This window comes from Neopsephotus bourkii, unplaced genomic scaffold, assembly GCF_033783945.1.
Source record: "Neopsephotus bourkii isolate Nb327-2 ecotype Australia unplaced genomic scaffold, CSIRO-AGI_Nbou_v1 NB_1132, whole genome shotgun sequence".
NCBI lineage: Eukaryota > Metazoa > Chordata > Aves > Psittaciformes > Psittacidae > Neopsephotus > Neopsephotus bourkii.
In genome coordinates, this window is record NW_026901618.1 from 1,566,547 (window position 1) to 2,462,947 (window position 896,401).

Consider the following 896,401-nt stretch of genomic DNA (forward strand, 5'->3'; position numbering starts at 1 on the left):
TTAGCATAACCATCTCAGCAGAAAAGGATTAATTCTTCTTATAGTACCAAATCAGCTATTTATCACATTATCACTTAATAACTTCTGAGAATAAGGAGTTCAAACATTTCCTTCATATAGTCTTCCTTGCACAAAATACCTCTTTCACCCACCAAAAAACAAGCACAAAAAGAAACCACAAGAAACAAACAAACCAACCCTCAAAAGCCCCAACCAACTAATGAAACAAAACCACCCCTAAACAAAGCACAAATTTCCTTTCCCTGTGCTTTTAAAATGTATTTCACTAAAATTTGTACAAGAAATCAAGCAAGAAAGTCCCAAATAGTGGGAAAGCCTGTATTTGAGCAAATTGTGAGGACCTTCACCTACAATAGCGGCTAAATTTCCAATTTTAAATACTCGTAAGTGAAAGATGAGCAGTTTGGGATTAACAATGATATAAAAATGTAAAAGCTTAGTCAGAAAAGGGTAATGGAATTTTAACTGCTTTTATCGCATTAGCATATGGAAGTTCAAAGTTGTTGCAGCTAATGAGAATGCATTAGTGAGCTCAGATCCAGACTCTGTTCTCTTTGCTTAGCTGAAATACTGCCCTGACAGTCAACAGGTGCCTCTGGCTCAGGTACCTTGTTTGTATTGTGCTGCTAAAGAGTAACAAAATACTACACACCAGCTAGTTCAGAGCATTCCACAAGTGAAGATTGCACTTACGGCTCAAGATGGTAGTTTTCAAATTCAGACAACATTTTCAGAGAGCTACAAGTTCTAGACATTTCTACCTTGTATTTTTACACTTTAACAGCATAACAGTTTGTTACTGGGAATAACAATAATACTTATACAATGTAAATACTTACTATAAGAAGGTTTATGAATAAGATGATGCAAGATGCTAGGTTACTTACCTGTAAATCATTAACCTATATGGGAATTTAAATGAAGAATACAGTAAAAATATTTCTCAAGGAAAAGAGACATTAGCCATTAAAATTCTGACCATTGAATCAAGTGAACAAGAACAAGTTGCTATGGGAAGCTTTCATAGCACACTGGAATTTTCTAAGAGTACCATTAGTTCCTACCACCTTCTACTGCTGTAATCCTTGAAGGCAACTGCAAACAGAGCATGACTTCAATTTAGGAGACATCTGACAGACAAATTAAGCCAGAGCTAACTACTACCTTGATAATAAAAATATTACTTACTCAGCTTATGAATTTTGTGATACTAATAGTTACATGTGTTTCTTTATCATACTGAAAAGATCTGTGTTTCCCCTCGCCAATTTGTGTCATGCTCTAATGGTACTGCAGAAGAAAATTTGAATGCATACATGAAACAGGTAAGAAAAAAAAGTAAAAATAGCTCAATAAATAATGTGTAATTAACTTGATTCCATGTGTCAAAACTCAGGTAATACTCTAAGCTTTCTCTCCCCATCCCTGATTCCTTTCTAACCCAAACCCCATTCCCCTAAAAACTGTAATAAAAGGTTGTAAAAATACCATACATGGAATGGCAATGCTGTAGTGCCTTGAAGTTTATGCATTTTGTTGACTACATTCTCTTTCAGAACAGTGTTCCATTCATAAAAATGGCTATTCTGAAGCACAGTGTTTGCCACCAAATTAGTTCTGGCCAGACCTCTTTCTGTTCCCTTTCTTTTTCTCATTCACCCGCATATTCAGTCTCCTCGCAACATCAAACAAAATAAAAATATGACTTCTAAGAATCTTTTCAAGTCATTCGTAAAACTGAACAAAGCTTCAAACAAGTGGCTCTTTCTTTGGATGCATAGAATAAGCCCTACAGATATATTTCAAGTACACAAAAAGAAAAGTTTCCCAAACGCAAATAGAGGCTAACTTTTGTTTTAAATCTCAAAACCAGAGAAAGGACAAACTAGAAATGTCTGCAAAATATATTCATTTAAGCACAAACAACAGATGTTCCAATTTTAATGCAAACAATAAAAACACAAACCAATATAGTATTTCTATAAATATATATTATTTATATGTTATATATATTATAGAAATATATCTATCTAAATCTATAGGCATTAAGGGGACAATAAAAGAAACTTAGCTGAATTCAGTAGGCTTGTCATTGATTTTTACAATAAAAATACAAACCAATATAGTATTTCTATAAATATATATTATTTATATATGTTATATATATTATAGAAATATATTTATCTAAATCTATAGGCATTAAGGGGACAATAAAAGAAACTTAGCTGAATTCAGTAGGTTTGTCATTGATTTTTACAACCAAAAAACCCCAACTACTTAAGCTATAGATGATGAAGTTCAAACATCAATGTTTTACACTCTTAGCCTTTTTAAAGTACTTTCTTCCTAGGGCCTTAATTTTTCGTCTTCCAAAGCATCTGTTCTCTGCAAGGGTTCCCCGTTTGAACTAACACGGGTCCTGCGACATTAGAACTAAGAAAGACACATGTATCTGTGGTGATTAAAAGCACCCTTCAGCCCCGCGAGCCCCTGAGGAGCTTACTCTCACGGCTTGTACATTTCTAGCAGGGCTTTTCAGACAGAAGAAGGGGGTAACCGCCTACCGCTAACTCCCGCTCGGCTCCGGGCACCGCTAACCTGCGCCGCCCGCTCTCCTCTCGGCGCAACCATCAGCGCCAGTGAGCATGCCGGCCCCGCCGCCGCCGCCGCCACCTCAGCGAGGGCAGCACCGCCTCAGGGGAGGAGGCTACTCCCGCCCGGGCCTCGCACCCCTCACTGGCTTTCCCGCCAAACGCCGCCCCTGCAAGGCTGCGCTCGTCGTTCGGTGTTGACGGCTGAAGGAGCCAGGCTGCGCCTCCCCGTTGTGAGGGGAACAAGCGGCGGCAGGGACGTGCCCGGACCGGCTGTTGATGCCGGTGGCAGTCCCGGAGATTGTCAGCTCTTGAACCTCTTGAGCTTCACCTTCGCTGCCAGTTGGGTAAGGCAGTTGTTACATAGAAACATGTCTTCAGACCCTCTTCCACTGGCCCCCGAGTCAGCAAGGCCTGCCTAGCAAAACCCAGTTTTACGCCTCTTCCTCAAATCCTTCCTTCCCAAGCCTTTAGAAATCATTCTCGCAGTTTATTTGCTACTGCAATAGGAATAAAAATGCTCATACGTACTATGAAGTTCAAAAGAAAGATGTTCTCTTTTGCCACAATGTCTGTATGGTGTTTGTTCATCTTTATTCACAGCTTGGGTTATTGTGTGACCCGTATCTGTCCCTCATGCAGTACTGAACTTGAATGGGTTTTTCTGGACTAACAGTGGGAAATGTACCACTTTGGATAAGAAAATAAATGTGTTTGGTTTTGTTTTTGTTTTTTTTTATAAATTTTTAGCTTTCACTTACTCTTTGCTAATCATAAAATTATGTTTCTGCATTATAATTATTAACAAAACCCCTAACAAAGTAGTAAAGTATAAACACATCCCAATTTTTTTCCCTAAAAGGGACCTATATTTTGTGTGTGTGTTATCAAATCCTTTCTTTTACATCTTTCACGAAGAGGCCCTGCAACAACAGCTGGACCAAACAGAGCTATACCTGCCTGACTGACTCACCAAAATGATGGAGATTTTCCAGCATGTTCTGCTGTCTGTCAAGATAGCCAGGTAAAAATAAACCAGCCTAGTCAACTCATAAAGTTTAGCAGTTCTGGCAAGGAGTGTTTTTTTTGCATAGCCCAGATTTATCTCTCTGGAAGCCATGGTCTTCAGATAGGAAGATTCTGCTTTCCTACTCTAAGGGTGTTTGAAGGATTAATGGGGTGGCTTTCTGTTTTCCATAGGTCTGTGTATATGCTATTTCTCTCTGAAAGACTTTACTTCATTTGTGACAAATCCTGTTGTGAGGAGCCTTGATGAGTTGGTGAAACAATGTTGTAGAAATACCTTCAGTCTGATGTGTGTTTGCGGAAAAAGTATGATGTAACTTTGAAAACTACATTCAGTACTTCAGTTTGAGTCAAGTAACCTCAGAAAGAAATGAGTGACTCTTATAGAAGAATTTATGCTTAATGCAATACAGAAGGGTTAACCTATAAGTAAAACAGCAAATGCCCTTTGTATTTAAATGTTATTTGTGCTTCATCAACAGTCTAGAGAAATACATGGCCAAGGATTTTAATTGCATGTTTTAGTATCTAGTACTTCCAAGTTTTTACTGTAATGCAGTTTTGTGTCGTACCTTGACTGGTACAGGAGGATTACAAAGAGTGTAAAGACTGCCAAGGCATTACCTTTGGGCAGGTCAGGTTTTATGATCTTTGTGCTGCTTCTGTACAATGGCAAGTACAGGAAAGCTCTGAAGAGAACAACTATGCCTTATTTTTGCATTTGCAAGGATACGCACTGTATGAGGAGACAACAATACCTATTATTACTCACATTTACTTGAAGTTGAGTAACAATTTAAGGAATAGATGGGAATGTTTTAAAAAGCTTTTGCATCTGCCAAAGTGAATCTAACATTATGTTTTATAGCATGCTGATTTTTGTATCAAGTTAATTTTACTCTAATGTATAATAAACTTCTTGTCTCATTCTAATTATACATTATTTAAATCACACGTAATAGAAATAGTCAAGAGAATTCAACAGACTACAGGGAGTAAGCTGTTCTAGGCACAGACTTCTAATGCATCAGAGTTATTTAACTGTCTTCTGGGCCTTAACATTTCTGAATGTTTTATCTTACATTTACAGTTTTCTAGATAAAAATGCGATGTGGTGTGGTTTAATATAGCTGGTACTAAACAACCATATTTAATTGCTGATCAGTGTTTTTTCCATTACAGTATTTTTAACTTTTCTGTTTTGTAGTAAAACACGGTCTTTTCATACATCTGAAAAACAAGCTATGGAATCAGTTTCTTCAAGGGGCATACCTTTTTGGTGGGTTATCAAACTGGAATGCATTTAATACTGACAAGTTACTAGTCTCAGTGAAGGATACACCTTTTGACAAGGGATGTTCTAGCCCACATCCATTTGTTGTGTTGAATTATTTGTAAGAGTTGGAAAATATTTGGGATTTGGTTTTTGTGGGGTTTTCTTGTTCTGTTTTAAAAGTCCAGCATTCTGGTTCTGCAGGCTTATACTTGTGCCTGGCAATATATTTCATTGTATGTGCTTAACATGTGCTGGAACTAGGATGTCAAGCTGAAGTAGAGAGAAATGCCTTGCTAGTTAGATAATAATGCTCAGTAGCTTGCAAGATCTAAGCTGGACAGCTTGCAAAGAGCTATATATGACGGTGTTTTAAAAAACCTCAGCCAGTCTAATGGTGTATTTACTTACCTCTTTTTATTTCTGCAGTTGTTCAACAGAAACATATACCCATGTGCAGCCGCACTATGTATGTTTTTACACTTTAGCTTTTAATGTATACCCTGATCTAGTATTTTCTGTATAAATTGAGTGATAATAAATTAGTTTTCTCTCTTCAGAAATTAAAGTATGGGTTCTTTGGTTGCTTTATTTCCAGAAAAGATAACTGACAGCATTAACTGTTATCCACTTCAACACTTCAAAATAAAAAATTGAGCTCTCTACTATGGGAACAAATTCTGACATTAATTCTAATATTACTCTCTTTAAGCTGGTTTTAGATATATGATGTAAACCCACCCAGTTTTATAATATTGACCATTGCTTGGGGCTGTTTGGTTTTTTTTTAAACTGCTCTGCAGATCTGACCCAAATTGTGATTTTTAATGGAAAAAAAAAATTAAATACATGGATTAAAAAAATGTGATAATTAGTGTATGAATGCTATTCACAAAAATGGTGGACATATTTGATAGCCCAAATTTTTACATGCTTTTCTTCTGGATTTCCTAATGGCATTATTTCAAATCAATGCTATTTTCTGTAATAAACCCCCTATTCTGTAACTTAACAACATGCAAACACATTTTCATCTATGTCGTATTAGTTGTCACAGAGGTGTTAACTTGGAAATGGTGTTTTTTGGACTTTAAAGGACACTGCTTTGATAAGAAGGATTTTAAATACACCTGAAAACAGAACACTTAGCTACTTAAAAAAACCCTAAATTTTCTTTTTACTCTAACCTAAACTTCTGGTGAGTCTTAATGATGAAAACTTGAAAAAGATGGTTTGAGGTCTATGAAAACCATTAATGGAGATCTTGTGGGTTTGGTTTTTAAATGAGGTTCTTGTCCAAATAACAATTCCCTACCCGCAGCAGATGGTGAGGTCCTGTTTCCATTTGGCCTTTAAGCATTTAAGGAGTAAACAGTGCTACAATATTCTTCCATATATAGATCAACTTGGCATGCTACTACACTTCATTCCTCCAGCTTTGTGCCACAGTTGCAAAAGGCCCTCTGGGACTTAGCTGGGGAACCCTTAGAAAAATAAAAGCAAACTGCTTTAGGTTTGTTTGGTTGATTGGTTTTTGTTTGTCTGGTTTTTGGTTTTTAGCTGAAAATTCCTGTTAGTTTTAAATCAGTCTTGAACAGTACAGCCACTGTGCCCCGTAGGTCTGCATTTGGCTTGTTGAATCATCTTGATTTTACCCCTAAAACAGAGGACCTGAACTGTGATTTAGATATATTCTTGATTCACTTTTAAGTTGGTAGAGGGGGAAAAAAACGTTTTCTTCAAATAACGTTGTCACGCCAATGCAGCAACAGACCACTTCTGCCTTTCAGCTCTGCCTTTCCACTTACCTGCGCTTTTTGCAATTAAAAAAGAAAAGTATGAATGTGAAGTGTTACACTCTGGCTCGCCAGCTCTTCAAGCAGCTGGATAGTTTGGAGCATTAAAATGTCAAAAGCTGGCCGTTCTGTTCCGGAGCTGCGGCAGCTCCCGCTGCTGAGAAGCGCCTCTTGGCTGGGGGCAGCTCCTAGGAAAAGGCGCGGGTCTTAACTGCTTTATTGCGGTCTTCACTTGATCGGGGAGCGGAATTCGGTGCACCTCTGAAAGGCGAGGAGAAGGGCTCTTGCGCCGCCGTCTTCTGGCGGCGATGCCCGCCTGTGAAGCACCTGACGGGAAGACACCCATACCCTTACCAGGGCAGTGTGCTAGAGGCGGAAAGGCCGCCCTCCTATCAGCTCCCGTGGAGCCACCACCCTCGTGAGGATCCCCCCGCGGGAAGCAGGCGAATTCAGGCCGCTGCGGGGCAGCAGCAGAGGGAACCGGGCTTCCCGTGGAGCCCTGCTCGGCTCCCTCCTACTGGCATGCTGGGAGTCGTAGTCCGCCCGGTCAGAGCCGCCTCTCTGCTTCCGGGAGCAGCTAGCGGCCGTTGGAAGGGGAGCGGGACCGGACGGACCGAGGCTCGGGTCACGTGGGGTACGTGTTGACTTCCTCGACAGGCGGGGGGCGGGGCTCCGGGAGTTGCCGGCGGTGGCGGAGGGAGGTTGTGTGGTCGGGCTCCGCGGCGATGGGATCCCGAGGTGGCCCCGGTGGAGGCTGCGTCGGGCGGCGGTGCCTCTCCGCCGGGGTGACCGCACACCACTGACTCGCCCGGCCTGAGCGGGGCCTGGAGAGGTTTGTCCTGGCGCGGGGGACGGGCCGCGGGCGGGGCACGGGGGCTGCTGGGGACGCATCGGTGCCCGGCGTGTGGCCGCGGCCTTGCGGTCGGCCCCTCTCCCGAGGGGTGCTGGGGAGCTTCGTGCCCTGTTGCCCCGTGGAATAGGAGCGGTTCCCCTGGGGACAGGGCCGGTTCTGGCCGGTCTTCAGATTCTCAAAATAGAGGGATCAAGTTGGTAGTAGAGTGTAATATCCCTGCCTGTGCTCTGCAGGTGCATCATGGATAGGTTAAAGAGGGATCTCCCGTTGAGAGACGGGTACTGCTAGTGAGCTGGGAGTGGGCCTCAGGTAGGCAATAAAGCCAGTTAAAAAGCTACACCCCATTAAGCTGAAAAACCGGTTGAGTTTTTAGCGCAGCAATTTATGTGTTAGAACAGGGGAATCTGGCAAAGGAAATGAACAAAGTAGGATTATTTGCACAAGATGTGGAAACAGAAATATGATGAAATACTGGAGCAGACTGGAATACAGGTGTTGCAGGCTGTGTTGGTTTGCATAGAAGTACAGGTGTAGGGAGTACAGGTGAGTGTTGATGTAGTCTTAGGTGCTAGTAATACTCCAACTTTTCAGAATTTACAGCTTTAAAGCCTGGTGTTTCAACTGGTAAGGAAGTCACTCTGGTCTCCTTAAATAAGCCTGCTCCCCACCAGTTTACGGGAGAGTGTGGGTTGGGCTATAAACTGTTCCAGTGAGTGGTTTTAGGAGCTTTTGCATTTGTTGGGAAATTCTTTAGGTTTCCTGCTGTCCTGCACTGTGTGCGTGCGGTAACATCAGCATACTGGAAGCCAGGTCTGGAAGAAGCAGAGTAAGGGGAGGATTATTGTCATAACATATTGTTTGCACTGGGTGCCAAAGGTTAGGTGCTCTTCGGATACAAGAGTTTATTCAGATTACAGTTCACAAAAGGATAAAGTGAGCATGGGCAGAATACTGGTTAGGTTATGTTTTACAATGAAGATTAAATAGTGAAAAGGCCTTTAACACAGCAAAGGGGACAAAGTGATATTTTTGTGCAGCAAAAATGGGTAATAAAATAGAGATAATTTTATGATTGCCTAAATTTCAGCAAATACTCTGATTTGCTTTTCAGTATGTCTCTTTTTATATATGGCAGCATAAAGGTGGGGAGAGTGTGAAATTTACCAGATCAAGTACATGAACAGACTGTATTTAGTATAGTCAGAGTGCAGAAATAGAATAATTGCATCTCACAGTGTTGAAAAAAACTGTACATGAAGTTGCAAATACAGTAACATTTGTTCTCATGATACCACAAGATACCTTGAATTGAAGACTGTGATTTATATGACTGGAAAATGTTAAATGTGGGTTGTCCACTTATGAAAGTTACCCTGAAAAAAGTGCAGACCTGTCGCTGCATATGCTATCAGTGTCTGACTTCTAAAGAAGAGATTTTGAAAGAAATAAGTGGAAAGGTAGAAGGAAGTGGGATAAAATGCAGTGTGGACATACTTTTTGATACACATTTTAATTCTTTCACAGGTATTTTCTAAACAGAGGAAGTCCAGATGGGCAATATTCAGTAAAACAGTTGCAGTGGGTTCGAATTTGTTAAAATGGCGATGATGGGATTAATACAAGAATCGGGATAGTAACTAGCTTGGTGTAAGTCAATGGTGGGTTCTGCTGAGGGAACTTCCAGAGATTCTGTATGTTTGTGATTTATTCACAATTAGCTTTGCAGTTACTCTTACATTTTCATGACATGTTTATACTTTAATTGCATTAACTATTATTTACATGATTATATAATATTTTTATGTTGAGATCTTGGTGTATAAAATCATAAATGCTTCCAAAATTTGACAGGTTATCTGGGAAGAAGAAGTTTGAGAAGGGAAGTGAGGCATAAGTAACTTGGACACTCAGTCATCCACTTAGACTAGAACTTGTGTTCAAATATCCAGGTTTGCCTGAAATAATGAGATGTAGACCTGAATTGTAGAATAGCGTAGGTTAGGAAGGACCTGGAAAGATCATCTGGTCTAGTCTTTTGTGGGAAAGGAAGCCTAATGAGATTATCACTCTGTACAGTTGTGTCTTGAAAACATCCAGATGTTCTGGTAGGATGACCAAGGGCCATCAGCGTGAATCAGTTCAACTTGCCTTTTAAGAGCTGTAATAATATCTTATCACCAAACTTGTGAGCTTATTGAATATTAATTAATCTGACTGGGAGGAAACTGATGACTGAGGTAAGACCTACTGTTTGTTTTACAAAAGGAGGTTTAAAAATAACCCAAACCAAATTCCCTTTAGTTTTTGTAAATGGCAGTTCTTTACAAACATTTTGAAATGGGAAGGAATTAAGACCAAAAAAGTGTCTATTAAAATAATATTCAGTGTTAGCACATATGAGAACATATGGGTTTTTCCGCAACCTTTGAATATACTTACATTTGGTGCTAGAAAAGTTTAACAGCCAGGAGCCGTCTTGCTCCTGCTTGTGTTTCTTTGGCAATATTGCTTCTAATTAGTTTAGAGATTAAATTTAGTAGTTTAATAATCAGGATTGTATGGTGCTGAGAGGGCAATATTTGACTCCAACTTTTTTGTTCTCCCCCCACCCCTGGCCCTTCCTTTCCTTTTCTGGTAGTTATGAGGGAAACTGGTTGTTGTGACAGCATCCACAGACAGGCAGATGGACTACATTATGTTGAGGATGTGTAGGGTTTGCAGATTAGCAGCGAAGGTACTAGAGTATGAAATTGTTCAGATAAAGTAAAATTTATCAAGCACTGTTGTCATAAAATGTATTTCTTGTGAGAGTAGATCATTTATTGTAAAAAGCTTGAGATTGAAAAAATTGCCCATTATACCTAAATAGGTTTTGTTTGGCTCCTCTGGCTTACCCAGATGTTCACAATAAAAACCAGAAACTACTCACTGTAGTTCATCTGAGCTGAGAGGTAGTTACTTCACTTCCTGGAGGCAGCAAAATCAATGCTATCTGGAGGTCTGATTTAACTGATGTATTGAGGTGTTTCTGAAAGAGTATCAAGTATGCTGAAGCTGCAGGGGTGTGCCCTTATATGCCTGAACTTTCAGGGAGTGCTTTGGAGCTGTAGACTTTGCCCATAGGGAAGAATAAGATAGTTGGTTGACGTTCAAGGACTGCTTTTTCCGAGCTCAAGATCGGAGCATCCCGACACGTAGGAAGTCAAGGAAGAGGGTCAGGAGACCTGCGTGGCTAAATAGGGAATTGCTCGGTATGCTCAAGTGGAAGAGGAGAGTTTACAGGTCATGGAAGGAAGGGCTGGCCACTTGGGAAGAATATAAGGCTGCTGCTAGAGGATGTAGGAAAGCTGCTAGGATGGCTAAGGCCTCCTTGGAATTAAAGCTGGCGAGAGGGGTCAAGGACAGCAGAAAGAGCTTTTTCAAATACATGGCAGGTAAAACTAACACCAGAGGCAATGTAGGCCCGCTGATGAACGGGACGGGTGCCCTGGTGACAGAAGGTACAGAGATGGCAGAGTTACTGAATGCCTTCTTTGTCTCTGTCTACTCTGCCGGAGGCAGTCCTGAAGAGCCCTGTACCGCTGAGACCTCGGATGAAGATAGGTCAACGGAGCGGTCTGCCTTAGTCGATGAGGAATGGGTTAAAGACCAGTTGAGCAATCTGGATATCCATAAATCCATGGGTCCAGATGGGATGCACCCGCGGGTGCTGAGGGAACTGGCTGAGGTCATTGCTAGACCGCTCTCCATCATCTTTACCAAGTCTTGGGAAACGGGAGAGGTGCCTGAGGACTGGAGGAAAGCAAATGTCACTCCTGTCTTCAAAAAGGGCAAAAAGGAGGACCCGGGTAACTATATACCGGTTAGCCTTACCTCCATTCCTGGGAAAGTGATGGAACACCTTATCCTTGGTGCCATCTTAAGGCATATCAACGATAAGAGGGTTATGAGGGGCAGTCAACATGGCTTCACCAAGGGGAAGTCGTGCTTGACCAATCTCGTAGCCTTTTATGAGGAAATAACACGGTGGATGGATGATGGCAGAGCAGTGGATGTGGTCTACCTTGACTTCAGCAAAGCGTTTGACACGGTCTCCCACAGCATCCTTGCGGCTAAATTGAGGAAGTGTGGTCTGGATGATCAGGTAGTGAGGTGGACTGTGAACTGGCTGAAGGAGAGAAGCCAGAGAGTTGTAGTCTATGGGGCAGAGTCTAGTTGGAGGCCTGTATCTAATGGAGTGCCTCAAGGGTCGGTACTGGGACCAGTATTATTTAATATATTCATCAACGATTTAGATGAGGGAATTAAGTGTACTATCAGCAAGTTTGCTGATGACACTAAGCTGGGAGGGGTGGCCGACACGCCAGAAGGCTGTGCTGCCATCCAGAGAGACCTGGACAGGCTGGAGAGCTGGGCGGGGAATAACTTGGTGAAATATAACAAGGGAAAGTGTAGAGTCCTGCATCTGGGCAGGAACAACCCCAGTTTCCAGTATAGGCTGGGGAACGACCTGTTAGAGAGCAGTGTAGGGGAGAGGGACCTGGGGGTCCTGGTGGACGACAGGGTGACCATGAGCCGACACTGTGCCCTTGTGGCCAAGAAGGCCAATGGCATCCTGGGGTGTATTAGAAGGGGGGTGCTTAGTAGGTCGAGAGAGGTCCTCCTTCCCCTCTACTCTGCCCTGGTGAGACCTCATCTGGAATATTGTGTCCAGTTCTGGGCCCCTCAGTTTAAGAAGGGCAAGGACCTGCTGGAGAGAGTCCAGCGCAGGGCAATTAAGATGATTAAGGGAGTGGAGCATCTCCCTTATGAGGGAAGACTGAGGGAGCTGGGTCTCTATAGTTTGGAGAAGAGGGGTGACCTTATTAGTGTATATAAATATATAAAGGGGGAGTGTCACGAGGATGGAGCCAGGCTCTTCTCAGTGGCAAACAATGATAGGACAAGGGGTAATGGGTACAAATTGGAGCACAAGAGGTTCCACTTAAACCTGAGAAGAAACTTCTTCTCAGTGAGGGTGACAGAACACTGGAGCAGGCTGCCCAGGGAGGTTGTGGAATCTCCTTCTTTGGAGACATTCAAAACCCACCTGGACACGTTCCTGTGTAACCTTATCTAGGTGTTCCTGCTCCGGCAGGGGGATTGGACTAGATGATCTTTTGCGGTCCCTTCCAATCTCTAACATACTGTGATACTGTGATACTGTAATAAGCAGTGGCCAAAGCTAGCAGCTACTGAAATGTGGATGTGCTGATTTATTTATTTATTTTTGCTCTAGAAATGGAGGGAATATCTGTAAAAAGCCATGTTTCTCTCTGTAGAACAGACTCTTCACAGCTGGAATCAAAGAAACTGAGATTTCTGAGAGAGAGATGCGAAAAGATAGACTGGAAGACTTGCTTGGTTTATGTGTAATATACTCCATACACTGTGGAGTTTTGGATGCTGGCTGCAGGAATTCTGTCTTTTTCGTTGCTGTGCTGGAGTGTCTTACAAAAGTAAAACTTGTACAAAACTTTTACAAAAGTAAAACTTTTCTGAAATGAAGGTGAGGGCTTCAGTGCATTCATTCAGGATTCCTGTGGTTCAAAAGAATTTCTTGAACTTAATGGTTAATTTTTTTCTCTACATGCGTATATATACAATCTTCTATGTAAGGCAGTGTAAACAGTACAGAAATTATACTCTTCTTATTAGTACTGGAGATTGTTCATACTACCACCATGAAGTCAAACCCCTTAAATCTGGAAGGTAAACAAAGTAAAATGATTCACTCTCAGTAGCCTTCATAAAAAAAAAAAGGAAAATACTGTCTTGAAATTATTTGCATTTTTCATTTGGAAATACTTGGAAAACCATTCTAGTCTCTTTCAAGTCAAAAGATGGGGAAAATGGGGATCTGCTCAATACTGGGAAAAATTTAATGTAATCCTGCTTTTACTATTTCTCCCCCTGATCTGAGAATAAGATTAGCATTTCAAACTAGAGGAATCTGTGCAGTGGGTCTGATTGCTGTTAGAGCCTCTGCATTCTGTGTTCCTCTTACATACAATGTGTTTTATATTTAACTACCACCCATGGTGTTAATGACTAATATTTGTAAAGCTCTGTGAAGAGAAAGGCTCTATGTCTGTTTTCCCATTAGTAAGAAATGGGAAAACATTCTCAAGGTATTTAATACTTTAAATCAAAGCTGGTCTGTAAGCTACATTAAGCATTGATGAGCAATGAAAATGGTTTCTGGCAACACTTCTGTAGTATGTTAAAGAAAATGTAAGTGATACTATATATTCAAACTAATGCTTATAAACAGTGGAGATAATTACTCCTGTCAGAATAATGCTATATCCTGTCAACAGCATATTTGCTTGTTTGTATTTTTTCTCAAAAGCATAAATTATTTAATGCAAACACTAATACTGATACTAATTTAATGATCTTATTTTTAGAAGATTAAAGTCCTTTTAAATAGGCTCTTGCATATGCAGAGCAGTCTAATAAAAACTACAGATGTAACATGTTCCTTTGTCATGGGGAAAAGTTAGAGAGACCTTTTTGGGGATGGAATGTGTAATAAGTGGGATTGCAAATCTTGCTTTAAATAGGCCAAGGTGGACATCAGTTGTATTCATAGACATTAACTTGTCTGTATATTACTTTTAACATTTTAGTGGGAAATCTTTCACTGTTTATTCTTGTACAGAATCTCTTTTATTTCATTATTTCATTAATTACAACTCCAAAGTGATCAAATTTCAGTGCTTCAGAGTAACTGCTCAGGGGCATTTGCAGCAGTGCATAGGTGTGGCTTTGAGTGGGAGAAGCTAAACAAAATAAAGCACGGGCAGAGTCGTCTGTGCTTGGGCTTGGTGAGCCATCCTGCCAGTCCTTCTGGGACTGCCGGATTTGAAGAGTCGTAACTTTTGGAATAATCTATTCATGTGTGTGTCAGAAAGCATTTCTTGAGTTGTTGCTTACAGTTCATATTTATTAAATGATGTAATTTAATACTGGAGAAACTAAATTTTAATTTCTGTCCTTAAAGAGCAAAATCTAAGGCTACAGCTGCACTCAGGGATTTCTTATGGATGTAGCCCCATTTTGTAAGGCTTTGCCTTCTAAGGGTTTCTGTTTATTGCTTTAATATCATGAGAGAGCTTCTTCTGGAGAAAGTATTCGTGAACATGCTTTCTGGATTTGTTTTTTTCCTTTTCCTGACAGCAGAACAAAGAGCTGGGCAAACTGCATTTCACTATGACCTTTATAGAACTGCTGATCTTAGGCTGTTTAGCTGCCAGGTTTTATTCTTGTATGAGTTTATATCTTTTATTGGCCTTTTAATACTGGCTTAGCACGTACAGGAAAAGTAACTTTGCATTATTCTTCAGAAATAGTTCAGAAAGTCTTTTGTAGCATAAACTGGGTCTTGTTTGTTTGTTTTTTGGGTTGTGTTGATATAGTATGTATCAATATAATATATATATAGTTAGGTATATTTAGCAAAGATGCTATGATTTACCTAATGTGACTGTTTCCTCATGCTCATCTAATCTACACTGCAGTTAGTGGTGCATGTAACTTCTTTTGAGTCATTGTGCGCCTATCCAACACAGAAGTCTTAGCTCTTTTTTTCTTAGGAAATGTTTTATAGTTCTGTAGACTGAGATTGGAAACTTCCTGAAATATGCAATAAAAGGAATATTCAGTAAGCACAAGCAACAGAATGATGATTACTAATAGAGTTAACTGTTGAAGTTTTATCAACTCATACCTGAGATTTGTTAAATGCATTTTTTCTGTATTTTCCTCTTCTATAAATTTGTTAAAATTTTGCAGAGTTTTGGGGTTTGGTGTGGCTTTTTGGTTGTTTATTTTGTTTTTTGTTTTAATTTAACTGCGTGGGTTTGTAGAGTAACTTATGGCAAAGATGGGGAGCTATTTGGAATAAGATATGTGAAGGCTTTTCCTTTCAGATTGACTGACAACAGCGTTAGGAAATCTCTTAGAAATCATACTGGCTTGCTTATTTTGTAAAGAAAAGGTACTTTTGGTTTCAAGAGTAGTGCTCTTTTGCAAAAGTAGAAATGTCCTTTAGAAGGTAGTGGTAAATCTCAAAGTACCCACAGCTTTTTGCTTGCTGACTGTCTATGCTATAGCTTTTTGAAGTGATTTTATGCTAACCTTAGTCATGTAAATATTCTATTATTATATTCCTTTCATGTGATGCTCTAAAATTCTGAGTAAATTAGTGTTCAGTGGCATTTAAATTTCAATTTATGTAAATCTGTCCATTTATTAGGAAGTGATGTCTGTCTGATGTCTCAGTTTAGTTTCTGTGTTGCGCAGGATGACAGTGGTGATTTGAATTGTGTTTCTTGTAAAGCTGAAACAACTGCAGTTTTTGTGGTTGTGACACTGTAATATGGTGTATGGTTATCATTAATACTTTATGTTAACAGAGGTAATGAAAGATAAAGTGATTATTTTTTTTCCCCTTCTTGATGGGCTGTTGAGCTTCCACTACAGACAAGCATGCTTCATTACTTTTTTATTTCTTTTTAATAATTGGAGAGTTTAAAAATAGCATGATTCCTTCTGAATAACCCACTGCATTTTGAAAAATGTGTGTTACAAGCCCCTTTGATTATGTGAAATTATATTCTTATAAATAACATCCAGTCCTGTTTTAGAGAGTAGCATCAGAAAACCAGAGCTGAGTAATCCTGTAAACTGAGTTCTCTCAAAAAAAAAGCTAGTGTAACTAGCCCTCTTGGTAGGTGCAGGTTAACTGTGTACCAGAATTAATAGTACTTGTGTATGCTGCATCTTACTTGAAAGGTCTTGGAAGCTTATAAAGGTTGATATGGTTTAGTCAGCAAAATACAGAACAAACATGGTCTTGTCTCCTGGTGTTGTCTCCTGTTTTCCCTTATTGCCATCTCCTGGTGGAACTGGTGTGTGCGCAAGAAATAGGGAATGTATGATGCTGAAGTTTAGGAGCTGGAGGGAAGTGTGGGGATGAAGATGTATTTTATGTACAAGGTCACACAATCTGCAGCTTTCTTCTAGAGATAATGATAAGCTGTGACACTCTTTAATGACATTTGAGTCTAGTTCAGAGAAAAGGAGATGCGTTGACTTGAGAAGGCAAGCTCTCGGAATTCGATGAGATGGGTGACGACTCATAGGGCCCTTGGTACAATGTGGGAGGAAAAGCTGTTATGTTATGCTCATCTTAGAAGACAAAATCAGCAATTCTTTCAGTTAGTTAATGCAGTTTGGATGATGTAGTGCTTTTGGTCAAGGTCACCTTGTTCATGGAGCAGTGATACGCTTGCACTGAAAAGGAAACCTTTTTTTGCAAGGCGTTTTCTACTGAACTGTGAGGCAGAGCAACAGGCAAGGGAAGCGTAGGCTACCTCCTGTTTTGTTAGAATACATCAGTGTACAAGGCATCTGTTTGCCTTCTGAAGGCAACCAGTAAAAGGACTTCAGTTTTGTAGTTTTTCTTGTCTCTTTTCACTGTTGCAACTCCACTGCCATCTGTTTAGTATAAACGAGCTGTCACTGTTTTTTTCTCAAGTTGTCTTAACTGGGTTGGAGCAAATGGAGACAAATGTGGTAACCACACCGTTGTTCACCTATAGCTGTACTACAGCTCTTCATAGTGCTGCAGTCCATGTGGCTTTTCCAGTGCTAGCACAGTGAGGGAAGTTTGACCACATGAATAAGCTCCAGGGTAGTTGATCCCTTTACCTCTTAGTATTGCTAAACAAATGACTGTCTAGTTTGAATTTAAATAACAAATACGCAGTAGAGGTAGCAGTTGTGTTTGGGGTTGCAGCCAAACCTGGTACCTGTCTTTCCTGTGAAGTTGTGATCAGGGCAATTTTCTGTTGAAATAACTTTTTCCTACAATACAAACTGTCTTCATAGAATCACAGAATAGTTAGGGTTGGAAAGGACCTTAAGATCATCTAGTTCCAACCCCCCTGCTGTGGACAGGGGTGCCTCCCACGACACCATGTCTCCCAAGACTCTGTCCAGCCCAGCCTTGAACACTGCCAGGGATGGAGCATTCACCACTTCTCTGGGCAACACGTTCCAGTGCCTCACCACCCTTACAGTAAAGAACTTCTTCCTTATATCTAACCTGAACTTCCTGTTTAAGTCTAAACCCATTAGCCCTTGTCCTATCGCTACAGTCCCTGACGAAGAGCCCTTCTCCAACACTATACTAATTCCATTCATTACATAATTTCTGTTGGTTCATCAGGAACCTAAGGATTTTTTCAATGTGAAAAAAATGAAAATCTGCTTTTGGTAGAAGTAGCATCAGCAGTTTGTTTAAGGAGGGAGGGAAATGTTATCAGCTACTGTATAGCATGGGTTAATATTGCATGTAAATGACCCTAAGTAAGAATGACCTGTGGTTTTTTTAGTTTGATTGGTTTGGGTTTTTTTGGGATGGTTTGTTTTTAAATCAAACCCCTGTACTTGTTCCTGATAACTAGTAACATTAAGGAAAACGCTGTTGGGGGTTTTCCCTTAAGACCTGGGGTTCAGGAGAGTATATGGAGTTTTTTAAAGATGCTGTTTTCTTTCTGAACATTTTGCTGTGCTTTAATGACATGAGTTGTAACAGAAACTCAGTCTAATGGTTTACATTTGTCAGTCAGGTGGATTTGCCTTGTATTTTAGAGTAATACTTTTCTTATGGTCAGATTATTGTCAGTTTTCTCCATGCAGTCAAGAATTACTACCTCAACATGCCTCAAGCATATTCAGCAGGATATTTTCTACTGTGACCGAATAAAGAATAGCTACACATGCAGCCTCTTTGAGGGCTAATGCAAATATACCTTAAGATTCCATTTTGAAGCTTGGGAAAAGTATAAATACTTGCATTCAAGAATGAAGGAAATCTGGCACTTGTGCTCAGAACCACAGTACTTAGTCAGTTTCTTGCAACTGTGATCTCTTTTACTGCTCAGTGCTGGCTTGCGAAAACTCTAATAAGATATTTCTTTGGAGTTCAAGTGCTTGGTACCAGCCAAATTGTAGGATGGTGTTAAGTGTTAATACATGTGAATTTGGGGGTTCATAAATCTGATGCATACTCAAAATATTTTTATGAAGTAACAGTGAAAGATGCTGCTTTTCTAACCAGCGTATTTTCAGTGTATAAGAGGTTTCAGGAATTTTCCGCAAGATTAAGGTATTTCCTAATTCTTCAGTCATGTCACACTCAGACAGAAACACCCTGCAGTATTATTTGGAAGGTTTTCAGACTTAGGGCTCTTGATGGATTTGTCTCTGAAAGTTTTGCACTTTGTCTTTTTAACAGCTGTCATGGAGGAGTTGGTGGAGGATGACATCTGTATTTTGAACCATGAAAAAGCAGACAACACTCATAAGAGAGATGGGGAGATTCCTGTTTCATCTTACAGCGGAGATGAGTCTGTTGCCTCACACTTCGCACTTGTCACTGCATATGAAGATATCAAGAAACGACTTAAGGAGACGGAGAAGGAGAACTCCTCCTTAAAAAGAAGAGTGAGAATTCTAGAAGAGAAGGTAAAAAGAAGTCTGTTTACCAGCTTCTGCTAGCAACTGCTGGGTGGCTTTTTTTTGTTCCTGCCTGGAGCAGATGGTTAAGTACTTAAAGTAGGTACTTTTTCCAAGTTAAGTTCTGGTAAATTGTCTCATTTGCTTGACTGGAACATAGTTTGTTCCTCTGGTACTCTAGTTACATGATGCTGGGACTTTTGGGTCATACTGGGCATGTCTGTGATGCAGTGCAGAAGCGCCCTGCAAAGACATTAGCTTTGATTTGAAAAGACACATAGGGTGCATTGGATTGTTACTGTATTTCATCTGCCTCTTTATGATGTTTATAGAGGTGCCAAGTATACACATTGGTTGTTAAGAATGGTGCTGACTTGGATGTTAATAGTTACTTGTAAAATAGCTCTGCTTTGGTTTTTCTCAAATAATCTGAAAAAGTCTTTGCTTACGTTATGAGTTACTAAAAAATCTTCAGTATCCTCTGAATTTTCTGTATGTGGTGTCCTAGTATGCTCAAAACTCTTCTTCCAAAAGGCAGTTTGTATATGTCTAGAAAAATGGGATTTAGGGATTGTCATGTGACTTCTGATGGTTTTTAAATACAGCAGTGACCTAGTGAGCATTAAGTATGGTTAGAGACTGCAGAATTTGTAGACAGCCTATATTGCATTATTGTACTAAAAATTAAAATGTTCTTAGCTTAATGTTGCAGGCTGTGCTGTTGCAGTTCTCAGTATAACATACAAAACTACTTGCTTCTCATGTCTGTTAAACTTCTAGCTGCTTGGTTCCCGACTGGAAGAGGAATGCAGTTCAGTTGGACGTGAACAAGTAAATAAGGCATACCAAGCCTATCGAGAGGCCTGCATTGACAGAGATAATCTGAAAAGCAAGCTGGATAAAATGGTATACCTGTTTAAGGAGTGGCGTGCATGCATGGTATAAAAGTACTGCAGAGTTAATAGATGTTTACCGTAGAATGAATATTATTTGCTGAAAGTCTGTGCTGTTTGTTTTATCGCTCCTTTAGGTTTTAAAAGTACATGACTGTACTTTATGTAGGGATAACAGTTGTAAGTATCTCAGTTTTATTGCTGGGCTAGGTTAATGCTAAACACTCCAAAGAATATTATTTTTTTTTCTTAAAAAGTTGAATTGTCAGGATAGAAAAAAGCTTCACAAATGGTTTTGTCCCTTCTCCCTGAAAACAGGTGAAAGAATGTTCAGAATCCTTGAAAACCTTGAATGAACAGTTGCAGTCTAAAGAAGTAGAGCTGTTACAGCTAAGAACTGAAGTGGAAACTCAACAAGGTATGCGTTTGGTTACTTCATCTCAATCTGTACTGACTCGTCTTAATGGTGATGTTATGATCTTGCGGCATGAAGAGGTTTCACCTATATAGTGGCTTAGGTAAGAGGCATATATTGCAGTGAGCTACTCGAGAACATGTGTGTTTGTTCTAGTAAATGGTGACATGCATGCTAGATTATCACAGGCAAGGAGCTCCACAGTGAAGATCTGAGGCTGTTGTGTTCTTCCATTAATTGAGAAATATCTGAGATATTGAGTTGGTGTCTATATCGTGTGCTTGCCATTAACTGATTTTTGTACTTCTAGTGCCTTTTTATGCTGTTGTCTCCAGCGCATTCCTAAACTCAGAAAATAGATCACTTCTCTGCTGACAGCTTTACCAATTGCCCTGTTGGATAGACTGCAATTTCTTCAGAATGTACAGGATGATGTTTTTGTAGGGCAGGGGCTGGTTGATTGGTACATAGTGAGTTACATTACTTGAACTGAGCCTGAAATCTGGTTGTCTTGTTTGTCCTCTCTACAGTGATGAAAAATCTGAATTGTACTCAGTCCAACTGGGAAATAGAGAAGCTGAACAGTGACCTGAAAGTGCACAGTCTGGAGCAGGATCTAGAAAAGCTCAAGCAAGAGTATAACAGTCTCAGAAAGGAGTTGCAAAAATCCAAGCAGAAGGTACCTTATTTTTTAAGGAATTTTTGTATTAGTAGATTATTTTAAGTCTCATACTCAAGCAAAATAAAGGGCAAACAGAGAATAAAGGATATATCTGAGTGAAAGATAAACATCTTAGTAAAATTAACCTTAAATATCCTCATAGGCTGTCTTGTTTCTTGGAAATAGTAACAGGCTGCCTAGGGAAGTGGTCATGGCACCAAGTCTGTCAGGATGTAGGGAGTGTCTCTACAACGCTCTTAATCATTAGCTTTAGATAGTCCTGCAACGAGCAGGGAGTTGAACTCAATGATCGTTATGGGTCCCTTCCAACTCAAAATATCCTTTAAGTCTACATCTGTGAGATTTGCCAGCCATTTCCGTATAACAACAGAAAATAAAGCTTTATGATTTCTTTTTAGCAGCTGTTAACATCAAAGTTATTCTGTGTTAGCATTTGTCTTGGGCTGGACTATTCAGAAAGTGGGCAAAACCAGACAACAGAATCAACACCATGCTTACATTAAGAGATGTCATGAATTTTGTTTAAGCAGCTGTAGCACTTATTTTTAGAGTAGTAGTATGAAGTTTGTCAGGAAAGTACCACTTTTGGTGCACCTGCCATTCTTGGGCTAGTGTCTGTTTTGAGAGACTAATTGTGCAATGCAGGTGTTATTCGGATCTCAGAAATAAAATTAAGATGGCTTACCAGTAATAAAATGTATTAAGTTAAAGTCTGCTGCATGCTGACTGCTTTACATCTTACTTTGATGAAAGATGCAGTGACAATCTTTAGAAGTCTGCAGTCACATTGAAGTTACACAGTAAATTTGAAAGATGTAACTGTTACTGTTTGAAGTGGCAGACTTCAAAAAAGGTTCCTTTTGGTCATTATGCAGTCATGATTTTCTAATATTGATTGACACAGTGTTTGAGTGAGTCAGTTTTCAGGGTATGTAAGACTCACAGATAGAATCCATCATTCGTGGCCAGTATCTGCCTGCAAACAGGATTTGTTTTAATTTTGGAATGTTTCTTTGGCACATTTTCTTTTGGGCACATTTACATTATTAGAGAAATGTACTTCTGAAGTATCCTAATCACTGCTGTCTCCTGTGCCTTGCATCATGGAGTAGTCTAGAATATGGGAACTTTTATCACTTTCGGATGAGACTAAGATGCACCTGAACCTCTCCTGGGCTTTCAGGGATCAGACTAGACCTAGCCTCAAGTCCCTCTCCCCTGCTTCCCTAGCAGCATATACAGTTGTGTTGTTGGGGTATCAGCATTGGATGCATCTGCACTGATGTGCTGCTGTGAAGCGACTCTCCTAGCTTATGCGGACAGGTTTATGTGCATCGATTGCCTAATGCAAGGTTTAGTCTGTGTTTTTTCCACTAGGAGGAGATAAAGCACATTAACAGAAAGGCGTGTGAAGTGTTCTGTGAATTTCTATTACTGTTGTGTTTGTTTTCATTTGTGTCTAGAATTCTTTTAGGTGTTTTCAATAACTTGTAAATTCTGAAGGCATACTATAACTTGTATGCAGTTCTGGGGTCTTCATTAGCTCTACAGACTAGAGTAACAGCTATATAAATAATCGAAGATTGCATTGTGGGAGTGAATGCATCTGGAAAGAACAGACGAACATAGCTGTTGTAAGGAATGCTAGACCTGATGCTGTTTATATAATGCTTATGCCAGCAGCTTTTGTTACAAAGAACAAATACAAGGAATAGCTTCTCCCGGTAGACTTCTTTTTTTTTCTTTTTTTTTTTTTTTTTAGATACAGTTTCTTTTTGATCCTGGTAACTGTTTAATATAGGAAATTGAAAAGTATATAGTGCCTTTTGTAACTATGAAATTGAATCTTTCATGGCTGGTGGTGAGAAAGGCTTCAGGATGGGGAAAAACTGTCAGGTGCAATACAGAGATATGTGATCCATGGGAATGACAAGTCAGCATTGTTTCCCAGCTCATATTTTCATTACTACTTGCTTTAATGGCATCAGTTAACATTTTCAGATATTTCCTACCTTAGGCAAGTGTATTTCCTGTTGTTAGACATTCAGGTTTTGCGTTACAGTTGATGCAGTGTGTATATTGACAAGTTGCTTGAAATGCACATAGGCTATCATGAAGTCTCAAATTCATAACAGCTTTGGCTGAATGGAACACTAGCAGGAAGGGAGAATGAAAAGGGATATGAATGGGAACTTATCACAGGTGAAGGTCTAACAGAAACGACTAACAAAGCGAGCCAAATGTTTGATCTGTTAAACTCTCAACTTCAGTGAGGCTGCGTGTATGCACCATTTTAAAGTTGCTTTTCAGACTCAAGGGATAAATTATGTTCTGTCATAAAAGTAACTTGTAGAAGCAAATCTATACTGAAACAGTTTGGTTTAATTGAATGATTAAATTAATGCACAGGCAAAGAACAAGAGAAGATTGATTACTCTCTTCTTTTAATAGAAGTCAAAAGCCTTTCTCGATTCTTGCTTTTCAAAGACTTACAAATTCCAAGAGCTCAGCTATTTAAGAAGTAGAGTGAGTATGGCGAGTGGGTATGGTGGCTGTGCAACACTTCTATTTACGTAGTTTTAAGCATTTTTAAGCTAAATTCTTAGTAGAAGTCTTGATGTCCGTTTTGAAAACCACTGCAATGAAGTCTACTTTGAATTTCAGTATCAGCAAACTTGTTTCACTGCAGTATTTGCTGATAGAAGATCTAAAATCATATATTCATTCTGTCTCTGTCTTTCCTGCACTCTTGTTACACAGGACCAGGCCCAAAGTGAAAGTCCATTAAATGGAGACGTCCTTCAAAGGCAAGACATCCAAAGGTACGAAAATCAGGTGGCTTTCATGTTTTAGTTTACTGAGGGACAGTTATTTGAATAGATAAATATTCTTGCAGCCTGTTCAAATGTGTTATTTCAAATTTCATAACGTAATTTCAAGTCTAGGCATACTGATTTAGCAAGATCACTATAAATTTCTTTTTTTTGTTATGTTGGTAGTTCAGCGGATGATGATGATAAAAAAACATTTACATCTTCAGCTTGTACAGAAATGAAAGTTAAATTATCTTGGATTTAAACCCCAGCCTTTTAATAATTAGTTGACTTGAGGAGGTGGTAGATAAGCTTCCAAGTCTCATCCCAGCTGTAAAATACCTTCATTCTGCATATGGAGCAGTTTCTGTGTTTGTGTAGGTGATGGCTTCAAATCTTACTCAGGTGTTGGAAAGTACGGTCTTACTTAGTGCAGTGCAATAATATTTCTACTACAAGACATTTCAAAGGATTGTATATATATAGATATATAGATGTATATATATAGATATATATATATAGAGAGAGAGAGAGAGAGCAGCCAATATGTGGTCTATGCAAAAAGAAATAGCAATTTCCAGAAAAATGGTAAAATACTAGAAAGCATTTGTTCTCATTTTGCTGCCGTTCAAGTGATAATTGTGCTTAGGATATGAACTCCTGTATTATCTTTTCTTGAGTATGTGTTCCATATTAAAAGTAGGTATGTCCTTTAATTTTGGATGCAAAAGAACAATTCCTGGATGCACAAAAGTTCCCAAATATTCTGTCCTGCAGAAATTAAATACTGACTGCATGTCCTACACCCAGCTATGCCCGTTTGTGTACTTACACGAGTTTCCACAAGAGGGAAGAGTAGTCCTTCATAATGAAAGGCTGTTTAGCGCAATACCTTGTTGCTTACTTAGGTATTGGATTGGAAAGAGAATAAGTCACTGACAACAGAACAGTAGAGATATTTCTTTACATATGTTTTCTGGTGTAATGATAATAATATTGTATCCGCTATAGCCAAATTACACTTCACATTTCACCTTGAGTGGATAGCGAGCTCGCAAACACTTGTGGTTTCTGCTGCAGCTTCATAGGCAGTCTTACACACCTAGAAAAAGGTGTTACCTCAAGGTATAGAAATTACCTCTTTGATCTTCCAGAGCAGATTTATTCCACAAAGTGACATTCAGGTGGCAACCATCTGAATTAGCATACGTATAGTACAGTGTTTTTTGTAATAAGACATAAATAATGATTGTCTAATGTGTACTGTACTGAACGTGTAAGCACATCCAAAATCTGTGGGAAAATACTTGAAAAAAACCTCCTATGCAAGACATTTGTTGTAGGAAGCAATTCTGCTGTTCATGGGAGATGGAGGCATTTGCAGGTAGTTAACTTTCAAAGATACTATTTCACATTTGTTAGCAGCCTGCAAATCTGACTTTACATTCTTGGTTTGCAAATCTACTTTGCTGTAGATAGGCTATTGTGTTCCAGGTTTATACTGTATGTTAGAAGGCAGTACAGGATAAACTTCCAGGCATGTGGATTCCTTGGTTTTCAACTGCAAATTCCTGGAAAACTAGGCTTTGCAATGGGGTTCTACATCAGTGCCCATAAAACCAATTAAAATGGTATGTGTGATTTAAGTGGAATTCTGGTACCCGCATCCCTTTGCAAGATGCTTTTAAAAGCATTAAAGACACATTACAAAACTTAACTAGCACTTTCCTTCTGGTTGGTGGCAGATACTCAGCTGTGCTTCCATTTAACGCTTCTGTATTAAATATCAGACTGGTTTTGATGTAACTGAAGTTTGTTTGATCTTATTTTGGAGACCAAACCACATGAATAAATGAAGCAGGATAGCCACATCAACTTAACTGAAACATTGTCTCATGTATTCTGCTGTAAAAAAGCCACAGGTTTGGCTGAATTTCTGGAAGTATCAGTTCTGAAAATTTTAACGTTAGCTGTCAGAATTGCTGATTCCTGTCAATTTCCTCTGTTCTTTAACAGAGCTCTTGAATATGAATGTTTGCATTCTGGGGAAGTACATCAGTGCATAGAAGAAAGTTTAATTTCTTTGGTTTAAGAGAACTCTTCTAGAGTTTACTTGCAGAAAAGAATCATAGCTGTTTCTCAGACTGCTCTTGAACGACGACCTGTTAGAGAGCAGTGTAGGGGAGAGGGACCTGGGGTGGATGACAGGGTGACCATGAGCCGACACTGTGCCCTTGTGGCCAAGAAGGCCAATGGCATCCTGGGGTGTATTAGAAGGGGGGTGCTTAGTAGGTCGAGAGAGGTCCTCCTTCCCCTCTACTCTGCCCTGGTGAGACCTCATCTGGAATATTGTGTCCAGTTCTGGGCCCCTCAGTTTAAGAAGGACAGGGACCTGCTGGAGAGAGTCCAGCGCAGGGCAACTAAGATGATTAAGGGAGTGGAGCATCTCCCTTATGAGGAAAGCCTGAGGGAGCTGGGTCTCTATAGTTTGGAGGAGACTGAGGGGTGACCTTATTAGTGTATATAAATATATAAAGGGGGAGTGTCACGAGGATGGAGCCAAGCTCTTCTCAGTGGCAAACAATGATAGGACAAGGGGCAATGGGTACAAACTGGAACACAAGAGGTTCCACTTAAACTTGAGAAGAAACTTCTTCTCAGTGAGGGTGACAGAACACTGGAACAGGCTGCCCAGGGAGGTTTGTGGAGTCTCCTCTGGAGACATTCAAAACCCGCCTGGACATGTTCCTGTGTAAACTTATCTAGGTGTTCCTGCTCCAGCAGGGGGATTGGACTGGATGATCTTTTGAGGTCCCTTCCAGTGTGTAGCACACTGTGATACTGTGATATATCCAGGTCTGATGAATCTCATGCAGGAGTGATCCTAGATTTCTATTTTAGAGCGACAGAAATCTCTATATATGCATGTTTGAAAATAAAGTTGATATATGGCCTGAAATAGTTCTTAGTCATCTCAACACTAGCTTGAGATCCTGAACTGTTTTCAATTAAATGGCTTTTAGGTGAATATAGTGAGGAAGAAAGAAATACTCCGAAAGCTCTCATCCATGATATTTGTCCTCAATAAAGGTGTTTTGATAGGATGTTAAGCATTAAAACAAAACATTAAATCATTCATGTTTAAGTAACTGCATCCTTATGTCTTTGAACACTACATTAATTACTAGTCAAAATAAATGTGGTGTTTGGTGAGCCTTTGCTTGAAGTTTTGCCAAGAAGCATATGGTGATGGCTTTTTGATTTTTTTTTTTTGTTGTTTTGTTTTGTTCATGATTTCTTTTTACCAGCTATTAATCTGAAACTTCAGTGTTGGAACAGTGCTGCTAAATATGTTTCTCACATTATGGTGCTTATGGGAGAATGAATTGGGTCCTTATTTTTCATACTGTCTGCCAGGGCAGCTTATTAATATAAATTAGAGGACTTGAATCTGAAACAGTATGTTCTGTATTTTAGTTTGGTCTGTGTATGGGTGCTCAGTTTGGATCTTGGGTATCTTGTCTGAATTCACTGAACAAAGTGAGTGGTGTAAAGTCCCAAATAATGATTTTGTTTCAATACTTACAACTGTGATCAGTTAACATTCCTAGGAACATAACATATGGTGGCATGTGCAGTCATTTATTAGAAGCCATTCAGAGTTAATACTCTACCTTGGTTGCAGGCTAGTGTCCATTTAATTTATTTCTTTTAAAGTGTTCCTTTGAGATTAACTATCTTCTGATAAACTAGTAGTTTCCAATAGTGCAGTTGGCAAATCTGCATCATATTTGGGAACTGGAAATTATGATTATAATCTAGTATGCGAATACATTATATACTGTCATATACAACAGTCATCCCTCCATTTACGATGATCATCAGTACTGCTCAGTTAACTTTGAATTATGATACTCAAGCAAAATCTGTAGTGTATGTCTGGCAAAATCATTAACAGCTAATGCTGGATAAGCATTATTAACATGCTCTTAATAGGCATGAGGGTGTTTTAGAGGTGGCAGTTACTTAACTTCTTCCAAATGTTTGTTTTGAAAGCGTGCAACAAGCATACTGGGAACTGAAGAGGGAAATGTCCAATTTGCGCCTAGTGGCTGATGTGCAAGCTGAGGTCCTACGAACACTGAAAACAAACCCAGCAGCGACCAAGAAAGGCAAGTCAGTGTTTGCAGTCACAGACCTTACAGACCATTGATTCAGGCTGTACCATTTTTAAAAGAAACCAGCTATCATATCTTATCAGACTCTAATCAATTGAAGTTGATAAGCTAGACTGTATTATGGTTCCAGCCTACCCATTTTCTGCTTTTGCTTCTGTCTCATACTGGTTAACTTCACACATAAAGGTGTTGCTGATGTGCTTTTTCTTCAGTCCTGTATTCTGTTCCCCTTGTGGCTTTTTTCTCAGTCAAGTGTTGCTTATGTGCACAAGGCTGAGGTGTTAAGTTTACTTGTATTTGACCTTTTACCACAACTACTTCATATTAAGGTGGAAAAAATCTTTTTGCAAACACAGTCTTATTTTCCTAGTATAGAATATATAAAGTATTAATTTGGCAATATTTTAAAACCAGGCTTTAATAGACTGAAATTCCCTTATGGTTGGATATTTCTTTATGTTGGTGTTCACAAAAGCTCTCTTTTCTAGCAAAATGCTATAAAAAATGACGTTTTCTAGTGTCAAAATACTGAGGCTACAAACCTGCCTTATTTCTGCTGCTACATTGCAAATAATTGAGGGAAAAATAATTTCCACATAAAGTATGTATAATTGCTGTAAGCAGTTTATCAGATGGTTCTTCTATTTCATACCTATGTTTCTCTCAAGTCAAGTGCTTTATGAGAGAGTGTTCTTTCTGTGGTGGGGCCAGACTGTCAGTCTCACTGTTTATTGCAGTGTTTGTTTCCTTTGTTTTATGCTCACTGCAGAAAGATGGTGAACTTGGTTACAGTACATTAGTGACAGTCTCTGGTGCCCCTGTCCATTGCAAGATCAAGACATTTTGTTTCTAACCAGCTTTGACTAGGTGAGGTAATGATGGGATTCACCTCCAGGTGAATCACTGCCTTTGTGGCCAGCAGTGACTAATGATCACTCCCTGGTACTTGGCTGATAAACTATCAACACATTTTGTAGACTCGGTCATATTGTCCCCAGGTGAGTGTGTTTCCCTGCAGTTCCAAGACACATTTGTCAAATAACTTCAGCAGAGAAACTGGGAACTGAATGAGGTTTTAATCCTTACGCTTGTCAAGGTTTGATGTGATCACACAGTGTCTTTCTGTCTTTATTTTTAATTGGGAGTTGTCTGTCTTGCCACTGCCAAGTACTGATTTCTCTCTTGTCCTGCTTGGTCAACAGTCTGATTTTCTGCAGTTGTTAATGCAGTTACATCCACAGCTATAAAAGGCATTATTGATTGATTGGGAAACAGTAGAGTTTGGCTTTTTGCTCTGTAGGCTTTCTTTGTGATTTTTCACAAGTATGGAAGAGTGGGCAGGCCTGGCAGAAAATGAAAACAGGATTCAGTTTTTTCTGTGTATCTTGCTCATCAGCCACACTTAATGAATGCAATGCAGACATATCTGTGCTTATAGAAAAATACTGGCTTATGCAAAATATGGGTGGAATTGACTTAAAAAGTCCACTTCTTGTATCTGTAGTAGTATCTATTTTACCATACACAAATAGTTGCTACTGTTAGAGGTGCGTTAAGTCTGCAGCGCAAATGTATGAATTGCTGTGCGTGTGATGTTAACAGTACAATTAACATGCAGATTCTGTTTAGCTGTCATTTATGTATGGAGGCATTTTCAACAAATGTACCTCTGCCATTTTTTATGTTTTCAATCCATTTTCAGTGAATTTCATTTTTCTTGAACTTCTAAAGGGTTGTGCTTTAAGTAGTTACTGAATACGGTCCGAAAATACATAGCTTGAAAACCCTGACATCTCTGCTGTACTGCAGCACATTTGGAGAGGATGAAAAATGCATTGGATAATATCATTTTAAAATACTATTTTATCTTTTTCTGTTCAGCTGCCTCTACTGCACCAGTGCAATGTGTTGACTTGAACATTTCAAAGCTGAATTTGACATCTGGGGTGGTCTATAAAAAACTCTCACTGAATGACCAAGTACTCTGCAATGCTGTGTCTCCCCCTCTCCCAAGAGATGGACAGATCCCACCTGAAAGGGTGATTCTGCAAGCATGGACAGATGAGAAACCCATTCCAATGGATGGCAAAACGTTTCAGGAATACCATTCATATGGAAAGAGCTCTCTGGAAGATAATTCCTGGGTGTTCCCAAGTCCTCCAAAGCCTAATGAGAATGTGTTTTGGGAAATGAAAAATAGATCAACTTTGCTAAACTGTCCAGCAGATTACCTGGATCAGTGTAATCAAAACTGTCTGCACAAGAGTTAAAGAAGTTTTAGAATGAACCAAGGCATTTTTAGAATGGTTCTGAATAGGCACCTTAACACTTGAACTTTTAAAGGGGGAAAACAAACTGCCTGAAATGGTCTTTATTTTTTAGTTCTAGTTCTGAAACAGAAAGCCTTGTCTTCCTCTGCTGTAAATCAGGAACAAGTTCCTTGAAGTTAAAGCTGTGCTGGCATAATGTAAATAGAAAGAGAATGAGCGTGGGGCTTGGATAGTCTTGTACTGCAAGTGGCATATATTGGCAAAAGATGACACTGAGAAGTGAGTTCTTGGAATAAAACAGAATAATCCAGTTCTGTATTTGTTTGCTATTTGTATGTCATCAAGAAAATATTTGGTATCCTGTGTTAATCTTGTGGCAGCTCTGAGCTGATTTTTTTGACAGTGGTTTTATTTTCCAGAGTAAGATATAAAATGAGAATTGGATTTTCTCTCCCTCCTTCCTTTCAATTCACTTCCTGTTTTCTCTGGTTTAGAAATGCATTTTTTGTGTAATTTTTAACCAAGAAAGGTGAGATTTTTCTTCTTCAACATCTTGATTTATATTAGTGACAGATTAAAACCACTCCTAGGCTGTTCTGTTTAGACTGCACCATTTGGGGCTTTATTGTGAATTACAAAGGATTGTTAAGTAGTGCTGCTGCACACTGACTCCTGCTTTTCAGCCCATGTCCCTCTGTTTGGGCTGTAGGAAGGTGACTAATTCTGCACACCCGGTGCCTGCTACAGAACCACCTTGTTCATGGTACAGTCATCCTTATCATGCCTCCTTTATACAGCACGGGAACCAGGACTTTGTGTGGTGGTGAAGGCTACTAACCTGGTTTTTATTAAAGAAACAAAGCCTTAATTTAACAGGAGTAGGTGTTGCAGTGTTGTTGAAATACACAGTAAGTATTTTTGTGGTATCATCTTTAGTATGCCACTGAGAACTAGAGTTACATGAATTGAAACCGCCTGCTTAGACATTATGGGTGTCTAAATACTGATGTTCTTTTTCTCCTCCTGAGGCCAAGAGCTATTTTTAGGCAAATAGAATTTATGCCTTTCTTGAAAAGGAAACCTGTTCCGTTTCATATCTGGCTTATTACAGCATGGTTAAGTGAAATGTCTTGACTGCTCAACGCATTTGTATTAGATCCATGATGCTGAGCTTGTACTGGGCGGGAAGATACTTCATGCTCAGTGTGTTATTTACAGATGTGTGGTTGGCTGGGTGAAGTATTCAACCTCACAGGTCCAGTTTAAGTGTAATAAAAATTAATGTCATAGCTGTTTAGTAGCAAATTATCTTTAAATTGCTTGCAGATGCACAGGTAAGCTATGACTGCAGCACAGCCATAGTAACCATGGGCTGTAAAAGTGTCACTGAGGTGCTACATGACCTGTGTGGTTCCAGATGCTTTCTTCCCTGTGAGCAAAGTACGTCATATGAAGTCCATCATCTTCTCTTTCAGTTTGTCTCTCAAAGTTGAAAAAATGCCTTCCAGGTACCTTCTACTATATTAGTGTGCAGCATACATAAATCATGTTTCCCATTCACCAGATATTGTTTTTATCTTTCTATTATCTTGCTCATGTCGACGGGCTTGTCTGTGATTAATGGAAATGGTGTCATGCTGGAATTTATTCTGACCAATGAACACAGCTGACTCAGGGGAGTACAATCTCTTGGAAAGTAATAGAACAAAACCCAATATGCATAAAACAAATCCAAGTCACTAGGCTTGAGCTGACAGAACCAACTACCTGTGTAATAACAAAGCAGCAGAAACCATTTTTTATGTGGCTGCATAAAGCTATAAGGTATCTAGTTCTCATGTGGCTTACTTTTGGAGTTCCCCACGTCAACATTACAGAGGAGTCTTATTATGTATTATCTAACAGCCATCAACATGATTGATTAATACTTTGATTTGTGCAATGAAGGAATTCTACTGTGTAAGATTTGAAATAAATTTATTTTTGTTTGAAATTGGTTTCACTACAAATCTTTCTGTACCCGACCCAACAGTTTTTACTCAGTTTTAGTTTCTTGACTGTGTATAGATGTAATTCCAAATACAAGCAATTACATTTGAGATTCATCCTCTTCCATTCAGGAAAAAAAAACCCAAACATCCCCTGTAGATTGCTTCAGTGTATTCTGGGAAAAATAGGATGTTGAAAGCTGAAGAACTTCAGTTACCTTAAGCTACAGTGTGTGCCTCCGGTTTGACTACTTGTGTCTAAAGTCTCCTGGTCAGCCTGTGTGATAAGGAAACTTAATTTTAAGCTTGTGTGCGCAGTGTCTGAGAATTTGTTTTGCCTTTGACTCGGTTTATCTTCTGTGCTGCTTCCTGTGATGGAGGAGGGAGCAGCAATGTTTGCTGAGAAGGGACTTCAGAAGCGCTGCTGCCGGAGGGAGGAGGGCAGGCTGATGGTTGTAGGCAGGCTGTAGGCAGCATTTCCAATCCAATCACTCATTGCTGTGGCCAAGCTGTAACATTTGAAAAGGAAGTCCCCAGGTTTGAGGTCACTTGGGAGCTAGCTGGCTGCTGAAGCATCTGTTGGGCTGAAGCATACAATCAAATTCTGACTCAAGATGGAAAAGTCATTAAAATCCATGCCACTAGTGGCTTACACGGCTCTTTCCATTTTCAGAAGTGAAATCTTTTCATTATAATGACAGCAGATTACATGCAGAAGTAGCTGTAGTAAAGGAGTTCTGGTGGTTTGTGTGCACACATGCATTTGTTATATAAACCCATGAAACTGCATGAAGGACAGACCAAACTCCTCAAATACATTAAATGATGCCCACAATCCATTAACTTGAATGCACAACAGTTTAAAACTTCCCCCTGCACTGATCCGACAATTCTTAATTTAAGAAAGCACCATCAGTTAAATTCCATTTAACAGAAACAGAATACAACTTTGGGGGCAAGAGGGAATTGTTGTTTTACATGTTTAAGTGAGCATATAGTGAGCGAACACGTTTGGTGAGTTGGACTAACCTAATGACTTGTATGTAAACTTCCACTGTTTGGTTCATTTAAAATGTTTTGAAAAATCTCATCATTTTCAGTGTCCCTGCTGGTTTTGCAGGTTTACAACCGATGAGTTTCTGTGAACTAAGTGTACTGAAAAAAGCAAACTCCAGAATTAGCTGTGATGTGCCACCAAGTTTTTACAGCTGGAAAAACAGGAAAGCAGTGTGATACACACAGTTGGAGTTACAGTAAGACAACACTAACTGATGTAACACAGGTCCACGTCAGTACAATATGAACTACACTAGTGATGTGAAGCAGATTGTTATTTCAAAGTCAGCTTGCAGCAGACTTTGAGACTCCTGTGCTCAGACACAGGTGTTAGTACTGATATTATGACCTGGTGAAGGAAGAGTGAAAAGTGCCAGTACCTCACTGACTCACCTGCATTCTCTTCTGATCTTCAGCTCAGCCCTCCGAAGAACACTGGGCACAGAGTGGTAAGGTGTTTCCCTCTCGCTTTGTGTAGTTTGGATACAAAAGGCATGTGGGGTTTGGGTTTCTTTGGTTGTTTTTTGGTATTGTTGAGGTCATTTTTTAGGGGTTGGGATTTTGCCCCTTTCTTTAGGTGGAGCAGTGAGCTACTTGCAATTGTATCAACATAGGACAGTGGAAAAAAGTGTTCTACTACTGGCACTAAAGCTAAACCCTAATTTTAACTGAGTTGCATTTGAACCACCTAAACAAAAATCTGCTGTGGTAAATGTCATGTGAACTGAGGTCAGTGTCCATCACAATTCCTTTCATTATGTCTTAAGCTGGAAGAGACAATGTGGTTCAAACATCAAGGTACAGTAATAAAGTGGGAGAATGCAAGTGTTCAGGTATAGATGTTTGATACAGGGCAGAAGTATGAAAGAAATAACCAGATGTTCATTGTTACTGACTTTTAGCTAGATGGAACGGTTATTTTTCAACTGTATTTGACCATTTTTGGATCAGCAAAGTAAGCAGACGTCACAGGAATTACTTGAGGAGGAGTATGGCTGTACTAAATATGAGGCAGAGTGGGTTTCTGACTGACATTAGTCATCGGTGGTATCTCAGACCGCAGCTGTAAGGAGTTCCACGCTGCTTTGAAACCCCTGTGCATTACAAACTGCCACTCACTTTTCCTCTTGAGTTTTCATTTGGGCAAACCTTTTAAGTAAGTATACAGCACCTTTTTCTTCCTGCCTTTTCGGTCTTGCACTTGTAGGGGGCTTGTCTCAGGAGATTGAAGAGAGCTTTAATATGCTGGAAGAGTAGAGAAGCGAAAGCCATGGGTGTCTGGGGTGCTTGCCCAGCTCTCCCAAGCACTACGAAGGTGCTCCTGTGCTGCACAGTCTTGAGACACACACCCTGCAAGACTGCTGGGAGTCAAATCACTCTTACAGCTGTAAGACCTTACTACTGATGTTTCTTACATTGACTAGAATCTAGGGCTGGTTCCTGTTACCCCCAGTAGGAAGGAGAGGTTGCAGCCAGGACAAAAACAAAACTAAAAGCAATTTACTAGTATGTGTTTGTCACCTCACAGTACTCATTCATTCATTTGACCTTTAAATAGAAGATGTAAATGCAATTAAAATACAGAATAGGGCAGAAGACATTAAGGAAGTGAAGGGTGTGAAATGAGGAATTTGAAACTAGGGAACATTGCATCAAGGCCCTGAGTTTGTTACAGAGAAGCTGATCCCAGAGCCAGGAGCAAAGTCCAGCTGTGTGTGCCACAGTACACACAGGAGAAGCTGTGATAACCCAGTTCTTCCTTACACAGTGTAGGTAAAGAGAAATGAAGGGCTGACACCATAATTCAGCACATGAAACTTCAGAGCTTATCAGTGCTGATAATATGCATAATAAAAAGTTTTGGAGACTAGTGAAGCCATTTATGCATTTGAGAGTTCTAAAGTTCAGCAGGTTCAAGTACCAGTATAAAGAAGATCTTTTGTTATGCAAGTCCCTGTTTAGTTTCTGCAAGAAGCAATCTGCATCTTACACACTTGGGTTAGTTGCTTACTCACCTCTACCCATAATAATTTTGCAAATGTGGTCACTTGCCCACTCCTGAAGTGTGGAAGCTTAAACAATCATCATCATTGCGAAAGAGGAAAGCAGGGGAAGATGCTGCTCTCGGCGATTTGCCTTCTCCCTTCCTGGGCAAGGTTTAGGTCAGAAAGACTTTTCCCTTTAGTGTCACAACAGTCATTCTGGGCTGCACATGGGCACAGGACAGGCAGCTCTTCTGACACAGCAGTCTTAAAAATGAGTCACAGTGTAGGCAAAAGTGCTGTCAGGTTCTTGTATGATTCACAATTTTCATGAAAAAGATGAATCAAACTGGTACAAGAGGCTTTTCCGCATTTGCCACCATTCTCTTCTAGTAAGAGCATTCTCATACACCCTCAGCTTCAGATGACCAACGGACCAATTTTAATGCATACCCAATTAGTGATCAGTTAATACAACTTCACCCTGAGGTTTTGCTGTAGCATAGCTGGCCACACAGAACTAAACACAGGCTTCAAAGTCCAACAGCCATTTGTAAATAAGTAACAAAGCCTCGAGTCCAGGCAGACGAACAGAGTGCTGCGAGTTCCCCTGCAAGCTATGACAGCCTGCCTTAAGGATTTCATTACAGGGAATTAAAATATTGACTTTTAAGCTCAAAGATCACTTTATTCTCCATTCCTCTCATTTTGTGTATTTCAGTTAAATTCCACACAGAGGGTACAGATGACTTAAGTCCCTTTTAAATCAAAGTTGGATATGAAATTTTAAAAGTTAATTTTTTAGTTTTAACTATACATTTGAAGCGACCTTCTGCCTTTTTTTCTTAATTCCTGTTGCTCTGTATTCTTCTCTCTGCTTCAAATACTCTGTTTTGCATTCTTCATAGAATAATGGATCAGAATAGCTACAAGACAAATACATAATGCTGGTTTTCATCTTGGAATATGGAACAGATACTGTATGAATAACATTTGTAACTGATCTTCCTCTCACACCCAAAGGAAACTGGCCTGACTTCAGTGATAAAGTACCTTTTTTATTACGCACCTAGGTGTTAAGGTTACCTTTGTAAACTCTAAATACTGAGATACTGCATTCTCTCTTGAGGCATAATCCTTTTTAAGCCTCTAGAGTGAAGCCATGAAGAGGAAAGGTAGAAAAAGTGGAAGAGAGTTGGCATTTCAGTTCAGGGAAGTCATTTATTATTTGCATTTACCTTCCGCAGCACATTAATCTGCTGCAGAACACTGGCATTTGTCATGCACCCGAGCAACTACTGGGAACAGGTTCAAGTGTATGTCTTGAACAGTAGCCATGTAGCTCCTTGACCATTAAACTCGATTCATTTTTTTTCTCACAGCTTTGATTTCAAGTGGAGTTATCCAAGCACTAAGCATTTTTTTCAGTAGTATTCTGGTTGGGTGCTGTTGTTTTGGTTTTTAAAACCTTAATAAATTCTTCAGTTCTCACTGCAGTCAGGCCTGAACTCTTGCTTGGCTGCCTGAGTTTCTTCATCAGTTCCCAAACACCTGAGGATACCTGTCACTAGTTCAAAGACATTTAATCTTAACCTCTGGTTTAACAGGGCAGGACACACGTCCCACCAAACCCCAAACCGAGTCCTTTCTTTCCCCTCAGTCAAAAATCATAGAATCCCCAACCCTCTCCCTGGGAAACTCAAGGATCCCACATGCCAGCCTGCCGGCACTGGGGATAAATTAGGACTCTGGAAAGAGACATTTCAATCCATCACAGCATCAAGTTGCCCTCTCTAGTATGTGCCAATTTCCTCGCTGCTGCTGCAAGTGCTGTTCACAACAGCACAGCGTTTTCAGGACAGTGACTAAACTGAACTGTTCAAGAAGCAAAATCCAAACAAACTTACCCCACACAGGTAATGCAGCACGGTCAGCACAGTGCTGTGTGTTACCTGGGCTGAAAACCTGTGTCTGTCAGCATTTAAATCAAGGAAATCCACACCCATCACCATTTAAATCAAGAGTGTGCTTTATAGCCATAGGGCAGCTTTATTAAGGCAATGCAACTCCATCAGTTAGGGCTCTGACCTGCACAGTTTATAATGAAGCAAAGATACAATCTTCAGAAAATACACTTAAGTCACTAATCCCACATAACCCTTCAGAGAAGACTTAAGATTTCTACTCATTTCTAGATCAGTATAGGCCAGGCAACAACAACAAAAGAGAACAAAACCTCCTGAGGTACTTACTAGCCAACCAGACAGTCTTTCAGTGCCGTGTTCTCCCTCCGACACTTCACCACCATCAGAAAACCAGTTTCTTGACAGCACTTAGTAAATGCTAGGGAAAAAAAAAAGAAACCAAACCCCACCAAGTTAGAAAATGGCACTGGTAAAGAACTCCACCTGTGTGTGTACTCTTTCATATAAAAATCCACCTTCTTGTATCCTGGACACTACCAGTAAGACACTAAGGAGGAAGCTTCACACAGCCCCTAGGTGAGGGTCACCTGCTTGTCCTTGGCTGCATTAGGATTTTGCTAAAACAGTTTACAACTAGAAGTATCATTTGCTAAAAGTGTTCATTACAGTTTTAAGTGTCCTTCTGCAGTCAAAGTTACATACGTGCAAAGCTCTGCAAAGAACTGATGTCTTACCTACCTCAAACATTACTCAGGAACACTTAAAAGGTGCTTCGACACAGCACCTCACCTAACACCGCCATGTGTTACCTGAAAATGTATGACTGAAGTATGCCAAAAATGGGTTTAAATTAACCAGCTGATTACCATTTGGGAAGACACTGTGACCTGTGCTCAAAGGTGCACATTAACAACCCCACTTAGTTTCCAGGATCTTGTTTGGTATGTGTTTTAGCTTTAGACCTCAAGTCATCCAAATCCACATGCACGCTTTGAGGATACTCCTGGCTACCTGGAGTTCACTCTGAACAATACAAGAAATGTGTTACCAGGTTATCAAAATGTTTCTTTGGCTTTTAAAGGTGAATCTGACATTTCTTCTGTTCTTTCCTGGATGGTTGATATTGAATGTCCCCACATCAGCATCTTTAAAATCGTATCTCTGATCACATTCCTCAAAATGCCCTTTGTTTTACCTGGGGAAAACCTCAGAAGCCTTTGAAAGCTCATGGTTTGCATAGTGACCAGTTTGATTTCTGTTCTCTACAGGCACTTGTTTAAGTGCTGTGCTGGTTTGTACTAATCATCCCTTCAGGAAGCTGTGAAGTCAGAAGCGCCAGCAGGAGGTCCCTCTCACTCGTTAGCTCACCAGTCTGACTGGTTGAAGGTGCGATTTCCAGAGAGCAAAACCCGAACTGCAATTGCAAACATCCCATGGCTTCAGGAGGCCCTGCTTGCAGTATGTGGCCAAGCACTGCCCTGAAGTGATAAAACTGCTTCCAGCTCTCTAGCTTTAACCTTACTGACTCTTAACAACAGAGAGGAAGAACAGGAGCAGGTTAAAGGATACTGGGCATCCTCATATGAGCACACAAAACCTGATTATCCTGCTCTCCTCTCTTCTCCAGCACTTTAAAATCCCTCTGGCAGTCATGTAAGGAGTGAGGTACAAGACAGGTTTAGTTACAAATGTTTACCAGAAATGTTCTAGAGAATGTTGGTTTGTTTTTAATTAGGCTCTGTCTTGCTCACAACCCTTTCATGAAAAACATCTCACTGCTGAGCAGCACAAAGTGTTACTGTTACAAACTACTGGTGTGGAGAACAATCTCACAAAAAGTGCACAACAGTTCCTGAATAATCTCAAACCAAGAACTAATCTCCATCTCGGTAATCTTTACAATCACCACTCATTTCTCACTCAAGCAATACCTGCACAAAGCTTCAGGGTGCACAGCAAGACACCACAAAAGGAGCAGATACAGAGGATCTGATATAACCCCACTGTAGTTTAACACTTCAGCAGCTCTGAGCAGTGATTGCAACACTTGGGAACCCTCAAACACTCAAACCAACCTCCTTCATGATACCACAACATGATACAGAAAGTAGCTGCTCTTTCAGAGCAGAATGCATCTTTTAGAAATCTTGTGCATCCTCCAATCTTTAGCAAATGGCTTTCCATGACTTTACAAGACCATGACTAATACACTGTCTTCTTTCTCCTTGCAAGCAGCAGGCTACTGAAACAAAACCTTAGGCATCAGTGAAATCAGATGTAAATCTAGGCCAGCCTGCAAACTCGCTGCAGACTAACACAACAGAAAGAAATGTTTCAAACAAAGTTATCACCACTATTTACAAATACAAGCTGAATAAAAGGAGGGACAGAGCTCAACGTGAGTGAAAACGCCTTGTTAGAAAGGGGAAAAAAAAAGCTCATCCTTCACAAAATGAACCCTGATGAGGCTTTGCCAGGACAGCCACATATGTCCATCACTGAGTGCTCTGTGCACAGACAGGGCCAGATCCAGTACTGCGTCAGCAAGCTGCAGGTGCCTACCAGTTACCACGGAAACTGGCCACGGACCCCTCTCTTGTGACATCCTATCTGACACAGGTTAGCCCCACAGGCTCCTTGCCACGCCACAGGCTGTGTCCAAGGGGATGCACACTGAGCAAAGGGCTCTTCTCAAGGCTGCAGCTCAGAAATAGTTCACTGAGCAGTTCATTGCTGATTCGAGGCCAGGTTTCTTCTTCTTCCTCTCTCTCTCTCTCTCTCTCTCTCTCTCTAATAAAGCTTCATGCTTCTGTTGCAAGGCAAATCCAAAAGTTTTGGGCACAGTTTCTGAGCATTTTAAGTCTCGTTACTTTCACAGCATTACGGACACACAGAGAGATTCTACTTGCTGAAGCAAGCTAGCTATTTAGTACCTTCTCTAAATAAACCAAGTATGTACAGCCAGACAGTATCTTTGCCAAGACCAAGGTCTGTTTTCAACTGAACAGAAGCTGAACAACCGTATTTGAATACAGAGCAGTTCAGCTTTGCCAGTTCTCACACATAAAGCATATGTAAGTGATCTTTCTATGGAGGGAAGACCACTTCGCTGCTGATTTTCAGGGACAGTGACAGCTTTGTGGCTGAGGTCAGTGACAAGTGACCCCTCCATGGACTGACTCTTCAGCAGGGAGCAGCTCTGAGAAGCTGCTCACTTTGGTCCTTGGCACCTCTAGATCCCCAATGGCCCAGGATGCAAAAGCTGTATTCACTGGGTCTCTCCATCTCAACTTACATACCTGCGAAAGCAGGACATGGAGAACACAGAGAAACTCAGCTGCTTTTGCAGATCCTGGCACATGCAGGGTCACAGAACAAACTTTTAAAAAGAGCTTTTAAAAGCCTTCTAAAATTATTCTGACGCTGTCTGGAAATGCATCATTATTTTTTCTAAACATCCTATTCAGAGATTTTGTATAATTTTGTTCAGATACAGAATTACAGAAATCATGTTGGAGGTATCAAGAATTATTTTTGAATGTCAGATTATTAATTAGTATATTTGATGGTTGATTAAGAATTGCTTTAAGTTACAGAGCACTCTCTTATTAGAGCTTCTTTGATAATTAGCCAGAAGGTTGACAGAGTAAAGAACTGTTCACCAAGATCTTTACATAAATCTCTGCTGAAATATAATCATTATCTAAGAAGGATATTTTTCTTTAGGGTTTTTAATAGCCTTTTCCCTCAACTGTTTTGTGACTTTACTACAGGACAATATGGGAAGCAGATGGAAACTGAAGTGAAACTGGGCAGCAGTTCATTTATCTCAGAATGAAGACTGGACAGATGATTCTCCTGCCTATGCAAGCAGTCAGAGAGATGTGCAGTAATCAGCACACTAAAGTGTTGATTATCAGTTTTTAAAAGATCAAATACATTACCAGAGAGTTAGTTACACCAAAGTTGCATGGTATGGAGGGTGTCCACCAACAGATGTCCTGGTACATACACTTCTTAATTTAAAGACAAGAATATAAAAAGCTACGGTACTACTCATGTTCATCTCAGAACATAGTCAGAGGTTCAAGAAGTATTTGTTCTTATATGATGAAAATAAAAACTTGTAGGGCTTTGACTCAAAGGTACAAACCAACATCTGGCATAACACAGAGCCACAGCTCTGCTGCATAAAGATAATGATTTTCTTCCAAGCCATTAAAGAAGGCAAGGTTAAATTTAACACTCCTAACCTCAGTATCTGAAACCTACAAACAGTGGACAACAAAACCAAGGCACCATATTTAAAACACTATACAGCCTACAACCTCCCTCCACCCCAAGCAGAGGTAGGCTGGACTCAGACTGTGTTTGTAGGGAATTTTAAAAACTAACTCTTTTTTACTTTAAATACTTAAAAATATTAGATACTTCACTATCTCTTTCTGCAAACACAAAGGTCTCTCCATGTGCAAGCAAGAGAACTAAAGTGTTTGGTACTGACAACCAGCTGCACAGGAACTGTGTTGATAGAACAGTGCCAAGGGGTCCTTGTTATTCTCTTCAGTGTATGAACTGTAGGCAGTACCAAGACTACTTCTGAAAGTTCATTTTTTATGGGTTCAGATTACAACAATACTTGGCACTTTCATACCGATTCCTGTCGCAAAGTGCTGTGCAATTATAATATTAGAACTGTAGCTTTACCAGTCATAATTATGTATCTATTTTGCAGATGTTCTTGTACACAAAACAAATGAAATATTCCCCATTATCAAGATAAATTGATCCTCTCAGCTCTGGCTCCAGTTTATTTAAAGACTTTACAATTTTACTACTTAAGAGAAAGTCCTACAGAGGTGTTATCTCACCATTTATATTTTCTCAACACTTATGATACTGCTATCACACTCTTAAAATAAAAAAAAAACTTGTATCATGATCCGGACCAGGCTTGTTCTCTATTCCTGAGGTGGCTTTTTGCCTTTAAACAAAAGGACAAAAGGGAAATGGTTCTGTCCAACATTCAGGTAATTCCTTGAGCTCTGCGATTTGGTGGAGAAAAGATGCCCCAGTAACACTGGGGACTTGGGGGGGGGGGGGGTGATGGTGGAAGGAGGAGGAAATAGTTCTCCTTAAAATGTAAGCAACTACAAGATTTTTAGATCTACATGTGTTAGATGTATATAAATATTAAAGTGATACAGAACATAATGAGCAACATTTGATGGTGAAGTTGTTCCTCTTTTAATTTTGGTATTAAATTGTGATTTATTAGCTTGTTACTTCGTAGTTACTCAGTATGCACAGAACAGATCACTGGTGTATTTAATGAGCCAGAGGAAGTAGTAGGGTGCACGTGAAAAGCTTGTTTTACATTGTAGAGTGCAAGCTATTTGATATTTCTAACACAGTACAAAAGAAAGCTTCTCTGTAGATTGCTCATGGTTCAGTTAACATCACTGAATATCTAATACCTCCAACTCAATTAATTCTCACCTGATTAAGATCAGTCTGATATTCAAACTAAATCATCTCTCCAGTCAAGTAGAAATCAATATTTCTGATTTTACTTTTAAATTACAATAACAAATAAAATACATGCATAGTCAGTTAAGCCAGGAATATCTTTCCTATTCTAGTCTACTATGGCACGCATAACAGCTGATTAAAGAATTATTCTAATTTGAGCAACAATATATATAAGACAGATTAATTTGAATAGAGGGAGATGGCATGAAATAATTAAATGCATCTTATATAGGGCAAAGAAAAAATTGACACAAAATAACCTTGATTCTTTGAAGTGAACTTCTGCTATCAGATCAAACACTTTGTCTCCACAAGTATTCATTTGCTGTAACATAAAAATAATCATATACTTTCCCTTTTCCTGCCCATCACCACCCCAAAAAAGCTGCTACATTTCAGCTTCTGTAGCTCCAACATACTACTGAGGGTACCTGTATCTGTCCTTGGGCAGATGATCAATATGCAGCAGCACACAACACAGGACTGGGAAGGACGGACAATTCCAGGAATTTTAGGAAGGGGATATTCACGGTGTTAAAGATCTCTCCTTCTATGCAACTTTTTCCAGGGTGCACTCAGCACTGAACCCCAGGACAGTAGACCCTTACAGTGAAGAACTTCTTCCTTATATCTAATCTACATCTACCCTTTTTAATTTCAAGCCACTATCCCTTGCCCAGATAGCACAACTGCGATCTGCAGAGGGAGAATGTATCCACAAAACCCAAGAATTGTTTCTATAAACACATTTCCTTGGGGTAAAGAATACAAGTTATATCCTAGAAACAAATCTGAACACTTTGCTTTAGAGGACATATACAGATGACAAACTAACACACTGAATTAGACCAAGGGCCTGTTTGTCCTGTGTACCGTCTTTCTCAGAAGCAAGTAATAGCTGCTTCAGAAAGAGGTGCCAGAAAGTCTACGTTATGGAAGAACATTTTCTTCCTAACCCCTACCAACTGTGAGCTTAGCTTATATCTTGAAGCATAAAGTTGTCACCTGCCTCTCAAAACCCTTGCACAATGGGTCTTATCTGACAAGCCTCCAAGAGGAGAAGAGGAAGAAAGAGATAAAAACCAGCCCAATACCAAAAGGCACATGCTAGCCTGAATCTCCCCAGCACCTGTCAGCCCTTTCAGTTTAAGTCCTGCTGCAGTCCTACCTACTGCAGTTGTGGTTATCTGTGTCATACCATGGATGCCTTTTTCATTAGCAAGTTTTCAAAATCCTGCTGCAAAAATTAATTGGCCTCCAAGTATCCCTCGGCTGGATGTGGAGTAGGCCAAAGCAGCGGGGAGGAGAGCCACTGCACAGGTCAAAAATGTTTGGGGGTTGGTTGGTTTTTGGTTTCAGAACTATCCAGGTACTGGCTCTGTAAATGCCACTTGGAAGCAAGTCTTCAAAGTTTTCAAATCTAAACCGCATAGATATTACATGTCTCTGGGTTTGGTCAACTGCTCACACCTGGCAAGAGCATTTATTTTCTGACATTACAGCTTAGAGGGGCTTTTCAAAGGAATATAGGAAATCAATGGCTTATTTAAACTTGGTTTCAAAAGTTACCGGAAAAAATATGTGGGGTTTGTTGTTTTTTTTTATTCATTTATGGTGTTTGTTGGTTTTTTTTAGAAACCACAGTATCATACCAGTTCTGAACACTCCTGTAAGGCATGTACGGATTCTCCAGCATCACTTAGTTCCAAACAGAAGTTGCTGCTCAGCTGCTCGTAGACACAGAGAAGGCTGAGGTACTCAATGAGGTTTTTTGCCTCAGTCTTCAGCAACAAGAGCTTCAGCCACACTGCCCAAGCCACATAAGGTAAAGGCAATGACTGGAAGAATGCAGAACTATCCACTGCAGAAAAAAATCAAGTTTGAGATCATTTAAAGGAACCTGAAAGTACACAAGTCCATGGGACGTGCTGAGGTGCATGTGCAGGTCTTGAGGGAACTGGTGGATGAAGTTGCCAAGCCATTACCATATTTGAGAAATGCAGGAAAGCTCCTGCTGAGTGGAAAGGGGGAAATGTAGCCTCCATTTTTAAAAAGGGAAACAAAGGAAGACCCAGGGAGCTACAGGCTGGTCAGTCTCACTTCGGTGCCCAGCAGGATCATGGAGCAGGGTAAAGTAATTAAGAGTTAAAAAAGAGAGTTCTGAAAAAACATACACACACATGCAACCTCAAGGAGCTTCTCAGCTCTTAGTTCTGCTGCTTGGTCAGGGACAGGTCACCTCTCCTCATTCTCTGTTTCTGTATCCGTGCTGCACATGTGAGATCTGAGGCAAGTGACTTTTGGGGGGTGAGGCTTAGAAAGATTAATCTTTGTTTTCAGTATGATAAAGATTCCGAAGGCACACAATCCTCTTTGACTGGGGAAGCGTTCTCCCAAGTAATCCAGAGCTGGGAAAGATGTTTTTTAAAAAATGTACATCTTAAAATATCAGATGGTCCTTTCCTGATGAAATGCTGTGGTAGGCATTATTTGTAGTAATACGCATTTAGTCACAGAATTTTGACAGAACTTGGACTTCAACAGCAAACAGAGCTTTGGCACAGATGATGCAGAGGAATATCTGTCTGATAGCTTTAGCGTGGAGGGCACAAGCTTGACCTGATCTGATCTCCCATCCTGGATTTCCAGACTTGTCAACATTTTTTGTATGCGTGTGTATATACACATCTCTATAAATATATGCACACACACACATTTTTTGCCCCAAACACACAGAAATACAGTACACTGTCACATTTATGAAGCAAGTTCCAGCTCTTTCAGGGCTAAGGGACAAGACCGCCTGCCTCTGACTAAGCACAACACTCAACACAGCAGTACAAGGAGGGTTATGTTGTCAGAAGCCAGAAGAGAAATAGCAAAGGCATAACTATTATGTATAAGGCTTTACAGTGACTGTACGTTGTCAGGCAGGGCAGGTTTAGGTGCTAAAAGACAAAAATGTGCTGGGTTAGTCAAGTAGATTTGTTAAGAAGAGCAGAGCTCGTTTTCTTCCCACTGAAATTACGAAGAAAAAATAATATCCTTTTAAGCAAAGTAAGCACATTGCTGTGAAAGTTTCCTTGGGTAGATCATGATTTGTCTACTGAAGATCACAGTATCACAGTGTGTTAGAGATTGGAAGGGACCGCAAAAGATCATCTAGTCCAATCCCCCTGCCGGAGCAGGAGCACCTAGATAAGGTTACACAGGAATGTGTCCAGGCGGGTTTTGAATGTCTCCAAACAAGGAGATTCCACAACCTCCCTGGGCAGCCTGTTCCACTGTTCCGTCACCCTCACTGAGAAGAAGTTTCTTCTCAGGTTTAAGTGGAACCTCTTGTGCTCCAATTTGTACCCATTACCCCTTGTCCTTTCATTGTTTTAGGAATGTTCTGGTCAAGTACAAGCACTGCCTTCTATGTAAGGTTTCAGGTAAAGCACGCCCAGTGAGCACAGCCACCTAGCTGAACTGCACTGTTCCCAAACAACTGCTTCCTTTATAGCTGCCTTGATTTCATTTTCCTCCCACCCTGCAGTAAGTATCCCTGACATCAAGCGTTACTGTACGGGGTGCTGGAAGGGGCAGAACTGGAACAAATGCAAGTTCCCCCATGGCTACTGTCTGTCACTGCCTGCTTTTATATAAATAAATGCATCCAACTTCAGCTGCACAGAGAGCCCTTGCCGCTATGCATCCTCCTGCCTCCTCTGGGACCTGCCGAGCCACTCAAGGACAGTGAGAAGCTAGCATAACAGATGATCAAAAGAAACAACATCCCCCTCCCTGTGTCCCACAGTGACTGACTCCTCAGCTGAACTCCAAAGCTGAAGAGAAAAAAAGCGATTTATAGGAGACAGAATGGCAGAAATAGCAGTAACCTCCTTCTGCCACACGGTGGAGATAGAGCAGGTCATTTACGGACCTCTTGACGAGGCAATTACACAGATACTCCACCACACCAGCTCTTACAGTGTGCTGCTTCAGGGATAGCTTTTCCCACCTCAGTTCAATTTACCGTATTTCCAAAAGGATGATTTTAACTCCAAGTTCCAATACCGAAGTTGGAAGTAGCAGCAGTAGCTCCCCCTCCTCTGAACATCCTCTAAGCAAAAGTGAAACTGCCTTCAGGGATTCAGATGGGGAGTGGCAGTGGGATGGATCATACAGAATAGGATCAAAATTTCAGACCTTCTCATAGACATTAAACTGAAAAGATGATGACAAGGCTATTCAGAACAATGCAAGACTGGCAGGTTATTACATACAACCTTACTTGGAGCAGTTCTGTTGTGGACCAAAAGCTTGCCTAAAGGCAGCAATCAGCTGATGCTTCTAGACAGGAAAACGAAGTCCTAAAAATGATCAACCCCCTCTCCTCTAACCTGCCACGTCTTCTGTTCTGATGCACTGCTCCCATGAATCATTCTCTGACCAGCACACTGGGCATGGACATCAATCATCAGAGAAGGGAGAAGGCAGAACTGAGGACATACAGCTCTGCTGATAAAGTCACTGGTTTTGACAAGGAAGCATCAGGCTGAAGGCCTGATGTCATGCCCAAGCATACAGCACATACAACCAAGCCGATGCTTCTTTTATGTTACTACCTGTTGGAACCGAACAGTATCAGGCCAAAGCATTATACCTGTATAAGGGGGTGTAATAATAGACCTGATTCAATAGAATAATGAAGAAATGAGGCCATTTCTCCAAAGCAAAGGTTCTAATTTTGATGACAGTTCAATTAAATATTTGTTGACAGAGGGTTTACAAACAAGCCTCTGACAAATCCACAAAGCAAACCAAAATCCACCAGGAACTGGCAGCTATGAAAGTCCCTCAAAGAGGAAGAACTGTTCTTCAGTGTAAAGCTTAATGGACAAATGGCATAAAAATCTGTATAATGCCAAAGACTTCACTGGCACAAATCCAGACCTCGTTTGGTGTAACGAAGCCTTGGGGACAGCATTCTAACTTCTGACAGCTGACTATACTGTGTTCCCCAAGCTGTATTTGTACATGTACTGAGTACATGTATACATGTACTCAAGCTTGGCAGCAGGTGCTTGTTTAAGTGCGTCTACTCTGCCTGCTCCAAGTATCCTGTTTCTGATACAAAAAGATTTGAGAGTAATACAGTCTCAACACTTTTATAAAAGAAACAGCAAAAATAAACACATAAATGTGGTTTCCATATTTAGAAAAAAAAACCCTGCTCTTTAAAAAAAATATTTAGCGATTCTTCAAACAAGGGTTTATATATAATACATATATGAACAAGTATTAGCATGCATCTTCTAAAATACTACTGGCAACAGAGACATTAAAAGTTTAAATGAGGAAAAAATATATATGCATATGATACTTTGTACAAAATATCGTATGCTACGCAAACACAAGAGAACTGCTCCGGTATTGTCAACTGCTTTCTAAAGAAGGAAACAAAGTTTGCTTCTAACAAATTCAGCCACAGGGCTCAAGCTGCTGTAAGGCAAGATGTGACAGAAGACCCAGTGGCAGCTGAGGACACTAAGAATTCAAAGCATCATCCAGTGGCAAAGACATCAGCAGAAACTGAGGGTCTTAATGCTGCCATTACTGTGGTCTTCTCAGTAGCACCAGTACATCCCTGTCTAACTTTTGGTCTCTCACATCTGATTAGGACTGAAAGCTCTTTGGAGTGCAACCTGACTTCTACATAAGGATCTTTCCAGCTTATGACCTCTCAGTGCTGTGACTGCATGACAGCAAGTACACCAGTATACTTTAATTACAAGAGCACAACCTGGCTAAAAATCTTCCCTCCATTTTCTGGGTTCTGAACTAAATGAACTTCACCCACTGAATGCAGATGTACACATGCCTCCACCATCACAGATCTGTCAGTATGGAAGTTTTCCCAAAGACTTCTCTCACCTTTATTCTGAAAAAAAAAAACAACAAACCAACAACCAACCCAATCCACCCAAAAGCTAGCATATGCTGTATTAATGTAAAACCCCTAGAGGGCAACTCAGCTTCAATTTCAACCTGCATAAATATTCAGCTCTTTAACTAGTTTACAGATTATGTAAACTATTTCCTTCAACCTTGGCTGGTTTTTTTTTTCCCTCATTTAAAAAAAATGAATCCTTTTCATTCTCAAATCACACTACTGCTGCCTATTTAGTGTAAGCTAATCACCACTGCCCAACCAGAGACAGAGTTCTCAACCCAACAAAGCTCGAATGTGTGCAAAAGAGAACAATAAAGAAAACATATGCAAGGGCCTCGTTTAAACAAAGACAGAAAACAAGCATATGAATGTCTGAAATCACGCTCTTTGCATTAAAGACCTTTAACAATACATCTTGTTTATTATTCAGCTTAGTATTAATTTATTGCATGGCATCTGTTTTCTTATACAGCAGGCTGGTTGCAAGTCTCAGATTTAGGGATTTAAGTTTATACTGTTGGGATTATTTGCCTGTTTTCCTCTACATAGTATGATTTAAGCCTTATGTAAGTATTTGAGGACACACACGCAAAAAGTGATGAAACGAAAAAAGATGTCAAATTAGCCATGGAAGAGAGTTTCATTTATTCTTCAGTCTTCAACTGAAGCCCAGCTCTGCTGCTAGTGGTGAAAAGAGAACAACAGACAACCAGAAGCAATTTGTGCCATGAAAGTGAAAAACCTTCACTTAATTCCAAATGTTCCCCCCAGATTTTAAACTTGCTAACTCCAGTATCCGACTGAGCCTTGTTTGCAATGAAGCAGCAGGCATCAACTGCCTAGTGCCTGCTTTCCAGCCAATCTTGGTGGGAGTTGAAAGTCACTTCGTAACCTGCAAGTCCACATGGTCACAGGACATGCAGACATACTGATGTTTAACATTAGAGGAGGCACTAACAAATCACAGGACTCTCAAATGATGTGGAAGCAACCTGAGATAGGCAGGAAGAAAACAGCCCAAGGGAATCCTTCACAAATGCTCACAAAGCCCAAGGGTTTCTACGTGGCTTCTGCAGGAACTCAAATGCCCTAACAAAAATTCATAACATAGTCCTCCTTGCTTTATGCATACTAAGGCAATGCCACTTATATATTGACCATGATAGCTCTCTTCTAGATAGGATCTTATCCTCATTTACATGTGCAAACAGAGACTAAAAATGACTAGCAGTGGAATTCACTTTACGTAATTTTAGCTGCCCAAAATTTACATGTCTCACCTAAAGCTGATTCTGGGAGTACCTTGTTGTCCTTGACACAAAACTCAGAGACAGAGTGCAAGCTACTTCCAGAATGAAGTTAGGGCTCACCTAAGAGAATTAAACAGGATGACTGGTGTAGACTAGACATAACTTTCAGATGACTAGAACTGGGATGAAATGTCTCCCCCCTCCTACATGACTTAAGAAAAAAAATCATAAAGGAGGAGTTCAAGGAGCCTACCTAAGTCTCCAGAGCTAATGCTCCACTCACAAGGGTCCCCTCTCTGAACACTGCAGAACAGTATGAAGTAACTGCTGCCCCACTGGAGCTTTGAAAGACTGCAGAAGGGAGAAGAGGAGGACTAGACACTGTTTGTTATTCAGATTCAACCTCACTGACTGCTTGAAATAAATTGATCATTCTGACTTTTTGCCACAAGTTCAGCTAAGGCTTAGAGACTCGAGCGCTGGAGAACCATTAGTACAGAACTTGCCCAAGTTAAAAAGTTATGGTACGATCAGTTAGCCTGGACACACAAACCACTCATTACTATTGCATCTCTCTTTATGGATGCCCACAACACATGGTAGAACTTGAATTTCAGTACACCAACTTTGTAATCAAATTTAAGGTACTAACTGTATTACATTAGAAACTAGGCAATTCCACCTGCTTCACATAAAGCCGCTGTCAACACTGGTTCAATTTAGCCTTTATGTGAAATGTATTTAGGCAGACCTGAAATATGGTCATGCAAACACTAAATTACCTTCAAGTGCTTTTAACACACTCATAGAGGTGATCTCTTCCCCCTCATTCTTACAGTGGCTGAATTAGCTTTCACGCAAGTCAGGTCAGTGCAACTCAAGCACTAGGGCAAGGGAGGTCAGTAACATCAGCTCTGGAACAAACAGCACTTCTCTGAGACTGCTGCTTATGCCTCAGAATGAATAAACTTTTGTGAACTAAAAGCCTTGGGTAAGACCAGGAACCCAAACTAGGTTGCAGTAATAGAACTGCTGCCTGTGGAATGTTGCATTGTTTCCTAAGCTCAACTTGTTATCATCTAGAAGACAACTTCATTCTGTGGTCATGCCAATCCTGCAGTTTTCCACAGAGACAATAACGTATTTTTGCATTTTAAAATCCAACATGGAATCTTACCTTTCATTAACAGCAGCAATAATGGGATACTAATTAAATTCAGGTACGTAAATTAATGTTGGAATATGTAAGTTGTTATCTAGAAGAGAATGGAACTGCATATTTAACTTCTGCAAAAAATAAAAACAAATTCCTGCACTGATACTTAAACAGCAAGAGAAGAGAAGAGAACAGGAACAATTCATCTGAATTACTGGGCTGCTGGAAGAAATCAGCTAAAGCAAAAGTTGTCAGCTCTGTTAAACATCTTCCTTCTACAGAACTGCAGACATTTATTTATGGGGCTTGCAATTTACTAAGTGTTCTCTGCCCAACAACGAATGTTTCTCAAAAGTTTATGGTCAGTCAGTAACCATTATTTACATCAATATGATTGAAGAGTGAAGAGGGCAGATTCCCCAAGCAGTATTCTGTTTTAAAACAACTGCTGAAGTTTCACACTTAACGGATGAAGCGTACCAAAATGAACTTACACAATAGCCTTGCTGAAGCAAGAGGATTCTTTTCCACACAATTCTCACACCCCACAAAGGACTTCAACTTTCTCAAGCTGTTTTAAATGTATAAAATGAAAAAAAACCCAAACCATCACATATACATGCATATGCTTTTAATTTTCCAACTAAGTGTAAGATGAAGACACCTCTTATGAAAGGAAAGCTGAACTATTAGCACTATTACTCAATGGTAATGAAGCATCATTGGATGTAGATAATATATTTTAAATACAGGACACTGGATAGAAGTCACTGAAGACACCACAGAAACTCTAAGCTCTGTTAATATCTTCTTAAAGATTAATTGATTAATTACTAATTAATTCATATGTAAATCTTTTGTTATGTAACCATAAGCAGTATACAGGTTTTTATTTTCTTATTTTCTATATTCTATGGAAAGCAATAGTAAGTTTCTGTTTATTAACTAGACATATGTTGAAGCCTACACTAACATAACAACACTGAGCACTGCATGTAAACATTATGGCCTGGCAGAATTTTACCCTGAACTTCTAGGATGGGCATAGCCAGAAGGAATATTCCCATCTGAATCCTGACATGCTTGCCCTGCTGCACCGGGTCTCACTCAGCATGCCACATTTCTTTAACCATGTTGACTTTTGCTTTCAAGTATCCCCATCACTGACGTGATCTGCAATCAAGAAAGAAACAGAATGGATGTTTCCTGCACACCCAAACTTCATGTAAGCTGCACTGTTGAGGTAGGAAATGGGATGGCATGCAAGACAGGCACCATCTTCTCCTGGTCACTATTGTATAGCCATAACCAAGGTGGGTATTACAGACAAATTAATGCTTGTGCAAATCCTGTAATACATGTTTTTTTCTGTATTTGGGACCTCAAATTCTTCAGCAATGTTACTTTTGTTATGCTTCTTAAACAATTAACACAAGTATACTGTAGGTTGGAGAGTTCATGCACATTAAGAAGGAGCATTAAAAAAAGAACACTCAAAATACAAAGAAATAAGTGGTGGAAATCAGGACAGATGAGGAGTGACAAAGATTATTTACACTGGAAAAAATAGAGTACTTTTCATCACTGGCCTTATGAATTATTTTGACTGGTCTGTCAGATTCACTGTAGGAAATTACCACCCCAAAGGCAGAAGAAAAAGTAGTAATGGGCAGCAAAGTATAGTATTTGAAGTCATTCTTCTTTACTAGAGACCATTTTTTCAACCTGAAAGCACTAGTTCTCCCTAGTTAGTTCCTCTCTAAACATCATTTTTTACATTGTGACATTCTCATCTGGTTTTATTTCTTTATTTTCAATTTTCCATTCTCACAAAAACAACACTAGAATGTCAGGGTCCAACACCTTCCCTAAGCCACCTCAGAAATTCAGTGGTATAAAGAGCTTTCCAAGATGGTTAGCGAACAAGGCTTTTATTTTCCCTTTTTAGATAAAACAGATTGTCCTATTTCTTCCATTCAAAGTGCCACTTTTGGTCAGACCACTACTCGGAATCGCCTGAATGTCTGAGAATATAAATGACTTGATACACAAAGAAAAGTTAGTTTAGACATTTAAAAAAAAACCCAAACTAGAAAACAAAAAAAAAACTCACCATGCTTTCAACAGTAAAAAATAAGTATTGGAACAGCCTGTCTATAGAAGCTGCAACATAATTCAGGCTACAGGACAAACACAAGCATGCTAGATATGGCCACAAGATGAGGGCACAGAGAGTCTTCTAAAAGTCCTTTCCAGTCCTGCATTCCTCTTACGCTTGATTGATGGAAGTGATTTTCTAGAGCACTCAGGTTTGGCAGTGTTTCTATGGAACTGAAGCTAATACTATTAAAGCACAGTTAGAACAGCTAGACTGCGTCAAGAAGTTCCGCTTTCAACTCTTATGTGCTTGCACTTCCTATACATTTCCCACATTCAGAAGTCCTTTGTGCCAACATAAGCTGTGTCTCTGTGAAATGACTTTTAGAGGTCTGACAGTCTACAGCCACAGGTGGTATTACATCTCAAGCCACACCTCTGCAGTGCTTTTTCACCAGCTTCACATGTATCCCATTACAGCAAGCATATGTCGTATTTCTGCCACCAAGAAACAAAGCAATACCTGTATCAAGCCAGGTATGCAAGTGTAACAATGAGTTTATACACATAAGCAGACTGTATGATTTAGTGTTTCAAAAATAACTATTTAAATATCCTTACAATATGTTCCTGATCTGGAGGCTTAGAAGGTGTATTTAGTTTCTATTTTTAGAGGAAGGAATAGAAAAATTACTAGAAAATTCCTTGAAAGATTCTTGATCACAGACAGGAAGAAAGAAGTATATCAAGTGCAAGACATTGTGTGTGATAAAATGCATACAAGGAAATCCTGAACTTGATATCAGAAATTACAAAAAAAAAAAAAAAAAGGCATTTAGGCCTTATAAGAAACCTTTCATTAAATTCATTTTAGGAAAAAGGTATGAAGGCAGATCCTTTAATACCATAATTAAAGTCCTAAATTTCCCACAACTATTTCAACTCCTTCCCACTACAGTGGATAGCAAGAGAAGAATCTGCTCGCTCCGTCCAAGGGAAATTTTCATACACTATTCTTCTACAATATCATCTTCAAAATTCTTAATGTAAATTCCTTTCCTACTCATTATCCCACCAGGATGATTACCTTCCAGCCCTTATATGATTCCTTTCAAATCTTTACTATCATCCCTCTCAAATCAAGCACGCAGCAGCTAAATTGTTTTTCTTGTTCCCTGATCATCAATTTAAAGCCTCATCCTTACCTCCAAAGTTCTGTACACCTCTAGTATTCCCTGTCCATCCCCCTTCATATCCTCTGACGAGCTCTGTAGCTCTTGATGCCTAAACCAAAACACTTCTCACCTTCTGTCATATGCTTACACTTCAAATGAAGGCACCTACACTGATCATACGCAGCACACATTCTGGGTGCTCTTTATGCAAGTCTGTTAAAACTCAGAAGGATGACAACAGAGCACAAATGGTTTTTATGGTCTTTTATTACTGTAGCCTTAACTCCCAACTTAGGCATCAAACCTGTAAGTAGAACATTCTTCAGATTTCCCTACTCTTCCTATGCAACACCACAAAGACAACTATTGAAAAACAACTAGAATAGCAACAAAACAAAATTTGAGGGTGGGAAAGAGGAGGACTATTTTCTGTTGCCATTATTAAAAGGACCTGAACAATAACATACAAGAATGTTGTTTTATTCAGGAACAGGCAACATTGTTTCTACTTTTAAAAGTTGTGCATTGCCAGCATTGTTACCACAGAATCCATTAACTTCTGTATCAAAGAATAAGTGGGGGAGGGACAACTCAATTTAAGCGAAGCAATCTTTAGAGTTACTGTTCCACATGGAAAAAGTTGTTTAAAAGGTTTTCATCCCAAAAGAGGCTGAAAATTTGACATTTCATTAAACACACCCTGATGTTTCCGAACACCAAGCATGAAGAACACTCAGTCCACCACATCTTGTTGAAAAAGCGCTTATTTGCCAAACTGTATTTCAACTTTAACTTGCATTCTCCTATTGCCTAGTAAGGCCTGTGATTCCTGTCTGTTTTTTGTGACTGGCTCTGCTGAATCGTAATATTCCACACACAGATACAGAATCATAGAATCACAGAATAGTTAAGGTTGGAAATGACCTTAAGATCATCCAGTTCCAACCCCCCTGCCATGGGCAGGGATACCTCACACTAAACCATATCACCCAGGGCCTCGTTCAACCTGGCCTTGAACACCGCCAGGGATGGAGCATTCACAGCCTCCTTGGGCAACCTATTCCAGTGCCTCACCACCCTAACAGGAAACAATTTCCTCCTTATAGCTAATCTAAACTTCCCCTGTTTAAGTTTGAACCCATTACTCCTTGTCCTATCACTACAGTCCCTAATGAAGAGTCCCTCCCCAGCATCCCTATAGGCCACCTTCAGATACTGGAAGGCTGCTATGAGGTCTCCACACAGCCTTCTCTTCTCCAGGCTGAACAGCCCCAACTTCCTCAGCCGATCTTCATATGGGAGGTGCTCCAGTCCCCTGATCATCCTCATGGCCCTCCTCTGGACTTGTTCCAACAGTTCCATGCCCTTTTTAAGTTGAGGACACCAGAACTGCACACAATACTTCAAGTGAGGTCTCACGAGAGCAGAGTAGAGGGGCAGGATCACCTCCTTGGACCTGCTGGTCACGCTCCTTTTGATGCAGGCCAGGATACGGTTGGCTTTCTGGGCTGCGAGCGCACACTGAAGCTGGCTCATGTTCCTTTGCTCATTGACCAGCACCCCCAAGTCCTTCTCCACAGAGCTGCTCTGAATCTCTTCTCTGCCCAGCCTGTAGCTGTGTCTGGGATTGTTCCGACCCAGGTGTAGGACCTTGCACTTGGCATGGTTAAACTTCATGAGGTTGGCATCAGCCCACCTCACAAGCATGTCAAGGTCCCTCTGGATGGCATTCCTTCCCTCCAGCGTATCAACCCAACCACACAGCTTGGTGTCATTGGCAAACTTGCTGAGGGTGCACTCAATCCCACTGTCCATGTCAGCGACAAAGATGTAGAACAAGACCGGTCCCAACACTGATCCCTGAGGGACACCACTCATAACTGGTCTCCAGCCAGACATTGAGCCATTGACCACAACTCTTTCTGTGTGGCCAGCCAGCCAGTTCTTTATATCCACCGAGTGGTCCATTCATCAAATTGATGTCTCTCCAATTTAGAGACAAGGATGTCGTGTGGGACAGTGTTGAACGCTTTGCACAAGTCCAGGTAGATGACACCAACTGCTCTACCGCTGTCCATCAGTTCTGTAGCCCCATCATAGAAGGCCACCAAATTGGTCAGGCAGGATTTCCCCTTAGTGAAGCCATGCCGGCTGTCACCAAGCACCTTGTTGTTTTTCATGTGCCTTAGCATGCCTTCCAGGAGAATCTGCTCCAAGATTCTGCCAGGCACAGAGGTGAGACTGACTGGTCTGTAACTCCCCGGGTCATCCATTTTCCCCTTCTTGAAAATGGGGGTTATATTTCCCTTTTTCCAGTCGTCGGGAACTTCACCTGACTGCCATGATTTTTCAAATATGGTGGCCAGTGGCTTAGCAACTTCATGTGTACAAGCAACTTCGTATGTACAACAGTATAGCTCTCCAGTCTACAGGAACTAACGTAGATCAAAACTACAACTCTCATAATGCACTGTCTCATAAAAGCAAAGGATATTAGATAAAACTGCAATAGTATTCTGATTCCCATTTAGCTCAACTGGAATTAATATTTCCAATTGCTGTGATCTGGATGAGCAGTTTTCGTTGGCAAATACACTTGCCAACTTCATGTGTTTTCTAAAGAATGGTGGTCAGAAGTTTTCCCTATTACCTTACCCTCAATATCCTACATTCTTTACAAGGTCAATACACTGCTTGTAGGCTACTTCAAAGCTCACTATTTTTTGTATTTCTGAATACACAGTAGCTGCTTCTTGGCCAAACTGAGTTCTATTTTCCACTGCTGAACCTAATGGTATCTACACAACACATTCTGACTCCAACATCTGAAAAATAACCTATTTTCTGTGTGAAAATAACCCCAGGGTAATATTCATAATTCATATACAGTATAAATATTTATACACATGCAACAGGAATATAGCACAACCTCTTAAAAGTAATAGATTTACACAAAGTGCTAACTGTGTTACTGCTGAATGCAGTATCTAAGAGGGGTTTATAATCCAAAACTGCAAAGCAACTACTTAATACATCCTTACGGACATGCAGCTAAAATAACGTTAAGTTACCATAAGTCACATATGCTGCCATCAGCAATGCATTGCCATGTGCTACTATACCACAGTAATACAATACTGTATGTCATGGTTTAAACCCAGCTCGTAACTAGAGTACCACACAGGCAGTCGCTCACCAAAAGAATGTAAACCCCATGGGTAAAGAGCAGTTTAACAGCTAAAGTACAACATAACATTAGTACTACTAATAATGATATGGGAAATAACAAGTGGAGAGAGTGTAAAGCTAAAAGGGGAAAAGAAAAAAAAAAAAAAAACAGAAAAAAAACCCAACAGTACAACTGTTCACCACCTGATCGATACCCTGCCTGATCCCAGCAGTGATCTGGGCCTGCCGGGTGACTCCCCCAGTTTATATACTGGGCATGACGTGCTGTGGTATAGAATACCCCTTTGGCTAGTTTGGGTCAGGTGTTCTGTCTCTGCTCCCTTCTGGCTTGTTGAGCACCTCCTCACTGGCAAAGCATAAGACTGAAAAGTTCTTGATCAGGGTAAGTGCTACTGAGCAACAACTAAAACATCAGTGTGTTATCGGCATTGCTCTCAGACGGAAAACAAAACACAGCTCTGCACCAGCTACTAGGAAGAGAATTAACCCTATTCCAGACAAAACCAGGATACTGTAATATTCTAATACATAAACTACAGTATCTGCAGGTATCACCACCACCAATGGATAAAAAAACCAAAAACCTACAGACTCCTAAGTGTGCCCTCACTTGCCAGCAGTAAGAATGACTGACACAGAAAAATCAACATATGTCAACTGGGAAAGAAAACTATGAAAATCAGCAAATAGTGTATATAACATCTAGGAAAAGATACAAACCTCGTATTAGTAAGAGACTGCAACAGTATATAAAGTACTTCCATTCTGCAGATGTTGAAACACTATCAACCCACAGTCTGAAAGAAGTTTTCCTCCTAAAACTGAATCACCAAGTCAGCAGGGATATCACCTCAACAGAATAATCACCTCAAGAATCACCTCAATGAAATAATTGTATCTCATCATAAAAGCTGTAAAAGAAGCAATCTCATTGATCAACCTTCAGCAGTTAGCTTGGTCAGCACTTGGTCATGGATATTACTACCATGTACTACAATAATCCAAAACCATGCAATCATCCCCTATTTAAACCCGCATTTCCTCACATTGTGTAATTTATCTCTGCTATGTTAACATAATTATGCTGAACAGGGAACACAACTTTAAATTGAGAATCTTAACCAGAAAACAAATCTTAACTTGAGAAAAACAAATTGAAAGACTGGACAAAACACAGGTAGGTAACCTCCTGAGGTTGTCACCTATGGTGTCTAAACTACCAATATCACTTTAATATCCATACATGAAAATCTCTACCAGGTAAGAGAATCAAAATTAAGACAGTGCTTGTAGGATATGGCAACCTGGCTGAAATTGATATTCATTAGAGTACTCTTTGCATGAATAGGAGCATTTGGACTCTGTGGTCTTTATCAGAGCCCCAGCTGGTAATGGTTGAAGGTTAATGCCTTACCCCATTCTGTTCAATTTTCTGTTCTAATTAGTCCTCCAAATCTATAGCTGTGAGCACCAAGTGTCTGTGCTCAAAAGAAACTAATTAATGCTAGCAAATTAGATCAAGACCAAAGATCCAACAGCCAAACTCTTAAATGCTCCTTGTTAATAGGAAGTGTAGCTGTCAATAACTGCTGTTGGTGGCTATAATGAGGCCTCTTTCTTTCATTGAAAGTGATTTCATTTCTCTTTGTCCCTCTAAAAGCTGTTCCATTCCCTAATAAAAAAAACATAAAACCCCCACACAACTAAGTTACAGTGGTAAAGCTAGCAGTCTGACCCATTTCTTGTCATCAGCTGGGTTGAAATGACATTGAGGGGGGGAAGAAAAAAAAATAAATCAAATAGGCTGAGTTCCCTCCCTGAACATTTTCTTCAGAGTCCTAACACCAGAGAGAATACTTAAATTGCCATTACCAAGAAACACAATATGTTATATTTCTCCGTTATAAAACCTCATAAACTAGCAGTTAATGTTGTAAGTATCGCCAAAAAAATAAAGACCATGAGATCTAAGATCTCATTTCTTCAAACTGTAATTTACATATAGCTGTCCTCTCTGCTCAGTTTGTTGGAGCAAAGCTGAATATACCACAATCCCTCTAGAGATTGTATTAATTCACATAGTTAAATGTGATGAGAGTACGTGTTCACTGAAAATGTATAATAAAAGCTGTTGTGCACAAACAAGAACATCATATAGAAAATCAGCACCTTACCCTTGAGAAAGGTGCTGATAAAATACATAGTGCCTTATTATTAGTAATAAATACAGCTGTACACTATCAAAATATCTAAAATAATTTAAACAAATGACAACTGCCCAACATGTACAACAGTAATCTCATTAGCTTCATGCAGGGTCATATGGGGTCACACACAACATAACTATAATGTACTTTAATATTCAGATAATAAGCACAGCAACAGAGGGTAATATTTTTCTCGCCTTCTCCTCCTGAAGTTTTGTTGCTGGATTGAAACTCTATTCTCAAATTATCGTAGAATGGTTTTGGTTGGAAGGGACCTTAAAGATCATCTAGTTCCAACCCATGATGCAGCCCAGAATACAGGTGACTTCGTTGCAAGCACACTGCTGGCTCATGTTGAGCTCCTCATCAACCAACACTGCCAAGTCCTTTCCACGGCTGCTCTCACCCAATCCAGTCTCCCTCAGCCTCTAGTTGCACTTGGGATTGCCCTGACCCAGGTGTAGGACTTTTCATTTGGCCTTTTTGTATTTCATGAGGTTGGCATTGGCCACCTCTCCAGCATGTCAAGGTCCCTCTGGACGGCATTCCTTCGCCCCAGCGTATCAACCGAATCACACAGCTTGGTGTCATTGGCAAACTTGCTGAAGGTACATTAATCCCGCTGTCCATGCCGCTAACAAAGATGTTGAACAGGATCAGTCCCAACACCGACCCCTGAGGAATGCCACTCATCATTGGTCTCCACTTGGACATTGAGCCGTTGACCATAACTCTGAGTGAGACCATTCAGCCAACTCCTTATCCACCAAGTGGTCCATCTGTCTGATTACAGACACCTTCCTCTCATAAAAATGAAGTTGAAGGTAATAAGGCAGCTTTTTTGTTTTTCCATCCTCATAAGAGAAGGCTATTCCCGTCATAAAATCAATGATTCCTCCCATGTAACCTCTCAAGGCTTTCCATCAAACTCTGAACAATATGTACACAAGCACATGTAATCAATATCTGGTCACAGCAGCTCAGTTAAAAACATTACCAGGACCTGTCATGTTAACTCATTGATTCTACGAGTTACTTGATCTGTTCTATCAGTTCCTTGATCTTTTTTCTCTGGTGAATTAGAAGGTCACTGCATTCCCAGATACTCCTAAAATACATGTATTAAAAAAAAAAATAATTTAAGGACTATATTTTCACACTCAGTCAAAGCAGACAAGCAAAATTCAGCTATAAACTGATTTTCATTTGCTTCAAGAAAAAAAAGACTCATAAAAATTTTTAAGTGTGAGTTGTCATGTAATGTCCCACTATCAGTCTTAGCATCTTCCAGTGACAGCTTCAGAGTCATGACTGTAGGTACCAACAGGTTAATCATCCCCCCACAGCATTCAGCAAGGGCTTGCACCAATTAACAGAAGTTGGCCTGCAATACAAAGGGAAGTGAGCAATGCCACAGAGTAACATCAAGCTGGAATTTGCTAAGTGTTTCACACATTTCATTATCTGCATTTCTGATGAGAAAGTATACATAGTAAGACTTTTCTTTTTAAGAAGAAGGAATATCTAAAGATGTGCTTGAGCATTTAAATGTGCAGCATCACATGTAGTTCAATCAGAAATTTCTTTGGTTTTATGGGTCTTGATGTGTCAGGTGTAAGGGTCATGGTCTAGAGCAGGTGGCCCTTACGGGGACAGAGATAATGTCAGTGACAGGACTGTGGAGTAACTGCATGTTATCAAAACTCTTGGTGACACTGGTCATGCTCAAGTGTACAGAAGCCTGCAGTAGTGTTGCATCCCATCATTTTCACTAAGTATCAACATGAGCCCTGAGGAGGAGAGGGCTAATGGGGAAACTGGAGAATGGGAGGAGGGTGGCTGCTTGGAAATGTCCTTTTCCAGCTACACTTTCCAAACAATTTTTTAAAGCCTTGCCAAGTATCAAGAGTTTTTTCAGCAATGTCAATGCAGCTGCCTTAATTACACAGTTTCTATGGACAACAGAACCAATACAACTTTTTTTTCCCAGAGGTCCTCACCTCAGCACAGGTGGAAACAACCCCCATTTACCTGCCTCTCATAGGAAAACAAAAATAAAAAGGACAGAAGAACTTGTCATCTTGGCCAAATGCGTGCCTCCAACAAGCTTCAAATAAGAAATGGACACATTCTTATTTGCAGAGCCACAAACAGGATCAGGTCTTCAATCATCCAAATTGCTTCCCTTAGTTCACAGCCTTCCTAACAGCACAACCAGGCTGATGTGATCTATCCCTCTATTAACCCTGAAAAGTGTGTGAAAAGATCAGTTTCCTACTTGAGTCCCTGAGCCTTACAAATACAACAACAGATACACAAAACAGATACAACAAATGTAACACAAACCTATGATCTCATGACTGACCCACAACCTCTCAGATACCTGTTTCTGCTTTTTTATTTTCCAAGCCAAGTAACACAAAATCAAACTGAACTGAGTGTACAAACCTTAAAGCTTGGTATTTCTGTCCTCAGTAGTTCTTCTCTACCTAAACCCATCAAATTAAGTTTCAGATTCAGCAACTCTGAACAGCAGAGCATGTGCTCTTAAGAAATTAAATAAACTGTTCTGTAGATATGATTAAGATCAACGAAGCTCTGGCAGGGTTTCTTTTTAGTGAGTATCCATAGTTTCAGAAGAGAGAGGAGTCATGAATAGCACAGTGCAGCTAGATGAAATCACAGTTCTGATAAGCTAAGAAAAAACCTTTCTGATGAAAAATGCTAACTTCAGGTTCCTGAAATTTGCTATGATTTTGCTTCAAAGAAGTTTACTCAAATTTCAATTTTGTAACTGTAAATTACAGCCAAAACCTTAACAAATTTAAAGGAAAAAGAGCTCCCTGAAGAAATTATTTCATAAAAGCAATGGATCAGGCAATGGCAAATAAATGATTCTTTTAGCTGCTTCAGTTTGAAGGCAAGTATTTCTATACGCCAAGGACACACCAATAAAGAAATAGATGTGTTTAATATTATTTCACACAAACTCATGCTAAAGCCTATAAAATACAGTGAAAAGCCCCTGCATGACAATGTTGTTGGCCATTTTTTTGTTTGTTTGGCTTTTATGATACTCCTGTAATAGATCCTTGTAATAACTAATTTTTTTGATACTCCTGGAATAGCCCACAATTTCACATACATAATGTGCATGGATATTAACAAAATAAAGCATATTTACACAACGGTCATGGAAAATTGACTAGTGTTTCACAGAAAGCATGTTTCCCATCTTAAAATTACTAATATACCCATTTTCACTGAAAAAGTGCTTGAAAATGCTTAGAAAGAAATCATTCTTTGACTGAGATGCACTTGTCTTGAGAAACACGCAGCACACACAAGAACTGTAGTGAAACAACCTGAAAACAGTTCAAAGTAAAATCAAATAATCTAAATAAAATACTTAGTTGATCTTAAAAATGATCAGATGAACACATTTTCATGGTTATTTCATCCCTAAGCTACTCTGATATGCTAACAACCAAGCACAGCAATGGGTCACCCATTTAACTGCTCTAGGGTAGAAGGATCACCTCTTGAGTTAACAAAACCTTTATTTCTTATTTATTTTTTAACCCTTGGGGTTTCTTTTCCCTGGATGTCTCTTGAACACGTGCTGGACAGGCTGTCACTACTTGCATTATTAGCTCTGATAAGCGCACAGCTCTAGGTAGTATAGCTGCAGGCTAAGGTAACCGACTGCATACAGATGGACCTCTGCACTCACGCAGAGCACTACTGAAAGTATAGAGGCTCCCCATAGGGACACATATGAACATAGTGTGATCAAGTAAATTGTAAAGCTTCATTTCCTATATTACCAATGCATTTACCACAATTTCCTAAAGACAAAATGAAACAGAAGTATATTAACAAAGAGCTGTTCAACCAAAATTAAAGCACTGAGAGCAAGTTAAATGAGTAGCTGTGCCACTCAATGTAAACAGCACAATTCCATGCACGTGTACACTTCACAGCACACCAACCGGATTGCAGGAGTTTTGATTACTTAATTACACAGCTTACGTTCATAGCTTATAATTGTTTACAGCACAAAACCCACAGCCTATTTACTATGATTAATACCTATCTGTGTGCACTAACAAGACAATTTTCACAATGGATTTAAGAGATTATAAACTCTCCTGTTCACAAAACTGCTCAAGCTTATTTTCCTGTGGTTTGGTCTCTCCCCTGTATTCAGATTTAAAAGCTATACAAAAGTGTTCAACTTACACTACCACCTTCTTTTCTTTTTTTTTTTTTTATTAGGGGTATGAATGTGGATTTTGCTTGTCTATTTTATCATAAAAATTGCATCAGAAATATTCAATTTCCACTTCTAACTTCCACACCATTTGATCAAGGCTGTCTTACAGGTAGGTGACAGAGGGATAAGGGGAAATGGATGCATCTACAAGCCTCATTCTCCTAAAGATACACACGTAAACTCTACTCAGGAGAAGACAACAAAAGAGAGCATTTTTCTTTGAGACTTATGGAGGCAAAACTATGGAGAAGCTGCAAGGTAATGGTTCACAACTCATAGCTCAAGAATCTCCAATATTGGCTGCTGCCACTGAAAATTAAGATGCTGAAAACAAAGTCCTCATTTTACAGAGAGAAAGTTCAGAGGAAAAACACACACACACAAATCCTTTAATCTATTCCCAAATGAAATTATCCAACTGGCATGCTCTCAAAATATCTTTAACTACATCCTCTTTCAATGACTCACATTAATTGCTTTTCTTCTTCATTTCCTACTCCCCAACATATACAGAGTTCAAAGTAAAAATTACTCAACTATCATTCAAATGAAAGAAAAAGACGTATTTTAAATCCTTTTGGCAGCACTGGAAGTTACCTGTCATGTGATGCCACTTCCCTTTGGCAGATATTCCCAACTCTTTTCCCACTTACTCAATCTCAAAATTATTATAACACTACTCTTTTATGTCTTTTGGAGAACCCCTAAAGGCACCTGCTTGAAAATACACTGGTCCTCTTTAACTAGACTTGACTCTAAACCTAGTGACAAATCTCTAGAAGCCCCCTTTGAAGTTTCTTAGGTAATAGCAAAAGACAAAAAGCCACATACCATTAGGGAAACAATTATTCTTTCTCCATGGTAAAAACTGCTGAAACAGTGCCGGCAAAACAGTATGTAAGCAAACTAAAATGCACACCTTTGTCAGTACTGTTGGAAGATGCATAGAAGACACTGATGAAGACTTGAAGATACAAATATTAGAACGAGTTATACAATGTGGGAGGTTTGCTACACAGCTGCATGAAAGTAAAGAAGTTTCTAACTTCTCTCTGCTTGCGGTATTTGCATTTCAGTAATGAAACACATGAGGAACTTATCTTTTTGTGAGCCACCAACAGAGAGCTGTACCAGAGAAGATTTATTTTCCACAGGAAATTGCTTCTTTAATAAAAAACAATGTTTTATGGAAAAACTGTGCAAGTGTAGCCACTGATGGAACAGTTCTCTAACTAGAATAAGAAAGGGAATCCAGGCTAAGGTTACGAACAGCCCTGCACATGAAATTCCTTCACTCTATCACTTGTAGGTGAGCTATAACAGCAGAGTAGTCAGAGCCAGGAGTGCACAAAGTCCTACAGGATGACATCAATGCGGTTAACTTTATAGGAACAAACCTTTCAAATAGTAGTAGCTTTACCAGACTTTGAAATACATGGGGAGGGAGCACTAAAATCTCTTGCATCACACAGCACTTCCCAGGTTATCCTGTGGCAAAGTGCTTAAAAGAGTTGTCAAACTTTACACATTTCTCTTTTGCAAAGAGACAAAGCGTACCAAACTTGCTGACCTTTACATGATGAGAGGAGGCTGGGAGTAGTTTGATACCTAGCAGGTATTTCCAAAAATTAAACACGCTTAATGTGGCCCTTCAAGGTGAAGGTGACATTTCAACAATGATGTGAGAAAGTAAGTGCTTTGCAAAGAAATGCATGTATGAGAGAGCACATTGGAAACAGATGTTTGGAATTGTTCCTCTGTTGATGTGGGTTTGTATTTTTTTGTTGCTGAGCACAATGTGTGTCACCTACAAACATCTCTTATATCTGTACACTTTCAAAGGATAGTAGCAGAGTTTTCTATACTATTTAAAAATTCTCCGAATGAGAACTCCAGTAGGCTTTCAACCTATTTGTAAAAAACATACACATGCAACACCTCCCGAATAGTTTGGAAGAACAAGTGACTGACATCAGGGAAGATGGACATTTACCAGCTCAGTTTCAAGCAAAAACTTTGCAGAATTTGTGGATGGGATTGAAAAATGAGTATCATAATTTAGTAAGTGCAGGGAATGATGCACTGCTTCCACTGGGATCCACACATCTTTGTAAGGTATCTTTTTTTAGCTCTGACAGCCATTAAAAGCAAGTACCGAAATAAACTGAACTTTAAACCAGGCCTTTGAATTGTTGTACCATTACGTGTTAAACAATGAAGTATGTTCAGCAATATAGCACTAAATAAAAAGACTGTTACTAACACTTTCAGAGCAAAAAAGGTTTTTGTGCCATTGATAAAGAACAAAAATTATTATAAGTACTCTTTATTTCATCTTTATCACATCTTAATTTCTATTTTTGTCTTATAGTGTACATACCATACTAGTATGCGCATATAATTTATAAATAAATATACATACATTAGAATTGCATGCTCAGATATTTTTTATTGATGAGGTATGCAATTAAAGTTTAGAGCACAGATCCAGATGACAAGAGGCAAGTGCCCTTGACTGAAAGCATGACACTTGTATAGAATAATTCTGTGGCCTGATTTCCCTCCTCCCTCCCCATTCTTACATTCCTCTTATACCAACATTCTCAGCTAAGATGTGTGTAAGTAGGTCTATCTTTCTGGGACTTCAGAAAGTTTTCTTCCAGGAATATATGAACATTTGGGTGTCAAAAGTGATGATACCCAACTTTAAAGAGTTACTGTCCAGTACTCTTCAAAAGAAGATGACAACATAGAAAAGCAGATTGCATCATCCTATTTCAACATTTGTCTAATAAGTATGTTGTTTATGTGCATGTATAATTAAAATATTTGGGCAGGGAATGGATGCAGTTAGTTGGGAATATCCCCTAAATGAAGGCTCATGTGGCAATTCCATTCAAGTAAGTATCAAGTATAATGCACAGAAATACAGTAGTTCTTCTATTGCTCTGTCATCACATAGTCTGGACCAAGGTGTAGAAAGTTTTATATTAATCATACTAAATTCCACAGCTCTCGTGAACAAGTCATTGTGGAAAATACACAGCCAAAGCCAACATGACAGATTTGTATGTTTTACTACCGGTTTCACAGTGAACAGATAAGATACCGATCATCCATATTAATTCTCTGACTACTTGACTTCAAAAGCAAGGATTATATTCAGGGTACAAACATGAATACATGTGATTTCCCAATGAATATTTGACTCTTACCTTGCACTTGATTTGAACACCGTTCCTTGGCTCGGTCCCTCATTATTTGTGGAATCAAAACATCTTTTTCTACATGCCTCAGCTTAGAATTCTCTGCAACAGTGGGGAAAAAAAAAAAAACAAAAGGTTTTTTTTCTTATCTACACATCAGAGAAAGTCAATCTACAGCAACAGCACAGCATTGTTTACATAACATACACTAGTATACTAAAACAGGCAGCAGAAAATACCGTGGAAAGACAATACAGATCAAAAGGCAGGACAGTCCAAGATTTAAAATTGCTTAGATTAAAATATGAGCATTATTCTGAATAGTGCTGTTCTGCTTTACGTGCACAATGAACCAAAAATAAAGGAGAACATTCTGGCAACACATTCTAGTTTTTGCCTTACTAAACACAGGGTCTGCTTACAGACGGCACAGACGTTGAGAATTACTTTTATTTCCTGTTACTAGTATTTTTCTATGTATGTTATCTATACAAACTGGTTTTTTTACTCACTGTCACAAAGCTGAGAGTATTAGAGCACAGACTGAAATTTGTATTGCTATATTGAAGACTCCAGCTCTTAAAAAAAACCCTAAGAAGCCCCTTCAATGAAGGATCTAGGAGTTTTTTCATTAAGAAATTCAACCTTAAAAAGAATATATGCTGCTGCCTGTATTCTGCTCTTAAAAGCACAGATGCAGTTTACTTTCAGTTGTCTCAAAACAGAATTCGGTACTCTGGGTACAGCTGGTGATTTTGAATAGCTAAATAATACACACAAAAAAAATACTGCATTTCCAAATCCACTTTCTTCAAACCAAAGGAATGAGAATTTACCAAGCAAGGCTTTTTACTTCCTAGCTTCTGAGTTAAAAACCATTTGAAGGATATTTGTTCAGAAGTTTGTATAGTCCAACACAGTTATAACTAAATATGTGGCTTTCCTCCTTAAACACGATTTATTCATTCTTTGATGTTGATATTATGCTTCAGAATAGCATCAACTGTGATGCTGACATTATGAGAACTTTAGTGTCAGACACACTATTATTTTGAGTGACAATCATTTAATTTAAAAATTGCTTAAGAAATTAGAAGTGCAATGTACTGAAATTTAGGAAATAAGTAAAATTTAAGTTACCTACAAATTTCAAATACTATCTTTCAGAGCATCTTCAGTTACTTCTTGATCAAAAAGCAGAGACCGACACTTCTGTAGTCTTTTTCAAGTCATCATCATTTAAAGTTTACTAATGCTATGAGATTATTTTATGAGGTTACACAGTATTGAGTATGTGCTATTATTAGAGGAATCTGGCAACAAAACAAGGATTACAATGAGCAATATACACAATCTGAACTAAAAACATTTCTCCTCAAATATGTCTTACTTGGAATTTCTAAGGCAAAAGAAAGAAAACAAAGTGTCTTCTGTAAATACAACAAAAATACCAAACACAAATCGTTTATGACTTAGATTTGGTTTCATGCTCAGATTTTCAAGACTGAGATAATTACAATTAAATATCCTTCTTTTTAACTTGCTCCAGAGTATCAGTGTGATTATTGTGATGAGCGTTTATTATGTTACAGACAACAAAAAGCTGTTATAAAACTTTTAACCATGTTTTTTAAAAAGGACAAACCAGTTCAGTTGAACGGCATGGCAGGGAATAGCACCACCAAGCTATGTACATTCCTCAGTTCTTACTAACTCCAGTCACAGCACGATGGTACTGCGACAATCCTGCCCTCTCCCAGTCCCTATGAGGCTCTTTCCCCTCTCCCCATTCAGATGTGCTCTGCAGCCCTGTGGTAAACTGAAAAGGGAAGTTAATTTGATTTAGAGGGAAATACATTTATTGTCAGGCATTTTTTCAGGTAGATAAATGATCCATTTCACTATACAGCTGCGTAAATTGCCCATGAGAAGGAACTGCATGAGGCTAGGACAAGAAAGAAGACTGAACTGGCATGAGCACAAATGGATAAATTACAGGCTAACTGTCCCCCTCCCTTTTATTTTTGCTTTTAATTTGAATTGGTTATACTGGTGCTCAGAGTAGGCAGAAACTAAGCTTATCAATGAAAGTGGATACAGATAAGCAAGTGGCTTGCTAGCTGTCACCAACGGAAAGTTTTAACAGTCCCCCATTCATCGTCATCATATCATCACTATTACAACGCTTAACCACAGTGGGTGACCAGTTCAAGACAGAAAACTAACTCAAACACATGCAAAAAAAGTACTTCTCAGCTAGCTTACGTTTTGGAGTATCTAGATCTACTTATCAGGGTTCTAATAGTTACTTCATTTAACTTTTATACCTCAGCATACATGGAAGTGTACTGGTTAGCACAGAAGACTCTAGGTCCTTGGAAGGGCAGGTGGGCTTCCCCCAGTGCAGAGGTGGTGAGAAGCATCCAAGGTTCTCACAACAAAGCACAGGGGTCCAAGGTATAGATCAGCCAGCCGCTACTGACAAAGAGGAGAAGCAGACAGTAATGTAACCGAAGGCTAGCAAGAAAACAGGACAAGAGCATTCTCAGAAATTAAAAAAAAAAAAGAGAAGGCTTCACTCTGTTAGCTCAGAACAGTCAAAAAGGATTTTCATGTTTTATCTTAGCTTAAGTACCCAATTTTCTGTTTGATTATTCAAAAGGAAAGGGGCATTAGACTGATAACAAGAAGTAGCTGTACTGGTGTTAACACCAGCTCAACCAGAACCAGAGGGGTGCTCCAGGCAAACTCCCTCTTTTTAGTTACAAGTTGTCAAACCTGCACAGGCTGAGAATGCAGGAAGGAGAGGACACACCCAGACCACGGAGAGCGTCCAGTATGAGGAACCAGAAGAGAGCTACAACAGTAATCCAAAGGTCATTATTCAATGATATAAAGGAAACAGGAATAAAGACCACTACAGTTTTTAAAAGAAAGTTTGTTAATATCATTTTTTAAGCCATGAAAGGCACTCGCAATTCAAATCTTTTAGTGTATAGGACATAGTTTTAGGTGTCTCTTTGCAACAGTCTCTCCAAATAGCTCAAATACAGATGTTCAGCTTGGGCAGTACTGTTATCTACTCATGAGTTTCAATTCTAACATCTTTAGTATTTTAATGTTCTTCCTTTATTGCAAACTATATATTACATTACACTTACAGAGATTTTCATTCAAGGATAGTAAAACACTTGACTGAAGTTGGTATCCCTAGCATTTATACAAAATATTAAAGAAAAATAAGGTACAAATATAAACAATACCAGATGCCACCTAGTTTATGTGCAGACTAGCTGCATCTTTTATATCCATGTACAAGCACTTGCAACATCATCATCAGTCCAAGCTAATCAGTTATGCAGTAACATATATGGTAAGAACTTTCAAAGAAACAACACCTCAGAAGCAAGACTTCATCAAAAAACATGAGACAGCCACGATTCGAAACCACCAATTCCTTTTGCCTTTTTTCAACTATATTACAGTTTCCAGAATAAATACTTCTTCTCTTCCTTTGAAAGTTCACTGTTCTGCACTAATTCTTACTTGAATACCAGATTTGCTGCAGACTAGTCCCTAGAGAAGAATTTGCATTACAATAGACCTACTACTATTGTATCGTCAAATCATCAATAAAATTATCCTGCAACATGCAAGAAACAGCGTTTCCCCACAGTTCGCCTTGCTGCCGACATCGTCCATGCACTTTGCCTGATCTTCTGGGTAGGCTGTTTTAGATGATCACAGCCTCTGACCGCAAAGTGAACCCACAAGAACAGGTTACCTCTCAGCTTCCAGAGAGCCAGACGAATGTCAACAGCAGCTTTTCCTTCTCAGCCCGCCAGTCAAAACTCTGGCATGTTTGTTAGACTAACTTAATACTCTGAGATACTACCTTTACCTTACGTTCTATTGAAATTTCCTAATACCACCAACATTAAAAGGGACAGATGGATGAACACAACCCAACTGAGAGAAGTTTACAAAAAGCAGACTAAATACAATTAACAGTAAAACCGAAGTATTTTGTAAAAATACATTCAGAAGTTAAGCCAGAATTAAAACCAAATGCAAGCTTGCAGGTGTTACAGCATCTAAGTCAGCAGCTCCTTGAAAACGTAAATGAGGCCGCAGCCAAGGAATGTGTGTGGTAAAACTATTTCCTTAGAGATCAGCACATTACAGAATGCTGCTGCTCCTTGTGGGGACAAGGAACAGAGGACAGTATAAAGGACAGGTATCCAGCTTACAAGCTTGCAGTCGTTAGAAAAAAAGACAGAAGGGGAGAAAACTACAGAAAAGGGAATACCTCTGTGAATGAGAAACTGTTTTCCATACATCTTCAGCCCAGCGTAAAGAATTCAAGGAAGGAGAGGTTACAAAACTGGGAGATACTCCTATTCAGCAAAACACTAAGAACGCATCTAAGACTCGCTTTTTTTTGTCCCTACAAATAAAACCTGTGGGGTTTGGCAAATCTCAATGCTTGTAGCAGTTCTCTGGTTGCATACAATATGTACGGCATAAGACTACAATAGTAATAGTCTTTTGTGACTGATCAAAACCCTGAGCTGCAAAAGCTGTTTATTGCCACGGAAGTCCAAGAACCAGAGCAATCTAGATTAATTGTTTTCACAATTTCTGTAAAAATTACAAAAAACAAAAACAAAAACGAAAAAAACAGGAAATTAATATACCAATGGGAACGAGAGCATCACAGCAACGACAGCAGAACACAGCCAGAGCAGCCCAGAATATACATCAACTTCACTCCATATGGAAGCTGGGAAAGCAGATGATGAATACGCTCCTGGCTTCCTAGACTCTGACTGCAGGATTGAGGAAGGCCTTAAGACCAGGGTGCTACCTGTGCTGTAAGCAGCAGACCTTTTAAGAAGAGGAGAAGGCAACACAAAGCTCCTTTACAGTTCTAATAAAAGGGACTGTAGTGGCCTGTCATATTAATTAGAAGACTACTACAAAAAGGGGTTACTAAAACAAAAGCTTTCCTAGCAGAGTGTCCTAGAGGTCTTATTACCTCTCCTCTTCATTCAACAGTGGGTACCTGACTTACCCTTTTGTCAGTCCTGCTGGTAGTTTACAGCAGGACATAAGCAATTGTCCTGGGTTTAGCAGTAGCAGTCATTTTTCTCTTTCTTGGTAGCTGGTGCAGTGCTGTGTTTTGACTTTCGGGCTGGGAACAGAGCTGATAAAAATGATGTTTTGGTTTGGCCAAGGACTTTGTGAGCCTCATGCTCTGCCAGGGAGGAGGGAAGCCGGGAGGAAGCAGAGACAGGACACCTGACCCAAACTGACCAAAGAGGTATTCCATACCACAGCACATCATGCCCAGGATGTAACTGGGAGTTACCCAGAAGGACAGGGGGTCTTCGGGGTCAGACTCGTTGTTCAGTGGGTGGTATTGTAGTCTTTTCCCTTGCTATTATCTCTTATCATTGTTGTTAGTGGTGGTAGCGGTGCTGATTTGTGTTGTACATTGGTTGCTGGACTGGTCTTATCTCAGGCCGTGGGAGTTGCATTCTTTCGATTCTCCTCCCCATCCCTCTGGGAGCGGGGAGGGGGGGGGCAGCCCCTGGGGAGGGGGGGGCACGTGGGCCTCGACTGCTTCCAGCCCAGCACCACTCACTGGGAGTGAGTGTACAAGCTGTCTGGCTGGGGTTAAACCATAACAGTTCTTTTTGGCACCCAATGTGGGGCACAAAGGGGTTGAGATAACGACAGATCTGACCGGATTAATAGTCACTCGTCACAATGCTGATTTATTGGCTCTCAGAGTTCTTCCTCTTCATCTCACAGTTTCAGAATGTTGTAACTTACTTAGAGCCAGTATTTGCTGTGTTAGTGTTTATCAAGTGTGGGGCTTGGGCTAAGGTTCCTGTCTCACTGTACTTTATGGCAATGACTTGTAATACGCGCGGGCTCCAGCAGCAGGGCCGGACGGACGTGGCTGTGGACTGGTCCCTGGCCATCCGGCTGCTCCTCACCCTCCTGGCCCTCGCCCTCGCCTCCGTCTGCGTCAGGCTCTGGGGAGCCGAGGGGGGGCAGCTCCGGGAGCTGGCGGCTGCTGAAGCAGCCCGGGAGAGCGGCCCCGGGGACCAAGCGGGAGCGGGACCGGAGGCCGCAAGGGGACGGCTGCCGGTGGAGGAGGTCGGGGCGGTCGAGGAGCGGGAGGAGGCGGCTGCCGAGCAGCGGGAGAAGGCCGCGGAGGAGCCCAGCCCCACGGCCGAGCTCAGCCCCGCGACGGCCGAGAGCATTCCCCGGAAGCCGCCCGCTGAGCCCCAGGAGGACGCAGGAGACCCCGCAGCATTTCCCAGCAAGGCAGAGGAGGAAGAGCTGGACTCAGGAAAAGAGAAGCTGGTGGTGGGAGAGCCGGCAAGCACAGCAGCTACACCAGCCCCAGTGACAAGTACAGCAGCATCGTTTGAGAGTTCTGAAGGTTTTGGATGGCCTTTGGGTATCCTTGGGACCTGCCTGCTGACTGTGATGGGGATCAGCATGTTGGCACACACATAGACTGTGTTTTACCCACCACCATTTTGTCTGATCTCAAAAGTTAAGCAGAGTCAGATTTGGGTCTTGTCTGGGGTTAGACAACGATATGGGAGGACCAAGAGGTTTCCCCAGGGCTGGACAGCCATGAGTGGCAGGGTGTGTGGACAGTATGGGCAAGTATCTAGTCCACTGGGGCCCTCCAGTGCTTTGGAAACACTGGAGATGGAAGGCACCTCTATGGAGTCCCCAGCTACAAGTTGCAGAAACTGCTGAAGGGGACAGTGAATTATTTTGAGCCTGGTGGGCCCATGACCCTTAAGGCCATCAGAGCAGAGATGCAACACTGAGATGGACTCATGATCGAGGGGTGAACTTAGCAATGGACACTATTGCCCAGGTTATTCACAAGTGTGAACACTGCACATAGCCTCTTGTGCTCTGAAAGATTGTTACAAGAGATGGAGCCTGGCATCATGGACCAGATGGACTCAGCAGCTTTATAGGGACTGGTCCATGCATTATGATGAGAGTGCACTTAGATCAGAGTGATGGCATATTGAAAATGTGGGATCTGAGCATGACATGAGTGGTATGGAATAAGGGGTGGATAATGTCCTGGGTTCAGCAGTAGCAGTCATTTTTCTCTTTCTTGGTAGCTGGTGTAGTGCTGTGTTTTGACTTTCAGCTGGGAACAGAGCTGATAAAAATGATGTTTTAGTTTGGCCAAGGACTTTGTGAGCCTCATGCTCTGCCAGGGAGGAAGGGAAGCCGGGAGGAAGCAGAGACAGGACACCTGACACAAACTGAAAAAAGACGTATTCCATACCACAGCACATCATGCCCAGGGGGGAACTGGGAGTTACCCAGGACAGGGGGTCTGCCGGGTTGGACTCAGAGGGTGTGGTATTGTACTCTTTTCCCTCGCTATTATCTCTTATCATTGTTGTTAGTGGTGGTAGCGGTGGTGATTTGTGTTGTACATCGGTTGCTGGACTGTTCCTATCTCAGGCCGTGGGAGTTGCATTCTTTCGATTCTCCTCCCCATCCATCTGGGAGCGGGGAAGGGGGGGGCAGCCCCTGGGGAGGGGGAGGGGACGTGGGCCTCAATTGCTTCCAGCCCGGCACCACTCACTGGGAGTGAGTGCACAAGCCGTCTGGCTGGGGTTAAACCACGACAGCAATTTATCACTTCCATCTCTCTAATGACTTCAGGTAGCAGAGACACAGATTACACAGAAAAGTTGGGAAAAAGTTGAAAACCTGTCTACCCAGAAATTGACAGAAGGCTCAAACTTTTTGCATCAAGGAAGCAAGTCGAGTCCAGCAACAGTTTTTGAAACATGCATTTCTTGTTATCCAACCTGGATTTTCTTGGTTCAGTTTATTATGCACATTTAAAACTCTAATGTGTACTTTTAATACTATAGCTACTTCAGTAAGAATCACAGCACAGATGAAGAATAGAGAAAGTTTTAGTGAGTTTTAACATTTTCACTAGCAAGTATGTTTCTCTTGAAGTCCCAGTTATATAAACTTCTAGATATCACCTTACTAGCAAAGGTACCGTAGAAATTTCACTCGTTTGAAGAATACAAATTTAAAAATTAATACTCTTCAAAATGTAAACTTTTTTTAATAACTTTCATTATATTGGAACTTTTTTGTTTTAGTGCACCTTGCTATTTTTTTCCTGCATATTTTCATCAGCTGCCATCATAGAACCAACTAGGTTGGAAAAGATCAGCAAGTCCAACGGTTACCCCAGGTCAAAGATAAACAACCGTCAGTGGACAGATAGCTTAAGAAGCCAAAGCATCTTGGACAAGAAATAGAACTTGAGAAAGTATTAATGAAAACTTCAGGAGCAGAAATAGTAAGAGTTATTACAGTGAAAGGGAAGAGAAACAAGAAGATACATCCAGAATTCCCATTCTTGAACTCATACCACATTTAAATTAAAACCCCACCCTAAAGAAGTGTAAGACAGCTGTTTCCCTGGAAGGGAAGGAAGGTCTTGCCTTCATCTGTGATGAGTTCACTAAACTTGAGTTCAGCAGCCATTCTCTCATGCTGACCTCTGGTACAAACAACACTTGAAGTTAAGTTAGGCTTGGAGAATGAACAACAAGTTTATAGGTAAGCTATGTAAGTACATTAATTTGAGGGATTCAGTTATTTCTCATATCACTTGATAAAAAAATATTTCTATGCTGTAAATACTATTGTTTCATCCCAAAGTTTTTGTTTAAAACAACTGCCTGTCAGCTAATCGTAAAACTACACTGAAAAAGTACACTTTCATTAGTAACAGAAACAGCAGCACAGTGTTAATTTCATGCTTATTGGCAAACATTTCTTTCATCAATCACACTATTGGCTCTAGAAGCTAAAGTTTTTCAAAACCTATTTCAGATTTATTTTAGTGTACCTGGAACAGTGTTTTGGATAGGCAAAGATAATTATAACTTACTATTCCTCCAGGAAGATAATGCATACAACTCAAAATTTTTATCTCCTTTATTCTGCCCAGTTTAGCCACTTTATATTAAATAAAGTTACCAACCTTATGCTAAGTCATGTCAAATCATATGCATGTATGTGCAGTATAAAAACAATTATCAAAAAAGTGTGTCACTGAATACATTGGCAATTACTTAAAACTTACACTTGAGTACACTAAGTCACGTATTGGAACAAAATAATTCAGAGACAGACCCATTAAAATCTTGGGAGGAAAAAAAACACTTGTTTCTAAAATCGGGGGGGGTTTCCTACAACATTAATTTTATGTATTGTAATAAATTATTTTAGTACCAATCCTGCAGCCTGCGAGGGGGCTCCTGTGCCCTTGTTGCCAAGAGAATCACGGGGCCAAAGTAACAAACAGTTTCAGCATACTGCTTTGTAACCTCGGTCCTACAAAAAACATACAGGATCCTGCTAAAGGATTTCACCAGTCAGAAACATCCCATGTGAACTGGCCTGGTGGACCAGGACCAAACACCTTTATGCATATGTGAAATGCTAAGGAGTCTGGTAATTTCACCTGCACACAAGTGCTTGCATATGTACTATAGTCTAAGGTTTTAAGTTACTGAAGGACACCATAAAGTGACAAAAGTGTTATAATTCAAGTGAAACAACATTCATGCTATCCTGAACCCTGACTTAAAAGCAAAAGAGGCTGATCAGTGCAGCTTCTCTACAGAACAAACTTTTTTTCTTCTTTAAATGTATATGAATAAATTTTGATTTAAAAAGTTACAGATTTTGAGATCTTTCTATCTAATACTGATATCATTTTAAATTAAGATGGAGTACAGGGATGACAACACCAGAGAAAATTTCCAAAGCTTTAACTTCTCACCATTCTATCGTCACCTCAAAGTCAATTTTCACCTTTTTCACTGGCTGAATTTGTTATCTTACATTTTGCTTTTGGGGCTCATGTTCTTGCAGTACGGCAGTACTGGATTACAAGAATACTGACAAGCCTGTTTGCTAAAAATGAACAATGGCTATGCTACAGCAAGCCTGCAATATCTAGAAAGAAAAGGAAAAGCACACCAAAAGCAGCACACTTCTTTGTAATTACATGAGGATTGCAATGCTCATACAACTAGTGAGTAATAGGTTAAGGCCAAGCCTAAAGCTGCTTGTGAAGATTTTTGACACAAGGAGACTTTTTTACACTCTTGATCACACAGCAAAGCCAGTTACAGGGCCTGAAAATTAATTACAGATTGTGGCTTAATATTTACTATTGATAATAATGCATGTTCATTAACAACAAGCCTGAACTGTTGTTCAAGTATGACAAACCTGTGAGTTAGGAAAAGTTAGGGGTGTGCGCTACCTCTAAGGGAACACCCCAACCCACCTTAAATCCCTTCTTACAGCTATAGTTGAGGATTCCAGCAAAAGTCACAGAACACAAAGTCAGTAACAAATAGTGCCGTGGACTGGTCAAGCACTAAAATAGCACAGACAGCCTTTATTTTGCCATTTTAAAGATTCTGAATGCTTGACTTGGTAACTGATGTAAAATCCTCAACACAACTTTCTGTCACTTAAACAAAGACACCATGCAGCAATATTTCAGCAACCAAACAGACATTTTGGGCTTTTTTCTGAGATAGCAAAAATACATTAACAGCACAGATTCCTGTACAGAGGGTTCCACACTTCTAAGCAAAGCCCTAACTTTTGAGCACTTCTTGTCTCAATTCAGTTCCAAATGTACAACCCCTATTCCTCCTGTGCCTTTCTAACTCACAATGGATGTTGTCCAAGAATTCACTGCTTACTTCTACCTGGAGTAAGAAACAGAATGGCCCTGCAAAAAATCACAATCTACCTGGAGTATATAAACCAAAGAGACCGCATAAATAGAGTTCTACAGTGACCTCAAGAACTGTGCAGTAATTTGCACCAGAAATAAGAGATGAGTAACTTGTAAAATCTGAATGGAAAGAGTAAAATACCCAGATGAAGAAGGGGTGCAGGAAAATCTAAGAACAAGTGAAACCCCCAAACAATTACGAGGAGATGCTATCCACCTCCGATTTCCCACCACACCCAATAACACTAATCCGTGGCTCCAGCACTGCATACTCCTCTTTACTGATTTTCAGACCTGTGTGATAAGGCATAAACAAACACAATGTAAATCACAAATAAAATTTTAATTCAAAAAAGTCAAAAGTATTACCTAAAAGTTTAACTGAAAGCTGAAACTGTTCTTCCTTTTACTTATATATTTTTGTCCCATAAATTCAACATTGCTTTATCTCCCACTACTTCCTCCTGCCTTTTGAAGCCTTATTTTCATTCCTTTTAGTATATTCCTCTACCTCTGCCCTACTGCCCATGTCACTTTGACACAAGTCACAACCATTCTGCAAGCCCAATTCTCTCCTTCCACTGATAACGTACTGCTGTATCTAACAGCCCAGGTTTCAACATGACTTAAAAAACAGATATATTAAGTATCTTAGGAAAATTATGAAATCGGTCTTCAACCCCTCTGTTTTTAAGACCCCCCAAAATTTCCAGGATATGTACCAAAGCCAGTACTGTTTATTGAAGCTACTGTCAATAACCCTACTTCTTTACACATTTGTGGATCTTTGATTAGGAATCCAAACATCACCATCTGAAAATGACAGCTATAACCAAGTGCACAGTAAAAATAAAATGAGTTTTCTAGTAACCTGTAACTTCTACTACTGAAACAGCATCCTACAAGAGTTTGGAAGTGCTGCATACAAAAAACAAACTTCAGTGCTGGGCTGCAGCACATTCTTCTGAAGGATAACACAAACCAGTGTAATATAAAATTCTGTCAAGGGATTTATCTACCAATTTATTTTCTGGATGCAATCGCCTACTGACACAGCCACAGTTCTCTTTCAAACTATGGCTGTCAAAAAACTCCTCCCATAGAAATCATGACACAATTCACAGATTCTAAGTTCTGAGCTTCAGAGGACTCCTCAATATTTGCAGCCATGAGAATATTTGTGAACCAAGAAGCAGTTAACAATGATAATGTGAAGAACTACAGCACCCAGAGCATCTGAGTTAACACCTTGGTGATATGACTAGGGCAGCTCACACCTCTTGCAGATATTGTTTCAATTTCCCTATAACCTCACTTAGACATTTCCAGTTTTAGGTCACATTCTGAGGTTTTTAATAGAGCTGTAATGGCCAGCGACTGATGGAGGGGAAGGGGAGCAAAGGGGGTATAAACAAAAGATACTGATAACAAGGTAGAGCCAGTAAGCAATACCACTGCTCAGCAGATAAACCTCACTATTGGTGTCACGTATCATATACCCAAACCACAGCTAACCTAAACCACAGTACTACACAGGCAGTACTTCTACCACAGCTATTATACAACATGGATTAGGAGAGACATATAATGTCATTATAAACATAAATAAGCAACTCTGATGAACTTCAGTGTTTGGAGCCCTTCTTTGTGCTAAATAGTTTGAATAGTGTAATAATACACTATTCAAATACACCTTTTTCCAAAAGACAACTGGGAAGCAAAATTACACTACAGATGAACAACCACCACTTCAAATGCAGTGGTCAGTTTTATGACATTTTTCTTAATTTAAGCAGATCAACACTCAGGTGATACAATCATCAAAACCAGAACCTGATTACTCGGCAAATGGCTTATTTGCAGGGACTGCAGAGCCAGACTCAGGACAGGTTACCATTACAAATGAAAAGCTCTGCCTTGGCCAGCATCCTCTGGCTTTTGAAAAAGCAGCCACAGTCCACATGTACCAAGATGCACAGTCAGAGCTATGGCAGTTCATCCCTAGCTACAAGTGTCTTAACACCTTGTGTTAGCTGAAACACACCAGCACCTTGTTGGGTTCATTCTGCTAAGGGACTGGCCTTTGAACTATAATGTACCCAGCCAAATGCACCTGCATCAGGAACAGGGCACATGAGTATCACACAGGTGTAAGCACACAGGCTTAAATTCACTACGGGGATACACGGCTGTAACTCTCTGGACAAGAGCTTGACAGCACAAACTCAGGAGGACCGAATAACCTATTATGCTGTAACATATTAAATTAATGATACTGAATGGAGTGGGGAAATGGGCACTTCAGATGGGAGAGCCACGCTGCAGGCGCACCAAGGTAGGCTGCAAGAGTGGGCTAGCAAGAACCTCATGAAGTTCAACAAAAACATGTGCAAGGTGTTGCGCCTGGGTAAACAGAACCTGAGAATGCAGCATAAGCTGAGGTCTACCCGGCTGGGGAGCAGCTCTGTGGAAAGGGACCTGGGAGTCCTGCTGAACAAGAAACTCGGTATGAGTGAAGAGTGTGCATCTGCTGCAACGCAAGACAACAGGATGCTGGCCTACATGGACAAGAACATCACCAGCAGAGATACACAAGTCATTATTCCACTCTATGCTGTGCTTGTCAGGCTTTACCTAGAAGACAGATTACTCCTGCGGAGATTTCTGTTGGACACTGGAGTAAATTGTTCACGACGACAACAATCAGCCATTGGAACAATCTCCCCAGGGAACTGGTGGACTCCCCAACTTTAAAGGTTCGGCTGGACAGAGTGCTGAGACACCTACTCTAGGTCATGCTTTGCCTAGATCCCTGAGGTCCCTTCCAACCCAGTATTCTCTGCTTCTACGATAACCTTGGTAATTTACCTCTCTACTTGTTACACAGTGCAGGAGGCCTCAGCAGGCCGGGCTCCGCGGGCCCCTTAACGCCCCGGCGCTCAGGCAAGGCCGAGCGCCGCGACCCGCGTCTTGCCGCTGGAGGTCACGGCCTTGGCTGCGGGGAGAGAGGGAGGGAGGGCGCGGAGATGAATGCGCTGCTCGGAGGGTGGGCCGTGACCCTCGGAGCGGCCCTTTCCCGGCGCGGCAACCCAGGCGGCTCTCCTAGCTGGTTAGTGTGAAAGGGACAGCGGTAGGCGACGGGGATCACCCACAGAGAGCCGTGGCAAGGCGGGCTGAGGACAAAGAGGGAAAGAAGGGAGGAAAAAAGAGTGGGCGCGCCGTTGACCGCCGCCGCCACCCTGCCCAGCTGCACGTGCGAACCGGCAGCGCGTGCGGCAGCCGCCCCTACCTGCAGCGCCAGGGGGAGGCTCCATGTGCGGCTCCATACTACGGCAGCGGCTGCGCACGGCCCTATCCACCCGCCCGCTCCCAGCCGCGCAGGCGTGGCACAACCGAGCGCCACCTCTTCCCCTCTCTGGGCAGGCAAGGAGGAGGAAAAGCGCATGCGCTAGGGGCAGTGACTTAGGGGGCGAAGCAGCGAAGCGCGCAAGAGGGGTGCAAGCAGGTGTGTTAGAGGATGGTTTGTGTTGGAAGGAACCTTAAGCTCATCCAGTTCTTAACCCCCCGTCACGGGCAGGAGCACCTGCCACTAGAGCAGGTTGCTCCGAGCGCCGTCCAGCCTGGCCTTGAGCACTGCCAGGGATGGGGCAGCCACAGCTTCTCTGGGCAACCTGTGCCAGCACCTCACCGGCCTCCCAGTCGCGAGGGCACCCTTGGGGTGGAAGGTGAGAGTTACATTGGTGGGGATTTGTGTCAATGAGTTAGTTTGTGCTTTTTAAAAAGAGCTTCCCATTGTAGTGGCTGGGAAAGAGACATGACTACATTCCTGTGACAGATGTTAAGGTAATGGAGGAATTAGGAAATCTTGTATCCCATCAGAAACTCAGGAAAAGTACTACTACAGAAAGTTGTGGTAGATTACTCTAAACCTCAGTTACTTACAGCTTACATTTTTTTCTCTCTGTGCAGCTCAGCATCAGGGGTTTCAAGTATCTCCATTTGATACTGTGTCAATGTCCTGTAATTTTTCCCAAGCATTTTACATGTAAAAGAAGGACCTTGCCGTGTAAAACATAGAATCATTATGGAATTGTAGAATGGTTTGGGTTGGAAGGGACCTTAAAGCTCATCCAGTTCCACCCCCCTGCCAGGGCCAGGAACACCTTCCAGTAGAGCAGGTTGCTCCAAGCCCTGTGCAGCCTGACCTTGAACACTGCCAGGGATGGGGCAGCCACAGCTTCTCTGGGCACCCTGTGCCAGTGCCTCAGCACCCTCACAGGAGTTTCTTCCTAATGTCTCATCTAAATCTCCTTTCTGTCATCTTAAAGCCACCCCCCCTTGTTCTGTCACTAAATGCCCTTGTAAAACTCCATCTCCAGGTTTTTTGTAGGCCCCTTTTTGCATAATAAATGATAGCAATCAAAAGGTCAAACAGATGCTTTTAAGGTGCTATAGGGGTATGAATAGGGCTACTAGCTGCTTGGTTGTTAAAAAGATACAAGTTTTAAGGCAAAATTTGAAGAACAGCACAGTTGCTGTTGAAAAACTTATACAAATAAAGGGTTCTGTAGAAAGATACATGTTTTTGGACAGTGTGACTGAAAGTTTGATACTGTTAAAAATGGCTAATTTATCTCTGTGTGCTTTTGGTCTGCAGGCGTAAGCAGGCCTTGAGACATATGTGAAGTATAGTTTAATGGCAAAGGAGTAATTCTGGTGGTATCTTTCATTTATGAGTCTGTAGTATATTTAAGTACAGTGACTGGTCTTTCTTTAGTTACTAGTGGCATGAGTCAGGGCTACCCAATTCCAGAAACAAAACATTGAATATAAAACCTGTGAAAAATTACCATACGTTTAAAAACGTGAGAACCTGATTCCACAGAAATTAAGAGAAATGAAAAACAAGGAAACATAGCTGGGACTCAGAACTTACTTCAACCAATGCAGTATGGAATTTTCAAAGAGCCTACCCTCTTTTTCCTGTCGTCAACATTTTAGACTGAGAGTTGATATGGAAAATTAGTCTAAATATGGAAAATCTTCTAAATATAGCGTTTCCTGTGTTACCATGCATTGTTACCTCCTGTTCAGGGGAAAGGTAAGCTTTAAACATTACATTCTCAGGGAACTGGCAAGTCCAGGAGTCTTCCCCAAACACCTTGTAAGCCTTTGAAAGATAACAAGCAGTCTAGAAGAAAAATCAGTATAAGGAATTTTGATCACAATTACCATGTTATTTATTCTTAAAATGAATTTTCATCAAAGTTTCAAGTCCACCGTTTCCCCTCAGATTTACATTATTTTTCCCAGTATGAAAATCCAGTCTCTTTATTTGAAAATGGATTGTTTCAACTGGAGGCCACACAAAGAACTGACTTCTTCGTGCTGATATGTTCACAGAAATTAGTAGAGCGTGATGTCGGCAAAATCTTCCACACGAATGCTTTTGGCCTTACTGATCTAGAGCACTTCTGTTATAAACAATTAAGTGTCTTTATGCTTTTATTTATTTTTTTTAATCCACAAATTTTATCTCAGTCCTTAGATTAAAATGTTGATATCACCACTGGTTTCTGTAACTTTAACCTATAGCAATTCAGTTAATGTTTATACACTGATTTGAGGATTTTAATTGAACAGGGCTGTGAAAATGCAGCATATCAGTTTATTCGTGTTTGTTTCATTAGGGGGTTTTGGACTATGCCACTTTTGTGATGACTGTAAGAGAGTGTTCAAAAACATATCTATATATATACACCAGCCACTCTATGAAAAGCTATTATATCTATTGAGTGAGAAAATATAAGAAAACATTTGACACAAAAAGCAGGTTTCAGCATGAGAACCAAAAAGGAGAATGTAATGTGCATTTACAACAGTAAAATTATTTTATTTTTAAGGAAATAGTTTAATAATTTTTGCTGTTCTTAAGCTCTTGGCTACTTGTGTTTATATATGCCCTGTACAATCAGAACTGTGAAGATTTATTTAAGATGGAGCCCTTTGAACTTACATGTCAGCTTTATGTATTACTGTGTTAATTTGATGATTTTCAGGGACCTGATACTAGCCTAGACAATACTTAGCTTTGAAGTAGTATTTCTGTCCTTTGATGGAGACAATAAATACAAAATGAAAAGTCCAACAACTTTGTAAGTAAGTAATTGAAGTTGTAGTCTCCTGCTTCTCCTCCAGTAACAGAACTGAAAACAGGATACCAGAGAAAACAGAAATGGGATTTTTCTGCAGGTCTTATTTGCAGGCCTGGCAAGCAAGAATGAAGATTACGATGACCTGCAAGGGAGTAAGATACATCTTGGGGAAATAAAAAAATACAAAGGAACAAAAGAATAGAGCAGCTTTGTTCTGGAGATTTAAGGGGCAGAAATAGTTTTTGAGTGAGGGCGTGTGCAGATGAGGGTCTGATAATACTCTCATGCTATTTGAGGCTATTAGAAATTATTAGAATTTGTAAAGTACCAGAGAAAGTGTTATCTTGACAGATAAGTAAATGAAACTGTCATTATGTGGAGCAGGAATGGCATGTGACAGGAGGGCAGAAAATGTCCACAGAGGGCTTTAAATGAAGACAAATAGCCTGTATCTGACTTGGGGGTCAGTGCAGTGATCGCAGGAGGTTGGACAGTGGCTAACTCAGTGACACAAGAGAGCTACTTTTTTTACAGCTATTTGAATGAGTATAAGCAGAATGGTTTTCACAACCAGAGAAGAGGTTACTGTGTCAGAGATGTGAAGTGTTGAGGTATATCAAGAATTTTAGTAGCATAGATAAAAAAGCTAAATGCTTTGTAAATGCAAGTTCTGCATGCTTTTATATGCAGTCTAGATGTTATTAATATCATCAATCTATGCAGAGAGAAAATATAAATTTACTTACTTCATTAATGTGGAAGGGCGTCTTATGTGAACTTTGTCTTGTAGGAGCTTAAAGGTATGGTTTCATTAAAGGAAGTAAAAAAGTGCAAAGTGGGTCTTCCTTAAACATGAGGTCTAGCTTGCATCTTATCCCAGGAGGGAGTTTTGGAATGACATCTGGAGTATGTAATTTGTGTTTAGTCGCATATGAATCTTGCACAAGTTCTGTAGCCCTGTGAAGTTACGCTGAAACGTGTGGGGCTTTTTCTGGGTAGAACTTTGATACAAGTTAGTACCATGTGCTTCATCTAACTGGCATACTTATGCAAGAAATGTGTTTCACTGGGACATCTCCTGGGGCACTGATGTAAGACCAGTAGTGCTTAATACACACAATTGCTACTTAACAAGGCCTTAATGGGGCAGTGACCACTGCTTACTAGTATCTGTCTCTGGTTATACCATGCTGCTTATGTCATCTTGTCACAGTCTTTTGGAACTTGTCTATTGAAGGAAAGGTTCTCCCTACGTTTAAAATACAGGGTGTTCTAGTGAACTCTAGTGCTCTAGACGCAATTTCTGCACTGATTATTACAGTGGGGAAGATCTGGTAACTTCCCTTATAGTCTTGAAGGATGCTTGAGATAATGATTTTTTTATGTAGTGAAAAATACAGTCATAGCTGTTGTTGGATTGCAGTCATTTTTCTGTGTTTTTAAAATTCATATTGTCATTTGGTTAGTTAATTGCCCATTTGCAAAAGTGTGAATATACTTTCACACTTCAACCAGGACAGTGCTGACAATGAAACTATAGATAGCAGTAGAGATTCCACACCTTGTTCTTACCAAATAGAGAGCCTACCCCTCTGCACACAGGTGTGATTTGGGTGGGTTTTTTTAGCTCCAAACAATAGCCTTTGTCACAGAAGTTCAAAGGGATATTGTCAAATGGCACCTCTCCAGCATGTGTGCTGTTGACATTTTTGACCTTGCTTCCAGTAAAAGGCTGTGATTCTTTGGTAAGCTTACCCACTGAAATACAGTCAGTGTCACCCATAGGTGACAGATGTGGGGGAGCTTTAAATGAGGATTAACATTTAGAATCAAAGAAACATTTCCTTCTCCTCTTAAGGGGCATACTTTTACTTAAGCCACTGTAAAGTTGTTCACAGCCTTATTTGCAATTTCCAGCTGAGACTTTCACATGATTGAAGACATGTCTTCCGGAAGAGGGGAAAAATGGCGGAGTTTGTAGTGTCTTTTTGTTGTGCAAGTGGCAGTATTTTATGCTTATTCCCCCCCATAAAAACAAACCCATACATATGTCTGTTTTCTAAAGGTTCGAGGATCCAAGGTCTTCACAGCAGAATCTGCTCTTGCAGGACGAGGAAGCAATAGGATGTCGAAATATTTCTGTGCTTTTTGTTAATCTGTAATTCTACTTGTTCTAACAAGTGGATATTAGTAACATGCAGAACTCTGAACCTGCAGCCTGTCAAGTCTCACATAGTTAACATAAGTCTTCTGCAGTATGTTAACAGTGGAAGCACTAGTAGTGTTGCCTCGGCCTCTTTCTTGCTCTGGAAGAACTGCAGCTGGTGTGTCAGTCACTAAGTGACACGTGGCCAGTGGTCTGTCTCTTAATGCTTCACCAAGAATGAAACCTTTCCCATTGTGAGCCTGGCCTTTCCACTCATGTGTCAAGGGAGTTGGAAACATTCAATCAGGGTGGCTACCATAATTTGTTTGTTGTCTTTCTAGCAAGACATCATTGAAGGATGTCATCTGGGGAGCTGGCCATCTGCTCAAGTAGAAAAATTGCGTCAAATAATAATTGTTCGCCAGTCACTACTAGATCTGATTGGCAAAGTGAGAAATACTTCCCCTCTTTTTCTAAAGTTCTCACACAGCAGCACAATCTTTCACTGGCTTTTGTGTCCTTACAAATTCCTCTTTTATCTCAATGTATTCAGATGTACCCCAAAGTTACAGACTGTATACCAGATGTACATGACTTCAAGTGTCAAGATTTTTAAGTAGTAGTAGTTCAGTAATGTACAAGGAAGGGAAGGTCTACCACCAAAACGGTAAACATGGGTTTATCTTGCTCACAAGAACAATTATTCACACTATGGTCAGAATGCTTTCTTGGCTGAATCCATTCACAATTACAGGGTGACTGTCACTTGCGCTGAAGATTTTATTTAGAAACTTATTTCAGTCATTATCAAACTTTGGATTTTCGTTTTCCCTCTCTGCGGCCCTGTGTGCAGTCATAAATTTTCTTTCCATTCATGATTTTCTTAAAAAAGCTGCTGAGCCATTCTCTTGCTTTATCCTTTCTCATTTTTTTAAATGCCACAGAAAGAAGGGTAAGTCCCTGACGGTAGATGTTTAAAAGGAAATTGTTCAATGTGGCTTCTAAGCCACAGTAACCACTGTGTAGTGCTGTACTCCAGGGGTGTGAGCTGGCACTACAGCCCTCCTGCTGTCTTTCCATTTGTAAAGGTTCCCTGACCATTCTCTGGTCTAGCTTTAATTTGTTTGGGTTTTTCGTGCACAGTAGGGAACATCTCTGTGGAGGCAACCTCTGAAGTTCTAAGGTACATTCTAACACATTCCTTAACGTAGACAGGTGTTACAGCTCCATCCTTGATATCAGGAGTTATTACAAGTATAGTAAAAGAAACAGTATACTTTTAATAACTGCAAGATGCTACTGTAGTCAGTCCTGTTTGTAATCAAGTGCTAGTTCTGTTTGTAGATAGTCTTTTTGTGTAGTAAATCCCTGCTTAGAGCCACTAATCCTCTTAACTGCTGGTTGATTCCTTAAGAATCATTGTCTATTTCTTTAGTTGTGGAAAGGTTTGTTTCTTATAGGACTTGCCACCCTGTAATGTAGGATCACCATTCTGCCTTGAAGTTCAACTCTCTTCTTTCAGCTCTAAACCTCGGGAAGCCTTATACATGGCTTACATGACACAAAGAGCTCGAGCAGTTTGCCTGAAGTTGTGGAGGAATGTTGGTGGTAGAAATCTGAAGATAAAGCCTCTCAGTTTATAGTCCATTAAGATGACATGAGATCGTAACTCATAGTTCAGGAAATCAGTGCTAAGTACAATTCATGCTTTTACATTTGGTTTGGTGTAATTGGAAAGGTAAAATCTGAGTCATCAGGGCAGAAGACAAAGGTGATGAAGTGAAAGCTACTTGTTGGTGTATGTGGAGAAGGATTCAGAAATGAATGAGAAAAAAAATATCATTGCTGAATGTGATCCTGATACCTTCTAAAAAAATCTTTCTCTCAGGAGATGGCTTCTTCTTGTGTGAATCAAACTCTCAATATTTAGCTTACAGTAAATCCTCATAGCTATCATTATCCATGCTTACAGTAGGATAGTGTTACATAGTTATCTACAATATTTGCATATCTCCTTAGTTTACATTTTTGAGAAGTCTGTGGTTGGTTGTCTCCTTCTCCATAAAATATAAAAACCAATCTGAGATGCTGAGATTTATGTTCTTTAAAACTTGCAATAGTTAAATATACTCACCTACACTTTCGCTTGCTTCAGATTCAAACTTGACACTTAAAGACCGATAAACAGGATGTGAGTACAGAAAGATGCTTTTCCTACCACAGCAAATACGATCAAAACATGGGGTGTTTTTTTTAAAAGCTTCTTCCATCCCTTTAGTTTTTAGGTGCATGAGAGCTGATGCAACAATAATAATGCTGAACACTTAGCTTCTCCATATCCACCAGTCTGGAAAATTAAATCTGACTTTAAATTTAACACTGCTCTGCTAAGGAGCCTCGACTGACCAACAGTGATTCTGTGGTTTTACTTACTGAAACACAGATGTTATCAAGAGGTAGCATTGTCAGTCATAAAACTCTATAACCTGAAGATCAGTAAGGGGAAAAAATTCTTACATGCCTCTTTCTGTTCATCCATTGTTTTGGAAATCAACTTCTTAGTCACTAGTATCTTACCTATGTTGTGCAGTTAAGCACTTGTGTGTTTCTAAGTACAGGAGTGTTATTGTTGAAGGCAAGGAAATTACCATGTCACATATTTTTGAGCTGTGAATTCTCCTTGTATCTGCAAACAAATCTGATTTCTCTTCCTGTCTCCCTCTCTCATCTGCTGAGTATGGTTTTATAGCTGATGTACTTTCATCTACTGGAATTCATTTCAGGGTTAAGGGAGCACCAAATTCAGGGAAAGGAGATCTGATTTGAAAACTCAGTTCTCAACATGTAGTTCTCTGCAATACGAGTCTGGTGTGTTCCTGGTATGTTCCTAATTATCTACCTTACTGGGATATTTACATCCTTAAGTAATATAGGTTTTGTGCAATTCCAGTTCTGGTGGGGGTGCGGCAAAGGTTAGTTGCTGTTGACATGGTAAACCATAATATCATCTGTAGAATCCAGAGATATGTTTTGAACTGATTAATGTGACATGATGTAATACATAGAATCCAAATGAAAACTCACAAGTTTTATTCCATTGATTCCAGTTGTGTTTAGAAGGTCATAAGAACCTGATGACTTCTATGTTCAAGTTTTTATTCACAACTGAAAAGTGTAGGAAGATAATGAATGTATTAAAGATAATGTAATGAAGCTGGATACAAAGATGGATAGTCAGTGGAACCCCCTGGCAAAGTTACTAAAACAAATCATATTTGATTGTTAGATCTATAGGAAGTGCTAGACGGTTCTGAAACTTCAGTGACAATGGTACCAATTTGAAGTTAGGGGAAACTGGGTGTTGAATACAGGTACTATGATTCAGTGTTTCATAGTTAACCTCTTTGCTCTTCAATTAAGTGTTTAAAGTGGGTCCTATATTTTTCAACATTTCCCAACAAGCTGCAGTTTGGGATTATAAATTTTACAAAAATGTTTATATTATTTACCTGTCTCCAGCATTAGTCTGATCATTGCGCATTGTCAGTATCAGGGATTGGAATCTGTTTCTTCAGGCATTATCTGTGTATCTGCTCCATAAATATCATAGCATAAGCAATTGCACTGACACAACAGGCAGAATTGAATAAGGGCAAAAAGAGCAGGAAAACAAACGTCATATTTGGTATGAACGTATCTGCCGTATATCTGTTATCATTATACATATATAATATATGTTAAATGTAGTATATGTATGTATATAGGTATTTAATTCTCTTTCCTTTTTATCTTATAGATTTGGGAACGAGTGTAGCAGCAAAGAAGACAAAGATTGAACAGTGATGTGTAAAAGAAAGTTTAGGTTTAACTTTCTGTCATGTTTTTACATAGCTAGGGCTAAGTGTTAAATCAGCTCCAAAAAGCAGGGATTTTTGATCAGGCTATTTCAAATTCATTGGGTTTTGGTTTACCCCACTTTTTATAACACCTGTTATGTAATTTCAGTGACTAATTCACATTTTAGAGAAAGGACAGTCAGTTCTCTGAACTTTCAGTAAGGTTCATAACATCTCTGGGATTTCCCAGAACTTCTACAACAAAATTATGGGAGAACAAATTTGATATTTCTGGTAAGGCAAAAGCTAGAAACAAACAGAAAATTATTCTTTTAAAATTAACAAGTACATAAATTAGCATAGAGAAGTAGAAAAAAAAATAAAATGCCTATCCTCACAGTCTTTCTGTGCTTTACTTTGAATGGGAATTTGTAACTAAATCCACTGCAGAGGATAAATCAACTCTTTTTTCCTGAGCATCGTGTTCTACGACACAAACATGTAAATCTCCCTCAGTATCATAATTTGTATTCAGTTAAGTACCAAATTTTGATTGCAGAGTGTGATGAATCAATTCTCATGCTGGGATAAGCTGTAGAAAGGAGAAGCTGAAGTCTGAATTTCATCACTGTTTGATATGGAAGAGCAGATTATGAGTAACAGCAAGATTTTAACCCCTGTGTTCTAAAAAAGCATTGCATTTGGATGTCTTTTTCACTTGGCTATTCTCTGTACTGTTGCTGGCATCTATAGAAAGAAAAGTTCTGTTAGTTCCAAGGGTTCTTTCTCCCTGTTTAGAAAAGAAGTTTTTAAGATGGGGAAATTTTCATAGCTCGGTATTTATTTCCTTAGCTAGGAAATCTTAGCAAAATGAGAGAGCCAAGTCAGTTGGAGAAATGCACCTTCAGAGAATCAAGTTTTGATTTATTGTTTTTCAGTATGTTTTGTTGGGTTCTTAACAAGCTTACATCTTCTTGTTATGCCTCTTGATTTTTCATTCCAGACATACATACTGTAATTATAATATCTTAATGTTACATCTTTTGATCCCCTGCTATTTCATGCATAGAAAAGCATTTATTGTTCTTTAGCTTTTTATTGCAAGTGTGACATTTTGCCCCTTTGTAATGCAGAAAGATGACTTTTTTGTCAATTTTACCAGGACAAAAAGCAGTCTGTTGCAAACCTTTGTCTGCCGTATCTGGTAAATGGTATTCTTGTTATGGTTCCAATTCCAAATCCACTGATATGCCAGTTATACTGTCATCCAGTATTTATGAACTGGAGGATATAATTTCATTATTTCCAGAGTTCATCTCCACATTTGTCATATGAATTGTCTTTCTTGCCATTCCTTATTGCCCATGAAAGTTTTCCTTTACTTTTTTAAGTATCCAGGTCTTGTTGGTGAGCGGCACCTGATCTGTACCAGTATTGACAGATGTTCTAATGCACATGAGGCATGTGCTGAACTGGAATTTTTGCAGATGCACTTTTACAATCCCTTCATATTCATTTGCGTCTTGCTTAGCGCTTTACATGTGAACTTGCTTTTTACCATAAAAAGCAATCCATAACCTGGAATGTCGAGCCGTTAAAAATACTGCATGTGCATGGATGAAATGCATTTGCGCTTTTACAGCAGGGATGGTAGATATAAGTACTGTAACTGAAAGTAAATAAATGTCTTTTTAATTCAGCTCTCATTTCTTTGAATTGACTTGAAACTAAGCCTTGTTAGTTTTGTCTAATTGTTAGTAAAAAATTAGGGGAAATTTTGATATTTTTTAAGCTTGTGTATGGATTACCCAAGCAGGAATTTATATTAGTTTTAAAAATCAAAGCAGTTTGCTGTATCTTTACGTTTCTATAATGGTATGATGTATAAGAATGTCTCACATTTATTTCAGTTGTATTTTTCATTGTGGAAAACAGAGCTACTCATGTTGTTAGAGGCTTAGAATATAATCCTAACTAGGACCATCTGGAATAAGTGCAACCAAAACACCTCTAGGAAGGTGTAACCAGTTGTGGTAGTAGTTTAAGCTCCATCCATGTTCTTACCACATCTTCAACAAAGATAGAAATGTAAAGGCTTGTTCCAAAAAAAAAAAATAATCTATGGTATCTAGCTTTGTATCATTAAAAGATCATTTTGAACAATTTAGCATTACATGAAAATGACTGTCTAGGTGATGATTAGGACATCCATCTATTTAATGCAATTTACATTGAATTCTGTCTTGCATAGCCCAAGTTCTGCTTGAGCTGACACTCAGCTAGAGCATGTCAACTGCACAGATATAAGTCTTTTGATATGAGGGGGACGTATCTTGACCAATTTATTGGCTTTCTGTTCACCAAGGCATATTCTGCTTTGATCCTAAAAAATTCAAGATGTCTGTTTCAGGAAAGTTTTTTCCACCTAATTTCATTCCATTGGTATAGCAAAAATCCAGTGGTGTACTACCCACTTTCTGCAAATTCCAGCTATCAAATTCTAAATACCAGGTTAGGCTTCTGCAGGGTTCTAGCTGAGGAGCTCTAGTTTCTTGGCAGGGGTGACACTGAGTTTCCAGGGTCCAGGCCACAGAAGGTGCCTTAGAGAGAACTTCTGCTGGTGGTGAACCAGCAGTAGGAGGGTGGGAAGCAGCTGCAGTGAGCGATGCTAGCCAGCCTGCCTGCTGGAGGTACTGGGCTATGGCAGCACAGAGCCAGGCTGGGGGAAAGCTGCAGAATCTCAGCAGCTCGGTTCTTGCCAGGTTAGGGAATGTGTAACAGAGCAGCTGTTGGATATGCAGTGACAGTTACCGCGACCACCATGGCTTTGCTGGCTGACAGCATGTCTCCCAAAGGGGGGTAAAGCATGGGCTACTCTAATCAGATGTTCATTCAGAGAAAAATGAACTTTCTGTCATTTAGGTCCTTGTGGGTACTGCGAAGAGAACAAAAGATTACAGTCATTAAAAAAAGTCACTGACTGCTGACCTACCTGTCAATAAGCATTAAAGAAATGTGTTGCTACTGCTGAGAAACTATCAAATTTGCTTTAAAGAACAATGCTAATGTAAAATATGAAGTCATAATCAGTGTTGATTTGTAACAATCATGCTGGAAAACAATACTTGTTTTGGGGTTTATTGTGAAGGAGAAATTCTTCTCAACTTGCATTTAAAAGGGAGGAAATTTGCTGCTGAAATAGGGAGAGAAGAGAGGAAGGGAGAAGGTAGTTTTTCATTCTAGGCACAGTTTGGGTATATTCCTCACAGTTCACAACAGCAATTGGGCTCTGGAAATAAAACCTTAGAAAGGATGAACGTATTGTCAGAATAGTTGTTTTTTTTTAAAAAGGTGCATTCAGTTTGACTCAGGAAGGAGCTGCAGTCTGCAGTGAGGGCAGAGCAGCAAGCACCAGCATACTGCTAACTCACTGGAGTTAGAAACTGTTCTACTATAAAAAATGTATCTATAAAGCATCTTCAAGACCATGCTTAGAAGAAGACTATGCACTTGAATTCATATCCTGTTTCAGAAGAGAGAAGGAGCTTTGTGGCCTCAGTTCAGTTTTTACTGTGTTTGATGTACACCAGAAAAACCTTCCTAGCTCATCACACACTACCATAATTCTGTAAGTGCTCTGCTGTTCTGGCAAGGCGGTTTTGCCATTGACTTTTCTTAGCACTTTTTCATTTAGTTTCTATTATTCCCTTCAGACCACTTCTGACTTCTGCAGTAAAACAAACAAACAAACAAACAAACAAACAAGCACAACCCCAAAACCCCAAATCAAAAAAAACCTAATCAAAACAAAAAGCCCCAAAAGACTACACCAACCAAACTTGTATTGTATGTAAAATTGAATGATACATGCTTAAACCAATTGGGGTTTTTACTTCTGTCCAGTCCGTAGTTATGTATGAAACTTCTATGTTTTTCTTGTATTTTGGTGGTTAATTGGAAGGCCATATAGACATTTGGACCTTTGGGAGAGATACTTCCTGCTTTTCATTTGAAAGCAGGTCACTGCTCTTATTGATTTCTGGACTACCAGATATTCTATGTGTCAATGTCAAGTTTTAGGTCTCCTCTAGATTAGTATTGGTGATAAAGAATCCAGTATTTGGGTCATATGGGGGCACACCTAGATCACTTTACCATTAAAATTACCAGGGAACCAGAAGTGCTGTCCTGTTTTCAACTAACAAATCTCAGTGTTGTTCAAATGTATTTAGAAATCTCATTTGTATAATTGTTTGGTTGGGTTTTTGTTTGTTGTGGTTTTTTCTTTTGGTATTTCCAGAAAACTCAATAAAGGATTTCTTTTTTTCTTTTACTATCTTATACAAATTAGTCTTATTCCTGGAATGTTAATATTAGCATTAACCATTGTAGAGAAAAAAAAACGAGATTGAGAAAGGTTGAGTTATTTTCTTGCAAAAATGATGATAAATGATCACCAAAGCATCCAAGGGGAAATATATAAAAGCATTAAGGTGTGTAGGAATTAAATGGTGTTTTATTTAAGATTTGTATAAGCTGTCTGAGAAACAGAAAACTTTGAAGAATCTTGCCAAACTTTTAGCTTAGAAGTGTATGAATCTCTGTTCAAATCTGATTGTAAATGTTAAAATTAATTCTGACTCACATTTGAAAGCAAAGATCTTATTTTTTTTCATATAAATATTATTGGTATTTTCATACAGGCAAATTTATGGATAAAGCCTATAAAACTGAATGCCATTTTGCCTGGGAAAACTATCTTCTCCCTGTCAAGTAGCACTGGATATTTTGCAACATCCAGAAGTGCAGACCAAGAGCAGTATCTTTGAGGAGAGAATCTCAGAAGATTCAGATCCCTTAAAACTACGTTAACCTTGCCATTAAATTTAAGAATAAAAACTACAGAATGAAGTGGCTGTGTTTATTAATGCCACTCTTACCGGTTTTCCCCTCTTCACTTCCACTATCTGGAGACTGCAGCAGAAACCATGTGACCAGATAATTGCCTTTCAAATAACTTCTTAAATTAACCTTCCATCATTGAAAACATAAGCAAAACTGGGAGTACCTTAAGCAACCCCAGACGTTTCCAATTGCATGCATCCATTTGGTGGGACAGGCACATACTATTTCTTCTTACTGACTTACTGAGCTTGGCTTTGAATTGGCTGATTTTGGACTACACGAACAAAATTTCTCTACTTGTGTCATATCCGGTTACCTTGGCCCAGAGTTCACATTTCCCAGTAGAAATGGGATAAAGTTACCAATCAAGTACTTTGTAAGCTGTCTTTATGTGGTTGAATTGATTCTTTTGTCATGTTTGGCGCCTTTCTAAACTACTCGGGACCTCTGACAACATCATTGCCTTGGCAGGGTAAACTCTGCCCACCTTTAGTAGCTGTATTCTTTATATTCTTTCTTTTCTTCTTAAGCAGGGTCAGACTTATTTGCCTCATGCCTGTGACCTACAGTACCCAATGCTCTGTTCTTCACAGCCACAGGCTTTGAAAAGTGTCCCTAAATCTTCACTGTTCTTGATCCATGCAGCTGTCCTGAGGCAAGTTACTTAAAGGCAGATAACTGTTATTTCAGAGTTTTCTGAAAATCTGGATTGGAACATTCCAGACAGGCTTTTAAGATATTTTGCTTTTGTGCTATGTTGTCTTTTAACAATAGCTGCCCATTTTTTTTTTTTAATGTTATCTTTCTGATGCACCTGTTCCGTATTTGAGAAGGGTCCTGGGTTTAAACCATGACACCAAGGAATTGTCCATCTTCAGCAGAAAATACAAATCTGTATGCTTAACATTGTGAGTCTAGAGGATAAGAAAGAGAAAAGCAGAGGATGCATGTTCAGCAAGGAATGAAAACTGCAATAAATGCCTTACAAGTTCATCAGGATGTCACACAACTCTTGAGGTGAGTTAAAGGGCCACTACAAATCTGAAGAAATCATGTGGAGTCTGTACCCCAAGATTAATTACAATGGCCACACTGCTCTCGGTTTTGGTATGGCAACACAGATTTTTCCACCCATTCCACTACAGCAAGGCAGTGTATTAGCCCTTCTACTCAGTTGGAGGGAAGAGCAAAGATAATTGCTCACCTGATCCAAGCATTGGCATTTGTTTTTTTTTTGTAGGCTGGAACTGTTCCTGTTTATTGCTGAAATATCTTATTCTCTGAAAGCAGTGGTATGTTTAGAGGTTTGTTTGTGGTGTTGTTTTGTTGTTTGTTTTTTTTTAAAAACCCACCTCTAAACCCTGAAATCCAGTACCCCCACTAGGTATGTAAAGTTTACCAGCAATGAGTTGAAACTCTGGAACATGCCAAGGCCAGTGTATTGAGAAGTTGCAAAAACTAGTATTAAGTAGTGATGTGTGGACTTTACTATGGTGTTGTCAGTGCTTTTAAGACCTCCTCTTCACAGTTCAGCACCTCAGTGTGCTCTGCCAGAATGACCAGGCAACAACTCCATTTGTCCTGACAGTGTGTCCCCCTCTCCTCCTGTAGCGTCACTGTCAAAACCCAATATACATCAAGGAGAACAGGAATGTTTGTTCTTAGTTGCTGTGTCAGTCCACCAAACAAATAGGCAAAATGGAGAGAAGTGATTTCAGGACTTTCTGCTTCCCTGTGGAGAAAGGTAGTAAGTCACAGTGCTTTGGGAAGACATGCCAGGAGGCAGTGGGATAGCCTAAGGAATAAGGGTTGCCTGGGATAAATATTCAGATAAAGGTTTTGGGTTCTGCTTTCAAGCTTCTTAATTTAAACAAGAGCATCCTGTGTTGGTAAGGAGAGTGAACATTTCATGCACTCCATGAGTGAGTTTAAGCAGTAGCTCTCTGTCAGCATAAATGCACTGATAATTTTTGCTCGTTTAACCCTAATTTGGTGATAGTTTCAGTTTTACTGATTCTTACTCACTGAAAGATTTAAAGTGACGGAAGCCTTTCGTTATGAGAGTGTTGTGTAATCTCATCAGTCATTTTGTGTCTGCAGTGTAAGCTATAATTGAATTTTTAGTAATTTGAATTCTTTTTACTTAAATGGCCAAAGTAGCTGGGCTTCCTATCGAGTTTTAATTACAGATTGTTACAGAAATTAATCAGCTACATGAAGCCAATTAGCAAAGCTTGTGGAAAAAACTTTTGGCAAGAGGGCATCTTAGGACGTATTTTATGAGCTTGTGAAGACATTGGCAGAAAATAATGTTTGGCATTGTAAAGTCAGCAATATCTGAACCTCCCAGTTTGAATAAGCACACAAGATTTTCAAAGGTTTACCATTTCAGATGTCTGCATTTGAATGAGAGTGACTTTTTATGTTTAATACTTGTGTTATATGTATAACTGAACTTTGGAAAGTGTGTCCAAACTACAGGAGTAATGGTGGCTCTGTGAGGCTTGCTGAAACCATATAAACTCTGTGCCCTTCAGATAAGATCATTTCTCACCTAATTTTCTGAATATTTTCCTGTTTTCCTAAAATACTGAATATCCTGTGTCAAATTCTGGTCTTCAGTGCAACAGTAGCTCCCAGCTTTGCAACCAGTGACTAGTCATACAGTAAGCAGCCAAATTTGTTGCTGTGTGTTTGTTCTCCTGTTGCTGCTCCTTCATATTCTCCATGATTTGTTTGGCAGCACATTAGGAGGAAGTCTTACTTGGTGGTTCACTTAAAATAACAATGTACTTGAGTTTGTTGAGGAAATAACTACTACTTAAAATTTGAAGATCCTAACTGTCCCAAGATGAGTCCCCAACAGTTGGTTGCCTTGCACACTAATACCCAGTGGAAGAAGAACCTGTGCTACAGATAGTTACCACATCAGAAATAATTTAAAACTTCAAGAAAGAGGAAAATAAAAAGAAATGAAGCTTCAGACAAATTGGCAGGCTGGGCTGTGTAAATAAAATGGCCAACTAATTGTATTCCTTGGTGAATCCAGTCCAAATGGACCAGACAGGTTGAGTGCATAATAGAACACATGCACCACAGTTTGAAAATCTCTGGGAATACTGAGCTGTCTTGTGCCACCCCTGATGGAGCTGAAATTGTAGTGAACAGAATGCTGGGACCATGTTGTATTATCAGAGGACGTGGAACCACTTATTTGAACTAAACACTTAGTGCTGTCACGCTGGTGTGACAGAAAATGGCACTAAAGTACAGCTGAGTGGCTATTTTTGTCTGGATAAATACTCCAGTTTGTGAAGCTCTGCCTTCAGATCTGCTGAAGCACAAATGTAGAGTTCAAAATCAGATGTTAACAACTTCACTTTATGTTACCTCAGGAAGAAGCATCACTTCCTTTCCCCCCCCCCCTTTTTTTCCCTGTGCGCAATTCCAAATGTCTAACAAATTAAAGTAACAGGTTTCAGATTGTTCAAAGAGAATACTTAAGACTATGTTTCATCTTGTATTCCATAAAAGCATATTTGGTAGAAATTCACTTCTTACTTTATTTCAGTTAATCAGTTTCTGGTGCATGTAGTTTCCAGGTTAAAAGACGTCCCTTGTAAGAGATTTTCTTCTCTATGTAAGCATGACCATGCTTCCTTTATACAATTATCTGTACTGTGCTGGAGAACTGCTGGTATTTGCTTTTGTGTCCCCAAACTAACAGCAAAATATAGAAAAGGGAGGTTACAGATACAATGATTGGAGTCTTAGTGACTAAGCAGTCAGGCTTAGAATATAAATAGGAGTTCATAGTTTCCGTTAATGAACTAAAAGCCTAAATTTAATACTTGCTTAGTAATTCTTTGGGGTCTTTTTTCATTAAACTTGGTTAAAGTTGGCATTCAGGTAGACCAGGGGAAAATCCTACATTTAGGGTTCATGATTTCTCTGAAGCTTTTTCTGAAATGATTGAAGATGGCCCATTATCCCAAGACATGTTCATGGCACCTTGCAGCTGGGGAATGCTCTGTGGCAAGCTGAAGGGGATCATTGTGGGGCTGTTGTCTAGTGTTGAGGTGACGAGCTGATAAATAGTAGATAGATGGTAGAGATGTACTTCAGGCATATCTCAAGGTGCCCCGGGGGCATAGCTGTCTGGATACAAAACTACAGAGGGAGCCTCAATATATGGGCTACCTATATGGAAAGATGGTGCTTCTGTGCAGGAAAACTCCTGGCTTTCTTGTAGGGACTGTTTGAGTGGAAATATTTTGTTTGATCAATAATCAGAACTATAACGTTGAATTGCAATAATACACAGAACTTAGAGAAAGGACTCAATTATACTGCTTTGATTGTAGCTAATGGGTGTTCTTGTTAGGCTTGCGACTGAATCATGCAGCTGTTGCCTTGAAGCCAGGAGCACTGTGCCCTGGGAGAGCAATGGGAAAAGATGAAAAGGATGTTTTGCCTCTCTGGTCCCCTAAAGACAGTGCTGTCATACTTCCTGGAGATAAAGAGGAAGTGGTTTGGTCATTGAGGAGAAGTTCTCTCTTCCCCTTTGTTTTCTTTAGTTTCAGTTTTTCTTTACCTGAAACTGATCTGTCATATAAACAGTAGTATCCAAGATACCAAAGAGCTGAATATTGCTTTAAAAATACGGCTTATCCAAAACCTTTTACCATTACAATTTTAAGGATGTTTATAACCCTTTTTTAAACTCTTCATAATATTCATACTGATTCAAAAGTGTCGTTTCTGAAAAGTTAGGTCAAATCTTATTAAAAGGTAGAATATCTTCTAAAAAAATTGCTTCTGAATGAGGCATACATTGCACAGCCAGATTAAGCACGAATAACTCTGGGGAAGTTTTGACCTCTAGTAAGATGTCAGCTGACTTCTGGGAAATCTGCACATTCTCTGGTAAAAGGATTGACAAGCAGAAGCTAAATAGAATAAAAGTTTGAAATAAAGAGATTTTATACATTAACACATTGGAGATCTAAGATGGAAAGATTTTCTTTAGTTGTATTTTCCTGGTTTCACTGGAAATAGGATTAATAGCTAAGGCCAAGATCTGCCAAGTATCAAGTGTATTTGGTTAAATCCTCTATATATTTTACAATTTTAAAATTTATTAACTGGATATCTGCCACAATTCTTCACTACAACCATTCAGTGCAACACTGTTGGCTGTTCTAGTAGCTGAATAATGTACATGCACAGAGAAATACTGAGTACAGAGGTAACATCATAGTTGTTCATGGCATTGCTGAAAAAAAACCCAGGAAGCTGTGTGAAAGATAGGAAGGGAGCAAAGAGGAATTATGACGGAGAATCAAAACAGTTTGTGTCAATATTTTTTAATATTAAGTATTGGAAAAGTGTTTTAAAAGTAATATGCATATTTGACTTTGACAACGCCTGCTTTATAGCAGTAAATACCTTGATACATTTAGCTTATCAGAAAAAAGGATTGGTCCTCATTAAACGTGCAGTAGAATGTTGGGAGAAAATACATGATGGTTCATGCTGTAGCACCCATTAGAGAAATACATTATAAGATTAGAGGCTAGAAGCAAAAGCAAGATAAGTGAAAATAAGCAGCGTGATCCAGTGTTTAACAAGTCAGGTAATGAATTCAGTATCTGTCACTTTTCCAATCAAAATGTTCATTTTTCTTGCTGTATATCCTGTAGCTCAAACAGGAACCATAGTTGTCTTCTAGCTCAGAAAGTCAGCCACAGTATTCAGAATTAATCCTTCAAACTATGTACGTAAATATATGGAACTAGCAGAATATGTGTATAATCTATAATAGATTAATTACCCATCTAAGTCAGGAGACCTTGGCAACACTGGTGGAAATAGCAGTGAATCTGCAAGAATGCCTGACTCCTGGAAATGTGTAATTGTGCTCCTCAAATATGTAATTTTTCACTTTTCTACACTGTATTTTGGACACAATATTACTTCTTTAGTATTTAACATTTATCCAGGTTAATACAAAAGCTATTTATATTACAATCATAGCAGAAGTCCTGTTGTGCTGAGAGCGCTTGTTCTTGCCACAGTGTAAATACCATTACAGTTAGGATGGCCTGATATCCTTTAGCTTTCAGATATAGGAAGCCATAACAGTTTGAAATTATTCCTTGTTGGAGTCTGCTTTGAGGCTAACATTTTTTAAAAAGCAGCAAAACTAATAAAATTCATCTGTTTTCTGGGAAAAAAAAGGAAAAATATGTTGTTTTCACTGCATATTTGTTTGCTTAACTTCTGCTTTGCTGAGAAATCCTGTTGCCTTAATGTTTTCAAACAGCACTTTGCAATTTTCAGAGGTTTTACTCTGTGTGAATCTGTTCAAGATCAGTGACGTTTCAGTTGGTGCATATGTGTAGGGAATGTAGAATTTAAACAAATATGTCTTTGATTGAGTCTTATGATCAGGTCAGAAGGGAGTGGTCTGAGACTAAAGTATATACACTCCTAAAAAAGCAGATTGAAACAGCTGCCTCATTCAGTTGTGGCTTTCTTTGTCCTGACCTGTAGTTTGAATATCTATGTAGTAACTTTGTTTTTCATTTATTCTGGTAATACAGAATAGAAAACCTGTTTCTTTATAAGCAGAACCAAATGCTAGTGTTTTGAGACAATTGACTTGTAAATAGTTATTTCAGTTTTCGTTTTCATCTTTGAACAGCAGATAGACTCCTCTACTAGTCTACATGTTGTAACTAGTAATACTGACAGATACCATGTCAGAACTGCTGTATGTTCCTCAGGACAAACCCAAAGCAAGTATAAACTTCATTATGTATTGTGCTCTGTACACAGTTTTACATAGTTTTTCCACAGGCTAGATAGACATTTCCAAATGAGTTTTTTGAGATGATTCACCCTTGAATTGCATGACGCCAACTTAGAAAATTGACAGGAAGCAATTATTCAGATTCTTCTAAATTTTTAATTTTTAAAGCACATTGTTATGTATTTTTCTACTAGGTAGGGTAAAATGTCTTCCTGGCAATACTGGAATGCCCTGAGGATCCCCAAAAGCCTTTTAAAGAATATTTTATTTACTGTGAGGATTTGAGATAACCCTTTTAGGTATCTGCAAGGTTTGTAGCTTATGGTAAGAACAGATTGGCAGTGGATGCTTTCATCTCAGACTTTACTGCAAAAGGTTTACTGTGTATGGTTTCAGGCTACTTGCAATACTTTGAGCATAAAGAGTGCAATTGTAACATCACTGTTGATGACAGGGGAGCTAGTAAGCATGGCTGAGTCTGAGTCCTGTGGATGCTGATCCACCCAAACCCCAGAAGTATGTAAGTTCCTCCCTTCCTCCCTTCCTCCCTTCCTCCCTTCCCTTCCTTCCCTTTCCTTCCCTTTCCTTCCTGTCTTCCCTATGGCTCCCAACAATTGTGGTTTACATACTAAGTCCAAAGAAAGATGTGATGGGCAAAGCCTTACTATGCTGCTACTGGTTTGAAGAGGTGCCATCAATACAGTTTGTTTTCATCTTTTTGATATTTGATGGGACAAACAGAGCTTGTGGCAAAGCACTTTTTGTTCATTTGCAAACAAAAGTAAACTTGCTCTCATTTTATATCAAGAAGCAAATTTTCTTATGAGCATTGTCGTGGTTTAACCCACAGCCAGACAGCTTGTTACCCACTCCCCCCCTTTTTGCCCTCCCCCTACTCCTGGGGGAACGGAGAGGAGAATCAAAAAGAAATGCAACTCCCACGGGTTGAGATAAGAACAGTTTAGTAACTAAGGTATAACACAAATCACTACTGCTACCACCAATAATAGTAATGATAAAGGAAATAACAAGGGAAGAGAATACAACACCCCATCACCAGGTGACCGATAACTTGCCCCCCCCCAGCCCGATCAAGCACCAACCCATACCTCCTCCAACCCTGCAGTCCACCCAGTCCTTCCGGCTAACTCCCAGTTACATCCTGGGTATGACGTGCTGTGGTATGGAATACCTCTTTGGTCAGTTTGGGTCAGGTGTCCTGTCTCTGCTTCCTCCCGGCCTCCCCTCCTCTCTGGCAGAGCATGAGGCTCACAAAGTCCTTGGCCAAACCAAAACATCATTGTTTTTCAGCTCTGTTCCCAGCTGAAAGTCAAAACACAGCCCTGCACCAGCTACCAAGAAAGAGAAAAATGACTGCCACTGCTAAACCCAGGACATTATCCACCCCTTATTCCATACCATTCACGTCATGCTCAGATCCCACATTTTCAATATACCCTCACTCTTATCTAAGTGCACTCTCATCGTAGTGCATGGACCAGTCCCTATAAAGCTGCTGAGTCCATCTGGTCCATGATGCTAGGCTCCATCTCTTGTAACAGTCTTTCAGAGCAGGAGAGGCTGTGTGCGGTGTTCACAAACATGAATAACCTGGGCAGTAGTGTCCATTGTTAGGTCCACCCCTCGATCATGAGTCCATCTCTATGTTGCATCTCTGCTCTGTTGGCCTTAAGGGTCATGGGCCCACCAGGTTCAAAATAATTCATTGTCCTTCCATCTCCAATGTTTCCAAAGCACTGGAGGGGCCCAGTGGACTAGATACTTGCCCATACTGTCCCACACGCCCTGCCACTCATGGCTGTCCAGCCTTGGGGAAAACCTCTTGGTCCTCCCATATTGTTGTCTAACCCCAGACAAGACCCAAACCCGACTCTGCTTAAATTTTGGGATCAGACACAATGGTGGTGGGTAAAACACACTCTGCATGTGTGCCAACATAGTGAACACCATCACAATCAGCAGGCAGGTCCCAAGGGTACCCAAAGGCCATTCAAAACCTTCAGAACTCTCAAACGATGCTGCTGTACTTGTCACTGGGGCTGGTGTAGCTGCTGTGCTTGCCGGCTCTCCCACCACCAGCTTCTCTTTTCCTGAGTCCAGCTCTTCCTCCTCTGCCTTGCTGGGAAATGCTGCGGGGTCTCCTGCGTCCTCCTGGGGCTCGGCGGGCGGCTTCCGGGGAATGCTCTCGGCCGTCGCGGGGCTGGGCTCGGCCGCGGGGCTCGGCTCCGCTGCGGGGCTGGGCTCCTCCGCCGCCTTCTCCCGCTCCTCGCGCGCCCCGACCTCCTCCACCGGCAGCCGCTCCCTGCCGGCCTCCAGCCCCGCTCCCGCTTGGTCCCCGGGGCCGCTCTCCCGGGCCGCTTCAGCAGCCGCCGGCTCCCGGGGCCGCCCCCCCTCGGCTCCCCAGAGCCTCACGCAGACGGAGGCGAGGGCGAGGGCCAGGACGGTGAGGAGCAGCCGGACGGCCAGGGACCAGTCCACGGCCACGTCCGTCCCGCCCGTATTACAAGTCATTGCCATAAAGTACAGTGAGACAAGAACCTTAGCCCAAGCCCCACACTTGATAAACACTAACACAGCAAATACCGGCTCTAAGTAAGTTACAACATTCTGAAGCTCTGAGATCCAATAAATCATCATTGTGACGGTCAGATCTGTCGTTATCTCAACCCCTCGTGCCCCACGTTGGGCGCCAAAAAGAACTGTCGTGGTTTAACCCACAGCCAGACAGCTTGTTACCCACTCCCCCCCTTCTTGCCCTCCCCCTACTCCTGGGGGAACGGAGAGGAGAATCAAAAAGAAATGCAACTCCCACGGGTTGAGATAAGAACAGTTTAGTAACTAAGGTATAACACAAATCACTACTGCTACCACCAATAATAGTAATGATAAAGGAAATAACAAGGGAAGAGAATACAACACCCCATCACCAGGTGACCGATAACTTGCCCCCCCCAGCCCGATCAAGCACCGACCCATACCTCCTCCAACCCTGCAGTCCACCCAGTCCTTCCGGCTAACTCCCAGTTACATCCTGGGCATGACGTGCTGTGGTATGGAATACCTCTTTGGTCAGTTTGGGTCAGGTGTCCTGTCTCTGCTTCCTCCCGCCTCCCCTCCTCTCTGGCAGAGCATGAGGCTCACAAAGTCCTTGGCCAAACCAAAACATCATTGTTTTTCAGCTCTGTTCCCAGCTGAAAGTCAAAACACAGCCCTGCACCAGCTACCAAGAAAGAGAAAAATGACTGCCACTGCTAAACCCAGGACAGCATCCAACCCTTTGTAGCAGGGAAATCTCTCTGATGAAGAGATTGCATAAGAAATGGGATTGAATCTGGGTGTGCATGCCACTGGAAATGAAAAGGTTTTTAAGAAGATTGAGTTCCGGAGCAACCTCTTTAAAATATTAATGGAGAAAGCAAACTGGGTTGGTTTAAAGAGGACATTTCATCAGTTTGTGAACAGGAATACAGGCCCCAGCTGCCTTCAGCAGCAGGAGTCTGACATGAGTTGTAACATACGAAGATACTTTTGAGATTCCTATATTACCAGTTATTATAGTTCTAATTCTGCCTCATCTGTTTTATTCCAAATCTTCTGTTTTGGGGATCCCAGTTCATAGAATCATAGAATAGTTAGGGTTGGAAAGGACCTTAAGATCATCGAGTTCCAACCCCCTAGTTTAATTCTAACTGGGCCTTAGCTTTCCTAACCTGAGCTAACTAAATGGTTCACTCATAACATTTGTGATCCCTACTAAATACATTTTCACAAATGAACAAGTTCTGCACAGCAGGATCAAAGCAATTTCCTCAGGTCTGTCAGCAGTGAGCAGGTTTCTTTCTCTGCTTAACATGAAACCCCATAATAAAGGCGGTAGGCTGCAGTTTAAGAATTATTTGGCCAGGCAACAAAAACATAGCCATTTTGTTTAAATGGTATTCAGAACCATCAGTGATGCTTTTGCTTCTGGAATTTGAAGAAAGGTTTTATAAAAATTACGGGGTTTAAGTAACAATTTAATACCAATCTCTGTGAATGAGTAATGAAGTCAGAAGTTGATTCTGCCTAATTGAAGTATGGATTCATTCAGTTTAATCACAGGATGATATAAATGCTGTTTGAAAGGAACCTATGGAGGTCACCTCGTGCAGTCTCCTGGTTCAAGTGGGATGATTTTCAATGCTAGAGCAGGTCAGCTGTACTGTTGTGAAGTCTTGAAAACATCCAAGGACTGAGATATGCAGCTTCTCTTAGTAACCTGTTCCAGAGCTACACTGCTCTGCTAGTAAAGTCTTTCCTAAGATCTGTCATTAGCATTTTAAATAACACATGCATAAATACAAGTTAAGACTGAGAAAACATTATCTTAGGCTTTTTGTTTCTATCTGATTGCTTTAAAAAGTAAGAAGGAGTAATTTCCTTTGTGAAAATGGTCACTTGGCCTTAAAACACAAATTGCCACCAATAGGTAAGTTACCTACCAATGAAAAGGAGAAAATTAAAATTGCTTTATATTCAACATATTTAATCTGTGCCACATAATGCTAAATGAAATTTAATGGTGCAGTGTAACTGATTAGATTTTAAAAAACTTAATTGCGTCCATTTATGCTTATTCTGTCAGGATATAGATAAATTAACTTCACTCATATTATGTTCTTCTCAGTACACGAAGTAGAGATTTTTAATTTGCTCTCAGCCTAAGCAAAAATCAGGTTGGTTTTTTTTAATTATAACTTTTGAATAAGCTTTAGGAATAGCAATAACCAGCTGAATAAAGCATTCCTCTTCTTTAGCTGCAACATTTTCTCTTGGCTGTCTTACATGTACCATATGAGTCAGATTTAACAGAAAAAAATGGATGTGCAAGTTCTTTGACTGAGGCTATACAGCATATGATTGAAGTAAAGAACATCATCTGCTTTATTCACCAGGGGTTTTTATTATTATTATTTCTCTCTAGTCTTCTACTTTTCTGCTCCTCAAATAAGGCTAATTACAAAGGAAAAAAGTTGAAACTGGTGGAGAGAGATCCTTTAAAGCCATTCCTTTTGCAGAATGGAACAAAAGAAAGTACCAAGGGCATGGATAGGCCTTGATAAAAAGAAAAGAGAAAAACCACCTAATGAGGATGTTGAGATAAGTGCTTGTGAAGAAAACTGGCAAAAAAGGGCTTTTAGTCTAAAATCCATAAATAAGTGGGCATTAGGTGGGTACTAGAACATTTTTAACAAGAGAGGCCACCAAACTGTATCATCCTATGCAAAAGCTACAACCCTAAAAACTGTTCTTCTTAACAAGATAAGGGTTTTTCTCTTTGAAATATTAATTTGAAAAAGAAATACTTGAAATTTAAGGAGTATTATTCATGTCTGTGAATCCATTATAGAGGAAGACACCATCAGAGCTGCTTTAGGTATAATTATGAACACTGTAGACTTTCTAAAGGTCAAAGATCTTAAGCAGTATGAAAAAATTGTTCACAATATGTGATGGTTCAGACAGGATTTGACCTCCAATCTCTCTTTGGGTCTTCTAGGCTGTGCTAAAGAAGCAGCATGTACAGCGTCAACTAGAGTTTAAGAAGCAGATCATTTGCCCATCCTCCAAACCTATTTCTTAATACTCCTGAGTAATTGGACACTCAGACGTGCTTGGTATCCATAGATGTGCAGGTCAGGTGTTTGAGACTCAGTCTAATTACCAGAGAATGACTGCCAGCTAAGCATTGTCCATTTCAGCTCCCGGTGCTGCTCTTGTAACACACAAAGGAGAAAAACAAATCTGAAAGGGAGAGAAGATAAAAGGACAGAGAAAAATAAACTATAGGACCTGCTCCAAAGACTGTAGAAGTTAATGGAAAGTTCCATTAGCTTCAGTGAGGCTTAGACTAATCTCTCTTTTTAACAAGACTTGCAGTTCTTCATCCCATCATGCATTAGATCTCCTTTTACCCAGGTGCACCAGGAAGTTTGCATTTAGTACCAGGGATCTGATTTTTTAACATGTTCTGACAGGTTTATGAATCTGGTAATTATTTATTTTGGGTTTGTTTTTTTTCAGAAGGTTTTTGTCATAAGGAATTTGAAGGGCTTGGAGAAAAGATTGCAGTACAACAGCAGTAGTCGCCAATATATAATAATAATTTCCTGTAAATCCCTCAGGCCATAACTGAAGAAGTGATGCTTTCAGTACCCCTGGTGTGAATAATAAACACTTAGTCCCGATTTATGAACTGGTTCCTAAACATACGATACACTTTACACTGCTTCTTTCTTACTCAATTTTAGTGAAACTTCTGGCACATGTTCTGTGCCACAGATGGGCTAGCAAAATACACATGTATCTAGTGATCAGGTGTTTGAACTTGATTGCCAGCTAGCAGCTTTTGGTGCCATAGAGGATTCACCCACAGTGTCCTACACACAGGAGAGTAATCTTTTGGCACTAACTTTTCACAGCAGGCTACCTGTGTGGCTGATAGGCATTGGCCCTTTTATGTCACTTGGTGCAGCATTCCCCAAATTCTGTGCCAATGCTCAACAAATATAGCAGGATAATGCCAAATGGTTTGATATCTCTCCTGCAATGATTCAGGTTTATTTATTATAGTTTACACTTTGATTTACTGAATAGTGAAGCTGAATCAATAAGAATGTTGAGTGGGTTTCTTTTCATCTATGATTTCCTTGTATCAGGTTTTGTCCTAAACCATCACTCATAAAACTGACGGATTTTGAGTTTTTGATAGCACAGATATTATGATAGTATCTTCTGCATAAGGATTAATAAACTGGTACAACTGCAGAAGAGACAGTATGAGTAGTTTTGTGCTAGATTCAAGCTAGAGAGATTATTAATCTTTCCTTGTGAGACGGTCTTTTTTTTTTACTTTATATGGCACTCTCAGTATCAGTGAAACATCAGAAGTAATTCCATAATTAAATTCTGTTGATACTTGCTTAGAAAGCAAAATTATAATCCTTTTGTTTCACACATGAAAGATTGAGTTCAGTTCCTGAATAATGCAGTCACTCTTCAGAAGACACTTGAATTTTCTTTGTCACATTTTAAGACAAATATTTACTGACTGTAGCAGAGGAAATTTGTGTAAATGCTCTCTTTGAACATTTTTCTCATTTATTGTTGTGTTCATTTACCTAAATAACCACAATTCCTACAAATCACAAACTTCATAGAGTCAAATAGTCTCTTAAACATATTTTTTTGTATGCTCAGGTGAGATGGTCTTTCAGTCTCTAGTTGAGGAAAACCAGTGCTAAATCGCTTCAGACTCTAAAATTAGTAGGAGCAATTTCAGCAGAAAATACTGTCAAGCATATTCACGTTTGATGACTTTTTCCTAGATAAAGGCCAGCTCAGTAAAATATATAACTTATCTGGAAACTGAATATGGCAGATATGTACACAGTGAATGCACTGGATGTCACAATATAGTGAGCTAAAGGGTGCGTAAGGGAGATCTGAAGAAGAAAACAGCCACTAACATAGTCTGTTCAGTAACTAACATTCAAATATTAAAATAATTATTCTCAGCTCTGAACTTTTTCTAAGTGAAAAGATCTGCTTGTGTTTCCAGTTGGATTACTGGAATACATCTTAGTGACAGCATGATCCTACGCATTGCACATGATGTTTAGAAAACAGATTTTGCTGGTTAGTGTACCCAAAGTCCAGTATTTTGCGATAATATGCACTTTGCTATATCTTTCTACTTGCTGAAGACAAACACTCCTGCAATGATTGCAAACCTTTCTGTTAATTCTTGTTTTCACACATTTAGTACTGAAAAGGTAAAGACCAGAAAGCCTAATAAAAAGATACATTGAATTGGCTTTAAAGAAATATTTGGTTAGATGCAGTAATAAATATGTAGATAGAACATGGTGGCAGCAATGAGTGCATCTGTATGCTTGTCACACAGAGAAATTTCAAGCTTGTGATACAGATCTCCATTCTCCCCTATATCTAAATGGCAGCTGGAGCTGGTGCAGAATGCTAGTGCCTAGCATACACAGCCTTTTGTTCAGGTTTCCACCAGGAGGAAAAGCAAGGTCTGTAAAAGCTCCTGTTCCATAAAGGAGCCCCGTTCCTGTGCTGCCTTATTATCACCCCTGCCCCTGTCAGGAGTGCTGGACCCTCTCTGATATCTTTCTCTACTTACACTAAATATGGGGCAGCTGGTTCAGGAGGCACCAGGGGATGTTCCCTACCACAGAGAGAATTTTATGCTTTATACTGATTATGTGGCACAAAGTGGCCTTCTGTTATTAGGCAATCCAGACAGAAGATGTATTATTAGAGAGTAAAAATCTTATTATGAGATGGGAAGGGAAATTTTTTATTTTTATTAACCATTCATATAAGCAAACTGAAATATCATCATCTTTACCCAGGTCAAAAACAGAATGAGTTTATCAATTTTATAGCAGAAAAATGGCTTTCTTTTTTAATCAAAATGCCAAGTAATTTGTTCTGTAATTGGAAATGGACTCCTAAACACATAACAATACTTGTCAGATGTGTGTATGCAGTGAAGAAATTGGTCAAATGAAATGAGTAACTTCCAAAAATACTTCACTTCTGGAAACCGGTACATCTTCAGCTCTGTCACATAGCTTGTTTGTGCAGGGGATTCAGTCCTGACTGAGCCAGTCGAGAACTGATGGCCAGAGAGATGCTCACAGAGTGTTCTGGAAGACCATAAGGCATGTGAAGTGCACAAGAACCACTGCTGGAAAGGCCTCTCATTGCAGGGTGCAAATGCAGATGAACCCAACAAGCCTGTTAAAGTGAGTTCAATGCAACAGTTATCAATTGTGAATGAATGTGAAATGACATTGTAGACACAACTGGTTTTGGGAGCTTGAACCTAGCAACCAAGAGCACATGGGCATGCCCATAAAATGCTCCAAAAAGTGTGACATTAGTAGCCACCTTTTTCTTTCTGGTGATTTACAATGGTACACTGGAACAGAGTAATTTTATCCAGCCATAAAGAATATTTAAGTATATTGTGTGTTACAATAAAATTGTATTCAGAGATTAGTCTGCTTCATTCCACTTTTTCTTACTAAAATGATACAAATTTTACAGTTACCTGCAGGTTTGAGGACCATCCTTATCTAACATAAGCAGAATTTTTAGACATGAGTTTTGCGTTTTAGTTGGTGTTGAAGGAATGCAATAAATACTGCTTCAAATTATACCTTCAGCATAAACCTGCATTCAGATTGATAGCTAAAATAGAAATAGGAAAGCAAAAATGAAGGAACAAAGCTAAAACTGAGAATGGCAAGTGAAACAAAGAGGAAATCTGTGCAGCTTTCTTTCCACTGCTACTGCAGGGTTTTAATCATCATTGTGGTTCTGTGCCTCTGGAAGAAGTCGATTGTGATGAGGTACTCAGACCTGGGACTGCTTTAATTCTTTTAAATGACTGTGCTGCTAAATCAGCAAATAATTATGTGAGTAAATATTATTTCTGGAAACAAACTGTATCCATGTACACATGCTTTTGGAGCAAAGCTATTGCAGAGATCCAGCATTTGCGGTAAGTGAAACAGAAACAAGAGGCACAAAAACTGTTTTCTGAATGGCATTTGGCTTGAAGGTTCCAGGAGATATAGATGTTACGTATAGCAACTACATAATGAAAATGAATCTTCTAAGTACATAATGGTGTATTTGGCTACAGATACGAAAAATATTTCCAAAGGATATAGGCTATTTTTATTAGTGCACAAGTTTACACACATTATAGGGACAAAATATGCATATATTTATATACTATATGTTGCAATTGCAGTCAGTGAATCACCACGTAAATTAGGCCACTGTATTTAGCTGAACTTTTATGGTTTTGTTTGTACAACCAGAGGTTTGAGAAATTCATCCTCTTAGCATAGGAGATTTTCACTGACCATCCAAATATGGCTACTTTGAATACAGAATGATTTGCACCAGTTACGCAATATTGTAGGACAGAAAGTGAAAGAAATGCCCTGTTCAGTGGGTCTGAAGGACTTTCTGTTTTAAAATTTACCATGTACTAATTATGCATGACATTTCATGGAGTGAGAGTTGTCTGTAGCCTGTGGCAATGAGTTAGTGAAATGAGAGATCGCTGAAACAGGAAATAAAAATATGTGAGCATATCAAATTACAGAGGGATATTGGTATCCTAGGTGTATTTGCTAGTTTGGAAAGCTATGCTTGATATTGTGAAATTAAACCTCTGCATGCTGGTTTTAGATAGCAATATCACATCTCTTTAAAAATAACAATACTGAAGTAGTTAGGTGACAAAAAATATGGGATTCTCAACTTGCAGCATCACTACAAAGAGAAACAATAAATAAAGTATCTTCACTTAACCTATTCTGCAGCTAATAAAGGTGATGATGGAACTACTGAACTGCATTTGAAAACTAGAAAAAGCTTAGCAACCTCCTTCTCATTCAACAAAATAAGGAAAAAGCTTATTGAGGATTTATATGCTGTCTATAAATATTTGGTTTTTCCCCTTCTTTGGGAGAATATCTTTCTCTAGTAGTGCATTGAGATACAAAATTCAAAAGGAAATTCATCCTTCACACAGGAGAAGGAAAGATTCCCAACTTTCTTGTTAGCAGTTACTGTTTTAATTTAACAGTGCTCCATTTACAGTTGGTTGTTAGGTACTGTATTAGCTGTATTTTTACAGTATGTTTGGCTGTTCTTTTTATATCTTTTGATCTCGTGGAAAGAGAAGCTGTCTTGCTCACAGCCAAAGACAAGCTGTTGAAATGGCTGCCAGCAGAACTGTGGTGTTAAAAAAACCCACCCAAACACACACACAGAACCCCCTCCCCCAAAAAACCAAACCCAAAATAAACCCAAACCAACAGTCATCTTGCAAACTGGAAATAGTATAGCCAGTGGGAAGTCTTGTAACATGCCTCCTACCCTTCCCACTTGGGTACCTGTCTCCCTTCCCCTCAAGTGTGGGCTTTGTGATCATTGAAGCAGACTTTTTGCCAATAGTATCTGAAGAAGATCTCCTTCTAGCACCTCTGATATTTTCCGTCCTTTATTTGCTATGATCTCCATTGTCTTCTTTAGTGTAGGGGAATTTGGACAGGAATTTCTCAGTCTCAGGACTTACTGCTGCACGGTATCCTGGGCTGCATCAAAAGGAGCATAACCAGCGGGTCGAAGGAGATGATCCTGCCCCTCTGCTCTCATGAGACCTCACTTAGGACTGGTGTCCTCAACATGAAAAGAGCATGGAACTGTTGGAACAAGTCCAGAGGAGGCCCACAAGGATGATCAGGGGACTGGAGCACCTCCCATATGAAGACAGGCTGAGAAAGTTGGGGCTGTTCAGCCTGGAGAAGAGAAGGCTGCGTGGAGACCTCATAGCAGCCTTCCAGTATCTGAAGGGGGCCTATAGGGATGCTGGGGAGGAACTCTTCATTAGGGACTGTAGTGACAGGACAAGGGGTAACGGGTTAAAACTTAAACAGGGGAAGTTTAGATTGGATATAAGGAAGAAATTCTTTCCTGTTAGGGTGGTGAGGCACTGGAATGGGTTGCCCAGGGAGGTTGTGAATGCTCTATCCCTGGCAGTGCTCAAGGCCAGACTGAACAGAGCCATGGGTGGCATGGTTTAGTGTGAGGTATCCCTGACCATGGCAGGGGGGTTGGAGCTAGATCTTAAGGTTCTTTCCACCCTAAGTATTCTATGATTCTGTGACCCATCATAAGCCTGTGTAAACCTCCACATCTGTGCTGATATGCATTATTGCTAAGGATTTGCAGTCCTGCAGCCCATCTCAAGATTAAATCAGTTAGTACTGATCAAACTGAGTATGATGCTCAGTGGACTTAATACTCCAGTTTATCAAAATAAAAGAAGCAACCTTCCCAGGCAAAAATGGAAGGTGGGAATAGCAGTTTCTACAGTATGTGCAAACCGTGGCTATCAGCTAGAACATCACTGTCCATCTGCCTGCCTTACATTGCTGCCCCTGTTCAAGTTCTCTGGTTTCTGCTATCCATATTTAGTATTGCCAGAACTTCCATATTGACTGTTTTACAGAACGCTTTGAAATGTGTAGGAAAACACTAACAAATTATGTCCTTATTTTTTAGAATTTGTACCATATTCTAGCTCATAGTTCTCTTTTTTTTTAATGTAACTTAAAAAAAAAAAAGTGTTTGTTGCAATTTTTAATTATTTTAACAGTTTCCAAAGCAATTCACATTTTTTTTGCAAAAGTAGTATATATTGTACTGTGGTATTTATAAAGGTTCGCTACTGAGACCACATGCTTTACATAAACAATGAGTGCTTTTAATATCAATGACCAATAGTACTTTACACACACCTAACCTTTGCAGAGAGAGCTTTTACCATTGTATCCATGTGCCTTCCATCACTGTGTAAAGCAGTGCACAGACAACTAATGTCTGTCATGTTTGTTCTTGGATTTCAGACAGGCAACACTGTGTTTGGTAAATAGGCTTTATTTTGAAAAGGTTGTATCAGGAAGCTCTGAAGTATTAACTCTTAACTTGAATAGGCAGACGTGAGGTTTCTGATGATCTGTAGTTTCTCAATAAGTGGCGAAGTGAACAAATACCCCAAAATCTGCATCTTCCTTGCAGACAAGATTTTCCTGACTGTTGGAAGCTCTACTGAGCCAAGCATTAAATTGTTGTCAATCATCATCTTATCTGTGTGTATTAGGCCATCTTTCATATTGATACTCTGTGTCAGCAGCTGAGTGCCTCAGATTTTGATATTCAATGGCAAACCGGAACAAAAGGTAGCAGACAGGTTTGATGCAGCTGGGACGCAGTTCTTAGAGTATGCATGGCAGTGTTTTGTATCAGTTATGTCATGGTTTACAGTATTACTGTAGCAAACAACCACATGACAGGTGCAGTTTTGGAGGGCAGATCATGGTTTAGTGGGATGGAGAAGTTACCTAGCCAACTGAAGATACTGCTCAAAACACTGCTATGAGAAAAGTCAGTGTTAGCTTGCTAAACTACATACCAAGTTTGTCAACTGTAGAATGCAAGTCATGAATTATATAGTGGTACAGATAGTGGTTTTGTTATGATAGAAATACTTACAAAAATATGTCTCTAAAAAATCAATGTACTACAGAAGTTTTCCACTTCATCCTTAACTGAATTCCCCGGCTGAATGAGAGGAACTGTGGTAATGGAGGAAGTAGTAGTAAGACCAGCAAATGCTGCAATGGCTATAAAACCTTAATAAAAGGATATTTTTTTGAGATAATTTAGGCATATGCTGAAATTAACTGACAGCAAGCGGAAGTATTATTCTTAAAAATGAAAATCATGGTAAAACATGCTGGTGGTTCTTTAAAACAACAGCAAAAATCTCTCTCCCATCTTTAGCCAATATAAAAGAAAAGCAAATTTGAATAAAATGTGGATGGAAAAGTGATTACAGTTCAGGTCTTTATGCTGCATTCATCTCTATCACATGGAACTGTTACTGTGTTCTCTATTACATGTAATAAAAAAATGGATCCCAGTTCTAACTAGAAAACTATCTGTGCAGATTGTTTCTTGACAATGAAAAAGGTCAAATGACTCTTGCTTACCTAATCTTCCTAGTGCTTTATGTCTATAAGGACATGCATTATTTCACTCTTGTCATCTTCCTCTTCTGTCTCTGTTAATGTCTTCTTCTGGTCTTATCCTGCTGTGACTGAGCATTGCAAAGTTTTTCACGCCTCCATGCGCAAGTCCATCAACCAATTAGTTCTTAGAGCATGATACATATAGATGGCATGGCAATGGGTTCAGACCTAGGTCAGTGTACTCCAAGCTTTCAGTCAATATGAAAAAAAATATAGATCTACATTACCAGTTGTATCGATTTAGAGTGAGCTTTTCATTGTTGTTTCTTTTTTAAAGTTACTTCCAACTGTGATTACCACTGTTACTCTGATTTTTGTCTTGATATCCGGCAAAGAATTTCTCACCTTCACAAACACAGATTTTAAACAAGCACCTGAAGTGTATCAAAATATAGGTCTCATGTTGACTCTATATGTGTTCACTGTATACCTATCATTTAGAACATTTTTACATCTAATCAGCTTCTGTTTTCTTGTGAAAAAGTTTGAAGGACTTATTGGTGAGGACTTCTGTGATAAGTCTGACACAAATATACATCTTTCTTGTAAGCTAATACAGAACACAACGGGTAATGTATATTAATTAAAGTGTCAGGATGTCAAAGCCAAAATTGAAATAATCAGGGCTTAATTATTATTGATAGTATTGAATGAAGATGGAAACAAAGGTAACTAAAACAGTGAGACATCCTAAATTAGAATGAACCCACCTTGGCATTTTGATGAATGCAATGAATCATTGTACAAATATACTGAGGATTTGGGATCGAGCATCTCTCTGCAGAAAAAAGGGAAAAGGCTTTTCTGAAAAATATGGTGTGTGTTTTTCCTCCATTGCTATCTGCAATTTTAAGAGTTAAGAAAAAACTTCTCAGTTGGTTGCTTTGTCTTTGATTTTGTAGGAAAGAGGAAGATTATACTTCCATAATCTCTTTAATTTTATTTAGTATGTTGACACATAAATCTGTTTGGTTGTGATCTACCTTATCGTGTATTAACTTGATATTTCTTTCTTGTATAATTTCTGGTTTGTCGTTGTAACTAAAATGAGAAGTAGGCCTAGTAGTTCAAAGCAAATACAGCTTTATATTACTGTAAAGTTTGAGGTTGGAAAATGAGCTGGTACTAACTATTGTTAAAGCAACACAAAACTGGAAGCAGCTCCAGCTGCAGTCTGAATGGACATGAAGAGGTTTGTCTGCAATTAGAATGTACTACTTAGCTGGGAACTACTGTTGCTTTGTTCTCTTTCAATTCTCCTTTCTCCATTCTTCTGCTCTGAGGTAAATGAGATTACAAGCTCCCCTGTAACTGGAATATAGTGGTATCAAAGCTACCCAGAGTAGGTAAAAACATTTATTTATATTGTTGCTCTATTTTTGTCCATATAATAATGAGTCTCTAATGATGAAATCCATGCCCTACCATCATTAATTTTAGTGGAGTCAGAAGATTATCTCAGATTTAGAAACTTTTTGAAAATCTGCTTCCTGTTCTCAGTTGCATGTCTTTTTGTACAATCATTCTCTGGAATTAGGTATGATGAGTATTCTTGTGCTGTGACACAGTTCCTCTGAAGTTAAATCAAAGACTACAAGGATCTCCTTGCAGATGCTACATAGCTTAATGGGTTATATATGTATGTTTAAGGGGTTACATCTTTCGTTGTTGTTGTTCATAAGAAAAATGGTAGCAAAAATGCAAAGCTCACTGCGACGTGTAACTTTGAGTTCAGATTGCGATATATATGAAATCATCAGAGCCTTTCCTCATTCAGAGAATTTAAAAAATAACTTTCTAGTCCACACATAGATTTGATCCAAGAAGGAAGGTGAAGGTGCTGCTATGGTTCATGAGATTCTCTTGGTAAATCTGAATTTTAAACAAATGAAACATAATTAGGCTCCTACAGATCATTTCAAAATATCCTCAAGTCTCCAATGCATCCATATTTCTACAACAGCTGTGGTAAAGATGTCTGTACTGGAAAGAGCAAAACAAAACCCGCAACCCCTCTACCTCTAAGTGTGGAGAGTGGCATATCGTAACAAAGGCTGTGTGCCTACATGAAACCAAAAGTGAGCATCCACAATCAGATGCACAGCCAGCAGCTCAAAATACTTCTGGAAAGCCTTTTCAACTTATAATCACATTACCTTTATTACATATTGAACTGCTACTCTATGAGAGCTTCAGGTCAAAGATATAAAAGCTTGAAAACAATTTAAACTCTAAATGAATAATTAGTTCATACCAGGTTCAAACCTCAGTTCATGCCAGGTACACGCCATGAGTTAAAAGAGGAGGCTTACCAGGAATAATGAAAAAAAATCATCCCAAAATTTTCACATCTCAAAAATCAAACTGTCAAGATCAGCAGATTTCCACCATTTCTAGACAAAAAACCTCTGCTGCTTCTACATTCTTTGATGGAGGTTGAGCTACTATAACTCCCTATAATATACTCAATAAGTGTATTGTGTACAAAACACTTTTAAAAATAGTTCTGATACTATTAAAATAATGTTTTAGATATATTTTTCTACAGGAATGTTGATTATCAATGACTGAAATAGAATGAGTTTGGTAAAATACATGCTTTTTTCTGCAAATTAAAAAAAAAAAAAAAGGCTACCCAAGGTAAAATTCTGAATCATATTTAGGCATCCATAAATTATTTGGCATTGTAGAAGTAATGATTACTGTGTGCAAGGTGCATGGAAGCTGCTGGGTAATGAGCAGTATTGCCAGAGGGAGTAGTTCAGTATAAAATACAGGTCTATAACTTTAGACATGAATCAAATCTAAAAATAAAAGGTTTTGCTTTTCGTTTCTTCCTTCATTGTCAACTGCGTCCTTCTTTGCCAGAGTTCCCAAATTCACCTAACTGGATAGCTGATACCAGTCATCTCAAATCTGTGTAAATACAGACAATTACTTCTTTTCTTGACAAAAAGACCTGAATTTTGCCCAAGTATCTACAAAAGAAAGTAAGGAATCCTGGGCTAGGTAAGGTACCATTGTGGGAAAGATTGTTTAGAGACAGTCGCTAAAGCCTTATTTCTTTTCCTGTTTACTTTCCTTGAACTATTGACCTTGCAAAAATATTCAGCTTTCTGTGAGTTTTGGGTTTTTTTTGGAGTGGCTTTTGGTGCCTGAGCTTTGAAACATGTATGACCAGTCCCAGCTTATGCTGGATTTTCTAACTCGCTGTGCTGGAAAACACACCAACTTTGGGAAATCAAGCTAATGTTTCTCAGCTGTGCAGGAAAAGTGTGAACAGCTCTGTCAAATAAGCTATCCCCATCTCCTTTTTTTCGGGCAGCATCTTATACTCGAGCAGTCACTTCACATTTGCCATTTGAGCAGTTGTGATATAACTGCTGTTTTATTGCCTATAGGAGAGTTTCTGTGAGGAATCAGAAGCTGGTCTTTCAGCAACCCTAGCCAAAATAGGTTTTTGTCACAGGACTGTATTACTGGTGAATGAGTAAGGAGTCCTGACAGGATTACAAGTGAATATGAACACATAGCTCTGGCCTAAAGGTTGCTAATTGACCAAGCAGTAATACGAGGGGAAGTATTTTCCAGCCTTGGACCTCTTTACCCCCAGATAAGTATATTAAATGCTATCAGTTAACCCCTTGAGTGCAATGACCCAGTGCTGCCAGGGACATGCCTGCCTGGTATGACAGACCCTCAGGCTTCCTAATCGGTGGTGATATATAATGTACAGCCAAAGGTCCAGATGAGTTAAAGGTCTGTTCCTTTGTTGGATGAAAAGATGTCTCCAGGGATTTAATAAGTTAAACACCAAATTTTAAGTGCACAGCTACAGTGGCTTAAAAACACATGCAAAATACAAAGAAAAAGAGCAGTCAGGAAAGAAATAAGAACAATATAAAGTGAAAATAAAACCCCTCAGGAATTTTGCTTTGGAATTTAGTTGATGCTTGTTCTTTGTTTGATTTTGCTTTGTTTTGTTTTTGTTTTATTGGATTTTTACTGTTTTCTCCAGACAGTTTCCTGAAGAGTAAATGTGCTGATTTATCCACAGGTTAATTCCTTCCCATACTTATTCTCACATCATGGATATAGCTAAATTTCACTGGAAAATATCAAAGCTATTATGTCAAGTGGGGATAAATTTATTACTAATAAGTTAGAATTAATAAAAAAGCTTAGTTCTGTAAGAAATAGTCTCTATTTTTCTGTGGCATCTTTAATTTAATTTCCAGGCAGAGGCAGAATATTTCTGTCACCAAGATATTGTCTTCCAAATCAATGTTTTTCTGTGGTAAAAAGATATAAAGATCTATATCAACTTATGTGTGCAGAAGAAATCATTTAAGACTTCACTCTTGTTGTCTTAAAAATTTAAAGTCAAAATTGTCTGTTCTGGGAGGTAAGTACTGCCCTCCCAGTTAAGACTGGAATCTTCTTTGTTCTTACATCGCACAGGACTTCACCTCTTGTCTAATTTCACTGAAATTACTGGGGTTGGTTACTCATGTATTATGGTACCAGTCAGAAGATATATAAGTGGCAGGCTCAGCCATGTGGAAGCTGTAGTTATTTAACAAAGGTTTTGTCTTCAGTGTCGTAGAGGTATTTATCTATATTTTACAGTGTAATGGCTACTACTGTTGTTTTTGATGGGTATCCTACAAATAACATCTATTTGTCCACCAGAAACCATCTCAGTTGCCTTGAGGCACCTCACATTGTTGCTTTAATGGATGAAAAATTACATCTGCCTTTCATAATTTGCTTCAGGTTTTGTCTTAGTTTGGCATCGAGTCTGATCAACTTAGAAAGCAGTAACTCATCAGCTATGCTGTTGGCTCTTGGATATGAGATGTGTCACACAGGCTTAATCAAAACCAACATTCCCCATTGGAACTATTAACAGAGCCAAGTGCTGGTTCTTCAGGCCAGGCCAGAAAGCAGAGCTAGAAGGTGAAAGTTCTCCTTAGGTATGCAGTCAGTAGACTTTGCATGTGGTCTTTAAGCATGAGCTGGTATAATAATAGATGTAAATTGGCATTCAAAGAGGAGCAGTGAAAACTGTAGGGAAGAAAAGGGAGATACTTGAGCTGTGTGTTAAACAGCAGTGCACACCAGTAGTTCTATAGTATGGGAGGTTTTTTAACTTCTCATTTAAAAAAATCCTTCTTTCAAAGCACTATTCAGTTCTCATTTGACCACATGGCACTATATTAACCAAGGTTAGAACAGGCTGCTTCTCAGCCTGATTCTGTGCACCCACATTGTTTCCAGCATCCACTCTGGAAGACTGCAGCCTGAGCTGAAGCTTCCTACAAATATTAGCTGCCAATCTGACAGGTGATATTCTAGAAGAGGTGTCTCTGTCATGTGCCACCTGTGTACGCTTCAGACTTACATATGCTTAGACACAAACTAAACAGCAGCATGAACTTGAAATTTTCTCTGTGTGGACAGTTGAAAAATTTGCACTTACCCAAACCCTGGAGGAGCTATACTGCCCAGTTTCCTGCCTGTGATGTCTTTGGTTTCTTATAGCTCCATAAGAAGTTTTAGCCTGCCTAGAAACAACCGAGGAATCCACACTTGAGTACTTGCCAGCTGCAGGTCAGTTTCCACACTGCGTAATGTGTGCCCATCAAAATGCAGCACAGGTACCAAATAAAAACTGGGTATCCCAGTATCCCACCTACAGGTGAATAACTGTGGTGTGTTTCACTGTCTATTTTGTTTACAAGATCCTGCTTTACAAGTGCAAGTTGATGAGATACATGGTTCCCTGCCATATGGCTGTTTGTAGTCATTGGCTTGGAGACTTACTGACAATGGAAATGAATGATACCATAATATTAATATCCATATTAAACGTAACCTGAAACGTGTGCACCTTGTCTTCAGGCTGCTAATAATATGCGTATTAGTGCTGCATAGAAGTCACCATTTTAAATGTAACTGGTAGTGTGGGTATATCCTAGGAGGAATGAAAATATTCTCCTTTTGAAATCTCAGACTTTAAACAGAAGCAGTCCTAGGTTTGCCTCCCATACGCTGAGCTCCAGAGCAGCATTCTGCCTTCCCCAGTGTACATGTACGAGCAAGGTCCCTTTCTTCTATAAGGCATCAGAGCAGGCCAGTCGGAAGTCATACTTTTTATGTGGGTTTTAATTTCGTTTGGTTTCTGCATTATAATAAATTTAATCAGATTGTGGCCACTTGACCCCCAGGGGCTCAACTCTAATTTGTTCCTAATGCCTGATCATTGGTTACTAGATCTAGACATGAACCATTCCTGGCAGTGTTCTCTACACATTAGTTTAAGAAGCTATCATTTTTGTGTTCATCACCCTTGCCTTCATTCAGTCACACCTTTAAAGTTTCCCAGTTATACAAGAGGTAGAAATCCTCTACATCAAATTGCCCTTTGCTATGTATGCCATCTTTATCCCATCACATAGTACACATCATTCTGAACTCCCTCCTTTGTCCTGCTGGTTTGTGCCATTCCATGGGCTGGCAGAATTTGTGTACCTTGCTCTGACTGTAGAGCTCTTTGTCCATCACTCCTTTGAAATTTATTAGCACAAACTCACAAATGTACATCAAGAAATGCAGTAAACATAAAATTGATAAATATTCAGATCTGAATCTTACATAACTTTCAGCTTCATTTTCTGAGGAAACTAGACTTCCACAATTTCCCACAGCATATGTATATATATACACATATATACAAGAACCCTGAACCTATTGTACAGCTTCAACCAAATCTGACAGAGATGTCTCAAATTGTAAAGTTCATCAAGTTGACTGAAACAAAGCATGAGAGCAGTGTGATAGACCATGATCCACAAGACAAAGATTGCAACATAAATTCAACAAAGATTAGATCCTAGAGAATACACACAGGGGAAGCCATTTAGTAAGACCTGTCACAGAAGGAGCTTTAGTTACTGATAAAATACAAACCAAAGACAAACCAAGAGACATCAGTTCTACTTTTCATGAATTACCCGTTACTTTTTTTGTATAAGTAACATACCTTACTATTCTAAATAAAGCTGTGTGGGTGATCAGTAGAGTGTTATCCCCAGCTTTACTGGAGACTTCATTACAAAAAGTAGCTTAAAAGATGACCTAAAATGTGAAAGAGTAATTTATTTCATCTTCTTTTTTATCTTTCCTTGTCAAGAACATTGTATTAGAAGGAAATATTTGACTACTGGGTCCAGACCCTGTTAACCATGGAGATCACACTGTGTTATCCTTTTAAGCAACTGGCCAAGCTCCACATACAAAATAACTGTTTCTTGTCATGCATCTTGCTCTACTCTGGACACACTTTATGAATTACAAGGTCTAGCTGATGCAGTGAAAGAAACACCATTTAGGAAAGCAAAGCTGGAGTTACAGGAATACTTCCACAGCAAAAAAATTAAGAACTGTATACATAAAGGTAATGTGGAAAAATGGAAAATACAGTGGAGATTGCAAGAAGAAGGGAAGGAAAATATTCACAGTCACTGAAAACATAATATGATTAAACTACATTGCTCACTTGTTCCTAAATCCCTATACACATTATCAGAAGCCCAAATTTTTTAACTATTTCTTACTTCCATCTATTTTATGCTTGTGTCTCACAAGACACGTTTAATTTTTCTGGTATATTTATTGCTTCCCACACCAATTGTAATTAGCAAGCATAAAGTGCTTCCTTCTTTTGTTTTCTCATTGAGTTGAAGAAAAAAGATCCTGTTTCTCCTAGAACAGGCTCAGTTTGTTGACTTAGTGTTATTCCTAATTTATGAGTGTTAATGTATTTATTTTCTGATATAGTTTATAATAGGCATTAACTCAGTAATTTCCACCCACTGTAATTAATATGTCTGATTATGTAGTAAGAAGATACCTTTGTGACTCTACCACTTCAGTCACTGGGAAACCTTTCTTACTGTTCTCTTTTTCTCTTTTCAGATGTCACCCCTCTCTAAGTATAAATCTGTTAGAATCATTGATTTCATTACCTCTCCCATCTGACTGTTCTCTATTTCTCTGATTTTTTTTTTGACCAATTTGTCATCATTTTCCAGATTTCAGTAAGCACATTTCCAGGCATACACAACTGAAAGATGTGAAGCATTATATACTCTGGTTAGCTTGTATAGTTATGAGATTGCAGGAATTACCTGTTCCCTAGAACACAAAATAAATCAAATTCTCACAACAAAAATTAAAGTGATTCCAGAATCACTAGTTGTAGGTAGGAGGATAAAATAGCCCACATGAGAATATACAAAATAGAGTGAAACACTAAAATCTTGCCTAAAAGTTTTCAGAAGGCTTGTTAGTGGGTTTCATAACATAGAATAGAAACCAAAAGAAACCTGTGGGTTTCCCCCCTCCCTTGTCCTGTACAGAATGCAGAAGGGATTTCAAAATAATACGAACTCTGAAGATCAGACATTTTCAAACATGAAATGTGATTGCTGTAACCACCATGCCCCTCTAGATTATGAGCACAAAATCCAGAAATGAGGATGGGAATAGGTTTCAGAGAGACATTTTAGTTCTATCACTGGTACCTGTCCAGTTCACTGTGAGTTTGTTCAGATCTAAACAGCGGGGGGGGGGGGGGAGAGAGATCACAGAGGGAGCTGGTTTAAGTTTCTTAAGTATTAATATAAACAATACTACTCATATATATATATATATTTATATATATATATATATATAATTTTCCCATCATGTGGGGAAGTGTTTAGAAGATACCAATATCCTACCAAGCTTGAGGAACATTACAGTTGCTTTGGGCTGCTATTGAAGAATGTTTAAAAAGGTTATAAAAGCTATTCAAAAACACCACTTCAAACTTTAGTTTTCAGATAAAAACTATTAATTTGTGCAGTGAAATTGGTCTCAGCTCTACAAAGAAGTTCTGACAGTCTACCACTCTTAGGCCTGTTCATTCATTCGTTCCTCTGTTCAAAGCCAAACAAGAACAAAAAATAAACTCCAGGGCAAATCTTGAGGAGATGAAGAATTATTTTTATCACAAGGCCCAGTCTCTCAACCCTTTTCACATGTTTTGATTCTTAAACATGCAAGTACACCTAAAGGACTATCATTTGCAGGATTCACCAAATACCAGCATTTGTCTAACATCTTTTCCATGACTCGCAATTATCTGCGAAATGAATAAAAGTACATCAGCTGTATTAGCAATGCATTTCTTTCTCTTCCTTGAGCTTTATCAAGAGTTGTCATGCATTATAGTTTGGTGACAGTGCTAGCAAAAAGTGAAGACAGAACTGACCTGTCATAGCATTTTTGTGACCATGGGGCTCACACAAGCAGCTTGGCATCTGCCGGCACATCTTTAGCAAGTTGGCAGCCCCAGCGCCCTTTGCAGGTTGCAATCAAACCTGCCTTCTACAGCAGCCTCTTTCTGGCTGATTAAGTTTAATGTAATTTTAATTAAAAACCACAGTGTCAAAGGGTTTAGCTGCTCGAGAAATGAGCACAGATTGTGGCACAGTGGCAGCAGTCACTTGGAAAATGGAAATGCATCCTGACAATATTGTGTAGGGGCCAGATAAACAAAGCTGCAGCTACTGTACCTTGCAAAAAGTGGCGAGACCATCATTGCAAGGAACCTTATTCAAAAATAATGTATAGAGCAGCCCTGGTTCTTGTCTTGCAGCAATCTTAAAGTGCATCTCAGCAACTGAGTAAAAACTGCTGACTCTCAGCATCCCCATTTTTACATTTATTCAGTGGGATGTTTAAATGTAAATTTCAGATTTCAGTCCTTATTTATTTTGAACAGCAAAAGATTTGCTTCCTGCAATAGACTAATATAACTTTTCTCCTTAGGCTATAAGGAAAAAAATGACTAAAGATTTTACCAGTGCTGAAAGCAGGTTACATTTTAGTGAGGGTTTTTTCTGCTTTTATCTGCTTCCAGCTTTTCTCGTCCCTTGAAGCAGATCACAAGATTTTAATACTTTACATACTGCAGATACTGAGCAACATTTGGAGAATGACCAAAAAAGTCACTTCACTGACAGGAGGTTGCATCACATCTGCAAGATTTAATTTCACTATGTCCCAGTATATACAGAGATATTGTTAGTAATGGTTTCCCAAAGAAGTATCTCTGTAATATTTTATTTTCTCAGTTGCCAGATTTTTTCCTTTAGTAAAGAGAATTACTTCGGAGTTATTAAACACCCTTGTCTTGGCAGAAGTTGCTATTTTTTAAAGCTGTTCTTTGAACGCACATATTTGTGAAATGAAAGCTTGATCCAAAATCCACTGAGATCAGTGGAAAATCCCCAGTGACTTAGGCTTTGGATCAGATCCTGAGAAGTATACACACAAATAGGTAGGTATTGTGGTAATATTGTTTGCAGGAATTCCTTTCAGCAAGAAGCCTTTTTATTGTTTGTAAATGCTACTGATGCTCCGGGGCCAGAACCCCAGGAGAATTCCACCTAGTGACGTCAATTCTGTAGAGGAGAACTTCCTCTGTCCCCTTTTAGGTTTGTGGGACATTTTTGAACAGATGGAGCCTATATAGGTGGGACAGGTTCCATCTGAACAGAAGGGTCACAAATGCACCGACTGAGAGGATAGACAGAGCTATGGGGGAGAGTTTAAAGGAGCGGACGGGGGATGGGAAGTCTGCACAGCATCCAGCAGAGAGAAAGAAGCAGCTAAAATAAGCAGATGGGTAGACAAGGGGAAATAATATTAAGGATTGAATATGTAACACACCTACAGAAAAGGTTAAGAGAGAAAAACCAGAAGGCAGATCTTGTGTCGCAATCCAGTTGGGAGTCATAGAAAAGGCATGATAACCAACACACATAAGAGATCTGGCAAAGTCCATTTTTCAAAGCAGTAATATTCCAAGAGTAAGGCTGTCCTGAGCATCGTGGTGGATGCAGGTACTAGAATGTATTTACAGGCATGGAAATTGCTTTGCTACATAGGGACAAGCATGATAAAAAGCTCAATGAAGACTTGAATTAGGGCTCTAAACTAGAATTTGAAAGGTAAAGCACCTTGTACATGAATACATGAAAGTAGGCTGGAGTTTCTGCCTCTGAAGAGAACAGAAGCAGTGAGGGAGAAAAAACAAACATAAGGAAACCAAAATAACATCCCATCACAAAGTCTGAAATGGAGACCACCCTGGAAGAAATAACAATCCAGGGGATGAACAGAAAGAGATGACTGAGTAATAACCAAATTACATAGGAGGCACCCTGGAAGTTACAAATAAATAAAATACAATTGAACTTCATCAAAACAAAGAAATGTATCGCTTCCAGTTACAGTGAACCTGGATGTAGATGGAAAATACTTGAATGTGTCTCCATTTACCAGTGGGTTTAGATACTAATTTAAAAAGGACTTTCTCCCACCCTTAGCCTACCATCACTATTATCTAAATGAAAATTTAAATAAATATAAACCAGCTTTTTATTTTGCAGTGATTATGATGTGATGATAAGATCAACTTGCTAGTATAATTTCACCAAATGCAGCATTTCTTCCATAAAGCAGCTATAAATCACAGGCTGTTTCAAATTAGGAATTGTTACCATCCATTACACCTACTATTAGTTTATGAATAAATATGAAGTATTTTGTTTCTAAACAAAAGCTTTTAGCCCAAAACATTTATAACTTATAATTACAGATGATTCTGAATTGTGGAAATGTCAAACAAGTCCAAAGTTAATACCTGGTTTTATAACAGAGCAGAGTAAGACCCCAGAGCAGAGCACTGCCAAACAATCAAAAATAGTAAGATATCTCCCATTATTTGTAATGCACTGCTATGTACACAAGAACCTTCTCCTCATGGTTATCATCTCAGAAATCCTTAGGGTGCCAGAACCACTCAACTTTGCTTCTCAGTTCTCTCTGTGTTTGTGAACAAGGTTCTAAGGATATTCCATATAAAAACATGCAAGCGGTGCTTTTACGATCAGCAATGGAAGATGTTTCCCTGAAGCCTTTATATGTTTTCAGGAGAAGTCTGAACAGCTGCCTGGAGCCCATTTGAATCATATATGCAGTTCACTTCTACAACAAAACCTGACTGTGAATATAAAGGAAAATGCCCAAAGGGTTACACTACACAACAGGAGGATACACGCAGCATTTCACTGCTTTAATGCATGCATTAATCCTTTTATTTATGAATCAAGACTTAGATGTTGGTCTGTAATAGTACAAACAGCTAGTTAGATGTGATGAAGAAATGAACTAATTAATACTTTTGTAATAATAGCTATTTTAGAATTTATGAAGTGTTAAAAAATGTGATTTTCAAAGCATGCTGGAAAAAAAAACAACAAACTTCTATTACCTTGATAAGAATTCTGGGATTAAAAAAAAAAAAAGAAAGCAATCAATATCCTTCTTTTTCTGGTTGTGATGGCCAAAAATAAAAGGAAGACCAGGGGAACTATAGTCTCATTTCAGTGCTGTCGTGGGTTCAGCAGTAGCAGTCATTTTTCTCCTTCTTGGTAGCTGGTGCACCCACTCTCCCTATGATCTTATCAATAGCTTTCTAGAACATACGCCTCCTTAATCATCTTTCTGGTTCTTTACTGGATTTGCTCCTGCATGTCACAGAATCACAGCATGGCTGAGGTTGCAAGTGACTTCTGGAGATCACCTGATTCAACACTTCTGCTCAAGCAGGGTGTCCTGGGTTCAGCAGTAGCAGTCATTTTTCTCCTTAATAGCTGGTGCAGTGCTCTGGTTTTGACTTTCAGCCTGGGAACAGTGCTGATAACAGCGATGTTTTTAGTTGCTGCTCAGTAATGTTTAGTCTGTCCAAGGACTTTCTGAATCTCATGCTCTGCCAGGGAGGAGGGGAAGCCAGGAGGAAGCAGAGACAGGAAACCTGACCCAAACTAGCCAAAGGGGTAATGCATACCACAGCACGTCGTGCCCAGTATATAAACTGTGGCAGTTACCCAGAAGGGCTAGATCTCTGCTTGAGTTGGGCTGGGTATCAGTCAGCAAGTGGTGAGTGGTTGTATTCTCTTCCCTTGTTAGTTCCCTTATCATTATTATTATTGGTGGTAGCAGTAGTGATTTGTGTTGTACCTTAGTTACTGGACCGCTCTTATCTCAATCCATGGGAGTTGCATTCTTTTGATTCTCCTCCCCATCCGTATAGGAGCCAGGGGGGAAGGAAAGCGGGGGGAGTGAGAGAGAGACTGCGTGGTACTGAATTACTGGCCTGGCTTAAACCATGACAAGTGCCCAGCATGTTCGTGGAGCAGATCCTCCTGGAAACTATGCTAATGCACATGGAAAATAAGGGGGTGATTGGTGACACCAACATGGGTTCAGTAAGGGCAAATTGTGCCCGACAAATTCAGTGGCTGTCTATGGTAGGGTTACAGCCCAGTTGGTGGGTCAGGGAAGAGTGACTGACATTTTATACTGGGACTTGTGCAAGGTATTTGACACTGTCCTGTATGACATCCTTGTCTCTAAACTAGAGAGACATGGATTTGATAGATGGACAGCTCAGTGGATAAGGAATTGGCTGGATGGTCGCACTCTTTAAGGTATCTTCCAACCCAAAACATTCTATGAATCTGTGATTCCTAAGAGCAGGCTTGATGAGAATGGTTTTTTTTTCTTACATAAGAGATGTGTGAGTCAATTACCTTTTATGACGAGTATAGCAGTTTTCTCTGTTATGCTGTTTGCAAGTTGACATTGTATAACTCTGCTCCTATTTCAGTTATTTGAGAGGGGTTTTTTTAATTAGTTACACCGCCTTTTTTCCACCTTCTACAACCATAACAAAAAGTTGGTAGATCTAAAAAGTGTGGACTGTATACTATTTTTTTCAGCCCTTCTAAATTAAATTAAGTCCACTCAACATAGCAAAAGAGCCCTCGAGCATAATTCTACATATTACTTATTTGCAGTATTAAATATTCAGTATTTTTCCTTTTAAAAGCATATTATTTACAATTGTAATAAATTTCCATGCTAAATCAAATTTGGGGTTGCATTTAACCTTGTTTTTTTCCAGGTTGTCAAAACTAAGCTTTTCATACTCATCAGTCTTGTTGGTATATAGAACAACTGAGCTGATATGGAAGAAAATTAAGTAACCTTTTCCATCTATATTGAGCTTACATGCAAGTGTTCTTTTTATATGATATAGAAGAGTGAATAAATGGGTATGTTAGTCCAAGCAGTTGCATTAGTTCATTATACTCGTGAACATTCATTATTCTAAGGCACTGGCTGAGTCAGAATCATAACACTAAGACACTACAGAAGCAACACAGTATTGATTCCTAATTTTGAGTTATACTTTGCCTTTATTTATGTGCATAGTTGCCAATTTCAGTGAGGATATTACTCATCAGGTTAAAAAATTTCCTTCTGATTTCCCCTAATTATCTCTCAGATATCATACTAGTGACGCTTTTAGGAGCATTCAGTAGCATGCCAATTATCTTTGAAACAAAAGACTGCTAAACAAGTCTATACCTTGGTCATAATTCCGCTTATATTTGTTTCGGAATACAACATGTTGCAATACAGTGTTGCAGAATTACACTATCCAGTTAGAATGAGAAACTACCTTTTGCAGGGATATAGGCAATTTATTTTGAAGGTTTAATGTCTATCAGAGTAATTTAAGGATACAGCATAATATTCCCAGTTAACTCCCAAATTATCTCATTGCCAAATTTCATTTCCCAAATTCAAAGTGTATGAATAGAAGTAATCTTCAATGAAGCTTTCACACTGGAGTGGCTATGTATTTTCCCCTCTTCGAATTAAAGAAATCCTGCCACTGATCCAGTGAATCAAAAATTCTATTAGAATAACTAAATACTCATTAATCTGATTGTGGATTTACAACTCTGATGATACCAAGTTCCAGTTGTCAGGTTACAGCTGTGGCCAGGGCACTGCAGGCCAGCAAAGCAAGGGCTATATCGGCCAAGAGCCTATCCTAGAGCTCTCTGCAATGGAGCAGGGCAGACCCATAAATGATGTCTAGGTCCAACTAAGAGTTGAGACTGCCAAACAAGCTCATGTTGAAAAGGCAGGACTGAGGTTAAGCTCAAGCAATAAGTGAAGGCCCCAAGATGAACTCAAACAGAGCTCCTGGGCCACAGGTTAGAATGGAGGTCCCACCTGAGGGAAGTCAGGTCCATAAAGTCCTACTAGTGCCCTGACATGGTGAAGTGGACCTACGCACACATGTCACTGTGAAGCTCCCAGTTTCAGATGAGCTGAAATCTAACTAGATACAGGAGGCAGGTTCCCCTAAGCCCTTATTCAGCCCCATCTTTCTCTTGAGCAAGACTGCATTTGCTACTCAGGCCTCTCACCTATTTGTCTTGTTGTATCTACCCTGATAACTACACCATCAAGGTAGATGAGTACTTGTCCTGTCTTGTTGCTGCTGCTTACAAAGCTGGAGATTTATTAGGTAACAGTGGCTGGTGAAGACCATACGGTTTTGAAGGCAGCTGGAGAGCAACACTGGAAGCCTGAAGTGAGCAGGGGTGAGTGATGCATTATTGAAGTCTGGAATCTGTAAGGGACAGGCATGATGCCCAGTAAATGGGTAAGTTTCAGGATACAGTAAATGAAAATAGATGTTTCTGATCAAACATCATGCTAAGCAGGAAATTTATAGTTCTAAGAGACTGAAGTAGACTAAGGGCAGGGGAATTACCCTTAGATCATAAGAAATGGGAAAACAGTGCTGCTTACTAAAAACACTGGCATACAGATGCAACCCCATGTGATGTTTTAATACAATAATAATAATAATGAAGATAAACAGATACTTTAATGTCTTCGTAAATACATAAAGCCAAACCCTCATTGACAACTTCATACTCATTTTAACTTCCGGACCACAAAGATGTAGAGAGAATCAATTGCTATGTTGTTTTTATTTGGTGAATGGTTTTTTGCTAAGTTCTCCTTGTAAAGTAAAATAGCAACATTTGGAAGTGGAATACTCTTCATGAGTGTAATTTTATTATAGTAGCAAACAATATCAATACTGTATAAAATAAAGATGATCCCCTCTCTCCAAGGATATTATATTAGAATTTCAGTCTGTATTGGCCCTTATGCTATCTACTTCAATTTGTCCATCTCTTGCCGTGATCTCAATGTGCTCTGAAACTGCATCAGAGTATAACTGGTTACAAATTTCACACTTACCACTTTAGACAAGTGAAAGGTCAAGGGCTTACAACAGTAAAGTAGCTTCTTATCAGTACCACAAAGCACAGACAAGCATGGAAGTGACTGCAGGCCAGATCAGCTGTAATTTATACTAACTGTGTAAGTCCATCCAGATCCATCTCACTAACCCCTGACAGCAGAATATATATGCTTGAGCACTACTCGCTTCTCTTGCTTTCCATCTTCTCTGTGCAACACTGGAATCATTATACATGTACACTTACAGTTAGTGCCATCCTTTTATTTACAGAATAAACAAACATTAAGTATCTCTATCAGTGAAAAACCCTTACCTAGCAACTAGTTTAAGTCCTAAGGCAGAATTAAGACTTTAAAATAGCCAAGTAAGCAAAGGAAAAACAGGAGATGGAATTAGAAGTGGTCTAGCTTCTTCTTGAGAGCCCTCCTAGAGGGAAAACATGTAATGACATTCAATACATTCTGAAATCTGAAAAATAAGCATTGCTTTTAGTCTACTATGAGAAATGATACATGTTGTTGTGAATATTATAGAGTCATAGAATAGCTAGGGTTGGAAAGGACCTTAAGATCATCTAGTTCCAACCCCCCTGCTATAGGCAGCGACATCTCACACAAAACCATGCCAGCCAAGGCTCTGTCCAACCTGGCCTTGAACACTGCCAGGGATGAAGCATTCACAACATCCCTGAGCAACACATTCCAGTGCCTCAGCACCCTAACAGTAAAGAATTTCTTCCTTATATCCAATCTAAACTTCCCCCGTTTAAGTTTTAACCCATTACCCCTTGTCCTGTCACTACGGTCCCTAATGAAGAGTCCATCCCCAGCATCCCTCTAGGCCCCCTTCAGATACTGGAAGGCTGCTATGAGGTCTCCACGCAGCCTCCTCTTCTCCAGGCTGAACAGCCCCAACTTTCTCAGCCTATCTTCATACAGGAGGTGCTCCAGTCCCCTGATCATCCTCATGGCCCTCCTCTGGACTTGTTCCAACAGTTCCATGTCCTTTTGATGTTGAGGACACCAGAACTGCACACAATACTCCAAGTGAGGTCTCACAAGAGGAGAGTAAAGGGGTAGGATCACCTCCTTCGACCTGCTGGTCACGCTGCTTTTGCTTCAACATTCTTTTCAAGCAGAATATATATAACTTCCTCTAGGACAAGAAAATCATTGAGATTTCTTCAAGCATGATGTTTGCATAGGCTATGTCATAGTATCTTTGGACTATTGCAATACAAATCAATAATAATGAATCTTGCCCTCTTTTATGTCATCCAAGCTATCTGATGGAATATGGAAGATAATTACAATGTATTTCATACATAACTGAAATAGCTGCTGTAAATAGACATCCACAGAAGAAAAGAAGAAGCCATATCCAAAAGTGAATCATAATCAGCTCTCATGTGACACTGGTCTTTGAAACTCAAGGAGAACTGCATCTTTTCAGTATTACTGCCCATCTTTCACATCAAAATGGTGGCATAAATACATGTAGGAAAAATTCTCCCAAGAGAAAAAAAACAAGGATTTGCCTCAGGTTGTTGCTCCACTGAATGTGAGCTTAACTAGAATTCATATTGTGAAGTAATGTGACAGAAAAGTTTATTCTTTACCTCCCAGTGCATGCAGTAACTTCAAGCCAAACACCAACAAACAAATTGGCAGCTGGCATTTTATCCTGTGAGGCATTAGCCATCTGGTTCCACAAAATAAAATATTTATTTCCTTTGTCTTAAGAATCTAAGAGATTACCAAGACATGAACACATTAAGAATTTGCTTTCAGAATGTTGGGGCATCTTTTCCCTGGAATTTCATGAGGAGTATGTGTGCTCATTCTTATGTATTTGCCTCTGCTAAGACAGGAGTTCAGAATAAAAGTTGCCTTCAGAAATTCGCTTATGGTTTTAGATAATGGCTGCTATAGCAGAAGCCAAGCAGCACACTCACCTTTGTATAACACTACTTACATTGTGCTTTCTGTTACAGGGTTCCTTTCACTCCCTTCTCTAGAAGTACATTGGTTCCATCAGTTAGAATACCCAAAGGAATTTCTTTTTTTCCACAAAACTGTGTTGCTGATGGTTTCTACACTACTCCTGATGTCTCATAATAAAAGATTATTTAGAAAGTTTACTGTTGCCAATTTTGGCTTCAGCAACAAAATGGTTTGAAGATAGTACTGCTGTATCTATCCTTCGCATGACACTGTAATGGTTGAATACCCTAATATTGACAAGATATCTGAAATCTACCAAGAGCATTTAATATTTTTCTGTCCTGAACACACCATTTGCCTCAGAATATTTCACCACTAGATGATAAGTGATAAAGCTAAATCAAATCACCTAAAGTGAGACTTAAACCAGCAGCAAATTCTTCTCTGGTAAGATTTAGCAGTGCTCTGTTTTTGTACATCTTGCTCAGAGTGTTGGCTATGCACAGAAGGACATCAGTGGTAGCCTTGCTTTCTAACACCAAAGGCATTACCACAAAGCAAAGCAAGGGCTTCTTATAGTGCCTTTTCAGAGATTGTTGAAGTTAAAGGTTTAGCTGCTCAGGTCCATGCACATTATGCCCACAGACCCTGAAAAGTATTCAGAGACACTGCTGTTCTCTAAGGCTCTTATGCTTATTTGTGTGAAGTTATCTAATCCTAGCCAGGAAATTTTCTGCTAATGTGGATTATCGATCAACAAAAGCTTTCCACGGATTTTAGTGATGCAGAAGAATAATATAGGAGTTTAAGCTTACTAGTGAGCAACAGAACTGTGTATCTTTCCACATGTTGATGTGAGAAATCTAAAGAGTAAATCCAAACTCCAGTATTTTTACAAATAAGCTCCATGTAATTTATAGCTGTAGACTCCCAAAAACTTAATCTAATAGTTATCCCAAAATATACTGCAGGACAGGGTTGAGATTGTTGATTGCATAAGCTGTTCGGCTTGGTTTTGGTTTTTTACCTTATGCTAAACCTGGAGTTCTTTCAAATGAACTGCAGGTATGGAAGGGGCACGCACCATGTTTGGTCTTTGCTGTTCAGAGGTTATAAAACACTATGCATGTTCTCAGCTCCCCATTATGCTCACTGGGGAGACAGGATGCAGAACAAATCAAACTACTGTCTGTTTCTGTTGCCAGCACAGAAGCGCCACAAAACAGGAATGATGATGGATTGTAATTTACTCTACAAAATACCTTTTCCAGGTTAAGTGAGCTATTAACATTTTCCACAAAAACCACAAGGCATCCCTTTCCAAGGGGGAAACCCATCAAGTCTGCCAATATTAAAGTTCTTCAACTGGAAGACTACCACTTAACACAACATCGCAGAATAGAACAAGGCACTGCAGGAAGGGTGTAAGGCAGGAAAACTAGCTCTTAAATAGGAGCTTTCTAAAGTAAGAGATCAGCACACATTGAAGTTAGTCAGCAGTCTAAAACAGTAAGGAAAAGCTTGAACAGGAAACAGGTGATGTTTTTTAAAGTATTATCTGTTTAGCAGCTAAATTCAAAGTGCTGCCTCTGCTGTATTCATAGTACTTTAAGTACATGCTTATCTCCCAGTACCATGCATTAACCATTTTTACAGTTTTCATTAGGGTGTAGCAAGTGCCAAAGGATCCCTAAGGCACATGAAGCCAAGGGGAATAACCTAAGGGCTTCACTGGCAAGGGGCCACCCCACAGTACCTTGAGCAGGGCAGGTTCAGAGATAGTTGCCACATCCAACCAGGAGCTAAAATCACTTTGCAAGTTCATGGTGTTGAAGTAGGTCTGGGATCAAGCTAGAAAGTCAGTCTGCAGGTCAGAGACAGCTCCAGCAATTACCAGGTAGACCACAGGTCAAGCTGGGAAGGCAGTCCGTAGAGACCAGGGTCAACTGGACACATTGCCAGGCAAATGCATAACCACAAATGAGCTGCAAGCCACTACTTCTCCAGAATAATTTAGGAAAGAAGAGAAGGTGCAGGGCGGAGCTTAAGTAAAGCTCCATCTGTGGGTATGGGTGGAGACCCCAGTTGAGGCAGGTTGGGCCATTAAGGCCTATTAGTGCACACTCTGACTATTAGTGCACCCTGACTAAGTGATGTGTGCTACCTAAAATTTTACTACCTGCTGTTTTTTTCACATCTGCAAATACTGCTGATCCTTGTGTTAGGGTAGGAATATTTTAGCTGCCTTTGTTATGTCTGTGCTGTAAGTGCTTCTTAGTTAGATTCTGTTGGATGATAATTTAAAAAGTTAGTTTCTTTCACACAGGAAAGCTTTTCCTCAAAAAAAACCCTAAAATCTACATCTAAAATACTTTTTTTGTGTGCACTTATAAAGAACACCTAGGAATATAATGGTCTATTTCTTTGTCTGAATCACAGAATCATAGAACAGTTATGGTTGGAAAGGACCTTAAGGTCATCTAGTTTCAATTCCCCTGCCATGGGCAGGGACACCTCACACTAAACCATGTCACCCAAGGCTCTGTTCAACCTGGCCTTGAACATTGCCAGGGATGGCGCATTCACGATTAATAAAATGGTACAGATTGAAAGGATGGGATGAGAAATAGACATGACCAGACAGATGCAGTTTTAAGCCTTGGACTCAGACAGTAAGGGCAAGGATTTAACTGTCTAAATGCAGGTACTTTCCATTTGAGGTGCCCTAGAGTATCCAAGATATCCACACATATGATCTTTGCCAACAGGCTTTAAACCAGGTACGTCAGCCAATGGTGATGACAGCTTGCAGATAAGTGAGGGAACAGAAATAGGGGCAGTAAATACATGGGACAGGGCGACAGGAGCATGAGAGCCCTCAGGAAGGATAAGACAGGTTAAAAAAAGGTTTGCCATAAATATACAGAGTCTGGGAAGGAAAGAGGAGGAGCATCGTGCGTGGGTGCAGAGCTAAGACATCATAAGAACAACTGAGATGCAGCAGGAGCTCTGTATTGTAAAGAGTGTAAAGGCTCTTTAGGAAGAACAGGAAGGGAATTCTATGTGAAGGAGCATCCTCAATGTATGGAACTCTTTTGGAACAGAAGATAGGGTGACTGAGGGCTTGTGGGTCATGATCAGAGAAGAGGCTGGTAAGAGCAGTGTTGTGGTGGGAATCTACTACAAATAATGTGGTCAATATTAGGAAATGGATTAAGTCTTCTTTAAACAACTCAAGGAAGTCACCAGATCACTGACCCTGGTTCTTATGGATTACCACCCTAGCACTGGAAGATTCTGCTGAAAAGTTTCTGAAGATCTTGGTGGGCAGTAGGCTGAGCATACTGGAGTTTGTCACTTGTGTTTGCCACTTGTGAGGCTGGGTTAGGGTTAGGGTTAGGGTTAGGCATCTGGAATGCTGCCTTCAGTTTTGAGCTCCCCAGTACAAGGAAGATGCTGGTAAAATTGAGAAAGTCTAGCAGGGAGCTACCGGGATGGTCAGAAGGCTTGAACACATGCCCCATCAGGAGAACCTGAAGGAACTGTGCTTCTTTAGAGAGCAAGGTTATTTAGAGGAAGTGTGGGGAACCTAGTAGCAGCTTTCTGATGCCTAAGAGGAGGTTTCTAGGAAGACAGTTTCTTTACTAAGGAGCACAGTGGAAGAACGAGAGCCGTAAATTGAAACAGGGTAGGTTATAGCTGGAAATAAGGGGAAAAATGTTCCACTCTAAGGATAATTAAACATGAGAACTGGGGTCCGAAGAAAATACAGAATCTATCTTTGAAGGTTTTCATGACTCAGTTGGACAAAGCCTAGAGCAACTTCAGTGGATTGTGATGTTGACCCTCCTTTCAGCAGGGTGTTGGACTGGAGGCCTCTTGAGGTTACTTCCAGCTGGAATGATATGTGATTCTATTGCGTGTGGGACATACATGGTGTAGAAACCACAAGAGACTCTAGGTTTTCTGGAATGATAAATATGGACTGCAAGGAAAACACAAGGGTATGTCATAGGGATTTAAGGGCTTGTGTTTATGCAAATGAAAACCTGCTTGACTTTGCAAAGTGGCCAGGTGACACACTGATCCTCCTATCACAAGTGAAGTATATGCAGAGGGGTATATGCCTACCTTTTATTTTCCCATCTCTTTTTAGCTGTTTAATCATTTAAAATTAATTTCAGGGAGTTTATCATTATGGACTTTTGACCAGATGGAAACACTTTTCTGGTAACTCCTAACAAGTAAAATTCTCTTTCCAAAATGCCATTCAAACTAGGGGCCATGTTTCAAGGTTGGATCATCACATTTTCAAGTCCATGCTATAGCAGACACCACTGAGGCTAAAAATAGGGACAGGAGTAAAACAGACTTTAAAATGTTCAATCAAATAAGTAATAATCCATTGAAAACCAGTCTGACTTATGAAGTTATTGTGGACAACTCACAACAAAATCTTTACTCTGCTTTAATTTAAATGCTGATGGGCTTCTGTCATATGTCGCTATATTAAGGATGTGTCTGATAGAGCTGCCCTGCCACAGGTCTTGTCAAGGTTGTGATTTCATGTTCACATACCAATATATACCAGTGAGATGGGTTATTACTTCCAACTGATTTTTGTTATTTATGAAACTATAAGGTAGATAAAATGCAAAATTCTAACTTCAGCATCTTAATGCAGCTCAGAGCAGATTCAGGTTTTGTCTTCAATACCTGTATATATCATGGTGTAATGTTGCCTATTAATTAGAAGTGAGCAGAAGAAAAGGACAAATTTGCATAACCATTTCCATTCAAGTTATGGACTTTTAAATCATGTTGCTTGTGCCTATAGACTAATGAGTGCACCATTATGGAAGAGGCTTAGTAAGTCACTGCACTTGGGATGTCCAGGTTTTTGCTCGGCATATAATATTTTGAGAGCCATTTTTTTCAAGCATAGTGTAATAGGCTTTAACTTTGCTAAGCTTTTCTGCCAGGCCTCCAGTGCCCTGCTGTTCTATTATATTGAACTTGTAAGCAGGACGCTCTGCCAGGCTCACCCAGATTACTGCTGCAATAAGGGCCCTGCTGAGTGACTAGTGTCATGATAAGTGCTAGGGAGGGAGTTCACCATCTTGGCATACTGTTCTCATCTTATTAAATTCAGCTTTGTGGAAGCAGGGAGTCTGCCTCTCAGCCTCACTGGCTCTGGCTCAGTCCAACTGCTACTGTCAGACAATATGAAAATAGGAGCCACCACAGCTAATGGCAGGTGCTGCACCACCACAGCTGAGGAAAAAAAGAGGGATGATTTTTTTCTTTCTTTTTTCTTTTCCTTTTTTTCCTTTCTTTTTTTTTTTCTTTTTTAATAGGCACATGACTGGATTGATTTGAAAATATTTAGCTTTTCAATATTATTATAGTTCTCATATCCACAGACACTTGCTAAGCCACTGTTCTTTTTGAATATGTTTATTCTGTCCACTTTATATAGCACCCTTTGTTCTTTTTTACTTACATTCAGGAAATACAATGCAGCAAACAAGCCTTAGAACAGGTCTGATACCATCCAGATTTAGTAAAGGATGCTATTGTAAAGATCAAGTCCTGTCACACGTATTGAGGCAAAACTCCCTACCGGGTGGTGCCCAATGAGAATTTCCCAAATTCCAGTCTTGTGTTTGTACTGGGGGTGAAGCGAGTTGGCTGTTCAAGTGCCCCTGAACTCAGTGCACCTGCTTGACTAGATTTTAACTTTCTTTTTAAAGTCTAACCTTCAGTTTTGGGTGAAGGATCCAAAACCTTCCAAGAGCCCCAGCTGAGTGGAAGCTATACTGCTGAATGCAGCAGGAAAAGTGCAACATTTACAGAGAGGAGAGAGTGAATGGGGGGTGTGTGTGTGTGTGTGTGTGTGTTTGGGAGCCATCCTTATGGAGAGGAATTAAATAAACTCACTCATTTTGTGGTATGAATTTCCACAGTAGTAAAGTATGGCTTACTTCTGAATATCAGTTTCTGAAAGAAAGGGCTTGTGGAAGGATAGATGTATTGCTTCTACACTTGCTGGTGTCTGAGCATGTGTGGAGCCTTCCTTGACATCAGCAAATAAATTGTTTCTCGCTGTTCAACAATAAATGTTCAAGTAGCCCCATTATTGTCACTTCAGTGTTCTGTAAATTGGACACTGTCAACACATGCAGTGTAACCTTTCTGAAAGAAATATCGATGTGGTCCAGTTACAGAAGACATTGTATAGCAAAACCAAATTGGGATCAATAGAAAATCCAGATATTCAAATGCATTTATGGCAGGAGTTTCTAAGTCTGGCAGGTTGCAGATCAGCAGCACACTTGTTGGCCACATCAGTCTTCATAAGAGTGACAGGTTTGATTAGATTCTTAGAGACAGGCTGATTCAGAAATTCAGTCAAAATAAGATCTTTCTGCCAATTTGCAATATCACATTCACAATCCATTCCAGACTCATCAAAGGTAAGGAAAAAAGGACTTAATATTTTAATCCCCTCTGAGAAAATGAATAGGGAAATGATGTCTGCAAAAAGTGTGATTTTTTTTCTTGAAAAACAAGAGTGGAGAACTGTTAGTGAATATTGTGTGTCAGACCTTTCAAATCCCAGGCAATTGGCATGCAAGGCAATTACTGTCAATATTCAAGGGCAAGTGAAAGGAAATCTATTTGGTAAAGTGGTTTAGACAAGTCCAATTTGTTTATACTTGTTCTTCACTTCTGTATCACATTCATAAAGTTGTCATTTGTAAAGGTTTTTAAATGTTCCTTCAAAACACACATTTTTCTTTCTTTCTTTTTCCTTATCTTCCATAAGTCTTTCTTGTTATCCTGATTCATTGTGATAGTACTGGGGGTCAGAGGAATGGGAATTTTGCTCTGGTCACTGTGCAGTCCACACCAAGCAAACTGCCAAGGAAACCATGGTTAATTTATAAGAGGTTTCAATGATAACTTTTCTCTGCTTTTCCACCTCTTTCAGTATAGACTTGAAAAGTTTACTTGAAATTCAGAATGCTGCGGCTAATGAATGAATTACAGTGGAATGGTTGCTGGAAGTTGTCCAGGAGAAGTGTAACCAAGAGGTAAGGAGAGAAAGCTAACACTCTCAAGAGAAGGGTTTTGATTTTATGAAATTGCTTTTATTTTGTTTTGAGAAAGCACAGAGGTGTCAGGCTTAGATTTTTGCCACTGAATCCAGGCTTGGAATCAATAAAAGTGTGGTGGGCTAAATTTAGATTAGATTGTGGAATGATTCAGAAAATGCTTTATGATCAATGCATAGAATCTACTCCAGCTTACAGATGACACTTACCTCTAAGTGTTGTGCCTTCAAACATGTAATGAAGAAGGTGTCTGTTAATGCTAATCATACATATTTGATTTTCATACTGTAATTCAAGTGATTCAATAGGGAGTTTCTCCTTGGTCAAATTCTGAGCGATTAAATGGCCCTGGGATATGACCTTTCTTTGTGAGGGGGAACATCAACTCAGGATGTTTCAGATTTTCCTTCATTTCAACATAGAAAAAGAATGCCCCTGAGATATTCCAACTGAGCAGCAAAATTATAGCAAGATAGCAAAGCTGGAACCACTCTGTTCCATGGCAAATCTGGATATTGAAACTTAATTCCATCTTCAGTGATTTTGCAGCTGAAGAGTCTAGTGCTTTTAAATTGTGACAATCAGGTGATCAAAACATTCTGAATGAAGGTGGTCCTATAGAAACATATTCACACTTGTCTTCCATTCATCGCATAAGAACAACAGAATGCATTACCAAAGACAAGTGTACCCTACTATCACACTTCAGGCATCCTTTGTCCTGGTTAGCTGACAACTTCTTTTTCAAAAGGCTTTTGTCAAGTATAACAGAAAGATACATAAGCTATATAAGCCCAGGTATGCCTGTGGTATGTTGGGAAAAGGAGTCAACATTAAAAAATCTGAAACAATGGACTAAACATAGTTATTTTAATAAAGTCAAAATATTTGTGTTTGGTTTTATATGTATGTTTTTCTAACTATATGAAACCATCATTTTTGGAATATGACAGCCTGGAGATAAATATGCCCTTGCATTGGTCATAGTAGAAACACTGAATCATTATGGTAGCCTATGAGAGTGAAAGAGAAAACCAAACAGATCTATTTTCATTGAACATGTTGAATGAAATGTGAAGAATAAACAAACAGCACAGATGGTGAAACAGTTTAATTTTTAATACTCCTCCAGTGATAATCATTTCCAATATTTATAACAGCGTGATAGCAGCATATATTAAAACATGTTATTTTAGTCTTAAAAAAAAAAAAAACAAAACAGCTGAGCAATTCACAATTTTCAGCAAAGTCATATTTTAAAAAAATGGTTTTGGAATACAATCAGTTTAAATTTTCCTGCATGAATATTAAACAATCTATTCAAATGCTAAATTTTTGGCAGGGTCTTATTTCTGTCTACTGTGGATAACGTGTCTGGAAACTTACAGTTCTGTATGCTCATTTCTCTTTCTTTCTGAATTTGCTAAGTCCAGCAGTGCAAGTGTAGACCAGCAAAGCTAGAACTCTCAGTAACTCTCTTCACTGTTTTTCAGTATTCTCAGAAACAGAACACAAATTTTGGAGAGAATCCCATATGGCAGGTGCTGACATTAAGTAGAGACAGGAACAGGCTTCTTGTTAACATATTATCTACTCCTCACCTACCCCTGGTCTGTTACAAAACTCATTGACAATGAAAGCTAAATGAACTAACTGAAAACTAACTCAATACTGTTACAAATATTTCAGACAGCTGCATAAACCTTTCTACAGGCTTAAATGCAAACCAAGCAAAGAACCTCTGAAATCTTCTTTATGCCTAGCCACATTGGATATCATCCAAGCAACTATATTTTCTTTCCAGAGCAAATTTAAAGCATTCTTTGCAAAAGGTGGTGTCCTGGAGAGATGAACTGGGGAAACAGAAAGACAGATGGAGGAAATTAAATGAATCAGGTACTGCTGCATGCAGAAGGAAGTGAATGAGGAGCATAAGTAGTTGATATGACCTGAGAAGATCCGTATTGCTGTATCACAGACCCATTAATAAATTGTATGATTGAGTATTCTATACATAAACACTTGATCTAAATAGTCTCATCCAAAGTCACAAGAGACTCCGTCTCCTTAACCATGATCTCTGATTTCTTTCTCACATCTCGTTGAGGGGTACTGTGACTCCTAACTTGTTAAAGAGAGTGAAGATTGGAAGGAATATGTTAGTTTATCCAATGTAGAAGTGTGTGTAATGATATTTTAACACTTCTTCATGTTACTTTGATACCAAAATGACAGATACTGAGAAGCTGTCATTTAGGTCCCTAATTATGAGAAAAATATAGCTCTTACAAACATTGTTCTTGTGTTCAGTAGTCCCCTTCAGATTTGGAGAAACAAGCACACTTCCAGGTGTCCTGAAATACTGTCCTAATGCCCTACGATTCTAAAGATGACTGTGACTACTGTGGTATTGACAGGTTTATCAGGAATGTCATGGAGCCAGTTCTGTGGAGGTGAAGTTCTCTTGTCAGAAAAAATGGAATGGTTGATTGTGTCCCCATTAAGTGAATATAACATTTGTTGAGAGAATAGCCAATTTAAACTTGACAAAGAATTTGAGGAGGGAATCAGTAGAAATTTCTCACAAAATTTTAATTTTTTACCCCAGAAAAATAAATGTAGAAATTCTTTCTGCAGTGAGATTTTTGATTTATCATTTCCTCATTCATATTCCTCTTTCCCTCCTTTCTTTCCTGCTGGAAACAAAGAGAAGGAAGGAGAAAAGGGAAACTGGAAACCAGAAGCTCAAACAAATGAGAAAAGAGAAAAGCACTGTCAGTTTCCTACAACTACATAAACCTCCTTTTCAATTGTTTTACCCTTTTTTTCCATCAAATCCCAGTGTGCCTCTTGTTCTCCTAGTCTGAAAAGCCAAAGGGCTCTTTTGCACAAGATCAGAGACAGATATGTGGGCAGTGACTATGAAGAATATTTAGAAGTCCCCACAAAGCATCATTCAGATAAAGTTACCGATGATGCTGTTAGTTCATAGAGCTTTCTTTTTCATTTTCTCCTTTAACTTGAGGATGGAAGTTCCACATTACCTAGCTGGATAGTCATGTTGGATTCATCCTAATTCTGTAGCATTCTGCTATTACAGACGTGCTATGCCTCCTTGATATGCCTTAGCTTTCTTCTGAGGAAGCTAACATCCTGCTTTTCCATACTCCTTTTGGAAACTGTAACACTGTGTTAGTCACTGTCAGCCTTTTAAGTTTTGCTGGGTAGATATGAAACTGTAGTCTTAGCTTGCTTCTAGGCAGTAGGTACAGGGAGGAGGATGCTTAGTGTATGCTACCTTTAATGGGGAGGTACATATTGCACTCCAAGGTTTCCCAAACTGGTTAATGGCTGAAGGTGTTTTGGCTGACTGGTGCCCCAGCTGAGAGACCTTATAATGAGCCTGATTTTTGGAAAATAGCCTTTGAAACCAGGCCTTCAACGTGAAGCACTAGTTACTCTCAGATGCTTGACAATAAGCTGCCTTGTTTTCCTTCTTGATTTTTGCAGCCCTATTTTTGCAGCCCTTACTGTGGACCATCTCCAGTGACTATCACAAAGCCTGTCTATATTAAAAAAATTATCTATCTGGTACCTGTGATAGATTCACATCCTTTACATACCAGCCACAAGAGGGAGATGCGGAATACTCACTGAATAATAGGTTTTAGTCCACTGTTCCTGCTAGTTGCCAGTGTTATTGATAGCTTCTGTGATTTTTACCATCCGGCCACTTTTAGCACCAGGCTTTTTTTGCTGGAGATCATGGCTTGCAACAGTCTATTTTTAGATAGAGGCAACCTTTAGATGCCTCAGACGGAAATATTCTGTCAACTGAATTTGCCCCCCTTTTACTCTTTAATGGAACAGTTACAGTTGTTTAACGCTTTCAGAGAACAATGTGGCTATCTCAGCACAGGAAAAAGAATTGATGGTACTACATGATTTTTTCCCAATAAATGAATTCTAATTGGTACTTAGATTCTAATCATAGGAAACCTGTTTTATAGCAACAGTGCTGTGGTGGGCTATTTTAGGGGCAGAGTGGTGCGTACTGGAGAAAATTTGTACATGAGAGCAAGAGGAATAGACAATTGCTTTTGGGGACTGTGTAGATTAGTACATCATTGCATACTAACAAAGTGCTAATTGCTCCTTTTGACCACAGGCCCAGTTTATTGCGCTTTAGCACAAATGTGCCCTGTGCACTAAATTACAAAGCTAACACTGCATTATTTCTCGGTACAGCTTGCAAATTCTTGTAGGGCAGTATGCATTAGCCTTAATTGGCTGCAAAGAAAAAGGATGGCATAGAGGTACTCACTTGCAATTTAGAAAGAACAGCCCTGGTGCCAATTACTCAGGTAGCAAATGTTACATTCATTTTGTGATGACAGTGGTAAAATCAAACTATATACATATATTTATATTATTTTAGTATAATGTTTTAATATTGTATATAATAACTGCACAAGCAATAATTTATCTCTGCTTGGTTCGTTAGGTAAAAAACCAGCTGTGAACTGCTTTGAACAGGTTGTTGGTACTGATTATAGAGAAATTTTAGCTGATTTTATGGAAATAGTAGCTGTTTAGGAGACTTGTCAATTAGTAAATGACCATTTCATAATAACCATGTAGAGTAATGGCTCTTATATATCTTGGTTAGAATTGTACTCAGAAAGGTAGTTTTAGCGTGGTAAGGATGTTTAGGATGTTTTATTGTGGGCAGCACCTCATCTTTCTGCTCTTTCTCTAAAAGTCCAGAATTATTTATTATCAGATCCTTTCCACCCCTCAAAGAAGATAGAAAGAAGCATCACAACCGGATACATAAAAAGTCAGTAAGAGATTTCACTTGTTTGGAAAGACATAAATCTACAGGTGTTGCTCCCATTCTGCTGCACATCATGTAAACCTTTCTTGAACTAGCCTCTTGATTTTGTTGTTCCGCTAATAGGCAAATTTGAAGATCAGACTTCTTTTACATGTTTGCTTGGACCCTTCTCTCTTTTGCTACAGGGATTCTTCTAGGCTTGACACTTTCTTTAGATAAGCAGCCTGGCACTGAATTAATTTAATTTCTACTATAATTTAGTACTAGCTCTTCAAATTCTTCATTTGGGATTTGAAGACTGTGGTACTAGAAGCCCAACCTGAGACTTCAGGCATGCATTGTAGTATTTGACAGTAGGTCGTGTTTTACAGTATTTTAATCTGGAAAATGTATTTGTAAAGGGAGAAGAAAAGAGGCTATAGGGAATAATCCAGTGTTGTGAAAAGAATGGACTAAAATATTTTGTAGGTTTTCCTTTCACACATTGTTAAAACAATATGAATACAGAATAACACAAATTCCACTCTCTAGTCTGTCTTTTGAGATAAACAAGTTGATAAAAGAAAGTATAAAAAGCAACGGAAAAGGACAAGTATGTGTCACCATAAGGGCACTCTGTGTCACAAAGCAAGTATGCCTTAGTGCCAGCCAAAACAACCACCCACTCAAGGTACTGAAGGGTAGGCATGCTGTTATGACCCAGATTCAAATGGTGAGAGTAGGAGTGAGAAAGTGAAAGTGTTAATAATACTTCAAGCACAGAGCTAATAGGAGGGGAATTTCTGGGATTCCCCTTTCATTCCTATTCTCTCTCAAAAGAAAACTACAGAGTTCTCTCTGAAAGAAAAAGTCCCTTTGGCTTATCACCAAATGTTGAATTTTTAGACTGAATGATGTACAGCAGAACTGTATACCTGTCCTGACTGGAAATACCTGTATAGTAATGAAGAGAGAGAGATAAATTCAGAGGTTTAGAAAGTCTCAGAAGACTAAACTTTGACTAGTGTGGAAACAATTTTTGAGAATGGGAAAAAGATGGGTAATTTTAAATACTGACATACTTCTTTGTTTTGCTGCAGCTGACATAAATTTGAAGGACAGTAAATCTGTTACAGCCATCAACACCAAATCCAGCAGTCTGCCCAACCACATAGATTGCACAATGGCTTTGTTGGAGAGAATGGAGCATATGCTTACTATACTGCTGCAAAACCTTCTTTTTCTTACTCCTTCATGTGCCTAACTCAGTTCATTCTTACTAGAACAAGCATTTTTATGTTGCTGAAGTGTTTAATGTTTCATATTTTACAGAAGGATTAGGAAGCCTTCCAACTCTTTGTATCGTATTAACACTGAAATGGTGTTAAAACAAGAATTAACATTAGGAAATCCATCCATTTTACAGTGGTTGCTTTTTTAGTGATTAAGTTTAATCATTAAGAAATTAAAGTTTGATCAGACTCTAGCAGCTCCTATGTTTAATGATGCTCACAGACGCAAATTACCGGACCCTTTGCAAGTAGGTAACTCAAGTAGGTAGATTGTGTATTACAGACATAAGGATTGCAGCATCTCAAGCTGTCTGAAAATTTCTATGCCTCAGGAAGTCCTGTATTCAGTACATTTTCACATGCTAAGTGTAGGTCAGTAAAGATAATTGTATGGTAGTTCTGCCTTTAACTTGTTAAACTTGAAATGGGTTGCTGGCCTACCACTATCTCTTTCTGTTCATGTTTTCTTTCTTTGCTGTAGGCAACTTTTCAGTCAAAAAAAAAAAAAAAAAAAAGAGAGAGAATCACAGAATCATTGAATTATTTAGGTTGGAAAAGACCTTTAAGATCACTGAGTCCAACCACTGACCTAACGCTAACAAGTCCACCGCTAAACCACATCCGTAAGTGCCACATCTACACGTCTTTCAAATACCTTCAGGAATGGTGACTCAACCTCTTTCCTAAGCAGCCTGTTGCACTGTTTTACAACCCTTCTGATGAAGAAATATTTCCTAATATCCAGTCTAAACCTCCCCTGGCACAACTTGAGGCCATTTCCTCTTGTTCTGTCACTCGTTACGTAGGAAAAGAGACCATCACCCACCTCACTGTGGCTTCCTTTCAGGTAGTTGTAGAAAGCAACAAGGTCTCCCCTGAGCCTCCTTCTCTCCAGGCTAAACAATACCACTTCCCTCAGCTGTTTTTCATAGAACTTGTTCTCTAGACCCTTCACCAGCTTTGTTGCGCTTCTTTGGGCATGCTCCAGCACCTCAACGTCTTTCTTGTAGTGAGGGGCCCAGAACTGAACACAGGATTTGAGGCTTGGCCTCAAATACTTCATCCCCACAAATACAGGGGGATTATTCTTCCAATAGTCCTTCCCACACTATTCCTGACACAAGCTATGATGCTATTGGCCCTCTTGGCCACCTGAGCACAAGCTGGTTCGTGTTCAGTCGGATGTCTGCCGACATCCCCTGGTCCTTTTCTACCAAGCAGCTTTCCAGACACTCTTCCCCAAGCCTGTAGCGTTGCACGGGGTTGTTGTGACCTAAATGTGGGACCTGACACTTAGCCTTGTTGAACCTCATCCCATTGGCCTTGGCCCATTGGTCCAACCTGTCCAGATCACTCTTAGAGACTTCCTATCCTCCAGCAGATATACACTCTCACCCAACTTGGTGTCATCTGCAAACTTACTGAGGGTGCACTTGATCCCCCCCATCCAGATCACTGATAAAGGTCTTAAACAGAACTGGCCCCACACATTACTTGTGTCTGGCTGCCAACTGGATTTAACACCATTTGGGCCCAGCCATCAAATCCGGTTTTTTTACCCAGTGAAGATTATACCCATCCAAGCCATGAGCAGCCATTTTCTCCAGGAGAATGATGTGGGAAGCAATGTCAAACGCTTTACTACACTCCAGGTAAACAACACCTGCAGACTTCCTCTCATCCAATGAGTCACTTTCTCGCAGAAGGAGATCAGACTAGTAAAGCAGGACCTGCCTTTCGTAAAACCATGCTGACCAGATCTGGTTGTCCTGTATGTGCCATGTGATGACACTCAAGATTATCTAGTCCATAAGCTTCCCCAGCACAGGCTGACAGGCTTGTAGTTCCCTGGATAAACCTTTTAGCCCTTCTTGTAGGTGGGCATCACATTTGCTAACTTCCAGTCTACTGGGACCTCCCAGATTAGCCAAGAGTACTGATAAATGTTGGAAAGTGGCTCAGAATCATTGGACTGTTTATGTTGGAAAAGACCTTTAAGATCACTGAGTCCAACCATTAACCTAACACTGACAAGTCCACCGCTAAATCACGTCCCTAAGTGCTACATCTACATGTCTTTTAAATACAACTATTCTCCTAAACAGGCTGAAGTGTGCTCTCTGGAAGTCCAAAGTAGCAGTTCTGATAAACCCCCTCCTTACTTCTCTAAGAATTGAAAACTCTTTACCATTTCTTGATGGCTATGCCCAAGATATCCTCCACCCATCACATCACCCACAAGCTGGTCCCTGCTCACCAAAGAAGAAATGTCAGTATGTGGTTGCTTGCTTACAATATTTAGAATTACTTCAAAAAATATGACTTTTTTTCAAAATAGAATTTATTTATTTACATTATCAGTTGTGCTTTCAAAGAGACTCCCCTGAGGCAGAGCATAAATGAATTGGAAGTGGGGCTCAGCGGTGACTCATTAGCCTGTTCTGGCATTTGCAGGAGAGGGTGATGGAAGGTAGAGGAAGAAGAGATTATATCCTTTCGTGATGGCTCTTGTAAGGGCTTTTTCTCTCAGTGACTGAGTGCAGATATTGAAAGTCTTTCCTATCTCCCAAATGTCTGATGTCAACATCAGATGTCATCTTTAGCAGCAGCAGCAGCAGCCGCTGTGACAGTAAAAGGCAAACAGTGGAAGACATAGCCAAAATGTTGAAGTCCCTGCTTCCCTCCTCAGGGCTAACAAAGCACGCAGAGACCTACATTCTGAACTTGGGACACAGCTGTTAAAAGCACTTTAGTTTTCCAACCTGTGTGTCTGGAAAACTTTGTGATTGCAAGCGATTCGGACAAGTCTGGCTTTTGAAGCAAAGCAAAAGCTGGATTCTGAAAGTTTTAAAGTGTAACAACTGAGTCAGAATGGCAGAATTTCACACCTCTTATTTCAGATTTTCAAAAGAGGCAAAATAATGTGCCTGGTATTTTAACTCAGCTTTGTTTTTAATAAACTAAAATATATGACGATATAAAACTATATGGATGGAATTAAATGAAATATACAATATACCCCAGAAACTATAACAAATAGCATCTTCATAGAAATCTTCATTCTAAACGGCAGTTTGAAAAGTATTCACTTCACATAAGAGCTGTTTATTAGTCTCATCACATTTCCTGGTACAATGAAACTGTTAGTAAGATATGGTGGTATTGGAAAATACTGTATGACTGTGAAATGACTGAAAATGACTGCATGTGAGGACTGGAGTGAATTGCCTTACAGTAGGTTGTCATGCTGTTTCTTTTTCTTCTTTTTTTTTTCAACTGCCATCTGTGCTCCAGAATTCAGGTTTTCACTAAAGCAAAAATCAGCTGTAAGGATTTCAGTCTCATTCACATTAAAACCCCTTGGAATAACTGAGAAGCTGATTGTATAGTTACAAAGAAAAAATCCGAAATTCCATCCCCTTCTCTTCCAGCTTGTATATAATCCTCATCAGTTTAAAATTTGTGGACTTCTAGAGCTGTGTAGAGTCATATAGAGGCACAAAGAGAAACCAAATACCAAGTGTTGTAGTGAAGATCCTTTACCTTTCTGCAAGTTTGCAATTGCATCTTTGAGAGGTCAGAAGTATCCCATTAATCTCAATGCAGTATCAGATTGGAGAGCTAACACCAGTAACTTGACTATCAACTTCATTAACCATTTCATTTTTTATCAAAGTGAAGTGTATGAAGATTGGCACAGGTAGTTCTATGCAGTACACTTGAGCAGCTGGAGACATAAATTATCAGTAATCTGAATTGATAATTAAGACAAAATCTGAGAATTCCTGTGATAGCTTTTAAAAGATGTTTATTTTATATCCATTGGGTTGGGTTTGTAGGTGGATTTTTAGGAGCAGCGCTGCATTTTTCCCATCTTGTGTTTGCATCATTTTGAATTGCAGAAGAACTCAGGTGGAAAACAAAACTCACTGATAATAAGTTGATAACGTCATCCAATATGTAGAGGGAAAACAGTAGTGGGTCAGATGCTGGATTTGTACTTCACATGAAAGAGACCACCTGGTGGTGCTGGTATCAGGGTATCTCCAACTTGATCATGGCACTCAGTAAGTGATGCCATTATGAATTGTTTCAAGAATAACTATTGATTGAAAACCAAAATAATCAGTGAAGGATATTGTCTTCCCTCCTTTCCATGTTGGTATTTTCTGGGAGGTGGTTCTTTTTCATGCATTTTCATCAAAATTGTTTGTGTTTTGTTTGTTAATGTTTGTCATTGGTTTTCCATGCAAAAGCCTGGTTTTCTTACTGTTTCAGGAAGCTTTTAAAAATGATATTGACTAAAACAGGCTCAGTATAACTCCATGAAAATGACACTCTTTTTAATCTTCTGAAAATTCACATTCTGAAACTCTTTCCTCTTTCTGGATCACACCGTCCATTGGATCTCTCAAATAATTCCCTTCAGAAGGAGGGCAGGAGGGAATGTCTCCATTCAGAGTACTAACCAGGCATGACCTTTTTCAAGTTGTGAAAACTGAGATTCATGGAACCTGAATTAATGTTTACACAGGCCTTGAAAAGTATACTGTGTAGTATAATTGCTGAGCACAACATAATTGTTAATTATTTTGATGTGGCTTTGGGCAGCATAAAACCAACGGTGTGCTCACACTCTGCATCTGCAGGAAACACCAAAAATCACAGGATTAAACAAAAATACTCTATTGTATAGGCTAGTAAAAAGGCAAAAAATAGTGTGGGGAAGAAATCTTGGCATTCTTAAACACAACTCTGCTAAAATACCCATTTCAGAGGAGATATGTTATACATTGAAGTAAAATGTTTATCAGTAAACTTCATATTACCTGGCAAATGGGAAAAACCAGTTCTGCAAGCATTAGTTAAAGTGAAAGGATTCAAGGCAAGTTTATGGTTAGAAAATTGTTCAGAAGATTGTTTTTATTTTACTAATGCAACACAAAATGAAGCAACACTGGTAAAATGAAATAGAACTTTGGGAGCAGAAGAGCCGGTGGCAGGACCGAGTGGTGGTGTAGTTTGTGCATTTCCCAGGCAAATTCTTCAGAAACCAGTATAATTAGTGAGTAATGTTTCACTGAATTGGTCTCTTTAGAGTGTCGGTGGAAGGAGGCAAGAAGTTGCAGTGTGTGAGTGCCAGCTGCATGCTGCAGCTGCAGTTCTTCATGAGGTTGGGTCTAACTTCTTGCTGAATGAAGTCTGGAGAGATGACAGAAGCTTAAAGCTCCTGATCATCCTTGCTGACCAGCAACAGTGATGTCCTAGGGTTAAATGCTGATTCTCTGAAGTTGGTGTCAAAGCTCCAGCTGACTTCAGCAGGAGCCAGATTTCACCAGCTTTGCCCTTCTAAAAGTATGCACTGGGAGTGCATTTAGGCATAAATCGTGGTTTGTTGTGGCTTTGGCTGGGGAACATTCAATCAATGCAGAACTGTGCTTTTTACCTGGAATCAACACACATCTTGTGTCAGCTCCATGTGTAGTCTTTCAGTTTCCCTGCTATGTGTCTGTGACAGAACTCATGTGGTGTGAGAAAGTCACAGCTTGCTCTCCGGTAGGTCTCCCGTGTGGTTTGGTAATGGAAGGGGTTTACAGACCATACTCACAACTGTGCCATGGGAAGGAGTTGCAGGCTCTGTGCATTGTGGATGTAGACACAGTTTTGTTACTGCAGTTGCTTTCGTCTCCAAAGGGCTTTTTTTAAGGTTTCAGCTCATGAGTATGTGCAGGACAGAAAGAAGTGATATGAAATGATACTCAGAAAAGACACAAGTGCAAAATCAAATAGTAAATAAAAGCTATTTTCATATAGCTGGTGTAACTGAAAAAAAGCATGATTTCACAGTACAAAATCACAGTGGAATTGGCAAGCCTTGTATTAATGTGGTTTATATCACACAGAGAACTGTGCACCAGTAGAAAGTGAACAACTGAGTATTTTGAAAGGAATGGTACATGTTACTTACTTGCGGGATTCACGTTGGAGACATTTTTTCTGAAACTGGAGGTACTTTCATATGCAAAACTTCACCCACAACAAATGACTGGGAGCTAAGAAAGCAACCCCAGTGGGAAGACTGCTTGGTAAATGTTGAGCTGGCAGAGACATACTGATTTTAGAGAGAAAGCAGTTTGAATACATCTCATGTGACTAATGGGATACACTACACTCAGTCTCTCTGCTAAGTATAGCATGTGTGCAATGTAAACCCATGTTATTTTGCAAAGTTTGTATGCATCTGCGAGATATTTAGCAGCACATTTACAAAGCTGGCGGAAATCTCTTCAGCTAAATTGCATTTGTTATCTTGTAACTTTTCCCACTTTAAAGACTAGCACAAATCCAACACAGTGGTACAGCAATACGTGTATTCAGATGTTAATATGTAAGTTTACATTAGATCTGCTCATCTTTATACCATTTGAGGAAGCTTTGTGAGGATCTTTTTCTTAGCCTCAGTAATTATAGCTACTTACAACTGTTCTGTGTCATGGTAATACCCTTGCAGGTTGCTGCATTTACTGGAGGAACCAAGGAGGATAAGTAGCTAGAACACTGAATTTCTGACAGATTTAACTAGGTGTGATATTCAGGGGAGTTTTAGATCAATTTCTCTTGTTTTTAATGAATGGTGGGGCTTAGAATGTTCAACTGTTACACTAGGAATATTTATGTTTAAAACCCCCAACCTTAAATGTAGCTGTATTTCTTATGCAAAATGCTTAAATGTATGTGAACTCACAAATTATTCAGATCAAATAGCTATACAGCTTTAAGTAGTGCTGAGGTTATATATAGGATAAATGTGACCTGTATGCAACCTAATACTCAAGATAGATAAGAAGATATAGAACAAAAATGACTGATTGACCAATCCCAAGTAAAGAAATTGGAATTTAAGTGAAGAGTTAATAAGGAAACTAACAAAAATAAACTGTGCTTTAAATATGCTGATATGGAAAATTAAGTGCTACAAGAACAGACATTCTTTTATATTCCTTTGAGAAATATAAAAAGCAGAGGTAGTCAAACTCATATCACAGATTTGGAATATACATGTCAACTCTGGAAGATGTTCTGCATTTCCAGAGACAAAGGTTTAATGTAGTGATTAGAAAAATCTTAAAGTTCATTCTAGGCTTAAGTGGATGGTATTATTATTCATATCAAATTTCCTCAGGTATTTTAGAAATGTGATGAAAATAACCAAGTCTCCATGTGGAGAAATCCATCAGCCATATCAATATAGCAATGACAAAATGACTTTTAAATTAAAATAGAAAAAAAAAAAAAAAGACCTATTTGTATAAAACCCAAAATGTGTTGAAATAATTAAAAATAGCAAAATTGTTTAAAAAATCTTATTTAAACCATAAACTGTAGGTACTATTCTATATAACCAAGTACCTAGGTGCTTTTAAAAGAAGTAGACTACAGTGCATATGTTAGTTCAGTTACTGCTTAAAACCTGAAGTGTAAGTTAATGTGTTAGTTAAGTTGATTGTTAATGTTAAAGAAACAGAGGTCCTGCTTCTCTGTTGCCTCTTTTTGGTTCTTTCCTAGTGGATTCCTTTGGGATGTGATTGATACAATACCAGTCACAGGGAATCAATACTAGAAATGGCACAGTTCTAAGACAGTTGAATTGTAAGCCAAGAAAAAAGAAACACTAATTGGCCAAACACAGTAATTATAACTTTATCAGTTTGTTAGTCAGTATGTTACAAATGAAAGGAGTGCAAAAAAAGTCTGTTGTTTCTAGCTCCTGACTATATTGAAATACTGCTCCCATATGATAATGTTGAAATGGTTCTCTCTGCTATGTGTGGTGGCATTTTCATTTGATTTTGTTCATATTTCATATCAGATTCATCGTTCTGTGTTCCAGCTTTGATCAAAGGGAACTTACATCTAAGCATGTCTGTCTAGAGCTTAGTTGTCCAGGCCATGTTACCCTACCTGATGTACAAAACTGGCACAGAAAATAGTGGCAGAATGTAAGCGATGTTTAATTATTTCATGGATGGTACTTCTACCCTTGCTAAGAGATCTGTTACTTTTCATAAGTGGAAATTAGGTTAGCCTGACCTGATTTAATCTTAATAAATATATTCTTGCTGTTGCTTTTCTCCTTATTAGATCCTGGGCTTAAAAATATCTTAAGTGATTATTTGTTGGGCTGAGTTAGGCTGGCCAGCTTCAGGGTATGGGTGTGTGGTTATGTTACCAAAATAAGCTTGGACTGAGCTGTTTTCCTTCTTGCACATAATTTGCTTGTTCCTTTTCCTTGTGTGGCACTGTTGTCCATACAGCCACACAACAAGCAAAATTAAGGATTTGATCCAGCAGAATTAACCCATCTGGGAGAGGGAAATAGGGAGAGATTTTGGTTCCTTGATCTGGCTTATTGCACAGCTGCAAAAGTGCCTATACTAACAGTAGGGAGATGACCAAATGTGTGGGACAAAGTATGTCCTGCCCACTGACTACCTACACATATGTGGGGTTAAAATTATTATCAGCTTCTCTTTCTCCCTGCCCAAACCAATATGGTGGTTACCCGTTTCCAGTCTTTTAGAACCTCTTGCATACTTGAGGATGTAAAAAGTACTTGCTAATGCCTTCAAATTACTTTATCCAGTTCCCTATGAGCTCTAGGCCATAGTAAATTTCATCAGGTTAGAAACCTAAATTTCATCAATTTAAAAGCCACTAATTTACCAAAGTAACTTCTAACTTGTTCTTTCCTTTCCCTAGCGTGAGTAAGAACTTTACCTCACTGTGCTAGTTCTCAGATGATCACTGGTAACCTTCTGAGGCTGCAGTTTCATGTTTGTTGACAAAACAGTATTCTAGTCCCAGTTGCTCTGGTGTTTGTCATGGGACATCACCTTCCAAGTTGTGCTGGTACAAGTGGCTGGGAGTCAGTTTTGTGGATTAAATCAGGGAATTGATCCAATTTGAAAAAGTCATGTTTTATTAATTGTCTTTTTTAATCCAAATCCTTGAGGGGACAGCACACCAGTAAAAACAAGACAGGGACAGGGAATATCTTAAACTACTGACCACTTTCTATTGTGAAAACAAGCCCCTGCAAAGACTTAAGCAAAACAGCTTCAGACTTAACATGATTGCAGCCGAGATTAAAATCTGGCCTTGATGCGTCAACCATCTGTTTCCATCCCAAGAAAAGAGACTCAGCAGGACTATTTGTAATTCTGAGGACAGGATTCTGATTTCAGTCCTGTAGAAATATATCACAAATAACTCTACTGATGGGTTTGGAGTTATTTTCTTGTTTATCCCAGTGTATAATGCTTGGGAACCTACCCTCCAGAAAATTACAGAATGAAAGGCATGCTTTGGGACAGACCTGGATTTCAGCCTCTCCAGGTTTACACCATCATTAACACCAGTGGAGTGCTCAGGCTTCATACCAGTTTACCTCAGAATATAGCCTTTTTTAAATAAGTATGGAATGCATATAATTTTGTCTCAACTTCAGAGGAGTATACCTCACCACACTGCTGGCTTGGTAGTCCTAATTAAATGTGTCATTTTTTCACTTCTTGAATTTTGCCCATATTTGAAGTGACCTGCACTGGGACTGTATTAAATCTGTGAAGGAAAAACATGGATACCTCTATTTTTATTTCCTGCAAATCCAATTAAAAACATATTAAAAATAAATTAAAATGAAATTAGATTAATTTAAATTAAAACATTCATCACTTGTGGATCTCATCTTGCTGACCGTTGTTTGCTAGCAGTTACAGAAGAAGTTTTATTCTTAATAATATGGATAAGCATTTTGACTAGGTTGCTGAGTTTTCTGCTGTTCTTTTTTATCTGTTCCTATTACTTGTGTTTGGTACAGAGTGAATACATTGATTGATGTTACCACAGGTATAATTAAGTATGCACTTCGGTTTCTGGGTGAGAATTAAAATAACTGAGATCCAGTGTTTATAACACATACTGGAAGGAAATGTTATGTATCTGTTGACTTTATAGGTAAAACAATATAGCAGAACATCAGAGATGAAATGTCCTATTTTTTGTGTACATCTGCAGGCTTATGTTTGCACAAAAAGTGACACACCATTTGGAATGTCCTAAAGAAAATGTTGTCTTCTCGCCTGATTTGCATAACTCTTCGAACTTGCACATAGCATAGGACATATTTGCTCAGTATGTATTTGTTTTAGTAGTGTCTTCTTTTTTGTCGCACCATTCCCCCTTCTTGCCATGGTGCAGATTTACATATAAAGCCAATTTAATTAATATGTCACAGAAAGAACATCAGTTTTTTGTCAGTCTCTGCTCTAAAACCCAAATATTGTGGATATTTACAGATGTTCCTCTCTTTACATCTCCTCCTGTAGCATCAACAAGTCTTGCCACCTTCTCCTTCTGCATGACCACACAGGAACCACACAGGAACCACCTGTTTCCCTTGCAGGCTTAGCTTCAGTCTCTCTGCTTCTGTGACTTCAGCAAGCTTATCCTTCTTCAGCTTGCAAATTTACAGGCTTGATTCTCCACTCAGCCTGTAGAGGATTTCCTAAAAGGCACCATCAACAGAGCTGGCTTCTTCCTTCTTTATGGACCAAAGTGCATTCTAAACTAACTCCCTGCGTGTCACTCAAGGACTGATACTGCTTGGATCTCATTCATGGAAGCACATGTAACATCCCACAGTGCTGAAATAAGATACCACTGGTTGGTCCATTAATCCACAGCCAATTTGTGGTTGTGTTTTTTGTTGTTGTTAGGGTTTGTTTTATTTTTCTCAAATGCATCGTAGCACATTGTAAAGCACTACTGTTTTCAAGCTCCTTTTCCAGAATTTGTTGTGAATCGCGATTGTCACTTTTGCAGGTCATCCACTACAATCATAAGAAGAAAATGCAGGTATTGTATTTGGCATTCATTGGCATGTGTGATGTATGTATATTCTGCATATGTATATACATATGTATATGCATATATATATATGTATATTCTGCATTCTTTCTGACAGCTCCAGGGAATTTCTCAGTAGGTGTATGTGGACTAATAGGAAGATTTTGGTGTCATCACCATCTTATGAGTGTCTTTAGTGGCTATATATATGTGTATTCAGATGACATTCTGGTCATTAACCTTGAGTCAATGGTATGCTATGAAGGCTAATCACATACTGCATAAGTAAAACTGTGGGCAGCAGGTTGAGGAAAATGACTGTTCCTTACTATTTAATTCTGTGTGATAGTTTCTGGAAATCTATGTCCTATCTGAGGCACTGTGGTACAAGAAAAATATTGACATATGGCAGGGCTATGTTTTGGTATGATATGCATCTTACCGATGTATATGGGGAATCTTACCAATGTATACAAGTACCTGAAGGGAAGGTGCAAAAAGAACGGAACCAGGCTCTTTCCAGTACTAGGCCAGTGACAGGACAAGTGGCAATGGGCACCCATGGAAACACACGAGGGTCCCTCTGAACATTACTAATCATTTTTTTTGCTGTGAGTGTGACTGAGCACTGATACAGGATACTCATAGAGGTTGTGGTGTCTCCATTCTTGAGATATTCAAAAGTTATCTGGAGGTAGTTCTGGGCAAGCAGCTCTAGGTGGCCCTGTGTCATGGTTTAAGCCCTGCAGGCAACCCAGAACCACTCAGCAGCTCGCTCATTCCCCACCCCTTCCTCCACCGCGCTCCTGGACGGATGGGGAGGAGAATCGAAAAAATGTAACTCCCACGGGTTGAGATAAGAGCAGTCCAGTAACTAAGGTATAACACAAATCACTACTGCTACCACCAATAATGATAAGGGAAATAACAAGGGAAGAGAATACAACCGCTCACCACCTGCCGACTGATACCCAGCCCAACACAAGCAGAGATCTAGCCCTTCTGGGTAATTGCCTGCAGTTTATATACTGGGCATGACATGCTGTGGTATGGAATAAGCCTTTGGCTAGTTTGGGTCAGGTGAGATTCAGAAAGTCCTTGGTCAGACTAAACATTACTGAGCAGCAACTAAAAACATCGGTGTTATCAGCACTGTTCCCAGGCTGAAAGTAAAAACCACAGCACTGCACCAGATACTAAGGAGAAAAATTACTGCTACTGCTGAACACAGGACACCCTGCTTGAGCAGAAGTGTTGAATCAGGTGATCTTCAGAAGTCACTTGCAACCTCAGCCATGCTGTGATTCTGTGACATGCAGGAGCAAATCCAGTAAAGAACCAGAAAGATGATTAAGGAGGCGTATGTTCTAGAAGGCTAACAATAAGATCATAGGGAGGGTGGGAAACAGTGGAACAGGGGCTTAGACCAATTATGAAATCTCCATCCTTAATATTTGACATTATAATTATATATAATTTTGCTTTGTGTAAAAAAAGTTTCCAATTGCCACTTCAAAATTGCCACTAAATTTCCATTTCAGTGAATGCTCCCTTATTCTTGTACTGAGAACATGTTATCTATTATTGTGATTTTTTTTTTGTGTGTCCCCATTTGTTTGCTTTCTGTCTAAGACAAACACAGGAGTGTCTTTCAGTGTTTTTCTACTAATTTTTATTTCAGTTTATTCTTCTATCCCATTTTTGATAGTGGCATTTAAAACTGTGCAGTGTTGCAGATGACAAGTGGTCTATTAAGTTAACTGAATTACAATGCATAGATAGATATTTCTGTTCTATTACCATTATGTTTTGTGCATAGGCTAGTAACTGCTTACTCTTTCTACCGCCACCTCTTCATGAGTAATGGTCTTTTTGATCTATGTGCAGTGTTTGTTGAGTCTTTGAGACACAGCCAGTTTAGGACCCAGGACAGTGAGCAGTTCCAGTGATTTCCTTTAAAGTGTGCTGAAGAAATTTGCCAGCATTTGGTTTCATCTGCCATCATATTTTCTATTCACTCAACTTGCTTAAGGCCTCCAAAGTTTTTCACAGTTTCTCTGGTCTTGATCAACTTAAATAATTTTGGAATGTCAGCAGAACACTTTCCAGATAGTTGATAAACAACAGATGCCCAAGGATGGAACCTTGTGGCACACCATGAATAACTTCATGCCATAGCAACCATTTTTCTGTCTTTTTGTTTCTTATTATTTCACCATTTTTGATCTGTGCAACTGCTTTGTCTCCTCCTCTGCTTACTTAGCTTCTTTAGTTACTCTTTATAAAGGGTTTGGAAAAAGGAATTTTGAGACCTCCCTAAATTATGTCAGCCTTCACTTTTATGTACTATGCTACTGACTATCTCAAAGAATTTTAACAAATTAGCTCCTTTCAGACCTTATGGTATATAGATCCCATTATGTTCTAAGTATTTTATAGTCACCAGTGCAAATAATTTACCTGCTATTGAATGGAAACTATTGGTCTGCAATTCACAGGATGGCTGCATATACTTTTACATAACTGCTTGTGCAAATTCTGACCATCCTTCAGCCCTCAAGTATGATAGTGATCCTGCTCTCCCACTCGGGAAAGCGACATATTGTGTGTATAAATGTACTGTCTTTCAGTACTGTATGTTCGTATAAGCATACAGTACTACCACATTTAATGCAATGGACACAGCAGACCACTGAGACATAAGGTTATGATGCTGTGATTGCATGTGTTGTTACTAAACTTTTACTCTTTCCATTTGAATGTCAGTTTCCTCCATTTCCTTCCATATTATCTTCATAACAACTTTAGACTCTTGCAAACTACCTGTCTTAAGTTATTCAAGGTAGGATTTTACACACACAAATTTGCAGCTGAGTCCAATACATTCGTACACTTTGTTTTCCAAAATTCTTAAGCCCAGACAAATCTATCTGACCCGTTTCCTATTCTCTGCTTTTTCTGAGGTCCAGATTTCCTGCGTGTCTTTTTCAGCTTGTTAGTGTTAGATTCTGTAGCACTGATAATGTAATGTCTAGTCTATCTTAAGTACGGGGACTAATCTGGCTCTAAGGGAGCTTGATGTGCTGTATACCAACCAGGCTGTACTGACTTCAGTGCTGTTAGATTAGTCTATAGCACCAGATGGCCTTCTGTCTTTTTGGCATGCTCACAAAATGGCCAGTCTTACTCTGCTGCTCCTGGGATGGTATTTGCACATGGAGGATGATGACTGCACTCAGAAGCCTTTCCTTTTCTGCAAGGTCGGTTCACATTTAGAACAGTGTCCTGGATGCTCAGGTAGCACACACTGACCCAGTCTGCTTTTCTCAAATCAAGCAAGTATCCATCAGTACTACAGTGAAAGAATCTAACTTGACTTTTCTACTGTATCTGGAAGTGACGTTTTGATGCTTTCTGTTCTGGGCACACCCCTAGATATACTGGAGTTCAGAATGAGCAAAGATGTCAGGAACATGCAGTAAGCAAAACAAGGTAGTAAAACTGGGAAGACTTTGTTGCAGACAGCTGGGGATTGGTCACCTTTGCTGTAAGCAGTTAGCACAAGTTACAGCCATATTAGGCCTCTCTATTCCAAAGAAAAAAGTGAACTTAGCTCTGAAGAAGGCACTGCAATTACGTGTAATAATTATGGGCAGTAATGGTGGCATGTTGCACCTACATCTCTCTAAGCACAACAACATGTTCTTTTGCAAATTCTTGACATTTCTTCCTGTCCACCACACTAGGGAGAGATGATCTCCAGCAAGGAAGATAAATGGGCTAAAAAGGTGGAGATACAAGTCATGATAAGGAATTTGTAAAAATGTAGAAATCAGACTGCAAACTTTAGTTTCCCAGGAGGCAAGATCCTGAACTCTTGCACCTTGCCTCTTCAGTGACCCTTACCTCAGCAGTCCTTTTTCCAAAATGACCTCACACTCGTCTGGTCACCTTCTGTCGAACCAAAGTGAGAAAACAAGATGGCATTAGATCTATTAACACATTAGCTCAAGTGAAATGGAGAGATGAGGAGTCAAGGCCTTGTCATGTTCTGTGTTGAGCTGATGCAACAAGCTCTGCTGGGGCCCTGAGGTCTGGAGCAGTACTTGGCTAGGAACAGTTAAAACTTTATTGTCCCTACTTTTATGCACTGAGGCTGATATGGATCATTTTGTGCCTCCCACAGTATATGACAAGACAAATTACTTGCAGTGAGCTTCTCCTGCACAAGTGGTCAACACACATTTCATTACAGAGCCAGCAACTGGTATATCAAAAGTGAAGACCTGGTACTTCATTAATTCACTTTCCTTCATGCTTTTTCCAGCTGTTCTTTTTTCAGTATTTAGTCAAATATTTAGTCAAAGAAATCTCATTGCTGACTTTGACTGGCAAAGGATTCTTGATCTGCATGCACAGTATATTAGCAGGTGGCTCACCTTCATCTAAGTGTACAGTGTGTTAGTGGATGACTCTGCTTGTAAGCTTCCCCTCTCAATTTCTGAAAGATCTTGAGGAGTTTATGCCAAAAACAGCTTTCTTAACCTATCTTTTAAGTTTCCCTCTTTAAGCTTTTGAGGAAAAAGACTTTAAAAGAAAATCGTATTTTTAGAAACATATGCTTTTCATATCATATAGTGGTTCATTTGTCAGTTATCTGAGATAACTCAAATGCTTTTGGAAGCAAAACACTTAATCCTGAGGACTGTATAGGCAAATTTATCCATCATCATTCATGGGAATTTCAAAGTGCCCATAGGGTATTCAACACCCAAGTACGGGGAAGTAGCTGTTGAAATCACTCTTAAGACTTTCTTAAAAACTGATGTCTAGATGCAGCCAATGTCATCAGAACACTTGAGGGAAAGAGAAGGGAGACTGTGGTGTTCCACTGTTCTGAAAAGTTCACTGAGTTATTTTCCCTCTGTGGGGACAAAGGTGCTGAAATAGCTTTATTTTAGCAAGTGTTTCCTAGTTCATTTGAGCATTATTCCGTGGTGATTTTCTATAAATACTGCTGTTTACCTGCTCTTTCTTTCTTTTCTGGTGTATGTTTTGGGTTTTTTTGGGGGTGTGTGATAGATGTAAATTCAGTATAACCTGCAAATTCTTATCTTTCTAATGTACAAAAGCAGCTGTTTGAAGCTTATTTACATGACCTCAGCTTTTGCAGTATTCCTGGAGAGCACACAAAAAGAATTTGGAGCACTCTTCTGACCACATGATCTTCAAAAATGGCCAAAACCTCCTTGAGCTATGAAGGAGAACATCCACAAATGGAACTCCAGGCTACACAGAAAGGTAAACATTATTACCTTTAATATTACTGTATAATCCTTACCTGGATTATATGTTTTAATGTGGCTCTTTTTTTTCAACTGTGTAGAAATAGAAAGAGTCTTAGCTACAACAATCTGAAAACAAAAACTTACCGAAAATATCTATCTTTTGCAAAGATTATTTTTTAGTTACCACACTTCAACATATGCTTCATCCCAATTGCGGAAGGCAATTTACACAGTTGTAAGCAAGCAAGGACATTAGCATTTACTAGAGATTTTGATAGTGAGAGATAAGGGTTGGTACTATGAAGCAGGGATATTTCATGAAACTTATGTCCTGCATTATAACCACGAACAGTTACTCCCAGCAGTTGGGGTACTACACAGTAAGTGAAATAAAGACTTAGAAAAATTTACACTCAAAAGCTGTGAAATAAATTATTTATTCTTCTGACAGTCAAATTCTTCCTAGTGCAGGCTCCTTTTGACTGGCTGAAAGGAAAAGAGATCATGATACCTTTGCCTTCAAATCCCTCTGCTTAGCTAAAGCATAGCACTGAGTTGAGAGAACAATGTTTGCATGTTGCAAGATTATGGAAACCAAGTGCAATGGAAAAGTGCATGTTAACTGGGTGAGAGAGTAGATTCTGAACAATAAAGCACTGGTGTATGACAGTAGAAAACACAACACTGAAGTGGTATCATATCACATGGGCTTCTCTAGACAGAAAGACATTATAGGTTAGATAAAGTCAAACAGACAATGTTCTTTGATTGTTGTAGCCTCAGAGGGAGGTTGCTGGTAGAAGAGATTTTTCTGAAATACTGACAAGCTAAGTTATTGATTAATGCTATATATTCGCCTCTTCAGATAAACCCCCAGTTTTTCTTGCCTGGTAGTAAACAAAAAAATTTAAAAAAGCCATCTTACTCAAATTTAGCTAAATAAATATTTTTAAAACTAAATTAACAGAGTTCCTATGCCAAGATTTTCCCTTTTTTTTAACATTATGGCCAGCCAAGGATCACCATCAATAAGACAACTATCCCTATTTAGATCAATTGGCAAACATAAAACCCATCTGTGTGTTGCTTAACAGGTGCCATTTTAGATCCATAGGGAGAAAAGCAAGCTTTGTACAGATGGACAATCATTCATTGGACCCTTGCTAGCAGTAGAATATTTATTCAGCCACTGCCTGCCTACAGGCTCAATATTTGAAAGAGCCAGTAAAAAATGTTTCTGGTGGAATATTTTCATGAGAAACAAATAGGAAGAGGAAGCAGAGGAAATTCTGTTAAAAATTGTTGGCTTACATCCACTAACAGTCCTGTTTTGATCAAGAACTGCAAGTTCTGGCGAGTGTTCTGGGGAGTGACTTCTTGCTACCCATAGGTTTTAATTACTAAGAGAAATACTATTAAACTGTATGCATTTCATAGGAAGGAGGGGAGTTTCTTCTGCTGACAGCAGTTGTGTAAGTTGGAATGGAAACTGGCACCTCCCATCCACTATGCCAGACAGTGAAGGTCCTTTTAATCCACTTTGATCATCACTTCCTTTATTTTTTGTTTTACAGATAACAGAGAACAGGGAGGAAGTTATATGAAAATTTTAATTTAGATAAATAATGAAAATTTATGTGAAAGATGCCAGCATTTCAAAATGTGCTTTGCTAGGTCTGGTGAAAAACAGTCAGCCAGGCTGACTTGGTAGAGGAGAAGGGGAATGTCTTTTGCTGTGGAAAACACTACAGAAATTCTGTGAGTTACTGTGGGTATGCTGTCCATGTATTGAAGTGATCCTCTTTGTCTGCAGGCTCACAGAAATTATTGACTAATGTAGCTCGCAGTAGCAGTTTGATGGTTTTTCCATAGTCTATGCAGGAACATGGATATACATACATTTTACTCTCCTTGAGCTTAGCAAAGGCATCTCCATGTAAATGACAGTAAGTCTCCAATACGACAGGGCAGGCAGCACATTCTTGGAGTGAGACAGCTGAAGTGCTGAACCTGAAGCTGTGATTAGCACTACCTGCAGTTAGGTGAACGGTAATTCAACCCCTGTTGTTTACATGTTAAATAGAATCATAGAACGATAGAATGGTTAGGGTTGGAAAGGACCTTAAGCTTCCTTGAATTTAAGCAGTATATAGACTCACAAACCTAAAACCATTTGTTGCAAGATACCCTTGCAGAACTGCCAAGCGTAGTTACTGAGCTTCCTGACCATAGCTGATACCTTTTCTCTGACCACTACTTTTAACCTACATGAAAAAAAAGGAGTGAAAGATATAAGCACTATATGTTTGATGTTGCAAAGTGGCTTATGACACCCTGGTCAGGTACCAGGCCTTGCTGAACAGGGGACACATAACAAAATATTTATAGTATCTATTATTGCTCTCAGAAGTGTAATCATTGCTTCAGGTTGTCCCTCAAAACTTACAGGCTAAATTTTAAGATTAAAAAAACCTTTATGACAGCAGTTAAACTTCAACAAAAAAGCCAATTGTGGTGGACAAAATTGCCGTTTCTATTACTACTTTGATTAAAGTAAAAATATTACCAAATAAAATGACTTTTTATAAGATCTGAGGTAAAACAAAGAGACCAACCTTTGCCAATTTTGTATCATTTCCCTAGAATTATAGAATGGTTTGGGTTGGAAGGGACATTTAAAAATCATCTAATCCAATCCCCCTGCCATGGGCAGGGACACCTTTCACTAGACCCAGTTGGTCCAAGCCCTGTCCAACCTGGCCTTGAACACTGCCAGGGAAGGGGCAGCCACAGCTTCTCTGGGCAACCTCTGCCAGCGCCTCAGCACCCTCATAAACCACTTCTTATCTTATGTCCAATCTTATCGTACCCTCTAAGTTTAAAACTGTTGCCCCTTTTCCTACCACTGCAGGTCTTGGTAAAAATTGTCTCACTGTCTAACATAGATGGGCAAACTTTGCTTATGCTTATTCTGGGGTTTTAAAAAGGGTCATGATCAGAATTATAGCTACTTATATAGGTAGGGCTATTAAGAAGAGAATGTGAAGCAGATTTTCTTACAGGCCAGGAACTGAAAGAGAGGTGGAAAATAAGAAGCAGCCAGAAACGTTCATGTTACGTTTTAGAAAAAGAACTTCCATGAGTATCTGTAAAGTGCTTGACTGTGGCTCTCATGTTTCTGAAATTACCTGCTGGGATTTTCTAAGCCCTATGCATTCGTTGGTCAGATAGAGTGGGGGAAGTTGAAATCAGCACAAAATCAGCATCATAGCTACAACAGTTCAGTTTTGGTGGTGTTAGCCATTAGTTTTACTTATGTGCTGCTTTACAGCATTCTGATCTGCCAAGGATCATACCTACAATACAGAGAAAAGATAAAGATGAATATGTACAAAAAGAGATTTTCATGTAGCTTTATCTTCCTTGTTACAAGGGAGATTGTTGCTTCAGATCCACTTTAGGAAACACATGAACTCAAGAGGCTGCTGGTTAGTCTGAGCAGGTCATTGCAAAATGCCCTGTGACATCTTTGACATCAGCACCAGATACTTGGGCCTCCAGACAGCTCTGCTCTCATCTGCTTTTACTGGCTGCCTCTCCTGCTCAGACTCCTTCTTTGTGTCTTGGTGAAAGTCATTCAGCAGTCCTGCCTGCCTATTTCTTTGCTGTTTGACGGTCAGCCATACCCCACTATGCATGTGTTGGGGGAGGCCTTTCTCCTGCTCCCTGTTCCTGGCAGGTGTGAGAGAGCCTTGGTTTAGTAAATGTTCCTCTTAACCACCCACTTCTTTTTTCCAAGGCCTACTCTGCTTTCTTTTCCTTTGGAGACCATATGAGGCTTTCTCAGCATGCTCCATTGTATTTTATATCTAAGTTCACTTCTTATTTTGTATTATGAATTCATTTGTTTTCTTTGGGTTTGCTAAGTGCTTAGTCTGTGCATGGCTCATTAAGTTACTTCTAAACAGCTACAGCCAAACCTCAGCCAGAAGCCCCTGTTGAAGAAGTGGTATTTTTCTTGTTTGTTCTCTCTCCTCAAGGAAAGCAATTGTGTTCGCATAATTCATGTTCTAAGTTTATCCAATAAAAAATGAGATTCTTCAACTGGGATTTTTTTTTTGTACTCCAAGTGTGAAAATTAGATTTATCAGTTATTAACTTGTTTATTTTTTTAATGTATCTAGCTTTCTGTCACTGTTGATTTCACTATTTGCAAACTGGCTTTGTCATTTTATTGATAGCACTTGAGTGGAGAACTCTCTGATAATATATGCAAACTCACAGCTCTCAACAAGCTTTACAGCTCCATTAATGAGGGGATTAACAAGAGCACTGCAATGTATTTAACCTGCGGCACTAGCTCTGTTTCAATAAGACTTCAACAGCCTATTAAATGGAGTGGGGGCTCAATTAACCCAGACAAAGGCCACTCTACAGAACATGGCAGGGAGGACCACAGTTAGCATCTGCCTAAGCAGCTTGTTCTGAGCTGGAAATAAAGAGGGTGACATGTTCTCCCCCTGAGCTATGATATAACTGAAATGGTGATTCTAGTTCATCTGGGCTGACTGAATAGGTGACGGCATTGAAACCCACCACTATCTCGCCATATGACAGTTTGTAAAATCAGAGTGCACTCAACGGTCACCCCAGAGCCTCCTGCCTGATAGGACAGAAGTATTGTTCTGAGGTTGGTTGGTGAGAGCTTTTCTTAGCACAAGGTTGCAGTGCCGGCATGGTGTTATGTTTGGGCAGACAGGGAACATCGTGTCAGTAGATCTTTCAGGGAATGTTTTAACAATCTTCTGCTGAAGAGGGATTGGGCCTAGAGGTGTTACTGGTCTTAGTGTAATCTGTTGTTTCATTAGAGATTAATGTAGGAACTGAAAAGTGACATGTAAGCAGCCTGGGAGAGGAGCAGGATTGTTTTAAAATGTGAATTGTACAGGACCAGTATGCCTACATTTCTTACCAAATCCTTGGTTAAATTTCAAGAGTATGTTTTAGAAGGTGCTATTAATGCTTAAGGTTAAACTTGTGCTGGAAATGCTTTGCTGGGTAGAGATCTAATTCTTCCCTTGTTTTGGGGATGAGAAGAAAGGATTTTGCTTTTTCTGGGAAGAAATATCTGCAAAAATTAGCTGGTTTCTGGATACTGGCTGTTATTTTACTCACTAAGTCTAGCTTTAGATTTCACAATAGATTTTGTTACAAACCCCAGGTGTTTATGAAGAAATGTTCACTAATGAAAGAATGGCATTAAGGTATTATGGTGCCCTGGTGTAAGAACATAATGGCCATGTTGCAATTATTTGCAAGAAAATGGAAAATAATAGAAAATGACACCTTTTTCTATTAGAAAAAATAGAAAATAACAGCCATTTCTAGCTAACAACCAATTGAAAATACAACAAGCTTGTTACTGCTACAGACTGTGCTAGAGAAAAAAAAAAGATAGGGGACATCCATTTGTTCCTGGGTTAAATGCAAATTTTATCAGAAAACACACATCCCTTTTTCTTTTTTAATCCGTAGCACTCCTATAGCACAACTCTGCTCCAAAGTGTGACATGGTTTTCTTTCATTTCTTCCTTCCACTGAGGAATGCTGAGTGTTCATTAGAAATACACATGCACGTGAATGTACACCAAGCAGCAAGCCTTCTAGTGGCACATGCCATAATCTGGTGACAAAGGCCAATAAAAATACTTACATTATTAGCAGAATTAATTAAGGAGACAGGTCTACCAAAATAAGTTGGAGCAATTCTATGGGCTCTGTAGAGTGCATAGGTGAGTGGTAAGTCCGTGGCTTACCTGAAGGTAAATGTATATAAATGTTGAACAATCTAAAATGCATCTGTTGCTTATAGATACTAAGCATGTGATATATATAGTGGTAAGCATGCATACCAATTTTTCCCATGACCATTTATTCAGTGGTCTGTATAATTAGTTTTATGTGAGATTCAAGGACAAAGAAACATAAGAATCTTTCCTTTTTCTGCAAGTCACTTCCAGGTTTCTGACTCTTGTGAATTCTCAGGTCTCAAAAATCAAACAAAAGACAATTTTTGTATTTTTTTGTACCCCCTCCAGAGATAAATAAGAGGCACAAAAGAACAGAGACCCAATTACTTTTGCTTTCAGGTCAACTTTAAGTACATCTGATTATCATAGTAAGGACATGTGCTGCTAATTTTATACTTTTACATAGAGGTTAATTTTCTTTTCTTGGACCTGTAACCATATGCTATTACAGTTTGCAGATAAAATAGGTGAATTATCATAACAATGTATTGATTCCCAGCAGAGAAAAATAAAGGGAAGTTATTAAACGAACACTGGGTTTCTGTTGTGATGTATTTGCTTTGATTTTTTAAGTCTAACCTGAGGTTAATAGGGCATTATCACCTCTAATCACATCTAACTAGACATTCCTTGGTAGAATACATAAATTATTAAAAGTTCTAGGTGCAATGTTCTTTTCTTTATTAAGGAGGGAGGAAATTGGAAAAGATTATGTTGTCAAATAATTACGAATTACATCATGCCTTCATCACGTTATGTAGCTTCTGCAGATCTGTGTGTACTTTCTTAATGTTTATTTTGATTCCTTGAGTCTTTGTCAGAGAGAGGTCCCTGTTGTGCTGGGAATCATACAAGCATATAGAAATCAGGATATAGGATGAGCATATAGGAGCACATAGGATGTGGTGATGGTGTTAGTGATGGTCTAATGCAACGTGGAAGTTTTTGGTCTCCTTTTCCTGTCAGATGTATTGTTCCCAGTGACAGCAGACACAATTTGGGAACAGGATGCAACCCTAGCTACTCTCTGTGGTCCTTTCCTCTTGTATTTCCTCACCAACTACAACTGCTCGTTAAGGGATGACAGCAAGGGCATCCTTGCCTATGTATTTTAATGTCTGCTTAAAGACCTGTTGTCCATGTATTTATCCAGTTCTCTCTGAACCTGTTGACACATGCTGCCTCTGAAACCTCCTCTGTCAATAGATTCCAGAAGCTCATTCCTGTTTAAAAACAAAGTAAGTGCTTAAAATATCCTTCTTACATGGGTCTCTTTTTGTTGTGTGTTCCCTAGTTCAAACAGCCTGGGACTTGCTGAAGAAACACCTTGTCCATTGCCATTGTGAGCTTCTAAACCTGATATTCAGTCCTCACTCATCTGCTGCCCAACCTCAGGAGTCACAGCCCATTCAGTCTCTCACAAAGTTTAATTATATTAAAGGTTAATTATTTTGCTATTCTCCATACTTTCTCTAACTTTGTTCTGCCTTTTACAGATATGGAACTGGAAGTAGTACTTGAGTTCCACTGCTACAACAAAGTCTTGCCTATCGTGCATCCTTTTCTACTTAATTCTTGCCTTTTAAATAATGGTCATTGAATGATAAAAATGATTTAGGCAAAGTGATTTAATAGGGAAAAATAATGCTTAGTGCATATTGCCACTGCTAGTGATTTTTTTGTCAGTAGGAAAACATATGCAGTACATAAGTAGCACATAGATCTTTGATCCCTGTCAGTGCCATACTAGATTTGCTGGCTTGCAGCCAGGCCAAGTTAACTAGAATTCAATTAGCATTGTTAACACTTGCAAGCAGTTATTTTCTCTACTTTTATTGGCAACTGATTCCCCATGAGTTGAAGTGCACAAGAATGAAGATGTCTCTTTATTTTTCAGCTTAATACATGGCTTTCAGGAGAGGACAAAAATCAGTGTGGTATTGCAGGTTGATGTGTGAACAGACAATACATGAGTTTGTGTAGAACAAATCGTTATATTTCAGAATGTCATTAACATACAAATTGAATAAAGTCTAATTCATAGGAACAGTCACCAGGAAATCCATCAGATTCACTGCTAAGGAAAACTATAAACAGTGTTTAGCTTAAATTCTTACCAGGTGTCAGAGAACAAGGACACGTTGGAGTGTGGGCATTGGAATGAGGGGAAAAAACAGGATGAAAGCAAAATGGAGAACAATAGCTGAAAGGGAGTACACAAAAAACAGTCTGTGAAGATATATCTCACAGCCAAATTATTCCCAAAATCAAGAATTATATTTTGTGGAATCAAATTCCCTTATTTCTGGCCCTTCAGGTGAAAATTGTTTTCTACAAAGGATCACCAAACCTGGTGAGAGGTTAGATTGTGCAGCTTTCAGCTGTCACACTAAACCAGGAGTTCAGGAAGAGACTGGAAGGCATCTGAGCAAAGAAAATGAACATCTTTCTGGGATGCTTGGACAGCTGCCAGCTCACACATTAAGCTCTGTTTTCCAAATCAATTGTTCTGTTGTTTCAAGTGTAAATAGTCTTCATCCTCTGCCTGGACTTCTTGTTTTTCACAAAATGAAATTGCCAGCTTAAACATGTGGGTTTTTCTATAAACTCCTGATATTTGAGCATTTACTGTGGTATATAACTTTGTATAAGTCATGTAAATAGGAGACAAAATTGATATGTAAGCATTACAGAGATTCTCAAAGATGCTATTTGGTCATGGGTTTTGCTTCTCTTTTTTTCGTTTATTAAATGCTGTAGTTTACAATGAACATAACAGCTATTAAGTATTTGCTAACACTTAGAACACTGCAGTCTGTTTCAAGTCTAAATACTGCTAAATGTTGCTAAACCTACAGTGTTAATGTCTGTCCAGAATTAAAGTTATTAGCCAACATGAAATCTGTAATTATACCATTAATCTTTCATATCCTGAAAAATACTTGCAACAAATGCCAAACGTGGTATTAGGTGTGTGCCAGTAAAGCCTGACTAATGGATGGTTTTCAAGTGCTGTAAATTACTTTATGACTATTGAAAGGATACACATACGAGAAAATGTGTGAATGAGCTTGAATCTTTCCGCCAAATACAAAATACGAAATTGCTTTACTAAAACAGACCTACAGTTAGAGCACAACATCCTGTGTCTGACACCAGATGACACTAAGGTATCTCTTACCTCCATTGAAATAATTTAAAAAGCATTTAAAGTTTTGGGGGACCAAGTTTAGCATCTCTTCAAGATTTTTGAAATTTTGAAATTACGTGTCTGTATTCTTTTGATAGCTGTATAATAAAGTCCAATCCCCCATTGCACCTTCTTATGTTCTTCCTGCTTTGGCTTCCTGTGACAAGGTCCAGCTAGACCTTGTGTGGAAAATAAATTTCCTTGAGTGTTTTTAATTTTTACTATCTTCCTATGTAAATGAGTGTTCTTCTTTTCCTTGCAGAGTGGAACTTTCCTGAAATGTGCATTTTTTAATTATTTCCACTTTTATTTTTATCATTTCCTGATATCTCCAGTCACAAGGACCTGAATGTCAAATCGATAATGTAAATAGATTACCTGAGTACTTCTGAATATTGTCTCTCTGCATGTAAGGAGGGTGAATAGATCAGGTGAGTGTGACATGGATTTTGTCAATTAGCCTTGTAGTCACAGAGAGTTTGGGTCAATAGGAGTGAGAATGGTGATCACTGACCTTTGCTTTTGTGCTTTTATTTGAGTTGAAAGAACTGAGGTGGGAGAGGAATAAGAAATACGTTTTTCCTCTCAGCCTGATTAAACTATTTACAATCTTTTGTCCTCATTGAGTCTCTGTCCATTTTTTGTTCAGAAAGTTTTGAGTGTTTGAAAACATGCCAGTTCTGAGTGTTTATAAAAAGAGATGTGAGGTCTCGTGTACTTATGATCACATAAGTGATTTTAATTCTTTTAGCCACTCATCTATTGAATGTGAGAATGGATGCTAGTCTGTGTACGTTCAAATTATGGCCTTAATTAGGCTTTGGAGCGTTGAGCATAGTAACAATAAAAATGAATAGCTTTCTGCTAACAACTGTTTCAGGTGATCTGATGGAACAATGGTAAATTGATGCACTGGTTTATAATGTTTTCCACACATGTATCACAGAATCACAGACTAGTTTGGGTTGGAAGGGATCTTCAAAGTTCATCTGATCCAACCCCCCTGCAATGAGCAGGGACATCTTCAACTAGATCAGGTTGCCCAGAACCACATCCAGCCTGGCTTAGAATGTTTCCAGGAAAGGTGCATGACCACCTCTCTGAGCAACCTGTGCCAGTATTTTACCACCCTCTCTGTATAGGCAGGTACACATCTCTGTTAAGTCCATAAGTGGTAATGATCATTCTGTAATAGTTATTGTGCAGAGCAGCACAATAGGCCTGAGTCCCTTGGCCCCCTCTTCTCATGTGAGGATCTGGCACTGCCTTGTCATGGCGCAGTTACAGATAAGCCCTCCTTGCTGAAACCAGTCCTGACTCCATTAGTCTGAATCAAAGTCCTAAAGTGCTTTTAGTTTCACCCACTCAACTGCAAATTGACATTAGGGGAAAAGGAGCTGAGATGACTGAAAATGAGAGAAGGAAACATCTGTGATGAAACTGCAAGTCTCAGACTGTAGAGGGCAACTTGTTCATATTTGGTAGGTTTTAATTTATTTTGGATTAACAGGTTTGGACTATTACTCTCTATACTGCTGCACTCTCTGGTTTTCTATATAACAAGCCTCACCTGTGGTTTTCTATATAACAAGCCTCACCTGTGAGAAGTGGAATTTTGCTTCTTTCAAAAGGCTGTCCTATGGGTCAGACCTGTGAAAGGGTTTTATGAGCAAAATCTTAACACATCATTTTGAACTGAGAAAATACAGCTGCTACTTCTGTAATTTTAGATATATTTCCTAGACTGCTATAACAGGATTTTGTGGTAACTGCTATGAAGGTAGTTTGCATATATAATGCTACCTCCAATTATTTCTTTCTGGGGAAGATGGATATGTCCATCTACGCTGGTCCCAAAGTCCCTGCTCAGCCCATCTGGAACTGCTAACTGCCAGTGTAATTTTGAGTGAAATGTCAGAGAGTTAACTTGCAAGTTCTTGAATATGAGTAGTCCTAGGTTTTCCTTTCCTTTTTTTGCTTATACAGGTATATCATCACCCCTTTTTACCAAGGAACATCTGCACCTATAAACATCTCATCAAGTTGGAGGTATCAGTGATGTCAGTGGAAAGACCAGTAATAAGTTTAATAGTTTGTTTAAAGATCTGTGAGGGAACTTCGTATTAGTTTTCACCTCATGTTAATATAGAGATTTTTTTGGTTTGTAAGACATTGCATTCATCCCTATGGACAGCTCTTCAGAATCTGATACAATAGAGAAGGCTTGTACTCTAAACAGCCTCCACTTTGTGCTCAAGCTTTTAGTTGAACATATATCTCTGAAGATGAAATGATGCTTTGCTCTGTCTGCCTTTTACTAACCTCAGTCCTTTCACTCAGTTTTAAACAAAGGAAGAAAGGACTTTTCTAGATACTCTTTAATCAGAAGCGTTAACTGCAGCACCATTTCTGCTAAGGAGAAATTGTAGTATTCCTTCGGCTCAACAGGGAAAAATAGCAATTATACAGTAAACAAGTTACTTTTTTTTCTTTTTGTGTTTGTGACAGTAGCAGTGACTGGACCATCATGATCCTGAAAACACTGAAATAATGGCCACAACAGTAGTTTTCAAACCCTTTTAGCCTTATGGGGTGGGGAAATGCAGATGTTCTTTCTTTGTCATCAAGGGAAAAAGAGACTGACACTTCATAACGTTAAGACAAGACTGTCAGACTCCGCTGGAAATAATGAAGCTTGACAGTTCCTGAGTTAATACTGCAAGTACCAATCCTGTAAATTTCAATTAGTCCTGACAGCAGTAGGGCTTAACATGATGTTTATGTGAAGTGGTATGTTGGTAGCTTTCTTTCACACTTATAAGGAAAAGGATCTCTTTCTCCTTTCTCTCTGTCTTGCACACACAGAAAGCAGGGTTCTGCCTTGATCATATTTATTTACTGAGATATCATGAATATCGTTAAGTGTCTCAGACTGTCTCTGTGGACAGCCTTAGGACTCCGGCTATTCAGAACATATCTATCAGGCTTGGGTGCCTAAAACTTGCTACAAAATATTCAAATCTTATCATCTAAAATTCTCTCAAAATGATCCGCCACTTGATCTCTGTGGAGTTCTGGTGATGGCAATACATCAACCAGAGGTCCATGTCCTGTGTAAACCTGATTCTGGTGTAGTCCTACTGCTGCCTTACCCCTGGGAAATGCAACTTTTACCAGGAGTAGCTTTGCCAGCGGGCCTAACAATGCTTTGTCCCTCCAGTCCCTTCCCCTGTGCTAAGAACCAGCCCAAGACTTCTGTCTGTGTGATACATGATCACAGCCGTGCACACGCTTGGTTTAGATCACTGTTGATGTCCACCCTAGCTTCTATCAGAAAAACTTTTGTTTTTTGCTACATTTTGTATCAGTTCCCAGGATAAAATAAGCTTTTACAGGCAAGTAGTATTTTTTAACTGTGTGCTAGCACTCTTGCTGACACTAGCAATGCTGCAGTAAAATCACACCTCTAACCAACTCTGTGCTACATACTGTTTTACCAGCAAAAGTTTCTAGTGCAGTCCTGCTGTCATGTAGTCCTCCATGTCAGTTCAGTGCTAAATATAGGTGTTATGTGTGAAAAGTTTGGCCTACCTGCCATGCTTAAGAGTAGTCAGTAATAAGCCTCAACTGAGCCAAGGTTCCCCTAGCAAAGTGCAAACTTGTTACCAACAAAAACAAATCACATCTATGTTTGAGATGAGCACAGATATTGTTTTTTTAAACAATAAGCAAATGTGACACATAAAACTGTGGGACAAATAACACATAGATGAGCTTAGAAGGCATGGATCAGTGTACGTCCATTGGTAGCTTCCCTATTAGCTGTCAGGACAGACATTTTGTGTGTGTGATGACGGAGAACCCAGCCTTGCCAGAACAGACTTCCCTTTGCTCCCATTGAGACTAGTGGGAAATGAAGGTGTGGAGTACATTGAACAAAAGAAAAGTACATCTGGGGCTGAGTTCTCTCTTAACAATAAAAGACAGTAAAAAAATGTAAGTTAAAGATCCATATTAAAGATAGCAAGAGCATGGAAAGGGCACCTATTTTTTTTAAGTTATATAACACCACTGAGGTTGGCCCATCAGCACCCTTTCCACCCTGTCCCAGCAATGGTGGTCTTCTGATCCCATGCTGCAGTGAACCAACATGCTGAAACAACAGAACATTGTGCAGCAAAATAATTGATATTTCAGTGCTGATATTGTGAATCAAATTAGCTCCAGATCTGCTGCCACAAAGTGGGAGGTTAAGGCTGGAACAGGTGATATGGGGTGGGTATGTACTGGCTGTGGTAGAGCAAGGGGGAAGCAGATGTCCCCCTTTAGGTGATGCCAAGTTATTAGAGCATCTCAGATGTAAGTTTTGGCCATATTTTCAGCCATCTTTTTTTAATTTTAATTCTGCTCAAATTCTGTTTCAACACATGATCTTATCAGTCACAAAGCCACAGATGTACGCATAATTTTTATAATACAATATACCTCAGCTGTATTCTGGGTATTCCTGCTTTTCCATGGATCTTGGGCACCAAACGCAATTGTCACTGGAAAGATATTTGAGTTGTTCAACAACTTGGATTTTTATTTAACGAAAAAGCTTGCCATTTTAGAATGGTTTCTGCATGGATGTAAGATAATCAGAATGACATACTGAAATTTAAGGAACAAATTCTGAAAAGTCACAAATGTGAAAAAGTGGGAAATTTACATTTTGGATTGGAAATGAAGTGATCTGATGTTAAAATAGAAACTAAATTTAAAGCTGACAGAGCATTTTCTCATTTCAAAGGAAAGGAGGGAAAAATAGTCAAAATCACCACTTGCCTGTGGAAACTGTGAACAAAAAACATCTAATGTGAAAAAAAATCAAATAGCTTAAATATTGCTGTACCTATTCATTATGGCATTCTGTGTATGCATTAATTTATCCTATAGTTTGTCTGTCTTGTATCCTTCCTCTTCCCACCTACCTTATTCCTTGTTAGGTGATTTACTTAACACTTTGCAAGTGCCTCTCCTTGAATATGCATATTCAGTTTACCAGAGCTTCTCAGAACAGGTTTCCACAGGAGAGGAAGTCTTTTTCTTCCTAGCCACACTTTATACAAACAGCAAACCTCAGTACTTGTCTCAAGAGTTCAGAGAGTCAGACAGCAAAGGTGAAGGACCTGTTTTTTTGACTTGTCTAGCAAATGTGCTGATTCACTGCCATTACTTACTTCAGAGCATTACTTCCTCTTCAGAAGTAAGAAAACAGAAGTTCCTCACTGGCAATAAGAATAGAGGGTGGTTTTCCTTGCTGTTTGGTTGGTTATTCCTACTGCCCTGCAGAATTGCTACTACAGTTGAATTTGTTTTAAGAATCAAATTTTCACAAGTATGCAGTATGGTTACAGCTTTGCTCTTCTGAATTACTGAAGATCTGTAATTAGATTCAGTGGGACAAAATTGAACCAACAATGGGAACACTGCAAGATTCAATCCTTTTGTACTTTCACTGTTGTTTTCCTGTGTTTCTCCTCCCACCCCCATTGCTGCAGACTGCTTGCAGGAAGAGAACCGTCAGGCAGTGAAGTCTTGTTATAGTGTGAGGGGAGTGTTAAACTCAGAAAGAAATATCCCTCTCTTTGCTTTCACCACTCTGAATGTATTTTGCTTTTCCAGCCTCTCTTGCACCAGCACTGTACTGCTTTGCAGTGCCACTGGTTTTGCATTACATGTTTGTGCTTTAGCCCCCATTTATGGCAAGACACAATGCTTGGTAAAGTAACTTATATAGATTCCTGACTCAGTGAAGCTTAATCTTCCACCATTTGATTCCAGAGAATCTAGTGGGGCGTCTTGTAGGAAAGCAAAAAGCTCTGTTGCTTTCTCAAGAGTTTTTGACATGTTTTAACTTTAGACATTACTGTGGTGTCACCCAATTCAAAACTTTGGTACTTGCAGACATTTGCATAGTAGTTCATTGTCTCGTTTCCTTTTTTGGTTTGGTTTTTTTTCCCCCCTCTGTAACTCATTTTCATCTTTTTTTGCACATTGAAGGCAAAGGAATAAAGATAAATAAAAAGCTAGCATGATGGACATTGATCACAGGTTTTACACTGCAGCATCGGTTTGCTTTTAATGCGAGGATACTTCTGTATTAAAAGAAATGGATGGTAGCTCACAGACCACATATACCCTCTTCCCAAATAATCTCAGGTTCTTCATAGTACTTCTGTAGTCAGCCCCATGAGCTGTCCTTTTGTCTGTGTGACTCACAGTTAGGGGGTCCCCTCAGCTTAAGCACAGGAAGAGCAGACACTTAACAGTGCTGCTTTGAGAACGCAATGCATTGCAAAATATGCATGCATCTGCTTAGCTTGCCACAGAACGACTTTGAAGGACAGGGCTTCTTGGATCAAAAGCGGGTTTTGTTGTTTTGTAGAATCAATTTGTGTATTAATAACATATTATCCATGTGTAGGCTGAGGGCTTCATTTTGGGTGAATTTCAGGACTGAAAGTGGGACATGCCAGGCTACAGGATTTCTGTAGCTCATGGTTCTTCTCAGAGCTACAGTTCATGAGCAGCTTTGAGAAACCAGTCACAGTTTCCACATCTGGGCATACAAAAACATAGGCATCAAAAATTAGAGATCACTTACGAAAACGTGAACCTTGACAATGCCGTGTTTTTCAGTGAGCTGTCAGAGACAACTGGAAAAACACTGTTTAAACACTGAAAAAGAAATCAAACCTTTACCGAGCCACAGAAGCTACTAAAGGGATTTGCTTATCATAACCAGACAAGCATTTAAGATGAAAATTGGTTGCATTTTCTGTTAGTGATGGCCTTTGCTAAGGAACAAAAATTGAAAGTAGCATAACTTGAAAGCAGTGAAGCTATTAGGAAGAGAGGATATGGGGGAAGGATTGAGGCCTTTTGAGAGGTGGACTGTAATGGATTTATTTAAGGTGATTTAAGATGCTATAGACCCAAACACCAATTCTGCTCTTTGGCTGAGTTTGTATCTCCATTTGTAGGTAACAGAAAGGCGCTCTTGCTTGTACATCAGCTGTCTTGGGCCTCAGTTCAGCAGATGAGTGTCAGCCCACCTCTTCTGGTAAGACAGCAAATGGGAAAGAATAGGGGAAGATTGAGAGACAGGCGAGAGGTGTGAACGAAAGTAATTTAAATTACTGTTCTACTTCTCTCAGAAAAGAAACAGAACAATTTTGTGCTGTGAAGATGAAGACAAATGTGTGCTTAGTAATTTTATTTCGGCATTCAGTGTCAATATTCTTCAAAGTGTAAATGAGCAGTTTAACAGAGAGAATTAAATGAAAGACCAAGTCATATAACAGGGTGTTATTCTTTCACTTCAGCACAATATGGTTTAAAGATAGGTGAGTCAGTCCCACACAGATCCACTGGAGTGTTATCAACCTATACTGGTAAGGAAACAAGTTGGTGATGATTTCTCTTGCATTCCATAACTGCCAACCTCATAGAAAGGAGCAAGTAGTGTGATTGGGAAGTAGGGCAGTTGTTGCAGTGACTATCAGCCCTGGTTCTGGCCCTTATGGCTGTAGAAGCATGGCAAGAGTCTCACCAGGACTGTAAACTGTCACAGAAACAGTTCTGCAAGAGAGCATCCAAACCAAGTCAAGTGGTAGGAGCTTTATCTCCTGAAACATATGGTTCATTATCTGCTCACTGAGTTTTGGTGGAAGTTTTACTGGAGTTGGGAAGGTGGGAACTAGCTTCTTGAGCACAGTCTTGTTTGAGGAACACACCAAGCTTCACATCGCTGCAAAAATCCTAGTAAACTTTGATTGACTCTGGTGATACTTGTCACTTGGGAATCTTGCAGGATTAAGGTCAGTAATTTTTTTATTAAGACTTGTCTATCTTTACCTTGAGTTCTGTTTTCACTGCAATGCAAGGTATGATGAAGTGGCAGGACTGTGAATATTTCACCTTTATTTCATGGTGGTCAAGTAGAACAGAGAAGGGGACAAAGCGGACAAAGAAGGGGACCTACAGAGACATTGTGTAGGAGAAACTACTTGTGGTAAGGTTTTCCTAGTTAGGTATTTGCTTAGGGTGGAATATCTTCTGTTACCCATTTTTCTCATTGATTTGAGCTTACAAAATGTGTTCATAATTGGAGCTTTTTCTTTCCCCTTTCCTTTCCTTTTTCTTTTTCTTTTCAGTGAGTAAATGTTTGGTAGAAAGATGACTAGACAGATTTTGCAACAACCTTCTGTATTGTTACTTCACACTGTGCTGATTTGGTTGGAACTGGTCATCTCCTGCCACATATTAATTATAGTACTTTTCAGTGTGATGCTGGAGCCACAGACAACTGCCACAATAGTTAGACCTCCCTTGCTCTTTCCTCACTACTTCTCTTAGTCCGTGTTCCTTCCCTTATTCTAGCTGTAGCAGTCATCAGCTCTCTCATGAGCCAATTTAATTCACTGAAATGATAGAAAACTGTCCTTTTCTTTTTTCCCCTATCTTTTTTTTCTTTTTCCATGTTAGTGATTTAGACTGGCTCACATCAGACTTGATGGGGTGTGCAGAATAGGTGGTACAGAGACATACCTGTCTTGTAAAACCAGTCCCTAAAAGTGTGTCCTCCTATAGATATCACTGAAGTTCTCTGGATTATTTAAAGGGGGTGAGAGTGTCTGAGTGTCTGACAGTCAACCTTCCTTTCATCTCAGGAAGAGTTAATGGCATTTTGTCAACCTTGCTATGCCTTAAGAGGCTCCAAATAAGCATCCATTCTATCCTCCTTTGATCTCCTGACCTAAGAGAAATGTAGTGCCAAAATGAAAGTAAAATAAAGGGACTTGTGTTGATGTTTCTAATGTTAAAATGGCAACATTAACCATCTTGTAAGAGGTCAGTGCCCACTTCTGGCAATAACCGGTTGTTAGATCACTTGGACAGAGAAGTTATCACTGCATACATGCAGAGAAACATCTGTGGCTTGTCAACATGTCTCAGACACTGGAGTTTCACAGCACATGCGGAATAGAGTGATCTGAGCATGGAGAGTATGCGTGAGAGTGTCAGGGTCCACGCATGCATGCAGCAAGACTGATTCATGGAAAGCCAAGTGAATCCAGAAAAGTGTTAGTCTTAATGAGCTATTCAACAGAGCTTGCATAGTAGGTCTCTGCTGGATGTGGTCATCACTCTGGCCATGATAGATGTTGGCACGTATGCATGAGTTCATTTAGTCAATGCAAGCTTCAGTACTTGTTATCAACATTCAGGATTAGTGTTACTCTTCAGTATAGGCAAAATCTTAGTTATCCTCCTATCTCAAGAGATGGTTAGATGCAGCTAGTGAGGAGGTTGGAGAAGTTAAATGAAGCATGTTTTTCTGGCATGGGGACAGGTAGATGATGTGGCTTGTTGGTAAAATGATCAAATGTTCTTTAAGGAATCATTTTTTAAAAAGTAAGTGAAAGTTCCCAGGGGAAGAACACATCTAGCTATTCACTGAGGAACAATAAGAGGCAGTAGGGTGCCTATTTTGTTATACAGCTGTTGACCACAACAAAAATTTAGGAATTATTTCTCTGCCAGTAGTCTGTAGAGACAGACTGAAGGAGGAAGAGCTGAGAATGGGTGGGAAAGTCATGACATGGAATTTCACATTGCTGTGAAAGCCAGGCTTCACTTTATCCTGTACAAAGAACAGAGGAAAAGGAACATCCAGAATGGCGGAGGATGGTTACAAAGCTCATAACCCCTTCTCTGAATTACTGTCTCAAAACCCAATAGCTAAAACCTTGCAAGCTGTGAAAACAGATGAACCTTGGTCCTTTCTCAGGCTGAGAATTTTTTTTGAGCATCTTTATATGAAAGTTGTGCAAATATCTCTAAGTTTCAGAAGCAAATAACTCAAGGAAAATGATTTGTCTATGCAAGTTAAATAAAAATGCCAGTTGTTTGGCAGAAGTTTGCTCCACCTACAATGCCAGTAGTCCCATCCACAAATGCCTGACAGTTTGTGTCCTGATCTGTGAGTCCTGTTTCCACACTGCAAACATGTTGATGCAAAAGTTTCTCCTGACACTATTCAGTCCTGCTTATTCCAGTCTGTGCTGCATTGAAGAGACATTTTCCAGCACCTGTGTTCTCACTGGTGCCTTCAGCAAAGCCCTGCGCATGAACCATTAGAAATACATGCTGACCTTAACAAAGAAGGAGCCAACATACTTCACTCATAAAACTCAGGGAGCAATCAGATGGCATCTCAGTGACATTCATCACAGCTGCTGGCAACAGCCTTTAATTCATCTGGTATTTACCAGGGTGAAATGCCCTGTAGCTATATCATGTTTGTTGGTGTTAGATGAACCCAGCTCATCGCCTGCTCACTAAAGTTCAGGATTTAACACCAATCCATAGTTTAGAGGCAGTTCATCTCCTGCAGAAAATACTTGTCTCATCTTTGTCCTTTATTCTATCTTCTGTTCTCTGAAGTTTGTTTTCTAAACTCTCCTCTGCTCACCTCCAACATGTAATTCAGTACCTTTGGCTGTGTTTGAGAGCTATGTCACATTCTGGCACAAGTCGGGGATGCAGCATTAGTAACATAATTAAGCCCGGTGATAACAGGAAAATTTTCTAGTTTTCACTGTTAGGAGTTAAAAATATTCAAGATGTGAAAAATATGTGTTCTCCAGGCTGAACACTTCAGTGGTGTGGCTGTAGCATCCTTTTAAAGTGATGTACAGGAATGGGAGCTAGTTAAGAACAATAGCCCCGATAATGAATAGTTTTATGTCACATGCTCATTGACTGCCGAGTCTTTAGAGAAAATAATTTGGCTTGTTTCAGTGTGATTCTGATCCAAAGAAATCAGTGAAAGCTAATGCAGTCACTGGGGGCTACAGTAAATCTAGTGGGTATTAAATACAATCCTACAGGATTGCCTCCACTGAGATTAACTGGGAGACCTACACAAGTAATCTTCTTGACCTAGGAAAGAAGAATAGAGACACAATAACTGTGAAGAAAAAACAAGGAGGAAGTTATGGATCTTTCATCAATGATGCTAAAGGCAGAAGAGAATCCAGAGATGGATCAGTTATTCTGGGCTATCTAAAAAGTTAAAAATAGTTAAGTACATTTTTATGGTTCCCGGCACTCAATAACATGAGTGAAGGTCCCCACATCATTAGATTTCAAGTAATAGTAAATCTTGAGACCTTTTTAGGGCAATGGCAAGACTTGTTTTCTGTTTTAGACTTTTTTGTCACAGTGTTGAAGGGTGGAAATGTTCTCTTTTTATTTTTTTTATTATATTTTTTTTCAGATAAAAGAACATTGAGGTCCCCAGATGATCACTTGACACTGGGAATTTGATATATAGATGGAACACCAGGTACAGTGAGATTTGTGTTAAATCCATAACAGGTAGTACAAATGAACATTGTTAAAATAGTAGAATTACTTTTGGTAAAGTGCCAAGGGACTAAAAGGGGGTAAAGAGAAGACTCAAATATATCTTTGAACTGACAATGACGCTTAAAGTTGTTGAATGAATTGTATTTCATAGAACTGGCTTTCTAAAAATCATTCTTAACTTACTATTCCTAATTTACTGTCATAAATTTAGCCCTTTTACCACTTATGAATTGACAGCAAATTTTATGTTCTCAGTCCTGTTAACTTTTAGTAAGCATTTGCTGTGCTGTTCAGCTAAGCACGTTCCTTCTGATGATGGAGTCTTGAACCTAACTCCACATTGACATCTCAAATATATCTTGTGACTGATTCAGTATGAAAGTGTTTGAGGGAATCTGAGAGTCTTGATCATTAAAGGAAGGGTTCAGAGCTGAAAGCTATGGTCTTCAAATATCTTAATGAAAGGTGCCTGACTACCAGAACATCTTAGAAACATTTACCTCTTGAAAGTGGAGAGCTGTGTTTAAAACCTGAAGGAATAATTCACGTTCTTCTTGCTTGAGAAAAATGCCTACAAAGGAAATAGAGATGTGACTGCAGAATGAGTTAGTGTATGTATTATGCTAGCTTCCGTTTCACTTGCTCAGAAAGGCTCAAAGAAAACGTGTCTGCTTCAGTGCATATTGTCAGCTTCACTGCTACTGAATACTCTGCTGTTTAGTGGAGCTGTCTGCTCGTGGTGCAGTTATTTCCAGCATAGATATATAACCATTTTTTAGCAGCCTTGGTACAAAGGATGCATTTCTGTGTTCATCAGCATTGAGCAGTAACCTGAGAGTTCACTACTTAGTTAAATAAGGGGTACCCCAGACCCTGTGTAATTCTTTGTGGCCACTCACTTGGAGTGTGTTGAGGCTAAGAGAACTCCAGTTAGTCAATCTTTGTATACAGCAATATAAGCAAGGCCAGGATAAGCAGTTTATAAACTGCTACCCCACGTGACATAGATACTTAGCTGAATGGAACTGTCATTATCAGTAAAACTCCCGTGGTGTAAATGGCTCCTCATATAGTGCTAAAGGCTGAGATTGATGCCCCCAAGGTGAGTCATTTGTCATGGGTAAAAGTGTTGTTAGCTTTGCCTTCCTATCTGTCCACTGGAAATCAGGATGCAGATCACAACAGGGCTTGCTCCTTAGCCTAACTCGCACCTTGGTGTGTTAACCTAAAGCAAAACCAAGGGTGCATTACATAAATATTACAGCACTATTTTAAGTGGCAGTGCAAATTTCAAGGTGGGCTGTGACCACTGACAGGAGAGGCAGGTGGCCAATGGGGTGCAATAGCTGACCCACTGGAGATGGGGACAAAACTGTTTGGTCCTCCGCCCTTTGGATGGAGCACTCTTCCTCCACCAGGGTTCTCCAAACCCAGGTCATTCAACACGTCCTGTTGTAGGCAAACTTTCTGCATCTATGGATTATGGATATGCAGTATGGATGTATTATAGATATGCATCTATGGACTACATCCATGTAGTCCCCTGTGTGACACACAAAAAAATTCAAACTGATTTGAGTCATTAGGTATGACTACTTAACATAGTGAATGTAGCACAGTTAAAGCAGTTAACTTTGCTACTATCAAACCTCTACTGGATGTGTGTTGACACTTCCCACACTCCAGGACTGAGAGTTTATTACTCTGATTTCTTCTCGGCCTCGCTGTTCTAAAATGACCCTTTTAAACCTGATTGGTGCTGCATAAAACAGTATTGAAAGTAACATGGGTTTGAAATGCGCACACATTTGTTCTCATCTGTGTATGATAGGTTAACTCAGGATGAGAAACCTTCTTAAAATTTCTTTAAGTTCACACATAAGAAGCATATGAAAAACATGTATCTAGGACCTATGGTGTTTCCTACACAATGGATAGCATGTATGGATATTCTGAAAGCATCACATTAATGAGGGGATGTGAATGCAGTGAAAGATGCCATTGTTTTCATAGAAATTTACTGTGGGTAAAATTATGAGTGAAACAAGAAAAAAACCCCTAAATGTCAGAAGACCTGCCTGGAGTTTTTGAAGCTGTATTTGACATTTAAACCAGATTTGGTGATGCAGTTTCATTTTCAGGACACAGCGTGTCAGGAGTTGTGTAGGTGGTTCATTAAAGGATCATATTAAGATCCACTTCACAATGGTCCTGCTACATCTTTGTGTGGAGAGGTAAATTGTGGGGGTTGCAGTTCCAAGAGTTCTGTAGCATCTATTAGTTTGAAGGACATTGCAAGGGATATTAACAAAAAAAGATAATAATTAACTATGTGATTCTTATTGTGATAGTCATAAAAATGATTCCACGTTGAGATGCATTGAAACACAGCATTTGCCAGTAATTGCTTCTTTTTCAGCATTTTTCAACTTGACTGTTGTAATTAGTTTTGAGTTTTCTTGGTTTTGCTTCTTGTTATTTTAATTTATTTCTTGTTATTTAATTTATTTCTTGTTATTTTAATTTTGTTATTCTTATCACACCAAGTGATGTTCTTTTTTCTGTAGTAAGGAGGACAATTCTATCATCTCTCAGTTTCCTGAATCATTAGGTAAAGAATTTGATGAATATTTTTGAACCTGTAGAAAACAGAATTACTTTGTAATTGTAGCTGAAGAGTATAAAGTAGCTGCATTCACACAGAATAAGTTTCAAAAATTAACTCCACTGGCAATTACTCTAAATAGTACAGCATACAGAAATATGGATCACACGTCCTGCCTCAACTCGTGTTTGCATCATTTTACACTTTCTAATGACAACAAAATAATCATCTATCAGTGAGTTCCCTCTTAATTTTCTATTCTAAACTTTCACATGGATTTTTCTCTTCATTCAGCTTCCTTATCTTTTTGCTGATCCCAGGTTCACTTGCTGCTTACCTTGTCTTCAGTAACTTTGATTATAATAGCAGGGACAATGACACAGTCAGTTTTGCCTAATATTTAATAATACGGGTTATTGTTAATACTATCTATTAGCATTATAAAGTAATATGTTGTACAATTAATTATTGTCACTAGAAATGCAGACAAAGGTCTCTGTTTCTTTGTCTGTGCAGAGGGCCAAGTGGTCTTAGGCATTTCTACATAAGAGCCTTTATTTCTCTGTAAAGGCAGATAGACATACAGGGTGGGGGGTGGGTGAGTGTAACCTTCCCTAAGTTCTCATAACATGAAGTGGCACAATGTCTTGAGCTTACATGTAAAGCTATGCTCCAACTGTGGTTTGAGGAAATTCAAAGCTAAGAGTTTTAGCCTCTTCTTCAGGAAAATCGCAACCCCCAAATACCCTGGAGGGCTTCAGAATGTGGAACCCCAGGAGCCTCAGGGAAATGGGGGAAAAGTAGACCAACATTGATAAACATGACCAAAAAGCAAGCTGAGCAAAACCCAGTCAGTCTATTAAGAATATGAGTTCTTCCATAGACACCAGTCTGTGCATCTAGTCATTGTTATAGTTCAGAAAAGCTGTCAATCCCTTCAGGTGCACCCACAGATCCAATGGTCAGGGAGGTTTCCCTTCCGTCTGTCTACTCGGGTGCAAAACATTCAACCATGCCAGCCCCCATTTCAATATGCAGCCACCAGTCCAGCTTGGCAGCACACATCCTGCCACAGCTGGCCCTGGGAGGTCAGCTCTGGGAGTCGCTGAGCAGGTAGTGCTGTCGCTTCTGCCACATCAGCTCTGATCTAGTCTGATTCAGCCTGCTGCTACAGAGTCACTTGAGGGGATCCTTGTGGGGTTACCAAAGCAAAAGCACTTTTTGTTTCTAGGATGAATATTTCTGTTTTGGACAGAAAGGATCTCTCTTTTCCTCATGTGGGATTTGGAGCAAAGACCACTGCCAGCTGTACCACCTGCTGGATGGAGACGCTGGAGGGTATCATCTCCCCAAATCCCTTTTTGTGCAATTCTGCTTACAGTCTGGTATAATATATATATACACACCAGATGTCTTCCCACAAAACAACGAAATACTGGGTGTAACTATGGAAAAGCAATATTTTACTTCATACAAAGATGGTTGGCCAGATCATTCCCTTACTGAGGAAGCACTCTTTTTAACACAGGTGTGGAACATGAATAAATTTTGCCCAAATGCCAGGCACATGATGTCTCCTGTGTTCTTGCAAGATATCCTGCATTTCTTCTCACTGTGCTGGAATGCTGAGCAGCATCAACAGCAGCACACAGCTACCATGGCAAAAATGATTCAACAGAGCTGAAGCTAACACACTGCAGCTGCTTCCCAATATCAAACCTTAGATATCTATAGATTAAATTATCAATGGCCTAAATTTCCTGAATTTTGGTGCAGACTTCACCCTGGGGAGTGCATCTGATGTTGTGCGCTTTCCAGTGGCAGACAGAAAAGGTTGTGGGGGCAGACCTATTAAAAAGTCATTTGCAAAAGCAGATTTCCAAGCTTTCTCATTCCAATTGTAATTCTGTTAAAATATCAGGGCAGAGGAATTGGATTTGGTCATTCTGTTGTGTTTTTTGTTCGGTGGTAAAGATGTTGTAATTTTTTACTTGACTTCAAAGTTTGTTTTTCCCAGAAGGATATGCCTCCAAGGATGGATATTGCCTTTGAGCTAGATTTTGCAGTTGTCATTGGCTGAGTTCTTGATTACAGAGATCAGGAATGGCTCAGACACTTACCTGTGAAGTGCAGGGTGGAGGGAGAGGTAAATGTTTCTTCCCTTGGCCTATCTTGTGCAGGACAGGGAGGGGTTTGTTTGCCTAATCAGTTTGTGATCCAAGTGTTTGTTTTGCAAAGGAGTATATGGTTTCCTTGGATTCCCAAGCCTAAGGCAATGCTGCTGGGAAACATGTAATTGGGGTCCATTCTTGATATTCATAAAGTAGACATAGACTTTTTCTTTTTATGAGCAAAGCCAGTCATGCAGCAAAGCAAAAGTATGCCAGAAATAGGTGTTTTATTTATAACTCAGTGCATTAAAAATCAACCAACCAAAACCTATTATAGTCCAGTCCAACCTTTGTTTTATGTCACCATGTTATACTTGCTCTTCTCAAGATGACAGTCCTGGGATCTTGATGTCGAGCTGTGGAAGAGTGATTTCCAGACAGAGCATCTGGCTCCTTGTATGAGTCCTGAGGCAGTCAGTTGTGTTGGTGGCCATGGAGTTGCCTCTGGCTCTGACATGTGGTTGTGTGAGTTGCTTGATGGGGCTCTGTGGTAGCTCTGTCCTTCTGAATGCTGCTTTGCTTTGACTTTTCAATCAGTTTGCACTTTGTAATTGTTTTTGTAGTGACCATTCCCTTTAGGACATATTGTCCTTCCCTCCAAGCCTTTTCTGTTCCTACAGATGGATGCAGCAAGAGCAATACTGTAAACAGCAGACTCAGCCTGCTGAGGGGCACAGCTTTCTCCCTGTGCTGTGTTCCTGAGCTTGTCTGCTAGAATTGCTTTGGATTTTCCTTCACTTTGTAACTTAAAGCACAATTCTTATAGCTGCTTTGTAACTGAGGAACTTTGAGAAATTGCACATAGGACAAGGATATGGATGTTGAAGGCATGGTTTGGGGTTTTTCTGTGGAAGTAAAGCAAGAAAGATTTTAAGGATTTGACTCCTAACAAGGCTTTAATCGCTAGCAAGGCCAGAGGAAGAAAATGCTCTGTGGGTGCTGCATGCCCTGACTTCTGCTGATCCAGTGTGGAAGCGGTACACAGCACAGTGCAGATCTAAACCCCTCTTTTCTCAGGGGTGGATACTGCAGATAGATCTACACTGGCACAGTACTAATCACAGGCCTTCCTTTTAGTAACTGACATAAAACAGTTTTATTTGCTAATTAGATTAATGTTGACAATTTATCTCTCCCTTATTGGCAGTCCCTAGACTGCCCCAAGAACACACACTTTAATCCCCTTCCCCATCCAGACTGAGCCATTACCATAGATCAGAGCCATTAAAGCTGCAAGTGCACAAGGAGGGTATGTAACTCAATTACTGGAAAGAAGGCTATGCCCAGCTGTAACTGATGTGGAAATTGGGTACGGCTACTGTAAACCACTGTGGAATTATCCAAGCTGGCATTAAACAAGCAGAGGGCAAATTAGCCCTGCACTGAGTTGCGTGCTGCTGTGCTTACACAGCTACTGGTGCCTGAGTTAACATGTTTAAATGCAGCACAGCTATCTCTACATAACCCTGCATTTTGCTTGTAGTTAAGTCCAGTGGGAGACCAAAGAATAGGAACTGCTTAAAATAACTTGTCTGCGTTTCTGCAAGTTTAGTATCTTCTCTCAAGGCCTGAGAGCTTATTCTGAAGCAGGGGAAAGTCCTACTCGCTATTAACCAGCCCTGACTTGTGTCATTGAGGCCACTGCTCTCTTGGAGCTGGAGCCGAGCAGTGCTTCATTTGTGCTCCATATAGGGCACACTGTTGTTGCAAGTCCTGTATTTTTCTTTGTTAGATGCTATGCAACACTGCCCCATGAGTAGTGGCATGGGACCCAGGAAGAAGCAAGAATTTCTCAGTCTTCATGCAGTTCCATTCAGTAAGGCTGGTACATGCGGAAAGAGCACAAGAGGTGTGCAAGAGGTAGCAAGAGGAAGTCAGGTTAGAGACGCAGAAGAGAAAAAAGGTTTAGAAAAGGGTTTTTTTAAGGCAAAAGACCAAAATAAAACATTGTAGTAGATGTTTTTAACACCAAGAAAGTAGATGACTGAGACACTCATTTTCCCCAAAGGAATGTGCATCCCTTTGTATAATGTGCAGCCTTGATGTCTCTTTTTGGCAGTAAGACAGAGATGTAGGAAATGGGGTTGTTTTGAATTATACCCCAAACACTGAAAGTTGGATCCTCCAATTAGATGTAAACTGGCACAGCTTGTTTGGCAGAAGTCACAACTAATGTTAGAAGTCTCTTAATAGCCAAGCTTCTTGCCCTGCTGTAACTATAGGGTTTTCCCTTCTGCTCCTTTCTCAAAAATTGATTCTTCAAAAATAGTTGTAAAAGGCAAAATATAGAAGAAGAACTAATGACCTTTCTGTACAGTAATATTTTCTGGCAAGTGGCTTGAAGCTTAGGTACACAAAGACTTTATCAAGCAGCTACTTCGGGCTGGACTTGAAAAATGTATTTTGCAAACGTACACAGATTCTTTGTCAAATGCTTCATTTTCATACCATTTTTGACTGAGCAGAGAAAAAGCATCTTTCAGGGGCTGGCTTGCTCATCTGGGGTCAGTGGGAAAGAATGGAACAGATATTTTTTATAATTATTTATGTCTGCTTTCATAACACTGTTCCTTGAGTGTCAGACGACCTCGGGGGCCCTTGGCCACCCTCCTCCATGTGTTGGTCAGCAGTAATGATTCATCCCTTGAAAGACATGGTGCAACTCTTAAATCCATGTAGGTTTCACTCCCTCCCCATGTCATCAATCTTCTTTTGGTATGCTCTAACCAAATCACCAAGGATGTGGCATTTAAGACTTGAGGATATCTGGAGGACAGCATTTCTTCAGATCTCATTAGGTCTTGGATGCTGTTTTCAATGGAAACAGTGTTTGCAACATATTGCAACTTTTTTTTGATCCTACATCACCACTCTTCAAAAAAATGCCACAGAGATGCACTCTGCCTGTCACACAGTCTCTTGACTCCCCTCTTCTATAATTCTTATTAATAGTTTGATAACTCTAGTGGCCCCAGTCATTGTGCTAGGTGCTGCACAAACCTTTAGGGCTTATCTAGAAAAGATTTTACATTCCTAGTTTAAATGGTTTGGCTGGTTGACTGATAATGTAACAATATGCTAGGCTGGAAAAATCACTGATCTTCATTCCAGGATTGGAGTGTTATTGGCTCTCCTTACTGTAAGTGCTCCAGAAATGATTGTGTTCTGGCAGAAAAAAATTGCAGTGTCTAACTATTTCAAATATATTGGGAACAACCAAGCTTAGCTAAAAATGTAATCTAATCTGCCAATCTAACTATACCTTCCAAGAACTGATAAGGTTTAAAGTCTAAGGCCACAGTTAAGGGTCCTCTTGCAAGGCTACCTTACAACATCATGTAGTATAGGGCATCACCAACCCATGTCTTCATTCAAACCCTGTGCAGAATTTAAATAAGCAGTTGCACTAACACTCCTGTTTCACAATGCTAGCAAAGCCAGGTTCATTAGAGGAACCTCCATCCACAGTAACCGCTGAAAATGCTACAGCTATAGCTTCAAGAGAACATCTCGCTGTCATTGGGATAGACAGGATCAGAAACAGCCGCAGAAAGATGGGTGGTTTCATCTTTGGTTTTTGGCTGCGGTTGCTCCGACTAGTAATTGATATGTTCCAAGCAGCTAAAGTAGTTCACCTGTGAAGGGAGAAAAAACTGCTTCCTGAACATTCACTGGTGAGTGGCACCTGCCTGCAACAGTGGAAGTGAAGAAGGTAGGATTTTAGGCCTTTTATCCACTATTATGAAGTGGTAATAAGTCAAACTCTGGATGAGCACATCAGATTGGTTTATATATGCTTCTATAGCTAGAACTGTAAATACAGTAAACTACAGTCTGTTTTATACTGCTTGGAGCAGATAAATACACTGCCTATGGTTATCATTTTCCAGCTGCTCTATAGGAAAACAGGGCCAGACAGTAATACCACCAAGGGGCTGACCTATAACAAGGACCTCTTGAGAATTTTCCATCAAGCTCCCATCTTTTCACTGATGGTGTTTAGGTTGGTTTGCATTGTATGAAGATCTCTCAAAACCTGTCTTTTCTACAGGGCAGAATGTCTTGTTCTCAGTTCCCAGTTCTTGGCAAAGTCAGCACAGTGGCAACTAACTGTTGGAGATTGTATCTTGAGGAGAACCAGTCTGGGGAAAGAGGTCAATACTGGAAGGGAATGGGTAGATGAAGAGGGTGAATGTTTGCAAGGAAGACTGAGATTGACACGAAAATGCTTCCTTTTCTGAGATCTGGAGATAATGTTGCGTTTGGTTGAGCTGGAGGTGCTTTTAATATCATGAGGCCTACTGGTTTGAAAGGTCAGCAAGCCTGAAACAGTGCTGTCTGATTCAGTGTCGTGCTTCAACGTGGCTTTACAAAGTTGAAGTTCTATATGCTATCCTCATTCTTTTCTGACTGCACTGCAATTTGGCTCCGTTATGCAGAGCACTGCAGATGAGGACACATAGTCTCCCATTTTTAGGGCACAGCAGTAGAAAATTAGAAGAAATATACCACTAGAGGGCATCTACACATTCTCACGACTGTAATGTAAACCCGTTCACAACTGCAAGAGTGGAGCATTTACAGCTAAGTTAGAAGGTACAGAGCCTGCTCTATATAATTTATTTTTTTCTTACTAAACACAACCAGCTGCTTCATGTCCTCAAAAGAAGAACACACTGAGATGTATTAATGAGCAAAGCTTAAGATGGTATATCAAAACCTGAAGGTGACCAAGGTATACAGTCTGAGAAAAACCATATTGCATTAAAAAACTGATGTTTGCTTATTTTCACTGTGGAGCAAATGGGTTGAGAGAGAGAAAATGGCCTTTGAGAGAGAAAGGGAGGAACTAGGCTTGCCCAGGTCCCCCATGAATACACCTAGAATTCATCTATATAGAGATGTTGAGATAAGTCAGGAAAGCATTCTCACTCTCTAATACAGTGGCATTTTCCCTGTTATGCTTTAGTTCTTCCTGAGAACTTAAGAATTACATCATTTACGTATTTTAATTTAAGCTTTGTTGATTTGCCTTTCCTTTTCCAAGTACTGCATGCAACTGTGGCTAGGTTTTATGGACCCCGGGGAGATCATTTGGTAGCTGCAGAGCTGTCTCTGAGCCACACTGCAGCAGGAGAACCTGGACACAAGTGGCAGGAGGTTAGTTGGACACAACAGGTCAGTGTGGCTACAGATTTACCCACCTTGTTTTCCCTTGTATGTAGACCTCCTCTCCTCTCTTGAGAGTGGGTCCCGCACAGGGCACCCTAGTTCTCCTCTTCAGTGCTGCCATCTCCAGAGAGAAAAGAAAGGGTTTTATTTCAAGTTTAAAATAAAACTCAAATATTCTCCATTTGGCAGATATGATTTCAAGCTACAGATGATCGAGCCCTTCCTGTCCAGACCTCCCCAGGCTTGCCTTCTGCAGCTAAGGGACAATACAGTCCTGTAATAACACAGGCTAAGCCTCCTCTCTCCACCCTTTCTGAGCAGAGATCTTCAGACGTGCCATGCTGTGCCAGATCCTTTTCAGTGGTTTTGTGATGTGAACTAGTATGTGCTGGAGATGCTGAGCTGAGACATGAACTCGTTTCACAGAGGGCTCGACCTGAATTCCCTGAAGTGAGAGTCTAGTCCTTTTACTCACTGAGCTCCCCTCCTTTTGCCGTTAATCAAATCCTAAATCCTCTGAAGTGAAAAAATGCACATTTTGTTTTCAATGACTTGCTGAAGCTGAATGCTTCTCACAACAAGCAAGGCCTATGAAACCAGCATTTATTAAGGATGAGTGATTTCTCACACTTACTCTGTTTCTATCCAAGACTGCCAACTTGGTCCACCTGGGTTTCAGAACTGAGATATCACATTTCCCACTTCTCATGCCTTCTCTATACTTGCCCTGCATTATTTATTATGGCACTGAGTGCTCCTGGGGTTCGCTGTCAGGCAGGGTCAGGCTCCTTTGGGCTCACCTCTGCTGCAGCAGCGTTGGAGGGCTGCTGCACCAGCCAGTTTATTGAGCATGCTGGTCCTGCAGCTGGTGCTGCAAATGGAAGCTTAAAAGCCACCCAATGGAGAAGCTCAGAGGAAACTGGAGTCAAAGCAGCAGTGAGGACCTGAGGCTTTTGAGTCCTCAGGAAGATAAGGAGTTTAATTGATGACTCCCTTGGAGCTTGTTTTGGCTATTGATTCTTTCAGGGCAGGCAAGGGTGCAATATTCCTGATGGCAGTAACACCCTTAATGACTGAGTTGATCAAATCATGTCCTCCATTTGGGCCTTTCTTGCCAGGTTCCGGAATGCTACTCATAAAAGGGTTTCAGTAATTTTTCACTTGAGGGGTTCCCCAAACTGGCTCAATGGTGGGGGGGGGGGGAGGAATGCTATTTTAGCTGTAAAGATTTTGCCATTTCTAAACTGATAATTGGGCACCCCCTGCAAATCATTCCAAATCAAACATGTATATGGTTAACTAAGGCTCTAATTTGGAATTGTGTTGTACCATCCTTTGTCCCGGTGAAAATGAGAGTTTAGTGGCAAGGCCTGTATGGACACTTTCCCCTGCATGTGCAATATTTCTATGGCTGGCTGAGATCGAAGAAAAAGGTAAACAAGCATTTATGACTTGGGAAAATAAGCTCTAGAAAAGAATACAGAGCTGATAATTTTCACAGTGTTTGTTTCAGAATAGTCCTTAGAGATACGCAGTGTAGCCCTAAGGAGTATAAGCTGCTCCATGAAAGCTGCTCTTCGGATGAGGTCTTACACTACTGCTAGCAACAAAAGAAGATGGAGACATGTGGTTCATCCTTGGGCTGCAGAACAGAGGCAGACACTTCCCAGAGCTTACAAGGCATGTTTAATATTTTAAAGTTCTGGGTCTCTTCTTTACTTAAAAAGTTACACTTTTAAAACTGTTTCTAGTCAAATGCACTGCAGCACTGGGAGCTGGAGGGAGTTTTATTATTATTATTTGAAGCCTATATCATTTATCAAAACATGCTGCATGAAAACAGCTGGATGTCATGTTTTAGTCTTCATAACTGAACATTTAGACTGTCTATTTCCATCAAATTTGTGATTTAACAGTGCAGCAGTGGATGGATCTAGGACAGTCTCTGAATTGCATATTTCTGCACTAGCCATCTGCAAAGTAGGAAGAAAAAGGAATGACAGGCTGCTGGCAGAAAAATACAATGATACTACAATAGATGTACACTGCAGTTCATTTGATGGACAGCAGTGCCTTCTCCCATAGAAAATGGCTGGGATTTATGTGGATGAGTTCCTTGTGAAATGTGCATAGGAATGCAAATATTCTCTTATCAGACATGGTGGGTGCCATTCTGTTTTCTTCTGGTCACTTACTAATATTAGAAGTGACAAACTATGAAACCAGAGTTGCAGGAAAGGCATTGTATGCTTGCAAAAATGTTGAGCCTATATGGGTCCAACCTGCAGCCTTTCCTCCTGCAAAGCTTCCTGGAGCCCTGAGTGTGTCTGTGTGCATGCCCACATACGTGGGCTCCCAGTTGCTACAAATGGCTCAGTCCCTTTTCTCCGGGATCTGTCAGAACGGGAGTCTGTACAATGTTCAGTGTTCAGCTCTGCGCTTGACTGAGAGCTTGAGAAGTTAAAAGCTTTCAGAAGAGTCTCAAAAAAAACAACAACATATACACATAAGTGAAAACACATGAGAGATGAGAAAAAGAGAAATAATGCAGCATGTAGTAACATTTGGAAGCTTTCTTTTTAGCAGTATCAGAGTCTCAGCAAGAAAGGGACCCCTGTAATCCACAGGGCCTCTGTCAGAAACACAACAACAGCTGAACAGTGCATGAGAGCTGAGGCTTCAGGGAAAACCTTTATGAAAAATAAAAGGAAGGGAAAGAGGCAAACAAAAAAAAATCAGCATTTTTTTTTAAAGCTCTGTATAGATGCAATGACAATTTGATGAGTCCTTCTGCTTTTTTTGTTTTCATACAAATTGATAGCCTGCTCTTGGGAAAGGTCTACAGTGTGCTTCTAAGCATCTTATTGTCTGCTTGAAGTTACCAGCTGGCAGGAAAAGCAGCACTGTGTAAAAAGGAAGAGGCGTTTGGCAATGTGGGGAATTAAGTGTGCTGGTGGCACACAGGCTCAGACTAAGGACCACAGGCAAGTTCACATTGTCAAGCAAAGTTGCAGTGGAATCAGTGTAGCACCCATACCAAGCACTCAAAACACACTCAGTTTGCCTCCCAGAGTCATGAGGCTATTATAATACTGGGTGGCTTTTTTGGGCAATGATGTACTGTTGTGATTTGCTTTCTGTTTTTTCTAACTGCTGTGGGTTGTGTTCTCACGGTTTGCCCTGCAACCACGGGGATGCTTTTTGTATTTTTTACATGAAAGCTGTTCCTTCAGCTTCTTCAAGAAGAAAATTGAGAGTGTGGCCTTTAAGAAAATGATCAAATGTGACAAGTGTTGCAGCAAAGTCACAAACACTGAAACCATTTTTATTATGGCGATTTGACTGCTTGTGGATAAGACTCTATTGCACTTTCGTTTTGCTTGCTTTCTAAGACCTTCTGTATATAAACCTTTCTTTCCTCTGTCATATCAGCTCATCTGATCCCAGAGAAGGCAGCTAGACCAGCCAGAGATGGTGTAACTAGTGCTTGACTTACTGCCTGTCAGTATGGGAATGGATTTGCTGCAGCATTAATGTGAATGAACATCTGAGCTTATGCTGTTGTAGGGGGTGAGCAGTCACAGTGCAAAACCACACACAGGCACTGTGCATAGCAAGGGCTTCTGAGGACTTGTCCCCTGAAATTTATGAGTGTGGTAAACTGAAGTGCTCTGTGATCCTATTCTACTCTGTTGTGAAGGAATTTATCTTTCCTTCCTATCTCATCACAGAGAGCTTCAGAAGATGTCTGAGGGCTGGTGGCCACATTGAGTGGTTTCATGTTCACAATCACTGCACATGAGGGTGTTAAGAGACCCATCACTGATGGTTTCAATGGGGACTTCACACCAAGGAGGCTGGACTGATCTACCCCAGGTGTAACGTGATAGTAGCTTTCTAGGTGGGGGTGGCGACATGCCATATTAGAGAGTGTGAATTAATTCTGCAGCTGCGTGCCTGGAAAAAGTGCTGCTGACCATATTTTACATTTTATTTATGCACCTTCTCTGTCGGGGTTACTGCTTAAGCAGCAGAATAGTGGGAGATTCATAGAAAAATCCTTGGTTGATTGGACTTGGAAGAGCACTTTGAACCTGACTGTACAATGAAGTACCCTCATTTGTGTGGTTTAGTCCAGAGCACGTTGGGTCTGAACCTCTATTGTTCTGAAACAAATATGGTTATTTACGTCTATCATAAGTAAATGAAGGAGGGTGTAAGACAGGATTGCTGTCATGTGGTAGCATTTCAAACCCATAGGTGTGACTGTACAAGATGCAGGACAAGGAAAAGCCAGGCTGGTTCTTACTAGGTCCGAGCCATAACTTTTGTCAAGACTTTGAGCTTATCTACCCTTTAAAACATTAATTGCTAGAAGAATAGAATAAAGCCCTCAATGCAAACTGAGCCTATATTAGCAAGAGTTCCTGTACAAAACAGCCTTTTTTTAAGAGTTCAGTCTTACACATGGAACAGTAAGAAAGATTTTCGTCCAGGGGCCTGAGTGATGACCCATCCTGATCAATTAAAATCATTTGAGGCCATTAATTAATATGCTACTTGTTTTCTCCTATAAGCACACTAGATGTTGGGAATGTGGGGTGTGACTGGCAGTTTTCTAATACAGAAGATAGATAAAGCCTAGATAATGTTTGTAGGAGAGTTCTTTTGTGGTTGTAGCTGCCCACATTAAATGAAATAAGCTATGATGGTAAAAGATTGGGAGTTCTGCCCTTTTGTTTCCCAGCTTTTTTACCAACATGGGTTTTTCAACACTGAGCCAGCACAACTACACCAGCAAAGTCTTTCAGTGGAACCCAAATGCGATTGCTTAGCCTGTGTAGAAAAAGCATCAGAGAAAGGCTTGCAATCTTTTGATAAGTAGTACAGCAGTCTGAAAGTTCACAAGGTGAGAAGCACTTCTCACCAAGCATATACACTGCAAACTGTATTTAGAAATAACATTTTTAATTAAAACCAGCATTTCTGATCCTGTTGGCAGTAGCTATGGGGCATAAGTGAAGATATCTTTTCTGACAGGAGATGTTTTGGATCTTGATGCAAGAGACTGCAAACCAGTCTCAAGCCTACTTGAATAATCAGATTAAGAACTTCCCTTCTTAGGCACACATTTCTGAAGTGGCACGTGCAGGTCTGGCACACAGCACTCATTGCTGATAACAGAGCCGACATCAAGGGCTTTCCTATGTTGTGGAAATTTGTAAAGATGCAAATACAGACCCTTTGTGTAGATCCTGGTGTGGTTTCACAAGATGCTGTTTTTGGTGGCACAACCAGTTTTAGAAGTTCCAGTCCCTTCTGTTTCCCATAGCCTGTTCCTGTCTTCTTACTTCAGTTATCCCTCTGCTGTGCTGCCACACTCCTTTAGGATCCAGGTGAAAAACAAACCAAACACTTATATTTTTAGTCGGGATGATTTTACTGATCTACTTTGCAGCACAGCCTCCTAAACAGTGATAAGATGTGTGATAGGTGGTGAACTGCAGCAGGAAGGTGGCAATGTGTCATTAGGAGTGGGGTTGGATGTGGGTGGGATCATCTTCCACCAGCTTTGCGTTGGAGGCAGGGTCTTGTGCAACTGCTCAGTATTGGGGAAAGCCTGTCATTGCAAACCCTGCCATGATCTTCTTGACATGGGCTTGCAATCCTGGCCCTGGAAACTACTGCACAGGGGTGCCTTGCTTAGCCATCCCCATCTGCAAACACATTTTACTCAATCAGAGAAACTGGACGTTAGATCCCTTGCTCCTTTATGCTCTGAATTCAAGAACCCACAGGCTGCTAGACCTTCTGCCAAACTCGCAGTATCACTTCCAGTGGAAGCAATGGTGCTTCTGCTATGGCCACCGCTGGGTCACTGCTGCCTCCCAGGGTTACACCCCAGCTTCAGGTATTGCCTATGTTGAAGTTACTACACAAATCCTCACACTGAAAAATGTGGGATCTGAAACAGTTACTCATGCATGTAGACACAGATGAGCCCATGGCTGGGACTTCTGTCTCTGGTAGTGACTGATGGAAAGTAAGGGACCAGGAAAGGCATCACTGCGCCAGCCACTGATGCATGTGGCTCAGCATCTTCCCATGTTCCAGGGAGATTTTCATAGGAGGCAGAAGGCTATTTCTCTGGCACAATGCAATACCAGAAGGAGGGACACTTCTAGTCATTCTAACCCCAGCCATTCACCCCACATGGCTCCCCAAATGCCCCAGCCAGTGTAGGGAAGGCAGCAGCAGCAGGGTCAGGCAGCTCCACCAGCACCATTGGGCAAACATGCATGTTATGGCCTTGCCAGGCTTCAGCCCTTGGCCGCCACCACAGCCTCTGATGAGAGAAGCTTTGTTTGCTCACCTTCCCTGACCACTTGGATGCTCACTTGGTGGCTTTCACTGCCCTGGTACCCAAGTACCTGGAAGCAGGCATGGTGCCTCTGGCCTGCTCCCTAGACAAAGGCCACCCAGGTCTCCCCATGCCTCAACCAGGAAGCTCCAGAAGAAAAAGGCAAAATACATCCTTGCCAATGAGACTGCAGCTTAGTTTATGCTGATGGATTGTTTCATCACTTGTGGTGCCACATAACAAAGTAAAAACTAAAGGGCAGGCTGAGTGCGGTAAGTAAAGGTGGTAAAGTAGGATCTTGCTCATTGCACTTGCTTCCTCATTGATCTTAGTGCATCTTGTCTTGGCAAAACTAAAGAAAACCACAATGCTGAGCAGCTCTGAACAAGGTACCAGTGTTTTGCTTGTACAGAGATTTTAATCTCTGATAGGACCTGTAGCATTAGGAGAGGATAATGGAAATGGTCCCCATTTTAAAGAAAGGAAGGTTTGGTTCTTCTTTCATGTCTCACCCCAGCACAGCCACCAGTGGAACAACTGGATTCGCTGTTCTTGTTTAGTATCTCCATCTTTACTAAGAATTTATCTTGTTTCTGTTGCTGTAGAGATGGGTTTATTCCATTCAGCTTCCTAATTCGAAAAAGCTACAACAGTCACAGAGAAACCTGAAATTTTCTTTATTCCTTTGGAGTGTGTCTCCATAAATCATCCTGGTTAAAAAGCCATTTGCCACTTCCTGCTACGTTCTCTCAGTTAATAAAATGCGTTAACCTTAGTGCCTCAGGCCAAAAAAGATGAACTTTATGGATCATGCTTTATCTACTTCAAGGCACCAAAAATGGGTATTTCTGCATAAATATGTTTGCTTAAACCTAGTTCACACTAAGGAGCAACTGAAGAAACAGTTAAAATATTTTTGATTGCCATTTGATGATTTCAACCAGTTACTCACAAATAATCAGCAAAGGAGGATATTCAGTTAAAAGTCACAACATTTTGAAAATACATAAGCAGACATATTCCCACCCACACACATAAATACAGACACATATTTACAAACTTAGGAGGAGGTTTCCCTTGGCATTTTTAAGCCTTTCACATTCACCTTTTCTAGCTATCCTTGCAAAAGGAAGAAACATTAATTAACTGAAAAGAGTAAAATAGGACCAAAATCTCCATTTAATCACAAGACCTGAGAAATCACTACTTAATAAATAACCAATAATACTACAGCTATGATAAAACTGTAAGGCTTGGCAAATCTGGTAATACAAATAATTTTTACAATTTCATTTTGAAAGGCAATCAGGACAGACCTAATTTGTGCTGGATGCTATCCAATTATAGAAGAGGGCTGTTGCTGCTTTTAAAGATTCTCCTACAAGAGATAGAAAATGCTATCTTTGGCATCATTTAAAGAAAAGTGGACGTTCTCTATTAGCTAAAGAAAGGCAGTCCAGGGTACAGACAAGATTTTTCTTTCAGTTGTACACTAGCACATAAGGCAAAGTGAAAATTAATGTAGGTTCTCCTGACAGGATTAAACAAGTACCTTTTTTACAGCACTAGACTCATTTTATCCCTGAACTATTAACCAAAATAAGTGACAGGGAACAATAAAATAATTCATCTCGGTTTAGGATCCTAATGCACACCCATGGTCAGCAGCACCATAAGTTCTTCGTTTCATCAGCATTCATGTTTAAATGGTTTAATGCTGCCTCTGATTGCCAAGTGCTAAAATATGAATCTTCACACTTCTTAGTCACTGATGTAACTAAACTGTGACTTCGGCATCAGAGAGTTTCCTTGGAGTAATGCAAGCTGGGGCCACAAAAACATCTGAGTCACGATTTCCAGGGTAATTCAAGCCCACCTCATCAAAACTGAACAAACTCCCACATTCTCCCTCTTTGTCTCAGCAACACCCCTCGGCAGCTCCCTTCAGTGGTAGCTGAAGGTGGTTGACACCTCGATTTGGGGTATTTTGACAGCATGAAAATTACTCACTGCTCCTATCACTTCTGACAGCATCAACACTGGCTTCCATCATGGTGTTAAAATACATGTTTTCCTTAGGTAAGCATGCTCCTCTTAACTGAACATCCTCAACCAGTGGATGGATATACAGGTGAATGGGAATGCGAGCAAGTACACTTTTGCTTCAGGTCCTGTGCTTGCTAGCTGCAAACACTTTGGGTCTAAAACTTTACCTTAGGTGATGTAAAAAGGGCCATAGCTACATCCTCAGCCAGAATATTTTAGAAGCAAGGGGCTGTAAATAAGAAAAAATTGAAGCTATAAATCAGTGGACCAAAAATATTGTCTCTGATGTCAGAGTAATGAGCTAACCACTCATTTTCTCCCAGTAATAGGGAAAAAAATGAGGGAATACTTCATCACATCAAAACAAACAAGCAAAACGTCCATCATCTTTCTTCCACAGTCTTCAAAATTAGCCAAAAATAAAAAATAAATAAACCTGTGAAGTTGAAGAAAATAGCTTTTCTTCCTTTTCTCTTGCTTTAATTTTCCTAATTCTCAGCTTCTGGAGTCTTCTACAATTGCTTGGGCTAGACAGATGGTCATCTAGTTGACTTTGTGACAGGTTTTTCTTTGCCTTAGAGGTCAAAATAGAAAATGGCAAGGAGGGAGGACACAGTGAAGGTGTGAGGACATGGATGTTGTCCTTTCAAAGGCCTGTCAAACCTCATAGCTGGCTTGCAACATGTTCTTAGCTGTGCACACTTTCTTCAGCAAACCCTTCTTGTGGAACAGCTGTTGTTAGCAGCAGCTGGGACTGGCACCTCATTGTCCTGCCAGGCAGAAGGAGAAACTGTAGTGCAGAACTGCCACAGAGGCACACCACCTCTGCCCCAGGAGTCATGACCAAGCATTTCCCCTCTCCTTCCAGTCAACTACATCAAGTTGTTTGAGGAGGTACCCACCCAGATGCCTTCACTGGGCCTACTACTGGTAGTTTTCCTTTGGGAAGGCAGACTGGAAGTGTTCACTGTCTGACTGACATTCTTGCATTCAGCTTCTGTTTCTTGGCAGGGCTGTGGCTCCAGCCCAACAAATTGAATTCCTATCTGCAGGAAAATTAGAGAGGAAAATGCTTTTGAAATACCTTCTCTTCTCAACCAAAGATATATAACTGTCATTAGCAATTGTAAAACTATTCACTGTCTACATTACCTCAATTATTCTTGTTTCTTCCTTCCCCCTCCCCTCCCCACTTGTCATATGAAATACATCTACTTACAAAAAGAAAATGAGCCTAATCTCTCCCACTTTCTGTCTGGCAAGTCAGGCACAGTACAATTATATTAGTACCAAACCTGCCCAAATAATTGTGCACTGCTGGTTCTTAGTATTTTCACCAGAGCCTGAACATTAATTCTGTGTTTTCAGGAATTAACCAATATTCCAACTCTCCTGGAGACCTTTCTGAAGGATTTAGTCCCAGTACTATTGTTTTCATTTGAGTCTTGCAGGATGGGTGACTGTAGAGAGAAATAACATTAGGGTTAGATGACAGAGGAAATCTTTGCGCTGAAAATGTAACAGAGTTGTCTGTATCTGACAAAGGTACAATCTTGATTACTTCAATTAGACCATATATGTGTACAGAGATCTGTTTTCATAATGTTAAACATAAGATAAGGACCAAAGGCTTCAGCAAAAGTTCCTCTAGGAGCAATTTCAAAGGATACAGGTAAGCCTCTGAATCACCTGGTCTTTTGCTTGCACAAAACAGGGAGTCTTTTATTGAGGCCTTCAGTGATCTAAATAAATCAGTATAAGCTCATTTTCTTCCTCTCTAAGGACAGCATTTAAGGCCTTTTATGGTACTCACCTGCTTGCTTCAAGTCAGTCAATTAATTTTAATTGAAACAAAATCCCAAACAACAGCACACCAAAGGCAAGAATTATTCTGGGAGATATCCTTAACATTTTCCACTTACACAGTGTGTGGGCAAAGGACACCAGTAAATATTTTTTACTAATGCTCAACAAAATATATGCCTAACAGCAAAGCATTTATTTCTCTGTGAGGGCTAGCCATACACCAGAATTGTCCTTTATTAATGTGTTTTTATTAATGGCAAATTGTCCAACAAATAGATTAACAGCACAATTAAACTGATTGCATAACTGAAAGAAGGTCTGTTGTACTTAGGCTGCAAATGAAGTTATTCAGAACCTTCTGTGGACTTCAAGTGGGACACCAACAAGAAGTGGTGCATGAGAACACCTGGAGGACACTGTGCTTTACTTTAAAAGGGGCTGGACATCTGCCTCTCAGAGTAGTATGAGGTGATCTCATGGGAAAAAAGAAGGAGTCTTTGTCCCTCTGAAACTTTCCTCATGTATAGCACTGTGGAATTGCATGATAAGATAAGTCTGCTTTCTGTGCTGCTGGTGGAAAACAAGTTAGGCTGATGCTTGTGTACAGCAGTCCCTTCGGGTGGGACTACACCATTGTTTTCTGCTCAGCCTCCTGCTCCTTTTAGAGTTACTTGCATTTAAATGGTTCTAACTTGGCTTTGAAGTTAATATTTCTTTGAGGGGAATGAAGTGATGTACTTATGTCTTCAATTGTTTGTTTGGTGCCGGTTGTTTGCAAGACTGGCTTAGCGAGGAAGTGGAATTCAGGGAGTTTTACATTGGCACTAATAACCCGCAGCACGTCTACAGCCTCCACTGTCTTCAAAGTCGTGCAAATACGAGCCGATCAATCACACTGATGAGTACCTGATAGGCCATAGTTTTGAAAAGAAAGCGTTTTGTTCTGTACAAAACCCCCAAAACAACGGTAATGAAGAACTATTAAAAACACACTATCCATTTACACCCCCACTGTCTGAATAGATTGGAGCTTCAAATAACTTGTAGCCAAAATCTAAGGTGCATAAAATGGTGATTGAAGGAGTGTTTTTCCCTCTCCCCGTACCTCCAATGTCAGAATATTTTTCTCTTTGTCTTTTTATTTCCTAGCATTTGAAAATTCGGAGGGTGTAAAGAAAAAACACCAGCCCAGGAATTCAACTTCTTATCCACCTGGCTGTTAAGGTAATCACTGGTAAAATGCACTTTTGTTTCGGGAGGAGAGCCAGACTGGGCTGGAACAATAGCAGTGTGTATAAACTTTCCCCATTCACCTCAAAGGGCTTTGGTTCTAACACCTCATTAAGACAGTTTAAATGCTGTTTTGTTGTTGATTATCATATCAGAAACCTGTACCTAACATATTTAATTAGGCTACAAGCCCTGGCATGCCTTCATGGAGGAGTAGGTTTCAAAGGTAAGCTTTTAGATAAATACTGGAATCACAGGTCAAGTGCTCTTTAAGGCTGGTGGTCCACAGCTGGATTTAGCCATGCTTGTAGTCTTTATCTCTTTTCTACTGGGTTGTTTTTTTTTCGTACTTGTTACATAGATCTAATTTTGGTTTATCTCATGTTGAATTTGTACCCCCATAATGCTTGTCATTGGGATCACAGCAGTACCCCTGTAAGGAATATTAGTTAATATTTTCATGCAATTAAATGTGATAATTTTGACTAGTGAATTTCTTCTTCTATCTTTCCTTCTGAAGACTCATTTCTATAGGTACTGTTGACATCTTCCTCTGCATCTTCTTAGTGTGATTTTGGCTCAGTTAAAATGAGGCTTTATTGGCACACAAGCTACCCAAGTATCACCAAAGTGTTAGGGAGAAAATAATCCTGCTACTCTGAGCATGAACTGATAGCAAGTGGCACAAAGTTGGGGAGTTCAGCCCTAGTCGGTCCCCAGCTCTGGGGATTTGCTAGGACCAGTCTGAAACAGCTCCCTGTGAGTACTGAACTTTGCCAAGTAGTCCTGGGATCTAAGGTGGAGAGGGGAAAAGATGTGTTGAGCAAGGAAAGTGCCAGGCCCTTAACACCTGCTCTGTAGCTGCGCTGTGAATTCCTGCGCTGTGAATTCCTTGGATTGCAGTCAGATACCATCAACATCAGTGTGTAACAAATGCCTAGGTAGACAGTTTAGGAGACTGAAATTCATTAGTTGCCTTTAAATAACCAGATGGACAGATAAGATCTCTTACAATTCCCGCTTACTTTGCTTGTCCCAGAAGTGCTCTCTTTCTGGGTAGCTTGTCCATCTGCATTTCTACAGAACAACACATCTAAGCTAGCATCTGGATGCTGTCTGAGAAACTGAATATGATAATACTAGCTTTTTACCAAAACAGCTTGCCCTTTTCACTGCTTGCATCTCCAAATTGTTTAGTTTGCATTCAAATAGGTGTAGTGCATTACCTCTACCTGCAAATGGCACTTTGCTTAAATTCAAGCATAGCCCCTCTGGCTCAGAGAGTCCCTGCACTTCACATTGCTGGGGAAAGGATGTTTGTTTTGTGATGTTTATACACTGCCTTAGGTAACCACCACTGGAGCCAGGACAGTGGGCTCAGTGGACTTGGGTCTGAGTTGGTAAGACCATTCTTACTTTTTGTGTCAGGGTGACTATCTCAGGTGAACAGTCGCATCCTGCAGCCGCTGAGCTTGGTTACATTTGGCTAAGGCCAATCTGACCATGCCAACTCCTGCGTGTTTGAAACAATGGTGTGTAGCACAGCTTCCTGGGGTTGTGCTCCAGCATGAGCTTTTCCCCATCTACGTGTACTGTGGCCACCTGTTGTTAGCACTGGCTAGTTTATCTAGCGTAAACAGAAAGTAATTCTATTCAATCTAATTGTCAGCTTGTCTGTTGGCTCTGCTAACACAGAAACCAAATAGCATCAGTTACTAAGAATATTTTTAGGGGAGAGAAGTAGAAAGGGGAAGAGTGAAGCAGATATATGAGTTTATATACAGGGACCACTAATCCCTCTGACACTGTACACAGACTAAGTTTCAAATACAAATGATCTTGTATGTAGCTGTATATACAGTGGAAGATTGCTTCTTGATTGGGTTATCCCATTTTCCTCTTCCCATAAGGAAAATGTCAAACAAACCCCAAAGAAAATCTGCTAATAGGCTAGCTATTGTTGTGGTGTTGTAGTCATATTTTCCATTTTTTCCAGCTCACAGTGACTGACCATGGGCTGGAGTTTTAAGCAATCAAGCACACAGGCATCCACAGGCACAGCTGTGAAAGCTTTTAAGACGTGCCACTGACATAACTCCCCTTTGAACTGAGTAATGAGGTAACTGGATTGCTGAAATGAGCTTAGCTGAAGTGCATTCTTTTGTTTTCCTACTTGAAAACATTCCTTCAGGCTCACCTCCATATACAGTGCAGTCTCTGCACTGTAAGGTGTATTTTTACCTGCTGGACGTACAAAGTAAAGCAGTTCAGTGACAGCAGTTTATAGCAAGCATAAAGCAAATGGAAAAAGGCCCAGACAAGCCAATAAACTTGTTTTCTTTAGCTAGTTGCTGTCATATAGGTTGGAATTCACCTACAACAGCAGTTGTTAAGGAATAATCCAGGAGGTTTTTTTTTTTTATTACTTGCATATGTTTTTCACTTAACCCCAATGACCTTGAAAGAAAGTAAGTTAAAAAGAATGAGCACTTTGAAATAAGAGTTTCATGTATGAGGGATTTTAGGACTGAAGTATGGTAAAACCATGCTTAGACTAGTTCCTAGTCATGAACACTTAAGGTACAATTTTCCAGTCCTTACTCATGCTGGGGAGCGTCTCAGTGAGTAACATCTTATTTGACTAGAAGGGGTCCTTTAGGTGATTCAGTATTCATCCGTATGACTAAGAATTACAGTCAGGTCCCTAAACACTGAGGAAAGGATCTAGTATGCTTTAGATTTCAGTTGTGTGCACAACCTTCCTTGAACTAAAGATCAAAATCACTAGTCCTGCAATGGGAAAAGTTTCCACTGTGTAAGTGATCTTTAAGGAATCACTTCTGTCTTGGGGAATTGCCATTCCCCATTCTTAAACTAATTTGGTAAGAAAAGCTGTTTCAGGAACGTTCAGACTATCACATTAGTTTATAATCTAATAACAAAGCAGGAAAAGCATGAATGTATAAAGCAGAGAAAAGGGATTTAAGATGTATCTTTTATGGTGTAGAATATAATCAAGAAGTAGGTGATCATGATCATATGGTTTGTTGAGGGTAGGGGTACAATCTGGGGAGGAGAAATATCTTTACACCTTACTTTTAAAGTTATGATTTCTTGTAAAAGAGAGGGAACGACTAAATTAGCAAAGAAATAAAAGAGAAACTAAACTGAGCAACAAGAGGGGGAGAAACAAGATGGGAAGTGGTTATAACATTCAACAAAGACCAGCTCAGAAGATCTGGGTTCACATTCTTGATATCCCAGAGGTTTCTTTTCTTTGGACAAGTCACATCTTTGTACTTCAGTTGTCTCCTTATGCAAAAGAGTGGAAGATTTCATTTGGACTGAAGTCTCTTTACCTATGTGTACTAGTTACACATAACACAATTACTTTATAAATAATACATCCTAACATCTTTAGAGAGATTTGATCAACTTGTACGTGCTTTTGTAGAATTCTGGCAATAGATCTGCTTTTGATCATCCAGTAATAGCTTGATGGTTTGATTCTCCCAAGCTCTCAGTACAAAGTCTCTCATGAAAATGGAGAACTTCCATAGAAAGGGATCTGTCCTGAAATAGATGGGGAAACACAGGAGGTGGTGTAATTACAAACTGATCAGTAAATATATACAGTTTTTGCAATGGATGGCTCATTTATGCTTATGCACTCCTCAGATCAGTTCTTTCTAGATACAAATACAAGCCTTATCATTGTAAGAGCTGTAGCTTAGCCTTACACCTGTCAAGGTATAAAAAGGACAAGTAACACCCTTCCTTAAGGAACAGGTGGAAGTGGAGTGCAGCTTGCATTCAAACTCAGATTACCTGGGAAATTGACATAAAACCAGGAACAGAGCCTAGCTTTCCCCGTCTTTCCTTCCAAAGCATTACTTTGCTTGATCACTTTTTTTGCCTCACTTTACATTTGGCTTACTTAACTTTAGACAAAAGATTAAAAAGCTTAGTTGCAGTAAGGACCCCCTGGGAATGATAGGAGTCATTTCTCGTAACATCTAAATCATCAGCACTGGAGGAACATGTACCTCTCCAGTGAACATGCAAAGAGCCTCAGTTTGATGCCTGAAATTGTGTGAGTACTTTGCTATACCATTTAATATATCATTGCATAATCTTTTTTTACTCAGAAACATTCTTTGCCATACAGTACTGATATTAAATGCCATACTCTTGCCTTAGACATCGATGGTATTATTTCCTTTTTGATAGTTTAGATCATTGTTATATTATTTGGTAAATCCCAGCTAAAAGACATTCTGAACTCAGCTTCTGGACAACTGAAGGAAAAGACCTTGAAATTTTTTTTTTTACACTCCCCACCACCATGAATCCTAAAATATTCTGTTACAGGCTAGGAATTATAAATGTGTTGTTGATTGTGTGAAGCTGCTTTAAAATTCATTCAACATTAACAAAAATAGCGTGGCAGGGAAAACATAACAGTGAGAAAGAGAGGATTTTATCTGACATTGCCATCATGAGGAGGGGAAAAATAAAGAAATGAAGCTGTGTTCTGTACACTGTCTCACACCTCTGTGGTATTCTATAGAGCTCTCTTGGTTTCAAGGTAACCTAGTGTTGATAATTCTCATTTCTTGTTTGTTTTTCTTACAATGGTTTTAACTAAACTACAGTCTACCTGCTATCAAAAGCATTTAGTTTCATTTTCACTTTGTAGCATTTTGAACTAAGTGTCAAAAATGGTTCTTGAATCACTGTGGGTACACATGAATCGCTTTCAGTGGCATGTGACCACCAAAAGAAAGAAAAAAACCCAGGTCTGATAATATTATATCTTAGTGTAGCCCTTGATGTAATGTTCGTCTTCCACCAGACTGGTTCCATCGTTGTGCAAGATCCCTATTCAAAATAAAATAAGGCATTAGCTCTCTAAGGAAATAATTACATTAATTAGGGACTCTCCTTGTAAGTGGAGAAAAGTAGTGATGAGGGAGACCTAAAATATTTTAAGTTTGTTTATTGGAAAGGTGAACTGTGTAAGGGAAAGCAGAAGAGTGAAAATTAGGCAGTACTCAGTATACTTGCCATATGTTTCTAATAAGAGTAATTTTAGGTGTTACCTAAGACTAGAGTAAAATTGTGCTAGCAAAATAGCACAATTCCAACACAGTTCCATTTTCATGTTTAATACACAGAAATTTCTCTTATTAAACAGATTTTTCTAACAAATACTGATGATCAGAACAGTATCCAGTAAGACAGCATATCATTTCTATGTTAATACTACAGAACAAGAGGCGGGCTAAAAAATCTTAGCTTCAATGATTTTTTTACTATTCTTAATCCTTTCAGTCAACGCCACTTCATGCAGCCTATAATTTTATTTCAACAGAGGCTAAAAAGAACTAGCTCTTTGAATGCCTCTTTGATACTGCATCTTTAAGTGCATCCTTAACAGAAGTAATTTACTGGTAATACTAACTGAGAACCCTTTTCCAGATTCTAGTTAATATGTATAAACGATAGGCTTTTCATTTATATGTGTAATCTCCCAGTTTTCCCAAGTGTAGCTTCCTAGTGGCACTAACCATGGGCTGCTGTGACCTTAATCTAGCAGTGGGCTCAACTTTGTTCATATATGAGCAATCACACTACAAAAGGCCAGACAAACAATTTAATTCTCCTTGGTATTGCAAGGGACCTGTTTGGTCCTGTGGGGCCCGTCCCAAGCTCCCTGGCCCTGCAGGAACCTGGTTTGCTCTGCTCTGGGAGACTTCTCTAGCAAACTGCTGGAAAACATGCCTGGTGTTGACTCACAGGGAAAAATCGTAGGAAGGTGCTGGAGGACTGTTAGCATTTCAGTGGGCTACCAGGCAGCTTTGCTGCAAAGTGAACAGGTTGCTAACTCAAGTGGGGAAAGCAAAAGCAAGCTTTATGCTCTTGAGTGTCATGGCTAGCGGGAAACACCAGACCGTAGCTAAGCTCATGTCACAGGTGTCTATGCATTGATGGCGACAAGTAAAAAGATTCAGTGACTGAAAAGGAAAGCCAAGTACATTTACTCTAGAAATAAGATGCAGTGTTTGGTTGAATTGTGAAGAGGATAAACTATTAGTGGAACCCACCAGCATCAGCTGTGGACTTCCAGTTTCTTGGTGTCTTCATTCCAAGTACAAATGTCTCTTTAGAAGATTTAGTTAGTCAAATGAATGTTCCTGGACTCAATTTAGGTGTAGCACTGTGAGACTCTGAGCAATGTTATACAGAAAGTAAATTTGTGTGATATGGTAGCCTTAAAATCAATAAATAATCTATTTCAAATACTTGTCAGCTGGATGAATAGCCTCATGCCATCTTTTTCAAAGTGTAGGACTATATGTAGACAGGTGTAAACCATTTTGGTTACACCTGTGTTAAAAAATTTCATGAATACATTTGTTTCAGCATGGGATTTGGCCCATGCCCCTCTGCAGCTTTGCCACAGCTGAGTCTAATCTACTGCACTGAGACTTGAAATGATGGAACCACTCTGGCTGGAAAAAGAATGAGATTTATTATGATCCTGTTTGTGTAGTTGTGACTATTTGAAGACCCTATGAATATTAGGGTAGATGTGGGAATCCACATTTAATCTATTTGTGTGTCAAGCGTATTACAATTTGCTGTGACAGTGTACAGACCTATTCTTGGTGGTTTTGCTCATAATGATGCCTGGGAATTACCTTCTCCTTCAACAGGGGCATGTCTATAACCTGGGGCATCACAGTATACACAGCTGTATGCAGACCCACATCCCCATAGGCACTGTATTTCTCAGGATGCTGTGTATCTGGCCTTTGCTATCCTATTGGCAGATTTGGAACTATAGTCTATCTCTGAGAAAGAAACTTTACCGATCAAAATACTTCAGTTTCATCTGCACTATGGTCTTCAACACAAATGGTGTGTAATGACAAATAAGGGTTGGGTACTTAAGCTAGGCAGTGAGAAATGGGCAAACTTTGTTTCCAGAGAATAGCTCAAAGTAAAAGTGAAAGTACACTGTTTATTTTGGCTGCAGCGCTTCCCACTGATGTGCCTTGAGGAGCTTATGGTACAGGCCCTTAAAGCAAGCTGAGAACTTGCATTTGTAACTTCTTAATCATCTTATTCTTCCTGTTCTCTACAACACAAAGTGTGAGTTGTTCTTATTTTATTATCTTTCTTGTGCTTTCTAAAGAAAGCAAACTCCTGGCAAAGGCCATGGAGATGGAAAATTACAATAATCAAGCCTGGAGAAGACAAAAGTGTGAATAAGACTTTCAGCAGAAGTGCAACTGAGACAGTGTTGAATATAGGGCAATATAATGAAAGTGTTAATAAGCAGATTTACAAAGACAGGAAATGTGAGAAACAAAGGTAAGCTCAGGATCAAGAAGGGCAGATGGATTTCTTTCTTCATACAAAAAAAGATATCAAAGACTTAAAATCATGAACATAACACTTAATAACTTTTCCACAGTGGCCATCACTAAGGTGAAATGGAAAAGAGAAGTTACAATAATGATAATAATATTGATTCTGTCAACAAGGCAAGCAGATCTGCGTAATTTAATTTACAGCTAATGGATATATAGCTGCTTGTAATAGAAAATGCTGAAGACTTTAGAGCAATGGAAGAGTACGTAGTTTCACCAAGCCAGAAGATCTTCATGAAAATTTAGTGTCCACAAACTGGCATCCTGTGATACGAGGCATTTTCTAAAAAAATTCTTGATGAGCTATTTTTTGTCTGGATTTTAAAATGATGATGTATTTTCTGATCTGTTTACACTGCTTCAAGTCTCAGTGAAGCTGCTGCAGCATCTAATAGTGTAACCAGGGGCACTCTGCACCTTCAGCAACAGGGACATCAAAGCCATCCCTACTTCCAACACCTCATTGCTACTCCCATGCTGTTCTTGGGATTGTCCTGGTATGGCTTTGAGCACAGGAACACAATTACCTGGAAGAGGAACTGTACCCAGTACAGTCAATACAGCTTTTTGCTTTATTTATTTATTTATTTTTTTCCCCTTGAGAGGTCAGTTTTCCCATCTGGTTTATCACATTGCCACATGAACAGTATGTCAGGTCAGGTGGTTAAGGAGAGTTATGGAGTTGTATTTCTGAGCTTCTAGACTTCACCTAAAGCAATTACTTCTCCTAGACACATCTGGCATTTCTAGTGGGTGTTTGTTGTAGAGCCTTTTGTACAGTCCCCTACAGCATCCTTTTCTCTAAACTAATCACACACAGGTTTGATGGCTGGACTGTTGAGGAACTGGTTAAATGGTCACATCCAGAAGGTAGTGGTTAATGGCTCAGTGTCTAAGTGGAGATCAGTGACAAGTGGAGTCCCCCAGGGGTCTGTACTGGGACCAATACTGTTAAATGTCTTCATCGATGACATGGACAGTGGGATTGAGTGCACCCTAGTAAGTTTGAAGACGGCACGAAGCTGAGTGGTGCAGTTGACACACCTGAGAGACACAATCCAGAGAGATTTGCATCAGCTCAAGAAGTGGGCCTGTGAGAACACCATGAGGTTTAACACGGCAAGCACGCCTGGGTTGGGGCAATGCCTGATATTAATACAGGCTGGGGGATGAAAGGATTGAGAGCAGCCTGCAAAGGACTGGAGGGTACTGGTAGATAAAAAGCTGGATATGACCCAGCAGTGTGCAGTTGCAGCCCAGAAAGTCAACTGTATCTTGGGGCTATGTTAAAATAAGCATGGCCAGCAGGTTGAGGGAGGTAATTATGCTGCTTTGCTTTGCTCTGCTCTGGTGAGACCCAACATGGTGTACTTCATCCAGCTCTGGAGCCCTCCACGTGGGAAAGACACAGACCTGCTGGAGATGGTCCAGAGGAGGGACACAAAAATGACCAGAGGCGTGGAGCGTCTCTTCTATAAGGAAAGGCTGAGAGAGCTGGGGCTGTTCAACCTGGAGAAGAGAATCATGGAATAGTTAAGAGTTGGAAAAGACCTGAAGATCATGTAGTTTCAACCTCCTGCCATGGACAGGGACACCTTACCCTAGATCATGTCGCTCAAGGCTGTGTCCAATCTGGCCTTGAACACTGCCAGGGATGGAGCATGTATCACTTCTTTGGGCAACCTGTTCCAAGTGCTTCACCACCCTCACAGTAAAGAACTTCTTCCTTATATCTAACCTGAACTTCTCCTGTTTAAGTTTGAACCCATTGCCCCTTGTCCTGTCACTACAGTCCCTGAGGAAGAGTCTCTCTTACTTGTAGGCCTCCTTCAGATACTGTAAGGCTGCTATGAGATCTCCACGCAGCCTTCTTTTCTCCAAGCTAAACAGCCTCAATTTCCTCAGCCTGTCTTTGTCTGGGAGATGCTGCAGCCCCTTGATTGTCCTCGTGGCCCTCCTCTGGACTTGGGGGCATTAGGGAGACCTTATTGCAGCCTTTCAGTAGGGGCTTATAAGAAAAATGGGGACAAACACTTTAGCAGAGCCTGTTACAATAGGACAAGGGGTAATGGTTTTAAACTAAAGGGAGATTTACACGAGGGTGGTAAAACACTGGCACAGGTTGCTGACAGAGATGGTAGATGCCCCATCCCTGGAGATGTTCAAGGTCAGTTCAGGTGAGCAATCTGATCTAGTTGAAGATGTCCCTGCTCATTGCAGGGAGGGTGGATTAGATGACCTTTAAAGGTTTCTTGCAACCCAAAGTATTCTATGACTCTCTGTTTAAGCATTTACCCAGGAATATGATTTTGATCAACTAGCTGCAGTGCCATCAGTATATTAAGGCTGAAAAAAGCTGATGTGCTTTAATAGGCTAAAATGGTCCTTCAGAAGCTAGTTTGTAAGTGGATCAGATGGCTGTATTTTGAGATCAGCAAACATAAGAGTGTGCTATTGCAAACAAAACTGGCCCTAGCTATGCAAGTTAAATTTGCTGCCCAATGCCTGTCATCATTCTTGGAGAAGAATCTGTTCCCTGGGGGTCCTTTTAACTGTGGTTATGATGTGGCAATCAAATTGCACTAATTAGTTAGGACATGAAACACCCCTGGGATACCGCAGGTTTCCTTTAACAGAGGGATTGTATGGGGGAAAAGGAGGATTTAGAAGACTGCCATTGCAAAATTAAGTTATATGGTATTGGAGATTTGTTACCCTCTGATTTTCTCCTTTCAAGGTTGGGATGTTAGCAGTCACATTTTCCTATTTTTAATACATTTTTCTCTCCCTTGTTGCTGTGTGAAGCCACATGAATGGTGGGCAAAGCTGACGGAGCGGCTGGGGTGGGGGAACTTGAAATTGACGGTACATGAAGTGCTGCCAGATGCACGGCACGCACAAATGGAAACCTTTCTTCTAACAGTCTCCCCTGCTGAGGCTAATATTCAGTATTACCTTTTATTGCTATGAATAAAGACTTGCCTGATAGAAAGTGGGCTTCAACTTTTCACAACACTTTCAAGCCTGGCAAGTCCTTTGACCTTAGTGCAAGGTATCAACCCAGATAAAACCTAAACAGGGCTGCGCAGAGCCTCCCAAGATCCTCATACTGAACAAGACTTCCAAGTTCAGAAAAGGGAGTTATAGCTCAGAAAGGGACAAATGAGGAGCATTATTCTACTACAGCCCCAGGTGCCCCTTGCACTTTCTGCCTACCCAAGCAAGGAGGCACAGCCAGTTCCTGAGGTCCCACAACTGCAGTATATCGGAGGAAGAATGAGTGTGGTTGAACAGACTAAGAATGAGATAAACCTCCAGTGGTATTGTCATTATCGGATTATATTTGAGTTTAACCATGATGCTAGAGCCCATAGAGGACAAGCTCAGAGAATCGATCCCTTTTAAAAGTGGCAAGGTGAGCCCAGTACCTCACTGGGGTCAGAGCAAGGTGGACAGCACCATTTCCCACAGGCTCCCCTCAAAATGTTGCAGCTCAAGACCCGGCTCCATACCCATCCAAACCATATCTGATTTCTAGTATCCTTGCCACATTTTCCTGACTGAGGGACAGAAGGCACTTACTGTGCTACCTGCAGTCTTCTGTCCTTTCCAAGTTCCAAGCTGCAGCAGTCCCACAGTCCCCTTGCTGCATGTGGACATGTAAGTTTTCCTAGAAAACAAGTTAATGTATAAATGGGCATTTTCTGACCCCTTAGGTTGGATTTTCAGTAACTATGTCTTAATTTTAGAATGACCATGACAAATAAGTATCATCTGTGACAGCTACTTGAGAAGAAATAAACGAGAGGGCAAGCTCTAAGCTTCCTTACGGAGGTCTCCCTTCTGAAGCCTCCCTCCCTAGCCATAAAAACAACCCCAGTTTGGTAACCAGGACTTTGTAGCTGGTCCTGACATTGTACAAATATCTGAATACAAGGCAACAGTGTATTTTTTTGGTATGGTTTGTACCTGTACCACTGACATAACACCTGCCACTTCTTTCTGTCTAAATTGGCCTCCATGAGTTTCCCATCGGTCGATCAGTTATTTCTATGCTGCAGTTGTGGAATATGTACTCTGAGCCACCTGGCAAATAGAAATGCCATTTCCTGTTGAGTTTAGCTCAGCTATGATAAGTATGACCACAAAAATTACTGCATTCTACATCAAAATAGAAACATTGAGTTTCCTATCTAACCCACAGAAGCCAGGAAGTTCATAACCTATTATAGGTTAGATCATAAAAACATAAAAAAGGGGATTTAAAAAAAGAGGCACTACATATACCAGCATCTGAATGTCACGACAGAATTTCAGTCAAATTGTATTAAAAGTAATTGAAGAAGATATATTAACAGAGGTTGGAGGAGAGAGGCAGGAGGAAGGATACCTGATAGCCATCCTAAAACCGTGGAATGGTTTGGGGTGGAAAAGACCTTAAAGCTCATCCAGTTCCAACCCCCTGCCACAGGCAGGGACACCTTCCATTAGACCAGCTTGCTCCAAGCCCTGTCCAAGCTGGCCTTGAACACTGCCAGGGATGGGGCAGCCACAGCTTCTCTGGGCAACCTGTTCCAGCACCTCAGCACCCTCACAGGGAAGAGTTTCTGCATAATATCTAATCTAAATCTACCCTCTTTCAGTTTAAAGCCATTCTCTCTTGTCCTGTTGCTACTTGCTTTTATGAAGAGCAACACCTTTGTCAGGAGATCTCTGAAATCTGTCACAGGTTTGATGCTGGGGGGATTGTAGGGGCAAACTCTCTGGAAGCCACAGGGTAGTCAGAGTGCTTTGTTTGCTAAACTCTTAACGAGGCATGTTCAACACTTAGCTCCCACTTCTGTCTGTTATTTGTTTGGTTTTGACATTTTGTTGTTACAAGAGCTTAAAGAATTTTTTTCCATCTTTCCAATTCTTTCTGTATGCCTGTTGACAGTCTTTGGTGCATACACATTTCCATTGTTTTCTCTGTTTAACCACTTAGTCAGATTTGCCCATTTGTTTGCGGTTGTTCAACTGGCAACAAAAGATATAATTTTAATTTCATCTTTTTTAACATAGGAAAATGTGATGCAAAACCACAAACATTATTAGGGGGGATTCAGGAACAGGTGCAGTAAATAGGGCTGCTGGTTAATTTGGTTTTTGAAATGACCTGCACTTTATCTCTGTTCTTGAAGTGTTGCTTTAGAGTATGAACAACCAGGAAGGCACTAAGTGCTTTCCACTCCCTAATTATAAATGGGGAAAGAGCAAAGCTCACCAGAGCTGAGCTGAAAAAGTATGAGGAAGGGGAAAAAAGGAAAAGACAGCCTCTGCCCCTTCTTTCCAGTGTAGGTGGAGATTTCCATGGGGGCAGCCCTTCCAGCTGAGTGCCTCCCACTGGTTTCTGTGGGAGTGCTGACTAGTCTCTGGGCTGACTCTGTAGGCATTGCTGTTTGTGTGTTTTGGGGTGGGACAGGGCTTGAAGACAGCTATCAGTGCTGTTAGAGCTAGTACTAGGCAAATATGTTAGGAATAAAACTGTCCCTCCAACCTATGCAAGTTGGTTGACCCTGCTATGAGAGACAGCCTTGACTGGCACCTCTCTTGGCTGATGCAGCGTCTGATCTGCCTGTCAAAAAGGAGCAGGTCACCATCACATGGAGCCCCTCCATGCAAGGCTCTGAAGAAAGCAATGAATTCATATCAGTGTCCCCAGTGACAACTGAAGTATCTCCAGTGACACTGAGGTTGCAGGAAGGCAATGAGTATCTTGCCCAGAGATATTCTGCAAAAGCGAGACCCGTGCTTTGGGACAGCAGCAGAGACACACAGCATATTGAAAACTGTGACCAATTTATTGTAGGAAGATGACAGAACTGGCAGGATGACTTTGAGCGTGCCCTGAATTGTCTTCCTTTTGTTTGCTGGTTCTCAGACTGTGCAGAGCTCAGACAGGCCAGGGCGTAATGTCTCTGGTGTCAGCGTGAATTCTCAGCCATGCCAAGCTCTCCATACAGATAATGCTCAGGGGAGAGCACCTTTAATATATTTTATACATTATATGCATGTGTTTGGGTGTGTTTGCCTTTGTGCATGTATGTTAGGCATAAATGAATTCAATACAAATTTAGGGGAACTTCTAGTAACACACATCCCATATAATGTAGCTAAGCGTGTTAGGTAAATATTGTGGGTAAAATGCCCATATGCCAAATTTTGTTGCATTGGACTTGCACATGTTGGAATAAAACCACATGTGCAACCACATCCATTAGCTAATGCATGATACTTAAGCAACTGATCTTTGAGTGAGAGTGCCGTCTGTGTGCCTACAAGTGTAAGATGCAAAGCAAAGAGGGAATAAGCTGCAGAGGTACCAGGGGCGTACACAGTCATAGGTTCCTCTTTTTAACCTCAGTAACCTCTTTTCTCCCACTCATAGCTCGCATACCTCCACCCTCACCCTGGCAGCCAATGAGTATGTGAAATGAAAACCATGTTGGTTACTTACATGGTTCATGATGACTAATGGAGACTTGTTGAATAAACTAGTGGGCTTTTTTTTTTTCTACTGGTGGTAAAAGTAAATTAAGACTTACTCATAATCTACAAACAGGGACTGCTTGAAATTAATGTTGCAGAAATGAAATTTATGTGAATGTGTGAGCCAAAATGAAAATTATCATTTGTAATCACTTTTAATAAGCAGAATTTAAATCTAAATGGCTGTAAAACAGGTTAAGTTAGATGAGGGACCAGTTGCAATGTGGGTGACTAGTTCTTGGAATGGGAGTAAGCAGAGAGAAATGGACAAACTGGAGAAGAAAAGAGTTCATCAACAAAAAAATCATTAAAAAATCAGTAAAGAAATTACACAGAGAAATACAGTGCTTTTTGCTATGCTACAGACATTCTGGCTGGGCTGTTTAATTAGCATGGGTGAATATGCATCTGCTTGATTTGCTTTTTTTTTTTTTCCAAAACCCTGAGCTTGTTATCAAGTGACATGATTTTAGGATGTAGAGCTTTAGAAGTGCCACATTTGTGAGACTTATGATAATCTGTGCAGGCTGACAGTGCTTAAAGTCAGCACGCATTGATTATGATATGTAGATGTTAATAGACAAAAATGCTCATTTCAAACTTTAGGTTTTTTATCAGAGTACTTATATTTGCATTTGTCTCTAAAACAGTGCTTAGATTCCTGGGAAATTATAGTAATGTGAACATTTCTTCTAGCTCCTCATAATCAAGTGAAAATGTGTCCCTCATTTGGTAAACCCATATTACAGGGGCCATTAGCTGTGTTCCTTGAAGTCCTATAAATGTTGATGAACTGTTGCTTACTGATGGAACATTTCAATTTAAAGCCTTTCTGTGGTGGGCTTCCTCATGGTGTGGAAGTGGATATGTTGATGTATGCAGAGAAAACCTTTCTTCTGGTGTTTCCTGCCTCTCTCACAGCAACATCTTACAGAAATTGTGTTCTCTTCTTTGGTCTTCATGTGCTGCTTAGAAGCTTTGAGGGATTAGGTTAGCCTTTTGGAGAAGTCCTCAAGTGCCCCAGTACTCAGCCAGACTAACCTTAACCCCCTAATCCTATCATCCCTGGCCACCACATCTTCATATTTAGGTGTGAGAAGAGCAGTGCTTTTGCTATTAAGTCAAAAAGTTGTGCTTCTGTTTTTTTTTTTTTTTGGGGGGGGCGTAAGAAAAAGAGGTGCTGCAGGGCAGTTTATGGCAGTAGCTTACAGTGAATAACTGTCAGTAATTGCATGGACGTACAGCATCCAACTGAAGAGCTTTCGTGGTCAAATTGGTGTTGAATAGAAAGTGATCTCAGGTTCCATCCTACCCCTGGGGAGCACAGTGCTGCCTTTAGCTGTGTGCTCTTCCACTCCTGGAGCTCAGAGTCACATTTTTGCTGGGGTGATCTGGAAACGCTCAGTGTTTCTGGCAACCAGGCGGTGACAGCGAGGGGCAAGGGACTTGCTGACTCATTTCTGGGTGCCAGGTGCTAACACAGTTTCACATCCAGCTCAGGCGTCATCCCTTCCCAAGGAAGGAGGAGGTGCACAGGCTGGAGCTGGTACTGGAGGGGTTAGACTGCAGTGGGAAGAGGCACTGGACTCTTGGCAAGAAGGCTGGTGGTAGATACAGTTTTGGCATAGCCAGCGTGGTCTGCAAGCATGGATGGGCTCCATACGTGCTAGACAAAAGGGCTGGCGGGTAGCCAGAGGCTCTTCGAAGCAGCAGAGTGTGCTTGTCCTTAGGGGTGAGTGTCCTTGGCACAGGGTTGGAGGGGCCCTGCCATTGTCAGCCTCCTCTTGATTGCCCTGTGGGCCTGGAGGGGGATCTGTTGTGTGTTTTGTTTGTCGTCTTTTGTTTGCAATTTGAAGCAATCCGGCAGAGTTTAATTGTGCTGTTTGTTTCTGACAGCCCTAGCAGAGCATCCTCTGTTGTTCATCAGCTTTGCTAGTGTGCGTGGGAACCTGCAGAGGAAGGCGATCTGGCCATGGGTCCCTTTGCCGAGCACATCCAAAGACCAGCAGTGTCTGGACTTGATGGGAGTTGTGTGTTTGGTGGCCTTGGCCACGCTGTCTGCCAAAATGCGGCTCTGCAGCTGGGGCTTGCTCTTTCCCCCCAGCCACCTTGTTGTGTGGTCATTAGGGAAGGGCAGGGGAGGACCCTGCCAGCCCTGCAGATGAGTTCCAGTTGCCCCAGGAGCTGTGAGGGTGGCAGAGGAGCAGCAGACCAGGGAGGCTGCAGCTCACCACCCCAGCATTGCCACCAAACTCATGAGACCTGCCCATGGCAGGGGGGCTGGAACTAGATGACCTTATAGTCCGTTCCAGCCCTGACCATTCTATGATTCTATACCATGAAATCACAGCTGGGGTAGTTGAAGCTGAGACCCAGCTCTGGGTCACCTGTCAGGGCTGAGCCTTTACAGCAGACTACACATCCCGGGGTTTACATACTCCTGCTGGGAGAAACTTTAAGGAAGAAAAGGAGAAAGCCAACACTTGCATATAGCTGAAATGGTGTGCACTGGTGCCCTGGGCCTGCTGTGGGACCACATCATCCTGTTGTGTGCCCATGGGGAGCTCCAGCCCTGCCTAAAATGTGAGGGGTTCTGAGGTCACCACTGATGGCCTAAAACTACATCTTCTGAACATCACCTCATCACTGACTAGGAGAAAAGCCACTGGGCACCACGTGGTTGAAAGCTCACATTGGATTTGCAATCAGGCAGTTCAGTTGTAGGGACTGGTCCTGGCTGTATCAGTTGGCAGATATTCCTATCTTGGGCTCGTGGGAAGTGTGCTCACATGCAAGAGGGTCGAAATCAGTCACATCCTGAGAAGTATGAGCTGCTTTCCAGTTTGCAAGCAGCAGGGTCCCTTTTGTGGTTTGCACTTCTCTGATTAGTTTTAAAAACATTTTGATATGCTGCCAGTTGAAAGAGATGTGGTTTCTGACAGCTTTTTTTAACACCAGGATTTTGAACATATTGTTGTGTAAATGGTTTACATTTCAGGTTAATGATTTCCCTCCCTTCCCCCTCTTTCACCTTGGTTTTGCCTTGCCTGCATGGCACAGAACAGTACAGCTCTGCCGTGCACCAACTGCTGTGGCTTTTACTCTCTATGAAAAGCATGAGAAGCATTGCTGACCAACCAGTCAAAGGGGCTCTTGGGTACCACTCTCTTAATGTACGTGTCTGGTGCTGTTCAGGTCATCTGGTTGCAAAGACCACGTTTAAACTGGATACCCATCATTCTCAGCACTTAGAAATATCTTTTGAACTTCATTTTCCTGCCATTGAGCTCAATACTTCTTGTTTTTCCTTTGTGCTAATCTCCAGCCCATTAAGATTAACTGTGAAGATCTGAGCTACATGATCTTTCTGTGTCACTGCTATAGGATACATTAAGATGACTTTCAGTTTTCCATATTTTCTCATTGCCTCTTTCTCTGGAGAAAGGCTGAGGATGCTCTGTTATTACTTAAAAGCATGTTTTATGGTGATCTATGTCACCTTAAAGTGTTAAGACTGATGCATTTCTAAGGAAAATATCCCTTCTCCAGAGTGTTAATCTAGCATTAAACATATATAAGTATTAAAAGTAAAAACATGGTAGACTGTAGACTTTCTAATCAAGATCTTGTTTTGCAGGGATTGGGTGTCTCCCTTCACCTGTGCCTCCTGTGATGAATGATAAATTTTTTCTAGTCTCAGGGTTTAGAGATGTTAGAATGTTTAGAGTGTTTTGAATGCTGTTAACCTGCACTCCAGTATTGCATTCTATTTTGTCATAACTCAGTGATCAGGCTGTTGTGTGAACACAGTAAGTATGTGTTTATATTACTGATCCAACTTTATTGCATGCAGTCCTGAGGACGTGTTCTTTTTCGCATGAGTTTGAAAGGGAAACAGGCAAATGCACAACATATAAACCCATCTGGGGCTATTAAAAAGAAAGCCCCATCTTCTGGCTTACAAATTCCCTGAACTTCAGATCCTTGGGAGAATAGTCCCAGGAAATACCACTGCATGCTTTTCCTCTTCTCATGCACTTTTCTAACTGTCTGTGATATTGGCTAAATACACTCTAACCCACGACAGGCTTTTTAATGTTCTCATGTCAATTCTTATTCACAAAAGAATCATTAAGCCTTTGGCTTGTGTGAGTATCTGCTTCCATTCATTTCTCAGTGATCCTGTACTTTGAAAGAATCCAAGATGTGAGGCCAAATAGCCTTTTTTCTTTTTTTCTTTTCTTTCTTTACATGCAGAAAGCCAAAATATATAGAAGTGGTAATAAAGTGGAATGGATCTGGGGGAAAAAACATGAGATGCTATTGCTGATAATCTTCTGTTCTGGCTGATGCAACAAAATCTAAGTGCTTTAAATCTACTTCAAAAATCTGTGGAGGTTTTTGTTGCTAATTTTGTTGTGGAAAAAGTCAAATTTCTGGCAAGGCCTGTCTTCTAACTGGTCAGAGACAAAACAAGAAGCAGTGTTCTGAACTTCATTGTCTCTATGAGAACGTGGCAAACTGGTTTGGAAACTTTCAAAGTTTAGGAATATTAAAAATCTACTTTGGTTTAGACTCCTTTAGGCCAGGGATCAATTTAAATTAAAAAGACTGACAATGGGGTTTTTTTAGTGGCTTAATTCTGCTTCCACATCTGTTCGGGTCATGTTCTGAATCTTCTGGAAGCTGAAATCACTTTCAAACTAATTTTTTTCTGTGGTTTCAATTCTGGTTTAAGCACACATTAAAAAAAAAAAAAAAAAAGACACCAAACCCCCAATTTTGTGAGTTTTCCTCAATATATGGGCTTCATATTGACTGGTATAGTTTTCATGTTGTGTTTCTGTTTTTCAAGGAGTCCTTTACTGGTTTCACTGCCGTTTGACTCTGAAAGCTTCTGCAGTTAGTTTCTAGCCCAGAGTTTTGAATAATCCAGATTCTAGTTTAATGCTAGTCCTGCTGTCCTTTCAGTCTGTCATCATGATTCATTTTCCTGGATATGCTTTCTGAGCATCCTTGTATCTTTGATGAGGGACTGGTGATTGAAGATATCCATAACTCTGAAGAGCTTTTGCAATGCCATTAAAGCTTTGCTTTCTTTTGAAAACTTCACTTTAATACAAAAGCAACCTTTTGAAACATAACTGAGGAAACATCTACTAAGCAGCTCAATGTGGAGAAGTCATGGGACCTGGAAAGTTGGCTTCTGAAATAACTAAATGCTTACTATTGTGGAAACCCATCACTGTGCTTGATGTCATCAGAAAGTGCTTTATTTTGTAAGAGAGCGCAGAGCTTGAGAGGGGAAGGTGGGAATGAACCAAGAAGAATGTTTGTGACCTACCCAGGGAAGTGTGAGCCAGAGTAGAGCGCAATGAGAATTATATTAAAGAGGAAGGAAGGCTGAAATCTGTCCTTCTGTTTCCCCTCCATTACTAGTCTTTTTCGATTACTACTCCTTTACAGATGTAAAGTTCTTATAAGTTTCAGAATCTTCTATAAAGCAATATATTCCTACTGGTTATTGCTGAATAACGAAAGAAAAGGAACAAGACAAGCTTTCTCAAATCTAAGTTTACACCCACTCTTAACCTTTTAACTGAAACCAGTAACATAACCTGTGAAACATCCTGCTGTATGAACATCCTTCCATGCCACCCCACACACATTGCTGGGGTACTTCAGTTTCTGAACTCTGCAGGTAATTTTGTCCAGTCTTCAAAAGCTTCAGCTCTGTGCTGAGCTTGGGGTTAGAGATCAAATTCAGAAATTAGTCCAGAGTGGCTGAGAGGCATCTAAAGTGGGGCAAGTTCAGCTGTCTGGTTTCTTCTGAAGGAGCAAATTACAGCAGCATTAGACTCATTGCACTTCATGTTCACTGGCATGGATTTAGGATGGACCTCTTCAGCCATTACCTGCAAATTCAGTTGTTTTTCTCAATGCTTCATCAACACATATCTTCAGTGTTGCAGAAACTGGTTTAGCATCAGAGAAGTAAGGTTTCCCCATAACCACTAGTTCCCCTTACATTAAAATGGTACATCAGGACCATATTAATTTGCAGAAGCTTCTAATATCTGTTTGAACTAGTGCACATTTTTCAGGTATGTTCTTGATTTAAAGCTTTAAGGAGAAACAATGAGTATGTTTTCAGTTCATTACCTTCTCTGTTGTAAAGATTGTGTGCCTGGACTGAATTAAAGCCACCAATTTTGCCTATTGCCTGGGAAAAAAAAAAGCAAAACCAAACCTGACTTAAATGTCCCTTCTCCCAGTCTTTCACTAAGGGTTTCTACCTCCTCAGTTAACACATGGGTTGAAGCAGGATTTGGCACAACCAAGGCAGCAGAAACTGCTGCTGCAGCAGTGGGATTTGTCTCCACTAGCCCATCTGGGGCTGGAGTGGAAACCTCCATGGATAGGTCTGATTTAGACCTCATGCTCCACCTCCAACTCTAGCCAGGGGATAGAGGGGAGAACATGTCCAGAGGGCTCTAAAACTGCGATACATTTGCAAGTGAAGCATACTGTGGAAGTGGACATTGCTAATCCAGTCTTGCTCAGTGAGTATTTTCCAAAAGCACCTTCCTTTAGCTGTAGCATCGTGTCATGTGTTTGCAAACTAAATTAAAGAGCCCTCTGCTACTAAAAATCTAGTTGACAAGGTGCTCAACCTGCTGGAGTGTATTGAGTATAATAAGGTTAATTTGCACAGCTAAAGTAATATGCCTCCTTGCTGAGACTCAGGTCAGAATACAGGCTTTAAAAGTTTTTTAGTGACTCCAGTCGAGGAGAGGAAATAATATTTGCAGTGCAACGTGAATTAATATCATTTGCAAATGAGATCTTCCTGATATATTCACCTATAAAAAACAAGACTCCTCTCTGGCATGATAAAAACTTCCAGGTTTAGACCAAGGTTCAGAGCAACTGAGAGAAGACCTGGCTGCATAGGTGTGTTGGAACCAGCTGCTGATCTACATGTCACATCTGTCTCTAGACCCTGGCAATTTCTATTGGATTTTGCTTTCCTTTTCCCTAGGTGCATCCTTGTAACAAAACGGCTTGAAAGAGCTGTGAAATAACTTCTATTAAAAGTAAATAGAGCATAACATAGCATCAGTTTCAGGATGTCTTTTCTTAAACATGAACCACCTAAAGTAGTACCATCAGTCTAGAGTTTAGCTTTGCTGTGGCCTTATTCCAGCTTACCAGTGCCAATGGGTGATGAATTTGCCTTTCATAGTCTCTTCATTTACTTAGGGCCAGGCTTCTGTGCCTCTTGGGCTTTAGCTATGCCACTGGAGTTTAGAAGCACAGTCATGACAAAATAGCCTTAAACCAGTGCTGTTGTGGTGACCCAGGTGCCTCTGAGATGTAGCAGTTGGTATCCTCACCTAAGGCAAAATAAAGGGAAACCTGCCTTCTACCAACATAAATGCTTAAGGCAAAGCTTTTATCTTAAAGCAGAGATAAAAGTAAAAAAACATTCCCAGTAACATCTCCCTGGAGAAGCTGTCTGTGTCTATTGAGGCTCAGGGGCTGCAGCTGTCAGGCAGAGACCAAGGAAAGCACCTGAGCTGGAACACCTAGGCTGCCTCATGTCTGCTGGGGGCTGTCAGACTGCTTTAGCTGTGTTAGTAACACATTATAGTTTAAAGCTACTCGCTTGTGCTTTTAAAATGCCATATCTGAAATCCTCTGCACACTCACTGGAAGCAGCCTCTGTGGTTTCAATAGACAATAGTTATGCCAGATTTTGAGATGACCATATTCCATCTCTGTATCTGTACTTTTGTCATTGCTGCTGCTCTTCAGTGCTCCTGGGACTGTACACAGAAGAGGTAGAGGGGAGAAAGTGACAGCAGTATTTCACCAGGACATGCAAAAACAGTCAAGTGCATCTCAAGAAATATTTATCCTATTATCCAAGACAATGTGAGATTTGCAGACAACGCTAAGTCCATGGAAAAGGTATTAAATACACAATTCCTCAAAACGACTAGAATCAGTAAAGATGAGGCACAGATGACAGAGCTCTATGTAGGTGTCCGATGGATGTGAACCAAGCTGTGCAGACCAGGAAGTTATGGGGAGGGAGTCCAAATGGAGCTTCTTGACATTGCTTACTAGCCCAGTAAGGTAGTGTCCTGAATGGTGTTAGCCTTCGCATCCCTCTTCCATATCTTTTTCATGAGAGGATAAATTGTTTAGAATGGTACAAAAGCCACAACTGTGCTTCTGCAGTGGGCTTGAAAAGACAAGGATGGATGTTTTCAGGTGTGCCAACCCAGCAGTGGTCTCTCCTCGCCAATGTTCCTGAGTAATGATACAGTCTGCCTTATCCACTCCAATATTAATAAATGATGGATCACTGCAAACAGTAAAAAAAGTACAGAAACAAACCCAGATATACCTTAAAGTGGGCTCAATTTTTTTTTTCTGTTATTAGGTCTAATTGATTATTCTCAGCACAAAAATGCAACGTGCCTTTGCATAAAAAACTCAGTTAAATCTGTGGTTGTGACCATGGGTTTCCAAGAACACAGAGAAATGTATTCCGTGCAGTTAACTTTTCAAACAATGGGAGAGGCACTTCCCAAAAGAAAAGTCTCAGCATCATCATGGCCTAATTCCTCTGATTCCTATAAGAAATCTGTAAAAAGCAATAGCAGTTAGGAAGCTGATTGAATCTGATATGCCTTCAGGATAAGCCTGAGGCCACTGATGACTTGATTAAGTGGCTCCATCACTGTACATCAGTGGTGTTTGGACAATATATTTTGCTTTACCTTTTGAGTCATGCCTAAGCTGATTTTGTGATACCCTCTCACAATGTAGACAGTGGGGAGCCTGAGAAACTTTGAGAGACCTTCCAGCCCTGTCCTTCATTCCACTTTTCTGTAGAGGCATCTAATGGCCACTTTACCTCCCCTGGTACAAGCCATGGTTTGTGGATGAACCTTGAAGCCATTCCCTTTTTAACTCTGGAAAAGCTTTAGAAGGGTTAGGAGATAAGGAGAACTCAAGAATGAAGCTATTACACGTGTATATATAGCAATTAAAACCTTCCAGTTGTGTAAGTATGTAAAGCAGACTTTCTTGAGAAACCTCAGTATTCATACTTCACCTAATGAGCAGAAATATGTTCAGTTTGCCATTTCCCTCAACATTCCATTGAATGTTCCCATACAAAAAACAGGAGGGTGGTATTTCCCCTCACGTGCACAGAGGGATGTGAGAGCCTCCAGGCCTCCTAAGAGCCTCAGGTGTCTGCACTCAAGCCCTTATTTCAGCAGAAGAAAATGATGGCAAAAGCAATCCCTTTACTGAGTAAGTAAAAACTCGACACTTACTCTGCAGAATGCTAAACATAGGGGAAGTCACTGGTGCTTCAGACTTCTAGGGTATGCAAAAATCATGTCTAGCAACCTTCAGAACAGAAGTGTAGCAGCTATTTTGGGTTGGGAACATTATACTGCTGTTGGTTTTGTGTGGTGCAAACAGGTATCCATATCCTGAGAAAGAATTCGTTCAGAAGGTATTTATTTTTTACTGTGAGAACCTTTAAACATGCAGTGTTTACTTACCCTTTTAAATTTCATGTCTTCTTCCTAGCTAAAAACTGTCCATGTGATATTGTCATTTAGCACTTCCAACAGTGTTGGTAATACAGTACATCTGTCCTGAACAGGATTGTAATTTGCTTTCACACCTCAGTCACCTCTTAAATCTTTAACAATAACAAAATCAGAGACTGTGGACAGAATACAAATGTATTCATATTTTCTAACCATTCAAGATGTTTCGGGGCTTCCTAAAATCCCAGCATGAGAGCAAGACCCCTGTCAAGAGATAAGGCACCCATTTTGAATTAATTGTGATCTAATCAAATCTGATTTGATCTGGTCTAATGTAATCTTGCCTCTGTCCAACCAGTAAGACTTTGTTATGCTAACCGCAGACATGATGCTCACACAATGGCTTAGGAAGTTACTCCCTACTTTAGCCATGTGTCTTTTGATAGCTTTTTGTGCTGGTTAGTCCTCAATTTCTGGTTTCAGCGATTACACCATGGAAAGGTAGGCAGATTGCTTTAACAGTGCTATGAAGAAGTTGACTTCATATCTAGAAGCAGCAGGTTTGGTTCTTTTAGGTGATTCGCTCCTCTGCAGAGAGCAAAAGTAATTTTAACGGTAGTGATTAGACTGGTGTAAGGAAAATAGAAAGGAGGAGGCAGTACCTGTTACTAGCTTAAATGGTAGTCAGAAAAACAGCGGATAAGCTTTTGGGCATGTCTTTTATTTTCAATTATTTTTTAAGCCTGTTATTGCCAGATGTCATAATTGGTCTAGTAAAAATGACAACTCCGCTATGCATAACTATCTTCGCTCACAGTAGCTGTGGCTGTTGTATTCTTCAGTGATTTCTCCATTTCCTCATCTCTGAAGAGTTACCAAGTCACTGGGAGATATGTTAAGTCACTGGAGGTGTATGACAAACCTGCAGGGCCACCGTCTTCATTGTCAAAGTGGAGCAGGCTCTGGTTATATGCCATGTGGACACCATGACATGTACCACTCGTACGGTGCAAGGCTGCTGGAGGCATCCTGAAGACCTGCATTTTCCACTAGCCTTCCACTTGGCTGTGGTGAAGGACAGAAACAGCTTGCTTATCACCATTTCAGCTGATTTATAGCTAAGCATATGTGTAAATGCTTTTCCGTAACGTTCTTTGGGAAGACAGTCAACTGACTGTCATTCAGCTGAGCCTATAAATACCAAACCCTTCTGTGCAATAACCTAAGTGAAGATCTTCAGTGCATGTTGCACTCTGTGCAGACACCTTGTCTGTGTCCGAGTCAAAATACAGTGGCAGGGAAAATCCCTGGGAGGGGAACTCAGTCATCTGTGCTGGTACCTGATCCAAGCAGGCAGCAGCCCTCCCAGTGGGTTGCAGGCAGTGCTTGGTAACCAGCGTGGGCTGTTCCCAGTGACCAGACCGGAGGCAGCCACATGGTTTTGGAAGAGAAGAGAGGCCGGTAGCATAGATGCAGGCCTGGTCTCAGTGGCCAAGAGCAGTCCCTGGCAGGTTTAATTTAAAGTTGTACAGGTGCAGGTTTAACTTAAAGCTGTACAGGTACAGCTTTAAGGCTGAAATGTCTTGGGTTGACAGTGGGATGGTGAATAGTTTCTCATGCCAAATACTGATGGGTATTTAATATACACTTTGGGCACATGCTGTGACCAGGGAAGATTGCCTACTGATGTTGTGTGAGTGCTCCTGATTCCCGCAGTGCTGTGGTGTGGTAAGAGCATGACAGAGGAGACTCACAAGTGTAAAGTGCTTTAAGATCACACTCCAGCAACTCTCACCAAAAAAATACTCTTGATTAGAAGTGTGATTTTTTTTTTTTTTGGAGAGAATTTCTGTACTACCAAAACCCCTTTGTGTATGCAGTTACACTGAGGGAAAAGTAAAAGCTTTGACCAGCATAACTTGCTTAGTTTGGGGTATGTGTGTAAGCTGCACTGTTAAAAGCCTGGTGCTGTAGGCAGAAGCAGCTCTTCACGTGGGGGGCATAGGTACACTGGCCAATGTTGCCTGGGTTTCTTCTTCCAGCATAGTTTTATCCACTGGTTTGCAGGACTACTGAATTTTCCATTATAAGGCATTTTTGCATGAATTTCCATGCGTGACTGTAAGGAGTTATCTGTTCCCAAAGCGGTGTCAGTCTCAGTGGCCCTCCCTGACAACCCAGAGATGGGTATGGTCTCAACGCAGGGAGGTGTTGAGGACTGCCGCCTGCCTCCCCATCCCTCAGCTCATGACCACTGCCACTTGGCCACATGGCAGCATCCATCTTCCCTGGGCAGATAGGATCAAATCCCTCACTAGGTTTTTCCCAGGGGGTTATTTACTCTCAGTTTGCCTTGCAGCAAAATTGTATTGCTTAATTTTTCACTCTGAACTCAGGTATAACAGTAATTCTGAGATCAGGCTGGAGTGAAGAACACAGTAAACAAAATTAAGAGTTTTTTTATTAAATAAATAAGGGCCTATGACCTGATTTCTGAGCTACAAGATTGACTTAGAATAATGGTGTGAATTACTGACTTGGTTAAGTCATTTCATTTAGCATTTTCCACATAATCTTAGCTGCAAAAAAAACCCCTCATTATGCTGAATTTTCAATTATTTTATTTCACCAAGGAACAACCTTTTCACCCATGCTAGATGCTGATGGAAATTCTGGTGTAGGTGTTTCTTGGAAGTGCTGGTAACATGCTACACCCTCTGAGGCAGACCAAAGCTCCATCCAGGCCACTTTCCCTTCTTCCCAGCAGCAGATGCCTAGCGAAAGGATATGAGACCAAGGAAAGCCTGTATTGATCCTTTCCCAGAGGACTTCCTCAATCTCAGCAAACTGTGTTTCAGTCCCATCCCTAAGCCCAGTGCAGTACCTTGGTATTTGTTTTGGGATGGGTATAGTGCTGCTCAGAAATGGTCCAAAAATTGGATCAGAGTCTCTTTTTATAATATGCAAACTAGAAACACTTTTGAAAGTTTAAACATTTTTTTTTAATCCCAGTAAGGCAGTTTGCTGCTTTGAGCCATAGCATAGCCAAATCCTTCCTGATTTATTTACATTCTAGTTGGACTTTAGAGTTCAGTATATGTAAAGGTTTGCTGTGAGACCATTTCCAGGGAGATGTGTGGTTAAGAGCTATTCCCTATCCCACATGTAAGAATGTTTATCTGTCTCTCTTCCTAATACACTGCTGTAAGTTGAGGGAAGAAAAACTGCAGAAAAGAAGTAGGAAGGGAAGGAGGAAATAAGGGAATAGGCTAGAGACAGGAGAAGAAAACGGAGAGAAGAAGCAGATCTTAAGGATAGCTAAGAGTAGTTATATAGAGTAGCGAAGTAGAAGTAAAGGTAAAATTACTTTCATCTAAGTGCTAGGGCACAGTTTGTCCTTACCTCTACGTGTGGGGTTCTGCTGAAAGGTAAGGTCTCTTTTCTGCAACCTGTCCCACATGAATGCACTAGATGGGGTCCCCAGCAGCCACAGGATTGATAGATCCCCTGCACAGGGTAAATGGGGCAGGAGTTTTGGCTCAGCTTAGTTTCCAGCATCAAGCTGCGTCTTAGATGTTTAGAGACAAGTCAAAGCCAAATACCTCAGAGCGTTTCTGCAGACAGTGGAGAGCAATCACGTTTCTCATGATGGGGTGAAACTTCACCTCTCTCCCATGGCTATGAAGAAAGCTTAGAAGTCTCACTAAAATACCTAACATCAAATAGATGAATCCTCCTCCTTCTCCATGGAAATCCTGTGTGCAATGGAAGACCTCCTTCTGGAAGTATACTGTATGTAGTATAAGAAAAAGGCAAATCAAGAGAGACATGATAACTAATACTATATTCAGTTATGGATTACATAGGGTTTACTATGCAAGCATCGTGATTCTGTTTATGTAAATATCTCTGGTATCAGCAATTGAAACTCAAACATATCTGGTATGAAGCACATGGGGCATAAAACTCTTCTGTAAGCAAATTTGTCAGTGTTTAGATCCTGCATCAATGATGCTGTAGGACTACCAATAGGTAGGTGGTTCCAGGAAGAAATATAACCAGGCCATTCTATTTCCCATTTCCAAAAGGGCAAGCTGATACCCCAGTGCCAATACACCACTGCTCATAAGCAGGCAAATATCTACTGCACATGCAGAAGACAGGGCACAGCGGGAAACTGCAGTGCTGGCACATAGTGGATTGCATGTCAGCCTCATCTCAGTGGGCTTTGCAAGTCCATCAAGGACAGAGATAAGAAGTGAGAGGATTTTGCCTCCTACTGAGAGAGGAAAATACAGCTACGCAAAATGCTTTTCTCCTCTGCAGTAGACATGTTGCATGAAAAAAAAGAGACAGTTACCTTCCCCATGTGAAATGTAACTGAACACTTCAGAGAAGACCAGTTGGAAGGATTCGGGCAGAATTCTTTTTTTCTAAATGCTCTCTGTGTGAGAGATAACAATTGGTCTATGTCCAGCTCACAGAAAGACACTCATTGCCTTGGAGAATTCACAGTCTTACAGCAGCACAAGAAGCTCTGAATGGAAACCTGGGTACACCTATCAGTCAAAAATGGTGGGGCATTTCTGCTCAGTGGTCTAGCTGCCTACTCACCTATGGGTTGGAAATGAAATTGTTGCTCTTTGCTGTAGTTTTGTGGGAATGCAGCTCATCAAAGCAGAGAGTTAAGGATGGTAAAGGTGAATTCTGAGGGTTTAATTAACCTGGTCACACTCATATGGAATGAAAGGCATGAGTTACAAGACCGAGGGCAGGCAGTGACATGCCTGTCGTGTGGTGGTCTCAGATCTGGTCTGAATGTGTCTCTGGTATTTAATGTGGCTTAACTGTGCCCCTGTGCTGGGTATGGGAGGGAAGATGATTCTTGAATAACAGCCATCGCCTTTATATAAAACTCTGGCCATGGAATCTGTCAATGAAATTGCAAATTAGAGAAGGCATAGCTACAGCCCTATTCTGGAGAAGGCTGCATGTCCACGTGGTTGCAAACAGGTCATGTAGAGCACTAAATGAGCTGCACAAGCTCCTGCAAGTTAAGGCTGCAGCACTGCAAAGCCAACAAGCTGTGCTTGCTTTTACCTCTCCTGGTCATGAAGCTCCTAAGCTCTGATTCTTCTGCTTTTGCACTCTGTGTAGTCATTAACATGCCTTCCAAGAGTTTGGTTAGTGGGTGTAAAATACTACCAATTAGTAAGGCAACACTTTACCACCACTTCACACCACTGTAAAATGAGAATGTAGGCTATGGAGCAGCAAAACGCCTAGCCCCAAGTATTCACTTATTAGAGAATCAGTCGCTGGATGAATGGGAAATAACAAGGGCAAATCCATCTGTTCTAGAATTATACAGGTTGGTTGTCAGTTTAATGGAAAAGGAGAGCAATAGAATAGAAAAATAATTAAATAAATATGTAGTGCCAGTGGATTTGGAGCAGGGAGTGAATTTTACTTCCCATTTTCCTGCCTCTATGTGAAACTTCAAGCAACACTCTGCTCTAATGTGTTTAAAATAATTTGTATAAATATATAATATATGCATGTACAAATGGGTGGGTATGTAGGTAGTGTAAATAGATATCTGGAGATTACACTGTTCTCAATATGTTTTCCAGAGTAATTCTGTTTGGAAGAAAAACTAATTTGCCCTTTCATGTGGATTCTCACGCTCTTTGCATGTGTCTTGCCTGTGGAAGGTAGGTACTTTATATTTTTTCCTTTGTTTAGTGTGGCTTTGAGTAATGGTGATTTTTTTTAGGTCTGCTTTGCCGTGGGCCCTGAAAACACTAATAAAAAATACTGTGGCAGTTGCTTCCATGTGGCTTGCCAAAGGGGTGTTAAGAAATTTTCCTGGTTGTTCTGTATGTGTGAGCTGCAAAGAGGTGATAAATTGCTGAAGGAAATTAAAGGGGGAGGCGTTGAAGCTAAAGTTTTGTACTCTTACAATTCAGGCAGTCTTGGTTCACAAGCTGCTGGTTGTGTTGGAAATCAAAAGGTTAGTCACTCTCTCTGATTTACCCAGAGACAGATTAATAGATAAAAACATCACACAGCCTCTAGTGTGCTCTGTGCTTGGCTTGCTCAGGTTCTGGAAAAAGAAACCATGATATATCAGAGAGGAGCAGCTAAAGTGGTTATCTTAGTCCTTTGCACAAGCAGCCATTCCTAATCATGTAGATTTCCACAGACCAGGGCTCTGCACTGCATCCCCCTTGCTCAGTGTGGAAGCATCCAACACCAGGGCCGATCAGCCATTGGCTGTTCCTGTGTCACAGGCTGGTGTCAAAGGCACTTGGGTATAAACTCAGTTGTTTCTTGGATTCTTCCGAGACCATTTAGCAGCTGGCTTCTCTCAATAATCAATGCTTTGCTGTGAGTGGGGAAGTTGTGGCTGCCAGTGATGGTCACAGCTCAGTTCCTCTGCCTTGCCTCTGCTGGCCTCTGTGCACCCATCCTTTCCTTTTTCAGTTATGCATTCATCTGTGCTGCTCTTCTGTGGGACCACATGAAAACATTTTCTTCTTTTTCTGCTATCCTTCCTGCAAGTCCCAAGCTGTTGCCATTTTCCCTTCAGCATCATCAGCTGAACAGCAGTAACGCTGGGTCTTAGAGTTTGTGCCCAAACATTTTGCAGTGCCTCTCAAAGGAACGGAAGTCTTGTGGTCTCTGGGTTGCAGATGGGGATGCCAAGGTGGTGGGCAGTGCCAGGAGCAACCACACATCATTCAGCAACAGGTGAGGAAGCCTGGTCAAGCTGAGCAATGGCTTAGAGTAATGTGTGACTGCACTGCTAGCCAGGACCTTCAGTCGTTGCTACATTTTCTTGCTTTAAACTGGCCGGAAGCTTGCTCCAAACCCAGCTGTGGCACTTGGCTGAGAGATAGCGGCTTGGAGAGCTGCCTGCAGCCATGTGCAAAGTCTCACAGGCTGCTGCTGCCCTGCTCTGGTGCTCTGGGTAGCTCCTTGGCCACAGCAGCTCTAGGTGGAGACCAGCATCTGCACCCACAGTTCAGAGACTGGCCCTTTTAAGCAAGCTGGTTTTCTCTGCCCTCAGTGGCTGTAACCAGGGAGCTGATGAGGTGCACACCAGCATCTTGCTGCCTGCTTTTGGGGTCGGGGCAGAAAGGCAGAGGCACTAACACCTCCAACTTTCAGCATGCCATAATTCCCAGCAGTCCAGCTTACGTATGTCGTCCTGGTCTTGCTGCAGCTGTCAAGACCAAAGAGGAGAGTGGAATGTGCTTGCCAAGATCAGATGGATGTAGTGATGCAAAGGGGTGAGGGTTTCCCAGGCCAATAGTTAAACTGAAGCTGCAGTGTTGATGTCCCAAGTCTACCGCTTTCTTATGAGACTATCACTGCTTGAAATAACTATACTTTTTGTTTGTGTGTGAGGCTGTGAAAAGGCACATGTGCACTAACACGTATCTGTGATGAGGCTGAAGTGAGACATAAATGCTCACCTTCCTAAAGACATGTGTGAGGCTTAGGCACTGGTTCACCTGTATGCAGCCTGACGTGGTGTATGTCCATCTTGTCAACAAATGCTCCTGAGCAGGAGGATACCAGACACTTCGGGTCAGGTCCAGCGCATGGCAGTACAAAAGCACGTACAACCCCGCTGCAGAAAGGGTGCATGAAGAAGGAAGGGGATTGCATCAGGCTTTTTTCTGTTGTATACCTTGGCCCCATGAAACACCCCACAGTGTTACTGCCTGTTGAGGAGTGGGATGAAGACCCTGTGCAGTGGGTTGTGATGTCCAGCAGATCAGGAATGACCCATGCAGAGGTAAGGTACCATTGCAGAAGCAGGCATCTTCCATCTCTCCAGTAAACAGGAATTAAAATGAAGGGGAATCACCCTTTAACCTGTCTGCCCCAAACCACTTTTCTAAAATAAATATTGCCATTTGATGAAGAAAAGCACTTTATTAAGCTCACAAAGCTATTCAAAGCAGCAGTGGCAAAGCATCAAAACTGAAAGTAACAGCATGCTGCCCTCAGATTGCATCGTTTACTGTTGACTTTCTGAACCATGGGCCCCTGTGAAATACCAGCTGTGTGAACCTGGTGGAAAAGGGTAGGAACTACTGTGAGCATAGATGGTGACGCACTGCTGCACCTGCTGCACTAGCACTGGACACAGTCATGGACCATCTCGAAGAGTGTGGGAAGAAATGTCCAATCATGCAATATGAAGAGTGAAAACTTAAGATGTCCAATTGGATGATACCAGCTCGACCAGTGTGAGTTGTAAGTACATGTGGTAACCAGTCCACTGACAAGCCAGAGGTCACATTTGCTCACAACAAGATTTATCCAACAGTTTTAAGTAACAAACCAATATATTCAACATTAAGTTATTCCTTAATAGAAAAAAGTGAAGTTTTGTTTTCTTAATAATGTACCACAAATTTTGCCCTCTGCCCCTACACAATGCAGTGTAAACTCACTTGTAATTTGTGCTGGAGGGGGAAAGTCAGCTCTGTGTTTCAACTTCGTTGTAAATTTATGCTTGAAATGCTTTCCTTGCATTGATCCCAGCTTTGTTATGCATTAGTAAACACATTCATGACACAGACATTAATCCAGAGTGAGTTTACAGTGATTTATTATATTAGATACTAAAAAACAATCATGAGACCATGATTTGATAGTGTTATCTCAACACCTTGTGTAGAGATGCAAGAATGATTTGGTGACATATCATCCTTGACACATGACACATAGAGACCATGCTTCAATCAACACGCCATGCCTCCAGGCAGCGTGGTGTTACAGCCTCTGCAGGGGAATGCCACTGCCTGCGAAACCTTCTCTCTTGCAACCAGTGGTGATGGCAGAGCTATGGAGACTGCGAAGCAAGAAACAAAGCTTGGTATTCAAGAATTAAATGCACTGAAATATAACAAGTTTCCTGCATGATTAATAATGTTTCATTATTTGCAGACATGTCTAAGCAAGTCAGAACTTGCTTTTCTTTTAATTATTTATTCTGCAAATAAATTCAGGACTGATAATCCTAGTAGTTCCACTGGCACTAGGTCTGGACACAAACCCATCATAATTTGTGTCATTTCATTTTGATTCTGCCTTAAATGTTTAATTAAATTCTAGTTCTCCTGATTTAGTTGAGCATGGTGCGCCCGTGCAACGTACCTCAGAAGATGTGATGGTAATGTGCAAATACCAATGGGATGGTGTTGTAATCAGTAAAATTATGCAGGTATGAATAAAGCTAGAACATTATAATTTGTTTAGAAGTGGAGTCAGTATGTGTTTTCATAAACAGTAGTTCAATCTGGTTTTGCTGCAAGCAAGATCCGGCCTTAGGCGTCCATAGGCAAAGAAACAGCAGGTTTCATCACTGTCCCACAACTGATGTCTGTCTTCCAAGAGGAAGCAGAGGTTGATAAACCTTTCCTGGTGGTAAGTGCTACTGGTTGTAATGAAGCAGCTGAGCAGAAAATAGTGGTGGAGGTGCTTCTTCACACAAAGGACACTCCATGCTCAAGCTCCTTTTTCAATTTTTGAGAAATTCATGTATTTTAGTGATGTGGATGTGTCTGTTGTGTGAAAGTAACATCTGACTTTTGGCTATACCAGTGGTAACGAAGGGTTACAGAAATGATGAAACTCAAAAATACAAACACAAATATATGGCCTACAGCCCACCCACTGGGCGTTTCTAATTGTCAGGTGAATGGATGAGAACTGTTGTGATAAATGTCATGTATCTTGTGGGTGGTTACACAACAGTGATGAGGAAAAAGGGGAACCACAGAAAGGAGAAAGCTGGGGCTGCCTGTCAGTGCTTGGGAAAATAACAAGCCTTTCATTAGATATGGCTTTTAAAATGTTATTTGGAATTTAAAAGAAGGCATGGTTGCTCCTGAAAATACTGGGGTTTGATGCATTGCTGGTGTGTATCGGTTTGCTACCAGGGCTTTGCACACAGTGACGCTCAGGCTGTGTGGCAAACAGGCAAGAGACACGTAAAGGTTGGACAAGCAGGAAGGTGCTCCCATGCTCAGCCCATGCAGGTCACTGCTGGCAAAATAGCTTCTGTCCTTACAGGCAGATGCGGGCTTCCATTCACAGTCTGTGACATTTAATTGCCAAAATAAAAATCATATATATATATATATATATGTATGTAACTGCTAGATTACTCAAAATATCATTGACTATGGCCAGGAATATTAAAATAAGGCAGGCTCAATAGCAATTTAATTTTCCAGATTGCAGATTGTGGTGACAAAGTTTTGCCCACAGTTCCCACTTCTTCTAACGCCTCCACATAAAGGCAGACAACAACAAAGCCCCTACATCACCCAAGAGGGACTTGCAGGAGCTAACAGGTTCTCAAGGATTTATGGTGCAGTAGGCAGACACCAGAGTTTGCAGAAGCAGCATTGATCCTGTTAGAAGAGTTATCTTAGGACTTGAGTCCTACCTTGTTGTTCACTTTACTAAGAAAACCCTATTTCCACATGACAATTTCAAGGAAACCTCTCCTAATGTCTCCTCTAATGTTTCTTGCTAAATCAGGGTGGCAAAAACCACCTTGTGTCATGACATCAGCATCAGCCACAGCTTTGCATGTGTGTGCGGGTTTTGATTAGACATGGTGACTGTAGTAAACAACAGCAATTTTGCTAATGCCGTGCTACTGTGCACATGATATGGAAGTTGAAGTGGGAGTTACCATGGGATGTCATAGGAAATTTGCAGTGTCAAGGGTAGTAAATGCTCACTTTTCAAAGCCTCATGTACTTGGGGAACTTTCACTGGTTTAACTTAAAACAAGTTTCATACTGGAGAAAACTGTACAATTATGTGGTTTCATTTAAACACTGTTTATTTTAATGTCACCTCTCGGGAGGGTTGTTTTTTAGTTTTCTTTACCAAAATAAGTGAAACAAAGTGAAAGGTGTGGGCCTGCAAGCACTGCACTTGAAGCCCTGGCACAGGTACTGGGGCCCTTGATTTCCAGAGATGTGGGGGTTTTTTGTTTATGCCTGTCAGTCAGTGTGGTCAGAGGTGAGTCCCAGACACACCATAACATCACAGTGTGAGGGATTTGTGCTCAGGAGCCAGTGCTGTGGCCAGTGAGAGAGGAAGAGCCCAGAGCAGAAGAGTTCACTTAGCTACACCGAACTCCTAAGGTTTTCAAAAGCTTTTAGTCAAAGATTCCAACTGTTTATCTCTGACTTGGGCATCTTAAATGAAGTCTCCTCATATTTGTATGTAATCTGTTCATTTTCCTTTTTGCATAGTTCTTGGCCATGAAGTTCGGGCTCTGTGATATTGTATTGCCGAGCCTCTGTGTGAAGAATGTACTGCACTTAGAAGGTGTAGATACTTGTGAGGAAAGCCATTGAATGCTTCCCTTGTGTGTGGTGATTTTTTTCCATGTCCAGTTTTGTCTTAGTTGTATTTTCATCATTTCACATGTAAGAAGATAAATTAATGGATGTGTAAAACATCACACAGTGAAGGTAAAGCCAACAGCTGAAGTAAGGACTTCTACCCCAAGCAGAGTTTTGTCCTTCCAAGCTTTGAGCCTGTATTAGAACCAGTTTTTGTAATGTAAATTTTAAAAGTACTTGCAGTAGCATTGTACAGCTTTGTTAATACATTTAGACTCGTTCTACAATACACACAATAATTGCTTTTCAGTAAGGGAAGATTCAAAAAAGTAAGACCTTTGATTGATGACAGGTTTTAAAAAGTAAAAGCTGGCCTCTTTCTTGAAGGAGAGAAAAGGCCATGAAACAGGTATCTTTACTCAGTGAAAGAAGATTTTTAGCTTCTAAATATGCAGAGACATTATATCAACGATTGCAAATGTGTGCTGGTGATGCATCCAGCAACACTTAATTATCAGTTCTATGAGAAAATTAGGTGAGAAAATTGCTTGTCTTTTTATATTTTTTTTATTTATTTATAAAAGAACCCGAAGACAACAACAGTTCTCTCACTATAGCATGTTAGACATAGGCAGCTTGTCTGTCTTAGTCTTCTCCCTTGGCGATACAGATTGATAAATTCCTGCAGTATATATAATTTAATTTGTGTTACTCTTTTGCAAAGTCTTTTCTGACATTTTGAAGGAAACTGGTTTTATAGAGATAAAGCAGTCTCATATTTTATAATGTCTTAGTTTAGAAACATTTGAGATATAGGGGCAAGAAAACTATTTTGTCCAATAAATTGACCTCCTTTGCAATGTGCGAGAGGGACTCTGTTGTGTGGGGCAAAAGATAAGTCAAGGGAAGGTGTAAAGCAGGAAAACAAATCATTCCTTGAACATTAGGATAACAAATAAACCATCATGGACTAAACTAGTTTCTATTTTGTCTCTGGGAACACAGGGCACTGGTGCACATGTGTCATCAGGACCCAGCATAGCTGCTACAGAGGAATACAACAAGCAAAATCTTGGAGCAAAAACTCTTGCTGCATGTGTATTACAGAAGGTGAAAAAAAACAAAAGGTGATGATGAGTGGGAGCAAGCACTAGGTCTCAGCAGTCAGCAAATTTTCTATCCAGTATTTCCTACACCAGTGGCAGCTGCTTGTTTGCCAGTGGTAAGGGGAGAGTGCCTTTGGAAGTGTGTGGCATTTCAAGGAAAGCAGATTATGGACAACATCTTTTAAGAGTAAGTTTGGCTGTTCCTTGTGTAAAATAATAGTAGTAATGCCTAGACAGGATTATAGTGTTCCCAGGGTGGAGAGTAAGGAAGTTGTTCAGAAAATTAGTTGGTACATCAATTAGATGTATTTTAATTTGTCCTTGATTTCCTCAGACACCAAAACATTAAGAGCATATCTGAAAGAGGAGGGGAACAAATCTGGCAAGGGAGGAAATATAAAAGTGCAGCAGTTTTCCTTCCCAGCAGCCTTCCTTCTGGGGTGCTTGGGTGGGTTCACTGATCAGCCAAAGCTGTTATTCCTCCCACTAATTATCTGGTGACCCACCCAGAAGCATCCTTTTGAGCCTGCTCCAACGATGTTGGCAGCATTTCCCCTTCATGTGCTCTGCTGCTTACCTGCTCTGGCAGCAGTATGGTGTAGGCTCCGCTTTCTCCACCTCAGGGCCATGCGAGTTTGCCTTCAGCTCATGGAGACATTCATGAGTGATCAGTGTATGTGCTGAGAGGTTGGGGTGTGCAGGGGAGGGAAAGGTGGTGGCATGAGTCTGTCCTCAGTATGGCACTGAAGCCAGACCCACTTGGGCAGCAAGCTGGTGCTTCTTATGCAGCATCCCAACACATGAGGACAACTATGGCCAGGAAAGGAAGGGGTTGGTGGGCAGTTAGGAAGGGCAATCTTGTGGTACAACAAGGTTGATCCATGCTCTTTAGATTTGTATTTTTCCTCATTGTTTGTTAATAAACAATCAAGCAAGGGTCTAGCTGGCTGTAGGGATTGGTACCAGTTCCTGTACTTAGTGTGCTCAGCCAGTTTCTGTATTTTCTAGGAGTGTACATGCCATTGCAGCCAAGAAAATCATGCTCTCCTAGGACTCAGAACTAGCAGTGTCTAATAAAAGGCTTGATGAAGAGCGATTTCTGCAATATTTATTTTCCCCTGGGATATTAAGCATTGTATACCACAGCACGCATGGCATGGCTGCCTGTCCATGGGAACACTGAATCCAGCCCCTGATTCAGCAAAGTACTGTAAATGGTGTTTAGTTGTGATAAATGGGACCTAAGTGCAGGTCTAAAGCTGGGCATGAACCAGCTGCACAGATCACCGTCTGGGCCCTTGGACAGCAGGAGGCATGAACAGTGCATGTGCAGAGACACCCAGATCGGATAAAGGTGAATGCAGGACATGCTGCAAGTTAGAGCAAAAGCACATAGTGCTGGAACTAAAACAGAAAATAGAGGGTTTGTGCTAAATTTGAAAGGCAAAAACTTCTCTCTTCATCCAAGGCTCTGTTGGGTGGAGCAGGAAGCAGAGTGAGGGCAGACTTCTGGATGTTATTGCTGACTGCTACAGGCTGTTGTGAGACTTTGTATATGCTCCCAGTTCCGATCTGTAATGCAAAGTTGTACTTGCTAAAATGATAAAACTGACTGGCTCTGCAGGAACTTTGGCTGATAGACACAGAAACTACCTGGGTTCTGTTCTGTAACTCATGGCAAATTGTAACTACACTTCTTAAAGTCATTCAGTGGAAGAAGTAAATGCATGAATTAATAAAAGAAAACCTGAACACATTTTAAGTTAGTTTTTAATGTAACAGCCTTTACAACATTGGGACCTACCCCAGCATTTGTTGTTCTTCCAGAATTATTTTTCTTGCTAAAATAACATACACATGAAGTGTAAGTAGGAAGAAGAGGGGAGATTGTGTTCCCTCTCTCCCCTGTCATACTTGGAGCCAGCAGCTGAGATTCAAATGCAAATGTCAGTACTCTCTAACTCTCCAGGAACTTCTGAGTCTTGGTGTCTTACACCTATGTGACAACTTAAGTGAAATTAAAAATCAAAGAGATTTCCCCTGGTGTGATGTATTGCTTGTTACAAGTGAGGATATCATAATTGGAGCCAGACATGTAAAACCAACAAATGTGCTTCAGAACCCATTTGAATGCCAACATGCCTCTCTTCTGTGTGAATTTGATGGATCTGGGGGGCTGATATGCCCCAGCTCTCACCCTGATGCTGCAGTGGCTCCTAAGTAGAGTGAGAGGCAGATCCTGGGTGCAGGTGCCCACTTCAAGGGTGCTGTGCAATCTCCTTGTCACATCTTGTCTGACTGGAGCTGTGTGATGTGACAGGTCAAGGTCTCGACTGCAGCTGCCAGTCTGTGCACTTTAAAGCTTTGGCTCCCCCCCCCTCCCCCCCCCCCCCCCTTTTCCCTCCCCAGACATCCCCTAAGCATGACCACCCAAAGTAGCCACGGTGGTAATAAATGGGAAGAAAAAAAGACCTTTGGTAACTTTTTTCTAGCAAACCTAGGATGGGACATTCAAAGCCAGTAGCAACATTACTAGAAACACAGATGAGGTTTCATGACAGAGAAAAAAACTCTTTTATCTCTTTATATGTGCTCTTCATTTTTGCTTTTCCTCAGCAAATCAAATCACAGACTGGTCTTGAAGAGTACATCACAGCTGGAGAGTCATAGCATTCAGGTTTTTTGCTATATGTGAAATGTAAAAGCCACTTTAAAAATCTAATTTATGGCATAGAAAATATACTGTACTTCTGCTGACTTGATTTAATCACAGGAATTGTGTGTGCGTATGAGAGAGAGGACAATAAAAAAAAAAAGACTGATACTGTTTGTGAAAGAGCTTGATGGGAAAAAACTTGATGGGAAGAGCTCCGACAAGTTTGCTAACTTCCATAAAGTAGTAAATTTTCAGCTTTACTTGACCTAGGATGCATTTTTTCTTCATTACAAAGAAAAAGTGGTTGAGGAGGAAAAATTCTCTGTGCAGACAGATTGGGGTTTTTTTCCATGTTTCACAAAATTAAAAAATGAAGCATTTGACATGGGGATGGCAATTTTAAATATAGAGATGCTATGGTGGACTAACATAGACCCATGATTTGGTGGATTCAAACCTCATTAAACACTTTTTATATAGGTACATATGTGTGCACATTGCTGGATCAGTCCAAAGGTCCATCCATTCTCTCTTTGGCAGCAGCATACACACCACACTGCAAGCAAGGAGTGCTTCGAGGACTCCCTGTGTTGCATGAATGTGTTTGGCAGCCCCATCTGGGTGTATTTCACCTGGGCTGTTCCAAGCCATTTCCCACCTCCCCAGCAATTTATCTCAGAGCATTATCACCATTTTTGCAATTATCACACTTACCATTGTCTTTCCACAAGTGATCAGTGAGGCAGCTGAGAGCTTTACACAGTGTAAAATGTTTTAACATAAATATTGTTTTTCTTGGCTATTAAATTTTGTGACTGCTTCTTTTCTGTTTTCTATCAAGCTCTCACTGTTACTACCCCAGCGTCTCCGCGTCATTACTCATGAATTTCAGGAGAGCCGGTGCGGGAAGGCTCCATGTACAAACACAACCCCCCTTTCTATTTCCAGATGGTAACTCCTGTATTAGCAACTGCTTATAGATTGTTGTTCCATTACTGTTAATTATTAATTTATTTTTTTTTTAATTGTAGGAGCTGTACGTCTGTTTTGCAGAGAGAAATCAAGCTTTAGAAATGTGTGCTTTGTGCAGGAGCCTTTACTCTCAGCCAGTGCTGCAAGGTTTATTTTTCAGATCTCACAGGAAGAAGGTATTGGTGCTGGGATCGTCCAATTCCATGAGAACAGCCCCATTCAAAAGGACATAGTGGATTGCCTGTTAATCCAGCGGCTAAAACAAGTAAGCAAAGGCTAATGTCTCTTTACTAGTCTAATTAACAACGATTACTTGTCTAAAGATAAGGTATTTCCAGTTAAAACACCTCCTTCAACTCCAGATCAGCTGAGAATAGCTGAAATTAGTTTTTAAGGTAGGGTCAAAGACCAGGATTTTAGGGGTTTGAAGTTTTTGAACTGAGTAGATCAACACGTATCTCCCGGGGGAGAATCCACATCTAAGTGAAAACAGGGAGGCTAGGATTTCCATCTGCATGGAAGTGGATTGTTTGGGGGGCTTTAAACAAACGACTTAATGAGGTGGCACTGGCACACCCATCTGTCCTCTCTGGCATATATGAAGTCCAATGCATTGCCCATTTTAGTGTTGCTAGCAGAGGCATGAAACTGGAATAAAACAAGGCTTTATAGACTTTGAAGTTAGCTGGTATTTTACAAATGTATGCAGCCAGGGGAAGAAGCATCACTTAGGAAATGAGTGGAAATGTGCATGGAAGAGAACAAAGAGTAGGGCAAGACTGAAAACTCTGTGCTGCTCAGAGCAGGGTGCTGGTGCAAGTTTTCTTCCAGGCAGCAGTGGGGTCCTTCTGCAGACCCTGATGCTGGCAGCTCTGGTCAGAGGGGATTGCCTGGGCTGGTCCTTTGAGGATCTCCAGTGAGCAGCACTGCTGAGGGAAGACTTATTTTAGAAAAGCATAAATCCTCACTCTGAGTTGAATTTTCCTTGTTGCAAACAGCAGCTAGGTCCCATGGCACCCCTCCATCCCCAGGACACGGCAACCGAGAAATGACTGCTCCACTGCGCAACCCAGCCTGGCTTGTCAGACTGCCAAGTGAGCTACACATAGCTGGGGAGGGTTTCGGTGGGCAAAGACTGTGTAGCCCTCTGCTGCAGGTGTACCAAGAAGTTTGCACACTGCCTGAAGGTCTGTAGGAACTCAATATGGTGGCTTTATCTGTAATCGTCTTTGTCCTGCAGGGCAAGGAAATGAGAAACTTGGCTTCTCCAGAATGCTGCCCAGCCTCCACACCCTGCTCTGGTGTTGATCTCAAGGCTCAAGGTCCACAAATGCTTGTACCTTCTGCAACAGATGTATCTGGAGATATTTCTCCAAGAGGTGATCTTGAACCCAGGGCAGAGTTCCTACTGACCTGCATACCTATGGACCAAGCAGAGCAGGGACAAGGACCATAACTCTTCTACCCTGCTCTTGTGCTGATTCTGGTTTATTGGCTTGCAAAGAGCCCAAAGTAGTGGTTGAGGGCTTACTCCACTTTTTAACAGGGATTTAGGTTCAGACCTTTGAAAGTCCTGAGGCCCCTAGCTCTCATCAGCTTAGGATCTGGATAAAATGTTTTTTGAAGTTTGATGCTGGGTCACTTTGTGGATTTATGTGCTCTGTTATCCTGCTGTCATCCTCCTGTTATCCTCAGTAGTGCTGTTCATGGTGTGTTGGCTGCCTCACAGGTCAGGAAAGAGGCAATGACATGATACAGCCCCTTTGTGGTGCCAAGATCAGAGCTTGCAGTACCACAAGCCACTTGTCTTGCAGAGGTGAGGGGAGTGCACAGGCTTATGCTGGTACACTGGAGCCTGTAACAACCCATCTATAACTTCACCTGGTCTCTAAAGTAGTCCTTATTTAAAAAGAAAATATAACTCTGCTCCTGTTTCATTGACCCTTGTGTGCAGGGATGGGTAGCTCACTCTCGGTTGATTGAGTCCGGCAGACAACCGCATGAGGGCATGGGTTCTGCATATTTCAGTGCAGCATCTTTGGCTTGACCAAAGTCTGTGTTAGGCCACTGAGAACTGTCTGTATCTCTCATCCTGGGGAAAACCACCCCCCAGGGTGGCTCAATTTTATCTGGGAGCATGTGGCCCTAAGAAGCCATTTTTGGAATCAAGACCCCGAGGCCTTTATAACCTTTTGTGACCAAATTTTTCTTCACTGTAAACAACTACAGAAAATGGAACCCCAGAAGTTTCTTGGCCTTTTGTCCACCTCTGCTTAGAAAAACACCTACAATGTTTTGGCTCCTTTTTTCCCAGTTGTATTAGGCAAAGCCACAGCTAAATAACCACGAGTAAAAGGGTTATGTGGATAAAAAATAAAAGGATACAGTTAGGTGGCCACTTCTTTCCCTCACCACTGGCTTGGTCTTTAGAGCAATCTCAGCTTGAATTTACTCCCTGGATGCAAATCCTGGGGGTTGTGCTGGGGATTAGATGACCTGTTTTCATGTACAGAACTGATTTTACAGGCAGAGGAGCATTCGATGCATATGTATGGCAAAAGGAAAGGAGCCCTTTTTTCCACTTTCTGGTTTCAAGTTTGGCTTGACCATTGTCTGATGCTGTTCAGTGAAAGCGTGGTGCTGGGCAGGGAGGCAGCAGCCGAATACTCTAACAAGTGGCTTGTTAGTGAGGAATGTCCTGCAGTAAGTACAGAGCAGCCTTGTCACTTCTCAGCCAATCCTCCCAGGACAATAAGGAAGGAGGACAAAGTGAGTGCAGCCCTCCTGGGCCTCCCCTTAAGAGTTTAAAAGCAAAATATTGATTTTGAGTTACCCTGCTTCAACTCAGCTTCACTCTCCTGGTATTTTTATTCCCTTGTAGATTTCTGACTCCATTCGTTTTTTAAAGAAATCACTGGTGAAATTGTGGAGTGTCCATGTAACATTCCTGAGCCTAGAAATATGGTCAATTGACACCTTGAAGGTTTCCAGGCAACTCTAACCATTTGTGACATCTTTAGCTGCATCCCAAGTATGTTCAAAACAGATGAAGTGAATGAATTGATTTTAGCTGTATAAAACCCTTGACAAAAATCTCTTTGTGGCCATCCAGTTAGTCTCTTGATGATTTGTAGAGTATTTACTTATGCCATGAACTTGATCCTCCCCACCTCTGTGCTTGTTTTTCAGCTAGCTTTGCTGTGGGTTCCCTGCTCCTGAATGCACTGCAGTCGCCTTCCCCAGAGCCAAACAATGCTGCACCTACAGCCACAAGCTGTCAGGTCAGATGTGGGCATTATATATGTCATAATGTACCATATGAACAGCACTCGATGGCACCAAGACAAAAAGAGGCAACTTTATTAGGTATTTTAAATTGTTGCAACGCCCAATTTGCTCAATCAAATCAGCAGATTTGCGCAACCTGATTCAAAGCCCCAGCAAAGCTACAGGATTCTTCAACTTGCTTAACAACATAGGGGATAGAATGACACAGCAAAAACCTTTCCCTTTGTCCCCAGAAAAGACCTGAACGTTTGCATGTGATGTGACCTCCAGTAGGCCAGGAATAAATTAAGTGCAGAATCTCAACTCCTGTAATAGAATCATCTGACATTTCTGTGTGTGGTCCAAAGAAATTCTTTTGAATACATATGGTCCTTTCACTGTACCCTATTTTGGATCAAGTTCCATGGTGTTAACAAGCAGGTAGATAAATTGTTGATAGGCTTGATTGGTTTGGGTCTTTTTAAGCATGCTGCTGGGTGTTTTTAACCCCAGGCTTGCCAAAGTACAAAGCACAGTAACTACACATGATAAGTAATGTCAGTGCTCAACATTTGGTGTCTCAGCTCCCCTTGACAAAAGTGGTAGCCTGAATTAGAGACAGGAGGCTGCTAGATTAGATGCACCTCTGGAGTGCTTGTAATGGCAGGTCCTTCAAGAGGTCCATGATATCTTGATTAACTAGAGAAAGACATTTGAATCTAGGAAAAACATCAAACACTTCTGCTGGCCCTAAGAGTGTGCAGTGGGCCATGAGCAGGACAAAGGTCTGGCTTTGGCAAAGCATTTAACGCATTTGGAAGAGTTATGCCATAAAGAATTATATGTGGGGTCCTTGGTTGGCTAAACTTGTAATAACCACCTAATGCCTCTAGCCTGGATTCTGTGCAACACAAGCCATAGGATTTCTTTAGTCACTCCAGCATCAAGCCCAACTTTTTTTGTTGAGCAAGAATGTTTTCGAAGGAAAGCATCAAATCTGAAGGAAGAGTGGCAAAGTGTTTGATAAGCTGATCTTCTTGTCTGAAAACATAAAATTATAAAGCGAATCAAAAAAAGAGTACTAAAGGTGCTTCTCTAAAGTATCTTTTATTAGAGGAAATAAGGTGATCCAAATGATCTCTGCCATCAACAGAACGATGTCCTGTTCCCTTGCCCTCATTCCTACTCTTCTCCACATGCCCAGTCTGCCCCTCAGACCCTGCTGTGCTTCAACTCAGTAGAATATTAACAGACTAAATCACGATTATCATGTGAACAGCCGCAGGAAAATAACATGGCTGATTCCCCATCAGCTGAGTGAATTAAAGTGAAGGGCCATGTGAACACCAAAATCAGCCATCAGTCTGTGGGGGAAAGGAAGGCTGTGAGCAGGGAAAGGGAGAAGCGGGGGTAGCAGGAATGGGGATCACCACTTGAAACAATAGGCTGAGAAAGTTGGGGCTGTTCAGCCTGGAGAAGAGAAGGCTGCGTGGACACCTCATAGCAGCCTTCCAGTATCGGAAGGGGGCCTATAGGGATGCTGGGGAGGGACTCTTCATTAGGGACTGTAGTGACAGGACAAGGGGTAACGGGTTAAAACTTAAACAGGGAAAGTTTAGATTGGATATAAGGAGGAAATTCTTTCCTGTTAGGGTGGTGAGGCACTGGAATGGGTTGCCCAGGGAGGTTGTGAATGCTCCATCCCTGGAAGTGTTCAAGGCCAGTTTGGACGAGGCCTTGGGTGATAGGGTTTAGAGCAAGGTGTCCCTGCCCATGGCAGGTGGGTTGGAACTTGATGTTCTTAAGGTCCTTTCCAGCCCTAACTATTCTATGATCAGCTTCTTTGGGGACCTTGGTTTGGGGGAAAAAAATGCTACTTGTGTAATTTCTAGAAACTCATTGGAACCTATATGTTGTACAAGTGGTAGTACTAATATGAAAAGGCTCCCTCCTTGTCTGCTGCATGTGGCATCCATATTAGTTTCCTAATTGTACACAAGTAGGCAAGACCCTGGGGTCTTCATCCTGCAGATGGGTGGCTGCAGTTGAGACCCAGCATGGAGAAAGAGCTGCTGGAGGGTTTGCTCTGCTCACAGTGATAGCACGCTGCCCTGTATGTATGGCTGTCCAGGGGACATGTAAGCTGTGTGCCAGCCCAGCCCATGAGGAACAGGAGAAGGAGCCTCTCCAGATGCATTGGGAGTAAGTAGAACAGCAGCCATCCATATAGACACAGGATCTGATTTACTCTTCGTTGAGGAGGTGAGACCAGATTCCCACTGGCATGACAGTACCGATTTAGGTTTTGAGGACCTGGCACCAGTTCTGGTCATGGATGAGCTTTAGCTGATAGCAAGCTACCACTGCAACATGGAAGTAAAGTGTGCAGGGCTGCTGTAGGTGGGGATGGAGGAAGGGAGAGTCCTTGAAAACTTGTGGGTTCATCCTGCTGCCTGCCCCATCACTTATTGCTTTGTCTTCAGGGCTGAGGGGTGCATCATCGTGCCCTGGGTTTCTAGCTGCTCTCTGGTGCTTGTGTGGCTTCCTGTGGAGCTGCTCTGAATTGTGCTTGTTGGGAGCTGCTGCACCAGCCAGCAGCATGCTGAAGTGACATCTGAGATATCTTGGCTTTTGCAGCATATGTTTCTTTTAGAACGCTGTGATCATGTCAGCAAACACAGCCATCCACACGTCAGCAAACACAACCCTAGCCTCCTGCTGAAACTGCAGCATGCCCATGCTGACCACCCCAGCACAAGCAGCAGCATTTTTCCAGCTGCTCACATCTGTGTTTCAGGACAGTCCCAGGAAGCCCAGCTCTCTCCTTGGCCTTGGGTGGGCAGGCCAGGGCTCCACTATGGGGCTTCCAGCAGCTGAACTGAAGGAAAAGTAATCTCATCTTAGTGCTGTGGGGCTTCTCGGGTCTGGGAACAGGCATATTTAATCTGGAGGGCTTCTGGGGTGGGCAGGGGGGTAGGATTTGCTTTCAAGCTGTGTCAATTAACTTCTGAGGCTTTTCTTCCCCTGAGCCAGCTGAAGTGAGCTCAGCGGCTGCTGCCTCCTACCCCTTAGCTGGTACCTGTGGGGAGAAGGATGAGGACACGGGAGATGGAGCCCAGGGATGCTTCCTCCCCATTTGCCTGTGCAGAGGAGCTCCCCCAACACACCTGTGAGGGTGAGAGGAGGCTGAAGAGCAGCTGATTCTGTTTGTTGGATTTCTGGTAGAGCATCTGCTTGGGAATGGTGGAGCATTTTGCTCTTGGATTCCTGCCCTGCTTCAGGGCAAGGATAAGCTGGGGGAAGCTGCAAACAAAAGGCAGGCAGAGGGAAACAGGCTGGTACTGCCTACTGACACTTTTGGTTTTGAGGATTTCAGAGCCATAGCCTGTGTGCAGGCAGCTCACATGCTCTCACACAGGCTCAGACCTGATGGACAGGGTGAAGAGGGCAGGTGGGGTGCAGGTTCTCACAAGGACATCTGCACAGCAATACAGCCTGGGCCCTGGGTGATGCTCTCCTCTGCCCTGGTTACGGATGCAGTGGTCGCTCCGGGAGGTTTCTTATTTGGGTTTTGTTTTTCCCCTCAGCCCTGAGGCATCCATGCCTTTGTACCCACCCTGCCCTCCTGTCTCACGAGGAGATTTGAGTAATGAGCAACTGGAGCAGCCACCATGCTCCCCCATGGGATGGAGTGCCCCAGAGACAGGAGGTGAAGTTGCTGAAAGATGCCAGTGCCTGGCCAAACAGGGAACTGGCCAAAAAAAGGGAAAAGGTAAGAGTTAGGTCATGCCTATGGCAAAGATAAGGACTTAAGGAAGCTGCAGAAAAACCATTTATCAGCTACACTACACGTGCCCTGCCTACAAAGATACCGATCTCTCCTGGGGCTCTGAAGTCTGAATGTGAAAAAAAACTTGACAAAGTAATTTCAGAGCTGCCTGTGGTTTTCCTAGTCAGGCACTACCATGGTCAGCCACCCAAGCCATCGCTCTGCAAACATGGTAGATTCCCAGAAGCATTTATTCTAAAAAGAAAAATGTTATTTCAAGCCTCCAACTTAAATATACAGGACTTCAGATGGGAGAAGTGTTAATTTGAATTTGCACAGACAATATCACAGCCTGTAGGGGCTAAGAAGGTAGGAAAATAAAACTTGGGTTTTTTTTCCTTGTAAGTAAATTGCATGATCAAGTTTAAAAAAATAAATGCTGCAGTCTAGCTACCATCACTGGCACCACGTCTGAAAGCCATCTATAGATGTAGATGGAATGTTTAGTAAGATTTATCCCTGTTTCATTGATAAGAAGGTATATTTGGTAGCCAAGCCAGGTTAAGTTAGCCAAACTCAACATAAGACTATTTCTGTGCTTGTCCGCTGGGATGTAACATAATAATTTTCTAATATTATGCATATTCAACTCCAGAGTGTCAGCACTGGTGGTATACCCCTCCTGACATTGCCTGTGCAAGAAGAGACACAATAACAGCAGCAAAGGACAGATACGTAGGTGCTCAGGTTTAGCACAGTAGCGGACTTTGGCCCAGGCTGTGCTTTCTGAAGATGTTAGACGTGAGTTGCTCCCAGCCCAGGCACCATCTGCTCTGCTTTTTCCTCCAGTGGAAGTTTGAAGCGTTAAGACCATAAAAAGCTGTTGTATACCCTGTACACCAGTGCTGGGTGCAGGAAACCACTGTTAGATAAACCAGCGCCCAGTACCTCCCTGGATATGGAGTACTGAGAGCCTAATGGGGCAGTTCCTGGGTACCAGTATCTGTGGGGTGATGTTAGGATCTGTTTCAGCACGCAGCTGCCCTGGCTGTCCCTGTGCAATGGGGGACACACGTAAGGTGCATCTCATGGTGCAGCAGGATGCATATGCAGAGCACGCCTAGAGAAGTGGGTTTGAGCCTGGGTAATGGGAAGGACCAAAGCTGGTGCAAGGCTGCTCAAGGCAACAGCAAGGATGCCTATACCACAGACTTGCCCAGGCTGAAAAATAAGAAACAGGAAAGGTGTAGCTGGGACACTGGGAGAGAAGATCCCGAGGGCTGTGGATGGACAGAGGCATAGTGAAGGGGCTTTGTGAGGAAACACAGGATCTAAACTTACAGGAAACATTTCAGCCCCAGTGAATCTCTGCCTACTTCATGGAAGTCACAAGAGCTGTTCTCATCGGTATTGAGAAATATGATGGGGGAAGCCTTGACATAATTTTTTCGTTTAGTCCCTGGTTTATTTTCCTGTGAATGGCATTAACTGTCCAGCCTACAAAGTTGATGTAATTGTGAAACTTTTCTTGAGCTGTCACAATTCAGATGCCTCTTTGTGTGCTTTAAAGCAGATTGCCTCGACAGCAGCTCCTCTATGCCTAATACTTCTACATAACCTTTTTTTATAGCAAAATTTCTTTAAGAATTTTTTTAGTGGTTCTTGTTACAAACATCACTTCCACCTCTCATTATTTTATAACTGTTTCCAAGCTCTGTAAAATCAGAATTTCCAGAACTAACAGGCTATGGTAAGTCAAGTACTGAATCAAAATTTAATAGACATTGCTGTGCCCCTCTCCTTAGGAGATTGTTCACCTCTGCCTTTCAGGGGCTCTCTATAGCAGAAGGTGGGCACATTTTCTAATTGACAGACCATTAAATATTCTCTATGGAAACTGCAACCTCCTTAAAAAAAAAGTAATTGCTACTGGAGCTCCTGCAGTTTTATAGAAGATACTTCCTAATTAAGTGTACTTTTCATCATCAAGTTTTGGAGGTGTATTACATATATTAGCTGAAAACTACTGATGTTTTCTAAGATAGGCTTTGCAGTAAGTCTTTCACATAGACCTGTCACTAGATGAATCAATAGACTGAGGCATATTTCAGCTGAGTAACACTGTTTAGGGTCCACATCTCTGCAGAGAAATAAGAAGTCTCTGACAGAGTCTCCTACTTATTTGGAAGGAGAGGATGTGTAATGGGAAACAAATTAAAAGACAACTTTGAGCCTTTGCTCACAGTCCGGCTACTGAAGTTTCAAGGCTGTGTTTTCAGTTAGGTGTGCTTTAGCAGTCATATGGGTTTGTGGGGTCACCTCACTCCTTTCCCATGTGTTCTGTCCCATGTAGCACAGTGTATAACCCCAAAGACAACCACGTGGGAAGCTGGGCTATAGGTGTTGATTTTATGAGCTGATTTAGGTTTCTAGCTGACAAGGAGATCCAGCAGTGGTCGGACCAGCCTAGCTGAACTGGTCACAACTGGGATTTAGGAGTGATGGAAAGGGTAATGCCCCAAAGCAAAACCCTGTAAACCTGCAGTGGCCTGAACTGCTTTACGTTAGTCAACCATAGTAAACTATTATCCTAGGTCTTAGCCATATCAGATACACCAGATTACACTTCAGCAGGAGAGCCAGAAAGTGCAGCTAGACTTGGTCTGCCACTGCCTATGACAGCTCTGAACTGGCAGGCTGCATTTTATGCAAGTTGGTATAGAGAAAGGCAGGCAGCTGAGAGCTGGATCAGAGAGGTGTAACTGCCTCTGTCCTGGGTGTTTGAGATCAAATCTGTAGAGAGAAACCAGCGCTGGCTGCTTTAACTCTTTAATAGCTGCTCTGTTCAGAGATGGGAGGGCTGATGGTGTTACTATCCCTGCCCCTGCTGTATACACCGCTGTGCTGTGGTCAGACCAGATGCCACACTGCCAGAGCTGAGAGTGAGGCACCTTCACAAAAATCATCATCGATGTCTGTATGCCTTGAAGTGCCACAGCTGGTCAGGAGCTGAAAGCACAGCAGGCCAAGGTCCAATGCATCTGGGTTTCAGATTCTTAGTACCAAACCAGAAGCACTGTGGCCACAGGCCTCAGATTGCTGCTCAGTACACCCACACCAAGCTCAGAAGTCTTCAAAACACAGTGACAGGTTGGCTGTGCACCAGCAGCCCTGACACTGAACTAGGTGCTGGGTACACCTCTGCTGGGTGTGTGGACCAGTTTGACAGAAATGTGACCACATGCCTGAGCCTAAACTGGGTCAGCTGAGCACCGCTGGGTGCTCCAACAGTGCATGTGCCCCAGCCCTGGGTGCTACAGGCAGGCAAGTAGCAAGCAGCACCCTGGCCAGCGTGCCCTGGGGAGGGTTCAGCGGGGTGCCTGTGAAACCAGCAGAGGAAGTTTCTACCCCACAGCTCTGGTTTTGTTCTAGTAACCCTGCTTGTGGCCTCCATTGTGCTGAGGCAGCTGTTGGTAAGACCGCACGCTGAACCTGTTCACTCAGTAATCAGGGTTAAAAACACACTATTTTGGGAGGGGGCAATTATTCATTAGAACTACCCCCAAGGCTTGATTTACAACAGAGTCTTCCAAATGTTCGTACAGGCAGACCTGAGGGGCAAAGACCTGAGCCATAGGAGGGGGCAAGCAACCACCAGGGAACAGAAGGCTCCATGGTCTGGTTTTGTCAATAAAGACAGGCCCTTTCACCTCTTCTTGCAATAGTTGCTCTACACTTGGCACACTCCACTTGGACCACGGGCCTTTCATGTGATGCAGGACCTTGCTTTTGTATGTACTTCGTCTTCTTTGTCTGAGCTCCGTGCACCACTTTGACTCCTTCCTCCCATGGGAGAGGATTGTGTTTGTTTTGCATATTGCATTCTCTCTGACACAGATTTCTTGCATGCAGATCAAGAAGTTGAGAGGAAGACAAGGTAATGAATATGCTAAGGATGCAAAAGAGGTATATTGTTATGGTTACCTTACAGTGCATTTAAAGCAGACAACAATCAAATACGAACATTGCAGGACCAAAACACATCAGTTCTGCATCAAAATATATGAGAAAAAGGATGTGCTGTTGCAGGATTTAAAGTTCTACTGAAAATACATGATTGTGGCTTAAAATCTGCACTGAAAATAAGTGACTGTGATCTGTACATTGTTTAGGAAAAGAAGAAATTATTTTCCATATTTTTAACATTTCTGCCTCATTGAGATTCCTTCCTTAGGATGCTGAGAAAGGTGTTACATGGTCAGATGAAAGGACACAGGAGGGTAAAAATTTCAACATAAAACTGCAGGAAAGCTTAGACAAAGGTAGTGTTTAATGATTCTGTCAAGTCAGTAAGTAGAGGCATAGTCATAGGGGTTCATCCATTTGGTCAGCACGAGATTTTCACATTTATCACTGCCCAGCCTTGAACATCAAGTATGTGACTCTATCCCATTTTTTATTCATCACTGCACCCCTGGGTTACAGTTCAGCTGGAGTATTTTCCCAGTTCCAAAAGAAATGATGGGCAGAGGTTTATCTCAGTATGTCCCCCTATAAATAATGAGATGGCCACAATCAGAGGTGCACTTGCTATCCTGCCCTTGTTCTGGCTGAAGGTTTTCCTGCATCACCAAGACACAGGAGCAAGTGGGAACGGGGCTCATCTGTGAAGCAACCTTGGTGGTGAAAAACAGCCTGGGGGAGGTAAGGAAGAGTCAGGCTTATAACTGGGCTGCTGTGGGAGATGGGCAGCAACCTGCAGGGCTCATGCAGATTGGTACACTAATGCAGGCAAACAGGGCTAAGGAAAATGGCTGTGGATTTAGGCAGAAGGTGAGGACTGCTTCTGTTCACCTCAGAGCCTAAACTCCTCCACATAACCACAAGCTTGCTGATTTGATGTAGCTCTGGATGTCATCACTTTTTCTTCCATCTTTTCCCTAGTGTGCCGCCTTTTCTGTTGTCTCTGCCATTCAGGATTTCTGAAGAAAAAGGAAAGAAAGGCTGTTAAAAATAACCCCAAATTGCAGCTTCCATTTTGAGCTTTCTCTGGTATCAGCGGCAGAGTGATTCTCTTGTACAGCACAACATGTCTCGCCAAGAAACCCAATTCCCCATTGTAATGTGATAGATAGGTGTTTTAGAAATACTTCTCAATTCATTAAAATGAATTAATACAATCTTTAAAATCACTTAAAAAGCAATTAAATCAAATGGAAACTACAAGATGTAGCAGCCTGGCCCTCTCTTCCTTTCAACCTTTCAGAGGAGGGTAAGGTACAGATTACTGCTTTCTCTTTTCTTTTTAATCTTTCCCTCAGCACACTCCTGGTCTATGAAGCCAAGTCTCTTTGTGCATTTTGTAACCAAATTCATTGTTTTTTTTTCCTAGGTTATTCCTATCACATCAAAACTGATGGTAAAGCTGCACTTTAGCGGGAGTTTTGCCTGAGTAAAAAACTTAAAAGAGTTTTGGCCACCCTGTGTTGAGGGAGAGCATGTGGTTTTGTGTGGTGTCCGCATGTACTTGATACACATACATATATATATTTGTATATATGAAAATCTGTGAAAGTGCATAATTTCTTGGCTCTCATCCTAACCTTTGTGCAACTGGGTCCTGGGATCTGGATATTCAGTGTACTGAGCAGCACTTTTTAATGAAGAGGTGTTTTCTCCCTTGGAGCTGTCATTCTCTGCCACATCACCGACTCCTTCAGACAGAAAAATAATTGGCCACTTTCTCCGAGCATGGAATCAGAGAGCCCCAGGGACAGGAGGAGTACTCAGTGAGCCAGGCCAGCACTCACAGTGGTGCCCACTAGTGTTCCCCAGACCTGTCCTGACCTCTGGGGCATCACCCAACCCAAAGCATTTGAACCAGGTCTGCTAGATGGTGCCATGAAATGTGACAGGCAAGACCCAAAACCCCAGAAGGAGAAAAGTGAAACAAATGGGACAGTTATTTCCAGAGCTGTCCTGCTATTAGATGGAAATGAAAGCTTGCTTTGCTTGGTTTCTTTTTTTCTGAAACCTGTGTAATTGCTGCCTGGAAGAATGGTTTTCCACATTTGCAGTAGGCTTTTTTATTGTTTTTCTTCAAAGGTGGACTTTTAGCAGCATTTATTCTACTCAGGAGCTCCTAACCTCCACCTGTCATCAAGTACTCCCCAAAGTAGTTGCTAGCATTCAGAAATAGGCAATACAGTACAAATTCATCCTTTAGGGCCTTCCACCTACTACACCACCTGTAGAAAAGCAATGAAATAAATAGTCAAGGCAGTCCTCAAGCCCCAGGTGAGAGCCCTTGCCTGGCAGGATTGTGCCATTATCCCATGCCAAACAAGTGCTCAAATGCAAATACCACATCGCTTACCCTCTTCTGCAAAGTAACTTACTCTGGGTCCAGCTCTGCCACTTGCAAATCGCAGCCCACTGCCCTGACCACTCTTCTTACAATAGTAATAATACAATCAGGCACATGATCCTGCAATGCTGTGATCCTGGAATGTCCTCCCCCTTTTCCCAAGGGCTGGTGACTGAAGGAAGCGTGGCTCGTGCCCTGCTCAGGCAGATGGCAGCCAGGTGCTGGTTGCCATCTGCCCCATGCATGGAAGGCTCCTGCTCTTATAACTGCTTCAACCAAAAGAAAGCCATGTCTTTCACCTTGCTGTGACACCTCACCGTCTGACCACCTAGCTCCCACTCACTCTCAAGTGTCATTTAGGAGAAAAGGCTGGACAGTGAACTGGAGCAGCAAGGGTAGGAATTCCTCCCAGGAGTTAAGGAGGGGAATCCTGCAGGTCCCAGGCTGTCCCCTGCAACCAGACTGCTGCCAGGGGCAAGGGCTTAGGAAGATGACCATGGCACAGAGGGGCAGTGCCCCAGGATCTCTATCATCATGCTGGCGCTCTGTATTTTACCTGCTCCATTCCACATCTGTCAAACCTTATGCCTTAAGATGTATGTAAGGGAAATTAGACGGTGGGATAGGGGCTGAATAAGGTGTAAACTAGGCAAAAATGTTGCCACAGTAGTATTATGTTTACCTAGGCCTCACCACGTGTGGACATCAGGGTCTGACTGCCCACCCCAAACCCCTTGCTACTTTTAATGGCTCATACTAAAGGCTGTTGTATTTTAATTTAGATCAACACCTAAAACAAAAGATCAGAAGACACTTTTGTTTTTTCCACATCGTTTTCGTATTCATTACATCCATTACTTTCCTGCCCTCAAGTCCATAGCTGTGGACAACAGGCAAACCAGTAACTGCTTGAAACGCCAAGAGGAGACAGGAAAGAACACAGTCAAAAACCAGACAGAATATGCATTTGTAAGATGGTTTAAAGTTGTCTGTGACGTTGCTCATTTGTCTGTTCTCATCTGCAAAGCTCAAACTCTTCTAGATAAAATTTTCCCTCACTAATGTTCTAAGAATCAACATAACCACGTGTGCTATTAAAAAACGGTGATCATACTTCACTCACTGAACTTAACTGAAGTGGTGCACGGATCCTTTCACCTTGTCCTTGTGTCACAGAGAAGCAAATTATCGTTGCAAAGCAGCTATCGAGAAAACAATCGAGACGGACAGTTCTGCAGGGCTGATAGTAACGGGACAACTTCCTGCCCGAAGTGAGGGGCACCTCACCGGGGTGTCCGCGGCCGTTTCCTCCTCAGCTAACGTTTTTCTGCTGGAAAGGGATATGGATGGGTTGGGGTTTTTTTTTTTATGCCCCCTCCCGGGCTCCGCAGGTGCAGGCACCTTTGAAAGGGCCGCTCCTGAAAACAGGTTTCCGAGCCGGGATTCACGTGGAAAGGTGAGTCCCCATCGCTCCGATTATTTTCTAACGACTCTGCTCGCCTTTGCCTTTGGTCTTGCTGCTGCCCAGATGGGTAATTTTGGAGCTATTTGCGTGCATAAACTTGTTTTGAAGGCTCGGAGATCTGCGAGCTCGGGTACTTAAAATCGGTTAGTGGGGATTAACAACTGAATGGGAAGCCCTAAGCACCTCGACATGGGATCCCATGCGACACCGGGACTTCAAAGAGCCCGTCGTTAATCCGGCTGGATTGCCCGTCACCGCCTCGCTCTGGGGTTGGAATTGGAATGGGGATGGAATTAAGGATGGAGATGGAGCTAGCAATGGGGATGCCTTCTAGCCCCGTCCCCGGCTGGGCACAGAGCAGCCCGCTGCCGGCAGCGCTGCTTCCAGCATGGATTTACTCGGAGGGTGGCGGTTTCTTTGGGCCCTCGCCGCGGTTGACGCGGGGGACGAGGGATGCCCGGCCTTTGGAAGATTTAGCAGCGATGTTCGGAAAATGATGCAAAAAGCGGGGTGGGAGGCAGTATGGGGCCGGTATCTCCCCCACCCGCAGCCTGCAACCCCCTGAGGGGCAGCGGCTGCGGCGCTGCTCGCGCCACTGCTCCGCACCACCGACCGCTCCGTCCCGGCCCCGCAGCCGGGGAGGGGCCATGGGGAGCGGTGCGAGGCTGGATCTGGCCCCGCCATAGATCTCCTGGTCCCCCGCGGCTCACCCTCCCCTGGGCTGTCTCCCGCCTGGTCCTTGCCCCAGCACCTCTCTCCTTCCCCGGCTGGAAGGAAAGGTGCCTGCTCCATCCCGCCGCTGGGAAGCGGGGCGAGCAGCCAGCGAACCCGAGCACTCTGAGGGAAGGGAAGCCTACAGCTATGTTCTCACCTTCCCGGGGAGTACATGTTGTCCCCGTTCTCCTTTCTGCTTATTTGTATAGCAGGCGCACCCTTCAAGGTAGTTATTTGGTATGTGTTTCCCTGCTAGGCCTTGCAGTTTGTTTGCGGTCACAAACGGTATCAGGTGAAATTCTTCATTATTTCTGCAATTACACTGTAGCCCACTGCTACGGGCTTTTCCAGCCCCTTGAGATTTTTTCCCCTTTTCCCACTGCAAGCCTCATACTGCACACACACAGAGCAGACAAAACCCCAAAACCTCCAAAAGCATTATTTCTCAGCTATTATGTTATCAGCAGGAAAAGTTTCATAGCTCTGACATCATAAGCCCTGAGCAGCATGAAGTTTATCAGGGCCTTCGCATGATGAAATTGTACTTTTTAAAGTGTTAGAACAAAAAAGCACAGCATCATTTTATGGGATTCAAGCTGCTAATTTTAATTGCTGTGATTTAAACAGTGCAGTGGAATCCAGGCTCTCTTGACAGTCATGTCTGATACAAAGCAGGGCAAGCAAGCCAAAATTAGCTGTTTAAAACTGTCAGATTTGTAAATACAAATAGGATCAAACTGACTGGATCTGTGGCCATCACACCCATGTCATGGATCCTGTTATGTTCTCTGCCAAATGACTGTCAGGCTGTTGATGAGCATGAAACTATAAGCAAGTAAGTGATTTTGCCGTAAAACCAGGAAAAATAGTGCTAGGTATCCCTTATTAAACTTAATCACAGGGTGAAAAAGCAAGCATTTAAAAAGAGCTGTTTAGAGATCACTACACATGGATAATCATAGAACCATAGAATCATTTGGTTGGAAAAGGCCTTTAAGATCATCAGGTCCAGCCATTAACCTCAAACTCTCAAGCCCACCACTAAAACATGTCCCCAGGTGCCACATCTACACACCTTTTTGATACCTCCGGTGATGGGGCCTCCACCACTTTGCTGGGCAGCCTGGACAACCCTTTTGGTGAAGAAATGTTTCCAAGTATCCTGTCTAAACCTCCCCTCATTCAACTTGAGGCCATTTTCTCTTGTCCTATCACTTGTTACTTGGAAAAAGAGACCAGCCACCTCCTCTCTCCATCCTCCTTTCAGATAGTTGGAGAGAGCGATAAGGTCTCCCCTGAGCTTTCTCTTCTCCAGGCTAAATCCCTCTGAGGTCCCTCAGCCATTCCTCATCACACTTGTGCTCCAGGCCCTTCACCAGCTTCAATTGTTCTCCTCTGGACCTGCTCCAGCACCTCAATGTCCCTCTTGTAGTGAGTGGCCCAGAACTGAACACAGGATTCGAGGTGCTGCCTCACCAGTGCCCAATACAGGGGGATGATCACTGCCCTGGCCCTGCTGGCCACACTATTGTTGATATAAGCCAAGGTGCTGTTCACCTTCTTGGCTGCCTGGGAACAAGCTTGCCCATGTTCAGCTCTGTCAATAAGCACCCCCATGTCTTTTTCCACCGAGCAGCTTTCCAGCCACTCTTCCCCAAGCCTGGAGGATTGTGTGGAGTTGTTGTGGGCCAAGTACAGAACTTGACACTGCCTTGTTGAACCTCACACCACTGGCCACAGCCCATCGATCCAGCCTGCTCAGATCCCTCTGCAGAGCCTCCCTATGTTTCAGCAGACCAACACTCCTGCCCAACTTGGTGTTGAGGGTGCACTTGATCCCCTTGTCCAGATCACTGATGAAGGTATTAAACAGAACTGGTGCCGATACTGAGCCCTGGGGAACACCAGTTGTAACTGGCCGTCAACTGGATTTAACTCCACCCACCACCATTCTGGTCACAGCCATCCAGCTAGCTTTTTACCCATGAAAGAGTACACCCATCCACGCCATGAGCCATATTTCAAAATATGAAATGTTACTCATATTGCATATGTGTATGAGTACTTATATACTCATATGCTTGGGTTTGTGATCCTAATTCCAATCTCTTAACTTCCTTAAGTTTTGGAAATATGGAGGAAGGAAAAGTTACCTGGAAGCTAAAGTCAAGAGTTTTCCCATCTCCCTTCTTTAGGTTTCCCAAATATTTATCAAAATAACAAAGCTTCCACTTTACAAAACCTTACACTTTCTCAAACACACCTTTTCTCCTTTCTTTAGTCAATAGGGTACCATAGGCCCATTGACAAAAAGTTGTTGTGTGGTCTTACTTAGTAAGATTATCCATTGTCAAAAATTCGTTCCAAGCACTGAATATGTTCATCCTTGTCTGTGCTTGTACTACTGTATTTTACTGATTAGGATCAGACCTTGACTAGTTTTTAGTAACTGCTGCATTTCCCTTCAATTTAAAATCACAGCTAAAGATAATGATTTTGTAAGTGTTATTTTTCTTCGAAGGAGGAGAAAGGAAGTGCCCAATAATGGCTGCTTTGAATACCACTTTCCTGTTAAATATTGAGTTTCTTCCAGCTCTTGATTCACTGACCTGTGTCTATTCTTTCTGCTTCATATACCTCAGCTAGAAAAGGCTATTCTTTACTTTCTTATTTTTATAAATTGCCACTATACTAAGGGGCTTATACATACAGATGTCCATTTTTTTAATGTATAGGGCTGTATGCTGCCTTCTTTAATTGGTTTTGCTAGCTAAGAAAGTGTTTGAATTCATTACCAAATGGTGATTGAATTCATTACCAAATGGTGAAACTGCAGTTAATGGGGCACCTCCCCAGTTAATACTAAATATGATAGTTGTTTGGTTCTGTAGGGCTGTTGACTTCTTCTATTTAAGTCCATCTATACCTGCTTCAACAACAGATGTCTCTATTTTTTTAACCCTTTGTGATTCGAATTTGTACAACCTCAAAGTAGATTTTAAACCTGTACTTGTATCCAGGAATGCATACATCTGCACACTGAAATCCCACCTGGCATAATCTGAAACGGACTGACAGTCTTTGCAGCTTTAGCAGACCTCCCTTTCATCAGAAAATAAAAAGCATTTTCAATTAATTCAGTCTCCTGACATCCCCACTAAAGAGATGACTGTTGTCTGTATTTGCCAGATGAAGCAACCTGAGCACTGGAAGAGTGTAGCTGACTCCTTGATAAAAACAGCCCCTGAAGTTAAGCAACAAGCTGAAATGCCAAGCCATGAACAGGAATATTAATACCTCCCTGATTTTTCCGAGCATCGACAGCCATAAAAAGAAAGTGCTCACTATGATCGGCCTTATCTGGAAAACCTCAGCTTTAGTGAATTAAAAAGTAACATTTAAAAACTGGTGGAAGAGTGGAAGTCCCATGAATGCCTTGAAAAGTAGAAAAGTATCCTCCTTCATTTGCTGATCCAGATACTCGGTGTGGAGTTGGAGGTTGGGGGGGGGGGCCCCCGAGGAAGCCAGGCTGAATGACTGGAGAAACAGAAAACGTGCAAAATCCCAGCCTAAACTTGGCATAAAAATGAACGTCTTGGAGCCCTCTGGGAACCAGATGCTGTCAAACTGGAGGGGACATCCAGAAACTGGCAACTCGTTTTTAAGCAAAACCAGACAATGGAAAAAATTACCTCAGAAACTGAACACTATACTCAGAAATACCTGTCAATGCTGCCATGGGAACAGCAGGACTTCAGGAGAGGGAGAGTGACAGAACAGTGTGGCAGATGATTCTGATAACCAAAAATGTTAAGGTGTCCATACAGACCCAGTGGCGTGTGCTTAAATATCCATATTTACAATTCTATGATTCTATGATAAAGGACACATATTACTATAAATGGTGGTATGGATTTCCATATACATGTCGATACAGGTCTACAACAGCCTGATAAATTTTACAGTTCCCAATTCGTTTTCCCCTCTCAGGCTGTACTGAGCAGGGTACTTCAGTTGAATAGGTTCAGTCTCACAAGTCCAAGCAATCTGTTGAAGCAGGGGGCTGTTTTCCAGTATGCTGACTTCTGATGAAAGAGAAAAGGGCTCAATCCCAGCCCAAACGCAAAGGATTAAATACCTCAGTGCAGTGTGTCTCCACTGTAACTTGGGCTGCAGAAAATCAGCTCTTCTAGAGCAGCTTTCTTAGAGTGAGAGACGCCCCTAATTTGAACAAACCCCAGGAGAATATCTGAATAAAGCCCAACAAAACACGATAATCCGTAACCCTTCAAAGACCTATATTTTCTTTCAACATTCTTACTGTGGGTTGGGGGTTACTTTAGGAAATTAATGAACCTAACGTGCTCCTTTCTGTTTCACCAGTCTCTACTGTTTCTGCAGTGTTCTCTCTAAGGTAATATCTAAAGGGTTGTGGGACCCATATTGAAATCTTCGGTCCCACACAACACTGAGAAATCCTGCAGCTCGCTACGGCGAGGTTCCCTGGCCGGACCCAAGGAGGTCCGGGACAAGGAGCAATGATGGAGCCAGCTTGCAGGAGGCAGGGGGAAGCAATCCCACCGTTGCCTCCCCTACCAGAAGGGAGGGGAGATTTGCGGGCTTCGGGAATGACAAGCACTGAGTCCCAAGAATTTGGTTGGTGGCTGCGGTGGTGACTTTAATTTGCGGGATTACAGTTCTTCTCGCACACACAGAGTGAGTGAACAAGCTCCTGGGTTACACGCAGCTCTCCCAAGCCCTTGCACAGAGCAAAAACGCTGCAGGTCTTCGGGAAGCCTTTGCCCGACGAGACTCCCGACAGGGCAGTACCGGCCTCCCCTTCCACCGCCGCCGGGGCCCGGGAGCAGCGGGTGCGCGACAGGGACCGAGGCCAGGCGGCTGCTCGCCCGAGCCGAGTTGGAAATGACCCCGAATCGGGAGGGAGCTGGATGAATCATTCAGTCGTTAGGGAGACCCTTAATACAGGCTTTATTTCGAATTCTTTGGAAAGTGCTCCCTTTCCCGGGAGTTTTCCTGACCCCCACCCGGGGACCCTTCAATCCACAGGGAAGCTAAGTGACAGCGAAAGCTTTTCTGCCTGTTAAACACGAGGTTAGCAGAGTTTTGGAGGAAAAACCCCGCAGTAGCTTTGACCTAAAAGGCACCTGTCCTGCAAGAGTGTTTTAAATTATGGGACACTTCCAGTGTATAAAATATCGTAAAATTAATTCTCTTAAACCCTATGCAGTACCTTTGTTATCTCTCTGCCGTAGCACAGGAAAGGCAGAGCCCAAGGGAGCGAGCTGCCGGAGCGGGAGGGGGCGCGGATGGCAGGATGATTCTCGTTTGGTTTTTCCCTGAAAGCAGGGTTGCTCGGCCGGGCTCCGCTGCCCTCCTCGCCCAGCGGTAAGTGGCAAACCCCATGCCAAGAGGAGTCCGTGAAAAGAGCAGCAGCGCGCAGCGGCCGCTTCGCTTCATGCCGGAGCGCCTGGCTTCTCCGACACATTTTGGTTGTCTTACTTGGTCGGTTGAGATCAACTCAAACATTGGGCCAAATGTTACCCCGAAGAGAATGGGTGTTTAGGGCTGCCGGTGGTATTTCGATGCAAGCTGTGATCAGACTCCCTCCAGTGTGGCCGCATCCGGAGGTGGGCACAGCGGCAGCTGGTTCTTCCGTCTCTCTCTGCTTCTATCGGGGGTAGGAACTGAGCCCCCAAAATCCCTGAGCCGCCGGTGCCTGTCCCCTGCCTCTTTAGACACCCACCGCCACCGTGCTAGCACCCAAAGGGCTCAAGAGCCGCGTCCCGCCCCCTCCTCCTGCGCCCCTGCCCCGGCGCTGGCGGCCGCCGTCAATTGTCCACGATTTCTTTCAGTTGCCCCGGTGCGGCGGGAGCGAGCGGGGCCGGCAGCGGAGCTGCTCCAGCCCGGCCCGGTCCTTCCTTCAGACAACGAAATCCTGCCCGCCCGGCGAGCCTGGTTCGAGATTTAGCCGTGAGGAAGAGGCAGGTTTTTGCCGTGGTCTCTGCGAGGGGGGCTGGCGGCGAGCGGAGGGCGAGGGGCTGCGGATAGCCGCAAATAGTTCGGGAAGGCTCTGTCCGCTCCTCAAAATCGCACGGGCACCTACACCTTATCGAGCGCTGTCCTCTTACCCTCTGGGGCAAAAGGCTCTTTTGAGAGAAAGCGCCAAACAGATCTGGCCCTGAATTACAATTCTGCCTTCCTGGTGGGAGATGCCGAAAGGAAACGCGGGTTGCGAGAAACCGACTACCGAGTTCCTGAAAACCGAAAACGCGACCCAAGCCCGCAGCTTCCCACAAGAGTGTCCCCGATAAGGTGGAACGTGAACCCCCCACCATAACGATGATGCCCGGGAAGCGGAGAGGGGGTAAGGCGGCTGCTGGGCACAACTGTTTGATCGGCGAGGGGATGGCAGGAGCTAGTGCCACTCGCCCTGTCCCGGCACATCGCCGCCCTCCGTCCCTGTCATATGCCGGTGCTGGCATCAGCTCTGCTCTCCATTTTCCCTTTCGCTCCTGTCCCTCTCTCCCAGTCTCGATCCTCTGCCCCCTCCGTGCCCCTCCGAGCGGCTGCGCGCCCGGGAGGACGGTGCCACCTCGGCGAGATGTCTTTTTTTGGGGGGAAGGGAATTCGGTCCCTCCGCTGCGGCCACCGCGGGGTGTGCGGGCGGGTGCCCTCTCTCCGAGCAGAGCGGAACAGGCCGGAGCCCCTCCGGTAGCCGGCCGCGGGTAGAGGGGCCGCAGAGGGAGGGCACACACAGAGTCACAGGTGACTTGTTCCAATTAGTAGCTGTCTAATTAAATTAGTGTCACACAGCCCAGCCAATGGGCCGGCAGGGGTGGAGGGCGGCAAGGAGACAGCCCGGCGCAAGCCCCTCCCCGACGGTCCGAGAAGCCCGGCGCGTCGGTATAAATTGGCTCGGCGGAGCCCTGCCACGGTGTTGCGCGGCCGCGGGTCGGGGTTAGGGTCTGTGTCGGTACCGGATCATAGAGTGCTCTTCACCGGACTGCCCACCGAGGATGCAGCTGGGCGAGCCGCTGCTGGCGGCGGCAGCGGCGACCCTGCCGGGAGCTCCCTTCTACCCGCTGGAGGGCAGCGGGCGCGGCGGTGGGACTGGAGCTGGGACCGGGGCAGGCGGTGCGTCCCGCGGCCCTCCCCGGCCGGGCTCGCCACAACGACTCGACATGGACAAGACGCCCAAGAAGTTCGGATCGGCCACCGCCATGCTGGGCGAGGCGGATGCGGGCGAGCCGCCCTTCGCAGCCCCGAAGCCGGACGGCCGCAAGGCCACCCCCTGCGGGGAGGAGGAGCTGCCCCCTGCCGCCGCCGGCCCCCGCTATCCCATGGACAGTCTCAGCCCCGAGCGCTACTACCTGCAGTCTCCCGGGCCTCCCGGGGCCGAGCTAGGGGGGCCCTGCGCCCTCTTTCCCTACCCGCCGGCGGCGCAGCACGGCGCCGTTTACCAGCCGCCCGGAGGGCCGCGCTACCCCTACGGCTCGGTATTGTCTCCGGGCGGTTTCGCCGGCACCGTCTGCCCTCCCGGCGGCCGGGCGCAATTCGGCGGAGGCAGCGGGTATCAGTACGGGCAGCCGGCGGCCGGCACACCACTGTACGGGCCTTACTCGGCAGCGTCGGGCTCCTGCGGCGGGCTTGGGGCGCTGGGGGTGCCGGCCGCCGGCCCCGGGCTGCGGGCGCAGGTTTTCCTCTGCAACCGCCCCCTTTGGCTTAAGTTCCACCGGCACCAGACGGAGATGATCATCACCAAGCAGGGCCGGTAAGTGCTCAGCGGGTGGGTCGTAAACGGGGGGATGGCTGGTGATCTGTGCTGGGGAGCGCTTGCCCGTTCCCCTGGGGAGGAGATGCCTACGGCCTGAGGATGCCTGGGGGTCGGCTGGGCTTTGTGCTGATCTCCTAGGTGCCGATAAGGCTGGGGCACTCCGCCGCCGCCTGCAGCTGCACTCAAAGCTTGCTCCCTTTCCCCGGCCCACCTCACATGCCGTGCGCTTTTCCTTTCCTCTCCAGGAGGATGTTTCCTTTCCTGAGCTTTAATATCACCGGCCTCAACCCCACGGCCCACTATAACGTCTTTGTGGAGGTGGTGTTGGCGGACCCCAACCACTGGCGTTTCCAGGGGGGCAAGTGGGTTACCTGCGGCAAAGCTGACAACAACATGCAAGGTAGGCGCTGGTTCTCCACGGGTGAGCTTCACCAAAAGGGCTCCCGTTTCGCCCCTCTCTGTAAGCTCTTCCCCATCCCGGAATCCTGCTGCGGGAAGAGTTGTGCTTTTAAAGGCTCCGTGCCGCTGTGGGGTGAGGCTGTGCGGGAGAAGCGGCTTTGGAGGAGCCGAGGTTCTACCGCCCAGGCGCTCAGAACAGCGGCTGTGCCCGGCCGGAGCTTTACGGTCTTGGCTTGTTTTCCCCAGGCAACAAGGTGTACGTGCACCCCGAGTCGCCCAACACCGGGGCTCACTGGATGAGACAGGAAATCTCTTTTGGGAAGCTGAAGCTAACGAACAACAAAGGTGCTAACAACAACAACGCACAGGTATATGGGCTGCAGGGGGGAGACCGGCTGGAGGGGATCTTGGCGACTCTTGGGGATACCTGACTTTCCGGGGTTTACAGTATTTGATCGGGCTGCTAGATCGCTGCTCTTGTGAGTTGTACCCTTCTAGAAATGAATCCTACATCTTGCTTTATTTTTTTGCTTCTTAGGACAATTAGAATGATCAGAAATAGATGTGTGAATCTCTTTGGTTTCAGCCAATACATCTATCTCTGGAATTGCTCAAAAAGTGGGAGTGTTCTTGATGGTCCCTGATTTCCCTCATTCACAGATTTTAGCATATTAGTAACCTAGTTAAATGGGGCTAAACGCTGTGAATAATCTCCTCTCGGTAACAGTTAAAATTACTCAATTACCAATTCAGAACTTGGAAGAAAATGTTAGGCTATAAAATCTTAGACCTACTTTGTCTAAAGATCTTGTGTCTTCCGTGGTTCCTTTTAGATGATAGTACTGCAATCTCTACACAAGTACCAGCCTCGGCTTCACATTGTGGAAGTGACTGAAGACGGTGTTGAAGATGTGAATGATTCCTCAAAGACTCAAACATTTATTTTTCCTGAAACACAGTTCATAGCAGTTACAGCGTATCAAAACACTGATGTAAGCATGGATATATAAAATGACAATTAAGCATGCATTTGTCTCGAATTCAACATCTTGTCTTAATATATTTTGCTTTCACTTTTAGATTACACAGCTCAAAATCGACCATAATCCCTTTGCAAAAGGCTTCAGAGACAACTATGACTCGTAAGTATATTTCTGTCTTCTCTTGCAATTGCCTCTGCCTGTAAGGCATGATTCTGGCCCAAAATGCACAAGGAAGAGTTTTTCTTTAGATGCTACTTGAGTTAAGAGTAACAATACTACTTCTGGCAGCTTTGCTAACTTTTCTGTTTTCAAAAATGTTAAATGTCTAAACCAATAGCCTGTTTGAATAGTTTCTTATTTTATCTTGATGACCTGTCTTCTGGCAGGCTTCTGAATTTTGCTAGGAATCTTGGCCTGCAGATTGGCAGTAGTGTACCGTATATCTTCATAGCTTTTCAAAATTGTTGGTAGTGAAGGTGCTTGATGCTCGCTTCCTAGCATCAAATGGCCTTTGGAAACCTGGGTCTGTACATCTACAAGTACTGTTTCTGGGAGAAAGCTGCTGCACCTCATTTAAAATGTGTTTGCTTGTATATGCTTGTAGCAGTAATACTAGAAATCTTATATGGTCTAGGAAAACCAAACAACTGAATTGGATAGGCAACTGTTCATAAAATGAACAGCCATCCAGATAAATGTAGCTGTAATAAATAACTTCGTGCTTGTCTTTTGCTGTCATACTGGAATCATAAAGAACAATGCTCAGTGTTTCTCTTTTATGTTGTAGCATGTACACAGCTTCAGAAAATGACAGATTAACTCCATCTCCCACGGATTCTCCTAGATCCCACCAGATTGTCCCTGGTGCCCGCTACAGTGTGCAACCATTCTTCCAAGAACAGTTTGTCAACAACCTGCCCCCAGCCAGGTTTTACAATGGTGAGAGAACAGTCCCTCAGGCAAATGGCTTGCTCTCCCCACAGCAGAATGAAGAGGTGGCCAGCCCTCAGCGGTGGTTTGTTACACCCGTACAGCAGCCCAGTGCCAACAAGTTGGACATGAACTCCTATGAGACAGAGTATTCTTCTAGCACCTTGCTCCCTTACAGCATTAAATCCCTTCCCCTTCAGACATCCCATGCTTTGGGGTACTACCCTGACCCAACATTTCCATCCATGGCAGGCTGGGGGAGCAGGGGATCTTACCAGCGAAAAATGACAACAGGGTTATCCTGGACCTCCAGAACAAGTCCTCCAGGCTTCTCTGAAGACCAGCTTTCCAAGGAGAAGGTAAAAGAAGAACTCGGCTCATCTTGGATAGAGACTCCACCTTCCATAAAGTCTCTAGATTCAAATGATTCTGGAGTCTACACTGGTGCTTGTAAGAGAAGGCGACTCTCCCCTAGCACTTCCAGCAATGAAAATTCCCCTACTATGAAATGTGAGGACATTAATGCTGAGGACTATAACAAAGACACTTCAAAAGGCATGGGCTACTATGCATTCTATACTAGTTCTTAAAGCATCCTTTTATTCCAATTGGCCAAATTGGTGGTTGGTTTTTTTTCAGGGTGGCCTTGGGTTTGTTTTTCTTTTGCATTACAATGGTAGAAAAGACTCTTGCCTTCCACCTTGAATTGTGTGCAATTCTAAAGAAGGTGCCAAAGCTTTTTGATTTACTGCAGGTAACAAAGTAGGGAAAGAGTGACCTATGGTAGAATTCTTCCCCTGTTTTAGAAGAAACACATGCAGAAGCTGTAAGCAGAAGCCTAGATTTTTACTATGTGGTTTATTTATTGGAGACACTAAAGTGTACTGTTTGGCTCAGCTCAGAGGCCCGATCAAATCTATGCACTCCTGAGTGAGGAAATAGGGAGATAGTGTCCCACATTTAATTTTCTTCCCTGCCTGTCCCTCTCATAAAAGGGGGTTTGGGTACAGGGAACTGCACAAATGCTATGTTCTGCTTTAGACTGAGCTGGCTTCTTCAATCCCTGTCTGCAGCACAGTTGGCTGAGCTGGAATTTAGCTCAGCAAAGGCTTGCTTTATCAGAAGGTGACCAAAATAAGGCTTGCTTGCCAGGCAGGTTTTTAACTTAAAGGTCTTGTTGCTAGTGATGGGGTTACAATGAAAGAATCTGACTTTTTCCTTAGTTTAGAACTTGCATTAAGAAAAAAGCCTCCATCCCCAAAGCCTAACCTTTATCGAGGTGGCCAAAAATAGTGTACAGTTGTTTTGTCTAGGTACACTGTAGAATATTGTGGAATAATGTATAAATAGTTGATCAATAGCTGTTTAGTCAGAAGGGCCCCCAGTGGTGCTTTGAATTTCAAAATGCATTTTTTGGTTAATCAAACCTAGCTATGAAGTGTTGCAAAGAACATGGAGATTTCTATTTATGTGTCTGTAAAGTGACTTTTTCAGCTGCCTTGTACAAAACTGGAAGTGATGTAACTTAACCTACTCTTCTTGCATATAGTTTCAGCTGGTTAAAACCAATATGCTCTAGAGCACTGGCACACAAACTTCCCTCAACAAAGCATCCTCGTGTTTTCCTTTTCTACGTATATAGTAGTAATTTTTAATAAATGTGGTTGGTGCCAGGGATAGCAGTGAGGGTGGCTGCCTGCCTCTTTGCTTCTGCTGGGTGTCCCAGCCTGGGGGGAAGGTTGGGAGCATAGTGCCTGATTTGTTTCTAAATCTAGCCATCCCTTGCAATGCCCCTCTTATTGTGGTCTGATCTAGTTCTGCTGTGTATCCCCCTTAAGCTTTGAGCTCCCAGGTTCGTTCGAAGTCCAACCGTGCCTCTTTTCCCCTGCCACCCCCACTGCCCTGCTAGGCTGTGGGTGAGATGTGAGCTCAACCCTCGCCCCGGGGAGCGCCCTGTGAGCTCTGCTCGCCTCCCCCCGCTGCAGCGGGGCCGGCCCCATCGTTTCCCGGAACCGGGTCAGAAATGCCCCTGCCCCGCTTATCTTGGGAGAAAGCCCCTCCCGGCAGCGCGATTGAATGCGGGCTCCCGCGGCAGCGGGACCTTTCGTGAGGATATGCAGGCAGTAAAGGGATTAAACTGTTAGCGATGCGCGGCTGCAAACAAAATAAACCAGGGGCTCAGACCGGCGCCCTCCCGGGAGGAGATAACGCGATCAGGAGGTGCTGGTACGGCCCCGGGAGGCTCTTCCTCATCTCCGGGGCGGAGAGTGGTGGATTTCCGAGGAGCTTTCTATTATTTCTTCTCTTTGGCTACAAGACTCCGGCTCTGCAAGCGACACAAGCTGGTGTCCCGGCAGCTTTCACACTGGCCCAAGAGCCACATCAATCGGAGGGTAGAAGGGGATTCGCGATGATTTTTAAGCGACTGTAGGGACGGGATATTTGTTTCCTGTAATGGGATATCCCCTCCCTCTACAGCCCCCTGGCAAGGCGGGTTGAGGTGGCATGCCGGCAGCAAACACTGATTACACAGCTCCTCGGAGCACAATTCCGCTGCGGTGTGTTATTAAAAGCTGTATATTTTTGCACCGCGCGGTTAAAAAAGGAACTTAATACTTGTGAAAAGTCCTCACACTGTTTAATAGAAACGTAAATGCCTGGCTGGCCCCAATTAACACCTTGTGATTATAATGCATTCCTAAAATGGGGTGTCAGACGCCAAATTGTGAATCGAGGTATCTAATTAATCTTCGTAGGATGACACTGATAAACAACTCTATATTTAAATAAAGATCAAGGATCTGAATGCTTCTTATTTGTTTACATTAACGGAAGATAAAGTTAACTACCCTCGCACTTCGCTTCGTAATGCGATTTACCGACCCAAACAGCAGGCTCTGGGTGGAGAACCCCGCCTCCCCTCGGCGGGCTTTTTATCGTGGGTTTGGAGGGATAGGAGACCCGAAGGTGACTGCCCCTTCTTCCACAGCCCCGGCACCCGCGGGCGAGTGCCGGGAAACAGTGTGAGGCACCGCGCCCGCAGGCTTCATCCTGCCCTTTCAGTAGCTCTCGTAAGATGTGTGAGGCTTTGCACAACAGCTGGAAGGGGACGGCGGAAAAGAGGGGTCTAAGAGAGAAAACACATACACAAACAAATAGAAATCGTTATTTACACCACTGTGGTGCTGTACAGCGAGAGGTGAACTGTAAACTCGCCCGGTGAGGCTGCATAAACCTACTTTAAGGAAAATACGGATCCCGTTTCGGCTTCGCTCTGTGCGGGCAGAGGTGTCGCCGGGTCTGTCCACCCCGGGGCCTCCGCTCCTCCTTTCACGCACAGCGGGGCCCGTGAAATAGGGTGACACCGGTGTAACACTCCGAGGTCGTTCCGCGACTTAACAGTTCTCGGGAGTATTTCCCCATTGAGACCGAGCGGTTCGGTGCTCTGCGTGGAGGGCTCCTGTTTGATTTTAACAATTGGGCGCCCGGCGGGGCAATAAAGGCAGCAGAGACGTGGGATTGAGACCATTCCTCGCCAAAGACTGGGGTTTTGGGGCCGTTTTTCGTTAAAGCACACCTGGCACCTCACCGCCTCTCCCGCCTGTCCTCTTCGCAGCGGCACATAGGGATCAACCATCTGAGAGGTTTCTTTTTCCCTCAACGAAACTTCGTCCCTTGCTGCTCGCCTCAAACTGCATCACCGGTGCTTCACACCTGGGCGGGAAAACGAAACGACCCTGAAACGCTGCTTCTTCCGACAGTATCACCCCAACCCCCTCAGGAGAAGGGACTACGTCCCCAGCGCGGCGGCCTCAGCGCTCCGGAAAGAAAGGAGCTGGTATTTTCCGAGTATGTTTTCGAGTAACGTTGATGGGGTTTTATTCTCGGTCCTAATTTTCTGCTACTACGTTGGTTCCTCAAAGCCACCTTTTCATCACCTGCTCGCTTGTTTCCACCTCCCATTTAGGGGAGCGCGGCGTTAACAGGGGGGGACGAACGGGGGTTGTTCCCTGTGAACGGTTATTTTTACAGCCCCCCTCAGCTACTACCTTTGCCTTGGGGTCTCCTTAGCGCGGAACAGGCCCCGGATGGTACCTCCTGTGGTACCGCTGTACCTCAGAAATGCCTCTTCCCGCCGGGATTATTGGCTAAGGGGCTGCGGGGCACCGCCTCTGGGAAGAAAATGGAGTGAGGGGGTTGAGACGAGGGAGATGAGGCGCTTCGGCACTTCCCTCACCCCCATCCACCCCATAGAATTGGGGTTTGCTGTCCCCGGTGCATTATTGTTGTTGTTATTATTTTTACTCGCACACTTTTTTTTGTACACACAAACCCAATTCCTCATTCTCTTGAGGCATCCAGAGCCCACTCCTCCCCTTATAAAAATCTCCATAGCCCTGTTCATAATAATATGAGTATGGCTAATACAAATATTACCATACTCCTTATTAGAAAGGGTTTAATGCTTGCTGGATAACACAAATATGTAATCCAAGGGAGAATGACATTAGGCTGAAAATGCAGAGTACAAAATATGATTTGAATAAAATGATACGGTGGCATCTTATATTTCCTTTAGGGAGTACTATACTCCGAGCTGTCACAACTGATTGTGTAAATAGACGAGACTGAGGGATGTGATCCTAATCATATTGATGAAACATTCATCTGAAAGACCGAATGCAACCAGAAGGGACTCACTAGGAATACAATTATATCCTAATCTGGGGAGGAAGAATCCTCTGCAGGCTTCCTCTAACCTGCCATCCTCTCCCCCATTTTCATTTGGAAGTCCCATAAAATGCAGGAGGGGAGGAAGAAATAAAAGAGAGATGGAGTGCTGGGTGGTTTGCCTGCTTGAAGAATGACATTAACACAGGGAGTGCTGGGCGAGAAGGAGGTAAATCTGCTTCCTGACCTTGCAGATAATAAAAAAAAGAGGCCTGACTTTGCTCGCAGGGGTAGCTACCTGCCTGCAGAGGGTTTCCAACTGTGAGTGGTGTTCATCGGGTGCAGGAGACTTTGACCATCAGCTCAGTCCCAGGCTTGTGAGCAAAATTTAGTCTTCTGTCTTTTGTGTGTCATTCAGTTTACATCTGCAACAGGGAGCTGATTTCTTGTGCTGAGAATATTCGTTAGCAAAGGACTTCTTTCTCACCACCCCACTCCCCTAGCTACTGCTACAATGAGACTAACCTTTTCTGATCATTGTCCCTCAAAAGATAGCCTGAGAAGACAGATAGGACAAGGCACCCATTGTGGTTCATGTAACAGTACTAAAACCAGGCTGACTGCTTTTCGTCACTCCTTGCTTTTGGGGAAGGCATCAAACGGGTGCATTTTCCTAATATGCCACCTTTTTGGCTTATACAGTGACTAAAATGATTCTAGTTATGAATACTTGAATGAACATAATGATGTTTTAAGCTTAAAAACAACCTTTTTCATCCTGACACTGTTAAAAGTTAGGCTTCCTTTCAGTGTTTAAGATCCAATAGCTTTTTCAAAGTAGCCAGTCATTTATCAGCAAGCTCAGGCAAAGAGCAAGGCTAGTTCTTTCTGCCTGGAGTGTTTTCCATTGAAAGAAATGTCCCAAAGACAACGTTTAATTCTCTTTTAGTGGGGCATGATACCTGTAAATGAGGAAAGGATGCATGGAGTGGGATCTGTACAGGAGCTCTATATAAGTCCATATTCCACTGAAGTATGAGCTCTGCAGTTTTATGGTTTACAGAATAATTCTTATGGTGGAAGTAGGCACTACCAAAGTGACTGTAATGTAAAGCAGCATCATTTTAGTTGTTTTGGGGATGAAAATCCATGTTAAGTTTCTTCTGTCATTGTAGTTCTGTTAATGATCCCTGGTTTGCTTACAGCATGGTTAGGTTTTTGTAGTGTAGACAGGGCGCTAATTGTTAAACTTCATGCAACAGTTATAATCCTGTTTGTCCATAAAACAGGACAGTCTTCATAAATTGCTTGGCATAGCGGCAAATTTCCTTGGAGGAAGAAAATGACGTTTCTTTGGGAACTAGCTAGTTTGTAATGTATTAGCCCTTGCTTGTTCTTAGTGATAAATTCTCAATAGCAGCATTACTACTTTCCTCTCCTTACTTCCTATGCCAAGTAAGCACATAAGAACATCACATTCTTGCCCTAATGAAGGCATAATTTGGGCAAGGAGAGCTCTTAAACTGATGTTTCAAAGGACATGTTGACACAAAGACTTTTTCAGGAGCCATTCACAATTGCAGATAAATTTTATCCTCTTTCTTAATACAGGACAGACAAACTCTTACCTGTGTAGCCTAGTATCCACTGATGCATCAAGTAGCTTATTTTCCATTAGCTTTATGGTTTATGTCTCAAGATTATTGTTAATCCAGCTCTTTGTTACTTCTTTCAGCAAAGGCAGGATTCTGCTCTGCTGCCTTTTCATTGTAACTCTTTTGCAGGATCATTTGGGAAGGAAGTTTAGATTAATTTCTTGGTTTTGGGTGTAAAAGCCTTTGATCCAGAAGGAAAAAATGGCAAAATCTGTGACATTTGATGGTTTTGATTTTAGTCACAGAGAGAGTTCATAAAGTTTATGCCAGCAATGATGTGAATAGCAGGTAAATCTGCATTGTAAAGCTTTGTTTCAAACATCTGATACATTTCTCTACCTGATCTGCTTAAATTATATGTGCATAATAAACTCTGGAAATAGAGGTTGTCAGGATGCACCAGTGAGGAAGGGTAGTGGCTTGGAAGTGGAGGATCAGATTATTTTTCAGTCAGATCAACTCACTAATTCAGTTCACTGTGCAGCAGCAGAAATGTTTGTGCTGGCACTGAGCTGAAAGAGCAGAGCAGACTACAGGAATGAAAGACTTGCATATTCTTGCCAGGGGTGATGGTGATTTCCTTCACCAGTTTAAGCAGCAGTACTGGTGTTATAGGTCCTCTGTCCCCCCTGAATAACTGTACGTGACAGCTAATGCCTGGATGGTGAAGTTGGTACCCGAAGATGTGGCCAGTTTAGGTACCAGTCTTCCAGAGCATTTAAGGAATTTGGTATAAATGCTCTGGTGAGGGACTTTCTGATCTGGTAGAGAAGCCACAGTGGTACAGCCACAGTATTTAGGTAGCTGTGGAAGTACAGTGAAATGTAGATTTATAGCACTTCTCATACCCCACCACAACTGTCCATGGGCATACTCTTGCTCCACAGTTTGCTTTGTAGCTCCCTGCCTATGGTTAGGTCTAGTGCTTTCCTGATTTCAACCATGGGAATAGAAAGCCATTCCCATAGGTATTGGAAAACACAAGATTACTGGTTTTGCTCTGCTACGAAAGGCTTAATTATTGCATAGTATAACAGAGCACATGTAATAGCCTGAATGTGGTTTCTGCTGCCAAAAATAGTGATTGTGATGTAAGTTCAGTTCTTATTTCTGACATTCCCACTACATGAGACTCCTTAGGGAGATGCAGTTCCCCTGGAAATGGCTTGAAATACTAGGAGTACCAAAGCAATTGCTTTGATAATCAACTGCAGGAGGGATGCACATTTAGAGTCATTTAAAGGAACAAGGGATGTGTTTGACTTTAGTACAATACATAAAAAAGAAACAGACAGAAATTATTGGGGTATTTCACGGGAGAGTTAGAAAAACAGACACCACAAACACTGATGGAATTGCTCTGAACTGTGAGGTGATGATTAATTTCTGTGGGTGTTTTCCGTAAGTGGCTAAGGTAGCTGCCCATGTCTCCCTACTCTGAGTTGTACTGAGTCTCTGTAGGGACCCAAGGAGAACACAAGATGAGAGGCAATGCCCTTTTGGTGTTTTCTCAACCTACCCAGGGACTGGAGATTAAAAAGAAAACACGGATCCCTTTTCCTGTTCACTGGGTATTCTTCAAACTGGGAGTCACAAGAGCAAACAAGGCAAATTGTGTTCCTCCACCCTGTTCACTTCAATCAGATTTGATCTGCATAATTCCCCACTCTGGTATTAATATTGTTAGGCTGAGAATTGCTAATGGCCGCCCATAACGTTTAAAAGGTCACCGAAGCCTAGAGTGAAAACACTCTATAGAAAGACTCAAAGATTGGCCATAACCACGCCTAAAAAAAAATCCTGATGGAGGCTTAAGTGGATTAACTGATTCTTTTGTCTTTAGCTGAAAACAGCTAACGTTTTCATTCTCCTCTATTATAACAGCTGCAGAGGTTAATAGCTAAACCAAAGCATCTCAAGTCTTCTTGCATATCTTTATTGAAGAGGAAATGTGAAGCTATGGGAGAGGGGGTTGAGCTGATTTAAGGGTCCAGTACTGCTGAGAAAAGAGAAAGGTTCTTATCTATTCCGCCTTAGTCTTCCGTTTTTATGCTTGATTTATGGGTTCAATTCTTACCTTGTACCATATGTGGGGCTCATCAAACCCCTCTGTGAGATGGTTTATTTCACAGACTTGGCAGAAAACACATCCAGAAGAAAAGGATAGTTGCATTCTGCTGGGTCCACTAGTTGATTTGGCTAAATTTAACAGGCAACAAGAGTTGGAAACAGTGCAAAGGAGAAGGCAGGATTACCTGCTCAGGATTGGTGGAGAAGGGAGTTGTAAGCAACCCCTCAGGGACTGTAGGAAGAGAGGGCAGGATCTGACTTTTGGTGTAACCTTATGATGACTTAATTTGTGACATCGTGAATTGTGAAATTGCAGGTTTGTCAAAGAGATAAAACTCTCTCCTTCTGATTAAATGGTGTTTCCCCAGACTTGTTGAAATAAGTGCTTCATCACTGCTTTTTTGTTCCCTTTTGAGTGTCCAGAAAGGCCAAGAAAAGAGTAGCAAAGTCATTCACCATGTCATGGCTTTAGGAATTATGGGGTGATCACATAGGAAGAGGTGACTGAGAACACAGTAATGCAGATACCACTGGGGGTGTGTAACCTTTCTTGTGTAGGCTGGTGATCTTGCCATATAGTCATGACAACCAAATTTAATCCTGCAATGAATAATGTGCTTCTTAGGGTAGGGTTGCTGGGGCTAATTTGGGAACAAGGAGGTGATGCTCATTAACAGTTCCTGGCTCAGGTTCTGGAAGACTATTCCTTTTTGGCAAAGAAGGCTTGCTCAAGGAATCCACAGGAATGCGTTGTAATTGTGTCATTTGCTCAGGGAAGTGTAGAGTTGGGTATATTTCACTGACAGTAAACTACATTAAATAAATACCTTTGATGCTTCTGCTTTCTTCTCCAAATAAGAAGTAAACATTCAGTCAATCAAAATATACCTTGTGAGAAAACCTCTCTTTTATCAATGGGAGGAAGCTACATTTGGAGAAGGCTGCTATTCAGTGTGTGAGTGACAGGCTGTGCTATGAAGAGTAATTTGAGAAACTAGAAGGTGACTATTACTGACTGGTTGATTGTAGCCAGTTTAAATGGCTTGCAAAAATTTTCCTCTCATTTTGAAAAGATGATCCTTGGGTTCAGCAAGTGACACACGGCTGTGGCTCTATCTGGATAGGTTTACAGCGACTATAGGTGTATCTGTAACTACATATGTATTCCCCAGGCATAGGTGAAAGTTGTATCTGTGTTACATTTCTGATGGATGCTCTGAAGATCTGTATGGATCAGGACAGACAGCAGTCAAGAAAAATGTTGCTCCTAAGAGTTTATAACCTGCTACCAAATTCAGCACTGAAATCGGGGCCAGAAACTCAGCTAAACCAGGCTAAACACGGAAGTTTCCAATGAGAACCTCAGTAAAACAAACAGTTATAAACAGTCACGAGCTAGAGGCAAAATTATATCATGTTTAAGTTCATTAGAGCCAGCAGAGGAGTTCTTTTTGGAGAAAAGGGAAGGAAGCACACTGTCTTCATTGTAGTGCTTGCAGAAATGAGCAAATCTTCAAAGTATCTCATATATCTGATGACAGGAGCTGAGACTAAGAGACTAAGCCCCCTCCTGCTTATATCTTCAATATACTTCCTTCCTATATTTGAACTTAGGAGTAAGGAGCTTACTGTTCATCCATGCTAGCCTTCCACCACGCTTGCTAGACTTCCTGCATGCAGGAATGGGCTGTCTTGTGCTTTAAAGAGGTTGTCCTTGAAGACCAGCTGGTTCTCACAGGCTTTCCCTTTACCTTCCACAGCAGTCTTCCATGACATTCTACCAAGAATACCCCTGAACAAGTTGAATTCTGTTCTCCTGAAGTGCGCGCTTGTAATTGTACTATTTGTCTTTCTCATTTATCTCAGAATTTTAATCTCCACAGCCCTTCACATCCCATACTACTTTGTAAGAAGCCCAGAAGACTTGTCAGTCACATGTATAAATAAATTATCATCAGGAAGGACTAGAAATCTGGATTGTCTGTGCCCTCCCTGCACATATCAGAGTGGTTCTTTTCCCCAGTGAATACTGGTGGGGACTAGAGCTGGAGCTCCGCTCATGGAGCTTCTTCTGGCTTTAAAATGAAGGCTTTTATTTCCCTTTCTTGATCAGAAAGTCAGTAGCAGGCATTCAGCACAAAGTCACCCATGTTGGATTGTTCTTTGATGCTTACTCATAAGGTCTTGACTGCCTCATCACTTGTTCCAAGCAAAGCAGTCTGTGTTGCAGTCAATCATTTGCATAGATTGAAACCATCCATATTCCTCACCTCCCCAGTCTGTTGTTTCTCAAGAGCCTGTATCCATCCATTGCAGCAATCCAGCCATGTATGCTATCCCACTTTGATTCCTTAACCCCTTAATTGCCACCAAGCAATTTCTTTTTCCATGGTTGTTTTCAGACCTCAGTTAATTTCTTCAGGTTCTTCTGGTATCTAGAGAGCTGCTGCCTTCTCATTCCTTTTTTCCCCTGAGTGCCCACTCTGCTTTCAGCAGTATGTTTCTTGCTCTCATCTCCTTCATCTTCTCTCAGTGAGAGACTAAATGCACTTTAGTATCTCATGGCAGTAGTTGTGTTGTAGTTTAGGAGCTGATACTCTTAGCAGCCCTTATGTATATTAAACTATCCAGCTTTGTGCCTTCAGGGAAGCCTGCCTGAGGTGCCAGCCCTGAGCATCACACCACTTCAAGTTCCCATGTTGTGATGCTTGCTTTCTGAAGGCAGTGGCAGGTGGAACTGGTCTTCATATTGCTTGGAAGTGGGGTCTTGCATAAATAACCTCTAGCTTGGGGTGCTGGTATTCCCAAGGATGCTTTTGCAGTCATGGTTGACTGGTGTGGGACTTAGTTGTGTCTGCTCAGCAGCAGCCTGCACATGGATTCAGGCTGAATTGACAGGTTTGAAGTTGATGGGACACATCTAGCAGAAAAAGGAAGACCTGACTCTGGTGGATATACAAGAGAAAACTTGGAGGCCTGGACCAGTTTTGGATGGCACACGCATTATTAAGTACTGGGAGCAGAAAAGGCATAGGAAAGTACAGTGTAAAGGTCTGAGCTGACTGAGGAAGGTCAGGTGCAGAGCAGGGTGAAGATGTGATCCCCATCAAACAAAGCCTGTGATAGCAGAAGTTTCAGTGAAGTGCATCTATAGGAGCTGACTCAGTGGTTCCTGTGTCTGCTTTCCACTGTGCTTTCTATTTAATATTCTGATACTTTTGAATGTTTCCAACCAAAATAAACAATGCTCTGTTCATTTCTAGTGCAATCCTGAAAGTCCGTTGTGGTTTTCTGTGGATCAGACAAAATCATTGAGCTGCTGAACTCTGAAGGTGGTCCACGCTTCTCTCAGTTCTGGTTCTGGTCACGTAGCTCCCCTGCCTGAGCTCCTGATGAAAATGTTTAACTTAAATCCCTAAGGCAGACTCTGGGTCTGAAAAAAAGAACTGACTGCAGCACAAATCAAGTGGTCAGCACTTCCCAGGGAAAAGCCCCTGAGCCATTTAAATGCCAAATCAGAGCTTTTCTGTTGTTTTTTCCACAAAATGAGGTTCCATTTCTGCAGCATGAAGCCCAGCACAGTCACGTCAGTGTGAAGGAGCTGCATATGGATTGTCTTTGTTAATGCAGGGCCTTGGTCCCTGTTATGTATCATTTGTGTATGTTTGCTCAGAATTTGACTTCCCTTCAATGTTTCAGCTGAAAGCTGCCAGACCCATCAAGAGCCACTTCATCTGTACATGGTGTTTCTCACTGCTGAATAGGTTCTAGCTTGCTTCATGTTGAATTCTACCCTGTGACCTGCTGATGATAAATTGTGTAGCTGTAGCTGTTCCTGATTTATAAGAATTATCATGTCACTTAAAACAGGACATCCCCATGTGGCGGAAGCTTTCAGGTCACACACTTGAGGGAGATGTCTTTCAGTTTCCAGCTTCAATGCAAGAACTCCAACAGGGTTTACAGACCTGTTTTCTGGAGTTGTGACTCCAGCACTTCTGATTGTAAATGTAATTCTTAAAACATGCCACATTGGTTGCAGTAATGGTTATGAATCATCTACCATACTCCTGAACATGCAAAAGATCATCCCATCATCCCTGGAAGTGTTCAAAAACCATGTAGATGAGGCCCTCAGTTACATGGTTTAGTGGTGCTCTCAGCAGTCCTGGGGTAATAGTGGGCCTTGATGATCCAAAGAGTCTTTTCAACCTAGCTGATCCTATGATTCTATATACATGAAGCATAATGACTTAGCATTCAATCATTCAGATGCAATCTGGTAAAGGCAAATAAAGGGCTGTGGGTAAGAGAAAGACACAGACACTCTGGAGATACAAGTAGGAAAATGTTTCCTGCAGAAGTAGGATACTGGCTGGAATTGGAGACTTTTTGAAGACAGGGTGCCTTCCAGATGGATAGAAGAGACACTGTCACAAAAGCCCAGATATGGCAGCCTGCATGCTGAGTAGCACCTACCACTATAAGGAGTGTCACTGAATACTATTTATTCCTGCATCCCTATTGAAGTTAGGATATGTTGAATTAGTAGCAAAATTGTAGTTCTTTAAAATGGATCTGAAGAGAGAGGTATGGTCCAATGCTGCACTGTCTTTGAGAGCTTGTTATTTTGAGGGGATTTAGGATGCTTTGTTTTGGCAGTTTGTTATTTTGTTTCAGGTGCGTGGGATGGTTGGGGAAAGAAAAACATGATTATTTTCCTTACAAATCTAATAAGAAAAGGATTAGCCTTGAAGAAGAGAAGAATCTGCTTCTTTAGATTTAAGATGCTACCTTATTTATAAAAAAAAAAAAAATAGTTTTCATGTGTTATATTACATAGCAGCCCCCCAAAAAGATGCCTCTCTTTTGCCTGGGGTTAGTAACTCCTGAGATTTCCTAAGTCAGGCTAGTACATTAACACCTTAGATTTAGGTAGCGCACGGCTACAAGCAAATGTCTTTTGATGATAGAAGCAAATCAGCCACTGCTTTTGTATGTCACAAGGGATTATTCTATTTTAGTGCTATGCCCTTTGGCTTTATAAATGCACCTGTAGTGCTCCTGTGGTTAGTGCAAAGAATCTTGGTAGAATTAATTTGCTATAGTTGTTTTGGCTCTGTAAATGCTAGATGCTAGAACTGGCTATACACAAACAGCTTTTCAAACTTTACATGTATTATTTGCAGCAGTTCATAGACAGGGAAAGCTTCTGTTCTTTAATGCTAACACTGAGTTCAGCAATGTACTTTTTGATTCACAAAAGGTGATTTTTGCAGAAGCAGGAGGAATTCATGGCTGTGTCTGGGCATAGGAAGTTGGGAGACAAATTCATGGAAATCTAAATATGAATTACCAGACACATGTTTCAGCTGTGCCTTTGCGAATCTGAACAAGTCTCATCCATTTTTGTGTCATCTGCTACGTTATTTTCTTATTGAAATAACTGCCTCTGAGAGCTCAGGGTGTTTATGTGGCACTGTCATCATCTAGTAGCAAGCTATTAACTGATATTTTGGGAACAGAGAGACTGGTCTACCAAATATTGTGGCAAATAATTCACTTTGACTCTTTTGAGGAGATGGGGGCACTTAATGTCTGTAACATCAAGAGGATTTCTTAAATAAAAAATTGTACTTAGTTTTGAAAGTTTCATGGTTGGGGTTTTTTAATTATTTGATTTTGACATGGCATCAGGATGGTATAATGTGACCTGATGTTAGGTGAAGTGTGCTGGAACACTCACTGTGTTTGCTGTAGTCCAACAGAAGACAAAAAACCCAGGAAAGCGAAGTAAAGAGAACAGGAAAGAAAGAGGCTGTGACTTGTAGTAAGACTTGGTGGCTTTCTAGTAATCTTTCCGTTATAGAAAAGCAGCTTCAGCATATGAATATGTTAGATGTTCTGAGACTTGGCAAATTTTAACCAGTATCAGTTACTTAAGGTTTTTAGCCACCTTTTTCATCTCAGTCTTCTAGGAGAAGTCTGTATAAAATAGCCTTACCTAAGACAGGGTGTTGGGTTTGGGGTTTGTGGTGGGGTTTTTTATTGGTATAGGGATTGGAAAAAGTGTATCAGAAAGAAAAGGAGATACAAGATGTTAAAAGCAGGAAAATACTTGGAAGTGTGTGCTTCAGATGTGTTAGCATTTAGATGAAGGTGGTAGGGAGGTAGACTGGAGGCCTAGACTGGTTTGTTGGATCATCTCTCAGGATCAGTATGGCATAGTTCCTATGTGTCAAGGTGAATCATAGGAACATAGTGTTCATATGGCAAAAGTCCATCTGTTCAGTGTGTTGTCTCAAGAGCAGGCAATAGCAGAGGATAAGAATGCGTTACTGATTGAGAGCTTCTAGCAATCAGCCTTAAGGATTTCCTGAGCTACTTCTGGACTTCATTTATGTTGTTTAATTCTTTAAATAAAACTTATTCTGTGTAGGAACCCCATAAATTCTGTAGTTTGAAGTTGCAATGGTTTGATTGCAGCTTTCTCCACTGGAAATCTCCACCTATGTTGCTGAGATTTATCGTTTTTACATCATTTCTATTAATCATCAGTGCCAAAGTAAAAGCACTCCAAAAGTACAAGTAGGATTTGCTCATGCTCTTATCATTAGGTGTACCAGGAATAGCCCCATCTGAGACTGATCTTAAATTTGACTTTCATCTTCAAATGATGAAGAAATAAATTTCTTTTTGCTACATAGCCTTCATGTCCACCTAGTACTTGAATCAGAACATAATTGTACGCATCAGACTTCTCTTACTTTGTTTCTAGAGCTTCAACCTCAGGTACTTTGGGGTACTAAACTAGGACATGAGTATTTCACCTTTTTGCTATTTGTTATTCATAATTATAAAAGTAATTGAAAATATTAAGTGGGAAGCCTAAAGCTAGGTAACAGACAGGTATCTTGTGTTGGGGTAGCCTGATATTTTTTACTATATTGTGCTTATTACTCATAACTGAATTAGTGTGAATTGTGAAACCTCTGATCCTGAAGGCAGGACATTTGTTTGGAAGCATAAACATGCTTGAAGATTTACAAGTGGACAGATACATTAAGAAGGTTTTATTAATACGCTTCATCTCAAATTGCCATTACCTCCTTTCCAGTTGTCCCGTGAATATCCAGGAGGTTTGTTTGCCAGTATAATCTAAATATTTTTATTTTTACAAGCACAGGTTTTTACTTTCAACAGCATGAACTGGGATTTAGGTTTTTTAGAAGTTTATGGTAGTTTTTGTGGGCATGAAGGTAACCATACCTATAAAACCTTGCTCAAATTTGGAACGGGGATAAACTCTGCAAGGTATATTTTACCCCAGAGCACACGTCTCTGTAAGGTGTATCAGTGCAACAAACCAGCACATACTGCGGTGTTTGCTGCCGGCCTGCTTGAGAAAATAAGGACTCCTAACTCGAGAGTTGTTACAAAGCTGTTTGCGTAGATGGAGAGGCTGCTGGGCTGAGGCACTCTACCTGGATGTGTGTGGCTGCAGTGCCCTCTTGTGCGAGTGAGCGCTGGTGAGCAGCGGCTGATGCGGAAAGGTCTCTCCAAAACTCCTGACTGCCAGAGAAGGAAGGAAACTGAAGACAGACAAAATCCTCTTCCTGCTATAGCCTTTTGCAGCTGTGTCTTGCTCACCAGCAGTTGTTTGTGATATGATGCAAATGTAAGGACAGCCTTTGGGCTTTTACCGTGTAAAATGCGCTCTGTATTCTGCTCGTATTTTGGCATTAGCTGGGAAATGAGCTCTTACTGCTTCTGTTATGGTGATGCCTACAGGAGGTGTCATGGAGAGCAGCACATAGAGAGCACTTCTGCTAGGTGCTGTCTCCACACTCAGAGGTAGCCTTTTCTGTGCTGTGAAGCTTAAACTAAGTAACCAAACCTGATTATTCCTGCAAGATGAATAAAGACAGAAGTTTCCTCCTCTCCCCACCCCAAAGTTGTCATCTGCACTTCATCTGCCTCTGAAATTAGAAATTGAATTAATATGTCTTGATTGGAAAGGAGAAAACTTCAAGGGAAGAAAGGGCACAGTGATCAGAACTAAGTGAGCAGGACAGACCCAGGAGGGTTTTGACACATTATCATTTGAAAATGGCAAAGCAAGAATCTGCTGTGACCACAGTGTTTCAAGATTACTGTAAGAAAAACACCTGCCTATGCAAATAAGTCTAACCATGACATAGAAAATTCAGGGGATGTGTCCCACTCATTTGATCAAATGCCTTTTGATAATTCTAAAATTACAGCTACCCTTTTGAGGGTATAATTCATGACAAATCTGTAGGGAGTGTAAGTGACAGCTAAGTAAGAATATTGTCCTTGCATTACCAAGACTTAAAGTGTGTAAGCAGGAATGTCATTGCACTAAAAATGGAAAAATCCAAACCTAGTTCCTCAATACAGGCTATTGAACTGTTGTCCTGGGTTCAGCATCAGCATTTTTCTTCTTCTTAGTAGCTGGTGCAGTGCTGTGGTTTTGACTTTCAGCCTGGGAACAGTGCTGATAACAGCGATGTTTTTAGTTGGTGCTCAGTAATGTTTAGTCTGACCAAGGACTTTGTGAGTCTCATGCTCTGCCAGGGAGAAGGGGAAGCCGGGAGGAAGCAGAGACAGGAAACCTGACCCAAATTGACCAAAGAGGTATTCCATACCACAGCACGTCATGCCCAGTATATAAACTGGGAACAGTTACCCAGAAGAGTTAGATCACTGCTTGGGTTGGACTGGGTATCGATCAGTGGGTGGTGAGCAGTTGTATTCTCTTCCCTTGTTATTTCCCTTATCATTATTATTATTGGTGGCAGCAGCAGTGATTTGTGTTATACCTTAGTTACTAAACTGTTCCTATCTCAACCCGTGGGAGTTACATTCTTTGATTCTCCTCTCCATCCCTCTGGGAGGGGGGGGGAGGAAGGGGAGGAAGGGGGCGGGGAGTGCGCAAGCAGCTGCGTGGCTGAGTTGCTGACTGGGCTTAAACCACAACAACTGTATAAACCTACAAAAAGGAAGGACTTTGCGCAGCTTCTTCCAAGTGTTAGGTACTTCGACTTCAGTTGAAGTCAAAAGGTAGAAGGAACACACAGTATTTCTGCAGTCAGTGAAGAAGGAGATGTGCGGGGGTTTTGTTGTGTTGTTTTTTGGGGTTTGAGTGGGTTTTGTTTTATTTTTTCAGTGTTGTTCTCTGATCAGTGTGTAGATTCAGAAACCCATTTTGGTCCCATTTTAATCATTCTTTTGCTGTAGTAAACTGAGAATTCCACCCTAACTTGATTTGCTTGAAATTCACAGAGGAGAAGCTGGAGAGAGAAACAAAAATGAGGGGAGAGCTGGAACAATGAAGCAAACTGAACTGAGCTAAACAGAAGAGAGCAGAGAAACAGGGAAGGAGGGGAAGGATGGTGCCCTGACTGGAAAAGAGATGCAGTGTGCCAGAGGACCTGTATGAAAGTAAGTGGGAGCAGAATTTAGCTATTAAAATGCTGTCATCCTGCACCTGCCTTCCAGTCCTATTGGCATGTCCCATTGCATTCTTCAGTCTGTCCTTACTGCTTTTTACTGGTCCATCTTACCAGGCACTAGCCTTGCACATACCATCACCAGCCTCTAGCTACGGCAATGTGAGATTCAGCTGGGGTTGTGGAAACACTTTATCTTCTCACATACTGAAGTAGGCAATTCTTATAGGTTAGAGGTCTGTGGAAGAGAGGAAGTCAGTATACCATAGAACTAGCTCATTCACTGATCTACTTTGGTTAAATACAGATAGGCTTTGTTTACTAGCCAAATGCAAGACCTTTACACATTGTAAAAATGTATTTGTTAAGTTCCATACCTACTGGATTATACTTCTTCCAGCTTAAGTATACTGCTTATAGAAACACTAGATACTGGCCAAGCCTCTGCCTGCTAAGGGTTGTCCTGAAGACCAGACTTACTTATTTGAGCAATACAAATGCGTAAGGTATGACTTAGCTCTGATACTCCTGAGATGGTGCTTAGACTGCAACACCTTCCCACAGAGTGCATCACAGGAGGTTTAACACTGCAATATATACTTTCATCTTTTTGCAGATGAATGAGGCACTTCCATGTATTTCTTGCTGCAGCCCTTTCTTCGAGGCATGCGGTTGTAAATTTACTTATAACGCTTTTTTCAGATATTTAGTCATTTCTGAGGTATTTGCCACTCAGCAGGTGAGCTTTTATATGTTGGAGAAGTTTTCAGGTTTCAATATAAAATTGATGAACCTATATATATAAAATGAACCTATGTATAAAACTGATGAAAATATATAAATTATAGGTTCATCAGGGCCTACATAGACACAAGGATTCTTAGCTGCTGCTGAAATCAGGGCACAATAGAGTGCAGCAGCTGGAAGCATTTGCTCTTCAGAAAAGCAAAATCATCAACCATGTTGTCCATTGTGCTTCTCATGATGGACACTGGCTCCAGTTGGAATGGGAATGAGCTCAGCAGGATCGTGAACCTCCTGCCCCACACAGAAGGAAAACACAGAGAATCTGTTGCTCCCAGAAAGGCAATGGCTCCATACTTTTACCTAGCTGCCAGGGATGCCTTGGACTAAGCTATCACCCTGAGCACCTTGCAGCTCAGTGAGAATGCAGCTTGTAGAGCAGTCAGCTCCAGAGGGACCTTATCAGGGAGTCAGTGGACACCTTTGCCTACAAAGAAGGCTCATTCCAGCTGACATAAAACCATGATTGAATAATGACATAGCTGCAGGTACTGCTCAGAGAGGGGAACTAACAATCAATCCGCAGAGAGATGCAGAGTGAATATAGGCACCCTGTGAAGCATTCTAAAAGCACGTTTGATTGGCTAAGATCAATTGATGTTTCAAGTCCCACCTACCCCACTGGAGTACCATGTTGAGGCATCACATTTATGTGAAAGTTGTCTGCAAATATGGTTGAACACAGTTTTGAAGGTTCTGGGACATGTGCAGTGATTGTGTCTACAGTCTTTCAATGAACCCGGTCTCTGCACCTGGCTACAACTATTTACTGCATGAAGTCCACAAAGAAAGCAAAATCCATAATGTAAGTGGGCCTGGAGTTCGTAGCTTGGTACAAACATTTTTCAAGATCATGCTGTTGATTTCTGTTAGCAACATGCCCAGGTTACTCAAGGATAGGATCCAGAGGATTTAAGAATGGGCCACAAGTTAGCTCTAAACTGAGAGGGGGTGGCTGCTGGAAGAAGTAGGGCTTTTCTTTTGCAATAAATGAATGGTACCTACAGACTTTACAGAATACTCAACATCTGCCGCTTTGCTTGATTTCAGTAGGTCAGGGAGCAAACACTGGTGACTCTCATGTATCTGGACTAGGTGGTCCTTTATTTGCAAGGAGATTGAGTTTTAATAAGATTAAACAAAGTTTAACAAGAGCCTAACATATGTTGATCTTGATGTATGTGAATAGAGGATGAATGCTGGAGCTGTTCAAATAGGTTTTGTTTTAAAGGCAAAACGGAATTGAAAATAAGCAGAAGTGGAAGAACAAGGCAGCAATGGTAAATGTGACTTTCACAGGTTATGGAAGATGAAAATATTAGAGGAAGATGAATATTCCTAGAGGTGTGGTGCACATGTGCAGCTAGTGCGGAATTTCATGAGGAAAGGAAGATACAGACGTTTTTATCAGGTCAGTGCTTCCTGCAGACTTTTGACTGCACCAGCATTTAACTTCTTGCATAGACTTGAGTCTATGCAGAATCAATAATGTTCTGTTGGTAGATGAGGTATTTGGACATTGTTCTGTATGTTCTGTTAGGAGTTTGAAAAATAAGCTCATTGGCATTCAAAGAAAGAGAACATGTAATGTAAAGAAGCACTGTTTGTGTACAAAATATACCAAAGGTATCCCTTTCAAATTACACTGGGATTCTTCCTTTTATTTACCATTTCTAGTACTTCCAGCAGAGGGCAGTTTTGTGTCACAAAACCTATTTGTTCCTTTTGTGAGAATCCTATGTGACGTTCACCAGCCGTGTTCAATCCTCGTTAGAAAAAAACAGTCTTCTTTTGTAGTAGTTTTCCTTGGAAATTACACTACTCGTTTTGTTTGTTTTTTTTTTTTTGTGTGTTTTTTTTGTGTGTTCTTTTTGTTGTTTGTTTGTTTGTTTGTTTGTTTGTTTTTGTTTGATTAAAATAAACCCTGGATGGAATGCTATTGGTAACCTTGAAGCTCCCTAAAAGTCTACCCCCCAGATACATTCCTCTTCCTTTCTACAATTGCTGTAAAATTGCTGTTGGTTCATTTCTCCCAGTGCATTTCTTTCCTGTTTCTATCGTATTGGAATATCTAAGATGTTTTCAACATTGGATTCTTGTGAAGACATCCAACTGATGCACTGACTGTTGCAGAGACATGGAAAGGTAGTAGTGTTCTTTTAAAACTGGGTAGCATGAAATACTGTCGTACCAGCAAAATGCAAATATAATTAAGGCCTTGAGGCTAAAAATGGTAAAAAATTTATAATCCTGGCATGCAAAACACTGAGGAGAAAAATCAGGTGGTTACATCACAGTAACAAGCCCCAGCAGGGTTAACCACATGCCCGTGTTTGCGTAATTCTTCTCAATGCCATTTTGGTTTCAAAGTGACATGTTGTGGCAGTGCCAGAACAGGACGTTCTGAAGCAAAAGAGGCAAATGCTTTTCTAATTCATGTGTCATGCCCAGGAACCCTGTTCTTCCTGCTACATCTAGTTCACCTTGTGTTGCTTCTGTGCGAATCAACAGAAGTTTGAGCCCACCAGTGGATGCACCACCTTTTGCTTCTGCTTCCTTAGTGTCCCATCACTGCTTATTTTGTTTTCCATATGGCTTTGAGCCTTGGATTTTACTCTTTTTCTTTTTTTTTTTTCAGCTGTCACTTTTCATCCTGTGGCCCTAAATGACATTGTGATGAAAACACACATACTTTGCAGGCATTTATACCCATTAACAGTGTTGATGTTCACTTTACTATCTGCTATTTAAATACACATTGATGCTTTTTAAAAAAAATGCATTGTTTTTCATGCACTATGCTTTAGATTTGTGCAATATTAAAAAGTATGGACTAACACAGTAGCACTGTACTCATCATTACAATCTAATGTTCTGACAATCACTGTACAATATTACAAGTATGGTCTACTGCCAAAAAGTTGTGCACGGCTGCATTATGAGCTTGTATTCAAGTGTTATCCAGAATAGTGCCTCTTCCTCACCTTCAAGCTGGTTTTGTAGTTTCATGTTGTCTGTTCTTAATGGGATGGCAGGCAGCATTTTCCTTTGCATTTGGAAATGAGTTCTCACTCCCCCCATTCTAAACATGATTACTAAGTTTACTGTCTGGATGATTCGGTAGTATCCAAAGAGAGACTGAATTTCATGAAGTCAAGAAGCATAGCCTTCAGTTAACTGATGAAATGTTAACAGGACTCTTAACAGCCTCCAGCATATAACTGACGTGGCCAATATTGAACCCAGGTCTCCAGAGGTGGAAGAGTAGAAAAACTGGCCCTGGGGGCAGATACCTCTTTTAACTCCCATCACATTTCTAATAGTTACTAGGGCAGAATAACGCTTCCTGACCTTTGGGTTGTCCCATTGCCACAACATAATCTAGCTGTGCAAGCTTTGCAAAGGTCACTGAAAGATAAAAATATATCCTGTTGTGATCCATACCCTCAAACTCAAAGGAAAAGAAATAACTTAATAAATGTAGTGACATTTGCACTATAGGGCACATTGCAAAGATCATGAACCATTATTCTGCACTAGCAATAATGTCACCGTTTGATTCTTGCCCAGTGGTTACTATATGACATTTGTGCTCACAGGGAAATTCCTGTGAATATCAGTAACTTAAAATATATTGCCTCAAGGTCCTATCGCTCTCCCACTGAAGTCAATGGAAGCTTTGTCATTTGCTTACCAGTAACGGGGAGTAGGACTGACCCAGCATTGCTCATTATTAATATTGGGATAGTTTATAGTGGGTTTGGTGTTGTGGTTTAGTGGTTGTTTTTTCCATTAAAAAGTATTTGTTCATTGCTCCCCTGATGAAACATGTTTCTTAAAAGATTCTAACAGGTCATGTTATGGTATGTACGAGAATTGCCACAGCTGTATTTGTCAAAGACAGATTATATGATGTGTCTTTCTTTTTTTTTTTTGGAGGGGGGAAGTAAACGCTAATACTCCTTGCTGCTTGTGCAATGGTTTATGACTTGTGAGATAGATGTTACCTACTATTTCTTCATGACATTCTTTATGTGACAGGTAAATAGCTGTTTCCTTTATTTCTCAAAGAAATGGATTAATTCAGTATTTTCTGACAGAGGTGACTGGAATTGTATAACTGATTCTACAGAATTCTTAATAATAATGAAGGCCTGAGTTTTGCAGGGGTGGAAGTTCTGGGTTTGTCTGTTAGACCCTGATTCTTATGCTGGTTATTTGCAATGCCATGGAGGTGATCATTTTTTAAGGTAAAGTACATCAGCCTTGATCAACCTCTATGACATTATGACTGAGCTCTTGAGAGGAGGAGCTGGAGGGTTTGTATACAACTGCAATCCATGCTTGCATTGGCCCTGCCTAGAAACGCAATTTAGCAATCAATGTTTAATGTACCTCTGATAATATTTGCAAGTCTGAGAAGGACTCCACCCCTCCTCATATGTTAAGGAGAAACCTGTCTGATGAAAAGGAAGCATGTGAAAGCTCAGACAATGGCAGGATCGCTTTATTCATTGTTTTGGGTAAGATGGTGCCTGCCTCCAGTCTGGCTTCACTGTGGAGAAGAAAAATGTTTTCTTCCCCAGTTGTCTTTGGTATGTGGCTGTATCAGAGCAAACACCAGTTCTGAGGGAAGTGCATAAGGCTGCTATTTCTTAAGAGTTGTGGTGACTAAAATTGTCCCCAGCTGCAAGGGATCACTCATGTTTACAGTCTGAGGAAGAAGGAAGCAGGTATCAGACAGTGTGCCGCCTCCTGCTTTGTTCTTCACACATGTGCTACCGTCATGCTTGCGATGGGGGAAGGTTCCCAGTGTAGTGGGTTGTGCAGGAAGAAGAGAGGCCCGTGTTGATCAGGTGCATCATCAGACTTTGTTGAACGTGGGAACTCAGTAGGTGGCACCTAGTGGCAAAAGAGCTATAGCCCTCTTTGAGACTGTGATCTACTAAGCTCACTTCTGCTGCCATGCTAGCCTGTGTCTGTGTCTTGAACACGAAGTTTAACCCTGGCTTCAGACAAGTGTGAATGGGAACCACTCATCTGAGCCAATGTACCCGGTGCATGAGACTGAGCAAATTCATTACTAAAGGACTAACATTTAAGGTGTGCTCCACAGAGCTGGGGGGAAAGACAGGGTCTGCTTCTGAGACAGCTAGCAACTAAACAGATGGGTCTGATACTATCCTTATTTTCCTTGCTCCTTGTCTGAGCCAGGAGAAGAGATAGGCTTGCAAAGTCTGCGAGCAGCTGAGTACAATTTTTCCTGTGGGTGGTAGTATTTAGAAAGTGTCCCGCCTTGCTGCTTTCAGATTGCTATCACCCTCCCCTGATGGGATTAGGAGCCTGGCTTCACAGGCATTGTCTGATCCAGCTGGCTTCCATAGGGATGAGGTGGGTAGTGGTGAGAAAACAGGATGGATGATGACTTTGTAGCTGTGCAAATAATCTTTGCTTGGGGGAGGGGAATGGGGGCAAGACGTGGGGGCAGAGTAAAAAGTTGTAATTCTCACCCATAGCAGGAATTCCTTTAAATGCTTGAAGGAAATGATCAGGGAGCAGACATCAGTCATGCTGTTGTGACTCACAGTTATGTTTTCAGACAGCATACCCCTCTAACCTTGTGCTGCCTGTAGCACTGCTGTCCCAGTTTATTTCTGTAGAAAGTTATCACAAGAATTTTCCTCTTAAAAAACACAATTAAATAATTAGTGTTGCAATACATGAAGTTTTGAAATGTGTTGGAATCACTGAGACAATTAACTCTGATTTTTTTAGGAAAATAAAAAGTAACAACACTTAAGTTATTATGACCTGGATGATTTGAAGTGCTCCTATGGGCCCTTTAGTTCTTTAAAGAGTCTGCCCTTGCCCCTAGATAATCTTACACAGGATTCCTTCAAACAGAGATAAAGTACAGTCTGATGGTCCAATGAATTGTTAACTGGCTTGCTCTTCTTTCTAGCTTTGGAAGAAAGACCTGCAGAGGGGAAACTGAGCATCAGTGGGATCCACAAAAGAGTGGGAATAGATGGAAGAGTGGTCTGTGAGGTACCAAGCTGTGTGTATTTTCTTCTGAATCCACTTGCTAACTTTGATGCTAGCATGCTGTTTGAGAGTACTGAGGGACAGGCAGCTGCTCCTTTCCAAGCTTCTTTTATATAGCAGAGCCTGGAGGTGAAAGGCTGGTATAACTTTGCAGTATCCTCATGAAAGTTGCTGTGGAGACTAATTCTGCTACAGGTACTTTAGAAAGCTTGACTTAGCATGTTTTCAGCAGCAGCCACAAATACTTTCAGTTCTGGGTCCAGAGTTTTAAGGATCAGCTTAGTCAGCAAGGGAAACTCAGTCTTCTCATTTGATAGCCTTTAATTAGACATGCATGCATATATAAATGCATAGATTATCTACTACCTCCTACTGCAAATGTCTCACTGAAATTAATGAGGTTATTCAAAGAGTAAACTATGAGTAATAATGAATAAGGTTAATACTCAGCATGACTAATAGTGGTAAGAGGGAAGAGTCTTAATGACTTAGGCAAGGAGGGTCTGTTGGGAGCCAGCATCTGATTTGCATGAACAATTCCTTTTCAGAGTGGTGAAGCTGTTTCTCGCTTAGTGCTAATCATCCAATTACAGTCCCCATTTTATCAAAGACTCATGATCTTTGTCTTCATGCCTTTCTGTTAGATGTGTGGCAGAAAATGAGTCATGCCCAGGCAGCTGGTCTTCTGATCCTTTTTCTGTTTGATTTTAGTGTAGTTTTTTCAACAACTTTTTATTTAGAGATCATGTTTCAAAAAGCCTGTGAGAAAGCTCTTCACAAGAGCATTTTTTTTTTTTTTTAAGTGGGAGAGAGCGTGAGATGAGGAACTGGTTAAGCAATAAGAAAAAAGCAGAATGAGATCATATTTCGAAACAGTTAACGGTTCCTGGTGCAGTGCCTTGGAGTCTATCTGAGGCTGAGCCATATTGTTATACATTGGTGTGTATGAAGGGTCTGGAAGGGCAGAAAAATGGATTTAAAATTAACAGAGAAAAGCAGCATTCTTGACAGTTGTTAGAAGAACAAACTGAAATAGTGATATGGGGTGCTAGATGTCCAGCTCTCCATAGACATTACTGAATTTTTGAAGTCACTAAACAAACATGCATGTGTATTATTGTAGAGACACGCAGTAGAATAAAATCTGCTGCCATTCTATCACTTCTTGCTATAATTGCAAGATTCTGAGGACAGACCTGCAGTGTAAATTAAGTTGGGATGGGGAACAAGCAAATTAATATTCCTCTTCAAATAAAAAATTATCTGAATTCCTTCAGAATGAATACTGAGGTGTGAATCTTTTTTGTTAGTCCCAAAAAATCAAGCCAGTTCCTCTCTAGTTCTTATTTTCAGTTCTTGCCACTACCTTGCCATCTGTGGTAGCCTCTACTTTTCTCCCAACAGAATTTCAGTAGTTTCATGCTTCTAATAAAAAAATCTGTGAAATGTTAACAACTTAATAATTTAGAGAGATCCTTGGTCAGGATGGACTTAGGAAAACAAGGACAAGAAGTCTGGAAAAGAGGCTAGGCTATATAATTCCAGGGTTCATCCTAATGTATAATTTAGATTCTGATATGCTACCCAGTTTAACAAGCTCTATCACTAGAATAGTAAGTTCAACCAAATAGGTGTATCAGATCATGACCATTGAAAACCAGGTAGCTTCAAGCTGCCTTAATTGAAAATGTTGTCTCAGCAACTTGTGATGCAGGTCTGGACCAGAGTAATATGTAATAATCTAATCTATTAAATGTCTTCTGTTGGTTAAGAAAAAATATATGGGTCAAGGTCTAAAAGGATTAGTTCCATTAGAGAATCTCTTTCAGATGCTATTAATGTGTAATTAAACCTCAGATCAGAGTAGCCTATTATGGCCACATCAAAAGCTAGAGTCAACTTTCTGTCAGCAGTTGTTTTGCAATGTGAATAAATGCTCACCAGAGACTTATCTTGAAGTCGCTCAATCCATTTTAATACTACTTTTATATCCTACCTGACTCCAAGTTTTCAGATGCTGTAGGCTAGTGTAAAATAAAATCTATTCTGCCTATCCTAGAGGAGAGTATTACTCTATATGTTCTTGAGAAGCTGGATCATAAGCAGCATCTAAGAAATGTAATTCTTAAAATAATTCAATTCTTGTTTGTACTCTTCTCTTTACAGTCTTGGTCTAAAGACAACTGGGCCCCATCTCTTTAAATGCAGTTGTCAGCTGCCTGCTAGATTGGTCACTGCAATATTGCCTGTTGTGGGCCAGAAGGTAGGAGTTTTAAGGTGATGTGGATACTGGGGTTCAGTTAGTTGTCACAGCATGCTTTGTGCATGAATTTGATGAACACGACTGCTCCTTTTCTGTTTGGTGGATTAGATGAATAGGCTACTAAGATGTGTTCCTCACAGAGGAAGACTCAATAGGGCTGCTTGTTGCATGATGCAATGAAGGTTAGGTAGAGGGGCATTACAACACTGATGGATGGCTTTGATTGATGGAACTTCTATTACTGAGCATGCAAGAATGGAAACCCTTTTTCTAAGGGCTTTCAGAAGGCATGTCAAAATAACAGGAATGTTACTGTTATTTATGTGCAGATGGTGTCGGGTCTCTGGTGTTGATTAAATAAGTAACATCTCACAAAGCCGGCAGTTCTATCAAGTGTTTGTAAATGTGAGCAAGATCAAGAGCTTTCAACAATGCATCAAAACTGAATCCAGATCTCTGGAATATAAACTTTATATAGGGTGTGAATTTTTATGTATCACACAGATTCACTATGAACACTCCGGTCTTACCATTGGTATGGTGAATGCACTGTGACTTTGAAGAATCACAGAATCCCAAGGGTTGGAAGGGACCTCAAGAGATCATCTGGTCCAACCCCCTGCAAGAGCAGGGTAACCTAGAGTACTTGTGGTAAGATGCAGTTTGGTGTTTCTTCTGGAATCTTCTGTAAGTTTTAAAGCAAACCCTTAAACTGAGCAAAGCCTGTGTAAGTGCATGTCAGTCAGCAGCAAACTAAATTATCTTTTAACCATTTGAATAAATTATGGGGGGAGTTGTTTGCTTTTTATCTTGTTTTATTTACCTTGTTTTATATTGATAAACTATTGAAATGGATTCAGGAATCTCCATTGCAAAAGAATAATGTGCAATTAACTTTTATACGTGACAGCTGTTAATTGCATCCTTCCCCCTCACAAAGGAGATAATTCTGTGTGGTGTAGCTTTGTTGGTATCTCCTAGGCTGGCTCTCTGTTGTATCCTCTAAATGAGCAATACCTCAAACAGAAGAGGTTCCCAATACCTTTGGAATTACTTATCCACTGTGTTGGAAACTTTGAAGAAATGTTTCTTATTGTGTATCCTTCTTTGTCTATTATTTTGAAAGAAATAAGTTGCCACCAGCCAGCGAGAATCACCACTGCACTCTTCAAGAAACAGCTGCTAGGAGTTTGACGTAGAAATGAGGCAAAGGCAAGAAGATGAAAAAAATCCCCTCAAAGCGGGTGGGAAGGAAAGAGAGCTTTTAGGAGGTAGAACTTCTGGTTTTGCTTTTTGCAAGTACCTTATTAAAAAATTGACTTCATTTTTTCTGCAGGGAGGTTCTGCTAGGGAAGCGGTTATGGTGGACCATCCTGTCAAGGTATCTTGTTAGGGCCTGGCCATGTGTTTCAGATTTGCTCTCATGTTATATTGGTGCTGATTATTATGCCAGTGGAGTTTTGCTGCTGACTTAATTGTGAACAAGCAATATTCTAACTCCTTAATGCTTTACAAAACTCTATGTGATAGGTAAGAATTTCCAGTTGCTCTCTAGAGAATGTGCTCTTCATAAAACACTGCTCATCAAATCCTGAGGCATTTATTTTCATTTTTATTTCACCATTAGAGTTAAATTAATGTTTTGCAGATTCAGTATTCTGTAATGCCAGTAGTCCACACAAACATATAGACTCTTAACAACTGGATAAATACATTCTGGACTGTGTCTACCCACAACAGTTTTCTCACAATTACAGTGCTTGCACAACATTGTTACATGGCTTTCTTGCACTGACTGTCATCACATTCTTCAAACTAGGAAGAAAAACAAATCACTGCAAATAAATTTGAACAGTTGGCAGTGAAGAAGCTGGAATGTACAAAATAACTCAAGTGAAGACTATTGCAGTGACTGCTGACTGCCAGTTGTTCATTGAAAATGGACAGATTGGTTCAGGCAAACACACCAACCAGGATTAAAGCTAGACAAGAACTGGAAATAAACCCACTTTAATTTGAGGCTCAACCATGTTTGGTGTTTGTCCATTTTCTTTTAATTTTCCGCCCACTTTCTTGCTTGCTGTCCATTTCTCTATGTATTTGCATCAGTTTCCGAGTTCTTGCTTGAGACAAGAAGTGGAACTACCAAAATAATCTGGCAAGATGTAGTATTTCAAACATGAATTAGTTCAACCTAATCAGTTCACAGTATTCATCCCCACCTAACATGGTTATATGGGGATGGCTCTATGTGCTTGAGAGAGATGATGTGAGGGTGGCTACCTAACTATTAGTGCAAGTGAGAAAAAAGTCTTCAAAATGTGGAAAAATAAGGTTAGGCTTTATGGATTTATTCTAAGGAGGGATTGATGCAAGACAGGCTCAGGAAGTCAGATATTTTAAGTTTTTGTTTGAGAATGTTTTTAAACATACTGCTTGCCAAGTTACTTGCTTTGGCAATGGGGATGGCTTGAGTAGCTCCTGTTTTCAGTCTCTGTTCCTGTATTCGTTCCTTTTCCCACCCTACTCCTGTGCCCTTACAAGTGCTGCTACTGCTGTTTGTGGGGCAGAGTTATGGGGAGGATCAGAAGACTGATCTGTCTGGAAAATTCCCTGTCTGAAAATAGTTATGTGTCATTTGGGTCAGGTCCTGGTGTGTTTTACTGTGTGGCTCTGATGCAATTGTCCCACCATTGGTAAGGGGTGGTGAAGGACCAGGGATAAGCAGACAATGACCATGCGGAAGTAGTGTAAACTGCTGCTACCAAATTTCTGTGTTATAATAATCTGAAGGACGTGACCACAAGGGAGGTGGTTGGCAGTATATTGCTCAGGGACTTTGCAATAGGCTCCCTGTGTACAGTATGGAAATACTGTGAAGAAATGGGTTTGTGTGTGTTTGCTAGACAGCTACCTACATGATGGGTAACTTGCCTCCTTGGCTCTGATTTCACAGGAGGAGAGAGGTCTGGAAGGGCCTCAAACTTGCATCCACCTGGCAAGGATAAAGGTATTACACAAGCGTTTGCTTTAGTGCTGTTCTTATCTTTGACCATTTGGAGCAGAAATGACTGCATCTGAATTCTGCATGGGCATGTGCTGAGACAAACGCATGCAACACTGGCTGATAAGTAAGCAGCAGATCACTGGAGCAGAGACTTAAGATAGTTGCTGTGGTCTTCTTAAGGTAACATCTTTCTGGACATTGTGACTAAGAGAAATGCAAGCAATCATTAATTGTGGCTTGAGGGAAATACCTGTCTGAACTGCTCAGAATCATTCCATCCTTTACATTTTGATTTTAGGTAGAAATTTAAACTTCCAGAACACTTCCTTCACTAAGATTAGACTATTTTCCATATTTTGCCCTTCCCCCCTTCCCTTCCCCATAAGTCTCAAAAGGAAAACAAGTATATCTTCTTGTTTTCCTTTGGCCTTCCCTTCTTCATTAACATCTTCCTCTTTCGCTCTTTATTTCCCCTACATATTTCAAGAATGGGGATAGTTTAAATGGGGAATTTTAAGAACCTGGATATATTTTTCAGGTATGGTTAACTTTCTTTGTGTTGTTCTGCTGGTGGACACATGTCATCCAGAACCACTATCTGCATTACAAATATATCTGCAGTAATTATGCCTCTGCAGGCCAGACAAGCCATAACCTTTTTGTTGTAGCATAAAATGGTTTCTGAAATCTTTGTACCAAAGTCATTAATAAAAGAGAGGGAGGAGATCACAGGGGGTGAATTTTTTTATTCCACTAAATTAACAACTGGATTTGCTATAGCAAGTTGGAGAAAGCTGCTCTTTCGTTCTGACTTCATTGATGCTGTAGGTACAGCATGAAAACTCTGCAACTGACTAATGGCTTTACTTGGGTGATTAATGCCTATTATCCACTTTACTTCAGAGTTTGATACTTGCTAAACTGATTTTAATACCTTGAAATATGCTGAAATCACCTCAGTTTCTTACAAAATTACTTCTTGTGAATAGGATGGTGCTAAGGCAGGTTGGAACATGCAGTAGGTGATAGCATTAGGGAATGGGCCTACAAAGAAAACAAAACCAACCTTCAATCTATTGTACATTGAAGGCATAGCATGATTTTGGAGCTAGCAGCTTCCAGATACAGTGATGCTGTGTCTTTCCTCCCCCCCCATACCTTGCATTGCTTGTTGAACAGAAACACTGTTGCAGGCAGGGGCCTTACCTGTAATTCATTATGGGCTCATGAGACATGCATGAAGGTGGAAAGCTATCAAATCCTAGTTAGATACATAGCTCCTCTTCAAGCAAATAAGGAAGGAGATGCCTAAATGTATTGGGAATTAGTGTGTGCACATGGCCTGATGCTGTCATGTATCAAGATTTGTGATGCTGTAGCAGTTTTGCAATTCCAAATGCGTTATATTGATGGTTATTTTATATCAATATTAGCATGTCTGGCTGTTATGTTGTGCTCCTTCTGTAATACTGAACTTCTCCTTTCCCTGTCCCATCTGTCATGTTTCTCTTCTCAACCACGATCTGTTACTTGCACAGCCTCTGTTCTCCAAGGAGGCCACGTTCCTCTTTTCACTTGCCCTCTCCTCAACTTCATATGGGAACAGCTTCCTCTTTCTCTAGAAAGCCTCAGAACAGAGTCGCTGTGTTCCCAGTGAAAGGAAGTTAGCTTTTGCCAGAGGGATCATTCCCCAAGAGATTTGAGGAGTGTTAGCATTACCTTTGCCTTATGAACCTGTACTGAGGACATTTGCCGGCTTCCTACTCCTCTCAAGGGTCTTGAGGTTAGTGGTAGAAAGCAAAAGATCCCCAGCTGGTGTCCTGTAGGACAGATACTGCTTCTTATCAGGGCTGACTGACCCAAGGTACTGTTAATGTGACTTTATTCCATTCTCTAAGTTAATCTCAGAACTAGCTCGGATTCAAAGTCCTTCTAAATCATGCTGTGTATCTGTAACCCTAGAGCCTAGCTCTGCAGACCAGTAAAAGGTGCCTTTTGGAGAAAAGCTGCACTGTTTCCCTGTTACACATTGGTTGTTGAGGCACACAGACTGCCTTATTCTGTCTCACTAGGGAAATCGATAGCTGAGCTGTGAATTGAACTAAATCTGAGTCTCAGCCTCTGCGAGAGTATCCTTCCTGACCTTGCAAAAGGGTCAGGAAGCATATAAGCAATAGGGACTTCATATAAGCAACAGGGACTTTGCTTCAGATGTCTGACAGGCCCTTCTTTCAAGACAGCATGGGTGGCTTAAGCACGTTAATTTACAAGTAAAATTGAGGATAGGCACTGCTGGGAACAGTTAAGTGGTGTGGGCAGCCTGTCCAGACAGTGCTGTGCAATCTCTCATTGCCCTTGGGGCTACAGGCTTGGGTTTCATTCTTTTTCCCATGCCTCTTCAGCCCCAGTACATTGCCAACATGTGCTTGGTAACCTGGAGAACTACACTCCACTTGCTGCTCTCAGCAGAGGAAGGCAAAACTGCAGGCTAGGCTGCTCTGCTCTGGAGGCTCGTAACAGTGAAATGAATGATGTGAGTGTAATGGCTGCTGCTTGTCAGGAGCATGAGGGAAAAGTACAGGGCATGTGGCAAAGTGCCGTGTATGGCAGTGCTCAGATGTGGACTGAATCAGCTATGTGTGTGCTCAGGTGCTTAACAACTGTATGAATGTGATGACCTTGAGTCCTGTGGTCTCTGCTAGTAGTCTGAAAGCCAAATACGGTTCAAGCAACTTGAGGAATATGTCTCTGCAAATTCTGGCATGTCTTGGCCTTTCTTCTTGTGCCAAGCTGAGGCTCCAATCATCTACATGATGCTCCCAGCACAAATTCACCCTTTTAACCTCTTAACACACCTTGTATATGTGCGTGCACATCCTCACGCTCTAAGGTGAAAGGGAGCCAGGGATGGCAAGCACTTTTGGAGAGGATAAGTAAGTACAAGTTGGATGAATCTCTACGTCTGAAGTTCAAGCAGGCAAATTGAGTAACTGCAGAAGGAGGAATACTTTAATACTCTGCGAGCAAGCTATGCAGGAAACTTCCTATAACCTGCAGGATAGAAGGTAAAATCAGCTCACAAAACTTTAGCAGGTTTCTAAGTTTGTAACCAAATAATTTATATGCCTTGGCCTTATTTCCAAGAGAGGGGGAATGGGAAGAAAAAGACTTGGGATAGCCCTAAAAATCTTAGTTTTGACTCTAATGTTAACTCGCTATTGTGTCAGTAAGTTTTTTAGCTCTTGGGTCACTCTCCATCTTCCTTTTCTTCTCCCCCCTCTTTACTCTTCTGTTTCCCCCACTGAAAACTTGAGCCTGGCCCAGGCCTCTTTGCAAGGATTATGGTTAGAATAACCCATACTGCCTCAAGTATTTTTGACCAGGGTTGTCTTGTCGAGAAGCTAATCCATGTGGATGCAATGGTAATGTGAAATCCACTACTGGCTGTTTAAACCTGTGGGACATGAGGTTAGGCATGTTCTGTGAGAGCTCCACACCTTTAACCACCAGGTAACTGAGTCATGTCCTCATGTAATATATAAGGACATTTTCATTTGTTTCTTGCAGTCCTGGATCAGGGCTAAAGCCTATGATCTCTTGTCCCTCTTCCCACAGCCAACCCTGGCCCACAAGTTCATGACTTGCTAGTCACAGCATGGTCAATACCTAAAGGTTTGGTTGGCATAGGCATGTTGCTTTTTTTCTTTTTAGCTGCATTACTCTGTTCACAAAAATATTACCTCAGTTGCAGTTACACCACAGAAAGAGAGTCTAGCTGTCATTCTCTGCCCTCCCAGCCATACATTAAGTGCATGTGTTTGTGGTAAGTAGCAGAGCAAAAAAGACATCATCTGAGTATCAAAACACCTGTGTTGGGAGGGCTGTTGAAGCAATGCTTATATCCCAGCACTGTGTTCCTAATAATAAGTTTAGGTCATTTTATAGTCTGAAGTCTTCCCTAGCTGGAAGACAAGTCAGAAGAGCTTCTAGCAGAGAACAAAGGAGTGTAGCATTGTACTAATAATCATAGCCTTGTGATGAATGTTAGCTTTGTGACTTGGACAGCTGTAGCTTACAGAAGCTGCCTGGGTGTTTGGAGCTGGCAAAGTGATGTTCTTACAGTTACTCATACAAGACTAAAAGCAATGAAGTTCTCTCTCAAGCCTGTCTGCTGCTGGCTGTGATAATTACTGTCCCTTGAGTAGCAAAGGAGATGTAACAGGATTGGCCACAAATAATTTTTAAAAGGGCCACTTAGAACTGGATAATTTCCTTAGAAAATGTCATTCTTATCTTATGGCTTGAGGAGTTCTATCCAAAGTGCTATACAATGAAAAGCTTCCTAAAGACTTCCACAACCGAGGCATTAGCCCAGTCCTATTCATAGAACCATATGTCTGCTGAAAAGGTAGCAAAAGTCCATTCTGCAGTGAGCTCTCCCACAACAGGCAGGAGTTACTGAGCCTTTCAAAGGCAATGATGCTTTCAGGCTTTGTGTACCTCCTATCCCCACAAATGACCCTATAGTTTACTAGGGTACTTAGAAGAAAGTGTTTCAAATAGCCCATTTTCCTGAGCTAAGAGTGCTAACAGTTTGCCTGACAATTTGGCTGTAGTAATTTCTCCTGCTTTTTTTTTTTTTTTTTTCCCATGCCAGTTTCCCAAGAATTGTTAATTTCAGCTAATTCCCTCCTGGGAATGTGGGAGTGAGATACTATGTTTGTTTTCCTGTGCTGAATCCTTCATGAATGGTTTTGCCCCAAAAACTCAGTGCAGGGAAGGGAAATGTAGAAAAAGCCTATCAAACAAAGGAAGAAGGGAAATAAAAGGGAAGGAGTGGTGAATTAAAAGAGCTTTTAAAAGATGGAGAACAATGAAAAGGATATCATTCACTTGCTATGAATAGCTAACATTTTTCAATTATTTACCTTATTTACAATTGTGTGAATTATGATAGAAAATAGTACTTTAATTATTTGTTGAACTTGGCAGTCTTGTAGCAGGAAAAATATTAGTGTCTGTAGCCTATAAATCAAGAACTTCTGAATCTATAGTGTAGGCTGCATTTCAGGATGGTTGGTGTGAAGTGAATTCTCCATTTTTAATAGAAGGGATAATCTTTGCTGTATTTCTTGTCCACAGGAAATCCAGATGGCCAACTCTGATAGCAGCTTACAAAAGAGCAGGTTAATTTTAGAATGTCTTTATGTCAGATTAATGTGTTTAGTGTTGGGATATATGGGAATTGTACCCTCCCAGCTATATCCTTAAGGCTCTATAAGGACCAGTAGTTCTCCAGAGTGTGAGAGAGCATGTCTTGTAGTGCTGGAAAATGAACAAGAGTGCAGGTGCTACGTGTCATGAAATTGTCCTGAAAAAAAGTATCCCAGCTTTGCCTTGCCACCCAGAGGATATTTGTAAACGAAGATGAAAGGTTCTATAAAGCAACTGTCCATTTCAATCCTGGGTTCCCAAGAACAGCCTTATTGCGCTTGCTGAACATCACTTCGTTTTCAAAGCATTTCACTGAGGACTTCAGCATCAAGGAGGAGTTCAGGTGAACTAAGCCCAGTTCATCATGGCCTCCTCCATCACACAAACCCTGTCTCCTTTAGAGTTAAAGGAAGAGATTACAAATGTGTGTGAGAAGAGGAGGATGTGAGATAACCTAATCTCGGGATTTTTACTCCAGAGGAAACCTTCCTGTTTCGGAGCTAACTATTCGTGCGGTTTCAGCCAGTAGAGGGAGATGTTACACACGCGTAAATCACACGCGCTGCATCAGGTCTGCCCTCCTTAAAGGGGGCACCAGGGCCAGCCCAGCACACGTAAATGGAAGGGTTCATATTTCCCGCCTATATCCCATAGTTGCTTTAGTATGTTTTCCAAAGCTGTTTCCTTCTAGAAGAAACTGAAAGCTTGCTGAAGGAAATTATGTAAAATGAAATTGTTCTAAGCATACACTGAAAGAAGCAAGAGTTCATTCATTTATTCAAGCAAATAAGTGCTCAGGCATAATAGGTATCAGTGTATACCATTTACAATGGCATATAAATGTTTTCAGGTGCCTGTTATATTACTCTTAAGAGCTATTCCGATAACACTGGAATTGGCATTATGAAGTAATGATCAAAAGTGGTAGCAATGAGCTGCAGGGAGTGCATGGAACAGGTAACAAGTGTTATAATATTAGTGCTATATAATAGTGTCAGAGCTAGTTCTGTGATGCTCTAGCAGTCTGCTTCTCCACACACACCCACTATCAGGGCACTTAGGATTGTAAAAGTTTTATTATAGTTTATTATGTTTCTTTAATTGTAAGTAAATGCCATTAACTATTGCAATAGGAAAAAGGGAAGTGAGAATAGGGGGAAAACGTTTTGGACCTAATAGTTCTTGGTTTTGTAGTGGGATTGAGCTGTGGCAACATGGAAGGTGAGTTGGCATGGATGGTGGCTGCTTTCCTCTCAGATGCCTGTGTATATGAGGACACAAGCGTGTTGCTTAACATACACTGTGGAAGAAGGAGCTGCTCTCCATCATGACACTTCTTGGGAAATCTTGTATTTCTCCTTGTGTTGAGCAATGGGATTCCGGGTCAGAGGGATGAGTTGAGTATTTGAGCTGATACGGTTACAGATTACACCTCTCTTCATGCTAAACAAGATTTCTCGGGAGGCAGGTGGGCAGGGCTGCTTCAGCGCATGTTACCTGTATTAGTTCACTTTTCGACAAGTTTGACAGGCCATCAAACCTCCATGGGAGTTATGTTTGCTTCAAGCATGGCTGATGTAACGGCTGACTAGTTGAACTTCCTTTTCTTTGTTTATTGTAAGAGTAGATTACTTTTATATTAAGAGACTGTAGACCCAAATGTCTTGTCTCTCTTATGACCACTTACAGTTTCTTTGGGATCATACTTTGAAGCATAGATACTATTCTGTTGCAGATGTATGCTTGATTTTGGCATGTTCCATTCATGCACAGCATCTCATAACTGTCTTATCCAAAGGGGAAAAAAAGAAACCTAAAAAGGTCAGATACTGCCTCAGGCTTTACTTTAACAACGCCCTCCTATTGATGTGCCTGAATAAAGGCTGCAGGATATGACCTTGATATCTTCTACTTTAAATGTCTGTATTGAATGTATGAAGTATTCTTTGTGTATAATTTATTCCTCTTTGCTATTTTAGAGCCTATGCTTTGTTCTTTAGATTACTTTTGATTCAGATTTCGTACTGTAACATTCTCATGGCAGGAAATGTCTGTATATGGAAATCTTGCAGCTAGATTTCAGTAATTCCCACACAGCCTGTCAGTCCTATGCAGTCACTATGTATACTCTGTCCTCATGTTGGCAAGAGAATTCAGTTGTGTTCCTACAATGGGATAGGATTTAAAGCTTTTAGTTGCTTTTGTTTCTGGTGGAAATGATGGCTTCTGGCCATTCGAGTTGAGAGTGACATGGCCTCTTACACAGGACTTTTACCTGTGTTAGGGAACTGATCAAGCTTGATTTTTAAGCAGAAATTCCTACTTGATACAAAAGAGGCTTTAGGTCTTGATCTTTCCCCCTGCCTCCCCCCTCAGCAGCTCAAACTCTAATTTACACTTTTAAAGGACTTGGTGAACACTGAGGAAAACTTCAGTGCCACCAGAGAGATTCAATTGCTTTCTGACTATCTCCCTGCCTCTGTGGCAGACACCAATCAAACACTGGTGCAAGCCAAACAACCTCTTACTATCATGATAGCACAGTTCCAATGGGGATTATTGCTTCTAGTATTTATTACAAAATTCCATGTCAATGAGAGGTGAAGGTACTTGAGACAACTGGAGTTTAGACCTTTCTGAGAGGGTCAATACTGTCTCGCATCACTCATGTTTAAAAGGAAAGCTATAAGGTTTCGTGAATTATCACCTTTTTGGCTGTGATATATTAGACCCCTGCAATCAGTTCACTACTTTTTTCATGAAGTTCAAGATTATCATGACATTGTTGTATTACTAGCCCAATCTGTCCTTGTTCTTTATATCCTTTATCCACCACTTACTCTTTACAGGCTTCTTTGCTAACTGCTGTCTTTGGTCATATTTGCCTTGTGGAGTCACTGGAGAACTGGTCTAGACTCTTTCAATTGTTTTTGCTCATGCTCTATGTCTGTGAAGAACAACCTAGTCTCATGTCCAAGTAGCACTCCTGTTTTTTTTTCAAGTTTCACTTGAAATTTACTTCAAAGTCATAGGTTTTCATTCGGCAAAGCTGCCTATAATCATCTCATCAGCTACAGATACCAGCAATGCCTCAATAACTTTATTTATTTGCTTTTATTGTGTATGATAGTTAGATATGTTTGTTTATTAGATTCTTGGAACAGTGATGACATCTGTTCTTATGACCCATGTAAAATTTGTGATGATCTATAAATGATGTATGAGAAAAAACCAACTCTGAAGTCAGCAGAGCAGAGATTTTCTTTGTTTACTACTTAAGTCCCAAGATAACAGCACTCATTATGTGGAAGGACATAATGTGCTAAATTGTGGAGTTATCCAATTTAAACCAAAACAATCTGTCATGTACTTTGACCATCTTGCCTGTATTTTCACCTTTAATCTTTCTTTGTTAGGGGTACTGCTTGCACAGATCCAGTTTTAGATACATGTGTTGTACTGACCTTAACAGGGATGTTTAGATATGGTAAACTATTCTACATAATCCTAAAATATTATAAATGCATTGAGTTCTCTTTTTCCCAGAATTGTGTCATTTGTACTCTTGGCAACTAATGGAGACTGGATATAAATTAGCTAGAAAGTAGCCCATTATATAGCATGTGCTAACAAATAAAACAACCCTCTCAACCTCAATTCTTAATGTTTCCAAAATAGTTTTACACAAAATTATCCCATTTCTTCTGGCCATGGCTAATGTCTATTGCTTACAGCTGTGGAGTGCTTCATTGCCTCCCATTGTAAAATGGTAAAAGTGGGGCCAAGTGATTTTTCCTCTGCAGGTTATTAGCAGGAACAGGAGCAGAACTTGGGTCTGTCTGCTTTTCCCACTCTGATGCTTCCTTTAGACACAGGTATTATTCCTAAAAGTTGCTGAATATTTATTTTTTAGAGTAATTTGGGAGACTGCATTTGACTTGGTCATAGAAAAACTATTTAACAAGTGGGAATAATTTTCATTGTTTTTCATAAGTTGTCAGGGCACAGAGAGAATTAATGGCCATGCCCAGCCTTCCCAAGGGGCTTCTCCCCACCTTGCCCAGCACCCCATTACAGCCCAGCCTGGGGCTGCTCCAGTGATGCTGCAGCAGGTTCAGTATCCAGCTCCCCATAGCCCTCCGCTGCCCAGCAATGAGCCTTATGGCACCTTGACACAAGTCATGGGGAGTTGATGCATTTTCAGGTCTGCTTCAGCATGACAATTCCTTTTCTCCAGCAGTGGTCAGTATGGGATGCTGTAGGGGAAGGCACAGTGTGCCTTTAATTAGTATGTGTAAGATAATAAAGGAGCTGCCTCCTTGTTGCAATGCAATCTCGAAATACTAAGCCTCCAAGCACATAGTTAGTTGCCCTTCCCCTTTGAAAATGTGGTTACTGTAACTCTGGTTTATAAACCTGTAAACCCTAATTTGTAGCTTCAGTTACACTGACTGTTAGGTTTGGCTGGAATGCTTATATTCTGTATAACAGCTTCCTTATCAGCTCCAAATTTATCTTGCAGTTTGCTTCAGTGTTTTCTTGGCTCTTTAGTTATGAGGTAATGGAAGTTTCCACTTTACCTATTTATTTTTTTTATAAACCACCTAACGTATTACGTACTTGTGTCACCTTGCCCCATTCGCCTTTCTCAGAAATCAACTTTAACAAGGGAGCCAAGATCCTGTCTAATCCAGATCTGCAAAACAAGGCAGTAAGATGTGAAAATGTAGATATAGCAAGGCAGGTGCCCAGTTCCCCTGTGTCAGTGGAATTACATGCTGAAATATCTCATATGAAGCCTGGCACTGAGCAAGCCATTTCAATGTCTTCAGTCTTTAAAATCAGGCATGATACTCAGTGCTCCTGATGCTGTGCCACAGCTGGAAGCCTGTCTCTATCAGTCTGGGTTGCACTCTCACCTGGTATCTCTTGATAAGAGAGCTGCTTTGCTGCAGCTGAACTAGCTGCCAGCTCTTGATTGAGCTGCAGTAATTGACCACGTCATGCAACTGCCTCATTTCAAAGAAATCATGTTGGCTGAGACCTGTGACAAACAGATTTTAGCAGTGTAATGCCCCATCTTTGCTTTCTTAAATAAGAGTGTAAAGGCCCTACGGTTAACAGTTCTTAACATTTGTCTTAGTGCATTTAAAAGCAGTGAGCTTGACTTTTCTTTCTATGCACATTGTGGAATGATGAACATGCTGTTCAAGGATGTGGAATATGGCAAAATGCTGATCTACTGGGTGCTAGCAAAGGGAGCTTAAGAGCGTGAATGAAGATAATTCTTCAGGTAAAAGCAGGGCCTGGTAAAGTTAAACATCCCCCCTGATGATTTCAGGTGCTGTTACACGCAAGCACTAATAATGCCTTCTACTGAATTGCTCTGTTTCCTCTCTATTATTGTATACAGAAGTAAACAAGAATCACATACCACACCTTCCTATTCTGGCAGATGGACCTATTCTTCCGTTGTCTTTGATGTTAGCTCACTTTTCTGTTCTTTATATCTTTGTTTTCCAGTTTCCCTTTTCAGTCTTCCCTGCTTGTTTTTTTCTTTGTCATTTTTTATTTGTGTTTTCATGGGCCAGACACTCTAAGAGCTCAAGATAAACATTTGAGAGGATTGCTATCTGGGCAAGGCAAACCTTCTGTGGCCAGGAAAAACATTTTAGCTGTATGAAACTATTGTGGCTGAAACCATAGAACTATCAGTGACATTGTAGTGAAGGAATCACAAGGATAATACACACTATTAGATATATTAAATGCCAGGAAACGTAAATGAGCTATCTTTGTTGGAAGGTTAATTCAGGTTCTTGCTAATGTGACACCTCTGCTATGCAGCGATGGACTACAGAGACTTTTTAACAGCTCCAGGACTTTGGACTGCCTTGTGTGGTCATTCTGGAGTTCCTGTATGTTATCCTAAGCTTTCTTGGCAATGCAGTCCCTGCTGTTCTGTACTTGATATCCATTTCAAAGTTGTTAGCTCAGGGGTGTTTTACACCTATCAAAGTCCTGGAGCTGCCTCTGCTTAGTAAAGCGCTCAGTCTTATTCCCAGGTCACAAGCCACTGCCATTAAAAACTGTTGTGTTGGGTAGCCTCTACCTCCTCCTCTCTCCTGTACTGACGGTTGTATTGATTTCAGCAGCTGAAACAAGTCTCCTTTTTGAGTTGGACCTGTGCCTTGACACTGACTGAAAGTAGGCCACAGCCAGAAATCAAATATGTGCCATGCTGGAAATAGTTAATTCCAGTGAACTTGTGGTCTATGACAACCTTTACTTGTGTTCAGGCAAGTTCTCCAACAATAGTTTTCAGATAAATTCAGCTCTCTGCAGCTATATCAAGAATTGCAGGATGTAACCCACTTCCCTGCTGTTGGGTAGGGCATGGATGTGGCTGCTTCCACTTGCCTTGAGGCCGATTCAGTGATCTGCAGAATAAAAAGGAAGGAACTGCTTTTATATGCTATTCTTATGAAAAGACTAAATTCTGTTAGCTGTGCATCTCAGTATTATTCCATGGCTTTTATCTGTCCACTTGCTTAAATAGGCCCACCAGTATCTTCTCTCTAATAAGCTCCCATCCATGAAAAAGTTAGAAGTCCAAATTGCTGAAACATGGTCTTTGTTCAAAGGAAGCCTGCAATGCAAATATGTCTATTGTCCTATGACAGTATAATCTTAGCAAACAGCGCACTGACAGTATATAATAAAGATGTGTACAGGGCTCTTCTTACTGTCTTTTTTGTTATGTAAAAAGAGTGATGAAAATTAAACCCAATTTTTAGTTGATAATCACCCCATGAACAAGTATTTACTGATCATCCCTTCTTAAAAGATATTTTTCGTTTCCAGACAACTTTGAAATAAAACACAAGCAGTGAGGACTTTCTCGCATTATTTTCATCAAAGTAAAAATCCAAAAATGTTGAAGGCATCAAGAGTTACTACTGGTAAAATCACCGGTGAGAATAATTCACCAGGTCTATGCTAACACCTCTGAATTTCTTCAGGTGAGAAAAGCAGAAGGAAAAGATAACCACATAGCTTAAAGATAGCTTGTCCACACACAGGTCCTGCCTCTTTGAAGGAAGTGCTACCCATTTTACTGTGCCATTAAGGTACAGAACAGCTGGCCCTTGGGGCCACAGCTCCTGACAGCAAAGCTCGTACAGCTCCTTCTAGCCCACCTCAGCAAAACAAGCTCTAAATGCAGAACTGAACTTCTTCTATTGACGTCTGAGCAGAGTACGGCTATGCCAGGAAGGATTAATTGTAGTTACACATCATCTTGGATCGTTTCACCTCCGTGCCATTGCCTTGCAGTCAGTTCTGCATCGGTGCCCTGCTACTTTCAAAGGAGGAGATGGTGGCTGTGATGCATCTGAAACGCTGCTGTCATCACCTCAGCCATGCCTGTCGTGTCTTACTGCCTTGCTGTACAGGATGGATAGTGAACCCTATAAGAGTTTTTTGCCTCATGCTTTGTGCTCTGCTATGCTCCCCCTTTTAGAACTGATGTGCTAGAGGAGTACTGTGAGAGCTGCACATGCCACTTCCTTTTATACAATGCTGAAGTATTAACCTGAAAGTGGTTGTTGATATTATTTTCCCATGCCAAATCTAAAGGTATTCTGCTGTAAAACACTTTCCTGGGGGGGCTATTTCAGTTCCAATTGTTCCATAACTGTAAAACCTTTAGGTTGACTCTACAGGGGCTGGAATGTGAACATGAATTTTGGAGCAAGAAAATTCCAGAGAGGAAAATGTAAGAAATAACATATGGTGTCCAGAGCACTTTCCTGTCATGTTTTCGTTAATGAATTAAGCCTTAGGATGTGAATTTCAGCCCCACTTTACAACTTTATCCCTATGATTTCTAAACTTCTTTTTTTTTATTTTCCCTCACTTCCTTTGAAAATGTCAGTTATGGGGTAAGCAGTGTGTGGAATGTTTAAAAGGAAATCTGCTAGGTTTCCAGAATGCAGAGTGTAAGGTGTCTAAGTCTCAGACTTGAAGTCTCTGGTTGGATATAGATATTGTGAATCACTGATGGAAACTCAGCCACAGAATTTGATTAATGTGCCTGGAATCACCGACCATACTTGTATCCGTCAGTGATATACGCCATAGAATCAGCTAGGTTGGAAAAGGCCCTCAAGGTTATCAAGTCCAACTGTTCCCCGAGCACTGCTAAGTGCCATGTCTCTTAAATGTCAATCCTGTGCTTTGGCCATGGCATCATCCAATCTTCATTCTAGTGATTAAACTTTAAAACAGTACAGCATACAGAATCCAAGCTTATTTTAAATCCTCTATAGACAATTTCTTTTTTGTGGTGTGGCTTAGGTGTGTTTTAGGATCCAGTGAATTGCATCATTCCCTAAAAAAAAAAGAAAAAAAAGAAAAGTTTAAAACCATTAAGCAAACCAAAATCACGTCTGAATGACTCCTAACAGAGACAGAGAAGAGGAGAGGCATTGCATATGGGGCTGGCCTTCAAAGACTGTGGACATATGTATTCATTTGGCTGGGAGTTTGGAAAATACCAGTGTGGTGTAAAAGCCTGTAAAAGCTTGTGGGTTTTTTTTATTATTCTTGCCTTGTATGTTTTCACTGTCAATGAAAATACCATTTCTGTGATTCAGTTTCTCTGAATTACGTGAAAAGGCCACAGGTGCCAAATTTGAGTTGCTTTTTATTGCCACCTTATATCCAGAAGCAGTGTGAAGATGGTGTAGGTACTAGGGTAGCAACAGCAGTGCTTGTGACACAAGGGAGCATCTGCTTGCTAGGAAGACTTCACAGCTGGTGTTCACAGAAAGGAAAGTTTCAGGCATGGGCAAATGGGACTGAGCAGACTGATGGACTGAAACTTCTCTGTAGCACAGGAAACTCCTGGTTTCATTCTCTTTTTTTTTCTTTTTTTTCTTATGCTCTGTGCTAAACCCCAAATCTGTGAGTGCCGATGCACATACTTAACTTTACTACTGTAAATAATTCCATTCAACTCAATAGGGTTATTCATAGTAAAGCTGAGCATGTGTGTTCAATGTCTGCAGGATCAGACACCACATAAGCTGGCTGCTGCACCATTTAGGGCTGGTAATTCCATCCCTCAGGCCCTGGTGTCCTTGTATGGAATGATTTCATTTTATACAGACTTTGCTTCATTTTCCATGTGTCAGCCCTCAGCACATGTGCCATTAGCACATACCAGTGCTGAATACTCTTGCCTTAGGTATTCCATGAAAAGAATGCAACTTGAAAGTGAATGCAAATTCAAAGTCAGTTCCTGCCCAGTCTGCTGTCCTGTTCAAAAGCATTCAGAATACTTTAATACTGAAAACAACAATTATGACTTATGGCAAAGAAAAGGCCTGCCTGCTTTATGTTCAGTTATTTTCTTCCCTTTCCCTTTTCCCCTTTTCCCTTTTTCTTTTCACTGATTTGTAACATGTAAACTGACAGAAACCACAGCAAAGGTTTGGGATATGCAAATACAGTGAAAAGCAGCCCGCCTCCCAAGGAACTTGCAGTCAAGTAGCAAGTTGTGACAGCCTGAGAGAAGGCACACATTTGCCTGGATTTGGCCAAAAGGAATTGAATGAAAGCACAGCATGGAGAAGGGGAAGCTTTAGGAAGTGTCAGGGGATTAAAGCTTGAGCTTTGCATAAGGGTTAGACATGAAGAAAAAATAGAGTGATATAAAATGGGGTTGGAAGGGACCCGGGCAGTTACTCATTGCTGTCCCAATTGCTTTCAGCTGTAATCTTTGAGGGCTCAGAGTTCCCTCCAGTTTTGTCATTGCTTGCAGATGTAGTAAGTTTCTACCAGCTTCCAAATTACAGATGCATATACTGACCAGCTGGGGCCTTAGAGCAGTGTTCTGCATAACACATGTTGATACATTTGGAAAATTTCTTATTGACAACTCATCATTCCGAATACATTTTTCTCATGTTGTTTTGCATCTGTCTTGTGATGTTGGCGTGACTTGCCATTGAGATTGTTACATGAAACAGCATCAAAAGCTTAGCATAACATTGATGCCTCATAAATGCACTGGGTTTTAGGCTTGCCTTAAAAGATATTACATTGAACTGAAGTGACTAGTTATTAGCAAATCCCTGCTGATGAGTCCTTATCTTTGAGGTGCTTATGTAACAGTTGAAAGTTTTGTTCTGTTGTCTTTCCAAAAACTGAAATGTTAGGGTAAGTGCTCTGTCATTTCTAGGATCCTCTGTTCTCTGTTTCTACAGATAAGCACTATACTCACCCTTTGCTGTTTATCAAAAGCCTCATCCTTACTTCTCAGCTTCTCAAAGATAATTGTGCATGGTTCTGAAATAGCTGCAGGCAGATCCTAAAAATATTCTGGGGCAAACTTCACCAGGTTCAAGTCCAACCTGTAGTCTGTTCTCTTTCTTTCCTTGCTCAAATTACGTCTGCTTTGTTGGCTATATTCTGCCTAATCCCAAATGATTAAATGTGTCTGCTAAACAGATTAGTGGCCTGTAGTGTCACTGTAAAGGGTTTATCTTCCTGCTGAGTGTAGGTAGTAAGTCAGTCAACAATATGCTGAACTGAGAGGCCAAGAAATTGTAGGAGATCTTAGAAGTCACAGTAAGCAGAGAATACTGAGTAGAGAAGAAGTGATAGTGGAAGAGTTTAAAGGTGGGTGATGTCGTGAAGGAAGTGTTTTGCCAAGGTTATTCTGCCAGTGGAGCAAATCTGCAGTTCTAAAGACAACAGAATGAATGATTACAACATCTGTTGTAGCACATGGTTAAACATTGATGTCTTTGAGCACAGTGGTGTCTTAGAGAGTTTATTTGCTATGGAAAAAAGGTGGACACTTAAGTGTATCCTGGATGCAAGCATCTGTAGAGAAGGCTGTGTCACTAATCCCTGTTATTGGCTTGAGACACTGAGGCCAGTTCATGAGTGACAGACTGACTTCCACCTGTGCTTCTGACCAGCTCAGGTTATTTTGAAAGCAGTTAATTTCTAATTATGTGTCATTTTAATATATCTTTGTGGAAATGTACTGGCTGTCACTTGGTCACTATAAAAGAGAACAAAACACGACAGTGTATATGATTACATATGGAATTGTTCTTGTTCCATCTTCTTATCCTCTGCTTTCCATGGAGGGAAGCATAAAACTCAGTGCTATAGGTCTTCTCTATGAGTATTCTTACCTGAGTGGGAACCATTGAGAGACAAGATTTGGAAGGATCGGGTCTCCAACTCAAGACCACTTATTTTTGAGCATTTTGCTTAATTGTATGAAGCCTTATTTATTTTTTTTTTCTCTTTGTCAAGATGAAGTACACAAAGTAGTGTCTTTCTTTGCTCTTTGTCTCACTACAGAGGCTTAGTTACAGCTTAATTAAAATGTCTGTGTCTAACCCACTACCAAGAATATTTAACCTGTTTTCTATGGTCAACTCTTGTGAAAGAGGCTTGGAAAGCTAACACTCTTGAACAAAAACATACTTTGACACTACACTCTAGTTTCAGCTAACATGGATTATTTACAGTACCAGCTTTCTAGCAGTTAATTACAGTGCATGATCTTGTTACCAAGGATGATGAAACTGATTTGTCTGCTAAACAAAGAGCTTTGTGGTATTTTTTTCCCTCGCTTTGTTTCAGTATTGCTTTATTCTGTCAGTGTGCAATTTGTTCTGATTTATTCCATTATTAATTGCCTATGCAGGCTGCATTGTAATGGACACTTTAAATGATGGGGATCTAAAGTATTTCACACTGCACTTCTTCCCAAAGGATACCAGAGCTTAAGCATCACAGGTATTAAGTAATTTGCAACACAGATACAGCTTTAACTATTGAAAAATCAGAAATTACTTTTTGACTGGAGTCGTAAAGTTAATTAATGACTGGAGTAATTTTCTTGTCTATGCACTCTTCCTGAACAGATGTAATTTCCATCCAACTGTAATGGTTTAGCAGTTGTTGGGTAGGGAGTGAGTGTATGGGTGAAGTATCTAGTCAAAACACTGACAAACACCAGATACTGGAAAAATTGAACAATGTATTTGTGACAAAGCAGGGGAAATAATATTTCTTTATTTTGCTGCTAGTTGAACTATCTTGACCATTTTCAGCAGGTGAAAGGGTAGTTGATCAAAAACGACATATTACTGTCATGTATTATAGAAAAAGCTTACAGTACCTAGGTGGTTGGTGTAGTCATGTTTGCTGCAGAATTTGAGTTTAATAAAAGCTCTGTGCAGTTATTTTCATAGCACACTGAAACAACACATTTCTGTCGTAAATGAAATTAATACATTTACCAATGAAGAGAAAAAAATTCATGTTTGTAAATGGTGTATTCATAAAGATTTTTGAAATCCATGGCAATTAAATGCATTTTTAAAAGAATTCTTCAGACATACAAGAAAATTGTTGGTACAGCAATCAGTCAAATGCTGTGCTATGTTCCTTCTGGTAACTTTGAAACTACTTTAAGGAAAGAACTAATAGGATGAGCTGGATAAAGATAAGCTAGCCTTATACATGCGAGTGTTGTGAAAAGTGATGCCCATATTCTTCAACCCTAACTGTTTTGGTACCCATCTTCTGTTTACATAGTCTTACTCCTCCACTAATGAGTGTCTTTCAGTCAGGGAGTTTGCCAGTTGAGCTGAATGATGTCTGAACTTGTTTTCTAATGCCTCACAACTCAATTGCTTTTCTTTGTGAAATTCATAAGACAATATAGGTATCTCCTCATTCTGTGTTTTGTGCCAGCAGGCAGAGGTGTGGAACCTGAAAACGACCACAGAAAAAGAAATAGTACATGCTGATCACTGTAGATAATGGACCAATGCAGAATTTGTAACCCATGTATGGCAGGTTTCCTACCTTTAAAAATTTTAGATCCAAATGTTATGAGAAAGGACCCACTTGGGCTATGAATTATCATCTGCAAGCTGTTTAGAAATGCCATTTTTGGAAGTGTGAGTAATTTAGTCATTTGCAGAGGAAATTTTAGGATGTGGATTGCAGGAGGCAAAGCGCATAATCTGGATCTGGGACTTGGTAAGGCTGTATTGCTGACAGGGTATGCTCTTCAAATATGTGAGTCAGGTTGAATCACTTGCTATTCAGTGAACCCTAGGTTGGGATCCTCAAAGCTACACCGCTGCCCAAATTCCTCAGATTAGGAATTAAGCCCCTTAGAAGATATAAGGGTAAAATACTACTGGCAAGAACTAATAAGCGGTTTTCAGAGTCACTCTGTGTGGCTGATAGGCATGCATGTGAAAGTTCACTGGGAGGCTGGAATCTGAGTGGATATGTTTGCTGCATGTATTCGAATGAGCTGTCCTGGCGCAGCTCTAAGCAAAGCGTGTTTTCACCTGCTCTCACTTATTTTAAAAGTATCACTGGACTCAGCTTTTTATTTAGTTTTATTTTCCTGTGGGATCATAAATACATGACGTGGTGAAAGCATGATAAGTCTGCAGTGTGTGCTCCCAGTGCAGCTGTCTGCAGAGGGGTTCTGCTTCAGTTATGCCAACCTGAGGTAGCTCTGTTTATGCCAGTGACATTGTACTAGGGTTTTAATACATAATTACATCTTTTTTTCTTTTGTAAAGGCAAGAAGGCACTTTAAGTGGGATGTAGAAACATTGGGCAGTACCTGTGTGTGTGTTGGAGGGAGGAAGGGGTTTTGTAACCTTTTCAAATATGTTTAAAGGGAAAGACCAAATAATTCTTTCTGTAACTAGGACTTAACTGTGAGAAAACTTTGCTGAGCATGGTTTCCAGTTCTGACTTTGTGCTCACATAAATCTGCACTAAAGGCTTTGGAGCTGCGCTGAAATAAGCAATTGCAGAATTTACATCAAATAATCCCCAGAGCTGTTTGTGCTGCTGTAAGCAGTTACAATTCATAACAGTAAATGAGCTAATATGTGTATGGGACATTCTTTTGGATAGTGTGAGATACAAAGACTGTCAGTTTAATTCTCATTAATGGAAATTTCTACAGCAACACTGAAAAAAGTCTCATTTCCTCTTAGTGGGACTTAGAAAACTTAGAGATAAGGAAATTCACTTATAGCTAAATAAAACATTTGTTCTGGATGATATTCTTGCAATTTCTTTACAGGTCTCAATCAAGGCATAAAGCTGACAATCTCTGAAGCAAAGACTGTCATCCAAAATACACCTGATGTTAAGGAGCCCTGTTACTGCAAAACTAGCCTTTTCTTGTTCTGGTCCAAGGAGCAGAAACAAGATTTTATTTGGATTGTCTTATCTCCAGTGAAATAATAACTTGCACACACCCCTTTTGAAGTAGTTAGGGATTTGATGCAACTTTTTGCAAACAGTGCTCCACGCAAAGATTACTGTATCTAATGTGAGATGCGATTTGTTTGATCACAGAGTTTTCCTTAGGCAACAGCTAACCACAAAGCTAAAGGAAATGAAAGCAAGAATCAAAGCCTTTTATGGAAAGCCATCAGTCTTTTTCCTTTGCATTCTCTTTCCTTTTCTCTGAGTAATAGATTCTGTTCATTTATTATTGTAGTGACTCTTCATTCACTGATTCTTCAGCTGAAGACAGCATTGCCACATAGCTTTTTTCTAGAAATGTGTATTTGGTAATTGCTGTAAGTCCAAGCCTGCTATTAATCTTCTATTCTCCTTGATCAGAGCAGTGTCATGTCCAACACTGGGTCTTCAGGATCGTTAAGCTCATAAAAAGTGTTGTAGTTTTTTGCACTTATTCAAAATGTCCACTTAGCATATCCACCATGTATAGCACTTAGTGTCTGAAGTTACCTTACAAATCATACCATGTATTAAAAACAATGATACTGACATTTAACCGTGAAATAGGAGGAGGTATATTCAGTTACAAATATAACTACTTTCCAACTTAGCCAGTAGATAAACTTGACTGACTACTTACAGGAAAGGAAATTCCATGGAAATGCTTTCATGGGCATAGAAATAAAAAGAAGTCCCTGCCTGGTTAGATTAATTTTTCACAAATAATATCCTTTGCAAGAACAGCAGAAAGATAAAAACCTGTCTTGAAGTTTTGATAAGGAGTTATTAAATTACTTATATTTCTACAAAGCTGTTCCAATAAGATAACATAAGAAGCAAACATCATATGCACCATAGTCAATAAACAGAAGGTTGATTTCAACGTAGCAGCAGTGCTTTGTGTAACACAGGCTCAGGCTCTCAACATGAAGCCATGTACTTTGGTACAACATTGAACAGTGAATGCAAATCAATCTCTGTTAGCAGAAGCAAAAAAGAGAAGTTGTAGTGCTTAGGCTAATTCCAAAGAGATGAACTCTGGCCAACTGTTCGATTACTTTATGCCTTTCATCAGTCTTAGGCAACTGGACTAAAACCAGGTCTGACACTAAAAGCTAGAGCAGTTAATGGCCTTTGGCTGCTTGTTATGTTTGCGCTCAGTCTTTGTGATATGTCATTGTTATGAGATACTATAAACACAAAATATACAAGGTACTGTGAAGAGCATCTTTCCAGCCTCCAAAATGCTCTTCTGTGGGACCCTTTTGCTGTGCTCCAGGTCTTACAGATGCTGTACTCAAGTTCAAGCTGCTATGTTTTTCATTGTAATAGTATTTTTTTTATTCCATCAATTTACTAGCATTTCAAACCAGTGTGTCATTACTTCTCAACTTTGCTACCTTTCCATTAAAATGGAAATGGTGCAGCCTGGATTGTATGTTTTTCTCACTTCTCAGTCAGGCTCTTTCTGTACCTTTGCCTAGTGTGTTTTTCAGCAGAGCCCACTTTTCCTTTCCAATCTGCACCTATAAACATGTCCTGCAGTGGGATCTAAGACACAGTACAAGCCCAGAGGCCTAAGGGGTGAAGAATCCTTTTCCAGGCAGCAGTAGAGTTTTGAGCTGGAGATTTTGCATGGCAAAGTGGGCTAAGAAATGGGCTTTGCAGAGAAGCGACACCTCTGGTGTCCGGGTTCCTGGGTGGTAGAGCTGAGTGACTGAAGTTGCTATTACCTGGAGAACAAAGTCACTGTGGGATAGTTGCTGGAGGGTTGTTCTTATCATGACCAGTCATGTAGCAGCTGGCAAACTACTATCAAAGTATGTCCAAAGAGTAGTTAGATTCTGCTGTCTTATTTTAGAAACACAGTCTAGACTTTGTTACCACAACTCATGTTTGGGCCTGTTAACAAAGGTAATTTGGTTTGACCAAGATTTATAGTATGCATCTTGCTTGAGGACTGTAGGAAGAATAGAAGGAATGGCCTTTGATTTGTCCTTAACTTATTACTGAAAAAAACATGCTGAGTCGCCTCCTTTTCATCCTGTGAGCTTGGTGTTCTTGAGGAATGTCTATATTTGAAATAGCATGGGAGGCACTGAGGCATCCTGTGTCAGCAGCATGCAGGTGACATGCAGGGTTCTTCCATCAAAGCCAAAAAGTGTGGACTTTATTTGCTAGAACTAGATGAAATTGGGCTCAAGGCTAGAAAGTGTCTGAAGACAGAGTGGAAATCCAGTGTCTATGGGGTTTAGACAGTTAAGAAAAGCACAGTCCCTCCTCTCTTTTATAGTAAAGCCTATTGGCTTGGGTCACTGATGCTCGTGAAGACACACCTGCAGCTGGAGTGGTTTTTCATAGAATCATAGAATAGTTAAGGTTGGAAAGGACCTTAAGATCATCAAGTTCCAACTCCCCTGCCATGGGCAGGGACACCTCCCACTAAACCATATCACCCAAGGCCTTGTCCAACCTGGCCTTGAACACTGCCAGGGATGGAGCATTCACAACCTCCCTGGGCAACCCATTCCAGTGCCTCACCACCCTATCAGGAAAGAATTTCCTCCTTATATCCAATCTAAACTTCCCCTGTTTAACTTTCAAGCCATTACCCTTTGTCCTATCACTACAGTCCCTAATGAAGAGTCCCTCCCCAGCATCCCTATAGGCCCCCTTCAGATAGTGGAAGGCTGCTGTGAGGTCTCCACACAGCCTTCTCTTCTCCAGGCTCAACAGCCCCAACTTTCTCAGCCTATCTTCATGAGGGGGGTGCTCCAGTCCCCTGATCATTCTCGTGGCCCTCCTCTGGACTTGTTCCAACAGTTCCATGTCCTTTTTATGTTGAGGACATCAGAACTGCACACAATACTCCAGGTGAGGTCTCACAAGAGCAGAGTAGAGGGGCAGGATCACCTCCTTCCATCTGCTGGTCATGCTCCTTTTGATGCAGCCCAGGATGCGGTTGGCTTTCTGGACTGCAAGTGCACACTGCTGGCTCATGTTCCATATTTCCCTCTGCTGAGCCTCACAGTAGTCCATATATTTTCCTCTTTCAGACTGTAGACTATGGAAGTGCAGGCAGAGTGAGCATGTACAATGGCTAGTTTATTTAGTAGTATCCAACCCAGCAGTAACACAAATGCTCCTTACCTTTCAACTCTTTTTTGCTATGTATCAGTAATGGCAACAGCAACATTTGAAATATTGCTACTGATACATTCATCACAGAGTCTGGGAATGGCTGCTCTACTGGATGTAGGATATGTAATTTTTAATACCTTATTTCTTTAGATGAAATTTTTGTTCTGTATTTGTACAGTATCTAGCACAGACATAGACAGTACATCAAAGAATACAGTCACATAAGTAAGTCTTGCACATAGGCAAGGTAAGTAAACAAGAGAGATACTTTTGATGTATGTTTATAGGAAGTTGTCACTGCAGGTCAGGGGAGCTTCAGCTAATTGTGAGGAGCTGCAAGAGGAAAGCACAAGGCTCTGATCTGAAAATCAGAGGGGACAGAAGAGACTCATGTGATTGACAAATTGGAGATGAGGGTAAAGTTGTAGTATTGCAGCAACTATAGCTGAACTACTGGGGGCTGCTGTCATACTCTCTCCTTCAACATCCAAGGCAACCAAAATTTAATTCCTTTTTGTAGGACTGGTTTTCAGCTGGCTCACCTCCCTGACAATTGCAGAAGCAACAGTGCTAGTACAAGAGAGGTAGATGGTAGTGTGCAGAGAGCAGGACCGTAGCAGCCCAGATTCAGATTAAATAATACAGCTATGGGACCACATGCTAGCCTTCTGACATGGAGTGAGAAATAACAGGTACAAGGGAAGGGTCTCACTAGTTCTGAGTTGACTTTCCCCTACTGCCATGAGTTCTGCAAACAGCTAATATAAGCTTCCTCTTGGGAACTAGGTTCAAACAGAGCATTTCAGTGGTAGGAGTAAGTTGTGGAACATACACCCTTGTATGGAACAGCGTGTAAAACTCAAAACGCAGTAGTAGCAATAAGCACTGGGATTGTAATTAGTCTCTGGCTTAGGTATCTTGAAAAGGCAGTGATAAAATAAAACACTTGAGGTATTTTGGGTGTAGTTTCTTGCAGGGGAAAATCATCAGGGAATGTATGGTAGCCAGAAATGTCCAATTACTGTTACTCCTGCTCTGAGACGTAATGGAATTTATCATCTCTGTCACAAACCTGTCATCTTTTAGTGAAACCATTTTTAGCCACTCTGGGTCTTGTCCAAAAATGCTATTGGCTAAAGAATTCTATTTTAACTAAAAACTGATAAGAGGGAAAGCCAGATGAACTCTTGAAAGCTAATAATCTGTCTGTAGAAGGAATTGTTTGCTAAATAACGTAAACCCTTGCAGCCTGCTCTTACTAGTGCTGGAGTTCTTTGGGGAGTTATTATAAACTCTATTATAAACTCTAGTTGTCAGCAAAGTAAGCTTTCCTGTAGCCAACTATTAGAGTTAACCTCCAAGCTTTATTTTTATCCACAGTTTTCTTGGCAAATTACGAAGCTAATGTTTGGCATTTTATTTCTCTCTACAATCTTCTATCTTTGGTTTGTATTACTCTTTGCAGAGCTTAGATTTTATACAGGGTTTTGGGTTGGTGATTGTCCTGGATTCAGGATAAATTCTAAGAAGTTTCTCTATAACCTAGTTTAGAAACTTGAACAAAGAAAGCCATATCCTGAACCAGAAGATTTGTGCAGGGCTTTACTGAACTGATGTTAATGTTGAATGATCAGCTATTTTCAGTAGCATTTTGGTTTTCTTTCAAATTAAACTGTAATGGAAAGGAAAGTGGAGAGCAAATTTCTTACCGAAATGCAGTAAACAGTAACAAATATTTTGAGAATCTGAGATTAGAGTCCAACTAGGGGTCTAACATTGTCATTATTGTGTATATTTTCTTTGAGAAATCAAATCTTAGAAACTTTGTTTTTACAGACAATTTTGATATGCTAGATTTCTGGAATGTGTTTCTCTGTACCTACCATAGTAATCTTGTATTACATAGAGCAAAAAGTGTATAATGATTGCAAAACTGTATAATCTTATTGTATCTTGCAATTAGGGAACAAAAAGTATATTATAACCATGGGTTGTTATAAGTCAGAACTGAATGTGTAAACCTTGTTTCTGTACCTGCTGGTGCAAGTGGTTGTTTTAGTCACAGCTTAAGCTGGACTGATTTAAAAGGAAAATGACAAGAGCGCTCCAAACCACACCATACAGCTGAAGATAAAAAGAATTGTCTCTGTATGTTTTTACTTTGACAGAACAATATAAATACAAGCTTAAGACAAATGCTGATGGGGAGATAAGGTGGAATGCCAAAACATTGACAGCACTTGTTGCCTTCAAAGTTCAGCAGGGTGGTGTCAGTTTTAAACTGGGAAGGCTCAGAGGGGTTTATTAAACAGACATCTAGTACTGGTTTGGATCCAGAAATTGGGAAGGAATGAAATCAGAACTATTTCTTGGCTACAAATGGCAGCTCCCATGAAAGGAAAAGGGGAGTCATGAAATGTCAGCAATTGTCTGAGGGTATGTCTAGATGGACTATTTCTCGCCAGAGTGATTAGCCCCAGCAGAATGCCATGCTAATGTGACAACTTAGCTCTCAGTTCAGAATGATTTCATGTTTGGTCAGCTTTTCTTCCTCCATTTCTCCCTGCACACTTTTGAGATGATATACTGTTATTGCTTAGGCTGTACATGGACTGCTTGACATGGGTGCAGTCAAGCCAGGGTAGACAGAATTATTTACACAGGCTGCAAATCTTTATTAAGAAGGAGTTTTGCTCAGACTATATCTTGTCCAGGGAAGAATGAAACAGCAGAGACTGTATTTGGCTTTTTCTAGCCCTTCTACATAGAGGACAACATGTTTTTCTGTTAGACATATTTAGTATGGGTCTTTTTATTCAAATAGTATTGGGAATAATGAAACAGCAGAGGGCATATTTGGCTTTTTCTACCCCTTCTACATCCAGATTTATAAATACAGGAAAAAGTTCTAAGGTCAAATAAAACAGAGAAACAGGCTGCAGGAGAGTTAAGTGCTGTACATAGGATCTTGAAAATGGTGTGTGTTAGTTATAAGTGCATCATGCGTTTAGATCACTAGTGGAAATCATCAAAGTCAACAAAGTCAAAATCAGCTTAATACCGCTTCCAGCAGTAGTAGTGCTGTTGTCCTATAATGCTTTATACTTATGGCAACATTCTTCCTTTGGTGCCATAGGAACTTCCATTGTCCTGGAGATGGTGAAAATGTCTGTTTCAAAAATCTTCTTGTATCCATTGATAAAATGCTTAAACCAGGATAGTGAACATTATCTTTTTTCTTTTATTTTTATATTTTTTTAAGAAGAAAAGAATCTGAAAATTTATATCAAAACTAAAGGTGAACAGATATTCTGTGCTACTCTTTACAAAGTACTAATGAGTCTGCTGAGGCATCTCAGAGCCACTGCTTTTAATTAGTACTACTACTAGGAAAATAATGCTCATATTACTTTGGATAATCCTGTGGAAAAGAGAGCTCAATGTTCAGTGGTGGGCAAACTAACCAGTAGAATGTTAGAAATGATTAAGAAAGGGCTGGTAAATAAAAAGGAGATATTGTCAGTATTAGAAACCTGCAGTTTCAATACTGTGCCTCAGAGTAGAGCAGAGCTGGAGATGGGGATAGGGGTTCAGTGGTACAAGCTGACTTATGCAAAAGAGGGACCATAGTGACCTGGTCTCTTTGGTTACCCCTGTCCTCAGGAAAAGACAGGCCCTTCCTCAAGAGATATAAAATGACAGAGGTTTACAAAATCACATGTGACATGGGGGAAATTAGCAAGAAATGGATACTGGCCATTTCTTGTAACTTAACTGGGAACTCTAACTTCTTCAGTTACAAGTTGGTTTAAAAGCAGAAGGTAGTTGTTTGCTCAGTAAAAGTATTAATTAATTCAAATATATGTTGGAGAAAGTCATGGCCAATTTGCCTATTGGCAGCTCTTGAACATGGTACTCTGGAGACAGCCTTCAGACTAAGAGATCTTGTGCTGGTTGCTGAGAACTGGGATAATGTACTAGGGGAAAGATCATACTAAAACTGTTCTATTTATTTTTCTTTTATTGCTAAGCCTCTGCTGCAGGCCAGTGTCAGAAGCAGAATATGGAAGATAAAGAACTATGCTTTGATGCAGTGCAGTGGTTTTTACCATTTTACATTTCTTCTAATTAGGTACCCTGAACAATGAGCCCAAATGAGGTGGATGTCTTCTTGACACCATCCCTAAAGCAGTAACACAGGGATCCTTGCTTTAATTTGATCTTTAGACTGGTAATACTTTAACAGGTGCAACAGTCACCAAAGTAACCAAGAGTTCTATAACTGGGAGCTGGCTTGAAGTAAGTCATGAGTTATGTTCCAGGTTTATGCTTATTTTCCTAATTTTTTCCAGGTTTTACTATTTGAAATTTAAATTGTTACGTGTGCATTAATAAAGAACCCAAATTTTCTTAAATTTTAGAGTAGCCACTGTAACTTGTTTGGCACATTTGCCAATCTAGTCACTAATACACACATCTCCATACAGATATAAAACATTTCAGGTTAGGTAGCCCACTTTAAAACATGTCAGCAATTTTTTGTGTCTTGCAAGTATCTTTCACAAATGATCTATTTCCATATTCTGTTTTCATGTATTTTCTCTTTCCTTATTATTTAAACTTAATTTCTCTAGATATGGATTCTACTTTAAGTTTTAAAAAAGTGGAAATATATTGAACTACATTAGCAGATGGAATGTTGCCAGAAAAAATAGTCAGTAAATAGTATTCGATAAATAGCGATTGTAAATATTTCATAAATAATCTAATATCTGTTTTTACTAAAGTCACTTTGGCTGAATTCCTGAGCAAATGTTTTGTTTTAAACTTTCTGCTATGGTAGGTGCACTGCATGATCACAAAGAGAAAAATTTTGTCTTTCAAGAAATCTAAATTCTATTATCAGACAGGAATCTGAGACTTTTAAACTATCTTGCACCTTTCAAGTAAACCGTAGTAAAGAAGTAGCATTGTGAAGAGTATAAAGAGCATTTTAGAAGCACAAATATAATGTGATCTATCCCATGGACTTTTAAAGCTGTGCAGAACAACTTTTTTGCAACAAGAAATAAACAAGAAATGAAAACTCATAGTACAATGGAATTTTGAAGGCACCTGCATGAAAGCTGAATGTGTCAGTACAGCCAGATGATTTTTGAAGATGGGGAGACAAGACAAAATCTTGCTTTTGCAAATTCAGAGAAAGAAAATCCAAGAATCTCTATCTTTTCTGTCTAAATTTTGATGTGGATAGGCTCCAACAATGTATATATAGCTATATCTACATGTATAAAAAAGGACACTTCTGAGATAATTACATTTTACTAAAACTGAAAATTGATGTGATCTGGCTATAGACAGTTTAATCCTTTGCTAGACAAATGCAAGTGCATTACCAAACTTTTGCTGAACTTGTGTAATGTTTTTTTTTTTTCAGATTGGCCTGTAACTTGACAGGCAAACTGTTTTTGCAATAGCTGCTGAATTAAAGTGAAGTCCGTAATTCAGATCTGAACCTCTTAAATGCAGCTTCTCCATAACTGGAAATTCAGTGCTTGTCGGGGACATAGCTATTTGTATCTTGCTAAAAACAAGGTGGTTCTCAATCACAAGGGAAAAGAGCTCCCCAGCTGGATGATGTGATGTAACCTGACTCTTCCTCAATTTACCAGAGAGCTGCAGAAACATGTGTTCCATTTGTTGACAGAACAATGGTCCTGGAGAGCATTTACTTACAATTCTGTACTTTCAAAAATATTGTAAGAACATAGGTCATATAGCACAGAAAGTGCAGGTAGCAGTTTCCATTTTCACTGTGATGGCCTAGGGCCGTCACATCTAAACATACTGCCAGCTTACTCAGAAAATCCTCTAAGCTGGAGTACAGGCAATTCAGGAATTGAGACAGATCATGCTGTATCTTGCTTTCCTTACTTGGCCATTCTTATTTCTGGCTGCTTTCTTCTTACTCTATCCCTCATAGCTTCTTTGCCCAAAATTGCCTAACGGGTGGAATTTGTACCACTGTGATTTCCACATTGGAAATAGAGCAAGTCATCAGCAGAGAAAGCATGTGAGTGGAAAAGACCTGAATGACAAGAACAAGAGTGTACCTTCACCGTGGCTTAGGAAAATATCCAAACGTGATCTGATTTTGTTTTTAGACTTGGAGATTTGTGACAAGTTGTTTTTGTTAAGAAAAATATTCAGAGGGAAAGTAATCTCTGGAATTGTGCTGTAACCACTTTATCTCCTGAACAATGCAGTTAAATTTGCCATCGATTCTTTTTCCTTTCGGTTAAGAATCTTAACGCAGTACATTGTTATGGTATTTATTTTTTAGAAGTCTCAGATAGGAGATCTGAACTTTCTAGAAGTCACATTTACATAAGGAACCCTCAAGAGGAGGTTATAATGTCAGTAATTCCTAATCTGATTTGCATCAGGGAACACATAGCTCATTAGCAGTACTGTTGTCTTAAAGTTTTACAGCATAACAATATGTGGGACATTAATTTGCTTGTAAATAGATGTTCCTTATATTCACGCTCCTTTACTAGTGAGAGAAAAACAGAGATAGTGAGGATGGTGCTCTATGCAGTATTTCTCTTTAAGTGAGGGAGGAAGCAAAGTAGGCCACCCACCTCCTCTCTCAGAATATCACAAAGTTGTACCTAGTGAGACATGTAATCTCATTTGCATCAGCCCTTCATCAACAAACACATTTTCACTATCCTTTCCATGATCTGTTAGAACAACATTTAAATCTGTTCTCTCTCAAGAGGCCAGGTGTGAAAGAGTTGCCTCCTTGTCTTATTGGTGTATTCATGACAAGTCCAATCTTCTTCTTTAGTTTCCCCCTTTTAAGTAAAGGTTTCCTAAGTCTTATGGAGAAAAAGGAAATACATGCTTGAATATGAAAATTGGAAAAGGCAATGTTTAAGAAATTTGTTAATCTTTAATAAAACACTTAAGTTGCAATCTGTAATTAGATATTTTATTATAATTTGATTACAATGATTTATTTAAATACTAAATAAAAGGGCTACGACTCTGTTATGTCACTGTTTTCTCTCCCTAAGTACCTCACTTCTCAAGAGGTGAAACTTCTCAAGTATAGAAAATAAGTATCTGAAGTTAGACATGCTTTTTGGCCATGTTGTTGGTCAAAAAGCAAAGACCATCACAACATATTGAAAACAGTCTGTAGCAAAGATACCTCATTTGGAAAGCTAGTGACTGTACTAAATACAGCGTTTATTTCTCTGTGTGTGTTTGTTTGTTTTAGCTCGGATAGAATTAAGTAAATAAAAATTAAGCTACTGATAGCATGCTGAGTAAAGAATGGTCCTACTGATACAAAGTTAAACCACCCCTTTTATGTTTAAACTGATGATTGAAAGAAAGGAAAATTATGTTAATGCAGAAGATGTTACAACTGGTTTTAAAGGTATACTCACCAGATCCTGAACCTTGTGGCATGACATTGTGAAATAGAAATGCTAACTCTGAAGGCATTTTATATGTAGATAATTGGCATGCAGTTAATTGGGCGTTTTGGAACTGAGTCCAGAGGGTGTCCAAACTCATTTAGAAGTTAGTTGGCTTTTCATCATAACAGGTATGATTAAACTCCCTGAGGTGATGGAAGAGAAAACGTGTGGGAAGAATTATGATTATCTAAAGAGCCTTATGGGAAAAAAGATTTGGTGTCCAATATTGCACAATTTACCTCAGGTACCTGGAACCCAGGATATATGAATATCTTTGGTGTTTATTTGTTATCTTCCTTCTGTACATATGAGAAATGTTACAGATGTTGACTAACCTTTAATAGTCCTCCTTGGCTGTGGAACAGGTTAAAGGTTAAACTCAGGACTTTAGGCTAAGTAGTACTATAATAAAGGCTGCTAATTTTTTTAATGATGTAAAGGCCTGCATGGGTGAGGTTAAAACATTGCACTGAGAGCCTATATGGTTAACAAGGAACAAGTGCAGCTGTGAAATGTGTGACCACAGGATTTGAAAGAACTTCTTTGAAACTTCTCTTGGAAGAGTCCTCTCCTACTGCAGGCATTTACACGCTAAAATCCTTAATGACTACTTCAAGGTCTATCTTTAAGTAATTTCTTGCTTTCTCAAGTTTGCCCTAGTCCTGTATTAAAAGGGTTCCCTAGGCCTTTATTCTTCTGGTGTCAAGTAACTTCTACCAGGTTAAGTTGTGCCAGTGTTTTCTTTTAAGTTAAACAACTGTTCCTCTTTTTTTTTTTTTTTTTTTTTTTCCCTAGGGAAAAAAGTAAATATCATGTCTACCACGGAGCAGAAAATGTGAAAATGTAAGGAAGGCCTCTTCTTGCAGTAAGCTGGCCATGGTGATGTTGAATCAGCACCCTGACCCAGTCAGCATTAAACCATAGGCTTCACTCTGAGGATGGATTTCACTGCTTTTCTATACAGGGAGCTGAAATTTCTTGTGTTTTATATATTGCATACAAGCTGGATGGGAGAAGTACAAATTTATGTTAAAAATCAACTGCATATATGTATAGAAATTTAACTGAAAATTTTCTTTGAAGTCGGCTGCTGCTACTGTTGATTGCCCAGTTCCCTGTTTGTGTTACTGTATTTGGACAAGGTAGGTACTGTGTATAAGTAAAGCTGATACTAAAGAGGGATAAATAGCTATAGATGGACACACTATTTTTGGTACATTTCATACTGCCTGACCATGCTTTCTAAAATGGCTAGGTTCTGTACACTGAAGCTTGTAAATCTTTTCCTTCTGTCAGAGGTCTGTACTAATTTCACTATTGTGACATACCAGAAAATGAATAAGTGGCAGATTTTTCTTGTTTTTTAGAGACAAAGTAAACCACATTTCCTTAGACTAAAAATCTTTATTTTTCTGAGCTGAAAAGAAACATAAAGACAATCAATATTCTAAAAGACAGAACTTAGGAGAGAATGAAGTGGAAATTACTTTATTTCCTAAGTAAACTCTCTTGACTTGCTATATTACTTTCAAATTTACTTTATTCATCTGAACCTGTACTTATACAAGCTAGTGAGTGTAGTGATGGTGACATCACTGTTTTGTTTACTCTGAAATCTCTTTTGAGGGCAATCACAACAGAGGTGGGTTTAGGAGAGGTATTGATTATACCTCAACTGTGGAATTTGGTAATTTTGGTATGCCTCAAACATGCTGCACTTGTCCTCTAGTTTTTTTCTCAGCTTTATATTATGAACTCCTGAGGCCTGTCATTATTTCTTCATACGCATTTAAAAACCACTTAGAACAATAAATCTTCTGGAAAGAAACAAGAATAACTTTGACCTCTTACCATATTAATATACAATAAATACTTAGTCACAATTTTGCATTTAATACTACACCCACACACTGTGGAGATGAGCAGTCAACACTTGCAAATTTTGGTTTAGGATGTGACAGAGTGCAGGTTGCTATTGGTTTTGATCTGACCTTGTTGTTCATGTGCTTCATGAAATGGCCTCCATTTACATAGTTGCTTCATTTAGGTTTGGTTTGGTTTTTTTTTTTTTATTTTATTTTTTTAAGAAGACCATTTTTACATTACAAATGAATAGCTTCTCAGTGTTTTATCTTAGCTGTGCTGACTTAGGATGCATTTATTACTTCATTATTTACTCATCTGGGGTGAAATGATTATTTTTCTTTTCTGCTTGTTATTAGTATTGGGCTTTATACGTCCAGTTGTTTTATAAGCACTGACTTCCATGAAACATTTCATAAGTTTGGGAAGGGGTATTTATTCTTTTTCAGATGGTTAGCCAAACAGCATCAAGAGCTTCAAACCTATCTTCAATCAGTGGTATCTGATTTGGATACCTGCAACTGGCAATTTTTTTAAAGTGTAAAGTACATCTTCTGTCTTTATTAGCTTTATTTTAAGTCTTTTTTTTTTTTTTTTTTTTTTTTTGTGGTCTGAACTTGGCAAACTGGTACTCGGAATGTAAAGAATACATGATGTAGCTGACCATGTAAGACAGAGGTTTCATTTCTTGAACTGGGATGTAGAAAGTACATTGGCAGGCATCCTGAGACTCTTTCAGTTGTTCTGCTGTACTCTGCCTCCTAGAAGAGGAATCTTCCCTTCCTAGACCCTTTATCTTTAAGAGCATTAGGCCGGAATACCTCTTTCTTCTTTTGCAGCTCTAGTTTGTGTGTTTCTTTCCTCACCCCTTCCCTCTTACAACATCCAGTACCTTTCTGATCCCCAAGAGATCAGCATCTTTCTCCCCAACTTTATTCTACTTTGCTTGGTGCCAGTCTTCCCACCTTACCCAGGTGTTTCTTTTGCCTTCTATACCTCTGATTGTTTGCACAAGCATTTGTGTCTCTTTCCCCTTACCCTTTTGTTTATTTTTTTTTACTCCTATCTAAATGCTATTTGTCCTACTGCAGCTATATGAATTGATTGCTTGCATATTGCACCCCTTCTCACTCAGCTATTTCATTTCTTGAATTACTGTTCGCTTCTGCATCAGATGCTCTAATGAGAAAGAAGAGCCAGTCCCCTTCTTTCCCCCTCGGGTCCTCTCTCCTGCTCACTTTCCATTGATGCCTACTCAGCCTGAGTCTGTCCTAGTCATGGAAACGATATCTGCTTTCTCTGCAGAGAAAAGGTGACATGGACTATGGAACACTGACTCCTAGTATTTTCTTCTCTCACCATACTTAGGGCTCTTCTTAGGTGCTCTACTGTTGACCCCACAATGATCTCCTCTTGTGAGTACCTGCACCAGGTAAAGTTGTCCATGTTTTCAGTAATGATGTTACGTTAGCCTGCAAGAACAGCCAGTATCAACAGACAAAAGCCTTGAGAAAGAGTTTACTTTGGTAGAGCTAATGGCTGTTGCAGTTATTCCATCAAACACCATCTTTTCATCCTGTTTGGGAGGTCTACGGTAACTTCCTGCCAGAGGTCAATACTTGCCAGAGCAGCTGATGACCGGAGCATGTTGGACGGAAGGTGCTTTTATAGGCCCCTAACTTCCTCCCTTTGAGCCCTGTAAAGTGCCTGATATTTGGCAAGAAATTAAACAGCAGGACAGTAAAGTGCAAAGCTGACACTGATTGCTCTGCCTTAATGAGACAGGCAATTTCCTAATCAGAGGTCTGTCTTATCTAACAATTTCTGCTTCTTCCATCCATGTCCAAGAATGTGGGGAGGGGTAAGGGGAGGAAAGGAAGGAAGAGGAGGGGAGGAAAAGCACCATAAAGCTTTTGGTGGTACATTGTCTTCTTAAAAACTGATGATTCACATCTTCAGTGCCACATGAGCCCTATTCCTCTCCTTCCTCAGCAAGTTTGCCGATGACACCAAGCTGTGTGGTTCAGTTGATACGCTGGAGGGAAGGAATGCCATCCAGAGGGACCTTGACACACTTGTGAGGTGGGCTGATGCCAACCTCATGAAGTTTAAGCATGCCAAGTGCAAGGTTCTACACCTGGGTCGGAGCAATCCCAGGCACAGCTACAGGCTGGGCAGAGAAGAGATTCAGAGCAGCTCTGTGGAGAAGGACTTGGGGGTGCTGGTTGATGAGAAAATGAACATGAGCCAGCAGTGTGAGCTTGCAGTCCAGAAAGCCAACCATATCCTGGGCTGCATCAAAAGGAGCATGACCAGCAGATCGAAGGAGGTGATCCTGCCCCTCTGCTCTGCTCTCGTGAGACCTCACCTGGAGTACTGTGTACAGTTCTGGTGTCCTCAACATAAAAAGGACATGGATCTGTTGGAACAAGTCCAGAGGAGGGCCACGAGAATGATCAGGGGACTGGAGCAGCTCCCACATGAAGATCGGCTGAGAAAGTTGGGGCTGTTCAGCCTGGAGAAGAGAAGGCTGCGTGGACACCTCATAGCAGCCTTCCAGTATCTGAAGGGGGCCTATAGGGATGCTGGGGAGGGACTCTTCATTAGGGACTGTAGTGATAGGACAAGGGGTAATGGGTTAAAACTTAAACAGGGGAAGTTTAGATTGGATATAAGGAGGAAATTCTTTCCTGATAGGGTGGTGAGGCACTGGAATAGGTTGTCCAGGGAGGTTGTGAATGCTCCATCTCTGGCAGTGTTCAAGGCTAGGTTGGACGAGGCCTTGGGTAATATGGTTTAGGGCGAGGTGTCCCTGCCCATGGCAGGGGAGTTGGAATTTGATGATCTTAAGGTCCTTTCCAACCCTAACTATTCTATGATTCTATCTTATGTGTCAGTGACAGTTGCACTTATGCTCCTATGCACAAAGCTGTCCTGTTCATGTCAGTAATGGCTTTCTGGAAAAGGTAGGTTTTGAACATTATGAAGTTCTGGTCAACTTGATGTGAACAGATGCATCACTTTCTTTTCACTCAGACAGCATGACATGGGGAAGCTAGCTGGCCTTTTCTGCTGTATCTATACATATGGTGACCAGATGGAATGCAGTGAGCAAACAAGTTTTTCAGCTTGGAAAATGACTGGGTGTTTACCTGCAGATATTGTTCTCAGTACAGTGTGCCAAAGGAAGTATGATGAATGAACGCAGGGCCCTACTGTGCCTTGATTTGTCTATTAGGTATTATCTGGTTCCAGAGAAAAAAAGAGTGCTAGAGCATCTCATCAGAGACCCCTCTTCAGAGATCAAGAGGATGATGCAGAAGGGAGATCCTTTAAACCTGACTGACATTCACAGTCTGACAGTAGGTTCCTTTTTAATGGACTAAATGTTCTTCTCACTCTGGCTGCGTTTTTAGAAACACTTTGCTGTCCTCTGAGTAACCTCACCAAATACTGTAGTTTACTGCACATTATGGGAAGTCCTTAGTTTAGATATTACTGTTTTCTGGGCTGAGTCTGCAGAGAATGGAGAAGTTCTCTGCTTGAGAAGATGTCTTGTGTTCAGGGTAGTATCAAAGAGGATCTCTGTGATCTGCCATGTAAGACATTTACTTAGCACTAACTCTGTGGGACCTGAAGTTACAATCCACTCCCATTATACCCATGCTGTCTAGTGCAAGATCATTTTCAGTGGTTTATCTGAGTTGAAACTCTGCCAGTACTGTTCCTGGAACAGGAAGGGACAGAACGGGTCACAGTTATACTGCAGGTGTATCAAGGCACTTTGTATCAAGGTAATTATTTTTGTGCAGGTGTAGCTTACATTACTAACATGTTCCTCAAAGCACGAGTTATCCTGACCTGCTGTAGACCCATGCCAAGTCATTCACTTGAAAGCTTCCTCCAACAACTTGTATTGCCAAGTTGTAAGGCCAAGCTCTGGCCTTGGGGACAGGATCGCATCTGTGCCCAGTGCCATCCGACAATGCATGCACCTGCTGTTCTCTACAGGACACTTGGTTCTGTTCAGAGAAACAGTGAACTGTTTCCACCTGCAAGACTGATCTGTCTCTCAATGCCTTTCCTGAAAGCAAGCATGGAGAGGACCACTGGTCAACAACGATCTCTTCCTGCCCGTGCTCAAAGGTTCCAAGCCTTTTGCTATCCTGTGGCCAGCCTCCAAAGCAAGGGGGTTTCTAACGCCATGTAAGCCTCCTGCTGGCAGGCAGCAGGAAAGGCCTGGTTTGCCTCTGCAGCCAGGTTTACATTTTTTGTCTGCAGGCTCTGCAAAGCCTCCTTTTATAGTGTTTAGTCCAGCATAGTGTCTGCTGATGCACACATTCCTCTCATGTACTGCTTCTAAAGCTACTGATAGGACCAGCAGCTCTCTTATCACCATGTGAGCAGGCTTGCTTGAGACCCAGTCCAATTCTTTTCCCCTTCCCCAATCTGTCTTGAGTATGTTACATCTGTATCAGTCAGCTTGCAGTTTGTTTTGCACTGCACCTCCTGTATCCCAGTCTGATCCTGAAAGCTCTGCCCCTCTTAAGTGACCTATCCAGAATTTGTTGGTTTCAGAAGACAAGCTGGGACTGGGCCTGCAGTGAAATAACTGCTATTTCTGACTTCCAAGCTATTCAGTATTCCCATGCTGTACCTACCAAATAAGCACTAAGCCCAAAGCATTCCAAAAGTGGTCCACACTACTGGCTGTTGTGGAGCTATGTGGCACCTCTCGCTTGCTGGTGCATGTCAGCTTGTTCAATTTATGGTGGTAGAGCTTTGTTGACAACTCATCCAGAAGTCCTGCGCTGCCTTCAGGGGTGAAAAAAGGTTCCACAGCATACACCTTCCCCCCGCAAACTGCAGCAGGTCTAGTTAGGGGGAGAAGCCCCGAGGTGGCGTATTAAGCATCTTACGCACGGGAAGCCTGAAGAGACAGTTCATCTGCTGTGCCTGTGGGTGCTCAGTTCTATCAGCACAAGGTGGTTTAGAGCTGAATGTGTCGGAGGACGGTGTAATCTTCACAGAGGCAGACAAGGCAGATGTTATCTCCGCTAGGCAAGTGGAAACAGCTGTTTCTGTCTAAAGAACTTCTACTGGAGTGAAGCTTTGCAGAGGCAGCCAGAAGCACAACCTTGACCCTACTCCTCCCCGCCCTGCCCCCCCGCCTTTTTAATAAAGGATTGTTGGACTATTTACACAAGGGCAAATAATATTAATTTTGGAAATGACTGAATTATTCTTAACTTTTTTTTTTTTAACTCTAAAATAAAATCAGCCTCAGGCAGGCAGCTGGCATGGAAAATTTCAGCGTGCGTAGTCACAGCCTGGCCAGGGAGAAAAGGGTGCTGTGCGAGGCGAGCGCCAAGCTGCCGTCCTCACCGGCAGCGCTACCGCTCCCCGCCTGGCAGCTCGCTGCTGTCCCGCACGGAGGCCACCGGGCCTGGAGCCGCCCCGTGAAGGCAGCTGGCAGAGCCCGGTCGGCGAGGCCCGTCCCGTCAGACGGCTGAGGCGAGGCCGGGCAGCCCGCCACGCGGCTCCGCGTGGGACCGCGCACCCCCCGCCCACCACCGCGCCAGCGATCCCCCCCGTCCGCACCAGGGGTGGGCCGCGCCTGGCGCTGTCTCTGCTTTCTATTGGCTGGCGGAGCTGCCCATCGCTCACAGGGGGCGGGGGGGGAGGGAGCCGGCGAGCCGAGTCGGTCTGGGCTCAGCCCCCCCCCGCCCCCCGGTGCGGAGGTAGAAGTCGTGGCCGCCCCGTCCTGAGGGAACCGGCGTCTCCCGCCTCCGCCAGCTGAGTACGGCTCCCGGCGCGCCGTCCGCATCCCGTTCCGCGCCTTTCTCCCAGCCGCTCTCGGCGGGGCCGCGATGGAAGAGGAGCGGGCGGGCGAGCAGATGAGACCGTTGCTCACCACGGTAACACCGCGGGTGGGGAGAGCTGTGGTGTGTGGTAGTGGGGAGCACAAAGCGCCGCCGTGGGGCAGCGCCGCTGGCGCCGTGCTTGGGGCCGCTCCGTTTCGGCTTTATCGGAGTGCGGCGAGACCCTCCTCGGGCTCCCCACCCGCGGCGGCTGCGGCAGGACGCGGAAGCGCCGCTTGTACCTGAGCGCCGGGGTCTCCGTCGCCCCTCGCGCAGGTGTGCCCGCGTACCGGCCTTGTGAGCGCGGTCATGTACCCCCCATAGCCTCGTGGGGCGGTGGCGCGGCTGGAGCCGGAGCCTTTGTTCCGCCGCTGGCTGCTGGCGCCGCGGGCTCAGCGACTGCGCCTACCCCGGCCCCCCTTTCCTTTGTGATGTCCCCGCTGGGCTTGTGCTGGCGGCGGTGGGCGGTGAGGCCGCCCCTGGCCTCGCCTTTCTCCCTGCCCCCGGCCCCGCTCGCTGACGAGTTCCTGGGCGAGGGAGAAGTGCGCACACATGGCAAGCGGCGAGCTTCCCCTCGGCCTCGTGGTCAGCCACCGCGCAGCCCGGCCCGGTGGCGGATGCGGTTACACGGCGGGTTTCTAGTCTTGGTGGGGGGACATGGACAAAAGTACGGAGTTTGGGTTCATTTCCTTCTCTGGCCGGTGGCTCAGTAAAGCAGACATGTGTTGCCTTACTTCCTGTGCTACTGAAAAATACATGTGGCTCCACAGTTGTAATTTCCCCTCCCTTCAGATGACTCAAGGTCTGGATTTTGTTAATGAGCCTCTGAGCCCTTGCTCTGATATTCGCCCTCAGGGCCTTTTCCAGAAAGGTGTCACACAGCGACTTGTTTTCAGTGCCTGAAGAGGAGGGATGTGTGGTTTGTGACACAAAGAGTACTGTGATAGACAACGCTGAAAACATGTGAGTTTTCATCATCTTTCTGCTGCTTTTCAAGGAGAGACTTGAGTCACAGTTGATAAAATTGGCAGTATAATGAAGTGTTAGCTTCCTGTGACATCAGTATGTTTAATGTGACTTTAGTGTGACTTTCCTTTGTTATAACAGGAGCGTTGGTAACATAGGGGTTCATGAATTTTGCAGATTCCTTGGATTAGTACAATCCTTGTACATTTGCTTTGAAAATTAACATCTGTGCTCACCTCTAAAACTTCTGTAGGTCTGTTCTAGGCCTGTTTTTCACCTTGTCCCTTTTCAAAAAAAGCACATTCCCAACTCATGTTGGCTTGTTCAAGATTAATTACTGGAAAGGGCAGACTGGTATGTTTAAATTATGTTAAATGTACCCTGCCTCTCTGTAGGAGGTATCTCTTAGCAGGCAGGACAACACTTCCATATAGTAAAGAGATGCTAGGCTGTAGGGGGCAAGTTGCAAAAGCTTTGGGCTTCATGTGTGTGGGGTTGAAGTGAACGATGCTAATGGTTACCCTGAGTTTAATCCAACTGAAAAGAGAACTGCAGACATCATGAAGGTTAATGTGCCCTGAGCACATTAGCCAGGCCTGGCAGGAATCAGTTAGGTTCTTTTGTAATAGAAATTAACTAGTGGCTTTTGGGACAGATGCATGAGCTGCTGTACTACTAAACAGTCATTTCTAGCATAGGTGTTTTGAGCAGAGGTGCTCAGTGGGGTGGTCCAAGTTGGTTTCCTTGCAACAGCAACACCTAGTCACCATGGCGGAGTGTTTTCAGGAGGTAACTGCAGCCAAAACAAAGCTGAGATGGTTAGAAAAGTGAGAGAGCAGAAGGATTGGTAGGAATTAGAAAAAAGGAATTTCTAGGGAAAACTCATGAAGTAAGTGGCTTGAAGAAAGGACAGAACATGCTGATTGCATAGTATATAAAGGCTTAAAGAAAGGACAGGCAGTTACATAGTATAGCAGTGTGGGATTTGTTGTGGTTTTTGTGTGCAAGAGGTGTAATTTTATATACATGAGAGATAATCCAAAATATGAGTATTTTTGACAATGCAGTTTAACTTAATTTTTCTAATCCTGTGCTTCTTGTAGTACAAGCCATCTTCCTGCTAGCAGAGCTTGTTGGAACTGCTTACTTGTGCATAGTTTTTTTAGAAATAAAAATCTCAGTCAGATGGGAGAACTTTGTAGGAAGTGTATATTAAATCTGAAAAGTGCTGTGGTTTAAAAATACAGAAGTGTGATCAAACAAAGAACATCAAATCATCTCATTTTCTTCCTTCCTCCAATATTGGTATATCAGGTGATTCCATGTTTATGTATTACTATATGTAGTATATTAGATATATGTAATAAGCAACCTCTGGTGCTTCTTGTGTGGAAGAGCACCTCTGTCAGTCAGTTTCTCCCCCTCCTCTCCCAGTTCATTTAATCAAAAGTATAAACTTGCTTATTTTGTATTTTAGGTCTGGTCTTAAAGAGGAGAATCCTCATGTGTTTAGGACATTGGTATTTTGAGGAGATTACTTGGTGGCAATGTATACATCAGAGTCAGATGGCTGAAAAAGTTATTGCAACCAGAGAGCAGCCAATGATCAGAACACTTGGGATGAGTAGAAAACATAATGGGGAAAAAAGATATAACTGCATAAATCCATGTTTCTTTGGTACGTTATATACTGTGAGCTGTTCTACACCTCAGCTTAGAAAAGATACTTATTATTATTATCATTATTATTACTGGAAAAGGTTCACTGAAGGGCAACAAGATACGAATTAGTTCTTAGATGAGAAATAACTGAACAGGCTAGGACTTGTCAGTCTCGTAGAGATTATGGGGCAGTGATATGTAAGGCTTTATAAAGCTCCTGTGGAGGGGGCAAGTGAAGATGGATGAGGAGGCACATGGTCAAATCAGTTGGGCTCTAGGTTTGGAATGAAAGGGGTTGGCTCTTCACTTGGTGTATGGAATTCATACATATACTTGCTGTACAATGTGTACACAAGTTTTTTTGTTGATTGAAGGGGAGGATGGACAAGCATTGGAGGATAGATAGACTGAGGTTAGTAAATTATGAGCAACAGCCTCAGGAAGTCTGAGTTGAAAGGAGGAGGTTGTGAATGAAGGAGGAGCTGTTTGCTTGTCTGTTTTTCCTTTTCCCTCAACAGCTACTTTCGGTCGGTCTTTTTTGGTTTAATAGGAGTGGAACATATTAGTATGTTGCTTTCTATATAGTGGTGAGTTTCACAGGTACAATGAAGGTATTAAAATGCTTGATACTGTGATACCAGTGATATTGGTTCTAGCTTCTTGCTTTTGTTATTATGGTATTCGCTACTGGGTAGTTTTGTGGGTTTCTTTGCAACACCTCTGAGTAGCATTTAAAGGAATGTATATTGCAGTTCTGTCTCCAGATGTTTTACAGGTAATATTTTCAAAATACTTGTAATCCTAAAAAAAAAAAAAAAAAAAAGATGAAAACTTTTAGTATTTGATATTATTTCATTTGTATCATAAAATGTTCACAAGGCCGTAGACCATGCAGTATGGCTGACTAATGGGTTTATGTTTCGTTGTGTATTCTTTTTCTTTCAATGAAATAAATCTGGTTTTATCACTATTTTATTGCAGATGATGACAGAACTGAAAGTGGCTTTTGTTCATGAAGGGCATATTTCCAGGATTCTCCTTCTGGCTTTCCTAATCAAAGCACTAAGTGATGTAGTCTGCCATATCTCACTGAAGAGGGCATTAGTGTCCCTGTGCGTTTTCTGAAGTGGCTACGTGGTACCACGTCTGTTTTTTTAGCAGCTGTGCAGGCACTTTTATCAGATGGGTTTTATACTACCCTGTTCAATAGTGGTTGTGTTTCAGTGACAGCTTTGGGCTGAGCCCATTTTACCAACACATTATTGCCTCAATGTCGTCTGCCCATTCCTTTATACTGATGCATCTTTTGATGCAGCAGTGTAGTGCCTGGTACTCCAGCTTCTCAAATACATAACAAAACCCGTGAAGGCTTGTAGGAGTATAAGGTAACAGAAGTCGGAGCCACTTGAATTGCAAAAATATACAAAAATTGGTGGGAAATATCTGAATTATCAGAAGCTGCTGGTATTTACAGCTTAAGTGATTTAATAATCAAAACTACAAAGTGCTTTTTCTTTTTAAGAAAATCTGTTTTTCATTAATGGATTTCAGGGGAGAGACAGGTGTTTGGTGGCAGCTAGACTGTTACACATGGTTTCTGAACTACGCTTTGGTCCAGTAACTGCATTTCAAGTAGCTTAGTAAGGTTATTGAAACAATTCAGTTTAGAATAGGTTGTAAGTCTTAGTCTAGCTTGGTGACACTTCATATATACGAATGTTAAGTAGCATCAGTACGAAGTTTTACAGAACTGACGTCATATCTTTCCACATATCTTGGATGACTTACTGTTTTAGAAATTAAATAGTGGAAAGTGTTCTTTTTTTTTTTTTTTTGTGGTTACTGGCCGCCTTATTTGACATGTAGCTTTTGTGATGGTAAGTCAGATGACAGGTCTCCGAAGAATATTATGCTGGTACATGTAAATTTTTCATATTAACATAGTAAGCTCGAACAGGTGTTTTCCTTTTATGTCTGGACAAGGGTAGCTGAGGATATGTTTGTACTGCAAATTGAGGCCTCTGCAGGAAACTGTCCTCCCCCACAAGAGCGAGGCATCTGGCTGAACACATGCTCTCCACAATTTAAAGCAATATGGTTACACTGATGGTGGCACTGCCCTAGCTAAATAGCCCTGATGAGAGAGAATTTTCTAGTTTGGCAGCCTTGCAGACTTGAATCTATGACTTTTGAGAGACAAGCTGGTTTTCTGTATTGTGCTGTTTGGGTAGGGTGCACACCTTCTATAACTTTCACCATGCAGTGGGCTGTGAGCAGTGTCTGTACAGTACTTCAACCTCTTGGTTGAAGTACTGTAAGCTGCTATTGAGTGTATGTGCTGTCAGTCTTCTTGATTTCTTAAAAAGTTACCATGGCTGTCAAAAACTTGTGTTACCTGAGAACTTTTATTAGGCTTCATTGCAGTAGTTTTATTTGCTGTCCAAAATAAACAGTAGGGTGTACTAAGTTTAATAGTTGTTGCCTTATATCCATGTGACTGATCTGCTTCTGTAGGTGAAGCATGGTGAAATATCACTGTGATTGTCGTTGGCTTTTGAATATTGATAACCTTTACACAAGGATATCTGTTACTTAACATTTTTAGTGTACTAAGTAAATAGAACTGCTCTGTAAATAGTGATTAATAAAATTAGAGTATAACTGGATTATTCTCGAACATAGCTAGAGAAGATCTCCAAAGAATATTGCTGTGCTTTTCGGTTGGCATATTTTGGAATAATAAAGTTTAGGGACATGTCAAGTTTTTGGCTGAAATTCAGATAGCTGTCTAGCTCATGTTTTGAAATAGTGATACAAATAGGGAGATTCAGATGAGGTGTTTGTTTATAAGTAAGCAGGTGGAGAAGAGCTCCACAAACTGCTTAACCCTGTATATCTCTAAATGTCCAAATGCAAAAATGAAACGGATTCTTCTACTGATGATCTTGCAATGTTCTTAAATATGTATTTCTAAATTTACTTTTTCACAGTTGGCAGTAAATGAAAATGTTACATTATTTTCAATTTGCCTTTAGAAAGTCCTGGCATCTTGGAAGCTCCTTTTTGTGTTGCTGAGAATAAACATCAGTTACGCAAGTATCTCAAATCTACCTTGCCAGCATATCTCAATGGTTGTTAGAAGGGATTATCTGTAAGAGTGTCTTAGCTTGTGCTTTGCACCCTCAGAGTTCCTTGTTTCACTGGGAGTTAACTTTGCTGCAGCAGGGTCATAGCAAAGGAAAAGTGTATTTTAACCAGTAGATGGAGCCGTTTTAGTTCCATAGCAGCACACCTATTTACATAAGTTTTGAAAACTTTGTTCCTTGAAGTTTTTGTCATTTTGTCTTTAGAGTATGACTAAGAGTTATAGTTTCTTTATCTGCAGGGAAGACTAAATGTTTTATTCTTCCAGTAACCATGCCAGGATTGCACAGCAGGAAGGCTATTCCATTTTCACAAATGTGCAAAAAAAAATGAATCCTTCTGCTTTATGGGAATTGCAGTTATTCCTGTAAATTGTCCAATGTCAGGTGAGTCTGTACACAGTGTGTTGCCTGGCGTACTGTTTTGGAATCTGTAGTGTTGTATGACAGTCTGGATGCTCCTGTGACTCCTGCCCAGGAAAGGCTCTAACTCAGATACTGGTTTTCCTGCTCCAGGGCCTTAAACTAAATTGACTCAAAGCTATGTAATGGAATACTTGTCCTATTTGGGTATACTTGCACAAGTTGTCTCACTTCAGCAATGCTAGAATGTTTCATAACCTTGGAACACCTCTGGCTTGTTAATTCTAGCAAGTCCTATTTTAGCAGAAGTATTTGTAATGCTGTACTTGCATTATCTTGTATCCTCCTTCAGCATCCACTTTTCTAAAAGGTAGATTTATGTTTTTCTTAGAGTTTGACTGTTTCCCCCCTGCATTTGTAGTTAGTAACATTCCTGATAGATCTTCCCTTTCCGCCCCACGCTCTTTCAAGTCTTCATCACTGAAAATTATTCTTGGTGAACACAACGTCAACTTGAAGAGTAGGACCTTATTCAGTTTTTTATTTTGAACTCTTTCAGTACATGGTGCTTTTTGAGATATAGGTGTGCTGCCTTCTTTCCTATATTCTTTCTGTGAGAGATACTGAAGTTTCCTGTGACTCATTTTTCGCTGAGATATATCTATATGTATGTGTATATATGTATATTATTCTATTCTTATTTTGTGTCTACTTAATAACTTTGGAAGTTTAAATAAACTACAAATTATATAGAACAAGTACTAATACTTTTCATAGGCATAGTTTTGCCGGAAGGCATTTAGATTGCTTTGTTGGCAGTAAGGCTAAGTCAGTGTCCTGAAATACTAAAATATTTTTAAACTTAAAAACAGACTTGAAGTTGTTTTTTTAACTAAAAGAGAGTCTTCAGTAAAAGTTTCCAGATCAGTCACCTGTTGTCAAACTGTTGCCTCTGTTTAACAGTTTCTGGAGTCTGTCTCCAAACAAAGTGGAGCTTCCTGTGAATGAGGGATGTGGGCGGAGGCTGCAGAGAGGAATTATAGGGCAGTGTCCTCCATTGTCCCACCACCTTATGTATGTTGGAATTCTGCCATTTGACCACCTACTCTGCCTTCTGCTACTGTTCTTTCTACAGTGCAGCTATGCAACTGAGGATCTGTTAGCTGAGGGCTGCTTTTAGCTGGGCAAAAATGAGGATTCACGTGAAAATTTAAGATCCCCCCCCGCCAGTTATTTTCCACTATGGGTGTATGTGTATATTAAGAGTGTATATGTGGACAGCATGTCTTGGAAAAGTTACACTTTTGTAAAGTCAAGAATTAACATATTTTATTTTTTACCCCCTGCTCATAGTTGCACTAGGCTGATTCCTCTGCATTTTCCATGACTAGTATCTGATAAATATATGCTGGCTGTGTCTTGCCTGGGGTCTATTCTAGGATGAAGAAAAAGACAGCAAAGTGATTGTCAATACATAGGTTATGGCAAGGGTGGTGGTATTTTATTCTTTGCTAGGAAAAGCTAAGAATTTGCTTCAACAAAAAGTGCCACTTCTGAATCCCGTGACTGTTTCACTAGCAAAGTATAATCAGACCACTAGATAATCTCTAATCAGGCTGTCCTGTTTGTATGTATTTGTTACCAAAGAGCAGAAAGAGGTTAAAGCATACCTGTGTTCATAGAGGTGTTATAACAGAATTTCATATAGTGTCCATTTCTGGAAGTGATTGCTTCTCAGGGCAAAAGTTCTGTTGCCATGTCAAGAGATTCAGGCTGCTGTGTTCTGGATCTTGGAAGTCATGCCAAGCAGAAGCATGTGTGATTTCTTTTAGAGAGGGTTATGAGTAAGCTATTACAACCGGTAAGGTAAAATCATGTTTATTGCTAACTGATCAGACTTCAGATTCACATTTAAAAGCTCCTATTCTTCAGATTTTGCTTTTACTTTTGTAAGAAAAGTGTGTGTACCAGATGCTAATGTACATAATGCCCTTTTGTACAAAGATCTATTTTCTGTTTCTGTTGTATAACTTCAGTTTTGGAGGAAAAAAAATAAATGTTTTCTTCTCTTTGTACTGCTCTCCACATCCATTGTTTGTTTCAACTACAGTGGAACTTTGGCTTATCTAAGTCCACCCCTGCATGGTTAGATAATGTCTGTATATTCCTCCCACTCCTGCTTCCACATTCTATGTACTCTATTTTGCATTTGAGCTCAGTCGCAGGTTCCCTCTTCTTTCATGCTGGTCCATTACCAGGCCTGCTTGAATTCCTGCATGCAGGAATAGTCCCTCTTGTGCTTTGAGGAGGCTGTCCTTGAAGATCAGACAACTCTCACAAGCTTTTTCATTCACCTCCATGGTCTTCCAGGAGATTCTACCAAGAAGAGTCCTGAAAAAGCTGAAATCTGCTCTCCTGAAGCGCCATGTCTTAGCTGTATGTACTTTGTCTTGCACTGTGCACTGTACTATTTGTCTTTCTCACTTCTCTCTGGACTCTGTACTCCATAATGTCATGGTTGCTGTGGTTGAGGCTGGTCTTGACTTCCACATCTGTGTCTGGCTCTTCCTTGTTTGTGAGCAATAGGTTCAGCAGAGTGTATGTTCCAAGGAGAGCAGTATTGTAGCCAGTCCTTTGCTCAGATTGAAACCCACGCTCCTTAACTTTCTTAGGAGCTTGTACCCATCTTTTGCAGTACTCCAACCATGGGAGTTGTCCTGCTGTTACTCTGCAACTCCTGTGAGGTTGTAGCTCTGCAGCAGTGCATGGACTACGTCCTCCTGTTGTGCTTGTGTGCAAGATCTTAAGATGGACCCCCAGCCATGCCTCTTTCACAGGGGAAGTGTGGGAGCCTTCCGTCATGTGTTCCCCATGTCTTCACTTCTCTTAAGTGTGACAACCCTTCTCCGCCATGCCTAGTTTAAAGTCTTTTAACAAGGTTAATGTGCTCAGTGACAAAAGAAACTCTCGCCGTGCTTTATTAGGTGGGTCCTTGTTCCTGAAAGAGGTTCCCATGGTCATAGCAATAAAGTCTCTGCTAATAACCACATATTGACCCTCTGGATGCATTGACCCTGAGCCTTTTGCTTCTAACTGGAGAGATAAAAATGCCACCTTAGCCTCTTCACCCTTGCTCATAGTGCCCAGTAGTCACTCTTGATTTGCTCAGGCATAGCTTTTTAGAAGTGTCACTGGTGTCTGGTGTCCAAGTGATTAAGCAGGAAAGTGCAATAGTTTGAGAACTGGATGAGCCTCAAGTCTTCCCAAAACATTATTCAGAAAGCAGCGGACTTCAAAGGACCTCCTGTTTATCTTTCCTATTGTGCAGTGTGTTCATCCCCTCCTCACCTGGATGCTCAGCCCTTCAGAGAAGGCCACTGCTGTAAGCAGCACCAGGAAGGAGCTGCAAGTGCTTCTTGCAGCCCAGTACCTGGATAGTGACATCCTCCTTGTGCAGTTCTTGGGAGATCTTCGATGTGTTGTTTTGGCTGGTGTTGGAGACTTCACCCTGTAACATATCACATAAGTTAGAATTGTGTTTTGGGACCATTGTAGCTTTGTTGTGTGAACAGCTGTGAGACCTGTTAGCTGCCTCTGTTGGCAGAGCCCTGGAAGATGTGCAGTGCCCATTTATTTTTATGTTGTTAAACATTACCATCTAGTTCTGTTTGCAAAACAGACTTAAAGCACACCGGTTGATATGAAAGTTTTGTTCTACTCACGGTTGTTTCTGATAGACACATCATGTCAATATTATTTTAGCAACTCCAGTATTGTAAACTTGCTTGTAATGACTGCTATTTCTGCAAGGCAGGTATTAATTAATAATAATTATTAATGTTTTTAGTTGGCTGATGCTGTTGTGTTGGCTGATGCTGTTCCGTAATTTCCTGTGTTCTCAGCTAGGAGGGACCAAATGCAATAGGGATGTTCACGTTTTACTGGGTCATGTACATGTAACAATATACATCTCATTCCTTTAGCTTGAAATACTTAATGAGGTATTAAACATTGTTATGTAGAGGGGAGACAGTTCTGCCATATTGGAGACGCTTCAGTTGAAAAGCCTGAATTTTCATCTCTTTTTCTCTCTGATATCTCTAAGCATAATTTTTTTTGCAGGTGGAAACACTGCAACTTCAGTCTGTGTTGTAGGAATTGCTTTCTTCACTTCTGTATCCTTTATAGAGGGGTTTTAACTGAAAAAATGACACTGGTCCTTACTAGTGCTGGATAAAACTCAAATATCTTCTTTTCTAGTTGCTTCCCAGAAAGAACACTTAACAGAAGGAATCCTCCTGTGGGTTCTCTAGTTAACTTGTGAAGCCAAAGGACTTACTGCAAATTCTTTAATTAGCATTCTAGTCAATAAGGTAAGATTGGTTAGACTACTGCTACATTTATTGTGTCTTTGTTTCTATTTAAAAAAACAACACAAAACAAACAAGCAATTGGAAAGATTGTATTTAAACTGTAGCTTGTTTTTGGCTAGTGATTTTTTTTTTTGCCTGGGTTTTTTTTCTGTTTGTATGGTACAGGATATACTATTATGTAAGCACATGCATTTCTTTAACATGTCAAACATATTTCCAGACAGATGCTGTGTACAAAAAAGGAAATAAGAAACTTCTTATTGAACAGCCACAGTTGGTGTTAACTGTTGGAGTTAAATTCTTCATTTTGTATGGCTACACCCTACCAGCCATGCATTTTAAAACTGTTTATATAAAAACAAAGAGCATCTGATAATTATTATAGCTTATTTGAGGAAGTGATAAAACCCAAGAGCAGCAGAGATCCTTTCCTTTTTCAGCTTGGTTTTTATTAACATTGTTGTGCTTGCCTGCCATTGGGAAATCTAAAAAAAGGAAATTAAGGAGGCATACACTTGTGTAAGATTTGGTTGAATTTCACATAGATAATGATAGGATGGAGAGACATGTTCAGCTTACAAATTAACTGCACAAACCCAGTTACTGGACAGTTAAAATTTTAGACTTTGAATACCAGGACATTTATTAAAGCTTTTCTGACTGATTTTTTGTGGAAATTTTTGGGTTTTAAAAACTACTGATGTATGCCAATCAGAAAAGGAGTAACATCAACCAGGTGTTTTTTGTTGTTTGCATCAGTGTTGCCATCCATTACCTGCCTTAACTGATGATGCTGTATAAAATGCTTGCAGTTACTTCAGATTTTTTTAGAAACATAACCAGAGCTTGTTTTCAGTGTGTTTTGAAATGTACTTAGTTACACTGACTTTGCTTGCTTTTACTGGAATGTGTAATTGTATGTGATTCTGTGTATGGTAAGTCTATATAATCTTGGGTCTTGTTTTATACCCAGATGGTCTGGGTAGAGCTTCAGCTGAGAAAGTTTAGTTTATTGAGAAGTTGAGAGTATTTTTCTTTAAAGTCAATAGAGTGAACATTTCTTTTTAAACTAAGTAAAATCATAGCTTCAAGCCTTCAGAACAGTGGGCACAAAAAATGATTAAATATCTGATTCTCCCAAAAAGAGAACAAATTAAATAGGGGTAGGATGCTAGGTGGTTGTTTTTTTTTGTTGTTTTTTTTTTTTTTTTTTTTTTTAATGTCACAGCTGTTCACAAATGATTTTGTTTGACATGATTAAATGTACTTAAATTATGGTCTGTTTATAGACAAATTCCACTTGTTTATAACTTGTATAGGGCAGATGTACTTGGCACATAGCTAGCTCATGTATAGTTAAGGAAGAAGATGGCTGTATTCTACTGAGTGAAGACATACAGTGTTAATCTGAGGCTTTTAATTCTTGACCATGAGTAAGTTGCCTTTGCTGTAAAGCCACAAATGAAGGGCAAAATATAAATAGGGAACTGGAGAAATTTGATATGCTAAAGGCCAAAGGATATACCTGCTACTTACATTCTGTGCTTTGAGTGGACAGAACCTTTTGAAAAGACAGGCAAACAAGTGCACTTTTCTCACTGGTGATGGGGCTGACTTGGTGTAACCGATTGGGTATATGGGATTTTAGCCAATCCTAATACAGCAAATAACCTGGAAAATGCTGCTTTTTTTTTAATAAGGTGACTAATTTCTCTGTGACATTCAGTGGTTTCTTGTATGACTGCATATTTACTCTGTTTGCATTTATGAAGGCAGTCTGTTTTATGATTATTAACTTCTGGATTCTGGAGGCAATGTAAAAGTGAGAATTTGCATGTTAAAACAGTAGTTCTCAAACCGTATGTACTCTTCCAGATCAGATTCCGTATGCTTCAATGTGTACAAGGGATGTGTGCTTAACTGCTAGAGCACATACATCAACTCTGTTGCCATGTTTCTTTAGGGAAGGGATAGGGAAGTGGGTCTACGCTTTAAAAACTGTGTTGTGGATTAATGAATTCACAAATAATTAACTTCAGTTTCTTGACAAAAGTTTTGTTTTCCCTTGGCTATCTTTAGAAGAAATCTATAGGGCTTGATGACCACTGGTTAGGTAATTGAGTTTCAAGCAGCTGAGGCTGTAGTCTTCTCTTCTGAGTGGTTGCTGCAGAATACTTTTGAGTTGAAATTACCACAGGTGCATACTTTGAGTAAAGTCACAAGTGTCCCCTTCCAGGTACTGGGGAAGGTCATAGCCAAAAGGTGATCTTGTTGGCATTGAAGGCACCAGGAAACAAGATAAATACATGTTTGTTTTCAGAAATTGCTTCTGGAGAATGGTAGCAGTATCTCCAAACAGAGGTTTCAGTTTGTTTTAGAGTCTGCAGAGGTGGCAAAAGCTGGGGAGAGACCTGGAGAATAGCGGTGTAGGTGCCAGGGCTGGGAATAATGCTATGGAAGCTGTTAAGAGCCCGAGAGGATTGCAGCTGGGCAAGGCAATCGAGTTGAGTACTTGTGGAAGTGACAGGGTATCTGTATGCAATCTTGTTTCTGGAAATGGAAGTGTACAACATGCTTGAGTTTCTACTTAAGGGTAAAGAATACATAACTCCAAGATGGCATATTGGCTTCTGTGTTGTGACTCGCATTACTGTGTTTTCTTGCCAAGTTCATAGGATCAATTCTAAGTTTGTGGTGGTACATGACACGACTGTAAACAGTTTAATGTATTATGGCAACATTATGATATGAAGAACCTGTTTCTTGCTTCAGTTGTCTGATGGTATAAAACAGGCTCCTGGGCAAAGAAAGAAAATTTCCCTTCCTGTCTTTGAGTTACTAAAAAAAATAAATCTAAATGCCATGAATGGGTACAGTATGCTGTACAATTTAATGATACCTTAATGGCTCTTTATTGGTACATGGATTGTTCATTTGTATGTGTCTATTTATCTTTAAGGTGTACTAAATTTGAATGGAAGAAGGTATGGTTACAGAAAAGTAAAGAATAGGCACAATCTCAATTTTGAGAACTGGTCTCCTTTAAAGCTCTGTATCAAAATAATTTTGTGTTGTGCAAGTCAAATATTTCACTAACAGATCATTGATAAACATATTTTAATTCTTCCAATTTTCCTGAAGTGAAGAATAGTGTGGGAAAGAGGAGAATAATCTGGGAACTGCTTTCAACTTCCTAATGCTTGTATGAAAAACATTGATAAGCCAAACAAGAAATTGGCTTGTTGTGAGGAGTATTGCAAGGCAAAGGTTGTGTCCTTCTGTAAGCTCTGTTGCTAAGGTAATTCTTGAGAATACCATGGGAAATTCGTGTTATAGCAAGCAACAGAAGTAAGTTTTATGTATCCTTTGGCAAGGCTTCTGTTCTCCCCCTTCTCCAGTTTTTTTGTCTGTTTCCAACTTTGTCATAAAAGTATCCAGTGCTTTGCTTTTATCCTTAACAGGATAGCAGATGGCCTCGAAGGCATTGGGTTATCATTGTCCTATGTGGGCAGTGAGTCAATATTCCTGTGATGGGGAAGGATTCTTGTGGGAAGTCTCCTATAAAAAAAGCATGGTTTGTGACTGAGAAATAGGCATGCTTTCTCCACATATCTGCAGAGATTGATAGCGACTTGTACTGTTGCATTGGAGAGAGGTTTTTCTTGGTGGCTGTAGACAAGTGCCCTTCTGTTAAAGTGAGAAAGAGAGCATTTGCAACTTTACAATACTGCTGTGTTTCATATACTGCTTCATATATAACTAAGCACCAAGTTCAAGTAGGATAATGTCACCTTTCCTTATGTTACTGTGCTAGTATAGTATCTCTTTGGCATGAATGGCTAAGGTCCAGGTAAAGCACATTCCTTGTTCCTTCTGCTGAATGCAATTTCAAAGCATGGCTTCTCTTTAACAACTAGTCTAAGACCCACAACACCTTTTCCAGTGTATTAATTCTAGGCAGATAATAATGAAAACTGAACTATAAATGATGACCTGGATGTGACTGGTGTTTTTGAAGTATGATTCTCCCTGCATTGTGCTATATGTTCTATAGAAAGGGCTGCTAAACCCATGAGGTCCCAAGAAACCAGCTGTATTAAAGTACCAGAAATCGAAGAATTTACAAAAATAATCCTGTTTTCTCTTTGATATGTACCTAGTGATTGTGTTTTGAGATAGTCATCAGTAGTGATGTCCTAATTTTTCATCAGCTGTGGACAAAAGTGTCAAAACAAGTTGTATGCTTTGTATTCTATCTGATAATAAGGTCACTAATCCTGTATCAATCCAAGTCATAGAAAATCGAAACCAGAAAACTAACTCTATGTTGGAAGTGAAACAGAAAGTGTAAATAAGTTCACACAATATTAAAGGAGCAAACCTCTTGCAGCTGATGGTGAAAGTCTTTGTCGATGAGATAGCTGGTATTTAAATGTCCTCAGATGGTTGTTTGTTAACGTGTTAAACTCACAAGCAAGCAGTTTGCCAGAGGTCTTATTAATGGGAATAATGGTTTATATCAAAGTTGTTCAGAATCTAGATGTAATGAAACAGCCAGAATTACTTGCTTTAAACTGAATAATTGATGTGGTCCTGTCATGATATTCTAAGATCCCACTTGAGCACAAGCAAGTCTTTTTGTCATATAAAGTGCTACCCAGCCTACAGCTACAGCACAACAGACAAGTCTAGGACGGAGCCCAGGGCAGTTTGTCTTGGCTTAGAGCTGAGGGCTCAGGAGGTTTCTGATTTGAAATACTTTCTGGTGCTTTTTTTTTTTTTTTTTTTTTTTTTTTGAGTCTCTGTTACTGCAGTAGGAAGCATCTGTAATACAAGACCTGCTCATGATGTGTTTGTAAAGATGTGGTTCCTTACTGTCAGGGTGTATAGTTTGGGAGAGTTATGTTCATGGCTTCTTAGTTACATATTGTCCTGTTACAAATAGCAGCTCCTTCAGTGGCTTCTTAATTTAGAATTGGTAGAATTTTCCTCTGTAATTTCATGAATATCCAATAAAAGCAACTTAAGCAGTTTTTTTGTGCTGTCTTTATTGCTTTTTGTTCATAAAATCATTATGAAGAGGATATTTTCCAAAATTTTTGAGTCAATACTTGAGGATTAATGTTAAATGCTAAGGATATTCCAACTCAGAATGTTGGCACTGATGTGTCTACAGAGAATCACAGTCATAGAATCATTCAGTTTGGAAAAGACCTTTAAGATTGAGTCCAACCATAAATGGTTTTGCTTTCTATTAATATGCATTATTTGATTGTGGTATTGGTAACATTAGTAAAAAAGATTTGAGTCAAGTTAGTTTTCCACATCTGGAAAATACATGATTATCTATCTGAAGGTATTTTTTGGGGGGGGGGGGAGGAGAGTGAGGGAGGGGAGAGGATAAAGTTTAGCCGTGAAATGTAATGCTGCTTTACAGTGTCAATAGGTACACAGAGCTATTAAGAAAATTATTATTTAAAGAAAAGGGGTGAGTTTCAGGAAACCATCGATGAACTCTGTCTTCCACCACCCTCTTCCATCATCTGTCTTGTCACAGAGATGGGCTGTCAATGCTACTAATGACATCTTTCAAACCTGCATGCCTGTCTTTATCTCCTCATGCTACTTAATTCTTCTAGAGTTTTTACAAATGAGGGATTACCTTGCAAATTCAAAGCAAGACCAGAGCAGAAGTGGATCCTGGTGACTCAGTGGTTCCAGAAGTTTGAACTGTGATATAATTGTGTAACGTGTTCATGATGGTACTGTGAATGTAAGCTAGTGATGCATGTTTGTGAATGTAAGTTGCTAATAATGTTACATTGTTCCCCAAACCACAGTTACATTATGGAATTAGTAAAAAATGGAAACAAGCTTCAAATACATAGAAGAAACTTTTCTTAAGGCTGCTTTCATTGTTGCATTTTCTAAACAATAAGTGTATATGCATTGCAGTCTTTTCAGTAACTTTTTGTTGTAACATACTTCTGCAGCAGATTGCTACTTGAGTATGCAGCTTTGTAATTTTCTTCAGTAGAAAAAGCTGAAAGAACCGTAAGAATATAGAAAATGATGGTAGTGCTCTATACTATTGTACAATAGCTTCCTTTCTGAGGTCATCAAGATTTCATGTTTTTTTCCTATTGTGCTGTGTGTAAAACTAAATTTAATGTGTTTAAGCATCATGACCTCAGTGGTCTGAAGAAAGATATTTTCCCGTCATCCATCTGATTAACTTGTCCGTGAGTGCAAACTTTGGGTTAATAACAGCATCAGCAAATACAAGTGGTTTCTGAAGTGAACGGTTTTCAGGTTCCCCCTAGTGTTCTGGTATGAATGCTGTAATTCTAAACTGAGCAGTTCAGTCTTCCTTTAAAGGGAGAGCTTCCTTTTGGCACAGTTTCTCTGTCCCAGTGACAAAAGGATGTGTTATCCTTTTTTTGAGTCCCTGTCAATGCACAGGGACCTCTGACAGCAAAAATAGTTTTCAGTAGGCAGTTGGCCTGGTTATAAATATTTTAAAATGGCCATTTATTTGTCTCATTATGCTTGAATGATTTTGCTTTATGTATATTTTTTTCCTGCTTCTGCTAGTGTTGATTTAATAACAGTGGAAACTGATTCAAATTTTGAAGACAGATCTTTTGGAAACCTCTGTTTTTGAGAAAGTCTGTAAAAGGTTGTTAAAATCAAGTATGTAATTATTATTTCTAGTTAAGTACACTTCAGTCAAAAGCTCTGAAATTGATGTTAAGATGGTCAAAAGCGATGATGTCATATTCCCCTAAATAGAAGACTAGTAAAATTTCAACAAAAAAGTACAATTTTCTACTGAAGTTGAGGGCCTTACCATAATTCAGATACAATCTTGTTGGATGACATTAAAATGTAGTATAAGCCAGTTTGACTCTGTTCTGTATTTAGGACGTTTTAACAGTGTGCTGTTTGGTGACACTTTTCCAGCCTGGTTTACAGGTTAATTTTTTTTTTTCTTTTTTTTTTGTAGAGTCAGAAATGTGAGAATAATAGCAAATTATTTGGTGGACAGGTTAATATCTTTGTGTGTGCCCTGACTTAATTGAAGTAATGTTGGGGAAAAGGGGATGGATATGCTTGTAATATACATATGATCTAGCCAAATGAAAGTCTTAACATTAGAAACATGGTGAGTTTCCTAAAGAGACAAGTGCATTCAGGTTTTTCCTATTTGAATATTTCTTTACATTTTGCTTTTATCTGTAGACGGAAAAGTTTCAATATTACGGTTCTTGACTGTTGTTTCTGTCGTATCTTGTATTTCATTTTTCAAATTCTCTTGTATCAGCTTGAGGTAGAAAACAGTCTTTTGGGATCATGGACTGAGGAAAGCTTGGTTTGCTTGCTAAAAGCCTTCTAGTGAAAGTGTTCTTCACCTCAGAAATAAAACGGTCAAGACTTTTAAATTTCCATTAATACATATGTAATTAAGATGTCCCATTGCAGATATAATAACACATCCCCAGGGCTGTAAGCTGTAGTTGTTCCTATTTTATATGTCACAGTAAAAGCAAATATTGAATTCCATGTAAATGGCTGTGTAACGTTTGTTAGCATTAGAAAGACCTACTTACTCTGGAGACTCTGTTTCTAAATCACTGGAAATGTCATGCAGTTTTATTCCCCTTTTTGTCTGTTTTCCCCTGTCTGATGTTTGTAGAAAACTCAGTTGGCTGCCAGATGCAGTTGCCATTGATTAGATCAACTCCTGCATTTTTTTCCCCAGTATTTAAAGGTTCCCTACTAGTTAGAAAATCCTGAATTACAAATGATGACATGAAATTCTTGTAGCCATCGGATGTAGTATATTGGATTCATATTGCTGGAAGGTCTTCTGCTTAGGTCTCCAGTTTAGATGACGTATTTTATATGTTTGTCTTAATGTTTGGTTTACTGTGTATTTGACTTAGTATTTTAGTTTTCTGTCTGTTAATGGGATCAGTTGTGTTTGTGAGGGCATCTTAAGGCTTTTGAATCTCTTTTCAAGTTCAGGCAGAGAGTGCAGGAGGAGAGTTTGTATCTAGGGGCATGACTTGATGCTTTGAAGCCAGTTGGTGAAAATTGCTATACTTGCATCTCAAGGAGCATAGATCTGGTGTAATCTTACTCTGCAAGTTCAAATTTGCTTTACAAGAAAGTCGTGGCAGCAGAATTTTTATGCAAGGCTAGATAATTTTCTGTCTTCCAGAAGTCAATGTGAAAGGTAAAAGCCTGTCTAAATTCCTAGTTGTGCGTGCTCTGATTTCACTTAAAATCAGTCTTTCCTTGAGCTTGTACTTGTGCTGTTGGAAGGCAGTGTACAGCTTAAGCTGCATGGAACTGTGGTCTGACTGTGGCCGTGTCCCTTCAGTAAGCCATCTGAAGGATCTTGGGCTGGCTTCTGGAAGTTTGAAGTTGACAGTTTTTTGTCTAGCAACATCTTCCCTTATAAAGGCTATTTCAGCCTTTAAAGATACGGAAGAATTTCAGCAAGTAAGTACATGTCTTAAGATATGGCTTCACTCTGAGGCTGAGCTGGATTGAGTAGTTCCTGGTCTCTGAAGGGGATGTGTCATTCTTCCTTTGTCTTGTCTCCTTTCCCATAAACTGATTCAACTTGTGAAGCTGGCAAAAAAAACCCAACAAAGAAACCCCAAACAAACCTCACAAAAACACCTGGTGAACCAAAACAAAACAGTAATTTCAGAAAACCAACCCTGACACCCTGACAACTGAATTAAATGTTTACTCTATGATCAGGGAAACATCAGATCTGATGTAAGGCAGGGATGTTATAATGTCTAGTCAAACTATTGTGAGAAGAAGGGAAAGTGGCATGAGCATGGTATCTCTCCATTCTCCAAGTAGTTATACTCAAGCTGAGATTCAAATTGCAGTGGTCATGAGCAGACTCAGAGTTTTGCTTCCTTTTCTCTTTGTTTCCTGAGGATCTGCTGTCAGGGAAAGCAAGCCTTTCCTCCACTCGTACTTCAAATAATGTCATTACATACCGGATAAAATGATCTGCCCCATATTATGCTGCTTCATATCTGGACTCATCAGCTGTTCACTTCTGTGCCATGTATTATTCTAGGAAATGTTTAATATTTCTACAAGTGATTGTAGAGCATTTAAGTATGGCCTTGGTTAGGTGGCCATAATAGTCTTGAAAGAGCCCTGATTTATAGTTCTTCTGAACGTGCAAGGTGATCTAAGACTTTTGTAGGATAAAAAATTAGAATATCTTTCAAAAATGGTGCCAAAATGTCTAGAGATGAATTTAGGTAAAGGCAAGCAATAGAGATCTGTTGTAGAGCAGCTTTGAATTTAGAGAGCATCCTTATTCTTTTGCCAAAAAACCTACCTCAAAACCCAACAGCAAAAAAACCTCCCCCCAAATCCCCTAGCCTAGCTCAATGCCATTCGCATAGTGAACTCATGTTTATGCACGTTACAGTAAAATTCTTGGTAGTGTTCTGTTTGAATGCAGTGAATTTCTTCAATCTGTATCTACTGAGGAATGTTTTAGAGTCCAGAAATAAATACTCTAAAAATTTCGCGTGATCAATATGACCAGATCATGACTGCAGGGTAATTAATGAAGTAGCCTGTACAATAGAGTACATAGTAATCTTGCTGTTGATGACAATTCAGATTCTAAATGTCACTGGTATCCTTTCTAGAGAGTAAGTATGCAGCTCAGAATGATATATAATTGTGTAACATCAGAAGGGCTCAAAGTAGAGATCTGCCTCATGCTTGCTGGCGGTGTCCCGGTGGCATGTGACAGCTGTCCTGCAATGTGCTGAGAAACTTTGCTTGCTACTGGGGCAATACACCAGAGAATATTTGCACAGAACACATCTGTCTTTGGGTTTTTTTTTCTTCTTCCTCTTCCCCCTCCTTCTTCTTTTTTTTTTTCTTTTTTTTTTTTTTTTCTGGAAGCACTCAGCTCCAATTGTGTGTGCCAATACAAAGTGAGGCAAGCTGAAGTAGCCCATGCAGATGTACCTCTTGGGAACTAGCTGTTATGTGGAGATTGTATCTGTAAAATACTTGTAGGCAGTCAAACTCTTGATTTTTATGGATGTGTTTAATTCATTAAATGATGAACCACTGCCTATGAAGGTTTCTGTGTTCCTTTGCTAAGGATATAACATCTGGCCACATCTAGAGTAGTGTGTCCAGTTCTAGGCTCTTCTGTACAAGAAAGACAAGGAGCTACTGGAGAGGGTCCAGCAGGCAAGGATGATCAGGGCTCTGAAGCATCTCTTTTATGAGGAGAGGCTGCAGGAACTGGGCCTGTTTGGTCTGGAGAAGAGCAGACTGAGAGGGGATCTCATTAATTAATCTCAAAGATGGGTGTCAGACTCTTCAGTGGTGGCCAGTGACAGGATGAGGAGCAGTGGCTGTAAACTAAAACAGAAGAAGTTTCACCTCAACATGAGGAAGAACTTCTTTACACTGAGGGTGGCAGAGCACTGGAACAGGCTGCCCAGGGGGTTGTGGAGTCTCCTTCTCTGGAGACATTCAACACCCACCTGGACGCATTCCTGTGTAACCTGCTCTGGGTGGCCCTGCCTTGGCAGAGGGGTTGGACTGGATGATCTCCAGAGTTCCCTTCTAACCTTAATGATTCTGTCATCTTCTTAGAGGACTGGCTCATATTTGTGTGTAATAGAACACTTGTAGGAAGTGGCTCTTCTTAATATAAGTTAGTAGGTTCCCATTTAAAAAGCTGAGCAAAACCATCTGTAGTTGTGTCTGTCATACTAACAGCTTGTCATACAACTTGCTTCCAGCATGCTCCCCTATAATATTGCTTCCCCTCCTGACTTTCCCATGACCTGGCTCCCTCCTCCACTCTCCAAAATAAAGCCTCTTTTAGCAGTGTTGTCTTAACTGTCTCGTGGGTATGTCTTGGGTTTTATACTCTTCTAAAGTGAGGTGCTTCGAGTTTGATGGATGCTGCCCTTTCAGATACATGATGAAACATGGTAGTGAGCTGGATTGGATTTTTTGAGCCATAGTGTTAGAAAAGATCATGTTCATTTCATATAATTTGTTCATATAAGGAAGGGTTAAGTTTAGATTATGGATGTAGCTCGAACACCTGCCTAACCCATCTCCCAGGATTTTAATTACCAGTACAAATCTCATGTCCGATCTACCAATTTACAGGGCTAGATGTGAGGCAGTTTCAGTTGTCCTGCCATCTCAGAACAGCAGATTAAACAGCTCTGCCTGCTGGAGACTCTGCAGACCTGCAGTAAGGCAGTTTACTGCCACTTCATGATAGACTTGGATTGTAATAGTGCTCTCATTTGCGGCTTTAAAAATATGTGCAGCTTCTTGATGTCTTAAGGCTGGTGTTGCTGTAAGATGTGATGGGGGATATTTTTACAGGTTGATCCAGAAACTAGTCATAACAAGTGCTGTGAAAACTATTCTTCTAATCCATTGTTAACATTTCTGCATTCCTCCCCGTGGTTAACAGAGGTTTTGGAATTAGCTCAGTTTAGTTGTTTTTGAGGGAATTTTTAATGGAAACCTGTATTGCACACAAGGAAATCATGGACTCCATATTGCTTCTGTGAAAAGATTAAAAGTTCTGCAAAGAGCAAACAGCTCAGATGAAATCCTTATTTTCTGTCTGGAGAATATATACATGTTTTTTGAACCTGTCTTTCAAAAAAAGTACTTTTATAACCAGAGGTAAGCTCAGAAAAGTGAAACTGGAAGAGGTATAAAGGTGAAAATTAAGAGGGAATGATCGATGGAAAAAGTGTATGTTTCATAATATCTACTTATGTTTCTGTTTCTTCTTAAACCCCCCCAAAATCCCTCTTACACTTCATAAGGATGCTTTTGTAGCATAAAGCATATGGTTGAAATACTGCTGCAGTACAAATAGTTTTGCTCTGAGTTCTCAGTGTTGTCACTGAACATGTTGAAGAATGAGATAATTTTGAATATATTTGCCTACAGTTTGTTTTAGAATATTTGTGTAGCTAAGCATGTTGAGGCAGTTATGGTTTGAAGTTGTTGTGGTGTTCTCCATCTAATGCGAAGCATTTGCCTGGTATTTATTCTTTAATTCTTGGGTAAGAGCAGACACTTATCCACAAAGTATTTTGGTGTGGGACTTAAAAGACAAAAGCTTCCATCTGTTAGAAAAACAGCTTGTTAAGATTTTAAATATTGGGTTTTATAGCTTGGCTTTATATGGGCATGTTCTTTGCTTTCTAGCTTTTTTTTTCTTGAATTAATAAAGCTTCCATGCTTACAATGAAAAACCTGTGAGTTTTTTATTTGATTGACTACAGACTAGAAAGAGGTTTCAGTAAACTGCTTCAGAGCGGTTTATTAAGTTTCTAAACCAAGTAAATATTCTTTCCAAAATGTACCAAAATAAAATAAGCAAAGGTGTGATTCTCAGCCTCCCTCTCCCACCCCACATCCCCTCCAGTACCAAAGGAATAGACAGCCCTTCTTCCCTTTTCACCACCCTGCCTGCCTCAAGCTAAACAAACCAGATTCTAGATGCTGAAGTACTTCTAGTGCAGATTTATACTACGGACGACTGCATTCAAGTGTGGGAGAGCCAACACAATACAATTCAGCATAGCTGTTTGGGTATTCATCTGAGTAGCTGAAGAACTGTATGAGGAAAAGAATAGGTTTGGCATGCTCAGTTGAGAAGAGGGCACTGAGATAGGATTTCTGATACAGTTTGTTTAACTGTGTTCTTCCTGTATGAGTCATTTAGTTTACTGTCGTATATGGAAAGCGACAGAGAAGCCTTCAGTAGTTTGGAAGTGAAAAGATTCACAGGCGTGTAAGAGTGAATGTCTGTTTTCAGAATGGAAACAAACTACTTTTAAATTCTTAGCACTGGCTGAGAATACTTGTATTACACTCAGAGAATTTTCTAAACTGAGCGAGGCAGTGATGGGAGCTCAGTGTGGTCTTCTGATTTCTGAACTGCTAGGTGGTAAATACCATCCTTACAGTGTGTTTCTTCAGCTGGTGGTGCTTGAGTTTGTGACCAGTATGTTACTTGTCTTGTTGGCTGGGGTGGCACCAGTCCAGCTTTGTTACTAGAGTCCTCGTCATCCAAGAAGTACAAATGAAAGAATGAAAAAGATCAAGGAAGGCAGTGTCATGTCATGAAGGTTAAGTTACGCATAATGCCTTAAAGAACCAGCTTTTCTATGTGTTATTTGGTGGGAGAAGGAGATTAGGGTAAGTCAGTGATGAAGAAAAGCTCTGAATCTGATGATCTGCTAAAGTGGAGGTTGCGTTGCATTTTTATAAGGCTGGCTTAAGGAAAGAAAAAGTATAGCTACTTGTATCATGCCTGAAACAAGGAGCCATCATACTCTGGAAGGAGACATGAAATGAATTTTAGCTAACAGCATGCCATTCTTTATCTCAACAGCAGGGGGGAAAGAGGATTTTTTAGGAAGCTCTGGTTTATTTTGCTAAACAAGAAGATATGGCTTTTGTTGGGAGAAAAAAAAAACAAACAGCAAAACCAAAATTGCTTTGGAACGAGTGTTCAGTGAAAGGTCAGTAATACAGCTGTAAACCAACTTAGCAGATGTTTGACTTCTGGGTTGTTCTCTTCTGGGACCCAAAGTGCAAATGTGCTTTCATTTTGTAGTGCTAATGAAGTCTTGGCTCAGAGCAAAAATTATAACCTTGGAGCTCTTCTTAGCTGCTGTTGATGCAGAAAGTGTTGTGTGGAGCTCTGTTTCAGTCCTTTTTTGGTATTGTCAGAGCTGCAATTGAAAGCTTGCTGTCTTGCCCATTCTGCTTTTGCACGACCCTGAGGTAGCTGCAGTCTGTGCCCTGGGAGATGAGACTCACAAGGGAGCGATTGGCTGTGGGGCTGGGGAGCAATTTCCTGGAGTACATCTGTGTCAAGCAGAGTGAGCTAAAGCAGCCATGTATGCGCAGTCTCTGAGCTCCTGGGAGGTTCATTACGGGGTCTTGTACAAGGACGTACTCCGCTTCTGCACATCAGCATGGAAGAAGCTCATCCAGGGAAGAAAATGCAACCTGTACGTAAACAGCAGCTATATAACTTGATAATGGTTTGAATGTGCTTTTCTGCAAGTGGTATGTAGGAGTTGTGTCTCAGAACGTTGTGCTACCTTAGACTCGCTGAGTGTGGGAAGAAATCTTTGAAAGATTTGGGGATAGAAATAATACTTGAAGTAGAGATTTCTGTATTAGGGAAGATATTTTCTGTGTTGTAAGAATTGCTTAATCGTAGTAACTGGCTTAATTCATAAAGGAGGTGTGCTTTTAGAATTGTGAGAGTATAATAGTAGATTTGCAGCACGTTTCAGTGTTTGCTGCTGTTGTTGTAGTTTTGTTCTTTTCCTCCGATGTGTGTGTGGTTTTTTGTTGTCTGCTCTGCTTCCCCCCATTTTGAGTCATCTTTTCTTAACTTAAAGGTTATTAAATGTGGCTTTCAGTAATTCTGTGCAGGTATAGCAGGGAATTTTCCGGTGAAGATTCTTGAAATAGCATATTCATTGTTCCTTCTGACAAAAATGAAATGAACTTAATGAACTATGTAACTGAGGTAAAATGATCACAGAGGCAGTGTTTTCTTCAAATGTCAGTAGCATAGGTACAAAACTATGGGGATTTCTATAGTGAAGGCGTGAACTCTGGTGTCAGCGTTACAAGCTGTTTAGCTCTTGTATGGGCTAGTCTTCATCACTGCTGTTTAACTGCAATGCAGTATGTAAGAGGGATTACTACTTTAGAGTTCCTTGGAAACTAAAATCTGTCAGATGGAATTTTCCTACTCTGTAAAGCTTTGAAGACCTCTGGATTGGATTATATGAATTTTATAATATGACCACTTAATTTTTCTATTACCTTGTGTGAAGGTAAGAAGAGTTTAATTTAGACATGCTATAATATATGTGAATGCAGTGGTCTTGTTTGTTAGGGTCTCTGTAATACAGTGATCAGTTTTTGATCTTCATTGTGCTCTGGGCACAGAACCCACTGGGCATGCCTAGAAGACTAGGCAAAAGTCCGAGGTGATTAGTTATAAAGATTCCTCTACTGCTTTTCTATCTGTAATTCTAGAGATCAAAGTGAATGGAGCTATGAATTTGTTGAATGAAATTTAGTCTGTGAGGCAGTGATAAAATGCAACTTTGTAAAATGACTACTATAATGTTAGATATGGAACTTGATCTTATGTGTCAGATTGATGAGATTATTTGCTAAATTTATGCAGGTGGTAGATTTTCTGGCTTGCCAAACACTCAGATTGAATTCAGACAGGCTTCTAATTTTGAACAAATATTCTCTTGCATTTTAGTAATGCCTTAATATAAATCAAGGTATCCCTTTTTCTCGTGTTTGTTCTAGTTCATTGTTTTTGGACAGATTTCTGCAGTGTGCTATAGTTGGCAGCCAGTCACTACTGTGACCACTCTATTGTTAGTGTTTATGCTTCCTCCTCTTCCTGACTTTTTCTCCCAATTTAATTTTGTGTTCTGATTAAAATAAGCACTTTGTCTTTACTGACCAAGGAGTAGTGTCTGAGTTGTCTGGAACATGGGTTAACTTGCAGGTTATGGTGCTCACTGAGACAGGGGCCTGCTAGAACCACTGAAATAAAATTATTTATAAATATTAAGTATTCAACTGTGCGGTAAACAAAATGTGAACGTGTTTAGAACTGTTTTTTTTCCTCAAACTCTGGTGTGGTGCTTTTTGTGTGTGTGTGGGTGTTTTTTCTTTCTTTTATTTTTAAAGTAGCACACATACATGTCTTGTCTTCACTGTCCTCCACATACAGTTTTGGAAAAGTAAAAATAAAATACAACTTTTGGACAGTCCTATGGAAGTCTGTGTTGTCTATAGGACATACTTGTCCAAACAAAGTTTGTATAGCTCTTCCGGTTTTTTGGTTTGGTTTGGTGGGGGGTTTTTGTGTGATTTATTTTTTTTTTTGGGGGGGGGGGGGGTTGGTTGTTTTTTTTTTTTTGTAAGTCTTCTAGAAGCAGATTGGTCAGATGTATTTAGTAGGGTAAGTTGAGCAGTTAATTAGAGGATTAGTAGACTAGAAAAACTTCTCTAAGTAATCCAAGCCTCTTTGATTACAACTATGGTGTTGCTGAAGTCTAAGCATCAAACCTTCCTGTGAGGATCCGAGTATTGCTTTGATTAGGAGGAGTCTTCATTTAGATGTGAGGATAGTTGTATAAACTAGTAACTGTATAACCACAGATAAGATTCACAGGAAGGGGGGTGGTGGTATAGGAGGTGGTGACACTAAAACCTGTGAGCTGTACTGCAGTCTGCTGCAGTGTGTGACCAATACCTACTACTATGGTAGCAGGGGGAAAAAGCTGCTGTTCCTGTGCAAATGAGACCGTAGCAAATACAACCAAAGGGGAGCCCATCAATATAATGTGCTTCCTATTTTAAACCTGGCGAGTGTTTTGGTTGTGAATTATTAATAATTTTCATCCATATATATTTAGAGGCAAAGCGATCTAAAAATTGTGTGCTGACGAAATGAGATGGTGCCCATTTATATTTGGTACATTTTCCCTTGGCTGTTAGGTTGATTGCTTGATTTAGAACTGATAGTGTTTCATCACTTTGGCAACTTGCAAAGATACAGTATTGCTGTGTAGACCAGTACTGTGCTCAAAGAATTTACTTCAAATGCATTTGTAGGATTGCTTGCACAGTTCAGCTGAAGACTGTTCAATACCCTGAATAATCATAGAATCATAGAATGGTTTGGATTGGGAGGGACCGTAGAAGATCATGTAGTTCCAATACCCTCGCTTATTACTATTTAGAAAGAACTGTGATTTTTGTATCCTGGCTGTCCTTCAAGGAAGCAGCAACTGGAGATGCCTGCCCTCTTGCCCACCATAGGCTCATCTTACCTCTGGCTTAAAAGCAGAATCAGTCTGACAGAGAAGTAAAACAATATATTTAGAACTCACCAAGTGCTGCTGTTGGCCATTCCTGCAGGTGAACCACGTGAAAAAGCACTTCCCAGTTCACTCACTCTTAACTAAGGGTACTGAGTGCTCCGTACGGGTAACAGTGGGAGTCGTAGAGCATAGACTTAGTGCTGGTAATTGCCAGAGGTAGAATGATAACTATTGAACTCTGCATACAGTGTCACAGGTGGCATTAATAAATACATTCATTTTTTGGTTTCTTATGACTTCAGGGCTGCCGTGTCACTGGTAGACTTGCAGTCCTACAAAATTAGGAGCTAACACTGGTCTTGCCTGATTTTTTTTTTTTTTTTTTTTAATTTTTATTTTTTCCTTAGAGTATTGGTGCCTATTAGCTTCCAGTTCTGAGAGACTGGAGAAGAGGCTGTGTGTACTTTCTGTAAATCAGGGATATATTGTTTCCTGACTACATGGAGTACTGTGTGTGCTTGGAATAGAAATGCAGGTTTTGGAAACAAACCTCTTGGGAAATGCTGTTCTGAAAATGAAACATGAATGACCCTACTGGTTCTTAATTAATCTGAACAATATATTTCAGTAGCTGTGTGAGAATAGAAATGGGTATCTATCTATAAAAAAAGATTGGTTTTAAAATACTTGTACATAAATATAAAACACTACTCCCCGCCCCCTTGTTTAGGTTTGGTTGGTTGTGGATTTCTTTCTCCTCTCGCTTCCCCCCCATCTACTTGAATAAATGCTGCAGTGAAGGTTCTTTGTAGCATGAAAGTAGTAATGTAATGTGGGGTTTTGGGGGGGATGGTGGTTTTTTTTGATTTGTTTGTGTCCTCTTCTGTGCTGTGCTTGTTTACTCCCATGAACACTAGGGCTATCTCTTCTGGTGCTGCAGGTAGTGCCCAGCTCTGTTGGGGAAGAACCTGGGGCTAAGGAGATGTAAATGTGGCATACAAACATTGACTTAGCTAAATAATGGCTTTAAATGTTGAGTTCAAATTATTCTCAACATAATTACTGTATTCTACTTAGGTTTCAGAGGTTTCTGGTTAACTATATCAGCCCTTTGTTTGATCACTGTCTATCATTAGAATGAATTGATTGAGTTGCATTTCAAGTACCTTAAACATTTGTTGCTTGCAAGTTGTATCTCTTGGAAGTGTTTTTTCAGTAATGCATTTTGGCAGTGTGCCCATCTGAAGTCTGTCATGTGTATGTGACTGTGTAAGATTAGTTGGGTTGCATGGTGAGAAGAGCTTGTACAGATGACAGTGGAAAGTTCTCTTTAAATTTAATATTCTCTGCGTCATATTTGTGCCAGTCCACTAGACAGTAACTAAGACGTGGTGCTGGAGGTGTTCTTGCAAGCTTGAGTGCTTTCCTTAATGATGCATGCAATTTAGGATTGACCTTTTTCCTAAATACTACTTTAAAAAAACATACAACCGTAATAGTGTGAGGTGTTCCTGCCCATGGCAGGGGGGTTGGAACTAGATGACCTTAAGGTCCTTTCCAACCCTAACTATTCTATGATTCTATGAGTCTAATATTTTAGGTACAGAAACTGTATTATGCTAAGTGAAGACAAATACTCAAGAAGGTAAATAAATAAAACATGAACAATTTTGGAATACTTTTTTGTCTGCAGTAAAGGGCATTACTCTTTTTCTCCTGGACTAAGACATTTGAAAATGGGAGGTAGGAAGAGGAGCTCTGATGGGATTCTGCTAGAGCAAAGAGTATTTGAAAGTCTTGTCTGGTCTGCAACAGTTGAAAAGGTGTTTCATTTTTATGCGGAGCAAAGTCAGAAGGCTGATAATACATGCTGTAGTATATGTAGGTACCTCTGGCTGAATATGAGGGTTTTACTGGGAGGTTGTTTCAACACTGTGTGAGTATCCACAAACCTGGTGCTAGGAAAAAGTATACTTGGTGTATTTTAAGACAGTGTTCTAGGATGACTTTTTAATTTGTTTATCATTTATTTATTTATTTATTTCCTTGAAGTACTCTGGGTTTATTTTTATAAATTACCATCTCCTTGTGGAAAAGCAAACCAAAGGTAAAGGTTTAATCTCCCTAGGGCACCTTGGTAGCTGTTTTTGTTGTTTTTTTCCCTACTCCATTGTTCTGTCTCTTGACTGAAAAGTTGCATACATTCCAAGTTAATAATTTTATTTTGCCTCGTCTTGATCTGCTGCTTTTTGGGCATCTCTGGGATTATTGTACATCTGGTTTCACATGAAATGGATGGTAATCTGCAGAGGAGTGTTTGCTCTAGGATGAATTCATTCTCTTTGCCTACAAAAGGGAACTTGATTAGTTTTAAATAATCCCATCTCTTTTTGTTTGTGTATGTAAAGATTCAGAAAGAAGAGATAACTAGAGTGGGAATGTGTTTTGATTCAGCAGCTGTGAATTTGACAGTGTTTTTTTTCTCTCTCTTCTGTTCCTTAAAGTGGCATGGTAGTTCTTCTATAATTACTGCGAACCTATGCCCTACAGACTTTTATTTTTAGCAAGGAAAAGGTTGTAGCTTGGAATTAGTTTTATAGAGCATTTAAAAATTTAATTTTTTTTTTTGTTGGTTGGGTTTTTTTTGTTTGGTGATTTTTTTTTTTTAATGTCTAACTGGAGCCAGAAGTATCTTGTGGTGGCATTAGCTATTGGCCTCACAAACAGCTGTGTTAAAATGATGCTTTGTGCTTTTCTAAACAAAGGCTGAAAGGCTTTTCTTCATGTATGATCTTAGTGGTTGCTAATGGTTTATTCTTGGAGAAGTCTTTGCATACGTTGAGTACTTTGAGATAGTGATAGAACAATTTGCAAGGGCATGCATACCTTTCTGTAATCTAATCTCAAAAGACATGTTACTTTCACATGATGTGGGTTTGAAGGCTGCTTCTATATGTGTAAGGTTGGCAAAGTACCTCTGTTACTGAAGTAAAGGGTAACAAATATTAATAACATGGTATAAGGCATACAGCAAGTAACAGTTTCAAGATGTAATTGAGAGATAAAATTTTTTTTTCTTGCATGTGTGTATGTCATTTTCTGCCAGTATGCGGTATGGGGAGAAACTTTGTTATTGCTCGAAGCCTGTGTTTGGAAAGCTTCCAGGTATCCTAAAAGGAGGTTGGGGAAGTTAGGTGCAGGGTATTTCATCAGTCTGGCTGTAACTATGGAACTAATTGTGGAAGAGGTTTTGATAGCAGTTTTTGTAATATTAGAGGGGTTTATCTCCATTAAGACATTTAAAACAAAGATTTCACAGTATGCTAGAGATTGGAAGGGACCTCAAAAGATCATCTAGTCCAATCCCCCTGCCGGAGCAGGAACACCTAGATAAGGTTACACAGGAACCTGTCCAGGCGGGTTTTGAATGTCTCCAGAGAAGGAGACTCCACAACCTCCCTGGGCAGCCTGTTCCAGTGTTCTGTCACCCTCACTGAGAAGAAGTTTCTTCTCAAGTTTAAGTGGAACCTCTTGTGTTCCAGTTTGTACCCATTGCCCCTTGTCCTATCATTGAACTGAGGGGCCCAGAACTGGACACAATATTCCAGATGCAGTCTCACCAGGGCAGAGTAGAGGGGAAGGAGGACCTCTGTTGACCTACTAACCACCCCCCTTCTAATACACCCCAGGATGCCATAGGCCTTTTTGGCCACAAGGGCACAGTGTCGGCTCATGGTCACCCTGTCGTCCACCAGGACCCCCAGGTCCCTCTCCCCTACACTGCTCTCTAACAGGTCATTCCCCAACCTATACTGGAACCTGGGGTTGTTCCTGCCCAGATGCAGGACTCTACACTTTCCCTTGTTATATTTCATCAAGTTATTCCCCACCCAACTCCCCAGCCTATCCAGGTCTCGCTGAATGGCAGCACAGCCTTCTGGTGTGTCGGCCACCCCTCCCAGCTTAGTGTCATCAGCAAACTTGCTGATAGTACACTCAATTCCCTCATCTAAATCATTGATGAATATATTAAATAATACTGGTCCCAGTACCGACCCTTGAGGCACTCCACTAGATACAGGCCTCCAACTAGACTCTGCCCCATAGACTACAACTCTCTGGCTTCTCTCCTTCAGCCAGTTCACAGTCCACCTCACTACCCGATCATCCAGACCAGACTTCCTCAATTTAGCCGCGAGGATGCTGTGGGAGACTGTGTCAAACGCTTTGCTGAAGTCAAGGTAGATCACATCCACTGCTCTGCCATCATCCATCCACCATGTTATTTCCTCATAAAAGGCTACGAGATTGGTCAAGCATGACTTCCCCTTGGTGAAGCCATGTTGACTGCTCCTCATAACCCTCTTATCCTTGATATGCCTTAAGATGGCACCAAGGATAAGGTGTTCCATCACTTTCCCAGGAATGGAGGTGAGGCTAACCGGTCTGTAGTTACCCGGGTCCTCCTTCTTGCCCTTTTTGAAGACAGGAGTGACATTTGCTTTCCTCCAGTCCTCAGGCACCTCTCCCGTTTCCCAAGACTTGGTAAAGATGATGGAGAGCGGTCTAGCAATGACCTCCGCCAGTTCCCTCAGCACCCGCGGGTGCATCCCATCTGGACCCATGGATTTATGGATGTCCAGATTGCTCAACTGGTCTCTAACTCATTCCTTATCTACTAAGGCAGACTGCTCCATTGACCTATCTTCATCTGAGGTCTCAGCGGTACAGGGCTCTTCAGGACTGCCTCCGGCAGAGTAGACAGAGGCAAAGAAGGCATTCAGTAACTCTGCCATCTCTGTATCTTCTGTCACCAGGGCACCCGTCTCGTTCATCAGCGGGCCTACATTGCCTCTGGTGTTAGTTTTATCTGCCATGTATTTGAAAAAGCTCTTTCTGCTGTCCTTGACCCCTCTCGCCAGCTTTAATTCCAAGGAGGCCTTAGTCATCCTAGCTGCCTTCCGACATCCTCTAGCAGCAGCCTTATATTCTTCCCAAGTGGCCAGCCCCTCCTTCCATGACCTGTAAACTCCCCTCTTCCACTTTAGCATACCCAGCAATTCCCTATTTAGCCATGCAGGTCTCCTGGCCCTCTTCCTCGACTTCCTACTTGTTGGGATGCTCTGATCTTGAGCTCGGAAAAAGCAGTCCTTGAACGTCAACCAACTATCTTGGGCCCCTTTACCTTCAAGCAGCCTAGCCCATGGGATTTCCCCTAACAATTGCTTGAAGAGGCCAAAGTTTGCCCTGCTAAAGTCCAGGGTTGCAATTCTACTTGCTATTCTACTGGCCCTACCACACAAGATCCTGAATTCCACCATCTTGTCACTGCAACCAAGGCAGCCCTCAACCTTCACTGCTTTGACCAGACCCTCCTTGTTAGTGAGGATGAGGTCCAGCAGCGCACCTCTCCTGGTTGGCTCATCCACCATTTGCATGAGGAAGTTATCATCCATACACTGGAGGAACCTCCTGGACTGCAGCTGGGTTGCCGAGTAGTCCTTCCAGCAAACATCAGGGAAGTTAAAATCCCCCATGATGATCATGGCCTGTGACTGTGAGGCCGCTCTCAGCTGCCTGTAGAAGGCCTCGTCAGCTTCCTCACCCTGATCCGGTGGCCTGTAACAGACCCCCACAACAGTATTGCCCCTGCCAGCCTGCCCCTTCATTCTCACCCACAGACTCTCAACTTGCTCATCATCTGTCCCTGGACAGAACTCAACGCATTGTAGCTGCTCTCGCACATAAAGAGCAACCCCACCACCCCACCTGGCTGGCCTGTCTTTCCTGAAAAGAACATAGCCCTCCATGACTATATTCCAGTCATGTGAGCTGTCCCACCACGTCTCTGTAATTACCACCAGGTCATAATCTCCTGACTTAACACAGGTTTCTAGCTCCTCCTGCTTATTTCCCATGCTGCGTGCATTGGTGTACAGACATTTCAGGGAGCGAGCTGAGCACACCGATTTCACCCTAGGATTATAGGAGGCCTCCCAGTCTTCGTCAGTTCTGGAGTGCTGCCCCACTGGGGCAGGCTCAGCTACAACGCCATCCCCCTTTGAATCTAGTTTAAAGCTCTGCAAATGAGAGCTCTGTAGTACTTCACCTATTTTCATTTCTTTTTTTTTGAGTTTTCTCAGAACATGAGAACATGCAGGATCTGTGTGTATACTTTTCTGTGAACTGGAGTGTAGCAAGGTCACATAACTTTCCCCCTCATCTCAGTGACACAGAAAGTAGGTGAGTCCTCCTTGGTAGCGTTACGGCCTCACCAACTCAGTTAAATGGTTTGCTGAACTTATTTGGTGCCTCAAAAGATTGTTACCTGAGGCTTTTTAATAGTGCTCCTTGGAGACCTCTTTTTGCTGTTGGGTTTATGCATGTAAAAAATACGTTTCCCAAGCTGTGCTGGAAAATCCATCTTCAGTAAAGATAAGAGCTAAGACTTTGCAACTGTTTTTGACAACCATGCCAAAGATAGGGAAAGGGAGAAAGGATAGAGGCCAGATACATTATGAAGGCATCTTCTAGAGGGCTTTTTGGGGTGTAGGAGCCAGGAATGTACCCCCTGCCCTCACCTTCCATCTTATTACTGTGACACTTTGAGAATTTCTGCCACTTCTTCATTAATAGATTCATCATTTGTATTCATTGTATTCATTAATTTGTTATTCTTCAAATAGATTCAGTAATTGTAACATTCTGACAGATTTGCCCATCAGGTGTGGCCTTTGGTTTAATCACCTGAATTATTTGATTGAAGCTGTCTGAAGCGCGCAGTTCTAATTTTTCTAACATTCATGCAAGACTCCACTTCTGCTGTGTAACACCTTTCTTGAAAACACCATTCTTAAAGACACAGCTCAGAATGATCTTTTATTTAGAGGTTTATTTGGCTGTCTGCCACTGTTGTATCTTGCCTATTTACATAGTGCTGCTGCTTTTACTTTTTTATGTGGTCTAACTGCTTTTATCTTTTAACTTTTTTTTATGTGCCATTTTTCATCTTCATATTCTTTAATATACTTTCCTTAGTATTCAAACAAAGATAAGGATTTTCTTTGTGTGTGTGTATGTGCACACAATACAGTATAATAAATACCTATTTTATTAAGACCATTTTTTTTTTTACTTGTAGCTGTTATGCATGTGTTGTTTCTCATCCTTGTCACTTCCCTCTGAGATGACCAACTTGTTCTATATATATAAATCATTGTGCTATTGAATAATTCAAAGATCAAAGTTTAGGTGAATGTCAACACTGTTGGGGTTCCAGTCCCTATAAGACTCCTGATTTAGGCTTTTCTTTTTAACTCACAAAAACCACAGTCACAGGTCCTGTGTTGATCAATGTAAATGTACCAGTGGACTGCTGCCATAAGTGGTGATCAAACAGATTTATTTGTGGTGGATCCTAGCTGTCATGTGGCCACAAGAAAAGTCACTTTGGTGAACTGAGCTAATGGAAAACTGATTCATGCAGAAAGCAGGGACAGTATTCTTTAGCAGTGAGCCTGCCCTTAGACACAGTTAGATGTAGAGTAAAGCGTTACCTGTAGTGTAACTACAGTATAGTTCTTTTGGAGAGCTTCCAGCCTTCTGCCAGGAGGCTGTAATTTGTAAGCTGTTACAAGTGGACTGTATTGTAAAGACTGCAAACATTTGAAGAAAGGCAACTTCAATGTAGTTTCGATGCCAAATCTGAGATGGATTTATGAGATTACTGTTGCTCAGTTATGTTAAGGTATATTTTTTTCAAGACTGAGCAAAAGGCAGTGTTTAAAGGTCTGCTTTAGCAGTGTGCTAAGTGTGATTAGAGGACTGTGCTTTTGCGTTATGAGTGGTATGGTTTCAGTAGTAACGAAATCTGAACAAATCATCTTGCAATTGCTGTTTTCTAACTTTGTGCATTAAAAATATGGTTTAATAGGTGTGTGCTTAACAAGGTGTCTGTTGAAACCTGAGTGAAACAAAGTTTTTGGTCTTAAAACTGTTGGTGTAGGGGAGGCCCCCAAGTTAAGTTAAACAAATCTTTTGCCACCCCTTTGTATAACTTGTGGTTCACCAAAGCTGCTCATTTATGCGGGAAAATCTCACTCCCTAATTGTCCCCATGCTAACTTACAGAACTTTTAATTTGCTGGTTATTTTATTGAAGTAAATTTACTGCTGTTGAACATAAACTTAAAGAATCACATTCTTGAAATGTATGTTCTGATCCATGATAAGATATCATTAGCATTGCAAAAGGCAATTGCATGGTATTGATTATTCTATTTTTCCTTCAATTCAGGGTAATGTTTTCTTCAGGAATTGGATGGATAGATTTGCAGTAGCATTTTCTTTCTCAATTTCTAAGATGTGAAAGTGTGTTATTTTAGACAGTTTTTTTGACAAACAGCTTGAGGACTGCAGAATATATGTAGGTATTAAGAAAAAATTAGTTCTGTTTAGTTTTAACTTAAACTTGCATTTGTTTTTTCAGGGTCACGATGAAGAAGCTGTTGTGGATATGGGCAAAATCAGCTCTACTATCAATACAAACTTTGAGAAGGAAGAACTAGAGAGTAAGTTTGTGACAGTTTTCTGTTTGCTTTCCTTACCTCTAAAAGGAATTGGAATTTTACAGTCAAGATGAAATTGTAGGAATAAATCACTGGTGGGCGCTGTGTATGATGTGCCCTGTTTCTCTGTTTTTGTCTCTGTGCATGTTAATAAATAGTCACTGCTGTTCAAATCTCACAAAAAAAAACAAACAAAAAAAACCAAAAAAACCCCAGATCATAACAACCCAAAACCCCCCTAAACAATTAAAAATGCATGAAACTTTCCAGGGAAAGCTTGCTTCTGAGACTGTAGGTTTGAAAAAATGTTTGCTGTCAGTGAGTGATTTCCCAGCATGAACGATGTCAAGTTCTGCGGAATCAAAACTCAGGAAATGGGGGTCATAAGGGAGATGTTTATTTTATTTTCTGCAAGTTAAGTATCATTGTGAGTGTGGTCGCACACTTTAAATACCAAGTGTCTGAACCACTAACAGTGCTTCTAGTTCCATGGTAAACTATGCAGTCTGCAGTCAGCTAAAGCATTATGGAACCCTGTTAGTCTTTGTTATCTTGACTCAGGATCCTGCATTTAGCAATAAAAATAGCAGTAAGCTAGTTTCATGTCACAAAATCCAAAATTAGATACTTCATGTAGGATACTGAGTTAAAAGGAAATAGATCGGGGTGAAGATTCATGGATGCCAGAGGAAAAAGCTGCAGAGATCCGGTATTAAAAATCTCGTTTATTCACCTTTCACATAGCATGTTCTGAAGCTTAATTAACATTTGCAAAATGTTAGATGATTATCAGTAGATTCAGTATTTCCTGACACCCTACTGCTTCTGAACACTGGAGGACCATTATAGCACCGATTTCTAGCTGAGAAAAGTTGATTTAGGTTGCTGTCACATTTTCTTATTACAGTTTGTTGTGATTAAAGTTGTTTGTTGCTGTTGCAGTCATATTCTTGAATTGTTCCCTTCAGCCTGTTACCGTTTCTGTCTTTCACTAATACTTTTGTTTGTCTGACTCTATGTACCATAAGCCTGGTTAAGTATCTTAAGCCAGCAGATAACATAACAGTCCCAAGACAGGAAAATAGAAAGATCTCGGCAGCTGAGCACCCCAAACCTATTTGCCACATAGATTGATGTGTATCAGTGCTGAGCAGAGGAAGGAAGTGTGAATATGAGCCTGAGAGGTACAGTGATGGAGCCTGCAGCAATGCCAATTTAGATAGGGTTGAGCTGTGGTGAAACCACCCCTGTCCGTTTCTGCAGTTAAATCTTCCGTGCATATTTAAACTGTCTTCCTCCTTCATTCCTTCTCTTGCTTTTGTCTGGGAGGACCCAGAAAAAGAATGTGTGTGGTATGCAGGGAGGCAGGGGTTAAGGGGAAGCAGGCGTTCAGCTTGTGTAGTGTGCCATGCAGCAGCATGAACAGCTGTAATACCTCAAATACCAAGAATGACATGGAACTTGCAGCCAGATCACTTCCCCAGGCTCTTCTGTAGCTCATTTGCAGGCGTGCTTCAGCTAATACAACACTGTACTTGCATAAGATCCTGGATGGGAAGGCAGGGGGTTTAGGCTGCTAGGGGCAATTTAAACATTTCTATTGCTGACTATGGCAAATACCTATCTTAAGGTGAAACTGAGACTAATGTTTCATGAACAATTGAATCAACAGCTGTTGCAAGGAGGATATGAGGAGATCTCGCTGTCTGTATCTTGTTCTTAGCCATGCGGCCTTATGTTTCCTCTGGCCACCTCTCTTTGATGTGACCCAGACAGAGGTTATACAGAGGTTAAATAATTAGTAAGTTATCTAACAAGAAAAATGTATTCCAGTAGGTTTTTTGCATATCAGCTTCAGATAGGCACATGTTTTTACACGTAAGTGGGAATTATTTTTGGTGATGACATTTGTTTTTAGTATCTTATATATTTGTAAGAAAACTGTTCCTTTTTTTTGTTGTTGTTCCTCCTTTTTTTTCTTTTTTTCCCTTAATGGTAGAAAGGGGAGGGAGGGATGGCACATATTTTGACCTTGTCAGTGGAAACTGTTCCAATGTGAGAACGAGAGGTCTTTCCTGTGCAGAAGAGAAAGGTATGTAAGTAGTTCTTTATGACTCTTGGTTATCTTCACTGAGTTTCACCAGAAGAGATTCTTTAGATTCAGGTTGTTCTAGAGGATAAATTCATGTGAACTTACAGCTTTTTGTTGATGAGATCATTATTTATAAAGTAGATATGTGGGACTTTGGGGTTTTGTTTTTAATTCTGGTATTAAAGTCCTCCAAGGGAAGAACTGGAATTGTTGTCTTCAAGCAGTAAGAAACCTCTGGATAGTGTTAGTTTTCGTTACTAACTTGTGCATGTTGTCTTGTAGGCTTAGGAGGACCCATAGTCATGCATTAGGTATTGTAAGCATGTTAAGACCCAAAGCTGTTTCAGTCCAGTCTTCCAACTAGTTTTTCTCATGACTTAAAAAGGAGTTCGAGGAATTTGGAACCTTTCCAGAAGTGTATGTTACTTTATTTTCAAGGAGAGGCATCTCAGTTATGATGAGAGGCATCCCTGCCCGTGGCAGGGGGTTGGAACTAGATGGTTTTAAGGTCCTGTCCAGCCCTAACCATTCTGTGATTCTATGGGAAGCACCAAACCTTTAAGAACCAGAATGGACAGATGATACTTAACTGCTTTAAAGCTTGTACAAACTAATACTATTTGGTTTGCTGCTGTAGAAGGCATAATTTTGCTACTAATACTATAGCATTTTTTTCTTGGTGGTGTTAGTATTTGGCTGCTTTCTGGAATTTTAATGATAAAATATTAATGGAAAGAGGGCCAGATGCTAAAGGGGAAAATAGGGTTTGGAGCCAGGGCGTCTCAAGTTCTGCATTCTATTTATGGTGGCTGGGAAAGTGTAATGCAGATTGGGAGCAACAGTGTTTTGGTTTGAAAGGTTAGGCACAGGCTACTTATTTCGTAACTGTCTTCCTCTAAGAGAGATGGATGGAGATTGTAATCTGCATCTGTGGGCAGACTGCCTGTATACTAAAGAAAGGTACTGCTCTTTACTGAAGCTCCAAGACCTTACTTTGAAATAACAAATGTCAGTTTACAGAAGGGCTAGAGAAGGGAATAACATAAATAACAGTTTTAAGAGTACCTAATGTTCTTAACTTGATGCCAGACTCTGAGCTGCAATGAATGAGATTAATAACAAAGGCAGGAGTTGGAAGTAAGGCAAGAATATTAATGGCAGAAATGTTTTATGCCATCTTATAAAAGGCATTTAGTGTTAAGAACCACATTTATGGAAAGCTTTCTTAAATCAGAGTTGATGTTTGGCTTTATATTACCATATTGCCAGGATCTGTTGTTTTAAATATGTAGCTAATTTTCCACCTTGTTTTGAGGATGTTTACTAGATGCAGTTAAAAGTAAAATGGTTATATTTTGTTACTCTTAGCAGACCAGTTGCAGACATAGCAGAGATACGGATTTTGCACTTAACAGAAGTCTTGTTCCAGAAACAGTCTGAGGTCAGTTTTCTATGGCATAAATCCAAGAACCAGTTTTCAAGAATTAAAATGATTAAATAGTAGCTACTTGACTCTCACACTATCCTGTTGCAGGTGTAAGTAGTGTTTACATTTCAAGTGACCCTACGATACCTTGATGGTTAGAGCCTTATATTTCCTTTAAGAAAACAGCAGTGCATTTCAATTAATCTTAGTTGATAAGGAGAGGCAATAAATCTTGCTTTTTTTTTTTTTTTTAACCTCTAGAAGTGGAAATTGTATAAGTGGAAAACCTACTTCGCAAGTGTTCTGCGATTTAATGTGTTATGAGTAGTATGAAATTGTTTCAATATTAAGAAAGAGCTTTGGAGAACTAAGAAAACTTACATGTTGACTTGTGGTAGAATGTACTGCTAAGACTTTCAGTTTTGAGGTGTCAGATTTACTATTCTACCCTTTAAATGCATCTAAATTGTAACTGTTCAAAATCCCATGAATAGTTTCTGCAAATCTTGTAAGAAAACGTTGTACAGAAGCAGGTGAACACAAGTAATGCAACAGGACATTGTAGCTGCTGGCACTTGAAGACTGTGCTTAGTATTTATGTTTTTATGTTCTGTCATAGACTGTACTAATTTAGACAGGCAGTACAGAACAGGTTTTTCATCATTATCAAACCACAGAATGAATATTTGAACCTTTAAGAGACCCCATTAATGGTCTAGAAAAGAGCCATGTTTAGCAGAAAAAAAGAATATTGAAATGCTGTTTCTCGTTAAGTTGTATTTTTTTAGGTGGTCAAAAAGTTGAAAAATATGAGTGCAACTGCTTCTGAAAGCAAAGATAATTTGGGATGGTCATTAATGATACTTGCAGGCCACCTTTCATCCAGTGAATTGGAAAGTTCATCTTGCCTGCTTCTTAGTTTAAGTTGAATTGAGAGCAAGCAAAACCGTATCTGTTAAGATACAGTAGAGTTAGGTATATGAGGCATGCTCCAAGTCATGTGCAACTTAAACAAAATGTTTACTTGCACTAGTTGTGCTGGTAGCTGGTGCAGGATAAATTGCTTTGTCCTTATCATTCAGAAATAAATGTTACCTGTGGTCAGCCCTTCTCTAGAAGTCACAAAAATAGAGGATGTTTTTCTTGTATGATTTGTAATGCAGTCTTAATTAAGTGTTTGGAATTAGGTTTGCACTGCTGCACCTTCATCACGTGTTGAAAATTTAGTTATTGTTTTTTGCTATGGGAACCCTACATTATACAGTTCACAGATAAATTCCTTAGGACTTTGTATCCTATTAATGTAACACAGTTTTCACCAAAACATCAGGGTTGGAAGGGTCTTTTGGAGATCATCTAGTCCAACCCCCCAAACTCAATAGGGCACCCAGCGTCTAGACACAATTTTCAGTGTTGATGTGTTGTATGTTTTGGAGGCAGGGGGTTATTTCTGATTTCTAGAACATTCTTTTTTGGAAGTTGCTTCTGATTTTGCCCAACACAGTACTTTGAAATTACTATAATTTTTGAAATCTTTATTTGCATGTTAAATTACTTGCAAATCAATGGAAGGACATACTGTAAGCTCCTGACAAGTGAAGCTTAATAGAAGTTACTTGAAGTAAGAGACTTTTAAACATCTTTACATTACGAGACTTTCTGATGGTAGCCTAATAGCTGAGTATAAAAAACATAGACTAGTGCACCCCAAAATTTGTATTCTTTAGCTAGATAATAATTGTATAAGCTTTAAAAAAACAGCAGTTTTGATACTACTGTTCTCCTCATCTTTGAGGGGAATTACTTATTATTATTATTGAAGCAGATCTTAATGAGTGTCCTTGAGACACTTGATTATTTCTTATTTGTGGAATAGTCCCAACAGCTTAGAAGCCCTTCTGCATACCCCAGCTGATGAATCGCTGTTGACAGGATGTTTTAGCATGCTAAAGAAGATGATAGCCAACTTCATAGTCTTTCTGACTGAGTTGGGACTGAGTAGTAGTATTCATACTGAAACTAAGTCAACATTTTTGTATCGATTGTAACTAATTATTTAGAATAACAATAGTATTACTATTTTATTTTTGCTTTAAAGACATAGTGTATGTATGTTATATAAATCATTGTGGTGTAGTTTTCTGTTCTGCTTTAAGGAAAACATTCTTGGAGAAGAAAGCTTTTGTCCTAGCTTCCCCCGCCTTTATTATTTTGAAATGTAATGTTACTGTTCTGACATCATCAGGAATTCTATAAAAAAGTAACCAACTGCAGTTTTATAACCTGAAACATACATAAAATTGTTAGGTAGTATGCTCATAAAACTGAAGGTTTAATTGGAAGACCAAGATCACATTAAAAAAGCTTATATTCACTTTTACGATGTTCATTTCTTAGAAAATTATTTTACTGTTTCTTAGATGTTTTGTGTGAGAGAAGTTCATAAAATAAGCTGTTTATTTTGAAATACTTGGTTGTCTCACACAAAGCGCTTTTGTATGAATATTAAATTGTGCATTTAATCGCAGTTGAATTGTGCTAATAAATTGCATTGAGCTTATTTTTGTGTGTGCAAGTGTTTTCTGTAATGTAATGGAAACTAATCCCAAGGCATGACACGATGAGAGATTTCAAATGCTTCCTACTAGGGTAACGTATCTGGGGATGTGAGTTAGAAGCTATTTGAATAGCTGCTTCCCCCCTTCAATACTTTGAGCAAGATCAGGCCAGAAAGCCCACCTTCAGATGTCCCTTATAACTGTAGTTAATATATGATCTCTGCATTTCAAATTTCTAAGTAACAGGATTTGAGAATTCATGTACGTATTGATTCTCTTTGTGCTCTTTTGTCAACATGGGAAGAATGGCCTTCTTCTTCTATGAAGCTTTAAAGGTGTCCAGCTAATAAAATGATGGTCGGAAAAATGAGAGTTCTGTGGAATTGTATTTAGAGGGTTACCACATCACAGCAGTTTTCAAACACATGGTTTTGGTCTCTCTCAGACTTTAGGAGTTTACTATTACTGTTTTCTTGGGGGCCTTGGGGATAAATCAGGGGTCTTAGAACATTTTCTATTCTGCCTTTTTTATAGGACTTGATATAAACTGACTTTTGGAGTAAGACCAACCATGTGATATAGAGCATGCTCCTAGCATTAAAATTTGTTTCATACTGGTAAGGCCCTTAAGTAGTAAATACTCTTGGTGGGTTTGAACAGCTAAGCTTGGATAAAGTCATGTTAGATTAAAATGAGCAACTATCTCTTGAGATTTGTAGTACTAAATTTAGTATCAGGCTGTTTACGAATTCTGTTGGTTATTGGTTTAAAGTAATCCTGTAACAAGCTTTGCTAGAGAGTGGTATTGTGGTACAGATGCTCGTGTGAATAAAGCTTTGAAGGTCATATAATTTCAAGCTTTTAGAAACTATATTCAAGTGAAAGGTTGTGTTCTTTTTCAGAACACTGATGCTAGTAATACGGATTCCAGGCTTTTTAGAGTTAACTTTTTCTCCACTGCTCTTGTATTACTTGCCTTTCTGGCTTTCTGTGGCCAGGGTGAAGGGCTGTAAGGTGTAACTTTGCTTGCCAAGTTCATTGGGAATGAGAGGGTGGGGAAAAAAATTTCTTGGTTTTTGTTTTGTTTTGATTTTCCTTGTGAATTGTGTTTGTAAGTAAATATTATCTGCATCTGCAAACATTAATAAATGCCTTGTCTGAAAAATGAAACTTACAGGAACACACGCTTACTCAATACAGCTGTCTTTATTCTTAGAGGGCTTTTCAGTACTTTGCTTTGTGTAATTAGAATGAAGGTTAAGCTTGTCCCAACTTTTATTATGCGGTTTTGCCATGCCTTTCATAGTTGCATATATCTGTAACAAGTTTGTGGGTAATCGTGGTAGTATACTGAGCAGCAGTAGGTTTGGATTTCATACGTAGTAGTGGAGATACCTGTTTATACATGTCCATTGTGCCAAAAAAAGAGGTCTTTTTCTTAGGGAATAGCTGATGCCCTCATAAGCTGTTTGCAATAGCCAAACTTTTCTTGGTTAGTCTTGTGTACTGACACCCCCCATGCTTGCTCTGAGAAAGAAAACAAAAATAATAATTCATCAGTTCTTTTTCATCATCAAATTGTTTTCTTGAAGTTATTCTGATATTATTACACTGGATTGTGAAGAATTTTACTTAATAACAGCTGAAAATCATCTTGTTTGTCAGCACTTTACATTAGACCCAAAATACAGTTGGAGGTGTAGCAGTCTGGTCACTTTGCATATACAGAAGTGACTGGGGGAAGGTATTCTTGATTCACATTTGCTTGCAAGACAGCATTTACCTGAGGAAATAGCTATTCACACGTTCACTTCTTGGCAGCATGGGCACAGAAGGGTAGGATAACCTGTCTTTGTCCTGGGGTAGTGAGAAGGCACTTACTTTCAAAAGTTTCCTTCTAGAGCTGAAAGTAATACCGAATGTTATGGACTGGCTGCCGAGGCTGAGGGCTAAGTTGGAAGAACCTACTAAGTTAAGTGTGCCTTGGAGTAGCTGGGAGTCGTCTGGACATAGTAATAGCTGAGAGGCCAGTGCATTTTGGGTAGGAAAGCAATTTGCTATGGTCACAGGTTGTCAGAAAATGTATTTGTTCTGTTGCTGATTTCAACTCTGTTTTCCTTAGCTTTTTTCCTGTCTGTTTGCAACATACCTGTTCCTCTCCAAACTTTTCTACTTAAAATAATGTTCAGTGGGACTGCTGTTTTGCTAAAGGACGTAAACTTCGTATTTCCTTGTTCCACCTCTCCTCCATGCGGCAACATGGTCTTTGACTATGAAGATGATTACACAATTACAAGGGCTAATTTTTGCAGTAACAGGATGAATTGCTTAAGGTGGAGGCCCTTGAGAAAAAGATTGTATGGGATTTTTGTTCTGCAGTACAGAAAGCAATGTGGGATTTTTGTCTTAATTTATGGGAACAGCAAGAGACCAAAATATGGAAATCTGTCTAATTTTTCAGGATGTAAAACATTGAACAATTTCAGAAACTCCTGAAATTTTCTAGAAAGTAATTGTCTGCAAGTTTTTTTTGTAATCAAAACATATGCTTAAAACAGTCTTAATAAGAATATTTTAACAAGTCTGATAATATAAAATTCTCTATTACTAGAAATACATGTGAGTTTCTCTTAGGAAAAAAGAGCTCCTGCAAAAAATCAAACACTTTGACAAATAAAACTGTGCATGCATAACTATATATACAAGTTTAATACTTGCTAATTCAGTATGTAAAAAAACAAAAATCCTAACAGGGATGATAACATGTGCAATGAGTGATGGGTCACTCGGTTGCACCCAGCAGCTTTGAGTGGGATGTAGTGAGTAATAAGTTGAATATTTTAACCTAATGCTTTTACTTTCCCTATATATAAGATTATTTTATCATGATGGCATCAGTAATGTGACCATTGTTAATGGTGCCAGCTAGTCATATTATGTATCAAGTGCACTGATTTATGTTTAGGTGTCACTTTTGTGCTGCTTTTCTGGGAATTGCATTGTGCATAGTAATTGTGGAGGGTGGAGGTCAGGCTGCCTTGGCAGGGACTGTGTTGTCTTGTCGGAAGAATCTCACCAAAGGAAAGTCTCTGCCTATAAAAGGTACTGAGGAATGCTTCAGCAAATTGGTATCTTTTCCACTCTTACATGTAAACGGATAGCTTTTAAATTGCTTAATTTCATATTTAGTCATAGTGCCAATCATCTCTAATTAAAAACTAGTGTTGGAAGTCTGTCAAGAATCAGCTGTTTGTAATTTGAAAAAGAATCTTGACCAAATTAATAAATGTTGAAGTTACTCATGCATTATGATGATCCAGAGGAGGGCCACAAAACTGATCAGAGAGATGGAGAGCTGTTCTCTCCAGAGAGATGGAGAGCTGTTCTCTCCATCTCTCTCCAATGAGAGAGCTGTTCTCCAGCTTGTTCAGCCTGGAGAAGACTCCAGGGACACCTTATTGCTGCCTTCCAGTATTTAAGGGGCCTATAAGAATGATGGGGAAAGACTTTTTTGCAGGGCCTGTTGTGACAGGACAAGGGGTGATGGTATTAGACTAAAAGAGGGGAGATGCAGGCTGGATGTGGGGAAAAAATTCTTTGCAGTGAAGATGATAAAATACTGGAACAGGTTGCCCAAAGAGATGGTAAGAGGTGGTGGATGCATCATCCCTGGAGACATACAGGGCTAAGCTGGCTGTGGTTCTGGGCCACCTGGTCTAGTTGGAGATGTCTGTGCTCATTGCAGAGGGGTTGGACTAGGTGACCTTTGATGGTCTCTTCCAACCCAAACTGTTCTGCGATTCTATGATTATTACTGAATTTTGCTTTATGAAAGTTTTGTCTATCTTGGGGTTTAGAGATTGTTTTACTGAAAAAAGTTTCTCCAACAGACTTTTACAGTAATGGACATATTACCACCTCTTTTTTTCTTTAAGGCTCTGTAATCACCCATTTTTTTTTTTTTTCAGTATCCTTAATCTAGTGTATGTGCATGCATATATGTGGTGTGCAGTCACAAGTTCTGGAGCCCCAGGACTTGTCTTCTATAAATCTGCTGAATTTGCGTCTCTCTAAGAGCTGGAAACCCACATCCTTTTCCTTCTTTTTAATGTCAGTTTTCTGTGATAACTCTTCCACAATACGTAACAAAGTATTTAGTGTTAACTCCAGGCTTATAATTAATATGTCTTTTCCTGAGATTGTTTAAAAAGGAGTTGAAAAGGTTATTGTATATGCTAACTCCATTACAGGAAACATGGTAGTAATATGCCTATAACAGTCTGCTGATGGATTTCTTTTACTAAGTTGTTGATGCATTGCCTTAATGTGAAAGGTCAAAGAAAACCCAAGATGTTCAAAGTATACATTTTAAATAGTAGTATTTATTAATTTGAGAATGTGCTCCCTAAATTTATTAAAAAATTATAGAATAGAAATCTCCTGCCCCCCCACCTGACCTTCTCTATAAGTTATTTGATATTTTGGCATATGTTTCCAAGTACAAGTTCCTTTTAAGCTCCTAAACTAATACTAAATAGTTTAGTTGAACATCAGGTTTGCTTAGGTGTGTCCTATGCTACTTCAAGAAATACTGGCACTTCATTCAAGCAGAGAGAACTACTTGCAGACTCTAAATAGTGGGTAATTTCTTAATGAAGTTCATAAACCGAACGAGGAGGTTACATTTTGCCATTATAAGGACTATCCTGGTATGAATCCCTTCAAACAAGAGTGGTATATGTGATTTCTCTGCATTGCCCTGATGTTTATCAGGTAATTTCTTTCAGTGTTACAGTTCAAGCTCGTGTTTCTATATTACTAGTTTCACAACTAAATTCTTAAATTGAGCCATGTTTTTATTCTGTTTATCGGGGATGAGTATAGCACCAGTTCCTTGGCACTGGGGAAAGACAGGAAATGATAATACTGGTTCACTAAAGGTAATTTTGCCAAGTGCTTTTGGGTTTCTTGTTTGGCAAACTCCTTGTCTTTTTTGATTAAGACACTGAATTTTGTCAGGACGTGGTTTTTTGTTTAATTGTTTCCCTTTAAACTTTCTTGAAAAGGCCACAGAGCTGTGTATATTGGAGTTCACGTCCCATTTGGAAAGCAGGGCCGTCGACGGCACAGACATCGTGGGCACAGGCATCACAAAAGAAAAAAAGAAAAAGAAACTGATAGAGAGGATGGCAGAGAATCTCCATCATACGGTAAAAAAATCTGTTGTGTCAGTTCTTCATGTCTTTTGAAAGTGATGTTGTAGTAGCTACTCTGTGCTTACATGGTGTCTGGTTTTGCTGTTTCTTTTATTCTCTCTAAAGTTAATGTCCTTCTGGTACAATCAGGCAAGGATTTTATGGTTGTGTTTTATCCAATTCATAAGTTGTTGGACTTGTTCCAGCTGTCTGCATAAATGTTCAGCAGCCTGTACTGATTAGGTTAGACTAGAGCTTCATAATACTTGTCTGTAGCATAAAAATGTGTTTAAATCAGACACCTTTATTCAGATTATGTAGTCTTGTATTATTATTCCTCTGTCACTCAAGATTTTTGAAACTATGCATATAGCTGCAAAGCAGCATTTGCCATAGTAATTTGATCAATAAGCTGTGAAAATATTTCAGTCTTCTTATTGTTCTCTCTGCTAAATTTTAGTTTTAGACACCACCCCCCAGCCACCCCTAATCCTCAAGATATGACAATTTTATCGTATCATTCTCTGAAATCAAATTATTTGTCAGTACTCTTAGTAGTTTTTCTTCAGGAACTCAAATCATCTTTGAATCCTAGAGTGAAGAATGGGAAAGTTATAGTCCCTCAAATGTGGAGGTTCAAATGCAGACACCGTGTTATTCACTGTCACTTTTGTATGACTAGAGCCATGTTCTTCATAGAATAGTTAGGGTTGGAAAAGACCTTAAGATCATCCAGTTCCAACCCCCCTGCCATGGGCAGGGACACCTCCCACTGAACCATATCACCCAAGGCTCTGTCCAACCCAACCTGAACACTGCCAGGGGTGGAGCATTCACAACTTCCTTGGGCAACCCATTCCAGTGCCTCACCACCCTTACAGTAAAGAACTTCCTCCTTATATCCAACCTAAACTTCCCCTGTTTAAGTTTTAACCCATTACCCCTTGTCCTGTCACTACAGTCCCTAATGAAGAGTCTCTCCCCAGCATCCCCATAGGCCCCCTTCAGATACTGGAAGGCTGCTATGAGGTCTCCACGCAGCCTTCTCTTCTCCAGGCTGAACAGCCCCAACTTTCTCAGCCTATCTTCATATGGGAGGTGCTCCAACCCCCTGATCATCCTTGTGGGCCTCCTCTGGACTTGTTCCAACAGATCCATGTCCTTTTTATGTTGAGGACACCAGAACTGCACACAATACTCCAGGTGAGGTCTTACGACAGCAGAGTAGAGGGGCAGGATCACCTCCTTCGACCTGCTGGTCACACTCCTTTAGATGCAGCCCAGGATACGGGTGGCTTTCTGGACTGCGAGTGCACACTGCTGGCTCATGTTAAGTTTCTCATTGACCAACATCCCCAAGTCGTCTGCAGGGCATGGGATCAGTTTGCCTGAAACTAAGGAGTTTTCAGACCCGAATGCTTTGACAAGTCTGCTTTCACCATTCTTCTTTAGTTCTTTTTGGGTTTTTTTTGTCCATCTTCAAAACTTCCCTCCCAAATACAAATTGTTATCATTTGATCTTATGTTTGTAGAAACAATCAGCTGTAGATCTTAATTGATAATGAATGTTGTTTGTATTGAACTCATTTCAGAATTGAATCTCTGCCCTTTAGTTAGAGTCTACAGCACAGTGGTATCATTTATTCTGTTCTCAAAGTGAAAACAAGGTTTCTAGTGCTTCAGTATATTAAATTTTTCACTTTTAACCAATTTTGCTGTTGATGTTTATTTTCATATTATTAATCTATAGAAGGTGTAAAAGTACTTATGTTACATAAACATAATTTTCCAGATGTTTTCAGAAACAATGAAAATTTTTAAAAGGGTTTCCTTTTAAAGAGATATCCACAATTCTTTTATTCCTATTCCATCTTGAAGAAATATCACACTACATATTTCTAACTGAGAGCAGGAGATTTAACTGTTAAATGGTGTTTCTTGCATAATAGAAGTATGACTTCATTTAATTATTCAGTTTCTCCTTTTCTTTAAGACACGCCATCCCAACGAGTGCAGTTTATCTTGGGTACTGAAGATGATGATGAACACATTCCCCATGATCTCTTCACTGAAATGGATGAACTTTGCTTCAGGGATGGAGAAGAATATGAATGGAAAGAAACTGCTAGGTATGCTAAATGTTGATTGTTTCAAAGTATATCTATCTTTGCCTGGTTTTTATTTAAAGAGCTGCAAACTAGGTCTAGGTTAGAACTATAAGAGTTGTTGTCTCGATTCACGCTTAGCAAAACAAAACTATCATTCTTGTTCTCCAACTCTGGAAGGAGTATGGGTTCAGTATGGTTTCCCAAGAGACCCTCAGTCTTATGGGTGCGGTGTTGACTTTCCTGAAACTGATCATGCCAAGCACTGTGAAAGGTAAAATTGTGTTTAGGTATAAATACAGGTATTCAGCCATGGAGCACAGTATCTGCAGTCTCAGAAAGCTATTTGCTCTATTATTGCTGATATATTAGAATTGGGTATTTCCATACATTCTTGGGTAGTATTTGATTATTTTTTGTATGAACATTACAGCCACAATTACTTTTTGCTTCTATTGGTCAAGTAGCTTCCTTCTACATACATGTTTTAGTAAGTTCTTCTGCATTCAGTACTTCTCATTACTGTATTGCATGTTGACTTTTGCAGTTCAATCTATATAGTGCCTGAGAGTCAGGATCAGTATCAATTTACAGTTACACATATTAGTATTACCTAGCTCTTCAGTGCCTGACATAGCACCCTTGGAGGCTTAAACATGGTATTGTGTTGTTTCAGACAGCTTTCCTAAAATACCAAAGAAATTGAGATATGGAAGTCAAGTATTAAGGCACAAACCCACACTGTTCACAGGAACTTGTGAATAAACAGGTATTGTTCAAACCAAAAGAAACAAAATGGGCAAAATGTGAAACAGTGTGATTAAAAAGTCCGATAAGATACTGTGGCTGTCAGTCATTTGGGATGTCTTAAAATATGAAAGCTGGTAGGAGCTGATGGGATTTTCTGTTCCTTGTCATATGGAGCCACAGGGAAGAATGGGATTGATTGCCAAATTTTGTGTCTTCCAGGAGAAATACAAATATGTGTATGTGTTTCAGGTGGCTGAAATTTGAAGAGGATGTTGAAGATGGTGGTGATCGATGGAGCAAACCTTATGTAGCAACTCTGTCTCTGCACAGTCTCTTTGAACTGCGAAGCTGTATTCTTAATGGGACGGTCATGTTGGACATGAGAGCAAGCACATTAGATGAGATAGCAGGTTGAAGCAACACTTCTTACAACTTATTTTATTCCTAAATTTTAATCTATAACTGGATATGTTTTTATAGTGTCTTTATATGTTCTTGAAAATCCTGTATTGAAGAAACAGGTATATGCATGCTTACTGCAGTTTTCTTCATCTGGTCCTACAAATTTTACTCACGAGGAACTACACTGCATGAGTAGGACCTCCTTTATTACATATTTTGGAATGAGGCCCAGAATTTCTCTGTATGTTCTACTTCCTGCATGTGTTTTTTGTCTTTGTTTCTACAGATGAAATGTAAACGTCTGCTAGAGTATTTTAGGACTTATTTGAACACTTTAGTGCCAAAATTATTGATCATAATTTGGGTGATGTTAACTTGATGCCATTAGTGCAGTTGACTGTTTCACATCTGGGTTTTATTTGGTTTTCCACCTTTTTAAGAGGTAGCCGAAATGAATTTTGTATGTGTTGTTTGATCTACTATGTTGGGTGTCCTCACTAATCATTACATGGTCATTTTGGATATTAGAAAATCAGATTTGAAGACTTTTTAATACAAATAAAAATATATAAATATAAAATTGATACAGATACAAATATAATCTGCTTAGCTTGTGGATGTTTAAACTGGTTTTTCATAATTTGCATGGTATCTTTTGTTGTAGGTACTACACAGTGGAATGCCTTCTTGGGAATCACACTAGGCTTAGGGCTGACCAACATGTATGTGAAGGATAGGGTGTTTTGGCATTAAAAACTCTGGCAGTGCTTGAAATGTTTTCTTGTTTTATCTTGAAGTCTTTGAAATTCACTCAGGATATTTATATTCCCTTCCTATTTTCCTGACTTTAGTGAGCAAGAGTGTTCAGTACGTGCTTTTTAAAAGTAATGATTTGGTTTATAATTTACTTTTAATACATTGCTTAAATTAATAAAAATGACAACAAAAAAGGGAGCTGTAAAGTCATCCAAACATGCAGGCTTTCTTTCCTACTGTGAGCATATTGCTTTCCCTTCTGAAACCTGATGTTGTTTGACAGCTGAGTAGTTAGTTTTAGATGATGTTAGTAGCTTTTGTCTCGCACTACTTCTAAAGCATGTGAATCCCATGATATTTGGTAGAGAGCTCCAAGAACGTAATGCATCTGAAGATGATGGAGGAGTTAGGCAGTTCATCTCATTCTTTAATAACTTTCACTTTTATATAGTTGTATACTTTCAAAATAGGGAACACCAGGTTAGGACCATCTTAAGTATGTTCTTCATTGTGTTTGTTTCTCTGTGTGTTCATTTTCTAGTGAAGGGTTGTTTAATACACAGATGTGTTTTTTGGAAAAGGAATCACTGTTAAAAGTTGAAGTAAATGACAGTGGATTATAAAATAAGTAACTTACTTCTTAAAATGATGCTACTAGCAAATTTTGTCTTGGATCTGCATGTTGTGCTTTCCTTAACCTCACATTTGCTTGTTTAGTGAAATCTGAAAATTTCCTGTGGATTCTTGAAGATGACTTTGCTAAAGAAAATATTTTTTAAATAGATTGCTTTTAAAAAAAAATAATTAATTATTATTTGATGGACTGCACTGCTTGAATGTAGTGGAGAAGTGATTTGATAGCAATGTATATAATTTTTGTTGTTATTATGCAGATATGGTTTTGGACAACATGATTGCTTCTGGCCAGCTGGATGAATCCATACGGGAAAACGTGAGACAGGCTCTTCTGAAGAGGCACCATCATCAGAATGAGAAAAAGTTCAGCAATCGGATTCCCCTGGTTCGGTCTTTTGCAGATATAGGCAAGAAACATTCTGACCCTCACTTGCTTGAAAGAAATGGTGAGAGAAGTTGTAGCATCCAGTTTGTTCTAACATGTTAAATAGTGTTCTCAATGGGAGATGAAGGAAAACTCAGCTGGTAATAGCAGATAAGTGTTTCCTTCTTGATAAGCAAAGAACTAATGACAACAGTGTGTGCTGTATGTAGCTGTGCTTGATGTTTCCATGTATTTTTTACTTTACTCAAACACTCTATTCCTGCCTGCGTACATAGCATGCATTAGTGTTTTGAAGTATAGAAATAGACCTGCATTGGTCCTAACGTTTTTTTAGGATATGCTTAAATAAAATGTGTAATGTTTGAGGTATTTCAGCATCGTGGCATAGCTTTATGTTTATCAGATGGATCCTGCTTGCTTATTCAGTCTTTATACTAGGGATTTGTTGTTGTGTCATGAGTTCAGTGATACTGACAGTTACTGTGTTTTAATCCAGTGTTAATATGACTAGAGAAAGTTCACTGTGCTAATGGTGGAGAAACTACTTTTAGCTGGAACACTGTTTTTTACCGTGTATTCTAGAGAGGGTTTAATGGGGAAGGAAGGAATCTAAAACCTAAGAAGCTATTAGCAACCTTTTTTATAGGCTGTACCACGTCTTTTATTCAACCAGTTCCTGAAAATGTGCTGGAATATTAAAATATTTACTCTAGATATCCAGTTGCAAGGTCCAAGTAACATTATATACTGCAGAAAAGCATACTTTATTCTTGTATTTCTTATGGCTGCTATTTCTGTTTCTGTCCTTAGTTTTCTTTCTGCTGTGCATTGACATGCATACTATTTCAATGGAAATTTTTTAGTCTAGTGAAAACTTAGTACAGATTTCATGAATCACTCCTTGAAGTGAGATTCCTGTCTTGAAAGATGGCTAACTGCTTACATGTTCCACTTAGCTAAGTGCTTGTTGGGAGGGACTTCTCAGTTTGGTACCTAGTTGGAGCATGCTGCAGGAAAAGTCCCAGCTTGTTGATACTTTGTTAGCTAGTGCATGTATGATGCATGCATAAATACTTCCAGGATAGTTTTAAGTTATTTTTTCTAGAATGAAAATACAACTAATTTATATAAGAACATAGTTCCTTCTATTACTTCCGACTTCCTGTTTTCTTCAGCAAACGAAAATTTCACACAGAAACTTGGTTTTACCTATCCTTGAATACCTGTATCCCCAATTGTAATGCTCAGAATTTTGTATTCAAGGTCTGTTGCTTGTCAGCTCCTTTTCATGTGTCACTTCCATTTTCCAGTATATTTTATTCCTAATACTGTTCCCACAACAGAATATAGGGCAGATGCTCAAATAAGAAACCAGTGTAACATGATTAATTCTTTGCCAGCACGTACCAGTTTACTTTTTCTTTATAATGCTATGGTTACCCTCTAATAAACTGGTAAACCAAACCAGTTTGGTTTGCATATGTGCATAATACCTTTTAGGGCCCTTATTACACCTGTGTGTTAAGATATCTCATTTTCATGATTCATCACAGATAAACTGGCAGAAATCTAGTTATTAATGGAGTGATTAATACGGATAAAATCAGCCAGTTTGCTCTAGTGGTCCTTTTGTCTTTTCTGTGCTGCTGTTTTAATAGTTGATCTTTGAGGGTTGGGTTTTTTTTTTGTTGTTGTTTTGTTTTGTTTTGTTTTTTAATTTAAATCAAGTTTATATCTGTAGGATCCACTCTTCCATTGTTGGAGGGGGGGGAAATGTATGTGACTTTTACCTAGGCATACTTTCCATGCCTCTTCCTTGTAAATTATTGTAGGATAGTTCAATGTATCAGTCTCTGTAGTGCCTAATATAGATGTGAGACTACATGTGTCTAGTTTGCTGTTTGATGGTGTGGTATGTGAAAACAGCATGTTTTTGATTTCAGGGATTGTAGGAGAAGTAATCAGTACTCTTCTTGAGGAGCCTGCCATCCCAGGAAAAGTATTTGTGGTTTTGTGAGAGGAATGGTATCGCTAAACCTTCTAATGGAAGTACTGATATGAGGATAAACATTCTTTTCCTGTTTAATGAAGAACTGAAATCCATTGCAAACTTAAATCTGAGGGCAACATGACAAGACTATGTTCTCTTTATATGAAATTAGTGGGACAGTGAAAGTGGATAGGGCAAGAAAAGTAACAGTGAATTTTGGATCATGATTTTATGCAGTTTGGGAACTTGGGTAAGTCACAGCAAGAAGAAATGCAGAAGGGATAATGCATTTCCTCATGCCCTCTTCAAAAATATTTATTGAGACTACAGTTGACTAGAAAACTTCTTATTAAACCCAGACTTTTCTTGGAAGACATTTGCGTTTAACATGATTTAGATATGTTTGATCATGTTCATTTTGAAATATTTCAATTTTAAAATTAAGTCTTTGTATATAATGGGTACAGTTAACTGAAGTCTTGTAATGTTTTGACCGCAAATGTTTTTTTTAAATGTAGTTTTTGGATGGCATTAAATGTAGCTGCTGTGCAATGTGGAATAAGAAATCCCTCCAGGAAAATTTAAGAGTCAGTTTTAAGAGATACAGTTTTTTTTGGGTTTGTTTTTTTGTTATATTAACAAATGATGCTGACTTTTAAGATAATATCTTCTCCCACATATCTTTGCCGTTCTAATTAGTACTTATTAGTAATTCCTGACTTTCCAGTTGTGTGAAATCAGATTTGTCTTACTTGCATGAGTATGGCACTTTTTGCCCATAAACCCTGCAATTTACTATGTAAATTGTTAATGCATATTTGTGTCGTGTGTTGTTTTCTAGTGTAGCCCTGTTCTAAGCCTCATGGTGTTTCATTTGTTTTATCCTGGGGGAAGGCCTTTCAGCCTCCCGCCACTCTTTGCGAACAGGTCTCTCTGCCTCAAATATTTCCCTGAGAGGAGAAAACCGTTTGTCAGTTCTTCTCAATTACCTTCTTCCTTCTTCGAGAGCTGGAACCCCGTCAGCCTCAAGGTGTACAACCCCTATAACTACCCCTCAAAACACACCACCCTCCAGTCCAACCTGCAGCCACCTGCCAACCACAAGTGCCCAGCCAAGTCCACCGCAGGGCAAGGAATTGCTGGTGTCACCTGCCAGTGATGATATTCCTTCAGTAGTAATCCACCCACCTGAGGAGGACTTAGAAGTGCAGGAAAGCCATGAAAAGAAGACAAAGGAAAATACTGACAAAACACCAGGCAACTATTACAATTTAAGCTGTCCGTGTGTGATGCTGTCTGCATCTGGATCACTTGCATTGTGATGTTTTTGGCACATAACTTTGGCACAAAGGAACACGTGATAACTGTTACTTTTGCCTGCATGTTTTATTTATTCTCAGTTGTGACTATTTTTTTGTTTGGCATTTTTAACATTTTAGCTTTTAACAAAAGCCAGCAAAAAAAGAAGGATGTTTAATTAACCTTCATTTGTCTAATTTAAAAAGGAATAATGTTTTTAAAATGTAACATATAAGCAAAATGTCAAAAATGGTGGCCTTTTCCTTTCACTCACCTACAGTCTGGGTCAGGTTTTGCTTTGCTGGGTTTTTTTGTCAGTGGTTGAGCTAGTATTTTGAACCAGTGTTTGATATCCTGAGATAGCTACAGCTGAAGATGTAGTGAAGTATTAGAGATGAATATGAAAAGCATTAGGGAAGGTAAAATTACCAGTAATGTTCCTAGCTTACTTGTATCATGAAGTCTTTAAGCAGTTTTCTTTTTGCTTTTGTTCTTTTAAAAACAAGGGCCATTAAAAACAGTGGCAGTTTACAATGAAACTGGCAGGTTCAGTTCATCTAAAACTGTTTTCAGATAGTTTTACATTAGTGCTCTGCTTCAGTATCTGGCACTTGATCATTATTTTGTTGTGTTAGATATGCAAAATAGGGTAAGGTAGGTAAAAGTTTATAATTCTAGGTTTGTAGATCAGAGCTCAGCAGTTTATTAATTTTTTGCCTTGCAAAGCTATTGTTCTTTGCATCTTAAAAGGTATGTGGATGTATAGGTAAGTTGAAAGAAAGGATGGATAGTTCTGACAGCTTCTTAAGTAGTTTTTAGTAAATATTTAATAACTTGTACATTCTGCATGCATACTGCTATGCTTGCTTTACTTTTGCAAAATTATCACCTATTTGGAGACTTCAGGATTCTTCTAGATAGATAATGGTTTTAAGATCATTTCTTTTAGCCTTTAAGCTCCTCCTGGGGTGAGGAGGGCTAGGGTGTGGGGTGTTTTTCTTGGTTTCCTTCCTCACTTATTTAACAATTAAGAGCACACTGTTACATCTAGCAGTGAAAATACGCTGACAGAGAAAAGGTTGTGGTTATCGCTCTTCACATTTTGCAACTGAATCACTGAGAAGGAAAGAGCAAGCTAAGTTGTAGGCTGTCATACTGACTTGGAGGAGGGGTGTATCTTTACTTAAATTCAGAAAAACAAACAGAAGGCTCTTTCTCTCACTTCTTTATGGGACAAGACAAGAATTAAGATTGTTCTCTCTCATGGGTGATCTTTCAAAGGTAATAAAAAACCAGAACTAAACCAGCTGTAATCACTCATCCAGTTCTTACTTTTCTACTCATCTGACAGGAATTACAGCATGCCAGACCCAAGGTCTTTAGAGCCCAAGAGAAGGCAAACAAATGAAGATCAAGTACTTGATGCCCTAACATACCACTAATAGAGCTTTTTGATACCACTAATATACCACCAATAGAGCTTATTGATACCACTAATAGAGCTTTCCACCAGAATCTCCAAGTCATGTCAAATTGCTTTTGTGCCTTTATGTTTCTCATAAAGGAAGAATCTGAAGGGATGATCTCCCAGTTAATCCATAAATGAAAGTCTTCCCAGGGAAGAATGAACACCAGTAATGATGAAAGACGTTTTTGTTTTCTGAGAGGTTCCCCCCCCCCCCTTTTTAATTCAAGAAGTCATCTGAACACAGAGACACATTTTCTGTAGACTTGCCTTTGAAGACATTCTCAGACTATGACTTTGGGGCTGCAATTGGACTAATCTCTTGGTTATTACTTCCTGGCCCTGCTGGCTGCCTATTTCTGATACAGACCAGGATGCTGTTGGCCTTCTTGGCTGCCTGGACACAAGCTGGCTCATGTTCAGCCAGCCTTCAGTCAGCACACCCAGGTCCTTTTCTGCCAGGCAGTTTTCCAGCCACTCTTCCCCAAGCCATTGGTCCATTCCACTATAAGTTGTGGTTTGTATTCCCTCTCTAGTAATTCAGAGCATTGCAATCTGAATACCTTTTCCACATCTGTATAATTGAGTTTGCCTCCTGTGAGCATTAGGAATTGTGTTAATTTTTTAATAGGTGGTCTTCTTCTGCGTTAACATTCATCTGTCTTTGACCTTGTGGTATTGAGACTTTATTTTTGGTCTTTATAAATAGATGGAAGGTTACTGAACTTAATGTGAATTACTGTAAAAGGAGGGAAGGGGGGGGGATACCTTCAGTCTACTGCTTTTCATCAACCAGTCATCAGTTCAGAACAGGTCCACCAGGCAAAGAGTTCTCTTAATGATATAGTTCTTCTTTTGTCATCAGTTGAAGAACAGCTTTTGTTTTCCCATCTTTGAGACTGTTGATAATGAATTCCATAGGTAGAGCTAGGAAGGGAGAGAGCTGTGTCACAGCTAAAGGTGAACACTCTTAATTCACCAGTATCATTAAGCTTTCTTAATGTCTGTGAACAACGGCAAAGTGTCCCGTTTTAAGAAGTCTTTTGGTTCATTGATGGATGTACGTTAAAACTGAGTAAGATAGTATTTTAGAACAGCTTTGCTTTTACAATAATAACGTACTGGAAATAGTAATTTAGAAAGATGTACATATTTGCCTTCTAAGAGCAATTTTAATATTTTCCCATTGAGACTCATTGGAATTTATTTTTAAAAATTGATTTTTATTTCTTTAAATACAAATATAGTGTGAGTTTGTATTTGCAAGTTTTGTTTCATACACTTTGCCTATGTAAACACAATTATGTTGGAATAATCCTGCTTAGGTGTTGAACTGCTCTTATTTCCCTGATGTATTTATTTTTACCTGAAGTTGAGGTGTGTGGCAAATGTCTGTATTATTCCTGCTTCCTTTTTCCAGCAGATAATGTCCATTACATTTTTATGATCACAGGAGTAAACTAAGTGTAGTTGGCTAAAGAAATGCATATGACCATTAGTGAAGGTGCAGTTTTCAGTACTTTAACTTGAGTGATCTTAGGGTGTTTTAATCCAAACTTTTCAAGACTCAATCAACTGTTGTCTTTCTAAGGAGACAGGTGGTGTATCTGCCCAGCTAACGATGTCAAGAAGAGAACTATGTATTTTTAAAGATCCCACTGGTGGCTTTGGGAAAACGAGATGAATTTCTCTGTCTTTGGTCTAGAAAAATTACTAGGTAAACTTCCTTTCAGCAGTAGCCTTTGAGTTTGTATCTACTGAACTGGAAAGGAGAAAGAAAGACGTTCTGTTAGTGAGAGATTTCAGAATTATTTCACAATTAGAAGTGATAATATCAGACTGATATACATAATAAAACAGTATTATATGGAAAGGCTTGATCAGGTCTGAAAACTTATTAGTATTCTCATGTGAGCAGAGCAGTCTGTCCAACTGCAAGACTAGCAGAAGTAAAGCTTTTTACATGTGGTTTAGAATCAGACAGATGTTCCTGTATTGGTGCCAAAACTTGTGAATCTTGAATGTGACTGATTGGAGAAATTTTGAAGGCAAACTTTTAGAAGAATTGGTATTGCAGAAATAGATTAGTTTATGCTAATGCATAGAGTCCTTATTTTTTATTCTCCTCTTTGGTTGTTTCTTCGCGTTTTGTTCTAGTCTATGCTTGCTCTTGCTCACAGAGCATTTGTGTAAAGGGCAAAATGATGCATTATTGTTCATCTTTCATCAGTTACCTTTATTGTTATGTGGGGGGAAGTGAAAGAAGTTTGTGTGTATCCACTTTCATACTATGCTCTTCTGCAACAACTGCTTAGTATTTCTGTTCTATTTCTGGTCCTACAAATAACATCTTAACATCAACTCTTACGCACTTAAACGACTGAACAGCTGATTTTGCAGGTGGTTGATTGCTGTTAGTCATTCTTGTGTATAACATATACATCTTGGAGCAGAAGGGTAGAATTGTGACTGCTTTGTTTTGTTTTCCCTAGCTTACCTAATGTTGTATTTCTAGTGTTAGCTAATTACTTGTGCATGTTAGGATTCACAAACGAAATTGCAGCTTACTAACTTCATTTGGTTTTTGCTTCAGGAAAAGCTACCCACACCACTTACATCCCTATGAACTGTAAGAATGAAAATTAATGGTAAAGGCTTGGGCCTGCATGTTTCTTTGATATGATGGCTCTTTGAATGAGGGTGTTTTGGGGTTTTTTTGTTTTTTGGGGGGAGTGTTTGTTTTTCTTTTTAGCTAAATTCGGGGATCAAATAAAGTTAATTCGGTTATCATTTGAAATGCTAAAAAAGTCAAATTACTAAATTATAAACACAGACGGATGCAATTAGTTATGCAGTAGTACTTAAGATGGAACAATAGCCAACAGGTAGCCAAGTGAGGACTTCAGTTTTATCTTGACTTGAGTGATGCTTGGCCTAAATACAAACTTTCTGCATGTAATACAATGTCGAGACTTTTACTCTGTCCAGTGTGGTTTTGAAAGCATGTTGAAGCATGATTTTATCACCATATCTGAAAGGTCTAGTGTAGACAAGCAAGGCCAAATGCACTTCTAGTGCATGTTAAACCGAACAAGTAAAAGCTCTGTAGTGCAAAAGATGGGATTTGGGCTTGGTTATGCATGCCTAGACAAGCTTTTAAATGGTAGTTGGGAAGGGATAGCCATGGGACAATATGGTATTCAGGTGTACAAACACCTGGGTTACTTGCCTTTTGCACCCCTAATGAGCCGGGAATTCACTGTTGCTAGTAGCATGGCAAGCTGCATAAAACAGTTTTGTCTTGAAGCAGGTGTCAGAAGGAAGCTGTATGTTTAATGGCTTCATTTGCACGTGCCTCTTCAGCTAATGTGTTAAGAGGCACCATTTCATATAGTAACATCTGGTCAGGTCAATACTTGGAGCTTTGGTCTGTAGATGGGAATCGTGGTTTGCAAGCTGTCTCCTTCATGTAGTACGCAATTTATTTGTGCAAGTTAGTTAACTACCAGGGTATTGTTCCTTGTAGTTGTAATCTGGCTTGCCAAGGCTTTTACATTTGAAATAACTGCTATAGAGAAGACTAGGGAGCAGAGGTGTTGCTTTTTGTGTTTGAGGACTTCTAAATATAGCAAAGGTGCTGTCTGCTACTTACTAGAGCAGTTACGATTAAAATGTCAAAAGTTGTTATTTTTTCTGCACTTAAAGTAGCTCTTATTTACTGGTGACTGTTCTGCAAATGGCCATCATTTGGGCAATACTTATGTTTTTTAATGATGTCGTTATTTTGACAACACAGTGACTTGTTAATGTTGCATTTATGATACTAATGTAGGGCACCCTTACTGAATAATTTGCACATTTGCTTTAAGCAAGCTGCCACATTGAGTGTTGGTAGTGTCGCATACTTGGTTCACTTCATACACCATTTTGAACTTACCCCTTTTGTTTTGATTCAGGGCTGTTAGCATCTCCACAATCAGCACCTGGATATTTAGACACTGGGAAAACTGGAGAGGTTAAAGGTACCGGGGCAGGAGGAAGCAGAGAAAATAGCACAGTTGATTTTAGTAAGGTAAGTAATCTTAATGTTTAGCAGAATATAACTATGTAACAAAAAATGTGATTGTAACTTCCCTCTTATTTACAACTAAGAAACATATAGGTACACGTATATACTCCACAAGACGTGTACTTAGCTGTAACTTGTATGTACAAGTGCCACAATACGGTGTAGGCTAAATGCATCAAACGTATTTGAAAGCCCTCCCAGTGGGACTGAACTTCGTTTCCTTTGATCTTTTCATTATTATGGTAACTTCAAGAGTGCAGTTGCTGTACTTTCTCATGCAGAGGGAGGTATTTTCAGATTTGCTATAAAGACTCTTATAAAAACAATATTATAGATCGTGTTGTAACATTTTCCCTAGGACAGACTTTCTGGGGTTTTTTTGTAAAGAGGGCTTTGAAAGGAAATTTGTTTTGTATGTTTTATGAATTTGCTATAGAAAGTTATTATTGTGTATCTTAATCATTAGGAGCATACAGTACAACTTTCTGAAGGAAATCTTGTGTCATACTGTAAATCCTTTGTCTTTCTTTCATAATTTAAATTTTCTGGACAAGTTCCTTCTATGAAACACTAAGAAAATTGGTCAATTATGCTTAAGGAAAGCTAACTTACACAGTAGTTCAGATCTAATCATGGCAGGGGCCATATATTCCTGTCACAGTTTGTATTTTTGCTTGGCGTGGCCTTCTGTACACCTGCCTTGTCTCCTGTTGGGCAGGAGTCAGCCTCCTGGCACTGTAGTTGTGGCACACTTGGTGTGGGACTCAAGAGGCCACTCGTAAGTGCCTTAGATAGCCGTGTAACTTGTGCTTGTGTTTGTGTGAGAGTTCATGTGCTGTACTGTTTTCTAATGCTCTTCTGTAGTTATAGAAATGAATGTCAGTATTTTCAGCCATCATATTTTTCATGGATGAAAACAAACATACAAATTATGTTTCAAAATTATGACCTATTTGAAATATACAGCTGTGAAACAACTACTTGCATTCTAGAAACTGTGTAATTACATGAACTCTCCTTAGTTAATTTTGTGCGTAGATTTTATTATGTCCTATCACAGAATGTTTGTTATGATAAGCAATATTAGAAAGGTGGTTTTGCAGTTTGGAGTCTTCTAGAATATGGTAGGTAGCAGTAATTCTAAATTCTAGAGAATAGTTTATTAGTTAGCTGCCTGACATTTTCTGCATATGTTTGTCTTTTCTGTACTGTGGGGTATATAATTTGCCTTTGTAGCATAGATGTCTAGTAAAGACTGATAAACTTACGTAAGGGAATAAACACTTGTTTCATCTTTGTATGAATAGGTTGATATGAACTTCATGAGGAAAATACCTGCAGGAGCAGAAGCGTCAAATGTATTAGTGGGAGAAGTAGACTTTTTAGAAAGACCTATTATTGCTTTTGTGAGACTCTCCCCAGCTGTGCTTCTCTCAGGTCTCACAGAAGTTCCGGTTCCTACACGGTAAATAACTGCTTAGAAGGTCTGGCTTTACTTACACAAGATGATAATAATCTTTAAGATCTCAAAAAGTTATACCGTTTTATACATACTGTATTAAGCTCAAGAAATGTAAACTTTTGCTTAACATAATGTCAGTCATTTGGTGCCAAATTTAAAGTAATAAGATCCACTATAAAGTCTCTGAATGCTTTAAATGTATATAATGATGCTGTCTTAAACAAGTGCAGAAGCTGAAACTGGTAGTTGGAGTAAAGCAGTGAATTTTCCAAGCTTGTGTTGCCATTTTAAATATCAGCATGAAGATTGTTATACATCCCTTCAGCATGGCACAGAGTAACAGTGGGAGACTCCACAAAGTCTGAAAGTCTGTCTAATTTGAAACTATGCTCATTGTATAGAAATATTCTGTATATTAATAACCTCAGTGGTGGAAAAACTTAGTTTTTTCAGTTACATGCCCAAATCTACGTGGCTAACACTGGGGTAACCAATCTTCAGCTAATACATTGAATTGGTTTTCAATCTGCAATATGCTATCCTTCCTGGTGCACCCACCCTCATCTCCCCGATATCATGGGTCTCACAGTGTACTGTGAGTAGTTCACCACAGATCATCAAATATGAAAATGCAGGTCCCATTATAAAGATGGCAGGTTGTTTTGTCAGTCATCATAGAGGGCACTTCATTTTCTGTGCACATTGATGTATTGGTCTGTTCTGTGGTGTTTGGCATAAATATGTCCATTTATGTGTTCTGGTGGTTTTCTTTTTAATATTTTAAAATTATCAAAGTGCTTGCTTGGTAATTTTCAATTTATACAGTCTTACTGAAAGGCAAAAATAATCTTAGCAATGTTGTATAAATAAGAGAATATTCAGGGACTAGTTGCTCATAATGTTTTTTAGGAAGTTCTAGAATTTCTGCATATGGATTATCATATTAATGTATCTAAAATTATCCTGTCCTGAGTTTTTCAGAATGGTTTAGACTTTCAGATTTGGAGTAGCATATTTGATTCTAAAGATGCAGTTTCTGTTTCAGTAGGTCAGTCACCTTGCAAAAGAAAGATAACATTGAACTGTTGGTACTGTATGGGGAAAGAAGGCACTTTAAAGTATGTTATTTGTACTTAGAAATTTTATTTTCATGGAGTATAGGAAGAAGGTCATGAAAACAATTATGGAGGTTTGGTGCTTTGTATCCGTTTGAATATATAAGATACTAATCCTGTTTGGTGGTGTAATAACTGTTACTCTGATTGGAAATGGAGACTGCTAACATATGGTGTGACCCACACCAAGGTTGAATTCCTTCCCAAAATGTCACTTTTACCTTCTTAGGTATTCAAAATACAGACTCTCTTCCACTGACACAGGACCAGGATGTGTCTATATGAGTATGCCCAGCATGTTTCTTGAAATATATCAATGTATCTGTTGTGTGATGAGCCCAGTCACAGCAAGTAGGAGGGATTTAACTCCCATGAAGGAGATGATTGATCATCAGAGAGGCTAGAGCAGGTGATAAAACTCCTGGGCCCTCACTAAAAAGTCTTTGCCAGTGGGAATGTCAGAAATGCTTATAACTTGGAGGAAATATCCATTGCGCTCTAGTCTGTGGATTTCTACTATGTATCAGGCATTATAAGAACTTGAAAAATGAGGCTTAATCAGGAAGTTTTTGGAGTAATTTTGGTTCAGGATTTGAGTTCCTTCCATTAATTACTTTGAGGCCAACATTTTCTTAGTCTTGCAGCAGTCCTTAAGATCTGAAATGGTGAAGAGGATTTTTACTTCACTACGAAATTTTCTTTAAGCATTAGTTTGTAAAAACCCTCTAAGTGTATTCCATTGAGTCAGCTGTATTCTTGATTGCTCTCTCCACAGGTTTTTGTTTTTGTTGCTGGGACCAGCAGGAAAAGCTCCACAGTACCATGAAATTGGAAGATCAATAGCAACACTTATGACAGATGATGTGAGTGATATTTTAAACACTTGTGATTAAAGAAGTCCATAATAATGTGCTTACCAACTGCTTTTAATTAAAATATTCTGGTGTGCAGGGTTAACCCCTGCCCCCCCAACTGGTTGTGTAAGTTTGCAGTTTTCCATTTATTGCTTGTGTTAGTGAAGTAGATAATGGTAAATTCATTATTTCTCTTATCTACCTTGAAGAAATCCTAAATGTATTTCTGAAAAAAATTGTAGCTTTGGTGTATAGATTTCCTGTGTGTCTTAAATTAGGAAATTGAACTATTAAATGGAACTGAGCCTGATATGAATCTCTTGTGTTTCAAAAAGGACACAGTAAACTGCCCAAGTGTTCTGGACAGTAAGTTTAAGAATGTGATTGAGTCATCAGAGATCTCTTTTGAATAAAAGTGATGTCAAATAATTAAAATTAGGATTTTACTAGGCATCTGTAGTCATATGCTTAGCCCTGCTGAATGGTTTTGAAGAGCCCCGGGGCAGTTTGGACTTTCAAAGACTAATGTTATGTTACTGAGCAAAATTAGAATGTTTTAATTCTGACTTCCCATTGAGCACCACCTACTGAGTTGCTGATAATTATTAGGGCTATCAAGCAGAAGTTCTACGGTTTCTTTACTCTAGAACAGTTTAAAGTTGGAAATGTAAACCAGAAATTGGTCATTTTACAATTGGCTTCTAGTCTGTTAATACGGTACTTGTACAGTGTGAGAATTGAATATTAAAAGCTTTAGTTGCCACTTCTAATTTATAAGGTAGCTCTTAATGCGAAAGTATGCAACTAAAGTAAAAGCCTAACTTTTGAGGACCTTTAAAAACTATTCCATGCCTTTTAAAAAATAGTTCCTTGTAATCACATCCTCTTTCAAAAAACCAAACCACCACCACTGTTTCATAATTTCTTCTTGCAGGTTTTCCATGATGTTGCCTATAAAGCAAAAGACCGAAATGATTTGTTGTCAGGAATTGATGAATTTTTAGACCAAGTGACAGTCCTGCCTCCAGGAGAATGGGATCCATCTATACGAATTGAGCCACCAAAAAGTGTTCCTTCCCAGGTAATATACTACAAAAACATTCACGTAAATTGTGTACTGAGTGTATACTTCAGTAGAACATCAGGGGAGTCCCCACATTTGGGATTGTCAATTTAAGTAAAAAAAATCCAAAAGTGCATTGTCAGTTTAAGTAAGAAACAAAACAGAGAATCAAAAAAAGTGTTAATCCATTTCCTTCTGTACTTTTAAGTAAGTTGTATTTACCATATTTCCTTTCATAATGCTGAAATGAGTTTCTGTGAGATCTAGAAGAACTGGTCAGAAATTGTACCTTAGTGCATACTGTAAATTTGATTATTAATCAAAGAATGATCAGCAAGAATATTGTAATTCTTCTAAAAACTTCTATTTGCATACAGCATTTATTGAAATGTTGTAATGTGTATTGGCTAGCATATAATGTTTACAGAATGTTTATGAATTAGATTAAAAACTGGATCATATCACTCAGTTGTGGCACAAGCTTAGAATTAGAGCCAAGGCAAAGCTGGACCTTAGAGGGACTCTTGATTTCTTCCCTTTCTTCTTCTTCACAACTGAGGGTAATTGCTGCTGTCAGGATCAAAAGTGCTCTTGATTCAAAAGGTTGACATTGGCGTTGAATCCAGTGGTGGTTTAGGGGTGTGGGTGGAATGGAATGGGTGACAGGAGCTCAGTCTGTCCATGAATAGCCTGGAGCTACCACTTAACTTGTTTCCAAAATAAGCAGGGCTCAGGGCTTTTTGCAAGGCAAACTGGGCTGAGAAATTTATGAGGAGCTTGTGAGCAGCTTGCTCAATAGGGGAATGACTTCTCATTTATACTGGAATGACTTCTTACTTGCACTTCAGCTAAACACTGTGTGTGTCAAAAAGTGAGGTCAGTTTCTGTTGGAAGCTAGAGGCCTCTGCTCTGGAAATGATTGAGGTGAGCAGAAAAGAAACTTGAAAATTTCTAGGCAATCATGGTTGAGCCTCTGCTGTGTTTTGGAAAGGTAGCCTTTTTTTCATCATATTTCAGGGTCATATTTCTTGTAGAAAGAGGGAAGATAGGGTTGGGCAAGGTACTACTAGTAAGAGCTTTTAGGGGAGTTTTTGTACAGTTCTTGTTGTCTGTACTCAAGATGACTTTGGCAAATGGAGTACTGCTGATGAGCTGGGACCATGATAAAGGTTTGGGAGGTGTGGAGTCTCTTCATGCTGTCTTTGAATTATACTTCTTAGTGTAAAGGCACTCTGAAAGTATGATATTTTTCTTTTCTTTTTCCCCCACCTTTACTGCCCCCAGGAGAAAAGGAAGGTACCTAAATTTCCAAATGGATCTACTCCTACAGGAGAGACTCTCAAAGAAGAAGGCCATCATGCTGGACCTGAACTTGAGAGAACTGGAAGGTGTGTTCACTTTCCTAAATACTAGATACCATAAAAAAATAAAAGTAATAAACCTTCACAGTTTTTAATGGTGACATTTGAACATAAAAATAATGGTATAAGTGTCAGAGCGCATCCTTTTTCCTTTTCAAGTGTTGAATTCTTGCCCATAAATGCCAATCCACTTAAAGCATTTTCAAGCCTGTGGCAATGTTTCTCAACACATTTGCGAAGGATTTCATATAAGATGCTGCCTAATTTAACTAACTGACTTTAAGAGTTCGATTTTATAATTGTCAAGAGTAAGCAATTATCATAATTGTAAGAGGAATATACAATTTTCAGTATTGGGCTAGGTACTAAAAATTTCAATTAAAATCTGTTTTCTTAAACATGCATGAAATTGAACATCTAGGGATATAAAGGGGAAAAAATACTTTGGTATTGGTTATGTTTTGGATTTGGTCAGGTTTCTTTTAGATCTAAACTAAAATTGAAGGAATTTCTTTCAGTTGACTTGCATTGTTATTCCCAGTTAGTTCTGAAATACTTGCAAAAAAGTCCAAAATTGGAAATATCTGGTTAAGATTAAACCTTAATAGCTCATGTATGAGAGAGTATGGATTAAATCAGCTGAGAAATTCTGAAAAATATGTACAATGAGGTTATCCCCAAAATAATGAACTTCCAAATGAAATTCATCTTTCTCATACCTTTGCAAGAAGGACTTTACAACATTTGTGTTGATTTTTACTATTTTGGCCTTGTTATACTTACCTTTTGCTGTTTTGCAGACAGTATATGGAGCTCAGAGATTAATTTCTGCCCACAATTATTGTTAGATGAGACTCTTGTTTTTCTTAGGAATGGGATATTAAATTATTTTTTTATAATTCAAAATAAATTTTTTTTGTAGGTGCAAATTATACCTAATATTTTGGAGTCTTGTAAATTTTTTGGAAACTGACAAAAGCTTTTTAATTCCTTGCGAGTAATTTACTCATTTGAACTGACATGTTTGATTTTTGTATTTCCATTTTAGCATATCTCTATACTCCAGGTGAAAACACTGTTAAAAGTAGTAGGCCTGAATTTATGGAACTAGCCGCATGCATGTAGAGAATTTGAATCAACTTGCTGGAGTAGTAATATTGAAATGTGTCAATGCAGTGGTCTTGGTTGAGGCTTAGCACATTTCTTCTGTTCCTTCTTTTGAATGTTGCAAGACAGATTTGATTTAAAGCATTATTTAGGTAAAAGCACTTGCAAAGATATTTTTTTCAGTATCTAGCCCATACACAAAAATACCTAGCCAGCATTTAAAGATGTGGATAACCTGCTTGATTGTATTTAGAATACTACTGAAATGGAATAGATAAGATTCGCATTTACGTTTTAAAGTGTTATGATTTAATCTGGATTACAAAATAGCTAATTCGTGCTGGTAGTAGGCACTGGCAGTCATGTGTAGCCCATAGTTTTAAACTAGCTAGAATCCTCTAGTGTACAGTTTGACGAGTTTCATCTCACCTATTTAGGCTTTTTGGTGGTTTGATACTTGACATCCAAAGGAAAGCACCTTTTTTCTTGAGTGACTTCAAGGATGCATTAAGCCTGCAGTGCCTGGCCTCGATTCTTTTCCTATACTGTGCCTGTATGTCTCCTGTAATCACTTTTGGAGGGCTCCTGGGAGAAGCTACACAAGGCAGAATAGTGAGTACAAAGAATGGTAGTGGCCAGGCTTTTAGACCTTCAGAGGCAAGTCACTGTGTGCATTTGTCTCATTTACTTATACTTGTATTTGAAGAATTTACCCACAGCACTTGATTAGCCTGCCCCAAAGCAGATCTTCCCCAAAAGGTAATTGCTGTGGAAAATGTGGGGCACCCATGTGAACAGGAGAAGATGCACAGTGGAGGTAAAAAATGTTTATCCTGCCTTATTGGATGAATGGCTTTCATGAATTGAAAAAAAGGCTTGCATTGCCTTCTTTTTGGCTCGGTAAAATAATGCAATAGCAGTAAAGGTGCACCATCCCACTAGGCCTACTTTAGGCAAAGTCAGAAGCTCAAGGTGGATAGTCAAGAACATGTACTGGCCTTGAGTAGTAGGCCTATGAGGATGATAATGCCTGCAGCGTATGGGTAGCAGTCACTTGTGTATTTAAGTAATGGACAGGATATGCATATGCTTTCACTAATGGTATGTTGTTAACTATAAAGCGGCTAAGGTTTATGAGCAGAAAATACTCTTCATTGTAAATGACTTGAATATAAACCATACACATACAAAATTCTGGTAGTGTTATTGTTGTGCAGTAGATAACTTTGGTTTTGGGGTCAGGGAAAGAATACTTAAAATCACCAGTGTTAATAACTTAGTATTTTTGTCGATTGGCTTGTGAGTTAATTAGTCTGAAGTGTATTTTCTGTTTGTAAATCCATCATGAAGAAACAAGGCTCTGTCCCCTTGGGGGAAGTAAAGATGTATTTAGACATGTCCTTTACAAATTTTAAGTTTCTGGTAAAGCTTATAGTGCCATAAAAATCATTTTGATACTTAGATCAAGTTCTTTAAGCTTGTATTATATTAAAATTTAGTTAACTGTTACGTCTCTTTCAAGTAGTGCTGTTGACTCAGATTTTTTGTTTATTGATGTATCACTCCAAGCTGATAGCAAATGCCAAAATAAATTATATCATTCTGTGTGCTGTTTTTGCCACTGTAAGTGTAGGAATGGTTATCAAAATGTTGATGTAACTTTTGAGTGTGCGTTATGTATAATTATGAACATATGCTCCTTTTAAGGCTTGATTCTTAAACACCTTCTTTCTTTTAGCTATCTGGAATTGTTTGCGGGTTTGTTGCTGCCTTCAGATACTTGGTGTGCATCATTGAATATAAAATTTAGTTACTGCACACACATGTTCAAGCACAGTAGCTGACACTGTAAGGTACACAGTTTGTCTTTGAAACCTTCCCTTGCATTCTCAGAGGTCATCACCTCCACAGTACTGTCCCTGCCACCCTGATCGAGAACCCCAAGGTTAATGCATTGACTGACCAAAAGCACTAATTCACGGGTAGTAAAACAAGAGACTGTGATTATATATATGTTTTTTCCTAATGTAATTAACAAAGAACTTATGTTTTCATTTTTAATAGCCCCAGTACAGCAAACCATTTTGCCCAGTTTTAGATCTTTCCTGATTCGGAGCTTAACTTTGCATAAATACTGTTTTCTTAGGCTTGTGTAATTGTAAAATAGCAGACACTTAACAATTCCACCAGGAGCCCTTTAATCTGTAATCCATGACTTCTCATAGTTATAAATAGTGTCTTCAACTATTTTCAAGTAATTTTCATATCATTTTAGCATCTAAAAAGTCCTGCCCCTCTGTTTTGAGGTGCAGCATAACTTCTTTTTAGCAGAAAAGTGTTAAAACACCTAAATCGTGAGCTGAAGTATTATCTTACTTCAGTGAAAAAAAATGCATTACCAGGAGGGACATTGTTTTACTGCTCATCTGTTTTCGGTGTCATGTATGCATAAACTAGTATTGTTATGTAGCTTCCCCTGCACCTCCACCTGTCAAGTTTCTTTTGTAATGCTTGGTTGACTAATGCAGGTTTTAGTAAGGTATGTTGCAATATATTTGGCTGTTTTCTTTTCAGAGACAGATTGTTCTTTCTGTAAACTACATGTTGAGTAACTTTTATTTTCTTAATTTGTGGTAATTGTTGGTATGTTTTTCCTCCATAGCTGGCAGGACTAGTAACTTGTTCTCATGGTTTTGGATGGCTTTAGGTTTCTCAGGGACTGAAGTTTGCAAAATCTTTTTTCCATGGTATTGTAACTGCAAAACTGTGTTGTTATTTTTGTCTCAAACATCAATATTAATTGCAATGTTTTTACACCTTGTTTCTAAGTTAATGCATCTTAAAACTGTGTTTGTGCAGATGTGATGCTAAATGCTAACCTGAAACGCAGCGTAGTTACAACAGTTTCTTTTCCCCCAAACAGAGTGCAATAGAGTCTCTCTTTGGAGCCTCATTAACTGGGATTGCCTATTCTCTCTTTGCTGGGCAACCTCTTACTATTCTGGGGAGCACCGGACCAGTTCTAGTATTTGAAAAAATATTATTTAAATTTTGTAGGTAAGTGATGTTTGTATTCTCTTGATGTACTTTCTAACTTGCTAGCCTGTTACAGTAGCTTTAGTTGAAAACAGATGTGTGCTAAAAGTGTATGTCCATGAAGATATGAATGCAGTGTCAAGAGACTAAGAGATGGATGGGGTTTGGCCAAGCTGTTAGGCACTGGTGAGCCTTCATGAGAAAATCAGTGATAAGTAGTGGCTAGGACTTCAATAAAAGTTATGTTGATTATATTTTTATATATATATATATATGTTGATTTTATATATATATATGTTGAATATATATAGATTGATTATATATATAAAAGTTGAGTTGCTGGCTTTGGTTCTGCAGGGGTAAACAGGGGTTGATCTGCCTTCTAGGAGAAAACATCTAAGTAACTCTAGAAAGATCATTCCCATGATGCTTCCCAAGATAGGTAGTTGCACCCTCAATCCTAGAAACACACTGCAGTGTTGCTTTGATTTGGTGGAAGAGGAGACAGAAAAGTTTCTGCTTCTTTCAGATCTAGTGTTAAGGATGAGGAAAGTAGTGACTACCTCTTGAGCTTGGCCTCAGTATCTGTTTTCAAATAGAATATAAGTGACTTTTGGCTCAGTTAATACTTCTGTTTCTGTCTTCACACAGGGATTATGATCTTTCCTACCTCTCCCTGCGAACTAGCATTGGTCTGTGGACTGCATTTTTATGCATAGTGCTTGTAGCCACAGATGCCAGCAGCCTTGTGTGTTACATCACTCGATTTACTGAGGAAGCTTTTGCAGCACTTATATGCATCATATTTATTTATGAAGCATTGGAAAAGCTTTTTCATTTGGGAGAACTGTATGCCTTCAATATGCACAATGACTTGAGTAAACTGACTTTATATTCGTAAGTACCAAGTTTCTGTCCGTTAGTAAAATACGTAGTGAAAATGTTTGTAGCACAGAGACGTACCATTTACTAAACTGCAATGTGTGCCTCTCCTAGGAAGGGTAGGAGGAATGCTGGGGGTGGTATGGGCATGAGAAACCTCAGAAAAATTCTATTCAGGATGCTGTGGATTGAATTTTCTGTGTTAGCTCTGGGTGGTTGGAAGGGATAAGGGGCTGTGACACTGCCTGCTTTAATTGTACCTTTATTAAAGGTCAGCCTGGAGATTAGATCTCTGTCTTTCTGTCTTTCCACTTCTAGAAATCATGATAGTTTACCTGACCTGGGTGAGGATTAATTCCAGGTGGCTGAGGCATGGAGAGCTTCTGCAGCTTTCACATTCTATACACAAGCTGTATAAGTTACTCTGTTTGCAACTACCTCATAGGAATTACTGCTTTCCAATCTTCTGTTTCTTTTTGCTGTTACTTTAGGATCCAGTTAGGAAGGAAAGTATATTTGTAGAATCATAGAATGTGGGTTTGAAGGCACCTTAAAGATAACTTAATTTCAAACCTCCCCATGAACATTTAGTGCTTTTTCCTTCTTTATTGTCACACCATCAGGATGCAAGCTTGCCCTTCTATGGTTCTTTGTTTTTTCGGTATCTTGACAAATCTCATAGAAAGAGGAGACTTACTTCTTGCTTACTCTCTGTTTCTTTTCTACATAAATGTTTATGTGTTAAGCTTATGGTTTGGTGTACTTAACTAGCTTTGATTTAATTGGATGTTTTCAGATAATCTTCAGTATGTTACATGGTTTTGGTTGGGTTTTTTTAACTGATGTGTACGTCTGTGGGCCTGTCTGATAGAAAGGACCTTGCAGTCCAACTTCGCAAACCACTGCAGTTAGGAGGGGCACTTTTAGTTGTACAAAAACTGACTGAAAAACGCGTAGATGTAGTTGCTTTAAATCTGAACAGTTTATGCACTTCTATCTTCAGTTAGCCCACCACATACTCAAGAAGAGTGTCTTACTTCATGGTGACCAGTTTTGTCATATGTAGATCAGAAAGCATGCCAAATGCAAGATAAACGGCTGACTACCAACATTTTAGAAAAGAATCAAACTTCTAGTACCTAATGACATGTCTGGTTTGAAAAGGAGCTGCTGAAATTGAGTCATCTGAACCAGTTTCTAAAATGAAATGGATTTTTAACTTAATCCTTTATTCACAATATGTAGGAGTCTGCATATATTATCTATTTCATTTTATTATCGGGTGTCATTCTATATGGAAACTGGCAAAGCAGCCAAATAATTACGTCACTGTCTTGCCTGCTTCTAAATCTTTAAAATACATAGTTTGGGGTTTTTGTCCAATCTGTTAAACCTCCTGAGCAGTTGCCTCTTTGATTCTTCTTTTCCCACACACCCCCAATAATCCTAATTCATGTCACATAAGGAAGAGCCTTATACTCTGCTGCTTTCATAAAGCTTGGGGAAAACTGTGGTTTAAATTTTTCAGGATATTTGAAATTACTGCACATCACTGCACTTTGGCACATACAGCTTAAATGCATATACATTAATTTTTAATTCCCTTCAGATGTGTGTGTGCTGCTCCTGAGAATCCCAGCAATGAAACTTTGCGCGTATGGAGGAATATGAATAAGTCTGTGGAAAGTATAGCATGGAGAAATCTTACAGTTCCTGTGAGTATCTAAAAGCTCTGTGTGTGTGTGTGTGTGTGTGTGTGTGTGTGTGTATGTATAAAACTAAATACACAGTACCACTCTGGATTATTTTTTTTTTTTTTCATCTTTCATCAAGAAATATTTGAACCTGGACTGTTGTCTTTAAACCTATGTTTCTGAAATCTTTTATTCCTCCCATAATGTTTTAAGCAGTCATTGTAGTTGCTCGGATCAATGAGTGCATGACAGTAAATGCTAGATAACGTGATACACAGTAATATCATAAAACGTCTGATTGAGGTAACCACTTGAATTCTGAGAGGCAGAGCAGTCTTCTTTGTGAATGTCGATGAGATAAATGAATAAGAAATTGCTTCCCTCAATTTCCCGGAAAGAGTGAAGAAGTATTTTTAAGAACTGAAGATGGAATCTGCAGTTAAAATGTGGTAGCAAACACTTTTCATTTGTTAAACATTGGTATGAAACTACAGTAGAATCAAATAAACTACCTAAATAATGATTGGAAGAAAATAATTACCTGGAAACTTGAAAGGAAACAGATGAACTGTTGGAAGGCATAGACTTGAAAGCATTTTGTATTGTGTTTCATAACTCTGTGTGCCTAATTCAGCCATCTTAGGATATCTAAAATGGCAGTAGATAGCCGTGTATGTGCTCTCCTTGTGTCTGAGCCTAGACATTCGCACTGGAAGCAGGCATTTTGCACAGCAAAAATATTGTGAAAAATCTCAGGGCATTACTGAAGGCGTAACTGCAGTGTTTTCTGTGTACGACCAATGGCTCCTGCTTTACTGTAATCACATAGGATGGCAGTTTTGAACTTAGTTTTTACGTTTTTCTTATATTTATTACTCATTTTATATACCTTTTCATTCTCTTAAACATCTTTAGTCTTCCCAGAGATGCAGAACTGATCCAGAATTTGGTGGTGCTTATAATCAAAGTACATTGTTAACAGGATGAATTTTTGTCTTCAGTTAAATTTTCAATAAATTAACCTGTTCTATAGACCAGGTTGTGGCAGTGCTGCTTACTGAATTTATTGTTGTTTCCTCATAGTCTGTGTGTCTACTTTAATTCTTTACTTTGCATTTCAGTAAGCCTTTTTGATAGGAATCATCTGACTTTGCTCTCTTTTTTATTCGTATTACTTATGATGCTTTTCTACTTTTTCTTCTTACAGTTGGATAAAGCTCATTTTGTAAGAGTCTGTTTTTTTTTTTTCCTTAACTGTATTGGGACAGAACAAAGTCAAGAATAAAGATGGGAGAAACTGAGGAGATCTTTTTTTATGTTTGCTGGTTTGAAAGTTGATGTCAATAGTCCGCTTTTCTCGGGCTTAGTCCTCAGTCTTTATTTATACATTCAGTTATGTGATGCTTTGAGAAATAGAAATGAGGGTGCATGTAAAGAAGCTGTTTCCATTCTGGTATCTTCCAGCATATTTTGTCATCCTGAAATAATCAGTGATAATCAGTGTGGCTCTTCTGCAACAGACAGCATGCATTTTTGGCATTTCAGGCAGATGAAGGAAAGAACTCCCCTGTTTGTGATTGTAGAAATTTATGTGTTTTATATAAAAAACTGCAAGTTAGCTTGAACGTACTAAATGAATAAAACACAGGAATTTAAGAAGCTTTTCTCTTTGCAGGAATGTTTAGAATTGCATGGTGTGTTTCATGGATCAGCTTGTGGGCGTCACGGACCATATATTCCAGATGTTCTCTTCTGGTCTGTCATATTATTCTTTACAACATTTTTCCTCTCCTCTTTCCTTAAGCAATTCAAGACCAAACGCTATTTCCCAACGAAGGTAATTCTGATTAGACTATTTTTCTCTTGTGATAAAGAATTAGTATAACTTAGAGGAGTTGAATTTTCTATTTTGCTTCAGAAATTTGTGTTGCGAGATTTCTTTTAAGACCAAAAAAACCCAACCCAAAACAAATAATGCAAACTTTAAGCAAGAAAATGAACAGATTATTCCAAAAATGAAGACATTAGAGGAAAGAAATTGGCCACAGAAGATTTAGTGCTTATTCTCTAAATGTTATAAACATTAGAAGATCTAAAGCAGTCTGTTTCCCTGTATTGTTGGGTACTGCCCAGGTACCATTCGGAGAGATAATACTGCGGCTAGGTTTTCTTCATCTAGCTGTACAGAGCAACTTACTGCTTTCCCCAGACTGTTGATGTATGAAGGATTCTGAGTAGTTCCTCAGGGGATTGATATTTCTACTAGAGGCTAATATAATGATTATCCCTGGAGTGATTTACACAGCTTATTTCTGCTAGCCAGAATAAAGTATTTAGATACTTTGTAAACCTCAGCCCATTCCTACAATGTGTTCCTAATGTTTAGTAAAGTCACCTCTGATAACCTGAATCTGTTGCAAATTATACCTCTCCTGTCATCAAATGTATGAATACTGATTTGGAACAATTCAGTGCTGTGACTGAATCAAGCTACAAAACACTATCTGTGATGGCCCAGCATCCTAGTAGGGTTGGGGGGACAGGAAGATGAGGAAGGAATTATTTTAAGTAATTCATTTCTTGCAGTAGGTCACTTTTAAATGAGGATGAACAGTTGTACAGAATAGTTGCCTTCTGCAGCTTCATGCTGTTCTGGCAGGCAGCTTAAATTTAAAAATAAAAAGAGAAAGTATATTGAATGTTCAGTGGTGTAATATAATATAAATAGACTTCACTTTTCACAGGGGAGAAAGTTCTTCCTGTACACGCAAATTACAATGATAAAAAAGCAAGAGTTAACACAGGTCATTTCTTTATAGGTGCGTTCTACCATCAGTGACTTTGCAGTATTTCTGACCATAGTAATAATGGTTTTGATTGACTATCTCGTGGGAGTACCTTCTCCTAAGCTTCACGTTCCAGAGAAATTTGAAGTAAGAAATACAACCTTTTAAAAAACTTAACTTTTTAAATGCTTGCAGTTTTGTGGACAGTAGAACAGTAGAATTGTGTAGGAACAGAAATTTATCTTCTTTACTTACAAATTAGTTGATGAAGTAACTTCTCTTTTCTGTTTTGGATGTATATCTCATCTGACAGTATAGACTATGCTTTATATTATAATATCACTAAAACAGAAGCATTCTTTAGTGCGAACATGCAAAAATGAAGGAGTGGAATGGATTCCATTCCATGTAGATTTAATAGTCACACATATAACAGCTAAATCAGTCTTTTGGTCAAAGCTGTTGGAAAAAAATCTAAACTCATATTTAAAAGACTGTTGATTTGTTCATTTGTTGATTTGCAGCTGTTTGCAAGAATAAAATCTGCATTTTATTTTAGTAATTTCTCATTGTGGATCTTTATTTTTTCAGCCCACTCTAAAAAACCGAGGATGGTTTATGGATCCTCTTGGAAGCAATCCTTGGTGGACACTTTTGATAGCTGCTGTTCCTGCATTACTCTGTACTATTCTCATTTTCATGGATCAACAAATAACAGCTGTTATTATAAACAGGAAAGAGCATAAGCTGAAGGTAAAAGTGATTTTCACAAAGCTTGAGTGTTGTGTAAGTCAAGTTTATTTTAAATCAGAATCACTCTGCAAGTCTGTGAAATGTTGCCAACAGCTACTACATAAATGGGTATATAGGCTAACAAAGAACAAATACTATTTTGTGGACACTCTCAAAGTATTTAACTTTTTTAGTAATAATTTGTTTACCAGCTGAGTTATAAATATTGTATCATAAATAGAAAGTTTATAAAATTATTTGTTTGCTTAATTTCACAGAAAGGCTGTGGCTATCATCTTGATCTGCTCATGGTTGGTGTTATGTTGGGGGTATGTTCTATCATGGGCTTACCGTGGTTTGTTGCTGCAACTGTCCTGTCTATAAGTCATGTTAACAGCCTGAAAGTTGAATCTGAATGCTCAGCACCAGGAGAGCAACCAAAGTTCTTGGGAATCCGGGAGCAGCGAGTGACAGGATTGATGATTTTTGTCCTGATGGGGTTGTCAGTGTTCATGACCTCAGTGTTAAAGGTAAAAGACAGTTGTCCCAAAATATTTTCTTTGTGCTTTTCATTTTGATATTTAGCATTTCATAATGTTAGAAAGTTTTATTATGTTAATTAAAGCATACCTGGACTCATTCTTAATTTGCTTTTTTAACAACAGATGTTAATTGAATAAAAATTATGTAAGAAAATGAAAGTTGAGCAAGTTAGGAATGTAGTGAGTAGTGAAGAAAGCTACTTTCTTCCATATTACCTGATTTTCTTGCCAGCTATTCTTTAGTTTCTTTAGTTCCTTACTTAAAATAGTTATTCTGTAGTTTTCATGTGAGTACATAAATGGAGAGAGAGAGAGAAGGAGTGTGACAAGATTACAAAGTTACTTGAGCAGAAGCGATATAGCAGAAGAAACAAACCCATCTAGTTTAAAAAGTGATCAGCAGAAATTGCATTGTTCACTTCTCATTCTTCAGATAATTAAACTTCCTTTGATGTTTGGAGTGTCAAGATTATCTTATTCATTGCCACGGTGTAACAGATTTTTCAGGTTGTATTGTGGCCTCAGTTTACACTTTTTCTTTTAATTTATATCTACAGTGCCCTTCCAAAGACTTCACTGAAACAAAAGCAGTCAGTTCAGTTGGCTTTTTGCTCAGATTTGAGTAAAATCCATTCAACTTCTGCTTAGCTGTTTCAAAGCCAGTAGTTATAATGAGAAATGAAAAAAAACCCACACCTTTTTGTTGCCAAAATAACAGCTATTGTATAACTGCTTATACCTTTACAGAATTTTGTAAAACTCTGTTCAAACACAGATCACAAGTTGTTCACAAAAAGGTAGCTTCTAATGACTGTTTAAGTGTAGGTAATGGGAAGATGGAGACACAGCTATAGTTTAAAAATTAGAGCTACATATATTTCTGAGTAGTTGACCATTGGTATGTTTTAAAGTAGGTAAAGGTCTGAAACAATAAGGCGTAGCAGTTATAAGCTGCTCAATGACGCATATGTTTTTTTCTATAAAGAAAGTGTCAGCTTTTATAGAGTTCGCTTACTTAAAATACAAATTCAGAAGTAACTTGGTCAATGTCTTTCACTAATATGGACTGCTGTGTTATGCCATGTTAATTTCACAAGTAACTGGGTGTTTTTTCCTTCCCAGTTTATTCCAATGCCAGTTTTGTATGGTGTCTTTCTTTACATGGGAGTATCCTCATTAAAAGGCATTCAGGTAAAGTCTGATTTTAATGAGTGGTTTGCTTTTATTTAGCACTGAATGACACATTGCTTTTTGTGAACAACAATCAAGTCAGCCCATATTGTTTGAATAACATTTGTATTTGTTCCTACAATGTTGTCCCTTCACTTCTCACTTCTTTTGCGTTTATTCTTTCAGTAGTGTAGCTGAGCAACAAATTTTCTGAAATAGCGTGAAATTTTATAGTGGTAATAGCAGGGAAAGAAACACAATAAAACACAATGGCACCAATACTCACCCACTTGAATGAGTACTTTATTTGGGATTAATTTATGTTTCTAGGGTGCCCTAAACATGTTTATTTCCTATCTGGAGGGGAAGAAAATAATTAACTGAAGGATGATTTTATTCTTCAATGCAGTTTTTTGACCGTATAAAACTGTTTGGAATGCCTGCCAAACATCAGCCTGACCTGATTTATCTACGTTATGTGCCACTCTGGAAAGTCCATATCTTTACAGTTGTTCAGCTCACTTGTCTAGTTCTGTTGTGGGTGATTAAAGCCTCTGCAGCTGCTGTTGTTTTCCCTATGATGGTAAGTTTTCTGTTTTACAAGTTAATTGTTTTCCAGGAGTGTGTGCATCATCCAGGATCTCTTCAAAACATATTTGCTACTTTGAGAAAGAAGGGAGTGGGAAGGAAACAAAAGAACCTGTAATACAAGTTTTGTTCACTTTTGAAACACAAGGTCTTTTCATTTCCTCATAATAAACAATGCAGTTGTGAATAGCTATTGAAGGTGGAAATTATTTAACTTTGTGGTGAGATAAAAGTAGCCCAATGAAAAAGGGCTTCAGTTAAAAATTCTGAATGTACTGAAAGTGTGTGTGCATTTTTGTTCACTTAAATAGCGTAATATAAATGATTCCATTATGGTTCCCTTAAGGTTCTAGCTTTAGTGTTCGTTCGCAAGCTCATGGATTTATGTTTCACCAAAAGAGAGCTTAGCTGGCTTGATGATCTTATGCCAGAAAGTAAAAAGAAGAAAGAAGATGACAAAAAGAAAAAGGAGAAAGAAGTAAGTATGAAAACAATCAAACTAAGCATGTGTAAGTTGCTAGGAAATACTCAGTGAGACTTAAGAACTTTAAGTGGCCTGAGCATATGACCACATATACCAAATACATACTTTGAAACTTTTTACTAATGAGATTTAATGCTTGAGTAATTATTACTGGCAATTAAGTCGAACAGTCAGTTTCAATGATGCTAGTATGAACTATGACTCTTATTTGCAATTTAAATTAGTAGGCAATGGCAAAATAAGAGGTTTTTAGCACAAAATGTTGTTTACTTTGTCTTTCATCAGGTTAAAAGGAGAGAAAAGGGAGAGAGAGAGAAAAGCAGTGGATTACGGATCTTTGCTTACATTAATCACAGAACTCTTCATCATATTAGGGACATCTTGCTCGTGTATGTTTGCAGAGCTGTAGTTAAAATCAACTGCTAGTTACAAATACTATAGTAATATAGCTTGTATAACTTTTCCATGGAAGTCTCACTTAACTGTACACCATCTAACTGAATTTCTCACAAAACTTGTAACACCCTTCTTTCCACTTCCCATCACCCCTACCTGGATAAAACACTTCTAAGAAAAAAAGCCTTAAACTGTATCTTCTGCATTCAGCTTCAGGACCTATGGGGAAATGGCCTTTACCCCTATGGAAATGAACTGTCAGTATGAGATACTACTTTGATTTCTGCTTCTTAAGTAATTTTGTACATTGTTTTATTTGGAATTTACAGGAAGCAGAGAGAATGCTTCAGACAGGGGACAATGAAAGCGTACACCTTGCATATGGAGAAGCAAACTTGGATTTTCCTGTAAAAAAACTAAAATACAGGTATAATAAAAATGTTGGTCTTTTAAGAGTTTTGTATCATATGCTGTAATCTCTTTATAGTAAGTTGTTTGTGTATGAGTTGGATTTTTTTTTCCCAAGCTTCTAACTCAGCCATGATTAGGAAGTATAAAGGTTTATCTCGTGGTGCAGTAGTAGCATTTTTGTGTTGCATTGTTCTTTCAAACTGCATCTTAATTGTAAATTTACATGACCATCTTGAACAGATCAGATGACTCAATTTCGACCAGCTGTACTCAAGTCGAAGAAGCTTCCTTGGTCAGTTTTTGTGGAATACTTGTGTGTTGCTGTGCATGAAATACTGAGTATTAAGCAACTAATAGCATCAGTTGAGCCATGTGTTTACCAGCCACTAGGATTTTTCAGAAAAAGTCTTAAGTGTGCAGTTCTTCGATGGTTTATTTAAATGAGGGCTGAAGTCCATAATTTCTGTGATATAAAAAAAAAACCCAGCTGTACAGACAGCTGTCTTTAGGTACAGAGGTCATTTTCTTAAAGTAAATGTGAGGACAGGGTTACTGGTTTGCTTCCAGAAATAGAAGTGCTGGAATTTCATTGCAATTCCTTCAGCACTTAGATGTACATACCTACCTTACTGCTTTATCCTAGCTGGGTGGTCTGTAACAGACACCTACCAGCATATCTGCTTGGTTGGCCTTCCCCCTGATCTTCACCCGCATTCAACCTTCTCACTTACAACACTGAGTTTCAAGTAGTTGATGCGCTCCCTGACATACAGTGCATCCCCACAACCTCTCTTTCCTTGCCTGTCACTTCTGAAGAGCCTATAGCCATCCATTGCAGCACTCCACTCATGTGAATCAACACATAGTCGTCACATATTCTACAGCAGTTCAACACAGCCAGAAGATGTGACAGATAGCTTGCCAGCTTTTTTTGCTTCTCTAATACTAAGAGTTCCTAGGTTGAAATATGCTTTCCTACAGATCTAGAGTAGTATCAGTTCTACCTTGATCCAAGTTGGGAACAAGCAGATTTTTTGATTTAGATACACATTCCTGCCAAGTGCTTTTGTTTACTCTAGGAGTAGGCTTAATCAGACTTCAGCAACTCAAATGAAAATGATAAATGCTAAAGCTTTTTCAAGAGACATTTGAGCTGCTAATTGCTCTCTCTGCGTGCATTTGCCATATATTTCACTGTCTTGCATCTTGTGGGGATTCCTTTAGGAAGAAATGGCTTTGAAACATTTCTGTGCAGTTTCAAGAACTCTTACAGGTACCCTCATATACATTCTGAAGTTTAAATACGGAGCAAACCAGAAAACATACCTACAGACAACATCTAAGTTCACTGTACATAGAAATGTGTGGAGGGCAAAGGGAGAAATAGGTTTTGAAAGCTTACCATATGTGATGGTCGACTTCTGCAGGGCTTGGGGGTTAGTGGCAAAAAAACTTGAAAAATAATAAGGTAGTGCAGGGAAAAAAGAAAACCAACTTGAAATTTGTCAAGATAATTGGGGTTAGTTTTTACTAGTTTTAAATCTCAACTGAGTCACCAGTTTCAAAATGTTGTTAACATCTGCTTCTTTGCCCCTGATTATTTTCTGAGAGCAACTTGAAAAGATTCTGATTTATAAAAGCAGAATAGTATGCTTAATTTCATTTTTTCTGAGCATGTTAACTTTTTTTTTCTGAAGTTACTTCATTTCTAAATCATCTGTGCCTCTCAAGTATTCTGATACCTGTGTGAAAAACTGTTTCAAGATACTCTGTGATTAAGGGAGTGCTAGTGAGTTAACTTTTCACATTTTTCTTCAAATGCATTTGTAAGACGTGAACTCAACTTGTGGCTGTGTAAATATTGAAAGAAGGCACAACTGATGTAAATGATGAGTGCTAGTAAGTATAATGCCGTTGCAAGGTATGGAATACTAACCAGAAAGTATGTTTGTTCTTTAGCACTGATCCCTCAATTGTAAACATATCAGATGAAATGGCCAAAACTGCACAGTGGAAGGCTCTTGCCATGAGTACTGAGAATGCCAAAGTAACCAGAGCTAACCTGAGGTAGCTATAACTACTCACGGGTTTTCTAACTATGGTCTTCTCTTTAGCAGCTAATAGCTGTACTTGTATTTCTTAAAATGTGTTTCCAAAAAAATGAGCATTTGTGGTTTGTAAGTCTGCATTGACTTGTTACTTTTGAGGAACTTGAATTTATTTTTTGCTCTTTACTCTGAAGTGAAACAATTTCTATGACAAATTCCAAGTATTTTATTAAATGTATTATTCCAATGTTACTCTATGTGCTTAATACAACTGTATGCTACTCTAAAGGGCATAGGGTTTCTAAAAGTTTTACTAAAGTGTACCTGAGCATGGGAATTGTTTGATCCTGAACATAAAAAATACCAGTGGGAATAAAAGGTAAGTCCAGAACTTCCAATGTTGCTTTATGCCACCTGTTTTTGTGAGTGGGTTGGTTGGTTGGTTCTTTTTTCCCCAGTCCCTGTCTGGCTGATCTGTCAAGGGGAACAAAGCAAATCCTGAATATTTGTGGAATATCCACAGCTTCCTCAAAGGCTTGTAGTTTATAGGGACTGGTGTCTGTGGACTGTTTCATCACAATGCATCTATTGCTTAGTAGTTTTTATGTAGGAAAAAGGGGAGAATGGGCCCACTTGACTCTGAAAAATAAGCTTATTCAGTCTTTTCATGCATCTTTTCTTGTTTGATCCCTTTCAGCCAAGTCTGTCAAAGGAAGACAGGTTTCAGAGGTATGAAATTGGCAAGTTTTGTGGAAAATTACATCTCAGTGGGAGAGTTGGTTTTAAGGGAGCGTTCATACGTAGTTGAGATATCAGGTACCATTGAGCTTGCGTCATGGAAACAGCAGTAGTGACTGGTCACTTAGCCACTTGTATACCATCTGTTTACTCATCACATGCATTGCTCCAAACTAGGCATGGAAATACACTTCATTTTGCCCAACAGTAGGTCACCCAAAGGTAAAGAAGGAAACAAGGAGAGAACTTGGAGAGATTGTAATAGAAAAAGCTGAGGAGACTCAGTGCAGGCATCATTTTCAGTGACTCTTCAGCTTGTATGGTTTAAACATTTAAAATGTTTAAATACATGCCTCAAGCATTTTTAAAACTAGAGTACTATAGAAAATAGACTGTCAGGAAGAGAGGTAGCAGAAGCATTAGACAGATAACAGGATGTGTGTGAGTATACCCCTGTTTTTTAAGAAACCCTTGACTCTTGTTCCTGAGTAGATTAAGTAAGTACAGAATTATATGCAGCACTAGCGAATTAGGCTTCTGACCTGCCTGCAGTATTTTTTGCTCTACTCAGTATGCCATCTATTCTTTTATATTTTGCTATAAGACACATCCCTTTGATTCTATAACATGCTCACCTTGAGATTAGTACAGTAAAAATTGTATCTTGGGAGGGAACTTGCTAAAACTACAAATAGAGAATAAAAACCACTGGTGCTAGAAACCAGCTCTTTCAAGAGGCAATCTGATACTGCATGAATCTGGAAAATGTTAAGGCACCAGGACTTCTCTGAGCCTTAACTCAATTGGTTTCTGTTTTGAGGCATTTGCAACCCTTTCTTGTATAGTGGGTGCTGGAGAAATTTAGGGATGTTGTCACTGCTCAGTCTGAAGCAATTCCCAGTAATTTTTTCATCTCAGTTCTTTTAAGGTTAATTTGAGTAACAGTCTTGATCTGATAATAAGGATAGATGCTTAGTGCTGTGGTAAAAATGGTTCTTTAGGTACTGCTGTTTTCAGATATATAGGTTTCAAATAAGATGCAGTTTGAAGCAGGTGGTGTCTTTTGGAATCCCAGACAACCCATTATGGGGGTTGGTGTTATTTCTTAAAAATCATACCTTTTTTTTATTAAAGTACATATTTTAGATCTTTTTGGTCTTTCTTAAAATGATCCAGATTGCTTTTTCTTATTCCCTCCACCATCTCTAATATTTTACAGGCTCTGTGGTGTCCAGGTACACTTACTAAGGAATTTTTCTTAGGTATTTTATTAAGGTACATTTTTTAAGGAATCACAGAATTTTTCTTTTTGCATTAATTTCTAACACATTTTCTTTTTCCTTAAAGAGGAGGTGCGTGCATGTGGCATCTCTTCTAAAATTCATGCCTAGAGAGTCCTCTCTCTTCCTCTGTTCCAGTTTCTCTTCTACTGTCTTCTAACTACCTCAGGATGTTCCTTTCTATCTTTGGATAAGCCACTGCTCAGTGGCTGTGCCCCTAAAGAGTGTCAGTGGTTCAGGTTACAGCCAGCCCATTGTCATTAGGGTCTTCCCCTTGAACAGGCACTCATGCAGATTTCTGACTGTTATTACAAGTGTGGTTTCCCATTTTGAAAAGACTGTAATGTTTTCCCAGTCTTGTATTGTGAATAGAATTGCTTCCCTGCCCAGTAATTAAACAATATTAATAAGAATGCCTGTTATGTATTTTTGAGTATTTTTAACTAGATGGTTTTGTTTGGTTTATTTTTAAGAAGTTTTGCAAAACACTTTCAAATCACTAGAACTGGTCAAAGCAGTGAGACTGGAAATGGATATATAGATGAGATATTGGTGTTTTCTCTCTAAACTTGTACTGTTCTGTGAATAGTATTTAACAATTACTAGAATACAATAGAAATGCATTGTCATCAAAGTATACTTTTCAGTGTTCATTGTGAAGTATAAAATATTTGAAAGTTAATGTTAACGGGTGAACCAAACCTTACCTTTTCCTCTTTGCTTTCAAACAGCCCTGAAAAAACAGAAAGTGTGAAAATAAACGTGGAAGATTCACCTGTTGTGAAATACGTGGATGCCGAAACATCTTTGTAGAAGTGAACCAAGGGGAATTGCGTGTATTTGTGTGTGTATATATATAGCTGTAGGATATTATACCGTCGTCATATATTTAATTCTGCTATTGTCTAGGGCACTGTAGATATGCTTGCATAATGAGAAGGTTTTTCTACAAATGAGTGGTAATCACACTTCAGCTATTTATTTTATTGGAAATTTTATTTTCTTTTTTAAATAGGAAGATTGTATTGAATGCGTATTTTTTTCAATAATCAGTATGTGCATAGAAGTTAAATCAGCTTTTGCTGATGATTACTGGTCCACATTGCTTAAAATTTTGCAGTACCTCTGTTTATAATGTGTGCTACAGAAGTTTGTTCTCCATGCAGGCAGTTACTGCTTTTTTTGCAGGGTATACTTTTTTTGTGATTTCATAGAACAAATACTAATGTGCTGTTGACAAGAACTACTGTGTTTTATGTCTCTACTACATGCTAGTGTTTTCTGGATTCTGTCTGTCCTGTTTTACAGAAGTGGCCTAGAGCCCTAAGTCAGGTTAGTTAAGCCTTAAGATATATATATATAAATGCCCTCTTCCACTACTTTTTCTTCCTTTTAAATTCACTCTTGGTTTCTCATTATTATCCAGTAGCGGAATGAGTGCAGTAATTGTAGTTACAGTCCCAAGTCAGTATTTATCATTCTGGACACTCCATGTTTACATGATACAGACAGCAATTTGGTCTCTAGGAAGTTACACAGGCTTACCACACTAGTTCTCTTAGAGTCTTCTGTTCCTGTTGGTACTTGTTTTTTCCATAAGAGGTTGATTTACTCAACTCTGAGACTGAAAACTTGGAGTATTTCATGTGCTTATCAAATAGATTTCTTATTTTTTAATTTTATTGTGTATTTTACTAAATTACGTTAGTTTAATTCTGTAATAAGTTTATGATCAGTATTATTTTATGGATTAGAAATTGCTTGTGGTATTTGTGTGTAAAGTTCTGATCTTCTCCATTGTAAAGGGCATATATGATAGCACACCAACTTATTTTTTAAACATTTTATTTATTTTAATTAGTGTAAACTTTTATCCTGTAAGATGGAAAAGTAAATATTCATTTATTAAAATAAATGGGATTGAGGGCTCACTGATAAAGATGCAGTTGTACTTGCATTTTCAGTTTCTAGTGTTCAGCATTATATTTGAAATAATGAGAATTTTATGTATAAACAAAAATCTTGATCAATTACCTGTGCAGTTTCCATTATTAATAGTTTTTTGCCTTACACTTTAGTTTTTTTTGCTTTAATTTTTGAAATGATTTATTTTACATTCTGAATTGCCACATAGTGGCTTTAATTCGAATCTGTGCTCATTTAAAATGAAGATACTGTTTGCTTAATTCTGCTTTTGGCAGAGTTGGGAATTTTATTGTGGGCCACATGATTAAATTCTCAACAACTGAAAAAGGAGCTGATTCTGGAGGAGGGCAGAGTTCATCTGAAAATGCCACTTGAGGTGGAAGACAATTGGATTTTACAAAAATAAAACAATCAAAGTAAGTAGAAACATTTAAAGATAGCATTTAAGTTACACAGACTGGTACCATTCCCTTTCAATGTAATATAATTAAGGTTTTTCTTTTTTACTTTTCCTTTTTTTATTTGGTTAAATTCTGAGAGGACAGCTTAAAGAAAGTAAATTATAGTGTTCAGCAATATGAATAATGGTATCCAGACTGTTACAACAAAGGCTCAGGTCAATGGCAAAGCAAGTCAGGTCCGCATTACCAATTTCACCAGTCCTGTTTAAGGATCTGTATAGATGTTCCTTCATTCTTAGATGATAGCGTAGCTTGTGCCTTGGCTTAAGTATGTGCTTTCAGAAAACACCCGTGTTTTCCCTCTATTCAAACTGAGATTCAGTGAAACTAGCAGATGGTTTCCCAAAACTTTCTGCATTATTTAAAACCAAACAAAAAACCAACCAACCAAAACCCAAACCCAAACAAGCACAACTTGAAACAAATATCCCAAAAAACAAATGAAACAAAAATGCTACAAAACAAACAAACCACATCTGCAGGTCAGTTGTTGACTACTGAGTAGCTTTTGCTGAATCAAAGAGGGAAGATACTTCGGGCAATTTATGTAGTGCTGTCCACAACACATTACTTTTGTTCTAGTCCTTCCAGTACTGTTTTACACTTCATGTATACAGTCCTGTAACAATTTCTAAATACCCCAAAAATGACTGTAAGCCTCTTCGATTTTTAACTTTAATGTCTGGAATCAGGGTTCCCTGGTGCTGCACACATTGTATCTGGCTTCTGCTTCAGAAGGGTTAAGTGCTGGTCAATATTACAGGAAGTAGATATTTTTCTAGGAACTCTGAATAGAAAAAAAAACAACAAAACAAACAAACAACAACAAAAAAAAAACAAAACCAAGCCAAAGCCCTACAAGTCTAATCACAGTATTTATTTAATTTTGTATAGATATTTTATCAGTGCCAGAAATACCATGACTTGCAAAGCAGTTTACAGTGACCTTTAGTTCTGCTGTTCTTGGTCAGTAGTATGTTACAGTTGCACTTTTCCCCCTGTATAAATAGGAGAAGATCTGGTATGAAGTGCGTAATTAATTTATGATTGACTTGCTGCTCATTTTACACCTTCTCTGCTTTAAAATCACACATAGTATTAAACAGCTAAGGATGTAGTTTACAGTAGGTAATGTTTGTTTTGCCTTAATAGATGCAAAACTGCAGTGATAATTGCTGTGCACTGATTGTTTTTTCATAGGGGTTAAGCCCTGTATAAACTATGCCAATATATTTCCACTCCAACTGTTAGAGGAAAATAAACAGCCCTGCACTTTCTTTAGATGCCTTGATTTCCCGGAATGGAGCATAGTGCTACTGTGTGTCTGGCTGCAGAGCCTCCTCAGGAAGTCCCTCTTTTTCTCTCTCCTTTGTTTTTTTTTCTTTTCCTTTTTCTAATTTATTTATAAATATAAATGTTTACATAAAGTGTAGGTCTTAACCTTGACCACTCCATTTAAATTATCGTCTAAAATATTTCACTTAAAATGCATTCTCATGTTTAAATTATATTCTACAGAACTCATTTGTAGTGTTTTCATATGTATTACAGTGACACACTTTTCATTCTGTTTACATATGCCCAAATTAATTACACTTTCTCCTAGATTAATTTCGCAGCTACAACACAATATCTTCTGTGATTGTTCAGTGAAGTGTTCCAAATTGCCAAGTTTGTCATCACAAAACCTGTTAGGGTAGAGTTTGGTGCCCCACTGGGGTTTTTCTTTGTCTTGGCTACTTTTTGCTACATTTAATGGCAGTTCTCCTGTAAGTTGTTGCTTCTTCTCCCTCTTTACGTTGTCACTTCCTAATCTGTGCCCTTTGCAAAGGCAGGTTTGAAAGGCTGTAAATTGGGTCTGTAACACATAGGTGTCCTGTTGCAGAGCCTGCACTTTTCTAAAGGGTTCTGTTGTACATACATTCTGTGCAGCCTGAGATGAGCGGTTCATGACTACAGTTCATCAGTGTAGTCTGTTAGATGAGTACCACCATGACCTTAGTTTTCCTTTTGCTTTATATGATTAGTAATGTTTTAATTACTCATCTAGGTCAAATAATCATCAAGTACAGTACCGGTGTGTGAAATAACTTTGTTTATATCAACAGTAATTTATTGTACAGCAAATTTTAAGACTAGAGGCACACGGCTTTGAGTCAGCGTAAAAGTAGTGCTATAAATAAAGCAAATCGTTTAATGATTTTGAGTTGATTTTATTTTGTATCATTTAGTGAAAACTCATTGGACTTTGTACTTGGCATTGAAGTTAATCTAAAGACACTTTCATATTGAATTTAGTAACTTGACGTTTATTTGGAATAATGAGTTTGAAAATCAGTACTTTTCTAAATGATTTTATTGGCAAGACACATCATTTATACTGTTTTTCTTTCTCCTGTTGCTGATTCTCCTGAGTAAAGGTGTCTTCCAGGGTTCAGCGTCTGTAGCTGAACTGCATCTTTGATTTTAATACTGATTATTTGAAATGTGATTACATACTGTACGGTTCGAAGTTTTTATGACTGCTTTTCTAAATACAGTGATGTTTTCTTACTTCACAACAAAACCCAAAGCAGCTGAAAACATCACTCCGAACGCAAAATCAACATTAAAAGTTTATACAGGAAAAACGCAGCTCTCAGACTTGTCTTCAATGTGAAAGATCCAGCCTTTGTTGTTTTAATTACTGCTAGAATAAAATTATCTTTTGTAATATTTCACAAAGTCGGTAAAAGCAATAAAAATCTACTGAACTATATGAAGGTTGTGACTGGTTTTGGTTTAGGCAGGTTATATGCTAGGTGGGTGCTGTGGGGAGCAGTACGGGAGGCGGCCTCTGCGAGTAGTGCGGCGGCCGCTCTAGCTCGTTCTTATGGCAACGGCTGCCGCTATCGCTAGGACACGGCGTCTCTGTAGAACACGGAGGCATGCGATTGGCCGACGAGGCCATCTCTTCGAAGAACACGGGCTGCAATTGGCCCGCGGGGCGCGGTTTAGCTCCGGCGGTCGGAGCTGTGCCGCAGCCAGGCGCGGAGCAGGGCGAGCCGAGTGAGTGGGAGGGGCGAGGGGTCGGGGGGCCCTGGGAGGGGCCGCAGCGCCTGCGGCAGGTAAACCCACCGCGGGAGGGGAGGGGGGGCCGAAGGGGGTGGGAAGGTCAGGCTGCTGTGTTTGCATCGTGTCGGTGCCCTGTCGCGGAGTTACCGGGTAGTCACATACTCCAGCCGTGGGAAGGTTTCAGAGTCCGTGTTAAAGAAGTCAAAGCATAACGTTAGCGTTTAGGAAGGTACGTAAGCGTGCACGTTGGTATAAAACACTTCGTGGAACCCAAGTGCTGAGTCAGGCCTGCTTAGTCACGGATAAGGTGTGGTAACTCCAGGGCATCTCTCTGCTTCTAAATGATGCCCTGTTGGTACAGTGTGCCACTTGCCAACTCAGAGTGCATCTCAGCCCGGATCTCACCCAGCAAACTCGGAGTAGTGTCTCTAAAATAACGGTTGCTTTGTCCCTATCTCTCCCCCACACCTAGTGACATCTTCCCCAGCCCTGCACCTTTGCCAGCTATTAAACAGCCCTTTTGATTTCCAGAGCCTCTAAGCCATAGTGGTACAATTCGCTAGAAAGGTCTGCCTGGTGGCAAGGGCAGAAAGGATGGATTTCACAGAGCTATGTATTATGCTTAAGTTGCCACAGAGCTGCTCAGTAGACCTCAGAAATCCCCTTCCCCCCCCCCCCCCCCTTCCGTACATCTGTGAACTGCAGGCTAACAGGGTGAATTTGGGCAGATTGAAAGTTGTTTAGGCAGATAAAAGTTAAGGTCTGGAAAATAGCCTAGAGAGTTACATTGCATGGCTCCAGGAATCTGGGAATGGGCCTGGCTATTTGTGGCTCCACAGGAACTGGGGTGGTGTAGAGGGAAAACAAAACAAAATAAGCCCCAAGCCAACAGTGACTTGAGTATTTTAATTTGTTAGGAAAACAGAAATCTTCTGTTTGACCCTAGTTAATCCTGAGAGAATATTCAAGGAAGTTACCTCAAATTTAATTTTCTTCAATAAATTTGTGCATGTGGAAGATTTCCATAGTGATTCAGTCAATAAAATGAGTAAGAAATATTCTTCAAACATTGTGTGGGTTCTTCAGTAGAATTTCTTAGACATGGGCTGTCACCAGTTCTGGCTGCTGTGCTCTCTGGGAACAAGAAGGGAAGTGGTCCAGGGTTCCCTTTGCTTTCATCAGACTGGAGAAGGAAAAATACCTTTTGGGAACTTTTCATCATCTCTGATGCTTCTTTTACCATCATTTTGGGAGTATTTGAAATGCATTTCTATTTTGATGATATTATACTGATAATACAATGGAATGAATTTTTGTCTGACTTCGCTCCCAGCTTATGGTATTAGATACATTCCTTTCTAGCAACAGCATCAAAAGTCTGATTAAAGCCAAGATCTAGCATATCTACTGCTTCTTTATCCACTTTAAGCCAGTTAACCTTCTATGTATAATTATGTAGTGGAATTTAGGCACTGGAGGGATTAAGAGAGGAATTCAAGGGTAAAACAAGCAACTAGTTGGCTTACAAATGCCCATATCCAGTACTTATTGCTAATAAAGATTATAAAGGCTGTAAGACATCTTTTCGTTTACGGGAGTTTCAAACCGTTACACTATAGTTTGTGGTGGTAGATTTACCCTCCAACATATCTTTCTGCTTTTATTTATTTTGGGTTTTTTTGTTTTCCACCTTCTGAAGCTTTATGTGCTTGTGTCATCTGAGACAGCCACTAGGCTGGGCCACAGATCAAGTCTGTGGTGGTAATTCCTTTGTCTCCTGTTTCTCATCATAGGAATTCTTTCATTTCTGACAGGGTTCTTGGAGCATTTCTTGTCCTGTCCTGCATACCAGAACTATCAGAATGCATCTTTCTTTCTATGTAATTGAATTAACATAACCAATTAAATGAAATTATCCCCAGTTAAGATGAATTAGTTAATATTACTCTCATTTTATTGTTTTAAATGGAATTGAATAAGAGTTTATGATGTAAAGCCATTTTCCTTTCAATGTGTTTCTTTTCTTTTAAAGTTTTGTCTGATCTCAATCATTTTCTGGCACAACCTAAGTGAAATGTGAGTGTTGTTTGGTTTGTTTCTTATACATTACTCATGGCTGGTTTAATAGTTGGGGGAGAATTATGAGGGTAGTTAATAGCCTGGCTCCGTGGAAATTTCTGCTGGCACAAGTAAAGAAGAAACACAGGGCTGGGAACTTATTCAGTGATTTCAAGTAAGTCAAATAACTGTGGGAATAGGTAAGGAAATATTTAATGTCTGGTTTCTCTCAGGTTTATGGCTGATACAGGGAAAACAGGGGGTTGTTTCCTTTTGTCTGCCCCTCATTGGGGTGTGGTGCTAATACATGTACCTGATTTAATGACTGGCTACTGATGAAAGGGTTTTCTGCTCTTCTTCCTCTTATTTACAGCGGTGCATTCCTGCTCCTTGCCTTGTCAGCAGAGATACGCATCAGGCCACACTAAAGTGATCTCAATTGGTAGAAAACTGACTCTACAAAGGGAGGCACGTTGTTTTCTGCCTAAGCTGGCTCAGGTTCGGGTCAAATCAGCTGAAGAAATGGCAGGTAGTGCCTGAGGATGGTAAGGGAAAGGAAAGGGGAAAGGATTTGTTGTTTTCACCAGCAGCTGCCTGTTGATAGATAGGTTTATCTCTGTAATAAAGCTGAAGGGCAAAACACTAAGGTGCATGGATAAATGCTTCTTTCTGCTTATTGTCCCTGCCCTTGTACAGTAGAACTACTTGGGGACAAGCTGTAAAGTAATCAGGATTAAAGTAGGAGAGATTATTTGTAACCTGAATCAGGTTTCCCAATCCAGTGAGCTGTGCTCCTGTGGTGACACTGTGCTGATGGACCAAAGAGGTTGTGCATATTCCACCTGTGGCCAGGGCTGGCCTCTCTCTGTCAAAGTTCTTCCTGAGATGTGCTGGAGCTTCTAGGAAACAGAAAGGTAGCCTCAGGATAAGTCCTCAGAGCAGGGTGAGGACTGCATCCTTGTGTCAACTGCATCCCTTCATCCTCAGGTAGAATGAAGAGAATTTGCCTTGGTGTTTGTCAGGTTCAATTGTGTACAGGGACATTGGGATCTGTAATGACAAAGAACCTTTACAATATTAGTCTTTTACTCTGTTTCATCTTTACCAAGATACTGCAAAGAGCAAAAGCATTAGACTTGCAGCCCTAAAACAAGGTTGGCCTATAGCTATGAGATGTTGTAAATAATCATAAAGACCTAACAGTTTTGGATTAAACTGTAGCCAGACTGGGAATCCTGCTGTTAATGGTTTAGAGGTTTCACCCAAGGATTATTTGTTTGTTCTTTCTTTTTAAATTTGATGCTGAAAATTTTTAGACTTGACTATATTTGCTCATAGGCACATTGTTTTGTATGTGATCTTCATGATTCTTTAACTGGCTGAAATCTGTTCTTTATACACATGAGCAAGTTGATAATTTGTGAGTTTCACAATATCTTTTAGTGTGCAAATGTGAAGTGATTGGATTGTGTCATGTGTCAGTAATATGCCAAATGGTTTGGGTTAGTAAGGCAGAGGATATGAAATACACATATCACTAAAACAATACATGGATTTTCTTAGTCTTGGATTCTTAAACATACTTAGCAACGTACATGTCTTCTCTTTCACCACTTTTGAAGCAAAGGAAATAAATTAGCATCATTTGCTTTAATCTGAACTGACTGGCAGAACCTTATTTATATTAATTCCCTATGATAACTGGTACAACAGAAGTGTTCTGAGGTGTTTTTTAATAACCCTGTTATTGTGGGTGCATGGAGAAGAGGGGAGGAATTTCTTGGGAATCATTCCTGTGGAGGGACTGCTGGTAGGATAAAGGCTAGTGCAGTAGAATAGGCATGGATAAACAGGGCTTACAGGCCACTTCTCGGAGTCAACACTGTGCATGAGTTCATACTGTTAACAGTTTCATTCTGGGTAGTCCTGTGTCTGAGATAAGAACCTGTAATTGGGAAAATAACTCTTGATTTTCAGTTGGGAAGCAGCAGCTTCTGGTACTTTACCATGCTTTTGTTTTCTTCCACGTTTTGTTCTTTTTTGCCTTTATGAGGAAAAGGAATAAAAATCACTAGCAGAGGAATTCCACACGGCACAAAGAGAAAAGGAAACTATCGCATTTCATACAGAAAATCCTATTAAAGTCACACCAAAGGGAACATTCATATGGTCCATGTTTAGCCAATAGTAAGATGGGTAGAAAGGATCTGTCAGTGGTATTTTATCACAAAATAATCACAAATTATATCTATCTTTTTTTAATTGGAGGTGCTCTACCAATATGCTGCAGCTGTATGCAGTTCTCTGGGAGAATTCTTCAGTCTCAGACTGCTCCTGACCATCCTTTTTTCACTCAGAGCAGGATCTACATCAATGCATCTGCTTTTGTGGAAGCAAGAGATTTCTCTTGACTGCCCTCTATGTCTTTCTATTTCTTTCTAGGGCTTTATAAGATTTTCAGTGAACAAATGTTTTATACTATGCAAACAACCATCTCTGGCCTTTGGTGGGAAGTCAGACCTACAATTAAATGTTTGTCTGCAGTGGATCTGATATGCAATAATGATCTTGATGAGGCTGGGCCATACAGCTTTGCTCATATGTGGAAATAAGCTGTGTGTCCCACTGCAGGAATAGCTGGGCACTGTTGGTATAAGGCATTCACCTGAAAGTCAGAAGACCCAGATTCCAAATGACTGAAAATTTGTGTGGTTCTTTGATAGACCACATGATGTATTAATCTCTTTTGTTTTTACCCTTCATCTGTCTTGTTTATTTAGATGAGAAAACTATTCTCTGTTGTCTGGACAGCAGCATGTATGACACAACCTTGATGTCAGCCTGTAAGCACTGCTGCAGCATAGCCAATCCACAGTGAGAAATAATGGTAATAAGATGGAAGAAGAAGAAGCATCCTTATAAAGAACACATACAGTAAAAAGAAAGGCAGTATTATCTACTTATTTTTTGGGACACCAAGGTTTCTGTTTGACAGCTTAATTATTTTCTTGTAAATATCTGGAATTCTAAAGGATATCCTCATATAATGTCCAAGGGTTCATGTTAAGAAAATGATAAAGATGTTTTCTTCTTAAAGTTATATCAGTTGGTTCTGTAAGTAAAACATGTTGCTTTGGCTGCAATGATACAATTCTATCTCTTTTTTTTCTTAGGAAATGAGTTCTTAGCCACGTGATGGTAATAGTGATACACAATGCCTGATCAGGACAAAAAGCTGAAGACCACAGAAAAAGCGGCAGAGAAAAAACCTCATGGGATCTCTGTGAGGTAAAGTATCTGACATCTTACTTTGAACTTCAGCAGGACCCAAGTGGAATTTGCACTAGCTGCCAAAGCAGAATGCTTAATTTGAAATGCAGTATAAACATGACAACTGTTACTCTGGTCACAAAGTTTATTTACACATTTGTTGATTTAAGGCATTCTGGAGAAGCTCTAAATTCTTCTGTATGTAAAACGGGGCCACTAGGCAACACCCGAAAACTTTCTGTCAGTAGCATTGCTGCTCATTAACTTTCTTTACACTTACAGAACTACTTTTATGTGACTATTAACACATGTATTTATGCTATTGTGTTTCTAGGGATTATTCTGATCTTAAAAGACTTCAGTCTCTCTTAAATGTGCAGTTAAGGAATCAACAGGTATTTTCTAATAACTATTATTAAATGCTGTAGAATTGTATAATTAAAATAAGATACTATTATTGTGTTCTATTGTGATTAGACATATTGACAAAATCTTGTGTAGCGAATGTCTTTTTTTTTTTCCAAAGTTATTGCTTCTCTGTTGGACAAATCCCATTTAAAAAGTGTGAAAGAAAGAAACTGACCTGCAGCCCATCCTACTCTGCTATAATTTTTATTTTAACAGAAAAAAATTGCTTTGTTTTGAATCTTGAGCAGGTTTTATCCAGCTATTGTTGCATATAGTCAAATAGCCTAACAGATTAGTTTTCTTCCATGCCCTTCCACAGCTTCATGAGAAGGTAGGCTGAGATATGTTAGTTACAACATGATGAAGAGTGGTAAAGAATGTCAAATAAGATCAACATTTTAACAATAAACAGTTTGTCTTTGGAGAAAAACACTCCAGATAAAAACCTTTGGCATAAATATCAGTGCATGAAACTTACAGGACACAGTAGTCTCTTTCACCTCAGCTCGCGTAGTGAATCTTGTATTTGCCATTTGAAGCAGAGAAAACCAATGCATGATGATGGGTGGGAGTCTTTGGGCTACCAGAACGTTTTCTCCCTTTCTAATCTGTAAAAGGTATGACAAGATGACTTAGGAGTTCAGCTGTGTGAGACGGGAGTTATGCACTCCCTTCTTGGGTAGAGGCATGGAATTGCTTCTTAGCAGTAAGCTGAAATGCTTGAGTTTTACAGCCTAAAAAGAATATGAAGGCTGTGCAATTGTAGAAATAGGACTGGTAAGGAGCACAGATAATGAGCATGTGTTGCAGATTCTATTGAGCTTTACTATTGTAAATTTTAAAAGACACTTGTTCACATGTTATATATCTCGTTTTCTAGCCTTACTCATCAGTTTTCTACCGCATGACTTTTATTTTGCGGGGGGTGATGGGATGTATTTTATAATGTCAAGTAATAGGTCCAAAGTCCAAGTCAGACCTTGAGAAAAGGTACTTTTGCTTGATAACATTCTTATAAAACTTAAAAAGCAGTGTTTGCCTCATGAGCAGTATCCCTTTCCTCCTTAGCTTCCAGCTATACATTTTGAAAACGGTCGAACCAGTGTGACAAGAGCTTGGCAGAATGTTAAAATCAATGAACAAAACCCTCATGGTCAATGGCAAGAATCAACAGAAGCTGTTGAGCTTGAAAACTTTAGGTAAAAAAAATAAAAAGCTAACATGATGGCACTTGTATTTCTGAACATCTTCATGTGTCTAAAGGTTGTTGCAGTGTTGAAGGCCTTTATACTTAGGTATGTTATTTCTACTTTCATGTTAACCCACTATCTGAGATATGAATTGCACATTTTTAACTTTCTAAATCTAACTGTGGGTGTTCCTGCCTTTGTCAGCTTTGTGTACTGTTGAGAGCTAGTATAGTAAATTTTTAAAAAGTAATAGTTTCCTTATTTGGAAAGTTTGTATTATACCATTATAATAGTCCCAAGTTAGGCACAAGGTAGAACATTCTTCTATACTGTTAATGTCATGAAATCTGAAATGGTTTATTCCTTAGGAACTTATAACATTCCTAACATTGCTAATGTCAAGTTTTGGCAATCTACAGTCATCTTGTGGCAAGATAATGAGCAATTCAGCATTTTTTCCTCCTTTAAATCCTCCTTAGTGTGACCTACAAGAATGAGAGGAATTTTAGCAAACATCCCAGCCATAAGCTGTTTCAAGAGATCTTTACATCTTTGGTGAAGAACCGACTTATCAGCAGGTCAGTATATTGAAAACATTATTATACAAGGAGAGTCACTCTTTCTTGCCAAGATGCATGGATAATGTTCCATACAGTTTCAACAATGTATGTGGCATATATGTTTCAACACTAGACCTCTGTATGGAAACTACCAGTTTCAGGTTTCTGCATAATCTCAGTTTTATACAGTCACTTTCGCCTTGCCTTAGAAGACCAAATGCTCGGTCTTTGGAAGAAGGGAAGAAGGAAGGAAGGACTGGCTATATGGTGAAACTTGGATGACTGAAATTCCAACAGCTGCTATGTTTCCTTGATAATTTGTCTATATCTGGTATTTATAGTCTGTGGTTTGCTTTTCGAATTTAATTTTTATTTTACTGATTTTATTAGGGACTGCTGTCTTTATATAGAAAGTGGCTCTCAAAATTCAGATAAGTTTATGCTACTGTTAATTTTGTGTTTGTGTGTATAACAGGATTAGAAAGGGAAAACCCTTTCTTAGCTATTCTCATTTGAACAGAAAAAAGTGAAGACCTTAAAAAAATAGTGCAGACAGAAAAAGGCATTTTCTGGGAAAAAACAAAACAAACAACAACCATAGAATTTCTTTTCCTACACACCAGTGTGTTGTATTTTTCCTTTTTAAGCCCAAACACACCTAAAAACCATCCCAAATGGTACAGAAGCTTAAGGAAGCAATCCTGGAGCATTTAAAGGTATTAAAGTGTAACTGCCAGAATTTACAGAACCACCTAAAAACCCCCACAAAACACATAGTTTACTTAGACCCTTTTCCAGAACTAACTAGGGAACTACGGATCTTTGATTACCTAATTAGCAGTGAGTTTAAGTGACTTATAAATCTGGTACCTCTTTTTTGCAACTGAGCTTTGTCATCTCAGTACCCACTAATGGGATGTCTGTGTCTCAGCTTGATTTGCAAAAACCCTAAGAATTCACACTGTGTCCTCCCAAGTTCTATTTATACATTGTGGCATACCTAGCTCATATTTTGGTTTTTATTTTCTTTGGCGCTTGCTGTTGATGATGGTGATACAGCAAAACTAGCCTCTTGTCTTACAAATCAAAGCGCTTGGGTAAGATCAGAGAAACAAATACATATTAGTAGGCATGTAAAACCCATAAGGTAAGTGCAGTTACTAAGGTGATTTAGTTGCCCTTTGTAAATACTTTATTGTGATGATGTCCTTTCTTTGGAGATACTGCCATTGCATTGTGTCAGAGCCTGTGAAATTGTCACCTTATTTGCATTACATACTTCTGCTGGCATAACTGATGTTGATTGAGGTGCAAGAAAATCACACCCACTTACTGGCATTGCTGTGTCAGCAGAAGTCCTGACTGGTAAGAAAGCTGTGATCAGCTTAGCTTAAGTAGTTTGGATAAGGAATATAACTAAGCAGGCAGAAAAAATCCTGCTGGCATATGCTTTACATACACTGAGGTATCTATTAATGTAAGCGTAACTGTAGCAGAAGGGACTCACAAATAGCCATGCTCAGAAAATTACTGTCCCTGCTTGGAAATGTGACAGATGCATTGCTCTGTTAAAGAAACTAACTTCTGTCAAGAGTCAAAGCTTTTTGAAAGAATAAATTTGTAGAATCACTGTGGTAAGGATCTTCAGGCCACTTTAAAATCTGACCTACAAATTTTCCATACAGGTTGCTGTTTTCTTTCTGTGAAAGTTTTGCACCACTCTAAAGTGGCCAAGTAAGGAACCATACAAAAATGAAAAAAATATAGTATTATTTTGGGCAGCATATTGGCATAGAAGGGCCGATATTTTGTTAGCATGTATTTGTAAAGCATTTATTTTTATCACAATATTTTTAGCTATTGGCGTTGTTCCCAATTGCAAATGATAAAAATGGAAGAGAACTGCCACATCCCATAGACTTCTTCCAGTCCTTGGAAGCTCGCCCAGATACTACAGATTCTGTCCTCTTAGTTAAAACAACAGAAATAGTGCCACTGAGATATTTTATGTTTATTTTAAATAGGAAAATGGGGCTATACACCTTCAAGAGACAATGGAAGTAGCGATTCTGCTACTGGTATTTTATGCAGGTTTACTGCCCCTGGATGCTTTGTGCAAATCTGAGTTGTGTTTTCTGCCAAGGCTTGTGCTGAGGAATTGTGTGGAGAAATATAAAGGAGGAAGTTTTATTTGGAAGCATAATACCATACCAAGGGCATTTGAACTAAATAAATTATTCCAAGGACTAATAGTATTAGTTTTTAATTGCCCAGGATAGATTGCAGTAATTAAACAGAATATTTCATATCTCGCTATTTTTATTTCTGTAGAACCCATATTTGTATGTACGTGTATTTTGGGCACTGAAGTTTGATATGTGGTTTCTTGGTGATTTTGCCTTTTTGTGCGCTGGTCCAAACACTTAAAGTAAGTTTATATCAAAGCATGATATCAGTTTGTGCATGTACTTTCCTGAATCAGGTCACTGACAATAAATGATGGCCTGGCAATGGTCATATAATGAAATAAGTTTATTTAAAGCTGTTACTGTGTTTCAATATAAGTGGTATTAAAAGTTCTGTAGTATAGTATGTTGTACTATACTATAGTAGAACTGTTGTAGGTCACTTACCTTCTAGTCAATTCCTGAAATCAAAGTGTTTTTTGACATGTTTTAACACTTAAAATGCATTTGGTTTACTCATGGAATATTTCTTTTACAGGGAATGGGTTAATCAAGCTTCGTCCATCCATTTTCTTAGAGTATTAATCTGTCTGAGATTATTAATAAGGGATCCATGCTATCAGGTCAGTATACCAAAATACTGTTTCTTGCTTGGATAAAGGAATGCACATAAGCATCATGCATGTGACTTGTGTTGTTGCATGTGTATAAAAATGTATGTTCTTATATGCATGTACCTATATTTCTATATGTGAGGATGTGATTTGCAAAGATTACAAGAGTGAATTTGCACTGTTAGTGAATAACTTGCTCGAGTTCTTATATTCCTCATGTAGGGTCTGTTGTTGCTAATCTTAACAAAGAACCTGTAAATCTCTATAACAGATGGCTTGGTCGTTGCTTTGAGCCTTAAACCCTGTGCTTGACTTTAACATGTACATATGTAAAATTCCCATAATATAGTAAGTTAAGAAAACTGAAAGCTGCCTATTCCTCCTAGCTGCCTGATGTTCTTAACTAAAACCAAATAGCTTTCAATTTTATTCTGGCTATTATATTCACTATTCATAGGACTAAGCCTCAGACATCTGTTAAGATATTTGTGTATTTTTTTTCTGTGTTCCAAAGCTTATACTGTTTTTCCAGTTTTAAAACCTTTAAAACTTCACTTCTGTGTTTTAATTTGTCTATGTATTCTAAAATATTCTGAACTCTGAAGGTGCTACATATCTCCAGAATTCATTGACTTCAACCACTGGAATTAAGTTTTCTCAACATCCATAACAAACAGAGCATTTATGTTCTAGTGTTCTTTCATTCTAGTGTTTTCTTTATTTTTGCCTTTAAAAAATTTTTTTAAAATGTTTTTTCTTTTTTATTAGGAAATGCTCCACAGCTTGGGTGCTATTGAAAATCTAGCTGAGGTAGAGTTCCTTATAGTGCTTTTGTCCGATATGTTGCATGTCAGATCATTACAGTGTACATTAATTCTTGGTTTATGGAAAGAAGTGAGTCCATTCCTCTGCACATAATCAGTTGATGTGGGGGTTTTCTTTTCACTAGTGTACAAAGAAACTGTCCTTATAATATAGCAGTATTAACCCAGGTCTTTTAGTTAAGAGACTTAAATCCCTCCTGAAGTGGGAGGAGAATTAGAAAAATCAGCACAATTGTTTCAATCAGGAGAAAAGAATGAGTAAGGTCACCTTGAACTGTAGCAAATGATTCTTCAAAAGTAAAAGTGTAGTGATATAATGTTGAAACAGGTTTAAATTTGGGGACTACAGCACTTTTGCATTACGAATCATGATTGTTACTGCTCTGTGTTAATACTGCTTTACTTCTTGGTTTCTAATACTTATCAGTGCCAAGTTAGCAGTGAGATTTGACATATCATGAATATCTGAAATTCTTTGGAGTTTTCTTTCTAGAAAAAAATTATTTGCTATAATCTTTATAACAAATGTGTCACTCTAGAATGTAGTCATCAGTCAATATTTATGAAGCCACCTGTATTTAAGAGAACCCATAATGCATTTTCAGCCCTTTGGTCAGATAGTCACCTGTTTGAAACATCCCTAAAGTTGCAGGAGTTAAAGGTTGCTAGTTTGCAATGGATATGGTTCCCACAGGAACTGCTTGGCATTTCCAATGTCGCATGTCATTAATGGTTAGTCATACTTTTTGAGGAGCTTGCAGACTGCAAAATGCAGCGGCCTGCTGAGACATTGGCAACATCTGCAAGTGTCATCCCCAGCAGCAGGAACCGAAATTGTGTAATTTATAATCATTTTTACTATGCATGTTGCTGGCATAGAGAATTTAAAAAGACATGAGTTGCAATTTTTATGATTTGCAGACTTCTAGGGAACTTAATCTATTCTATGTAGCATTAAAACTTTATTTTTTTTTTTACTTTTTGAGCAGTTTCAGATGAAAAAAGCTGTTCTCATTTTAAAGTGTTTTGGGATGTTTTAGTAGAAAACACTAGTTATTACTACCAATATTACTTTGCATAGTAGTATCCAACTCCTGAGTTTTCTTTCTAAATTATGTGCTGCTGCTGTAGCTCTTGCCTCTCTGTACCATTTACTTGAAACTGTGGTAATTTCCCCAGTGTTCTGTAAATTTCAAAATGCCACCAAAAGTAAGAGCAACATATAAGTGATGCTGAAACTTACATAATGATTTTGTGCCCTAACAAACATGACATGCCTGTGGCAATTCTCATTTCCTGGAAAATATGTTTGACCAGGAAGTTCTTAGGGTTATTAAAAAAGAGTGACCACCATTTCCCACCAGTTAGCTATGTTCAAAATCACTGTTAGCTGTTCCAAACAGTGCCCAACAGTAGATGCTAAGGGAAAAGTCTGAGAGCAGAAACATGAAGTGATAATTTGCCAGAAAACTCTTATCAACCTGTAGCAGCTTGCAAAGAAGGGAATTTGGCCCTAGAAGTAGGGTCATTGTATTCGATAGTCTTCATTAGATCTCCCTCTTGTGGAATTTTACACTTGCTATTTGAATTCTCATGCTTCCTGATCTCTACTGTTCCCTGACAAGTTTTTACCTTTCTTTTTGTGAAACTGATGCATCACCTACAGGCTATTTCCGTGTATTACACTCCAGGTCTATGAATTCTTAAAACTTTGTTTTTTCCCCCCTACTCGTAGTATATGGAAACAGTAGCAAATGGCTATCTTGATTACGGAGAAGAGCAGCATAATGTAGACAAGTTGGTCAACATGACATGTAAGTGTTAAATTATAAGGACACTTAAAACTTTTTGTGTGAGGCTTAACAGGTTTAAAATACTTGAGATGGTCACTACATAGGAAGTTACTAGATTTACTGTAGACATCATCAAATGAGTGAAAACTGAAATTGCTGTGGAAAAGCACATCTTGGTTTTGTACATAAGAAGTATTTCTTTAAGAAATTACTGCCTTTTATGCACTGAAATAACAGAGTAAAATGAGCTGGTCATGGTTTGAAGAACTGATACAGTGTTTATTATTTGATTAGTAAAATGAAAAATATTAAGTGCTAAAACTTCAATTTATGTGACTTCCTTTGTTCCATAGACATTTTCCAAAAGCTTGCTGCTGTTAACAGTCAAAGAGAATGGGTTATGGCAAGCAGAGCACATAAAGTAAGTGTTTTATAAAATTCTAATTATAGCAAATTAACTACGTAACTGAGTGACTAATGCTTTTCAGACTTGATCTAGGTGAGAGTAAATTTCTTACCTTGTCAAGCTTGTAAAGTAAGGTAATCTCAGTTCTATGTTTTACAGAAATATGAGTAGTAATTGTTTCTTGTATGTAAGCTAATTGCCCTGATGTATGGTTATTGGTTGCTTGAGATAAATATATCATAAATGTTTGGACTAAACTCCTTCATATAAAAATTAGTACTCATATTTACACTGTCCTGAGCTACACATTACTATGATACAAATAGTTTCATATATTTTAAAAATAGAAACACATTTTTATTTTTACGTAGATTACTGCTATGATTTTTCAGTTATGAAGTGTTCTGTGTCCAAATGGAATAGTGACAACCTAGACATCCCTACACATTACTCAGTCTAAGGATCTGTACTTAACTGTTGCTGATTTACGGCCAAACTAAGAAACAATAGAGATGATAATCAGCTAACTAGTGCTTTGTGATTCCATTATTCTGCAGTAAAACATTTGCAGTTGTGATCAGATAGTAGCACAGAACATATTTTTAGAGAATCTAAACAAATATGAAGTTTACTTTTGTCCTGGGTTCAGCAGACAAAATATTGACAGAATATAATGCACAACCTTAAATTACATACAATATTGTTTAAATATAAGCTAAAAATTAACTTTTTGCTTCAGAAGGCCTTAATTTAGAGTTCCATAGTGTTTTACGCAAGAAGAAATTTTTACAATGGTACATTAAGTTGGACAGTCAAGGGAGATACTAATTGCATTTGAGAATAAACATCCTTGCTTGTCCTAAGACTGGGTGTGTTCCAAGAGTTTAAATGTATATTAAAGTGTACTTTATAAGTTCCTAAGATTTTTAGTATATTGTGCAACAATTTGGTGTCTTAATTTGACTTTTCAATAAATAGTTATTGTGTGCATGAGTAGTAAAAGGAAAGAATGTAATTTATATTTATTTATCTTGTTTCATGTTTCATTTTCCAGACCCTGGTAAATTTGTTATCTGCCAGAGACAGCAATGTGCTTTTAGGTGCCCTCCTTGCTCTGACTAGTCTAGCAGAAAGGTAGGTTCAACTCGTATGCTGTAGTTCACAATAAGCATTTTGATGTTATCTCTTGAACAATAGTAAAACTGCTGTTTCTGAGAAAGACTTTGTTTTTTTTTTCATTCCAAAATGTGGCCTTGTTCTGTGGAGATCTATGATAAGTGCTTAATTTTGTACTGATGTAATAAAGTGAAGTCTTCGCAGCAAATTTCTTGTTCATGTGGAGGACTTTTAAAAGGCTGGAGTCACACAACCTCTGTTTTCAATCCCTATGCAGGATTCTGGAATTCTTACCGACTTCCTGTATATAAAAATCTTTTATGCTGACCTTAATACAACAGTGCCTCAGAATAACCAGCAAGAATACTGTTCAGTATAGTAAATAATGAACGCATACACTCAAATCTGTGTATATGTATCCCCTGTTCACTAATGTTTATTTTTAAATAGAGAGTAGGACTTTTTTTTCCTGGTGTAGAGGGGAAAAATGTAAAAAGAAAATACAGCATCTTTCATTCTTAGCATTTTTATAGAAGTTACTGCTTCTGCATTATTGTGCTGCTGACTTCCAGATTTCTACAACAATTTTATCTTTTAAATGAAAAATTATAAGGAAAATTACAAAATTGAAGAGCATACATACAATTCCTTGAGATCAGTAGGAATTTATTTATGAGATTTCACTGGATTTTCTCATTTCCTAAATTTCTTTTATTCTACTAGAGTTCATTTTTTTAAAAAATGATGTTATACATTAATTTTTAACTTCCATTTAGCTTTCTTCACAGAATTAAATGTGTTATATTTGAACTGGGCAGGAAAGTGTTTGGAGTATATTATAAATATTTATGTAAATTTGGTTGATTAAAAAAATTTCTAGTAAGAAACAAATGAAATGAACATTTGTTTCTTTACTTTTATGCATTCGCACTTTTTTGTATTGGGAAAATTGGATATTGTTGCATGGTCACTCTTGACACGGCATATATTTACGCCTTTAAATATTTGTGTGTACAGTATGATATTATTACTTAAGACTTGAGAACAAAATAACTGATCAAATGTATAAGGAGGGACGCTAAAAAGCAATGTGGTTTTTTTTTTTTAAATACAATTTCATTTCATATAAATGCCAGGAATAATCAATTTGTAGTCCAGAATGTAGGGAGAAGATAAGTGAGCTCAGCATTGTTGAGAACTTGCTGGTGATACTGCGTGAATATGATTTGCTTTCTAAAAGGTGAGACTTCGCTTGTAGAGTAATTGATTTTAAATTTATTTTGACTTTTTCGTTTAGAGACATGTTTATTTAGAGGAATCATTTAATGTGCCACTTTAATATACTCAAGGTAAAGTTCTGATGTGTGTATTTTGAATCAGATACCGATACAACAAAGTCTTTTCTAGTAGTTTTGTTCCAAGCTGTGCCCCCTCTTTTCACTGATGGCCTACAATGCAGTGCAAATAATTTGTTGTGTTACCATAAAGTGATAGCAGGTGCTTTGGAGTGGTAGCATGTCCTTTTTGCTCCTGGCAGACCTGAGTGATTAGATAGAAATCACAGCTCCTGGGATGCCCAATATAAACTAGTGAAAAAATTGCAATACAAATAGCTGTTGCAGTTTATGGCAGAGGTTGGGTCAGACCTTTTAGTTAGAAAATCATAAAGGTTCTTTCAGTTCTTTAGCTAAGACTGCAAGCCGAGCATAGAGTATCTGCGTTTCAGTAAGAAACCAAAAGACCCTCAAATTTGATAATACGTCACATATTTATCACACTTAAAACTATTTCTTAAATTTCATGCATAATTATTTGATGCATGTAAATTATAATACATATGACTAAAGATAAAGGAATTGAACATAGCAAAAGATTTTATTCAGTTTCTGAGTCTGAAATGCTTTAGATTATATGTAAAACAAAAGTTTGTTCTAAAATTGGAATTTGAGTGTAGACAGGAAATGGTTGAAGTTCAAAGCTATTTAAGAATAATCTTTAAATTAATATGTGAATTTGAATTGTTATGTTTCATCAAACACACATACAGTTTTATTTGCTTCAACTGGAAATGGAAATCTCGAACCCTATTTCTGTGCAAAGTTCACCGTAATTGGGGTGAAGTTAATGAAAATCTTGTATAATATTTTGAAATGATATATCCAATCCCCTTTCTAAACCTAGTATTCAAAACATACTAGAGAAGAATCACAAATATTTGTGGAATTATTCCAATTCCATAGATAGACTTTGCAAGTTAATGCCATCAGTGCTCCCAGTAGCATTAATGCCATTAAGAAGGTGGTACCTCAGATGACTGCAGTCCACCTGGCCACCTCCCTTCCTGACTGTGTATGCTTGGCTGCCTATGCTGATAGCCAAACTCAGAGTAAATATAATTTTATCACTTCTGAAAGTTGACCTTTTTATTTTTTTTTACAGTGTTTTTGCAGTTTACAGTGACTTTAAGCAGTTTTTCTTAACTCCTTTGCTTTTCATGATTGTTATTATGGGAGGTCTCTGTTCACATTTGCTGTGGTTTTTTTCCCCCTTTGCTAACTGACAATATGAAGTAATGATTGAGTTATTGTTAAAAGTGCTTGATGATTTCTTTTTTTTAGGCTCACAGCAGAGTTGTTACGTCTCCTCTGTGCAGAGTCACAGGTCAAAGAGCAAATAAGAATGTATGAGGGAGTTCCAGTCTTGCTCAGTTTACTCCATTCTGATCATATAAAACTTCTATGGAGTATAGTTTGGATTCTGGTACAGGTTTGTGAGGATCCTGAGGCTAGTGTGGAAATTCGGATTTGGGGTGGAATCAAACAGCTCCTTCATATTTTACAGGGGTAGGTTTTCAGTCCTCAGCATTGTGGCAATTATATGAGACTGTTTCATATTTTATGATATATTTGACCAAGTGCTGTTTTATCAAGTAGCTTCTTTGTGTTGTTCAGCTGTATGTGATGTCTGCAGAAATTATGAGGCTATTTATATCATAATGATTAATTAGTGTTTTTTTTTTTTAGCTATGCGGATTTCATTGTTATCTAAAATGGTTTTAATATTTTCACTGTATAAAGTAAGCAATGAATAATGATAAATGTCATTACTGCCTAATTAGATTTCCTATTAATCAGACACGTATTTCATGAGCTAGAATAGTGAATATAATTGATGAATGTGGTAAAGGAATTTTATGTTTAGAGGCTTGTTTGCTTTTTCAAAGTGTATTAGCTATTTTAGTGGAAAACCTCTGAATCTTTAGAACTTCAGAAATAGTTAAGGAAGATATGTTAAGCCTTTTTTTTTACACTGCAATTTGTTTTGATTTTTTTCTTTCAGGGACAAAAATCTTGTTTCTGATCGCTCTTCAGTTGGAAGTCTATCCAGTGCTAATGCAGCAGGGAGAATCCAATATTTTCATTTGTCAAATGATTTGAGTCCTGATGAGATGCAAGAAAATACTTTCTCCCTTCAAGCAGGTAGGTTTATATGGCCTAATCCTCTTTCATGTGTGTACTTACACTTGCACAAAGGTATTATAAATATTTCAAATTTGAAATTGTAAAACTTGATACCTGCTTTGGGGAGCAGGAGCACCAAGTCATCTGTGTTTATTTCCAACTGTGGAATACCAGTACATGTTTTCAAAAAGCACACTTTTTCTAGAAAGAAGTAAAGGATAAAGTACTAAGTACATAAAGATTTATTTCACCTGTAAAAATATCTGAAACATATATATATATATATATATATTCAATTTTGTAGCCTGAGATCATTTTTATTTCATCATATTTTTGCCTCTGTTTAAACTTACTATGTGTCATGGTGCAAAACCAGCCAGTAACTCAGCACCATGAAGCTGCTCACTCACTCCCTCCTTCTGCCTCCCTGGGCAGGATAAAAAGAATAAAAAAGAATGTAAAACCCAGCCCGATCCAAGTAGTGATCTGCCCTTCTGGGTAACTCCCCCCAGTTTATATACTGGGCATGACGTGCTGTGGTATGGAATACCCCTTTGGGGTTTGGGTCAGGTGTCCTGTCTCTGCTTCTTCCTGGCTTCTTGTGCCCCTCCTCACTGGCAGAGCATGAGAGACTGAAAAGTCCTTGACTGGGTAAGTGCTACTGAGCAACAACTAGAACATCGGTGTGTTAAGGAGGGGGGGAGTGACTGTGCAGCTGGATGGGCATTTGGCCGTTAGCTAATGTTAACCCACCATACTATCTGAATGTCTGTTTGAATCTGGCCCTAAATGTTACATCTGAATTTTTATTCTAGCCTGTTGTGCAGCAATTACTGAACTGGTGCTCAATGAGACTAACTCTTACCAGGTTGTACAGGTAAGAAGATGTTATTCAATAAAGTAAAGCATTAGAGCTTATAATTTGACTTAATTGTATTAAGTTGTCACCATAATTTAATTAACAAAATGCATTTGAAAGGTATGGGAAAATATGACATTCTATAACTTCAGTATCTCTGTTTCTTTATACATTTGCACACAGAGACATAGACAGAAGATACCAACATATGTATCTAGTTGTCTGGAAGAAAGACAGCCTTGTTCAGGCAAGGTTAATTTTGGCATCTCTTGCCATATTCAAAATAGGATACTAAATAAGAGTAATAAGGGAATTAACTGAGAGATAAAAATTCTGAATTTCAGGAAGTTTATTAAAACAAAGTCTGTGGAGCTTATATTGGCATGTTGTTGTTTCACAATTTGTGTTTTCTTCAGAGTATTTATTTCTGGCATAACTTCTGCACTCTATCCCCAGGGTTGTGTTTTTAAACCTCATTTAAAATGTAATATTTAAATCAGGTAGAACCTATGGTTCTGTAAACTGTTCTGAAAATCCTTGGTGTGTATTCCAGACATAGACAAAGACACAAATATATAGGACATTAATACCAGCTGATAGCTGTATCCAGCTCTCATACTTTAAATGTAAAGTTGGTGATCAAAGCCTTCAAGTTAGCTTATAACCCAGTTAGAGGTATTCCTAGGAGAATCGAGAGAACAAAAAGCTCTATATATGACCAGGAAAGAAGTTCATATATATCAAAACTGTTGGTTCAGAGGAAAGGAATGGAAGCAGGTCTGGGGAAAATAAAAGGAAGTATTTTCTGTATATCTTTAGCACTACAATTGCCAATAACCATACTCATTTAGACTTATTTAAACTGGGTAAGTTTTGAAAACAATATAACTCCTGGAGGACTTGGGAAGTAAAAGGCTGGTTTTAATACAGTTTTTCTGCATTGCTGTAGCAATCCTTTGAGCTTGTAATTTAGGTGTGCTATAGGATGTTGAGAACTTGTCAGTTGGTATTAGCTTCTGATTTATCTGAAGTAACACTTTTTTATTTGTGTGCTATGTATACATATTGACCTTTTTCTGTTTACAGGCGAATGGAATATATATAATAGCAAAGCTGATTTTACCAAAGAAAGAAAGAAATGCTGAAAATGCTAATTTATTACAGGTAGTTCCTTGTATCCAATTATCATTGCATATTGAAATCCCCAAACAGTCTCTGAGATTTTTTTTTTATTATTCTAAATTTATTTTAAAGTGCAGTAAAAAAAACAATCTTACTTAAAGGGTGGAAAAAATCCCAAGAAAACAAAACCTGGAATAACAAATGTATCTGCTTAAATAGTGACTCAGTTTCTGGTGCTGTGTTCTGATCTACTTTGTTTCTGGCACTTCATATAGTGTAAAGGAAAATGAGTATTTTTCTTGTGATAACCTTCCCACCACTTTTTCAGGCTGTACAGCGTCAGGATTTCTTTTTAGTGTCTTGATCTTCATTGAAAATCACTGTAGATTTGACACTATACTAATATCTGTTTCATTCTGAAGAATCTTGCTGTTGCTGTTAAATAAAATACATGAAAACATTGCATGAAGTAGAGCAAATTTAAATGTAGGATAAATAGAGAGCTAATGAGAGTGGTTTGGGGGTTTGCCTGTCAATACCTCCATAAATGTACTGGTTTGTGTCAACTTAGGCTAAAATTTATCAGTGGTAATTATCTGATAGCTCTTTTCCACCGCCTGTGAAATTATGTTGGTGTCTCTGAGCTATAGGAAAGTAGTGGTCTAGGGTTCAAGGATGAACACAACTGCTGCTGCTCCAGTTGCCCTTCTCTGGGCAAATGTGAGGTCCTTAGCACAAATGAATGCAGTCAGGTTCCTGTTTCTCCCCTGCTCTTTATTCAGGTGTAGCCCTACACTAACAGGGCTAAATAGCTACTCACCTATTTTATCAGGTAGACATACCTGGATTGCAAGGAAAGGCATTTCCACAAACAGAAAAATAACTCATTGTAGTGACATCTTTCTCTTTCCAGTTCTAGATTAGGGTTGGAGTGCAGATTCGGTGCAGCAGGTACCTTTCTTCTGCAGTGAGGTTTGATAGTGCATTTCAGTTAAATCAGCTTAAGGATGAGATGAATAAAAACCTCCTTAGAAGCTAAGTGAAACTAACATGGAGTCTAATAAACTGGAGCATATGCTCATTACAGTTGCCTCATGCAACTGCAAGGAGCTTAATTGTGCCTACCATGGTTTAGATTCCAACAGGATGTGTTGGAATTAAATCACAGAAGATAATAAGCAACTGCAGTTGTGTTAAATATTAAGCTGTGTGAATTAATAGTGGACTCAATGATCACATATGAAGACAAAATCTGTGTCAGGCAAACAATAAGAAATGTATTTTTTCACAAGAGCTTGTTCAGATTCTCACCCTGTTATCTGTATTGCCTTAATCATTGTTACTGCTGTGCAGTACAGCTGCAGCTACTGGAATACGCTTTTTTGAATTTCATAGGTATTTTTCTTAGAATTCTTGCAGTGCTGGTGTGGTTTCTCTACTGCTCCATTGTTTTGTGTTTTCAATGATTAAATTTTAGTTTCTTTCTGCTGTAATTCCTTAGTGATCTTAGTTCAGTATTTTAAGGGTAACTGTGGTATCAGTCATTTGTTCTGCATATGTACCATATATAAAAATCATTATGCCTTAACTGAAGCAAATTAACAAATGTTAATTATAAATCTAGTACACACACAGTACTAGAATGTTAATACCATATACAGAATGTTAATTATAAATCACATAGTACTAGTGTGAGAAAGATGAATATTAATCACTGTTTAAAATATCAATTTCATTATTAATTTATTATCATTTCCCTTCACTGATGGGTTTTCTACAGTAAGATCTATGTGTAGTCTCTAAAATGAAAGACTTTCAGGGTGGCAACTGTGGCCCAGATAGTCTGGTTTATTTTGTACAGCTAAGCCGTGGCTGTGATGCTCAGTGGAATGTCAGACATCATAACATCCCAGTCTTCTCTTGTGATGAGGGAGTATACTTTGGATTAAAAAGAAACGTTGCCTGTAAAAGAGACAGCTTCGTAGCAGCATTAACATACATTCCTTTTCTGTAAAATTTTAGGTATCCTGCTTCCTTCATCAGTAGCATTTGGCCTTTGTTTCCTTCATTTAATGCATTTTCTATATATTGAAAGATCTCTTATTTTTTTTTTTAACATGGGGATTAATTCTGCAGTTAGCACTAAGACACGATTGCCATTGCCTAAATAGGGGTTATCGCACTGGACTGCAGCAGTGTTTTAGTCACTGATGCAATAAAGTAATTCTGAATTATACTAGAGGCGTTTAGTATTTGCATTGTTTCAGGTATCAATACCTTATTTCACTTTGGCTTACTTTATACCATCATGTTTGTTTGGTCAGCCATACATGTGCCATACTATTGACTCTTGGTAAATGGGGTTAAAGATGAGTTGCATAAAAACATACTTACTTTACAAATAAAAAGAGATGATTAAGGCTTAAATCTTCCTCAGCCTGTTCTATAGCTTTAGTCACCCACTTTCCCCCACCCCCCTTCCCGCCCTTTTTTTTCCCCCTGATAAATGGCTCTGCCTCCTTTTAAATTACAGGAAAAACTTAATACATTTTTACTCTCTTCATTATCAGGTTAGTATCATAATCTGTCTAGTCATTTAAGTACAAAGTTTACTACCATGGGAAGTCAAGGGGAATCCTTGACTTTTATTCAGTGGCTTTTCCAATTATGTATAAATTTCTCATTAATTGAAATATTTTCCTGCCGTAGTGTTACGCTTTCAGAGCCCTGAGATTTCTCTTCAGTATGGAAAGAAATCGGCATATCTTTAAAAGGTATGTTAACAAAATGTTTTGTGAAGCTCCTTTTTAAGATAGTTGTTCAAAAGTTGTAAATCCAATCAGAAAGACAAGTTTTTTAAATGTTATGTATTTTCAACAAGAAGAAATAGTAGAAATAGGTCAAATTCTGTCCTTCCCAGAGTTTCAATTCACCATTCCTGCACTGTATCAGTGAGAGCTACAAGATACAGATGCTCAGTGAGGGGCTTCTATTGTATGCATGCCCGAGAACCTAGCTCTTCAGGGGTTCCTATGCATTACAAGAAGGAACTCAGAAAAACTGACAGCAAGCATAATATAATATAAAAGAAGAAAAAAAAAACCACAAACCACAAAAATGACTGGAAATTTGGGAGGTGGATTGACTTTAAAAAGGCTTACATTTGTTTGGACAACTGGTATATAAATATCCAAACAATGGAGGCTGAAGTCTGACTTTTGATAGGTCCTTTAACTTCTGTGTACGTAATCATAGAATCACAAAATGTTTTGGTTTGGAAGGGCAGAGACACCTTCCACTGCACCTGGTTGCTCTGCATAGGTATGTATAACCTTCAAAGTTTTTTTCCTTAGGATACCATCATTCCTATGTAATGATAGAGGATTAATATCTGAATAGATCAGTAAAAATTAAGTGCATTATTTAGCATGTTCTAAAGTAAGTTGAAATAATAAACACTGAAAAGTCTATGCTATATATTAATAGCCACTATACACTGTTTCTAAAGTAAATTAAAATGTAAACCTTTGTAGACTTTTCCCTACTGACTTGTTTGAAATCTTCATTGATATTGGACATTATGTGCGTGATATCAGTGCTTATGAAGAGTTGGTATCAAAGCTAAATTTATTAAAGGTAAGTAAGAACCTTTGTAAAAAGCTATAGTCTTTGCACTTTCTTATCACAAGAAAGGCATGACATTCTTCTATTTATTTACTTGTAATTTAATTTATAACCAGGAAGATGAATTCAAGCAAATTGCTGAAAGTATTGAGAGCATGAATCAGAATAAGGCACCTACAAAACACATAGGCAATTATGCAATTTTAGAGCACCTTGGCCGTGGAGCTTTTGGAAGTGTATATAAGGTAAACTTATCTTTTGGTATTTACAGGTTTGGGGGGAGGAGTGGGTCTAATACTTCTTTTAGGCAATACTGTTGTTCTGGTTTCAGCTGGGCTAGAGTTAATTTTCTTTCCAGAAGCTGGTGCAGAGTTTTGGCTTTAGTCTGGGACCAATGCTGATAACACACCGATGTTTTAGTTGTTGCCCAGTAGCACTTACCCCAATCAAGGAATTTTCAGTCTCTCATGCTCTGCCAGTGAGGAGGAGCACAAGAAGCCATGAGGAAGCAGAGACAGGACACCTGACCCAAACTAGCCAAAGGGGTATTCCATACCGTAGCACGTCATGCGCAGTATATAAACTGGGGAGAGTTACCCGAAAGGAACCGCCCACTTCTCGGGTTGGGCTGGGTATGTCAGCAGGTGGTGAGAAATTGTTTCATGCATCACTGCTGTTTACTTCCTTTTTCTTCTCCTTTCTCCTCTCTGTTTTATGTTCTCTCTCCTTGATATTTCTCTTATCATTATTATTATTAATAGTATTATGTTCGACCTTAGTTACTGGACTGTTCTTATCTCAACCTATGGGGTTTACACTCTTTCTATTCCCCTTCCCATCCTGGCTGGAGGGGAGAAGTGGGGGGTGAGCAAATGGCTGTTTGGTGCTTTGTTACTGGCTGGGCTTAAGCCATGACAGCCATCCTCTGAATTTCAGTAGGGGAATGCAGATGCAAAGATGACTTTGTGGATCTGCTGTTAGTATTTGCTGTAATTTTGTTTGCCCCTTCTTGTATTTGTAAGATTGACCAGTGTATCTCTTAGGTTTCTTACTTTCACTTTCTCTTAATTTCTTTCTACAAACAGAATTTCTGTCTATTGCAGAGGCTAAATAATCTGTGTAAAAATTCAAGTATGTTTTATCTGAAGGGCAATACTGGCCACAGATAATGTTACCTCAAACACAAAGTGTACTGCTTACCTGTACTGTAGGACTCAGTTCATATGGCCAATCACATCATGTACAGAAAAAGCTAGGATTGTAACTTTTGTGAGTCAGGTTTGGACTCTAATAACTGATCTGGCAGCCATAATAATATCCTTTCTATCCCCGCCCTATATTAACTTTACAAGGGTTTTGATTTTTTCACAGGTTAGAAAGCATAATGGACAAAATCTCCTGGCAATGAAAGAAGTCAATTTACACAATCCAGCATTTGGAAAGGACAAAAAAACCAGAGACAGCAGTGTAAAGAACATTGTCTCTGAATTAACCATCATCAAAGAGCAGGTATGTCTCATGACCTCTAGTTTCATTTGTGAGCATTCTGTTGTTAGCTTTATTAACTGTGAATTCTTATATGAAAAGCTGCCTGGCAGAAAAGACCCTGGGGGTGTTGTCTGACCATTGGCTGACCCAGCTTGTGCCCAGGCAGCCAAGGCAGCCAGGAGCATCCTGGTCTGTATCAGCAATAGTGTGGCAGCAGAGCCAGGGCAGTGATCATCCCCCTGTACTGGGCGCTGGTGAGGCCGCACCTCAAATCCTGTGTTTGGTTCTGGGCCTCTCACTACAAGAGGGACATTGAGGTGCAGAGCAGGTCCAGAGAAGGCCAATGGAGCTGGTGAAGGGCCTGGAGCATGAGTTTGATGAGGAACGCTGAGGCAACTACTGGTGTTTAATCTGGAGAAAGGAAGGCTCAGGGGAGACTGTTTTGCGCCCTACAACTGCCTGTGAGGTGGGCATTGGTCTCTTCTCCCAAGTAAGAAGCAACAGGACAAGAGGTAACAGCCTCAAGTTGTGCCAGGAAGGGCTCAGGCTGGATATTAGGAAATATTTCTTCACCAAAGGGGTTGTCAAGCACTTGAACAGACTGCCCAAGAAAGTTGAGTCACCATCCCTAGAGATACTTAAAAGACCTGTAGGTGTGGTGCTCAACACATGATTTAGTGGGACTTGTCAGTGCTAGGTTAATGGTTGGACTTGATAATCTTAAAAGGTCTTTTCCAACATAGTTGATTCTATGATTCTATATTGCAGTGCTTCCAGCTGCTGTTACTATTTTTGTCTGACCACTACACTATTATCATAGAATCATAGAATAGTTGGGGTTGGAAAGGACCTTAAGATTATCAAGTTCCAACCCCCCTGCCATGGGCAGGGACACCTCACACTAAACCATATCACCCAAGGCCTCGTCCAACCTAGCCTTGAACACCGCCAGGGATGGAGGATTCACAACCTCCCTGGGCAACCCATTCCAGTGCCTCAGCACCCTTACAGGAAAGAATTTCCTCCTTATATCCAATCTAAACTTCCTCTGTTTAAGTTTTAACCCATTACCCCTTGTCCTATCACTACAGTCCCTAATGAAGAGTCCCTCCCCAGCATCCCTATATGCCCCCTTCAGATACTGGAAGGCTGCTATGAGGTGTCCACGCAGCCTTCTCTTCTCCAGGCTCAACAGCCCCAACTTTCTCAGCCTGTCTTCATAGGGGAGCTGCTCCAGTCCCCTGATCGTCCTCGTGGCCCTCCTCTGGACTTGTTCCAACAGTTCCATGTCCTTTTTATGTTGAGGACACCAGAACTGCATACAATACTCCAAGTGAGGTCTCACAAGAGCAGAGTAGAGGGGCAGGATCACCTCCTTGGACCTGCTGGTCACACTCCTTTTGATGCAGCCCAGCATACGGTTGGCTTCCTGGGCTGCAAGCACACACTGAAGCTGGCTCATGTTCATTTTCTCATCAACCAACCCCCCCAAGTCCTTCTCCACAGGGCTGCTCTGAATCTCATCTCTGCCCAGCCTGTAGCTGTGCCTGGGATTGCTCCGACCCAGGTGTAGGACCTTGCACTTGGCATGGTTAAACTTCATGAGGTTGGCATCAGCCCACCTCACAAGTGTGTCAAGGTCCCTCTGGATGGCATTCCTTCCCTCCAGCGTATCAACCGAACCACACAGCTTGGTGTCATTGGCAAACTTGCTGAGGGCGCACTCAATCCCACTGTCCATGGCAGCGATGAAGATGTTGAACAAGACCAGTCCCAACACCGATCCCTGAGGGACACCACTCGTTACTGGTCTCCAGCTGGACATTGAGCCATTGACCACAACTCTTTGTGTGCTGCCATCCAGCCAGTTGTTTGTCCCCCTTTTACCTGAATGCTGTCACTTTGAAAACCTTTTTACTGTAGCATTAGCAGCAGAGCAGATGCCTGTTAGTAAAGATTCTTACTTCCTTTTTTGGTGGTATTTGAACTTTTCAGGGATTCTTTAAATTAAGGTCGTGATAGAAAACTGATGAGTCTTTGTTCCATTTAATGAATCCTGGGGCTTAAAATACGAGAAGGTGGTATTTTTTGTAATTGAAAATTAAGACCCCAGAGTGATCATTAGTGTTCTTAGGCTAAGAAAACCAATACTTTGATACAGGTGTAATTGTAAACTCAAACTTCATTTGCTCTTTCAATTATTAAGGGAAGAGTAGACAGGAATCATGCTGTCTTTTCCTCCTGGTTGTTCTTGTAATGTGCAACACTTCTCTGTTTGGGAAAATTAATGAAGGTCTACTGCACTGCAGTACATAGAAAAGTTTCTGGAATCCTTCATTCCAGTATGCAGCTAACCATTATGAATACTGTGCCATCAGTTTAACCATTCTAAACATCTACATTTTTTTCCTCATTGTAGCTTTATCATCCAAATGTTGTGCGGTACTATAGAACCTTCTTGGAAAGTAAGTATAAATGCTGAGAATTACCACAGTAAACATAATGAAGAAATAGAAATAGAAAATGAAAACACAACTTGAAAGGAATGTGTCAAATTTCAGCAATAAATGATAAGACTTTCTTCAAGGACTGCTACAGTTCAGACAGGCTTATATTCCTTTAAAACTGAAAAAGTGATGAGATATTACATTTGTTTATCAGTAAAACTAGGCACAATATAAACATGTAGAAAGCATCATTCTCATTTGATAAGATCCAAAATTTACAACTGGACTGCTGTGTAGGGAGAAAAGCTATAGTGACTAATTGAATGATATAGATTGCTCAGCCATATTGTTTAAATTTTCTTTAAAGTGTTAGCTACTTACACATGCCCACTGAGTGATTTTCCTGGAGTGAATTCCTTATATTTACTGTGTTATAAACTGAGGGAAAAAAAAGAATAACAAGGAATAGAACAGTGATTAAATGTATTTGCACAAGTTCTTTTTTAAAAGTAAAAACAGCTTTTAAAATATGTTTAAACCTCAAATATTCTATTGTCAAATGCCTTCTCTATAAATGTAATCTATTAATTCATTTTCTTTTATGTAGATGACAAGTTGTACATAGTCATGGAGCTCATAGAGGGAGTGCCATTGGGAGAGCATTTTCACTCTTTGAAAGAAAAGCAACAACACTTTACAGAAGAAAGAATATGGCATGTATTTATCCAAGTAAGGGCCTTCATTCTTTTTGTTATCAGGACTTCCTTGCATGAAATTAGTAGCACCATTTATATTTGTTAGGCTAATAACTGACAAAGTAATGTTTATTGTATCAGGCACTAATATCAGATTTTAATTTAATTTAATGTGCCTTTATCTAGGTTGTAGTTAAGAATATTAATGAGGCCCTTTCTGTTTGTTTTTAAGCTTTGTCTAGCTCTTCATTATTTGCATAAAGAGAAAAGGATTGTTCATCGAGATCTCACTCCAAACAATGTCATGCTGGGAGATGAAGACAAAGTTACAATTAGTAAGTAGAGCTATTTACTTAGAGAATTTCCCGTGATGTACGTGAGTAGAATTTCTTCACTGAAATTCTCGAGGTTTTCAGATTTCCAGGCATTGGTCACCATACTTGGAAGCCAGTAAATTATTGCATTATTATACTGTTGTGTAATTGCTAATGAAAATTTTGTGACCATTGTCACCAGGTGTCATCAGCCACAACTATATTTATTACAGACATGTGAGTCAAATATGACAGAGATGATTTAGCCCTGAAAAAAATAGACTATATTTATGCTTCAAGGCCTGTTTTTATTTAAATCAGCAAGAAAATCTAAATAATCAACTTCAGATAGTAAGTGCTAGTGAACATACTAAAATATAACAACCATCTGTTCTATTCTAGTTGTACCATGAAATTGTTTAATATCCATCAGTTGTTCCCAGTGATCAGCTGCAATGAGGTGCTATTTGTCTAAGCTTGTGGCAGTGAATATTCTTGATGTATGCTTCTAGAATCTCCACAGTGGGGAGGAAGGACCCTAGGCAGATCTCAGGGTAGGCTTTGAAAGCAGTATATGTGTGAACAGTACAAAATATGGCAAAGTTTTACTCTTTGAGTGAAACAATGCAACCTGGTACACACAGCAAGCCCTACAGGCAATTCAGATACTGTAGTTTTTAAAGTTCTCAAAGCACTACTGAATGCTTTCTTACTGCTCATGACACAGAACTAAATAAACAATTTGAATACTGCTGAATTGTTGTGAGAAGTCTTTATGCAGAAATCAATCTCTATTCTTTAAAAATAACAGGGAAGTATAGTCATACTCACACACCCAACCAAAAAAGCCATTTGGCTAAAATAGGCAAATACATTTAGCAACTGTTGTCTTACTGTAAGTATTTATAGCTGATGATACATATACAAATTCATTTGTTATTAAATCGTACGTGCTAAAAAACTCTGATTCTTAGTAATGGCACAGTTTTGAAAGAAGGTCATTTAATGGAGCACTTGTCCCTGAGTAATATTCAGGATATTATTTAAAGGCAAATATCAAATTTTGCATGTATATCATATTTTGTATCAACAAACTGCCACTGAGGGGCGCTCTTGTTCTGTTTTAACACCTTAACGTCGCTGGTCCGGTCTCTTGTGTAAAGACCTGTAAATGTACTTTCAAATGTAAGCTCAAAATAGCCAATGAAAAGCATTTATATTTCTGTCAAAGATTTACAGAAGTTGAGGAAACTGGAGGAACTGAAGCTTATTTTGATAATGTTAACAGTGACAGATTTAAAACTGTTGCAATATTTTAAAAAAACCCAGTTTATTTAGTACTTTATTTAGTACCAGCATACATTGAATTTTCAGTGGGAGCTTAAGACCTTTTATCTATTACTTCCAAATTTTATAGAACCTTGTTGCTTTACAACCTCAATGAAATTAAGAATAGTTTGCTTTCTTTCCAGTGATAGTAATTACATACTCTATTGGTGCATGCTGTGGTATTATGCCTAACTCATGTATGACAGAGTCTAGAATATTTGCAGTCTTGATAATTATATTCCTCAGTTTTCGAGAATTTCAGATGGTTCTAGATGAAAGTTAATATAAAATGTCAGATAATGCTGGAAGCATATGCTCAAATATTGAGAAATCTTAAGTCTGCCTCTGCAGTGAGTTTAGCCTATCAGCCTTTATAAAAGGAGAAGGTCTGCTCTAAAATATACTCAGAACTGTAGTTCTGTGTTTGCAAGCTGCACAGTCATTCTAAAGAGAGACCAACTTCAATGTTCTGGTCTTTCAGTTTCAGTACTGTCCAAAACTCGTCTTGATCTAATTGGAGTAATAGGACTACCTATGGAATAGTGTTGTGTGGCTATGTAATTAAAATATGGCCTCTGATGGTCTGAATTATTTTGCTTTATAACAGAAGCTTGTATATCTTGTAATACTGCTCTTCTTTTTCCTTTCTTCAAGCAGTGCTTCTGGAAATGGTAACTCTTGTTAATCTTTTGCTATGAAAATCTGCAGGCTGAACAATATAACAAAGGCAGCTTATTGCTCTGTAACATACATTCTTCAAATGTTTTATTTAGAGAGGTGCCTTAGTTTTAGACTCTCATTGTAGACTTTGATTTAAAAAATAAAGTGAGCAGTAGACTGGAGCAAAGTGCTTCTATAGGTTAAGACTCATTCTGTTCTGTGTATGGCTTTGCAGCAGCCCCAAAAATGAACTGCTTTAACAAATTTCTGGCACTCACACTCTCCCTGTGTATGTAAGAACTGGCCACTCACATTCCAAATCCCATGAAGACCTCATACATTTTCTGAGTTTATATTGGTTGAAAAGGAAAGGAGTGCACAGTGTAGGAGGCATTGCCACCTTGCTGTCAGCACAGAAAAAAATAAACCTGCTGAAGGATTATGGTTATTTGTTCTGAATTCATGGAGAGATGTTCTACACATGGCTTTTGTAGAAAATCCCAGCAGAACTTGGTAGGCAGGGACCTATGGTGAAAGGTAGCTGAAAACGAGAATCCATACAGGCAAAAAAACCTGCAACTGGCTTGGCACAATGTAAGATTAAGCTATGAGGGGCCTTTTCTAGTGGTGGTCTCTGATATAATCTTTATAGGTTTGACTGAAGAAAGAATATATGAGGTAATAGTGGGAAGAATTTTTGTATCTGTATAGTCACAATATTATTTTCTTTTTCTTATGTATTGTGTGTGATCAGACACTATCCTTATCCAGGTTTTCGATTATGGTTTTGTTTTTAAACGTAGGCAAGACAAAAGTGAAAGTCCTAAGCCCAGCGGGTACTTTGTTCTACTGTGAAGATCATATAAATTCCTTTGCATTTCCCATGACATCTTTTAAACCTGCCAATTACATGTGAATTATCCCAGTCTTTTTCAGGCTCTTTTAAGCCGTGTGTTGTTGCAACTGGAAACAGACATTTACAATCTGATCCTAGCCAAGCCAGTGGTGATACAAGATCTCTTTCTAACTGCAGAGAACTTTAGGCATGCTGTTGTTATGTGTTCTCTGGAACCCTACTCACCTGTTCTGTTTCATCTCTGACATAAATTTGATAGGAAGGGGGGCATCACAACCACCTCTTATGTTGGTACAGCATTTAATTGTAATTAGTTGAGCAACAAAAGCTGTGAAAACAGAAATATTAAATCACCTAACCTGCAATTTTGTAAAACTTGTCATTCTAAATTGGTAGAAACATGTTACAAAACCGTACATCTCTGGTCAGGATGAATGTCTGATTTATCATTTCTGACACACGCAAACACACAAAAATAGTGTTTTAGGCACAGCCTAAAGGAAAGTTGTTTTGTTTAGGGTTTCAGAGATTCATTGAATCCATACTATCTGTGGCTGTCAGTTTAATCTGACCAGCCTTTTCATAGTAGACACTGAGAAGTTACAGTTTTCTGAACTGGAAATGCACATGTACTTTCATCATAGCTGTATCTTACTGCAGATAAATTTTGTTTTTAGTACAGCATATTTCTGTCTAGAGCTCCATAGCTGCGTCTTTTTGTCAGACAGAACAGAAGAGTGTAGATAACCACTTTTCTTCAGTGTCATCTAGCTGCAGCAAAGTTTAAATCTTTGGGGCCACCTTTCAGCTCTGATATCAAGGAGAACTGTGAAGGGTTCCATACGCTCTTTTGGATGGCTTGCTCTGCTTAATATTTATAATTGTAATGATACAACACTAGCAAAGAGGATATGTATGGAATTGAAACCCAGGATTGTGTAGAAGTGGAATAATAATTTTGAGAAAACTCAGCTCTCTCATATTCTTCTAATCATAGCCAGCAGGCATGAAGTGTCAGAATGGTGAAGTGAATGAGACTTGGAAAGTTCAAATAGCTGCTGGGTGCTTGAAGAAAGCTACCTGTTAACTTTGTAATTGAGAATACTTGTTTGCTGGGTGCACTTTTCAAAAGACCTATTGGCTCTTGATTCTGTGCCATGCCCAAAGCAGCAGTGGCCATGAGGTAAAGTTTAACTAGTGCCTATTGTGTGTTAGTCACTAATCTCCTGAGTCACTTGGATCAGTGTTATTTTTTTTTTTTTACAGATTATATGGCTCATCTAACTGTTCTTCATTATGATAACTGCTATATTTTATAATAAGATTCAAGAAAATGCTTGTAGTACTTAATTTTCAAAGCTTCCGTAATAGGCTCAGTGGAATGTTCCACTTGTTTACATTCTGGACTCTATTGATGGATTAATAGCACAATTACATCTCTACAAATCTCAGTTCTAGATGTGGATCTAGTTCAGAAGCTGCTAGTTCTTAGTGCAGAAGTTACAAGCTTCACAAAACTGACAGATGGTAGACTGAATTTACAAAGCACTGATATTAGCACACAGAAAGGAGAATGGTAGAATAGCTAGATGGTGCATTTGCGAATGATAAGAAATTAATTCTGTTCCCATTCTATTAATGGAAAAGAAGAGGATAAGTATGTCCTACTGTTGATTAAATGGTAAATTATCTTGATCTTAGGATATGCTTTTATAGAAAAAAAAAGATTAAAGTTCCATGTTAATTTTTCAGATCACTGTTACTTAGTAAGTTGCTGACAAACTTTCTTGATTATGCTTGCAAACTTGTGGGAACGAAGCAAAATGATTTTGTCTTAGTATGAGCCTTTCAGGGTAAAAAGAGAATCTGTTCAGTTGGGACACCAAAAATCTGATCTGAGTAGGTCATGTGTGTGGTGAATTTGGTATTCCCCTCAGCCTCCTTTATTGCTTTGATTTTGGTGTTCATGTGCATATTTGATGTTAGGAAAAAATAATGGCGTTTTCAAACAGGGTTAAAGTATAAATTGAGGGAATGAGTGCACAAATATGAGATCAGTGCTGTTAAGATGCAGTACCTGGAAAATCTTTCTCTTGTTTTTACTGTAGAAGATCAACCTACTAGGTGAAATCTCTGGGAAATAAAATGGCAAATGAAAAAAACAGATTGTGTCAAAAAAGAGAAAAAAAACATTGCAGGTACCTAAAACACTCATTTTAAGAGACTGCAATGATTTAGAAGGTTTTTGTGATTCAGAGATGAAAGTTGAAAAGATCATTCTGTAGCAGGTTAGGATACTAGTCAATTCAGCCTACATTATTTTCATACTTCTTTCTTCCCTTCATGCTCTCTCCCACGGCATGTAATGTTTTCTGAAATAATTGTACTTCATTATCACTTACCCTAAACAATTTGCATGTAAGTGTGAAAAGAAGTGAAGAAGGGTGCTTCAGAATCTAGAGGATTATCACTCCATCAGTTAATGTTATTTTTTAATTCCTATTTGAGGATAATCTTGCAGGATTGTTTGACTGTTTTTTGATGAATTAAAAAACCCTAACCAAGCAAAAAACCTAACAACAACAACAACAAAAAAAAAAACCCAAACCAAACCCCCAAATGTTTGGTTTTCTAAGTTCCTGTTATACAGAGGAAAAAACCCTCAAGGTTTAATGTTTACAATCACAGTACAAAATCTAGTCAAATATAATAATGCTGTAGGAGATATGACTATTAGTAATGCATTGCTGTCAAAATTGCATGTCTCGTCATAGATTATAAAGATCCCTGTAATGATGGAAGTTTGTTAGTTTTTGTTGTCTTTGAACAGACTTAAAAAGGGTAGATACATCTTTCCATTGCTGCCATTAAAGTGCCAAGACTGCTTCCTCATGGAAATGTGTCATCCATTAACATTTTGGTTTTATTTCAGCTGTGCTACAAAATAAGCATTGTTTGTTGTTTGTTGTTTGTTGTTTTTTTTTTTCTTTTTTGTTTGTTTGGGGTTTTTTTTGTTCCCTAAGGAGTGATTTTGACTTTTCAGGAAGGTGGGACAATCTAAGAGTCCAAATGGGGGCGTTTGTTATTTTGGGGGGATGAGGGAGTTGCCTTCTTAATTTCGGTTTTATTCCTGCATTGCAAGAATAGAGAGGGTGACAAGTGGTAGACAATTCAATGATTTTAGGACTGCAGTATCTGGTCTGGGACTAGATAAAAGCAGTGTGAAGCAAGCCTAGAAAAAGGGCTGAGCTAGACTCATTGCGACACAAGTGCCAGATGAGCTGATTTCCAAAGACAGTGCAAGAGAGGGGCAGGACTCATCTTTTTTATGGCAGACGGTTACTAGCACATCTTTCTCATAGAATCTTGCTCTGGATCACTAGAATGGGCTTATAATTTTCTCTTTGAATGAACTGATTCAGCATATATTTCTGCATCCTGATGTTGGCAGCAGCTAGGTGGTTCTCCCTTCTGTTTTGTGTTATCTCTTTGCTTTTACTCTTACCAACCTTTCTTTTGGTTTATCTCAGTTACTCATTTACAAAGCTTTTACTGGCCTTCTGAGTATGATTCTCCAAGGGCTTTTCCATTTTTCTCTGGCACCTTAATTCTACTGATATTTATCATAATTTGTCAGCATTGATATAGTTCCTTCCAGTAAGTACTCGCAACACTTCTGTTATTTGGTAGATTGTTATTTTTTCTGTGAAAATGGAAACAGCAGGAAAATATTTGGAAGCTGTAAGTTTTGTATTTCATTCTGAAACTGGCGAAATTCGTGTCCAGGTGCATCTGTATTCACACAGATACGTGTGAATTGATAAGGTCTAGTTTCTGAAGAAGGGCCCTTTCCTGTACTTAAGAGATATGCCTTAATGCAAGATGTACCACTGGATGAATTAACTGTAGTAAACTGAGACGGCTCAGGAAGAATATTTTCTTTAACAAGTAGGATTTTGAATTTCAGAAGTGACCAATCAGGTTATAAAGTAAGAATCACTAGATCAGCTCTAAGGTTTATGTAGGTCTCTCTCTGTACTAAAAGCTGACACTTGGGTAAAGTTCACAAAAAGCTGAGCAAGTATCAAGTTTTCTTTCTCTCACAATTCAGTTCCAGCTTCTAAAAGACATAGTGGTATGGTGTGAAGCTATTTCAGGAAATTGCCTAATATGAATTGTCTCAATGGGTCCTCATCAATCAAGCTTCAGTTCACAACTGAAACAGTGCATACCAGTTAATAGGGGTCATCTTTATATTTGGTTATATTTTCATTTAATAATATGGACTGCAGATCTCTTGCGGTTCTTAGAAATTATTTCATTTATTTGTTAGCTATTGTAGCAGTTTCTGGCATCAAATTCCAAAAAAAAAAGAATCCTGGAGTATTAAAAGTTGTAGAGCGATTTATAAGATGCAGACAGATGCCTAAATAAGTTAAAAAAAGAAATTTCATTGGTAAGATATAGTTCCTTTTCATTCAATTCTGTATTATAGGCTTGAAAAGGCTTAGGCAAAATCATTTATATTTATAGAATCATAGAATGTTAACAGTTGGAAAGGACCTTAATATCATCTCGTTCTAACCCTCCTGTGACAGGCAGGGACACCTCCTACTAGACCATATTGCTCAAGGTCCTGTCTAATCCAGCCTTGAACAAAGGCCTTCCTGCTAAAGAAAAGTATCACAGAGGTGTAATTTGTCTAAATTTGCATATCTTTTCTTTATGGCACAAATTCTGACTTATAAATATGCAGGGATTAAAGACTATGCTATGGAACACAACTGGCCCAACAGCATGTAGAAGGGATTTTAACTGAGAACAAAGCCAGAACAAGACGTTGGGATCAGTAGTTTGATGTAAAGCTGATTGTCCTGTGCTTTACATTTGTTAGCTCTGGCAGTGTCAGTTGTATTTAAGAGCTTCTTGCTGCTGTCAAGATGGCTTAGCAGAATTTGGAAAAAAAGTTATTGCCTGTGAAATGTTTTTTTCCCCTCCATTTCTGAGAATCTGAGCCTGAAAGATAGAAAATATATTTAGCCCCTTTGGCTGATCTTGCCCTTGCTTTCTTTTTTTCCAGGTAATCATTAATGTTGTATTAAAATAGACTACTTTTAGAAACAAGATGTCCAGCTTTCCTCTTTCATTTCCTAAATCTCTCAAGTAACAGGAACTAGATTTATTGATTGATGTAATGTCTTAATACCCTTTCTTCATAGGCTATTATGTGAAGGATTACAAAAAAGGGAATGTAGAATGATTCACCCCTATTAACGCAAGGAAGTATCAACACTGTAAAAACCTCTGGTCCTTTTGGGCTTAATATTCACAGAATCACAGAATCCCAAGGGTTGGAAGGGACCTCAAAAGATCATCTAGTCCAAATCCCCTGCAAGAGCAGGGTAACCTAGAGTACATTACACAGGAACTTGTCCAGGTGGGCCTTGAATATCTCCAATGTAGGAGACTCCACAACTCCCCTGGGCAACCTGTTCCAGTGCTCTGTCACTCTCACAGTAAAGAAGTTTCTCCTGATGTTCACATGGAACCTCCTATGCTCCAGTTTACACCCATTGCCCCTTGTCCTATCACTGGACATCACTGAAAAAAACCTAGCTCCATCATCCTGACACTCACCCTTTACATATTTGTAAACATTGATGAGGTCACCCCTCAGTCTCCTCTTCTCCAAGCTAAAGAGACCCAGCTCCCTCAGCCTCTCCTCATAAGGGAGATGCTCCACTCCCTTAATCATCTTAGTTGCCCTGCGCTGGACTCTCAGCTGAGGGGCCCAGAACTGGACACAATATTCCAGATGCGGCTTCACCAAGGCAGACTAGAGGGGGAAGAGAACCTCTCTTGACCTACTAACCACACCCTTTCTAATGCACCCCAGGATGCCATTGGCCTTCTTGGCCACAAGGGCACATTGCTGGCTCATGGTCATCCTCCTATCCACCAGGACCCCCAGGCCCCTTTCCCCTTCACTACTTTCCAGCAGGTCAGTCCCCAACCTGTACTGGTACATGGGGTTGTTCTTCCCCAGATGCAAGACTCTACACTTGCCCTTGTTGAATTTCATCAGATTTCTCCCCGCCCAGCTCTCCAGCCTGTCCAGGTCTCGCTGAATGGCAGCACAGCCTTCTGGTGTGTCAGCCATTCCTCTGTTCCCTGGAGTGAAATGTCTTAACTCAAGGACAACAGGGAGGCTTCTCAGTGATCCTGTTGATTTATCATTCTTTCTGCCTGCATTTTCCAGGCACTGCAGAGCTAGTTCTTCTTTGAACATTTTGTTAAAAAAAATGACCTGCAGCCTGGGTACCTACATTTGGCTTTTTTATCAAAGTCCCTTTCTGCATAAGAGATCTTCTCCTCTTCAGACCTTGAGGCTCGCACTGAGCAAGAGCCAACAGAAACTATTTTTTTTTACCTATGTTTCCTCTGATCTGCAGCTTTTTTTGATGAGTGGAAACATTTTGAACTAAAATTTTTGTGAACTATCTCACTGCAAGAGCAATTGGAATGAGGATGGGCTGTGGGGCTCTGTCCAAGTAGAACAGGACCCTTAAAATATTTTAAACAATATCATTTACCACACAAATCTTCCTACTTCCAAAGTAGTATTACAATGCAAGATTTATTAACAGCCTTTAACAAGCACAATGATTTCCTCTTACTCTCTGTGCTTGGATTTAATAAAGTGCAATGTATCTTAGCTGCATTGTTGCGTTGAGGCAGCAGTAGGGTACTGAATTGAAAAAAATGAACTATTTGCAGGGAACTTAGATTAAAAATATCATCTCTAAAGATTGTGGCAGTTTTGTGAAAGACTATCTGCTAATTACACAAAAGGTGCTTATAGCGACATAATTACATGATCTTCAAAATCTACAGCTTTTGTCACAAGGTAAGGCTACGATTCACCATTATTTCTTATCAGAAGCAATTGAGCATGAACTGTTCGGGTATTAGACCTTTGCCATACTCCTTTGAAAGTCTGTCCTTCCTAGCTATTGTAATTTGAAGGAAAGCAAAATAATTACTAACTTAATTATGTAATTTTTTCCATTAATCTTTAGATCACTGCTTATTAGATACTTAAAATTGTCATGCTGATTATTGGAATATATCAATGGAAACCTGAAACTGGTCATGTAGTTTGAAATAGTATTGATCAGAGGTGTGTTTATAATATCTTTAAAGCTTGTAGGCCTGATTCAAACAGAAGTTGTTGATTAATACTTAGGAAGGTAGTATGGTGCAGTGCTGCAAACTGTAAAAGATAAAAAACCACCAAACCTCCCTTCCACCCTGTCCCAACCTTTCAGGTGTTGTGGATGAGCACCAATTGTCATGCAGAGAGGGTGGTTATTGACATCTGAATTTTTTTATTTATTGTAGCTGACTTTGGTCTTGCAAAGCAAAAGCAAGAAAATGGCAAACTCGCATCCGTAGTGGGAACCATTCTGTACTCATGGTAAGTACACCTGCATACAACATCCAGTCCAGTGACATCCGTCTTCATGGTTACTTTTTTTGTGCAGGCAGACAGGTTTCAGCTGAGTAAGGAACAAGGTGCAAGTTGCCGACACACAGCTAATATGCAGTAGTTGGTTGCCTACCTATTTTTCTGTTGCGTATGGTGGTTACTGTGGGTTAACTTGGTGCAAAAATGAAGTTACTGTGGTTGTGTAGTAACTTATTCATCTATCTTTACACTTAAAGAAATGTGTTTTCAAGTTCTAAAAAGATATATGTAAACAATAGAAATTAATTTTAAAGGCTTTAATGTAATTGTGGCTTCAATGTTCAGCTACATTTTTATGTGTAGACAGTTTACCTTCTGGATTTGTTTTGTATCAGTAGGCATTTGGTTTTCGTAATTGAACTGAAAAAATATTTTCTGCTGTTTGAAATTTTCAGTGGTGGAAAAGCACAACACACGTTTGCAATTTAAGCTTAGTAAATACATAAATGACTGCTCTAAACCTTTGCCTTAGACAATACATTATTCAGTCTGCTGAATGAGCTGCAGTTTCCTTTGGCATCCCATCTGCAAGCAAGCCAAAGTGAGGAACCATGTTGTGTGAAATTACTGTACCAATATAGCTACCTAGGTTCCTAGATTGCTACTGCCTTGTGTTTTGTTTTCTCAAGAGCATAGAATACAAAGCATTTCCTATCCAAAGGTTCCCTCAATATGTGAACAGTTTACATAATTGAGAGTATTATATGCATTTCAGGTTCTCTCAAAAGTAATTGTGATCAGGTCAGAGTATGGATTTTTGTGTTGCATGATGGATAAATAACAAACATGCCTGTTAATTGAGGTTATGGTATTTGAACAGAAGGGAGCAAATGTAATCTGGGTAAAAACCCAAATTGTGGCAAGCACAAGCTCAGTATTCAGCCAATAGAAGTTCATGTGTTTTGGCCCTACCATTTGAGCTGAAAATTTCTGTTAATTGAAATGCTAACATCAGAAATCAATTAAGGAGTTGCTAATCTGGATCTCTCCATTTGCAGCATTATTGGTTAAACTTTGCCAACCCTAACTACTGAATTATTAAGGAAATATGTTTGCAATATGTTCAGCTGAAGCTTTGCAGATCCAAATATTCCTCATTCCTGCATGGGTTTGCTCCAGATTCTTTTAACGCCTTTTTACGTACAGCTGCTGTTCTCTCTCTTCAGGGTCACTCTGTTGCTTCTACTCAGTGTTGAGCTTGCTTACGGTTAGAAGTTGGTTTCCTTCTTTTAGTGACTTTCTGGTTCTCTTGTTCCCACTACTTTAAATTGCCACTTCTAGCTCCTGTAAATAAAGTGAAATTTATTTGGCATAGGGACTAGAAAAAGAAAACTACAATGAATGACACATAAACAAACCAAGAATGTTGCACAGCATGGAATGTATAATATTGTTTCCTGTTTTCATCAGAATTTTTAATTTACAAAATACATGCTAATAAGCAGGAAAACCTGTTAGAATGTTATATCCTAAGTAAAAGCTGGAAATGTTTTCATCCTAAATTTCTTATAAGACCACTGTACTGGCTGAGGCACTGACAGTATATTTCTCAGAAGTTTACAGGCATTTTTGATGCCAGTCTTCAATCTTCTTTTCTGCTGTGGTGACCACGTGATGGCCACATACCTTCAAGATTGCTTGGCCTGTGTGGCTGTAATAAGTAGTCAAAAGTTCCAGCCTGCTGGGGGAGCTACTGATGGCTCCTCTGAATTAAAAGAGAGAGTCAAGAACTCAGGTATTCTGCAGTTGAATGTAACTCATGTTGCCACTTTTGAGATTGCTACTTGTGATTTCCTACTGGCAGAATGATAATGTCTGACAATCCCTAGAAATCATGAAATCATAAAATGACTTCAAGAGTGAGTCCTTGTAATGTGTATTACACCTTGAAGACTAATGCTTATGCTGCTGCTTAGTGAGAAAAAGTAAATTGCTTGGGAGGCTGCCTCAGCTGGGAGGCTGCAGTCAAAATACTCCTGAAGCACAGCACAGTGATATGTTTGAAGCATATCATAGTGCGTATCAGCAGATTTCACTGCTGATCACTGTGCTATCAGCAGAGTGATCGTTTGGGTGGCTAAGTGTAGTAAAAGTTTGGTGTAGCTAGTTATGTGCTATGGTTTTCAGCTCCTCTGAAATAATTGATTTGTTTTGTTTAGTCACAATTGAGCCGAGAAGCTGCTGACAAGAAGTTATTTTGCTCCTTTGAATAACGGGTATGAGTGAACTATCTGCAAATTAGATTAGTCTTTAGAAGTGTCAGTTTCCAAACTTGCCACTGATGTCTGTGTGTCTTCTTACATTTTATAGGATATTTTTATTAGATAGTAATGTTCTGTAGATTGATACTCTTTTAATTATATTTTTCTTGTTTTTTGTCTTTGTTCATACCACATTTAGTATTGTTTATACCCTGTGTTTGTGTATTGAAGTTCATATCAGACCTAAGAATTGGCACTTCTTTTTCTTCCTCTTTGTCCAATTATTTGGATGTAAGCATGAGGAAAAAATACCACTTGCATGTTTTAGTCTCTCAGTAAGTGGCCTTTTGGGACACTACTTGTCAGTTCTGTTCCACAAGCAAAATCATGGAAGCAGGGATCCTTGCCTGTCAGCAGTCAGAAAAGAGAACAAGAGTACTTTACTGATGTTTTTGTATTTAAAATGTATGCTTGAGTAATATCTAAAATGACAGGCTAAAGCATTAATGTTTCCACAGTCATAATAATTTAAGAATGTTAAAAAGGCTTTGCAAGCTGCTGAATGCACTGGATGCCATCCTTCAGGGTACTTGGCTGGTACTGTGTGTGACAGTGGGCTTTTTGATATGGAAACCTGCTCGCAGAGTAAGGTGAACTGATTGAGAATTTTAACACAAGTCATGAAGCATGTAGACGAGTCAGAGGCTATAGACTTGATCAGTGCTTGTACTGATTGATTTAAATGACTGAATGATTTAAGTGCATGTGAAGGGCTATAAAATAATCAAAATATCGGTAATGCATGTCTACCAAGAGCAGCAATATTAGTTCCTGCATTAAAAAAAAGGGGGAAAAGAAAGAGCTGTGTCATTTTAGAGTGGCAGAAATAGCTTTCTTCTGAATAGACAGGTCAATAGTTCTGGGTAGTTGGAGAAGGAGCCCACCCTTCCTGGAGCAGACAATATAGTCTATACATATCACTGTATGTACCAAACATGTTTGTATTTGGGGTTGAATGAATAAATTTGCTAATGCAATTTTTTTTAAAACTGTGTCACCATAAAATACTATCAGACACTGTTTTGTGTTTAGAGAGGGACTTATATGAGTATGCTTTGTAGTTGTGATGGTTTTTAATTCTACTTCGTACTCTATTTCATCTTACTATCGTACTAATTAAATTCTTTTAAATCGGTTATGTTGTTGAATTAAAAAAACAGCAATGTGTATGTTTAGAATATCAAATGTATTAAATGGATGTGTTTACACTTAATACATTAAAAATTGAAGAAAAGACTGCTTTAAGGAATTGGTAATGAATTCTGAAGTCTTTTTCTAGCTAATAAGTCACCAGAAACAATCTGCTCCAAGTCAGTGGTGACAGTCTTTATTATCGTGCTGTCTCAAAGGCCTTCCCAGAAGAAACGCTGCAAATTGTACATGGTTATAGAGAATTATGTTTCCTTTCACATATATCTGCCATTTATTTGTTTCACAAAAGGGATTATAACTTATGAAGGGGACATTCTGTCTACAGATCATGAGATTGTTCAGCCTGGAGAAGAGAGACTCTAGGGAGACCTTACTGCAGCCTTTCAGTTCTTAAAAGGGGCTTATAAGTAAGTCAGGGAGAGATTTTTTATCAGGGCATGTTACGACAGGATGAGGGATGATGGTTTTAATATAAAAGAGGGCAGATTCAGGCCGGATGTGAGGAGAACATTCTTTACAAATGAGAGTGGTAAAATACTGTCACAGGTTCCCCAGATAGGTGGTGGATGCGCCATCCCTGATGACATTTAAGGCCAGGCTGGATGTGGTTCTGGATAACCTGATCTAGTTGATCTAATTGAAGATGTTCCCCACCTCAATGCGGGTGAGGGGGTGGACTAGATGACCTTTAAGGTCCCTTCCAGCTCAAACTATTCTAAGATTCTATGACATAAATAAAAGTTAGCGGAGTAATGGTTACAATAACTGCCTCAGGTATCATTAAGAAGTAGGTGAGAATGTTCCACGTTCCTGAACTAACTTGGTCTTTCTGAAACACAGTTGTTCTAAAATGTCAGAAAACTGATACATGGAAGAAATTTGTGTAACATTTGGCTTTTTGTGCTGAGGTGTTTTTTCTTCATGGTGTTTTGAGGAAATTCTCATAATAGTGGAAAATGTGGGGACTTCTATCATTGTTATTGAAACATTTTTTTTTTTTTTTTTACAGAGATAAATACAGATCTCTTCCTGCTTTCTTTCTGTTTCACATCATTTCCAGTTTTACTCCCACGTATAATACTATATAATAATAATGGACTTGGTATTAAGTAAATTGTTTTTTTACAGTTTTTGCACAGAACAATCATTTTTGTTGTTACAATAACTTAATGATAGAATAAGAGAAAGCACATGCCACTGTAACCCAATACAGTTCTTGTACTATACAGAGACATTATTAAAGTTAAGCACCAGAGCAATAAGTGGCCATGTCTCATTAGAGAAATGTTAATACTGATTTTTTTAAGGCTCTGCCCTCCTCTTTTTACCTTTTCCTATTTTTTGAAGTAGTAGATTCACTATCGACTTCAAGGAATGGCAGGCCAGTTGTGGCTTAAGAATTACTGGAAGCAGCATGAGGTGTGTTAGGCATCTGACTGAAAGAACAGCCATGTCAAGAAGTAACTAACAAGTAAGAGGCCAAACGTTTGTAATACTCTTATAGAATAACTGAAATCAAGAAAATAATTAGAATAAAATATAGGGTAGACATCTGGTTAAGAAATGCTATGAAGGGGCATTGATGTCTTCTAAATGAACAAGAAGTTCATGTCTGAGTCATCTGCAAGCAGAGCAGCCTGTAGTCTTTTCTTTCATTTTCTCTCTTACCATAAACAACCATACTTCCTGCTTGAGATGCATCCCTAGCCTTATCACAGGGTCTTATTTAAAATAAACATAATGGAAGAGTCTGTTATGAATGAAAGAGGGGAGAGGTAAAAATAAATAATTTGCTGATACTTGAATAGCTTTTGCGGGTTTAATAATTTGGAGTTAACCTGCCTTTAATTATGTTGCTCACATTGGCAACTGACATTTTCCACCCCTAGAGTCCTCCAACTTCTTTGTTATGGCTGGTTATTGCTTAAAGGAATCTCATAAGGAAGTTGAATTTAAATGCCCCATGATTTCAGACAAATGTATGTATCTGCTTTTGCTACCTATTCTGCTGAAGAAAGCTCTTTTTCTGAGCTACTGCTCAATGTCTGGGCTCTCCATAATTTCAGCTGAACAAGCAAGGGTCAATGATTTTATGACAAGAGGTAGTACAGTATTATACTGGCATGCATCAGTGAATTAGTTGTGTGATATTGACTGCAGATGAGTAGTCTGTCTATTTTTACAAAAACAAAGATGCCCTAAACTGGGAGATGCGGGAGTGTGTTGCAAATGTAATTTGTTGGTAGGTTTAGTTGATTGCTATTTACAAGTCAACATGTACAGTATTATCTTTCTACTTCCTATCTCAAGGGGAGTTAATAAAAGCCTTAGTTTGTTCCTGAAAGGAATTCTAGAGGGAGTTTAGAGGAGAATACTGTGGAATGAAATGTTTTTCTCATCACAGGATCATGTGATAATTCAGTTTAGGTCACTTGTCCTATTTTGCTTCTGGCCTGTTTCTCTGGGGAGCCTATTACTGTGGCTAGGGAGTGAGCTGAATAGAATGAGGTGATATTTCAAACCTCTTCCTTCCTTCTCTTTAGTCTGCTCAGTTTCCTATCTAGCCTTACTTTTTCAGCTAATGTTTGTAAGTAAGCCATCAAGTAATCGATTCTTTGTGTAATATTAAATATATAGTTATGCCTAGATTATTATGTTATGACCCTGTGTACATATTTCATCTACTGACTTTTGTGAAGGCTTTTGCAGGCTTCATTTAGATTTGGGAATTTAGAATTGTTTTATAAAACACAATGAAATCACCATCTCATTCAGGTAAAATTTTCAGCTGTCTGCTTCTTTTTTTTTTCTTCTTTACATTTAATCCATACTGAATGTGATTGCTAGACAGAAAAGTAGTTAATTACCTTGTATATTAGGTTCCAGCAAATCCAAATGCTTAAAAAGTCATCTAATTCATACCTTACTGTGAGAAACAAATTACCGTCAGAAACAAGTCTCTGTGTGGCTGGTATTCATCTTGCTTATATGTAGTCATACAAAAGCTAGGAATCTAATTCAGGTTAAGCAGCAAGGTGATGACTGAAAGCAAGGGAAAAAATAGGCAGCTCAGTGATGAATTTCGTCTTCTTAAGCAGCTATTTTAGAATGAGATGAATGAACAGCTTGATGTGCCTGTCTCTCTTCATTTGCTACAGAGGGATCTAGAGCACTAGCTTAGCATACATCTAACTTATAGGAGTTTGAAGTTGGGTGAAATTAACACCTTATATGAAATCAGTTATTAACGATTTAGTTTTATTTTAGAGTTGTAGAATGAGATTTGCTACTGCTTGCAGTCATCTTTTTGCAGATAGATACTCGTTATACTATGTCTCCCTTTCAGTTTTAAATATTCATGTGATTTGATAAGCCTGGTTATTTGGATAAAGGCACTGAACAAAGTTCATTTTGAAAGGCATATAGCTCAGTAAGCAAAATCCTTTACCATATTGTAAGTGTTCAGGTTTTTTGTTCCATAGGTAAGAAGGAAAAACCTTTTTATTTTCTTGAGTTGTCTGTACACCTACAGACTTACGTATCTTCTAGGAAATTGCAGTTATAATTCACTGGAAATTATCCCTGGTTTGAAGGAATGAATTCTTAGGAGCAGCTGTCAGATGTATGAGTAGCTTTTTGAGTATTAGTGTTTCAGTTTGTAAGCATACAGATAGCACTTTGCCGCAACTCACAGATAGAATTTATCTACAGTGTTTCTGTTGAAAGTCACAACCTGACAATCTGCTAGATATTTTCTTATGAATAAGAACATCAAATGTGCGGACTATATGAAGCTTCCTTTTAATCATATAAATCAAAAATCACATTGAAGGGAAGTTTCATTTTTTAATTTTCAGAACCTGGCTAATACTTCCTCTGGTTGTTTTACACTTCATTCCAGGATGTGCTTAAAGGATTAATAGGTGTAAATTAGAACTTTAATGTTTTCTTCTGTTCAAGCTTCCCAGAAGCTCTTTATGTAATACTGGAACACTAAAGTGCATATTTATGATACTTTGGTTTGTCCTTATCATTTACTCAGAGATGTGTATGATAATCTTGAAAATTCAGAAGCATAAAAAAGTTGAAACACTACGCACATTTTGAGCTTAATTAGATAATTATATTTTCATTGCAGTGTGAAAGGTGGCACTTTGTGACATTCTTCAGTAATAGTAAGACAACTGAAGGAAGAAGCAGCTTGCTATAAATGTCACCTTTTTTAATAGAACTCACAAGGCTTTTAACATTGTCCTTGGAACAAGTTTTTTAAAAAGTGAAGGCCTAGAAACATGTAGTAGTTTTACACACTGACTCCTAGCAAGCTTTTTTTTCCAGATCAACAGATACTGTGTGTAGACAAGAAGGCCAAATTCAAACTGAATTGTACATTTATGAGACATTTCCCAATGTGCCTACGCATTGTATCCTTGATGAGAGGAAAAAACATTACAAATAGAACTTTAAAGTTCGTACAAACCCTTCAGTTGGGAGTAAATGCACATAAAACCCCATGAAACCCCAGCAATTGCGGTTTGCCTGTAAAGAATACTTCAATATTGATAACCTTGGCCCTTGAATTATGTTGAGAGTTCTCCCAATTTTTGTTGCCAATGTAAGTCAAGAGTACTGTACACTGTAAGTGCTCCTGAATTGCTGTATTTCTGGAGTGATGTATTCGCAGAATATCCTACTGGCTGCAATATTCTAGAGACCCAAAATGTGTGAATGGTACTGTGTATATATTTATACACACATACATAAAAATAGATACACACGGACATGCACACACACATATATGTACAAATCAGTGAGAATGTTCATACTTGTAGAGACATTAATTAATTTAAGAGAGCATAAAATAGTTATTTTAAAACTTTTTAAACTTTTTTTTTTTTTGGTTTAATTTTTCTACATTGTCAAATTAAGCATAGATTCATTTATCCAAGTAGCAACACTGTTTCTGGCATAACTATATTTGAACATATTGTCACATTGATGTCTTCTACACTTTCAAGTACATACAGCCCTCTATGTTATGAGAACTTTTGGCAGTTTTTTTATTTTACCTGCTGCCAGTGATAGTTAAGTAGAAGACTTTGAAATTGCCCAGCGGTGTCCCAGAAAGTATGCAAGTGCCATAGTTAAGGAGAGGTGCCTTTTTGCTACTGCTTTCTGAGATTCAAAAATAACTTTTTTCACTAGTGCTGAGGATTCACATGTGTAAAAGCTGTGAAAATATAAATCTCTCACAAAAAAAAAAACCCACAATAAACCAAACAAAAACATCCCCTTCAACAATCAACCGACAAAGAAAAAAACCAACAAGAAGAACCAAACAACCCTAAAGCAAAAGAAGCATTATCAAATAAATACATGAATCTTTTCTACCTGCCAGAGACGTACACCCTTGCAGAAGAACTAAACAGTTCAAAGGTGGGAGAACACATAGTAGTTGAATGTACCTTACTGATTCTCATCTTCTGAATATGAACACAGAATTCCTCATTGTAAAATTCTCCTGCTCTTTTCAGCAGTTTTTAATGTAGTTTTTATGCTTAGAAAAAAGAACCAAGAAGATATATGCTGAAACTTTTTATTTATTTTCTCAGTGCTGCTTGATTTTGAAAAATATGGCTAAGTTTTTCTCACTTAGAAAAGGTAAAGGTTTCTTGGGCATTATGAACTAAGAGTAAAGATGAAAGTTGTGTTTCACTGGAAGCTGGTTTTATATTTATAAAGCTGACCTCTTGCCAGTTGTACTTAGTATCTCTCTTCCCTAGAAAAAGCCTCCCAGATTTTTGCCAGTACCAGTTGTTTTTAGGGCTGTGATAGAAACCCTGTCAATGGAATTTTTCAAGGGAAAAAAAATCCCCAAAGTGAAAAAAGTCTTCCAGAACAGCCAAAGCACTCCTGGGCCAACAGAAGCATTTTCATAAGCATATGATGATGAGCTAGATTAGAGATCTGACCTGGATGAAGAATAATTTAGGTTGTTTCTCAGATACATCAGGTCTTTGATCTGACTCATAATGTGGCTGTCACAGCAGAGCAGACAGTAATGTATGACTGGGAGAAACAGGACCAAAACAACATCTTGACTTACAGTAGTTTTCAAATATACGGCCTAAACAGCTTGCCTCATGTGAGCCACTTTGGCCTTCACAATTCTGTGTGTGTCCTGAGTCCTGGGGAAAAAAGTAGGTATGAGTGACTCTTTGCACTTAGGGATTAAGAAAATGACTTTGTGCTCTGAGCATGCTTATGCTTTGGATATTTAATGATGTAGTGATAAAGATTTTTGCTTGTTTTTATTTAACAGAACAATACGAATAAAAAAACAATAGAATAAACATTCAAAAAATGTCATTTGCTTTGTATTAGTATGTGACATGGGTGAATTATAAAATAATTACTGTCAGTTTTTCATGTGTTCATGAAGTGATGTGTTCTGGAACTCTTCTTACACTGCTAAAGGCTACAAATTAGTTTTCAAAGTTGACACTTTGACATCTCTAAGCAATAGTGTATAATGTTAGCACACATAAAGCTTTGTAAATTGAAATACAAATTAGTTGTTGAATGTTAACTGGATGTCCATATCTTTATTTTCAAAACTCCAGAATGTGGAGTGTGACACGTCTGTTTCTACTTTAGACAGAGAGGCACTGAATATGTGCTGAAAGAAAGCAGTAAGTCAGGGAGTTCTCTAAACTGTTGATCCACAGCAATGTAGCTGAGAGCTACACTGGTTTATTACTGGGATATTGTTTTTACACGTTTCTTTGTGATCATTTGTCCTGCCTGACCAATTTGGTGGCCTTCTATGATGGGGCTACAGAACTGATGGGCAGCGGTAGAGCAGTTGATGTCATCTATCTGGACTTGTGCAAAACGTTCGACACTGTCCCACATGACATTCTTGTCTCTAAATTGGAGAGACATCAATTTGATGAATGGACCACTGGGTGGATAAAGAACTGGCTGGATGGCCGCACACAAAGCGTTGTGGTCAACGGCTCAATGTCCAGCTGGAGACCAGTTATGAGTGGTGTCCCTCAGGGATCGGTGTTGGGACCAGTCTTGTTCAACATCTTCATTGCTGACATGGACAGTGGGATTGAGTGCACCCTCAGCAAGTTTGCCGATGACACCAAGCTGTGTGGTTGGGTTGATACGCTGGAGGGAAGGAATGCCATCCAGAGGGACCTTGACACGTTTGTGAGGTGGGCTGATGCCAACCTCATGAAGTTTAAGCATGCCAAGTGCAAGGTCCTACACCTGGGTCGGAGCAATCCCAGGCACAGCTACAGGCTGGGCAGAGAAGAGATTCAGAGCAGTCCTGAGGAGAAGGACTTGGGGATGCTGGTTAATGAGAAAATGAACATGAGCCGGCTTCAGTGTGCGCTTGCAGCCCAGAAAGCCAACCATATGAACGCAGGGGAACTTCCTGGGCAAAGACAGGCAATGCTTGGACTAGAAAATGAAAATGTTGAGATTTCACTGATGAGAAAGCAATTATACACATGAAAGTTGCCTCTTCTAGCTGTCTTCACCCATTTTAAAATTACATTCCCATCCGCTGGCAAGAGGATTTATTTCACCAAAAGATTGTAAACTGAATGTAGTAAATGTCTTCCCTACCCTCATATATTTTAAAAAATGGGGAATGATTAATTTTACTCTGTGTCAGCAGAGGTTTAGGATGCCTGAAAGGTGTTTTCCGTAAAAAAGAAATCATATATACATGATTTTTATATATATACATATAAAATATTTCACGAAAATATTTAGCATAATTTCTAATGAGAAAAATTTATGCAACATAGAAGACAATGTAATAATTTATTACAGAATTACTTGGCAATACATTTCAAAATGGAAAACCATGAAGGCAAAATTTTTAACTAGTGATCAAAAAATCATGTTCTAGATTCATCATTCAAAGGACAGACAGAATATCCCCAAAGGCTTGTGTTGAATTCTTTTTTGTAGGTGAGAAATGCAAATAGTTCAGCAATTTTCACAGAAGCTCTTTATTCAGACTGTCAGTTTTGTGGCTCCTGTTTCTTCTTCCATTGCTTGTAGTAGTAATTATGAAGCTAAAATATTGAATGTGTATCTATAGCTTACGGCAAGCTCTCCAGAAGAGAAGAATTATGACAAGCAGCAACTGTTTCTTTTTCTTTTTCACTCTTTTTACTCCTTTGGAATGATGCTAATGGTGAGCTGCTTCTTCTATTTTATCCCCTCTTTCCCCCTCCCTTATTTCGCCCTCTTCCATCCTTGATTCAGAGAGCTGACTATGGAGTAGATCTGTGTATTATCATACTGGTATCCAAACACTCCCAAATTATCCTGTAATAGTTTTAATAAAATGAAAATGGGCCACCTGGTTCACAGAAACATAGAAATGGTGCCCAAATGCAAGCATACCCTTGATTTTTTTATTCTTTGAACTGAAGTTGGTGGTCTTGGCACTTTTCTGAGAAAATGGACATTCATTGATACAAGAGAGATTTTAACTTGATGTAAGGCAGGGTTTTTTTCATCATTATAACAATCAGATTTAGAAAACGCTGCCTAGAGAGGTTGTGTAGACTTTCTCTGTGAAGGTTTTCAAGACACTACTGTATAAATTCCTGGTTATCCTGGCCCAGAGAATGGCAGTCTCATTTTCATAGTGAATGGGGCAGTTACAGGTACAAAGATTATGTAAATCTCTTCCTTGACATTGCTTTGATAAGTTTTGCCAGCAACTAAAAAGGTTATTAGAAGCAAGTATTATTTTATGGATATCTTAACAAAGATAAAGAAGAGATGGTAGACAAATCTGAAGAGCTACAGAGACTCTTATAGTATTTGGGACCAAAAAGAAAACCCCCAAACCAACCAAACAAAAGGTTTATTAGTATTTGTCAAACTTGTCTACCATCTCCCCTACTGTCTTGTCTCCAACAGTAGCAGGGAAGGAAGAATGTGATAAGCATATTTGATACTTTGCTAGCCTCTGTTTTCAGCTTGGGTTGCTTCCTGATCTACACATGGTTTCTAGGCATGAGTGTTTGTATAACCACTACCAACTGCAGGAGTCTCCATCAAACTTGAAATAACCAACTGGAGGAATGATAAAGACTAAAAGCAGTAACTCTGTCATTGTTGAAATCTTCTGTAGTGGTTTATGCTGAAGGCCAGGTTGGACGAGGCCTTGGGTGATATGGTTTAGAGCGAGGTGTCCGTACCCATGGCAGGGGGGTTGGAACTTGGTGATCTTAAGGTCCTTTCCAACCCTAACTATTCTATGATTCTATGCTGCTTCTTTATTCACTCTTTCATTATAGCCATTGCCTCTTCTGGGAAATAGTCTTGAAGAAAAACTCATAATTAATCCATAACAGTCTAGTTGAGATCACGTCTTATTTGGAAATACTCCTCATTACTGCAGGTATGAGGAGAAGCTGGTACACTGACATATACTAGCTTGTTCTTTCACCCCTCAGAACCATTTGGGTTAACAGAGAACACTGTACCAAGACAACTCTGAATGGCTTCTTGAAGTTCTGTGCAGCATGGGAAAACTTCACTGATTTTGTCCCATGTAAAGTCAGCCAGATAGTACTGACACATTTTTAGAAGCTTCAGAAGCTCTAGGAAATTGATGCTTAAACCATGACACATTTGAGAGAAATGTATTCTGGCCGATGAGAAAATGAACATGAGCCAGCTTCAGTGTGCACTCACAGCCCAGAAAGCCAACCGTATCCACGGCTGCATCAAAAGGAGTGTGACCAGCAGGTCGAAGGAGGTGATCCTGCCCCACTACTCTGCTCTCGTGAGACCTCACTTGGAGTATTGTGTGCAGTTCTGGTGTCCTCAACATAAAAAGAACATGGAACTGTTGGAACAAGTCCAGAGGAGGGCCATGAGAATGATCAGGGGACTGGAGCACCTCCCATATGAAGACAGGCTGAGAAAGTTGGGGCTGTTGAGCCTGGAGAAGAGAAGGCTGCGTGGAGACCTCATAGCAGCCTTCCAGTATCTGAAGGGGGGGCCATAGGGGTGCTGGACATGGACTATTCATTAGGGACTGTAGTGACAGGACAGGGGTAATGGGTTAAAGCTTCAACAGGGGAAGTTTAGATTGGATATAACAAATAAGTTCTTTACTGTAAGGGTGGTGAGGCACTGGAATGGGCTGCCCAGGGAAGTTCTGAAGTGTTCAAGGCCAGGCTGGACAGAGCCTTGGGTGACATGGTGTAGTGTGAGGTGTCCCTGCCCATGGCAGGGGGGTTGGAACTTGATGATCTTAAGGTCCTTTCCAACCCTAACTATTCTATGATTCTATATGAGAGAAATACAGTCTTGCTTTTGCTGTGGACATGTTTTTAGCAAGGGACTCTCCTACAGTTAACATAATGCTGCTGAAGTAAGCTTTTTCCACTTGAATATCTAATTTGGAAATGAGCAGTGATTTGTAAACATAGAGGAAAACTGTAGTGATTATCTTGAATATATTAGAATTAAGTGACTAATTACATAAGTATCTGTTTCCTCTTTTAATATTCAAGACTGTGAATATTATAGAATATGTTTCTCTAGAGTATATACTGCAGCCTCATGGCAGTACAAACAGCCCTTGGAACAATGGAAATGAAAGTTTTTATCAGCTCTGAGTGTTTCTCCTTTTATGTATCTTGGCACAATGCATTTCATGATGTGGACGTCTGTTTGCTAAAAATTTAATTAGTGTCATTGTCCTATTTCAGACAATCGAGATCTTTTCATCTAAGAATTAAAGGAAGAATCCTGCCTTTACAAAGAAACCAAAAAAATGTCATACCAATGCTAACCCTTTAATTAATTTTCAGTTAATTATGGCTGAAACCAATTTTGTAGGGTTTTTAATGGAATAAAATTCAGAGTCTAGTTCTACTCATTCTTTCTGGTCTTGACCAGACAGTGACAGTTTATACACAGTTGTCAACTGAATTAGGTAAACCATATGTACTCCCACCACCCTCCTGTTTGTGGGTGGCAGTGAATAGGAACAGAACTGGGTACTTTCTCTGCTTGGCATTCCTCAACAGTGTGGATCCAAAAGATGCAGCTCAACTGCAGAACTGTTTTACTAGTCAACAAGTACTCTACACCTCCCACACTTCTATCTAGCATATGGTGAGGCAAGCCTGTAGAAAATGGTGAGGGATTTCACTAAATCTCTTGAAAGTAAATAAATAATATTTGAAAATTTTATTTAATTCTATTTAAATTCTATTTATTAATTCTATTTTAAAAATCTAAATTACAGAATTAATTATCCATGAAAGCATGTCTCTATAAAACATTTATGGTCACCTTAGATAAATATTACTTCAGTAATTTAAAGTACTTCTTAAACATGAGACATTATTCATTTAAGGTATGGGTCATCCTAATCCTCTAAATGTCAGAGACTTCTGACTAAACCAAGATCAAGTAGTCCTCTGCTGTAAGTCCTTTAGATTTTTTTTAAAGTATTAGATAGGCATTTAGAACAAGAAGTCTTTCAGCATGAATAAGCAGACCAAATGACTTAATTAACTTGCAGCTATTATGCTTTTGTGTGAAACCCTACTAAAACTACAACCCTGTCAGCGCAGTGGAGTCTGCTTTGTACTGAGTCACAACTGAAATTACTGCTACCTTCCATTTATTTTAAATGGATCTTTACAATGGATTTTTTTATCATCATTCAGCTGGCTGTTGAGTGTCCATGTGACATCCTCACAGGGAATGCATTAAAGTAGTTTTAAGAGGATGCAAATGATATAATGAGTAAAATTTCTTTACTCACATTATTAGCAAAATGATATTAACATTTTATATTCATAGGAATCTTATTCAAAATTTTATATATTTATATATAGATATAAATATTCCTATACTTATAGGAATCTATTCAAACCTGAATTGCATGAGGATCTAATCCATTTTATTGGACTACATCATTGTAAGGAAGTTCTGAATGCTACAGTTTATTTGATTCCACTAAGTCCAAAGGCATTCTGAACATGAAATGAATGGAAAAGACAAGTAAACAAAATATAAACCACTAGTATTTCTGGGAACAACTGTGGTAGAAGTGGAAAAGCTATTAAAGGTGCTTCTACTTAAGGAATTTGTTTGGTAAAGTAGAAAATGCATCCTCTTGAATGTAATTGTGTGTGCTCTGAAAATATGTTGTTGTGACCCACTAAATATTGGGTAGGGTGGTTTTGGTTTTTTGTTTTTAAATAAGCCTCCTTCTGGGTGAATCAATTAAACACTTGTGTGCTGCACTGCTTTTGACTTAGCCCTGAAGTTGTAAAGAGTGAACTGTATGGAGAGAAGGCTGATGTCTGGGCTGCAGGATGCATCCTTTATCAGATGGCGACTCTGAACCCTCCATTTTACAGCACCAATATGCTCTCCTTGGCAACTAAGGTATTCAGATTTGGCAGATCATCCTACCAGTTATTTTTGCATGTGTTCACTAGATCCGCGAGAATTTATGTTTGACATTATATATGCATAAACGGCTCTCTGGTCTGATGTGTGAATGAGCACAAGCATTTCTCATTGTATGAATTGCTATTTTGCAATTCTAATTGCAAAAATTGCTTGGAAATATTAATGTATTATTACGTCTCGGACTATCATACTTTTATCATTGTATTTGGTGATAGGAGCTTTAGATACGTAAAATTTATCAATGTGCTATAATATTGGATTTTCTATGGCATTGTGCATTACACATTAGGATATGATCATAAAATTAGTGTTTGTTTTAATGTTCCCCTTATTCAGATATTGTAGCCCTTTATTCTACAGTTACTATGTACGTTAATGTGGATACCTGATTAGAACTTACAATCTGCATTAGAAGATGTGTTCTAAGCCATTTTGCAAGTTAGAGCTGACGATGTAATGCCCATCAGGTTGATTAGAGGACAATACTTATGGGGTCTTCAAATAAACAGTGGAATATTTTTCTTCAACTAACTGTAGATTATTTATCTCGCAGATAGTAGGAGCTGTGTATGAACCTGTACCAGAAGGACTGTACTCAGAAAAAGTGTCATTTGTCATAAAGAGGTAATTGCTTATCTAGTTTTAATTCGACATCCTGCCAAAAAGGTGTTTTGTTCTGTATGTTCCACTGGTGGTAATGTGTCAGTTTTCTGACTTCAGCAACTGCCTGTATTTGTCTCTGAATATTAAATATCTTCTGGTTTAAAAGAAAAATTGAAAGTATCTCTTTACCCTGCTAATACAATATGTGATACAGTTGCACACATGCAGTGGGAAAACTCATGCCAGTATAGTCAGCATATTTATCCAGCCAGCAAAGATTTTATACTTGGTACTGAAGTTTCACAATACCAGTGCTGTAGTTAATTCCCGACACATAAATCTCAGAAAACCACAGTATTTTGAGTCATTTTCAAGTGCAGTTTACAGTCAAGGTAGTAATCCTGTGTCCAACAACAGCCTGTTGCAATAAATTATTTATAGGTCATTGTATGATCACAATGATAGTTTTGTGTGTTTGACTGGTGGAAATACGTTTCCCAGTACTTTCTAATCTTATTAGCAGGATAGCAGAGAGAAGAAAGCAGAAGATAATGCAGTAATGGAGGAAAAGATGAGCCTGTATTTATTCCACTCATCACATATTTCTCTTAGCTATGATTACATCTTCCTGGTGATAATATAATGTGTAAGCCAAAGTATAGAGAGTGAATTGATGCACTTCTGAAATTTAGCTCCCTTGATTTTTCTATTTTAGAAAAACTCCACTTAACACAAAAATGCTTTTTCTTTCTCACTCTGATATCGAATTCCATCTCTAAAAAGCACTTTACTGTACAAGACTGTAAAGTTTTTATACTGTGTTTTATTAGACAAAAAGGCTTCTATTATTTAAAGACCTGGAGGATGAAGGTCAACAATAGAGAGGATAGGTGCTAATAGAACTAACATTTATGTTTAAGTGGTCCTGTAATGAATTTTAATATTTTAAATACTTACAAATACTTGTAGTTAAAATTTATCAGGCTAGTCAGGTAGGACTGCTGCTTGGGAAATCCATCCTGACTTGTCTTGAGTCGCCTTCTTGTTCTTTGTGTGCTTGGAAATTACTTCCAGGGGAATTTGCTCTATTATTTCCCAGGGACTGAGGTGAAGCTGACTGGCTAGGATCTGCCTGGATAATCCTTCTTGCTCTTCTTGGATATGCACGTGATATTAATCTTTTTCCAGTCTACATGAACCTTCCTCTGATCCTTTCAGACATGATAGATAGTGGTACTGACCAGTTGCATCAGCACGCTCATGCTCATCTCATGTGATCCCATGGGCTTCTGTATGTTCAACTGGCTTAAATGCTTTCTCACTATTTTCCGTTGTGTGGTAATGCTTCGTGCTCACAGACTCTGTGATTAGGTAGGCTCAGAGATCTGGGAACCCTTAAGGCCAAAGTTTCCTAATGGAAATGGAAGCAAAAAAGGGATTGAGTATCCCAGTCTTTTCCATGTCCTTTTTCACTAGCTTGCATAGTGGGTCCCCATTTTCCTTAGCCTTTCTTTTCTTGTCAGTGTAATTACAGAAGGCTTTTCTTCTGCCTTCCACATTCATTGCTAGTTTCAGCTGCAGCTGAGCTTTGGCTTTCTTAATTCCACCTCTTAGGTGATAGCTGCATATTCTTCCTGTGTAGATCATCCCTGTTTCCTACACACAGGATTGGGCTGTTCTGGTGCTTTGAGATATTCTGGAAGATTAGCTCTTCCAAGCTTTCCCTTTACTTTCCAAAGCAGTCTTCAGTGACATTATACAATGAAGATCCATGAATAGGCTGAATTCTGCTCTCCTGAAGTCCTCCATCATAGCCATACAATGTTTTTCTCACTTCTCCCAGGATTTTGAACTCCAAATCAGTTTGATGGCTGCTGTAGCTGAGGCTGTCCTGCCTGGTTCTTCCTTGTTTGTGAGCAACAAGTCTGGCAGAGTGCCTTTGTTAGCTAGCTTCTGAATCTGCTGCACCAAGAAATTGTCATTGACAGATTCCAGAAGTGTCCTGGTTACTGCACTCAGCCATTTTATATCAGGGTAGTTAATAAGCCCCAATGAATATAACTGCCTGCATGAAGTTTTCTCTGCCTACCCAGCAAAGGATTCATTGACTTTGTCTTCTTTGGATGATTCTACATCATCCAAACAATCTACCACAGTGTCACCACAATGTTTCTCTGGTCCTCTTGTCTTTACCCAGAAGATCTGGATTCCAAGCAGCCAGTCTCTGGACTGCAAGTTGCATCCACCTTGACTTGAACCTTTGCCCCTGCCTGGAAGAATCAAGAAGAACCCCAGCTCACTCCTTCCGCCCTTCATTCTTGACTACAGCACTTTGTAGTAATGAATTCTCCTGTAAATCTTCCTGACAGCACACTCATCTCCTTCACAGCTGCTTTGTCCAGTGGTACAGTGCCTTGACCAGAGCACAGTCCTCACAAAGGAGGCCTCTTCCCCCCAGCCTGGGAAGAGGCACCACCCACACCCTAGTGTGCCTGTGAGTGCACAGCAGCAGCCTCTCAGCAGTTCTGTCTGGGTTGGTGATAAGGACAATTGTCCCAGCTGATGCCAGATGCTGTACTTTGTGGTGTATCAACACCAAGGCTGCACAGTGTTGAACTGTCCACTGCAGGATTGAGCAGAGTGCTAGCCACTATGGTTTGATAAATATCAGTGGAGGAATGCAGTGGTAGTAAGCAGTTTTTTAGGAAGAAGTAATTAGCTTTCTTTAAAGAATGTTCTTTCATTCACAGATGCTTGACTCCGGATGCAGAGGCACGTCCAGACATAGTGGAAGTTAGCTCACTGCTGTCTGATGTGATGATGAAATACCTTGATGTTTTATCTATCTCTCACCTGATGTTAGAGAAGAAGCTGGATCGGGAGAGGAGACGAACTCAGAGGTACTTCATGGAGGCTAATCAAAATGCAGTAACATATCACCATCAGCTTTCAATTTTAGCACAAGTAAGTACACGGATTTTTTTTTTCTTATCATTGTTTACCATATCTGAGAAAATAAGGTACAACAAACCAGAAAATAGATCCAAATTAAAAGACTCATCCTTTTAGAGCATTTTTCCATGCAGGCTCTTTGATTTATTTTGACAAGGCATTGATTCATTTTTTGTGGACATGCTTGTGAAGCAAAAATAACAGTATCTTGAAAACCGATATAATTCCGTGTTGAAAAATGGCATTGTTATGGGGGTATTTGCAGTTTTGATAGTATCTCATAGCATTTAATTATTACTGCACACTTGTGAATGGATTGTGAATAGGAGAAGATGCACTTGGCCAGGGTGGAACAAATGGATAATCTTGTGTATGATTCACAAACGATGACCCCTAGGAAAATAGCTATTGCACAAATAAGATTTTTAATTACAGACTGCTAAATAAAGAACAGTGGTGCTGTAAGGTTTTTGCTCAATGCTTTCTTACTGTCTGATACAGTTCTGCAGAGCTACTTAAAATTCTTCCATTTTCTTTAGGCTGTGTTTTAAGCACTCTTCATGAAGGACATCAATATTTTACATAATGAACTAAAAAAAATAAATGGGCAATGTTTTTGAGTAGCAAAAGCTCACTGTGAAAATTATTGTTATGGTAATTGTGAAGCAAATTTGCACAGCTGCTGTTGTCTGTTCGGCTATTGTATCTCTCTTGAATTCCTTTCATCAGGGCTCAGGAGTTTGCTCTGAAGGACCTTTGTGTAGGAAAAAGGTTTTCAGTAACACCTGGTTCAAAACTTGTGGATTTGGGTTTTTTTTAATGTGTTCTTTGTCTTCACCTTCCTGGACAAGAATAAGACTTGTAGAAAATGTTATTTTTTTTTTTTTTATTTTTCAGTAGTTTTTTGACCTTTCAGCTCAAGATCATTATTTATATCATGCAATTTTTTCCAATTAAAGCTATGTCAAAAACTTCCAGGAAAACCTTAACAAGCCACTATCATTTGAAATGCAAGAGGTACGGAGATGAAAGAAAAAAGCAGAACAGGGTATCGGGGGCAAGACTTACGAGGAGTGGCTGAGGTCACTTGGGTTGTTCAGGTTGGAGAAGACAAGGCTGAAGGGTGACCTTATGACAGTCTACACCTGCCTATACAGGGGAAGGTGCTGATCTCTCCAGTGACTTGCAATAGGACATGAAGGAATGAAACAGCTAAATCAGGGAAAGTTCAGATGGCACATTAGGAAAAGACACTTAACTGAGAGGGTCACTGGAACAGGCTCCCCAGGGAAGTGGTTTTGTCATCAAGCCTGTCAGAGTTCAAGGAGCATCTGAAGCGTGCTCTTAGTCATATGGTTCAGTTTTAGATAGTCCTGCAAGGGGCAAGGAGCAGAGAGTTGCACTTGATCCTTATGGGTCCCTTCCAACTTGACATATCCTACAATTTATAATTTAAAACAGTATAGCAATTATTTTCCATGTGTTTTTGAGTTCTTTTGCCATACACATTTGGAGGATTGTTGTATGACATTATTTTTTCATATCTTGATATAGTCATTCTCTTGATGTGATTAAATTTGAAAAAAAAAAGCAAAAACCAACTGTGGATGGAAAGCTGCTTGATTCGGGGTTTCAATGCAGTTATTCTGTCTTTGAGAGAAGACTGCCCTATCCGTGCAGTTGTAACGTATAACAGAACTAATAGTTTTACATTGAAGTTAGAGTGCTAGTGTGGGATTGAGACTGCTGTCAGCAAGTTTTCAGATGATATGAAGCTGAGTGGTGCAGTTGGCACATCCAAGGGATGGGATGCCATCCAGAGGGACTTGGGCAGGCTCAAGGAGTGAGCCCATGTGATCTCATGAGGTTCAACAACACAGGCTGGGGGATGAAGGGATTGAGAGCAGCTCTGAAGAGAAGGACTTGGGGATACTGGTGGATGGAAGATTGGACATGAGCTGGCAATGTGGGCTTGCAGCCCAGAAGGGCAACTGTATCTTGGGCTGCATCCAGAGGAGCGTGGCCAGCAAGTCAGGGGATGTGATTCTGCCCCCCCTCTACGCTGCTGTGGTGAGACCGCGCCTGGAGTCCTCAGTACAGGGAAGACATGGACCTGTTGGAGAGAGTCCAGAGGAGGGCCACAAAAATGATCAGAGGGATGGAACACCTTTCCTATGAGGAAAGGCTGAGAGAGTTGGAAAGCCTGGAGAAGAGAAGACTCTGGGGGGACTTTATTGTGGTGTCTTAGTTCTTGAAAGGGGCCTGTAAGAAAGATGGGGAGAGACTTTTTATCAGGGCCTGTTGTGATAGGATGAGGGGTCGTGGTTTTAAACTAAAAGTGGAGATATTCAGGCTGAATGTGAGGAAAAAATTCTTTACAATGAGGGTGGTAAAATACTGGAATAGGTACCCATAGAGGTGGTGGATGCACTATTCCTTGGATACATTCAAGATCAGGCTGGATGTGGTTCTGGGTGCCTAGATGAAGATGTCTAGTTGAAGATGTCCCTGCTCATTGCAGGAGGGATTGACTAGATGACCTTTGAAGGTCCCTTCCAACCCAAACTATTCTACGATTCTTCTGTTCTGCATGAATATTTGGAAAATACATCAATCTACAAAATGAGAAGGAAATGCATGTGTATTTTGGGGGATAATGGCTAATCTTCTCAAGGAAGGAATACTGTAATTCTAGTTCCACTTCAATGAACCTGATTCTGGATCTGACAAAGATTCAAACCACTGTAGAAGCTGAAGGAGTATATAGCTTGGTAATGAGAAGTGGGAAAAATTACCATGTGTCCTTGCTGTAAATAAAACAGAATAAATCAGTCTAGGATCTTTTGAGTTTCAGAGGAGTGCTACAGGGCTTAGAAACGGAAGGAGCTTTGTTGTTTCTCTGTCCCTGATACTGTAGGAAAATTTTATGAAGTTGGAGGACTACTACAAAGAGAGTAATTATTCCTGAAAAATTAGACTTTCAAAATAATAAAAATGAAAAAAAAAAGAAACAATAAGAAAGTATTCTGAATAAAAGTACTAGGACGAATTTCAAGCAGTTGGTCCTGAAATGAAAGCTTTGTGAGGTATGGACAATCTAATTCATCTCAGTCAAGGCCCCAGCTATTCCACAGCCAAGTAATTTGTCATTTTTCCACGGTGTCAGAGAATTCAGTGTTTCAGTCAGATAGTTCAGTATTTTGTTGAAGCCAGCTACCATTTACTTTGTTTTCTCTCTACTAAATGTACTTATGGCCTCCTTTTTCATCCCAGTTGTGTCATACTGTGGATGTTCCTGAAATAAAAAGTGTACTCTCTGTCCTGGTTTATGGAACTAAGCAACAAAGATCTTTTGGAGCCAGAATTCAATCTGTTTTATAAGTAGTCTAAGGCCAGTATGGAAGCTGATAAGTAGGCAATTGAAAGGCAGGTCAGTAGATAATGCTGGAGAAAGTTAGTTACCTTGGCTGGCAAGTACAGCATAAAAAGTTGAGTTTTTGTGTTGCAAGCCAAATCTGGGTCTCGAAACAGCAGCTGATTTAACTAATAATGAAAATATCTTTCTGATCTTTTCCTTTAAAGAGGTGAGAGGGTAGCCAAATAATTTGATTGCTTTTTTGCAGTATATAAGTTTGAAAAATTTAGACATTATTTTGGCTGTTTGCAAAAAGCTGAAAGCAAGTCACTTTTATTACTTTGGAAATATGTGTTTGATTACAGGCATCGTCCATTATTGTTTCATTTACTGCATATATCCTGATGTGGTTTTAACTTAGGAATAATGCTTAGAAGCCCTTCATAAGCCATTATCCTCACTGTTCGACATATAGATACAATAACTTCTTTCTCATTGCCCTATTTTTTAATGTAAAATATCAATATACCTAAAACAATATAGTACGATGAATATTGAGATCTGTCTTATATTTTGAATATGGGAGGAAAAACTGCAAGCTCCATAATTGGAATCTGTCAGCTAAAAATATATAACAAAATATGAGCCATTTGTACCTCCCTCTATTCTGAGAATATATTAAAATTAGACAGACATGATAGACTACATGGCTGATCAGAGTAACTTCCCTGTCTCAATTTCTGAAGTTCTGATCTGTGCATATGGCACACGTTTCATCACATTCTTTCTCTATACCAGTTTTTGCAGTAGTGTTCTTTAGAAATCTAAGCTTATTTTAATTTTTATTAATAATGTCACTAGAATACACATTTTAGTTTTAAATGCATACATTCAAATGAAATTCAAAATTATGCAGAGTAACGGGAGACCAAGACGTTTAGATAATGGAAAAGTGGGCATAACTCTTGTTTCTGAGTGTAGCGTGATTTATGGAATGCTCCATGTTCAGTGTTTGTCAGGGCTAATAGGGTGTCAGAATTCACTAACAGTTTGGTCTGAGCTTGTCCATTTAGGTCACCATTAGCTGAGTGCTTTGCCCTAATCTTCAAATGCACAAGAATGCTTATTAGCAAGATTCCTTTCCAAATTTTTCTGTTTTCACACTTGAACTGGTAAGTCTTCCCCTAACCCAGCATGCAAAAGAGCACGGCATATAGACCCAAGGTGACTGATCTTCCATCTGGATAGGACTTTTAGCTGCAGGCCAACAGTCATCTTCCCAGACCTAGATCTGTACGCAGCAAGGTATTTTGTTTCTGGTGGACCAGGATGCTACTGCTAGATGATAGACTCTGATAATTTCTTTCAGGCAGCTTGGTTACAGCCTATGCTAACAAGCCTGCCTGGCTCTTTCTTACAGAAGCAGTTCAACTATTTATTGGCTGGAAATAATGAAAGAAACAGTATACCTGTTTTCAGACAGGACTATGTCTGAGGTTTAGCCTGGAAAAAAGGAGGCTCAGAGGAGACCTTATTGGTCTCTTACAACTACCTGAGCTGAACAAGAGACCAATATCTTTATTTCCAGAGACACTTTTACTCAGTCATAAGGAAAGATGAATTCTGGAAAAAATTTTACTTGGTTCATAGTTTGAACATCTTTTCCACAGGAACCCTTTTCCCCTTAGGTTTCCTTTTGAACTGTGTTTTTTTAATGCTAGAAGGCAGAGTTTATTTCCACAAAGCTGGCAAAAAACCTGACACATGGGGAAACCGAGGCACTAATTATTGTGAAAATGTGAACATAAACTGGATCAACTGATGAAGCCTCCAGGAAGATTTGTAAAATACTGGACTCTAGAATCAGGTGTAGGTATGAGCACAGTTCAAATGAATATGTATCAATCTAACTCATGTTTCAATGTGTGTGATGTTTTGAACATTCCACTGTTTCACAGATTTCTTCAAAACATAAGTATCTGTCTTTCTGCTTATCTGAAAGATGTCCCTCTGAGACTTTGAGACATATGGAAATGGTTGTTTCAGTGTGTTGGAGAATACTTTCTCCATGCTTTTCTCACAAAGTTATGGTTTTAAATGCCTATGTAGGTTATGGTCCCACTGCAATGCTGAGCAGAAGTGGCGTTGAACTTGAATCCCAGTCTCCTCCAAACAGGGTACTTTTGTTCTAAATGAGTCAGGTGTCCTGAGAAACAACAGTATATAATCTCACTTTTGCAAATTATTAGCTATTGTCAAGGTAGGGCAAAATATATCACAGTAAATTTATTTGTTACTCTCAGAGAAGTAATGAAATACCACAGTTCTTTGTGTTCAGATATTATGTAAAAGGACCAGATTTTATGTATAGACATGTTATAGCTTTACAGTTTATATAACTGCTTTAAGACTGTAGGGTACATTGCACTGATCTCTGAACAGCTTCTATAACAGGTCTGACGAATATTTTTATCATGATGTCTACAGAATTTAGTTCATGCATTTCAAACTGGCTTCCTTTCTTCATGTGGCAGCTTGCTGCTGACACCAACTGGTAACAGCAGTCTTTTTGATCTAATCCTCTTTTTGATCTTCCCCCCCCCCCCAGCTTCATCTGATTTACAAGTTGTCAACAATTGATTTTTTCATGCAAGGTTCAGTATTGGCAATGTTGAAAGGGGATTTAAGTATGAAATGTCCATGCAGTTTGACCCTTCTCTCTCTTTATCTTCTTTGATATAGAACAGATGAATTGGTTCTCTTCACTAATTGTGCATCGACTGTTGAGGGTACAACTAGTGTGCTCACATGCCATGACTAGACTGCTTTCTGTAAGTGAGCTTGAGAGTCATACTTAGTGGTTGCCATGCTGTGCTATACTGCAGTCACTGGTATTGTCACATCTTGAACATAATCTTGGTTCAGTACTTAAGTATAAAATGATCCTTTCCCACCTGAATTTAAAGAGAAAAGCTTAACAAGCCACCATCTTACAAGTTAAGTTATAGTTCTGGGAATAGAACAAAAGATGTGGAAACAATTTAAGCAGACTGTTAAGCAGGCAGTGATACAGTCAGCGCTCAGGGGTGCAACTAGGTTTCTGAAGGAGGAAGGATTTCTAATGTGTCCCAGTAAAGTCAAAATACTTCATAGGAAAAACTTTGGAAGTACATTGTCTTAGATACAGGACAAATTGTCTTTGACACACTTGTTAAGGATAGAAGTATTTAGGAATGTATTATTTTCTGAAATTACTTTAGCGTTAAACATACTAATTTGTCTAATCTATTTATGTAATTTAGCTCTTGTTCTCCTTTACTGCATTTTGCTCTGACAAGACTAAAAAGGAACATGAATTTATTTATGCACAACAGAAATAATGTAAGACTTGGAACAATATGTATAGAGACCATAAAGACAGTCTGACTTCAAAATACGTTGCATTAAAACTGAAGCAATAATAAGGATGAAGAATCTCTATTTTTTTCAAGAAAAGCTGTAAATAGCTCAGAGCTGTAATAGCAGCAGAGGCAGAATTTTATACTCAGTAATGAACCCATGCTACACATAAGAATCAACACTTAAATATTAAAGACAATTTTTCTTCCATGTTTCGATTTTCTTAGCTCTGCTTTGGTAATGCCAGTCCACATTTGGTCAGTTCAGAGTTGGGGGGTCTTTTTGGCATCACATCATATCAAGTCCACTTCATATTTTATTACCATCTTGATATTTGTGCAGGTTTTGCACTTTTGAGAACTGGTCTACTGTTTATTATCTAATCTCCCATTGCTTGTATCTGGGAACCTGCTATCTTTGTCCACACTTTTATTTTTTTCTGTTGTTCAGTATTTCTTTCTGGTATGGCATTTGTTTCATATTTTTTTTCCACTTTCAGTGATTGTTATGAGAAAACTGCCATCAAGAACAAATATGCCTTTTATGTAAAGGCTAGAAAGAATTTGTTTAGATTAAGACTTTTGCTTTAAATTTAGAATTGGTGATTGAATCAGATAACTTGTAGTCCTGGACTAGCAGCTGAGTGGGAACAAAAAGTGCAGTTATACAAGTGAAACTTTCATCTGCAGGTTTCCTAATAAGTGCTGGATAAAGACAGTATGCAACATTATTTCCTCCTTCTTTTTTGTCAGAAAGATTATGAGAAGTTGAGTCTTCATAGCAGCAGCAATGGAGCCCCTCACTGCAGCAAAAGTGAATTTTCAGAAAACACTGATCTCCCAGTTGAAAGATGTCAGTCTGCACATGCAAAAGATGAGGAAAGAACATATGAAGAAATCCTGGTAGAGGATCACAGCACTTCAGAGAACTCACAGAAAGGTAGTCAATAGCAAAAGGAACATCATGAGTACTATTATCCTGGTTGGACTTGGGTTAAAAGATTCTTTGCTTTCATTTTTATGTCCAGATATGTTCACTAAACTAGATGATGAGCTGGACGTACTGAACAAGTTAAGCAGCTCCAGTTCAAGTCATGTGAAAGAGTCTGCTATTGGTAAAATTCCTTAAGAATGAAGGATTCAGTACTTTCTAACAAAAAAAAAGTTGTTTATTCCAAAATATTAGGATATTTCATTATTTAATACAAAGTCACTATCTGTTGTCAGTCCTAAGGAAACAAAAATAAAGTAACTGTGGTTGCCCCTGTGGCAACCATTTGATTATAATACATTTTGCATCGCATGGTCTTTGCGTAGCTTATCCCCATATAGTTACAGTAATGGCTGTCAAAACTGGAATATCATTGGGCAACTTGACAAAGAAGGTGTTTTCAAATATGAAGCATAGGATAACTAGTGTTGGTAAGAAACAGAAGAGTATGAAAACTTTTGTCTCTACAATAATGCTATGCATATGGATAAATGGATTGTGAGATTAGAGGCTGTAAAAAGGAAAACTGAAAGAGGTAAGCTTTAGCTGTCTAGATGAATTGACTGAATGGAACTGAAGGAATGCTTAATGATCAGATTCAAATTAGGAGGGGATTATGTGACAAAACACATTGTTAATTCTGCCTGTAGTTATTTATGATAATCAGATAGGAAAGCACTAGCTGTCTTTGGTGTTATATTAAGTGAAAGATTTTGGATTTTATTATAAATATATATACATATATAGATAAGATCTAAGCCATCTGTAATTATCAATTCATTTATTTGCTCTGCACTAATGCCTATAGATTTCAATTAAAGCCAGTTATTTTAAGTAAAATTATTTTTTATTTTATTATAGATATACATTTATATCTAAAAAGGAGATCTGAAAAAGATCAGTAAAAGAGCTGAGCAAAATTTGAGCTTTCTATTCATCCCATGAAGTGCTGGCAGAAAATCTGTGAGTGATTTATACTGTACTTTTAAAGGGGGAAATGTATTCAGTTTTCTGAAGAGTAACAAATGTCATTGTCGCAAGGACCTAGGCTACAAAAAAAATTAGAACAACATTGCTATATCTGTTCGTAGTCTATTTGGTAGCTGAATTTCCTTTAGATCTTGGCACAGGTACTGGACAAATATAACTGGTTTTAATTGAAATTTCTAGCCATTAGTGCAGCCCTGAGTTTATTATCAAAGTTTTCTTTAAAAAATAAATGCCTTTTCTTTGTTACTTTCTTGTGCTAAGAGAGTAACATGAGATTGTTACATGGTACAGGGAAGCCTAGTCTAACTGTGGGATGGGGCTGCGTAGGACCCCCTTGAGGAAAAGCAGCCTGTGGAGGCAATGTTGTGTTTTGGTGTTAATACTAAAGAATAACATATTGTGCATCTCCTAGAAATGTAATTCTTTGTGGGCTAGTTCAACATTGTAGACAGACATTAGAAATCTTTGTGTAGTTTGTAACTTGCCGCACCCAAAGTGTTATTGTGAATGATTTCTTTATTATTACTTTTTGTTAAGATTTGGACATTAACAAAACATCAACTTTTTCTAATATTTAAATATTTTTGTACCATGTTTCCATTGATTTAATGAAATATTTTAAGTGGAAAGATCCTGTCAGCTCCTATTTATCCCAGTAACTTTCATCAGCATTTCTACAAGTCATTGTCTATCTTCCTTCCAGCATAGAGTTAAATTGTTATATAGATAGTTCAGGAATGCTTTTTCAGAAAAACAACTCTTTAGTTATACTTTCTGAGATCACCTGTCTTTTCTACTTCATGTTGAAATGTTGTAGATCTGTTGTGATTATTGCTGGGAGATTTTTCTTCTTTTCAGATAAAAAGAAAAGATGACTTTAAAAAAATATTCAGGATACTTGGGTATTACTTGGGTATTGCTTGGGCTATGCTTCATTCATTGCTAAAATGTGGCTGTTTGAATTATCAGCCGTGGTTTTATCAAGCATGTGAGCATTACAGGGGAAAATGAGACCTAACTTCGATCTAGCTGACTTGGAAACTGCTAACATGAAAATGTGAGTTTCAATTTTGGGTTTATTGATCATGGTCTTGAAAGTGTTCATCTAATTATGCTGCCACCACATCACTTACAGAGAAAATCTGCAAATGTAGAAAAAGATCACTTTAATTAAAAGGAGGATGGTATTTTGTGAAAAGGTGCGATACACTGAGTTCTTCAGTGGTGCAGAAGCTGGTATGCATGCGAGTGACACTGTAATAGTGGTTAGCTATTTTCATATTCCACTAATTGTCATAATATTTTAAATAATTTTACATACCCTGTGTTTTTCAATTCTGTTTTAAGAAAAGGATTATTGTTCTTATTCTAGACAATGTAGTTCTGCAAGATCAGCTTCTTTAACAGTTCTAAAGATTGCTAAATGCAGAGTATGTAGGTTCTGGGATTTAAGGTTTATGGCACTTATTCTGCACATTTCAGAAGTGTAGAGGCAGTAGTGAGAGATGCGGGTTTTTTTTTCCCCTGAAGTCCTTATAATTTGAAATTATAAAGATCGATGGAGGATAGGGACATATTGACTTAAAAAGTGATGGGACTGTAACAGTTTATTGGTTGATTTTTTTTTTTCTCATTTCAAAATTTAGAAGGCTCCCAATTTTACTTTAGCTTTGTCAAATTGAAGAGATTTATGTTTGGTTTTGATTTACAACTGTCTGCATTTCTGCTGGTAAAACCAAATAGAAAGAAAATATGTGGTATTTTTTAATGTATAACAGTGCAAAAGCCAGTATGTCAGTTGAATGTGAAAGAATTTAAAAGTATATTCTGTGTCTGGGCATACTTTTTGGAAAATATTTTTGCTTTCCTTGAATAACTTACACTGCATTCAGGACAATGCCCAAAATGTATTGAAAGACTGGTTGTGTATAAAAAATGCTATTATCCCTAGGGTTTTATATACTTCCCCTCTCACCTTCTTCACAGTAAGAAGGTAAACATACATTTGGACCATTTGGAACTGCTCAGCTCCTTGCTTATCGTGAGGCTAAGAAATCTCAATGCACAGTCCTGTAGTTGTGCTGTATCTCACTGTTTCTGTTAATTCATAATTTAATATACATTTCCAGTATTTGGAGGAATTTCAGAACTTCAGGGGAAGTTTAGATTGGATATAAGGAGGAAGTTCTTTACTGTAAGGGTGGTGAGACACTGGAATGGGTTGCCCAGGGAAGTTGTGAATGCTCCATCCCTGCTGGTATTCAAGGCCAGGCTGGACAGAGCCTTGGATGACGTTGTTTAGTGGGAGGTGTCCCTGCCCATGGCAGGAGGGGTGGAACTAGATGATCTTAAGGTCCTTTCCAACCCTAACTATTCTATGATTCTATCTAACCTTTAACCAGTAAGCAAAGATGTCATGATTCGGGACTCCTTTCCTTGCAGAAATTTCTGCAAAGACTTTACCATGTAAGAAAGAGAGCACATGAAAGAGACCTGTCAGAAGAATATTCTAGTGATGCGTCTCCAGAAGGGTCTCCTATATCTCTTTAAACTTTTAGAAAAATTACTTGTTTACATGCATGCCAGAACTTGAGTTTTGTGTAATCTCAAAGCAGTCAAAAATATCCAGCTGAATAACTGAGATTTCTGGAATGAGGGTACTCTCAATGATTCGGCTCTGAGTTCAGGTCATCATTTAGCTCGAAATTTAACTGTTTTTGAGGATAACAACATTTCCTCAAAATTTGAGGATACATACTTCCTACTATGGTAGGAAATACTTCCTATGGAATAATAGGAAATATTTCCTACAGAAATTTCCTACATATTTCCTACCATAATACTATGGTAGAAAATAAATACCCAGTCAATAATGTCACTTGCTGACTGGAGCTGGTAATTTCATTCAAAACTTAGACTTAATTGCAGGCAGTTACCTTATATCGCAAGTTCTGTGACCACACAGCCTTTTTTTAATTCAGAAGAGTTGTATTTTTTGACATATTTTATGATTTAAGAAGCTATTTCTTCTTTACATTAGACATTTAGATAGATTGGTAAGACACAGAATCATAGAATAGTTAGGGTTGGAAAGAACTTTAAGATCAACTCGTTCCAACCCTCAACTTAGAGGTGTTAGAGGGAAGTCTTAGAGGTAAAATTGTCTCTATATATGTCATTAACTCCAGCTGGCAACTAAGTACTGCACAGCCACTTGCTTAGTGCACCTTCACCCTACCCCGTGGATTGAGGAGGAGAACCAGAAAAAGGTAAAGTTAAGAACAGGTTTAGTTAAGAACAGTCTGACAACTGAAATTAAGTAAAATATAGTAGTAGTAATAATAATAGCGATGAAAAGGGAAATAACAGAGAGAGAGAGAGGAATAAAACTCAAGAAAAACAACTGATGGCACTATAGTTGCTCACCACCCACTGACTGATACCCCGCCTGACCTGAGCAGTAATTAATTCCTCCTGGCCAGATCCACATAGTTTTTATATTAAGCATGATCTTCTATGTTACGGAATACCCCTTTGGGTAGTTTGCATCAGGTGTCCTGTCTCTGCTTCATCCTGGCTTCTTGTGCCCCTCATCACTGGCAGAGCATAAGACTGAAAAGTCCTTGATCAGGTTAAATGCTATTTAGCAACAGCTAAAACATCCATGTATTATCAACATTATTCCCATACTAAATCCAAATCATAGCACTGTAATAGCTATTAGGAAGAAAATTAACTCTATTCTGGCCAAGACAGGACAAAATGGTTCTTTAGGTTATGAGGGGAAAGCTTAGGATATTTGTTGAAAATAACTATTGCATCAAGAAACCTATAATTTGTGCAATGGGCTGTCTGTGAAGAATTTTGGAGATCTTACAGTGATTCGTCGGCTTATTTTTCCCAAACTGACTTTGTCTAAGATTGGTATTTCTCTTGAGACCTCAGGCTAATGGCACCCACCTTTGAGATATTTGCCATAATGAGATCCCCCCTCAGTCTTCTCTTCTCTAGACTAAACAGACCCAGCTCCCAGAATCTCTCCTCATAAGAGAGACGCTCCAGACCCCTAATCATCTTTGTATTTTCCTAATTTAGGCGTGTGAATCCAAAAATACTGCATCTCTGCCATGTACATGAATGATGAAATAGATTCTTTGGTGTGAAATATCATGCGCTTGTAAATACACTTACGAGATGGCAGATTAGCAAGTCAAATGTGGTGAGTCATCAAACTCATCAAGAAAATTTAGATATGGCCCCTTGACTGACAGAGACACCATTTATTTGAAACAATACAAAATTGAATTTGTATTTCAAAACCAAGTTTGTATATGAATATTTGGAAAGGGAAGTTGTTTTTTAAATACTAGCAAACATCTGTATTCAGACTTGACTTTCTGGCCAAGTGGCTTCTGTTTCAGATTATCTCGCATATATTCCCATAATATTTTATAGTCTTTTTCATAGCAGAATGTCTGAGGTTGGAACTCAAAATCCTTACCCCAAGCAACGTTATTCAGGTTCAGTGAGAGCTTCTACTTTTGTATTCGTATTACTGTGCATCCTAAGTAGGTAAAATATCTGTTCCTTAAATAGGCACAATCATATTTTTTCATTTCCAAAGGCCTTCCAGTATTAAAGTTATTTGAAGTGTCCTTGCTTCTATAAGGGCCTAGTTTATTTGCTATTTTCTAAATCAACCACTCTTACCAAACCTTCTTCTCTGGGGCTAACTGCTACAGAGTTTTAAAATCTCTTTTGCTAAGCAAAGCATTAGCACAGAATAAAATACTGTTTCTTTTTCTTTCATTCTCTCTGTCTGTGTGCCTTCTTTTCAGGAAGACAGTTTTGGTCTAAAGATGCATCATTTCTTTTGGTTTTAATGAGAATCTTGTGTGATAGATGCAAACCTCCTTCAGGATTTTTCAGGATCTCAAAGAAGTAGAAAAAAATAGAAGGGCAATTTTGCAGAACATGGCAGAAAGTATGTTTGAACACACACACACACACACACACACACACACACACACACACAAAAGAAATTTAAGATTCTCAGAGATGTGTCTGCTCTCTGAAAGTCCTCTCCTGTTGGTCTAGAACTAATGTAACTGCTGTAACAGGACCCACAATGGGAAAACTAGTGTAAGTTAAGTTTAGCATAAAATCTTTTTTTCCCTAGCTAGTGTTTGAGTGATTAGATGCCTCTGTTCTTGTTTATAGTGATGCTTGTGATGTTAGTAGCGTGGAAAAAAACCATCTCAGGTAGACGAAGGTGCAGGTATTACATTAAAATTCATTATTTGTATGGGAAAACTGTTGTAGAATTTTCTAATTTAGTACACAGACCTTCAGTTATCTGAAATATCTTTTGATTTAAACATACACTTATTATTCATTTAAAATGAGATACCATTTGTAGGAGAGAGTGTTCTTATATGTCACAATTATCATCAAAGGAATGGTTTTACAGGAATGTTTTAAGACAAATGCTTAAGACAAATAGTTGCTTTAAGACAATGCTTTTGAGGTGAATAACAAATATCATCAAAGATTACCCCACCCTCTTTACATTTCTTGGCACTATGCAATAAATGACAAAGTTGTTTGGGTTCATTTTTGTTGCTGGTTAGATATTTGACCAATAACTGGCCAAACTCCTGTCTTCAAGGTTTTAAAATCAGCAGGATTATTTAAGAAGTAAGATATTGCATTTCTAGTAGTTTGAATAGTTAACTAACAGAATGGTGGCAATAAAATTCTGGTACAACAAGGTTTAGACGTACCACCAAAAATCTTATGAGAAAGTGGGTAAATATTCTAGCTTTTTATCCAGACTAGAGGCAATATTGTGGCTGTACAGCGGTAGCAGTATCTGTAGTAATATAATGCAAATCCAGATACATCTTCCATGGATATCTAGCCAGAGTGTGTTGTTAGTTTCTGTGAAATTCTGAAAGTATTTGTTAAAATACTATGTGGGGAGATTTTAGTTATGATGCAAGCAAAATTTTGATACATCAAAGAGCAATTCCATACTCAAATGAGGGCTTGGAGTTTGCTTAGCACTGCATTTTAAGAGTATTTTGACACCGTGTCTGGGAAATAGAATATATTAACATATATATGTATATTTCTTTTAAGGCAGAGATAATATTTATGCATTTGTTTCAGGTATAATGGAACAAAGTTTTAGTGCTTCGGAAAGACAACCTCAGATTAGGTAGGTACAATTTATGATTTTAATATAGATTATATGATTTATCATTGTTATGAGCAAATCCAGTCCATCATTTCACAGTGTAACACTTGTGTGATTGAATTGGTGAAATGTTTCCTTATTATCATTACAATTTTATTTTACCTCAGCCTATGACACTCAGTCTACCTCAGGACAGTATTACAGTTATTCACAGAAGCTTTATGTGAGTAATTTAAGGGCTGACATTAAACTGATAAATAGTTTTAAAAATGGACCTTGCTACATCAGCTTAAACTGGTATTAGTTGGCTAGCTATATTCTGGGTTTGCATTTTTAAGCAGTTGGTTTTTCTTATAGAAAAATGTGTTTGTACATTGGATAGCATAGAGTAATATCCTGTTGCTTTGAACTCCTCTAGATCTTCTGTGTAAATGTAGGTAACCACTGTTTGAATTCTGGGGTTTTAATTTCTTTCAAAAAGGAAAGAAACTGAAACAGAATATGGCATGGCCATCCCCATTCTCCTTCTGGAGGTCCTTCTTTTTTCATCTGTTATTCAGAAATGCATCAAATGCATTCTTAACCAACCATCATTTTTTTCTGATCTCCTTGGCACCACTCTTTATTCATAGACTCTGTTCTTTGTTTCTTTATTTCTGTTTTTCTGAAATGAAAAAACCAAACCAAAGTCACTCTTTCCTCTTGAACAATTTTTTTCTTTTTATCTTTAACTTAACTAGGTTAAAGTATTCATAATAACAGCATTGATTCCTCTCCCCTGTTTTTCCACAAACCCTTTCTAATCCAACTTTCATTTAAAGAATATTACTGTAGCAACCCTCCCTAAGCTGTATTGAGCTGTTTAATGACCTCTTCCAAATTATAGTTCCTTTATTTTCTTGATCTGCTGTTTAGCACTGGTGCTTTTTTTATCTTCTTAAAATCATGCTTTTCTGACTTTTCTGAGTCTAACCTTTTCCATTTCTCCCGCAGTCTTTTGAAACTATTTTTAAGGACCATTCAGAAGGACACCAGTTTATCTGTTCATCTGATTTTCTCTGAATGTTACATGTGGGTCTATCACTGATTCTTTTGTCTTTTCTGGTGCATGTTGTCTTTGCATGTACAAATGTGTCTCCATAGTCATCTATCTGCAAAACCATGTTGCAAATAATGAGCTTAGGTGTATACACCAGATGTATTTCCTTCTGTCTACACAAAATTTTTGCTCATCTTTGTAAGATCTCTTCATGGCCATGTGGCCATGCAGTTGATTACATAACTAAAAGGAATGTCATAATTGCCTGTACCTGAACTCTTACCCATTAGCTCAGGTTTTGATCATTCCTGAAAACATCCGTCCTCTTGAAGTTCTCACATTCAGAATAAATCTCACTCTTCTGCCTGGCACATTCAAGATACAACCTTTCCTACAAATGCACACTGCTAAAAATCTTGCTTGGGTTCATAAGGCTATAATGCAAACATCTTTCCTGGTTTTGATGCACACATTCTAGTCACTCAAATGTCCATTGAGAACACTGATGCAAGGAGCATTTTTGCATCCTTGCCTTCAGCCCTACTGTCTTGTGTGTGTGTCCTTTTACTGGTTGTGCTTTTCCTATTACTTCAAATGCCATACTTTACTTTTGCCTTCAGAGTTTTATTTAGCATAGCACCATCCAGTTTGTTGCTTATCACTCACTAGCTTTCCAGCTTTAGTCCTGCTGCAGTCAATAATGGTGGTCTCTTGATGCTTCACAGTGGAAGCAAGCACATTCTATTTTTATTCCATCTCTGCCCCTCACATGAACTTCAGCAAAACCATTTCCTTATCTTCGTAACTATTCTTTGAAACTAGTTTCCCATACTGCCTAAAAATACATACAAATTCTTGACGTGCTGGAGCTATTGAGGCTGCCATCCATCAGGACACGATACTGGTTCTTTCAGTTCTATCTGTCTATATCCACTTCTCAGCTGTTGAAATCTGCACGCTGGGACAATGTTTGTGTAGAGTATAGAGCAGAAGCTAATATTAAAACATGTGGACCTGTATTTCAGACACTGAGGTATTGCTGTCCTGATGACGTAATATTATTTCCCTCCCCCACACACTCTATTAGTACTGTATGCGTTATTGCTCCTGTTTTTATCTACTAGACAATAATTACTTTTTTTTTTCCCAGCCATAAAATAGTTTACATTAAATGTCTTTAAACACGTACAAATGCAAATTAATTTTATGTTAATTTTCAGGATTATTGAATTGTAAATATTAAAATCCTGTCTCCTGTTTTTGTACTTTGCAGCTAAAAAACTGAGCAGGAAAAGGAATGGGCCTAATTTTTATTTAGTAGAAGTCATGTTACTTTGGACACATAGAGTAGGGTAGTCTTTATGAGTTTTAAAAACACACAGTAAAAAACTAATGAATTTGGACAGATTTCCTTTAGAGGAAACGTGAGGAGGAGTCAGGGACTACTGGTATTTCCTCTACAGTCATTGATGCCAAACACAATTAAAACTACTTTTTTTAATTATTTTTAAATTTTTTTTGAATAATACTAGAGATGATACTGAAGGTCTGGGATCAAGACTGCAACCAGGTAATTTCGTGCTTGCAACAAAATCAAACTTTAACTTAAATTAAACCTATCGGCTTCCATGTTTTCAACCTTATTCTCCTGTTGTCTATAGAGTGTCTCCTCTTTTATTTCTTCAACTATACTGCCTATTGATCTGCTCTTGAGTGTGCCTTTCCTCACGTGCAGGAGTCATACTAAGAAAATAGAGGATTTGTTCATAACAGGGTAGCAGTACTATGGTCTTCCAGTTGTAGTTCTTTGCAATATGAAAAATTATATTTGAAAATGCTTGAAAAGGATATAATTACATTTCATATATAAATATGTTATCTGAAATATCCTTAAGGATGTTTTTCAAAAGTATGAACTCCAATAGTAAATCAGTAAAACCACATTTTATTGGTCATTATCCTGGCTAAACTTCTGTGGAATGCAATGGGAATTTCTCTCATGAAAGGAATATTTCATAATACAAAGAAATCCCCATGTATTTATACATGATTACTGATGAAACAAATTTTCCATTTGAGGTACTTCTTATGGAGAAGTTTCACATGCTGTAAGTTGCTAAACTGTGATTTCAGAATGCATATTGTCTGGATTTAAATAATATTAAAAAAAAATATTTCAAGCAGCTGAAGTATTGATCTTCAAAAGGGAAGTACTTTTTGTCTATACTAACTTCCATTTTATAGCCTTTTGATAAATTATTATATGAATTTTAATTATGCACTCCACATCAATATTTGCTGTCCACTTTCAGCTGTTTTCAGTGCTGTTTTCTGAAGAGTGCCATTATAATACTAACACACAATATAAATCCACTATCCAGCTTTAAAATATCAGAGCTATAATGATCTGCAGACAAACATTTTAGCCTTTGTTAATATTTTCAGTGCTGTGGGTAATCTGATCAAATCTGGTACCTTTTGTCAGTAATGGGTAAAACTGTTAAAAGTTTTGATCAAGTCCTCACCAACCTATTCACACACATGCCCTCATTCTGCAAATAATGCTATACTTTTGTATTTAAGAAAATATATAATTATTGAGTGGTCTGGAACTCCTAAGTTCCTAGCTGAACATTCGGTCACTAGCTGTCTTTGAAGCACATAGACACTACAAGTAGACATTACATCTGGAACTCCTAGACTGGTAAGTCCAATTGCTGCTATCATATTAGAAAAGAGAAAGCTTATACAATAAATAAGAGGGAAATCCGTATTATGTTCTAGTTTGTCCTTTTGTTTGCTGATATAGTTCTAAACATATTTTTATTCAGAAAAAAAAAAAGAAAGAAAAAGGCACTAATTTATTCACATTTGTTTTGTAATACAAGCTATTGACAGCAAAAGAGAAGTCAAATACCACAGAACAGGGAGCAGTAAAAAAGGTAATATGCCAAGGAAGTAAAGTTTTCATCAGTGTCCTAACAAAAACTGAAGGTTCCTAGGTTGTAACAGCAGGACCATAGTATTTATTTTGGGATTAAGTATAGCAGTGTTGAAACACTTGGTGGAGAGGTGAAAATGAGGCAAAAGCTGAATCAAAATCATAGAATCATAGTATCATAGAATAGTTAGGATTGGAAAGGACCTTAAGATCACCTAGTTCCAACCCCCCCACCATGGGCAGGGACACCTCACACTAAACCACATCACCCAAGGCTTTGTACAGCCTGGCCTTGAACACCACCAGAGATGGGCAACCCATTCCAGTGCCTCACCACTCTCACAGTAAAGAATTTCTTCTTTATATCCAATCTAAACTTCCCATTTAACTTTTAAGCCATTACCCCTTGTCCTGTCACTACAGTCCCTAATGAAGAGTCTCTCCCCAGCATCCCTATAGGCTCCCTTCAGATACTGGAAGGCTGCTACGAGGTCTCCAAGCAGCCTTCTCTTCTCCAGGCTGAACAGCCCCAACTTTCTCAGCCGATCTTCATATGGGAGGTGCTCCAGTCCCCTGATCATCCTCATGGCCCTCCTCTGGACTTGTTCCAACAGTTCCATGTTCTTTTTATGTTGAGGACACCAGAACTGCATACAATACTCCAAGTGAGGTCTCACGAGAGCAGAGTAGAGGGGCAGGATCACCTCCTTCGACCTGCTGGTCACACTCCTTTTGATGCAGCCCAGGAGACAGTTGGCTTTCTGGGCTGCAAACGCACACTGAAGTTGGCTCATGTTCATTTTCTCATCGACCAGCACCCCCAAGTCCTTCTCCGGAGAGCTGCTCTCAATCTCTTCTCTGCCCAACCTGTAGCTGTGCCTGGGATTGCTCCGACCCAGGTGTAGGACCTTGCACTTGGCATGGTTAAACTTCATGAGGTTGGCATCAGCCCACCTCACAAGCGTGTCAAGGTCCCTCTGGATGGCATTCCTTCCCTCCAGTGTATCAACCCAACCACACAGCTTGCTGTCATCGGCAAACTTGCTGGGGGCACACTCAATCCCACTGTCCATGTCACTGACAAAGACGTTAAACAAGACTGGTCCCAACACCGATCCCTGAGGGACACCACTCGTTACTGGTCTCCTGCCAGACATTGAGCCATTGACCACAACTCTTTGTGTGCGGCCATCCAGGCAGTTCTTTATCCACCGAGTGGTCTACCTATCAAACTGATGTCTCTTCAATTTAGAGACAAAGATGTTGTGTGGGACAGTGTCGAACGTTTTGCACAAATCCAGATAGATGACACCAACTGCTCTACCGCTGTCCATCAGTTCTGTAGCCCCGTCATAGAAGGCCACCAAATTGGTCAGGCAGGATTTCCCCTTAGTGAAGCCATGCTGGCTGTCACCAAGCACCCTGCTGTTTTTCATGTCCCTTAGCATGCCTTCCAGGAGAATCTGCTCCAAGATTTTGACAGGCACAGAGGTGACACTGACTGCTCTGTAATTCCCTGGGTCATCCGTTTTCCCCTTCTTGAAATGGGGGTTTGTCCTGGGTTTAGCAGTAGCAGTCATTTTTTCTCCTTCTTGGTAGCTGGTGCAGTGCTGTGTTTTGACTTTCGGGCTGGGAACAGAGCTGATAAAAATGAAGTTTTGATTTGGCCAAGGACTTTGTGAGCCTCATGCTCTGCCAGGGAGGAGGGGAAGCCGGGAGGAAGCAGAGAGAGGACACCTGACCCAAACTCACCAAAGAGGTATTCCATATCACAGCACGTCACGCCCACTTTTAACCCCAACCAGACAGCTTTCACTCACTCCTCCTCCCCTTCTTGCCCTCCCCCTACTCCTGGAGGGACGGAGAGGAGAATCAGAAAGAATGCAACTTCCACGGGTTGAGATAAGAACAGTTTAGTAACTAAGGTATAACACAAATCACTACTGCTGCCACCAATAATAGTAATGAGAAAGGAAATAACAAGGGAAGAGAATACAACACCCCATTCCAGGCGACCAGTAACTTGCCCCCCAGCCCGATCAAGCACCGACTGATACGTCCTCCAACCCTGCAGTCCACTCTCCCTCCTGGGTAACTCCCAGTTCCCCCCTGGGCATGACGTGCTGTGGTATGGAATACCTCTTTGGCCAGTTTGGGTCAGGTGTCCTGTCTCTGCTTCCTCCCGGAAAACTCTGAGGAAACTCAGAAATAACAATAATGTCATTATCTTCCTGATTCAACCATAAATCTGTCTCTGCGATAAAGGATGAGATGTTCTGTATCTATTTTCTGTGAGAGCGCAGCTTAGGTCTGGTTGGTGCTTAGACACTTCAGTTTGTTACTGTCCCTCCTTGTTAAAATAGCCAGCAAAGAAATTCAACAGGAAAAAAAAAAAAATATAATCGTTCAGTTGTGGGCTAATTAATTTTGGTATTTGTCTTTCATCTCTCTCTCAGTAAAATTTTCATTCTCCATACCAGATCCCTTTGCAAAGGAAAAAAAAAAAAAAGTTTATGTGTGTGTAAATACATATATAAGACTCATAATACCTCAAGGTATTTCTGTATGAGAAAATGTTAGAATATGGATATAAATTAGCCTCTGAAGTGTAGTTTAGAGGTAACTCTATTTAAGACATACAGGGATGCTGGCTGAAGTTCAATACTTGGACCTAAGTTCTTTGCTTAGCTGCCAGATCTAATACTCAACTTGGAAAAACAATTGCTTATGTTCTTTACTGATGCACAAAGTGTTTTATAGTGGCAGTCTGCTGCTCAGCTTTTATTTAATCTCTGAGTCTGACAGTGTCTATGACTTAAATGCACAAGATTAAAAATCATAAATAATGATGGATTTGCCACATAAAAACTAAAAAATCTGACTTAGTTTTGGCTCTACACTCTTTCTCAGCAGGCAAAGCATGATCGAGGAACACTAGGTAAATAATAATCAAGCTGGTCTGCTTGTTTTAATTGTTATATTTAAAATCTGCATGATAATTTGCAAATCTATGCAGTTTGTAAATTATGTAATGTTTACTTCTATATCATAATTCTATTAAATTACCTAAAGCCTTATCAGCAGTATTTGTCTATTTGTCCTCATGTCTGGAATTAAAATTATTCCATGGAACACAAATTATTTTGTGGGTTTTTTTTTTTTTTTTTTTTTTAGTTCAGTAAGTTAGTTCATAATGTTCTTTATTTAATAAAATATAGTCAACATTTTGGGTATAACATCCACAAATCAGTACTGAGTTTATTGTGCTTTGTAAGTTTTAAGCAATGCTCACTCATTCAGGTTGTCAAGTGAATTAGATTTTGCTTTTTATCAAGCTGCCTTTGGCTAGTATTTTTCAAATGTCTCATTGCATATGGCTGGAAACAAATCACATGGAATTTGATATTATTAGCTTGTATATTAGGGCAGTTCCTAATATAGGGCATAAAAAGAAGACAGTCTGTTAATCACAAATCTACTTGTACTACAAGAAAAAAATGTACCTACAACAGGAAAGGATATCTGTCTCAAAATCTGGATGACCAAGACCATATCTGATTTAATGTCAGTTTGTAATAAGTCCCAGACAATAGTTCAGTTTGGGAAATAAACTTTCACTTTCAGCTTTTTTTCTTTTTCAATTCTTGATCCCAAGAGCCATATATTTTTACCTAGTTGATTCATAGATTTTTTAGTCTGATTTTAACACAAAGAAGTGAATGAAAAAGTTAAAATTCTTGTTTTAAATTTATTTTGCTAGAGGAAAAGCATAGCTTCTATTCATGCATAACTTCTTCACAGTGCTTTTGTAAATGAAAAGCATAAATTATGTACATGGATTTGCTTGGCAGAGGTTAGTCTAGCTTTACCGGAAGTGCAGCTTTACAGGAACAGGTTTACACCTGCTCGCTATTTTTAGTTCAACATTCTTGCTCCTTGCCGTAATAAATAGCTCACACCTCTAAATAAATTATCAACAATTATCTAATAAAAGTTACATGAGGAAGCCTAAATGTCTGAAGTACTGCCATATTCTTAATTCTAAAGTAATATTTATCGTTTTGATTCCAAACTAACTCTGTTCTTTACTTCAGAGTTTGTACTACAAAATGTAGTGCCATTGCCATTGAGTATAATGGATGCTTTTTAGCAAAGATCACATTGGATACCCGATTAAATAGTCAAGCGCTAAAATAAAAGCCTGTGTGTGTACTTTGAATTTGTGTATATATATATCTATTATGTGTGTTGTTAGGTAATAGCTAAAGGAATTATTCAAATATAATGTGATAAAAAAGGCTTTTTGAGTATCTGTTTAAGAAGAAAATATTAGAAGCAACTTCTAGCAAAACTATTTTCTCAAACCATCAATTCTTTTTTAGTGTGCATTTCCATGATCATTTCTTAGTGATTAGTCAACTAATAGTTAATTTTCTGGTCTGCTTAGTGTACAAGTCTACTTAAAATGTTAACGCTTATAGAAATTATGTGAAGATATATTCAGAAGCACAGTGGGTTTTGATATAACAAAATATTTAATTTCTAAATTTGTTTAGTTTTTTTTTTTCTTCAGACAGACCAACTTTATATCCCATATAATATGGCGGAGGGGAGAGCTCATAATTACATGCTTATGTACATGGGAATTTCATCTGTGTTTATATTTTCTGGTTTGCACAACCCCCCCTTTGTGGTGTGCTTAACATCCTGCATTTTTATATCAATACCTAACTAGCTTTTAATTTAAAAGTTTCAAAATGTCACTTTTTCTTTATATTTACAGGTCAACAGTACTATTTATACAGCAAGTAGTGCTAGGACAAGGCTCAGTGGCTTTGAACTGAAAGACAGTAGATTTAGATTAGATTAGATATTAGAAAATATTCTTCCCTGTGAGGGTGGTGAGGCCCTGGCACCGGTTGCTCAGGGAAGCTGTGGCTGCCCCATCCCTGGCAGCGTTTGAAGCCAAGTTAGGAAACCTTGTTTAGTGGGAGGTGTCCCTGCCCATGGCAGAGTGTTGGAACTGGATGACCTTTCATGTCACTTCCAACCCAAACCATTCAATGATTCTGTGATTTTTATGGGATTTACAAGAAAAATAATATGCAGTCTGAAATAGAGGGCAACTGTCTATTCTGTTCCTTCATAGGGAGAAGAATTTTTACATTTTTACGAAGTTGCTTAGCAAAGATATTCTTTTATTCTAAACATGAAAAATGTCATTACAAGTTTTATGATGGTGTCATTTTGATCATGGAGTAATCTGCGACATGGAAACAAATGATTTTCTGGTGTAAAGAAGACCCAAGAGATTCATAGTTCTTGCATATTTTCTTAAGGTTTCTTTCAAAAATATGCTCTTGCTAGATGTTGGAAACAAAAACTAGGTTTGATAAAGCAACATGTGTCACTATATATCACTGTATTGTATGCAGTTCTGGTGTCCTCAACATAAAAAGGACATGGAACTGTTGGAACAAGTCCGGAGGAGGCCCACAAGGATGATCAGAGGACTGGAGTACCTCCCATATGAAGATAGGCTGAGAAAGTTGGGGCTGTTGAGCCTGGAGAAGAGAAGGCTGCGTGGATACCTCATAGCAGCCTTCCAGTATCTGAAGCGGGCCTATAGGGATGCTGGGGAGGGACTCTTCATTAGGGACTGTAGTGGTAGGGCAAGGGATAATGGGTTAAAAATTAAACAGGGGAAGTTTTGATTGGATATAAGGAGGAAATTCTTTCCTGTTAAGGTGGTGAGGCACTGGAATGGGTTGCCCAGGGAGGTTGTGAGTGCTCCATCGCTAGCGGTGTTCAAGACCAGGCTGTACAAAGCCTTGGGTGTGATGGTTTAGTGTGAGGTGTCCCTGCCCATGGCAGGGGGGTTGGAACTTGATGATCTTAAGGTCCTTTCCAACCCTAACTATTCTATGATTCTATGGCAACATGAAAATCCGTTTTTTCTAAATTTTTCTCCAAATTGTCCACATTAGATATTTTCTTGTAATTCTTGGGGTAAAATTAAAATAAATTTCATAATATCAAAATATAGAAAAAATAAATATGATGTGGTTTAGTCTGTGTAAAAAGAAAACCCAGTTAAAATAAGAAAATTCTGTTTATCATGTCTTTAGTTTTTAAATAAATGTATGAAAACTTTTATGTACACTAGTACTTCTTTTCTCTTAGAGTAACTTAGAAATGAGTCAGGGAAAGGGATTTTCTTTTGAAACACATTATCAATTACACTGTCTAATCTTTAAAGTTTTTAGATTATTATTTTCTTTGTTCCCAACACTATTGGAAAAAACAGTCATGCATTAAAACTTATCATTTACATCTACAGGTTTTGAACAGTGTACTCTATTAATATATTAAAGCAATTAAATGAGCTGTCCTCTTGCTTTTACTGTTGTCATCTACAGCATCAGCAAGAATTGCTGTATCGCAAAGGAAGGTGCGTCAGATCAGTGACCCTGTTCAACAGATTCTTATTCAGCTGCACAAAATCATCTTCATCACTCAAGTACGCATTACTATTGCTTCTGACATTCTATACTTTTTAGTTATTTGCTGTTGTCAAAATAATGGTACTGCTAAGTGCTGCTAATTTAGTCACTATTCTGTAAAAACAACAGAACTTGACATTTTTGCAGATGGCAGGATGCTTTAAAAATATATCATTTAAATAAAGACTAACCTTGAATATTAGTATGTGGAGGATGGCAATAATTGAGTCATATGAAAATCATTGGCTCACCTCAGAAAAATGGATTGTACAGTAAATTATTTTTACAACGTTCTGTCATGCCAACAATATGAATATTTTAAGTGACTTAGCACCATATACTGACATGGAGAATACATAAAATGCTTTCCTCTATAGCAATAATTTCTAAATAGCTTCTAAGTCATATTTTTATTATCAATAAACAGTGGTAATTTCTTGGGATTTCTAGTGCAATAGTTCAGATCCTGAATATATTACTTGCAAAATTTGCTATCATTAAATAAGCATCTTTTTGTTTTCCAAAATTAAGTGTTTCTATTTGGGAAGTGATGTTTCATACAGGGGAAAGACCCCTCAGGGGTTTTCAAACTGCTGAGCCAAATCTGTTTTTGTTTAGAACAGAATATCATAAACAGAACTCCGGAGTGGTTTACATGTCTTTTTTTTTTAACTGACAAGCTTGTCAAAACAGGTAATATGGGAATAGAGAAAACAATCACTATTGAAAATAGCTGGAAATTATCTCCTTCCCCTGCTAACAGAACTTAGACAATTCTGTCTTTACATGCTATTAGGGGTGTGTTCAAAATGCTCATTAGTGAACCTATCCTCTTTGTTGAAGAAGATTTTCTCAAGTGGCCTACTAATTTATGCAAATTATCATAATGTGGATGAGAATAACTGAGAATGAACAGCAACTCGACGACTCACTCAGAATTGACCATTGAAGCAGTAGTAACAGCTTTGATGCTTTTGGTGTCAGATGCAGCTGGTTTTGGAATGGAAAGGCAGAGAAGCCAGGATCCATACTGTACTTGTTCACTGTGTACTATGTGCTTCCCTTGTACTTGTTTATGTTCTAAACTAGAATATTTTTTATAATACATAGCTGTTTTCTAAAGCTCTGTTATGTATTTCAGCCAACAATTCTAAACTGAAGTTTACAAGGGAGAGTTCTTGCCTGTTCTTACCTAGTTCTTGGCTGACAGAAGCCTTCCCAATTCAGTTTCCATGGGAACAAGAGTCAGAGTGATCTCTGGAAAACAATGTAAGAGAAAGCTTTTAAAAAAGCAAAAAAACACATTACGTAAATCCTTGGCTTTTTAAAAATTTATTTCTTTTTATTTTTATTTTGACTAATCTGACATCTGATTTCATTAAAACAAAAGCTGAAATTGATCACTAGTGCCTGAGGCAACTCTGAGTTTCTCAAGCACTGGACTTGTGCTCTACCACTTTTGCTTCAGTATAGCTTAGTTTGCCCACAGTACATCAATTGCACACAGTCCATTGCAGTGGCTTGTAGTCTACAGAGTATCTCACAGGCCTTTCTAAGGCATCATTTTTGTCACTCATTTATAGGCTAAGGAACATTCATCATCTGATTTAATACATATGTGTAAGGCCTTATATGTGTGGAAAGAGAGGAGTATATATGTAACAAAACTTTGTGTGCAACCAGCTGTCTGGTTACATCTTTTGTGCTTACGATGTAACCTTAATCTCTCATTTGTCAGAGCAAATCGAGACTCCTGTGAGGCCAATTTAGCTGTTCCAGATTTATAACTGGCTAAGAGCAGTAATTTGTTCCAGTGGAAAAAAATCTTTATAATATCTTCTGTGATAGTATTTGAATGTGCATCCTTAGTGGTCAAACCTTTCCTTAGTAATTGAAAAGCTTCCTGAATTCAGTGGAGTGGCACTTTGTGAATTTACGTCAATGATGTGGTTATAAAGTGTATACTAAATGGTAGAAAGTTCTACAGACACTGTCTGCAGCTATAAGTAACTATACATAAACAGCATAGGAGAGCCATCCAAAAGGGTAGTACATGCCATAGAATTGTTATCAGACTGAGTTGATGTCACTGTAGTGACCAGCAGTTGAAACTTTACATTTACTGTTGGAGCATAAATATGGTTTTAAAAGAGCAAAGGAAGAGATCTCCTTGGAATTCTCTATTGAAGACTCTAAAATACAAAGTAAGATTTGTGCTTTTCTTTTGTAAAAAGTATGGAAAGATGTGTACTTTTTCAACAACAACAAAAAAAAGACAAAACCCCACAGGAGAAAAAAAATACAAAATCAGTTTTGCTTTATAAAAAAGTGAAATGTAAATTGCCTCCTACAGGAAGCTTCTAGGAAAAGAGAGTCTGAATTGTCTTAATATATACATAAGGACCTTAAAAGAGCCTGTTGAAGCTGTTCTGCACATGTTGAATGAAAGTCTGAGCTGCTTGAAGTTCCATTAATTTCAGCTGGAGTCACTCATTATAGTCAACGTGAAATCTGATCTAATGTTTCATGACCTTCATCTGTAGGAAAATGGCTCAGGGAGACAAATGTAGTATTACCTCTCTTTGACTTGTTATAATGTTTTTTACTTCCAAGGCTAGAGGGACTGAGTTACATGATATGCCAAACCTAATAGAATGGGCAAACTAAGGAGTGCTATTATAATATGCCTGTAAATCAAGTCTTGTGCTGTTGTTCATCACCATGCTATTAAATATCAATGGCTTTTTTTTTTTTGTGGTGTAGCTACTCTTTTTTTTCTGGTAATGGTCCTGCTGATTATGTCATCTTTATGTCAGGTATAACTAAACGGTGAAAACATCTGTGTTTCATACAGCTTCCTCCAGCTTTGCAATACAACTGGAAAAGAAGAATCATTGAAAGATTCAAGAAGTCCCTCTTCAGTCAGCAGAGCAATCCTGGTAATCTGAAATCAGAAATGAAAAAGGTGTAGTACACCAATTACTACCTGTGGTCAACTTTGTCTTTTCTTCTCTTTGAATTAAGCTATTGATAGTAATGTCACACCGTGTGAGATTCCATTTTTAAAGGAAATATTTGGAATATTCCCTGTATATCCTTTATTTGGAAAATATGGGAGCTTAAATAAAAAGTTTCTACAGATTGGTTTAGAGTTTGTGTCTTGTCATTAGAACATTTTTTGTAAATGGAAAGGACCTACTAGCTGCTAATATGCAAAACCAGACTTCATCTCATGGGAGCTTAAAAAGAGAAGAGGAAAGAAAATGGTTTTGTGCCAAAGGCCAAAAGAGATTATGTAAGTTCTTCCTAATTTCCTATTAGTTTCTGTTTTGGAATGTATTCCTACTCAAAATATGAATTTTAATAAAGCACTGTCCCAGAGCGTCTTGAATATAGCATACCTTGTCCTCTTGTTGCATAGTGTGTCAGCAACAGTTTAGTGTCATCTGTTCAAAAGTAGTGCAGATTTGCAAGAATGGCATGACTGAAGAACCATGCCTGAATGTTTTCCAATGAAATGCTGGATGCTTTCATCAGAGAAAGAGCTAACAGAAATATCAGAATTTCTAAATGTTCCTTCAAAATCTCCTTAGAAGACTGTAGTCAGCAGAGGATATGAAAATGACATCCTTGGCATCTATGTCCTGTGAAGCTAAGATACTTCACTTTTGAATTGATGACAAAACAGTTATTAGATATGTTACTGTATCCGAAATATGATGATAAAGATGATCTCTTATCACTCACATAATGCCCCTGTGTAATCTGATTGTCACCCACTTACACTGAATTGTGGAATTGTCATTGTTTGCTACACAACAGACTAACCCCAAATGCTAAATCCTTCCTGTACTTTTGTAATAATTAATCTGAGGTGCTTAAGCTCCATGGAAAGTAGCTATTTAGTGCTTATGGTGGTTTACATTGGTAGTACATTTGAAAGATTGTTAAAGATGCCTCTCTCTGAGCCACTGGTTTCATGCCAGTTTGCTGTCCTGTAAATTAAGCTGGGATTTACATTAAACAGTTTCTGTATTTCAGCCATAACATTAAATCTGAGAAAATCTTTGTGTATTAAATTGATGTTTTCAGGAGAGGATGCCCAAAAAATTGGTAAGAAACAGGAAGTGTTTATTATAAGATTAATGTATTTTTCAAATGCCCAGAAATGTATTTATATATGCCCTATTTATTTATAAATGTTATTAACCGTAAAATTGCATTGTCTTCAAAACTATTGCAGTTAAACCGGAAGAAAAGGGAAGAAATGGACTGTTTAAAAAGTAAATGGTAGTAAACTGAAGGTGTTTGAAATGCTGAATGCATTTTTGCCTTGAAGGAAATAGTTATAGAAACTATTAATAGAAAGCAGCAACAAAAAGTGCAGTTAGAAAGATGGAGAATTGAGAAGCATCAGTGAATAAGTGGTATATATTTTACCAAAATCACCACCATAAATATGTTTGGTAACAGTGATATCACTGGAAGATAATAGGAAGAATCTAAATAGAGAAAAGAATTAGGTAGAACTATTCCGGGAGGTGTTGTTATGAGGTTGTGTAATTTCTGCAAATAAAATTTTAAAGTAATGGGTTTTTAACTTTGCTGAATTAGAAAACTTAACTAGAATTACAGACAAAAAGATTCCTCCACTGACTGATGGTGGGGTAAAGGTCTTCCAACAACAGATACTCTTCTGTTTCTGTAACTGTAAAAGTGTTAACATGCTGCAGGAATGCAAAACTAGAATTTCTCTCCTGCCCACAAAGATATTTTCATGTCAGAGTTGTTACCAGTGGATATTTTCAAAACTAGATGTTTTTAAGTTTAATGTCAGATTTCTTGTTTGCATAATCCAGTAGCTTAACTGACTTTTGGGTTTCAAAAGTGTGGGATCCCTCTAATGGGCATGATACCATGTGAATATGTACTATGTTCAATTTCACTTGAAGCCCCAGTTTTGAAAGCTGGAGACATCAGCTGTTTCTCTCCTAAGTTCAATGGAATACCCTTACTTGTTTGTCTTTATGCAAATACATAGTTTATGGCATTTTATTCAGATAAAGAACTCAGTGCTTTACATTAGGTGCAGATTGACAGCTTGCAATATTAAGCCAGTATTTCTGGGGAGAAGGTAGGACATCTTAATTGTGTTCACCACTGTTTCATTAATCAGAAAGTACTGAAATCTCATTTGACTTCTGAATGCATTGTAAAGGCTGGACTGCCTCATTAAAGTCTGAATATTTTGGCAAACAGGAAGGGTGGAGATTTCTTTTTTATTATTATTATTTATTATTTTTTTTTTTAACCTTTCACCAGCTGCTACAAGGTTCTCCTGAACTGATTGAGCCTAACTTCTTCACAGCAGATTGGCGCATGGTGCTTCCCTCTTCAGGTGGAAATGCATGGCTTCCAGATGACAGAAAAGGTAAGGAAAGCATCAAAACCTCTATAGTGGCTTATATATGTCTAATAAAGTGTATGGTATCAAAGCAGAAGGAATTGCTACTCTAAGATAAGTCTTTCTGTCTTTGAACACAGTAAAGTTATGTTAACTATCCTGATTTTCAGTATCGGAGGTTTTTGGTTGGTTGGGTTTTGTGTTGTTTAATTCCTAGTAAATTATGTAGTTTACAACTGATGGAACATTCTCCCAATGTGAAGGAGTATACTTTGGAATTACAAAGACATATCAAAGATGAAATAACACATGGTTCATCCATGAAAATCAGTAGAAATGTTTCTAAGTGAAAATGTTATACTCAGAATTTACCTGTCCTTGCACATGATTCTTAAACAAACTCTATTTAAAACCTGTGTTGTCCTTCTGTCATGTTTGCAATCAAGCCCTGAAGTCTGGAGGAGGGAAATGATGCATACTATACCACATCTATGTAATAGAAAGTATGTATATTTATACTTTAGAAAATAAATAGTATCAAATATACTTTGGACTAATGATGCTTAGTGTGACAAATCACGAACTCCATCTTGAATCAAACATACCATCACTGGCATCATCCATGATGGGGAATCACAATTCTTAGTTCAGAGGTTTTTTATATTTCTATTTATGTTTAATCACATACTTCTTTGTACAATGGACATAAGGGAAATGTGCAGCCAGTGTTTTGGTATTTGTGCCATTTCCATTTGTATAAACACAGGAAGAGCTATGTCACAATCTACAGACTAGAGGACGTAGTAACATTACAAACAGTGGTGCAAGAAAGAAGGGTGAGAAACCTGCATTTTGCTGGTCTTTGTGTTGAAACTATCATATCAGTTCCACAGCTTATTACAAAACTCAGAAATAATAGTAGGTGTCTAGGGTGGTATTTGAGTAGGAAATGAGTCCCTAACTATCACTTAAAATACGAGTTTTATTGTATTTCCAGAGACAGTAATGCAGTGTGTTCAGGTTCTCAGTGTCTATAATTTTTGAATCTCTTACCGTGCAAAGAATACTTTTATCTTCACAAATTGCTGCTGATCTGTGCCCTTTCCATTATAAATGGTAAGTGTAGAAGAATAAGAAACTTGCATTGCTGTGTTCTGCTCCATTAAGCATTTAAAATATTTTCCACCAATCAGAACTCTTTCATAATGTGATAGGATTGTGTGCCTCAAATGTTCACAACATGCCACAAGATGCAGGGGTCATTGTGGTCAGTGGAATAAGCTGCTGATGATCAAGCATCTCACTTGTCATGATCATTATAGTGGAACTGCTAAACTAATAAAGGAGCATAAGCCCCCAGTTCAGCAGTATAGCATTAGCTGTCTTTTATTTTTAGGTATTGGTGTTTCTGATGTAGCAGAAGGGATGACATACGAACAGTTGCAGGTAAGCTGTAGATATAGCTATGTGTATTAATTTATTACTTTTAATAAAGACAACTTACTGAAATTAATTTCTTTTATCTTGTAGACTCTAATTGAAGAGGTTCTAGAGGAAAGTGGTTATTACAATTTCTCTAACAGGTGAGTCTGTTCAATTTACAAATATAATGTTAATTATGATGTGCTAAAACCAAATGTGTCATCTACCTGTTTGCATGATTGCAATTTCACCTTAAACTTACTTCAATACATGGTTTATTGTAATACATAGGTTTAGGGACATATTAGCTAATCTAGGCGTAGGGTTTTTGTCACATCTGTTTTCTTCACTCAGATGATAGCGGCACAAGTTTGGCAGCAATTTCCTCATGTTTCCCATAAACCATCCAGAAGATGGTAAATCTTTATTGCAGGAAACCTTTGAGAAACACAAGGAAATATATGTCCACAACTAGTTTAGGATTTCTCATTCTTTTTACCTGATAGTATTTATTGTCTCAGATATTCTTTAGAGCAAAAAATTTCTACTTCCATTAAGTAAGTCTGTTCCTTGTCTTTGCAATAATCAACATATTAAAGCCTGGGAGAGTGCAATTAGGTTTTCTAAAACAAATAAACAAACATACACCACCCTCCAATCCCCCCACTACAGATATTAAGAAGTTTTAAGAATCTATAGTTCCTGGTGGCTTAGTGGCATTTTTTAGTTATTTATTCTCTTTGCAGACTTTTCGGTATGGATTGACTCTAGCTTGATTAGTTTCAAATATTGCCCTGAATATTTTTATTTTATTAGCCTGAATATTTTTATTTATTATATATAGTATTTTTATTCCTTCTCAAAATTGGAATTCCAGCTTACAAGTGTCTTGCTGCCAGCTGTAAGTATTGAAAAATCATGATTAACCACTCCCACAATAAAATAATAATTCACTCTTTAAACCTCAGGGTATACTTGAATCAGGTTTACAAATCACTTTTGCAGCTCTGAGGTCTAACAGATTTCTTTATAAGTGTTTTCAAGTATTTTAAATTTTCATCCTAATCAGAAGCTCCCAAGATTTGATGCTGTAGAAGAAATATCACACAATTTATGAGAAAAAGAGGAAAAAGCTCTCACTTTTAACATCAAGCAACAAAAAGCATCTTATTGCAATTAACTGTAATGAATCAAGTGTATGCTGAATATGGACTTGAGTATTTTACACAAACGACTATGAAAATAAGCTTTTTATTAATGGAAATCATAGAGTCAGTGTACCTGAAGTTGAAGCGACCCAATAAGGACCATTGAGTCTCACTCCCTGCTCCTCGCATAGGTACCTAAAACTAAACCATGTGACTAAGACTGTCATCTAGATGCTCCTTGAACTCTGATGAGCTTGGTGGCGTGACTACTCACCTGCAGAGCCTGTTCCAGTGACTGACCACCCTCTCAGGAAATGGTCTGCAGAACTTTTTCCTAATGTCCAATCTGAACTTCCCCTAGTTCAGCTTTATTCCATTTCCCCCTGTCCTATTGCTGTAAATGTTATTGCTGAAATATAAAGAATGCTCAAAGTTTGTAGACAAATATGCTAGTGCTTTAACATGTAGCATAGGAATGCCACAGAAAAGCATGAGACCAACAGCAGTAAAATAACTAGCATTCTGCTTTTACTGATTTATTCAGGACTACTTATTTTTCTGCTGTGCTGGTATTCCCTGCAGAGTAGTTGTTCTGTAGAGCCTTAAGTTATTTTCCTGCTTTTTTAAAAAATTATTTTAGAGGAGACGTAAGAGAATGCTCTTTATAGCTACACGGGGTGACAGTGTGTTCTTCTGTGATAAGGTGTTCTTCTCCATGCTATGTTTGTCCTGTAGAAGGGAATGGAAAAAAGCAGCAAACAGTACATTCCCACTCATACATTCTGGAGAAAGCCAGTGGATAGTTAGCATCCTTCTTCATAATGGTGGATGCACTACATATTTGGTTTTCCCAGGAGCATAGGAACATTGAAATTCACATTGTGTTTCCCGAGTCATGCAACTTCTTCAGCAGCGCTGTTATCCACAGTCAGTGCTGATATGTGCTTTATTCATGAGCCTTGTAGCAAAGTGTCCTGGGTTCAGCAGTAGCAGTCATTTTTCTCCTGTGTTCCAGTGCTGTTTTTGACTTTCAGCCTGGGAACACTGCTGGTAACACCGATGTTTTTAGCTGTTGCTAAGTCATGTTTACTCTGACTAAGGACTTTCTGAATCTCATGCTCTGCCAGGGAGGAGGGGAAGCCAGGAGGAAGCAGAGACAGGACACCTGACCCAAACTGACCAAAGAGGTATTCCATACCACAGCATGTCATGCCCAGTATATAAACTGGGGGCAGTTACCTGGAAGGGCTAGATCTCTGCTTGGGCTGGGTATCAGTTGGCAGGTGGTGAGCAGTTGTATTCTCTTCCCTTGTTATTTCCCTTATCATTATTAGTGGTAGCAGCAGTGGTTTGTGTTATACCTTAGTTACTGGAGTGTTTTTATCTCAACCTGCGGGAGTTACATTCTTTCGATTCTCCCCCCTATCCCTCTGGGAGCCAGGAGAGGAAGAAGTGGGCGGGGGGAGTGAGCGAGCAGCTGCATGGTTCTGAGTTACTGGCTGGGCTTAAACCGCGACAAAGGCAAAACTTATTTTAGAGTGGCTGAAAAGAATGGAGTGAAATCTCATAGGTACGAATCTCCTTAAAAAAGTATGTTGACTAGATCTGATTTTTCTTTTTCTTCTTGCTCAGAATTGTTAATAGGTGCACATAACAGCTGTTGCTGTAGACTTTCACCCACTCTACTGCACGTATGTCACTACTCTAGCATGTTCTGGCATGCTAGTTGGCAGATACGAAACAGCCATACAGCAACCTAGTCGTTGGTCTGTCACGAGCAACTTGATTTTTCACTATACTTTGAATCCTATTACCTGCCATGATGCATGACTATCTGTGGTTCCTCTGTCACTATTACATTGCTTCTATTCTAGACAAGGACCTACTCCCAAATAACTTACTATTTTCCCTTTTCTTCCAGAAAATTGACAGATCATGCTTCGGCCTTGGCTGTCAAAAACTTGCCTATTTCCAGAGGACTTGCCATTTTTGCTATGATATGCTTTGCTGAAGGCCATTCAGAGCTTTTAGAACTTAAGTAATTTTACTCCTTTTTTTTTTTTTGCTTCTCACTCTCTCCAAATAGCTAAACAGTCCAGTTTTGACAGCTGTCCAGTACTGAATGATTCGTTTGGCTGGCAGACATGCTTCATTAGGTTTTGCCTCAAACTATCCAAACAGATTAAGCAAGCTAGAAGGGCAAATCACACTCAAGCTGCACTGCAAGTCACTTATCAGTGTCCACCATTTTCTGGTTTTATTCCACCAAACAGAATTTGGTTTGCAGCCCTCAGAGCAATATTCTGTCATTCATTCTTGCCTAAACTGTTTTGAGCCTTGCTCTACTTCCTCTCCTTTGTACACAGTGAAGCATTTCAGAAGCAACTGCAAATTTTCCAGCAGAAACTCTGCATCCTGTAGTTTTCCTGGCATCCCCTTATAAACGTGTTCAGAGAAAAGCTTTAGAAAAAAGTACTAGGAGCAGTGGATAGCTGTATGTTGTTTGCTTTAGCAACATATAGGGCAATACACCTATTTTTAAACTTTCTTATTTTAAAAAGCTTTTAGTTTAGGTTGAGTTTTTTCAGTTTCAAAGATAGGAAGTTGTAATGATGAGGCATGTGTGAGTCTTTCACAGTGGAATCAGGATGATGGTGTTTCTAGCAGGAAACAAGTTGCCTTCCTGTCTGTGCATAATAAGTTTCTAGCTCTTCTAATAGAACTACAAAAAAAAAAAAAAAAAGCAAACTGAGTCTTCAAAGGCTCAAAAGTCCTGAGAATGCGCAAACTTAATTTGTGAAAATGCAAGTTTTTAAAGGTGTTTCTTCATTTTAGTACAGCATTCTTTATAATGTCTGATTAAGTTGACGTAAGAGTATAGTTCCGTATGTTGTAAGGCTAAAGGATGAATCTGTTTTGAAGAAAGAATTACATAGCTGCTAAGCAATGACATGGGATGTATACTATTGCTAAAAGCACTGTTAAATGCAGCATGAACAGCTAGATAATGTATAACATAATAATGCAGTCTACTACCTCTTTGTGTAGCACACTTCATAGAGAAAACATTCTGAAAACATTTTTTGTTCATTTTCCATTTTGGGGAATTTGTGTGCATTTTCTTTCCTTTCCATTGCTGTTGCCCTTGCTGTGCAAGGAATACAAGATGGGAAACCAAACCTTAAGTGAGGTGATGACATGAAAATTGTCGTAGGATGAATAAACTGTAGAAAGGGTTAAAAATGATTCAAGCAACTTGTTTGGGTGCTGAAACATGAATTCTTTAGAAACTGAGACAGCTTCATAAGAAAAATGTCATGCTGCTTTTTTTCTTCCCCATCTTCATTATAATAGTAATTAATACCTCAAGTCCAGTAATTTCATGGGCATTAATGACCAGCTGAGGATAATGACCCTCAGCTTTATCTTGAATAAGCAACTTATGCCCGTTTATCACTAATCTCCTAAAATTATTCAGCATTCCAATTGTATTACTTATTTACACAGAAATTTGGTAAACATGCATAAAAATACCTCTGTAATGTTTCAGAATTATTCTGTTCACATCCATTATGCCACTCTTTCTTTTTTTTTCTCCTTCTGGTTTAATATTACACTGCATGAAAGGCAAGATCCTTGATTTTGAGCCTATTTGTATATAGGACAATGGATACTGGTTTCAAACGTTCATCAGGGTTTTATATTGAAGTAGACATGTAATATCAAAATTGATGCAGAAATCTATTTTTAAGAAATTGTATTAAGAGACTTGATCCAAGTAGAAACTTGGGTGCATCAAAAACATTAGTTCTAAATAAACAAAAATAGCAATGGTCAGAGACAGGAGTTATGTTCAGCTGAGTGCTGTAGCTCTGTCATGGTTTAAATTCAGTAGGCAGCTCAGGACAACATGGCCACTTGTTCACTCCCCTGCAGTGGGATGGGGGAGAGAATCAGAAGGGTAAAAAGTGGCTTGAGATGAAGACAGTTTTATAAGTAAAGCAAAAGCTGCACACGCAAGCAGAGCAAAGCAAGGAATTCATTTGCTACTTCCCATTAGCAAGTAAATGCTTAGCCAGTTCCAGGAAAGCAGGGCTCCATCACACTTGTTACTTTGGAAGATAAATGCCATTATTCCAAATATCTCCCTTGCCTCCCTTCCTTCTTCCCCCAGCTTTTACTGCTGTCCTACAGTATGGAATATGCCTTTAGTCAGTTGGAGTCATCTGTCCCTGCTGTGTCCCCTCCCAGCTTCCTGTACACCTCAAGCCTACTCACTGATGGGCAGTGTGAAATGCAAAAAAGGCTTTGATGCTATATAAGCAGTGCTAAGCAATAACTAAAACACTGGTGTGTTATCAACACTGTTTTCATCACTAATCCAAAACATAGCATTATACAAACTACTATGAATAATTTTAACTATCCAAAATGAAAGAAATGTTGTTTCGACATTAGTTCTGTAGAAAAAAAATGGTTGCAATGCAAGTAAAAATAGAAGGAAACAGCCTTCACAATCAAATGCATATATTAACATTTTGACACATTTTTGTAACTTTGCTCAATGCAGTCTTTTCCATTGTTATTGTGGTTTTAGAATTAGAGAAGCAATCATTCGTGTAGGTAGAGCTATTTCATGAAGAGGAAAACTGTCAAGTCTGGCTCTAATGATAGCTATTTGTTTAACTACTCAAAGAATAGCTTGAGCTATTATTTAAAGAAGGACAATATAGCTCAGGAATGATAGCAAATTCTGAATTTTGACTCTGGGTCAACCCTCATTTGTATTGGGTCTGTGGTCAGTGGGCTCATCATTTGGAAACAGGGACGCATTAATGGAGCATTTTCTATGCACAAATTCTTACCATGTTATCCATGTATTCTTCACCATTAATGCACCTCTCTAATTATGTTAGATGATTAATGGATTAAAATTTGTATTTAGCTTAGTTATAGTGTTTTTTAGTGTTGTAGAGCATACCAGACTAAACAGTAGATGAAAGTACAAAGCTCCAGTGCTCCTGGAATCTTAAGTAGTTTTTTTCGATTTCGTGATATTTAGGTAATTTAAGACACTCCTCTACTTTTTATTCCATTCTGGCACCACTTCCTGCTAATGTTAATTGGCATTTTCTGTTAATTGTTTTCTTCTTCCAAATAGTTGTCTATGTTGATTCTTACTTCTTATATCTCGCACATAGGAAAGAAGATTGTTTTGGCCAGCAATGCTTATTAAAGACATACCAGCATTCTGTTGACTTGTACTTCTCCCCAGGGAGCTAGAAAAGTCTGCCAAAGTACTTTATTTTACTTAAACGTCCATAGCTGCATTAGCCTTCAATCTTCCCACCTGCAGTTCTGATGGCTATCAGCTGAGGATCTGTGTAGCACTGTAAGAATACTGCCCTATTACCACAGATCAGCAGTCATTACATCTTTTGAGTTAGCTGTCCTTCCACTAAGAGGCTGTATTGGCCTACCTTTCCCAAGTCTTTTACAGAAAAGGGAAAATGGAGAAGCAACATGAACAGACTTCCTGTTAATGGCACAGTGGATCTCTAGGGAAATAATGACTTAAAACTGGGAAAAAATGTATGACTTAGATACTAAGGTATTAGCCGCTGTGCATGTCAAAATCAGATGGCCAGGTGTGAAAAACTTATTAGCTAACTGATTTTAAGAGACTTGCAGGAATGTTATGGTCACTTCAGGGATGGCCAGTAATCTCATGACACAGAAAAAGGATGTGCATTTTCCTGATCTTACAATTCCATGAAAAAACTTTTCCCACTTTGATTAGTAAGTCAGTCTTTTCTGGTTTTTTCTTAAGCATTTTTTCCAGTGAATCAGAATGATACGAACTATAGCCAAAACTGTTTGTCCCTCTAGCAGTTAGTCAGCCTCAAGATGACTAGATTTGGCTAGCATCAGGCCTGCTAGGTATTAGATGTAGAACCTGGCTGTACTTCATGACATTGCCTTGTGCAGAACAGAGAAGTGATCCAGAGATCCATCTGGTGCAAGTACCAAAGTAATCTGTTGTAGGACTGTCATTGATGCAGATCCTCTCCCCTCAGCTGAAGATTCTCTTCAGCGATGAGGTATATGGAAAGGTGCATTTCACCTCTCGTTGGAAACAATGAAGGAGCATCTGGCCTGAATTTTGGCTTACTGGTAGGTATTGAGTCATTGGCACAGTTCAGTGATGAATACAGAAAATTAAGTGGTGTCCTGACAGTGGAAATGCCTGAAGTCCACACTGTCTGCAGAAAAAGTGCATGTTTATGAAGCTGTCTGTCAGCATTTGGACTGTGACAGTGACTGTTTTCAACACTAGGCAGATGGCTCTGATCCCTTGCAGAGATCACATGCCCTGATCTCAGACATTCTTATATGAGCTTCACATCTTTGAGTAGAAGCATCTGTCATCACAGACTTGTTTGGCTAAGATAAGATGTGTTTCCTCTTGCAGTTCTGATGCAGGTCTTCCTACCAGGTGAGGTAAAGATTTACTTTGAGACTGACTTCTGTGTGTCTGAGATGTCTGCTTGACAGAGTTCTTGTATAGAGCATAGATTAAGTCTGTCAAATAATACCAAATAAGAAGGAACATTCCTACTCACAGTGGTTCAGAAAGCTCACTGCAGTCTGGAATCATTCTTGTGCTGTCAGACCAGTATCTTATACAGCTGCTGTAAACTAAACACTTTGAGTTGAAGTAAAGAGGAATTTTTCTTTATTTTGTTTGAGTCTTCAATGGTTTGGTCCAGCTAAGGCAGTTTAACTGAGAAGAGCATAATAGCTTTCTGTGTCACAGCAAGATGCTGTTAAAAGGAATTTTGGGAACGCTTAGGCTAAGTGAAAGACAATTTGACAGTTTTTGAAGAAATTGAAGACAAGATTCACCTCAGTGTTCACAAACTGGGGCCATACAAAGGATTTCTATGCAGAGAGACATTGACAGGCTTGAGGACTGTATGTTGTGTACTCTGTTGAATATCATGAAGTTCAACAGGCCAAATGTAAGGTCCTGCATCTGCGTCAGTGCAGTCCCCCCCTGCAGTCAGTCTATTTCACATACACCCTGAGGGATAAAGGGATTGAGAGCAGCACTTCCAAAAAAGACTAGGTGATACTGGTGAGTGAAAAATCAGACATGAGCAAGCAATGTAGAGGCCAGCACTTGTAGCCTGGGCTGCATCAAAAGAAGTGTGACCAGCAGTTCAAAGGAGGTGATTCTCCCACTCTATTCTGCTTGCATGAGATCTCACCTGGAGTACTGCATCCAGATCTGGATTCCAGAAACTACAAGAAAGATGTGAACCAATTAGAATGAGTCCAAAGGAAGGCCACAGAAGATGATCAGAGGGCTGGATCATGTCTGCTAGGAAGAAAGGCTGAGAGAGTTGGACTTGTTCAACCGGGAGAACAGAAGGCTCAAGGGAGATCTTATTGCAGCCTTTTAGTACTTAAAGGGGGTTTATAAGAAAGATGGAAGAGATATTTTTTGCCAGGGTACAGCACAAGTGACAGCACAAGGGGCAATGGTTTTAAACATAAAGTGGTTAAATTTCGTTTGGACATAAGGAATGAGCTTTTTACTATGAGAGTGGTAAAATACTGGAACAGGTTTTCCTGAGAAGCTGTAGATGCCCTTTCCTGGCAGTGTTTAAGGTCAGGCTGGATGGGGCTTTGAGCAACCTGGTCCAGTGGAAAGTGTCCTTGCCTGTAGCGGGAGGATTGGACTACATGATGAAAGGTCCTTTCCAACCTAAACCATTCTATGATTCAATTTTTTGCACAGGTACAGTGCCCCATTAAGGATTATGTTGTCAACATATATGGGGCTGAATGATAGTTTGCTGTCAGCCTTCAGACTATTTTGGTTGATTGGTTCCACATGTGTTGAAGTGTGTATGCAAAACTACAAATTACTTTTCATATTTTTCCTTTCCTTATTACTGGAGTACTTTAATGTCTGTCAGTACTTCAGTAATCAAAATAACACTGTGCTTCCTGAGGGACTATGTGTATAAAGGAATGTTTGAAAGGGCTTTGGATATCTGGCTTATACATATCATATACATGTAGCCAGGGAAAATTTTGGAAAAGTCTGACTCTTGGAATGGAGACTGTGGAGTTTTGAGACAAAAAATAAACACCTGTTTTACTTTCTCATAGCAATGATTATGAAAAAAAGTCTTTACATCATATTTTCATAGAATAATCGTAACAATGACTTGATTATGAGAAAATGTTCACAAGCTGACAGAAGCATCTCCATCACTTTCTGTGCCACTTTTCTTGCAGGCTAGAAAGGAATTAGAAAGGGAGAAAGAAGTGATGTTAAAGACAGAAGTAGTTCTTCATAGTGCTGATATCTCTGGATATACATCAGCTACATAAGTTAAAGCTGACCCACAAATACATTATGTTGCGTTCAGGGCTCATTGACCAGCTGTGGGAGATCTTTGCTGCTCTAATTCTATTTGTGCGCAATGCAGATTAGTCCATAAATCTTGTTCGAGAGGATCATTAGACAAATTAATTCCCTGTGTGTATCATGAATGATAGAATTTCACCCAGAGATTTCTGCATCAAACTCTGTTGTAAACCCTGATGTAAAACATTTCTTTTGATAGACTTCTGAATTTCCTTGGTTTCTACATCATCCTTGTATGCCAGCTTTCTGCTGATAGCACAAAGATTGATTCCATACCTGGTGACTGTGAATAACGGGGAATTCTTACTTCCAACACATACTAACTGTGGATTTCTTCCCATCTCCCCGTCTCCACCCTTCCATCCCTACACCCTCCCCCTTGCAGGTATCTCTACTGTTCAAGGGGAACAAAGAACTATCAAGCAAAAGAAGAAAACTTGTAATTCTGAACAGAAGGTTCAGAACCGTTCCTAATGAAATCAACCTGCCTGTACTTCACCTGGGGCTATCTGATTACCAAAGGGACAATTTTGGCTCATTAAATAGCATCCAGATGGAATGCCAATGTTGGACAGCTTCAAGGGACCTTGAGTGATATTTCAGGATGATATTCTTAACTTTTGATCTGTTTACAATATAAACACTTTACAGGGAATATTGGGAAGGTTTATCCTATAAGAGAAAAACTCAGTTCCCAACAGTACATATCTTCTATTTTTGTTAATATTTTAAAATAATTGTTGCATAGTCAGGTTTTCTGGAATGATAGTTGAAAGCCTGTAACCTTATTTATATCCATGTATGTCTTCTGTGGGAAGAAAAAGAGCTTTGTAATATGGCCAGAAAGAAAATGTATGCAGGTTCACTGTACCAGGATTAAAAAACAACATCACAATTTTAATATTTAGAAGGAATTTCTCTCTATTTGGATAGTAACAAATTCTAATGCTGGTGCTCCATGTTAATAGTCATTATTTATATCCAGCATAGCTTCTAAAATTCTTGTTATTTTAAAACCAGCTAATTTTACTGCTATTTCAAAATGCCTGTATTATATGTCTATCTTTAGGCATATATTGTGTAGATTGGTGTATATAAAATGTGTCATGTACATTTATATACATCTATATATACACATTCATTTAGTATTTAACAGACTAAATAAATAAAATACATGCTTTGCTGCTAGTCAAAGCTGTAGTGCTTAAAAGCACTTCCAGAATTTCGTAATTTATCAAATATTGATAAAGATGTCTCACTGCAGTACCAGAGAAGCTATTTTTTTTGCCTACAGTTTAGTAAGGAATACTGATTAAGTATAAAGGATTTTCTCTACAGTCGATACTTTGGCAGTCGTAACTGTTGAAAACAACCAGAATGCACTTGGTGATATAGCTCTCCTATGCAGAAAATGATTAACATTATGTTCATCCATGATTACTCATAAGTAAGTTGATACAGATGTATGTTGTGTGCTCTGGCATACCTATGGCAAAGGTTTGTTTTGTTTTGTTTTGTTTTTCCAGTGGTTGGTTTGTCACTATAAGTAGCTATAAGTAACTGAATTCATTTCCTAACAATTCAGTTGTATTATTTCAAGATTTCAGGTGTGACTTCAACATCCTGAATTGTGAAGCAGTGAAAAAAGGCCCAGTGGGCAGTGTAAAAAACTAAAAATCAAAAATATATCCTCTTTTCACATATGTGTAATTTAAAAAGTCATCAGGTGCTGTCTCTGCTTCTATACAATGGTACAGTAGTGATAGCAAAGGTCTGTTAAGGGTCAAGACACATGATTCTAAGGTACCACCTGCAGGTAGCTATGGTTTCCACCATGAATCACCATAGATGATGCATTTCCTGCAGTGTTACCGCTAAAAATCAATTCCTATACTAGTTCAGAGACATCTGCTTTGTTAGAAAGGAGAAAGGGAATGCAGTATGGTTAAATCTGTTGAATTATAAAGTAATTCCATGCTGTATATGGCTGCCAATGGAACTGATTACACTGATATTTTATTCAAAAAGACTTTATTTAAATTAAAGCTTGACATGTTTGTTCTACTCAAATTGCATATGAATTCTCATAATAATTTTCCATTAAAGTAATGAAAAAACAACCTACACGTAAACTATTTTAATATCTTTTTGCAGAAATATCTTATAATTCTAAATTGTCAGAGTGTATTAGATGCCTTAGAAATAATTTGGACCTTATTTCAAGTGTGTTTTGAAGTATCATTGTTTATTTTTTGTCTGTATCTGTTTAATGTTCATTCGTATTTGATAGCATTATTGTTGTTGAGAAATAAAGTATAATTAATTATTCCCATTGTGTTTCTCTTGATGTATTTTTAGTGCTGTTAACTTTAAAGCAGATTTTGTGCTTGAAGAACTGTGAAAAGTGGAATACTAGCTAGTGACTGGCACAGGAGGGCATACTTTTCTCCAGTAACTACAAGCTGAGGTGTGGGTGGTGGCATGTACACCACCAAGGCAAATCAAAGCAGAAAATTAGAGATAATTTCTGTTTCTTTCCTGGGGTTCACTAGTATGTTTTTAGGTTTTTTTCCTTTCTCTGGCTGCAATGGAACTGACATGTTGACTGTTGTAGGAAAGAGATGACAAACTTTCGATGTAAGGCAATTAACTGCCTCAGAGAATTCATTATCTAAGTTGTTAAGCAGTTTATAGCATAGTACATATCTGTTCTTCACTAAGATCTGCATCCATAGTGTTTTGCATGGTATGAAAAGGAACATGAGCTAGTTCTGTCATGTATAATGTCTGTATGGCTAAATTCTGTATAGACACTATAGAGAAACAATATTTAGGCAAACACAGAAACAAATAAGTTGCCCAATATCATTCAGCAAATCCTCAGCAAACTGGAGAATGAGACCTACAACTCCTGAATTCTGGTCCAGTGCATAAATCATATCTTTTAAGGTGTGTATCTTTTTTTCTTGTATGCTTGTATTCTTTAATGTAACCTGTGCAAAAATCAGAGAAATGGGCATAGCTGTACTTATTATATAGCTAATTAAAAAGGACTCTGCAAAGTATGGTACTAACAATGTTGAAACACTGTACTGAACTGCAGCTAACTTTTGATTATTTGCAATTGCAAGTACTTTCTCAGGAGAATACACCCTGTGTGTATTCTGTAGCCTGATTTACATATGTTTTGCTCTGTCTGAATCATTTCCCAGTCTCCTGTCATATCCCCAAATAATCCAGTGTTGACATTGGATCAAATTATTAGTTTTATTCCATAAGGGAATTCCTATTTAAAGTCACAGAATAATGTATTTAATGAATATTAATTTTAGTCATTATAACTATAGTAGTCTTATTGGCTGATTATTGTTATTTCATATCAAGAAACTTGACAATTAATTCATGAACTTACATAATTACATTAGTTAAAGAAGAAAGGCCAACAAAATTCCTTGCTAAACCTGAAAAAAAAGCATCAAGCATTGACTTCCCAAACTGAATAATATACACAGTTTTAGCATGTATGAATTCTGTCCTGCTTTTAGGGAGAACTGGCAGTTCTGATTGCATTTCAGATGTGAAAATAGGAAACTGCTTCAGAATGTTTGGGTTTGACTGTATGAATTCACCATGCATTTGAATTTAAAAACTTCTCAACAGAAAGTTTAATTGTTCAAGTTGCCTTGTTGGACAACAGCAATTTGAAAGAAAAGTCCTCTAATTCATTTTGTTTCTTGACCTGCAGGAAGCTAAATCATGTCAAAGCTCTCTGTTCAACTCTGCTCAACAGGAGGTGATGATAATTGTGATAAGAAAACTAGTAATTGTAAATTATTTGACATTTTAAGTCCTCAAATTTCCTACCAAACTAAAAAATTACATCTATTTAGGTTTTCTTTCCATATTTGAACTGATTGTTCATTGTCATATTTTGACCTACGTTTATCATTTCTGCCAGTCAGGACGTGTTCCCTGAATTAAGCTGTAACTAGAGTTCTTCTGTTTTGCTTAAAATTTAGACTTACTAGAGCTTCTGTCTTTTATCTGCCTCCATCTCCATTGGTGCAATGTAAGCAAACATGGATAGCATTTAGCCATAACAGTGAGACTTAGCCATGAACGATGGCATCAGTAGTCTGCCACATTCAAAATCTTGATTACAGACAAAGAGGAAGCACACATTTATATATATATATGTGTGTATATGTCTAAAATATATATCCATGATTTTTGAAGTTAATCTAGTTGAAATCTTAGTAGTCTAATTCAAGAAACATCACTAGTCTGTTGCAGAAATAAAAAGGTTCCTTCTCTCTTGTGTCATTTTTATACATTTACTGATACACTTTACACCTTTGCCATTACTTCATTGGTCTGCAGCTCCATGATATACCTGGATTTATAATGTATGGTGCATTTTACATGTACTGGATACTGCTCCTTTGTTCTCCTAGCTACCTCTAAACCCAGCTTTGTCTGCATTTTGTTATTGATCATGGTTCAGTTGTTTATAGTCACTGCTGCTAAGTCTGTGTCTCATCTCTATCCTCCCTTACCCGTACCCCTACATACCACATTCTGTGTCTCCACTTCTTAAAGCCTCTACTATAGGACCAGGCTGATATCTCTTTATCCTACATTATGTTAGTCATAAGTACTCATTCACAGACTGCTTTTTACTCTTTATATAAAACTATGGTTGTACAAAGATAAACAAAAGCAAAGTAAATTAGATGTACACAAGTCAGTTAGAGTAATTGCAAACACAGCTACACCAAGTAAAACAAAGATATTTTCAGACAGAGCACAGCTGACAAGCCTCAGGCCTAAAGCCTTGCAAATGCAGTGCAAAGCTTATGGCCTGTTGTTGGCAATGGTACTGCTGTATCACAGAGCTACATGGTTACAGCTTTCAGAACTTTCAGAAATGCACTGACTCTTGCTCCTATAGCCCGTGTGCTGTTCTTAATGCACTCAGAAGGTACAAGTATCAACACAGTGGCAGTATTCCCATGTGTCCAAAAAGAAGGAAGACCTTGTTACTGAAGTGTGGTCACTATGGTCTGGCTAATGTACGATCAACAATATTCATTTGAAGAGAAGGAATGTTTTCGAGCTTGCCAAAACAGTCAATTGCAGTTGCTGAGTGTCTGACCACATGGCAGAACAAGTGGTCAGATAGCTGAGTTACAGAGCAGAGAACAGTGCCACAGCAGGATAAAAAGGAAAAGATGAAAACTGGAGATCCAGCACACAAGACAGAAAACGAGTCTCTTTGCCAAAGATGTGGTTTGAATACCAAGGACTCGCTGCCTGTGCATCTGGTGCACATTACCACAGTGCTGCTGGATGGGAGGAGAGAACTGGGTTTGTGAACTGAGCAGAACACGTTCATAAACTGAGGTGTTTCAGCCGTTTGTAAGTATCTTGGGTCCCTGATAGAGGGCCCCATGAAGAGTAATTTGGCTATTATATTGATTGTTAAGTACTGAAAAGATCATGTTGACTATGAGGGTATACTGTTGGAGAATGGTAGGTCAGATAATTTGGTCTGTGAGCCTACTTATTTTCTCGTCTTTTGTACCTAATCCTTAGACAACACAGGGAAGGAGTTGTCCCACAAACTACCTTCCTGAGTTTCTTCCTATGTGTAATATATATACATTCTACAAATGCATACATAAATTAGTTGAAACAATACAATTACTGAAACAATGTTTGTTAACTTCTTCTGACTCTTCTGAGTTTTTAAAAGTATGTTTCAATTAGCAGTATCTGGAATCAAAGGTTTACATTTCTTTAGCTTGATCACAATGATTAATTCTTTACCTTTGCTCAGACAGGTCATAATACAATGGAATTACACAACATGATAAATGCTGGCAGAACATGTCAGTTTGATGTAGTGGGTCTGATGCTCTGGCCCACAGCCAGTGACTCAGCATATGCCTGAAGGATTTAGTATTTAATATCTGTTGTGATTCATTTGTAGTCCAAGTGCAGCTAATGAAAATGAACTGGAGACAGCAGTGTGCCAAGCAGAAATCAGGACTGACCAATTTTTCACCTCTTAGCAGTGTTAGTATGAATGATCCTCTTCTGAAGACTTGTAGGAGCCAGCAGCAGCACAGTAAACCCCAGAGACTTTTTTAAAACTCTACAACATAATCTGTTAGTTTTAAATTATGTTGTGCTGAATAGATCATCTCTGCAATTAGGTTTATATTGCAGAGAGAAGGCAAATAAATGAGGGAGGTGTAGCACTCTGTAACTGCAGACAGCTATTTTTAAAGACATCTTCAGTGAGTTTAAATTAATGTTGGCCTATTTGTCAGCTTCCTTTCTTTGAGACAGACATTTCCCATGCTCCTTTGCATATGGTTTGAATACCCCGTCTGAATAAGAAAACCTGGCAGTCAATTAGAACTTTGCCTTGAGTGACCTGCCCACTGTCTTTCAGAAAGATTAAAGGATGATGCACTAATGGTGATTTTTTAAAATTGAAAAATAATTATAGAATGGATGGAAATAGATGTTCCTGACATGGAGCGATGGACAATGAAAAATGCTGTGTTCAGGTTAATCAACAATGAACTTACTTCTCATAGCCCTGTTCTCAATAAGAACTAACTGCTGACACACGCTAGTGGAAATGGGTGAGTACAAACTTTTTTTACCAATAGGAAACTCACTTATTGTTCAGACTGAACTAGGTGAAACTGAGTCTAATTGACAGAGCAGAACTGTGGGAAGCTTATTAAAAATGTCTGGAAATGCAAAGCACAGCAGTCATAATTACGTGTTGTTCTGCTGAAATCACTATATGTTGTGGGGCATTTTGAGTATGTGATCAGGCTTCTCTCTACAGTTTCATTTGTTGAGGCATGAGACTTCCCATACACAACAAATCTTCCTGTAAGTATTTCCAAGAATGAGACTCCATTAGTCTTTCATAAATTTTCTAAACCCTGTGGCTTTTGCTTTGGTGCATCTAGCACTGGGATCAAAGAATTTCTGCAAGGGAGGAATTCTTGCAGCTTCTTCTTACCAGCTTAACATGAGAAAACATGTAATATGGCTGCAATATAGAGTTAGAGCAGTGAGCAAACACCCAGCACACTGAGACTCTGCTGGTGGGTACTCAGGGGAAATGTACTTTGTTGAAACTATCACTATAAAGGCATTCTGGAAGTTGACTGCTCTTTTCCAGGATGCTTGAAAAGTGTGTGTAGGTTTCAACCAGAAGGAGTTTTCTTAGAGTTATTAGTAGTGTTAAAAAATAATCTCCATACGAACCTATGACGCAAGGAATAGTAACGAACTAAGGGGAAGGTTAAGAGTTTTCTTCAAACTATGTATTGATTGTCTTAACTTAGTGTAGGGAACAGGTATGTTCTTGTTCTTGCTACTCTTGTGGTTAAACTATAACCCAGAATAGAATAGGTAACTGAAACACATTGTTTAAAATCAGGGACCCTTTTCCCTCAAGAATATGAATGCCTGACAAGAACCTGTTTCAACTAGTCTCTAAAAGACTTGAGGTTGCCAGCTGGGGAAACTGTGCCAAAGGTGAAAAGTGCACAGCGAGGAAGACTTCTTACTTCATCCAGAAGAGACGGCCCAAGACCACCAGATTGCAGTGCACAGGTAGAGAGAGGGAAGGGGAATGGTATTAATGAGTTCTTGGAACTAATAGTAATAATCTCCTCCTATGCTTGTGAAATCTGATGAATATGTATGTTTGTGTGTAATTAATAACCAGCTTGTTGAGCTCTCGGTGTGCGAGTTAGGAGGAGCAATCCCCCTCACACCCAGCACTGCAATAAACATACCTGCTTTATAACTGTGAGTTATGACATTCTGTTCCGTAAATCACCCAAGCTATGCCCAACCATTTTGGTATCCAAGCTTCAATTCTAATTTTAAATCGAATCTTAACCTAACCTTTTATCACCTTCTGTTTCAAGTACTTCATATATTCCTGACTTGTTTTTCTTAGCCTATGAAGAGAAGGTAGCATAATTATGTGTAGAGGAGAGAATAACTTCCTCAGGTGATTTTCCAACATTATTTTTTGTTTGTTTTGTATGTTTCTCTGTAGCTGCACTGTTCTTTTGTGCACCTCAGAAAGATCCAGAGGATGTTTTAGTTCTTCAGCCAAACATATCTGGCAACAAGCTGTATCTTTTGTTTAATGAAGAGGGGTTACCCATCTTTTTTTTGAATGTGTGCTTGTTTTTTGAACGTGTGCTTGTTTCCCCTTTATGGCCTCATTCCCATTTATGAAGACTGAACATTGCGGATATTCACTGTTTACTGCTTCTGAGGCAGAAGCCAAATGCATCTTATTTAAATAAACTTCAAAAAAATGTTGAAAGGCATACAAAAATGTTTAACCATAATCTGTAAAAGGAAACACAGTGAATTTTGGACTGAATTTCTGTAGTCATCACAGAGCACATATTGCTTTATTTCCCTAAAGCAAATGACATATTTCCTCTTCACTAAAATGTATTAATTGCTTGACAGTAATTATTCTACATGTTTGATTCATTACTGAGTACAATAATATTAAGGCTTAAATATCCTCAATGTTAAGGACTAACATCCTGTAGCTTTGAATCATTTGTATGTTTGCAAAAAACCTTCAGATTTGTTGTTATTTCATGTTTGATGAAGTTTTTGCATTTTCTTTTTCCATTCAGTTTTAGGCAGGGTGAAGATTATTACTATGTGTCAATGGGGTGAAGTAGATGGAGGAAGAGGGAAGAAGACTAGGAATCACAATAAATGTTTTGGAATTTCCTGATTACATTTGGGAGTTTTGTTTAAATGAGACAAGAGAACTGTATTTTTGTAACATATGGGAGAATTTAATAGTAATTTGCATTCCTATCCATTTAAGCCTCTGAAGTGCTTCATAAACACTAATGAACTAAATCTCTTAGAACCCAAACAAGGTAAAGATTAAGATCCTCATCTAACAGATGCAAAAGCTATACAAAGAGACAAAGGTGCTACAAGTAGCCTAGCTCATTTACCCATGGACAAGACCTCTTGTGGAAATGAAACAAATCATGGATGAAAACAGCAAGTTCTTGAGAATTTGGTGTAGACCTATTTCGTTCCAAGCTGTAAGATCAAGGTCTCTTGGTTCTTTGGCTTGTACTTCAGCAATTACATCCCCTTCTGTCAAAATGGTGATCTTGCATCTAAGAATATTTATTTGCTTGTTTGAAAAAAGCTTTTCTACATATTTCTGAAGAAAAGAAAATATCTAGTTTCTACGAGCTCGACTCACTTTCCAGTCCTGTCACTCACACCACAGTTACTCAGAAAATGAAGTGATATAAAGCTGTGTTTTGCCATCATTCCCAGCTGTAATTGATGCAGCTGTTTGCACAGGTACCCTAGTACTGCCATTAGCAAACTGAAAATAAAAGGACAAAAAATAGAGTGGTGGATAGAGGTGTGCAGATGCAGCTTTGCAGAAAAGGAGCTGGGTGTCCTGGTGACACCAAACTGAACATGAGCCAGCAATGTGCCCTTGCCACAAAGAAAGCAAATGGCATTCTGGGCTACATTGTGAGGAGTTTTGACAGGTAGTCAAAGGAGGTGATCCTTTCCCTCTGCTCTGCACTGTTGAGGCCACACCTGAAGTATTGTATGGAGTTGTGGGCTCCCCAGTACAAGAGAGACATGGGCATATTGGATAGAGTCCAGCAAAGGGCCATGAAGATGATAAAAGGACAGGAGCATCTCTCTGATGATGAAAGGCTGATACAGGTGGGACTGTTCAACCTAGAGAAGAGAAGGCTGAGAGGGCAACCTTATCAATGTTTATAAATACTCAGAGGGAGGGTGCAAAGAAGATGGAGCCAGGCTCTTTTCAGTGGTGCTCAGTGGCAGGATAAGAGGTAACAGGCACAAACTGAAATGCAGGATTTTCCCTCTGAACAACAGGAATCACTTTTTTCACTGTGAGGGTGATGGAGCAGTGGCCCAGGTTGTGCAGGGCAGTTGTGGACTCTTCATGCTTGGAGCTACTCAGAAACAGTCTGGACATAGTTGGTTGACCATGCTTTAGGTGGCCCTGCTTGAGAGGAGCAGTTGAACAAGACACACTCTAGAGGTCCCACCCAACATAAACAATTTTGTAGTTCTATGAATTTCCTTTATGATCTTACAGCTGCTCTGCAAAACCCAGAAGTTTAGAACTGGTCTGCGAAACTCAGTTTTTAATAACTGCTGTGGATGTCAGCATTTCCGTTTATAATCACTAAGTGTTCTATATACAATAGTCATGAATGAATATTTTGACAACGTTTTGATTGTGAAAATGTTAACTGCTCCTCTGTGATAGTCTTCCTAGGTGGTACTGATTAAACATGAAATGACTTTCTCAGTTATTCAGTGGTAGAGGGGAAATGATACAATGCACCGTTGAAACAGGTAACATTTATACGAATCATGAAATGTGCTATTTAAATAGGACTTCCTTGCAGTAGTCATTAAATTTGGCTTTTATTTTCTTTAGCTTATTATATCCTAAATATCCTTCTGCCAAGGCTATTCGTATTGTGAGAAAAAAAAAATACCAAAAATAAAATTAAGAATTCTGGCATAATCTAGTCTTTTTTTGTTGATAATGTATTCTTACAAAACTGAAAGTAGCCCGCAAATAAAAGGGCAAGGAACTGGTAGCATTTCAGAGGGCTGAGGGAGAAAGGTTGCCCATAACCTGCTAGATCACTGCTTTTCTTCTGCTCAACTTTCTTTATTAGGTATGGGAAGTATGGCAAAGTAAGATGTATCTCTATATAGGAGTCAATATTTTCAATGTATTAATAATAGCTGTTGTCTTTATACTGTATTGCTTTCATGACTGCATTGGTTTTCTTTCTTATTACTTATTATTACTTTTTTCTTATTATTTCTTATTTCTTTGGCTCTCAGAGGTGGTATTAGGATCGTTGGAAACATTCAGCTCTAGTGATCCTTTAGAAATGTGCTGTCTGCAGTGACTGCTGGAACGCTCACGAAGTGCAGGCTTCCTGGCTTCCAATTGAGCTGCTTGGAAGATATCACCCATTGGTGCAGAGCACTCCCTGACTCTTTTTCTTGATAATTTGATCAGTCTCCATGTATACTAGGGATCACAAGTTAGAAAATTAATGCCAGGTATTTTTTTCATTCTTATCATGCAGTGAATTTTTACAAGATTAATGAAACAGGCAAGTAAAATCTGATCTCTGTAGTTTCAATATCTTATCTTGGAAATTCACAGGTCCTGCAGTATACTGCCTTTCTCACACACACACACCTTTGCCTCCTCATTTGGCTGTACTTTGTCCAGTCAAGCTTATTCTACCATCATTAATTTCAGATCTGTGTAGTAAAGATCTGTGTAATTCTTCTAACTGTTTGGGATGTTGTTTATTTGTTCACTTCTTACCTACAGTGTATACGTTGCTTATTCAAAAATGAATATTTTATTCTCTGTTAGACGGAAAGCTGCAGGTGCTTCAAAGTGCCATCAGATGCACTCAAAAGCTGGCTGGCAGTTATACTAAAATATCAGAGCTTTCATTGAGAGAATTAGGGATATAAGTTTTCTTAGCGCACAGAGAGGCATGAAATCTTATTTATGCCCTCTAGAAATGCAAGTTAGGTATACAAATACTAACCCTTTGATTGTTTTGGATTTTATTCTAGTTGCTTATACTGACTGTCTTTTTAAGTGTTGTTTTTCTACAAATTTCTGTTGGCTTTTTAGCCTGTCCCTCAGGTGCAAATGTAATAATGTCTTTTAAACACATTTACAGTTTTGTTTTTCCTTTTTGGTTCTGGACAGTGTCATTTGCTTCCTGACTCTTAGACCTTTCATTTAATATGCATTAGCCTGAAACATTTAGTGAGGAATGTTTTGAACATGAATTTTAATATATTTCAGAGACTTAATAGGTATTAATAGAGCAATAATACCTACAGTAGCAGGCACAAACTGTATTTGCAGCTTTACAGCTTGTAAATTACAGCCAATGTACTGAGGGCAAACACCATTAAGAGAACATAATTTGAACATTAACGAGATTGTGTTTGCAATCAGGACATCTGCCAAAACCATATCTGAAGATCCTCTAGCACAGTTCTTTTGCAGCATGCATTTATATAATGCCTGATGTCTTCATCTCTCTAATTAAGGATTTTGAAGTACAGCCAGAAGGATAATTACTACAGGAATACCAGATACAAATACAACTTAAGCAGAGGTAATGTTTCTAAAATGTGGTCTGCCGGCAGCACTGGATGTAGAACTCTATGTACTTGAGATGTTGAAGGAATTCCTGTCCAATGTGGGCCTCACACAGGATCAAGAGAACTGGCAGTTGCTTTGCTAATCTGTTTTCAGTCTCTACCTGAAACTACATTGACTTGAGTGGATCATCTAGATAAGAAGATTTGAACTCACTTGTTGTTTCAAGAGGAAAGATCTTCCTAGCTGGAGCTTGCGCGTGGCTGAAAATCAGAAGGGAGAATCAGTTGCATTTTAAACCTAGGGTTTCTGGTAGTTTGTCTAGTTTGAGATTTCCATTACGTGAAGGAATATAAACTTCCCAAGTCTTTCTCCAAGCACTGAATGAAATGTTGTCATCTTCCCAACCCTATTAACATCCCCAAACACTTAGAAACTCCAAGCACAGGACTTCATTCCATGTTGATAAAGAAATTTGAATAATAATTCTGGTAAGAAGGGGTGAAGCTTGAAATGCAAGGTTATCTGTCTGCATTGGATACCATGCCCAAAAAGTGATAGAGAACAGGCAGATGCAGTAGACATTTAATCTTTTGCACAAGAATAATTTTATATACCTTCAGTCCTTGGTTTGTCTGATGCAGCTACCAAGAAGGCACTGCTTTACATCAGTTCTGATGATAGATTTTGATATTTATCAGTGGGGAACAATTTCTTTGAACTCAAGAGAAATTACTTCATGGAAGCTGGACATACCAGATCATTAACAGATGGTAGATGACAGACACTACATACAAAATCCATTCTTGAAACAATGACTGAGAATAGAAAGTTTGGTTAAAAATCTATGGGCTATTCATGTAGCAAGGTGATTGGCACAAGCTCAACAGCTCTTTTACGTCTAGCTCTGCAAGTCACAGATTACTTTAGGTTTTGGTTTTCTTGGCATACAGCTAAAATTCTGGAATTTGCTCTCTATTCACACACTAATAATTTACTTTTCATATATTTGAATCCTGCCTGTGATAATGTAACATCTTTTCTTCCTTTCTGCAGTAGTTTTTAGACACCTCCAACTATTCTGTATTTTGTCTCTATTGTCCCTCTAACAGTATCTGTTGTGGTGAGCTTGTACATCATTTTCATCAAATGTGGGCTGACTGCTCAGATCTCTCACAAAGGCTCCACAACAAAATGAAAGCCACTTGCTCTGTAAGGCTTTCTCACAAACCAGATCTGTCCAGCCTTGAGGACTAAAGAGCTCGTCTCTTTCCAAGTTGTGTTGTATTGATAGACTTCACCATTTCCAAGGAGCTTTCCCCTTTTTTGGCAATGACGCTTTTAAAACCAGTTTTATACATTTACACTACAGTAAAGAACCAGCAAGGGCCTCTTGGCCCAAAGTGTGCATACCTTCACATTTTACTTTATCAACAATATGGGCGCAATGAGATGATCAGTTGCCAATTATACTACCACTTGCAGCACAGGCGGCTTAAAACTGGTAGAAGGGAACAGGAGAGGAAGTGTCACAGTGTTATTTCAGTGTCAGAGTGTTTTTTCTAGATGTTCTGCTATGTTTTATCTTTGGGCTTTGTTTCAGGCTCCCAGTAGTTTCATGCTATTCAACCTATTCATAAAGCCTATTTTAAAAACTTATATAGAAATCATGGCAGCTTATCAGAGTGTGAACCTGTCACTCCAGCTATTCGACAGCTCTGTCTGGTTTACAGAGAAAGGATCTTTATGCTGTACACACACCATGGCTGGAGCTGAAATGACAGTGGTGCATTGAAGCTGAATGTTCTATTTAGAAGTGACAAAAGAAGGATTTCCTGTTGTTAAGACAGCATGAAAAAAAAAAAAAAAGGAAAGAATTCCTGTCCTCAAGGGTGGTGGAAAAAGAGCATCATATTTGTTTTTACCTACCACAGCAGGATCTCCCCAAGAAAATCAGAAGCCTGAACAGCAGACGCGAATGTCCTTTTGTAAGGCCTCTTCTGCCTCCAGTCACAGTGAATCGTCACACCTGGTCTTCACTTATCACCCACTATTCCTTCCTTGTATGCTAGAAGGACCAGCATCTCCTCAGAAAAAATGTGCCTTCCATCACTTTGAGGCTTTGTAGCCCTTTCAGATTCTTCGATGTTAACATTTGTACGTGAAGCTAACTCATGTGGTACATTAGGTGATTACTGATTAAATTAGAGTGATCTGAGAGAAAAAAAAATCATTAGATGCTAAGGAAACATTCTTAAAGGAAGTGTTTTAGATGGCTCAACATCTTCAAACTGCTGCTGAGTTTAGCTGGAAAACTAATTTGGAGTTTCATTTCTTTCTGTTCCAGGAACGGCACTGATTTGGCAGTCATGCAGTAACATTAGTGATTTGAGGAACTTACAACTTGCTTTATGAATGGAATTCAATCCATCCTTAAGGCCCATAGGCAATTACTGGAATGGACAACCATGTACTTCTGAACTCTGTATACATTGTACAGGGAGCATTACTGAGAGATGGCAAACTCAGAAGGAAATCCTAATGGAGTAACTGCATGATAATCTTTATCTAAGCACAAAATGCAGGAGGAGACATTAGTAATATCTGTCTTACATTAAGAGGCCATATGGTCAGGGAATGCAGGAGAACTGACTATTAATGAAGTACTCATACTGAAAGTGTTGGAGTCCAGTAAAGAGGTGCCTAAAACTAAGAGAATTTTCTGAAAGCAGCGATGGCAAGTGGAAATGACTATCATCCAGGTAAGTTTTTGAATGTGGTAGCAAAAAAGCAAACTCTTGAAAACCTGGAATAAATTGAAAGAGTTTAATCATAAAGTTCTGAGGGATCTGTTCTTGACCTCAGCAGTTGATGTCCACTCAAAATTTTAGAAGTTATATTCTTGGTTAACATAAAATGATATAAAATGTTAGCTAGTTCAGATGCTGTCCTAGTTCCTAGTTTTGATAATCTTGTTTGTATGTGCAAAGAACAGAAGAAACCTCAAGACGACTATAATTGATGACAGCAGTTTGTTGTTCTTTTATTTTTTAACTTACTATGCAAACTTTTTTATTCTCACTGCCATCTAGCAGGTTCCATTGCAGGTTTTCATATCTCTCTGCGCAGATCTTCTCTGGATCCTTCTCTTTTTCTTCCTGTTTATTCCTACAGGAAGAATTATGGCATCTTCTTAATAGCAGAAGTGTTGGATTAAGAAGGAACTATCTCCCCAACATGCCTCTAGATTGTTTTTCTTTAGTAATTTGATCTCTGAATTGTAGCTTGATTAGTGGATGCTTGTCATTTAAAAAAACAGAGTAAGAGAAGAAAAGCTTCAACAGGAGTGGTAAAATAGAAGTTTCTGTAGTCTGTTTTCTATTCTTTAACACGTGAAGCCATTTATTAAGCCATTTCATGTGATGTTTAATCAGTGTTTAAGTTATTTTTGGAAATTCATAATGCTTGTCTTAAATAAGGGCTTCTGTGTGCATATAGCTATTTTGGAAGAACACTGCTGGCTTACTTACATGTGTAGAAACTCGCTAATGCAAAATAGCAGCCCCTGATATCTTTCAGTTTAAAGTATCTGGAAAGAAATAACTTTACTGATAGCCAAGTATGTAAAAACAATGAGATATAATTATACCCTGCAGCGCGTGGTGCAGGACATATTTTCCCTTTTTGCTTTCTCTAGAACAATAAGATCATTATAATACTAGAATATAAGTCCGGGAAGGATTTTGGGACGAGGCAGGACCAGACAGACCTGTTCATACACAGACATCTGTGAGAAGTTAACCAATTATTGGTTTGATTTCTTTCAAGTTTTGCAGGTGAGCCTTTTATCTATCTCTAAATGAGCAAAAACTCCATTGTCGTGGCACAGATAAATGACAACCAGATAGACCTGCTACCTGTAATAATTTGCATTCACCTTCTTGTTCTAGCTGAACTGGTGTTGGTAATTCACTGACTAATGGCAATTCACTCAGGACAGAGGAGTTAAGCTCTGTTCTTACTCAGAAGTTAGAAAGATTCAGACTGCTGCCATCTGGGGTTACCGAGTTGCTGCAGAGTGTTGCTGTATAATATCCACAATTATTCTGAACTCTGTCAAAACCCCTGAGGTGATAATGTGACTGAGAAATGCTCTTACATTAGGACTTGAGAATCTCTCCAGGTACCCTAGCCCACTATTTCACAATTGTTAACATTAGGAAGTTTTTCATGTTGTCTAAGCTGAGCTTTCTCAGTTTAAAGTCCAATCTGAATTCCTTATTTACCATTCCTTTCTCTACAAATACTGTTATTTTTCTCTTTGCAGAAACTTTTCATAGTCTTGAAATGTATTTCTATGTTCTTCCCAGTCATCTCAAGGCTGAGAGGTTTGATTCAAATTTTATTAGAATAACTCTCTGAGAATATTAATGCATTTAAAGTCTTCCTTTTAACTGGAGTTTTGCCATCAGTTTCTTTGGAAAAAAGTACCTCACTTCCAAATTGTTACATTTTGGATATTAGTGAGCCCTTGAAATTGAGTTTAACATTAAACAGTTGTTTAAAAAAAAAATAATCCCTGCTTTCTTACATCAAAAAAATAAAACAAATTTAAATTTAAATTTAAATCATTACGTTTAAATTTAAATTTAAATCAAAGAGAAAAGGCGTTTTAACAAATGACCAGTGCTCGCTGCAATCCAGGAATGTGAATGAAGATCAAAGTTCAGGAAACCAAAGGCATATGAAAAGCAAGATGAAATGCAGTGTGCCATGTTAAATGTTGGAAAACTCTTATGCCAAATGATTATTGATAAAATAATAAAATCAGAGCTAGAATTCATCAGATGAGCAGTTTTGAGTAGTCATGAGAAAATATCTTGCTGTCACAAGGTTAAACTAGTGCTATGGTTAATACTGGGAGTGCTCTACAGGTTTGAACACTGATGAGACAAGAAGTTGAACAAAGGTATACTAAAACTATATGAAACCTTTTTCATTTAGTTGAGAAAACACTGAAAACCAGCTGAGCAACTAGAACTGGAAAATCATTAGATATTACAGGGAATAGCACAGGCTAGAGAACAGGCTGTCAGCACAAGAGCTGGAGATAAATGGTAGGTGAGAAATGGAGAAATCAATCAGAAAAAAAAGAGAATAAGCTAAAGAACAGTAAATGTGAATGTAGCAGAAAGTGGAGACATGAAACATGGCATGGGATTGTGAACTGTTGAAGCTGATCATATATAATCATAGAATACCTAGGTATTTTCCTTGGCATTACATAATCCACTATTGCTCCTTCCCACAGTGCAAGGAGGCAGAATTTTATTGTTCTCTCCCCTGACCGGAGTTCCTGTTGCCTCCAACTTTCCCACATAGCCTATGCCTGTATACTCTTAGCATAATATACATGGGCACAAAAGCTTGTAGTACTGTGTTTTCCACCTAAGAGTTTCATTTAGCAGGAATATTTTGCTGGCTGCTCAACTTGAGATGAGAGGCAACAATGGAGATATCATCCTTTGACTTGATTGCATCAATTGCTCCCCTAATAATTCCTTGATTGCATCTTTGTTGTCTTCCAGGTCAGTTGCCAATTAGGTGAATGTAGTTTACCAGGAAGATGGAAACATATAGAAAGAGAATAGACAAAAAGATCAGAAAATCTCTGGGAAAGCAGCAGAAGATTGCAATAACTGAGGTCTGACACCCAAGAGTCAGCTGACAGTACAGAGAGTCAAGCCAGGCAGGCAAGCTCAAGTTCAGGGTGCATCTTAGCACAAATTAATTGATTTTTTATGTCTGCTTTAGTGAAGCTTCCATTAAAGCTTTGGCAATAGCTCAAAGTAAGTCTGTGTTGAAGAGATTTAACTGCAACTGGAACAAATAATCCTTATGCAACGACTAAGTCAGTGCTTCAGCAAGGAGTGCATGTTTTTCACGTGTGTCCAAGAAATAAGGGAAAAGTCTCTCATCTTCTGCACACCCAGGAAGAGCATTCAGGATGTCAGTGCTGTGTTGCATGTATTGAATTTTACTTGTAGTGCTGTCTCCAAAGGCCCCTTCACAGCAAAACCACTCATAATCAGTTCAGAATTGTTTCCCTGAAAACATAACCTCTGAACCTGCAGGTTTTGTTTGCCAGGAGCCACTCAGTGCATGCACAGTTGAAATCTCTCTGACACATGGTTTGTGCTTTTTCCAGTGTGCTTCAGACAAGCATTTTCTTGCATTGTGAGGCCTGTGCATTAGAGATAAGCCCAGTCTCACACTCCTGCACAAGCCTGAAAAGGCATTTTTTTCCAGCTGGAAAAAAAGGATGATTCCAAGTTGTAATCAAGATTGCATCTCAGTCTGGAAGCTTTAACCTATCTTTATCATATAAATGCACTGACCCCCACAATAGCCGTAAAGGATTATGTTTCTTCAGGACAAATAAGAGTCAATGGTTCATTTGCCTTGTGTTTTTTTTAAGAGGCCCTGTCCATAACAGGCTTTTTCAGTTTTGCTCACAACAAAGCTTCACTTGCAGGTGTGGCCCTGTCAACTGCTGTCGGAGCATCACTGCCACTTGTCAATGCCTCTGATGCTTTGTTTCTAATTATTTTGTTGTGAACTGGTTATTGAACTGCACCTCCTGCTGCCAAGAGATCTGTGCTTGTGAAACTGGTGATACAGAGATGTGTGTCACTTGTGCAGTGGAGAAACATCAAGCCTAGCAGACCAGGAGTGACCATAGTGCTTAAATGAGCTGCAACAACCGTGTAGTTAATGGCTGTGAGTCTGTGCTCTGGCTGGCAGGGTCAAGGAGCTCTGAAGTATGCAAGTATTTTTCCACCTGCAAAAGCAAATATCTGAAAGTGCAAAGCAGTCTTTATACTACCTTGGGACTTAAGACACTTGAGTTTTGTTACTTTCTCTTCTGTTTCAATATTATTATGAACATCATTATCATTAATGTGGTTTGATTAGTGTTCCATGTCTGCACATGGCATCGAGTTGCCAAGACTTATAATTAAAATTTTATAACAATTTATAAGTAAAATTTTATAACAGCTAACTGGTTTTCATTTTAGAAATTCAAAGAACTAATACTGAAATTAATCATAGCATACCCTTTCAAATTTGGTAAAACTCAATATTAATTAGGTTTCATAAGCAAAAGGATGTGGTGAGGTGATGTTAATTGGATACAGGATCTTTAATCTCGCATCTGAAAGTCAGTATTGCTTACAGATTAGTGAGGTGGTTTCTATGTGTTGAATATGGTAATATCATTGCAGTGTCTCTGGCAATATCTGGGGTGGATACATTCTGCAGTTCACAAAGTCTCCGTGATTCATAATCGGAGTCTGGCATGAAAAGAATCAGTACTAAGGTGAGATAATGCACCCAGCTGTGCAGCAGAGCAACTGGAGTGCTGAATGTCAGAAGCACTTGCAGGGGTCCAAAGGTTAGCTCTTGATTGTACACAGTCACCACCTTCAAATTAGCTCAAGAGGGCTAAGAATGCTTGCAAAGGTGTGACATCTTCACTGCTGATTAGAGTTTATAGAGCCCTGGGGAGATGGGAACTTCTCAGAAATCTTTGCAGTTCTTCCGTGGGTGAAAGGAGGTTCCCTTGGGTATCAGCTTAACAGCTTCTGTAGACATTCATTCAGTCTGAGAAATAACCAAGAACAGGATGTACAAAGGTAGCAAAGAAAGGGAAAATAAGGTTCTTGTCAGAGCATATATTCTTTTTACTCTTTTGAATTCTACAGGTGTTGTTACTTCAGCTGTCACCACGGTATCTAAAGAACTTCCAGTAATATGTTAATGTGTGTGAACAGCCTCCGTCAGGAGTAGCTTTTTCCTTCATTCATGCTCTTCTCAACATGAGAAATGAGTATATATTTCTGAAAAAAAAGAGGAAATGCAGTTTGTGTAAAATTGTACCTCTTTTTTTTTTCTTTTAATTATATGTACATATATATATGTATAGGTATTTCCATGTGTTATATATCCCATATATATTACATATTAATATGATATATGTATATCTTGCTTTTTTGGAGGCAATGATGAAAGAGATTTTAGGTAGTGATCAAAGGCAATGGAAAATTTAATAGGGACTTTTAGAAGAGCATGTTGCAACAGGACAAGGGGGAACGTCTGCAGAGAAGGCTTTTGACACTGTCTCCCCTAACATCCTTAAGACAAAATGATGAAGTATGGGCTGGGTAACTGTACAGTGAGGTGGATTGAAAACTTGCTGAACCAATGGGCATCTGTGGCACAAAGTCCAGCTGGAGGCTAGTCACTGGTGGACTGTCCTAGGAGTCAATACTAGGTCCGGTACTGTTTAAAACTTCATTAAGGACCTGAAAGATGTGACAAATTACAATCTCAGCAAATTTGCAGAGGATAGACCAGATGGATGTGTTGCTGTTCAGAAGAATTTCAACAGGCTGCAGAAATGGACTGACAGGAAGCCCACAAAGTTCAACAAAGGAAAAAGCAAAGTCCTGCATCTGCATATGGATAACCCCACACACCAACTGTCTGAAAAGCAACTTTGCAGAAAAGGACTTGGGCCTCCTGGTGAATACCAAATTGAATATGAACCAGCAGTATGCCCTTGTGTCAAAGGAAGCCAACAGTAGCCTGAGCTGCATAAGAAGAAGTTTTGCAAGCAGGTGAAAGGAGGTGATTCTTTCCCTATACTCAGTACTGATGAGATGCAACTCCAGTGACAGGTCCAGCTGTGGGCTCCCCAGTACAAGACATGGACATACTGAGCCAATTCTAGAAAAGGGTCATAAATATGGTTAAATGGCTGGAGCATCTCTGCTACACAGAAAGGCTGAGAAAGCTGAGACTGCTCAGCCTGAAAAAGAAAATGTTCAAGGGGATTTTTGTCTATATGCAGGAGCACTGGGTCAAAGGGCAGGAGGGAGGAGGGCAGGGGAGTAAGAAAGGGCCAGATTTTCTCAGCGGTGACAGGAAGAAGACACAAGAGACAATGGGCACAAATTAAAATGTAGGAAATTCCACTTAAACCTAAGGGGGAAAAAAAATCTTTACAGTTAACTGAAGACTGGAACAGGTTGCCAAGAGAGGTTATGTAGTCTCCATGCTTGGAGGCAGTCAAAACTCAGCTAGAGAACATCCTGTGCAACCTGTTCTGGTTGACTGTACTTTGAGCATGGGGTTGACCTAGATAATGTCTGTAGGTGGTCCCTTCCAACCTCAACCATTCTGTGATCCTGCCAATCAGTATGTGAACTCAGCTATGCCAGGTGTCAAAGTAAAGTTTGAAAATCCTATAGAACAGCATCTTGCTATTCAGTGTCAGTGATATTTTTTTTTCTGTGAGGTTAACTCATGCATTTTTAACCTTTGGAGTTGTCACTAAAAACTAAGTATAGATGTTCTTTCACGATTAGGCTTGGCAACTTAGAAATGGTTTCTTTTCTTCAAGGATAAATACAGATACAAACTTACCGACTGAGACTTCTTAGCTGTGGAAAATGCCCATACACATGATAACTGTTCAGTTGTGAGACCCACTAAATGCCTGAACTAGGATCTTTAGACCCCGGTGAATGTATGTAAAGAAAAAAAAAGCCCTCACAGTACTCACGCATGATGTGGCTATAAATGGGCTATTACACTGTTGGAAATGGATCTTGGTATCAGCTGTTGGCAGTTCTCCTAAAACCTCTACTCCACGTTCCTGGGTTCCTCTGAAGAGTATAGAGAATAAAATTGAAACTGCCCCTAGATGGCTGTATCAGTCACACTAAACACATGTCTGATGAGTCTGTATCAGAAAGGGTGTCGCAAAAAGAATTGGAGTCTAGAGGACTTGAAGCAGGAAGAAAAGGTACACTAACACCTTTCTTTTCAGCTCCTGGATTTCTAGCTCTGGGTCATCATCGAGAACCCAACCAAAGCTTCCTAAGCACAGTGGTGCTGAACACAGCAACAGTTTCCCCCTTCTCTTCCTCCTGTAACTGAGCAGACACATATATTAGCATCTGTACTCATCCCACATGTTCCAGCCACTGTAGTACACAAAAGGTAAAATTATCAATTGAGAGCAACTGTCTGACTGTTGAATAGTTTTCCTGCAAAGTGGGACTGAATGGGCTAGGAATTGCTAGCCTGGAAAAGTGGTGATAGAAAGGGGAATGTAAAGAGTAATAAAATAATTTCTGTGCTGGAGATGGTGGATTGGAAGCAGTTACTTCTGGCTGCTCATAAAAGGAAGCACTGGGGGACATTCACTGAATTCCCTCTTTCCCACATTCCTTCCTGCCCCGAAAGAAAGAAAAACGGGGCTAGGAATTTATTCCTGTAGTGAAGTTGTGGCTGTTACTGCCACAGGAATGTGGTGAGAAGTAAAGCAGGCTCTAAAAGAGTTGAGGCATGGGGCTGGAGGAACAGCTGGCTTTCAGTTTTGATGATCTGGATTATGCCAGTGACAGAGAAAACTCTCCAGCACAGATTTTAGGAAGCACCCCATGGAAAGCTCACCTCTAAACATCCAGTCCAGTCTACTGTTTGAGAGAAGAAACTGGACTGCATGGTCCTTTGTCTTACCCTTGTTAAACTATGCTTGCATTCTTCAGCAGCATAGTGTAGCAGACCTCAGAACCTGTCATGAGCTGAATTTCCAAGAAGATAGCTAAATCCTATTCTTAATTATGCATTTTGGCAGTATGAGCACAGTTTCTATCAAATCCAACATGGATCAGCACTTGTCCATGAGGGGATATTTTAAAACCTTTTAATGCAATTAGAATTGTATTAAGGCTGTAAAATCCATTGCCAGGACACAGGAGCTAAAGAAAGTGCCAGCAGTACGAAGAGGTTATGATAGTGATAACGTGATGTCTTTCCTTCCTGCTGTCATTCTTTGTGTCCTTAAGTACTGGCATCTAAGTTATTTAGTGTAACATGCCAAATTCTGATGTGTTACATTATAATTAATGTAGGAAACTCTGAAGGTAAAGTTTGGAGTCTTCATTATAACAAAAATGATGAGGCATGCTTTTTGTATTTTTGCCAGCAGCATTATTTATCTTGAACAATGTCTCTCATTTTTCCTTGTTGTGATGATGTCACTGTTTGGTTAGGCATTGAAATGCACTAATTATGGGAAATAATGTGGAAAACCTCTTAGATACGTGCCAGTCTCCATTTCAATATAAATATTATATGAATGGTCAATATAAACCTACAATATAGACCTGAGTATAAAAATATGAGTGGTCAGAAAGTCAAAATGTGTTTGTTTTGTTGTGGGGTTTTTTCTGAATCCATTTCATTGTTTTCTGATTAACGTTTTTAAGTTTGGAGCCATGAATAAATCAAGTAGAAAGTTCATGACTGGAGGGATGCCAATCTGTCTGATGGTAATTTGTCCAGTTTGTGAACAAAGGTGTTTATGGATCATGACTACTACTGGCACTCTTAGTGATCATTTCCACTTAAACAGACAACTTAATGAATTCACATACAATATTCTGAATCCAAAAAAGTGGTGGGTATCTGGTCAGAGGTATTCTGTGGGTATTCTGAGGCACTGTCTCATGTCAGAGCATCATATAGCCATAATCTAAGACAGCATGCCAGTTAGAGAAGGATGAGCTTGCTCATGGTTATTCTGCTTTTTTAGGGATCTCAGCTAAATGTTGGGGTATAGAGATCAATGGGGCTGAGAGTCTATCTGCTTTGATTCACCAGAGAAATATTTGGCCTCCCTGTAGACCTCCACAGGTCTCTTGATCCTACTCCCACCCTTTAAAACCTTCACTGTTCCTCAAGTTCTTTCTCTCCTAATTCAGTCCTTCACATACAAACTAATTTCATTTACATATTCTACCTAATGACCTTTGTGCTCTCTTTTCTAACCCATCACTCCCTACCCAGTTGTCATTAAGTTAAATTTACATGCACTCCATCATTCATAGCTCCTTAACTTGCAGCGCATGTATTAAGCAGCAGATAAAAGCAGGAAGAAAAATTGCCTGTGCTGTTAGGTTTAATTTCTCAAAGCAGACAGGGGCTGTAGATCAGAAAGGAAGAAGAAGGAGACAATAGGAAGATGCACACAAACTTTGTTGTACTGTACAGAATGCTTGATGTGCTCTAAATAAGCAAAGAGCAGGAAGGTTATTGCATGATCAGAGAGGACAGAAGGCTTGCATTGAAACTGGAAAAGAGCCCCCAGGTTACGGCAGACAAAGGGGAAAAGGAATTTCTGAGTAAGGTGAGTTTTCAAATATGAGGCAGGCTCAGGTTTATCTCCAAATAACTCAACTTTAGTCTTTGCTATTCTTCATCAAGCTGTTGCAGGTATTTTCCTTATTGAAAATTAAGCAAAGTGGTTCTATTCCTTTTGTGTGAAGAATAAGTAAGTTTTAAAATACTATTTTCCTAAAGTGTGCTATACTTTTTGAGTACTGGTCTGTGATCAGTCCCAGGGACAGGTTCCTTTTCTGCTCTCTCAGCCAGTCTCAGTGCAGAGTTTGTGCAGAAGCCCACCACAAGAGGGACATGGAACTGCTTGATCAAGCCCAGAGGAGGCCATGAAGATCATCCGAGGGCTGGAGAAACTCTGCTATGGAGACAAGGTTAGACAGTTGGGCTTGTTCAGCCTGGAGAAGGTTCTGGGGTGACTTTACAACAGTCTTCCAATACCTAAAGGGGACCTACAAGAAACCTGGAGAGGGACTTTTTGGAAGAGCGTTTAGTGACAGCACAAGGGGGAATGGCTTTAAGCTGACAAAGGGGAGATTTAGATTAGAGTTTAGGAAAAAATTCTTCCCTGTGAGGGTGGTGAGACACCGGCACAGGTTGTTGAAAGAAGCTGCTGCTGCCCCATCCCTGGCAGTGTTAGAGGTCAGGGTGGATGGGACCTTGAGCAACTTGGTCTAGGGGAAGGTGTCCCTTCCTCTGGCAGGGGGGTTGGAACTATATGAGCTTTACGGTCCCTTCCAAAACTAACCGTTTATGATTCTATATACTGCAAAACTCCTGGTTTCTAGTCCAATTCCTGATGCCTCTTCCTCCACAATTACTGCCCTTTGTTATTCCTTTGGAATGGCAGAAACTCAAAGCTTCCCTGACCCAGTCACCTCTGCATTCCAGTTGGTGAATAGGTGATGTAAGTTCTTTGTAGTGGAGAGGTTCTCCCTGACATGACACAGAGTTCACTGGCTAATGCAATGACAACTTGACTGCCACATACATATCTGACATCTGGGCTGCTTAGAGAGTCCTGTTCCCCGAGATTCACTTATAGTCGTGTGCTGCTCCCTCTCTTGTGTCCACAAAACTGATTGCATAGCTGGCTGAAAAGCAGTTTTAGGCTGGATCTTTTCCCTACCGCTGTTCTCTGGCAGGCTTGCAGACAGTGGTGTCAGCAGCATAGGGATGTGACAGGGCAGCCCCAGTGGGGAAGGACTGTTCAGTCAACAGTGCTGCTGGAGATACAGGTTGGCCTAGCCCTTAATAAATAGCAATAACAATAGAAATATTAAATTAGTATTAATAGGAATAATAATAGTCATATTGAACAGGAAGAAAATAGAGCATTGTCTGTACACAGACCACTAAGAGAGATGGAAGGTGTTTGGGCAGAAAGAAAAGTGTCACTGGAAGTTTGAGCTGTGCATGCGGCATATTGATACACTTGGTAAGAAACAGAGAATTTGAACGTGTGGAACAAGGAAGACCTACACTGTCAATTGGACTTTTTAGTTCCTTCAAAACCAGGAATGGGGTTCAGTCAGCCCACATTTACCGTTTCCCCTAAGTAGCTAGTTGCTTCAGTACCCAGCCAGAGTTAGCTACATGCATGTGAATGTTTGCAGCAGCTGTATTAATTTCCAGACTGTGTCAGGATTAAATGAGTAAAGATGTATCGCACTGAAATATATGCATAAAGTGACATGACACTGTGGGACAGACAGGAGTGTTGCTTCTTATTTAGTCAAGAAGTTGCTAACAGGCCAGCCAAGTACAGCAAATAGTGACTGATATGTTAAAGTAACATTTCCTTCACTTCCTTAGTTTTTATGCTTTTCTTGTTATCTGTTGAGTAAGACAGAAATAAATAAATTTGATGGGTATCCATAAGGAGGGTGGAATACTGATGGATCTGGAGAATCTCAAAAAGGAGATTGGTTGAAAAAAAAACCATTATGATTAGCATGCTTTAAGAGGACTATGATTTGAAATGAGTCAGGGGTGCAAATAGTCAGCCTTTCAGACATGATCTGAATAGGCTTTTCTTTAATTACTTCACCTTTGTCTTTTCTAAGCATTTGAAACAGAGTTGTTTATTTTGTAGATTGGAAGTAAATAGTTCTCCATGCATTTTGCTTTAACTTGCTGTGACCTGAAGGTAAGATAATTGATTAACATAAGACATTTCTCACCCATGGTTGCAATGAATCTTACAGACAAATTTCGGAGATGCTTGAAGAAACACCCAGCTCCCTTGCGCCAGCACTCTAGGGTCAGGTACCTCCTAACAATTAGGGTAGGTCAGAGCAGGACTGTCTGATCCTGTTATAGGGCTGGCACTGGAAACTTCAGAGCTGGGAGAAGTGTCATAAGAAGGTTTCCATGCATACAGCAAGTTAGCAGAGAGCACATCTAAATCCCTTCTTTGAGAAACATGAAACTGTGTTGTATCAGCACATCACAGGCGCCAATCCCACTGCTCTGGCAGTGGAATGCCACTGCAGAGTAGTGCCAGGAGATTTCTTCTTTCTAGTTAATGTGGGTGAAAGTGGAGGTAATGCTGTACAACAGAGCAGAGCTAGCAGCCGAGATGAGTCAGAGCACTCAGTTTTAGCCTACTAGGACTGGAAGAGTGCTTAGCTCTGCCTTCCCTAATGCCTTCCCTTCCTGACTTAAAGTTTTCAGCATCTGTTGAAGTACGAAGAGGTTATTTCTCACCTTTGCACACCAGGCCATTTTAAGAGGAAGCTGTTATTGCTGGCACATATTTGCAGTTTGCAGTTTTGCTCTCCCAACTGTCTTGAAGGTAGAAGCAGATGCGTTCATCTTCTGCCAATAACATCCCCACTGGGCAGGCAGGAAGACTGAGGTTTTGCCGAGAGGGCACTGAGAAGAAACAAAGAGCATTTCTGAGTGCTAGGAGAGACCTTTGCAAAGTGTTAAACACAGTGTCCCAGGAAGTGAGTTTTGGAGGAGTTGGCATTGTGTGCCGCTGCAGCTGCTGAAAGAGTCCTTGTGTAGCTGAAGTTTCAGAAAGTTGCCTCAGGATCTGAGCTAATAATAGAAAATACTCCCAGATGATAGTCATGGCAGAAACCTGGTTTCCATCTACCCTGCTGTATCTATAAATTAGGCCATTATCCTGCTATTCACAATTTCCTCCTGCCATTTGTAAGTGGCACAGAGCGACCAGGGTCTGATGTAATATGATATGGAAAGTTTTGAAGTAGATTTAAATTTAAAATGGAAAATGAAATGATGGCCTCTCTGTAAGAGCTGATGTAATAGAAAAAAATTATTCCTCTTGCCTAATGAATTTACTGGGAAATATATTGTCAGTTATGCTCTGCTCTCTCTGCTAAAAGTCACCAAATAATAGTCGTAGTAATTTAAAGAGCTGCCATTGCAGGGCAGATGGGAAGAAAGGAGTGGAAATACAAAGGCACCTGGGAGGCTGCAGATGCATTAAAAAGTGGAAGTAAAGAGAAAAATGGCCGTTACTGACAAAGATAGATAGACTGAACACTAGAGAAAACATGTTTCAAATATCATCTTTACATAGGTAACTCACCAGAGGTTCCTGGCAGGTGTTTCATGCCCAAAGTTAGCATTTCATTGACACAGAAAAGGCAAAAAGGTATTTGAGACTCTAGTATTCTGTCATCAGGATCCTACACATCAAAACCTTGGAAAAATGAGCTTGGATCTTGCTTTGTTTCTTTTCAAACAGTGTTTCTGAATTATGTGCATGTCTCAGCAAGATGAGATGAACCAGACTTTTTGTCCCAGAAATAATTCCTGCAGTCCCTCAAGAGCACTGAATGAGCTTTTCCTGGAAAGTAATCTGCATGCTGTCTTGGAAAACAGAATTCTCTCCAGTAGCTGGCATTCTGCAATACAGTGAACGGAGTTTATTTGAAGTATATAAATGGGGGGAGAATGGAGTGCATGTTCTGCTCTGCATTGCCCCTCTGTTGCACTACCTCTCCATTAGAACTGTGTCATTAATCTCACAAGAGTTCTGCTGGTAAAGGACAGGTTTCTGAACCAAAACAATGCATATTTAGTTTTGAATCCATAGTCCCTGTTCAGTCTGTATGTGTTAGATTACTGGGGTTTTTAGTATAAACACTAAGTTTGATGGATTAGGCGGATTTGATTACTCTTGGCCAAGACATTACTCACAGTACAAAAGTCCAGCCGTGAAAACCAATCACAAGGACAGAAGTGGACATGGTTGATCTAGTTTTACTTGCTGAGTGGCATTTCCAGGGGAGAAAAAAAAGAACATTATGGTTAAAAGACCCCATTATGAAGTTGCTGTAGCTTGAAAATGAAGCAATCCTTAATATAATAAGTAGCAATGTGGTATTCGGTAAAATAAAGAAGTCTTTTGCCTTTAACCTTCAGCTAAAATTAGCATCCTTGGACTACTGTGTGAATGTAGCTTTTGTATACAAGCAGCAAAGGACTTTCACTCAACCTTCTGAAAGTTTCAAGATCCTTATTTCTATAAAGAAAGCTGTGATCCTTTAATGATTGTGCTACTTCATTGGAAATGGTCTGACCTTTTCCCAGAACTCATGAGTGCTCCATCCCTGGCAGTGTTCAAGGCCAGGTCGGACAAAGCTTTAAGCAATCTGGTCTAGTGGAAGTGTCCCTACCCACGGCACAGGGGTTGGAACTAGATGATCTTAAGGTCCTTTCCAACCCAAACCATTCTATGATGCTGTGATTCTACTGCATGATTATTTTTTTTAAAATATCTGTTTTTTTATTAAAGCTTATTCATCTCAGTCCGTTTCATTTCTTGGGATCCAAATGTGTTTGACAACTGTCTGCCGTTGTAGGAGGTAGGCCTTTACCTTAATGGGTTTGGAATACTTTTGTGTAGTACTTGGTGTGACAGGTACACCTGCCCTGACCGAACCCCTGACAGGGACCTAACTAAAGCCTGTGGAAGCTTCCCCTGATAGACAAGATCCCAGGAGAGCTTCCCAGTGCACGGCTCTTGTCCCACCACACCACCTGATGGTGGTTGGCAGATGGGAGGCAGGAAGTTGGGTCCTGAGCCCATATGCAACCATGTTGACCACAGCTCAGGTTCATCCAGGGTACGAAAGGAGCCCCTTGGGCAGCCATTTAGAGTCAGTCCCCCCTGGAGCAGCGGGTTTACAATCAGGAGCTCTCCTCTTAGGTCAGGACATGGCGAAGGGAACTCCTCAAGGTTGGGCCCTCCTATTTTAGGTGAGTGAACGCACGTTTTGGATTATTGTCCACAAAGTTTCTGAATCAGCCGTGTAGTGATGAATCCTTGTGACACCCCGGATCTTAGGTTAATGTTGGTGGAGCTTTAATTGAGTTTGAACCATAAATTGTTTAGCCTCAATTTAGCAGTTTTGTGACACTTGTGAAATACAAAGTTTGTTCTATTACAGTGTGCTGACATGCAGAAAAACCAGTTCACTTGCTTTGGTCTTCCAGGAGGTCTCAGGTTGAATAACTCACCTCAAAGCCAGCACTCAGATTGGTTTTCAAATACTCCATTTTCAAACATTTCATGAATTTATTTATTTCAGCTTTATTCATTCCAGCTCTGAGTGGCAGCCTTCTGTGAATGAAAACCACTAGCATTTGACCAAGGCTGGGTTTTCTGAGTCATTAATAGCTTGGCAGCATTAACAGCATCACTAGTATCTCCCATTTCTATAAAGAACTTGTTTCCAGGGAAAGTGTCTGACAAAGCAAACACACAAAGATATGTGAAAGTGCATGCAAGACCCTAGAAATAACACATTGACACAGAAGAGCATTGTGCAGAAAATCCAGGTCAGGGGTGGGAAACTTAATATAGTTATATCAGTATGTCACAGCACTTGGGCTAATAGACTACACCACTGAGCAAGTTTCTGTAGAAGTGTAGGAGCAGCACAGCCTTGATCTGCTTCCTTTTCTAATCCTGGAAGTGGATCCCTCAAGGACCTCCAAGCAGCATTTTATGCAGATGGGTGGAACTGCCCCACATCACAACACTGGAGACAGGGTTGCTTCTCTAAAGGTGTGGGCTAAGTGGGAACTTGCAGGTATGTATGCCATGGTGTTTCCTGGGTTCATAGCTCCCAGCTGCTTTTGCCTCTAAGGCTTCATGTTAAGAAGGAAAGATATGAACAGACTGACTTCCAGAAATGCTAACAAATTGTTCCCATTAACTTCAATGGAATTAGTCCTGAAAAGAAGCAGATGTTGGCTTGTGCCTTCTAGATGTTTGCAGTCCCTATATGTTCCTTACTGCAGAGACATGCCAAGTTTGATTAATTATGTAGGATGTTACAGACCAGGATGCAGTAGAAGCAGCATGTGTACGTATGTCAAATTGCTAATAACAACCTTGCCTACACTTCATATTGAGACAGTTCCAAGATGTGTCAGAAAGAAAATGTATATAGTAACTGACAGAGAAGAAAACAATGTGAAAATTAAGCAGTCATCATTACAGCTTGCTTCTGAAAAGCAAAATGAGATTACTGTGAGACTAGCTAATGCATTGAGACTTATGAGTTTGAACTAATATCTAACTTAATTGGATTCTTCCAGAGCCCTCTCAGTCTGCAGATGAAAGAAAGGAAATAGCTTACATTTCAGTATGGCAATGCAAACAGGTGAGGCACTGATGAGAGACCCCTCACTCTGAAAAAAGAAGATGGACCCAAATGCATAAAACATCTCTTCAGAGTTATCCCAGTAAGGGAGACTTATTGCAAGATTTCCAGATGATTTAAAGTGCCTTAAGTGTCATGTTCTAGTTGTCTGGATCTTGGAGGTTTTTTAGCTGTTTCAACTCAAATTATTTCTGGTAATTACTTGGTCAACTGTTGTAGCTAAGGAGACATTAATCCAGAAGTTTCTGGATACTCTGTTTCTATGCTCACTAAGAAATACAAGATGTTTTCCTGCTTCTCTCCTGTAGATCTTTCTATCACCTGCCATCTTCCTCAGCACTTCTAGAAACTGCAAAATTAGGAATGACAAAACATGCAAAAATGAATCATAGGTAGAAGTGACAGCTCAGAAATATCAAAATGTGCTGTAGGTGGGACTTGATTTAAAATGGAGCATTTTAAAAGAGCAGGAATTCTTTGGGGAAGAAAAAAAAGTGCTATGCAGTAAGTGAAAATCTAAAGGCTTTGAAAATCCTAGTGAGAAAAGAAATGGCAAAAAATCAACACAGCCAAGTGAACACAGCAGAGACCTGTGTAACTAAGCTGCCAGATGTGGTAGTATTTGCTGATCCAGTTTGCTTCTGAGCATTGACTTCTGTTTAAATTGGACCTGTCCAGGTGTCTGGTTATTTCTACCTCTTTAAATCTAGGATCAATTACTTTGTTTCACACTTGCCTCCACTTTACAGGTTTAGGTGAATTTGATGACTTAGCATTCATAGTGAAAGACATAATGATGTTTCATTTGTATCGTTGCAACACCTAAAGGTATTTCAGCTGCTTTAAATATAATTTTACAGGGTTAACTTCTCATTCTTAATAACAAAAATGTTTTGTTCTTTTCCTTAACCATGCCTGCAATTAAAGTGATGTTTGTGGTCCAAAGTGATCCGATATACTGTAAAAATTGAGTCTACTATGACTATTGAATCTGCTGCAGTATCAAGGCCTTTCTGAATATCTAACTGCCTCTAAAAGTAAACATGAATTACAGGAACTACTTATGTATGTCCACAGTGCAGCTGTCATTCAAAGTACCCTTCCAGGGCATGCAGTACAACAATTGCATTTATTTCTCTATAGGACACACTTTCAGACTTCAATTTGCTGAAATGACAAGTTTTAATTCTTTCCTATAATAAAGCAAGGCTTCATTTGTATTTTACAGGTGTTCAGACTTTAGTCTTTTGCATAGATCTAGATCAAAACTAGCCTTTTTTTGTTTGCTTCATGAAAGAAGTGCTTCATAAGAGAGACACTTCCTGCCCCAAAGAGTCTGTGGTTTGCATGCAGGCCCAGGGATTGATGAAGGATAACAGATAAGGAGGACACACAACATAATGGTGAGATGGCTGTGGGTTCTGGCATACAGAGTAGCCTTGAACATCTACATCTCTGGGGTGAAACTACAATAGAAAACCCCCCAAACTCCTTGGAAGTACAATGCTTCTGCACACACACACTCTTTCATGATCCTGGGACAGTGGTAAGCTATGCCTTCTATCTTTAATTATGTTATGCCAGACAGTACATCCAATTTAAGATCTCTGGGACTTAAACAAATGTTCTCCTTGTCACCCTGGTACCATCCAGCCAAAGTATTGTGGAAAAGTGGGGAAGGAAGTTTTTAAGTGTGGAGAAATTGATAGAAATCTTTATCTAGGTTTCAGAGAAAGAGCTTTATCTCTGTGGCATAACTCTTGACCTTGAAATTTAATGCTCTCCTGTGCTGGGCTAGGCACACAGACTCTCTAAAAGTAAATTACTCCGCACCAGCGCAAGAAATGGACACTTTGCCTGTGCTTTGTACCGAAAGCCCCTGCCTCACTCAATGACACCCATATGGCTCAGGCAGGAGCCTAAGTTTAATTCCCTTCAAGGAATTAAACACTGTCTCAACAATGCTTCCTCTCCATTTTACCCAAAAACTGTTGACGGGGTGGCAGGCTGCCAAAGTTGTCTTAAATTTCAGGCATTCCTTTATAAGTGGCAAACAGAGATAGATAGGATTAGACCGAAACTCTGTCCCAGTTTTTTCAGTTGTAGAGATGAGGATCATCTATCTATGCGTTCCATTTGTGCAAGTGCCACCACAGGCAACTGCTCAGAAACCTTGGAAGCACTATATTTGCATGTGAACAAGACCATATGAAAGAAATGAAAAAAGAACTGAACATAGATAATGAAAAATACAGAGACTATCAATAATATAAGATGGAGAAGCTAAATGACCATCTGGAAGCTATTCATGGCCATAGTCTTCAGTTTGTCTCCGTTCAGGGATATGAAGCCTACAGTACTCATACTTCTCTTTGTCACAGTCCTCACAGACAGGATTGAGAGAGGGGTCACTGGGTGTATTCTGCAGCTTCTGTGAGGCTGATACCTGCTGATGCCGTTGCCTTTGGCAATGTCAGCTTTTGCAGGTCTGGGGGAAAGAAACTCTCTGTAGGGTCTGCATACTGCCTATGTAGTTCTCTCTTTAAATCCTGCATACGCTTCAGGAACAGTCAGTCTTGGAGAGATTTCAAATTTAAATACAACTGCAAGCAAAACCCAGCAGGCAAATAAGAGCTACCATGCTATCTCTTTTTTTTTCTTCCCTTTGTCCTGCTTTCCTCTGTCATTATTCATAAGACAATCCAATGCAAAAGGAGAAAACACATCCTATGCGTGTTTGACCTGAGATAACCTTGTTTTAACTGTGTAATTTCCCTTTGGTCACCTCACTTTCTCTTGTGTGAAACAGGAAGTTCAAGCAAGATTATGGTGATAAGGATAACACAGGCTTCGTGTGTAGAAAGTTGTAAAGAGATTAGCATTAGTGACTGGCTCTATAATGCACCCACAGGTGCATACATGCAAGTATGGGTATTCCTCTAAAGCAAATCCTTGAGATCTGTCCTCCCTCTGTAAAATACTGTAACTCACATTTTCTGCAAACTCTTTGTAAAGGGAAAGGTGTTAGAATTAATTCTTTTTGAATGTCAGAGCTTTTTCTCATGGGAAACATCCCTCTCCTTCCAATTTTCCTGCAGTATTTCACTGTCTGAAGCTAGGGAGGGATTTTCATGCTAAGATGTGACAAGATCAGGTCTGTTGTGGTTGCATGCTGATGACTGGCATCTCCCCCTCTCTCCTAAGGCAGGCTTGTGCGTGACTTCTTTAGAAACTCTTACTGAGTGAATGAAGTGAAAACAGCCCATGCTGTCTCACCTCAGCACAGCCTGAGCACAGGGTAAGAAATAGGACTGTAACAGAAGGAGGCAACTATCTCCGGGCAGATTTCCAGTTCTGTTCTAGTATTTAAAGAGTGGCTACAAAGAAGACGGAGACCCCTCTTTTACAAGGAATCACCTGAAAAAGACATGGGATAATAGACACAAGTTACTTGTGGAGAGATCCCAATTGGACACTAGAGAAAAACTTTTCACAATTAAAACAATCAGCCATTGGAATAATCTCCTCCGGGAAGTGGTAGAATTCCCAACACTGGACATTCAAAATTTGGTTAGACAGGGCGCTGGGACATCTAGTCATGCATTCCCAAGAAAGGCAGGACCAGATGATCCTTTAGGTCCCTTCCAACCTGGTATTCTATGATTCAGATTTTAAAGACTATATATTCAATGGGTTATTTGACTGAACTTTCTGGCTGTTTGTTTAATCATGCTGGCTGTTGTTTTGTCTGTGTTTTCACTAAGAAGAAAACTGATAGATTATCTAAGAGACTCAGCCCTTCTTCCTTTCCAGAAGCTGGCGCAGTGTATATCCTTTCCTGGCAGAGCTGCCTTCCACAGGTAGCGCAAATGTATGTGCTTTCAGAACTTTATCGAAACATGCCAGCTGTGTTGCTGTAGCGTAATTTTTTGCAAGCAATGCCTCAAATATCCACATCTCCAAAAGCAGGGAGAATAGAAGAAACACTGTGTGGGTGGGTAACCAGCGTTGACTTTCTCAGTCTTGCCTGTCTTTACTAAAATGGTCTCTGAAGTTATTTATTTCCAAAAAGTACACGGTTGTAATTAAGACAGAAGAATGAGCTGTTAATCAAACCCCATCTATTTGCTCTAACAGCTCAGCTGCACCTGGGGCAGAGATCGTCATATATGATACATCCACATTAATCAGCACATGGGCAGGCTTTTCTTCTCATGGTTGTCTTTATCATTAAAAATTAGTATTGTTCTTGCACAGATGGCTTAGGCCCAAGCAGAGTCTGGATGCCTCAGTTGTCCACTACATCCTCAATTATATTCAGCGGTAAAGAGGAAAGGTACTTGGGGTGACTGAAAACTAACTATGCTGGGCACTTTTTTGCCCTTTTACTGGACCTGACAATATAAGATAGAAATGCCAGTGGCTGATGTAGTGAAACAACTGTTGTATAAAGGATACTAGCCACTGAAGTTCAGAGGTTAATAGCAAGTACCACATCAGATTCACTTGGGATTAAAAAATGTAATGTGCTTTATGAAGTTGGTGTTAAGGTACTTTCTTCCTTTTCTTGAGTGTCCCAGATTCACAGAACACATCCAAGAACTTGTGTCTACACAAAGCTGCTTCAAGGCATGATTATGGTATGAAATGACAATTGTAACTCTAGACAGTTGTACGTACTGACGTATGTTTGAAGTGGTAGACCAACCAGGCCTTTCAGGCATATGAGTGAATGCAATTCTGTTGACTTCAGGGTTTTATAAGGTCACACACTTTCAGCAGCAACCTGTGCTATATCTCATATTCTGTTTAGGTCTCATCGCAGATTAGCACCAGCTGAGGACTTAGAAAAGCAAACATTAAAGGCAAACAGCAGTAGTGTTACAGAATCCTCTCAAAATGAGGTAAGGATAGACTCAAAGATCAGTGAGAAGTATTGTTAACTTGGGCATTTTATGCCTTTATGCCCCTAACCTCACCTTCAAAAGCTATAGCCAACTCTCAATCATAATGAAATATTTCTGTGTATAGGGATACCTATGGTAGACATCAAGGCAGTATAATCTTGCAGATAGAAAGTATCTGCAGCACAGAACAGGAGTAAATTTGCCAGAGGTTGTTAACAGAGAGCTCTTTCAGTGCAAATGAAGATAACAGTTAAAGAAAACATGAACGACTGGAAAATGACTGGAGATAGTAGGTAAAAATACTCCAGTTTTATGTTAGGTGAGCTGAAATTAGGACAAGGCTGCTATTACAAAGTTGCCAATTTCTATGGGAAGGGCAGGCAGAAAGCTGAAAATAGGAAATTTTAATACACAACTGCACACCTATCAGAAATCTAGAAAGTGCATTTTCCAGGAATCCCAGTCCCATCACCACTGAATTTGCCATAACATTATTAGAACATTTCCCTAAGGAAAGTATTCCAGATCTCTGTAGGAGAAAATGGTCAAGGTTTAAAAGCCTCAACACACCACTGCTGATATGGCATAAACACTAACATTCCTTCAGCAAAATTTGACTTCTCGTTCAAGTCATGGAAGTCCTGTAGGTTTAATCTGATTCATTTTCTCTGACCTACCATCTTAATGCACATACACCTCCCCCCCACACACTATTGCCCTTAAATTACTCTTAAAAAATAAAGATCTTCCTTATTCTGAATTTCTTACAGGAAGACTGTAAGCTCTTTGAAGAAATGAGACATATTTTAAACAAGTTTACCTGAGACCCTGATTTTGTTTCAGAAGAAATGGTTATAAGTAGTTTTATCTCTCTTAGAGACTGGCTTCAACACAGACATTGTTTCTGGCCTGTGTTAATTTGATGACAGCCATATCTCCAACCCATCTCAGGTAGCCTCAGTGATTTCTGGAAGATATCTTCTTAATAGCATCTGACAGAGTGTTATTTAACATGAGTTCAATGAGTATTGGAATCTGGATCTGTATCAAGGTGAGAATTTTGATTCAAAGACCTTGAAGAAAGGATTAGGCTTTTCAGAGTCCTTTTCTGTGTTATCACTGGTAAAGGCACTTGCATAGTGGAAGGTAAGCTTGTACAGAGGTCATTTGTTATCATTAATTGTCAGGGGTGGCTGTGCTTTAAATGTTGGCTGCAATGTTTGGGGGACAAAGTGCCATGAGGTCAGGACTACCAGCACTGAGGTAGCCCACCCAGTTACCTCCACTAGCATCTGGTGTCTGGCTACAAAAACATGGTTACTCCCTTGAAACAGAGCAGTTGGTGGGCATAGCAGTAACTGCATGCTGTGATGGTGGGGCCCAAGGGCATAATCTTTCCCTGTTACAACCTAACTGCAGCCCCAGAGAGCTCACAGCTAAAAGCAGGCTACGCAGCAACAGAGCTGCCTGGAATGTCAGGTTGTCATATATGGCTTTTCACAACAGCAAATGCAAATGGCCTTTCTTAAACTAGAAGTACTTGGAAGCCAACATTTTTTTTAAGACTGAGATACCTTGTCTCAATTTAGGCTGAGTTGGCATAGAATCAGGGGGTGATGCATTTGCCCCATGCAGGGGGTTAAATTTGTGTACTGGCACTGGTTTGGTTCTCTGTCTTTGGTTCTGTGTTTGGTTCAGGTGCTTCCATAGCTCTTTTTGCCTCTGACCCAGGGGAAACAGAAGATGCTGCACAATGGAGGTACTGAGGAGCAGTGGGGGTTGCCTGTACTTGCCTGGAGGTTAGCACGGCCTCCACATGCCAGCTGGTTTGTGCCTGGGTCATCAGAGCCAATCTTCATTACTTCCAGGCCTCACAATGAATTTTACTCCTCTTTGCTTTCTAGTAAATGAGAACACTTGGATCAGTTCATACTGTTCCTTCAAGCTTCTTTATTTCACTGTCTCTATGGAGACAGTGTGTAGTGTCTCCATAAGTGTCTATAGACATTTTCCCATCAGCTTTCAGCTCCGTGCTGCTTCTAGCTTTGTAAGTTGCATAGACAGAATGTACTAAAAGCATCAGAACAAATCCCTGGAATGTACATGCAGACATTCCTTAGGCATTTGCATGAGACTAATTCTATAATTTATCAAGCTGAGCCCTGAGAGAGCATCTTCTCTCTCCAACCAAGAGAAAAGTAGTGCAAGCTAACACTTTTTTACTCAAGAGAGAATAGTGGCTACTGGTGCACGACTTGCCTAAGCAAGTTTTCAGCATCAAGCTAAAACATAACAGTTAAGGTAAGGCTTAACAACATTAATAGCACATTACACTGAATTGATCTCGTAATGGTCTGTGAGTCCCGTCAACCTGTAGCTAGTTTAATGTCTTAGTGAGAACTGCTTAACATTGGGCTGTATTCTGGACTGTACTGAAGTGTGTTTGCACTGTGGCAACTTCATATAATTTAAGATAAAAATCTGTTTGGGATGTAGCATTATCTTAGGAAAAAACCCATCTCCTGCTGTAAATATTTAATAGCGGAAGGAGTGGTGAAAAATAGCAGGAAATTACAGGAAGATTTGTGCTAAACTTAAAGGCTAAAAGGCAGAGAGAGATTTTAGAGAACTGGGAAAATCACAATGAGAAATGACAGTAAGTTTGTCTAAGGCTGAGACCCATCTCCCTGCTTTCAGCCACCTTAGAGGTGCACAGTCTGAAATGCTCCAGCACTCTGGTCCATGGGCAAAATGTGTCTTCAACTCCCATCTCAAGACAAAATGAGCTGTTGGAGGTGTTAACGTTCCAGGTGGACTGTGGAGGAAGGCTAGGCCACTAGGTTGAGTGGCTAAGGCTAGCAGAGGTGAACTCCAGATCTAGCCTAGTCTCGAGCAAGGCTTTTAGGGTTCAGTTTTCAAAGAAACAGCCATGCAGTTCCATATGTGGCAGCATGTGAGTGACATGGCACTGGCTTGAAGGTACATTTTTGCTCTTGCATTTAATGCAAGTACTCAATTATTCTCTGTGAAGATTTTGCAAAGCTCTGTTGTTCACTTTATTTTTCCCTGATTTCAGGTTTGTTGTCTTGGGGTGGCTGGGGGGGGGTGTCAAAAGTCAGCAATTATGCATGCAAACACCTGAATTCTACTCAGTGAACTGCATGCTTTTGTGACTGAAAACTGTCTCTTTTGCTTTAATTTCAGAGTCCCACTTTTCTTCATTATATAAAACATGATACCTGAGTCGTAGGTGTGTTGCAAGAAAACAGCTTGGATAATTCTGTCAAATCTGGTTTTATCTTAAGTGTCTCTGTCATTCTTCAGCTCTATTTAATGCAGTTTCAATATTGATTCATGTTTTGTATTACTATCAAGTGGACTTCTGACTCTTAAGGATTGCAGTGTTTCAGCCCAGAGCCCACTTTTTACTACAGAACATTGATCTGGATTTATAAAGTGATGCAGGTGGAAAATGGTTCTGAAAGAAAGGGCTCTTTAGTAACTGAAAAGGTTCACTCCGCAGATCAGAGATTAGTTTTAACTATTCAACCTAGAGAGATGTATGCCTACAATCACATACGATTTCATAGCTAATATTACACATACTATTGCGTAAAAATTCCTATTTGTCTTTGGATTTGCTCATCTCTTTTACTGAGTCATTCCATAAAGGCATACAGTTGTTTGTGGATTTTAGCAAAAGAAGCTTGCAGTTCTGGTTGAAAAACAGAAAGTATCTTTGAGGTTTCAGTGTTGCAGTCTATTAGATTTCCTTATGTTTGCCCTGATCATCTTTGTCATGAAAAGCAGAGTTTAAGAGTACATGCACTAATTTCTCATAAATATGCTGTGGTTTAAACGTGGCTATGTTACAAAATCGGGCAGTTTGTTAAGAATGTATTTTCTTCCTGTATTTTATAGTTTTATCTCTACTTTCATTCTCTATATCACAACCCAAGTCTTTCTCAATGGTGTTAAAATTTGATTTCTTCCAAGCTTAGAGCTTGAGGTATATAAGGGAGTAGCAATTAGCAAGCACACAGGCAGTTTTCTGTAAGGATGCTCTTTGGCCATAAGACCGGCCAGGACAGTTTTCCATAGTTTCTGGTTACTTCCCATTCCCAGGAGGCCAGTGGGAGCCCAGACCTCAGCATAACCATGAAGATTATGGGGGGCTTCTCGTTGCCTTGGCCATTGCCCTGGCAGTATGTGGGAGAATGTTAATGAGGAGATAATGGTTACCTTATTCCCCTTCTCACACCACTTCTCCTCATGAGATCAAGTCTGAAAATCAGTATTTGGTTGTGTACTTTGTGTATATAAAGTGGTGCACAAAAATGGACTAAAGAGCTCAGACTAGCCTATAGGAAATAAGCAGAGGAACATAAGCTTCTCTGTGGCAATGAAGAAAATTAAAATGGTTTTCTGGAAGTAATGCTCTTTCTATGTTATAAATAAAATATTTTGCTTTTCCTCACTTGCTGCCTTCCATTATAAAATTATGAACTATAAATAGACTTTTGTGGCTCTCCACGTATTCCTAAAAGCATAACAGTCATTTTCCCCCTTTTGTCTCCTAAGAAGAAGACTCTAAGTATAACATCATCAGGTACTTTGATCTAAGGATTAGTGATGAATGCTTCTTACTGTGACAGATAGAAATAGCTAGATGTCTGCTAATGTGCTTCCAGGTATTCCCAAAGAATGGCTGTGGAGACACTCTTCAGATTTGTTCTCAGAAGGTAATGACATAATAGTAAAAGAAAACCAGATTAGACTGATAGAAATATATTGTCACTGTGTCTATGTTCCAAATCACCTACTGCATAGCTATTTCAATTTTGTTGTGTGATAGGTAATGAAGGATTGACTTCTAACGTTCATTATACCATGGCATTATAGTTATGACTGAGAAAATACTCTCATGCTAAGACCTTCTATTCAGTGGCATAAAACTTTCTGGCAAAATTACCCTTTGGGCTGAAATTACTTATGCTTATTCTTCTCCCAGAAGTAATTTGGTTTTTCAAAAGTGTTACAATGCTCTTTGGTGTATTGAGAAGAAATACAATAAAAAAAGAAAAGAACAGGAAAAGAAATTACTTTGTTACAAAATGTGGTTCTTTGATTGTTGAGAAATGGCTAACAGTTGCAACTTCAGACTTGCTGGGTTTCATACCAGAAAAGCACAGGTGATTGCTCTGTGTTTGGAAGCTTCATTGGTTAGAAATATTAGCGCAATCTTGCCAATTCCATTTGCCTTTTCAAGGCAACTGTCAGTCATTCTGCAAAAATGTGTTCAGGGTATCTGTGTGTGTGCTTGTGCAGGCAATTGGACATTCTGTGTTCATAGAGGACTGTATGGCTAACAATGTATTTTGTATATGTAAATATATGTCTACTGTCATGTAAATGCACACACTAGCACACACTATTTGTGACTTTCTGGAATTCCATTTGAAAAATTGGCCCATGACATTTATTCTTTTTCTCCCTTCCCTTTTCTTTCCAATAGGTTATAATGAAAAGGAACCTAAATTCAGCATTGGGCAGCAACAACTGAAAGCTGATTGTGATATGAATTGTCTTGTCTGTGCAAATCTTAGAAAAAGAAAGCAACGTGCAAAATGAGTTTTCAAGTACACAGATAAAGATGTAAGTAAACCAGTGAAATTGGGTAGGCAAATCATTTATAAAATGAAGATCTTTTTCAATTATTATTTTCACATTACAGTGGTACTGAAAGAACATTCAAATGTAGCATATGAGGAGAATTAGCTTCAGTAGCTTCAGTTCAGTTATTGATGCCTCTTGATGGAGGCATGAATAAAGTCTTTGGTTGTTCTATCTCTTGGTTTTACAAAGTCACAGATGTCACTGTAGGAGTTGTGCCAGGAACAACAGTAGTGTCAGTGAAATGTTTCCTAATGACACAGTAAGAAGCTACTAATCCAGTAGGGTGAACAGGTGAGAGAAGTGTACGTGGGAAGTCATTGGATTGCCTTTCTTGGCTGACTGAAACATTGAATTTTGAATCATATAGTATGTCTCTTGTTTACAAGGAGAGATTTGGAGAAATTTTCAGAATCAAATCCAGCAGTAAAGTCTGCCAGGCTTTCGAGTCTGTGCATGTCCCTCCATTCTACTGCAGTTGGCAATAGTGCACCATAGTGGCAATCACCCAGAAACCTGATATTCTGCTCTGGTAATTTTATACTGAATCTCAATTATCAATTAATCTCCCCTCTATTCAATGCCCACAAGGAAGTTTGTTCTACAGGCTGGATCACATATAGAATAAAGGGAAACTGTCACCTGCAACTCTATCATACTAAACTCAGAAACCATAAGGAGAACTGATCTCCGTATTTTTGGCTCATAACTTTCAAACCTAGTGTAATATTTGGGAGTTTTAGAGCAACTATCAGAGCTCTCTTTGACTATATACATGAAAAGGGGCAAGGTCAATTGTGATTCCCAAAATTTCCCTTCAGTTCAAGGCTGACATGTTTTCAACTATGATGGTGATAGTCTATGATCAGAAGGAATTCTAGGAACCCTACTACAGACTAGATAGATTAGTAAGTCAATAGAAACTGGGAAAATTGATTTTAAAGAAGTCCCTGTGATTTTATGGAGGAAAAGAAATTAAATGATGCATCACAACTAACCAGTCCTCACTAGTGAGAGCTGTCACCCAAAGGACAAGAAATAAAGCTATAGGAAAGAAAAATTCCTGTAGCTAGAAGAGAGAGAAGGGAGTCAGAATTAGTAGCAGGCTATAAGACACACACTGCAAAACCCACCTAAGATGCAGCAAAACCTGAAGAAAGGAATCTGTGAATTTCCCTTTAGCCAGTTTCCTGCAATGGAGACCAAGGCTCACACCTAATCTTTTTGGCCTTCATTTCAATATGCATCAGATATTTTGGCAGGTCCTGCACCTCAACAGAGCCCTGAAAGGCACAATGGCAAATAAGGAGGCCATCATATGAGCATATTAAAGCATTTCGTTGTATCACTGATCCTTTCACTGATCCTTATTGCTCTAAGAGAGCTGGGTTTATATCTCCTGAATACTTTGAGGTTTATCATTTTACAATGGAACTGCCAATCATAGCCCAACTTCAGCACCCAGTGCCTAGGATTATAAGACTGTTTTTCCTCTAAAGGCTGATCCTTTCAGTCTGTGCTCCAGGACTTGGAGAACATAGCTGTAACGCATAAAGACTTGATTAATCTCAAATCTAGGCAGTGTCCAGTTGCCTGAAATAACCGCTGGTATCTGAAAAGGGAATAGAAACGTTAGGGTGGGGGATAAAAATCTCATCTTTTATGATGGAAATTCTTCAGGAAAATAAGCTTTTTTCATTTTTATGACCAATGTTTGAAAGGTAGAGAAGTCTACAAAAAAAGCATGCTTTCTCTTCTTCCATCCTCTGCCCCCAGTGCAAAGCATGTCCTATACTGCTGGTTATCAGCAGTACAGACAGCTTAAAAATGCAGTGAAATTTATCAAAACCTGCAAAATCCATTTTTAAAGCTATAACTCTGGCCAGAGTTTGCACTTTTGTGCCTTGCTTTAATGAGAGCTTTCCTCAGCAATGGGTGATCTTAAAGGAGACCTAGAAAAATTTATATTCTATATTGCCACTTACTATGTTCTGAGCTCCTTATGAAAGTGATGTCTCACTCCTCCGCTGTTGCTCCAACAGTGTAAAGCCTACTGTCAGCCTTTTCTAGCTCTGAAATACCAAGGCTCACTGAAATTACTGTTTTTCACTGAACCCTGAAACATTAACTAGATAACCTCTTTCAGCCAATGCACCAGGGAAGGAGCAGCTGGGCCAGCAAATTAGCTGTGACAGACTCTGCAAGAATACGTTTAGCCTATCTTCTCTCCACATGCCCAGATTTGCACATTTCTCTGTGTTATGAGATGAAGTAAAGCACCCTTAAATTCCCATTACAGAATGCTCTTGCTGGTGCCTAAAGTACTTAGATGACTTTCTGACATGCTTTTTTTTTCTCCAATGTTTTCCATACTCAGTGTCTATTCTCAGAAATATCCCATTAACATTCTCTTTGCTGTAAATTCCCCTAATGACTTCAGCATCCTCTCAAACGGTCTTTTAACTCAGAGGGTCATAAAATAAGAACACCAACAAGGTGGGTCTGGATGATTTTTCTTTTCAGGCCTGACCTCTACATTCTGGCACTTGGAGAGCTGGAGCGAGGTTTATGTTAATAAGAGTAGAAAAGAGTGCTGCTCACCATTTGGAGCCTGCTAAAAAGGACGAAATGGTTCAGCCAACTCTGGGAATACTTGTCTGGTTCAGGGACAAGGAGGACTGGGCTGTGCCATGTGCAATGATACAAGGGTCACCTGCTGCCAGATTCGCTAGAGAGACTTGGAACAACAAAGAGGTCACCTAAGGCAGGAGGGTTTTTACTTTGTTCAGACTTCTGTGTTTGAAATTTACAGATTTTGCATGAGAATATGTATCCAGCTGATGCAGGACACAGTGTCCTATAAAAATTTTACTTATGGGCGTATGCACTTGTTTGTCTCTCCCCACAGTGATTTTTGAACCAAGTGTGTGATATCGCCCAAATACGTGAGAAAGACAAGTGGCTGGAACACAGTAAGGGAGGAAGACCAAGAACCTTGTGGCAAATACCCTGATGGTGGGCACAGTGGGAACCCCATAGAGCAGAGCCTCCTGCCCTTACACTGTCTCAACTCCAGACAGAATTTCAGCCAAAGCTTGTGCTGTTCTCTAAAGCAGTATCAGTGACATCAACCTGCAGAAACTTCAGTACCAGTGTTCAGTAAACTACATCTTTTCTACAGATACTTAAGCCCAAAGTAACACAAGGGAAGTAAAGGTTTTTCTCTTCTTTTTTCCCCTTTGCAGTATCACCTACAGTGAGGCACATCCTGCCTGTCCTGTTGTGGGGATGGGAAAGAAGTTGTATATGCTAAAGGCTCCCAAGACCATCATGATGTCCACTTATGATTTACCCTCTGCCACTCTGATTCTGGTGTGAGAAGTGTATTGTAGGTATAACCCTCCCCAAGGGCAGAACCTCACTGTGCACTTACTGTAGACATCCAGCTTTGTGTGGGGATGATGCCCATAAGTAGTTTGTCACCAGATCAATCCAGCACCAGTAAGCAAGAAACTCAGGACTGAAAGAGGTTACTTTTTTTCTCCTTTTTCGCCTAGGTGAAGTTCTGCTTAATACAGTCCAGGCTACAGCAGAGGCAGTGCTCTGCAATGTACGATAGGTTATTTTTGCCTTGCAGCGCACTCCAGACATAACAACAGTATTTGAAAACAAAGGCCATGAAACAGTAAAGTATGCCAGATTTGAATATTTGACCAAGATGCTAATAAAGCTGGCAGTGATGGTAGCAACACATGCCAGTGAGCTCACACAGCAAATGCATGCAGATGCCCTTTTTCATATTGAAACTATCTTTTTTTCCTTTTAATGAAAAAGGGGGGAAGGTTTTTGGCCTTTTCATGCCACTAACATTGGATTTATCATCAGGCCACTCATATTTTTGTGTGGGAAGGACTGCCATCACTACCCTTTCCACTGCTAAAATTAAGTCTGGTCACTAGGGGCATTTACAGCAAAGAAAATGTTAATGGGATATTTCTGAGAATAGACATTAAGTATGGAAAACACTGGAGGAAAGAAATGTATGTCTGAAAGTCATCTAAAAGTATCTTAGGCACCAGCAAGAGCATTCTGTAACAGGAAGCTAGTGAGCTGCACAGTTCTGCAGAAAGAGCTGTGAAATTCAGTCATTTACTCATTCTGAGCACTTAGTATTAGCTTCCATTTCCAGCATATGGAACACTTATTCCTTAGCTTGTTCAACAAAGATGCTGCAGCCTTAAAGCTGTGGTCATCTCATTCAGATCCCAAAAAGAAAACAGCTTTTTCCTACCTCAAATAATAATATAATAAGAGAAACACTGTAAGATAAAGAGCTGTCTCGCGTTAGAGAAGTGAAGCCCAGGACTAATCAGCCACTAACTTGTTTTACCGAGATTGGAATCAGGTCAGAAAGAAAGAAAATGTAAACTGTGTCTGAAATTGGTATTTGATATGTTTTTACATTACAGTATTACTGTAAAAGCAAGTTAGCCATGACACACACCTGCCTACAAAAGGAGGTCATTTGTGAAGCTTTGCTGCTGTCTGCAAGCTGTTTTAAAATGTAGGCTGAAGGGATTGTGGAAATCTGATGCCTGCCCTGCACGTGCCCTCAAACAGACCACTGAAGTAGATTTGCATGTAGAAATCTAATACAGAAAGCCTCAAAACCTCACCCTCTGGAGAATAAAGCACAAGCAGATTATCAGTTTCTTGTCATTTCCCTTTGCCTTCCACCCCTCTCCACCCTAAGTTATCCTAATCAAAGTTAATACATTCTACCTTACATCTATGTTGACACAGGAATCACGTGGTGTTTTTGCGGAGCAGATGTGCTAGGTAACCTTGAATGTGATCAATGTGACGTACACTGTAGAAACGAACATGGATGTCCTAATGAGGCAGTTGCTTTGTGGAACACAGGCAGGTCTGTGTAATTGGGAAAGCTGGCCAAGTGCAACCCCAATTATTGGAACCACTTAGCTGCAAATCTCAAGAGACACAATCTGATTTTCAACAGCAGATGATTTGAGGTAAGTAAGTGTCAGATACTCAGCACTGCACACTGGACCTTTTCTGAGTTCAGCTGTCATGGCTTAAACTTCAATACACTGTTAATGCAGCCAAGTTTTTCTCACAGCTATATAAAAAGGTGAATTCTTCCAAACTTCACTGCTTCAACTTTTGCCTTCTTTAGTCTAAAAACCCCTCACTGGGAGTGGTGGATGGGGAAAGGTATAGTCTTAATAAACTGAATGCTAAATTAGTAAAGCTGGACACATTTTATAGCTGATGTGTACTGTAATTCCACCCATTCATCTGTAAACCTAGTAATAAACTGTATTACACCAATTTCATGATGTTTCTTTCTAAACAGTGAACACTGCTGTGTTACTGGAAGATACCAATGGAAGCAGGAGTTGTAGACATTGCTCCAGAAATAAACAAACTGTGAAAGACCTCCAACACTCTCATGACATCCCTTCTTATGGGCATTCACTAGGATCCTTGGCAGAATCTGGCACCTTTTTCTCCTCCAGGTAAGGACCAGACTCTGAAATGCTTGGTTTGTTGCCTCAGTTGAATAGCATAGGCTGAGAAGCAGAAGGGCAAATATAGATGAAGAAGTTATCATTGATGAACCATTAAGGTCATGAGGTTGCGTGACCGACAGTCCTAGGAACCTGGTTTCTGAAGAAATGTTGTGGTTGTATTCATAGAAGCAAACTAAATATTTGCCATTTTCAGGAGGCAGGGATTACAGCAGAAAAGGCAGCGTCTCTCTGGAGAGTCCCCACCTCTTCTTGCAGAATAATTGTGGAAGAGCACCAATTAGATGCTGCAAATGTTGTTTATTGCCAGTTTTTCCCAAACTAATTTGCCGCTGATGTATGCCACCCAAAGGACACTGCTGTTTTCCATTTGATTTCAGCATAGCTTTCTGTATTATATTCATTTTGCTTTCCACAGGCACTGTTTCATTTAATTTTTCTATTCTGCCTCTTCTTCCTGGTATATATCTCCTGTCTAGATATCTTAGCTAAGGCCCAGTCTCCTTATTACTGATCTTAGCACTGTATGACAGTATGACAATTTTATGCGTACACATTTTCACATGGTTTGCTTCTCTTTCTTGTCCACAATTATGAGCTGTCATTAAAGTGCAAGAAATGGTTATTGTAATGTTACAATTTCACACTGGCAGGTAATCTAAATGGAATATAGGAAAGGGAAGAAAATAAAGACTCAAAACTAGTGTGAAAGAGAACTGGGAAATGGATGAAGTACTGAGAGAATATAAAGAACAGGAAAATGTAGTTCCTGTCTTATAATCTCAGTGTATTCTCTGGTATAGGGAACATTTGACAGTTTTCTAGTCACAGTTTAAGCAACTGTATTTGGAAAAGGGAAAGCAAGTGTCCTGTAAAATCTGGAAGAATTCTTTCTAGATAATCGTCTAGGTCATAACATATGCAAAATCAGCTACAGCCATGCCATATGGATGGATATGGGTGCATATTTAATGATAGCTCAACTATACATACTAGCTTCCCATACAGTAGCTGTAACAATGTATCACAGCTTTGTCACTATAATGTAATATATACTGGACATCACTGTTACACTTGCAGGATTTCTAATTCCCTTTTTCTTGCATGGAAAACTAAAAAGCCATAGATATAGTGATATAATATTGCCTATCACAGCCTACATTGGTATCTTAAAGTTCTTGCCAGTCAGTTCATGACACTTCTCCGTTAAACTGAAGAGAGAAAGAAGGTCATGAAGAAAGCAGTCTTTCCAACCTGAGACAAGTATTAGAGACAGGTGTCTTGATAAACTGCAGTGTTTGGTAGAGACATTTTTTTTTCCATGGCCTACAAAGTCAACATAGTTGATTAGTTTAGCCTAGATCTATTTTTTAGGCCATTACAGTTACTGCAGGTGAGAAGAATGCTACTTGCCAAAAATGCGAAATAGAACATGAAGAAGCACTGGGCAAGCACCAGGAAGGAGGACTTGCAGACCCAGTGGCAGGCTCAGGATGCGGGTGCCCAGCATTTTGCATTGCAAGTCAATCCTGTTTGCAGGAAAAGAGTTTGTTCATATGTGACACGGGGTCTGCTAAGAACCTTGTCCATCAAAAAATGAATGTGACTGAAATGTCTGATGGGTATCATCACAGCCGTGGCATCTGCCAGCAATGGATTTATGACAACAGGTCTAATTGTTTTTCTAAGAGAGAAATCTTCCCCGTAAATAAGCCTCTAAATTGGTTTATTCTGGTTGTTATCAGAATTGATTTGTTTGCCACATATTTGTTTGCAAATTCTGTACCAACAGGGGGAAAGACATGTAAAAAGGAACTCTGCCTAAGACAGCAAAGGGTAATAAAGTCAAGAGAAGTAAGGTATATCATCTCTGTCACATAGCTATTGCTCCTGAAACCTCTTTTTCTGTAAATGAGTTAGCTAGTCTTTGCTATGGAAGCTAGTTCACTGAGACCATTCTCTGCCTTACACTGGGTTCTCACAGGATATTATGGAAAACAGAAAGAGACACAGTTCTATGTGTACGGCATGGTATAAGAAGGAATTTAAATGTCTGCTGTTATGTAAATCTAGATTTTAACATGGCGAGATTTCTTTTTCTTGTTATAGTGCCCAGTCCTTTTCTATGCCATCAGCTGGGAAAAACATCACAACCATCATTTAAAACGGACATGAGATTTCTGTCATTCATATATATACATGTATTGGTCTAAAACTCACACATTCTAGGGCTGATAGTGACCATGATTTTGTTTCTGCTGGGGAATAGGCTTCAAGCATCCTAACATCTGGGGATACAAGGGATACATTCAGCACTAGCTCTTTAAAAAGTTGCATAAAGAGGGAGGTTTCTGCTGTGGACAAGTAAAAGGAACTTAGGAAAGGTAATACACTGATGTGTCTTGAGAATACTCCAGGCAACTACAAACGTGTGCATGTCAAAAAACATGTATATTATTTTCTCAGGGAATACACTGTAAAAGCAGATATTCCTCTTGATGTTTGTCTCCTATCTCTAGAAGTGAAGTGGAAAAACCTAAACAATAAGAGAAGTGGGAAAAATTGGTAATACAGTTAGCTAAAACTATATGAGGATATCCTGTAAAAGGAGAAGGAGGTTTTGCCTGACCCCAAAATGTATTGCATACATTCATATAGGCAGATTGCTATCAGAGGTAAGTCATAAATACCATTGCTAAAGAAACGTGAAATGGAGTCATGGGATATTCCTAGTCTATGACATTCTTATGTAAAAAATATGAGGAAATCAAAACAGAAAAATGAGGTAGGAGCCAAAGAAAGTCTTATTTTTGCTTTCACATGCACGTTTAATCAGCTTACTATGTAGTTCTGTATCAGAAGAAAAATCTATAAGCTAACAGCCTTCTTCATCTTTCATAACTGATCAAATAAGGCACTGCTTAATAACAAGAAGTTTGGAAGAAATTTTAATAGCATCAGTTTATTGAATCAGTGACATACAGCAACATCACAGACCTCTCCCTGCAGGATGTTCAATTAATTTTGTATTATTGTTGACTCAAAGAGGGCAGGTGCTGGCTTTATCTTTCATAAGGAAAAGCACAGAGCCAGATCCCAACAGATATTGAGCATCCATGGCATGTCACCAAGCCGGCCCTTTTTTTTAATCTATAATTTGTGTAGCATTCCCCAGATCTGTTCATTAGGTTTTTACCTTTTTTCTAGAGGGCTCTGAGTAGTGGCCTTTTAGCTTCTGCTATGGTTTACCAGTTTTCCATCACAGGTTGGAAGAAGTAATAACTGGCCCAGGAGACCAGAACAGATGAATATGGATCTCGAGGCTTAGAGTGTCAATGTTTAACACAGAGCTGGGCTAAGGAGTGTTTTCTTTAATAGCAATGGAAAGGTGGAATGAGTTCCTGTTTCTGCCACTGCTCTTCAGAACAAGCAGATGAAGGTATTCAGGTAGCGTGTCCAGGCTGACAGTAAATGGGTTACAGTAACTGTGTCTAAAAGGCTAATGATGATAAACTGAAATCTGAAATATTATGTACCATGAAATGGAAGAGATCTGTCTTGACTTCAATTGTGGTGTGTGAGAAGGAAATCCATCTTGCAAGTTGGCCAGCTGGTTTGGCTGTTTCTTGAATCAAACCAGTTAGGATCATGTAAATAAACATGTTGCTCATTCTTATGCTGTTCATATGCTTTGGACATAGCTATTTTTAATTTTCCAACTAAGGATTTAATGTGGCAGTTTGATCAGTTTTTAAACTTTTGGCCTCCTCTGCCAGTTGTATTGATTGTTATTTATTAGTTCAATATGTTTTAGTGTCCAGGTGATAATTGAATGGCAAATCTACTCTGCAGCTGGAAGTGAATGAAGAGTTATCACTATATCAATAAGAAAACCAATTCCAATTTTGGCTGAATCATAAGCTTTCAAAGAAGTGAAATAATTCAAGTGGAAGAGCTCATTAGCACTGAAATCACAGTGATCTGTAACCCACTGAAGTCTAACGGGGCCAAGACACTGGCTAGAAGATATGAAGGGTGCTACTAGTTCCATTTTCCAAAGCTGGCCAAGTCTGCTGGTGACCTAAAGCTGTGTATTGATTTATAGGAAGATTTTTGGGCTAAGGAAATCATAGTTTCTCCTTGACCAGAGCCCTGTTTTATGAGTGTCATGTTTTGTCCATATTGTTACCAACATGTCATGAGTCTGATACATCAATCCATATCCTTCAACTGTGCTGCTTTCCATCTGTCTTTCTCTGTGGCTTCTCTCATCCCTGTTATGTCATAGTCAAGCCAGTCCTGCAAACACAGGAAGAAAAATATCAATTACCATTAATATGAGGTAGGCACTAAAAAATGTCAGACCAGATGCTGCTAAGCTCCATCCCCAATTCTTTCCCTGTAGCTTCAGCTTGCTTTTCAAAACGAAAAGAAAAAGTGAGGTTGTATGTCTCTGAATGTTATATTGCCCAAGTACTTTCACACAGGGAGAAACAAATTCTAACCTAAAGCTGTCTGAGTGCATGTAAAGTATTCTATAGCAAAATGCATGTCTTTCAGTGTAAAGGAAGGCATAGACTTGTGCAACATATGAAAAACACCAGCCACAGGAATATCCCTACGTCCTTTAAGACATATTTTAAAGCAATGATAGCTTAGGAATTCAAAATAAGATTAATATTAAAAGCCAAGTCACACAAGACTCATATTTTAAACAGTTTTCTGTATGCCCTCTCACAGTGTCAGTGGCTAATTAAGTTTGGCTTTAAATTTTTTCAGCCAAAAAAAAATAAATAAGTGATGGAATTGAACTGGCATGCCAGTGATTCAAAAGTAGTTTGTACCCAGTCAAGGGCAAGGCCCTTGTTGTTAAAATCAGTACCAAATCAGAGGTTATACATTGTTTTGAAGCCTAAGGAAGAGAGGAAAAAACACCCCCTTTTCTGGAAACTCTATAATATGAGTTCTCATAGATTCTCATATCCTCAGAGTCCATCAAAATTTGTTAATGAGTTCTTATCACTTATGTGAGCTGCCTCAGAATTGCTATATAAATTGTGCTGTCTGTCCCACAGTAAAGGCAGTGACTCCTCAAAGGAGAGTAAAATCTACTCCTTATAAGACATCTGATTAAATAGTGCCTCCAATCAATCAATAGGGAAATGCCTGATCAGTATAGTGCAGCCAAGTTTTAACTCATGTCTATTTGTTGATGTCAGGGGAACCTTCCGGGGAATAATAGAGAATAATGGTATATTATTTCTGTGTTAGAGAATTCTCTTCTATAAATTAAAGCTGAGGCTGCTCCCAACTTTTGTGCTTGGTCAAAAACATAGATTAAAGGTGTGATCAGATGTGTAGGATGAACAGGCCTTGATCTGACATCTGCAAAATGTTGAAAACCAGTGCGACATTTACCATTTTTACAGTATGCTAAATCCCAAACTGAATGGATTTGAACACTTCATATCTGTAGGTGCAATGACTTAACTGAAACAGAAACATTGCTAAGATATTGCTCTTTTTATTTTCCTAATTTCCACTCATTAGACACATAACACAGGACAGAAAAAAACTGATTATGGCAAATCAACGTTTTCAGATACTGGTAAATTATATTGAATTCTGAAAGTAAATTTCTTCACATGTCATCACAGGTGCTTACCATAACATGTGCCATGTCTTCAGTGCTTAGGACTAAAGAGATTCAACTATTTCCTCATTGAAGTATATGCCTTAAAATCCTAATTGATCACTGAAGGCAAGAGACTGAAATGGGGAATACAGGGACATCTGAACAACATGCTGGAAAATGGAGGGCTTAAAGTGTTTATAATTCTGTTTTAAAATACAGTGATCATCAGATGTCAGTGGGTCTTTGTGCATATGGAATGCAGCATATCAAGTGTGCATTGCACAACTGACAGTGAAAAGATTTCTACTCCCCAGGGACTGTCAGACTAGTCTATGGGCGCTCTCTGTTCTGGCAAAACTGTAAAATGAGAGATGTATTCAGGTACCTATCAGTTTAAATGCACTATAGAGCTATCTTTCACCAAGCAGTTCTTCTAGTACTTAAACTTTGAGAGGTTGCCTGACCATGCACTAAATTATGCTTCTGTTCTATTTTATTTTAAATGCAAGCTTCCTTTTGCAGCTTCTCTATTTTACCTGTATTTGTGTGAGCTTCTGTTTTTGACATGACCACACCAGATTCTTTTTAGCAAACCTGTCTCTTTAACTGCCTATTCTAGACATTAAATTTTCAATGATACTGCTAGAAGAACATATGTTCAGTTGTTGCAGTTTTATTGTGTTTCCTTACATAATTTTACAGCAGAAGATTGTCTTAGAATTGGTGTTTAAGTTGGTAAAAGCTTGACTACATGTTTTCATTTTGATTTTACTTCTTTTCCTGAGTTAATTAACAGTATTCTGTTAGCTGCATCTAGTGAAAGGAATAAGCATGCCTACTACCCAATGCAGCTGAAGTTATAAGGGAGGTTCTTAATTATAGCAAGAAAGAGGGCTAGGGCCAGGACTGATTTATGGACTAGTGCATCATGTATTCCACCTAATGTAAATCGCTGAATGAATGGTAACCTGAAACAATGGTAATCTATAGAGGTTAAAAATTGACAGTACTTTTCCATATTTTAATTCCAACAAAACTTTTAGCCAGGAGGGAGCAGGCTATTTTTCTTTAATATGCCTTTCCTCATTTTAGGGAAAAAGAGAACCTTCTAAAAGCAGTACAAGGATAATCCTCATTAAGGCATTATTAACAAGGCATATTATTAGAACTGTTAAAGCCATTGCCCTTGATTATAAATGAGCAAATTGGTTAATGAGAACAGTAGTTAATTGGGGGTTTTATTGCCAAACAGGGAAATTATATGAAAGTTAAATACATCACTGGTTCTTCTATACAATTAAAGATCTAGGAGGAAAGAAATTAAGGAGGAGAGCATGAGAAAGTAACAGGCATAAAGTAGAAGTACATTTTGGAAAGAGTATCACAAGAGTCTATTAAATAAAACTGAATAAAAGTCAATGGTGCATACTTACTCTGTTGAAACTCATCTGAAAACTTCTTGCAAGACTATAGATGGAAAATAAACTCCTGCACTCTGTTGAAATATTGTGTAATCACAGAGCCATCTGGTAGGGATAAAATTTGCCCCCTGCATTTGTCTTAACATCCAGACCTCACATTTGTCCTTCCTTAGGCTTTTCCTTGCACATGTTTTTTTATCGACTGCAATAACTATGATTGTTTTGAGCAGCTCTTCTACAAGGCTTAGATTTTGTCTGCCTTTTGCAGGTTTAATTGTACTTCCTTTCCCAGTTAGCTCTGCCTGCCTGCCAAAAACTTCTTGTGAGGGAAAACAATGCACATATGCAAGACACAAGTGCTTGGGTCTAAATCTGGTCTCAGATTGGATAACCCCCCAGGAAGACGTTGCTGGGTTAGGCTCAAGTTTGAACCAGCATTTCTTCTATAAAACCTTATTTGAAAAACACCTCACTTTGTTTAGGGAGCTTTTTATCCAAGTTGAAGCCAAATGTGTGTGAAGTAGATGCTTATTTATGCTTCTGTAATGCATTTCAAGGGGATTCTGCAAAGCCCTTTTCGAATGCTGTACCCCTGAACAGGCCTTTGTGTAGTCTGTTCTGCCTCTTGTTTCCTGTTTTGGATCCTGAGTATTCAGTCTCCAGTACATCCCAGGTACTGAGTTGAATGCGTTGAAGGATGTCAAAGGCAAAAAGAAGCTCATCTATAAATACGTAAGTGGCAAAAAGAAGACTAAGAAAATTTTCTGCTGCTGAATGAGACAGGGGTCCTTGCCACAGAGGATTAGGAAACAGGATGAAGTATGGAATGCTCTCTTCACCTCAGTCTTTGCTAATAAAAGCAACCTTCAGAAACCTGTGCCTTGGGTAGTTTGTCAGCCAGCTGCCTCCAGCTTGCATACAGCCAATGTTAACCCTGCAGATGAAGTGACAGGAAGATACAACACTGGCTGCAGGCTTTCCACTTGTATTAGTCCCCATTTAAAGAAAGAAATGCACAATTCAAGACCTTCCAGAACTACATTTGCAAATGTCTTGTTAGTAGCCTGTGGAATATTTAAGAGTATAAGGTGTATGTCTGGAGTTAAACCAGAAGTATTAGGTGTGGCTCAGACCTTGCCACTTGAGAGCACAGTCGCTATTAACTGCAATTATCAGTTGCTTATGGGCTGAACCGCCCGGGGAGCAGACTGTAATTTATAGTGGCATGTGCAATGGACTGCTTGGTTTCCAGATGAAATTGTTACAAAAACACAGATGGAGTGATTACATCCCACACACTCTAATTCTTCTTGGAAGTCCTAATGAAGTATTTTCGCTTCCAGCTTTTCCCCTTATAAAAAAACCCAAAACATATATATATCTCCATATATATATATCTATATATGCTGTGAAGAGATCCTGGGGAAAGGAGAAGGAGCTGTATGGCTCCCAAGTGACACCTTAGGAGTGGCTAGTTTTTGTTGTACACTGGCAAAACTTATACTGAACCTATAAAGGATTGAGGCTATCTTCAGTTTGAGAGCTGCTTTGGAACCCTGAAGGGGTGGCAGGAGTCATTGGAAAGGGAAGGGCAGGAGGTCTGTACCCAACAGTGTTTTTCATTCAGTTGCAGAAAACAAATCCACAGCATACTGCCAATTTCCTGTCATTTGTTTGATGGTGGTGACATACCGTGTAGCGCCAAGCTGAGCATCCCGTAGATCTACTGCATAAAAAATGTGTGGGAAGATGATGATACATGTCTTATAACAAAACAACACATAAGGGCTGTGCATCACTGAGGCTTCTGTCTATCTCTTCATTTTTTAGTATTATCCTGAAGAAGAGTTTGAGTCTGCCATCCTAAAGCTACAAAACAATTTGGTTCTTATGCAAGATAATAAAAAAATCCTGCCAAAACCACAATGTGTGGAAAAATTAAGTATCAGGTCATAGCTCTGTGAAAAGAGTGAGGTGGATTATCCACAGATAAAATGCCATGAATCCTGTTATCAGGGGCATCTCTTCTTTTCTCTGATCTCATTTATCAGAGATTGTTCTGGTGAAACGTGTTTCGTTTCATATCTCATTTTAGAAAAGCAATCAATACTTGCTCTTCCATTTTCCCACATTGCCATGAGTTAATGTAATGTTCTTTATCTTGCTGGATGTAGCAACAAAAACCCTAGAGCTGTTGCTCTCCTCCTAACCTCTCCTTCATGGTCACCACAAGAGGTTGTGGTGTTTTGCTCTGCCCAGGTGGGCTACTGTTTCCTTCTAATCCTTCATAGCCATTTCCTTTCCAGCTTAAGCAGCTCTCAGCTTTTCAACACTATAGCTTTTTTTTTCCTCAGTTGCTTCAGCTACAGCCAGGCTATTTTGAGGGGAGAGAAAGAATGTGAGAATAAAAGATGTCCTTTAGGCCTTTATGCTACTGAGGGGAGGTTAAAATACTAACATAAAGCAAATAATTCATTTTGACCAGGTATTTCAAATGCCTCTTTCACTGCAGTGTCGAAATGCCTCACAACTGTCTGTGAATTTATTCTTATTGGGCTACAGTCAGCTTCATAAGTCACTGTTACTAAGTCCACAGCCCCTGTAAAAGCATGGAGAAATATTAATAGCCCAGATCATGCCCAAAAGGTTTACAGTGAAACAGGGAAGTTGGCTCAAGTCAGTCACCAGCCAGTATTCTAACACAAGACCTTTTTCCCAGCTCTTCAAGTGTTTGCCTGGTTGTGCTCTGCTTTTTCCTAAGGAGGGTAATGCACACTGAAAGGCTGGGGGTTCACCCTTTTATGCTGGGTCCCTTGTAAAATTCATCTTGGAGTGAGATATATTGTCAGGATATTTTGAACATCTTTGAACAGCTAGCACCCAAGCTGTGCACACAGGGGAACCCATCACAGATTTCCTGAGACATGAAAGAGAATCTTGACTCTAGAGCTGCTAGAAATAGGCAATGTGTCAGCCAGAGAAGGAATATTCTGCATAAAATTTACTCTGAATCAAGTTACATCAAAACAGAGCCAAGATCAAACTCCTTCCTGAGATAAATAACAGAAAAACTAGCTAAAGGCTAGCTGTAGGCTCCTATAATTGAAGCTAATATGCTAATTGTAGCAAAGCATGGACTCCAGCCAGGACGTAAAGCTGTGTTGAAGCACTGGTAGATGATCTCTTAGCATTAATGGGTACAGAGTGATCTCTTTCCTTACAGCCCTGTTTATATCTTATCTGTGACACCATGAGATGCTGCTGTCTCACTCAGGGATGCTAAAATCTGCTATAGTCGTGACAGCTGTTATGGATGGGAGCTACCCAATGAGTTGCAACAGGATATTACCCCTCCATCCTTAGACTCATTTTAGAAGATACAACTATTTCTTTGATTTTCTTCAGAGATAGCAAAGGGCAACACTTCGAATTGGTGAGACAATATAGACCATGAGCCAGCAATACACAGAGATGGTACAGGGTGTCCCAAAACATGCATGAAATCAGCTTGTGAAGAACCAAGGAGCCAAAAGGACCCTGGAACAGATAGCAGTAATACTGGTGAGCATGGCAATCCTTTGTTAGAGGTAAGATCTCATGTGGCACCATTGATGAATAATGTTTTATAACATCTCCATTTGCCTCAAAGTCTCCATCCTTTCCTGATGAATGATGACCTATCTATAGTTAATCACTACTCCAATGGCAGTGTGACATCCTGACCCTTTGGAAAGTAAATCCTAGTTATATAGACTTCTGCTGCACATATCCTCAGTGCTGGCATATCCAACTAGTGCTTCACTCTTGGCAAGGAACTCCAGACAAAGTTCAGGATGTAGTTTCATGTCCATCTGAAGACTCAAATCTGCCTGACTGGGTTTTTCTGACAACCTTGACTAACGGAATACATATCCTTTACTAGACCTGTAGTTGCTGATTTTGCTTAGCATGAGGTTGGTCATTTCCAATCACAAGAGCTCTGTAACAATTCCCATTAGCAACTATCTGCTCACACTTGCAGAGCAGCTATTTTATGCTGATCCTGCTATGACAGGTACTTGAACATATAAATAGAATCATACTTCATAAATGTGGCAGTATCACATGGTTGAATGCATGGAAGTGCTGAAGTGGAAAAAATTTATCCTGTAATTAAGTATGTGCTAACATTACATTCAATGAAGTGGTAGGCCTGGTTAAACCCAAGAATGAAGTATTTGTGGCAAACTTCTGAGAAGAAACAAGGACTGGCTGAAAATACTGTATAAATTTTTCCACTGCTATAGAACCAGTGCCAGAAATTCACACAATTTACCGAAGCATCACTCCCATTGTGGCTAAATATTCCTCTTGCCCAGAGTCAATTGCAAGAGGAGATGATATTGCTGATATGAGTGCTATCAGATAAAGAATCCTCACTTAAGGGGGCACACATCTGAGGTTGATCAGATAAACAGAGAAGTAATGAATAGCTGAATAGAAGAGAAAGTAAGAATAGAAGAGAGAATGAACAAAGGGAGGTGAGGGTAAGGAGAGTGGGGAAGGAGCCCACAGGACTTTTAAAAGCCTGAGGAAGGAAGGGCTGATGGAGGCTCAGAGGCTGAGGGTTGGTGGAGCTGGTTGGACGGGAGTGGAGTGGCACCAGGGCTTGTCACAGGGTCCATGGCCAGCAGCACCAACAGCACCTCTGTCAGAGGTAAATTAACACTACAGCAAATAGGCCCTGAAGGACAGCCACTGACTTCCACAAGTGCAATTACCTCTCTGTTCACACGCTTATGGACCTGCACTATCATGACGCAGCACCAGAACGAGCTTTGGTTCTCATAAACTGTGACCAGAAAAATATAAAAAGGGTTTTGTAAGAATAGGAGAATCCCTCTGGTGGTCCAGAAAATTTCCAATAGCCCATTTGTTTCCAGACAGTGGAAGCTTTCAGAGCTGCACTGCACAGACAACTATGGGAAGAACCTAGTAATACTGGTATCTTTCACATAAACATTTTCACTTGTGGGAAATCAAATCTCTCAAACAGGATGGTCAGTTGCTTTCTGGATGGGGGTTTCCATTGCAAAAGCATCTTCTACTGGATCAAGATGGGAACAATACAAGACATAAATACATTATATTTTTCCTTTCTGTTTTAATTTTCCTTGTCTTCTCCATAGTCCAGATGCCACAGAGGGCTATGCCTCTATGCTGTGGTGGATACTGAAATTAGTGTTTCTACGTGCAAGAAGATGTATCTCAAAAAAGTACAAGCAGTATTTATTTTCTCATATGCACAGGCTCATATATGACGTATTTCATGCTAAAAGACTGATTCCACATTCCTGCAGCATAGTATCCTATTCTATAGTTGTAGACAGATTATGCCAATGAAACTCTGGAGGCAAGAATAAATTTATGTCATTCTTGCACAGTATCTCATCATAGAGATAATAGCAAGAGCACTGTTTCTTGAAATCCTAATAAATGCACCATTTTTTAGATATGGCTTGATTTCATGCTGTCTTGAAAGAATGATTGACTTTGAGTTTTGAAACCCTGAACATGGAATAATCAGTGCAAAGCAGTCTTTCACATTGGTAAAATATTATCCCTTGGAAACTTTTATTTATATATAATCTTCTGCTTCATGCCTCCACTGATGCTGAAAATCATTAGTAAGTGCCATTTTGATGTGTTACCTCATGCAGTCAATTACTGAAGTCAGCAGCAACAAACAGAATGAAGGCCAGTCTGCCTGAGGACCTGTATAACTTATCTATGTGTAACTTAGTTTGCTAGCAGGCTGTAGATTTACATTCTGAGTCTGTTCCAATGTCAGTTGAAGTCAATGACAGTCCACACTGACTTCAAGGAGTTTTAGAGGAGACCCCAATTCTTGGATGTGATGACACAAATGTAGAAGATTTATGGGTTGGGGTTTTTTTTGTGAAAATGATGGATGCAAGACAGTAGAACAGATTACTATCTAGTCAATGAGTGTTTCAGTGAATGAGAACTTTCTAGCTGTGAAGCTGGAGCAGTCATACATGGTGGTCAAGAGAGATAAAGGGAGAATTGTCTCTTTTGTCCAGATTTTGTGATTGTTTTTCCCTTTGCAATAGGATTGATTATTTTTTTTTTTTTTAGCTGGTTATAAAACTTTAAAACTCTAACTTAAATTTACTAGGATTTATGTGCACTAAGAATCTGGACCAGAGATTTGGACCTTTCTGAAAAGCAGTAAAATAGTGTATATCAAAAAGCCCTGCAATGCTCCTGGTTAACTGCAAGCTGTTTTCCCTGATTTATAATGCACAGCAGGGCCATCGGTTCTACCAGATCTCCAGGGTCGCAAACTCCTTATTCTACCATTTAAAAGCACCTGGAAGATGACATTAGTGATTCACTTGCTTCCAGCCAGCAGATTCTTGCCCTGATACACAGATTTGTGTTGCTGATTGTCTTAGCACCTGTGAGAGTCAGGTGTGACAATAGGTCTCCTGCCTCTCCAAAAAACACTCATGGCATTAAAGAAAAAGAAGAACAATGTACTGTACATGATTTATCTGTGGCATTATTTCTTTCTTGCTATTCATTTTGTTCTTGCTTTGGGTTTCCTTTCCTACCCACCAAATCCATAATCATCAAAAACAGCCTGAACATGTGGATTTGTATGGTTGTCCTGACGCAAGATCACAGTCTCACTGACTAGGTGCTTGCTGAATAAAAGATCATACAAATGCTCTGTAATCCCATGGCATCCCTTGGCAAAGATTTCAACTTGTCAGGTACCTGCTGCAGAAAGGAACATTTCCTTTGTTGTTCATTCTGAATCTGTCTCCCATCAGCTCAGTTTGAAGCCCCACAGTTCTCCTAGTGGAAAACACAATTCACAGTTGCATCCTATTTACCATTCCCATTTCAATCATGATTTGTAAAGATCATTTCCACATCAAAATAATTTTTCCAAACTGAGAAGTCATAGCCTGCTCAATTGGTTCTTATATAGAAGATATTTCCCATGTCAGATTATCATTCTTGCTTTTTAGAGGATCTTTCCTAATTCTAATATAAGTTTTCTTTCACAGGGGGAATAAACCGGCATATTTTTCAAGCTGTGGGCAAACCACGTATTCATAGAGTGTACAATAACATTGTCTATTCCACTCTCTATCTTTCTTACTAATGCCTAGCTTCTTTTTTTTCTTTTACTTTTTTTTTTCCCCTGACTGCTACTGAGCAATACACTGATAATATTCATGAAACAATTTCACTTCTAAGTATTACTGCAGGGCTCAGAGCCCATCTTTTAAGATGAGACATCAGAACTACTTTTGTCCGGTGCTCATCACTTTACATTTACCTGTACTGAAAGCTATCAGCTGCTGTGATCTACTCAGGCACTCAGTTTTGTAAGTTCTGCAGTCCCTCACAGTGAGTTCATTTATGAACATGCTAGCTAGAACAGGGTCCTGTGCACAGTACTGTACACCTTCACTGGTTTCTGCCTGTCATTGTGGTTGTTCACTCCTATTCTCTGGTTTCTTATGGTTTTAGAAGTGCTAAGGAAATTAAATGTGAGGAAATTTGCAGAAGGCCGTTTGGAAGTACAGATACACTGCATCAGCCAGATCACCCTTATTCAGCTCCTTGTTGACTTCTTCAAATAACTCCATAGAGCCTGCAAGGTAAAGGCATCCTCTTTAAAAAAAGCAATACGTGGACTCTTCCTTAATAAATCAGACTTATTCAGGTGTCTATTCTTTGCAGTATAGATATGCTATTGATGCCAAGGGAAAGCATCAGGATTCCATACTGGATTTCCGTGGTTCTCCCTGAAACTACTTTTTTAGTTAGTATCTAATATATATACCTTCAAGTCCTCAGGTGAGCAGGACAGTTTTAAGCACATTATGCATCGATTTTAGTAATCAAATTATTTCATTGTGAAGCAATTCCAGATAAAGGAGAGATACATTAGCTAATCTTACACTGGAGAAAGTCTTGGGTCTAGATCCAGGCTCAGCTGCACAACTCAAATATTTGTCATCATAAATTGCCAAAAGCAAGCTATGCCAGAGTGCATTCATGGGACAATGGTAGACAGCCAATGTGATACAAACACTCTTTAAAAGATTGCGGAAACACTGTTTGTTTTCTTCTGTGATTTTTGCATGAGTGGGATTTGTAAGATTCAGATACTCATTTACCAATTCAGAACAGCCTAACGTTCCCTTAAAAGTACAAACAACGTTAGAAAAGTTCTGGAAGAAATTCAGCCTGTTCCTGTTTCCCTAGGATTCTTTCAAGTTAAGTAGATTATCATGGAGTGGTATTGACAATGACCAAGATAATTGCACAGGGTACAACTCTGGCCATCAGCTAAGCAGAGGTAATTAGATTGAAAACCTGGATACATTAGTCTAATCCAATACTATACTGAATCGTATAATCAGTTATACATAATAACATCTCAGCACTGAGTCAAATCAGTATCTGTTTTCAGCAGAAAAATAGTGCAGGTTGTGCTGGGGATGTGAATAATAGGAATGCTTTTTGGAGTGTGTGTGCAGTTTGCACTGCAAGAAATGATGACAATTGGTTTCATCTGGAGTAATTACAGCTCAGTGACCAGTAGCTGTGCAATTACTCAGAGGAAATCCTCTTGAGAGAAACAGATCTCAGCTTTAAGAAGAAAACATATCCAATATCAAGTCTTTACATGTGGTAGAGAAACATTTTCTCTCCCAAAAGAAGGAAACAGCAATGAAAACAGAATAACAGACTTATTTAGCCAAGACCCACTGTGTGGGGGAAAGAAAATCTGAATCTTACAGTGTCTGTTTTGGTCACCATGGTGCTGTGAACTTCTGAAACAGATGAAAAAGAGAGGGAAGGTGGTTTTGACAAAGTGCTCTGTCATCTTCATTACGCACCAGAGAGTGCTCAGGGAGAGCAAAGTATTATGCATTTGGTAAGGAATGCATACAGTGAATGCAATTTATGATACATACTTTACAAAACACTGGAAATGTTCTGTCTTGAAATTGTCTTAGAATGGTTTTAACCTCCAGGAAGGCTATTTTAAGCAGAAAGAGGTGCTAATTCAAAAACATGTCTAGACTATGAATTCAGGACATTCCCAGAGAGGGGAAGAAGATATTCATACTTCAGAGTGCAATTCCAGAAAATGAGGTAGTAAGGATAGGATATTAATAATTAGAGCCATATTTTATAAAGGGTTCTCTATTATCAAAGCCCCTTCTTGCTGAAGTAAGGAGCCAAAAAAGATGAGGAAAGGGAATTCTGGAACAAAAGAAAGAAATGTAGTGCCAGGTGGCATTGCCAACTCTTCTCTTACAGTAAAAGACCATCTTTTATTTCAGTCTTCTGTTACAGGTATAAGCCTTGAAGCCAGTCTATCAAATCTGTGCAGAAGTACACTAAGGAATTAACTTCATCAGTAAAACCTTGTAGAATTCAGCCTGCAAAAACTTGGTCTTTTAACAAAACTATCATAGAATCATAGGATAGTTCAGGTTGGAAAGGACCTTAAGATCATCAAGTTCCCACGCACCTGCCAAGGGCAGGGACACTTCACTCTAAACCATCGCACCCAAGGATCTGTCCAACCTGGCCTTGAACACTACCAGGGCTGGAGCATTCACAGCCTCCTTGGGCAACCCATTCCAGTGCCTCACCGTCCTAACAGGAAAGAATTTCCTCCTTATATCCAATTTGAACTTCCCTTGTTTAAGTTTTAGCCCGTTACCCCTTGTCCTGTCACTACAGTCCCTAATGAAGAGTCCCTCCCCAGCGACCCTATATGCCCCCTTCAGATACTGGAAGGCTGCTATGAGGTCTCCAAGCAGCCTTCTCTTCTCCAGGCTGAACAGCCCCAACTTTCTCAGCCCATCTTCATATGGGAGTTGCTCCAGTCCCCTGATCATCCTCGTGGCCCTCCTCTGGACTGTTTCTAATAGTTTCATGTCCTTTTTATGTTGAGGACACCAGAACTGCATACAATACTCCAAGTGAGGTCTCACAAGAGCAGAGTAGAGGGGCAGAATCACCTCCTTCGACCTGCTGGTCATGCTTCTTTTGATACAGCCCAGGATACGGTTGGCTTTCTGGGCTGCGAGTGCACACTGAAGCTGGCTCATGCTCATTTTCTCATTGACCAACACCCCCAAGTCCTTCTCCGCAGGGCTGCTCTGAATCTCTTCTCTGCCCAACCTGTAGCTGTACCTGGGATTGCTCCGACCCAGGTGTAGGACCTTGCACTTGTCATGCTTAAACTTCATGAGGTTGGCATCAGCCCACCTCACAAGTGTGTCAAGGTCCCTCTGGATGGCATTCCTTCCCTCCAGCGTATCAACTGAACCACACAGCTTGGTGTCATCGGCAAACTTGCTGAGGGTGCACTCAATCCCACTGTCCATGCCAGCGACAAAGATGTTGAACAAGACCGGTCCCAACACCGATCCCTGAGGGACACCACTTGTTACTGGTCTCCAGCCGGACACTGAGCCATTGACCACAACACTTTTTGTGTGGCCAGCCAGCCAGTTCTTTATCCACTGAGTGGTCCACCTATCAAATTGATGTCTCTCCAATTTAGAGACAAGAATGTCATGTAGGACAGTGTTAAACGCTTTGCACAAGTCCAGGTAGATGACACCAACTGCTCTACCGCTGTCCATCAGTTCTGTAGCCCCATCATAGAAGGCCACCAAATTGGTCAGGCAGGATTTTCCCTTAGTGAAGCCATGCTGGCTGTCACCAACCACCTGGTTGTTTTTCATGTCCCTTAGCATGCCTTCCAGGAGAATCTCCTCTAAGATTTTGCCAGGCACAGAAGTGAGACTGACTGGTCTGTAGTCCCCCTTCTTGAAAATGGGGGTTATATTTCACTTTTTCCAGTCAGGAGCTTCACCTGACTGCCATGATTTTTCAAATATGATGGCCAGTGGCTTAGCAACTTCATTTGCCAGCTCCTTCAGGACCCGTGGACAGATTTCATCAGGTCCCATGGACTTGTGTACATTCATGTTCTTAAGATGGTCCTCTCCTACAGTGGGCTTAGGGTCATCATTTTCACAGTCCCTGTGTATACCTTCCAAGACTTGGGTGGTGTGGTCAGAGCCTTTGCCAGTAAAGACCAAGGCAAAGAAGTCATTCAGAAACTCAAATCTATAAAACTTATAAAGCAGGCACTACATTGTTTGTTTGTTTGTTTGTTTCTCCCAAGACTGCCATGAAGTAAAATCACAACTACAGTACAGTGTGGCAACTTTTTCTGTTTCTTCTTGGAATCCAGATGAGGATCAGTCCTCAAGAAGAAAAAAAAAAGGTTCATTTGGGAAGTGCCATCAACAGCTATGTAAAAATTAATACTTAACACAAAGAAGCATTAGTGTATTTTATTGCTAGATTTTAGTACCTGCTGTGTGCATAACAGCACTGTGAAACATTCTTTAGACAGACCTTGGAAACTTCTAGACAGGTATCATGGCAGGGCTCATTGCCACCTTCACTGCAAACCCTCTGGCAGGCAGAGGCATCTGACATGGGGGGCTTGTGAATTACTGAGTCAAACTTGCCTTTGGTGAAACTTCATTTATCCCCAGCTAGCTCTGATGTGTGATTTCCATCAAACTAACAGCTTTGTGTAGAGCTTTTTGAACTGCAGAATCTTCTGTTTCTTTATACATTTTATATATGTCAACCCCCTCCAAAAAGAGTATGAGATATATTTTTGGTATAGTTGAAGTCTATCTTGAGGGTTTATTGCGATGTATTCAAGCTCTCAGTTAATAAAAAGCATTTTATCACATATATTTATTATAACTAAATAATGGTTGTTTAGAATACAGTATCTAATGTCTGGCTAAGTACAGAGCAGACAGAGTAAGTCTGAGTTTAACTACCATAGCATTTTTTATTGGCTGAGCTAGATCCTCATAGGGATTGTAATTTCGGCAGCGATGGCAATAGTAATTTCTATAGTAAATCACAACAGGCTCCCTAAATAGAAAGAGCTGTACAATTTCCGGAAAAATGGAAAAATAATTTTGTAGGATCGGTAAAGATAGCAATACTTGTTACAGGGCACGTGTAGTTTATGTGAAGAACCTCAGCTGCTTATGATAAGACTATCTGAAGACAGCATGAAAGTGGAATCCATAATAAACACAAGTGTATCGTCGTTTAAAAGAACAACTTTTTTGTTGCTAAAAATGTAAGAATGCAGAAAGTGATGAAGTGACCGCTTCAGAAGCAATGAAGTGCAGAATGCCAGGTCACATCATCGAGATAACAATGTGGATGATGTTTTTTAAGGTCCACTTATTGTTGGCTGTTATTAGCAAGTGCAAATTTTTTTTTCTTTGTTCTTTTTCTTTTTTTTTTAAAAAGCCACCAATATCTTGATACACAGAGATATTAAAATGTTCCAGTAGTTGGTCCTGACTGCATGAGTAGGTGGATAGTCCATTAGTGGTTTGTCTACTTGTTTAGTTAGAAAGCAATGTGAGATTGCATCAGGAATATTGAAAAAGATAAAAAATGTTTAACCATCAAGTAGTGCAAATTTTTACAAAAAAATGTATTTGCAACAGATTATGCAAATACTAATCTAGGGAGATAAATTTGTCTCCACAGTAATACAGCACGAAAATGAATCTAATTCCAAATAAACTTCTGGTCCACATACTGCATAATACAAACAGGAAAGCTGATATGGCCTTGAATGTGTACCATGAAAACTGAAATTCTTTTTTTCAATTTTGGCAGTGTTTTCTTAAATTGCAAGCAGTTTTCTTTTTATCATTCTTGAGTGCATGGAACTGTTGAGGAATTTTTCTGCAAGGTGGTTATCTCCAAAACCCTGCAAAGGAAGGAAGATGAAAATATTGATTTTATATTAGAAGCTATTTTTGTATTTTAGGCTACAGTTACTTATTTAGCCAAGATAGGGGTGGTGAAAAGACATTCTGAATAACTGAAACTTTATTCTCTTCTTTCACAATGATAACTTTTACAAGGTCTTAAAATTAGAATAACAAAATCTCCTAATACTTTAGTTCATGAAATACAGATTTTCCCCTCCCCCCCCCCCCAGAAAAATTATGTTTAGGAAATCCTAATCATTTCTGAAGGACTAAAACATAACAAAAATCTGGATGCAATTTTTTTGCTTACAGAACAATCTGTGATCACTTCAATGTCCTATATGGAAACCTGTGTATTCTGGAACAGACTAACATTCTGCCTTCCCATCATAGTTCTTTCATATCTGTGAAGTAATCTGTGAAGTTTCTTTTTTGCAATCCAACTTCAAATATGATGCTAGAAAGAATATTTTCCTTCTGTGAACAAACGTGGATATTGTACAAAAAGGGCACTGAATATTGATTCTCTTAAGGCGACGTTTCAAATAAAAGTTAGTTTCAGTTGCACACAAATATTTTAATGGCCAATTGAAAAAGAAAGGGATTAATGATTATAACTACCATTTTAAATAACAAATTTAATTTTATGACAATGGAATTGTTTAAGTGAGGACATCAAATGCACATTTAAAGATGTGACATGCTATGAAAAACTGTTTTCATAGATGTTCCTTATTGTTCTTTATTCTTCATGTGGTTGTCCCTGGTACAAGGACTAACTCTGTGTGTCTGTAAACTTGCATTTAAATCTGAGAACTAGCAATGCAGGATGTCAGTTTAATATCCTTCAGAGAGCCCAAGCAGCACTAAAGAAAGATACCAAATGTTAAGTGCTACTTAGGATGACTTTGTGTTGTCTCTGTTTATACGATCTTCCTTTCAACATTATAATCAGGAATGAAACCTTTTGTCTCACTAGAATAAACTTGTAGTGTTTTTTGCATTTAAGCTCTTCTGATGTTACAGGTGACTCAGGATGTAGCTGGTAAAGCTGAGCACTTAGACAACTGCATGTTGTCTAACACAGCTTTATTGTTTTTAAAAGACTACCATCAGCTCTCAGTGTCTCACTTTCAGTTCCCTGCCCTCTCCATTTTCCTGATGGAACTGTGGGTAGTGACCTGCCCTGTAAGCAGGATCAGTGCCATGAAGACAGTTAAAAAGAAGCCTGCAAACATGGTCTCTGCCTCTGCAGAAGCCACAGCCTTGCCCTCCAAAGCTGGACCTGCCTGCAGGCACCTGGTGAGGCAGAGGGCTGATGAGAGAGGGGAATTTCAGCATAGATCAGTGTCCCTGGAGCTTTGGTGGTGGAGAAAACAGCTGGCATTCACATTCCCAGCACCCTAAACTTTACCCTGGCCACACAGAATGCTATACCTTTGAGCTTTGACAAGTAAATGAGAATTGCTCTGAAGCCGTATCTGTTTCATGGCCTTTACAGGAAAATCCAAGAGGCTCATGTAGGCGGTTTCAGGGAAAGCTTGTTTCCACCTATCTGCTAGCTTTGAAATGCTTCCGTGTTCAAAGGGAAAAGTCATGTCTTAGACCACATAAGTTTTAGACAAAGCCATCGCAGTGAGCATATCACTCTGCTTAAGAACTGAAAATGCCTGGCAGGACGTAACCTTCTGTTTAAACTTTTCTGAAAGAAGGTCTGTGCTCCACGGTGGGTAGCAGCAGTCCAGACTTCTCTTTGATAGTAGCTGGAATTATGAATTCATTTACATTATTCAATGTTAGTCTCTTTCAGTTAATACTGGTGGAGAGATGCAGTACTGGCATATTGTTCCGGGTAGCAGCACACTGTGACAGGTCAGCGAAGCTCTATAAAGCAGTCAGGGATTGCTAACCAGGGAACAATCTGCCAATTTTGGGGGGTGATAAACATGTTTAATTGTATAAGTAAAAGAAGTTAAAAGTGATCAAGGACCAGTGTCCCATACAGCACTGTATAAAGGCTGAACAAGCATTTGGTGGTAGACACTACAGAATGAACGTAAGAAACTCCTTCGTTACAGTGTAGTCATATACCAGGGAGAAAATAATGGGATTGAATCATGCTTGTAATCTAGCAAGTAAGGGCACAGAAAAAAACATGAATGTGAAGCTAAAGAACAGCAAATTCAAGCCAAACCCAAGATGCACGTTATTCTGGTAGGGGTGATTGAAACAAACTATCAGACAAAGCGATAGATTCTCATCTTTCAATGTCTTCCAGAGCAGGCATGTTCCCTGAAGATGTGTCTTTTTGCCAACGACAAGGTCCTCAAAGGACAGTTTGAAGGGTAGTTGACTTGCTGACTTTGCTGAAGATCGTCTCTGGCTTCAAACTCTCTAAACATGGTGAACTGCCACAGATCTTATAGGCAAGACACGAAACAGAAAAGGTGCCACAGCTTTTCTTCTGCCCCCTAAAGAAAGGAAGAGAAACAAAAAGGACCATGGTGCAAACAGAAGCCCGGGAGAAGTAAGGCTCCTGTGCAGGTATGTCTAAAACAAATAGGCTGTGGGATGGAAATAAATAGACTATACTCTTAGGGTGCAAGGAATATATATGAGCTTCTGTATGACGCTTTACACAAGATCCCCTGTTAGCTTTAGCTTAAGTGTACATTAATTTGGATACAATATGCATAAAACTAGAGCAAATCCACAAAGCTGCAGCATGAAAACAGCTGGAGTGCTCTTGTAATTCCGAGGAGCCCTCTCTGTATGGGATATTGGAGCTCAGAGATGAAATTAAAAACAATGCTGTAAAATGTACTGGCATTTGTGCAATTACAGTACAGAAGGCATGTGGGAGGTGCCTACCTGCATATAACCACTTTCCTGGCCAATTCCCTAATTTTTCAAGGTGTCAGGCTCTGACAAGCATGCTGTATGTTCACCTGGCACATAGGAAACAGCTTGATGCTATACCACAGGGAACAAATTGTGCCACAATCTCAGGGGCTCGACTCCTGAATTAACCACATCTTGCAGAGTTGACAACACCACCTTCATCTAGGGGAAATTGTTGATTTCCAGTGTGCCCTTGCACCCACACAGCTCCCTGTCTGGTTTGGGAAGCTGTGTTGGCAGTTTCTGGCAGGCAGTGTTTGTTATGCCTCCACAGACAAGCAGCAAAGATGGTACAGCTGAAGTGGTGGTGGCTGGTTAAATCCTTGAAACAGGAAAATGTGAATGCCATGTAGCTGCACCTATAAGCTGGTTTTGGATATGTCACTACAGAAAATATAGGAGAGGGTGGGGTGAGACTTAAATGACTGATTCACAAACCCCCCAAGGTCTGTGCAAAGGTTTTAGACCAGCAGTAATATTTGCTTCCAATTTTATCCCCCCCCTTTTTTGTTTTTTTTTAGTATAGAGCTTTTGTAACATACCATTTTGCTTATACTGCTAAAATCATGTAGCCTTAATCGGTTTTTGCTAAACAGGACTCAGTGTGATCATTATCTTGCAAAGGTTCAAATCTTTGCCATTTTCTTGGCACTACCATTACACTGATGCTATCAGTGGAAGAGCAGAAGCTACCCTGAGCTGTTACAGATTCATCATTAGCATAGAATCCTATTGATTCTCTGTTATCTTTTTTTTTCCAAAGCTGAGCTACATGGACAGCCAAGAATATAATTGTTCAGCACCGAGTTTAAATTGAAAGTACTATAGCTCATTTTCAGTGCAGTTTGCCTGAAAGTAGAGTTGATAGCAGGAAATATTCACAAATATGTTTGACTCTTTAAGATTCAGCGTATTCGAGTGCTAAAAGTGATTTTTTTGCTCCATGGTAGATAGATAAGCAAGTTCTAAGTGGATTTTTACTTTGAGCATTGCCTACAGATTCATATGAGTACATCCTTCCCTGGAGACGTACATAATCTCCTTTCCCATCAAGGAGAGTGTAATTACAACAGAGTGTGGTATGACAGATGTGGGTATTGCAAACAGATTGTCAGTGCTTTCTGAATGAAAGGCATTAGTTTCTTTCGTACTAAATACTGATGGAATGACCTAGGTATCTCTGCATTTTAAGTTATCATCCTGGTATCAGTTCCAAATCCTTCCAACACTCTATTTTAGCCAAGCACTGATAACTGTATGTTGTAATGTGTATGATTCTTCCTTCCATTCTCTGTCTGCTCATTTGTTCTTGCTTCCCTTCCCCTGCTCTAGTTGTGACTGGGAGCCTTTATTTGTTTTCAAATGGAAATCAGTCTAGATTTGCATTTATCAAGTATGCCATCCAATCTTTCATTTACTGTCTTTTTATGCATTACTGGGTTCTGCATTTTTTTCTGTTGAGAGAACTGTCTTGACCCTTTGCACCTTTTCATTGTGTATTAATGTAACTGTTCAAATCACACAGCTGATGGATCACTTCTCCTGAAAGTCCACTTTTTATTATTACAAAGCTGTAGCAAAATTGGAGAAGCACTCTGCCTTGCAGTACATTTTACACTTGCGTGAACATAGAGACTGAAGACTTTTTATTCCTAGAGGTCCTACTTCCTTGTAATTAATTTCATGATAAATAAAATGAAGGGCTATCCATTTTACCTCTGACTTGGAAACCAAAGAAACAAAAGACAATTCAAAAATTAAAGCAAATCTCCATTGAAGTTTAAATGGCTTCTTTTTAGTGGAAGAAAAGAACAGTAAAAACTGTAGCATTTCGGTGCATGGAGCTAGAGGAACTTCGTGTCCATGTATCCTTTCAAGTCCTTCTGTCAGATCTAGTCCTGGTTTTTACTTTTTTCCCATTGAGCAGATTTGTGTCATTATTGCAACACCCGCTTGGCATCAAAGCTGCTGAGATGCAGAAGTGTGTACCAAGCTGCTGATATGGAGGGGGGGCAGCAAAGATGTAGGTGGAGATGCAAAGTGGACAGTCCTGTGCTTTAACACCTCCAGTTTCTGCAGCCCATAGGCCTGAACCTGACAGTTCTCCCATTAGCATATAACTTGGCTTTAGGAATACCAAGCAAAATCCAGCCTCTTGACTCCTTATACATTCCAGTGTGCAGCTGTCCATCTGTATGAATCAGGACCTCACAGAAGTGAACCTGAAAGCATTAACCAAACACTGGTTTCTCTCTTCCTGCCTATGTAGAAAGGCTGCCTGGTTGTTTTGCAAGTACTGTCTAACCCAAAGCACAGACTGAATCTCGGTGGGACTTTCTCCAGTGTTTCTTGCAGGCATGTTAGTGTACATTGGAAGAACACACTAAGGACCTGCCAAATGAAGAAGTCCCTGGTCCAGTCCTCCCTCTAGCCCAGTCTCAGGCCTTCCATGATAATTGTCCTTGTAGGGAGCAATTTTGGAAAAGCTTTTTCACAAGGAGAAATATGCCACTTCATAAAGCTGCTGGCATCCCAATCCCTGTGAAGTAGGATCCCTCAGGAGCTCCTGCATGGCTCCAAACATGGAAATGTGGGCTAAGCCTCTTTCTAATTATTTGTTTTTACTGCAAGAATATTCATGGGAAATGTAAATGTTATGGACTCCATCCCAGCCTAAGTCACTCTCCAAACTGCCTCTCAGTATTGGTCTTAACCTAATACCATGCAATTCCCCATGGAATCACAGAATGGTTTCATTTGGAAGGGACCTTAATGCTCACCCAGTTCCAACCCCCTGCCCTGCCACTAGACTGGGTTGCTCAAGGACTCCTCTTTCCCTGTGGAACAGGAGACATGGGACATGCCAGTCCTTCAGGGGGCAGAAATATGGGAATACAGTGCCTTGCTCCAGTCAGATGCTACAGGAGCTGAGCACATGCCTTGCTCCTAGCAGCAGCTTTGTGAGTGAGTCGGTAGGTAAGATTTGTTTGCAGGTGTATTGAAACACTGTGAACAGCAGTCTTGACTGGTGAAGAAAGGCCTACATTGACAATGTAAATTAACTGGGATAAATCACACAAGTGACTCCCATCTCCTTCAGTGCAGCTGTTCACAGGAGGTGCCACCAAACCAAGAAACCAGCAGGAAGAGCAACCCAGAAAGAATGAGGTGAAAAATGTTCTTTCCCAGTGGTTGCTGTTGCTATGCTGGCTGTGAAAGTGTTTAACTCAACAGTCCGTTAGAATGGAACTCATCTCAGATCTGAGCATTTTTTCCACATTTGGGGTTCATATTTACATATGTTAAGGTTAATAGACCTGACAACTCCTTCATGCTCTCACCAGGGAGCAGTCACTCATACGCTGTAGGGGGGACTGAAACAATGTTCTCCACAGAAAGTGTGCATCACAGAGCTTTACACAGTCCTCCCTAGTAACAGTTCTCAGTCCCTGTTGGTGCAAATCAGCACAGTGCTGCTGAGCACTATATGCCTCAAGTAAATAACTCAGCAATGCTAATATGCACCACCTGCAAATGTGACTGCTTATTCTTGCTACTTTCTTCCAGCAACCACAGTGGTGCCTTAATAATTCCTCAATCCACTTTGTTCTTTTAGAGCCTTTATTGGTGCTTCACTTTTGAACACTTCTGATGATTTGAACACTTCTGAAGTGTTTCTATTTCTTTTGTGCCTGTTCTATAGAGCCCCATCTTTAAGTGCTCTATCCTGTCTTTTAGACCCCAACTTCAAAAAGCAGATTTTTAAGAGCACAGGTAGAAAGGAGAGGTCAGGCAAGAGGTGCCTTTAGCCGCTTGTAAGGTTGCATACCTTTAGAAAGGAAAATTATACAGGAAATTCATTCAGGAGTGAACTGAATTGAATTTTGAAGAGTAATACCTGATCTGGGGAAGTATGAATCTGCATTCCTCCCACTGGCATCAGGGCTGTCAGGGTATCTGAGGCAGGGACATTAGTGAGTCTGAGACACTATTTTTGCAGCTTTCTTCCCCTTCCCAGACTCTATGGAAAACCTCACAAGCAGATTTTAAAGATTCAAGCAGACGAGTAAGACCTAAGGAGTGAGCTATTTTGAGCTGAACTGCAGTAAACAGCCGTATGCCTGCTCTTAACCTAAAATAAATGTGAACTAAAATGCAGTTTGCTAAACAGAGGAATTTAAGGTAAAGTATTTTATTTGCATTTAAAGCAGTAAAACAGTATGGGCAGGTCTTTTGCCTAAGCTGGTGTGTGGTATATTGTCACTAAGGGAACCAAATCCTATTTGAGTCCACATAGGGAGTACTCTCCCTTCTTCCAGGTTCAGTACAAGGAGTCAGGAACTGAAAGCTGGTGACAGCATTTAAAAGTCTCTGCTTTGCAGACAAGTTTTCCCAAAGGTTCATCCCCAAAGCTTGCCAGGTATTTTATTAGGTAGTTTAATTGCATTACTTCATGCTTTTGCCTTTAATGAAGTCTGGCTCAATCACTGCAGTGCTCACCTATGAAAAGATCTTCCACCCCAATACCTTGACTTTAGAGTTCTCCATAATAAATGGCTACCACAATTGGATGATAGCTAGACTAGTGTGCAGCAGTCAAGTTCTTGCTGTTAGCAATCTTGTGGTGAAAAGTGTGAGTCAGCTTTTGTTAGTACCTTGTATTAACCTCTGTAACAGACACTGCTCTTCCCATGGGAGTCCCAGCAACAAATGCTGTATGTGGCCAAGTGCTAATCATAGTTCTTTATTTGCAGACAAGCTTTCCTCTCACCATGACTATCTTGTTTCTTCACCTCCAGCTCCACCCCAAGTATACTCTGGTGTTTTGGAAGACCAGGAGCAGAAGTGTCATGGCTTGCCACTAGTGGGCCTTTGTAATCTTACATCGTACCTTGTTTGACATGTGGGTTTTTTTTTTTTTTTTAATCAGGAACTTCTAGTACGCATCCTCTTTGTGAGGTTTTAATTTAGTTCTTCGTCAGACAAATCTCATATGGTGATTAATGCAGGAAGAAGGAGATGGGTGAAAGTCAAATAAGGTCTCAAATATTTGTCCCCGAGTGCAAATGCTAAATATAAATGCAAACAGGAAAGGTAGACTCAGGGTATGTGTCTGGTAATTCTGACTTGCGTACAGCTCTCCTGCAGGGATGAATAAATACAGAACATTTTTAGAGACAGGCTGAATAGCACATAGTCCTGTTTTCAGCTGTAAGTTTTTTTTTTTTTTTTTTTGCCTTCCTAGTAGCTGGTGCAGTGCTGTGTTTTGGCTTTAGCCTGAGGAAAACACTGATAATACACCAGCATTTTAGTTGTTGCTCAGTAGCACTTACCCTGATCAGGGACTTTTCAGTCTCATGCTCTGCCAGTGAGGAGGTGCTCAACAAGCCAGTAGGGAGCAGAGACAGGACACCTGATCCAAACTAGCCAAAGGGGTATTCTATACCACAGCACATCATGCCCAGTATATAAACTGGGAGGAGTTACCTGTAAGCAACTGGTCACTGCTTCAGTTGGGCTGGGTATCGGTCTGCTGGTGGTGAGCGATTGTCTTCCTCTTTCCCTTTTTAGTTTTATATTCTCTCCCCTTGGTACTTCTCTTATCATCAGTAGTAGTAGTAGTAGCAGTTCTGTATTATACTTTAGCTACTGGACTGTTCTTATCTCAACCCATGGGGTTTCCATTCTTTCAGTTCTCCTCCCCATCCCACCTGGAGTGGGGAGTAAGGGAAGGGGTGAGCGAACGTCTGTGTGGTGCTGAGTTACTGGCTGGGTTTAAGCCATGACAAGTATAATGCTGCATTTGTCCTCAGTTTTTACCACAACTGAGAAGAGTGAAAAATTGCCTCATCTCTGAGGGCTTGGAATATAATGAGTAAGAATGAGCTTCTCGGTCAGCCCTATTAGCTTTCCCTCTGAACAGATAGATGCAGTGGGGGAAATGTCACTTGTTCTAGCAGTTACAGTGTAGCTCTAGTTAACCACAAGTTTCTCTCTGCAACTGGGCTGGTTGGTTAGAAGTGCAGACACCTTGTATGGTACGTCATTAAGCATCAGTTACAGACATATATGTAGAGAGAGCTATAGGTGCACATAAAGAGAGTCAAGACATGTAAATGCATAAAGAGGAGAAAAAGGCTATAAAACAACCTACAACCTGTTGTGCTCCATCATTTTAAATACATGAAGTAAAATTTAAACTAAACTTTGTGTAGACTAATGCCAAATTTGCTTAAAATGTCTAATAATAGTAATACATGCATACAAATTAAACTGCATATATGTAACATATATATTCACATATGTACCATATATAAATATTTACAAGTTCATTTAAGGGGCACTAAAGATGTTATGTTAAATCCCTAAACCCACAGGTTTATTTAACCTCTAAACTTCAAGGGCAGTGGTACATATTGTTACGTACCACTAAACAGTGACTTGTGTAATGAGTTGTTGACTTTCATCTTTAAGTACATTTCTTTTTATTGGAATGAAGCAGAATGGTGATATTACTGCCTGTGCAGTTAATAACTCTAAATATACTGCCATCTACATGCTGCTGGTTGTAGGAGTCTAAGGAAAAGCTATGAAATAAATAAGGTGAACATAGTCCCTGCTGGATTCTGTCCAGAATTTTTATTATCTTTGTACAATTCAAAACATTTTTTGTTTTGTTTTGTTAACAGGGGTGCTGGATGTCACTTGAAAATTATCAACCTAAATTCGGATGTCTCCTGAGCCAAAAAGACATACAAGGTTTTCTTCAATTATGTAATGCCATGTGCATCATTTTATATAAATAGCAAGCCTTCCTACAGCAGGCAGAACTGTCTCCCCCCCATGTGTGTTGTGCTTCCATTCAGAGCAACCTCCCATTTTAGTGATCTGCTATTAAAAGGCTACTTCAAAATCATACTTGGCACCTTTCCCTACATGGTTGCAGCAACAAGATCAAACAGAAGTGCTTTGTTTGGCAGCTGTAGCCTTGCTCTTTAGCTGGATAGGGGATCAGACTCTGATCAACAACAGGCTGTATTGAAGACCCACTCGCTGCTTCCCTCCAGTGACAATTGTTGCTATTAATACTCTTCATCTGACTTAAAGGGCGAGAAAACCTTTAGCCTCAGATAAGTGGTGAAATCTCATCAATGACTATGCACTGCATAAGGAAAAGTAACATTTCTCTCTCTCTCCTGCTAACGCACTGAGGTTGGAAGTTATTTAGAGCTGAATATGTCTTCTTTGTACAATGTATTTTGCATTTATGCAAAATTTACTATGAGGGGACCAGTCTCTGGTTACTTAGCCCAGGCTGCCGATCTTTATCAATAATAACACAACTAATAATAACAATTCATTACAGTGGCTGATGGTTTCCTGTAATTTGCTCATTATTTTACAGGCTGTGACATACAGGCTATAGCTTTCAAAATCAACTGAAGATTGAGACAGTCTTGAAGGTCTTAGTTCCCAAAAATCAGATCTTTTAATGAGATTTAATTTAAGTGATTTAAGAGAAAAAATTCAAGTGATTGTAGTCACAAATCACTTCTGGTCTATGCAATGGACTCCCTTTCTGTAAGTGATTAGTGAATAGTTTGTAATGGGTATTCATGTGATTTGTAGCCCAGGAGTGTGACTAGGTATCCCCTTTCTTTACTTGTACTGTCCTGCTGGATGACTGCCATTACAGTGGCCTGTTCTCTCCACCAAATCAGATTTTCTTTTCTCACCAAGCAAACCTGTGAACAGGCATCTGTTTTCTCTGAACATTAACACAAGATGAATTTTTCTTATGCAAATGTCTATGGAAAGCCAAACCAGGGCTTGACTGAGTCAAAATGTGTCTGAAGAGCTGCCAAGACATCTGAACATCCTCCTCCTGGCTTCACCTACCTCCACTGTTGATTGATTGATCTATGACAGCAAGGCCCTGTTCATGGCTGGCCTCCAGGCATTTTCTGGTACAGTGTTTATTAATGCCTTGCCAAGATGAAACATTTCTGAAACAAGATTAGCATCAGTATTTGCAAGCAGAGGGTTAGCTCTAGAAATAGCTCAATCAAAAAATGTCAGAGCAGGCAGCTATTTATGGAGAATTATTTGCAAGGGACACATACCCCCTCCCCAGTTGTGGTTAATGTTTTACTGCTAGCATCAGGTTCACTGTCCAGTTCAAACCTTAAATGAGGACAATGCGTGTTTGCTTCCTAGAGTACAGCTGTTTATTTTCTTATACCTTTCTGCCTGCAAAACTGCCTATTGATTTCTTAACCTGCATATTTCTCTTCTAATGACTAATGACTAAGCCTTAAGCTGTGCCAGTGCTGGCAAAACAGTGTCTATGTCACGCTGAAGTGGACAGGAAAGCAATTACTTTTTCTTTTAATTGAAATAATCTCCAACCATGTTTTGCTAAGCAGAGACTGCTCTTGTAACTGGCTGTGTGGAGACAAGAGAGATGGGAAGGAGTGTCCTGGGAGAGCAGACACTTTGGAAGTGCACAGAATTTATTCTGAGCCCATATGTTCTTGGCCAATGGCAATTTATGTGCCTTGGATTATCCTAAACATGAGCATGATTTTTAAATCTAGCCTTCTACCCTGGCAGGGCGAGTTCTTGGGAGATTCAACAGTCCTCTGTTTTCCATTCTGAGGAAACAACAGCCAATATCTTGGCTTTCAGTATGAATATACAGCCAAGCCTTGTTAACACAATATAGTTGATTTGCAGTGTCCTGCTGTGAGCCTAGTGGCACTGTAACCTGAACCTGTAATGTGATCAAAACTGGCTTCAGGCAGAGTGCATGACTTTAAAGTAAACACACAGACAAAAAGCAAAACCAAAGCCCAATCCCAACCCAAAAGCAAGTAAAAAATTGCATAGGGAGAAGTGAGAAGAAAATGATGATTTTTCTTTATTCTCTTTGAAACAGGAACTTTTGCTAAACCTTAATCTATATTCTACCTTGCCTTTCACTACAACTGTCAGATGAATTTTGAAACCCAAGACAAAAATTGGTAGTGTAAGAAATTGCTCCCATTAAGCTATTTAGTGAGTTATCATCTAATCAAGAAATACATTCTAAATCTGGCTTGCTTTTACTAGGCTTTTTAGAAAGATACGCTATGACAAGCTATACATGCATATGCCTTGTAACTGAGTATCAGCCAAAAAGTTAATCCTTACAGAAATGTGCATAACAGAGACTAGATCTCATGTGATTTTCTGTTTTCCTGTTGAGTAAAGTATCTGAGAACAACAAACGTAATACATTGCTGCTAGTAGTGCTGTAGCCTGTCCCTTTGTTTAATTACTGCAATTAATCTGTCTTTGTTTGGCAACAGCTAGGTTAGGAAGAACCAGCTGAATGCTTTATTAGAGACTGCTGTTTTGATTACTAAACTCACAGTATTTTCTTTGACAATTAAAAATATTCAGCATTTTTTTGCAATCCAAGTGGATGCTGTATGGCTCTTCACAATGCAATTGTGTATTACTGAGGGAGCTGGAAAAATATCTGCCACAAAGCGCTATTTTTGTAAACACAGTAGAGAAATGAAATTCAGTGTGTCTAGAACATTTTGCCCTGTTCTGTCTCTAAAAATGACACAGCTGTGTTTCACATTGTATGAAGCTCTCACATAAGCATTGAATTCACTCATTGTAAATCAAGCTACATAAAGATGATGTAATAATTAGGTCTGAAACAGATGGAAGGCTTATTTTAGATAATAAAGTCACTAAAATAGAATATGCTAGCTTCCTTCAATTCTATACATTTTAGCCTAAAAAGCTGTAGTTTTCACCAGATGACAGTTGCTGAAAATAAGAGATTAAGCAAGATTTGCACAAAATTTCCTCAGACAAAAGCTCTTCAGTTTTGCAGTGTTGCATTTTTGTTGACATTGCTGTATATTCATAGAACTCCATGTATAATTTCCTGGTCGTGATTCTAGGAAAACACAGTGAAGAAATACCAATTTCATTGAAACAAGCTTCAATTTTTCCATTGAATGTCAATGAACAGGATTTTATCCCAAATAGACTGAAAGACCATGAGCTGCCTGGTTTCGCCTGGGCAAAGGTCAGTCGGGTCCTTTATCCACCCTTGGTTATGTGAAGAACAAGACCGTGTGTGCATAGAAAGGGCTGAGCACATTGTACAGCTGATCACACCTTCAAAGGTAAGCCCTCTATTGCAAGTGAGGTTCCAGCATCTCTGTAAGAAGAAAAGGTTTTACCTGGTCACTTGTCAGTGCTCTTTCTTGCAAGAACCCAAGTAAGCAAAGTTCTCTACCTTTTTCAGCTCCTCTGGCTGAAAAAATTCCTGGTGTCCCATCTGCCATAGCAGGTCCAAATGAAAATTGAACTTCATCTCTGCCAATTCTGTGTTAAAGATTTTACAGGGTTTATAGGGACATGCCGACATCATATGGAAGTGGTTAGTCTGCTCAGACCCTAGGATCTGAATGATTTTCTTTTCAGAGTGATTTTATGCCTGACCCTTATTCCAAAAGTATTTTAAGTGATAAGAAACGTGGGTCTTCTGACATTCTACATGTCTGTCATACTAATGGCTAGTTGTGTCTCACACAGTTCTGCCTACTGTGAGGTGCCTTCTAATATTTTCACATTGTGCTACTTACAGCCACCACAACACAACTCAGATCAAGACTAGCGTTGGGGAAAACTGCATTCAATGGTTGCATTCATTTGGTTGGAAAACATACCAGTGTCTGTAAAATCAAGGATATGCTGACATATTCTAATGCACAATTTTGCATTGGCTGGTAGGGCTGAAGAAATCATTCTTTGGACCTATAATGTCAGTTTCTTTAGCTCTCTGATCCAGGGAGTTCAGACCATTGCTTAGACTCAGTACAAATGAGAGAACATTAGGGAAATTTTTAGCATTAATAACCCTCTATTTAATCTGTACAGAGTCACCCAGCTGTGACTGGGCCAGCAGTTGCTCCCTGAAGTTCCAGTTCAGAACTAGTGGCACGTACATCTCTGTTTTACCAAATGAACTTCAGCCTGTGCTTAGAAGATGTCCTCCACAGGGATGCCAGTCTAAATCACATATATACACATAAAATTACTTTATCAATGGTTAGTTCAAATCTAAGAATTTTAAAAGCGATACATGGTGGTCTTGTTCATTTGAGGAAACATTCAGTGTCCCTTTATTATTCTGAACAAACCCCACTAGGTTATAATTACTGTTTTCTTTTCTTATTACTGTGACAATCAGGAGTACTGCAGAGAGAAATTGTCTGTAGGCCAAAGAGCTTACAAGCCAAGCATAAGACAACAGGTAGCAGATAAATGTGATGGAGATGTCAAAGTATTTTCAGCAGTGAAGCTGATGAATAAATGCTTTATTGTTCTTTTGTTATTAAAAAAAATAATAAAAATCTCAGGATTGAACACATTTTGCATCTAGCCCCAAATAAGAGCTTGTTATAGGTGCCTGGAAAAGATGCAAAGGCAATGATGAGCTGGATTTTTCACAAAGATGCTACAGATGACAGGGCTGACATCTCTCTTACCCATTGCTCACAAGTATGATTCTTCTTGATTTGTTCTTGGTAAGACTTGGGGGCTCTCAGCTTCTCCTTTTACTCTGTTGTACTCAGTATCTACAGCTAAACAGCCCCTGGGACCTTGGTTCTACAGAGGCCTTTGGCCAAGAAGACTAACAGGGTGTTTGTGTCTTGCTATTTCCTCCTTATTTTATCTAAAACTAAAGTACCTAAACAGAGGAATTCAGCAAGCCAAGTTCCTGCTCTCATCCCATGATGAAAACATTCACGAGGGAGGTGGGAAGGCATTTTATCACCCCGAGCACCTGGGCAAAGCTTCCACTATTGGCACTGCAGCCTATCAGGCCAGATCTGCAGTTAGGATGCCACAAGATTTTGTGGATGCGTCTTATAGCAGAAAAACCATGAGGGCACGTTTAACAACTGAGTGATGTAGCCTCCTAAAATAGGCTGATTCTGAGATGGAAGCAAAAATAATAGAAATGCATACACACGCATATACAGAGAGAATTCTTACTCCAAAGCAAGGCTCTGAGGCCCTTCAAATTGAAAATAAACAGCTTGTTTGATGTGATATTGAAGTAGGAATCAACAGAAGGATTCAGAGACCTGACTGAAAGTCTTCTGTTGAAACTGCCTCCAAGGAGCAGAAGAGCAGAGACGGGCTGTGAGGCTTTGTAGTGTTGTAAGCTTGGGACAAGGATGTTATTCATAAGGGGGGTTGAAATCAGATATTCGGCTCTCAAATCAGTTTTCATACATCCTATATATTACTCCACAGCATTTCTGCTACATTTCTGATGCATGATTTGTAGAAAAAAGTGTCGTGCTTCTAGAAGCAGTCTTCTGTACTTGTTCTTCATCTGTCGGTTGTGCTGCTGCTAACAGCAGGCAGTGTGCTCATTTAGCACACTGCAGAGATGTGTCCCTTTGTTCAGTTTACAAATTCTTCACCAAGAATGTGCTTGTTATTTGGTGTTACTGATGTTGCAGGAGTACAATTGAGCCCTGGATTGTTTTCCAGCAGTTTGTAATAAGCCAAGGAAGAGCAGCAACATATAATCAAATCCATTATGACTACATCAAAATTACAGTAGAGAAAGGAAATTAAACAAACAAAAGTATTGCAAAAGTACAGCCAAGAACAATGAAGATATCTGAGCAATTTGTAAACACTTATTACAACTTACATAAGGACCACTTTCCTGTTTACTCTCAAACTAGGGACTGAACAGGCTTTCCTTTTAAGGCTACCATCAGATAAGGTCAACCTCTGTTAATGCAGAATTATATGAAGTAGAAAACTTGTTTCTCAGCAGCTCTCTTAGAAATACTGAATCCTTTCCTTGAGTGGCCAAACTCTTCCTTCAGTCTTGACAATTTCTGTTACTGAACGAACAACAATTGCAGGTAAGATGATAAAAACATAGAGGAGTTAATTTATCAACCTTAGGAAAATGAAATATTTAATATAGATAAATTTCAAATTTAAAGGAAAATACTGGTTACCATAGTTATATAATGGAGAAGCAGTTTTAAAGTGCACTAATGCAGATATGCTTATCAGTGAGAGGGAACAGAATTTAGAAAGAGTAAATAACTACAGACAAGCCAGTAGCAGAGGGGAAGCAGAGGTACCAGTCTCCACAGAAGGCAAATGGGAATGGTGTTGTATGTCAGCTCTGTTTCTTAGTTCTCCCTTATTTGACATTTGCTGTGAGAGAGCAGTTGGACACCACCACCCTTTTGCCCTGCACACCATGCTGCTTTGTGGCAGCAGCTGTATCTTGCCAAAGTGCAAACATGAATGGCATGTGCAAGCTCTGACCAGCCAGAGAAGCATCGTGGTTACTGAAGGGCATGTTTTTAAGGGAATGGTCTCATGAAATGATTGCTACGAAATGTGTTACTATAAAAACTCTGTGTTTCCCTGCCAGCATCTTTTGTGAAATCTTCATAGCAGACTTCAGATGCTGTGCAAATGATATGGTCCTCCATCTTCTCTGCATAGCTCAGTGCTCACCAGATTTTAACAGAGAGGCTGCACTCAGTTTGCCTTTCAGAAGCTGATGGTTTTTCCCTGTCACAGCTTCAAGCATGGCAAATGACTTCTTCAGAATGGTGACTCTAAATAGCTTTAAATCTTTACTTTTCCCTCAGGTTTTCCTTCGTGATAATTTTGCCATTTAGGGTTAAAGAACACTAGATAGCATCATAGCATTAAAACAGTAACTAGCTGCTGGAGGTACAGGTGAATTAAGCTTATTGAGACTGAAGAGATCAGCTCTTTTCATCAGTACATTTTCACTGAAAAAGCTGATGGGAAGCGGTTGAAGACCTGTCCCACGGGGGCAGACACAGTCATACCAGGGGGCATTTCTGTCCACTCCCCACAAGGTTTTCTGCTCTTGTGTACCCAGGCAGTAAAAATTAGTTGAAGGGGAATTCTTACTCTTAGGCACAGCCCTGTTGATTGCAGCCAACATCAGCACTCTGGGAATTAAATCAGTGCCTTCAGAAGTTAAATCATGGGGAGGGTTGCTGGTTTTGCAGCAGTTTTCAAGATCTGAAACACGTTTCAGGCTTCATGGAAAGAAAACCACTGAGCCTTTCTTCATACACAGAGAATGGCACGACAGTGACCTTTTTTCAGCGCAAAACCTGAGAAGCTCATGTAAGAGCATAGACACTAATTGCCTTGGAGAGAGGCTCTTGTGGTAAGCTCTGCAAGGGGAAGAGAAGGTGATTAGAGGTCCTATCAGTCAGCAGTTGGCCCCAAAGGGAGGTGCAGGACTCCGGCCTGGCCACACAAAATCTGTGGCCTTCCCAAGCTCAACACAGCAGTATAGTGAATGCCCAGTGTATGCCTGAGCCATATTTTAAGTGTGAGCCTGAGCTCTATTCACCTGTTACAAAGTTTCTGGGTACAAGTCCTCTGTGCTATGCAGAGATGCAGGAACAGGATGAATAAAGCCCAGGACTGTGCCATCACCTACCTCTGTGTGATCAGGATATGAGCAGCACGTACATCATCACTTATCCCTTGCCTGTGACAAGCACTAGGTAGCTGATGTCTGGAAGGGTGCCTCTCCAGAAAGACCCAGCATTACAGCCTGTGAAAGCACATAGATGAGCTACAGAAATTATGATAAATGGGCAATGGAGATGATGTAGCTTCTGCTCATGCACCAGCCCGTAGTGCTGTGCTCTGTGACTCCTTTACTGTGCATTCAGATAATGTTTGTATTCTTGAGTGTGTATAAATTGATTAAAATTGAAGAGATAAAGCCTACCATACAGGATCAGGCTGCTGAGATGTCTGCAGCAATAATTTGCTCTAGGACCAACTGCTCCATATAAGAAGCTCATAGAACTCAGTGAGAGGGATGTAAGGGAATAAAATCCTCCCTATCTCCTCCCTTATAGAGACTTTGCTCTGCTTGAAGCTTGGCTGAAACTAGAGACTATTCAGATGTTTATTTTTTTTTTTCAGGGGTAAGAATGTTGTGTAGCATTAAAGGAGAAACTAATGAATCATTTTTAGGATGAAAATTAATTTGTGCTTATGTGTGCTTGTATATTTTGTGAATATAAACATAAGTATCCTCTTACACATATTCACATACACAGACTTATATACATACTATATATAGTGCAATATGCTCTTTCCCCACAACTTGCTATGGAGATCTTTTATCTATCCCTGGTATGCCCTCTCTTCCCCTTTCTCATACTGTTTAAATGAAAAGCCAAAATCTAGGGAAAGATAATAATGGAGCATTGTGTACAGTTTTGGAGTATTGTGTACAGTTCTGGTGTCCTCAACATGAAAAGGACATGGATCTGTTGGAACAAGTCCAGAGGAGGGCCACGAGGGTGATCAGGGGACTGGAGCAGCTCCCATATGAAGACAGGCTGAGAAAGTTGGGGCTGTTCAGCCTGGAGAAGAGAAGGCTGCTTGGAGACCTCATAGCAGCCTTCCAGTATCTGAAGGGGGCATATAGGGTCGCTGGGGAGGGACTCTTCATTAGGGACTGTAGTGACAGGACAAGGGGTAACGGGCTAAAACTTAAACAAGGGAAGTTCAAATTGGATATAAGGAGGAAATTCTTTCCTGTTAGGGTGGTGACGCACTGGAATGGGTTGCCCAAGGAGGTTGTGAATGCTCCATCCCTGGCAGTGTTCAAGGCCAAGTTGGATGAGGCCTTGGGTGATATGGTTTAGTGGAAGGTGTCCCTGCCCATGGCAGGGGGGTTGGAACTTGATGATCTTAAGGTCCTTTCCAACCCTAACTATTCTATGATTCTATGATTCTATTCTAATGCTGTATAAATATTTGAAATGTGAAAAGGAGAGAAAAACAGTTTTGCTTACCCAAAATTGTGAGGAATAAATGAAGGTTCATCAGCTCTCTGTAAAGAGGAAGAGTTTCAAGTCAGGTATATACCTTTCTCAGTGCTAAAGCAGATCAGGTTGTGGAATAAACCACCTGAAAAGATAATAAAGTCACATAAAGAAGGGATTGTGGAGCTGGAGGCTGTGGAAACTGTGGTGGCATTAGAATGCAGCTAAAGAGTCCCAGTAAAACTGGGCCAGCCACCTGACCTTGCCACCTCCACCTCGGGGTCAGTCTTTATTCATGCACAGTTTTATGTGACTTCTGGCTTATCTGCATGTAGGTAAAGCTGAAGTTATGTGAGGTGGATGATACATAAGAAACAATAACAGGCACAAGAGAAAGGACTACTTAAAACTTGTAAATAACCGAACTGCTTTAAGACTGGTGTCAATGAAGTTTTTCTAAACTAATGTCCCAAGTACTATGAACACTTAGGACAGAAGTTGTTAGAAAACTCCTGTGCTTTTTAAACCAGTTAAGTGCTTTATTACAGTATCAAACAGAAGGATAAGCCTTGCAAGATTGAGCACATCTGAAGTAGAGTTTTGTATTGAAGGCAGTCCTAATCTGTGTGTCAGGTTGCTTCAGGCTTTTTTGGAACAGCCACCAATGTTTACATAGTTGGTAAAGAGAGCATAGAAGGTGGTAATCTGCAGTTTATGGTTATTGTATGTTATGTGCATTGCCAGGTGCTATCCTTCTGCTTAGGGATGTGTTGGTATTAGTGTAGCTGGTCTCCTAAACTGGGAACTCAGCAAATCTAATGCTGGAGATATTTCCCTCTTTGGCTTGCATTGTAGTTGCATGAACATGCATCATTATATCCAAAGAGAAGAAATCACTGGTAAGAAAATTATTTGAATGGAGGTTCCAGTTTCCTGAGAAGGAGGCTGTGCTAGAAACAAATACCTATTTATGTACATGCATAGTGTGAAGATTATCACCTCAGGAAAGTAGTATATGAGACAGTTATATGACGCAGTTAATGCAGCATGCAGAATGCTGCTCCACACCTCTACATGCCACTGTGGGAATTAGCCTACTTTCCCTTATAAACTCCTCACTGTGCTGACAAGAAAGGATTTGTAAAGCAGCTGCAGGCATTAGATGAGTTGCACAACAGCCATCACCTACATACCACTGGGCTGCAGAGATTTTCTATTTTCATGTTTTGAGCTTTTCATTCCTGTAATGAAAGACATGAAAGTCCAAAGATGACTGACTTGCTACAGCCTCATTTGGGCCTTTCCTATTTATTCTACCTTATCTTAGGGGGAATATCTCTTGCTAGTGAAGAGTAGGGCAAAGTCTGTCATTGTTTACTAGAATAATGTGCTGTGCTGCTAAACAAAACCCAAAGTCACAGAATCGCCTGGAAAACAAAAAGAATACCTAACATAATTCATATATCTGTCATCAGGCCGTACTAATTATAGTCTGTTAACTTCTGCTCAGACTCAGAGCCAGTGTGCATGAATATTTAAGTGAAACAAATATGCAATATATTGCATGCTTCTATGCTTAAAAGGTTGTTTTTAAAAGCTGAAGTAAGCATATTTTCTGTGTGTGAATATGGAACAGAGCAGCACATTGTAATTCCAGCTGAGAATCCAACCAAAGACCCCCAGTTAGGGTATTACCTGAATGAAACACCTCATGTAATATGCTTGAGAACACTCAGCACCTGTAGCTGCAGATCAGTGCCTGCCAAGTTTGCCTTTGAGGAGTAATTGAATTGTTCCTATCTTCCTGGAGACAGATTTGCATGTCCAGTAAATTACAGGGACCAGCAGGTAATTAGAGCTAAATGCTGTCATTTACAACTATTTATTTAACCTACAATCTTATACTTACAGCTGACTGGGCATTAGAAAGTGGGGCGTGGACTCTCAAGCTGTTTAAAAACATTGGTTCCATGGTTCCTTACTAGGTCTAAATTAACATAGCATTTTTTCCCTTATATTTCTTACTTTCATGATTTGAACCAGCACCTTGCATTCTCCCATTCACATTTGGCAGTGGCTGAATCACTCTGCTTATCCCCTGCTAGATGGCTCCTCTGTGTCTCACATTGACTAACTAGAACCCTTTCTTTTTTCCTCTCTGTGATTTGAAACATATCTCATCTCATGTTGTTGTGCCCTAGAAAGTGAGTTTGGTTAGGAAGGCATGGGTTCCAAAGCTTGGATACTTCACATACAAATATGCTTGTACTAAAGGTTAGACACTTGTGCCATCCACTTGTCTAGCCTGGGGTGCCAGATAGCTAATATGTGCAGTAGCTAAACAGCAGCCTTAATTTTTCAAAGGTTACATTGCTTTTAACTTATCTATGTTATGCTGGGCATAGTGTTACTGGCATTTCATTACATCAGTGTTACCTTTACTCTCACAACAGTACAGAAATACCCATAAGCTGCAATATGATTTAAGCTCTTTATGATGGTTATGCTCAAGGCAGCCCTGTAGAAAAAAGCAGATTTAACTTTAGTCAAAAGAGTAAACTTTATTCTGGTCTGTGACATAAATACGAGAGTTCTTCCCATTCCCTTCTACCTCTTCCCAGTCATTTAGCTGTCTGAAAAACTACCCAACTATTTTCCATATGTGATAAGTTTTTTATGTGATATTTTAGGAAATCCTTTTCGTTGAACTGAAATAAAGCAACAAAGAAGGTAGAACACCTCCTCAGTTGTAAACTAGAGATTTCTTGGAGCCACCAAAAAGGATAAGGAAATTAAAACATCCCAACATCACTAGGGAAATCACTCACTGGTGTAAGGATACAGCTCACTTTACATTTCAACCCTACCTATAAAGTTGCTGTTTCATAGAAATTATATAGCAATATGGTACCTTTATAAAAAAATATTTCTTTGCTTTTTGGTTGTTTTATATTGACAGAATAGCGTAAGGAATGTACTGGCAGAAAGGGGAAGAAAAGAGCTCATGAACTCTCAAATGGTGAGTCATATTATCCCTCTTGGTGGATATACAACAGTTTATTCCTTGACAAGGAACATTCATTCATTTTCTTTTCTGCATATTTTTCTTGCTGAGTGAGTGGGTAGGCTGTGATAAGGGGTACCTGATTTGACATTACATGTATTTATGACCTGCAAAGCCTGATATAGAGCAGAAAGTGTGGGTGGAGTGAGAGAGAAAGACTGAGAGCTGTTTAGCAGTTGAATGTAAGCCTAAAAGGCAAGAAATCGCCAGCACTGATTGTGCTGCTACTACTGATTTATGGAGTGGCCTTGGGCACTGTTAAAACTTAGCAAGTGTTTTGAGGTGGAAGAGAGCTATGTGTTACTATGAAAATAGCATAATGAGGTTTTAATTAGGGTAAAATTAGCTACTTCTCTTCTGTGACGGAATAACTGTTGTAGTTGTGAATATATAAACACACTACTGAAGCTGAAAAGAAAGCTATTGGTCCCTCTGATATGAAAACTTGGGAATGAGCCATAAAAGAGTTTCAGAAAGTATTACACTAGAGATAGCATAATACTAAGTAAATATTTTTGTATGTGCCAGTTTGCTGTCAAAGGTAAAAATACTTTAATTAATTTTAATTTATAGTTCCTTCTGATTGAAAAGATTGTTTTCATTTGAGTGCAATTCATATGAACCAGCACATTCTGAAGACAGGGGTAGAAACTTGGCAATATTTCCTTCTCATATGAGCATTAAGCCAACTTTGACATTTTATACACTTTTAATTAAATCACTGTGATCTTTGCGAGCCAGTGTTTGGTCTGATCGTTTTTTCAAGCTTGAAATTCAAAGGTAAATGTTTTTAACAAATGTGCACAAAGATGAAAAGATTAATCCCTTCGGTGCTGAGACTGCATTGTCTGTTATCTCTCTCTTTGGTCTCCTGGTCTTGCTGATGCTTCCCATCATCACCTTTGTCAAGTGCATTCACTCAAGATCTCTGGGCCAGCCACTGTAACATGAGGTTCCCAGTTCCCCACTGTTTATCCTCTGTCTCACACATCCAAATCATGCATGATTGGCCAGACAGTGATTTTTATACAGTGATTGGCACCACCATTGAACACTGATGTAATCCAGAAATTGGTAACATCTGAGGAGCAATAGTGTGGTGTGAGCAGTATCTCCTTAGGCTATAATGACCTTCTGCATGGACTGGATTGTATGGAATAGACATGTGAGCTGTTATGAAAAAGCCATTACATTTCAGCAGACTTTCTAACCTCACTCTGTCCACAACAAATTATTTCCTTGAAATACATCACTGGTATAATACAGTAAGACTCAGATCTAAATTCCTCTTCATGCTCCCAGTTTAGAAGAGGACTTGATGAACTTCCAGTCTGTTCCTACAACTGCCAATATTTGTGTTTCAGCGACTGAAAGGAAATATGTCCCTTAGGCTGGCAGTATGCTGATCAGATTTACATACTCTTTTCAGTGACTGACTCTTCCCAATTTTTCCTCCTTCAGAGGAGGAAAATTCAGATTTACCTCAACAAACCGATATGCAAAAAGGGGCTCTTGTGTTTCATCATGGTATTAAAAGTGCACAAGAGCGTTATTTTAAAACGGAACACCCCAGTCACAGTGTCACTAGCTTCTCTTTTTTTTTTTTTTTTGGTATATTTTATTTCACTGTGGGAGATCACAGAATGTATGGTGTTGGTTTTGTAAAATAAATGCGTTATTTATTCTGGTTTAAATAGGTGAGGGTGGTGAAACACTGGAACAGGTTGCCCAGAGAGGTAGTAGGTGCCACATCCCTGGAAACATTCAAGGTCAGGTTAGACAGGGCTGTTGAGTGATCTAGGTGAAGGTGTCCCTGGTAATTGCATGGGGAGCTGGCCTAGAGGACTTTTAAGAGTCCCTTCCAACCTAAACCTTTCTATGAGGCACCTGCAAAAAGTGTGCACAGGTTAAGGACCTGTTGTGGCAGGTAGCAGAACTACAAGAGACAGTGAAGAGGCTGTGCAGTATTAAGAGTGGCTGAGACTGAGATAGATACATGGCTTCACAACCATGTACCTATACTGGGTAAAGCTGGGGCACCTTGGACCCTAAGTGACCCACAAAGGAGGGCTTCAACTCAGCATCTGCCCTCCAACATCCAGGTCAGTAACAGAAGTGATACTTCAAAGCCTTTAGATATGCACAGGCAAGGCCCACAAGGAGAACCTGCATCAGCAGTGCATGGTAGATACCGTAAAAAGAAAAGTCAAGTGCTTATAGTGGGTGACTCTGTTGAAGGGCACCTAGGCACTCATCTGCCAGCCTGACAGGCAATTACAAGAAGAATGCTGCCTATCAGGGGCTAGGATCAGTCATGTCGCTGAGATGGCTCTGAGGCTTGCAAGGGCATGAACTACTAACCAGTGCTACTTTTTCGTGTGGATACGAATGACACAGCAAAATAAAAACCAGATAGGATCAAGGAAGGCTACAGAGCCCTGGTAAGGCAGGTGAAAACACTGATGCCAAAGTCATCTCCTCGTCTATCCTACCACTTAGTGAAATGGGGACAGCCAGAAGCAGACGCACAGTGCAGATCAGTGACTGGCTTTGTGGCTGGTGTCATCAAGGTTTTGGCTTTATGACAATGGGTTTGCTTCAGTGTTTGTAGACTGTTAGTGAGGGGTAGGCTCCATCTGTCTGGAAGGAGCAAGAGACCCTTTGGCAGCAGGCTGGACAATTTGGTGAGATAGGGTTTAAACTAAAGGAGTTGGGGTGTGGATTCCAGAGTGTCAATGCTTACATAGTTGCTTCCTCCCTGGGAGTAGATCTTGCCAGTGCAGTGACAAATGTTCCTTGACACCTTCTCAAGATGCGGATCATAGGGCTAACTTACATTGAGGGTGTTTATGGTGAATCTTACACCCCTTCTAGGGAACCTGGTTGTGCAGTTACCTCTCTGAAGTGCCTGTAAACAAACACACGTAGCATGGGAAATAAACAGGATGAACTGGAAATCTATGTGTGGTCACAGGGCCATTATGTTATTGCAAATACTGATACATGGTGGGATAGCTCACGTGGCTGGAATGTTGTCATGAATAACTATGCACTTTTTAGAAAGGACAGGACAGAGAGGTGAGGTGGTGGAGTTGCTCTGTATGTGAGAGGGCAACTGCAATGCACAGAGCTCTACCCAGGGACAGATGAACAAGTTGAGAGCTAATGGATGAGAATTAAAGGACAGGCTAATACGGGGACACTGTAGTCTGTTTACTAGAGGCTACCTGATCAGGAGGAGGAAGTTGATGAGGCCTTCTATGGGAAGAGAACATATATTTTTGCATGTATTTGTGCGGCTTCTGGGAATTTTTCTGCTTTTAACATTCTCTGGCAGTGCCTTGTGCTGAGTCTGCCTTTGGCGGCAGCCACTGCACTGAGGGACCATGCAGGCAGAATAAATAACAAGGCAGTGGTGAGGGGCTTTCCTTGATACAAATTGCTGTAGGTTAGGAAGATAGGGCTTATTTTCTTAGCACAGAAAAGGCTCCCATGGCTACTGCTGTAAGGGACTGATCCATTGTTGTTACTCTGTTCTGAGAAGGGATGGAAGTGCTTTTTGATATTCTTTGGTATCTGAACTATAGTCTGCCACAGCAGTTGGCATTAGTGAAACCAGACCCATTCTCATCTGTTCAGAATATGGCTATTATTTCTGAATGCTGATTACTCAGGCTGACTGCAAGGCAGAGCTGTGTGAGTTTCAAAAGCAGGGCAACAAATCATTGTACTCAAGTGGCAATGACACAGAAAATGGAGGCAGGGTACAAAAAACCCACTTAAAGGACCTGGAGAAGCTGTAGTGAAAAAAAGTTGAGATTAAAGAAAGCATTTACTCAGCACTTGCTAAGCCCCATCTAGAGTACTGCGTCCAGCTTTGGCCTTCTCTGCAATACAAGAAAGGCATTGATGACTTTGCAGAGCAAGCTGCCCAGAGGGGTTGTGCAGTCTCCTTCCTGAGAGGTTTTTCAAGACCCAACTGGATAAATCCTACAGCAGCCTGGTCTGAGTTCAAAGCTGATCTTGCTTTGAGCTGGGGCTTCGACTAGAGGTCTCCTGACCATTCCCACTCAAGCTACCCTGTGATCCTGATTATCAGCCGCTCCATCATGCTAGAGGTAATGGCAGCTCTGCACAGCTTGCTACATCTCAGTCATCATCTAAAACTCACAGCTTCTAACCTCAACAGGAAAATGATCAAGCCACCAGGCTCTAAGATCCTGCAGTACTTTAATTTTCTTATGAGATAGGTAAACCTTGAAAAGTTGACTTCAGTGTCTTCAGTAGAGCCACAGCACTTAAGAGCTGTAGAGTGCCTGAAACAATGCTTTGAACCCACAGATTTTCCCTACTTGTGGCATATTAAGCCTGAAACCTCCTGCTCTGAAGACATAGGTCCTCTTAAGAATAGGCTGGTGCTGGATGCTGTACATGGCCTGGCTGGGCCAGCAAAGCCAAAGACTGGGGTGCCAGAAGTGGTCTGAGATGCTCCATTCTCTCAGACTTTGACAGAGGAAGATCTGTTAATCTTTTCACCCCTTCTGGATTTCTGTTGTTATACAGATATAATGGGTACCTGCTTTAAACCTCCTAATGTAATACAGAAGTAAATGTAAACAACAGTTAGTGCTGTGTAACAGTGTTAATGAGAAGGAAACAACAGCTAACAGAATTTAGGCACTATAGCAACATATGAAGGAAGGTAAAGAAATTACAGAAAGAATGTCTGCCAAATTTAGGACAAGAAAGACTTTTTGAGCCGTAGTACAAGCAAATAACGAAAGACCACTTTTACAAAGAGAAAACTGGACCATTCATAACTATAATAGAGAAAAGAAAGAAGTTGTCAATAGATATTTCTGTTCCATACTCAGAGAAAAGCATGTGGTAAGCCTATGCCACCAGAAAGCAGGGAAGGTGCTACCATCTGTTTAAGATGAATGTTTATGAAACATTAAACCTGACTAACTTGCATCAAGAGATACATCCAATTACTTCAATCCCCTGGTGATGGTACAGTAGAAAGGAAAACTGAGTTAATATAGACAGTCACCTTGCTAGCCAGACGTATGTCCCCTGGAAAATAATGGAAAAACTGATTTAATTAATAAAGATGTAAATAGAGATAAAAGGTGTGACTATAATTTTATGACAGTCAATGTGACGCTATTAAAAACATAAAACTTGTCAGAACAGCCTGATATGATTGGAAATTACATGTGCAGCTGATAAACATTGGTTTGTAGACATAAAAGATTTCTATGGTTTAATGTGTTCTGTTTGCTGCCATAGGATAATCTGAGCTTTTTTAAAAAATTAGCAACTGCATGGCAAGGTTGCAAAAATGAGCAATTAGTGTCAACAAAGCCTGGATAAGATGATTTGAGAACTTGCTAAATGGCAGATTGCAAAGCTGTTGCTAACATGAAATTTCCTCTGAATGAGGCTGTTTCTAGTGGCGTCCCATGGTGGTATGTACTAGAAAAAATGTTGACCAACCAATTTCATCAGTGATCTGGAAATAAACAACATTCCTGTTGACTTAAAACAAATCTGTGAATATCACATGTGTTGATGGAATAGAAATAATGATGAGGACATGACAACTATATGAAACTGTGATTGGGTGTATGGAGTCTAACAAAATAAAGCTTTTTAGTATGGCTGAGTTACACAAGCGTAGAATGTAGGCTGTATCTGCAGAGGTGGGGAAGCAGCAATACTAAGAAGAGTCTCAGGGTTACCACAGTGCAGAGTCCTACTGTGATGTTCTGGCAGTACAAGCAAATGCAACGCCTAGCTACATAAATACAAGATAAACAAGTAGGAGGAGGGAAGTAATTTCACTGGAACTAAAATCATGCATGAAGTTTTGCTGCTGGCATCTTGAAAAATACATTGGAAATAAAAAAAATAAAATATGCAGAGACGATTTAAGGCCTGAATAGTTTGGAAAATATTTTGCCCTTAGAAAGCCTAATCTATTTATTGTGAAGTAGCTGATAACAGCTGAAGCAGGGAAAAAGGGAAGATAGGGCACAGTGAATCCTTAATCTAGTGAGAAAAGTTTAGCAAGAAACAGGAACAGGGGGATAGCAAACTCAACTGTTGGAAGCCAGAAAAAGCTGTAGGGTTTTTTTTGTTTTTTAACAGTGGTGTGTAAGAAATCAAAGGAAATTCCAGAGAAAGGGATGCTGAATCTGTTTCTGAATTTTCACATCTGGCAAGAAGAAAATATTCTGAAAAATATGTTTTAGGCAGCCAGAGGTCAGTTGGTGTGGTAGAGCAAAGACTCCTGAAGCATTCAAGTGGTTAAACAGACAAGAGCCACTTTGAGATTTTCCCTCGTATTACCCATTAGGTCTCTTAGAGATGTCCAATGGATGGACTTGTGAGAGTAATCTTATGCATGTGTTTGGTTTTTGTTTAACTGCCTGTAGGGTTCACCCCCAGCTGTGCTCTAGCAGCACTGCTCGTACTCATCCTTTTTGTTGCATGCTGTATGGTTACCACAGTCTTTTTCTGAAATAAGAAGAACCACATGTCTCTGTCCCCAGGGTTTCCTCTGCTCAGGGAAGAACCAGCAGGAAAATATCCATCAAAAAGAAAAGCTGAAAGAAACGATTTGGAAAAGAGATATAAGTCATTGTGTTTTCTCCCTGGAAGGATCCCTTTCCATATTACTAAGACTGGCCTTATTACAACCATCTCCAGCTGGCAGTAAAGTTATATATGTACTCTATAACAGGAAATATCAATGAAATGAGCCTTTGGAGCTGCTTTTACTGTGTTTGACTCACTTTTATTGATGTATTAGGATGCAAACTGCATTTCCAACAGTAGCAGCTGATGGACCTCAGGGCCAGACAGGAGAGGCTCCTCAGATTGGAAAGAAGAAATCTGAGCTGTTTTCCGGTACTCCAAAATAACCTCTGAAGTGACCACGATTACAAGAGGGCAGGCAGAGCTAGTACCACTACAGACACTGTCTAGTTGAAGTCCACTTTTGGAGTTGCACTTCATCTGCCTGAATGAAATGGGTATGGGAGTAATCTACCTGAATGAAGGTCACTTGGGCTGCCTGGTGACCAGGGGAAGTTTCTGGTCAATACTGAATAGAGCCCAAAGTGTGATTCAGGCCAGCTTAAAATAGGCATCTCAAATAAGGCAGAGGTATGCTTTCTAGAAGTGCCTTCTCTGTTGACTGCATAAAGAGCTCACCATGTAGTTCAGCCACAGACTACCGTGCTGCAGATGTCTGTCTTCCTTAGCTTTTGGGGTCTTATGACCTGCTCAATTTCTGCCATCTGTCAGTGCTGAGAAAAGACCCTCATGGGCCACAATCACACTTGTTGTGTACCACGAAAAGGAGCAGATGTGATTTCATTATTCATTCCACAAGCACAAAACACGTGTTCACACTAGCTGACGAGCACTTACTGGAAGCAGTGCAGGGAGGAAATCCAGGCTCTAATCATCCAGCCTCGATCTTTGGACACCACTTATAAGTGAGTGAAAGTAATTTCTGATTATTTTCATGCTTGTTACAGGTGAGGATTGATCCAGCATTGATAGCAAAAGACAGCAGGCTCATTCCACTTATTAACTGAGGGCAAACAGTTTGAACTTTGCATCAGAGACACATGTATAACATGGTGGTAGTTCTTCTTTGTTTTCTTATTGTAGACTTTATCATAAAGTTAAGGTAAGGCTGCCTCATTACCAGATCCAAAGTGCCACCAGTGTTATTGTCAGATGGCTGAAAGAGTGATGGGCTCGGTCCTGTTACAGGTCAATACCAGGAGCTGATGACAACATTACTGGAAGATTTGCACTGAGCTGTGGGACTATCCATGCTCTGTGAGATGCAGCACTATTTTTGAAAGCTATAAAACTAGTCAACTGCCTTGAAAGCATCCCATTATTTCATACATTGTGAAAAATTTCCTCTCCACCAGAGATGGATGATGTGAAGCAGTATAACAGAAGCCAACATCAGTTCAAGATTCCTAGCATTTGTAGGAGTTGGATAAAATTTTATTTGTATCAGACTATTCCTTTGCAAATGAAAGACCATAGGTTAAGATGTGATGGAAAAGAGGAGGGGAATTTGCACTTGACTAAGAGAGCATAATCTGATAACAAAGCAAAGACTAGGACTTGCAGTTCAAATAATGAACTGCCTAGTAAGCCTCTTAAAATGACAGCCCTGCTGGAAATGGGCTGACAAGTGAGCTGCCATATAAATAATGTCACCGTAGGTGACATCAGAAGCAGCCCTTTGAAACTCTGAGAAACTTCAAACAAAACCAGAACACCTATGCATCTTCACATGGAAGAGGACCTTAGCTTCCTGATATAGCAATAACACATGGTGTAGAATATTTTTTCTCTTTCTACTCTGCATCTTCTGCCTTCCCCTGTGATTCTTACTTTCACCTTTTGGCTAAGACCAATCTAAGAGTCAGTTGTAAATATCCTCTTTCTGTTGTCACATGACACATAGGCAAGGAGATGCCAAGTGAACACTATGCTTAAAAATGTCTTCACCTTCTGAGATTAGGCATGGAAGATGAGTGATGGAAAGAACCCAAGTGCATGCATTATTTCTGCAGTGAAATAAAACCTGCAGTAGTCATACTAGAGGGAAGCATCCTGTTGATGGTATCAAATAAAAGGGGATGACTTTATATGGCAAGTACAGTATGTCTAACAGAAATGTGAAATAGGCCCCTTTGACCCATGCTCTGTAAAATGAGACCCAGTCAGCAGGCGGTGGAGGGTATGCACGGACAAATCAGCAGTGACATGCAGGATTTGTTCCAGTGGATGTTGGACTGAGCCTTGTTACATGCAAGCCTCACTGATTAGTCAAAACTGTACTGCTGTGAACTGTGGAAATTGCTAATGCAACTCAGGTGCATGGCCTTTACCATGCAAGTTTTCTCCCAGCTGCATTTTCTGGAGCCAAGATACTGCCTACATGGCTGCAGCACTGGGAAAAACCATTTTCCCTGAGAACTGGTTTACTTTTAGTTCATTTTCCCAAAGCCCTGCTCTGTGTGATTTCCTCCTCTGCCGTTTGTCCTCAGTGTATTTTTCTCTCTTCCCCCAAGTTTTGCAGTATTGTTGCTGTGAGATCCCAGTGTGATCATACCCAATAGTATCCTGTCTGTTTTATCTTCCTGACTGCCAGTCACAGCAAATTCTCACATGAAGGAGGATTTGTGAAGAGACCGTCATCTCCGCATGTTGCCTCTGACTTGTTCCCTTTTTTCAGTTCCTGCCACAGCTCCTTGTTGCTCAGTCTCAGTTGTCTTTCCCTTGTTTCTTGACTGAAGATATGTTCAAAGTTGTGGCTCAGCATATAGCAAGGGAGACAGCTCCATCTTAATAGACTCTTTCAAAAGCGATAGCTCTGTGTATAAAGTTTTCTTCCCTTTTAAGTCCCTCCTTCCTTTGTAAATTGAGGTGGGGTCCTCATTTCTCAGCCCAGCTTTAGATCCTGGGACTTTGAGAGAGCGGATGTTGCTATCACCTTTGACGAAGCCACTGAAGTCATATGTGCCTTGATCTGGAAAATTTATATTCTCCTAGTCAAATCCAGTAAATGCCTCTAGCCTGACTGTGCATGTCCCATTCCCAGACAGGTAAGAGCTTGGAGGTAGCAATCAAAGAATTAACCAACCTTCCCCCATAAACTCAGAAAGTCACAGGTTTTACTGCAGTCCCACTCCTAGCCTGTAATTCCTCTCAGGTCAGTGGTGTCCCCAGCTCCTCTGTTTAAAACCAATTTGTTCCATTAAAGGATTTGTTAGCACGAATTAAATGAACTCCTTCAATACCTTCTACAGACTATGTCTCATTGATGAGACCTGTTTTTTTCCTTCTAAAAAGGAGATGCCACAAATATCCCTTCATTTCTTAATACTGCAGCCCTTGCTTGAAGCCCCTTCTCCAGAGCCAGTGACATTTCCTGGTGTGGATGTGAAGGACTCCTCAGGATCATATGCTCCTCAGGATCATATGGCTCCCAACCAACGTGTGCAAATTCCCCTCCCAAATCCATTCCCATGCTGAATCACCCATGGCAGGGAGTAGTAGCAAGGGGCAAAAAACCCTGCTTACTGAGGTGCCCTGTGAGCAACTTCTTTCCCTGCCACAAAGTAGAGAAGATGTTGACATGTGAAGTGATCCTCATTGCTCCTTGTAGGGTTCACAGTGTGTTTGGATTTTATTTTTAGCTCTCTACCTCTTTTTTTTCATATTTATTATTTATCTCACAGCTTGGGAGAGGTCATTCTTGCTTATCACTCTGAAATTTCAGGTAGTCAAAGACTTCAGTTCATGTCTTTCACTGCTTCGATTAGGTATGGTCCAATAAGCCTGACTAATGTTGGCAAGCTCCCAAAGCTTGGTTTGCTAGAAAATAAGCCTAATGCCCATTATTTTATCCCCAAGGTATTTCAAGTTTCCAGGTAACTTTCAAATTTGGGATTAGGAGACATGAACAAGCCAGTTGATTAATTACAAGAGGTATTTTGTACACCAGATTCCATTTTTCAGCTCCTAAGGAGAAGTAAAATACCCTCATCTGCTAGAAATGTGCCTGTTTGCTCATGTAGCTACTTAGAACATGAGCAAGCTGCTCTGTCTTTAAAAATATTGTTAACAAAGAGGAAATATTTTCTAGTATTTTTTTCCTCCTTTACATGCAGAAGAGAGAGTTACTCCTTAAAATCAGAATCATCTCATTTCCCCAGGTGTGTGCATGGGGAGTGGGGAGAAATTACATCCCCTTTTCTTTAGTAGGAGCCAAGCTCTTCTAACCTTGGCCCAGAAAATGACTGAATTTCTGGTATCAGTAAGCGTGCCCACATCTGCCACAGCACAGAAGGCACAGCTGAAGGTGGACTTAGAAGCAATTGCATTGTCTGGTATTTGTGACCTGCATGAAAGTTGGATGGTTTGTGGCTCACTCTCAGACACTAGCTAGCCTTTAGAAAGAAGTTTACTTTTCTTCCTTAGTCTTTTGCCAGGCAGCAAAGACTTAGTTCACTATCACCTGGTGATCTCCAAAATAAAACATTTCGAACCTATATGCAAAAAGGCAAGAATATTCAAACAAAATTCCTTCCCCTTTCTTTTCCGTGACAGCTTCTTCCCTGCTTACAGGCACTGAGTCCCTAATGAGCTGACTTCATTAAAACCAGAATAAATATCTAGCTGATTTGAGGAAACAATGAAGAATGAGCAGCATGAGTCTAAGGAGCAATATGCCCACTCCCACTGTCCTTGCTACCCTTGTAGGTGCAGTCTGCACTTCCTCCATCTCACCAGCAAATGAAAATGTTAGGAATGACAGAACGCTGAAAGTTGGAGAACTCAGGAGAACAGATTAACGGTGTATGCATAATAGTGAGACATACCTTAAGAAAAATCAAGTACCTTAAAAAAATGAAGTAAAATTAAATAAAATTAAATAAATAAAAAAAAAAATAAAAGAGGAGATTCAATAAAACACATACTCCACTGCCCAACCCAGCTCTGCTAACATAAATGTCAGAAACCCATGCTCTGGGGAAAAAAACCTTATGCCCTCTAAAGCAAGGTAATAAGTTAGACATGGAAGACCATGCTGATGAAGACACTGCATCCATATTTCAGATGTTTTCATGACTGATGACAGATCGCTACCTGCTTATGAGTGGTATAAGAAAAAACTAATTGTCTTTCCTTGGGCATACAGAAAACAAGGCAGTGAAGCATAGATAATATGGTTGGCAGGAATCTTCTCTGGATATTTAATAGGACATAACTTTAACTTGCATGTATTAGCATAGCATCATTGCCTTTATATCAATTAAGCATATGCCCCAGTATATTAATGGTTCTATTATTCTTTTTTAGTGGACATTCATATATATTTTAACAAAGAAATCCCTGAAAGAGCTGTCTTAAACCAATGGACCAAAACAACTCACCCCATAGTGGAAAAAAATAGCGGAATGTTACTCAGGGATTCCAGAAACAACATGGGTAACTCAGCCTGGCATTGGTTTGCAAGAAAAGAGAAGATTCAGGACATGGTTATCACTGCCAGGACATGCATGCCCATTCTTGAGCCTCTAGCTTCTACACATGCATGTCTGTGTAGTAAATGAAATCAGGTAATAATATTCAAAAATCACTCCCCAGTACGATTGGACCATAAAGTACTCAAATTATATTAACCATCACAGAGCAAGTACCTGTTTAATCCTTTACTTGGGTTCTTCTGTTAATCATAACTGTTTTTTGGTACTCTCTCCAAATATATTATAAATATAAAATGCTGTATTTGGTGTGGACAGATGAGAAATCAAGGGGTGGAGAGTAGCAGTCGTCATACTTCTCAATCAGAAACTACTAGCTTGGTATGTTCCTACCCATATGTGCCTCTCCTTGGACCTGAGAGCAGGCTCCCAGACCTGCACATTTGGAAGCCAAAGCAGTAATGTCTAGGAACAAACCTTTTTATTATTTATTTGAGTATTGAAGCTTGCTTCAAAGATCCACATCATTCTCTCCTACATACTATCTATTTATTGGCAGGACCTTGTATCTCCTGTCCTTCAGTCCACTGGAAATTCCTCTGTTCTTAATGGGGTGTCAAAAATGATTGATAATGCCTCTGTAATTATCCCTGCCTACTCTTCAAGAATATTCAGGTGAGACTATCTGTCCTCGCTCACATGTGAGCATCTAGTTTGTCACCATCATTTTCTTCATTCTTTTTCACCAGCCCAAACAACTGCTTCCTTAATTGTTTTCTCACTTTCTAACCAGATGTATTGAAAGTATAGCTTTGAATACAAAGCAGCAGATTCTGTACTTGCACATACCTTGCTTGTGAAGTCTCACTAGGGTCAATGGTAAGTGCAAGGTACAAATCCCAGCACATGTCAGCATTAGAGAAACGTACTTTTGTATGCTTCTATCTATTACCTCCAGTTAATATGTTTGGTTCCTGAATAAGCTTTGATTTCTGTGCTTTCATCTGATATGCCAGTCTGAAGGCCAAGTTTCTAAATTAGAAGCCACATTCTACCTTTTAATGGACATGGTTTCACTCCTGAAGGCTTTTGTTTGAACTCCATGCACAAAGCAGAAGGTAAAATCAGATTTACAATCCAAGACCTTAATTTGGTGTAGATGGAATGCTCTAGAGCACTGAATATGCAATGAAAAGATATAGTTATGTATTTTTGAGGTAGGTAAAGATATTCTACTAATTTATTCAGATTATGGCAGCCTGGAGAGCATCATTACAATTTTTCAGAAGCATGAGTGGGGCTGATAAAGCCCATTTTCACTGAAAATTAAGTTTAAAGTAAATATTGATGTATAGGATATCAGAAAATTTATTGTGGACTTTATCTTCATAGGAAAGTGGTAGACAGTCAAAACAGCCACAAATCCATTTGCTTCCATTTCCCCTGATTATAAGTAAGACTTATGACTGCATCATTTTATCACTGGATTTTTAGGAGTATAAATTGCTGTTTATCTGAAATAACTGGAAAATTTAAGGCATTGAAACTGAACAGTACAAAAGTACATGACAAATCTAAAAGCATCAGGCCCAGCTCGTAAGAGCTCATTAGAATTCTTTCCATAGACTTGAGAACACAGAAGCATCCATCCAATGTATGTGCTCATGCATAAACATACCAAGTCTTACATAGAGGGCTCTTCATCCTGGTATTAGAGATGAAGCTTCTCTGATCGTGTTTATTAGGTACTCTCCAAGTAGGCTTGTTTCACTTAGTTTTAGACATTTAAAGCATAGACATCTGTAATAGGTAACTCACTTTAGTCTCCCTTCGGTCAACAGAATGAGAATAGGCATGGCCTATCTGTCACTCAGGCATCACTTTCAGAAAAGGAGAAATCGTGCTCTAATGCATCTCTTTTCCTCCTGCTTGGTGGATAACACCATTTTGTTAAAGGATCTCTTCAAAGTCTTCATCTGCTTTTTTTCAGTTGGATTTGATGTTAAATCTAAGTTAGTCGTATAGAAACAGGTTTTACTTTGTTGTTTCAGAGTCTGGTTACAGTCAGAATAGGGATCTGGACAAGAGGGTAATGGTCTTCTTTTTTGTTATTTATTTGTAGAATAGGAGTGCTAAGACATGGAAATACAGCTCTTCTTAGCACCTTTGCTGCCATTCTAAAAGGGAATCATTATGACAGTAGGTCCTGCTTAATGAAATGTGCACTAGAGTTTATTATATTGGTCCTTTTAAGATCTATGTTTGCAGTTCAGCTGGAACAGTATGACAAATGGCTACAGTCCCACTGCCATCCTTATTTTTTCTTTAAGTTCACCCACATCAAGCAGTAATTGGGTTTCCTGATTTGGAGTCCTGAAGGTTTTCAAGATTCTTTCAACCTATCAGTCATTTTAAATGTCCTTACCCAAATACAGCTGTCTGGCCAGCGGCACAGATTGTTATGCACCCTGCACTTCTGCCCTAGGCAAGTCCCTAAGTTATCCTTCTATCCTAATCTGATTATCCCTAGCACAGATGAATCTTGCAACCATTCTAACTACCCAACTGATAAGCAGAGAAGGATCCAACATTGGCACAAATGTGAATTTTGTACATATCACTTTTTTCTCACACAACTGGAGAAAGCACATCAAACTGCCATTGTTGCTTGGGAGGATGCTATCCTGAAATCAGTATGTTGCTATGCACGTTGGTCTGCATAAGCAGGGGAACCTGCCCAAAATGATCAGCTTCCAGTCTGGTAGTTTTTGTGGTGAGTTGTATACATATATACTAGGCACTGAAAAGGAGTGTTTAGATGATTTTTCAAAACATCTAGTGATCTTGATTTGTATAAAGGAAAGCCAGAAAGTTTAGTTTACATGAAGCCAGGGCTTCGAACACGCTATCGCAGGACAGACATTTTAAATACCATTTTTATGCACACATCAGGGTGTGATTTTTCCTTTTTTTTTTTCTTTATAAACCCCAGAAATCATAGACTCATAGAATGGTTAGGATTTGAAAGGGCCATAAAGATCATTCAACATTCCTGCCATGGGCAGGGACACCTTCTAGACCAGGTTGCTTAAGCCCCCTCCAAACTGGCCTTTAACACTTCCAGGGATGGGGCAGCCACAGCTTCTCCGGGCAGCCTGTTCCAGTGCTTCACTACACTGTATATCTATGCTGAAGCTTTTAAACCACTTAGCTTAATGCTTAACAACTTTAATGTTTTCTTTATTCACTTCAGATTTTGCTTTTGAAATAGCCATCTTGGGAGGTGGGAGATCTTTCCTTATGTTTTTTTTCAAGAGATTTACATAAATCTGAGACTAAGCATGAAGAGCCAGTACAGATTAAATTGGTACTTGTTATGTCTTCAGTAAAGGCAAGAATTTTCTGGAACTTACCACTTTTTGCTTCTCAACATGAAGGCCAAACTGTTAGAAAACAAAGAAATTCCAAGTAGGAAGAAAAAAGATACACACTCATATCATCACAATGAACCTCCCCACATACACACCTTGTAAGCTCAGCCTGAAGCAACTACTTTGTAAATCATGTTGTTTGTGGGTCATAATACCCACACAATTACTGCAGGTCTCCTGTCGTACAATAGCTAATGCGGTGTTGATAATGTATGGTCAGAAAATGACACTTTGTTGAATGTGAGATTCCAGGTCCTCCTGCACTAAGAACACCACAGGGAAGACGGCTGCCCAGGGCACAGCTCTGACGCCTGCTTTTGGAGCATCCCCTTGGCCTCTGGCTTTCATGCAAGGCTTCAACTTCAACTCAGTGGAGCAGATGTTGCCTGGCATTTCCCAGGCCTAAGTCCTCAGTGAATTATTACAGATATTTGTAAGACGCAAACATAAATCTTACTCACCGGTAATTGCAAATATTTAGCTGTTGGCAGATAGTGACTGCAAAAACAGGCTTTGGAAGCATTAGCAGTAGAGCAAATAGTGCTGAGAAAGCAAGCGTTTCACCCTGAAAAAATAGCATGTTATTCAGCTACCAGTGTGACTGAAATATTGTTTAACTTCAGTACTTTCTTGTTTTAATTAAACATGCCCCTTTCTTTCTTTCTTTCACAAAGAGAATGTCGGATTTAAAAAAAATAAAGAAAGAATTATTCAGATTTGCTGAGGACAAAGATTTTTTTTCTCAGTCAATTTACAGTGAGTCAGTCTGCCAGGGCCAAAAATTAGCGCTAAGTGAAAGAAACCCAAATGGGTAATTAACAGCAGTAACAGCAACACCAGGGAAAGGAGCTAAAAACACCAGAAACACAGACGTTCTTCAGATGCCATCTTTGTTCAGACTGGCTGGAAAACAAGAGCAAATCTTAATCTTAGACACCCACCTTCACAATCAAATTTGTAATTGCATGACACTGCTGTTGAGAAATAGGTAATTAGATAAAACGTTCCAAATATGCCAAAATCAGTATTTGGGAAGAAGGCTTCAGTTGTCACTCGCAAAAATTTATATCCATTACTTACTATTTCATTCCTATTTCCCTCTCTGTTCTTTATCAGGGTATTAGATGTTCATGTCATAGAATCATAGAATCAATTAGGTTTGGAAAGACCTTTACGATCATTAAGTCCAACCTTTACCCCAGCACTGCCATCACTAAATCATATCCCTAAGGGTCTCATCCACACAGTTTTTGAACACTTCCAGGGATAGTGATTCCACCACTGTTCTGGGCATCCTGTTCCAACTCCTGAGCACCATTTCAGTGAAGAATTTCTTCCTAATATCCAGTCTAAATCTCCCGTGATGCAGCTTGGGGCCATTACCTCATCCTATCACTTGTTACTTGGGAAAAGACAGCCCATTCTAGTATATTCTGGTCGTGCTTCGCTGGCAGCCACCTTGTCAATCAAGTAACTTCTGCCAGCTCTTTCAGGAAGTGCAGAAGCTGGAGATTGGGAACAGAAGGTAGCCTCTTATGCCCCCTCCTGATACTGAGGATCCCTCATGGAATCAGACAGAACCTGGCTTTCCAGAAAATATTCTTTTAAACACGGTTTTGTTCTCACCAAAGGTAACTTGCCTGCAGAACATCCAGACTAAGATAGAATATTACCTTTAATCACCTCATTTAAAAAGAAAGTATTTTCTTTACATGCTTGAGGATTTTGCCTAGGCTGGGCAAGACTCACAGGTCTTCCACTAGCATTTTCTGCTCAATTACTTATTTCAAAGGGGGTGTTGAATCTACACAGACATTGTGTAATCTGGGTTAAATCAGGAAACAGTATAATGAGAAGCAGTTACATGGGGAAGGGAGGTCAAAAAAAGCAGCAACAGGAACTCAGAAAATATGAGGATATAAATAAAAGGACAGGTGCTATGTTCAGTCATGTAATGTGATGGGGACTCAGTAATTGACCTAAAAATAGAGGAGACTAGAAGAAAACATGCTAAAAAGCACAGCAGAGGCCATAACCTCAGCTGGTGTAACTCAACATACTTCCACAAGAATGAGTATAGAAGTGAATCACTACAGCAGAATAATAAGAACTTACATATTTATAGAACTGGCAAAAATATCACTTGTAGGAAAACATTACTCAAAGCTAAAGAAAAATACTTATCAAAGTAGACCACAATCTGTGATCAGAGCTGCAATGACTATATCATACTTACAGTAAAGGCAGGCAATGCATAGACTAGGTTAATTTTAAATACATGTTAAGCAAGAAACATTTGGTAACTATGATACAGATGGTAACAATCCTAAAAAAAGAAGGGATCATGTTTATATTTTCCTCCATGGCAGTATTTTTGGAATGACAATGGCTAAATCAGAACAAATCCTCAAGTGGATCGTGCTCAGCTGGATATATATCTGATCAGATTTCAAACCCTGCCAGTTTTGCCTTCGATATAATTATCTTGGGCTCTGAAGATTTACTGAAGGAATTTTACTTAGCAGAGGCAACTGGTGATTTTAAAGGATGGGCATTCCCCATCAGTCTATGGACAAAAGGAGACTAAAGGCTACGATTGCTTCAGACAACCTAAACCTGAATTCCAGCTGTCCTGCTTTGAAGTGAGATATTATCAGATCTCCAGTTTCCCCTGTTTCAAAACATGCTCAGCTTGTTCTGGATCCTGTCCTGGGCAATTTCACTCCTGAGAAATGTTGAGAGACAGAATAGATGAGGAAATGCTAATTTTCTCCTTGGTTGATTTTTTTTCACTTCAATAAAAAAATTTTCATAAAGTTGGAAAAATTCTGCTCCAAGAGGAATAAACAGGAGGAGAAACATGCTTTCTGGCTGGTATCTTGAAGACCAAGAAACCTGCTAAATCTGGGCTTTAATCATTGACATTTTATGCAACCATCTATAATTAAAAGCAGAGCTCTCATCCAAAATGTATCTTATGCAATCAACATATGTTTTGTGCAATTGAGCTTAACTGTTCCTATTCACTGAAGGAGCAACTTCACTCCTGGAGAGCTGAAACTGGACCATTTCCTTACAATACTGCAATGCTTCAGGAAACCAAGCTCAGCATTACCATTGCCACGCTCATAAAGTCTGTGTGCAATACCCTTGTTGTCGTAAATCAGCATAGCACCATGAATTTTCACAGTACTGCACAGATTTAAGCCTACTGAGACTGTGACTCCCACTTAAGCAGGACCATTTGACTGCTGAGACTTCATGCAGCACCAGGATAATTGCATCCAGAAGTGGTTTTCTCCCACAGTGCCTAAATGCAAAGCCCTGTAGCTGAGCCAGCTCCTCGCATACATTGCTGGGTCACTGCATTCATTTTGCACATTCATAGGTGAGCAGCCTTGTAGGAACCATTTCAGAACAGTGCACTTTAATACAACAGAGAAATGATAAATGGCAGAAAGTGCTCTATTTTCTGTTTCAGTGAGGCTAAAGAGTAATTTGATAGCACAAAAATCACACTTTAATTGAACCTTTTAATGGCTTTGAAAATACATTTATTCACAAAATAGAGTCCCAGCCTTTCCAAAGGTCAATGAAAGCCGTATGAGGGTATTATTTCTTGAAGAACAAGTACAGCCAGAAAGTGTTATGGAAGTATTACGGTTACTGGCTTTCAATGGAAGACAACAAATTTTAAACCAGCTCAACCAACACCTTTGATTCACTATGTTTGGTTTGTAGCTGAATAGGCTAAACAGAAATAAAACTGATACATCTGACTCAAGGTTACAAGATAATTTTTCAACGGAGCAGAAAAGTAACATACACAGGCTTTTTTTTTGGGGGGGGGGGCGGGCAGGGAAAGACAGGAAAAATTTCAACACTACTTAGAGCTGTTTGCAAAACATTAACAACTTTTACAGAAAAAGGTCTCTTTTTTTTTCACATCATTTTGAACAAGCTCTCCTTAGATGCTTAGAAATCCCTTTTAAGAGCCAAGCAGGTAGTTGGCACTGACTGTGCTGCAACATCATGGAACAGTGAAGCAGGATAATATAATAGCAGTCCTTCTTGTTCTCTTAATATTTTCTCCTTTGTCTGTTTTGCCCAGAAATATCCTATTGGTTTGTTTTCGTTATTTCCTTTTTGCCTGAAATACTGATCTGTTGCTGATCTGATTTGTGAACCTTATCCTCCAACAAACATGTCATCGGCTGTCACTGCAAAGCTCACAGGATGGTGCAAAGCACTTTGACAAGCAGCAAAGATGTATTGATGGTTTGGTTGTTTAATACTTTCAGAAATATCTGAAACCACACAACTAGTCACACACTGTCACCACTTTTATTGCATCCTATTAATGCAGAATTTGTTCAAGTCTTTGCTAGGCTGAGCCTGAACACATATGGGAGTGTACTCTGCTTTCTGTGCACAAGAGTCTTACTGTTTCTTACTGGAAACTCTGATGTTAACCTTGCAAGTGGTCACGAGAAATGCATTGAGGATTGTGCAGTGGCACAGAAACAGTAAGGAAGCCTCACTGTGTGTTTGTACTCTACCAAGAGAGGCAGGCGTGTCTGAGGCTCTGCAGCAGTACAAATTGCAGACTAAGTCTGCAGCAATATGAGATCTGATTAGCAAATCCATGCAAATTTCTTTGGTTAGTAATAGGCAAAAATCCTTCTGACTGCTTAATAAAAAATGTTACAATAGGATTGTCTGAAACCCCACTTAAGTATTTTCCAGTCTCTGTGTTACCCATTTGGACAGAAAACCCTGTCTTAAATGTTGACATTGCACTAGAGCAAGATTATTTAGTGAAGTCATTGGTGGAGTTGGGAATGTTTTGAGACAGGTTCTTAAAACAAGCAATTGATTAGTAAATGGTGTTCTCTGCAAGACCAGTATTAGGAGGTTGATGAATATTATTTGTGCTCAAAAGTTGAAAACACTTCATTTATTTAAACAGCAACAGCATTGTTTTAGCTGTCACAATATAAGGCCCCTGGCAAGGTATGTGGGAGAAGCTGACATGTTTTTGTAGGCCAACTGATATAATTGGGAGAAAAACAAACAAGCGTTTTTTGCAGTTTCTGCAGTTTGCAAGGGCTTGTCTTTTGGGTTCCCTCCACCTGTTTTTTTCTCAGCTATATCCACAAGTCTAAGAAAAGACAGTACCTTTTCACTTTACATTAACAGGGGGAGAGAAAATGCAGTTGTGCTTGAGGAATAAGAGAAACGTAGGAACTTTGATAATTTAACCCAAAAGCAACCAACAAACCAGAAATCTTTACACAAACTTTAATGTTCCTTTATGGTAGGTAGATAAAATCAGGAAGAGCATACTGAATTCCCTTTATCTAAAGATTCCCACTTTCTTTGCTCAATGGCCTACCCGTAACCAGCAGTGGTACATCTTAGCAGATATTCCCAACACTGACAGATCTTGGGAATAAGAAAATAGTTTAGAAAGCTGGGTACATCAGGGGACCGCATAAAAGAAAGTTTAACTCACTCCTTAAATTCTACCACAGTGTACTTTTTAGCCTAGCCTCTCTTACGGTTTTCTGATGTTTCCCCAACCTCTTTCCCAGGATAACTGTGAAAATGAGAGGAAGGTGAGCTCAGAGACTCCCACACCATGTAACAAGCCGCAGAAGTTTGTCTCTGAGCAAACAAGCCATTCTGTCATCAGCTACTTTTGAAGAGGTTGCAGATGCACAGATTGATCTTTGTGATGAATTTGACGACAAAATGGAAGCACTTCAGTACGTCACACATTTCTAAAGCTAGACTTTCCTGGCAGCTGGTTAATACATTAGGATATGATGTCTGGCACCAGAATTTTGGCTGTAATGAGAGGCCGAGCATTCAGATACCCTGAGCCCTTAATCCTCATTCAAGTCACTCAAGTAAACGTAGTTTTCCCCTGGAGACAGCCCTAGAAAACATGTTATAAAGCAATGTCCTCTCTTCAGAAGTGAACATTAGCAAGCTGCATGTGTTTCAGAGTTCTTAGGGTTTTGTTCTCTCAGTGTCAGAGCCCCTCTACCCACATGCAAAAGAGGTATAGCTAACACATTGCATTAGGAAACAATATCCTCAAAACATGCAACTCCTTTTCCAAACACATGTCCTCTTATTATGGGACTGGCATGAATGGGGAAAATACACTGTTCTGTAGAGCCTGGATTTCCATATATCAGCAGAGCCCTCGCTCACCCTTGGACCCTACTGGAGCTTGTCATTGTTCTATATTAATTCAGAGGACTGAATCTTGCCTTCAGCAGCTGGCAGGAAGAAACAAAGCAAACTGAAAAGGGAAGAAATATTTGTCACAAACATCCTCACTCCTGAGGGTGATCTGGGAGATAAACTGGCAAATCATACCTGACAAATTTGGTGACATTCTATGACGGGGCCACAGCAATGGTGGATAAGGGAAGAATGATTTGATATCATATGCCTGGATTCGTGCAACGCATTTGACACTGTCCCACACAGCATCCTTGTCTCCGAACTGGAGATACATGGATTTGATGGATGGACCACTCAATGGACAAGACATTGCCTGGATGGTGGCACTCAGAGAGTTTTGGTCAACGGCTCGATGTCCAAGTGGAGACCAGTGATGAGTGGTGTTCTTCAGGAATCAGTACTGGGACAGGTGCTGTTTATCGTCTTTGCTGGTGACAGGAACAGTAGGACTGATGCTCCCTCAGCAAGCTGGCCAATAACACCAAGCTGTGTGGTGGGCAGTCAACATGCTGGAGGGAAGGAATACCATCCAGAGGGACCTTGACACACTTTAGAGATGGCCAATGCAAATCTCATTAAGTTCAACAAGGCTAAGTGTAAGGTCCTACAACTGGGTTGGGGCAATCCCAAGCACAACTACGGGCTGGAAGAGAATGGATTGAGAGTAGCCCTAAGGAGAAGGACTTGGGGGTATTGATTGATGAGAAGCTCAACATGTCCAAACAAATGCATATCCCCATGCAGAGCATTTTCTCCAGGTAGTCATCTTACCTCAGCCTCTCCCACCCCTTCCTTCCCACTCTGCAGAGAGATCAGGGCTTCTCTCATATACAGACTATCAAGTTTCTGGGGTTTACTGGCTTTTCCAGGCATTCCTGTAACCCCTTACTTCAAATCAGGTCCTCCTTCATTCACCCCAACTACTCCTTTCTCCCTGGGAGCACAAGGAGCAAATTCCCATCACCCCTTGCCCTGTTCCTCCACCTAACCTCTTCTCTCTGGTAGGAAATGGAGTTTACATATGGAAATGCACAGTATCTGAGGCAGCAGATAGTTTGCCATTGAAGTACACAGTGAACACACGTGAGCGTAGCTGTCAGGCGAACAAGATGTGTTTTACTCAGAGGTAGGTGCCCTGCAGTTAGATCAGGGATGTATCAAGAACTTGGCTGACTCCTTGCCCTGGGGACGTGGCCTCAGACTAAAGCAACCTGGCAAGCTTTGCCATGACATATAACATGCAGTAATTAAGTGCTTCTGCATTGTGCAGCACTAAGTAATGATTTAATTACTCTGACTTCATTTTTATGGAAAACATTCTATCACTAGGTCAGTAACAGGACAGAAGACAAAGTAATCATGAACCTTTTATATCGATACTGGAATAGCACATAAGCATGGTGAGCACCGCTGACCCTCTCCCACCTACTCTCCAACAAGCCTTTGGACAGCTTCCCAGGATATTGCTGCAACTCAAGCCTACCATTTGTATACACACTAACCCACAATGCGGGGCATATAAATTCCCACCAGCAAGACCTAGCTGAGTCAAATGTTACCACACCCATACACACACACATGCATGGAAGCACAAGCCTGGAACAACTGAAGCCCATGTGTCATGAACCAATGTGGTTTTCCATAAGGCATGTGAACTGGTGTTTCAAACCTAGTGAAACAGCTTCATGAGGCCTGCAGTGAGGGATGCCATCTACTCAGTCTCCATATCTTCAGCCAGACCATGCAATGAGTCTGTTCAGAAAAGTTGTTTCTCTGTTGTGCTCAATGCAACACCTGCAGCAGAAGGAGCACACTCATCAGACACCCAATACTGCACTCACTTAGCATGAGCAGTCATCACCCATGCACCTCTACCAGCTAAAACTGACTCTCATACCATGCTGTGTCAAAAGAAATCTAGTGGCATGAGAAGAAAAAGCGTTGCAACACTTGCCTGCAGGATTTTCCAAACGTAAAGCTTATTTAATCATTGCATTTCTGTAAGTTTTCAGGAAAAGCAGCTCAACCCTGAATGACTCGCCCTTCTCAGCCCAAACCATTTGTCCCCTATGATAAGTATGGCATCTGCTTACTCAGGCAGTCAGAGGCCAGGCATGAAAGGTGTGTCAGGTCTCCTCAGGTCCACAATTACATACTGTTGTCTAATTCAGGTAGTTTCCATGAAAAACCTTTCCTCCATACCCTCAGGAGAGCTTGTTCCCTCCAAGACAACTTTCTGTTCCTCTGCACAGTGGTGTTCATAGATACAGAGAATGTGTTCACAATGGTGCAGAACAGAAGTAATTGTGGAAAAATACTGGAATACAAGCACTTAAACAACAATAACGGTGGTTATTTTCCAGAAGCCTGCTGACTCCAATGATTCTGCTATAAAGTAACTTTGTGGGTGATGGTGGCTGAACTGTGTGACCCACTACTGCAAGCTAATAACGTGCAGTCAACCCACTTAAATACCACTTTTTTTTACACTGGAAAAGCCTGCCCTCATACATACAAACTTCGAGATTCCAGAGGGGTCTGTGTACAGCCAAATACAATAAGGCAGCATCTGTCTTTTATCATATAAACAATAAAAAGTTAAGGCTATTGTCATTGCTCTTTGCCACCAGCATGAGGAAAGGCTAGTCCCTCATTGCCCCTCCAGAAGTCTCAGGGTGCACCACTCTGGAGCTGTGTGATGCCATTATTTTGAGCTTGAATCCACATTAACTCCTTCAGTTCAAAAGCAATTGCCAGAACAGTCACTCAGTTCACCCTGTGTCAATAACTTATTGCAGAAATGCTGATTGCACTGAAGGCAGTGGTGGAACTTCTGGTTTATATCCAGCCCAAAGTTCATTCCTGGGTTTGGGAAGAAAGACTGCTAATAATGAAAACACAAATTCCAGTTCAGCCGGGAGTTTTGGTACATCACAGCGTGAGAACCCAAGTAAGAGATCAGTTTTCTTCTATTATCTAAAACCAAATTATTTTCGGTGTTGCAATTTGCATCTAGTATAATGAAATTACAATTTCAGGGTTTGCAGTTTTTTAAGAGAAACAAGTGTTTCAAGGCACAGCAGAGCTTGTCTTTTGAAAGGATACCCTTATACACTTCCCCAGCTCTTCTAAACAGATTGTCTTTTTCTACTTAAGAATAAAATACAATAAATTTCACTTTGTTCATTTATTGATCAGCCAGTATTTTTTAAAAAGCTTGTATGTACACATCAGATCTCTTTTCATTCTCTTTATAAAACAATTGGTATTAATCCGTTCATAAATCTTGTAAAAGAGAAATGAGACATGACCAAGTCTATTGGCTCACCCATGCACAGATGTGCCAATAAAGTCTACTATTCATAGCAATAAGAAATAATTTTTGGTAAGTGGAAACAAGCTTGCTGAAGGTTCAATATGAAGAGCTATGAAGTTTATTAAACCACAGAAGACTAAAGAGGGGGAAAGAATTCTAGCATTTTAGGCATAACTGTGATGTGGTTAGACACACCCCATAGCAATCAAACTGGGTGTGCTGGTGTTTTTCAGCTTATATACTGTAGAGTTTGATGTCCCAAAAATAACTTGTATCATTCTGTAGAAAAGTAGCCATGAAATTGCCTTACCCCAGTAATCTGGCTTCATCAACGTGTCAGGATGTCCTGTCAGGGGAAAACTAAAAAAGGGCGCTGTTATTTTAAGAGACAAGCTGTCTGGGATCCTGAGCTATGATGTATTTATCTGCTGCTAGTGGTGATTGAATCACATCAATAGGGTTCACAGATGATATCCAAACAGCAGTTTCCCTCCTTTTACATATAGCCTAAACCAAAGTGGCTGCCTGTGCTGTGGTGGGACTCTGAGCAAACTTCTCTCAGGGTGGCACTTTGCATATGCAGTGTTTCCCAAAGCTTTTGTCTTTAGTGACTGCATGAAGAAAGAGATAAGAGGTTTTGTGTTCTGTAATTGGAATAATACCCATAGCTTCTGAAATAGGGAAGAAAAAAAGGTGTGTTGGTTACCCTACATACAGCCGCATTAGGAATACAAAAGCCGGTGTCTACCTGAAAACCTGGAATCTCGTTACCATCACCTGTCCATTACCTTAATTCAACAATTCTTTTCGTTGCCACCAAATCTAATTAAAAGGTTAGAGAAATATTATCTAGAGAGCTTAGTTTTTGCAGTTACAGGGTTTTTTTTTCAGCCAGCGAATACCTCAGTATTCTCTGAGCTGAGAACTCCACTGATAAGAGACTTTGTTGAGAGTGGATGTTAACTGGTTTAGGTACAGAAATAAAAAACTAGCAAACCATGAAATGCAGCATGAGCACAAAACTAATCCACAAAGGAAGAAACAAGAATAAGTTGCGTTAGAGCTTATTTTTCGTCTTTTTTTTTTGTCCAGTTTCAATTTATGAAGAGGGCATGAAGGCTCTGGAGCCTGTTTTTCCTTTCCAGATTTTTCCTTGGTTTTTTTGCATTAAAAACTTTCAGAGCCTATCTGAAAGAGCATGGTCTCACAATCACACCCCTGTAAGGGGAATGTATGATTTTTAATATATACTTAAATTTTTTTTGCAGATATGCAGACAGGCGCACACATAGACCTCAGTGCAGACAAGGTCTAGCTAATGTTAAACTTCTATTGCCTTTTAAATACTTGTACTGTCAGGTTAGATACTACCAGTGTTAAGGCGGATGTGTTTAAAAGGAGCTATTTTTCCAAATTAAGATGCAGCTATGAAAAACTTTAGTGATCACAGAATCTTTGCTTATGAGGCAGAGACTAGTAATTGTGAAGCATAGAAATACCTAACCAGACTGTTCAACATATGGAATTTTTTGTTGTTTGTTTGGGGTTTTTTTCTCCCCTCAATGCCCGGTATAATCTGCCACTAGCGGGCTTTGCAGATTGTTGTGTCTTTATGAAATCTGCGTGCAGGATGCCTACCAACCCAGCAGGATGCTCACAATGTGCATTTGAAACCTCACAGCAGCATAAAGAATACTACAGATGTTTGTTTGATTTCCCAAGTACTTGACTGCTTCTCAAGTTTTCTGCAATAGGGAATTCTCATTTTTCATTCTGGAGCTTTTGTTAGATTTAGCAGCTGTATTCAGATTCGCAACCATCTCAAGAAAACTCCTCCAAAGGGCATAACTATCACCTAGGAGAAAAACATAGTCACATACGCTGTAATGCCAAGAACCTGCTCATTAACAAGTGCAGAAGAGGGGAACAGATTCAGGGTTACTAGCCACAGGGATACTTGCCACATATGCACTCCATTTTTTACAAACAGGAGGGTTCCTTATGAGCATTACATCATCCACCTAAACTTTTTTCTTCCTAGAAAATTGTATTGTTTTCGGTGAGCCAGAAGGAACACAAAAGGTTGTTCACAAAGGTGAACAAGCTGTAACATCTTTATATGGTAACCAATGGATTTGAATCTCAGAAAGTGGATGAGCTGTGCCAGCATCACCCCATTTTCTTCCACGTCATGCGCAGCTGGTGTTGGGACCAGGGGGCATTGTGAAAGGCTGAGGCTGGAGGTGTACTTGGCTCAGAAGCAGCATGAATCATGGCTTCAAAGCAACAAAGCAACCTGTTTCATGATTAAAAAGGGGAAAATGAAAGCCTCCAAAGTTGTTCTGTTCCTGTTCTGCTTCCATATCTGATACACTAATGCACACAACTCACCACAGGGAAATGTAAATGAATTTGAGTAATGTATAGATGACCCGCACACATACATTCTCATGTATGCATTGGCATGCAAAAAGCACCTACTTCACATATTGCCACGGTACTGCATGTGTACTCTGTGTTTAATGCTTGTAGGCTGGTTTCACTCCTCAGATCAACTGACTCAGACAAACCAGAGCTAAATATGCCAGAGTTATTTCTCTGCCCTAAGTGGCACTGTGAAGTACTCATACTTCCATTAAGTCATCACACCAGTTTCCATCTCAAGAAACAGACAATTTTGAAGGAATTTCTTTATGAAAAACAAGGCTGAAGGCTTGTTTTAATCAAGAACCTATTGGGAAATCACCATCCTTTTCAGATGGATCACCAAGTGAGCTGTAATAGTAGTATCAAAGCACCTTGATACATCACGAAAGATCTCTGAACAACTTTCCCACATGTCCACAATGAAAAGCTGTCAGTCCTTTAGGTAACAGAGTCATGGTACAACTCAGCACAGAGCACCCAAACCCTGCCTGGCAGTTACCACTGCAATTCACAGCAAGGAGACACCAGTGGTTAAATGTGATTTCGATTCCCCTGGGCTTTATTCCCACTCTATGCATGTGAAGCCTCCTTATCTACACAATAAATGTCCCCTTCTGCCTCACACGAGCACAACGCAGAACAGTTTGCATCACGAGGGATGCATGAGAGCATCAGTACCATAAAATCAAGCTCCTTGTTGAACAAGGTGTTCAACAAACACCCACAGGAGCACCTCAGAGAGATAAGAGAGGCACACACTTCTCAGCCTCTCCTAGGGAAACCATCCCTCTTTCTTTGGATGAGGGAACATTCCTTCTTGAGAATTGTATCTACATCAATGTTAGTGTTAAACAACTTCCGACATTTGTAGAGTCCTACATTTGGATATGTGTTTTATTTTCTACAGTATCCCGTATTTTATCATTTAAATGCACACTAACAACAAATATTAAGAAACCCCCAAAACACCTGCTGCCTGCTGTCAGAACTGCTCTATTTTCTGCTGTGAGAAACAGAGATCAGTCCTTCACAAGTTATCTTTTGTACATTACTCCAGTTGTTACCATGTCTTCTGGCATCTCATCCACATGCTTTGAGATGTCCAGTGTCTTTTCTTATGGAAACAGCTTCACATCTTTGATTATTTTATTGCCTTTATCTACATGATCTGCTCTCTGAACTACTGAAAATCTGTTTTCAAACCAAGGAATACCTGAATTTAATGCAACGTTAGAGATGTGAGCTCATCAGAGATTTTATTTAGTGGTTTATCAATGCCATTCCACCATGCTGTTTGTCTGTTTTTGCCCTAATAATTTCTGATGTTTGCCATCAAGGAGCTTCCCACTGTGCCTCCAAGGTGTTTTTTTAACATTTGATTATAGCCAGTTTAGAGAATAACTTTGTGTTCATAGCTAAGGGCCATCTGCAGCACTTTGAAATTATCACACCAAATTCAACCTTCATTTTATCATCTGCTAATTTAGAAATGTGAGAACCTTCTGTATGTCCTCACATTTATCTGTAGGTTGGGCTGCCCTCAATAACTGTTTATCATCTACAAATGTTATCAGCTTATTATTAACTCCCTTTCCACATCACCCAGTAATACACTGCACAACATTTGCCCCATTCTGATATCTTCAGGACATCTTCTCTGAAATTTCAGTAACCATCCTCCTTCAAGAAAAAACAATTTTTTCTTACTTTTGTTACTTATCTTTAAAGCAGGAACTAATCTGTAAGATGATTTATCCTCTTCTCAGAATCTAGCCTGGATTCTTTCAGAACATTTGCCAAATCTACCCATTACTCCAGGTGGATTCTCATGAGATCAGAATAGAGGGGGGCAGGATCACCTCCTTTGACCTCCTGGTCACACTTCTTTTGGCACATGTCAGCACACAGTTGGCTTTCTGGGCTGCAAGTGCACACTGCTGGGTGGTGTTGAGCTTCTCACCAAATCAACACCCCCAAGTCCTTCTCCTCAGGGCTGTTCTCAATCCATTCTCTACCCAGCCTGTATTTGTGCTTGGGATTGCCCTGACCCAGCTGCACGACCTTGCACTTGGCCTTGTTTGACTTTATGAGGTTTGCATTGGCCAGCTCTCCAGCATGTCTGGGTCCCTCTGTATGGCATTCCTTCCCTCCAGCATGCTGACTGCATGCCACACAGTTTGGTATCATTGGCCAGCTTGCTGAGGGAGCATCAATCCCACTGTCCATGTCACCAACAAAGATGTTGTTCGTATAGCATATTAACACTGGTCCTAATACCAACCATGAGGAATACCACTCACACTAGTCTCCACTTGGACATCGAGCCATTGGCCACAACTCATTATCATCAAGCCTGCTCTTAGAATCATAGATTCATAGAATGGTTTGGGTTGCAAGGTACTTTAAAGACTGCAACCATCCAGCCAATTCCTTATCCACTAAGGGGTCCATCTGTGAAATCCCCATCTCCCCAGTTCAGAGACAAGGATGCTATGTGGGACAGTGTCAAATGCCTTGCATAAGTCAAGATATGTGCCATCAGTCATTCCAATCTTCCCTTATCCACCAGTGCCATGGCCCCATCATAGGAGTCCATAAAATTTGTCAGGCACGCTATGCCCTTAGTGAAGCCATGTTGGCTGTCACCAGTCACCCCCTTATTGCTCATGTGCCTTAGCATATAATCCAGAAGAATCTGCTCCATGATCCTGCCAGGCACCAAAGTGAGACTGACTGTCCTTCAGTTCCCTAGGTATTACATTTTCCCCCCAACAGATAACAGGATGATTGAAGTTCCCCCCTGAGCATCAGGGCTGCACCTAGCTGTCTATAGAGAGCCTCATCTACTCAATCCTTCTGGTCAAGTGGCCTGTTGCTGACCCCCATTGTAATGTCCCCCACCCCTGCCCTCCCTTTGACGCATAAGCTTTCAGTTGGCTCCTCATCCATCCCCAGGTGGAGCTCTGCACGCTCCAGCTGGTCACTGGTACGGCAGGTTACACCCTCTACGATCCCTTCATCACCTTATCTTTTTACGATACCCTTTACAATACACCCTCTATGATACCTTCATGCATTTTAGCCTCCAGCTGCTCCTTTCACTTCCGTTTTTCTGCTTGACTACCCTAAAGCTTACAGTTCTCTCCTTTGTTTCTGGAAAGCACTGCGGTGGATTTTCTGTATCGTACCTCTTTGGTAAACCAGCATTTGCTTTCCTTCTTGGGAAGATCAGAAGTGGCAACATCACACTTTCTGTTTGTACTCAGCCCCTGAAAGTTATGGCAAATGCAGTGCAAAATCTTGCTGTTGAAGACTTTAAAACATAATATATATTAATGGTGAAGATATCTGTATCTAATTATATACAAACCTGGGAACAGAATAAAAATATAAAGAACAAGCCTAAATACCCACAGTCCAAATGCACCATCAGAGATCTCACCCACAGGGCACAATGACACCAGAAAATCAGCAGAGAAAAAAATCTGCATTAGTTTTAAGAAAATATTAATGTTGAGAGTTACCCTTTAGCCTTTAGAAACAAAAACTAGAAAAGCTTTCTTTTTAAAAAAGGTAGAGAAATGAATCACATTTAAGTTCTTGAGCCCCAGCTCTACTTTTCCTGAAGCATCCTAATAAAAAAAAATAATCACTCTGTCATGCATTTCCCTCCTTATTTTCTCTTATATGCTATCTCCTGTGACTGGGAAAACATTAATTACCTCTCAACTGTATTAATATGCTATGGTATCACAGCTAAAAATATACAGATTTACTAATTTTTGAGCAAAACTGGGTTTGTAAATAAGATAACTCCTTGAAGAGTTATGCAATCAAAGTGTGAAGTTTGTGCCATTGACTTCAAAGGGCAGCACAAAGAATTCTCTACAGACAGTAGTTTTGCACAGAAAGGCGCGCAGTAAAAACGAAAACAAGTATCTTCTTATGTTACGGGTTTCTACCTTTCTTTTCTGTTTCTTTTCAATGAAACAAAGAGACATGGCTCGAACATTTGAGTTCACAGGAGTACTAGCACTGTCAAGTCCACATAGCTGAGGAACAGTGATTTCATTAATTTTCCTCATCAGCTGAATTGAGCTTGGCAAGTTTGTATCTATTGGTTGTCAGAGAAGTGCCTTGATTCCCAGATTTTAAGCAGAGATTTCAGTATTGGCTTTGAAAGAGGAAAGGCAAAGTTTTGTGAGGAGGGGTGCTTGATATGTAATCGATTGAATAAAATCAGGAATGATATGAAATCATTCCTCCAGAGCCTTTCTACAGAATACTGCTTGGCTTAAATTGGTTTTGGTCAGGATTTAAACATGTAGAATCAAAAGCTCAGCTGGTACAAAACTGTACCAGCTCCAGAAGCAGTCTTACAGATCAAGCAATAAAGTAGAAAAATGGGAAACCTAAAGACAGTTTTATTTGTTTATAGTTTTGTCAGTTTTAGGGAGATGTTCCTGCTGGAGGCCACACAGAGCTCACCCTGGGGATGGCACTTTGGTAATGATGGAAAGTTCAGCAAGATAGAACTTGAAAAAAGGGAAAGTATAAAATGCAAACTCAGCAGGATGTGTAGCCAACAGCCTCCTCTCCTCAGAAAATAAAATCTCAACTTAATGGGGGGGAAAGGGAGGAGGGAGAAATATCAGAGAGCAGGTATTCTTTGGGCAGACTGTGCCCTTTGCAAATATTAACATGCTCCTAATATGTCAAAAAGTGTTCATCGAGATAAAACAAACAGCTGAGTCAGTCACAAGAACTGATACTCAGGCAAGACTCAGCCTACAAAGATGACATAAAAAGTTGACTCAGTGCATATTTAAAAAAAAAATAATCTTTTATTTTCCCGATTGCTTACCTGCTTTGAAACAAATTTTGGGTATTCTTTCAACAATGCTCTGAAAGAAGGTGAACAAACTTGTGGCCTCTAAAACATAAAAGACCATAATTGTAACAGAAATAATGGATAATCTAATGGGAGCTATGACTGAAGTTCCCTGATTTTTTTTGAGACTGCCCTTTAACAGTTGTTTTTGGAAAGCAGCATTTTACAGATTTTTTAATCAACCCTTCTGCAATACGTATTCAAGTGTCAATTACACTAGATCTGCATGGACGGACCCAGAGACAAGTATCATTTTATTATAGTAATTAAGGATGGAAGTAATATATTGTTGTGAATTAGTTCCCTTTGAAACTTTCACCTATGAAAGGAGAAAACCATCATGGTTTTGAAGACAGCAGAGCTTTAAAAGTATCAATTTCATAACAAAGGCCAAGTTTAACTACATGGGCTTTACATTTTCCTAAGCATTTATCTGTAAAAACATAAAAAATATTTCCTAACACACAATAGGATATGCCCAGTCTGTATGTTCACTTATGCAGCTTTTTACAAAAGACAGCATATAAAGATATATAATATAAAGCTACTTTTAATTACAAACCAATACATAGATTAAAAAGACTAATTTAATTAACCCTTTGTTTTTAAGCACCACTAGTCGCACTCTATAGTTTGAACAGTACACTAGGTTTTCTCTTGCCTTCTTGTTGTCCTCCCCATGCTGGGAACACCTGCCTGAGGCTCATGAGAGGCAGCAAGTGGGTGTAAGATGAAAACTCACTGTATTTCCCCACTTACCTCTCTTCTAAGTCTGTAATGCAGCTCCTTCATGTTGGCTCCTCCACCGTGCTGTCGAAATGCCCTCCAGGGTCTTACCCAAACATCAGTCCCATAACACCTGGAGCCAGGACACTTTGCTCTCCCCACAGTGTCTTTTTCCTATCATTGCAAGCAACCCCCAAAATGGGCTACTGTTCACCTGGCACCCTCCTTGCACCTTCAAGACCTTCTGATCCTGGACTTCTCACAATCCACTTTGTCATTGCCCCTCTCTTCTACCTTACAAACACTGATCAAACCAAGTGTGCTTGGGCACAGGACAAGCTTCTGATCAATAAATTAGTCTGTTTTACATGGTTCAAATTTGAGCTTTTATTTGGTTTTTAAATTAAAAAAATAAATTTCATTATTAAATAGTGGAATGGGTCTAAACTAATGTTTACACATTAATTCACTTGCTTTAGGGTACCACCAGAGAAATAGTTAAAGTATACCACCCAGACAAAACTTTCTGTTAGAAAGCTCAACAGTGGCATAATTCAGTTAAACAGGAAAAAAAACCCCGAAAGTCTTAATGTTTACAATGAACGTCAGAAGTAAACCTCTGGTTTGAGTGACATCCAAATCTAGTTTCCATCACAAAGGTAGTCATTGTATTCAGAATACTATACCACAGTGCTAATGTCATCAGCTTCATCTGGTTTCTTTTGCCTGCTTGGCAGGGATTTCAAGTACTCAAGGTGCCTCCTTGCATCCTCCTGGTTTTGCCGGACGTAATAAACCACGTACGAGATCACCATGGTGAACCAGCCAAACATGGTGACCAGCATGGCATAATCAGTAGTCTTTTTAGGAAGGTTGCAGAGGTCTGCGTCATTGGCAGCATTGAGGAACGGTCTCCCCGCGTGTTCATCCAGCACAGAAGTCTTGCAGATGACGTTGTTGGCCGTCTCGTGGTTGGAGGCCATGCTTCTCAACACCTGCTGCAGCGTGCAGTCACAATGCCAGGGGTTGTTTGCAATTCTGGCTCTGGCCTTTAAGTTGTTGAAAGCATTTTTGTGCACGCTCTGAATCCGGTTGTCGGACAAATCCAGAGTCTGCAAGGTTTCTGCCACCCCTTTAAAGGCGTGCTCATCTATAAACTCAATCCCGTTTTTTGATAAATTAAGGACTCTCAGTTGGTGCAAGTCCTTAAAAATTTCGTTGGGGATAGATGTTATCTGATTGGAGTCCAAATAAAGTAAGACTGTTTCTGGAGGAAGATCTCTGGGTATCTCCTTGAGATTTGCATTGCTACAGCTGACATTCAGACCTCCAGAGTGAGAACAGAGGCAGCCTTTTGGGCACATACTGGCAGAATGAAAGCACAGTATCATGAGGACAAAACTTTGTAAGAGCAGACACATGGAGAGGGAACGAGTTAACCACAGGTCTACCAAATGCATGCTGGGCTGTCAGCATAATCACACGACCATTTTTCATTCAGCCGACAGTGGTGAGAAAAGGATCGGCAAAGCTGAAACGTGGCTTCATTTCCTTCAGTGTGATTAGTGGACCATCACGTGGGCTTCCTCATGGTCAATACTCCTTTTAGAAGCACCTACAGAAAGGAAGGAAAAAAAATTCCTTATACCATAAACTCCAATCTCAATTTTGTATTCATTAAAAAAATAGAAATAAAATGAAGGTGAAGCGAAATGCAACACTGAATAAATGATCTATCGCCCTATCAGTGTACCACAGGATTTATGTAGGTAACTCTGATTAGCATTAATCTTGAGTTTAGTGCACAAATCCCAAGGACATTTTTAAGATAATAGACTACATTTGTTACAAATTGCACAGGTTTGGGCTTAAATACTTATTAAAGGAGGCACTGGCTTGCTTTTGTTACAGATGTTTCTAAAACAGCTATAAATCTAAATTACATTTTCCCTTGCTAAAATAGAAGATGTATTAACAGGAGCTTAGAGCTGGATCTCCAGCAACAGTGACAAGTAAGCAAGGAATTTGTGGTGGCTAATGTGAACTTAGCTCAAAATAATTTACACTATTTTAAGTCCAAATCAAAGTACTTCAGCAAGGAAACGTTTTTACTATACCAAGAAACAAAAAAAAAAAAAAAAACCCAAGTAAATCAAATGCTGTTGCAAGACACCACAAACATCCATCGTCTTGTTTGTCTCCCCATCCTGCCCTTCTGCTTTTGAACCCCAGATTTCCTGTAACTCCCAGCATTTTGTGAGACCCGCAGAAATAATGTCTACTTCCGGTTTTCTTGAAAATTTTCGTTTATCACAGAGAAAAAGAAAGAAATGTAACAATTGCTAAAACCTCACACACTCACCTCCAAACCAAATAGAACCCACACAAACCTATGTACAAGCCTAACAAAAACCATCTTATTCATGGCATGCAATTTGCTAAAAGAACACATGAAAAATAGGTTCTGCTTCTCAAGTTGGTTTAAAAATAGCGGATATCCAGAAGCTTTTCCATTTTCTCCTTTAATTGAAGTACAAATACAGAAGTCTGAAATGCTGACCTATAAGGTTTCAAAGACAACCTCATCTATTTTTTCCCCTCTTATGGTACAATATGAATTTCTAACCACAACAGGTCCATTCGCTTTCATGTACATGCCCTCTGTCTTTGTAGCAGCTTGGATATTTGCAGCCTTATTTGCATGCTCTTACTGCAGCTACTGCAAGTAACAGTGTATCAGCACTACTCTTCAACTTATTTATTGATCGAAAGAGAGATTGCCCAAGAACCTAGACAGAAAGTTTACACTTGGAGTCCATAAAACTTCTACTCTTCAATTAAAAATAAAGGAATTTGTCAGCAATGAGAAATTGTGGAGTTAAGCCTGCAAATGTGAAACCATTAAGAAGGGCTGTAAGCAGAGCACAAAAAGCTCCCATTGAGGATAGAGTCGAGAGGTAGTACCTCCACAATCAATGGAGTTCTGCAGGACCTCTGTTTACATGAAAGCCTGCTGCACTGGGTGCATCTTCGCCATTTCTCCCTGTGGCTCTTTGGTCACTGGTCTTTAGATCAGACAGAAATCTGCTACAGGAGACAAGCTCCAGAAGCTGCTTTTTCCCAGCCTGCCCCATGAAGAATGCCTGTCCCATGGAAAAACACTTATTTTCCTTTCCCTTCATGTTTATGTGTCTCACTGTGCTGCACCAAAAGTATATGAGCAGTCAGCTCATCACCACAGAATAAGCATCATCTCATCACCTAATACACTGTATACAGTGCCTTCCTGCCAGGGATACTGCAGTCCTGCTGCAGGAAGAGACCAAGGTGAAAGAGCAAAACCTGAAGGAGTTTCAAATGCTTAATTTTGTAGAAGCATGTGACCATTAAACGTCATACTTCCTTCAGTACAGGCCGAAAAAACCCTGCCAACCTGGAATTACACCATGGATCCTGCCAAGTCCTCCATAATGCTGCTAAACCACCAAAGATCATGTGTCAACACCAAAGACAATATGGAACATCTTCATCCCCCTGAAGACAAATGAAGCTTTTTTCTTTAGTGTATTAATGTGCTTAGAGTGGAACAATTAGGGTCGTTACAGACTAAGCAGGAAAGTGCTTAATGAAGCAATTCCTCTTCAAAAGAGATAGCTAAGTAAATAGATAAATGGAGAAAAACTCCCACTGTTTTGTTAGAAAGAGCAAATACAAGTTAAAACACTTAATTAAAAACCCAGTCAACAAAAATTAGCTTAGCAAGAACAAAGCTCAGCAAATTCTCAGTAATTTAACCGTAAGCAACCCAAAGGGACTGACCATCAGTCAGGGGAAACAGAACTTTGTTTACTTCCATGATCAGAATATCTTATCCAAGGGATAGCTGAGGTTTCGGCTTCACCAACAAACTTACACCAAGGACTTTCTTGACTCACAGGTATCCTAGTGACTGCAACAAGAGAAAATAGAACTAGGATCCTCACATCTGCAACGCTAAAAGGAAGATTTTTGGCTTCTTGAGGAGCTAATTTTTGCTTGTAACAAAAATAAAGAAGGTAACAAAGTTAGACTAAAGACAAGAGGTATATACCAGACAGAAACATTAAGACTAGAGAGAAAGGGATGGAAGATGCAGAATGAAAATAAATATAGGAATTAGAAATCTACAAATCAAGAAAAAAAAAAGAAAAGTAGTAAATGAAAGCACACAGAAATGACAGCAATATTTCAAGCACAGGTAACAGCATAGGATAAAAAGGCTTTTTGTGTACTTTTCTAAAACACATACAAACATAGAAAACCTAACACAGAATTCAAATATTGCAGGGCAATAAAACTATAGAGGGATGATCACACAAAAGAATTCTTCATAGTTTTGCAATTTAAACAGGTTTTCAAGCTTTCCTAGACCATTCATATACAACAGCATAGGAAAACATACAAATCCTGAAATCCTCAAGGAAAGTACATTTGCTTTTAATGCACAGTGAGATTTCGACTGAGCTTCAGATGACTTGCAGATGACTGCCTTTCAAGCAAGGTGCAGAGACTGTATCTTAGCATCTGAATGAAATACCACTAAATTGTGCATTTGACTAATAACCCCTCCTCACAAGAAATGAGTGATGTAAAGAAGCATTAGTCCTTCCCACTTCCCACTTGGAAAAAAAGGCCTCAGACATTTTCAAGTGGAGTCCCAAAGACTTCTGTTGAGGAGAGATCAATAATATCTTTCCTGATGCATATTCACGGCATTTGAGCAACTACATCATGCTTCTGTTGTGTGCAAAGACTGTACGGCACACACATCGCGCTGTGAAGGAAATTCAGTGACAGCAACTCCATTTCTGTATTAATAACGTACTAGAAAGTCTGTTCTTGTCTTCAAAGCTGGATCTCCCGAGGAAAAAGACTGCACTCATCACCCCAGCAATGTCAAAGGGGTGACAGCTAACTAGAGATGCTCAGCACCTGTACACACAGCTTGTATTTGGCGTTACATGATTAGAGAGGAATTTCTTGTTCCTGTAGTTTCTGTGCTCAAACGAGCAAGCAGGAACGGAAAGAGGCAAAAGGAAGAAGCCAACAGACAACCACAGGGGGTGGCCTGTTGGTTGCATCGTGATTGCGCTCAATCTGTCTGGTCTGTCACTTTTCAACCACCAGAAAAACTAATTTTAGGCACGGTACCTGGAGAAACCCCCATTGGAAAACAGATCCTAAACGGCACTGCAGAGCTCCACACTCCTTGGGATCACATAGTCGTCCACAAATGACACTGTTTTTTCAGAAACACCAAAGGCATCCTGTGAGTAACTGCTGGCCCTCCATAGTGGAGATGAACTGCACATGTCAAGGTGCCTCCTGTCCTCACATACAGCCCACAGACTCACATATAAACCTGCCAACTGTTCATATTTATATGTGCAGCTCTACACCTTCAAATGAAACTCTCAGCTCCCCCAAAACCTTCAAGAGATCCCTAGAAAACCAGCTTGATTTTTCAAGCCAAGTTTAAGTAAGCTCCTACCCTTCTGAGTAACAACCCTGCATGCCAGCGTCAGAAGTTTGATACAGAATTAGAAAAGCCCAGGAAATACTCTGTAGGGCTCTTTTTTCAGACATCCTTTAGAGCAAACTTGCACTTTGAATAAATATTAAACTTTTATAACTAAAAATCCATTAAAAGAGTACATTGTAAAAGGATCGTTATTTTATCTGACTTCCAGAAAATTACTGAGATGTTTTATAGTTTTTGAAGACCTGACATTATTACAATCTTTTTTTTTCTCCTCTTTACGACATTGACTATGTTGGTATGTAGCAAAGATGCTCACTGATAAATCTAGTCTCCTATTCTCTATTAAAATAGATCTTTACCATATTGACTAATTTTGTTTTGAATCAGGTTTAGCAAATTACCCAGTGAAACAGAAAACACTTGTCTTTTTAATGGATTGTTTTCCTTGAGCTCTTCTTCCTGTAATGCCGATCTGTTTGTTACAGCATATATAGATCTGCCTTGCTCTCCATACTCAGAGAGACCTATATTAGAGACCTATATATTTTCTCTTTGTACTCTTTTCCCCCTGCCCTGTTGTCACAAAATGCCATATACTAGTTTATCTCTAAAAATATTACCTTTTATGTAGTACTGACAAGACAGCCATGAGCTGGAGACTAAAGGCTTAAATACTCAGGTGATTAGCCCAGCTGGAAAATCCAGTTTGCTAGAAGACTGAGGACAGGACAGTTTCACCTGAACCAAAGAAAGAGATTTGCCACCACTACTCCCAAATAACTGCAGATAGCATACTTATGAAGTACCAAAACAGAGAAGATATCCATGGGAAGAACTACTTCTATACATCCTACCCTTAATCAATCTTACACTACTGGTTAGTACAGACCTTCCACTAAGCTACACCTTGTATTGCCCTGTGCATCTGTTTGAAAGCAGCTGAGCCTCTGGAGGCCAACAGACTGCACACACTGGGGGAAAAACCTCCATGAAATCCTGCCTGCCTCTTCCAACACCTGTGGGCTGAATCTAATCATAACTGTTTAAAAACACAAGAAGATAGATGTAAAAATGCAGAGCCTCCTTCTTCTACATCTTACTGTAAATCTGTTCCAGGATTTAGATGATGGCTCAAAAGTGACAAAGTCAAAATAACAGTAATTATTAAAAAAGAAAAGAAAAGAAAAGAAAAGAAAAGAAAAGAAAAGAAAAGAAAAGAAAAGAAAAGAAAAGAAAAGAAAAGAAAAGAAAAGAAAAGAAAAGAAAAGAAAAGAAAAGAAAAGAAAAAAGGTATTTTTGTTCACTGTGGACTTGTGATAAATCCACACCATAGCAATGTTATTAAGTGAGTCCTGACCCTAAAAGTGAGGATACCTGCAAGCTGGCGATGAGTGGGAGCTGCGGGACCCAAAGCAGAACACAGCAGCTGCGTCTCATCTCTGTGCTGCTTGTGTGCTATAGTACAACAAATTTCATGGGTACCAAGTGAATTCCTGCAGCCAAACAACCCAGTTCTTTGAAACAACATTGCCTGTGCACTGTCAGTGGGGAATGCACTGTGGCAATCTCACTAGCTGCACAGGCAGACTCTGGTGGCTCCAGGACACCAACGGGAAATGCAGTTTAGCAGGTGAAACAAGAATCTGGTCTTGAGTCTCGGGACAACCTCTGTCTTTCACTCATCTTGCCCTGGCACTCCTCAAACACAGTGCTGCTGCCTGGCTGCTTCGCAGCACAGTTATGCTGAAGGCAGGTAGGCAGTAAAAATGCTATCAAGCACCAAACCAGGGAGAGCCAAGAGCTGCTTGCAAGGTGCCAGGTGATGTAAATTCACAGATGAAAGTCTCTGGCAGTGGAAGATTTTTGGGATTTCAGAACACAGCAAGATGAAATCCTACAGCAGTAAGAACAAAAATTAATAGAAGCCAACAGCAAATGAGGTGGGGAAAAGGGGTGCAAATGATCACTGATTCAATGAATAATTGAAATGTCATGATTAATCAGTGTGAGCCTGAGCTCCAAGTACATAATGGATTCATCATCTGATGAAACACCATGTACTCAAGTTAGAATATTCTCCTCTAAGACAGGACTCAGAATGGCAACATTTTGTTCACCAAAATCTCCCAGTATAGACATCTTTCCACCAGCTGCTCATAGCAAACCAGTCCCAGTTGCAGAAGCAGACTGTGTAGGTAAAAGTTACAGATCCTAGCTACGAATACCCTCTCTTAACAGTCATGGAGTAATAAATGGTAGAGGAGAGCCAAATGAACATTTTAAGCTATAATCACTTTCTGATTGTGAGATCATTGAATGTATCACTTTATTACAGATTAACAGCTTAATTATACTGTGTGGGCAAATGAATTAGCACTTAAGACTGATGAGTTGGGTCCATGTTAAAAAACGTATTTGACTTTTTTCCCTTTTAATGTCAAGTCAGGAATTATAACTCTCAGCTGATAAATAATTGTGTGAAGCTTAGCAGATATAATAACAGATCAAAGGCAGAAAAATATTACCAAGTATCTCCTATCTTTCCTATGATGCTTTGCTCTAGGAAGTCTCCTGCAGAAGCATATTTCCTGGAATGAAATTTGATATACTTGAATGAAATTAAAGATAGCTCTCAGGGATGCTACCAGACCTCCTTCTTTCAAGCCCTAGCACAGACTGAATCACTTGCTTTTTAGAAGACCCTCAGTGCTGCCTTCTTTTCCCAGTTATCTCTTGCATCCTCTTCATAGGACCACAAAAGGCTCCTGTCCCTTCCCTGAGCAATATACCCGTCTGGGAAATATAAACCACATTTTATATGCATATCTATGCCATTTGAAAAAGGAAAGAAAGCATTATATATGCTCACAGTGCATATATAATGGCAACATGAAGTAAATTAAGAATTAAAGTCATAAGATAGAAATAAGATCAATATACTCTCTAGAACATCATTTATCACTATATAGGCAAGAAATTGGCTTGATAATCTATACAAGCATGAAGAAATGCTCAAGGTATGCCAATTACTGCTCAGCAAACATATCTGCAAAATGGATTTTTTTTACCCCTATATAAGAACATAAAGAACCGCATTACAGATGCTAAATGGAAATGCTCCAACACAGACAAATGACTGTAAAGAGTTCTAAAAAGCCATGTAATTTGGCTCTGGATTAATTATTCGTGTGCATTACAGTCAAAAACATTTTTAGAGTTTGGAATTATAGCTACTGAGTCTCAGTGACATTTTCTGAGAAAACATCAACAACCATTCTGTTTGGCAAGAAAACCCTTTCCAGCAGCAGCTGAGTCAATCCTCCATATGATCTGTACTAGAAAATAATATACTCTGAAGGCTTAAAATAATCTGAAGTGGAAATACTTTGTATTCCTTGGGTAAAGAGACCCTGACTCAAGTCTGTTCTAATGTCTGGCTTTCAATAAATCTGACAGAATCCAATGGAAAGTGTTTTCAAAATAAAAGGTCAATTTCACAATATTTGCTCATGTATTTTTCTGGCATATAATAAAATAACGTGATCAAAGTGAAAAACGTGCTTAGTTGGAGCCATATGTGGTAGCTAATAATGGGTGCTCCTTCAACTTAATTCTGCTGCAATACCGTATCAGAGAAAACACCTTCTCAATCTCAAGATAATTACACTGACCACCTCAATGATTACCAGCATAATCAGTGACAAGTCTTTCAATTTAATCTTGATAACTGCATCTGGTGACTGCAGATGGTGTCCAACTGAAAATCCTGGTTTTATTTTGCAAAGTGTAAATCTAACCCCTCCACTGATAAGAAAACCTGTGCTATCAGAAACTAACAGGCCTTTAAAGTACCACCTTGCAAAGATAAGCAAGATTCAGACCATCTATATACCTTTCTTCCACTTTTAAGAGTGCTTATTTGGTTCTGCATACTCCTATCTTCAGGCTCATTTGAGGTTCATCCAAATGTTCCTGTAACTTAGTAGGCAGTAGGAAGAGATAAGTTGTAATTAGGCTGGGGAAGCTGTGTTGATAATAAAATCAGCAAGGCAGAAATAAACGTGCAAACCTGAAGGGACCATTCAGCAAGGAACATGCTAGCAGCTCGGTAAAGTTGACAACAGTTGCACAAAGAAGACAGCAAGACATCTGCTGGCAGCAGATACCTCGGCATCCTAGGAAATGTGTTACAGGCTCCAAAGAAAGGGAAGGGAGGAGGAGAATGAAGCAGAGCATGACTGAAAAGTTGCTTCTTCCAGCTGTTCCTCTGCCATAGTGCAGGTTCCCAGGAACTATAGTGTGCTACCGCAGATGAGACCATCCTTCGGGTTACATGACTCAAAGGAAACACAGATGTGAGAAGAGGCAGTGCCACAGTGGCAGCTTAACGTCCAGTCTGGGATCTAGATTACCCTGTTATCTTAAACCACAGGAAATCAGGGACGTTTCTCTCCATGCACAACTGCCCACTGACATAAACACAGAGCAATAATATATGACACAAGGAATCTGCAAGGAAAGAAACGAGGGCAATAGAAGCTACTACTGGAATAAAACAATCTGATTAACACCCACAAGATCAGACCACAAAGAAAAAGAACATACTTCCAGAACAATTACTGTGTATGAAAAAATCTGAAAAGGAGAAGTGGGGGAAACCACAAGCTAAATTAGCAATAGGGGACAGCACTTCAGAATAGAGTACCTCAGCAGTTATTAATTCATCTCCTTGTGCTTTCAAATATCCTACCTGTACAATAATAGGACATTTGAGAGGTATGCAGGAGTATCTGATTTAGAAAAATGCAAGAAAAATGAAATGTGTAACATTTGTATATAAAGGGAGCCAATAGAGTTTGAAATTCCCAATTAAAAGTTCTAAACTTAAAAATGAATGCTTGACATCACAAACACACAATCTTCTATTGAAGAAATTAAAATTGTGACCTACCAACACATTTCAGAAAATGGTAAAAGAGACAGCAAGTATGGAATAATTATGACATCAATAAGCAATTAAACAACTTTAAGATGACATTCAAGTAACCTTCTGGAATCAAGTGACACACTGAGTTAACCACAAGCCATTTGGGCTTGCCAAAGAAAGTGGCTGATCAGTGATGCTGGTTTTGCTATGTGCATGGTTATTAAACCTGCACACTGCCACTTGCATAGCTGAGAAAGCAAAGAGCACATCTACAACAACACACACATATGTACTTCCCATTTCTGCGCCAAGGGCGTTAAGCAAAAGTATCATAAACCTCTACCATATCAAACCACCCACAAGTAAAACCACATCCCCACTTTAAATATTTAATCCATGAGCAACTTCAAATAACTGTAAGGTTTTTTTCATCAGCTTGCCAGAGTAACTTATCTTTTTCTGTCAATGAATGCCATTGTACTGAGCTAATAATAGAATTTATTTCTGTATTTAGATATCATTACAGCTCTAAAAGCTGAATGTGTGACAGTCTGAAATAGTTAGACACAGGGCTTTTGTACTTTCATGAAACCAAGATTAGCAGGTTCCCATCAGGACTAGATCTTAGCTCTTGCTGGCTGCTACTGGCATTACAGGGTGAGGAAAACACTAGCCCAAGTACAGCCTCTGCAGCTCTGCTTCAGCTGAGGATCTCCCAGGCAAGCAAAATCTAACAATGGAAAGCTTCAATGCCATCTTGCGCTGGCGGCACTTCCCTAATTAAGAGTTTGAGGCCAGATGGAGTCATTAGATCATCTAATCTGACCCCCTGCCTATCACATGATATCATTTTACCAGTAAACATCATATTGAGCCCAGTAATTTAGATCAGACTAAAACATGTCAGAACTGAGGAGACTGGGTACCCAAGGCAGTACCTCTTGTGCCTGCCATTCTTGCACCATCCTGTACCAGAAGGTTACAGGAGACTTCAGCAGAGTCTGAATGCTCCAAGAAAGATCGATTCTGTCAACATCCACCATAATAGTTAAACTACTCTAGCAGATGTATCTGATCCATCAGGATCTAGACACCAGGCAAGGGTGTCTGGTTTCAAAAGAAAGGGTATAGTGAAAGAAAACATTTGACTGCTCGTCAGAAGCAGTTGTGTGTTAGCACTTATCTCCAAACAAGAGTTAGAAAAACTGGCTATTGTTTTAATGTGCTGGTGAGTCAGGTCCTCAGCTGCAACTAAAGGACTTTGCAAATTACATGTGCTCCACCTAGGCAACAATCAGCATGTTTTCATTTTGAAATGACTGCTCTGGAGCATCCCCAAGGCTTCCCAAGAAGTCAGGTAAAATGTAAAATACTTTTATTTTTTTAAACCATGCAGTATTTTTCCAAAGTGATAAAAATCTCACTGTGTAAGTTTCTCTTCTGAGGACATACGATCATTTCAAGTGATGTAGGAGGCTGAAATCCTCTAAGGGCTCTTTGAGCCTTACTCAGCAAAAATATTTAGCCTGGTTGCAACTCAGCAGCTTGGAGAGAGATGAGCCTTCAGTGTTCATGGGGCTGAAATAAAAGTTGTCTATCAACAGCTGCTAAAGAAAAGGAATGGGGAGGGTAGAGGAAGGATGCTAGTTCTCAGTGGAAATTAACAGTAGACTTTATCAGACATGAAGCCTAGCCATGCTAAAATACAAAAACAAGGCACAGCTGCTCCATACTGAGGGAGCATAGATTTTCCAGTCAGTCAGTCATTCTTCCCAAGGAGAAAATAAAAGAAAGGAAGAGCCAAAAGAAAGTGTTGCAATGGCTGCCTCAAATATGAAAACAAACTGTTGAGGTCACATTTATTCTAAGGGAAAAGAAGTCTTTATTAGAAGCACTAGAGCATGACAGGAAGACACCGAAACTCAGTTCAATAAAATCTTTATTTTAAAGACAAGAATGCATTTGCTCTTTGTGTGTCCCCACGGAGGTTATACAGCCAAGTTGACTTTGGCAGAGATAGCGGATACAAAAAGCAGGAGTTCTGAAGGGAGAAAAAAAGTATCTTGATTAGCTGGGCAACGATCCAATGAGCAAGACACTCGAGGCTGAAAGTTCACAGCCGAAGAAGCTCAGGTAGAAATAATTTATAGCAAATTAAGTTAGGTCATGATAATGAAATTTAAAGACAAGTGGGACATGATTTATTTTACTAAGGATTGTTCAAAAGTGAAAACTAAGCAGAGCTAACAGACGGGCTAATTTAGCTCTAGTTACAAGGGGTACTGGCACCGAGATAAACTTAGCTTGACATATTTGGAATGAGGAAGAGAAGAATAGGACTTAAAAAAAAAAAAATTTAAACCATTTTTCCAAATTGCAGGAGGGAGCAGGGCAAATTCGGTCCTGCAAATCATTACTACTTGTTTCCCAATTTTAAAACATCCTGGCACACAGCCCTCAGTGGACACATGGTGGAAATACCTGATTGCAAGTGTCTGGAAGGGATGGATACCAACACCTGCACTGCAAAACCCCTACCATCAAGAAGCAGGAGGGAGGATGGAAAACCCTAATGGGAGTAGCTCTTGGAACAAGTGCAGCTTCCTTGCAAGTCACTAGAAAGCAGCAGCCATGGCAGGAGGGATGCTGTTATCATGGAGGGCTTTGCAAGTTACCTCAACAGGTTATCTAGTGGCAGCCCAGGGTCTGGCTTTGTTTGACAACAGATGCAGTGCTATTATGTCCTCAATTGTCCCTCCTGCCACCCACCTGCTTCTCCCTCCTCATGCTGTGAAAAAATGGCAGATAATGAGAAAAAGAAAGAGCCACTTTATAATGGATGAATGCAGCAGTTTGTGGGGGAAGGGAGCAGAGGGAGAGTAATGAAAAAAACATTAATATTAAAGTAATAAAGCTTGTGGCCATTTTTCAGTCTGAAACACATGGCACCATGAAACAATGCTTAAAGGCACTCACTTCTGTTCCAAACCACCTGCATGCTAAGGCACCCTGCTATTATAGCACAGAAGTTTTCTGTGCTATTGTAGCACAGAAGTTATTTACTACCAGTCTCATTTCAGTGTGATTCCAAGAGAGACATAAAGAAGAATTTTTTCACTTGGTGTGAGAGCCCAAGTAGCCTCAGGTTTTCTTTGGTATGGCAAGCCCTGCCAAGTCACCTGCAATCCCTGTCTGGTCACTAACCACTCATTTCTAACAAGATTTATGAAAGTCACATCAGAGCAAAGGGGATCTGTCCCCAGTGCATGGCACACATACAGCCTCCTAAATCAAGACAGTATGACTTTCACAGCCACCACAGAGGATGCAGAGAGCATGTGCTGTTCTATGGCAAGCAAGGAGACTGCAAGATGGCAAGCAGCTGGTTACCCAGGGCATGAGACTCAACAAAGCCCTAAAAAGCTATGATGGGTCACTTCACCTGCTTTCCTCTTCGTTAGGATATACAACTTCTCCTTTCTCTTTCCACCAAAAAACCTGTTATCTTGCAAATATTCTAAAATTCTTCAGAGTTGCAACACTGAAATGCACTTTGGCATATGCAAACACCTCTGCAAACAGGGAGAAGTGGCCAAATCAACCATCAGCCCTGGACCTGTCTTACAACTTCAACTACAACATTAACCCACAAAACTATCATTTCCAATTACGAAGTTACTTTCATGGTCACATAAACAACTTCATTAAGAATGAGTGATCTCATTTAATCATTGATTAAAATAATTGATTAAAATAATTGATTTTAACAGCTGCCTTAATATGGCAATCATTTATTTATAACAAAAGAAATACTACCTTCTCTCAGAATCAACGTTAGTAGTAAGATGAGAGAAAATATCTTCTATTTATAACCTGCTAATAATTATTTTAAAATTATTAAAGTATTCCCCAGGTAAAACTGTACAGCCTACCTTTACTCATTAAAATAAGATATGGCTGGAATCTTGATGGAAGATGAAGAGAAATAAATAAAATTATTTTATTACATCCTCCTCTTTACAGTGCCATTCTTTCAGTTAAGTCATTTCTTATTTCTGCTGTGGTTTTCATAGCATTTGTATCAAAGGTGTTATTGACACTTTAATGGATTATATTATATTATATTATATATATATTATATATAATATTATTGGAACATATTTTCTTACTGCATTTTATGAAAATTTTATAAGTAATTTTATAAAATGTGACTTTTAAAAAATTAAAAACTTTCAAACCCCAAGACAGAAAAATGTATAAAACATTATACAATGCATAAAACATATAATATGAACATTTTTAATTAAAATACAAAATTTATATAGCACTAGCATTTTTCAGTCTTACTGAAAAGATGGTATTTTTTCTTCAATCAGTTCAGCTTTCAGTGGAGCTTTTAGTCAGCTCTCCTCAAAATGAAGAGAAGTTTCTTCAGTGTACTAATGGATACAGCCTCTTACAAACTGGGGAAGAGGATGCTGCTTGTCTGGGCTTGCCCTAAAGATCTTAGTAATGATGTGAAGCAGAAGCTCAGATGGTTGGACAGTGCCTTGGGTGACATGGTTTAGTGGGAGGTGTTCCTGCCCATGGCAGAGGGGTTGGAACTAGATGCTCTTAAGGCCCTTTCCAACCCTAACTATTCTATGATTCTGTGGATGTGATAATACAAAGAGTCTGTAAGACTAGAGACCCAGTATGAGGTAAGTTATGTTATTATAACATACCTATGGACAAGACACATACTTTGCAACCCTGACTTAACAAGAAGCATTAACAACAAGATCATAGAATCATAGAATGTTTAGGGTTGGAAAGGACATTAAGGTTATCCACTTCCAAGCTCCAACAGTTCCATGTCCTTTTTATGTTGAGGACACCAGAACTGCACACAATACTCCAGGTGAGGTCTCACAAGAGCAGAGTAGAGGGGCAGGATCACCTCCTTTGACCTGCTGGTCACACTCCTTTTGATGCAGCCCAGGATATGGTTGGCTTTCTGGGCTGCAGGCGCACTCTGAAGCCAGCTCATGTTCATTTTCTCATTGACCAACACCCCCAAGTCCTTCTCCACAGGGCTGCTCTCAATCTCTTCTCTGCCCAACCTGTAGCTGTGCCTGGGATTGCTCTGACCCAGGTGTAGGACCTTGCACTTGCCATGGTTAAACTTCATGAGGTTGGCATCAGCCCACCTCACAACCGTGTCATGGTCCCTCTGGATGGCATTCCTTCCCTCTAGCGCACCAACCGAACCACACAGCTTGGTGTCATCAGCAAACTTGCTGAGGACACACTCAATCCCACTGTCCCTGTCACAGACAAAGATGTTAAACAAGATCAGTCCCAACACTGATCCCTGAGGGACACCACTGGTTACTGGTCTCCATGTTGACACTGAGCCATTGACCACAACTCTCTGCATGTGGAACAGAAGATACGCTGAGGAAAAAAAAAAACAAACTTTTTTGTGCAACAATGCCAGCAGAAAGCAGCCCAAAAGATGGCCCAGCTACCCTGGGAATAGTTACTGCAGTGTCTGCAGTCACCCTCTAGTTTTGAGGCAGTGCCACAGTTCCCACCTGGAGCCATTCTTGCTTGCATGCAGGAAGAGGATTTACCCTGGCAGATCCCCATGTGATGCTAAGCTGTGTCCTTGCTGCTGAGCAACTCCAAGAGCTGCTGGCTGTTTCAGGAACCCTAAGAAACTGAAAGGCTTTTTAGAAGTTATTATTAACATAAAGCATGCAGAGACATGCTGGAAGAGTAGATGATTGCTGCCAAAGATGGGGCCTCCTCAACTTGAACATCACTCAGAGGGCTTCGCAGCCCTCTGAGCATTGGGATTCCCAAGCTGCTGCTGGGCTTGGAGCTTTGAAGAAGCCAGGAGCCAGGGCTGTACCCTGAAAAGCAGCAACTTCCAGCATCTTTTCAGCTCAGGAGCTGTCAGGTTCCTGCTGAGCTGGAAACAGCTTATTCATCTTTTTTTCTTACCTCCTTTTCTCCATTTGATGGCTGCATAGAAACGTTTGTAGATTTGGACTGTTACATCTATACAAGCTGAAAACAACCTTGCTCAGGTACAGACAACAGCTCTCGGTGGCAGTGTGAATGTGACTGCAGACTAATACACCTGTTGTTCTGACACATGAAAAACATCTCAGAAATCCCTGTGCCGCCTGTACTCACTCCTGTTACACATCTTTGCACATCCAGAGCTCAGCCAGGCCAACACAACAGAGAAGCACAGAGAAAAAACTCCCACTTTTGGTAGATTCATACTCTGCTACGCACTAGGATTTTTCTTCAATGTAACCATGGAAAGATATTAATAGTTTGTCTTTAAATACAGGTCAATCAACAGACTTTAAATGTAGTTCATGTATTTAATACACACATTCTGCAAAGAAATGGTTTGCATTTAAACTGCATTCAGTCTGTCTCTGAGGAGATAGAGGGACAGACTACTACCAGAAAAAAGGCAGCCAGTTTAGAAGGTGTTTCTTCCTTCAATATTCTGTTCTCAGAAATCCCATGCCCCTGCAACCAGTGAGAAATTCTGGAGCAATGAAAAAATGTCATCAGCAGAGGAGGACCCAGTTAAGGGACATTCAGACAAACTGGACATACACAAGCCCATAGGTCTTGAGGGGGGTGCATCCACAGGTGCTGAGGGAACTGGCCAATGTTAACAGGAGGCTATTCCTTTTTAAACTGTCTTGGAAAGGTGATGGGAATCAGAGATTGTTTTTGAGGACTTCAAGAAAGCAAAAATCCTATTTTCAAGAAGGAGGATTCAGTAAACTACAGACAGGTCAGCCTCACCTCCAACCCTGGGGAGGTGATAAGCAAATAAATCTGGGAACAATTTCCCTAACATATGGAGTAAAATAAGTGATTGGAAGTAGTCAGCACGGATTTATGGAGGCAGAAATCACATCTGACCAACCTGATAGCTTTCTGCAATGAGATGCCTGGCTCATGTCATTTAGATGAAAGTGCATGTTATTTATCTTGACTTCAGCAAAGCTTTTGATGCTGTCTTCTGTAACACCCTCACTGACAGACCAAAGAAGTACAGACTAAATAAATGGTGAGATGGACAGAGAATTGGCTGAACTGCTCATCTCAAAAGGCTGTGGACAGTAGCCTGAAGGCCAGCTGGAGGCCAGTCACTAGTGGAGTACCCCCAGGGGTCTATACTGGGGCCAATTTAACATTTTCATGAATGACCTGCACAATGGGACAGAGGATTCAGCAAGTTGGCTGACGATACAAAACTGGGAGGCGCAGTTGCTACACCAGATAGGTATGCTGCCATCCAGAGAGACTTGCAGAGGCTGGAGAAACGGGCTGACAGGAACCTCATGGAGTTCAACAGAGGGGAATTCCAAGTCCTGCACCCATATAACTCTATGTACCAGTACATCTGTGGACCAATTTGAAAGGAGCCTTGTAGAGAAGGACCTAAGGGTCCTGGCAGCCACCTAGATGAACATAAGCCGGAAACATTCCCTTGCAGCAAGGGCAGATACAGCATCACATGCTGCATTAGGAACAGCATCAAACAGCTGGACAGAGCCCTGAGAAACCTGTTCCATGTGACTGCTTTAAGCAAGGGATTGGACTAAGTGATCTCCTAAGAGAGTTGATTGGACTAAGAGCTGCCTTCCAGCCTCACATTCTGCAATTACTTCCAAATAGATTAAAGAAAACATCTGAAAAAACTACAATTCAAGAAAAAAAAAATACTTGAAAGCAGTATAAATGAAGACAGAGATAATGCCAGACCTTGCATCACAGCATTTAAGTCGTACTAAAGCACATTTTAATTTCCTGTTTATATTACACATGGTTGTGCAATCTTGTTGTCTGTAAAGAAGAGATGCATTTCATGGGGTGCTTACTTGCAACAGGGAGTTATAAACACATACCCCCAAACCCAAAATTTGCCTGCAGATGTTTTCTATCAGTTAGAATAGGGTTTATGGAACATCTTACCACTGAGTACAGTTTCCTTTACAACTAGGTGGGTAAACAAGTCCAATTACAGATGTTCTATTTTAAAATGTTAATTGTAAGGCACATAGCGTAAAACTTTAATTAAAATTATGCTGGTTTCCACAACAACAGTGCTTCCTGAGAAATGGCTATATTAGCAAACAAACATTGAAGACACCAAATTATTGCATTGCTCTGTGCATTACACTCTAATTCAAAATAGTGCTGCTCTTTTTCAAATCATACCATCATCCAAAAGCAATGGACCAAAACTGCAAATATTTTTTCATTTATGTAACTGTACTGAAGTAAAAAAATTGAATTACTGAATTGACAGCATGATAATACCTCCAATAGATACACATAAATTTATTTGGAAACTCTTGAAATTAGAAGATTTTTAAATGACAGCAAGCCACACATGGCCAAACTTCTGGTAAATAAATTCTACATCCCTAATAAACCAATTAAGTGATTGACTGATGTCAAGGCATTAGACACTAACTTGGGTGTCTGCTCTCACACAAGCTCTTGTAAGAACATTGCCCTTAAAGAAAAAAAAAAAAACACAACAAAAACCAAACAAACAAAAAAAGACAAAGAAGAAGAAGTTTAAGGGTGGGGTTTTTTAATGCTTTTGGGCACTAAAATGCCACAGAAGCTGGCCAGAAAACAGGGGTTGGGAGTGGAGCATCTCCCTTATGAGGAAAGACTGAGGGAGCTGGGTCTCTACAGTTTGGAGAAGAGGAGATTGAGGAGATTGAGATATACACCTTATTAGTGTATATAAATATATAAAGGGGGAGTGTCACGAGGATGGAGCCAGGCTCTTCTCAGTGGCAAACAATGATAGGACAAGCGGTAATGGGTACAAACTGGAACACAAGAGGTTCCACTTAAACTTGAGAAGAAATTTCTTCTCAGTGAGGGTGACAGAACACTGGAACAAGCTGCCCAGGGAGGTTAGGAGTCTCCTTCTCTGGAGACATTCAAAACCCGCCTGGACACGTTCCTGTGTAACGTTATCTAGGTGTTCCTGCTCCGGCAGGGGGATTGGACTAGATGATCTTTTGAGGTCCCTTCCAATCTCTAGCATACTGTGATACTGTGGTAAATTTTCATTCTGTTTTCTGCACTCAAATTACAGAACAAAATCCTATAAAATGTAGCTAGAAGGCTTAAAAACAAAACAAAACAAAACAAACTCCCTGCATTTGTCCCTACATAAGTATCTTGTAAACTTCCCCAACGATTTCAGGAAAAGCTGAACTGAGCCACAGTAGAACAAGCTTTCTAAAATTCCAACTTGTGTTATTAAGTTGAGAAGTCAGTAAATGGAATGTAATAGGAAAAATATTTTTCCATCCTTCATTTACAATCCTGCTTAGAAAACCTGATGCCAACTCACATGTAGAGTTCTACAGGAACAAGCCACAAAGGTTTTTCTCGAAGCCTCCCACTGAAGCCTTAAAAGCAAAACAGGCTTTTATCCTGTAGGTCCCCAGCTTGCCAAACCAAGAGCACCCACCTCTGCTTGGTACCTTGTGATTGCATTCATTGGGGGATTCTCTGTCACTTTCTGCTGCTATTTTTCAGCAGAGCCAGCACAATTGGTTTTATCTCCTGATATTAGTCAAGCTTCCTATCAGGCTATTTGCTTAACCTAGCAATCTCTGTGACTCCCAAGAGGTCAGACTGAAGCAAAGTTCAAGTGCTGCAAGTTGCTGGAAAAACAAGACATACCACTTCTGCTCCATACTTGTATAGGTATAGATAATCTGCAGGTGAAAAGGGGAGTGCTAGTGCTGACCAGATTTCATCCAAAGCCACAGAGTCAGTCAGCTGTGGAGATGACCTCCACATGCAAGCAAAGGCGCTACATCATTGGATCATGTAGTTCATTCCCCAAAAGAAAAGCACCATCTCAATTTTCAAGTTCACAGTAACAAAAGGAACTCCTTTAAAATTCAAGGACTGACAGCACTGGTAGCAAACAAATTCCTTTTGAATGCCCTGAACAATATGGTTTTATATTTTAAGGCAACAAGTCCGATTTCTACTCCTGTTTTATGCTGAAGAGAAGCTCCCCTAAGCATTAAAGCCTAAAAAAAGTCAGCCCACCACATAATTGCCCACAGTCCTTGCCTCTGAGTGATGACAACAACTGCTTACTCACTGCTGCTTACAGCACTGCTCATGGTGGAAAGGTCTGATGGTAAGGAAGCAATTAAATCTTTATGGGTTTTTTAGTTCTTTCTGGTCATAAGGCTAGACTGTTTTAAAAGTCACTGTTTGTATACTTCCCCCTCGGGTTTCACAACTTTCTCTTAATGTCTTTCATCCTTCTCCACAAAAATGTCCATTCTTTTCTGGTTAGCCTTATTAGTTTGACCATTTGGATTAAGTCAATTTAAAAAGCTATTTCCTAGAAAAGTTTTCAATGCTTCTACATGTTAACCTGTCTCGCTGTTTATTTAACTTGTGGTATCTTCATTTTGGTTAATTTGACAGGTGACAATAAAAAAAAAAGAGATATACACAAAAATTTATGCCTAAAAGAACCCAGAGTACCTATGTAAAGAAGCCAATAATGAGTTACTTTGATCTTTCAGTGCCATCTGAAACCATTTTTTCAAGTAGGATTTTTTAATTCATAGGCCTACGCATAAAAAATTAAAATGTCCAGATAACTCATAAAAAATACTACTTAATATGGTGTATTCATGCATGACTACCTAAAGTAAGCAAGATTCAACACTACGGTAAAGAGAAGAAACGAAGTGTAAAAATATTTTCCCTTACAAGACCAAATTGAAGTTACACTCAGTTAAGTAAATATTTTGCTATACTGATAGAAGCCAAGTTCGGGGTTTGTTTTTTTTTTTTTCTTCAAAGCCTTGCTTTAGTCGTTGTTTGTAAACTACTATTTTGATCTGCTTCATAAAAAATGGCACATAAAGTTTGTGCACATATAACTATCAATGAAATAAATGCACTTTGCTTTTTTGAAATGGCTCGTAAAAAAACATTTTAGCTCCATCAAAAGGTAAGGAATACAATCAGCCGATCTCTTTGTGCCTGTGCTATGAGGATACTCATCCTCGGTAGAAACAAATTTCTCTAGCTTTAGTCAGCAGCTGTAATGGCCTGTGGTAAAACTATGATATGCACCAAAAATTTACAGGCTTGTTAATAAGAAGCAAGATACAACAGAATACACTCTCTGAAAACTACCTAAATTTCCCAAAGAGCATTCGGATAGCTTCCCTTTTTGAAAGGGGACTTGATGCTTCACATTGAATTCGTGCACACCATTTTCTCCTTCCTGCCTAAATTCTAAACATTTTTCTTACATTTACTTCTGAGATTCAGTAGTGACAGTTTCTTCCTTACACTCCTACATATATTTTGCACAAGCTGTTAAACAGAATTAGTCCACACTCCTCTTTCGTATCAGTCACCATTGGCCAAAAAACCTTCTGCAGAACCTGGTACACAAGAATGCAACTGACTTCACAGTTTCAAAAGCTCAACAGCCAGACTACTAAAAAAAAAATGAGAAGGGAAATATTTATAAGTGATACTTGACTATACAGTTGGATGGAAGATTGTTTTTGTTTTTCTTGTGCTCTGTAGGAACCTAATAAACCGGCCTTAGAGAAATGCTGGTACTCACCCTCCCCACCCAGCTTCTAACTTGTGCAAACAGCTTGGCAGCGGGGCTGAAGAACAGCTTTCTGGACTATGGTCACACAGACTCTCCAGATGGCCACAAGAAATGTTTATTAGGTGAAGACAGGTCCCAGGTGGCTAACAGAGAAGGGGTATGAACACAGCATTTAGAAGACAGGTTGAGCATGCCCAGTGTAAACTCTTTATGCCGTTTTAACTACCATGAGGGCATGACTTACAAGCAGATAACAAAAATACTGCCTGGTATCACTTGGCTGTTGTGTTCTTCACATTACAATAATCCAGGTTAGTTCAAAAAGATGCCATCAGCAAGAGCACTGGCTGAGACCTTCACTTAAATAAGGAAAGAGATTATCTATTTACCCTGAGCATGAAGGTATTCTTCAAATTCCACGACAAGTCTTTACTACAAATTCCCCCTTACCATTCAAAGCCAGCAGATAAAAACTTGACAACTGTACAAGTTAGAATTACCTAGAAAATTAAACTTTGTGGTCTTCACAGACCTACCAAAGCAGAAATACTAACATAAGCAAATTCCCTACCCTGCAAAAAAAAAAAAAAAAAAAAAGGCAAAATTATACCCTGATAATTCTTTCAGTTGCAGCTCACTAATATACCTTTTAGTAGTAACCAGTTTTATGGTAACAATCTAAATTCAATGCTCTATTTTTAAAAAACTAAATAAAAATACCAGGAGAAATACCACGAAGAAAAAGAAAGTGAGACTGGAAACCTGACAGATGAAATAGTTCAAGTCTGAGTATCCTTCCTTCATCATGTGTTAAAACCACATGGCACGCCCAGAAAAATCAGCATGTGCAGTACCTGAAACGCTTGTCACAGAACAGAAGAAACCAGGGGATAATAAAGAATTAAGTTATTAGGCAAGCACTGATTTCTGCATATGTTTAAATCTGGAGGTACACTACCCTTCCTGCACAGCTTTCTGCCAAACACAGGATCCATAGGGAAAATGACTTAATCCCCAGCAATGACACAGTCTGAGGAGCCTATCTGGGGCATACTTAATCCTGTCCCCCATGCTGAGGGGACACTTCCAGGAATAGAGAGTTAGTCACCATGTCTCCCTCCACCACCCATCTTTTCATCTTCTGCACATCCTGCTCTGTAGAGACAAGCATTCACACCTACTGGATGCTGCTAAGTCATGTAGGGACATGGTATGCAGAAAACTGCTCCTCTACAGAAAAACCTCCTGTAAATGTAGTGGACAGCCCACTAGGAGTTCTTTATATGGGTTTCTACAGGATGTGAGATGAATGTCTCTGGTGGTGGTGGTTTTGCTACACCCTGTTTCTGAGTGGAAGCGTCAACTCTGCTTCTGAACACCCTGACTTCATTCATGAGTGCTAGAAAGGAACAGAGAGCATCTTCTTATATCCTTTGCATACACAGTGAGGCCCAACAAAGGCATAATAAAACAGATAAATTATTCTTTAAAAATTGGCTTAGTTACAGCAACCCTTTTTTATATGTTTGTGGTTTCTTTTCCTTTTTTTCATAAACCAAGTGTGCCTGTGGAATTGTGATTTACCCTGAATGCTGTAAACATTTCTCGTTAGCTTGCTCCCAAAGCTCATCTGAGTATGGGAATAGATCCCATGCAGCTATCCGGTGAAGCATAGGAATGAGTCATCAGTCTGCAATCCGAACAACAGATGGAATCATAGATTCAGACCAAGGTAAACACAGCAATAAATGAAACACCAGTCTCAAAATTACACCTCTGGAGAAAGCAGTCTAGGATGGCAACTCATAAATATACCTACCTAGCCTGGCATTAGAAAGCATACAGGGAATGCAGTGGGCCACCTAAGAGAAAAACTCTGTTGAATTCAATGAGGGGAAAAAATCTTCCTGAAAAAATGTTTGAAACAGCTGAAGGAATTCATGCACCTCTGTAACTAACTTGGTCAAGTCTTGTGTCCTATGTTCTTACAGGTTTGGCACAAATACTATGGATTAGGAAAATGTCTTTAAATAAACAAAGTAATTTTAATTAATTTATAGTGAACTTGATTATTTTTACTCCTACTAGGATTAGTATAATTTTCCTCACAGAAGGAATAAACTCCACAATAGTGCCAATGCGCTCTCATTTTGTATTCAAGCAGTTTCTTCTTTGACTCAACAAAGCTAGCAGTTTCTTCCCACCAGCCACACTGACAAAAAAGGCTCAAATTCTGTTTGCAGTTTTGCTGGTCTAAATGCAAATAATTTAGGTAATAAGTTTAGATTTCTACCAAAGCAACTGAAAGTAAAACATATCCCCAGAGCTCTACAGTCTGATTAGTGATGATGAACTGAGATAGCACAGCCCCAGCTGCTCAGTGTTACACAAAGAAAGAGGTAGGCAGGTTCAGAGAAAGCTGCACATATTGGTTTCACTCCTATTCACAATTTACCCCTACTATTTCACTCACCCACTCTCTCTTCGCCAAAGCATGAAATGCCAGTTGCTTAGATTTAAGCTGTTAAATATTCAGCTACTGCCATCGCAAATTACTAAACAAATTAGCAAAACACCACCATTCCACACACAGACTCCGAAACACCATGCTAGCCCCATGTATTTTCAGATGTTTTGCTCTCCTCCCAAACTCTTCTGCCCAGCCACCAATTAACCATATGCAGGACCTGCAATGAATTGCAAACACAGATCCTGCTAATTCCCTGCCCCAGGGCATCAACCCTTCACTGAGGACTGCTGTGGTGCAGTACGCATCAGGGGTACTTTTCTCCCAAACCTTCACCTATGCTATATATCACTGAGCTGCATCCAAAAAATTATCCCTGTAGTTACTGCACACTACAGAGGTCATGGTTACCTCTCATCAGAATACTGTCCACACCACTGCACAGTTGACTGAGCTGGCTTAGCCCTCAGTGCAAGATAGAAAAGAGAACAGAAAAAAGAAATAGGGCCTCAAACTCAGCTCTTCAAAAAACTTCCCCAACAGACAAATCTGCTGGCTCAGGTGGAAGACTTACACACACTCAAGACTATGTGGCCAGATGGGTTCCACCCAAGAGTGCTGAAGGAGATGGCAGGGGAGCTCGCCAAGGCATTCCATCATTTACAAGCAGTCCTGTTCTAGTGGGCAGGTCCAGAGGACTGGAGGTTGGCCAGTGTGAAGTCTCTCTAAAAAAAGGGCAGGAAGGAAGACCCTGGAAACTACAGGCCTCTCAGCCTGACCCCAGTGCCAGGGAAAGTCATGGAGCAGATTATCCTAAGTGAGATCATAAAGCACATGCAGGAAAAGAGAGCGATCAGGACCAGTCAGCATGGGTTCATGAAGGGCAGGTCCTGCTTGACCAACCTGGTCTCCTTCCACAACAAGGTGACCCCTCTGGTTGATAAGGGAAAGGTGGTGGACATTGTCTATTTGGACTTCAGTAAAATATTTGACACTGTTTCCCACATTGTCCTCCTGGAGAAACTGACTGCCCATGGCCTGAATAGGAGGACTGGAAACTGGGTTGGTGGGTGAGCCTCAAGAGTGGTGGTGAGTGCTGTCACATCTAGTTGACGACCAGTCACTAGTGGTGTCCCTCAGGGCTCAGTGTTAGGGCCAGTGTTTAGCATCTTCACTGACAATCTGGATGACAGAATTCAGTGCACCCTCGGTAAATTTGCAGATGACACCAAGTTGGGCAGGAGTGTTGCAGGGTAGGAAGGCTGGACAGACTGGATCGATGGGCTTGTGTATGGCCAATGGTATGAGGTTCAACAAGGCAGTGTCAGGTCCTGCACTTGGCCCACAACAACAAAACGCAGTGCTCCAGGCTTGAGGAAGAGTGGCTGGAAAGCTGCTCAGTGGAAAAGGACCTAGGGGTGCTGACTGACAGAGCTGAACATGAGCCAGCTTGTGCCCAGGCAGCCAAGAAGGCCAACAGCTTCCTGGCTTGTATCAGCAACAGGGTGGCAGCAGGGCCAGGGCAGGGATCATCCCCCTGTACTGGGCACTGATGAGGTCTCACCTCAAATCCTGTGTTCAGTTCTGGGCCCCCCACTACAAGAGGGATGTTGAAGTGCTGGAGCAGGCCCAGGGAAGGGCAATGGAGCTGGTGAAGGGCCTGGAGCACAAGTGTGATGGGGAACAGCTGAGGGAACTGGGGGGTTTAGTCTGTAGAAGGGAAGGCTCAGGGGGGACCTTATCGCTCTCTACAACTACCTGAAAGGAGGTTGTAGTGAGGTGGGGGTCAGTCTTTCCTCCCACGTAACAAATGATAGGACAAGAGGTAACAGCCTCAAGCTATGCCAGGGGAGATTTAGACTGGATATTAGGGAAACTTTCTTCACTTGAAAGGGTGCTCAGGCATTGGAACAGGCTGTCGAGGCCAGTGGTGGAATCACCATCACTGGAAGTATTCAAAAACTATGTAGATGCAGCTCTCAGAGACATGGATTTGTGGTGGAATTGGCTGTCCTGGGGTCACGGTTGGACTTGATCATCTTAAAGGTCTTTTCCAACCCAGTTGATTCTGTGATTCTGTGATTCACAGGTTTAATTTCAGTGGTCTCTTCCTACTAACACTTTATTTTAGCTCAGACATACTGCAACACACTGTGCACTGACTGCACCAGTCTGGACAGGGTGAACATGCTCAACGCCTACGGCTGAGAAAAGCAAGGACCTCATCAAGAAAAATAATAGCAAATATATATTAAGAGGACAAGCTGTCAAAATGTACAGGACAACATGCCATTTTAAGGACTTCCAACATATACCAGATGTCCCAAAAAGGGAATACTACTAAATTTTTGCATTGATACCTCCAAAACTATGCTTAATAGAAAGATAATTTTGGAGACTATAAAGCTTACTTCCCTTTTTCTCTAATTTAGACCTGCTTCTTCACTTATTGATTCTTTAAGGTAGCTCAGCTTCCAATTCTTTTTCATGCCTTCTAATTAACTTTTCTCATTTTAAGTTCCGGAGTAAAAAAAGCAAAGGGATAGGTGATGAGCAGAAGGAACAAAAACTGGCTGTGCAGGATACCCACGACAGGAGCTGGACCACCTCACCTGTAGGCAGGATGGGAAGCAGCTTGGAGATGTCTCCTGCCTGTTCATGAAAACGTGAGGCGCTGTGAAAGATTGCTCTCCTGCCAGATTGTGCCTGTATCACACCTACCACGCAGTGACCCAGAGCACCCCTGCCACACACACAATTAAATTCTGTCAAGCCACTACTGACCACCCCCAGTGCACAGCACATGGCACACTTTAATTTAACATTAGAAAAATACCAATAGCCCCTGGAGAGACTTGGATTTATTTCTACTCCAAAAATATATTCACTGTACTAGAAGCAAAGCAGCATCAGCACTGAATAATACTTACTAACTGTCAGCTCTTTCAACATTTTCATACCTATGCCAAATAAGTTGGAAAGGATAGCTCCTCTTCCCCAACAGGAATGCCAGAAACAGTATTTTTCTGAAAAAGGAAGACCATTTCAGATTTCAGACATTAACTCTACATTTGCTTTCTAAACTGTTCAGGTTCTGCAAGCCGAAGAAACAAGAATTCAGTATGTAAAACTGCAGCCCAAGTATTTTCAGCAGCCCAGCAAAATCCTCTTGCACACATTCTTGCGAGTTAAAAACCAGGTCTGCTGTGAGGCACAGCATGTACCTCATGGCAACAGTGTAGATTTATGTTTCTGCTCTCTGGGAAGTCACTGCTATGTAAAAGGATATGACTGGCTTTACAGGTCAAGGTAAAATCTATTGCCCTGAAAGGACCAAAATGGAAAATGGATCTAGCAGCCTATCAGTTCTAGCACAGAACTATCACAAGGGGCTGAGAGGTACGATACACCACTGCTGATTTATACAGTTTAAATAGCACAGTCAATGTTTTTCTTCTCCATTTGACAACTTCTCTTTTTGCTTTACATTTTCCTTGCTTTTCAGTCCTTTGGAAAACTCACTCCCAAGGGAGAAGATGTCACATTTCCTATGCAACAAAATTGGCTTATGACACATTGTAAAATTCCCAAAATACATAATGCATTAATTTGACACACTCCTGTCATCAAGACCTTAATTTCTAATATTTTGTTTTCCAGATACAATTAAAAAATTTCTCTGCCTCAGCTATCCAATTTGTACCACTCTAAGAGGGAGAGTTCCCTCCTATCCACACTAAGGTCCTTCATGTTGGAGATTCCCACACCTCTGGGGGAAGGCCCACTTGAGTCTCCTCTTGAACGTACCATGCTCACCCTAGCAAGTGACTGTTAGTCAGATGCTTTTCTCAAACAACACTTAATATTTTAATTCCTATATTTTCTTGACTGACTTGCCTCTCTTTTTCTGTGTATTAAGGTCACACATACACACCATTCTTGTGTTCCCATTAACTCCTTCCTTTCACTTTGGTTTTGCTCTCCGGACCTATGTGTCCCTCCTCTTCTTTATCACCAGGCTACTATGAATACTACAAGTTGTCAAATTTTGCAAAGGACTACAGCAATGATTCCTGTGTGATATTCTAAAAGTCCAGGAGTATTATCTGGCAATTGTTGAAGTAGAATCCTAAAACTTAAGTGGAGTATTTTCTGTAAAATAGGTGTGCTTCTGCTATATAAACCTTATGCCCTCCTGCCATCTCTACAAGTACAATTTCTTCTGTTTCAGTGCATAAGAGGCAGGGACAGAGAGAGATGATATCTGAATATACTGCAATGCTTTATAATGTCTTCTGGTAGATAATTAACTGTAGTCTGTGAGGGAACTGCAAGAAATCCACCTGCTCACAGGTCTGTGACATTTCTGGTGAATTTTAGGAGTTACATAGCTCCATTTCATCTTCACAACAGACCTCGCCTGGTTAAATATTACATATAAACTGCAGAAAGAAGAGGAATTACTGGTAGAGCCAGTATACTGCAAGAGACCCTTTTATATTTCCCACAGTACTGAGCTATCCTTGCAGTGACACAAGATGAGGGGACAGCTGACTAGGAGAAGACAGAGACACAGTGTTGTCAATGACACCACAGGCAGTATTGTCACAATCTGACCCAGCATCTGTCTTTCCCTCCCTTATCATACATCTTTTCTCACCCTGCAGCCCTAACTCTGTGTACACACAAATCAAATGACCTGGTGCTATGTTTTCTCACAGAATGTCCATAAGTCATATTCCCTGGTTTCAGAGTTTGAAGGTATGTAGAATAATGGGAGAGGACCCCCAAAAAAACACAACCCCACAAAACCATAAATTGATTTTGCTGACATCAATCTTGCCTCTCTAAATCAGCCATTATTTAAAATACCAAAATGAAAGGGTGCTTTACAGACATAATAAATACTGGTTTTTATTTTTCATAGTCTTCAATACAGAGCCTTTAGCACTTGTGAAAGACAAAACATTATTCCAAATCCATACATCACCAAAGCAAAACAGTGAATGTAAAGTACCAGTATATATTGCTCTCTGTGACTCTATAGGCAAAAACACAAACCAATAATTGGCAATTTTTAAAGAGTCCCTTTCTGTGCCCTCTTCCCCATTTTTTGTTAATACCTTCATTGTCTCACCATCAAAAATCAGAGCACTATTAGCTGTCATGAAGCTGTGTATATCCTGGACATACAGGAAAACCAAAGCTCTCCTTGTTGGACCAAATCCCTTCAATGGGAACACTGCCAAGTGAAAGCAGCCTGGCCAAGCCATGTAAGAGGTGAGGAGGCAGGAGATCGCATAGCAATCTTAGTATTTCTGGAGGCAAGCCTAGGAAATCAAAGCAAAAGCAGGTGCTGGTAGCTGCAGAGGACACCCCAGGAGTCAATCCATGGCATTGCACACGTGGGCCAAGGCTGATCTTACCTTCCTTCCCACACACCTGGGCAAGCAGCCCAGCTAAAATGCACAGAGCACCAGCATGGAGACTCAGCTCTGAATGTGCTCTTTATACCGCATTCAATCTTTATACCACCAATTCAATCAAAAATACACCTCCAATACTGCCCGGCACAAAAACAAACAAACAAACAAATAAATAAATAATTTATGGAGCTGAAGGGTCACTGCTCTGGAGAAAACTACCCTGACCTGAGCAAGAAACTAAAAGAAACAGAGGAAGAAAGACTGGATGATGTGTCTTCATTGGGTCAAACATACTCTTGGTCATGTCTTTGTCATTAACTGCTGTTTTCTTCTGCTAAGTTTGCATAATCCTTTGCACAAAATATATTTGAAACAATTTTTTAAAGGTTTTTTTTTGAAAGAAAGAAGCAAATATCTTTTTGCAGCTATGAAGGCTAAAAAAAAAAATAAAATCAGCTTTCAGCTTTTACCCTGGTCTCCTTCATTACACACCTCGTGTGCAAATTTACTGCAGGAAAATGTTACTTAGTAAAATTTATTGTCTTTTTTGTTGTTGTTGCCTAACTTAATTAAAAACTTCTTGATTTATATAATTTATTATGGCATGCCCATTGTTAATGAAGCTCACAAAAGGATAAATTCATGTAAAGGAGATGAAAGAGAGCAGAATGAGGGATTATGTTCTCAGGCTTCTGAGGCAAAGCAGTCTGAAATAAATGCAAGCTGTGACGTTTTGGAGCAGAGGGTGCATTCATTGTAATTATTTCAGACTGCCTGCTGATTGCAAAAGATTAACATAAATAGGAATTGTTACTGCAGATGTTTCTATTCTTGCTAGGAAATCCCTTGAATGTAGGAAGTACAGAATAAAAAATACGAAGCTGCTATATTACAGGATCGTAACGTTTGTTATCTTCTTTCTTCTGTTCTAGACTTATCAGAAGAAAACATAAATAAAGTTGTTCATCTTCAGGTGTTGAAGCAAAAACACCACTTTCCTGCGGCAGCATGACAAAACATCTAGATGCAACCTCACTGCTCGTCACTGTTTTGGGACATTCCCTCCTCCCTCCCAGAAGTGCTCTTAGACTGCATGGCACTAAGTTACCCTCCGGAGCCTGCATGGCCTGCAGCTACAACCATAGTACATTGAAATCTGTAGCAATTAACAGCTTTTAAGAGCTTTGCTCTTCCATTCACAATAGCAAATTGAACACATAAATAATTCACATGTAATTTTCATATTTCTGACTCCCTTTCTACATTAAACAAAGGAAAAATTTCCATTCAGTCTGCGAAAAAAAAACCAACCAAAAACCAAACTAAAACACAAAATCTCTTACTGAAAATTTAAAAAAAAACAGGAGCAGACAGAAATGTCTCACAACTAGAGGCATGTATAATACATCTCATCATATCCTCTGTTTTACTTCCTCTTCTCATAATTTGCCCTCTTGTCTCAGTAGGATCACAATGCACAGAAACCAAGAAGAGTAAATGCCTCAGGGCAGGGCTTTTTGACTGTAATTTCAGTCCGCTCAGGTCTATCACTGCAACACTTATTGCAGTGATGAGAGAGAATTATACAGCTATTCAGGCTCTTCAGTTATTTGTGAACCAGCTGTATGAAGTATCCTCCACACTCAGAGAGATCACTATGAGTCAAAGACGCTATAGTGAGTACAATGTCTGTCTGTAGGCTGAACAGTATTTCCTATGGTTCTGCACTAAACGTGAAACAAAAAAAGTCATACAAGCCTTTCCATACAGCAACGTACACCTCCAAGTACCCTAATGTTTTGCAGTCATCAATGGCAGGGCAGCGAGCTACACTACCATGGGCCAAACCCCAGAGCTGCAATCCACTGCCTGGAGACTAAGGGGGTGTAGCCTCCTGCCCTTTACATTCCTCAGCTCCCTGCTTGCTTCATACTGGATGGTGTCAGAGACATGTCAGACCTAAACCCAGTTTTCTTGGGCCAGGTAGGACAATGTTCTCTGCTGCCTGGGACTCACTGTGCTGCAGTGTCCGCCAAGATGGGCTCAGGACTCGACATCTGCTACCCAGCCCTGCCAGCAGGTGGACCTGGCTCCTTCCCAGAAGAGATCAGGCCATGAGGAGGATGGTCACACTGTGACTAGTGATTTGAACCTTGCCAGGAACCAGAAGCCCATGGAGCACATTTGTCTCACAGCACAGACACTGCTATGGCACCTAGCAAAGACAGTGTCAGTAGCAAACTCCACTGACAGCACAACACACCTCATACTCTAAATCTGTCCTTCTATTTCAATGTTATGCAACAGTATCATCGACTGCAGTTCAGGTATACAGATTTAAAATAAAAAGTATGAGGGCAAAAACAACAGCCCTAACATTTACAGAGCTACTTTCAGTGGAGCGGATCTCATAGGAATTCTTAAGTCTTTCCAAGCTGACAGTAAAATGCCACAGGTTTTCAAAAGTGTAGCTGAGGGCAGAGTTTGAGTCTCTGTATATATGATTTCCTCTATTTGCTGCCAGCTGCAAGGGGTCAAATGCTGACAGAGCACAGAAGCAATTCTACATAACAGCACTGCAGAGGAAGAAAAGCATGGTCTGAGGCACTGCAAGCACAACACAGCCACGGGGGTTTGAAAAAAGATGGAACAAACAAACCAAATAAGACAGAAATGCTGGTTCCCCAACACAGAACAGTAGGGTTGCAATGGAAACTTCACCATATTGCAGGGAGGGGTAGGGCATTTATGGGCACAATTGCAAATTCTGCAAATCCTTTTCCAAAGGAATGTCCTTGAACAACTGAAGCAAGATCCCAATCTCCCTGAACAAACTACATACCTTGGCTCAGCAGGAATGAAATGCATTGTATGACTGTCACTTCTATAATTTTGAGCAGAATTCTGTTTTAGTAGCCTGTCAGATGACAAGGGTAGATATGAATTCAATAGATAAGTCCCAGAAATAGTCATTTCAAGTATTTTTATATCATAAGTTAGGAACAATACCTCACTTCCCATTTGGATATATGCTGCATTCAAATCAGTATGAATACCACGCACTCATAAGGTGTTTTCATTATCATTTTGTGTAAGCCTATCACAAACTGAGGCAGCATGTGCATTATGGACATAAGTCTACTACAGCTTGCACTCACCTTAAAGCAACTTCAGTGAGCTCAGATTTATGCAGGTTTACCTCAATCCTTACATGTGAGTGATGAGTGGTTCTCAAGGGGAAAAAATAAAAATCCCATAATACTGATATTTCCAAAACAAATAGCAATATCATTACCAACTGGAACACCTCTGCAGAACCCTGGTTTCAGGTCTGAACCTATACACATTCCTGCTGCGCCTTCTCCTCATAAGAATTCAGCTCCATCCCCAGCAGACACACACTCTCCAGCTTCAGCAGGGGCCCAGGAGGACCAGCCCCAGGCACCACCACTGAAACTCTTCTACTGCCTTTAGCCCAAAATAAGGCTTTAAGTTGGTGGATTGTAAAGAGTTCTCTGCAGCTCACACCCCTAAGAGAGGGGAAAACATAACTTTCAAAAAGCAGCAGCAATGAAAAGGGAATAACAACAGGAAGATAAAAAGAAAACAGTAAAAAGTTCAGGGACTCTAAACATTCTCGTTAGTATTCAAATAGTTGAAAGGAAAATTGCACAAAGTTTACTTTTTACTAAGTTGACTGCTATGCTAAAATAAAACATTTCTTAACCCTTGACTGGGAAATGCAGAAATGCTGTAAGCCTTTTCAAGGCTTTTCTAATCTGTCACTTGACAACACCTTAGCTTCTTATTCAGAATGTCCGTTTTCCCCTGAGAAAGGAAAGACTTGTCCACCTCCCATTTCAGACCTCCTTATCTGACTCACATCTTCCAAACTCTTTTTCTTTGTTGTGCCAACATCTCTAATGGACTTTGTTCTTTAAACATCACTTTGGTTCACAGAAAAATTAGAAGAAGGTTTTAAAAGTTCTTGGGAAGGGGAAAAGAACAAAACCAAACCAAACCAAACAACCCAGAAACATAAACAAAAAAAACCCCAAGTTCAACTTACAAGTTAGAGGTTTTAAGTCTACATTGCAAAATGTCACACAGGACTCCTCCATTGCTGAGAACATTGAAGTCTCACCTACCCACTCTCCTCTAAACCATGCCACTCACTGGGGGAGCAGAATTGAGCACTTTTCCACAGTAAGGTTTCGGAGGAGACCTCCTGAAGCCCTGAATCACAGCATTGAAGGTTTTATGCAAACGATGGCAATTAAAAACACCCTCAACTCACACTGAGGATATTCATTTTAAAAACTCCAAAGGCAGGATTTTAGAGTGCAGTGAGCCTAAGTTTCACAGCAGCAGGGACTGAAAACTTGTCATCATTGGTCTTACACCCCGGACAAGACACCCATCTTACAAATAAACTCCTCTTTTGTAGAAAAACCCAGCATCTCCTGAACAGACTTGTAAAATGACAATTTCTGAGGGAAGCCCATTACTGCTGACAGCTGTGAACACTTCACACAGATGCCCACAGACAGAGATCCTGCCCAAGATGCTTCCCTGGATGGATTAGGGGCTCCATGACTTGCCCCCTTGTCCATGTCTCAGCCCTGACAAATCGCAATGTCCTCTATGCACCCAGAACACCCATTTTCTCAGGGCCCAGGAAAATACCTGCATCAGGCCTGCCAAGAAAGTAATTGCATGCTTAGCAGGGATATACTTTAGCATCAGCAGGATGTTTTATCTTTTACTGCTCACCAGAGGTACAAATCTTACTGAAATGTTTCAGCATGTCCTGATCTTTCTGCCCTTCAACTCTTCAGATGAGCCTTCTTACACAGTTATTTTATCTGGTACACCCTGCCAGCTCTTTATAGATAGTACTTCCCTCTCACGCTGCCGCCAAGCCTGACAAATGCAAGTCCCAAACTGAGGAACACTGACCTGTCACATCTGATGATTTTTTGCTGACAGAAGCTGGTGCTTTTGCTTGGTCCATTTGGGGGTTTGGTGGTGGTGGTGTGTTTTCTTGGATGGCCAAGGAAATGAAGTTCCCCCTTCAAATCAACCTAGGGTCAAAGCCCTAATGAAAGGTTAAAGGCTTTCATCAGCAAGGCGAACTACAGCACAGCATTAGGCTGGAAGATGAACTTCATAATGTCCCACAGAACCCCTGAAGCAAAGAGGTGTGCCCCAAAGCTGTGGCTTGAATGTGGTTGAAGGTGCACCCTGCCCTTGAGGTGATGAGACTCATGGGGAGCATAGAAACACCCACTTGTCGCTACAACAGTGGCATTGAGACACCAGTTCCGCTGCTGGGTACCTGACTTTCAGTGTTCTTTGCTTGTCATCACAGTTGTTGAATAGTACTATTCTAATTATCATGTCTGAGGAATACAGTGTTCCTTTCCAATCTTAAAAAGGGTATGGCACAGCAAGCAGGTTTCAAATGGTTTACATAGATGGGCTTTCCCCCCCCCCCTCATTCTGGTGCAAAAATGATGAAAATATAATTACACTTTCTTATAATTTGAATTTGGTTAGGAATTGAAAACACAGAGCACTCACTTTTCATTTCCCTTTTCCATTTAGCAAGAACTATAAAAATTCTCTTGAAGAAGTAATATATTTGAGACTAATAAAATTCAAGTGCAAATTGTTTTCAGAGGCAGCTCAGGTACAATTATTAAGTTGTCAAATAAAATCATCTAGTCTAAGTTATACTGGAGAAGGGACAAAGTTTATAGGTAATTTCTCAGACCACAAGGGAACTGCTTCCAGGAGCAACACATCAATCCAAGATGCTGCTAAGTAACTCCAAGAACATGGAGTATATGGGTGAAACAGCGAACCTGACTACAATGCCAGTGTTAGCAAGAAGGCCACCTCTCCCCAGTCTCCAACTTTCATACTATGAACCTTCCACCTCTACAACTAGCCTACCTCTACTCATACCAACTGCTCATAACAAACTCAGCATCTCTAATTAAAAACAAACATGCTGTTTTTTTCTAGATGGCAATAGTGAAGTACACTTTCCTGACAGCTGCTCCAATGAAAATAAATCTTTCTCTGTCAACTGTGGTATTTAAATATCTAAAAAAATATTTCCCTGTCAGTGCCATTTACCTGCAACTGACCTGTCCAAAATGAAGAAACAGTAACATGGGAAGGGCTGAGATGGATCACTACATTAGTTCCTGCACACACACATTTACATCTGCAGTCACAAAAATGCCACTACTACTACATACAGCTATTTATTAAATTCAAGTCTTTTTAACCCCTTAACTTTAATACTTTTACAAGAAAAGTAATAATAACATTCTTAAAAAAAATTTAAGGAAATTATGGACACATTGTCACAGAGTCAGCCCATAGCTCCCCGCTGCTTTGCATTCCCAAGGTACCACTCTGCAAGCCTGATGGTATTTTAGTCTCCCTTTGCAGAAGCCCAAGAGATTTTTTGGGATTCAAAACTGCACTCCTCAGCTTCTAGAACCAGAATTTAAAACTAGCAGGTTAGCCCATACGATTAAAATTGCTTTATTAAAACAAGCATGACACAGTAACTCCAGTCACCAAGACTCTTTTTAGGGAGCCCACAGAGGGACAGAGCTTACCTGCTCTGAAACTCCACAGCAAGGAGAACACAACGGACCTGTGCAACCTGCAGCATTTTCATTCGCCTCATATTTTTCTAACGATTTCCCATGTAGCTCAAACACCTGTAAACTTTTTAATGCAATTTACTCATCATCTAAGCATCATCATCATCATTGCATGCCACAGTGGGACAAATACTAAGATGGTGATGCATGGAGCTGACACGAGTTTCTCTCAAGGCAGGCTAGGTTCTTCTTTGAAGAAGGGACAGAGACTGTAGAAGGATGCTTGTGGTGTGGTGATACAGCCACACAGAAAGTCCAAACTGGAAGGGTATTTTTACATAAACTAATCCTAAAATTAATGCAAAATATATTTTATGGGATCTGACCTGCAGGCTGATTTCATATCAAGAAAGATCTGCAGCATGACAGCTTTTTGTATGTGAGAAATAAATACATTTTGGAGTGAAACCAGTGGCAAAGGTGTAATATGGCAAGCTTGTGAGAAAGAGCTATTCTCAGACAACAAAGACTGAATGAGAGAGCATACATCAATTATTGCTGCACAAGTCAGATCAAAAGAACAGCACACAGCTGATATATTCATAGTTCTTCATGCAGCATGACAATGAGAAGGACTGAGATGCTATTAGACAACAAAACAGCACGCATTCAATTTTTAACAGATTCATGCAAGTGTCTTTTTTTCTCACAACCAAGGGAAGCTGCAATGCTACTGACACTGCACAATTGACTGCTGTTGTTCAATGTGTTAAAAAAAACCTGCTATAATTAAGGAACTGCTTGGCCTCTGTCCATTTTGTTCCACACTGCTGCCTCACACTTGTTTAAAGAACTGAGAAAATTTGTTGAAAATGTGGCAGATAGTGGGAAAAAACAGTTAAGCTTGACTGGTTCAAATTAGGCGGCATTTGTACAGATGGAGCACCTGCCGTGACTGGCAAGAACAGTCATGTCGCCTTGCAAGGAAAGTTTTTGGATCGAAAGTTATTGAAATACCATTTGTATCCATCAGGATTCTTTTCTGAGCCAAAGATTTCAGTTTCTTACATGTCTCAGTCCTGTCATCTCCTACTCTAGCAAAATAAGTATTTATGCATGAGAGCTGCCAATAAGAGTACCATGTAATTGATGAAAATGATGAGCAGAATACATATACAATGTCTTTTATCAAAGGCCAAAAACTGTGAAAGATTCTGGAAACAGAATGACCAACACACATTCTTAACAGAAATTGTTAACCCTTCAATGACAACAGTCTGCTTAAAACCAAGAATGGGATCAGAAATCTGGTCTGTACGGACAGGACAGCTCAGCTTTGCAGCCTCAATATGTACTTAGAGGGAAAAGATTGCCCATTTACTGCATGCTGTCTTCAATGTGCTGCTTTTGAGATGACTGTTCTTTGCAGTGGGAACTTGCCTCTGTTCTCAGAGGAGTACTTGCATGAACACTGTACACTGAGCGCTTTTGTTTCTTTTTCATTATAACGCCTTTAAAATAGCCAACCACGTAGATTCATTTGAATGTCCAAAGGCTTCAGCCTTTGGCTGCAAATTATTCAAATGCACATGAAAATGTATACTTCGTAATTACGACAAAAACACTTTCCATAAAGCAAATTCTGCCAAAGGGATACACATTTGTAATCTGGATGAGGAAAATAACCCTCACATGCTTTTCACATGTCCCACTAACTCCCAGTATAAGCATATTAAATAGCCATTCAAGCACTCTAATGAAATGTTGAATACTCACAATCATTGCACACAAAATATCTTTAGTTAGGACAGTTGCAAAAGCATGCAACCCACTTCTGGAAAGCTGCAAAAAAAATTACTCCCTTTAAAATCAATGCTATTTTTCTTTGAAGGAAGAACTGTTTCACTGCAACTTTGACAAAGAGAAAACAGTAATGCTGTAATGCCATAATGCCATTAAAAATAACAGCATCCACAAAGTATACCTCTTAAGACAGGCTGCCACTAAGGCATGCCCCCTTTAAAAAGACATGCCCCATTAACTGAGGTAGTGCATCCAATGGATGAAGCAGGAACATGAAGTGACCCCTTCCAGGAGAACACTGTGTCAGGCTTTCTCAATTCAAGTAAAATACAGGTTGTTATGTAAGCACTGCAATATATGGATTTATACAGATAGTATTTTCCAATGGAATTTTAAATCCATGCCCTAGCTCATTGAACTGACCCTGAAAAGCAGAGGTAAACCTTACCCAAGTACATCAAGCTCTGTAGTGCTAATTTTCATCCCTGCATAAGTAAAAATTCCAAATACCCACTTCAGCGTATCTCTGAAAAGGCCATTTACTAGTCCCGTTTACTAAAGAAGCACTTTTATCTCCTTTCTGTCTGTGGAGTGGAGACACAAAAACCCAAGTTCAATCCCTCAGCAAGGCTGCTAGTCCCACTGAAATCAGCCGAAAAATCTTTCCTGAAGTCCCATGGCACAAGCAGGGAGCTGAGTCAGAGGGCTATGGTACAACCCCACTGACCACTCCATCCTTTGGGAAGCCAAACTGCCCAGTTCAGCTACTACCTTTCTCCTTGCTGTCTTTTACTTTTCCCCTATTACTATTTTCTTAGAATTTTACTATTCCCCTACTTCCTTTTTACTGTGCCCATTTCTCTCTCTCTTTTTCTGACCCCTGTAGAACTTCATACCTTCCAGAGGGAGATAACCCATTTTAATTCAGCTAACATTGCCTTTTCCTTGTTGATGGGAGTACTCAGGAGCTGTGCCAATCCTTACAGTAAAAGGTTTTTCCACTATCCAGTGTTGGAGTCAGTGCCGAAAGAGCCTAACTTAAAAAAAAAAAGAAATATACTCGCTGAAGGTACTCAATAGAGCATTTAGATATCCAGGAGCAGAGGAACAGAAGTCACTTTCTTCTTCAGCAGCAGTTAAGCATTGTGTTTCCATGTAAAACAAGCCAGCACTGGCTACAAACTCCGCCTAGTCTACAGAGGTAAGTAATGCAAGTCATCAATGGCAAGTATGGACACAGATTACCCACAGAGATCTTGATGAAGCAGGAACATACATCTTTAATTGTGAAATAATGAGATCCTCCTCCACAGTGGGTTTGGCAATTGTTTACCTAAACAATGAGCTCAGCTGAAGAAGCAAGTAGAACTTCATACTGCTTTTACTCTGGGATGCACCCCTATGTCCATTGTACATCCAGGCTAACAAACTGCATCAAAGTGTCAGTCAAACAGAAACTACTTTATGAAAAGAGCTGGATTAAAACTACAAGCAAAGATCTAAATTCACCAGAAGAGAACAACTCTAAGTTTGATGCTACTTTACCCACAGCACATTGGATTTAAGAGTAGAAGGCACACCTTGCTGCATGTATTTACAGACTGTAATCCATTTTAAAATACCTACTGCTGAGAAATTCCTATATCCTTATTGCATGTAGTTTCTGTAGCCATCTTGACATTTGATTCACCCCAGCACTGAAGTGCTCTATCAAAACTGCACTTCCTGCAGATTACTTTCAGTAACTAAAATAATATTTTAAAAGGCTTGGCCAAACAAGTCAAGGTAAATGCTACACATTCCATTAACTCAATTTATTCTTGGCTCAAAAGACCATCATTTTGAAATTAGGTCCTGTTCAGCATTATAGTTGCTAAATTTCATAGCTCCATAAGAGTTTTCTCTAAATTTATGAACAACTTTTACTGGATGAAGCAAAATTATAAAGGTGATTTTACTAGCCATGAAACACTAATTTAATTTGCATTCTCAGGCAAGGGCTGATCCAAACACCATGCATGCAGATAACAAGGACAATAGTTACATGTAATCCCATAAATCATCGCAAATGCAACATTCTGAGAAAAAGTATCTTCCTTAGTAACCACCTTCTGATTACCTGAAATGGAAACAACAGATATTTCTACACATATTCCTGCTTTCTTAAATCATTCATTTCATTAAAAAGTTTAAAATCTTCCTACCAGTGAGCCACGTATCCTATGTGCTACTCCCATAAATATTCCTAGTGAAGTACCCAGGAAATACCCTTAAAATCAAGATTTTAAGGTGCTTCTGTAATAAAGCAATACATTTTCTCTGGTTTTAGACAGCAAAATCAACACTTCCAAGTAAGACTGTATTTTATAAATTCCAGTTCTACTGCTTGGAGATTATTTCTCAAGCTGGCATTCACTCTGAAGTTACTCTAACACAGCTTCAGTGTGAGCAGGAAGTTTCCTACTTCCCAAAAGATCTGAAGTACAGGCTCCGTAAAGCACATAGAAGAGACAAATCACAAATGTATACTTAAATTAAGCATTCTTCCTACCTGTGGCAAAGCTCTCATGAACTTTATTAGCACAGGACTGGATCCAGAGCACAAACCTGTATGCCTGTTAAATGACACTTTTTCGATTAATCTCTCATTTGAGGCAAAACATATCGATTTCTTGATAGTCACAGATACAAACATCCATCTCATTCCCTCAACCCTTGGTCTCCAAGGTACTGAGCAGCTTCAACTTGCCCTAAGGCAACAGAAACCTACAGTTAACCACAGGAGCATATTTTAGCTGGACTGAAACAAATTTCATAGCAGACTTTCCAGAAAGCAAGATCAGGGCTCAGTGACCCAACCAGCAACAGCTGAGATCTGGATTTAACCCTGAGTTGTTCTTCTGAAATCAAAGACCTCTCATAAATGCCAGTGGACGCATCCTCACACAGTACGCTGGAACTATCTGACAACGGGCCCAATCCTGCTACCTTTGGCCATCAGAATACAACCTGTAGGAGTAGTCCCACAGAAACCCACAGCACCTTGCACAAAGGCAGGATGCAGAATCAGTTAAGCAATCACACTCTTTTAATTAATTCTGAGCATTTTTACTGGTTAGCAACTAAGCTAGGAAATTAGTCTCTGAACATAGCAAAGGTTTTGCAAATTAGCTCATTCTACAGCTTAAACATTTTCTTTCCCTCTAAATCAAACTAGAAGCCCATTGTGTGCCTGTCCTTTTAAATTAAATTACTAAGAACAATACGAACGGGTAAGCCACATGCACGCTGGGGTGCTCTATATCAAAGCCTCCAAGCTACCACCTTCAGCAGGACGTGACACATACCTTGCAATTTAAATGTACAAATTATTAGACACATTACCACAAGAAGAAACTGTCGCCAGTTACTTCAGCATTCAGAAAAGTCTATCCTAGTCAGTTTTCCCCGGAAAAGTACTCATTTTCCTTTCCTTGCCAAATCTGCAATATTTTCATGGATATTATTTAATAATCACTATCATCTCAAAAGCATTAGTTTATTTTGTCATTTTCATATATATGTATGTCTGGGCTTACTTCTTCGATATAAACACTGAGTACTGTTCACCTGGTTTTATTCTGACTCTAAGTAGTTGGCTTATTCATGCTTTTCAAGTTATTTGGCTGGTTTTATTCTGTAATCACATCATTTCTGCTGTCGAGGGACATTCCAAAAGACTGTGTGATAAGCTGCACCCTGAATCACTTTGCGATTTTCTAACCGTCACCCCAAAATCGTCTAGTTTTTGAAGGCAAAAGCCAAAAGGGAAGTACAGTTTCAGCTGGCACATCTCCAGATTTCTGGACAGGGAAATTCTGGGCGTGTAGAATGCCAGAAAGGTGAGAAAAGAGCCTGCAGTTTCCACTCGCACACACACTGAGCAGCCGGTACCCGCTTGCTGCGAGCAACCACGGCATTTCAGTGTGGGCTTTCAGGTCGCGGCCGCGCCCCGTTCCTGCTCCTGAGCGCCGGGGACCCCAGCGCCGCCGTACGCCGTACCCGGTGCCTCACCAGGCAGCGGGGCTGGGCGGCCCGGGCCGGTGCAGCTCACCTGGGTGCGGCGGGCACCACAGCCGCCCCTGCAGCCCGGACACCGCTCGCTGCCATTTGTTGCTCGCGATTCAGAAGGAGCTGCCCTCTCCTCCCTCCGCATCACAGCCACAGCCGTCTGCTCCGTAGCAACTGGTCCCGGTAGCTCTCAAAGTGGAAAAATCCCACGGCAACACACACACGGCGTCTCCCCATCGCTCCCCGCCGTCCCCTTCCCCGCCAGCCCCGCGCACCGGCTGCCGCCTGCATGATGATCAGCGCGACCTAAGGCTGCTCGCCCCGCACACTGCCCGAAGCGCCTCAAAAACACATACATACAGGGGTGCGCTTTCTCCCCCACCTCCTCTTTGTCCGATGCTGCTCCGGTACGAGATCAGAGGCTCAAATCCCTCGTTTGCTCCTAAAAGAGGAGGTGGCAGCAAACCTCCCCGCAGCCTCCGCCTCTTGATTCCCATCCCACACACCCTACGCTGCCTCGGCGGAGCCCCGGACCCGTCACCCCCCCAGCACTCACGAGGCGCCGGGAGCTCACGAGTATCTCCACTGACCCTCGCCTATCGGTGCTGGGGCACAGCGGTAGCCCCTCGGCGGTAGCAGCTCTACTCGGGTCCCTCTCTGCCCGTCGAGTTTCCTGCCACGCTGCCGCCCCCAGCGCGGCCCCGCAACTCACACGGCGGAGCGGCACCTTCCGCAAAACTTCGCGGTGCGTCGCGGCTGGCGCTGCCGCTCGGCTCAGTGCGGCTCGGTCCGCGCTCCAGCGGCGCAACAGGCAGCGCAGCCTCACCTGGCGCGGGGCCGCCGCGCCATGGGAACGACGGGCGGAGCCTGCCACGGCGGGGCCGGGGCAGCAGGGCCCGGGCGCAGCCACCGCCCGCCAGCCCTGCTGCCTCCGCCGGGATGCTGTGCTTGCCGCGCTGCGCTCCTGCCCCTGCGCTGCTGCTGCTGCTGCTGCTGCTGCTGCTGCTGCTGCTGCTGCTGCTGCTGCTGCTGCTGCTGCAGGCAGGGAGACTGGCAGGGAGGGAGGGAGGAGAGAGCTGGGCGGGGAGGGAGGGAAGGAAGGAAGGAGGAGACTTAACTCTCGCTCCCACAGCACAGCGGGGAGGTGCCCCCTCTGCCACCCCCAGGAGGGCTGACACTGTCCGCCCCTCCCGGGCGCTGCTTTTGGCTCTCTCCGGGCAGCTGTAGGGGCTGGAGCGAGGGGAGCGGCGCTCTCTGTGCAACCCGTGCTGGAGCCCGGGGAGAGTCCTCCCTTCCTGCTGGGATCCCCGCCGGCACGCGGAGTGTGTTTATGGGTGTTTCTGCTCTCCCCAGTGCCCTCCAGGTTCCACAGCAACAGATGAATAAAGTTGCTTTGCCAATCTGAATGAAAAGCAGCTGTTGCCGGTGCGTAACACTTGATGTGGCAAACTTGCCACTGCACCGGTTTTGGTACAATAGATAAACTTGCTCTGCGCCCAGTCTGGTCCTGTGTGGAACTAGTTATTCAGACCGTGCTTTGGATTTACCGTTATTCTTGCCAGGGTGACTATTCTCCGAGAGGTGCTTCTTGTGAAATGTGCCCTGTTGCAGCAGTTGCATGGACTGTCAAAATACATGCTTGAAGGAGCACCACCAGTTAGTTGCCTCTGTCACTCAAACATGCACTTTTCTGTTCCAGATCAGCAAATTAAATTTTCTATTTACCTCGTGCAGCAAAGCATTCTGTTGCCTGTCTCCAGCTGAGAGTGTCTGGGTAGGAGGGTTTTAGAAAGATTCATCTTTGCTTGGTAGCTGGTTTGCTTTTAGCCACCCAAGAGGCTACATGGAAGAGAAAATTAATTGGCTTGGCTTTCCATGGTGCTTTTTTTGCCTTCAGCTGTACTAAACTGTTTTACCTCCATATAGGCAATTGTGAAAAAGAAACTGCTGGCTCAGAAAGAGCACTACTATGGCCACAGACAGGTGGTCTTTTGCAGGGGAGAAGGAAAAGCTTACTTCTAATACACTGCTAAATGCCATTCTCCATCATTAAACCTCATTCCTGGGAGTTTCTGCCCGAGTAAATACTTCTCTGAGTAATTTAATTGCATCACTTTAGCAAGATAATGTAAGACCATGCATTTGTATTAAATCAAAACCTGCTTTTTCGCTCTTAAGAATGTTTGAGAATTGGCTCATGAGCACTTTATGAATGCTTATCATTTCACATTCTTATTAATATAAGAGGAAATAGGAAAAAGAAAAAAAAACTTGATAAAAATTGCTTTTGTCAGTTCCTTACAAGTCCAGCACACTGACTGACTCAGCCCTGTTTTGAAGACAGAAGCAGTTAAAAAAGAAAAACTTAAAACATGAGCATGCATTCCTGTTTACAGTGGATTAGATCATGTCACAAAGTCAGTGACCAGAGGAAGCCATGACTGCACCTCCAGCTCTGTATTATGATTTTTAGGCTTTGTGAGTTCTGTTCCTCTAACTGAAACTGACTCAAATTCATTTCAAGCCAGTAGAAAAATATTAATCATGCCTGAGAACCCAAATCTAATATGCAGGATCCATTTCTTCATATCAGCTCGTGTTTATTATTTTCACTGTTCAGTGTACAGTCATCTGACAACAGAGTATAACACACAGGATGGATGCACTTGGTTGGTCATACCCACGTACCCGCAATGCACCACATGACAAGCATTGCATGCCTCCTTGGAGTGTTAATTATTTTTTAATGGAAAAGAAGATTAGCAGATCTATTATTCGTTTGGCTAACAGAAAAAGAAAAATAAAGAAAAAAAATGTTTTATTAGATAAAAATGGCTGTCTTCCATGCGGTAATTTCCCTTTAAAACCGAACCTCTAGTTGTGCTCAGTGGAATGAACCACTTGTACAGTTAAAAATCATAAAAATAGAAGGGAAGACTGATTTTACTTTACATAACTTACCACATTAGCCATGGTGTTATTCATCCTATTGATTTAAGTGTGCTTGCTTGTGTTCAGGAAAATACATCACCAAAGAGAGAGAAATACTTACTTTTTATTGTTGAAATTGCAGCTTCTAAAATGTTTTTTGACCAGCTGCACATGAGTAGCTGATTTGCAGGTTTGTATTCAAAGACTCACTCCTGAGAGCAGCTAAGCATCTCTAACTTCGGTTGAAATTAATGGGCATTTATTATATCTTTGAAAAGGAAAAAAAAGCATTTTTGGGGGGAAGATTGCTGTGAAGGACTGCACAGCTACTTGCTGTTAAAAATATCACAGATTTTTAAGAACAGAAATACAGCTCATGTCATGCCCCCCCCTCAGCTTGCAGTGTGTGTAGTAGAAGAAATATATTATTGTTATAGGTGGAAGAAACTTTTTGGCTTCATGAACAAACCCATTAGCAGATTTGCTCATTAGCTTATGGGCATCGCATGTCCATTTTACATGGTAAGTAGAAATGAAAGGATTAGTTCCTTGTTAGGAAGGGGTGTAAGTTTAAAGGATAAGTGTAAGGTCATTTGGCTGCCCTCAGATAAGAAAGGAATTGCTAGTACTTGCTGAATTCTACATAGTTATGAGTATTAGGGAGCATATAATAAGAGTATAACAGATGGTTCTTAAGTTTACCTCATGAAATAATTTTGGTAAGTGTTCATAAATATTTGAGAACTCACTAATAACCTTTACACAAATTATTTTTTCTAATGCAAAAAACCCTACATAATTAAGCCAGACTGGTCATGAGTAAGGTTTATTCATGCAAATAAGACTTTACAGGACTGGATCCTTAAAAGTTAATAAACATGAACAAAATATTTAAATGGCTAAATTAAAGAATCATCTGGTATCATCTATTCCTTTAAGCATCCCAGATATTAATAACTTTGTACAAAAATCAGCAAAGAATATCACTTCTTCCAGTTTTGAGATAAATTGAGCAACCTTCTCTTTATTCGTAACTAATATTCTTTTTCCTAGAGGCTTGATTCATTTCATACCAACAGTGGTATGAAATTCATGTTCTAGTTGCAGGTACATTAAAGAACTAAATCTCACAATGGACTTACCTCTAGTAACATGCACTTAGGAGCTTAGAGTTCTGTGCATGGGCCAGAGTGAGATTTGCTTGTAGAGCGCAGTGCAAAGATGTGTCAGCAACACATTCTCCTTGGGATTACTCTATGCCCAAAGGGAAGATGCACACAGAGCACAGAGCAGTAGTCTGCACTGAACTACAAGAGCAGCAAAAAAACCCCATGTATTTTTGCATCTTGGGAATAGCAAGGGTAACACAATCTACAGTGTTTGTGCTAGAGCCATATCTAAATTGGATACCTGCTTTTGCTATCTCTCTAGGCTTGATGGCAGTACCCATGGGTACTGCCACTGCATGTTGAGGTTTTGCCCCAAGAACATTAATAGTGGAGAAAGCCCATCTTTGCAGCACGCCAGTACAAATCCTTTGTGTCTCTTTGTCTTGCTTAAGCCCTGTGATAACAAAGTGCAGACCATCCTGACTTCTAAGAGCTGCTATTCTCACAAGGATTTGAGGACTAGGCTTTAAACACTCTCTTCAAGAAGTAGCAGTCTCTTCTGTTTTCCTGTATTTGGCAGGTTCTGTCATTTTGAAAGATCTCACTAGTTTTGCATGTATTTCTATTTCTACATAGCAAAGAGCTGCCCTGTATTATAGAAGAGAGTTTCTGGTTTAAAGTCCCTGGATTGTCAATGATTCATTAGCTCTGAAAGCAAAACAGCAGTTATTGCTTCAGCTCATACTCCACCTAGCTATATTTTAGAGAAAAATATAAGTAGGGAAGTATATTTTTCTGCTATATGCCATCCATTACTTGAAGTTGGTGTTTTGGACTTTGCACAATAAAGCATATATTTCTGGGATACTTGGAAAAAGAACTGGAGAATAAATACATTTAATGCTAGTCAAAACATATCAGTGGAAGTTAGGTCTTGTCAAACACACTTGTGGACTTCTTGGTTATTTACAAGATTTATATAAAAGATTACAGGTCTGCATGAGAAAAGCAGCTGTATTGATAGGATGTACTTGGATTTCTGTAAAGCAGTTGACTTAATACCACATGACATTTTGATTTCAAGTCTCACATTACATGGAATTAACAGGTCACCCGTTAAAAGGATTAAGAAGTCTGACAAATTTTAAAATGCAGTTTTTTAATACGGTGATTTCATTCGATGTGTGAAGGTTCCCGGCAGAATCAGAAACCATAGTCTTCACCTAATACTGTTCTATATTGTTTTCAGCAGTCCAGGCCATGAGATAAAATCTTTGCTTTAAAGGCTTGCATATGACAGAATGTATTTTAGCACAGTAAATAAAGAAGATATATTACTTCTGCAGTGACTCGATTTGGCTAGATCATCCCTGTCCAGCAAGCAGCACACTAAATTCATTTTACTACAGTCTAATGCAAATTTATACCTCTGGGAACCGAAAGCTGGTAGGACTGGACACTGTCTCAGAGAGAAGAGACTCAGGGAATGATAAAAAGCAATTACCCTAGATAATCACCCCTAACATAAGATCTCAATGAAGTGCTGTGAAAAGGACTCAGCACAGTCCATGCATGCTTCCAAATTATCAAGCACAGTTCTGGTGCCTGCACATTAAAGAAGATGAGAAAATATTGGAGAAAATCCAAATATTTTGCTGGTCAAGCACGAGTCTTGAGATGGCAGGTTTAAAGAGCTGGACATATTCCACTTACTCCAGACAAAGTTGAGAGGAGACAAGGAAAAGATGACAGCAGTGAGCTTTTCACCCTTGCTGACAAAAACACAACTAAATCCAGTGACTGGAAGTTTAAGGTTAGATGTAATCAACCTTGAAATCAGATACAATTTCCTAGCAGTAAAGGTAATTAAACTGTAAGAGCTTACAAAGGGAGGTGGTACACTAACCATTGCTTGATTTTTGTCCCAAAAACTGGCTTTCTTAAATACAGGCTTTACTTCAGCTTCTGGGAGAACATCTAATGTGCAGAGCAGCCTCAAACAGGGAAGGAAAGAGGGTCACATCAGGCGAGATTCCCTGGTGTTCCCTCTAGCCCTACATCCATTAGAATGATGCATCTGTGCAACTTCTTCCATTATGCTGAAACAAGATGGCTTGAATTGCACCCTGCCCGCTCAGATGTTTGCAGGTTGGCATTAAGGTAATGAGTATAATCAAACCCAATACCTGAGAGCTCCAGTTGGCTGCCTACAGCAAAGAGGAAGAATCTCTTCTCCACTTCTCCCAGAGGATATTTGACCTCATGTATTCTGCAGTAGAAGTTTTTGCCTTCTCTTGAAGCATGTATTATTTATTTTGCTATAGCCAGGAAGAAAGTAAACCAGTGCAGAAAATTATCTTGAGCATCTGATGCTTGGATATGAATTAAGCCAACTCCAGGAGCAGTAGAGATTTTTCTAGCTCAGATAAGCAAGGGTAGTGGAGTTTTTTGCATTTATCTTTTCTGTGATTTTCTGGGCATATTATGCCTAATCAGTTCTCAAGTATTGCATGAACCTCAGGTACTGCTTTAGACACATAACAGTTTGGTTTCTCAAGGACCAAAATACTAAGGGCTAATGAAAGTAATTGTCTCAGCCTTGAGGTACACATACAACTTTTAATAGCCACCAATATACAGGACATTGGACTAGACAATCTGATGATCTCTCTTGGCCTTAAATTCTGAGGTAATGTAAAGCTTGTACATAACATCATTAACAGCCCCTACTTTTCCAGGGCTCCCAGGAACGCAGCTGGTCCCATGAGCCACAAAGCACTGAACAGTCTCCACTACCACTGGTCAGGGAGAGACAAATTCATGGATAATTCAAAACCAAAGCAATTCCCACCAAAATTAAAAAAGACACCAACACAAAATATTGCCATTTGCTTGCAGGTCTTCGCCCTGCATGCATGGGAAGAGCTTCTCAGAGGTACCTGATTTATTAGGAGAGACCTGGCTTCATAGCTACCACCATCCGTAGTCCCCTCCTGCTTATGCTGATACGACAGGACTGCAGGACAGCCAGACAGCTTGGTCATGGAAAAGCTGTGTTCAAACCAGCTTTCGGAAGACCTCCAGTCCTAACCTGTGAAGTGTTTCATCTTTGTGACAGGTGCATATGCTCAGCATCCCTGCATGAGAACTCGGGCTTTTAACACCCTCTCTGGCAAAACATTCACAAAGGCACCATGGTGTTCGGTGTGGTTGTGAGGTACAAGTGGCTCCATTTGGAAAACAATTACTGATTAAAGCTAAATTAGCTGTTCCTCTCTGTAGACTAACATAACTAGTGATAACTTATTTTTAACCTCTTACCAAAAGAGTCATGGAAAGAGACAGCCAACTCAGACTGGTAAAACAAGACGAAAAACATGTATGTGTTTCAGATCGGTATAGATGTACATCTCCATGACTTATTGCCTCTGAATAATATACTAATGAGTTTTTTATTAATCACTACTAAGTGTAATGAATAGTGTGACACTTCAAATTAATCATAAGCAGAATGAGTGAACCACAGTATTACAGATCCGCAAAAGGTCCTCACCTGGCAGCTTCATATAGGTATAGCTTCATATAATGCTTATCGCCACAGAACTGTGTTGCTGCAGGGTAGGAGCAAAGGACACATTATAGCTTCAGCTTATCAGGATATTCTCTTCATTTTAGAATTATCACAGGTTTCTGTTAAACTACAATTTTATTTAAGAAATGGGATTGTCTTACTGACTACAGACTGCAAATGAGGTTTTCCAAACAAATCCTCTATTGCATAATTCTTCTTGTCTTTTTTAATAGCTAGATGGAAAACAAAAATAAAAAAGTTTGCATAAAGATTGTTTATGATGAGATACCTGGGCAGAAAATAAGAAACTTTGGTGGATTGATTATCTTCCTGAGACAGAAAAAGATTTTTAAAAGTAATCCAGCAACAACTAACAATAACAGAATAAGTACTCATTCCAGCATCTGAGACAGTCTTCAGAAGATAGTTCTTGCTTTATGTACAGTATCATTAGGACTGAAGAAAACTTGATTGCTCTGGAAGAACTCATGTAGTACCCCAGATCTGTTATCTTGAGTCTTTCAAATTAATCAACTTGATTGATTAGGTTTTAGGTTGAATTTTTTAATTATGTCTGTTATCGTTATATAAAAACTATTAGACAAATTCGCTAGGATGTTGTGCATATTTACTGAAGGTGCATATTTTGCATACATTTACATGGTATTTTACATAAATAGAGAAGTATGATGTGTCCCAAAGAAGCTGACAACCTACGATCTTCATCCTGCAAGTATTTATACATCTGCTAAATATTATGCACCAAGAGTACTGCCATTGATTTCAGCTGAGCCTTTTAAAGGATTTAAAGTTAACTGTGTGCCTAAGTCTGTGCTGAATGGCACTTTTAACAATACATACAGACAGAGCAAGAGAAAAAAATATATAGGTTAAATGATCCCTCACGTTTAGACAGTTTCTACCTAGGTAAAATGGAAAGGTATATGCAATTCACATTCAAAGTAAATCTTGCTCCCCATATAGAAAGAGCTGTATGAAATCTGCTATTACTGTAAAATCACTTTTTTTTTTTTTATCCTGCAGCCAGTTTGTTGAAAAAAAAATACTTTCATCTTCCACAAAATTGTCTTGAAAAACGATTATGTTATGGTGCAATAACAAGTGTGTTGTGTTATGGACAAATATGTTACGGTGTAATAACAGGTATTAGAGAGGAAATTACATGACCTGTAGTAACACATATATATACCTATATATATACTATATGTGAAGATTTCCTTTTCACGTATATCAGATTGTTCCTTGTTATTAACTGTTCTTTGGCACTGGACATCAGGGAAGACCAAGATGGAAGCCCTAAGATTATGTGCCTTTTTACCCCCTCATAAACTAAACCTTGAAGAGAAGTTGATGGAGATTTAACATAGTCTGTGATTCTCATCATTACATTTGAATAGTCTCCTTTTCAGGAGAATTCCACAGAAGACAGTCCAACATGACCCCCACATTGAATTAAATTTTGCTATTGTGACCTGAATGGAGAAGCACCATAAAAGAACCACATATCCTGGGAAAATGAGAAGCAGAGACAGTGTCTCTCTGGTTTTTAAGAAGTAAAAAAGAAGAACCCCAAAGAAGGGCAAAAGAAGCCCACTAAGGGCATCTTTTTGTTACAAGGTACTACTGATCTTAGGCAAATTGCCAAAGCTGAAGTTACTGACCCTTGATAAATACATAGTAATCCACAGGAACAACTGTAAAACAAGGGAAAATAAGAAGATCAAGTAAGCAGAAACGTTTGAAACATAATCGACTCCTTTATTTCTTTCAAAAAAAATCTGGCTTTTTTGCTCTTGTTTAACTAGTTCAGTGCACAAATTCTGATGAGAGTTCTTGTTAACTATTATGCTGAAATGCACTAACGGCTGTCATCCAGTGTTCAACCTGATTAGACCCAGCTTAAAAATCAGTGGTCTGCCTGCCAAGAACTCTTTCAGGCTCGGTGGAGTATCTGAAACTGCTAGTCTAAACTGATCATTACTTGGAAGAGGGGCAATTGCCCCAGATGCTCAACACACCAGAGAAAATTCATTGTGCATGCAGGGGGTCTTGTTGAAAGGAATGAGCCTGGTCACAGAGTTTGTATAAGTTATCTCCCTCTCTGAAGAACAGCTGGAGCTTAGACCCTCTTAATTTTGCTATTATACTACAAGGGAGCCAATTTTCCTATGGCAAATTCATTTAAATTAATTTAAATTGTAAATAAGTAAATGGGATTAGACCAAGGATTTAGCTTGACTCTTGTCAGCGTGGGTGAAACAATGAGATGAGGTCCTCAAATAATACTGCTGCCAGCTAACAACTTGGTTCACTAGGAGAACTGATAGTCATATTAAAAGTGCCTAAAGTCATTAGAAGCAATTTTAAAATGGTCTCTGGGAAGCAGCTGGGCAGGGACTTAGAAGAAGAGAATGAGAGAGAATGAAAAGTGAGGACATTAAAGTGGGCTGATTAATAAAATATGAATACAGACAAAGCTGTGCAGCTGGGGATTTACACTAGAATTTAAAATAGACATACATATTATTCTGCCTCTGGACCTATATCACTTTATATCTTGTAGAAACATATTAAAATTACTCAAAGAGGGACCAGTTTGGAAAGCTCCCTAGAGTTATGCATGATAATTAACAAGAAGTTCATTGTAAATCCTTCTGACTAGTTCAAGTACTCTGCTTGCAGACAACCCTCAGAGGACAAAGTCACAGCCTTGATCTGGCAAAATTATTGTCCAGCTATGATGCATTGTTTGTGCTTACAGGATTGAGCATGAGCACAGTAATAACAGGTCTTTATATATGAATGCTACAGTGTCAGGAGCAAAACATCAAATACATCATTGTTCGTACCAGTGAGACATTTATGAAATAGCATTATTTGTCGAAACCCAAGGACAGATTAATTTCAAAAGTGAAGGAGAAACAGGTAAGGGAAGAATCAGCTTTACTTCAATTTTCCACTTCAGGACAAATATGATTCTCTAGATCACACAGAAACATTATGAAAGTAAGTGCAAAAATGAATTTGAAGGAGATGAGTGTTTAGAAATATGTGGATGGCAAGATCTTCGTGTGTGTATATGAGTTCAGAAAATCATGATCTTTGAAATAATATGATTCAGTAAAAAATGGGGGAATAAATCTTTTAATATATCTGAAACAACACTCAGGGAAAAAAAAGAGAACTGAATTTGAGGTTCTTATTAGTCATCACTGAGTCAAGACATGTCTCTGTATCTGACCTACAAAGAAGCAGATTATTCAAGCAGCATACCGCTGTTCCCTGTTGGGCAATCAAAGCTGCACTGCATTTTGGAATAGCATGCACACTGGTGCAGAGGGCTGGCACAGCACTGTGCAATTTTATGCCATTTAAGCCTTCAAGACAGAACTGAAGTGAGAGTTTGATCTTTTCTGCATCCTAAAGTCAAGGAGTGATTTTTATCCTATTTCATTTTTTACCTCTCCATTATGTTCACATGTAAGAGTTTGGGTGGAACTTCCTAAATGTGCTGAGAAATCTCCTTGTGGAGAGGTTGTGCATGCAAATATTGTATGCACTTCCAAGGGCAAGTCAAAATGTGGCCCCCGTTACCACAGAACGGTAATGAAACAACGTCTTTGTTTTTATGAGAGCATAGGTCTTCCCATGCTTACAGTTTAGTTCAAATTGTTGCTTTGATTATGAACATATTAGTCCATGGTTTAAACAGAGACAAGCAGCTCTGCTTTGGACTACTAATTGGCAAACAACACCACCAGTACAAGAGCAGTGGTTTATTTGGACAATTTAATAAGATTCAGTATCTCAACTATTGCCAGGCTCAAAGACAAGCAAAAATGCATGTGGAGCCTTCAGATTTTACGAACTGCATTCACGTTGTACAACCTGATCTCCTTCTACAGCAAGGTCGATGAGGGAAAGGCTGTAGACATTCTCTATCTGGACTTTAGTAAAGCATTTGACACTGTCTCCCACAGTGCTCTCCTGGAGAAGCTGACTGCCTGTGGCCTGGATAGGTGGACTCATTGCTGGGTTTGGAAACTGGCTGGATGGCCAAGCCCACAGAGTGGTGGTAAATGGTATCACATCCAGTTGGCAACCAGACACTAGTGGTGTCCCTCAGGGCTCAGTGTTAGGAAAAGAGTTGTTTAATATCTTCACTGATGATCTGGATGAGGGGATTGAGTGCACCCGAACTTGTACTACACTCACACTTGTTTCTAGGGCTGTCTAATACACTTCTAAAAGCAGAAAGGTATTAAAAAAACAGGACAGCCATGTATCACTTAAAATGTAACACTTGAGTTGTCATATCTTACTACTTTACTGCTTGTAAAATGGGTGGTATCATACTGGAGATTTTTCCAGGCACTGATTCTAGTGAAACTATATTTATTTCAGTTTCTGGGGAATGGAAAACCAGGAAATAGCGATATGAGAAAAACACACTGTTGGACAGAAAATGGAATATTTGAGAAATGTGAGCTCTGTGACACTCTTGCCTGGGACAATGACCTGAGAAGTAATACCTTGTGCTGTAATGTCTTACACTACATTAGGCTGCTGAAAGAGTGTGATTCTGCACCACAGTTTAACAAGGATTATTTCATTTTGATTATTTCTTCTATAGGGATGGAGACTCCCCACATTTAACACGCAGCATGTGGTGCTCTCTGTGGACTTCTTAATTATGAACATGGTTTCATAGATATGCCCAAAAGTGCTTGAAGGCTGGTCATTAGTACTGGGTTTGTATATACTATATTTTTAAAACCTACATTTCAGTATAAATCAGCACAAGTGAAGGAACACTTGGAATTACGTACGGCAATTTCAGTCTTTTTTGGCCCTGCTAAAATGTACGTTGGAATACTCCAGTCTTCCTCTCTAAGTAAGCATAGGATTAGGAATAGCTATTCGGCATGTGTCAGAATTCATAGGATCGTATGAGAGAAGAGGACTAACTAGAAAATGAAAATGGGTCTGTAATGCAGAAGTACTTGGAAGAAATCCCTAATTCTATCCAGGATGGTTAACAGAGCTTGGCCATCATTTGGAGCTGTTCTGGGATATATCAAAATGAACAGAGATTAACAGTTATTATTTAGTGCCTACTTCAGCATCCTCAGTATCATAAAATTGTGAGCTTCACCTAACTGACTAGAAGGAGAAACAAACCAATAAATCTATTTTTATTATGATTATGTTATACCAGTCTAGTAGTAGATTAATGTTAAATATAATGCCTTGGAATACTAGCTAATCATCTTCCAATCATAAGAGTAGGTATTAGGAAGCAGACTGGGGTATAGAGCTGTTTAAAAAAAAACAACCACAAACTTTTTTAATCTTATAACAATGAGAATAGCCATTAGTGCTACCCATCACCACCAAAAACAAGAGGTTGCCAGTGTAGCTGAATGTTTAGCCCCTTTCTTACATACAGGAGCAACTGAAAATGTGTTACACCAATACTCCCAATCTTGGTTTCTGATAAGATTCCTGATGGCACTAAAGAGGTCAGCTTTAACAAAGTATGCTGTAAATGGGTTGCAATTTGAGAAATGCGCTTCAATTCCATGCCGTAGTGTTCCTTGGGAGACCAGACCAGCAGAGAGTCGATGCACCCTCTCTGTAAAGGGAGGTGCTGGCTCAAATCCTCTGTAGTAGGTTTAGATCTTGCCCTCAGCTATGAGCTTTGTTAACATTTGAGGCATCCTACTTTGCACCCACCTCCCACACACACAGTTAAGGTAGGGTGGGCAGCTTGCTTCTATGCTTACCCTGTGAATTTTTATTACTGATGATTGGGTAGGTGCTTTGACCTATTTTTAGAACTGGGCATGTAAAAATGTATTTTGAAACTGTGAATCTAAATGATAACCATGCATGATTATCAGAAAGAATGAGGACTGCAGAAAGGAAAAAAGAAAACAAAACCAAAACAATCAAAACCCCCCAAAAACCAAAAAACCAAAAAGAGGGGTGAGGCAAGAAATTGTGGGGCTTTGGAAGATACTGAGCTTTCAAGATTGAATGCTCCATTCCTGGCAGTGTTCAAGGCCAGACTGGACAGAGCCTTGGGTGACATGGTCTAGTGGAAGGTGTCCCTACCCATGGCACAGGGGTTGGAACCTGATGATCTTAAGGTTCTTTCCAACCCAAACCATTCTATGATTCTATGATTTCCAATGGTGACATTATTGTGAATTTTTTAACTCAGATATAAGGCAAGTTGCCTTACAGTATTCTAGGTTAAACTCTAAGGATATTCATCCTTAATATTGGTGGCTGCCACCTCCATTCTGTATGTTCAGTAAATTATTGCATAAAACATTTTAAAAGAGGCATGTTGAGGACAATTAATTGTCTAAACAAAATATTTTAGAATGTAAATGTAAACCAGATTTCACCATATATACTCAAACCTCAGATTTAATATTTAATGTTCCATCTTAACTGTACATGACTGAGGATTTATTTTTTCATGGCTGCCCTAATTTTAATGTGCTTTTTCCTTTTCCATACATCTATTACAGAAATAATAATTGATGGGGAAAAGCCCCTAACACTCATCCTCTCAGAACTGTCAGACTTCATGGGCTGATGCTAAGCCTGTACTAGTTTTGTAAAACATTGGGCATATTTTCAGATATTATAAAAACCCCACAGATATGAAGTAAAATATGTTAGTAACCTGAAAAAAGTAAGCATGTCAAATAGGTTTTGTCTTGCTTGATATACATAAAATGTAATGATTCAGTTGCAGTTCAGTCATTAAACTTTATTTTTTGCAAGCTCTAAGAATGAGGTAAATTTCAGTTTGAACCTCCCAAAAAATTCTCATTCATAATATAAATAGATTCTCCAAGTGAGAATCTTTGCAGAGAATGACTGTTAGAAACAGTCACCAAAATGGGGTCATGAAATACAAACCTTTAGAGGAGGGATCAGTGTGCTTCACTCTTGCAACAACCTCCCAGGAAAGCATGCTGCTCAGAGCATTTATGTCTGAAATTATATCTGTTTGCAGGCTTCAGATCAGTGACGACAAATTATAGTACCTTCTCTTTTTTTCCATCCCTATCTGGGCTGCCACTGTTAGCTGTCAAGGAGCAAATGCTCTGACTTCATCTCGTGTGCTCATTCCTCCAGATTCTGACAACACCTCTCAGGTTCGTAGATGTGTCAACTCCATTATAATGGTTGCTGCTAAAATGGATGCACTGAGGAATTAAAGGGGGAGATGTATGTTAAAACTGCCTTTCTTATTCCTCAGAGGTGTCAAGCACCTGAAAGAAATATCAGAGGAATAAACACATTTGTAATGGTTGGGGTTATTTTTTTGTGCTTTTACAGATAAGATTTTGTATAAAGCAAGCCCTCTTCACACTGGTTTTCTTATCTGAGAGAGAGAGGGCACAAAAAACATGAATTTGAAAACTGGGAGAATCTTACCATTAAAATGGTTGCAATCAGAAATGTAATTGCCTTGCAGAGCAGCAGTGGGATTGCATAAAACAGGATCAGCTGTCCCAGGTATATCCCCTCCCAGCTTCTTGTTCATCCCCACCCCACTCACTGACGGGGTGGTGTGAGAAGGAGAAAAGGCCTTAGCTCTGTGAAAGCACTGCTCAGTAACCAAGTGTCACTGTGCTGTCACCACTGTTTCCAGCACAAATCAAACACAGAGCCCCATGCCAGCTACTGTGCAGAAAATCAACTCTATCCCAGGCAAAACCAGCACATTCCCTAAAGTACTTTGTTGCTCTCAAAGGGATTTGGTTATTTTTAAAAAAATAGAGACTGAGAGAGAAAAGGGCTAACAACTCATGCTATTTAAGTAAGTGTCATCTCCAGGTGACATGACCTATGCCACAGGGATGATTCTTTTCAGAAGGCTACTTTGCAACTTTCTGAACCTAATTGCATGAGCTACTGTTTGGAAATATTTCCATAAAATTCTGTATGTTGTCCTTCACCATCCATAGATCATCTGTAGTCATATCCTCCCTTAGCTGCTCCTGACTAAAAGTGCATTTGCTCTCATGCCCGTCCAGCAATATAAATGTTACTATGGAAGAGCATGGTGGCTGCTACAAGCTGTTGATGAGTTAATGCGTTTGGAAGACAATTTATCTGAGATGTGTTTTAAGCTCTCAATTTTGTTTTTCCAACAGTTCAGTAGCAGTCTGCTGTGGTCTCTAGGCAGGGCTTTGGGCAAGCCTGGCTCTGGTCCAGAGAAGTCTTTATCTGAGCTGAAAACTTCCCTTATGCAGCACCACAGCTTAAATGCCCTGACAGTGCCCAGCCTGAACTCCAGCTCTCTTTGGAGAAGAGCCTATGTGTGTCTTGCTGCTGGGCATGCTCTGGGCCAGTCTGCCAGCAAATATCCTAAGTTAAGCAGAGCATGGCTGCTCCAAGCCAAGGCTGGGCTACAATAAGTAGCAAGGAAAGAAAGAACAGGGGTAATAGGGCTTGGTGGAATTATGCCTGCTTTCAAATCCTGGTCTCTGTGAGGACTACATAGTTATTCTTGTTGGTACCAGAATATTTTCTTAACATAGAAAAAGGACAAGAGGCAGTTGGTACTGTGTTTGTTACCCAGCAACAACATTGCAGTGGGGAATCTGAAGTCTTTGTCCATTACCAAACTAGAAGTCTTTCAGCAGCCAGAAGCTGAAACAACACCATTCTGTACCCTCTGTACCTCTGTACACTGTCTGTACCCAGACAACTACAGATATATTAATTGATGATTCAAAATAGATGCAATACTTCACATTCCTGCATTTAGTCCATCCAGCTGAAGTCAGTGGAAGCTGAATTATCTCATGTACTTTCAAATGACTCATCACTCATGCATTTGCTCCATGAAGTGCATCTCCTACTGCTCTATTCCATGGAAACACAAGGCAAAGAAGGCAGTACTCAGAAAAGAAGGCAAGTGTCCAAAATTCCTATGGCCTTTTCTCACCACCACATACAGCTGGGCTAGGATCTTGCCTATGGCATTTAGAGAAGCCTCACTGATTGCAGTTGGTCTATGTTGAGCTACCCAAGGCTATGGAACCTCAAGCTAAATGAGTAATTGTCTCTATGTAGTTTCTAACTTAAATGTTAATGTAATCTCCTGTGCAACACACAACATTTAAATCAGATTTTCTTCAAATTTGCTGTTGCTGGAAACATATACACAAAAAATCCCCCACAAGTAAGAACTTGAATCTTAACTCAGATGGAAAATTCACAGGCCGTTCTCTTTAATTAATTTAAACATTGCTAATTTAACCTAAGTTCTCCTGAGTAATTCTGGTAACAGCACTTAAAAATAATGCTCTCATGAAAAGCTCTGCTAATTCAGAAAATTGCTCATTTCACAAAAAGAAAGATCCTCTCTGGTATGGCACATGCAGGAATTTTTAGTCTATTAGCAAACAAGATCAAAAATCAGATCATTAATACTGGCTGAAAGAAACAAGATTTTTATAAGTAATGAATAGTAGGTCTTATGAGAGCCTGAAGGGGAAAAGATGAAACAAAGTAAAAAAGATGTGTATCCACAACAGGAGGGAAAACTATTCTTTAAGCACTTTCACATTTTACCATTGCTACAAATACTTCTCTAGTTTTGATTAAATTGATGCCACAATGACAAAATTCTCTTCCCATTATGACAAGCAGCTGCTGGTCAACTTGGATTTTCAGTTTCTTCCCCAAATCTCTCACAGATGAGCTTCCCAGCTGCTCTGATTTAATCCTGCACACTGTAAATGCCTCTGGCTTTTCCATTTACTGATCCAATAATTAGAAAAGTTTGCATTTAACCTGCTGAATTTTTTAATTCCTCTCAAATGCCATTATCTGGCTCTACTTTAGTGAGCCCCTACAGGAATACAGTTTCTGCAAGAGCAGTAGCATGCAAAGGGGAGCTGAAACATTGGGAATTTTCCTGCGGTGACTGATGAGATATTCAAAGCACACCTTTCAACAGAAGTCTGTACTCTTTTGCCTTTACATGAGTTCAGCATATCCAGTGCAACTTAGGTTGTGATGTTTCTCATTCTCTTGTCAATGGTCTGTTCTTCCTAGAAAATAATCTGATTTTGCTGGTGCATAGGGGAGAGCCATTCATGCAAAAAGCCAGGCTGTAGGCATGTATGATTAGATGGTCTTGGCTGCCTGTCAATGGTATTTGTTTGTGAGATAAAACATACAGATTTATGGCTGTAAGAAGGGTTGGTTATGAGTGGACTTCATAAATGCAGACAGCTACTTGCATGACGTTTTGTTTGCACACACATAAACACTAAGTATGCTGTCAAAATTTCTCTTAGCTATATTCATAGTAAGAAGTCAAACCCATTGTTTCACAAGTTAGTTTTCTACAAAACAAGAAGGTATATAAAAATAACTCATGCAGCATTGTAACTACCTGTTGCCCACCATGACCATGCAAACTCAACCAAGCATAGGTAGGGTCCTGCCTTCCCGGATGATGTTCATTTTTGCCCCTGGTCTTTTGGGATTGGTAATATAGCGTTATTAATCAGTTTTATTTAGAGCTTATCACCACCATATTCATGATTGGACCTGTTTATTTATTCTCTGTTTCTGTTTATGGGCTCCTGGTATTTATTAGCAACCTTCAAAGAGCCTAGACTACACAGGCTGTTTGTGGAGTAAGTATCACAGTGGATGTGAAGTGGAAGAAAAGATGTTGGGTTCCGAAAGGGAAAGCAAGATTTTAGGTATCTCTGTCATTAAACATGTAGATATTATACACAGGCTAGCTGTCTGGCACTTCTTCCATAGCTTACAAATAAAACGAAAATTCTGACCTTTGTTTCTGTAGAAACCAGCAAGAGGTCATAAAGACGTGTATGTGCATGTGTGTGTGCACACAGCACATTCTTTTTCTAATCTATGCTGAAATCTAATGTTGAAAATAGAGCATTTAGAAAGGCAAAAAGTTCTCTGGTTGTTATCATCTTAACATATTGCAATATTCCTTTCTTCATTTACTTCTAGAATTCATTTTTGTTTTGCCGTTCTTGCTGGTATCAACTAGAAAAGTAGATGCTTTGGGGGAAGCAAAATAAACAGGAAGAACTCTGGTATTTTTCCTCACTTAGACAACTGAGATTACATTTCTATTGGTTTGCATTTGAGATGTGTTGGTTTTCAAGTGCTTCACAGAGCAAATTTAAAAAAAACTAAAGACTATCTTTTCAAAGCACTTTCTTACAAATTGGAAAGCAGTACAAGATTTCTACATTAGACTCAATTATCAGAAAGAAAATGTACTATAAAAGGATTTCTCTTTTAATTATGCTTATATTTAGATCTTGCCAGGAACTTTGGTCCAATTAAACAAATTCCGACATCAGATTCTCAGTTGACTTTGACATTGATCTTTTGCCCTTTATTTAAAGAAAATAGCAATTGAGATGCTGGAAAGATGAATAGTGTGTGCTTGCCTTGATGTATTAGATTAAATGGGACTAAGCACTCACAGAGTATGTTTAGATACTAATTTTTGGAAGGATTATCTAGAACCTAGCCTTTCCTGGTTTGTACCTGATTAATTCCAAGGCTGAATACTGAAAAGCTTTGTTAGGCAAAACTCTCCTTAACATTTTCACTGAGTTCTGAGGTACTATATAAAAGATTGAATCCAGATTTGGAAAGGCATTTAGATATTTAAAGATGCAAATAGACGTCAAATAAGTTTTGCAAAAAGAGCCCTATGGAGGATCTGGGGTTAATTCCCTTTAAGAAGTAGTGTTTTGGAAATACTGTTGGGCATTTCTATGTAATGTTAGGTGCCTAATGATCTTATCATAGAATCATAGGATGGGTTGTGTTGGAAGGAACTATAAAGATCATCCAGTTCCAAACCCCTCCCATGGGCAGGGACACCTTCCACTAGTGCAGGTTGCCCAAAGTGTCTGTAATTACTTTAAAATCTTTTAAATTAAGAGACAAGAAAGAGCAAGTTGTCATTTTATATAAGCAGATAAAATAAATGAACATCTAAAATGAAAAAGAAAAACCTAAACAATTGGGCTAACCTGTAAACATCTGCTATGTTAATCCTTGATGTTCACATTTCAATCTACTACTGAAGCATATCTCATGAGTTATAAGGACAGGAATGTGTAATTTGTAACAGGGAGCAGATTACCTACCTCCTCTTCTGTGTTCCTAAGAACACATCTGATTTGTCTTGGTATTTGAAATATATTTATAGCACAAGAGCTCCTTTTTCATTGCAAGCCAAGTACAGCTATGTGAACTATTACATGTTTCTCCTGCTGAAATTGAGAGAAATTAAATTGCTGCCTTGAGCCATGTTTTGAACTACTAAGCACTGTCACTTGCACCAAGCAAAGCTTTAAAACTTACATGGCAAGACTTCTCCAGAAGCTATAATATCCTCCTCCAAGCCTCTGAGTCAGCTGCTGATATGAACTCTTTTCTCAGATTGTCCCACAGTGTATTTACCTTTCAAGTCAATCGCTGTCGAGTCCATAGTGTGTCAGCCTTACCTGAGTATAACAGTAGGTCCTTCATAAGTAACAAGGTAATAACAAGAAATGCTAGTGTCCCTAAACTGTTAGTGGGCCATGCACAAACAGCACAAAGACCTGTGTCCCTGTGCAATGAGAGAAACAAATCTTTGCCTTTCAGTTTTTTTAATCAAATAAAACCAAGAGACATTTCTTTGATTCTGCAATTGAATGTGTGCCAGTGCTAAGCCTTCCTCAGTTCATTTGTTGTGATTTATGTTTTCAGAAAGCATATGGTTGTGCTGCATAAGAAATGTCTTTGTTATTCTCTGACTTCAGTAACTCTAGATGAGCTCAGTGTCCTAATCTGATGATAATTTCTTGGTTTTGTAAAACCACTGCGTACTGCATTAATTACAGCAATTAATTTTGTTCCCGTCCTGCAAATTCTTCACTGTGTGGGAGATGCCAGAAATATTTTTATTTGTATAAACCAAAATAAGGTACTACAGGCAAGTTTCTATTTAAAGATCATGCCAAAGGTCGAGCTCTGCTTTAGTTGTGTAAGTTCAGATAAAGTATCAAGGAGTTAAAAAGGAAGATTTTCTCAAACTTCAGCAAAACTCCCCTAAGCCCTGGCATTAATATACCAAAATAGGACTGAATATCCAAGGTGGCTGAAGACCATGTTTTTATCTGCAGATCTCTGGGGAAGATGAAGGAAGGACATCCACAGAGAACATGAGAAAAGCAAAAGTACAAGGATTAAAGGACCAGAGGTTGCCCAAGTTCATTTGGTTGAATCAGACCAGAGGTGGCCAAGTTTATTCATCTAGCTAAGCTGGGTTCTAGGAAAGTATACTATAACTGCAGCACTAATAGTAAATCCCAGCAGAAAATGGCCAGCAGACAGCATTTGTGTAGCAGACCAGGGAAAAAAATGTAAACTTGTGTGTGGCCAGATCATAACTATAAATGTGTCAGCAGCCGTGTGCCTTTTGTACCAGGGGACTGATCACCACCTGAAATCAGAAGCCTTCTCCAAGTAATTAAATGGGGATTGAGACCTTCAGGATTAGGACAATGGTAGGCAACGTATTAAAGCAAAATATATCCCAAGAAAAGCCTATGTTATACATAAACTTTCCATAAGGACATAAAGCAGCAGGAGAGGCAAAAGAGCCAACAGATCAGACAGTCTGCTTCCCTCTGATGACTGGGAAGGCACAAAGGGAGCCCCTGAGAGGAGACTGGGAGAACATAGTCCAGACATGATGAGAGGGAGGAAGAAACAGCATGTTCACAACCCTTCTTATGGAGGAGAGCAGCTGATCCTGACCCAGAAAGAAGAGCAGCCATACCTGAAGGCCTGGCATTAGGGGGTTGTGCTATTTAAGCAAGTGCTGAAAATGGGGTAAAGGAGCACAGCACACTACCTTCAGGGGGTGAGAGGGAAGTCTCCAATGGCTGCAGGGGGAACAAGGTCTTCTCATATCTGCTTGTTTCCCCAGCAGTTCACTCCTGGTATTGTACACTCCGCACAACATGCACAGTGATCAGTGGTCACATTAGCCAGGGAACCACATGCTGCATACAGAAGCTCTCTCAGTGCACGCACACAGCAGTGCAAGCCAGGCAGTCTTGCCATTTTCCATACAGCTACTGTTACAGGCTCCCAAAATACGTGAGTTATTTACTCATTATTGGCTGCCCAGTCCCAGGCATAGTGCTTTCCAAGTAACATGAAGACACAAATCTCTCCCTAAAGAACACAATCCAAAATAGGAAAGATCTTGTTGGAACAGTAGTAGCAGACACCAGATACAAGCAAATGGCTCAAGGCAATTAGCAGTGATCACCCTCTTAAAATACTTTTGCTAATGTTGGCATGACACAGCAACTTTCCATTCTCCTGTTGCCTTCATATCACATCACCATTCAGTCCAGCTCTTTTTCCCTTCTATCTGCTGGAAATCCCAGCTACAGCTTTCCAAACAGCTCAAACAATGTTGTTATTTCCCATCCAGCTAAACACAAAAATTCTGCAATAACAACTTGGCTTTTCTACGAAAGCTTGTGTGTAATATCAGCTGGAGAACTTCAGAACTCCTGTTCAAGGCGGTCATCTTAACTGGTTATGTGGCAATAAACTATATAAAGGATGGAAGTGTCTTTTTATTTGGTTATGTATCTTTCTTATGTATGAACCTCTGATTAAGAGGAAAATCTCTCAGCCATCATGAGTCAGTTACTACATGACCATGACAGGAGCAGGAGCCATCCACACTGGCCAATGAGTGAGCTGCCCATCCATGGCTGATGTGTTGGACAGTGCCCAGCATATTCACAGGGAATTGCCTCCTGGAAAAACCTAATGAGCCTCGCTGTCTGAAATGTGATCATTTTCTCAGTAGTGGTAGAAAAAGTGCTGCAAAATATTGCAGTAAGCAGACTGACCTGTTCTCCTGGCAAGAGGCTGAGAAAGTAGGCCAAACACTATGGCTTGTCAGATGTGTTAACAGATGAGCTGCATTCTTAATGCTGATCATAAGAAGACTGTGCAGAACAAGTGTCACTTTTACTGCCACTGACTGAACATGACTATGCCTAATATCACTCTTCTACCTCCTCTGCCTACCCTCAAAGATTATGTCCCATTTATTTATCAGAAATACTCATGCTACAATAAAGACTCACTAGGGATTGCATCTCTCTGCCAATGGGGCCTTGTATTTGCCTCTCACATTTGCCTGATCCAGCCAATTTGAATCATCACATTCATGCAGCATTTCTGCCAAGAGAGGAGGGAGTGCAAATCATGCCTAACTTTGCATTTGGTTACGCTACCTCTCAGGGTTTTCAAAGCAACATCAGGGAGGTCTACATTCAAACTAGATGACCTTAGGTAACTTTTAGTTTTGCATGTACTTTCAGAGCAACAGACAACACTGGGTAAACTGTTGAGCAAGTAGTGTCCACAAGGAGATGGACAGAAGGAAGGAGACAGCAAGGAAAAAAAACACATTGGTTGAAGTGAAACATGTTCTGAAAACATCCCTTCACAAGGCTTGGTAACATGAGATGAGGATCTTCATCACATTGAGTTATGACTTCCACATGTTTTTGAAAATGGACCTGCCCAGAGCCAAGCTCATGTGTCAAGACACCACACAGCTCTCAGAACATCAGTGGCAGTGATCAGAACCACAGAAGTTAGTGCTAACAGAATCTAGGCTCAAATTTAGCACTCTAGTTTAAGTGCATATCTAGAAACGAAAGATGAAAAATTGCTTCCACCTGCAGACAGCTTTATTCTAGCCTGATGGAAACTGGTTGACAATTATTCCTGTGAGGTTTTTGTAATGCAGGTAGCCCCAGGACTACCACATTTCAGCAAGGTGGGTGCCGTCAGCAGTAGGTCTGTAATACCAATTGCAATTAAAAGCTTTAAAAATAGCACACAGTATCTCAGTTTCTGCATAATGATGAGTACATTATTTCTCATAGACCCTTGAGCTCAGCACAAACCTCAGGTAATTTTTCATTTTCCTGCAATCCTCTGCACCTTCAAATCAACCACAGTTCTGAAACGGACTTCTAAAGAGGGCAGGATAAGATATCTCAGGACATGCAAAAACCCATCTGCTCTGAATACACAAGGAAAGCACAGCTCATGCTGTGGCAGCAGCACTAGCATAAAGCACCAAAACCTGTATCAGAGTAGGTAAAATATAACCATTGTTGCATGATTTATAACAAAGCATTCTCAATGGCACAGTTGTAAGAGATTAATCCTGGAAGGTAAGCCACAGATTCAAAGAAGCTGTCCTCTGTTTTAAAAAAACTAAAAAGAAAAGGCTATAATTCCTACCTTCTTGGTTTAAAAAAAAAAAAAAAAAAAGAAGAAAAAAGAAAAAAATCTGTCTGGGAAGGGCATCCAAACTTTCCCTTATGTGCAGAGAGAACTGGTAGCAGGACACAGCAACCAGATTCTTTTCACCAATTGGTTGCTGAGACCTGTCTCATTAAACAGGTCAAGATCCCTGTTACTCTTATATGAAACTAATAGGAGTGACCTATATGCATACAGAGGGACCAAGTCAATATACATATTCTTCCCAGTGCTTGAACAGGGTGTTCTGTAAATACCTGTACTTGGAAGAATGACTTCAGGCCATGGCTAAGACTATGCTGTAGCATCAATGGCTTTGTAGCTGTATGGTAAGACCAGGATGGTGCAGGGCACCACCCTTCTAGATAGCTGAGCATCTTCTGCCTGTCTTTTGAGGGATTCCTGCAACTATACCCACAGCATCCTGGAAGAGATGCCACAAAGGTGCTGTAAATAGGGAGTTTTTCTGCAGTTGAATTACAAGGGGTTTGGGGTATTGTCAAACCCTGATAGTGGTAAAGGTGTCTGTCCCCTAATTTGCCTTTACTCCAGTCTATTACAGGCTAGACTGAAGCAACTAACTCATTTCATATGATGAACATAATGTGAACATTGCATCTGGTTACATGAGTAATATGAAGGCCAGCAGAAGGCTGCAGTTAAAAAGTTCAGTGACATTTTATTTTCTCTCCGAGTTCCTGGAAAGATAAAATGAAACTGTGAAGCAAACATCTGAATGAAAGAAATCTGAGTGGTATTTATGGATTTTTCTTGCTAGGCAAATGCCATTACTAAAACGGACTCTCAAACAAATAATGCTCTTAGGGCCCTCCTTCTTCCCCCAAGACTTCCTATTCATTGATGCATACCTGTGTGTGTTTACCTTGTTAAAACCATCCCAGTAGTGTGTTGTTGATCTATGGAAAATGTAAGTCTGGGAAGCATTCAGCTCTGACTCATTATACGTATCTAACTACAGGATCATGATCTCAGAAACAAAGCAACTCTCACATCAGCACAAGTAGCCTACAGCATTTTCCTCAGTAATTTTTTCATGAGACATATAGTTTTGTTTGATTTTTCATCCCAAACATGGTCATGGTAACACTATAAAGTAATGAAAGAACAAGAGAATATGGATGAAAGAGACAAGCTTTTTGGCAATGTCTTTGTTAAACTGCTGGCAAATTGCCTTGCTTAGTATGAGGTGAAAACAACCAAACACCTTAGTATGAGGTGAAAACACCAAACACCATCATGATGCCTCAGGATTACAGTGCTTTTTCTAGGGTCCCTCCTTGCAAAGTGCCATGGCTGAATAAAGTAGGTCAAGAAAATTACCATTATAATGAGACTACCCTTGGTGTTCTCTAGCCTGCCCCCTACCAGGCCCTTCGTCACTGAAGGATCTTCCTCATTGCTTGATGCTGCCTCCTTGCACAGTGACTCGTCTACACAGAAATAGCAAGAAACTCCTTTCCAGCCCCCCCTTCAGCCTGGTGGGGAAGATTCACAGCTTAAAAAAACCCAAAACATAAAAAAGGTGTGGTGTGGAAGCCCCCAGCCTGAGGAGAACCCACACTTCCCAGGTGAGCCTTGCAGACTACTGCTGTGTCTTCACCTTCCATTAACTGTCTCTTCCCCTTCCATCAGACAGCTGCTCTCTCATACAGACTCAGTACTGAAAGGATGGATTTAAGAAGATATGTTTTTTATCTGATGTCCTGATTTATAAACCTGTGTTGCTGTGTGTCTTTGTCTGAGTAAACATCTTCTTCCTTACTCTCTGGGAGTATTGAATATTTCCCATGGAGGTGCCTGGTCTTGTTACACCATCCACCAGAAAGACAGCACATACCTCTGTGAGAATATACTCATATATGCCACACATCTGCCCTATTACAGCCCTGCTGGTACAAACTTGCTTTATGACAGGTCAATTTGCTTAGGGATAGCCTTATGAATCAGGCAGGATTTAGGACCAAGACAGTGTACCCAAAAAATACCAATCAAGAAAAAACTCTGAAAGGCACGATAGGCCAGGAATAAGGCAGTTCCTCCTCTGCTTCCTCCTGGGAGCAGACTTGTCAGCTGCCTTATATCATCACTACAGCATTAACTCTGTAGTCCAGACAGTAACAAGTATTTTGGAGAGCAAGGTGCCCAGGTTTGATTCATTTCTGCTCTTCCCATTTTGAGAACAAAGATCTGTTTTCTCTGTTCCTGTGCATCATGAAGATTAAGATCAGGTTGCTTAGTCCATGGCACAAGCCAGCCCTTAACCCTATCTTTCTAGCCAGGCATGACTGACCATTGCTAAGCAAATGGCCCAATCCATGACATTAAGAAGTTGCTCCTGTCTCCATTCTGCCTCCAAAATGAAAGTGTTAATAGTTATGTCCTGAATTATGAAGTAGATAATGTTTGCACAGTGCTTACCTGCAAAAGCTAGGAGGTGTTAAGGGTTATATTAAAAAAAAATAAAAGTGACATTGAAAATCGCATTAAAATTCATTCCTATGAAAATAATAAGCCTTTTATGCTTGTACAATGACTTTTTATTCTTCAGCAGTGTGGCTGTTATTGAGCTTTTCTGTTTCCCCCATAAATGCCAACTGTCTGGTGAGAAGGCTATTTACTGTGAGTGCTGGTGATACATAATCTGTATCTCAGGAGGTCTTCGGGGGAGGGAGGGACAGTTGTATGCCCTCTGATTATAGCAAAACCCAAAGTGAGGACTGTAATTGCACATGTATTTTTGTCATCCTTTTGCCTGAAGGCATAGACAATATCCTGGATCTAGCTCTCTTGTTTTGATGTGAAAGAGATACAGACAATGCTAGCCAAGAACTTTCTTTGGTGCCTTCCTCTTTATTTACAAAGACTGCACAGGGCATGCCATTTCCATGAAAGCAGCAGAAGCAAAACAGAATCAATCACCATATTAAAAGATCCCTATGTCTGCCTTCTCAGAGGGGTTCATTATCAACAGCTTCAATTTCCTATGACAGAGACTCTTGGCTATTTTGTTTTCCTTATCTGCTCTGTTTTTCTCCTCACACAACCATTCTGGAGAGCAATTCCCAGAACTTTGCCTTCGCCACCTGCCTCAGGAAACCCTCCTCAGATCTGCAGCTCCATTGCTGCCAGGATGCCTGGTGAGCAGTTATTTCTGGGGACATCTTATCATGACATAAAGTCTAAACTGTTCCATCTGATCAGCTCAAAACCCCAGGATATGGTACAGCTGTTCCTGATAAGCAGGTACCTAAGTGTAATCAAAGACCTGGTTCACAGCAACCATAATAAGCTTTTCAGCTTTCCTTTTTTTAAAAGGATAACTCCAGGAATGCAGAAAAAGGCTGCGAGTTTCAAAGTACCAAGTTTACAGTTAGAACAAGAGTCAGATGGCATCTGTTGTGCTCTGTGGCTTTGTCCTCTTGTTTTATTTTATCTCACAGCAGCTGCAATTGTCCTTTGATTCTGACATCCTATTGTGCTATTTTCCCATGAATTCTGTTTGGATTTATATAAAGATTTCCATTGGACCAGATTTCTTATGTATGTTAAAGTGTTCCTTGGTCCTGCTGCTATTCATGTGGGGTCTTTTTCAGTAGCTTTTTTCAGTATCTGACAAGAGGACTGCAGGTACTGTTAACTGTCTTTTAAGATACTTTGACAGAAATGCCAGTTCCAATCAGATCAAACAACCCAACTCTGAAATCAACCTTGTACAAGTGCCGCATTTCAACCCTGTCCAGTGCTGCTTCCCTCATGAGCTGTGCCCGGTGCTCATCTCACGAAGATGTACCAGACTCCCATGCTTTCATGTTTCAGAATACTCCACCACAGGTACTGCTGCTGGCTACAGCTGTTGCAATGACAAGGACAGCAGGAGTATGTAGAGGGTGCAGCTGTAATGTATAATCTCCTTTGGCACCCTATGCTGTCTTGCTATTCTTTTCAAAGCTAAGGCATTTAACACAACACATCCACTTTGTACAATGCTGGCAAGAAACCTCTGTATTCAACAGTCATTGCTGGTCACCAGATCTGATCCAGCCGCTGGAAGATTTTGGTGACAGAAGGGAGTGGTTAATAAAGAATTTTAATAATGAAATTCAACTAGCAAAAGTGCAGTCAGTGTCAATGAAGCAGCACTTCCTACTGCTTCTGAGACATTCTGCTCCGTCACAGCTGCCACTGCAAAATGATCTTCAGAAATACTAGTGAAAGCAGGGAATTAAGAAATCACATATAGTGCTTATAGCCACAGACTCTCCACAGAAGTTAAACCAGTCCAGGAGGCTTGACAGAGATAGGAGGTAGGACATCCTTTCGCTTCTGTAATTCCAGAGGAACTGCTTGGATCAGTGTGCAAAATTAGAACAATTTCAAGCTGGAAATCAAACCAGTCTTGAATGGCCTCTATATATAAACAACTTCTTAGCGTTAGCTAGGGCATGAATAAGACCAGCATCTCCTCTCCAAAGAGGAGAGCCTCTCAGCTGGGTCAAAGTCCTACTTGACACATCTGGTGTTTCATTGGAGAAACTCTAATCCACTAACCCTGAATTCATCACGTGTAATGGTTGCCATGGGGACACGCTGACACCGTGCCATTTTAACATTTCTCTTCCAGATTCCTCAATAAAGTAACTATGTAGGCTTCTAAGCAGTAAATATGCATATAAAAATGTGAATATACAAACCAACCATCAAGCAACTTCAAAGCTGCAATATACCCCCATCCCTGGCAGACTTGAATACTAGCTGCTGTTTATTTGCACAGTAGCTGTGGGGGCATTCACTCTCCCCAGACTCTTTCCTGCCATGAATGCAAAAGGAAAAATATTTTGTGAATGGATCATAAACACAGGTCTCTTTCACAATGGGCCAAGGCAGGGAAGGAGGGAGCTGTGAAATGTGTAAGAGAAGCTTCTGAACATAGAATCATAGAATAGTTAGGGTTGGAAAGGACCTTAAGATCACCAAGTTCCAGCCCCTCTGCCATGGGCAGGAACACCTCACACTAAACCATGTCACCCAAGGCTCTCCCCAGCCCCGCCTTGAACACTGCCAGGGATGGAGCATTCACAACTTCTTTGGACAACCCATTCCAGTGCCTCACCACCCTAACAGGAAAGAATTTCCTCCTTATATCCAATCTAAACTTCCCCTGTTTAAGTTTTAACCCGTTACCCCTTGTCCTATCACTACAGTCCCTAATGAAGAGTCCATCCCCAGCATCCCTATAGGCCCCCTTCAGATACTGGAAGGCTGCTATGAGGTCTCCACACAGCCTTCTCTTCTCCAGGCTGAAGAGCCCCAGATTTCTCGGCCTATCTTCATACAGGAGGTGCTCCAGTCCCCTGGTCATCCTCGTGGCCCTCCTCTGGACTTGTTCCAACAGATCCATGTCCTTTTTATGTTGAGGACACCAGAACTGCACACAATACTCCAGGTGAGGTCTCATGAGATCAGAGTAGAGGGACAGGATCACCTCCTTCGACCTGCTGGTCACAGTCCTTTTGATGCAGCCTAGGATGCAGTTGGCTTTCTGGGCTGTGAGCCAAGTGAAGCCAGCTCACGTTCATTTTCTCATTGACCAACACTCCCAAGTCATTCTCCACAGGTCTGCTCTGAATCCCTTCTCTGCCCAACATCATACATAAAGCTTTACCTGTGCTTTGCTGATGGCACCTTTTCAGCAGGCTCAAATTCATTATAGTAAGACAACAGAATTGGTGTAAACAGCAGTAACCTAAACATCCTGCTGAACAGGTGGAAGGAAGGGGGATCTGAGAGCTTAGGCAGAAATGCTTGTGACTTCTCAGCATTCAACCTTTTTTTTCCGCACTGGGATTTTTCTGGGGAAGCATTTACTGAAGAAAAACGGGAGATTAAGGTGTAGGAAATGACGGTGAAGGAAGAGAAAGATGGTAAAAACACAAGGAAAAGGCAGAAAGACTGTTGCAGTTAACAGTAACGGAAGCAGCATATGATCCATGTCCTTAAAAAGTAATAGAGCTGAGTGACAGCACAGCAAGCGGTTCTCCCCTCACACCCATGTCACTGCTAAATATGACTCTGCCAGGACTTCAAGAATAAAGAATGGGGGAGTCCTCTGGGAAAAATTAATAATACCACAGGAGTCAGTGAAATTTCTCCAGGGATACTGTAAAGCAAACAGTGCCTGATGAGGATTTCCCAGCTATGTGGAAAGTGGTCCCTGTTGGTTCTTAAGCCCAGAAACCCAGGGTATGTTCACATGGCAGGCTGCAATATGGCAGAGAGCTAGCACAAACTCAGATCTTCATGACGGCTTTCAGTGCCCTGCCCTCCAGCACAAAGTCCTGAACTCTCCACATTGTTCTGGCCTTGAAGCATGGGTGACAGCACCGTGAGAAAATCTCTGAAGGGAAACCTTCTGCATACCCCTCCTCCCACCACTACCCACTGCCCTCCGACCCACAGACACTCTGAAGATGCTCACCAAGTTATGCACTGGGGCAGTTCTGGTGGCAGAAGCTGGTGTAAACCTGCCTTTAATTCTAGGGGTCAAGGCAGGGTGAGTTTAGGAAATGCTAACTGTCCTCTTCCCAAGGGATGGTTCTGAGAATGAAACTGAGAAAAACCTTCAAGCCAGAAGGAGGCAGGATATATAACTATGCTACTGCATGCATCCTGCCTATCACGGTAATTATCTTGTAGATTCACTTCTATTTTTAACACATATATATTTTTAAATGGGTATTTAAGTTGTTAAGGTGAGCTTGAGTCAGATGAATAAATAATTGGCAGGTTTTGGGTGGTTAAATGGGATTAGAATACAAAATGTTCTTGGCAAATTGAAAAAGCTTCCTGGAAAAAAAAAACCAAAATGGTTCTCAGCAGGACTGAGTGCACTGTACTACACCCAGACAGGCACAGTTAACTAGGCAAATGAGTATACACCGAGATGGACAGCAAGTTCTGGAATAATATCTAATAATTACAATGGATGATAAAGTTTGCATGAGTCAAGACTATTGTGTGTATTGGGAAGGGAAAATGTCACCCTTGTAAAAGGAAAGACACTCTACTGGTAAAACCTCAGCTTGAGTAGCAGTAGTTTGGGCAAAACACTTCAAGAATGATCTGAAGCAGCTGGATAGTATGAAAAAGAACACCAGAATATCAGAAGTCTAAAAAACATCACCAGTGGGTAGTGCTCAAGCTTATTTGTGCTTATCCCAAAGGAAGCCTTAAAATACATACAAAACTATTTGCAAAGAGGCAGAGAACAACTTGTTATTTCCTGTTTTGATAATACATAATGGGCGCAAATTGCAACAAAAAAGAGTCAGAGGCAAAATTAGGAACTATTCTGTCACTAAGGATAACAGAACACAGAAATAGATATGATAGATCTCTATGAGTAGGAGCTTTTGACTAGGAATTAAGAGTCTTTTGGAGGGTGGGATAGGGAGGCAAGACATGTAAATAGGTCCAGTATGTTTTTTAAGCCTAGATAATAGTCATCAGTATATTTTATTGGGCAATAATTCTCTCTAAAAGATTCTTTTTTGTTTTATGCAGAAATATGACATAGAAGAATGAAGAAACCAGAGACTCAAGAGGTTTTCAGCTCAAGTGTAGGTCAGTGCCTATAGCTGTTATATGAAGACAAAAGAGGAGCAATTACCGCTAGCTGAGTCTTGCCACTCTCTAGGGGAGCAGTGTAACAGTGCAATTAGAGCAAGGAGTAATATACCAGCATGACCTGAACAGGCTCATTATCAATGAAATCTGAAAATGGCAACACCAATTAATAAAATGCACCATGCAGCATGAAGTTTTGGTATGAATTTAAGCTAGCTAGAGGCAGAAGATGGTAAGTGGGGTTCTTTCATTCACTTTATCTGAGAAGCCAACATAATCTTTTCACATATGATAATGTAAGGACTCTACTATGTGAAAATAAATTTACTGTATCATGTGTGTGATGTGTTTCTTATAACATTGGACTGGTTCAGGTAAAGCAATTCAACAGATCAAGTTGTATTAAAACAACTCACTTATCAATCACAATTAATCCTCCACATCTGTCTGCAGCTAAGTTACATGAGGAGGTAGTATGATATGGCAATGAGAAAATGCACTGCCTAGAGCTAAAAATACCATAACCCTCCCCTTGAAAGACAGCTCTGAGATGAAAAAATTACCCTTTTAATGCAGTAAAATGCATATATTTGACTACCAAACATAAGATTGAATATTTGGCACTAAAGAAAATCAAGATGTTACTATTAATACATATATTTTCGTCCATAAACTCTAGTACTACATAGGTAGGAAAGGTAAAAATCAGTACAGTGAAATGATTCCTACTAGCGCCAGTGCCTAACAGCATCAAAGGCCAGATCAATGAGATAGCACTAATTCATGCTAGATACAGCAGCTACAATCAAGACTTCAGCATGCCAAACTGAGTTTCTGGTTTAGAGATCGTGACTCTAAGAACAACAGCAGTCCTACAGGCAGTGTCCGTAATGCCTCACTGAGTTTTCTAGGGTATACAAGTCAGCCTGATCTAGTAGGAAAAATACATCATAACTTTATCCACAAAAGCAAACCCATCAGTAGACAGTTCACTGCTCTCCAAGCTACTTTAGCAAGGGAAATCAGTTGCAATCATGTGGCCTTTCATTTTTTCCCACTGGTTTATACTTTTAGACCATATAGGCACCAAACAACATATTTGCTCAACAATAATTTGCTCAAGAGTGAAGCACTGTGTTGATAGCACACCCTGGTTAAGCATCATTTTGACTGGAAGCCCTGAGGACCAGATACTCCAGTCTCTTCAGTGACTCACTTTGTGCGGCAGCTTTAGCAAGGGAAGTCTACGCATCTTTAGTGCTACCAGCTCTCACAAAACATCACACTTTCATAGTCACCAGGCTGCTGTAAATTAATTCTTCTTTCCTCTTTTTAACATAAAATGCAATTTATCTCTCAGATGAGGAGGTTTGTGAAAAAGAAGAAAACAGTTTCAATATTAACTTTGGTCACAGAAAGTAGAATTTTAATTTGCAGTTCAAAGCTGCCCATTAGTGGTATCCTCAGGAGGAATAGCAGACAGCTGCCTGAAAGGAGTCCAGAATTAAAATATAAACACTTCCAGGTAAGCTAGCCACATTTATCATTAGTACTTCTGAGTGAGCAGACCAAAGGCCATAATTTGGGGGTAGCACCCTCCAACTAATATGCGTGTAGTCAGACAAATACTGTAGGACTTGGCTAACAGTCACTTTCCTGTAAGTGCCATGAACTAATAAATAAGGCAAAATATTGTGGGTTTGGGTTTTTTTAGAAAACACTTTTTTTCCCATCCATTCATTAGCACTGAAATTCAGTCACACTGAAGATCCATTACGAACAGCAGCAGGGCTGCCTTTTACTATTCATTTCTGAAAACACTTGTGTTCTAGGTACATAAAATACTTTTTCAACAGCAATTTATGCTACTGGAAATTGGCTGTCTAAAGACCTTTGATGATCTGGGGTTTGAGGCTGTATTTTCTGAAGCCTCAGGGGTTAGGTCACATTGTCAAATGTAAAACTCCAACACCTACCAATGAAACAGCTTTTGAAGTTCTACATTTCAGTAGATTCAGTTCCTAAATCATTGCTGTCTTCTTACAGAGTTGCACAGTACTGATGTTCAGGTTACAGTTAGACACATTACTTCCAGGAAATCATTATCTGAGGTTTCCCCTGCAGGGGAAGTGCAGTCCTCGCAGAGGAACCCCAACCACTGGAAATGAGGTTGCAGGCTTGGCCCTGCAGCATGCCACAGCCCCAGAAAGCCATACTGCAGTTCTCCTGTAAATTGTAGTTCAGCCCTACAAACGTAATGTCCATGCAGCTCCACGGACACAATGTTAACACAGAAAATTCCTCTGCTTCTTCCATAAATGGTTTATCAGGGCTCTACACATGAGAAGACATAGCTGCAGCAGACGGGAGAGCAGCCGGTATCTTCTCATGGACAGTTTTTGCTCCTTCGTCCTGTTTTGCAGGCTATGACACTTATTAATGGTAAATCCACAGCACTGAGTATGATGAAGAAATGCACATGCTAGAGGGCAGCAGAGATTGCCCTTCCTTATCGCATGTCCTTCTGACACAGGGAACAACTACACTGAAGCAAACCTGGACCACATGACTTTGTGTTTACCAAAACCCCACTAGATAAAAATCTACAGTCTCTGTTGAAAATGAAATTACTTTTGAATGAATAATTTCAGTGTCGGCTACCTCCGTGGCCATGGCAAATCTGTTTTATTCAAGTTGTCTAGTTTTGCAAGGAGGGTTTGCTGGGTTATCTAGTTTGAGAGAACTTGGCCCATTTTGTTACAAATGCTAAGAAAGCTGGTACCTAAAGTCCTGAGGTCAAGGAATGGGAGTTTTCATTTGTTCATCCAAGTTCGATTAACTCAGAGTAGTTTCATTTTAATCCTGCACTGGTAACAATTCAGCCAGCATTATAACCAGGAGAGCTGATTGGCAGGCATTTAAAATGAAGGATTATCTTGTGGCTGAGGCAGAGGAGCAGTACTCTGGAGAACTGCTTTCTGTTTTTTGATCAGCCACACAAACCCTGCATGACACTTGGCAAACCAGTTAACAGCTCTGTCTCTGCTCTTCAGCAGAAATTAAGCACAGAAATTTCCCCCCACACTTTTTCTCCACACAGCCAGCCAGCTCTGAAAGTTGTTTTTTACTGATTGGTATAGTAAGGACCCGATTTCTATTGTGCCCCTCCATGTTCCCGAAGTACAGAAGTCCATTTACATGAATATTGAACAGAGACCGAGTTCTATTTGAATTTAGCTTAGGGATTTCATCACTATTTTTCATTATAATTTTCTAATACTTAGCTGGCAATGGTTATAAGCCTCAGAAAACACCTGCAGAAATATGATCTGTAAAAATGAACATAATCCTTTCATGTGCGTGAGAGATTGGTATTATGGGTCAGAGTAATAGTAGTGTTGCTGCAGCCATAATGGTCAAAGGATGTAAGCAAAGCAAGCTTTCTAGAGAGATAATATCTGCTACTAGTACAGCTATCCAAACACAGGTAGGGTGCCAAATACGTAACCCCTAGTTCAAGTATGTGGAGGTTCATGCAGCGCTTAGGGAATTCTGAAATACCTATGGAATATTTGGAGGTCCAGCCTTTTGCTTCCCTATCCTCTTCTCCCTTCACAAAAACTGCCAGCATGCCAAAATACCAGTGAGCAGGCAGATACCAGCCGCCTTCGAATACTGCATCTGTGCACTTAACGGTAATATATGAATAGCTATTACAGTGGTCAGAAGAAGAGTTTGTTCTCATTTTCCCATGCCCACACCACAGCTGACAGCTCAGCACTTGAGCTGCAGTGATGAGCGATGACTGTGTCCACAGTTACTTTCAACTTTGCTTATCCAACACAATAATTATTGAGACAGCTTAACATCAGAGTGGAATAATTTACCACTGTGCCCTCACTGTACTGCATCAGTCCTCCTATTTATGCACGTTATGCTACTGAAAAGAAAATCTATTCTTATTTTAACTTTCTGCATGCTTACTGGAATCAATCATTGTTGCGGTTATGATTGAATAAACACCAAGCTGGACCCAGCCAAGTTAATAGGTAGGTAGCAGGTGTAAAAGCAGGAGAGGCATAAAGACTTGTATTTTCAGACCTAGAAAAAAAGCTTAACACAGGACATCAAACATTGTGTTCACTTGTTCCTAGTTTGCTTGTAATGAAATAACCCTACTACAGGTTTTCATGTGGAGTCAGGAAGTTGCTTAGGCTGTCCAACCTGTCATCACATACCCAGACCCTTTTAGGAGGGGACATCAGAACTCATTTGCTGTTCTTTCCAACAGTATTTCAGTGGAGCAAGCCAGAAATGTTACAAAGCATTTTACTAATACAAAAGAAATGAAGCCATTAGTAATTGGTGTGAACCTGTGTCCACTATTCATGGTTAGATTTCAGCCTAATTTGACAATGACCTTTTGCCTGACATTAATTTTTCTTCCTGTAGTTTTTCATTAAAGGAAGATGATGAAGATGTAAGTTCCTTGGTGTAAATCATTGAAGACTCTAACTATGCAATAGCAAAAAGTAGATCCTTCCTCTCTTACATTTTTCTTGTTTATGTATTGATGTACCCTTAAGATTCATATTTTTGAAAGTGGAAGACTCAGCAGCCTGCAAAAATAAGTAATTCTTCATAAGACACCATAGTGTTCCATGAGAAGACCCTGTTGTATCACCCACCACTTGCAAAATCCAGAATAGTAGTCTGTAAAAAGACTTCTGAATGAAGACAGCATATACAAACAGAACAGCACTGTGTCTGGAAAGCCCAGGACTGAACCACCCCAGCAGAGCTGGGCATGCACAATAACTCTAGTCACCAGAAGGCTCCAACATGATCTTCACTATCAGCTCTATATAACACTATAACTGAAAAGAGGGCGTAGGGTGTACTGCTTATTAAGGTTTCATTTGTGTATGCCCTTTAATGCACTGCAGTCTAGCCTGCTGTTCAAGGAAATGCATTGCACAGGAGTGCCTCATCAGCAGTCTGTGCATACATTAGATAGAGAAATTGCAGCAGTTTCAAAGCTGAAGCAGTTTCAATACTGCATTATCACTGTCATATATGCTTTAAAGACCAGATCTTTCTTTGGCAATGCCAGAAATAGTGAGTTTTCTCACTTGCATTCTTCACTTGAAAACAGTGAATTATTGGAGTCTCTGCTTCTCTTTTGAGCAGGATCAGCTTTTGTCTTGTTTTCTAGACTAGATGGTATTTTTTGTATTTCACCAAAGAGCTATGTTGCTTTTCAGTAAAGCAGCAAGAGATACGGATTGGCCAGGCAATTTGACTAGAACAATTCGGTTGGTGCTAAACTGAAATGTTTCAGCTGTCCAACTAGTTTGCTTACTCTGACTCCTTCTAAAGTTAAAAACCTAAGCTGAAAAAAGAATTACCCTAAAAAAGAGAAAATGGCAAAACTGATTAATACAGTTACGGGTTTGTTAAAAAAAAAAAGGTATTTTGATATTTTAGAATTCTAGTTGCCTATAGCAATTGAATGAGTATCTCTGATATTGCAAGTGAAGTGGGCTAACCTCGGCCTGCTGCAAGAAAGAAATTGATAAAACTTAAACAATTAACCTTAAGCTGTCTTCCTCCAGCAGGCTAAAGTTCCCATTCCATGCGTGTTTTGTAAACGTCTCATACTGAATAACTGCAACCATAAAATGCTTAAATATGTACAGAAAAACAACAGATTTACAGATCATTGAGGCTTCCAGTTTTGCCAGTAACTTGGATAGCGCCTTGAAACTTAGAAAAACCACAGTAGTTTTGAAGTTCTTCAAGCTGGGCATGGACACAGAGCTTTGTCCTTTGAGAACAGTGTTAAACGACTAAGGTGAGTTAGTATGCAAATGTGGACCATAAAACCATTCAGCGTATGGACTGCAGAAGCATTTTGAGTGTCCTACCTATGCCTGCTGCAGCAACAATAACACTGACAAGTTTGGAGAAGAATTTCAGCTGTGGTTGCCAACATTTAATGCACCGATGATAAATCTGAACCTTGTCTACACTATTCCTACGGCCCGCTATTGACTTTGTGGGGTTTGATTTTTGTATTAAAGGTCTTAGTTTTATGAGACAATATTGGGAGTGTTTTCTGGCTTTTGTTTCCTGCAGGGTCACTGTAGCAAGTGTTTCTCTCACGTGATGGTTGGTGGCACAAGAAACATGACCCCCCGCCACAACACATATTTCCAGCTCTGTTCCTAGGTACCCACGCAATGCCAATATTGGGATTTTTTTTAAAATCCTTTCCATAGACATTGTGAACAGAAACACACACAGATGTTTCTGACTTCTTAAGTATCATAAGGGCAAACCTAGACCATTCTTCCAGGTCTTCACATTCTAGTTAGGCAAGGCTTTTGCTCAAATCTGTAGCAGTTTTGACAGAATAAGGGCAGCAGGAATTGTTCCCATGATAAAAATGTAAAAATCTGCATTATAAACAAAGTGTATGCCAAGAAAACTCACAGAAAACTCTTGTACAAGGAGTTACAATCTTTTTTGTAAAGGAAGAACAACATGGCAGAGAAACAGACTTGTCAGAGTGAGTGTTTCCAGCATAGCAAATTTTCATTTTACACAATGGAGTACAAAGCTATGAATCATCTTGTATGTGAAATGCAAAATCAAGTCATGAATATAAACAGCTATATGTTGTAATCTCAACTTTCTGTGAGTTCTATTCAGATTCACTATTGGAACTAACTCGTAAATTTTATCTTCAATAGTCTATTTTTTTTTCCAGTGTACAAGTGATTCCTAGTTAAATAACACAACTCTACTATGAGTTTATTAGCTATGATTTCCTTTATTTCTATTGTCTTCAGGTATTACAGCAGTTATTACAGTATTACACAATACAAGAAATAAGACATCTCTACAACTGAGATGAACCAATGTTCCGTCTGCTCCATTGCTTTATCAGAGGTAACTAGTTGTTGCTGTGACAGGGAAAGGCACAAGAAACCCTGATTACCGAGCAATTAGAGAAAGATTCTATCCGTTTTGAGTGAGACAAGGCAGTAAATCTATTCTGTAGGCTGCACTGACTATCAGGTGGAAGCAAGTGACAAAAGCAACAATCAAGACAGGTCAAGATAAGAAGCTAAAAAAAGTAAAAAATACATCAGTTCAAAGGGTACATGGTCCAGAATCATCAAAATAGTCATCAGAATAGGGTAGGGTCCAGGATATGAGTGGTCAGAGCAAAAGCAGGATGATGTGTGTAAGGGTTTTGCATGCACTGACACTTAATTGGTACCTAACAGCAACATCCAGACCTGGGCAGAGTAAACCCCAAGTAGCTGTTGCCTATGGGGCAGTTCAATTCCTGAAAGCTCATACTTTCTCACCCTTTGAGAGACTAGACTGTGAGGGAAAGTGTCAGGAAACTTTGAATATTTATTTTTTGACCCTCTGCTTACCCCCTTTTTCTTTCTAATTCCAGTAATTCTCTCTGGCATTTCTTGCAGGAGAATAGCATGTTAAGAGATTTCTTTTTCTTAAAAGGAAATTACTTTGCTGGTATCTCCTTGACATTTAAACTCAGCCATCCAACCACAAGGTGTTCCTGCATGAGGATCCCACAGTGGGAGGCAGAGGAGAGGATCTCTTCTGCTCCTTTCCTGCAGTGGCACCAAAGCCAGGCTGCCAGTTCCGTGCTGACTCCCCAGTAACATGTGTAAAGGCACCACATAGGCACTCGAAGATGTAAGAAGGCAGACTTTGAGACTTCCCCGATGGGTAACACACATCAGGATCTCATGGCTAGGACAGAGTCAGATGTTTTGAAAATCAGGTTTATAACCCAAATGCAGTTTTTAGGGTGAAATCTTGCCTTTCTATTGATTGCAGCATTAAAGCCTCAGTTGAGTATTAGATGAGAATACCACTGCGTGTTCCCAAGGCTGCTGAAATCTTTGCACCTCCACAGACATAGGAGGTGCCAAATCACATTAGAGTTTTAATCTTCAATTACTAAGACAAATAATATGATTTTTTTCCTCTGTGCATGGTTGTGCACACATCCACATTTCTCTTCTGGTGAGTAAATATCACACCCTGACTTTGGGCCATCATTTGCCATATGATGTGTGAGAACATTTTGTTGCTCTCTTTTAGGATTTATTCCTATCTGGAAGAAAACTGAAGTTAGTTGTGAGCAGTGCAGCACTGCTGACAAATCTGCTAAGCCAAGAGCTTTGTTCCTCATAAGCAAGTAAGATGAAGTAAACTGCAGAGTGGGTGCTGCAGGCTGAGGCCCTGAATAGATGGTTGTTAAGAAAACTATTCATTTTGAGCTTTTGGAAGCAATTCTAAAGAGGGCTGCCCCTGTGATTCATTGCTTCTTTTCTAATCTCTCTCACCTGCAAGTCACCAATCCATCTGGCTGGCGGCAAACTGAAGTGTAAATCTTGTAAGTAGCCCTGCTTTTGCATTCCCTGGCTTACACTGAAGTTGAAGATGCTTTAAAATACATTTTTAAAGCATTTTGTAAGGCACTAAATATGACATACTAAAAAAAAAAATAAAAATCATTGAACTTAAACAAACAAACACCAAAACCCACTTTGTTTGTAATATAAAAGATATAGTTAAAGGCTCTTGCTAAGTTTAGCGTAAAGCATTTGAAAACATCTTTTTTGTCATAGGCATGCTGAGCATCAGCCACAAATTAAGCTAAGAAAAGCTATGGAAAATTAACGTCTATGTTACAAGTATAGCTGACCAAAAATTGCCCTATAACACACAACTTTGTATGTTTATTTGTAAGCTATTCCCCAAACCCAGGAAGTTTCTAGAGAACCAGTCAGTTTTGACACTGGCAAGCAAGTTTTCTTACTTCCTACTTACTCACTTGGGTGGTGCCCAAGGCCGCAGGAGCCATGGTAGACTGGATTTCATGGGTTCCTCGTGTGGCAACTCTGCTTTGCTCCAAAGCTGCATCATCTGGAAGCCCTGAAAACCTGACTGGAAGCAATGCTTGCTTTAGGAGAGCTTCACGGGTCTCCTGTTCTTCTGCCAAGGGTGAGCACCATAGGTTTCCTGCTGATACACATCCCATTTCACCTGGAAACTACTGGGGAAAACAGGCCATTGGACAATTCTTGTTCAACCATTTCCAAACCTTTGCTTTCCAAACCATGCTTTGTCATGCCAGCACTTCCCGCAGGCCAGAGACTCCGGATTCAGCCAGGTCAACTGGTATGCAGCCACACTTTCTACAGGCAAATCTACCACACCTAGAGGGAGTACACAGAGATCATCCTGAAATAACGTTTCACTAACTAACTTCCATTTCTGCAACACAGAAGTTGCTACTTCATTACAGGTCAGATCCAGAAGCCTGATAGAACAAACATTTCTGGTGAAGAATCTCATGAAGAAGCTCATAATTTTAGTTTGTGAAATATTACACAACAAAGTGTATTTTGTAAGTAACAAGCATGGCCTTCCTTGAAGGACAGTTAGGTAACGTATTCATTAAAACGCAGTTGAAGGAGCATCTCGGAGATCAAAGACTTCTTCAGCAGCACTGAATGATTCTTGCAAGAGTGACATTCAAGACCTCTGGATATTTTAAAATATCATGTTTACTGTTTTCCCTCACAGAAAAGGAAGAAAATGTACACAGCATTACCCATCACTGCTTCACTACATTGCCTTTCCAGTGATCCCAAGTTAAAAATGCAAATATTCACATTAAAAAAAAATACGTAAAGCTGCATACACAGATTGAACAAGTGGAAGAAATTATAAACAACAACATTAAAGTGTGTGACCAATACCTGACAACACATTAAGAATTTCCTCTAAAATTCAAAGACCTGAGAGACTGCACACCTCAGCTCTTTTTAAGGGAACCTAATGTCATTAGATGCCAACTTCACTGATCCTCTTCCTATGGCTTTCATCTACCCCAGCCTGAGTAGCAGGCAAAGAATCCCTTTTTTTCTACCAAAATAGCTCATTTTCTGATAAACTTAAAAGACTGCACATGCTATGGGCTTGATAATGCCCATTCAGCAGTGAATAGGTCTTCCACTGCTGGCAGTGCTGTGGGGAATGCTCTATAAATAAGGTATATGTAATTTATCAATACGGATATCCACTTGTCACAGGAAAAAGGTGTGAGCACACATGAGGGAGAGGACTGTGAGCCAGTTTGGCTCTCCTGCCGTCTTAACTGTTCTCCTGCAAATTAGCCAGAGCAGCACCAAGGAGTGTGCAGGGAAGCGCCCACCCCACCACTGGTCCCCCCTTCTCCCTTTAACCAGTCAGACAGTGAGGAAAAAAACCCTCTTGTTAATGTTTTCTCTTTTTCATATTCAGGGGGACAAAAAGGATCAAACAGCAAAAGGGTGTCCTCTTTGCAGGTGCAGGAGCTACCCTGGGCCATCACTTGTCAGCCCTCTCTGCTTGGTAGCAGTAGGATTTATGAATAAAACCCTTGAAGAAAAAACACATAAAGACTGTGCCTGTTATTTGAACAAAGATTTTTTTAACATAAAACCAACTGTATATGCCATAGCACCAGACAGCACAAGGGGACTTGATAGCTAGCAGCCTAATGAGATCCCTGATGGTTATTGGACTAGCTGGCTCATTAGGGGCAGGAGTGTCCTGGTAGATCTATCAGTGCCACTCACACTGGGGAACAGAACAGAAAGAAGAGAAAAAAATGAATGGGAATAAGAGAATGAAAACATAGCCAGGGGCTTAGAAAAAGACCTTTAACAACATGGTTATTATATTCGAAATCTAGAAGCTCCTTTAGGCAGCACTTGAACAACTCATAATAGGAAAAAAAAGTAATATAAAAGAAAGATAAAGCCTTCCAAACAACAAGTCCTTTTCTTTCTGTTCCTTGAATGGACAAAGTAATGTCTATCTGGTAATTTTCCTGCTGGCTGGAATCATACCCTTTCCTTGCAATACAGTTTATTGCAGCTCAGTTTTTCCCAGAAACCAAGACAGATCACCATCCCATCATTATAGGTGCAATAAAAACACAAAGCAAAGAAATATTGTTGCCCCCAAGTGTTAACGATCTGAGGAGGTAACAAAAGATGAGAGAAAAGATGGAGGGGGCATACGTGTAGCTGCAGTCATGACTGCAGGCAGTAGGTGTGAATGCTATTCTGCCTGGTGCTACCTGGGGAGAGAGCAGTGAATCCATACCTTTGATTAGCCCGACTTATCAGAGACACAGAATGCTGGAAGAAAATAAAATCTTCCTGAAATCACACATGCAAAACTGGAGTTTAACCTCTGCAGAAATACTGAAAATAAAATGAAATGCCTTGGAGCACACTGCATCGGTTTGGGGGGGGAAAAAAAAAAAAAAGAGAAAGAAAGAACAAGCCCACACAAATGGACTCTGGGAGTTATTCTGGAAATTATTTTTCTATGCAGATTTGTTTTTCACTGGAAGACACTGCAGCAGTTTTTAAAGTCTGTTTTAGCTACACAGAAAACACCTAGCAAACCAGAGGACTAATTTTTCATCTCCTGACCTGAGGGCACATACCTCAGAAAACAAACTTCACATCAATTTATCTTCACAGGTGCCTGAAAACAATCCTTATGAAAACATTATCAGCACTTTGAAGCCTTATGGGTGTTCCACCGGTGTAAGAGGTATGTGTGATGGTCAAGAGACCCTTTCTGTGTGTGTCTCAAAACAACTCAAAAGACAGAAGGAACTGAGGGAGGCTGAGTGCCTGTTAATGGTGAGCGGGATGTTCTTGGTTGGGCACAAAGTTTGCTGGTTCTGGGGGCTTACCAGATACCCCTGCCACCATCTGGAACTTTCCAGAATAGCCCATGACACATAACATGCTCAAAGCACCACAGGCACTGCCTTCATTGTATTGCAACACTCGTCTCTCTAAAGACATCCCTGAAGGACCTTTCATTACCAGTACTATATGAAAGCAGGGGAATGAAAAACACCTAGCACCTGTTCTTTAGTGCCTTTAGTGTTTTCAGAATAAAATAAAAGTTTTAAGAACTCTTGTTCTCTTCTGTGCAAATACTCCTGTTAGGGTAAAGCAGTAATTTGCATTGCAGCACTCAGAAAAAGTAGATGTGCCTGTGTATCTGGTGAATAAGAGTAAGAAGACTCTTACAGACAGAAAATAATACAGAGCAATAAAAGCTGTTCAGGAAAGTGGGAACAAAAATCCAGGTTTAGAAGATACAGTATATACAAATAAACTGAAGAAATACACTTCTGTTTCTTGTCAAACCTGTAAAAATAGGATGAAGAAATAACTGATTTGTGTTTGAGATGCACTGAGTGCATTCTTAAGCCAAATACCCATTTAATGTTAGCAGGATTCAACCTCAGGCTGCATCCTATAAGGATGAAGAAAGGCACAGTTTATATAATTTTTCATATACATTTTATTTTTCAAAAGACAGCTTTTCAGTAGTTTATTCCCCACCTAACTCGAGACATTTGTTTGAAAAGTCTATGTTTGGAAATATATTTGTTCCTATCTTCCTTCATAGACAAAGGAAAGACACTGGCTTGCCCAGAGTGTGGTTAAACTCTTCAGACATCTATGGGGATTATCAAGGAAACCTAAACAAGGTATAGCTGTATCTTGAAGGCAAACAGAGACTTTGGGCAGTACATGGTATGCCTCATCATACTCACTATCCAGATGAGAAGACCTGTTTTGTACATTACAATTGGTTTCTTTATATCAATACACCAGGACACAGGGAAAGAGAGGGTAGCACATGCTCAGGTCTTACCCATGCAAACAGGAATGCAGCCTGAGTTCTGCCTGACCCACAAACACATCCTATGCACCTAACCTGAATCTAGGGTAAGCACAAAAACTTAGCCAAAACTGTGCCTTTATGTCTAATCTGTATCTAGAGTAGCACTGCACACTCCCTTTGACACCCATTTTGCCCGCCTTCAGTAAGGATCTGTACCTACACCCACATAAAGAGGCAGGGACTGAAAGGATTAGATGCATACACAGTGGAAAAAACACAGTAAAATACATAAATTAAGTACATTGCCTTTCAAAATCTATTTTAAAACCTGTGTGGGATTTCTCTGATTATCTCTCCCCCTCACCTTTTTCCCTCATTAGCACAATTGATTGAAAAATAAGAAAAAAACAATGCAAAATTTCAGACATGTCATTTTAGCTGCCTGAAGCATTTTTAACTTTGTGTTTATGGTACAGATAAAGCAGAATCTGATAATGCTAAACTGTCTATCATTGCAGGTTACCCCAACGAATTAATTGAAGGTTTATGCTGCAGAGTGCTATGCTATTCTTATAAACAAAATCCCGTTACCTCAGTTACTGAGGCTTCAAGATTTTGAGTTCAGTGATTTGCATTTTTCATACACTTTTAATGACTAAGAAGGGGAGGGGTGTTGGAGCAAGCTTTAGGGGACTGTTATGCTGAAATCACTTATTTTACATTTCATGGCAGAGTATTTATATCCTTAAAAAAAAGAAAAGCAGAGGTAAGACCGAAGAACAACACCCAAATCAGTATCAATGCTGCGTTCTCTCTTCTATCTCTATTCTTTCACCCCACACTGATCTCCTGGCAGCCTTTCATATCTGAATTCACAAAATAGACTCACTCTTGCCACCTTCAATTTTTGCTTGAAGACTTATCTTGCCTGCAGTGTCCACTGTGGCAGAGCACACTTCTATTCACTCCCATTGTAGCTTTTGTGTAGAGCCTTAGGTTTTTCTCTTTTAGTTAATGAGTCTAAAAACTCTTAAAAATGGGGTTTTCTTATTCTGGGAGCTTATGTTGCCTGAAAAGCAGGTTTGTGCCCAGCCTGCAGGAAACTAACTCCACACACTCAGGAGAGATACTGTTTATTCAGGTTCAGTGGACTCTTTTACAAATCAAGCACACCAATGCCAGCTTTCTCCATTACATTTATACATGAAAGTTACACAACAGTACACTCACAGTTACAGTGATTGGTTGCAATCTACATATACTTGTAATATTTGCTGTGTCATTCTTTCTAGATACTACAACATGCTCAAGAGAAGGGTCTTCACCTGTGCTGTGGTCTTTTTGACCTGTGGGCATGATTTTTAATATTATAATGAAGGCAGTTCACTTTAGAGCACCTTAAAAGCTAGTTCTTTTGCAAAGTTAGGTAATCCAATGGTCATTTCACCAAGCTGCCAAATAACACACCCTTTTGGTGCCACCAATCCTGGATGGTCTCCTTTGGTCCTTCAAACACAACTAAAATCTGTTTGTTTCCATTAGCTTCTTTTTGTTTTAAAACCCCATCCCAGGCCCAAGATGCAGTAACTATGGGTACCAATTTCACTCTATACAACTACATGAAATGAGGTTATAGTGAGGTGGGGTGGTTCTCTTCTCCCAGGTAACAAGATAGGACAAGAGGTAATGGCCTCAAGCTGCACCAGGGGTGATTTAGACTTGATCTAAAATCTGGTTGTTCTGGCCAGTTTACCATGTAATACAGTGTTTTCCTCAGCTCTGAATTTACTAATAACTAATAAGTAAATGAAAAAGCAAATAATTAATACACTGAATAGACATGAAAATAATATTTTCAGCTAGATGATCATCTAGTATCAAAATAATCTTTAATGTATTCTGCAATTGCATTTGAAAGGTTGAAGACTAATGAGGTGAATTGAGCAATTCTTTGATGTTTAAAGTTGAAGTCTCATTCCAGCATCCCATTATTATTTTAAAGGCAAAATGATGTGTCAATCAATATATTCAAAACAAGACTGAAGTCATCTGGCAGGCTGGCTAATTCCAGCATAATACCATAGTTTCTGTTCAGAGCAGCACTATGAAATAGACAATAGCTACTGTAAAGCTATTTAAGCTTTATTGAGCCAATTCACAAAACCCTCATTGAATACATATAAAAACCTTTTTCATAAATCTCCAATAAGATTAAGTCAGAGTGACTTTTCCCCAAATATGAGTTTGAAAAGAGAAAAAGAAATTATAGGTTTAGAATATAAGAATGAGAGAGAGAAAACACAGTCATGAGCATGAAAGCCAGTCAAAGTCACCCTGAATTTCAAAATGTTGGCTCATGCTACAGTGTCAGATTGAAGAATGGTATAATGGAAGAGAAACCAAATACGCTTTTTCTGGGGAGACCATAGAGCTGATGTACCAAGTGTGCAGACTTGTCTAGACAGTGGACTTCTAAGCTGTTAAATGAGAAAATGTCTCCATTCTTTTATACAACTTTGCAACAGCAAAAATTTTTAAGACATTCTACAGTTCTCACAGTTTCACATGGCCAGAGGTATCATCTGCAGAAGTCTAGAACTTATCTTTATACAGTCAATACAGTTATCTTTATCCTCTGGTCAGACTCATTAAGAACATATCTATACAGTAGTTTTGCACAAGTTCTCTGCACTGCTTCAAATTTCCCCCCATACTAAATAAATCACAGGAAGCATTCTCTGAGATATCCCCATTGTGTTTCACTTTCTTATGAAACTTCAAAAGGATGCCAATGTTTATATAGGTATTTTCTTTAAATACCTGTATAAACCTAATTTATCCATTGGTCAAAAGGACTGTATCTCTTTTTGTAATCTGAAAGCCTACACAAAATTAATACTTAAAGAATATTAAAGGATATTAAATACTAAATAATATTAAATACTTATAGGAAGGACCTTAAAGAGGTCCTCCCTCTTTAATAAGTAAAAGACAGTTCATTATCATTCATTGTCTGTGCTTAAGTCTCTTATCTGTTGTTCTCAAGATGACATGTACATCTTGAGGAAATAAGCAGTAGAGTCACTCCCTCTTAGTCAGATCCACTGATTATAATTCATTCCTATCTCACCCGCTGCAGCACCCTTGCAATCAGCTGAGCATGATCCTTCTTTCTGAAAGCCAGTCCCTGTCCTAAAAGAGTTTGCATTCTAAACAGTTACAGTCCCTGTCCCAAAACAGCATTCTAAATAGTTAAGACAAAGAGAAACAGATAAAAAATACTCCTTATAAGAAGAATGAATAATCCAGTAGTGTCAAACAGAATTTGACTCAGTGCTATTTCTCTCTTTTTGTTTGTATATACTAATATGATTGTATCAGGGATGGCTTTTTCAGGAAGAGGGTAGAAGATTGAGCATGATGATTTTGGGAGAAGCTAGGGAAAAGAGCCCATGGACACAAAGGGTGTAATGTTGAGGGTGAATGGTCCAGGAAAAAAAAGCGTCAATGTTGGCATTGTCACTGCCAATATTGTACCACATCTCATTAGCTTTTTCTTGCAGTTTCTGCATGTAAAATAAAACCCAACTTGCTAAAACAATAACAGAAGCTATGGACTCTGCAGTCTGGATTTATTCAACTCTTCACAAACCCAGTAGAAAAGTAAGTAACTGCTGAAACTGCCACTTAAGAACCCACTCTTCTCTACGCCAGCAAAACATCTGCATGTCTGTAGAAGGGCTTTTGCACTCTTTAAAATGTCAAAGTGGGAGGTGGCAGATTGCAGATCCTGTCCCCAGAGGGGAAGTTTCCTATGCAGTAACACTGTAGAAGTAGTTTCTCTCACCATAAGGGAGCATGCCCCACTCCCTGGAAGGCTGCTGCACCCTGCTTGTCTGATGCAATGGGAAGAATTTTCTGAAGAGTAACTTTTCCATAGTATATTAAACCTGCACATTTTGTAAGAACACCTGATAATGACAACTGGGGCATGTGAGGTATATAGGAATGACTCCTGTCAGAAACTTAGGAGGCCTTGTCATCATTACACTTTGGGAGGAATCGAAAATCAGGTGTAGAATGTATTCGAATGATCAGATTAAGATGGGAGTTCCTGTAAATACAATGATGAAAAGAAAAGAAGGAACAAAGGAATAATCCTTCCTAATCAAAGTCTTTGTTACTTTAAGGGATACTTTGTTTAACTACTTGAATGTCTCAAATGCTTTGCTAACTACAGAGGGTGTTTTGTTTAACTGCTTGAATACCTTAAAGGGGTTAGGTAATCAAGGGATACATTCTGTTAGGGGATGAGGTGAAACTTGTGTATTCAATATGTAACTATATAAGAAATGGAATTGAGGGGGCTAAGATAGTGGTTAAGCTTGTGACAGACATTCCCTGTTAATGTATTGCCAAGGAGTTCAATGACTTTTTAAGAAGTTTCATCACCCAAAGATAAGATCCCAGCAACAGGAGGAGAACAATGAAAAAGAATTACGTCGGTATTTGGGTGAAGGAGACGACAGGATTGGCTGAAACCCAAGACCGAGGAGTATAAGAGACTGTACCCCAGAACTCTCGGTGTGCGTCTTGGGTGGAGCGGAGACTCCCCGGCGCACCCAGCGCTGCTTGCTTATTGCCTCTCGATATTAACGAATTGTAATAAAAAATTAATTAAATCAGATCATGGCCAAGACAGAATTTTTATAACAGGCAGCAGCAACTAAATACTTATTATAGAATAAAGAGTGATCAAATTAAACATCAGGATTGACTCTTCTTTCCATCTTGTATCTTGCTTTTTCCCATCTTCTAACAGACTGTGCAAAATGCTACTGGACCTAAGTAGTGCCTTGCTAGACCATGAAAAATAGCAAATTCTCTCACATCACATGAATATTCAAGTGTCTGTTGCTATTTGACCGTATGCTTTTGTCGGACTGAGCATATGTATCAACAGAATATTAGAGCAGATAGAAAGACTGCATAGTTTTGTATAGACCTGCTGCTATTTGTGAATCTGTTCCTTTTTTTCGCTGTTATGTAAGTCTTTATTATCATGTTTGGCAAGATGCTTTTTCTTTTACACTTTAAACTCATTAAATTTAATGAAAGTATTAAAGGTCACAGGCACAAAGGGAGCATTTGCCACTACAGCACAATTTGAGAAAGCTGAAAAATACCAGCAATAATGAAAAACGTAAGGCCATTTCTCTTCAATTTGAACTGTGCATTTTGCTGAAAGTACAACTAGGTCTAAAACAAGGACACATAGCATACATTGCAACTACCCCATTGTTAGAGGAGGTCTAGAAGGAATAATTCAAATTTCTAGGGTAAAAAACAGTAGCAGTCAGTAAGAAAAATAAGAAAGTGAGTACATATTACTCCACAGTTCTTCCCTTTTTTAAATTGCTTCCTAATCACGACTTTTAACATATTATGCAGTCAAAGACAAAAGAAAGTTCAGAATACCAAAATGCCTTCCCTTTAAGAATAAAAATTCTCTAACATCTTGGAGAATTTGTTTGAGCTTATGAATTTGACCCAGCATGGCCCTTCAGGGTGTTTGCATAAAAACTTCAGTTTGAATGCGGAGCCAGTCATCTCTGCTGTGCTTTGCTCTTCTGTATAATACGAGATTCATGGGAGAGGATGTGAAAAATATTTCTGCATTTCTGCAAAGCACAAGACTAGCTAAATTGTAAAACTTCAGTGATCATATCTTAGTTACACAGAATAGTTACCTGATGGCAAATCAGGTTCTCCTTTGGAACATCAAGGCTAACGATAACTGAGCAGTATACTACACGGTAGGGATGCTGATTATCTGAAGAGACTGACTTGTTAATATGACTGAAAAGATAGCTGGGTGACACAGTTATAAAGCTTTCCTTTTAAACTCTGGAGCAGGCAAGGAAAGAAGTTCTCAACAGAAAGGAGGAGAAATTACTGATTTGGGAAAGAAGTTATGTGCAGTAAGGGACTTGGGCATAGCTGGTGTCTCTACTTTGGGGACCAGGATTGTGACCCAGCTCCAAAGAACACCCAAGAGTATCCAGAGACTGACAAAAATGAAAAAGAAGGATCTCTGCTATCACACTCTGAAATACACAGAAAATACCTTATAAAACATACAGACAACATAGCAGAGAAGAGGCTGTAATATCAATGAAGTTTGACAGAAGATTCACACAATCATTAGTAGGATGCTCCCTTCTCAAAGACCAGAGTTGATCAGTGGTGGCTGTGCTTGGCATCCCAGGTATGGGACTGCAGAAAGCAGTGAGGGAACCACAGAAGCTGTCATCCCGGCTTCATACTAGCTGAGTATCTGCTAAGCATCCAAGCAGTTGCTTTATCTATTTCTTTAAATATTACTATCTCTTCTTGTGTCTCTGTAGACAGGAGTGTGGTTGCTGGACCTGGTTGCATCTTGAAGCATGAATCTTCCTACACTTCCTTCCTGTCTACGTTTGAAAGTTTTCCAGTGCTGACCTAGTCCCTTGTAGCTCTTACACAAAGTCACTTTTCTTACTCAGTCAGACACTTGCTTCTTTTTGTCAAGATTTGAAGTTAAAAAGGGTTCTTAGGTTATCCCAGTGGCAGAAATTTGTCATGAGACAGATTTTCCCTATAAAGAAGATGATGCTACATGGGCATAACACCAAACTGTGTCATTGCCCATCAGAAAGTATGCTGAGGAGGGAAGGGAATGAGAGAAATCAGATGTAAGATTTTTGTCTGGGTTGTACAATTTTTGTTTTGTTTTGGTTCCTTTAGTGTTTAACTGCAGTTTAGCTGCATAATAGTACTTCACAGTGTGAAAGTCTGACGCACTAATATAACAGAACCTGACTGAGGATTTGACCCTGCATTGCTTCTAGGCTGCTCTGAATTTTGTTGAAAAACTGACTGAAAAGAAGTCTCATGATGAAGAGACAGCTTTTCCTTTGCGTTCACCTTTCCCCCCCCCCCCCCCGACTTTTCAATTTCCTTTTGGATCTCATTTTTTACTTCAGCAACCCAAGTTTCCTCTAAATTTCTTAACATCTATTGAAATGACCCATTCACAGCCACTCTGAAAACTGTAATTTAGCAAGGAGTAATGTGAAAAGTTCTAATATGCCGCACACAAAGAGCTAATGAGCCCCTAACTAGGTGAGAGGAATGGTCTGAGGGTATGGGTTTGGAAAGGATTTCACCATACAGTGAAAGAAACCCTTCTTGCTACATGCACCTCTTTTATGACTCCACTGGGAACCCTAACTATTCTAAGAAAGCATGATTTGACCTTTTCTCTTTAGTAAATTAAAGGCAAACATTGCGTAGCATGAGAGGACATGCACATCTGCCAGGCAATGAGGTCTGACATTTGATAGACGTTGATCGTTTATCATCAGTCAGTCTGAGAAACTATGCCTCCTCAAGCTTGCAGGGTAATGTTTGTTTTTCTAATATAACCTTTACATTCCTAAGCACCTAAACAAGAAAAAATGTATCCTATTTCTCTCTGTACAGTACACCATAAGGAGCAGCTGTGTACACAGGGTAGAAAGCCAGGAATCGCTTCTGTGCATCAGTGTTGGTTATAGAGAGACCCAAAGGGTAACAAATGATCTGTTCTGTCCACGTTTTTCCCATGCAATTAATGCCAGTTCTCCAACCACAAACAACTATTGAAACAATAATTTCTGCCCTTGGAGGAACTTGGCAGACTTCACAGTAGCTGCCATGGGGCTGGAGGTGCGCACTATTGCATTTCAGAGCTGTTCCTTGAGGATCAGAAAGTTATTCTTTCTAAAGCCACCCTCAGTGACCTGGAATGGATGAGGGGAGAAGGATTTATCATCCTCATCCCAGATCCCCATCAGTCATGTATATCAGCATATTTGGTGTCCCATCTAGTTGGCAACCAGTCACTAATTGCATCCCTCAGGGTTCAGTATTAGGGCCAGTGTTGTTTAATATCTTCACTGGTGATCTGGATGAGGGGATTCAGTGTACCCTTGGTAGATTTGCAGATGACACCAAGCTGTTGCCTGCAACTGGTGAGAGTGCTGATCTGCTGAAGGATAGTAAGTCTCTGCAGAGGGACTGAGCAGGCTGGATCGATGGGCTGTGGCCAGTGGTGTGTAGTTCAACAGGGCAAAATGTTGGGTCCTGCACTTGGGCCACAACAACCCAATGCAATGCTCCAGGCTTGGAGAAGAGTGGCTAGAAAGCTGCTCAGTGGAAAAGGACCTGGGAATGCTGACTGACAGAGCTGAACATGAGCCAGCTTGTGCCCAGGCAGCCAAGAAGGCCAACAGGATCCTGGCCTGTATGAGCAACAGGGTGGTCAGCAGGGCCAGGGCAGGGATCATCCCCCTGTACTGAGCGCTGATGAGGCCACACCTCAAATCCTGTGTTCAGTTCTGGGCCCCTCACTATAAGAGGGACACGGAGGTGCTGGAGCAGGCCCAGGGAAGGGCAATGGAGCTGGTGAAGGGCCTGGAGCACAAGTGGGATGAGGAATGGCTGAGGGACCTCAGGGGTTTAGTCTGTAGAAGGGAAGGCTCAGGGGGGACCTTATCACTCTCTAAGCTACCTGAAAGGAGGCTGTAGTGAGGTGGATGTTGGTCTCTTCTCCCAGGTAAGAAGAGATAGGACAAGAGGAAACAGCCTCAAGCTGCACCAGGGGAGGTTTAGACTGGATATTAGAAACAATTTCTTCACAGAGAGGGTGCTCAGGCATTGGAACAGGCTGCCCAGGGCAGTGGTGGAATCACCATCCCTGGAAGTGTTCAAGAACCACATAGATGAAGCCCTTAGAGACATAGTTCAGTGGTGGACTTGGCAGTCCTGCCATCATTTTGCACAGAGGTTCTCTGTGTGTAGTCCTCTTTACTCCTGCCATGAACAGGAATAAAACTCAGCCCTAAGTGCTTTTTCTGAAGACAAAAGGCATTTGAGGTGATGTGGAAAAATTGAAGGTCTCAGGAAGGCCTTATTAATTAACCTGAGCCATAAAACAAACAGAAAAGAGCAAAACCATGGTCTAAGAATGAGATACAGCCTCAACATTTCTCATGTTCAGTGCAGTGCTCAGGAGCAGAGATTTATCTCAGGGAATTTAAAACAGTACTTCAATTCTTCACTTACTTTCAACAATAAAACCATTCTTCACTTACTGAGGAACAAGGTATTGCCACCAGGTCTGACAAACGCCTGACATTCAAGCTCTTCAGAAGTTTTCAGAGGAAGAGCCATGAGTCAAAGGATGCATGCAATCACAGTGACTCCTGCCAACAGCTTTGAAACTTGAAAAAGATAAGATGTCCTAGGTAGGATACAGAAATAAATGTCTTATGGACTTCCCTTTTTTTCCTCATTTCTGGTATCTAACACATCATTTGTTGTCTGTGTAAATTTTCTGGGTAAAAACTTGGTTTTTTAATACCACAAACATGAGAATTTTTGTCAAAGAACTAGAGAATAACAGTTGGACTTCTTAAATGTTACCAAAGCAAAACAGGGTCTTAATTCACATAAAAAATGTAGGATTAAAAATATTACCTTGAATTTAATGAAAGCCTTTTGAAAATGTGAGAAGGGAGGACTTCCATCAAAAAGTCTAAAAAAAAACCTTCCAAGGCAACCAATACAGGAAATAATTAAAATTATTAAAATTAAAAAATTAAAATTAAAATTAATTGCAAAAAAAAAAGAAAGAGAAAACACTGGAAGAAATAAATATAAATCCTAAATAAAGACGGGTGGAAGTATGTATGAAGAGAAATAAAATACTAATTTTCACCGCACCTTAAGGAGAATACTATTGACACCAATTCACAGGCCTCTGGGATTAGGTCTCCCCACCTTTCTGACACTATTCCAGAAAACAAAACAAAACAAAACAAACAACCAAGAATCCAAACAAACATTTCCAGATACTTCGTTTTCCATTTCCGTAAGAACACATACTGCACACTAACTTGACTTTAATAATACATATGAAAAACCTGAGCAAATAATTTCTGGGAAATCTTATCTGCCAGTCTGTATGCACTTCATTTCCAAGCTTTTTTTTGCCACAATGCAAGATGGTCAGGAAACTACATGTAATTTTTTCAGCCCCAAGTCATTACATACAGCAGAATAGAAGAATGGCAAACACTCAGAAATTATGTCAAATATTAAGGAAAAAAAAAGATCATTTGAGCTGAAACTGCCCACCAGCTTCTAGAGTATTCTGTCTCTGTCACATAGTCAGACTATTAAGTGCAGCTCTCTTCAGAATGCTCTACAGGAATAAATGGGCAATCTGAGTCGTGTTGAAGTCAGGTGTATTTAATAACTAGTTTGGCCCATCCGTCTTCGGGAGCTTTGTATTCAAATAACGTTCCCACTGCTGAACATCAGTCACACTGAAAGGTAGGTTTTTTTACATCAACTGGTTGAAACTAAATGATCTTAAGGTCCTTTCCAGCAATAACCATTTTATGATTCTATGATTCTTAATTAAGCATGCTATATAAAAGGTGCTACTGTCAGCTGCTAGGCATATAGCAGTGGTTTAAGTACCTAAAAATAATATTTTGAACATTTAGTCATGCTACCTTTTGAGTACTTCAGGTTTTGCAGTTACTTCATGAGACTTTTTCTGTGCCATCATGAGAACTCAGCATCAGTTTTCTTTTTGAGCTGACAGTTAATGTTCTCATGTAGATCAGCTTACTGCTGCTGCTTGGGCTTTCAGGCTGAAGGCTTATCAAAAGGCAAAAATCTCACAGCAGAAGTATGGGAGTCCTCAGTACCCTGTGAAACACGAACAACAAATCTGCACAGTGGGCTTGTCTAGCACGTCCCAGGCAACACATTTTTACTCAGAGCAGAAAGTCAAACAATTAAATTTAAAACAGAATATTTAGGAGGATATGCCCAAGAAGCAGTCTTTAGAACACCTTCTAGACATATCTTCTGCCACAAAGAAACATTGCTTCATGTTGTTGAAACTGTGTACACAGAAATCACAAGGAGGAACTGAACATTCAATTAAAGCAGTAATGTCAATGTGAATAAAAAGAGAAAAGTGGCAGCAGGAATAAGGAGATTAGAACAAACCCTTGTTTTTCACCCAGAGTTTTTGGTGCTTAAGGAATCCAATAAGCACTTCAAATAATGGGCACTGTTAACGAGCTCAGCAGGCTTTCTAGCATGTGTTTGAGTTCAGGAGACTTCATTCCTCTTGCTTACTGACAAATCTAAGGCACAGAAGGATTTTGGACTAGGTCCTTCTTATTGCATGCTACTTGCAATAAAACTATTCCTTCATAACAAGGTCTAACCACCCACCACTGGTTTAGGTTCCGTGCATTCCCACAGAGAGGTAGCCCATATTCTGAAGAGTTTATTCTCTAAATAGATAAGATAAAGACATTAATATTATTAATCCGTTTCACAGATGAGGAGTTTAAGCAGATGAGGTATTTCAGCAGGGAAATTAAGGGACCATGACAAAGGCCAAATGGAAAAATCCATGACCGAGCCCACATATATTGAATCTGGGGCCTTTAAGACAAGCTCATTCTTTGCATCTTTGTTTTGTTAAGGGCTCTGCTGCCAGTAGATAGCTTTCACACAGAGCAAATTAACATTTATTTTTAGTGCTGTTGACAGAAAGGAAAGCCATAGGGAAAGAAAGAAAGAAAAAAATTCTTTATAGAGGAATCACAGACATACTCATTAAAGATGTGCTGTCTTGAACTAACTCATGACAGTTTGACTCTTTGGCACAGAGACAAGAATAATAAAAAATCAAAGACAGTAAACAGAATTGTATTCCACATAATCACACCACTATATGCATTGCTGCTATGCTGTTATATATGTCCATGCTCTGTGCGAATTCCTAAAGGAATGAGCAGGGTATTTATGAAACTTAATAGAAGAATTATGTTTCTCTTACATACAGCCTGCCTCTTGAGTACTTACTCAAATATCATATGCACATAAATCATGTATCTCTAATAATTTAGATTTATATTCGACATGTTAATAGTTACCCTTCCAAATAGCTATAGGCACTCATATATTATGATCAATCTGTTAGAATAGCAACAACAACATAACAAAAGCCTATGTATTTTACTTAAATTCATTTATCATTAAGAAAAATGAACATTCAGCACTGTATAGAACTCCCAGCACAGGAATATCAAGTATCCAATTCAATAAAATGCTGCAGCTTGTCTTCATTTACTGCAGCGTTAGTTTATTGGAACCACTAAGACATTAAACTCCTACTCTATCACATTGCTATTTTTCTTAAATTTATAATACTTATATTTGTGTTATTTACCTAGGATTTCTTCAACTCAGTTTTTTTTTATTCCTTAACTTTGTCCAAAAAGTCTCATCTACCCAGCGTCTTGCTTCCCATCTTTTACTCAACTGGCTGATTTAATCATCACTCACAGATTTAACTGCTATCTTTCTGTTAAAATGTTTGTTTCCTTCTGGGTCATGGAATACTGACTCCTTCCTTGGAGGAGGGAGGGGAAGACTTGAGATCACATATTTAGGAAGAACTGCAACAAGGCCAGAGTGACAGGAGTAGCAGGCAAGTCCTTTTCTGTTCCAAACACTTGAATTTCTAGCTGTTACTACAGCCACAGTTTTATTGCATTTCCTATAACAGAAAATGGTGTGAATAAAACTCAAAATTAGACATTTCTAGCATCTGATATCAGTCATTTCCCTTCTGAGGGTAAACATAGCAGCACTAAAACTTTCTAGCCTTTTGTCCTAACAAAACCAATCTGTTACTCTCCTTTGTTACTAGCTTGTCACCAGCTGCCTCTTACAGGTCAAATACTAAGGAGGTCCCCAACCGTAGTACACACAACTCTTGAACTTGCAAATGGTAATTTATCTGGTGGTCATATGTGGAATTGTCTCATTTTGCTGTGCACATATGGACTAGTACATGTAAATAGGAACAAAAGCAATTTTGACAATACAAAATTAGAAATTTAGAAATTTAGAATTAGAATGATCATTAGTAATTCAGACATGCAACTTCATGTTGCCTAGAATCATTGGCACAGCCTCTGACATGGAATAAAGCTTTTATGTCCATAACAGAAATATGCAGGTATTTTGTGAATAATCCAATTCTCTACTCTAAGGTATCGTTATAAAAGCCTATTTCTCCAATAATAAGGTCATCATAGAACGGTTAGGGTTGGAAAGGACCTTAAGATCATCTAGTTCTAACCCCCCTGCCATGGTCAGGGACACCTCACACACACACACACACAACAATGTCACCCAAGGCTCTGTCCAACCCAGCCTCGAACACCACCAGGGGTGAGGCATTCACAGCTTCCTTGGGCAACCCATTCCAGTGCCTCACCACCCTCACAGTAAAGAACTTCTTCCTTATATCAAATCTAAACTTTCCCTGTTTAAGTTTTAACCCGTTACCCCTTGTCCTACCACTACAGTCCCTAATTAAGAGTCCCTCCCCAGCATCCTTATATGCCCCCTTCAGATACTGGAAGACTGCTATCATAATGTAATGCATTTTCTTAGAAGAAAATATAATGAATTTCAGAATTCTTAATTTCCCCATGTTGGAGATTTATGATAAGAAAGCAGTGTGGAATAATCAGATATATGCTACTGCAAAACCTTGATACTCTAGAGATACCTCTAGAAGATACTGCACTGTCCAACCAATGTAAAAAAAGAAAAATTGAACTATGAATTGAAAAAGCACTAATATGCATATTTCTCATTCAGATCCTGAAAATCTCAGGTCTGGGACTGAAGGTCGTATCAGAGACAAAAAAGCTCTAGACATTATTGGTTGGACTCAGGTGTTTGTTATCATCTTAGACACATAGAAGCATGGCATCTCAATGCTGCCTCTCAGCTCTCAAGTAGGTGCCCAGAAGTGTCAGATACCTGTGATTAGATGGCAGAATTCTCTGCTTAGGAATGAAAACCTCCAATACCAGTGGGATACAGGATGCTATGATTGCTCCTTAACTATTCTGCAAGAGGACAAGCTGGTGGTGACTATTGTCCAAAAAATTCCAGTGTATCCAGGTATCAAATTGCCTCAAATGCCACACAGATATCGTCAGTAGATTACTTATTCCTATTTTCATGTTGCAGCAGTAGTGCTTGAAGGGCTGGGGCAAGGATGAACTGAAAAACTGATACCCAGAGGTATGGTACTGGAAACCTACAAACAAGAAGAGATATGCAAAGAGACAAGACAAGTTGGTTATGTTCCCTCTGAAGGGTGGAATACATTGGGTACCTTTTACCCAAGGTGCTGTTACTAGTGAAGTCAACAAGGGTCATATCCACGTACATGACTCACTAGAGACCAAAGAATTAATATTAAAAAAAACAGCAAACCAACAAACTAACCAACCAAAGAAACTCCCAACCCTGATGTAATATGAAAATCACCTTTTCTTGCAGGACATTGCCAGGAATTAGCTGAGGCAGAAATGATTGCAGTAAGGAATTATTAACATTAACACCAAGAAAGATACAAAAGAAATGTTTTCAGTGCACTGTTTTTACTCTCTCCAAGAAGAATTCGATGTAGTATTGGAAAAGGGTATTCTCCAGCAAGTACAGCTTTCTACTATTTATAGCATGACAGTTCTACATTTCAGTTTGATCACAAACACCTCTTCCAGCCACTGCTGGAGGCTAAGAAATGACTCGAAGGAAATTTTTGAAGTTGATCCTTTGCAAGCTGTCAGTGCACACTGTGGTGTTTTGAAAAGCGAGTGTGTGAGCACAAATGGACACATAGCTGTGGGTGTGAATACTGTTCCTTGTAAAGCCTCTCTCTTCTTCCAAAGCTATCTGACAAAGGACAGGCACTCTTACTAACACTTGTTGCCAGCATCATTTTACACCTTTTCTATTTCAGGTCATGTACAACGTGTTGCTATTACATTACATGATGGATTTAAGAGTGGTTCCACTTTGAAAAACAGGCAAAGAAACAAAATCATTTCCTACTGTCACTTGGCTTCCAGAGGCTATTTTCAGACATTTTATAACCAGGTAGTCTGAAAGGTTTCATTGAGAGGAAGAAACAAAGTAGATCTTCCACAAAATGTAAGAATTGAAATAGAGTCAGGGTACTTTTATATATCAACCGAGTTCATATGTGCAGGTGACTGAAAGAAGTCATTAAAAAGATGAGCCTCAACTGCTTTATGAAGTCAGTAATTATTTTTCTGCCCATATGTTTTTGAAGATAACACAATTCTGACTGTGGTTTCAACTGTCTCTAGCTGTGCAACTTGTGTGGCACACTTTCAAGGCACCCACCAGCTAAATAACTGTAACTTGTTTGGATTAATGCATTTTAGAACACAATTGCATCCACCACAGTTCATGTGTTAGAAAACAAGAGAAAACATATTTTCATTCGACAAATTACGTACTGCCTCCTCAAAACAATCTAATATTTATAGATATTATGACAGACTAATGGATACATTTGCATAGAAGGACAAGTACTATTTTCTAGATGAAAGAACAGACTGATGTGATAAAACATTAAAAACACACAAATGTGTCACGTAGGTTCTGATTATACCATCTGACTGCTTGGAGAGAAATAACTTGCTAGCCTCATCTTAAGCAGACAATTCAACAGTCAAAAAGGCTTTCATAGTTTCACCAGAGCTTGCACAGTGTGGACTTTTGGACTTCATTGGGAGCAGCTATATTTTGTAGTTGCTATTGGAAAGGTACCTTTGAAATAATCACTGAAAACTATCTGTATGTCCCAGAGAAATCCAGCATCTGTGTGCAAGGTCAATACATGAATTGATTTCAAGCAGTACAAAATAAGGCTATCCAATCCCTTATCTTTAATCTCTTATCTTCTTTTTGCTATGACATTATGTAAGAGAAATCTGAAGTTATTGTTATTCAGCAGGCTGTTATTCCACCCCCCTCTCATGCACATTTGTACTATCGTGGTCAAAAGGAAAACCAGTATAATTAAAACTGTAAAAAGAGATCATTTAATTAAGAAATGTCATCCAGTCAGTAGTAAATAAATAATGGAATACTTAAAAGTCAAGCAGGGCACTGTGGGAATTAAGGTGTCGGTATGATTATGTGAGAGGTGAGCTACAGCAACTTTTTTATTGGTAGGTCTTTTTTTACAAGCTCTAACAAAATCTAACAAAGTGAAAATAACTTCATAAAGAATATGTCTACAAGATGCCCTGGAGACCCCAGTTATGAATAAAGAGACTTGCTAGGAAGGATGTAGTGATAGTAGCTTAGGTACTTAGTCTGCAGGGATCCTGAAGGGTTTTGATTAGAACCATAAATAGGAGTTTCTGTCACAGAAGTTATTAAGCTGTTTGAGAATTTTAAGGGACCTCATTTCTCAAGGGCAGAAATCACAGCTTTATAGAAATGGCTAGCCAATCTTAGGACAGAGATAAAAATATAACATGAAAGAGTCTGTCACGGAACATAGGGGATAGACCCTCCTTGAAAATGCCCAACTCCACCTCATGTCTCTGTCAGGAAGGGTATAGAAAGGTGAAATTAGATCTTGCGTTCCACACCAAACTGCCATTTGACATGTCTGATAATCAGCTCCTGGTGATTCATGCAGACCACTACTTCTGTCACCAATAGAAGCATTAGGGTGTTCCACACCTCCATGTTTGACTCTGTAAGGAAGCAAAACTAGAGCTTGGACCTTTGGGCTTTAGAGTTCGAAGCCAGGGATTATCCATTGGGCACCAATATGGTGGGTCTTCCAGCTCCTGTCTAGTGCTTCCCAGGAATATAGGCCTCTGGGTTTTGCCAAGGTCACGGGCACAGTGACGGTCCTAGTGGTCCCTTTTGGAACACACCACAATGTGAACCATGGGTGGCAAACTCCCACTCCATTCCTAATGGATCCTGCGGGCACAGCGGACCCAGGCTCTGATAGGCTTTGAGTTCATCTTCACAGTGTTAAGGGCCTCCATAACTTGTGGAACACAGTCCCATACCTTACTTTTCCAAAGCAAACTGTATAATGGGTGAGTAATTACCAAAAACCCTGGTCTGTGTTTTCTCCAGTAACTCAATGTGCCTAACAACTGTTGTTATTATTACCCAGTCTTGATGCTTGATAGGGTATCATCAGGTTCTGCAACAGCTCCTGCTCCCCACCAAACCCCTAAGAATTTAACTTCTTATCTGGTACCTTGGCATTTGCAGGGTGGAACATTGAGCCCATTTTTATTCAATAGGTTCCAGATGGCTCCAGCCACTTACCCCACCTGTTCTTTCCTGTCTCCACCAATTAATTAGGATATCTGCCGTTCACATAAACCTTGTGTCACCAAACCATGGATCGGATTCACAAGAGGGAAAGGCCCTGTACTATAACATCTGGAGATGTGCATAGTTTCTCACTTACCTTAACCCAACTAGTGAGGAAAAGGATCCCCTTTTCCCAACCTGAGTACTGCTGTTTGGTTTCTCTAAATGAGGCAGAAGAAAACAGCAGAGGCCTGGTAGGTCCTCATGGTGCCTTTTGGACCACACAATATGAGGCACAGGTGGCAAATCCCCACTCCACTGTTAATGGATCCTGTGGGCGCAGTGGAGACAGTCTCTGATAGGCTTTGAGTTTCAGAGTTTTTAAGAGCTCCTGTAAGTTGTGGAGTCCAAACCCATTACCTTAATTTTCCAAAGCAAACTGTATAATGGGCAAACAATTACCAAAAAATCTGGTCCATGTTTTCTCCAACAGCCTAAGGTGCCTAGCAACTGTTGTGATTCTGTTTTATTGCTCAAGGTTTGCCCCATCTCCACGCTTGATAGGGTATCATCAGGTTCTGCAACAGCTCCTGCTCCCCACCAAGTCCCTAAGAATTTAATTTCTTGCCTGGTACCTTGGCATTTGCAGGGTGGAACATTGAGCCCATTTTTATTCAATAGGTTCCAGATGGCTCCAGCCACTTGCCCCACCTGTTCTTTCCTGTCTCCACCAATTAATCAGGATATCATCTATGCATTGATATATGCAGACACCTGCTGGCACATCCACTGTACTGTGCCAAGGAGCTTGGCTAAAGCAATATGGGCAATAGTGGGGGAGCGTTGATACCCTTGTGGGAGTCAGCGAAAGGTGTTCTGCATTCCCTCCCAGGTGAAAGCAAATTGAAGTTTGTGCTCTTCCCTTATGAAACCTCAGAAAATGCATCTCCTGAACATCTGGAGTGAGCACCCAGGGCAGGCAGCAGCTCCTATTGCTGTCACTGCAGAGGTTATGCTTGGGACAGCAGCAGTCAGTGGCTGAGCGTTACTATTCCATTTCCTGTAATGAGCTGTTAAACACCACTGGCCATCAGCGTTATGAACTGGCAAGACTCGAGAGTTAAGGGGAGTCTGTACAACTTTTGTAATGTGTCTCCTCTCTAGACCTTTAACTGCATCAGAGATACCCAGTTTGGCAACGGATACTGAGACAGGGGTTGCTCTAGAGGGTGCGTAGTGCAGGGGCAGACGGCAAAAGCCTCACACGAGCGAATTCTGCCTCCCTGCATCCAAAGCTCCGCACCCTGCCATTGGGTAGGTACCGCTGCTTGCTTGCCTGCTGGGATGCCAAATCCTAGTGAGCACTTAGAGCCACTCCCACAGCCGCCATCCTCCTCTCCCCAGGCAGGCAGCCACAAGTGAGTACCAGCCCTCGGTACCCCCTGGCACCGACGCTTTTCCACAAAAGCCTTTCCTTTCTGAGCCCCGAGTCCGTCCCGGTCCGCATCGGGACGGTTCCAGTTCCCGGCGGGTGATAGCAGCTGGAACGGGGTTTGTCACCTACAGGCCGGACCGTCCTGCGCCTTCCCGCACCACCTCTGACCCCACCCGTCTCCCCCTCAGGGTAACCAATGCTGTGTCACGTTTCTGCCTGAGTCCAAATGCGGCCAAGGGTGCCGAGGGGCCGCTTGTGCTGGGTGGCTGTGGTGTTCTCTGCACAAGAGGCTGAACGAACGTTTCCAGCGTGTCTGAGGAGGGGGCCGAGGTGTCTGGGACCCGCCGGAGCAGACGTCGGCATCTCGTGCACCGCTCGGATGCTGCTTAGATGCCCTCTCCTACACTACTTGGATGCAGCAGGTCCCGCTGCTCAGAAACCACTCCTGGACCCCAAACCCACCCGCTTCTTCGTCACTGAACATTACCCAACTCCACAAACACTCCCTTTCCGTGTCTCCCGGTCTACCTGAGAACTCCACGTGCAATTCCCGGAGCTTTGATCCAGCTCTTCCCCTCTTCAGCACAGCTCCCAGCTGCATCTGCCCGGGTGTCACCCTTATACCCCGGGTTTGTGCCCGCCATCCATTCCCGAACTGGTCAGTACTGGGGTTGGGTTGTGGTTTTTTTTAATTGTGCTAGCATAATTCCAATCCTTTGTTCCAATAAACACGTTCACTCTCTTGTTAATTCTTCCTTTGAGCAGTCCAGCTGCTTCCCCAAATTACTCCCGTCAAAGTCATCCTGTGCCTGTTCCAAGCACATGCTCTCTTCACGAACCCCCTCACATCCACAGCACTTTTCCACCATCTCCAAGACTGCTTGTTCATCCAACCACTTCTCCTTTGCCCACTGTGTGGATGGGGGAGAAGGGACTCATCCCTGCCTCCATAACAGTTCCTTTATGGACATCCTGCTGGCTGCACCAATTTAAATGTCATGGAGGCTAAGTGCACTTTATGGTTCAAACTGATTAAAGCTCCACCAACATTAACTACAGATTCGTGATGTCTTATGGATTCGTCACTACACGGCTGATTCATAAACTTTATGGCTAGTGATCCAAAATGTGCAATCACTCACCTAAAACAGGAAGGCTTAGCCTCGAGGAGTTCCCTTGGATGGCATCCATGGGAAAACTCCAATTTATCTTCCAATATGGAAAAGCTTTGAGACACGAAGATATAGTTTACCCTGTATGTTTTCAAGCTACTGCTTAAAGTTTTCCAATTAGGATAAAAAGCCAAATTTATTTAAAATGCAGTCTAAATGTCCTGCTTAGTTTTAGCTACGATGATATTGCAATATAATGATAAATATAGTCGACCGTTACCAAGTGCTTTAATATTTATAAATGGAAGGTGAAAGTAGGCAGATATACTCAGAGCATTGTGTTTCAGATTTATTGCTGTAGTTTAAGGCTATAGAAGGATGATACAGCATTCAAGCCCTCCAAGAGGTATTTTGCAATTCAGTACATTGTATTTTAATTTATAAATAATCATGAACAGTCATGATTCCTCATTTAACTAGCCACTGCTGGGTTCCAGGGAGCAGCTTCCCTTCATGGAGGCTGAATATCATAAAAACAGCACCAAGAACTCTGCAGTGGGAATGCATTATCCTGCTGGTTTGAGGTGAGGCTTTGATTTTCAGAGGATTAGAGAAACCAACACAGAATGTATAATGTTTCCTGATAAATTTTAACTTTCTGTCTTACAGATTTGTTTTAAGCTGTTGGGGAAGAAAAATAAAGCCATAGAATCATAGAATGGTTTAGGTTGAAAAGAACCTTAAAAGATCATCTAGTTCCAACCCTCCAAAGTTCCCTCCAACCTGGCCTTGAACACTGTCAGTGATAGGGTAGCCACAGCTTCTCTGGGCAACCTGTGCCAATGTCTCACCACCCTCACAGGGAAGAATTTTTTCCCTGTATTTTATAAAAGGCTACCCACTAAGGCCATTACCCTTTGTTTTACCACCACATGTCCTTCTAAAACACCCCTGTTCAGCTTTCTTGTCAGCCCCTTTAGGCACTGCGAGCTGCTGTAAGGTCTCCCCAGAGCCTTCTATTCTCCATGCTGAACAAGCCCAACTCTCTCAGCCTGTCTCCATAGCAGAAGTGCTCCAGCCCTCAGAGCATCTTCCTGGCCCTCCTCTGGACTCAGTTCAACAGGTCACTGTTCTTTCTTCTCTCGCTAGCACTGTCAGTTGAAGTGTCCCACACAGAAGTTACTTCCAAACTGGTTATCAGCTCAAGGAAGTACTTATGTTTTTGGTAAAATAATGGTATTTGTCTACTACATGTATTTTGTACTATACCCATCTGTGTCTTCAAACATCTATACCAAGAATGAGTTACCCTTGCCTTGCTGCTCAGCACTCTGGGAAAGTGAGGAACTACCTGTTCATCCAGGTAAAGCATTGAGTATAACATCCTTTAAATGAGGAAAATACCCTCCCACAGCAAAGTCTTCCCCAGGGGACAACTACAGCAATCTCCCAGGAAGGCACACGACTTGTTTCATTCAACCCAAATCACTAAAATAGATAGCTCTGCTTCTCCTGGCAGTGTTGCCATGGCAGCCCCGTGCTCCCTACCATCCAGAAACCCACCTACCCAGGAGAACGGGGAAGTGCTTATGCCAGTAACCCAGAGCAGAGGGTGGGATGGTGCAGCAGCTTTTCTCTGGCTTTGTGCATAGGTACCCAGTGTGGCAATACCCAAGCTTGTTTCAGAGAAGATGCTGTGCATCATCTTACTCCGAGACATATCTGGACTGAGCCTTGGTCACTTAGGTCACCCAACCTACCACCCAGCTCCCTGCAAGCTGCAAGCCCTCTCTGTGCCCCCCACAACAGTGGGCTGAAGAGACTTGTATAACAGGAAGGGTCCTTACTAAGCTGATGTTGGTGACAAGACTTCAAAAAAACCTGCCTTTCACCTGTACTCATGGACAAGAGTTGGGAGGACTGAACAGGACACTGAGCAGCTGAGTAGGTACCAACAGCCACTCTGAGCCTCCCACAGAAAGAAGCAGCAAAGCTGCTAGAAGATTACTCCATCTGCTCCTGGCAAGGAGCACAAGCATAAACAACACTGTATGGACAGTGTTATCCAGGACAGCTGTTAGATATAAAAGAATCCTAATCCACACATAATATTTAAGCAGAGGATGATCCTAAATATTTTCTAAAATTAGTCTTTAAGGTTTAGTTTTAACTTGAATGTTTTATCTGTAAATACAGAGAGTGAAAGCTACTGCAGCACTTCAGGGGAAAAATACCCTGTTTGGTATCACTGCACAGTAGCATTTTACCAGAATTGATCCACGTATCTGCCCACAGGCAGGGGCTATTTCCCTCACACACTTCAGATTCAGCCTCATCACTCAATAACTTGTTTGCTCAGGATGTTTTGAGTAGAGCAGGAAGGACTTGAGGTGTTGATGAGAATTTTGAATCAGCTTTGCTAATCTCTAAGCTCCTGATCCAGGAAAAAACCACCAAACAAACAACTGAAGTATGCAAATGTTGTTGCCTCAGAACCACATTTACTTAGCTGTTCTTTCCTGTTTCTTTATGAAGTAGTACAAATCCTGTGCTGTAATTCTTCCCATAGTTAAAATACAGCCTTGTCAAGAGATGGGATAACTGTTTACTCCAAACACTATGAATGATGCAAGGAGGGGGGGAAGGGGGGGGGGGGCAGAGGGTGTCTGGAAGACAAAAGCATTTTACCATTTTAAAGAGAATAAACCTTCAGATTAGCATATACAAAGATGCCTTAAAACAAAGACTGCTTCTAGAAAATCTCTACATTTCACAAAAGGCTGGTAAATACTGCTTCATGTTTTCCTATCCAGAAAAACATAACCTGTCAGTCTCTAAACATCACTTTGAAAGACCTCATAATACAGGCTTTGTTTTAGCAGAGCTGTTAAACATGCAGAAGCCCATAGGTGTGTACCTAAGGGGTGGGTTTCTTACTGCAGATGAAAAAGACATACAAACAAGTGCTTTGCTGAACTACAGCTGTAGTGAATTCCTTTCAGAAACTGCTGCCGAAAAAGAACAGTGATCTTTTTCTCTCCATCTTTCCCCCTTCATTTCTCCAGGATTGATCACCTTTTATTAGACCTGAGTGGCTAGCGATTCTTTCAAAAATTTCAACTTCTGCTTTATATGACTCATTCTCATATAGCTTCTGCTACTGTTTTCTTACACCCATTACTTTTATTAGCCCTGCACACAGAAGAAAAACAGTAACAAAGAAATCAGACTCTTATTTATGTTGATATATTCTTTAACTGCAACTACCCAAATGAGTTATGCAAACAGTCATTCAGGCCACTGGTTGTTCAAAACTTCTCTGCTTTAACTATGGCTTGACATACAATGCAGGCATTACCCAGTTAACTCAGATTTATTTTGTTTTCTTTCTTCCTAACTGTATGATTGAAGCCATGGGAAAGAGATGAGTCCTAATAGCTACTGAACTGTAACTGTTAAGTAGCTATTGTTTGTTGTGCCCATTCTATCGACTGAAGATGACAACAAAATAAGGAATTCTGTGAAGTACATCAGAAGTTTTGTCATGCATGACATGTCTTTAGATGGTCTAAGGAACATTCAGAATCTGCATCTGATGCAGATGCTCTACATCTCTGTTGACTTCCCAGGAGAGGGGCTGGGAGCATACCACTGCAGCAGTTTTAGACTCGAAATTCCACAGTCTTATATTGACATTCATTACCATTATGTGGGATTTCTTTGTTTGTTTGTGGATTGAAAAAGCAAAGCAACTCACACACCCCACACCATCCCAATAAGAAAAAGTACCACCTCATACAAGGTCAACAGCAGTTTTCATTACCTTCCTGATAAATGTTTTCCATGAAATTTTACCCCAGAACTCCTGCGTCCCAGTATAGAACTTCTGGCACACACATTTGGAAGCATTTCAAAAGTATAGTTGTATTTCATTTCGAGGCGGTTTTGGTTGATGATGCAATGTCTCAATTTCATTTCCCCTCACTGTTCCTCTCCCAAGTCTGTGAATATTATTCTCCACTTTAATGGCCAGAGATAGCAGTATCATTTCTTTTGTTCTTCTCCTTCCTAGAAATTACCAGTTGAGTTGCAGTAGCTCACCATGTGAAGTTTTTTAGTGCTGAGCCTTTTAGGCCAGTAACATTTGTTCAGGAACAATCAAAAAACAGCAGGTGATGATACAGGCAAGACCTGTAATGGAAGTACCTGTCTATACACTGACACACTGCAAATTAAAGATGCATTGAGAGTAATTTGTGATCCAGGATCACTCACTACAACAATGGAGCTAGTGAAAAGCAAAGACTAAACACTATGAAGCCACAGAGGAAATGCGCCCAATAATATTGATCATTAAATCTTCAGCATCTCCTAAAAAAGACATTGTGTTTCCCAATTTAGATCCTTAGGAGTGTTAGAAATGGAGTCAGTGCTAACAGAAGGAGCAGTCGTCTCATCATCTGCAGAGACCGGCATCAGAAGAAGTTACACTTTAAAGGAAACTAGCAACTCAGCAGGTGTCCCAGTTTAGACAGAGCCTCTGAATGAATGCTTCAATGAGAGACACAGAATGAGCTTCTGGAAGTGACAGCTAAGTTGCCACTAGCGTTAACTGCCCAGATTGCTTTCTGGAATTTTCTGACCTGTTGAAGCAGCTCAGTTATGCTCCAAAGTAAAACACCACAGCCATCCCTCAAACCACCTGTCATTCAGTTACCAGATTCATCAGCACAAGGAAGGAAAATCTGCTTGTGCACTTCACAAGATGAATCCCAGCTTAGCCAAGAAAAATCGACAGAAAGATGCAGGAGCAGAATCTCACACCTCCCAAAAGCTCTGCTCCATATTTATTGCTGAACTGTTTGTGCAGCTATGGCACACAAGGGCTTAGTCAAGTACTTTCAGCCAACCACTTGAAAATCTTCATAAGTTGAATAATCAGAGGTCATCAGAATGCAAACAAAGGAAATAATGGAAGCTCTCACTGAGGGATTTTGTCTTGCTTTTCCCTTCCTCTCAAACATTAAACATCTTGACAAATACTTGACAAACTCTGATGCGATACTAACCTTCTTCCTCCTGGGGATTCAGCAAAGATTTCAAACCCCAAAAGTAACTGTCCAGTTTTTATCTCTTTTAGATTATTAAAGTGAAGATCTGGTTTTGGCTTTAGCTGCATATGTGAAAAGAGACTTGGGAAGCTTTGTGTATAAGCTGCTCCATCTGAAATATTCAATACGATACTGTTATTTTTATTACTCTCAATTTCTCTTTTCACCTACAACAATGACCTAGCAGAAGCTGAACACATTTCGCAGGAATCATTCAACATTCACAAGCAGGCTTTTGCTGGCCAGGCTGCTGCATGCCCTTTGCTTCCCAGATACAGCTTCTCTTTCCACCCTTTTATCCCAAGTCTACCTGTTTTTCAAGACAAACATCGGCAGGCAGAATATTGATAAGTGGCCTGGTGGATCTCAAAGTCCCATATGAAATGTGGTACTTCACAAATAAAGAGTCAAAGAAAATGTCACAGGAGGAGAATGTAATTCCTGGTACTCTGGTATGATACTTGTTCTTATCTTGGCCCAGGGGAAATAAGGTGGTTGTGGGTCAAAATACTGTTTTTTTCTTTTTTAAAAAGAAAAAAAACACCAAAACCAAAAAAAAACAACACAAACTTCAAAACTTGTTTTTAAACTCACAAAAGCTTAAATTCATTTCATTCCCGGTGTCTCCAGGCAATTGAGCCAAGGACTCCAATAAACTCTGAGCACCAATCGGCTGGAGTCACAGTACTGCCTTACTTTCTAGTACTTACTTACTACTAGGTCAGTGCCCCATCTCCCCTGCAGTTCATTTTTGCATATTCATTAAAATTGCAATTAAAAATCACACATTCCCTTTAGCGAGTTCAATAATGAGTGCAAGAATCTCCAGTGAAGGGACAGTAATAAACAGTCAGAAGGTGGCAACTTCAAACCATAGCACTCTTCACCCTGCAGCGAGTCAAAACCTGCAGATGTTAGTCATAACCAGCTAACCCACTCTAGAACTTTTTTATTTAGGAGAATCCACCCATTGAGAATGCCCAATTTCCACCCCTGAAAACCAACAAATACCTATCCAGTGTATCTTCTCATGGAGCACCATGTTTCCTCTGCTTCTGCTCTTGGCCCAATCACTTGAATTACAGAGGGCAAAATGACATTGATAGAAACAAAAAAGGTCAAACCTCCCATCAAGTTCAAGAGTTCAGTTTTGCAGTGGAATAAAGTAATTTCTTGTTCCCACTTAAACTTGTTCCTCCAGCATTATTACTAAATAATTATACTTGAGCCAACCCTGATTAAATCTTTCATGCTTTAAGAATCAGAGAATCAATTAAACTAAACAATGATTGCAATATACTGATTTTTCCACATAACCTTCTTACCCAGGAAAAAAAAAAAAAAAAAGAGCCTGCTGCATGGTGTCAACTTCAAAATTCAGCCAGTTAATCATTACTGAAAACCAAAAACATTCTCCCACTTCCCTCCCCCCCCACCCCACCCCCCCATATGACTTTTACTGAATTAGTCCCTACTGCAAAATAGCTCATCACAGGGAAAAAAATTCAAAAGTAATTTTCGCTGATGGATCCAAAGTCTTTTTAAAAGATTATCACATTACAGACTTACAGCTCCTAAAGTGTTGGTAAATAATAGCAATGATCTCATCTGGAGTGGATTTAACCGCTATTAGACATTACAATGTGAAAGTCAAATAAGGAGGAGGAAAGTATCTTGGTATGTCTTTCCTCTTTTTTGTTTTGTTTGTTTGTTTGTTTGTTTGGTAGGTTGTTTTTTACTTAGAGAAAATAAACCATATTTCAACAGTACAGGAAAGCAACTAAAACTATCATTTTGATACTCTCAGAGAATACATAATGTTGATTTACCGAAGGATATCTACCTAAGTTTTTTTGTGTTGGATTTTTTTGAAACAGTAAAGAACAGAAATGAATGAGTGCTTATTCAAAGTAAATGGTTTCTCTTGCCTCTCGTACAACATGCAGTTGTGTGCGAGACTTCACATTAGTCTGGTATAGTTTATGTGCTAGCCTCATAAATGAGCAAGTGGTAACCCAGCATTCAAATCCTTATTTTATACAAATTTTGAATAGCAGAGCTATTCAAATGAGGAATTTCTTTATTTTCTTTCTCAGAAGCACCTCGTTTAAATAGTAAGTAGAATATGCCCAAAGAGGATATCCCCAGTTACAAAACATTTTACTACATACAAAATTCACACTCAAAAAATGATCCAAGTCTACAGACATACAAAGTCTGCCTAATGTCATTTATAGTAGCAGTTTCAAAGGCATGCTTGCTTTAGAGGAGACAGTAGCATAGGTCTTTAAGCTAAATGCACTTAATTCATCGTTTGCTGCAGCACCAGATATTTAATCCACTGAAGCATCTGGTTTTGCTTTACTCTCACCAGCCATTATTACTGGCAATGGCTGTAGGCACTTTGAATTACTTGCTCATATGCAAATAAAAAAAGGTGCCAGAACCATTAATATGAAGACTCTGAGACAACCAACACTCACTCTTGGTAAATATTTATATGGCTCATACACCTACTTCAGATTTAAGTTTGATCTTTCTGGTGGTTGGACTTGGCCTTTAAGATATCTTCTTAACACAAGGAATTATGTGAAGAGAAGCTACTGCAGCTTTCACCATCATTAAATTATGAATGAAGAATAAGGTGATTCAGAAGAGGGAACAAGTTTGTCTTCAATCAAATCAAGTGCCTTTCTAAGCTGCACTGTTAATCTTTCAGGAGAAGTTTATGTATTACTAAATCCTCTACTCTGAACCAAGCAAATACCACCAAGGTGCTCTACAGAGATATCACAATTTACCCTCTTCTAGTAGCAGAGAAATAGTTTCTGAAGGCAAAAAGGTGGTAGTTTATATCTGTGCAGCACTTGATATTTGCAGTGTTATTAGCATGTAGTAATCATGGGCATTATGGTATACTGATGTAGTGCAAGCTTTTCACTAAACTGCCTCAGCTGCTGTTGTGAGGGTACATTCGAGACAGGGCTCAAACTAACCATTAGCTCTGAGCGTTTTTGCCTGCAGGTACAAGTCTGACTTAGATTGAAAACCTCTTTGTTTGACTTTCAAGCCTTATCTATGTTTTGCATCAGAAAAATCATATATCAGGAGAAGGGTCATAAAAAGTTGCCACCACTACACCTTCCCAAGCAACTTCAGACTAAAAAGTCATAGCCTCAGAGAGGAGGAATTAACATTGCTGATGCACTGCTACTCAGGGATTATACTCCATACTCTTGAAGCAAAAACCCTGGAAAAAATATTTAAAATTCCAGTCGTCATGCACTAAAATTTGAAAACAGCAGAGACCTCCATATGCTTTTCAGGGAGCAGGAAAAAGTAATCTGAATAGCAGGTCCCATAAGTTCTTTTGAGCAATCAGAGATGAAAATTATGCATTCACTCAGCAGCATTCCAATCTGTATTTTGATGCAGGGTAAATTAATTGTCTGTGCTAATTTACTGCAGTTACTTCACAGCCTGTTAATTAGACAGCTCTGTGCAGCATTATTGTTCCAATTCCTTCAGAAATACAGCTTCTTTTGCCATTGTTGTTTTTAACTCATTGAGCATATAGATACATACAACACATCAAGAAGTAAATCTAGACATTCTTGTGGGAGCAAAGGCATCATATCTTATTAAGAGGCAAGATTACTTCTCACTCATCTACCAGCATAATTCCCCTGAGAGCATGAAAGGGGCTGCCTACACCATGGCTGCAAAAGAACCCTCTACTCTTGTAGATGCCTCCCTGCTTTTTGTGTTCCTGTCCAGAAACTGAGTCAGGGATCTAGGGCAGAAGTTGCCCTTCCTTCCCTCTCCATACTAGGGTGTAGGAAGGAGTCCCCATTTCTACATCTGTAGTTAAGATAGAAGGGAAGGGAAGCTCCACTCCTCATCAAGCTGAGCGTAGGCAAAGCACAGCCTTAAGCTACCAAGTAGGACACTACCAGGAAGAGCCTGCTGTGGTGGTAGTAATTTAACTGAGCTGCCTCCAAATCAGCCCAGTTTATTAGGTACCTAAGGTAGTTCAGCAGGGCTTGCAGCTTTGCAGATGCCATCTGCAAGTAGGAACCAAGCTACTCAATTAAATGGGTGCTTTATCTGTATCTGTAGTGCAACCACGGCCACATCTGTTGCTAGAGTAAGCACACTCCACATTTACAAGCAACTTTACAAGTTAATAACCAGTATAACTTCACAAGTTAATAAAAAAGGCATTTTCAAGCCATACTTCTGCAATAAACAGTAAGCATCTCAAGGTTTCACTCCAAAACAAAGCAGAAAATAAGACGACTGCTCATAAACCTTAACCTCCATCTGGAACCAAAACAAATGAGAGAGCTGTTCAGTCCCTCCTTGAGTAGACAATGCCAACCAGTCATCAGGAAAAGCTTTAGAATAAAACCCTGCTCCTCCCCTCCCTTTTAACTGAGAACACTGTAAAGAAACTAAACCAGCCTTTGATGAGCCCCTATAAGTTTCTGTCCAGATACCAGCTGCTTGCACTGACAAAAGGCAACAAAAAACAAAGTAGCTTCCCTACCTGGCTCAGCCACAGCTTCCAAAAAGCAGGGCAATACCCCAGACAGGGCACGGCTCACTCTGTAAGACTGATTTTCTCCAAGCAGCTGAGCTAATGAAGGCATGCAAACCCTAATTAAGGAGACTGGGCTAACCCCTGGTTTAGTTAGCTTGGGCTAGCAAGGGTATTAGTAAATAAAACTTTGCATGGGTAAAAAGAAGCCCTCACAGAAAGAGGATGTCTGTCATTTACAGAACAAAGTCAAGAAGAATTAAGATAAAGAGTTAAAACTGATAAGAAATCATCCTCTAGCTACTAGGGCTCAGTTACTTCTGCATATCTCTTTTCTGCTCTCTGCAAACTTCTCTTGCCCTGGCAAATCTGTGTAGGCTCCAAGCAGACCAATATGGACCCAAGTAATAAACATTAAAATACTGGGGGGCGGCCTGGCACATTGACTTACATGTCCTCCTGTAAGAAATCTGCAAAATAAGCTGTGGAGAAGATGGTCTCTTTCACATGTGAAGCTGAAAAAGCAGAAAATCCTTCTAGAGAAGGTGCACCCAGGAAGAAAAAGTGATGCCACACTTCTGTTGCCTTCCAGAAAAATACAGCTTTCTAATACTATAAAGAGATGCAAAAGAGTTCCTGTACAAGTATTTGATGCTCAAGTTCTCCTTCCACCTTCCTTTTCTGCACAGGCACAAAAATATGTGGGAATGCTGTAATACATTCAAGCACTAGTTCATATATATATGTGCATTGGAGTGGGAGTAGGGGGTGTTCGTCATAGAATGGTTTGGGTTGGAAGGGACCTTAAAAATCATCTAGTTCCAAACCCCCTGCATGGGCAGGGACATCTTCCACATCTTCCACTTCCTATCTGGGCTGGGCAAGGGAAACACAGCTCAAACCACCAACACCATGGCCCCATCATCGAAGGCCACCAAATTTGCCAGGTATGATTAACTGTTAATGAAGCCATGCTGGCTGTCACCAATCAAGATTTTACATTCCCTTTTTTTTTGTATGATGAAGACCTTGGTAGACCCCAGTCCTACTTTAAGGTTATAGAGCCGTAATAATGTTGTAGCAATACAGTGGTGCAAAAAAAACGTTGTTGCAACAGAACTGAATAGTCTGCTGTATCAAATATAGTCCCATTTAAAGAGATTTGAATAAATGCACAAATAACAAAAGCAGGATTATGTTTTACTGATTTTATGCTGAACATGTTTTTATGCTTTAGAATAACTAATGAGATATTGCTAAAATAAAAATAAATAAATAAATGAAAAGAAGACCCTGTGGACATCCTTTCCATTCTGTTGAGAGAGATAGGATATTCATTTGGACAGAAAGATTAACAATTTTGTTTCCCCAGGGCAGGACTCCTCTGGACAGAACTGCTGACCATTGATGCTGTCTTTGCCCATGAGAACATTCATCTCCCCCTGAAGTCAGTGAGGGTCTGTCATGTTTATTTGTGCATTGAGTGCCCCTAACTGTCACTGGTTCCCAGAAGTAAGTTGAGGTCCCTGTGCAGGTCAGGGGCCAGGGGCAGTTCTTAGGCAGAATGCGATAGCCTTGGCCAGATTACTTTCAGGCTGTGATCTCTAAATCAGGTGTCTGTATGGGTGGTTCTATCAATAGGTCATTGGCAGTGCAAAGGAGCAATGTCATGGGTGTGTGCACCCTTAAACCATATCAGAATGTAGGGAAGAGTCAGAGAGAGGCTAGAGGAAGCAAAAGGAAGAAAGATTTAGAAAGTGTCAAGCAAAACAACTGCAGAAACCCCACACCCACCTTGGAAATGTCTTTGGCCTAACACAAGTGCACTGGGACACAGTCCCATTCTAAACAGTAATGCTTATGCTACTGCTTAATGTACCCCTTCCCACATCCATTCATTAGACAGCAGGCTCAGTCACTGCTCAGAGCTCAGGATGCAAATTCTCTACAAGATTGTTTCAGCCCCTGAAACTCACTGTAGTGTTAGATTTACAGTAGCTCCATGTATTTATGATCTCCAGCTGTATGGCAATCTCAGTAAAATCATTGCATTGATATGTGAACATGTCATTTTATAATTACCCTGGTTTTATTTTAGAAAGTAATTTTCCTCATTATGCACTAAACAGACTTCTACTCCCTCAGCCCTCCCTTCTCACCCCTCCTTAGGGAAGCCATAGAGCCTTATCCAATATGCCATCTACTTTTTTTAATGTGCTTATAAGAAGTCATCATAGAGGCACTCTTGCACCAGAAAAATTATTAAGCTATTTATAGTGAATATATCAATAAATAAATATTCTGTTAATTTGATAAAATCTGCATTGAAAGATCTGTTTTTTAATAACAAAGCCTCCTCATTTATTTCAAAATCTAGGCATTATGCATTCATTATTAAAGTTACATTCACATTACTTTCTTGTAATAAACAGAAAGCAAAATTCTTCTGTCCTGATGAACATAAGACCATCCACAATAGGTAAAATCAAAGGCATCCTCTGTGTGGCACTGAAGAGAGAGCATAGTCCCAGATGTACCATCCAGCTTTTGGCACTGAGTAGCACAGGCTCCTGCTAAGCTGGAAACTTTATCAAGTTTTATAAGCCACAAATAACTTAAAAAGGCCAAAATACAGTCACATCTGCCCTGTCCACCCATCCATAGTATCTACAGTCTATAGCCAGAAATACCGTGCTGTGGTGGGGCACGTAAAACCCAGCTTGAAGCAACTGGTAGCTAGTAACATCTGACTCATCTACCTAAGAATCAGGATTAAGTTCACCTCTTCTGGAAGCTGCGTATTATCGCACTGAGTGAAGCACATGCCAAAATGCAGTCCTGAAAAGGGATGCTATTCAAAACAAACCCAAACATTGTTTTTCCTCTCTGACTATAGTATGGATTTCTTTTTCTTCTTTTTTTTTTTTCCTTTTTTATTTTTATTCTTCACACTCAGGTAAATGTAATAAAAATCTCTCCAGATATTTGTAGCAATGGGTCTGCAAATTATTGACCAAAAAGGAAACATTCTTTGGATTTGCAGCTTTTTATTTCATTCATAACAGTTACCTGTTCCTGCACTCTCTGGAGGATGAGCAGAAATGGAAATATGTCCTCTATTGTCTATTGATTGTGCCTCAGACATACTATTTCTTGGGGCTTTTAATCTTTTCCTCTTCTTTTTCTTAACCATGCTTGCTTCTCTGAAAATCTTTTATTTTAAAGAAATCCTTTCTGAGACACAGCGGTAGAGCAGTACATGTTGTTCTAGGTGAGGCTATCAGTGATGTACCCAATTTACATGGTGGCTTTCTCATATTTTTATATGAGATTATTCCACATCTTATTCCTCTTAATCATCCAACTATTTTAGCCTCCTTGCATCTATTCATTCATTCATTTGCTTTTACTATGGCTGAAATATACTGAGCAAGGATGCTTTCTCTGAATTGTTAGATACAGCACCAGGGTTTTGTACAAGCTTTTATAGTTAATTTAGTGACCGCTATGGACTTTATCCTAAAGTGTCTGCCTCAAGCACATGAAGATCTTTTTCTGCTATAACAAAGGTTGTATTTCTAGCTTTCAGAAGACAGTACATCTTAAACTTGAAAAAAATCAGATACAAAAATATAATTAATCCTATATTTCAGACCAGTGTAATTTCCAGAGTGCGTAAGTTTGGAGAGGGAAGGTAAGAAGGAACTTTACTATTCATGTAATTATGTGCTCCAGCACTCAGATTTAACATGCAAACAACTGCCACAGGAATCGTTTTCTGACCTCACCCCATTTTTTCTGAGTAGAAAGTTCGTGATACCTTAATTTACACTTTTCAATCACTTTATCAAGTCTCTTTCTCCACGGATATGCAGTCATACAGAAAGTCCTCTCAGCCCCACAAAGCAGAGCACATGCCTCATATGAGCTACTGTCAACACAACTGAAAGGCAGTGAGAAGTTAGAAAGCCTTTAAAGATTAATTTTCCAGGACTCCTTGCTGCTCTACACTAAGACAATACATTTTACCTTATGTGGAATGGCAGAAAAGACAGTCTGCCTGAATTGAAACAATACAAAATTCATCAGGGCAAAATAATCACCTTGTCCTTCCCCATGGACTTACTGAAGATGGCAAAGACTCATTATTATGCAGTCCTGGTAAAACAGCTTGAAATTATTTGGATTAACTTTGTCCTCTGATGGTCCAAGGATTGACTTCAAATCCTTGGTCAAAGGATTTTATAGTACTCAGTAAACACATAATATATCAGTGGTTCTTCTCCCTCACTATCTTCTGTTAAGAATGCAGCTGTTTGTCTGGGTTAATCTGAAAAATAGGAGTGCAGTTTACAACATCCAGATAAGTCTAAGATAGTGAATTCACCTTTAGTGATGGGTGACAAAAATCATTGGCCAGCCAAGAGGCAGGTCCCTTTCAGGTCATACTGGCCGTGCTGGTGTGGAGCACATCTTAACCAGGCAGAAAGAAGAGTAAGGCTTGGTTCTGGCAGAAACTGTGGATAATATTTAAGCTCTTCTGGTTAATTACAGAAAGTGTCAGTCAATGTATATGAGGGAAGAAAGATAGAGTAAAAATGAAAATTACAACAGAATTCACTGCCCAGAGCGTCAGACAAAGTAATACCTAGGATTCTTTGTGTGAGGAGAACAGGTAAAATTGGCAACATGAGCTACATTTTATACAAGTTCGAGGGTCCAGGTGAAAATATATTAAACAAATGGAAAACTTTAGTGTTTCACCATAGAACGGTTGCTATGAGCTCTGGGTTTTACCGCACCAGTTTCAGCCAAGAGGCATATCAAAGCTTAAATGGATCAGGGCAGTTTAGAAGTTAAATCCTATTCATACATACCTGGGTAGACAGCAACATAAAATAAAGCAGAGCAGGACAGTTATGTATTAAAAGCAAATAGCAAAACTAAGTCACATCTTGCACCTTTAAAGGCTAAGCCATGTAAATTAGCCAGTCTCTGAAGCAGGTACACAAGGGCAAAATAGGCTTGCCTGTCTTCAGCTTGCTCAACAGCATTAGATAGGGGGCTGTACTCCTGCAGAATGAGTGACTGTTCCAGCTTTCTTTTCAGGATTGCCTTAAAGCTTTCAGGAAGACCATGGCAACAGCCAGCTTGTACCCTGACATACCTGGGCTCAAGCACTGTTTTGGGTCCCCACTTGAAATGTACCCAATGGACAAAGCTACTGATTCTCTCCACCACTGAGGTTGTCCAGCCCCAGGTAAATCCTCTGCAGAGTCCCACAGAGAGGCTGTTTAAGGTACAAAGACGTGGCTTAGCTGCTGATAGTATGGGACAGGAAAGCTTTAAGATGTGAGACCATTAATAGGATGGCTCTTATTTCTAGAATGGCAAGAAGAAATATGCCTGATTCCTTGGGATGGGAGAGGGACTGGACACTCACAATTTTGAGACTTAGATTTTCAAGTATCTTTTCCTTTGTTTGCTGTGATTGTCTTCAGAAAGCCAATAGTTACAGATAAGGAGCACAATCACCTTTACGATTAAAGAGATGACAGTTTTAACAGGTATCAGATTTCCCTTTTTAGTAACTCACATACTCAAGTTTAATAGCTAAACCTGAAGTGTGGGAATCATGGAATGAATGGAAAGGTGGCCTAGAAAATTTAAAACAGAGTTGCATGAAGCACAGGGAAATGACTGAAAAAGCAGCTGCATCTTGCATGAATCATATGAACACTGAACGAATGGTTAATAAAGGAAAACAGATGCAGCAGTGACATGCTGAATGGCTTTGATCATTCAAAGGCTTAAACCTAACAGTATTTAATCATGATGGACAGATGAAATGAGTATGATAAAAAGAAAGGGATGCTAAGCAATAACATTCAGCTTCATGAAGGATAAAAAGTGAAAAGGGACAAAAGAGTCAAAGAATCAAACAAAACTAATCCTGTCTGGTATAAACACCTGATAGAAATGGGCTCTGTAAAGAAAAAGCATGGAGAAGATCCTAACAAATACCTCACAACACTTGCATCATACATCATCAGGAGGTTGCAGAGTATGCCTCAGAGAGAGCAAAACTGCCCCTGAAGATGAACCCACGTCACGACAGCGCAAAGGAATTTGCTCCTTAGCTGTGCCTAAAGCACACTAAGACTTCTATTACTTTTCTCAACCACACACAAAAGGAGCAGCCTTGGAAACCAGTCCTGGAGGTGTAATATTATTGCTGCATTGCACTTGCTTTCACATTATTGCTGTATCGCAATAAAATTTGTCACACAAACAAAAGTTTAAGATGTTGTTAGATTCATAATAACATGGATTTGTTGAAAGGGAGAATTTTCTGAAGGACAGGAATGGGTTTTTTTGTTTGTTTGTGGGGTTTTTTGGTTTTTTTTTTGTTTGTTTGTTTTTTTTACAATTCAGTATTTCTTTTTATTTTTCCTGAAGGGGGTTTGTAAAAAACTTCAAAACAGAATTTTTGTCTGTTTCTTAATATTTTTGCAAGGAATTGTTCCTCTTCTACCCCCAGTGGAAGAGGAGGTAACTCCCATGGTCACTTTATTGGAACATTGCAATATCCTCTTCTGTTAGTTTACAATTTGCTGTTTTATGAATGTTCCTGCCGGTGGACTCATTTCTTTGCATATTCATGGACAGGAAAAAGCAACAAGTGCAAACAAATGCAAAAATATGCCATTTTAAAAATGTAACCAGAGCTTCAGAACCTGGAACACATCCATAGCTATGATTAACAAGGAATGTTAATATCTTGCAGAGGGAACCCATATTAACAATATAAAACTGTTACCTTGTGTAGCACCACCATCATATCTGGTGACACCTGCAGCCACAACTTGCTGGAAAAACAGCTTACCTGGATGGCGTAGAATAAACTTCTAAAATGTCACTAAAAGACACTGAAAAGTCTGTATTACAGCTTATAATGCACAATGAATGAATACAGTTCAAGGCTGCCTCCAATTTTGGGCATTGGACTGACTCAGGATCAGACAAATCATCATTTTATCACTCTGAATTTAATTGCCAAGATCTAGTTCTGCCAAACAATCAAAATGCATCTTCCTACAGCAGGAGCAGGCATCACTGCTCCCACTCTGGCCTGGCAGGTGAAGCCTATTTTACAGAAGTTCAGAAGATTTAACCTTTCACTTTGATGACTGTGAACACAAACAATAGCGGCCTGGAGCTTAATTACTGGCCAGCTTTCTCAGCAGCTAAGCTACAAGCCTGTGCTGGCTGCTCTCACAGAGCTGGGAATGCCTTGCCAGTGAGTTTCTTCCCTGCCCTGAAAATCAGTACCTTGTGCTTCAATTTAGGCTTCCTCTCATCAGATCTGTGCAGGGGCAGTTGCAGAAAAGAAGCCTTCCTCAACAACTGCACTGAAATTGCATGATTTCAAGAAGTCAGATTTTGTTAAACTGTTTTAACTCTAACCTCTGCCTACCAACAGAAATCATAGACTAGTACCTAGAGGTCACTTGCTATGGTCACAGCCCAAGCATTCCCTTTCTGCTGTGAATCTCAAGCCTTTTTACTGCTTAAGGCAAACTGACTGAAGCCAGAAGTGCCTCAGTTAACCTATTCATTGCTGTTGCTGTGTTCAGAACTTTTCCATTTCACTAATGGTAACCTAAGAAGAAAATAAAAAGGAAAAACACAAAAATTTCAGACAGAGAAAAAATTGCTGCTGTTGGCAACATACAGCATTACTCACCTCGGCAGCTAAGAAAAGGGCAGTACTGTAAATCATCCAATAGGAAAGCTGTGCTCCATAGCAGAAATAATGATGAAAAATAAGTCATTCTTAAGCCATTTAGGGGGAGGTAAGATGGGGAGATTCACATTTATCTTGCTGTTTTGGGTAACCTAGTTACCAGCAGCTGGCAAAGGTTTATCCCTACATAAAACCCCCAATATTTTACTTGTTAATTTCCCTAGTTATTTTCTTGGAATGGAAGCCATGAGGTGAAATATGAATATAATTAAAAATTCCACCACCAAGGACAATGTGTAAGAAACATTTTCCCATGCATGCACAGAGACACACACATCACAAAAGATGTACAGATTCTTTCCTGTAAATGAACACTCTGATGATCTCAGCCTAACCACAGACTGTAAAAAGCTGACAACATACAAAAGCTATGGAAAAATATCAGACTACTCTTAATTTATGCTCCCACATGAAAAAAAATTAATTTGCTTTTGGATGTTGATTGATTTCAAACCTACTATTACCTTCCCAAGAGCTCAGCTTATTTTGAGCCTACTAACGATACTGTACTATGAGAGCTGAGGGTAGAGAAATCCCCTTTGTTACCTAGCAGTGAATCAGTATAGGAAAATAAGGCTGATAGACTTGTTAGCAAGAACAAAAGAATTAGATAAAGAGAATTTTGGGACAGAATGTCCCAAGAGTAAATTATTATGGCTGTACCAGCTCTTGGAAACAGCAGATATTCCTGGCAATGCTGATAGGAACTTCCTTGGACATCATGTGTGCTCCCTAATACTACTTACGTGCCTGCTAACTTTGGCCTCCGAAGGGTGGTATTTCCCTTCCCAGCCTTGTATAAGCAGTGGTCAGACCAGCTTGCATAACTGAGCAGAAATCCCTCTTATTCTTCAGAACCTGGGAGAAATTGCCAAAGCATTTTAACATCTTGATTTAAGGATTGCTGCTCCCATAGACAGGGAAGGCTGTATTGCATCAGGTTGACAAGGCTCAACTTCACAACTAGGAAAAGAAATATGAGGATAAACTAATACTTAAATTTGCTATGATGAAACACATAATCAAAAGACAGAGTAACAAATGCATTATAAGACTTTTAAGAAAGTGGTATTTCCATCTCAGCTAGCTTGTGAGGTTAATTCTCCTTTTTAAGATCCCTTCCTCTTCTCTTCCATTTTGGTTTACCTGCGCGTCCTTCCCTGGGATTTTGCACTGAGAAGCCAGGACCCTCAGAGGTCTGCCAAATGCTTCTTTCTCTTCACTCTATGTCCTTTTTCTTTTCTGTGCCTTTATTCCTGTAGAGTTCAAGCTGTCCTCTCTCACTTTTGGCCACCTGAAAACACAGCAGTGCGGCTATGTGAATTGCATCTCTTGGGAAGCAGGAGTGCTGTATATAGAGTGATCATATTTTCTCTATTATGTTGTTCATTTACAACCTGTCTTGACATGCAAACATTAAAAAGCTGTTGTGAAGATAGTTAGTCCCAGGTCCCACCATACATCTTACTAAATTCTGGGGAGTCATTATCACAAGCGTATTTTCATGCCCTGATGACCCATTTCACATAATTTCACAACAGCATGTTACTTTATCTTCCCGTGCTTACGTAGAAAGATGGACAATGTTTCCACAGAAAATTTCAGCCCTGGTCTGAGCTATGTGAGCAGTTTCTCCAGTGCTGCTTCCTGTGCACTATAACATGCACAGAACTGTAACATGAGATCTATGAAATCAGCAGATATGGATGTTGCTACCAGACACCAGTCCTGCCTGCCACTTAATTACCCCAGTAAGTAGCTCTTGCTCCTTTCCTTCTCTCCATATACAGTGACCATATACCCCTGCACACACAGGCTGCACATGCACATATGCCCATCTGAGCATTCAAGTTCAACAACCTGACTATATATAATAAATCCTTAATCATACCTACTTTTCAGAAGCCCCTTAATTACTGATTTTATTTCAGGTCAGCCTTGTGAGAATATATTTAAATTTTTAAGTATCTTTTTGGCATGTTCATTTCAATTGTAATTATGGACTTGAACATGAAATTGCAGCTCCATTTCCATCAGAAGCCATTCTGTGTGAAGATGCTCAAGTATCCTGCCCCAGCCTGTGATCAAACAAGTGGAAGTTTGACCCAGTGTCCACTTCTGCCTGAAGAAATGCAATGATTTCAAAACCAGGTACTTTCAGATAACTTCAAGTTGTTATCCCGTCGGCATGTAGGCCAGATGAATGCAAGGTGCTCAAGGTTAGCCAAGAAAATTATGCAGTGATTGAACAGATGGAAGTATGCAAGGTCACACTAGAAATAAGCCATTGTTTAAAGATACTGTGGGTCATTATCATCATTATCAAAGATTGCCGTGGCTTCTCCATAACAATAAATGTCTTAGTCCAGATGTATTTGTATTTCCTACAAGACATACCACTGCACTCAAAGCAGGAAGAGACAGAAAGGCCTGTCTTATGCCAGAGGCCAGAAATAAATCTTAGTAGGACAGAAATTATCACAAACCTCTTACCTCCAGTTCCAAGTAAGGGATTATAGGCCTTTTTTGCTACAGAAGTGAACCTATACTTGAATTGGTTCAAGGAAACCTGGAAACAACTCCCAAATGAGTGAGGCACATATCCTCCCAGACCCCCAGGAGCCAGCCTGCCATGCTTTCCTTGTGTCCCACAACATCAGAAGCTCTCTGCTGTGCTGCTTCTGCAGTCATGCTGTACATGGGGTATGGCAGTTAAATACCTATTTCTCTGATGATGACAGCTGGCCACCAAACAGTTATACACTGATTATTATGTAGTGCAAAAGCAAAATCTACATGAAATCACATTTATTATTATTCCTGTATCCAGTATTTAGCTTCTAGTTTGATTTCAACAAAATATATTTTCTATTCTGTGGAATTCCAGCAAATAATGCAATTATGTCTTTCACACAGCGTGAGAATCATGACCCACTGATACCATCGCATAACCTCTTACTAACATCAATAAGGTCATAATTTCCTCCTCCATCAATGATGTAAGCTGTTGAAAAGCACAGATGCCTTCACTAAAATTAAAAAGCAGGGAGAGTTCTCCACATCCACATGCCTCATAGCTCCACTATTCTCAAGGCCACCATGATTAAAACATCAAAGGTCTATGTTCATTTTTACCTATGCATTTGTAAATTAATAAATATAAACTGATAATCTGGGGTAGAAAAAGTGGATTCTGTTTGCAAAGTCATCACACAATCAGTGTGTCACTTTTTCTACATTGAGTTTTGACCAGGTTTAGCAAAACTTCAATCTGCTGTTACAAAATTCATGACTGGACTTTTTTCAGGAGATCTCTCCAAATTGCTATATTCAGTTGTTAAAAATGGCACTTACAGCTGTCTATATCCTCAGGACAAGGGATATAGACAAATATAAAGAGAAATCAGCAAGCCCGTAAGTGCATTGCCCTTGTCTGTCCTTCCCTGAAAGAATTAGGCTAAGACATTCTGGTACTTAAAGGAAATTGTGGGAACATTTAATGGCTCAGTTAGAGTTCTCTGCCTCATAGTTATTCATTGGCAGACCCACATTAAATCACCAGCAAAATGTAAATACTTCTATAGAGGATCACTCAAATAACCCAGAAATCCACCATTAGTGCACAAGCCAAGGCACAGATTCTTCCACAAGAAATCGCTGAAAAATACACATTTAGGATATTGCTCAACAACCTACCAGGAATGGGAGCTCTGAAGCAACCTTAAATCATTTTAGCTTTTCAGTTACAATTTTCCTGGTGTTTCAAAAATTATGCGTTAAGATATACCAGACGCAAAAGTAATTTGATTAATGATACTTCAAAGACACACAACTGTAAAACACATTATCTCTAGAAGGAAGACTACATTAAATATATTCAGTGCTCAAGAGTTGATATAAAAGCTGATAGGAACTGCAGCATAGAAGGAATCTGTGTGGTAGACATGAAGCTGGGGCCATACAACTAAGTCAAGAAGGAAGACACGTCCCTGGAAAGAAGCAGCAATTTCTTGTTATTGCCAATAACAAATCATGGGTGAACATAAACCAGCAAATTTTTCACAGCGAACCAAACTCTAAGTTTTAGTCAACAGATGTGCAGCTCAAAGCTGCTCTTAGCAAATACAAATCCACTTTAAAAGAAACACAGTTCTCTAAACCACTTTGGAAAAATAAATGGAGGGTTGTTTGTATCATCCACAGTATATCAGAAACATGATACTTCTCTGTGTATATATTGTGTGCATACTCCAAATATACTTCCTAAGACAAATAAATATCTGACTTAAAATATCAGGTCTGTATTTTCAAAAATGGCTAGCCATTTTTTAGTCCTCAACTTCTGATGCCTCAAAATAACATTTTTAGAAATACAGGTACTTTAAACTATAGAACATCTTCCCCCAGGGCATCCTAAATGGACATGCCAGGAAAGGCATCTTTTAAAAGTTCAGACTTAAATTCAGGAAGCTCAGGAAAGGTTCAGACACAAGGACTGAAATCTCCAGGGATTTTTTCACAGAAGACTTAGCAGTACAGGCAACCACAGAACAGCTTTTAGCACCATACATTTCTTTCTTACAGTCCAGACTGGTGTGACAGGATCAGTACTAAGGACCAGGAGATCATTCAACGTTCAGAGGCTTCTAGTTAATGGCTTCTGGATACAGTTGCAGGAGGAAGAATACTTACATTTTAAATTTGGAATTGTTAATAATTTTGATCTCTTTTATTTCACACATTCTCAGATCCCTGTTTCCATTGTCGTTTAGTGATCGTATCACGTCAAAATGTTTTCTTTAAAGAGTAGTAACATTTACTTGAGTGACTAAGTTGTGCTTTATATAACTGGATCGTACAGTGTTTAAATTCAAATAAATGCATTGCAATAGAACCAGAACAAACATCCACTGATTTTCACCTCTGGAAAGACTTCTAGGTGATTACTGGCCTTTTAAGCCCAATATATCAGCTCTTTCTTCATTATTGTCTTGAGCTCAAAGCCAGAGCTAGTCCTTCAGTGGCATTGAGCTGAACTCAGTTCTATGGGTAGGCAGAAAAAAATCCAGCTTTCTAAACATTATTTTAGGCTTCACGTTTATGTGAAATAATAGCGTTCTGCTTTTGGAATGCTCATTTCAGACACTGATTTTATTGTAAATGATAGATTTTTCTCTAGATATAGCCCCTAAAATTCAGTGATTTTTTTTTTCTTTTCCTCCCAACTTTTGAATAGTGTTTATCAATTGGAATATTTTTGGATATAAGAACATCCATAAAGTCTACATTTCATCTTCTCCATCACTTTGTGATTCAATAGGTTGAAGTGCGCAGTGTCAAACCAGCAGCCTGTAATTTTGAAACTGATAGAAAGGTTTCTCTCTCTTCCAGAGTCAACAGGCTTTAAATGCTGAAACTGTACACATATTACTACATATATAGAAAAACTTCGAATCCAAAAGGCCTTATGGAGTGTATTTCATCTTAGATGTAATATCTGGCTTCCCTTGAATCTTCAGTTAAGATATTTAAGTGAGAATTGCGAGTTAGAAATCTGAGTTTACCTCTTACGATTTAAAGTTCAAGGGAAAAAGAACTGAGTATCTTTTACATCTGCAATAGTTATTTTAGGGGGTGAAGCCTTATAGGAGAAAAAGAAAAAAGGAAGACAGTGTCACAAGTGTTTTATTCTCGTATTTCAAGTGTATCCAGGTGGTTTGCAGAATAAATGATTTTCCTAGGGAAATAGTGGGCTTATTTAATCATTCAACTGTTTTTTATTTGGTCCTGTTTTTTTCCCATAAAAAATGAATCCTCTGTTTATCCTCAGAAATCTCTCTCTAGTGACATCTTGAAAATGAGCATTTTGTCTCTGATGCATGCTACTGATGTGCTCTCAATGTGCTCCCAGGAGAGGGTATACAAGATCTTCACATAAAGGCTCATTTGCCTATAATTCATTACACTGGTTTTAGTGGCCCCCAGCTTCCACAGTGCCAGAGATGCCATGACTAGAAACTTCTCAAAGATGGTGTAATATGAGGATGCACAATCGAAGCACAATTCACGTAAACACTTTCAGGCAGTGCACAATATACATTGTACCAGAAGAATATTGCAGAAGCTGAAAAGAGTGCTGTTATGGTGGCTTATGTGCTACACTGTCAGCTTTATGAAAGGGTTTACCTTCCAGATTGCAGCACCTAATTTAACATGCTAAACTACTCTCTCCAGCAAAAGGAAATATTTCTAAGGGAAAACCATGATAGTTCACATACAGATTGGCTTATTTCTTGTCAGTTGACACATGTCTGGGGAAAGCTCTTTGCTCCCCACTGCTTCTATGCAAACTAAATATTCTGAGCAACTGATGTTTAAGAGCGGCTTGCCAAACCAGAATACCTCAGATATTTTTCAGCTTTCTTTACGAAAAGCGATATCCAGGTACCAGATTGTTTTTGAAACAAGACTCAAGACTCACTTCCTCTTTTGTGCTTAGATAAGCATGATTCGGTGGAAACCGTGTCCTGAAATTACTCTTGCAGTAAAAATACTACATGGGAATAGTGGGTGTGAAAAATTATTGTAGTGAAAATTTAGGTGAAAAGATCAGTTGCAATAGACTTACCTTCCTCCCAAACTCAGAAGGACTTTGTTGTCAGTCAGGAAACAGCTGCTATGTGGCAGCGATCTTATTCTGCTACCCTCTATTCAGGATTATAAACCCCATGCCCTTTAACAGTACAGTGCAGGGGTGAAGGGGGCAAACAGCTCTGAACCAGGGGCAGCAAGGAGCACACACTCCTTGCTCACTGCCTAGCCAGCATTTCCATACAGCAGGTGCTCCTGATGAGGCAGCAGCTCCCAGGCTTCCCAGGTTACCGGTGGGTGCTGCAGAGCAGGATGCCACATGTTTCTGGAAGACAGGCCAGCCACCTCTCAGCCCCATTTGGGAGCCAGTGGGAAACAGGCAGGGTCAGCATATGGCCCTGGAAGTGCAGAGTGTTCGTGGAGTTCAGTGTCATATCCATTCATCTTCTCCCACCTCAAACATTCTCACTGTTGAGTGGATTTCCCAAGAATTCAGGAGGAGAAGCACCGACACAGGTGGATCTTAATGCTCTCTCCCAAGAAGGTATCTCCACCTCCACCGACTGTACATGACAAGTTTATATGATGAATTACATCAACTGAGAGTCCTAATTAGGCCTTCACTGTTGCCCTGAATTTGTCTCAAAATGAAGGCCTATTGCACTAAAGTGACAGGGATGTTGTTTCTATATGCCACTGGTTTATACTGTCATGAAATCCTTCCGTACCTTATCCTTTCACTGGCCTTCTGGCAGCTCTCCTGCTACAAAATCCTTTTTCTTGTCAGATAGGGCTCAGAAGCCAAAGGTACATGCACAGCATTGACAATTTTTGATAACGCATTACAAATATAATGTACTAGTAGACAATTAACCCCTACTATCACGTTACTCAATCCTAACCCTTGGCTTTTATTGTTTATGTTGCAAGAGTACCTTAAAATTTCTCCAGTGGATTCTGATTCCTGCAACTGGAAAGGTTCACATCACAACAACATGGGTTGGATGGATTATTAATGCAGTCATTTCTCTCTGTGTTACTAATAAATACATAAAATAATCCTGCTTGCACTGTCAAGAAATTCCATCCCCTCCTGCTGTTGCCTCTTTCTGAAATGAGGAAGGAAAAAACCCCACCACAAAACCAATCCTTTCTTCAGTTACTTGATGAGCTTTTAATTTCAAGTATGAAGAAGAGAATACATGACCTTCAGACCCTACCAGCTCAGTGGAAAAAAAATAGGTTTATGTATTTACCAGCTCTTTACATAAAAGCTCATGAGATTTGCTTTGATTTATTTGAGGCTGAATTTGGTAAAACTACACAAAAAGATAAAGAGAGGAGAACTTGGAAAACACACAAATCAGTCTCTCCATCCTCATCTTTTCACTGGGAAACTCTGCCCCCCACAACCTCATTTCTATGTCCTCTTTTTCCAGATGAAGGAATATTAAGAGGGATATGTTTAAAATATCCTTCATCAAATTCTCATGAAACAAGAGGGAAAAACCAACTGCAGAGCACTCCCCCTCTACAAGGTGAGTAAACCACTTCAGAATAATTTTGGCAGCACTCACTGGACTTAGTTCCCCATATGCCTTTATGATGCAGATACCACTGTTATATTTCACAGGTGTCTATAACATCAATTCAATGTCTATCACATCAGTTCCCACTTACTTATTTGTAAAACAGTTTTATGGCAGCAAACAAGACAGGACTGAGAAAACATGTCAAGCCTTGCATGGGCATTCCCTAGCTCTGTAAAAGTGTACTCTTCCAGGAAGTTTGCCCAGCTCCTCCTATCCTCAGCAGCTTTAGCAAAGCCCTATCAGATAAACACTAGAGTTCTCCCAGAGAACTAAAACCTACAACAGGAAAGAAATTGCATCAAATGGCCAAAACCTAACTACAAAAAAAGGGCCATTTTCCCCCTTCTCTCTCTCAATCTCTTCTGGAAGCACACATGGACATAACAACTCCTGAGAAGTAAATTTAGGACCTCTTGATATACACAGGAAAACTCCCCCTCTATCAATAATCTCTCTTACCTGAAGAGAGGAATACCCACATCACCAGAGCAGGCAAAGACCCAAATCCAAAATAAGACCCAAAAGGCTCTGCCCAACTAAGGGTGTTTTGAGACAACAGCTCAATAGTTCTCAGGATTCAAAGGGGTACCTATAACAGGTAACTGAAAACTTAGTCCAATCCCATAACTCATACTCACATACCAGTTCTCAGCTGAATTACAAACTGCCCCCTACAAGTAGGTAGGTATGTTTGGGATACCAACCTCCATCAGCATTTACAGGATTGCTTTCAAAAGCTTTTGAATCTGCAAGATAATGGATGTTTTGGATGGTGTTCAAGGTGTGTGTCTGTGGCAAGTTTATTTCTATATCCTGAGTTGTACTACTGTGTGAAAGTTTTGTCAAGACATTAGCATATGCCAAATTTTAGGTGATTTAAACTTCCATTGTATTTGTTACTCCACTGATTTTATCCCAACCTCCCCGCAAGTTTCAAGAGAACATGAAGGCAAAAATCCTGATGTATGCAGAGAAGGAAAACAGTCACAACTTACCCAGTTGTAATACAGTTGTGATAGTCTCAAGATCTATTCATAACCTTCCTATCAGCTGAAAACTAAGAGCAGCTGACAGGGCTGGAAGAGTGCCTTCAGACAGGCAACAGTTTAGACTGGCACAGGCAGTTCTGCAGTTTGATGGTCCGGGGGCTAAGGAAGTTTTGAGAGGAGAAAGGACAGGCTTGCCCCCACATTACCTCTACCAGCCTTACAGCCTACCATAAGCCCTACATTAGAGTATTTTGTTACTTTTGCAGGTCAAAAGGTAAAGTCGATGTGTGGTGGTTTGTTTACTTTTGTTTGGTTTATATTGGTTTCTGTTTATTTGTTTGTTTTCCCTGCAGTAAGGCCAGCTTTTCCTTCCACAGAACACCAAGACTCACTGCATCCATGTCCTTTTTCTGGTTTGAGCTTCTGGTTACTTTAGCCATCTTTTGAAGGGTGTAATAAAACTAAAATAAGTATCAAGCTGAAAATAACAGAATTCATGGGACTTGGAGAGTAGAGATGTGGATTTTCCAAACGTAGAGAAGTAATCAAATAAAAGCTGGAAGGCTAACTTTTTAGTTTTCAGTTCTTGCAGCTGGAAGGAATCCTCTCTGCTGGTGCCAGAACCTTTATCACGCATAACAGTGTCATGGGCTGCTGTAATATGTCTGTTGTATCTTTGTAATGACTAGCTATAGCAGTAGCACTGAACTGTGTCTAGAATGATGCCTTACCTCCTCTTCAGATCTCCAGCACTCTCCACTCGTGAAAATCACAGGGAATTCCGTAATTTATTCACTGGAATATTTACACATGAATCTAAATTCTGGTTTGCTGCTAAGTTATGTCAATAACAGCATGGTGGGATAAATTAAAATTGAAGGTGTGGGGGTTACTGCTGTTCTTGGATGTTATATTCAAATTTTCTACAAAGACCTAGTAAGCTGGAAGATGCTGATACCAATTTATATTTCTGAAATCTTGCACTTCTGGCCTGGGATGCTGCCCCTGGATAACTTTGCACCTTTTCAGTATTCCAAAACAGGAACACCTGACCTGAACTGGCCAAAAGGGTATTCCATACCACTGGTATATAAACTGGAAGAAGATGGCCAAGGGATGCCAATTGCTTCTTGGGGCATCACTCAGCAGCTAGTGAGCAACTGTATTGTGCATGACTTGTTTTTCTTGGGTTTTACACTTTACTCTTTCTCTTTTTAATTGCAACTATTACTATCTTATTTTACTTTAGTTTAATTATTAAACTGTTCTTGCAATCAACATGCGAGTTTCACACTGTTTTCTGATTATCCTCCTCATCCCACCAGGTGACAGGGGGTTGTAAGCGAGTGGATGCATAATACTTTGAAACTTGTCTGGATCTGATGTAGCTCCCTTCCACCTTCCACTGCAGGAGTAAGGGCAAATAACTTCAGCAGACCCACTCACTGCTGTCATGCTCTTCATCTCTACCTCCATAGCCCTCTATATTTGGCAAAGTGTTGAAGAAATGCTACACTTCTGAGGGAATAGCTCTGTTTTCACCTACGAGTCTCCTTGCATACATGCTGAAAACTAAGCACTGCCTTTAGTCTAGTGTCTTTTGTCCCCTGGCAGAAATTAAGGAGAAGGAATAAAGGCTCTGTGCATCATCTGGGTAGTTACTCTTTTAGTTCATTCTCTCCACTTTGTAGGCAACTCAAGGCAGTTGCCCTAAACTGAAAGGGAAGCACCTGTTGTACTTTATTGTGTTACTGAGCGTATTTCTGCAACTCTTGTCAGCTTAAGTTTGTCCTACTCTAATCTTCTTCAAAGAATAAGTGCAACTCAGTGAAAGTAAGGGTTGCAGAATCGTCTTCAAAGAGCCTGGTGGCAGCTAATAACTGCCCTGACTAAAGCCCAGACAAGAACCAGATCAAAGCCCACAGAAACTTCTCCCCAGCTTCTCCTTGGACAAGAACCCAGGAAAGCTTCCTGCTACACATGGTGGTGGTCCATAGGTGCAGGGGCAGAAAGCTGGGTCCTGAGCCCATGGGGTATGAAAGAAGCCCCTCAGGCAGCCTCGTGGAGTCAAGTCCTGCTCGGAGCAGAGGGTCTGTAGCCAGGGACTCTCCCCTTAGAATGGGACACTTCCTCTTAGAAGGGAACTCCTTGAGGCTGGGCCTTCCTGTTTTAGGTGAGTGACTGCACATTTTGAATCACTGGCCATAAAGTTTATGAATCAGCCATGTAGTAACAAAGCCATGGGACATCACGAATCTGTAGTTAATGTTGGTGGAGCTTTAATTGAGTTTGAACCATAAAGTGCACTTACCCTCCATGACATTTAAATAGGCACAGTCAGCAGGGTGTCCATAGAGGAACTGTTATGGAGGCAGGGATGAGTCCTTTCTCCCTCATGTGCAAACAGTGGGAGGAGAAGTGGCTGAATGAACAAGCGGTCTTGGAGATAGTGGAACAGTGCTATAGACATGAGGGAGAGAGTGTGCCCATCCTAGGAACATGCTTGAAAAAGACACAGGATGACTTTAAAAGGAGTAATTTGGGGAAGCAGTTGGATTGTTCAAAAGAAGCGTTAACAAGAGAGTGAACGTGTTTATTGGAACAAAGAATTGGAATTATGCTGTCACAAGCAAAAAAAAAAAAAAACCCGACGCCAGTACTGTCCAGTTCGGGAATGGGTGGCGGGCACAAACCCGGGGTATAAGGGGGATACCGGGGCAGATGCTGATGGGAGCTGTGCTTAAGAGGCGGAGAAGCTGGATCGGAGCTCCAGGAAATGCACGTGAAGCTCTCGTGTAGACCGGGAGACGTGAAAACAGCGTTTGTGGAGTCTGTTGACGGGGGCGGTCGGGTGCTGCTCAGTGACGAAGAAGAGAGGGGGTTTGGGGTCCAGGAGTGGGTTTTGATCAGCGGACCTGTGGGCGATCGCTCGGTCACCTCCCGAGTGTCTCTTGGGGCCGGGGTTAGAGCCCAGCAGCTAGGAGCCTTTGTCGCTGCTCAAGCAAAGGGACTGTCCGAGCTACCGGGAGAGTGCGAACGTCTGCGGGCATCCGAGCGGTGCACGAGAGGGCTGCGCGGTGCTGACGTCTGCTCCGGCGGGTCCCAGACACGTCGGACCCCTCCTCAGTCGCACTGGAAACGTTCGTTCAGCCTCTTGTGCAGAGAACACCGCAGCCACCCAGCACAAGCGGCCCCTCGGCACCCTTGGCCGCGTTCGGACTCGGGCGGAGACGTGACACAGCATTGGTCACCCCGGGCGGGAGACGGGTCGGGACAGAGGTGGTGAGGGAAGGCGCAGGACGGTCCGGTCTGTAGGTGACAAACCCCGTCCCGGCCGCTATCACCCTCCGGAAACTGGAACCGTCCCGATGCGGACCGGGATGGACTCGGGGCTCAGAAAGGAAAGGCTTTTGTGGAAAAGCGTCGGTGCCAGGGGGTACCGAGGGCTGGTACTCACTTGTGGCTGCCTGCCTAGGGAGAGGAGGATGGCGGCTGTGGGAGTGGCTCTAAGTGCTCACTAGGATTTGGCATCCCAGCAGGCAAGCAAGCAGCAGTACCTACCCAATGGCAGGGTGCGGAGCTTTGGATGCAGGGAGGCAGAATTCGCTCGTGTGAGGCTTTTGCCGTCTGCCCCTGCACTACGCACCCTCTAGAGCAACCCCTGTCTCAGTATCCGTTGCCAAACGGGGTATCTCTGATGCAGTTAAAGGTCTAGAGAGGAGACGCATTACAAAAGTTGTACAGACTCCCCTTAACTCTCGAGTCTTGCCAGTTCATAACGCTGATGGCCAGTGGTGTTTAACAGCTCATTACAGGAAATGGAATAGTAACGCTCAGCCACTAACTGCTGCTGTCCCAAGCATAACCTCTGCAGTGACAGCAATAGGAGCTGCTGCCTGCCCTGGGAGCTCACTCCAGATGTTCAGGATATGCATTTTCTGAGGTTTCATAAGGGAAGAGCAGAAACTTCAATTTGCTATCACCTGGGAGGGAATGCAGAACACCTTTCACTGACTCCCACAAGGGTATCAACGCTCCCCCACTATTGCCCATATTGCTTTAGCCAAGCTCCTTGGCACAGTACAGTGGATGTGCCAGCAGGTGTCCGCATATATCAATGCATAGATGATATCCTAATTAATTGGTGGAGACAGGAAAGAACAGGTGGGGCAAGTGGCTGGAGCCATCTGGAACCTATTGAATAAAAATGGGCTCAATGTTCCACCCTGCAAATGCCAAGGTACCAGGCAAGAAATTAAATTCTTAGGGACTTGGTGGGGAGCAGGAGCTGTTGCAGAACCTGATGGTACCCTATCAAGCATGGAGATGGGGCAAACCTTGAGCAATAAAACAGAATCACAACAGTTGCTAGGCACCTTAGACTGTTGGAGAAAACACGGACCAGATTTTTTGGTAATTGTTTGCCCATTATACAGTTTGCTTTGGAAAATTAAGGTAATGGGTTTGGACTCCACAACTTACAGGAGCTCTTAGACACTCTGAAACTCAAAGCCTATCAGAGACTGTCTTCACTGCGCCCACAGGATCCATTAACAGTGGAGTGGGGATTTGCCACCTGTGCTTCATATTGTGTGGTCCAAAAGGCACCATGAGGACCTACCAGGCCTCTGCTGTTTTCTTCTGCCTCATTTAGAGAAACCAAACAGCAGTACTCAGGTTGGGAAAAGGGGATCCTTTTCCTCACTAGGTGGGTTAAGGAAAGTGAGAAACTATGCACACCTCCAGATGTTATAGTACAGGGCCTTTCCCTCTTGTGAATCCAATCCGTGGTTCAGTGACACAAGGTTTATGTGAACCGAAGTCACTTTAAATCTCTTACTACACTGTTGACCTTTTAATTCGTATATCTCTAATTATATGTTTTTAAGATTCACTTTGAGCCTATTAGAAATAAATTAAACATTGCCACAATAGCAGATTAGTGTATTTTAATGTATAAATGACATACATCCATTTGACACATTTTTGGACTAACAAGTATTTTTTCTAGGGTTTGGGAAATATGACCTGAATGAGTTAGAGATCCAGGAGCTGCAGAATAGGCTGTGTGTGTAAACAGCTTTATGAGAACATGTGCTTTAGGAATTTTTTGTAACTGATTTTGAAAACCTGATTTAAAGTGCATGTAAGGGAATCTAAACAGGCTCACTTGAACTATGAACAAAAAAAACCCTACTGTAAATGCTTCTTTACATTTTGCTTATTGGAGGGGCGGGGGGGGGGGGAAAAAAAAAAGTCTTGGGTATTAAATCCACCTTCCCTGAATTTTCCCTCTGTTTTAGCAATCTTAGAAAGAATGTGAGTGAGGTGCCTTGTGGAGGACTATCCCTCACAGCATCCCACAGCGCCACTTCCACAGACTTGGGATGTTTTTGGAAATACTGATGTCATTTCTTCCACCAGATCCAGTCTCCTTGGTGAGGATCTCCAGAGCAGGATTTGTCCCCTACAGCAGGACAAGTACATTGTTCAGCTTTGGGCAAACTGCATCTTCCTGAGCATTTTGGTTCAAGAGGGAGTTATAACTGCATACATTGACTGAAATAAGCCATCCCACAGTAGCCAAAAAGAAAGCCATAGCTGTTTTAATGTATAGTAGCTAGTTTTAATCCTATTTTATAAATATGGAGTCATAGCACCATCAGCTAAATCTACTTGCCTATGCAGAAACTTTGTAATTATTATCTGTAGTCCTAAAATTTAAGGTATATATTTCAACTCTCTTTTCCTGGAACTAGAAATGTCTGTGTCTGTCTTTTTCTGCTCAAATTCCATTAAGAGAAGAAAGCTAAAAATTATATTTAAATAAAACTAAGTAAATAATAACATAATACATTATTTACACCAATACATGAAATTACAAAGAATGGTATATGAATATTTAAAAGATCTATTCATAATATTTCCTATTTTCCTAAAGAAAGAAAAAATGTTTGTTTTAAATTTTACGAGGAATATTACAACAAAGGCAAACAAGAGAACAATTGTGATGTTCACTGAAGAATAAAAGTAGTCAAAACAAATGGAGTACAAGAGAAATTTAGTCTTGATACTTCAGGAGAGCCAGGTGCAGGAATAAACATAAATTTGTATCTCTATCTTTAATTATCTTGTTCATTGTATAGAAACCCACAAAAACTAAACCATGCAAAAATTGCTCAGTTCTTCTCTTCCCAAGGGATTTTTTTTCCACAGTGTGTGTCTTAGACCCTTCTTGACCAAAAAAATAATTGCGTATGAAAGTCCTTCTGAGCTTTTAATCTGCACTGCTTGTTGCCTGGAGTTTAAAGAATAAATTTAGCATTTCTTTCTTTACTCAAGTTGTGCAAAAGAATTCAGTGCTAGCTACTCCCCACTGTCAAATATCTACATCAGTTTGCATCTATAACCGGGTAGTTGCAAATGGTTTTTAAACCCTTCAACTTGAGGGTGATCCAGGCTGTAAAGAAATTCTTAAAACTCTCAGTAGGCAAATTTCCAGAGTAGAATTGCAACTGAAGCTTGTGTGACAGCATTTTTATTAGTACTTCATCAAAAGTATCCAAAGAATGAAAACTAAACCACTCCTCTGTTTAGTGCTCATTGTTCTAGACTCCAGTCATCTACCACAGCTATATCCCATTTTGTGACAACCCAAGAAGCTTTTGTAAGATGGTAGGACTTGGCCAGTGATGGTTATTTTCCAACAAGGGCAGACAATACCCACTGTGAAATGAATTTAGGATTGACTTGTTTAGGGTTGTTGTTGATACAATGTATGATCAAACACAGTGTATGTTGCCATCATACACAACTGCAGTGTTACTCTCAAATATGTTCTCCAAGTGCATGTAATATAGGCAATATTGCAAAACAACCTTTAACAATCAAGCAAACACATCCAATTGATGAAGTCCTTAAGTTTCTTAAATTCAGTTGAAGCAGTAGAAAGATTGTGTTTTATAACCCATGTATAATACAAAGACATTGAGGCAGATCTGTACGTGCTGTTTTTTGGAGGTAAGGCAATCAATAAGGGACGTAAATCAATGGGGTTGGTTTGGGGATGTCTATGTCTATACTCAACAAAAAGAAGACCTGAAAAGCCAGCTATATCTAGCATTTCTTTGACAGAAAACAGATATTACCTGAGGCTGTTGTGAAAGATAATTTACTTGCATGGGTGCAAATTAAGGATATTAGGTTATTGCATTCAAAAACTAAGAATTTGAAGAAGAAAGTCTTAGGGCCTAGTATCCCACTCTCTTTCATTTGGCACCTCTCTTATTACTACCTACACAATACAAAGAAACAGTATAGATTTCTATATGGTCAGACTCCTTACGGACATCTAGTTTTCCCAGATGTGAACATGAGCATCCTCACAGTTCCCTATTCAGTGCTTGTTATTGTTCTTGCACTGTGCTCATCCAGGGTAAGCTTCAGTTACCTGACGAAGGACCCTGAGTGTCAATAGGACCAGGACTCACAGTGACAAGGACCCATTTTGACCATCTTGATGTTAAAGATGGAAGTGGAACCGGAAACAGAGGTGACTTGATCAAGTTCACACAGCTACAGGTAGCAGAGCTGGGAACTCAGCCTGTCCTGTGGAACATATGGGTTGTAAAAGCAAGCTGTCTCTACAGACTATGTTACTAGATCCCTTTGAAATTCTTGTCCGAGCATATACCTGTATTTTATTGCTATTTTATACAATTGCTATTCGGTTAAATTATTAATTTCATCCAGGCTAGCACAGTATATAAAAATGTACTCTTCCTTATAGCATCTCTCTTAATGGAAGAAATAAAAATGCAATTTATTATGCATGACATTTGCTTAAACTTTTCCTCTATAGTAATGTCACCATGTGGAAATGATGATCAAGAAAATGAACCATACTCAAACTGTGTTAATCCTGTGTAAATCAGGAAAAACTCCATTCTGGTTCATTACAGGTACAAGCCACTGTATCTGGTAGCAGGATGAGTCCCATGGCTCCCTTTTTGTACTGATATTATGAAGTTATAGTGTAAATTTACAGATCTATATGTTATAAGCAGGAATTTGTATGCAACGATGCTCCACTGCCTTAACTTTTCTGGACTGAAAAAAAAGATGACTTTTTTGTCCAGAAACACCTGACACAGGATGGTAAAAATTCTTATTGCATAATTTGAGGAATTCATAATAGTTTTGGTTTGTTAGTGCTACTGGAGAAACAGTCTCTTTAGTTTTTTAAAGGATCTGGGTGTTCCCATTTTAGAGACTATATAAGTAAGCAAATAGTATTTTAGTATTAATGTCAAAGGAGTGTATGGTAATTATTTAGTTACTGTCTGTAAGTATTGTGCCAGTTGTATGGAAAATTAGTGGAAAATAAATGTTAGTGAATATTCTGTGGTCCAATCATGACTGTATAAATCATAGTATGTCACTGATAATTGTCTTCTCAGAAAGATGTGTGCATTGGTTATCATAAAATATCCATTAGAGACAAGAGGCAGTGAGCTGAAGCCAACTGCTGTTTATATGTATCTCTGTGTGTGTGTGCACATACACAAACACATATATTTATAAAAATAAAATCCCCTTTTTTGTTTCAGAAGCTTAGCTTAATTCAGTAGAAACAGGATTTTTGGTCTGGAGTTGTAGACTGATTCAGTGGGTTTTCTGGATGACTAACTGCATCTCCAGATGCAGATACATCTGTGGTGAGCTTTTATTGGGATAATTCCATCTTAGGCTCTTGTATCTCATCTCTGATGGGGCTAAGAATGCAAAAGATGTAGCCCCAAGGGGAAACAGTAACACTTTATCCCTTTTAATTAAAAACAATATAAAAATCAATATATTTATTAAAGTATTATTTTATATATAGAAGTTTCAAAGCTGTGAATTAATCTGGGTTTTTTTCCATTTCCACACATTTTCTTCCTTTGTTTCCCTCACCTGGTTTGGTGTGTGTCAACACCTGCACTGTCTGTCAGCACCAGATTCCTAACATGAATTAGCACTGATTTCGTCTGGGTTAATATCTATCTTGCCCTTGTTAGCTATCTGGGGGAGCTGCTGCTGAGATTATTTTTCCCCTCTCCCTGCCATTCTAGGACAGGTTCAGGAGCCCGTTTGTCCTGCACCTTTGTTCTGTAATTTGTGCTGTAACCAGACAAGAGCAGCTGGCTTTCAACTCTGTTTTTCATAACCCTCAGTTAAATGCACACAGAGGATAAAAAGGGCACTTAATTTCCTTTGGAAGGAATCACTCTATTGTTGAAATTGTTTATTCAGGTCTCCCTTCATGTGACTGCAAAAACTGCTTTATTATTTTTAAAGTAACTTTTTTTTCACTATTTCAGAAATGTCATGGTGCATTTGCCAGAAAGCCCTTCAAAGGCTTTGCTTTAAATAAGCTGTAAAACTGCATCAGAAACATTTACTGAAGTCTGATGTGATTTTTTCCACCCTCTTCTGTGTTCAGGTCTCAGTTTGCAGGCTTTGCCGTTCCCTAGTCACTGCTGCTTTTGATTTATTTTTTCTTCATTTTTTTCCCCTTACTTTGAAAACGCTGAGCAGTTAAATGAAAACCTCATTCATGGTCGTTAGGACTGATCTCACTGCAGGTGAGCTGTTGTTTAACAGGGAAAACTTCCCTCCTCCTCTTTCTCTCTTCCCTCGCTAAGAATTAAGAAAAGATTTACGTTATCAGTGTGATGCCATGCCTTGGGGAAACTCAGATAGCTCAATTGTGTTTTCAAAAGCTGAATACATGTGAAAGTGCATTCCAGTTGCCTGATTCCCTCTTGATGCTAATGAGCTAAGGGAAGCTTTATCCTGACAGACAGCACTTGACTGCTTGCAGCTCTTTCCAAATTGTTGCTCTGCCCTACCTTCTACAGCAGCCCTCAGGCTGTCTGTGAAAGTTCACAGACTGTAATTGTTTGGGTCATATATTAGTTTTTGGTTTACAAAATAGGCTAAGTAATCTGAAAATTTTCATGGTATGCCTGCTGACTTTAATAACCTAGTGAGGATTACAGGTAGTCAGTACTTTACCTTAATTTTTCTGTAGTAATAAGACGAAACAGTACTATCATGAATTTGCAATGGAAACTGGAGTGAATAATTTGTTGGTGAGGCAGAAGTCAGGACTACCTGCAGAAATAAAAATAACAACTAATTTTTTGAGACAGTGTGACTTAGTACTAGAATGATACACTGAGGTTAGGAAGACTGGCTGTGCCTCCCGGGATGTGCCATGCAGTACCAGCTATCCAAACCACTGCAGGTTGAGCTGTGTCTTTCATTAGGCACTAAAAACCCAGGAGCCATCAGACACTTCAGTCTTGACCCCTCTGAATTATAGTTTGTTATAGAATCATAGAATCATAAAATAGTTAGGGTTGGAAAGGACATTAAGATCATCCAGTTCCAACCCCCCTGCCATGGGCAGGGACACCCCACACTAAACCATGTCACCCAAGGCTCTGTCCAACCTAGACTTGAACACTGCCAGGGATGGAGCATTCACAACTTCCTGGGCAGCCCATTCCAGTGCCTCACCACCCTCACAGTAAAGAACTTGTTCCTTACATCCAATCTAAACTTCCCCTGTTTAAGTTTTAACCCGTTACCCCTTGTCCTGTCACTACAGTCCCTAATGAAGAGTCCCTACCCTGCATCCCTATAGGCCCCCTTCAGATACTGGAAGGCTGCTATGAGGTCTCCACACAGCCTTCTCTTCTCCAGGCTGAACAGTCTCAACTTTCTCAGCCTGTCTTCATACAGGAGGTGCTCCAGTCCCCTGATCATCCTCATGGCCCTCCTCTGGACTTGTTCCAACAGTTCCATGTCCTTTTTATGTTGAGGACACCAGAACTGTACACAATACTCCAAGTGAGGTCTCATAAGAGCAGAGTAGAGGGGCAGGATCACCTCCTTCGACCTGCTGGTCGCGCTCCTTTTGATACAGGCCAGGATACGGTTGGCTTTCTGGGCTGCAAGTGCACACTGAAGCCGGCTCATGTTCATTTTCTCATCACCAGCACCCCCAAGTCCTTCTCCACAGGGCTGCTCTTAATCTCTTCTCTGCCCAGCCTGTAGCTGTGCCTGGGATTGCTCTGACCCAGGTGTAGGACCTTGCACTTGCCATGGTTAAACTTCATGAGGTTGGCATCAGCCCACCTCACAAGCATGTCAAGGTCCCTCTGGATGGCATCCCTTCCCTCCAGCGTATCAACCCAACCACACAGCTTGGTGTCATCAGCAAACTTGCTGAGGGCGCACTCAATCCCACTGTCCATGTCAGCGATGAAGATGTTGAACAAGACCGGTCCCAACACTGATCCCTGAAGGACACCACTCGTTACTGGTTTCCAGCTGGACATTGAGCCATTGACCACAACTCTTTGTGTGCGGCCATCCAGCCAGTTCTTTATCCACTGAGTGGTCCATCCATAAAATTGATGTCTCTCCAATTTAGACACAAGGATGTCATATGGGACAGTGTCGAACATTTTGCACAAGTCCAGGTAGGTGACATCAGCTGCTCTACCCTTGTCCATCAGTTCTGTAGCTCCATCATAGAAGGCCAACAAATTGGTCAGGCTTCACACTTCTATTAAAATATACTGAGAATAATGGATTAAAAGCATCCTTACATACGATTACTAAGGAATGTGTGATATTAGACTAAAGCAGAGCTTCAAGTCAAAGTGATTTAACTTTCCTACATCTGGCCTTACAGAAACACAGGATATAAATAGGTGTAGCAAATATATGCCACTGGGGAGCCATGTTTTGATGGCAGATATTTCTAGAGAGTATTCATTCAGTGGCTCTTCTATTCAGCAGCCTGTTGGCAAGTTGCTTTTCTTCAGGTGTTGTGTTTGATTTCCACAGTAAATGTCTTGTTTGTGATGCCCTCATTGGCTAGGAGGTGGACCTAAGGACAACAGAGCTCAACATCGAAACAGATATGTTATACTGATGATAGAATCACTTTGATATCTTAAAGTGGTACCAGCCACATGATCGCAACTGAGGAAAACAGCCAACTTTCCAGAAGCTTCCAAACAGACCTCTCCTGTTGCCATTTAGGTTAATGAGGTTTTTTTTCTGAGAACATATCACAGACAAACACCTGTAGTGAACACATATGTTGAGAGATCAAAAAGCTTCTTGTTTCGGCTTTCCAGTGCTTCAGCTTTCAGCTTTAGTGAGCAACCAAAAACTTTTTATGTAGTTGTATTGGGGTATTGGGGTTTTTCAGCCTAAGTGAGATCAGCAGTGCATTATCTGAATTAGCATTTAACTGGTTAATTTACAATTAATAGAATGTCCAAGGAAATCCAGCTCTGCTGTATGAATAGTAATTGTTACTAATGTTTTGCAGATTCTAGTATCTCCTAATTCAGACACCTTCTTTCACTGTCTCACAATCTCCTATTCATTTCTCAGTATCTGCCTCTTGAGTCTTGTGCAATATTCTCAAAATGGATTTCTGCAGCTGCAAACAGTTTTAAGGTCTCACCTTACTGGGTGATGAAGTAGATAGTGTGATTGTTTATGAAGGAGCAAAACCTTACTGCATAAAGGTAACATCCAACAGTGCTGACATGTACTGAGTGTTCTTGTAATGGAAGTTTTATCAATTAAAAAGCTTTCTGCTCTTTACCTAGAAGGCTAAACACTGACTCTTTTCTCCCTTTCCTTTTTTTTGTTCTAAGATGCTTCTCACAAAAAGGCTTGGACCAACCTAAGCTTCACAAGAATGGAGACAATCCACCTAGCAGATCCTTGCCCACAAAAGAGGGGACATAGGTTCAAAATAACTCAGTTGTATGAGTGCCCTTCAGAAGCTAGATATTGGGGCTGTAACTGCCTGAAGATTAGTTGTAGCTGGATAGGTAAATATATAGGCCCAGAGTTGGCACAAAACATTATAAAATGCTTTTTAAATGCAAAATTTGTTACAAGATCAACAGAAGCATCATCAGTCATCATGACAAATGCTAGACGACGTGCTTTGAAAAGTTTATCTCGCTTATTAAAATGATAAATCTAGATAAACACGGAACTTGTCACATTGGAGTAGACTCATTTCTCTATTTGGTTTAGCATCTTGCATCAAAATATATTATCAGATCATAGAAACCTGTTGTTTGAATACCCTCAAGCAGGAGTATTAATCAAACATCTTTGGAGCCCTCTCTGCCTTTGAGAGAACTAAAGAGTCGTCTCTGCCTTTGCTGCTTTACATTCATCACTGTTCCAACTGCTTCTGACATTCATCCTACTGAAATCCACCAGCAGCACTTGCCTCAGTATAACTTCAACCACTTCATTGAGTCCTGCCCACTGAATATGTATCCCTGTCAGACAGGATAGGATGTGCATGTCTTAGCTGAACAGGGTAAATGAGATCTCCTGTATCAGGAAGGAAATAGCATATGCCTATGTGACAGAGAGAGAGACAGAAATTCTTCCACAGGTAAATAATTCTCATTCTAGCTATCCATGTCTATGTACATTCTAGCCGTCGTTTCACCAAGTCTTGGGGAAATAAGAAGAACTATTCAATTTACTCTTTAATTTCCTTCACTGAGCACATGGGAGATGAGCCTGTGGTGGGGAGCATGCTGCCCTGGGGAAAAGGAATGCAGTGCTAATTCCCAAGCCATCCTCTTTTACACACTGTGAAATTTCACCAGTTAATTTCAGGACTCCCAAAAGAAACTGTTGATAAGTGAAACTCTCATGTTAACAGGTCTGGGATCTGCAAAGCATCCAGGATTCCAAGGGCTTATTTGAGTTTATCAGCGGTAGCTGACACTGTTTGATCTGACAATTGATCCAGAACCACTTTGAAACAGGTGTCTGTGTAAGGTTTTCCATTGCATTATGATTCTGGTCAGATTCAGGTTTTCACTGCAGTTTCAATTTGATCTAAAAATACTTTTAGTTGGTGTGTGATATACAACACTCAGCTGTAGGTGAGGTGGTACTGTCCACTGAATCTTCCCAATTGTAAGATTCAGTTGTTTGTAATTTCAAAGGTCAAGAGATACATCTCTGATTAAACAATTCACCAATATATTTGAGCACTTCTAACACAGTCAGGAGGTTTCCTCCCAGATCACAGGAGACTGCAGAAGATATTTTCCATACAAAGGAGATTTATTTCTCTACAACATGAGGAGCCTCAAACCCTCTATTATCCCTTTCTTTGGCTTGTTGGAGCAAAATTGCTGCTGCACACTACAGAATCACAGTCAGCCTGTACATCAAACCCCTTCTAGGCTGTTCCTACAGCCAAAATAGTATAGCTATAACAAATATGCACACAGTCTATCTTGGCTCCAGTGGAAGCTGAATCAACTACTAGTGACTCCAATGTGGTTAAAGTTTATTAAAGGGACAGCATAAAAGAATAGACAGAGTGTAAGTATATCCTCTTATTTGATGACTTGGGACTTGGGTCCTCCTTTCATATCCTTGGAGTCCCAAAACTGGGCAAAGAAGGCATCAGTTGCGTATTATCCTCTTCATAAACTCATCTTTCTATGTCTAAGTAACTGCCTCTTTGGGATCTGTGCTTGCTGTAGAAGAGATTAGCACACTGTGACACCCACTGCCTAGCTAGCATAGAGAATATTCAAGGTTTAGGGTATAATCTGGGTATCTAAATTAGAAACATTTAATAAAAATCAGGCTATCAGAAAATCAAGTGTGTTTGTATTGCTTTTATTGCTGGTTTCAGTCATGAACCCTTTACTACACCACAGGATCTCTAAATGTTCTTGAGTCTTTCAGAAGAATAGCAAAAGCTGCTTCGAAGTTCTTGACTAATTTCATTGGCATAACCACCAGAAGAGGCTATTAAGGACATAAAGTAGTGATGGAGTGAGAACTTAATTTGTATGAGGCACTAGAAAAAAACCTGATGTGCAAAATTGTTTCAACAAATGGCTGGTTTTCAACATGGCTGAAGCCTTGTTGCTGATATCTAAAGCAGCAGAATAATCACTCCAGCTGCTGAAGAGTGGCAGAGAGGGAGGAATTTTTAATTATTATTATTATTTCATACGGTTTTTGTTGGTTTTTTTTTTTTAAGAAAGGAATTTCCAGTTTGTCACACTTAAAATACTAATTGGAGGCAATGTGATCTGATGGTGTTCTAATGAAATCTAGTTCTAAATTGTGTTTGCTTATCCAGGACTACATCAGCCTAGGCTTCCAAGTGTTATGACAGCTTGCAAGGTGGATTTCCCACAGGTGCAGTTGCTGCTCTTTTTCAAAAGGGAAACAATGACACTCGGGGGAGGAAGTTTCAAACTTAATCTTACACTTAAGAAAGATAATGACAGTCACTCTGTTCTGGTTTTGGCTGGGATAGAGTTAATTTTCTTCCAGGAGCCAATATGGTGCTATGGTCTGGATTTATTATGGGAATAATGTTGATGCACTGATGTTTTTAGTTGCTGCTAAGTAGTGTTTACCCTAAGTTTACAACTGGAAAAAGGGAAATATAACACCCATTTTCAAGAAGGGGAAAGTGGAAAATGAATGACCTGGGGAAATACAGACCAGTCAGTCTCACCTCTGTGCCTGGCAAAATCTTGGAGCAGATTCTCCTGGAAGGCATGCTAAGGCACATGAAAAACAACAAGGTGGCTGGTGACAGCCAGCTTGGCTTCACCAAGGGAAAATCCTGCCTGACCAATTTGGTGGCCTTCTATGATGGGGCTACAGAACTGATGGACAGCGGTAAAGCAGTTGATGTCACCTACCTGGACTTGTGTAAAGCGTTCGACACTGTCCCACACGACATCCTTGTCTCTAAATTGGAGAGACATCAATTTGATGAATGGACCACTCGGTGGATAAAGAACTGGCTGGATGGCTGCACACACAGAGTTGTGCTCAATGGCTCAATGTCCGGCTGGAAACCAGTAATGAGTGGTGTCCTTCAGGGATCAGTGTTGGGACCGGTCTTGTTCAACATCTTTGTCACTGGCATGGACAGTGGGATTGAGTGCGCCCTCAGCAAGTTTGCCGATGACACCAAGCTGTGTGGTTCGGTTGATACGCTGGAGGGAAGGAATGTCATCCAGAGGGACCTTGACATGCTTGTGAGGTGGGCTGATGCCAACCTCATGAAGTTTAACCATGGCAAGTGCAAGGTCCTACACCTGGGTCGGAGCAATCCCAGGCACAGCTACAGGTTGGGCAAAGAAGAGATTCAGAGCAGTCCTGAGGAGAAGGACTTGGGGGTGATGGTCAATGAGAAAATGAACATGAGGCGGCTTTAGTGTGCACTTGCAGCCCAGAAAGCCAACCGTATCCTGGCCTGTATCAAAAGGAGCGTGACCAGCAGGTCAAAGGAGGTGATCCTGCCCCTCTACTCTGCTCTTATGAGACCTCACTTGGAGTATTGTGTGCAGTTCTGGTGTCCTCAACATAAAAAGGACATGGAACTGTTGGAACAAATCCAGAGGAGGGCCATGAGGATGATCAGGGGACTGGAGCACCTCCCATATGAAGATGGGCTGAGAAAGTTGTGGCTGTTCAGCCTGGAGAAGAGAAGGCTGTGTGGAGACCTCATAGCAGCCTTCCAGTATCTGAAGGGGGCCTATAGGGATGCAGGGTAGGGACTCTTCATTAGGGACTGTAGTGACAGGACAAGGGGTAACGGGTTAAAATTTAAACAGGGGAAGTTTAGATTGGATGTAAGGAACAAGTTCTTTACTGTGAGGGTGGTGAGGCACTGGAATGGGTTGCCCAGGGAGGTTATGAGTGCTCCATCCCTGGCAGTGTTCAAGTCTAGGTTGGACAGAGCCTTGGGTCATATGGTTTAGTGTGAGGTTCCCTGCCCATGGCAGGGGGGTTAGAACTAGATGATTTTAAGGTCCTTCCCAAACCTAACTATTCTATGATTCTAAGTCAATGACTTCTCAGCTTCTTTTTCAGCCTGCTGGCAAGAAGACTAGGGGTGCACAAATTTGCAGGGAACACAGCCAGGACAGCTGACCCTAAATGGCCAAATGTATATTCCGCACCATATGGTGTCATGCTCAGCACATAAACGGAAGGGGGGAAGTTAGGAGGGGGTTGCTTCTCAGGAACTGTCTGGGCATCAGTTTGTGAATGGTGAGGAATCACACTGTGTATTGCTTGTTTTGCATATTCTAATACTTTTATCATTATTAGTATCTTCATTTTCTGTCCCATAAGCTGTCTGTATCTCAACTCATGTTTTCTCACTTTTACCCTTCTGATTCTCCCCTCTGTCCTGGGGAGTGAGTAGCTTTGTGATACCTAGGTGCTAGCTGAGGTTAAACCACAACACACTCTGACTGAGAACTTTATAGAACACTTTCAACTAAAGAGATTTTTAGATTAAATGGAACGTGCAAAATAAGGGGAGGAAATTTGAATGAAACCCACTTCTAAACAGCTATTCATGATTTGCAAAGCAGTCCCACAAGTGAGATCGGGCTCAGAGATAAGCTCTAACCATGAAGAACTGCAGACAAATAATGAAGCTGAATATGGCAATGACTGATGCTTGCCTAAATTTAAAATTTTGAGCAACTTTTGTTGAAAACTCTATAAACAGGTAAGTTTCCCTCTCAAGGATTTTCCCTTTCCCTTGGATTTTGGTGGTTGCTTTTTTGGGTGGTTGGTTGGTTGGTTGGTTTTGTTGTTGTTCTTCAGTTTTGTCCTATTATGCCCATGAGATATCTGCAGCTGTATGAAATGACAGGTTATAAGAAGTGAAAATAAGTCTTGAAAAACAGTTTTGCTGAAGAAATAACTGGAACTGCTTACATGTATTGCTGCATTCTAAATTGCTTGTAACTTGTGGGAGGAAACAGAGAAACTCTGGGTCATTTTGGGGCAATTGCCCAAACTATTGCCATCAGAACTTATGACTGAAGGGAATTCATATTGACTCCTAGTGCAGAACTCCTACTGCTATATCTGGCTCCTGTTCAGAGGGGAAAAAGATATCTAGGCAACAGAATGTTTTACACTGTTTGGCTCAAACTGAGTAACAGCAGCCCAACAACAGCCTGAAGGCTGAAACTAAGTGTGAGAAACCTTATCCCACAAACACTTGTCTTATGAAACACAAGAGCTATGAAAAATAGGGTCAAATACAGCATGTCTTTTGCTATCCATATTTGTAAAGACCCAGGGCTGACTCTGGTTTCTCTCTATAAAGAAGCATTGTGGCTCTGTGGATCAGCAGATGATGGTTTCTCACTTCCCATTTAAGAACAAATGACTTCCCCCATAAGTTCCCAGATGCCTCAGATCTCTCCTTAAAGCATTATTTACACAGTGTTTTGATTGCCTGCCAGGAAGCTGTGAGGAACTATCTTACTGAAAGAAAAATGAACAGCATTTGCAGCTCAACCTGCTGATGTGGTCAAGGACCCTGTCATACTCGTGGATTTTTCTCTGACAGCATGATAAGAATGCTCCACGTTTGAGCAAGTAGCAAAGGGAATCTGGTGTTTATGCCTGCTTGCTATTGTGGTTGCAAAGATGCTGCTTCGGGGCATCTTTGTTTTTTCTTGAGCAATTTGGCTTTTTTGTTGTTTTTTCTTGAGCAATTTGGTTTTTGGTTGCCCAGCAGGATGAACTATGAACAGCATAAATCTGCAGTTTAGCTTATCTAATGTTTCCCCCCTTCACATTAGGCATTGGAAATCAGCAGTCACTTAAAATAACTTAGATGCAGGAATATTTGCAATTTTTTACACCTGACCTCACTTTTACCTGTTGGCCATGTTTTGCCTCATTGTCACTTCTTTTTTATCTTGAGGTCACAGAGTATTGGATATTGTTGGCTCTTGACATCAATAATAGGTTAAAACATATAAATAGGTCCATGGCATTTCTGAATTTAAGCAGTTGGTCTTATCCAGTCATCCTGCATCCTCCCGAAGGCAAGTCATCCTCTCCCATGGCAGGCATCTCAGATGGTTTGCCTTCTGATGGGCATTCATCACTGGCCTTTGACTACAGGGGGAATAAACTTGATTAGATTAGGCTAGACCAGATGCCTAAACTGGAAGTGCTGAGGTTAGGAGGGATGAATTCTACCCTTCTAGGATAAAAGCCATTTTCATGAATGGAAAACACAGGTGATTCCACATGCCCTAATGTATGTACTGGGAAATACGAGTGATATCAAATGGTAAAGTCTTAATCTGATTTTAATTGAAAGTATAGATTAAGTACATCTAATACCTGTGGGAAATGCATATTTATTGTGTGCCATATCCTCTCCCAGCCTTTGAGTAGCAGTACACAGCACAATCATGACTTAATGACACAGTGAAGCACTGTGTTAGAAATTCCCTTCAAGCAGTCAGCTGTGTCAATATGGCTCAGTACAACATAATGAAACAAGGTCCCCAAAGCTGTGTATTTGCATTACCTATTCCATAGCCATCTTCTCCCAGCTTGAAGGAGCCCCACTGGCACCTGTATGGGGATCTCAGCACTACACTCCATTGCTTGCTGTAGTTTGTGTTTTGTAGTTCGTGCAAGGCTGATGAGCTATTCAGATCATACCGTGCTGCATGTGCTTCTGGCCTGGGTGACTGCTGCAGTGAAACACAGAGACAAAATGATGAGTTTAATAACTTACTATAAAATTTTAATGTGTGGTGTACTGGATTCACAGTTACATATGTGACTCTGTGAATAGTGATAGAGCTGGCTGTCACATGAACATATTACAGTACTAAATATAGAAGCACCATTAAAGTTCTATCTATGGTTTCTGTGAGAATCTGCTTAGAGGTTAATTTTATCCTGAAAGACATTCAGCCCCAAAAATGTGTTTGGTTTTTTTTAAATAATAAAATAATCTAAGCATGACATTTGTTTACATATTTTGCATTCCTAAAAGGAAGTAAAATTCACCAAATCATGCTAATAACCCTGTCAGCACCATTGTAGCTGTGTAGAGACATACGAACAGAAACCTACTGAAAAAATGAAGACGGTGAAATTTCAGTCAGGTATTCAAGTGTTTATATACTGGTCCTATTTGATTCAAGATGGAAACAGACTGCTTTTTTCTTTCATTTTGTAAATGAAAGTCTCCAAATTTCCTTAGGAAATCAAAACCTTAATTTTTAAACTGTATAGGAAAGGAAGTCAAGGTAAAATCAACCTCTTCAAATTTCCATTGCTCCTTCTTGTGCATCAGCAGTGTAGCTACAAAGGAAGGCAACCATACAGCATGCTTGGCACCACTCACAAGAGATAATTCTTGGCAAATCAGATCATTCTGCAGTTTTTTTAAGCCAGGAAAAGATTCTCTTTCATCCCCTGCCCTTCTCTGATGTAGCAACAGCAGCACAATAGAGAGGAGGCACTCAATAATCTAGATTAACTTTAGGCTCAATGCTGAGGCCTGTGTATGCCTTTTACATATGGGTGTAGCATTTATCAGTAACTTCAACATTAAAAAGATCTGAAAGCCCACTGAAATATGTGCCCAAAATATGAAAGTCAATGCTGTATCCTTACTTGAGTCTTATGAAACTGTACAGAATAGGCTGAGTTCTTTCTACCATTTTTACAGAAGGCACAAAGGGTAAGGAAACACAATACTTAATTTTTATGTTAACATTTCTTCATCCCCAGATCCATGGGGAGAGTTTAGCTGAGAGTCAGATTTAATTACCTCTGACAGTGAACTCTGAATCCAGAGTTGAAAGCATTTACTAATATTAGTGGAGGACTGAGGGTCTCACCAAAAGCACTGCTTTGGAAAAGGATATTTTCTATGGTCCCAGGAGCTCCAAGATAACTCCTAGATTTTTGAGCAGTTAATTTTGTTTCTACGCTGGAGGCCAATAGACTGAATTCATGTCAGGCAGTGGGGAAGGGAAATATCCAACTGGCAAGTGAAATGAAGGGCACTGTGAGCACAAGAAAGTACAGGAGGATAAAAAAAGTGAAGAAATTGAACAGAAAGGAAAGAGAGAGGAAGGGCAGATGTCATTTTCTGCTTCCGTTCTCTTCCCTTTGATCCTAGGAGTTCTTCAGTGCTGCCTTGAAGGAACCACTGAGGCTGACTAAGAGACATTTCATCTAAGTGCAAAGGTGGCGGACAAAAAACTTGAAAGTGAATGAAGCCAATTGTACAGAGAATATTGCTGGGGCCAGGGCACCAGAAGATTCACTGCTTCACTAAACCTGTGCCCTGGGGACAGCATTTGCCTCTCATCCTTTATTCCACCTGCTCCCAGGTGTGCTCTGCACTCACAGCAGTTTGATACACCTCTGTGTGACCGGGTCACTCTGTGCAGCACTCACAACATCTAGGGGAACTGTGCTGCTGCTACATCAGCTTTAACTTTTACAAGTGGCGATAATGAGAGGTTTCCTCTTCACTTGAGAGGAAGCGAAGCTAAGTGGATTCCTAATGGATTCCTAATGGATTCCTAATGGAAGATTTTGAGGCAGCAGCGCACTACCAGGTGACCTGGGTGCATTGCTTTCTTATGGGCTGACCTCAGCATCATCAAAAGATCAGGCTAACTTGACAAACTTCAAGTAGTGTGCCCTCAGTTAATTTTGCATGAAGCCCATTGCTTATTTCTGCTGGAGCCATAACACATATAGAAAGAGTCTGATTTAGAGGTGGTGTCAAAAGAAAACATAGGAGTAGAACATCCATTCCTCTTGCAAAGTTGTGGCTATAAACTATCTTAGTCTGTTTTCTGCTACCTAAGCTACCCTAGCAGCAGCAGTTGAAGGTGGGCAGGCGACCTTGCTGTGCGAGTACAGGGCATGATGTTGGAAAACTGTGGCCACATTTCAAAAAGAATGTTGGGAAAGTAGGAAAGATTCAAAGAGCTATGGGAATGTTTCTGCTCCTGGAAGATTAGAGAGGCTCCAACATATTGGGTTATCTGAGGTAAAAATAACTGGTAGCTATAGACCGCTCTTTTACTCATCAGGAAAAAAAGGCATTAATGAGCCTTAAGTTTTTTATGCTGAAGTATATATCAATGAGAAATGAGATTTTTTTTTTATTTTGATTTTTTTCACTTTTGAGATAAGAAAACAATTGTGTACAGGCATAGCTTCTCATGGACCAGTTCACAAGGGCTGTCTAGCATAATTGTCTCCATCCTTCCAATCAAGGTAACATAGAAGAAATTTAACTTGTCTTGGGGAAGAGAAAGCACAGAATTTCCTTGCTAGACTCCCTATTGTCTGTTTCCTTTTTTCTGTTGTTTTTTGGAGAAATATATTCTTATATTTTTGGAAAGCAAATCCCCATGAGGCCCATTGAAGGTAGGAATGTCTGATTGTCCGTGTTTTGAAATGTGTGTTGCGGCTCTACTTTTCTGGGTGGGTTTGTCAGGGTCTATCAACTCAGGGCTTACTGCTGTAGCTTGCTCTGCTGACCCTTTCTTATATTTTATACTTAGCACAGCTACTGAAGTGAGCACAGAACTTCATCCTGAGAAATTGTTTCAGTGTGCAAATAAGAGTTCTTCATTCAGAATGTAAAAAATCCGGCTCTTGTATCTGCTTCCTTGGGAGGTGAAGGAAAAGATAAAAGAAAAAAAGGAAAATAAAATAGAAATGTTTTACAAAGACAGTATTGTTGAGTAAGTTCATTGGGCTATCAGTGTTTTTAGCTGGAATGCATGGGATTTGAAAGTAGTTGGAAAACAAGCAGTGTATGTTTGTGTAAGGCCACTGTGGAATATGAGCAGACAGCAGACAGCAATCTGTCATTTTGTGGACTGAAAAATATTTAGGAATTGGAAGTTACTGACATCTAACATTTTTTTGCCATTATTTTTCCAATGCATGGTACATATTATTTGGTGTTAGCAGTTGGCATCTTGTTTCTGCTGTCTCCATTAGTACTCACATACATACCAAAAGTTACACTATTTCTCATCTTTAGAACTGAAATGGGACTTTAAGAGTAATTTAGAATTATTTTTAAGAGCAGCCAAGGGCTAGCAAGGTGCAGAGGTTTCATATTTTCAATTCCTGTAAACTTCATGCGAAGACAGAGCCTTGTTTAGATAGTTTTGCATTTTCTTTTCCACAGGCAGCTCAATGCAAACTAACACGAATCTGTATGCAGTCAGTTGGCTGAACTGTCTGAACTCTGAGTTGGATTCTTACTAGCTGTCTGTACATCTAACTTTAATGCATCTAACAGTAGCATCAAGAAATAAATGTGAAAGTTGCTCTCTTGTGCTTCCATCATAGAAATTAGTAGGAGAGAGGAGAGGGCACAATAGGGTAATTTAACAACAAATTCAGGAACTTCAAACCTGTAGCAATCATTAATGCTTTTGTGTCATTACTGTAAACAGTTTCTCTGGGATACAGTCTTGTCCCTGATCAAAACTTCACAACAAATTACAGTGTAGATGGAGTGTTTAGATCACAAACACTTACAGCAATGGAAACTGACATTGACCATATTGTTCTTTCCTTTCAGTAACTGTTAGAGATGAAAAGTTTCCAGATTTTGGTCCTCTGCAATACCTACTGTTAAAACAATTTCCAAGAGTGGAGTCCTGTGCAAGTGTAAACTGTCATGGTTTTTCTTAAATTGAGCTGTGCATCCTTCTACCACAAACTGCTCTGTGGTTTGTGCCTTGCCCCTTGACTGCTCCACACTAGTAAGGGCTCAAATATCCTTTTGTAAAGGTACTAACCTCCTAACTTGCTTAGGAGAGAGAGAGGTAATTCTGAGAATAAGACTGAGGAGAACTGCAGCTTTTATTGATACAGGAAGCTATTTAGGGCTGTGAAATTATGTGTATTATGTAAGGTCTTAAACTACCAGTACTAGAACTATTTGGCACAGAAATTAACATTATTATATTTCAGAACCAATGTCTCCCGTGATGATGTATGGAGCAATTCATCCCTTCCCTAGTGCTGTTGGTTTAGGCTACGTTTCTTGAAATAATTACAGCCTTACTTAACTTGATCCTTGATTTAAGGGATAACTAACTCACCTGTTTAATTAAACATGCATGGAGCTTGCACAGATCACAGTGGTGGTTTGAGCACATTTTAATTTCATTAGCAACTCTTAAGACTAGGGTCCACATTGAAAGAAAAGTTATTCCTCGAAACAAAAATGCTGCAGCAAGAGGTGGTGTTTGTGGCCAAGTCCTCACAGCAGGGTGATAGAAAAACAAAAGGGCAGAGGTTAGTGTTTCTGTATGATTAGACCTCAGTGTAGAAAAGCACAATTCAGAATGCCCAGACAGCATTCTTACTAGTAAGATAACAATTATCCCAGTTCTTTGGCAATTATAGTCAAAAGTATTACTGTGTCAGGAGTACAGCAATACATACCACATATGAGCCACAAAATCTTTAAGTGATTTTGATTTCATTAATTCTACTAATATTTGCTTTATATAACAAAGGGGAATATTTCCATCTTGTTGATGTGCCAATTATGTAACTATTTCTTTCCAATGCTCATTAAATGACACAAGGCGAAAGAATTTATTCAGGTATAAAGAAATCTGACATTTGACATCATCTCAACTCTATTTTTCAGTGACAGATATTCTTTCCCCTCTGTTTGGCTCTGCAGAAGAATTATTTTTCTATCTGTCTGGAGGCTTGCAAGCTGAGCACGGCTATTTTGCTGTCTGGCACATCAAAGCTCCAGGCTACCAGGTAGTACTTATAAATGTACAGTGCACCAGGGATTGCTGGGGCAAATATTATATGTCTGTCTCTCATTCTCTGTGCTCTTTCACTCACTCTTAGAGCTCAGGTTTGCTGCAGAGGGAGCTTATCTGTGCCTTCTTCTTGGCCTTTTCTGTTGCAACATTGACTGGGCTACAAAGGGGCAACTTGCCCTGGGCCACCATTCTACTAGGAAATAAAGGGGTCAGACCTGATGTATTCTGCAGGATTCAAAGGATGTTTTTCTCCATTTAGCGGACTCCAAAAAAACCCAGCTGCAACAGCTTGTTTTTGTCAGACATTCACAAGTGGTAAATACTGCTTGTAAGCAGGAAAACAATCAACAACATGAGAAAAAAGATGCTCTTTCTTTATCTGCCTTAAATTTTCTTTTGCTCTTTTTCATATTGAGTGGGTTTGTGTCCTAACAACCATACTTATATGCTAAGTACAATAGATGTTACAGTACTCTATACAGGAGCTATCCTCTGCAAAGGAAGCTGTAATGTCTACACCAGAAATCTATTGCTACTGTCTTACCTTCATTTCCATGCCTGATGCGTATGAAAGTATGACTTCACATATTAATTATTTACTGGCAGAACTTCACATTTCTACATTGCAGGATCTGTCTTGTGCACTGCATATAATACCTTGTACAGACATTGGAGAAAAAGCAGTACTTAACAACTAATATCTAAACACCTTTTTATCTCTGATCCTCTTCTATTAAACAAGAAACCTTCTCATATCAAAGGGATTATGGATGACATCTGTGTGGGATCCAGGTTCTCCTGTCAATGTCCTTGGGTTATGTGATATACTGGAGGTTGTAAGGCTACTTGAGGCATAGGCATTGCAATGAGCAGAGAGTATTTAACTTCAGACACTAGGCAGCAATTTCTGTTTCAGTAAAAGGAAAAGCATACTCCTGATAGATAGCAGTTACGAATACCTGAACGTCAGAGGTAGGTTCTTTTGATGCAGAGACTAGCCTGTACTGCAAAGAATGAGGGATTCCATAGAATTTCAAAAGTTGCAGCTGTATTTCCTAAACCACACAATGACCATGAAATATTGCATTTATCTTTCTTTTTGTCTTTATCGACTGCCAGCTGCTTCTGCTTGAATTCATAAAACTGCAAAAAATTCTGTGAGGTAAGCTTCCACTTCTTAGATGGAAAAGCCTGGAAAAGGAAGTGGTAAAATGGCAAACAGTGCCATTAAAATCTTCATTTGATCAGCCTGTCTGGTTTATGGTCAGACAATTGGTCTCGCAGAAACACATTAAATAATTCTTAAGAAGGAAGTAAATTCAAATAAGAGAGTAAGGATAGGCCACAGAGGTAATGTCTAGATTGTTAATGTGGGAATTTCAATTTTAACTTTTTTTCCATTTGCTTATTTTAACCTTAGTAATGTGTTGCTTAGGAATTGCATATATAATAACAGCTAAGTTAACTCTTTACTTCCACTATATTTTAATGATGTTGAAAGTTGAGATTATCATTATGGCTCACTGGAGGCTAACGTTGATTCATAGCTCCGACATAGCTCATTTTCTCAGGCACTAATGGTTTAATCATTCCTACTATTCCCTGAGGACTTTTACATTCTTTGAACTTTCTTTGAAGCTAAGATTTCACATTTTTCTCTGATCTAGTTTATTTATATCCCCCTCATATTTCTAAGCAGATCTTCTACAGTACTTGAAACCTAGGGAACAGATACTGCATAGCATTACAGTCCCAGTATTGGAAATACAGTGATGTGAATGATATAAGACAGGATTATAATAGGCATTAAAAAAAAAAAAGGAACTCACACTTGTGAGAGTTATCATATGGAGGAGTAAATTAATTCAAAAGTGTCAAGTCTTATGAATTAAATATGACAACGATATGCAATGTGAGGAACAGGGATTTCACCTTCATATATTATTTCACCTACCCACCTTTAAGACACAATTGATGGCAGGTATTCACAATACAGATACTTTCCCAGAAGTCTTCATCTATCTTTTTGTGGAGGGCTAGGAAAGAAAAATCTTACAGGAAAACAGCAGTAATGGAGTTCTCTCATTTAAATCTAGCCGGCTAAAAGACATCTCAACTAAACAAATTGTCCAGTGTCTGTCTTAACAGCATGTTAGATACTTCTAAAGGATAATTGATCTCATGCTAAGTCTAACAAAGGTAGAAACAGTTGTCCTACAAAACACATATCCGCCGTATATAAACATATATATTTGACTATACACAGAACCTCAAAGCTTACCTTAGGGTAGACACCTGCCAGACAGGTGACTAAGATTAGATGAGAAGTATCTGCTATGGGAGCTAAGTGGCACTTACCCCACCCTATAGAGCAGCAATGGCAGTAGCTGACAAGGTGAGCTCAGTTAAATTTGCTGGTGGCTCTATTTAGCTTGGCCAGCTCAAGCTTTGGGCCTCATGGCTCTTAAGCTAGGAATTAATATGTGTACATGAATCCTGGGGATTCAAGACCTTCAAAGTTAGTTTCACAGTGGAGACAAGCACACCAGCAATTCTTAGCAGGATTGATTCCCTCTATTTTTTTCATGATCATTACTTACAAGAGAAATTAATTTGTGTTTGTAGTATAGTTCAGGAAACGATCATAAAATGAATGTGTGCCAATTTTTCTTTCTGTCTGCCTCATTTTTTGTCAAAACAGTACATAAGGTACTAGCTTTTCCCAAAAGACAGAGATTATTTGCAAAAGGATATTTGAGCCCTTACTAGTGTGGAGCAGTCAAGGGGCAAGGCACAAACCACAGAGCAGTTTGTGGTAGAAGGATGCACAGCTCAATTTAAGAAAAACCATGACAGTTTACACTTGCACAGGATTCCACTCTTGGAAATTGTTTTAACAGTAGGTATTGCAGAGGACCAAAATCTGGAAACTTTTCATCTCTAACAGTTACTGAAAGGAAAGTACAATATGGTCAATGTCAGTTTCCATTGCTGTGAGTGTTTGTGATCTAAACACTCCATCTACACTGTAATTTGTTGTGAAGTTTTGATCAGGGACAAGACTGTATCCCAGAGAAACTGTTTACAGTAATGACACAAAAGCATTAATGATTGCTACAGGTTTGAAGTTCCTGAATTTGTTGTTAAATTACCCTATTGTGCCCTCTCCTCTCTCCTACCAGCTGACAGATTTTTAAAGTCTTTATGATTTATGTTCTCTTTGGTTGAATCTGCCTGACTTATGAGTCATGTTTAATGATGAGCTAGCCAGACTCCCCTTTGTACTTTGTCAACCTAAGAAGACAGGAAAGGCGAATGGTGAAAACCTGCAAAGTGTTTGTTAACACCTGTACAAAAAGCAAATATTTTACCACCTTCTGTGTTTCACAGAGTAGAGCAGGCCTGGAGTTGGAAGTAGCAGAGTGGTATATCCAAATTTACATCATTCTCTTCAGATGGAGAGTTCCAAGGAATTATTCCATGATCCATACTTGAAGAAGGATTTGGGGCATGATTTTGGCCCCAGCAAAACACTCTTTTTTCCGAAGAACATCTCCAGTGTGGAGACACTCCCTGGGAGAATAAGAGCATTTTAATAGCAGAGACACAGGCTGTGCTAGCTGGTCTGAGAACAAGAACACAATCAAGTTGTCTTTAAATGTTATAGCCTGAGGTCTTTCTTCACCAAGCACTGGGGTAGGAGCAGAAAACGTCTCCTTCCTAAGAGAGAGCGCACTTTTGTTTAGTTGATGTTTTCCTACATATTCCAGATGAAACTCATATTTCACAGTGGGAAACAGTGGCAATACTAGCCTTAAATCTATACTTGCAAAATGTAAGTCTTGCATCTGACAGAACCAGCATACTTCCCAATAAACTCAAATCCAAGGAAAACTAACTCATCATCATAGAACAGTCTTTGGAGTTCACCAATGCCTTATTTGGGCACAAAGACAATCTTGCTTATTCAGTTAACATATAAGCTTTCAGACATCAAGGGATTTTCAAAAGTTAAAGAGATGCTGTCTGACATGGTGATAAAAGTTCACAGGATTCATTATCTTTAACACACATATTGATGGCACCACTGACTCAACAGCACTGTATATCCAACACAATCACCGTTGATATTTTTAAGTTACTTAAGATTTATTGCACACACTCATTCCTCAGGATGAATCTGAAGGCTAGAATCTGGCATAAATACAAATGTTACATGGTCATTCTGGTCAAATGATTCCATGGTACAAAGTTCCCTGCATTACAAGACCAATGAAACCATCAACACAACTTGCCTTCAAAAAGTTACTGGATGCTGTCAAACTCTAAAATATTCTTATATATGAAAAAAAAAACCACAAATAGCCCAAATGTAGAAGTATTGGAGAAACACTGAAATTTGGTTATGACTATTACTCTAGACAGAGTTCTTTGTTTCACCTTATTTTATCCATAGGCAGTGTTGTCCTCAAGTAACTGTAAAAGAAATTACTATAGACAGGAATTCTTCTGCATAATATTTTTGCAATTGCTCTGGGAGAGCTCTAGAGTCAACATATGCTACAATGCAAAAGAACAGATTTCAAAAAAAGCTTCTTAACTTTACACAAACAGGGGGACAAAGGACCAAAGCAGTAAAAATACCCAGACTTCTATTTGCCATCTTCTGATAATGGCTTTGCCTGTATGAGAGTACCCCAACAAGAAGCAGCTGAGTTCACACACAGATAAATGTTCAGTGCTCCCAAACTGTTATGACTGCCTGTCCTGGGTTCAGCAGTAGCAGCCATTTTTCTCCTTCTTGGTAGCTGGTGTGCAGTGCTGTGTTTTAACTTTCGGGCTGGGAACAGAGCTGATAACAATGATGTTTTGGTCTGGCCAAGGACTTTGTGAGCCTCATGCTCTGCCAGGGAGGAGGGGAATCCGGGAGGAAGCAGAGACAGGACACCTGACCCAGACTGACCAAAGAGGTATTCCATACCACAGCACGTCATGCCCTGGATGTAACTGGGAGTTACCCGGAAGGGCTAGGGGACTGCAGGGTTGGAGCAGGTATCGGTTGGTGCTTGGGGCACCAGGTGGGAGGGGCGAGTTATCGGTCGCCTGGTGCTGAGGTGTTGTATTCTCTTCCCTTGTTATTTCCTTTATCATTACTATTATTGGTGGCAGCAGTAGTGATTTGTGTTATACCTTAGTTACTAATCTGTTCTTATCTCAACCCGTGGGAGTTGCATTCTTTTCAATTCTCCTCTCTGTCCCTCCAGGAGTAGGGAGAGGGCAAGGGGGGGGGGGGGGGGGAGTGAGTGAACGAGCTGTCTGGCTGGGGTTTAAACCACGACACTGCCATTCCAGCCCTCCTGAGAAAATGAATAATGAACCCACATAACATGAAACAACAAGAAAATTCCAATCACATCTATTACCTTAAGGCAGCAACTAACAAGCACTAAGTGTAGATGCCGCTAGCTCAACAGCAACAAATCTTGTTTGTAGAGATGAAAGAGCAGCATGTGTACAAGTCTCCTGACCCTGCTGAAAGTAACTCATTCCTTCCTGCTGACTGTGGTACTGAATTTTAAATAGACACCTCTCCATAATGATTTGCCCCATATTGAAAGGCCTGACTTTCTACTTGAAAGAGCTACTCATGGAAAACTGACAAGTCCCAGTAAACTCAATGAGTCTAACTTGCAAAGTAAGGGGCCACCATTTGTGACTATATTTATAATACTCAGTATAAATAAATAAATAATGACTGAGTTTTGTTCAGTTCACTCTAACCTATGAAAGCTATCCAAAACAAAATTCTCCTACATTATCTTTTTTGGTTTGGTTTGGTTTAAATAAAGGTCAGTTTTGTACTTCTTTTAAACTAAGCATCCCAAAATTCACATGAAGAATACTCTTGCAGGTGATAAAGGGCACGTCATCAAAACCAATCCATAGGCTCATAAATCTCCAGCTGTATATCAGGTTAATATACAATTAGCTATATACTTGTATGAATTTGCTAGTTGGATACCTGTGCACTAGAAAGCACCTATGCATGTTTATGCTCACGCGTGTGTGTCGTGCAGGTGAGGGAAGGAGATTCACATTTAAAACACTGTTAAAAACAAGACTAAATTGGCAAGAAAACTTAATAACTTTTGAAAATGCAGCCCACATAATGCAACCAATTACTTAAATATTGTTTTGGTCCCTTCTCTGCATCTGTAGTTTGTTCAATGTAACAAATCCCTATGTAAAGATTCTTAACTGCCATGGAAGAGAAGACAGGACAGTATGTGAATATCTCAGCATGAAGGGGTCAGCTGTCATAACCGCTTGCTTTTAGTTTTAAAGCAACCCTGCTGAAACCTTTTGGAATAAAGATCACTTTTTTCCCTTTCAGAAGTAAAAGACGACTTAAATCCTTAACTATTTCAGAAGACAAAATGAATTTTGATGCAGCAAACTGCAGGGAAATATTTTTCTTCCTCCTGACACCCTATCACTGATCAAGAGGCATGGATGTTTAGTGGGAACATAGAAAATAATCACAGAAGCCCCCTGTATGGTGCAATGTTCACCAGCATACATTGATGCACTTCCCAGTCTTTTGCTGGTTTAGAGGTGTGGCTAATTTCCAGTGTTTTTCCTCAGGGAAAGCATTTTCAGATCTCATACAGCTGGGAAAGAACACACTTCTTAAATTTTGGTGTGGAAAGGTATAGGATGATTTAGATTTTTACAAAGGAAAAGCAGGAGAGTGAAGTACCACCAGTACCCTGATTTTTGTACCGTGTATCAAAAAATTCCAGCTATTCCCATGACAGAATTACAGAGTATTATCAAATTGTGTTTTGCTAGGATATGAATCCCTTCTTATGTTAGGGAATCTTCAATGTAGTCAGCGTATTTGTTCTAACCACACTTGACAAAAGACTGTCAGGGCATTAAAATTAAAAGGAGAATAACTCTTGCTCCTTGTTATTTAGAACTAAAACATTTTGCAGATCTTCATACCTAACATGACTTTGGCTATACATATTACAAATACAAAAAGGGAGTACACAACCAGTACTCTTTCAGTAGGTATGCTAGCCTCTACTGCCCTGAACAGACTACACATAATAAGTTAATTGACCCTGAAGATCCTTATTATGTTTTAAATCACAGATAAATGCATTGAAAGACAACAGTGTCACAGTAAGAATATATGCATAGTAATAGCATTAAGAGTCACATTCATTTAAGTGCTGCCTATGAACATCTGCAATCTTTTGCTGCCCTTTAAGAAATTTGCTGTTGCATTTAGGTTTTAATCTATGCTTTGTTCATTCATTGTTTCTCAAATAATGTTTAAAAAAGATGACGTGTTCTTTGATACCCTTCAGCTAAATGTCATTGTGTGTCTCTATCCCCTGCTGCAGTGAGTACCAGATATTTCAGGCAGTATTTTGTTTCTTTTTTTGCAAAAAATTGGCTAAAACTTTATTATGTTTAGATTCAATTGGAAAAGTTTAAATCATACATGGCCGAAGAAGTACTGAGAGGTTACGGAGAGGAAGTATCACTTTGTGAAACTGCATCAGAGCAAAAGCATTATACCTGAATTAGCACCTAAGTGGCTAGAATAACTGTCACACTGGAATGTATGATTTTTCTTTTCACCACCTAATTATATTGCTCAAATAATACAATGATGTGATTTACACCAGGAAGTCCACAACTGCTTTTGTTTGCTCATTTCTTAGCCAGCCAAATGCAAATGAAGCCTCTTCCAACTCTGTGGTCTCCAAGCCACATCTAAACCCCTCTTTTAAAGGACTTTACAGTGCCCAGGTGGCAGCATTAGTTTAAATTACTTTTCCATTAGGCAGCTGCTGTCACAGAAGACCGTAACTATGAATGTAGGAACATAGTGGAAAGCTATTCTGTTCTGAAACCCTCATTTTCCAGAGTACAGTTTTAACCACCTGCTTTAGTACAAATGTGTTATACACTTGTCAAACACTGCTAAACACAACTTCCATTCAGTTCTCACTGCTAAAGGTTTAAGAGACTCCACCTCAGTGAGTGGACTATGGATGCATCAAAATATCTTGCTCTATTTCTTGCTTACAGATGTAGCATATATACACCAGAGAAGGCCTAAAGAGAATACTAGCAGCTCATTGCAAACTGACATATTTGACCAGTTTTATCTCAGTTTAAACAGAGATTAAATGGAAGTGTGGAGATTGTTAGACACTGAATTCTTTTTTGATTCCTTGTCTAATCTGCTGCATGTTGATTGATTCAAGGGCATAGTTGGGATACCTGTAACAAGAAGCATAGTGGACTTGTAGTTGTACCTGAGCACAACAGTTGAGTTGTGTTGGTTTGAAACTCCACGCAAAGCCCACAAGCTTTCAATGAATAAACATCTTCTGGGGCTTTACCTTTGCAGGTGGGCACACCAGTGCAGCAGACACTGATGTCCACAAGTACATATCAGGCAAAGGAGTGAAAAGTATTTTCCCAAGCTGGTGTTGTGAGGAGGGGGCACTGGAGGGGTGCCAGGTACTGGGAAGGTATGGGCCATTTCAATGTCCTGGACACACCCCGTATCAATAAATTGCTGTTTTGATGGTGGGGTTTTTTTATAAATGGCAGGATCATTTCTCTGCAGATGTCTGTGGTCTCAAGCTTAAGCCAAAAAATTCCTGCCTTGTGGATAGTTACACCACTCAGCAGGATTTCACAGAAATAATAACAGAACAAATAACAACCCAGTGAGTACTGAGAAACATACCTCAGTGTTCTAATGACTGAGAGCAGTTGTGGCATTCAACAGCTGCAAGAGAAAATGTTTGACACATCTGCCTCTGCAGCCAGTTTCAAGGAGAGGGAAGGTCATTAAACACAAATAAGGTCAGTTAAAAGCCTCCCAGCGCTCTCAAAACCTGCTGGTATATGTTACCCTGTGGTAACGGTAACTTCTTATCTTTCGAGCTACACAACTGAATAAGGGTTTCAGGGGTATCTCAAGTAAAAGACATGCTGCTCTGCATTACATTTTACTTAAAATTTGGATGCAAATAATGTTGTTTTCCTGTTATATAGCACTTTATCATACAGCAGGAATGTATGCTGTTCCTGAGGGCAATCTACTGAAGTGAATAATTCCTCTCGAATTTTCACAGTGAGCAACACACTGTTTTTGAGGCTTATTGTCAACTGTGAATGAACATAAACTAAAACCAGTCTTGTGAATGCCTGCTCACATCATATAGGTATATTATCTATGCATAATAAAGGACATTTTGTCACTTAAAAGATCCATCTTTGGTTTAAAGTAGATGAACCTACATGTTCTGTTGGATGATTTAAGAATTAATTTTCTAAATCCATTATATTTGTCTGTTTTATTTGGTGAAAAGAACTCCTTAATGAGATACTCATTCATCCTGTTGTTTTGACTGAATTACTTAAAGTTAAGTTGCTCACTGCAGTGGTGTTAAAAACATTGCTTTATATTCAGGTCTTCCACTCTTACCTTGGATTGCACTATCCATGATTGTTGTTGCACTCTCAATTGTCATAGTGAGTTTCCCAGCTTAAGAATATGAAGGGTCTGTTAGCATATATTTCTGAGTGGATCTAGTATCTCTAGCCCTGAGCAGGTACTTAGGTCATGCTCAGAAGGCACAAAGCTATTTATCATTAGTTCCAATATTAAGACTAAAACCACCATAGTCTTTCTGTCTTATTTACATGATACAGATTGATAGGAAAACTCTATGCTGTCCAGGCCTGCAATGACTATGTAATTAGGGACAATAGAATAAAAGAGTACTTAAAAAAATTGCTGGTTACTGTAGTTTCTTCACTAATCACTTGGGAAAGTGATAACACATGTTTAAGTATTGTCCTCATTGCTAATTTATAGCGTCCTTGGGTTTTAGTGGGAAAATCTTATGCTAATTTTGTTCTTTACACTCTGAGAGCTTAGATATGTCTATTTTTTTGAAATTGATTTCTACTTATTGGCACCTTAATTTCTATTGTTCAACTTCAGATGTTTGGCTTTTGAGTATGAAAAGATCAAAGCCTACGCAGGAGATGGTGCTGTCTCTATAATTAAGCTTCTCAAAACAGGGTGGGACAAATCTTCTTTTTTGCATATAATTTTGCCACTAAGAAATGCAATTGTAATGGATTAAAATTATCAATGTCCTTGGCTGCAGGACAGCTAGTTTTTAACAGAGCAAATAGTTTTACTCATTTGCCTGAGCTATGAGGGATGTCTCTTCTGCCTCAGGAAGTCAATCTCCAGGCTTACTGGCTTGGCCAGCCAGATAACTGCAACGGAGTGGGGAGCAGAATGTGTTAAAGCAGAGGTGCTCAGGGCACACTGCTGAGCACAAGCACTGTACAGTGCAGTGTCATACAATCTGTGGTGGTCCCCAATCTCAAAAACCCTGAAAATACAGAGAGCACTTCCCAAAGCACAGGATAGAAGAATGCTGTGTTTTATCTTGGTTTTCATACATTAGCTTCTAATACTGCTTCTGTTACATATAGAATCATAGGATAGTTAGGGTTAGAAAGGACCTTAAGATCATCTAGTTGCAGCCCACCCACCATGGGCAAGGACACCTCACACTAAACCATGTCACCCAAGGCCTTGTCCTTGAACACTGCCAGGGATGGAGCACTCATAACCTCCTGGGCAACCTATTCCAGTGCCTCACACCCTCACAGTAAAGAACTTGTTCCTTACATCCAATCTAAACTTCCCCTGTTTAAGTTTTAACCCATTACCCCTTGTCCTACCACTACAGTCCCTAATGAAGAGTCCCTCCCCAGCAACCCTATAGGCCCCCTTCAGATACTGGAAGGCTGCTATGAGGTCTCCACGCAGCCTTCTCTTCTCCAGGCTGAACAGCCACAACTTTCTCAGCCTATCTTCATATGGGAGGTGCTCCAGTCCCCTGATCACCCTTGTGGCCCTCCTCTGGACTTCTTCCAACAGTTCCATGTCCTTTTTATGTTGAGGACACCAGAACTGTACACAATACTCCAGGTGAGGTCTCACAAGAGCAGAGTAGAGGGGCAGGATCACCTCCTTTGACCTGCTGGTCACGCTCCTTTTGCTGCAGCAAAGGATACGGTTGGCTTTCTGGGCTGAAAGTGCACACTGAAGACAGCTCATGTTTATTTTCTCATTGACCAGCACCCCCAAGTCCTTCTCCACAGGACTGCTCTGAATCTCTTCTCTGCCCAGCCTCTAGCCGTGCCTGGGATTGCTCTGACCCAGGTGTAGGACCTCGCACTTGGCATGGTTAAACTTCATGAGGTTGGCATCAGCCCTCCTCACAAGTGTGTCAAGGTCCCTCTGGATGACATTCCTTCCCTTTAGCGTATCAATCCAACCACACAGTTTGCTGTCATCGGCAAACTTGCTGAGGGTGCACTCAATCCCACTGTCCATGTCAGCGACGATGATGTTAAACAAGACCAGTCCCAACACCAATCCCTGAGGGACACCACTCATTACTGGTCTCCAGCCAGACATTGAGCCATTGACCACAACTTTTTGCATGCTGCCATCCAGCCAGTTCTTTATCCACTGAGTGGTCCATCTATCAGATTGACGTCTCTCCAATTTAGAGACAAGGATGTCGTGTGGGACAGTGTCGAACGCTTTGCTCAAGTCCAGGTAGATGACATCAACCGCTCTACGCCTGTCCATCAGCTCCGTAGCCCCATCATAGAAGGATCTGATGCATTGCGGCAATTGCTTAAATGAAAGCCATCATGTGGCTGCTGCGTATTTTTAGAATAATGAAAAATGTTTCCTCTATAAAGGGGAACTTTGTTTCTTTTTCTTAGGTTTTTATTTGACACTTTAAAAATGAAATAGGAGATAAATAGGAAATGCAAATCATTTTGTAAACATGTAAATTGCAGATAATTCTATTTGTCTTTTTGTGTACTGTATTCACATCCAATTTTCATTATGTGCAGTATCAATTCATTATGTGCTGTATCAATGTTTATACAGATAGCCAACCATTTTAGCAATAAGTACATAAAAGCAGAAGAAAAAGTGCTGTGCTTTTAAACTAGCTTTTATTTTCTGATTTATTTCTCATCCTTACTCTCGCATAAATTATAGTTGTTTCAGGCTTTTTTTTCTGCCATGAAATGCCTTTTAAAATTCATAAACTCATTAAAAGTGTTAATAGGTAGTGATAGTTGCTTTTCATTCTTTTATAAACAATTTTAAAGGGAATGTAGGATTTGAATTGTAAACTTGGCTCTTGCCTGCATCCATTGAACAATCATGGTGGTAGACACAGAATGATCATAATTTTTCATTAAAGTGCCTGTCGGCTTGTCTCCCAGATAACAAAACAGGGCCATCTCTATGATTAATTACACAATGTTTATCGAACTGAATGAAGATGAAAAGCTTTGAAGAACTGTTTTGTGTTAAATGTTTTAAACAAAAACATTTTTTGTTGTTAAAACTAAGCAAAATGGCCTCTTCCAAACTTCTCTGTATTCACTTAATAGTGTCAGAAAACTTCTGTTGCTCCACAACACAGTCAGACACATCTAGACCAAACCAACAAGCTCCCCCTGCTTGCTCAAAGAATCAAAGTCATAGATATTGGTTACTACCTGCAAACATGTTTTAAATCAATCTTTGTCTTAAATAAGGGCATGAGGAGAGGTGTTCATGAATATGACAAGAGTCCTGGAAAACCCAGGGATCCCTGCTGGTCATTCCGTAACATCTCTAGGAATTACAACAGAATATGACACATATGAGGTGCTAAACAACTGGTCCCTTTTCTTCTAAGAATTAAGATCAATAAATCATGGAACATAATTTTAAAAGATGTTGGATCTGAAATTATAAGAAATTGTCAAGAACCTCAAAATACGTCTTCTAGAATCTCATGACCTGGATATGTTATTTAGTATCAGTTTGTTTCCTTTACACAGCCTCTGCAGTGGGAAATGTGCCTGTGCAGTCATCATACTCTCAACAGTTCAGATTTTGTGGGAGGACATTCTGCTGGTGAGGTCCCCACTGTGTTGGGCTCTTCCTTCACTCCCAGTTCATCCTCACTCTTGGAGGAGCCCTCATCCCTGCTGCAGTGGTGGGGAGGTGCAGCTTGTCACTTAGACACCAGTGAATAATGAACCTTCTTTTCCACCAGTTTCAACTACATGTTTTCAGTACAACAGATACCTCAGCATGAGAGTTTCATGAGCAAGACACAGATTCTGCTACTGAGACTGACCGAACCTTGGATTAGGCAACAGCAGCTGCAAAGGGTTCACAGCTGTTTGGGCAGAAAAAACCTCTAAGTTGTATGTTTAGGGTCACTCTTCTTGACAATACCACTTTTTAGCTAAGCCTGAGAATGGTGCAGAATGTAGGAGACAAGGACTGTATAAATAGTGCCCCTGATCAGCTTTCTTAGATGCTGTATTTGCTCTATTATCATGCTTTATTATGCTTCCTGTGGTCTTTCTAGTGCTTTGAAACTCTTTGATCAATACATCCTTGGATCTTCCACACTTTCATTTTCTCCATGTTCATACATCCAAGTTCTTGATGGTGATTAAATTCAACATCTCTTTCAATGTTAACATCAGGCAGATGCAAGAATAGACAGAACTACTGGAATTCTACTTGTCTTGCTCCCCACAAGATTCACTACCATGGCTTAAAGTCTTGTGCAACAAGAATAAAAATATAAGGGCATTAGGCTTTTGCAATAGAAAGAGAGAAGTCAAGATAAAAAGGAGATGAACAAATGGATTAAATCAAATAAGACAAGCTGCAGATTCCTGATTGATGAATAATTAATTAATAAGTAATAATTAAACCTAAAAGCTAAATGACTGATACCATGGGATCACCTTAGTAAACAGTGATAATTTTTTTTAGTTACTGCTATTAGGCCAGCAGGTTAATGACATTTTCTTACAGCACCTGGGCAAAGAGCAACAGTAGACACTCTGATCTTTAAAAGCAATTCCTGTTTTAGCAATTTCCGTTGGCAGGAAAACAAGCATACCTTCTTACTCCATTCTTTTTATTGAAAGGGCACTATCAAGCTTTGAATCCTTATTTGAATTTTTAGCCTTGTTTCCTAGGGAAATGGAGCCTGTACAGTAACAGTGACTTTCTTTCTGTCTGTCAAGTCCTCCTCAGTAACTTTTAAAGTGTTTGGCTAAGTGCAACTAAAAGGTGGACACAAAAGCGTCAGCTAGACCTATGTTTGGTGTCATCTCCAGTATTACTTTTTCTTTGTTTCTTTTGTAGGCCATTGATAAATGCATTAATGGGTCCAGGGTAAGGAATCAATCTCTTCAGGGCCTCATGAAAGAAACCTTGATGATCTCCCATTTACAATTACATTTACAAAGCTGGTTATCCAGTGTTTAATGTATCTAATGCTACCATGCTAACTTTGTAGTGTTCTAATTCCTAACTGCATGGTCCAGTTGGTCGAGAAACACAATTTTCACAAATATGGGAGCTTTAATGGGAGCTTTTTTTTTTTTTACATCAGAGTATTTAATGTCTAAATGTGTCTAAATGTGTCTAAATATATCTAATGTCTAAATGTGTCTAAATATTTCTAACGTCTAATGTGTCTAAATATGGATTTAAAAGCCAATATGGATTTTAAATCCAAACTTCAAGCTTGATAGATTTCTAATAGCTTAAGGAAAACTTCAGTGTGCCAAATAAAAGCACACACTCTGCACTGATCTCTCACTCTTCCAATTAAACCATTTTTGCTGCAAAATTCAGTTTCACTGCCCTGCCCCAGTTTTGCCCACATTGCTAACTAGCCCCAAGCCAGCCTTGTGAAGCTCTTTTCCATTCTGGCAGCTTCCTTTGTGTTTTCCTTGGAAGGACTGGAGATAAACATTTACACAGTCTGAGCCACCTAAAGAGACACAAACACAGTTTATAACCTGACCTGCAGAGGCACTACCAGTGAAGCCCTGTGAGCCATTTCAACCTGGATGGCAAAATCTTTTCCATGTTTAGACCAGCTCTATGCTCACAATCTGTAGGATCTTGGCTTGCCCCTGCTGCAAGGTCTTGTATCATGCAAGGATATCTGGAAGAAAGGGACATCAAGAACAAAATCTTTGACAGCTTGGAAAAAGCACAACCTGTAATTGAAGAAGTTTGTGCCTAGACTTTTCTGCTTACATCCACAGTTTTGGTCTTTCATTTTTTCTAATGTATTCATTCCCTGATGCTGCTTTTCCAGCTCTCTTTTAGCAGAGATTGCAACAGCCTTATCTCTGTAAGGGGAGGGAGAAGGTGTTCAGCCCTGCCTGTCTATTGAAATAATTAAATCCAAGTCTCTGAGAGATGAAGCAAAAGTAAACAAAATGTCATAGTGATGGGAAAGAAATTGAGGGAAAGTCTCTGAACCTTTTCAAGAAGTGAAGAAATGGTTGTTCTGCCCAAAGGCTTTTCTGTCCTGCTTCTTACATTGCTCGCAGGCTTAAGGAAAAGAGAAGATATGTGCTGCACTCATATCTGAGGTATGGGAGTGAATGTATTTATCTTTTTCTTCCATTTTGATGTGCCTGCATGTGTATTTCTTCTAGTTTATATACAGAAAAATCACTTTAAAAGAACACTTAGCTGTAAAGTCAAGCGGTGTAAAGTTACAACATGCCAGGATGCGCAAGTCTTAATTCAGGTCATTTTGTGTATACAGTAGGATGTAGGTTTTAATTACAAGCTCATGTACTATTTCTTCCATAGGGTGTCTGCCTTGTTCAGTGGGGACTTCCTTTTATATGCAATGTTCAGTATGTGGCCTGCAGGCCTTATTTAACCAGCACATCCAAACCCTGTACTGAAAACAAAATTACATCTTTGTTCCTAGTGCTCCATAATTTGAATACATGCATCTTCATGGCACCTTTCTCAGCAAAACTGACAGTACCTGCCTTAAAGAAAGAGAATTAAAGTGTCAAGATGAATGCCAGTGCTTTCTGAGCCTCCCCAGTGCCACACAGGTTTTTGGTCACCTTAGATTGTTTTTCCATAGACTATTTCTATTTACTTGCATAATTTCAGTAAGGAGGTAAACAACTCAGAGATTGTTTCTGTTGTAAAAAAGAGTAGTTTCTTATCATAATTTTTGTTTTAACACTGCGAAATTACATATCTTCCCCTGAAATCCATCTCAGAATCCAACAATTTGCCAGACAGGAAGAAAACCAAACATATCAACAATTCCCTGAGGGACACAGAAGAGACTTCAGCTGGGACTGTTAGTCGAGCATAGTTACCACTGATAGACAATGTGATGCATAAACACCTCACAAAAAATGATGTTGAGGAACCACTGCTCTGGCTGTAAAAGCAAATATTTAGAAGTTAGGAAATGCCAGACAGCGGGAGCTGTGTGCAAGCTTAAGTCAGCCCCACAGCAATTCTGCTTGGAAGAGCCTGTTTAGCTGCCATAATCCTCTACTCCTATGTTACAGAGAGAGATGCATACACAACCAGGGTATTCTACTGCAGTACAGAAGCCTGAGTGAAGGTTTTCACTTTAAAACCAATACAGGGATTTTATCATCATTTACTGCCTTCCCTCATTTTAGCTGACCTGTTTCCTCCTCTGTGACTCCTATGGGAAGCTGCACTTGCACAGTCTCCTGTGCTTTGCTAATGGAAGGAAGCCATCTCCATGCTCCCTCCATGGCTTGGCAGATGACTAAGCAGCAGGGAGGCGAACATTAAATCCCAATATTTTGTCCCTTTTACATGCTGTAAAAGCATCTTGAAGAGCTCTTCCAGCTCTTCCACTTTCAAAATGGAACATTTAATTTTTTCAAGCATTGTAAGTATCTTTGAAAAATAAACACCAGATAAACTGCAGTAGATTGCCTGTGTTATTGATTCTGGAGGGGCTGCTGTCTGAAGCTTTACACACCAGACAGCAATAGCAATTAAATGTTCATTAGTGTTTAGAGAAGTAATTATTGGCTATGTCTAATAACAGTTGCCAAAACAGCAACTCATAGACCACTTTCTCCTATGTAGGTCTCTAACAAGCTCAGCAGCTTCTTTCCTTTCTCAGCCAATCTTTCTCATAACTAAATGTGAAAATTCAAATATCATCTTCAAAACAGAGCTGGTATCTAAGGTTTTGCTGTCCTCTGGGTCCTCCCTACATATCACATCTTAGCTGATGGCGAAGGTGAGGTGCCCCAGACAGAGGGACTGGCCACAGTAACGAAGCAGCAGACTAAAGCCTTGAACTCCATGGCAGACCTCCTTCTAACTGTATTTATCCAGCTCTGTGGCTTCACACTCATCTTTCTTAAGCATTACATCTCTTTAAAACCTCCATCCTCCAGCACCACCTGTTCTTTCCCATGCCTACTTTTCCAGTGTTAACCAGGCAGGCTAAGCAGCGCAGAGGTCCAGGGAAGACTGTTGCAACAATCCAGTTATGCTTACAAGATGTGAGTGTGTCCAGACACATCTAGAAGGATGTGCCTACTAGCAGGACTAGTTCCCCTTCTGTGATGCAAACACCATCTCTGGAATGATGGAGATCCTGTTCTTTTTTTCTCATACTCATGACATAAAAAACTGGGTTTTTCTCAGTGACTTTCAGCCTATGCATTAAAGATTATGGTCATTTGTTCCCTCATAGCAGATTTAAGGTGTTACCCAGAGAGAAATTGTAAAAAAAAAAAAAAAAAAAATAATCTGGTGCTGAATTGAGAAAACCAAGGAAAATGCAGAGTGAATAACAATAACTATAAATTTATTTAATTTGATTTCCAGCTTTTAAACCAGATTTAATAGATACTGTGTCTATTCTTTCTCTTCAATATCATGAACAGAAGGAAAAGTAGCATTTGAGCAGGCTCACAGTCTATATTTCCAGCTTGGTACTGTCTTTCATCTGACATCTGTTTAACCCACTTAAATCAAAGATTAGCTGCTAGGTCACATTTAGTGTCAGTGAAATGTGTCCAAATAACAGCCTCAGAAAGGGATCTAACCCTCTGTACATCCAGCTTGCTAATGAGCCATCTCTCCAGAAGATAAAGTTAGTAGCTCAGTGTAATGCACACAGCTCTTGGCAGCTCTTGCAGGATGTGCTATAAGGCCTTTACTTCAGATGGCAAAGGGCGCCAAGAAAGGGCCTGAGTGCTGTGCAGCTATTGCTAAAGAAAAGACTTCAGCTTTCTTTCCAAATCTTTGCCACAGACAGGCATTGAAGGACTGAAGTATTTCTTGGTTCTCAGACGTTTCTACTTGATGAAACCACCATCTATTGGAAAGCAGCACAAGAATGTGAAAGAAAATTATTAGAAACTAAAAAATGAAAAGCATTTTTGCATACTGCCCCTCAATTATCTAAGGGAAAAAAATGGTGAAAAAACATCTGCCAATGCTGTTGGTTGGATTTCCTACATAGTAACGAGTTGTGCAGACCCATTCTGGTCAACAATGCGCTACTGAATAAGCATGGAGTGACAGAAAATTTAATCAAATCATTACCTAGGCTTTTTATTCTTTTCTGTATTAGTTATGTTGGTATGGCTACTGTTACAACATATGGACAGCCCTTGTTTTGTTGAAGTTCAAAGAACTTTGCCATGGACCACAAGAAAAGGGAGGACTGCTTTTGCTATATACAAATCACCATTTTTCTAACTAATATCAACATATACACTTAAGTACAGCTAACGTTTCTGCCAATGAAGCACAGGTGTGTATCCGCAAGAGTCCCTATATGTAGTACTATTCAGGCTTAGATTCTACTGCTGGTAGCAAGCTCCCTGTGTTCATTAAGGATTTCATTTATTTTACGCTTTACAACTTGAGTATGCATTATTTGTTGCAGTGGCTTATTTCATGATCCATCTTGTCTCTTTAGTATAGTTTAGTACAAGTCCTCAGAGATACGACACATCTGTAAGAGCCTGCCACTATGTCCTACCAAGGTAGTTTTTCAACCCTAACACTTTGTAAGCCATCATAGGCAAGTCTCTAGTAGAGTACTGGCAAAACCTAGGAAATCAGTATGACCTGATGCTCTACATAAGCTGAGCAAGAATGAGTGCTGGGCCCCACTACAGACATCCTGATCCTATATACAGCACAGTTGCTCTCAATCTAAGTAACTGCAGAGTTAACATCTAGAATTAAGAAGCAGAAACAGAGTTCACCTTGCTAAAGCTTGGTCTCATGATATTCTTAACGTGGAAAGTTAGACAAGGACAATGACTGTTGTACTAGACAAGACTTGCATAGACCTACATACATATTGGCATTATGGCAGTATTATACTATTGGCAGTAGTAATACTATTATAGGCAGTAGTATTACTTCTCCCTTTGTCTCTCTTGTAGCGATAAAAAACTCCACAGCAAAAATAAACTTGAATTGGAAGAGGTGCAGCAAAAGTCTAATAGGACCATTAGAAGAAGAGACTGGAAAAACTTGGCATACATACCAGTAAAATGAAAACAGGACAGGGACACAGGAGATGAATAAACATCAGAAATTATGCATCTAATGAACCTACAAGGCTACACTGGCCCTAGAACAAAAGAATGTAACCCAAGCACGAATAAGGCTGCAAATTAAGAGAAGTTATCAAACTCAGCAGTGTGGTTATGGAAGGGCTTTTAAAGCGAAAAGCTTTTATAGTTTACAATCTGTTTCTATTTTGCACTTACTTAAGCTGTATGATTAGTATTGAGCCTGAACATGTGATTTAGCTTCAAAACATGATTGATATATTGCAGAAGAAAATGGTTCATTTCCTAACAAACCTAACAAAAAATGATGGCAGGTCCAGATCAACACAAACATTGTTAATTTTACTACAGAATGACAAGGAATTTTCTGCTTTAAGATACCCATCTTTCAGCTGCAAATAGTTGAGTCCTTCCAGGTTTTTGTCACTGTGACTGACAATAGAATATGGACATTAAAGTAAGCACATTCAGCATGTCAGAAATAATAGACACGTAAGGCCAAAGATGCATTTGAGGGACTGCACAGAGGAAGACTTTCTGAATAAAACATATCTGTAAGAAAACGGATGGAAAAGGAGTGGAAAACAGTAATTCATGAAGAAGGTATTAAAGATACAGATTTAGGAGGAAAGGATTAAAAAATAGAAAGACCAGTACAAATGACAGACAAGTGTAGGGTGCAATGCAAAGGAAGAGAGAAGGCAAAGTCAATAAAGGCCAGAAAACATGCAGAAGGACTAGGAGCTGGAACAAAAAGCAAACCTGCTAGGAAAGCTTTTACTGGCACAAGCTAAGCAGGACTTTGATGTAACTTGCAGGGGAAGGAGAGGGAAGGGTGAACCTTCCATGAAGAAAACAAAATGACACCTTGCCCCATCTGTGTGGCATTCAGATTCCTCTGTGGATTAAAAACAGCATGTCATAAAAACAGCATGCCAAGAGATGCTCCTTCTCTAACCCATCCCAGGATTTCAAAGTGCTGTACCATACCCAGCAAGCAACAGAGGTTTCTAGGGTGCTGATCACATATCTCACCCTACTCTCATGACAGTAATTAAAGAGGGAGAAACCCTGCCCTTCTCTGACATAAGGCACAAGATCTGATGTTTCAGGAGTTGCTTTGGTGTCTGACTCTCACATAATCAGCCTTGTCCATAGGAAGTGGCAAGTGATAGGGAAAGACCCAGTTCTAGAGATAGACCAACCAAAACACAACTGGGTTTGTTAAACTTGGAGGTATCACATGGACCTCTTTTGCACTTCGATGCCAGACAATAAATCATAGTCTCTCACAGTAAGAGCAATACTCAGGTCAAAGAAGTGATTAGATAGTACAGACTGTTCCTTCGTGATTTATAGTTGAAGTGCTCCTAGCCAGTACACGGAGACGGTAGCTTTGCACCACACATTCTGATGCACCAGCAGGAGTGGGAGTTGAGATTATCAAGGGGAAAGGAGAAAGCTGTTATTTTGGAGACTGTACTATTCTGGGACTACAGCTACTCTGAAACTTGAATTCATATTGATAATATGTAATAAGAAAACTATTCAGAAAGGGAAAACCTCCAGTCTCTTCCAGCTATGTAGAGGACAGTACCAGATTTCAAAATAAACACTGAATTTTCCTTCTCCACCTGATGTTAAAATAAGATTTAATCCCATAATCACCAAAAATGCCATTAATAACTGGATTATTTCTTGACACTATTCCTATTAAAAATATATTGGCTGATGTCTGTGTTTTCATTCTATCCTTCTATCTGTACCTCAGACTTGGGCACCAGAGTCAAAACATCTTCTGAAACCTATCAAATAAAGCTCCATTGCTTTACAATTATTGTATGCTGTAAAAAAAACCCAAACCCAAACAACAACAAAACAAACAAACAAAGAAGAAGAAACCCAAACCTAAAGCTGTATTTTCAAAGATTGACTTAGGAAACCACTTTCTGAGTCCATAGAGACTTTTTGTTGACCACAGTAATGTAATGCATTAATGGAAAGAAAATGTGGGAAGAGAATAAATGAAGGTGATCCTTCAATAATAAGGTGATTAGTATGAACGCAAACATTGCCAGTGACTGTGGTTCCTAGGGCTGAAGGCTGCAGCTTAATGAAGGTTTTGGAACACCTCAAAGCTACTGATTATTAAAAAATAATAAAAGAAGAAAGAAAAGAGGGGTAAAGGATGATTTTATCACAGGTAAATTGCTGTAGTCACTTGGCTTAGCATTAGTCCCCTTACCACAACAAACAGTGACTGCAATCCAATTAAGTTCTTCCAGGGAAGATCTGTGACTTCTGCAGATCAAAATGCAAGTTGAGCTAAATGATATCCACTGAATTAGCAGAGAGAATTCACTTCTCCCAGAAAGAGATGAGATTACAGAATACTATAAATTTAAAAATAGTTTAAGCTCTTAGATATATCCATCCATATTTTAATAAAGATTTACAAGATGTAAAGCTGAGACATTATATATCCAAGACTGGATAAACCACTTGAACCTATGGCAGTGAAGAGCTGTAGTGACATCAGAACTCAGAAAAAGTAAATCTGTTCTCTACATGTACAGGCATTGGCATGTGTGTGAATGGAACACATTTGAGAAATCAGTCAAGTAAAAAACTCTTAGCACTTGAAGATTTGGAAGTTGAACGCTTTAAAAATTATAATTGCCCCTGGGATGGTAAATATTTAGGGATATTTGTCAGATAAAATTTAATTTTGAATGCAAAATTTGAAGGAAATTATTTAGAAGGAAATGTAAAAATTTCAGTCACATAAAATTAATCATCAGCTGTTAGAGATTCATAACACCAGCAGCTGTTTCTAAATAATATCAGGAGAGCAGGCCAAGCTCCTCCCTTGTGTAACTCCATTGTCTAGCATTGTTTTACCTTTCAGTTGAAATAGAACTGGCCCTGTCACCATACCTTCCAGACAATGCTGCTGCAAGTTCATGGAGAGATGAGAAAATCCAGTGAGACAGAAATATGATGATGCCAAAGACAAGACAATGTCAGAGAAAGGTGAAAGCATCATAGTTCTTGGCTTTTATTTCCTTCATATTGGGAAAGAATACTAAATACCTTTGGGTAATCAAAGTACTTATTCTTTAAAAAGAAAATTCATTCTCAGGTCTTTCCCGAATATTGTCAGTTCAAGATAAAATACAATTTATTTTTAAACTCCAGAAGTGTCATGTACCTATGAAACCTCTTCAATGCAAATGTCTGTTTCCTTTCTAAATGTCACTAAACCTATAATTTTTGCATACTTTTGCTGTTATAAAACAAAAAAGAAAAATTCCAGCCAACATTTGTCAACCAGTTGTTTTCTAGGAGAAGCTAAAATAATATAGTAAAGAAAATTCCAACAGGAAATCGGAGCACTCATAGATTGGAATCCATACAGGGACTGCAGGCATGACATCACTGAATACATGAGCTGGTATCTACCAGAGAGCTCTGAATGCCCATATCTGGGAAAAATCAGATTAGGCACTCTGGTGCTCTGCAGTGTAATTAAGCAAAAAAGCTGTGACCACCTTAGCCAGATAATTGCAGCAAATCTTGGTATGGTCTTGCTTAAGGGAAACACTCTTAGAAATACTTCTTTAATGGAGAAAGAGACTAAAGACACTTAGGCATAATTATGCATTCTGAAATGAACAGAGCTCACAGCTCAATAAAATAGCCAAGCAAGTATGTATTTTCATCTGTTGAATTGATATATGCACTCCTGTTAATTTGGGGATAGATTCCCTAACACTCTCAGCTGTGGAACTGGTTCTTTCTTTCTGCACACAGCTTCCCAAGTCCCTGCTAGGCCACAGTGTCAGTGACACACACCAAAGTGTGCTCCAGAGAAATGATCCCAGAGCACCTGCCATCCCACACAGTGCTTAGATCAGCCAGCTCGACTTCCCACTGCTCCCGTGTTGGGAGAGTAGGATGTTCAGTCAGAAGAAATGTTTATCCCCTTCTCAAGGAGAATTTGGAAGCCCAGACTCCACAATATTTCAGAGATATTACCAATTAGTTCGCTTTTTTTTTCATTTTTTTTATCATTTTCTTGCCTGTTTGCTCGTTCTAAAATTTCACTTCATGGTGGGAATGACACCAAAGCCAAGAGAGCCAGCCAAAGGAGGTGCTTCAGTTTAGCAGGTACATGACAGGAAAGATAATCTTATTCTAATGTCACTCACCATGTCAGACCCAGTATCTGCTTTTTTCCTGCCTATGACCATCACTGTCCTCTGGCATCCCTTTATGGTCTAATCTTCTTATTAGGATTCAGGTAGATGAATTCAGTGATCCCAGTCACCTGCAATCTCTAATCAGAGTTGTAATTAGTTCTGATGGCAACCTCCTTCTCTTTTTAGAAAAAAAGTGGATTTTACATTCTCCATTCCTACCTACCAGTCACCTGTAGATTCATACAAATACACCTGTTTGCTTAACTCAGTGTCGTGGTTTAACCCCAGCCAGAAAGCTTGTTCACCCACTCCCCCCCCTTCTTGCCCTGCCCCTACTCCTGGAGGGATGAAGAGGAGAATCAAAAAGAAATGCAACTCCCATGGGTTGAGATAAGAACAGTTTAGTAACTAAGGTATAACACAAATCACTACTGCTGCCACCAATAATAGTAATGATAAAGGAAATAACAAGGGAAGAGAATACAACACCCCATCACCAGGCGACCGATAACTTACCCCCCCCGGCCCAACAAGCACCGACCGATACCTCCTCCAACCCTGCAGTCCCCTAGCCCTTCCAGGTAACTTCCAGTTACCTCCTGGGCATGACGTGCTGTGGTATGGAATACCTCTTTGGTCAGTCTGGGTCAGGTGTCCTGTCTCTGCTTCCTCCTGGCTTCCCCTCCTCCCTGGCAGAGCATGAGGCTCACAAAGTCCTTGGCCAAACCAAAACATCATTTTTATCAGCTCTGTTCCCAGCCCAAAAGTCAAAACACAGCACTGCACCAGCTACCAAGAAGGAGAAAAATGACTGCTACTGCTAAATCCAGGAGACTCAGTCCAAGTATTTTTGCTAAATTTCAGATGAAACAGCAACACAGATTAGGAAGTGAAGATATCCTCTCCACATTCACCCATTTTTTGATGTTTATGAATGACAAATGTGAGGATATCATCAGGCTGCAGAGGCACAGGAAGGTGGAAGGACCAACAAACAGCCCATCTGCTCAGGTAAAAAAGATGGGGGACTGCAAATCCATCAGGCTTAAGGATCTTATGGCACATTGCTGGCATTCAGGAGCTTGATCTTTACAGAAATGTCTAAATATCATCTTTGCCATCCAATAATGAAGAGCAGGTGAAGAAGTCCTATTACAAAGCTTTCTCTCCCAAGCAAAGTAGTAGAAATTTTGGCTCAACAGATGGTAACAATCTTTAAGTATTTGTCAGCTATCCTTTTGTCTTCTGATTTTTCTTCAGTTACAGCTGTTGCAATCAACAGTACCATCTGCCTTAGAGATCCTGGCCAAGAACCAGCTTGGTTTGTTGAATATTGCTTGTAAGTTTTTCCTCCATGTTTTGTCCACACATTCCTCTGGAACAGGCTTGTGGCTCTTCTTCCTCTTCACACTGAGATCAGCTCAGGCAAGGACAGATTTGCCACAGCCACCTTTACTTTACAGCTTCACACTTTAGCTCTGAAACAAAGCTGTTGTTTCACACACCCTGCTTTCCTTTAGGTGGTTGTCCCCGTGGCTCCCCTCCAGCACATAATAATATCAATTGGAGCAATTTTGAATTTGATTTCTTTCAATCCAAGCAGCTCATGCTGGTGAAGTCTTTATCCCACATTAAGAATCACTGCCCCAAAACCACTCTAATGTTCTAACCCCTTCTCTAGGGGGCTCTGACCAGTCTCCAGGCAGGATAAAAGACAAAGGAGTCTGGTCTTACATGCCTGCAACAAAGGTTTGAAAAAGAAGGTATTATCTCATGATACCATCATGCAGGAAAGTACAAAAGGCCCTGACTGGGATAGCCAGGGTGGTTATGGAATGTCATCATTAAAACCACCCTTCAGAAATAAGGCTAGCTGTAGGCTACAGAGATTAGTGGTCACTCTGGCGTACAAATAAATAACATTGATCTGGCAAGTTGTGTAAACATGAGTTTAATGCATCTGAAAATGGGTTAAAACTTAAACAGGGGAAGTTTAGATTGGATATAAGGAGGAAATTCTTTCCTGTTAGGGTGGTGAGGCACTGGAATAGGTTTCCCAGGGAAGTTGTGAATGCTCCATCCCGGGCAGTGCTCAAGGCCAGGTTGGACGAGGCATTGGGTGATATGGTTTAGAGCTAGGTGTCCCTGCCCTTGGTAGGGGGTTGGAACTCGATGATCTTAAGGTCTTTTCCAACCCTAACTATTCTATGATTCTAGGATTCTTAAAACTAGATGTGACTTTGAACAAAATCCTTGCTGCATCAGATAGTCCGATACCTCCTGGGCACTCATTACAATGTGATCAGACATTTGGCCTTGACCTCATTTCCTATGCTCCACACCACTGGAAGGTGGTTATGTCTAAGAGATAAACCTAAAGGTACCCACTTTAAAATTGTGACGCCTCTTCATCATTTTACTGGGATATCAGGGTTGATTTTTCAAAACACAAAACTCATTTTTAGTCACAGGTCTGGGGTGGGTCAGAAGGACCCAATCAACACTCAGGGGAAGAGAAAAAATAATCAAACCTCATGAAATCATCTCAGACTCATATCTGAAAAAATCAAGCACTCACATGGAATAGCCCCACCATAGTTAGGAGAATGGGGCTCTGGTATCAGTTACCCGGTAATTAGGTAACCTCTGGCTAACCTGAGGTGAACATTGCTGAGCACATTCCCAAAATAATTAGGTGTGTGTTATGTAAAATCTGCAATGAAAAATTCAGAACTCATCCTGAGAGAGCAGCAGCTACAGTTGGTAACAGGCATACTTAACACTGCTTTCATTTGTGAGGAACTGAGCTAATGGAAAAAAGCCTCAAGGCCACAGGTGGACGTGACTTATCAGTAAGCTAAATCACTGATTCATTCTGGTTGGTTTTGATTATGACAATATGTGTGCACAGTTGACTCAGAAGACAGAAGGCTTAGTTAACAGCTTCTTCAGCAAGGGTCATCTACTAACAGCCAGGAGCTGGGTAAGGAAAGCAAAGAAAGAGCCTCATCACTGCCAGTAGTAATAGTCTTAAAATCCTAGAGAGACCCTTGTGGGACCTGGTCCCTGCACTTCTTTAAGAGGGCAGGCTGCTAACTTTCTATCCAACAGAAGACAGGCAGGAGATAGAGCATCTTCCCTGTAAAACTTTGTCCTGTCACAGCTGTGGGAAGGAATACCCACTGCTTTGGCAGGGGATTACAAGGTACTTTTCACTCTGCATCAGATGGTATCTCCTGGAACAGGGCTGTAGAGAAAGAAGTGTGTTGATGGAGTGGATTTATAAAGAAAGACCAAAAAGAAATGGTCTTCAAATAAGAACTGCATCAGGGAGTAATACGTTATATAAAAACCACAAGATAAATTGTAAAACATCGATTTTCCAGATGATTTCCCCTTTTCAAAACACCATTTAAGAAAATACTTTATAGATTGGCTTTTTCCAAGCCTCACTGGTGGAAGGTAAACACCTTACCATATGCAAGTAGAGTAGCTTTTCTGAGGCACTATCTGACTTTGTGTGTTGGGGTGTGTGTGGTGGCGCCTTGTGCGTTGCAAACTTAATTTCCACTTCAAGCCCAAACCTAAGAGGGGCGGCATTCCAAGGAAGAGGCTCAATGTTGATAATCTTCAAATAGCTGCAGTGAGGGACAGCTTTCAGGCTAACCTTCAAACTAGGCTTGAAGACCAACTTACAGATTCTTCTCCTGAAGCGCTTTGGCAACATATAAAAACAGCATCCTTCAGTCCTCCGTAGAATCCATTGGGTTCTCCTCAAAGAAAAACAAAGACTGGTTTGACGATAGCAACCAGGAGGTCCAGGAATTGCTGACAAAAAAGAGATCTGCTCATCAAGCACACCTCGCTCAGCACTCTGCCATGTAAGAAAAGCAGCCTTTCGTCTTGCATGTAGCAAACTCCAACAGAACTTAGAACATCCAGAACAAGTGGTGGGTCAACCTAGCAGAAAAGACTCAATATGTGCAGATTTGGGTGACCACAGAGGATTCTATGAGGCTCTGAAGGCAGTGTATGGCCCACTTCCAGGTTCAAAGCCCCTTACTTGGTGCAGATGGCCAAACGCTTCTTACAGATAAAATCTCCATTGTGTGGTTGTTTTTTTTGTGTTGTGTGTTGGGGGTGTTTGTGGTGTTGGTTTGTTGGGGGTTTGGTGGGTGTGGGGGTGGGGTTGACGGAGTCCCACCTGAAATATGGAAGCATGGAGGCCAAGCACTCACGCTAAATTTCATGAGCTAGTTGTGTGCTGTTGGGACAAGGAAATACGTCGACTTTCGTGACGCAATCATCGTCACTCTGTATAAGAAAAAAGGTGTCAAGTCAGACTGCTCAAACTACCGTGGTATAACTCTGCTCTCCATTGCTGGTAAAATTCTTGCAAGAATACTATTGAACAGACTAGTACCTGCCATCCAGAAGAACTTCTACCTGAAAGTCAGTGTGGTTTCAGGGCTAATAGAAGTACCACAGACATGGTATTTGTTCTCAGACAATTGCAAGAAAAGTGTAGAGAACAGAATAAGGGTTATACGTAACTTTCGTTGACCTCACCAAAGCTTTGACACTGTGAGCAGGAAAGGCTTGTGGCTGATCTTAGAACGATTAGGTTGTCCCCCCAAGTTCCTGAAAATGATTATTCTGTTACATGAGGATCAGCAAGGCCAAGTCAGGTATGGTGATGCACTCTCTGAGCCTTTCCCAATAACCAATGGTGTGAAACAAGGTTGCGTTCTCGCACCGACCTTATTCACAATCTTCTTCAGCATGATGCTCCAAAGGGCTACAGCAGACCTCGACGAACAAGACGGCATTTATATTCGATATCGTACCGATGGTAGCCTATTCAATCTAAGGCGACTGAAGGCCCACACTAAGACCCTAAACCATCTTGTCCGTGAATGCTCTTTGCTGATGATGCCGCCCTTGTTGCCCACACAGAAGCAGCTCTGCAGCGTTTAACATCTTGCTTTGCGGAGGCGGCTGAGGTTTTTGGGCTGGAAGTCAGCTTGAATAAGACAGTAGTCCTCTACCAGCCTGCACCCCAAGAAGATTATCGCCATCCCCATATTACCATCGGCGAGTCAGAGCTTAAGACAGTTCAGCAGTTCAGCTATCTGGAAGCATCATTTCCTCGGATGCCACGATCGACAGAGAGATAGACAACAGAATAGCAAAGGCATATAGTGCCTTTGGAAAACTCCATAAAAGAGTCTGGTGTAATAAACACCTGAAGAAAAGTACAAAGATCAGTGTCTACAGAGCCATTGTTTGTCTACTCTTTTATATGGGTCTGAATCATGGGTCATCTATCGTCATCACCTGCGACTCCTGGAACGCTTTCATCAGCGCTGCCTCCGTACAATTCTAAACATCCATTGGACTGACTATGTGTCTAATGTCACTGTCCTCGAACAGGCAGGGGTCACCAGCATCGAGGCCAATTGCTGAAACTGCACTGCGCTGGGCAGGGCACGTCTCTAGATGAAGGATCACCGCCTCCCCAAGATCGTGTTTTACGGTGAACTTGCCACCGGTAGCCGCAAGAGAGGTGCCCCAAAGAAGAGATACAAGGACTCCCTGAAACAATACCTTAGCCTTGGCCATATTGACTACCATCAGTGGTCCACCTTGGCCTCCAATCGGGAGACTTGGAGGCACACCATACATAATGCCGCTGACTCCTTTGAGAGTTCACGAAGAACTAGTCTCGAGGAGAAAAGACAACGCAGGAAGAATCGTGTCCCACCTGTTCCACCCAAGGAGACCTTCTGCTGTGCTTTTTGTAGCCGGATTTGCCTATCCCACATTGGCCTTCTTAGTCATCAGCGCGCTTGTAGTAAGCGTGGGTAAATGCCCTTCCCAAATCTTCGTTCGCGAAGTCAAGCCATGATGATGATGATGATGATGATATCTGACCGGGGGACATATAAACCTCTGGGGTTTTATGCACTTTCTGGGTGTTTTTCCAGTTACTAAAAAGACTTAACTGCTTAGTGACATTGAGATAATTGGCTTTTTTCATTATCTTCTTACACCTACACTGCATCCTCACTGGTGGTCAGTCTGTGAGCACAGCTTTCATCATTACAGCCTACATTTCATCCCTGCGCCAGAAAGACAGCTTACCAAGATTGAAACAGATGATAAAATTCTGCCCTCCTACCTTAAACTGCATGGAACTACATGAAGCAAGTATTCTGGCCAGTTTCCCTCCCGTTGTAAAGAAATAAGACAATAAACCTGTCCAATTTTTTTTCCCTATGATTTCCCAAATGGTCTCTTCTTAGCAAAAATATACCAGGTAGGAATAAGCATGAGCAAGATTTTCTGTACATCAGGTTTCTTAAAGCCTTGTACAACCTGATGTTGAATATTTCCACTGGTGATGGTGCAGCCACAACTTCAAGACATCTTATGTTAGTGGCAAATGCTTACCTCTGTTGCCGGTGTGGAATGACAAGTGTAGAAATAGGGCCGTGTACAAGGAAATAAGGGTTTCACAAAGTATTTTGGTGTTTGGTTTCATTCTATATTGCACTTACAGTTGCACAGTGAGGAAGCATTTCCAAATTACAAGAAGTCCCCAGACCTAAAGCAGGCCAGGTGGTTGGATACAACACGGTCCTAAATTGTGGGTTTTCTGCACCTCTTTATCTATGAGGCCATTGTCATAGAGTCTCTTCCAGTCTTGGATCCGGGAAGACTGAGGTAGTCAGAAGCAAAAGCAGCTACAATCAAGGTGGTATAAAATTACATTTTGCTACAATCCAACTTTCCAATTCCACTTGTAATTTTATCCAAATCAGATAATGTCTTTGAGAGACTTGTTTCTAACACAAACAGATCTGAGCTAAAGTCTCCCAGGAGGTTTTGTGCCCAGCTCTAGCCACACTTGTTGACAGCCTCCCCCATATCATAAAGTCACCAGCTGTCACATCTACTCTGTCCTGTTAACATTGTCCTCATTTTGCACTGAAGTGGTGTTATCTTTCTGGATGGATCATTTTCACCTGCCATATGACAGAGAGGTATCAGCATAGAGGCACTTGAGAAAGTTCTTGGGGATTGCCATTGATTCAGAGAAAACAGCCCCGAGAAAGATTTTTTTAATAGAAGAATCTTATGTATCTCTCTCATATGGTAAAGTGCCTGTACCTTTTACCATGACTAATTTCACCAACTCAAATATTTTTAAAAGAAAATAAGCAATTAAATAAATAATAGCAGGAATCAAGTAATAATTTATAAGCATTCACCAACACTTGAACTGATTCTGACACTTCTCTTGGAGAAATTAATATCAAATGTGCTCTGAAATTTTTTATAGAGCCAAGCAGAGAGACAGAGAATCTAAAACACAGAAACATTAGGGGAAAAACCCAGTTGGGAATTAAACTATTTCCACTTCCTTCCATATTGCAGCATTTTACCAACAGTAATTGGCAAATAAAACTTTTATTTGTACACACTGTTTGGGCTAAACTATGTCATATTAGCATACATTTCCTCAGAACTAAGTTACTAGTCCACAGTACTGAGTTATGACAGCTTTAATTGTATATACTTAGCCATGGACTCAAAAGGGAATTTTGTCATAATAAACAGAGATTTAAAAACTTCATTATAGGGACAATAATGAATAAGACAATTACCTGAATTGTAAACATTTGATTTTTATATTGGACATTTTCTGATTAATTTTTTTTGTTAGTGAGTAATATTATATTAGTCTGCAAAAGAGTTGAATATTAGTTAAGAACTATGGATGACTGCCTCTATGTATGTAGAACAGCAGCTAATACGACCTATCAATTAGGCATGCTTTTTTTCTGCCATAACTAAAAAGGATTTTGAATTGTCTGTTAGTGGGACAGAGTACTTATCGAATATGTTCAGGTTAAAACATAAATTAGCCATCTCTAATACTTTAAGAAAAGCTATTTATTGTCTCTCAGAGAGTGTGGTTTATAGCATAGAAATTTTCTTTACTTGCTCATTATTGCAAGCAGAAACTGCCATTTGACTAGAAATGTTTGATGTATTCTTAGAAATGTGTCTCATATAATATTTATGTATAATGAATCTCAGAAACACCTTACTGCATGATGATAGATTTTAAAATAAAAATCATAATCCACTATCGTAAGTATTAATATAGAAAGCCTTACAAATGTTCTATCATTATTGACCTATGAAACCATAATCTAAATTACAAATAACTGATTTTTATAATAAAATCTAGATATAATTAACATATTTTAAATTCATATTAAAAACTGACAAAAAAACCTTGTTAATCCCAGATTCAGCACATGCCAGTTTTAGATCACACCAACACAGACAAAAGGCCACTGTCATTGCTTAAAAAGAGAATGTCTAAAGAGCCACTGAAATCCAATGGACTATCTCCACATACAGCTGCAAGTGTAGCTGCAAGCTAGGGTTCAGAAAGGTGTTTCTCAAAGGGACACTTGGGAGTTCTGATAGACATTGGGTGGTGCTGCAATGGCTACGGCCATCAGCACCGCAGACATTTGCCTTCCCTCTACCCATGGAGATCAAAACCCCCACAAGAACTTCTGAGCAGTACGTAAGGGTACTCCAAAACAGGCTCATGTCCCACTGCAATAAGTGCAGTCTTCCTTCACCTGGACATTCTTCATCTCCGCATTCTGTTTTCTGTGTTAATTAGTTATTGCTTGCTTGATATTTATTAGATATCATGGGCTGATGAAGCAACTATAACATTGGCCAACACCAGCTCTTCTGTTTGCACATAGAGGAGATAATGATTTTCGGCTCTTAGAGTTTTAGAAACGCAAAGGAAATACACTGCTGCCTGAAAAAATCATATGTAGAGAATTCATTACATTCTGCTTTATTTATCAGTTATCAAGTATTCTTTAAAAAGAGCTGGAAAGCAGAAGAAAGCTTTTATATTGTAACACTCTATGAAAGCCTCCACCAGTAGACTGTGGCACTTTTTGATTTCATCACTCAACATCAAGATGTTGACAGAGACTAAGGATCACAGCAGGATGTTTCACAGAGATACTATATCTGTTCATGTTCATTTTTCATCATCATCTTTACCATCCAAGCTCTCTGATATAAAGCTGCAGAAGACATATTTATTAGTAGCAGCCTTGCTATAAATCATTAAAATGATTATAATCTGCTTTATGGTATAAACAATTTGTAACTTGTATGATAAAAAGGTACTATTTAATTCTCTTTCTCATGCAAAGACTATAAATGTCAAACAGCTGGCCTCTAAAAATAAACATGTTTAATACATTTGATATGGTAAATGGAGAGAGGGAAATCTTCGTATTCATGCAACTTATTTAAATCTTGTTCTCTGGAGTCTGACAGAGTACATTTAGCTTTTCATTTTCCTTACAGACATTTCAAATCAGAAGCACCTTAGAAAAAGCTAATTTAGTCCCACACATATCATTGTAGGGATGCCAGTGCTAACCCACTGACAAAGCCATGTAAGAATGCCCTGAAATCAATCTCAGCAGATGTGAAAGGCAGGACAGGATTTCTACTAGATGCTCATCCTTCAGGAGATGTTTAAGTCTCTGCTTCAAGTGGCTGCTTTCTTATATTTCATAATATCTCCCCAGCTCAGAAATCTTTTATTGCACACAATCTTCTGTGTATATTCTGCTGCTTTCTAGTGTTTATCAGTATACTTTCCATGTGGCAAGCTACTAATGAAATTCAAGACATTACTTGGACTTTAAAAAGTGATTGAAGTCTGCAAGTATGTGCTCAAAGATTTCCTCCATCCTTTGAAAAGGTTCAGAAATGCCTTTGCCCTTCGTATGTCCTGTTATCAGACAATGTTATCCTCCATAATTTTATGCTCCAGAAACTTCTGGCATCAGTATAGAACAAAAGACCTTATAATTGGCTTTTAAGAATGATAGAATTTACATCATTTTTTACACATGGAAAATGAAAGTAATTCTTCAAGGTCATGTCTTTCATCCTACAATGTATTAACACACTAAAATCATTATGGGCACCCCAAAAATATGAGTTCAAAGTGTTCTTCTGTGGTGTAAGGCAGCTCATTTGATCAAACATTACAAGCTACACATGGTTTCCAAGCTGTTGAAGAAGCTGAATTATTTAAACGTCCCCAAATCTAACAGCCTATTAAATGCCTGTACCTCCACATTCTTATTTATTTTCATTTATATTTAGAGGTGGAGTGAAATACAGACTGTTTTAACCTAGGAAATACATCTTGGAATAATTCCCCTATATTCAAATAATGTTCATCTTCAGGTAACACAAAACTTTCCCTTCCATTTATTTATTTATTTGTGCTATTCCTGATTTACACTTATGGCTTGAGTATCTAAGGGTTTTAATTCAATGCCGTTACTGCTTAGTATCAGTAAAGCCAGGAAACAAAGAGGTTGGTGCAGACTCTCTGTAGGCTGGCACATACATAAATTAAGCCAGTTTACCATGTGCTATCCTTTTTCCTTGTCTCCCTGGAAACATGTAGATTGCAGGTGAAAGGAAATAACCCAACTGCAGATGAAGGCAGGTATTGATAATAACACTGCTTTAACTTTTGTACATCAATGTATGGCCTGTTTTGTAGTACCAGATATAGTCAGAGCACTCTGGTTTTGAAAGAGCCCATGTGCTCATTAGTTCCCAAGATCATTTCCAAAAATCAGGTTTACTTAGTTGGAACCTTGGAAAGGGGAGACATCTATGATACTTTTGAAAAGCAGTAGTTTGTCAGTTCTAATATCATCTATGTAAAAATGTGTGTACAATCACACAATACAAACAAAAGGAGCCCATATGCACTAGTCACTAATATCACTAGTCTAGGCCTTGCCAAAGAGGAAGCTCACTATTGAAGCTGTACTAGGCATGTCACACAACATTCCCCAAATGTGCTTGTAAACCTAACAGCAAAACCACTCTTTATCTTCAGACTGCATTTTGCATTCTTATTATTTAAGAAGCAGATGATTGATGAATTTGTGTATTCTGTGCATTCACATATTACCTGTTTACACCATTCTTTCAGAGAGTAAGTCAAAACCGATTTATTCCTGGCTTTGAAAAATCCTGCCATGCTGTCTGACACAAGGACATCTATGAGAGCAAGCACTGAAAACCACAACACTGAGCAAGCAATTCTAGATATTTGGTTAGTTTTGAATCTAGGAAGGAACTAACTTCATTAGTCCATCAACAGCACTGATAATTTTCATGTATTCCATCCCACCAGTACAAGATTAAAAATAATACAGTATTTAATCCTCTTCATTCCTATAATTCCAGGAGATAGCACCAAACAATACAAACTGGTACAAATGCAGTGAAGTCAGTCGGATTGTGCCTGTGGCAGTAGGTCAGGGTTGGGGTTTTTTTGCTTTTGGCTTTTCTTATAGAAGGGTTAGGGCTGGAAAGCAGTTTAAGCTCATCTAGTTCCAACCCCCCTGCCATGGGCAGGGACACCTCACACTAGACCATGTCACCCAAGGCTCTGTCCAACCTGGCCTTGAGCACTGCCAGGGATGGGGCATTCTAAAGCATCTTAGAACAATTTGTGTTCCTTTTTGCAATTGTGTATCAATATGCTGCTTAGGAAATACAGAATAATTTCCCCTCTTCAGTACCCCATCTGTGCTTCAGCCTGATGGTTTAAGATCATAGCTTTGGCCTTCTCCAAACTCTCTGCACTTCAGCAAGTCAGTCTAAACTTTATTTTTATTCACACAGTAGGACCAAAGGAAAAAAACAAAGGCTGGATGACGTCTCTTTAGACTCTTCCTGCTTCTGCTCTATTCCTCTGTAAGCAACGCCTGGGTGGTAGTTTGAAAAGTAAAATGATGACTGTGGGTAATCACTGGGGACACTGTGGGTGCCCGAGTGTCTCAGATAACTGAGAATTTGCTGCCACCTTGTGATCACTCTCATTTCGCTCACGATTTTCACTGCTCGGGAGGAACCACCGCAGGATAGCGGGGAGAACAGAGATCTCCATGCAAAACTACTGACATGGATGTGTCCGCCGTCAAAACCTCATTTTAACCCTGAGGCTAACTGGTCAACCCCAACTGATGCACATCTGGAGTAGGGGTTGCTACTTTCAGTAGGCAGAGGCTCACCAGTTTTTCCCAGTTTCAAAGATGCTCTTCTGTGCTGTCTGACGGGTCTGTGCTGGTCCCTCAGCGTCAACCATTACAGATGGACAAACAGGAGTGCTCAGGGCAGAAATAGTTAATCCACAAAGCAGCAGCTTCGAGCAGATCTCTTCAATTTCCTCCCACAGGTTTCATGGTTGATGGTGGTTTTAAATATTTAATACTATTTATAACTGAAATAACTGGAAGTGTTTTAAAATAGTCTCAGTATGAGAAGCTCTCCAGGCACCCCATGGCACAAGGCACAGGCTTTAAGTGGTCCGCAACTGCTCTGGCAGAGGTTACTAGACGTCATAGAAACCAACACCATGGTACGACCATCTCATGAGGAGCGTGTGCTAGCAGTGGAAATGCCTCCAAAGTCTGTTATACTGAACATGGCCAGAAAACAAAGCAAACACTCTAACAGGGGGATTTCAAAGATTTACTCTGGAGACCTACTGGGCTTCAGTGGAAGAAATATTAAGCTTCTTTCCAGAAATCCTTAAGCGTACCTCTTTCAAAGCTAGCTTATAGCACCCCCCACGAAGCACAGACTGATTGGACCCAGTACAACACTGGAATCCATAACATCCCAGTACATAGTAGTGTGCTGGCAAAATAACCTAGGTGTTGGCCAGTAAACCCCAGGGTCAGAAATGTAGTGTGAACAACAATGCTTTCTTTTTTTGGTGTTTCGGAAGAGGACAGAGTTCTTCTACAGTGCCAACAGACCAGGAGCAAATCATCCAGTACAGATATAAGAATATCCCAGTGGCATGGTCACCAGGCAAAAGTTGTTCCTAGGGGCCATGTAAAATTTATGGATCTTAACATTAAATACATCTACAGTCGTCCATAAGCATGCTTATTTCAGGTGAGGTGGCCCATGGGAGTGAGACCTTTGTGTCAGTTCGCTTCCCAACATATAGGCACTAACATTCAAAACATAGCCACCAGATCCAGCACACTTATTGCCAGAGGAGGAACAAAGACTAATTAATTGAATTAAGGCAAAATTATTGGCTCCCATTAGAGGCATGACATTGCAGAGAATCCCCAATGCAATTTCATCTAGTTGGATATTACAGTTGCCTGGGGGGGGAGGGGCATGTTCTGTTATTTTCCAGGGTTTCAGTAATTGTCATTCTGCACGCTCTCTTCCACGCACGTTTAAGCTGCATAACACAGAACAAAGAGCATGTCCTCTACTCTCATTATGTCTTATATTGCTGAATTACAAAGAGAATGTCTCTAAACCAGATTTGAATAGAAAAACTACTCCTCATTGACTTTGCTGCAGTGGTAGACTGTCATTATGATTTGCTAACAGTCTCAGGAATCTGCTTCTCTTAGCACATCTGACTAATAAATCTTTTTTTGTTACTTCCAAATTAATCTGAATCCTTCAAGTAAAGGTAATTTCCTCTCTCTCTGTTATTGAAAGAAATTCAAGGAGACTTATTGTTATAAACTCCACCCCATGTACTATGCTAAGAAGGGCACGTTATATGAGTACTTTGCCTACATTAATATAGGGAAAGCACTGATAAAACCAGATTTCCACCATGACAAAGACTTTAGAACTCCTGCTTTTCCAAACAAGGGAACAGAGGAAATTCTCTCATGTTCTGATACAAGGAGTGAAAATGGATAATATCCCTCACCTAGCTGTTAAATTGAAGTTGTGCTTAAAAGAAAAATTAAAAAATCCAAGGTTGACTTATGGGCTGTAGATCAGATTCAGTTTTGTCAGTAGTAAGAAACTTAGAGCCTGTCCTTGTAAACCAATTTTGACTCATGGGTAATGAGCTTCTGCTCAGAAAAGTCAATGGGATAGACAGTGATATCTAAAGGACTGTATATGACATAGAAAGCAACACTTACAGAATTATATTTCCATCTCGGATAGATCTTTCAATATCTTATTGATTCACAAACTTTATCTGTATACAGTGAAGAGAATAATGTTCTGATCAGTGGCATGAAGTCCAGCTGGAGGCCAGACACAAATGAGACCTACTCTGGGACCAGTACTTTTAACACTTTCATTAGTAGCCTAGACAATGGGACAGGGGGCTCAGCAAGTTGGCTGATGATACAAAACTGGGAGGTGCAGTTGCTACACCAGGTAGGTATGCTGCCATCCAGAGAGACTTGCACAGGCTGGAGAAATGGGCTTACAGAAACCTCACAGATTTCAACAAAGGGGAATTCCAGGTCTTGCACCTAGGGCATACACCATACAGCACCATCTTGCACCATACAGCATTCCCTCAGGCTAACTAGCTGGAATGTAGCTTGCCAGAAAAAGACCTGGTGGTCTCATGGACCAGCTGCCCTTGCATCAAAGAAGGCCAAAAGCATCATGGGCTGCATTATTAAGAGCATCAGCAGCAGGTCATGGGAGACGAGCTTTCCGCTCTTCACCTGCACAGCAACAGCAAGTACATTGAAGGGCCACAATGACAATGAAGGAACTGGAGCATCTGACGTAAGAGGAGAGGATAATAGAGCTGTGACTGTTCAGCCTTTTCAATGTATTGAAATACCTGATGGGGGAATGAAGAAAAGGGAGCCAGAATTTTCTCATTAGTTTCCATTGAAAGGGTAAGAGGCAATGGACACAAATTTAAATACAAGAAATCCCATTTAAAAGAAACCTTACAGTGGGGGTGACCGAGCACTGGCACAGGTTACCCAGAGAACTTTGTGGAGTCTTCATTCTTGGAGACCCTCAAAACCAGGCTGGACGTGGCCCTGAGCAACCTGCTCTAGTTGTCCCTGCTTCAAGGAGGGGGGCTGGACGAGGCTAGCTCCTGAGGTGCCTTCCAGCCTCGGCTGCTCTGTCATCCTGCCTGATGCATTTGGATCCCAGAAGCATGTTGCACCACTTCAGAAGTAGGCTTCAAAATAAGCACTCTACCGGCGTCTCCAGGCTTTGCTTACCAGATTGTAACTAACTCTGAGCTTATGAGCCTGAACATTAAGGGTTTTTAATTCAAACTCTGGACCGTTACATCTCTTGATTAAGATAAAGGGACCATTTTAGAGGGAAAGCATTCTGGTTTAATATGTTGGTCAATTTACCCACTTAATAGTTTAGCAACAGAGAGATATCTGTTTTCCTTTTAATGTTTGCAGCTACCAATAATAAAGCAGTAATTAGCAGTAAGTAGTCCCAGATCAGCTCAGTGTGGTATGTGATAAAAAGAGATGACTCCAAACAAGTACATAAAATGAAGCCTGTGCAAACAAAATGCAAATATAAGGAGTTAATCTTTGGCTCTATTAATTTTAAAAAATCTTCATTCGCTACAGGACACACTATTTATTACTGCACCTAGGCCCGTTAAAATTATCCATTATCAAAATACCTAAAGTGGCTGCTGTCACAAAGATTTCATGGTTTAAAGGTTACCTGCAGCCGATGATTAAATTGCAATGAGCTGAAGTGAGGAGAAAGATCTTTTAATCATTTCAGTTTCTGTTTTCTTTTACTCTCTGACAGTGTAATCTGTCTTTTCATGGTTGGTACACAACAGCCTGCATCCAACACTCCTGGGGCCACAATCTCTGCTATCAGAGGGAAACAGAAACATATCACTCTGCCACAGTGTCAATTACTGGTCTGCAGCTATGTAACGAGACTGGGCAAGTTTGGTTAGATGGTAATTCAGGTCCCCAGTAATGCAGCAGTACCTAGTCATCCTATATTCCACCCTGGATTACAGCTACCTGAAAAAGCATATCCAGAAACTTGCTGGATAATTCCCTCCAAATTCACAACCCTGATGCTGGCTTTCTCCTGGAGGCAGAATATTTTCAATCAATTCCTTTTTGTATATGATAGGACATGGAACTGTTGGAACAAGTCCAGAGGAGGACCACGAGAATGATCAGGGGACTGGAGCACCTCCCATATGAAGATTGGCTGAGAAAGTTGGGGCTGTTCAGCCTGGAGAAGAGAAGGCTGCATGGAGACCTCATAGCAGCCTTCCAGTATCTGAAGGAGGCCTATAGGGATGCTGGGGAGGGACTCTTCATTAGGGACTGTAGTGATAGGACAAGGGGTAACGGGTTAAAACTTAAACAGGGGAAGTTTAGATAGGATATAAGGAGGAAATTCTTTCCTGTTAGGGTGGTGAGGCACTGGAATAGGTTGCCCAAGGAAGTTGTGAATGCTCCATCTCTGGCAGTGTTCAAGGCCAGGTTGGACGAGGCCTTGGATGATACGGTTTAGAGCGAGGTGTCCCTGCCCATGGCAGGGGGGGTTGGAACTTGATGATCTTAAGGTCCTTTCCAACCCTAACTATTCTATGATTCTATGATTTGCAGATAGTAATGTTGAATTTTATGTCTGCATTTTACACTGCATGCAGTCCAAATCCTCATTCATTGTACTGCTAATATTAATTATTAATAAGAGGTTTGCAGATATTTTTTTTCCAACAGCAAATTCCCATACTCTCTTTATTTGCTTTCAGGCTTATTATGCATTAATCTATTTTGGACTGCATTGTTCTGTATGACCTCAGCTTCTGAAAGAGTCTTAATTATTCTCTGACTGCATTTTTTCTCATAATTCTCTTTAGATTTCTATTCAGTAAAGACAGCAGATGCAAAGATTATGCTCTTCCACATCAGCATTCAGACCATTTGTGTAAATAATGAGGTTCTAGGGTAATGCTAAGCCTCATGATAGCCCACAAGTAATCTCTTTCCAGAATTAAATTTACTTACATTATAGTTGCTTTATATGTCCTTTATTTTAAATTCAGTGAGTTATTTCGCCTCCACTTACACTGGTCACAAAGAGAACTGGTGAAAAGTCTTTTAATGACATAATTCACCAATAGGGATGTCTGACTTAACTCACGTCTGCATTATCAAGGCACTACTTGGCTAAAGTGCTGACTGGAGCCAGAAGGAACAGCTGAAGTCATTCACTTGTTCTTTGCAAGAGACAACCTAATCCACCATCAATATGTCAGCTGTAGGTATAATTTCATTTTCCTGTTCTCTTTCTTCCTCTTACCCTCACCACAAGACCCAGATTTATTTCTTGCATGTAGTGGGGTTTTTTCAGCTAAAAGATTCTTTGCTTTTCTGAGTTTGGCTATTTCTATTTCTCCATTTTGGCAGAACAGCCGGGGGTTTCAAGAGTCTTTCTCCTTTCTGTGTAACTATCTTGTAAATCCTTAATACCATACTTTCATATCCACCTTGCTGTTCTTGTCCAAAATTTCAGAACAAACCAGGTTACCTGCTAATTCTCTCTATGTGTCACATGGAAGGTGTATCAGCCATGCTGTATGCATCCTTCATTGTTACCACTCCACACCACAGTTAAATGAAGTAACACAACACATGAAAACTAGTTTCTTAGGCAGCCTCTCTTTTTCAGAGCAATTTCTGTGTCACATGCATATGAAAACTCTGTTCTAATGAAGTAAACCCACAAAATGGTCAACGTCTCTCTTCTAGTCAAGAACAAAAACTTCTTTACAACACAAAAATAGTTCTTTTATTTACTTTTATTAAAATCAGTAAAAGAAGTCCTGTCTTCTAAAATTACTGATTTTAGGGTGAAGAAAGTCCTTATGTATCAAATGAGCAATTCTCAAAGCTGAGAAAAGAGCACAGTACATACCAAGGGTGGCAGTACAGAAAATCATTGCTAGTGCCACTTTTCAAAACATGCACACCATAAGTTAAACACTTGAAAAGCACAAAGTTGCATTAGTACCACCAAAACCAAATGAATTTGTGAGTGCTATACGTCGTTTTTCAGTCTTCCACTCCTGAGCTGTTAATGGAACATAATTGAGATCAAACTCTGCCTCTGTTTTCTCTAAGTTTAGAGTAGGTGGCAAAACTCCGTGGTAACAGGACAGCACAGTAAAAGCTGCTTCAATAGCTCCTGCAGCCCCCAAGAGATGTCCTGTTGCTCCTTTTGTTGAGGAAACAGCAATATTACGTGAGTGATCTTTAAAAAGTCTCTTGATTGCTTGATTCTCAGCAGCATCTCCTAGAGGTGTAGAAGTTGCATGTGCATTGATGTATGTAATGTCTTCAGGCTTGATCCCAGAATCTTTTATTGCAGCAGACATGCACCTAAGAAAAAAAAGAAGACAGAATGAATTTCCCATTGGTTTTTTGACACATGTACAAAACAAAAGTATAGGATGTTTTAGAATGTTTATCATATATGAAAATCTGCATGACATACTTTACCAAGATGTAAATGACAAGAGATGGATTCACATAACTAAACACACCAGCACTTACATTTAGCCACCCAAGAAAGATAGTAGTGGTGAGACCCACTAGAAAGTCAGGTACCTGCTGCTAAAAATTCCACAATTGGGAAAAATACAGAAAGAAAGAAGATATAACTCTACAGACTACATCAATATCTCAAAGAACCTTTTCAATGCAAAATTAAAAACAAACAAACATTTGAGATTGAAATAACGACCTGAAATAATTGCAAAAGTTTATCTTCTGTCCACTGAAGTTTCTCTAGTATAGTAATGCATTAATGTAACATTCAGTACAATGGACTAAGAAATCGCCTTCCCATTCTAAGTGAAAAGATTCCCTAGTTTTTACTAGCTTTTATTTCCCCTCATATTTGCAGTATTAGGGAATCGGAAAAAAAAAATAATCTATCAAACAAAAACATTGGACAATGAAAGAAAAATTCTGCAGTCATCCTCCTCTTGAGCATGTTTCCCAGAGGCTAGAAATGTCAATGAGATAGCACAGATTCCTATACTGAAAATTAAATTTATTAAAAGTCACACTTTTCTACTCTGACATTGTATGTTTCATTCAAACTCTTGATAACCTGTGGACTTTGACTGCCTCTATAAAATACTTTTTTTCTATGAAAACCAAAGAAGGATGAATACAGCTCCATACTGTGATTTTCTCACAGATCTCCTACAGAAAGAAAGAGATGAATCCAACATCCCTCCTTGCACACACAGCTTAACTAAGTATATCTGAGCAAAAGACCATTGACTCTTTTGAAATCCATGAAAAATCAGTAAATAAAAGGAAGCTCAAAAAAATGACAGCACAGGCTGTTGGTCCTATTTAAATGCCTCCAGTATGGCCTTCTACCCTCAGAAGTGTCCAGCTTAGCTTAGGTTGGAAGTCACTGATGCTCACTGTCAGTAGACAGTGAGGCAACACTCAGGCAAAAAGGATTACCGAGGGAAACAGATACATTAATTTAGTTAAATGTCAGCTGCAAGGCATATTTACATTTACAGATCAAGTGTGCAGAACACACTTTATATCCACACTTCTGAGTCTGGCTTTGCCTGTCCTTTCCTGCAGGTTTTTTCCAACATACATATGAGTCTCCAACTGAAGTCAGTTACTAGATGTCAAAAAAAAGATTCCCCTGTTTCTTTTTGATGCAGCAAATAAAATTCCCCCAGAAAAGTAAGAGAAGCATACACATGGATTTAATCCATATACCACGGCAGTAATAAAATACTGGTTTGAAAACTGCATTAAAATGTATTATCTCATCTCAAGGGTGGAAAGGCTCAACATTTTTAGATACCAAGATTAATTTTAAACTACTTCCCACTGTGAATTCAATTTATATGCTACTGCAATCATAAAATACATGAAAAATTCCGTTACAATATACTGCCATATTATCTCAAGGGTAAAAAAGTCTGAAAATCTGAAAGACAACACTACTGATTACTCAGCTCACACCCAAGTCTGCAGAACAATTAAGTATGAATCAAACTATAAAGGGAAAACCTGGTATATTATACCTCCTGGAAAATCTATTAACCAAATAAAGATGCAAACACAGCTTTACAATACTGTGCAGGAATTTGATCTATTTGTGCAGTGATGTATTGAATTTTGTTACTCACATACATTCAGAATAATGCAAACTAAATCTTTACTAAAGATTCCAGTGTCAGCAGTAGTATTCAGCCTACACAAAGCTCCCAAATTTACATAATTTAACTGACAATTTAATTAGGTCAATGATAACAATTAAATTAATTTCATCTACTTGTGAACTGTTTTTGATGAAAGTAACAATGATGAAGCTAAAGTCTATTTGTTATGCCCCTCCAACAACACTCTTAGCTGCATCAAGAATGAAGTATTTAAACATGCTTGTAGCACCAGCATATGAACTAAATACTTTCCGTTATGAAAAGCTCAAGTCTTTTCTAAATAAAAATAGCCACAATTAATGCTAATTACATGTATGGTAATTATTCTAACAAACTAAAATCCTATAAGTGCTCTACAGTTTCCATCACTTGGGATTTCTTCAGGAATGCTATTCTCCTTTCGGGACACAACAAATGACACAACTTGCTTTTACAGTGGGGACTCTCTTCTCTATGGACAAAGTGCAAAGGAGAACCTAAAAAAGGTTCTATCATACCACAAAAGTCTTAAAAAAGAGGTTTCCTTTGACACTTTGTGTGAACAGCTGTAGGCACCAAGCACAAAATATTTTCACATTCAGAAAGTTTTCATAACTATATGCAAAAAGGCTGATTCTAGCAAGAACTGGCCTTCACTTTATTACTAAAAGAAGAAAATTGGGGAAAAACCTTACCAGACGTTCTTTCAGTTTTCAGGTCAAGTTTTCTGGCTTTTGGAATATTAATTCAAGATTGAACAGCATTTCTCTAGGAAAAGCATGCAATAATGGAAACAAATGTATTCACTATAATTAGCATATGAAGCATCTATCATAATCAACATGCAGCTCTTACCTGAATGCACCATCTCCCTCTGGATTAGGTGCTGTTATGTGGCAAGCATCACCAGATAGTCCATAACCTAGAACTTCTGCATAGATCCTAGCACCTCTTTGTACAGCATGTCCATACTCTTCCAAGACCAACACAGCAGCACCCTCTCCCATTACAAATCCTTCTCTTCGTGAATCAAATGGTCGGCAGGCCATTTTAGGGCTTGAGTTAAAACTCGTGCTGAGGGCCCGAGCTCTTGCAAACCCAGCCAAGGACAAAGGACTAATGCAAGCCTCAGTCCCTCCAGCCAACATGATATCTGCATCACCAGCAGCAATAAATCTAAAGGAGTCTCCAACAGCATGTGCGCCTGTGGTACAAGCAGTTGACACAGCATGATTTGGCCCTTTCAGTTGGTATTTAATGCTGATATGGCCTGCTGCCATATTGACTAAAATCTTTGGGACAAAGAACGGGCTGACCTTGTTATAACCCTTTGTTTTAAATAAAGCAGCTGTATCAGAAATCTCTTCCAGTGGAACCATTCCCATCCCAATTGCCACACCAGCACTTAAGCGATCCTCTTCAGACTGGGGACACCAGCTGGAGTCCTTCATTGCCAGATCTGCTGCACCAATGGCCATCACAGTGGCGGAACTCATGGATTTGGTCTCTGATTTTGACACAAACATTTCTTCACTGAACTGACCTTCCCCATTTCCCCTTGGCACACAAGCAGCCACTTTACACGGGATGCCTTCGTATTCTTCCCCCTCAAGTGCTACAATCCCACTGTCTCCTTGAAGAAGGTTCTTCCACACAAACTCAGTCCCCACACCAAGAGGGGACACTAAGCCAATACCTGTAACTACTACTTTCCTTCGACGTTCAGGCAGTGACTTGCTGAAAGCTCTTCTGTGGTTTTGTAAATCCAGACTTAAGTTCAGACTTCGGAGCTGAAGCTTTGCGATCTTTAACAGATGCCATGAGCACTGTGAGAACATGGTAGAAATCAATCACTTCAAGCACGTTCCTGTAACTGGGATAAAAAAAGAAGACACAAATATATCAGTAAAGCATCTAATCTGCAAAACATCACAATTACACTAAATTGATTAAAATCTGCTTTTTACATGAAAGCCTACTTTCAACCCTGAAGAAAGACGGATGTAGCTTCCATCTCTGTAATCATGAATAGTATGTGTTATGGCAGACAGGGCATAGAAATACACTCACTTTATGATTGCCTCTAGTGGGCTATTCTACCCTAAGCTGCTCATGAATATGATTCTGCACTGTTGTGGACTACACGGCACTCTCTGGTTTTCCTGCAAAACTCCTCCCCACAGCTTTAACCACCAGCTGTCTGGAGGTATCAACAATGAGCATTAACAGCTTCAGTCATCTCAGGGAGAAAGTGTATGTTCACCTGTAACTATATGTCCTACCATTGGATGTTGCCATCTCAATCTTTTTGTCAGGAAAAATGGTCTAGAAAACTCAGAACAGGAGTCACAGAATCATAGAACACCAGGTTGGAAGGGACCCCAAGAGTCATCTGGTCCCATCTTTCTCAGCAAAAGTGGAGATAGCCTTCCTGGTTCTGCCACCAAGGCACTCACCAAGGTAATTACATATCTTGGGCATGACACCTACCGTTCATGAGCTTTGGGTTATTTAGATTATCAGGGGACAGCACCTCAGCTGTGTTTGAGCAAGATGTAACCCACCACCACCACCTCCTTTGAAGATAACCCCACCAGACCTCAGGTATCATGAGGCATGTGAAGTGATGGCAGGAGGGTCCAAGTACTTTGGGCAGACAAAAGGGCCATGCCAGACAGTAATGCTGCAGCACTGCACCACAGTCCTTCTACCTTGCCTCAGCAACTGCCAGCCTGGGAGCTGGTCTGATCACACACATCCGGCTAACAGGAGCAGGGCAGAGGCTGCAGCTCAGATCTGCCAACACCTATGATACAGGCTTCAGCAGGTCACCTTGATCCTGGATTTACAGCAGGAAGGTCAAAATTTACCCCAGAAGAAACAATGTAAGTATATCTGTTGAGGTTTAGAAGAACAACTGTCTTGGTTTAGGTAGATAAAAACTGACTGAATGAAGGCCAAAAGGCCCCAGAGGAGGACAATAACATCCTCAGATGAAGGACGTATAACTCTTTAGTGTCAAGTTGGCAATAAAACTGATTTTGGCGGTATCCTGAAGTGGACTGCCTTTGTTATAATACTAAAAATCACTCCCCCTTAAGGTAAGAGACCTTTGACGACAGAGAGCCTTACAGCACAGGCATAGTGAAATAAATCTATACTGTGTCTTTAAACAGAGAATGTAGGAGTCAGTGATTGTAGATCACAGCCCAATCATTGTGACTGCTAGTGCACTATTTTGACCTTTTGTGTATAAATGTAACAAAGCAGGCAGTGTGGGACGGAGTGTGCTTGACTGGCGGAAATGCACCACCAAGCACACTGCAGAACAAATGATATATCCTCTCTAAACAGACTAGGAGTGTGTTTCAAGAGCTCTCTTTCAAACAGGCAACAACCTGCGTTTTGCCTCATAAAAAGGGCAACTGAGCATTGATAGGTCTTTGGTAAAATACATAGGGAGCTGCATGGAGAACATACAGGGCTGTTGGGCTCATGCACTCCTGCTAGGATCATCAAATCATAGAATCACAGAATCATTGGGGTTGGAAGGAACCTCTGGAGATCATCCAGTCCAACCCCTCTACCAAGGCAGAGCCACCCAGAGCAGGTTACACAGGAACACGCCCAGGTGGGTGTTGAATGTCTCCAGAGAAGGAGACTCCACAACCCCCCTGGGCAGCCTGTTCCAGGGCTCTGCCACTCAGTGTAGAGAATTTCTTCCTCATGTTGAGGTGAAGCTTCTAGTGTTTTATTTTATGACAATTGCTCCTTGTCCTGTCACTGGGCACCACTGAAGAGTCTGGCACCATCCACCTGGCACCCACCTGAGATAATGTAATGCATTAATGAGATCCCCTCTCAGTCTGCTCTTCTCCAGACTAAACAGGCCCACCTCCCCCAGTCTCTCCTCATAAGGCAGAAAATACACACACACGCTTTTTCCCATGGGAGCACAAGTACACCACAGTGGCATTAAAAAGCTAAAACCAGTGCTTACTAAAGAGGTCTTCTCTTTAAAAAAACATACGGCTGCTTTAAATCCTGGCCCAAATTTGTCATTGTACATTTTTCAGACAGGTAGTCTGGGTATTTTAAGAAGAGGTAATACGCATAATATCACTACAGAGGTCTTTAAACTGCTGATAGCCTAACACGCAGCTTTCTGTAACACGCTGTTAACTGCTGTATGATGATCAGGAGCCCTCGTCTGGCCCAAGCAATGCTACATGACGTACCGTGGAAGAGATAAACAAGCGGTGGTGATCTCTCCCCGGTACCAAGAGCTACCGGACCTCACCGTGCGTTTAAAGGCTATTAACTACTTCTAACGTTAAACCAAGAGTTAAACGCTGACGCCACGGGACTCCCCTGCACCACAGTTGCCGTCCCGCCCGGCTCCGATAGGGGCAGCCTCTCCGGCGGCCCCGCAGGCGAGGGGGCCGCTTCCGCTCCCCGTCCCCCTCCGTCCGCCACAACGCTCCGCGCTACCTGCGCTACCTCCGCTTCCCGAACTGCCACTTCTCCACACAGGTTAGTTAGAACTCCCTCCGCCGGCCAGAGGACGCCTGGACGCATCACCCGAGAGGCGGTGAGAGAGATGGGCACGCCGGCTTTGTAGCCGATCGCTGATGTCACGATTGGTGAGGAGCCCCCGAGCAGATCGATAGCTCGGCGGTGGACTGTGCGGCCTGGCGGCGCTTGGGGCGGAGCGGTGACCAGGCGCGGCCCCGAGGCCGCCGGTGCAGGCGGGAGGGTGTAGTCCAGGGAACGGGTAAAGGTGGGGAAATGGCTGCCTCCCCAAAATGCGCTGAGGACACAGAGTGAGAGCAAAAATAGTAGGCAACTCCCCGAACTCACGGTCCCAGTGGAGTAATAGGCAAGAAGGTAACGCTAAGGGCGTGAGGGACGCCTTGTCGTGTCCCATCGGTTTCCTTAATACCGCAGGCGTGCTGCATGCATTTCTCACTGAGCTGTCAAAACTGCAGCGGTGAACAGCACAGAGCTACGTAACTCAGGGCCGTCACACACACATGTGTAAGGAGCTCTTCAGGACCATGCTATGGAGTGTTTTTTCAGGCCCGTTTTATATTTCACCATAACCAATTCCTTAGAGCAGTTTTCCTGCCGACAGTTTGCTCCCTTGCTCTAGTCCCAGTGCTCCTCTGATCTCCGTTCTGCTACCTGCATCCCTCAGATCCCCATCCTTCACCAGCTTCTAACTTTGCCACCATTCCTGGTAGAAAGGACTTGGGTGTGCTGACTGACAGTGCTGAACATGAGCCAACTTGTGCCCAGGCAGCCAAGAAGGCCAACAGGATCCTGGCCTGTATCAGAAATAGTGTGGCCAGCAGGGCCAGGCAGTGATCATTGCCCTGTTCTGGGCACTGGTGAGGCAGCACCTCAAATCCTGTGTTCAGTTCTGGGCCTCTCACTACAAAAGGGACATTGAGGTGCTGGAGTGGGTCCAAAGAGGGACAGCAAAGCTGGTGAAGGGCCTGGAGCACAAGTGTGATGAGAAACGGCTGAGAAACCTGGGCGTGTTTAGCCCGGAGAAGAGGATGCTTAGGGGGGACCTTATTGCTCTCTACAACTGCCTACACAGAAGGATGGGGAGAAATGGGGGTCAGTCTCTTCTCCCAATTAGCAAGTGATAGAACAAGAGGGATTGGCTTCAAGCTGCATCAGGGGAGGTTTAGATTAGATACTAGGAAAAATCTCTTCACCAAGAGGGTGCTCAGGCGTTGGAATGGGGACCAGTAGTGGAATCACCGATTCCTGAAGTGTTCATAAACCGTGTAGATGAGGCCCTCAGAGCCACGGTTTAGTGGTGGTCTTGGCAGTGCTGGGGTAAAGGTTGGACTTGATTACGTTAAAGGTCTTTCCCAGTCGAGCTCATCCTAGGACTAAACCCGCCAGGATACGTCAGTTTATCAGCGTCCGGAGCTGACCCCAGGCGGGGTGGGACTACTGCTGGAGCGGGGTCTGAGGGCGTGACCTCACCGCTCCTACTGCGCATGCGTACTGCTCCCGCTCCCGGCGGCACCGAGGGCGGGGAGCGATGGCGGCTGCTGTGGGTTTCGCATCGGGGGCGGCCTCTGCCGCCGTGAGCGAGCTTTGCCAGAACAGGCAGGACATTTTCCTGGAGGCTTCGCGGCTGCTCCTCACCTACGCGGATAACATCCTCCGGTGAGCGAAGCATGGCGGCAGGAGCCCTGGGTCGGGTTCAGCCTGCGGGCCCCTTGCCGCAGAGCGACTGGGCGGCTCGGTCGGGGCCCGCCGTAGGGCAGGCGGCCGGTTTCTGACCGCGACAGTCGGGGCCGTGCCGGGTTGCCCGAGGGCTGTGCGGGCATCGCGGTGGGCCGAGCGCTTTGGCTGGGCGGTGTTAGGTAACCAGAGTGCCCTTGTCAGCTGGGTGGTTCTGGTCCGGTTACTACTGCAGCTCCATAAGGAACTTAACATTAAACACTCCTAGGTAGTAAGTTATTTATGGGCTTGTAGGCAGACTATCTCAAAGATGAGCCATGCGATTCAGTTTTATTATGGGATATTGAACTTAAAAAATATCTAGCATCTCTTCATCGTTATTTAGAAATAAGATTACTGTTCATGTGAGTGTGTGTAGTTTTGATTTGTATTTCCTACTTTGTTGCTGCTTGGTTTGTTTTGAGGGCTTGTTTTTTGTTGGGTTTTTGTTTTTGTTTTGTTTTTTTTTTTCATTAAATATAAAAGCCTGCATTGGCCCTGATTCTGCAAACATTGAAGCACCCAAAAGCTAGTGGATGTATAACAAGTAGTGCTAAAATAGTAACTTGAGTTTTCTGTTGCCTTTCTCATCTGACTCTGTAAGATTGGTATCAAGAGTTAATTGTAGCTGAATTTTTGTGAGGTGGCTCTGTAGGGTATACATACATACCAGTACATATGATTGACCTTGATGTTCAAGCAGCTCAAGATGCAGGAGCAGCTCCCTCCCTGTATGTTTGTGTTTTATCTGTCACTTTCAAAAACTGCTGTGTGACAGAGAATAGTGGGTCCTGGACTAACTCCTTTTAAAGAAAGAGATGAGAGAAGAATGTTTAGAACAGTTGAAAGAGGGAAATGGAACTGAAAGTCCTTCAAGAAGTAAAAAGGCTACAACAGTTTCACCTGTCATGGACCTGAAATGATCCAGCATCATGCTGATGAGTTCAATAAGAATTTTGCTAGGTGGAGTGGGCTGTAAAGTTGTCTCTAAGTGTCACTTCAGACTAAGTCGTGCTGGCTAGGGCTAGAAAACATGTATTTATGAACTTAATTTGCAAACTAAAATTTAGAACCAGTTTGTAACTCAGAGTTGAATGAAGAAGATCATGAATTAAGTCAAAGTAGGTTTCATATTCTGCCTACATGGTGTGACTGAAACTAAGCTTTAAAAAAATCTGTTATCACTGACTAGTGCTGCTTAGTGCAGTTGCCTAGCTTGTAAATGTTTACTTAATTTGCAAATGTAATTAAAACTTTCCATTTCTTAAGGAATCCTTATGAAGAAAAGTACAGGTTAATTCGGATTGGAAATCCAGCATTTTCCACAAGGCTGTTGCCTGTCAGAGGAGCAGTTGAATGTTTATTTGAGATGGGATTTCAAGAGGTGAGTATAATTTGGTGATTTCTGGTGTCTTCATCAGTTTACACACTAAAAATTGGATCTTTTTTTTTTTTTTTTTCTACCTTCCTAATTGCAGGGCACTAGATTTTAAGTGAATTGCTGTTTTCTTTCAGTCCTTGTTTTCATATATCTGCAGTTAACCAACAGAAAATTTAGGTGAGACTACTTCAGAAATCTGGTGGAGCTAGAGCTAACCTGATCTGTGATGATCATAGAATAGTTAAGGTTGGAAAGGATCTTAAGATCATCTAGTTTTCTAGTACAGTTCAGGTACACTACTAGTTTGCTTAATTGTCAGATACATATACATGCTGGCACCAAGGAAATGGTGGGAAACAGGGTGAAAATGCCTTCTCTTGGTAGCAGGCCACTATTAGGTGGGCATCAGACTGCACCATCAGACAGCAGTTTCCATTCTGTGTGGAAACTGTCATTTGAAAGAAGGGGGAGGTGAAGTCCTGCTCTTCTGCTGCTTGCTCCTACCATTATCAGGGCTTGTATAGCCCTATAGTGAGTTAGATAAGGGAAACTGATCTGATTAAAAATTAATCCACCAAAACAAGAGAAGAAATGTTTTTTTCAGCCAATTCACAATGCAGCTGCACAAGCACTAGTGTTGTCATGACAGCAGTGGAGGGCAATAGCCTGTTGAAGTTGTGAGAGGGTGGGACTTCTACCTGTTTAAAACATTTATGAAACTGCATGTTAAAATAGTCTTGAGTGAATCTTGATTCTGTTGCAGTCAAAAAGATGTATTTTGAAGATTGCTTTGTGTCCTGATATGGTCCCTGTCTTGATAGAGCTTAACCTGACTGTTAAGCTAGAAGCAGCCTTTGTAATTACAGGAGAGCTGAGGTGAAAACCCAACTCTTGTTTAATAGTACAAAGCTTAAGCAAGAGCTTTGATTCAATTTATGCATTTGATGCCTTGCTTTTTTATTGGTATGTACATTATGTTATTTAGGGCCAGCTGTCATGAGACCTCCCCCTTCTCTTTGGGTGAAGTTAATCAGTGTAATTGTCCTAATTAAAAAAGAAAAAAAAAGTATGCTAAGGGAAATGGTGACTACAGAGGTAAATGGTCTGTGGATTTATTCTCATGGTGGTGCTCAGGAGATGACTTTTAACAGTGTGCCAAGAGATAGTCAGTGTAGCAGTGTAGTTAGTGAAGTGCTCAAGCCATAGTAACAGTCATTCTGAACATATTATAAAGTGCTATTCTCCCTTCTATCAGCTCTAGGACCATGTTGGCTTAATCTTATGGTTATCATGTCAGTTGAGGTTGGAGCTCACAAACTTATATTCAGCTGTGATAACTAAAGTTGTTTCTTTTGTGTCTGCTTGGTAATTAAAAATTAGTATTCTGCTGGATTGATAAAATTGGTGTAGGTTTGTGGTGATTCTAAAAGCATTAAAATGAAGCACTGCATCTGCAGTGATAGGTGACCTAAAGTAAATGTGGATAAACAAATTAGTGTAATAAATAAAAGTGCTGCAGTGCAAGAAACTGAAACTCTTTTAAAGTGTGAATGATTCAGGATTTTCATGTTTTTAGCATCCTATTTCTTCATGTTAAGTTGGAAGAGTTCAAGGTCACTTCAGTCAGTGTAGTCTAGTGGAAGGTGTTCCTGCTCATGGTAAGGGTGATTGGAACTAAATGACCTCTAAGGTCCCTTCCAGCCAAAATCATTCTATGATGTGTGTCACAATTAGTAAGCTTTTGTTACGATACCAGTAATCATGTTACAATCAAATATAGGAACCCAGAAATCAAGCTGCTTTCATGTCACTAACATTTCCTATCTGAAAACTCGTAAAACCTAGAAGATTATATATAGAAATAGATATATTCTCTTCTTCAGTATAGAAGACAATTCCCAGCAGATGCCGTTCTAGAATCTTCTTCCCCCAACACTGGCTATCTTCCTTTGTTGCCTTGCATTTCACTGCTGCACAGTGAGAACTGAGCATTTATTGTTCATTTTTGTTGCTGCTTTCTCTGCCAAGCCATAATTGGATTGCGTGTGTGTAACTCTACAAAATAAGTTCCTAACAAAAGCATATTGTTCCAAGCCTTTTTTCTCTAGACTGACTGTAGGTTCTTGATCTAATAGCTTCTGCTGTAAGGGACCTAATCTGAAGGCTGAATCCTGCCAAGCCTTAGTGTGCTAACTTCCAGTAAGTGATACAGTTGTTAGCTATAGATAGAAATCACTGACTAGCTTAGACTTGCATTAACTGCTAAATTAATTTGTCTAAATTTCAGGAAGAAACTCACCTGGTTTTCCCTAAAGAAGCTTCAATTGAACAGCTACGTAAAATCAGAGACTTAATTGCTGGAGAGAGGAGTAGCAGACTGAATGAATCAAATCAAATCCATAGATCAGGATCCTCTGAAACTGTGGCCAGCACTCGGACAGTTGCACATCAGCCTTCAAGACCTGCTGAGTCTGTTCTTGCCCCTGCCTATCAGCAGCCAGAAACATCACTTGTGCAGTCTCTTGAAATGGTAACTATAACCTGAAAACTTTGTGGGCACACTAATTCTGAGTACAAAGATCTCTGGAGAGTTAACAGAACAGGTTACTTGGAGAGGCTGTGTGGTCTCCAGATGTGGGTGCTTTCAGGACCTCACTGGATAAAGCCCAGAATAACTTGGTCTGACATTGTAGCTAACCCGTCTTTGAGTAGGAGGTTGGACTAGAAGAATTTTATTATTTTTCCAGTGTTTTCTGAAGTTTTTGAGTGTTTTCTTTGGTTTCCATGCAGCTTCAATGTGAAACGTGCCATAAATAGAATATTAACAAAGATTTTATTGAAGATGTCTATAAGTGTTTTATCATGAGGGTGTCAAGGAAAAACAGCTGATTTGTATTGAAGGGAACATCAAGGTGGGGGAAGCAAAGAGAAGGGTGGGAAGCTAAGACAAGGGCTGTATACTGTGTTTAGTTTTTGAGAGCCAGCAAAAGAACATGAGTGCAACCATGATGTTTGATTGTTAGCATCTCAGTTCATGTGTTATGACCTCTGTGTGTAGCCTGTGAGGAGGCTTTTCTTTTTTTGCACATGCAATTGCTGTGAGAGATGGGAATTTAGCCAGACAAGGGCAGATCTACAGTTATTTAGGCTGTGTTACCCTTCTCCAAGAGGTTGAGATAAAGTTTTTTATCAAGACAGAGGAGTCATTTCGTCTGATGTTACGTGTGGTCTGGCGGGAGAAAACTTTTTATGCCTCATACAGTTTTGAAAAATTGTTATGCCTTTAGATAGAAGATGTGAAGGATGCTGTGGTTTAACTTTCTGAGGAGTTTTCCCTCCCCAGAACCAGTGCCACTTGAATTTTTCGAAAGGTTGTTTCTCATACGTCCTTAACCAGTTTTTCTCATTTAAATTAAATTATCAGTATATTCTTGGATACTGAAAGATGACATACTATTTCTTTCCAATATATACCCCAAGTTCAGTGGAAGAGAAATGGAGAAGCATAGATTGAAGTGGTGGCTTTTAGGGAGAGAGCATTCAGTGACCATCACCACCCATAACGTCCTTTGGGAAAGGAGCTGTTGGAGGCCCTTGAATATTGAGCCATGTGTTAGCATGCTAGTGGTTGTCTCTAAAATATACCAACTGGGTTTATTTGAATTTGTTTGAAATCTTGGTGGTTTGGGTTTTTTTTTGTCTGCATCTTGATTTTTACTCTTTCAGCCATGTCCATGGTAGAGGTTGGAGATGATCATGAAACGTTGAGTGACTTGCTGCAGTACTGGAAGCTTTAAAGCTGTGAGAGTTCCACTGATGTTGCAATGAGAAAATGTTGCTCATTTCAAGTTGACACAATGTATTCTGAGGCTCTTGGCTACTTGTACCTACTTGACTCACCCTCACCACTGGAGTTGTGGATACCTTATTCTGCAACTCTTACTATGTCATGTTTCGTGTGATTCAGAATGGGTGGTAGGGCTTAGGGAAGGGAAAGCTCTGGCTGGTCATTATACTGCTGGGTAGATTCTGATCCATTCCTGGATAGTGATTAGAGAAGGAAAAAGGTATCCAAACTTAGATTTGCAGTGAGGTTCACCATGCTTCTAGATGTTTGCATAAACCTTTGCTGGCATACAGCAGCTTCCATTAAACCAGTCATGCACTACTGTAACATAGATGGTGTTTGCCAGTGGGAAAATCTGCATAGTCATTTCTGATGTGCTGAGCAGTATCTCTGAATGTTCTTTCAGGAAGCTGACAGAACATGAAGATCTATAAGCCATTGACAGTCCCTAACTTCTGTTGTTTCTGTTCTTCCAACTTGCATTAAAGTGAACCTGAACACAATTTGGTTTATGAAGTTACGCCAGTTGCCTACAGCTGATGAGCTCCAGGAAGAGTAAAACCAGTTCTCTTCTGTTAGCAGTTGCAAAAAGTAAGGACTGGCCCTGTAGTACTGTCCAGCATTGAAATAGTCACTCCTAATTTAGATGCTCCTTTGAATGAAGACTCTTGAAGAGTTCTCATGCACGTATTATGTTGCATTTGCTGCTAGCATCTCAGGAAAGTGTGGGATTTTGATGGAAAAAAGATGGTAGTTAAGAAGGCTAAAGACTGAAACATGATTTAGCAGTAGAGATAAGGTAATTTAGCAGTGCCACAGACTTACCCCAAAATACATCAGACTTAATTTTAAAATCCCATTTCACTTTATGTTGTCCCCCTTTAAATGAGAGTGAATAGTTTGCTTGGGTACTAACTCCAGTATTATGAACTTTAGCTATTTATTTTAGTAGATACCTTACTGGGTGCATCATGTAGTTGCCACTAAGTGACGCTTGGGATAACTGCCTGAAGAAACCTAGTTCTTGTATTTGATTTCTAGTGAAATACGCTGGTCAGTGTGTGGTCACAGGGCTATGCAAATCTGTATCAGAGTTGATCTGTGAGAGAAGGAAATAGAAATAGATGAGTGGCATTAATCAGTAGTAGAGTTCTATGAACTGGTGCTGCAGTGTTCAGTAAATCTGATGAATTACAGGTTCTTTTGTGGTTTTCAGGTAAAAGGTGTCCAAAATAAATGGAAGAATAATTAATAAAATTAATCTTAATTAATTAAAAAAAAAAACCCAAACCTTTGCCATCAGAGGTAAACCAGTTTTTTCCCTGAGTCATAAGGGCTTTTTTCCCCTTAGGACACAATTCAGAGTAGTCAAAGATGAAAAGGCTGGCTTTACAGTTTGTGTTGATGGTGTCTGTAATTTGTATTGACATCTTTACAAATAAATATTTCTCCTGTAAAGAAATATATCATGTAACTGAGTATAGCATTATGACTCAGACTAAGATAGGAGAGCTTGGTTCTTCTGGCTTAAGGTGGAAGTTCAAAAATCAACTTGTAACTGAAAATCCTTTTGCAGGCTGCAAATATCTTGAAAACACTTCAAACAAAATTTGAGCATCTTGTATTGATGTATGAGAATCCCTCTATTCAGCAGAAAGCACTAGCTTCAATTCCCCTTCAGCAATTGAAAAGAAAGGCTCAGAAAAAGCTAGCGGAAGCTACAAGACTGGACAAAGGTAATGCTACAAAGTTATAATGTATATGAAATTTGAAATATTCTTTCAAACATCTGGATGATGCATATATCTACTATGCTTTAGGTGTATGGATTTGATCATATGTCTGGAGGTTCCAAATGCTGTCTCTAAATCAGAATTGCGTTCTTTGTAATTTTAACATTTTCTATGCTTTTATTACTTTTTCTTTAATTTTTGTCATCCATCCTTTATTGCTTGTACATAAAGATGTTGAACTCTTAATTTTGGAATTAGTAAACAGCGCTGGGGAAACAGATGGGTTGAGCATGTACTGTTGTATTCTTTGCATCTGGAGTGAAATAGTTCATACAATAGAAGGAGAGCTTCTTATTTGAGCAGTAATTTTTCTGAGACTATTACAGTGCAGTTTTGCTGTATGTACAATTCCAAATTGAGAATAAAACTTCAAAACACTGCTTATCTTTTTAGAGTGATATTACTGGTGAGATTTTGCATGAGACTTTTCCAAGACCCAACCTGATACAAATAGTTGTCTGTCTTGCTAATGCTTAAATGAATAGGAGCTAAAAGTGAAATAGACACAAGTCTGTGGCTCTAGTGGCTAAACCTTGCATTGTCTTCATAAGTGCAAATTTCCTTTGAATGTACAAAGTATCAGTTAAAAGTGACATTTCTGTTTTCAAGTAACAGTTTGATTTGTTTCAGTAATGTAGTGAATTTTTACTTGTATGAAATAAACATATATTTAAAAATCCCCAACACTATTCCAAGACCATACTTACACCAAAAAATCCTTTCATGGGAAATCTTTGATAGAAGACTCTGTTTGAAGTAACTAACTTGATGGGAGTGTTTTTGATTTACAAGCCAAAAATAAGCTATGCTCTATAGTACACATTTAAATACTGTTGTGCACATTATTTAGAAAGGGGAAGGAAGGAGGAGGGTGGTGTTTCCAGGTGCTTCTTCGCAAGCCATCAAACTGATCTATTCAAAAAAGCTTCAAGACCTTAATTTAGATACAGATAAAGGAGAAGGGATGGAACTCCACTCTTTTGTATTGTGACAATTTGCAACCACTTTTAAAGACCTTTCTGAAAACGGTCTTTTTTGAATGGACTGTATATGAGATGTATGAGTAATTGGCCCTTTCAGCTTCTTTGACTTACCTGTACTGCTGTAGTAAGACTGTCACCTGTGGGAATAACTGCTTAATGCTAGGTGGCACTTGCTTTTAGGACTTCCCTTACAACACATAAAAGGCGTTTTTGGATCATAGAGACTGTGTCAGGAAGATTATTGTCATCTGATCAGAAGTACAATTTGTTTTAACTGTTTCCTTTTACCACTTCCCATTAGAAAGATGGATTATGCTGTCAAATACAGCTGTGTGTTCCAGCCAGCATTTTCTGTTCAAATAAACTAATTTGACATTCTTTCTGTGCAGTGTTTTCATGAAGGATTTATTTTGCAAACCAAGAGAAGAATATTCATATGATAGCAGTCATGTTTTCATAAATAGGTTCTGATTTGAATGCTATCCAAGAAGATTATATAGCCTGTTTGAAATCTTCTTACTCAGTTTTTAGCAGGAAGTTTAAATAATTAACTTTGTAAGCAATAACAACCTGAGTGTTCCAGTACAAATGTTTTCCATGTGTAATAAATAAAAATGGAACTTTTACTACAATTAAATCTCAGGTGTTCTTGCTCTGATTAATAGATGATCTTTTCTCATGCACTTCATGGTCTTGGCAATATGTGTTTAATAGAGTTCAGGCCCTCACAGTCTTTTGTACCAAAGACTACTTTAGCTTCTGAGGAAGAGCTTAAATAAGTGAAACATGCATCTTACCTCCTCTCTTTGCCATCCTGAAAAAGGAGCTAGTGCACAAATTTTTTGCATGTTGTTTCAATTTCCTTTTAACAGCGTTTTTATAAATTCTTTTTTGTATCTTTGTATTTATTAGTCAGACCTGACTGCACTGTGACTAACAAGCAAACTGTAGTACATAAAATAACTAGGTATAAATATCTATGATTGCAGGCTGACCTAGATAATGGAGTTAATAGGAGGACTTATTTGAATGTTTATGAATCTAAGAAGGAAGAGTATCTGGACATTGAAGCAGATTATACATTTAAAGACTAAGGAATTAGAAGGATCTCTTTTGAGAGACTGGATTTTTAAATTTTAATTAAGTATGTTAATATGTTATTAGATTTGGTAACTAGGTAAAGTGGAGTTATTTCCAGGTGGTGGAATAGTGACAGTGTGTGAGTAGATTCTAACACTGTTGTGAACCCAGGAAAATGGGTCAGAAGAGTTTAGTGTGGTGAAATTGGCTAGAGTAGAAAAATAAACACATCATGTTCTAGCTGGGGTAAGATGACAAAGGTCTTTATTTGCTAACCTCATTAACAAACACAACCTGTAGAACATACCATGTGAACAGTAATTAAACTGTGTTTGTAGAAAGTCTGATCATAATTACACCTGGCCGTCTTAGACTGCTGCCAGTGTCTGGTTCTTTGGGATTATGAAATCAAAGTGATTGTTATTTCTAGTTTAATAGCCAAGAAGAGGGAAAGAATATTTAGGAGAAGAAAACTGTGGAAGGCTGGGGGCATGAGGAACTTCAGTAGGCTTCAATGTGTGTCTAACTTGTTTTTTCTGAGCAATTTCTTACTCTCAGTCTAGCTCTAGTGTGTAAGAGTGCAATTTTTTGTTCTTTATAGAGTTTGATGCTACTCAGTTTTGCCAATTTAGATTAAATTTTTTTTGTGTCTATCCTTAAGTAACGTATGAAGCTTTTTTTAATAATGAGACTTTAAAATATAATAAAGGCCTAGAGGTGGTGATTTATATAGGTACTGGAAAGTTCAACCAAATTATTTTCCCCTACCTATGTGTTGTGTAAACTTTACAGGTGCGCATGTGAATGAAGAGGATTTCTTACTGTTGGAGCTCTTGGACTGGTTTAAGAATAACTTTTTTCGCTGGGTAAATAATCTTCCCTGCAGCAGGTGTGGTGGGCAGACAGAGCCTAAAAGTGACTACCTGTTGCCTATTGACGATGAGCTAAGGTGGAATGCCAGTAGAGTGGAAAATCATTACTGCAGCCAGTGTCAGTTGTGTAATAGATTCCCAAGGTGAGTGTACAAAGGTCTGTTTTGTCTTTTTTTTTTTTTTTGTTGTTGGGGTTTTTTTTGTCTTTCAGGAAACAGCTTTCCATTTGTGTGTTTTGTAAACAAGTAGTAAGTTGTTGATTGAAAGATCAGAGAAGCCATTTGAAGTAACATAATAGGATGGTAGATGAACCAGCAATTGCATTGTAAGATTAGAGATTTTTAAATTGCTTTTTTTTACATGGCCTTGTTCTGAATACTTTTCTGAATTTCTTCTTTTTTGCTAATTTGATAACGTACATCTTCTAAACAAAATGCATTGATATTGGCATAATATGTAGGTAGGGTTTTGTGCTTTCAGCGAACACTTTTACTTCTATGGAAATCATAAAGGGTAATGCACATCTTACGCTGAGTCTGTAGCAAAAGGGCAAATACACATTCTTTTATATTTTTGCTAACTATCAAAAGGACCAGCATGCAAGTCTAAGTCAGTTTTGAAAACTGAAAACCCAAATTCATTTCAATGTTGCCAGAAACATGTGATGGCGTCATGTGAGTCAAACTAGAAATAGCATTCTGCTCACACTGGTTTTGTGCAATACAGCAATCATTTCTGTTTTCTTTTGTGGACTGAATGGCACTGAAATCTGTTTAAATAATCACAAATAAGGGCAGTCATGATGTATAGATTTGGAAAGGTGGAATATATTTTCAGTTGGTTTGGTTTGGTTTTGGTTTTCTCCTGTAGGTACAACCACCCTGAAAAACTTCTGGAAACCAGATGTGGACGCTGTGGCGAGTGGGCTAACTGTTTTACACTATGTTGCAGAGCTGCAGGGTTTGAAGCTAGATACGTCTGGGACTGTACAGGTATCGGTATTTTAGAACACTTTATTGTTAATAAAAACCTATGCAAAATGAGGTTATGTATTTTATGGTTCTCAGATTATATTAAGCCATCAGGCAGCATATAGAGTTACGAGCTGCCGTTCAGCTAACAAAGACAATATAAATTCAATTTCCTGTCCTGCCTGATGAGATTGAAATACAGTTCTGCAAGTAAGGTTAGATGATTAACTTCAGAATAATGCAATCTTTAGTTAAATCTAAGAGACTATGATCCTTAGAGAAAGTTCTGGTAACTTTAATTCTGAATGTAGATGAACAGAAAACATGTTATTTCACCTGTTTCTTCATTTAATAAATCAGGAAATGTTAAAATATTCTACAGTATTAGAAGGGAGGACCTGTCCTTATAATTTGTTGCTTATTCTTGTCCCTTGTTATATAGATCATGTGTGGACTGAAGTATATTCTTCAGCTCAGAAAAGATGGCTTCACTGTGATCCCTGTGAAAATGTCTGTGATAAGCCCCTTCTCTATGAAACTGGGTGGGGAAAGAAGCTTTCCTACATATTTGCATTCTCCAAAGATGAGGTAGGAGTAATAATACCAATAATAAACAAGCTTGCCCTGAAGCAAAGGTGTGATGTATTCCATCTTAGTGTGATTTCCAGAATTATTACAGAAAACCATACTTCGATTAGCTGGCCTCTTTAAATGAAGCAAAGATATGTGAGAATTTTTGGTTGCTTTATTTTCTTCAACTTGTGCTTCAGGTTGTTGATGTCACCTGGAGATACAGCTGTAAACATGAAGAAGTACTCTCTAGAAGGGCAGCCCTTAGTGAAGCTACTCTACGTGAAACAATTAATGCACTGAATAGAACGGTATGTTGCTTTTCTTAAATGGGTTTCTTTAAGTGAAACCTAATCCTCTCTTCAGAATGCAAAGTCCTTGAACAAAGAAATGTATTTGGTAACCTCAGAGGAATGTCTGCACTGTGGAATATAAAATGCTGATAACTATACAGACCTCATTTTACACTGAATACCTAAGAATCAGTCACAGTGCTGAACTTCTGTGAAATAAGATGAAGAACAGTATGTAAGAGGATTATCTTTTATATAGTCAAATGTGTGTGTATATGTAAAATATATATTGTGTTTATATATTTTTTCTTGATGTCTTTAGAGTAGACTTGTTCATCAGCACATGTTGTGGGTAAACTACAACTGCTTTGCAACTGTGTGGACTCCTTGAGGGCAGCTGAGCATTTTCCGCATCAGTAATGCTTTAACTTGAAAGCGATAGTATTTATAGTTACAAGAAACGTAGCCCTACTTTGTTTTCCATGACTTCTTAGAAGGTCTAGGAAGCAGGAGGAATGATTCACAGGCTGCTTCTAAGACTTTCAAGAAGCATTGATTCCATCAGCAGAGCTTTGGTCTAGATCCTCATATACTGTTCTGGGGACATTAGGCATGAATACACAGAGCTGTTTGCACCAGCATGTCATAGTCACGGAAGTCGAGTGCATACAGCACCTCTCTACTAAGATTTTCTACTCCCTACTTGGGACAGCATGAACTTTTCTTGATTTGAAATACTAGAAAACCACAAAACCTTGAGCCACCTGTGAAGTTCCATTTTTGTCCCACTTCCTTTCAGGGCTAATTCCTGTGCAAACTTTAGTTCCAGTGGTAGCATACAGCTGATGGCTTAATAAAAGGATTATGCCTTCTTTAGAGGCCTGCTGGCCTGAGGGTTACAGCCTAACAGTAAGGGTGTAAAAAACTGAGCCTGCCTCATCTTTGAGGCCAGAGGTTGAAATTTTATCAACAGTGAAGTGAAGTATTAGTTAGAGTCACAGCAGAGTGGAGCTCTAAGAAGGCTGGCCAGAGTAGCAAAACAAGGAGATAGAGGATCAGAAATTCAAGTTAAAGAATGCATCTGTTTTGTGCAGGGTTACAGAAATTTAATGCCATCCTCTTCAGGCATTCATTGTACCCTTGCTGGCTACAAAACTGACCTCAAGGGCCTTTCTTCTGATCTGCTGGTGACAGTCACCAGACTCTTCTCCACTGGGTGTCCATAGGGAAAGAAAACTCAAAATATGGCACTAGTAAGCTGAAAAATAACTTTGACAACACAGGTGGAATCGGGAAAGTATATGCAACTAGTTATGGGCTGGCTTGCCTGACCTCATTCTCACCTTGATATGGTATCACTGTAGGATCATGATATGTTTCACTTACAGGAGTTTGGAGAACTCCAGTAAAAAAGTACATTGCCATCTCCAACAGATGGTGCTGCATGTTGGTCTATTGGACTGTTTCTTACTCCATTCTATGTGCTTTATAGGACTGTGCAGCTCCTGTGCTGACGTGAGCACTTTTCAAACAGAATTTGGGTTAAATTGCAGCCATTTCATGGTGATTGATGTGAGATGAACCAGTATTGCTTGTATAAAGGTTTAAAATTCAATTTCCTCAACTTATCTGTTGCTTACCCAGAAGTGGGTCCAGTTAAACCATGGGTTATCAATCCCCTTGAAAGCACATGATTCTTCAGGACACATCAGTAGTGTAACTTGCATGTGATGCAGAACTAATTTTAAAGCTGCAGTTCACAATTCCTCTTCCTTCCTGTTCCCTTTGCCTGCCAAAGGAAGGTGGGGCCTGAGCATGTATGTAGAGGGTAATACCTTAATAAAAAACAAAAGCAGGAAGTTTGAGCTATGGCAGTTGATAGTGGCATTCTTGGAATCCATTTCAGTACATGGATCCTTTATAACAATGTCATTTGTAGGAAATGTAGTTACAGGTTTTCCCAGCACAGCAGTGTTGATCTTTGTGGAGTGTGTGTTACATGCTGCTAGTATTTAATATGCAAGAGTCTACTGGGTGTGGGGAGATTACAAAACTTAGCATGCTTGTACACTTTACAGTTGAGGAACTTATTACTTTTTTTTATCATATGAAAGAGGCATGTTTTCTGAAGCACCCTTTTTGTGTTGAAGCGCTCTTCTTTAACAACTGGTTTCTTCAGATACTGTTACAACAGCTTGCAGAGCAAAGGCAACCAAGTCTCAGACTGCCATCACTCACTAATTTTGGTGTGATGACCCCTGACACTGGGTTTCCCTATATCAAAGCAGCTCAAAGAAAATTGTAGATTAGTATCGTTACCTTAAGGACAATATCAAACTTCCATATCCATATCAGACTTCCTTTGATCTGGAGTGAAATATGTAGTACTGCATGTGGGTATCCAAAGTGCCCATGCAGGTGTTAGATTCAGGAAGGCCTGGTATTCCATGAGAAATTGCTGGAGTCAGTGCTTGTCATCCAGCAACACAGAGGTGCATTACCCCCTTGCTGTGTTGTAACTGGTATTTGGCAGCCGGAATTTGTTCAGCTGGAGCTGTTTCTCATAACTTCTCTGTATGTACTTTTCCTGTATCCAGTTCCACATTGTTGCTTGCAAACCCTTCAAATGCCTCTTTTCTGATCCCTAATAGAAAAACTTTCTGGGGTCAGGACTGCTTTTGGGATAATTGGAATACTTACTGGCCTGAAGTTTCAGGCTGAGTGTGCATGCCTTGGGCAATCACCAAAGCGGGAAAAAAAAGAAAAAGATGTGTAATCACTTGTGTACTCAGTATTGAACCCACACAGAGTTGGAAAAACTACCCACAGTTCAAGCAAAATGCTTCATGTATCAGCTGTGTATATTTGATGTGAAAATGATGGAGACAAACCCCCAGGCTCTCAGCGAATTTTTTAAGTTGCGTACCAAAAAATGCCCATAGTTTAATTCATGTGGGCAAAGAAAGCATGTTATGTAATTCTTTCTCTTTTCCACTGATTTACCTGGAAGTGCAGGTGACACATTTTTCTCATGTTTCTGATACCTGCAAAAATATTAATGTCATAGGTTATGATGAAATCAGTCACTGTGAAATAACTGTTTCAGAGACCAACTGAATCATTTATTTGGGCTTAACCACAAAACCAAGACTGTTGCAAATCAAATCATTCCACCTTAGAGAAGTTTGACTCCAAAATTATGCTTGCTTTCACTTTCCCTAAATAATACCAAGAGCAGCTATGGTACAGAATGCATATGAATAGCTATGAAATATGCTGTGGAAGTGTTTTATCATCTAAGCAAATGTATTAAAAATATAGCACAAACCTTATTTTAAAAGAAAGCTATATCGTTAGTGTATGCAAGTTCACATGCAGTTATGACTGATTTATACTGGCACACATGGTATAAGATTGTTTCCAAGATTAGTGTTTCTAACAGTCAGTCTTGACTTTAGATGTTAGTCTGTTTTTTCAATTCTTCTTTTCCCTGTTGGTGTCACTGTAGAGCAGAATTACAAATACCATTTTTCTGAATTTTTTACTTTGTTTCTTAAACGTATTTTCAGAGACAACAGTCTTTGTCTGAAAATAGAAGAAAAGAGCTCTTGGAAAGAACAATTGTGGAGCTTGTTGAATTCATTTCTCCTAAAACGCCTAAACCCGGAGAATATGGTGGAAGGACATCAGGTTCAATGGCTTGGCGAGTAGCTAGAGGTGAAATTGGTCCAGAGGTATTTAACTTTTGCATTGGTGACTTATCTCAGAGGTACATAACTAGAGGTTCTAGGACTGTGGTCTGCAGAAGAATATCGCTGCATGGTAGGCAGCCTACAGATTTAGTTCAGACAGTGAAACTTGGAAAAACATTAGGTGCAAGTTTGATGTGAATTCAGTAGAGGTCCACAAGTAATTTCTGAGGATTGATGGTGGTCCATTGCTTCTCAAGTTTCTACCTTCAGTGTTTTGAAGTCGATTTGTAAGCTGTCATATACAAGCATGCTATATGATAGTCACAAATTACATTTGTTATTCATGATTGTACAAGAAGTATACTCAACATGGATTTTCTATTCCTGACATGCTAATCTCTCAAATTTGCTATTTTTATGTTATTTTGTTAATAATTTACTTCTAAAAGCAATTGAATGAAAATTTTAAAAACAAAATCTCTGTTCCCCCCCCCCCCCCCCCAAAAAAGATTCAGGTATAATGTAGGAAACTATTTTAAAACTTCTGTTCTTCTGTTTGCAGAAATATTTTTGTCCGTGACCTTTCTTAAAAATGACTTATTTTTCAGTTGGCAGTAAAATTGAATTGGGAAGCCAAGGCATTCTGTTTAACATATTCTGACTGAAATGTATTGGGGAATGACAGTGCTTGTATTTTTTAATTTTTCAGAAAAGAAAAGAAGTAATTTTTATTCCCTCTGAAAAAGAGAAGACATCTAAACTTTTCCACCTCACCTACAATATAGTAGAAGATAGTTATACACGGGTTTCCAGTAATAATGAAAAAATAAGTGGCTGGGAAGCAGGTGTTTGGAAGGCAGAGTCTATCTGGAGAAAGGTTGAAACAGATTGGAAAATGGTAAGGTTAACAATTATTAAAAGTGTAAAATCTACCATAAAAGTATGATAACTCCAATAAATAGAAAACCCTTTTTGGTGTTTGGAATCAAAACCTCTCTTGGTGCCCATAGAATTCAGCTGATGTTAGTAAATGGTTAAGCTTCAGGTAAGATTGCTGGATCTTACCTGATATAAATAAATTGAAATGAATCTAGCTAGTCTTTCAGAAAGGACAATCAAATTCCTTGCAGATAGGTAAAATCCTTGCTAAAGCACCAGATTTAAAGAAATGGCTTCCTTCTTATGCCTTAGGGTAAATGCACAAATACTGTTTTCTTGAAAAGCAGTACTTCCGCCTGAAAAGGATTATTTTTTGCTTTTGTTGTTTTGGAGAACAGCTTTATAGGGTATCCTAACTCTTTGATACACAGCTGAAGGAAGAAATTGTCGTACCTAAATATTACAGTTTCACCCGCAAGGCAAAATCCTGTCTGTTACCTAGATTATCATATACCCTGCCCAGACTCATTCCAATCTGACAGGACACTGAGCAGCCAAATAGTCATATGCTCTAAATCCAAGAAGAGAACTGATGCCTCTAAGATGGGGAAGGGTCATTTACTTAGCAAACAACTTTTCCTGCAACAGCTATCAACTGTGGAACTGAGTGTTCCTGTCAGGAGCTATAGCATGTTACTAGTTTGGTCCCCTGTTGTTTTACTAGTCTGAAAGGTCTCTGGCCAAACATTCTTCTAGTTTAGGCAGTGGTTTGCTTCCCATTGATAAAGTTGGAGTTGAGTATGTAATTGTCTTCTGAGGTTTACTGTGCTGGGTTCTACGTATAACTACTCTGCAAAATGCAATGGGGGAATAAATTGGATAGGTTATCTTGCATTAAAGGGAAGGAATAAGGAAGAAGACTAGAGACTAATACAAAAGATATTACAACAGAGTAGGCTAATAGAAAAAGAGAAGTAAGAAAAACTCAGAATGAGGGACAACTGTTCTCTGTTTCCCTAGGATCTGCTGAAAATCTGGTAGCACATTATATCATCAAGACTCCAGTGATCAGTTATGCTGATTTTTGCAACAAGCAGAAGTGTTTGCAGTAAGCCAGTTACTGTTGGTCTGCTCTTCTGTTCAGCTCTACAAATCAGATAAAACAGGGAGGGTCCAATGCATAAGTCCATACAAAACAGCTTTGCCCTTATTTTGTATTTGCCTTGCACCTCAATCATTCTAGGTAAAGAATGAGAGAGTGGCCTTGAGGAACTAGGAGCTACAGATCCAGGTATATCTCAGGCTCCTTGATTGTTCAACAGGAAGAGCGTCCTGCGTAATGTCTGTGTATGAACCTAAAATGACTTCTTGTTGGGGTTTGTTTGTATTATGAAGACAGCAGAGGGAAAGGTTGTTTGGGGTTTGTCTTTTCTTTTGTAACATCTCTAGTAAACGCGGAAGGTACGGATTTGGAATTTGATTTAAAAGCTGTTCAAGAAACAAGCCAATATTGTCGTGTTTTGTTTATAATTTAGTATGAGATGAATGGAAAGAAATTTAAATCTAAAAGCCACTGTAAATGTGACTATAGGTATTAGGTCAGGAGTAACACAAAAAATCCAATCAGTTATATATTCTGTCTTTGCAATGTTGTTGATCAATACAATTCAGATAGGCAATCATTTTGGACAGTGGTAGCCATCTCCATCGTATTTGTGTATTTTCTTGTGATTCAGTGTCACTTGACTTCATTACACAACTGAAACAGATATAAACCACAAATTTAATCAGATTACCCAGAGAGAATTTGGTGTCCAGGGCTCAAACAAGCAAACTAAGCAAACTACAGTAGGTGATAATGAGAGTGTAAGAACCTGTAGATCTGAAATGCATGCGTTTCTAAAAGCTTGTTTTTCATAAGAACTGTTCCAGTAGAGTTTTTCTTCCCCTGAATTCAGACTTTTTTCAAATATTACTGGAAAAAGAGTAGCCAGGTGTGAAAGTTAGAGGACATCAAAAAGGCACAATAGGAAACTTTAACTTCTGTTTCTCTGGTTAAATGGTTGGATACTATAATGGAAGATGAGACAAGCTAGTGTTTCAGTTTTTATCCCTAAAAGCCTATATTTAGTGCACCTCAACAAAGTAATAATTAATGGAGGGTTTTAGCTTCTCTACTCAAATACTGCAGTTCAGTAGAAGCTGATCAAGAGATTCTCTTGCTAGAATTAGTAAAGTACTTAAAAAATTTTGCTTGGACATAAGCACTTTCTGAGCATTAACATTATATTCACATGAAAGCAAGTTAAATTGTTGTATTTCCTCTTTGAAGGTGATGTTCAGTGTAGTAGCCTCACACTTCTGGGTTTTTTCAGCTTTCTGTAGTGTGAGAATTATTATCTTAAAGCCTGGTGCATAGTAACACTAAAATTCTGTTTTATAGTATGTCAGTGGCATTTCTATATAAGGCTGGGATATTTAGTAAAACACACTACTGTGTTTTATTATCGTTTTATTCAGGGATGTACTTCCCAGATTAAAGACCTGTCTAAGTCCATTCAGTATGGCATTAATCAGAAGCGTGGGCATGACAGGACTTTGAGTTTTCTTAATTAAGGATTCTGAAAGGATTGTGTCAATTTCGACTCCTTAATCTGTGATGTCTGTTGTCTTGGTTTACTGATAATAGTTGCTAGACTTGTAAGGACCGTTAGATGCTTATTACAAAATTCTTGTGAAGGGTTCATTGTAACTTTAATGAACATTAGCATGTGCACTTGACTGTTCAGCTAAGTGAAGCTTAGAACAGCATTGGGACTACCTTAAGTTATGCCTATCATTAGAAGTTTACATAACGTTAATATAAGATTTATATGTATAGCTAGCATGTATGATTGGCTTTAAGCAGGGCTTGTCAAGTCCCAGGAGAAGCAGTGTGAAGCGAGCAGCCTCATCTGAAGAATGTTAAATATTGATTGCAGGTTTTTTTCGTCAGCAATACTGATGAACCAAAATGATCAACCAAAGTGTGTGCGCTTGTGCATTTATATAAAAAAAAAAGAAGTTTGTCGTTGGGCATTTTGTTGGCTTTTGTTTGTTGTTACTTTTTAATAATAAGCTCAGGTATTTTTGTGGCTTAAACTTTACCAAACATGTCGAAATAGGTTAATGTTTCCTAGTGAAGGACTGTAAGCATGTACAATTACCTAACTGTGGAGTAGACTTAAGGATTCAGAATGAGATAATGCACAAAATTGTGCTATGTACAGTTTTAAAGGTTCAGAGGCTTGATAAAGAATCAAAGTGTGTTATCTTAAGATATTATGTTCTTATCACAACAATTAATTAGATGTGTGTTGGTCATCTTAACTTTTGACATGCTGACTATGTCTTCTTTCCATTTAGGTTTATTTAGCCCGAAAAGAGCGGTCATCCTCTGCTTCCATCAGCTGGAAGTTTGAGTGCAAGTCAGTCAATCTAAAAATAGATAACATTTCAGTGAGGACAAGCAGTCAGACATTTCAGAGTGGAAGAATAAAGTGGAGGCTTTCCTCTCCAATGGCTGAAATTGAACTGATAGGAGGTAAGTGTGGAATTTAAATAGTGAATTAGATCATTCAGCAAAGGTGTTTAAATGGAGAGAGCACTGCGCAAATGTAAAAATGAAATTCAAATGCATTTTGATTTTCCCAACTTCTTAGGAAGGTCAAGAAAATACAGTGTATTTAATGAAACCTGGTACAAACCCCGGTTTTATTCATATACACAGCCCTATCTGCAAAAGGGCATGGTTAGCAAGAACGTAGTGAATAGAAGATATTTATGTGTTTTACGAGAAAGGATAGATGCTTATATATGAGGCATCTTCAGTCTTGACTGAGTCCTCTGAGCATAAGCACTAGGCAAATAATAACTGAAAATTTGCAGTTGTGTTTTTTCCTGCCACTGACTGGCAGATGAATTTGTGTGGTTCCAACTGAGATCCTTAATGTTTCATTACAACTTACCCTTTTTAACATGTATTCTAGCATTTTATGCTGCCTGGAGCAGTGGCTGACTGAATTACTTATCTTTTCCTCCAATAGATAAAAATCTTTGCTCCTACTCAGATTTTTCTGGTGCAACAGAAGTTACATTGGAAGCAGTTCTAGATGGAGGGAATGGTGAAGCTGCATGGCAACACACACAGCTATTTAGAGAGAGCTTAACAGGAGGTGGAGAAAATTGCTTAGAGATGATTATAAAACTCAGTGACCTCTGAGAACCTGAAATGAAGAAATGCCCTTTGAATTCCTTGAAGTCCTTATACCATGGACACAACATACGAAGATTTGGTTGTCAGTTCTTGTTCATCCTCCTGGCAGATATTTTCTGTTTCACTGCTCCCGTTTAACCAACTTGAAACTGCACTTGAAACTTCCATTTCACCAACATGAATAGGTAAACATCACAATGAAAACCTCTTTGCTTTAAAACCAAACAACACCAGAATTAAGAGATTGAACCATTAAATGCCTTTCCTTAAACTTTATAATGAAAAGGAAACATGTTTTCAGGAAGCAAAACATGATTACAGAGCAATTATAATTTATTTCAATTTGGAGATTTGAGACTGGCTTGCTGGGGTATTTTTTAGTTTGAGGGGAGTTGTTTTTTTCTTTTTAATATATAATCTCCTTGGAAAAACAATTTTAATTCAATTTTCCAATTACAGCGGGTGCTTGTGATGATTTTAAAATATTTTAAAGAATAATAGAAGACTTAGACAGTTTAAAAGAAAAATATTAATTTGTGTAATAATCATAGGGGCTGAAATAAAGTTAAATTTGGAAGCAATCTTGAAATTGTCTTATATACCTTATATACCTTTAATACTTATGTAAGTATTAAAGTTGCATTTAGTACCTAGAAATATTTGGAAGTATAGCAATATGCTAGGAAAATAAACTAAGTTTGAAAGAAGTGTTTATTATGTACCTAAAAATGACATGGTCTGTGATAGGAAATTGAGACTAAACCTGTCAGAATTTCTTTCTATGAAAAATAGATTATTCGTTATAAGTACTTTTTAATGATAGAAATGCAGATCTGCCTACTTTTTAAGATTTTTTTATTAAGCATGTAGGTTGAAATCACTTTTCAAGCTATTGTCTTGAGTTACTTTGAATATTCTTCCCAAATCTGGTGTAACACTCTATGCAATTTTTCTGTTTGTTACTGCAGTGTTTAAATTTCTTTTCATTGAGCCTAATAAAAACTGCCATTCAGATGTCAGATGGAGCAGTGCTGTGAATAAAGTATGGAATGAACATTCAGATTAGGTAATCTTTATCAGAGAATTTGAGGAAAATTCAAACTATAGTTTTATTTTAAAATAAGTGACAATTAGATTACATTCTCAAGAAGTGTGTTTATACCTTTTTGTTCCTCTTTCTGACCCTTCCCCACCTCTGTATTGACTTGAAATAATTGTTTAAAATAGTTGAAATGTTTGTTGACTTTTCAACAAATCTAAGCAGATATTAAACTATTCAGATTTTATTAGGAAACTCCATAGGCACAGTGAGCACAGGCATCAAAATTATGCCACAGACATAGAATCATAGAATGGTTAGGGTCAGAAAGGACCTTAAGATCACCCAGTTCCAACCCCCCTGCAATGGGCAGGGACGCATCATGCTAGACCATGTCGCTCAAGACTCCATCCAACCTGGCCTTGAACACTGCCAGGGATGGAGCATTCACCACTTCTCTGGGCAGCCTGTTCCAGTGCCTCACCACCCTCACAGTAAAGAACTTCTTCCTTATCTCTAACCTGAACTTCTCCTGTTTAAGTTCAAACCCATCACCCTTTGTCCTACCGCTGCAGTCCCTGATGAAGAGTCCCTCTCCAGCAGCAGCTTATGGTAGTTCAGGAATGACAGCATGATGTATGATGGATTATATAGTTTGCTTCAGAATGTAAATTAACAGTTTAGAAGGGGGGATTAAAAAGAGATGGTCTCACTCCCTCAATGCAGTACAGTGACAGGGAACTGTTATAGAACGTATTCATCAGCACTTGACTAATGAAAAGGGAATTTGCCAGTCTCCATTCAAAACTCATCCTGTATGCTAGTTCTGAGATTCTGAGTTGGAACCCAACAGAAAAGTATTTTAGATTGATGCGTATGCTATGTTGGAATTAAAAAGGAGAAAAAAGACTTGGTGACACTAATCAGCAAAAAGTATTCCTGCTTCATAATTTGATATCTGAAAAAGTTACTGCTGTAAGACAGAAATAATTTCTTGCATTGTATTACTTAAAACAGAGGACCTTGAGGAATTGCTGAACAATTTAACTGCATTTGATAATTTGGAAGCAGAAGGCAGAATAGTAGCAAGATAAAAGTAATTTTCTCACAATTTTGGTCAGAATCTCTGGGGGGAAGAGTAATAGCTGCAAAGAACTTAACGGAGTCATCCACTTGAACAGTAGAGTAGTTGGAATCCATTATTAAAATGTTTGAATGAAATGAAAAGATTCAAATCTAATTAATCAAGAAGTACTTCTGTATTTGTAACATGACATGCAGTGAGCAGAAGTACATATTATAGGAAAGAATTAATGAATAAAAACCTCAGATTGAATAGAGCTAATCTGGCAAAGTTAAATGGAACTCCTTCAGGTGTATTTTGGAGTACTCTGTAAACAATGAATGTTTTGAATCTCTTCATGCATAGGCTGTTTTCAAGACACTGATTTTCCCTCTTGATCTGTACTTCAGTGCAGCTCTATATTTTTTTCATTATTTTCTGAAACCAGAGGTAATTCCTCATCAATAATAATTTAGAGTATCTTAATTTGGAATGTTATGTGGTGGAAAGATCTGTACTGCAAGGTGCTCTGAAAATACACATATTAAGTTATGCTGGCAATGGTCTGATACTGATAGAGTTGTAGGAGTTACTGATCAGGGCATATGCAGCTAAAAGTCAGTGGCTACTGCTCCCTAGAAATGTATGGCTTAATGTCAGCATACGGAAAGCCAGCAGTGTTTTCTGGAATTCAGTTTAGTGCACTTTCAAGAATTGCTGGCAATCCAATGGGCCATAGTTGCTTTCCAGAGTTGCAGTGAGGTGTAACAGTGACATCTTTTCAATCAAATTTTACATATATAGTATACCATCCAATTAATGCTGGCAAACTAATTTTGGAGTGCATGGTTTCCAGCAGATCTATGTGGGAGCCTGTGCAGTGAATTCTTCCTTTCAAACCAGTATTTGTTGTGCTGCACTGTTGACTACAACTGTTCATTTTTTCATATCCTGTTCTGACTCTGCTGCACACAGAATTGCAACCACAAGGGGCAACCTGTGAAACTGTAGTAGTAATTTCCTACAACCCAGGAAGTTGCTGGGAAAACGTATCTTTAAAACATATGGAGGAAGTCCCATATTAGCAGTGTAGAGAGAAAGCGCAAGTATACAGGAATCAGCCAAACTTTTGTATAAATTATGTACTTGCACTGAGAAGGAGGTAGTGCAAATTATCTCATCCTGTGTATCTCATCTCAACTCATCAGTTAACCACAAAGGATTTTTCCACATGTAGTGGCTTAGACGTGAGATATAATCCCTATTATGTGCAACATTGGGAAATGTAGAACACTAAAAATGAAGTATGTTTGTCTCCTTAGCATAGTGGAATGAAAACATATGGCAGGCAGCACAGACGGCTGCCAGAAGCTGGGAACACCCATTCGCATAGTTCTTGCAGCTCAGTAACAAAAAAAAAAAAGAAAGCGAAAACTAAGGAACTCCAAAGGGGGCAGAGATTGTTTCAGGCAGATAGCAGGATATCTGTCCTCTTCTCCCTGCCTACAGTCACTGTCTCTTCACCTTTGGTTGCTTAAGCTGGAAAAGAAAGTACGCCACCAGTTAAGAATTTGGTATACTCTTAGTATTTGTCAAAACTTAGCATTTGTTAAGAACAGACATTATATAAAACACATTTCTAATTTCCACTACAGGTTCAAACCTCTGGTTCTGGACTAAATTTGAGATTTTGCCAGTGTTCTGTAAGCAATTCAGCAACTTAAAAAATGTGTCTATGTTGAAAAGACTTCTGTATCGTTGCTTTGTATCATATGTAGGGTGGAGAAGCAAATACAGACCCATGACTTCTTCCAACATGGTGGAATAGATGTCCTATCTATACTTTGAATATGTTTTAAAAGTTACTCAGCATCACTGGCAGTAGTTCAGCTTTACTGTGTGCTAGCTTTTAAGGTTCTTATATAAGGTACTATCGTTGCTAGCAGTGCTTTATGCCTTTTAGCTTATGTCCTCTCTAAGCAGTAATCAGAGATACTGTATTTACTGATTGTTGGTCACATAGTGTTGTCAGAATGAAAGAGTCATAGCACTAACATCTGCAATAGTCTTTAGTAGGTTGATACAGTTTCTTGTTAGTTTCAGGAGCAGAATTTTGAGACCTTCCATCCAGCACTTAGGACTGGCCAAGTAAGAAGCCAAGGTCAAACAACCTCAAGTATCTATATTTTAGGTGTACAGATACTGTGCAATGTGTAAGGGTCTAAACGTGACTGTTTGCCTCTATAAGAGAGCAGGGTTTTTTCCTTTGTTTAGACTTTATGTTTGTTATTGGGCTTTTCATTTTATGGTAAGCTTTGTAGTTAGGCTATTAGCTTCATTTATGTTTAGCCTGCTTCAGTTTCTGCAGCTCCATCTTCTTCTACACATTTCTATCTAATTTAAAATACATTTCAAATTGCCTTGAGTTTGTACAGAGCATTGCAGCTATATTCTAAATATCCTATGACAAAAATTAAGTTAGTTTCTTTTATTTAGTAAGGAGACTAAAGGGATAGATTAAAAATACTCAAGCTCAGCAACAAAGAAAAGGCAATAGTAATTAAAACAGATGGCACCCAGAAACCAACAAACCCCACCAGTGTTTAATAAAATGTAATGGTCTACTTAAGCTAGTGCTGGCGAAAGTAACTTCCACGATTGACCCCATTTCTGAGATGTTTTTTGATGTGCTCATTTATATTTAAATCACTGAAAATTTTCAGTAGAAGTGCTCAGAATAGTGAGCAGCTTTTTTGCAAAGCGAGCTAAGATCTCAGGAATACCCTTTTTTAAACATCCTTTATTTTTACTAGTCTAAGCTATAGAAATACTTTTAAAATTAAGAACAGCTCCTACTGCTTGACACAAATTCATTCCTTCCTTTCTTCCAGTGAATAACCTGAGTCTTTGATTTTGGAAAAGTGTGTTTAGTGACGTACTGTAAGCAAGAGTTTTAAGAGCACACTATCTATAATGCTTATGAGATTTCATTGTGGCATTGAGCACCTATAGAGACTTAAAGGACTGAGTTTTACATGCTGTCTAGCTATAGCTTCCTGTTAGGGATCTTATAAATGGGGGAAAAGATTATTTCACTATGCATTTTGATTGTAACATATCCATGTATGTCCTGTTAATTTGATCCTTTCATTACGTAATGCTATGTGTTATTTAATATCCTTGGAACTTTGGTAATATAACGTGTGTATCTCATATCCCCTCCAAAAATGCCATCAGCTAGCACCTTATTTCTGTCATAAGCAGGAGGCAGTGATGGATTTATTTTAGATAAGCACTTCAAATAACAATATACAGACTTGCTTGTGAAACAGTCATCAGGAAACCAGCTAATGTAAGAAAATGAAGACATCCAAGAGTGATGTTTAAGCAAACTGTTAGTAAAGTAGGTGGAAGAGTTGATCACATCCTCTTGGAGCAGATGGATAGAACAGCAAAATACAGAGTGGAAAAAGAGACTTGCTTCTTCCTTCTGCATTACCATTGTGGTGAGAAGGATAGAAGGTAGCATAATATGCGTGTGTCTACGCTTGCATTATATCAAAAAGTAAATCAGTTAAACTGCAGCAGTTTTTGTTTCTAGCCAAAGCATCAGGGAGATGTATGGTATATTAAAAGCAAAGTTCAGCACTGGCAAAAAGATGTAAAACTTTATTGGCCAAAAGGGAAGTGCCTGTTTGTGGACTGCGTTAAGAATTTTTGAGCTGGTCTGTTTTGATTTAGTTAAGAAGCATGCCCCTGATGATTGGTTTGGGTGTTTTCCTTTGTTGGGTTTCTGCCTAAGGATGCTTGCTGATTTCCATGATGTTAGCAATGATGGTTTCAAAGAAAATAGGAAAAAAACCCAAACATTTGAAGTAACAGATTGGAATTAAAAAATAAGCAACACCCCTCCCCCAAACAAACCAACCCCCAAAACTCCACATTGAAGGTAGCAGAACAGACAGAACATGTTAGACACTGCATTTTAATTTTAACAGTTGAGGATAAATAAAGTAAGGTCAGGTTAATGCTGATAAATGAATGTGAAATTTGCATCATTTGGGGGCTTATTTAGCAAATTAGGCTAATTGGTTTGGATTTTATAAACAAACCTTTTTTTAAAGGAAGTATTATCATCATGGAATCTTACAAAGGCAAACAGTGCCTTCAGCAAGTTCTTGCTCAAGTGCCAGAACTATGTATGTCCATCAGTCATCTCAGCCCCTGACACAACAGTTAGTGGTATCAGTTATTTCCCTACTTCAGAGTCAGTTTTTGATGAGTTTTCTTTCAATATGAATCCATTTGTTTTTTTTAACAAGAGTGAAAACCCAGGGTTCACATTCAATGTGATGGGCGCTGCACTTTTTCTTCACTAGCATTGTAACTAACTATACTCTGCAACTTTCTTTTATAGTTTTGTTTCAGATTTTTAAGGCTCAACGGTAATTGATACTTGTGCACTAGTTTATTGCTGACAAAAAATTAATGTGTGACAGAAAGATATGAAGAAATGGGCATTTATCCAGTCCCAGTATATAAATAACCTCCTGAAGAAACAGGAAGATTTACATGCATTTCCAGCCCACAGAAATGAAATCCACGATAGGAAACAGACGTTAAAGAGAAACAAGCACTTGCCAGAGCACTGGAAATTACTTTTTTTAAGCTTTCTATTGCATTTACTTCACATACAGGAGTGATTACTGGTCATGGGAGGAAATTCAGCCCTTTGCAAATATTCAGTGATAAATACATCTGTGAACAGAGCATGGAGGCAGCATGCGTGCTAGCGAAAGAGTGGCTGAAAGACGGGAAAACGCGAAAAGAAAATAATGTAATTAATTTTTAAAGAACTGGAGATTTCCTGGCATAGGATAACAAATTCAATGGAAGCCAACTAGAACCTTTTATACTCCAAGAATTGACTATTAAATCCATAACTGGGGAATATTTTATTGAAGAAGTTGTTTGGAAGAGGCATTGCAGTTATGTAGTGTTTGTTACCTGTTAGTCAAGTAGGAGTCACCACTAGCAGTGTGGATCGGTGGATTTTGTATTTGATACATACTAGACTGAGAAAACCAGCACTGTAACATTGGATTAGTTATATTAGCAGTAAGATTAATGTATTTGACAGTGGAGCATAATCAAATGCTTTGACCATCTTTTGGAAGATTCTCTTAGTTACTGTGTGATATCCATTACCTTCTGGGGGAACCCTCCCAGTTGTCTTGATTATGAAAAGCCATTCCAGATTTTCCTTCTTCTAAACTAGTGGTTTCCATCCTTTGAAGTAGTCTCTGCTGTGGAGATCAATGTAACTTTCCAGCAAGTCACAGGTAAGATGTGGAGACTTTCACACCATCCCCAGATTCTGTCTTTTTCTTGCTCCCCCAGCATATCACAGGCAGATACTCCAGCCCCATATAGTCTTCTGGGCAAGTTGAAGATGTCCTCAGTCATTGCAGGAGGGGCAGACTAGATGACCTTTGAAGGTCCCTTCCAACCCAAACCATTCTATGATTCCATAGTATGGTCCCCTGAAACTGCCACAGCCTTTATTGTTGACAGATTTTATTCACCACCTTGTATGATTTTATTTCCTACATGTTTTTTGTCCCATTCACACTCACGGTATGTTCACAGGACAACTGTGAATCCTCAGCCTGTTGTCACTCTAGTATTGTGTCCCTCAGTAATCATCCCTCACTGGTATTCTCCTCTGTTCCCAGCAGGAGGTGGTGTAAGGGGCCCACAGGGCAGGGGAAAGTGAAGCAGCAGTTGCTCTAAGGAAAGGGTATTAGGACCAGCATTAGAATCTAACATTTTTTGGACATTTATGCATATAGTTCAAAAGGGCAATGAGGTTCCTGATCAAATTAAATCAGCAGATTTTGCTTCTTGGGAAAATTGTTCCCCACACCTTGTGGAAGCATTACAGAAGAATTGAAGAAATGGCACTGGAAGCGCAGAGCTGAGTGAGGGATTATACATTAAGTTTGCATGTTATGCCACAGATGCCCATTGGAAGGATACTAATGCTGTTAAACTGTCAATATAACTCCAGAGGATGACCCAAAAAAAATACTAAATTGAGAATAATATTTTTATTTCATGTCTTTTTGGAGGATTAACTATGGTTTTTAATAATCTGTAAAGACCTGTGGGAGTAAAAATGTAACGCACAGCATCCAACCCATTAACATGCTAATTAATTTAGAGGGAATCTAAAAAGTAGTTTCACCTATTTGCATCTTCATGCTACTGTGTTACAGAACCTGTTAAGCAAGCCATGTCCCTGGCACAGCTAACACCCTGGAGGGAGCACCATCGTTATGGATTATGGGATATCCTGTCATGAACAGCATGGGAGTAGCGCAGATCAAGGGCGGGATGACAGGCACTGCAATCCTCATTCTGAAATGCAGTATTTGATAAGTGATCATAAATGAGGAGGAAAGATTTAAACATTAAACAGAAGCTGGGGGAGGCAGTGTGGGCAGTGTGCTTACATTCCATGTGTGTGCTCTGTGGGGCTACATGTAGTACTGAATGTCTTGGGGATGCTGTATGCTGTGCCACGCTATGGAGGTGTTTGTGGCTAAAAGCAGTCATGCTGGTTTGGTGAAGCAGCTTGGAGCTGGAGCGTGTGCCTTGAATTATCTTTGAGTACTGTAACTGTGCTCTGTCTTTATGGTAATCTGTGAGTTGGTACAGTTCCTGCTTTGCTGTACTTTAACAAAAACTATCAGAAAAAATTGTTTGCTCTAAGTTCTCTTCAATTCTGCAGAGCAACTCAAAATTAGTAGCTTCCGTTATTTGAGAGAATGGATGTTCTGATAAAAAGTTGAGGAAAACTTTACGGTTTATTTTGTGAATTAAATGTCACAAAGAAAAATGCATCTGTAATCGATCTCTTAAACGTCAGTGTGACTTCAAGTAATTTCATTGTTTTCAGTCGTTATGCTAGTGCACTCTTTCAGCATCATTGCTCATGTCCTGGAGAACTGCATCCAGAGTATTTTGAGAGAAATGATAGAAAATAATAAGCAACTGAAACAAACAAAACCAAAAGAAAACAAACAAACAAACAAACAAACAAAAACCAAACCCTAAAAGCCCCCCAGCACAAGTTAGGAAACCTGAGGAATTCACTTGCATGCTTTTGGAACTGAGGTGCCTTTTCAATAAACTAAGGGCAAGATGTAAAGTGAAAAGGGAGCTTCCATGCTTCCTTATCACAAGTCACGAGAGAAATGAGCTTAGCAGGAAAATGTCATGTTTCAGCTGAGCGTCCAGTATGTCTCAAAAGGCACAGGAACATGGAAGAACCTGACAGAATCTGTCTTCGGGTAAAGAGCTACCTTTGGAACTCATTGCAACATAAATAAAGGAGGTTCTGATACTTAGTGTTAAAAAGTTTAAAAATCCCCAACACTATTGATACATAAATTGCATTCTCTAACTTCTGAAGAGACCAAAAAGGACAGAAAGTGTTGAGTGGGGACAGAAACTGATACTGTGTTATAAAGTTCTGGATAAGGTCTGTTGCCTTTTCATGGGAACCAACGAATTCATTGCACTTACTACCTGGAAATGAAAGAATGTGAGCAGCGGTAACGGCCAAGGTGGAAGAAACCAAACCGCTTCCAGATAAATTGAAAGAGCTGCTCTTCAAAGGCTTCCTTCCTTTTCTTCCAGTAGAATAGCGTATGTGGAATAAAAGCCAACTAAGAAAGGTGAGTTGTTATTATAACAATACTATAGCAGAACTGTAACAACTTTGGTGTGAGTTTACTGTGAGACACAGTATAAGAAAACGTATTCTCTCCAGTTGTTATTTACAAGCACAGTGTATCACTAAGTTATTTCCAAAATTAGCTTTGAATGTATATGGGGTATGATTTTTGTATAATAGTTAATGGATCTCTTGAGAAAAATAAATATGCTGGCTTTTTTTCATGCTTAGGTCTGGCAGTAAGGTAAAACTTACAGGACCTTTTCTTAAGGTTCTTTGCTTTATAGTCTGCAAGAACTGAAGGAATATCCTGAAAGAACTGCATCAATGAAGAACACCTCACTGTACTACAAGTTAAATGCAGAGTAGATTTCAAAAATAAATGTATAGAATAATGGGGACACTATTTCCATATGATTTGGGTTTAAACCCCCACAGGTATAAATGTCTGAAACCAGGTTACTTTTAACACATCATGTAGATGAAAAGCTTTCTTCTAGAACATCAAAATTCATTCACTGAGTGTTAAAGAACATATGTTCAGAGTCACTCAGAAGATTGTTTTTCTTCCTCACAGGTAACAGGCAGGAATCCTAAGTCTAAGAAGGAAATGATGTGAGCCAGCTCAGAAAAGATGTTCTTGGAAGCCTTGCTGGACTGAAGATAACCTAGTCTGAGATTCACAAATTCTAATACACATGTGCTGTAGCAAAGCACTGCCTGAATAATTCCTGAGTAGTCAAACACAGTGTCCTGGCTGATATGAAAGCTGTTGTTAACTGCAATTTCTGCTGCCTCTACCAATGGTGGCTACAGTTATTGTGAGCAAGGTATGTATAAAAGCCATTGATCTGGGTGTTTTTACTTCAACTAAAGACTGAGGTAATGTGTTCTTACTTTTCTTTATCAAAAACAGGAGAGGACTAAGTAGAGTGAAGACTCCATAGAGAGGAAGCAATATAAAGAAGGCAGTAGAAAGTGAGGGTAAGCATTGTTATGTGGATAAAAATAGAGCAGAAGACCACAACCTAAATATAATACCATATTTAATTTGTTGCATTTGCTACATTATTTACCCATTCTCCTAATAAATATAGCAAGAATAAAATGTGAGGCAGAAAGACCACTACTGAAACAAATAATGGAGGACAGCTGTGTGGTATCTGGGAAAGAAACATTCAAGACCCAGAAATACCAATACGTTAAAGTTCATGAGGCAAGTAGCAGTGACCATTTTTAAACACCGCTTGTCTAATCATCCAAGCTGTTGAATTACACAGTTATTGAGATAAATAGGAACTGCTGATGATGATCTCTTGTTACAAATTAGGCCACCTGAGAAACTGCTGGGTAGCTGATCTGAAAAAAGTTTTTGTTAGGGAGCTGTAAGTTCAGATAATGCTTACATTTAAGACTCAGTAGGTGACTGGGTCTTGTATACATTTCACCAGTTCAGCTGTACAATCCTCTTTATTTTATTTATTTTTTTTAGTTCAAGAATACATCTGATTTTTGTAATTATTTTCTCAAAGACTTCTGAAAAACATCTATTCCCAGAAGCCCAAGGATTGTCTAGTGACAGGTAGTCTGAAACAATGTATTTCAGCAAATTGAATTTTTAGTAAACGGGTTACTGGGAAGATAAGCAGCTTAAGTCAGCTAGAAAAGAATATTCACAAATAGAACATTATTGCATCAACTTCCTCCTCCAAACTGCTTTGTAATTGCCAGAAGCACACAGTAAGCACATTTCCTGCGCTTTGAGCTATACAACAGTAATTCAAATTTTAGGGCATCTAGTACCAATTTGAAATCATCATAGTCTAGTGATTCAAAGCATTGAGCCAGTATACAATCAAGCTGCCAATGCAAACTTGCTCGAAAGGGGTGTTTGTTAATTTATTTGATAGGTAACTTCAAACTGTCTGACTGTGGCTCTGTTATTCTTTGCCTGACTGGACCCTTCATAGGTAGCCCAGACTTTTCTTTTTGGTAGTTCCTTCTTTTTGCCTTCCCTACTTTCTGTGCTCAGATGTATGGTACACTGCTGTCCTCGTGTGTGCCTACCCCCAGTCCTCTTGGGAAAGGAAATGCTGACCCAGTTGTCATTGATTCCAGTCAAAACTGGTGGTAAATAAAGCTATGCAGGAGAGCTTGCCAGGTTGGACAGAGCCTTGGGTGACATGGTCTAGTGTGAGCCATCCTTGCCCTAGGCAGGGGGTTGGAATGAGATGATCTTACAACAAGGTGGTCCTTACAGCCCTAACTATTCTATGGTTCTATGATTCTATCCCTCGTGTCGTGTCTGTCCCCCATCCCCCCCCCAGTGTAATTACTAATTGTATATCAAACCAGAGTTAATGTATCAGAGATGACTGAATTTTAGCTTAAGAGAGCCAGATATGATCTGTTTAGATACTTTCCAGAATAGTGGGCTTCTCTGTTGGCTATATCAGTCATCACTTTTCCCCACAGACTCAACAAGTCCATGCATGCCTTGTATAGTAACAACTTCACCCTCCTATCATCCCAGGAATGAGTAGGCATGGCTTTCTGCTTTTAGAAAGCAGTCTTGATACACACTCTGGATCCATCATAGATTTCAGTCTGGAAGGCTGAACTAGTAATGCAGACCTTCAATGAGCAAGAGGAGTCTTGCTGGATAAAAGTGAATCATCACTCACATTTTCTTGCCCAAATAGTCTTGGGTGAACTGCTAGGAAAAAAACTGCATGTGTTAGACAAAAAGATATTCTCCTTTGGAAACAGAGAGCTCCATTTCAGGGGAGCTAGAACAGAGGGACAGGAAGGAAGGGGATATGTGGTTAACTCACACCAAAGTTACCCAAGTGAGAAAAGCCTAAGATGCTGCATTGTTTTCATCACCCTGAGCTCAAGGGAGGCAGGGATTTTCTGAATGGCATGGCACAGCATGTCCAAAACCGAGTGGCTGTTTGCATTTTCAGTGCTAATTAACACCACCACAACAAAGTCTGTGATTCCCAGCCTCTAAATGATTGCAGCAACCTTCCTGTCAGCTCAGTATAAGTTGGCTGATGGCTGTTTCTGTGCCATGTGTATTCAGCACAGATCTTCAAAAACATTACCTTTTCTATTGTGTTTCTTGCCATTGTCTTTGCCTGCTGAGCATTTGTAGCTCTTTCCACTGCAACCAATCATTTAAAAATCTCGGTTGTTACTAGCATGGATGTTAGTTTTATTCATAATGAGAATTTGTCCTGAGCAGGGCCAGCTCAGCCTTCTTTACTTTATCTCTGCATGTATCTTCTCTTGTCCCGTGTGGTCACCACACAAGGAAGCTTTTTCCTAGACAAGGAATTTCAATACAAATGTGTGTAATTTCTATAACCAGCTCCTGCCTTAACAACCCTATTTATGCTGCTCAGTGAAAGTGTGTCACAGTTTAAGACTGAATTGACAGTGAGGAGACTAGATAGATTTGGATACTAAAGCTCCTGGAGTCACAGATATTTAATGTTGAAAGTGACATGACTTCCCTGTTGTTCAGGAGAGAGTGTAGCATGATGTCCAGCGTGACAGTCTCTAACAAAACCTGCTTCTTCTGCAATAGAGGAGGTGGTGTGGTCCAGAAGAAAGCTGGATGAATTAGTACAGCAGTCCCAGCCATGCAGTGGGTAGTCCAAGCACAAGGCCCTGGGGTCCCCACAGCTAACCCGGCGCTTCTGCTGCACCTTCGCCCCAACAGCACCCTGTCAGGAGCACTCACAGCTGGAAAGTTCTCCATACCTCAGCAGTGGCACAGCAATTAATAGGTTCGTTACAAGGGAATAATTGGAGGGTAAGCAAGATCCAAGCCCTATGCCAAGCCATCATGTTGTTCTTGAAGTATTAAAATGGAAAATGTCCTGATGTTTTTTGAGACCAGTCTTGCCCGTCTGACCCTGGTAACAGCTACTGACAACCATGTCAAGAATACATCAGGCAGGTGGGTAAGCCCTGGACACAGTTCAAATGACAGTATCAGGCATTGACAGTGTACACCCACAGAAAGCCACTAATGTGTGCTCTTGCTAGTTCAGCAAAGTTTTTGAGATACAGTTGTATAAATACACATGACCTGGCTAAATGTATATCTTCAGAAGATCCAGCAATGGGTAGACTTCTTCTTAAATGCCTTGGAACCATGGCCTGAAATTCATTCACAATCAAGGCAGTATGAGTATGTTAATAACTGTCATATTGCACTACCACAAGCCCACTCAATAATCTGAACAGCTCTTTCATAATTACAGTACTGAATTATGATGACATTATTTTAAAATGCAGTAGAATATGGACTTTTTTCAAAAAATAAACATTTTAAGTTAAAATATACAATGTTTGTTTATACATTGTACTATATACATATGTTTATACTTTAAAGTGTGGAATGTACACTGTAGTGTAAGGAATTTAAAAGACTAAAAATGCTTGGAGGAACGTCAGCATAGCCACCTACAATTTACTCCAGTATCATACATCGGCTGAACAAGTCTAACCATGCACATTCACAGATCAGCAGCTGCCAGGAAGAAAGAAACTCCCTCTGTCCTTCTCTAATGTCTATAGAATTGGCTGTCTTCAAGGTAGATTGCTATCTACTACTTGGCTCAGGATAAATGATTAGAAAAGGCACACTTCCCACATTAAGAGTGACCTATTTACTAAACTGCTGGAGCTAATGAGAACACAGTACACTAATATTTGTGATTTGTTCTATTTCTGCTGTATACATTAATGGTTCTCTACCCATGCAAAAAGCTTTGAACAGATGCACTCATTCTGTTTTTTCTGGCCCTTCTGATACTCATTGCAGCAGTCCTATTTCACTATATATGAATCATTTTAACAGGTCCTACATATACATTTGAGAGTTGGGAGAAACCCAAACACCATTCTAATCAGCAAGGCCAAAACTCTCAAGCACTAGGCAGAGCCCTGCAAGTGTTACCTCATTCTTGTTCTGCAAGAAGCACTCTTTTTCTTATTTTGCCCAAAGTGGAAGAAAACAGCCTACAGCTCAGACGTTCATGTGTCTGCAATAAAACTGGGGTAGGAAGATAACTTACTGTCCCTTCCAGGCAGCTGCCATTATTTTCTGTAATCTCTGTGCAGCACTTAGATATTAGTTTAATAGGTTCCTTAGAAACTGGCAGAGTAAAATTATGCTAAATAAGCAATATTTACTAGAAATTCTTCTGATCCTTCCCTGGAGGCATAGTTGAACGTTACAACTGACTCCTCAAAGGCAGCTGCTCCGTTTCCAATCCCTTCATTTCTTAGGAAAGCATTTTGCAAACAGGAAAATCTTTATTACTACTCAGTCAAAATGATTCTCTTCAGATTCCAATTTGTATACTAACTCAGATTCAGGGCTCCTCCTAATCCCTTCTTTTGTGATTTTATGTGGGGAATGATTCAAGAAGCAGAGCAGGCTGGACGAGGCAGGCCTTTGCATTTCACATAGCAAAATAAAAGTTACTAACTGAGAAGCTGCATGTTGGGAAACATCTTTTTAAGCTTGTCAGAAATCTATGACCATAATATTTACCTTCATATGCATTTTACTTTTGGTGGTATCTTAAACTGTAAATATTTTTCATGCTTGTACCTAAAATAACATGAGCTTGCGGCTACATACACATTTAGTCCTAGGAAATAGATGCTAAGTTACACCACAGGATATTTCTTTTCAAAACAGCAAATATTTTAGAACAGGGCTTGTATGGAACACAGTAGAATTTATGCTTACCAACAGTGTTAAAGCCAACAAAGGTAGAGTCTTTCTTGGTTTTCATTCACTGATATGATATTACACAAAGATTATCCCACCTAAGGTTACATGCCTAGAAGTTACATCTGAAGTCAAAGTGAGTAGTCCAGGCTCTCTCCTGAGCTGGTGGAGAGAGGCAGGCAATTCCAGAGGGTGGCTTGGAGAGGCATCATGCTTTGGCAGTACTTTTGAGCATGTAGTCTTGCACAACCTGCACAATAGTATGCGACCCTAGAGTAAGGCAACGTATCGCTGATAGAAAGAAGGCTTAACACAGTGGTGACGCTTGAAAGCATTGATGGTAGTACCAGAATAAAGTTCCTTGAGGCCTCCGAGGCGAAGAGATCCCCATGCTGATTACCACAGCCCAGAAGAGGGCAGTGGTTTATCAACAAACTCCTGCCCGGAGCATCAGGACTTCAAACCCGCTGGAACAGCCCCAGGGCACAGCCGCGGCAGCGGGAATGGATCGGTGTCGGAGCTCACTGAAAGCGGGTAGAGCTCTATCCTTTAATGGTTCCACCATGCCTCGGACGCCTCTCCTATGGACAGCACCACCTCTTCCCGACCCGCGCGTGTCAGCATCCCCTTGAAGACTCGGGGGCAAGGAGCGGCCGTGCCCCGCGCACCCCGCACCAAGAGTTTCTCTGTGGGAAGGCGGGCGCTGTCCCGCCTGTTCCTCCCTGTCGTTCCCTCCCGCCCTCACAGCGCCCCCGCGCGGCGGCACAGCTCCCTCCCTGTTGCCACCCGTAGTGACGTCTCACAGCAGCCGCTCCTTCCACCTCTCCGATTGGTCAGCAACCTTCCCAGGCTGCCCGCCTCCGGCGCATGATTGGCGGCTCAGCTCGGGG

General features: G+C 39.9%; 7 protein-coding genes and 2 long non-coding RNA genes across 23 annotated transcripts; 6 read left to right on the top strand and 3 right to left on the bottom strand.

Annotated features, from left to right (window-relative positions):
• The first annotated feature begins 7,399 nt into the window (after positions 1 to 7,399).
• On the top strand, positions 7,400 to 30,689 carry AZI2 (5-azacytidine induced 2). 2 transcript variants are annotated; one of them, XM_061362681.1, is made up of 8 exons: positions 7,400 to 7,539; positions 18,908 to 19,137; positions 19,909 to 20,034; positions 20,340 to 20,439; positions 20,967 to 21,115; positions 23,879 to 23,940; positions 27,988 to 28,103; positions 29,991 to 30,689. In XM_061362681.1, the coding sequence occupies exons 2-8, from the start codon at positions 18,913 to 18,915 to the stop codon at positions 30,377 to 30,379; spliced, it is 1,167 nt and encodes a 388-aa protein (XP_061218665.1). In that variant the 5' UTR covers positions 7,400 to 7,539; positions 18,908 to 18,912; the 3' UTR covers positions 30,380 to 30,689. The 2 variants fall into 2 exon arrangements, with proteins under 2 accessions (XP_061218665.1, XP_061218666.1); XM_061362682.1 differs by lacking the exon at positions 7,400 to 7,539 and adding an exon at positions 14,319 to 14,429.
• Positions 24,424 to 27,067, top strand: LOC133217311 (uncharacterized). The gene is made up of 2 exons (XR_009726851.1): positions 24,424 to 26,095; positions 26,788 to 27,067. It is a non-coding gene; the product is annotated as an uncharacterized LOC133217311 (long non-coding RNA).
• Positions 30,690 to 32,339: 1,650 nt separating the features above from the next.
• CMC1 (C-X9-C motif containing 1) lies at positions 32,340 to 81,614 on the bottom strand. Its single transcript, XM_061362683.1, has 5 exons — positions 81,501 to 81,614; positions 67,366 to 67,458; positions 37,658 to 37,748; positions 35,439 to 36,331; positions 32,340 to 33,575 (listed from the first exon to the last, which is right to left on the bottom strand). The coding sequence occupies exons 1-4, from the start codon at positions 81,535 to 81,537 to the stop codon at positions 36,217 to 36,219; spliced, it is 336 nt and encodes a 111-aa protein (XP_061218667.1). The 5' UTR covers positions 81,538 to 81,614; the 3' UTR covers positions 32,340 to 33,575; positions 35,439 to 36,216.
• A 59,257-nt stretch (positions 81,615 to 140,871) lies between these two features.
• Positions 140,872 to 157,872, top strand: LOC133217331 (uncharacterized). Of its 2 annotated transcripts, XR_009726855.1 has the most exons (4): positions 140,872 to 141,071; positions 150,632 to 150,776; positions 155,092 to 155,200; positions 157,666 to 157,872. It is a non-coding gene; the product is annotated as an uncharacterized LOC133217331 (long non-coding RNA). The 2 variants fall into 2 exon arrangements; XR_009726854.1 differs by lacking the exon at positions 140,872 to 141,071 and having other exon boundaries at positions 150,417 to 150,776.
• A 109,463-nt stretch (positions 157,873 to 267,335) lies between these two features.
• EOMES (eomesodermin) lies at positions 267,336 to 272,248 on the top strand. 2 transcript variants are annotated; one of them, XM_061362648.1, is made up of 6 exons: positions 267,336 to 268,254; positions 268,503 to 268,657; positions 268,903 to 269,024; positions 269,490 to 269,648; positions 269,737 to 269,798; positions 270,484 to 272,248. In XM_061362648.1, exons 1-6 carry the CDS (start codon positions 267,500 to 267,502, stop codon positions 271,157 to 271,159), a joined length of 1,929 nt encoding a protein of 642 aa, XP_061218632.1. In that variant the 5' UTR covers positions 267,336 to 267,499; the 3' UTR covers positions 271,160 to 272,248. The 2 variants fall into 2 exon arrangements, with proteins under 2 accessions (XP_061218632.1, XP_061218631.1); XM_061362647.1 differs by having other exon boundaries at positions 267,341 to 268,254; positions 270,427 to 272,248.
• Positions 272,249 to 338,271: 66,023 nt separating this feature from the next.
• On the top strand, positions 338,272 to 424,223 carry SLC4A7 (solute carrier family 4 member 7). 9 transcript variants are annotated; one of them, XM_061362654.1, is made up of 26 exons: positions 338,272 to 338,508; positions 374,392 to 374,473; positions 385,613 to 385,756; positions 387,735 to 387,870; positions 388,846 to 389,006; positions 390,648 to 390,836; positions 393,660 to 394,022; positions 399,486 to 399,601; positions 400,906 to 401,063; positions 402,951 to 403,038; positions 403,964 to 404,110; positions 405,377 to 405,480; positions 406,998 to 407,172; positions 409,484 to 409,617; positions 410,248 to 410,493; positions 412,088 to 412,193; positions 413,848 to 414,009; positions 414,992 to 415,105; positions 415,550 to 415,711; positions 415,969 to 416,220; positions 417,355 to 417,423; positions 417,812 to 417,985; positions 418,337 to 418,468; positions 419,200 to 419,297; positions 421,241 to 421,348; positions 424,079 to 424,223. In XM_061362654.1, exons 1-26 carry the CDS (start codon positions 338,461 to 338,463, stop codon positions 424,158 to 424,160), a joined length of 3,750 nt encoding a protein of 1,249 aa, XP_061218638.1. In that variant the 5' UTR covers positions 338,272 to 338,460; the 3' UTR covers positions 424,161 to 424,223. The 9 variants fall into 9 exon arrangements, with proteins under 9 accessions (XP_061218638.1, XP_061218643.1, XP_061218642.1 ...); XM_061362659.1 differs by lacking the exon at positions 421,241 to 421,348 and adding an exon at positions 419,522 to 419,573 and having other exon boundaries at positions 424,079 to 424,220; XM_061362656.1 differs by lacking the exon at positions 338,272 to 338,508 and adding an exon at positions 362,826 to 363,039.
• A 4,468-nt stretch (positions 424,224 to 428,691) lies between these two features.
• On the top strand, positions 428,692 to 880,936 carry LOC133217306 (peptide-N(4)-(N-acetyl-beta-glucosaminyl)asparagine amidase-like). Of its 4 annotated transcripts, XM_061362667.1 has the most exons (36): positions 430,494 to 430,864; positions 434,020 to 434,134; positions 434,451 to 434,511; positions 435,593 to 435,723; positions 436,194 to 436,292; positions 438,999 to 439,083; positions 439,843 to 439,884; positions 441,634 to 441,712; positions 442,045 to 442,112; positions 443,152 to 443,231; positions 444,367 to 444,453; positions 445,832 to 446,056; positions 446,553 to 446,692; positions 447,490 to 447,551; positions 448,620 to 448,697; positions 451,365 to 451,429; positions 452,189 to 452,291; positions 452,396 to 452,524; positions 453,651 to 453,788; positions 456,187 to 456,232; positions 456,822 to 456,943; positions 457,142 to 457,244; positions 467,470 to 467,545; positions 483,342 to 483,471; positions 484,052 to 484,122; positions 486,852 to 487,065; positions 494,560 to 494,746; positions 494,835 to 494,921; positions 501,959 to 502,007; positions 504,558 to 504,595; positions 512,386 to 512,486; positions 515,324 to 515,434; positions 517,792 to 517,900; positions 519,270 to 519,319; positions 519,404 to 519,456; positions 525,118 to 529,255. In XM_061362667.1, the coding sequence occupies exons 2-36, from the start codon at positions 434,061 to 434,063 to the stop codon at positions 525,185 to 525,187; spliced, it is 3,363 nt and encodes a 1,120-aa protein (XP_061218651.1). In that variant the 5' UTR covers positions 430,494 to 430,864; positions 434,020 to 434,060; the 3' UTR covers positions 525,188 to 529,255. The 4 variants fall into 4 exon arrangements, with proteins under 4 accessions (XP_061218648.1, XP_061218651.1, XP_061218649.1 ...); XM_061362664.1 differs by lacking the exons at positions 430,494 to 430,864; positions 494,835 to 494,921; positions 519,270 to 519,319; positions 519,404 to 519,456; positions 525,118 to 529,255 and adding exons at positions 428,692 to 428,782; positions 879,064 to 879,241; positions 879,744 to 880,936 and having other exon boundaries at positions 517,792 to 517,851; XM_061362665.1 differs by lacking the exons at positions 430,494 to 430,864; positions 434,020 to 434,134; positions 434,451 to 434,511; ... (2 more) ...; positions 519,404 to 519,456; positions 525,118 to 529,255 and adding exons at positions 879,064 to 879,241; positions 879,744 to 880,936 and having other exon boundaries at positions 435,699 to 435,819; positions 517,792 to 517,851.
• LRRC3B (leucine rich repeat containing 3B) lies at positions 651,424 to 652,799 on the bottom strand. Its single transcript, XM_061362649.1, has one exon. It carries the CDS (start codon positions 652,519 to 652,521, stop codon positions 651,742 to 651,744), a length of 780 nt encoding a protein of 259 aa, XP_061218633.1. The 5' UTR covers positions 652,522 to 652,799; the 3' UTR covers positions 651,424 to 651,741.
• On the bottom strand, positions 850,649 to 857,405 carry OXSM (3-oxoacyl-ACP synthase, mitochondrial). Its single transcript, XM_061362650.1, has 3 exons — positions 857,290 to 857,405; positions 853,907 to 854,918; positions 850,649 to 851,246 (listed from the first exon to the last, which is right to left on the bottom strand). Exons 2-3 carry the CDS (start codon positions 854,887 to 854,889, stop codon positions 850,844 to 850,846), a joined length of 1,386 nt encoding a protein of 461 aa, XP_061218634.1. The 5' UTR covers positions 854,890 to 854,918; positions 857,290 to 857,405; the 3' UTR covers positions 850,649 to 850,843.
• Positions 880,937 to 896,401: the final 15,465 nt, after the last annotated feature.

What these genes read in the sequence shown, in the direction of transcription:
- AZI2 (XM_061362681.1), top strand. Translation starts at nt 18,913, where the DNA reads ATGGAGGAGTTGGTGGAGGATGACATCTGTATTTTGAACCATGAAAAA. An exon ending in AAAGCAAGCTGGATAAAATG is followed by an intron (nt 20,035 to 20,339) that starts GTATACCTGTTT and finishes CCCTGAAAACAG; the next exon opens with GTGAAAGAATGTTCAGAATC. An exon ending in TGCAAAAATCCAAGCAGAAG is followed by an intron (nt 21,116 to 23,878) that starts GTACCTTATTTT and finishes CTTGTTACACAG; the next exon opens with GACCAGGCCCAAAGTGAAAG.
- OXSM (XM_061362650.1), bottom strand. Translation starts at nt 854,889, where the DNA reads ATGTTCTCACAGTGCTCATGGCATCTGTTAAAGATCGCAAAGCTTCAG. An exon ending in GAGGGAGATGGTGCATTCAG is followed by an intron (nt 851,247 to 853,906) that starts GTAAGAGCTGCA and finishes TTTTTTTCTTAG; the next exon opens with GTGCATGTCTGCTGCAATAA.
- EOMES (XM_061362647.1), top strand. Translation starts at nt 267,500, where the DNA reads ATGCAGCTGGGCGAGCCGCTGCTGGCGGCGGCAGCGGCGACCCTGCCG. An exon ending in ATCATCACCAAGCAGGGCCG is followed by an intron (nt 268,255 to 268,502) that starts GTAAGTGCTCAG and finishes TTTCCTCTCCAG; the next exon opens with GAGGATGTTTCCTTTCCTGA. An exon ending in CTAACAACAACAACGCACAG is followed by an intron (nt 269,025 to 269,489) that starts GTATATGGGCTG and finishes GGTTCCTTTTAG; the next exon opens with ATGATAGTACTGCAATCTCT.
- CMC1 (XM_061362683.1), bottom strand. Translation starts at nt 81,537, where the DNA reads ATGGAGCCGCACATGGAGCCTCCCCCTGGCGCTGCAG. An exon ending in GTGTTCAAATCAAGTGCAAG is followed by an intron (nt 37,749 to 67,365) that starts GTAAGAGTCAAA and finishes TTTTTTCCCTAG; the next exon opens with CATTTACTAAGTGCTGTCAA. An exon ending in AAAGACTGTCTGGTTGGCTA is followed by an intron (nt 36,332 to 37,657) that starts GTAAGTACCTCA and finishes TTTGTCTTGTAG; the next exon opens with CTATTCTGATCCATTATTCT.
- LOC133217306 (XM_061362664.1), top strand. Translation starts at nt 434,061, where the DNA reads ATGCCTGATCAGGACAAAAAGCTGAAGACCACAGAAAAAGCGGCAGAG. An exon ending in CTCCTTCATATTTTACAGGG is followed by an intron (nt 446,057 to 446,552) that starts GTAGGTTTTCAG and finishes TTTTTCTTTCAG; the next exon opens with GGACAAAAATCTTGTTTCTG. An exon ending in TACTTTCTCCCTTCAAGCAG is followed by an intron (nt 446,693 to 447,489) that starts GTAGGTTTATAT and finishes TTTTTATTCTAG; the next exon opens with CCTGTTGTGCAGCAATTACT.
- LRRC3B (XM_061362649.1), bottom strand. Translation starts at nt 652,521, where the DNA reads ATGCATTTGGTAGACCTGTGGTTAACTCGTTCCCTCTCCATGTGTCTG.
- SLC4A7 (XM_061362654.1), top strand. Translation starts at nt 338,461, where the DNA reads ATGGAAGAGGAGCGGGCGGGCGAGCAGATGAGACCGTTGCTCACCACG. An exon ending in AGTAAACTGACTTTATATTC is followed by an intron (nt 410,494 to 412,087) that starts GTAAGTACCAAG and finishes AATTCCCTTCAG; the next exon opens with ATGTGTGTGTGCTGCTCCTG. An exon ending in TCATGACCTCAGTGTTAAAG is followed by an intron (nt 416,221 to 417,354) that starts GTAAAAGACAGT and finishes TTTCCTTCCCAG; the next exon opens with TTTATTCCAATGCCAGTTTT.